This window comes from Microcaecilia unicolor, chromosome 10 (assembly GCF_901765095.1).
Source record: "Microcaecilia unicolor chromosome 10, aMicUni1.1, whole genome shotgun sequence".
Lineage (NCBI taxonomy): Eukaryota > Metazoa > Chordata > Amphibia > Gymnophiona > Siphonopidae > Microcaecilia > Microcaecilia unicolor.
The window spans coordinates 143,384,729-144,292,650 of record NC_044040.1 but is presented as its reverse complement, the minus strand read 5'-3'; the positions used below and the strand labels follow the sequence as shown (position 1 = coordinate 144,292,650).

The window sequence follows — 907,922 nt, the reverse complement described above, 5'->3', positions numbered from 1 at the left end:
CTCACATTGGAAAAATCTACATAGATCCACTCCATCCCAAAGCACACTGCCAGTGAGATCCTGTTTCCTAGTCCTATCTTAATGTTCTCATGCAAAACACATACTATTTAGTCATTTTTCTCCAACTACAATCCATGGAGTCGAATTTCTGAGGGCAGAAGATATTAAAAGGTCTTTATAAAATCCTCCTCTACAGTTGTTGCCCTTTCCCTTTGGATGCCCATTTATTTAATGTTCTCCTAAAAGATGCCCAATAAGTATATGACCCATGATATAAAGAGCCAAACTGAATTTCCATGGGAAGTAATAAGGGCTGTTCATCTGAAAACTTCCAATCTGCATTTTGGAAGTGGGGAGTAATATTCTTTATTCTAGGGAATTGGAGGCTCTGTGAGACAATTAGTACAGGTAATGAGGTAAGGATTTGGATTTTGCTCACACTTTTTAAGCAGTAGTTTAAAATGAGTTACATCTAGGTACAGTAGGTATTTGCCTGTCCTCAGAGAGTTTACAGTCTAAGAGGCCAAAGCAGAAAGCTAGCACAAATGGATGCAGGTGATTCAGAAGATGTTTATGCTTAACTTTATGGGTGACCGATGCAGAAAAGGTTTTGTGCAGAAGCAACATTTCATATTAGTCATATTAAAATGGAGGCTATTAGCTATTCTACCCTGATGCAGAAAACTGCTGCAGAAGACCTTAAAGTCTGAGGAGGCGTAGAAAGGTTAGCTCGCTCTCCTGCAGCAGCTGCTTTGGGACGGAATAGCTAGTATCCCCCTCCTCTCCTCAGGGCTCCTAGACCCCTGATCCCTTGATCCCCCATCCCCAAGAAATGAATTCCTGGTACTCTACTCTAGTGGACCCACAACCCCCCATGCCCCCCCAAAGTAGATCACTGTTAGTGGACCCTCCCCCCACCATGATCCTCCTAACCTGCCCCCTGAGTACCTTGAAAAAGAGGCAGAAGCAATACTCTCGCCTGTGTCTGTGCCAACATCTTTCAAAATGGTGGTGCCTGACTCCTTGTAGTGCATTCTGGGATACACTGCACAAGGGTCAGTCTGCTAAATAAGGGAAGTTTTCCTTCTCTGACTATCAAATAAGAAGAAATTCCCTTATTTGGCAGAGTGACCCCACACGGTCCATCCAAGGATGCACTGCAAGAAGTCCGGCACTACCAAGATGGCTGCACAAAGGCAGAAGTGAGTGGGCATCACTCCTGAACTTTATTCTATGGTATGCAGGAGGGCTTGTTAGGGGGCTGTGGGGTCATGGAGCAGTGGGAGGTCCACTAAATTTTCAGGGATCTACTTCAGGGAGGGATTGAGGGGTGGTTGCGACAATTTGCGTGACAGTAGGCCTTTAAAAAAATGTTTCTCTGCTCATCAGTGTGTGACAGGAAGGGAGACTTTTTTTATTTTGTTTTCTGTAGCAAATGGCTGCATACTACCATCAGAATGGGTCTTGTTTTTTTCTGACAGCACATGCTTTTTAAACACAGTGGTAATTAGCATGCCATTAGTTTACTGCAACGAAGGGCAAAACGTTTGTATAAGGTTTGCATTAGAAGCTGTATGCTTAGCCCTCAGCATATGGCTCTAACGCCCAGCTTTCTGCAATGGCCCCTGAGTTGGTACCTGAGACAGTGGAGGGTTAAGTGATTTGCCCAGGATCACTAGGAGCATCAGTAGCATTTGAACCCTGGGTTCCCTGTGTTTCAGCCAGCCCATCTCGGTAACCATTAGGCTGCTACTCTGCCATAATCCTGTCCTGTGTGAGGGTGGGTTTTTGAGGGAAAGGATGAGAATAAGTAGATAGAAGAAATATTGGACTGTATTAAGTGGATGGTCTATGACGGAAATTAATAGCTTTAATACCGTAAGTATATCTTCACAGAAATCCTTATTTGGGCAAAAGCCTTGCTTTCAGTGCTTTACTGATGACCACCTCTCACTCATATTTATGAAATTTTTCTTATCTGTAAAAGGATACTTTAACAGACACACATGCCAATGGACAAGAGATCCTAGAGAAGTTTAACATTTTGCACTTATATAGTTTAAAAAGATAAAATTTGGTTTTCTTGAAGAAAACTCACTCAAAATGTTTCAAAGTACAAATGGATTTTAAGAGAGGTGCTCTTGTTTTGAGAGTCCCTGCAGAGTGTCCTAAACTCTGGAAAGAGTTTAGGATTTGTGAAACCTCTAGAGGTTTCTTTTTTGGCATAATTTCTAGAGGTTTCACAAAATAGTTTAGACCTTTTTGAAAGATGTTTGAGAAATGTTTAAAAGCAAACCATAGAATGGTTATGAGAGTACTTCTATGGCATAAATGCTGTAATTGCTTTAGAAATTGTTTTAAAAGAAATAAAACCCAACATTTTTCAGACCCTACTGGTGTATCTTTAATTTTCACCCCAATTGTTCTTTCATTGGCTTTTCTTCAAATTCCTTCATCTTTTTCAGCATCCTTATGCCATCTTGTTTCCTTTGTTTTACTTTCTATTGTTCTGATCCTTGTATCTTTTTGACAGACTACGGGGCTGATTTTCGAAACAGAAAAACATCTAAAAAGTGGCATAAAAAAGCATTTGGACGTTTTTCTAACTTAGACTTAGACGTCATATCAAAATGCCCCTCCCTGTAATGCACAGGGAAATTTGATAGGGAAACCCCTTTAATGAGCTTTAATCAATAAAGGGGTTTGCCCTATCAAACTTCCCCGCTGAGTAAACCATCCTAATTGCCGTATTTTGAAGCATATTCTCAAAAGAGCTTGTGTACAACTCTCAAACAGCCCAGTACAATAATCTAATTAAGTCAACTAGATTATTGTAATGTGTTAATACGGCAATTATGGTGGCTTACTCAGCGGGTAAGTTTGATTGTCAGACCCCTTTCTTGATTAGAGCTCATTGGTTGCTGATTCAAGCAAGAATTTGTATTAACATAGTAACATAACATAGTAGATGACGGCAGAAAAAGACCTGCATGGTCCATCCAGTCTGCCCAACAAGATAAACTCATATGTGCTACTTTTTGTGTATACCTTACCTTGATTTGTATCTGCTATTTTCGGGACACAGACCGTAGAAGTTTGCCCAGCACTAGCCCCGCCTCCCAACCACCAGCCCCGCCTACCACCACCGGCTCTGCCACCCAATCTCGGCTAAGCTTCTGAGGATCCATTCCTTTTGAACAGGATTCCTTTATGTTTATCCCACGCATGCTTGAATTCCGTTACCATTTTCATCTCCACCACCTCCCGCGGGAGGGCATTCCAAGCATTCACCACTCTCGCCCTGAAAAAATACTTCCTGACATTTTTCTTGAGTCTGCCCCCCTTCAGTCTCATTTCATGTCCTCTAGTTCTACTGCCTTCCCATCTCCGGAAAAGATTCATTTGCGAATTAATACTTTTCAAATATTTGAGTGTCTGTATCATATCACCCCTGTTTCTCCTTTCCTTCAGGGTATACATGTTCAGGTCAGCAAGTCTCTCCTCATACGTCTTGCAACGCAAATCCCATACCATTCTCATAGCTTTTCTTTGCACCGCTTCAATTCTTTTTACATCCTTAGCAAGATACGGCCTCCAAAACTGAACACAATACTCCAGGTGGGACCACACCAACGACTTATACAGGGGCATTAAAACCTCTTTTCTTCTGCTAGACACACCTCTCTCTATACAGCCTAGCAACCTTCTAGCTACGGCCACCACCTTGTCACACTGTTTTGTCGCCTTCAGATCCTCAGATACTATCACCCCAAGATCCTTCTCCCCATCCGTACATATCAGACTCTCACCGCCTAACACATACGTCTACCATGGATTTCTACACCCTAAGTGCATCACTTTGCATTTCTTTGCATTGAATTTTAATTGCCAAACCTTAGACCATTCTTCTAGCTTCTGCAGATCCTTTTTCATGTTTTCCACTCCCTCCTGGGTGTCCACTCTGTTACAAATCTTAGTATCATCCACAAAAAGGCAAACTTTACCTTCTAACCCTTCGGCAATGTCACTCACAAATATATTGAACAGAATCGGCCCCAGCACCGATCCCTGAGGCACTCCACTACTCACCTTTCCCGCATCCGAACAAATTCCATTAACCACCACCCTCTGGCGTCTGTCCGTCAACCAGTTCCTGTAGAACTATTTTTAAGATATTGCATGGCTTGGCCCTGCAACGTATGATTTCACTGTTATTTTTCCAAACTATGGTAATATTATGAAGCTGAGAAATATGTTAGTTTTACACCCACCCTCTGTTAAATTTATTAGGTTTAAGAACATTTTTCAATCTGCTTTCTCCTTCATTGGAGTTAAATTATGGAATGATCTGCCTTCAACTATTAGACATATTAATGATCTCTTTCTGTTTCAGAAGTTGCTAAAAATGTGACTGTTTGAGAAATTTGTGTATGATGATTATAGATAGATACGATTATTTAATAGGAAGATTTATGTATTTCCCAGGAATTCCTGGCTTCTTTTTTACGTAATCTGCACAGAACTGAAAAGGTAGTTGCGAATTACAAAGATTAGATTAGATTAGATCACAGTCTTACTGTCCCTGTCACTAGCACACAGCATCTAATCCATTTTCTTCCATAAACTAATGACAGCCATGCTACCCCTTATATACTCATTTGGTCACTCACTAATGTTAATTCTGCATGTTCTCCAAAACTGTCCACAAAGTTGCTCAGGGCAAGGAGAAGGTCTAGTCCATCATAAGGATTGCTTTCTCTATGTGGTGCTTCTACCCCATAGACCCTCATAATTCCTTTCTGTTAATGGAGAAAAAGGGTTTTCCCTGGAGGTCTCATATTTGGGGGGGGGGGGGGGTTGCTTTTGCTTAGGACTAATGCTGACACCAGTGCCTGAGACCTGTGTGTGAACTTTTTGTGTAAGATCATTTTTAAATTATAAGTAGCATTGCACACCAATCTCAGAATCAGTAGAAGAGCAGATATGGGAACACAGGTGGGATTGAAATAAGCATAGCCGTAATGAGGACAATTACCCTGTTTAATGTTAAAGCAAGGGTAATAGCAAGAGTCACACATAACTTCCTTCTTACTGCACCAGTGACTTTGAAAGCTTGAAGCCTTTGAGATACCAAGTTAACAAGCTACAGATGCACGTTTGCTTTGTAATAATAGTGCCTCAGACATTGTCCACATTTGGGGAGAGATGTGGAGCCCTGCCCTTTATCCCTTACCTAGTACCTGTTTCTGTAGTCTCTAACCTAACTTTCACCATCTTTTCTGTATTTAAGGAATAGACTCCCACGAGTAGTGACACTATAATGAACCCCCCCCCCCCCCCCCCACCCAGATAACAAATTGACTTGGAGGAAGAGGCTTAACCTAAATAAGGCATCAGTAACAAACAGAGGAGAACTAGAATTTTATTTCTTATGTATTTCATTAAAAGTATTCAAAACAACCATTTGCATCTTTGCAATGAAACCATGCATGGAATATATATTTTCAGTTGTTTACCAGGGCAGGTTTCTATGAAGAAATCCTGCTGCTTTGTTGGTTTGCCTGTGGAACTATCCAAACCACATGGTCTTTCCAAAAGTGCATAAAAGTAGAAAAAAAATCCATATTGCATCTGAATTTCTATACCTGCAAAGCTCTACCAAAAAAGAACCCCTTTTAAAATTAGTGATGATAACCCTTCACCAGCTGGGGTTTCCTTTAATCCTTCTATGATGGATCAGCTTCCATTTACCCAGCAGCCTGCAGCAAAGAACCAGGGCTAGCTCTTGGGGAAGTGACAATCTGACTGAAAATTATCCCTACTCCTGGTCCTTTGCGAGGTTCCTGCCCAGTTAAATAGCTTGTTTCTGCCTAGCCTAACCACTGATATTCAGCAGCATGTAACTAGACAGTGCCACTGAATATCACCACTAATCGCACTTGCACTGTCCAGTTATTGCCAGGGTGGTCTGCGGGCAGAGCTGGTACTTCACTGGTTAGTAACAGTATTCAGACCACTAAATGGTTAAGTAAGTGACTAAAGTTGCTGTCCTAACTTTAGCTACAGATCTAACCAGGCACTGGTCTGAATACTGGTATCTGGTTAACTTCTGGGTGACGGTCTCCCCCCTCACGATCCCCCTCCCTGCTTCCCAAAGGGAGTGATTGTCCTGGCGCATCTCTCTTCCCTCCCCCTCCCCCCACTACCTGGAGTCTTCCTGGTGATCTAGGGCATCCAATAGGCAGGAGCAATGACCACTCACTCCTGCAAGTCATGGATCCAGCCTCAAAATGTCTGCTACAACCCCTATTGGCAGTCTTGCAGTACTAGCAAAGTACCACAAGGCTTCCACTACAGGTTGTGGATAGCTCTTTTGAAGGGGAAACCATGACAGGCAGGGATCTGCATAAGACTCTGCAGCAAACATGTTTTGAATTAGCCCAGATATTTATGTATGGAGCCTAGACATGGTTCAGCATTGAATATATGTGGCTAATTCTGCCTGCAGCAGTCAGAATTTAAAAACACACTCACAAACATGGAATGATGTATATTCACCACCAGATTATGCATATTCAGTGTTGCTATCTGGATAGCAAGCAGTGCTGAATGTACACAGAGAGTGGTGACTGCTACCAGTTCTAAAGATAAAGGCAATGTTCAGCCACTATGAGGGCAACTATATAAGTGGATGCCTAAAAGGTCCCAGCAGGGATACCTGGTAGGCCCCTATGCTATCATAACGGCTTAAAGATGCACTTAAGACAGATGACAGCCAGTGCTGGTACTAGGGTTTCTGGCACCTCCTGTAACCTAAAAATCAATGCCTTCCTCCCTCTTTCTCTCTCCTCCCTCCCCGATCCAACATAGTCCTTTTCCCTCCCCCGGTCCAGCATTTTCCTTTTCTCTTTTCTTCCTTTCCCTCCCATCCCCTGGTCCACAATCTCCCTTTCCACTCTCCTCCCCTTCCATGTGTCCAGTATTTCCCTTTTCTGTTCCCCTCCACCATTGCCTCTTCTCTCTCCATCCCACCCATTAAGCATCACCCCTTCTCTCTTCCCTCCCTTCCCCATTCGGCATTGCTCCTTTTCTCTTCCCTCCCCTCTCACCCACCCATCCAGCATCACTCTTTCTCCCTACCACCCATCCATTAGCATTACCTCCTCGCTCTCCCCTCTCCACGGTTGAGCATCACCCTTTCTCTGTTTTCTCCCTGTCCATGCACCCATTCAGCATTACTCTCATCAGAACAGAGGTAGGTTTGAGGGGAATGGTGGCAGGCAAGGAAAGGGAGGGGGAGAGTGATGCTGGGTAGGATAGAAGGGAAGAGAGAAAGGATGAGCTGGACCAGGGGAGAAAGGGAGAGGATGGGGTGACAACTTTTGTTGACTTTGAGCTTGGGACTCTTATCTGGTAGCACATGCCACGTCACATGATGGAGTGCGAACAAGGAACATGTTGTGCTCCTTAATGTGCTTCATCATACGCCTCCTGAGGGTGCCTCCCATCTTAATTTTTTTTAAGCTTGCTTTTCTGAATTAGGCTTTGAAAACTGTAAAGCTGATTATAGCTATTCTGCATGCTGTTTTAGATTCTTTCATTTGTAATTTTTCAATTTGTATTTATTATCTTTACAAGTTTTAGCAAAATGCAGCTCTAAAAAATTAAAGAATAAAATGGAATGAAATTGCAATTAAAGATATGTTATTTACTACACACACACACACACACACACACACAGCAGCTCCTTGGGACATAAGAGAATTAAGTGACTTGCCCAGAGTCACAAGGAACTGCAGTGTGGGGTGGGGGGGAACATATCTTTAATTGCACAATTAAAATTTTAATTGAAATGCAGTCCTAGTTTTTTTAAATCCATTTTCCCATTGTTTCCCTCTTTATTTTAGCACCTTACCATCTGAATATGATGCATTGCTTCCAGATTCCTTCTTATGGGTGACACAAAACTTAGCCATACTTCTTTTCTTTCACCTCAGGTTAAGATATCTCTGCCAAATTATCCCCTGATATTCAGTGCAGGGCTATCTGCGGGCACGGCACTGAATATCATGGAGTAATTTGGGGCAGGCAGGCTGCTGGAGCTTATGCAGGTCAATATTCAGCCAGGGCCGCATAAGAGTTATGTGGCCCCGACTGAATATCAGGCTGGGGCCACATAACTTTGTTTTTGTTTTAAAAAAAAAAAAGCCCCTGAGCCCTGCCCCCCCCCCCCCCCCCATTGTCCCCTCCTTCCTTCCCCCCAGCCCACATTTAGGTGATGTTATTGGTTTAGTTCATGTGCTTTGGAATATTTTTCCTTGTTCACTTATTTTGTATTTTTTGTGATACTTTTTGAAAATAGTGGATAATAACCTGTTTGTTTTATTTGAGTCAACAATTCTTTCCAAGCAACTGAACTGTAAGTTGGTTTTCTTTGTTTGCTACATTAAGAGTGAGTCTAGTGGTAAACGTTTTCCTTGGGAATGGTTTAGCTTGCTGTTGAAACGTTGTGACCTCATCTAGCCTAGGAACAGCACACCCACCCCATCCCTGCAAATTCTGTTAAAATTATTGCCATTACTGTAGGTCCTCTTCCCCATGTCATTCTCTACCATGAACCATTAGAACTGTATATAACTTGCAGCATCAGAGGGACTATAGGGAACAGGTTTATATCCTACCCATATGACTGTGTAATTTTAGTACATGGGTGGGCAACCTTTACAACAGAAGGCCACATGAATGTCAATACAGTCCCTGATGGGCCACAACATTACATAATGTTGGAACCAGAAATGCATAGAGCTCCATAATCCTTCTGTGATAAGTAAGTTAAAATTTAACTAGAAATGATGGAAACAAACTGCTAGCATGGCTATTCTGAAAATATTTCTGAAATATGATATTTAAAATCACCAAAACTCTGGTTAATGCCATTTTCTGTGTATACTTCCAGTTTTAGTATCTCCACTATCATAAGAGTGTGCATAACTGAGGTTGTCTATTTTGTTTCTCCTCAGATGCAACAGTCACATACACTTACAGTTGAAGATCTTATAAGGAGGAAGGTATTAATCAAGTAGAGCAAGTCATCTTACAGCTCACAGTTTAGGGTTCAGCCATCAGATACACCAGTCAGCAAGATACTAAACAAACAAACCTACCAAGACCAATAGCTTTAATGGAGAACACAAGGGTTGTATTAACATATCTCCTAACATAGCTCTTCATTAAAATTACCATGCATTAGGAAAATTGTGCAACATTGCCACAGTTTTAAAGTTGTGTAGGTTTTACCTAAGTCACCCTTGAAAACTTCTTTTCACCCTCCATGTACATTTCTTCAGCATGTAGATTACTTAGTATCATGTAACAAAATGGAGTAAACCATATGTTTTCTAATTAAGTATCAAGTATACATAGAGTGGAAGTTTAGAATGGATGGCCAAGTCTCTACATGAGATATGGACATCCATCTCTCATGTATTTTAGAACAGGAACTGCTAACATACAGTCTGTTCTAAAATGGATGTCCTAATGCCCCAGCATGAACATCCATGACCAATGTCCAAACTATGAATGAGGCAAAACAGGGGACTTGGATGTCCATGTGGCAGCAGAAGAGGAATATCTATATTATAAATAGCCACACTGCTGTCTATATGGAGGAATAGTCTAATGGTTAGAGCAGCCTGCTGAAAATAAGGGCAGAAAAATAGAGGTTACAGGTTCAATTCCCACTATATCTTTTTGTAACTTTTTTAAAAGCTCTAAATATGGATGTCCATCTTTTTTGGACATGGACATCCCTTCCCCTCTGCAACTAGAGTTGTATGTCCATCTTTCAGCCCCTCCCTAGTCCTACCCAAAACATGCACAGACCATGCCCCCTTGCCCTATGGATGTACTGCAGTTTTAGATGTCCAAATCCTGGCTTTATAAAATTGGGGTTTGAATGTCCATGTAATATGGATGTCTAAATGCCAGTTTTCAGACATCCAAAACAGGAATACAGCTTCTAAAATAACCACCATAGCAAACAACTGTGAAGGAAATTTTTTCTTCCCTAGTTCTGGCATAAAACGTGCAGTCTCAAGTGCCATCGAGATAGGACAATATGCATCCCCCTCCCCCAAACCATGCAAGAACTCTCTCTTTTTCATCCTATGCTTAATTGAGCCTCTTTCTTCTTTCCTTTTTCCTTCAGTCTCCCTACAGCATCTCACTCAACCACAGTTTCTTCCCTCCTTTCCAGCTCCCATAACTAACCATCGCCTTTTCAGTGTTTTCTCTCTCTCCTTCAAGTATAACCTCTCACAGTCTTTTAGATCAGGACCAGAGTTTTGAAACTGGAAACCACAGAATTATAGCACATCTACCAGAGAAGTTAGGAAGGGTGTTCACAGTGACTCCTGTTATTTCAATGTAGAGGCATGGGTACAGAGGCACTGAGAGGCTAGCTTGGTGGAGGAAACAAAAGGAGGTTTTTTTTTTTGGGGGGGGGGGGAAAAATGGCAAAAAGGTAGTGAGATAAGGGGAAAAGGAAAAGTGGTAGGAATGTGTAGAGAAGGAAAAGTGATAAATAAGCAATGGGAGGGAGGGGTAAAGGGCCTCAGTGAGAGCAAAAGAAAGAACAAAGTGAAATGTGAGGCAGCAAAATCAAGAGAGAGTAGAGAGAGACTGCAGGAAAAGAAGGCTTCAGGGGGACAGCTGAAGGTCGGAGAGATAGGGTGAAGATCTGGGCAAAGGAGAAAGTTGAATCGAGAGAAAGATAAAATATTGCAGAAGATGGGTGGAGGAAAAATAGGTTGTAGACAAAAATGATGAGGAAAAATGTTTGTTTAATTGTTCTCTTATTTTAAATTTGCTACACAATTTTGGCTCATTGCTACACAAATTTATTCTTATGTATCTGTGATCGCTACACAATTTTACTATAAAATATTCTCTGCAGCTCTTGAGTCCTCCATTCCAGCTCAACAATCGTTTCTTCTTTTTATTTCATACTGAATTTCTGAAGTTTAATGTCACAGAAATGTCCAACCACTATAGTTCTGTCAACTCCTCTAGCCCCTGGGTCTTAGACAGTCAAAGAATTAAGATTGAGTAAACAAGGGATCAGGTCATGAAATTATTCTAAAGCGAGAGTGAAGGTTAAAGGAAACATCTATGCAAGGAACTGAACCTAGTTCTCCTGAAAGAATCAATAAAATATCAGTTCCCATTATCAGTACCTAAAAAAGTGAAAACATTTTTGACTAATAGCTGCATAGGGTGCACTTTGTAAGTCTGCAACATTTGTCAAAGACCTCTGCTATAGGAGACAATAAAATTCCTCTCTCCTTTCTTAGAGTTAGCATAAGATCCCAAAGAGAGAAGTAAGAAATGTAGTAGAAAAAAATACGCATAGGAATACAAATCCCCCAACCATAAACACATTTGGAAAAAATCTTCTTTTATTGTGTTCAGGAAGTGGAGAACTTTCGTAGAGTGATGACAATCAACGCCACGACGACGGAGGTGCCCAGAAGAGCTGCAATCACAATAGTGGCAATGGCTCCTGGACCCAGTGACCCTATCAAAAGAAAGTGGAAGGAGAACTGAAATCAGAAACTGTGGAACAAGTCACAGCAAAACAAAACAAAATAATCTGTACCAAAACAAAATATATCTAATGACAGAGGACATATACACCAAAAGATTAAGTATGCAAGACATACCTTGCATGTATCTGTCTTGTACAGGAATAACTGCACAAATTTAGGGCTCAGCACATATCCATAAAGAAAATATACAAAATAAATACAGAAGAGAATAATCTATTATGTATCATAAAGCTATTATTCTAACAGGGCCCCCAAGCAGAAAAGTCACAGAGGAAGAATGTGTCACACCTATAGTGCCTTGTAAAAGTTTTCACATCCTTGCACATTTTTCACATTCTGCTATCTAAAATATACAATTCAAATACAGAAAGTAGAAGTTAATTTCACTGATCTAAACAACATGTTCCATTTTCATTGTGAATATGAAAGAATAGTTACAGAACAATTCAAAAAGTAATTAAGGATAAGAACCCCCACATAGTCTTGTTTTCATACGTTTTCACATCCTTTATGATAGCAAATCCAAATTAGTTCCATTTCTCACATTGTAGTTGAGCTGCCTTAATGAAGAATGGAGTGGTTTCTATTCTATGAAATGAATTAAAAGCAAAAGTGAAAACATATTTAACATAGAGCTACCAAAAGAACTCTGGGATAAAATTTTAAAAGGTAAAGACTGGAGGAAAGCTATAAGAACATTTCAATGTTTGAATATCCTTAGGCACACTGCCATTAATGTAAAGTGGAAAAAGTGTGGCGGCATCACCAAGACACAGCCTCAGCCAGGCCATCCCTCCAAAGTCAACGCTAATGTGCTCATAGAAATGTATAGGCGTGTTAGCGTTTAACATGCCTTAACTTTAAAGGCACATTAAAAACGCTAACTCACCTTAGTAAACATATCCCTAAGGGGCACTTTTATTAAAACACAGTAAAATATGGGCTTAGTGCATTTTAACATGGAACTTTTCCACATGCTAAGCCCATCTGTTATATGGCAGTATATGAAGGATTTTTCTTTTTATTTAAAACTAGTAAAAAAGGCCCGTTTCAGAAACCAATGAAACGGGCGCTAGCATGTGGCTTTTTGTGTGTGTGTGTATGTGTCACAGAGTTATTTTGTGTGTGTGTGAGTGTGTGAGGGTGCGGTGTGTGTGCAGGTTGTTGATGTGTGTCTTTTTTTGTTTTGTTTTGTTTTTTGCTTGGGAGTTGGGGGATGTGCTGTGCTGGCAAAGTGGGTTGGATTGGTGTGTGGCTTTGAGGGTGTGTTTCTGTTGTATTGTGTGTGTGTGGTTTTGTCTGTCAAGGAGGTTTGTGAAGGGGGGTCTTTCTGTTGGTGAAATGTAAATGTGGTTGTAGGGGGGTCAGCCTTTGTTGAGTGTTGCTTTTTTTTTCCATGTTTTTTTTTTTTTGTGTTGTGCTGAGGCAGCAGTGTTGTTTTAGATGGGCGGAAGATAGAGGAGCACGTTCTTTGTCTGTCGGTATTTTTTGGCCGTTTCAGGGCTGTTGTTGGGGAATGCTGGAAGAGAAATGTGCTGTTGGAAGCAGCGCCATCTTTTTCCATTGGGCTGGGGTTCTGGGCATCCTGGAGGTGGGTGACGGCTTGCCTGAGGACGGGGATGGTTGTTTTAAGTTGGCGGAAGGGAGAAGAGCACGGTCTCGGGCCGTCGGGGGGTGATCCGGTATGTTTGGTCCATTTCAGGCCGGCTGCAGGGGAATGCTGGAACATTTATGCGCTGCAGGAAGCAGTGCCGTCTTTTTCCGGGTGCTCGGGGAATCCCCGAGGTGGGAGACGGCTTGCCTGAGGCTGGGGATGATTGGGCACGTCCTTGGCCGCTTCGGCAAAAGGGAAAGAGGAAGGGGGTGGGGAGTTACCTGCAGCCGCGTGAGAAACCAGGTATTCTTTGTTTGTTTTGTATTATTAGTTTGCATTTCTGTTGAAGAAAGAGTGGATGCCTTTCGAATGATGGAGGTGGTGCGTCGGTGTGCGGTTGTTTCGTTAGTTTGGCAGCCAGTCTCCAGCGATTCCTAGGCAGGGAAGGAGTACTCCTCCCCCTTCCTTGGTCGCTGTTTGCTGCTAGCTGGGTCGCGGGTAATCCTTCCAGCTGGGCCGCAGCTTGTCCTGTTCGCCCACGTCCCAGATGGTGACAGGCACGTTGTTTTCCGGCTCCTCTGACTCCATGTCAAGCGATCCCAAGTATAGTCTGTGCTATAGGCCCTCTGGCACTCTTCAGTACTGGCATTAGGCATTTAAAAATTTCTCCCCCCCCCCCCCCCGGGTCTATTTTTGCACATACCCACAGCAGGAATATTCTTCTCTCGTTCCAGCGGTGTTTCTGTGCTCTCCGTGCTGCACAGATAATGAGCCATTCTGCTGGGGAATGCTCCTCCCTTATTGTCACGTAGTTTCCTCTGATTGGTCCGTCTTACGTTGCCTAGTGTTGCCTGGGAACGGTGTTGTGATGGTCCTTTGTGTTTCAGAATGTTGAGGGTATTTTTTCTGATTGGTCCGTCATGCGAGGGCGGGGCAGAGAGACATGGTCAGTGTTGTGGCTTCACCCCCATGAATCCATGAACCCTTCAGTGAGTGACTGAGTGACTTCAGAACGTTGTCTTCAGAACGTTGAGGGTGAGTTTTATTATAGTAGATATTTATAGCTCACTCTATCCTTCCATTCTAGGCAAGTTACAAAGTTAAAACATACAAAGTATTGTTAACACAACAGCAAAAATCACACATAAAAGCAACAAAAACATACATAAACAAATAAATGAACCTTAAATTATATCCCCAGGCTGTCAAAACATCATAGTTCAAAAGAAAGTGTGTTCCATTAAGACAAAAATATTTGAGTAAAATGTTCCTTAAGCTGTTTCCTAAATTGTGTTATTGAGCTGATACAACGTAATGTAAAAGGTAATGTGTTCCATACCGAGTACCTTTCTTATAAAAAATTGCACAATGATAAGTATCAAGTTTGATTTGTCTAAAAGTAGGAACATCCAGTAATATCTTATCAATAAATCGTAAACAACAAGTTGGATGACATATTCTGAGGGATGTAGCGCGTGCCAAAGGGGCTTCATTATTCAGCGCTTTGTTTGTGAGGCTAAAAACTTTGAATTTTACACACTACCGAATGAGTTGTGAATGAAGATATTTTAGTAAGGGAGCAATCTGGTAATGTGGAGGAGTGGCCTAGTGGTTAGGGTGCTGGACTTTGGTCCTGAGGAACTGAGTTCAATTCCTGGCACAGGCAGCTCCTTGTGACTCTGGGCAAGTCACTTAACCTTCCATTGCCTGCCGCATTGAGCCTGCCATGAGTGGGAAAGCGTGGGGTACAAATGTAACAAAAATAAAAAAAAAATTCCAAGATAGATCTGCATTCTGTGCAACCTGCAAGGCATGAAACTTGTAATTTGAGAGTCCTAAATACAAAGAATTGCAATATAAAATAGGTGATACTGTTGCTTATGAAAAATTGTAATCTGAAAGCAGACATTTAATCAGTCTTAATTTGAAAAAGGTTTTCTGAATTGTATTCTTAACCTGTGATTTGAGTAATAGAGAGAAATTTACCATAATGCCAAAGTATTTATATTCAGGGACAATTGCAATCTCACTCATTTTTCCATTTGCATGTAGGACTTGCAAAAAAAAATAATGCAGGGCAGCTTACTGCCTCCTAGTTAGCAGGCACTAAGTGCTCCTGCATTAAGTCCACATTATCCAGTTAGCATGCATTCATCAGAACACACTAGCTAGATAACAGTTCCACATCCATTCCCTGCTCATGGCATGCCCCCTCCTGAAAAAATTAGAAAAAAAATAACATACAATTAGCATGCGCTGACAGGCAAATTGTCACACAGCACTTTATCATGCTTTGCGGAAAGCCTTTTCCCAGCATTAAGGGGTCCTTTTACTACTACTTAACATTTCTAGAGCGCTACTAGGGTTAAGCAGCGCTGTACAGTTTAACAAAGAAGGACAGTCCCTGCTCGAAGGAGCTTACAATCTACTAAGTCGTGCTAAGACATGGCTGGCGCTGCTGTCAGTACATGGGTTTCCTGTACACTGCAGCCACTTTTAGCAAAGCACTAAAATAGCCACGTTTGATTTTTTTTTTAATGGCCAAGCACTAATTTCCCCATTAGTGCATGACCATTACCACTGGGAGCCCTTACTGCCACCTATTGAGGAGGGCTCCTGTAGTAATCAAGTTGCAAGTGATAATGTGCCTACGCTACCCGATTAATGCAGGAATGCCTACTCTCCACCCCCAGACAAGCCTCCCATGTCAAAAAATATATATATATATTTTTTTTACCATGGGAGTAACGCACGCTGATGGCCAGACTACCACAGGATGCCTCAGTGTGTCCCACGATGGTGCTTTTACTGTGCGTTAGGCCTGCTGCGCCTTAGTAAAAGGGCCCTTAAGTGTGCATTAGCGCTTAACACAGTTTAGGAAAAGGGCACCTGAAGGAATTAGAATAGTGAACCCTTACTCAACAATAGTCGGACTAGGTCCAACATGACAGTCATTAGGAGGTCCTCCTAGAGTCCGGAAAAATTGTGCAGGTTCATAAAGTATATACTGCATATTCTGATATCTGATAATTTACAGAAATAACCTCCTGATATAAAACCAAACATTTCTTCTGACTGATCTGCTTCCATTTTGAAACCTCTGGAAAAATCTATACTTTGGATCCCATAAATGTAGAATCAGAAAGCCTAAAGTACATTTTTAAAATTGGCTCTTTATCCTGAAGATATACGTGCAAAGTTCCATGAACTGTTACTTCAGATAACGAAGTCTCCAAAATAGCTGAAACATCCAAAGCTCCAGAAGATTCCAAACCTGACCGCATAGGTTGTAATATGTGATCTTTTTTAAAATATATAGTGGTGGCAAGGCAGCATCAAGATGTTTAAGAATCTCCTTAAGAAATTTATAAAGGAAGTCTTTAGGAGACTCTATCTTAAATTGAGGAAAATTAAGTAATCTATGATTCACATTTCTATTGAAGTTCTCCAGATTTTCAAGCTTCCTATGAAGCAACAATTTATTGTAAGACATTGCTTGAGAATTCTTTAATTCTTCCACTTAAGTAGTAATAGCATCTAATTTTGATTCATGAGAAGATAATTTAACTTCAAAATTTTGTAGCTTAAGAGAAATATGCACAAAACCTGATGGAGTGACTCCATTGCTGTTCAAAGGAACTCCAAGGTGATCTTTTGGATGGTTGCAGAGCAGGTAAGGTAGATGCCAGAGTCTCCAGGCCAGTAGATCCATAAATGCCAACTTATTCCAAAGAAAAGATGGAAGATATTGCAGCCATACTCATGACTGGAGTGTGCAGAGACACCGCAGTAGCTGCTACATGTAAATCCATTCACACAGGGTCAAATTGAGAAGCCTGCCCTTTGGCCTTGGAAACATTTCCGAGTTCCTTTCTTTGCTGTGGGAGGTCTGCCCTTGTACACCCAGGTCCCAGAGGAATCTCTGGGGCTAAGTGCCATATAGTCCTCCAAGCTGGGGCTCTTCCTCGCCTCAACAGTGGATTCATGCAGAAGGAAGGGTTCTGCAAAGCTGGAAGTCTGGTGCACAGTGGCAGCAACAGAAATAAGGGGAGAAATTCCCTAAAACTTGCCCTTCCATTTAATCATAGTAAGAATTTTAGCAGTAATAACATAAGAAATAAGGAAGCCAATCTAGAGCACTGCTGAACTGTGTCCTCTCTGACAACATCTTGGTTCTTCCTGCTCAATGTCTTCAAGATTATTCCATAAATATTGCCAATATGGGAAGTGGCAAGAAGGAAGCCACTGTTGAAAAAGAAATCCACATGCTGTGCAAAGAAACACTCAGGGAACGCTTCATATATATGAGAGAAAGATTTTATGTCTGATGACACCAAAGTGAAACTTTCATTTCTCAATACTAAGCAATAGGTGCTATATAAAGCAAATACACTCATCCCTATAGTAAAGCAAGGTGGAGGCAACATTATGTTGTAGGGGTGCTTTGCAGCAATAGGTCAGGGAGGCTTGTAAAGATAGATCATGCAAAATTATCAAAGAATACCCCAGCAAGAGGCACTTTTGCCCTACAAGGCAGCATACCTGGAAAGGCTAGGCCTGGAGAGAAGCAGAGTGGTGCAGGCACCATGCATGGGACAGGAACCAGGAAATCTCTAGACAATACTAGGATTAAATAGGACTCAGCAAGTCTCAGGATAAACAAGACACAGGTCAGGAACAGGAACCATATCAGGAATGAAAACAGGAACCAGACTAGCAATCCATGAGGCAATTCCAGCACAGGGTTTTAGACCTGAAAGCATGTGTCCTCCTGACTTTCCTTCTATTCAGACCTAAACCAGGACACATCAATTGTTGGTCCATGGGAACATCTAGAGACATATATGCCTTAGTGGATGTTTCCTTGGCTGTATAGCTCCAGACTCAGCTCCAAAGGGTCCTAAACTCAATCCACATCGGTCCTGACAAAAGAACAGGAAGATCCTGGAGGACAACCTGTTCCAGCTGATTGACTAAAGACCTGGGACCAGAAAGAAAAGTCACCTATAAGCAGAACAATGAATCAAAGCAAAAGTGATGATAGAGTGGCTCAGCAAGAAGAAAGTGAGGGACCCTTTTAATAAGCCACATAAGCATCTACACACGCACGCATGAACATTCCTGAATCTTCACTTCCCCAGCTGTAAAGGACTAAAATACAGATTAACACATGCGTCCAGCTTTTCCTACATGAGCACACAGCTGTGGAATGCATTGCCATTTAACCTGAAAACAATTTACGACCTAATCAGCTTTCGTAAATCACTGAAGACTTATCTCTTCAGCATGGAATACCACAATGACCCATAATAAGAACTGTATCGCATCTCCACTTTCCTGTTATTCTGAATGTTTTCTTTCTATACCCGATGCTTAATTCTATTATGTTATCCATGTTCTTTATGTAATATCAATTGTATTTTTAATCTGGAATGGTGAATGCCATGAAAGAACATTGTAAGCCACATTGAGCCTGCAAATAGGTGGGGAAATGTGGGATACAAATGCAACAAATAAATATAAAATGGAGTTACCACATGGCTACCATTACCACATGTGGCTCTTCTGGTAATTTCATTTTTGATGCATAGCCAAAAAATAATTTTTATTTTCTGCCACTCGTATCGGATGCGCACCAAGTCATTTTAGAAGTATTTACATGTGTAAGTAGCAACCAGGTCAATATTCAAAGAAATTTAACCAGCCAAGGGAGACTCCTGGCCAGTTAAATCACTTCCTCAGGGCTTTCCGCTAATATTCAGTGGCACTTAACAGGTTGCTGCTACTGAATATCAACTTCAACTAGTAAAGTGAAAACTGATTATTTTGTGGGTAGTGTGGTGGTAGTTAAGTGCCCATATTCAGCACTTAATCACCTAAGTTAACTGGACAAATTGAACCACATATAACTTGGTCCTATCATCAGGGGTGGCCCAAGGCCAGGGCCGTGCCAACGCGGTAAGCGAGGTAAGCATGGCAGGGGTGTGCCGTCCTCTGGAGGACGCCCCGCCGCGCCATGCTTGCCTCACCCTCCCGCTCCCATGTCCCAACTGCCCGCCCTCTTCTCCCCCCAACAAAATCTCTCTTAAATTTACCTCCGTCCGGCTGGCAGGGCAGCAAACGGCGCAGCGTCAGTGAAGGAGGCGGCGCTCCCGACGTCTCTACTAGTCTTCCCTTCGTTCAATGTCCCGCCTTCTTCTGACATCAAGGAAATGACGTCAGAAGAAGGCGGGACATTGAGCGAAGGGAAGACTAGTAGAGACGTCGGGAGCGCCGCCTCCTTCACTGACGCTGCGCCTTCGCTGCCCTGCCAGCCGGATGGAGGTAAATTTAAAAGAGATTTTGTTGGGGGGAGAAGAGGGCGGGCAGTTGGGACATGGGAGCGGGAGGGCAGGGGAGAGAGGACAGCGATCATCTTCATAGGGGGGGGGCGCGCGCTCCAACCGCTTGTCTGCGGGGGGGGGGCGGCACCCGATCCCCTGCGGGCGGGCGGGGGGGGAGGCCACCCGATCCCTTGCAGGGGGGCGCCACAGACCCTTGGCACGGCCCTGCCCAAGGCAAGATGCTGCCTGAGGCAGGGCCAAGCTGCTGTTGCTGTCCCCCCAGGCCAAGATGCCACCCACCCCCCCATTCCTCCACCCCCATTCTGGAGTTTATCATTTTCAGGTTCCAAAAGCTGGTGGCGGCAGGTGTAATTCCCATGCGCTGCCCTGCCGCTGTCACCAGCTTCTTCTCTACTGCGGCCGCCTCTGAGGAAACAAGAAGTTACATCAGAGAGGCGGCCACAGTAAAATGAAGAGGCGGGTGCCGGCAGCAGGGCAGTGTATGAGAATCACCCTTGCCGCCGCTGGCTTTTGGAACCTGAAGAAAAGAAGGTAAACTCCGGAATGGAGTGGAGGAAGGAAGAGGGAAATGCCGCTCCCAAAAGAGTGCCACCTGAGGCCCCTGCTTTAGGTGGCCTAATGGTTGGGAAGCCCCTGCCTATCATTATCCAGTTTCGCTTAGGCAGTTAAATGCTGAACATCGCACTTAACCACATAAGAAATAGCCATCTACATAAACATGGATATTCAGTGTCGGTGCTGGGATATGACCTGGCATTGAATATCAGGGGCATAATGTTGGCGGTGGGCAAAAAATGCTGCCTGCTGCCAGCTGAATATTTAAATGGACAGGTTCTATACATATGCAAATAGTAAACACTAAAGACAGAACTGTTCAGAAGAGCATACCCCACCGTCTCAACATAAAATACCTGGACACCTACGTCACAATGAAACCAAAGACCTTAATGAACATTACCTGACTCTTCCTCCCCTCTCCCTCTCTAAGACCCCCCAATCCAACCTACCATACATGTACTTCATTCCACCACAATATCACTTTGTATTATTCACACCATGTATTTGTTCTTACTGGAATCGGCTATCGCCGTTAACGGTAATATGTAAGCCACATTGAGCCTGCAAATAGGTGGGAAAATGTGGGATACCAAATGTAACAAATAAATAAAATTTGGAAACTCACTATTTACAAGTGTAAACCCCCTGAACATAGAGATTTCAAAAGCGTGTGGTAGGGTGTGTTTTGGGCATTGTCAAAAAATAGACATGTACTTCCCACTTTACAGAGAAATTTTCCTGTTGGATTTTGTACCTGCCCCAAGCTTTGTGCAAGTACCAGTCATCTGTTTAGATCTGGGGTCTAAATAAAGGGACAGGAGTGAACTGAATCACACTCTAATACCCCAATTCCATCCTCAGCAGCACACGACAGCTTCCCTTAAACCTATCTCACCACACAGCTTCACCCTGCCCCTGGCTTTCCCTGGTGACTAGTGAGGGGGGGGGGGCAGAAGAAATCCTGCACACTCCTGCCCCATCTGTGCCTGGGTTAAAAATGATGCTGCTGAACCTGTAGCAGTAGTTTCATGATACCACAACTAGAGGTCAAGCTGCTAAACAAAAGATGCATTCACCCTTATTTGACAGCTCGGCTCCTAGATGTTCAATTTAAAGACTATCAATAGGAGATCATAGATGCCATTTTGGCCCTTACCTGGACAACAATACTTGTTGTGGCACTTAAGGACTAGGGTTGTGCCCTTTTCCATGCATGTCCTTTCAAAGTCTTTAAAGCTTGAGTTCAATGCTCTGCCCAGCTTGCCTTTGCTTTGGCTTGGTACACATCATAATAGAAAGCAGTAGTTGCATGCAATGAGGGGCACAAAATTACTCAACATTCTATTATACATACCATCTCCATTCTCCAGATACAGCTGGGTGGTGTCTTCTGTTGTGTAGAATGGGATGCCCGTGATATCTGAAAAGTGTGCTGCTGTAGTGGTGCTGTCTATGGGACCGCCACCTGATGGTAGCTCAGAAGGATCATTCCACAGTGTTGGGGCAGGACCCACTGGATAACCTCCTGAAAACAGATATAGTTCTTGTTACATTTTTGGTTCATTCTCAGATCAAATTACTGCCTGTCTGTTGTATAAATAGTCATAAGACAGAACCTCTGAGCAGTGACACTGATTTCCCCATTTCTCAGCAGGTGCTTGGGGGTGCACTGGTCAAAGAAAGGTCACCAAGGGCTTCCTTCCAGAGAAGGACCAATCTAACTTTGGTGATTCCTGAACACAAAGTACAGATGGCACCAAATTGGACCATTGATTATCTTCATAATTAGGGCAAAAGCAGTTTTTAAAATTAAAAATCATGAACTGGATCATTTCTATTCTGTTCTGTTCATTTATAACCCACCTCTAGTGTTGACAGCTTTTGTAGAAAAATGTAATAGTATCTCAAATAGATGTTCTCTGGATTTAATGTTACTTTTTATACAACATTTTCTAGAGTGGATTAGTGTGGAAAAAGTGAAATGTGATGAAGTTATTGGGAAATTGCAAAAGGAAGCTGGATTTATGGAACATTTACAAGATATTAATGTTACAATTGATAAATTTAAGAAAAAAATAGGAGTACAAAAAATGAAAACATTTCAGTGAGATTAAAAAAAACCAAAGACTATAAACAGGGATATGTATATCCCTGGATAAAGGTTAAAACAGAATCTGCTGAGAATCAAATTCAGAAAAGGGGGCGTGGGGTTTCATTTATCAGACAGCTCCAGTAGTGGAGATGATATACAGGATGGTCAAGATGAATTAACAGATGGGGATTACTGACACTCCAGAGGCTTGGGAAGGTCAAGAGGCAGACAACACCAAGGGAGATTGGGTTCCAAACCCAACACCCACTCACAGAATCTCAATAAATAGCCATTAATTAATATTTCTAAATTGGAACTTTCTGTGGCTGAATTATCTTTATTGTTAAAGAGTTTGTCTTTTGTTCCGATAGTTGGACATGATGCCTTCCAGTTCAAGCTGGATTTGGAGAAATTCATTAGAAAACTTCAATTGAAATTGTATTTTTCTACAACATGGCATGACAGTGATGATAGATCAGTAGTTTGGGAAACATTTAATTGGATGCCTCTGAGTCCAGTTGATCTTTCAATTGTGGTAATCAGAAGACAAGTGTTATGAGAGGTGGAAAGCATGGAGCATAAACGATTCTTTTTCAAATACAATTTGAATAAAGATGAACAGAAATCCACATTGACTTTGATGCAAATTTCTACTGTGGTTATACAGAGGGCAGATAAAGAGCATGCAATAGTCCTAATGGACAAGGATTATTATATGCAGGAAGTCTATTGACGGATAAACAAATGCATCTGCCTATGGAAGAAGATCCTTCTGTTGTTTGATCAGATATGTAACATCACATATGTAGGTCTCCATGAAAGTGTTTTGACTAGAGCAGAATATTGTTTTCTGAATTACTGATAATTCAAGATTCTAATTATTTATATTTTGCCCAAAATACACATGAAGTTGTTGGACAATCTCCAAAGTGTCCTATTGTCTCAGCCAGAGACTCCCTTTTAGAAAGGGTATGCCAATATTTGGATTGCTTTTTTGAGATCTCATGATTAACCATGTCATCATATATTAAGGACATCACACACTTTTTATATTTGTTACAAGATCTACATGTCATTGACGATTCCATTTTGTTGGTCTCAATGAATATATGCTCTCTGTGTATCAATATACCACAGGATGAGGTGGTGAAGAAAGTATCTGATGTTCTGGAGAGCAAACCACATAAGAACATAAAACGTTGCCATGCTGGGACAGACCAAAGGTCCACCAAGCCCAGCATTCTGTTTCCAAAAGTGGCCAATCCAGGTTACAAGTATCTGGCAAGATTCCAAAACAGTACAATACATTTTATGCTGCTTATCCTAGAAATAAGCAGTGGATTTTCCCCAAGTCCATCTTAATAATAGCTTATGGACTTTTCTTTCAGGATGTTAGCCAAACTTTTTTTAAACCCCGCTAAGCTAACTGCTTTTACAACATTCTCCAGCAATGAATTCCAGAGTTTAATTACAAGTTGAGTGAAGATTTATTTTCTCCAATTTGTTTTAGATTTACTAGTTTGTAACTTTATTGCGTACCCCCTTAGTCTTAAAATGTTTGGAAAGAGTAAACAAGTGATTCATGTCTACCTGTTCCACTCCACTCATTATTTTATAGACCTCTATCATATCTCCCCTCAGCTGTCTTTTCTCCAAGCTGAAGAGCCCTAGCCTCCTCAGCTTTTCCTCATAGGGAAGGCGTCCCATTCCCTTTATCTTTCTCATCATCCTTCTCTGTACCTTTTCTAATTCCACTATATCTTTTTTGAGATGCGGTGACCAGAACTGCACACAATATTCGAGGTGTGGTCGAACCATGGAATGATATAAAGGCATTATAATGTCCTCATTTTCCATTCCTTTCCTAATAATACCCAGGGCTTTTTTTGTGCCGGTACACACCGGTACAGTGTACCGGCACCTTTCACCCCCCCCCCCCCCCCCGGTGAGTCCTGCACCCTTCCTTTCACTCCCCTACTTACTACTACATCGGACTCGGCAGCACGAATGGTGCAGGCAGCGATTGAGAGAGGCTGGCAGTGTCGGAGCTTCCCTCTGCGAGTCCCGTCTATGTTGCTTCAACGTCCTGTTTCCGCATAGGCGGGACTTGCAGAGAGAAGCTCCGATGCTGACAACCTCTCTCAAATGCTGCACCGTTCGCGCTGCTGAGTCCGATGCTGGCAGCCTTTCTATCGCTTCGCTAGCAGGCAGTGGAGAAGGAGAATGGACTGGGGGAAGAAGAATCGCTGGAAATGAGAGAGGGGAGGACATGGAAATGAGGAGAATCGCTGGACATCAATGGGAGGGGAGGGCAGGGAAGAGAGAATTGCTGGACATGGATGAGAGGGGAGGGCAGGGGAGAGAGAATTGCTGGACATGGATGGGAGGGGAGGGCAGGGAAGAGAGAATTGCTGGACATGGATGGGAGGGGAGGACAGGGGGCAGAGAAGAATCACTGGACATGGATGGTAGGGGAGGGCTGGGGAAGGAGGATACATACTGGACATGGATGGGAGTGGAGGTTAGGGAAGAGAGATTCGCTGGACATGGATGGAAGGTGAGGGCAGGGGAGAGAGGAGAATTGTTGGACATGGATGAGAGGGGAGGGAAGGGGAGAGAGGAGAATCGCTGGACATGGATGATGGGGGTGACAGAGGAGAATAGCTGGACATGGGAGGGGAGGGCAGGGGAGAGAGGAGGCATGCTGGACATGGATGGAGGGGAGGGAAGACAGGAAGGAGATGCATATGGATGGGAGGGCAGGAAAGAGAGGAGAAATGCTGGAAATGGATGGAGAGGAGAGCAGGAGATAGAGGCGAATTGCTGGACATGGATGGATGGAGGGGTTGGCGGGGAGAGAGGAGAAATGCTGGACTTGGATGGAGGAAAGGGGAGAGAGAATTATTGCTTTATATGGATACAGGGGAGGGAAGAGAGGAGAAATGCTGGACATGGATAGAGGGGATGAAAGAAAAAAGAAGAAGATGCACATGGATGAGGGAAAGGGAAGAGAGGAGAAAAACTGCACATGGATGGTGTGCCGCAGCCGTGCTTTGCTGGCTTTGGATGGCCACCCAGTTACGGGGCAGACACCCGGACAGAGCGCTGTTGCCGACCCAGGCCGGACCGCAAAGCGATATGAGGCGGATCGCCATAATCGAACGGTGGGTTCTTCTCTGCTAGGGAAACTGATGCCACCTTGCGGAGGCCTGAACTCAATGGCGGCATAAGATCGACGGACGACCACGACTCGATCTGGAGGAGCGCTGGAGACTGGATGGGGACGCGGAGGAACGAACAGCCCACAGAACCCCAAGTGGCTGGTCTGCTGACCCGCCCTGCTCCCGCTGGATCACTGAGTTCGGACAGCCAGCGAGCGGTGACCAGAGCAGAGACGACGTGCCCAATAGCCTGATCACACAACCGGAGGACTTGAGCCATTCGCGCTTCAGCGAGACGGATCTCCCCAAGCCACGTGGTCGCGACCGCCTGGAACAGACCCGCTGAGACAGCCCTCGGACTGCCTACATGATCAGCAAGGCTGAAAGGTCAAGTCTGTGGTCATTCAAACGTGACCACCAGCAACACCGACAGCCAACAATTGCAGAACATCGGGAACATTGCGAGAGAGCGAGACGGAAGACTGAAAACGTGGACCTACTCCATTATTTTCTTATGTTGAAACCTGCAAGTATCCGCTGTCTTCAAATCCCTTCCCATACAATACTGTAATGCTTACCCTCACCCGACACATGTAAGTCTTCTACACTTGCTTTAAAAAAAAACTTTATAAATATAGAAAATTACACTAACTGCTAATCGCTGACACTGACCAACACCGATCTGCTTAATGTTGATAATGCTGATGTTATTACTGCTTAATATTGATACTGCCTGATGTTAATGCTGCCGATGTTAAGATTGCTTAATGTCCACGCTGATTAATGCTGATACTGCCTAAAGTTGATGCTGCTTGAAGTTAAAACTGCTTGATGTTAGGATTGCTTAATAAGTATACTGCTTGATACTACACTTATTCATCGCTTTATGTTCACACTGATTGATGTTGATGTTGCCTAAAGTTGATACTGACTGATGTTCATATAATAAATCATTCACTAGCACCTCAGGCACAACCAAAGACCACGCACAATAGCCAACATGAACACCAACAACTTGCTTATGATAATATACTTCCTCCCCCTAATTTACCATGCATGGACCACCACCAACATAAATAACAGCATACCCACAGCACACAAACCCTACAGACAACTTAATCACAGCTCAACAGACCATAAGAATAACAACCAACTAAAAGGAAAAACAAACACATATGGAAACAACCAACAAACAGGAAAGAAAGGACACAACAGAACCAAATACCAAGAAGACAGGCAACTGATAAAAATTAACACATCCATGTCCCAAAACAAAGCTTACCACTCAATCCAAATGGGGTACATAAACGCCAGATCAGTAGTAAATAAAACAGAGATCATAACAGACTGGATCACTACAGATAATATCGACCTCCTATTCATCACTGAAACCTGGATCCACAACCTAAAAGACCCCATAATTTTAGATTTATGCCCATCAGGATACAAAATTACCCACTGGACAAGAAACGGAAAAAGAGGAGGAGGAATAGACATAATATACAAATCCGAGTTCTCCATCACAGCCACAGCCGAATCCATCCTGCCACAACTTGAAATCGCCTCGGTAAGAATCAATCACCCAAAATTGCAGGAACACCTTAACGCAGTCCTACTCTACAGACCGCCAGGAAACTGGCAGGATTCCCAAACACACTTTATGGACTTTATATCAAATACTTGTATCTCAACCTCAAATCTTATTATAATAGGAGATACCAACTTGCATCTTGAACAGATTACCTCAACAAGCACCCAAGAATGCAAAGAGTTCCTAAAACTATGGAATTTACACAAACCAAATACGCAACCAACTCACAATAAAGGACACACACTAGACATTATCACATATAGATTCGATCCCGACTCAAACCTTATATTAAAAGACACAAAATGGACACCCGCACCATGGTCAGACCACTACAAAGCATACATCTCACTCCAATGGCGCACGAAAGACTCTATTAACAAACAAGAACGTAAAACTTACACCACGAGAGGAAAAATAGACCCGGTAACATTCTGGCAACAGATATATCACAATGGATGGACAATAAAAACAGATACAAACCTATTCCTACGAGAATGGGACGATAGATGCAAATCAATACTAGACAACATCGCCCCAACTCAAACCAGAACTTCACGCAGAAAAAATCAACACCATGGTTCAATGAAGACCGGAAAAAACTCAAAAAACAAGTTAGAAGATTAGAGCGTGCATGGTATAAAAAGAAGGATGAACCCACACTCAATGCCTGGAAACAACTTCAAAGAAAACACAAATATACCATAAGACAAACTAAAAGACTATACTACAAAACTGAGATTGGACCAAACTACAAGGACATGCACAAACTCTTCCAACTCATGAATAAACTACTAGATACCACACCAGTCACTACCAATAATGAAGATACACCAGGAGCAGACAACCTCGCGAAATACTTCAACGAGAAAATTGTCCAATTGCGAAAAAAATACCTAATCAGTACCATTGACTAAGCCAAATTCCTTGACCACCTAGACCCAGACCCTGGCGTATACCCATCAGACAGAACCTGGACCAACTTCGAGACATTATCGGAGGAAAACATCTTCCAAACGCTCAAAAGATTTGCCAAATCTCACTGCAAACTAGACACATGCCCAAACAACCTTATGACATATGCCCCTCAACAATTTATAACAGAACTAATGAATCACTTGAACTATATGTTACAAAACGGACTCTTTCCGAAAGAGAAAGGAAACATTCTACTTACCCCTATACCCAAAGATACGAAGAAAAGTGTTAGTGAAATAACCAACTACAGACCAGTAGCATCCATCCCCTTAATAACCAAAATAACGGAAGGGATGGTGACTAAACAACTCACACACTACCTACACAAATTCTCAATATTACATGACTCCCAGTCAGGATTTCGTTCAAACCACAGCACAGAAACAGTACTAGTTACTCTCATGACTAAATTCAAACAAATGATCGCAACTGGAAAGAACATACTACTTCTACAATTCGACATGTCTAGCGCATTTGACATGGTTGACCATGGAATACTACTACATATCCTTGAATACTTTGGAATCGGAGGCAACGTTCTCAAATGGTTCAAGGGGGTTCCTAACCACAAGATCATACCAAGTGACATCCAAATTGACCACATCAGCCACATGGATACCAGAATGCGGAGTCCCACAGGGATCCCCCCTCTCACCTACTCTATTCAACTTAATGATGATACCATTGGCCAAACTACTAACAAACCAAAATCTCAACCCATACAAATACGCAGACGACGTAACGATCTACATCCCATTCAATCAAGATTTAAAGGAAATCTCCAATGAAATCAACCAAAGTCTACAAATCATGCACTCATGGGCAGATGCATTTCAGCTGAAACTCAATGTAGAAAAAACCCAATGCCTAATACTCACCTCTCAGCACAACACAAACAAATTCACCACCATAAACACACCTAAACTGAATCTTCCAATCTCAGACAACTTAAAAATCCTTGGAGTCACAATTGACTGACACCTAACACTTGAGAACCATACGAAAAACACAACCAAGAAAATGTTCCACTCAATGTGGAAATTAAAAAGAGTAATACCTTTCTTCCCAAGGTCCGTCTTCCGCAACCTGGTGCAATCAATAGTACTCAGCCATCTAGACTATTGCAACGCACTATACGCTGGCTGCAAAGAGCAAATAATCAAGAAACTCCAAACAGCCCAGAACACTGCAGCTAGACTCATATTCGGTAAAACAAAATATGAAAGTGCTCAACCCCTACGAGAAAAGCTACACTGGCTCCCAATCAAAGAACGCATCACGTTCAAGATATGCTCCCTAGTTCACAAAATAATTCATGGGGATGCACCAGCCTACATGTCAGACCTGATAGACCTACCACCCAGGAATGCCAAAAAATCATCCTGCACATTCTTCAACCTTCACTTCCCCAACTGCAAAGGTATAAAATACAAACTAACGCATGCGTCAACCTTTTCCTACCTGAGCACACAATTCTGGAACGCGCTGCCGCACAATTTAAAAACGAACTGTAAACTTACTAACTTCCGCAAACTACTGAAGACCCATCTCTTTAACAAGGTATACCACAAAGTCCAACAAATGTAAACCTCTCCACAAGTATCCAGAACAGACTTAGTATATCTGCTTGTTAGACTACTATCTTGTCTTATCTTAATCATGTAACCCAAGATCTGTCTGTAATACTAAATATCTATCTTATCATGTATTTTCATTATTCATGATGTATTGTAAGCCACATTGAGCCTGCAAAGAGGTGGGAAAATGTGGGATGCAAATGCAATAAATAAATAAATAAAATAGGCAAAAGCTGGATCCATTTAATTCCTCCTCCAGTCAATTCCACGGAGGAGGACCCAGCTTTTACTTATGGATGTATGGCAAGAAATGAAGAAGAAAGGAGGAGCATAAAGAAATAAATGGAAAGGAAGCCCTGGAAATGGAGTTAAGGGAACAGATAGAGAGCAACAGAATCAGAAACTGGGATCAATATGGATAGAAAAACAAAGTCACCAGACAACAAAGGTAGAAAAAATCATTTTATTTTCGTTAGTGTTTGGAATATGTCCAATTTGAGAATTTACATCTGCTATCTTATTTTGCACTGGGTATACTGGAGCTGTAGCAGCTTACAGAAATTATTTATAATGAAAAAAATCACGTTATTTTTTTCTCCTACACTAGTATAATATTTTCAATGATGACTGTTTATATGCACCATAGCTGGTATAAGGGGTGTGGCTATCATAGGGGCAAAGCCCCGCCCATAACGAGTACTGGCACCTTTTTTCTAAAAAAAAGAAGCACTGATAATACCTAACATTCTATTTGCTTTCTTAGTCGTCGCTGCCGCCGCCGCCACACACTGATCAGAGGGTTTCAACATATCATCAACGATGACACCTAGATCCTTTTCCTGGTCTGTGACTCCTAATGTGGAACCTTGCATCACGCAGCAAAAGTTCGGTTCCTCTTTCCCACATGCAACACTTTGCACTGGCTCACATTAAACATTATCTGCCATTTGGATGCCCAGTCTTGAAAGGTCTTCTTGTAATTTTTCATAATTCTCTTGAGATTTAACAAATTTGAATAACTGTCGTCAACAAATTTAATTACCTCACTAGTTACTCCCATCTCTAGATCATTTATAAATATGTTAAAAAGCAGCAGTCCCAGCACAGACCCTTGTGGAATTCAATTATCTACCCTTCTCCATTGAGAATACAAACCTACTCTCTGTTTTCTATCCTTTAACCAGTTTTTAATCCACAATAGGACACTACCTCCTATCCCATGACTCTTCATTTTTTTTTCTGGAGTCTTTCATGAGGTACTTTGTCAAATGCCTTTTGAAAATCCAGATACACAATATCTACTGGCTCACCTTTACCCATATGTTTGTTCACCCCCTTCACAGAAATGTAGTAGATTGGTGAGGCAAGATTTCACTAAATCCATGTTGACTTTTGTCTCATTAATCCATGCTTTTGAATATGCTCTGTAATTTTGTTCTTTATAATAGTGTCTACCATTTTGCTCGGCAGCAACATCAGGCTCACTGGTCTATAATTTCCCAGATCACCTCTGGAACATTTTTTAAAAAAATTAGCATTACATTGGCCACCCTCCAATCTTCCGATACCATACTTGATTTTAAAGATAAATTACATATTACTAACAATAGATTCTGTACTATGCTACGCATTTGTTTACTATTCGCTAAACATATTACAAAATATTACAGAAACACTGTACAGGAATCAGAGAATTAAAAGTTTTTTATTACTCACCCACCAGCACAACATCAGACATCAGTTGCAAATTATAACAAACTTACAAAATCTAACATCAGTACCTCTGGTAATTATAAGTAATCAGACTAATTATAAAAAGAAGAGAAAAAGGAGGAAGGAAAGTTTATTCCTCATACAAAGGTCACAGAACAGAGAAAAAGAAGAGAAAGAAAGGAAGAAAGAAAGAATGAATGAATGAAAGATTCTTAGCTATAGAGAATTAGTTTCTACGACAGGGGGAGAGCACCCCCTTTGGGAAAAAATAGGCCATTGGACGGATCTGAAACTCTCTTTCCAAGCATGCCTAGTTTTTCAGAGTTTCTTTGCAGTGTGGTTTTATAGTCTGTGGTGAGCATCCACCTCTCCTCTACCCTGGACCAATCATAGGTGCTGCATATGTGCTGGAGACTAGTAATTGGGTCTTTCATATGTGCTGGAGGTTTGCAATTGGTGTCCTTACCATACCTCTTCTCAGTAAATTACATTTGTAACAAGTTATACCGGGTAGCTGAGTTGCCCTACCAACGGGAGGCACCATCTGAGTTTGTGACCAACCAGAAATTCCTGCATGTGGCTGATAGTAAAGAAAGATGGGGGATGGGAAATAGTGCAGCATACCTGAAGTAGAAGATTATAGCTAAAACTTATAGACAGTTCTGCAAGTTCATTTCTCATTTCTGAATACCATCCAGTCCAGGTGATTTGCTACTCTTCAGTGTGTCAAATTGAGCCATTACATCTTCCAGGTTTACAGAGATTTCATTAATTTCTCTGACTCGTCAGCTTTGAATACCATTTCTGGCACCGGTATCTCTCCCAAATCTTCCTCTGTGAAGAGTGAAGCAAAGAAATCATTTAGTCTCTCTGTTATGCCTTTGCCTTCGGTCATCTAGTGGTTCAACTGATTCTTTTGTTACTTCTTGCTTCTAATATACCTCCCAAAAGTTTTTACTATGTGTTTTTGCCTCCAACACAACTTTTTATTTTCAAAGTCTCTCTTTGCCTTCCTTATCAGCACTTTGCATTTGACTTGCCATTCCTTATGATGTTTCTTATTATTTTCAGTTGGATCCTTCTTCCATTTTCTGAAGTATTTTCTTTTAGCTCTAATAGCTTCTTCTACCTCACTTTTTAACCATGCCAGCTGTTGTTTGGCCTTCCTTCCTCCTTTTTTAATACATGGAATATAACTGGCCTGTGCTTCCAGGATAGTATTTTTGAACAGTATCCATGCCTGATGTAAATTTGTGACCTTCGTAGTTGATCCTTTAAATTTTTTTTCACCATTATTCTCATTTTATCAGTCTCATTTTTGAAAGTTAAATGTTAATAAATTGGATTTCCTATGTGTACTTATTCCACAGCTCATATCACATCCTCACATGGTGCCTTCCTCACTTTTGATTATATTATTATTAGCTATGAGATGGAATTACTAATTTTACAACAATTTTTATCATCAAGTGTCGGGGTGGCTATGGGGGCTGCTTTTGCCCCCTGTTGCCAATATATTTATGGAAGCTTTTGAATAAAAGTGGATATATCCTTCAATTTGGTATAAATATGCCTTACGTTGGTGGTGGTTTATTGACAATATTTTGTTTTGGTTTGTGGAGGGCACTACTGCAAAGTTGCTGGAACTTAGTACATATTTGAATGGGTGTCGTTGCACAATAAAATCTGAATTTGAATTCCACCCCTCTCAGAGAATTACAACCAGTATTTTTTTACAATTAAAAAGAAAGTAAGGATAAGAGCATAGACTGGTACAAAGTTGGGCAGGTGTTTATACAATTTTTAAAAAAATGTTTTCAGATGTTTACAAAAAGAATTACAGGAAGTCTGTTACATACGCCATACTGGTAACTCATTCCAGATTTTAGTAGCTTGAAAAGTAAGAGAAACCATTCAATATTTTCTTGAAACAGGTATCTTTAGCCAAAGAAAATAGAGATTATTTCCTTATATATGGGGGGGGGGGGGGGGAGTGGTAAGAACCTCTGGGGCCCTTTCACTAGAGCATAGCATGCACTAACAGATATTATTGCACACTAAATGCTGTGTGTCCTATTTTATACCTATGGGGCATGCAGCACATGCTAGTATGTCTGTTAGCACGCACTAAGCTTTAATAAATGGGCTCCTCTGTCTCTCTCTATGTGACGTATGGACAGTTTTTATGATGATCTAGGCCATAGGGATCATAAAAATCTTACAAAAGGATCAAAGAATGTGTGTACTCATCTCTGCTTCCTGAACTAGGTGAAGATTCTGTCGTCATTCACATGCTTTTTGACGGGTATGAATGAGATTATTTATACACAGATTACAATCTTTATTCATTTGTTCATTTCTAGAAATGTATCTGTGAACAAATGCTTTTAGTCTGTGCTGAGTAATGTGATAATGTAGTGCTAATAGCACTGGCATGATTATCACAAAACACGTGTATTCAGTGCTGCTGAATAGATGGATTAAATTAAATTAAATGCCAGTGCTAGCACTTAACTCAGCCTGGTGACTCTTCCAACTGAATGTTGACCATGCTATTTGTGGTTGAAGGAAATACTCCGAACATGTGTGGTGTCCCAAAATACAAGTCTACTGAATAAACGTCTTTTGACCAAATCTGCAAGTGATATAGTTTCCAATGCAGTGTTACAGCCTACAAGCACAGCAGAAGAAAACATGGAATAAATCCTTTCTTGTTCTCACTTTAAGACTTTGGGATGACTCCTGACCTCCCTTTTGTGAATACTTCTTGCCTCCTCTTCATCTGGAATCTTACTGGATTACAGTAAGTATCAATGAGGTAACTCTCTCTTTAATGATCCTCTCAGACCGGAATCATATGAACAGTTTAGTGAAAAGACAGAAGCATCTCTGCAAGACTCCTATTGGGTTCTCTGCTTCTACAAACACTGAACTGGAGACAGAATTTTTCCTTCTCAGACACTTTGGTTGATACCTGAGAACAGGCCAAGTAGTTAAATGATGATAGGTATATTTGATGTTACTAAGTCCATGATGAAAGCCTTTTCTTTCTCTGCTGAATTGGCTACTTCCTGGTGAAATTGTATTGTGGAGCTAGAGATAGGCTGCTGGGGATACCACCAAAGCGTCAATTAAAATGTTCTTAACACATCCTGATCCATAAATCCACAGTGGACCCACCAGGGCACCCTATTGTTTGCACTCGTGACTCAGTTCTGGAGCCCTTATCGAAATTTATCGATAAGTTACTTCGGCCTTTGGTTAATAGGGTGGGCTCGTATGTCCGGGATTCCACTGATTTTATACAGTCCTTGGATCAAAGTAGTTTACAGCAGGCTCGTTCTGAGGATATCCTTATGGTTGGACTCAATGTCGTAGCCTTGTATACTAGCTTGCCTCAGGCGGGAGTCATCACAGTAGCTGGGGCATATCTTGATCGTATCGATATCTCGAGAGCTAAAAAGTTGATTATACAGCAGTTATTGACTTGGGTCATCGGGTATAACTATTTTCAATGTGAAAATATGTTTTATGTGCAGAAAAGAGGCGTTGCCATGGGGGCGACCATTGTGCCCTCATTGGCTTGCCTCTACATGATGGACTTCGAAAATAAGCATGTATATACCTCCCCATGGTACAGTAAAGTAGTACTATGGCAGAGGTATATAGATGATGTCATACTGTTTTGGCGGGGTTCAGAAAATGAATTGGCTGAGTTTGTAATTACATTGAATGCAGCGGACCCTAGTGTCAAATTTACCTCTCGGGTATCTAAAGAGGAGATCAAATTTTTGGATATAAAAATTTGTAGATCAGCTAATGGAGTTATGTCCACTTCGATTTTCTGGAAGCCTACCAACAGGAACACCCTGTTACATTAGTCGAGTCATCATCATGTAGCGTTAAGGCAGGGTGTTCCTGTCGGACAATTTTTGAGATTAAGAAGGCTGTGTTCAACTCTAGAAGAATTTAAAATCCAGGCTCATTAGATGACTGAAAGGTTCAGGCAGCGTGGGTACCCTATGCATATTTTGCAGCGTGCACATAAGAGGGCACGCTATGCTCATAGATCGTGGTTGTTATCTCCAAAGCAGACGTCAATAGTCAAGCCCATAGCATGTGTGTTACCACAATTGGTAAGGTCATACATAACTACTGGCATGTTCTGGGTGTACATCCGATATTTAAAGAACATCCTAAGATGGCCTATCGCTGAAAATCTAATCTAGGCGAATTGCTGAAAAGACCCAGTATACATAACATTCTCCATGCAGTGTTTGTGTCTATTGCAGGTATGCTATCACCACAAATGCAGTTAGGATTCTGGGAACCAACAGGTATTTTTATTTACAAGCTGTCACTAACTGTAATAGTGAATGGATAGTATACTACATTATGTGCCCCTGTAGTAAGTACTATATAGGGCACTCCAAAAGGAAATTAAAAAACAGGTTGGCTGAACATATCAGTAATCTGAGAAATTTGAGAATGGAAGCTCCTTTAGTTTCCCATTGGGTAGAAAACAAACACAGCGTGGAGGACCTCCGATGTTTGGTTTTGATACAGGTTCCAGTACCGTCTCGGGGTGAAGATGTTAGCAGTCTATTATTTAATATAGAGCAGCGGAATATATTTCAGTGGAATACCGTAGCCCCGGGTGGTTTAAATCTTGAAGTTGAATGGCTGTAAGGGTTATGACGTAGGGCAGTGGGCGGGTAGATGAGAGGGTATTTAGTGTGAAGGTGATTTCAGTAGAGTGAACATTTGGGCGTCATTTCCGGTCTCTCAGGCTTGGAGAGCAGTCTCATGGGTAAGCTACCATGGATTGCTTTGATAGTGATTTATCATGTATATGAAGCAATTGTTAGATGTATGTAGGAGATAAAGTGGATATGTTTAAATTAGGATTTGATATATATGCATTCACAGATTGCGAGGTTTGGTTCTCCTGAGGAAGATGTTGACGAAATGCGGTCTTGCATTGAGAATCAGGATGTGTTAAGAACATTTTAATTGACGCTTTGGTGGTATCCCCAGCAGCCTATCTCTAGCTCCACGCTACAATTTCACCAGGAAGTAGCCAATTCAGCAGAGAAAGAAAAGGCTTTCATCATGGACTTGGTGACATCGAATATGCCTATCATCATTTTTTGACACTATTTTTTGATGTGATTGCAAGTAAACTCTGAAGGAGTTGGACATGGACAGTTAAGCGGTTAAATATCATGGGGAGGGGTGTTGAGATTCATCTCTTATGTGGAGTAAAAGTCACATGTTATGTCATTAAATGATGTATTTGGGCATGTAGAACTTAAGAATAGATGGTTTTGGATGAATGAATTGTATAATATATGCTTTGTGTGAATGCGAGCGGTTGATGGGCCAGTAGTTAAGGAATACTGGGGTTGCTTTGTGCTATATTGAAGGTTGTTTGTATCCTCTGGTTATAACTGAATAAAGGTTATAAGTAAAGGTATTATTATATGAGTAAATAGTGAGTACTTTGTGAGTTTGGTATGAATACATGTACTCTATCAGGCAAGATTTACCCCGAAGGTTAAAGAGTTGATTATAAACTCCTGAAGCCAGAAAGGCTGGAACACCTGACACTCCCCTCAGGGTGGTAGCTGCTCTGCATCATTAATTCCTCCTCTGTAAGTAGCTATAGTCTGATCTCTCAAGCACAAGAGTTACCACAGTGCTCAGCCATATACAGGATAGAAAGTTGGGATGTGACTTCAAGAAAAATATGCTAAGAACTATCACTCATAGGCAACATCTTAGAACTTCAGTTTCCAAATCACTGTTCTCTTTGTCTTCATTTAGCATTTTGAATCGTGATAAAGTATAACATTTTGCTATATATGGGATTGGGTTTATTGGTGCAAAACTGGGCATAGAAATGAGAGTTAGAGAGGACTATAGAACTAAGAGTTGCAGACAGGAAACTAATGGATCTTTTAAGATCATATAAGCTGTTGGTTTACTACATTTGAGCATGACATCAGGGAAAACAATGTCCGATTTGATATGTCTGTTTATGTTTTACATTGTCCTTCCTAACGCCACAGAGTCTGAGGCACCTTCTTGTTTATTGGTAGCTGGATCCATGAGTAGATTCAATGCCTGATTGTATAAAAGAGCCCCCAACACAAACTGCATACATTCCACAAGCCTTTGCCAAACATCACACCAGACTGAAACTGGGGTAGGTCATGCAAGGCCAGAGAAAAGAAAAAGAGCATTCTTAAATCCAAATTAAAACTTACTTACATGCTTCTAGCTGAAAGCAGCACAATCTGACTCAGCACATATCACATGTATCTGGATCTGTCCTTTGCAATTTTCAACTTGGTTGCATTAGATTGATTTGGTTATATTCTATTTATTATTCTTTTCAGAAAACTGAATTATGATCATATGTATGCTTTTCAACTTTTAGAATATAGTAAAAAATTATTGAAAAAGGGGCAAGTGTGTGTGCATTTGTCTGTTGGCACACTGGAAGATAATGTGGCTATCACAACTTTAATGAGAAAATGTGAAATATCACGCCTAAAAAATCAGCGTAAAAAAACGCCTAGTCGTATTCTATAACGTATGCCTAAATTCAGGCAATCATCCTGGTTTTCAAAAAACACAAGGTTTTGCCCACATAACCGAAGGCACAGGGGCACCAAATGGCATAAATCATTTCTGCTTTTTAACACATAGTAAAAGTTTTAAAAGAGATGGTATTGCCATTCAACACCAAAAAACATCCAGAAAAAGAAGAGGTGCACACACTACAATGACCACAAAGAAAATATCCTTGCTCAACAGCATGGTCAACAACTGGAGAAAAAGCAGGCAAAAGGGAAGGAACTAACACATACCTCAAATTCTTCCCCCGTTTAAAAGCAAAAAGAGGAGGCTCCTGCAAGTCTGAATGTAGTTGTGAAATGGGCCAAAATTTTAATATGGCTGATCTAATTTTATAAATGCCCAGAGAGTATGAGAGCACACATGTTATGCGGCCTGTGATGCAAGGAGTGGAAGACAGCAAATAGATTCATTCAGCCTATCTTGATCTTTTGTAGGCTTTCCTCAAAACCACCGCAAGATAGCTGTGAACTAAAAATTCATTAGAATCAAACAGTTGTGTTCAACTAAAGAACAATATAAAATACACGCTCAGAATATGTATCATAGATTTGTTGATCGAGGTTACCCTCCCAGGGTTGTCAAACAAGCACACAAACGGGCATCTTTTACCAACAAGGAATGGCTATTATTAGATCATCCTCAGAAACAGGATAACTCACTGGTGTGTGTACTACCTTATTCAACGCAAACTCATCAAGTACATATGATTCCCCAGAGGTTTTGGCATATTTTACAAATTCATCCAGAATTTGCTAAGCTTGCCTATATTCGCAGTCGCAATGTTGGAGAATTATTGGCGAGCCACAAGCAAGAGAACACACAACTACAGAGTGGTGTTGATGCCATGTGAAGGTTATTAAATATTAAGCCAGGACATTTTATATGTGGTCATTGCAAATTTTGTAAACATGCTATTCAAATGGATCACATCAACATACCAGGATCCAATAGATCGTTCTTTTTAAGACGACATTCTGATTGTTCAAGTGCCAATGTAATTTACTGTGTCACTTGTCCGTGTGGCTTGTACTACATTGGACAAACTGAACGCAGTATTAAACTATGAATTTGTGAACATCTTAGTAACCTGAGAAATCGTAGAGAGGAAGCTCCATTAACTTCCCATTGGATTGAACACAACCACACTGAACAAGATCTGAGATTTATTGTTTTACTCCAAGTAGAATTGCCCCATGGAGGAAACATATCTGAGGTATTGGTCACTAAAGAACAACAGTTCATTTACATCTGGAATACTGTATACCCATATGGTCTAAATTGTGAAGTTGAATGGCTTTAACCAGATGGATCTTTAAACTCAATAATGAATGGAAGATTGCAGGTGTAATGATGTTATTACATCACAATGTGGTATGCTATTTAAACCATTCTTCTCATGCGCAACTTTAAAATTGACGAACACACTTTGGAGTTCCCATAGTGTAAGTGGCCAGGTTAATGATTTATATTTGCATTCATTGTTAGATACATTCTATGCTATATTAAAAGTTTATACTTCCGTTTCACCTCATTAGTTTAAGGTTAGATATAAGCTTCAGTTTTTGCCGTGTGATTTATAGTCATTTCCTCCTGATGAAGATTCATTGAAACTCAGCTGGAATCAGTATTGAGAAAATTGTGAAGCAGCTTGAGTCGAGGATTAACAAAAATGTTTTCTTTTATGTTTTATTGTTATGTTTTGGGGGGAGCATTTCCTGGACTGGGCACAGATCCAACCTTGTGATATTGGTGATCACTACAACATTAAAAGAATCCGCAGATAAGTACTTATATATGGCGGATCAGCTGCGCAATTCCTACTCTTTCATTTAAGAGGGCATTACTTTATTAGTGGACATATTATGTTGACTATTTAAAATTATACAGATGTGCTGCTCTATCATTTGTTTATCATCATGTTCCAGCCAATATAGCATGAGACATGCCTATCTAACATAAGTATATTTCTATCTAGTATAAGTAACTTTTGGTGTAAACATTCACACAATCAATAGCACAGTGTCTGCAGTTATTAATTGAAGTTCTTCTGCTGTTTGACATCAAAGGGGCCATCATGATTGGACCCGAATATTTGAGAACGCCAAGAGTGCGATGATAGTGAACTGAGCACTTTTCAAATTATATTTAAAATTGATCTTTAGAGTACATTTAAATACATTTTGTACAATTTTTTCAGTGGCTTTTATACCTTACAATAAATGCACTTGAAATAAGGGTATAAATTTATAGCTACAAACTTCCTATTTATATATTTTTGTAACTAAAAATCTCTGACAAAAATCTGCCACTTGGTTCTTACATTCACTTACTGTTGTGGCAAATGCGCTTAAGTCTTAAAAATTGTCTCACCAGAGTACTCTCCCGCAACGTCCATGGTTGTGAAAATTTAACATTGTGTTCCTGTCAATAGGTTTATGAAAAACTAAATATGTAAAGCCCGTAGCTGTCCGCTTCACCTGTAAATCCAAAAAGGATATACAGGTAGCATAAAAAAGCAAAACTAAAATGCAGAGTCACATCACACAAATTAACCCATATGAAAAAATCCTGCAATTGTTGCTTAGAGTATATCCATAGCAGAAAAACATGACCAGTAAAATGCTTCCAAAATGCTATGAAATGATTCCAAAATTTAATGAAATGAAAAAATAAGTTCAAATCAACTCACATATAAATTAGCAATGTCCAGGGCAACTGTAGCCCCCATGGCTGTTCCCTTAACCTGTAAAAAATATTGATCCTGAAACATAAAAAAAAATTTTGAGTACTAAATGTAATAAATCAACCAAAAAGTATGTAGGGGACTGTGGGGACCCACTCGAGAATTTAAAACTTCTTTGGTCACTTCCAGTGCTGCGTCTTGTGGGATGTTCATATATAACTATCTGTCAAACAGTACTTTTCAGCTCCACTTCAACAGATCTTCCTCATCTCCATGCTCCCTTTTGTCAGATGTACCCCAGGACTCTATTTTGACTCTCACACTCTAACATTTTTCTCTCACCGTTTCTATCATTCAAGACCACCCGTGCACTCCCTTTCTGCTACGCGAATGACATTCAAACCTTTTGTTAGGGTCACTGATTCTTCCTCTATCCTTCGTCTAAACAGCTGTCTCACTCAGATATTCTCCTGGACCAAAACTAATCCTCTGTACCTGTCTTGTCCACAAGGAGGGTGAGCCCTTAGGTCCCGCAAGGCCCAAAAGGACCTCAAAGGACAGCCGCGCAACCCCAAGTCTTCACCCGCGGCGACCGCCGTTCACCAAGGGTTGAGCCCCCAGCTGCAGGCGGTCAACGGGACTTCAGGAACCGAGGGGTTACCGGACTGGCCTGGGCTGGAACCAGGAGAGAGGCGGGCAGGTGGAAAGAAGAGTCCAAAGACTGGCAGCAGATCAGGACCGGCAGCAAAAGCGTAGTCGGGGTCAGGCAAGAGGTCAAGGCCGGCGGCTAGTAGAGAAGACAAAGTCAGGCTGGAAGTCGAGGCAGGCAGCTAGGCAGAGAAACCAGGAAACAGTCCAAATTCCAAAATCCGCAAAACCAGGAAGACAACCAAACACAGGAACCACGGAGATAGGCTTCGGGAACAGAACCTGAAGCAAAGTGCTAGCTCAGTTCCCTTCTTTAAATACAGTACCACATCAGCCACCCCGCCCCCGTAGGAGCAGCCCACCAATCCAGCCCTGGTTATCGGCAGAGCCCCTCTGATTGGCTCTGTCCGATTTCCCAGGCGGGACCACCAACCTGGCCTCCCAAACCGGCGCCTCAGAGGCGGAGCTCCAGGCCCTCCTGCCCAGGAGGGAGGAAGACGCCGACCATCGCGTTCTCGCGCCACCTCCTTCGGCGGCGCAAACATCGCCTCCACAACCGGCGACCGAGAGACCGGCGGCCGCAGTCGCCGGCCTCCGGTCCCGGCCGGAACCGCCATCACTGCGGAGGAGCCCGACTCCACACCGAGGCCTTCGGGCCGCTACCCCTCACCGCGGAGGACGCTGGCTCCCGCCCCCCACGGCGGAAGAGCAGGTAGGGGCGCGGGACGTGACAGTATCCCCCCCCCGGATGCCCCCCTCCTCCCGGGGCCAGGTTTAAGAGGATAACGCTCATGGAAAGCCCTTACCAACTCCGGAGCATGTACGTTGGTAGCTGGTTCCCAGGAATTGTCTTCGGGACCGAAATGCTTCCAAGATAGCAGGTAGTGTAGCTTCCCCCGCCGCCTCTTGGAGTCAATGATTTCTTCAACCTCATACTCGGGATCGGGGTCAGCCTCCGGAACGACAGTTTCTTTATTCTGTAGATGCCATTTGGATCCTCGGAAACTCTTCAACAGAGAAACATGGAAGGCATTATGAACCCGTAGAGTACTAGGTAGCTGCAGGCGGTATGTCACCGCTCCGATCCGAGACTGGATCGTAAACGGCCCGATGTACTGTGGTCCCAACCTCCGAGAGGGTACCCGGAGCCTTAGGTATTTAGTACTTAGCCATACCTTTTGCCCCGGCTGCAACACCGGGGCGGGACACCGGTGTCGGTCAGCAAACGACTTGTACTTGGCGGCCACTCTTTGTAGTTGTTCACGGGCCATATTCCAGACCTCCTGCAGGTCAGCCAGGGTTTGAGTGACCATGGGCATAGAGGAGTCAGAGGGAATGGGCGAAGGAAGCCGCGGATGTTGTCCATACACCATAAAAAAGGGAGATTGCCCAGAGGCAGAATGGTCACTGTGGTTATAGGCAAACTCGGCCCACGGAAGAAGGGATGCCCAGTTGTCTTGCCGCTTATTGACAAAGGCCCGCAAGAACCCTTTCAATGTTTGGTTAATCCGTTCGACCATACCATTGGTCTAAGGATGATAGGCCGAGGAGAAATGGGTCACAACCCCCAGAGCGGAACACAGGGCCCTCCAGAATCGTGAAGTGAACTGGGTTCCACGGTCACTGATAATCCTGACAGGTAGCCCATGGAGCCGGAAAATATGCTGGATGAACTGCTGGGCTAACAAGGCCGCCGACGGAAGTCCTGGCAGGGGAACAAAATGTGCCATACGGGAAAACCGGTCTACCACAACCCAAATCACGGTGTGTCCCTGAGAGCGGGGAAGGTCCGTGATGAAATCCATAGACAATTCCTCCCAGGGAGCTGCAGGAATGGGCAACGGTTGCAGGTCTCCCCAAGGGCGCCCTACCACAGACTTAGTCCGGGAACAGGTAGGGCAGGTCGTGACAAACTGAAGGATATCTTGCCTCATGTGAGGCCACTGGTACTGTCGAGAAATCAGACGAAGGGTCTTTTGAAACCCAAAATGTCCGGCCCATACGGAGGAATGTCCCCAATGCATTACTTTTCCCCGGTCCTGGGGAGGCACAAGCTTTCTCACCGGGGCGACCCCTCCTGGGGCCGCACTGAGGCAGATTGGATCCAGCATAGGATAAAACTCTTCAATCTCCTCTGGAGCTTCGAAGGCTCTGGAGAGGGAGTCCGCAGGGGTATTCTGGGCAGCAGACCGGAATACAAGCTGAAAGTGGAACCTGGCGAAAAACGACCAACGGGCTTGCCGTGGATTCAGTCTTTGGGCCTCCTGTAGATACAAGAGATTCTTGTGGTCCGTAATCACCGTAAACCGGTGCTCTGCCCCCTCCAGCAAATGTCTCCACTCTTGCAGAGCTAACTTCAAGGCTAGTAGTTCTCTGTCTCCCACAGTATAGTTGCGTTCCGCTGGGGAGAACTTACGGGAGAAGAAGAAGCAAGGTTGGCACCGGCCCTTGGCGTTAACTTGAGAGAGAACTGCCCCGGCGCCCAAAGCAGAAGCGTCCACCTCTACCACAAATGGTTTGTCAGGATCCAGAGCCTGAAGGATAGAAGCAGATTTAAAGGCTTTCTTCAATTGACTGAATGCTGCTTATGCCTCGGCTGGCCAGTTTCGGACATCAGCATGCTTCTTGGTGAGCGCTGTCAAAGGAGCTGTCAACTGCGAATAGTAAGGAATAAATTGACGGTAGTAATTCGCAAACCCCAGGAACCGTTGTAGAGCCTTCAGTCCCTGAGGTTGAGGCCACTCCCGGATAGCGTGGAGTTTATCTGGATCCATCTGCAAACCCCCTGGTAACAGAATATGTCCCAGAAAAGGCAGAGACTGGACCACAGCGGCCTGGTTCTGTACCTGGACCGAAGAGAGCTGAGAGCATACGTTCTGGAGAGCCCCCAACAGGGCATTCAACTGCTCCTGCTGCTGCTGGAGAACTTTAGCCAGGTCCCGCAGGTCAGGTTGCGTAGGCGAGCTCATGGCTTCAGGTTCCTGTCTTGTCCACAAGGAGGGTGAGCCCTTAGGTCCCGCAAGGCCCAAAAGGACCTCAAAGGACAGCCGCGCAACCCCAAGTCTTCACCCGCGGCGACCGCCATTCACCAAGGGTTGAGCCCCCAGCTGCAGGCGGTCAACGGGACTTCAGGAACCACGGGGTTACCGGACTGGCCTGGGCTGGAACCGGGAGAGAGGCGGGCAGGTGGAAAGAAGAGTCCAAAGACTGGCAGCAGATCAGGACCAGCAGCAAAAGCATAGTCGGGGTCAGGCAAGAGGTCAAGGCCGGTGGCTAGTAGAGAAGACAAAGTCAGGCTGGAGGTCGAGGCAGGCAGCTAGGCAGAGAAACCAGGAAACAGTCCAAATTCCAAAATCCGCAAAACCAGGAAGACAACCAAACACAGGAACCACGGAGATAGGCTTCGGGAACAGAACCTGAAGCAAAGTGCTAGCTCAGTTCCCTTCTTTAAATACAGTACCACATCAGCCACCCCGCCCCCGTAGGAGCAGCCCACCAATCCGGCCCTGGGTATCGGCAGAGCCCCTCTGATTGGCTCTGTCCGATTTCCCAGGCGGGACCACCAACTTGGCCTCCCAATCCGGTGCCTCAGAGGCGGAGCTCCGGGCCCTCGTGGAAAGATTAATGGAGATGCTACTGCAGGAAAGGATAGTGAATTATTTAAAGTGCAGTGGGTCACAAGATCTGAATCAGCATGGCTTTAACAAAGGCGGATCTTGAGAAATGTATCAATATTTTTCAACTGGGTGACAAAAGAATTATATCAAGAGCAGATGCAGGATGTGATTACTTGGATTTCAGTAAAGCCTAAACTGCTCTGCAATTGAAACTCATGAATAAGCAGCTAGGAGCTGGTCCTAATGAGGTGGACTGAATTAGAAATTGGTTACATAGGAACATAGTAACATAGTAGATGACAGCAGAAAAAGACCTGCACGGTCCATCCAGTCTGCCCAACAAGATACATTCATATGTGCTACTTTTTATGTATAACTTGATTTGTACCTGTCCTCTTCAGGGCACGGACCGTATAAGTCTGTCCAGCACTATCCCCGCCTCCAAACCACCAGTCCCACCTCCCACCACCGGCTCTGGCACAGACCGTATAAGTCTGCCCAGCACTATCCCCGCCTCCCAACCATCAGCCCCGCCTCCCACCACCGGCTCTGCCACCCAATCTCGGCTAAGCTCCTGAGGATCCATTCCTTCTGAACAGGATTCCTTTATGTTTATCCCACGCATGTTTGAATTCCGTTACCGTTTTCATTTCCACCACCTCCCGCGGGAGAGCATTCCAAGCATTCACTACTCTCTCCGTGAAAAAATACTTCCTGACATTTTTCTTGAGTCTGCCCCCCTTCAATCTCATTTCATGTCCTCTCGTTCTACCGCCTTCGCATCTCCGGAAAAGGTTCGTTTGCGGATTAATACCTTTCAAATATTTGAACGTCTGTATCATATCACCCCTGTTTCTCCTTTCCTCCAGAGTATACATGTTTAGGTCAGCAAGTCTCTCCTCATATGTCTTGTAATGCAAATCCCATACCATTCTCGTAGCTTTTCTTTGCACCGCTTCAATTCTTTTTCCATCCTTAGCAAGATACGGCCTCCAAAACTGCACAATACTCCAGGTGGGGCCTCACCAGTGCTTTTTTTGTAGAAAAAAAGGTGCCGGTACTCACTGTGGGAGGAGTCACCACATATGACTCCACCCTATTATAGCCACGCCCACATTAACCACACCTCTTATACCAGCCATGGCACATATAAACAGACATCATTGAAAATATTATACTAGTAGTAGTATAGGAAAAAACAATAACGTGATTTTTGTTCATTATAAATAATTTCTGTAAGCTGTCACAGCTCCAGTATACCCAGTGCAAAATTGGACATATTCCAGACACTAAAATGAAAATAAAATGATTTTTTTCTACCTTTGTTGTCTGGTGACTTTGTTTTTCTGATCATGCTGGCTCAGTATCTGATTCTGCTGCTATCTGTCCTCTTAACTCCATTTCCAGGGCTCCCTTTCCATTTATTTCTTTACTTTCCTCCTTTCTTCTTCACTTCTTGCTCTATATCCATAAGTAAAAGTTGGGTCCTCCGCAGACTTGACTGTCCAGTGGATCCAGCTTCTGCCTATTTTCTCCATCCATGTGCAGTTTTTCTCCTCTCTTCCTTTTCCCTCTTCTCATCTCCTTCCTCTCTCTTCCCTCCCCTCCATCCATGCCCAGTATTTCTTCTCTCTCCTCCATCCACCCATGTCTAGCAGCCCTCCTCTCCCCTGCCCTCCCCTCCATCCACCCATGTCCAGCAACCCTCCTCTCTCCCCTGCCCTCCATCCACCCATGTCCAGCATTTCTTCTCTCTCCCTTCCCTCTCCTCCATCCACCCTTGTCCAGCAACCCTCCTCTCCCCCTGCCCTTCCCTCCATCCACCTATGTCCAGAAACCCCTCCCCTTCATCCACTCATGTCCAGCAACCCTCCTGTCCTCCCTGCCCTCCCCTGCCATACACCTATGTCCAGAAACCCTCTCCCCTCCATCCACCCATGTCCAACAACCCTCCTGTCCCCCCTGCCCTCCCCTGCCATCCACCTATGTCCAGAAACCCTCCTCCCCTGCCGTCAACCCATGTCCAGCAACCCTCCTGTCCTCCCTGCCCTCCCCTGCCATCCACCTATGTCCAGAAACCCCCTCCCCTCCACCCGCCCATGTCCAGTGACTCTCCTGTCCCTCTGCCCTCCCCTGCCATCCACCTATGTACAGAAACCCCCCTCCCCTGCCATCCACCCATGTCCAACAACCCTCCTGTCCCCCCTGCCCTCCCCTGCCCTCCCCTGCCATCCACCTATGTCCAGAAACCCCCCTCCCCTGCCATCCACCCATGTCCAGTGACCCTCCTGTCCTCCCTGCCCTCCCCTGCCATCCACCTATGTATAGAAACCCTCTCCCATCCACCCACCCATGTCCAGCGACCCTCCTGTCCCCCCTGCCCTCCACCAATGTCCAGCGACTCTCCTCATTCCCCTGCTCCCCCTCCCTCCAGCCACCTGAGCCATCTGAGCCCCCCTCCCGTCTGAGCCCCCCCTCCCCGACCCAGTCCCCACCTGCCACCAGACGACCCTCTTCTGCCACCCGACTCGGCCAGCACCTGACCCAGCATTTTTTTAAAAACTACGAAGCGGCAGAGCGGTGCCTCGCGTCTGAGTAAAAGAAGGAAAATTGCTTCGTTGGCCAGCTTTCCCTCATTGTGTCCCGCCCTCTGATGTAACTTCTGCAAGGGCAGGACACAGTGAAGGAAGGCTGGCCAATGAAGCGATTTTTCTTCTTTTACTCAGACCTGAGGCACCGCACCGCCACTTGTAGATTTTTTTAAAATGCTGGGTCAGGTGCCAGCCGGGTCAGGTGGCAGAAGGGTCGTCTGGCGGCGCGGAGGGACTCCAGGCTAGCTCGGGGGAGGGAGGGATAGAGGAGAGCCAGCTCCAGCACAACGTCGGAGAGCCGGTTCCAGCACAACTTCCAACCTAAAAAAAAGGTGCCGGTACGCCGTACCGTCGCGTACCGGCACAAAAAAAGCACTGGGCCTCACCAACGACTTATACAGGGGCATCAACACCCCCTTTCTTCTGCTGGTCACACCTCTCTCTATACAGCCTGACAACCTTCTAGCTACGGCCACCGCCTTGTCACACTGTTTCGTCGCCTTCAAATCCTCAGATACTATCACCCCAAGATCCCTCTCCCCGTCCGTAGCTATCAGACTCTCACCGCCTAACACATACGTCTCCCGTGGATTTCTATTCCCTAAGTGCATCACTTTGCATTTCTTCGCATTGAATTTTAATTGCCAAACCTTAGACCATTTTTCTAGCTTCTTCAGATCCTTTTCCATGTTTTCCACTCCCTCCCGGGTGTCCACTCTGTTACAGATCTTAGTATCATCCACAAATAGGCAAACTTTACCTTCTAACCCTTCGGCAATGTCACTCACAAATATATTGAACAGAATCGGCCCCAGCACCGATCCTTGAGGCACTCCACTACTCACCTTTCCCTTCTCCGAGCGAATTCCATTAACCACCACCCCCTGGCGTCTGTCCGTCAACCATTTCTGAATCCAGTTCACCACTTCAGGTCCTATCTTCAGCCCATCCAGTTTATTTAAGAGCCTCCTGTGGGGAACCATGTCAAAAGCTTTGCTGAAATCTAAGTAGATTACGTCTATAGCTTGTCCCTGATTCAATTCTCCTGTCACCCAATCAAAAAATTCAATGAGATTCGTTTGGCATGATTTCCCTTTGGTAAAACCACGTTGTCTGGGATCTTGCAACTTATTGTCTTCGAGGAAATTCACTATCCTTTCCTTCAGCATCGCTTCCATTACTTTTCCAATAACCGAAGTGAGGCTTACCGGCCTGTAGTTTCCAGCTTCTTCCCTATCACCACTTTTGTGAAGAGGGACCACATCCGCCGTTCTCCAATCCCTCGGAACCTCTCCCGTCTGCAAGGATATATTAAACAAATCTTTAAGAGGACCCGCCAGAACCTCTCTGAGCTCCCTCAATATCCTTGGGTGGATCCCGTCCGGTCCCATGGCTTTGTCCACCTTTAGCTTTTCAAGTTGTTCATACACACTCTCTTCCGTGAACGGTGCTCTATCCACTTCATTCTCATTTGTACTTTTTCCAGTCCATCATGGTCCTTCTCCAGGATTTTCTTCTGTGAAAACAGAACAAAAGTATCTATTTAGCAAATTTGCTTTTCTTCATCATTATCCACATAGCAGTTCGCAGTATCTTTTAGTCTCACAATTCCCTTTTTAGTCATTCTCCTTTCACTAATATACCTGAAGAAATTTTTGCCATTTGTTCTTCCACTTGCGCTTTCGCCAGATGTATCTCTCTCTTCTTTCAGTTTCATCCGGTATTCCTCCCCTTGTTCCTTTTCTTGAGTTTTTCTGTATTTCTGGAACGCCAACTCTTTAGCCTTTATTTTCTCAGCCACTTGCTTGGAGAATCATATCGGTTTCCTTTTTCTCTTGCTTTTATTTATTTTCCTTACATAAAAGTTTGTGGCCCTATTTATAGCTTCTTTCAGCCTGGACCACTGTCCTTCCACTTCTTGTACTTCCTCCCAGCCCATCATCTCCTTCCTCAGGTATTCTCCCATAGGGGCCCAGTATGAAGAGGCTTGGACAGGCTAAGCCTCCCCTGCTGTGCTCTGAGGGGTTTAAATAGTTGATTTACCTCCATCCTCACAGCAGGAGCTGCAGTGAAAGCCCTCTAGCCTTTTGTAAGCAGTTGTAGAAATTGGTTTATGGTTTGTTTACCTTACTGCTGGGAGAGCGGGGGAGGGGGGGTTGGCTGGAGGTGTCCTGTGTTGCCAGGGAGATATTTAAAGAGGATGACTTCCTGACCTGCACTGAGGACAGATAGCAACAGAATCGGATACTGGGCCAGCATGATCAGAAAAAGTCACCAAACAAAGGTAGAAAAGATCATTTTATTTTCATTATAGTGTTTGGAATATGTCCACTTTGAGAATCAGGTGCTCAACTTTAAAAGTTTATATTTATTTACTTATTTATGGCATTTTATCCCACATTAAACATGAATTAGGGTGTTTTGTGGCTCTTCATGAGAATTGTGATGATATGATCCCTTGTTTCATATTGTTGACGGTCTGCATTTTCCGTATGGGTGGTATATTGGTGTAAATAGGTTCTGCCCAGTGTAATATTTATGGTACAGTAAGGTTCTGAGTGTATTTTTGCACAAAGTTGTGCATAGTGTTTTGCAGTTGAGCGATTGTGCTTAGAATATGCTTTGAGCAACCACTTTATTCTTTGACATATGATACATATCTAGAACTCTCACAATGGCTTAAAAATATAGCAAGTCTCAATGCAAACTAGACATCTGCCCTGTTAGCCTAAAAAGAGCAGCTCCAAAACAATTCAAGAAAGACCTTACGGACCAAATCAACCACAGACTCCAAAACGGCCTATTCCCCACGAATAAAGGAAACATCCTACTCACACCTCTGCCAAAAGACGCTAAAAAAGCACAATGGACTTAACTAACTATCAACCAGTTGAGTCTATACCGCCCATTACTAAAATAATGGAGGGTATAGTTATGAAACAACTCACTGAATACCTAAATAAACACTCAATCAGGATTTCGATCAAATCACAGCACCGAAACTTTACTAGTGGCGGCAATGAACTCATTCAAAAAAACAATTGCAACCAGCAAGAACATACTAGTACTGCAATTTGACATGTCAAGCACCTTCGACATGGTTGATCATGGAATACTACTTCATATTCTAGAATACTTCGGAGTCGGAGGCCCGGTCCTCAAGTGGTTCAAAGGATTCCTCACCACCAGATCCTACCAAGTAATAACAGATGCCGAAAGATCACCTCCATGGACACCGGAATGCGGAGTTCCTCAAGGATCCCCCTTATCACCTACCATCTTCAACTTAATGATGATACCACTAGCCAAACTATTAGCCAATCACAACCTTAACCCTTTCATATATGCAGACGATGTCACAATCTACATCCCGTTCAAACACAATATAACCAAAATCACCAACGAGATCAACCAAGGCCTCAGAATTATGCACACCTGGGCAGACTCATTTTGTCTAAAACTCAACGCTGGAAAAACTCAATGCCTAGTACTCACTTCTCAATATAACACAAACAACTACTCCACTAGTACCACACCATACTGCACCCTTCCTATTTCAGACCGAAACCTCACTCTCAATACCCACGTGAAGAACACGACAAAAAAGATGTTCTACTCGATGTGGAAACTCAAAAGAGTCAAGCCTTACTTCCCGAGAAGCATTTTCCGCACCCTGGTACAGTCTATGGTACTAAGTCACTTGGACTACTGTAACGCTCTGTACGCCGGCTGCAAAGAACAGACTATCAAGAAACTCCAGACAGCCCAAAATACCGCAGCCAGCCTCATATTTGGTAAAACCAAATACGAAAGTGCAACATCCTTAAGAGAGAACCTTCACTGGCTACCACTCAAAAAACGCATCGAATTCAAGATATGCACGATCATACACAAGATCATTCACGCAGATGCCCCTCTTTACATGTCTAACCTAGTGGACCTACCGCCCAGAAATGCCAAGAGATCAGCCCGCAAATTCCTCAACTTGAACTTCCCTAGCTGTAAAGGGCTTAAATACAAGCAAGCATACGCCACCACCTTCTCGTATAGAAGCACACAGCTATGGAATGCGCTACCCCCAACCTTAAAAACCATGGACAATCTAAGTAACTTTCGCAAATCCTTGAAGACACATCTCTTCAACAGAGCCTACAAAAAGAATCTCTAAAAACACAAATCACTACACAACCCACCCACACAACCAATTACACCTCCTACATCACCCTACTTAACACCCTCTTCTCTTTCTCTAAATATCTTCGTCCTACCACTGACTATATATACTATTCCCTCATGAATATGTCATAATAACACTCTGTAAGCCACATTGAGCCTGCAAATAGGTGGGATAATGTGGGGTACAAATGTAATAAATAAATAAATAATAAAAGGTATTAATTGTGACTTTTATTTTTATTTATTTATTTTTTCTGTGTGTTATCAGACAATTATGGATTTCAGCTCCACCCCTGGCCCCACCCCTAACCCCGCCCCCTTTAGCCTCCCCAAACAGTTGGGCCACCGACCGCCTATGTATTCCCCCATTTTACTAAAGTCAGAATGCTTGAAATCCAGGACTTTGAGTTTTGAGTGGCCGCTCTCCACTTTAGCTGTTATATCAAACCAAACCGTTTGATGGTCACTGCTGCCCAGGTGGGCACCCACTCGGATATTTGACACGCTATCCCCATTTGTGAGCACCAGATCCAGCGTCACTCCCTCCCTCATGGGTTTCGTCACCATTTGTCTGAGCAAAACACTTTGGAAAGCATCTACGATCTCTTTACTTCTTTCCGATTCCGCAGACGGAACCTTCCAATCTACATCCGGCAGATTGAAATCTCCCAGCAACAGCACCTCTCTCTTGTTTCCAAACTTATGAATATCTGCGATCAGGTCTTTATCTAATTCCTCCAATTGTGTCGGAGGTCTGTAGACAACACCAACGTGGACAGAGGTTCTGTCATCTCTTTTTAAGGTGATCCATATCGCTTCTTCCTTTCCCCAGGTCCCTGTCATTTCGGTCGCCGTGATATCATTTCTCACATATAGAGCTACTCCTCCACCTTTACGACCCTCTCTATCCTTCCTAAATAGATTATAGCCTGGTATGTTTGCATCCCATTCATGGGAACCATTAAGCCACGTCTCCGTGATTGCAACAACATCTAAGTCTGCCTCCAACATCAGGGCTTGAAGGTCATGAACTTTCTTGCTTAGACTGCGAGCATTTGTGGCCATCGCTTTCCATGTACATTTCCTGGTATGTGTTTCAACATTTGTGATTTGGGGTTGTCTTTTCTCTTTGGGTACCTTCATATCCTTTTGTTCCAACTTCATTGCTTTCTCTTCTGCCTCAGTTCTATTTTCAGGATCATCACCATGCTGTAATGGAGCAAAAGAATTCTGTAGGGGCAACACTTGTGAGGGCGGATGTCACATAACGAAGTCTGCCTGAGCCTACTGTGAGCCATCTAGTCTTAGATAGTTTTATTCTTTGAGGCAGTGGTGAGAAGATGGTATGATTCTGTGCAGTCTTAGAAGTTGCTTTAAGTGCATTCAATTTCTGCTTTACTTTACTGAGCTCCTGTTTTAAACTAGATAGCTGAAGACAGATAGGACAAGACTTAAGTCTCCAGATGATTGGCCTTGAAACTAAAGCACCACAATTATTACAGAGAATAAAAGTCATCCTGATTGGTTGAAATGGGTATGAATAGGTGTACTATGTTGGGTGAACAGTCTGTAAGATTGCCTGTGTATGACTGATGAGTAAAGTTAATGAGTTTTGGCTTGTCTATAAATGAGTGGAAAACCCTGGGGTAGGTGGGACTATGAAAGTTCTCTAGTATGACCAGAAAGTCTGATCAAGGAATTTTCAGTTTAAGATTAAACTTTCAAATTCCCCTGGAATATAACTTTCCTTTTGTAAATAAATCTAAATATTCCCAATAAATTATAGCAGTTTCATCAATGTAAAAAGCAACTTTATAACCACAATGCAGTTTGAAAAGCCTCTCCTCTATCAGAGGTAGGCAGGAAAGGAAAGAGGGTTCACAAAACAAATTAATTAAGCAATAAGCAATAAATTAAATAAGCATTAAATTAAAGAAAATATCAGGTATCTAAACCTCTAGCCAAAAAGTTGAGAAATTAGAAAAAACTAATTTAACTGGGAGGATTTGTGCCTGTGAGGAGAGAGACTGCCCAAAAGGGTGACATCATTTAAGGGCCAGATTGCCAGCATAAAAAGTAGCCCTCCCTGTGGTGCTCAGGAATAGAGGATTTGTGCCTATGAGGAGAGAGACTGCCCAGAAGGAAGAGAAATGTCCTACCTCTAAGACACGTGGCAGATGACGTCACATGAAGGCACTAATTACAAGCATGAAAAGCTCTCTTGTGGTGTGCAACCACAAGTGAGTGGCCACAGGACTGTGCCTGCCCTGAAGGGACGGTGCTAAAGGGACATATCTGGCCCCCTTGGAGCCCCTTACATAAGAACATAAGTGCTGTCATACTGGGAAAGACCAAAGGTCTATCAAGCCCAGTATCCTGTTTCCAACAGTAGCCAATCCATATTACAACTTAACACATTGACATTTATTATACACATTTTTAATCCATAGGTTAATGTGCATTAAATTGATTATACATGCACAAATTATTTAAGGTGCACTACTAAATGCACATCTACATAGTAATATACTAAATGGCGGCAGATAAAGACCTGAATGGTCCATCCAGTCTGCCCAACAAGATAAACTTATTTTACATGGTATGCGATACTTTAAATGTATACCCGAGTTTGGTTTGTCCCTGCCTTTCTCAGGGCACAGACAATAAAAGTCTGCCCAGCACTGTTCCTGTACTAAACGTTCTGAAGCTAACTTCAAAGCCCCTTAAAATTTACACTCCAGCCCATCCACATCTATTCAGCCATGATCAGGTCGCAGATCGTAGAAGTCCGCCCAGCATTAGTTTACTCTCCAATTACCAGCGTCGCCACCCAATCTCTGCTAAGATTCCATAGATCTATTTTTTCCAAATAGGATTCCTTTGTGTTTATCCCACACATGTTTGAATTCCATTACCATTTTCATCTCCACCACCTCCCACGGGAGGACATTCCACGTATCCATCACCCTTTCCTTGAAAAAATACTTCCTGACATTACTCTAACTACTCTGGGGATGTGGATTATCTCAAGTTTCGAAGTTGGGGAAAACCAAAACTCCTGTGAAGTGCATGTGGAACAACTCTTCATAGCATCTCCATCTCTGAAGGAACTACAGAAACCCCCAAAGAAGAATCCACACCAGGACTCTTGAAGAAGTGCATGGGGCAAGATAGGCTCCCAGAACTTAATGAGACACCAGATCCGGAACACAGTTACTCACCAGATGGGGAGCCTTCTGTCACCTCCTTTATTGTCACTAGGTCCTATTAAAGCTACAGGTGCTATAGAGCCTGCAGTTTTACTTTTATGTTTTGCCATTATGCTATTAAGAGAGAAAATATGGCAAAATTACCTCATATGAAAAAAATACTCACAGGAAGCAACAGTGGACTCAGAATGGCAGCAGCTGGAGCAGGTGACAATATGAGCTCAAGGGAGAGAGAAAGTGAGAGACTGAGAAGGTGTGTGGAAAGTGAAAGGATCAGAATGGGCACAGAAGGATGAGAGATGGTGAAGGGATATGAGAGGGTGCAAAGAGAGTGAGGGGATGATAGGGGCTGTTGTAGGGAGGTAGTAGAGAGTGAAGGGATCTTTGCAGTGGGAGCAGACCTCAAATTTTGACTGTATATTCAGCTTTCAAGGTTCTTCTTGCCCCTCTCCCCCAGAATGAGCTCTTGCTCTGCTCCCATGGGGAGTCTGATTATGTTCTTTTCCTAGCCAAGTATCAGCTGTCTGAGCCTTCTTTTTAAAAATAAAATCTTAAGGAGCAGTGCAAGGGGTACTGTTTTTGTAATTCCACGATGCAATGAGGTTCCAAAGATTCCTTCTCTCCTTCTTTCTCCTCCCCCCCCCCCCCCCCCCCCCCACCAAATAATAATAATAATTTGACTTGACACCAAGAAATGACAGAAAATGATTTTATACAATTCAAACAAAAATTAATATAATAATTAAATATGCAAATGTATGCAAATATACATCTCAAGGGTGTTTAAAGAATATTTTTTTAATATAATGCAGTCTGACACTGAAATGAGTTTGACACTGTTGCTCTGATGCACTTTTCTATCTTTGTAATTCCGCTGTTTCCTCTCTTGCCTCTGCTCAATCTGCACTCATTATCTAGGTGATGTGTGAGGTTTGCCACCTTTGCATCATGTAGGCAAGTGACCAAGCAATCCTCATGTCTGCCAGCCACCCAGGTATCTATATGCCCAGTGATTGAATATCTAGCTAAAACAGCTGCCCTATCCTTTCCCTCATGGGAAGAAGCCCCTAGAGACACATCCTTGGTGTGAGAGGATATTGCATCCCCTGGAGGGCAGGTCCTGCCTCTCCAATGTGATGGTGACCTTTCTCCTCCATGGCAGCACAGAAGTTGTCAGACTGGAGGTGGGACTTCTGTAGAGCAGATCAAGAAAGAAGCACTAAGCATCTTGCAGCAAAAGAGCGAAGTAACACCAAAGCAGACACTATGAAGTCCACAAAGTCTGTATTCAAACAAATCCCAACATGGCCACATTTCACCAAATAGACTGCATCAGGGGTAAACAAACAACTAACCAGGGAGACACAAAACTGAGCATCCAAGATGACTTCAGCAGTTTCTTAGTCACAGATGACAGAGTGACAGTCAGTATAACAACATGTCGGGATTTGTTTGAATAAAGACTTTTAGGACTTCATAGTGTCTGCTATATCCTAGTAGGCCTCCTCTATATACCTCTGTCTGCCTCAGCTCCTCAAAGTCTAGTCTCCAGGGATCAGACTTATGCCCCAAGTTCTAGGAGCTCTTTGCATAAAAACACACATATGACCTCTCACCAAAGGGGAGATAATCAAACATGTGATACTCAATGCAAAAGACTGAATAGCCACCATCTCACTGCTGGACTGCTGCCTATATCTTAGTATTGGTGAATTGTTAATTAAGTTGCTAATAAAAAGTATCCAAACTGACCCCCCCCCCCCCCCCCCCCTAAGATTGCTAGGCTATGCTAATATGTAGTTATTAATATTAGTATTAGTTAGGGTTACCATATGGCTCCAGAAAAAGGAGGACGGATTGAGCAATGGAAGTAAAACCCGGCTGGCTCAATCCATCCTCCTTTTTCAGGAGCCATATGGTAACCCTAGTATTAGTATTTGTTAGGTTCCTCTCCTAGGCCTAAAAGACTATATTGCTTAGAGATAATTACTGGCTGATGGAGATGCCCTAATTAAACCTAGGTTCCTCTCCTAGGCCTAAGAGACAGTATTGCTAAGAGATAATTACTGACTGATGGAGATGCCCTAATTAAACCTTCTAGCCTCCTAAACAGAGGCCTTCTTTAACTATTAGTTGTGCTCTACACTGATGCTATGAGAAACTCTGAACAGCAATTTTAAATTCTAGCCTATTCTCTAAAACATTTTTATCTGAAGTTCAAAGAGAGTTTAAGTGAAGCCATTCCCTAAACTGTTTGCTAAATAAGCAGAGTAACTTAAAACAAAAACACTGAGATTATCTATTTAACCACAAGTCTATCTTTTTCCAAGTTTACATGCAGTTTCCTAGCAGGTAAAATACTCACCAGTGAAGTTTCCTTTCCCTCAGAGAGTCATCTCACAGCACCTCTTCTGGACTGAGAGAAATTGGTTTACTTATGTATCTGCAATTCTAGGGCAACATCCACTAACACTGCAATCAGTTTACCGGCATGACCCATTTCAACTTTTTTCTTGAATCAGTCACTGTGGTTTACTTGGTAAGTAACTGAACAGTATCACAGTGTTTTTCTCTCTTCCTAACAGAAAAACCCTTTGTAAAATTTTCATGTTAATTTGAACTACTGCTTCTGGGACCTGCAGCAAATAACATGTTTTTGGGATTTACTAACTGCCTTTATAGATGCCAGGCAGTATATCAAATTTTTACAAACGTGAGGAGGTTCACTCAATGTGATGTTAGCACTAGCCCAGTAGAACATTGTAGTAAATTGAGCTCTTTACTTGTAACTACATTATAGTTATGTACATGTTTTTTCATTCTTTCTATCATTTTGCACACCATACCTGGCATATTTTGTCAGTTCCATCTTTTCTTATTTAACCCTTATGAATTTATTCTGAACATTAATGAAATTCTTTTTCTGCTAAACTCTGTTTTGTAATTGAATAGAAAAGGAGCACAGCTGCCGATTAACCATCTAGTTCTAGCAAATGAAGCAATACAAGGGGAAACATTAGGAACTAAGGGGTCGATATTCAAAATGATTTAACTGGTCAGGAGAGTCTCCTCGCTGGTTAAATGGCTTGTGCAGGGCTATCTGTTGATAGTCAGTAGCATTTAAATGATTAGTCACCGCTGCATATTAGCAGATAGCCATAGCCAAGTATTTTGTGGGCAGTCCAGGGTTATGTGGTTAAATGCTGATATTTAGCACTTAAACCTAAGCTAACTGGCGAAATTGGATCACAAAAGACTCAGTCCTAACCTTGTCTGGTTTCCAGTGGCGTCGCAAGGGCAGCTGACACCCGGGGCGGGTCGCCGCTGTGCACCCCCCCCCCCCCCGGGTGCAGCGCGATGCACCCTCCCCCCTCCGTAGCGTAACACCCCCCCCCCGGCCACCCGTGAAAACATACCTGGAAGGCGGTGAGGGGCGGGCCAATCCGCCGAGAGCACGCCGCTGGGGGGGTGTCGGCGCCTCGCTGGTTCCTTGCTTGCTCTGCCCCAGAACAGGAAGTAACCTGTTCTGGGGCAGAGAGAGCAAGGAATCAGCGAGGCGCCGACACCCCCCAGCGGCGTGCACCCGGGGCGGACCGCCCCACCGCCCCCCCCTTCCTACGCCACTGCTGGTTTCAACTAGGCAACTACGTGCTGAATATTGCACTTAACTGCATAAAGGATAGCCTGATGCACAAAACCAGATATTCAATGTCAGTATCCAGACATGGCCCAGCATCATGCCAGCAGGGGCCCAAAAATACACTGACATCTTCTATTTAACTCTAAATTTATTTAATTTGTGTGAATAGACATAGGAACTGTACTGAATATTTCTGTGTTCAAAATGGAGATCCAAGAGGAGGAAACTAGTCTGCAAGAGGTGCCAAGCTGTCTTCTAATACACAAAAACTTTATTCCAATCAACTGTTATCTCTAAAATTAATTGGAATAAAGTTTTCATGTATTAGAAGACATGTGTTCTGCTCTTTGTGGACTGCTTATGTTCAACGTGGGCCAGACCTTACAGAGCACACCCACAACTGCTTCCATTTTAATGTATTTCTGTAGAAAAATAATGTATATACTACCTTCTGGAAAATCATTCAAAGGGCTTTGCAATATAAAATCTACCAATTTTGTTTACAGTAAAAACTTAAACTGAAATGAGTGTGCAATGGTGGAGTTCCCACATGGCAGATCCTCTAATCTTTACACTTACTGTAAATCAATTTACTAGTTGGTTCTATTCCATATGAACAGGAAAAAACAGTCCTGGCTTTACCCCAGTCCATCTAGGGATTTGTAGTCTTTATAGAATCAGGGAGATAGTTTCAAATAAATAAAGTTGCATGTATAAGTTTATGCTTAGCGAGCAAAGTTGCACATGCAAGTTACAGAGTAGTGATAGTTATGCATGTAACTTATAATTTAATAATGAGCTAATTGATGTTAATGAGCAACAATTGGCTATAATAGCTGTTAAAATTAGCATTTGTGCATGTAACTGGCCTTAGTCAAGGTTCTACAAAATGTGTGTGCAAACTCCTTAGCATGCAACTGCAAGAGGAGCATGGACCTGGGAGCAGCATCGGCAGGTTCAGGGCATGGGTTATAGAAAACTAGCAGTTATGTTTTGTTTATTTGGATTTTGCTCACACCTTTTTCAGTAGTAGCTCAAGGTGAGTTACGTTCAGGTACACTGGGTATTTCCCTGCCCCAGGAGGGCTCACACTCTAAGTTTGTACCTAAAACAGTGGAAGGTTAAGTGACTTGCCCAAGATCACAAGAAGCAGCAGTGGGATTTGAACCGTCCACCTCAGGATATCAAGACTGGTGCTCTAACCACTAGGCCATTCCTCCATTTAGGCATGAGCATTTATACCATCCACTGAGCTAGTGGCAGTGCATGCGCCTACATTTAGGTGTATAACTGTGGACTTAGTATTCTATAACAGTGGGTACATGCATAACTGCCATTATAGAATCTGCACATCATTCCAGCATCTAACATTAGGTGACCTTTTATTATCCCAGGAAGTCGATAAGCCTGCTCAAATGACTTGGATCAAATCCCAACTCTATTCTAAACCTTTTAGAAGGGTAGTTACCGCACCTTAATTTAGTGCAGGAGTCGCTAACCTCTGGTATCACAGCACCGCAGGTTACTGACTCCTGTGGTACATGAAGAATTAAACTTGCAATAAAATTTGCAAGCTGCATTCTTCGTGCCTCCCAGGATCATTGGGCTGAAAGCTGTGTTAGTTGGTTTACATAGTAATGAACTGTCTTGCACGCATTTGCATACTTTGTTTGTCATTACTATATAACTTGCAAACCCCATATTAACAGGTGTAATGGTAAATACAATGTATGTAGTGCTCTTTAACACGCATTAAGGGCCACATAATGTGCATTAGGGCCTTGATGCTGCTTAATGACTAAACCTCTTAGTTGGCAAACATCATCCCCATCGTACCAACACCATTTTACACCTGGATGCCACTTCATTTGAATTTAGTATTTATACCATATAATCCTCCATGGACCTTAAGTCATCCCAAGCTAATTTTTTTAGTGTCTCTTCTCCGAGGTTTTTGAGATTTGGTTTTTCTTAGATAACCTGCTTCAGTTGTTTGGTTACTACACTTTGAAATATCCTTCCAGCTTATTTGCTTGTTAAAAATTCCTATATAAAAATTTAAGACAGGTTTGAAAACCTGGTTCTGTTTATTGGCTGAAAATGTGGTTATTCTTCGATTTGAGGTGAACATGTCTATCATCCCTGTTATAGATTGGACAGTTTAGTTTCTTTTAGCAGATTTTTTTTTTTTAGTTCAGGGTTGGCATCTTCCTTTTGTGTCTCAATTTTATGTTTTGAATTTCAGGAACTTATTGTTGGATTACTCTACTATTCTCCCCTATTTGTTTTGCTTTTTACATATGTCATTGTTATTTGGTGATTATAATATAACTATTGGATTGTAAAATTTCATGGTATTAAATCTTGAGTAGAGAGGTGTGGTAGCCGTGTTAGTCCACTTTTAAAGGTAATCAATATAAATCAAACAAAATAAAACATGGAAAAGAAAATAAGATGATACCTTTTTTATTGGACATAACTTAATACATTTCTTGATTAGCTTCAAAAGCTATTCAAGAAATGTATTAAGTTATGTCCAATAAAAAAGGTATCATCTTATTTTCTTTTCCATGTTTTATTTTGTTTGATTTCTATTGATTACCATGGTATTAAAGACATTTTTGGAATGACAGTATAACAAATGCTAATAATTACAAAGGTGTGCTAATGGATTTAGCACATACTAATGATTAGCATGTTCTAAATGTCAGGCAGCCCTTTGCATACCTATGGGCTGCATGGCACTTAGGTTGAAATTGTTCAGAAATACCAAAACTGCCAACTACATAAACAAAATAACACAATGTGAAGCATGATACATTCCAAAGAACAAAGAGTAGAGAATGGCCTTGTTTCTTATAGTCCTCCTCAGAGCAGTGATGCATCTCAATGTGCACAACAAGCCCAACTCTCCTCCCATCCCAGTCCCTCCATCCATCAAAAAAAAAGAAAATGAGGAACCACTCCTAGCAAAGGCATGCAGCAGACCAAACACATCAAGGAGTTACAGTGTGTTTAAAATGAGACTCTGGGCCATAGTGTGATGTAGCAGACTCCTCCAATCCCAAAAAGGGGAATCAGGGACAGTGCACATGTTCAGAAATTGATCTTTTACCTAGTAAAGCTGCCATACGGAGAAGCATATGGCCACCCCCACTCTGCAATAGAAATACTTCATGTTTATCCAACAAAAAACTGGCAGCTGAAAGCAGTATAGGTGAACCCAGGAGATATTCTAAATAATTAACAACCTGGGTTCAAAATTGGCGAACGTTTGAAGGTTCCCATAAAGCATTATGGTACAGAGCACACTTATGACAGACTGGAGAATAAACACCACCCATTTTAAATAACTGAGTATGGGTGATATATGCATGATGCAGCACCCTAAATTGACACTCCCTTAGATCTGCCGCTATAGTCATATTTGGAATCCTAACCATCAATTCGGTGAGATCCAGGGAGGCAGATGATCTGTATAAATCCACACCCCATTTGTCGTACAGGTGTTGTATATGTTTTTCAGAGGGGAGAGTTTCATTATGGCTTTATGGATACCTGAAACTGAGAGACGATCTGTATCTTGTAAATCGATTAGGGAATGTAAACTAGAACAATGGCAAGCAAACTAGGCCATGACATCTAGTGTAGAAACAATGTCACAGTTGATGGTAACCAAAGGTGTCCACTATATGAGCCAATGATCCACCCCCCTCCCCACAAAGGTAGCAAACCACCTGTCGAATGCAGTACATGTTCCAAATGCGAGATTCCCAGGCCCTCCCACCTTCTAAAAGTCCCATTCTCAATCCCAGGGAGAAACTCTGCATTCCCCTGAATAGGCAATAGAGCAAAAGTGTGAGAGGAAAAACCCCAGATGTTAGTGAGATCAAGCCACAATTTCCTTAAAAGATGCAGTAAAATGTTTCCCCGCAAGCTAGAGAGAAGTGCCCTCCCAGGCACTTGTAACAAAAAAACTGAAATGCCAGGGAGCAAAGAACTCCACCTCCAGTTGAGGAGGAGTATAATGTTCTTTGTCTAGAAACCAATCCTCCAAGTGTCTGACTAGGCAAGTCTAGTTATATTTGTATATGTCCAGCAATCTCAAACCTCCAGTATGCCAATTACCCAATACCATTTGGATAGGGACCTTCGGCTTCTTCCCACTCCAGCAAAAATGGGAAAGGTGTCAATTCTTTGAAGGAGTAAACAAACATGTGGACAAAGGGGAGCCGGTTGATATTGTGTATCTGGATTTTCAAAAGGCGTTTGATAAGGTACCTCATGAAAGGCTACAGAGGAAATTGGAGGGTCATGGGATAGGAGGAAATGTCCTATTGTGGATTAAAAACTGGTTGAAGGATAGGAAACAGAGATTGGGGTTAAATGGGCAGCATTCACAATGGAGAAGGGTGGTTAGTGGGGTTCATCAGGGGTCAGTGCTAGGACCGCTGCTTTTTAATATATTTATAAATGATTTAGAGATGGGTGTAACCAGCGAGGTAATTAAATTTGCTGATGACACAAAGTTATTCAAAGTTGTTAACTCGCGAGAGGATTGTGAAAAATTACAGAAGGACCTTACGAGACTGGGAGACTGGGCTGCTAAATGGCAGATGACTTTTAATGTGAACAAGTGCAAGATGATGCATGTGGGAAAGAGGAACTCGAATTATAGCTACGTCATGGACCCTCAGCAGACTATTTGATAACCATTGACCCGGTCCATTAAGACAACTTCTCCCTGACTCCTGTGGCAGCATGGCAGACAGGAGGCCCTGAGCTGTCCAAAATGATAGGCTTTGAAGCCACTGTGGAATGTTTTACCGGGTAACAGCTGGCAAAGCATAAAAAAGCTAGAAATGAGAATTCAATATGGCAACAAATAGAGAGATAGGCCAAGATCTATATCTTTTGGTCTTCCTCTTTCCTTCCTTTCATACAAATTTAGAAGAATTCAGGTTATAAAGTATTATGTTTTAATATATTTTATTATTGTTTCTTGGACAAAATGCATTCCCCTAGTATGTGAATCTTATAGTAACACATTTCTGGTTCCTTCAGGAATCAGGTTGGCTGGCTGGACTTAGACTGCAGCTGCTCTTCCACTCTTGACTGATTCTCTTAATGCTCATGAAAAAAGAAAGGCTTGTGTTGCTACAATCTGATCTAAAGGACTAAAACTACGAATACCTCTTTCTATATTATACACTTTGAAATTTTTGAAAATTGTCAGTCAATTTTGAATCTTCATTTTATACAAACACACACACACACACACACACACACACACACACACACACACACACAAAAGGCCTATTTCCACATTAGATTTTTGTCTATCTTGACACCATTAGATAGGGACCTGGATAAGTGGTCCCAGTTAAATATTTTTTGGTTGGAAAAGATGGTTGTTCTAAAGATGATGGTACGCCCAAGACTTCTATACCTTCTCAGATGTTTTCAAATGAAGTCCCAGGCAAACTTTTAGGCAGTTAGAAAAGAAACTGAATAGGTTCATCTAGCATAGATGACCTCCCAGAGTTGCTTATCAAGTACTGTCTAAGACTAAATGGGAGGGAAGTGTGGCTTTACTTGACTTTAGAGTATATTATTATTATTATTACTATTATTATTATTAATAATAATAATAAACTGACTTAATACTTAAGCAGGAAGCATGGGATGATAGGCCACTGTGATACATCCCTTGCTGCCAAAAGTAGAAAAGAGCAGTGATAATGCCTCGATCATTAAGCTCTGGGGGCAGTACAGGGGAAGTCTACTAAGAGGGGCATAATCGAACGGGGCGCCTAAGTTTTCCTGGGGCTGACCTCGGAGGACGGCCCCATGGGCGTCCATCTTTCATTTCGATAATGCGGTCGGGGACGCCCAAATCTCAACATTTAGGTCAACCTTAGAGATGGTCGTTCTTAGGTCATCCTTAGAGATGGTCGTCCCCAGTTTTCGGCAATAATGGAAACCGAGGATGCCCATCTCAGAATTGACCAAATCCAAGCCCTTTGGTCATGGGAGGAGCCAGCATTGCACTGGTCTCTCTCACATGCCAGGACACCAACCGGGCACCCTAGGGGCACTGCAGTGGACTTCATAAATTGCTCCCAGGTGCATAGCTCCCTTACCTTTGCTGCTGAGCCCTCCAACCCCCCCCCCCAAAAAAAAAAACCCCCACTCACCACAACTGTACACCACTACCATAGCCCTAAGGGGTGAAGGGGCCACCTACATGTGGGTACAGTGGGTTTCTGGTGGGTTTTGAAGGGCTCACATTTACCACCACAAGTGTAACTGATAGGGGGGGGATTGGCCTGGGTCCGCCTGCCTGAAGTGCACTGCACCCACTAACACTGCTCCAGGGACCTGCATACTGCTGTCATGGATCTGAGTATGACATTTGAGGCTGGCATAGAGGCTGGCAAAAAAAAATTTAATTTTTTTTAGGGTGGGAGGGGGTTGGTGACCACTGGAGGAGTAAGGGGAGGTCATCCCCGATTCCCTATGGTGGTCATCTGGTCAGTTCAGGCACCTTTTTGAGGCTTGGTCGCAAGAAAAAATGGACCAAGTAAAGTCGGCCAAGTGCTCGTCATGGACCCCCTTCTTTTTTCCATTATCGGCCAAGGACGCCCATCTCTTAAGCACGCCCCAGTCCCGCCTTCGCTACACTGCCGACATGCCCCTGTGAACTTTGGTCATCCCTGCGACAGAAAGCAGTTGAGGGTGCCCAAAATCGGCTTTTGATTATGCCGATTTGGGCGACCCTGAGAGAAGGACGCCCATCTCCCAGTTTGTGTCGGAAGATGGGCGCCCGTCTCTTTCGAAAATAAGCCTGTAAGGAGGTATAATATATTGCATATACATCTATGGAGTGGAGGAGTGGCCTAGTGGTTAGGGTGGTGGACTTTGGTCCTGAGGAACTGAGTTTGATTCCCACCTCAGGTACAGGCAGCTCCTTGTGACTCTGGGCAAGTCACTTAACCCTCCATTGCCCCATGTAAGCCACATTGAGCCTGCCATGAGTGGGAAAGCACAGGGTACAAATGTAACAACAACAAAAAAAATTAGATACAATAAGGCCTTTGCACTGAGCCTGTTGACACCTCTATTTAAATATTAGAAGAGTAACAATTTATATAGTTTGGACCAGTGCTTTAATAAAGGGGTGATCTTGAGGTTTGCAGAGTTGAAAGAAAAATAACAATTAAGGGAACGGGATAACCATGAGAACTTACTACTACTACTATTATCATTTCTACAGTGCTTCTAGATGTATGCAGCGCTGTACACTTGAACATGTAATAGTCAGTCCCTACTTGACAGAGCTTACAATCTAATCAGGACAGACAAAGAGGACAAATAAGGGATAAGGGAAATATATAAGATGGGAAACTGATTTTATATCTAAGGGTAGGGGAGATTAGGGTTAAAACAGAAGCAGTAAAGGATCAAACCCCATTTGAGAAATGGAGCTGAAAGGTGTCTTTGACAAAGGGGTGATCTCACAGCACTCACCACTAGACCATATGCTAAACCTAAGTGTGTGTGCATGGGAGACCTGGGAGAAGAATTAGATGAATATTCTACAAGCTCCCATCTCTCAGTATTAACCTGTTCAACAAGGCAGAACACCAAAAGACAAAGGAGGGCTAAACATCTGAACAAAGAAATAAAAGTACAGAAACCCTGTTTCCACCCAGAAAGAGATAAAAAGATCAGGATTAAATCTTTGCACCAAACACCTACAAACCAACTGATAAAGGAGACTAGGGCTACAGAGTGGTTGTGGTATATAAAGACACCCTAAAGAGGAGTAAGCAGTTTTTATTTTCCAACTATACAGCCTGTAAAAAGAGTGTGCATGATGCTGGAGTTTGAAGTTAATGATCATGTTCAGAAGAGACCAAGATTGTTTCTCTGATGAAGTTATTGCATTGTTTTTGCAACTATCAGGGGTCCCATTTCTCGAACAGTGAACACAAATGCCATACATCTGAGAAAGTGTCAACCACACCAGTTTTCCCTGACAAAGCCCATAAGGAAGAGAGAAACGGAACCCCTTTGGGTGGTTATATTTGCTTTATTAAATCGTTGAGAATCATTGAGAATATGAATGGTTGAAAGAGAATGATAAATTCATATAGGGTTTTTTGCCACTGAAGAGCAGTGACCCAGCATATCTGTGAGAAAAAATATACAACTCGCTGACATTCAGAGGCATTTTCCAGTAAAAAAATTCCATTCTTCAGAACAGTCCATCTCATGAGTAACCCATAACTTATCACCCTGAATTATGAAGTACCCCCAGATGTTCAATGGCAGGCCATGTATCAGCATTGAATATCTGGCTAACGCTTATCCGGTTAAATGTGATATTCAAAACTTTTTTTTTTTTTTATTAATGCTTTTACAATACATTTACAAGTCATAAACTTGCGTTGGTAATGCGGACTTGAATACTTAAAAAAAAAAACATTAGTTCATTAACCAGAAGAAATTATAACACTTTGTCCTCTTTAGACCACAATGTAAAGAGGCCACATGAAGGAAATACAACAGGAGAAGTTTAAGGCAAAAACAAAATCAAATTATATAGCTTAGCACACATCTATCCATCTAAGTATCATCAAACTAAGTCTACTCAGTAGCCAATTTTTTTATTTTAACAAATTCACTAAGATGTTCTGGTTGAAAAAACACATATTTTATCCCTAGGAATTTAACCACACATTTACAGGGGTAATTAAGATAGAAAGATGCTCCCAGAGCTATGGTTTCAGCCCTAAGAGACAGAAAAGCTTTCCTTCTCTCCTGGGTTAATTTAGTTACATCTGGGAACATCCTTATTTTTTTCCCTAAGAAAAGTGAATTTGCGTTTCTAAAGTAAAGGCGTTTAACTGCCTCCAGATCTTGTTCGAATACAAAGTTCACTAGTAGTGTCAGTCTTTCAGAGTCTTCAGATATGGAAGTTTCTAGAAAATCAGTTAGATTCATAATATCCTTATCTTTTGGCCGTTCGGGGACCACTGGATCTGGCTGTACTTCGGGTACTTTCTTTGATTGTATATAATAAATCTTATTTATTGGTGGAAACATTTCAGGGGAATAATGTAATACTTCCAGTAAATATTTCTTAAATGCAGCCAGTGGACTAACCCCCAAAGACCTTGGAAAATTCAGAAAACGTAGTGTTAATCTACGATGAAAATTTTCAATCTGTTCTAATTTTCGATGGAGAAAAGTCCTGTCTTTTACTGTTGTCACTTTAAATTCCTGTAAATTCTTCATTTCTTGTTTTAAATCCAGCACTTGCAAGTTAAATTCTTGCTTTGTGTTTTCCATAGTTTTAGAAAGTAAATCCACTTTACTTACAAGTGATGAAATTTCTTTCGTGGAGTTGGCTACTGAAGTATCTAAACGCTGCAGAGCATTCCAGATACTCTCCAGCGTCACCGTCCCAGATCTAGAGAATGGAGCTCTTTGCTCATGAAGGGAAAATTCCTTTCCCTTCCCTCCGTCGGTTTTCGCCCCTTCCACTCCTCGATCCATGGGGCCCTGTATCACCACTTCCGGTCCCAGAGTCACACGCTGGAGAGGGCGTCCTTCGGGTTGGGGCGGCGGTTCGAGTTCCGGGGGAGACAAGGTGACATCGAGTCCCAAGCCCCGAGGGTCTCCTTCCGACGAGGCAGCAAGACTATTCCCGGATATCGGGGTAGATGTAGTTGTGGCGTATCTCTCCATCGTCTGTTGCCCGCCAGGGGGTCTAGGCTTCGAGGTCTCACCTTTGACCAATCCCTTCCGCTTAGTATGGGGCATTTTTAGATAACGAAGTAACGTTGTGGGAAACAGGTTTCAGGAGCTCACAGACCACAAACTATCGTGCCGCCATCTTGTCGTGATATTCAAAACTTAACTGGATATTAAACTGGATAAAGATAGGACTGTGTTTTATGTGGTCCTATTTATCTGGTTAACATATCCAGTTAAGTGTCGAATATTGGAATTTTACTGGATATTGGCCAACTCTGCCCCTGGACTGCCCACAAAATAGTTGGTTTCAGCTTAGGCACTAATGCTCGGATACTATATAAGGTGCAGTGAGTATTCTATTTTATTTATTTGGAGTTATTTACCACTTTTGTACTAGGCTGCACATTTGGTTTGCTATTCTCTAAACAACTTATGAAATATTATAAAATATTATAGAAAAATTGGACAGGCATCAGAGAATTAAAAGTCTTTATTCTTACCAGCACAGCATCACTTATCAGTTGAGCAAGTTGTAACAAACTTACAAAATCTAACATCAGTACCTCTGGTAATTATAAGTAATCAGACTAATTACATAAAGAGGAGAAAAAGGAGGAAGAAAAGTTTATTCTTCACACAAAGGTCACAGAAGAGAAAGAAAGGAAGAAAAAGAATGAATGAAAGAAAGATTCTTAGATATAGAGAATTAGTTTCTACGAAGGGGGGAGAGCACCCACTTTGGGCAAAAATAGGCCATTGGCCGGATCTGAAACTCTCTTTCCAAGCATGCCTAGTTTTTCAGAGTTTCTTTGTCTGCAGTGTGGTTTTATAGGCTGTGGTGAGCATCCACCTCTCCTCTACCCTGGACCAATCATAGGTGCTGCATATGTGCTGGAAACTTGTAATTGGGTCTTTCATATGTGCCGGAGGCTTGCAATTGGTGTTCTTACCATATCTCTTCTCAGTAAATAACATTTGTAACAAGTTATACCAGGTAGCTGAGTTGCCTTAGCAACGGAAGGCACCATCTGAGTTTGTGACCAGCCAGAAATTCCTGCATGTGGCTGACAGCAAAGAAAGATGGGGGATGGGAAATAGTGCAGCATACCTGAAGTAGAACTTTATAGCTAAAAAATTATAGACACCACCTTTTTTAAGGAATTCACTCAAGGCTGTGAACAGTAAGAATAATGTGCGCACAGCCAATTTACGTAAATTATGCAATTGAGTAATGAGGCAGTGATAATTGGCCGATAACCAATTATTACCACTAATTAGCAATAACTGGAATTTACGTGCGCTTCTTTTTAGGCAGATTCTAAAAAGAGGCAGCGTAAATTCTAACGCATGTAGCTGAAAAAGGGGCATGACCATGGCAGGTTGTGGCTATGTCAGGGGCATTACTCATATTTACGTGCATTATAGAATTCAGGGGAATGCATCTACATTTAGGTATGGGTATTTACACCAGGTTTTCAGTGGCGTAATTGGCTGCACCCAAATGTAGGCATGTTCCCTGGTCCTATGCGCTATTCTATATACCGTGCCTAAATTAAGGCACATTATACAGAATAGTGCTAGGTGCTTTAATTGGATGCATCTAGATTTTATACACCATTTACATAATCTGGCCCTAACTGGGTATATTCAGTGGCACTATCTGGTTAAATGCCACTGAATATATCCAGCTAGCCAAGTGATTTAAATGGCCAGGAGCCTCTCCTAGCCATTTAAATTGCTTTGAATATCAATACAATAATAAAATAATGAGTGTAGTTGAACGGGTAGATGTGAAGCGTCTGTTTAAGCTTTCCAAAAATACTAGGACTGGGGGCATGCGATGAAGATACAATGTAGTAAATTTAAAATGAATCAGAGAACAATTTCTTCACGCAACATGTAATTAAACTCTGGAATTCGTTGCCAGAGAATGTGGTAAAGGTGGTTAGCTTAGCGGAGTTTAAAAAAGGTTTGGACAGCTTCCTAAAGGAAAAGTCCATAGTCCATTATTAAATGGACTTGGGGAAAATCCACTATTTCTGGGATAAGCAGTATAAAATGTTTTGTACTTTTTGGGGGATCTTGCCAAGTATTTGTGACCTGGATTGGCCACTGTTGGAAACAGGATGCTGGGCTTGATGGACCTTTGGTCTTTCGCAGTAGGGCAATACTTATGTTATGTACTTATGTAACTTATATTCTGTTAGATACCTATGCAATTCACTGTGGAAAGCATGAAGAGACTAGTCAATTACTAGGAATTAACAATAACTTTATAAAAATACATTCATCAAAAATGAGATATTAACTACAATTGTTAAAAGTTTTCCTAAATAAGATTGTTTTGAACTATCATCAAAAAGACATACACTCCCAAGTTCTATAAAAGTCACTAAAAATTGTGCATGCATATTTGGGCACACACAATTTAATTGAATAATGAGCTAATTAACATTAATTATCTTAACAAGCAATTATTGGTGCTAATTGGATTTAATTAAATTGTACATGCATAAATTTTACATGCAAGTCCAAAAAGGAGGCACGGCAATGGGAGGGTCATGGGCAGATCAGGACGTTCCCACAATTTATGCACAGTTACAGAATGAGGATCCGTGCCCAATTTAGGCATAGGGATTTATACCAAGGCTTCGTTGGTGTAAATGGTTGCACGTAAATGTAATTGCAGTTCCTGACATTAAGTGCTATTCTATAAACAATGCCTAACTTTAAGCGCCATTTATAAAATAGCGCCAAGTCTTTTTTTGTGCCATTTATAGAATTTAATCCATTGTTCCTGCATAATCTTAGGTCAAGCGGCAAAAAGTTCCAAAGTTTAGCCACTTGAAAAGGAAGAGATTGGTCAAATAATTTTTATACCTAATCCCCTTAATATCTGTGAAATGAAATTTATAAAGCTTGTAAGCTCTACCTTGGTTGGGCACCTAACACAGAAGAAGCAACTGAAACAAATAAAACAGGGCCTGAGCATGAAAAAGCTTAAAAATCAGGCTGCACAATTTGAAAAGTCTATGTTCTCACATTGGAAGCCAATGCAATTTCATCAGTAGAGGAGTGACCCTATATTTCTTGGCACAGTACAGTAGGTGGGCTGCTGTATTTTCTAATGTTTGCAATTTCCTAATCAATGAATATGAGCAAACATTATAAATAATGTTGCAGTAATCCAATTGAGTTGAAAGTAACAACCCCATAGAATACTAGCAAAACCTAATATTGGCATGTCAAAATTTAGGTACCTGCAGTTACAGCCAAAACCCTATCCATGCTCCACCCACCTATAAGCACCCTTGCAGTTATATGACATGGCACTTATATGCATCCTTATAGAATGGAACTTACACACACAATTTTCTCTGCATTAACATGTGCAAGGGGCACATAACTGAGGCACTTACTGAATTGTCCTTTAGGATTTCTCTGCACTTATGTGCTTATACTCCACGGAGTTTTATAACAGGCTACCTGAGAAGGTAAAATGTTATTCCACATAAAATGACCCCAGTGCAGAAGTGTGATGCCTGCGTGGAGGTTCTGATAGGACAGTGCTTCTCAACCCAGTCCTTGAGGCACACCCAGACCCATTAGGTTTTCAGGATATCTGTAATGAATATGTATGAGATAGAGTTGCATACACTGCCTTCTTGGTATATAAATCTATCTCATGCATATTCATTGTGGATATCCTGAAAACCTAATGTGACTAGGTGTGCCTCAAGGACTGGATTGAGAAGTACTGTGATAAGGAACAGCACCAGCAGCTTCCCCAATTTATTCAGGGCAGGGACGTAGCCAGACATCAGATTTTGGATGGGCCTAGGCAAGAAGTAGGTGGGCACCAAGTGTTTTCTCCCACCCCCCACCAAAAAAATATCCCAGCTGGCAGGAAAATGCTTCTTTCCACTTTGGCAGTCTGCAGCAGGCATGCGCTGAAAACTGAGCGTTTTCGTTACCATCGGGGGAAGTCTTCAGCTGGTGGAGCTTAGGATCCCCACCAGCTACCGCTAAATGTGTGCTACTGTTGGGTGGGCCTAAGTCCTAAGTGGGTGGGCCCCGGCCCACCCAGGCCCACCTGTGGCTATGCCACTGATTCAGGGTGTAGCTAAGTAACAAACTTTTAGAAACTATAAATTTGAAATCACTTCTAGACTTTGCTAAAGACAAATCAGTGGATTTTAACTGCAAGTTAAACTATTTAACTTTTTTTCTTTTTTTTTTAATATGACTGCTTTACGTACTGGACACTGGCTTTGTGGCCTGTGAAACTTGCTGGCAGGCACTGGTCAATTGCATCGGCTTGGTCTCCTTCCCCCCCCTCAGTTCCAGTGCTTTGCTATGAAAGGAGAAGCTAATAGAACAGACCCAAGAGAAGTTGGCTGAGCTCAGGATCCGGCAGCGGGCAGCCTGATTTCAGGTAGCCACAGCAGGCTTGCGGCCAGTGGGAGGATGAAAGGATGCCTGTTCCCTTGTCACAAAGTGCAGCCTGTCCTGCACTAAAATCTGCAGGCAGTGAGGAGCCCTGTGGTCATGCTGAAATGTTAAGTCAACATGTTTACAGATAGGCTGGGCTGTGTATACACACCTGGGCTGAATGATCTAGAAAGTACCCTGCACTCCTGCTTTGACTGGATGTCTGTGTCTGTGTCTCTGCCTGCACCAGAGGCAAAGGTTTCTTATCCAAGTAATTAGAAGCTGACCTCTCTCAGATTGTCAGTCAGCATGGACTCCCTATGACCTTCTGCTCCTTACTCCTGTCTATGTCTGTGTCTCCTCTCAGCTAATTCTTGCCAAGGCATTAATCTGTAAAGAATGACAGCACTGTCCCTGCTGGTTAGAGGTTAGGAAGCACTTCTTTGTTGTGAATGTCAATCAGGAAGGATGAGAAATAAAACATTTTCTAACTGTAATTTTTAACTGGCTGCTTTTTCACTATTGCTCCTTTCCCTTACCCCTCTCTGTCCCCAAATGAGCCAACATGTACTACTACTACTATTTAGCATTTCCATAGCGCTACAAGGCGTACGTAGCCCTCTGGAATAAAAAAAAAACTATAATTAGAGCAGGTCAAAAGAAATAAGAAATACATTGTAGAGAAATATATGAGCACTTTTTTCTATTCCAAAAAAACAAGCAAATGATTGTAAAACATGCAATTAATAAATGCTATTTATTCAAGAGTCCTTTTACTAAGGTGTGCTAATGATTAGGATGCATTAAATGCCACGTATATCTATCGGCTGCATGGCACTTAACATACACTAATTAATTAGTGTATACTAAACCCATTAGTGCACCTTACTAAAAGGATCCCTCAGGATTTAATCCTATTGATTTATTGTCATAACCATGACACACACCAAAGAACTAACTAATTTATGACTAGGAAGTTCACTGCTGTTGGGTAGGTTGAGAAACTGTTGGATGAAAGTTTATCATTCTCTGTTTAATTTGTGGAGGAGAATTTTTCAGGCTTGCTTTTTTATTTTTAATATTGGGCTAGATCCCCATTTTGTGGGAAATCTCTCTCTCTCTCTCTCTCTCTCTCTCTCTCTCTCTCTCTGTTTCTAACTTTCTTGTAAGTGTAGTTATCCTGAAAATATAATTGCTGAAGATTGATCGGGAGACTATCCAGCTAATTTTCGAAAGAGATCGCCGCCCATCTTCCGACACAAATTGGGAGATGGGCGGCGATCTCCAGAATCCGGCCAAATTGGCATAATCAAAAGACGATTTTGGGCGGCTTCAACTGCGTTCCGTCGCGGGGCCGGCGAAAGTTCAAGGGGGCGTGTCAGCATGGTAGCAAAGGCGGGACAGGGGCTGAACGGGGGCGTGTGTTCAGATGGGCGGCTTCGCCCGATAATGGAAAAAAGAAAGCCGGCTTTCATGAGAATTTGGTCCGCTTTATTTGGACCCTTTTTTTTCAGATCCAAGTCCCAAAAAAGTGCCCGAACTGACCAGATGACCACCAGAGGGAATCGGGGATCACTAACCCCCTCCCACAAAAAAAAAAAATTAAACTTTTTTTGCCAGCTTGTATGCCAGCCTCAAATGTCATACCCAGCTCCATAACAGTAGTATGCAGGTCCCTGGAGCAGTTTGTAGTGGGTGCAGTGCACTTCAGGCAGGTGGACCCAGGCCCACCCTCCCCCCTACCTGTTACACTTGTGGTATTAAATGTGAGCCCTCCAAAACCCCCCAAAACCCACTGTACCCACATGTAGGTGCCCCCCTTCAGCCCTTAGGACTATGGTATTGCAGTAGAGTTGTGGCCAGTGGGTTTTGGGGGGAATTCGGGGGGCTCAGCACCCAAGGGAAGGGTGCTATGCACCTGGAAGCTAATTGTTTTCTTTTTTTAATTTTTTAGAAGTGCCCCCTAGGGTGTCCGGTTGGTGTCGTGGCATGTCAGGGGGGCCAGTGCACTACAAATGCTGGCTCCTCCCACAACCAAATGCCTTGCATTTCGCCAGGTTTGAGATGGCCGGGTCCGGTTTCCATTATGGCTGAAAATCGGAGCCGCCCATCTCATCTAAACCCGGCGAGCGATTTGGCCGGCTCCAAGCGTATTTCGAAAATACGCTTGGCTCCGCCCCTTCGCGGAGCCGGCCCCGAAGATGGTCGCCCATCGATTTGGCCAGCGCCATTCGATTATGCCCCTCAGTGTCTACATGATTAGACAAAACACATATAAACAGGTTGGGGTTTTTTTAAAGGGAAAGTGCAAAAAGTAACTTTGGCTTCGTATTGCCTACCTCATTGGTTTGAGGTCTCTATTTTTATGTCTGTGGGAGCTATTCAAGAATATTCACCATGACTTACTGTGTACATCTACCTTTTTTTCTCTGCCAGTGTCTTCCTTTGTTTCAGTGTCTCTCTCCTTCTTTCTGACTTGTTCTTTTTCACCTGTCCATCCCTCTCTCTGGTTTTGATTCTGCCCAATACTGATCCTCAGGGACGGTCTTAGCAATTGCGGGGCCCTGTGCAGACCAGTTCAGTGGGGCCCCCTGCCCATGCCTCTCCCCCCCCCCCCCCCACCTGCGCCCACCATCATAAGCAATAATTTATCAGTTTAAAATGTTTAGAGCTCTTGGAACCCCACCTCACCCCATACCTTGATGTGCATCCACCATGTTTCAGTAGAGAGCGGCAGACAATGGCAGCAATTTTCATATCCTGTCAGCTGCCGAGCCCAGAGCCTCCTCGCTGCTGCATCCCACCCTTGTGGAAGCAGGAAGTGACGTCAAAAGGGGGCAGGACGCAGCAACGAGGAGGCTTTGTGCAGCGCTGCGTATGCCTTGTAGCGCTATAGAAATGCTAAATAGTAGTAGTAGTAGTAGTAGGCTTTGGGCTCGGCAGCTGACGGGATATGAAAATTGCTGCCGCTGCCTGATGCTCTCTACTGAAATGTGAATGCACATTAAGGTATGGAGCAGGAAGGTGTTCTGAGACAGGAGGACAGACGTGCCAGAGATGCAGGGCCACTAGGAGCGCGGGGCCCTGTCTGACCACCCCTGTTGCCCCTGCCTAAGGCCGGCCCTGCTGATCCTTTTCCATTTGCCTTTTTGTTTCTGTCCACTTTCCTTCTCTCTCTCTAATGTCTCTTTCCACTTTTGTCTTCTTTTCCATTCCCTGCTCTCCCTGCTTGTTTCTGAGGATTCTGCTCTACTGTTCTGCAGTGTAGATTATATCTCACTACCTCAGTTTAAACTTCACTATATTCCCTAGCAATCCAGAAGTGATACTGCACACTACCCTGCAATGGCAGAAGGAAGTACATGCACTTATGCTCAAAAACAAGTTAAGGGCCTATCTGTAACCTAGGAATGCCCCATTATGATGTTATTGGACTTCTGCATAGCCCTTTCAGGATCCCTAATATTTCAGAGGCAAAAGTGAGTAAGTTCATTGGAAAGGTACCAAGCAAAACATGCTTTTTCCCATTTTCTGACAAATCAGCCAGAATGGACTTACTTCCTTCTGCCATTGCAGGGCAGTATATATGAGCACAGTGATGTTGTGCCTTGAAGAATTTCTCCAGGTAATACTCTGAGTGAGCATTCCTTTCGTTTATATTTTGACTCATGACGATGCTTCCTAGCTAGAAACTTCCATTCATGGAACAAAGCTTATTCTAAACTAGTACTTTTTTCCTTATGTTGAGTAGAGAGATGTGGTAGCTGTGTTAGTCCACTTCTAAAGCCAGTCAATAGAAATAGAATAAAATAAAACATAGAAAAGAAAATAAGATCTGATCTGACGAAAAAGCTAATCAAAAAAATGTATTGTTAGTCCAATAAAAAAGGTATCATCTTATTTTCTTTTCTATGTTTTATTTTATTCTATTTCTATTGACTTCCTTATAAAGCAAAGGAGAAAGAGAAAAGAGAGCTATGAGGACTGTGCTTGAAGAGTCGAATGTCTATCAAGATGACTTTTGGGCCCGTTGCTTTGTAAAGCCTGCACCACACCTGTACAGTAGGGTTCCATGGCTCACTGACGGATGTTGCCTTGGTCAATGACAGCTTGAAGAATGTTTTCAAAGGACATAAGTCTTGGTGTAACTGTTGCTTGCTCCACAGGAATTGTGCCACTCACACATGCAACCATCACTACAGAAAGAGAAAGCAGTGCTATGATGGAGACCTGGTTGGGCTTTGGGCAGATTTACAATCACTAGCCAAAGTAGGGGAGTGGAGGAGAGAGAAGAGATATTGTAGGGAAAGAATTGATAGACAGGAGGATGGATGCTTTTGGCAGGGGTGGAGAGGGAGGAAGGGAAGGATCCTGTGCAAGGGATGGGGATGCTGCTATGGGGAAGATATGAGTTTTGTATTCTATTGAGAGCTACAGTTGTAAACTGGACTTATAAAGCTTTGAGAAGAATTAAGTTTTCTGTAACAAGTGTCTGAACTGGACATGTTGGTGTGGATGGTCTCCCTGAGGCAGTTTTCGAAACTTGGTACTTGTCCAGGACTTGATACTTTATGTTTTGAACATTTAAGATTTTGCATTCAAAACATTAGTCCAGATAAGCGTTGCTCTGTTAAACATCCTCACTTTAAAAGTTTTGCAATTTAAAACCTAATTACGGATCAAGAAAGGGATCTGGGTGTCGTCGTCGATGATACGCTGAAACCTTCTGCTCAGTGTGCTGCTGCGGCTAGGAAAGCGAATAGAATGTTGGGTGTTATTAGGAAGGGTATGGAGTCCAGGTGTGTGGATGTTATAATGCCGTTGTATCGCTCCATGGTGCGACCGCACCTGGAGTATTGTGTCCAGTACTGGTCTCCGTATCTCAAAAAAGATATAGAGGCATATTTTCAAAGCACTTTGGGAGGCTAAGTTCCATAGGTTTCTATGGAACTTTGGGAGGCTAAGTGCTTTGAAAATAAGCCTCATAGTAGAATTGGAAAAGGTACAGCGAAGGGCGACGAAAATGATAGTGGGGATGGGACGATTTTCCTATGAAGAGAGGCTGAGAAGGCTAGGGCTTTTCAGCTTGGAGAAGAGATGGCTGAGGGGAGATATGATAGAAGTGTATAAAATAATGAGTGGAATGGATCGGGTGGATGTGAAGCGACTGTTCTCGCTATCCAAAAATACTAGGACTAGAGGGCATGAGTTGAAGCTACAGTGTGGTAAATTTAAAACGAATCGGAGAAAATGTTTCTTCACCCAACGTGTAATTAGACTCTGGAATTCGTTGCCGGAGAACGTGGTACGGGCGGTTAGCTTGACGGAGTTTAAAAAGGGGTTAGATAGATTCCTAAAGGACAAGTCCATAGACCGCTATTAAATGGACTTGGAAAAATTCCGCATTTTTAGGTATAACTTGTCTGGAATGTTTTTACGTTTGGGGAGCGTGCCAGGTGCCCTTGACCTGGATTGGCCACTGTCGGTGACAGGATGCTGGGCTAGATGGACCTTTGGTCTTTCCCAGTATGGCACTACTTATGTACTTATGTACTTATGTACTAGTGTAGTGCAGTGATTAACACCTAGGAAAGGTTTTTTTTCTGACTCTGTTGGTGCTGTTTTCTCTCTCACTAATTTTAAGCAATTCAAAAACTTTTTTTTCACGTTGTACTTGTTTGCTCCAATATCAGCATATGGTATTTTCTTTGATGACAATTTTGTGATTTTCCCCTCTAATTATATTTATTATCATCCCAGGGGAATGCATGCTGCTAGACATGGAAGGAGATGATGGGGGAATAGATACTGCTAGTAAGGATTTGATATACTGTCTTTCTGTGGTGCAACCAAAGTGGTTTACATTTATTATATACAGGTACTTTCTCTGTCCCTAGTGGGTTCACAATTTAAGTTTTATACCTGGGGCAATGGAGGGTTAGTTAGAGGAAGAAAAGAAGGACATGAGCATCTGTACTATAATAAAACGCACCTCCAACGTTCTGAAGCTGACTCCGTGGCTTCAGTGAAGGGTTCGTAAGGGTTCGTAACATCGTAAGTCTGTCACATCTCTCTCTGCCCCGCCCTCGCATCAAAACGTGATGACGTGGGGGCGGGGCACAGAAAGATGTGACACACTGAATGATACAAACCCTAACCCTTCACTGAAGCCACAGAGTCAGCTTCACAACGTTGGAGGTGCGTTTTATTTTAGTACAAATAATTGAGCCACATTGAGCCTGCAAATAGGTGGGGGAATGTGGGATACAAATACAATAAATAATATAACTGTATAATTTAGAAGGACATCCAGGGCAATGTGCGAATATAAAGATTTTTTAAAACGGCACCTACATGTCACAAAAAGTGAAGCCCAAGCTAACAAAATAGCATACCGGTAAACGACAGTCCTCTGCTACAACGCCAAACAACTGTGAAGTGGTAGCAAAGCTCGGGCAGGAGGACACTGAAAATAAAGAATATAAAATAAGTAAAAATAAAAAGAAGAAGCAAAGGGAGCGGGAATTCGATGGCTGGTACATACGGCAGAGCTAAGCACTGGCACAGAGAGCAGAAGCTGGCGCTGAAAAGAAAAATAGCGCTAGGGCAAAGCAAATGCAAATAAAAAGTCACAGACTGCATATCGGCACCTAAAAACAACAAAACATAAGAAAAGAAAACTGGAGCAGAAATTTGTGGAGAAAACCATTTCGCGAAAAAGACATACCCAAGTCCATAAGTCATGTATACTCGGGGACACAGCCAAAGGGAACAATATGGATGTACACCGACGTCATAGAAAAATGTAAATAACAGTCCGAAGAGCAAACGCATCCGAAAAGTGCAAACAGTGCATTCAAAGATATAAAAACCTCAAATTATATAAAAAATATAAATATATGAAATACACATCAAAAATATAAGAATATAAAAACTTCACTGAAGCAGGGATCCTGAGATCACAGGGGAGGAGAGGGGGTCCTCATACCAGAGGGAGAGGAGGGGGTCCTGAGACCACAGAGGGACCGGGGGGGGGGGGTATCTGTCACACACACACACACTCTCTCTCTCTCTCTCTCTCACAGTCAGTGCCTTTCTCTCACTCTCACACAGTCTCTCACACTATGTCTCACACTGTATCACATTCACTCTCTGTGTCACACACTCACTCTCACACACTCGGTCTCATACACTCTCGGTCTCACAGAGAGTCTGTGTATCGCACACATACTCTCTCACACTCTCTCTCACACACACTCGCACATAGTCTCACTCTCTCTGTCACACACTTGCACATTCACTCTCTCTCTCTCTCACACAGTCACTCTCACACAAACTCTCTCAAACATACACACTCCAAGGAAAACCTTGCTAGCGCAGTAGCGCCCGTTTCATTTGTGTCAGAAATATAGAAATATTAAGATGGCCTACATATGCACAACCACCTCCTTCCTTAGCATCAGCCCTAAGCCCATAACACAATGTATATTACCTCTGCAATCTTCAAATCAGACTTGCTTAAATTTCTTGTCAAAACCAATATGTGAACCATAAGCTACAGCAGAACCAACAGAGCTAATGAACACAAATAAATTGGTATTTAAATCTCATCACCTGCTGTAGCATTTAAATCACTCACATTTATTCAGCACCACTATAGTCAGCTGTGATGAATGTATTTGACTGCTGAGCCATATGTGCAGCAACAATATTCTGCTACTATCTATAAAATGGCTTACTTTAGGACAGCTTTTTTGATTACCTAAATTAAACCCCTTAGCTATATGTATAGAAGCTGAATATGCAAGGGTCTTCCTGTTAGGAAGGAAGAAAGAAACTGATATATTGTTCAGTTACCTTTCAATTAAACAATAGTGACTAATTAAAGAGAAAAGTTGAAAGAGCAAAGTGCAGTGTGAATCATCAAGGAGGTGAGAGCTGAAATTGCTTTCGAAGCACAGCTATATAAAAAGTTAACCACAACTCAGCTGCTCCTAGGGGCAAATGATCAAAACTCTGGCGCTGTTCGGAATAGCACCCGAGAAATACCAACTGAACAGCATGTCTAAGCAGCTCCCTCATGCTCAACGCTAACGACATACAAATTTAAGCGCGGTTATAGTGCTGAGCATGAGGGACAACTGCGGTAGGATGGTGCCTGGGTATGTGCTCAAGAGTTATGCATTAAGCACAGCTCTTGAACGCATGCCCAGACAAAATAAAGGGGAGCCCTGACCTGTCAAAAAAAAAAAAAAAAGCAAAAAACCTAAAAGCCCTGACCTGTCAAACCTTGAGCCCTGGTGGTCCAGTGGACCCCAGACCCCCCCAAAAATAAATAAAACCCTGGTTGTCCAGTGGGACTCCTGGCCAGGACCCCCCTCTCCCAATGGTCTAGCAGTGGCCCAAACCCCTGCTATCTTGAAGAAGGAAATGAGACTAGGACACCTTCCCTCCTCCTGCTAGGCATGTTCTGAAAATGGCAGTGTCCTGCCCTTTGCATCCTGGGATGCACTGGGCAGGGCTTAATAACCATATAAGGGGATTTCTCACATATATGGTAGTTAGGCCACACCCAGTGCATCCCAGGATGCACCAGGCAGGGCACAGCCATTTTGAGGATGCACACAGCAGGAGGAGGGAAGGTGTCCTAGTCCCTCCTCCTCCTTCAAGGTAGGAGGGGTTTGGGCCACCACTAGACCACTGAGGCAAGTCTTCAGGGTGGTGTCTTGGTCAGGGGTCCCACTAGACCAGCAGAGCTTTAATTTTTTTGGGGGGGGATCTGGGGTCCACTGAACCACCAGGCCCTCACATCTTTGGGGGGAAGTGATTCCCATTCCTCTCCAACCCTAATGCCAGCTCCAAACTGGCATAGGGTTTGCTGCGGGAGGAGTGCCTTTGTCTGGCATTGTGGAAGAATAGGGAATTATCTCTTCAGCATGCATTTGCATGCTTGATGTGCTGTCCCTCGGCAAGCTCGCTATTCCCTGCACTGTGGACCTTTAAACATAGTGCACTGGCATACAGAGGTGTTAGTCTGATGCTAATGGCCTCTAGCGCCTGTGTTTGCTTCTGAGCATTGGGGCACTAGTTCTGAAGAGGTGCTGAGAGAGGATTTGCTGAAGGGAAAAAAACTTCACTGGTGTGTCTTACCTGCTGGAAATTGCATTCAAACTTGGGAAAAAGTAAAGGGGTTGAATAGGTAATTTCATCGTCTTTTTTTGTTAAATTACTGTACTATTTAGCAAAGTCAGTTTAGACAATAGTGTAGCCTTCTGTTAGGCTTTTATTTTGGCTGCGTTTTAGAGCTTAGCATAACATCAGCACAGAAACCAGTTGAGAGAAGCAACTCCCCCCCCCCCCCCCCCCCCCCCCCCCGCTGATCTTTGATTTATAGGCTCTCCAGCCAATTAGGAGGTAGACATTATAGATTGAAGTAGGGTTTGTTTGTTTGTTTTGCAACAAGTGCTGTGTCTGATTTATTTAAGAACAGGTTTATTTAAATTCTAATTTTATATTGCTGGGAAAACTGTTGCTTTCTTATTATTATCTATCTTAGTAGAGAGGACTTCATTTAATTTTCTCTTTAAGGAGCTTCTTTGCTTGCTTGCTCCAGAAATTTTTTTTTTACCTCTATTTCAAAAGGAGAGGTGATCTAAGTCATTTCTTTTCAAGACCCCCACACTTCTGAGGGTTAAATCTTACACGCTACTTTTAGCTTACAGGACAGCTGAGGAAAAGTTAGGACTTTAGTAGGGCTTTTTCTGTTTTCTATCTACAGCTGAAAATACATCTGCAACTCATGGGCGTAGTTTGACTGTTTCATTTGGTGGGGGGGGGGGGGCAAAGTATAGGGTGGAGCATATTAGCATATTCATTTGCATATATATATATATATATATATCTATATGTAAATGAATATGCTAATATGGAGGAAGGAAGGGAAAAAGAGCTGGCTTTTTTTGGGAATAACCATAATGAATATGTATGAGATAGCAAGCCAGCTCTTTCTTTCTTTCTTTCTTCCTTCCTTCCTTCCTTCCTTCCTCCTTACCCAGCACTCCCTCTTCCTCTGCAGTAGTATTTCCCCACCCCCTTTCCCATACCATGCCAGTGTTGACCTTAGAAATGCATAGGCTCTATATGTAGATCCTTCAAGAGGTAGTGTGTCATGATTTAGGCTCTACACCCTTTCTGATGTTTTGGTGCCACCTCAGTAAGGCCAACACACAATCTCTCCACTGCAAAACGCTATACACAAACTTGTGCAAAAACACACTCATAACCTTACTAAACCATTACAGCACTAATTCCAAGGACAGGACGAGCTACAACCTTATGCATGAAAAGGCAGAACTGTAATTATACCAGGCTCTAAAACACCAATACACTACTTTGTGAAAAAAAAGCAAAACTAAAAGGGCTGCAAATACTACACGCTAGCAGAATACTGCACCTTGATACACATGAAAAACAGATGACACAACAGACGTGACACAAGGAACTAGAAATCAAAAAATAAGAAGGCAAAATACTGAACTGGAAAGTTAACTCAAGAAGTCAGACTCAGCATGCAGCAATACCAGAAAAATTGAAACTTACATGCAAAATATCACAGATGCACATTTCAAAAAGCTGACATATTCCAATTAATAAATTCTGAATAAAATACTTGTTTCTACCTTTGTTGTCTGATCATTTAGTTTTTCTATTCGCTTTGGTCCCAGTGTCTTCTGTTTCATGCAGTGTCTTCTTTCCATTTGATATGTTTTCTCTCACCATGTCCACCATCATAAGTACATAAGTACATCCTCTTGTGTCCTTATGCGTCCCTTCTACCATTTGTAGCCCTGTCCCTATCCTTCCTCAAGTTTCTTCAAACCAGCCCTTAAACTCAGCAGTTTTCCCTCCATCCATATCCAGCATTTCTCCTCACTCTCCTCCATCCATGTGCATCTACTTCCTGTCTTCCTTCCCCTCCATCCATGTCCAGCATTTCTCCTCTCTCCCTTCCCCTCCATCCATGTGCATCTCCTTCCTTTGTCTTTCCTTCCCTCCATCATTGTCCAACATTTCTCCTCTCTTCCCTGCCCTCCATTTATGTGCATCTCCTTCCTGACTTCTCTCCCCTCCATCCATCCGTCTAGCAACTCTCCATTCTCCCCTGCCCTCTCCTCCATCTACCCATATCTAGCAAATGTCCTCTGTTCCCTGCCCCCTCCATTCATCCATCCATGTTCAGCAATTCTGCTCTTCCCCTGCCCTCCCCTCTATCCATCCATCCATCCATGTTCAGCAACTCTCCATTCTCCCCTGCCCTCTCCTCCATCCATCCATATCCAGCAAATTTCCTCTCCCCTTTTCCTCCATCCATCCATGTCCAGCAATTCTCCTCCTTCCCCTGCCCTCCGCTCCATGTCCAGCAATTTCTATTCTCTCCCCTGCCCTCCTCTCCATCCATCCATCCATGTCCAGCAACTCTCCATTCTCCCCTGCCTTCTCATCCATCCATCTCTAGCAAATTTCCTCTCTCCTCTGTCCCCTCCATCAATCCCTCCAGCAATTCTCCTCTCTCCCCTGCCCATCCTGTTTCTTTCCATCCCCTTCCCCATTCTGTCCAGCGTCTCCCCCCCTCCCCTTTTGCAGCATATCCCATCTCTCTCTCTTTCTATCTCCTACTAGCAGCCTGGAGGAACCATGAACTTACATGCTCTTCCCTTTCCTTCTCTGCCTCTCGTTGTCTCGCTCGCTCCCTCCCTCCCTCCCCCTCCCTGGCAAAGCATAATACAAACATGCGTGGGGCCGTACTCCTGCTGTGCGCGCCACTGCCGGCTTCCCTCCTCTATCTTCCCTCCCCTCCATCCATGTACAGCATTTTTCCTCTCCCCCTCCCCTCCATCCATGTTCATCTCACTTCCTCTCTCTTCCCTCCTCTCCATCCATGTCCAGCATTTCAACTCTCTCCCCTCTCACCATCCTTGTGCATCTCCTTCCTCTGTCTTCCCTCTCCTCCATTCAAGTCTAGCTTTTCTCCTCTTTCACTTCCCCTCCATCTGTGTGTATCTCCTTCCTCTGTTTTTCCTTCCCTTTTAATATTTCTCCTGCCCTCCCCTCCATCCATCCATGTCCAGCAACTCTCCTCTCTCCCCTGCCCTCCCCTCCCATCCATGTCCAGGTTAAACCTACAAAACAGATGATGTGATTCCATGTGCCCCAATAAAAGGAGAGTTTAATTCTACTTACATTTAATTTTAATATATTCCATCGTCTTTATAAACACTAGGCTTCCCAAGTCAGATTACAACCAGACAGTTAAGATAAACCCATCAGGAAAAGAATATTCTCACTGACATTTGGCCATCTGAATTGTATAGAATAACAGTGAAGAAAAATTAGCACAAACTACAGAATTTATAATTGCTGTTTCTACTAGCTACAATAATTTTTGAAGTTGTTTTAGTGATATTCAATTATTTATTTTCTCCTCCACCTTGTAAGGCACTGCCTACCCAACAAAAACAGTGTTAGACTTGTTAAAGATGGACCAACAATAAAGATCGACAATGTGGATGCAGCAGCTCACAGGTTTGCTTGCTGTGTTTTGAGTGAATGGCGACAGCTGCGTGGGGGAGTGGAAACAGAGATTTACCAGACGGCTTCCTTCCTTACAGTGGACTAGATAGGCTGGCTCACTTCCACTCCACTTTCTAGTACTGAAGTTGCAGCGGCAAACTGGCGGGCGGCGGTAGTAAAAGCAGCAAGCAGGCAGGCTCGACTCTGTCCTTCGCTTCCCTGCCCTCTCAGCGTCCCGCCCGCCCGAAAGGAAATGACATCAGAGGAAGACGGGACACAGAGACGGCAGGGAAGCGAAGGATGGAGTCGAGCCTGCCTGCTTGCTGCTTTTACTACCACCGGCCCCAGTACGGCACAAAAAAAGCACTGGGTAAGACTAAGTCATTTGGGGGGGCAATGCCCCCCCTTGCCCCTCACAAACTACGTCCATGCTGCAACTGCAGTATGGCTGGGAAACATTGCATCAGCAAAGCTATTGCCCCAGTTACAGCTTGTGCCTCTGCGCAGACAGAGAATGTGATCCCGGGTTTGTTCCATGTTTCAAGTTTGAAACCCTCATATTACATCTCCCACCCATCAATCTGGCCATATCTTTGATGCAGTTGATATAACCTTTTCTGTTTTTGGATATAACACTCTACCCTCTGATCGCCTACCCCAACTACATCCCAGAATCTAAAAAAACTTCACCAAGGCCAAACTTTTAGAACATTTGCTTTTCACCTCAGAATCTTTTTGCCAGCTTTCATTACTACTAGTACTTATTTGTATAGCACTACTAGATGTACGTAGCGCTATACACTTGAAGATGAAGAGACAGTTCCTGCTCAACAGAGCTTACAATCTAATTAGGACAGACAAACAGGACAAATAAGGGATAAGGAAATTACTAATGTGGGAATGATAAAACATGGGTACTGAACAAGTGAGTAAGGGTTAGGAGTTAAAAGCAGCATAAAAAAAAGGTGGGCTTTTAGCCTAGATTTGAAGATAGCCAGAGATGGAGCTTGATCTACCAGCTCAGGAAATCTATCCTGGGCATATGGTGCAGCAAGATAAAAGGAATGGAGTCTAGAGTTAGCAGCATTGATCAGCATTAGATGATTAAGTCCTACTCTGTAATTCCAAACTTCAGACTGTATACGACAAGCTAGCTCCCCTCATTCCTCTTTCTGCTCATAATGCAAGGAACACTACGAATCCCTCTCAAAGAATCAAATTCATCACAAAGAACTTTGGCAGAAATCCCCCTCCCCATCAATGTGATTAAACTATAAAGCCCTATCCTCAGTATAAAAAGGTTATCTATCAAGCTAAGAAGGAATACTACTCAACCCGGGTCACTAATGCTTCTGTCTATAATTTTTAGCTATAAGCTATAAAGTTTTACTGCAGGTATACTGCACTATTTCCCATCCCCCATCTCTCTTTTCCTATCAGCCACATGAAGGAATTTCTGGCTGGTCACATGCTCTGATGGGGTCTCATGTTGCTAAGGCAACTCAGATATCTGGTATATCCTGTTATGAAAATAAGTTACTGAGAAGAGGAATGGCAAGGACCAATTGCAAGCTTCCAGCACATATGAAAGTCCCAATTAAAAGTCTCCAGCCCATATGCAACACATATGATTAGTCTAGGGTAGAGGAGAGATGATGCTCACAGCAGCCTATAAAACCACGCTGCAGACAAAAGAACTCTGAAAAACTAGGCTTGGAGAGAGAGAGAGTTTCAGATCCATCCAATGGCCTATGTCTTTCCTGAAGGAGTCCTCTTCCCCCCACCCCCCTTGTACCTGGTAGAATCTAATTCTCTATAGCTATGAATCTTTCTTTCATTTATTCTTTCTCTGCTTTCTCTCTGTTCTGTGACCTTTGTATGAGGAACAAACTTTCTTCCTTCTTTTTTTCTTTATCTAATCAGTCTAATTACTTATAATTACCAGAGGTACTGATGTTAGATTTTGTAAGTTTGTTATAACTTGAAATGGATGTCTGATGCTATGATGCTGGGTAAGTAATTAATAAGACTTTTAATTCTCTCTAATTCCTGTACATTGTTTCTATAATATTTGATAGAATTCGTGTTTTAGTGAATAGCAAACCAAATTGCGCAGCCTAGAACACTTCCCATTCAGCTAAAATTTCCCATATCCTGAAATCTCTCCCCCCCCCCCCATTCAACATATCAACTTTCCCCATCCCTCCTTCTGCTTCTGATCTTGCTTCCTATTTTCACAATAAGATCTCTACTCTCCGATCTACTCTTTTGCCCTCTTCCACACCCTCTCCCACTTACCTGTCCTTTTCCCTCTCCTCCTTCAAAAATTGGACCGCTAACAGCCAACTAATATCTTTCAATTTCCCATCAGTTGCAGACATCATGGTGAGACTCCAGGCCATCAGGTTAACCACATCTCTCTTGGACCCATAGGTTGTCAGTGACTCAGATGTTTGGGGAGGCTAAAGTGGGGTGGGGTTGGGGCGGGGCTAGTAGGGTGGGATGGGGTGCAGTGGGACAAATTTAAATCCTTGAGGTGGTGACACCTGTTTAGACACAGCAGAGAAGGACCTCCCCCCCCAGACATCTAGGATCTCCTCTGTGTCTCTCTCCCACCCACCCCACCATCCAGGATCTTCTGTGCGTATGCCTTTCTCTTTGAGTGAAAAAAATATTTCCTCCTATTTGTTTTAAAAGTATTTCCATGTAATTTCATTGAGTGTCCCCTGGTCTTTGTAATTTTTGAAAGAGTGAAAAATAGATTCACTTCTACCCATTCTATACCACTCCAGATTTTATAGACTGCAATCATATCCCCACCTTCAGCAGTCTCTTTTCCAAGCGGAAGAGCCCTAACCTCTAGCCTTTCTTCGAATGGGAGGAGTTCCATCACCTTTATTATTTTGGTCGCTCTTCTTTGAACCTTTTCTAATTCCACTATATCTTTTTGAGATTTAGAAAAGGTTCAAAGAAGAGTGGCCAAAATGATAAAGGGAATGGAACTCCTCCCATATGGGGCAGGGTGATCAAAACCTCAGTTCAAGCCCTCATGTAAGTGAAGCATTAAATACCTCTACTCAAATGGGAAAAAGGGGCAATCTCTGGAAAGCAGTATATACTAATGATCAAAGTATAGGAAATAATATTTTAGATTTTGAGGCTATGATGGAAGAGGTTGATTTGGATTTAGTGGTGATCACAGAGACATGGTTCACGGAGATATCATTATACAGAAACTTGGATCAAAATGGTCGAGGAAGCTCTTCTCTATACTTGTCTTCCCCTCAATGGCATCTTTTCCACTTCCCATTCTCCCACAGAGCTGGTGGTGGAGTGGCCATTTTTTACTCCACCTATCTGAGCGTGACGGAGGTTCCCTCCCCTTTTTCCTATCCTGAACTTCTAGTACTTAAGGTAGGTGATACCTACCCTTTTCACATTCTTTTGATTTACTGTCCTCCATCCCTATCGGCAGAACTATGAGACTCCTGTCTTCAAACCCTATCGGAAGCTACTATTCTTTTCCCAAATCTAATTATCTTAGGGGATTTTAATATTCATATAGATGACCTGTGGACCTATAGAGTGAAACAATTCTTGGATCTTTTGGCCTATCTTTCTCTCCATCAATGGGTCTTCTTCTCAACACATGGCAGGTCATACCCTAGATTTACTTCTTACCTGTCCAAGCTCTCTCTCAACTACACCTCTCTCCTGGACTGATCACTTCTTAATAACTTTTCAACCTATTCTCAACCCCTGGATATTGGACTAGGACAGTGGTTCCCAAACCTGGTCCTGGCGGCACCCCAGCCAGTCAGGTTTTCAGGATACCCACAATGAATATTCACGAGAGAGATTTCCATGCACTGCCCTCCACTGCATGCAAAAATAGCGCTCCAAAAATGCAAATGCATGCTGGACAGGGCTCACCATTCCTCCCCAATGATCTGCAAACCCTAACACCAGCTTGGCGCTGGCGTAGAGTTTGCTGCGGCCAGTGACCCAATCTTTGGCGCGCTGGCCACTGATCATTGGGGATGAATATATTTAGCCCTGTTTTGCATGCATTTGCATGCTAGTTGCATTCAGAGCCCTCGAGTGCATTGTTTCACGCGCTCAGGGACTCTGATCATTGGGCGGTAGCAAACGCCGGTGCTAGTATGGTGCTAACAGCCTCTAGCGTCGGCGTTTGCTTATCCCCGCGTAAGTGAGCTCTTGTCACTGTGTCCTTGAGCACGATCTGGATTCAGTTGCACCTAAAACTTTTCACCGGTCCAAAGTCTCTCAAAACAATCCATGGTTTTTTGGTGACCTTCGTTTCCTTAATTGTTGATACCGCCGTGCAGAATGTCTCTTGAAAAAATCTAGACTACACTCAGATCTGCAGAATTGTAGAAGTCTTCACTATGAATATAACTATGCCCTTAGGAAAGCAAAAAATACTTTCATTCAAAATAGGTTTCTTAAGTCACCTAACCCTTCTAAAGAATTATATTTACCGGCAGTTATCTCATTTGCCCCTGAATAGGGATGTAAGTAAAATCCCATCAGCAGAGGCTCTTTCCACATTTTTTGTCGACAAAATTGATACCCCTTTGAAACCCTTTTCAACTTCCTTACTTCCAACACCTGTATCCCTCTCCCCTCACATTTGGAACACTCTACTTCTTTCTCTTTGTAGTTGACCCTTCACTTAAGTCCTTCAAGGTCAATCTGAAGACCTGGCTTTTTAGGCAGGCTTTTGGTGACCGAGTCTCATTGGATTCCATAGAGAGTTGTAGCTGAGACCAAGAACTGTAACTTTGCTTTAATGTCCTGCTCGCCTGTCTTCTTACTTTATCAGTACAATTGTATGCCTTTCCTGTAATTAATGAAGTTCCTTTCTTCTCTGAAATGTTTAGGTTGTATAGCACTCTGCTCTGCCATTGCAGCTACAGCAGTATAACAAGTTTTAATAAACTGGGCTATATATGTTCAGGAAAGACAGTGTAGGAAGAAAGGGAGGGGGAGTGGCATTATATGTTAAAGATAATATTAAAGCCACACAATTGCAGCACCTACAGGTTAGGGACGAAGCACCTTGGGTCAGTTTGGAAGGAGGGAATGTCAAATGTATTTACACTGGTGTGATATACAGGCCTCCTTCATAGACAGAGATTAAATTGAAGACATTCAAAATATAGGTGTGAAAGGGGAAGTACTAGTAATAGGTGATTTGAATATACGAGATGTTGATTGGGGTATCCCTATTGTGGGGTCTTTTAGATGCAGGGAGATCCTGGATTCTTTACAGGGGGAACTATTCCAGCAAAGGAAACTACATAGGGATAAGGCCATTCTGGACTTAGTGCTTATTAATGGGGGCAGTGTTTCTGATGTTATAGTAGGTGATCATCTGGCATCCAGTGATCACCAGATGCTGTGGCTTAATATTAAGATAGTTGTGTAGAGGGTTCATTCAAAAATGAAGGTTATAGACTTTTAAAAAAACCAACTTTATTCAGATGGGGGATTACCTCAAGGAATTGCTGTCTCAATGGAATAATCTGGAAGAAGTTGGAAAGCAGTGAGCAAAACTGAAAGGAGCTATTGTAACAGCAACAAACCATTTTGTAAGGAAAGTAAATCAAAGTAAGAGGAAAAGGAGGCCACTTTGATCCTCAAAGTAGTAGCCAAAAAGGTAAGGAAAACGGGGTTAGTCTTCATACACTACAAGAGATCACACAAAGAGGAAGATAGGTGAAAACAGTGGCGTAGCCAAGGGTGGGCTGGGGTGGGCTGGGGTGGGCCCAGGCCCACCCACTTTAGGTTCAGGCCCACCAAGTAGCAGCACACCTATAATGTGGCTGGCAGGGACCCCAAGCCCCACCAGCCAAAAACTCCCAACAGCTGTTTGCTGCCGGTGAAAATCTGCTATTTAAAAGGTATACGGAGGAGAGGAGATGTTTGAAGGACCATATGGCATGCAGGTGAGAGAGGGAGAAACCAAATCACTTGTAGGACAAGGTGGAGTTCTGCCCACCCACCTTGGGTCCAGGCCCACCCAAACTTGGGTGTCTGGCTAAGCCCCTGGGTGAAAATATCTGGAAAAGCTAAGAGAAGCCGGTAGAGTAGTCAGAAAAACAAAGATGCAAATGGAAGAAAAAATAGCCAATATGGTAAAATGGGGAGAGCCAGGGGCGCAGCCAATCTCAGCTCAGCATGACTCAGGCCCACTCAGGCAACTGGCATCTCTCTGGTCTTCTTCCTCTGAGTGTTACCCGGCCTGCCACGATTGTATATATATATATATACATATATATGTACTTAGTGCTGGTGGGTCGGTCGGACGGGTCCTGAATTGATCCGGAAGTTGTAGGCCATAGCACTGCAGCTACACACCAGTGCTGCTACCATCGCTCATTGCCTCCATCTGGTGTGGATTCTGCTGCTGCCTTGCCATGCTGTCTACCCTCCCCCCCCCCCCCCCCCCCCCCGTCCACACGACGCCACAGTACTGCATGGCAAAATCTGCCAGCTGCCATCAGTGTCACTGCAGCTGGAAATATCAGCTTCCCCGCCCCCAGGCCTCAGGACTCCCCTGCGGCTCCACAACAGCACACACGGAGCAGAGTACAGTGTGCTGAACTCTGAGTCTGCACCACCAGCTAGCCAGGAAAAAAAAATTTTTATGTTAACATGTAAAGTCATTGTAATGCTGCTGGCTGGTGGTGCCGGTGAACTTCTGGGTAGAGTTGGGCTCTTCACTGCCAAGGACAAAATAAAGTATATCTAATCATTAAATATACCTTTTTAAGTATATTTAATCATTAAATACTAGTAAAAAAGGCCTGTTTCTTAACGCAATGAAACGGGCGCTAGCAATGTAATGAGTTCCTGCCATTAATGTTTCCACAGTTGTATTCTGAATATAATTGTTGTTTACATGTGTAAGATTTCTTTATATACAATATTTTTTGTGTAAACTGTGTTACAATGTGGTAAAAGTTTTCCTTGTTCAGGCCCTTCAATCAGTTTAACAATCACATCAGAAGAGCTCCTAACTCGTGAGAATGCAACATACAGTTGCCCATGTGAGAGACTGAGAGTGACAGTGTGTTTTACAGACAGTGTAAGAGAGAGATACACAGAGTGATTGTGTGTGTGTGTGTGTGTGTGTGTGAGTGACAAAGTGATTAAATGTTTGTCTTCCCTTCCGTTCTGTGCACTTGCCTCCACTGATGTTCGTACCTCCCTGTATATGATTGTTTGTTAGAGATTCAATCCACTCCACTTCCCTCCTCCAAGTTCCGTTCTGTCTGATTGGTTCTTCATTGACAGTGAGAGCCAATGAAACGCTGAACTACAGACTTACGAACCCTACACTGCCACAGTGCCATGGAGTCAGCTTCAGAATGTTGGAGGTGCTTTTTATTATATAGGATACCTTTTTCCCCTAGGCAATGAAGAGACCCCCCACCCCCACCAACATTAAATTTTAATAGTACCCAGGTTGCTAGGCTACAGGGAGGGGTAGGGGTAGGATAGGGCTGATGCCTAGCTTTGGGATGGATGGATGGTGGGGAAGGGCAGGGCTACGAGGGATGGAGGGGGAGTAAGATAGAGAAGGGAAGGGCTGATGCTGGGCTACCGGTATGGATGGGGGTTAGGGAAGGAAAGGAATGGCAGATGCCTGGCTACAGGGAGGGGTGGGGGTAGAGTATGGCTATCGTCTAGCTGTGGGATGGATGATTGTGAAGGAAAGAGAAGGGCTATGGTGATGAATTGGGGGGGGGGGCTAAGATAGAGAAGGGAAGTGCTGATGCTGGGCTATGGGGATGGATGAGGAGTAGTGAAAGAAAGGAAGGGCAGATGCCAGGCTTTTGGGATGGATGGTGGGGTAGAGAAGGGTAAAGCTGATGCCAGGCTACAGGGATGGATGGGGGGGAAGTGAAGGGCTGATGTCAGTTTACTGGACAATTTTTCTAATTTTTGGTCCTTTATTCTGTAATTGATGAGGGTTGGTTTGTGTTCTGCATGTGACCAAGTAGGTGAGAGATTCTGTTGGCATGTGGTTTGTGTGGCTATAAGTGACTTTTCTGGCTTTTCCAATGGGTTGCACAGTGCTGTTGTGTATATTCACTGCTGCCTTTCTAAAGGTACTGTTATTGGAATTTGTGTTGAGGCTTGCAACATAGGCTCTGAGAAGGACTTAGTGTTACTTCACAAAGTACCTGTCTGTGAAAGGATTTTTTTGTTGCTATTATTGAGGTGTTACCAGAATTGGAATACATTGTTCCTATGGAAAGCTGTGAGAGGAAACATTCTAGTTATGTTCTGTATGCTACAGATTCTACAGTAGGTAGAAAATAATCTTGATGTTGACAGTGATTTTTCTTATTTCATTAGTTAGAAATATGGGGCTTTGCTCCATGCAATTTTTGATCTGTTGAAGAGTAGACAAAGGTTAACAGTTCTGAAAAATGTAAGTTTAACTGGTGTAAATTAATTGTTGTTGAAATAAAAGTAAATGCTGTTAAGAGTACTTTATATTTCTCTCATGTCTTTTTTTTTTTTTTACTAAAATAAATGATATTTGGGCTGGGATTTTTTGTTGTGCTACAGACTGCAGTGTTCAGCGTTTCACCTACATGAACATTATCATTGAGAACAAGTGATCTAGATTGTGAGGGTGGGGGTGCTAAACTTTAGTAAAAGGGCTACTTTATTATGCTTCTGTTACCTACCTATATACCTATATACACAGTGCCCACCCACATTAGCTCTATGCCCACCCAAAATGTCAGGTCTGGCTACGCCACTGGGGGGGGGGGGGAACAAGACACTTTTTAGATATGTTAGTGATAGGAGGAAATGCAAAAGTGGCATTGTGAGACTTAAAGGTGAAGGGGAAGAATATATAGAAGCTGATAAAGATGAGGCGGAATTGTTTAACAAATATTTCTGTTCTGTATTCACAGCTGAAGGGCCAGAAGCAGGAACACAGAAGACAAACACAAATAAGAATGGGGGGAGGGGTAGTCTCTGAACAATTTTCAGAGGACTGTTTGTGAGGAGCTGGCTACACTAAAGGTGGACAAAGTGATGGGGCTGGATGGCATACATCTGAGGGTACTGAAGAAACTTACGGAAGTTCTAGCGGCTCTGCTGGTTGACCTTTTCAAAGTTTCTCTAGAATCGAGAGTGGTCCTGGAGGACAGGAAATGAGCAGATGTGGTCCCTCTCCACAAAAGCAGAAGTAAAGGAGGTTGGGAACTATAGGCCAGTAAGTCTGATTTCTGTGGTAAGTAAATTAATGGAAACACTTTTAAATCAGAGAATAGTAAAGTTTTTGGAATCCAATGGATTAATGGACCCAAGGTAACATGGTTTCACTAGAATCAGGTCTTGTCATAAATCTGATCTGATTGATTTATTTGACTGGGTGACCAGAAAGTTGGATCATGCGAGAATGCTAGATGTGGTGTATTTAGATTTTAGTAAAGCCTTTGACACAGTTTCACATAGATAATTAATAAGCTGTGTGCCCTCGATATGGGCCCTAAAGAGACTGACTGGGTTAGGAACTGGTTAAGTGGAAGGCAACAGAGGGCAGTGGTAAATGGAGCTCATTCTGAGGAAAAGGATGTTATTAGTGGTGTGGCACAAGATTTGGTTCTTGGGCCAGTTCTTTTTAACATTTTTGTAAGTGTCATGAAATATCTACCCACCTGCCTGGGGCTACCCCGCAGTCACATAGAGGGTCTATCCCCCCAGCACAGCTCAGGTCCACCTGCACCTGTCACTTGTGCTCTACACTAGCACACTACTCCCACCAACTGGATCACAACCACCTTTGGGTGAGTCTTCCACTCTCAAATTATTGCCAGTGATTTCTAGGTTACTGGAGGCCACACTCCCAGTGATCCCACAGTTCCCAGAAATCACTCACAGACCCAACACACAACCACCAGGATTCTTTATCAGTCCAGACCAGCAGAGTCAACAAACTAATAGTGTTTATTGTCACAGAACTTGAACAGTGAAACAGAAAAGGTGCAATCAACAAAACAATAACAGGTAACTGCAATATGAATCAATTATAACACTAAACATTTGTATACTATCAGAACAGTACCTGGGGAGATCAGGACATATAGCTGCTGTTATCATATATAACTGGGTTTTTTTTATAGGGCTTCAGCAAAGAGATCTCTCTCTTTCTTTCTCGTCTCCCAGGTTGAAACTGGAGCAAAAGCCAGTAGCACCTACAGTGGTGGAAATAAGTATTTGATCCCTTGCTGATTTTGTAAGTTTGCCCACTGACAAAGACATGAGCAGCCCATAATTGAAGGGTAGGTTATTGGTAACAGTGAGAGATAGCACATCACAAATTAAATCCGGAAAATCACATTGTGGAAAGTATATGAATTTATTTGCATTCTGCAGAGGGAAATAAGTATTTAATCCCTCTGGCAAACAAGACCTAATACTTGGTGGCAAAACCCTTGTTGGCAAGCACAGCGGTCAGACGTCTTCTGTAGTTGATGATGAGGTTTGCACACATGTCAGGAGGAATTTTGGTCCACTCCTCTTTGCAGATCATCTCTAAATCATTAAGAGTTCTGGGCTGTCGCTTGGCAACTCGCATCTTCAGCTCCCTCCATAAGTTTTCAATGGGATTAAGGTCTGGTGACTGGCTAGGCCACTCCATGACCCTAATGTGCTTCTTCCTGAGCCACTCCTTTGTTGCCTTGGCTGTATGTTTTGGGTCATTGTCGTGCTGGAAGACCCAGCCACGACCCATTTTTAAGGCCCTGGCGGAGGGAAGGAGGTTGTCACTCAGAATTGTACGGTACATGGCCCCATCCATTCTCCCATTGATGCGGTGAAGTAGTCCTGTGCCCTTAGCAGAGAAACACCCCCAAAACATAACATTTCCACCTCCATGCTTGACAGTGGGGACGGTGTTCTTTGGGTCATAGGCAGCATTTCTCTTCCTCCAAACACGGCGAGTTGAGTTCATGCCAAAGAGCTCAATTTTTGTCTCATCTGACCACAGCACCTTCTCCCAATCACTCTCGGCATCATCCAGGTGTTCACTGGCAAACTTCAGACGGGCCGTCACATGTGCCTTCCGGAGCAGGGGGACCTTGCGGGCACTGCAGGATTGCAATCCGTTATGTCGTAATGTGTTACCAATGGTTTTCGTGGTGACAGTGGTCCCAGCTGCCTTGAGATCATTGACAAGTTCCCCCCTTGTAGTTGTAGGCTGATTTCTAACCTTCCTCATGATCAAGGATACCCCACGAGGTGAGATTTTGCGTGGAGCCCCAGATCTTTGTCGATTGACAGTCATTTTGTACTTCTTCCATTTTCTTACTATGGCACCAACAGTTGTCTCCTTCTCACCCAGCGTCTTACTGATGGTTTTGTAGCCCATTCCAGCCTTGTGCAGGTGTATGATCTTGTCCCTGACATCCTTAGACAGCTCCTTGCTCTTGGCCATTTTGTAGAGGATAGAGTCTGACTGATTCACTGAGTCTGTGGACAGGTGTCTTTCATACAGGTGACCATTGCCGACAGCTGTCTGTCATGCAGGTAACGAGTTGATTTGGAGCATCTACCTGGTCTGTAGGGGCCAGATCTCTTACTGGTTGGTGGGGGATCAAATACTTATTTCCCTCTGCAGAATGCAAATAAATTCATATACTTTCCACAATGTGATTTTCCGGATTTAATTTGTGATGTGCTATCTCTCACTGTTACCAATAACCTACCCTTCAATTATGGGCTGCTCATGTCTTTGTCAGTGGGCAAACTTACAAAATCAGCAAGGGATCAAATACTTATTTCCACCACTGTAAGTAATTTCAAACTCCAGGCCAATCAGAACCCAGAACAACATTTGAAAATAGCTGGCTACATCACTGCAGGCACTTCCTCTTTCTCTGTGTTAACTAAAGAAGGAAAGGTCAGTTCTCTGTAACAGCTTTAAGCATAAACATGCACCACCTGCTGCCCAAACTACAGAAATATGTTGCAAGAAAATTTGAAAGCAATTATCACAGGCTTAAAACACACTGTTCTTTCACAGTAAGCAATATTGTTGAAGGCTGTCTGGTAAGGTTTGCCTCTTTGCAGATACCACCAAAATTTGCAATACTGTAGATACCCCCCCCCCCCCCCTTTTGATGATGTGGATAACATGAAGAAGGACTTAGTGAAGCTAGAGGAATGTCTGGAATTTGGCAGCTTAGATTTTAATGCTAAAAAATGCAGGGTCATGCATTTGGGATGCAAAAAGTCAAAGGTGCAGTACAGTTTAGAGGGTGAAGAACTTTTGTGCATGAAAGAGGAGTGGGATTTGGGTGTGATCATATGCGATGATCTTAAGGTGGTCAAACAGGTAGAAAAGGTGACAGTGAAAGCTAGGATGCTTGGGGGTGTATAGGGAAAGGAATGACCAGTAGGAAAAAGGAGGTGATGATTCCCCTGTCTGGTGAGAACTCATTTAGAATACTGTGTACAATTCTGGAGACCGCACCTTCAAAAAGATATAAACAGGATGGAGTCGATCCAGAAGGCAGCTACTAAATGCTCAGTGCTTTTCATCATAAAGCATATGGGGCCAGACTTAAAGATCTCAATTTGTATTCTGTGGAAGAAAGCTGAGAGAGAGGAGATATGATCGAGACATTTAAATACTTACGCAGCATAAATGCACAGAAGGAGTCTTTCAATTGAAAGGAAGCTCTGGAACGAGGGAGTATAGGAGGAAGGTGAAAAGGGGAAAAACTCAGAAGTAAGGTGAAGAAAAGGGCAGGGTAGCCTCCCAGTGGAAGTGGTGATGAAAACAGTATCTGAATTCAAGAATGCTTGGGACAAGTACATAGGATCTCTAAGGGAGTGGTAGGGAGAGCAGATGACATGGATGGGCAGATTGGATAGGCCATATGGTCTTTATCTGCCTACATTCTTCTATGTTTCTATGAACATCCACACTCAGCCCAAGCACTATCCAGATAGTGCTGAGTGGTCCATAAGAATTTTCAGTGGCACTATGGGAGTAATTCTATAACACAGACACTAACATGTGCTGATTGCATGTGTGTTTAGTTAACCCCTGGATTCTATATATGGTGCCCAAATCTGGGCGCTGAAATTTGAACATGGATTGAAGGTGTGTTGAAATTAATTAGCTAACAATCCATTAACTAAAGGAAAGCTAAAGTGACTTCAGAATTGTATGTTACAATGTGCTAATCACGATGTAGTTTTTGGAAACAAATTTTGATAAAATTGAAAAAACAGAAGAAAATTTGAAGAAAGTGCTATATGTTAAGCCATAAACATTGATTGAATTAAAAGTATGTGGAGGTTTTTTGACCTATGATAATACCGGAGTCTGATATGTGCCAGCACTATGATATAATACTTGCTGCCGTGCCTAGACTTTTGAGGTCTTTTTCCTCCATTAATTATATTTAGCACTTTAAATGTCACGATGTGAATGAAGGGTTTTCAGCCAAGTTAAGTACTTTTCAGCTTAAACATTTACCCCCCCCCCCCCCCCCCCGATTCTATATAGGCCACTCAAATTTGGGCTTGCAGGGCAAATGCATGCACAAAGGAATTAGCTAATGAGTTGTTAACAATTATTGCTGTTAATTGACACTAATTTGGACTTACGCAGGCATCTGCTTACTCACTATTCTATAACATTTTGCACCCAAAGTGGCTCGAGCCAGTGCCGTAGCGAGGGTGGCTGACACCCGGGGTGGGTCACCGCTGCGCACTCCCCCACCCCCGGGTGCAGCACAGCGCACCCCCCTCGGCGCCCCCCCGGAGCGCATTTTTAATTCATTTAAAAGCAAGAGGTGGGCAGGAGGGCCAATCCGCCTCCGAGTCCATGTCGCTGGGAGCTGCATTGGCTCCGTTGGTTCCTTGCTCTCTCGGCCCCGGAACAGGAAGTAACCTGTTCCGTTCCTGTTCCGGGGCAGAGGGAGCAAGGAACCAACGAAGCGGACACCCCCCCCAGCGGCGTGCACCCGGGGCGGACCACCCCACCACCCCCCTTCCTACGCCACTGGCTCGAGCACAATCCCAAAAGGGGTGTGGCCATGGGAGGGGTATGGGTGTTCCAAAACTTTAGGCACAGTGTTAGAGAACATCAGGGTTGCTCACCCAACTTGTACACCAGGTTTCATCAGGCATAAGTCCTGGCACTCAAAGTTGGGCATGAGAATCCACTCTAAGCGCTATTCTATAAAAGGTGCTCAGCCCAGAGCACCCTTTATAGAATAGTGCTTAGAGTGGATTTTTCCCGGCACTTAATTTTGAGTGCCATTTAACTGATTCTGGCTCTTAGTGACTGCTGCTAACTGGGTAAGTGCTTTGGATATCAGGCTGAAAATCTTTCATCGAGTGATGAGCATTAGTCAGTATGGATTTGGATCATTAGACTACCTTCAAAATGTAGGTGCATGTAAAATCAACTTAAGACACCTTGGTTAATTTGTGTAGGTTCAAAATTTCTTTATTAAAAAAATGTGTAAAATAAAAAAGTAAATAATAATAATAAAACCAAAATTCATAAAAGGGAAAAAGAATCAAACACTGAACTGAAACTTTTTGCCCTTTACACATCCCTACTTTTGTCCCTTCTGCACATCACAGCAGTTTACATTTTACAATTTTAAAAGCTTTGCCTTGTTCAATGGCATATTACTTTTGCAATATTTAGACATTAGCAATGCAAATCTGAGCCAGCATGGTGGCTCATTGAGTGTGCTGCATACTGCCATGGGGATAGTTCCCACTTTGAATCACAAGTTAGTTCTTCTAGCTTTGCTGCATTAATTAAAAAAAAAAAAAACTCATGGCCAGAATTAGGGCCAGTGATGACAGGCTTCTAAAATGAGCCCTTCAGTACTGCTAACATTCAAGTCACAGCCATGACTAGACTACATATGTTGGGGGAAAGAACAATACAAAATAGGAGAACAGTCCCCAGTTTTTTTTGCAAATGAAGGCTCATGGCTCCATGATCTCAGCCCTGGTCCCAATTCAGCTGAAATTGTAGAGATGAGAAGGAATTGTCAGATCAAAGAGAGAAAAAATTCTAATAAATCTTATGACACTGAGAATTGACGCATTCATTCCATATCAAAGATCTAACTGTGCAGGGCTAGTGCAAGAGAATTGGGCACCTAGGCATACCTTCAGCCTAACCCCTTCCCCCCAATGTTTTGATTCCTAGCCCATCAGCTTCCACTCTGAGATTTTGATAATTAAACATTAAACATTTTTTCTTATAAACACACATAATTGGACAGCATACTGTAAAATATTAAACCTTGTTTTAAAGGTAAAAGTAGGTGCTGATGTCAAATTGTCAAAAGCAATACTGTCCCTAATTCTAACCCTATAACACAATAAAAGAATATATGCCTTACAGAGAGGCACCCAGGTTCCCACTGAAGCTGTTCAGAATAGCAAGTATTGTCTATGTATATTCACCAGTTCTTATTCTTCCCTTCCATCAACCAAACGAAAAAAAAAAAAAAAGGCAGCACTGAAGGGATAAAATACTATTAATCCAAATGAGCTGCCACTGCACAATGTAACCAGAGAAGTTCAGTAAGCCCATGTTCTTCTCAGGATCTTCTGACCAGATGGGAGGATTATTCAGAATGAATAATTACAACAAAGTATGAAACAAAGGGGCAAGAGGAGGGGGAGGGGTACATATGGCAACAGATGGGAGTAAGAGTTGAAGTAATGTTGAGATATATTAAATGTTCTCTTCATCCCTCATCTTGGGTTCAATCATTAATCACTTTTCTGATTAATGTGAAGAGATCCATTGTCTCTCTCTTCCCCTAGTGGTTAGAGCAGTTGGTTGAGAACCAGGGAAGTCAAATCCTACTACTGCTCCTTGAGATCTTCGGCATGTCAGTTACCACTCCGTTGCCTCAGATAAAAACTTAGATTGCAAGTTCTCAAGGGCCAGGAAAACATCTACTGTATCTGATTGTAGTTTGCCTTGACCTACTGAGATGTGCACTGTGCTTCAATCAAAATAAACCTGTGGCAAACTGCATTTCAAGCAGAACAGCAACAGACATAAGAAAGTTACTTTTAAAGGCTCTCATTTGGATACTAAATAAAGTGGAAAAGATAATAGTTACCTGTCAGCACCGCAGAGACCAGGACCCCAAAGAGTGTCAGCAGGATCAGGCGAACAAACCTTAAGTGAGACATGCTTCCTTAGGATAAGACAGGGTGTGAATGTGCAAAAAGCAGGCAAAGGGAATTTGTGGATGAAGGATTACGGCATGAGAAGGCAAAAGATAGAGTGAGAGATGCAGGGCCTCAAGAGCTTCCAACATACAAAGGAGACGTTGTCCAGTCTGCTGGAAATCTCTCTTGATGAGGTAGCCAGAACACACACTCAGACTCCTTATCCCTGACATATACCTCCTACAGCCAGGGAACTGCACCTCCTACTAAAATTCTCCCCCCCCCCCCCCCCCCCACCTTCCCAAAAGAAAAAACAGTCTCAAATACTAAGTACACATGCACAGGCTAACATTTTGGCTTGTTGAAATCAAAATATGGAAACTGAGTCAATATATAGCAAAAAGACACAGGCTTCTATTTAAAATGGGTGATTTGTACACAACACGGCCCAGCATTATGAGCCTAATTTCATAACAGAATGCCTGTGTAAGAAGTCGGAAAAAGTGCAAATTGTAAGCCTATTTTTTTAAAGTAATATAGGTGCTTATATGCCTTTCTAAAATAGGTTCACATTCCAATGCACTCATTTACATCTGCTCCGAGGTTGGTGTAAATATGCACGTGTGTTTTAAATGTGCACCTTCATATTTTATAAAATACCCAACTCTCTCTCTGCTCTACCAAAACTATACCCCTGGCTTACATTCCACATGTATTATTTTTGCATGCGTGTATATTGGCACAATTTTATAAAAATAATTTTCTGCACACAAAATAGGCTTTACACAAGGACAAATACTCCCCTCTCATCATTTGTCATTTCCTTTCACAACTTTAAGCATATAACTGAACTCGAATATGAGGAGCCATCTTAAGCCAAATGAAGATCCATCAAACCCAGCATCCTTTCTCAAACAGTGGCCAGGTCACAAGTACTCAGCAGAATCCAAAAATGTAGACCATTTCCAACTTAAGAGATGCTATACTAGGTCACACTAAAAATCCATCAAGCCCAAAATCCTGTTGCAAGCAGCTGTTATTCTACCCATCCAAGTTTTTGAGATTAGCCCCCCTGTTTAGTAAGCCACACTAGCAGCTGCCTTGCAAAAATGCCAACACAGCCCATTCACTTTGAATGGGCTGTGTCGGCATTGCCGCATGTCTTAGAAAACGGGGGGGGGGGGGGTAAAGTTTAGTTACAATAATTTTGACTCATCAAATGCAATTCAAACTCCTAGATATTTCAAACTTTCTTTTACTAGCTTAATAGAATAATTGTTTCAAAGTGTTTGGATTTACTGTTATGAGTATGTCATATTTAAGGCCTCTGTAGCCTTGAACCTTAGCTATCTGTTCAAAGATGCATTTCCTGTCTTTGCCTCGGAGACAGGAGTAGACTTCTGGAGCTCTCCTGGAGGGTGGACCCTTGAGAAATTTTCCCTCCCCCAGGCAGAACCCCAGGCAAGAAAAGCTCTAGCTACTAAATAAGTATTAGACATAATAAACGTTTATTCAAATAGTCAAATAAGCCAATCAATAATTATTGAAATATCAACAGATAAAATTACTACTACAACTACTACTATTTAGCATTTCTATAGCGCTACAAGGCATACGCAGCGATGCACAAACAAAATCCCAATAGAGCATAATATGTAGCAAATAAAAATAGAGTTTTCCCTGGGAGCTGTCAATATGTTCCCCTGCTAGTGTAGGCACATTAAGGCTCGCCATTCTCAGGTCTGTTTCCTCTTAAATACTTTTTTCTTCCTTTCTTCATTATCTTAATTATAATTACCCTTCCTACCTAATGAATATGCATCTTTCCATAATATTCTATTTCCTATTATGGTGAACCATATTCCAGCATGTTCTATCATCTTCCAGCTTCTATCATTTATTCCCTCAATTCTTTGACAGTTTAAAGCCTGTCGTATAAAGTATGTCTTCACTAGATAATGGGTTGACCTATGTGCTTGTTATGCTAGCCCCCCTCCACCCTCTTGCTGAGCCTATAATTTCACCCACACCCACTTACTTCTCCTTCTAATTGTTTATCTGGATACTGCAGGTGTCCTTAGTCATTGGAATCTCTGGCTCTTAGTTGCTGCCAAGCAACTTATCACAAGTTAGCATAAGTTAGCATAGGTCAAATGTCAAACCATGGCCTTAGAAGGGTAGTTTTGAGAAAAAGCAGATTTATAGCTCTCTTGCAACTATTAAGTCTGCTCCCAGCTCAAGAAAAGCAAAATAGCTATATTAAAATAAAAACTAGAAATATGTATGGTTTGCACCTTCTCATGGCCTCTGTGATATACAAAGACAAATTTAAGCTTTTAATATTCACAAGGCAATAGTAAGTCTAGAAGTCATGTCCATAATGCTGACATTCTTTACTTTTCCTCAATACAAAATTACAATAGTGTGTGAGGAAAAGCCTCAAAGAGCTCCCAGATCAAATATCAATCTGTCGGAGCTAAAACAGACCAACTGGTCTTCTCTTCATCATAGGCAAAAACCCCTTTTAAGCAGCCCTAGAAAGATTTTTTCTGGGACCGCAGTAAATTTTCTGAGTTTTTTATTTTTTTGAAAATAAGAATTTTTTAGAGAAAAAGCATGTTAATTTCTGTAACATACTTAAATATAATGCAATGCACTTAGCTTTATTGCTTGGTATTCAGTATTACTACTGCTTCATGCTGCGCTGTTCCCTGTTGGGTTACCCTGAGCCTAGAAATTAACATGCTTTTTCTCTAAAAAATTCTTATCATATCACACATATCATGAAGAAACATATTCAAAATACACTAAATGTTACTTTACATCAGGGCGCACTTCCCATATATTTAGTTCTCTCTTCTGAATTTCAATGAAGGGCTTTCTTTCCTTTCCTACTTGTTGTCACTTTGTATCAGGTGTTCATCGCTGCGTGCGTCTGGTAGCGCTATACAAATGCTAATAATAATAATAAAATTCTTTTTGACGGAGAATTGTTTTAGAATCCAGTGTTAGCCCAGTGATTCCCACTTCTTCAAGGGCTCACCATGGCAACAATTCTATAGGGATGCACTTAGTGGCAATTCTATAAAGGCTTAAGGGACATTTAAGCTGTAGAGCAGAGGATTATCTTTAAAGTAGCCTTACTTACTTTCCAGGCTTTTAAAGTAAGGATGCCAGGCTACCTGTCAAATCTTACAATGCCTTACTCACCCAGTCAGCTTCTTCGCTCTTTGAATGATCACCGTCTTGTTTTTGTCAAGTCCCCAAGCTGCTCAGTTAGAAACTACAAAGAAACGTGCCTTTTATTTTCTCTCACCCTATACATGGAATAGTCTCCCTCTATCTATCAGTGGTAATTTGTCTTTCAAAACCATGGAGAGCACAGTGTGGAGTGCCTCAGGGTTCCTCATTATCACTGATTCTTTTCAATATAATGATGTCCCCACTGGCAAACTTCTTAGCCAGAGAGGGCTTCCATTCATTCATTTATGCAGATGATATTACGATCTATATCCCCTTCAGTCATGACCTCTCTAGTATCTCAAATGATATTGAACGTTGCTTGAACATCATGGACTCCTGGGCCAACTCATTTCAGCTGAAATTGAACACAGAAAAAACTCTGTCTTGTCATCTCAACTCCCTTTACTGCTTATAAGCCTACAACCCTAAACACCCCGGCTTATTCTCTCCCTATCTCAACCAGCCTTAAAATCTTATGTGTTATTCTCGATAGCCATCTTACCCTAGAAAGTCAAGTAACAGCCGTTGTAAAGAAGATGTTTTACTCCCTGTGGAAACTTAAGCGTATAAGACCCTACTTCCCGAGGGAAATATTCCACCACTTGACGCAGGCACTGGCACTAAGCCATTTGGACTATTGTAATGGATTATATGCGGGTTGTAAGGTCCAGCTTCTGAACAAACTGCAGACTGCCCAGAACACAGCGGCCAGATTGATATACAACAAAACAAAATATGATAGTGCTATGCCTCTTCACATGAAACTGCATTGGCTCCCTATGATGTCCCGCATTACCTTAAAACTTTGTACTCTAGCTCACAAGATACTCTATGGTGATGCCCCTGGTTATATGATTGGCCTCATTGATCTACCAGCCAGGAATATTAGTAGCTCATCTCGTACCGATATTAATCTTCACTATCCTAAATGCATTGGCCTTAAATATAAGATGACCTACGCGTCCAATTTCACCTATTTAAGTACGCAACTGTGGAATACATTACCAAAAGCAGTGAAAACGATACATGACATCTACAATTCAGGTGAACTTTACATAAGTACATAAGAATTGCCATACTGGGAAAGACCAAATGTCCATCAAGCCCAGCATCCTGTTTCCAACAGTGGCCAATCCAGATCACAAATACCTGGCAAGATCCCCAAAAAGTACAAAACATTTTATACTGCTTATCCCAGAAATAGTGGATTTTCCCCAAGTCCATTTAATAACAGTCTATGGACTTTTCCTTTAGGAAGCTGTCCGAACCTTTTTAAAACCCCGCTAAGCTAACTGCCTTTACCACATTCTCTGACAACGAATTCCAGAGTTTAATTACACGTTGGGTGAAGAAACATTTTCTCCGATTTGTTTTAAATTTACTACACTGTAGTTTCATCGCATGCCCCCTAGTCCTAGTATTTTTGGAAAGCGTGAACCGACGCTTCACATCCACCTGTTCCACTCCACATTATTTTATATACCTCTATCATGTCTCCCCTCAGCCGTTTGTTCTCCAAGCTGAAAAGCCCTAGCCTCCTTAGTCTTTCTTCATAGGGAAGTCGTCCCATCCCTGATATCATTGTAGTTGCCCTTCGCTGCACCTTTTCCAGTTCCACTGTATCTTTCTTGAGATGCGGTGACCAGAATTGAACACAATACTCAAGGTGCGGTCGCACCACAGAGCGATATAACAGCATTATAACATCCTCACACCTGTTTTCCATTCCTTTCCTAATAATACCCAACATTCTATTCGCTTTCCGAGCCGCAGCAGCACACTGAGCAGAAGGTTTCAGTGTATTATCGACGACGACACCCAGATCCCTTTCTTGGTCCGTAACTCCTAACGTGGAACCTTGCATGACATAGCTATAATTCGGGTTCTTTTTTCCCCACATGCATCACCTTGCACTTGCTCACATTAAACGTCATCTGCCATCTAGCCACCCAGTCTCCTAGTCTCGTAAGGTCCTTCTGTAATTTTTCACAATCCTGTCGCGCGTTAACGACTTTGAATAACTTTGTGTCATCAACAAATTTAATTACCTCGCTAGTTACTCCCATCTCTAAATCATTTATAAATATATTAAAGAGCAGCGGTCCTAGCACAGACCCCTGAGGAACCCCACTAACTACCCTTATCCATTGTGAATACTGCCCATTTAACCCCACTCTCTGTTTCCTATCCTTCAACCAGTTTTTAATCCACAATAGGACTTTTCCTCCTATCCCATGACCCTCCAATTTCCTCTGTAGCCTTTCATGAGGTACCTTGTCAAACACCTGCTCCTCTTTGTCCACATGTTTGTTTACTCCTTCAAAGAATTGAAGTAAATTGGTCAGGCAAGATTTCCCCACACAAAAGCTGTGCTGACTCGGTCTCAGTAATCCATGTCCTTGGATGTGCTCTGTAATTTTGTTTTTAATAATAGCCTCTACCATTTTCCCCGGCACCAACGTCAGACTCACCGGTCTATAATTTCCCAGATCTCCCCTGGAATCTTTTTAAAAAATGGGTGTTACGTTGGACACCCTCCAATCTTCCAGTACCACGCTTGATTTTAAGGATAAATTGCATATCACTAGCTGTAGCTCTGCAAGCTCATTTTTCAGTCTATCAGTACTCTAGGATGAATACCATCCGGTCCAGGAGATTTGCTACTCTTCAGTTTGCTGAACTGCCCCATTATGTCCTCCAGGTTTACCGTGAAGTCAGTACGTTTCTCCGACTCGTCTGCTTGAAATATAATTTCTGACACCGGTATCCCACCCAAATCTTCCTCGGTGAAGACCAAAGCAAAGAATTCATTCAATCTCTCCGCTACGTCTTTGTCTTCCTTGATCGCCCCTTTTACCCCTCGGTCATCCAGCAGCCCAACCGATTCTTTTGCCGGCTTCCTGCTTTTAATATACTGAAAAACATTTTTACTATGTTTTTTGCCTCTAATGCTATCTTTTTTTCGTAATCCCTCTTGGCCTTCTTTATCTGTGCCTTGCATTTGCTTTGACACTCCTTATGCTGCTTCTTGTTGCTTTCAGACGGTTCCTTCTTCCATTTTCTGAAGGCATTTCTTTTAGCCCTAATAGCTTCCTTCACCTCACTTTTGGAGTTCCATCTTTCTTTTCTAATTAGTGGAATATGTTTGGCCTGGGCCTCCAGGATGGTATTTTTGAACAGTGTCCATGCCTGTTGTGCAGTTTTTACCCTCTCAGTTGTCCCCCTAAGTTTTTTTTCCACCGTTCTTCTCATTTTATCATAGTCTCCTTTTTTAAAGTTAAACGCTAACGTATTTGACTTCCTGTGTATAGTTACTTCAAGGTTGATATTAAAACTGGTCATATTATGATCACTGTTATCAAGCGGCCCCAGTACCATAACATCCCTCACCAGATCATGCGCTCCACTAAGGACCAAGTCTAGAATTTTTCCTTCTCTCATCGGCTCCTGCACCAGCTGCTCCATAAAGCTGTCCTTGATTTCATCAAGGAATTGTACCTCTCTATCGTGTCCCAATGTTACATTTACCCAGTCTATATTTGGATAATTGAAATCACCCATTATTATCACATTGCCCATTTTGTTTGCGTCTCTGATTTCTTTTATCATTTCTGTGTCTACCTGCTCATCCTGGCGAGGTGGACAGTAGTACACTCCTATCACCATCCTTTTCCCTTTTATACATGGAATTTCAACCCACAATGATTCAAAGGTGTGATTTGTGTCCTGCTGAATTTGTAATCTATCTGAGTCAAGGCTCTCGTTAATATACAGTGCTACCCCTCCACCAGACCGGTCCACCCTATCTCTACGATATACTTTGTACCCTGGTATGACAGTGTCCCACTGGTTGTCCTCCTTCCACCAGGTTTCAGTAATGCCTATTATATCCAATTTTTCATTTAGTGCAATATATTCCAACTCTCCCATCTTATTTCTTAGACTCCTAGCATTTACATATAGACATTTCAGAGTATGTTTGTTGTTCCTATTTGCATATTCCTTTCTCATAAGGAATATAAGTATTTGTATAGGGATCATCCAGCTATCCCCTATATTTATTTTTTACCAAAAAACCACAAATCTTTGGCGCACCCTCCCAGACGTCCCATAGTATCGGGGCATGGATCTCTTCTGGAGCCTCTTTCCGAATATGCAGATTATCTAAAGCCCAGAGTAGAAGAAGCCAGGTCTTATGTACGTGACTACGCATATCTGCTACAGATTTTGGCAGAGACTAGCATACCTACTGATGGACCTATACTTATGGCCACCTTTGATGTTGTGGCACTGTATACTAATATCCCCCAGGATGAAGCAATAAGAACAAGAGAGGAATATCTGTCCCAGATATGTATTTCAGGGGCCAAAATACAGCTACTGAGGGATAAGTACATAAGTAATGCCACACTGGGAAAAGACCAAGGGTCCATCGAGCCAAGCATCCTGTCCACGACAGCGGCAAATCCAGGCCGAGGGCACCTGGCGAGCTTCCTTCATCTTTGAGAGTCAGTATTATCTACAAATCAAAGGAGTGGCAATGGGGGCAACTGTTGCCCCGTCTGTGGCCTGCATGTATATGTCCAACTTTGAAAATAAATTTGTGTATCCTGCCCCATTTATGAGGAAGGTCCTTTTATGGAAACGATTCATTGACGATATTTTAGTTATTTGGCAAGGATCTGAGGAGGATCTGAAACAGTTTGTGGAGTACATTAATGGAGTGGATGGCCATATGAGCTTTACAGCTGAATAGCATATGAAGCATATTAATTTTCTTGATGTTACGATCAGGCTTGAAGAAGGGCGGCTAACAACTTCAATCTACAGGAAGGACACAGACTGCAATATGATTTTGCACTATTCCAGTTTCCACCCCAAAACACCTCTGAGATAATATCCCAGTGGGCCAATTTCTATGTTTGAAGCGGTTATGCTCTACTAGAAAGCGTTCAGAGAGCAGGCAGGTCATATGCATCAACGATTCTGCCAGCGGGGATATCCACCTAAAGTTGTTAGGAATGCATATAAAAGAGCGGCGAATGCAAATAGATACTGGCCTTTGAATACAAAACCTCGAGAATCAACCAAGCCTTTGGTGTGTGTGATGCCATTCTCTCCAATGTCTAAAAACATTCGCTCCCTTATTTACAAATACTGGCACATTTTGGGGGTTCATGCCCCTCTACACAAGCCCCTGTCCTTTGCATATAGAAGGGGTAGGAATCTTGGAGAGGTTTTTTCGACTCCAAGGAAATGTCAAGAGGATCAACCTGGGCACTATAAGTGTGGAGGTTGTGCATACTACCAATATGCTTGAAAGGTGATAGGATTCAGCCTCCCCATAGTACTCGCCTTTTCTACATGCAGAGTAGGATGGACTCTAATACCATGGGGGTAATTTACAGTATTTGATGCCCCTGCAAACTGTTCTACATTGGGCATACCACCTGAAAGATAAAGACCCGTATCGGGGAACATATCAGTAAGATCAGAACAGGTAAGGTGGAGGCACCCCTGTCAGCTCATTGGCAGGAGCGCCAACATGGGATTCTGGACTTACGCTATACAGTACTTTTGCAGGCATCGCTAACAAGAAGAGGCTCCTTGAGCGAGACATTGATTCAAAAAGAGTAACACTTCATTTTCACTTGGGATACTGTTCAGCCTAGTGGCTTGAACAGAGATAGAGTGGCTGTGATGTTGAAAGAGAGGATTGGGGCAGTGATCAGTGCAGTGTATCTGGATGTGCTTAATCCTCATTGGAAGAATGAGGGTGGGCGTAGCTCTTTGTGGGGAAGGGGACTTTGACCAATAGTAATGCTGGTTTTGATGCCAGTGCAAATTTAAAGAGTGTGTGGGCAGTGATGTAACACGCTCCGCGCTGGTGGAGCCCTGTGGGAACCCGCTCGGGGTTTGTGTCTGCAATTGTTGTTCCTATGTTTGTTTAGTAAGTACTGTGGAACTATATTTGAGAATGAATGTAGGAGCTCATGGTTAAAAACACATTTCAGCTCGTGTGAAGAGAACGTGGTTAAAATTTGTGAATGTTTATCTGTAGATTCCCTTCTGAAGACACAAAGCAAAACTCGACCAGAGTCAAGGGGACCGTTTGATGCTGAGAGAGTTTGTCAGTATGAATGGTTAAATATGAAGAGTGTTCACTGAGCACGGGCACAAGGGAGGTATCTTCAAGGGAAGTGAACCTTATGTATATTTCTTATGAATACTTAAGTGATGCTAATTCTCTGTTTAGGAGGTTTAGAGGGGAATAATCTAATGGGGGCGCCCATCTCTAAGGGCGGCCCCGTAAAGGGGCAGGGCAACCCGTATTATCGAAACAAGATGGACGACAATCTTTCGTTTCGATAATACGGTCGGGGACGCCCAAATCATGAAATTTAGGTCGACCTTAGAGATGGTCGTCCCCGATTTTCGGCGATAATGGAAAGCGAGGACACCCATCTCAGAAATGACCAAATCCAAGCCATTTGGTTGTGGGAGGAGCCAGCATTCGTACTGCACTGGTCCCACTGAATGGAAAAAGCTCTTCCCTTACAGCAGTGCCGTAGCGAAAGCTAATGGTACCCGGGGCGGGTCGCCGCTGCGCCCCCCCCCCCAGGTGCAGCATGGCGCGACCCCCCCTGCGGTGCACCCCTTCCCCCGGAGTGCAACCCCCCCGGACCGCATTCTTACCTGCGGGAGGGCCGATCCGCCCCGAGTGCACGTCACTCGGAGCTGCGTCGGCCCCGCTGGTTCCCTGCTCTCTCTGCCCCGGAACAGGAAGTAACCTGTTCCGGGGCAGAGGGAGTAGGGAACCAGCGGGGCTGGCCCCCCCCCCCCCCCCCCGAGCGAGTGCACCCGGGGCAGACCGCCCCTCCCTTCCTACGCCACTGCCTTACAGATCCGGAAAGGAACGGGCATGCATGAAGGAAATTGCATGCAAATGAGCTGCTCACTGTTAGCTCATTTGCACACAATTTCCTTCCTAAGGAGGGGAAGTGACGGCAGTTGAGGACGTCCAAAATGTGGATGTTTCTGTGAGAAGGACGTCCATGCCTTTTCACTTTGCTATACCTCCGACACCCTCTTTATTTATTTGGATCACAAGTAGCAGCAGTGGGATTTGAACCAGCCACCTCTAGATTGCAAGACCAGCGCTCTAACCACTAGGCCACTCTGCTCCACTCCCTTGAAATCTGACCATCCCTGTGGGGGGCCAGTTGAGGACGTCCAAAACGTTTGAAAGAAGGACGTCCACACCTTCGTTATGCCTCCGCTGACACACACATACCTCCCCCACCCAGGGACCTGCATACTGCCTCCCCCACAGGGATGGCCAAATTTCAAGGGAGAGGAGTGGCCTAGTGGTTAGAGCACTGGTCTTGCAATCCAGAGGTGGCCAGTTCAAATCCCACTGCTGCTACTTGTGATCCAAAATCCAAATAAATAAAGAGGGTTCAGAGGCATAGCAAAGGTATGGATGTCCTTCTCACAGAAACATCCACATTTTGGACGTCCTCAACTGCCATCACAAGGACAGAGGCATAGCGAAGGACATAATCTAAAAAGACAAAAGTTTTTGAAGTTGTTTTTTTCGGGTGGGAGGTGGTTAGTGACTACTGGGGAAGTCAGGGAGGTCATCCAGTGGTCGTGAAAAAAATGAACCAAGTAAGGTCGGCCAAATGCTCGTCAGGGACGCCCTTCTTTTTTCCATTATCGGCCGAGGACGCCCATCTGTTAATCATGCCCCCGTCCCGCCTTCAATACACTGCCGACATGCCCCCTTGAACTTTGGTCGTCCCCGCAACGGAAAGCAGTTGAGTACGCCCAAAATCGGCTTTCGATTATGCCGATATGGGTGACCTTAGGAGAAGGACGCCCATCTCCCGATTTGTGTCGGAAGATGGGCACCCTTCTCCTTTGAAAATAAGCAGGTTAGTCTGTGTGCATATTTAAATCTATACTTTGAGAGTGTATACAGGTCGGGGAGGTATACATCTGCAGTGTATGTTCACATTAGTATATTGGGTATTGCATTTCCCTGTGGTGGCGATTTAAAAGAGTTGTAACCCTACAATTACCTGCATTGTATTTAACATTCTGCTATCCATACTTATGGGGCTTTAGTATAAATGTATAAACATATAGAGAGTGATTTATTAAAGTATATTGTGGGAAAATGCTGGAATAATTGTTTTGGGGAAAGCACAAGTGATCATTTGGAGCGCTGTGGAAGGCAACGTTGTATGTACATACACAATACAGGGATGTGGAACACCTAATGTGCAATGATGGTTCCATCTGTGACACTGCCATATGTTCCCTTGGGGATATAATGGTTGGAATGGGTATGAACTGAGCACATTATTATTATAATCACATTTTTTGTGTTGAAGGTATAATTTGTATATGTATTTGAGTTTAATTGACGACTGAGATATAGTTCTTGAATTTGAGTAATTGACTCAATTGGTATTGAGTAGAGATTCTTCCAGAGATTAATTAAATTTTAACTGCCAGACCCTTGACCATTTTTCTAATGTTCAGAGATCCCTTCTCATCGTTTCTACTCCCTCCAGGGTATCCACTCTATTGGCTATTTTCGTGTCATCTGCAAAAAGGCAAACCTTTCCTTCCAACCCTTCAGCAATATCTCCCACAAATATATTAAACAGAATAGGCCCCAGCACCGACCCCTGAGGAACTCCACTGCTCACCTTCCTTTCCTCTGAGCGGATTCCATTTACCACCACTCTCTGCCAGTCAACCAGTTTCCTATCCAGTTCACCACTTTCGGTCCTAAGTTCAACCCTTTCAGCTTATTCACGAGTCTTCAGTGGGGACCATATCAAAGGCTTTGCTGAAATCCAAGTAGATTACATCTACCGCACGTCCTTCATCCAGTTCTTTGGTCACCCAGTCAAAAAAGTCAATAAGATTCGTTTGGCAGGATTTTCCTTTGGTAAACCGTGTTGCCTCGGGTCCTGTAACCCATTGGCTTCTAGAAAGTTAACTATCCTTTCTTTCAGCAGCGGCTCCATTATTTTTCCTACCACCAAAGTGAGACTTACTGGTCTGTAGTTTCCCACTTCTTCCCTGTCTCCACTTTTGTGGAGAGGGACCACATCCACTCGTCTCCAATCTCACTGTACCTCTCCTGTCTCTAAAGATCTATTAAATAAATCTTTCAGAGGTCCCGCCAGGACCTTTCTGAGCTCCCTCAGTATCCTGGGGTGTATCCCATCCAGCCCCAAAGCTTTGTCCACCTTCAGATTCTCAAGCTGTTTATAAACTCTTTCTTCCATAAACAGCGCAGTATCCACTCAATTCGCAGATGTTACCTCGGCAGCCAACCGCAGTCCTTCTCCAGGATTTTCCTCCGTGAACACCGAAGAGAAATAATTGTTTAGCACATTCGCTTTATCTTCATCATCTCCACATAGCCACTCTCATTATCTTTCAGTCTCGCAATTCCATTCCTATCTTTTCTTCTTTCTCCAATATATCTGAAAAAGGTCTTGTCACCTCTCTTTACATCTTTATCCATTTTTTTCCTCCACTCGCGCTTTCGCTAGCCGTATTTCCCTCTCGCTTCTTTGAGTTTAATCCGATAATCTTTTCCATGATCCTCTCATTGTGTTCTTTTGTATTTCTTGAACAAAATCTCTTTTGCTCTTATTTTTTCAGCTACTTCTTTGGAGAATCATATAGGCTTCCTGCTTCTCTTGCTTTTGTTTACTTTCCTCACATAAAGATCAGTCGTCATATTTATATTAGCCTTTAGCTTAGACCACTGTTTTTCCACATCTCCTACACCTTCCCATGCCAACAGTTCCTTCTTCAGGTATTCCCCCATTTTATCAAAATCAGTACGTCTGAAATCCAGTACTTTGAGTTTTGTGCGTCCGCACTCCGCCTTCGCACTTGCATCAAACCATACAGTGTGATGATCACTATTACATAGGTGGGCACCCACCCGGATATTGGAAACACTTCCTCCATTCGTGAGCACTAGATCCAGCATCGACCCTTCCCTTGTGGGTTCCGTCACCATTTGTCTGAGCAAGGCACTTTGACAGGCATCCACAATCTCCCTATTTCTTTCTGATTCCACAGATGGGACATTCCAATCCATGTCAGACAAATTGAAATCTCCCAACAGTAGCACCTCCCCTTTCATACCAATCTTTTGAATATCTTCTATCAGATCCTTGTCTAACTTCTCTGTTTGTGCAGGAGGTCTGTAGATAACCCCCGTGTGGATACAGGTTCCATCTTCTCTTTCCAGGACGATCCATAAAACTTCTTCCTTTCCTCAGGTGTCCCGTATTTCAGCCGCTCTGATATTGTCTCTCACATACAGTGCCACTCTCCTCCACCTCTTCGGCCTTCTCTATCCTTCCTAAAAAGATTATAGCCCGATATGGTCACATCTCATTCATGGGAATCATTGAACCATGTCTCTGTAATAGCAACAATATCCAAGTTTTCTTCAAACATCAGGGCTTGCAAGTCTTGAACCTTTTTGCTTAGACTACGAGCATTTGTGCTCATTGCTTTCCATGTGCATCTTGAATTTAGGTGGTTTTCTATATTTACATGACCTTTCCCTCTGCCATCATGTTTATTCTGGGGTTGACTTTCTGAAATCCCTTGTTTCCTTTTGTCACCCCACTCTCTAGTTTAAATGTCTAGAAACATAATGTCTGAATTTCTCCCCAACGATCCTTTTCCCCATCACCGAAAGATGCTCCCATGTTATTTTTCCAGGTATTACCCCATGCTCCTATGTATCCAAAACCTTCTTCTTTACACCAAGACTCAAGCCACTTATTGAATTCCATTGTTTTGCATAGTCTTTCCTCTCTCTTCCCCCACGTAGGAATTACTTCAAAAAAGCCACAGTCCGAACCAAAGATTTCAGTCCCTCCCCAAGCTTCTGGAATGCTCTCTGTGCTGTAAACTTGCTATTGTTGGCTAGGTCATTTGTCCCCAGGTGAATTACAACATCAGCGTTTGAAGCCTCGCTCTCTTCTCAGATCACTTTCAGTATTTGGTCTGTACATCTTGTACCTGAAGATCCTGGAAGACATACCAGCTTATAATTGAAAAAGAAAAACGCCTATATTGCGACCCAAATCGGGAGATAGACGTTTATCTCACAAAAATGAATAAAGCGGTATAATCGAAAGCCGAATTTGGACGTTTTCAACTGCACTCCGTCGCGGATGCGGACAAAGTTGATGGGGGCGTGTCAAAGGCGTGGTGAAGGCGGAACTGGGGCGTGGTTATCGGCCGATCAGAGATAGGCGCCTTTTGCCGATAATGGAAAAAAAATATGCGTTTTTAGCGAGAATTTAGGGCACTTTTCCTGGACCCTGTATTTCCACGAATAGGGCCTCAAAAAGTGCCCTAAACGACCAGATGACCACTGGAGGGAGTCGGGGATGACCTCCCCTGACTCCCCCAGTGGTCACAAACCCCCTCCCACCACAAAAAATGCCGTTTCATAACTTTTTATGTTCACCCTCAAGTGTCATACCCACCTCCCTGGCAGCAGTATGCAGGTCACTGGAGCAGTTATTAGGGGGTGCAGTGGACGTCAGGCAGGTAGACCCAGGCCCATCCCCCCCACCTGTTACACTTGTGCTGGTAAATGGGAGCCCTCCACACTGCCCCCCAAACCCACTGTACCCACATGTAGGTGCCCCCCTTCACCCCTTAGGGCTATAGTAATGGTGTAGACTTGTGGGTGGTGGGTTTTGAGGGGGATTTGGGGGGCTCAACACCTAAGGGAAGGGTGCTATGCACCTGGGAGCTCTTTTACCTTTTTTTTTTTTTTTGTAACAGTGCCCCCTAGGGTGCCCGGTTGGTGTCCTGGCATGTGAGGGGGACCAGTGCACTACGACTCCTGGCCCCTCCCACGAACAAATGCCTTGGATTTATTCGTTTTTGAGCTGGGCGCTTTCATTTTCCATTATCGCTGAAAAACAAAAACGCCCAGCTCACAAATTGTCGAATAAAACATGGACGTCTATTTTTTCCCAAAATACGGTTCGGTCCGCCCCTTCACGGACCCGTTCTTGGAGATAAACGCCCATGGAGATAGACGTTTTCGTTCGATTATGCCCCTCATAGTAACATAGTAGATGACGGCAGAAAAAGACCTGCACGGTCCATCCAGTCTGCCCAACAAGATAACTCATATGTACTACTTTTTGTGTATACCTTACCTTGATTTGTATCTGTCTTTTTCAGGGCATAGAGCGTATAAGTCTGCCCAGCACTAGCCCCGCCTCCCAACCACCAGCCCCTTGATTTGTATCTGTCTTTTTCAGGGCACAGACCGTATAAGTCTGCCCAGCACTAACCCCACCTCCTAATCACCAGCCCCGCCTCTGCCATCCAATCTCCGCTAAGCTCCTGAGGATCCCATTTTTTTTGTTAAATTTGTACCCCACGCTTTCCCACTCATGGTAGGCTCAATGCGGCTTACATATTGTATACAGGTACTTATTTGTACCTGGGGCAATGGAGGGTTAAGTGACTTGCCCAGAGTCACAAGGAGCTGCCTGTGCCTGAAGTGGGAATCAACCTCAGTTCCTCAGGACCAAAGTCCACCACCCTAACCACTAGGCCACTCCTCCACACTAGGCTGGAACCCCTGAACTTTGTTCCTAAGTTAATGCCTCTGATAATGGAGTCTCCAATCAGGAAGTATTTTCTGCTTTTCACCAATCTGTCGTTATTTGGGGGATGTTTCTTGGGTTGTGCTACTTTCATCGCCTCTGGTTCCACCACAGTACTTTTTTCAGGATCAAAATGATGCAACGCTGCAAAAGAATTTGACAGGGCCAAAGCCTGGGAGTGTGTTTCTGTGTCACGGATCTCAGTCTACCAGAGCCTACTGTGACCCATCTATTCTTCTGTTGTTTCATTCTCTGAGGCAGTGGTGGTGGTAAATTGGCTGGGAAATTAGTAATCCTGGATTCTTCTTTAATTGTAGCCAATTCCTTCTTGAGTTTGTTGATCTCATCTTTCAAAGCTGATATTTGGAGACAGATAGGAAAAGCTCTAAGGTTCCAGATAGTTTGCCATAGGTTTAAAGCATAACATGTATTGCACTGAATGAAGGTCATATTGATGTGATTCACAAGTGCGAAAAGGTGAACTATGATAGGGAATAACAGGAAGTAGAATTGACCAATTACGTGTAATGAATATACTTGTCCCTTGATTGTCCTATATAAAGGGAGTTCACCTAGGGGAGGGAATACAACCCAGGTAGCCTCAGTTAATAATCAGACCAAGTCTGAAAATGCACAACTTAGCTCAGATACTTCTCAAGGTAAACCCAAGTTCTGTGTTTGCCTTTTTACTACACAGCAGTATACAATTGCCCTTCCTCCAGTCTATGAGTCACCAGATGCTATGTAACCAAATTGATTGAATTAAGTTTCTGGCAGTGTAGATTCAAACCACAATTCTAATGAAGGAATGCACCTTTAAAAACAGACACCAGATTCACCAGGGTCACCAGATTCTAGTTCCTTTTCTTTCTTTCAATTATTTTAAATTGTAATGGGTAAACTGCCCAGTTCTGCCAGTCAGCTTGGGTGATATAGAAAGTTTTAATAAACATAAACAGAGAGCACAATGTGCAGCAGTGGGAGCAGAGCAGCCACATGGGAAGAGGCAAGGAGGCAGTGTGCACTTGCACGGACCCCTCCCACCCCACCACTCCTCAGATAGCCTGTTCAGCAGTTTAGGCTGTTTTGGGGCTCCCTTTGGGTGCAGGTTGGACTGGGAATTTTTTTCTCCCATCTGGCAACCGGGGCCAAAAGTTAGGAGCACCTATTTACAATGGGTGAATGGCTGCCTATATGTAAGCCCCCCCCCCCCCCCCCCGGACAGCTGCACGTTAAGCAATTTAGGTGCACTGTTTATATAATACCTTCTAACACTTATGCATTTAGCTGCCAATTATCTGTGCCAATCACATGTTTAAGCATTATGTCTATGACATTCTCCTCCTAGTGAGAGTTGCACCAGAGGCTCCTGATCTTATGGATCTACTTAACAGTCTTATAGAAGAAGTTAATTTCCTTGACTTTAATCATTATGCATACATGGCTGCTTGGTTTTTGGATAACGATGAGCATAAAGTCTCCAGATGGCTGCAAATGTAGAAGGCAATGGCAGTCAGCAGTGTTGTCTTTTCTGATTCATTGTTGGTAAGGGTGCCAAAAGTTTTAAAGTATATAGCAAAGTATTTGAATCTGTCATAGCTAGAGTTAAAATACATTTCTGTTTGGTATACTCATAATCTTAGGATACAGGTTAGAGCATTTAGTTGACCAGAGTCACAGAGTTGGGGTATTTGATTTGTGAATCTGCTTGTTCAGGATGGCAATTTTATGTTTCAACGGTTTTTATTGATGACAAAGCCAAGAAAGGAGCAAGAAACACAGTATACAAAGACATCCAGTTTACAATGTAGACAATACTAACAAACTATTCTGATAATTTAGTCATCATGTTTCCCCTTTTTCTCCCCTTCCCACCCCCTCCCCTCCCGTTCCCCCCTCCCTTTGCCGTGCACCCTTACGAACCTGCCGCTGTGAATCCCATACACACATGTACAAGTTACAGCGCTGAAATTCTTCCAAACTCTGCTGTATCAGCGAGTAAACAGTCAAGGTATCCAATCTGATGCTTTGCAATTCCACCTATGGACCCCTTGTCCTCTGCGTTGCCTCCCACCCCTCCTGCTTGCCCTCACCTCCATCTCCTCAAAGTGTGACCCTTGCCAGAGTGTGTGGGGGAGGCAGCATTCTATAGCTGCACCTTCTTCCCTCTAGTCCCTCAATGCCAGTACGTTATTATGTGGTGTCAGATTAAAAATTTAACAGGTAGCTCCTCCCACGGGGAGAAAGAGTGGCCCACAGCAGTTCCCACTGCGCCCTAAACCATTGACCTGGTACACTGTCCATATCCCTAACTCCACATCTATCAACTCGCATTTGCTTAATGAGTTGAGCTCGCCACACCTGTAAAGGTGGCACCTCTCTATTTCTCCAAAATTGTAAGATAGAGTTAATACCGTAATACACCCTCAGTCTTAAGAATGCTTTAAAGCCCTCAGGGGGGTCTGTCGTATATTGAAAATTATTGAGGGGATTCCTGCAAAAGGTACAATGCCAAATCCATTCTATCTCACAGCCCACCCTGTGCCAAAACCTTTCAATATATTTACAGCTCCAGAACATATGTCCCAATGAGGCCATTTTATGTTGACATTTTGGGCAGTCCCCTGTTGTTGCAAACCCAGCTTTGAATGCTCTGCTAGGGGATATATGTGTTCTCAGTACCCACCTATTACAACCTCTCTCTCTGTGGTATTGAAAGCCTCTGTCTGTATAAGGACCGCAAGAACGTTTTGCAGACCTCAGGAGAAATCTCGCAATTCAGATCTCGCGACCACTCCTGAGCCAGCCCAATGTAATCCAGCTCTGCAGTGGAGTCTTTAAGCTGTTGGTGGTGAAATTTCAGGGGAACGGAAAGTTGGGCCCCTAAGGTGATATCCTCAGAGAGGACCTCCACCACGTCCTCTGTGAGAGCTGTCCAATCTAGAGAAGTGACGTAATGTTTTAGTTGGTAGTAAGCAAAATGATTGCTCCCGGAGATCCCATACTTTTGTTGACGCTCTGAATATGATTGCAACTTCCCTTCCTCTGTCACAATGTGTGCTAAATACACCATTCCCTGTTTTGCCCACTTGCTAAAGGGACCACCTCCTTGTCCCGGGGGAAAGGCCGGGTTGTTACATATCGAGAGCCATGGAGACACCCGAGCCGAAAATTGACGCCTTCTACAAATCCATCTCCAGGTTTCTCTAAGGGCTCGTAGTAGTGGGTGCATCTTAAATGCGTCCTTCGGCAGCGGACCCCTGGTATGTAGCAAAAAACTGAAATGTACTCTGGGGAACCAAGAAGTCTCCACAGGCGTTAAGGAGAAATCCGAGGTCCCCCGATACCAATCGTTAATATGTCTCATAAAGCAAGCTACCATCATGAACTTAATGTTCAAAAGACCCATCCCTCCTACTTCTCTTGGCGTTGCAATCTGCTCGTAGGTTAATCTAGGTTTCTTCCCTTGCCAGAGGTATCTTTGTATTAATTTGATGAGCTTTTTCTCCTCCCTGGACTTTAAAAAGAGGGGTAACTGCTGAAAAGTGTATAGCCACTTGGGGGCAATCTTTAGATTGAAAAGCGCAATGCGTCCCCAAATAGTGAGGGGCAACTCTTGCCACATGGAAAAATTGCACGATGTCATTTCCAAAAGTGGATCTACATTGTCACGGTACAATGAAGCAAGATTACGGGGAATAATTATCCCTAGAAATTTTAGTTTAGAATCTAGCCAGTTAATGGGGAACCCCCCCTGCCAGTTTGCTCTAACTGTTCCATCCAGGGGCATTGCATCCAATTTGTCATAATTCAGGGTGAACCCGGACAATTGACCGTACTCTTGAATCACTTTCAACGCCGTTTCCAGCGATCGCTGCGGGTCAGTCAGCACTAGCAAAATATCATCGGCATATGCTAGAACTCGTACCTTCTGATCACCCACTCGTACCCCATTAATCCCCGGGTTCAGCAGTAAAAGCCAGAGCAGCGTTTCCAATGATAAGTCAAACAATAGTGGAGAGAGGGGGCAGCCCTGCCTAGTTCCTCTACCCACCACAAAGCCCGCCGAGGTGCCACCATTAGCTATTACCTGCGCTCTCATATCAGTGTAGAGGGCCTGAATGGCTTGCAAAATCTCCCCCGGTAATCTCATCCATTTTAATATTCCAAACAGGAAGTCCCAGCTAACCCTGTCAAATGCTTTGGCGGCATCCAAACTGACCACCATCCCTGGGGTACCTTGATACCTGCATTGTGCCATGGCTAACAAAGTTCTCCTAACATGTAACACCGAGTGCCTCCCCGGGACGAACCCCACCTGTGTTGGTCCGACGACCTGTGGAAGGCATTTCTTTAAGCGTTCGGCCAGGATCTTTGCTAGTAATTTAATATCCAAGTTAATTAATGAAATGGGCCTATATGACTCTGGCTCCTCCGCAGCCTTCCCGGGCTTCAACAGTAAAGATATACATGCGGTATTCTCGTGGGCAGGGAACTTTCCGTCTCTAATGACTGCCTGATGGTAAGCGAATAGGGGGGGCCATCAGGGAGTATTGTAGAATTTTATAGAACTCACCTGAATATCCATCCACCCCGGGGGCCGAGAAGGATTTTAGCCCCTTAATCGCAGCCTGTAACTCTTTAGGCTGCAACGGGGTATCCAGCAGGGCCACCTCCTTTTCCCCAAATTTTGGCATTTGGGCCCTCTGTAATAACTCTGCTATCTCTTTTCCCCCTCCTGACTGTTCCCTTGTATATAGATTTGCAAAGTGCTCCTGCAGGGTCCTAAGTATCTCATCTGATTTATTGGTAATTGTCCCATGACTGTTTCTAATCGTCGGAATGGTCCAGTTACCTCCCTTCCTCTATACCATTCTAGCTAATAGACCCCCCGCCCTATTACCAAATCTATGAAACTTGTACTTTTGGAAGGTCTGATTTCTAAGTAAGCGTTCATGGAGCAGTGACTTAGTGGCAGCCTGTATTGCCAGATAAAGCGAATGCTACATACCTGTAGAAGGTATTCTCCGAGGACAGCAGGCTGATTATTCTCACTGATGGGTGACGTCCACGGCAGCCCCTCCAATCGGAAACTTCACTAGCAAAGTCCTTTGCTAGTCCTCGCACGCCCATGCGCACCGCGCATGCGCGGCCGTCTTCCCGCCCGAACCGGCTCGTGTTCGTCAGTCCCGTATGTAGCAAGACAAAACAAGGGAAGACACAACTCCAAAGGGGAGGCGGGCGGGTTTGTGAGAACAATCAGCCTGCTGTCCTCGGAGAATACCTTCTACAGGTATGTAGCATTCGCTTTCTCCGAGGACAAGCAGGCTGCTTGTTCTCACTGATGGGGTATCCCTAGCCCCCAGGCTCACTCAAAACAACAAACATGGTCAATTGGGCCTCGCAACGGCGAGGACATAACTGAGATTGACCTAACAATTTATCCAACTAACTGAGAGTGTAGCCTGGAACAGAATAAAATATGGGCCTAGGGGGGTGGAGTTGGATCCTAAACCCCGAACAGATTCTGCAGCACCGACTGCCCGAACCAACTGTCGCGTCGGGTATCCTGCTGGAGGCAGTAATGCGATGTGAATGTGTGGACAGATGACCACGTCGCAGCTTTGCAAATCTCTTCAATAGTGGCTGACTTCAAGTGGGCTACCGACGCTGCCATGGCTCTAACATTATGAGCCGTGACATGACCCTCAAGAGCCAGCCCAGCCTGGGCGTAAGTGAAGGAAATGCAATCTGCTAGCCAATTGGATATGGTGCGTTTCCCCACAGCCACTCCCCTCCTGTTGGGATCAAAGGAAACAAACAATTGGGCGGACTGTCTGTTGGGCTGTGTCCGCTCCAGATAGAAGGCCAATGCTCTCTTGCAGTCCAATGTGTGCAGCTGACGTTCAGCAGGGCAGGAATGAGGACGGGGAAAGAATGTTGGCAAGACAATTGACTGGTTCAGATGGAACTCCGACACAACCTTTGGCAAGAACTTAGGGTGAGTACGGAGGACTACTCTGTTATGATGAAATTTGGTGTAAGGGGCCTGGGCTACCAGGACCTGAAGCTCACTGACTCTACGAGCTGAAGTAACTGCCACCAAGAAAATGACCTTCCAGGTCAAGTACTTCAGATGGCAGGAGTTCAGTGGCTCAAAAGGAGGTTTCATCAGCTGGGTGAGAACGACATTGAGATCCCATGACACTGTAGGAGGTTTGACAGGGGGCTTTGACAAAAGTAAACCTCTCATGAAGCGAACAACTAAAGGCTGTCCTGAGATCGGCTTACCTTCCACACGGTAATGGTATGCACTGATTGCACTAAGGTGAACCCTTACAGAGTTGGTCTTGAGACCAGACTCAGACAAGTACAGAAGGGTCTGTGTAGGACAAGAGCGAGGATCTAGGGCCTTGCTGTCACACCAGACGGCAAACCTCCTCCATAAAAAGAAGTAACTCCTCTTAGTGGAATCTTTCCTGGAAGCAAGCAAGATGCGGGAGACACCCTCTGACAGACCCAAAGAGGCAAAGTCTACGCTCTCAACATCCAGGCTGTGAGAGCCAGAGACCGGAGATTGGGATGCAGAAGTGCCCCTTCGTCCTGTGTGATGAGGGTCGGAAAACACTCCAATCTCCACGGTTCTTCGGAGGACAACTCCAGAAGAAGAGGGAACCAGATCTGACGCGGCCAAAAAGGAGCAATCAGAATCAGGGTGCCTTGGTCTTGCTTGAGTTTCAACAAATTCTTCCCCACCAGAGGTATGGGAGGATAAGCATACAGCAGACCTTCCCCCCAGTCCAGGAGGAAGGCATCCGATGCCAGTCGACCGTGGGCCTGAAGTCTGGAACAGAACTGAGCGACCTTGTGGTTGGCTCGAGATGCGAAGAGATCTACTAAGGGGGTGCCCCACGCCTGGAAGATCTGGCGCACTACTCGGGAGTTGAGCGACCACTCGTGAGGTTGCATAATCCTGCTCAACCTGTCGGCCAGACTGTTGTTTACGCCTGCCAGATAAGTGGCTTAGAGCACCATGCCCTGACGGCGAGCCCAAAGCCACATGCTGATGGCTTCCTGACACAGGGGACGAGATCCGGTGCCCCCCTGCTTGTTGATGTAATACATGGCAACCTGGTTGTCTGTCTGAATTTGGATAATTTGGTGGGACAGCCGATCTCTGAAAGCCTTCAGAGCGTTCCAGACCACTCGTAACTCCAGAAGATTGATCTGCAGATCGCGTTCCTGGAGGGACCAGCTTCCTTGGGTGTGAAGCCCATCGACATGAGCTCCCCACCCCAGGAGACACGCATCCGTAGTCAGCACTTTTTGTGGCTGAGGAATTTGGAAAGGACGTCCCAGAGTCAAATTGGACCAAATCGTCCACCAATACAGGGATTCGAGAAAACTCGTGGACAGGTGGATCACGTCTTCTAGATCCCCAGCAGCCTGAAACCACTGGGAAGCTAGGGTCCATTGAGCAGATCTCATGTGAAGGCGGGCCATGGGAGTCACATGAACTGTGGAGGCCATATGGCCCAGCAATCTCAACATCTGCCGAGCTGTGATCTGCTGGGACGCTGAGACGAGGGACAACAAGTTGTTGGCTCTCGCCTCTGGGAGATAGGCACGAGCCGTCCGAGAATCCAGCAGAGCTCCTATGAATTCGAGTCTCTGTACTGGGAGAAGATGGGACTTTGGATAATTTATCACAAACCCCAGTAGCTCCAGGAGGCGAATAGTCATCTGCATGGACTGTAGAGCTCCTGCCTCGGATGTGTTCTTCACCAGCCAATCGTCGAGATATGGGAACACGTGTACCCCCAGCCTGCGAAGTGCCGCTGCTACTACAGCCAAGCACTTCATGAACACTCTGGGCGCAGAGGCGAGCCCAAAGGGTAGCACACAGTACTGGAAGTGACGTGTGCCCAGCTGAAATCGCAGATACTGTCTGTGAGCTGGCAGTATCGGGATGTGCACGTAGGCGTCCTTCAAGTCCAGAGAGCATAGCCAATCGTTTTCCTGAATCATGGGGAGAAGGGTGCCCAGGGAAAGCATCCTGAACTTTTCCTTGACCAGATATTTGTTCAGGGCCCTTAGGTCTAGGATGGGACACATCCCCCCTGTTTTCGTTTCCACAAGGAAGTACCTGGAATAGAATCTCAGCCCTTCTTGCCCGGATGGCACGGGCTCGACCGCATTGGCGCTGAGAAGGGCGGAGAGTTCCTCTGCAAGTACCTGCTTGTGCTGGAAGCTGTAAGACTGAGCTCCCGGTGGACAATTTGGAGGTTTTGAGGCCAAATTGAGGGTGTATCCTTGCTGGACTATTTGAAGAACCCACTGATCGGAGGTTATAAGAGGCCACCTTTGGTGAAAAACTTTCAACCTCCCTCCGACCGGTAGATCGCCCGGCACTGACACTTGGATGGCGGCTATGCTCTGCTGGAGCCAGTCAAAAGCTCGTCCCTTGCTTTTGCTGGGGAGCCGAGGGGCCTTGCTGAGGCACACGCTGCTGACGAGAGCGCGCGTGCTGGGGCTTAGCCTGGGCCGCAGGCTGTCGAGAAGGAGGATTGTACCTACGCTTGCCAGAAGAGTAGGGAACAGTCTTCCTTCCCCCATAAAACGTCTACCTGTGGAGGTAGAAGAAGAAGGCTGCCAGCGGGAGAACTTGTTGAAAGCGGTATCCCGCTGGTGGAGCTGCTCTACCACCTGTTCGACCTTTTCTCCAAAAATATTATCCGCACGACAAGGCAAGTCCGCAATCCGCTGCTGGATCCTATTCTTCAGGTCGAAGGCACGCAGCCATGAGAGTCTGCGCATCACCACACCTTGAGCAGCGGCCCTGGACGCAACATCAAAGGTGTCATACACCCCTCTGGCCAGGAATTTTCTGCACGCCTTCAGCTGCCTGACCACCTCCTGAAATGGCTTGGCTTGCTCAGGAGGGAGCTTGTCCACCAAGCCCGCCAACTGCTGCACATTGTTCCGCATGTGTATGCTCGTGTAGAGCTGGTAAGACTGAATTTTGGCCACGAGCATAGAGGAATGGTAGGCCTTCCTCCCAAAGGAGTCTAAGGTTCTAGAGTCTTTGCCCGGGGGCGCCGAAGCATGCTCCCTAGAACCCTTAGCCTTCTTTAGGGCCAAATCCACAACTCCAGAGTCGTGAGGCAACTGAGTGCGCATCAGCTCTGAGTCCCCATGGATCCGGTACTGGGACTCGATCTTCTTGGGAATGTGGGGATTAGTTAAAGGCTTGGTCCAGTTCACCAGCAATGTCTTTTTTAGGACATGATGCATGGGTACTGTGGACGCTTCCTTAGGTGGAGAAGGATAGTCCAGGAGCTCAAACATTTCAGCCCTGGGCTCGTCCTCCACAACCACCGGGAAGGGGATGGCCGTAGACATCTCCCGGACAAAGGCCGCAAAAGATAGACTCTCGGGAGGAGAAAGCTTCCTTTCAGGGGAGGGAGTGGGATCCGAAGGAAGGCCATCAGACTCCTCGTCAGAGAAATATCTGATGTCCTCCTCCTCCTCCCACGAGGCCTCACCATCGGTATCAGACACAAGTTCACGAACCTGTGTCTGAAGCCGTGCCCGACTCGACTCCATGGAACCACGGCCACGGTGGGAGCGTCGAGAGGTAGACTCCCTCGCCCGCACCGGCGAAGCTCCCTCTGCCGACGTCGGAGAAGGGCACAACAGCTCTCCCAGGATCTCTGGGAGAACGGCCCGGAGACTCTCGTGCAGGGCGGTTGTGGAGAAAGACATGGAAGCCGATGCAGGAGTCGAAGTCAGAGTCTGTTCCGGGCGTGGAGGCTGTTCCGGGCTGTCCAAGGTGGAGCGCATCGACATCTCCTGAACAGAGGGTGAGCGGTCCTCCCGGTGCCGATGCCTACTGGGTGCCGACTCCCTCGGCGACCCAGAGCTCTCAGTACCGACGCGGGAAGGAGACCAGTGTCGATGCTTCTTTGACTTTTTCAAACGAAGCATGTCACCGGAGCTTCCCGGTACCGACGAGGAGGACGTAGAATCCAACCGTCGCTTCCTCGGGGCCGAGGCCAAAGAAGGTTGGTCTCGGGGGGGCTGTACCACAGGAGCCCTCAGGGTAGGGGGAGACCCACCCGAAGGCTCACCGCCACCAGCAGGGGAATGGACAGCCCTCACCTGCACTCCAGACGAAGCAGCACCGTCCGACGACATCAGCAGAAGCGGAGGTCCCGGTACCACCGACGCCGACGCAGCCTTCCGATGCCTCGGCCCCGATGATGCAGAGGGTCGATGCCTCGATGCAATCGATACCGTCGCGGCCGAGGGCGGAGGTGTTGACGCTGTCGACGTCGATGCACTCGATACTCCCGGTGCCGATGCCGACGAAGAGCCCGAGAACAAAACGTTCCACTGGGCCAATCTCGCTACCTGAGTCCTTTTCTGTAAAAGGGCGCAAAGACTGCAGGCCTGCGGGCGGTGCCCAGCCCCCAGACACTGAAGACACGACGCGTGCCTATCAGTGAGCGAGATTACCCGGGCGCACTGGGTGCACTTCTTGAAGCCGCTGGGAGACTTCGATGACATGGGCAGAAAATTCACGCCGGCGAAATCAAAACTCGTAATTGTGGTAAGGCATCAAAAAGATGGGGAGAAAAAAACTCGACCCGAGGCCTCAAAAGGGCCTACCCCGAAAACGAAAGAAAACTTAACGGGGCCAAAACTAGAAGTAAGGGAAAGGGAAAAAGACCAAAAGGCCCTTCTTCGGAATCCCTTTTTTTTTTTTTTTATTAGCAAAAGTCAAAAAGACGCGCGAGGGTCAACTTAAGGGGCGCAAACGGCGCAAAAGACGACCGTACCGAGCACGGACAAAAGAAGACTAATGAACACGAGCCAGTTCGGGCGGGAAGACGGCCGCGAATGCGCGGTGCGCATGGGCGCGCGAGGACTAGCAAAGGACTTTGCTAGTGAAGTTTCCGATTGGAGGGGCTGCCGTGGACGTCACCCATCAGTGAGAACAAGCAGCCTGCTTGTCCTCGGAGAATTGTCTTTATTTGCTGCTGTTGGGTGTGCCAAGTGTCTATGTCGTGCCTTCATCAGTTGTTTGTTTAGACTAACAAGATTGGCCGCGGCTGTCTTCCGTCTAGTGACGATGTATGCAATCAGATCTCCCCGTAATACTGCCTTTCCTGTACACCAAAACAGCTGAGGGTTGGACTGATGATCTTTATTGAAATGTGAGTACTCCTCCCACCGTGTTATCAAGAATTTCTGGAATGATTTGTCCTTTGCTAGATAACTAGGGAATCTCCATCGCCTGGTGGCCTGAAAGGTGCGTGGAGCGTCCAATTCAAACCATACTGGACTATGGTCGGAAATCAAAATCTCTTCCATTTTAGATTCATGGACATATTGGAACAAACCCTCAGATATAAATATGTAATCTAGCCTACTCCATGTTCCGTGTGCTCTTGATCTGTGTGAGTACTCCCTAGTCTCTGGATGCAGATTCCTTCAGACATCTACCAGAGAGAGAGAGTTCCCAAATTCCTTCAACATTTTGCCTTCCCTCTGACCCATAGTTGCATGACCTCTGGCTCCGGTACAGTCTAACCTGGGATCCAACAAGCTATTCATGTCTCCCACTACAATTAATTCCTTGCCCTGATATGGGGTCATCTGTCTCAGCAACCTGGGGAAGAAGGACCTCTCTGGTGGTGTGGGAGCGTATATATTTAACATATACATTTCCCTCCCTTGCAACCATAACTTGACCAGAAGGTACCGCCCAGCGGGATCTTGTAAAACCTTTTCAACTGATTAGGCTAAACGCTTGTGGAAACATATCGCCACTCCTCCTCTCTGCCCATCCGCTGAGGCATATAGCACCTGGCCTACCCAACATTGCTGGAGTTTTTCGTGCTCTGTGTCAGACAATTTAGTTTCCTGCATGCACGCTATATCTGCATTTAAATGTTTTAAGTGCTTCAATATCTTTTTTCTCTTAATCGGGGAGGTAATACCCCCCACAATCCATTTTATTAATCTACAATGTGGTGGAGACATCCATTTTATATTTACTCAAAGTTACTGCTCTTCGTTTTGCAGCTCGGTCCCAGCCCTGCCCCAGCCGCCTCCATAAAAACCTGCTCAAGCCAGCACTGTTCCTCAGGATGGCAATTTTAAAGCTTTTGATGAAACCAAGAATGAAGACGCTATTTTCAGTGGTTGCAGGTGATTCATTGTTTGCAGCATTCAACTTTGCTTTTGCAGGTAGTGAGTGGAGACACATATGTTTAAAGCTTGTGGGTATGATTAGGAGAGTACCTACTATAAACAGGTTGGTTAAGCTCAGGAGTGCAGTTAAGTGTAGCGTGTTGGAAGGGTTTGGGGAGTATGATTTTTTTTTTTGGGGGGGGGGGGGGTGGAGAGGGGGGTTTTCTAGTTCAATTTTGGAGTATTTTTGGGCTAGGGTATGTAAACCTTCCTTGTCAGCTTCAATTATGCAGTCCCTCTTTTATGTGGCTTAGAGTGCTCTGGACACCTTTGAAGGTATCCAAATTATCGGAGGGTGGGTCTGATGGTTACTGGTTTTGCAAGTCTGTGGGAATTTTATCTCGTTGTTATTTGAGGGTTCTTATTTGAAACAGCTCTGGAACCTAGTTTGGAAGTGAATTCTCTGTGTGTTGGAAATTCAGGCTGACCTTAGCTGTAGAATTGTTATTTTGAAACTGGCAGTGTTACCTCATCTTTTGCTTGGGAGCAGGGCTAAGTTGTTTTATATGCTTATGGATACAGCTCTTCAATCTATATTGTCTGAATGGAATGGTAATATTGAGTTGAGTATGAGTGTGTGGTGGAATGTTGTGTCTCATAAGAAAGTATCTGCTATTAAGAGACAAAACTATTCATATTTTAAGAAAATGTGGGTGCCTTTAGATGCTTTTTGACACATTGGAGGTGTGTAGTTTGTATTGAATCTCAGTAAATGTGCATTACAGCCTAGATGTTGGGGAGAATTTGTTCTCTTGTTTATTTCTTTAGCTAGTTCTTAAAACTAATAAAAATATTGAAAAAAATATTTGGGGATTCTAACTGATTATCAATTGTCATTCAAAGAACAAATTTTCTCAGCAATAAAATTCTTATACATCCTACATCAGCTATGCTTTATAAAATACAAGCTGTTAAGCCCATTAAAACAGGCAAGATTTTTTGGTAATCTTCAAGATGAGTTACCATTGATTCTTATATGATAATGCAAGAAGTTAAGCTCATTAAAACGGGCAACATTTGTTTTTGTGAAATGTAATTCCCTTATTGTTGTAATATTTTGTGTGTGTGTGAGAGACAGTGAGTGTGTGTGAGAGAGAGAAAGAGAGTAAGTGTGTGTGTGTGTGTGTGTGTGTGTGTGCGTCTGTCTGTCTGAAAGAGAGAGACAGTGTGAGTTCAGAGAAAGAGAGAGAGTGTGTGTGTGTGTGAGAGAGAGAGAGAGAGAGACAGACAGAGAAAGTGTGTTTGTGTGTGTGCGTCTGTCTGAAAGAGAGAGAGTCAAGGAAGGAGAAGATAAATTTCTCCCTGCTTCTGTTTGTCTTGTAAAAGTACAGGAGGTAATATTTTGTGTGTGTGAGAGAGAGAAAGTGTCTACTACTACTACTGCTTATCACTTCTATAGCGCTACAAGGCATACGCAGCGCTGTACACCATACACAAAAAGACAGTCCCTGCTCAAAGAGCTCACAATCTAACCCAGTATCCCGTTTCCAACAGTGGCCAACCCAGGTCACAAGTACCTGGCAGAAACCCAAATAGTAGCAACATTCCATGCTACCAACCCCAGGGCAAGCAGTGGCTTCCCCATGTCTCTCTCAAAAGCAGACTATGGACTTTTCCTCCAGGAACTTGTCTAAACTTTTTTTTAAACCCAGATATGCTAATGCTGTCACCACATCCTCTGGCAAAGCGTTCCAGAGCTTAACTGTTCATTGAGTGAACATTTCCTCCTATTTTAAAAGTATTTCCATGTAACTTCAATGGCTGTCCTCTAATCCTTGTAACTTTATGAAAAAGTAAAAAAAATTGATTCACTTTTACCTATCACCTTGATACTTTTTTGGCCACCTTAAGATCATCAAATGCAATCATCTCCAGGTCACCCTATATTCTTCTGTGCACTGAAGTACTGGATTCCCCATGCTGCTCAAGTTTCTTGGGTTTTTGTAGCACAAATGCACGACCCTGCAATTTTTAAACTTAAAATCTTAGCTGCCAAATTCTAGCCACACCTTCCAAAGTTGTCTTACCATGTTACTGATTTTTGTATTATCTACAGGGAGAAGAATGACACTTCCATAACAGTGCTTACAAAAATGTTAAAAAGAACCAGACCAAGGACCAATTTCTTGTGGCACACTACTGCTACTCCCTTATCCTACAGAGGGAACTCCATTTACTAACATACTTTATTATCTCCCAGTCAGTTAGTTCTGACACGCTCAGGCACTTTAGGGCCCATATCAGAACTCAGTTTGTCGCCTACATAGAACCATTTAGCTGAAATCAAAGCACACCTTATCTAGTACTCTTTCTTGATCCAAATATCTGGTTACCCAGTCAAATAAATTAATCATTTCTGTCTGACAAGTCCTACTTCTAGTAAACCCATGCTGTCTTGGATCCTGCAATCCAATGGATTCCAGAAACTGTTTCTATTAATTTACTCACCACAGAGATCAGACTAAAAGGGCTATAGATCCTTTCTCCTCATTTCTCTCCTTCCCATCTACCCTTCTTCAGTTCTTTGGAAAAACTGACCTTACAGAAACATTGAAAATGTCTTACAGCAGAGACACCAGAACTTCCCTGAGTTTCTTCAATACCCTTGGATGTATCTCATCTGACTCCATTGTGAGGAATTAGCTAAATAAAGTAGACAAAATAAACACAGTCTCTGAAAATCATTCAAGGGTCTACCTCACTTCAGTGGCGTAGCTAGGGTAGTTGACACCCGGGGCCAGTCATTTTTTAACCCCCTCCCCCAAATCCAGTACTAGGCATACCGAGAATACAAAACACTCAGGACCTATAGAGCAATTCTATCATACCATAAGCAGTTATTTGTACAAGTCACACAAGGAAAAGGAAAGCATCTTAAACACTACAGTGAGCACTAGAACATCAATTCACCTATTGTAAAACGAAACCAGACAGAATAGTACAGATCAATGCCAGCTGAAAGTCATGTCTTTTTCACAAACACAGAAACACCCTAATCCACTATAGAATAAGTAATCATAAACTTTCTACTTAGACAAAAATTAAACTGAACCCCCAAGGTGCCAGATTCTGCTTACAATGCAATACCACAGAAACAGAAAATGTCCCATAGTACTGTGCAAAATATAAAGACAGCAGATGTAAATTTGAACCAATCACCACTTTACAAATTAACAAATAGAAATAAAACAAATATAGAAAATAAAATAATACCATTTTATTGGACTAATACATTTAGCCTTCAGAGGCCAAAACACCCTTCCTCAGGTCAATACAGTATAGTGCTTACAGTATCCTATCCTGACCTGAGGAAGGGGGTTTTGTTCTCCGAAAGTTAGCCAAAATGTATTAAAATTAGTCCAATAAAAAGATTACCTTGTTTACATGTTCTATTATAAACATTTAACACAGCTACAATACTACTTTATCCTAAAGCAAAAAAAATAAAAATATATATTTTATTTACAGTTTGTTGTCTCTGGTTTCTGCTTTCCACTGTCTTCCTTCCATCCAGCATCTGTCTTTGTTCTCTCTCTGCCATCCAGTGTCTGCCCTCTCTGCTGTCCCCTCCATCCAATGTCCGCCCTCTCTCCCTGCCCCTTCCATCTACATCTGCCCCCTATCTCTGCCCCTTCCATCCGCCATCTGCCCCTGTCTGCCCTCTCTCTCTCCCCCTTCCATTCACTGTCTGCCCTTTCTCTCTGCCCCTTCAATCCACCATTTGCCCTCCCTCTCCCATCCATCCAGAGTCTGCCCTCCCTCTCACTCCCCCTTCCATCCAGGATCTGTCCCCTCTCTCTGACCCTTTTTTTCAGCCCCCAGTTCCAGTCCCACTATCCCACCAATCCCGAGCTTCAGCCCCCAGCCACTTCTCCCTGTCCCCTTTTCAGCCCCCCAGTTTCAACCCCAGCCCTTTTCTCTCACTAGTCCTGAGCTTCAGCCCCCAACCACTTCTCCCTGTCCCCTTTTCAGCCCCCAGTTTCAACCCCAGCCCTTTTCTCTCACCAGTCCTGAGCTTCAGCCCCAGCCACTTCTCCCTGTCTCCTTTTCAGCCCCCAGTCCCCACAGTTTCAGCCCCTGTCCCTTTTCAGCCCCCAGTTCCACTACAAGCCCCCTTATCCCACCTACCCTCCTTTTCAGCCCTCTTCATCCACATACCTTGCATTAGGGCCCCCCCTTTTCAGCCCCAGACCCATTCTCCCACCTGACCCAGGCATGCCCCATTTTCCCAGCAGCTCCAGGCATGGCCTCAGACCCCAGTTCCAGCCCCCTTCTCCCATCTGAGAATCCCCTTGCCTCCCCACCCCAGTCACCTTCTCCCATCTGAGAGCCCCCACCCCATCCCCTTCTCCCATCTGGGAACCCACCATCTGGGCTCCCCACCCCATCCCATCCCCTTCTCCCATCTGAGAGCCCCCCACCCCATCCCCTTCTCCCATCTGGGAACCCACCATCTGGGCTCCCCACCCCATCCCATCCCCTTCTCCCATCTCAGCACCCCACCCATCCCCTTCTCCCTTCTGGGCTCCCCTTCTCCCATCTGGGCTCCCCACCCATCCCCTTCTCCCTTCTGGGCACCCCTTCTCCCATCTGGGCTCCCCACCTATCCCCTTCTCCCATCTGGGCACCCCTTCTCCCATCTGGGCACCCCACCCATCCCCTTCTCCCTTCTGGGCTCCCCTTCTCCCATCTGGGCTCCCCACCCATCCCCTTCTCCCTTCTGGGCACCCCTTCTCCCATCTGGGCACTCCACCCATCCCCTTCTCCCATCTGGGCTCCCCTTCTCCCATCTGGGCACCCCTTCTCCCTTCTGGGCTCCCCACCCATCCCCTTCTCCCATCTGGGCACCCCCCACCCAACCCGACCCGCCTACCAGCTTCTCCTGCTCCCACCCTGCCTTTAAAAAAGAATTTGTGAGCGGAGTTGCAGGCAGGCAGCGCTTCGCGTCTGCCCTGCTTGTAAAAGAAGAAGTAAATCCATTCTCCTCTACGTCGAGCCTTCCTTCACTGAGTCCCACCCTCCTCTGAGGTAACTTCCTATTTCCGCGAGGGCGGGGCGGGACTCAGTGAAGGAAGGCTTGACGTCGAGGAGAATGGATTTACTTCTTCTTTTACAAGCAGGGCAGATGCGAGGCGCTGCCTGCCTGCAACTCCGCATTACAAATTTTTTTTTTAAAGGAAAGGGGAGCAGCGGGAGCGGAGCACCCCCCACCCGCTGACACCTGGGGCAGACCGCCCCCACCGCCCCGCCCCGCTACACCACTGCCTCACTTCCATTTCAGTCCTACCCCCTTATCCTTCATCTGTGAACACAGAAATCAAATTTGTTAAGAAATTCCACTTTATCCTAATCAGTTTCTATATATTCCTCCTCTTTCCCCCTTGAGTCATATAGTGCCACTTTTGCACTTCTTTCGATCACTTGCATAACTAAAAAGTCTTGTCCACCCATTTTAGTGTGTTGGTTATTTTTTTCTTCCATTTTCATTATTGCTTTCCTATTTTACCAGTCTCGCTTAGCTTTTCCAGATATTGTCACCTTTCTTTCTCTTTCTGTGTAGTTTCCCCTTACCTTTTCAGCTACTTTGCTTGAGAAACATAGCAGTCTTCTTTCCCCTAATTTTATTTTCTTTCCTAACATAAATTTATCATATAAGCAGGAGTCCATCCCTACAGATAGGCTTTGGTCAACCTTCTCTACTTTGAAGTGCGATACATTCAACAAATTGTCAAATACGGTAAATCATACTGTGAATTGGACATTTGTGCTCCAGTCCTTTTGAGACTTTGTCTCCATTTTTAAAAATTGGTTACAGTTTTTATTATCACACGGTTTCCCCCCTCAGAACTAGGGAAAATCATTGTTACTCCTATTTTGAAGACTATAAGAGCAGCGCATGATTTATCATCTAATTACAGACCAGTGGCGGCCATACCTTTTTTTCACACTATTAGAAAGATTAGTTACATCTTAGCTCAATGATCATCTTGAACATTATAACCTTTTACATGAATCTCAATCTCTCTCAAATGAATTTGATCTTGTGGATCATGATATTTTGTTATATACACTTGAGGATATAGGAATAACTAGGCAGGTTTATGACTGGTTTCATAGATTCCTCACTAAGTGCTCACATAGAGTTAAGCGGTCTGGCTGTCCTTCAGAGCAATGGCGTAATCTGTGCAGCATCCCACAGGGGCTCACCTTTGTCCCCCAATGCTGTTTAATATGTTTGTTTACTCTTTGGGTTTAATATGTCAGGAGCTTGAGGTTTGTTTGTTTTTTTAATTCTATAGTTATGCAGATGACATCACCATTCAGATTCCTTTTACACAATCCATTCAATCAGAGACTTTGAATATTAAAAAGGATATCAATTTGATAGAAGACTCGACGTCTGGGAGGAAATGATGTCATCGTTGGAAATGGACACCTGAGTCTTAAGCTCCTTCGGGGCGGTGTATAAATTTGCTTTGTTCCCAGCTCCCTGACCCCACCAACCTCCAGAGTGGTTGCCTGGTTGTGGAGATGTCGGCACGAAAGCGGTTAGAAAAAATACAAATTCACTGCAGATCAGCGAGATCATGCAGCTGGTTCAGGCCGGACGCCTGCAAAGCTGCATGCCAAAATGGCGCCTGTTGACTCAGGGTCAGATACAGAAGATCCAGCTGAGCTCCAAGAAAGTGATGGCGAACTTACTAAACAAGATGTGGCTAGATGGTTTAAGGCACTGAAAGCGGAAATGTCGGAAGTGCGGAAAACGATCCAGTAGGCGGTGGCTGACATGCAGAGAGAAATGCATGAGGTTGGAAATTGAGTGGAGGTGGAGGAAAAGCTTGAAAACATGGATGGAGAGGTGCAGGAGCTGCGTTCTGAGCTTCACCTTGTAAAAGAAGAACGAGAAAATATGAAGTTGGCACTCGAGGATTTGGAGAACCGCTCCAGGTAATGTAATTTGCGCTTTAAGGGACTCCCCGAATTGGAACAGAATAATAACTGTGCTCAAATAATTCAAGAGATCTGTACCAAGCTATTGGCTTCAGCATCTGGAGAGTTGTCTGGGGAACCCTTGCCTGAGATTAAGCTTGACCAGGTTGGAGAGTCATGGGATAGGAGGTGGTGTTCTATTGTGGATTAAAAACTGGTTAAAAGGAGGGGGGCGTGTCAAGATGGCGCCGGGATCGGGTGCAGTGTAAGACGCTCTTGGCCGGCTTTTTGAAGGAATATAGAAAACAGAGGTTTCCACTATCGCAATGCCACATTCAAAACGTAAAGGGGCGTTGAGGCTAGTACCCCAGCCTACCTCAACTTCCTCCCCGATACAAGCAAGCCTCGAGCGCTTCTTCCTCGTGACTTCCCAGGAACAACGGAGAATAGGATCCACTGCAGCAGTATCCGGGGAAGCGGAACAGCTGCTGGAGATTGAAACATCCCTTTCTCCTCCACCAACATCGATAATACCTCCGTATCCAGCGACCCTGGCGAATCAGGAAGCAACCCAAACGACTGCCGGAAGTGCGTTCGGAGGGAAGCCTAGTGGGGAACCGACTCTGCCACTGGAGCCGCTGAGGCCCAGAGATCCGAAGATTCTACAAACTCTGGAGGGAAGCATGGAGATGAAACTAGATAAGATCTGGCTTAAACTGGTAGAAATGGATTCAACCTTACAGATTTCGTCTGGTGAGGTAAAAACTTTAAACCTTAAGATTGAAGAACTTAAAGACTCGATAGAACTGGTTAAACAGGATTTAACAGCAAAAGTTACAACGTTACAGAGTGAAGCACTACAAATGCAAGAGTTCAAGTCAGTAGTGGTTAAAGATAATTCTGATCTACGAAGGAAGATAGAACAAATAGAAAACTATAATAGAAGACTGAATTTGCGAGTACTTAATTTTCCTAAGCTCCTTGGATTTAATCCTCTTGATTTGTTTAAGAGATTTCTTCTAGAAAATTTAAAAATTCCACAAGAAGCAATTCCACCAATTAATAAAATTTATTATATTCCGAATAAACCCAAAGGAGCAGAAGGAGAAAGAAAAGATACAGGAAAAGAAGAAATTGATGTGAATAATATCTCAGCAATTTTGGAACAATCCTTAGAAAAAGTGACTGAAAGAGCTACTTTGATAGTCTCTTTTATCTTTGAGCAGGATTTGAACTCAATCATGAGATTATACTTCAAAACCACAAACTCTCAGTTTGGAGGGGAAAAAATCTGGTTATACCCTGACGTTACCAAAGCGACACAACAAAGGAGGAAAGAATTTTTGAATTTGAGATCTAAAGTTATTGACTTAGGAGGCTCCTTTTTGCTAGCTTACCCCTGCAAATGTATAATATGGTTGGCCCAGATAAAATATATTTTCTATGTACCAGAACAGCTAAGATCTTTTCTAGACTCAAAAATTATCAAAGTAGTTTATAGACCGGGAAGTAAGGTGCTCTATTATTGTGATGTTAATTCCTAAATAATCTTCTCTGATTCCTGCCCCCCCCCCTTTTTTTTTCTTTACTTTATTGTGGTCTAAAGAAGCTAAAAAATGTTCTCTTGAATGATGTTGATTTATTAGTTCTACATTTTGCTTATGGCTGTATTTCACTTTGACAGATGATCTCTGTTTAAGTATAAAAATCTAATAAATAAATATTTTAAAAAACCTGGTTAAAAGATAGAAAACAGAGAGTAGGGTTAAATGGTCATTATTCTCAATGGAGGGTAGTTAGTGGGGTTCCCCAGGGGTCTGTGCTGGGACCGCTGCTTTTTAACATATTTATAAATGATCTAGAGATGAGAGTAACTAGTGAGGTAATTAAATTTGCTGATGACACAAAGCTATTCAAAGTCGTTAAATCGTGGGAGGATTGTGAAAAATTACAAGAGGGCCTTACAAGACTGGGCATCTAAATGGCTGATGACGTTTAATGTGAGCAAGTGTAAAGTGATGCATGTGGGAAAGAGGAACCCGAATTATAGCTACGTCATGCAAGGTTCCACTTTAGGAATCATGGACCAAGAAAGGGATCTAGGTGTCGTCGTTGATGATATGTTGAAACCTTCTGCTCAGTGTGCTGCTGCGGCTAAGAAAGCAAATAGAATGTTAGGTATTATTAGGAAAGGAATGTAAAACAAAAATGAGGATGTTATAATGCCTTTGTATCGCTCCATGGTGCGACCGCACCTCGAATATTGTGTTCAATTCTGGTCGCCGTATCTCAAAAAAGATATAGTGGAATTAGAAAAGGTGCAGAGAAGGGCGACGAAAATGATAAAGGGGATGGGACAACTTCCCTATGAGGAAAGGCTAAAGCAGCTAGGGCTATTCAGCTTGGAGAAAAGGCGGCTGAGGGGAGATATGATAGAGGTCTATAAAATAATGAGTGGAGTTGAATGGGTAGATGTGAAGCGTCTGTTCACGCTTTCCAAAAATACTAGGACTAGGGGGCATGCGATGAAGCTACAATGTAGTAAATTTAAAACAAATCAGAGAAAATGTTTCTTCACTCAATGTGTAATTAAACTCAGGAATTCGTTGCCAGAGAATGTGGTAAAGGCGGTTAGCTTAGCGGAGTTTTAAAAAGGTTTGGACGGTTCCTAAAGGAAAAGTCCATAGACCGTTATTAAATGGACTTGGGAAAATCCTCTATTTCTGGGATAAGCAGTATAAAATGTTTTGTACTTTTTTGGGATCTTGCCAGGTATTTGTGATCTGGATTGGCCACTGTTGGAAACAGGATGCTGGGCTTGATGAACCTTTGGTCTTTCCCAGTATGGCAATACTTATGTACTTATCAGTGGCGTAGCTACATGGGGCCAGGGGGGCCTGGGCCCTCGTAGATTTGGCCCTGGACCCCCCTGCTTACGACCCACCCGACTCCCCTCCCGCCGCCAACCCACCATCACCTACCTTTGCTGGCGGGGGACTCAAACCCCTGCTAGCCGAGGCCCTCTTCTTCTCACAAAAGGCTTCCTTCAGTTGTACATGCAGGACATCAGAAACAGAAGGAAGCCTTTTGCGAAAAGAAGAGGACCTCGGCTGGCGGGGGTTGTGGTCCCCTGCCAGCAAAGGTAGGCGACGGAAGGTTGGCAGCGGGAGGGGGGTCGAGAGGGTCGGTGGCAGGGGGGAGGGGGCAAAGTTGGCAATGGCGGGGGGGGGGGGGGTCAGCACCACTGGGGGGGCTAAAATGTGCCCCCTCGGGCTCTGGACCCCCCTCCCGCCGAAGTCTAGCTACGCCCCTGGTACTTATGTGAATCTCAGCCTAGATACATTGTGGTTTGTTTGCATGATTTCACTGTTAAAGAAACAATATGGAAGAAGGCGAGATCCTTGGTTGAGGTCCCTTGGGAAAACCATAAAGTTTCAGTGTTCCAGGATTTGGCGAGAGGAACGCTCCAGAGGCAGAAGGAATTTCGAGATCTTACCAGTCTAGCTTCCGCTACTGTTGGTTCTATCCGTTTGGATTACAGTTTACAGTGGCGGGACAATCCAGGCGAGTTACCACTGTGGTTGAGGCTTGAAAAATACTCCTGGAGATGGGTTATAAGGACCTGCCAACAGGAGCACTTGCGGGGTCCGCTCCTGCAGCAATGCAGGCAAGAAAAGGTTCACATGGCAGAAAATACGCTCCTGGCGGGGACCCTTGGTGCGGCCCCAAGAATCGGGATGTGGGGCATCAGAACAGATGACTTGAGACATTTGGTTTACTTAAAACTTTTATCTGTCTCTCTTTTGGTACAAGCTGTTTAAGGTTTGTTGCCTTTGGCTTCTCGCCTTTCTGGTTACGCAGGTACTGTGGTTGATCCGGTGTGTTGGGGGTATGAATGATTATTTAGTATGCATAAGTTCTGTTGTGGATCGGGAGTATGAGTGAGGTTGTCTTGGAAAATCAGTGGGTGGGGGGACTGGGAACATTCTGAGGGGGAACAGGGGGTCTGCTGTGGCGATGAGCCTTTTCCTCAGGGTTCTGAGCTGGCAGGCACCATTCGGGAATGGTGTGTGTGTGTGGGGGGGGGGGGGGTGTAGCTGGTTTGGGGCACAAGGGGTTGTGTATGAGTTAATGGAATGTTAATGGGTTGAATTCACCAGGTAAACGAAGTTTGGTCCACTGTGAGTTACAGCGGCTTCATTGGGATATTGTGCTCCTTCAAGAGACCCAAATATGCAAGCAAGATGGGCACTTACTTAAACATAGGGCCTATAGTGAATGCTTTGCACACTCAGATGTCGGGGGGAGGGGAAGGTGAGAGGACTGGTTATCTATATCCGTAAAGGGGTTCCATAAAAGATGTTATATATAGAGACAACTTAGGCAGATGCCTTGCAGTGCGTGGATACCTCTATGGCAAGCAGTCACTTTTATAAATCTATATTTATTTATTTAGGTCATTTATACCCCGCCTTTTGCCGCAGAAATAGTGGATTTTCCCCAAGTCCATTTAATAATGGTCTATGGACTATATGCACCCAATACTGGACAGGGGGAATTTTTTGGGACAATTAAGGAGCCTCTCTTCCAATTTAAACAGGGAGGAGTGATATTGGGTGGGGACTTTAATCTTTTCACGTCTGCGATGGATCACTCTAGAGGGGCAAGTAGCTCAAGCATAGCACACTGTAAGCAAATTAAATTACTAACCTCTGGTCTGGACTTATTGAATGTACGGCGGCTACAACATCCTGGGCAGAGGTCTTACATTTTTTACTCACATTCTCAATCTACATATACTAGAATTGATATGTTGTGGTGTAGTCGCCAGTTGTGGGAACACATGTTAGACACAACAATAAGTACATAAGTATTGCCATACTGGGACAGACCAAAGATCCATCAAGCCCAGCATCCTGTTTCCAACAGTGGCCAATCCAGGTCACAAATACCTGGCAAGATCCCAAAAAACTACAAAACATTTTATACTGCTTATCCCAGAAATAGTGGATTTTCCCCAAGTCCATTTAATAATGGTCTATGGACTATTCCTTTAGGAAGCCGTCCAAACCTTTTTAAAACTCCGCTAAGCTAACCGCCTTTACCACATTCTCTGGCAACAAATTCCAGAGTTTAATTACACGTTGAGTGAAGAAAATGTTTCTCAGATTCGTTTTAAATTTACTACACTGTAACTTCATCGCATGCCCCCTAGTCCTAGTATTTTTGGAAAGCGTAAAAAGACACTTCACATCTACCCGTTCAACTCCACTCATATTTTATAGACCTCTATCATATCTCCCCTCAGCCGCCTTTTCTCCAAGCTGAAGATCCCTAGCCGCTTTAGCCTTTCCTCCAAGCTGAAAAGCCCTAGCTGCTTTAGCCTTTCCTCATAGGGAAGTTGTCCCATCCCCTTTATCATTTTCGTCGCCCTTCTCTGCACCTTTTCTAATTCCATTTTATCTTTTTTGAGTTGCGAATTAGACAGAATAAAAAGTGAGGAAAAAAAGTGGTGGAGATGTCAGGATGGCTGCATGTCAGGATTGATGAAACCAGCTTCTGACTTCTGAGAACTCCCCCCTCCCTCAGGAATCACTAAGGGATGGCAAATGGACGAAATGGGCTAGATCTCCTAGAAATGTCCGAGGTTGGCGCCATCGGAAATCTCTCTGCTGGAGCCCTAACTGAAAACCAGCGAGAAGTTGACATCGTTGAGCGGAAAGCTCCAGGAGCGGTAACTTTAGATTCAATCTGGGAAGCGATTCAAACGTTGACGGTAACAGTTGCTCCAATCATGAGTAAACTAGACTCTTTAAACCTAGCATTTGAGACTTTCAAGAAAGATTCTGAGAAAATACAGACTGATGTTCAGAAGGATATCTGTAATTTAAAGGTGAAAACTGATTTGCTTATAAAAGATAAGGTTATGATACACCGAAAAATTGAGCAGTTTGAAAATTACAATAGATGTTTGAATTTACGCTTTTTGAACTTTCCCAGATCTTCAGAACTGAATTCGATGGCAATGTTCTAGAAATATTTAGTTGAAATCCTCCAATATTCTCCTGATTTGATTCCTCCGGTTACTAAAATATGTTATTTACCTGATTTAAAGAATGTGGAGAAGAAGAAGGAGGTTAGAGATCTGCAAAATCTAACTGAATTTCTTGAACAATCAGATGTTACAGTTTATGAGCGGAAAACATTATTGGTTTTGATGGCCTTTGAGCAAGATCGAAATTCAATCCTGAAATTATTCTTTAAAAACTCTACAAAACCTTTCTTAGGAGATAGAATTTGGATCTATCCAGATGTGGTGAAGACCACACAGGACAGACGAAAGGCATTCTTGACTCTTAGAGAAGAGACTCGTTTATTAGGGGCTAGTTTTACTCTTTCCTATCCTTGTAAATGCTTAGTAAAGTATTTAGATAAAAAAATATATTTTCTTTGAACCTGAGCAACTGAAAGAATTCTTGGAAATTAAAAAAGTTACCAGATAGAGTCTGAATAGTAAGAAATCTGATTAAGGTTTAATTAGGTGGATCTTAAATCCAGGCCATCTTTGTTTCATTTTTTTCTTGTTCTTTTTAAGAAATATTTACCACCAAATTTTCTTAATGCCCACACTAAGTATGATTAGGTGGTCTAAGAAAGAGTTAATTGCCCTTTTTCCTCTTTAGTTTCTACTTATTTATAAAGGAGAGACTAATTGTTAATATTTCCTTGAATATTAATGTACTCTGTTTTTCCGTAACAAGATGTAATGCTTGTAAGTTATTTTGAAACTTCAAATAAAAAAATAAAATAAAATAAAATGTTAATTTTGCATATATTTTCTTTTTTTTGTATATATGTAATGTCTGTTTTTATAAACAATGATGTATGATTTTTTTCATATATGTTTTTAATTTAGACCCCTGAGGCAGACGTTTGTGCGCCGAAACATGGCCCGTATTGGGTCATTTTTAGAATAAAAAGGACTGCATTTATCTCAATCCTGAAGGCCCAGTGTTGCTTTCTTTTGTTTTTGTTTATGCTTGTATGTTGTTTTACTCTCTCTTTTGTCACTCTGTATGCATAAATGAGGGATGGCCTTCAGGAATTGGGATAATGTTCTGAGTTATTCAGAGGACCGGCTACACCATTTTCTTCAGGAACTTGATGTATTACCAGGATAGAGACATTCGAGAACAGTTTACCCAGTTTTACCAATCTCTATATAGTAGAGAAGCGGGGGGAGAGATAACATTGATCCAAGATTTTCTGCATGGGCTGGAGTTACCAACATTAACCAATGAGGAATGTGTGGAGCTGGAGGCCCCGTTCCACCTAAAGAAATTATGTCAGTAATAAAGGGTCTTCAGGGGGGAAAGGCTCCGGGCTTAGATGGATTCTCGGCAAAATTTTATAAAATATTTGCAGGAGAAGTAGGCCCACTACTGGTTAGGGTGGGTAATGCATGTGTCAATCTCTCCCAATCAGTATGCATGAAGTGGGGATATCTGTGTTATTGAAACCAGGGTGGGATCCGGCACTTTGTGGATCCTATCGCCCAATCTCTTTGATAAATTTAGATGTTAAAATCTTGTCCAAGGTATTGACAGATAGGTTGGGCCGGGTACTACCCAAATTGATACATGCAGATCAATCTGGGTTTGTAGCTCGCAGGCAAGTGGCAGATAATATTTGTCGTATGCTATATGTTCTGTGGGAAGCCCAACAGAGGGAAGTTCCTGTGGCTCTTTTGAGCATAGACGCCGAGAAAGCATTTGACAGGGTAGAGTGGCCCTACTTATGGGAAGTGCTGCAATGTATGGGAATGGGACCCGGTCTCCTTGGTTGGCTGAAGCGGTTGTATGAACATCCAGTTGCAAAGCTTTAGATTAATGGGGGTTACTCCTCTGTCTTCCCGATTGAGAGGGGCACTTGGCAAGGGTGCCCATTATCCCCACTGCTCTTTGCCCTCTTCATTGAGCCTCTGGCTCAGAGGATTAGGCAGGGCCGCCAAGAGAGGGGGGGTAGGGGGGACATAATTCCCCTGGCCCAGGCCTCCAAGGGGGACCTGGTGCTGCAGTCCCCAGTCTCACCCGCTTGACCTCGACTCTGTCGACAGCCCCTCTCCATCTGCCACCGAGCCCCCTGCATTCAAATTGATTCGGCAGCATCTCACCTCCATGTGAAAGCGCAGCGGCAGATCGCCTTGCTTTGGGCCTTCCCTCCCTGTGTCCCACCCTTGCGGAAACAGAAAGTTACATCAGACGGGGCGGGACACAGGGAGGGAAGGCCCAAAGGGAGGAGATCTGCCGCTGCGCTTTCACACAGAGGTGAGGCGCTGCCGAATCGATTTAAATGCAGGGGGCCTGGTGGCGGACAGAGAGGGGATGTCGATGGAGCAGAGGGTGGGCGGGTGAGACCAGGGACTTCTGCGCTGGGCAGCCTGAGTAGCGATTGGGGGGGGCGTGGCGGGGCCCCGGAGGCAGCCTTGCCCCAGGCCCGGCTCAGTCTCTCGGTAGTCCTGGGATTAGGTTATTGGTGGATATAAAGGGAGTCTGAATTGGTGATACAGAACATAAATTGGCGCTTTTTGCGGATGATGTATTGTTTTATGTACAGGCACCTAGCCTGACCTTGCCAGTGATGTTGGGTGAATTGGACAATTTTAGTAAATTGTCAGGATTTAGATAAATTATGATAAATCAGAATTAATGGGTGTTTCACAGCAGGGGCAGGAATCATAAGCTCGGGCCTTTCCCTTCCAGTTTGCCCAGGGCAGTATCAAATATCTAGAGGTCCAGATACCCAGCGAGATCTCCAAGCTGTTTAATTTGAACTATACCCCCTTGTTTCAACAACTTTGTAGAGATATAGCGGATTGGAGAGGCAAATGGTTGTCTTGGTGGGGTTGGATCGCAGCAGTTAGAATGAACATCTTACCCAGGTTACTATTTTTGTTCCAGATGTTGCCAATTCTGGTTCCCCCGGTGGAATTCAGAAAGATACAAAGAGATATCTCGAGTTTCCTTTGGGGGGTAGTGGACCGTGATTAAGTAGAAAGGTGATGTGGCACTCAGTGGATCTAGGCAGGTGGGGAGTGCCCAACTTGGAATGGTACAGTTGAAGCTTATTTCTGCCTGGAATCAGGAACATCCAACAGCTGTGGCACTTATAGATCAAGTCTTTGTGCGGGATTATAATTTGAAGGCAGTTCTGTGGGCCTCTCTCCCCTCTAGGGTGTATGGTCAGTTAACTGTTAACACCTTTATCCGACATCTGCTAACACTGTGGGCCTCCCTTAGGTCTAGATCTAGAGTATCTTTCTTCATATGCTCACATTGGTAGGGACCCGGGGTTTTCGGCAGGGTTTGGGCACCCTGTTGCTGATAGATGGGCCACTGGGGGGCTGGTTTGCTTTAGGGTTCTGCTGGATGTGAGCGAACAGCGCTCCTTTGGGGAGCTTAGAGAGCAATATAATTTACCTGAGTCTGATGGATTTTTCTATTTACAGGTTAAACATTATATGTATAAACAGGGCTGGTTGAGAAATGATCCAGATGATTATGAACACTTTGAAAATCTGTGGGGGTCTATGGGGAAAATAAGGGGCACTGTTTCCATTCTTTATAAGTTTATTAGGGGCACAGATTTTCAGAAATAAGCATATATGTCTCAGTGGGAACAGGATTTGAATATTGAGTTCACTATGAATGAATGGAAAGCAATAATTTTTGAGATTAAAAAAGCCTCAATATGTGTACTTTTGAAAGAAAATGCTTTTAAAGTTCTTACATGATGGTATTATATGCCTGTGCGACTTCACACCATGTATCCAGCAGTGTCCCAACAGTGTTGGCGTTGTGGAGATGAGATTGGAACCTTTATACATATCGGTTGGTCTTGTAAGCGGATAAAGCCCTTCTGGGAGAGAGTGGTGTCTCAGATAGCAGCTCATACCGGCAATCCTTTTCCTTGTGAACCACAATGGTTTTTGTTGGGATTGGCTAATAGATGTGGTTTGAATTGGCAATGATGTCTCAAGAGAATATGTTTAGCAGCTGCTAAAAGCGTTATAGCAAGTCACTGGAAGCAATCAGTAGAACCATCTGAATTAGATTGGACTTTGAAATTATCCTTGATTGGAGAAATGGAACAACTCACGGACAAGAGGCTGGGCCAATATGACCCAGCTTCTGAACTTTGGATTCATTTTGGTACTTTAACCTAGAAGTTTTAAAGTTATGAGAGGGTTGGTACAGGAAGGGGGGGGGGGTAGTTAGGAGGGAGTTTAGTTTGGGTAAGGAGTAATTAGTACCTTGGATTGTACTTTGTTATACATTTGGTAAGGTGGAGAGGAGGTTTTCTACAATATTTTGTACTGGATACATTCTGTTTACAATCTTTGGTGTTTCAATTTTCAATAAAAATTTAATGTAAAAAAAGAGAATACTGGATGTCTGTACATAAATTGAAATTGAATACTGAGAAAACTAAATTCTTATTTCTTATCATCCCAATCCTAATGTCTCTTCTATAACTATAGACCGAACTGAATTTAAGCTTGAATTATACGAATATTTTGGTAATATATTTGTACAAAATTTTATCATTAGAACATCAAGTTAATCTTTTAATTAAGAAATCTTTCATATTATTGAGAAAACCACACATATTTTTATTTATTAGTATAAGCTCTTTTATTAAATCAATTAGGTTATTGTAATATAATCCATTTGGGCTGTCCTAAACTGGTGCTGAAAAACAAGGCTACAAGACTCATCTTTTTGACTTGCAAAGTTCCATGGGTTACTATGGGGCTTATTTTGGAAAGAGAAAAATGTCCAAAATATGATCTAACAGGCAGATAGATGTTTGTCTCAGTGAAAAACGTCCAAAGCATGTAACCAAACAAAAGAAAAAAAAAGACCCTGGTCTAAATTGCCAGTACATCCAGATTATAAAGTCTCCAGAGGAGGCATTTTGAAGGCATGTCTTGGGCAGTCTTAAGGAATGAATATCTCCAGCCCATAATGGATAGCAAAACGGTTTCACATTGGCGGAAATAAAAACACACAGATTTAGACCTGATATAAAAGCATCTGGGGTAAGAGTTGTCTGTAGACCCATTTGTGATTTTGTGGAGTTGGAGAGTGGAGGAATTGTTTGAGAGAAAGTTGAGACTGGAGTTACTGAGTGCTGTGTTAACCATTTGTCTGTTTGCACTAGTCTGAACCTTGTCACCTTTACATTCCCTGACTTGCCTCCTCTGTCTCTCACTTTCTCAGCTCCTTGTCCACCCCTGCTAGTCCCCCCAGCCACAACTAACCCTTCCTCTATATCTCCCTCCTTCTCCCAACATTCATTGTCCCCCAAGCCCACACTCATTTCATTACACCCCCTTACCTGGTGTCTGTGTTGCTCTCTTTGTTCTGGGTGCTGGTGTGTGTGTGTGTGTGTGTGTGTGTGTGTGTGTGTGTGTGAGGACTGTTGGTAGCTGCTTGGAGAGTGAATAGGTAGAGGGTGTGGCACGAGTGTTTGCAGTGGCTGACAGGGTTGCCAGGTGGAAAATTTTTTTCTAGCCCAATCCAGCCCAAAAACCAGCCCAAAACCCGCCCAAACACAAACCCTGCCCCTGACACCCCCACCCCCGCGTCATCACCCCCGCCCCCGCCGTCACCGGCCCCGCCTCCCACGTCACCGGCCCCGCCTCCCCCGTCATCGGCCCCGCCTCCCCGTCATCGGCCACGCCTCCCCGTCATCGGCCCCGCCTCCCATGTCATCGGCCCCGCCTCCTACGTCATCGGCCCTGCCCAAAACGTCACTAACCCCACCCAAAAAACGTCACTAACCCCGCCCCCCCGCGGCCGAAAAAGGCAAAAAGCCGCCCGAAAAACCGCACAGAAACCCAAAAAGCCGCCCAAAAAACCGCAACCCGCCGCGGGCAAAAATTTCCCGCGGCGGGTCGCGGAAAACCGCCCAATTGGGCGGTAAAACAGCCCACCTGGCAACACTGGTGGCTGAGTGATTGCTGGGTGGCTCTGTGTGACTGAACTGTTTGCCAGTGGGGGGGGGGGGGGGGGGGGGGGGTTGGGAGAGGAGAGAGTGCCAGGTGCTGTTTGTTGATGGTGGTTTTCACTAGGTTGGTAGGGAGAGGCGAGCACAGTGGTGTGTCTTGGGCCAATGGGCTGCACCTGTGGTGTTGGAATATGGATGCACTGAATGCACAGGTGGCTCACATGTTGGAGGAGGAGGAGGAGAGTTTAGAGAGGTGGCCCCGCAAGTTTTCAGGCCCTGTACCATTTCCTGGACCTTACTGATTTAGCAATGTCTCAACAGGTACCGCTTTGACAGGGGCTGTCATTCAGCACCTGTGACCAGCTCCAGATTGCTCCACCCTTTCTGCAGCAAAGGACCCGTAGGACAATCCCATCCCTGTCTACCTCGAGGTCACTGCCTCCCTCTCTTTTCTGGCTACTTGTAGTTCCAGTCTGTGCTAGTTGTGAATACAGGCCTTACCCAGTTCCTTGATGTCTTTCCTAGCCACACCTCAGACTACACATCACCTTTCCCACCACCCCCCAGGCCCTGCAGAACATGGCTCAGTTCTACGCCACAGCTCACTTCCACTCAGTCATAGGTGTCATTGACTGCATACACATCACACTCAGACCCTCTCGGGCATGAGAGGCCAGCTATAGGAATAGGAAAGCATTTCACTCCATGAATATGCAAGTTGTGTGTGACGCCAAGAGGGAGACTGTAGATGTGTGTGCCAGATACCCAGATTCAACCTATGAGGCCTACATACTACAGCACTCTGGAATCTTCTGCAGGTTTGACCAAGGGGAGATCACAGATGGATGGCTCCAAGGTAAGTGCAACAGAGATCTGGCCAAACCCAAAGCTCCTCCACCCGCTAACCCTCAGCACTGCCTTCTTCCAGGTGTCTCTACAACCCACAATTCCCAGCCACCTCCACAAGGTACCCAGACCAGACAATACACACCCATGTCTCTTATTCTGCTTTGCTTCACAGGTGACAGAGGATATCCACAGCAGACCTGGCTCATGACCCCACTGGTGCAGTCAAACAGTGGCAGAGGAGGACTACAACAGCAGACATCGGACCATATGCGGCATCATAGAGTGCACCTTTGGCCAACTAAAAAGCAGGTTCCGAAGTCTAGATCAGTCTGGAGGGGAGCTCCTCTACAGCCCCAAAAAGGTCACCAAGATTTTCATGGCTACATGCCTCATAACCTGGTCCTGTGCAGAGGACGGACCATCCCAGAAGAGCTACAGCTACAGCAACCAGAGCAGCAGGCCCAGGACCAAGATGATGATGAGCTCCCTCCTCCCAAAGAGCAGAGCACACACCAGCTGGATGTCCGAGCCTGACAAAGAATCATTGAGACAAATTTCTGGTAAAGATAATCCACATTTATTCAGTTGATTCACCACCAAATCCTCCCACCACCTTAACCCTCTCCGTGCACACACCCCAAACCCCCACCCCCTCCTCCTAGCACAGGCCTTCCCAGAAAACACTTGGAGGCAGATGCACTAAAGCTAAATGAGCCTTTAATGACCCTCCAACGAGGAAAATTTGATCCGTTGCATGCATCAAAGGGCTTTTACTGAGGAAGCCAGCAGCTAACGAAAACGGAATGGAGATGAGCAATTAGTGTGAAAACCCCATTGAAACGACATGCACTAACCTTTTCCGATTGCCTTTACGCAGGAAAAAGGCAGGAAATCTAACGAGAGGTCTGGACCTCTCGTTAGGACAGCTCTGTGCCAGGAAAAATCATTAAGTGAAAAAATAAACAAACTTTGAGCCAATCCCAGCGCATTAGCAGAGCTAAAAGCGCTGTGATTGGTCCAAAGGACGTCAGAAAACACATAAAAAAAAAATAATAAAAAAAGGATCGGGAGGGGGCAAGGGCGCTCATCAGGAGCGTCCTGTATGGACGGCCTTGCCCCTCCCCGCTGCTCCCCCCCCCCCCGAAAAAGCAAATGCTAGCTGCCCCGGTCCCCCTCCCTTCCTGTTCCTGTGTTCTGCAGAGCTAACTCCGCCTCCCGTCATTCTTCTGCCCCGTGCCCCACCCCGCTGCCCCCCCTGAGGTCGACTATGCCGCTCCCCCCCTCCACCGAGACCCCCTCCCTATTAACGACCCGAGCAGCGCCTCTCACCTCTTTCTGAAGCGCTGCACGGGCAGGAAGATCTATTGTGTTGGTTGTAGAGTCTCCATGACGTCTCTTCTTCCCTGGCCTAGGCCCCGCCTCCTTCTGACGTAAGTAACCTACGTCAGAAGGAGGCGGGGCCTGGGCCAGGGAAGAAGAGACGTCATGGAGACTCTACAACCAACACAATAGATCTTCCTGCCCGTGCAGCGCTTCAGAAAGAGGTGAGAGGCGCTGCTCGGGTCGTTAATAAGGAGGGGGGTCTCGGGGGAGGGGGGAGCGGCGTAGTCGACCTCAGGGGGGGCAGCGGGGGCGGGGCACGGGGCGAAAGAATGACGGGAGGCGGAGTTAGCTCTGCAGAACACAGGAACAGGAAGGGAAGGGAGGGGGACCGGGGCAGCTAGCATTTTGCTTTTTCGGGGGGGGGGGAGTGGCGGAAAGTGGGGGGCAAGGCCGTCCATACAGGACGCTTCTGATGAGCGCCCTTGCCCCCTCCCGATCCTTTGTTTTTGGATTTTGCTGACCGGGTAGCCACGTGTATGTGTTGTGGCTTTTTTTTTTGTTTGTTTTTACGTTTGCAGCATGCGCAGAGCAGCCAGCAAAACGCTTGGCTGCTCTGCGCATGATTTAGGGGCCGATTACCGATGTGTATTGTGATTCTTTGATACATTGTACGTTTGAATACCGGTCTGAGCATGTGTGACTTTTTTTTTTGGTGCATTCTTCGTTTTTTAAAAATCGTTAGGGACTTTAACGATTTTGATTTTTTTACGTTTGGTTGCTGCATCTGCCTCTTGGTTAGCATAGAATTACCTACTTACCCTCCCCCTTCCCTGTCCATGCTGGCTAGCACCTCTCGCACCCTGTCCCTCAACAGCTGGTGATGTGATGGGCTGGGCCTCGCTGCTGCTGAAGTCTGGTCTGAGTCCTCCCCTGTGGGGCTATCGCTGTCATCTGAGTTTGCAGTGCAGCCTGCAGCTTTGGCTGCAACAGCAAAGTCTGACCACCTCATTAGCTGTGTGTGCATTTTGTGACCTTGGCACAGGCCCCAGGATGGGAGTTTGTGTGGTGCCCAGTGCTGGCCATCTCCTTCTTGGCCCACTGTCCTGGGGTAATGAGGGTCCAAGCTGACGAAGCTTGGCAGCTGAATGATGCTCCCCAGTTTAGGTGGATGGTGGCATTAGTGGTGGGCACCTGGTGTCTTCCTCTGTTACTGCTGGAGCAGTAGCTGCTTGCTCTGTGACCCCAGCAGCGGAGAGGGCTGCCATGTGAGCCTGTAGACCCTGGATAGTCTCCTGCAAAGCCTGGAGCTTCTGCTCACAGGCCTGCTGAGCCTCCACCCCCCAGAGCAGTTGCTGCTGCCTAGCCAGGAGGAGGAGCTGCTTTCTCTGCCAGGTTTCCTAAGGGCCCCATGTTGGCCTCCAGCCTGTTCTTCATGGTCTGCAAAGGCCTCTGAGGGTGGTGGCACTGCCAGCCCTGGAGCCTCCTGTGTCTCCTCCCCTGCAGGTGGCCCCTGGAGGGAAACATCTGCTCTCTGACATTCAGCCCCACTGGCTTCTGGTGAGGATGCAGCTGGCAATAGTTTGGCCTCTGTCTCCTGCATGACCCCTGGCTGGAATGCCCACTATGGCCTGCCTCACCATCAGAGTCACTGTCATCACCCGCATAGTAAAAAAGGAGGAATCATTTGCCTAACCTGCCACTGTGTTACAGCATTCCTGTCCATATCTATCCATGTGCAAGTCCATCTCATAGATGATGAGGAATGAGAGGGCAGAAGACACTGATAGATGATAGTTAACAGGTGCTGGTGTTACCACCTAGCTGAGTGGACCCCAACCTGTGCACTAACCACTACTATGTCTTCCTGTGTGCCTTCTCAACCCCTCCCCCACTTACCTGTGAACTGGGATTACCTATGGGAGTGGTATCACTGATGCACCCCCCCCCCCCCCCATCTGCTGAAGAGAGGGTGACACAGAACAGACTGCACAATGTACTAGTGCCACATTTACCCGACTCTTCAGGCAGTGCTACAGATTCCATCCTGGGGAAGGAGGGTATGGACTATTCTCTCCAGGGGGCTGAGGTTTGCAGTGTCCTGGCTAGGTGGGGTGGGGGTGGGGTGGAACCAACCTTTGTGCCTTACATCCTTCTTGAGCTGGCACCACTTTCTTTTGCAGTCCTCAATGTCCCTTTTTGTGTGGTAGACTGTATTTCGCTACTCTCTTGCCTTGGTTGTGACTGCTATCCTCTGGTCCCTGGGAGCAAACAGATTAGTATGTCTTTTGTGTATCTCCTTCACCAGGATCTCTAGCTCCCCTTCTGAAAAGTTTCCCTTTCGACAAGGGGCCTGCTTGTTTGCTGCCATGATAATACTAGCTCAAACTTTGAAAATCCCAAGGTGAACATTTATATAGGGCCCTGGAAATGTCCAATGGCAGCCACACCTAGAAGTTTTGGAGATGGACATTTTGGATTATGACCAGTGCAATTTTTCTAGCAAAAAAGGTGCCAGTACTCAAATGCCAGGCCACCCTTCAGGGGTGGGGTGATCACTGAGGGACTCACTCCACAATAGCCAAGCCCCCTGCAACCAGTCACAGAATGTATGACAGCAGAATTGGTGTCTTGAGCCTGAGCTCTTTCATTAAAACTTGTGGTCCATGGCAGTGGCATAGCTAGACTGCCAATTTTGGATGGGCCTGAACCTAAAGTGGGTGGGCACAAAATTTTCTCTCTACCCCCCTTCCCCAGCAAAATTTAGTCACAGTTATCAGATGCATTTGTCACACAGGGGTAAAGTGCTGCTTTTCAGTGAATCAGGTTTCAGAAAATAATTTATTTCACAGCCTAACACCCTTTTCAATGAGCTTTCAGAGGCCAAAACCTCCTGCCTCGGGTCAGTATAATGCTGTTATGGTATCCTCTCCTGACCTAAGGAAGGAAGTATTGGTCTCTGAAACTTTATTAACACAGGTACCATATTACTTTATCCTAAATTAAAAATAAAATTATTTTCTTTACCTTTGTTGTATGGCCATTTACTTTTTCTCATTGTGTTGCTCCCAGTCTTTAGATTCTGCTTTCCTTCATCTTTCTCTTGCCAGGGTTTCCTGTCCGTTCATCACCTATGGCTTTTCATCTTTTCCTCATCCTTGTTCTCCACATGCCCCTTCCTCTTATTCTCCAGTCTTTCCCTAATCTGTCCTCTCCCTCTTTCAATCCAGCAGCTCCCCTCTTTCTCTCCCCATCCTTCCAGTGTCTCCCCTCTTTCTTTTGCATCCAGCGTCTCCTTTTTCTCCCTACCCTTCCATCCAGTGTCTTCCCTCTTTCTCTCCTCATCCCTCCACCCATCTACCCTCTCTCCTGATCCTTCCATCTAGTGTCTCTATCTCCCCTCTCCTTCTATCCAGTGTCTCTCTATCTCTGTACCCTTTTCTGTTCAGTCTCCCCACTCTCCCCTTTCTCTCTGCATCCTTTCATCCATCTCCCCTCTTTCTCTCCCTATCCTCCCATGTCCAGCAGCTCTCTCCCCTCCAGTCCCTTCTGCCTTTCTCCCTTGTCCAGCAGCTCTCTCCCTTCCATCCAATCCCCTCCTCTCCATCCCATGTCCAGCAGCTCTCTCCCTTCCCTCTAGTCCCTTCTTCCTCTTCCTCCCTTGTCCAGCAGCTCTCCAGCCCCTTCCTCCTCTCCCTCCCATGTCCAGTAGCTCTCTCCCTTCCCGCCAGTCCCTTCTTCCTCCTCTCCCTCCAGTCCCTTCTTCCTCTCCCTTCCTTCCCTCCAGTCCCTTCTTCCTCTTCCTCCCATGTCCCAGCAGCTCTCTCCCTTCCCTCCAGTCCCTTCTTCCTCTCCCTCCCATGTCCCAGCAGCTCTCTCCCTTCCCTCCAGTCCCTTCTTCCTCTCCCTCCCATGTCCCAGTAGCTCTCTCTCTTCCCTCAAGTCCCTTCCTCCTCTCCCTCCCATGTCCCAGCAGCTCTCTCTCCCTTCCCTCAAGTCCCTTCCTCCTCTCCCTCCCATGTCCCAGCAGCTCAGCCACTTTCCCTCCAGGCCCGCGAATCCACATCCTTCCTGCGGAGGCAGCGTTCAGCGTTTCCTTCCTGCCCTGTCTTCTCCCCTGCATCGGTCCCTGCAAGTGGAATCCTTCTCCTTTTCAGCCGTCGCGCTGCTCTGCCATACACACAGGCAGCTTCGCTCTCCCCCACCGCGTTCATCCGGCCCTAAACAGGAAGTGCATCATAGAGGGCCAGAATGGACGTGGCAGGGAGGAGCGAAGCTGCCTGTGTGAATGGCAGAGCAGCGCGACGGCCGAAAAGGAGGATTCCACTTGCAGGGACCGATGCAGCGGAGCCTGGGGAGAAGACAGGGTAGGAAGGAAACGCTGAATGCTGCCTCCACAGGACAAAAGGGCAGCGACAGCGCGCGAAGGATGTGGATGGGCGGGCCTGGAGGGAAAATGGGTGGGCCTGGGCCCATGCAGGCCCACCCGTGGCTACGCCCCTGGTCCATGGGTCAATTTTAGAAGACACTGGAAAAGGTGCCGGTACTCAGTACCCCCTCAAAAAAAGCCCTGATTATGACCCACACCTGGAAACATCTTGAGAAGTTCAATTATGGGTATTTCTTCAAAATGCGCCCAGAACATAGATGTTGGGATTTGTTAATAGACTCATGTATAGATGTTTTGGGGAAATGAGTTTTTGATATATGTTTTAGGATGATGCTTTTCAGCAGCTCTAGCCTTTCCATACTTCTTTCCCTTTACATTCTCTTTCCCATCCAGGATCAGCCTGCTGTACCTAGGAAGCTGTCAGCTGGATCGGCTCTGCTATGGCCATACTCTGAAGGTAAGCACACACCTCTCATCTAACCCTTCTCCTTCTGCTAGGCAGCTGACGTGAGACATGCTCTGCCCTGTGTATCTGGTAACCAAGGAATCCTTGCTTTTTTGCAGGCCAGGATAGAGCACTGGAGCTGGTCACCAGGAACACAAGGGACAGCAGTGGATTCCGATACTGAAAACTGTTTCTGGCCTATACTCAAATGTCTTGTTCTGAATTGGACATACTCCAGTTGTGGCTGCTTGCAAAGGGGGGGGGGGGGGGAGGGGAGGGAAGAGGCCTTGGGAATGGATCTGTGCACCATCTTCTCCTCTTCAGTCAGGGTCAAGGGCTCCCCATCTTGTGCCTCTTCTCAAGATTCTGATTGCACTTATATCTTCAGCAGCTTCACAGGTATCTACATCTGGGGCTGTGCTCCCACTTTGTACCTCATGTGTCTACCCAGTAGACTACATCCCTATTTGTGTGTTGAACCCCAGTCCCCTTTTCTTAGGCACCCACCCATTCCCAGGGTTCAGGGGGAAACATTGTATGTACCGATTGTCATTTCCAGATCAGTGAATACTCTCCTACAATCCTCCATAGTTGGGCAAATTTGAACCTTTTCTAGCCGGTCCTGCAAACCATTTTCTATCTGGCCACAGGTAGGGCCTCTCACAGGCTCAACAGCATATGTTGGAGGAGGGCATCCAGTTATAGTTCCTGCTCTATGTCCCCTGCAGGTAGCTACACTGTTCCCCTGGCCTGTGCCCTGTTGATCCCAGATCAGGGCTACTTATTCAGGGCTCCCCTGCTGTTCAATGCCTGACTGTTTGCAATTATGATACAATAAACATGTATATAATGGATCCTTTTGACTCCTGGATCATATAGGTATCTCCCACAGTTGTACATGGTGGTTTTCCCTTTCCTCCTCACCAATGTATACCACTGCAGAAAATTGTGTAAATATGATCCAGCTGTTTGCAGGATTTTCCTGACCCTTGGCCAGGTTGGTTGTGGCTAAGGAAGCATGCGGAACAGTGTAAGCCATAGTCTAGGCACTGCCTACTCATAACTGCTGGTTGGTACCATGTAAGTTGCTAGTGCAAGACAAGGGAAAGGGAAATGGGACTTGATATACCGCCTTTCTGAGGTTTTTGCAACTACATTCAAAGCGGTTTACATATATTCAGGTACTTATTTTGTACCACTGGATCCTCAGAAGCTTAGCCAAAATTGGGTGGCGGAGCAGGTGGGGGAAGAGAGGTTGGTGGTTGGGAGGCGAGGATAGTGGAGGGCAGACTTATACAGTCTGTGCCAGAGCCAGTGATGGGAGGCGGGACTGGTGGTTGGGAGGCAGGAAATACTGCTGGGCAGACTTGTACAGTCTATGCCCTGAAAAAGGCAGGTACAAATCAAGGTAAGGTATACACATATGAGTTTATCTTGTTGGGCAGACTGGATGGACCATGCAGGTCTTTTTCTGCCATCATCTACTATGTTACCAGGGGCAATGGAGGGTTAAGTGACTTGCCCAGAATCACAAGGAGCTGCAGTAGGAATCGAACTTAGTTCCCCAGGATCAAAGTCCCCTGCACTAACCACTAGGCTACTCCTCCACTCTATGCTGTGTGTTCAAAGGGTTGGCGGGTCAGGGTATTTAATGGGGCTGGTCTGATGCATGCTATAAGAAACAGACAGGAAAGCACTTCAATTAGGCTAATTAGGACCTATACATGCCAAAACCCTTATCACCTCTCGCTTGGATTATTGCAATTTACTTCTTACTGGTCTTCCGCTCAGTCACCACTCTGCTCTCCAGTCTGTCCAAAATTCTGCAGCACAGCTTATTTTCCGCCAAAACCATTATACCCACACAAGCCCACTCCTCAAGTCACTTCACTGGCTCCCTGTCCACTTCTGTATACAGTTCAAACTTCTTACTGACCTTTAAATGCATCCATTCTGCAGCCCCCCCATTACCTCTCCACTCATCTCTCCCTACATTCCTTCCCGTGACCTCCGCTCGCTGGACAAATCTCTCGTTGTCTCCCTTCTCCTCCACTGCTAACTCCAGGCTTCGTTCCTTTTCTCTCGCAGCACCTTATGCCTGGAATAAACTTCTGAGCCTGTACATCTAGCTCCATCTCTACCTGTCTTCAAATCTATGCTGAAAACCCACCTTTTCACTGCTGCTTTTGACTCCTAGCCACTACTCATTTGCCTCCCCCCCCACCCCTTGTTCCTTCTCACCCAGTACTTCCCTCACCCTTAATTGTCTTGTCTGTCTGTATTATTTAGATTGTAAGCTCTTTTGAGCAGGGACTGTCTCTCTATGTCAGGTGTTCAGTGCTGCGTGCATCTGGTAGCGCTATACAAATGCTAATAATAATAATACATGTTGCCTACCTGGCTACAGCAGGATATATATATATATATATATATATATATAGGATGTTTGTCACAGGACTCCTGTAATACCACCCGATTGCAGCCTCCAGCTTGTCAGCTGGGCCTCAAAGGTTCTGTAAGACTGTGTAGCCCCATCAGCACCAGTATTTGGTGACACCACCTATCTGGTGATAGCGCAGGTACTGTAGCAAGAGCTGATGCCCCTACCCCCACTCGAGAACAAAATATAAGAAACCAATGGGCTGCATTAAGGGCTTATAACCCATTTATGTTTAAACAAAAGAGATCCACATGAAACAAAATATTTATTTTTATTTTGACTTACAAAACCACTTGACTCTGAAACGTGTTCAAAACAGAATAATCCATTTGTGTATCTAAAAGGTAAACTTCTACAAAACAGATGAAGATGTGATTCCATGTGCCCCAATGAAAGTAGTTTAATTCTACTTTCATTTAATTTCAATATATTTCATCATCTTTATAACATCAGGCTTCCCAAGGCAGATTACAACAACAGTTAAGATGAACCTATCAGGAAACTGGATATCCTCACTGAAATCTGGCCGTCTGTACCGTATAGAAGAACAGTGAAGAAAAATGAGCACAAACTACAGAATTTGTAATAATTGCTGTTTCTACCAGCTACAATAATTTTTGAAGCTTGGTGATATTCAATTGTTATTTCTTTTCTCCTCCATCTTTAAAAGCACTGCCTATCCAACTGAAACAGCTTTAGACTTGTTACAGATGGATCACCATAATGTGTAGGTTTCCAGGACCCCAAGCTTGGCCCTTGAGGGATGTGTCACAGGACAGCCTATGGCCCTTTGGCGCTAACAGTGGTGCATCCAATGAATGTGGGTTGGGACCACAACAAGGCAGCCTTTGAGGGGCCAGGGGTGCTGTTCCGGTTCATCTGTGGTTAGTATACTGTCCTCCCTCATCACTTGTCAGCTACCTGTATGTTGTAGGGGTTTGGGCTGTGGTGCCTGAATACTGGGACTGTGGATTTGATTCCCACTGTGGGAGTTTGTGGTAACTCTTATTTCCCCTGCTGTAGCAGCTGCAATATGCTCGGTTGTTGTGTGTACCACAAAGGCCTTTTGTATTGGTAGCTGGTGGAAGGAAAGCAAGGGGTTCCCCACCTTCCCATGTTCATCTCATAGGTTGGAGGTGAAAAACATAGCAGGGTTACAGCCACAGTCTAAGGAGAGTAAATGCATCATCAGCCATTGTTCAGGGACAGAGGTATTACAGGGATGCTCTATTTGAGATACTTATGTGGGGCCTGGAGGCGCTCCTGCATGTGCCAGATAAGCCTCGAGTTCTCCCTCTGTACGTGCCAGTACCAGATTCCAGGTCCTGATACACATTGAACCGCCTGCAAAACACAAGTTGGTGGAAACGTGGTTCAGGTCATACCAATTCTTGCCTTCACAACTTTATTTTTCAGACACGTTGTACAATGCTTCTCACAAGGCTGTGGCAAATGGCAAAAAGCAAATGGGGAACGCTGTGTGTGTGTGTGGGGGGGGGGGGGGGTATGCATTACACAGGACAAATATGTGAGGTAGGGTGGCCATGGAGACAGTGTGGCATAGTGACCTTTCTGTGCAAAATGGGCAGTGGAGTACAGCTGGGGTTCCTTTGGGCATCTGCCTGTACTTGGAGATGCAGACAATGTTCCTATCACCACATAGGTGGATGACAAGAGAGGGGTGAAGGTCTGTACAGCTCCTCATTGCAGCTCTGCATGGTTGGTGGAGAGAACAGCCCCTATACTTACTGGACATTGGATGTGGTGTACATTCTGTTTTCAGCAATGGATGTTGGGTTTACAGTTTCTCCATTCTATAATTATAGATGTACACACTTACAAAAAGGATTGCCTTTGTATTGAGATATATAGTAAGGAATTGGATTGGTGAGGGGGCAACTGCATGTTCTGAAGACAAAAAGGGATCTCATTTTATTTAATCCTGCCTATGCTTGGTGCTGTAATCTGTTGAGGAGGGGGGCAGTGTTGGACACTTACCTCGCCAGGGTAGCTCCTATGATTCTCTACTTCCTGATGGAGACATTTATTAGAAGGCAGGTGGTGGTGGTACTTAAATAGTTCTCTTCTGTGTCTCTGGCACAGGAAAACTAATATTTGAGTCTCCTCTCACAGAACTGACATAAATACCGAATAATGAAATATGACAATTTAACCAGGAAACGGACAGTACTCAACCCCTGACACATGATCTCACCTTAGCAATTTGCTTGGGATGAACCACATCGAATCTAACTGTACTCCTACACTGTATTTGTTCACACCGGAGTCTGTAACCATCTCTCCGGAACTATGTAAACCACTTTGAGCCTACTATTAGGTGGGAAAAGGTGGGATACAAATGTAACAAAATAAAATAAATAAGTAATTGGGCTCTCGACACAAAGCCATCCTCCCAGAACATTCTCCCAATGTACAGATTGTATGGAAGTTTTACACATAGAGAGGACATCCAAACATCAGCATGAATGTTTTTTTTACGTAGCATATAATCAAAGGATGGAGATGTTTTTGACTACTGCTAAAAGTCGTATTCAAGACATACTATCTCTGGATTTTCAAATCTCTGAAAACATTTATATATTTGTTTTGATTATACACCTCTCATTTGGACGTTTTGTTAGAAAATTCCAAGTTGTCACCTGGGTGTTATATCAAAAATGCCCCTCTACGTAACTTTGCAAGTCTAAGTGCTTTGAAAATACACCTCCATGTCTCTCATTCTTATATTAAATTACGTTGGCTCCCAGTAGAGGCAAGGATTTTATTTAAATTTGGAATTTTTTAAATTTAAGATTCTAAATGGATTAGCTCATTACTGGTATAACCATTTTTTATTTACTAAGGGCCCTCTTTACTAAGGTGCATTAGTGTTTTTAATGCACCTACAATTAGCGCATGTGCTATGTAGGCGCCTATAAGGATAATGTAGGTGCGTACACTGTTAACGCGCGTTAAAAACACTAACGCCTATAATGCAGCTTAGTAAACAGGGCCCTAACTCACTTAAGTCTTATAAGAGACCTAATTTTTTAATTTTTCCTACTTCTAGAGGCATTACGAGATTAAAGCTGTCTGAGAAATTTCTGACATATCAAGCAGCAAAATTTAGAGGGGAGATCTCCTCTCTTTTAGCTATTTCATTCACCTGCAAAGTGTTTAGATGGTACCTTAGACATTCAAAAACATGTATTGGGTAACAAAAATTGACAACAATGGATTAACATATAATAGTGATGTATATTAGTTTTTGATTATACTGTTTTTGTATTTGTTTGGTAATGTCTTAGATCTTGTGATTGTACTCCAAAAAGAACGGAAAAGTATGGTCATGGAGGATTATAAATCCAAAATTATATTATGTAAAAAAGTATAATATACAATATGTATGGAATGAAATGAAAACGTACTAACATCTGTATATAAAAATAAGAAAAAAGGACTTCAGATGGCCAAGTGCAATGACTTCAATGCTAAATAGCTTCAAATGAGTCAGCATATAGGCCCCTTTGTAATCATTGGTCCTCAAAAATTCCTACAATATGCACATGTACTAACCACAATTATAATACTCCTAGAATCATGGGCTACCACTGCCCTCTATTTTTAATATATACTTGTATCCAAGATTAAACTGAATAACACCTGCACCTCAGCCATCCTAAACAGTACAATAACTGCATCCAAATGACAGTTCAAAATGACATAGTTCAAAATGCAATGTCCAGTGGTTCATCACTTACAGAAATCCCAGCACTTAACTCCAACAGGGATCTCCATTTCACCAAAGGCTTCCTCAGGGGATATTGTATATTTGGCTGTATTTCTGAACTCGCATAAAACCGACACGTTCACATCACACAGAATGTATTCATCATGGCCGCCATAATTCATTTGAAGCTATGTAGCATTGAAATTATTGCACTTGGCCATCTGAGGTTCTTTTCTCCTATTTTTATATTCAGGTATTAGTAAGTTTTCATTTCATTCCATACATATTGTATAATAGTTATACTGTTTTGAGCTGTAGTGGGATTGCTTACCATCTTGGTTATTTGCATGTTATGTAAAAAATAAAGTCCATCTCCTTTCTGTTTGCCTACTGCTTACCTACTTCCTCCAGAGCTTCCCCATCCAGCCAACGACTCCTTGAGGAATTTACCCCATCTTGACAAAGTTAGTTTTCATGAAGTCCAGGACTCTCACTTTTGAATGAATCCTCGTCACACATTGTACCATATCATCAATACCAGATCACCCTCTATAGCATCAGAAACACTTTCCCCATTCTTAAGAAACAGGATCAGTACAGCCCTCTTTTGTATGGCTTCTACTACTAGCTGTCAGAAAAGCTCTCACTATAGAGAATCAAGGATCCCCCTGCTTCTATATGACATCCCAGCAAGGAGGTCTCAATTGACTTCTGTCATTTTGAAATAAATAGTAATTCCCCTTTCATAGAAATATAATGTCTTCAATTAAATCTCTACCCATGTCTTCTTCAAAGATTGTATCTTTTGCTTTGGGATCTATATAGACATACTGAGAGAGGGATGCCGAGTTCCTATAATTTACTGGTCTTGAGTCTGATTCTTTCTTGAGATACTGGTGACACTCTGCTATGCTTGGTGGGACACTGAGGCATATTTTCAAAGCACTTAGCCTTCCAAAGTTCCATAGGTTTCTATGGAACTTTGAAAGGCTAAGTGCTTTGAAAATATGCCTCAATGTTAAAAAAAAAAAAAAGACAGAAGGGAGGGTAAGAAGTATAGACAAAGATTAAATCAGGAGGCAGAACACTTACAAAACCACCAAAGGGATCCATCAACCTCATATACTACTGGAAGCTGTCACGTTGCTGGTGACACAATCGTTTATTGGGAATGAAGAGTAGGAATGCTCTGAAGTCTTCAGGGCTACTGAAAATGCATTCCCTACCTACAGGGGAGGATGAGAAAGTATTTCAGCAGAGCCTCCACTCAGATACTATGTGGAATACAGCTATTCTTGTCAGACCCTGTCAAGACAACAGTATGCCCTTAATGTCACCTTTTGGGGAGACAGTGTAAGCTGGTAAAACTAAGCCTTTCCCTGGCTCTCCTAAGCTAGGCAGTGTGTGGTGGAAAAAGGGAACAGAATAGCGAGACTATGACAAGAGGCTAAAGGAGGCCTTGTCAGTGAACGCAAAGATATTTCACAGGTTTATTCCTAGGACTGTGAACTCACTTTTTTTTTTTTTACACTATCTCTATGAAGATTTTATAGAATGGAATCATTTTGTATGAACACAAGTCTCAGAGTCTCTATTGGCTTTATGGTAAAAAGCCCATTTTAAATTGGATGCATTTTAAGCTACAAATATAAAAAAAGGAAAAAAGTAAACAAATTCATGTTAAGGTAAACAGTGACATTTCTCTTCAGGTCTTTCTGTTTGCTTGCTGTTTCTCACCAACTTAGAAAAGCAGCATGACCCATAGGTAAAGAAGGGATGGATGTAGGATGCCTATTTTGGCCCAAAAATCTTAGTGAAAAAAGCAGCAAAACAATTTCAACAAAGCAAGCAACAACCTCGCTCTCTGATATAATACAACCAGGGTTTATTGAGGATCTTATTTTTCCACACTGGCAAAGTTAAGAGGGAGTTTCAGGTTTTGTAAACAATAGAATTATCTTCTTCTTCCCCTTTTTGAATTTACAAAGCAAAGAGGACAAGAAGACTGATCTGTGTAGCTCCCAGACTCCTCCACGCAAATAGGTCCAAAAACTATATACAAGTTTGCAGCAGTCTCTGTATAGTTACTGTACACATCATGGAAGGAGTGGGTCAACCCTTCAACTCCTCCTCCCAAAAAATATTATATTTATATATTTATATATATATATTTATATATATACTTTTTAAATCAAATAAAAGTAACCCAAAACCAAACTGTGCTCTTGGAGAGACTCAGACCTTCCAATGCAGACATTGAGAGGGGCAGAGATGGACAGCTAAGGAAATAAGACAACAATAATACATAAAAACAGAAAATGACCAAAATTAAGGTGGGACCGGGGGGGGGGGGGGGGGGGGGGGGAAGAGACAGAGAGATCTGACAGCTTCCACAACAAGCTGTTAGAATCAGTAACCAAGAAACACACACACTATTCACTCATGTAAGAGATGGATCTGAAGAGACTTGTTCCAGGTTTCACTTTACTGCTCATCATCCCAGGCACAAAACAGTACTTTACGACTGAAAGGGATAGTGGTAGTTGGGGAGGAGTCTGAAAAATAAGTGCATCTGACTTTTTTTTGGGGGGGGGGGGGGGGATGGGGAAAGAATAGAATAAGAGAAGGGGGAATGGGGAGAGAATGGAATAAGAGAAGGCAAAAGGAAGATAAATAGATATTACGCATAAAAATATACATCTATAATTCTATAATTGATGAGTAGTGAGCAATCATATGTTTGTCATTACCATGTATTCACCCCACATAAACTTATATCATCATTTAAATTCTGAAAATAGCAAAAACTACAACTAAACCCCAATTCCATAAAAAGGAACACAACTGTTCAACTGATAAAACAATTCAGACAATAAGAAAGGAATTTAATCTACTCTATAACAATTCCTTTCATATTTTAAGGACTGAGGCATGCTATTGCAGTTTTCTTTTAATTTTCAAAATGGAAATGAGATTTCATAAGAGGATGGGAGTAGGCAAATGGAAAATGGCTGAGGAAAAAATTGACACTAAGCTCCGAGTAGAAAGAGTGAGAAGTAATCACTCCTAAAAGGAACTTATCATTTGATTTGTGCAGAACCTTCTGAGAGGTTTTCTGGAAACTTGGTGAAACAACTTTTTCTAGAGCCAAGACTTTTTTCCTCATTCTATACTCAAGAGGCATGTCGTACTGTGCACTGTTATTTCAGTGAAAAATCTGGAAGGGTAGGCACAGTTTAAGATTTGGCCACTCAACTGAAAGAAAAAAAAAATCAATTAAAGTGAAAAATATGGTGCGAAAAATAGTCCCATTTTTGAGACTCTGCAATAAGGAATTCCAGAATGCTGTGCATGTGTGTTATGTGAAGCTCATCCTATCCAAATGGAAAGGAATGGTTTACCTTTTCCCAATATGCCTGTAAAGGTTGGAGTGTGCCTGGGAAAAGATGCCCTTTTGACATTACAAAGAAAGGTATATGGTTCCCCCTCTGAGAAGAATGTGCTGAGAGATGACATGGATGAGGGGGGAATGCAATTTTAATCCAAAAAAATCCAGCCCCACCTCTGCCACCATTTCCACCCTCTGCATCAATGGGACACCAGTCATAAGGTTAGCTTATCCAATGCAATTTCTTGAGGCAATCAGTTGCCTCTAACCCCGGTTGCAATCCTGCCTGGTCCATGTGTCACTGCATTCTAAATTCACATCTGTTAACCACATCTTCTCAATGATTGCACTTGATGGATGCAAAGTAAAAAGTCAAGGTGTGGAAGTGACAAGTAGTAGGCACACTGTTTGCCATCCTCAGTTGTCTTGGTATGCAGCTCCACAGATGTCTCATCAGCAGAGCAGATACATATGGCTCATATAAAGCACCTTCTTGATCTATAGAAATCCTATTTTCCTCCAGCCCTTAATCTCTTGCAGACTCATGGCCAGAGGAGGATTACCAAGGAGGAAGTTATCATAGTGGCAGCTGGTTTGGTCACTTCCTGCACAGCACTGGAGAGGGGAGTTGCATCCGAAAAGTTGGGAGAATCCATGGTTAATAGACACAGAAAATGCTGGGAGGCTTTGCACATGCTCAGTAGTCATCCAATGTCTCAATTTCTCCCATATTAAGCCGTTCTGAGGAGGCATTCACCGAAAATCCTGTCAAATCCAAAATAAAATATATGTCATGTAGAGAATAAGAGTTTTCATTGCATTCTTTGTAAAGTGAGAAGAAAACAGTGTGAAAGAGATTCAGATACATAGGGGTCAATATTCAATGCAATTTAAGTGGACAGAAGAGGCTCAGAGGGCTGGTTGTCGATAGTCACTGGCATTTAACTAGGTAGTGTCACTGATTATCAGCTCTAACTGGCCATAATAAATCCAGGCAGGAGAGTGGCATTACTGAGGCGCAGTCTGGGCAGAGCCAGCATTTATCTGTACAATGGCAATATTAAAAGAGCAATATGACTCCTCCATCTTTCCTGACCCCCCTCCCCCCCAAGAGCCTATCTTCCCTGGTGGCCTAGCTGGATCTTCAAGGAAGGAACAATCCCTAGTTCTTGCATATGCCAGCTGTGGCCTCAAAATGCTTGTGTGACTGCAGTACCACGAGACTGCCACTAAAGCTTGCAGCAGCCATTTTGAGGCCACAGCCGACATGGGCAGGAGCGACTAGGGATCACTTTTGCCCTGAAGACCCATGTACCACCAGGGAAGATTAATTTTGTTTATAGTGGTGGAGGGGAGCTTCAGGAGGGGTCCTACTGCTCTTAGATGGGGTTTGGAGGGAAGCATGAGAAAGCGGAAATATTCTTACATGTGAGCTGGCTGAAAAATTGGCAAGGATTAACATAAATCCCAGAGACCAGCATGTGTCCAGTCAGACCCAGATATGCAATGTCAGTGCCTAGACATGGCTCAGCATTGAATACCTGGATCTAATTCAGCTGGCTTGGCAACTATCAGTGCTAAAATAACGCTGACCACTGCTGGCAGAATACTGACTGGATATATTCCAAGTGGTTGCCTTTTTAACAATCCTGCTGAGAAATGGTTTTAGAAATGGCCTTTTTGCCTTTCATTAATGTTCATTTGATACCAGAACTCAATGGGCAAGATTACATTTGAAGTAAGGGTGGAATGAATCAGGATAAAAACAGTATTTGTAAAAGCAATATATTAAAATACTGACCATGTTTCAAACAGAATACTAAAGCACTTCTTTTCTATCAGTGGTATTAGAACAAAATTGTCTTAGGATGTTAAAGTACCAAGATAACCTTCTATGCTCTAGTTTATACTTAATTTGAGGTGTTAATGTCTAAAATTTTGGACAACTCCTACTTCCATTCAAAGACTGGAAAAGCCAAGTAAATCTATGTGCAGGCAACACTTGCATAAATATTAACACATGAATAACTGAAGAGTGGACTCAGTGAATACATCTGTAAACATGACCATAATACATGGTACCTACTTTTCAGTCCACAAAAATTGTTAAGCCAGTATAACATAACATCCAAAAAATGGCCTGAAAACAAGATTAACAATCTAGCTAGTACTGCTGCTGTAAGTGCAGGGGCATGCACTTTTCTTTTATTAATACAATTCAGTGGCTCTTGACTCTATCTTTGGGACACATCCAGCCACTCTGGTTTTCAGGAAATGTACAATGAATATGCAATATGCATGAGATAGATTTGCATACAACGGAGACAGTGTGAATATAAATACAGAAAAAGGCTAGGTCACACACAAATGGCATACAACACAAGAACATCAATTAAAAGGCTATGTTGTGAACAACTAACTCTCTGAACAGACGGAAGCACAGACCTCAGGGTCACCATCCGAAACGGACACCGGTGGACCCCTAGACATCCCGATTGGGTTGCACTGCTCCCGTCTTCCTGGGAACCCCAAAATAGGAGAACCGACCAGACCACGCTCGGCGGGAGGGACGGGAACAATGGCCCGAAGGGCCAGCAGCACCTCAACTGAGCTTCTGCTCTGAGCTGCCAGAGGCCCCCGACAAGGAGACTGTAAGAGAGGAGCTACCGGAGAACTCCAACTGGAAGCCATCACCCAGAATAACCAGCGCCGGAGCTGAGGAAAAGGCAGACCACATGTCCTGAAAGGCCTGAAGCGGCCCCCTGTAGGCCCGGATGGACCAGCCAGCCTGGCTACATTGGGATAGCCGGGAGACAGCAGCCACTCACTCTGAGTGCCCTTCCGGCTCTCCGTCCCCCGGGAGGAAGATTGCCAGGCCTGAAACTGAGCCCTCTGGCCAAAGGTCTGACGACTGGACCTATACATGGAGCTGTCACGAAACAGGGCACCTGCTGAGTCCGCAAGGCAAGCAGAGGAAGAAGGAACGTCTTCTGGAAGACGCTGAGGCCCGTTCACCCCGCTCCTGAACCAAATTGCTGAGGTCATTCCCAAAGAGAAATGTGCCTCGAAAGGGTAACCCTACCACGCAGGCCTTGGAAGTGGCAACGGCCACCCACACCCACAGCCAGAACTGACGCCTCGCGGAGAGCATCAATGACATGCCTGTGGCTGAAACACTAAGAATGACATACACAGTGGTTAAGCCCGCCTCCATCCAGGCAGCCTGGGGACTGCCCCGGGATCAAGGACTGCAGATGCCACTGCAAACAGGCCTGTGCCACCAAAGGGCTACAAATAGAAGCCTGCAGCTCCAAAGCAGTCACCTCAAGGTGTGCTACAAAGCCTTTTTCGGCTTCCTATCTTCCTCAAGGCAAGGCCGCCAACCACTGGGAGGATAGTACTCTAGGTGACTACAGATACAGAGTCCAACTTAGGTAAGAGAATATCTCCTTCTGGCACCAGAGAAAAAGGACGGGCCACGGTCCTCCCAACCTTTAGGCCTGTATCAGATGCACTCCACACTGCGGCAAGCAGGACTCCACACTGCGGCAAGCAGGACCCAAATGTTCAGGTGAATGGAGAAACACCCTGGACGAGCCCCTGAGGCTCTTCATAAGGCTAGCCGCCTGACAACCTTCCGGAAATTCCACAAGGGAGCGCTGCAAGTGCTTCTGAAATCAGGGGGCTGCCTCCTAGCAGCCCAACTGCAGCGAAATCTGAGATTAAGTCTCTACGGGGCAGCAGTCACAATCCCCTGGGAACAGGCAGGGAGATCCCCATCTCCTCTCTCTCCCCGGAACTGCCAGGGCTGCTGGAAAAGAGGTTCCTAGCACCAGCCCAAGGCCCGGTGGATCAGACGAAGGGCTGGCCCTGACCCAGGCCCCCCCCCCCCCCGAAGGGACCCCAACCTACACAGCTGCCTGCGCAGGGACTTTGCTTCTGCTGAACCCCCCCCCCCCACCCCAAAATGGCCACCGTTCCTGCTTCCTTCTGAGGTGAAACGCCGAGACCCTGCACTGGGGATCGGAGCCAAAGAAACGCGCTGCTGTGACCGAGCGCGCCCTGTCTGTGCAAGCCCCGAATCAGCTCCTCTACTTGGGAACTGGACTGCATACCGTGCAGCGGCCTGAGGAGGAACACCGCTCACTGCAATACGGGCAGCAGGTTGCACACTAAGCGGGAGCTGCCATGGCCAGAGACTGCTGCTGCGCGGGAAAACATGTGGCGCACCTCGCTACACACCCGCTTTTTTTTTTTTTAAACCGGAGCACAGCACAAACAAGCAAAAAATATGCTTTTTTTTTTTTTTTTTTAACATTCAGGTAGGTTAGGCAGTTTTCTGTCTTTGGAGGAATCACAGTCTGTATCTGCCAAAGACTTCAAGGAGGAGTTGTGAGATTTGAATCAGGCTCCCCTGGTTCTCACTCCACTGATCTAATCATTAAACTGCTCCTCCACTTCTTCCATGTTTTTTTTTTTTGTAGCAGCAACACGCAGTGCTCCCATCGACGTCCCGAGGCCTGAAGCACAGCAGAAAGGATCCACCACCCTGGGTCTACGCTACCCGGGGACACAGTCACCCCTCCTTTCAGAGCAGGGCATGGCAGCAACACCAGCCTGCCAGACTCACTGTGTTGCCTGCGACTCCTCATCTTCTCTGAGTAGACTGCTTGCTGAGCAGGCTCTCACACAGAGGACAAACAGGGAAACAGAACACCCCAGGGGAAAGGCATGACAGGGACCCAGCACCACCAGGTATGTCTGCTCAAATGCTCACTCTGCTCAACTGGGAACCAGTTGACCAACTGGACCAGGAGCAAGGCCTCAGAACCAGAGACAGAGGAAGTCTGTCCATCCACCTGCTGGAGATAGAAGATACTGAGGAGCTGAGCTGCTAGCAGGGAGCTATGTAGTGGTGCTCAGTTTTGTATTTTCTATCTCCACCTGCTGGTCGATGGACATAACTACCCACTCGTCCTGGAATTGTGGGAATGAACGTAATGGAATAGCCTTTTTAAACAAAAAGGGGGAAAACACACATATAATAATGCTGGTAAGCAAATGGTGTTTTTGGTATTAAGTACTCATTTTAATTTTTTTCTCTTTATTAAATAAAGGCAACCTGGAAATAAAACTAGACTGAAGGGGGTTATAGATTCTAAACATCAAAGAGAACTTTCAGGATAAGACCTATTGTTGTATCAGGTCCTCATCAAAAAGGTAATGTGATGTGAATAGATGTATAGAGCTCTATACTGCAACCTTGCAGATGTCTTCCATGAAAGTCTGATCTCAGATGGGCCATCAATGCCCTGATACTACAAGCCTTGACATACCCTCCCAGAACCAGATCTGATTCTGCAAGGACATAAAGATGAAAACTGCTATCAAATTAGTATGCATTTTGCGACAGCAGCAACAGCCTTATTGGACAGATTATGGGTCAAACTGACCACACTTTTTCTGCACTCCTTACCCCACCCACCAGTGTCTTATGGTCATCAAGTATCTCTTAAGGGAAAACACATTCTTTACTATTTACAGTATGTCTTGCATATATTGGTCCATCAAAATGCGATAAACTATGCAAGAGAAGTACAAGTATCTTTCCCTAAGCTGTTGTCTCTCGAATCCAGGAGCCTTTTGGACTATCTGTAAGGAGTTTGCCTTTTTATTTACTGGTGGTACAGAGAAGGGGGGGGGGGGGTGGTTCTGCATTCACATCTGTGCTTTCTTATGAAGATAATGGATGGGCACTGCCATGACTATTGTGGGTGAGGAAGGGGTTGAGAAACTTGTGTCCAGCATATTTATGCAGGGTTCCTCCTCCAAAGGAAATGGAACGGCTACTGCCATTACTATAATTTAACTAGCAAAGGAGAATAACTCAGAAAGACATTTCCCTTCCTTGTGGAGGAAAGGACCCATCAACAAATCCTTATCAGAGTGGTCTTCTGATTCATAGTAATGACACCAGGATTTCTGAGACTGTCAGAATAATATTCTGGTTGGAACTCAAAGCCTCAGCGATGGATTCTAATGAAGAAAGTTGTCTAGGTGTCCGTTCTCTTGAGGCTAGAGTAGCAGACTTGGTGGAGCTGAGGGCATAGGAGCCAACTTATCAAAATTATTGGGGGTGCTAAGGCCAATGGAAATAACCCCTCCCTGGACACATACAAGGGACAAGAGAGGTACACAGAGGAGACCTATAGGGATGTTGTAGAGAAGTCCCACCTCCAGTCTGGTAGCCCCTGTGCTACCTTGGAGGAGGGAGGTCTCCTAGAAGGAGAGCATCACCCTGGTGAGGTAGGAATTGCTCCTGTAGCCAGAACCTACCCACCAGGGGATGTACTATCCTCTCGCACCGAGGATGTCTCCAAGTGCTGCCCAGGAAGGAAGGTTTAGGACAGTTGTTGTAGTTGGTGATTCGATCATTAGGCATATAGATAGCTGGGTGGCTGGTGGACATGAGGATCGCCTGGTCACTTGCCTGCCTGGTGCGAAGGTGGCAGACCTCACGCATCACCTAGATAGGATTTTAGATAGTGCTGGGGAGAAGCTGGCTGTCTTACTACTTGTGGGTGCCAATGACATAGGAAAATGTGGGAAAGAGGTTCTGGAAGCCAAATTTAGGCTCTTAGGTAGAAAGCTCAAATCCAGAACCTCTAGGGTAGCATTTTCTGAAATGCTACCCGTTCCACGCGCAGGGCCCAAGAGACAGGCAGAGCTCCGGAGTCTCAATGCGTGGGTGAGACGATGGTGCAGAGAGGAGGGTTTTAGATTTGTTAGGAACCGGGCAACATTCTGGGGAAGGGGGAGCCTATTCCGAAAGGATGGGCTTCACCTTAACCAGGGTGGGACCAGGCTGCTGGCATCGGCATTTAAAAAGGAGATAGAGCAGCTTTTAAACTTAAACAGGGGGGAAGGCCGACAGTTGCTCAAAAGCGCATGGTTCGGGATAAGGTATCTTTCAAAGATATCACCAAAACAGGGAGGATAGGGTATCCTGATAGTGAGGTTGCATAAGAGACCGTAGTAGATGTGGTGTCCTTAAATAAAAATAAAAATCAGACAAAAGATTGCAAATTAATACTGTCAAGTACTGAGCATGATGTAAATAGGAACAACAAACATAGTTTGAAATGTCTATATGTGAATGCCAGGAGCCTAAGAAATAAGATGGGAAAGTTAGAATATATTGCACTAAATGAAATATTAGATATAATAGGCATCGCTGAGACCTGGTGGAAGGAGGAGGATAACCAGTGGGACCACTTTCATACCGGGGTAGAAATTATATCATAGTGATAGGGTGGATCAAATTGGTGGAGGGGTAGCATTGTATATTAACGAGAGCCTTGAATCAAATAGATTGAAAATTCTGCAGGAAACAAAACACTTCTTGGAATCACTGTGGATTGAAATTCCATGTGTAAAGGGGAAAAGGATAGGAATAGGTGTGTACTACCGCCCGTCTGGCCAAGATGAACAGACGGATGCAGAAATGTTAAAGGAAATTAGGGACGCAAACAAACTGGGCAACACAATAATAATGGGTGATTTCAATTACCCTGATATTGACTGAGTAAATGTAACATCGGAGCACGCTATGGAGGTAAAATTCCTTGATGAAATCAAGGACTGCTTTATGGAGCAGCTGGTACAGGAGCCCACGAGAGAAAAAAAAATTCTAGACCTAGTCCTTAGTGGAGCGCATAATCTGGTGCGGGAGGTAATGGTGCTAGGGCCACTTGATAACAGTGATCATAATATGATCGGATTTGATATTAGCTTTGCAGTAAGTATACATAGGAAATCAAATACGTTAGTGTTTAACTTTAAAAAAAGAGACTATGATAAAATGAGAAGAATGGTGAAAAAAAACCTTATAGGAGTGGCTATGAGGGTCACAAATTTACATCAGGTGTGGATGCTTGTCATGTCTGTGGCCGTGACCACCCTCAGACTTACCTTATTTCTGGGGGTCAGCTTCTAAGCTGGCTTCTGCCTATCCTTTCTGGAGTAGTTTTCCTTCTGTGTGCTGGCTGCTTCCAGCATGGCTCTAATTACTCCACTTTACTGCACCTGGGGGTGCTGCCTGAGTTAGCTCTACCTCTGTCTCCAGCCTGGCTCTGTTTGCTCCTCTGTGCTGCACCTAGGTATTCTAAGTCTCTCTATGTTCTGTGTGCGCTCTGCCTGCTCCTTGGTTTGTGCTCCTCTCACCCGCTGGTGGCCAGGGCCAGTGGCTGCCATAGTGTGTCTTGCTGTTCCTACCCGTTTCAGACTTTAGCCCAGTCCGGTCCGGTTCTTCCAGGCTGCCGGACTTCCCTCTCTTGTTTGTGCCTGGACAGTCTCCGTAGTTGCTTACTGATGGCTGCAGCTGCTCCTCAGGTGTTGAAGGGCTTTATCAATCACTTAGAGACTGCAGCCTTTGCCTTTGCATCATCTAAGGTCCCTGGTATGTTAAGAGTGCTCTGTGCACTGCTACCTTGTCCAGTTCAGTGTGAGTTTCTACCTTGTTACTAGTAGCTTGGGCATAGCTTTTCTTGTTGGCTTGTGTAAAGCCTTACTAGTTCTCCTGTGTTTTGCTTAGTGTGAGTTTCTAGCTTGGGCATAGCTTTCTTGTTAGCTTGTGTACAGCTTTACTAGTTCTCCTGTGTTTTGCTTAGTGTGAGTTTCTAGCTTGGGCATAGCTTTCTTGTTAGCTTGTGTACAGCTTTACTAGTTTTCTTGTGTTTAGCTTTCTGGTTTTCCCGTGTGTGTTTTCCTTTGCTTCTGGAGCTTCAGCCCTAGTCCTGTCCGCTGCCAGTACTCCTTGCTACTGGAGCTCCAGCCATAGTCTTGCTACTTGACCTGACCATTGCCTGATCTGACTACTCTGCCTGCTGTCTGACCCGACTACTGCCTGAACCCGGATATTCTCTGCCTGTGGCCAGACCTGACTATTGCCGGAACCCGGACATTCCCTGCCTGTCTGCCTTGCTTTCGCCTAGGTGCCTGGGGGCACTTCTGTATCCTGATTCCTGTTGTTCCAGCTTGCTAGTTCCAGTTCCGGTTTTCCTGTAAGCCCTGCCGGCTGCCCGAACCTGAGGGCTCAACCCTCGGGGAACGGTGGCTAAGCGTAGGTGAAGCCTAGGTCCAGTGTGTTCCTGTCCAGCGGGTTCCGGTCCTGTGTGTTCCAGTCCAGTGGGCTCCACTCTAGTGTTTACCAGTCCAGTGGACACCCGTCCGGTGCGTTCCAGTCCTGGGTATTCCAGTGCAGAACTCCAGTCCGGGGTTCCAGTCCAGCTTGCCTCGTCTCTGCATTGAAGGTGACCTTGCCTACCACTGCCGCTCCACAGTAGTGGTCCAAGGGCTCACAAACCCAGTGCTTCCAGGGAAGAAGCCTGACAATGCTGTTCAAAAACACCATCCTGGAAGCCCAGGCCAAATATATTCCGCGTATTAAAAAAGGAGGATGGAAGACCAAACGACAGCCGGCATGGTTAAAAAGTGAGGTGAAGGAAGCTCTTAGAGCTAAAAGAAAATCCTTCAGAAAATGGAAGAAGGAACCGACTGAAAATAATAAGAAACAGCATAAGGAATTTCAAGTCAAATGCAAAACTCTGATAAGGAAAGCCTAGAGGGACTTTGAAAAAAAGATTGTGCTGGAGGCAAAAACACATAGTAAAATTTTTTTTAGGTATATTAAAAGCAGGAAGCCGGCAAAAGAATCAGTTGGACCGCTAGATGACCGAGGGGTAAAAGGGGCGATCAGGGAAGACAAAGCCGTAGCAGAGAGATTAAATGAATTCTTTGCTTCGGTCTTCACCAAGGAAGATTTGGGTGGGATACCGGTCCCAGAAATGGTATTCGAAGCTGATGAGTCGGAGAAACTTAATGAATTTTCTATAAACCTGGAGGATGTAATGGGCAGTCCAACTGAAGAGTAGCAAATCTCCTAGACCAGATGGTATTCATCCCAGAGTACTGATAGAACTGAAAAATGAACTTGTGGAGCTATTGTTAGTAATATGTAATTTATCCTTAAAATTGAGCGTGGTACCGGGCCGGCAAAATGGTAGAGACTATTATAAAGAACAAAATTACTGAGCATATTCAAAAGCATGGATTAACATGACAAAGTCAACATGGATTTAGTGAAGGGAAATCTTGCCTCACTAATCTACTACATTTCTTTGAAGGGGTGAACAAACATGTGGATAAAGGTGTGTCGGTTGATATTGTGTATCTGGATTTTCAGAAGGCGTTTGACAAAGTACCTCATGAAAGACTCCAGAGGAAATTGGAGAGTCATGGGATAGGAGGTAGTGTTCTATTGTGGACTAAAAACTGGTTAAAAGATAGAAAACAGAGAGTAGGGTTAAATGGTCAGTATTCTCAATGGAGAAGGGTAGTTAGTGGAGTTACCCAGGGGTCTGTGCTGGGACCACTGCTTTTTAACAAATTTATAAATGACCTAGAGATGGGAGTAACTAGTGAGGTAATTAAATTTGCTGATGACACAAAGTTATTCAAAGGCATTAAATTGCAGGAGGATTGTGAAAAATTACAAGAGGAACTTACGAGACTTGGAGACTGGGCGTCTAAATGACAGAAGACATTTTATGTGAGTAAGTGCAAAGTGATGCATGTGGGAAAGAGGAACCCGAATTATAGCTACGTCATGCAAGGTTCCACGTTAGGAGTCACAGACCAAGAAAGGGATCTAGGTGTCGTCGTTGATGATACGTTGAAACCTTCTGCTCAGTGTGCTGCTGCGGCTAAGAAAGCAAATAGAATGTTGGGTATTATTAGGAAAGGAATGGGAAACAAAAATGAGGATGTTATAATGCCTTTCTATCGCTCCATGGTGCGACCGCAACTCGAATATTGTGTTCAATTCTGGTCACCGCATCTTAAAAAAGACATAGTGGAATTAGAAAAGATACAGAGAAGAGTGACGAAAATGATAAAGGGGATGGGACGACTTCTCTATGAGGAAAGGCTAAAGCAGCTAGGGCTCTTCAGCTTGGAGAAAAGGCAGCTGAGGGGAGATATGATAGAGGTCTATAAAATAATGAGTTGAGTTGAATGGGTAGATGTGAAGCATCTGTTTACGCTTTCCAGAAATACTAGGAGTAGGGGGCATGGGATGAAGCTATAATGTAGTAAATTTAAAACAAATCTGAGAAAATGTTTCTTCACTCAACGTTTAATTAAACTCTGGAATTCGTTGCCAGAGAATGTGGTAAAGCTTAGCAGAGTTTAAAAAAGGTTTGGATGGCTTCCAAAAGGAAAAGTACATAGACCATTATTAAATGGACTTGGGGAAAATCCACTAGTTCTGGGATAAGCAGTATAGAATGTTTTGTACTTTTTTGGGATCTTGCCAGGTATTTGTGACCTGGATTGGCCACTGTTGGAAACAGGATGCTGGGCTTGATGGACCTTTGGTCTTTCCCAGTATGGCAATACTTATGTGCTTATGTCCCTCCCTAAAGCAATATGTATGGACACTGGAGGGGCTGATTTTCAAATTGATGCGTTTTGAGGCATCAGCATCAATTTTATGCCTCCAGACTCTAATAGTCTCTCCATAATAAGTCCTGCCTCCATTTGTATTGCAGCAGATGGCATTTCAGTACTTTCTGGGTACTTCTAGGCAGGTTTTTTACAAATACTGGCGATGCTAAAGGCCCATGGAAGGCAGGAGGAGAGATGAGATCTTGGGTCACCTGAGATTATAAATGACTGGGACTGCTGCAATTCCCTAGACCAGTGTTTCCCAAGTCCAGTCCTGGAATACCCCTTGCCAGTCAGGTTTTCAGGATATCCACAATGAAAATGTATGAACTTGATTTGCATACACTGCCTCCATTTTATTTATGTATTTGGAGTATTAATCGCATCTAAGGAGGAGAATCATCAAGGCAGTGTACAGCAGGTACAGTTTAACATTAAACTTACAATTTTGTTAACACTATAACAATAGTAAAATGACCAAGTATAAACATAAATACAATAAATGAGGTAAACTTCAAAACAGCAAACTGAAAATCTCTCATGCATATTCATTGTGGATATCCTGAAAACATGACTGGCAAGGGGTACTCCAGGACTGGACTTAGGAAAAAATGCCATAGACTTGCTCAGGGATGAATGATCTTCTCTAAATGTAAGTCTGGAAGAAAATATGGCTACTGCCAAAATCTCTAATCTTAGCATCATGAGTCCATAAGGCTCGATAGTGATGCACAACATGTATTTGCCAAGCCAATACAATTTAAATAGAATCATTTGCCTTCTTTGGGCAAGACAAACTAGACTTTTGTCTCCATGGCTTCTACTGGTGCTTGACTTCCAAGCACAATGATGCTTCCTCAATACTGAAACATTGTCAGCAATCAGCGTAGGTTAAAGACTCATGGAAAATCAATGCCACCAATGCCAATGGAACTGAATCAGACATAGGAATTTGGATTTAAGTTCATTTTTTCAGTAGTAGCTCAAGATGAATTACATTCAGGTACAGTATTTTCAATATCCTTACAGGATATGAAATCTATGTTTGTACCTGAGGAAATGGAGGGTTAAGTGACTTGCCCAAGAACAGCAGCAGCAGTGGGATCTGAACTTGGTTTATTTGGTTCTCTGCCCTCTTCTCTAGCCATTAGGCTACTCCTCCACAGGGGGAGCCCAAAAGCCTCTTCATATTTGCTGGATGGTTACAAAGATCCTTAGGTAACATCATCTGACAGATGCTGCAGAAATGGGTATTGTCCCTAGACACAACAGACATATGCCTTGGGTGTCTGTCTCAGACATAATGTGGCTGCATTAGGTGAATGTCCTGGTATTGCTGGCTCTTTTCAGTTTTTGGGACACTGGGCAAAAAATAACTTAAGTGAAATCAAAATGATTAAAATGCTGATTGATGTTGTTTTGATGAACTGGTACCAGTGCAGGCAATGGCCATGCAAAACACACTTCTTTCAAAACCTGATAAAGGAATTCTAGCAAGAAAGGGAAGCAACCATGAAAGTGTCAATTTTTAAGAATAGAGAACTTGCTGTCACAAAAATAAACCCCCCCCCCCCCCAGAACTGAAGTGGTTCTGCACAACACCATTAGCATAGAGACTCTTCCACATGCTTAGCTGAGTATGCCAGAAAGCTCTAAAGTTTTGTAAACATTGCTCCAGCCTTGGGCTCTGTCAGATGTCATCCCCAAATTGTGAGGGCTCAATATCCTACTCTTCCCTGAACATAACATTACACCACAATGTAGTGCTTTCCAAAAGTTACAGTTGACCGATTATCAATTTCTTTTTTCTTTATAAAGTACAAGGGACATTTCTCATTGGGAATGCAATGGCCTGTATCACACACCTTGGGTGCATGGGTGGGACCATGTTACTCCCCTCTTACAAATTTGGTTACCCCATTATAAAATCCTCACTCTAGCCCATAAGGTGCTCCACCTTGGCACCTTGTCCTAACTAGCATCACTCATCACTCTCCATACTCAGCCAAGAATATCGTGAGCTCTGCATGATGGTCAACTTTACCTTCCCCCAGCTCGAATCGCTTCCTTGGAATCTACTCGCCTATGTGCTTTTTTTCTTCCATCTCCCAACAATCTGGAATCCTAAACCCCTGTACCTACGAACTGACGCTTCTTTTCCAAGGTCTTAAACAGCCTTGAAGACATACCTCTTTGAGACGGTTTTCTCATCTCTCTCATCTTAGTATTGGCTTAGATTTCCTATGCATTTCAAAATAGGGGGCCTGTACAGTAAAGTATAGATTTGTCTTGTCTGACTGCCTTTTCTATTCTACTAGTAAAAAAAGGCCCATTTCTGGAGCCAATGAAACGGGCGCTAGCAAGGCTTTCCTGTGGCCCCCCCCCCACCCGTCGTCGATGTGGGTAAATTGCTCCGCCTCCGCCCTCAACGTCATAACGTTTGATGCGAGGGCGGGGCCCCGAGGCTGTGATTTTCTTGGCTTCAGAGCTTCGAACTTACGAACCTTGGCTTCAGTGACGTCATCCGACAATAGAACGTTGAGGGTGAGTTTTATATATATAGATGTGACATTGGTGGTCCTTTTTATGAATATATTACATTTGTATTAAATTTGTAAACCATTCTGCTGTAAAACAAAGGGCAGTATATTAAGTCAAATAAACCATAACCATAAATGAACCATTATGTCAATAATGACAAGAATACTGGAGGCAGCAGTGAAAATAAAAATGGAAATGGGATTAAAAAATGTGTAGAATAAACACAGAAGTTCTCCTAATGGCATTAAGGACAAAAACCATGCATTGAGAGCTTTAGTTCATGCAGCAGTGAAGTAACTTTTTTGCACTTTAAAAACATGGAAGGTGGAGACAATCTATATTGAGCAGCAGAAATCCTAATTATATTAATGGAAGGTTGGATGGTCCGTTTTAATCTTTATCTAATATGTTGCTATATTTTGATGATAGATCCTCAATATTGAGGACATTACCTACTGGAACACTCGGACCCTATATACCCCTCATTCTCCAGGCTCAAGCTTCCTTCTTTCCATGTGGTCACTGCAGAATCAAATTAATTTTACCATGTCCTCTAATAGCATAAATCATTTCAGAGTGCAAGAGCAAATTTATTTATTTGTAGCCCATCTGACAATCCTAGTTCTGACCTCCCTTAGTTCTCATCCCCTACTCTCCTTCCTCTCCCTCTTTTTCCTCCTTCTCTGAAGTTTCTACTGAGGAAACTGCTCTTCTTCTTTCCTCCTCTAAATGTACTACCTGTTCCTCTGATCCCATCCCCACTTATCTACTTAACACTATCTCTCCTACTATCATTTCTGTCATCCGTCACATCCTTAATTTTTCACTCTCCACTGCAACTGTCCCTATGGCCTTCAAACATGCTGTTGTCACTCCACTCCTTAAAAAAACCTTCATTTGACCCCACCTGTCCCTCCAACTATCGTCCATCTCCATTTCCTCTCCAAATTACTTGAATGCGTCATTCACCGCCGTTGTCTTGACTTTCTTTCTTCTCAACCTATTCTTGACCCACTCCAATCTGGTTTCCACCCTCTTCACTCTACTGAAACTGCACTTACCAAAGTCATTAATGACCTACTACTGGCTAAATCCAGAGGTCTCTATTCTAGCCTTATCCTTCTTGACCTATCTGCTGCTTTCAACACTGTTGGCCACACCATACTCCTAGATACCCTCTCCTCAATTGGATTCCAGGGTCCTGTTCTTTCCTGGTTCTCCTCCTACCTCTCACTTTGCACTTTTAGTGTTCACTCTGGCGGTTCCTCTTCAACTTCTATCCTGCTTACAGTTGGTGTGCCTCAGGGTTCTGTCCTTGGACCCCTCTCCTTCTCCATCTATACCTCTTCCCTTGGTACCCTGATTTCATCCCACGGCTTTCAGTACCATCTTTACATGGACGATTCTCAGATCTACATCTCCACCCCTGAAATCTCAACCTTAATCCAGGACAAAATTTCATCCTGCTTATCTGACATTGCTGCTTGGATGTCTCTTCGCCATCTGAAGCTAAACATGACTAAAACTGAACTTCTCATTTTTCCCCCTAAACCCACCTCCCCTCTTCCCCCATTCTCTATCTCTGTTAATGGCTCTCACATCCTCCCTGTATCCTCGGCTCGTAATCTTGGTGTCATCTTTGATTCCTCTCTCTCCTTCTCTGCACATATTCAACAGATCGCCAAAACCTGTCGTTTCTTTATCTACAACATTAGTAAAATTCGCCCCTTTCTTTCTGAATACGCTGCCAAAACCCTTATCCATACCCTTGTCACCTCTCGCTTGGATTATTGCAATTTACTTCTTACTGGTCTTCCGCTCAGTCATCTCTCTCCTCTCCAGTCAGTCCAAAATTCTGCAGCACGGCTTATTTTCCGCCAAACTCGTTATACCCACACTAGCCCACACCTCAAGTCACTTCACTGGCTCCCTGTCCGCTTCCGTATACAGTTCAAACTTCTATTACTTACCTTTAAATGCATCCATTCTGCTGCCCCCCATTACCTCGCCACTCTCATCTCTCCCTGCATTCCTCCCCGTGACCTCCGCTCGCTGGACAAATCTCTCGTCATCCCCCTTCTCCTCCACTGCTAACTCCAGGCTTCGTTCCTTTTCTCTCGCGGCTCCTTATGCCTGGAATAAACTTCCTGAGCCTGTACATCTAGCTCCATCTCTACCTGTTTTCAAATCTATGCTGAAAACCCACCTTTTCACTGCTGCTTTTGGCTCCTAGCCATTACTCATTTGCCTCCCCCTTGTTCCTTCTCACCCAGTACTTCCCTCCCCTTATTGTCTTGTCTGTATTATTTTTAGATTGTAAGCTCTATTGAGCAGGGACTGTCTCTCTATGTCAGGTGTTCAGCGCTGCGTGCGTCTGGTAGCGCTATACAAATGCTAATAATAATAATAAAAACATCAGAAATAACTTTGTGCTTTGTTTTGATTAGCATACAAATATAAAAAAAGCAGTCCTGAATATATCATTCAACAGTACCAAAGGATCACCTATCTTAAATTTTTGATAAAGTTCAATGGGGAAGAGCATTCCAAGCATTCAGCCCAGTCATAGAAAAGACACAGGCACTTCAAAAGCTTTGTATGTGTATTTAAACACAGCAACACAGAAGATGGCAGGTAACGACCTGAAAGGTCCATCCAGTTTACCCAACAAGATAAACTCACAGCATACAGTATGATGGGAGATTACATATGACTACTTGATCTGCCCTAGCCATTTTTGAGCCACAGACCATAGAAATCTGCCCGGCACTGGCCTTATTTTTCAATTACTGGTGTTACCATCTAAGCACCGCTAAATTTGATTTGATTCCATTCTCTTTCCATATAGGATTCCGCTGTTTATCTCACATATTTTTAAATTCCGTTATCATTTTCGTCTCCACCACCTTGCACATCAATGTTTATTTTGACATGATGAATCACCTTTTTTGATGAATCACAGATCAAAGCAATGTACAATAAAAAACTCAATTAAAATGAAAAGGAATACCAATGAAAACAAGAAAACCATTCATACAAAGAACACACAATAAGCAACACTAAGTCACAACTAATTCATATCTGCATAGTGCTTATAACCCCACCCACAGGATTGCCTCCAAGAAAAAAAAGTATTAAAAATAAGAGTTTTCAACAAAACAAAAATTTTTCAAAAGGAATTCGGATCGAAAAGCTAGGGGAAGTGCCATTCCACAAAAAGGAGGGGGGGGGGGGCAAAAAATAAAAGGCATTTTTTTCTTGTCATTTTGTAATAGGCGTGCCTAGGACTAGGCAGGACGAGCCTATGATCATTAATGGAACGTAAGCAATGAGTTGGCGTATACAGAAAAAGTACTTCCTGATGCTATTCCTAAGTCAACCCTCCCGCAACCTCAATTCATGTCCTCTAATTCTACCTCTTCCCCATTTCTGAAAAAGGTTTGTTTGTATTGTATTATCTTTCAAATTTTTAAACATCTGTATCTTATCACCCCTATCCCTCCTTTCCACTAGGGTAAACATCTTCAGTTCATAACATTTTTTCTCATACAGCTTGTAGCACACTCCCCATACCATTTTCATTGCTTCAGTTCTTTTTACATCCTTGATGAGATATGGCCTCCAAAATTGAACAAACTACTCCAAGCAGGGTTTCACCAATGACTTACAGGGGCACCACCACCTCAATTATTCTGCTGCCTAGCGTTGTAGCCACCAACTTATCACATTGTTTCTTTACCTTGAGATTCTCAGAAACCATCACCCCAAGATCCCTTTCCTCAGCTGTGCTGCTTATCAATCTCACATCTCCTATCTTGTACATCTCCTTTGGATTCCTGCACATCTTCACATTCAATTTTAACTGCTAGACCTTAGACCATTCTCTCTCATGGTTTCTACTCTCTCTGGGGTGTACACTCTGTTGGCGATATTCATCTCATCTGCAAAAAGGCAACCTTTTTCTTTTAATCCTTCTGCACTCACAAACATTCAAATTTAAGTTTAATAAAAACTTGACATACCGCCTAGGCCAAAGTGGTATACAATTTAAAAAATAAATTATGAATAAAAATGAGAAAGGCATTCCATTAAGACAGCAAAGAACTCAATTATACCAAAGAACAGAGACAGTATACTCTTAGATGACAAAAAAAAAAATCTTAAGATTAAACTTTGTAGAACTGTGTTGCAAAACAGGGCAGGAGCTGTGTATAGATAAAAACTAGTTGCAAAAAAGCAAGTTTTAAGCAAACTTTTAAAATGAGTTAGAGAGGGTTCAGCTCTAATATCCCCAGAGGAAAGTTGTTCCAAAGGTATGGTGCCAGAAGTAAAATGCACCTTTCCTAGTGGTTTCATGAGCTAATTTAGGAGATATTAAACAGAATTGGCCCCGGTACTGATCCCTGAGGCACTCCACTACTCATCTTTCTTTCCTCCAAGTGGATTCTATCTACCAATTTCAAATCCAGTTCACAACTTTTGGTCTTAAGATCAGCCCACTTAGCTTGTTCATGAGTCTCCTGTGAGGAACTGTATCAAAGGCTTTGCTGAAATCCAAGAAGAGTATGTCTAATGCATACCCTTTATACAGTTCTTTGGTTACCCAGTCAAAGAAAATCAGATTCGTTTGGCAGGATTTTCTTCAACAGCAACTCTATTTTTCCTACCACCGACGTGAGGCTTACAGGACTGTAGTTTTCCACTTCTTCCCTGTCACAGCTTTTATGGGCCACATTCGCTCGTCTCCAATCCTGCGGAACCTCTGCCATCTCTAAAGATCTATCAAATTCTTAAGAGGTATTCTGGGATGTATCCCATCTGGCCCCATGGAAACTTCAAAGGCCTTTTGAGAGGACTGCAAAATCATGAAGGATGATACTGAACTAAAGCTGTATGGAAATACATAGGCGCAGCATCCCTTATTGCTTTAAATACCAGTAACAAAAGTTTAAATCAAATATGATAAACAACAGTTAGCCAATGAAGTGTGCAGAAACTTGGGGTAATATGATTATAGTAGATGCTCCCAGCGAAAAGGCACACAACCACATCCTCAACTACAAGGCCGTAACAGACACTTTTGGTGATACAAAACAAGCAGCTACAATAATCCAGAGCAGACAAAATCACAGCCTGCATTAGTGTCCTAAAATCAGAAGCCTCCAAAAGGACCATAAGCCTATGTAATAATCATAACAAAGAATATGGCAGTGACTGCTCTCCCGTTCTGATGTCTCATAATAAGCTAAGAATCTAAGATCATATCAAGTTAACACCCTTCAACAGAGAAATCCCCAAAGGTTAAGTAGGCCAGTAACCCTCTGACTTGTAACCGCCACTCTGCTGTGACTTAATACATTTTGCATGAGTAGAAGGCAGCAAATAACTAATGCAAACAGCCTACTGCTGTACCACAATATTTAATCTTGTTTGCCTGTCCTGTAAAAGAACATTAACATTTAAGAGCAAACCTACCTAATAAGCTGGGATCTGCCCGCACCATTTTCTGCTTCTTTTTCTTCTTGCTGACACTCTGTGCAGTCTCAAAGTTGGACTGCTGATTGTTGCTGTTGCTATGATTGGTCTGAAAGACAGATTGTAGTGCATTGGGGTTCATTCCCCACAATGAATCCTGTAACAAGAGAAAAATTTACAACTGTGGGTGTAATTCCAATAGCTACCTATGCTATGCAGTGCTCAGCTGTTCTTAGTACTCAGGGCAAAAAATCTTTGGGGTTGTTCTACAAGGAACTGCTCAGATTCAGGCATCAAGTACGCATGTAAATACTAGTATTCTAATCATTTATGAACGTAAATGAACACGTCTGTGCATAAATAAGCAGTTTCTAGCTATGTGCTATTCTGTAAGCATGTGTCAATATTTGATGATGCATACTTTGCAGGTGGGCATTACATGGGCAGAGCACAGTTATGCAAGTGAATGGCAATTCTATAACTACGCGCCCATGGTGACACACACCTTGCATCCATAACTGCCAAGAAAATTGGCACTTATGAGTGGATTTGTAGTACGTGCTATTATATAAGGGTGTGTATAAGTGCTACAACACACAAGTACAAGGGGGAATACATATGATTTTAAAAATTTATAGTCTACACTACCTAAAATCCTAAGCAAATTCAATAAAATAAAAACAAAAAAATAAAATTAAAACTAAAATGATTTTCAAATATAACACAACATGACATGCTGTTATTAAAAAAACATTAATTATTCTAATTACTGTTTCTTCTAGTTTGTCAAGCCAATGTAGAAAGGTTCCATAATCAAATAAACAAATGAATGTAGTAATGATCAGTACTCAGATAACCAACCTTGGAAGGTGCGCACCTAAACAAATGTACTTTCAACTCCTTCTTAAATGCCATGAAGTTCGAGTTCTGCCTCAAATTAGTAGGTAAGGTATTCCACAACATAGGTCCTGCAATGTAAAAAATGGAAGACCTAATCTGTCGAAGGAGGGAGGGGTACTTTGAACAACTTGTCCACAGAACGCAAAAACCTAGTGGTATGACTAATTCTTAAAACTGAAGAGATAAATAAACTATCATTCAAAGCATAATGTACTAATAATGGGAGAGAGGGATCTTGGGGTGATAGTATCTGAGGATTTGAAGGCGACGAAACAGTGTGACAAGGTGGTGGCCGTAGCTAGAAGGTTGTTAGGCTGTATAGAGAGAGGTGTGACCAGCAGAAGTAAGGGGGTGTTGATGCCCCTGTATAAGTCGTTGGTGAGGCCCCACCTGGAGTATTGTGTTCAGTTTTGGAGGCCGTATCTTGCTAAGGATATAAAAAGAATTGAAGCGGTGCAAAGAAAAGCTACGAGAATGGTATGGGATTTGCGTTACAAGACGTATGAGGAGAGACTTGCTGAACTAAACATGTATACTCTGGAGGAAAGGAGAAACAGGTGTGATATGATACAGACGTTCAAATATTTGAAAGGTATTAATCACAAATGAACCTTTTCCGGAGACGCGAAGGCGGTAGAACGAGAGGACATGAAATGAGATTGAAGGGGGGCAGACTCAAGAAAAATGTCAGGAAGTATTTTTTCACGGAGAGAGTAGTGGATGCTTGGAATGCCCTCCCGCGGGAGGTGGTGGAAATGAAAACGGTAATGGAATTCAAACATGGGTGGGATAAGCATAAAGGAATCCTGTGCAGAAGGAGTGGATCCTCAGGAGCTTAGTCGAGATCGGGAGGCGGGGCTGGTGGTTGGGAGGCGGGGATAGTGCTGGGCAGACTTATATGGTCTGTGCCAGAGCCGGTGGTGGGAGGCGGGACTGATGGTTGGGAGGCAGGGATAGTGCTGGGCAGACTTATACGGTCTGTGCCAGAGCCGGTGGTGGGAGGCAGGGATAGTGCCGGGCAGACTTATACGGTCTGTGCCAGAGCCGGTGGTGGGAGGCGGGGCTGGTGGTTGGGAGGCGGGGATAGTGCTGGGCAGACTTATATGGTCTGTGCCAGAGCCAGTGGTTGGGAGGCAGGGCTGGTGGTTGGGAGGCGGGGATAGTGCTGGGCAGACTTATATGATCTGTGCCCTGAAGAGCACAGGTACAAATCAAAGTAGGGTATACACAAAAAATAGCACGTATGAGTTGTCTTGTTGGGCAGACTGGATGGACCGTGCAGGTCTTTTTCTGCCGTCATCTACTATGTTACTATGTATAATATACTAATAACTTCTAAACCTGGGTATGCCAAAAAACAAAACAAAACCAGGCAACTGATGAAGTTTAATGAGTAAAGGTGAAATATGGTCTGTTTAGGATGCTTTCATTAGAATTTTGGGCAAACTGGAGAACCTGAAAACAGTACAATAGAAAGCCCAGAAATAAAGAATTACAATAACTGAAATGTGAAATTACCAGACTCCAAATTTCTGTTTGAAGTTTGAAAAATCCAAATAATCTCTTAACTGTCTAATCAACTTCAGTTTATAAAAGACCATCTTAATAAGCTGTTGCAAATGTTAGTGCAAAGAAAGGGATGAATCCAATAGTACCCCTAAATAATTCTCTCATAATAGGTATCTTGGAACCATCAATTGACAAGAATTCTGGAAAAGCAACGTCACAATAACTATTTAAAAAATGGAATTTGAGTCTTAGCCATATTAAGATAAAAACAATTAACTCGCATAAGCATCTACTATAATAAAACTCACCCTCAACGTTCTGAGCACACTGACATCAGTGAAGCCAAGCCCTGACTTCCTTCAATAAGGTTCGAAGGTTTGTGGTGGTGAAGCCACCAAAATCGCTCCGGGCCCCGCCCTCGAGGTCGGAGCAATGGCAGAACAACGAAGGGGTTTGGCAGGGAGGGAGGCAGGGGGAGGGGTGGGAAATCACTCCGGGCCCCGCCCTCGCGTCAAACGTTATGACATTGGGGGCGGAGCAATGGCAGAACAACGAAGGGGTTGGCCAGGGAGGGAGGGGGGGGGTGTTGGCGACGAAAACCTTGCTAGCGCCCGTTTCATTTGCTCTGAAACGGGCCTCTTTTACTAGTAATCTAATAAAATCAAATATAGCATTGTTTGTTGTTTCAACTTGGGCAAAAAACTGGAGGTCAGAAACTCCAGACAGCCCGAAACAGCAGCCAGGTTGATATTTGGTAAAACATGATTCCAAAGTGCCACACCCCTCCGTGAAAAACTGCACTGGCTTCCGATCAAAGAACGTATCAGCTTCAAAACCTACACCTTGGTCCACAAGATCATCTATGGTGAAGTCCCAGGTTACATGATTGAATGATTGACCTCCCAACCAGAAATAGAACCAGTTCATCACGGACTTACCTGAATCTCCACTACCCAAATTGCAAAGGAATCAAATACAAAACAACCTATGTGTCCAACTTCTCCTACATAAGCACACAACTATGGAATGCACTGCCAAAAGCTGAGAAAACAATCTTCTACAACCATCTAAAATTCAGAAAATCACTAAAGTCCTACGTGTTCGGTAAGGCATACCCTACCGACCCAACATAAATGCCTTAACTCTGCAACACATCAACACCAAAGATCGTGCTGGACATTATGTAACCCTTCCTATCTTCAACCCCTAATGTGCCTTAATCTTACCTAACCTATTCCACCTTAACATCTAATTGTATTTGTTCCTCTACTGGACTTGGCGAATGCCTTTACGGTACTATGTAAACCACATTGAGCCTGCAAATAGGTGGGAAAATGTGGGATACAAATGTAACAAATAAATAAATAATATTTAATTAACTCCTAGAGAAGTACTTTACAAACCGGAACCATATATGTTGAACAACATAGCTGAAAGCGCAGAACCAAGTGGAACTCCAGAAGAACACTTAAACCGTGAGTGTGAAAAACCTTGGTAAACTCTAAACATGTGGGTTGTCTTAAATCAAACCAATACAAAACTTGCTCCTCAATTTCAAAAGATTTTAAGGGAATCACCAGTAAAATATGGCTGCTTGTATCAAACACTGCTAAAATATCAAGAGTGACCGTGAAATAACTAGTATCTATGATAAAACCTGCTCTTAAGTGAATCAAACACAGAGTAAAAGCTTCAGTGCCTTTGGGTCTAAATCAAAATCGATAACGATCTAGAACAGGTTTGGCCAAGTTTAGTCCTTCAGGGCTGCAAGCAGACCACGTTTTCAGGATATCCCTATCTACAGTCCTGACAGTGGTGCCTGTCTCTAGCCATTGAAGACACAATATTACATCACCACTCCCCCCCCCCCCCCCCCCCCACACTGTCTGCAATATTGTTGGAGGACTCCTGCTGAGCTTACAGGGAACAGTGACAGGAGCTCATTTCAGAAGTGATTTGTTTTTTTAATTGTTGTCCATCATTGTGTTTCATATTAATTGATGACCAGACAGATTCTGCATGTAAAGAGAGATTTGAGCAATTACAAAAAATGGTAATGTAATGTCAAAAGTAACACCATGAGAATGTACTACTAGAACATTTTGTCTCTGTGGTGTTATCAGTGGTAGTTCGTTGTTTAGATTGGGCTTTTTAGAAATATGGGGGTAGATATTCAGTCCATGGTGGTTGGCAGGTTTTAAGCCACTTACAGTCATGGGCCAAGCCAGATACTTGTGACCTGGCTTGGCCACAGGATACTGGGCTAGATGGATAATTGGTCTGACCCAGTATGGCTAATCCTATGTTCTTATATGGCATGAGTGAGATCTGTATAAAATGGATATAGCAGGCATGCAAATCTTTCTCATGCATATTGATTAGGGGATATCCTGAAGATATGGTTTGTTTGCAGCTCCCAAGGCTGAACATAAGAACATAAGAGTAGGCATACTGGGACAGACCAACTGTCCATCTAGCCCAGTATTCTTTTCCAAACAGTGGCCAAGCTAGGACACAACTACCTGGCAGAAACCCAAATTGTGGCAACACTCCATACTACAAATCCCAGGGCAAGCAGTTGCTTCCCATGTCTGTCTCAATTGCAGACTATGAACTTTTCCTCCAGGAATTTGTCCAAACCTTTTTTAAACCCAGATCTGCTAACCGCTGTTACCACATCCTCTGGCAAAGAGTTCCAGAGCTTAACTATTCGTTGAGTGAAAAAATATTTCCTCCTATTTGTTTTAAAAGTATTTCCATGCAACTTCCTCAAGTGTCCCCTAGTCTTGCTACTTTTGGAACGAGTAAAAATCAATTTAATTCTACTCATTCTACACAACTCAGGATTTTGTAGACCTCAGTCATATTTCCCCTCATCCGTCTCTTTTCCAAGCTGAAGAGCCCTAACCTCTTTAGCCTTTCCTCATACGAGAGGAGTTTAATCCTCTTTATCATTTGGTTGCTCTTCTCTGAACCTTTTCTAATTCCACTATATATTTTTTTTAGATACAACGACCAGAACTGAACGCAATACTCAAGGTGCGGACGCACCATGGAGCGACACAAAGGCATTATAGTATTTTCGGTCTTATTCACATTCCCTTTCCTAATAATTGTTCTGTCCTTTGACAGCCTTGCCTGGTTGGGATAGATTCCTGAAATGTGTTAATGTTTTACTGTAGGTCACTGTAATGTTAGATAAGCAAGGCATTATGTGAAATATAGTTCACAGGTAGTGCAGACACAATTGTTTAAAAACTATTATTATTGGTGGCTGTTGCCTAGCCCTTTTTTCTCAGCCTAGCTTGGCTCTGTTCTCATTGGTCTTCTTGGCCTCTTGTTCTTTGGGCTTTAGGGAGCCCCCCTCCCCTCTCCTGTCCAGGTTCTCTCTCTGACTGACTTGGTAGCTGTCTCCATCTTATTTCTGTCAGCACTTGTCCTCATAGACTCCCTGGAGAGAAAGCGAATGCTACATACCTGTAGAAGGTATTCTCCGAGGACAGCAGGCTGATTGTTCTCACTGATGGGTGACGTCCATGGCAGCCCCTCCAATCGGAAACTTTACTAGCAAAGGCCTTTGCTAGCTCTCGCGCGCCCATGTGCACCGCGCATGCGCTGCCGTCTTCCCGCCTGAACCGGCTCGTGTTCGTCAGTCCCGTATGTAGCAAGACAAAGACAAGGGAAGACACAACTCCAAAGGGGAGACGAGCGGGTTTGTGAGAACAATCAGCCTGCTGTCCTCGGAGAATACCTTCTACAGGTATGTAAGCATTCGTTTTCTCCGAGGACAAGCAGGCTGCTTGTTCTCACTGATGGGGTATCCCTAGCCCCCAGGCTCACTCAAAACAACAAACATGGTCAATTGGGCCTCGCAACGGCAAGGACATAACTGAGATTGACCTAACAACTTATCCAACTAACAGAGAGTGTAGCCTGGAACAGAATAAAACATGGGCCTAGGGGGGTGGAGTTGGATTCTAAACCCCGAACAGATTCTGAAGCACTGACTGCCCGAACCGACTGTCGCGTCGGGTATCCTGCTGCAGGCAGTAATGAGATGTGATTGTGTGGACAGATGACCACGTCGCAGCTTTGCAGATCTCTTCAATAGTGGCTGACTTCAAGAGGGCCACTGACGCAGCCATGGCTCTGACATTATGAGCCGTGACATGACCCTCAAGAGCCAGCCCAGCCTGGGCGTAAGTGAAGGAAATGCAATCTGCTAGCCAATTGGATTTGGTGCGTTTCCCCACAGCCACTCCCCTCCTGTTGGGATCAAAAGAAACAAACAATTGGGCGGACTGTCTGTTGGGCTATGTCCGTTCCAGATAGAAGGCCAATGCTCTTTTGCAGTCCAACGTGTGCAGCTGACGTTCAGCAGGGCAGGAATGAGGACGGGGAAAAAATGTTGGCAAGACAACTGACTGGTTCAGATGGAACTCCGACACTACCTTCGGCAAGAACTTAGGGTGAGTGCGGAGGACTACCCTATTATGATGAAACTTGGTGTAAGGGGCGTGGGCTACCAGGGCCTGCAGCTCACTGACTCTACAAGCTGAAGTAACTGCCACCAAGAAAATGTCCTTCCAGGTCAAGTACTTCAGATGGCAGGAGTTCAGTGGCTCAAAAGGAGGTTTCATCAGCTGGGTGAGAACGACATTGAGATCCCATGACACTGTAGGAGGTTTGACGGGGGGCTTTGACAAAAGCAAACCTCTCATGAAGCGAACAACTAAAGGCTGTCCTGAGATCGGCTTACCTTCCACACGGTAATGATATGCACTGATTGCGCTAAGGTGAACCCTTACAGAGTTGGTATTGAGACCAGACTCAGACAAGTGCAGAAGGTATTCAAGCAGGGTCTGTGTAGGACAGGAGCGAGGATCTAAGGCCTTGCTGTCACACCAGACGGCAAACCTCCTCCATAAAAAGAAGTAACTCCTCTTAGTGGAATCTTTCCTGGAAGCAAGCAAGATACGGGAGACACCCTCTGACAGACCCAAAGAGGCAGAGTCTACGCTCTCAACATCCAGGCCGTGAGAGCCAGAGACTGGAGGTTGGGATGCAGAAGCGCCCCTTCGTCCTGTGTGATGAGGGTCGGAAACCACTCCAATCTCCACGGTTCTTCGGAGGACAACTCCAGAAGAAGAGGGAACCAGATCTGACGCGGCCAAAAGGGAGCAATCAGAATCATGGTGCCCCGGTCTTGCTTGAGTTTCAACAAAGTCTTCCCCACCAGAGGTACGGGAGGATAACCATACAGCAGACCTTCCCCCCAGTCCAGGAGGAAGGCATCCGATGCCAGTCGACCGTGGGCCTGAAGTCTGGAACAGAACTGAGGGACCTTGTGGTTGGCTCGAGATGCGAAGAGATCTACCAAGGGGGTGCCCCACACTTGGAAGATCTGGCGCACCACTCTGGAGTTGAGCGACCACTCGTGAGGTTGCATAATCCTGCTCAACCTGTCGGCCAGACTGTTCTTTACGCCTGCCAGATACGTGGCTTGAAGCCACATGCCATAACGGCGAGCCCAGAGCCACATGCTGACGGCTTCCTGACACAGGGGGCGAGATCCGGTGCCCCCCTGCTTGTTGATGTAATACATGGCAACCTGGTTGTCTGTCTGAATTTGGATAATTTGATGGGACAGCCGATCTCTGAAAGCCTTCAGAGCGTTCCAGACCGCTCGCAACTCCAGGAGATTGATCTGCAGATCGCGTTCCTGGAGGGACCAGCTTCCTTGGGTGTGAAGTCCATCGACATGAGCTCCCCACCCCAGGAGAGACGCATCCGTAGTCAGCACCTTTTCTGGGTGAGGAATTTGGAAGGGGCGTCCCAGAGCCAAATTGGTCCAAACCGTCCACCAATACAGGGATTTGAGAAAACTCGTGGACAGGTGGATCACGTCCTCTAGATCCCCAGCAGCCTGAAACCACTGGGAAGCTAGGGTCCACTGAGCAGATCGCATGTGAAGGCGTGCCATGGGAGTCACATGGACTGTGGAGCCCATGTGGCCAAGCAATCTCAACATCTGCCGAGCTGTGATCTGCTGGGACGCTCGTACCCGGGAGATGAGGGACAGCAGATTGTTGGCCCTCGTCTCCGGGAGATAGGCCCGAGCCGTCCGAGAATCCAGCAGAGCTCCTATGAATTCGAGTCTCTGTACTGGGAGAAGGTGGGACTTTGGATAATTTATCACAAACCCTAGTAGCTCCAGGAGTCGAATAGTCATCTGCATGGACTGTAGAGCTCCTGCCTCGGAAGTGTTCTTTACCAGCCAATCGTCGAGATAAGGGAACACGTGCACTCCGAGCCTGCGAAGTGCTGCTGCTACCACAGCTAGGCACTTCGTGAACACTCTGGGCGCAGAGGCGAGCCCAAAGGGTAGCACACAGTACTGGAAGTGACGTGATCCCAGACGAAATCGAAGATACTGTCTGTGAGCTGGCATTATCGGGATGTGTGTATAAGCATCCTTTAAGTCCAGAGAGCATAGCCAATCGTTTTGCTGAATCATGGGAAGAAGGGTGCCCATGGAAAGCATCCCGAACTTTTCCTTGACCAGATATGTGTTCAGGGCCCTTAGGTCTAGGATGGGACTCATCCCCCCTGTTTTCTTTTCCACAAGGAAGTACCTGGAATAGAATCCCAGCCCTTCTTGCCCGGATGGCACGGGTTGACCGCATTGGCGCTGAGAAGGGCGGAGAGTTCCTCTGCAAGTACCTGCTTGTGCTGGAAGCTGAAGGATTGAGCTCCCGGTGGGCAATTTGGAGGTTTCGAGGCCAAATTGAGGGTGTATCCTTGCCGGACTATTTGGAGGACCCACTGGTCGGAGGTTATGAGAAGCCACCTTTGGTGAAAAACTTTCAACCTCCCTCCGACTGGCAGATCGCCCGGCACAGACACTTTGACATCGGCTATGCTCTTCTGGAGCCAGTCAAAAGCTCGCCCCCTGCTTTTGCTGGGGAGCTGTGGGGCCTTGCTGAGGCGCACGCTGCTGACGAGAGCGAGCGAGCGCGCTGGGGCTTAGCCTGGGCCACAGGCTGTCGAGAGGGAGGACTGTACCTACGCTTACCAGAAGAGTAGGGAACAGTCCTCCTTCCCCCATAAAAACGTCTACCTGAAGAGGTAGATGCTGAAGGCTGCCGGCGGGAGAATTTGTCGAAAGCGTTATCCCGCTGGTGGAGCTGCTCTACCACCTGTTCGACTTTTTCTCCAAAATGTTGTCCGCTCGGCAAGGGGAGTCCGCAATCCGCTGCTGGATTCTATTCTCCAGGTCGGAGGCACGCAGCCATGAGAGTCTGCGCATCACCACACCTTGAGCAGCGGCCCTGGACGCAACATCAAAGGTATCATATACCCCTCTGGCCAGGAATTTTCTGCACGCCTTCAGCTGCCTGACCACGTCCTGAAACGGCTTGGCTTGCTCAGAAGGGAGCTTGTCCACCAAGCCCGCCAACTGACGCACATTGCTCCGCATGTGAATGCTCGTGTAGAGCTGGTAGGACTGAATCTTGGCCACGAGCATAGAAGAATGGTAGGCCTTCCTCCCAAAGGAGTCTAGGGTTCTAGAGTCCTTGCCCGGGGGCGCCAAAGCATGCTCCCTAGAACTCTTAGCCTTCTTTAGGGCCAGATCCACCACACCAGAGTCGTGAGGCAACTGAGTGCGCATCAGCTCTGGGTCCCCATGGATCTGGTACTGGGACTCGATCTTCTTGGGAATGTGGGGATTAGTTAGAGGCTTGGTCCAGTTCGCCAGCAATGTCTTTTTTAGGACATGATGCATGGGTACTGTGGACGCTTCTCCTTAGGTGGAAGAAGGATAGTCCAAGAGCTCAAACATCTCAGCCCTCGGCTCATCCTCCACGACCACCGGGAAGGGGATGGCCGTAGACATCTCCCGGACAAAGGCCGCGAAAGACAGACTATCGGGAGAAGAAAGCTGCCTTTCAGGGGAGGGAGTGGGATCAGAAGGAAGGCCATCAGACTCCTCGTCAGAGAAATATCTGATGTCCTCCTCCTCCTCCCACGAGGCCTCACCATCGGTATCAGACACAAGTTCAAGAACCTGTGTCTGAAGCCGTGCCCGACTCGACTCCGTGGAAACACGGCCACAGTGGGAGCGTCGAGAGGTAGACTCCCTCGCCAGCACCGGCGACGCTCCCTCCACCGACGTCGTCGGGGAGTCTTCCTGGGAGGCGGCCGCAAGCGGTACCGATGTCGGAGACCTCACCCCGGGTAAAGGGCCAGCCGGTGCCTCACTCGACGGTACCGGAGGCGCAGGCACCCCCGGTACCGGAGGGGAAGGGCGCAACAGCTCTCCCAGGATCTCTGGGAGAACGGCCCGGAGACTCTCGTGCAGAGCGGCTGTGGAGAAAGACATGGAAGCCGATGCATGCGTCGAGGTCAGAGTCTGTTCCGGGCGTGGAGGCGGTTCCGGGCTGTCCAAGGTGGAGCGCATCGACACCTCCTGAACAGAGGGTGAGCGATCCTCCCTGTGCCGATGCCTACTGGGTGCCAACTCCCTCGGCGACCCAGAGCTCTCGGTACCGATGCGGGAAGGAGACCGGTGTCGATGCTTCTTTGATTTCTTCAAACGAAGCATGTCACCAGAGCTTCCCGGTACCGACGAGGAGGACGTAGAATCCAACCGTCTCTTCCTCGGGGCCGAGGCCGAAGAAGGTCGGTCTCGGGGGGACTGTACTGCAGGAGCCCTCAGGGTAGGAGGAGACCCACCCGAAGGCTCACCGCCACCAGCAGGGGAACCGACAGCCCTCACCTGCACTCCAGTCGAAGCACCACCGTCCGACGACATCAGCAACAGCGGAGGACCCGGTACCACTGACGCCGACGCAGCCTTCCGATGTCTCGGTACCGACGATGCAGAGGGTCGAAACCTCGATGCCAAGGTCGAAGACTTCGATGCTGTCAACGTCGATGCACTCGATGCCTCCGGTGCTGTTGTCGACGAAGAGCTCTAGAACAACACGTTCCACTGGGCCAATCTCGCTACCTGAGTCCTCTTCTGTAAAAGAGCACAAAGACTACAGGCCTGTGGGCGGTGCCCAGCCCCCAGACACTGAAGACACGAAGCGTGCCTATCAGTGAGCGAGATTACCCGGGCGCACTGGGTGCACTTCTTGAAGCCGCTGGGAGACTTTGATGACATGGGCGGAAAAATCACGCCGGTGAAATCAAAATTCGCGATGGTAACGAAGGGCACCAAAAATAAGGGAGAGAGAAAAAACCCGTACCGAGGCCACAAAAAAGGCCTACCCCAAAAGCGAAAGGAAACTTACGCCGGGGAAACAAACTGGACACACGGGAAGGGACAAAGACCAAAGGTCTCTTTTTTTTTTTTTTAGCGAAATCGCAAAGACGCGCGAGGGTCAACTTGAGGGGCACGAAACGGCGGCAAAACACGACCGTCCCGAGCGCGGACAAAAGAAGACTGACGAACACAAGCCGGTTCGGGCGGGAAGACGGCTGCGCATGCGCGGTGCGCATGGGCGCGTGAGAGCTAGCAAAGGCCTTTGCTAGTGAAGTTTCCGATTGGAGGGCTGCCGTGGACGTCACCCATCAGTGAGAACAAGCAGCTTGCTTGTCCTCGGAGAACTCGGTTTTTTACCTCATAAATATCTTGCTAATGAGATATTGCACTTTGCCAATGAGATATTGCACTTTCAATCTTCCATTTGTGAGCTGCTCTGCTTGTGTAACTGCTTTTCTACCTCAGCAGTAGAACTGCCCTTTTTCCTCAGGACTCTGATTCCATCCATTGAGACAGTTTCTGATTTGTGAGTAAACTGTTTGTTATTCAATAAAGGACATTTCAGAAATATAAAGGGACTTCAGGGTGTATTGATGTGCTGAGGTTATACATCAAGATACTAAGATCTTACAGTAAAAGATCTTGGGAGGCTTGAACAATAATTCCTAGCATTCCGTTTGCTTTTTTGGCTGCTGCCGCACACTAGAGCAGAACATTTCAGCGTATTATCTATAACACCCAGATTTTTTTCTTGAGCACTGACCCTCAAGGTGGACCCTAGAATCAGGTAACTATGATTCAAATTATTCTTTTCAATGTGCATCACCTTGCATTTGTCCACATTAAATTTCATCTGCTATTTGGATGCCTAGTCTTCCAGTTTCCTAAGGTCTTCCTGCAATATTTCACAGTCCGCACGTGTTTTAACAACCTTGAATAGTTTTGTATCATCTGCAAATCTGATCACCTCACTCGTTCTGATTTCCATATCATTTATAAATATGTTAAATAGTACAGATCCCTCCGGCACTCCACTGTTCACCCTCCTCCATAGAGAGAAATGACCATTTAACCTTACCCTCTGTTTTCTGTCCAATAAGCAATTCCTAATCCACACTAGAACATTGCCTCCTATCCCATGACTCTAATTTTCTCAGGAGTCTCTCATAAGGAACTTTATCAAAAGATTTCTGAAAATCTAGATACACTACATCAACTGACTCACCTTTATCCACGTGTTTATTCACGTCTTCAAAGAAATGAAGCAAATTGGTGAGGCCAGTCTTGCCTCGGCTAAACCCATGCTGACTCTGTCCCATTAAACCATGTTTGTCTACATGTTCTGTAATTTTATTCTTTATAATAGTTTCTACTATTTTGCCCAGCACAGACTTACCGCATGCTTCTATTTTTTGCTTTCAGGTATTTTAAAGATTTTCTAAATGTATTATTTTGACATTCCCTTTGTCAGAACATTTTGATTTGGGAAGGTGATTAATAAATTTGTAGAAATAATTACATTCACTGGACATTTCTGAGAACATAAGATGTGCAATACTGGGCCAGAATAAAGGCCCATCAAGACATGCATCCTATTTTGACAGTGCCCAATCCAGGTCAGAAGTATCCAGCAGATAACTAGCAACAATTTCACATTCTTGAACACAACAGTCTCCTTTGTCTGTACCTTTAATCATCATTTCTGCCTCCCTTTGTTTCTCCAGTTCTACACCTCTGTCTGTATGTCATGAAGGTTATTCCTTTTGCTCTCACTTTTCTTTCCTACTCCTTTAGTAATCCAGAGAAAGTGGCCAGTTGGTACTGCGCTGCACTGAAAACAAAAATGCAAGCTCACTGAGCAACTAAGAAAAAAAAATAAAAATGCCAAAGTTCCAAGAGTCATTGGGCAATTTAGAGGAATTTTAAAGGATAAACAGTCAAAAAGAAAGAGTATTTTTTTGGTCCTTCTGTGGGACAACAGGACAGGAAGGACACCATATTTTGTCTTAGTGGACAAAAGTAACTGAAGGGAACAATTCCTGTACACTGAGCATTGAAAAACTTTTGCTTTTTCTTTTTTCTCCCCCCAAAAGTTCTGGATCCATCTCTCTGATGTCATCCATGAATGATTCTGTGACTCAGTAAGCTATTTATTTTCAGGGAAAAACAAAACCACAAAAACCTGTTAATGGATTATATGGTGCCCATGAAAAAAAAAAAACTTGGCACTGTTTAAAAGTTAATTTAATGAATCATACAAAACATATGAATTTTAAACCCTAAGCGACCATTGGTTTGAACAGATATTTTGACAATGACATTTACAATGCCTATCATAGACAGTCGGTGGCCCAACTGTTTGGGGAGGCTAGGGGGGGGGGGAGTTAGGGGGGGCTAGGGGCGGAGCTTACATCCATAATTGTCTGACAACACAGAAAAAAAAATAAGTAAAAATAAAATAGTCACAATTAATACCTTTTATTAAATTTAGATATTAAATATGTATCATATGTCAAAGAATAAAGTGGTTACTCAAAGCATATACTAACCACAATCGCTCAACTGCAAAACACTATGCACAACTTTGTGCAAAAACACACTCAGAACCGTACTGTACCATAAATATTACACTGGGCAGACCCTAATACACCAATATACCACCCATATGGAAAATGCAGACCATCAACAATATGAAACAAGGGATCATATCATAATTCTCATGTAGAGCCACAAAACACCCTTTTAGGGTGGATAGTGTTCATAATGAGCTCCTTTTATTAACGACCATATGTAGATCATTCAAGAGGTAGTGTGTCATGATTTAGGCTCTACACCCTTTCTGATGTTTTGGTGCCACCTCAGTAAGGCCAACACACAATCTCTCCACTGTAAAAACATCAGGGCCGGCTCAACCTGGTAAGCGAGGTAAGCATGGCAGGGGGGGCGCCGACCTCTGGAGGGCGCAGCCGCGCCATGCTTACCACATACCTCAGCTCCCGGACCCAAACAGGAGCCCAGCCCTCAGTTTCCTCCGCTGGTACCTGCGCTGCCCTGGGGGATTAAAAAAATTTTTTTTTGTTACATTTGTACCCCGCGCTTTTTCCCACTCATGGCAGGCTCAATGCGGCAGGCAATGGAGGGTTAAGTGACTTGCCCAGAGTCACAAGGAGCTGCCTGTGCCGGGAATCAAACTCAGTTCCTCAGTTCCCCAGGACCAAAGTCCACCACCCTAACCACTAGGACACTCCTCCACTCCCTGGGGGATTTAAATTTTGTATTTATATTTAGCTCCCACATTGCAGCAGCTGTGCAGCATCAGTGAAAGCGCTGCCCGATGTCTCTAGCCTTCCCTTCGCTCGTTCGCTCCCTCTCAGTGTTCCACCTTCTTCTGACATCATTTCCTTTTGAGGGCGGGACATAGAGGGAACGAACGAGCGAAGGGAAGGCTAGAGACATCGGGCAGCGCTTTCACTGACGCTGCGCAGCTGCTGCAACGGAGGTAAATTTAAATACAAGATTTAAACCAGAGAAGAGGGCGGGCAGGTGGACATGGGAGCGGGAGGGCAGGGGAGAGAGGAGCATTGATCGATGGACATGGATGGGAGGGCAGGGCCCAGGGAGAGAGGAGAAATTGCTGGACATGGAGGGAAGGGCAGGGGAGAGAGGAGAATTGCTGGATATGGATGGATGGAGGGGGACAGGGGAGAGGGGAGCATCGATGGACATGGATGGGAGGACAGGGCCCAGAGAGACAGGAGAATTGCTGGATATGAATGGATGGAGGGGAGCAGGCAGAGAGAAGCATCGATGGACATGGATGGGAGGGCAGGGCCTAGGGAAAGAGGAGAAATTGCTAGATATGGAGGGGAGGGCAGGGGAGAGAGGAGAATTACTGGATATGGATGGATGGAGGGGGAAGCAGGGAAGAGAGGAGAATTGCTGGATATGGATGGATGGGTGGATGGAGGGCAGGGGAGAGGAGAGTTGCTGGACATGGATGGAGGGAAAGGCAGTGGAGAGAGGAGGGGAGGGCAGTGGAGAGAGGAGGGTTGCTGGACATGGGTGGATGGAGGGGAGAGAGAAGAAATTCTGGACATGGATGGAGAGGAGGGAAGAGAGAGGAAGGAGATGAGATGAGGGAAAAGGAAGAGAGGAGAAAAACTGCACATGGATGGAGAAAATAGGCAAAAGCTGGATCCACTGGACAGTCAAGTCTGCGGAGGACCCAGCTTTTACTTATGGATATAGAGCAAGAAAAGAAGAAGAAAGGAGGAAAGTAAAGAAATAAGTGGAAAGGAAGCCCTGGAAACGGAGTTAAGAGGACAGAGCAGCAGAATCAGATACTGGGCCAGCATGATCAGAAAAACAAAGTCACCAGACAACAAAGGTAGAAAAAAAAATCCATTTTATTTTCATTTTACTGTTTGGAATATGTCCACTTTGAGAATTTACATCTTCTATCTTATTTTGCAATGTATAGCAATGTGTTTCTTTCTATTTTTCTGGTATTGTGCTGCATGCAGAGTCTAAGTTCTTCGGATTTCAAGTTAATTTTTGAAGAATTTGAAGAGGTGCTATCTCTGTTCTGCATGTGTGACTGCAAGGTTGCAAGTGTCTGAATAGGGATCTGTTTGTTAGATTCTGAGATTTTGCTAACACATTGTTTTTCAGAGTTGGCAAGACTGTTCTCATAATTCCTGGTCTATATGCTAATTTGGTTTGTGTCATTTTGAGTATAATGGAGCTGGAACAGCTTACAGAAATTATTTATAATGAAAAAAACCCCACAAGTTATTTTTCTTCTATACTGGTGTAATATTTTCAATGATGCCATGGCTGGTAAAAGGGGTGTGACTACTGTAGGGGCGGAGCCATAGTAATCCCGCCACTGGAGGGGTAGGGGCACCGACTAATAGGCTGCAGGAAGGCGCCAGAAACCCTAGGACCGGCCCTGCAAAACACTATACACAAACTTGTGCAAAAACACACTTCTAACCTTACCAAACCATAACAGCACTAATTCCAAGGGCAGGACGAGCTACAACCTTATGTGTGGAAAGGCAGTACTGTAATTACACTGGGCTCTAAAACACCAGTACACAACCTATTGAAACAAAAAACAAAACAAAACAAAAAGGGCTGCAAATAATACACACTAGCAGAATACTGCACCTTGATCACACATGAAAACACATGACAAAACAGATATGAAGGCAAAATACTGAACTGGAAAGTTACCTCAAGAAGTCAGACTCAGCATGCAGCAATACTAGAAAAATTGAAACTTAATGCAAAATATCACAGATGCACATTTCCAAAAGCTGACATATTCCAATTAATAAATTCTGAATAAAAAAATGTTTTCTACCTTCGCTGTCTGAGCATTTAGTTTTTCTATTAGCTTTGGTCCCAGTGTCTTCTGTTTTATGCAGTGTCTTCTTTCCATTTGATATTTTTTCTCTCACCATGTCCACCATCCTCCTGTGTCCTTGTGCGTCCTGTCTACCATCTGTAGCCCTGTCCCTAACCTTTCTCCAGTTTCAGCATCTGCCCTCAAAGTGGTCCGATCCAGCCCTTAAATTCAGCAATTTCTCCTCCATCCATATCCAGCATTTCTCCTCACTCCCCTCATCTCCATCCATGTGCATCTACTTCCTCTGTCTTCTCTCCCCTCCATCCATGTCCAGCATTTCTCCTCTCTCCCTTCCCTTCCATCCGTGTGCATCTCCTTCCTTTGTCTTTCTTTCCCTCTGTCCTTGTCCAACATTTCTCCTCTCTTCCCTCCTCTCCATCCATATGCATCTCCTTCCTGACTTCCTTTCCACTATATCCATCCATCCATGTCCAACAACTCTCCATTCTCCCCTGTCCTCTCCTCCATCCATCCATATCCAGCAAATTTCCTCTCTCTCCTGCCCTCCCCTCCCCTCTATCCATGTCCAGGAACTCTCCATTCTCCCCTGCCCTCTCCACCATCCATCCATATCCAGCAAATTTCCTCTCTCCCGTGCCCCCTACATCCATCCATGTCCAGCAATTCTCCTCTCTCCCCTGCTCTCCCCTCCATCCATGTCCAGGAACTTTCCATTCTCCCCTGCCCTCTCCTCCATCCATGCATGCATATCCAGAAAATTTCCTCTCTCCCCTGCCCCCTCCATCCATGTCCAGCAATTCTCTCTTCCCTGCCCTCCCCTCCATCCATGTCCAGGAACTCTCCATTCTCCCCTGCCCTCTTCTCCATCCACCCATATCCAGCAAATTTCCTCTCTCCCCTGCCCCCTCCATCCATCCATGTTCAGCAATTCTCCTCTCTCCCCACCCTCCCCTCCATCCATCCATCCATGTCCAGCAACTCTGTATTCTCCCCTGCCCTCTCCTTCCATCTCCAGCAAATTTGCTCTCTCCCCTGCCCCCTCCATCCATGTCCAGCGATCTCTTCTCTCCCCCTGCCCTCCCCTCCATGTCCAGCTATCTCTTCTCTCCCCTGCCCTCCCCTCCCCCATCCATGTCCAGCAATTCTCCCTGCCCTCCTCTCCGTTCCTTCTTGCCCCTCCCGCGTGTTTAATCCTTTTACTTTCAGTGGCAGCGATGTCAGTTAAGAAGGCAGGCTCGCATCCAGCTTCTCCCTTCCCTCTTTACAGTGTCCCGCCCTTGTAGAAATAGGAAATGCATCATCACAGAAGGTGGGGGACAATGTGTGAGTACATAAGTAATGCCACACTGGGAAAAGACCAAGGGTCCATCGAGACCAGCATTCTATCCACGACAGCGGCCAACCCAGGCCAAGGGCACCTGGCAAGCTTCCTAAATGTACAAACATTCTATACATGTTATTCCTGGAATTGTGGATTTTTCCCAAGTCCATTTAGTAGCGGTTTATGGACTTGTCCTTTAGGAAACTGTCTAACCCCTTTTTAAACTCTGCCAAGCTAACCGCCTTCACCACGTTCTCTGGCAACGAATTCCAGAGTTTAATTACGCGTTGGGTGAAGAAATATTTTCTCCGATTTGTTTTAAATTTACTACACTGTAGTTTCATCGCATGCCCCCTAGCCCTGGTATTTTTGGAAAACGTGAACAGACGCTTCACATCCACCTGTTCCACTCCACTCATTATTTTATATACCTCTATCATGTCTCCCCCTCAGCCGTCTCTTCTCCAAGCTGAAAAGCCCTAGCCTCTTTAGTCTTTCTTCATAGGGAAGTCGTCCCATCCCTGCTATCATTTTAGTCGCCCTTCGCTGCACCTTTTCCAGTTCCACTATATCTTTCTTGAGATGCGGCGACCAGAATTGAACACAATGCTCAAGGTGCGGTCAACACCATGGAGCGATATAACGGCATTGTAACATCCTCACACCTGTTTTCCATACCTTTCCTAATAATACCCAACATTCTATTCGCTTTCCTAGCCGCAGCAGCACACTGAGCAGAAGGTTTCAGTGTATTATCGACGACGACACCCAGATCCCTTTCTTGGTCTGTAACTCCTAACATGGAACCTTGCATGACTTAGCTATAATTCGGGTTCTTTTTTCCCACATGCATCACCTTGCACTTGCTCACATTAAACGTCATCTGCCATCTAGCCGCCCAGTCTCCCAAGGTCCTTCTGTAATTTTTCACAATCCTGTCACGAGTTAATGACTTTGAATAACTTTGTGTCATCAGCAAATTTAATTACCTCGCTAGTTACTTCCATCTCTAAATCATTCATAAATATATTAAAAAGCAGCGGTCCTAGCACAGACCCCTGAGGAACCCCACTAACTACCCTTCTCCATTGTGAATACTGCCCATTTAACCCCACTCTCAGTTTACTATCCTTCAACCAGTTTTTAATCCACAATAGGACTTTTCCTCCTATCCCATGACCCTCCAATTTCCTCTGTAGCCTTTCATGAGGTACCTTGTCAAACGCCTTTTGAAAATCCAGATACACAATATCAACCGGCTCCCCTTTGTCCACATGTTTGTTTACTCCTTCAAAGAATTGAAGTAAATTGGTCAGGCAAGATTTCCCCACACTATAGCCGTGCTGACTCGGTCTCAGTAATCCATGTCCTTGGATGTGCTCTGTAATTTTGTTTTTAATAATAGCCTCTACCATTTTCCCCAGCACTGACATCAGACTCACCGGTCTATAATTTCCCGGATCTCCCCTGGAACCTTTTTTTAAAATGGGCGTTACACTGGCCACCCTCCAATCTTCTGGTACCACACTCGATTTTAAGGATAAATTGCATATCACTAGCAGTAGCTCCGCAAGCTCATTTTTCAGTTCTATCAGTACTCTGGGATGAATACCATCCGGTCCAGGAGATTTGCTACTCTTCAGTTTGCCGAACTGCCCCATTACGTCCTCGAGGTTTACCGTGAAGTCAGTAAGTTTCTCCGACTCGTCCGCTTGAAATATCATTTCCGACACCGGTATCCTACCCAAATCTTCCTCGGCGAAGACCGAAGCAAATAATTCATTCAATCTCTCCGCTACGTCTTTGTCTTCCTTGATCGCCCCTTTTACCCCTCGGTCATCCAGAGGCCCAACCGATTCTTTTGCCGGCTTCCTGCTTTTAAGGGAGGGTGAAGTTGGAGGCGAGCCCGCAGTGCCTTCTTCTTCACTGATGTCGCTGCCACGGAAAGTAAAAGGGTTAAACACACACATGCGCGGGGGTGGTGTGGGGGGAGGAGGGCTGCCGGGTGGGGAGCTGCTTTGCTGCATCGCTGCACCAGCCCTGTCTTTGGGGGGGGGGGGGGGGCAGCAGCAAGGGGAAGGTCAAGGTTGGGCTGGGGAGGTTTAGCCCCTGCCCAAGCCTCTTATATGGGGCGCCTATGATGCCTATATATTATGCATGATTACAATTCACATTTTTGATGTCTCAGGATTTTTTTGTGAACGCAGCGGATCAAAGCATTAAATGCTTTGCTTTAGTGCCTTAATTTTATCAACCTACATTTAAATGGTGTTTCAGCTGAATTTATAGACCTTAGTTCCAAACTGATAATTCTTCTCCGATTAGGGTCCTGAAACTTAGGGTCCTAATGGCCTTCAACTCATTTGCCTATATTCAGGAACATCTGGGTTATTTTATGAGGGGCATTTCGATATGATGTTCAAATGATGAAATAAACATTTATCGGAAAACGTCTAAAAACGCAAGTCCATATGGAAGAAAGAACTAAATGTTTTCCAATATTCAAAAATACAGAAAACACATTTATAAAAAGGACACACTGCAAATGTCATAGACATTCAGAGATAAATGTCTCTGCCAATCGGAAATACACTATGCAAAACATGCAATGGCAGTACTGGACCCACATCGAGAAAACATCCATGGCAATGGCAGGACGTTCCCTCTACATGTAAATATTCATATATACCTCTGCACATTCTCTCCACATGCAAACGTGCATATACACCTCTGCACGCGGAGGAACATTCTACTGTGTACACAGTCATGTCTCTGCACAGGGAGACAAATTTCAGTGTGCCAGACACACAGCTCCTGGCACAGGAGAGAAATTTTTAAGCACCACCACCTGGCCCTCCCACCCCCAATGTCTCCTTGAGGGCATGGATATCCATCAGAGGTACCCTGGCAAGCTGAGTGTGAAGCACTGCCTCCCCAGGTTCACAGCACCACTCATGTGCACCATACATAGGTAGGGTCACAAAACATTGCTGAAATCAGAATGTACCCCTCCACTAACCATTCAATGCTAAAATGTTCCCCACACAATGTGGAAACTCAAAAGAGTTAAACCTTTCTTCCCAAGGAAGGTATTCCGCAACCTGGTACAATCAATGGTGTTGAGCCACTTGGACTACTGCAATTCCATTTACACCGGATGAAAAACACAAATCATTAAGAAACTCCAAACTGCCCAAAACACTGTAGCCAGACTTATATTTGGAAAAGCGAAATACGAAAGCACGAAAACCCATTAGAGAAAAGTTACACTGGCCCACACTAAAAGATTGCATTGTATTCAAAACCTGTACCCTGGTTCATAAAATTATTCATGGAGAGGCCCTGTTCTATATGTCAGACCTCACAGACCAACCAGCAAGGAATACAAAAAGATCACCACGCACTCTCTTGAACCTCCATTATCCCAGTTGCAAAGGAATTAAATATAAATCAATATATGCATCTAGCTTCTCCTACATCAGCACGCAACTGTGGAATGCACTACCAAAAGCCATAAAAACAATGCATGATTTGGTAGACTTCCGTAAATTACTAAAGACTAACCTGTTCAAAAAGACTTATCTAAAGGATCCTTCACAAATGACCTGATATCTAAACTTTACCAGAACAAGATAACATTGAACTCTTTTATTTATTTCATTCATATTATCACTATTGAACGTTATACATTACCCTTGCTCTCTAATGCCTGAAATGAATTGTATTTTATATTTTCTGTACTTTAAATGTTATAATATTCTGTATTTTTCATTCCGGAATGGCGATCGCCATTACGGCACAATGTAAGCCACATTGAGCCTGCAAATGGGTGGCAAAATGTGGGATACAAATGCAGGAAATAAATAAATACAAATCAACCTATGCATCCAGCTTCTCCTATATAAGCACGCAACTTTGGAACGCACTACCAAATGCCGCAAAAACACCGTATGACCTACCAAACTTCCGGAAATCACTAAAGACTATCTTGTTCAAAAAGGCATACCCTAACAATCCAACTTAAATGCCTGAATCCTGCAACACAACGATACTATTATTTGGACTGGACATAACTTAACGCTTCATCCTTTTATATTCCCTAATGTGTCTGTCGCACATGCACTTTATTATACCATAATATCATTCTGTATTTGTCATACTGGAAAGGCGATCGCCTCACGGTACTATGTAAGCCACATTGAGCCTGCAAATAGGTGGGAAAATGTGGGATACAAATGCAACAAATAAATAAATAAAATGAGGGGCTACATATATCAGAATCCCCTCCCCCCCAGGATCCTACCCTATGCTTACATACTGATAGAAACACTGGCAGCAGCCCACTAAAGTACACTGAGCAACCCCAAAGGCACACCTGGCTTTACCCCACTACCCATCCCTACCTCCCAGCAACAGTGCACATGCCCCACAGAAAGACCACCATGCCATCCTATGCCCCCATGGTCACCTGCTGTGTGCTTTTATAATGCATATGCACTCCCTCAGCCTCCTCCCCACCAATCTGGCTGTAGCCAATTATCACAGGCCTACACGAGGAGCACTGCACAACATGTTGTAAAAAAATATTGTATGTGAGGCCAAGAAAACCTATCACCTGAACTCTGACGCCACTAACCTGCGTTTTGCAGAAGGTTCAGTATTCACCAGGACCTTGAGTTGCTCCGGCGCCAGTACAAGTGCATCCGCAGAGAAGTCCCTACATTAATATGGTGCATGAGGGAGCTCCTCAGGGCCCAACGTAAGTACCACAGACATGACACCCATATAACAGCTCTGTTCCTGATCAAGGCCCGAATATGCAGCTAATCTTGTAAGTGTGCTCACAAACCCCATATCTACTAGAATGTGTTGCTGCCAACCCCCAACCTGTGAAATGACATGGAAAGGAAAGGGGGAGGGGGCAAGCTCTTTGGACAGTGTCCTCCAGCGAGCAATAGAAAAGTGCCCAGTGTGTCACACAAACTTACCTAGCACATTGCAACTGCTATGGCAGGGGAAATAAAGCAATAACCCCAAACACCCAAAGTGGGAATTAAACCCATGTCCCCTGTATTCAGGGCACACAATCCTAACCCCTACACCAAACACGTATCTAACAAAGGAGTGTTCAAGGAGGACAGTACGCTGGCCACACAGGGCCATCACAGCATCCGTTACCCCACAAATGGATGGTTTCTCATGCCCCCTAACTCACACTCACAGGACATACCATCATCAGCTCCAAAGTTTGACATCATGCCCTGTGAGATATCCCTCAAGGCTCAAGCTGGGAGCCCCTGAAATTTCCACATTATAGTTGGCCTCCAACCCCCCCTTATGGAAACTCGCGCCTATGTGAACAATTCCCCTCCCTCCCTGGCATTCCCAACGTATGGGCATGATTCATGAGGTGATGTATTGTTAATGCCATCAGTGAAGGCCCTAAAACAGCTACCATGAATATCTCCCAGATAGATGCCCCCAAACCTAGGTTTCACACCTTGACATATGTAAACTGCCTTTCTCCTGGGGGTCCCAGCAGAAGTGGCCAGAAGGAAGAGCAGCTCTGACAAGGTCCCCTGCCATCTCCCAGCCAGCTGTAGGACACAGGCATGGGGATGCACACACACCCATATCCCTGACAAAACCGGTAACAATGGTGCCATCCATGCAACAGTGCAGTGCTATACTACCTTCCAGCCAGTGCCTGCTCACTCAAGGCCCTCCAGCAGGGCCTGAACCCATCCTGCGTGCACATAGCCATTTCATCCCTCTCAGGGGACAAACAGCTCTGAAATCATTGCCTCCGGGATTCCCTGCTATGTCATCTTGGTACAACACCTCAGACATGTCCAAAACAACCTGTGACACTAGTGAAAAATGGCTATTCCACTATGTTTTTTTTTTTTATAAAGGAGAGAATCCCTCAGAAACCTAATAGACATAAAGTCCTAGGTTTATAACAGGTATTGCTCAATGCATGAAACCCGTTAATAAGTTTCTATCATATGGATTCTGGAGTTCTCCTTATTTTTTTGATTTTACAGAGTGCTCTATTCTACACATCAAGTAAATTTTAAAGACTTGAATCTGGATAGGCTTAAAGGAAAGCGCCAATGCATATGAAAAGCAACATGTAGCTTAGGTCTATTAGGTTTCTCAGGGATTCTCTCCTTTATAAAAAAAAACATAGTGGATTAGCCATTTTTCACTAGTGTCACAGGTTGTTTTGTATAGATTTACCATATTAGGATACTAGTTATACTGCACTCTTTTGTGAAGTGTTGAGCACATCAGACATGTCCACCAGGTAACAACTGCCCTCAGTTGTCCCTGTCTCCTGATAGTTGGCTGCATCACTTTGGAAACCATGTAGAATGCGTCAATCTCAACTGCAAACCATTTACACACACAGGGCACCCCTTCAGCCCGCCCTGGATCAAGCTGCCCAAGACCAGGGCATCCCCAACAGAGCATAGGAGTGGGGGGACAAAAGTGGCCCTACAGAAAGGCACTATGTTATATTGTGAACCTGACTTCTTACAGACTTAGGCCATGTCAGTTTTCATGCAGAGGCTTGTTTATGCAGTAGGCCTCAAGCACATTGCTGACACACCGAGACTAATAAGAGGCAAATATAACTGTTCATAACTTTTACCACCAAGCTGGGAACCTTCATGGTCAAGAGGAAAACAACTACGGCATCTGAAGTTGGGTCATTGGGCTCCAAGGACATAACACTGGAAAACCCCAGACTTGGTCCTTGGTCAGCATGATTCTTCAAATCCCAAGAAAAGGGTATAAGAAGAGCTTCAGAGAAACATCAGAGGATGCTGGCTGTTATCAAGGACAGTTCACACAAGAGCTGCTGTCAGACAGGCACCTGAGCCGGCCACAGGATGATGGCTCGTTAAAGATGTGGCCAAACTGCCTGCAAGCTCACCTGCATTGGGAGAGCTACCATCTGCTGATCAGTCTGGGGTCTCCACTGCTGCCATCCCGAGAGGGAGAACACCTGCCATCCCAGCTTTGGTACCTGCCTTCTCAAAAAGGAGTTCAACAGCTCCCTGACTGCCTCTGGATCTGATGTTTGTGAGTAGGTGAGAGTGTTGCCATCTATTAGGTTGAACTGTTTCTTTCTTTCATTGCATAGTACCTTGGGAGTTGGGTGTCCTATAAGTTCTAGGACTAGGACTAATGTGTTTTATCTTTGCTCTACCTTAACAGGCACATAAATTTGAAGTTCTACCATCATTTTGGGTAACCCAGCATAAGGCAGTATCTCTGATTTGCATTGCTATTATTGCTGCCAATGTATCTTCTATCTTTCCTATACTATCTGAGCTTGTGTCCTTTCCTTTCATTGTATATTTTGGACTGTAATGAATTTGGATCTGTGTGAGTGAGAAATACCTATCTAATCCCAGAGTGCTAAATTACTATCACTTGCCATTTCTGTACTTCCTTTCTTTGCTGGTTCTTTACTTGAGGCATGGCAATTGTGTTTGGTCTCCACAACAGGAAGTGAAAATGGATCCTGAGAGGTGCCATCCCCCACAAAAGGCCCACAACCCGACACATCCAGAGGATGAGGGGGAGGAACCCTGGAGGGAGATGCCCCTACTGGAAGGGGCACTGAAACAGCCCCCCCCCCCCCCCCGAGCATCTACGCTGGAGGGCATAGCAGCTGAGGGCTGACCTGAAATGGCTGCCTGGCATGCCTGCTGGTGGGCCTACCCAAACTGACATCCTAGTCCAACTTCTGTTGCAAATCTCAACCATGCACACAGACTTGCTGCAGGAGCTGGTGGTCCAACAACAAATAAGGAGACATATAGTGGCAGAGCTCAGGATGTTCCATGAGGAGCAGCGACAGCCTGTGTCTCCACTCCGTAAAAAATGTGTTCATTTCCTGATATGAAAGGCTGACAGGTGCTGTGGTGAAAACACTATTAGCCAAGCCCTGGGAAAGGGAGATTGCAGAATCGGGGGGGGGGGGGGGGGGGGGGGGGGGGACGACGACGACGACAGATGGAGAAGCGATCAAAGGGCCCTTAGTGTCCACAATCACAGCACCTCCCCCTGAATGTCAACTGCTCTACCAGAGGGATGTGGAGGAGTGGCCTAGTGGTTAGGGTGGTGGACCTTTGGTCCTGGGAACTGAGGAACTGAGTTTGATTCCCGGCACAGGCAGCTCCTTGTGACTCTGGGCAAGTCACTTAACCCTCCATTGCCCCATGTAAGCCGCATTGAGCCTGCCATGAGTGGGAAAGCGCGGGGTACAAATGTAAAAAAAAAATAAAAATGTCCTAACAGAGAAGGATCTAATGGGCCCAGTGGGATACAAACCTGGCCCTCCAAGAATCCCAGGCCACACCCCAAATCATCTTGCTGTGCCTCTAGTAGACAAAAATTAGGTGACAGAAATGTCTTATGGCCTGCCACAGCCTGCGATAACAGTTGAACTAAGGTTGCCCACTACAGCACTTGACACAGGTGTAAGGTCTATGGAAGCTGCTACCTAGTTCCTAGGGCAGGGGGACAGACAGGAATGCCGTCTCCCTTTCTACTCACTTCTCCCAAATCATGCCTGTAGGGCATCTGGGAGTGGGGCCTTTCCCAAGCTCAGTCATAAGGCCTGATATTGCCCTTCCATATCCTGGAAGCAGGCCAGTCCCTCAGTTGGAGAGGAGATGGCCAAGGCAACTGTCTGAGAGACAAGTGCAGGGAATGTTGCCGGTGCTTGCACATCTCACAGACAGATAGATTCTTGGGCCATCTCCTCACTGAGGGGCCAGACTTTCCCTAGGACCTGGTAGGGCAAAACGTGGCTCCAGACTCAAGCTTGGGAAGGGCTCCACTTCCAGATGCCCTACAGTCATGAGCTCAGTCAGTGTCCCTCTAGGGATTAGGGGAACAGTTTGAAGGTGAAATGAGCAAAGGAGATTCAACCTCTAATGTAGCTACAGTTACTTGGGCATGAGAAAACAAAGTAGGTCACAGTATGGAGCAGACTGTCCTCCTACATCACCCATTGCACACTGTTAATTCCCAGGGGACAGATGGATACAATCTGGGCATTATCATACCAATGATGCCACCAGATATCTGGTCTGAGGGAAAGATGGGGTTGATGAGGCTGCATGGTCCATGACATAAGCACTGGAGGAAAGTTGGTATGCTGGTCCCTCAGTTCAGCTCCATGCTGGAACCAAGTTCCCATCGCAGGTGTCCCTTGCCAAAGATCCTAGGTAGACAAGTGCACTGCTGACCCCACGTAGGGAGCCACATGTACTAATATTGACCACAATTCGCCTACTCAAGTCATTTCTATGTCTGTTCCTGAAAGCTTGCAGGAGACCAGCCCCATAAACCCCCTGCAGCCCCACACCCTTTTGACAGACTGCATAGAGCTCCTCGAAGTAAATGTGTGTTGTCTCATTAGCCATCTGTCTAGTACCAACCAGCAGTTCTGCATAGGCAGTGGTTAAACTATACTTTACTCTGTGTTCTGCATGCTTCCTTGCCCACCTCAAACATGGTTGATGGCTTTGGAAGACGTGCCAACAGCTGCTTCCTATCTACATATTTACAGCACCGGTAAACACTGAAGGGGAGGGAAGGAAAACAAACTAGATACAACTATGGGGGATATACACATGAGGAAGAAAAGGAACGGTTATACACATCTGTCATCTTGCAATAGCGACCAGTCAGGTATTAACCAGCAGGTGTGCTCAGCCATAGCAGAGACCTGAGTTTACACTGTGTTCAGCAGGCCAGAGGAATAGTGTAGGCACCAGTCAGAAGTCACCTTCAGGGAAGGAAGAGCAGGAACAGTTACTGGAGAAACTCACACTCTCCCTGTGGAATTTGCAGATGGTCCTGTACAGGTGAGGGGCCCCACCTTGAAGCTTACTGAACATGAAGAGCAGGACAGGGACAACGTTAAAAGATGTTGGAATTGGATAAGTGTGAGGGTGAGTTAACTTTTTAGGGAATGGGTGGACACATGAGCAAAACTGAATGGGGTTTACTACACAAATGGAGATATGGAGGACTGCCACTAAACAATAGATGAAAAGAAACATGAAGCACAAGGCTGGAGAGAAGCCACCAGAGTGGATCCTGGGAAACTCAGGCCTGTGGAGAACATGGTGCACAGACCCATTTCCAGTTCATCCTCCTCTTCCCCCCACCCCCCAAATGGTCACGCAGGCAGCCACAAATGGGTGTCTCTACGACATTCACAGCTGAACATATCCCCACAGTCCCATAGCATCAGTTTTAAAACAATAAACAGGTAAATAGGATGAAAGCAGCTTGTATCACAGTCCACTGCTGTCCCTTGTGTTCTTGCTGACCAGTACTTGTGCACTATCTTGTCTAGCAGCCAAGTCCTGTAAAAAGCAAAGACTCTTTTGTTAGCAGATACATAAGGCAAACCAGGTCTCAGATCAGCTCCCTATCAGAAAGGGTAGGGTCAGAGGTCTCTGCTTACCTGGAGACAGTGGCAAAAGGGGACACCAGCTGGCTCATGACTTCCAGGGTTCAGCTGCCTAATGCTGCGGAGACAGAATGGAAGGCAAATGAGTTAGTTTCCCAGGTGTGGAAGATTATAGGCAGATGAGATGCCACCTCCCCTCTCAGGAACGTTAAGGCAACATCGAGGGTTGAAAATGGCATCTAAATCACAGTATTTAGATGTTATTCTTCCCAAAATGCTTTTGTGTGTGTGTCATTATCCAAAAAATGAGTCCATGTCCCAAACATCTAAGTGGCCGCAGCTGAAATGTCTACAGAACCCTATAAAAACATGCATCTCAGGATTTTCAACCCTTTGCATCCCATAATTGCTACGGCCCCGAGCAGGAAGCGCAATTTCAGCAATGGTGATATTGAGCTCCTTGTCAAGAAGATCATGGCACACCACGCCAATACTCAAATAATATGCGCTTATACCAAGGGAAAAGCATGGGTAACCATATGCAACAAACTTAATGCAGTCTACCATACAATTAGGAAGGACTGCAAGAGGAAACAGAGGTAGCTGAATAGATTTGTGAGATGCAAGGTTGGGGCCAAACTGATGGGTGTGGACACTGAACCTCATCCCTATGGAGCGCATGGTGCGCAGCCTCCTTCCCCAGGAGAGCATCCATAGCCTAGGAAGCCAGGATACCTCAGCACAGGCTGGGGGGAGGGGAGGGTCAGGTAAGTTTGGGAGAACAAAGATGTGCTGGTTGTTCTCTCTTGTTTCACCCTCTCTTCCTCCAGCAGGGGCAGGGGGGTCTGATTGATAGCACTCCCATGTGTAGTACAGGTTCTCAGATAGGTGGGAGAGGGGGTAAGAAGGCACACCAGAGTACATGCTGAAAGGCTGGTTATTGGGGCCCATGTCCCACCAGTTAAACAGGGAGAACTAGTTAGTGGGCAGTTCTGGGGCCACTCAGCTCGCTGGGTGGCAGGCCCCTGTATCTGTCATATTTAGGTGCCTTCTCCCCCCACCCCAGCTTGGCCCATCCCCCCACCCCCAGCAAGGCCCATCACCACCAATGTCTTTTCCAGCTTTCTGCGTTCCTTTCACTGTGCCCTCCACACCACTTCCACAATCCTTCCCCTTCTGTAACCACCCAGCAGTGTGGCTGTTCGGCACCCTGGCTTCAGAAGTACACAGAGCACCATATCCCTTGGTTCCTGCAGTGTGGATCTTTGGGTTGCACGACAATGCCATTCCTCATCAGCTGTGGTCTAGAAGTGTGCATGGAAGGGTGTGTTCAGGAAGGCTGGAGTAGACTTCCAGGTTAACTAGTGCAACAGACACATTTCCTCTACTTTCCCTATTCAGGCGAGGACACAAGTGTCCGATGGAAAGTCTTGGACCAGCAGTCAGCAGACAGTGCAGGCACATCAGGAGGACACCGTGGTATAGGAAAAGCACGCCGAGGACACCAGCTAAGAGCCATCTGCAGAGAGCAATTAGTGGTGGAACCCTCCTCTCCACCTGTGGAATTTGCAGATGGCCCAATAAAAGGGTGCTACAGCTGGCCAACTGCTGATGCAGAATTTGCAGCTGGTAGACTATCGACAGCAGAACCTGCGTGAGGGGTTCCAAGTCCAACAAGAATGCAGGCAGCTGCTGTGAACCATGCAGCAAGAGAGCCAAAAGGCAGCCCAGAGTATCTGCAGAGTATCTGGAAGCACCTTCTGGGGATCCGTCGAAATCTCCAGCCTTGATGAGTACATTGCCCAAAGAGCAAGCACCTAAGCCTCTAACTGGAACCAGTGAGGCCACCACTCCTGCAGTAACACACTCCATATAAGCCACAAGTGGCACCAGTGGCCACAGCACACAGCCAAGCTTCACAGGACCCGCCCCAGCTGCAAAGCAGCAACCGCCATCCAACAGTCCAAGGATGGGATCCACAGCATCCCAGGCCAGTGGGTCAACCATGAGGACGTCCCTCAGGGGCAGTGAACACTCCATTGTTGGGTGCTGGACCCAGCAGCAGATCAGCCACCCAGGTGGCCAGATTTCCAGGATGCAGCAGAGACAGCAGGATGGACTGATGACGTGAGGACAGTGGAAACCCCACAGGGGAGGAAACTTCCTTACTCCTGCAAGGCCCAGGCCATCGACAACAGCTCGCGGATGGGGTGGGAGACAGAGTCAGGGCTGTGAGTCACCTAGTTGCCATGTTGTAATATGTGCAGGGAAGAAGGGGGTGTGGGGTGTGTGTGTGCTGGGGGGAGAGGGGATGGTGGTGGCGGGTGATGTTACAGAGGTGCTGTGCACAAATAAACAGTTCACTTACCTTTACTGAAAATTGGTCAGAATGAGTCTTTGTCTGGTGCGGACCCCCGGGTGATATGCTCCTTGGTCAACTCTGTGTGTAGGGGTGGAAAGGGGGCTCATCTTCTGGGTCTGGCAGCTGCTGCTGTGGTTGCTGTCCCTCCTCTGGGAGGGCTTGTCTTCTTTGGAGAGCCAGGTTCTGCAGCATGCAGGCCATAAAACTTTTGTCCACCTTTTCAGGACTGTAGAGGAGCTTCCCTCTAACGGTCCAGACATCTGAAGCAATTCTTGAGCTGGCTAAAGGTCTGTTCTATGATGGTACAGGTGCTCTTATGCCTCTTGTTGTACTCCTCTGCTGCCACATTTTGGGGAGTGGACTATGGGAGTCATGAGCCAGGTACGCTACAGGTAGCCTCTATCACCTGTAGGGGGAAGCAGACTTGCAGACATGGGTGTGTATTGGCTGGTATGGTGTCTTTATGGAGGTGAAGTAATGGTTGTGGGGGCATCTAGAGGGAGGAAGTGTGTTGAAGGTTAGGAGGGGGGAATAGGGGGTTTAGTAATTCCTGTACTGCTTACCTAGGACCCAGCTGCCAGTGATCTCCCCTCAGTTAAACCTGCAGTAGACTCTTGAATGTTGGAGGATGTAGGCATGGGTGGAGCCTGGGTAGCAGGCACAAACATTCACAATCTCCCCCTAGGCATCACGCACAACTTACATGTTCATGGAGTGATATGATTTTATATTCCTGTAGGTGTCCTAATGAGCTTGGGGGGTGGGGGGTCTGAGTGCAACGTGTATGCAGTCAATGAGGCCTGTGACCAAGGGGAAGCAGTCTATGGTGTAGAACTGAACCATGTTGTTCTGAAGTGCCTGGGAGACAGTGGGGAAGGTAATGTAGTGTGAGGTGTAGGTGAGGAAGTCATCGAGAAACTAGGCAAGACAGTTGGCGATGGTGGGCTGAGTGAGGCCTGCATTGACTGCTAGCGCTGACTGGAAAGTGCGGGTGGCCAGAAATGTGAGGGAGGCAGTGACATTCAGGTGGACTGGCACAGGATTACTCCTGTGTGTCCTGGGCTGGAGGAGGGGTTACAGCTGGTCACAAAGGTGCTGTATGGCAGCTCTGTCAAAGCGGAACCTAGTAAGGCATTCCTCCTTATCAATGAGGTCCAGGAAGCAGGTGCGGGGGGGCTTAAAGACTATGATAGGGATATCTCCTCTGGGTCTCCACTCCAAACTCTCATCCACCTCCAGCAAGGGGGAAGCCTCCAAAGTATTCAGCACATCCATGAATGATGTGCAGGTGTCCTACCACCACAGGAGTAACCCACTGTGCACACCTCTACCTACTGCACCAGCACACAGTTGTGAGATACACACCAGCTGCCCAAAGCGCTCACTCTCCCACCACCAACAAACAGTCCAGACACATAGCTACTACTACTTATCACTTCTATAGCGCTACAAGGCATACACAGCGCTGTACACCATACATGAAAAGACAAGTCCCTGCTCAAAGAGCTCACAATCTAAATAGGTCAGGCAAACAGACAGAACAACTAAGAGGTAAGGGAATTAAAGAGGTGGGGATAAAAGGGTACAGGGCAAGTGAGTAGTGGTTAGGAGTCAAAAGAAGCGTTAAAGAGGTGGGCTTTTAGTCTGGATTGAAAATGGCCAAAGATGGGCTAGACGTACAGGCTCGGAAAGTCTATTCCAGGCGTGAGGTGCAGCGATATAAAAGGAAAGGAGTCTGGAATTAGCAGTAGAGGAGAAGGGGACAGACGAGAGATTTATCCACAGAACAGAGTACCCGAGGGGAGGCGTAGGGAGAGACAAGAGTGGAGAGTAACTGGGGAGCGGTAGAGTGAATGCACGTATAGGTCAGTAAGAGAAGTTTGAATTGAATGCTGCACTAAGCACTCACTCTTTCACCACAAGCAATCAGTTATCACACACACAGCCGCAGCACAGAGCACAGTGACAAACTGGAACCGGACAAAAAAAAGGAACAGTAAGAGACACAGCACAAGCAGGTAGTGCGGTGTGGGGGTTTGGGAACAGGTAAGGGTTTGGTGAGGGAAAGGGGCAAGATATAGAGGAAGGGATGAGTATGGCTGGGAGGGTCAGCAAATTTTGGCAAGGAGTTGAGGACATGAGACACAGAGGAGGCAAGGCAGGAAATGTGAGGGTCAAAAGGTACAGACTGGGGAACACACATAAAGGTAACAAAGAGGGGCATAATCGAACGGGGCCGGTCATCTATAAAGACGGCCCCGTAAAGCAGTGTACCCAGCTATATTATCGAAACAAGATGGCCGGCCATCTTTTGTTTCAATAATACGGTTGGGGCCGGCCAAATCTCAACATTTGGGCCGCCCTTAGAGATCGCTGGCGCTAGAGATGGCCGCCATTGGTTTTCGCCGATAATGGAAACTAATGCCGGCCATCTCAAACCCGGCCAAATCCAAGCCATTTGGTCGTGGGAGGAGCCAGCATTTGTAGTGCACTGGTCCTCCTCACATGCCAGGACACCAACCGGGCACCCTAGGGGGCACTGCAGTGGACTTCACAAATTGATTCCAGGTGCATAGCTCCCTTACCTTGGGTGCTGAGCCCCCCCACCCCCCCCCCCCAAAAAAAAATAGCCCTAAGGGGTGAAGGGGTGCACCTACATGTGGGTACAGTGGGTTTTGGGGGGTTTGGAGGGCTCAACATTTACCACCACAAGTGTAACAGGTGGGGGGGGGGTGGGGGGATGGGCCTGGGCTCGCCTGCCTGACGTGCAGTACCCACTAAAAACTGCTCCAGGGACCAGCATAGTGCTGTGATGGAGCTGGGTATGACATTTGAGGCTGGCATAGAAGCTGGCAAAAAGATATGTTTTAATTTTTTTTTTTTTGGGTGGGAGGGGATTGGTGACCACTGGGGGGAGTAAGGGGAGGTCATCCCCAATTCCCTCCGGTGGTCATCTGGTCAGTTCGGGCACCTTTTCAAGGCTTGGTCGTGAACAAAAAGGGACCAAGTAAAGTTGGCCAAATGCTCATCAGGGTCGGCCTTCTTTTTTCCATTATCGGCCGAGGCCGGCCATCTCTTAACTACGCCCCCGCCCCGCCTTTGGTACACTGCCGACAAGCGCCCTTGAACTTTGGCTGGCCCTGCGACGGAAAGCAGTTGAAGCCGGCCAAAATCAGCTTTCTATTATACCGATTTGGTCGGCCTTAGGAGAAGGCCGGCCATCTCCCGATTTGTGTCGGGAGTGCTCAACAACTCTCCACTATTTCTCACAAAGGACCACTTCAAACCTCTCCACTCTGCAACTCAGCAAAATCACAAATGGGCCTAAAGACAGGTTAAGCCTTACCCCAGATGCTTTACCAGCAGGTCTAATTCTGGACGGTTTTCTTTCTGCCCCCAGGAAGTCATTTTATTAACCGTTATTGACAAAACACATTCATAACACCCATGTCACGCTCAAGAAACACCCTCTCTAGGAACATCTTCTTTTTGGCGACTAGAGGACTTTCTGTTCGATTATGCGCTTTACAGTTTTTTCTGCGAGAAATACGTATATCTGCCTTTATGCCATTTTTTGGACATTTTTCTGTTTCGAAAATGACCGCTTAGTATTCGATGTTAATATGTGGTATTAACTGCAGCTACTATTATCTGCGATGCGACACTGTTACACATTTTCCTCAACCTTGTTCTGCCCTTCTAGTTGCTCACTTTTTAGGAACCTATATTTATATAACCTAGGCAACACAGACTTCTAAATTTAGGCATTCAGCACCAGTCAATTTTCAAAAGGCCAATCGAGGCACTTGAGGGGGGGGGGGGGGATAATTCTATAAGAAGCTGCTTAGTTTCAGGTGGTAAATATGCGTGTAAGTGTGGTATTCTAGGCATTTAAGTATGAAGGTGAGCACATCTGTGGGTAAATGAGTGGTTTCCAGATACACGCTATTCTCAAAGTATGCACCAATATTCAATGGTCTGTACTTTGTGAGTGTTCACATGGGAAGAGTTTGGGTGGGGCACACATTTACAAGTGTAGATTATAAAATATTACAATCCATGTGTGAGCATGTACACCAGCTTTATGGCAGGTATTCATGCTTGTGCTTAAAATATAGGTGCATATTTAAGCTATTATTCTAAAATGAAAAGTCATCATATGAATCACAGAATAGGCTCCAAATAGGCACCTTCCTGACGCCTAAAATAAACGTATTACCTTCCTGTTGCCTTAAATTAAAAGAGCAATTTATAAACTGTTTTTGTGCGTAAAACACAGATTTACATGTATAAATGGGTTCTTATAAAACAATAAGTCATGCCTAAAAGTATGTGTGATGCAACTAGTGCATATTTTTCAGGTCAGCATGTTCAGGGGTAAAAAGTGGGCTGTCATAATTTGTGCATGTATTTTTACAAAATATGCACAATTGTGTGTATTGTACCTGCCTACATTTACACATGTTCTCAGACAGGCATAACGTCTGTACCTTCAATGCAGGTGTGATTTCTGCATGATTTGTGCTAGTATTTTATAAAGACATATACATTGTTATCTCCCTGAATGGTTTCTGATCTTTAAACTAAATGTAATACTGTATTAGACAAAAGGAACTTGAGTAAACACAACATTGTTCCTTAAATAAATGAAGTAATTTAAAAACTAATTTTTCTAACAGCCATATCACATATGTGAAAAAAGTAATTGCCCCCTATACTGTATAACTGATTTCATCACCTATAGCAGCAATAACTGTAACCAAATGCTTCCTATAATTTATCATCAGTTTTTCACATGGCTGTTGAGGAATTTTAGCCCGCTTGTCTTTGCAGAATTGTTTTGATCCAGAAACATTTGTAGATTTTTTTAAAAATAATTTATAATAATTTTTACAAATGTTTTACAAGCCATATACTTGTCAAACAGAAACACAGCAGCTGCAATAAGCAAATAGAGGAAACATCATATCGCGAAATAAAGTCAGCTTTCTTAGACCACCATTAATTGGGGCTGGATCATAGGAGATTATTTGTAAGCAACTTCAAATCAAACATATAAATGGCAAGTGACCGACTCACCTGCAAATGCGCAGTACAGACTTCCCTCTCTGTCCCGCCCCCGCGTCAAGACGTGATGATGGAAGAGAGGGAAACTGCGCTGAGGAGTGCACCACACGGAAGGGGAGGGAGGGAACCACTGAGGTCGCTACCGCTCCCCCCCTCGAGGTTGCCGCCGGCCCCCCTCCACCCGGGCCGGGCCCTCTCTTCTCCATTGAACTTACAGCGCCGAAACCGCAGCAGGCAGATCAGCTCCCATCGGCCTTCCTTCCTTGCCTGTGCCCCGCCCTCGCTGATGTTACGTCACAGGAGGGCGGGACACAGGCAGGGAAGGAAGGCCGACGGGAGGCGATCTGCCTGCTGCGGTTTCAGAGGTGAGGCGCTGTACGTTTAATGGAGAGGAGAGGGCTCAGCATAGGTGGGGGGGGGGGTGCGGCGGTAGCGGCGACCTCGGGGGGGAGGGAGGGAGGGGAGGGCAGGAGAAATGCTGGACATGGGAGGTCTCAGAAGGAGGGGGGCCTTGGAGCTGGGAGGAGGGGGGGCCTTGGAGCTGGGATGGAGGGACAGGGGGCCTTGGAGCTGGCAGGGAAGGAGGGAGGATGCTGGACATGGGAGGTCAGAAGGAGGGGGGCCTTGGAGCTGGGAGGGATGGACAGAGGGGGGCCTTGGAGCTGGCTGGGAGGGACGGAGGGGGGTTCTTGGAGCTGGGAGGGAATGGGGCCTTGGAGCTGGGAGGGAGGGACAGAGGGCCTTGGAGCTAGCAGGGAAGGAGGGAGGGCGGAGGGCCTTGGAGCTGGGAGAGGAGGGGGGGAGGGAATGGGGCCTTGGAGCTGGGAGGGAGTTAGACATCAAAATAGAACATACCAATACTTGCCCGTTTTAACGGGCTTAACGGCTAATATAGACATAAAGGCTACATGTGATTACCTCACTTATATTACTATTTTCAACATTATTTTAACTTTTTTAAATCAAGAAAAGCTTTTAATTGCTCTGGGGAGTAAAAAATATACTTAGTCTCTCCAAATCGAACCAAAAATTTACATGGGTAAGCAAGGAAGAAAGTTCCTCCCCAGTTTCAACGTTTCCTGTTTCATGGCCCAAAATATTTTTCTCCGTTCTTGAGTCAATTTGGTGACATCCGGATAAATCCAAATTTTCCCTCCTCCGAAAAACACATTTGGATGTTTAAAGTAAAGTCTTAAAACGGCATTGATATCTTGTTCAAACACAAAGGAAACTAAAAGCGTGGCTCTCTCCGTAGCATTTTCTATCGATTGCTCCAAAATAACAGATATATTATTCACATCAATATTTACATCTTCTCCGCCTCTACCTTCTCCTTCTTTCTTCTCTGGACTCTTAGGCAAATAAAAAATCTTACTGATAGGAGGAATAGAAGTCATGTGGTATTTTCAAATTTTCAACCAAATATCTTCTAAATAAATCCATAGGCAGAGTCCCAGGGACTTTAGGGAAATTCAAGAGGCGAAGATTCAAACGCCTATTAAAGTTCTCTATCTGCTCAATCTTTTTATGAAGAGCCAGTTTATCCTTAACCGTAGTAAACTTAAAATCTTGAAGCTGTTTCACTTCATTTTGAATTTGTTTGACCCGAGTGGAGAGATCTTCTTTCACTGACTCAACTGTCTTGACCAATCTTCAAATTTAAGATACAAAGCAGTTACCTCACCTGAGGAGTTCTGGAGAGTTGAGTCCATCTAATTGAGCATTAACCAAATCTTTCCAAGATTTAGCTCCGTTGATGTATCTGAGACTCCGGTCAAACCTTGGGCCTCATTCTCCAGGAAATTCATCTTTTAGCTTGATGGCTACACTGCAGTCAAATTGGAGAGCGCATACTTTTTGCTCTGAAATGCTCATTCTGTTTAGAGTTGAGGGAGTGTTAGCTGGTCAAGAAGGAAAAATTATGTTCTTACTTGATAATTTTCTTTCCTTTAATCAAACCAGACCAGTCCAGACTAATGGGTTATGTCCATCTACCAGCAGAAGGAGACAGAGAAAATAGTTCCAAGTAAACTGTCCCTTAAGGGTATCATGCAGCCTGGAATGTTCAGTATTTCGAATAGCCAAGCAATGGTACTCTGAAGTCTAGAAGAAAACACAGTTAATACCAAACAGGCAAACTCTTGGAGCCAATATGCAGAACCTCACTGTTCGTGCTTGGCCAAAGGCAACTGCAACCTCCCCTCACAGTAAAGTAAGCGGGAGGGAATGGTCCATACTGAGCTTGCTCAAGCACATAGAGATCTACCCCTGAATCCGGGGAAAGAACTCCGTGATGCAAAGTAACAGGAGTCATAAAGAGCTGGCACAACAAGTGGCAGGAGACTGAATAGAGAAGATGAAGTAGGCAGTGCTGTAGGACATCCCACTGTATTGAAGCGTCGTGGAACAGCCAGGGATACCTAAAGGAAACAACACTCTGACAGACTTTAGCCAGGGAGGGCATCTAGACTGGTCTGGTTTGATTAAAGGAAAGAAAATTATCAGGTAAGAATATAATTTTTCCTTCCTTGTCATCAGCCCAGACAAATGGGATGTAGTAAAGTAGTTTCCAAATGAGGGGGGAGACAAGAAGAATGCAGAAGGTTAAAAAAATCAACAAAGCTATACACACAGCAAAAAACTGATCAGCAGAAAAGGATTTGAATATCCGAACCACCAGGCTACCAAAATGGAACAGAGTTAGACACTAGTAAAGGAACTGAAGCCGTAGGACGTAAAACAAATGTCCTGAGCAAAAGAAAAAATTACATACCCCTGTCCCGAGAGTAGTAAAAGAAGCAGCAAAAGATACTCATGCTAAAGGACCCCCCTTGGAAGGAAGGCAACAGTCATATCCGAGCAACAAGGAGAAGAACCGACTCTCCTAGACCAGGATCCATTTCTCCGAATCCTGGCAGGACAAAGACTAACTCCCAAACCTGCCGGTCTGCCTTGAGTGCAACATGGTCGGATGAAGCGACCCTAACAAGTACTGGGAGTATGCAACCCCAAACAGTGCACAACACTTCATAGAAGAAAGGAAGCAAGGCCCAGGAACCACCCAGACCCGCGCCTAGTGAGAGAATCAAACTCCACAGAACAAGAAGAGACTCCAGAGTCTAGAGAACCAACTAACTGTAGCGCTAGTCTCTCCAGCACCATGAAGGAAAAGGGCAGCAGCATACCAGGGTACAACCGTAGAAAGAGTACTCCTCAACCAGCTCGCTCTGGACTTAGGGATGAAAGAACATAGACAAGAGAACAAAAGGAGACAAAAGGGAGAGTCGAGAGCCACACTGGAGAAAAGACCCCCAAGGTGCCAAGAGGCCACAAAAGGAGCAGAGACTAATTCAAACTCCAGCAGTGGAGCCACCACAGAAGAGAAGAACCCCACAGGGGAGACAAGTTACTCCATGCCATAATCAACCATCACCCTGCTAGAAAGACAGCCAGGGGAAGGAGGAGAGGGGAGGGGAGGGAACCAGGGTTACTGGATATCACCCTAGTTGGCAGATAAGTAACTCAGGACCACTGAGTATCATCTAAAACTAGCCCCAACACGGCTACCAGCACACCCCTGGCTCCACTGTCACCAGAAGAATCTGGGACAGGAGCTACCAGCCAGCAATCCAGAGCAGCTGCACAATCCGTCCACCATCCGCTAGGAGACAGAGAAAATACTGAACATTCCAGGCTGCACAATACCCTTAAGGGGTGGTTTACTTGGAACTATTTTCTCTGTCTCCTTCTGCTGGTAGATGGACATAACCCATTAGTCTGGACTGGTCTGGTATAGATGACAAGGAAGAGCATAATAAATCAAAAAAATGGATTGTCAGTACAAAGGTATCCCTTCTATTTATTTTCTGTGTATAACCACCAAATGAAACCACTTTTTTTTTTTGCGCCTGTAATAGGTGTTCTATGAATGAAGCAGTTCACTAGTCACATGAGGTCAAGTGGCCATGCTTACATCAAACAGATGACTGTTCCAGAGCTTTCTGAAAAGGCATAAAGGTCATTACTGTGAATCATATACAGGCATTCCTGTGCTATGTCCCCATGACCCACATGCTTCTAAGTTCAGCTTTCATGGTGGGTGGGGGAATTCCTCAAAGGAAAGTAGGTTTGTATAACATGTAAACTGTTCTCTTCAGAGAACACCCATTACAAGCAAGCAATTTTGCTTCCTCTGAAGCAGATTTAGCAAATCACATTGTAGAATTCCCTAGTTAAAGACTGGAACAAAAAGAGGGGAAAAAAACAACAAACCATAACCGATGGCTGGGGAACATATATTTGTTGGTCCAAAACTTAAGGTTTGACACTTTTTTTTCCTTTTTATTTTAACACAAGGCAGACAATCTGAAATACGTGTCCAAGCAGAGATGGAGTAGGGCTCTACCTCTCAGACAGGTCGAGAAGAACAGTAACCTACTTGTTAGTCATGAAGCTGCCTCTAAACAGTAACAGAATGCAAAAAATGTGTGAACTAACTCCATGCTGCAGCATGACATTACCACAACACAAGCTTTATAGGACCTGACATCTCCCTCTACAGTCAGAGTTTCCTAGGTATAATAAAAGGAGATGCAATCTACTATACAATTTAGAAGTTTGTTTTATCACTGCATTCCTAAGTATAGTGAATGATACATACCTGTAGCAGGTGTTCTCCGAGGACAGCAGGCTGATTGTTCTCACGACTGGGTGACGTCCGCGGCAGCCCCCACCAACCGGAAAAGCTTCACGGGACGGTCGGCACGCAGGGCACGCCCACCGCGCATGCGTGGCCGTCTTCCCGCCCGTGCGCGACCGCTCCCGCCAGTTGAATGACTAGCAAAAATGAAGAAAACGCAACTCCAAAGGGGAGGAGGGAGGGTAGGTGAGAACAATCAGCCTGCTGTCCTCGGAGAACACCTGCTACAGGTATGTATCATTCACTTTCTCCAAGGACAAGCAGGCTGCTTGTTCTCACGACTGGGGTATCCCTAGCTCTCAGGCTCACTCAAAACAAGAACCCAGGTCAATGGAACCTCGCAACGGCGAGGGTATAACAGAAATTGACCTACGAAGAACAACTAACTGAGAGTGCAGCCTGACCAGAATAAATTCGGGTCCTGGAGGGTGGAGTTGGATTTACACCCCAAACAGATTCTGCAGCACCGACTGCCCGAACCGACTGTCGCGTCGGGTATCCTGCTGGAGGCAGTAATGTGATGTGAATGTGTGGACAGATGACCACGTCGCAGCCTTGCAAATCTCTTCAATAGTGGCTGACTTCAAATGGGCCACTGACGCTGCCATGGCTCTATGAGCCGTGACATGACCCTCAAGAGCCAGCCCAGCCTGGGCGTAAGTGAAGGAAATGCAATCTGCTAGCCAATTAGAGATGGTGCGTTTCCCGACAGCGACCCCTAGCCTGTTAGGGTCGAAAGAAATAAACAATTGGGCGGACTGTCTGTGGGGCTGTGTCCGCTCCAAGTAGAAGGCCAATGCTCTCTTGCAGTCCAATGTGTGCAACTGACGTTCAGCAGGGCGGGTATGCGGCCTGGGGAAGAATGTTGGCAAGACAATTGACTGGTTAAGATGGAACTCCGACACCACCTTCGGCAGGAACTTTGGGTGGGTGCGGAGCACTACTCTGTTGTGATGAAATTTGGTATATGGAGCATGAGCTACTAGGGCTTGAAGCTCACTGACCCTACGAGCTGAAGTAACTGCCACCAAGAAAATGACCTTCCAGGTCAAATACTTCAGATGGCAGGTATTCAGTGGCTCAAAAGGAGGTTTCATCAGCTGGGTGAGGACGACGTTGAGATCCCATGACACTGTAGGAGGCTTGATAGGGGGCTTTGACAAAAGCAAGCCTCTCATGAATCGAACGACTAAAGGCTCTGCAGAGATGGCTTTACCTTCCACACGATAATGGTAAGCACTAATCGCACTAAGGTGATTCCTTACTGAGTTGGTCTTGAGGCCAGACTCCGATAAGTGCAGAAGGTATTCAAGCAGGTTCTGTGCAGGGCAAGAACGAGGTTCTAGGGCCTTGCTCTCACACCAAACGACAAACCTCCTCCACTTGAAAAAGTAACTCTTTTTAGTGGAATCCTTCCTAGAGGCAAGCAAGACACGGGAGACACCCTCAGACAGACCCAACGCAGCGAAGTCTACGCCCTCAACATCCAGGCTGTGAGAGCCAGGGACTGAAGGTTGGGGTGCAGCAACGCTCCGTCGTTCTGCGAGATGAGAGTCGGAAAACACTCCAATCTCCACGGTTCTTCTGAGGACAATTCCAGAAGAAGAGGGAACCAGATCTGACGGGGCCAAAAGGGCGCGATCAGAATCATGGTGCCGTGGTCTTGTTTGAGCTTCAGTAAGGTCTTCCCCACCAAAGGTATGGGAGGATAGGCATACAGGAGGCCGGTCCCCCAATGGAGGAGAAAGGCATCCGACGCCAGTCTGCCGTGCGCCCGAAGTCTGGAACAGAACAGAGGCAGCTTGTGGTTGGTCTGAGAGGCGAAAAGGTCCACCGAAGGGGTGCCCCACTCTCGGAAGATCTTGCGTACCACTCTGGAATGGAGCGACCACTCGTGCGGTTGCATGACTCTGCTCAGTCTGTCGGCCAGACTGTTGTTTACACCTACCAGGTACGTGGCTTGAAGGAGCATGCCGAACTGGCAAGCCCAGCGCCACATACCCATGGCTTCCTGACACAAGGGGCGAGATCCGGTGCCCCCCTGCTTGTTGGTGTAATACATTGCAACCTGATTGTCTGTCCGAATTTGGATAATCTGGCAGGACAGCCGATCTCTGAAAGCCTTCAGTGCGTTCCAGATCGCTCGGAGCTCCAGGAGGTTGATCTACAGATCCTTTTCCTGGAGGGACCACAGCCCCTGGGTGTGAAGCCCATCGACATGAGCTCCCCACCCCAGGCGAGATGCATCCGTCGTCAGCACTTTCGTGGGCTGCGGAATTTGGAATGGACGTCCCAGGGTCAAATTGGTCCGGATGGTCCACCAGAGCAGTGAAGTGCGGCAACTGGTGGAGAGGCGGATGACATCTTCTAGATTCCCGGTGGCCTGAAACCACTGGGAAGCTAGGGTCCATTGAGCAGATCTCATGTGAAGACGAGCCATGGGAGTCACATGAACTGTGGAGGCCATATGACCCAGAAGTCTCAACATCTGCCGAGCTGTGACCTGCTGAGACGCTCTGGTCTGGGAAGCCAGGGACAGGAGATTGTTGGCCCTCGCTTCGGGAAGGAAGGCCTGAGCCGTCTGGGTATTCAGCAGAGCTCCTATGAATTCCAGAGACTGAGTTGGCTGGAGATGGGACTTTGGGTAATTTATCACAAACCCCAGCAGCTCCAGGAGTTGAGTAGTGCACTTCATGGACCGGAGGGCTCCTGCCTCCGAGGTGTTCTTGACCAGCCAATCGTCGAGATATGGGAACACGTGCACTCCCAGCTTGCGAAGGTACGCCGCTACCACCACGAGGCACTTTGTAAACACTCGTGGGGCAGAGGCGAGCCCAAAGGGCAGCACACAATACTGAAAGTGCCGTGCGCCCAGGCGGAATCTGAGATACTGTCTGTGAGCTGGCAGTATCGGGATGTGAGTATATGCGTCCTTTAAATCCAGGGAACATAGCCAATCGTTTTTCTGAATCATTGGCAGAAGGGTGCCCAAGGAAAGCATCCTGAACTTTTCTTTGACCAGGAATTTGTTCAGGCCTCTCAGGTCTAGGATGGGACGCATCCCCCCTGTTTTCTTTTCCACAAGGAAGTACCTGGAATAGAATCCCTGCCCTTCCTGCCTGGGTGGTACGGGCTCGACCGCATTGGCGCTGAGAAGGGCGGAGAGTTCCCCTGCAAGTACCTGCTTGTGATGGGAGCTGAAGGATTGAGCTCCCGGAGGACAATTTGGTGGCAGGGAGGCCAAATTCAGGGCGTATCCGCACCGCACTATTTGGAGAACCCACTGGTCGGAGGTTATGAGAGGCCACCTTTGGTGAAAAAATTTTAACCTCCCCCCGACCGGCAGATCGTCCGGTACGGACACTTTGAGGGCGGCTATGTTCCCGTGGATCCAGTCAAAAGCCCGTCCCCGGCTTTTGCTGTGGAGGCGCAGGGGGCTGCTTAGGCGCACGCTGTTGACGAGAACGAGCGCGCTGGGTCTGTCCCTGTGCCTGACGAGGCCTTCGGGCCGGCTGGTTGTACCTACGCTTTGCAAAAGAATAGGGTGCAGCCTGCCGGGCCCGGGAAAAACGTCCACCTGCTGAGGTGGATGCTGAAGGCGCCCGGTGGGAGAGCTTGTCGAGGGCGGTTTCCCGCTGATGCAGTTGGTCCACCAGCTGCTCGACCTTCTCACCAAAAATGTTATCCCCCCGGCAAGGGACGTCGGCCAGTCTCTGCTGGGTGCGGTTGTCCAGGTCAGAGGCACGCAGCCATGAGAGCCTGCGCATCACTATACCTTGGGCCGCAGCACGAGACGCCACGTCACAGGTGTCATAGATACCCCTGGACAGGAACTTTCTGCACGCCTTCAGCTGCCTGACCACCTCCTGATAAGGCCTGGACTGCTCCGGCGGGAGCTTATCGACCAGGTCCGCCAGCTGCTTCACATTGTTCCGCATGTGGATGCTCATATAGAGCTGGTATGACTGGATGCGGGTCACGAGCATGGAGGATTGGTAGGCCTTCCTCCCAAACGAGTCCAGAGTGCGAGACTCCCGCCCCGGGGGCGCCGAGGCGGTATCCCTCGAACTCCGTGCCCTCTTGAGAGCAGAATCCACGACCGCCGAGTCATGGGGCAGTTGTGGCCGCATTAACTCTGGGTCAGAGTGGATCCTGTACTGGGACTCTGCTTTCTTGGGAATGGTGGGATTAGTTAACGGTCGCATCCAGTTCCGAAGCAGTGTCTCCTTGAGGACATTGTGCAGCGGTACCGTGGAGGACTCTCTAGGTGGTGATGGATAGTCGAGGACCTCGAGCATCTCGGCCCTCGGCTCTTCCACAGAGACCACGGGGAAGGGAATGCTGATAGACATATCCCGCACAAAGGAGGCAAAGGAGAGACTCTCAGGAGGCGAGAGCTTCCTCTCCGGTGAAGGCGTGGGGTCCGAGGGAAGGCCCGTAGACTCCTCTGAGGAGAAATATCTAGGGTCCTCCTCTTCCCCCCACGAGGCCTCATCCTCGGTATCGGACATAAGCTCATGTAGCTGAGTCCTGAACCGGGCCCGGCTCGACGTCGAGGCACCGAGGCCTCGGTGTCGTCGAGCGGTGGACTCCCGCGCCGGCGGGGACTCCACCTGCGTGGCGGTCGAGACCGGTGCCGCAAGCGGCGGCGGTGTCGCCGGCGCCACAGTCATCGGCGCCGAGGGCGCAAGCACCCCCGGCGCCGGCACAGCCTGGCGCATCAGCCCTTCCAGGATCCCTGGAAGGATGGCTCTGAGGCACTCGTCCAGGCCCGCTGCCAGGAAAGGCGGTGGGGCCGGTAGGGGTGTCGGTGCCAGAATCTGGTGGGGGCCAGGAGACGGCACCGAAGTGCCGGGACCCTGTCGCGTCGGTACCTCCACAACCGACGGGGACCTCTCCTCTCGACGTGGACGCTTCGGCGTCCCCTCCTCTCCGATGTCCGGATGCATCGAGGGCGACCGGTGACGACGCTTCTTATTCTTCTTGCGATGCACGTCACCGGCGCCGGGAGGTATGGAGGAGGAGGAGGACGATCCCCCTCGGTCACGAGGAACCGGGTCAGACAGGGTTCGGTCCCGTGGGCCACGGGCTGAGGGAGTGACCGGGGCCGACTGCCCACGCGGCCTCTCACCTCTACCCTCACCGGAGGACCGGCGGGCCGACGGGACCTGTTCTCCTGGGGTCGATGCCATCGGTGCCGATGTCTCGGGCATCGATACCGGTACCGAAGGACCGGGCGTCGATACCGATGCCGTCGAGGGGCCGGCGCAAGTTCCAAAAAGACGGTCCCGCAGAACTTGCCTCGCAACCTGAGTCCGTTTCCGGAGACCGAGACACAGGGGACACGACTTGAGATTGTGCTCCGGCCCGAGGCACTGGAGGCACCAAGCGTGGGTGTCGGTCTGCGAGATTGGCCGGCCGCACCGACCACACTTTTTAAATCCACTCGGGACCTTCGAGGACATCGACGGAAACATCGCGTCGGCGAAGTTAAAGTCGTCGATGGTGGCGGAAATCACACCTCGAAAAAGGAAAAACGACCGTGCGGCCACTAGGCCGCAACGCGGCGTCCCCGCTAGAAACGAGGGAAAAAGGGAGCGCATGCTCCACACGTTCAGTTTTTTTTTTTTTTTTTAAGAAAGAAAACCCGGAGGACGCGGTGTAGAAAAACTAAATAGAAAAAACGATCCGCGTAAACGCGATCGGCTTTCCGGCGGCTGAAACAGAGAGAGTGGCCAAGGCACGACTCTCTCCAGACGCGGAAAAAAAGGAACTGGCGGGAGCGGTCGCGCACGGGCGGGAAGACGGCCGCGCATGCGCGGTGGGCGTGCCCTGCGTGCCGACCGTCCCGCGAAGCTTTTCCGGTTGGTGGGGGCTGCCGCGGACGTCACCCAGTCGTGAGAACAAGCAGCCTGCTTGTCCTCAGAGAAATTGGGATTATATATCCTTATAATGGTTCTTTTGGAGGTTTAAGGTTTTTTTTCCCCAGAAATGTTATTGATTTTTTATATAACATGGTTAACAGCACAAAAGTTATACAAAGATTATACAAAGCATTATATAGGGGAGAGGATATCTTTTGACATACATATATGCTGATGATGTCACCATTTATATCCTATTCTCTGTGGAACTACTTGACATAAGTCACAAGATTAGTCTAGGGATAAAACTTATGGAATCATAGGCTTGTAATTTCAAACTAAAACTTAGCACTATATAAATCTTAGGGGTCGTTTTAATAAGGTGCGCAGAAAAATGGCCTGCGCTGGTGTAGATGCGTATATTGGACGTGTGCAGGTCCATTTTTCAGTGCACTTGCAAAAAAGGCCTTTTTTGGGGCCGAAAATGGACGTGCTGCATAATAAAAATTGGCGTGCATCCACTTGGGGCCTGAGACCTTACTGCCACCCACTGATCTCGTCTTATATGTAGATCTCCTCACTTCACCAAAGCCATGCCTCTTTTATATGAGCTACATTGGTTACCAATAAGAGAGAATATCTTTCAAATTATGCATTTTCATTCACCAAATCCTGTTTGGTCAAGTTCCATCATATATGAATAATCTTATTGAATTACCTCCTCTTAATGCTGTTTCATCATCTAGAGAACATCTCGTCTTACATTTCCCTATCTGTAAGAATGTGATATATAAAACAATTCACTCTGCTAATTTCTCCTATCAAAGCATCAAAATTTGGAATTCTCTTCCTAAATCAATCAAGTTTCCAGATGATTACCTAACTTTTAGAAGTCTTCTAAAAACACATTTTCTTCAGTCTAGGCTCTCTGAGTACAAAGAACTCTATTTTAATTTTACTCACTCCCTTTTCTTAATCTTGTTTCCCATCTAGTATTGCCTAAATATTATGCTCTCACCTATCCACCCTAAATTATTTGTTTGTCCTTGAGATAGTCTAAATCCCTGGTTACTTACTGCACATGTATTAATTTTATTCTTGAAGTTATTGTAATTTGTGTTATATTCTGTACATTATTATGTTTTATTCACTTTGTAAGTCACATTGAACTTGAGTCTATTTTGGGTTAATGTGTGGTATAAATGTCATGAATGAACAAATAAATAAATAAATAAAATGGGCAACAGAATTGTCAAAAAAAGCAAAAAGAAAAGAATGGAGGAGTCACTGAAAAATATTCAGAATGTCCAATACTGCTGACAGATGAAGACCAACTGAGGGGGAGCTGCATCCTGAAGGAGAACTCTGGTGAATGTAAAAAAAAGGTCTTTAGGACTCTTGTGAAAGTATCAAATGTGGTCATGTAATTTAATGGTGTGAATCAATGAACCCTAGTATAACATTTTACAAAAGAAAATTTTTGAAATACTACCAGCAATTATAAATACCTTTCCAGATTTTCACATTCCGACTGTAATTAGACAACTATTTATTTTTTGCCTCTGTATTACTCTGCAGACCCTTTTCCACTTACTGCCTATCATTTACCTGCTGCCGCTGTTGGGTAGCTTTCTGTTTGGCACGATGCTCCAAGAACTGCTTGGCAAATTCCTTGGCTTCTGGGGTGTCTCCAAGGTATGCTCGAATATAGTCATGGACTTCATAAGGCGATTCCACTTCCTTCAGGAAAGAGACAAACGTGGGAACTGCAACATGAGCAGAAGAAGATGGATTGTGAGAGCAGACTGAGTGGAAGATATGGATAGATGTATAAGTTTAAGTTTATCAATTTGATAGATGTATAGGCTTGAGAGTGAGCAACAGTTCCATGAAACAGGAATGCAACACAGGGGAAGGAGTTGGATATGAGCAAGTATATCAAGCATACATGACTTAAGTCACCAGAAACAAAAAAAAAAAAAAAAAGGTTTTAATGGTTTCTGTTAGAGTAAATAATTTGTAATACAACAGTCCAAACCCCCATACTTTTGTGTGAAAAATCGGCCAGTCTCAACATTTTGGATCTGTTACTTTAGTCACGTTTTCCCAAAGACAATCACATATGGATAAGTGAAAAGTAGTGAAGATAAGGACTGTATCTGAATTCAAGAATGCAAGGAAGCAGCACACAGGACCTCCAAGAGAAAGGAAGGGACTAAACAGCTTAGTTGACATGGACAAACTAACAAGCCATATGGTCTTCACTGCCATCATTTTCTCTGAGTTTCATTATTAGTTTTTATCAAATCAGCACCATTTCCACTGGGTTCAGATGTTTGCAAACATCTAGCATTTATGTAGAGGGCAGCTAAAAATTGCTGTACACATGGATCAATGATGAGCCCCACTAAAAAGGAACAAAATTCTAAGCTCATAAATTTACATAAAGGCTGAATAAAGGACATCATAAACCAACTGTGAGTGTATCTGCTTGGCAGCAAAGCAATCCTGTTAATATTTAGGATGCTCTAGGTAAACATCCTCTCTCATACAAGATTTTGAGATTTTCCTACCAGTGCATAAGGGAACCAACTAAGGATGGGTCACATGTACTCCCATCTACTAAACAAGTTTGTATTTTTTGTAAAAATCTCAACACATGTTTAAAAACTAAAATCTGCCTCTGTAAAGAAAGGCTGTAAATTATTTAAAAAGTGAAAAGTAGCGCACTTATATAGTGGTTCAGTGGAAGTACGCATTTTCACACTCAAATTTTAATAAACAGGAACTGTCCTAAAGGAAATTCAGCAGTACAGTATTAAAATTTGAGTTTGGTAAAAGTTAAAGTAGTATACATTTTCTTATTGTAAATGTTCTTTAATCCTCAGAAACAAGTGACCTCTGGACAGGCTCATCCAACTTTCTAAAACACATCACACCTTTCCCTCAACTATTTCCATCAAAGCTATTTCAGTACTATTGAAGAAACTAGAAATGAAAAAGACAATATGAACATTATAACTCTATTACGCTCCCCTAGGAGTTCAATACTCACTGCAAATAGGAAAAGTGGTTTACATATTATGGGAATAGACCCCTTCATTTGCTTCCTCTGCATACAGTACAATTCTGATGGAATATACCCTGAGGAAACTGGAGTCTTATAAGTTTTTTTTCACAACTGTGTTACACAAATATTTAATTCTACTTAGCTGACAAGATGAGTGCAAGGTGGATTATAGCAAATCTCGACGACAGAAATAAAAACCCACCTCAACTGAAAACAGTAACAAAAATTTTAAAATTCCCATTCCAAAATCAACTGATACCATCCACTCTTTAAATTTAAAAGTCAAAAAATACACATAACCCCTTAACAATATAAAATTAACCCAATTCAACCCCCAAAGATCCCTATCAATTTCTATCATATTAACAGAACCAAGCACACAAAAAAGACAATATTAAAACCCAACCATTACCTTTCTAATGTGTTATTTAATCTGAGCTCTAAATAATCGTGCTTTAAGTCTCTTCTGGAACTTCAGATATTTCACTTCCTGCCTCAAAATCCCAGGCAGTAAATTCCATATTTGTGGAGCCCTCCGCTTGTAACATCTGATTCCTAGCCATAACAGTACTGAACAATCTGGTAGAAGGAATTTCTAATTGAACCTCAGCTCCCTGAAAAGACACATACCTTTTGAAATAATCAAGTAAATATTTTGGCACCTTTTCTCGTAAAGAATGGAAAGATCAGCAACCAGTGGAGAGGCAACACATGCTTTCCACCTTTTTCCAATCAAAAATCAATCTAGCTGCAGTATTTTGCACCAACTAGTTTAAGCCCTAGTCCTAGATTAACAATATTGCAGTAGTCAACGTGGGAATAGGGTGGCTTGCATCACCAGATACAATTCTGATTGAAAAGAAATGCTCTGATCTGCCTGATCAGTTGCAAATTAAGATATGCTTTCTAGAAATGGAAGTATTACACATCACTAATGCTGTCTTATCAGCATTACAAAGGATAAAATGTTGTATTAGAAATAATGACAACTAGGATATGTATGTAGGATCCTGCAGATACTTCATTCTGTTGGTTAAAAAGGAAACCCTTGCAATTAACAAGGACATTTTATGCTCTTTGTGCAGTGGTACAATGTGCAATTCCTATGCGATGAGGATGCTGAAATGGACTGAAAGACAGCCAAGTTACTCACCTGTAACAGGGATTCTCAGTAGATAGCAGGATAAATCAGGTAGGCAATCAGGTGGTTGGCCCATGGCACCAAGATAAACCAGTTCAATCAGAGCTCATGAAAATCTAGCATGTTTTTCTGAGCGTAGACAGACTTCCATGAATCCTGAGTTCCCTAATATAGAACGTAAGAGTCAATGCCCCAGAAAGGTGGGACATAGTGCAATTTATCCTACATTGTCTCATCAGTACAGATAAACAATGTGAAGGATGAATCAGCCACATAACCGGAGAATCCCAAGATGGTTTGTTCCATTTGTATTTAGGTTTTTGAAAACTGTACCTTTTATTTTTTTTATTCAGCTCATGACTTTTTATTGATCAAGATGTGGCATTCAGATACATTAGGTATTTCCCTGACCCCAGAGTGCTTACCTAAGACAAATTAAAATGATGTGACGTCCAAGGTCACAAAGAATGTCGGTGGTATTTGACCTTGTACAGCAAACTGGTACAGATATTGTGCCTCCTAACTGAAAAGGCCTTGTACAACTCCTTACCCAGATATACTGTGTCTTTGACACACACTGTTGAGATGACCCTTGTTGAAGAACTACATACTTTTTCAATGGAAACTGAGCAAAGATGTGCAGCCAATGCTGCTATGGTTCTCGCTTGATGTGCTTTTGGTGCTTTGGTCAGCTGCAGTCTTGCTAGATTGAAGCATTTTGGTGTACAGAAGTAATCTAATAGCCAGTTTGATAAAAATTCTTTTAGCTACAGCGGTTCCTAGCCTGTTAGGATTGAATGGTAAGAGCTGAACGAATTGGTGATGGACTGTATTCTTTTCATATAGTAATCCAATTATAAAATACTCTACCAACGGTAATAAGACATCTGAAAGGTTAATTTAAGATAAATAGGGGAGTTCTCATTTTGTTGGTGTCATGTGGGGAAGTTGGAGCTTTTAACCACTTACTTTTGTGTAGTGGTCCTGTCCGTTTATTCAGACATTATAGTTTGAAATTTTATCTTGGATCCATAGAATTACTTCACATAACTTACTATGGAGCTAGCCACCAGGGATATACAATCATTTGATTTTCTTCTGTTCCATGCCTAATCTTTCCTGCTCTCTTTCCGTTATGGTAAGCTGGAACTGTATGACCCACTGTATTGTGCATTTCTAATGCTTCTAAAGCATTTTAATTATATGACGATGTTGTAATGTGATGCTTTGAGTTTCCTTTGATTTTGTGTTTTCTGCTCGTGTTATAAAGGTTTCACAACTGTAAAGAAATAAGTAAAGCTACTGCTCTTTTACAAACCAGTGTAAGGCCTGTTCATCTTTGTGCATTATGGACTGATATATTCAAAGGGCTTAAGCTACTTTAGGAAAAAAGCGACTGCATTCAAAGGACTACCTAACTGTGGAAGAACAGATATAAGGAGTAAAAGACACATATATGAACTAGAGAATGGCATGGGGATGAGGAACCATGGTAACCACGGGGACAGAGACAGAGCCCACGGGGAGGGGAGGGGGACAGAGCTCACAGGGACAGGGATAAACCGTTTCCCTGTCATTCCCTATTTTGAAGGCTGTTAATGAATTGGACAGTTATTTATGTTCAAGTGATGCAGATGATGTTTTCATTTTTTGTGATTTATAAACAGATACACAGAATATTGTTTCTTTTTATACTTTAATAAAAAGATTTAAATATAAAGTATTAGAGATTTGTGCAGATGAGGATAGAGCCCATGGGGACGGGGCAGGGACAGAGCCAAACTCTGTTCCCTTTCAGGCTGAAGTTACTATTACTGAAAAAAAGAAAAACTTTCCAGATCAGGCTTTTCAGACCTTCTAATTCCATATCCTAAAAATGTACTTTGAACTGCTGGGTTCTTGACTGAGATTTTGTAGGCCAGAACCTTCCCCCAACACTTTTTTTTTTTTTTTTTTAGTATTGACACTAATGGATGAAGAGACATGGGGTATCCATTTATGTGCAAATGGTCTGCTGCTATTGCACTCGGTAAAGATATGTCTGAAGGAGTACTCAGACAAGACCATGAAAGATGGGATAAATACCTAATACCATCATGGAAGCCCACAACAAATATATTCTGTGTATTAAAAAAGGAGGGAGGAAGACCAAACGACAGCCGGCATGGTTAAAAAGTGAAGTGAAGGAAGCTATTAGAGCTAAAAGAAAATCCTTCAGAAAATGGAAGAAGGAACAGACTGAAAATAAGAAGCAGCATAAGGAATGTCAAGTCAAATGCAAACCGCTGATAAGGAAGGCAAAGAGGGACTTTGAAAAAAAGATTGCGTTGGAGACAAAAACACATAGTAAGAATTTTTTTTAGGTATATTAAAAGCAAGAAGCTGGCAAAAGAATTGGTTGGACCGCCAGATGACCGAGGGGTAAAAGGGGCTATCAGGGAAGACAAAGCCATAGTGGCGAGATTAAATGAATTCTTTGCTTAGGTCGTCACTGAGGAAGATTTAGGAGTGATACCGGTGTCAGAAATGGTATTCGAAGCTGAGTCGGAGAAACTGAATGAAATCTCTATAAACCTTGAGGATATAATGGGGCAATTTGACAAATTGAAGAGCAGCAAATCTCCTGGAGCGGATGGTATTCATCCCAGAGTACTGATAGAATTGAAAAATGAACTGGCGGAACTACTGTTAGTAATATGCAATTTATCTTTAAATTCGAGCATGGTACCGGAAGATTGGAGGGTAGCCAATGTAACTCCGATATTTAAAAAAGGTTCCAGAGGGGATCTGGGAAATTATAGATCGGTGAGTCTGACGTTGGTGCCGGGCAAAATGGTAGAGACTATTATAAAGAACAAAATTACAGAGCATATTCAAAAGCATGGATTAATGAGACAAAGCCAGAATGGCCTCACCAGTCTATTATATTTCTTTGAAAGGGTGAACAAACATGTGGATAAAGGTGAGCCAGTTCATATTGTGTATCTGGATTTTCAAAAGGCGTTTGACAAACTACCTCATGAAAGACTCCAGAGGAAACTGGAGAGCCATGGGATAGGAGGTAGTGTCCTATTGTGGTGCAACATAAGGTGGGAAGCTCTCCGGTAGTTTTGGAGGAGTTGCGAGGGCAGAGACTCCAGCTGAACTCTATTTATTAGGAACATTTAAGCCTGGTACAATCAAGAACTAAGGCCAGCTCCTACAAATTTACTAATAAGGCAGGACGTTTACTGGCTATAAGGCTACGTAGGCAAAAGGTAGATCGAGCGGTAACTCATATTCGAGGTGGGAGGGGGGATATGTTGAATACATCAGAGGCAATACGGAGGTGCTTCGGTGAATTCTATCAGGAGTTATATGCACGTGAGATTTATCCCCCTGCAGAATCCATTGTAGATTATTTAGCTGAGAGTAACATAGTAACATAGTAGATGACGGCAGAAAAAGACCTGCATGGTCCATCCAGTCTGCCCAAGACAAACTCATATGTGTATTCCTTACCTTGAATTTGTACCTGTCCTTTTCAGGGCACAGACCGTATAAGTCTGCCCAGCAGTATTTCCCGCCTCCCAACCACCAGTCCCGCCTCCCATCATCGGCTCTGGTACAGACCGTATAAGTCTGCCCTCCCCTATCCTAGCCTCCCAACCTCCAAACCCTCTTCCCCCCACCTGTTCCGCCACCCAATTTCAGCTAAGCTTCTGAGGATCCATTCCTTATGCACAGGATTCCTTTATGCATATCCCACGCATGTTTGAACTCCGTTACCGTTTTCATTTCCACCACCTCCCGCGGGAGGGCATTCCAAGCGTCTACCACCCTCTCCGTGAAAAAATACTTCCTGACATCTTTCCTGAGTCTGCCCCCCTTTAATCTCATTTCATGTCCTCTCGTTCTATCGCCTTCCCATCTCCGGAAAAGATTCGTTTGCGGATTTATACCTTTCAAATATTTGAACGTCTGTATCATATCACCCCTGTTCCTCCTTTCCTCCAGGGTATACATGTTCAGGTCAGCAAGTCTCTCTTCATACGTCTTGGAACGCAAATCCCATACCATCCTCGTAGCTTTTCTTTGCACCGCTTCCATTTTTTTTAAACATCCTTCGCAAGATACGGCCTCCAAAACTGAACACAATACTCCAGGTGGGGCCTCACCAACGTCTTATATAGGGGCATTAAAACCTCCTTTCTTCTGCTGGTCACTCCTCTCACTATACAGCCTAGCAATCTTCTAGCTATGGCCACCGCTTTGTCGCACTGTTTCGTCGCCTTCAGGTCCTCAGATACTATCACCCCAAGATCCCTCTCCCCGTCCGTGCCTATCAGACTCTCCCCGCCTAACACATACGTCTCCCTTGGATTTCTACTCCCTAAGTGCATCACTTTGCATTTCTTCGCATTGAATTTTAATTGCCATACATTAGACCATTCTTCTAGCTTCATCAGATCTTTTTTCATGTTTTCCACTCCCTCCAGGGTGTCCACTCTGTTGGAAATCTTGGTGTCATCCGCAAAAAGGCAAACTTTACCTTGTAACCCTTCGGCTATGTCACTCACAAATATATTGAACAGAATCGGCCCCAGCACCGATCCCTGAGGCACTCCACTACTCACCTTTCCCTCCTCCGAGCGAACTCCATTCACCACCACCCTCTGGCGTCTGCCCGTCAACCAGTTCCTAATCCAGTTTACCACTACGGGTCCTATCTTCAGCCCATCTAGTTTATTTAAGAGCCTCCTGTGGGGAACCGTGTCAAAAGCCTTGCTGAAATCCTTATATAATATGTTATATAATAATTCTCTCCTCCAATGTTCTAACCTGCCTGGGACCGTGGATCCCTTGGATGTGGTCTGCGAGGCAACTTAGAACATAGTGACGTCACTGGTAGCTGATACAAAGGCAAGGGGAAGAGTACCCTACTCCTCCCCCTGCCTGGGAATCAGCTGTCAGTGCCCCCCTCCCTGCCACTTTGGAACAAGTGGCAGGGAGCGGGGCAACACAGAACCCCCCCCCCCTCGGCGCATCAACAAAGCACCCCCCCACCCGAAGAACATCAACACCCCCGCCCCCCCACAAACATGTCACTCCCTCCCTCCCATCCCGTTCAAGGCCCCCTCACGCCCCTCCCACCGAGTTCCAGACTCCCCCCTCCCTCCGATTTCAAACCCCCCCCTCCGCGTAAGTGACACCTGGACTCCCCTGCCGTGACCCTCTCGACCACCCCCTTTCCGCCCGCTGTTATTTACGGCCAGAGTGTTGGACAAGGAAGAAAAAGTCAAAACACAGAAAGTTTTGAAGCTCAAAATAAACGCCAGTGGCTTCATGGCTCTCTGGGACATCGAGGGCGGGTAATCTATAATAAAAAGCACTCTGTGCCCCGCCCTTGCGTCAAAACATGCCCTACCCTCACTCTGTCTCGCGCAGTGCACCGGCTACCATTTTCCGAACTGACAGGCCCCAACGGACCCGCTGCAACCTTCAAAATGAAACCAGCAGCAGCTCAGTCACTACCCATCAGTGCAGGTCCCCCGCTGCTTAAACCAACTTCCAGAGTCGGCTCCGACAGAGAGGGAAAGGCAGCGGCCCTGGCCAGGGGCGTGTCAGCTGCCCTCCCCATCGCTCTCTGCCCCCGGTTCATCTCTGCAACTACCACAGTCAAAACAAAACGGCTGCAAAAGCTACACCTTGCAGGACTTCGTTCTACGCGTTATCCGCCCTCCTTGCCACGACAGGTCAGTACTTTTAAAGGAACAACTCCTGCCTGCTAATCTGGACAAAATCGCTAAAAGGGAAGTTCAGGGGAAGAAAGGCAATTGTCCCCCCCTCCACACACACTCACACACACACACACACACTGACACTGCTACCCTCAACCCTCCCCCCCATCATACACAAACTCTGACACTCTCCCCCCCCCCCCCCCCACATCATACACAAACTGTACAAGGTACAATCAACAGACATAAATTCCTTCAACCCCCCCCCCCCCAACCATCATACACACACTGTGCCATGGAGAAACAACATCTCTCTCACTCACACCCACACACTCCCCTCCCACCCCACTTAATACACAAACTCTAAAATGGAAAATGAACATCTCTATCTCTCACTCAGACACACCCACACACTCCCCCCCCCTCCACCACTAAATACACAAGCTCTACCACGGAGAATCACCATCTCTCAGTCACACCCACACACACAACCAAACTCCACCCCCCCCCCCTACAAGAACATATACACACTCTGCCATGGAGACAGCATCTTTCTCTCTCACTCACACACACTCACTCCCAGCCCCACCCCCCTTAATACACAAACTCTACCTTGGAAATTCAACATATCTCTCTCACTCACACACCCATCTCTTTCACTCACACACCCACCGCTCCCCCAACCCACCCCCCCAAAAACACAAACACATACACTGATGCGCAACACTGCTACCATCCCACCCCCCAAAAGATATTACACATAATACTACAATGTAAATTAGCATGACAACACATTTCTCCTAACAATCCCTTTCAAAACATTAATTGCAGGAAGCCAATACCTTGCTAGCGCCCGTTTCATTGGTTTCAGAAACGGGCCTTTTTTCCTAGTATATATATATATAAAATGGAAAGACCATATTTTACCTCCAAACAAAATAGACTCTGCACACATGGACCTCAGCTAATGAAAACAAACTAAAAGCCACAGTGCTTTTACAATGGCTGAGTTTGCGCCACATTTGGAGTGGCAGACGTTTCATATCTCCACAGAGAGGCTAATTCCTAAGCAGTTTATCCCAAATTTATGGACTTTAAACTTCAGCATCAAAAGCATTTATTTTGCGTACTCTATTTACCACATAAAATACTATGCAAGATCAAACTGCACTAATTGCAAATTATAGACACACACAAAAGAATGTGAAGAGTGCCCCCCCCCCACCTTACAATTCCTTGTGGTCAAGTGGTGTATTCAGGGCAGGAGTGATCCCCAGTTGCTCTTGCCCATGTCAGTGGCTCTCAAAATGGCTGCCTTAACCTCTTGCAGCAGTCTCCAAGATTGCCACTAGAGGTCATGACAGCTGTTTCGAAAGCAGAGCCAGCATGGGCAGGATCGACTGGGGATCACTCTGCCCTGACTATACCCCTAGAATACCAGGGATTATAGGATAGGCCAGAGGGGGGCCCCTACTGGTGGGCAGGGGGGAAGGCAACTCCTGTTTCAAGGGGAGGGAGAGCGATGGAGATAAACAGGACAAAGCACAAATTTTCAACTTCCACCAAAAAAATACGGTCATGGCTGAAACCAAAGCCAGGCAGAAAAAGGATTTTGGACCAGTTTCAGCACCATAATCGAAAACGGAACTCGGTCAGCCTCTAGTACTAATCATATCTGCACTTTCTCCATATTCTGGAGCAGAAGAGTAAGCTTTTTGTTGTACTCTAATGCAAACAGATCTATTGCCGAACCTCCTACTGTTGGAAGATATCTACTATTTCCTACTGCATACACACATTCACCTGGCTCTAGATAATTGTCTGTGATTACATTCAGCATGAGAAAGTCCAGTTCCAGAAACTTCGCGCCTCTTTGCTGAGAATGCAAGAACAGATTACTCCCCTGTTAACATTCCCAGTTGGTTGTCTGAATAAAGATCCTCTTTTGCAAAAACAGATTGGCAAAGGTTCTGAGATCAACTGAAGATTATTCTCAGGTCTAGAAGACTATACATCAATCGTTCTCTTCTTGGTCAAGCTCTATACCTGTGAAAATATAGGGTATGAACTCTTCATACTATATTTGATGCATCTGAGGTAGCAGTTGTGACTGAGTGAGCAACACAGAATAGATATCCCCATTAGGATGTTCCAAGTTGCCACTGTTGAAGGCAGGATGTTAGGCTTGTAGGGGTATTTCCCTGTGATCTTACATAAGCTGGTCTTGGCCTACACAAGCCTATGACATCTTGGTACAATAAGATGGCTGCTGCAACCCTCTGACCTGCACATCTCTGTGTCAGCAAAATCCAGCTTCAGCTTGTGGAAAATCACTGACAGGCTTGCTGAAGCCAAGGACATTCTGTGTTCAAACCATCCCCCTTCTATCTCTGAGAAGCTGGGAAGAGAGTCATACTCATGGCACCAGAAGTTACCATCTCCAAGGTCACAAAACAAAGAACTCTTCTTGCCCATGCACTGGACTGTACGTGATCATAATTGGTCCAGGCTATCACCTGACCGGGAGGTCTGGAAGAACGCGGGAAGAGTGGGAGAAGTTAGTTAGTCGGAGACCCTCGGAGGAGGAGTACCTGGTAAGGACCTGAGAAATCCAGCAAGGCTCAGGGTGAGCCAGAGACTGTATGATACCAACCTTGTGACCTATACCTGTGGCAGAGATATTGGCTCTAAAAACCAACGGAGAGACGGAAACCTGCTTGTTTGCTGAGAAAGACCTGCACTACATCTAAGACACAGACAGCTGAGGTAGCATCTGGGGAGATTCTGCTCCGGTCTCATCTGAAGCCGTCATCAGGACAGCATGGTGAGATCACAGTGATAAATTTCCTAGTCTGGGGTTAGGCAGTGGTTTTATCTAAGTACGACTGGTTTATGTCAGCTCTTGGTCAGGGAAAGCTGTGTATTTTGCATAAGATGTGATAAGTTTTCATAAGGATCATTAGGATATCGTGTACTGTTCTAATCATTACTGTACGTAGTCTCAGGATAATCAGAGTGTAGTTAGACAATATATTTTGTTAGTGTGCATATCAGTAAGAGATATTATATTGCATATAAGCTATTTCAGAGTGTTTCTATTTTTCTACCTATAATAAATAATAATAATATCATCTGTGACGTGGCTTCTGTTCTTTGGCGGGGAACAAAACACTGGCAGGGTGCCAGCACCAAGGTTCCTGTATAATATACGCCTAGGCTGAGCTAGGAACCTTGTAATAAGTATTATCAGGGAATAATTATTGTCCTAATTATTTATTTACACCCTACAGGCTTGATGGATCATTGGTCTAATCTAGCATAATACTGATTTATAAAATCTGTTTTGTCTACCCAGCCAACACTGTTGAAGCAGTTCGCAGTTAAAAAACAAACAAACAACCCCCCCCCCCCCACAATACTACAAAATTTGCAATTACAGAACTTAAAGCTAAATGTATGAATCCCACCCATCTAAGTCAATGACAAATCAGCATATTTAAACATTAATCCACTTGTCATTCTAACACTCACACTTACTTTCTATCCACTAACCTCAAATATCCAATTAACAAATCTACAGACCATTGTATATATTCTCAGAACAAAAAAGGGTATCAAAACCACAAATCCCTGCCCATACCCAATATATCATAGCGATTAACCCTACACAACCTACCCTATTATCCAAACATGTCTTGCCTCACAGCTTAGCAAAAACACATTTTCACCTTTTTTGGGCTGTTTTTACACCTCTTCTGTGATGTGGGAGTTCACCATGACAGAGGACACGGTCCATTTTCTCAATTAGAATGCTGTTCTCCAGCTAAAACACCTGCTATAGGATGGGTCTGAAGAAGTATGAACTCAGTAGTACCTACAGAGCTACTAAAGCTCTACGAGAAATTGGACTGTTCAATAGGAAGTAAGTGGACCTAATAGTGGCAAATGATTCAAGATATGAATATATAATAAATCTAGCATGTATAAAACTAAGATATAATTGTTGCAATTAAGGATTTAGATATGGCAACAACCATATTTGAAGACAACAGGAAAGCAGCCTAAGCCTAGCAGGTTGAAGTGAAAAAAAGATTTTCCCCTTCCCAATTTCCCCTATTATTGCATGTGTGTCACACTGTTAGGCTGTATAGAGAGAGGTGTGACCAGCAGAAGAAAGGGGGTGTTGATGCCCCTGTATAAGTCATTGGTGAGGCCCCACCTGGAGTATTGTGTTCAGTTTTGGAGGCCGTATCTTGTTAAGGATGTAAAAAGAATTGAAGCGGTGCAAAGAAAAGCTACGAGAATGGTATGGGATTTGCGTTACAAGACGTATGAGGAGAGACTTGCTGAACTAAACATGTATACTCTGGAGGAAAGGAGAAACAGGGGTGATATGATACAGACGTTCAAATATTTGAAAGGTATTAATCCGCAAACAAACCTTTTCCGGAGATGGGAAGGTGGTAGAACGAGAGGACATCAAACGAAATTGAAGGGGGGCAGACTCAAGAAAAATGTCAGGAAGTATTTTTTCACGGAGAGAGTAGTGGATGCTTGGAATGCCCTCCCGCGGGAGGTGGTGGAAATGAAAACGGTAACGGAATTCAAACATGCGTGGGATAAGCATAAAGGAATCCTGTGCCGAAGGAATGGATCCTCAGGAGCTTAGTCAGGATCGGGAGGCGGGGCTGGTGGTTGGGAGGCGGGGCTGGTGGTTGGGAGGCGGGGATAGTGCTGGACAGACTTGTATGGTCTGTGCCAGGGCCGGTGGTGGGCAGCGGGACTGGTGGTTGGGAGGCGGGGATAGTGCTGGACAGACTTGTACGGTCTGTGCCGGAGCCGGGGTTGGGAGGCGGGGCTGGTGGTTGGGAGGTGGGGATGGTGCTGGGCAGACTTGTGCGGTCTGTGCCGGAGCCGGTGGTTGGGAGGAGGGGCGGGTGGTTGGGAGGCGGGGATAGTGCTGGGCAGACTTATACGGTCTGTGCCCTGAAGAGCACAGGTACAAATCAAAGTAGGGTATACACAAAAGCAGCAAATATGAGTTATCTTGTTGGGCAGACTGGATGGACCGTGCAGGTCTTTTTCTGCCGTCATCTACTATGTTACTATGTTACACTGAATAGTTTCTGATCTAAACACATCCAACAATGTGGGTATACAGCGATTCAAATATCAAAACATACATAATAAAGACAGAATGATAAAGGCAGTCATCAAGCTTAACAGTTTCATCCCCCTACCCCTACCCTCTCTATAGTTCCAACAATTTTTATTGACAACAGCGCCCTTATCACCGGTGTGGAATCACCAATCTAACATACTTGCAACGACTACATATTCCAAAACTTTCCAATACAGCATCATCAGTTGTCCTATTAAAATCTTCCCTCCCTCCTCACCCATTAACCACCAGCTAACTAATAACAAAACTGCCCTTATCTCTAGTTAAGCAATACCTGGCAACAGGTCATATCAACAACTCAATCAGCCCACCATCTCCCAAACTCCCCCTCCCCTATCTTACCTCCCCAATACCCCCCCAATAAGCCCCATTGACTTATACTCTGATAGCCCCTGGGACTCCCCCCCTCCCCACAATGTGAGCTAATGAGAAACGAACTATGTTAACTAGAGTGTGCTAGGTATGTATTAAATTGAGAACCAGGCTGTGTCTTCAAGTGCTTAGATTTTGAAGGTAGGGATTCCAAATTTGAAGGAAGCGTTGCTTACGTTTAGGGGACCCTCTCACATCCCGTGCCTCCCAAGTCACCAACAGATGTACCTGGTTCCTCCAGTACCAAAAAGATGGAGGCTCCTGTGAAGTCCAACATTGTAAGGGAAAATTAGGTTCTTACCTTGGAAATTTTCTTTCCTTTAGTCACAGCAGATAAATCCATTAACTGATGGGTTGTATCTGCCTACCAGCAGGTGGAGCTAGAAAACACTGAAAAACCATAGTGCCTCTTAGACGGCTAGCCCCCAACTGCCTTCAGTATTTGAGATTTCCAAAGTAGAGTGAAACATAAAGGTATAGTAACACAAACTTTCCTCACAGCGAACAAACATCCCAGAACAGGAGCAACAAAGGAGGGACGATCTCAACCTCCTGTAGTAGAACATCATGTAGAAATTCTGATAACTGTTTTCCAACTTCTCCCAATGAGATTTATATCTGCATGAAAGATCTGAGCAAAAAACAAAGTCAGACAGGGAGGGATCATGGATTCATCTGCTGTGACTAAAGGAAAGAAAATTACCAAGGTAAGAACCTAATTTTCCCTTCCTTGTCATCAGCAGCAGATGAATCCATTAACTGATGGGATGTACAAAAGCAATCCCTACTTAGGGTGGGAACAGGCCACACCACAAGCCAATACTTGAGCTCCCAAAACAGCGTCCTGCTTCGCTGCAACATCCAGCCTGTAATGCTGGGCAAAAGAGAGCTGAGAAGCCCAAGTAGCCGCACTACAGATCTCTTGAAGAGAGAGTGCACCCGTTTCAGCCCACGAGGAAGAGATGGCTCTCGTGGAATGCACCTTAAACGCTTTAGGCGGAGACCGACCCGAAAGCAGATACGCAGCAAAAATGACTTCCTTGATCCAACAGGCTATAGTGGCCTTAGATGCTGGACCTCCACGCTGAGGACCTGACAACAAGACAAAAAGGTGATCAGAAGTCCTGAAGTCATTAGACATCTGTAGATACTGCAATAGCGCCCTGCGGACATCCAAAAGATGTAACTGCCCAGAGGAGTCCGGGAACGCTTCCCTAGAAAAGGAAGGAAGAAAAATGGGCTGGTTCAGGTGAAACGCTGAAACCATCTTAGGCAGGAAGGAAGGCACTGTACGTACCATTACTCCGGTCTCCCGAGAATTGCAGAAAAGGGTCCCGACAGGACAGCGCCTGCAGCTCAGACACGCGTCTAGCTGATGTGATGGCCACCAAAAAGACTGTCTTAAGAGTCACATTCTTCTCCGAAGCTCCCCGAAGCAGCTCGAAGGGCGAACACTGAAGAGCCTTCAACACTAGCCCAGGTTCCAGACCGGACAGGAGGACGGAGCCTAAGCACCCCTCTGAGAAATCTGGCAATGTCCGGATGAGCAGCAAGGGACCAGCCAGCGACCTTCCCTCGATAGCATGATAATGCTGCCACTTGCACCCGCAGGGAATTGTAAGCCAGGCCTTTTTGTAAGCCCTCCTGCAAAAAGTCCAGCACAGTTGAGACTGTAGCTCGCGTGGGTGTGATGGCCTTTGAAACACCCCACGCCTCAAATTTGCGCCAGATCCGAGCATAAGCTGCAGAGGTGGACCGCTTGCGGGCCTGCAAGAGAGTGGAGATGACCTTATTAGAGTAGCCCTTGTCTCTCAATTGCGCCCTCTCAATAGCCAGGCTGTAAGACCAAATCGGCAGGGATCCTCCATAGCCACCAGACCCTGAACCAACAGGTTAGGCACCAGGGGCAAATGCACCGGCGCATCCGGCGCAGATCCGCATACCACGGACGCCTTGGCCAATCTGGAGCTATGAGAATTACTAGACCTCGGTGCTGTCGAATCCGCAGTAGGACTCGTCCTATCAAGGGCCAAGGAGGGAACACATACAGGAGGCCCGCGGGCCAGGGTTGAGCCAGAGCATCCAACCCCGCTGAGTGAGGATCTCTCCTTCTGCTGAAAAAGCGAGGTACTTTGGCGTTTGCACTTGATGCCATTAGATCCATTCCGGGTGTCCCCCATTTGCACTTCTTCTGCCAGTTCCCATTCCGCCGGGTCGATTTGATGCCTGCTGAGAAAATCGGCTTGCACGTTGCTCTGACCTGCAATGTGAGCTGCTGACAGAAGTTGCAGGTGTAGCTTGGCCCAGTGGCAAATTTGAGCGGCCTCCGCGGCCAGGGCCCTGCACTGAGTGTCGCCCTGACGATTTATGTATGCCACCGCTGTCGTGTTGTCTGATAGAACCCAGACAGCAAGCCCCTTCAGAGTCTTTTGAAAGGCCATAAGAGCCTGGAATATCGCTCTCAGTTCCAAGTGATTGATGGACCACCCCGCTTCCACGAGTGTCCACAGACCCTGAGCAAAGCTTCCTTGGCAATGCGCTCCCTAGCCTAGGAGGCTGGCATCTGTTATCACCAGGCACCAGGAAGGAAGCGCCAGGGCCATTCCTTGGCGCAGCATCCTGTCGGAGAGCCACCACTCCAAACTGAGCCGGGCCGCAGGGAGCAACATTAGTGTGCGTTGATATTCCTGGGACATCGGAGACCATTGCTGAAGTAGGGCAATCTGCAGAGGCCTCATACGCGCTCTCGCCCAAGGCACCACCTCCAAGGTGGCCGTCATCGACCCCAACAGCTGGACAAAGTCCCAAGCTCGCGGGCGAGGCATCCGTAGGAGCAGACGGACCTGATTCTGAAGCTTGCACCGCCTTTGGTCAGGGAGAAAGACCAACCCCAAAGCCGTGTCGAACCGGACCCCCAAATACTCGAGAGACTGAAAGGGGGTCAGGTGACTTTTGGGTATATTGACCACCCAGCCTAGCGCCTGCAGGACTGCCACCACTCTGGCTGTGGCAAGACGACTCTTGGTTGCCGAGTCCGCTCTGATGAGCCAGTCGTCGAGATAAGGGTGAACTCTGATACCCTCTCGCCTGAGACAGGCAGCTACTACCACCATTACCTTGGAAAAGGTACGGGGAGCTGGGGCTAGGCTGAAAGGCAAAGACTGAAACTGGAAATGCTTTCCCAACACTGCAAAGCAGAGGAACCGCTGGTGTGGAGGCCAGATAGGAATGTGCAAATAAGCTTCTTTTAGGTCCAGAGACGTGAGAAACTCTCCTGGCTGTACCGCCGCAATGACAGAGCGCAGGGTTTCCATGTGGTAATGTTGTACTCTGAGAGCCTCGTTTACTCTTCGTAGGTTGAGAATCGGCCTGAAAGACCCGCCTTTTCAAGGCACGACAAAATAATGGAATAGCGGCCGCAGCCGCGTTCGGCGGGAGGCACTGGGATCACCGCTCCGAGGTGCAGCAAGACTTGCAAGGTCTCCTCTACCGCTGCCCGTTTTACGGCAGTGCCGCATCGGGAATCCACAAACACGTCTCTCACCGGGGCACCGAATTCCAGTCGGTAACCTTCTCTGATCAGGTTCAGGACCCACTGATCTGAGGTAATCTTGGTCCACTCCTCTAGAAAGAGGGAAAGATGTCCTCCTATTGCAGGCAAGGAGGAGTGGACCAGCGTCCCATTGTTGTGGAGGAAACCCCTGAACTCTTGGCCTTGAACTGGCCCCTGCGGAACGTTTGTCCGAGCAAAAGGAGTTCCTCTGCTGAAAATGGGCACGTTGAGAAAACCCAGCAGAGCGCCCCGGGCAATACCTTCAAGCTTCACGTAAGCGAGGTCTGGAAGAGGAGGGAAACACAGAACACTTGGAAGAAGGCCTCGGCCTATCCTCAGGTAACCTCTGGGGTTTAGATTCACCCAGGTCTTTCACAATCTTCTCCAATTCCTCTCCAAATAACAGGAGGCCCCGAAAGGGTAGCCTCACCAGTCTTTGCTTAGAAGCCATGTCAGCCGCCCAATGCCGCGGCGGGCGGACACCGCCACAGACATCTGTTTAGCCGAAGCTCTGACCAGATCATACAGGGCGTTAGCCAAAAATGACAGGGCTGACTCCATCCACGGGGCAACCTCAGAAAGGGGGCCCGCACCATCAGCGGGCTGTTCCACCGCCTGCTGTAGCCAGGAAAGACATGCCCGGGCTACATAGGAACTGCAAATAGACGCCCTCAAGGCAAGGCCCGCAATTTCAAAGGACCGCTTCAGCACGGTCTCAAACCGCCGGTCCTGCATGTCTTTCAAAGCGACTCCTCCCTCTACTGGGAGAGTGGCCTTTTTTGTCACCGCTGTGACCAATGCATCCACTTTAGGCATCCCCAAAGGGGCCAAGTGCTCCTCACGCAGAGGGTAAAGCTGACCCATAGCCCTGGCCACTTTCAAAGGCCATCAGGGTCACACCATTGAGCAGAAATAAGCTCTTGGATGGAATCATGCACAGGAAAGGCCCGAGTAGGCTTCTTAGTAATCGCCATCCTAAGATTAACAGAGGAGGCGTCACCTTCAGCAGGATCATCAATCGAGAGGGCCTGCAAGGCGTCAGTAATGAGAGCTGGCAGCTCGTCGCGGTGGAAAATCCGGACCGCATTGGGATCATCCAAATCCAGTGGCAAACAGGTACCCTCCTTTGGATCATCCGTCCCTGAGGGTCTGCCAGATCCCTCAGACTCTCCACAGCCTGACCATGGGGTGGGGGGGGGGGGGGGGTGGGGGGGGGGGGGAGAAGGGTATGCGCCACTTTCACATGGGGAATTTACCCGTCTATGTTTAGCGTGCAACGCTTGGAGGAGGAAATAACCTCTGAAGTCATCCCCAGGGCATCAACACCCGGAGGGAAGCCAGGAGGGACACCTGCGGCAGAGCTCTTTTCAGCATGAACGCCTTATGCATTAAAAGCACAAATTCAGGGGAGAAAAACTCACCCTGACCCTCTGCCTCCAAATTAGGAGAAACGGATGTAGGAGCTCCTCTGGCAGCCTCTAAACGAGGCGTCCCCCTGCCCTCAGACTCCGCAACCGCGAGGGTCGAGGCATGCGGCGCTTCCAAAATGGCGCCCGCTGCCAGCTCCATCGAGCAGGAAGAAACATCGCTCGGCATGCTCAAACCAGCGTGAGCGTCTAAGGAGAACGTTTTACACAGCCCCGCTGCTGATCTGCGTTTACCACAACGGGAGCAGCGCTTAACTCCTTCAGCAGCCATTGTCCGTTTTTTCACAGGACGGGAACATAGCAATAAAATGGCGGCTTCGCGCCAAAACTTACCCCGATCGGAACGGCGTCCGCGGGACCTCCCCGGAGGAGCTGGGCACCACTCTCACCTCAGAAGACTGAGTCAACAAGCTCCGGTCAAGCTGCACAGAACCAGGATCACTGGAAAAAGCCTCAGAACAGCCACACAGTAAAAGTGCGCTCTTTTTTTTTTTTAACGCTGTGAGGAAAGTTGGAGGCAGGCAGCAACAGAGGGACTCCGGGAGGTGGGGGGAATGGGTAAGGCAGGGAAAGGGCGAACCTATATGACTTTAAAGTGGGCACCACCAGCCACAACACCCCTACTCAACTGGCAAAGCACAGAAGCCACCCCAGGCAGTCTGAAATCTAGGAGCTGATCAAGCTATGTCCACACCTGCTGGAAGATAGAGAAATACTGAAGGCAGTTGGGGGCTAGCCGTCCAAGAGGCACTATGGTTTTTCAGTGTTCTCTATCTCCACCTGCTGGTAGGCGGATACAACCCATCAGTTAATGGATTCATCTGCTGCTGATGACAAGGAACATACATTTTCGAGCTACCAGGCTCAATTTATTACAAATAAGACTAGCATGTTTAGATAGGGGATAAAAAGCTCTAGGCTTGTCTAAAACAAATTGTTCCAATGATCCATGAATATCCTTCCCCAATAATTTAATCAGAAACCTCTTAATCTGTATCCAAAAAGCCCGGATATGACCAAAAAGCATGACTGAATGAGTGAGGTCGCTGACCACATTTAGTGCAAGCATTATCTCCTAGTCTCCCCACATGCGCCAACTGTCCCCTCGTCACCTCAGAGTACTGAAAGAACTTAAGAATGAAACTGCAGATCTATTATTAGGTATTTGTAACCTATGATTAAAAAAGTCTATGGTACCTGAAGAGAGTGGCAAATATAATGCTAATTTTTAAAAAGGGCTCCAGGGTGATCCGGGAAACCAGAGACTGGCGAGTCTCATGTTTGTGCTATGCAAAATGATAGAAATTATTAAGAACAAGATTACTGAACAGACATAATTTAATGGATAGAGCCAATATGGATTTAGCCAATACACTACTTTTTTTTTTGAAGGCATAAACAAACATGAGGATAAACGTGAGCCAGATGATATAGTGCACCTAGATTTTCAGTTTTAAAAGAAGTCCCTCATAAGAGAATCCAAAGGAAATTAAACAGTCATGGGATAGGAAATAATGTCCTGTAATAGACTGTGGACTGGGAACTGGTTAGAACATAAGTAAACACAATAGGGTAAAATAGTCAATTCTCTCAATGAAAGAAGCATCACAGGGATCTGTACTGGGACGCACTTTGAGCTCAGGCCCACCAGTAGCAGCAGACCTATGATGTGGCCAGCAGAGATTCCCAAGCCGAAAACTCCCAACAACTGTCCCTCCTGCATACCTTATAAATAGCAGATCTTCGCCTGCATGAAGCAGCGACTGACACATACTGCTTACACCGGCCCCACAGTCTTCCCTCTGACGTATTCCCGCCTATGCAGAAACAGGAAGCTGCATCAGCGGGAAGGATGTGGGGCCTACATGAGTAGTGTGTATTAGTTGCTCCTCACTGAAAATCTGAAATTTAAAAGGTGTCCCCCCCCTTCCCTTATTTGAGGTCTAAGGAAGAATGAAAATTGTCACAATCTAGACAAGCAAGTGTATTGTAATTGATTCTTGCAATTATTACCTTCTGTGTTTCTTATGCAAGTTGTTGTACTTGTGAAATTGAAAATCAATAAAGAATTTAAATAAAAGGTGTGCAGGAGAGGAGGGATATTTGAGAGACCATATGGCATGCAGGCGAGAGGAGAGACCAAATCACCTATGGGATGGGGTGGGGTTCTTCTGCCCACCCATCTTGGGCCCAGGCCCACCCAAAATTGGATGTCTGGCTACGCCCCTGCTGGGACGGGTGTTTTTTTTAAAAACAGATTTATAAATGATCTGGAAATGGGAATAATGAGTGAGGTTATTAAATTGATAGAGGACAGAAATGTATTTAAAATTGTTAAATCACTTGCAGATTGTGAGAAACCACAAGACGATCTTGAACAACTAGAAGACTGGGCATTCAAATGGCAGTTGAAATTTAAGCTAAACAAGTGCAAAGTGATACACATAGGGAAGAATAACCCAAATTATAGCTATATGATGCAACATTCTACAGAAGGAGTCACTACCCAGGAAAAAACTTTTGGTGCCACTGTGGACAACATGAAATCTGCTCAGTGAGTGGCAGTAGTCAAAAAGTAGTAGTCAAAAGGAAACAATGTTAGGAATTATTAGAAAAGCAAGAGAGAAACAATTAGTTACCACTCCATGGTGTGACCCCACCTTGAGTATTGTGTACAATTCTGATCACTGCATCTCAAAGAAGATATAGTAAAATTAAATGTTAAGAAGGGTGACCAAAATGTCTGAGGGAAAGAAACAATTCTCATATAAGGCAAAGCCAGAGGTAGGAGCTCTTCAGTTTGGAGACCACCACTGAAAGGAGATATAAGAGAGATCTATAAATTTCTAAGTGCAATACTTTTCAAAAATACAAACACCAGGAGACACGCCATGAAGCCACTAAGTTGCACATTTAAAATAAATATTTTTTTTCATTCAATGCATAGCTATGCTCTGGAATTTGTTGCCAGAGGACATGGTAAAAGCAATTAGGATAAAGGTTTAAAAAAAAGGTTTAGACAAATTCTATAAACTGTAATTAAGATAGCCTGGGGAAAGCCACTGCTTATCCCTGGGTAAGTTGCATGGAATCTTGGTATTTTTCGTGATCCTGTTAGGAACTTATGGACCTGGCTGTCCACTGTTGGAAAAATAATGTTGGGCTACATGAACCTTTGGTCTGACCTAGTATGGCAATGCTTATGTTCACAGTCAGTATCTTGGATTTTCAAGTGATCAACATTATTTTTTAAAAACATACCCCAGTGGGAATATCTCAATCATTAACTGCCTGTAGGACAATTTTCCAGCTCCTGCCATGATGCAAAGACCAAGCTTACTTTTTATAATGGATTTTGAACCACTTTTGAAAGCAAAGTATCTATGTAAATTTATCTGCTCATTAAAATGTTTTTTTTTTTTTATTTATGCAATGTTATTTTCAGTTGCGTAAACCTCTTGATACAGGAAATATACAATTTGGCAATTCAACAACTTTGCATGCTTAAGTGACTGGCACAAAAAAAGCAATCTGGTCAGGTACTTAGTGCAAAAACAACCAGAGGCTTGATGTGGGATTTTATCACTTGTGCTAACCATGTTGATGTCCCATAATACTGTGAATGACGTCATAGGATGGATCTAATGAAGTTAGATCTGCATTAACCTTGCAACCAGTGGTTGTACAGAAATAGGTCTTCCTTTCACATGATGGTGCTATGTGCAAACTGCACGCAGTGTACCCAAATAATTTTGTGTTGCCACCCAGTTCTGAAATATGCAGAAAAAATGTTAAGTGGTTGTGTAAGACAGGAAAAAGGATCTAGAGCCTTACAATCATACCAGAATACAAACCTTCTCCCCTTTCTAAAGGTTCGAAATATTTGATAAACTATATCAGAGAGATCATAAGAATGTATTACTCTTCTCTCAATATTTAAACTGTAAAAGGCAAGAAACTGCAGTTGAGATTAAATAACATTTTATAATAATGCACAATTAAAGATGAAAAAAAAATCAGTTTGATTTTTTGGATGGATTAATTCTGAATTATTAAAAAATCCATCTGTCAGGGCAGTTTAGTTGGTATTCTATTATATAGGTCAGCTGGGGATGTGGTTTCTGTGGAAGGGGATATAAAATAGGAGGAAAACCTTGTCCAGAAGTGTTATTACAATGAAATCTTTGTAGATAGAAAGTTCAACTTGTTAAGGCTTTTGAAGAAGCCAAGAAGCCCAGTTTCTTAGGGAGATGGCCAGATCCTGTGATGAGGCAATTTTGAAGTATGGAAAAACAGGTGGTCTTGCACAACCACAAGACACTTGGAGGCAGATGCAGCAACCAAACGTAAAAAAATGTAAATCGTTAAAGTCCCTAACGATTTTAAAATAACAAAAAATGCACAAAAAAAAAAGTCACACATGCTGAGATCGGTATTGAAACGTACAATGTATCAAAGAATCACAATACACATCGTTAATCGGCCCCCAAATCATGCGCAGAGCAGCCAAGCGTTATGTTAGCTGCTCTGCGCATGCCACAAACAGTCAAAACACAGTCAAATCACAAGCACATGGCTCCCAAATCAAAACAAAAATAAAAAAAAAGGGTCGGGAGGGGGCAAAGGCGCTGGTCAGGAGCGTCCTGTATGGCCGTCCTTGCCCCCCCCACCCGTGGTCGCCGTTCCCCCCGCCCCACTTCCCCCTGCATTCTAAATTAAAAAGCAAGAAGAAAAGCAAACGTACCTTTAGCGGCCCCCTTCCCTTCCTCACTACTCTGTCTCCCCTCAGCTCCGCCTCCCGACATCCTCCGCCCTGTGCCTCGTCCCCTCTTGGGGTCGTCACCGCCATTCCCCTCCTCCATCGGGCCCCCCTCCCTCTTACCGGGCCCGTGCAGCGCCTCTCTCCTCTGTCTGAAGGCGCTGCACGGGCAAGAAGAAAGCTGATGCCTGCCTTCGCCCAGCTTCTGTCGCGCGTCTCTCTCCTCCTGGGCCCGCCCCTGTCTGACGTCGGTAACCGGTAATCGGATTGTTAGTGCCCTTTTGTTCACCGTGGCGTCAAAAAAATTGCAGAGGAGAGAGGGTCATACGCCATCGAAAACGTGAGAGAGAGACCATGCTGGCAGCCGGAGGTGAGGCGCAGACAGTCGGGGATGGTGGTTTCTTCTGGGATTATGGCTACAGACTTTCAGGCTTGGTTTGGAGATTTCAAAACTGACATTACGTCTGTTAAAACACAGATAAAGAAGGCAGTACAGGAAATCAAGTCAGAGTTTGCGACCATGGGTACCTGCCTTGGTTATTGAGCCCCTGGCTCAGAGAATTAGAGCTAATGCTTCGATTTCAGGGGTCACAGCGAATGGAAAATGGCTTCAAATAAACCTCTTACCAAATGTTGTTTTACTGACTCTGACAAATATAGAGGTCTCCTTATGTAGGTAATGACTGAGTTGGAGACTTATGGGCTCATTTCGGGATTCCGGGTCAATATGGGGAAATCTGAGATTGTTAATGTTAGCATATTGAAGGATTAAGAGAGTGTTCTACAGTCTCAGTTTCCTTTTCGTTGGGCACATGCCTTGATACGCTACCTAGGTATTGCTTTGGGACAGACACGCAAGATTCTGTATGAATTGAATTAGAAACCTTTCATGGGCGAGTTCGGGCGGGATCTTGATAATTGCACTAAGCTAATGGTTTCTTCATTGGGCAAAATTGAAGTGTTGAAGATGATGGTGTTACCACGCCTCCTCTACTTATTCACAACCTTGCCAGTTATGATTCTGCCCCAGAAGTTAGACTGTATCCAGCACCGATTTTCTCAATTTATCTGAGCAGGTCAGCGACCTTGAGTCACTAGACATATTTTATGGTTGAGGAAAAAAGATGGGGGATTGGCAGTGCCTAATGTGCATTGGTGGTATTATGTCATGCAGTTGCGAGCTATTTTGGCATGGCAAACAAGGGAAGTTAAGAAATGGGTGGAGTTGGAGCAGGAGAGGGATGATGATAAATCTTGATTCACCTATCCTGGCAAACTCCGAGTAGTTGCCTGGGGGAAGGCTTGGGGGGGGGGGGGGGGGGGTCCTTTTTATGCTGTCACATTGAAAATCTGGCGAGCAGTTTGGGGGAGTCTCCTGTTGCCATTATTCCTGGCACACCCCCATTGTTGTATAATATGGAATTTTCCCCAGGGAGAGGCCAGGCCTTCGATGGGAAAGACAAGGTTTAGATCTATTGGGCAGTTTACTGACCTGATGAGTGGGGATGTGCGTCCCAGAGATTTGTTGTCAAGCATTATCTTAAAGGACCTCAAGTGTTAGCAGATCTGCAGCAGGGTAAAGGGCCTTTTAAAGGATTGTTGGGAACGGTGGTACAGAAGGGGGCCCTTTCCCAGATCTATCAGTGTTTGAATCATAAAGGAGCAGTTAAACATAAATATGTGGGGCAATGGGAGACTGATCTTGGAGTGGAAGGGTGAAAGGTCCTATGGAGGCACATGACTAAGTTGGGAATTTCTGCTGAAATTGTGAGAAATGGCTCTAAGGACCTGCTGTGGTGATATTGCCCCATGTAAGCCGCATTGAGCCTGCCATGAGTGGGAAAGCGTGGGGTACAAATGTAACAAAAAAAAATAAATAAAAATTATACTCCAGTGCGACTGGCGAAAATGGGAGTCTGCCTCACTGATAGGTGCTGGAGGAGTTATGGGAATAAGGGGACGTATGGCCATATGTGATGGGATTGACCCCTAGTGAAACCTTTTTGGCAGCAAGTATTTAAAATGTTCTCTCAGATTCTGCGGGAGAATTTGGAACCTAGTTTGGAACTCACTCTCTTAAATGTACCACTGCCCCAATTGTCTGAGAGTGAGAATTTGTTGCTGCAGCTGGGGCTAACAACGGCAAGGGTGGTATAGCAAGTACATGGAAGTTGCCTCAGGTCCCCAACCTCGAGAGGGTAGTGCGAAAGCTTGACCGGTGGTACATATGTATCACCTGATGGCTCTCCGCTGCTTCTGGGTGAGCTCATTTTCACTGGATGATGGAGGCTATATAGACACTGGAAACAATCTGGTGGACTTTTCACGACTGAGGGACTTGCTAATTAAGGGTTTTGAAGCTGTGAAGGGGGGGATATGGGGGAGTGTTTTGGTATAGTTAGGTTATAGTGTGTATATTAGCTAGATACACTGCAGAAATCACTGTGCATATGTTGTTTATTGTGATTCTAAGTCTTTTCATGTTGCAATAAAGGTGAGTTTAAAAAAAAAATTGTGAAAGCACCAAAGGCTACAGCACTAAAGGCTACAGTAGTAGTTTTAGACCACGGTTTACCACTTGAGAAACAATTTCATATGTAGCAGATTCCATGATTTCCACAATGAATATGCATGGGATAGATTTGCATGTACTGCTTCCATTGTATGCAAATTGATCTCATAAATATTCATTGTGGAAATCTTGAAAACCCAACTGGATTGTGGCCCTCAAGGTCTGTGGTTGCCCACCCCTGATCTGAGAAATTAGATCTTAAATATAAGAGATGGTTGATTCATGAGAGAGGAAGTGATGTCACTGCTGGAAGATGGCTGCCTAATTCGGAGCTCTGCGGGAGCTAGAGTTAAAAACGGGGGAAACCCTGGGAATCGGCGCTGAGAAACTCCCTCAACAAAAGCATTCCCTAACTATGGCTGCTCAAAAGAAATTGGCGAAATTTAAATACACTGCAGATAATACTGGAAAAGAGAATAGAACGAATTCAAGTATGTCGACGAGAGGGGCCAAAATGGCGCAGGAAGAAACAGACTCGGAGAATGATCCAGAAGAGCCGAGTGCAGGAGAAGAAGAAACTCAGAAGAGCGATATCGCATGCTGGTTTAGAGAGCTACAATCAGAAATGATAGCCACCAGAAAGAGTATACAATCGGCGGTGGCGGAACTCCGTGAAGAGGTGAAGGATATTGGCAACTGGGTCGCGGAGACAGAGGAGAGAGTTGAGAATGTGGAAGAGGAGCTGCGGGGGCTGAACACAGATCTCAACAATGAACACCAGACGAGAACAGAGCTGGAACAGCAGGTGGAAGGTCTCAAAAATAGATCGAGGTGCTGCAACTTACGCTTCAAGGGAATTCCAGAAGAGGATCAATACAAGGACACAAGGAAAATTGTGCAAGAATTAAGCACATTTATCCTGCAACAAGGAATAGAAACACAAGCATCCCAGGACCAGATGAGGGTGAAGATTGACAGGGCACACCGCAGTCTGGGCCTGCAAAGAGGTGAATCACCCAGAGATATCATAGCATGTTTCCATGAATTTCAGATAAAGGAGTCCATATGGCGAAAAGCTCGAGCTATGGACGAGATTATATGGAGAAACGCCAAAGTACAAGTGTTCCAGGACCTGGCAAGGAGAACCCTCCAAAGATGGAGAGAATTTAAGGAAATAACGTCATACCTGCAAAGAATGGGACAGAGATATCGATGGCTGTATCTGAGGGGACTGCAAGTAACAGTAGGAAGCAAATCTCAGAAATTGCAGCAACCGGAGGGCGCGTGGAAGGTTCTTGCGGATATGGGATGTACAGACTTGCCAAAGGAAATAATCTCGACTTCACGTAAGAGCTCAAGTGCACTCAACAAAAAACAAAATGGATGGATCAGAGTGCGAAGAGAGCAGGGAGTGACTCTCCCCCAGGAGAGGCATCTGGACTGGAGAGAGGAGAGATAACTTAAGAAAAGACACGAACGGCTCATCTCTGGAAAAAGAACTATTTAACAGTACATAGTGAATATGTATAGTATGAAGTGAAAATGTGTGAGAGGGGGAATGAATGTTGATTGGACATATAGAGGGGACAGGTCTCGGGGAATGAAGTTGGGAAACAGGCTTCCGGCGAGATATCACTTCCTTAGGGAATTAACTGGCTGGAGGAAAGAAAAGTCAGTTATTGGGGAACAAGGGGAGGGGTAGGGGGTGAGCCCAAGGAGGGTTACATGTAGGGTCGTGGAATGTTAATGGTTTAAATAACCCTGGGAAGAGAAGTGTAATTTTTAGAGAGTTACTTAGAATGCAATGGGATGTGGTAATGCTACAGGAGACACATATCCAGAAGAAAGACGTGCGAAGGTTACAACACAAAGGATTAAGGGAAAATGTTATATTGGGGAGGGGAAAAGGGGGGGCTGGCAATTTATATTAAGGAAGGGGTTCACTTTGAGCAGGAACAAATATATTTGGAGAGACAAGGGAGATGTATTGCGGTCAAAGGAAAGATACATAACCAACCAATTACTTTTGTCAATATATACGCACCCAATGGGGGACAGGGCGCATTCTTCGAGGCGTGGATAGAATTAACATGGTTTGTCACAGGGAGGGTAATCATGGTGGGGGGGTTAATTTAACAATGACAGATATGGACCACTCAAAGGGGGGGATCTGGGAGTGGGCAGATATCTGTTCTTTCTCCTGCCCAGGGCCGGTCAAACCCGGTAAGCACCGTAAGGGGGCGCCTGCCTTCAAGGGTGCCGCTGCGGTGCTACACTGCCATACCACGCCGCCCTTGGGGGTTTAAATCTTTACTTTACCTCCGTCCCAGCGGCCGCGTCATTTCAAAGCCCTGCCAGTCTCTAGCCTTCCCTCCCTTCGTGAGTTTGTTCTGCAGAGTCCCGCCGTCTCTGAGAGAACAAACTCACAAAGGGAAGGCTAGAGACAGGCAAGGCTTTGAAATGACGCGGCCGCTGGGACGGAGGTAAATTAAAAAAGACAACCCACGCAGGGTGGCAAGAAGAAAAAGGGGGATGTTGGGGGGAAAAGAGGGCGGGCAGGTGGCTATAAATGGGAGGGGGATGGGGGCGAAGGAGAATCGCTGGACATGGATGGGAGTAGAAGAATAGGGGAGGAGATAGAGGAGAATCACTGGGTATGGATGGATGGAGGGGGCAGGGAAAGAAAAGAATTGTTGGATATGCATGGAGGGCAGGGGAGAGGAGGGTTGCTGGACATGGGTGGATGGGAGGGCAGGGGAGAGAGCAGGGTTGCTGGACATGGATGGAGGGGAGGTCAGGGGAAAGATTTGCTGGACATGGGTGGATAGAGGGGAGAGGAGGGTTGCTGGACATGGGTGAATAGAGGGGAGAGGAGGGTTGCTGGACATGGGTGGATGGAGGGGAGGGCAGGGGAGAGAGGAGGGTTGCTGGACATGGATGGAGGGAAGGGCAGGGAGAGATGAGAATTGTTGGACATGGATGGGGGGGAGGGAAGGGAAGACAGGAAGGAGATGCACATGGATGAAGGGGAGAAATTCTGGACATGTATGAAGGGGAGGGAAGACAGAGGAAGGAGATGCACATGGATGGAGGGGAAGGGAGAGAAGAAATGCTTGACATGGATGGAGGGGAGGGAAGAGAGAGGAAGGAGATGAGATGAGGGAAAAGGGAGAAAACCTGCACATGGAGAAAATAGGCAGAAGCTGGATCCACTGGACAGTCAAGTCTGCAGAGGACCTAGCTTTTACTTACGGATGTAAGGCAAGAAATGAAGAAGAAAGGAGGAAAGTAAAGAAATAAATGGAAAGGAAGCCCTGGAAACAGAGTTTAGAGGACAGATAGCAACAGAATCAGGTAGAAATGATAAATAGTAGTAGTAGTAAGCAACAGAATCAGGTAGAAATGATAAATAGTAGTAGTAGTACTGGGCCAGCATGAACAGAAAAACAGTCACCAGACAACAAAGGTAGAAAAAATAATTTTATTTTCATTATAGTATTTGGAATATGTCCACTTTGAGAATCAGGTGCTGAACGTTAAAAGTTTATATTTATTTACTTATTTATGGCATTTTATCCCACATTAAACATGAACTAGATTGGAACCTGGGAGCATTTAAATTTTTTTTTTCTGGAGAGAGTAATGCATTGCCCCCCCCCCCCCCCAGGCTCTTCACCTTTTAAGGCACTGGACTGAAAAGGGGGGCAGGGTGGGAGAAGAGAGAAAGGAGATGCTAGGGGGGGGGGGGCGCCAACTGTTAGTCTGCAGGGGGGCACCAGAGACCCTAGGACCGGCCCTGCTCTTGCCCTGCCTGTAAAGGGTCAGGTTCAATTTTTTTCTACAGGAATAAGCAAACAAACAAAAAAACAGATTCCTGGTCGCCTAGCATCAGAACTTTCTGTTCGTTTCTCCAAAAATACCTCAGCTAGTTTCACCTTTCAAAGTCCTTGTACCCTGTATCTTTAGGGTGAGGTCCATCTGCTTTTGCAAGCTAGTGCAGTAGAACCTATTCCGGTGCCAGTAAAGAATCCTGAGGAAGACTAGACAGCCTCACTATCTTTTTCTGTTCAAAATGAATACCCTACTAGTTTCCACTGCTTAACCTAAGGGAGCTAGCAATGTTGGATTTCAAGGATGCTTATACACATAGTAGCAATTTATCTTAAATGGGGGCAGAACCTTTTGTTGTACCCTGCAAAATGACTATTATCAATTCAAGGCCTCCCATTCAGACTTTGCTCATCAAACATGGTGTTCACCAAGAGGCAGATGCACTAAAGCTAAATGAGCCTTTAATGACCCTCCCACTGTGCCGTGGGATTGATGCAGCCACAAAAGGGGGCTTGGGGGGGGGGGGGGGAACAAGCCACGACCCGATCAAAGCCCTAAAACCTGTGGATAATTTCTCTGTGCTAGGGGAGGAGTAAATTTAGAATGTACTGCTGATTTATGGTCTCTTTAGCGCTGTGGATTCACTGGATCTCCCAAAATCAGACAAATCAGATCTAGCAAGCCCCCAAACAAGGATATCTTGCTTTTTTTTCTTGGGGAATTCCTTGAAGTGTCCTCTTAGGGGCAATATCTTCAAATGGGTTAGTTTTGCACATACTATAATGAACTTCATTCCTAAGCCAAGGTATGTGGTGTATGATCTCGCTCTCTCAAATTTACTAAGAACACTTGCAGCTGTATTTGCATCATGCCAAAGAGAGCTTATGCTGAAGTTCTTAAGATGTAACATGCATAAACAACCTATAAATATGCATGAGATTGATTGAGATATACAGATTCCATTGTATGCAAATAATCTACTACTACTATTTAACATTTCTAAAGCGCTACTAGGGTTATGCAGCGCTGTACAATTTAACATAGAAAGACAGTCCCTGCTCAATGAGCTTACAATCTAAAGGACAAATATACAGTTAGTTAAGTAGGGGTCATTAAATTGGGGTAGTCTAGGTTACTTGAAGGTATAGAGGTTAGGTGTCGAAAGCAACATTGAAGAGGTGGGCTTTGAGTAAGGCTTTGAAGATGGGTAGGGAGGGGGCTTGGCGCAGGGGCTCAGGAAGTCTATTCCAGGCATAGGGTGAGGCGAAGCAGAATGGGCGGAGTCTGGAATTGGCGGTGGTGAAGGGTATTGAGAGGAGGGATTTGTCCTGTGAGCGGAGGTTACGGGTGAGAACGTAAGGGGAGATGAGGGTAGCGAGGTAGTGAGGGGCTGCAGACCGAGTGCATTTGTAGGTAAGAAGGAGAAGCTTGAACTGAATGCGGTATCTGATCGGAAGCCAGTGAAGTGACCTGAGGAGAGGGGTGATATGAGTATATCGGTTTTGGCGGTATATAAGACGTGCAGCAGAGTTCTGAACGGATTGAAGGGGGGATAGGTGGTTAAGTGGGAGGCCAGTAAGGAGTAGGTTGCAGTAGTCAAGGCGAGAGGTAATGAGAGCGTGGATGAGAGTTCGGGTGGTGTGCTCAGAGAGGAAGGGGCGAATTTTGTTGATGTTAAAGAGGAAGAAGCGACAGGTCTTGGCTGTCTGCTGGATGTGCGCCGAGAAGGAGAGGGAAGAGTCGAAGATGACTCCGAGGTTGCGGGCGGATGAGACGGGGAGGATGAGAGTGTTATCAACTGAGATTGAAAGGGGAGGAAGAGGAGAAGTGGGTTTTGGTGGAAAGACGATAAGCTCGGTCTTGGCCATGTTCAGTTTCAGGTGGCGGTTGGACATCCAAGCAGCAATGTCGGATAAGCAGGCTGATACCTTGGCCTGGGTCTCCGCGGTGATGTCTGGTGTGGAGAGATACAGCTGGGTGTCGTCAGCATAAAGATGATACTGGAAACCATGAGATGAGATCAGTGAGCCCAAGGAAGAGGTGTAGATTGAGAAAAGAAGGGGTGCAAGGACAGATCCCTGGGGAACTCCAACAGAGAGTGGGATGGGGGTGGAGGAAGATCCATGAGAGTGTACTCTGAAGGTACGATGGGAGAGATAGGAGGAGAACCAGGAGAGGACAGAGCCCTGGAACCCAACTGAGGACAGTGTGGCAAGAAGTAAGTCATGGTTGACAGTGTCAAAAGCGGCGGATAGATCAAGGAGGATGAGGATGGAGTAGTGGCCTCTGGATTTGGCAAGGAACAGGTCATTGCAGACTTTAGATAGTGCTGTTTCTGTTGAGTGGAGAGGGCGAAAACCGGATTGAAGCGGATCGAGGATGGCCTGAGAGGAGAGAAAATCAAGGCAGCGGCTGTGAACAGTGCGTTCAAGTATTTTGGAGAGGAAGGGTAGGAGGGAGATGGGGCGGTAGTTGGAGGGGCAGGTAGGGTCAAGTGATGGTTTCTTGAGGAGAGGTGTGACTACGGCGTGCTTGAAGGTGTCGGGGACCATTGCAGTGGAGAGAGAGAGGTTGAGGATATGGCAGATGGAGGGGGTGACAGTATGAGAGATGGTGTTAAGTAAGTTGGTGGGGATGGGATCAGAGGAGCAAGTGGTGCATTTTGAGGAGGAAAGAAGGCGGGCGGTTTCCTCCTCGGTGATATCAGGGAAGGAGGAGAAAGAGGCCAGGGCTGGTTGGTTGAGGGGGAGGGTTGGAGGGTGAAGGGGAGGAGGAGGCTTGGTAGTGAACTCAAGGTTGATCTTTTGCACCTTGTCACGGAAGTAGTCGGCTAGTGTTTGAGGGGAAAGTGAGGGGGTGGGGGGGTGGGAGCAGAGGGCACTTTGAGGAGGGAGTTAAGGATGGCGAAGAGACAACGAGGGCTGGAGCTGAGAGAGTTGGTCAACTGGGTGTAGTAGTCCTGTTTGGCAAGGAATAGGGAGAACTGGAAGGAGGATAGCATGAATTTGTAGTGAAGGAAATCTGAATGGGTGCGAGATTTCCTCCAGAGGCGTTCAGTAGATCGGGTGCAGGAGCGAAGGTGACGGATGCAAGGGGTCAGCCAAGGCTGGGGATTGGTACGCCTTGTGGGACGAGAGGTGGGTGGTGCAAGGGTGTCCAGAGCGGAGGAGAGAGTGGCATTATAAGCGGAGACAGCTTTATCGACAGACTCGGATGACATGATGGAGGAGAGGAGATTAGAAATACTAGAGGAAAAGGTAGGAGGGTCAATAGCCTGGAGATTCCTGGTAGTAGTGGTTAACGTTGGGCGGGGCTGATGAGGGGGGTGAAGAAGCGTGAAGGTGATCAGGTGATGATCAGAGAGAGGGAGAGCTGAGGTGTGGAGATTGGAGGGTGAGCCGGAAGAGGAGAGGACGAGGTCGAGACAATGGCCATCTTTGTGAGTAGGGGTGGTGGAGCAGAGCTTGAGGTTGAAGGAGGATGTTAGCGTGAGGAACCGAGAAGCATGAGAGTCAGATGGGTTATCAATGTGAATGTTAAAGTCTCCGAGAATGAGGGACTGAGATGAAGGATCAAGAAAGACAGAGAGCCAGGCATCGAAGTCGGTGAGGAAGGAAGAGAGAGATTTATCAGGGGGACGGTAAATGACTGCCACTCTGAGTGGCAACGGGTGGAATAGGCGGATGGCGTGGGCTTCAAAGGATGAGAAGCAGTGAGATTGCGGTAGGAGGAGGGGTTGGAAACTACAGGAGGGCGAGAGTAGTAGCCCGACTCCTCCACCACGGCCAACTGGGCGGGGAGTGTGGGAGAAGAGATAACCTCCATGGCATAGGGCTGCGACTGAGGCAGAGTCATCAGGGGAGAGCCAGGTTTCAGTTAATAATCTCATACATATTCATTGTAGAAATCTTGAAAACCAAATGAGGTTGTGGCCCTCGAAGAACATGGCTGTCCACCCCTAGGCTAGGGTATGTTTATGTTTATTAGTATTTGCTGCTTTTCAGAACAAAGGAGTTTACAAGAATAAAAAATAAGCAGATTGGAAAGGAACACCAAACAAACAATAGGAAAAGTAAAAGTCAACAGAAAGAAAGGGATAGACAACAAAAATAAAGATAAAAAGCAGGTGGCAGATAGCATACAACAGGTACAACCCCATCAACTTCCCACTCTCCCCCAGAGCACAGTGTCCGAAGGGGTAGCTTTGACTCATGACTCTGGTTAGCATTTAAGGGAGGCTGTACAATAAGATTTGTTGATTTGCCATTTCTAAATAAGCTGGTAACTCGTCATATATATTTTTGAAGTATGAACATGATTTTAAACTGTCTATAATTTGTGGCTTCTTAAAGGTGATTTTTTAAATGATGTTTTGTTATCTTGTAGTTTTAACCAAATTAGTGATACCAGTGAAACACACCATTTGGGTATGTTGAACATCTTTCCCCTTCTCACTAACAGTTAAATGCTATACACATTTCAGATACGTAAAGCGAATGCTACATACCTGTAGAAGGTATACTCAGAGGACAGCAGGCTGATTGTTCTCACTGATGGGTGACGTCCACGGCAGCCCCCTCCAATCGGAAACTTTACTAGCAAAGGCCTTTGCTGGTCCTCGCGCGCCGATGCGCACCGCGCATGCGCGGCCGTCTTCCCGCCCGAACCGGCTCGTGTTCGTCAGTCCCGTATGTAGCAAGACAAAGACAAGGGAAGACACAACTCCAAAGGGGAGGCGGGCGGGTTTGTGAGAACAATCAGCCTGCTGTCCTCGGAGAATACCTTCTACAGGTATGTAGCATTCGCTTTCTCCGAGGACAAGCAGGCTGCTTGTTCTCACTGATGGGGTATCCCTAGCCCCCAGGCTCACTCAAAACAACAAACATGGTCAATTGGGCCTCGCAACGGCGAGGACATAACTGAGATTGACCTAACAACTTATCCAACTAACAGAGAGTGTAGCCTGGAACAGAATAAAACATGGGCCTAGGGGGGGTGGAGTTGGATTCTAAACCCCGAACAGATTTTGAAGCACTGACTGCCCGAACCGACTGTCGCGTTGGGTATCCTGCTGCAGGCAGTAATGAGATGTGAATGTGTGGACAGATGACCACGTAGCAGCTTTGCAGATCTCTTCTATAATGGCTGACTTCAAGTGGGCCACTGACGCAGCCATGGCTCTGACATTGTGAGCCGTGACATGACCCTCAAAAGCCAGCCCAGCCTGGGCGTAAGTGAAGGAAATGCAATCTGCTAGCCAATTGGATATGGTGCGTTTCCCCACAGCCACTCCCCTCCTGTTGGGATCAAAAGAAACAAACAATTGGGCGGACTGTCTGTTGGGCTGTGTCCGCTCCAGATAGAAGGCCAATGCTCTTTTGCAGTCCAATGTGTGCAGCTGACGTTCAGCAGGGCAGGAATGAGGACGGGGAAAAAATGTTGGCAAGATAATTGACTGGTTCAGATGGAACTCCGACACTACCTTCGGCAAGAACTTAGGGTGAGTGCGGAGGACTACTCTATTATGATGAAATCTGGTGTAAGGGGCCTGGGCTACCAGGGCCTGAAGCTCACTGACTCTACGAGCTGAAGTAACTGCCACCAAGAAAATGACCTTCCAGGTCAAGTACTTCAGATGGCAGGAGTCCAGTGGCTCAAAAGGAGGTTTCATCAGCTGGGTGAGAACGACATTGAGATCCCATGACACTGTAGGAGGTTTGACGGGGGGCTTTGACAAAAGCAAACCTCTCATGAAGCGAACAACTAAAGGCTGTCCACACGGTAATGGTATGCACTGATTGCGCTAAGGTGAACCCTTACAGAGTTGGTCTTGAGACCAGACTCAGACAAGTGCAGAAGGTAGTCAAGCAGAGTCTGTGTAGGACAAGAGCGAGGATCTAAGGCCTTGCTGTCACACCAGACTACTACTACTGCAAACCTCCTTCATAAAAAGAAGTAACTCCTCTTAGTGGAATCTTTTCTGGAAGCAAGCAAGACACGGGAGACACCCTCTGACAGACCCAAAGAGGCAAAGTCTACGCTCTCAACATCCAGGCCGTGAGAGCCAGAGACTGGAGGTTGGGATGCAGAAGCGCCCCTTCGTCTTGTGTGATGAGGGTCGGAAAACACTCCAATCTCCACGGTTCTTCGGAGGACAACTCCAGAAGAAGAGGGAACCAGATCTGACGCGGCCAAAAGGGAGCAATCAGAATCATGGTGCCCCGGTCTTGTTTGAGTTTCAACAAAGTCTTCCCCACCAGAGGTATGGGAGGATAACCATACAGCAGACCTTCCCCCCAGTCCAGGAGGAAGGCATCCGATGCCAGTCGACTGTGGGCCTGAAGTCTGGAACAGAACTGAGGGACCTTGTGTTTGGCTCAAGATGCGAAGAGATCTACCAAGGGGGTGCCCCACACTTGGAAGATCTGGCGCACTACTCCGGAATTGAGCGACCACTCGTGAGGTTGCATAATCCTGCTCAACCTGTCGGCCAGACTGTTGTTTATGCCTGCCAGATACGTGGCTTGGAGCCACATGCCGTAACGGCGAGCCCAGAGCCACATGCTGACGGCTTCCTGACACAGGGGGCGAGATCCGGTGCCCCCCTGCTTGTTGATGTAATACATGGCAACCTGGTTGTCTGTCTGAATTTGGATAATTTGGTGGGACAGCCGATCTCTGAAAGCCTTCAGAGTGTTCCAGACCGCTCGTAACTCCAGGGGATTGATCTATAGATCGCGTTCCTGGAGGGACCAGCTCCTTGGGTGTGTAGTCCATCGACATGAGCTCCCCACCCCAGGAGAGACGCATCCGTAGTCAGTACCTTTTGTGGCTGAGGAATTTGGAAGGGACGTCCCAGAGTCAAATTGGTCCAAATCGTCCACCAATACAGGGATTCGAGAAAACTCGTGGACAGGTGGATCACGTCCTCTAGACCTCCAGCGGCCTGATACCACTGGGAGACTAGGGTCCGTTGAGCAGATCGCATGTGAAGACGAGCCATGGGAGTCACATGGACTGTGGAGGCCATGTGGCCAAGCAATCTCAACATCTGCCGAGCTGTGATCTGCTGGGACGCTCGTACCCGGGAGACGAGGGACAGTAGATTGTTGGCCCTTGTCTCCGGGAGATAGGCACGAGCCGTCCGAGAATCCAGCAGAGCTCCTATGAATTCGAGTCTCTGTACTGGGAGAAGATGGGACTTTGGGTAATTTATCACAAACCCTAGTAGCTCCAGGAGTCGAATAATCATCTGCATGGACTGTAGAGCTCCTGCCTCAGAAGTGTTCTTCACCAGCCAATCGTCGAGATAAGGGAGCACGTGCACTCCGAGCCTGCGAAGCGCTGCTGCTAACACAGCCAGGCACTTCGTGAACACCCTGGGTGCAGAGGCGAGCCCAAAGGGTAGCACACAGTACTGGAAGTGACGTGATCCCAGACGAAATCGAAGATACTGTCTGTGAGCTGGCAGTATCGGGATGTGTGTATAAGCATCCTTTAAGTCCAGAGAGCATAGCCAATCGTTTTGCTGAATCATGGGAAGAAGGGTGCCCAGGGAAAGCATCCTGAACTTTTCCTTGACCAGATATTTGTTCAGGGCCCTTAGGTCTAGGATGGGATGCATCCCCCCTGTTTTCTTTTCCACAAGGAAGTACCTGGAATAGAATCCCAGCCCTTCTTGCCCCGGTGGCACGGGCTCGACCGCATTGGCGCTGAGAAGGGCGGAGAGTTCCTCTGCAAGTACCTGCTTGTGCTGGAAGCTGAAGGACTGAGCTCCCGGTGGGCAATTTGGAGGCATGGCGGCCAAATTGAGGGTGTATCCTTGCCAGACTATTTGGAGAACCCACTGGTCGGAGGTTATGAGAGGCCACCTTTGGTGAAAAACTTTCAACCTCCCCCCGACCGGCAGATCGTGCGGCACGGACACTTTGATCTCGGCTATGCTCTGCTGGAGCCAGTCAAAAGCTCGCCCCTTGCTTTTGCTGGGGAGCTGTGGGGCCTTGCTGAGGCGCACGCTGCTGACGAGAGCGAGCGCGCTGGGGCTTAGCCTGGGCCACAGGCTGTCGAGAAGGAGGATTGTACCTACGCTTACCAGAAGAGTAGGGAACAGTCCTCCTTTCCCCATAAAAACGTCTACCTGAAGAGGTAGATGCTGAAGGCTGCCGGCGGGAGAATTTGTCGAAAGCGTTATCCTGCTGGTGGAGCTGTTCTACCACCTGTTCGACTTTTTCTCCAAAAATGTTGTCCGCTCGGCAAGGGGAGTCCGCAATCCGCTGCTGGATCCTATTCTCCAGGTCAGAGGCACGCAGCCATGAGAGTCTGCGCATCACCACACCTTGAGCAGCAGCCCTGGACGCAACATCAAAGGTATCATATACCCCTCTGGCCAGGAATTTTTGCACACCTTCAGCTGCCTGACCACCTCCTGAAACGGCTTGGCTTGCTCAGGAGGGAGCTTGTCCACCAAGCCCGCCAACTGCCACACATTGTTCCGCATGTGGATGCTCGTGTAGAGCTGGTGGGACTGAATCCTGGCCACGAGCGTAGAAGAATGGTAGGCCTTCCTCCCAAAGGAGTCTAAGGTTCTAGAGTCCTTGCCCGGGGGCGCCGAAGCATGCTCCCTAGAACTCTTAGCCTTCTTTAGGGCCAGATCCACCACACCAGAGTCGTGAGGCAACTGAGTGCGCATCAGCTCTGGGTCCCCATGGATCCGGTAATGGGATTCGATCTTCTTGGGAATGTGGGGATTAGTTAGAGGCTTGGTCCAGTTCGCCAGCAATGTCTTTTTTAGGACATGATGCATGGGTACTGTGGATGCTTCCTTAGGTGGGGAAGGATAGTCCAAGAGCTCAAACATTTCAGCCCTGGGCTCATCCTCCACAACCACCGGGAAGGGGATGGCCGTAGACATCTCCCGGACAAAGGCCGCGAAAGACAGACTCTCGGGAGGAGAAAGCTGCCTTTCAGGGGAGGGAGTGGGATCAGAAGGAAGGCCATCAGACTCCTCGTCGGAGAAATATCTGATGTCCTCCTCCTCCTCCCACGAGGCCTCACCATCGGTGTCAGACACAAGTTCATGAACCTGTGTCTGAAGCCGTGCCCGACTCGACTCCGTGGAAACACGGCCACGGTGAGAGCGCCGAGAGGCAGAGTCCCTCGCCAGCACCAGCGAAGCTCCCTCCACCGACGTCGTCGGGGAGTCTTCCTGGGAGGCGGCCGCAGCCGGTACCGCAAGCTGTACCGATGTCGGAGACCTCACCCCGGGCAAAGGGCCAGCCGGCGCCTCACTCGACGGTACCGGTGGCGCAGGCACCCCCAGTACCGGAGGAGAAGGGCGCAACAGCGCTCCCAGAATCTTTGGAAGAACGGCCCGGAGACTCTCGTGCAGAGCGGCTGTGGAGAAAGACTGGGAAGCCGATGCAGGCGTCGAGGTCAGAGTCTGTTCCGGGCATGGAGGCGGTTCCGGGCTGTCCAAGGGGGGAGCACATCGACACCTCCTGAACAGAGGGTGAGCGGTCCACCCGGTGCCTATGCCTACTGGGTGCCGACTCCCTCGGCGACCCAGAGCTCTCGGTACCGAGGCGGGAAGGAGACCGGTGTTGATGCTTCTTTGATTTCTTCACACAAAGCATGTCACCGAAGCTTCCCAGTACCGACGAGGAGGACGTAGAATCCAACCATCGCTTCCTCGGGGCCGAGGCCGAAGAAGGTCGGTCTCGGGGGGGGGGGGGGGGGGGGCTGTACCGCAGGAGCCCTCAGGGCAGGAGGAGACCCACCCGAAGGCTCACCGCCACCAGCAGGGGAATGGACAGCCCTCACCTGCACTCCAGTCGAAGCACCACCGTCCGACGACATCAGCAACAGCGGAGGTCCCGGTACCACCGACGTCGACGCAGCCTTCCGATGTCTCGGTACCGACGATGCAGAGGGTCGAAGCCTCGATGCCGTCGATGCCGAAGACTTTGATGCTGTCGACGTCGATGCACTCAATACGTCCCGTGCTGTTGTTGACGAAGAGCCCGAGAACAACATGTTCCACTGGGCCAATCTCTCTACCTGAGTCCTCTTTTGTAAAAGAGCACAAAGACTACAGGCCTGCGGGCGGTGCCCAGCCCCCAGACACTGAAGATACGAAGCGTGCCTATCAGTGAGCGAGATTACCCGGGCGCACTGGGTGCACTTTTTGAAGCCACTGGGAGACTTCAATGACATGGGCGGAAAAATCACGCCGGCGAAATCAAAATTCACGATGATGACGAAAAGCACCAAAAATAAGGGAGAGAAAACCCGTACCGAGGCCAAAAAAAGGCCGATCCCGAAAGCGAAAGGAAACTTACGCTGGGGCAAAAACTGGACACACGGGAAGGGACAAGACCGAAAGGTCTCTCTCTTTTTTTTTTTAGCGAAATCGCGAAGACGCACGAGGGTCAACTTGAGGGGCACGAAACGGCGGCAAAACACGACCGTCCCGAGCGCGGACAAAAGAAGACTGACGAACACGAGCCGGTTCGGGCGGGAAGACGGCCGCGCATGCGGGGTGCGCATCGGCGCGCGAGGACAAGCAAAGGTCTTTGCTAGTAAAGTTTCCGATTGGAGGGGGCTGCCATGGAAGTCACCCATCAGTGAGAACAAGCAGCCTGCTTGTCCTCGGAGAAACATATTTATATAAGCTGTGCCATATAAGTTTATGTTTGATAATGGCTTATGCTTTTAATTAGGTTGTACCTAAGTTATGTTATGAATATATTATTATTTAGCTAAATTAGATATGTTTATGTTTTTTAATTTTAATAACAATTTTTATGTATTTATTTTAGTAGTCTTTTTGCTCCTGATGCAGTTCATTTGAGGGCAAAACATGGCCGTGTCGGGAACTTATTTTTAAACCTAAGTGTTGTAGTCAATAAAACAATTTATGGACCAGTTTTGTCTGGCATTACCAAATTACCCTTATGGAGGGGAGGTCAACGACAGAAGCAGGCTACATGAGAGGATTCACTCTGAACAGTCCCTAATTCCTTGGCAAGGATGTAATCAAAGTAGTCCCATGGACCACTTACCATTCCCCAGTTTGATTGAGCAAAGCATTTTCAACAGAGCTGCCATCTCATCTGTTTCAGATTTAGCGCTTTTTAAAAATGTTAGCTAACCCAGACTCGTGAAAGGAAAAGTAACTAACCTCAATTATTTTAATGCGCCATACCGGATATGATGTAAGAAACTAGCAAACAACAACAAAAATAATTCTTTTAGAGCCAAAGCGCTTCCTTATGATTTGTTGCATCTCCAACATTACATCTAATTTTCTAAGATGAAACCCATAGGTATTTTTAAGGCAAAATACACAAATCTGCAGGGCAGTGAAGGGCCTTGTGTAGAATTCTCTTTGAGTCATACTGGTAGAACTCATGTGTTCTATTAAATCAGTTCTTGGCAGCTGCAAACTGGCTAAGCAGCTTAACTACAACAGGTTCAAAGTGCAATTTCTACTAAAGCTGTTATCGTATTCCTTCTCCACTAGAGAACAGCAGAATACTGGGGAAGAGCCACAAAGCAGTAAGTGGAAGGAGCCTAATCTCAAAATTGCATGGTCTGAAGATTTCCTGGATCTGCTGGTTTATTACATTCCTTCAGCGGGAATATCAATACTGTGGAGGAGCATATGGGAATATAGGAATTAACTACAAGCTAATGCTTTGCCTAAATTTACATCGGGAAAAAGGCACCATGTAATGAAATAGAATAACTATTAAACAGATGATCCTCAACACGCCTAAAACTTGTACACAAACACACAGCTCAACTACGGGCTTCTATCACAGGCTCTGACCAGTAGATTGCAAAAACACCAGTAGAAAACAACTCTCAGTACTAGAGAGAAAAAAAACACTAATGAAAAAAGCTAATACTCTGGCCATCTGTCAAAAACAATTCAAAAAAGTAATGCTTTTAACCGTGTTCCAAAAAAATTGTAACATTCAAAAAAATATTGTTTGGTGTTCATGAAACTGTAATCCCATATGATTTTCAAAACCACTTTCAGCAAAACAAGGGCCCCCTTGTTTCGCAATCTGTTTCAAGAGGAGTTTGCAGTTAGTTTAGTAACATATTTGCCTTCCAATACAGGAATTATGCATTCTGAAACCACAGGAACTATGCCAGCTCAAACCCATTGTTTCCCTATGATCCTGCTGCTGTAAAACATCATCAGCAAGAAGCAGTGGAGAACCATTAACTCTCCCAAACAGTTCAGGCTTCTACACTGCCTTCCTTGTTTTCCTTGTCTACATCCTGGTTCTTACCATCTAAGTTGTTGGCTGTGTTTAGTGCATGCAACATCTGCTCACACCACTGAGTGAATCCATCCTGCACCTTATTCACACCCTGGAACAGTTTCAGCACCTTCTCCTCCTCTTCTACCTTCTTATTCTGCCTGCTGCTGACACCCGTTGGTTTACTAAGAGAAAAAGAGAAATGTGATGTGACAGTCTGAAAACCATCACAGACTGCGTATAAAACAGGTTTTCTTGTAACAAATTCTCTCTGAAGATAACAGGTCAAAAAATCACATGAATAAGTAACCTGGGTCATGCTCAACAGTGGACAGACAGCTAGTTCCTAGATCTTTTCGAAAAGGCCTTTACTACATGTGCATAGAACTTCCTGCACAGTTTTCCCATGTTTCTTCTCAGTTCTAACAGGTTCTATTCAGGAAAACTACAAAAAAAAGGGTGAGTGGGTTTGCCTAACTGGTGAATTGCCTTCAGAGAACACTTGCAAAAAAAAAAAAAAAGTTGCTTTCTTGGAAGGCAAGTAGATTCATAGAGATACACAAATTAAATTTTTTTTTTTAAAGAAGCAGGGTGAGGTGGGAACAATAAGAACACCAATGAGCAAGAAATATTTTTGTTAGACAACACCAAGTTGAGGAGCTTTTTTTTTTTTTTTTTACTATATATTTTATATCATGGAAGACAACCTGAAGTAATATAACAGCTCCTATTAAGTGAGACAGAGATGAGATCTATCTCTCAAAGAGGCATGAAGAATAGACAATCTAAACCTATTACCCTGCCAAGAGACAGTGGGATGTGAATACATTGAATTTCGCCTGGCAGTTTAACAATCAATCTCTTCATAGGAGGTAGGACTTAGGGGCGAAGGTCCACATATTACAGGCCCCTCTAAGGTAAGACCCTGCATGGGCATAATAAAATGAGAAACAATTTGCTTTCTAGTTCCAAATATTACACACCACCAAAAAGGTGTACTAGGGTCAAAAGAAATATGTAGCTGAGTGAACTTCCTATGGGCTCTTTGTTCAATGTAGAAGGTTAGAGTTCTCATGCAACTGAAAGGGTTTGAAGCTAGTTTATCTTTGTGAGGATATGGTATGGGAAATTTTTAAAGAAAGAACACTGACTGATTACGGTAGAAATTTGCAGGAATTTAGTCAAATCTGATATAAACAGGACAAGTCACCAGGGTCTAGAGCTCTGCCTTTATAAGAACGTAAGTATTATTATACAGGACAGACTGAAGGTCAATCAAACCCAGCATCCTGTTTCCAACAGTGGCCAATCCAGATTACAAGTACCTGGCAAGATCCCAAAATAGTACAATACATCAAAATGTGAATTTATATGCCAGGCCTTTACGCCAAATTGCTATTAAGATGTCTTTCATTTTCTATAAAACAAGAGAACCACCACACAACCCATGATATTGTGGATGACTTGACTAGAGGCTTCAGTTGAAGCAAACACTGACTACACTTAAGGCAGCACAGAGATACAATATTCTTCAGATGTAAAAGGTGTTAAGGTCTGTTACATGGGAGTCAGGTCTTTTTGAAAGGAAAGGAGACAGACTCAGAAGTAATTTAAAGAAATAATTTTTATTACTTTTACAGATGACAACCGCCCCCCCCCCCCAAAAAAAAAAAAAAATGATCAGCATTACATGACTTCTTAAAATCCCTCTACCACCCCCCATCCCCCATATCTGCCCTACCTGGAATTATCAGTTTGAAGCAACCAGCCAGACCTTGTCCCATTCCACATATCCATATCACCTTAAACTTTTCATATTTATTGATCCTTAGGGCTGTCAAGTCTATACATATCACACATAAGCAAGTTTGTTTTCTATCTCATAGACGGGCCCTTCAACTGACAGTAATTACCCCAACATCAGTAGTCTATCTTTGGGTCTCCCCCCCCCCCCCCTATTTCTGACAGCTGGTGTTTAGGAGAGTGCCCTATAGATCCCTAGAACGCCTCCCCCCTTTTAACCACTTTACTTAAAAAAGAAAAATGTAAAATCTGCTTTCAATATTCCTGGATTATTGGACACTCCTACTGGATGTACAGAAAGGTACCCAATGTCCTGCATCGCCTCCAACAGTCCCATCACCAACATTACACACTTCCCTTAACCTTTCTAATGTATAGAACCAGTGCATTAAGACTTGTACTTGTTTTCCATCACATGGCTAGCAATTGAGAGCCTAGCTATCCTATCAAAACTCACTCTCCCATGCTTAAACATATTTATTTTTCTGTCCCCTCCATGAGTTCAGCATCATATAAATCTACAAGATTATCCTCCACTTTATCTTACCCCATATGAGGGCTTCAATTGGGGATTTTTCTGCCCTAATATCCCTCCACACAGCAGGGCCACACCCTAGTGCTTAACCTGCAAATTAGGGAAAACATCCCTGGGCAGTGATAGTATTTGTCCCGTAGTGCTCCACTTTCCCTCCATCAAAAATTACTCCATGCAGAATAACCCAGATTCTTCCCACCTCTGAAATATTCTCAGATTCCTCCTCAGTGGAAACCCTGCATTATATCTAAAATAATATATTGAGTGTTTCCTCCCTCCCAATTTTTTCCTAAGTGCCGTACAGATATTCAGACTATGGGTAGTGTAGAGATTCCTGACTCTATTCACCCCATTCCCCTCCCCCTCTGAAACCACCAAAACCACCACAGAAGATCAGAAACAGCACATCACAAATTCCATCTTGCTCCATCTTAGCCCACTATCCACCTGCTACTCCCACACTGCCTTGATGAGCAGTGTGGCAGTGCTTTTGTAAATTAGGCATTCTCATCTCCCCTTCTTTTCTGACTAGGAGCATCACTTCCCTTGCCACCCTTGCGGGCTGCCCATGTCAAATAAACCAAAACAACTTTACATGTAGCTTTCTAAACTTCACTGGAAGAATTTGAAAGATATACACAAACTTTGATAGGGCCATCATTTACACTGCTTTTATTCTGCCAGTTAGGAACAAGCTGACCGTCACCCATCTTTCTAGATTCTGTGGCAACCTCATAAGTATATAATTCTATACGAACAACTGATCTCAACCTGCTGTTTTGCACTCCCAAATGGGAAACTCTGCTGCAAAGCCTCCACCCATGACCCTGTTAAGTCTATAGTCAGTATTTCAGATAAATTTGGTTACATTGATCCTAAGTCTTGAGACTTCATCAACCTCTTGCAGCTCCTGCATTAAAGTGAGCAGTGAAGACTGCAGCTCTTTGATCATAAGAATATTGTCTGCAAATAATATTTGTATTCCTTTCCTGCCACCTTTATGCCAACTACTTGCTCATTTTCCCCTTTCTTCTATGCTAACGGCTCAATTATCCTGGTAAACATTAAGGGCAATGAAGGGCACCCTTAGCAAGTCCCTCATTTAAGTTCCAATGCTTTCAAGTACTCCCTCCCCCACTCCAATGATCTTCAGGAAGCCAATGATTTGTTATATACTATCCTAATCAGGCTTAGAAATTGCAAGCCCAACTGCTCTCTCTAAAGCCTTAAAATGTCAGCAGTCTCCGTCAAAGGCCTTTTCTGCATCTATTTAACATTAAAAGCAATGGTGTTTCCTCTTTGTGTGCTCACCTAATATTACCTGAAGACTGTCTTCCTATTACAAATCTGGACTAATCCAGGTGCACCAATCTTGTAGTTTTATACTTCAAACTCTGGCTCAGTAACCTGGTTAAAAATATTGTATCCAGGCCAAGAAGAGTGATTGAACTATGCGAGCCACACAGTGCACTCTCCTTTTCTGACTTCTGGGTTATTTATTTGTTGCATTTGTATCCCACATTTTCCCACCTATTTGCAGGCTCAATGTGGCTTACAGTTTTCCGTCATGGCATTCGCCAATCCAGAGTGAAGATACAATTGGTATTACATAAAGAAACACGGATGACATAATAAAATTAAGCTATCAGGTATAGAGAGAAAACATTCAAAACATTATGGTAACCCTTCTAATTTTATATGTGACAACTGGTGATTCACTTCAAGAGCACTGAAAAACCTAATGGCCCCCATTAAGAGGTGTTTAAACCTTTTATTAAAAAAAAAAAAGGGCTGTAAAACCATTCAGACCCGGTGACTTGCCTGTCCTTATTTTTTTATTGTCTGCTCCACCTCCACCACAGAGATGGGTCTATCCAAATACTGACCCTCATCCTCTATTATCTTGAATAACTGACCGTTTCCACAAAATGCTCAGTCTCCTCCTCCCCATCTCCTTCTAAGGGGTATAAAGTTCCTGGTAATGTTCCACAAAACAGTTTTTTTATATCCTTATCTCTCTCGCTAACATTTTTTCTCCAGCCCACTAACCTTTAATGTATTGTTTTGAGTCTCTAACTCTCAATCTGTGTACTTGCAACTTGCTGGCTATACTTCCAAAACGTCATATTGAGCTTGTATTTCAAGGCCTCAGCTAGTAGCTTACCCAGACCATTTCTTGTTCACGCTATCTTGTCTAGATCATTTAGACATCTCTTTCAGTTTTTGAAATGGTAGTTCTAAGCTTTCGCTCTTCCTCCAAAAGTCTCTTTCTCTTAGCCATAGCAATAGCTATAAACTTCCCCCTTATGGCTTACTTTTAGTCCTTATGTATATCCAAACAGCAGGTTTATTCAAACAAAATCCAAAGACTCTTAATATCAACAATTTCAGTCCATTTATGAAAAAGTGATTCCTCTAGGTTCTGGGCTTATACTTGTTCTTCTCTGCTTAGAGGATCCTGCATCAAACGATTTAAATGTTCTTCTGAAAAGCTAAGGATGTTGTCCCACTGTTGGAATGACATGGTCTATTTCAGAGAAGAAACAAACCAAACAGAAGTATCCCCCTAATGACAAACAACACAGTGTACAAAAAAAGAAGTAGGGGGTAGACCAGATGTATATCAAAACAGCAGGTTTATTCAAACATAAATGTAGGTTCTGGGTTGAATTTCTAGGTGATCCGGGAAATTATAGACTGATGAGCCTGACGTCGGTACCAAGTAAAATGGTAGAGACTATTATAAAGAACAAAATTACAGAGCATATTCAAAAGCATGGATTAATGAGGCAAAGCCATCATGGATTTAGTGAAGGGAAATCTTGCCTCACCAATCTATTACATTTCTTTGAAGGGGTGAACCAACATGTGGATAAAGGTGAACCAGTCGATATTTTGTATCTGGATTTTCAAAAAGCATTTGACAAAGTACCTCATGAAAGACTCAAGAGGAAACTGGAGAATCATGGGATAGGAGGTAGTGTACTATTGTGGATTAAAAACTGGTTAAAAGAAAACAGAGAGTAGGGTTAAATGGTCAGTATTCTCAATGGAGAAGGGCAGATAGTGGGGTTTCCCAGGGGTCTGTGCTGGGACTGCTGCTTTTTAACGTATTTATAAATGATCTAGAGGTAGGAGTAACTAGTGAGGTAATTAAATTTGCTGATGACAAATTTATTCAAAGTTGTTACATTGCAAGAGAATTGTGAAAAATTAAAAGAGGACCTTCCAAAACTGGGCATCTAAATGGCAGATGACATTTAATGTGAGAAAGTGTAAAGTGATGCATGTGGGAAAGAGGAACTATAGCTAAGTAATGGAAGGTTCCACATTAGGAGTCACCAACCAGGAAAGGGATCTAGGTGTCATCGTTGATACACTGAAACTCTCTGTTCAGTGTTCAGCAGTGGCTAAGAAAGCAAATAGAATGTTAGGTATTATTAGGAAAGGAATGAAAAACAAAAATGAGGATGTTATAATGCCTTTCTATGGCTCCCTAATGTGACTGCACCTTGAATATTGTGTGCAATTCTGGTCACATCATCTCTAAAAAGATATAGTGGGATTAGAAAAGGTACAGAGAAGGGCGACGAAAATGATAAAGGGGATGGGACAACTTCCCTATGAGGAAAGACTATAGCGCTAGGGCTCTTCAGATTGGAGAAGAGACAGCTGAGGGGAGATATGATAGTGGTCTATATAATAATAAGTGGAATGGAACGGGTAGATGTGAATCACTTGTTTACTCTTTTCAAAAATACTAGGACTAGGGAGCACGCAATGAAGCTACAAAGTAGTAAATTTATAACGAACTGGAGAAAATATTTTGTCACTCAATATTCATTGCCAGAGAAAGTGGTAAAAGCACATTAGCGGGGGTTTAAAAAAAGTTTGGATGGCTTCCTAAAAGAAAAGTTCATAAGCCATTATTAAAATGACTTGGTGAAAATCCACTGCTTATTTCTAGGATTAACAGCATAAAATGTATTGTACAATACATTTTTTTAGGATCTTGTCAGGTATTGGCCACTGTTGGAAACAGGATGCTGGGCTTGATGGACCTTCAGTCTGTCACTGTATGGCAATACTTATGTACTAGTATTCTGTAATGGAACCTTGGCACCTTGATTCTATTATGTAATAGGCTTCTAGCGTGTGATATCAAGGTGCCTAAATAGAGGCACACACATATCGAGTTACTTCCTTTACAAACTGTAGTTTACAATTTATATTATAGAATGTTCCTGTGGAACATAATACCTCGTAAAACAAATAGAATACTTAAAACTTGTATGACTGAATGTCGCAATAGCCATGATTAAACACTGATACGCTTTTTCTACAGCATCGTGCTGACCTGAATCATCAATTTAAAGATTTAAAGTGCTTTGAGATTTACAATGTGACTCCTTTAAGCTTTGGTGGGGAAAGATGTCTTAATACAGTATATCCATAGGGGTTCAATCTGGCATCACAGTATAATAGTACCATAACAAACTATGGTACAATGATATAACAGGGGATTAACAAACTGATTGAGTTATTCATACCATGTGAGAAGATAGTGTTCAGTTTAAAGCCAGAAAGAGGTGACCAGGCATTATTAAGATGGGCAATATGGCAAGAAAGATGAAATACATTATGCTATCATGGTTGTTTTATGCAGTAATTCAGTAAGGCAGTCAGAACAGGCAAAACAGTAGCCTAGCAGGTGTGAAGTACAATTCTGGTCACCGCATCTCTAAAAAGGTGTAGTGGAATTAGAAAAAGTACAAAGAAGGGCGACAAAAATGAGGGGATGGGATGACTTCCCTATGATGAAGCGCTAAAGTACACAGCTGATTTTGAAGATGAATGAATTAAGGTAAAATTATGTATCATACCTGATAATTTTCTTTCCATTAATCATAGCTGATCAATCCATAGACTGGTGGGTTGTGTCCATCTACCAGCAGGTGGAGATAGAGAGCAAACTTTTGCCTCCCTATATGTGGTCATGTGCTGCCGGAAACGCCTCAGTATGTCGATATCAAAGCTCCATCCGCAGGACTCAGCACTTAGAGAATTACACCCACAAAGGGACACTCTGCCCAGCTCACCACCGCCGAAACGGGGGAGGGGAAGTAACCCAGCTCATCCCCACACAAGTGGGGGAAGGGAATCCGTCCAGCTCATCCCCGTGGAGCGGGGGAGGGACACCACCCCGCCGATGCGGGGGGATCTGGCTTATCCTGCAACCGCAACCGCGGGAGGAGCTGACTGACCCTAACACCGCCGAAGCGGGAGGGGTACAAAGCTGCCCTACAGCCGCACGAAGCGGGAGGGAGTGCCAGCAGAATTTAAGTCTCAATCCAGCCCCGTAAAACGGAGGGGAGAGGAATGCAGCAGCTCACTGTAACACAAACTCGTCTCAACTCTTGAAGAATCCAAGTGAAAAAACTTGAACACGAAGTCCTCCTGAAGTAACTGAAGACTAAACTTGAACCTAAAATTCAACCAGAATATAAACAGTACAGATATCTGGGAGGGGCTATGGATTGATCAGCTATGATTAATGGAAAGAAAATTATCAGGTATGATACATAATTTTACCTTCCATATCATCATGCTGATCAATCCATAGACTGGTGGGATGTACCGAAGCAGTACTCACCCAGGGCGGGACATTGAACTACCTGACCTCAACACTGAAGCTCCAAACCGGGCCTCCGCCCGTGCCGCCACAGTCAAGCGGTAATGCTTGGAGAATGTATGGGCTGATGCCCAAGTTGCCGCCTTGCATATCTCTTCCAAGGAGACGGACCCGGCCTCTGCCATCGAGGCCGCCTGAGCTCTAGTGGAGTGAGCCTTCAGCTGGATAGCCGGCACCTTCCCTGCGGCCACATAAGCCGCTGCAATGGCTTCCTTGACCCATCTTGCCACTGTAGGCTTAGCAGCCTGCAGACCCTTACGAGGACCTGCAAACAGGACAAACAGATGATCCGATTTCCGGAAATCATTGGTCACTTCCAAGTATCTGATGATGACTCGTCTCACATCCAGATATTTAAGAGCAGAGTATTCCTCTGGGTAGTCCTCCCTACGAAAGGAAGGGAGACAGAGCTGCTGATTCACATGGAAGCGAGAAACAATCTTGGGCAGGAAGGAAGGCACTGTGCGAATAGTCACTCCTGCCTCAGTGAACTGCAGAAAAGGCTCTCGACATGAGAGCGCCTGGAGCTCGGAAACTCTTCTGGCTGAAGTGATAGCCACCAAAAAGACTGCTTTCAACGTCAGGTCTTTCAGAGATGCCCTCGACAAGGGTTCAAAAGGCGGCTTCTGTAATGCTCTTAGCACCAGATTGAGATTCCACGCAGGCACCACCGAGTGCAGAGGAGGGCGCAGGTGATTAACTCCCTTGAGAAAACGCACCACATCTGGCTGCGAAGCCAGGGAAGCACCCTTCAGGCGGCCCCTGAAGCAAGCCAGGGCCGCTACCTGGACTTTAAGGGAACTGAGCGACAGGCCTTTCTCCAGACCTTCTTGCAGGAATGCCAACACTGAAGAAATTGGAGCAGTGAATGGAGAAAATGAGCCTGCTTCACACCACGCTGCAAAGGTACGCCAAACCCTGGCGTAAGCAGTAGAAGTAGAGCGCTTCCTCGCTCTCAGCATAGTGGCGATGACCTTGTCTGAGAAGCCCTTCTCCCTCAGACGCTGCCGCTCAATAGCCAGGCCGTAAGACCAAAGGGGGAGGGATCCTCCATCACCACGGGACCCTGATGCAACAGGCCCTGCTCCACTGGCAGCCGCAGAGGATCGTCGACTGAGAGCCTGATCAAGTCCGCATACCAGGGATGTCTGGGCCAATCCGGACCCACCAGGATTATCCGGCCTGGATGCTTTGCCACCCGGTCTAGCACCCTGCCCAGCATGGGCCAGGGCGGGAACACATAGAGAAGCTCTTGTGTCGGCCACTGTTGGAGAAGAGCATCTACTCCCAGGGATCGAGGGTCCCGTCCTCTGCTGAAAAAGCGCGGCACTTGGCAATTGGCCGATGACGCCATCAGATCTAGGCTCGGCTGGCCCCAGCGCTTCGTGATGTCCAAGAACGCCTGAGCAGATAGCTGCCACTCTCCGGGCTCCAAGGTATGGCGACTGAGAAAGTCCGCCTTGACATTCATGACTCCGGCAATGTGGGCCGCTGACAGCTGTTCCAGGTTCGCTTCCGCCCACTGGCATAGACTCATAGCCTCCTTGGCTAGAGGGGCGCTCTTGGTACCTCCCTGGCGGTTGACATAGGCCACAGCCGTGGCATTGTCCGACAGGACCCGTACTGGCTTCAACGCCAGTACCGGGATGAACTCCAAAAGCGCCAACCGAATGGCTCTGAGTTCCAGGAGGTTGATAGACCACTTTGCCTCTGCAGGAGACCAGAGCCCCTGCGCTGTCCTTCCCAAGCAGTGGGCTCCCCAGCCCGACAAAGAGGCGTCCGTCGTGACAACAAGCCACTACGGGGTCACCAGAGGCATTCCCGCAGACAACTTGTCTGTCTGCATCCACCAGCTCAGCGCCTTGCGCACTGCTGGATCCAAGGGAAGGCGCACAGCATAATCCTCCGACATCGGAGTCCAGCGCTGCAGCAGAGAGTGTTGTAGTGGTCTCATATGAGCCCTGGCCCTGGGCACTACTTCCATCGTGGCCGTCATAGAGCCCAACAGCTGCACATAGTCCCAAGCCCGAAGAGGAGAGGCTACTAGGAACTGGTCCACCTGAGCCTGAAGTTTGACAATCCGATTGTCTGGCAGGAACACTCTGCCCACTTGGGTGTCGAATCGAACTCCCAGATACTCCAGGGACTGAGTCGGGCACAGCTGGCTTTTCTCCCAGTTGATGATCCACCCCAGGGAGCTCAAAAGAGCAACCACCCGGTTCACAGCTTTGCCGCACTCTGCATAAGAGGGGGCTCGGATCAACCAGTCGTCCAGATAAGGATGGACTTGTACTCCTTCCTTCCTCAGGAAGGCCGCGATGACCACCATTACTTTGGAGAAGGTCCGCGGAGCAGTAGCCAACCCGAACGGGAGGGCTCTGAACTGGAAGTGTCGGCCCAGGACTGCAAAACGCAGAAAGCGTTGATGGGGAGGCCAGATGGGAATATGCAAGTACGCTTCCTTGAGGTCCAAGGATGCCAGGTACTCCCCTGCCTTCACTGCCGCTATAACAGAGCGGAGAGTCTCCATGCGCAAGTGCCGAACTTTCAAGGCCCGATTGACCCCTTTGAGGTCAAGGATAGGCCGTACAGAACCTCCTTTCTTTGGTACCACAAAGTAAATGGAGTAACGTCCCTTGCCAAGCTGATTTTCTGGCACCGGAACGACCGCACCCAGGCGGATCAGATTGTCCAAGGTCTGCTGCACTGCCACAGCTTTGACCGGAGACTTGCAGGGAGAGAGTACAAACCCGTCTCTTAAGGGTCGGCAGAACTCTAGCTTGTAGCCGTCTTTGATGACTTCCAGCACCCAAGCGTCTGAAGTTATTGTGGTCCACTCGCCCAGAAACGAGGACAGCCGTCCTCCAATCTGCACTGGGGTGTGGACCAAGGCCCCGTCATTGGGTACGAGACCCTGGGGGAGGACTGGAGGGAGCACCTCCGGGACGGCGGTCTCTGCGAAAGGAATGCTGCTTGGGGGAGAAGTTCCTCTTGAAGGAAGAGGAGGCAGAAGAGCCCGACCTGCCCGGGCGGTACCGACGGGCTTCCAGAAACCGTCCTCTGGAGGTACCGGGACGAGTACTAGCCCGAGCCCTGACCTCTGGTAACTTCTTGCCCTTAGACGTGCCGAGATCGGTCACGATTTTGTCCAGCTCGACCCCAAAGAGCAGCTTGCCTTTAAAAGGCAATTTCGCTAGGCGGGATTTAGAGGCGTGGTCAGCAGACCAATGCTTCAGCCAAAGCCACCGCCGCGCAGAGATTGTCTGAGCCATGCCTTTAACTGAGGCCCTCAAGACATCATACAGCAAGTCTGCCAAATAGGCCAAGCCCGATTCCAGGGCCGGCCAATCAGCCCTCAAGGAATGATCCGAGGGGGAAGCCCGCTGCACCAAAGTCAGGCACGCCCTGGCCACATAGGAGCCGCAAACTGAGGCCTGCAAACTTAAAGCAGCCGCCTCAAAGGACGACCTTAAGGCCGCCTCCAATCTTCTGTCTTGGGCGTCCTTTAGGGCCGTGCCACCTTCCACCGGCAACGCCGTTTTCTTAGTCACCGCAGTGATTAAAGAATCCACGGTAGGCCACAGATAGGCCTCACGTTCACTTTCAGGCAAAGGATAGAGGCGGGACATAGCCCTAGCCACTTTAAGGCTCGCTTCCGGGACATCCCATTGAGCCGAAATTAAGGTGTGCATGGCATCATGCACGTGGAAGGTTCTAGGCGGGCGCTTCGTCCCCAGCATAATGGCAGAGCCAACAGGGGCTGAGGGAGAGACGTCCTCCGGAGAGGAAATCTTCAAAATGCCCATGGCCTGCACTAACAGGTTGGGCAAATCCTCTGAGCTAAAGAGCCGCGCTGCAGAGGGGTCATCCGCTCCAACCGAGCGGGGATCCGTCTCCTCCAAGGAATCCGCAAAGGACCGTTGGGAGAACTCAGATACGCTGCCCTCATCTACATCGGAGGAGACAAAGTCCTCCAAGGCCTGGGAATCAACCTGAGGGCGTTTACCTCCGGGGGCCTCAAGCTCTTTACCAGACGAGGGAGCAGGGGCAGCGTTTTGCATAAGGAAGGCCTGATGCAGCAGCAAAACAAACTCGGGGGAGAAACCCCCCAGACTGTGCACTTCCGCAGCCTGGGCTACAGCCCTAGACGCACCCTCAACCGGCGCTCGCAAGAGCGGGGGAGAGACATGCTGCGCATCCAAGATGGCATCCGGCGCGACACTCCGCGAAGGAGCCACGTGGGAAGAACGGCGCTTAACTTTAGCCGCTTCTGTGCCGTCGCCCAAATTAGGGGCGTTCATGGCATCAATGTCTCCCACCTCAAGGGTGGCCCAAGAAGAAGCCGTCCGAGCCGCGTGGCCGACCAATATGGCGGAGGCGAGCCGCGGGGGATGGGCGTTTATGGCGGGAAAAACCGCCACACCGGAGGAAGGACCGGGACACTCATCGGTCACGAAACTGTCACCCAACAAGGGCGAATCAGACTTTAAGACCCCCGCATCCCCTCTGGAAGCGCACATGCGATCCGGGGAGCGACTCTTTGCGCCCTCGCCCTCCGACGCCATGGGCCACGTGGAGACCAATCGGGGAACCCCCTGCCCGCTATAAAAGGTAAAAATTACCTGCTGTCCGCTCCGAGCTGTAACGACCTGGTGTCCCAGTGAGTAGCTGCAATAAACGTTTAATAAACGTCGAAATAAACGCCTTTAAGGACGTTCAAAATTCTTTTTTTTTTTTTTTTTTTAAACGGAGCCAGCGGGAGGGGGGAGAAAAGGAGGGACCTGGCGCCACCAGGTTTGCACTTGCTCAAGAAGAGCCCTCAACAAAACCTAAAAATTAGGCTTGGAGGCCTAGCCAGAGCTGCTGCTGTGTGTGACCACCACCTGCTGAGATAGAGAACATACTGAGGAGTTTCCGGCAGCACATGACCACATATAGGGAGGCAAAAGTTTGCTCTCTATCTCCACCTGCTGGTAGATGGACACAACCCACCAGTCTATGGATTGATCAGCATGATGATATGGAAGACTACAATTGAAAGCCATACAAAATAAGTAAAATTCATTTAGATTTTGTAAAGGACTGAAAAATTGATGAGAAATTTTTAAATGAATTTTTATATGAAATTTTGTTGAAATGGCTACACAAATGAATGAGAACAACCAGGATAGATTTATACTGAAATACAGGGTTTTAAGACCACTGGCGTCACTTCTTTATGGCTTATTCACTGCAATTCTTTTTCCAAAAACATATGTATGCTAAAGTGCTGCTTTCTAAATGAAGAACCAAATCTGAGTTCACAAATAACTCCCAATGCTCCATTTCTTTATTCAAAAATGTCTGTCTGTTTCCAAGTTTCTTTACAAACTTGTCCCAACTTACTTACCCAACTTTCCTATTCACCCAGTTCCTCATTTTCTATGTCTCCTGCCAATGTTCTTTATGACTGCAAATCCAGTCAAATCTTGTGACAATGTTTTTCTAACAATACATCCATCATCAAAATCTCTGACCAGTTTTTCTCTCTCTTGAAATCCTATTTTCTCATCATTTATTTATTATCATTCTTGATATACCAAATGAAAGCCAAAAAGGATACTATGCAGTTTTTCATAATTTGCTCATTTGTGTTGCACACTGTATGCTACCCTTACGGTATTTAGAATGTATTTTCATATATGGCAATGGATACTGTCTATATTTTATACTTGACCCAATTTTAATAAGTATCATAAATAATATTCAAGTGGTATCAGCTAAATTTATACAGAAGGATGTGATATAAGGGCATTGATAGTATTTGGAGAGTCCCACTTAAGACAGGACAACCCAAAGTATGAGATAATCTACAGCAGCTCAGCATATGTGAGCATAAAGTTATGTGCATATCCTACCTGAGGCTGACATTGCTCTTATTTTTGTTTGCAGAGTTTCGAAGACCTACACCTTTCACTGCATCATCCCAGAATCCCATGTTGGAATTCTTGCCGTCAACACTGCTCCATATACTGCTGACAACATCTGATGTCCACTGGCTTGTGGTACTAGCATTTATGGTTCCCCAAACTGTGCTCCCAATGCTGCTGTGTAGGTTCGAGGGCTGTGGAGAACAAAGTAAGAAAGTGAAGGTTACAGAATGGACTACACAGGGAACCTAGAAAGATGGCTGTTCGAGCAAAAGCCACTCTATATTTCAGGTACTTTTGATTACAAAGCTTTGTAGTTTTACATGGGAAGAGAGGGGAGCTCGGTGTGAATTTATTAGGGGATCTTGTAGACTCATCTGTTCAAGAAAAAGATAACAAAAACAATCCCAAATAAAGGGAATCTTACAGTAAAGTTCTATTGGCTGGTAGTAAAATATATTGTTGCAAAGTGGGCAGGATTAGCTGGGCAGACTGGATGATTTTGTTGGTCTTATTCTGTTACAATCTATTATGTTACTATAAAGGTAATTTTATAAGCAATTTGAAAATGTAAAAACAGTGCTTTATATGTTCAAGCAGGCGCTTATAAATTGGCCCAAGAGTATACTGCACAAAAGTATGTACTTATAAAACACAGTACCTACTTTCATGTGATATATGTGTATGTGTTCCTGAGGATGGAGAGTAGGCAGAGCAGAGGTAGGACTGTAACTTATACATGTATTTCATAAAATACAACCAAAATGCAACTGCATCAATCTTTCAGGAGATCTTTCCAGTACACAAATTATCTCCAAATATACCATAAGTACATAAGTAATGCCACACTGGGAAAAGACCAAGGGTCCATTGAGCCCAGCATCCTGTCCACGACAGCGGTCAATCCAGGCCAAGGGCACCTGGCAAGCTTCCCAAATGTACAAACATTCTATACATGTTATTCCCGGAATTGTGGATTTTTCCCAAGTCCATTTAATAGCGGTTTATGGACTTGTCCTTTAGGAAACCGTCTAACCCTTTTTTAAACTCTGCCAAGCTAACCGCCTTCACCATGTTCTCCGGCAACGAATTCCAGAGTTTAATTACGCGTTGGGTGAAGAAAAATTTTCTCTGATTTGTTTTAAATTTACTACACTGTAGTTTCATCGCATGCCCCCTAGTCCTAGTATTTTTGGAAAGCGTGAACAGACGCTTCACATCCACCTGTTCCACTCCACTCATTATTTTATATACCTCTATCATGTCTCCCCTCAGCCGTCTCTCCTCCAAGCTGAAAAGCCCTAGCCTCCTTAGTCTTTCTTCATAGGGAAGTCGTCCCATCCCCGCTATCATTTTAGTTGCCCTTCGCTGCACCTTTTCCAATTCCACTATATCTTTCTTGAGATGCGGCGACCAGAACTGAACACAATACTCAAGGCGCGGTTGCACCATGCAGCGATATAACGGCATTATAACATCCTCACACCTGTTTTCCATACCTTTCCTAATAATTCTATTTCCCAACATTCTATTCGCTTTCCTAGCCGCAGCAGTACACTGAGCAGAAGGTTTCAGTGTATTACCGACAACAACACCCAGATCCCTTCCTTGGTCCGTAACTCCTAACATGGAACCTTGCATGACGTAGCTATAATTCGGGTTCTTTTTTCACACATGCATCACCTTGCACTTGCTCACATTAAACGTCATCTGCCATTTAGCAGCCCAGTCTCCCAGTCTCGTAAGGTCCTTCTGTAATTTTTCACAATCCTCTCGTGAGTTAACGACTTTGAATAACTTTGTGTCCTCAGCAAATTTAATTACCTCGCTAGTTACTCCCATCTCTAAATCATTTATAAATATATTAAAAAGCAGCGGTCCTAGCACAGACCCCTGAGGAACCCCACTAACTACCCTTCTCCATTGTGAATACTGCCCATTTAACCCCACTCTCTATTTCCTATCCTTCAACCAGTTTTTAATCCACAATAGGACTTTTCCTCCTATCCCATGACCCTCCAATTTCCTCTGTAGTCTTCCATGAGGTACCTTGTCAAATGCCTTTTGAAAATCCAGATACACAATACCAACCGGCTCCCCTTTGTCCACTTGTTTGTTTACTCCTTCAAAGAACTGAAGTAAATTGATCAGGTAAGATTTCCCCACACAAAAGCCGTGCTGACTCGGTCTCAGTAATCCATGTCCTCGGATGTGCTCTGTAATTTTTTTTTTTTTTTTTTTTTGACCATATCCAAAATCTTTATTCAATATCCAAACACTTATTTACAATAAATGGGATATATCCACTTGGACATTTCAACCACCCAATTCCTATAAATCTTGACTCTTAAAATCTAATACAACATATCAACCTGACTCATCACTCAATAAAATTAAATTTAGTTAATACCATACAGATGGTGTCCCACCCAGTCCTGATCAAAAAACGTACTTATCTCGTGCAAAAAGCACACACTATGTTTTTTGAGTGCTTCTTACATCCAACTGAATGTCATGCACAACTGCCAAATTCACCCATTAAATGTGGCTAAATCCTCCAGGATCAGGGACTGAACAAGCACCAGATGTCACCTCCACATGCCAGGTTGTATGCTTCAGTACTTTACTGTTTAAACTGTTTTATTGATGTCACAGTCAATAACAAATATAGTCAATAAACATTTACTTAAACCAAGTCTTTGTCCGTTTTGTTTCTTAACATAATCATATCTAAAGTGTCATCAAAAGTTTTAAAGGTACCCTTCCCCTTCCCCCCCTATACCTGAACCGTATAATTCTCATATCACCATTAATCAATAAACATATATATCATTAACTTTCCTTCCCTTCCTTTCCCGTGAGTGTGTTCACCAATAAACTACGAGCTCTGCTTGATAGAGCCTGTACATATGGTTCCCAGACTTCCCAAAACCGTTGTCTACTTCTAGGGCTACTGGACATAGCACGTGCTTCCATTCGCACCAGGGAGTGAAGCGAGCTCCTCCATTGCCAGAAGGATGGTCCTATATCTTGTGTCCAATGTTGTAATATACATTGCTTCCCAACAATTAGTACCTTATAGATAAATAGACTTTCTTTATGTCGCATTATTGACCCTCGTCCCCTTAGTCCAAGCACAACAGTTTTAGTCTCTAGCCGAAGCTTCCTGTGCAGCAAGGCCTCACAATATTCCAGCACTGGACCCCAAAATTTTTGTATAACCAGACATCCCCAAAACATGTGATACAGTGTTGCTCTCTGAAAATTACATTTACTGCAATGTGTTTCTTGCAATCTACCTGCGTAATAAGCCTGTATGGGAGAAAAATACGCTCTCATAATGATTCTAAATTGTATCTCCCTATATCTGGCACTAGCCACTTTATGTACTATCTCCTTTAGTGATTGGACTATATCTCCACTGCTGATCTCTACCTGTAAATCCTCAGACCATCGTCTTGCCACTGCTTCATAACTACGATGCTTGGCAATCAAGCTTAGCTGTTTATACAGTGTGGACACCGTAGTCTGTTCTCTTCCCTGAGGCAAAAACAATTTCACCAGCAACTCATACATCCCTCTATCACATTTTTCTCTAAGTAATTTCTCAATATAGCTGTGGATCTGGCAGTAAGCATACCATGTCACGTTCTCTACTCCCACCAAGTCCTCTAAAGCCTCCCTTGATATAATCTTTCCCGTATCTTGCATAACATCTGCCACTAATACCACTCCCTCCTGTGCCCACTTAATAAATTTCGGGTAAGCATTCCCTGGTTCGAATGCTCCATTTCCTACTAGTGGGAGGAGGTCCGTACATCGTGGGTTCTTATTTAGTCTCCTCAATATGTACTGCCATATACATCTCATTGGGTGCAATAAAATATGATGTTTCCATTCCTTTGGTAACATTTTACTCTCAACGTGCATCATATAATAGGGATGATATGGTCTAAACAATGCACACTCAATATTCCATGCCGTATGCTCTTCTGTTTCCATAATCCAATCTGCTAAGTGTCTAGCTAAACAGGCCCAATTATATTGTTTAATGTCAGGCAACCCCAGGCCTCCCTCTGTTCTTTTCCCATAGAGATATTCCAATTTAACTTTAGCCTTTTTCCCACTCCAACAGAACCTAGTCAACATGCCTCGAATCTTCTTTATATCTTTAGTCTGTAAAACTAGTGGCAACTGTCTTAATACATAGAGCCATTTTGGAAAAAGTATCATCGTAAATAAACCCACTCGCCCACTTAAAGTTAAGGGTAGTCCCTCCCATATTGCTAGTTTGTGGCGCGTATATTGCAATAACTTATCAATATTCTGTCTATATAATCTACTCGGATCACTTGTTAGAGTTATGCCTAGGTATTTAAATTCCTTGTTCGCCCATCTCAGTGGGAACCTACCCTTCCATTTCTCCCTTACCTGATTAGTTGTGGGTAATCCCTCTGACTTTTGGAAATTCAATTTAAATCCCGAAAAGGCCCCATATTCTTCAAAAACCTCCATCAACACCGGTAGCGAGCTCTCCGGTCTAGCTAGATGAACCAAAATGTCATCGGCAAACGCCGAGATCTTAAATTCTCTGGTTCCCAGATTTATACCTTCAATCTCAGGGTTATCTATGATTTCCCTGACCAACGGGTCTAGCGTAATAGCAAACAGTAAAGGGGACAGAGGGCATCCCTGTCTGGTACCTCTATTAATTACAAAATTTCGAGAGTACGCTCCATTAACCAGCACTCTCGCCATAGGGTTCTTATATAATATAGAGATTGCTTGTGTAAAGAAGCCTTCAAATCCGTACGCTCTTAATGAAGCGAACAGGAACTCCCACTCTACTCGATCAAACGCCTTTTCGGCGTCGAAGCTAATCAATAGTGAATCTCTACCCCCTCTGCACACATTCTCTATTGATGCCAATATCAGTCTAATATTTTTCCCACTCTGTCTGCCTTGTATAAATCCCACCTGAGGAGTTGCAACTATGCTGGGAAGCACTTTTGCCAATCTCGAGGCCAGAATTTTTGCTAGCAGCTTAGCTTCATAACTAATCAGTGAAATTGGTCTGTATGAGTCTGGTATAGTTGGATCCCTCTCAGGTTTTGGAAATACCACTATATCCGCAAGTCGCAAAGACTGTGGAAGTTCCCCTAATTCAACTGATCTATTAAAGGCTTTAGTTAAGGGACCTCCTATGTCCTGCATTAATATTTTATAGAATTCAGCCCTATATCCATCTGGCCCCGCAGCTTTATGTAAAGCACTAGCTTTAATTTCTTTAAGGACCTCCTCAGTCTCAATCGGTGTATTTAGCGCCCTTTTCTGTTGTTCTGAGATCTTTGTCTTGTTGATATTCTCTAAATATATGTCAGGGTCTAAATCATCTTCGTCTTTTTTGGCATATAGCCTAGCATAATAATCTTTAAATACTTCTCGTATCTCTGTATCATCATGTACTAGGTTCCCCCTCTGTGTCTTGACCGCCAACACTCTCCTCTGCCCCTTCGCCTTGCTCACCAGCCCTGCCATCAGCTTCCCTGGTTTATTTCCAAATCTATGCAATTGATATCTATAATATTCAACAGATTTACTGGCTCGCTGATGTAGCAGTTCATTTAAATTTACCTGAGTGGCTAACAATTGCTCTCGGATATGATTTGCTGCCCCTTGTCCATATGCCCTCCTCAATTGCACCAACTGTTTCCCCAATCTAATGATCTCCCGATCTCTCTGTTTTTTCTTTCTGACACTGTATGCTATAATCTCTCCTCTTAACACAGCCTTCCCAGCCTCCCAGAACAATATTGGTGTATCAGTATGAGATGCATTGTACAGTGCATATTCCTCCCATTTTCTCCTAATATATGGTCTGAAATCCTGATCATAATACAGATCCAAGGGAAATATCCATCTAAGCTGTCTGCTTTGTGAATTCAGATCTTTAAATTCAATAGATATTGCCGCATGATCCGATATTATCGTAGGATCAATTGCTGCCTCCATGATATCTGCAAAGCTGTCTTCATCTATCAGTATGTAGTCTATTCGTGATTGCGTGTGGTGAGCTCTAGAATAGTGTGTATAATCTTTGGTATTTGGGTTAAGAACCCTCCACACATCAACCACTCCCAGAGCTCCACACATCAAATTGATACCTTTATCCATCTCCCCTCTCGCACCTGCTACATTATGTGATTTGTCCATGGTGGGATCTGCTACTACATTGAAATCACCCCCAATTATCTTCTTCGAAACATTAAATTGCTGCATCTTGCTTATGAGAGTATGGAAGAATTTCTTACTGTACACATTAGGGGCATATATGTTGCTAATGAGGTAGGCTGTGTTATTCACCTTGACCTGTGCCAGAATGTATCTCCCTTCAGAATCAATACACAGCTGCCCCACCTCAACCTGGAGTGATTTATGGAACAATATCACTACCCCAGCCTTCTTCCCCACCGCAGGGGTCTCCAATACTGTCCCCACCCACCAGGTTTTGAGCTTAAGATGCTCCTGAGACGATAGATGTGTCTCCTGGAGGAGTGCTATATCTGCTCTTTTCTTTTTGAGACTATGTAATATTTTCTTTCTCTTAATGGGAGATGTGATACCTCCTACATTCCAGGAGTATATCCTTAAACCCATCAGTCTCCCAAATCTCGCTCATGCATCAACCAATATTCCACATCCGCATAAGGGCAGTCATGGTGTCCCAGCAGCACCACTCCTACTATTTGTTCAAGCAGCCGCTCATCATTCAACTCACTCATGTTTCTCTTCTGACTCCATGTATCTAATTGAGAATCTGTTAGCCAAGTTCTATATGTCTCCCTATCTCCCATCCCCCCCCTCCCTCCCTCCCATCTCCCATCCTTCAAATCCTCCCTCCCTCCCTCCTGTTCAAAGAACTAGTCACTTATTAACACCTGCATTCACCCTGCAGTTATCATTTACCCCTCCAACTCTTCCCATTCCTAACGACCTACTCATTCACAAATTAACAGGTCACTTTTCATATACCAGTATTTGATCATCTTCTGTTGTAACCACCTTTCAATAGTTCAGCATACTGTGCTGTGTTTCAGTTCTGTGTGGTCTTTCAGCCTTATTTGCATTCCGCCTCTCCATGCTCGTACGACCTTGAAATTCCATATTATATTCCACAGTCCATGTCTGTTTCCCCTATTGTCATCTATGTATTGTATCGTCAATAAGATCCCATATATTCAAGCATGAACATGTCTAATTAAATCTCTGTTTCATCATTCAATGTTCAATCTTTGAGAGATCAAAATGTTTCCCAAGGGTGGTTTTCCATAGCAAAATAGTTTCAATTAAACCTCTGTCCTGTAAAGCTCCAAAAAATGCTTCTGTAATTATATCCTTCCTCTTAGAGGGTCTATTCACCCCCATGTTGTTGAATGTATGCTTTAGCTGCTTCAACTGTGTCAAAAAATTTGGTGACTCCATTGATCGTGAGGCGCAGCTTAGCCGGATATAGGAGCGCAAATTTTATTTTTTTATTGAAAAGGTCCGTACATATAGGTGCGAAGGACTTCCTCCTCGCCTGCACCTGCTGGGAATAATCCTGAAAACACAGGATCTTCTTATCTTGGTAGGTGAGGGTATTGCCTCCTCTTATCGCTTCCAGAATATGTTGTTTATGTCGAAAGTTCAGAGATTTTAGTATGACTACTCGCGGCCTGTTCTCATGCTGTCTCGGAGGCCCAACTCTATGAGCCCTTTCAATACAAAAACTCTGTAATTTGTCCTCTAAGTGCAATGATTTCGGCAGCCAATCCTCCAAAAAGGTGGGCAGATCTTTATCCATGAGCGATTCTGGGAGCCCAACCAGACGCAGGTTATTTCGCCTGCTCCTATTCTCCATATCATCGATCTTTGTCTCCAGATCCTGTACTCTCCGCTCCAATTTCTTGTTGATCTCTTTCTGCGCCCCTACCGTCTCCTCCATCTCTGAAATCCGCTGTAAACCTTCATCTAGCTCCATATTTATACTATCAATACGCTCATGAGCTTCCTCCGTCCGATCGAGCAATTGCTGAAGTTTTTTGTCCAGCGCAGCTTCGACCGCCGCTGTAACCTCGGCCGTGATTTCCGTCAGCCATGCGGATCCCACCGCTAATTCTCCGGGATCTCTCTGGTCGGCCATCTTGTTTTCTGGCAGTTTCGATTTGTCTCGCTCTCTCCTCACCGATTTCGCTGCCATTCTATGTTTCTCCACTCGATCTCCACTCGCCAATCGCTCTCCCACCGATTATGAGTAAAAATGTGGCGTTTCGCTCCTTGGGTAAGTCAAATTATCTGATTTCCGGGTGAATGTGCGCGGAGCCTAGCTTTCCAGCGTCAGCCCTGCACCATGGCGTCACGTGACCTCTGTAATTTTGTTTTTAATAATAGCCTCTACCATTTTCCCCGGCACCGACGTCAGACTCACCGGTCTATAATTTCCCGGATCTCCCCTGGAACCTTTTTTAAAAATGGGCATTACGTTGGCCACCCTCCAATCTTCCGGTACCACGCTCGATTTTAAGAATAAATTGCATATCACTAGCAGTAGCTCCGGAAGCTCATTTTTCAGTTCTATCAGTACTCTAGGATGAATACCATCCGGTCCAGGAGATTTGCTACTCTTTAGTTTGCTGAACTGCCCCATTACATCCTCCAGGTTTACCGTGAAGTCAGTAAGTTTCTCCGACTCGTCCGCTTGAAATATCATTTCCGACACCGGTATCCCACCCAAATCTTCCTCGGTGATGACCGAAGCAAAGAATTCATTCAATCTCTCCGCTACGTCTTTGTCTTCCATGATCGCCCCTTTTACCCCTCGGTCATCCAGCGGTCCAACCAATTCTTTTGCTGGCTTCCTGCTTTTAATATACCGAAAACAAATTTTACTATGCTTTTTTGCCTCTAATGCTATTTTTTTTTCGTAATCCCTCTTGGCCTTCTTTATCTGCGCCTTGCATTTGCTTTGACACTCCTTATGCTGCTTCTTGTTATTTTCAGACGGTTCCATTTTTAAGGCATTTCTTTTAGCCCTAATAGCTTCCTTCATCTCACTTTTCAACCAGGTCGCCTGTCTTTTGGAGTTCCGTCTTTCTTTTCTAATTTGTGGAATATGTTTGGCCTGGGTCTCCAGGATTGTATTTTTATACAGCGTCCATGTTTGTTGTACAGTTTTTACCCTCTCAGTTGTCCCCCACTTCAGCGGTGCCACTTACTGAATATAAAATTTAAACCAGTACGATTTATGCACCCACCTCCTCATCGGTCCTTAGGTATAAAAGTTTTGTTCAATTGTTTTTAACAATTCAATTATAATAAGGATAGCTTAGTTAAATGTAATTAGAATACTTATCTCAAGATGATGCCATTATCAGGCAATTAAATAATCCCCCTATTGACTGATAATTGCTTCATCTTGAGATGAGTATTCTAATTACATTTAGCTAAGCTACCCTTATTATAATTGAATTGATAAAAAAAAAATGTGAAAATATTGGACAAAACTTTTATACAAAAGGACCGATGAGGAGGTTGTGTACATAAATGCCATTGGTTTAAATTTTATATTCAATAAGTGGCACCGCTGAGGTCTACGGTATATTTGAACTATATTGGAGGTGACGTGTGCACTGGATTTCATAAAATATACGCATGTGCACTGATTTCTATGGACACATACATGCACAAAAGTTATTTCTAACTCACAGCAGGTATAAATTTATGTCGGAGCAAAGTAGACTATTTTCTACAAGCATATAGATGTCTTAGAGGCATATTTTCAAAGCACTTAGCCTTCCAAAGTTCCATAGACACCTATGGAACTTTGGAAGGCTAAGTGCTTTGAAAATATGCCTCTTAGTATAAAATTATCCACTTCATTTGGATTGATACGACTTACCGTGGTGGAACAGGTAGTGACAGGAATGCTTGTGCCACGTGCCCTGTTCTGCTGTTGGTGTTTTTGCATCTGCCTGGTCTCCTCCTGCTGGATCTCTAGTAGGGACTTGGTGGTACCTACTGGCTTGGACACATTCCCCCAGCTTGAAAGCTTTTGTTGCTGCTGTTGCTGCAGTTGCTGTTGGTGCAAAGCCTTCATCAACTTTCGTTGCTGTCGCCTCTGTTGTAAGAGACAAATCAACTCCATCTGTTTTCTAGCACCAGTAATTCTCTCATAGAACTACACTCATTGTCTAACAATCCACTGGCATGTTGTTTAAAGGCCCTACATAAAGTCAGCCAGCTTTTTTAAATCTGTCATTTGAAGCAACAGAAATAATTTCCTTGTTTCAGATTTATCTACTTCAGAAAATCTGGTACCGAATGCAAACTATAAACAATTATCTTTGGGGGGATCATTGGAACATAAGTGTAAGTAGTAGTGCAACCCTGGAATTAGCCAACATACTTTTGCCAAAGTCAAGGATGAAAATACTAAATCACAAAAGTTAAAAGAAAATGAAGTTACTTAACCTGTAGCAGATGTTCCCCAAGGACAGCAGGACTTGAATTATCACATATGGGTGAAGTCATTGATGAAGACCAGCGTGGGAAGCAACGTCACAGCTTTTTCCAGAAGCCTTTGGGTAGGTTCACCACACATGTATGCCAGAACCCACCTGTTGCTGTTGACAGGACTTCCTCAGTCCATTAAATAGTTTTAGGAATACAACTCCTTGGGGTTGTGAGGATTCAAGTCTTGTTGTCCTCAGAGAACATCTGCTACAAGTAAGTAATTTTGTTTTCCTTGAAGACAAGCAGGGCTGTGAATCCTCATGTATATGACTCCCTATCTATAGGTTGCCTTCAACAGAAAAAAGGGGATGGCACAAGAAGCGGCACTGCAACAAGCACACACCTACTGAAAGAAGGGCATAGGGGAAATGGAGTTGGATTCCAAACCCCATATAAATTTTGCAGGACTGTCTGGCCAAATCAACTGCTGCATTGGGGAGTCCTGGTCTAAGCAATAAATGAGATACAAATGTAAAGATGAAAGCCCATGCTGCAGCTCTGCAAATCTTTTCTATGGTGGCCGATCTCAAGTGGGCTACCAATGCAGCCACAGCTCTGACATTATGAGTCGTGACATGAATTTCCAGAGTCAGCCCTGCCTGCACATAAGTGAAGGAAATGCAGTCTGCTAGCCAATTGGAAAATGTGCAGTTGCTGATGGCAGACCCAATCCTGTTTGAGCCATTTCCAAAACACTCAATGAGAGCTCCTATGATGGGGACTTGTGTCTCTTATGAGGTGGAGAGGGAGAAAATTGGATCGCTCCTCTTCAGATTCCCAGGCATGTTCTGACTCAAACTCACAGAAGTCAGTTGTTGAAATCACGGGAAGTGACATCATCAGACGATATGGCGGCTTAGCTTCATAGCTCCTCTCCCAGTACCCGATTAAAGTGCTAATTAGCGGTTGCTAACGGGAAAAAACGTGGCAAAAGCGAACTGATTTCTTCCTCAAACAGCAGTAGTTATAAGTAAAGCTGCATCAGCTTGGAAAAAAGATGCGGAGAGGCAGGAGAGAAGCATGGTGGGCAGGGCCACTAAACGCCACAAGTCTCCAGAGCGGGCCTCTCCGTCGGACTCGGATTCCGCCTTGTCCCTGGCTGAGACACGCGTGCTCCCCGCGAAAAAGGGCATTTCCAGTGAGCTCCGCAAGTTTCTGTCCAACATCCAGGACGAGATTAAACAATCCAAGGATGAGATTCTGGAGCGAATGGATTCGCTGAGTTCGGATCTCAGAGAGCTGGGAGGCAGGATGGAGGAGGAAGAGCTGAAACTCGATGAGCATGCGGAAACCCTGAAAAAGCACACCACAATGCTTCAGGAGCTGAAGAAAAAGAATGCGCACTTAGAGTATAAGCTGGATGATCTAGAAAATAGAGGCCGGCGGAATAATCTCCGGTTCTGGGGAGTCCCTGGAGGAGAGACTGAGGACCTGTCGGCGATAGTGCAATCTCTGTGCGCTATATTGTTGGGTTCTGAGGCGGGAGAGACACCGTGTGAATTGAACAGAGCACTGGGCACTCGGAAGGAGCAGCAGACGAGGGACATAATAGTGCGCTTCCATAAGTACGAGGTTAAAGAAAAAATACTTGCGTGCGCTCGGAAGGTAAAGAGCTTGGAACATGGCGGGGCCCAGGTTCTGGTTTACCAGGACCTTTCACAATATACTCTGCAACAGAGGTGTCAGCTGAAACCAGCCCTCAATATTCTGACTAAGAATCAAATGCAATATAGATGGGGCTTTCCATTCTCCCTAAACTTTGCTCTGAAGAGCACTAAATATAGAGTTCAGTCGCTTGCGGAAGCTTGGGAAGCTTTACACGCAGCAGGATTGGTGACCTCCAATGTTCCTCCTGGGGCTGTGGCATCTATAACACGAGCTAAGCTCCAAAGATGGCAGCAAGTTCCAGAGTCCACTAAGCACAATACTCAGAAGCGATGAGATGGCTCGAGAATGATGGACTGGGGATGTATGGACTGAGTTTGAAGGGGGCTGGCAATTGGGTTAAGCCTTTCAGAATTCATTCACTTTTTAGGGATAAGAGTTTGAATTGCTGTTGGTTTGTTGGATGTGAGTAGTGAATGGGGGGGAGGGATATGGGGAATGGTATGTTGGCTAAAGGGAAAAATGGCTGCAGGGGAATTGGTTTATGTGGGTGGGTTAGTAAATGGGAGCAGTGACAGAGGGAGGATGGGATGGAATATGAAGAGACCATGAGGGGGTGGGGGAGGGGTGTGTGGCTGGGGAGAGTGTGGTGGGTAACTTCCTTGATTCCCACTTGGGGGAATGGGTCCTCTAAGTGGTGTTAGTGTTGGGGGCAAGGGGGGGTTAAGGGGGGGTAGGGTAGGGGACATGGCTTGGTACTAAGGGTTCGGGGCTCTCACAATAGGGATGTAAGGTTTTTGCTGTGTAATAATGACATGCATTGTTTATATTTCATGAGATGAGTACAGACTTAAAGATAATATCTTATAATGTTAGGGGCTTGAATATGCCTCAGAAGAGACAGAAGTTCTATAAGGAACTTAAGCAGCTTAGACCACATCTGGTTCTCTTGCAGGAGACACATTTGGGGCGAAGGCATGAAAGACTTCTCTCTCAATCTAGCTACCCGGTGGCATACTTTGCTTCCGCTGAGGGTTCAAAAAAAGGTGGGGTGGCAATTTTGATACACTCCTCGGTGGGGGCACAAGTAATGAATGTTAAGAGGGACCCGGGGGAGGGGAGGGGGGGCGTTTTATACTTTTGCACATTAAAACTGACCAAGTAGATTTAACGGTAGCGTCTATACATGCTCCTAATAGTGGGCAAGAGGAGTTTTTTGCGAAGGTCAGGCATTCTTTGGCGGAATTTGCCCTGGGTTTTCTAATATTAGGGGGCGACTTTAATGCTGTGGTGAATCCTGGTCTAGACCGAACAGGGGCCACTAGAATTGAGGGGAAAAAGGAGGCACTAGCACTGGAATCATTAGCTTACTCCATGGGCACAGTGGACTTGTGGAGATTGACACATATGAAGGATACAGATTACACATTTTATTCACCAGTGCATCACTCATATTCTCGTATTGACTATATATTTCTAGATATTGCACTGGTGGAGAAGGGACCAGAGGCGGGGATAGGCAGCATGACACTATCGGACCATGCCCCAGTTTGGGTCTCCTTGCCAAGTATAAGGGCAGAAACAAAGGATAAGAAATGGATGCTTAATGCTAGTGTTTTGCAGGAGGGGGAGGTGGTAGAGGGTGATAGAAAAACGTTAAAAGAATACTTGGAGTTTAATCTTGATTCGGGGCCCTCAATCAGCACAGTGTGGGATGCTCTGAAGGCGGTATATACTGGGGCTATTTCCTGCAATTAGCTAGTAAACACTCCAAGGCCCGTAAGGCACAGATAGCGAGCTGTTTGGAGAGGATTCGCTTGCTGGAGGTTCAACATAAGGCTAGTGGGTCCGCTCAGGTCTTGCAAGAGCTGAGGAGGCAGAGAATGTTGCTTGATTCTGTTTATTCAGAACAGCTTAGTTTGTTGCAGGCAAAAAATAGAGTGGGCTCTTACGAGTTTGCTAATAAGGCTGGACGCCTCCTGGCAACACGGCTGCGTAGGCAAAAATTTGACCGCTCGATCCTGAAGGTGCGTGATGCATAGGGAGGTGAATTGTGTAAATCAGAGCAAATACTCAAATGATTTGGGGAATTTTATCAAGCATTATACACACAGGAGATTAGCCCTTCCCTGGATTCTGTAGAGCAATACCTGATAGATAGCGACCTTTCTTCTTTGACCCACCAACAGCAGGCAATGCTGGATAAGCCGGTTACCCCTGTGGAAATACAGGAGGCCATTAGAAGTATGCCTTCTTGTAAGTCACCTGGGCTGGATGGATTTCCCAATGAGTTTTACAAGACGTTTGCACCTGAGCTGGCTCCGCTTTTGGCGGATTTGTTTAATCAGGTGGGGAGGGGGGGAACTTTGCCTCTCTCCATGGAGGAGGCCTGGATAGCGATATTGCCCAAACCAGACAAAGATCATACTGACTGTGGTTCATACAGGCCTATCTCGGTTTTAAATGCTGATGTTAAAATACTGGCTAAGGTGCTGGCAAGCCATCTGGCGCCGTTGCTCCCGGTTCTCATACATCCTGATCAAGTGGGCTTTGTGTCCTATCGCAAGGCAATGGATAACATAAGGCGTGTAGTAGATCAGGAGTGGAGGAGTGGCCTAGTGGGTTAGGGTGGTGGACTCTGGTCCTGGGGAACTGAGGAACTGAGTTCAATTCCCACTTCAGGCACAGGCAGCTCCTTGTGACTCTGGGCAAGTCACTTAACCCTCCATTGCCCCATGTAAGCCGCATTGAGCCTGCCATGAGTGGGAAAGCGCGGGGTACAAATGTAACAAAAAAAAAAAAAAAATCTCATGTATTTGGCTAAGAGAGACCAGAGACTGCTTTGTCTTCTTAGTCTGGACGCGGAAAAAGCCTTTGATGGGGTTCACTGGCCCTTTATGTATAAGGTTCTGAAGGCCTTGGGGTTCGGGGCGCAGTTTAGGAGGTGGATACAGGCGTTCTACGATTCCCCCAGAGTATGTGTGAGGGTTAATGGGAGCAATTCGGAGCTGTTTACATTGTATAGAGGAACCCGACAGGGATGTCCCTTGTCGTCCTTATTATTTGCTATGGTTATGGAACCTTTTGCTTCCAGAGTGCGAATGGACCAGGCTATCTCAGGAGTTAGAATAGCAGGTAGGACACACAAGATGGCCCTATTCGCTGATGATGTTTTGTTATTTGTGACTCGCTCCTTGTCAACGTTTCCGAGTCTCATACGTGTCATAGATGAATACTCGGCAGTATCCGGGTTTAAGGTAAATATGGCAAAATCAGAGGCTTTGAATGTAACACTTTCCGTGGAGGTAGTTGAGTCCTTGAGGGCATCTTTTTCTTTTCGCTGGGCTAAAAAGCAACTTAGATATTTGGGGGTGAATCTGACCGCAGACCTATCTGAGTTGTTTTTGGCTAATTATAAGGGCCTGGCCAGAAATATCGCGGCGAATCTGGAAAGGTGGGGGGATCTGGTCTCATGGTTTGGTAGAATAGCTATTGTTAAAATGAATGTCTTGCCACGTTTGTTATATCTATTTTAGGTGCTGCCTGTGATGATGCCCAGGCGATTTATAGCAGCATTACAAGATCGCACAGTGCGTTTCGTCTGGGCAGGTAAATGTCGACGGCTATCGCGTAATCTTTTATATCAAGAGAGGAGGAGGGGTGGGATGGGTGTCCCTAACCTCATATGGTACTATAGAGCGGCACAAGGGAAGGCCGCAATTGAATAGTATCAGGACTATCCGGATAGACAATGGGTACACTTGGAACAATACTCTATGGGTTCGAGGCCACTGGGTGCCCTTATGTGGCTTCCGAGGACTTTTAGATCGCTGGTGGAGGGAATATGTGTGTCTGTACATGTTACACTTTATTACTGGGACAGTCTTTTCCCCAAGAAGCAGTGTGTTCTGTCCTATCTTTCACCAATAGCATTTAACCCTCTATTCTTGCCAGGAAGCACGAAGGGGGTCTTCACAAGATGGTATGGGGAGGGTGTGAGAACCTGGGGCCAAATGTTTGAAGCAGATTCTTTGCTGTCCTTTAATGCCTTGAAGACTAGATATCCTGTGGTGGGGGGGGGGGGGGGGGGGACGAACGAATTCGCGTATCGCCAACTGTCTCATTTCCTTAGGACTGAGGCAGTTAGAATGGTAATGACCCGGGAAAGGTTAGGTCTGGAGGAGATTTGTGAAAAATCATATTCCTCTCGTGGTCTGATAAGTCGGTTATACAAATGTGCTAGTGCACAATCTCCATGTTATAGTATACACAGGAGAGGCTGGGAGAAGAAACTGGGTGTGTAGTCCTGGGTGAAACTGAGTGGGAGAGAATGGAAAGAGCAGTGGTGGGGGTGTCAACCCATGTACCATTGAAGGAGAATGCAGTGAAAGTGCTGTTTAGATGGTATCTCACCCCGGATCGTCTCCAGCGAATATATCCGGCCTCCTCAGACCTGTGCTGGAGGAAGTGTGGCCAAAGGGGAACAATGGGGCATGTGTGGTGGAGTTGTGTAAAAGTTAGAGCGTTCTAGAAAGCGGTCCATAGTAGGCTGCAGACTTGGGTGGGGTGCCCAGTTTCATGGGCTCCAGTTTTCCTCTTTTCTGCCAGGGTGGCAGGTCTTACCTCGACTCAACAGGCACTGGTGAGGCATGCAGTTGGTACAGCACGGCTGGTTATTGCATTTTACTGGAAACAGGCGGGCATCCCTCCGGTCACGAGATGGCTTAATAAATTGAGATGTGTGTGTGAAATGGAGAGGCTCATAGCAGAGCGAAAGCAACAGAAGAGTAAATGGCACTTGGTATGGAAATTTTTTATTCTTGGTACTCAAAGTGCTTAATGTGAGTGACGAGAATTTGGTATGGATGGGAGTGGCAAGCAGTGTTCCATGGGGTTGGGTGGGGGTAAGGGGGGGAGGTACAGGGAGGGAGATAAATGTATATGTGAAAATTCAAAAAGTTTGATGTTCAATGAAGTTAATACATGGAAGTTGAAACTGTTGGAAAAGGGTGCACTAGGTGTCCTTGATTGCGTGTATAAATTATGCAACAGTGCTATGTTATCGTTGCTCGTTGAGCCTATTGTAATGTTTTAATGGTAAATAAAGACTTCATACAAATAAAAAAACAAAACAAAACAGTGATGCTGAATCTTCAGCCTTACACCAAGCCAAGAAATACTCCATTCCTTGAATTTCTGTATGAGCTGCTCCTTGAAAGCTGCCATCAACAAAGGCATGGGCATCACAGTAGGAGTGGCAACATCCTCCTGAGTTATTTGAGGCATACTGGAACTAGGGTTTTCAGGTCTGTGGAGACTGGCATACCCTTTCTGATGGAATGTAGGATGAGCAGTCATGCCAAGGGTGCTTTGAGGACACCAGTGACCTTGGTGTCTGGCTTTGATGGAGAGTGATGTTGGGATATGTCAGCTACTGCCAGTGGTGTGCTGGAGCCGGCTCGCATGAGTCGGTTGTTAAATTTTCTTCCGACTTGCGAGCCGGTTGTTAAAACGCGCGAGCCGGCTCTGGCTCTCCACCTTCCCGCCGCCCTCCCTCCGGATCCGGTCCCTCACTGACTCCTTGTCCTTCGAATTCTTCGGGGCAGGCAGTCTTGCCTGCCCACTGCCAGCGCTGACTCTTCCCTCACTGCCGGTTCGCGCTTTAAAAATGGCCACCGGGACTTCCAGAGGCGGCCTTGCGAGACTTCTGCTGAAACACTGTACATGTTGAGGTATTCCCAGTGTCTGATTGTATATCATGAACCATTGTCTTTACTTTGGTTCAGGGCTCAAGTCCTCCTAAAAGCTGACAGGCCCTAAGTTTGTATAATACTGGCCTGAGCTTCAGAGCAGTGAAAACCACATGATCAGTTGAGAAACCTAACTGCAAGCTAGAATGAGGAATGGGCGTAGCTGGACAGACAGATTAACATAGTGCAACATCATAGTGGTCACAGATGTTCTGCAGCTGTAGAACCTGATAACCCCAAAGGAAGGTGACTTTGTATTCCTAGAAGAACCAATATTATTATTAGCATTTCTAGGTAAAAATATTATTAGTCTTTCTGAGTACTAACCAACTTATTATCATATATCCAATAAGTGCTAACCACGATATTATAGACAATAAGTGTGTTTATTGTCGTATTGCCTATGAATAATTTGTTGCCACCATTAAGGTATAAGAGTGATTGTATTTCCTACTTCTAGGGAGATCTGGATTGCAAATATCTTTGTATAACAACCATTCTCCCCAAAGCAATTACTAATTGTATCTGTATTTGGTAAGTTACTAATAAAAGATTTGAATTGCTTTCTCAACTGCACGTAGCCTCGGGTGATTTATTTCCCACTAACAAATTACAAGTGGCTGGCCCATTGGTATTTGGGAGGAGGGATAAATTCACCCTAAAATTCTCCTGATCCATGGAAACTGATGTATGTTGATCAACAAGCCTTCTCAACAAAAAGTTTTTCTCTTTTCTCCACCCCAAATCCTTCTATGACATTTGTGAACAGAGAATACAACAAGAAGGATTATGGTCTGGTCCTACACACTGTAGGCTCCATGAGCAGGTATTCATAATGGATATGGTCCTGTTGCACCAGAACACTTCTTGAAGCTCCTAGGGGTCTTCTTTTGGAAAAATAGCCACAGCTAAATCAAATGATTAACCGAAGGCTAAAATATCCCAGACCAGGAGCTCAAGATCTAAAAATGACCCAGACTGAGCTAACAAGACAAAAGAATGGAAACTTGAAATGGCAAAAAAAAAAAAAAAACAAACAAAGGGACTACTGGGTATTCTGTGAAAATTCATTAACAGTTACATGACATACAGAATAACAATGAAAATTAAGCACAGGTACTGCAGTGATCATGACTGAAAAGAGGTCCAATTGACTCCACAGAAAAGATGAGACTAAGAAGGACCAACTTGACAGCAGCAATTGGCATGCATGCACAGTGAGTCTACGAAAGGATTTCTGGAAAATGTTGCTGGGATATTGCTTCCTGCACCAGGCTATGTCAGTGACATTGCTTGTCCTTGGAGAAATTCTGCAAACAAAAACTTCAAGCACACAGGGACCTAGACAAGATTGCGCAGGAGTCCCAGACTTAAAAAAAACCCAACACAAAACCACCTAAGGGGAATTACTTGAAAAGCCAGTTTTCCTGGGAAAGTTAATTAGCAAGTAAGAATAAATTTCACCTTACTTATCCTGTTAGACTAGTCCAGACAAGTGGGACATATCCAAGCTTCAAGGTCCCAGGTAGAAGAAGGACAAGGCACCCATGAGCAGGGCTGTGGAGTCAAGAGTCTGAAGCAATTTTGGGTGGAGTTGGAGTTAATAAAAATGTACTGACTCAGACTCCAGTTTCAAAAAAACAAAAACAAAAAACAATGTATGGTAAATTTATCATTTTGTACTTCTATATCCGTATCTTTGTCCTGGATAGCGAAGATACATACCTGTAGCAATGAATGCCCCACTCCTGCTGGTAAGACCTGAAATGGTTACTGTGGACTTGGTCTGGGAAGTGCTAACTTCTCTGAATGAAGCGGTTACCTCCTTAACCTGTCATTAAAATCATCCATAGTACCTGAAGATTGGAGGGTGGCCAATGTGATGCCAATTTTTAAAAAGGGTTCTCGGGGTGATCCAGGAAATTATAAACTTGTAAAGCCTGACATCAGTGCCGGGCAAAATAGTGGAAACTATTATAAAGAATAAAATTACAGAACATGTAAAACATGGTTTAATGGGACAGAGTCAGCATGGGTTCAGCCGAGGGAAGTCTTGCCTCACCAATTTGCTTCATTTCTTTGAAGGCATGAATAAACATGTGGAAAAAAGGTGAGCTGGTTGATGTAGTTTATCTAGATTTTCAGAAATATTTTGATAAAATTTCTCATGAGAGACTCCTGAGAAAATTAAAGAGTCATGGGATAGGTGGCAAGGTTCTGGTGTGGATTAGGAATTGGTTATTGGACAGAAAACAGAGGGTAGGATTAAATTGTCATTTCTCTCAATGGAGGAGGGTGAACAGTGGAGTGCCACTGGGACCGGTGCTATTTAACATATTTATAAATGATATGGAAATTGGAATGACGAGTGAGGTGATCAAACTTGCAGATGATACAAAACTATTAAAGGTTGTTAAAACACATGCGGACTGTGAAATATTGCAGGAGGATCTTAGGAAATTGGAAGACTGGGCATCCAAATGGCAGACGAAATTTAAGAACAAATGCAAGGTGATGCACATTGGAAAGAATAATCTAAATCATAGTTACCTGATTCTAAAGTCCACCTTGGGGGGTCACCACTCAAGAAAAAGATCTGGGTATAACTGTAGATAATATGCTGAAATCTTCTGCTCAGTGTGTGGCAGCAGCCAAAAGCCAAACAGGATGCTAGGAAAGGGATGGTGAATAAGACCGAATATACTACAATACCTTTGTATCGCTCCATGATGTGTCTGCACCTTGAGTATTGATTTCAGTTCTGGACACCGTATATCAAAAAAGATATAACAGAATTAGAAAAGGTTCAAAAAAGAGCGACCAAAATGATAAAGGAGATGGAACTCCTCTCTTACGAGGAAAGGCTAAAGAGGTTAGGGCTCTTCAGCTTGCAAAAGAGACAGATGAGGAGAGGTATGATTGAGGTCTACAAAATTGTAGAATGAGCAGAAATAAATCCATTTTTTACTTGTTCCAAAAGTACAAAGACTAGGGGATACTCAAGGAAGTTACACGGACATACTTTTAAAACAAACAGGAGTAAATATTGTTTCACTCAACGAATATTTAAGCTCTGGAACTCTTTGCCAGAGGATGTGGTAACAGTGGTTTGTGTATCTGGGTTTAAAAAAGTTTGGACAACTTCCTGGAGAAAAAGTCCATAGTCTGCTATTGAGACAGACATGGGAAGCAACTGCTTGCCCTAGGATTTGGAGTATGGAATGTTGCCACAATTTGGATTTCTGCCAGGTACTTGTCACCTGGCTTGGCCACTGTTTGGAAAACAGGATACTGGGCTAGATGGACCATTGGTCTGGCCACGTATGGCTACTCCTATGTTCTTATGACATTTAGTATTGTGGTGGTTAAGAATGAGACCTCCTTGTCATCTTTGCAATCTTCGGTCCAGAAGTTTAACCAGGAGTATACGGAGACCCAGAAATTAAGTGCTGAACTTGGTAAAGATAAGACTATTACAAATAGAAAAGTGGAGAATTTGGAAAATGTGATGATGTTCTTGAACTTGCGATTTTTGAATTTTCTCAAGCACCCCATTTTTTTCTTCTGGTCAGCTTTTGTGGAGGTATCTAGAGGAAATCCTGATGAAACCTAAGGAAGCAGTTCCACCAGTTTCGTATTATGTTTCCTTTAAATTAAAGGCTTCTGCAGTTCAGGAAAAACCTTCTGGTGATGTTCCAAATTTAGAGTTGGAGAAGATATCCCAGAGCAGTTTGGACTTAAACATATTCCTTGAAAAATCTAATTCGGAGGTGGTGTCACGGGAGACTTTCGGTCATAGGACAGGAAGCATGTTTTAAAACTTTACTTTCGTCACAGGCAAAAGCTGTTTTGGGGTCAGAAAGTATGTATTTTTCCGACTTAACTAAGTGTACACAAGAGAGGAGAAAGGTTTCTGTCAATGAGGCAGCAAGTGGTTTCACCTGGAATCAAATCTGTGGTATGTTTTCCTTGTAAATGTTTTGTGACACGTTCCTTTAATAAATATACTTTCTTTGGCCCTGACCAGTTAAAAACATTGTTGGAAGCTAGGAAGTTGGAAAATCCTGAACATGGAAGAGTAGCTGAGTAAAGCCTGCATTTAATTGAAATTTGATTCTCTCAAGTATTTCTTAAACTTTTCTTGTTTACCCTGGCTTCAATGATTTATTTTCCTTTGGATTCTCCCGTTATTGTGGAATGTGTTTGCACTTTTATTTCTTCTTATATTATAGTAATTTTTGAATTTTTCTGAATGTGCACTTCTTTATACAAGTTTAATCTTGTTCCTTTCATTTGTATTTACAAATGTCATTAAAATAAACAAAAAAAAAAACAGCCTTCCAAAGGATGTAATCCTCCCTAGACAAAGGAATGCAGCAATGACCACATCGCCACTCTGTAGATATCCTTCAGCATGGCCACCCCAGGCTGCTCCAAGATATTGATGAAAACCTTGCACTGTGTGCCCAAAGTACCAACGGACCTTTCTCCAGTTCAAAAGGTAAGTTGCCCCAATAGTCTCCTTAATCTATTGGGATGAGGATTTAGAAACCACTTCCCTTTCCCTCGGGAAAGGGTAAGAAGTTTCTAATACTACTATCATTTCTATAGCGCCAGTGGCGTACCAAGGCGGGGGCGGTCCGCCCCGGGTGCACGCCGCTGGGGGGGTGCCGCGCGCCGGTCAGCGTCGTTGGTTTCCATGCTCCCTCTGCCCCGGAACAGGTTCCTGTTCCGGGGCAGAGGGAGCATGGAAACCAACGACGCTGACCGGCACGCGGCACCCCCCCCCCCCCCCCAGCGGCGTGCACCCGGGGGGGGGGGGGGGTTTCCGCCCTGCACGGGGGGGGGGGGGGGGGCGCATCGGCGATCCGCCCCGGGTGTCAGTGCCCCTCGGAACGCCACTGTATAGCGCTACTAGATGTACGCAGCGCTGTATAGTTGAACATGGAGCGACAGTCCCTGCTCAACAGAGCTTACAAACCAATCAGGATACACAAACAGGATAAATAAGGGTTAAGGAAAATACTAAAGTAGGAAGACATGGGTACTGAATAAGTGAATAAGGGTTAGGAGTTAAAAACAGCATCAAAAAAGGTGGGCTTTTAGCCTAGATTTGAAGATGGCCAAAGATGGAGCTTCATGTACTGGCTCAGGAAGTTTAATGCAGGCATATGGTGCAGCAAGATAAAAGGAACGGTGTCTGGGCAGTGGAGAAGGGTACAGATAAGAGAGATTTCCAATGAATGGAGCTCCGGGGAGGAGTGTAGGGAGAAATAAAAGTGGTACTGATTTGCTGCAGAATGAATGCACTTGTATAAAAGGAGTTTGAACTTTCTATAATATATTTTGCAGGTTGAATTGACAGGCCAGTTTCAAAACCACAGCCACCTACTTGCCACCATTTTGAAGGCCACAGATCTAGACCCTATTCAGACCAAGACAGACAACATATTGGCCAAAAATGCTCCAGGACTTTGTGGAAGCTTCTGGGTTCATTAGAGGAGCACTCAGGTTATGTAGTCTCCACATACTGCCACTTCAACCCCCAGCGCTGAAGACACAAATGTTGGCTTTAGGAATACCTCCACTTTCCTGTGAATCTAAAGCTATGACTTCCTCCACCACAATGGTGCTGTTTCTGGTCACCACTGTTGTAAAAGCTGTTCACTCTAGGCAATCAAAACAATTGCTCCAAATCCTACTGAGGAAGTGGTTATGGACTCCCCATGTCTTTGGCATTGCCTCAGGCAACTCTCACTCAGTGAGAAACATTTTTACACACACCCTTGGGCTTCCTAAAAGCCCTGTAGAACAGGGTCACCCTCTGCCGCTTATTCAGTGGGTATTTCTTTCATTTGCAGTGAGAAGACTTGGAAGATAAGAGGCCAACTTTCCATGCCAAAACAAAAAAGAAAACACAAAAACTGGAGGACTCACCTTCCTCTGGAGTAAGACTTTCAAGAGGGGAAGCCCTCCCTCATCTCCCAAAAGCCTCAGTCTTCCTCCAAGGCAGAGGTGGGAATGGGCTCTGGGCATCTTCACAGAGGATGATATTCTAGGATGCTTTGGATGCCCTAACCTCCATCAGATTGAGTCCTCAACTCCCCCTGCATGCTGCACAAGCTGCTGCCTGCACAGGCTTCTGGAGGAAGACTAAGATTCTTTGTAAGCAGTCTGTGATCTCTACCAACTGGGGTCTCAGAACAGGAAGACTAACCCAGTCTAAGGGATCTCCCTGCATTTGTCAGCTCTCCATGTACTGATGGCACCATCCCAACTTTCAAGTTGGGCTGCGGAAGAAACACATGGCCAGCAACTAAAATGGATGCATTTCTTACTGGCAGGAATTTTGACTGCAGCCTCCATCACAGATGGGACAGAACAAGCCAGCTGTGCTGCCGATACAGCAAGCTCTACAAGCACCATACCATCATTCACCAAACATGCTTGCTGTGATTCGCAACTCCTCCCTACCCTTGCACCTACTCACCTACAGGCTTCCCAGACAATCTCCAGTGCTCCCAAGGATACCCTTGCAGCTTTCCGAAGTCTGAATAGACCTCTCCAACAGTAATCCTCTCTCTGCCCCCCCCCTTTTTTAAAATTTGGGCAGACATGAAGCTAAGGGAAAATAAAGGTATGGGGAAACCACAGAAGAGGACTGGCTACAGGTCCCTACTTACAACCATTTCTCCCCATTCCAGCAGTAGTCCCTGTGGGACCCATATCATCATGAATAACTTGGCCCACCAAGTCTGAAACCTGTGGGGACAAATGATTGTCTATTGTTTAACCTTGGGCCACTGACTGCAACCTGCGCCGAAGAAGCCAGGCCACACGAAAATCCTGCTGCACCACTCAAGTTCAACCATCTGAGGCAGGCAGAAAATACTGGCAAGTTCCAGGGCTGCTAAATGTTTTACACTAAAGATGACATAATTGGAAATCAGTGTTCTCTGCCTTCATGGGCTGGATGTGTGGCACAACCCACTTATCTAGACTGATTTAGCAGTATAAGAATTCCCCCTCCCCTTTTTTTTCTTTTAACTCTATGAAGCATATACTTCTGATTAACTTAAGACCCAGCCTGCTCCAATTGCCTGTATTAAGAATCAATAATAATTAATTAATGAAATCTTAATTAATATTAACATTATAATTAGAGGGAAGTGTTATGACATTTGAATTCCCACTAGGTACCCAGACATTTGAATAGTAGTGACCTAGTCTGTATATGCATTGTACCTTTCAGCTCATCCTCCAATCAAACATCTGCAATGAGAGTGAAGCAGGCATTCCCATTGCATTTCTGGATTCCCCCCCCCCCCCCCCAAAATACAAATAGAGTGAACCCCATAAAAGATTTGGCAGGGAATGTTTTTAAAAACTAAACTACCAAATATCACGATACACCACTACCTTGTTTCTGATTACCTCATCCCTTCCCCCCCCCCCTTTTTTTTTGCTTTAATCATCATACAGCTGCCATTGGCTTTTCATTCATACACAGTGTGCATCGTGGTATTAAGTACAGTGTGTGTAAACATATTCCACTCTTAAATCAAATTTCTAACATTTATTAAATCATTTCACTCCTAGTTATTGTTAACATTTGCTGGTGGTCTACAAATTCTCCAAAATCTTAGTCTGTGTCAAGCCTGATGGTAAGTAACTGAACCAATTTTCTCACTGCACGCTGTAAATTAAATTTGGCATGACTACCACTAACACATCATAGCACATAGCAATGTTAAGGAAAAGAGAATTTGATTCTATAAAAGAAACCAACCGTTTTGAGCCACGAACCCCAAAATTATTCTTGAAAAACATACCTCCTCCTGAAGCTGCTGCTCTCGTTCTTCCTCCAGCTTCTGTATTTCCGTCAGTGACAGTGTAGCTTGGGATGAACATCCTCCTGAGTTGGCCTGTTGACCCCATGTTGATGATGAAGGAAGCTGAGGCAGAAATTTCAGACAGATGAGCCATTATATAGAATTGGAGGGTTCTCATCAGTTGAACTGTACTAAACACAGAAGACAGTTTCAAGTATAAACATTAGAAAAACTAGGAGCCTGCAATGTTTAACCGAAGGAGATTTTGGTCACTGGATTATTCAGTTAAGTTCAAAGTGATTTACCTTGGAAGGAGGATGGGAGCTAAATATTTGGTTTACAAGATGGTAGATGGACTGCTTTCCTGTGATAGAAGAATTTTGAAGTTTAAGAGGTGGTGTGGGGCTAGTTGTGGTGCAAGATCATCTGCTGTCTGCTGCTTTCAGTCATGTGTTTTGGATCAGAATTAACTGGGAATGTCTGTTCGTAGTGAAATTACTTTGCCATTAGGCCCTATGTTCCCTCCATCTAGTATATGTCGAAGATTTGTACCCATGTCTCATCTGAGTGGGGTGACTGCTGATATTCACTAGCATTATTTGTGATTGGGCACAAAGGATGATAATTCAGGTTCAGTTTGTGTGATATACCGCAACAGTTTTGAACAAGAAATCTAAGCAGTTTACAAAGTAAAATAAGAGACTAACGGGGGATAACAAGACCAGGGGAAAAGAATACAGACATGACAGCAAGACATAAGGATTAACAGAAGCTAGGGGGGAAAACACAATTTTTTAAAGAAGGGGTAAGCAAGAGAAGGGAAAAAACAAATAGGTAACAATGATGACTGACACTAGAAATGCAAAGAGTGAAATGAAAGCTGGAAGAAAATGTCAATGAAAAATAAGTTTTAAGATGAGATTTGAACCTAATAAGTTAACCTGCAAGCCTCAGGATAAAGAGAACACATTCCAAAGGTCTGGACCTGCAACACTGGAACAAGAGTTTCTGGCAGTATCCAAAAAATCCTTACAAAAGGATGGGACAGCCAAGAGGCAATGGGCAGCAGATCACAAGGATTTTGCGGGAAAATAAGGGACTAAGAGGCTAGACAGAAAAGGAGGAAAGCCTGAGGACTGAGTCTGGTGACAGAGAGTATTGATTTTGAAGATACCGGGATCATGTATTCTGAGACCAGGAGTGGAGTGTGACATGGTCAAACTTTCTGGTTTGGCTGGGGGGGGGGGGGGGGACACGTCTCTTCTGATTGGCTGCCAGGGGCTGTGCTGACGTCAGGGGATAGTATTTTAGCCTGCAGCTGAAGAGTTTCTCTGCTTTTGCGTTACTTACTTGGTGGTAACAGGAAAGCCTGATAGTTTTCTCTCAGAACGTGCTCTAGGTTCTGACAGGGATCTGTGTTGTATTAGAGTATTCTTTTCCTTCCCTCTGGGTTAGCTGCTGCTGTGTGTGTGTGCTAGCTCTGTAATCAGGGTCAGCTGCTCGTTGGTTTAGTGGGGGCTGGGCATTGCTCAGCCTCCGGGGGCTCTGGGCTGAGTGAGAGCGTTCTCCTTTGTTTGTTTGTTTTAAGGATTTCTCTTCCCAGTGTCCGGGCCTGCTGGCTCAGTGAGTTTAACCCTTTGTGTACTGTGTGTATTGTATTCCTGCCTCTGCCAGTGTGTTTGTTGGATGGGTCCGGGGGAAGCGTTCTCTCTGATTGTTTGTTGATTTATGGCACTTTCTCTCTGCTGGCTCTACAAGCTTAACCCTTTGTGTTCTGTGTGCCTCTGTCTACAGTGGGTTTGAGGCAAAGGCTTTCTGCCTTCCTTTTGTGTCTGGTTTAGAGAGCTGCACGGGAACGGGGTTCGCGGGAATCCCGCGGAACCCGCGGGATTCCCGCAGGGACGGAAGTAGCTCTGTGGGGTTCCCATGGGGATGGAAGCAGTTCTGCGGGGTTCCCGCGGGGACGGAAGCAGGTCCTGCGGGGACGGAAGCAGTTCTGCGGGTTCCCGTGGAAGTGTAAGCTGCACTGCATCAGCCTCTCATCTACCGAGTACCTTGAGTGCTGTCTCCTCCTAGTCCTCTTCCTCCTTGCTTTAACAGCACAAATGTAGAAAGTCTTCCATTAAGGAGGTGGTAGAGACACAAATGATGATGGAATTCAAAAAGGCTTGGGATGAACACAGAGGATCTCTATTAGAAAATGGAAGTTATAAAAATCCTAACCTTAAATGGCTGCATATGTGTAGATGTGTCAAGTGACGCTTAGATGGCGACTCTGGCTGTGATTAACTAGGGCCGATACCGGGCAGACTTGTATGGTCTGTGTCTAATATATGGCAGTCTGGTTTAGGATGGGCTAGAAAGGGCTTAAACAGCAACTTCAGTGGCTGGAACATAAGGACAGTGCTGGTCAGATTTTTACGGTCTGTATCCCTCAAATGAGAAGATGAATAGACTGGAGTGGGCTTCAACGAGAACTCCAGCAGTTGGAACATAAGTATAGGGGTAGATAGACTTCTATGGTCTATGTTCCAGAAACATGAAAGAAAGTATATAATATCACACTTGTTGATTTAATCACGAATTGATAATTAGAGTGTGACTATTGGACAGACTGGATGGACCGTTCAGGTCTTTATTTGCTGTCACTTACTATGTTACAATTAATCCTTTTTGCTCCCGGGCTGATGCGCAGACCTCAGGTCTGACACCTGACCTACTGGCGCGTGCATGTGGTGACCTCTCAGCACACAGTGCCAGAAATCAGTAACAAATCTTACATGTGCACACCAGAGTGTTCTAAGTTTCAGCTTCCATTCCTTCCATGCCTACAGTGATGTGGCTCAAATCCAGAGAGAGACTGAGTGAGCTGACCAGAAATTTCTTTTATGTACCATTAAATTCTTGCGGGGATGGGTGGTGATTGGTTAAATTCTTGCGGGGACGGGTGGGGACGGGTTAAATATTTGCGGGGATGGGTGGGGATGGGTAAGATTCCAGTGGGGACGGGTGGGGATGGGTGAGATTCTAGCAGGGACGGGCGGGGATGGGTAAGATTTCTGTCCCCATGCAACTCTCTAGTCTGGTTCCTCTGGCTTCTGCCTGGGGCTCCTACCCTGGTGGGGGGGGGGGGGGGGTGTTGCTGTGTTAGTTCCCCTGTCCTACGCTAGTCCCCTGGGTGGGCGTGGCCCGCTCTGGTCCTTTGTTTCCCCCTCTGCCCTATTGCTGGTGTTCAGCGCGTGTCTGGCATCTTGGGGCCCTCTGGGTTCTTTCACCCCTCCCTGTGTGTGATTGGGTTCCAGTTCAGCCGTGAGGCTCGCACGAGTGGCTCTGTGTGCGTGGGTTCCGGTTCGGCTGCGAGGCCCGCCTGTATGCCTATTTCCCTTCTTCCTGAGGGACTGTGGGGAGGGGTAGCTTAGGGGGTATTGTGTAGCTGGGGTGTACGGTGGTGGGTCGGTCTCCCCTTGGCCTGGGTCGGCGCCCTGCTGGCCTCGGCCAGGGCCCAAGGGCTCACGACCAACCCAACAGATTACACTTTCTGTGACCATGTAGTAGCTCGACAGCAGTATTCTGCATCACTTGAAGCCTATGAATCTTATAGGCCAGTAAACCTATAAGGAGAGAATTGCAATAATTCAGTTTGGAAAGGGTCAATAAGTAAGAAGATGCAAAAAGAATTAGGTTCCAGGAGAGAACGGATTGAACAATCCTTGAGACTGATAATACTCAAAAGTTTTGTGGATGTGGAGTAGAGGAGAGGGTTCTCGGATGGTAAATCATGACAACAGTTTTGGTTGAGTGGAGTCTACGGCCGTTGTCAGTCAATCAGCAACTGCATCTAGTTTGCTGGAAATCAGTGGATAACTAAGGGGATTCTGAGAGTCAAAAGGGAGAAGGTGTTGAATATTGTCAACGTAGATTAAAAGTCCAGTGATTGAAAGAGGTGAGTTAGGGGTGCCAAATCAGTGTGGGACCCAAAATTGATCCTTGTGGTACCTCAGATGTTAGTGGTTGAGGAGAGGAGGAAAGATTGCAGACTCAGAGAAGGTAAGAGCGATCAAATAGAATTAAAACCGCTGAAGAGCTATATCAGTGATATTTAGTTCTCTAAGGCGATTCAAAAGAATGGAGTGATCCACCAAGTCAAATGCAACTAACATGTCCAAGGAGAACAAAACAACAACCTCTGGGAAAGAAGCCATTGTAGTTCTTCTTGAATCTAGTTCCTAGGTATTAGGGCTTGTGTGATGTTGAATAAGATGTCCAACTTGAAACACCAAGCCTGTTCTAGAAGTGTTTATTTGGTCTCTGTGCTTTCTTTTTCTCTCAAGATGATCATGAGGAAACAAAAAAGCAGATCTTTGAAGATGCAGATCTGCCTGGATTAAGAGGCATTTGACTGAAAGGGATGGCACTATGGGAGATGTACAGACAGTTTAGTATAATGGAATGGTACTGCAACGCTTCCAGAATGTGTGATCAAGATTGGAATGGGGGGGGGGGGGGGGGGGTGAGGTGAGTAAGCTACTGATGGTTCTAATTCATTATGTAAGTCTGAGGGTGGATGGCCTAAAGAATGGTATTTATTGATGTGTCTGTGTATCACTGTTTTGTTTTGTAATTGTAACCTGCTTTTGGCACCTCCCAGGAAAAGTTGGAAAATGAAATTTAATAAATAAATCCTTGTTAAACAAACAGTTCACTGGTTATGAAGAGCTTGTCTTGGCTGCTTCTGATGGAGTATGGACTCTCAGCATACAGCAGCTGTGCAAGACTGAGCAGCAAGTAGCCTAACAGAGTCTTTCTTATTTTTGATCTATAGGATAGCTACCCCGACTTGAGATGATTTGAAAAAGCCGTGACAACTGGGTTTGGTAGTGCATGCACTGTTTGGTGCAGTTACCGAGATCTGATTTTCCCAGTCCTCCAGGCATTACATGGATGCCCAAACATACAGAGAATTAGGTTCAAAGTGGTATACCTATTCTTCAAAACCATTTAGTATGAGGGAGATAAATATATGACATTTAGTCTCACCATTCAAGCCTGTTTGTGCACTCAGGTCCTCTGGTAAGGTTTGAAACTGCCACACTGAGGTTGGGACTTAAAAGCAGTTATACAAGGAAAGCAAACCAAACCAAACAGTAAACTACTACAGAGAATTGAGAAGTTTCATTACCTCAACCTCTACCAAGACATGAAAGTAAAGCCAATTCAGGCATTCCTTTTCTAAAAGAATGCATAAAGAAAACCATTGCATAGGATGAAGTTATAGGGAAACAATCTCCAGTGATACTACACCTGGAGGAAGCTTCAGAGAGCAAAAGAGGTCAAGATTAGGGCAGCAACATCCACTGAGTCCCCTCTGACTTTCAGCAAGTGATCCTAGGCAATTGCTGGTTCCTGTTGTGATCTATCAATAATCCAGTGATAGTATTGCTGAGATCACACACCTACTATATCATCATTGGTGGCTGACTTGAGGAAGAGGATCACCTAAGGGGGCAGGCTGCTTCCAGGCACGTCACTCCTGAAGGAGCAAACCCAATGAGGGCTTTCTTTTTGGAAGCTCCTTTGGGAGTGACTGATAGTTACTGGTAAAGTCTCATGGGGATTTAGTTACGCTGGTTTGCGAGTTATCTAGCAATGTAGTGGGATGGGCTTGAAGTATTAACTGTAAGGGACTGAATTTGTAGCTTCTTGTATATCAGTTTGCCTGACAGGCTCCTGATGTTACAAGAATGATATAGGTGAGATATGAAAGATTTTATAATTTGTGCCAAGATCATACCGATATGGAAGTGGCACCTTCCTTATGGTATCCAGCTAATATTAAATAAAACAGGACAGTACATTTTATATTTTTTATCTAGATCAGTTGATAGAATTTCCTAGTTGTAAAACAAAATGAAAAGGCTGATTTATATAGCTGAGACCTTGCCTTTCTCCCCTTTTGATTGATTTACACTTGTTTTAGCAAATTAAATTTTTTTTTATTGTAGGACTGGCCATGTTTTCATTTGTGACAGCATACAAAAGTACATTATCTTTTTATTGTTACTGAAAATGTATAAATATATTTTTTAAAACGTGGTTTACACTAGAGAAGGGAAAATTGTGTTTTACCTGATAATTTTCTTGCCTTTAGTCATACCAGACCAGTCCAGAATGAATGGGTTGTGTCCAACTACCAGCGAAAGGAGACAGAGAATAAAAAAGTCTCAAGTGAGTCAAACTATAAGGGAGCAGTGCAACCATAGAATGCTCACTACTACGAATAGCCAAGCAGTGGCATTGATAATTACACTGTACAACTACATTGCATAATCAGAAGTGTTGCCAGGATCATACTGTAGACCACTTTGTATAGCCAGAGGAAGTTGCATAATCAACAACTATTTATAGGAGGCGAGGTCATACTCAACCAAGGCAGGCATTTCACCAATTCATGAGCTGCTTGAGATACAAAGCTGAAGTAGAGCCTGGAAGAAACATTACATGGAAACAAATACAATTAGGGAGGGTTTCTAAATTGGTCTGGTAGGATTAAAAGAAAGAAAATTATCATTATCATTTTTCCTTCCTTATTGTCCACACCAGACCAGTCCAAAATGACTGGGATGTAGCAATGCAGTGCTCTTATTCGGGAGGAATTAGACCTCAACACACAACTCTGGATCAATTTCCTTACCATAAGGAAAATTAAATTAAGGGCCACGTTGAAAGTTTTGTGCATGGACCTTCAGAAATTAACTGTGGAAGCTGAAGGAAAAGTAGCCTGCAGGTGAACAGTGCATCTGCAAGGAAGAGCAAGATATCTAAAGAAGAAAATCCAAAACCATGCCACTCAATGGGTAAGGATATTGCAGGAAAAAGGATTCATAGAAGACAATGTACCACAGATACCCACGATTGCATGCCTCTGGAAAAAAATCTCCAAGATAGACCTGTGAAGCTGGTATACTAGCAACCACACTAAAGAGATTCATAGGACTGGTAACAAGGAAGAAAGAGCACCAGATGCCACCTAGCCACCAGGAAAGCAGGGACAGAAAGAAAACATCAACAGCCATGCAACTGAGAGCCTAAACAATGAGAGACGATAAGAAGCTGCTTCTGTAGGATATAAGATAATCAATATTGGAGCTAATTAGAAAAAAAAAGGCTGTAAACAGTGATACAGGGCCAGAAGGCATAGGCAGTGTAACCTCTAGAAGAAAATATAGAGGTAACCATAGAAGTGGTAGTGCACTGGTGTATAAAGCATCATGAGCCCCTCAATCTACTGCCAAAGCCTGAACCAGTGAACTGGCAGAATGCAATGACCAGTACTTGATATGTAGAGTTTAACCAATGGCCTAGGACCTGTTCTCAGATATAGGTAAAAAGTGGGATGTTTGACCACGGAAATACAAATCCTGGAGACAATATCATAAAAACTTCTTTATTGAAGAAAAGTCTTTTCTTCAATAAAGAAGTTTTTATGATATTGTCTCCAGGATTTGTATTTCCGTGGTCAAACATTCCACTTTTTACCTATATCTGTGTTTTCCCATGGGGCGTTTGAGTTCTCCGCTTGATTGCGGATTGTTTTTTAACTAGGACCTGTTCTCAGAACATTCCATCGGAATGGAGACGTGTACTCTTCTCTGTATAGAAGAAACCAGGGATTGAGCCGCAGCTCAAATTCAGAAACGGATTCACGCTTCAAATTCAGTGATAGTGCTGTGCTGCCTATTCATAAATGGAGGAGAGAGGAAAGCTCCAAACGCAGAGATGGTGGTTTGTGCCAACTTCAGAGATTTTTTTTTTGACTGGGTAGCCAGAAATGCAGATGTACTATACAAGCATGTGGAAATTGCAGACTAGCCGAGTCTGCAGCCAGAAGATAGGGCAGGAGGGCATTTGTATAACATAGTCCAGTAGGCCGTGGGCAATTTACTTCCCAGAGGTTGATGACGAAATATGAGCAGTCACCAGAACATGGCCTAGAAGGTTGGCGGCCAAACAGAGCCTGGGCAGCTGCAGCTACAATACAACCAAAGAGGCTGTAGGCCAAAGACAGCCTAGAAGGCTGCAGCATAGGTGGCTGAATGCAAAACATTGCCCAAGAGCTTATAGCCAGAACACAATGCAAAAGGTTATAGCCTCAGAACACCGACTAGGCAGCCATCACCAGCATGCTGGCCCAGAAGATGTGGAATAAAAAAGAGAGAGCCCGACAGGGTGCTGGCAGAGCAGACCAACAGGGTGCCAACAGAGTAATCCAAGAGAGTGCAGCCAGAGGAAGAGTCTGCTGCCCCTGAAGCCTGAGAGGCTGAGGTCTATGCCAAGGAGGCTGATGTCCCTGGAGCCCAAGAGGCAGTTCTCAGTGCAGCCCAAGAGATTGGAACTATTGCAGCTTCCGAAGTGGCTGGCAGTGAAGATCCAGAGACTACTGCCACCATAGGTAAGCGGCTTATTGCTAGTGTAGTCCAGGAGGCTACTGCTACGGGAGGCCAGGAGGCTGTATAACATACACCAAATTAAGCTGTGACAACATGGTCCAGAAGACAGCTAACACAGGATAGAAGTAAGTACACAGCCCAAGAGGTTGCTTGACCGGGCAGTAGAGAATGCCAGTACTCCCCAGAGCAGAAGCTGCAACCCGCAGCTTAGAAAGGAAAAGGAGCCAGTAGCTAATAGAGGTCTCCAATGCAGTGCAGAATAACGCTGCAATTATACCGGAGAAAGTGTCACTGCCCCTATAGAGCCATTGCTAGAAGCTCTCCCACAAGGGAGCCACATGGCCCTAGCCCAAAAGGCTGAGGTGAAATGCAGTAGAAGAGCAACCATTAGTAGAAAATTGCTGCCCTTAATCAGCACAAAATACGGTAGACACCATTCAGAGAAAAACATAAGAAAAGGCTATGGTAAAAAGCTGCCGAAATAACCACAAATAAGCACAAAGAATTTATTTGCTGCATTTGTATCCCACATTTTCCCACCTATTTGCAGGCTCAATGTGGCTTACATTATGCCGCAATGGCGATCACCATTAACGGAAAGCGAATGATACATACCTGTAGCAGGTGTTCTCCGAGGACAGCAGGCTGATTGTTCTCACGACTGGGTTGACGTCCACGGCAGCCCCCACCAACCGGAACAAAACTTTGCGGGCGGTCCCGCACGCAGGGCATGCCCACCGCGCATGCGCGGCCGTCTTCCCGCCCGTGCGCGACCGTTCCCGCTCAGTTGAATGACAAGCAAAGGAATGAGTAAAACGCAACTCCAAAGGGGAGGAGGGAGGGTAGGTGAGAACAATCAGCCTGCTGTCCTCGGAGAACACCTGCTACAGGTATGTATCATTCGCTTTCTCCGAGGACAAGCAGGCTGCTTGTTCTCACGACTGGGGTATCCCTAGCTCTCAGGCTCACTCAAAACAAGAACCCAGGTCAACTGAACCTCGCAACGGCGAGGGTATAACAGAAATTGACCTACGAAGAACAACTAACTGAGAGTGCAGCCTGACCAGAATAAATTCGGGTCCTGGAGGGTGGAGTTGGATTTAAACCCCAAACAGATTCTGCAGCACCGACTGCCCGAACCGACTGTCGCGGCGGGTATCCTGCTGGAGGCAGTAATGTGATGTGAATGTGTGGACAGATGACCACGTCGCAGCCTTGCAAATCTCTTCAATAGTGGCTGACTTCAGGTGAGCCACCGACGCTGCCATGGCTCTGACACTATGAGCCGTGACATGACCCTCAAGAGTCAGCCCAGCCTGGGCGTAAGTGAAGGAAATGCAATCTGCTAGCCAATTGGAGATGGTGCGTTTTCCGACAGCGACCCCTTTCCTGTTGGGGTCGAAAGAAACAAACAATTGGGCGGACTGTCTGTGGGGCTGTGTCCGCTCCAAATAGATGGCCAACGCTCGCTTGCAGTCCAATGTGTGCAACTGACGTTCAGCAGGGCGGGTATGCGGTCTGGGAAAGAATGTTGGCAAGACAATTGACTGGTTAAGATGGAACTCCGACACCACCTTTGGCAGGAACTTAGGGTGAGTGCGGAGCACTACTCTGTTATGATGAAATTTAGTATAAGGAGCATGAGCTACCAGGGCTTGCAGCTCACTGACCCTACGAGCTGAAGTAACTGCCACCAAGAAAATGACCTTCCAGGTCAAGTACTTCAGATGGCAGGAGTTCAGTGGCTCAAAAGGAGGTTTCATCAGCTGGGTGAGGACGACGTTGAGATCCCATGACACTGCAGGAGGCTTGACAGGGGGCTTTGACAAAAGCAAGCCTCTCATAAATCGAACGACTAAAGGCTCTCCAGAGATGGCTTTACCCTTTACACGAAGATGGTAAGCACTAATCGCACTAAGGTGATTCCTTACTGAGTTGGTCTTGAGGCCAGACTCTGATAAGTGCAGAAGGTATTCAAGCAGGTTCTGTGCAGGACAAGAACGAGGTTCTAGGGCCTTGCTCTCACACCAAATGACAAACCTCCTCCACTTGAAAAAGTAACTTTTCTTAGTGGAATCCTTCCTAGAGGCAAGCAAGACACGGGAGACACCCTCAGACAGATCCAACGCAGCGAAGTCTACGCCGTCAACATCCAGGCCGTGAGAGCCAGAGACTGAAGGTTGGGGTGCAGAAGCGCTCCGTCGTTCTGCGAAATGAGAGTCGGAAAACAGTCCAATCTCCACGGTTCTTCGGAGGACAACTCCAGAAGAAGAGGGAACCAGATCTGGCGAAGCCAAAAGGGCGCTATCAGAATCATGGTGCCGTGGTCTTGCTTGAGCTTCAGTAAGGTCTTCCCCACCAAAGGTATGGGAGGATAAGCATACAGGAGGCCGGTCCCCCAATGGAGGAGAAAAGCATCCGACGCTAGTCTGCCGTGTGCCTGTAGTCTGGAACAGAACAGAGGCAGCTTGTGGTTGGTCTGAGAGGCGAAGAGATCCACCGAGGGAGTGCCCCACTCTCGGAAGATCTTGCGTACCACTCTGGAATGGAGCGACCACTCGTGCGGTTGCATGACTCTGCTCAGTCTGTCGGCCAGACTGTTGTTTACACCTGCCAGGTATGTGGCTTGGAGAAGCGTGCCAGACTGGCAGGCCCAACGCCACAACCCGACAGCTTCCTGACACAGGGGGCGAGATCCGGTGCCCCCCTGCTTGTTGATGTAATACATTGCAACCTGATTGTCTGTCCGAATTTGGATAATTTGACAGGACAGCCGATCTCTGAAAGCCTTCAGTGCGTTCCAGACCGCTCGGAGCTCCAGCAGGTTGATCTGCAGATCCTTTTCCTGGAGGGACCACAGTCCCTGGGTGTGAAGCCCATCGACATGAGCTCCCCACCCCAGGCGAGATGCATCCGTCGTTAGCACTTTCGTGGGCTGTGGAATTTGGAATGGGCGTCCCAGGGTCAAATAGGTCCGAATGGTCCACCAGTAGTGAAGTGCGGCAACTGATGGAGAGGCGGATGACATCTTCTAGATTCCCGGTGGCCTGGCACCACTGGGAAGCTAGGGTCCATTGAGCAGATCTCATTTGAAGACGAGCCATGGGAGTCACATGAACTGTAGAGGCAATATGACCTAGGAGTCTCTACATCTGCCGAGCTGTGACCTGCTGAGACGCTCTGGTCTGGGAAGCGAGGGACAGGAGGTTGTGGGCCCTCGCTTCGGGAAGAAAGGCCTGAGCCGTCTGAGAATTCAGCAGAGCTCCTATGAATTCCAGAGATTGGACCGGCTGGAGATGGGACTTTGGGTAATTTATCACAAACTCCAGCAGCTCCAGGAGGTGAATAGTGCACTGCATGGACCGGAGAGCTCCTGCCTCCGAGGTGTTCTTGACCAGCCAATCGTCGAGATATGGGAACACGTGCACTCCCAGCTTGCGTAGATACGCCGCTACCACCATGAGGCACTTCGTGAACACCCGTGGGGCAGAGGCGAGCCCAAAGGGCAGCACACAATACTGAAAGTGCCGTGTGCCCAGGCGGAATCTGAGATACTGTCTGTGAGCTGGCAGTATCGGGATGTGAGTGTATGCGTCCTTTAAATCCAGGGAACATAGCCAATCGTTTTTCTGAATCATTGGTAGAAGGGTGCCCAAGGAAAGCATCCTGAACTTCTCTTTGACCAGGTATTTGTTCAGGCCTCTCAGGTCTAGGATGGGGCGCATCCCCCCTGTCTTCTTTTCCACAAGGAAGTACCTGGAATAGAATCCCTGCCCTTCCTGCCCGGGTGGCACGGGCTCGACCGCATTGGCGCTGAGAAGGGCGGAGAGTTCCTCTGCAAGTACCTGCTTGTGATGGGAGCTGAAGGATTGGGCTCCCGGAGGACAATTTGGTGGAGAGGAGGCCAAATTCAGGGTGTATCCGCACCGCACTATTTGGAGAACCCACTGGTCGGAGGTTATAAGAGGCCACCTTTGGTGAAAAAGTTTTAACTTCCCCCTGACTGGCAGATCGTCCGGCACGGACACTTTGATGGCGGCTATGTTCCCATGGATCCAGTCAAAATCCCGTCCCCGGCTTTTGCTGTGGAGGCGCAGGGGGCTGCTTAGGCGCACACTGTTGATGGGAACGAGCGCGCTGGGGCTGTCCCTGTGCCTGATGAGGCCTTCGGGCCGGCTGGGTGTACCTACGCTTGTTGTAGGCGTAAGGTGCAGCCTGCCTGGCCCGGGAAAAACGTCCACCTGCTGAGGTGGATGCTGAAGGCGCCCGGTGGGAGAGTTTGTCGAGGGCGGTTTACTGCTGATGTAGTTGGTCCACCAACTGCTCGACTTTCTCACCAAAAATATTATCCCCCCGGCAAGGGACATCAGCCAGCCTCTGCTGGGTGCGGTTGTCCAGGTCAGAGGCACGCAGCCATGACAGCCTGCGCATCACTATACCTTGGGCCGCAGCACGAGATGCCACATCACAGGTGTCATATATACCCCTGGACAGGAACTTTCTACACGCCTTCAGCTGCCTGACCACCTCCTGAAAAGGCCTGGACTGCTCCGGGGGGAGCTTGTAGACCAGGTCCGCCAGTTGCTTCACATTATTCCGCATGTGTATGCTCGTGTAGAGCTGGTAGGACTGGATGCGGGTCACGAGCATTGAAGATTGGTAGGCCTTCCTCCCAAACGAGTCCAGAGTGCGAGACTCCCGCCCCGGGGGCGCCGAGGCGGTATCCCTCGAACTCCGTGCCCTCTTGAGAGCAGAGTCTACGACCGCCGAGTCATGAGGCAGTTGAGGCCGCATTAACTCTGGGTCCGAGTGGATCCTGTATTGGGACTCCGCTTTCTTGGGGATGGTGGGATTAGATAATGGTCTCAACCAGTTCCGAAGCAGTGTCTCTTTGAGGACATTGTGCAACGGCACCATGGAGGACTCTCTAGGTGGTGATGGATAGTCGAGGACCTCGAGCATCTCAGCCCTCGGCTCATCCACAGAGACCACAGGGAAGGGAATGCAAATCGACATATCCCTGACGAAGGAGGCAAAGGAGAGGCTCTCAGGTGGCGAGAGCTTTCTCTCTGGTGAAGGAGTGGGGTCGGAGGGAAGGCCCACAGACTCCTCTGAGGAGAAATATCTGGGGTCCTCCTCCTCCCCCCACGAGGCCTCTTCCTCAGTGTCGGACATGAGCTCCTGTAGCTCAGTCCTCAACTGGGCCCGGCTCGACTTCGAGGCACCGAGGCCTCGGTGGCGTCGTCGAGCGGTGGACTCCCGCGCCGGCGGGGATGAAGCTCCCTCCATCGACGGGGACTCCACCTGCGTGGCGGCACAGCCTGGCGCATCAGCCCTTCCAGGATCCCCGGAAGGATGGCTCGGAGGCACTCGTCCAGGCCCGCTGTCGGGAAAGGCGAAGGGGCCGGTGGAGGTGCCGGTGCCGGAAGCTGTTCGGGTCCAGGAGACAGCACCGAAGTGCTGGCACCCTGACGTGACAATACCTCTACTACAGAGGAGGACCGCTCCTCTCGGCGCTGCCGCTTCCTCGGCGTCGAGTCGTCTCTGGAGCCGGGAGCCATATGCGCCGTGGGCGACCGATGACGGTGCTTCTTTGTCTTTTTTTGGTGCCCGTCATCGGCGCTCGGCGGTACCGAAGAAGAGGAGGTAGATCCCCCTCGGCCTCGAGGGATCGGGTCTGACAGGGTTCGGTCCCGAGGGCCCTGGGTAGAGGGAGTGACCGGGGCCGAGTACCCACGCGGCCGCTCACCCCTGCCGTCTCCGGAAGACCGGCGGGCCGACGGGACCTGTACTCCTGGGGTCGGTGCCGTCGGTGCTGATTTCGTGGACATCGGTACCGGTACCGAAGACCCGGCCGTCGATACCGATGCCGTCGAGGGGCCGGCACAAGTTCCAAAAAGACGGTCCCGTAGAACTTGCCTCACCACCTGTGTCAGTTTCCGTAAACCGAGACACAAGGTGCACGTCTTGGTATCGTGCTCCGGCCCGAGGCACTGGAGGCACCAAGCGTGAGTGTCGGTCTGCGAGATATGCCGGCCGCACCGACCACACTTCTTAAATCCACTCGGGACCTTCGAGGACATCGACGGAAAAATCGCGTTGGCGAAGTCAAAGCCGCCGATGGTGGCGGTAAAATTCACACCTCGAAAAATAAATCGACCGCGCGGCCACAAGGCTGCAACGAGACACCCCCGCTAAAAAGACGAGGGAAAACAAGTCCTTCTCGTTTTTTTTTTTTAACAAAATAAAACAGAGAAGCAAAGAAAAAATACAACGAAGAAAACTCGCGAAAACGCGATCCGGTTTCCGGGGCTGACAGAGAGACGAACGCGGCTCTCTCCAGCGCGGAAAAGAAAAAACTGAGCGGGAAGACGGCCGTGCATGCGCGGTGGGCGTGCCCTGCGTGCGGGACCGCCCGCAAAGTTTTGTTCCGGTTGGTGGGGGCTGCCGTGGACGTCAACCCAGTCGTGAGAACAAGCAGCCTGCTTGTCCTCGGAGAATGATAAGTACAGAGTGGTGTTACAATTAAGGTATATAAAAATATCAAGTAAATTAAAAGTAAATAAATAAAATATCGAGTGAATTAGAAGTAAATAAATACATAAATTTAAACAGATATATAAGATCAAGGACAAGGTATAACGTTCAATAATAACAATGTGATTAAAGTAACCAGATTAAAGGGTTCAACGTTGGTTTGTTCTGGTGCATTTTTGATGTCAAGTCTTTTATGAAGGATTCTTTTTATAAGTTTCTTTGAATAGGTTTGTCTTCAGTAACTTCCGGAAGGTTATCAGATCGTGCGCTGTTTTTATGGCTTTTGGTAGTGCGTTCCATAGTTGTGTGCAGATGTAGGAGAAGCTGGATGCATATATTGATTTGTATTTAAGTCCTCTACAATTGGGGTAGTGGAGGTTTAAGAATACTATGACCAAAACATTTCATACACTGTGGAAACAGAGGCGCATCAGAAGCTACTTTCCAAGAAAAGTCTTCCGAATGCTTGTGCAAACCCTAACCCTTGCACACACCGACTACTGTAACAGCGTTTATGCCAGCTGCAAAGATATAATTATATTATTTAAAAAACAAAAAAAACCAAACTTAAAACGGCATAAAACACCGCTGCCCCATTGATCTTTGTAAAGTCGTGCTTTGAAACAGTCAGCCCACTGCTGCAAAACTTGCCATGGCTCCCTGTGCAGGCAAGGATAACTTTCAAGCTCTGTAGACTAGCATACAGAATTAATCTTTGATCTGGCTCTGGAATACATGTCAAACCTAACAAACCTGTCACTACACAACATACACACGGAAGCACGAAGCTCTCTCACACTCCATTTCCCCAACTGCCAGGGTATACGATACAAGACAGTTTACTCATCAGGCTTCACCTACCTATGCACTAAGAGCTGGAATGCACTCCCTAAACCTAGATACTTACCTGATCTTTCGTAAATGATTCAAGGCCCACTTCTTTAAAAAAAATCCTTCCACAAAGCTCCACTGTGAATCAGCTATGAATAGTCATCACTCTTACTAGCCTAGTCATCACCCCGCAATTAGCTTCCGTTAATAGATCCACCTCACTACCCTGCCGCCCTTCCCCCTCTCTTCAAGTCACTTTGATTCTATGTAATTCAGATCCCCTATCGTATTGTATTTCTTAGTTCCATATAAGCCACATTGAAACAATGCTAGTTGGAAAATGTGGGATTGAAATCTTGTAAATAAATAAAGGTAAATTTCTGTCCCTAGGGATTTTTATTTATTTTATTTTTTTTGTTAACTACAAATCTATTCAAAAGGCTGACATAGCCACAATGAGCAAATAGTCCAATATAAGATGCAAGAAAATGTGGTTGGTTAAAAAAGTTATGCTCAAACTGGAAACAAAAAGCACAAGAGAGAAATAATGCCGCTAGCATGAAAGCACAGCAGAGGAGAACCAAGAAGATGGGAAGAAAATGAACCCACTGACAAAAACATTTGTTAGGAAAGCATACCTGTGCATCCAACTATAAAAAGGCACTTAATAACCCTCTCAAAATGAAAAATAAAGAACACACCAGAATGTCTCTGAGAGGAGCAGATTCCTGCCTGACAGTAACAGATGAGGCGAAATGCTCAGAAGCCATCGAAACTCCAGTGCTTCCTTATAAACAGAAAAAGAGACCGCTTACCTCAGTAGGTAGGATAAAAAAGTGGATACTTGCTGGGGAGAGCTCATTTCCAGTAGGTCAAAGATCATAAATTCTAGCTTCGTTCCACTGCTTACAGCTGCCCACAAGCAAAGAGCTAGACGGGGAACAATGGGACCTGACCCCACTGGGTGTCACCTTAGCTGGGAGAAAAGGGACCCAGCACCATCAAGTGTCATCCAGGCTCAAACTAGATCTTCAGGAAGAAATGAGCACAGTTGCACCAGCAATGGCCCCCTGCTCAACTGACAAACTGAGACAGGAGCTCACAGAGAGAGTCCAAGAGAGTCTACCATCTGCTAGGAGACACAGAATGCTGAGCATTCTATGACTGCACTGCTCCCTTATGGGACAACTCACTTGGGACTAATTTTGTTCTCTGTCTCTGTCTGCTGGTAGATGGACACAACCCATTCATTCTGGACTGGTCTGGTACGGACGACAAGGACATATAATTTTTGCCATAAAAGTGAGTCTGTGGGTAGTTTAAGGAAAAGTGTGAGGTAATTCTGTGATTTTAACAGCACAGAAAGGAGTTGGAAATAGGCCAGGCAAACCAGAAGGAAACGAGATGTCAAACAATGATAAATGGTTTACTGATGAAGACTCAACAGTACCGTGTTTCTGCAGTTAGCCTGCTTCTGGAGTTTAATTTAAATAGCAATAAAATATGATAAAATGACAGATAAAAAAATACATAAAATATAAAAACCAGGACTTAATCATCTTATTAATGAATAAAGATTAGAAGGCAGAATTTTAAACAACCAAAATATATCTTAAAAAGTAAAAAAATGACTGACCTTTATATAAAATATGTAAAGACATCAATTGGTCAATGAACGATGGTAGAATGACATGAAGAAAATGGTCTAAAGGAAACAGATATATCTGCATAAAAACATGTATATTGTGCATAGTGCACCAAACAACACACATGTTGGTATAATAATGATCTACAAAAAAGGATACAATAAAGTAATAGACCTGGGAGAATTGTATTGATAATACAACCATAAAGCAAATAAAACATCAGAAAGTTGACTTCAGAAATTAATGCACATCTGTCTAATGTACGTGGAAAAAATTATACTAGGGAAGAAAATAATTCAACCTGGGAGATAAGTAAAATAAACAGTAGTAGTAAAGATGCATAAAGAAATGTGTGTGTTACAAAATTTGTTTTGGTCTTTTTTAGAATGTAAAAGTGGGAAATGTGTATATCAAGATATCTATAAAAACCAATACGGTGTGATAAAAATGCATATGCTTTGTAAAAACATAAAAAGAAAACTTTTACGGCACGAGTGCAAATGTTATGAATAAACAGTGCTTCATTCAGCACTCTAAACAATCTGCCATTTTAAAAGAGCTCTATGTATATTGTGCTTAAACAAGCATGTGGTTAGCATGCATTAAGAAAATTATTACCGGTGATGCTTTGATACTGATAAGATGTGCAAAAAGTTGAATGAATCACAAAGTGTGGCAATAGAAAAATTACGTGAATACTTGATATTAGTTCTAAGTAAAAATGTGTGCTCTTACAATGTGTGCAGGGTTTAAAAGAAACGGTTAACAGTGCATTGTTTAGAAAACTAATAAAATAATATTGATATTGATGTTTTGATCTATTCTGGACCATACCGTGTTTGTTAAAAAGGAAAAAAAAACAGCAGTGGGCGGAATATAATTATTGAAAATAAAGATTTGTAGGGTGAACTATATGCGAGTAGATGTGAATCATATTTTCATTCATGTTACACTGAGCACTTCTGCATATGATTTACATCTATTCCTTTTTTTTGTAGAGCATTATAATACCAACCAGGGGCATAGCCAGACCTTGAGGTGGGAGGGGGCCAAAGCCGAAGATGGGGGGGGGGGGGGGGGGGGGGGGGCACATTTTGGGCACCGTCCTGCCACTGCCCCTCTCCGCCGTCCACTGCCACTGTACATCTTAGCTGGCAGTGGTCCCCAACCCTCGTCAGCTGAAGCACCGCCGCCGCAAATACCTTGGCTGACAGGGGTCCCCAACCCCCGCCAGCTGGAGACTTCATCCAGCACTGGTCTCCAGCACCGCGCATTGCCTGCCCTGCTTTCTCTTCCCCTCACATTGGGCACTCTCCTTTTAGGGAAACTGAGCATGCTCAATTTCACTAAAAGGAGCGTGCCCAACATGAGGGTAAGAGAGAGCAGGGCAGGTAATGCGGTGGTGCCGCCACAGACCACCACTGGATGAAGTATTCACGTGGCGGGGGTTGGGGACCCCCGCCAGCCAACCAGGGGCCCAGAGCAAATTTTTTTTTTTTTGGGGGGGGGGGGGGGGGGGGGGGCCCAGGCCTCTATGACCCAAACTAGCTACGCTACTGATGCCAACGTATGTGTGTTGTTTGGTGTACTATGCACAATATACATGTTTTTATGCAGATAAACAGTATCTATTTCCTTTAGACCATATTTCTTCATCTCATCGTACCATCGTTCATTGACCAATTGATGTCTTTACATATTTTATATAAAAGGTCACTCATTATTTTATTGTATTTATTTTTTACTTTTTAAGATATATTTTGGTTGTTAAAAATTCTGCCTTTTTTGTCATTATTCAGTAATAAGATGATTAAGTCCTGATTTTGATGTTTTATGTATTTTTTTTTTCAGTTTTTCTAGATGCGTTTATTACTATAATATATATTATTCTGTAATCATATTGATAGTGTACACACTTTTTCAGGATAATCCTGTGTTTTTTGTACCTAGTGGTGAAGTAATGGATGTCACTTTTTATAATTTATTCTCTGTTTTTCCACGGAAATGACGTCTATGTTTTGAGAAACATGCATATTTTTTTCTTCTCCAGCGGTCTTTCATATTCTATGTTTCAACAATTTTTATTATTAAAGAAATCAACATAATACTGCAATATTGCCAATGTTTAACATAAACAGATATTTTCTACCTCATTTATCCTGCATTAATACAATTAAATCACATATTATCTTCCATAATACTACTAAATTTCGTTCTTCAATCCTTATATCAACTAGTTCCCCTTCCCCGTGCCCAACCCCCCATAAGCCCCATCCCCCCTGCCCTCCCATTCTTTGTGCTCTCCCCTGTAACCCATATTAAACTCTAAGTGTTTCTGGTATCATACAGAATCCGTTCATAAAGTATTAATAATAAGACTCCGCCCTCTCTGTGTCATTTTTTCCAAGTAACGTCCCCAGATTTTAAGAAATCGCGTTTTTCTTTTATCATTTCCTTTAGTCTCTTTTGCTTCCCAGACCATCAATTGGTGCACCTGACTATGCCAGTGCCAAAAATTTGGCGGATTGTGCGTAGTCCAGTGTTGCATAATGCATTTCCTTGCTATCAGACATAATTTGCGCCGTAGCAGTATTCTATCTGCATTTAAGCTCGGTTGTACCTCCTTCATATCTAATATTAGTTGCAATGGATTCATAGCTACTCTACTACATAATACACCTGTAAGATAAGTAGTTATTTGTCTCCAATATCGTTGTATTAATACACAGTTCCACATCGCGTGATAAATGGAGTTCTCAGCATTATTACATTTTAAACAAAGAGCTGTTTCAATACCCCCTGATTTATACAGTTGAACCTAAGTAAAATATGCCCTGTGTATCATTCTAAATGCGCATTCTCTATAATCAGTTCCCCCTATCAGGTATGGAATTCTTTTGATTTGTGCTACTATATCCCATGATTGCAAATCCCTCCCTATATCTTTTTCCCATTTCCGTCTCAACAGGGTCATCTCTTTCTCAGGAGTTAGGCTCCACAATTTATGTATTTTTTTTCTGTGTCATTATCTTACCATATTTTATAGTTATTTAAATTAGACTCCTGATGAAACACTAACTGCAGAAACACATTATTGTGTCGAGTCTTTATCAATAAACCATTTATCACTATTTGAAGTCTCCTAAATTGCTTCTGGTTTGCCTGGTCTATTTCCAACTCATTTCTGTGCTATTTCTTTGTGGAATCTTGGCATTCCTCCGCCCTGGCGGACCCTCACCGTAATTCTGTGATTTACCATGGAAGCAAGACATTACCTTCATTTGTGCAAGTTGTTGCTGTTGCTGCTGTTGCTGTAACCTCCTTAGTGCCTCTTGCTGCTGTTGTCTCTGTCTCAATAACTCCTTTTGTCGCTGCAGTTCCAGCTCTTTCCGCTTTTGGTCTTCCTCTTCCTGCCGCAATCTTGCTGCTTCCTCTTCAATACGTATCCTGTTTTCTTCCATCAACCGCTGCGCTGCTTCTTCTTCCTCTTGGGCCCATTTAGCAGCCTCTTCTTCCTTTTTACAAGGTAAAAGAGAGTTTAAGAGATTCAAAGTATTTAATGAATTTTTGCTACACAAAGAATGTTTCTAGTCAGAAGAAATTTGGTTGCCATGTTATTTTAATCCCACCTATAAGAGGTTCGTGATCAGCTCAAACTCTCTTTTATAAGAGATTAATTCTGCCATATGGTTCATTTCATTCTTTGTGTACTACAACTATTACCATCAGTCTTCAACCAATGATTCAAATTTTGCCTAGCAAGGCTTAACCAAGTCAGGAGTAGATTTTCCATGTTCAGTTAAACCTGTTTTTCCCTACACAGCTCTATCAACAAACTGTAGTAGTAAGAGCAACCATTCTGTGACAGCAGAGGGGTCAAGCCTCCATGTTCTATCACCAGCTCATTTATGCATTGCTGCAATTAAAAGACCCAAGTTCGCCTTGGACTGCACGTCGATAAAATATAGTTGAAAAGCAAGGAGTATGAATGCTTGCAGTCTAAGCAACAAAGTGCCGGATCTGCAAACCCTGATGTTAAAGGTAGACTTAGATTTTGTTGCTATCATAGAGACATGGTTTAATGACACCCATGAATGACATGGAACCATACCAGACTACAATCTTTTTAGGAAGGGTAGAGATGGCCAAAAAGGTGGAGTAGCAGCACTGTTATGTGAAAAACAATAAAAAAGCAGCTGAAATTCAGGTAATAAGGGAAAGGAGGAAGTGATAAGGATCGTCTTGGAGCAAGAACGTGGAACCTCTATTCACACAGGTATCGTTTACAGACTTTCAACACAGATGGAAAATCTGGACAAAGATCTGCTTGTAAATATCCAAAGGCTACGAATGAAAGGGGAGGTGCTGTTACTGAGAAATTTCTACCTGCTGGATACAGATTGGAGTGTTCCACTTGCAGAATAAGAAAGAAGTAAAGAGACAGTAGATACCTTTCAAGGTGCTCTCCTCAGACAAATGGTGACAGAACCCACTAGAGATTCACCAACGCTAAATCTCATGCTCACAAATGGAGAAAATGTATAATATGTCTGGGTGGGTGCCCCCCTGACAGTAGTGATCATTATACCATATGGTTTGATATAGGATCTAAAAGGGAGCGTAGACACACAAAACAAAGTCCTAGAATTCAAACATGCTAAGTAAAATGAGGGGAGGCACCTGACGAAAGAACTAGCAGCATGGGAGGATATAGGAGAAGTGGAAAATCAGTGGTCCAAGCTGAAAGGAGCTACAAAATTTGCAATGGATCTTTATGTAAGGAAAGTAAACAAAAACAAGAGAAAAAGGAAACACATAAGTTTCACCAAAGAAGTGTCTGAAAAAATAAAGGCAAAACAGGTGGCATTTATGAAGTACAGAAGAACACACAAAAGAATACTACAAAAAAAGATATGAAGCGAGAAATACAGCTGTTGAAAGAGCAGACAAAGAAGAAATGTCTACAAAGAGGTGACAAGACTTTTTTCAGGTATATTGGGGAAAGCAGGAAAGCTAGAAATTGAGTTGTGAGACAAAGAGGCTGAGAACTGATATGTGGAGAGTGTTTGAGGAGAAGGCAGACATATTAAACAAATACTTCAATTTTCTGTTCACGAAAGAAAATCCTGGAGGATGACCTCTGTCAGATGATAAAGGCATATATGGAAGTGGAGTACATATTGCACCATTCACAGAAGAAAGTGTTTATGAACAACTGTAAAAATCAAAGTGGGGCCAGATGAGAAACACTCAAGGATACTGAAGGATATATACTCATTAAAGGGCTCAGCAGTGTTACTCAGTGAATAGGCTAACCTCATCAAGGTTTAGGAACCATATTTGTCACTGTTTTTTTTTTAAGTATAAATGATTTATTAAACTTCACCTTTTCAATAATGCTTCATATAAATACTTTAATTAATACAACATATGTTGACTCAAGGGTCAGAGTAAGATTCAACATCCCATGAGCTTAAAAAAAAAAAAAAGAAGCAAAGGTTGACATCCAAGTTATTTATTTATTTATTTGCTGCATTTGTCTCCCACATTTTCCCACCTATTTGCAGGTTCAATATGGCTTACAGAACTTCCAGAAATGGAGCAGGCGTCAACCTCCAAAAACAGGGCCAGGCACAAAAACCAGGGAAGGAGCTAGCCTCAATGGCCAAGCGAAGCACACAACCAAAGACAGAGCCCGGGTAGCCCTCCCAAGAGGGGACGAAACACATCTCTCAGAGAAAGGGGCCAGGCTTGACGTCCAGATGCAGATTTAGGAGTGGCCGTTAGAGATAACGTACGGCATTGCTTCCAGGGACAGCACAAGGCATGGTCCCAGAACACAAGAGTGCGCTGGACAACCACCCGCGAGGGAGTGATAATCACCAAGTTCCAGAAATAGCAAAGGACCAACCTCCAGTCCCATTCGACTACCACAAAGGGACGAAGCCTGATGGCCAAACAGAGCAAGCCAAAGAGACTTTCCACGGAGAAAGGGCCAAGAGCCCCCTGGAGAAGTAACCCCGCCCCAAGAAATATAATGCATCAAAACATGGAGGGGTGGGCTCCTGCAAGGATGGAGCCCGCAGCCCAAGGCGCCCCAGCTGAAAGGAAGCGAAGCATGGCTCACCTTCCCAGCCAACACGATGGGAAACCATAAGAGCCCCATAGGGGAAGGTATGCCCGACCCCTGGGCAAAAATCAGGGCCATCCAGATAGAGAAGGGAGGACTCCACCATTGCCCTAAGCTTAGCTAGAGATAAGAAGCACAGAATGCTAGGAGGTTGCGCTCAGCATAGCCACCACCCTGAAAGGAACCAGCTGTGAAGAATAGGTAATGAAGGGCTAGACTAGGAGAATGCCCGTCTAGGCTGACAGGCAGACAGCGAAAAGCAGGAGCCAGATAGCCCATGGCCAATCAAGTCCGCCTGGACACCCCTCAGCCATGGGTTGCAACCAAAACCAGATGCTGCCGGAAACCCAGAGCAGCCCAAGCCACCGTCACACACTCTGGCAGGAGAAACAAGACCCTGAGGGAAGGCAGACCAGGTACTGGTCCTGCGGGATTTCCAAACAGGCCAACCAGCAACCAGACTCCCCAAAGGACAGGCGAAGGGGTACCTGAGGATGCCCGTCAAGGACTCTGACCATGGAGTCCCCCCAACAAGGGCAACAGGGGCCTCTCTCCCGCAAGGCAGACGAGAGAGAGAGAGAGTGTGAGAGCTCCAGGGAAACGGGTTCTCACACTAGGAAACTGAAAGCACAGGGTATCCAGAAAAAGAAAGAAAGAGCCCCTGGAAAACTCCAGGGGGCCTCAGAACCCTGAGCAGCATCAAGGTCTCCCTTGGGAAAACTCCAGGACAAATGAAACCCAGGGAGATAGGGACAGAATATGCCCCACCAAAGAGGCCCCACGCCCTAAAACTAGGCCTTTTTTTTTTTTAAACAGAAAGAACCCCAAACAGGAAAGCGTGGGAAATGGAAGCAGTCAACAGCCCCAACACGCTTGACACCACTAGGCATACACCGACTGCACCGACAGCCAGAGCAGGGAAAAAATACCCTGAAGTAGCTTGGTGGTGCAACGACCTGGTGGCGACCCACGGTCAAGCAGCAACCTGTGCTCCATGAGGGGAGGCGGCATGATGGCATACACGGTGCGTGACCAGCACGGAGCTCAACAGAAAAAAAAACACGCCGAAGAGCCTGCTACATCGCATTTTCCTGGGGCAAAGCAGCAGAAAAGAAAGCAGAAAAAAAAACCATTGTAAGTAGTAAGATGAGAGGCCATACAATGAGGGAACCAATGAAAATAGCAGGTAGCGGCAGACAACGGCATTGAGAGAGACATCGCCAGCTTAGCATACTAACCTTCAAGGACACGAAGCAGCCACCGGCCAGCAGAGGCAGATTCAGAAGAGACAGAAGATAAAAATCAATATCGCCTTTTTTTAGAGGCAGGAGGGAGCACATTTGTCACGCGTCAGAGAGACCATCAGCTCATAAGATGACCACAGAGGTGGGAAGGGGGGAGGGACCTGGCACCAACAGCTGTACCGAGCCACGCTCAAACCCCCATTTCAACTAAGCCAGAGGGAACAGGCTAGAAGATCAAACCAGAGCTGCACAGGAAATGTCCACCCACCTGCTGAGATAGAGAGAATACTGAGGTTAAGGTGTCTGCACATGTTCCCATACAGTAAACCTCGGAATCTCTCTATCTCCATCTGCTGGTAGAGGGACATAATCCACTTGGTCTCTGGATTGATCTGTGGGATGCTATGGAAACAGATATTTAAGTACTTAACGATATTAACATACAAACTAATCTTTTTCATAGACGGGGAAGCAGTAGAACTAGAGGTCATGAGTTAAGATTGCAGGGTGGGAGACTTAGAAGTAAATCACAGAAAGAGTAGTGGATACCTGGAATGTCCTTTCGCATGAGGTTGTGAAGACAAAAATGGTGATAGAATTCAAGAAGGCATGGGATAAACATTGAAGATCACTATATATTAAAAAGATAGAATCCAACTAAAGCAAACCTTAAATGACTTCATAGCTGGAGTGAGCTTTGACAGCAGCTTCAGAGGTTGGGAAGTAAGACCAATATCGGGCAGACATCTATGGTCTAGGTCCTGTAAATGGCAAAAACAGATCAGAATCAAGGCCGGAGTGGACTTTGACAGCAACTCCAGTAGTTGGGAAGTAGGACCAGAGCTGGGCAGACCAGTCTGTCCCAAAAACGGCAGGAAGAGAGAGAGATTAAGTAAACCAGGGATAATCATGAAGAAGCTGAACCTGTGTAGTGTGTCAGATTCAACTCTGGCTACCTTGCTGGGCAGACTGGATGGACCGTGCATGTCTATCTGCTAACATTTACTATTTTACTTCCACAATTAATGGTACTAAATACTAATAATTATATATAAATAAAACAAAACTCAATTAACCAACTAAAATAAATTGTTATGTGTAAATGTGCTCAGTTCATGTAATTACAACCATCATAATTAAGGGATGAACTAAAGGAAACATCACAGCACATTTAATGTTCTGAATTAGCATATCACAATGCTACAATGGACATTTAAATTCATGAGTATCTGCATATGAGCTTTTCAGGTCCTAGAGTTCTATGATATCACCTCATACAATGAAAGATGTTTCACAATTTTCACACAGCATTTATCTGATTAGTCAAATGGCAATCCGCCTTGCACTGCTAATGGAACATCCATGATGGAATTTCTTCCGTACCTCCAGTCCAGCTCTGATAGTTCACCAAACCCCATAAAGTAAAAACTGTTATATTGAAACTCAAAATATTTCATGTACTCAGGCTGAGTTTCACAAAGGTTTATGTACTATTTTAGTTCTGTATGAAGTAGGGCCGCCCAATCAATAAAATTTTTTTAATCGCACGATTAATTGTAACGCATCCTCACTCACTCTTCCCTCTGTTCATTAGAAAATATACCAATATAAAGCTGAATATAATTAAAACAACCTTAACATTGAAGTGGAAGTGGTGTCAATTTGAAAACTATTTTTTGGTTTATTTATAGTAGAGAAAAAGACCTTCACTCATATGACACTGGTAGTGAGCTACTGGTGTCGTATGAGTGAAGGACGCCATAGCTTAAGGTATCGTGATGTGCCATCGGTTACTTGGCCCCCTGACGAAGCCAGATTGCAGACTGAAACGGAGAGCCCCGTTGGGTATTATAGCATAAGCTAAGTAACTTTTTTGTTTAAGTAGGAGATACACATCACGATCCAGTGGAATTTTTTATGACCTCTGAAAATAATGGAGTCAATGAAATGCTGGCATTAATTATATTGATGTTATATTGCCATGCTTTGACTGTTGAGGTCTTTTTCTCCACTATAAATAAACCAAAAAATAGTTTTCAAATTGACACCACTTCCATTTCAATGTTAAGGTTGTTTTAATTATATTCAGCTTTATACTGGTTTATCCACCACTGTCTTTGCTGAATTTTTTGTCAGTACTATCTGCATTAGAAAATATAGACAGCAAGAAGTACATTCTCAGAACAGACATGTTTCAAATTACTAAACTGAAAATAAAATCATTTTTATTACCTTTGAGGTCTGGTGATTTTGTTTTTCTAATCATCATGTTCCTTGTCTCTGGTTCTGCTTCCCTGTCTCTGTGCTTTGAACTCTGTTTCCAGGACCTCCTGTCCATTCACTATATCTTTTCTCTCCTCCTTTCTCCTTCACTCCCTGCCCTATATCCATCTTTCATGTCCAAATCTTCCATTTTTCTGCATCCTTCTCATGTCTATCTAGTTTCCAACTCTTCCCTTTTCCTCCATCCATGGGCTGTAAATCCTCTCTTCTTTTCCCTGCCATCTATGTGCATTTTCCCTCTCTTCCCTTCTCCTACCTTCTGTTCATGTCCACCATCAACCTTTTTTCTTTCTTTCACCCCCCATTTCCAAATCTATCCCTCTATTCCCCTGTCATCCCTGTCTCTCCCTCTTTCCCCAACCATCCAACATTGCTCCTCTCTCTCCATCATCCACCAACAACCCATCTCTCTTTCCTCTCACCATCCAGCACCACCTGTCTCTCTCCCCCCACTGTTCAGTATCACCCATCTCTTCCCTCTCATACACCATCAAAATCCAACATTACCCAGTCTCTCAGTCCTGCTCCCAACCATCTACCATCACTCCATCTCGTCTCCTTTCCCCACCATCACTACCACAAAAACAAAACCATCATCCCTCATTGCTCCACCTTTCTCTCCCCACCCCCAACCATCTATTATTGCCTTGTCTTTCATATATCTGCATTGCCCCATCTTTTCCTCTCCCCATAGTGTGCACTGCCCCGTTTCTCTTCACTCCCCCATAGTGTGCACTGCCCCGTTTCTCTTCACTCGCCCATACTCTGCACTGCCCCGTTTCTCTTCACTCCCCCATAGTGTGCACTGCCCCGTCTCACCTCATCCCCATATCCTGCGTTGCCCTGTCTCTCCTCAACCTCCAACATCCTGAGTTGCTCCATCTCTTCCCCCAACTCCCGTATCTAGCTTTGCCCCATCATGTCTCCATGTGCTCTTCCCCTCCCATTGGCATACTCATTTTAGATGGGCTGGTGCTCATGTGCCAATCCCACTTCTCTCTTCACCGTGGCTGTAGTGGCAGCAAGCAAAAGATAGGCGCAGAGATGTTCCCCTCTCCGTGCTGCCGCTGGCTCTGCCGGACCCAGAAACAGGAAGTTAGTTACACCTGAAGTAACTTCCTGTTTCTGGGCCCAGTAGAACAAGCAGTAGCACGCAGAGGGGAATGTCCCTGCGCCTGCCTTTTGCTTGCTGCTGCTACAGCCACGATGAAGAGAGAAGCAGGGGATCAGCACACGAGCTCCAGATCATCTATAGCTAACTTCCTGTTTCTGAGTCTGGCAGAGCCAGTGGCAGCACGCAGAGGGGAATGCCCTGTGCTTGTCTTTTGCTTTCTGCCACTACAGCCACGGTGAAGAGAGAAGCAGGGGATTGGTGCATGTGCTCCAGACCATCTAAAATGAGTAAACCAGTGGGAGGGGGAGATGTCATGGAGAAAAGACAAGGCAAAGCTGGATTCGGGGGATGTTTAACGGTAGTTAAACATTTACCAGGTTAATCGTGATATTAACACATTAAATGTACAGCCCTAGTATCAAGAAATAGATGGGAATCTCGCTTCTAGCTGGATGAACAAATTGAGCACATTCTCACCTGTTTTCTAAGCAGCTCCTCTTGCTGGCGTCTTTCCTCATCCTCTCTCCTCCTCTCCTCTAATCGTCTAAGTGCTTCTTCTTGCTGTTTCCGCTCCTCTTCCTCTCGTTGTCGTCGTAATGCAAGTTCCTGTTCCCTCTGGCGTCTCAAGGCTTCTTCCTGCACATAAGGACAAAAAAGCCAATGCAAAATTGTGTGCAGAATGCTTGAAAGGTGAAAGAAAACCCCAGAGAGACAACACTTTGCATGGTGGCATCCTAAATGACTATGCTTCCAGTGTCTACAACCAGATACAAAGGGATACCTGAGTAGATGGTTAGTAAAAGCAAAGGCTAGAACACACGAGTATTTTTGATTAAAGCTCAACTTTGAGTTGGTTATTTGGTTACAGCATTCTTATACAGTTTCAGAATAAGCGGGAGTCTGCAGAATTAGGTGATTTGCCTCTTTTTGCTCTGCATTCACATACGACAACAATGAAATATAGGGACCCGGTCTTGAGGTTATTACAATTGAAGAATTTATGTCAACTAGTTAAAAATAGATCAATGTCTTTAACAAACAGAACATTCTATTTAACAATTTTATTTAATAATGATTATCAAATTCTAACATGAATATTTTACCAAAGTTGCTATTTATAATTTCTGAATTAAAAAAAAAAGGTACTTCCTCATTTTACTAGAGTTGTCTAAGTACATGCTGGAAGGGTGAGAGAATGTAGGTGACAAACAATGGGCCAAACCACAGAAGCTATAAGAAAAGCAACACATATTTATATTAAACACAAGTAAGAGAAATAAGGTGCATAAAAAATTACAAGGGATCCGAGAAAGAGGAGTACATGAAGATCTGGTACATGCAAAGTAGCAGAGAAGACAATCGGGATGACAAAGGTATTAATGGAAAAAAAGAAATAATTAAAGTTAGGAGACAACACTTTCAGATATGTCTGTGAAAGGAGGAAGGGCAAAGGAGGAATTGTAAGAGTGAGCAGAATAGTGTTGAAGGGAACAAAGTAAAAGCAGACATGCTAAATACATCTATTTGGTGTTCACTGAAGAAAGCACTGGAGAAGCACCACCAAAAAGAAAGTCAGGGCATTTAATAGCAGCAAGATAAATGTCACACCATTCACTAAAGAAAAGGTTTGTGAGGAGAAACAGAGTGGACAAAACCACGAGGTTAGGCGAGATACATCCTAGAATATTCAGAGGTCAGAAAGGTTCTGAAGAATCTAGCCAGTATATCCGTGGAGATGGGAATTGTTCTGCAAGATGGAGAAGGATATGTGTTGTTCTTATGAACTGCTTTGGAAGATACCCATGGCAATAAATTAAACTGAAGCAATAAATAAAACAAAACAAAAGCAGTAATGAGGAGACTGGACATTACAGGCTTATCAATTTGACTTTTGTGGTGGAAAAATAAATGGAGATTCTTCTGAAGAAAGCAAGTGAAACATCTCACATCCAGCAGGATGCATGGTTTTAGAGGAGAGACCATATCGGACAAATCTGATTGCTTTCTTTGACAGAACAGAGATACAGTGGGCAGGCATTCAATGCACTGCACTTAGATTTCAGTAAAGTTTCTGATGGTGCCCTGCATCTAAGCTTCAAAATGAGCAACCTAGGGTGGGAGATCTAAGGGGGTATACTGGACTAAAATTGGTAGAATAATAGATGGCAGAGTATGGTGAAAAATGGAGCTCACTCTGAAGAAAAGTGGAGTGAACTGCCTCAGGGTTCAGACCTGAGGCTTACTCTGTTCAGTAGCTTTGTGAGAAATACTGCAGAGGGGATGAAAGAGGGGTTAGGGGAATTTTTTTTTTTTTTTGCATATGACGAAGATCTGCAAACACTGTAGACACACTGAGGGAACAGATAGAAGGAGAAGCTATCTAAAAATGATTGATGTATATATTTTTCACTATTTGGCATATAATTTTCACTATTAATAAATGCATAGTTATGTACTTGGGGCACAGAAATTCACGGTAACAAATGCAAGTTGAGGGGTTGATACCAAGGTCCTGAAATTTTATGGTCCTATTCTAGATTCCCCTCTTCTAGGTGTTATTAGGGGAGTTGACAGTGGACCAGTACTCAGTGACAATGGACCAGGCATTTCACCGAGTACTGGGGGACTTAAGGCTGCCACATTAAGACCTCTAGACTCCATCTCCATATGTTTTCTTGTTATTATACATTGCCCTTTAGGTTCCCTTGTTTCCTTCCAAAGTTTCACTGTTCTTTTCCATTGCTATATTCCTTAACGACATTTGATTTGTCTCGTATAACTCTTCACAATGTAATCCATAACCGAATTCTAACAAATTGTAATTCCATCATCCATAATGTATTGTAAGCCACACTGAGCCCGCAAAAAGGTGGGAAAATGTGGGATACAAATGCAATAAATAAATAAATAAATCTCATTCCAACAGACTTGTACATGTCTTCTGTTAATCTGAAACTTAGGAGATAATAATGTTCCAGGTTCTCTTTATTTACTGAGTTTGATCATATTCTGATATAGAGAGAGTAACACTAACTTGTACGCTTCATCTGTTAGACTGATTGTCTAATGTCAGAGAGAACTTGGGGAAATCTATTATCATATACATCTGATTCCATCACTGAGTATAGTAAGAAAGAGAAGGAGAGAAAGTTTTTAGTTCTAAGGATTACAAGTTTATTTTAATACTCACCAAGTAATATACGATTACAATGCACACATATGTTCTTTCAGGAGGAGATTCATGTGGCCTGACCTCTTGGGTCTGTCATGCCTCAGGAATATACCCCTTGCATCAAAAGTTGTCAGCTTTTATATTCTCTTGACTGCATTGAACTCTATGGGCTCTCATAGATCTCGTTTATCAATTTGATTATCAGATTTCACCCTGACCGCAAAATGTTCTCCGGAAGCTTCTTCTGCAGATGTTCTAACACCTACCCCCTCTGAGCTTCCCGTTCTTTCACACCTACCATAGGTGTTGTTTGCTTCATGCTATTTTTGATCAGTTTCGTTTCTCTTATCAGTTGTTCAGTTTCATTTCTCCACTGCCAACTGTCCTGTAATTAGAAACTTCTTTTAAGCAACAGGCCATTCTCCTTGACCTAAGTCATTCAGCAAGCAAACCCCTAGGCCTCAAATCTAGGTTCTGGGTTTTTTAACTTGGGCAGTAGGCCTCAAATTGTACCATATCTCTACAGTCCATAAAGCAGTAGAGAGATATTGGGGTTAAAATATTTGATAATGTCAAGGCACAGAAGCAGTGTGACAAGCTGGTGGCTAGAGAAAAAGGAATATGAGGTTATTTAAGGACAGTCAAACAAAGAGCCATTGATGAGACCTCACCTGAAGTACTTTGTCCAGTTCTGGAAGCCACACCTCTGAAGAGATTACAGAGTGGAAATGGTCCAAAGAAGGACTACTCAAATAGTGCAGAGTCTACACCAAAAGCTCTATGAGAGGAGACTAAATGACTAAATATGTATACCCTAGAGCAGAGGCGTAGCTAGGTTTTGACGTCTGGGGGAGCAGACTTTTGTAAAATAGGCGCCAGAAGGGTAGGCCGCCCATAGCGATAGCATCCCACAGCAGAGAACATGCAACTAGACATTCCTAGAAATGTCAAGGCACTGCTAAGTCTAAGGGACACTGGTGGCTGCTTTAGAGTCTCATTGGGATTAGCACATTTTCCAAGGGGAATGTACCTAGGCTCTGACTCTCTTATAAAGGTAACAACCAAATAGGAACTTCTCTGACCTTTTTACAATGTACTGCCAAGTGGCAGTCAAGTGAAAACACAAATAGAAACATAGACAGAAGAAATATTTTTTACACTCTATATTAGCATGGCAAGACGTTGGCATTTGTGTACTGAGAAGTGGAATTTCTTACAATAGGCTGCAGTTAGTAAAATGCTGAGGTGGATTTAGTGACAGTACCGGTACAGTACTGAATCTGAATTTACAGAAATACAGGTTAATAAATACAAAACAAATGTTTACACTGATATCTTTTTATTGAAACTTAAAGACACTTTAATCAACTTACAAGTAAGTTTTGTATTATGCCTCTTAAAACAGAGAGAAAAAACAAACTTCAATAAACAAAGTTGAACATTTCTTATTTTCTGAATATCAGGCCCTAAAATAGTAACATAGAAGATGACAGCAGATAAAGACTTGTACAGACCAAGTAAGTACTGTTCAAGATTCAATACTAGATTTTATTCAGTGCTTTGCCTATAACTTTGGGGTGCTATAATGAATGAAGTAAACAAACTTTAACAAAGCCTTTTGCGCCTAGGCCTCATCCTGGAAAAATGATCAATCACAGTGCTGTAGTCAATTGCCTCAGCGAGCTCCCTTTCTATTGACAGAAGAGCTAAGCTGGATAGTCGGTCCTCACTCATGACAGAATGCAAATAAGATTTTATCAGCTTTAGGCGGCTAAAAGACCTTTCTGCAGAAGCACTGCTTATGGGCAATGTTAAAAAGATCTGGTAAAGTGTAGTAATGTTTGGATATATTGAGCACATGTCATTAGCAATCATGAAGTTGACTACAGTGCTTATGTTAATTTCCTCTTCACTACTGCTAGCCGTGTTTAGGGTAGGATCTGAAAATTCTTTCATCAAGCCTTTAAAGGAGCTGAATTCTTCCAGAATTACACTTGTGCCATCAAGAACAGAGGCATACTGGTGTGCAAGGATTTGTAATCTGGCATCAGCCTCTTCAGAATCAAAATGTTTAGGATCAAGCACAGTAAATTTGGATGCCACCTCCTGAAAATGTTGGAACCTCTCCTGGGTACTTGTAAGAACTCTGTCCAAGGAGACCAACTATGACTCCACCAAGAAATGCTTCCTAGCATCAGAAATCATTTCATCAGCAGCAAGTTCCTCATGAAACCTTTTCCTTTTTTGTACTCTCTGTGCTTTATATTATGTAGTTATACCACACTTTAATGCTAGCTCAGTAGCCTCCCCTTCAATTTCTTTAAATTCATTTTCATAATCATTGCGCATGTTAGTTAAGTCTGTGTGATAAAGCTGGATCAAGTGAGATGCTGTTAATATGTCAATGGTACTTTTCTGTAAGTATGTAGACAGTGTAAATGTCTTTTATAGCAGCTTTCCCCAAACACAAGGAAGACCACAAACTCGTATGTGCGTAGCGTTGCAAGAATACCTTTTCCTTCAGCTAGCTGTTTACATGTGCAGTTTTTCATCTCTCCATCCACAACTCTTTGTAAGGCAACAACTAGAGCAGGCAAATTTTGTATGGCTGCTTCTATGGCTGATTTCCTACTCGCCCATCTCGTATCAGATAATTTCTTTAATGATAATGCAAACAATTCAATTTGTTTGTGTTGCTCTTCTTTGAGGATTGAAAGGCGAGGTAAGCTTCCAGAAAAAAAAAGAATACAAACTTTCTAAAGTTCCAAAGAATATTCTATTCTGAACACTTTAAATCTTGTTTTAATTGACGCTATAAATTCGATTGTGAGCACAGCAATGTGTAAACAAAGCATAGGGAGAAACTTCCTTAACTCTCATTTGAAGACCAGATATCTCACCAGCCATGGTGCTTGCTCCATCATATGCTTGTCCATAACACATACTTATTGACAGCCCCAGGTTACTTATAGCAGACATGAGAACATAAAAAAAAATGTCTGTACTTACTCCTGGCAATTCAATGAACTGGACAAAGTGTTCAACAGCATCACCAGATTTTGTTACATACCATAATGATAAAGAAAACTGATCCATTAGGCTGATATCAATGGTGGAGTCAACAATCACAGCAAAATATTTTGCAGCCTTGATTTCATTGACAATCAGTGCTATAACTTGTGACGAAAGGGTATGTCAGGGCTTAGGTATGTTGCATTTCGATCACCCATTAACAAATGCTGGCTAAGAAATGTATCATGTTTAGCTAACAATTTAATCAGTTCCAAAAAGTTCCCCTCATTCGTTCCACAACCAGCCAAACCTCTATGCTCACGATGACCACGAAACGGTAATCCTTGCTTTGCAAGGAATAAAACTACATCAATAATATGCTTCAGAAACATTCTGTTTTGTTCTATTTTTTTCTTTTCTGCAGCTACAAGTTTTGAAATAACAGTTTTATCTCTTAACAGATGAAATCTAGTAAGAAAGAAATCTTTTTCTGCTTTTCTATGACTCTCACACTTTTCATGCTTTTCAATTTTGTCAATGCCCTTGTTAAAATTTTTGCAACCCTTTTTAGGATTGCTCCATGTATGGTTATCTGAACATGAAGCACCTGAGAATAACCAACAATAGAAACAAAACATTGCATTTGATCTGGGTAAATATACTAACCACTGTCTATCATTTTCACGGCCACTTTTCTCATGTTTTTGTTTGTACCATAACATACTAAAGTGCCGCCCATCTTTGCCCTTAGGAAATACAAAGTTCTTTTTCAGTCCTGGTTGACAAGGACCCTGTTGGAGTAATGCACTTATCAGAGGAGGTGTGATGGATTTATTTCAAAATAAATATGGATCTGTTGGAAAGTCCACTTTTGTATCAATAAGTTCACAAAGTACTGTACTAACTGTAGTTTCCTCTTCTTCCTGGTTTTCACTGTCAAATGGATCAAAGTTAGGTTCTACTATTCTTTTCAATATCATCATTCGATGGGAAAAAAGTGCTGTCAGGCAGTTCTCCACAGGATAAGCTGGTGCCACTTCGAGCAGAAATTGATGTGTTGGAATTCATAGACCGAGCTGCTTCTTCCTCATTTTCATTATGAATATCACTCTCAGACTCGGTGTTTACATAGTGTTCACTTGAGCCACCAGCGGCATCAGTTTGTGCTTGAATTGCTTCACAATTGTTAGGAATAGCAGCACCAACATGTTGAGAGCTAGCTCGATAAAAAAAATCATCAATGCGCTGACACTTAGCTAGTTCTTTTTCACGGTCCTTGTCGGCTTTAAGTTTGACTCTATCCCATCCGGAAAGTTTCTTTTTTGCATTGCTTGAACTCATTGTTAATCACCTTCAGATACAAAGTTTTTGAAGTGACCACAAAAGCGGACTACTGTAAGTCAAGCTGGAAACCACAGGAAACCGTACGAGCACGTGTAACTCCCTGGTGGAGGAAAAAGATATTATAGACAGTGTGCGAATCAAAGTCCTTAAAAAAGGAAACTCAAGAATGATAAAGTTGAATCCCAAACCAACCAATACAGATCTAGACAACAATTTCTTTGAATAAATCCACATATGATATGCTTCAAGGGAAAAGCAGTGTAGGGTCTTCTTGGACCTTATGTGCACTGCAGTTCTGATATCCACACCAACAAGAAGTTTGTGTCGGAACTCAGAAGGGGTAGAAATGGATTAAACACGTAGCATTTGTATGGACCCTGTGGCCTCTGTGTCACTGTGCTGCTTTCTACTTTATGGAGAAGACTTCAGGAGTGCTTCCCTACCTCTGCCATCGGTCTCACACTCCTGCTGCTAGTGTTGTCAGTATCATGACTGAAGAGTGAAGCATTGGGGGCACTGGAGCTGACCTCTCTGCTGTGTTTCAGCAGCAGACTTGTGCTCTTCAACCACGATTCTAGCAACACCAGCAGCAGGAGTGCTCCTGTACTCTGCCAAGGCACAGAGAGCAATGCACTGCTGCTGGTCCACAACACACTATACTACATACTCAGGAAAGATGTCAGGAAGTATTTCTTCACGGAGAGGGTGGTGAACGCTTGGAATGCCCTCCCGCGGGAGGTGGTGGAGATGAAAACGGTAACGGAATTCAAGCATGCGTGGGACAGGCATAAAGGAATCCTGTGCAGAAGGAATGGATCCACAGAAGCTTAACTGAAATTGGGTGGCAGGGGGAAGAGGGGTTGGTGGTTGAGAGGCTAGGATGGGGGAGGGCAGACTTTTTATACGGGGTCTGTGCCGGAGCCGGTGATGGGAGGAGGGACTGGTGGTTGGGAGATGGGAAATACTGCTGCACAGATTTATACGGCTGTGCCCTGGAAAAGACAGGTACAAATCAGGGTAAGGTATACACATATGAGTTTATCGTGGGCAGACTAGATGGACCGTGCAGGTCTTTTTCTGCCGTCATCTACTATGTTACTATGTTACTACATGAATCACAGTCAGGATTTCGATCCAACCATAGCACTGAAACAGTGCTAAGCACTCTCATAACCAAATTTAAGCAACTAATCGCAACTGGGAACAATGTGCTACTCCTACAATTCAATATGTCCAGTGCGTTCGACATGGTTAGCCACCAAATACTCTCGAACATCCTAGACTACTTCAGGATTGGAGGAAACGTACTAAGATGGTTTACAGGCTTCTTAACAACAAGAACTTATCAAGTGACCTCCAAATCAAAAACATCAACACCATGGAAACCTGAATGCGGAGTACCAGAAGGATCACCGCTCTCACCAACCCTTTTAACCTAATGATGACACCTTTAGCCAAATCACTATCCGACTAAGGACTCAACCCATACATATATGCAGACGATGTCACGATATACATCCCATTCAAACAAGACATAACCAAAATCACAAATGAAATCACACATAGCCTCCAAACAATGAATTCATGGTCGGACGCATTCCAACAAAGCTAAACGCAGAAAAAAACACAATGCCTCATCCTGTCCTCACAATACAATACAATCAAACTCAATACCATAAACACCCAGATTACATCCTTCCGGTATCAGACAACCTGAAAATTCTGGGAGTCACAATTGACCGAAATCTCACTCTCGAAGACCATGCAAAAAACACAGCAAAGAAAATGTTCTACTCAATGTGGAAACTTAAAAGAATCAAACCTTTCTTCCCAAGGGAAGTATTCTGCAGCCTAGTATAATCAATGGTGCTAAGTCATCTAGACTATTGCAATGCCATATATGCTGGATGCGAAGAGCAAATCATTAAGAAGCTTCAAACCGCTCAAAACACAGCAGCCAGACTCATATTTGGGAAAATGAAATACGAAAGCGCAAAACCCCTAAGGGAAAAACTACACTGGCTCCCATTAAAAGAACGAACTACATTTAAAGTCTGCACCCTGGTCCACAAAATCATCTACGGAGAAGCCCCGACCTATATGTCAGACCTCATAGACTTGCCTATGAGGAACGCAAATAGATCATCAGGCACATACCTCAATCTCAATTATCCGAACTGCAAAGGGCTAAAATATAAACCCCACATACGCGACCAGCTTTTCATACATATGCACGCAGCTATGGAACGCACTACCATAGACCAGAAAAACAACGCAAGACCTAACCATCTTCCGAAGGCTATTGAAAACAGATCTCTTCAAGAAGGCGTACCATAAACATCCATCTTAAATACTAAAGAAAAACACTACACACGATCTTTACAAAACCGAAATCTTATCACACGACAAACACTACCACCCTAAACCCCATGCCAAACATGGTTTTCTATAGTCGATGACCTAACGTAGCTTATTATATTCCAATTTATTACTCAGGAACCTTCATGCTATACCATAATGTACTCTTCATTACCATATAAGTAAGCTTGCTCCAGACTGCCTGATCCAGCCTGCTCCAGTTCATCTGCTTCAGCTTGTTCTAGTCCGCCAGCTCTTGCTTCATACCATTCCAGCCTGTTCCAGTACTGCTGCTGTGCTCTCCACCATACTCACCTGCTCCTGCCTGCTAGCCATTCAACTTGCTGCCCAATCCACCTGCTCCTGCCCACTAGCCAATCTCCTGACTGACTGACTAGCCAATCACCTGACTGACTGCCCACCCTGAAACCTGCCTGCCTCCCAGCCCATCTTCCTACCAACTCATCACTTCCTGCTCGACTGCTCACCCTCACCTGCCTGTCTCCCAGCCCATCTACCTGCCCTGTGAACACCTCAGTCACTACTCATGGCCCCCATTCACATTCTACTCCTTGCCCTGTCCCTCCCTAATCTTTTCCCCCTCCCACCGCTGTATACCACACAATCTCACTACCCATCCATGTCCTCTCCCGTCCTGCTCACTACTGCAATACCCTACCTACCCCTGTCCCCCACCACCTCACCATCCCTATTGTCCTCCTCCTCCTTCCTAGCTCTCAACCTTCAACACCTCCTTCCTGCCATGAACCCTTCCCCATTCCTCCTAAGCGCATCCCGTCTTCGTCGCCTTCGTCACCCTTCCTCACCCACCCTTCTCCGCACTCTCTTGCTCCTTCTCCTGCTATCCGCGGGAGACATCAATCCCAACCCAGGTCCCCCACACCTGTCCTCGTCCTCATCTCATTTATGCAGATGTTCCCGCGATATCTCCAATCTCATCTCTATTCCTCTCCTCCCTCCCCTTCTCATGCGCCCTGTGGAACGCCTGCTCAATCTGCAACAAACTTCCCTTCATCCACGATCTCTTCATCTCCCATGCCCTTCAACTGCTCGCCCTAACTGAAACCTGGCTCATCCCTGACGACTCTGCCTCAATCGCGGCCCTATGCCACGGAGGCTATCTTTTCTCCGGGCTACTACTTTCGCTCTCCTGCAGTTTTCAACCTCTCCACCTACCTCAGTCTCACTGCTTCTCATCCTTTGAAGTTCACTCCATCCGCCTATTCCATCCGCTGCCACTCAGAGTTGCAGTCATTTACCGCCCCCCTAATAAGTCCCTCCCTTCCTTCCTTACCGACTTCGATGCCTGGCTCTCCGTTTTTCTTGAGCCCTCATCCCCATCCCTCATTCTTGGTGACTTCAACATACACATTGATAACCCATCCGACTCGTATGTTTCTCAGTTCCTCACTCTTACCTCCTCCTTCAACCTCCAACTGAGCTCCTCCACCCCTACTCACAAATCTGGCCACTGTCTTGATCTCGTCCTCTCTTCTACTTGCTCACCCTCCAATTTCCGCGCATCAGCTCTTCCTCTCTCTGACCATCACCTAATCACATTCACACTTCAGCACCCTCCCCCTCATTCTCGCCCAACACTAAATACTACTTCCAGAAATCTCCAGGCTGTTGACCACCCCCCCACCTTATCCTCTAGTATCTCTGATCTCCTCCCTTCCATCATGTCCTCTGAATCTGTTGACAAAGCTGTCTCCACTTACAATGCCACTCTCTCCTCTGCTCTAGACACCCTTGCACCGTCCATCTCCCGTCCCACAAGGCGTACCAATCCCCAGCCCTGGCTGACCCCTTGCACCCGATACCTTCGCTCCTGCGCCCATTCGGCTGAACGCCTCTGGAGGAAATCTCGCACCCATACTGATTTCATTCACTTCAAATTCATGCTATCCTCCTTCCAATCCTCCCTATTCCTCGCCAAACAGGACTAATACAGCCAATTGACTAATTTCCTCATCTCTAATCCTCGTCGTCTCTTCGCCACCCTCAACTCCCTCCTCAAAGTGCCCTCTGCTCCCACCCTCCCCCCCTCACTCTCTCCTCAATCTCTGGCCGACTACTTCCGTGACAAGGTCCAGAAGATCAACCTCGAATTCACCACCAAACCTTCTCCTCCTCTTCATCCTATAACCCACTCTCTCAACCAACCAACCCAGGCCTCCTCCTCTTTTCCTGATATCACTGAAGAGGAAACCGCCCATCTCCTCTCTTCCTCGAAATCCACCACCTGTTCCTCAGACCCCATCCCCACCAACCTTAGCACCATCGCTTCTACTATCACCCCCACCATCTGCCATATCCTCAACCTCTCTCTCTCCACTGCAACTGTCCCGGACACCTTCAAGCATGCTGTGGTCACACCACTCCTCAAAAAACCATCTCTTGACCCTACCTGTCCCTCCAACTACCGCCCCATTTCCCTCCTACCCTTCCTCTCCAAGTTACTTGAACGCGCCGTTCACAGCCGCTGCATTGATTTTCTCTCCTCTCATGCCATCCTCGATCCGCTTCAATCCGGCTTTCGCCCCCTACACTCGACAGAAACGGCACTATCTAAAGTCTGTAATGACCTGTTCCTCGCCAAATCCAAAGGTCACTATTCCATCCTCATCCTCCTTGACCTATCCGCCGCTTTTGACACTGTCAATCACAACCTACTTCTTGACACACTGTCCTCCTTTGGGTTCCAGGGCTCTGTCCTCTCCTGGTTCTCCTCCTATCTCTCCCATCGTACCTTCAGAGTACACTCTCATGGTTCGTCCTCCTCCCCTATCCCGCTCTCTGTTGGAGTTCCTCAGGGATCTGTCCTTGGGCCCCTCCTTTTTTCAATCTACACCTCTTCCTTAGGCTCCCTGATCTCATCTCATGGTTTCCACTATCATCTTTATGCTGATGACACCCAGCTGTATCTCTCCACACCAGACATCAACGCGGAAACCCAGGCTAAAGTATCGGCCTGCTTATCCGACATTGCTGCCTGGATGTCCAACCGCCACCTGAAACTGAACATGGCCAAGACTGAACTTATTGTTTTCCCACCCCAAACCCACTTCTCCTCTCCCTTCACTCTCTATCTCAGTTGATAACACCCTCATCATCCCCGTCTCATCTGCCCGCAACCTCGGCGTCATCCTCGACTCCTCCCTCTCCTTCTCTGCGCATATCCAGCAGATAGCCAAGACCTGTCGCTTCTTCCTCTACAACATTAGCAAAATTCGCCCCTTCCTCTCTGAGCACACCACCCGAACTCTCATCCACTCTCTCATTACCTCTCGCCTTGACTACTGCAACCTACTCCTCACCGGCCTCCCACTTAGCCACCTACTGTATCCCCCCTTCAGTCCATCCAGAACTCTGCCGCACATCTTCCGCCTTGACCAATATACTTATATCACCCCTCTCCTCAAGTCACTTCACTGGCTTCTGATCAGATACCGCATACAGTTCAAGCTTCTTCAACTAACCTACAAATGCACTCGATCTGCAGCCCCTCCTTACCTCTCTACCCTCATCTCCCCTTACGTCCCTACCTGTAACCTCCGCTCTCAAGACAAATCCCTCCTTTCAGTACCCTTCTCCACCACCGCCAACTCTAGGCTCCGCCCTTTCTGCCTCGCCTCACCCCATGCTTGGAACAAACTCCCTGAGCCCATACGCCAGGCCCCCCTCCCTACCCATCTTCAAATCATTGCTCAAAGCCCACCTCTTCAATGTCGCTTTCGGCACCTAATCACAACACCTCTACTCAGGAAATCTAGACTACCCCAACTTGACATTTCGTCCTTTAGATTGTAAGCTCTTCTGAGCAGGGACCGTTCTTAGTTATTAATTTGTACAGCGCTGCGTAACCCTAGTAGCGCTCTAGAAATGTTAAGTAGTATATATATATATATATATATATATATATATATATATATATATATACACACACGCCATGATCCATTCCATATATATTATGTTCCATGTATGTTACCATGTATGTATGCACCTTAACACAATACCATCTACAATTCTGTTACCCGGAAATGGCAACAACCATTACGGCAAATGTAAGCCACATTCAGCCTGCAAATTGGTGGGAAAATGTGGGATACAAATGCTACAAATAAATAAATAAAATAAATTGATCTAGGCACATGCAAAAACACACACCCAAAATGATGGAAACAAACTTCTTGAATGGCTAAAATCACCAAAACTCTGGTTAATGACTTTTGTGTGGGCCCTTTTCTGTATATACTTCCCATAGTCTCACAAGCTGCACAAAATTAAATGGTGGATATTCAGTGGTGTAGCGAGGGCGGCTGCCACTCGGGGCGGTTTGCTGCTGCTGTGCACCCCCCCCCCCCGGGTGCAGCCCGATACCACCTCCCCTTCCTACGCCACTGCAGATATTATAACTGCAGTTTCTACCAGCTATAATAATTTTTAACCTGTTTTAGTGATGTTCAATTTTTATTTCATGATATTTATATCTAAATATGGGAAGCTTTGCGAATAAATTAAAAAGCTATCAAATAAGTAAAAAAGAAAACAATCTTTGTCCTCCATCTTTTAAGGCACTGCCTATCCAACTGGAACTAGATAGGAACACCCCATCTCCTGTTTTCTTCAATCTACTTGGACATTGCCCCTTGCTTCCCTGTCCCCCCTCCCTGGGTCTCCTTTGCTCCCCCCCCCCTCTAAAATCTCCCTCTTGCTTCCCTTGATGACCCCTCTTCTTTTGACTATTTTGGTCTGCCCCCCCCCCCCCCCACCCACACCACACCACACCACACCCAGTGTATTTTATTTCCATTATATGTCCCCCTTTTTAAATTTATTTAATGGCAGAAGAAGAACGAAGAGAGAGAGTGTGTGTGTGTCTCAGTGTCTCCCCTCCTTTTTTTATGGGCAAAAAGGGCTGTGTGAGTGTGACCTACCCCCCTCCTGTCCATCGATTGCCTTCTAGTAGGTCTGTCTCCTTACCTTTCATCAGAAATGAATCAGTCAAGAAGAAGAGCTCAGGCTGAAGCTGAGTGAGGCTGAGGCTCCGCGTTCCACTCCCAGCATCGTCGACAGCTGGGCTCAGGCAGTCCACTCTCTAGTGCAGGACCAGGTGCCTGCCAAACATAAACACCGTGACGACCTGCACTGTGTGTGCACGAGGTGGGCGGACGACCTGGAGGAACGACGACATCGAGAGCGGCTGTGTTAGTGAGCAGCGCTGAGGGCCTCAGCAGCCCTGTGATGCTCCTTTTCCCGGCGAACCGGATGGCCGGTATGTAGCAGGGCAGGTAGGGCCAGGGCAGGCTGCAGCACTGGACGTCGGTTGGCCCAGGGCAGGCACTGGGTGTCGGTCAGCGCAGGGCAGACTCGGAGTCAGTTGTTCTTCTAACTTCCATTGGACTCCGCGTGGGAAGGCAGGAGCGGCAGGAGACGGAGTAGCAGGCGCATAGGCGCCATTCAGTTTTGGAAATCCAGTTGGGGGAGCAACCGCTCCCCCTGCGCGCCACCTAGCTACGCTTCTGCCCTAGAGGAGAGGAAAGATGAGACAGGGAAGATGGTGAAATTAGGTCTTACCTGATAACTATCCCACGGGTTCTGAACAGTGGAAAGGACTAATGGAAAGAAAATTGTGTTCATCAACCAGCAGACTCTATGCACACTGAGAAGTTTCAAGGAAAAACATCGATCCTTGTCCTCTCTGTGAAAGGAAGAAAGCGCCACAGATTGGTTGAGATAAAGTACTGATACCATTTTCAGAGGAAAGGAAGGAACCGTGAACAGAGAGACTCCCACCTCCGAAAAGCAAAGAAAAGTATCCAAAGAGAACCCAACACCAATCCTTTCGGAAGACCTGCCTGGAAAAACATTAGGATGTGCACGATCTGAGCAGAGAAGGGGGAAAGTCCGCACTCAGAACACCAGCCCTCGAACGTCCTCCACACCATGGATGTAGAGTGTTTCCAAACCTGCAGCAAGACAGCAATGAACGAATCAGAATAAACTTTGCGCCTCAACAGAGCCCTTTCAATGGGCAAGCAGTAAGACCAAAGGGGCATGGATCCTCCATGAGCACCAGACCTTGTTTCAGTAGGCCACGTACCTGTGGAAGACAGAAGATTCCCCCCCCCCCCCCTCCATCAGTCAAATCAGGGTCATGTAAAACAGCCTCTGCTGCTAATCCAGGGCTGTGAGAATTATTCAACCCCGGTGCAATGCAATCTTGTTCAACACTTGGCCTACTATGGGTCAAGGAAGAAAGACATAAAGTAGATGCGTCTCTGGCCACAGCAGCAGTAGGCATTGATCCCCATCGAGTCCGGTACTTTCCAATGTCTGAAGAACTTGGGCAGGCTGACATTCCTCTTCGTCACCATCAAGTCCAGAAGCAGAGAATCCCATCAGTTCATAATCAGCTGAAACCCATTTTCCTGGGTCCAAGGAGTGCCTGCTATTATTATTACAGCTATGAGCTTTGGTTCAAGCTTACAGGCCTTTAACTGTAATCTGAACTTTGAAATTCCAGTAAGACTCCTGAGCTGTTGGGACACACCATGCGGCAAAATAAGGAAGGGCTAGGGTGCAAAAACCTCATAAACAGGATGGTGCGGTTTACCAACAGGGCAGAGTCAGTTACACCCAAGAAGATATGGTCAGAAATGTAGAACTGAGTGGTCTCCCAAGAAGATTCCGAGCAATGCTAAAAAAAAAAAAGCCAAGCACATACGATAAATGGTACCATATATGGTTACTAAGGTGATGACTACAATATATTATATCTTTTAAGGTGTGTTACTGTCATTTTGTCTGCATCCTAAATGGGCATATAAAAAGGAGTGTACTTCCTATTTCTTTGGAGTGAGACACACACAGCCAGCACCTTTGTTCAAGCAGTGCTGCTCTCTCATATGAGAAACCAATCAATTGTATCTGGCAAGTAATCCAATTGCTTTCTCATACTTAGTCTTGAATCTCTTATACATATATTTGGAGAATAATAAAAGCATTTCAGTGCTTGTATATTCTTTGGAGTCTCAGATATAAAAGTAATTTTGTGTAGCAATGTTATGTACTTCCAGTGAGATTATCACTGATCTGCTAATTATACAAATACTTGATAAGGTATCTAATAAAGAGCAAACTGCTGCAGCCTTGGGTGATTTGTTTCTTCCTAGGTATAGGTAGGGATAAATGCACTCTAAAAAAATTCACTGCTGAGAAAGTCTGCCTTCACATTTAAGGCCCCCGCGATGTGAACTGCCAACAAGCAGAGAAGATTTTTCTCCGTCCAGCTCATGAGGGAGGCTGCCTCCACTGCCATCGGATAACTGCAGGTCCTGCCTTGCTTGCTAATATAAGCCACCACCATCGCATTGTCTGAGAAAACTCAGACAGGGCCCCCCGCCAGAAAAGCAGCAAAATCAGGTAAGGCATTCCACACTGCCTTGGACTCCAACTGATTTATTAACCACTAAGACTCCTGCTCCATTCAGATGCCCTGTACCAGGTGGAACTTGTAATGAGCTCCCCAACCCAATTTGCTGGCATCAATTGTCACCACCTGTCATTGCATTATCGGAAAGGGAGCTCTGATGAAATTCCTGGGCAACAACCACCACTGCAATACTCAGTCTGGCAACCAGCATCCAAGGAAGATGGTCGTCATACTTCTGTAACATCAAAGATAAGCGGCTGAGAAGAGATTCCTGTAACAGTTGCATACAAGTCCTTGTTCAGAGCACCACTTCCACTGCCGCTGTCATTGACCCCAGAACATAGCGAACATAGCGAACCTATTCATGGAAAGGTTTAAAAAACGGTACATCTATGGTTCTCCAGGATGGGGTAAAATAATCTATTGGGGCCGGTTCACTGATGACATATTTGTCTTGTGGAGCGGGACTACGCAGGAATTTGAAAAGTTCGTAGAGGAACTCAATCAATGTCACCCCTCAATTAAATTTCATTATAATATACACCAACATCAGATGAATTTTTTTACACATATGGATCCAGAAAGGACAAGAGTTACACACAGAGATTTACACCAAACCAACAAATAGTAATTCACTGTTAGCATTTGACAGTATGCACCCCAAACATTTAATAGGTAGTCTCCCTTTCTCACAATTCAAAAGATACAGAAGAATCTGTGACTCCACCCTAAAATATGGAGAGAAATCCAGAGATATGAAAGAAAAATTTGTAGAAAGAGGGCATCCTGGGAAAATGATCACAAAGGCTAAAAAAGAGCAAGATTTAGTGATCGAGATTGGCATCTACATCCAAGAACTAGACAGCAGGAGCTGAGAATTAATTGTATTTTAAAATACACAAAGCAATCGGAGAGGATAACTGCGGTCATCAAAAAACATTGGAAGATAATGCAGACGCATGAGGTGTTTAAAGAACAGAGATTGGTATTCCTGATATACGAGACCATCATCTACAAGATACATTATGTAGATAGGATGTGTGGACAAAATAGGAGAAGGGTAGAGGACGTCATAGTAAATGTGGAAAATGCTGCATTTGTCCAAATATCATGGAAGGGTCTATATTAACTTGGCAACATGGCCAAAAAAGCATAGAAGTGAGGGGGAATACGGACTGTGATTCAATGAATGTGATTTATGCATGTCGATATTCCTGCAGTAAATCTATATTGGACATGCAGCTTGTAAGTTGAAAACACGCATAACTGAACATAAACATGGTATAACACAAAAAACCAGAAGCACTGATGGCACATTGCATGAATGAAGGACATACGTTTGACCAAATTAAATTTATGGTCATAGAAAAAATACAAAAGGGTAAGCAGGGGGGGGGGGATTAAACAACAGTTATGACAAAAGGAGCAGAAATTGATATTTTAATATAACACAGTCATACCGTATGGCATGAATAAGAACATAGAATGGAAAGCGTTCTATTAGGATGGCCCTTTAAGAAATCTCTAACAGAGGATTGGCTGATAAAGCCTGAGGGTGTTTGTTTAAATTCTACAGCCATCTTGAAGCAGAGAACCGTACTGAGCACAAGTGAAGTCAAGGTTTCCTTCCTGAAGCAGCAAAATAGTTCGCGAAACGAGACGTTCTTGTAGAAGGAGCAGATGCGCAGGACAAGAAATAAACACAGTATTTATCCACAGACTGAGGAATCAGCACTGGGAGTCAGCTAGGAACCACCAGCTGGCTGGGACAGGCTAAACAGATTGCAAAGAACAACACAGCACAGTGGAAATACAAGCAGAACAAGAGATAAGTACAGGGCTGGGTCCACTGTGATCAGTTGAAGTGCTGGGATCCTCAGGAAAGTGTTTATTGTTAGAGTATTTGAAGAACAGTTTAAGATAAGAGTTCACAAACATTAATGTGTTTTGTTCTCACAGTGAGTGGTTATTTGCACAGAGACTGATAGAGGATTTCCAGTGGTTTTTCTCTTTAACAGAGTTTTTTGCATGGGTATCTTATCTATCAGTCTAGATAAATAAAAAAGAAAAAAAAGGACCAGTGATAGGATTAGCTCCACTTACAACTTTGGAGTTCTTTTGTAATAAAAGGGCTCATTCACCTGAAGGTGAAATGCCATGAGTGGATACATTGAGGTCCAATTAATTGAAGTTTAAACATTAAGGCAACCACACGCTGTGAGAACAACATTTGAGTTGCTCTTGGTATAATGTTATAGAAGTAGTATACTATGCCATACTTTGTATTGTTATTTGAATAATTTTACTGCTGTAATTGTCTATTGCTTATGTTTGATTTATTCTTACTGTACATCGCCTTGAGTGAATTCTATCAAAAAGGAAGTAAATAAATTGTAATAAATAAAATAGATTAGATATGACTCAGCTCATTTTTCAGTTCTCTATCTCCATTAGCTAGTTGATAAACACAACTATAACACAAGTTCCGGAATACTGTAACGTAATGGAAAGTGAAGTTACTCACCTGTAGCAGGTGTTCTCCGAGGACAGCAGGCCAAATATTCTCACATCTGGGTGAGGTCATCCAATGGAGCCCGGTACGGACGTTGCCTAGCATATACAACTACTAGAAAATTCTAGGAGCGTCCCACAGCAGATACATGGGTTCCTTCCCACCCAACACACAAGGGTAGGTTCCTCAGTAAGACAATGTAGCTAAAGGAATACAACTCCTAGGGGAGGTGGGAGGGTATGTGTGAATACTTGGCCTGCTGTCCTTGGAGAACACCTGCTACAGATGAGTAACTTCGCTTTCTCGAGGACAAGCAGGTCATTGGTATTCTCACATCTGGGATTCCCTGGTTACCAGGCTCACTGAAAACAACAATGGTAAGACAACAGGGACTCGAAATGTCAAGGCTTTGAAGTCAATCAACCTTAAACTATATATAATCTAGTTGTGAAGGTGCAGCCTGGAACATAACAAAACTGGGTCTAGGAGGATTTTGTTGGACTCTATACACCAAACAAATTCTACAGGATTATCTGACTGAATCCGCTATCATGTCGGATATCCTGCTCACGGCAGTAATGAGATGTGACTGTGTGGACTGAAGACCATATTGCAGCCTTGCAAATCTCCTCAACAGAGGCTGATCTCAAGTGGGCTAACGACGAAGCCATAGCTCTGACATTATGCACCTTTACGTGACCCTCTAGAGTCAGCCCAGCATGGTCGTAAGTGAAGAGATGCAATCTGCTAGCCAGCTGGAAAGAGTGTATTTGCTGATGGTCACCCCCAACCTGTTTGGGTCAAAAGAAACAAAAAGCTGCGTGGACTGTCTATGGGTTTTACTCTGTTCCAAATAGAAGGCCAAGGCTTGCTTGCAGTCTAAGGTATGCAGTATGGTTTTCACCAGGATAGGCAAGTGGTTTGGGGAAAAATGTTGGCAGAATGATTAACTGGTTAAGAAGGAACTCTGACATTACCTTAGCAAGGAACTTAGTGTGCGTATGAAGAACTACTTTGTTCTGATGAAACTTTGTATAAGGTGGATCAGCTAGTAGGGCTTGAAGCTTACAGACTCTGCGAACTGAAGTAACTGCAATCAAAAATACAACTTTCCAGGTCAGATACTTCAGTTGACAGGAGTCAAGCGGCTCAAAACGTTGAGATCCCATGACACAGTGGGAGATTTGATGGAGGGCTGGGGGCTTTGTCAACATCAAACCTCTCATGAATCGAACAACTAGAGGCTGTACAGAGATAGGTTACCACCTACACAGAGATGGTAAGTACTAATTGCACTGAGGTATACCCCTTACAGAGTTGTTTTTCAAACCAGAGGTATTCAAACAGTTTTTGTGTAGGACAAAGAAAAAAAAAAAAAAAAAAAGAGGATCTAGGACCTTGCCCTCACACCAGATGGCAAACCTTCTCCATTTAAAAGAATAACACCTCTTAGTGCAATCATTCTTAGAAGCAAGTAAGATTTTGGAGACACCCTCAAGCAGATTCAAAGATTGATATTCTACACTCTCAACATCCAAGCGGTGAGGGATAGGGGCTAGAGGCTTGGATGCAGAAGGCACCCCTTCTCCTGCATTATAAGACTTGGAAAACACTCCAATCTCCAAGGTTATTCAGAGGACAACTCCAGAAGAAGTAGGAACCAGATCTGCCTCTGCCAGTAAGGGTGATTAGGCTCATAGTTCCTTGATCTTGCTTGAGTTTCAGCAGAGTTTTCTCTAAGAGAGGTATCAGAGGATGCATATACAGAAGAACTTCCCCCAATGGAAGAGAAAGGCATCTGACACTAGTCTGCCGTCTGATCTGAGCAAAGAGCAGAACTGAGGGACTGTGAGATGAGTGGCAAAATGATCCACTGAGGGAGTGCCCCACTCTCTGAAGATCTTGCAGACTATGCCCATATTGAACGACTACTCGTGAGGTTGCATTAACCTGCTCAGTCTGTCCACCAGGCTGCTGTTCTTGCCAGCCAAGTACATAGCTCGTAGTACCATCCTGTGGAAGAGGGCTTACTACCACATCTATACCACCTCCTGATACAAGGGGTAGGATCCCATACCCTTCCCCCATACTTGTTCACATAGTACACAGCAACCTGATTGCTGGTTTGAAAGAGAATTAGGTTCTGTAGTCGATCTCTGAAAGCCTTTATAGGGTCCAAATAGCCATTACCTCCAGAAGGATGATGTGGAGATCTGTCTCCTGAGTAGACCACACTCCTTCAGTGTGAAGCCCATCTACATAAGCTCCCCATCCCAAGTTGGATGCATCCATTGTCAGCAACTTCTGAGTAGGTGGAATTTGGAATGGGAGTTCCAGTGTGAACTGTCCACCAGAGGAGGGAATGAACCAGGTCTGAAGGAATTTGTGATGTGCTCTTGATCAGCCAATCATCCAGGAAGGGAAACACGTAAACAACTACTGCTAGATACTTGAAGACCCTGGTAGCTGACATGAGGCCGAAAGGCAGCACGTGATATCGGTAGTGGTGTTTCCCTACTCGGAACCTGAGATATTTCCTGTGGCTGGGCAATATCAAAATGTGGTATAGGTATCCTTCAAGTCTTGAGAACATAGCCAATCTTTTTCCTGAATGATGAGGAGAGTGCCCAAGAAAATCATCCTGGACTTTTGTTTGACTATTTGTTCAAGACGCTTATGGATGGGATGGGATGGGATCCCCCCCTGTTTTTTGGCAACAAGGAATTCCCCCATTTCTTCCCTTCCTCCCCTGGTGGCAAGGGTTCGACCCATTGGCCAGTAGAAGGGTGGAGATTTCCTCTACAAGTACCTGCTTGTGCTGACAGCTGATATAAGATGCTCTCAGTGGGCAATTTGGTGGTTTCCAAAATCACTGGTGTGCATAACTGAGATCGAATAACGTACCCTCCACCTTTGGTGGAATAAATTCAGCCTCCTACCACATGTAGGCCATCTGGGATGGTTACTTAGATTGCAGCTACGCTCTCCTGGAGCCAGTCAAAAGCTCATCCCTTGCTTAGACTGGGGAGCCAGCTGGATCGTCTGTGAATGGGACTGACATGGCTGGGAACATTGAAGCAGGGGCTGCAGGGTAGAGTTGGAAGGCGGCAGAAACCTACACCTTTTAGAGTAACAGGTTTGCCACCTAAGCTCACTCAAGAACCACCTTGTAGAGGACAACATAGTTGGAGGCTGAATGGAGTATGTTTCTTGATGAGGTCGCAACTTCCTCCACCTAGTCCCCAAAAAGATTCTCTTTTGCAAGGTACGTTTGTTACCCTTTCTTGAATCCCGGGTTCCAGGTCAGATACACAGCCATGAGAGTCTATGCATCCCAACACATATAGTAGAGCCTGAACACAATATCAAAGGTGTAATAAGTGATCCTAGCAAGATATGTCCTACACTCCAGCTGCTTGTTGGCCAACTGGCGAAGCTCAGTGGCTTGATCCTGAGGGAGAGAGTCCACAAGACTAAGCGCACTGCATACCAGAGACGTCAAGTATATGCTCGTGTAGAGCTGATAGGTCTGGATGCAGTTAATGAGCATCAAGGTCTGATAAAGTTTCAATCTAAACAAGTCCAGGGTCTGAGACTCTCTACCTGGGGAAGCAGACACATGAGCCCTGGAACTTCTGGCTCATTTGAAGGTAGATTCCACCACCAGGAAGTGGTGAGACAATTGCATCCTCTCGAATCCAGCAGACTTCTGGATATATCTAGTATCCACCTTATTTGTAATAACCTGCACTGAGAGGGGAGTTTTCCAAATCTTCCTCAGCACATCCTTAAGGAAAGGTTGTAACAGAATTGTGAACCCTTCCTTGGAGGGAGATTCATAGTCCAGGACAGATAATGTCTCTGCCCTAGCCTCTTCCTCTAATTCCAACAAATGGGATGGCTAGCCTCTTCCTCCAATTCCAACAAATGGGATGGCTGAAGCCATCTCCTCTACAAAACCACGTCCATGCATTGGAGGGCGTCAAGGTACAGTCCTACTCTCAGACTCTAGGGAACCTTCCTCCCCCAATGTAGATAGTGGTACCACATGGGTTGATGTTGACATTGACACCCACTGAAGCACAAGCGCCCTCGATGCCCTAGAGGTATGCAGCTGTGCCAGCTCCTCCATGAGCATTATCCAGTACTGCTTATCTAGGGCAAGCATTGGCACATGCTGGGATAGCCTGAGAAAGAGCCAGTGCCAAACCAGAAGCGGAACTTGGATGTCTGGAGAATTCTGCACCAGCACCTCCACCAAAGAGGGGAAACAATCCTCTGTGTTGGCACTTCTCAGGCACCAGTGATGCCGAAGTCTCCTGCACCATGCTCCAAAGAGGACCAATGCTTATGTTTCTTTGGCTTCCCTCAACACTCAGCATCGCAGGCCCTTGTTTCTGATGAGGATGTTAAACTTGTATGCATCCTCAATGTCATGTCTGACCAGTCCCAGAGTCTATCAGCGCCCAATATCAAAGGAGATGGAAACCTCCTTGATGCTGACGCTCTCTCTGTGGTGGATGAAGTCTGAGCAGTCATCGAGGTCAATGCTTCCAGTGCCAATGGACCGGCCTTTGAGGAGTCAAAATGTTTCTCCTGCTGGACCCGACACACCCTCTGTGTCCTCAACTGCATTTTTAAACAAAGAGAAAAAGAGTTAAGATCATAGTTAAGCCCTAGACACCAGATGCACCAAGTGTGCATGTCCGTTACAAAGATCACCCGACTGCACTGGGTGCAACCTTTTGAAACCACTAGGGGTCTTCTTGGACATCAAGAACAGAATCGCAGCTAAATTAAACTCCTCAATCTTGAGCAACAAAAAGGGGCAAGGCTCAAATTGAGACTAGTGCTCAGGCCTAAAAGGGGCCCATAAAGCCACACAAAAAAGGAAGAGACCAAACCCTAAGAAAATAAAGGAACCAAAAATAAACTTTTGAAGAAAATGAGAAACAATTATGAGGAAAACCAGCACAGAAAGGCACTGAAAAGGTATCAACAAAAAGCACGAAGAGAGACCGCAAAGATTTGACCTCTCAGCTTCGCAGAAAAAAAACCAGACAGATGAACTTGTGGTCATATGTCGGGCAGGAAGGCATATGTGCATGTGTGGTGAGATGCTGCTAGAATTTGTCGCTAGGCAACGTCTGCACCTGGTTCCGTCGGATGACGTCACCCAGATGTGAATACCAATGGCCTGCTTGTACTCTAAGAAATAATAAAACACATTCAAATACCTAAAAATATTAATCACACACGGTAAACGTTTTTCTATTGAAAAGAAAGTTCTAGAACAAGGGATCATGATAATGGTTAAAGCAATAGGCTGAGAACAAAGCCAGGGTTCAAATCCTGCTTCTGCTACTGACACTCCTGGTGACACTGAGCATATCTATTTTCTGTTGCTTCAGATACCCTTTAAGATCATAAGTTCTTTGGACAAAGGCTACTATACCCGAATATTTATTACCATTGTACACTGCTTTCTATGTCCGGTGGCACTACAAAAATAAAGTATTATTACAAGAGACTCCAAAAGGTACAATCAGGAATTAGGAAAGATTTTTCATACAAAGGTTTGAAGATGAATGAAATGCCCACCATGAGCAGGTGCTGGGGGCCAAATCAGTAACAAATTTCAGGAAGGCATGTGATAAGAACAGAAAATTCTTAGTTGCAAAACAACAAATATATAATAGTGAGCCCGCAGACTACAGCAGGGGGTAGCTGGGTTGGTACTAGCAACCTATATAACTCCCCAGAGGCTGACAGGATTGCTGCAATAGGTTGGTGATAATGGGGTACTGATCAGAAATGCTATGGGGACTTAAGAGGCCAGATGTATGGCAACCATCACATTAGTTTAGAGTTTATTAAAACTTGATATACTACCCAAGCTGACTCAGAGAACTGAGCAGTTTACAAAATTAAAATCAAAACAAAGAGCAGAAAAGACTGATTGAGTTAGGAAAGATATAGACCACTAATACAACAGCAAACACACTAAAAATGGGAGGAAGGGAAAGGGAAGGGGGGAGGAAGGGAAAGGGAAGGGGGGAGGAAGGGAAAGGGAAGGGGGGAGGAAGGGAAAAGACAAATCAGGGAAAGGTGACAATGAATCAAATACCTTTCAGTGGTCATTCTAATGAAAAAGCCTGCTTAAAAAGATGTGTTTTTAAAGTTTACTTGAACTTAAAAGACGATTATGCCCGGAGAGGAATTGCATTCCAATAAAATGGAGCAGTAAAAAAGAAAGCACAATGATGTGTATATTCAAACTGTGTAGCTTTAGGATTAGGGAGGATTAGATTGTAGTCACTGATAGAACGGAGACGACAAATAGGAGAATAAGGAACAGTCAGTGTTGCAAGGTATTCTGGAAGACCAAACCGAAAGGCTTTAAATGTGAGAATAAGTAATTTAAAAATGATATGTTGTTCTATTGGTAACAAATGAAATAGAGGCAAGACGTGATCAAATTTACTGGCGTGACAAATGAGTTTAATCGCTGTATTTTGTAATGACTGAAGCCTTTTCAGATTGGAATGGGAGATGACAAGATAAATGATATTGCAATAATCAAGACGAGAAATGAGTAATGACAAACAAGAGAATGGGAAATGGCCTGATCAAAAAATCTGCAAATAGAACGCAACCAATGAAGAATTTTAAAAAACTGGACTTACAGAGACTCATAATATGTGGGACAAAAGTAAGATTGGAGTCTAAAATGACTCCAAGATAACGAAATGAATTTACAGGGTGGGACTGGATACCAAAAAGTGAAGGAGAGAGTAAGGAATAGTCGGACCCACACTAAACCAGCAAATAACAGTTTTTTTTCCCTTGTTTATGACAAGCTTATGATCACATAACCAATTTGCAATCATGGAAAGAATCTTGAAATGGGTGAAGAACTACAGTGGGGGAAATAAGTATTTGATCCCTTGCTGATTTTGTAAGTTTGCCCACTGACAAAGACATGAGCAGCCCATAATTGAAGGGTAGGTTATTGGTAACAGTGAGAGATAGCACATCACAAATTAAATCCGGAAAATCACATTGTGGAAAGTATATGAATTTATTTGCATTCTGCAGAGGGAAATAAGTATTTGATCCCCCACCAACCAGTAAGAGATCTGGCCCCTACAGACCAGGTAGATGCTCCAAATCAACTCGTTACCTGCATGACAGACAGCTGTCGGCAATGGTCACCTGTATGAAAGACACCTGTCCACAGACTCAGTGAATCAGTCAGACTCTAACCTCTACAAAATGGCCAAGAGCAAGGAGCTGTCTAAGGATGTCAGGGACAAGATCATACACCTGCACAAGGCTGGAATGGGCTACAAAACCATCAGTAAGACGCTGGGCGAGAAGGAGACAACTGTTGGTGCCATAGTAAGAAAATGGAAGAAGTACAAAATGGCTGTCAATCGACAAAGATCTGGGGCTCCACGCAAAATCTCACCTCGTGGGGTATCCTTGATCATGAGGAAGGTTAGAAATCAGCCTACAACTACAAGGGGGGAACTTGTCAATGATCTCAAGGCAGCTGGGACCACTGTCACCACGAAAACCATTGGTAACACATTACGGCATAACGGATTGCAATCCTGCAGTGCCCGCAAGGTCCCCCTGCTCCGGAAGGCACATGTGACGGCCCGTCTGAAGTTTGCCAGTGAACACCTGGATGAAGCCGAGAGTGATTGGGAGAAGGTGCTGTGGTCAGATGAGACAAAAATTGAGCTCTTTGGCATGAACTCAACTCGCCGTGTTTGGAGGAAGAGAAATGCTGCCTATGACCCAAAGAACACCGTCCCCACTGTCAAGCATGGAGGTGGAAATGTTATGTTTTGGGGGTGTTTCTCTGCTAAGGGCACAGGACTACTTCACCGCATCAATGGGAGAATGGATGGGGCCATGTACCGTACAATTCTGAGTGACAACCTCCTTCCCTCCGCCAGGGCCTTAAAAATGGGTCGTGGCTGGGTCTTCCAGCACGACAATGACCCAAAACATACAGCCAAGGCAACAAAGGAGTGGCTCAGGAAGAAGCACATTAGGGTCATGGAGTGGCCTAGCCAGTCACCAGACCTTAATCCCATTGAAAACTTATGGAGGGAGCTGAAGATGCGAGTTGCCAAGCGACAGCCCAGAACTCTTAATGATTTAGAGATGATCTGCAAAGAGGAGTGGACCAAAATTCCTCCTGACATGTGTGCAAACCTCATCATCAACTACAGAAGACGTCTGACCGCTGTGCTTGCCAACAAGGGTTTTGCCACCAAGTATTAGGTCTTGTTTGCCAGAGGGATTAAATACTTATTTCCCTCTGCAGAATGCAAATAAATTCATATACTTTCCACAATGTGATTTTCCGGATTTAATTTGTGATGTGCTATCTCTCACTGTTACCAATAACCTACCCTTCAATTATGGGCTGCTCATGTCTTTGTCAGTGGGCAAACTTACAAAATCAGCAAGGGATCAAATACTTATTTCCCCCACTGTATGTCAAACAGGAAAAAGAAGATGTCATCAGCATAAAAATAATACGATATATCTGAACCTTTGATCACAGAAGCAAGGGGACTTAAGAATAAATTAAAAAAGAGAGGGAACAGGACAGACCCTTGGGGGGCACCACAGGACAAAGGACACGAATCAGCAGTTGATGCTGCAAATAAAACTTGAAAAGTACAATTAGTAAGAAAGGAAGTAAACCAGGACAGCACTGTTCCAGAGAAGCCTAAAGAGAACAACTGAAACCTTCTGGTCAGTGTGCTGCTGCGGCTAGGAAAGCGAATAGAATGTTGGGTATTATTAGGAAAGGTATGGAAAACAGGTGTGAGGATGTTATAATGCCGTTGTATCGCTCCATGGTGCGACCGCACCTTGAGTATTGTGTTCAATTCTGGTCACCGCATCTCAAGAAAGATATAGCAGAATTGGAAAAGGTGCAGAGAAGGGCGACTAAAATGATAGCGGGGATGGGACGACTTCCCTATGAAGAAAGACTAAGGAGGCTAGGGCTATTCAGCTTGGAGAAGAGACGGCTGAGGGGGGACAAGATAGAGGTATATAAAATAATGAGTGGAGTGGAACAGGTGGATGTGAAGCGTCTGTTCACCCTTTCCAAAAATACTAGGACTAGGGGACATGCGATGAAATTACAGTGTAGTAAATTTAAAACAAATCGGAGAAACTTTTTCTTCACCCAACGTACAATTAAATTCTGGAATTCGTTGCCGGAGAAAGTGGTGAAGGCGGTTAGCTTAGCAGAGTTTAAAAAGGGGTTGGGCGGTTTCCTAAAGGACAAGTCCATAAACCGCTACTAAATGGACTTGGGAAAAATCCACAATTCCAGGAATAACATGTATAGAATGTTTCTACGTTTGGGAAGCTTGCCAGGTGCCCTTGGCCTGGATTGGCCGCTGTCGTGGACAGGATGCTGGGCTCGATGGACCCCTGGTCTTTTCCCAGTATGGCATTACTTATGTACTTATGAGATAGTAGTAGCTTGTGGTCGATTGCTGCGGTTAGGTCGAGAGAAACGTCAAGAACAATTATGTGTTTATCCAAATGGGAATGTATTTCACTAAGAACTGCTGTTATGGTTGTCTCGGTGCTGTGAAAGTTCCTAAATCCAGACTGTCTAGGATGGGGCAAAATTTTTCAACAAAAGAGGACAACTGGATAAAAACTATCTTCTCCAGAACTTTCAAAAGAAAACAGAGATTGGATATGGGGCAGTAGTGAGCTGGTACTCGTGGGTCTAAGGATTGTTTTTTGAGGATGGGACGCACAATAGCTGATTTCCATGAGGCGGGAACCTGATCAGTTGAAAGACTAGAATTAATTATACTAAAAATCTTAGGAAGAAGATCAAGTTCTTCGACTGTCAGCCAGTTTGATGGGAATGGATCAAGAGTGCAAAAAGTCAGACATGTTTTAGTAATAATTTTGGAAAGTGAACACAGTGTCTAACTGAAAGGAAGACCATGAGGAGGGCCCGAAAAAAAAAGGAGAAAAAGCAGAAGAGAAGGATAGTGACAGAGACTGAACAGGAGAAGATGGTGGTGCTAATGAGATGCCTGTAGATGGAAAAGATTTGCTATGACTTTAGTGAAAAAAAATGTGAGAAGCCCACAGCTGAAAGATTAAGAGAAATATTCATAGTCAAGGTAGTGCCCTTAAGTGAAGAGGTTAGGTTATGAAAAATAGAGAACTCCTCTCTTGAGGGACTATGAGTCTTTTTAATGCACTCTTTCAGAAATTTAGATTTTGCCTGCTTCAAATGAAATTTGTAATTTCTCAGTCTGGAACAAAAATTAAGAAGATCCTCTCTAGACTTTGATCTCCTCCAACGTCTTTCTGCTTTGTGAAGGTGCCTTTTGAGCAGCCGTAACCCAAAGTGATACCAAGGCTGCTTTCAGGAAGAAGACAGTGGGGGCACCACTTTTAACGGGGCAATTTGGTCAAGTGTCGAAGATAATATAGTATTAAAACTGGAAGCCGTACAAATCAGGATCCAAAGTTTCAAAATCAGCTGGAAACAAAAATAATGAAGGAGAAATGTTGTGAGGGAGAGGAAGCAGTAAGACAAAGTGAATAATCAAATGACCAGACCAAGGAACCAGGCTAAAGGACAGAGCACAGGAAGAAAGAGCAGAATCCTTTTGCGTAATAATGTCAAGAATGTATCCACCCTTATGAGTTGGACAGAAGTCCTATTGCAGCAGATTTAAGTCATCTAAAATAGATAAGAATGATCTTGAATGGGGATGAGTTGGAGTATCCACATGAATACTGAAATCACCAAGAACCAGAATATCTTTATATCTGATACAGGCTTGATAGTGCCTGAACACAAGACTCCCATTGAGCCTGAGACAAAGGAGGAAGACAATAGCACAGGAGGAGAACCACTGGTAAAGAACTAGAAAGTAATGGTAACTAGATTATTATAAAGCTGAGTTCAGGGTTTGAATTAAATATGGAACCTGAGATGCTCATATACCCATGAAGTCTGATGTACTAAGAAAAAAAAACTGGCAAAAACTGTCTGAGATGAGGAGTGATATCTTACAGGTGCTTATGTTTCATGGTGGCAGCTGAGATACATCCTTAGTAGTATGAGCACGAGTAACTGAGCAGACTGAATGGGATAGTTAAACTAGAGGATTCAGAGCATCACAAATTTTTATCCCTGCTACTCATGTTGACTCTCTTCCAGGAAACTAACCTGTTTCCGTCGTGCCAGTTCCTCTTCCTCATGACGCTTCCTCTCCTCCTCTTCCTGCTGTCGTCTACGAAGCTCCTCTTGTTGTCTACGAAGCTCCTCCTGACGTTTCCGCTCCTCCTCCTCCCGCTTGGCCCTCATTTCTACTTCTCTCCTCTCATGTTCCAACTAGAATTAAATTAGGTTGAAGTAAGAGGTCACAGATGTGCCTACATCTTTCTTAATAGTGACTCCTATAAGGCGGTTGAAACTAAGAGGAATAAAACACACATGTCTCTGTGAAAATTATGTTCAATTTTAACTGCTTTTTGCTTAATCACAGCAAAGCAGTTACAAATAAAAACAAACATACCGTAAATTGGCAACCCAGAATCTGACTCTAAAGAGACACCTGTCAGAAGAGACTAAGACTAGATCAGTTTCAAATTCCATTAATAGAAGTCCTTCCCTCTGTCAAACAATTATACTTCCTTGAAATGAGCTAGTATTAGAGGAGCTACAAGCAACCATACAGCCACTGTTCCTATCTTAGTTTTGAGGAGACAGTTTTGTACCATTTAATATAGTGCATGCTCAACCGGGAAAGACAAGGCAAAGTTTCTTACCTGTAATAAGTTTTTCTATGGAGACAATTTAATTGTCACAGAGAGATAAGGTCTTCCAATGGCATGGACAGAGAACATGCTTTTTAATGTCTCAATTCTGTAACTAACCTAATGAGTTCAACTCCAGAAGTGGAGAAGGGAGGATGTGAGTGTGGCTGGTGATTTGCAGAATTTAGAAAACACTGATTCTCTGAGGACAAGCAGGCCATATAATTCTCACGTGGGTGATGTCATCCATGGAGCCCAGTGCAGAAACACTGCCCAGCATACTATTTCTTTAAGAGCCAAAAACCTAAGAAAATAAAGGAACTAAAAATAAACTGCACATGCACGGGTGTCTTCCATGGTGAAGGACGCATTTTCCTTGGGGTCTCTTCAGCATGAGTGTACTTGCCTTTTTGGTGCCTTCCCTCATGGGTTGTTTTTCTTCAGTATTTTGTAACCCTCTCCCCCCCCCCCCCCCCCCCCCGGCGTGCCCTTCCTAATATTTCTTCCTAGTGTGTTTTGGCCCACTTTATTCTTTTCAGCTCCCAGGGCTTTCTTAGGTCCAAGCATCAGCCAGGTAGCATTATTTTTTCAGGTGAGCTGTGCCCTAGTTTTCTTCACCATTTGAGTTGTTTATTTTGCCCAGATGGATCCCCAGTCAAAACAGGGGATGAATTTTTGACTGGCTCCAAGACAGCATAGCTGCAATCACAGTGATCGCCCCAGACAACCCTCTGGTGGGGGGAGGCTGAATTTTTTTCCAAGAAAGGTGGCCCCTTGGTACTTCCAACCGGTGGGTTTTTCAAATAGTCCACCTCGGTTACACTCTCCATTGGCGAAAAAAATCACCGAACTGCCCACCAAGGGCTACTTATCTCAGCTCTCGCACCAGGGAGGTACTTGTAGAGGAACTCGCCGCCCTTCTCAAGGCCCCTGCGGCTGAAACCATTCCACCAGAGGAAGAAGGCAAGAGATTCAGGATGGACCATTCAGGTCTTTATCTGCTGTCACTTACTATGTTACTATGATTCTATTCCAGGTACTTCCTTTTACCAAAAAAAAGAGGGGAAGGTTGTGTCCTATCCTAAACCTAAGGGCTCTAAACAAACATCTGGTCGAAGAAAAATTCAGGATGGTTTCCCTGGGCACTCTTCTCCCAATGATTCAGGAAAAAGATTGGCTATGCTCTCTGGATTTAAAAGATGCCTATACTCAAATCCCAATACTTCCAGGTCAAAGGAAGTATCTCAGATTTTGGGTGGTCGCAGTAGTCGCAGAGTTGCTACACAGATTGGGGAGTCCATGTGTTTCTTTACCTGGACAATTGGTTGGTGAAGAGCACATCAAAGAATGGTGCTGAGTCTATGCAGAGGACTATTTGGGTGCAGGAGCTACTAGGCTTCGTTAACAACTATCCTAAGTCCCATTTATCACCAGTTCAGCAACTGGAGTTCATAGGAGCCCTGCTAGGCACGATTCAAATGTGGACTTTTCTCCCTCCTGTGTGGGAAGACACCCTTGTTGCCACTGCCACTCAGGTTCATAGCAGCTAGCAGGTCACAGTCAGCAGATGCTGAGTTGTTGGGCCACATGGCCTCCACTGTACATGTCACTCCCATGGCACGTCTCCATATGAGATCTGCCCAGTGGACCCTAGTTTCAGTGGTTTCGGGCCACAGGGAACCCAGTGGATGTCATCAGAGTAACCCCAGAGCTGGCTCAATCACTCTTCTGGTGGATGATTCATTTCAATTTGACATTGGGACTGCCATTCCTCAGATGCAGAAATTCCTCAGATGCAGAAGGTGCAGACGATGGATGCGGCCAACTTGGGCTGGGGAGCTCATATGCATAGGCTTCACACTCAAGGTCCACGGTGAGCTCAGAAAATGGGTTTACAACGCTCTATCCGCTTTCAGAGATCATTTGCTGGACCAAATTGTGCTCATCCAAACAAATCAGGTTGCAATGCATTACATCAATAAGCAGGGGGGGTAGAGGATCATACCCTCTGTGTCAAGAAGCCATCAGAATGTGGAACTGGGCTGTCCAGTACAGAATACATCTCAGGGCCATGTGCCTGGCTGGCAAATTTAACAGCCTGGCCAACAGATTGAGAAGGGTAATGCAACCTCATAAGTGGTCACTCAGCATGGGCACTGCCCAGGAGATTTTCCGAGGGTGAGGTACTCCAATGGTGGATCTCTTTGCCACTCATTACAATCACAAGGTCACTCAGTATTGCTCCAGGTACAGGTCAACACGACAGACTAGCATCAGATACCTTCCCCCCTGCATTGGGGGACAGGTCTTCTATATGTGTATCCTCAGAAGACTTTACTGAAGCAAGATCAGGGAATCATGATTATGATCGCCCCATACTGGCCCAGGTAAATACGGTTCCCACTTCTTCTGGAGTTGTCCTTCAAAGAACCATGTAGATTGGACTTTTTTCCAACCCTCATCACCCAGAACGAGAGGTCACTTCTACATCCCAACCTCCAGTCTCTGGCCCTCACAGCCTGGATGTTGAAAGCATAGAATTTCCTTTCTTGAATCACCCAGAGGACGTTGCCTAGATTTTGCTGGGTTCCAGAAAAGGTTCTCCTAAGAAATGTTATTCTTTCAAGTGGAAGAGGTTTGATGTCTGGTGTGAGGGCAAGGCCTTAGATCCCCTCCTCTTGCCCTATACAAAACCTGCTTGAATACATTTTGCACCTCTCTGAATCTGATCTGAAGACCAACTCTGTAAGAGCTCACTCCAGTGCAAGTAGTGCTTATCATTCTCGTGTAGACGGTAAGCCCTCACAGCTTTTAGCTGTTCGCTTCATGAAAGGTTTGCTTTTGACAAAGCCCCCTGTCAAACCTCAGCATATGTCATGGGACCTCAATGATATCCTTACCCAGCTGATGAAAGCTCCTTTTGAGCCACTAGATTCCTGTCCTCTAAAGTACATAACCTGGAATGTCTTGTTTTTTGCTGGCAGTTACTTCAGTTCGTAGGGTCAGTGAGCTTCAAACCCTAGTAGCGGACCCACCTTACACAAAATTTCATCATAACAGAGTAGTTCTCTGTACTCACCCTAAGTTCCTTCCTAAGGTAGTGTCGGAGTTACATCTGAATCAGTCAATCGTCCTGCTAACGTTCTTTTCCAAGCCTCATGTCCATCTTAGTGAAGGCACCAAGGTGCGAGAATTGGCCTTTTACCTGGAGCAGACTAGGCCCTACAAACAGTCCACTCAGCTTTTTCTTTTTTCTTTATCTCAACAGGATGGGTGTTGCCATTGGTAAACACACTCTTTCCAACTGGCTAGCAGACTGCAATTCTTTTACATATATATCCAGGCTGGGCTGACTCTAGAGGGTCATGTCAAGGCTCACATTGTCAGAGCTATGGATGCATCGGTAACCCACTTGAGGTCAAACTCCATTGAGGAGATTTGCAAGACTGCAACTTGGTCTTCACATTCACATCCCACTACTGCCTTGGGCATAACATCTGACATGACAGCCGGTTTGGTTAGATAGTCCTGCAGAATTTGTTTGGGGTCTAGAATCAAACTCATATCTCCCAGGCCTGTTTTATTCTGCTCTAGGCTGCACCTTCATAACAGTGTATATATGTTTTCAGGTTAACTGATCTTCTTGGACTCGCTGTTGTGAGCCCTTATTGTCCTAATGTTGTTGTTTTCGGTAAGCCTGGTAGCTAGGGATACTCACATGTGAGAATTATATGGCCTGCAGTTACTTACCTGTAAGCAGGTATTCTCCAAGGACAGCAGGCCAATTATTCTCACATACCCTTCCAGCTCCCCTAAGAGTTGTACTTTGCTGTTAGCTATATTATTGTACTGCTGGTTTCTCGCTCACAAGTTGGGAAGGAAGGCACCTATGCATAGGCGGTGGAACGCTGTCTCAAGCTCTTAAATAGTATGCTGCACAGTGTTTCTGCACCAGGCTCCATGGATGTCACCCACGTGAGAACATTTGTCCTACTGTACTCAGAGAATACCTGCTACAGGTAAGTAACTTCACTTTACAGGTTAACAGCTTTATTTTCTCTAACAAGCAGTTCATTTAGTTACACAGATGGGACTCCTTAGCTAAGAATTCCCTTCAAAAGAAGAGAGGAAGTAAAAATAAAATAAAACTAACAGGTACTCAGATGTTAACAACTTTCAGAGATGACTGACCTCTCTTTCTCTCTGTCTCAGTAGCTTTGGCACTTTTTGGAAGATGATTGTGAGTTCAAAGCTTTGTCTGGGACAAGGCCAGCTCAACCATTACTCAATACTAGAAAATCGCTTAGGGCAGCAGCTTTCTGGAGACATCAAGAGCGGAAGTCAAAGTAAAAAAATAGCCCTGACCGCTACACAACTCAAAAGAAATATGTCTCTACTTTTACACACAGGGAGAGTGGAAATTTCCAAATCATCCATTTATCCAGATAACAAATTTATGAAATTACTCTCATTATGTATATATTAAAAAATTTAATATTTGAATATATATCTAATCATGCATCTTAAAGGATTGTTCTATGAGGCATGGCATGGGGACTGGGGGGAGCCTAGGGACCTTGAATTTAATTGAGGGGAACCCTGGACTGAAGGGCAAATACACAGCCATCTCTTCTCTCCTATCTTCACAATGGCAGTCTGATGGGATTACAAGTTGACCACCTAAAGTAGTTGGAAGGGGTGTTCCTGCTCCATGCACTGAGATCTTACAAATGGTCAATCATCATCCACTCAACTCCTGTGCGGTCAAAGATCAAGAAAGAAGAATTCTTTTTTGAACAACAGCTCAGAGACATCATTGCATTTGGGAGACGTGATCGCCCTCTTGCTGAAAGCTGCCAATACTTTAGTTTAACCCGATCAGTTGCAGCCTATGATTTCCACCCCAGTAGTTCCGGCGGCTTGAACAAAAGATTGCCTGTTTTCTAGTGTGAATATGGCCACTATAAGACCATATGGCCTATCCAGTCTGCCCATCCATGTCACCTACTCTCCCCCTTTCACTCCCTTAGAGATTCTATGACCTTCTCTCATGGTTTCTTTAATTCAGTTACAGTTTTTGTCTCCATCATCCTTTCTGTGAAGAAGTATTTCCTCTGGTTACTTCTGAGTCTATCCCCTTTCACCTTCATCCTAAGCCCCTCATTCCAGGGCTTCCTCTAAATTCAAAGACTTGCCTCCTGTGCATTTATACTATGTAAGTATTTAAATGTCCATCATATCTCCCCCCTCCCACCTTTCTTCCAAAATACATATTGAGATCTTTAACTCTGTCCTCATACACTTTATGACAAAGACCACTAACCATTTTAGTAGCCACCCTTTGGACAGACTCCATCCTGTTTATATATTTTTTTGAAGGTGCAATCTCCAGAATTGTACACGAGGTCTCATCAGAATCTTATACAGGGGCATCATCACTAGCACCCAAGCATCCTTCTAGCTTTTGCCATCGCCTTTTCTACCTGTTTGGCCACCTTAAGATCACCACATATGATCATACCCAAGTCTCGCTCTTCTTTCATGCTAACTGTACAATTCCCCTGGGTTTTTGCTGCCCAAATGCATGACCCTGCATTTGCCATGAGTGGGAAAGTGCGGGGTACAAATGTAATAAAAAAAAAAAAATTGTTTATATACCACTGTCTCCCCAGAGGGAATCGCCGTGGTTTACAAAAAAAAAAAAAAAAAATTAAAAAAGCAAACAATTAAAATACAAAACAAAAAAAAATACAGAAGTTTGATAAAATGATAAACACTAGAAATGACATCAATTATCAAACAAAGTTTGACAGTGTCAGAACAAATTGACATTTGGAATACACACTTAACCAAGACCTTAGAGAAAACAGCACCACTAAAAAAGGTCTTATGCCCCACTCACCTTTGTTTTCTCCAGAACTTCGGATCCTTAAAACGTGAAGGACGAAAACTGGAAAGGATATGGCGCAAAACTCACCTGGATGAAGACAGGCTAAACTGCAGGAAGCACATGGCAAAGTACCACCAAGCATTAACAGCAACCAAAAAACAGTATTTCTCTCAATGCATTGCACAGGCTGCCAATTCAACCAAGCAGCTGTTCAGTATAGGAAACAGCCTACTGCAAACCCCACAACAGAACCAGCCTGCCCAATCTAAACTGAACTGCAATAATTTTGCTGCATACTGCCAACAAAATTAAAAGTCTCCACCAGGATTTACAGGCAATCCCACCCAGTCCAAAACCAGTCAACCAGGGGTGTACAAACTCGCCCCCTCCTAACAGAGACAGATGGAACACTTTTAACCTAATGACAGAGGAGAGGCTTGACAAAATCCTAAGAGACCTTCAACCATCTGCCTGCTCTCTCAATCCCTGCCCATCAAAGATAGCAAGTATGGCCCTTAAAGAAGGCGCCAAAAAACTTGTGAACACCTCTCTTTCTAATGGGCAACTACCAACAGCATTAAAAAGGGCAGTGGTTCGCCCTCTGCTGAAGAAAAACAACCTTGACCAGGACAAACTTGAAAGTTACAGGCCAGTATCCAACATCCCATTTCTAGGGAAACTCTTAGAACAAACAGTCTGTGTTCAGCTTAATGAATGGCTAGAAAAGAGAAACTGGCTAGATCCATGTCAATCTGGATTCAGACCCGGTTATGGAACAGAAACAGTCCTCGTATCCCTGCTAGATGATCTTCCCAGAAACCGAGACAAGGGATTTGCCTTGATGTTAGTACTGCTAGACTTCTCAGCAGCTTTCGACACTGTGGATCATGATTATCATTCCGTTAATGGTGATCGCCAGTGCAGCATAATGTAAGCCACATTGAGCCTGCAAATAGGTGGGAAAATGTGGGATACAAATGCAGCAAATAAATATCATGCTAGCATGACTTATAGAAACAGGTTTCGATGGGGCAGTACTTGACTGGTTCAGATCCTATGTATCAGACAGGCAACAATCCATAATGTTTGGCAGCAACTCATCACCACCATGGACACTGACCTGCGGAGTACCACAAGTATAGATACTGTCACCTATTCTGTTCAATATCTACCTCAAGCCACTAGCTGAGCTGATTCGGTCAATGGACATTCAGGTCTACATCTATGCGGATGATGTGCAGCTACTCATACCCACTGAACCTGACTTACCTACAGCCTTGAATAAACTGATTACCTGTCTAACATCAATTCAAGAATGGGCTAAACACAACAAACTTTGCCTGAACCCAAGTAAAACTGAGCTTCTCTGGGTCCCTCACACAAGTGGATACATACCCGACAACAAAATCCCTTTTGGGAAGTATGAATTCCCCCTCAAATCACAAGTCAGGAACCTTGGAATACAGTTAGATTCAACACTTACTCTGATTCCCCAAATCCAAGCAACCTTCAAGAGCTGCTTCTACTATCTGCGACAGTTACACTGCCTCTCTCCTTACATTGAGAAGGTAAACCTTATCCCAGTTGTGCATGCCACAGTAACTTCAAGACTGCATTACTGCAATGCACTATACAATGGCCTGACTACAAAGGACCTGCACCAGCTCCAGTTGATTCAGAATGCAGCAGCAAGACTCATAGAAGGCTGCAAGCGACGTGACCACATCACACCATTTTTGCAAAAACTTCACTGACTACCAGTACAATACAGGGCTAAATTTAAAAATCTAAGTATGATCTTCAAAGCCCTGAAAGGAAATGGAACTGAGTATCTGAAGAATAGGATGATCCTCCACACATCGCCAAGGATTGACTCGGGCTGCACAACTTGTGGAAAAGTAACCCTGGCGCTGCACTCTCCAGACCAAGGGGACTAAACATAAGGAAGAGAAAGCCCCATGCCCAGAGACGCCTCGGGCCTCCAATTGTCACTGAGACACAAAAACCGCCCTCCTAGGCCACCGAAACCGAGCGACAGCCACAGAAGAGGAAGGTAAGTGTTACGGAGCTGTAACCCTCAGATCATATGGAGGAAAAATAGCCATTCGGCAAAGAGTAACAGAGGTAGAATGCCAGATACCCGCCAAAGGTTCAGCATCTGGATATTCTCAGCCCAGGGACCTCAGAACTATCATCCTGCCTGGCCTGCACACCCAGGAGGAAACTAGGAAACCCTAAACACATTAGAGTACTTAATACAGGATGCCAGAGTCAGTGTAGGAAACCCTCAAGCACAACGCCCTGAAAAAGGCAGGAACTAACCTGATCCACCCCAGGCTAGCGGTCCCAAGCAAGCCGGTTGACTCAAGCATAGGAGACACTGTAGCCAGAAAGCTGCGAAGAATACCATCGACTACCAGCAGGTAGTACTCAGAGGAAAGAAGCGCAGGCCAAGCCCAGCAGCAGGACACCAGAAGCTAGTCTAAAAAAAGACAGTTATCTCCAAGTACAGATAGATAGATAAGCCATCCAAAGTGAATAAAAGGGAAAGAACTCCCATAGATAACCTCATACAAGATACGGTCTCTGGCAGACCTATCCACCTGCACCGAGCAATCCAAAGATGATGAATGTGCCAGATGACATGTACACTCTGTGATACTGGCCTAGTAACCTACAGATTAGAAAGATGAAAAGATAGCATGTCTTCCTCTAGTGTGTCAATGTTGCTACGGCCCAGAGCCTGATAGCTGAGGAGAGAATACTGCAACTACAAAGGACGCAGTCCTGCTTGCCAAGGCTGGATGCCTGTCCCAGACTGAGACCACACCCCAGCCTGAATAATAGAAAAATAAAGAGGCCAGAATGAGCAAGATAGAAGTTCCTCTAGAGAAAAAATCCCCAGGCCTATAAAGAAGGAAAACCCCAAGATGACAGCCCCCAAAGGTACTCTGGTACCTCCTCAAGGGAACATAAGGGTAATCCTCCTGAGACCCACATGCCTGATCGAAATGTCCGACCTGAAGAGAAGGTTGTCATGCCAGAATAGGATGGTATGCTAAAGGTCTTGCCATATGGAAGGTCCATACAAATGACACCCCTGGAAAAAAAACAGACACCAGCCATGGAATAAACCCGATGTCAGTGCTGCCACAGACCGGATGTCAGGACTAATAGGAGGCAGGCCGAATAGAGTCAGAGTGGAAACAGACCCTGGGCCTCACAGATGACAGCCCACTGCACTGTTCACTAGCTTACACCTTAGACTTCTATAGAGGTAAGTCGAACATACAGGAACAACCTATCTGGAAAGAAACGTAATATGCCAGCCGTGCAAAAGGCAATATGTCAAACCCGAAAAGAGGCAACATGCCTTCCCTATGAGAGACCAGACGGCCGATCTGACAGAGGAAAGGATGACCATTGTGAACATAAGATATCCACAGTCCTACCAGGGGACCAGACGTCCATAATGGATGAACATAAGAAGGCAACAGTCCTGCCAGGACCGAAGTCCAATCTGAAAGCACATAATATGACCACAGTCCTGCCAGAGAGCAAGCTTGAGCAATCTGACTAATATAATATGAAACTGTCCTACTAGAGGGCAGATGTACTCTGGACTAAGATAATATGGCAACAATTCTGACAAAGGACAGAGTTTCCATTCTGCAAGCAAATAAGATGTCAGCCCAGAGACAGCATGGCAGATCATTCACAGTCCTGACATGAAAAATCGTCAGCCCCCAGGGAACATACTTGATCCAAGACCAACTGACAGAAAGCTACCCGGGAGAAAGTAAGCTGCAATGTAAAGAGACCACATGCAAGCCCTGGAAGCAAACTGAACACCAGAAGCAATGCCATGCCAAACTTATGTAAAAAGACAATGACAGCAGTCTCAGGCGAAAAAAACAAAACAAAAGGTGAGCTGAAATCCAAAGGACCTGTCCCATAAGTATCACGCAAAGGTAACACTGGCAAAGAAGACTGCATGCTTCAGGACGCTCAGCCAGAGAAAGAGCACAGGAGATGACAGCCCACTGTACTGTAGTGCCGCTCATAAGACTGCCAAAAGCAAATCCCAAAGGAAAACCTTGCACTTAGGTCTAAAGAAAAGCAAATGTTCTGTCCCCGAGATGAGACCATCCCAACGACAATCAGAACTCCTCCAGAATACGCCGCAAACCTCCCGAGAGGGAAACGAGGTTCAGCCCTATAAGCGCGGCTGAAAACCCTCAAAGTTCCCCTCCCCTATACCGGAACAGGCGAGGAGAGAAGTCGGGCCGGTAAAAACCTACCGCCCCAAACCCGCGTCCCTCCTCTAGCGCTCTAAGCGCGCCTGTCAGGACTCTCAAGGCTAAACCTGGATTCGTGAGCCCTTGGACCACTGCCTTAGAGCGGCAGTGGCAGGCAAAACCCCCCAAACAACACTGGGCTAGCACACGCAGATAAGCAAGCCGGAACACACGGACTGGAACACACTGGACTGGAACTAGGCTTCACCTACACTTGACTGCCGTTCCCCAGGGGTTGAGCCCCTGGGTGCAGGTAGCCGGCAAGGACTTAGAGGAAAGCTGGTACTGGAGCATGCAGGCTGGAACACCAAGAAACTCACACTAAAAAATATTCTTAAACAAGCTTGGCCAAAACAGGGTTCAGGATAGGAATCAGGATTTCCAAACAGGCTTGGCTGGAAGGAAATTGAAAGCAAGCAGGGCAGACACAAGCAGGAGGGGAACTGAAGCTGAAGACAACCAGCCACAAACAGAGGAAGAACGGATACTATACAGGGTAAAGGACTTTAAGACAAGCTTGACTAACCAGGTTAGGGCAGAAGCCCAAGGTGAACAGGGAACCAAACAAGACAGACAAGACAGGACACAAAGCCAGGCTACACAGACAAGAACTAGGGCAATGACTGAAAGCTGCCAAGCAGCCACTAAGAAAGACATACATACAAGCAATAAAGCTAGACTGAAAGCAGAACCTAGCAGACAAACAAACAGAGAACACAAAGCCTAAAGTACACACAGAGGCATATTTTCAAAGCTCTGGAAGGCTAAGTGCTTTGAAAATATGCCTCACAGGTACCAAGAAATAAGCACAGAACAGAACAAGGCAAGAGTGCAACTGCACACTGGTTACCTCTAGACCCTTGGCAATGCAAAGGCCCTGCTGAAAGGGCCAGGTGCCTAATAACGGTAATCAGCAGCTGAGGCTCAGGCTAGCTGCCAAACTTCCAACCAAGTCTTGAGGGCTAGAATATCTGGACCAGACTGCAATGAAAGTCTGGAATGTGTAGGGCGACAGCAAGACAGTCTATGGCAGCCACCAGTCCTGGCCACCAGAGGGCGAGGTGAGCACAGCCAAGGAAAATAGTCACCACCGTGACAGCACCATAGCAAAAGAACCGCGAAACTGAGAGGAGCCAACAGCATTGCGCTGAAAAGGGAACCCCAGCACAAAATGGTGCCCACAACAGCGAGATCGCGCCAAAGTAAGCCTGGAATGTCCTACCATCGGAGCCCTAAAAACACGCTCCCCTGCCAGTGCACAGCAAAATAAAAACCAAAAACACATCCGTGCCGAGAGCCCCGCAACGCCAAGTTCCCCGCACCGCTCCAAAGGAAAAGGAAAACACTGAAACTCATCCCAATAGTAAAGAAAAAAGACAGCCCCAAAGGAAAGAAATTACCAATCACTGTACAGCCCTTATTCCCTCTGCTATGCTTTATTTGCTTTTTCTTCAGTCTCTGCTCCTTTTCTTTCTTCTTTTTTCTAAGGCAGGAGTTGCAAAGATAATCAGCATCTGAGCGCCCAGGAGAGTTACCAAGCCTGGCAACATGAAGGGGTTAGGGGAGGGACCTTGCACCACCAGGTGTACCCCTTACTGGCTCAACCTTGCCACGAACCCCTAGCTCAACTAATCCTGAGGGATATGTCTATCCACCTGCTGAGATAGAGAGAATACTGAGACTAAGCTGGCTGCACAGGTCTACATATACCAAGAGTCTGAGGTTCTCTCTATCTCCACCTGCTGGTAGGGGGACATAACCCACTCATCTCTGGATTGATCTGTGGGACGCTATGGAAACTGGAATGAAAAGGGATAGTTTTTCATCTCTCTATAGATGAGTAAACAAAGGAAAAATCTTTTTGAACATATTTCACCTGTTTTAAACATACTGAATTGATTGTTAGTGTAGAAATAAATGTAAAACACTATGCTTGGTTTACCAGGCCTTGTGAACACAGTAGCAACATTATTTGGCTAACATGCTTCTTCTTTATTTCTCAAAAGCCACTTCAACACTTGTAACAAGCATTGTTGACCTTACCTTCTCATGTTTAAGTACTTGAGAAAGAGCTTTTGATAATCTGGGTCTAATTTTCTTTCCTTTAGACTCCCCAGACCAGACCAGATCTGTGCTGCGAGTCCTGATGTCCAGCACATTCCTTTAAGTGAAACTGAGCAGTTTCACTTAAAGGAACATGCAAGATGTTAGGACTCACATCACAGATCAGTGAATGCGGCGGAGACCGGCACTGAAGAAGACTAAGGCTGGCGGGGGTTGGGGACCCCCACCAGCAAAGGTACCTGGTGGCGGCGGGGGAGGGGGGTCTAAAATGTGTCCCCCCCCCCCCCCACCTTGGGCTCTGGACCCCCCTCCAGCCGAGGTCTGGCTACATCCCTGGTTCAAAGGAGGGAAATACCTCCCTCACCCCCTCAAGGTTCCCATAGCTGCCCCAGATATCTGCAACCTCCACTCCTCCATCTATGAAACACCACTGTCGCCAAACCCTGCAAAAAGTCAGGGTTTCCCATCAAAGATAAGAAAGGACTACACCCCTTGGCCCCAGCAATGGTACAATGCCACCATGACCATGCCTTCCCTAAGGAGAGCAAGTATGGGTTCGAGCCTAGCTTGCCCACCTTTCTACTTTGCACTGAATCCACAACAGAGAACACATCAAAAGGTTCGCTCCAGTTTTTCCAAATATTTGTGGGGGAAAACACACTTGCATCTGTATGGATTTCATGAAGCCACCTCAATAGGGCGGCGACATTGTATTTTCGTAGATCTGGAAGTCTTATCCCTCCTCAATCCCTACTAGCGGTTAATTTGGAAAAGGCTATCCTATGCCTTCTAGAATGCAAATAAAAGAACAAATCGTCCTGCGGTAGAGGGCTTCCTCCTTCCACTGTATCCATATAGGGACCATTTGTAATGGGTATAGCACTTTAGGCAAGAGGACCATCTTAAAAAGGGCAACTCTTCTCAAAATCTTAATGGGGAGGTCGTTCCATGCCGCACTCAGCTTCTGTACCTGCTTTAGCTTGTCACACATTTTGTTGATAAACCCACTTATAGTCCGTACTCAGGAGTACTCCTAAATATTTAATACCCGTAGTCAAGCAAGAGAGTGGGAAATCAATGGTGGTAGTACTGGTACACTGATATGAGATGGGCAAAGCCTTGGATTTACTAAAATTAATGTGGAGACCTGCGAATAACTCAAATTCCTGGATAATGTGCATAATAACTGGAAGCAACAAGGAGGCCCTATCGATCAACAGTAAAATATAATCTGCACACAGACTGATGCGGTATTCCCGGCTCCCCACTTCTATCCCCTTAATATTGGGACCTTGATGTATTTTCACAGCCAAGGGTCCCAGAGCAAGGGCAAAAAGGAGTAGTGATAGGGGGCATCCGTGTCATATCCCGTGACCTAGATGGATGGTCTCCATCAAGGTATCATTAACAAGGATTTGTGAATTGGGATTGCTGTACAGTACCTGTACCGAATCCTGAAAATACCCAGTATTACCATAATGCTGTAACACCCAAAAAAGATACTCCCATACCACCTTGTCGAATGCCTTTTCGGCGTCCAGACTGGCCAGGATCGTATCCCCTGGTGCCGCTTGCCCTCATATAAAATGCAGCATACCTTTAAAATATTGGCCGAGGCAAATCGTCCTGGCACAAATCCCACCTAGTCTGGGTGCACCAGCTGTGGCAAACGGCCCAAACAGGACGCCAGGATCAAGGCTAGAATCTTAAAATCCTGGTTAAGCAGAAAAATGGGTCTCTAAGAGCTCAACAATTCAATACCTTTCCCTTGCTTGGGCAGTACTGTTATAAAGACATGGTTCAAAGTCATCCTCATATCCAGGGTATCCTGAATTGTGTCCGCCATCTTTACAAAAGGCACCACTATAAGTTCCTGGAGAATTTTATAGAACTCAGGACTGAGTCCATCTGGACCTGGGGCCTTGGCAATCTTGAGTTGCTTGATAACCCTTTGAATCTCACGCCTGTCCAGAGGGGAATTAAGATTGTCAAGCTGATCCGGAGACAACGCGGGGAGGAGGAGGGATTCAAAAAATTGAGAACACGCCTCATGGGAAAAGGATCCTGTTTCATATAAAGATTCATAAAAGTGTACAAAATACCGCTGAATGTCTGCAGCTTTTGTATCCATACTGTTGGGGGCACAGCGAATGCTACATACCTGTAGAAGGTATTCTCCGAGGACAGCAGGCTGATTGTTCTCACTGATGGGTGACGTCCACGGCAGCCCCTCCAATCGGAACTTTACTAGCAAAGTCCTTTGCTAGCCCTCGCGCGCCCGCGCGCACCGCGCATGCGCGGCCGTCTTCCCGCCCGAAACCGGCTCGAGCCGGCCAGTCCAGTATGTAGCAAGACAATACACTTCAAGGGAAGACACAACTCCAAAGGGGAGGCGGGCGGGTTTGTGAGAACAATCAGCCTGCTGTCCTCGGAGAATACCTTCTACAGGTATGTAGCATTCACTTTCTCCGAGGACAAGCAGGCTGCTTGTTCTCACTGATGGGGTATCCCTAGCCCCCAGGCTCACTCAAAACAACAACCATGGTCAATTGGGCCTCGCAACGGCGAGGACATAACTGAGATTGACCTAAAAAATTTACCAACTAACTGAGAGTGTAGCCTGGAACAGAACAAACAGGGCCCTCGGGGGGTGGAGTTGGATCCTAAAGCCCAAACAGGTTCTGAAGAACTGACTGCCCGAACCGACTGTCGCGTCGGGTATCCTGCTGCAGGCAGTAATGAGATGTGAATGTGTGGACAGATGACCACGTCGCAGCTTTGCAAATTTCTTCAATGGAGGCTGACTTCAAGTGGGCTACCGACGCAGCCATGGCTCTAACATTATGAGCCGTGACATGACCCTCAAGAGCCAGCCCCGCCTGGGCGTAAGTGAAGGAAATGCAATCTGCTAGCCAATTGGATATGGTGCGTTTCCCTACAGCCACTCCCCTCCTATTGGGGTCAAAAGAAACAAACAATTGGGCGGACTGTCTGGTGGGCTGTGTCCGCTCCAGGTAGAAGGCCAATGCTCTCTTGCAGTCCAATGTGTGCAGCTGATGTTCAGCAGGGCAGGAATGAGGACGGGGAAAGAATGTTGGCAAGACAATTGACTGGTTCAGATGGAACTCCGACACGACCTTTGGCAGAAACTTAGGGTGAGTGCGGAGGACTACTCTGTTGTGATGAAATTTGGTGTAAGGGGCCTGGGCTACCAGGGCCTGAAGCTCACTGACTCTACGAGCCGAAGTAACTGCCACCAAGAAAATGACCTTCCAGGTCAAGTACTTCGGGTGGCAGGAATTCAGTGGCTCAAAAGGAGGTTTCATCAGCTGGGTGAGAACGACATTGAGATCCCATGACACTGTAGGAGGCTTGACAGGGGGCTTTGACAAAAGCAAACCTCTCATGAAGCGAACAACTAAAGGCTGTCCTGAGATCGGCTTACCTTCCACTTGGTAATGGTATGCACTGATTGCACTAAGGTGAACCCTTACGGAGTTGGTCTTCAGACCAGACTCAGACAAGTGCAGAAGGTATTCAAGCAGGGTCTGTGTAGGACAAGAGCGAGGATCTAGGGCCTTGCTGTCACACCAGACGGCAAACCTCCTCCAATGAAAGAAGTAACTTCTCTTAGTGGAGTCTTTCCTGGAAGCAAGCAAGATGCGGGAGACACCCTCTGGCAGGCCCAAAGAGGCAAAGTCTACGCCCTCAACATCCAGGCCGTGAGAGCCAGGGACTGGAGGTTGGGATGCAGAAGAGCCCCGTCGTCCTGCGTGATGAGGGTCGGAAAACACTCCAATCTCCACGGTTCTTCGGAGGATAACTCCAGAAGAAGAGGGAACCAGATCTGACGCGGCCAAAAGGGAGCAATCAGAATCATGGTGCCTCGGTCTTGCTTGAGTTTCAACAAAGTCTTCCCCACCAGAGGTATGGGAGGATAAGCATACAGCAGACCTTCCCCCCAATCCAGGAGGAAGGCATCCGGCGCTAGTCTGCCGTGGGCCTGAAGCCTGGAACAGAACTGAGGGACCTTGTGGTTCACTTGAGATGCGAAGAGATCCACCAGGGGGGTGCCCCACGCCTGGAAGATCTGTCGCACCACACGGGAATTGAGCGACCACTCGTGAGGTTGCATAATCCTGCTCAACCTGTCGGCCAGACTGTTGTTTACGCCTGCCAGATATGTGGCTTGGAGCACCATGCCCTGACGGCGAGCCCAGAGCCACATGCTGACGGCTTCCTGACACAGGGGGCGAGATCCGGTGCCCCCCTGCTTGTTGACATAGTACATGGCAACCTGGTTGTCTGTCTGAATTTGGATAATTTGGTGGGACAGCCGATCTCTGAAAGCCTTCAGAGCGTTCCAGATCGCTCGCAACTCCAGAAGATTGATCTGTAGATCGCGTTCTTGGAGGGACCAACTTCCTTGGGTGTGAAGCCCATCGACATGAGCTCCCCATCCCAGGAGAGACGCATCCGTGGTCAGCACTTTTTGTGGCTGAGGAATTTGGAAGGGACGTCCCAGAGTCAAATTGGAGCAAATCGTCCACCAAAACAGGGATTCGAGAAAACTCGTGGACAGGTGGATCACGTCCTCTAGACCCCCAGCGGCCTGATACCACTGGGAGGCTAGGGTCCATTGAGCAGATCTCATGTGAAGGCGGGCCATGGGAGTCACATGAACTGTGGAGGCCATGTGGCCCAGCAATCTCAACATCTGCCGAGCTGTGATCTGCTGGGACGCTCGCACCCGGGAGACGAGGGACAACAAGTTGTTGGCTCTCGTCTCTGGGAGATAGGCGCGAGCCGTCCGAGAATCCAGCAGGGCTCCGATGAATTCGAGTTTCTGCACTGGGAGAAGATGGGACTTTGGGTAATTTATCACAAACCCCAGTAGCTCCAGGAGGCGAATAGTCATCTGCATGGACTGCAGGGCTCCTGCCTCGGATGTGTTCTTCACCAGCCAATCGTCGAGATATGGGAACACGTGCACCCCCAGCCTGCGAAGCGCCGCTGCTACCACAGCTAGGCACTTTGTGAACACCCTGGGTGCAGAGGCGAGCCCAAAGGGTAGCACACAGTACTGGAAGTGGCGTGTGCCCAGCTGAAATCGCAGATACTGTCTGTGAGCTGGCAGTATCGGGATGTGCGTATAGGCATCCTTCAAGTCCAGAGAGCATAGCCAATCGTTTTGCTGAATCATGGGGAGAAGGGTGCCCAGGGAAAGCATCCTGAACTTTTCTTTTACGAGATACTTGTTCAGGGCCCTTAGGTCTAGGATGGGACGCATCCCCCCTGTTTTCTTTTCCACAAGGAAGTACCTGGAATAGAATCCCAGCCCTTCTTGCCCGGATGGCACGGGCTCGACCGCATTGGCGCTGAGAAGGGCGGAGAGTTCCTCTGCAAGTACCTGCTTGTGCTGGAAGCTGTAAGACTGAGCTCCCGGTGGACAATTTGGAGGTTTTGAGGCCAAATTGAGGGTGTATCCTTGCCGGACTATTTGGAGAACCCACTGATCGGAGGTTATGAGAGGCCACCTTTGGTGAAAAGCTTTCAACCTCCCCCCGACTGGCAGGTCGCCCGGCACTGACACTTGGATGTCGGCTATGCTCTGCTGGAGCCAGTCAAAAGCTCGCCCCTTGCTTTTGCTGGGGAGCCGCGGGGCCTTGCTGAGGCGCACGCTGCTGACGAGAGCGAGCGCGCTGGGGCTTAGCCTGGGCCGCAGGCTGTCGGGAAGGAGGATTGTACCTACGCTTGCCAGAAGTATAGGGAACAGTCTTCCTTCCCCCGAAAAATCGTCTACCTGTAGAGGTAGAAGCTGAAGGCTGCCGGCGGGCGAATTTGTCGAATGCGGTGTCCCGCTGGTGGAGAGACTCTACCACCTGTTCGACTTTTTCGCCAAAAATGTTATCCGCACGGCAAGGCGAGTCCGCAATCCGCTGCTGGATTCTATTCTCCAGGTCGGCGGCACGCAGCCATGAGAGCCTGCGCATCACCACACCTTGAGCAGCGGCCCTGGACGCAACATCAAAAGTGTCATAAACTCCTCTGGCCAGGAATTTTCTGCACGCCTTCAGCTGCCTGACCACCTCCTGAAAAGGCTTGGCTTGCTCAGGGGGAAGAGCATCAACCAAGCCCGCCAACTGCCGCACATTGTTCCGCATGTGGATGCTCGTGTAGAGCTGGTAAGACTGGATCTTGGACACGAGCATAGAGGAATGGTAGGCCTTCCTCCCAAAGGAGTCTAAGGTTCTAGAGTCTTTGCCCGGGGGCGCCGAAGCATGCTCTCTAGAACTCTTAGCCTTCTTTAGGGCCAGATCCACAACTCCAGAGTCGTGAGGCAACTGGGTGCGCATCAGCTCTGGGTCCCCATGGATCCGGTACTGGGACTCGATCTTCTTGGGGATGTGGGGATTAGTTAAAGGCTTGGTCCAGTTCGCCAGCAATGTCTTTTTGAGGACATGATGCAGGGGAACAGTGGACGCTTCCTTAGGTGGAGAAGGATAGTCCAGGAGCTCAAACATTTCAGCCCTGGGCTCGTCCTCCACAACCACCGGGAAGGGGATGGCCGTAGACATCTCCCGGACAAAGGAAGCAAAAGACAGACTCTCGGGAGGAGAAAGCTGTCTTTCAGGAGAGGGAGTGGGATCAGAAGGAAGACCCTCAGACTCCTCGTCAGAGAAATATCTGGGATCTTCTTCTTCTTCCCACGAGGCCTCACCCTCGGTGTCAGACACAAGTTCACGGACCTGCGTCTGCAACCGGGCCCGGCTCGACTCCGTGGAGCCACGTCCACGATGGGGGCGTCGAGAGGTAGACTCCCTCGCCCGCATCGGCGAAGCTCCCTCCGCCGACGTAGTCGGGGAGCCCTCCTGGGAGGTGGCCGCAGTCGGCACCGCACGCGGTACCGACGTCGGGGACCTCACCCCGGGCGATGGGCCAGCCGGCGCCACGCTCGACGGTACCGGAGGCGCAAGCACCGCCGGTACCGGAGGGGTAGGGCGCAACAGCTCCCCCAGAATCTCTGGGAGAACGGCCCGGAGGCTCTCGTTCAGAGCGGCTGCAGAGAAAGGCATGGAGGTCGATGCAGGCGTCGACGTCAGTACCTGTTCCGGGCGTGGAGGCTGTTCCGGGCTGTCCAGAGCGGAGCGCATCGACACCTCCTGAACAGAGGGTGAGCGGTCCTCTCGGTGCCGATGCCTGCTGGGTGCCGACTCCCTCGGCGACCCAGAGCTCTCGGTGCCGACGCGGGGAGGGGACCGGTGTCGATGCTTCTTCGACTTCTTCTGAAGCATGTCACCGGAGCTCCCCGGCACCGACGAGGAGGACGTCGAATCCACCCGTCGCTTCCTCGGGGCCGAGACCGACGAGGGTCGATCTCGGGGGGGCTGTACCGCAGGAGCCCTCAGGGTAGGAGGAGACCCACCCGAGGGCTCACCGCCACCAGCAGGGGAATGGACAGCCCTCACCTGCACTCCACCCGATGCACCACCGTCCGACGACATCAGCAGACGAGGTCCTGGTACCACCGACGTCGATGCAGCTATCCGATGCCTCGGCGCCGATGCAGAGGCCCGATGCCTCGATGCACTCGATGCAAGGGCAGCCGAAGAAGATGGTCTGGACGCTGACGACGTCGATGCACTCGAAGATCCCGGTGCCGATGCCGACGAAGAGCCCGAGAACAACACGTTCCACTGGGCTAGTCTCGCTACCTGAGTCCGCCTTTGAAGCAGGGAACACAGACTGCAGTTCTGAGGGCGGTGCTCGGCCCCCAGACACTGAAGACACGACGAGTGTCGATCAGTGAGCGAGATAACCCGGGCGCACTGGGTGCACTTCTTGAAGCCGCTGGAAGGCTTCGATGTCATGGGCGGAAAAATCACGCCGGCGAAATCAAAAGCCGAAATGGCGAAAATTGAAGCACCAAAATTTAGAGGGAGAAAAATCTCGACCGAGGCCAAAAAGAGGCCTACCCCGACGACGAAAGAAAACTTACCGGGGCAAAAAGCTGGAAGTACGGGGAGGATTGACACGAAACCCGGTGGAGGGTTTCCGGAACACTTCCCGACTTTAGAAAAGCTTTCCCTAAGAGAAAAACACGCTCAAAAAACAATTTGGACGCGCGAGGTCAACTTTCCGGGGCCCGACACGGCGAAACACGACCGTACCGAGTGCGGACAAAAGAAGACTGGCCGGCTCGAGCCGGTTTCGGGCGGGAAGACGGCCGCGCATGCGCGGTGCGCGCGGGCGCGCGAGGGCTAGCAAAGGACTTTGCTAGTAAAGTTCCGATTGGAGGGGCTGCCGTGGACGTCACCCATCAGTGAGAACAAGCAGCCTGCTTGTCCTCGGAGAAGTATCTTACCAACATAACTTTTAGAGGCACGATGATGGACCAGCGAAGCCAACAATCTCCCCGTCTTGTTATCCCAGAGGTGTAATCTGTATTTATACAATTTGATGTCATATAGTGTCCTGTGATCAATACTGTTTGGAGGCGTTTCTTAATCACAAAGTACTCCACTTGGTCCTGATTGGATGGATGAGAAAGAAAGCATTAGTGGAGTACCTGCAACTGGGAAGTCAGGTCCAAAAGGTCCCGCTCCTGCCTCTTGCGAAGGCTAGCTTGGTAACCTATAATCTTACCCCTAAGAACGGCTTTAGCCACTTCCCAATAGATTCAAGGTCCAACTTCGTCCATAGAGCTATCCCGCTCAAAATCAAGCCAAGCATGATGCAAAAATGTGAAGAAATTAATGTCCTGATATAAAATGGGATTCATTCTCCATGTTGGGTGCATGTTCTCTCCCCACCGCAAGGTGACTGTTACTGGGGAATGGTCTGATAACTCATCCAACGCAATGGTAGACGATGACACACCACCAAGCAGACTCCGAGATATGAGAATATAGTCCAAGTGCGCATGGACCCAGTAAGGATGAGAGAAAAAGGTAAAATCACGTTCATCACCATGGAGCGTCCTCCAGATATCAATCAGTGCTAGTTCCCACATCAGAAATTTGACCCCTCTCCAACCATGATCCCCCAACAATGCTTTTGGTGGGTTACAGTCAATAGTGGGGTCACTGGTGATATTAAAGTCATCTCCAATCACTAGGGAACAGTCATCCAAGGATCTCAGTTTGGCCAGGAGTAAGGAAAAGAGTCTGTGTGAGTAATTATTAACAGCATACACCAGAGGCGTATCTGAAATGCGGCGGTAGGGGGGGCTAAGGCCAGAGTGAGGGGGCACATTATAGCCCCCCCCCCCCCCGTCACCTACCTTTGCTGGCAGGGGACACCAATGCCCACCAGCCGAGATCCGCTTCCTCCTGCTGCTGCCTTTAAAAATATTCCTTCCGCTGGCGGGGGACCCCAACCCCCCACCAGCCGAGCCGAGGTCTTTTAAAGTTCTTATTTGTCTTCCAGAGTCCATGCTGTTCAAAGCTGCTCCTTTCGGAGTCTGACGTCGCTGCACGTTGTACGTGCAGGATGTCTCCTGCACGTACAACGTGCAGCGACGTCAGACTCCGAAAGGAGCAGCTTTGAACAGCACGGACTCCAGAGGACGAAAAAGAACTTTAAAAGACCACCTCTGCTCGGCTGGCAGGGGTTGGGATCCCCCGCCAGCAGAAGGAATATTTTTAAAGGCAGCGGCAGGAGGAAGCGGACCTCGGCTGGCAGGGGTTGGGGTCCCCCGCCAGCAAAGGTAGGTGACGGCGGCAGGGGGGTCCAGGGAGAAATCTGCGGGGGCCCAGGCCCCCTTGGCCCCATGCAGATATGCCCCTAGCATACACACTGCAGAAGGCTACCCTGACCCCCTGCAGTTTGCCTGTAGCTATGGCATATCTGCCCCTCTTGGTCTTGGTAAAGCCTGTGCAGGGTAAAAGCAGGAGACCAGTTAATCATAACAGCAATCCCACGCTGTCTCCCATTATATGATGCAAAAAATAGTTCTCACACTCAATCCTGTCTTAATTTCAGGTTTTCCATCACTGAGAGGTGGGTCTCATGCAACATAGCGACATCAGCATGCTTCCGCCTCAGAGCTTAAAGGATCCTGGTGCGCTTAATGGGTGAATGGATGCAACCCATATTTAGAGATACTATGTAAAGATTCACCATAGCTGCTGGTACAGCAAGCCTCTAAAAAGGGTTAATAACCTACAGTCACAGATGCGCACCAGGGTCTCCCAGCCAGGTCACCCCCCCCCACGCAGCAGTCCCAGAGCTCTACCATCCAGGAGAGTAACAAACACAAAAGGTAGTGTCCACATGAAGGCGAGAGAGAGCCACCAAAAGAGAAAAAAGCCCTGCCTACCCATCCTACCTCACCCAATAAGGCCAAAAACACAAAAAACATAAAAAATATAAAGAAATGCCCCCATCTCCAATCCCACCCTACCACCAGTACAAAGACCCAAACACTCCACACACCTTTCATACAAGAGCTCAACAAATACCTAAATTCACGACCAATCTCTAAATGCCCCCATCCCAACTGGCACACCGATGCAAACCCCATAAGAACACCAAGATAAAATAGTTACAAATATACCCCAACCATAGCTGGAACTTTAGTCTTGGCTATCAGCTGGGTACTGAACCAGGACCAGTCTAAGACCACCCGGTTCCATCAAACCCAGGGTTTCAGGCCTTGGGGTGTGTGAGACACCAGGACCCCCATATTTAAATCACATTTCCCCTGAGGGTAAGTGGTCATGCAGAGCAGTTAGTAACAAACAGCACAGAATGTTCCAGAAGCACCAATGGTGACATCTCACTGCATGGTCCTGCCTCAACCACTTTGCAATAAGCCCTCCGCAAACTTTTTCAAGTCTGCAGGGTCCAAGAAGAACAGGGTTCTGTTGTCATGGACGACTCGCACTTTAGCAGGATATAAGATCGCGAATTTCACGACTTTGTTGAACAGATGTTTGCAATGTTGGCCCACCTGCCTGCGCAGTTCCAACAATCTGTGCGAAAAAACTTGAAATAGCAAAATCTGTGTCCCATTATAATCCACTTACCTTTGAGCTTTAAAGAGTTGCATGAGTTTTTCTTTTTCTTTAGAACTCTAGCCATAACTGGCCGGGGTCACGGATCTCCCTCCTTAAGCAATCCAATGTGGTGAACGTGTTCCACTTTCATACAGAGATCAGATGGTAGAGAGCCCAGTTTGTGAGGTAGCCACCACTCCAGGAAGTCCCACAGCTCCTGTTCTTTAACTGATTCAGGGAGGCCAATAATATGAATATTATTCCTTCTGCCTCTGTTTTCTAGATCTTCAACGCGCTACAGGATTGCCTTGTATTGGGATTCCAGATCAAGTATTGGGATTCCAGATCAGCAAAGGCATGCCTCCGCGTCTACCACGCGGTCTTCTTGGCTGGAAATGTGCTCCTCTGCCCTTTGCAGTCGTGATCCATGCCGTTCCAGTTTCTCTCGAATATCATCCACAGATGCTTGTAATTTGGACAACCTATCGTCCAAGACAGCGGTGAGTTGCTTTGTGAGTTCTCTAACCGCTTCTTCCTGTAATGTCACCATGGTGCTACAGGCGCTGCGGCCTGCTCAACCACCAACGTTAGGACTCATGCGAGCTATGCAGTCCCTCACCGCTCTCTGGGTTTTTGCCAGCATCCAACGCCGCGCCCAAACTTACAAATGTACACTGGCCGCCAAAACTATCCTTGAGGGTTCCGAGGCTCACTGCATGTCTTAGGACGGCTGGGAGTGTACGTTTGCTGGAGTTTGCCCAATAATTAACAGCGGGTGGGATGGAGTCAAGGAGGTCCGCGTCTGCTCAGCAGTGCAGCATCACTTGACCCCCGACTCTGCCCATTTTATATCTACTCTGTACAGATTTCAACCAGTCAGTATTTAGATAAACCAGAGAAAGAAAAAACACCATACTCTAGCCAACAACAAATGATGTAGTGCTTCCACAGACAGACTGCAGTTAGCAGACTGACCCGCTCTATATGACAGATTAGTGTGTGCTTCATTTTTTGTTTTTTTTGTTTTTTTTTTAAGTCTCTGGTACTAGTGAAACAACCCTACCCCTCCAAAAATGGAGTGGAGGAGTGGCCTAGTGGTTAGGGTGGTGGACTTTGGTCCTGGGGAACTGAGTTCGATTCCCGGCACAGGCAGCTCCTTGTGACTCTGGGCAAGTCACTTAACCCTCCATTGCCCCATATAAGCTGCATTGAGCCTGCCATGAGTGGGAAAGCGCGGGGTACAAATGTAACAAACAAACAAAAAAAAATACACAACAGCAGGCACCACATGATAAGCAGAGAGGGCTCTCGACCAGTCTGGAGGGTCTAAAGGAAAGAAAATTAGCAGGTAAGGCCTAATTTTTCCTTCATAAGCAACCCTCCAGACTGGTCAAGACACTTGGGAAATACTAAAGCAGTATCCCCTAAAGGCAGTACCCCCGGAAACCGGAAGTTAAAATAGGTGTCCAAAACCAGCATCCCCCTTTTGCCTGCACATCAATCCTATAATGCTTCACAAAGGAATGCAATGAAGACCATACTGCCACCCTACAGATGTCCTTACTACTCTCTGACCAGAAGGCTGCCACCCCCCAAGTAGAATGTGCCTTAAATGCCAATGGAACCTCGTGACCTTTGAGCAAATACACAGATGCAATTGCCTCCTTCAACTAATGAGCTATAGTCGCCTTGGAAGATGCTGCCCCCTTCTACGGACCACCATACAAGACAAATGATCTGAGATACGAAACTCCTTGGTCCTCTTCAGATAATGCTGCAAAACTCTCTTCACATCCAACTTTGTCAAACGACACTTGTCCTTATCCCTTGCCCTTTCTCCCAGAACTGGCAAGGAGATAACCTGATTCATGTGAAAGTCTGAAACCACCTTGGGTGAAAAAAGATGGAACCAGCTTAAAAAAGAAACCTTCTCTCTGGAAAGAAGGAAGGTTTTCCTAAAGGACAAGGCCTGCAACGCCAAAATCCTTCTGGCTGAAGAAATCGCCAGCAAAAACACTGCCTTTAAGGCGAGATCCTTGCAGGTGCTCAACTCCAATGGCTCGAAAGGAGAATCAACCAAAACCTCCAAAACGAGGTTTAAGTCCCAAGGAGGCACGAGGGGCCACCACAGAGGCCAAAGAAGCTTCACCCCGTGAAGGAAACACACCACATCCAGAAAAGACACTAAGGATGTCTCTTGAACCTTACATTTCTAAAACAAGCCGCCACTTGCACCTTCAAAGAAGACAAGGCCAAGCTCCTGTCCAGATCATTCTGCAGAAATTCCAACACCTCCACGATCGAAGAATGCAGAGGCTGTTAAGAACTATCCTGGCACCAGTTCTCAAAAATACGCCACACTAACATAAGCCAGTTGACCATCTCTGCGACTGCAACATTGTAGAAATCACCTTGGAGAAAAACCCCTCTTAACATAGAATCGTCCAACACTTTCTCCGCCCAGCGAAAGCAAACTCAAACCACCAGACTCCCCCAAATGGATACCTGCAGGGCCAGCGCTGATAAATCAAAACTATGTTTGAGAAGAGATTCCATCTTCCTATCCTGGGGGTCATAAAGGACCATGCCATCGTCCACCGGGATGGTGTTTTTAGTCACCACAATCACCACTGCATCCACAGTGGGAGGATTCAGGGATTCACTATCCTCACTAGGAATAGGATATAGTCTAGCCATGGCACTACATACCTTACAAGATGCATCTGAAAAATTTCACTGTGTCAAAATCAAGTCCCTAAGATCCTTATTCATAGGAAAATACCAAGGATCCACCTTCAGGGGTCTCAGCGGGCTCAAATTTAAGAGTTGAAGACACCTGGTCAATAAGTTCAGCCAACTCATACCAATGAAATATTTTTACTATAGAAAGATCCTCTCCTGGCATCAGGGCTTCCCCTTCCTGTTCCTGGGCCACCAGATATTCAACCTCCAAGTCACTGAGCCTCTCATCCAAAAAATGAAGCGAGGTCTTCTTCATATCCTCAGTCCAGTCCACCTGAGGCCGTTTTGCCACTGCAGGAGATCTCCCCAAACCCAGAAGCATCCCTAAGGACCAAGCCACCAATTTTCCAAGCCTGAAATAAGGACCAGACAAACTCTGGGGGAAACCCCATCGCCCCGAGCACTCACCAGCCAAAGTGCGACCCGGAAGAGGGATCTTGGGAACAAGCCGAGGACCTGAAGTGCGGGAGGAATCCAAGATGGCGGCGGTTCCCACTGAAGAGCCTGCCTGTACTAAAGATGCAGACCCAACAAGCTCAGAACTTCCCCACTTCGTAACCGTGGATGATGATGACTTTGGCTCCCCACATAGCCGTAACTGTTGCCCGGGTGCCTCTACTCCCTATTGCATACACAAGACACAATGCAATTACTTGACTGCAGACATGACTGCAGGGTCCTGATTTGGCAGGAGATGACAGCGGGGAGGCAAAGGAAGACCCGCCCAGCCAAAGACCAGCACGCGGACCCACTGGAATTGCAAACAACTCTTCTGCCCCCCATACAGCCAAAACCGGCACCCTGCACTGTGTTTTTTTTCCCCCCATAAAAGTTGTTGCAGGCTGTTTAAGGGCTCTCAAGGCTCTCGTGCACACAGGGCAGCCGAGGCTCACAGCTGTCCACTCCAGCTGGAGGGCAGAGGAGGGGGATGAACCCGACCACCTGGGTGTAACACCCCAAGAGGAAGATGGGACCCCACCGGACCTACACCCACAGAAGCACACAGAGGCTCAGAAGATACAGGGGCCTAGGGTCCTCTCTTTTTTTTTTTTAATGGAAAAGAAGGGAAGAATCCAAAGAACAAAGAAGCCAAAGGTCCCCTCTGGGCCTACCAGACTGGTCAGGCTGCACATCTAACCTCTGCTGAAGACCGAGAAATACTGACTGGTTGGGATCTGCACAGGGTAGCTATGCAATGGTCGAAGGCAGGTCTCCCTCTGCTGGTAGGAGTGTATAACACAAGCATCTCGGCTGGTTTAGAGGGTTGCTAAAGAATATATTCTTTACTGCAGAGATCCATTTATAAAATGTGTATGCATCATAGGAGTTGAAGTTTTTAGGGACAAGATTAATAAAATGAGAGGTTGAGTGTGGGATTCTATTTTACATTTTTTGTATATGACTACCACTATGTTGATTTTATCATATAAAACCTTGTGAAATTTTGATTAAGGCATGTTATCATATGTAAACAAATATATAAGGCTACTAAGAATTTGAAAAGCAAGGAGACCATTATTAACAAACTTGTCAATAAGGGAGATAGGATCATTATCCTGGACAAGGACAATTACATATTAGAAAGTGTCATGGAAGAACAGCAAGATTCAAAATATCTCCCACTTGAACATTCCACACCTGCTCTTCAAATTCAAATTAGAACACTTTAGATTTTAGTGAGAAAAACAGGTTCTCTCACTACAAGTGAGAAACTCTTATTTGATGTTACATTCCCTGTTATGCCAACTATTTATGAATTTCTAAAAGTCCATAAATCCCTAATTCGACCACCAGGCAAACTGATCATTTTATCCATTGGTTCTTTCCTTGAACCACTGTCAATTTTTACAGATATTTATCTCAGACCAGTTCTTCCATCATATATAAAAGACTTCTCAAATACGATCAACCTTTTGGGCACGTTGCAAGTAAAACATCACAAGACATAATTTTGGTAACAGATACAGAATCATTATACACAAACATCTGGCAGCAGGAACCAATCCTCATCACATCTACTTCTTAGCCACAGATGTCACCATCTTAGAATTCCCACCAAATTCATATGTGAACTGGCACAACTGCCTTATCTAGAAATATCTTTTGTTTTCAAGAAGTGCTTTACCAGTGGATTCAGGGTATGGCAATAGGGGTCCATATGGCCAATGATATAGCTAATTTATTTGTGGCAGATTTTGAGCAAGCATACATACATAATCCTGTCAAGATGAGTTAATATTGTGGAAGAGGTATATAGATGTTTCTATTTGTTGGCAAGGTAGCCCAGAAGGACTGAATGTATTTAAGCAGCTTAATGCTAAAATTGTGAGTTTGAAATTTCTGATGAATAAGATAGGATATCTACAAAACAACCTTGACATTTTGATCAAGAAGAGAGAGTGTGGTTTTGAAGCAACAATCTAAAGGAAGCAGATAGGAACCAACTGTTATCAGAGCCACCATCCAACTGTTGTGTTATCAGAGCCACCACACACAAGCTTTAAAGAACAGCCTTCCAGTTAATCAGTTCCTTAGATTCAGAAGATACTGTTGTAATGCTGATGAGTTTGACAGACATTACATAGACATGAAAAAAAGATTATGAGCAACGGGACACCCTGAGATTGACATAGCACAAGGATACAAAGGCTTGCTCATCAGATAGACAGCTATTGAAGGAGTCCACTAGGGATCATAAACTTAAGTTCGCCTGTTAGATTTTTCCTGACGGCCTAAGCAATTTCAAAGACATAATAAAACGTCACTTTATATTTTAATAACCAAAATATTACAGGTGAATATACAAAGGGCAGGAATCTTAAGGATAATCTTGTTTCTTCTACCTTAGATTCAAAAAAGCCTCCTCCCTTGCCAAGTCATGCAGGGCATTTTTGGTGAGTTCATAGGCCATAGTCACTAAAGCCCTCTTGCTGGAGAGGTTTTCCCACTGAAAATGTTTTCAAACATGTACAGAAAAATAGCTGATATGAAAATGGAATGGTTCTGGCCCCACCTAACATTTATACAAATGGGATCCTCCCTTCCCTTCCCCCCAACAACAACAACAAAAAAACTAAAAATAAAGCAAAGATACACTGCCATTAAAAAAAAAAAGATTTGACACAAGCTGAGAGGAGACACTAAAAAAAAAATCAATATCCTCACTGCTCCGCAAAAAATTGAAGACTTAATCTGGTTCTGTGGAATAATGGGGGGGGGGGGGGGGGGGAGGGGGGGGGAATAAGTGCATGTGCAGTAGAAACACTTACAAAAGCTTCTGGAAGAGAACATTGGGAAGGCTCTCCAAGCCAGGGCTCCGTCGGTGACACCATCTAGTAAATAGAACGATTTCATCCTGCTAGTCCTTAGAGAGTTTAGGAAAAGCGAATGATACATACCTGTAGCAGGTGTTCTCCGAGGACAGCAGGCTGATTGTTCTCACGACTGGGTTGACGTCCACGGCAGCCCCCACCAACCGGAACAAAACTTCGCGGGCGGTCCCGCACGCAGGGCACGCCCACCGCAAATGCACGGCCGTCTTCCCGCCCGTGCGCGACCGTTCCCGCTCAGTTGAATGACAAGCAAAGGAATGAGGAAAAAACGCAACTCCAAAGGGGAGGAGGGAGGGTAGGTGAGAACAATCAGCCTGCTGTCCTCGGAGAACACCTGCTACAGGTATGTATCATTCGCTTTCTCCGAGGACAAGCAGGCTGCTTGTTCTCACACGACTGGGGTATCCCTAGCTCTCAGGCTCACTCAAAACAAGAACCCAGGTCAATTGAACCTCGCAACGGCAAGGGCATAACAGAAATTGACCTACGAAGAACAACTGAGAGTGCAGCCTGAACAGAACAAATCGGGTCCTGGAGGGTGGCGTTGGATTCAAACCCCAAACAGATTCTGCAGCACCGACTGCCCGAACCGACTGTCGCGTCGGTATCCTGCTGGAGGCAGTAATGTGATGTGAATGTGTGGACAGATGACCATGTCGCACCCTTGCAAATCTCTTCAATAGTGGCTGACTTCAAGTGGGCCACTGACGCTGCCATGGCTCTAACACTATGAGCCGTGACATGACCCTCAAGAGCCAGCTCAGTCTGGGCGTAAGTGAAGGAAATGCAATCTGCTAGCCAATTGGAGATGGTGCGTTTCCCGACAGCGACCCCTTGCCTATTGGGGTCGAAAGAAACAAACAATTGGGTGGACTGTCTGTGGGGCTGTGTCCGCTCCAGATAGAAGGCCAACGCTCGCTTGCAGTCCAATGTGTGCAACTGACGTTCAGCAGGGCGGGTATGTGGTCTGGGAAAGAATGTTGGCAAGACAATTGACTGGTTAAGATGGAACTTCGACACCACCTTTGGCAGGAACTTAGGGTGAGTGCGGAGTACTACTCTGTTATGATGAAATTTGGTATACGGAGCATGAGCTACCAGGGCCTGCAGCTCACTGACTCTGCGAGCTGAAGTAACTGCCACCAAGAAAATGACCTTCCAGGTCAAGTACTTCAGATGGCAGGAATTCAGTGGCTCAAACGGAGGTTTCATCAGCTGGGTGAGGACGACATTGAGATCCCATGACACTGCAGGAGGCTTGACAGGGGGCCTTGACAAAAGCAAGCCTCTCATAAATCGAACGACTAAAGGCTCTCCAGAGATGGCTTTACCGTCTACACGATGATGGTAAGCACTAATCACACTAAGATGATTCCTTACTGAGTTGGTCTTGAGTCCAGACTCTGATAAGTGCAGAAGGTATTCAAGCAGGTTCTGTGCAGGGCAAGAACGAGGTTCTAGGGCCTTGCTCTCACACCAGACGACAAACCTCCTCCACTTGAAAAAGTAACTCTTCTTAGTGGAATCCCTTCTAGAGGCAAGCAAGACCCGGGAGACACCCTCAGACAAACCCAACGAAGCAAAATCTACGCCCTCAACATCCAGGCCATGAGAGCCAGAGACTGAAGGTTGGGGTGCAGAAGCGCTCCGTCGTTCTGCGAAATGAGGGTCGGAAAACACTCCAATCTCCACAGTTCTTCGGAGGACAACTCCAGAAGTAGAGGGAACCAGATCTGACGGGGCCAAAAAGGCGCTATCAGAATCATGGTGCCGTGGTCTTGCTTGAGCTTCAGTAAGGTCTTCCCCACCAAAGGTATGGGAGGATAAGCATACAGGAGGCCGGTCCCCCAATGGAGGAGAAAGGCATCTGACGCTAGTCTGCCGTGTGCCTGTGGTCTGGAACAGAACAGAGGCAGCTTGTGGTTGGTCTGAGAGGCGAAAAGGTCCACCGAGGGAGTGCCCCACTCTCGGAGGATCTTGCGTACCACTCTGGAATGGAGCGACCACTCGTGCGGTTGCATGACTCTGCTCAGTCTGTCGGCCAGACTGTTGTTTACGTCTGTCAGGTATGTGGCTTGGAGAAGCATGCCGAACTGGCAGGCCCAACGCCACATCCCGACGGCTTCCTGACACAGGGGGCGAGATCCGGTGCCCCCCTGCTTGTTGATGTAATACATTGCAACCTGATTGTCTGTCCGAATTTGGATAATTTGATAGGACAGCCGATCTCTGAAGGCCTTCAGTGCATTCCAGACCGCTCGGAGCTCCAGGAGGTTGATCTGAAGATCTTGTTCCTGGAGGGACCACAGTCCTTGGGTGTGAAGCCCATCGACATGAGCTCCCCATCCCAGGCGAGATGCATCCGTCATCAGCACCTTCGTGGGCTGCGGAATTTGGAATGGACGTCCCAGGGTCAAATTGGTCCGAAGTGTCCACCAGTGCAGCGAATTGCGACAACTGGGGGACAGGGGGATGACATCTTCTAGATTCCCGGTGGCTTGGCACCACCGGGAAGCTAGGGTCCATTGAGCAGATCTCATGTGAAGACGAGCCATGGGAGTCACATGAACAGCGGAGGCCATATGACCTAGGAGTCTCAACATCTGCCGAGCTGTGACCTGCTGAGACGCTCTGGCCTGGGAAGCGAGGGACAGGAGGTTGTGGGCCCTCGCTTCGGGAAGAAAGGCCTGAGCCGTCCGTGAATTCAGCAGAGCTCCTATGAATTCCAGAGATTGGACTGGCTGGAGATGGGACTTTGGGTAATTTATTACAAACCCCAGCAGCTCCAGGAGGTGAATAGTGCACTGCATGGACCGGAGAGCCCCTGCCTCTGAGGTGTTCTTGACCAGCCAATCGTCGAGATACGGGAACACATGCACTCCCAGCTTGCGTAGATACGCCGCAACCAGCACGAGACACTTCGTGAACACCCGTGGGGCAGAGGCGAGCCCAAAGGGCAGCACACAATAGTGAAAGTGCCGTGTCTCCAGACGGAATCTGAGATACTGTCTGTGAGCTGGCAGTATCGGGATGTGAGTATAAGCGTCCTTTAAATCCAGGGAACATAGCCAATTGTCTTTCTGAATCATTGGTAGAAGGGTGCCCAAGGAAAGCATCCTGAACTTCTCTTTGACCAGGTATTTGTTCAGGCCTCTCAGGTCTAGGATGGGACGCATCCCCCCTGTTTTCTTTTCCACAAGGAAGTACCTGGAATAGAATCCCTGCCCTTCCTGCCCGGGTGGCACGGGATCGACCGCATTGGCACTGAGAAGGGCGGAGAGTTCCTCTGCAAGTACCTGCTTGTGATGGGAGCTGAAGGATTGGGCTCCCGGCGGGCAATTTGGTGGAGTGCAGGCCAAATTCAGGGTGTATCCGCACCGGACTATTTGGAGAACCCACTGGTCGGAGGTTATCAGAGGCCACCTTTGGTGAAAAGCTTTCAACCTCCCCCCGACCGGCAGGCCATCCGGTACAGACACTTTGATGGCAGCTATGTTCCCATGGATCCAGTCCAAAGCCCGTCCCCGGCTTTTGCAGTGGAGGCGCCGGGGGCTGCTTAGGCGCACGCTGTTGACGGGAACGAGCGCGCTGGGACTGTCCCTGTGCCTGAGGAGGCCTTCGGGCCGGCTGGGAGTACCTACGCTTGTTGTAGGCGTAGGGCACAGCCTGCCTGGCCCGGGAAAAACGTCCACCTGTTGAGGTGGATGCTGAAGGCGCCCGGTGGGAGAGCCTGTCGAGAGTGGTTTCCCGCTGGTGCAGTTGGTCCACCAACTGCTCGACCTTCTCACCAAAAATGTTATCCCCCCGGCAAGGGACATCCGCCAGTCTTTGCTGGGTGCGGTTGTCCAGGTCAGAGGCACGCAGCCAGGAGAGTCTGCGCATCACTATACCTTGGGCCGCAGCTCGGGATGCCACATCACAGGTGCCATAGATACCCCTGGACAGGAATTTTCTGCACGCCTTCAGCTGCCTGATCACCTCCTGAAAAGGCCTGGACTGCTCCGGAGGGAGCTTGTCGACCAGGTCCGCCAGTTGCTTCACATTGTTCCGCATGTGAATGCTCGTGTAGAGCTGGTATGACTGGATGCGGGTCACAAGCATGGAAGATTGGTAGGCCTTCCTCCCAAACGAGTCCAAAGTGCGAGACTCCCGCCCCGGGGGCGCCGAAGCGGTATCCCTCGAACTCCGTGCTCTCTTGAGAGCAGAGTCCACGACCGCCGAGTCATGAGGCAATTGGGGCCGCATCAACTCTGGGTCAGAGTGGATCCTGTATTGGGACTCCACTTTCTTGGGGATGGTGGGATTAGATAATGGCTTCAGCCAGTTCCGAAGCAGTGTCTCTTTGAGGACATTGTGCAACGGCACCGTGGAAGACTCTCTAGGTGGTGATGGATAGTCGAGGACCTCGAGCATCTCAGCCCTCGGCTCATCCACAGAGACCACGGGGAAGGGAATGCAAATAGACATGTCCCTGACGAAGGAGGCAAAGGAGAGGCTCTCAGGTGGTGAGAGCTTCCTCTCCGGTGAAGGAGTGGGGTTGGAGGGAAGGCCCTCAGACTCCTCTGAGGAGAAATATCTGGGGTCCTCCTCCTCCCCCCACGAGGCCTCTTCCTCGGTGTCGGACATGAGCTCTTGCAGCTCTGACCTAAACCGGGCACGTCTCGACTGCGAGGAACCACGTCCTCGATGATGGCATCGAGCGGTGGACTCCCGCGTCGGTGGGGATGAAGCTCCCTCCATCGACGTCGACGGGGATTCCAGCTGCGTGGCGGTCGACACCGGTGCCACAAGCGGCGTCTGTGTCGGAGGCCTCGGCATCGGGCTGTAGCACACCGGCGCCTCCATCAACGGCGCCGGGGGCGCAAGCACCCCCCGCGCCGGCAAAGCCTGGTGCATCAGCCCTTCCATAATCCCAGGAAGGATGGCTCGGAGGCACTTGTCAAGGTCCGCTGCCGGGAAAGGCAGGGGGGCCAGTGCGGGTGTCGGAAGCTGCTCGGGTCCAGGAGACGGTACCAAAGCACCCATGGGCTGACGCAGCGACACCTCTTCGCTCCGAGGGGGAACGCTCCTCTCAGCACTGCCGCTTCCTCAGCGTCGAATCATCTCTGGAGGTGCCGGAGCTGGTGGTCTCATGCGCCGTGGGCGACCGATGCTGGTGCTTTTTCGGTTTCTTACGGTGCCCGTCATCGGCGTTGGGTGGCAGAGATGAAGAGGAGGTAGAACCCCCCCCGGCCTCGAGGAATCGGGTCTGACAGGGTTCGGTCCCGATGGCCCTGGGTAGAGGGAGTGGCCGGGGCCGATTGCCCGCGCGGCCGCTCACCCCTGCCGTCGCCGGCAGACCGGCGGGCCAACGGTACCTGTACTCCTGGGGTCGATGCCATCGTCAGTGCCGATTTCGTCGACATCGGTACCGGTACCGAAGATCCGGACGTCGAGGGGCCGGCGCAAGTTCCAAAAAGACGGTCCCGTAGAACTTGCCTCGCCACCTGTGTCCGCTTCCGCAAGCCGAGACACAAGGTGCACGTCTTGGTATTATGCTCCGGCCCAAGGCACTGGAGGCACCAAGCGTGGGTATCGGTTTGCGAGATCTGCCGGCCGCACCGACCACACTTCTTGAATCTGCTTGGGACCTTCGAGGACATCGACGGAAAAATCGCATCGGCGAAATCAAAGCCGTCTATGGTGGCGGTGAAAAGCACACCCGAAAAGAAAACAACCGTGCGGCCACAAGGCCGCAACGAGGCGCCCCCGCTAAAGACGACGAGGGGACAACTTCTTTTTTTTTTTTTTTTTTAGGGAAAAAACGAAGCGAGAAAAACCTCAAAGAAAAACTCGCGGCTAGGCCGCGATCCGGTTTCCGGGGCTGACAGAGAGAGAGACAAAAAAACTGAGCGGGAACGGTCGCGCACGGGCGGGAAGACGGCCGCGCATGCGCGGTGGGAGTGCCCTGCGTGCGGGACCGCCAGCGAAGTTTTGTTCCGGTTGGTGGGGCTGCCGTGGACGTCAACCCAGTCGTGAGAACAAGCAGCCTGCTTGTCCTCGGAAAATGTAATCTTTTGTCCAATTACAGAAAGTTCTTTTCAAATTATAACAAAGCTGGGTCTGTGGTGGCAAAAATAGCAAAGTTGGGTGCACCGAGAGCTTTAGTTCACTCTAGACAGAAGACTACAGCTCTCTTACAATCCAAGTTACAGAGGTCTTTTTCATTTTAGTTGACGTGCAGCTTCGGGAAAAAGGATGGGAGGAGGACTAACTGATTAAGATGGAAGTGTGACTTAAAACGCCTAACACCAGTCTATTTTCATAAAACTTTTTTATGAGGTAGAAAAATTAACAACATCTGATATTCTCAGACTCTGACATGACGCAACCACCACTACAAGAGACCTTTAAGTTTAAGTTAACCCTCAAGAAGCCAGAGGCTCAAAAGGGGCTTACATCAAACTTTGTTAACACCATGATGTGGTCCCATGACACCACAGGCAGCTTTACAGGGGACTGTGATAGTTCTGTGAGGTTAGAGTTAGAAAACCTCCAGTTTGAATGATTCCTTGAAAGATAAATCGTGAAGGATTCAAAACCAAATCAGTCTTGGCTAAGAAGGTGCAATGATATTTACAGTCCCCCCTCCCCCCCAGTGTTTTCTAAGACTTTTGGCACTAGACGTATTGGAGGATACATGAACAGAAGACCCCTTCACTAAAGGAGGAAAAGGCATTCCATGTTAGACATCTCTTTTTACAGCACAAAGTTGTAACTTCCTGTTGTGAACAGAAGCAAACATCTATCTCCAGAGCTACATACCATCTCATCATATTCTAACTCAAGGACTACCTGTAGGGAGGCAGAAGGATTTTGAGAGACGTGATATAGTGTTACAGGCAACCAACTTTGCTTTCTCTGAAGACATGCCTGATGTTCTGTTCTCACATACTGGAACCCCTGGCTATATGTTGCCTTTAAACAAAAAAATGGGAGAAATTATACCAGTAAACTTTTTTTTTTTTTTTTGCTGGCTACAAGTCATTTTAACATATTTCCTACCCTCCTCCCACAAAAGCATCCTGACTGGCAGTACATTTTGTCTTAGATAGTTAAAAATACATAAGTGTTGACATACTGGGATAGTTGCTGACCAGATGTCCTTCAATAAAATAACATTGCTTTAAGGGTATGGGGCACTCAAGAATGAAGACAACCACATTACTCCCAGAATTTTTACTGTGAAACCTGAACTACAATTCCTGGTGAAAGGCCTGAAAATGAATTATGACCACACACAATTCCTTCTATACCTTGGGTCCATCTTTTTAATATTCCAATCTTGTCTGGATGTACTGTGATCCTGGTGGTACTAAATTGTTTCTTGTGGATGGCACATTTCAATCCTATTTTTAAACTACCATCGGCACCCAGACTTGCCATCATATTCTTGTAATAGAACTTGCCCACCTCCATGGAATCCCAGCTTCCACTGCTTCAGACTGAGGCCCTCAGCTCATTGCAAATTTCTGTTTCAGTTTGACAAGATAACGGAGTAAAGTTACTTCCCAGTGAAGGGTTTACCTACAATAACCATAATTCAAAAATAACTCCTCAATATCAGGCATATACTGCAACACTATGGGTAGCACAAAATACAAAAAGAAATGAAATTGTTTAAAAATAGAGGAACTAATCAATGAAATTCATATATAATGGTACTTCTTGGGCTCATCGGCACTTTGCCATTTTAATCACTGTAAACAACTGACAAACTATGAGCAAAGCTCCGTTCATCTACTTCAGCAATATACATCATCAGGCTCCTCCAGTTTTTAATTTTTTTAACTTTGTACACTATTAGGAATTAACCATCAAACTGCCCAGTCAAATATTCAATATTGTGAACAAAGTTTCTCAATGTCCATAAAAGCGCAATTCAATCATTTATCTAAATTGTTGGCAAATGGTGAATGGCGTGGTCCATAACCACCATAAAGGAAATCTACAGCAACCTAGAAAAATCCATAATCTGGCAGCAAACCCTTGGATAAACTCTGGTTGTTCACTAAAAGCCTACCTAAACGTTCCTGCAAAAAATTTGGGCCTTAAGTTTATAAGCACATGTGTCATCCCACAGAGTTTCAAACATAAAACCTTACTTCCCAATCTCAGCATTCCTTTATTTCATATGCCTTTAATGAAGCCAGATGCATCCATATGGCCATGATTAAGGTCAGCCTGAATTTGACGTGGAAGATATACCGAGTCCAGGGAATTCCACTGGAGGACAAAGCATCTGGTTTCCTGGAAGACTTATGGCCTCACGGAAAAATCCTGGGTTATTGTAGACTAGTAAAAAAGGCCCGTTTCTGGCTCAAATGAAACGGGCGCTAGCAAGGTTTTCCGCGGAGTGTGTATGTTTGAGAGAGTGTCTGTGAGAGTGACTGTGCGAGAGAGAGTGAATGTGCAAGTGTGTGTGTGTGACAGAGTGAGAATGGGTGTGTGTCTGTGAGAGAGTGTGTGCGAGTGCGTATGTGAGACAGTGAGTATCCTCCCCTGTCCCCCGTTGTCTCAGGACCCCCTCCCCCGTTGTCTCAGGACCCCCTCCCCTGTGGTCTGAGGACCCCCCTTCCCCCCCTCTCTGTGGTCTTAGGGACCCTCCTCTGTGGTCTTAAGGACACCCCCCCCCCCTCTCCATATTGGACATAATTAAGTTTGTATGAACTTGGTTGCTAATAGTGTGTTGAACTGGACAATGCTGGCACATTTAGACTGACTCTGGACAGTCATGAAGGCAGCCCCTACCTCAGTATTCAATATATATCTGTGAAATAGTAATATAAAAAAATAAAAGCAAGACCATTTTTATAATAATCACTGCATTCCAGAAAACAAAATGGAGCAAGTTCCCACATGCTATCTTTTCCTTATGATGTAGGCGCAGGAAAAAAAAAGATGTTAAATGCTCCAGTTTCAACCTAATTAATGTTTTCTTTTTAATTGTACTTATAAATAGTAAGTGGAGGAGTGGCCTAGTGGTTAGGGTGGTGGACTTTGGTCCTGGGGAACTGAGGAACTGAGTTCGATTCCCGGCACAGGCAGCTCCTTGTGACTCTGGGCAAGTCACTTAACCCTTCATTGCCCCATGTAAGCCGCATTGAGCCTGCCATGAGTGGGATAGCGCGGGGTACAAATGTAACAAAAAAAAAAAAAAAAAAAAAAAAAGTACCTGATTCTCATAACATGATTTCTGTTTTGTTTGCCCTTCACTAACTGAAAACATCTGTGGCACGAATACAGGGAGTCCCTATAGCCAACCCCTCCAAATGACACAACACTTCCTATGCTGCACATATAAATTAGATTAAATAAATATGCCACCAATAATAAAGGACGACAACTTCGATTCAGCAGCTCACAGGCTTGCTTGACTTACCTAAGTGGCCCACCTTCTGCTTGCTTCAATCTTTCGATCTAATCAAGGAGGTTTAATAGACAGGAGTGGAAGTGAGCCTATCTAGCCCACTGTAATCAAGGAAGCCAATTTGGTTAATCTTTGTTTCCACTCCCCCACGTCATCGTCATTGCAATACACTCAAAACAAAGCAAGGAAACCTATGAGCTGCTGCAAGGAGGAAGCAAATTTGGCTAATCTCTGTTTCCACTCCTCCGCGCAGCCGTCATCCAGTACACTCAAAACAAAGCAAGCAAACCTATCAGCGCCCTCGACGTCATCACGTCGTGACGCGAGGGCGGGGCAGACACTTATGTGATCTACAGAGCTTCAATTTAGAACATCGGAAATTTCTGAGGCTTCATTAGAACGTTGGATGTGCGTTTTATATAGAGAGATAACCATCTCTTCTTCCTTGTAAGACACCCTCTAGAACTAGATGTTAGTCCTCCAAGACCTATGGACTCACACATCCTGCTGGTGACCATCTTATTACCTGTTCAGCAGATATTTATATTACATACCAGAAATGCTTACCTGTAATAGGGATTCTCTCTGTGGACAGAAGGGAATGCAATGACACAAATGAGTGATGGCATCTTTAGCAACTCTCACTGGTTCACAGCTCTCTAAAATTTAGGAAAGTTAATGTGGGGCATGCACTTGTAACCGTCCCGTCACCTCAGTGTTTGCAATCCAATTGGCTAAGCCTGATGCACCACTGAGCTCTCCATAGATAAAAAAAAAAAAAAAAGAGAAGAAGTGACATCAATGGGATGAACAGACACTTAAGCCCACAACTCCTTGTTAGATACAGGGAATTTAAAGCCACTGACTATTTCTACAGCTGCTTGGAGGTCTAATTAAGTGCTGTTAATGCTGGGTTGGAACACAAGCTTTATTTCCATAGCAAAGAAGTAGTAACCTACTGAACTGCAAGAATTCAACTACCAAGTTGGTAGTCAACCATGCTGTGAGGCAGACAATATGGCAAACGCTAATTTAATGAGAACTTGAAAAGCAGAGGAGATTTGACAGCAGCACATAGGGATATCACAAAATTGAATTCTGATGAACTGCGAGATTGATTCTACAAAATAAAACAGAAGTTGCAGCCACAAGAGCAGATCTGGCAGCACTGTGGTCAGGCTTGCGTGCAGATATGGCAGAGCTAGGTTGCTATACAGAGGGAACGGAAAACCAGGTGGCGCAGCATGCTGGTCATATCTCCAGTTTGGACCAGAAACATTCAGAGCTATTGAAACATCATGTGGAAATCTTAGAGAGAGTGGAGTATCTCGAAAATAGGAGCAGGAGGAACAGCCTCTGTTTTAGAGGTGGCCAGAAAGCTCAGGTATTTGGATTGTAAAAAACTGGTGAAAAAATGTGTGTCATCACAGAGAGAGTGGGGGTTGTACTCTCTCTGGAGGACATTAAAATAGAGCAGGAATTATAGAGCACTGGGCAAATCCCGCTCTAACATGCCTAAGAATATAATAGTGTTTTCACAACTACTCAGTTTACCAGGCTGCTTGCAAGCAGGATAGCATGGTCTGGGATTCATATAATATAGAAACACTTGCAGACCTTTCACCCATTACATTGAAGAGGCACAGAGAGCTGCACAATATAACTGAAAAGCTCTGTGAAGAACAAATTCGGTATAGATAGACTCTCTTTTGATTATTGTAATGCTTTGTTGTGTGGTTTTTCGCGTACAACTTTGCGGTTATACGATATCAGAATGACATACAAAAGTGGATCCGAGCTTGGTCAACTGAAGGGAGGAACCTGATGATTAGAATCCCCTGGGTTGACTGAGCATAAGAAATTGACTACAGATATAAGAATACGTTCTCCTGAAGACGCCAGCATGGCGAAACGTGGCACCGCATAGAGAACGACAACAGGTGATATGAAAGAACTGATTACAAGACATTTTACTGCACCGACAGCAAGCACACACGAACAGCGCCAGCAGCACAGATAAAGAATTAAAGCACATAAGGACCTGCAGTAAGATAAGTACCACAATGCCTCTACCTTGTAGTGAAATGAGGTTCAAATTATAAAGCAGCAATATATAGAACTGGACTATCTTTTTAAGAACTGATACAAGGGTAAGACGAAGGAAGGCAGGCAGGGTCCAGTGCAATGATGGGCATAAACTTGTAGTGTTATATGCTGGTTCTGTGGAACATAATAGTTTGGCACGTCAACAAACTGAGCACTGCAATTTTTAAAAAATAAAAAAAAATAACGTAATTTGAATGGATAGACTGGTATAAAGTATAAGTGAGTGATTTAATCATATGCCAGAGGAAATTAGCTTACTGAACCCAGAAAAAAATTTTGATAGTTAAAATTTAATGCCAAGAAATGTAGAGTGATGCACTTGAGGTACAGAAACCCAAAAGAGAGATACCGAATAGGAGAGGAGAGATTAGTAAGCTCGACTCAGGAGAGAGACCTTGGGGTGTTGGTGACGGAGGATATGAAGGTGAAGAAACAATATGACAAGGCGACGGTTGTGGCCAGAAGGATGCCACTAGGCTGCATACAGAGGGGTATAACCAGCAGAAGAAAGGAGGTGTTGATGCCCCTCTACAAGTTGTTGGTGAGGCCCCACTTGGAGTATTGTGTTCAGTTTTGGAGGCCGTATCATGTTAAAGATGTAAGAAGACTGGAAGCGGTGCAAAGAAAAGCTACAAAAATGGTATGGGATTTGCGTTGCAAACCGTATGAGGAGAGACTTGCCTACCTGAATATGTATATGTTGGAGGAAAGGAGTAACAGGGATGACATGATACAGAAGTTCAAGTATTTGAAAAGTATTAATCCGCAAACAAACCTTTTCCAGAGAAAGGAAGGTGGTAGAACTAAAGGACATGAATTAAGGTTGAATGGGGGCAGACTCAGGAGTAACGTCAGGAAGTATTTTTTAATGGAAAGGGTGGTAAACACGTGGAATGCCCTCCCGGGGGAGGTGGTGGAGATGAAAATGGTAATGGAATTCAAACATGCATGGGATGAACACAAAGGAATCCTATTAAAAAGGAATTGAACTACAGCATCTTAGCGGAGATTGGGTGGCAATGCCGGTAATTGGGAAGCAAAACTAGTGCTCAGAAGACTTCTTCGGTTTAATGCCCTGATCAAAACTGATTAGATGTGGATGGGCTGTAGTGCAAATTTTAAGGGGCTTCGATGCTAGCTTCAGAACTTTTAGTATAAGAACAGTGCTGGGCAGAATTCTACGGTCTGTGCCCTTAGAATGGCAAGGACAAATCACACTCGGGTATTCATGTATCACATACCATGTAAAATAAGTTTATCTTGTTGGGCAGACTGGATGGACCGTTCAAGTCTTTATCTGCCATCATTTACTATATTACTATGTAAATATGTCAGTTTTGACAATTTACATCTGTTTGTCTATATTTTGCACTTTACAGGAGGAAATGAGATCAATCGTGCGATTCAAAATTTTAATGTACAGTTCTTTGTTGGACAATGTTCTATACACATCTCAATCTGGATTTAGAAAAAAAATCATATTACCGAAACTGTAATAGGTACTTTGATTGCACAAGGTAAATCTTTATTAAGTAAATGTCAGAATACCATTGTTATTCAATTTGATCTTTCTTTGGCATTCAATTTTGTTGATCATGATCTTTTATTATTAAGGTTGAGCGAGCTGGGTATTGGTGGAAATGTATTGACTTGGTTTAGGAATTTTTGTCTATGTGAAGTTACATGGTTAAAAGAAATGACACGCTCTATGAGTTGGAGCCTGGGATGTGGTGTACCTCAGGGTTCGGCTCTGCCCCCTTCTTTAATATATTGCTCCAACCTTTGGGTAGAACAACTTATTTTTTATATATGCAGATGATATTACCTTGTCATCATCACCGGTCTCAGATAATTGGCCTGTTACTTTCAACAATATTACTAATTCTGTTCGATTACTTGAACACTGTATTACCAATAATCATTTGCAACTGAATCGTGAAAAAACTAAATTTTTATGTATGGGATCTTTTAATCTGAATTCCAGCAATGTTTTTCCACTGGTTCAGATTCTTTTGCCTTTGAGCATTCTTCTAGGATCTTGGGAGTGGCGGTCGACAGCTTAATGACCTTTTCCAGCCATATAAAACTTTTAATACAAAAATCTTTTTATGTGAAGCACAAGCTAAGGGCAATTCATAAATATTTTTGGTTTGCCAAGTTCAGATTGCTGGTTCAAGCCTTGGTATTATCTAGAATGGATTATTGTAATATCATACATATAGGATAACTAAGAACTTTAATAGTTTAGATATGATAAATTTATTGTTCCTTTAACTTTTTCCATTAATTGCCATTTCCATTATGGAGTCATAATTATTAATTTAATGTTCCATTTATTTATATTTACATATTTTTTAAAATATTTTAACTTTTTATATACTGTAAATTTGCTTTTTTCTATTACGTATGTTTTTATTACTACTGCATGTTTGTTATTGTTTTTAGACCCCTGAGGCAGGCATTTTGCCAAAACATGGTGCCATGATGGGTTTTTTGAAAAATAAAGTTTTATCTTCTCATTTAGTTGTCTTCCTGTTATTCTTACCGAAGAGTGTTGCTGGCTACACTACTATTTTTCCATGTAAGAATATAATTGTTGCAAAATACAGCAGCTCGGCTGATATATTCAGCCTCTAAATATGAATCAGCTACCCTATTATTGATGAAATTACATTGGCTCCCTGTAGAGGCCAGAGCTCAATTTAAAGTTCTGACTTTTATTTATAAGATTTTAAATGGTCTAGCGCCTCTATCTTTGTGATTTGGCTGATCTTCATATTAATTCTTCAGATAGTATTAGTAATTTGATGCTTTAATGTTTTCTGTCAGCAAGATAACTTAAATTAAGGACAATGTTTAAAGCGAATGCTACATACCTGTAGAAGGTATTCTCCGAGGACAGCAGGCTGATTGTTCTTATTGATGGGTGACGTCCACAGCAGCCCCTCCAATCGGAATCTTCACTAGCAAAAGCCTTTGCTAGCCCTCGCGCGCCGATGCGCACCGCGCATGCGCGGCCGTCTTCCTGCCCGAAACCGGCTCATGCCGGCCAGTCTCATATGTAGCAAGACAAAGACTAGGGAAGACACAACTCCAAAGGGGAGGCGGGCGGGTTTGTGAGAACAATCAGCCTGCTGTCCTCGGAGAATACCTTCTACAGGTATGTAGCATTCGCTTTCTCCGAGGACAAGCAGGCTGCTTGTTCTCACTGATGGGGTATCCCTAGCCCCCAGGCTCACTCAAAACAACAACCATGGTCAATTGGGCCTCGCAACGGCGAGGACATAACTGAAATTGACCTAAAAAATTTACCAACTAACTGAGAGTGCAGCCTGGAACAGAATAAACATGGGCCTAGGGGGGTGGAGTTGGATTCTAAACCCCGAACAGATTCTGAAGCACTGACTGCCCGAACCGACTGTCGCGTCGGGTATCCTGCTGCAGGCAGTAATGAGATGTGAATGTGTGGACAGATGACCACGTTGCAGCTTTGCAAATCTCTTCAATAATGGCTGACTTCAAGTGGGCTACCGACGCTGCCATGGCTCTAACATTATGAGCCGTGACATGACCCTCAAGAGCCAGCCCAGCCTGGGCATAAGTGAAGGAAATGCAATCTGCTAGCCAATTGGATATGGTGCGTTTTCCCACAGCCACTCCCCTCCTGTTGGGATCAAAAGAAACAAACAATTGGGCGGACTGTCTGTTGGGCTGTGTCCGCTCCAGATAGAAGGCCAATGCTCTCTTGCAGTCCAATGTGTGCAGCTGACGTTCAGCAGGGCAGGAATGAGGACGGGGAAAGAAAGTTGGCAAGACAATTGACTGGTTCAGATGGAACTCCGACACAACCTTTAGCAAGAACTTAGGGTGAGTGCGGAGGACTACTCTGTTATGATGAAATTTGGTGTAAGGGGCCTGGGCTACCAGGGCCTGAAGCTCACTAACTCTACGAGCTGAAGTAACTGCCACCAAGAAAATGACCTTCCAGGTCAAGTACTTCAGATGGCAGGAGTCCAGTGGCTCAAAAGGAGGTTTCATCAGCTGGGTGAGAACGACATTGAGATCCCATGACACTGTAGGAGGCTTGACAGGGGGCTTTGACAAAAGCAAACCTCTCATGAAGCGAACAACTAAAGGCTGTCCTGAGATCGGCTTACCTTCCACACGGTAATGGTATGCACTGATTGCACTAAGGTGAACCCTTACAGAGTTGGTCTTGAGACCAGACTCAGACAAGTGCAGAAGGTATTCAAGCAGGGTCTGTGTAGGACAAGAGCGAGGATCTAGGGCCTTGCTGTCACACCAGACTGCAAACCTTCTCCACAGAAAGAAGTAACTCCTCTTAGTGGAATCTTTCCTGGAAGCAAGCAAGATGCGGGAGACACCCTCTGACAGACCCAAAGAGGCAAAGTCTACGCTCTCAACATCCAGGCCATGAGAGCCAGGGACCGGAGGTTGGGATGCAGAAGCGCCCCTTCGTCCTGCGTGATGAGGGTCGGAAAACACTCCAATCTCCACGGTTCTTCGGAGGATAACTCCAGAAGAAGAGGGAACCAGATCTGACGCGGCCAAAAGGGAGCAATCAGAATCATGGTGCCTCAGTCTTGCTTGAGTTTCAACAAAGTCTTCCCCACCAGAGGTATGGGAGGATAAGCATACAGCAGACCCTCCCCCCAATCCAGGAGGAAGGCATCCGATGCCAGTCTGCCGTGGCCTGAAGCCTGGAACAGAACTGAGGGACTTTGTGGTTGGCTCGAGATGCGAAGAGGTCTACCAAGGGGGTGCCCCACACCTGGAAAATCTGTCGCACTACACGGGAATTGAGCGACCACTCGTGAGGTTGCATAATCCTGCTCAACCTGTCGGCCAGACTGTTTACGCCTGCCAGATATGTGGCTTGGAGCACCATGCCGTGACGGCGAGCCCAGAGCCACATGCTGACGGCTTCCTGACACAGGGGGCGAGATCCGGTGCCCCCCTGCTTGTTGACGTAGTACATGGCAACCTGGTTGTCTGTCTGAATTTGGATAATTTGGTGGGACAGCCGATCTCTGAAAGCCTTCAGAGCGTTCCAGATCGCTCGCAACTCCAGAAGATTGATCTGCAGATCACGTTCCTGGAGGGACCAGCTTCCTTGGGTGTGAAGCCCATCGACATGAGCTCCCCATCCCAGGAGAGACACATCCGTTGTCAGCACTTTTTGTGGCTGAGGAATTTGGAAAGGACGTCCCAGAGTCAAATTGGACCAAACCGTCCACCAATACAGGGATTTGTGAAAACTTGTGGACAGGTGGATCGCGTCTTCTAGATCCCCAGCAGCCTGAAACCACTGGGAAGCTAGGGTCCATTGGGCAGATCTCATGTGAAGGCGGGCCATGGGAGTCACATGAACTGTGGAGGCCATGTGGCCCAGCAATCTCAACATCTGCCGAGCTGTGATCTGCTGAGACGCTCGCACCCGCGAGACGAGGGACAACAAGTTGTTGGCTCTCGCCTCTGGGAGACAGGCGCTAGCTGTCCGAGAATCCAGCAGAGCTCCTATGAATTCGAGTTTCTGCACTGGGAGAAGATGGGACTTTGGATAATTTATCACAAACCCCAGTAGCTCCAGGAGGCGAATAGTCATCTGCATGGACTGCAGGGCTCCTGCCTCGGATGTGTTCTTCACCAGCCAATCGTCGAGATATGGGAACACGTGCACCCCCAGTCTGCGAAGTGCCGCTGCTACTACAGCCAAGCACTTTGTGAACACCCTGGGCGCAGAGGCGAGCCCAAAGGGTAGCACACAGTACTGGAAGTGACGTGTGCCCAGCTGAAATCGCAGATACTGCCTGTGAGCTGGCAGTATCGGGATGTGTGTGTAGGCATCCTTCAAGTCCAGAGAGCATAGCCAATCGTTTTCCTGAATCATGGGAAGAAGGGTGCCCAGGGAAAGCATCCTGAACTTTTCTTTGACCAGATATTTGTTCAGGGCCCTTAGGTCTAGGATGGGACGCATCCCCCCTGTTTTCTTTTCCACAAGGAAGTACCTGGAATAGAATCCCAGCCCTTCCTGCCCGGATGGCACGGGCTCGACCGCATTGGCGCTGAGAAGGGCGGAGAGTTCCTCTGCAAGTACCTGCTTGTGCTGGAAGCTGTAAGACTGAGCTCCCGGTGGACAATTTGGAGGTTTTGAGGCCAAATTGAGGGTGTATCCTTGCCGGACTATTTGAAGAACCCACTGATCGGAGGTTATGAAAGGCCACCTTTGGTGAAAAGCTTTCAACCTCCCTCCGACTGGCAGGTCGCCCGGCACTGACACTTGGATGTCGGCTATGCTCTGCTGGAGCCAGTCAAAAGCTCGTCCCTTGCTTTTGCTGGGGAGCCGAGGGGCCTTGCTGAGGCGCACGCTGCTGACGAGAGCGAGCGCGCTGGGGCTTAGCCTGGGCCGCAGGCTGTCGAGAAGGAGGATTATACCTACGCTTACCAGAAGAGTAGGGAACAGTCTTCCTTCCCCAAAAAAATCTTCTACCTGTAGATGTAGAGGCTGAAGGCTGCCGGCGGGAGAACTTGTCGAATGCGGTGTCCCACTGGTGGAGCTGCTCTACCACCTGTTCGACTTTCTCTCCAAAAATATTATCCGCACGGCAAGGCGAGTCCGCAATCCGCTGCTGGATTCTATTCTCCAGGTCGGAGGCATGCAGCCATGAGAGTCTGCGCATCACCACACCTTGAGCAGCGGCCCTGGACGCAACATCAAAGGTGTCATACACCCCTCTGGCCAGGAATTTTCTGCACGCCTTCAGCTGCCTGACCACCTCCTGAAATGGCTTGGCTTGCTCAGGGGGGAGCGCATCCACCAAGCCCGCCAACTGCCGCACATTGTTCCGCATGTGTATGCTCATGTAGAGCTGGTAGGACTGAATTTTGGCCACGAGCATAGAAGAATGGTAGGCCTTCCTCCCAAAGGAGTCCAAGGTTTTAGAGTCCTTGCCCGGGGGCGCCGAAGCATGCTCCCTAGAACTCTTGGCCTTCTTTAGGGCCAAATCCACAACTCCAGAGTCGTGAGGCAACTGAGTGCGCATCAGCTCTGGGTCCCCATGGATCCGGTACTGGGACTCGATCTTCTTGGGAATGTGGGGGATTAGTTAATGGTTTGGTCCAGTTCGCCAGCAATGTCTTTTTGAGGACATGATGCATGGGTACTGTGGACGCTTCCTTAGGTGGAGAAGGATAGTCCAGGAGCTCAAACATTTCAGCCCTGGGCTCGTCCTCCACAACCACCGGGAAGGGGATGGCCGTAGACATCTCCCGGACAAAGGAAGCGAAAGACAGACTCTCGGGAGGAGAAAGCTGTCTTTCAGGAGAGGGAGTGGGATCAGAAGGAAGACCCTCAGACTCCTCGTCAGAGAAATATCTGATGTCTTCCTCTTCTTCCCACGAGGCCTCACCCTCGGTGTCAGACACAAGTTCACGAACCTGTGTCTGCAACCGTGCCCGGCTCGACTCCGTGGAACCACGGCCACGGTGGGAGTGTCGAGAGGTAGACTCCCTCGCCCGCACCGGCGAAGCTCCCTCCGCCGACGTAGTCGGGGAGCCTTCCTGGGAGGCGGCCGCAGTCGGTACTGCACGCGGTACCGATGCCGGAGACCTCACCCCGGGCAATGGGCCAGCCAGCGCCTCACTCAACAGTACCGGTGGCGCAAGCACCCCCGGTACCGGAGGGGTAGGGCGCAACAGCTCTCCCAGGATCTCTGGAAGAACGGCCCGGAGACTCTCATTCAGAGTGGCTGCAGAAAAAGGCATGGAAGTCGATGCAGGCGTCGATGTCAGAGTCTGTTCCGGGCGTGGAGGCTGTTCCGGGCTGTCCAGAGTGGAGCGCATCGACACCTCTTGGACAGAGGGTGAGCGGTCCTCTCGGTGCCGATGCCTGCTGGGTGCCGACTCCCTCGGCGACCCAGAGCTCTCGGTGCCGACACGGGAAGGGGACCGGTGCCGATGCTTCTTCGATTTTTTGGAGCGAAGCACGTCACCTGCGCTTCCCGGCACCGACGAGGACGTAGAATCCAGCCATCTCTTCCTCGGGGCCGAGACCGAAGAGGGTCGGTCTCGGGGGGGCTGTACCGCAGGAGCCCTCAGGGTAGGGGGAGAACCACCCGAAGGCTCACCGCCACCAGCAGGGGAATGGACAGCCCTCACCTGCACTCCAGACGAAGCACCACCGTCCGACGACATCAGCAGACGAGGTCCCGGTACTACCAACGTCGACACAGTCGTCCGATGTCTCAGCGCCGATGCAGAGGGTCGATGCTTCGATACACTCGATGCACTGATGGCCGAGGATGAAGGTCTGGACGCTGAAGACGTCGATGCACTCGATACCCCCGGTGCCGATGCCGACGAAGAGCCCGAGAACAAAATGTTCCACTGGGCTAACCTCGCTACCTGAGTCCGCTTTTGTAAAAGGGAACACAGACTTCTGTTTAAGTTAGGTGGAAATGGAGTTCAGAGCTACAAGCTGGACTACTGCTTGGGTGTAAGAGAAAAAAAAGGAAGAACATCAACAGTTTTATAGTTTATTTCATGTTTTAAAAGGACACCATGTAAATGCTGAAATAAAATATCCATCAGAAAGGTTACTTGATGAATAGTTGACAATATGCGAGACTAGTAAAAAAGGCCCGTTTCCGTAACAAGTGAAACAAGCGCTAGCAAGGTTTTCCACGGAGTTTGTATGTTTGAGAGAGTGTCTTTGACTGTGTGAGAGAGAGAGTGTGTATGTGCAAGTGTGTGTGTTTGACAGAGTGGAAGTGGGTGCGAATGTGTCTGTGAGAGAGTGTGTGTATGTGAGAATGAGTGTGTGCGAGTGCCTATGTGAGACAGTGATTGTCCTCCCCTCTCCCCCCTCTCAGATCTCAGGACCCCCTCCCCTGTGGTCTGAGGACCCCCTTCCCTCCCTCTCTGTGTTCTTAGGGACCCCCCCTTCTCCCCGGCTCTGGTCTTAGGGACCCCCTCCCCCCCTCCTCTTGTCTCTGGACCTCTGAGATTGAGTGTAATTGTGTGTTTTTGAAAGATTGAGAGAGCGTGGCAGGCAGCAACAGTGTGTTTTTTTTTATTTTTGTTTTTGTGACAGCCTTCCTCCATTTCCTTTCATTTTAGTCTCCCCTTCCACATGTGTGGGATATACATAAAGGAATCCTGCGCAGAAGGAATGGATCCTCAGAAGCTTAGCCGAAATTGGGTGGCGGAGCCGGTGGGGGGAAGAGGGGTTGGTGGTTGGGAGGCGAGGATAGTGGTGGGCAGACTTATACGGTCAGTGCCAGAGCCGGTGGTGGGAGGCGGGACTGGTGGTTGGGAGGCGGGGAATAGTGCTAGGCAGACTTATATGGTCTGTGCCAGAGCCGGTGGTGGGAGGCGGGGCTGGTGGTTGGGAGGAGAGGATAGTGCTGGGCAGACTTATACGGTCTGTGCCCTGAAAAAGACAGGTACAAATCAAGGTAAGGTATACACATGAGTTCATCTTGTTGGGCAGACTGGATGGACCGTGCAGGTCTTTTTCTGCCGTCATCTACTATGTTACTATGTTACAGGCCTGAGGGCGGTGCCCAGCCCCCAGACACTGAAGACATGACGCGTGCCTGTCAGTGAGCGAGATTACCCGGGCGCACTGGGTGCACTTCTTGAAGCCGCTGGAAGGCTTCGATGTCATGGGCGGAAAAATCACGCCGGCGAGATCAAAACTCGAAATGGCGAAAATTGGCACCACAAAAATAGGGAGAAGAAAATTTCGACCGAGGCCTAATTAAGGCCTACCCCGACGACGAAAGAAAACTTACTGGGGCGAAAAGCTCGAAATACGGGAAGGGAAAAACCAAAAAGTATCTTCCCGAAACACTTCTCAAACTTTCTGTGAAAGAACGAGTCGAAAACGACGCGCGAGGTCAACTTTCCGGGGCACGAACGGCGAAACACGACCGTACCGAGCGCGGACAAAAGAAGACTGGCCGGCACGAGCCGGTTTCGGGCGGGAAGACGGCCGCGCATGCGCGGTGCGCATCGGCGCGCGAGGGCTAGCAAAGGCTTTTGCTAGTGAAGATTCCGATTGGAGGGGCTGCCGTGGACGTCACCCATCAGTGAGAACAAGCAGCCTGCTTGTCCTCGGAGAATTCCTCTCTATTTGATATGGAATTCTTTACCTTTGGGGATTCTAATTAATCCTAGTTATCTGACATTTCAAAAGAATCTAAAGACTTGCCTATTTGGTAAGAATCTGTCTAATTAATTGATCATTATAGTTCAGAAAAATGTAAATTCCTGGATTTTGTTGTCCAGTCACTTTAATATTGCAATCTACATAAAACTGTATAAGTACCTGTGGACTGGAAGCTATGTATAACATAACGTAATACAGATACTTTTTGAGGCACTGACATCAATGCAATGCCTCAAAGAGCTGCCAGTCTCTAAGAATCGATGTGGCTCCACCTGTATTACTGTCAATTTGTTCAATGCCAAAGTTGCAGTACATGTAAATCCAAAGCCTCCTAGATCCTTCTTTCCATTTTCCTGCATCCCTGAAGGCATATTGATAATTGCAAGCTGGGACCCCATAGACCAATGGGATTCCCCAGTCTTAGGATGAGCTTTATTCTCTGTGCTTGGGAGGAAATATATCTGCCGTCAGTATCACCTTGCACTCAGCATCGTACACTGACTGGACCAGTGTTGTTGATACTTCTTACCCTTCATTTTATAAACTGCATCAGCATCTCCCAAAGCTAGTACTAATGAAGTGGAATCCCTTTCCTTTCATCAAATGGGAGAAACTAGAGGATTTTTCATCTCCATGGCATCTGCTAGTACTCTACTTTGAGGAGTGATGCTTTTTCAGTGCTGATCTACTATCAGTGTCTGGTATAGCTCCAGGACTCAACGTTAATGTTATCAAAGTACCTGGATCCGACTTAGAACTAACACGCCATATGTACTAGATGATTATGCAGACCCTTAGGCATCATCTTTTGACAAATGTTTCAGATATTGTGTATAGGCCCCAGACATCACAAATATTGTGCAAAACACTGCCACAGAGAAATCAACTATTTTAACAAAAAGATCCAACATGTTTATAGTGGTGCAGAATGTGTCTGCAGAAAAAATAAAAGAAAAACAAAACGATTAAAAAAACTTCTAGCTTTCTAAGGGAAAGGAAATGAAAATGAGGTGGCAACTGCAAGAACTTTGAACTGAAGACACTGGTGAAAAGAACTGAGGTGGCCTGCAGACACTATTCTCAGACTCTATTAAATGACATCACCCATCCATCCAAAATTTCTGCATGAAGCAGTAAAAATGCAAGCTGAGACCTGTAATGTGATTTGTCAGTATTAACATGAAAAAAACAAACTTGAGGCATACCACATGGCCTTATAGGAACTATTGCATATGCTTAGTGGGGAGGGTGTTTCGAAAAATTTTGCTGGAGAGGTCTGGAAAAAGTTTGATACTGGCACTAATGGATGACATGAACTAGCTGACCTACTTGTCTTTAGAGATCAATGGCACTATTATCTCAAACTGAAAATACAGCACATAGAAAATTTACCACACCCCACTGTTTCTGCATTTACAGAAAATTGAAGGCAATGTCATCTCTTCCAGTGTGCCTATAATAGTTCCATAGAAAATTTACCACACCCCACTGTTTCTGCATTTACAGAAAATTGAAGGCAATGTCATCTCTTCCAGTGTGCCTATAATAGTTCCATACAAATAGACGTGCAACAAGAGTATGGAGCTGCTCTGTGCTCCCAAGAATCTAACAATCTATGCCACTAACCACAGTGTCATTTACTGGGAGATATTAGACTCAAAAAGCTAAGAATACCTCCTCCCTCTGGCAGCATTTCTATTTCACTCACTATAGTGAATCCAGGTGAAAGATTAGACAAATGTGAGCACAAATTTTCCATTCCTATAAACATTCATGATGGTAGGAGACTTGAGACATAAATTCATATTCTTGAAAAGAAAAAAAATGAGTACAATATTCACTCCAAATTGCAGACATGCTGAGAATTGATCTAACTGGCTATTTGTCAGTGGTCTATTTAATGTCCTTGTGCAGCATGCCAGGGGCAGACTGACAGTAGTCTGAGCCTCTGGGCAGTAAAGTTCATTGGGTCCCCCACCCCAACCTTTGTTTCCAGCATCCTCCTGCAGAATACAGCCTCCCAGGGCCTACCATGAGGGGCCCTGGTGGTCTAGTGGCCTCTTTGTGAGCAGAAAAGAATTCCACTCTTTCCTGCCCACTGCTGCTGCTCTATCCTGCACCGCTGCTTCTTTTTAATGGCTGCTGAGACTTCCTGCGGTAGTCTCGTGGGTCTTGGCAGCCATTTTGAAGATGCGGTAGCGCCGGGAAGAGTAGCAGCAGCGGGCAGGAAAGAGTGGGGTTCTTTCCTACCCCCAAAGAGGCCACTAGACCATCAGGACCCTTCAAGGTAGGCCTGGGGAGAGCCCACTGAGACTTGTGGGGGCTGTAGTGTGCGAGTATCTGGGCTCTCGGGCACTGCCCAGGTTTCACATATGGTCAGATCGCCCCTGCAGCATACTCTCAAGGTGCTCACCTTTGCTGACTTGGCCTTTTCAAGCTGCTGAAGCTGGTCAAGAGCTGATCCCTGAGAGGCAGTATCAACAGGGAGATCCCAAACACTGCTGCCTTCCCATACTGAAAAAAAAAAGACAGATTGTTACAATCTGCATCAAAAAGCATGGCAGAGTCAAGACTTGCAAAGAAATCCCAGTCATATCTATGGAGCTATGTGCCCTGAAGGAATGTCTGATCTTTTTTACATGACAACAGGTAACAACAGCCAGCTATATGCAATTTTCATTTTTGGGTTCTGGTATTTACTACTTGAATAGCTAAGAGCTAGCAACTCAATAAGACAAATGGCTAATAAGAAATTATTGTCATGCCCGATATTAATACTAGGTAATCACACTTATTTGCATAGGTTGCACATGCTTACAGAACCTAAAACTTATTTTTCTCAACTACAGAAACCCTGAGGAATTTGATTCTCTCTCAACTACAGCAAAAACATTTATTTGAAGTGAAAGGTGGAGTAGCCCAGAGGGCTGAAACCATGGAAGCCAGGGTTTAAATCCCACTGATGATCCTTGTGACCTTAGGCAAGTCACTTCACCTTGCACTGCCTTACATACCAACTCAGGGCTTGATTTACTACAATGCATTAACATGTTAATACATATTAACATACATTAATAGAATTTAATGCACAATATTTAAAAGCAAGTCCCACTATAGTCAATAGGGTCTGTTTACTAACTAAGCACATAACTCACATTAACACATTAGCAAATCTAGCACTTGGACAACTGTAAGCCCTTTGGGGACAGGAAAATACTGACCATACTTGAAATACAATGCACCTTGAGCTATCAATGAAAAGATGTGAACAATGCAAATAAAAGATGCATCTCAATGGGAACTCTTTTGAAGCAGAGCAATACTTGAATACTAAGAGGCTACTTGGGTCCTATTTAACAAACATAGTATTGAATCACCACTAGGAGCTTAGCTGTGCAAGAGTGATTTTACCTGTGGGTTGTGTGGTTGCTGTCTGAAGCTCCCATATTGAGCCAGTGTCCGGCACTGACATAGACCTTGTTACAGGTGGCACTGTGTTCTGTTCAGATATTCTGCAATACAGGTTAGTACAGTTATTCCCTCTCTCTACTTTTCATTACATGAGACCAGTTACTTATGCACTAATTTATAAGCTATCTTTCAAGATCTTTCTTTGCAGCCCAAACAACGTAAAACAGCATGTATCTTATCGCATCGGTTTCTTGGCACTATGAATTTGAGATCCTGCAGCTGGCCTGCCACTAGTGGACAGCCCCCAGCCCACACGTCCTGTTACTATCAATCAAGGCGCATGCACAATGGACTATCTACCCTATAAAAGGAGAAAACTAGCATGCAGAGTTAACCCTAGAAAATTCCTGGCCATCTTAACTAATAACTGGGTGAAAAACTGGTTAAGTGGGAGGAAACAGAGGGTAGTGGAAAATGAAGCCTACTCTGAGGGAAGGGATATTATCAGTGGTGTGCTGCTGGGATCAGTCCTCGGGCCAGCTCTCTAACATCTTTGTGAGCGATATTGCAGAAGGACTGTCTGGTAATGTCTGTCTCTTTGCGGATGATACCAAACTCTGTAATAGAATGCAACACCCAGAGGGTGTGGATGGCATGAGGAAGGACCTAGCAAAGCTTGAAGAATGGCTCAAAAATTGGCAACTACGATTTAATGCTAAGAAATGCAGGGTCATGCACTTGGGTTACAAGAATCTAAGGCAACGGTACAATATAGGGGTGAAGTGCTTCTATGTACGGAAGAAAACAGAAAAAAGGTGGTGGTCAAAGCCAGAAGGATGCTTGGGTGCATAAGGAGAGGGATGACCAGCAGGAAAAAGGTGGTGATAGTGCCCTTGAATAAGCCTCTGGTGAGGCACCATTTGGAGTACTGCGTGCATTCTGCAGACCGCACCTATAGAAAGATATAAACAGGATGGAGTCGGTCCAGTGGGTGGCTACTAAATTAGTAAGCGGTCTCCCTCATTAAGGACAGGCTTATGAACCTCAACACATATATGCTGGAAGAGAGGCAGGGGATATGATAGAGATCTTTAAGTACCTCAGTGGCATTAATGTACAGGAGGAGAGCCTTTTTCAAATGAAGGAAAACTCTGGAATAAGAGGGCATAGGATGAAGTTAACAGGAACCAGGCTTAGGAGGAATTTAAGAAAATACTCTTTCAAGGAAAGGGTGGTGGATGCGTGGAATGCCCTCCCGGTGGAGGTCATGGTGAAGAAGTCTGTCAGAGTTATAAAAAGCACGGGATCCCTTAGGAAAAAGAGGAGTTAGTGGTTACTGAGGATGGGCAGACTGGATGGGCCATTTGGCCCTTATCTGCTGTCATGTCTCAGGAGCCCTATTTACTAAGTATGTCTCCAACAGACACAAAATGGAAGAAAATATTTGGGGGTTGATATTCAAAGCAATTTATCTGGACAGAAATGGCTCCTGGTTGGCTAAATCGCTTGCTTGGAGCTAACCGCTGGTATTCAGCGGCACTTAACCAGTTAGTGCTGCTCAATATCATCACAGACCACTAAACTGAAAGACAGATATTTTGTGGGCGGTCCAAAGGCAGAGTCAGCACTTATGCAGTTAAATGCTAATATTCAACACATACCAGCCTATGTTTAGCAGTTAAATCGGACCACATAAGTCAGTACCATCATTATGCGGTGTCACTTAGGCGATTGAGTGCTAAACATCGCACTTCACTATATGAGAGATATCCGGCCGCATAAACCCAGAAAGTCATTGCCTGTGCCCAGACATGGTCCGGCACTGAATATCTGGGGAAAAAACATTTACCGCTGCTGGCTGAATATCTAACCCTTGGTAAATAGGTCTCAAAGTGAGCTATTCCACAGCAGTGCACTAATCGTATCATTAAGATCTCAGCAGTTAAAGCTTCCTCACAGCAAAGCCAACAAGGTTCCAGAAGATATTTTGTGGCATTAAGGAAAGGAACCAAGCATACTAAATTTTGGGCTCTATCATTTTAATAACTCTCAATCAAGAACCTGTTCCTTATACACCATCATCACTATCATGCCAAAAACAGATTTTTTTTTTATCAGGTCAAACTGTTGTATAAAAGCAGATCCAAGGTCCCAAGTTTATTCAGCAGTTGATATCCTGCACGTCATTGTAAAATTTATTTATTTATGACATTTATATCCTCCATTATCCCAAACAAGTTCAGGTTCAATGTGGCTAACAATAAACATCTGTAAAAAGTACAAAACAATTAGTATTAGCAGGGCTTTTTTTTGAGAGGGTACTTGGGGGTACTAAGTACCAGCACCTTTTCCATTGTCTGCTAAAATTGACCCATGGACCCCAGGTTTTAATGAAAGAACTCAGGCTCTACACACCAATTCTGCCTTGTCATAGATTCTGTGACTGGTTGCAGGGGGCCTAGCTATTGTGGGGTGGGTCCCTCAGTGATTATCCCACCCCTGAAGGGCGGCCTGGCATTTGAGTACCGGCACTGTTTTTGCTAGAAAAAATGCAGTGAGTATTAGCATACATAGTAATAACACAATGCACAAACCACTACTATTGAGTAACAAGAGCAGGGTTCCGAGCATGCCTGCAAGCTAGCAATTATGTGAGTAAAGAATTTACTAAATAAAAATGATTTCAACAACTTAAGAAATAAGAGGTAATTGGTAACATATCTTAATGGATTAGGCAGAAAATTCCATATCTTCGTACCTTGATAGGTAAAGCCTACATTATGAATAGATTTATAATGATGCTTCTTACAACTTGGATAACGAAGGATGAGAGTCCCTAGATGTAGGAAAAAGTATTTCGTATCAAGGAAATAAACCATACAAAATATCTGAGTGGTTTACAAACCTAGTATAGTAGAGGAGTTTAAAGGGAAATAAAAGGAAGAGGAGAGTGGGTAAGGGGTATGCAGTAAGGGTAGGGAAGAAAACAGAACTACAAAAATTGATAGGAAAGAGGGGATAAAGACAGGAATAGGTAAGGGTTACAACTGCATCTCATATTGAGACAGCTCACATTTGGCATCCAAGCTCACATGGGGGCAGTCTCAAATTTAGAAGATGTAGCAGTCAGGAAAAAGCATCTTCAAAAGGAATGTTTCGAAATCGTATATAAATTTGCTAAAGATATTTGTGATCTAAGAGAGGTAGAGCGTTCCACAGAGTGGGGCTGACAACAGAGAAAATAGGGTGATATGTGGTGTTGTATATGGTTTGTCAGAAAGAAGGAACAACCAGGAGATGTTGCTGGGATGAACAAAGAGCCTATGATGGACAGTAAGGTGTCAAAAGGAGTGCCAGAAAAAGGGGGGAGCCAGTGTTTGCTATTTTGAATAACAAGAGAAGAATCTTTTAGATTATTGTGTGTGGAATCGGTAGCCAGTGCACAGCCTTTAGAAGAGGAGTGGCATGGTCAAATTTGTTTGCTCCTGCGATTGGTTTGATAGATGTATTTTTGAGTAGTTGAATGCGGTGCGGTGTAGGTCTCTCTGCTGTAAGCCTTTGTATAGTGAATTGCAATAATTTATTTAGAAGAGAATGAGTAAGTGGACTAATGTCTGTACCACAGGATGGTGTAGAAGTGCTCTGACTGACCGAATCAGGTGTAGTTTGAAAAAAAAATAATGCTGAATCAAAGTGAAAATTTGTGGTTGGAAGCTAACAGAAGTTTCAAGGAAGGAACCAGTGAAACTTGTACACTGTGGAGTAGAAGTGGAGTGGCAAGGGTCATGCTTAGTGATCTGTGAATAAGAGGGCCTTGGATTTCTCTGGGTTTAACATATAATCAGTTAGCTAGAAGTGACCTTTGTTTACCTCATTTTCAGGGTCTGGAACTGCTGGAGGAGGAGTGCCAGCTGCTGTTGCTCCTGGGAGGAGAGTGCTGCTTTTTGCTGTTGGGCCAGGACCTGGGCATACTGCTGTCTTCAAATTAGAAAACAGAATCTTAGTACTCATCAAGCATCAAAGTCAGAGCCCCTTACCACAAATATGCTGATTCACTCATAGTTTACATAGAGGCGTATTTTCAAAGCACTTAGACTTACAAGGTTCAATTGTAACCTATGGAACTTTGTAAGTCTAAGTGTTTTGAAAATGAGCCCCATGATGACCCTGAACATCTCAACAAATGGATACTCAAATTTAACTGGAAAGGAAAACATACTGAAAGTATAATTAATCAAGCCTATGTTCCTGCATTCTTTATGTGCATCACATCTCGCCACTAGAGATACCAGAAGTTATTCATAATAAGGGGAAGTCTGAAGAACTACCCCACCAGGGGCTACCACTCACAGTCCTGATCTCTGTCCTATAGTCTAGGTCAAGAGTTCTCAACCCAGCCGTCAGGACACACTAGCCACTCAGGTTTTCACGATACCAATAATGAATATACATGAGATAAATTTGCATACAATGGAGTTAGGGCATAAAAATCTCTCTCATGAATGTTCATTGTAGATATCCTAGCATGACTGGTTAGATGTGTCCTGAGGACTGGGTTGAGAACCGCTGTTCTAGGTTAATCCTTTGAAAATAGAAGGCTCTGAACTCCCATCACTGAATTAAAGTCATTTAATCCAAATCTTGATTTAAGGCACCAAGCATTAAGACCACCACCAAGGACCTGCACTATCACCTCAAAACAATCACAATCCATTGCTGAGAGCTCCTCTCTACTACAGCATGGCTGAGCAAAAATGCCTGCCTTTCTCTTACTGTATCAAAAACTGCTGGTACTGGAGATGTTGCAGCTGGTACAAGGCTGTGATTTTCTGCTGGCGACTGAGGCGTTCTTGATCCAGATCACCCTGTAAATACAAACACACCAAAGTCACCTACATTACAAGGCCATAGCTATAAGAATTACGCATCAAATCAACTGCTGACAACAAGCCTGGCTTTAGAGGGAAGAGAAATATGAATTTTGTGCTTCCAAAATGGTAACCAAGATCCAAATGTTAATGTCATATTTTCATACCTGATAATTTTCTTTCCCTTAATCATAGCCGATCAATCCATAGACTGGTGGGTTGTGTCCATCTACCAGCAGGTGGAGATAGAGAGCAATCTTTTGCCTCCCTATATGTGGTCATGTGCTGCCGGAAATTCCCCAGTATGTCGATATCAAAGCTCCATCCGCAGGACTCAGCACTTAGAGAATTACACCCACAAGGGACACTCTGCCCAGCTCACCACCGCCGAAGTGGGGGAGGGGAAATATTCCAGCGCACCACCGCCGGGGCGGTGGGCGGCAAACCACACCCGCCGACGCGGGGGGAACTGGCTTATCCTGCTACCGCAACCGCGGGAGGAGCTGGCTTACCCTAACACCGCCGAAGCGGGAGGGATACAAAGCTACCCTACAGCCGCACGAAGCAGGAGGGAGCGCCGGCATAATTTAGTTATCAATCCAGCCATCGCCGAAACGGGGGGAGAGGAAGCAGCGGCTCACTGTAACACAAAATCGTCTCAACTCAAAGAGACTTCAATTGGAAGAACTTGAACATGAAGTCCTCATGAACAGGAAATGAAGGCTGAACTTGAACCTGAAATATAACCAGAACACAAACAATACAGATATCTGGGAGGGGCTATAAACTGATCGGCTATGATTAAGGGAAAGAAAATTATCAGGTATGATACATAAGTTTACCTTCCCTATCATCAAGCCAATCAATCCAAAGACTGGTGGGATGTACCGAAGCAGTACTCACCCAGGGCGGGACATGGAAATCCCTGAACGCAACACTGAAGCCCCAAACTGGGCCTCGGCCCGAGCAGCCACATCCAAGCGGTAATGTCGTGAGAAGGTATGAGCCGACGACCAGGTAGCCGCTCTGCAAATCTCTTCCAAGGAGACAGATCTGGACTCCGCCATCGAGGCTGCTTGTGCTCTAGTAGAGTGTGCCTTCAGCTGAATAGACAGAATCTTCCCCACCATCACATAAGCTGACGCGATCGTCTCCTTGACCCAACGTGCCACTGTAGGCTTAGATGCCTGCAGACCCTTACGAGGGCCTGCGAACAGCACGAACAGATGATCCGACTTCCGGAAATCATTGGTCACTTCCAAGTATCTGATGATGACCCGTCTAACATCCAGGTATTTGAGCGCAGGGTACTCCTCTGGGTAATCCTCCCTATGAAAGGAGGGTAGGTAAAGCTGCTGATTCACATGGAATCGAGAAACATCTTGGGCAGGAAGGAAGGCACTGGGCGAATCAATACTCCTGCCTCAGTGAATCGCAGGAACGGTTCTCTACACGAGAGCGCCTGGAGCTCGGAAACTCTTCTGGCTGATGTGATAGCCACCAGGAAGACTGCTTTCAATGTCAGGTCCTTCAGCGATGCCCTTGGCAAGGGCTCGAAGGGTGGCTTCTGCAAGGTCTGTAGTACCAGATTGAGATTCCACGTAGGCACTATCGAGTGCAGAGGGGGGCGCAGGTGATTAACTCCTTTGAGAAAGCATACCACATCCGGCTGTGAAGCCAGGGAAGCCCCCTTCAGACGACCCCTGAAGCAAGCTAGAGCTGCCACCTGGACTTTCAGCGAACTGAGCGACAGGCCTTTCTCCAGCCCCTTTTGCAGGAACGCCAACACTGAAGATATTGGAGCAGTGAAGGGCGATATAGTGCCTGCCTCGCACCACGACGCAAAGGTGCACCAAACCCTGGCGTAAGTGGTGGAAGTAGAGCGCTTCCTCGCTCTCAGCATAGTGGCGATGACCTTGTCTGAGAAGCCCTTCTTCCTCAGCCGCTTCCGCTCAATAGCCAGGCCGTAAGACCAAAGGGGGAGGGATCCTCCATCACCACAGGACCCTGATGTAAGAGGCCCCGCTCCGCTGGCAGCCGCAGAGGGCCGTCCACCGAGAGTCTGACCAAGTCCGCATACCAGGGACGTCTGGGCCAATCCGGACCCACCAGGATCACCCGGCCCGGATGCTTTGCCACCCAGCCTAGCACCCTGCCCATCATGGGCCAGGGTGGGAACACGTAGAGAAGCTCCTGTGCCGGCCAATGTTGGAGAAGAGCATCTACTCCCAGAGATCGAGGGTCCCATCCTCTGCTGAAAAAACGCGGCATTGGCAATTGGCCGAGGACGCCATCAGATCCAGGCTCGGCCGGCCCCAGCGTTTCGTGATGTCCAAGAACGCCCGAGCAGACAGTTGCCACTCTCCGGGATCCAAGGTATGGCGACTGAGAAAGTCCGCCTTGACATTCATGACTCCCGCAATGTGGGCCGCCGACAGCTGTTCCAGATTCGCTTCCGCCCACAGGCATAGCTTCATGGCCTCCATGGCTAGCGGGGCACTCCTGGTACCTCCCTGGCTATTGACATAGGCCACAGCCGTGGCATTGTCCGACAGGACCCGTACAGGCCTCAGCACCAGTACCGGGAGAAACTCTAGAAGCGCCAACCGAATGGCTCGGGGCTCCAGGAGGTTGATGGACCATTTTGTCTCTGCAGGAGACCAGAGCCCCTGCGCTGTCCGTCCCAGGCAGTGGGATCCCCAGCCCGTCAAGCAGGCGTCCGTCGTGACAACAAACCACTCCGGGGTCGTAAGAGGCATTCCTGCGGACAGGTTGCCTGGCCTCAGCCACCAGCTCAGCGCCTTTCGCACCGCTGGATCCAAAGGAAGGCGTACGGCGTAATCCTCCGAGACTGGAGTCCACCGCTGCAGAAGAGAGTGCTGTAGTGGTCTCATATGAGCCCTGGCCCAGGGCACTACCTCCATCGTGGCCGTCATGGAGCCCAACAGCTGCACATAGTCCCAAGCCCGAAGAGTAGAGGAGGCTAGGAACTGGCCCACCTGGGTCTGAAGCTTGACGCTCCAGTTGTCTGGCAGGAACACTCTGCCCACTTGGGTGTCGAAACGAACTCCCAGATACTCCATAGACTGAGTCGGGCGCAGCTGGCTTTTCTCCCAGTTGATGATCCATCCCAGGGCGCTCAGAAGAGCAATGACCCTGTCTGTTGCTCTCCTGCACTCCGCATGGGAAGGGGCTCGGATCAGCCAGTCGTCCAGATAGGGATGGACTTGCACTCCCTCCTTGCGGAGGAAGGCCGCGATGACCACCATTACTTTGGAGAAGGTCCGCGGAGCCGTAGCCAACCCAAACGGGAGGGCTCTGAACTGGAAGTGTCGGCCCAGCACTGCAAAGCACAGAAAACGCTGATGAGGCGGCCAGATGGGAATATGTAGGTAAGCTTCCTTGATGTCCAGGGAGGCCAGGAATTCTCCCTTTTTCACCGCAGCTATTACGGAGCGGAGGGTCTCCATCCGGAAGTGCCAAACTTTCAAGGCCTGATTGACTCCCTTGAGGTCGAGAATAGGCCGAGCAGAACCTTCTTTCTTTGGCACCACAAAGTAAATGGAGTAGCGCCCCTTGCCAAGCTGATCTACTGGCACCGGGACCACCGCGCACAGACGGATCAGGTTGCTCAAAGTCTGCTGCACGGCAGCTGCTTTGACCTGAGACTTGCAAGGAGAGTTTACAAACCCGTCTCTTAGGGGTCGGCAGAACTCTAGCTTGTAGCCGTCTCTGATGATTTCCAGAACCCAAGCGTCTGAAGTTACCCTGGTCCACTCGCCCACAAACGAGGACAACCTTCCTCCTATCTGCACTGGGCTATGGACCAGGTCCCCGTCATTGGGTAAGCGACCCTGGGGGAGGGCCGGAGGACGAACCTCCGGGACGGCGGTCCCTACGAAAGGAATGCTGCTTGGGGGAGAAGTTCCGTTTGAAGGAAGCGGAGGCAGAGGAGGCTGACTTGCCCGGGCGATACCGACGGGCTTCCTGGACTCGGCCCTTAGAGGGACCAGGACGGGCACTGCCGGCCCGAGCCCTGACCTCTGGCAACCTCTTGCCCTTGGACGTGTCGAGCTCCGTCACGATCTTGTCCAGCTCGTCCCCAAAGAGCAGCTTGCCTTTAAAAGGCAACTTGGTTAGGCGAGATTTAGAGGCATGGTCAGCAGACCAGTGCTTAAGCCAGAGCCACCGCCGCGCAGAGACTGTCTGAGCCATGCCCTTGGCCGAGGCTCTCAAAACCTAGCCAGAGCTGCTGCTGTGTGACCACACACCTGCTGAGATAGAGAACATACTGGGGAATTTCCGGCAGCACATGACCACATATAGGGAGGCAAAAGATTGCTCTCTATCTCCACCTGCTGGTAGATGGACACAACCCACCAGTCTATGGATTGATCGGCTTGATAGGGAATCTGACTGATGGGTCATCGTTCGCGACAGCCCAGACCGGAACTTGAAAGCAAAAAAGAACTCTCCAGAATGCACCATCGCGTGGGCCGAACGCACTGCACATGTGCGAACGGCTTCCCGCCCGCGACGCGAGTGTGCCGCTACTCAGTTTAATAAAAAGCAAAGAATAGAACTGTAACAACTCCAATGGGGAGGAGGGAGGGTTGTTAGAATATTGAGCCTGCTGTATCTTCATTTTCTCCGAGGACAAGCAGGCTTAATATTCTGACTGATGGGGTAGCCCTAGCCCCCAGGCTCACTCAAAATAATGAAGATTGGTCAATTGGACCTCGCAACGGCGAGGACATAACAGAGATTGACCTAAAAATAAATTCAACTAGGTGAGAGTGCAGCCTGGAACAGAAGATAAATGGGCCTAGCAGGGTGGAGTTGGATCCTAAACCCTGAACACGATTCTGCAGCACCGACTGCCCAAACCGACTGTCTCATTGGGTGTCCTGCTGAAGGCAGTAGTGACATGTGAATGTGTGGACTGATGACCACGTTGCAGCCTTGCAAATCTCTTCAATGGAGGCCGACTTCAAGTGAGCCACTGACGCAGCCATGGCTCTAACATTATGAGCCGTGACATGGCCCTCCGGAGTCAGCCCGGCTTGGGCGTAAGTGAAGGAAATGCAATCTGCTAGCCAATTAGAGATGGTGCGTTTTCCAATGGCGACTCCCCTCCTCTTGGGATCAAAAGAAACAAACAACTGGGCGGACTGTCTATAGGGCTTTGTCTGCTCCACGTAAAAGGCCAATGCTCTCTTACAGTCCAAGGTGTGCAACTTGTCTTCAGCAGGGCGGGTATGAGGACGGGGAAAAAATGATGGCAAGACAATTGACTGGTTCAGATGGAACTCCGACACCACCTTCGGCAGGAACTTAGGGTGAGTGCGGAGGACTACTCTGTTATGATGAAACTTGATATAAGGAGCATGCACTACCAGGGCTTGGAGCTCACTGACTCTACGAGCTGAAGTAACAGCCAACAAGAAAATGACCTTCCAAGTCAAGTACTTCAGATGGCAGGAATTCAGTGGCTCAAAAGGCGCTTTTCATCAGCTGGGTGAGAATGACGTTGAGATCCCATGACACTGGTGGAGGTTTGACTGGGGGCTTTGACAAAAGCAAACCTCTCATGAAACGAACAACTAAAGGCTGTCCAGAGATAGGCTGACCTTCTACACGTTGATAAGCACTAATTGGACTAAGGTGAACCCTTATGGAGTTGGTCTTGAGACCAGACTCTGATAAGTGTAGAAGGTACTCAAGCAGGATCCGTATAGGACAAGAAAAAGGATCTATGGCCCTGCTATCACACCAGAATGCAAACCTCCTCCATTTAAAATAACAACACTTTTTTGTGGAATCTTTCCTGGAAGCAAGCAAGACTCGGGAGACACCCTCTGAAAGACCCAAGGAGGCAACTTCTAAGCTCTCAACATCCAGGCCGTGAGAGCCAGAGACTGGAGGTTGGGATGCAGAAGTGAGTCCTCGTTCTGGGTAATGAGGGTTGGAAAACACTCCAATCTCCACGGTTCTTCGGAGGACAATTCCAGAAGAAGAGGGAACCAGATCTGACGAGGCCAAAAAGGAGCAATCAGGATCATTGTTCCCCGGTCTTGCTTGAGTTTCAGCAAAGTCTTCCCTACTAGAGGTATGGGAGGATAAGCATACAGAAGGCCTGTCTCCCAATGTAGGAGAAAGGCGTCTGACGTTAGTCTGTTGTGGGCCTGAAGCGTGGAACAGAATTGAGGGACTTTGTGATTGATCTGAGTGGCAAAAAGATCCACAGAGGGGGTGCCCCACTCTCGGAAGATCTGGTGGACAACAGCCATGTTTAGCGACCACTCGTGAGGTTGCATGATCCTGCTCAACCTGTCAGTCAGACTGTTGTTTACGCCTGCCAAATACGTGGCCTGGAGAAACATGCCGTGATGGTGTGCCCAAAGCCACATCCAGACGGCTTCCTGACACAGAGGGCGAGATCCGGTGTCCCCCTGCTTGTTGGTTTAAATACATAGCAACCTGATTGTCTGTCTGAATTAGAATGATTTGATTGGACAGCCGATCTCTGAAAGCTTTGAAAGCATTCCAGATCGCTCATAATTCCAGGAGGTTGATCTGAAGATGCATTTCCTGAAAGGAACATGCTTCTTGAGTGTGGAGTCCATCTACATGAGCTCCCCACCCTAGGAGGGATGCATCTGTCGTTAGCACTTTCTGTGGCAGAGGAATTTGGAATGGATGTCCCATGGTCAGGTTGGATCGAATGGTCCACCACTGAAGGGATCTGCAAAACTTGGTGGAGAGATGGATTACATCCTCTAAATCCCCTGTGGCCTGGCACTACTGGGAAGCTAGGGTCCATTGAACTGATCTCATATGTTGGCATGCCATGGGAGTCACATGAACTGTGGAAGCCATGTGCCCTAAAAGTCTCAACGTCTGCCGAGCTGTGATCTGTTGAGACGCTCGAGCCAAGGACACCAGGGCAAGGTGATTGTCTGCCCTTGCCTGGAGGAGATAAGCTCGAGACGTCCGTGTGTCTAACAGAGCTCCAATGAACTCCAATTTCAGTACCGGGACAAGGTGGGACTTGGGATAATTGATTACAAACCCCAGCAGCTCTAGCAATCAAATAGTCATCCGCATGGACTGTAGAGCCCCTGCCTCCGAGGTGCTCTTCACCAGTCAATCGTCGCGATAAGGGAACACATGCACTCCCAGTCTGCGTAGCGATGCTGCGACAACAGCCATGCACTTTGTGAAGAATCAGTGCGAAGATGCGAGGATAAAGGGCAGTACAGAGTACTGAAAGTGCTGAGTTCCCAGCCGAAGCAAAGATACTTCCTGTGAGCTTTAAGTATCAAGATATGAGTATAGGCATCCTTTAAGTCCAGCGAGCATAGGCAATTGTTTTCCTGAATCATGGGAAGAAGGGTGCCCAGGGAAACCATCCTGAACTTTTCTCGGACTAGGAATTTGTTCAAAGCCCTTAGGTCTAGGAGGGGACGTATCCCCTCTCTTTTCTTTTGCACAAGGAAGTACTTGGAATAGAATCCCAGTCGTTCTTCCCCTGGTGGAACGGGTTCAACCACACTGCCTTCAGAAGGGCGGAGAGTTCCTCTGCAAGTACCTGCTTGTGCTGGGAGCTGAAGGGCTGAGATCCCGGTGGGCAATTTGGAGGCTTGGACACCAGATTGAGAGTGTATCCTAACCGGACTATTTGAAGGACCCACCTGTCGGAGGTTATAAGAGGGTAATACAGTATACAATCAAAGAAACCAAAAGAAAAAAAGCAACACTGGGCCTTCAAGAATGAGACAACAGGAGTACTTTATTAAGCCAAAGACCCGACACGGGCCGTGTTTCGGCGCCAAAAAAGCGCCTGCCTCAGGGGTCAAATTGTAGATATGGCAATCGTGCAATGTTTAAGTTGTAAGTGCCTTATAGACAGCCTGTGTAAACTTGCATTAATTTCGCTATAACGCGAAAAAAAGGGGCTCCGATGAAGGAGCCTTCTCCTGTTTGATCCGAAAGGATAAATGGTTGTTTAGTGTCTGGTCTCTTCTATATAAAGTGACAAAAAGTCACTTTATATAGAAGAGACCAGACACTAAACAACCATTTATCCTTTCGGATCAAACAGGAGAAGGCTCCTTCATCGGAGCCCCTTTTTTTCGCGTTATAGCGAAATTAATGCAAGTTTACACAGGCTGTCTATAAGGCACTTACAACTTAAACATTGCACGATTGCCATATCTACAATTTGACCCCTGAGGCAGGCGCTTTTTTGGCGCCGAAACACGGCCCGTGTCGGGTCTTTGGCTTAATAAAGTACTCCTGTTGTCTCATTCTTGAAGGCCCAGTGTTGCTTTTTTTCTTTTGGAGGTTATAAGAGGCCACCTTTGGTGAAAAAATATCAGCCTCCCCCCAACAGGCAAGCCGTCCGGCATGGACACTTTTACTGAGGCTATGTTGTACTGGAGCCAGTCTAAAGCCCGTCCCTTGCTTTTGCTGGGGAGCCCTAGGGGCCTTAGACGCACAGCGTTGACGGGAATGCGCATGCTGGGACTGAGCCTGAACCTGCTGCAGAAGCAGAAGTGTACCTACGCCTGTTATAGGAATAGGGAGCACTCCTCTTCCCTCCAAAAAACCTCCTAGAAGAGGAGGCAGTAGCAGAAGACGTCCGGCGGGAGAGAGAATCCATGGCATCATGATGCTTTATCATCTGATCGACCATGTCCTCTACTTTTTCTCCAAAAAGATTATCCCCCCCCCCCCCCCCCAGCAAGGAACATCCGCCATTTGCTGCTGGGTCTTTTGATCCAGGTCAGAGACATGCAGCCATGAGACTCTGCACATCACTATACCTTGAGCAGCTACTCGAGATGCCACATCAGAAGTGTCGTAAGACCCCCTGGCCAGGAATTTGCGACACGCCTTCTGCTGCCTGACCACCCGGTGAAAAGGTTCAGCAAGCTCCGGAGCAAGTGCTTCACCGAGTTCCGCAAGTGGATGCTCATATAGAGCTGGTATGTTTGGATCTTGGCGGCAAGCACATCAGCCTGATACGATCTCCTCCCAAAAGAATCCAAGGTCCTAGACTCTCTGCCTGGGGGAGCCGAGGCATAGTCTCTTGTACTCTTGGCTCTTCTGAGAGCAGAGTCCACCACTATGGAATCGTGAGGAAGTTAGGCCTTCACCATTACAGGCTCTCCATCGACTCTGTACTGGGACTCGGAGTTTTTGGGGACCAGTGGATTAGAAAGAGGGCACAACCAATTTCGCATAAGTACTTCCCTCTGTGTATTATGCAAGGGGTCCATAGCAACCTCAGCAGGTGGAGGAGGAGGATAATCCAAGACCTCGAGCATCTCGGCCCTGGACTAATCCACAACCTCCATAGGGAATGGAATGTCCTTAGACATTTCCCGAACAAAAGATGAAAAAGAGAGACTCTCAGGTGGAGTCCTTCTACTCTCAATTGGCGGAGTAGGATCAGAGGGAAGCCCACACGATTCTTCCTACGAAAAATATCTGGGGTCTTCCTCCTCTTCCCACGAGCACTCCTCATCGGTATTGGACAAAAGCTCCCTAAGGGCAGCCCGAACCCGAGCCTGTCTTGACGTCGAGGATCGACGACCTTGTGGGAGGTGTCGAGAAGTCGACTCCTGCCTGAACTCCTGCGAAGCTTCCTTCACCAACGTTGAGGGGGAATTGACCTGGGTGGCAGCAGACACCAGTACTGCAAGCGGTACCGAGGATGGGGACCTCCTCACAGGTGATGGCCCAGATGCCGCCTCCGCAGTCAGTACGGAAGGCGCAAGCACCCCCGACATCGAGGCAGACTGGCGAAGCAACCCTTCAAGAAGCTCTAGAAGGGCCCTGATGCGCTTGTCGAGAGCTTCCATCGGAAAAGGCTGGGGGGCCGGTACAGGAGTTGGTTGCAGAATCTGAGGGGGCTCGAGAGCCGGTACCAGGCTGCCAGATGACTGGTGCATCGGCACCTCCTGTACAGAAGGTGAGCGGTCCTCCCAGCGCCGACGCTTCTCGGGTGCCGACTTCCTCGGCTCCCCGGAGCTCTCAGTACCGTGCATGGAAGGAGATCGATGACGGTGCTTCTTAGCCTTCGCTCGACGCCCGTCATCGAGACTCCTCGGCACCGGAGATGGAATCCTCACGCCTCCTCAGGACCAGGTTCGACGCAGGTCGGTCCTGGGGGGCCTGCATAGCAGTAGGCCTCAAGATAGGTGGAGACCCATTCGATGTCTCGCTGCTCCCAGCTCGATTCGGCAGCCATTACCTAGACTCTCGGTGTCGCTGCTTCCCTCGACTTTGACGCCGCCAACCTCGGTACCGATGTCGATGCCGAAGGACCGGACCAATCTGGAAAAGATTTCTCACGCTGAGCCTCTCGAGCCACTTGGGTCCGTTTCTTCATCAATTTACACAGCTTACAGGCAGCTGGAAGATGGTCAGGCCAAAGACACTGAAGACACCACGCGTGGGGGTCGGTACTCGAGATGGTCCGGTTGTAGCGAGTACAACACTTGAAGCCGCTGGAAGTCCTCGATGACATGGACGGAAAAACAGTGGCGGCAAAATTAAAAGGCTCGATGGTGCCAAATAAAAAGGCACAAAAAAAGAGCTAAAATATCCCAGTCGAGCAGCCTAAGGACAGCCGCAACGAAAACGAAAGGAAACTTAAAGAAGGTGACAAAAACTAAGAAAAATAAGAGGAAAACTCTATTTTTTTAAAAATATAAAGTAGAAAAATTAAGCGGGAAGCTGAAAAAGCGAAAAAAGAGGGGTAAAACACCAAAAAACAGTCTCCTGAGCCGTTCTAAGCGCGAAGCAAAAAACACACACGTCTTCACTTTGAAGCGGATCAAAGAAAACTGAGTAGCGGCACGCTCGCGTCACGGGAAGCCGTTCGCACATGCGCAGTGCGTTCGGCCCACGTGACAGCGCATTCTGGAGAGTTCTTGTTTGCTTTCAAGTTCCGGTCTCCTGGGCCGTCGCAGACGACGACCCATCAGTCAGAATATTGAGCCTGCTTGTCCTTGGAGAAAATGTGTTTACTTAACTACATGGCCTGTGCAAGGGTTTCTAATGCCTTCCCCTGCAACATATCAGTCGGTGGCCCCCACCATCCAGACCTTTGATATTAGCTCCTACTCTTCCACTGATGATTTTTCTCTTAATACATTATATGGACTCAACATCTAAGGACTTGGAACCTCTTCAAAACTTACATAAGGTAGCAGTGGCTGAAGAACATCTCATACTGAACCCTGAGAAAACAGTGGCTAGCTGGATTACAGGTTCATTACCCCCCCCCCCCCACCCCTTTTGGTCAAACCAATCTTATTTGACAAATTACCAGAGTTACCTCATTCAAGTATTAGGAATCACCATTTACTCAGCATTATCCTTTGCTCCCCAGATCTTGCATATACTTAAACTGATTTTTATTTCTTATACCGGCTGAGATCAGTATGCAATATAGTCGATTCTGACTAACTATGCTCTCTATATTATGCTTCCATACAATTACTACAATGTTATATATGCAGGTATTACCAAATCCAATCTTAAACGTCTTCAGACTCTTCAAAATACCGAAGCCCGTATCATTTGCCAAGCTAAATCCAATGATAATGTTACTCCACTTGTTAAGCATCTTCACTGGCTTCTGAATGAAGTTAGAATTAAATTCAAGATTCTCACTTTGACACATAAGCTGGGCCCGCTTAACCATTGGACCAGGTGAGGTTCTGGCCCAGAGCGCCAGCAATTAAGGGTGTCAAATACTCAGTTTCTTACATCACCTGATCTACAGGTTAAGCCTTTTCTCCATCACCTCCCCTTCCCCACTCCAATCTGGTCTCTTCCCTTCTCTCTTCCCCTCCCAGTGGGTGTGACACTGCTCCCTCAACCTCTCTCACTCTCATGATCCGGTAAAGTTTACATTGATCGCTGGTGGCAACAGAAGCAACATAACAGGCTGCCTTTGGCCAGCCCCTGGGTCTTCCCTCTGCTGTGTCCTGTGTCTTTGGATTCAATTTCCTAAGGGCAGGACGTGGCAGAGGAAAGACCCAGGGGCTGGCTGATTTCAGCCTGTCATGCTGCTGCTGCGGCCACCACCTAACAGACTTTACAGGACCATGGAGAAGTGAGAGAGGTGAGGGAGCAGTGTTGGACCTGCAAGGAGGAACACAGAGGAAGGGGAAAGAGACTGGATTGGGGGGGGGGGGGGGGGGGAGAAATGCCGGACCTGTGGGGGTAGGGGGCACTTGGAGCAATGCGATGGGAGGTCACCGCTAAAGCAAGCTGGCTTAAGGCGCCACTATCCCTTGAGTCGGCCCTGCACATAAGGTTCTTCATACTACTATTCCCCCGTACATTGATCATACCATATATGGAGTGGAGGAGTGACCTAGTGGTTAGTGAGCCGGTCTGTGGACCCTTATGAGAATAGGGTCCCCCTGTTCCAAATGAGTATGTGAAATTGCACGGGAGAATGAATATAATAATTAAACATAAAGGGACAAAGAACATTGCAAAGAATGAGTAGCTTGTGCTCCAATAAATGGAAATGATGTTAGAAATAACCTTTGTTAATCAGCAGCTGATGTTAGCAATAAGAGTAAGGAATTAGGCTGCTTTTCCATGCATGCTGTGAACATTAACCCCTAATTATAGCTTGTTTATGAAAATCCTAGCGTGTCAGCTGCTTAACCAGAAAGCACCAAAAAGCTTAGACAAGTGAATCTGACAGATAAATAAAGGTAATGATAAATCTTTACGACCATTGTCAAAAAAACAGATGGTCAACTGCTGACATATCTTGTACACTGAATTGATTTACTTGGCTGTGCTGTAACCCTAGTCAATAAGGTAGGAAAAAAGCAATGACTTTTCAAAAAAAAAAAAAAAAATGATGATGTGTAATTGATTCCAAATAATGATGATGTGTCTACTGACTGCTAACCAATAAAAGGAGAAAGGCTGAAACACAATTTGAGCCATTCCTGAGGAAACCCACTGCTGTTGTGGGCTCCAGGAGCTGCTCCACATTGGTCTTTGCTAATTTGTGTGAGTGTTTTATTCTCTTGACCTCTCCTGGGGAAGGAAGACAAGAACCGATGAGTCCTCAATTTAGGTTGGGGTCTTCCAGGTGGTCAAGTGCACCATTCTTAACATTCACAGGAGACCAGTTCAAATCCCACTGCTGCTCCTTGTGATCTTGGGCAAGTCAATTAACCCTCCATTGCCTCAGATACAAACTTAGATTGTGAGCCCTCCAGGGACAGAGAAATATACCAGTGTACCTGAATGTAACTCATATTGAGCTACTACTGAAAAGGTGTGAGGAAAAATCCAAATAAATAAATGTCATCTTGCTCCCTCAGGTCTCCAAATGACAATAGGCTAGTTCTACCACATCCCATCCACTGTATTCTACTTTCTTTCACCTGCTCTACGTAATTCTCTCCCACTGTATCTTCAACTAGAAAGATCACATTATTTCGTACATCTCTGAAGACTTATCTTTTTCAGTTGGTATTTAATACTTAAATATACCATGGGGATGTTCCTGTAACAGTACGAGATGGCCTTGAAGGCAATAAGAGGTATGAATGAGTGTGTCTATCTTCTCTGAGAGTTTTATGGGTTGGCTGGTCTTTCCTATTAATTTATGGAGTTCTTTTCCTTTAATTATTTTTATATTGTAAACCACTTTGATTTGTTCTCAATAGTGGCAGTATAGTAAACCGATAAACTGTGCTCCCCCAGCACCTTCTCACTTCCCTCCCCTGCCCTCCCCTGGGGCAGCAGAATCCCTTTTGTCTGGGGGAAAACAAGCTTCACCCCCAGCTCCACTTTCAGTTTCCAAGTTCCCACACCAATTTAGTTAGTCAATTTTCTGTAAATCATACACTCCCTAATTCTATAACAGGATGCCTAAAGTTAGGTGCCTTCTGTGCATGTATGTTAAGAGAATACTAGCACTTATGCACATATAATTCGCACTTAACACAACTGCTAAACTGCTATTTTATAACTTACATGAACAAGTTGGTTAGCACGTAAGTGTAAGGGGCATACATGTGGACTGGGCTCCCAGTTATATACATAACTTACAAAATACTGTAGGTTATGTGCTGAAGTGCCATATTTAAGCATGGACAGTTACACCTGCCTTACACCTGGCATAATTGTTCACACTTTCATATAGGCACATCAATGATGACTTAGGCTAATATTCTCTAAAGTACCTTGGTGTACAGATGCAGTTATAGAATTGGCACTCAGCGTGCAGTACTGGCACACAAATTATGGTACCCAGTTAGAGATTTGCCCCCATTCCCAAATCAATCAATAAAATTCCCAGCAACAGGTACAGAGCAGAAGTAGAATGACAAAAACATTCTGTTCAAACTTGGGTGTCACATCAGTGAGAGCAACACAAACTCCCTCTACTACTAGATGCTGAGAAGTAACAAAACCTTGCAAACAAGAGACTCAAACTGAACTAACCCTACATATTGAAGTCAGCACTGCAAATATTCTAGTACACTAGTACACGTAAAGCTGGAAAAAAAACAAGCCTACACAGAATCTACATACTACAATAATCCTTCTCTGTTGTTACAAAAGGAAAACACAGTCGTTTAGTAAAAAAAAAAAAAAAGATACTACTACTACTAATCATTTCTAAAGCGCTACTAGACGTACGCAGCGTTGTATACTTGAACATGAAGAGACAGTCCCTGCTCGACAGAGCTTACAATCTAATTAGGACAGACAAACAGGACAAACAAGAGATAAGGGAATATTAAAGTGAGAATGATAAAATAAGGGTTCTGAACACAGCCTTGAAACAAATATCTAGACACAAAATGAAACCGAAAACCCAAGAAACTAGCCTGTGCAGCAGAATGCTAAAAAGGAAACAGGAAGACGTTTCTTCCTATAATAACAAAATAAGAGATATCCACATTTTCAAGCTCACATTTCTTTAAATATTAAAGATTATTTTTTGTACCATTCTAACCATGTCCCTCACCCTCTTCATAATTCCCCTTGTTTCCCCCCCTTTTACCATCAATCCTTTGCTTCTGCGTCTTCTCCCTTTCTCTAGCATCCACCTACCTCCAGTATTTATGTACTCTATCTTTCCTCCACCTTAAACCCAGTACTCATCCCGCTGCCCCTCCATCTCACCTTCTTTGCATACACCCTTGATTCTCCCCTCCCCCCCAGTCATCCTCTTCCTTCTCCAAGCCCCTGCATCACTACTACTACTACTACTAATCATTTCTACAGCACTACTAGATGTATGCAGCACTGCACACATTATATATAAGTACTTTCTCTGTCTCAGAGGGCTCACAACCTAAGTTTTTGTACCTGGGGCAATAGAGGGTTAAGTGACTTGCCCACGGTCACAAGGAGCTACAGTGGGAATTGAACCCAGGTTGCCAGGATCAAAGCCCACTGCAGGCTACTCCTCCTCCACTTTAACTTTTTGGTTCATTCAGCTAACCAAACAAGAAGACTCAGCACTGGCATTTCCCTGTTTCAAAACAAATGGCAGCCAGATTGTAAAACAACCATCTCCTACTCAGAGGCAAATGCAAAAAGTCACACATTAGAGCCACGTGCTGACTACACAACTTCTATCGCAAAATGAACAATAAAATATATTGTGGGGATGCAGTAAGCAAGGACAATGCATCAGCCCCAAATCCTTATATTCCATCCACCCCTTGTCAGTCCCCAGCCCCCTTCGATCATGCCTAGCATTAGATCCCTTCTCCCACCCCAGTCTGATAGCTGTGCCCCCTTTCTCCCTGCCCTAGCATCAGCCCCTTCCTGCATCTACCCCCAGCATTAGCCCCCTTTTGGTGTCCCCTGCCACCATCTCCTAGCCCCCTAAATCAGGGCTTCTAGCCACAGCCACTTTCTCCTATACCCTAAATCAGAGCCATTTCCAAGCCCCAACCCTCTTTCAATTCCCAGCTCCAGTCCCAGCCCCCTTTTTAGCACCCAGCTCCAGCCTCAGTACTCTTCTTCTATTTGCCCCCCCCCCCCCCATTTCAGTGTCTCCCACTTACCCCCAAGCCCCCTTCTACCACCAGCCTTGAATTTAAAAATTGCTTGCAGAGTGATGGAAATGTCTCACTGCCACCATTCTGCTTGCCTTCCTTCAAGTCAGGCTGCCAGCCACACATTAAAGATTAACTACTTCCTGTTTAACAGGAAATAGCTAATCTTTCTAACGTGGCAACCACAGCCAGACCCCAAGGAAGGCAGGCAGAGTGGTGGCTGTGATAAAAAGATACTCTCGTATCTTGGGCTTAACCAACTGGCTCAAACTACTGTACAAATTTCCAAATGGAGAAGTAGGATACTGTCTGACCGTTGTTTTCCTGCTATCAGGTAGAATCACTACAAATTAACGCATAAACAGGTGGGAGGAAAACTGAAAATGTTTAAGGCTAGGATCTTATTCATTTGTTTTTTTAAATAATTCATGGACTGGCACCAACTTAAGTCAATTGATATTTTTTGAATTCCTCTACAAAGATGCGATAGAAAATTCCCAATGTGAAAACTAATAGACTCTAGGAAATGCTTAAGACGACTTTAACTGGCAGTAGCCCACAACACTGACATTCCTTACCAATAGCTTTTTATGCAGCATTCAACCAAGCAAAGAAGTTCACTCTAATTACTCTGCATCTCAGTCTACGGTCTCATAAATCAATTCAGTATGATGATTATATGGCTATATTTGCTGCTGCTGTTTATATAACTTACAATGTATACTCTGCATATCCTTAGGTGGTTTACATAATAAAACATAACAAAAATACAAAACACAAACTAACAACATTATAAACCGCAGATTGCCAAATAAATCAAACCAATAAGCTGCCACACGCAAACTCAAGAGTTGGGAAAAGCTTGCATACAGCAAGTGTGTTTTAAGCACTTTCTTAAACTGCTGCAGAGTTGAACAAAATTGGATATGACCTGGTAATGCATTCCATAATCTTTGGTTGGCTACAGAAAAAAAGCAAGCCTCTGATTCAGCCCAATGAAAGCTCATTAACACTGGCACAAAAAGCTTCCTTTCGGTCGCTGAGCGCAGGTAACGGACAGGAGCATATAACTGAATTATATCTTTTAAATACTTTGTGCCTCCCTGATATAAAATCTGATAAATCAAAACACATTTATGAACTCCAAAAGTCAATCGGACTACACACTTCTGTATCATTTGTTGTGCCTTACAATCCATCACTGATAGCCCAAAATACAATGCATTACAAAAATCCAAGCTGGACACCAACAAGGACTGTACAACAATTCTAAAGCCATATCCTTTTAACTACTACTACTTATTTCTATAGTGCTACTAGATGTACGCAGCACTGTACACTTGAACATGAAGAGAAAGTCCCTGCTCAACAGAGCTTACAATCTAATTAGGACAAACAAGACAAATAAGAGATAAGGGAATTACTACGGTGGGGATGATAAAATAAGGGTACTGAACAAGTAAGGGTTAGGAGTTAAAAGCAGCATCAAAAGGGTGGGCTTTTAGCCTAGATTTGAAGACGGCCAGAGATGGAGCTTGACGTACCGGCTCAGGAAGTTTATTCCAGGCATATGGTGCAGCAAGATAAAAGGAATGGAGTCTGGAGTTAGCAGTGGAGGAGAAGGGTGCAGATAAGAGAGATTTACCCAGTGAATGGAGTTCCCGGGGAGGAATATAGGGAGAGATGAGAGTGGAGAGGTACTGAGGAGCTGCATAGTGAATGCACATATAAGTCAATAAGAGGAGTTTGAACTGTATGCGGAAACGGATAGGGAGTCAGTGAAGTGACTTGAGGAGAGGGTTAATATGAGCATAGAGACACTGGCAAAATATAAGTCATGCAGCAGAATTCTGAACAGATTGAAGAGGAGAGAGATGGCTAAGTGGGAGACCTGTGAGAAGCACGTTGCAATAGTCTAAGCGAGCGGTGATAAGAGTGTGGATAAAGGTTCTGGTAGTGTGCTCAGAAAGGAAAGGGTGAATTTTGGTGATATTACAGAGAAATAAATGACAGGTTTTAGCAGTCTTCTGAATATGTGCAGAGAAGAAGAGAGAAGAGTCGAAGATGACCCCAAGGTTACGAGCTGATGAGACAGGGAGGATGAGAGTGTTATCCACAGAAATGGAGAATGGGGGAGGAGGAGAGGTTGGTTTAGGGGGAAAGATAAGAAGCTCAGTCTTGGTCATGTTTAGTTTCAGATGGCGGTGAGACATCCAGGCGACAATGTCAGACAGGCAGGCTGATACTTTGGCCTGGATTCCAGCTGAGATTTCTGATGTGGAGAGGTAGATCTGGGAGTCATCAGCGTAAAGATGGTATTGAAAACCATGGGATGAGATCAGAGTACCAAGGGAAGAAGTATAGATGGAGAAAAGAAGAGGTCCCAGGACAGATCCCTGAGGTACACCAACTGACAGTGGCATAGAAATGGAGGAGGATCCACCAGAGTATACACTAAAAGTACGATGGGAGAGATAAGAAGAAAACCAGGAAAGAACAGAGCCCTGAAATCCAAGTGAGGACAGTGTATCAAGGAGTAGGCTGTGATCTGTATAAATATGGTACAAGTCTGAGGCCTACCACCCAGCCTGGGACCTGCTGAAAGAGCTTGGCCCAGCCTAAGGGTTGCTGGGAAATACAGGCCAAGGGAGGATTGATTTCAAAAGAGCATTTTCTTACTGTGACTTTAGTTTGATAGTGTGGAGTGATGAAAATAGATTTTGACCGCAGAGATAGCAGGGAGGGACCTTGTACCAGGTGCATGAAAAAGCAGAAGAAAGAAAACATTTGTGGACAAAAACAGCTGCCCATCTGCCGGAAAAAGGTGGGGGACTTTTTCCAAGGGTAAAAATATCAGAATCTGCAGTTAAGAGAAAAAAACTGTTATTCGGCCACCTGGGCCATTTGCGTAGAAGTAGTTTTTTTAGAACTCCATAGAACCTAATGTGATGGGGAGAGTATAAATATGGTTGACAGCCTCCCTATGAGAGAGGAGTCTGAAGAGTCTGTGGCTAAAGGTAGACCTGTGTCACACTATCAGAGATCTCCCCATAAGAACATCTTGTTTATGTAACCTGCCTTGGGTAAGTAATAAATCATAAATCCTTTAACTGAACCTGCCTCTCATTCTCTTTATTAATATCTGTTAATGATTCCTTGGTTTACTTAAAAGTAAGTGAATTATTCTATTCAGAGATGGAGTCAGATTTGAGGTCTAATCAGCCTTCTCAGGGTTCTCTCTGGTACTGGACAACTCTATCCCAGTACCGGCCAGAACCTAGGGGATAATTAACCCCACAAAAGATTCATTGGTAATCCCGACGTTGGTTGGACACGGTTCTTTAATAGTCTTTTCTTTACCTAATTTAGTTGTAACCTATTAAAATTTGGTTCCATTCTTCTTACAAACCTAGATTTCTTGTCTATATTCATATGGTTCTCTCATGTTGTATGTCTTCTTTGTCAATTGGTATTAACCTCTCCCTGAAAAATATTTATTGTAACCCTTAGTTGCTTTCTGTCCTCTTCCCCATGTCTATAAATGGGGTATTTTTCATTTTTCTCTGAGAAGACGCGAGTATTGTGTCTTATTGTTACACTTCCAACTGGTAAAGTGAGAACATTCCCATACATTTCTAACCTTGTTAATTATTCTTCTTTTACTGTCCCTTTCAGCTATATATATCATTTCAGCCAGAACGTGCCTTGGTGAAAACGTTTTTAAAATGTTGGAATTGGTATATGGCACCCCATTTTTCTAATAACGTCTGTATATTTCCTTCTAAAAACTTCCATCGTTCTCAATGGTTAACCCTTGGCGTTCAACGTCACTTTTCGTGGGATGGTCTTATGCTGGCTCCTTGCCTAACGCCCTGAAAAGTGAGTTTCCATATGTATCTTTCGACCCCCACTCCTTAAAGGGGACAATTTCTGATATATACACAAAGCCATGCCCGGCTCCTCCCCGTGCCAGTTTTTGGAAGATGTCAATAATTTTACTGCATTATGAAGATCTTGTAAGTGTCTTCAACCTCTTCCCAATTTCTGATGTATTCTCTTGAATCTCTACCTCTCCATTAACTAATCTCTAGAGAAATCCTTTCATTGTTTTCAGGTCACATTTCCTTGACTGCATGCAGTTTCTTAAAAAGTCCAACTATTATTCCTTTTATCTCACCTCTGTGACTCTATTTGTTTAACTGCCCCACTTTTGTTTACTTCCTCGTCCCTTCTTTTCCCTTGGCTTCTGTAAACTTTTCATCAAAATACCATGGCTTTCAACTCTTTCTCATTCAAACTTCTATTCCCTCCCCTGATAGCACGCAGTTCACTGTAACTGGTACTTTTTTTTCCTCTTCTCCTTGCTATCTTTCATAACTACTTCCCCTTTTCGTTTCCCGCCGAACTACGCAGTTTACTTTAACTCTATTTCCTTATTTCTGTGTATTACTTAATTAATGCTGCGTAGTAAGTTAGAGCAGGCGACCTATTTTCTCTCTCCTTTATTTCCCTACCTTTATATATATATATATATATATATATATATATATATATATATCTATATATATATCTATATATCTATAAACACAACGCTTAGTCGTCTTCTATTTCTAGTCTTTCTCTCTTTTACTCATTTTGGTCAAAAGAGGGGATTCAGTTGTTGAGTCCGATTTGACTAAAATGCGTTTTATCTCTGTTCTTTGGTTAATTTTTAGCTCCTGACAGGTCTCAGTTCTGGCTAAGAAGTTACTTCCCCTTTTTCACCTATACTGAATCTTGCCTTTACTGAATGTAATGTTTAAGTTTATCTTCAGCATTTTTATTGGTTTAGTCGCTTATTAGTTATCCTTCTAGAGTTTATTTCAACTCCCCGGGCATAGATAGGTTTAGTTTGGGTTCCTTCCTTTTCAAACTGTTGTACCCTTCATCGATGGACATCGATTGAGTACCCTGCGGAATAATCTGTACAGGTGATGATTTCTCAATCATCAAGAGGGGAATGAACTGATTTGCACTTTTCTGACTGACAGGCATGACCTATGACCTACAAAGTTAAAGGCTTAAATCTTAAAACTGCCTGAAAGCTGCATTTTTTCTGCGTTCTCTGTATTATTGCTGAGAGCTGTAGATGCAAGGTCACACTGTGCCAGCAAAGAGTGCTCTTCCCCCTCCCCTGACAGAAATGGTGCCGCTGATTCTACACTAACAAGGACATACACAGTTTGGAAGCGAAGATGTGTTTTTTATTTTTTGTTACATTTGTACCCCGCGCTTTCCCACTCATGGCAGGCTCAATGCGGCAGTTGAGTCAGAACAGTGATAAGACTCGGGTCCTAGGGAAATTCTTGTAACGAAATAGCACTGCAATCTTCAGTAAAAGAGCCTTGGACTTATTATAAGATGCTGTGTTTTGTAAACATTCAGATATCATGTTCCGTGTTCCAGAACATTCAGATACTGTGTTTCATTCTATGTAAACAATGGGGCGAGACAGAAAGTAGCTGACATTGCAAGTTGTAGACTGGATGGGAGGGGGATTGATGCTCAATCCACTGTATATAAGGCACGATTTTGTTGTATCTAGTTAGAGGGGTGAGATTGCCAACCAAGTGACTATCACGGTGGTCTCTCTTTCCATCCCGTAACAAATTGCTATTGCCTGATTTCTTTGCTATTTGTTACTCTGTCAATTACTTTACCTGATTATTCTGTCTAATTACTTTATCCAATTACTTTGCTTAATTACTTTATCCAATTATTTTGCCTAATTACTTAGCCTGATTGCTTTATCATCATCTGTGCTGGAATAAAGATTATCCCTTTGGAAGGAAAATAGCCTCTGTCTTTTCTGTCACCCCTTATCTTGGAGGTGGCTGGTCTATTGTATCTGGGGTGGGTGTAAGGAGGTAGAAACCCTATTTGCCCCATATTTCCAAATTGTATATTTCTTATGGAAAGCAGATATATCAGCAAAATAATTCCCACATAATTACAGCCCTCACTGATACTAGGTTGTCAGAGGGGGCAATGTAAGAACAGACTCCACTAAAAAACACCCCCTGGCAAGGGGCATCCGCCAACCGCTACTGAAAAGAATGTTCCAGAATGTTCAGAAACACGCAGCCATGAAAGTCTGTGCATTACTATACTCTGAGCAGAGACCCTGGATGCCACTCAAAAGTGTGGTAAGTGCCCCGGTCAAGAACTTTTGAAACGCCTTCTGCTGCTTGATCAAATGGCAAAAAGACTGGGGTGTGCTCCAGAGGGAGCATGTCAACCAAGTCTGACAGCTGTCGCACCGATTTCACAAATAGACACTCGTGAAGAGCTGGTAGGATTGTATTCGGGAGATGAGCATTGAAGCCTGGTACATCTTCCTCCCAAAAGAATTCAGGGTTCTAGCTTCTCTGCCTGGGGGCACAGAGGCATAACCCTTGGAATTCCTGGCTCTTTTGAGACCAGATTCCACCACCATTGAATTGTGAGGCAATTGAGGCCTACCAAAACCAGGTGCACCATTTATCCTATACTGGGTGTCAATCTTCTTAGGCATGACAGGGACTGACAAAGGGGATTTCAATTTCCTGACGAGGACTTCTAGGAGTACCTCATGGAGAAGTACAGTCACAGCCTCCTTAGGAGATGTATAGTCCAGGATCTTGAGCATCTTGGCCTTGGGCTCATCCTCTACTTCCAAAGGAAATGGAATGGCCTCAGCCATTTGTTTTACAAAAGATGGAAATGAAAGTCTCTCCGGCAGAGACCATCTTTCAGGTGGAGGGGTGGGTTCAGAGGGAATCCCATAAGACTCATCTGAGGAAAATTACCTGTGATCCTCCTCTGAATCCCATAAGCGCTCCTCTTCGGTGTTGGACAGTATCTCCCTATGGGATTACCGAGACCGTATCCTGCCTTGATGCCGAGGAACCATGTCCTCGAGAGCGTCGTCGTGAAGTCGACTCCCGCCTCGATTCCGGTGAAGCTTCCTCTACTGACGTCAAGGGAGTGCCGGTCGGGGTCGCAAGCGCCCCTGTCATCGGAGGCCACACCACAGGCTGAGGGCCAGGTGGAGCCACAACAGGATGTAGGGTAGGCGCAAGCACCCCCCTGATACCGATGCACACTGTTGCATGAGAATATCCAGCAGCTCAGGGAGCAAGACCCAGATGTGCTCATTGAGGGCCAACACTGGAAGAAGCTGGGGTGCTGGCTGAGGTACAGGTAGCAGAACTGCTGGGGTCAATGCGGGAGCAGGATTTCGGCTGCTAGGAGTCAGGTGTATCTGTACCTCCTTTATGGAGGGGGAGTGGTCCTCCCGGCACCGACACTTATCAGGTGCAGAATCCTTTGACCCCCCCCCCCCCCCCCCCCCGGAGCTCCCAGCATCATGTATTGAGGGTGACCAATGATAATGTTTCTTGGCCTCTGCTCAAAATGTCACCAAGGCTCCTCGATGCTGAGGACGATGAATCGTCACATCGCCTCAGAGTCGGGTCCGACGATGGACGGTCCCAGGGGCCCTGCACAGCAGGAGGCCTCGAGACAGGTGGAGACCCACTCAATGCGTCACTGCTCCCAGTGTCTGAGGGTCTACAAGCAGCCATGCTTACCAACACTCCCAATGCCGGTGCGATGCTCTACATCGATGCTGATGCCTCCGACTTCGATGCAGACGTCGAGGAACCTGACTTGGCACCAAAAATCATCTCTTGTTGAGCCTCTCAGGAAACCTGGGTCCTCTTCTTCATGCAAAGACAGAGAACACAGTTAGCAGGGCTATGGTCAGGCCCAAGACACTGCAGACCCTAAGAATAGGTGTCCTTTTCCTGGATAGTCCAATTTCACTGGGTACAGCGCTTGAAGCCACTGGGAATCTTCGTGGACATGGACTGAAAAACTTCGTCGGCTAAATTAAATGACTCGATAGTGCCTGAAAAAGGGGCAACAAATGGTAAAAAGAAAAGGGAAAGACCCGACTGAAGGCAAGGCCTGAAAGCGGCCCGAGGAGGATGGAAAAAATAATAAAACTTAAAACCTGGGCAAAATAATTCAAAGAAAATTAAAGGAAGGGAAAAACAGTTCCAATAACAAGAGCCCGATTCTAAAAATGGAAAAAAATTTGCCAGAAGGCACAAAAAACAGCTAACCAGGTGAATGAGGAGAGGACAAGAAAAATAACATCTCCTCACGCGGAAAAAGAAGAACTGAGGAGACCGTGCTCGCGCAACGGGCAGAAAGACACTCACGCATGCACAGTGAAGCGTGGCTCGCGCTCCACAAAGCTCTCTTTTTTAGCTTTGGCAAATGCCGGACATGGCGACGCAGATCGACGTCACCCACTTGTAAGAATATAGAAGCTTGCTTGTCCTCGGAGAATGCCAATCCCACTGTTTAACTTCATCCAAGTCTCGGGACTCCTAATGTTTGTATATGCAGATCACTCCTCTGGATAATAAACAAACATGGATTTCCTGTAAGATTTCATCCCCCTAACTATTCTGTGTGCTGTTTTCAAGCCTTGCTAACTAGATCAGGCTACAAGGTGGCCTTTGGAAATTGTGCAAGTACAGCCATGTGACCCCCCACACTCTCCTCTGGACCTAAAAACATGTTTACACATTTAGTGTGATTTGTTGGGCAAGTCACGGGAGAAGGGGAAATGGACCTTTTTACCGAGACAAATGCGTGTGTGGGCAAGAGATGGTTATACAAGATCTTGGGGGAGGAAGATACGTCACAGAATGGGAAAAAAACCAGTTTTTTCTGTATTTTTGCTGACCAATGTTAAAGTCATGTCTAGGACAAGATACTTTACAAGACAGCTTAAAAATTTTATTGTGAACTTTGTTGCAAGCTTTTAGAAGATAAGTACATGCATACAGAATGGTCCAATGTAATTAAGGTAACTTTAATGGATATTTAAATTTGTATTAATTCTTGGGTCAAGATTTTCTCTGTTTCATACGGATTGAAACCACATTGTATCTGGATGGTGAAAAGGGGACGTTGGGAACAGTTTGCTAGCTTAACCACAAGGTATAAAAAAAACTGCTGAAGTAGGATGAGGAGGTGTGATTAGAATTTCTGACAGGAAGTATGGTGTTAGAGAGCTTACTAGTAGGTGGATGAAGATAGTATGGCTCTGTGACTCAGAGTCAGGTGAAGTGGCGTAACTGCTATTCTAGGAATTAGGGGTATGAACTGATAACCTTTTAGGATAAAAGTCAGATATGTGGGATTAGGAAAGTAAATGACTGGTTGGTGGGAGGTGCTAAAATGCCAGATTATTGTATAACAAGTATTAACAATGTTTTATTTATTTATTTGTTGCATTTCTACCCCCACATTTCCCCACCTATTTGCAGGCTATAAAAATGAGGGAAAATTATGTAGGATCGGCTTCCTAAATTTCATGTCAGGAAGCTGGCATGAAATTAGGAAAGTCTTTCTAATTATTTCTTTCCTGTATTTCAGACTATTACTTGTTTCCTGAATAAACTTTTCTTTTTTATTTCACTTCTGAGTAATTATTATTAATTTTTATTAGTGTAAGAAACAAATCCAAGAGTGTGGGTTTCTAGCAGTAATCATTTGGGGTTTGGCTAAGGTGGGTGCAGACCTCAACAGGGTGGACAAGAGTTGAAGTAGGTAGGTTGGTCTTAAAAATAAACACTGAACTATCATCAGGAACAATTTTCACACTTTGATCACCTAAGTCTCTCACTCCCAGAAAAAAATACATTAAAATAAAACAAAACAAAATATTGTGAGATACAAAATTTTCTTCTTAATATTATTAGGAGTACAACTACCATAAATTATGATGCATTTAACCTTGCCTGACCCGCCATATCAGTCTAATCCATGCCAACTTAAAGCATAGACGCTTTTTTGCACTACTTACCAAGAGAGGTGGTGGTGCTGGACCTGGTGTAAATGGAACTCTTCCCCACATCTTTATCATATCTCCCAGGGGCTGAAAGCTCTCATCACAGGCTCTCTTCACTAGCAAGGACATAGTAAAGTACCCAGCTTGAAACCATTCTGCCATCTCCTGGTTATTGAAGGGACCTGCAAAACCACACATCAGTGGGAAGGAAATAGGCTGAAGAATTTCCTTTAATTCCTCATTTCAATGTGGATTCACTTTACAGTGTACATGGTGAACAATGTGCGGAGCTTTTCATGCTTTTCTCTATTCTCCAGAAATTTTATCTCTGGAACTCTATCTGACAAACCCAAGAGGAATAGTTTGTTCAATAAGCAATTTCAGAGATATTGACTTTTTTTTTTTAATCAAGTTGAGAAGACTAAAAACACATTACTGAGCTACCACACAAGAATTTAACAGACATTGCTCATGTCTGGCTCTCTCTTTTTGGAACTGTGTGGAGTTCAGTGCATTCATGAAAGGATATATTATCCTTTAAATTTCTTCTTTCAAAACCACATTCTATTTCTTCTGAAAACAGAAAAAAGATCAATATCTTAGACTCACCTTGAATTTCACCTTGGGGATCCTTATAGAACCATTTTTGCAATATTTCTTGGGACAGAGGCATAGAGACTACTTTTGCTCTGTGCTCTCGGATTTTGGCTGCCAGTCTTTCATCATCTAGTGCATTGTCCTGCAGATATGCTACCATTTTCTCAGCTTGCTGCAATGGAAACAAATTCAGCTAAAAAAATGCAGGGTTGGACCCTAACATCATATATAGCAAACTGCAGAGTTCACAAAAACTAGGATAATAACCAAGCATCTCACAATAAACAAAACTGGAGACTACAATGAACCAAATATTACCTTGAAGAGAAATCACTATACTTTTTAGGGGGATTTGGCTCAATCCTTTTTTCAGTTGTAACTAAAGGAGTTACATTCAGGTACAGTAGGTATTTCCCTGCCCCTGGTGGGCTCAAGGGTTAAGTAAGTTGCCAATGTCACAAGGAGCACCAGTGAGATTTGAACTGGTCTTCCCTGATTCTCAAAACACTGCTCTAACCTTTACACTACTCCTCCACTTGTTCAACCTGAAATGTTCTAGTAGTAGTACTGGTCCTCGAAAAACTGAATATTTTGCCTGGTTACTCTACTGTTGGAACGGACAAGAAACTATCAATGTTTATTTTGTACGTGAACTCTTAACTCTGTATAGGACTTTTCTTGAGGTATGAACAAACATCTGGATGTTGAGGACAATTTTCATACATTATTTATCCAGATAAATCCTGATCTACCCATGTAAAAGGGGTATCTGAAAATGGCCTACCCTTTACCAGGATAAAAGTAAACACATTGTTACATATGTATACTTTTAAGAGCATTATGTGGCAATGCTCCTGTGAGAAGCAGGTGCAAATGTCTGCAAATACTTTATCCCCATGGCAATTTTCAAAGTGAAATTACTCAAAGCAGGTACAAAAAAAGACATGTAAAAACTACCTGCATACACTGCAACAAAACAGCTTGAAAACAGTCCACATGTCTCAAAAGCTTACAATACAATTATTAAATAAGTCTTATTTCACTTGTTCAAAGGTTGTACTGCCCTGTTCTCTCAAGTCACGTGCAGCTACTTCTACAAATTACAAAGACTTCACCCTCTAGTGTGCCACCAAAAGAACAAGCTGCTTATAGAATCCTTGCCTGCTCCAGGTGCTTTAGTCCCTCATCATCATCAACATCAATGGGAATGTTCCCCATTCCCGGAGCAGCATTAACAGATGTTGGAATTAACTGGGGGGTAATAGCTTGAGTGAAAATAGGAGAAGAGCGAGGAGGAAGTGGAGTAGAAGCAGCAGTTGCATCTGATGGAGTCTGTGACATGGGTGGAGGCGCAGCAGGAATTAGTTCTGTAAGAAGGACGAAGAGAAATAAATATTCCAGTGATACAGCATAGCCAAGTGCTCAAGCACCAATAGCATTAAAAATCAGTATAAAGTACAGATGTTCCTACATACCTTCTACCTTGCTAGGAGCTTTGGATTGTAGCGTACATTCTATTGCACTCTCTTTCTGTACTTCTGATTTTTCTGTTGGTTCTGGGGATCTCCGTTCTCTCACATTAGATAGGCTACATGGGGCTGGCTCTTGAAGCGGGGGTTCTGGAGGACTGCTTGAGCAACGGGCTGGTGATGAAGTCCTGACTTCTTCTATTACAATTGCTGTTTGCTCTGTAAATTGCCATGCGTAATTTTAATGAGTGACGAGGCTGTGAATTTCTGGGTGCACAATGCATTCTGTACTATGAATCCTTCCTTGCCATTACATGCTGTTTCTTCCTCACTTTCATCAATATCAGAATAAACTAGGGCCGGACCAACCATTAGGCAAGATTAGGCAGTCGCCAAGCAGAAGATACTTGAGGAAAGGGGGGGGGGGGGGGGATTTAGCACACCAAGAAGCAGCTGCAATCAAAGCAAAACAATAGGTCCTTACAACCACAACCCCCCTCCCCCAACAACCCAACAAACAAAAAAAACAAAAAAAAACACAGGAGATGCTTTTACCAGTAGGGAGGGTGGGCAGTTTTCAAATGGAGAAATTAGGTCTTACCTGATAATTTTCTATTAGTTCTTCCCACTATTCCAGAACCTGTGGGATAATTATGTCTCTCAATCAGCTGGTGGAGACGGAACTGAAAACTGAGCTGCGACATCTCTCTTGGCATCCAGTCCAGCTCCTCAGTATTTACGTAGACAAGCAGTAAGGATAATACTCAGGAAAAACATAATCTTAAACAACTCACTAACCTAGCACTAACCAGACGATCATGAATGTAACATAGTAACATAGTAGATGACAGCAGAAAAAGACCTGCACGGTCCATCCAGTCTGCCCAACAAGATAAACTCATATGTGCTACTTTTTGTGTGTACCTTGATTTGTACCTGTCCTCTTCAGGGCACAGACCGTATAAGTCTGCCCAGCACTATCCCCGCCTCCCAACCACCAGCCCCACCTCCCACCACCGGCTCTGGCACAGACCGTATAAGTCTGCCCAGCACTATCCCCGCCTCCAAACCACCAGTCCTGCCTCTCACCACCGGCTCTGGCACAGACCGTATAAGTCTGCCCAGCACTATCCCCGCCTCCCAACCACCATCTTTGGACCTCTCATCTTTGGACAACTTGTACAAAGATAAGAGATATGCAGGAAGCACCAAGCAAGGTTACAGTCATTATTTGACCCACTACTTTGCACCGACTAAACATCTCAGAAACTTCAGACAGGCCTCTAGAATAGTGGGAAGGATTAATAGAAAGAAAACCATCAAATAAGACCTCATTTCTGCTTTCATTACATAGCTTCCCACTATTCCAAAACCTGTGGGATTTAAAAAAGCAATTCCTAGAGTGGGTGGGATCCTTGCACCACTGCCCTGAGGACCAAAGCCCCAAAACTGGATTTCGAATGTGCCGCAATGTCCACCCTGTAGTGCTTGGCAAACGTATGCAGCATTGACTACGTTGCTGCCTTACAAAAATCCGCTGGAGACATTAAGGTAGTCTCCACCAAGGACGTCACTGTGAGCCCACAAAGCCTGAGGAGCCTGCTTCCCCATAAGCTAATAAGCTGCCGTGATAGTCTCCTTCAGCCATCTATCAATTGTGCACTTGGAAGCCATGAGGCCAAGCCTCTGTTTGCCAAAAAAGCACAAGCAGTCTGTCCGATTTGCAAAACTCATTCGTGACTTCCAGATATCTAATGAGGACCCTACACACTTCGAGAAGCTTTAAGGAAGAATATGGAGACCCTTCATCCTCTCTGCGAAAGGATGGAAGCGCCACAGATTGGTTGACATGAAATGCTGATACTACGTTCAGAAGAAAGGAAGGAACCATGCACGCAGGGAGACCCCCCACCCCACCTCCAAAAAGTGGAGAAAGGGATCCCGATAAGAAAGCCTGAAGCTCTGAAACCCTCCCTACATGCTGATACAACAGCCAACAAGACAGCTGTCTTTAGCATAAGATCATTCAAGGAGGCCTCTCAGAGTGGTTCAAAAGGAGACTTCTGCAGAACCCGAATGACTAAATTAACGTTCTACTCTGGACACAGTGTACAAAAGGGATGCTGCAAGCGGCCCACTCCCCGCAATAACTGAATGATATCCATATGAGCCTCAAGAGTCGCCTTCAGTAGTTGGCCACTAAAATAGACCAAAGCCGCAACCTGAACTTTTAGAGAACACAATGCCAATCCTTTCTGAAGGCCTGCCTGGAAAGACACTAGGATGTGCTAGAACTGAGCAGAGAAGGGAGAAAGTCTGCGCTTAGAACACCAGCCCTCGAACGTTCTCCGCGCCATGGATGTAGAGTGCTTCCGAGCCTGAAGAAAGGTAGCAATGACTGAGTCAGAAAAACCTTTTTGACTTAACCAAGCCCTTTCAATAGACAAGCTGTTAAGACCAAAGGGGCAGATGGGGGCGTTACCAAGATGGCGGTAGAGTGAGCGCGTCTGGAGAAATCGCTCCTTACCGCTCGAGTGAAACAGATTCCCCAGTTCTACGATGCTGCATACAAAGCGGAAAGGAACTGTGAGGCTTCCCCCACCACCCGCAGCTTCTTCCTCCCCACTTCAGCGCAGCATGGAGCGTTTCCTAACGTGCCCGCCTCAGAGTGCAGAGACAGGGTTACCTGCTGCAGGGGCATCCGGTGGAGCGGAGCCCCTGCTGGGTTTCGAAACATCTCTATCCCCGCCTCCTGAATCAAGCTGCCCTCCGTGTCCGGCTTCTGTGATGGTGAGGGGTGCAGGCACCCGAGAACCCATGATGGTGATTAAGGAGCCAGCAGGCGGAGACCCCTTGCCACGGGAAAGAAGCCGAGAAAGAGAGGTCCTTGTGTCTGAAGGACCCGGAATAACTCCGGAGGTGAACCTAGAGAGGATTTGGCTAATGCTGAGCAAAATGGACTCAACTCTTCAAAATACTTCAAAAAATTGAAGATATGGCAAAAAATTTAGAAACGGTTAAAGAAGACTTGACGATACAAGTTAAAGATTTTAAAAAAGATGTTGATCAGTTGCAAGAATTTAAAATGACGGTGATAAAAAACAATTTGGCTATGCATAGAAAAATTGAACAGATTGAGAATTTTAACAGAAGATTAAACCTCCGAGTACTGAATTTTCCTAAAATCCCTGGCAAGACACCTATTGAATTGTTTAAAAAATACCTACAAGAAAATTTGAAAATGCCTCAAGAACTTATTCCCCCTATAAATAAAATATACGTATCTTCCAACAAGTCCAGGTGGAAAAGAAGGAAAGAAAGAAGGTGTTGGAGAGGACGGTATAGACTTTAACAATCTGTCAGCTATCTTGGAACAATCCATTGAAATTGTCCCGGAAAGAGCTACCCTTTTGGTCTCCCTGGTGTTTGAACAGGATCTTAATACAATATTAAAGTTGTACTTTAAATTTTCAAAGGTTCCTTTTTATAGAACTAAACTTTGGATATTTCCAGATGTTACTAAAGTAACTCAAGAACGTAGAAAATTATTTTTGGTAATGAAACAGGATGTCCTTAAGTTAGGTGGTTCATTTCTGTTAGCATATCCTTGCAAATGCCTGGTCAGGTTTAGTGGGATAAAGTATGTATTTTATGACTCAGAACAGCTGAAATCCTTTTTGGACTCGAAACAACTTCACGCAGATTTGGATAAATGATGAGGGACGAATTACGCACATAAACTGCATTATGTATATTTTTCTTATTTTACCTTAAAATCTCCACTAACTTGTAACTCCCCCTTCTATTTGAGGTCTAAGAAGGCTGGTACATTTATTTCTTTCTATATTTGTTACTTTAATATTTATAATATGCTGTTTTTCTGTAACAAGTTTTATGCTTGTAAGAAATAGAAAATTATAAAAATAAAATAAAAAAAAAAGACCAAAGGGGCACGGATCCTCCATGAGTGCCGGCCCTTGCTTCAGTATGCCGTGTACCTGCGGAAGACAGAGAGGACCCCTGTCAAGCAGTAGAACCAGGTCCGCATACCACAACCTCCACAGCCAACCTGGGGTCATGAGAATTATATGAAACCAGTGCAATGTGATTCTTTTCATCACACAGCCTACCATGGGCCAAAGTGGGAAGACATACAATAGATGCGTCTCCAGCCAGGGCTGCAGTAAGGCACTGATCCCCATTGAGCCTGGTTCTTTCCAACGGCTGAAGAACTTGGGCATTTTGACATTCCATCACCAAGTCCAGAAGCAGAGAACCCCATCAGCACACTATCAGATGAAAAACTTGGCTGGATAGTTTCCATTCTCATGGTTCCAAGGAGTGTCTGCTGAGAAAGTCTGCCTCCACATTAAACAAACCAGCAACGTGAGCTGCCAACAAGCAAAGATGATTTTTCTCCACCCAACCCCATAAGGGAGGCCACCTCTACCATCATCAAACTACTGCAGGTCCCACCTTTCTCACTGATATAAAACACTGCCGTCACATTGTTGGAGAAAAATTGAACCGAGGCCCCCACAAGCAAGGGAGCGAAGTTGCGCAAGGCATTCTGCAGTGCCCTGAGCTCCAAGCAATTTGGCGACCACAGAAATTTCTGTTCCATTCATGTGCCTTGTGCCAGAAGGAACTTGTAATGAGCTCCCCAACTTGACTTGCTGGCATCCGTTGTCACCACCCTCCATTCTGTTATTGGAAAGTGAGCTCCAATGGTCAAATTCCTGGGTGACAACCACCACTGCATACTCCATCTGGCAACCAGTGCCAAGGAAGATGAAGGTCGTACTTCTGTGACACCGGAGACCAACAGCTGAGAGGAGATTCCTATAATTGCCGTGTATGAACCCTTGGTCATGGCACCAATTCCATCGCCGCTGTCATTGACCCCAGAACCTGGACATCATTCCAGACCATGGACCTGCCATTACTGAAGAGAAAATGAATCTGTTGAACTAGCTTCGACCTCCTGCATTCCGTAAGCAAGATCCTCTCCCTTGTTGTGTCGAACAGAACACTCATATACTCCAGCATTTGTGATGGACTTAATCTGCTCTTCTCGAAATTGATCACCCAACCCAACAACTGCAGAAGACGGACAACTATGTCACCACCATACTGTCCGAATAGGACGGCACATGAATGAGCCAGTCGTTGAGATACGGGTGGACTCTGAATCCCTAGTGCTGAAAGAAGGATGCCACCACCACCACTGTAACCTGGAAAACATTCTTGGTGCTGTGGCAAGACAGAAGGGAAAAGCCCTGAACTGGAAGCGATGGCTCAGCATGGCAAAACATAGAAACCTCTGATGTGGCAGGCACATGGGTATATGTAAGTATGCCTCCTTGACATTGAGGGTTGGGAGAAATTCTCCCACCTGAACCAAGGCTATAACTGCTCTTAGTGTTTCCATGCAAAAGTGGGACACTTGGAAGCAGCAGGTTTTGAACTTGGAGATCTAAGACCAGATGAAAGTTATCTTCCCTCCTTGGAATAATTAAGTAGACTGAGTATCTGTTTTCTCCTTGTTCGGTCAGGGTAACTGGAACAATGTCTCGAAGCGCCAGAATGGAACATACAGTGGCCTTAACCTTGACCACCTTGGTTCCCTTTTGAAAAGGAGACTGCAAGAAGAGAGGAGCGACTTGGCGGGAGAACTCCTACTTGTAACCTTCTGTAAGAATATCCAGAACCCACTGGTCCAACGTGATTTTTGCCCAATCTTCCTGAAACGCCTGAAGATGTCTTCCCCACAGAGGATAGGAGAAATTAGGTCTTACCTGATAATTTTCTTTCCATTAGTTCTTCACATTATTCCAGGACAAGCGGTAGTTATGTCCATCAACCAGCAGGTGGAGATAGATAATACAGAACTGAGCACCACTACTTAGCTCTCTGCTAGCAGCTTAGCTCCTCAGTATCCGTCCTCAAGCAAGGAAGAAAACACACCCAATCAGAAGCATAGTCAGCAATCAACATATCCAGCCCCAAGAACCATTCAAAGATAAGGCCCCTGGAAAACAGGATACAAAGACAGTACATAGAGCCACCAACAAAGGCGTTGCATCATGGGAGGGCTCCTGGAATAGTGTGAAGAAGTAATGGAAAGAAAATTATCAGGTAAGACCTAATTTCTCCTTCCATTACGTTCATTCCCACTATTCCAGGACAAGTGGGATGTTCAAAAGCTATCCCTAAGAGGGTGGGAAGCTGAATCTGCCATACACAGAACTGACGCCCCAAATGTAGCTGCTGCCTGAGCAGCACCAGCCATTCTACCATACTTACTGAAGGTATGCAGCGAAGCGTACGAAGCTGACCTACAGATAGCCATCAGAGAAGACAACGAAGCCTCCGCCCAAAACGTAGCCACACGTCCAGGAGAAAGAGCCTTCAACCTGAGAAGCGCCTCCCAGGATACAGGCTGAGACCACAGTCACCTTCACCCACTGGGCAAAGAAAGCCTTGGGTAACATTAGACCCCCATGCTGTTTACCAAACAGCCCAATAGGACCAAATGAATGGTGAAAAACATCGGGAATCGTGAAATGCAAGAAGGCCCTGCTAAGACCAAAAGCTTCCGAAAAACAGACCGCAGACTACGGAAAAAGAAAGACCAACAAACACTAAGGCAAGAAGCATGGTACTGCTGCAAGTGAGACCCCTGCCTCCGAAAAACGGATAAAGGGACCTTCCAAGAGAGAAAGAGACTGAAGTTGCGAGAAGCAACAGGTTGACAGAAACACTTCAAAGAACAACGTGGACAAAGAGAGAACTAGACAGGTGCTTTAGCCAACTAAGCCATGGTGCCATAGAACGAGGGCTCAAACGGGGAGTGCTGAAGCACCCGAAGGACCAGAAAAAGAGCTCAGTCCAGAAGGAGCAGCTAACAAAGACTCCTGCAAGCAGCCCTGAAAGCAAGCCAGGACCCCCACTGGACCTACAGCACTAGCTCCATGAATTTTCCTCCTACCAAAAAGACAGGAAGTGGCTCAGAGAGGACACAACGGCGACCCAAAACCTCACAGCACGCCAGACTTACAAACACACTCTGGCAGACGCCGATGAGGAAGAGCGCTTTCCGGCCCGAAGCAGGGAAGCCACCATTGAAAGCGAATAACCTTGCTTCCTCAGCTGAGCCCTCTCCAGGGCCAGGTCGCAGGACCAAAGGAAAGGAGGGAGGGAACCTCCATGACCATTAGGCCCTGACAGAAAGACCTCGACATTGAGGGAATCACAATGGCTCCCCAACCAGGAGCCTCACGAGATCTGCATACCATGGAAGCCATGGCCAGGCTGCAGACCATGATCACCCTGCACCAAAGGTATGCCTCTCTCCCCCATAGCCAGCCTAAATTCGGCATGGAGGAAGACATACTGAGCGAGAGACCTCTGACACAACCGTAGAAGAGCGAATAGATCCCTAGAGTCCTATGCCCGGCGGTGGCTGAACCACCGAAGAACCTAGACATAGGACTAGGCCACCAGCTGAAAACTGCTCGACCAACTGCTCCCTCTGCTAGAAACCAGAGCGTACCAACTGAGCAAGTCTGTCTCCATACTGAAGGACCCTGCAAACTAGCCAAAGGCACAACCGAAGTCTCACTGCCCCGTCCATTAACAAGTGGACTCCCCCGCCATTAGACTGCTAGGAGTCCCCCCCTGCGAGGCGAAAAAAGGCAACCACCGCAGGCAAGACCGAAAGGCCCAAACGGTGGCATTCCCAACAGTGGGGCAAAGGCCTCCAGAGCTCGGCTCACTGCACGCAGCTCCAGAGGATTAAGGGCCAATGCCCTCCTTGAAGACCAAGAGCCCTGCATCAAGGAACCCCAGCAAAGGGCACTCCCTAGCCCGAGAAGCTGGAGGAGGACCTTCCCAGGGTCAACAAGTGGGGAAGCAGCAACCCCCTCATGCACTGAGAGCAAAAGAGACAGATGCCACCACCCTCTGAAACCTGAGACCAGCGGCTGAGCAGGGCCCCCTAAAGTGGCCGCATGAGATTAGAAGGAACCCCTTCCATGGCCGCTGTCATAGATCTAAGGACCTGCACAAAATACCAGGCCTGTGGCTGGTGACAACACAGGAGCGAGAAACTTGGAAGCTAACTTAAAGCACTGTCCCTCTGAAGAAACACTCAAGCTCATCGGGAATAAAAGTTGGAGCGCTGGCGCACCAGCCTGCTCCTGTTGAAACTAAACACCCAAACCACACAAAAAACTGGGATTGAACCAGCGCTGAAGGGGTTTCTACTCAGGCTAGGCAAGAAGAGACCTGGAGTCATCCAGGTATAGGAGAACACAAAAACCTGTGTCTCCGCAGAAAGACCACCACTATGAGCATGACCTCAAAAAGGGTCCTTGGGTCTGACAGAACCAACTGGCAGGGTCCAGAACAGGAATGAAATGCCAAGACAGCCCTAGCGGGAAAGAGAAATATGCCTCCCTGAGATCGAGAGCGGAGAGAAACTTTCTCTCCCAAACTGAGGCGATCAGAGACCTCAGGGCCGCCATCCAAAAATGGATACCTGTGGATCCATTGAGATCCAGAATGGGTTACACTGTTCCCATCTTCCTGGGAACTCCAAAAAGGATGGAGTACCGACCCAAACAGCGCTCGGCAGGAAGGACAGGAACAATGGCCCAAAAGGATAGCAGCACCTTCACTGCTCTTCTGCTCTGAGCAGACAGAGGCCCCCTCAGACAAGGAGACTGCAAGAAGAGAGGGGCTACCAGAGGGGAGAACGCCAGCTGGACGCCAGCACCCCAAAAATCCAGCACTTAAGCTGAGGAGAAGGTAGTCCACACATCCCGAAATGCCCGAAAGCGGCTCCATATCGGCCCAGATGGGCCAGCCAGCCGGGCCACCCAAGGATGGCCGGGAGACAGCAGCCACTCGCCCCGAGTGCCCTGCTGGTTCCTGGTTCCCTGTCCCCCGGAAGGGAGAATGCCAGGCTCAAAACCGAGCCCTCTGGCCAAAATTCTGAGGACCAAGCCTACCCTTAGTGCTGACACGAAACCGGGCACTTGCCGAGCACTTGGAAAGTCCCCTGGCAAACGCTGGAGCCCGACTCACCGAGCTCCTGAAATAAATCGCTGAGGGTGTACCCAAAGAGAAAGGTGCCCCGAAGTGGAAACCTGACAACGCAGGCCTTGGAGGTGGCAACCACCGCCACAGGCAGAACTGACAGCTTGTGGTGAATGCTAAAGACGTACTGAAACCCGAAGAATGTCATACATAGCGCCCACCAGACAGGCAAAACATGCCTCCAACCAGGCAGCCCGGGGACTGCCCCGGGAAACAGACTGCTGCTGCCACTGGAAACAGGCCCATGCCGCAGCCGCCAACCCAAGACAGCCCCACAGCGGGAAAGAAAAAGGGCTACCAATGGAAGCCTGCAGCTACTAATGCAAACACCTCCAAGATGGGCTACAAGGTCTGATTCAGTTTCCCATCTAGCAGATTCCGCGAGGCAATGCCGCCAGCAACCAGGAAGGGAAAATACAAGGTGACTGCAGACACTGCGTCCAATGTAGGGAACGGAGCTTCTCCTTCTCTCTGCACTACAGAAAAGAAGTGCGCCATGGTTGTCCCAACCTGCAGGCCTGAGTCAAGTGCACTGTACATTGTGGTAAACAGGCCCCAAATGATCATACATGGGGAACACCTTGGACAAGCCCCTGAGGCCCTACGCTAGCCGTCCGATTCTCCTCCAGAGAAACCCAAGGGTTTCGCTATAGGAAGCGCTGCTAACGCCACCGAAAACAAGGAGCCAAACTCCCCCCGCTGAAACAGACTGAGCACCCGAGGGTCATCCCCCATCCCCCTCCCCCAAGGGCTCTGACAGAGGAGACCCCATAGAGCAGCCCAACTGCAGCAAAACGAAAACTCCACGTGTTATCTGCTGCGAACTCCTGGGAGCCGGCGGGGAAAACCCCGTCCCCTGTCCACCAGGAGACACTAGGGCCGCTGGAGAAGGGACTACTTGCACCAACCTAAAGTCTGGCAGAGCAAGAAAACAAGCCCAGAAGGGTAGGCTCTGATTCAAACGCCCCCCCGAAGAGATCTCCACTGCTACAGCTGTCTGCACAGGCCCTCGTGCCGGCAGAGAACAAAATGGCTGCCATTCCTGCCTCCCTCTGAGGCGAAGTGCCGAGACACTGCACTGGGGACCAGAGCTGCAAGAAACGCATTGCTGCGACTGAGGGTGTTCTGTGTGCGTGAGCCCCAACTCAACCCCTCCACTCGGGAACCAGACTGCACACTGTGCAGCAGCCAGAGGAGGAACCCCGCCCGCTGCAAGACGGGCAGCTCCTTGCACTCCCAGCGGGGGCTGCCATGAAAGAAGATTGTTGCAGCGAGGGAAAGCTTGTGGCGCACCGCACTACACACTCGTCTTTCGTGCGCTCTTTTTTTTTTTTAAACCAGAGCGCAGCACAACTCAACCATAAAGCTTTTTTTTGTGAGTACAGACACAAATCGCTTCCAAGGACATCCTGAGGCCCAAAGCACAGCAGAGAACACACTACCCCGGGCCAATGCTCCCAGGGGACACAGCCACCCCCCTGTCATAGCAGGGCACAGCATCACCGGCACGCCAAACTGACTGCGCTGCCTGCACTGTTCCTTATCTTCTGAATCAGACTGGTTGCTGAGCAGGCTCCCATAAGAACGCAGAACACTCTGGGGGGAAAGCACTACAGGGACCCAGCACCACCAGGTATGTCTGCCCACTATGCTCAACTGGGAACCAGCTGACCAACTGGACCAGGAGGAAGGCCTCAGAACCAGAGACAGAGGAAGTCTGTCCATCCACCTGCTTGGAGACAGAAGATACTGGGGAGCTGAGCTGCTAGCAGGGAGCTATGTAGTGGTGCTCAGTTCTGTATTCTCTATCTCCACCTGCTGGTCTAACTACCACATGTCCTGGAATAGTGGGAATGAACGTAATGGAAAGAAGAGTGGACCAACCTTGCATCATTTCAAAGCTGGGGAGGCACTAGGTACCCTAGCTGACTGACAGGAGGACAAAAGGAAGACTGACATGCCTTAAAATGGGACTTCTGACCACATTGCTGACAACCAGGCCAGTACTGCCTGCTGCCTCAAAATTGAGAGCCCTTGGAAGACAGCCAGAGGCTTTTGGCTTATCCTCCAGCAACCACTGTGGCTTAGTTTCCCCCAGTTCTCTCACCAAGTTACTGAGATCTTCTCCAAATAGTCACTTGCCCCAAAAGGGCAGTTTAACTAGACACGACTGTCACTGCATCTGCTGCCCAATGCTGCAACCAGAGCTGCCAACATGCCCTCACAGGCAGAGACATACAGGGAGCTCTAATCCATAAGATGTCATAAACAGAATCTGTCAAGTGGGCCAACCCCACTTCCAACTAGACGTTATGGTTGTGTTGCAGACTTCTGATGTCACTTCAGGAATGCTTTTGCCACGAATGAGCATTGAACTGTCACTTGAAGGCCCTTCAAAGGCTTGGTTCAGTGAGCCTTCTAGCTTCGTATTCTCTAGGTCTTTTAGGGCAATGTCCCCTTCCACCGGCAAGGTGGTCGTCTTAGTCACCGCTGTAACCAGGAAGTCCACCCTGCGAAGCTGTAATTTATCTCTCTCCTCCTGAACCAACAGGCAGAGGAGAGCCATGGCTTTTACTCCTCTCAGCCCCACATCCAGTGAGACCCATTCTACTGTATTCAAATCAATTCTTGTATAGCGAATGCTACATACCTGTAGAAGGTATTCTCCGAGGACAGCAGGCTGATTGTTCTCACTGATGGGTGACGTCCACGGCAGCCCCTCCAATCGGAAACTTCACTAGCAAAGTCCTTTGCTAGCCCTCGCGCGGCCGTCTTCCCGCCCGAAACCGGCTCGAGCCGGCCAGTCCAGTATGTAGCAAGACAATACACTTCAAGGGAAGACACAACTCCAAAGGGGAGGCGGGCGGGTTTGTGAGAACAATCAGCCTGCTGTCCTCGGAGAATACCTTCTACAGGTATGTAGCATTCGCTTTCTCCGAGGACAAGCAGGCTGCTTGTTCTCACTGATGGGGTATCCCTAGCCCCCAGGCTCACTCAAAACAACAACATTGGTCAATTGGGCCTCGCAACGGCGAGGACATAACTGAGATTGACCTAAAAAATTTACCAACTAACTGAGAGTGTAGCCTGGAACAGAACAAACAGGGCCCTCGGGGGGTGGAGTTGGATCCTAAAGCCCAAACAGGTTCTGAAGAACTGACTGCCCGAACCGACTGTCACGTCGGGTATCCTGCTGCAGGCAGTAATGAGATGTGAATGTGTGGACAGATGACCACGTCGCAGCTTTGCAAATTTCCTCCATGGTGGCTGACTTCAAGTGGGCTACCGACGCTGCCATGGCTCTAACATTATGAGCCGTGACATGACCCTCAAGAGCCAGCCCAGCCTGGGCGTAAGTGAAGGAAATGCAATCTGCTAGCCAATTGGATATGGTGCGTTTCCCTACAGCCACTCCCCTCTTGTTGGGATCAAAAGAAACAAACAATTGGGCGGACTGTCTGTGGGGCTGTGTCCGCTCCAGATAGAAGGCCAATGCTCTCTTGCAGTCCAATGTGTGCAGCTGACGTTCAGCAGGGCAGGAATGAGGACGGGGAAAGAATGTTGGCAAGACAATTGACTGGTTCAGATGGAACTCCGACACAACCTTTGGCAGAAACTTAGGGTGAGTGCGGAGGACTACTCTGTTGTGATGAAATTTGGTGTAAGGGGCCTGGGCTACCAGGGCCTGAAGCTCACTGACTCTACGAGCCGAGGTAACTGCCACCAAGAAAATGACCTTCCAGGTCAAGTACTTCGGATGGCAGGAATTCAGTGGCTCGAAAGGAGGTTTCATCAGCTGGGTGAGAACGACATTGAGATCCCATGACACTGTAGGAGGCTTGACAGGGGGCTTTGACAAAAGCAAACCTCTCATGAAGCGAACAACTAAAGGCTGTCCTGAGATCGGCTTACCTTCCACTTGGTAATGGTATGCACTGATTGCACTAAGGTGAACCCTTACGGAGTTGGTCTTCAGACCAGACTCAGACAAGTGGAGAAGGTATTCAAGCAGGGTCTGTGTAGGACAAGAGCGAGGATCTAGGGCCTTGCTGTCACACCAGACGGCAAACCTCCTCCAATGAAAGAAGTAACTTCTCTTAGTGGAGTCTTTCCTGGAAGCAAGCAAGATGCGGGAGACACCCTCTGGCAGACCCAAAGAGGCAAAGTCTACGCCCTCAACATCCAGGCCGTGAGAGCCAGGGACTGGAGGTTGGGATGCAGCAGAGCCCCTTCGTCCTGCGTGATGAGGGTCGGAAAACACTCCAATCTCCACGGTTCTTCGGAGGATAACTCCAGAAGAAGAGGGAACCAGATCTGACGCGGCCAAAAGGGAGCAATCAGAATCATGGTGCCTCGGTCTTGCTTGAGTTTCAACAAAGTCTTCCCCACCAGAGGAATGGGAGGATAAGCATACAGCAGACCTTCCCCCCAATCCAGGAGGAAGGCATCCGACGCCAGTCTGCCGTGGGCCTGAAGCCTGGAACAGAACTGAGGGACCTTGTGGTTCACTTGAGATGCGAAGAGATCCACCAGGGGGGTGCCCCACGCCTGGAAGATCTGTCGCACCACACGGGAATTGAGCGACCACTCGTGAGGTTGCATAATCCTGCTCAACCTGTCGGCCAGACTGTTGTTTACGCCTGCCAGATATGTGGCTTGGAGCACCATGCCTTGACGGCGAGCCCAGAGCCACATGCTGACGGCTTCCTGACACAGGGGGCGAGATCCGGTGCCCCCCTGCTTGTTGACATAGTACATGGCAACCTGATTGTCTGTCTGAATTTGGATAATTTGGTGGGACAGCCGATCTCTGAAAGCCTTCAGAGCGTTCCAGATCGCTCGCAACTCCAGAAGATTGATCTGTAGATCGCTTTCTTGGAGGGACCACCTTCCTTGGGTGTGAAGCCCATCGACATGAGCTCCCCATCCCAGGAGAGACGCATCCGTGGTCAGCACTTTTTGAGGCTGAGGAATTTGGAAGGGACGTCCCAGAGTCAAATTGGAGCAAATCGTCCACCAATACAGGGATTCGAGAAAACTCGTGGACAGGTGGATCACGTCCTCTAGACCCCCGGCGGCCTGATACCACTGGGAGGCTAGGGTCCATTGAGCAGATCTCATGTGAAGGCGGGCCATGGGAGTCACATGAACTGTGGAAGCCATGTGGCCCAGCAATCTCAACATCTGCCGAGCTGTGATCTGCTGGGACGCTCGCACCCGCGAGACGAGGGACAACAAGTTGTTGGCCCTCGCCTCTGGGAGATAGGCGCGAGCCGTCCGAGAATCCAGCAGGGCTCCGATGAATTCGAGTTTCTGCACTGGGAGAAGATGGGACTTTGGGTAATTTATCACAAACCCCAGTAGCTCCAGGAGGCGAATAGTCATCTGCATGGACTGCAGGGCTCCTGCCTCGGATGTGTTCTTCACCAGCCAATCGTCGAGATATGGGAACACGTGCACCCCCAGCCTGCGAAGCGCCGCTGCTACCACAGCTAGGCACTTTGTGAACACCCTGGGCGCAGAGGCGAGCCCAAAGGGTAGCACACAGTACTGGAAGTGGCGTGCGCCCAGCTGAAATCGCAGATACTGTCTGTGAGCTGGCAGTATCGGGATGTGTGTGTAGGCATCCTTCAAGTCCAGAGAGCATAGCCAATCGTTTTGCTGAATCATGGGGAGAAGGGTGCCCAGGGAAAGCATCCTGAACTTTTCTTTTACGAGATATTTGTTCAGGGCCCTTAGGTCTAGGATGGGACGCATCCCCCCTGTTTTCTTTTCCACAAGGAAGTACCTGGAATAGAACCCCAGCCCTTCTTGCCCGGATGGCACGGGCTCGACCGCATTGGCGCTGAGAAGGGCGGAGAGCTCCTCTGCAAGTACCTGCTTGTGCTGGAAGCTGTAGGACTGAGCTCCCGGTGGACAATTTGGAGGTTGAGAGGCCAAATTGAGGGTGTATCCTTGCCGGACTATTTGGAGAACCCACTGATCGGAGGTTATAAGAGGCCACCTTTGGTGAAAAGCTTTCAACCTCCCTCCGACAGGCAGGTCGCCCGGCACTGACACTTGGATGTCGGCTATGCTCTGCTGGAGCCAGTCAAAAGCTCGCCCCTTGCTTTTGCTGGGGAGCCGCGGGGCCTTGCTGATTCGCACGCTGCTGACGAGAGCGAGCGCGCTGGGGCTTAGCCTGGGCCGCAGGCTGTCGGGAAGGAGGATTGTACCTACGCTTGCCAGAAGTATAGGGAACAGTCTTCCTTCCCCCGAAAAAATCGTCTACCTGTAGAGGTAGAAGCTGAAGGCTGCCGGCGGGCGAACTTGTCGAATGCGGTGTCCCGCTGGTGGAGAGACTCTACCACCTGCTCGACTTTTTCGCCAAAAATGTTATCCGCACGGCAAGGCAAGTCCGTAATCCGCTGCTGGATTCTATTCTCCAGGTCGGCGGCACGCAGCCATGAGAGCCTGCGCATCACCACACCTTGAGCAGCGGCCCTGGACGCAACATCAAAAGTGTCATAAACTCCTCTGGCCAGGAATTTTCTGCACGCCTTCAGCTGCCTGACCACCTCCTGAAAAGGCTTGGCTTGCTCAGGGGGAAGAGCATCAACCAAGCCCGCCAACTGCCGCACATTATTCCGCATGTGTATGCTCGTGTAGAGCTGGTAAGACTGGATCTTGGACACGAGCATAGAGGAATGGTAGGCCTTCCTCCCAAAGGAGTCTAAGGTTCTAGCGTCCTTGCCCGGGGGCGCCGAAGCATGTTCCCTAGAACTCTTAGCCTTCTTTAGGGCCAAATCCACAACTCCAGAGTCATGAGGCAACTGAGTGCGCATCAGCTCTGGGTCCCCATGGATCCGGTACTGGGACTCGATCTTCTTGGGAATGTGGGGATTAGTTAATGGCTTGGTCCAGTTCGCAAGCAATGTCTTCTTCAGGACATGGTGCAAGGGAACAGTGGACGCTTCCTTAGGTGGAGAAGGATAGTCCAGGAGCTCAAACATTTCAGCCCTGGGCTCGTCCTCCACAACCACCGGGAAGGGGATGGCCGTAGACATCTCCCGGACAAAGGAGGCAAAAGACAGACTCTCGGGAGGAGAAAGCTGTCTCTCAGGAGAGGGAGTGGGATCAGACGGAAGACCCTCAGACTCCTCGTCAGAGAAATATCTGGGATCTTCCTCTTCCTCCCACGAGGCCTCACCCTCGTCTCAGACACAAGTTCACGGACCTGTGTCTGCAACCTCGCCCTGCTCGACTCCGTGGAACCCCGTCCACGATGGGGGCGTCGAGAGGTAGACTCCCTCGCCCGCATCGGCGAAGCTCCCTCCGCCGACGTAGTCGGGGAGCCTTCCTGGGAGGTGGCCGCGGTCGGTACCGCACGCGGTACCGACGTCGGGGACCTCAACCTGGGCGATGGGCCAGCCGGCGCCACGCTCGACGGTACCGGTGGCGCAAGCACCGCCGGTACCGGAGGGGTAGGGCGCAACAGCTCTCCCAGAATCTCTGGGAGAACGGCCCGGAGGCTCTCGTTTAGAGCGGCTGCAGAGAAAGGCTGAGAGGTCGATGCAGGCGTCGACGTCAGTACCTGTTCCGGGCGTGGAGGCTGTTCCGGGCTGTCCAGAGCGGAGCGCATCGACACCTCCTGAACAGAGGGTGAGCGGTCCTCTCGGTGCCGATGCCTGCTGGGTGCCGAATCCCTCGGCGACCCAGAGCTCTCGGTGCCGACACGGGGAGGAGACCGGTGTCGATGCTTCTTCGATTTCTTCCGAAGCATGTCACCGGAGCTCCCCGGCACCGACGAGGAGGACGTCGAATCCATCCGTCGCTTCCTCGGGGCCGAGACTGAAGAAGGTCGATCTCGGGGGGGCTGTACCGCAGGAGCCCTCAGGGTAGGCGGAGACCCACCCGAGGGCTCACCGCCACCAGCAGGGGAATGGACAGCCCTCACCTGCACTCCACCCGATGCACCACCGTCCGACGACATCAGCAGACGAGGTCCTGGTACCACCGACGTCGATGCAGCTATCCGATGTCTCGGCGCCGATGCAGAGGCCCGATGCCTCGATGCACTCGATGCAGGGGCGGCCGAGGAAGATGGTCTGGACGCTGACGACGTCGATGCACTCGAAGATCCCGGTGCCGATGCCGACGAAGAGCCCGAGAACAACACGTTCCACTGGGCTAGTCTCGCTACCTGAGTCCGCCTTTGAAGCAGGGAACACAGACTGCAGTTCTGAGGGCGGTGCTCGGCCCCCAGACACTGAAGACACGACGAGTGTCGATCAGTGAGCGAGATAACCCGGGCGCACTGGGTGCACTTCTTGAAGCCGCTGGAAGGCTTCGATGTCATGGGCGGAAAAATCACGCCGGCGAAATCAAAAGCCGAAATGGCGAAATTTGAAGCACCAAATTTAGAGGGAGAAAAAATCTCGACCGAGGCCGAAAAGAGGCCTACCCCGACGACGAAAGAAAACTTACCGGGGCAAAAAAGCTGGAAGTACGGGGAGGATTTACACGAAACCCGGCGGGGGGTTTCCGGAGCACTTCCCGACTAGGACAAAGCTTTCCCGAAGGAAAAAAACACGTTCAAAACAAATTGGACGCGCGAGGTCGACTTTCCGGGGCTCGACACGGCGAAAACACGACCGTACCGAGTGCGGACAAAAGAAGACTGGCCGGCTCGAGCCGGTTTCGGGCGGGAAGACGGCCGCGCATGCGCGGTGCGCGCGGGCGCGCGAGGGCTAGCAAAGGACTTTGCTAGTGAAGTTTCCGATTGGAGGGGCTGCCGTGGACGTCACCCATCAGTGAGAACAAGCAGCCTGCTTGTCCTCGGAGAAACCACTAATATCCCCTTTCCAGGGTTCAGTGCAGTTTATACACTAGGTGAGACAAAAGCCGATAATGTTAGTATGAGATATGAGAACAATTAGAGACCACCGGTGTAATACATGAGACCAAAAACATTATAGGAAAGGATAATGGATGAAATTAGGAGGTAGAAGTCAATGGATTGTTATGAAGCAGTCTTTGGGAAGAGAAAGGATTTTAGCCTCTTCCTGAAGCTAAGGTAGCTGTTTTCTGTTCTGAAGGCAATAGGTAGAGAGTTCCATATTTTAACTTAACAGATAGCCTCTAACAGGCACAGCAAGACATAATTCAGTCCTCATTTATAGTCATTATTCTAATTAGGATAACAAGAGAAGTGTTTCCATTAGAGTTTTAATTACATTTAGTTTGTGGGAAGCAAACACTAAATAAATTACATATTATACCATATAATCTTAAAGCTCTTTATATTCATCTAATATCCCTAGTACCTGAAGTTGTTTTAATTAAACAACTCTATAATACTAAGATAGAGACAGTCCAGCAGCGAGAGAGGTGCTATCCAGTCTTTTGCATTGAGTGTCACATGTATGATTATCTTCCAGTTGGTGAGAGGTTATATGTGTGTGCTGGATACAAAGAGCTCCTAGCTCTCAGAGAACGAGTCCATTCTCGTGAGGCTAGGCTAGAGTAGCAGACTTGGAGGAGCTGTTGAGACAGAGAGGTATATAGAGGAGGCCTACAGGGGCATTGTAGAGAAGTCCCACCTCCAGTCTGGCAGCTCTTGTGCTGCCTTGGAAGAGGGAGGCCTCCTAAATGGAAAGTATCACCCTGGTGAAGTTGGAAATAATCCTGTAGTCAAGACCTACCCACCAGGGGATGCAATATCCTCTTGTACTGAGGAAGTGTCTCCAGGAGTTTCTGAAACCAGAAGGTAACTGAACAAAAAAAGTTCCATGGGACAAGCAATAGTATACAGGGAAGTGGGAACGGAGGAAGGCCAGACAAACCTCAGGAACAATACAATTGAAATTTATTGCTTAAAATATGTATAAAAGTAACAAAATCAATGTGTATAAAACAGAACACAATAAAAAAATATACTAAAAATTAGTAATATACATTAAAAGTAATGCCAATACTCAAGGCTCATTAGTAATGTCAGTACTCAAGACTTGACACGGCACTGTGTTTCGGCATGTGACGTCCCTGCCTCAGGAGTCTACAATAAAAGCAAAGAAAATAATAAAACAATGATAGAACATAGCATCAACCTATCATTGTTTTATTACTTTCTTTGCTTTTATTGTAGACTCCTGAGGCAGGCACGTCACATGCCAAAACACAGTGCCATGTCACGTCTTGAGTATTGACATTACTAATGAGGCTTGAGTATTGACATTACTTTTAATGTACATTACTAATTTTTAGTATTTTTTTTTTATTGTGTTCTGTTTTATACACATTGTTTTTCAGAAATGCTATCCGTTCCAAGCGCAGGGCCCATGAGACAGGATGAGCTCCACCTTAACCAGGGTGGGACCAGGCTGTTGGCATTGGCATTTAAAAAGGAGACACAGCAGCTTTTAAACTGGGGGGAAGGCCAATAGCTGCTCAAAAGCGCATGGTTCGGAATAAGGTATCTTTCAAAGATATCACCAAAACAGGGAAGATAGGGCATCCCGATAGCAAGGTTGTAATAGAGAGCATAGACCAGGTGTCTTTAAATAAAATGCAGACAGATTTTCAAGATTGCACATTATCACTGTCAACTGCTGAGCAAGATGTAAAACAGGAACAACAAACAATCTGAAATGTTTATGGGTGAATGCCAGAAGCCTAAGAAATAAAATGGGAGAGTTAGAATATATTGTACTAAATAAAAAAATAGATATAATAGGCACATCTGAGACATGGTGGAAGGAGGATAACCAGTGGGACAGTCATACCAGGATACAAATTATATCATAGTGATATGGTTGATCGAATTGGTGAAGGGGTAGTATTGTATGTTAAGGAGGGCCTTGAATCGAATAGAATAAAAATTCTACAGCACACAAAACACATCTTGGTATCTCTATGGATTGAAATTCCATGTGTAAATGGGAAAAGGATAGTGATAGGAGTGTACTACCACCCACCAGGCCAGGATGAAAAGACAGATGTAGAAATGTTATCAGAAATTAGGGAGGCTAACAAACTGGGCAACACAATAATAATGGGTGATTTCAATTACCCTAATATATATTAAGGATTAGTAGAATATATATCCAAAATCAATTAAACTTTTCTACTATTTAGAACCCTGTATTGCAGGTGTGAATTCACGTATATTTATGAAAAATGCGTGGAGAAAAAAAGACTTCAGAAACCACAGGAAAAATTCTCTTTACCGCAATACTTTTCAAAGTTAAGAGAACTCCTTTGTTCAATCACTAGTCTTCACAAAAAAAACTCCACTCTTCTTATTCATAAAATACTTGTGCATACACCTTAAACAATACAAAAAGGTAGAGGCTATTTATCACGCCACAATAACGGTGAATCAATTCAAAATTATAACTTAGCTTGCATCTTCTGAATATCAATTCTTTTTCATGATGTCCAATACATTTACGCCCAATATTGACTGGATAAATGTAACATCAGTGCATGCTAGAGAGGTGAAATTCCTTGGTGGAATCAAGGACTGTTTTAAGGAGAAGCTGGTTCAGGAGCCAACAAGAGGAGAAAATTCTAGACCTAGTCCTTACTGGAGTGAATGATCTGGTGCAGAAGGTAATGCTGCTGGGGTCTCTTGATAACAGTGATCATAACATGATCAGATTTGATGTAAGCTCTGGAGTAAGTACACACAGGAAATCCAATACATTAGCATTTAACTTTCAAAAAGGAGACTAAGATAAAATGAGAAAAACGGTGAAAAAAAAAACCTTAGAGGAGCAGTTGCGAAGGTCAAACATTTTTTATCAGGCGTGGATGATGTTCAAAACTACCATCCTGGAAGCCCAGGCCAAATATTAAAAAAGGAGGAAGGAAGACCAAACAACAGCTGGCATGATTAAAAAGTGAGGTGAAGGAAGCTATCAGAGCTAGAATACTTCAGAACATGGAAGAAGGATCCAACTGAAAATAATAAGAAACAGCATAAGGAATGTCAAGTCAAATGCAAAGCGCTGATAAGGAAGGCAAAGAGGGACTTTGAAAAAGAGACTGCATTGGAGGCAAAAACATAGTAAAAATTTTTAAAGGTATATTAAAAGCAGGAAGCCGGCAAAAGAATCGGTTGGACCGCTAGATGACTGAGGGGTAAAAGGTGTACTCAGGGAAGACAAGGCCACAGCGGAGAGATTAAATGATTTCTTTGTTTCTGTCTTCACAGAGGAAGATTTGGCGCCAAAAATGGTATTCAATGCTGACGAGCAGCATAAAATGTATTGCACTGTTTTGGGATCTTGCCAGGTACTTGTGACCTGGATTGGCCACTGTTGGAAAAAGGATACTGGGCATGATGGACCTTCGTTCTGTCCCAGTATGGCTTTATGTAACATTTGGACCAGTAGTGCAAAGACTTTTTGGTCGAAGAATGATCTGACTAGACGTAGCTGTCTCATTTTGAACAGTATTTTCTTCCATAGCTGGTTAATATGAGAAAAGAAGGTGAGTGAAGAATCAAGCAACACCCCTAGTACTCTGGTTTCAGACTCAACTGTAAAGCTTTGACCACTGGCAGATCCCCGAGTAAGAGAGCCTTGTTCCCCACGGACCTGGCATTGATATAAATGGCGGGGGCAGGACTGAGTTGAGACTTGTGATCCAAAATGGAGACTTGCTTGGGTAATTTCAAAAGGTAAAGAGTTTTTTTAGGCCATCGAATGTTAGCCATTTGGTTCTGGTCTAAAACCATAGTAGTGTTCTGATGGTATATACTGACATTGTCTAGCAGGTATCTGACATTACAGTTAGGGTGTTTCTTAGTACAGTGTTTTCTAGATGGATTATACATTACAGGGATAGGATTAGGCACTAAATTATCTGGTAGGCTGCCACCAGAAGTGCTCAAAAGAGCTAAGCAAATCCAAGTGAGCCACTTCATAGTGATAGCTTTTGGAGCTAATTTAAGTCAGTTGGATTTAGTGCTATCAGTCCTAAATGTGCACTGTTAACAACCCTTTAGTGTCCAATGTCCCCATAATAAGCCATATTGGACACTAAAGGGTTAAAGACTTCAGAACAGAGTCCTCCCTGAGAGTAGAAGCCAATGATGGTGAGGAGAGGTCATGGTGTCTCAAGAGCTCATAAGATGGGGAAGTGTGGATGTGCCATTGTGTCAGACTGCAAAATGATGCTATGACTCGCTGTTATTAGGTAGGGTTCTTCTTTCAATCTGTCATTCTTCCATAGTCAGTCGTGCAGCAGTAAGGGAGAGTTTAGAGCGTGGGAGAGGCCACAGTGTAGCTCTCATGTTATAGAATTTTCATTTCCTTTGTTTGCTGTTTGAATTATGGTTACAAGTACAGAGCTGAGCAGGACAGGCATTTGTATGAAAGAGGAGAATAACTGACGTTAAGCACTCCTTGGTTTCCTTTTTCAAGCCGACATTCTTCCATAGCCAGTTATACAGCTGTGAAAGGAGAGTTAAGGGTAGGTGACAGGCCACAGTGTAGCTCTCATGGTTACAAATCCAGATAATTCTCTTTATTCAAGCACTCCTTGGGTTCCTTTTTCAAGCTGCCATTCTTCCATAGCCAGTCATATAGCTGTGAAAGAAGAGTTAAGGGCAGGCGACAGGCCACAGCGTAGCTCTCATGGTTACAAATCCAGATAATTCTCTTTATTCAAGTTGCAGGTTTGAAATTACTGCAGGCAATAGAGAGGGGAAGAGGAGGGGAGTAAGCAGTTTGGGTAATTGAAAGACAAATGAGGATAATTTGAGCAGTTCAGGTAATTGAAAGACAAAGGAGGATAACTGACCTTAAGCACTCCTTGGAATGCCGCTAAGAGCAATGCTAATACAGTACTATTTTTAGATCTCCACAAAACTTGATAATTATCCTTAGATATCTTTATTCGGTTAAAAATGTTGCTTTAATATACTGTTTAGCTCTTTTTCTAAATTCACTTAAACAGCTTTATTTAAGTCAGAAATATTGATTTTCTTGGTTAAGAGTTCATGGCATGCAAATTTGTAGAGTTTCAGAGTATAGCAAAAGACAGTTTGTCTTTGGCAGCAGTTATCAATGGTGCGTTAATTATGCAAATAGTGCTTGCTGAGGGTCTGAGTCCCTTTGAAATTATCAGCTTCCTAGGAAGAGGAGCTCTGTTGTTGCTTCAATAAAGACTTTTTATTTAGAATGAAATATGATGTCAGTCAGCTAATTCTACCTATATTTTGTACTTTTAAAACTTGAAACAAGGTAATTTTGTTTTTTGAAGTCCAGTATCTAATATTTAACAAGCACTTCTGTTCACTAGAGACATACATCAAATGGCTGTGTTTCACTCCTGTGAAATAGCTTGGAAGTTTTAAGGCCGAGGAAGCTTCAACAGGATATTAGAAATTTAGAGATAATATAAGTTATAGATATGAACTTTAACTCACAAGTTGTAGTGATGGTTTCAATTTGCAGTTTCTGATCCTGATGTCCTTTGTTCCAATTGATGCAGATCTCTGAAGGCTTTTTTAGTTTTAGATCCAGCTCATATCACAAGCAAAGAGAAAGGGTGCTTGCTTGAAAAATGGAAGGAGGCAAAAAGTTGCATTTGTCTAAACTAAACAAATGAAATTAACTAAGTGAAGGAAGGGAAACTCTAAATAAAAATAGCACTCAGGACTGGCTCCCCGATGTAGACAGAGCAAAAGTATGTAAAGTTTGAGCAGTAAATAAGCAAATAGTGTATTTGATCTGGATTGTAGGAGCTCGATGTGAACACATCCTCTGCCTGTCAGATCATTTGCCAAATCAGGTCCTGAATGGTAGGATGCATCAGGAAGGCCTTAGAAGGACCTCTAAGACCCCTCATGATCAAGGGAGATGGAACTCCTGATGCCAAAGCAGAAGGCTCCTCAATGGAAAGCACCGCCAGTGCCTCAGAAATAAGAGTTCTGAGCTCCTCTTTATGAAAACCTCAAAACTTTCAGGTCATCCCCCTCCTCAGGAGGGAGTTGGCCCTCCTCTAACAGCTTATTCAACAATGGCTCCTCTGGATAGACTGAAGTCACAATAGATAAGGAGGGAGAAGCAGAGCGCCTTATCTGCCCACTCTTGGAAACTGAAGCACCCTAGAGCAATTCCGACTGTCCCTGCTTCCATCAATAGGCCTGGTGTAAGAGTAATAGAAACTCCAGAGAAACATGCTCTGTTGGGCTCTGAGGTTGTAAAATGGTGGCTGTACTCCACAGTATCTGAGGTTGTTCCTCACTGCCAGTCAGCCCTGACAAATTGGCACCTGTTCTCATACTCTCCTGCCTCAAATTGTGCACCGGCCCTGCCAGAGCGCCTGAAGAGTCAGGCACAGTCTGATGCTGCACCAAATCTGAAGATGTGCTGCTGCCAACTGTTTCTTCCGTGTTCCGCAGGACTTCCTGGCTTGCACGCACTGCAACACCGTGATTACAGCCGGCAGAAACACCACTTAACTGCCTCCGCGGGAGTTGCTATTCATCCTGACTGTCACAAGTGCAGTTCAACACGGTCCCAAGCGGTGATTCAGGATCCCTCTCCCTGCATCAAGTAGAACTTGTAGCCCTCCAAGTAGTTCTGAGTCAAACTTTAGTCAGACTTACCACTGCTCCTCCCCAAGCTCAGTCGCCACAAGACTTACCCCAGATGAGAGAGAATCAGGACTGATACGCTCTCCAGTAAACCTCTTTCCTTCTCTTTTTACTTTTAAGGTTGTTGCGCTGGGAAGGAGAGTTTCACAGGAAACAGGGGAGAGAGGTGAAGGGAGAGAAGAAGTCAATTTGTGGGGCACCAGAGACAGGGATCTGAAGACCTCCAGATATGACTCTGCAGACTCAAGCCACCTGCAAAGCTGAACAGCAGAATACTTACCTTTTAATTTATGAAGCATGACTTTGCTTCTTCAATTTCATAAACATTTGAAAGCATTTCTTTTTACCCAAGCTTTTTCTGCTGGTTAGTGATGAGTTTTTATTGTGCTGATATTTTACTGATTTGCACTTGTACTGTGCAAGAGTCCATTTGTTCTGTACAGTGTGTGTATATGTTGTTACTAATTTTTTATTTATTTTTAACTGTGTATTTAATGTTATGATCTGCAAAGAGTTGTAGTACTCGGTGAAATTGAAATGTTTTAAAATAAACTGGGGACTTGTTGACCAACTGGACCAGGAGCAAATCACTCAGAACCAGAAGCTGAAAAGTGTGTCTATCCACCTGCTGGAGATAGAAAAAGCTAAGGAGCTGGACTGAATGCCAAGAGAGGTATGTCTCAGCTCAATTTTCAGTTATCTCCACATGCTGGGTGATAGACAACTATCCCACAGGTTCTGGAATAGTGGGAAGCTATGTAATGGAAAACTTATTTAACCAGATTATTCTGGAAGGGGTGTTGGGGTGATCATGACTGATGAAGGTGGTGCTGAGGCGGGGGGAGGGGGGAACAGGCAAAGGGCCTAAAGGGTAATGGGGTTAAGGCATAAGATTGAAGGTTTGTCAAGAATGCCTAATATTCTTTTACTAGCCCTAGAACTAATATTGACTTTTTGGCCACTTCAGTTTCTTGCTAACATTTACTACAGGAAAATCTACCGTTGTACCTGAAGTTGCCCATTCTGTCCTCTCATCCTCCTCCTTGACTGACTTATCAGGTTCTTTGGCTTCTTCATTGTGACTGCCCTCTGAATCTGAATGCTCTTCCCCTTCTTCCGAAGGCCGAAAATCCAGTTCCTGCTCCTCAGGGATTGGCTCTTTTTGAACCTTCTGCAAAAAGAAAACCAACAATCTGTCAACAAAATTCTCCAGTTCTGGATTACCAGAGGACTACACAAGCTATAGGACAGGCCTAGAATCTGCAACGTCGCAACTACAACTACCTTCAGTTTTCTCAAAAACATGATTGTGGGCACTTACATCCCACTATCATACTCTTAGGAACACAAACTATGGGGTTAGAATATGTGAAAAAGCGTCCTTCTCCTGACTTCCCTTATTATTGCCTTGTAGCACACTGAATGGTTTCTAATGTAATACTGTATTAGACAAAGGGAAACAGAGAAAACACAGTTTTTAAAACATTATTTGAATTATTTAAGAAACAAAGTTATCCAACAGCCATATAACCCTATGTAACAACTGCCTCCTAAACTTAAATGATTGCACCACCTTTAGCAGAATTGCAACCAAATGCTTCGTATAATTTGATATCACGCTTTCATATTGCTACTGAAGAATCTTAGCCCACCCTTCCGTGCAAAACTGTTTTAAATCAGACACATTTGTAGGTTTTCATGCATGAACTACTCGTTTCCTGCTACAGCATCTCTACTGAGTCCTGTCAGAGAATCTCTACTAACTTTAACTAAGCTAGTCCACAACTTTTATTTTGTTTCTCCTCAGCCATTCATATATAGGAACACTATCTTGCTGTATAACTCAACTACATTTCAATTTCAACTCACAGACAGATGACCAGACATTCTCCTTAAGAATTTTTGGTACAGTGCAGAATTCATGGATCCTTCAATAGCTCATGAGGCAGCAGACCATCCCTATGCTATCACCATCATGTTTGACTGCTAGTATGATGTTCTTACTGTAGAATGTTGTATTTACTTTATGCCATACATAATGGGAACTTAGTCATCTCTATTTCTTCCTCATATGGAGGGCAAACTTAATCACTTTTTTTTTTCTAAATGCCCACAATGAACATGTATGAGATATTCATTTTCTTACCAGACTAGTCCAGAGCATGTACGAGTGCTGTGCATCTGTCTCCAGCAGATGATGGACTCCTGGGCCAATTTGAGAACTGGAACCCAGTTGAGTGATTAAGGGATGTTCCACTATCAGATTTCTGCTTCAAATTAAAAAAAATATATATATATTTGCCTGGAGCAGAGGGGACTTCTCCGAATTTCTTCCTCCCCTCCCCCTCCTTTTTCCATTTCTTCAACTATGGGCTTTTTTCTTTCTTTAAAAAGAAATATAACAAGAGAATTTGGAACAAGAGAAGAACCTTAACAGAAGCTCTATAGCCAGGGTAAACAGCTTTTCTGAATTAGAAATTCAAGGGGATTCATTCAGGAAGTTTGGGGGAGGGGAGGAAGAGGGGGAGGGGAAGTGGGTTCCCTCCTCCTTCTGTCAATTTCAGGGGAGATTGTGTGAACAGCTGTTATTTCTAGTTCAGAGGGATAGCCACTTTGAAAGTCTGCAATAAGCTGCAGCCCTGGGCTAGATTTTAGTTGCGACCAGTGCACCTAAGGAAATGCGTAGATTCTCTTAGTCGTGGAAGCACTAGAACATATCAAATGCCGCTCCTACTGTGAAGGCCAGCATACTGCGTGGGTGAGTGCACTTCTTGGCATAGGTATCCTCTGTGTTCCAGTTCATAGGGAGAATCCTGTGACTAACAAAAAAGCTATTTCGGGGCAGAACAGAGATGCTATATCAGATGCTGTTCAGCCTCACATTTCCCAAGCAGAAACCATGAGAAGATCAGCTATGTTACTTTGCTCCTCCTTCTCCTAAGCTGTAAGTATAGCTTCTCCGAGTGAGGGAGCTGGCCCTCAGAATGTGGAGTTTGGACAATGGGCTAGGTCCCTACAAACTGTGGAGGTCTCTGCAAATAATTTGGAAAATTCTGAAGATTCTGTTGAGACCTTTGGAACATTAATACCATTCTCGCAAGAAATTGTATTACTATTCTATAAAGCATTTCTTTTGAAGCATTTGCAGAGGGATTGGGGACCAGAAGCTCTCCCCTCTCCTAGTGAGGCAGTGGGGTCTTTAATACCAAACTTGAGATGCTTGGAAATGCTAGATGATTAGGCATCCAATTTGGTTATCTCAGCAACAGCCTCAGACCAAGGCGGGTCTCTAAGAACTACAGCTGGCTCTGTGGCACAGCAGCTGTAAGAGGGTGACAACCCTCTTGTAGTTCATCTTTTCCAGAGGAAGAGATTCCAGCTGTAATTTCCAGGAGCCTGGAAACCCTAAGAATTTCAGTGGACCCTGTCCAAGAAGCTCTTTCTGTAGGAGATCCCATTCCAGTAGGAACCAGAAAACCTTCCAAAGCTTTTCTAATACACCAATCTAATCAGACCCTTATTTCAGCAGAATGGGAAACTCCCAAGTTGGGTCATAGAATGGGTTCAGTCATAGCTAAACTTTATCCTTTGCTTCCCAAACAGACGAAATTGCCTAAAGTAGATGCCATGGTAATAGTGGTTACTAAAAAGACTATTCTAGTAGATGGAGAGACTGTTCTGGAGCATATTCAAGATCATAAGTTGGAGACTTGGCTTAGGCAAATTTTGATGTTTTGGCTCTTAGTCTCCAGGTAGCAGTGTACACTGCCTATGTTTCGAGGGTCTGCCTTTGGTTATCAAGCAGGGCCAAGTCCTCATTCAAGGGGACGAGGAATCCTCTTCCAAGACTTTGGTCCATCTGGAGATGAGTTTGGCTTATGTATCCTTTTATGATTTAATTAGAGCTTCTACAAGAAGCACTGGTGGTAGAGGTGTCTTCATGGCTCCATAATTGGTTTGCAGACACTTCTTCCAAAACCCATCTCAACAGGTTTCCTTTTAAAGGCAGGTTGCTCTTTGATCAGGATCTGGAGAAGCTAGTAAAAGATTTGGGAAATACCAAGCTACAAGCAAAGAGAATCAAGTCATCTTCAAGAACCAGGAGCTATCAAGGACCTCATGCCTCAGGTGCTTCCCTGCATCCCAATGATGACCTCTGGGTCCATTCCTTATTTGAACAAGCCAGAAGTAGTAGTTCCTATTTTTAGACGAATAGAGTGAATCACTTCTGACCAGCATGCCTCAAATGTTATAAAGCACAGTTACAAACTGGGATTTTCCCATTCTCTTGCAGATTTCAAGTGTCACCATGTTGTACTCCTGCCAAAGAACAGCCGTATGGGCAACCTTCAGAACCTCCTCAACCTTATAGCAGTGGTGGCAGTGGTACTGGTCCTGCACAATGATTGGGGTACAGTAATACATTCCATCTATTTCATTGTTCCCAGAAGGAAGGTATTTTTCATCCAATTTTACATCTCAACTACGTGAATCAGTCCTTGCAGATGACACTTCAGAATGAAAACCTTAAGCTCTGACTGTGGCTGTGAAAGCTTCTCATATCCTTGAACCTAAATAAGACTCATCTACATATTCCAATTTGTCCACCACATCAAAGATTCTTGAGGTTTGCAATTCTAAGGAAGCATTTTCAGTTTTGAGTGATGCCTTGTTGTTTGCAACAGCATCCAGAACATTTTCCAAGTTAACAGTTGTAGTAGCAACATTTCTTCACCAATGGAAAGTTCACTTCTATTTGGATGATTGTCTCATTCGAGCCAGTATAAAAGAGGGAAAAGAAGTAACAGCCAAAGTCTTACTAATGCTGCAATCCCTGCAAGAGAAATCTTATTCCCTCTCAGGATCTGGAGTATTTGGGAGCGAGATTTAACACGAGGTTATGGATGGTCTTTCTTCCGAAAGAATGTCTTAAAGCTACAGTCTGAGATCAGGTCCCATCTGAGTTAAACAGCTCCCTGAGCATGGGCCTGAATGCAAGTCCTACAGTCCATGGTGGCAGCCATAAACCTAGTCCCATGTGCTTAGAAAAGTGATGAGATGTTCTCTGACAACACAACAATGTAGCTTACATTAAACAGAGAGGCACCAAAAGGTGACTGTGGCACAGAAGGTAAACCTGTTGATAGCTAGGGCAGAACAGAATTTATTGGCTCTGTCAGCAGTGCATATTGCCTGTTACTTTCTTTCTTTTAGTCCTACCAGACCTGTCAACAGACCCTCCCAAAGATTATTTCAGTACTCTAAGCCTTATAGTTCTGCTGTTTGTGTTATATTTTCAATGTGTAAAGTTTTCCTCATGTTTTCAAACTTCAATGTTAATAGGTCAACAATAGAAAGTGAAAATGCCTAACCTTCATTGCTTTGTAATTCAAAATACTGAAAACCTAAGGCTGTATGGTGCCCTTTTAGGGCAGATCCCACATCTTTAGTCTCTGTCTACATCTGGACTAAACCAATAGGACTAAAGGAAAGAAAATTAACAGGTAAGGCTAATGTCTCCTTTGCATACACAGGCAAACCATGAAATGGAAAATTCTCATGTGCCTTCATTTTGGCCATCCAGAAGACCTGACTGGTTAGAAACATTTCCACAACTATGTTGGGAAACATGTACTGAAAGAAATGTAGTTCTGTGAAGATTGTAACAAAAGCTTACCACTAAGCCACAGAATTACTGGATTACTAAAGGAATACTCAGGTGGGCACAGTCAGAGCGAAGGTTATTTTAACTGTTGGAAATTCTCTCTCTTTTGGATATCAAAGATTGTTTATTTTTATTTTGCATTGTATTGAGGTATCATATTTATTTGTAAATCACCTTGACAGGGGGCAGTATATTAGATTTTATAAATAAATATGAGTATATTAATTTCTATCTAGTGCTATTACACCTTCCCTTAAATACTCAAGTACCCGGAAAAATAAACTATGGATAGAAAACCTCTTGTCCTACCTGCTCACTCCAGTCACTTTCTTTAAAGATTATAAAATTGGTCAGTCAGTCTGCTCTTGCTGCATGTCATCTAAATTTAAGAAAGCTGATTATATGACTATTGAAAACGATGACTGTGATGAACTCACTTTAGAAGGGAGGAAAGCCCCAGAGGAATCAAAAGTTCCCATCTCTTCCTCTGCATCTTCCAAGCACCATTCAGGAAGGATGTCTTTATCTTCCTCCAGACTGTTACTGCCTGACCTGACTCTCCGATATCCCCGCTCATCATCCCGTTCTCGGAAGTCAAAATCAAACCGTCTTCGCCGTTCTGCATGCTCCCGCCAACCTGGTGCACGAAGCCCATCTGATTAAAAAAGAAAAGAAATAAAAAAACAACAACACTATTACCTCAGCATAAAGACTATATCAATTTGACCATTAACTACAAAATCCTTACCAAGAAATACATCCTGAATGAATGCAGTACTCCAAGTGGGGTTTCATTATCACCTCCTCCCTTCTGCTGGGTATGCCTCTCTATGCAGCTTAGTATCCTTTCAACTTTAGCCACTACTTTCAGTATCAAAGGACCTCATGGTGGTGAAACAAATCACCCCAAGGTTCCTTTCCAGGTCCAAGCACATCAGCCTCTCCCCTCCTACTGTATATAGCTCCTTTGGATTTCTGTATTCAAATGCATCACTCCGCACTTAAATGCATTAAAGCGTTATCTGCCAAGCTTTAACCCATGCTTCTAAGTTCTGCAGATCATTTCTCTTGTTGTCTGCTCCCTCCAAGATATCCAAGTATGTTGCAAATCTTTGTGTCATCTACCATAGGAATCTGTCTCTGCTGCTGAACAGTACCCCACAACATAATGCTGCCACCCATCATACTTTACCGTAGGGATGGTGGGTGACGTGTAGTGCTGGTTTTATGCCATACATATTGCTTAGCATTGAAACCCCAAAGTTTCACGCTGGTCTCATCAGGCCATAAATCTTTCTCTCAGCTGCATGTAGTGCCCCTTAAGAGCTAAAAGTTTCTTTGCAAACACTACGTGGCACATCAGATGGCTTCCTTCTTGAAACTGAAATTGTTGAACAGTCAACATGTTTCCTGGTCTTAGCCAGAGACCTCTAATTCTTTTAAAGTAATATTAGACCTCAAAGTGACTGTCCTCGACAGTTTACTTAGTTTATTTAAAAACCTGATATACTAGGCTTATAACAATAAGCACGATAGAGCGGTTCACATTCCAATAAAAAGGGCAAGGCTATCGAATTTGGCATGGTATCCTGAACAAGACAGCGTCTTAGTGGTGCCAAACTATTTTCACTTTACTATAATTGAACTGACAATGCCATAGGAGCTATTCAAGTACATTTAACTTTTCTTATATCCTTCCCTCTGTCTGTACCTTTGAATAAGTTTATTCCAGAGTTCATTCAGCAGAAGGGAGTTTTATTGCATAGTTCTAATCACATTTCATTACTTTCTAAGAAGCAACACTAAATAAATCACACAATATACCATATAATCTTAAGGCTCATATATTAATCTAATACCTCAAGTACCTTAACAAGTTTTAATTAAAAAAACTCAATACTAAGAAGAAGACAGCAGTCCTGCAACGAGAGGGGTGTTATCAAGTTTTTTGCATTGAGTGTCACATGTATGATTATCTCTCAGTTGGTGAGAGGATGTATATGTGTGCTCAATGCAAAGAGCGCCTAGCTCTCAGAGAACAAGTTTGTTCTCTTGAGGCTAGACTTGGAGGAGCTGAGGGAGCTAGAGAGATAGATAGAGGAGACCCACAGGGATGTTGTACAGAAGTCCCACCTCCAGTCTGGCAGCTCTTGTGCTGCCTTGGAGGAGGGAGGTCTCCTAAAAGAAAAGCATCACCATGGGGAAGTAGGAATAAATCCTATAGCCAGGACCTGCCCACCAGAGAATGCAATATCCTCTCGCATCAAGGATGTATCTCCAGGAGCTTCTGCCCAGGATGAAAGGATTAGGACAGCTGTTCTAGTTGGTGATTCGATCATTAAGCATGTAGATAGCTCGGTGGCTGGTGGATGTGAGGATCACCTGGTCACTCACCTGCCAGGTGCAAAGGAGGCAGACCTCACGCATCACCTAAATAAGATTTTAGACAGTGTTAGGGAGGAGCCTGCTGACATGGTACATTTGGGTACCAGTGACATAGGAAAATGTGGGAAGGAGGTTCTGGAAGCCAAATTTAGGCTCTAAGGTAGAAAGCTGAAATCCAGATCCTCCAGGTTAGCATTTTCCATGCACAGGACTCAGAGGCAGGAAGAGCTCTGAAGTCTTAATGCATGGTTGAGAAGATGGTATAGGGATGAGGTTTTGTTAAGAACTACTGCTACTACTAATCATTTCTATAGCGCTACATGGTGTAGTACGTAGCGCTGTACATATCATATGCAGGTATTTTATCTGTTCTTAATGGGCTCACAATCTAAGTTTTATGTACCTTGAGCAGTGGAGGGCTAAGTAACTTGCCCAGGGTCACAAGGAACTGGGCAATATTCTGGGAAAGGGGGAGCCTGTTCTGAAAGGTTGAACTCAACCTTAGCTGGGATGGAACCAGGCTGCTGGTACTAACATTTAAAAAGGAGATAGAGCAGCTTTTAAAATAAAATGGGGAAGGGGGGAGGCACCCAGGAGTGAATGGTTCGGTATGGAATATCCTTGAAGGACACTATTGAAACAAGATCTTTAGGGAATCCCAATACAGAGGTTTCAATAATGGTCATTCAGGTCTGCACATTAAATCAACTTCTTGTTTCCCAGTTACCATGTTCTTATGAACAAACAAATTAGAAATTCTATATTCTCCCTGTTTATAGAATGCCCTTCCACCTTCTTTGAGATTGGAAACCTCATTAATAAAATTCAAGACAGATGTGAAAAACACATCTATTTAAAGATGCATATGATTAATTTTCACTGTTTTTTTTTCCTCTTCTGGAGAGCTCCAGATTGTATAAGCCTCCCCTTCCGCCTTGTTCTGTCCCTCCCGCTGCACTGTCACAAATGAATTTCTCCCCCTTTCCATAGGTGGTCCAATCCTGTCATTGTTTTTGCAACAAGGTTTTTTGTTCTCTGTTTATTATTTATGTAATAGACTGTAAGTTGCCTTGAAGGCTCTCAAAGGGTGGGGGCAGTAAATAAAATAAATTTGGAAACCTTGAAAGAAAGCCAAGAATAGCCTTAATAAGAGAACAGAGTAAAAGGATGTAAATTATCAACAACAACTTCTAAGCAGTTTGCAGATGCAAGGAAAATAGACAATTTGAAGTGCCTATATACAAATGCTGGAAGCCTAAAAAATAAGATGGGAGATTGAGAGTATATAGCACTAAATGAAGAGGTAGATATAATAAACATCTGGAGGACAATCAATGGGACACAAGCTCATTTTCGAAAGAGAAGGGCGTCCAAAAAGCGACACAAAAGGCACATGGGTGTCCCCGTGAAAGAAGGTCGCCCAAATCCAATAATCGAAACAGTGCCGTACGGCGTCCTCAGCGCAAGGACGCCCATCTATGGTCGTCCCCACAGGGGGCGTGTTCTGGGCGGTGTTACGAGATGGGCGCCCCAGCATATAATGGCTAGCGAAGTGGTTTTGCATGGGTGAAAACATGGGCGTCCTTAGTTAGACCTGAAATAAAAGCGACCAGGGTAAGGGGGAAGTCATCTTTAGACCCATTAGCGATTTTGTGCAGTTGGAGAGTGGCGAGAGCGTTGTTGGGAGAGAAAGCTGAGAGTTTGTTGAGTACCTGTTACTTTTGTCTGTGTGCCATAGTCGGAACGTTTTCACCCTCACCTGCCTCATTTGTGTTTTACCTTTTCAGCTTTCCCTACCCCTTCTAGCCCTTAAACCCACACACCACTACTCCTTCCTCTATCTCCCCATCCCCTCTCCATTCACTATCCCCAAGTTCATAATTCATTCCCTTACCTGTTTGTAGTCTGTTTGTCTCTTTGACCTGTGTACTGCTGCAGCGTGCTTGTGAAGACTGTCGTTTGCTGCTCGGAGAGTGAGTGGCTAGAGGGTATGGCAAGAGAGTTTGTAGTAGGTCAGAGAGTGTTTGCAGTGTGGCTCTGCTGTGTATGACCGCATTGTTTGTCAGTGGTGGGAGAGTGAGTGTCAGCTTCTGTTTGTTGCTGCTGTGTTTCACCAAGTTGGTAGGGAGAGGTGAGCACTGGTGGCAGTGCATTGTACCTGTAGTGTGGGGAAATGGAGGCACTAAACGTACAGGTGACTTACATGTTGGAGGAAAAGGGGAGGCACTGTAGAAGGTACTCACGCCCCAGAGGTTTCAGGCCCCGTAGCAGTTTCCTTGACCTCACTGACCTGCAGTGCCTCACTAGGTACCGCTTTGATAGGGCTGCCATTCAGCATCTTTGTGACCAGCTCAAACTCCTCTTGCAGCCCAGGACCCGTAGGAACAACCCCATCCTTGTGCACCTAAAGATCACTGCTTCTCTATCTTTTCTGGCCACTGGGAGTTTCCAGTCTGTCCTATCTGTGAACATGGGTCTCACCCAGGCTTCCATTTCTAACTGCCTCACCCAGTTCCGTGATGCCTTCCTTACTCACACCTCTGAGTACATCACCTTCCCCACCACCCCCCAGGTCCTGCAAAACAACATGGCTGACTTCTACGCCATAGCTCGCTTCCCCTCGGTCATAGGCGCCATTGACTGCACACATGTCACACTCAGACCCCCCCCCCCCCCCCCCACCCCCCCCCACCGGGCACGAGAGGCCACTTATAGGAACAGGAAAGCATTCCACTCACTCAATATGCAAGTTGTGTGTGTCACCCAGGGGGAGATTCTAGACGTGTGTGCCCGATACCCAGGTTCCACCCATGACGCCTATATATTGCAGCACTCAGGAATCTTCCGCAGGTTTGAGCAAGGGGAAATCACCGGCGGATGGCTCCTAAGTGCAGCATGGATCTGCCCAAACTATACCTCCTCCACCGGGCAACCCTCAGCACTGTCTCCCTCCAGCTCACTCCACAGCCCACTATTCCCCCCCCCCCCCCCCCCCCACCTCCACAAGGTACCCACTCCAAACAATACACACTCATCTTTCTCATCCTGCTTCACCCCAAAGGTGACAGAGGCTACCCACAGCGGAGTTGGCTCATGACCTCAATAGTGCACCCGCAAACAGGATCAGAGGAGAACTACAACAGTAGACATCGGACCACCCGTGGCATCATCGAGCACACCTTCGGTCAACTTAAAAACAGGTTCCGATGTCTGGACCATTCTGGAGGGGAGCTCCTGTACAGCCCCCAAAAGGTGGCAAAGAAATTCCTGGCCTGCTGCATGCTACATAATTTGGCGATGCGCAGAGGACAGGCCCTCCCAGAAAAGCCACAGCAGCAAGCCCCAGATGAACAGGATGAGGAGCCCCCTCCACCTCCCGCCCACAGAACAGAGTGCACACCAGCTGGGGGTCAGAGCCAGGCAAAGACTGATCAAGACAAGTTTTGTATGAGAGTGGAGGAGTAGCCTAGTAGTTAGTGCAGCGGACTTTGGTTCTGGGGAACTGGGTTCGATTCCCACTGCAGCTCCTTGTGACTCTGGGCAAGTCACTTAACCCTCCATTGCCTCAGGTACCAAAACTTAGATTGTGAGTCCTCTAGGGAAAGTACCTGCATATAATGTGTACAGCACTGCGTATATCTAGTAGCGCTATAGAAATGATAATTAGTAGTAGTAGTGTAAGTTGACATTTATTTCTATCACATAGTATTTACACACCACCACCCACCATCACCCGCATATTCCCCTCCCTCCAACCCTAACCCTCCACCCCCCCCCCCCCCCCAGCATGTCCATCACTTCCCCGCCCCCTCCCCTGGCCCATTCCCTTCCCCTCCTACCCCTCCCACTGTGTTCCTTTGTAGCTGGTGCTGCAGGGAAACTCTGTTCAGAGTCCTCTGATGAGCTCCCACTCTCCTCCTCTGTGTCCACAAGGCAGCCTGCTGCCTCGGCTGCCCTGTGGAAGTCCGGCCACCTTGCGCTCTGTGGCTTCCCCTACAACCTGGGCACAGGACCCAGAAGGGGAGCTGGTGTGGTGGCTGCTGGACCAGTGGCTGGAGAGGCTGAGGATCTCAAGCTCCTCTTCTTAGAGGATGGTTGCTGTGCAGTGGTGGAAGTAGACGCCAGTTGTTGCTACATCAGGGCTGTACTAGGTGGCTTCAGGTCACGGCGTAGGCCCTCAGTGCTGTGCTCCAGCTGTTGGAGCTGCTATACCACTTCATGTTGGGCCTGTACCGCTTCCCATTGCACCTGGAGCGCCTCCCATTTCAGCTCCAATTTCTGGCGCCGGTAGGTTTCCATGTGCACATTCTGGCCCAGCAATTGTGTGGCGAGGCGCAGTAGCTGCCTCCTCTGGCTGGATGGCCTCTGCTGAGGAGGTGCCCACCCTTCTGCATCTTCTTCTTCAGTGCCACCATCGGCAAAAGCTGCAGGTGGTGGAGGGAGAGCCTCTGCTGCGGGGTGGTGGAGGGGAGAGCCGGTGGCACTTGCTGCTGGATTCTGTGGTTCCACCCCATGGTCCTGTGTGCTTTCTTGTGTAGGCCCACTGGTTTGCTGCTCTATGTGCTGGGGCTGGTGGCCACTAGGGCCAGCTTCTTCCTGACAGGCTGTCATCACCTGCATAGCAAGTGGTGGAAGGAGAGCCGTCGGCGCTGCTGCTGGATCTTGTGGTTCCACCCCATGGTCCTGTATGCTTTCTTGTGCAGGCCCACTGGTTTGCTGCTCTATGTGCTGGGGCTGGTGGCCACTAGGGCCAGCTTCTTCCTGACAGGCTGTCATCACCTGCATAGCAAAAGGGACGGAAGTGTACTGGTCAAAATAACCCACTTTTGTTTTTCAGCATTCATATACATAGCCCCACATGCAAAGACCCAGCAAAGAGATGGTGAGGAATGGGATTGGCAGGCAAACCACAGATGTCATTGTACATGGTACAGAACTGGAGACGAGGAGCACAGTGTACTACTACTACTACTACTTAACATTTCTAAAGCGCTACTAGGGTTACGCAGCGCTGTACAATTTAACATAAAAGGACAGGCCCTGCTCAAAGAGCTTACAATCTAAAGGACAAGTGAGTAGACGATACGATGGGGGCAATCAATTTGGGGCAGTCCGGATATCCTGAAGGTAAGAGTTAGGTGCCGAAGGCAGCATTGAAGAGGTGGGCTTTAAGCAGAGACTTGAAGATGGGCAGGGAGGGGGCTTGACGTAGGGGCTCAGGAAGGTTGTTCCAGGCATAGGGTGAGGTGAGGCAGATGGGCGGAGCCTGGAGTTGGCAGTGGTGGAGAAGGGGTACTGAGAGGAGGGATTTGTCCTGTGAACATAAGGTTTCGGGTGGGAACATAAGGGGAGATGAGGGTAGAGAGGTAGTGAGGGGCAGCAGATTGAGTACATTTGTAGGTAAGAAGGAGGAGCTTGAACTGAATGCGGTATCGGATTGGAAGCCAGTGAAGTGACCTGAGAAGAGGGGTGATATGAGTATATCGGTTCTGGCGGAATATAAGACGTGCAGCAGAGTTCTGAACAGATTGAAGGGGGGATAGATGGCTAAGTGGGAGTCCGGTGAGGAGTAAGTTGCAGTAGTCAAGTCGGGAGGTAATGAGAGCGTGGACGAGAGTTCGGGTGGTGTGTTCAGCGAGGAAAGGGCGAATTTTGCTGATGTTGAAGAGGAAGAAGCGACAGGTCTTGGCTATCTGCTGGATGTGTGCTGAGAAGGAGAGGGAGGAGTCGAAGATGACTCCGAGGTTGCAGGCAGATGAGACGGGGAGGATGAGGGTGTTATCCACTGAGATAGAAAGTGGAGGAAGAGGAGAAGTGGGTTTTGGTGGAAAGACGACGAGCTCAGTCTTGGACATGTTCAGTTTCAGGTGGCAGTTGGACATCCATGTAGCAATGTCGGTTAAGCAGGCCGATACCTTTGCCTGGGTCTCCACGGTGATGTCTGGTGTGGAGAGATACAGCTGGGTGTCGTCCGCATAGAGATGATACTGGAAGCCATGAGATGAGATGAGGGAGCCCAGGGAAGAGGTGTAGATTGAGAAGAGAAGAGGTCCAAGGACAGATCCCTGGGGAACACCAACAGATAACGGGATGGGGGTGGAGGAGGATCCATGGGAGTGAACTCTGAAGGTGCGGTGGGAAAGATAGGAGGAGAACCAGGAGAGGACAGAGCCCTGGAACCCGAATGAGGACAGTGTGGCAAGGAGTAGATCTGATTGACAGTGTCAAAAGCGGCGGATAGATCGAGGAGGATGAGGATGGAGTAGTGGCCTCTGGATTTGGCAAGGAACAGGTCATTACAGACTTTAGAGAGTGCTGTTTCTGTCGAGTGTAGAGGGAGAAAACCGGATTGAAGTGGATCGAGGATGGCATGAGGAGAGAAAATCAAGGCAGCGGAGAGAAAGGGTAGGAGGGAAATGGTGCGGTAGTTGGAGGGACAGGTAGGGTCAAGTGATGGTGTTTTGAGGAGAGGTGTGACTACAGAGACTGATGTGGAAGAGAGCCACACAGGCAGGTGAGTAGACATAGAACTGTGGAAGGAGTGCAGAAGACACCGTGGCTATAGCACAGAGGTGAAGGAAGGAGATATGCAGAGTTTGGTGATGGGGAAAAGAGGAGGGAGTGGGGAAGGCCCCCAAAGCTGTGAACAGTGGTAACCTACACACACATATTGCTGGAAACTCACCACACTCCCCCCCCCCCCCCCCCCCCCCCCCCCCCCCCCCCCCCCCCCCCCCCCACCCCGGCTACTCCCTGTGTCATGGTCTGTAATGAATAGTGATTTGTATTGCAAGTGGTGTTCTCATCCTTTCCCTTACTGAGGAGCACCACACTGTCCCCCATTTGTGTAAAACAGAGTGTAGTGCAGCACAACAGATACCCCAGCTTCCTAATGGTCAACCTACCCGAGCCCCCAGGCTGTGCTGTGTCAAGGGACCCAATGCCGTGGATCCCCTCCTGGGGCAAGAGCCCATGAATGACACGCTCGATAGGGGTTAAGTGGTGTCATCGGCGGGGGGGTTAGCACCAGCCTTCCTCCTGACATCATGCCTCAGCTGGCGCCACTTCCGTTTGCAGTCTTCCACATCCTGGCCACAGTGGAAGACCGCGTTGACCCGGTCCCTTACTGCCTCCCATTCTCTCTGCTTCGTTGTAGCAGCCAGCCTCTGGCTCGTGGGAGCAAAGAGATGCATGTGCCTCCTCTGGATATCCTGAACCAGCAGCTCAATTTCAGGGTCGCTGAAATTACCCTTGCGGGTGGGTGGTTGCTTTGGTGCCATTGTACCAATGCGATGCAAAGAATCAAAAATACAGAGAAGGGCACTTAAATACTCTCCCATGGATGCCCATGTAAGAATGTGATGGGTGTCCCTGAGATGGCCATCCTAAAATTGTTATTATTTCTTTATTGTTATATTATTATACAGCTCAAAACAATATAATATTGAAAACTGAAATGTTACAGTAATCAAAAAACTTTTAACAAAGTCGAAATATATCATAATCCTTTTCATCCTAATTTATTATGAAACTAGGAAAATAGGCCCGTTTCTGAGAGAAATGAAACGGGTGCTAGCAAGGTTCTTGTCTGTCCCATACCCTCGCTCTGCAGCCACGCGGCGATTGTCATCTGTCCCCTGCCCCCCGCTCCAGCCACCCAGCGATTCTGCAGTGTCCCCCCAACCCGTAGCCATGAAGCGATTCTCTTCCGTCCCCTGCAGGCACACAGCGATTCTCCCTTAGAGTTGCAGGGTTCTCTCCCCTGCCCCCCCCTCTCCAGGCACCCAGCAATTGTCCTCTGTCCCCCCCTCTCCAGGCACCCAGTGATTGTTGTCAGAGAGAATTAGGTGGAAGCAGACCAGAAATTGAAGATGAGAAGAGTTTTGAAAGGTTCTTATACTATGCACTCTTTGCCTCACCAGCTAAATGCACCCAGTGGGGAAGGCAATGAAATTTCCACTGAAAACATGCTGCTTAGTTGCTGCACAGCAGGTGTCAGCCATTCACATTAGAGTAGGAGGTGAAAAGTAGCCTTGTAGGCTGTAGAAGGATTACATATAGGAGGAATTGTAAGGCCTTCTTCTGCCTCCAGCAGAGAAGCACTGTTAGTCTCTCGCTGTTCAGCATAAACAAAACTCCTATTAGCAGTGCATCCAGCGGAAAATCAGCTGCTAGCTGCAGCCAAGGAACAGAGATAAAATAAAAAACACAGCGCGATAAGGCAAAGCGGCAAACTTTAACGTTGAGGCTAGCTCCCTCCCTCCTTTCCTGTGACGTTCAGGCTGGCTGGCTGGCTCCCTCCCTCCTACGTTCAGGATGTCTGCCTGCCTCCCTCCCACGTTCGTTCGTGCATGTAATGTATGGGTCCTGTCGTTTGGTTGCCTAGCATTGTTGGTGCTGTTTGATTGGTCCTCCGTGACTCTGCCCTCGACATCATGACATTTGACCAGAGGGCGGGGAAGACAGTCATGCAACTGCGATCTACACCATGACGGAAGTTGGAGATGGAAAATGTTGCTTCATTAGAACGTTGGGGTTGTGAATTATTTCCGGAAGGGGCGTGGCTGAGGGCCTGTGTAGGAGTGAGGGTGAGTGGTGGTGACAGCCTAGGAGAGTGAGTGGTCCTGACAGCCTACCCTAGGTACAGTAGATTCAGTGCTTCAGTGAACGTTGGAGGTGAGAATTATTTATATAGATATCGATCCAAAAAAGGAAAAAATATATATATTTAAATAAATTTAAATCAAGTTGGGAGTGCTGCTGACCCATTATCTTCCTCCTTATCTTATACAGTGTTTCGTTCTGTTACTGGACTATCACATTTACATTCTCTACCTCTTTAGAAATCAGGATATCTTCTTAACTGTTTAGGTTCAAAGAATTGATAATTTTTTGATTGATATAGTATTCGACATATACATGGAAATTTGAGCACAAAATTGGCTCCTAAGCTCAAAGTCCTTTGACACAATCCTAAAAAGGCTTTGCGTCTTTTCTGAGTTTCTCTAGCGAGATCTGGATATATTCTAATCTTTGATCCTAAAAACAGTGAATCTAAATGGAGTGGAGGAGTGGCCTAGTGGTTAGGGTGGTGGACTTTGGTCCTGGGGAACTGAGGAACTGAGTTCAATTCCCACTTTAGGCACAGGCAGCTCCTTGTGACTCTGGGCAAGTCACTTAACTCTCCATTGCCGCATTGAGCCTGCCATGAGTGGGAAAGCGCGGGGTACAAATGTAACAAAATAAAAATAAATAAATGTCTAAAGAAAAGTCTCAAAACTGTGTTACGATCCATTTCTAAGGCAAAAGATACTAATACTGTAGTTCTTTGGATAATAACTTCCAATGAGGATTCAATAAAGGAAGTTAAGTTCATACCATCTCCCCTATGTGCTTGAGAAATTATATCCTTATCACTATTACTTTGAAAATGTATTACTCGCACAATAGGAGGTAGTAAGTCACTCGACATTTCCAGAACCTCAACCAAATATTTTTTTAACCATCTCCACAGGTGAAATTATTGGGGATCTAGGAAAATTAATAAAGAGTAAATTCAGTCTCCTGGATTGATTCTCTAAGTATTCCATTCTTCTTAAAGTATAGTTTTTTTCTTTGATGGCAAATTGATTTAGAGTCTCAAGTTTCTTTAAATTTTCTCCAATTTGTTTCACCTCAGAGACGTGTTTATTACTTATTGTCTCCTGAGTTAACACTGTTTTGGTTAGAACCTTAATTTCTTTAGAATTTTGAACTGTTAGTGTCTGTAAAGAAGTATGTAAATTGAAAGTCAAGTCCCAGAGTGACTCCAATGTCACTACGGCTGGTCTATTAATTAACCCCGGAAACAGCACAGGAGTAGGTGTATCAAGGATTACTTTCAATTCAGACAGTACTTTTGGGAAAGTTTCCAAAGTTTGTAATCCTACCCGTTCTTCCTCCTTACTCTCCGGCATGGAAGGACTCCCTCGTTGTAAATTCTGACCCTCTTCTGGAGGCAGAGTAACAGATTCCACTTCCGTGCCTGCTCCTGGCTGCGGGGGAGCCGGATGTTCAACAGGGCTTACGGAGACCCCGTCTACACTGTTGGCCATTACAGAAGTATCAGCTCCGACAACGGGGGAAGACTGTCTGGGTCCAGAGGCAATCCCAAAGCGCTCCAGCGTCGCTTGCTTCGGAAGGTGAGTTCCAGCAGGGGTTGAGGGATTTTCCCTTACTTTCTCTCTTCTTTTGCCCATCTTTCGAGGGGTTCAGAATTTCCCTCGGCAGCAAAACGGAGAGCTATTGAGAGTATCTGATGCTGCTACTCACTAAGACGCCATCTTGGATCTCCTAATTTTGATTATCGTCAAAATCCCTAAATATTCCCAGCTGCTCTGGCGATTTGGGCATCCTCATTTTGATTATGGCTGGGGAACTATGGGCGTCCCCAGCTGCTCTTGTGTTTTAGGCGTCCTCATTTCAATTATGGGTGATAATGATAAACGTCCCCAGCTGTTATTCTCATTTGGAAGCTTGCATTCCCTTTTTTTTTTTTTTTTTTGGGGGGGGGGGGGGGGGGGTTGCCAATTCTTTAAAGATAACTAGTGTGTGGGCTTTGTACCTTTCTTTTCCAAAAGTTTCAGACTGGGTGTTAGCTGGTAGCTTAGTATATACTCTCCATTCTCTACCCTCCAGGAGCTGCTTGCTGTGTGTGATATGCACCCTCACTGCCCCCCCATTCTCTCTCTCTTTTGTTGAAGCTGGCAGCCTCTGGTCCCTTGGAGCCAACAGATTCTTGCACCACAAGTTCAAGGTAAGCTCATACCTCTCAGCCACCTCTTCCCTTTCTGCTATGTAGGTGCTAAACAAACACTTCTTGAATCTTGCAGGACAGCTGGTCAAGAGGATTGCAATAGACAGCAGTGGACTGTAATACACTGAGAGCCATGATTGTTTCTACCCAATTCATTGTACAGATGTCTTATTTTCTATTGGACACACTCAGTTGTAGTTGCCTATGGGGTGGGGAAGGGGAAGAGGCCCTGAGAACGGATGTGTGCATCCCTCATGGTCAAGGGCGCCCCATTCTCTGTATGTTCCCTGCATTCAAAACTTACCTCTATTTTCACCAGGTTCACAGGTATCCACAGCTGGTAGTTTTTCTACCGCTTTGCACCTTATGTGTCCCCCCACTAGGTTCCATCCTTCTTTATGTGGTGAACCCCAGTCCCCTTTTATGAAGTGCCCACCCATTCTCAAGGTTGCTGGGGGTGGGAGCATATATGCACTGAATGTCTTTTCCACATTATTCAACACAGTCCTACAATCCTCCATAGTTATGGAACAACAACATTTCTAAATTCTATCCTGCAAACTATTTTCAAGGTGGCCACAAGTGCGTGCCTACCATGGCCTTGAGCCCTTAAGTCATGGTGAGGGAGAGGGGTTCTGGTTACAGTTCCTATTCTAAATTACCTGCAGGTGGCTACAGCTCAGTGCCAATACAATTCCCCTAGCCTGTGCCCTTCTATACCTGATGTATTATATTGCAATTGTGATGAAGTAAACATCCATCTTTTACCATTGTTTTCCCTTTTCTCCTCAGCACTATATACCATTGCTGATACATTCAATGTGAAAAGATGACCCAGCTGTTTCTAGTTCCTTCCTCGCCCTCACCAATGTGGTTTGGTTGTGGGTAAGGGTGTCTGGTGATGAGAGAGCAAACATCGTCTATGAACTACCTATGGTTATCTGCAAGTTTCTACTTAGCAGATCACTAGCGCTAGACAACATACCTATTATTTACACAACTCTGTGCTGTGGGGCTCTATGGTATGGGGGGGAGAGGCTGGATGGGCATTTCTGTTCAACAGAAATGCCCACCCAGCCTCCCCCACCCCCATTTACCATACAGCCATGCAGTTTGGAAGGAACAGGTGGCCTTCTGTATGGCCACACATATGACACATATGTACCAAAGTTTCTCTGTCACAGTTCACCTGTCATGCAAACCAGCTTGCTGCCTCCTCTCACATCAACCCCAACATTTGATAATACCACATATGTAGTGCACAAAGTAGAGAGACAGACCCTGGTTGGTGAAAAAGTTTAGCACTGTAATATAATATTAAAAAATAAACTATTTACAATACATTTTTTGGTCCCATCAATGAGGCCTCTCCTGTCTCTCCATGACCCTTCTTAAAATGTCTATTATCAGCAGCAGGAGACAGCTGTGTGTTTCCTGCCGCTGCTGTACAGAGTGCCGCAGTGCTGCAACCACCAGCAGCAACTGGTTTACTACAGGAACCAGTTGCTGCAGGAGTTGCAGTGCTGCGGTACTGTTGTCCAGTGGTGCTGCTGGGGATGGTGGGTGCTTCTCCTCCTCCTCCCCCTCCAGAGGAGGCATATCTGCCCATTCACCACCCACAACCACCATTTGCTGTTCCTCCTTCTCAGCCACTGGTGATGGCACCGCCTCTTCCTCCTCATCGGCCACTGGTGATGGTACCGCCTTCTCCTCCTCCTGCTGCCACCCCGTGTATGTAAAAGGATTGTGCTTGAGATCAGCACATCCAACATGGTTTGCATAGTGCAGGAGCTGGCTGGCCTGAGGCAGGGGATAGGGAAAGGTGTGGTGAGCCCTGGGCTATACCCATGGGGTGTGAGATGCACAAGATGACGTGACAGGAAACCCTGGAAGCTGGTCTGACACAGAGTATACAGGATATGTTGGCAGACCACACTCATTGGTCAGCAGCATGTTTGCATTATGATTTGTGACTATGGTTGGCTGACCAGTCTTTTGGTTTTTGGGGGGAGAGGGGGGGTGGGAAATCACATAACTTTAATATGAGGCAATGACATCTACTAAGAGTAGGACCTCAGGCAGGAATACCATGAAACAGTATCCACCCCAGAAAGGGGGATACAGAAGTGAGGCATGTCATCTCATTCATCTCAGAGGAGGTTAGTTGGAAGTTGCAGCCATGGGAGGGTAGCTGCAACCTCAGGCCTTGATCTGGGACAGAGGTGTTATGACTTACTAGTTGCCTATCAGCAACATGGAAACTGATACTGTACACAACATTTGCATTATTAAATAAATACATTTACAAATGAGTACTGGTGCCCTGTTTATAATACTTAAGTCGAGCCCTGAGGCGCCATCTCACTGCCCTTATCATTTCAGGGCTCTCCCACTTGATTCGCCAGGTACGGGAAATATAAAGAATATTAATGTGCAAAATACAGTAACAAAGACATGTTTCTTGCAGCACTGTCGAAGGATGTCCCTCTTACAGGCCCGCAGTATTTTGCACATTAATATTATTTATATTTCCCGTACCTGGATGTCCGCAACTACATGCACTGTACTTGCGGAACAACCAGATTCATCAGAGCAGTCCATAGTAATAAGGACTTCTTTCTCGTAAAACCGCCGAAGGAACATATGACAAATGTTGGCAAGTACAGTGAATGTTGGGGACGTCCTTTGGTGGTTCTGGAAGATGGTCGTCCTTTTTTACTATACTTTGGGCGTCCCTGATTTGGGCGTTTCGCACTGTGATAATGGAATGTCTAAGGACGTTCATACTATTTTTCGATTATACCTACCTGATTTTGGCCAACTTCACGAGGGAGTCCTAATTCATACTTGGATGACCTTTCAAAAATGCCTCTCTGTGTGTACAAATTATATCGCAATGATAAGAGTGGATCAAAGTGGAGGTGGGGGGATGCACTATATGTTAAAGAGGGAATTCAGTAAAACAAAATAAACATTCTACATGAAACGGATAACAGTTTGGAATCCGAATGGCTAGAACATAAGAATAGCCATACTGGGTCAGACTAATGGTCTATATAGCCTAGTATCCTGCTTCCAACAGTACCAATCCAGGTCACAAGTACCTGGCAGAAACCCATTTGGTAGCAACACACCATGCTACCAATCCCAGGGAAAGCAATGGCTTCCCCCATGTCCATCTCAAAACAGACTATGGACTTTTCCTCCAGCAACATGTCCAAACCTTTTTTAAACCCAGATATGCTAACCACAGTTACCCCATTCTCTGGCCACGAGTTACAGGGCTTGACTATTCTTTAAGTAGGAAAAATATTTCCTCCTATTTGTTTTAAAAGTATTTCCATGTAATTTCATTGAGTGTCCCCTGGTCTTTGTACTCTATAAGAGTGAAAAATTGATTGACTTCTACTGATTCTACTCCACTCAGGATTCTGTAGACTTCAATCATAGCCCCCCTCAGCCGTCTCTTTTACAAGCTGAACAGCCTTAACCACTTCAGCCTTTCCTCATATGGGAGATGTTCCATGCCCTTTATCATGTTGGTCGCTCTTCTTTGAACCTTTTCTAATTCTGCTATATCTTTTTCAAGATATGGCGACAAGAATTGAACGAAATACTCAAGGTGAGGTCACACCATGGAGAGGTACAGGAGTATTATAATATTCTTGGTCTTTACATCCCTTTCCTAATAATTACTAGCATCTTGTTTGCTTTTTGGCTGCCGCTGCACACTGGGCAGATTGCAGTGTATTGTCTACAATGGCACCTAGTTCTTTTGCTTGAGTGCTGACTCCTAAGGTGGACTCCAGCATCAGGCAACTATGATTTGGATTACTCCTCCCAATGTGTATCACTTTGCATTTGTCCACACTGAATTCCATCTGCTGTTTGGATGTCCAGTTTTCCAGTTTCCTAAGGTCTTCCTACAAGTTTTCACAATTCGCATGTATTTTGACAACTTTGAATAGTTTTGTGCTATCTGTAAATTTAATCTCCTCACGCGTCATTCCAATTTCCAGATCATTTATAAATGTTAAATAGCTCTGGTCCCTGTACGGATCTATACAGCACTCCACTACTCACCCTCCTCCATTCAGAAAAATGGCCAATTAATCCTACCCTCTATTTTCTGTCAAATAAAAAAATCTTAATACAGAGAAAAGCACTGCCTCCATCCCATAACTTTTTAATTTTCTCAGAAGTCTCATCTTTGTCAAAAGCTTTCTGAAAATCAAGCTACACTACGTCAACTGGATCACCTTTATCCACACATTTACGTCTTCAAAAAAATGAAGTAAATTGGTAAGGAAAGATTTCTCTTGGTTGAACCCATGCTCACTCTGTTTCATTAAACCAAGTTTGTCTATGTGTTCTGTAATTTTATTCTTTATAATAGTTTCCACTATTTTGCCCAGCTCTGAAGTCAGGCTTACCAATCTGGAACCCTTAAAAAAAAAAAATCGGTATTACACTAGCCACCCTCCAGTCTCCATGGAAATATGGACGACAAGTTACAGATCACTAACAGCACATTAGCAATTTCATGTTTGAGCTATTTCAGTACCTGAGGTGCATTCCATCCTATCCAGGTGATCTATCACTCGTCTACTCAGCTCAGTATGTCTTCAAGGTTCACAGAGATTCCTTTCAGTTCCTCTGCATTGTAAGCCTTGAAAACCATTTCTGGTAGATCTTTTACATCTTCTTCCATAAAGACCAAAGCAAAAAAATCATTTTCTCTCTCCACAATGGCCTTGTCCTCCCTGAGTGTCCATTTTATTCCTTCATGACCTAAGAGTCCCATGGATTCCCTCACAGGCTTTCTGTTCTACTCCATGTGGAAACTCAAAAGAGTTAAACCTTTCTTCCCGAGATACATATTCCGCACCCTGGTACAGTCAATGGTGATAAGTCATCTTGATTACTGTAATGCACTGTACGCAGGCTGTAAAGAGCAGAACATCAAGAAGCTCCAGACTGCCCAAAATACTGCGGCCAGACTCATATTTGGAAAAACCAAATATGAAAGTGCAAAACCCTTAAGAGAGAAACTTCACTGGCTCCCACTTAAGGAACGTATTGCATTCAAGATCTGCACAATGGTACACAAAATCATTCACGTAGACGCCCCAATCTACATGTTAAACCTTGTGGACCTACCTCCCAGAAACGCCTCAAAATCATCCCGTAAATTTCTTGACCTGCACTTCCCCAACTGCAAAGGACTAAAATACAAGACGATGCATGATACCACCTTCTCCTACATGAGCACAAAGTTATGGAACGCACTACCTAGAAACCTGAAGATAATCAACGAAACAACTATCTTTCGCAAATCCCTCAAGACGTATTTCTTCAACAAAGCTTACAATGAAAACCCAGAATTGTATCAATCCACCTCTGAAAACCCATCGTCTAAGAAAACCAATCGTTTAATATTCCTACTAAATTCCTTTCTTCTTCTCTCTACTTCTTCCCCTAATTAATCTCTGCACAACAATTGTACCTGACATCCAGGATTAACTGTGTATAACAAAAATATGTAAGCCACTTTGAGCCTGCAAATAGGTGGGATAAGGTGGTATACAAATGCAATAAATAATAATGTACCTGAAAAAGTTGTTATTGTGAGTTTTTTCCTCTGTGGTAAGTTTTCTTTATATTTTCTTTCAGCCTTCTTTATCAGTGCTTTGCATCCAGCTTGCCATTGCTTATGTTGCTTCTTATTTTCTTCATTTGGATCCTTTTTCCATTCTTTAAAGGGTGCTGTTATGGATCTAATAGCCTCTTTCACTTAACCTTTCAACCATGCTGGCTGTCATTTGCTCTTCTATCCACCTTTGTTAACACAGAGAATACATCTTGTCTGGGCTTCGAAGATGGTATTTTTAAACGTCCATGCCTGATTTAAAGTTCTAACCTTTGCAGCTGATCATTTTAGCTTCTTTTTAAACATTTTGCACATTTTACCGTAGTTACCCTTTAGAAAATTAAATGCAGCTACAGCAGATTTCCTTAGTGACTTCAAATTTGATAATGTTATGATCACTGTTTCTCAGCAGACTCCTCTCTTACTATGCCCCGCATTCCACTAAGGATTAGATCTAAAATAGCTTCCCCTCTTGTCTGTTCTTGGACCAGTGGCTCCATTAAGCAGTCATTTATTATGTCTAAGAATTTTACCACCCTAGCTCTCCCTGATGTAACATTTATCCAGTCAATATTGGGGTAATTAAATCACCCATTATTATAGTGTTGCCCAATTTGTCAGCTTTCCTCATTTCTGTAACATTTCTGTCTGTCTGTTCGTTCTCTCCTGGCAGATGGTAGAACAGCCCTAGCAGTACTCCTTCCCTTCACACATGGAATTTCCCTCACAGGCTTTCTGCTGCTGATGCACCTGAAAAAGATGTTACTATGAGTTTCTGTCTCTATGGCAAGTTTTTCTTCATATTCTCTTTTAGCCTTCTTTATCAATGCTTTGCATCTACCTTGACAGTGCTTACGTTGCTTCTTATTTTCTTCATTCGGATCCTTTTTCCATTATATTAGTGTCAAAAGAACTCATATAAAAACGTTTTAAGATCAGTGTTAAATCTAGGAGTCATTGTAGACAATATGTTGAAATCTTCATCCAGTGTGCGGCGATGGCCAAAAAAGCAAACAGAATGCTAGGAATTATTATGAAAAGAAAGCAAAATAAGACCAAGATTTTTATAATGCTCCATGGTGCGACCTCGCCTTGTATTGCACTCAATTCTGGTGACCATATCTGAAAAATGATATAGCGGAATTAGAAAAGGTTCAAAGAAGACAGACCGAAATGATAAAAGGAATGGAACGCCACTAAAGAGATTAGGGCTCTTCACCTTGGAAAAGAGATGGCTAAGAGGGGATACAAGTGAGGTCTACAAAATCCTGCATGGAGTAGAACAGGTGCAAGTGATTTCAAAAAGTACAAAGACCAGGGGACACTGAATGAAATTACATGGAAATACTTTTAAAACAAATAGAAGGAAATATTTTTTCATTCAAAGAATAGTTAAGCTCTGGAATTCGTTGCTGGAGGATACGGTAACAGTGGTTAGCATATCTAGGTTTAAAAAAAGGTTTGGACAAGTTTCTGGAGGAAATGCCAATAACCTATTGAGATAAACATGGGGAAACCACTGCTTACCCTGGTACTGGTAACATGGAATCTTGCTATTTGGGTTTTTGCCAGGTACTTGTGACCTAGATTGGCCACTGTTGGAAGCAGGATACTAGGCTAGATGGACCATCGGTATGACCCAGTATGGCTATTCTTATGTTCCTAAACCTGTGTTCAGAATGTTTACACCTTTGCTTCAGCTTGAGTTTTCATTCAGGAGTAATTTAATCTGCTTAACTACTGTGACTGGTCACAGGTGGGCTCTTTTTAAACTTATTATGGGTCTTGTCAAGGCAAGTTTTGAAACTAGAATTTTGAATTGGTATGACAAAGGGTGTGAAGAACTACACAACTACGACTCTACCAACTCTGCTCTAAGCTTCCAACCCAACTTCTCAATGGACTATAACACTTAAATGTCATTTTATATACTTTATAGAAATCAAACTATAATTTTTCATTCACCAACAACAAATGCAGGGTAGAAATAAGAAGTTTCAATTTATAACTCAACATACTCTATTCAACTTCTAGTGTCATCATTAACAGCAATGCAAACTCCTTCTGCCACTAGACACTGTGCAAAACACAAATACTTATAGGCACTCAAAAGCTAACAATAATGTACCATCACCATAATGTAACACTCAAACAGCACAAACTCTACTTATTAGACAACACAAGTACACCTCCAGTTGGGAACAGCTGCAAACTAGACTGCTACAGATTCAGACAGAGAATATACACGTTAACAGAATTCCCCATCTTGGTTACATGTGAAAAACACACCTAGACTATTAGCTAGTTAAGATTTAGACTACAAGTTAGCAATAAACATGCAGACAAAAAACTGAAATTGAAAACCCAAGAAACCAGACTAAGCCACGTAATACTGAAGGGAGAGACAAATGGAGAACCAATTCCGCCTGTACTAAACAAAATAAATGGTGCATATTTTCAAAACTAACATATTTCATTGTCTGAAAACTAAAACTTGTATCTTTATATTTTTCTAGCAGGATTGGTCCTGTTCTCTCCCTGCTGGTTCCTCTGGCTGTTTTTCTCCTAACTGCTATTCCAAGGTCTCCCTTCCATTTTCTGTGTGTTCATACTTCCTATTGTTTTGCCTTCCTTCCTTCCTTATATCTATCTCTGACACTGAACTTTTATTTCCTCATTTCTCTCATCTGCCTTTTTATCTCATACTAGCAGTTGATCCCGTTTGGAATGGGGGGGTTTCCGAGGCCCCCCCCCCCCCCCCGGAGTTGCCGCCACCCCTCCACCCGGCCCGAGCAGCACTGTAAACTTACATCAGCATGCAGCAGCAGGCACATCAGCAAAGCTGCCGTCGGGGCGGGCTTCCTTCTCTGCCTGTGTCCCGCCCTCGTGTAACATAACGTCGGCGAGGGCGGGACAAAGGCAGAGAAGGAAGCCCGACGGCAGCTTTGCTGATGTGCCTGCTGCTGTGTGGTGATGTAAGTTCACAGTGCTCGGGCCAGATGGAGGGGCAGCGGCGACTCCGGGGGAGGGGGAGCGGTTCCGACGTCTGCAGCATGCCAGTAGAGACTTCCCTCTGTCCCGCCCCCATCATCACGTATTGAAGCGGGGGCGGGGCAGAGAGGGAAGTCTCTACTGCGCATTTGCGAGTGAGTATGGTCACTCGCCGTTTATATGTTTGATAGCTAGATTTTATTCCTCTATTCCCCCTCCACTACTATCTTCTTTTTCCCCTCTTTTCGCCTACTTAAAAGCTTTTTACATTTCTAGTCCTTTTTCCCATTTCTTTCTCATTCTTTTGCCAGCCCCCATGCCCCCCATATTTTACCCACTTTCTATCCCCCTCCCCATTTGCACTCTGTACTCAACCTCCTCCTCCTACATAAGAACATAAGAGTAGACATACTAGGTCAGACCAATGGTCCATCTAGCCCAGTATCCTGTTTCCAAAAAGTGACCAAGGCAAATCACAAGAACCTGGCAGAAATCCAATTAGTAGGAACATTCCATTCTACCAATCCTGGGGTAAGCAGTTCCTAGTTCCTTCACCATGTTTGTCTCAATAGCAAACTATGGTCTTTTCCTCCAGGAACTTGTCCAAACCTTTTTTAAACCCAGATACACTAACCGCAGTTACGACATCCTCTGGCAAACACATCCAGAGCTTAACTATTTGTTGAGTGAAAAAATATTTCCTCCTATTTATTTTTAAAGTATTTCCATATAATTTCCTTGAGTGTCCCCTAGTATTTGTACTTTTGGAACAAGGTAAAGAATCGATTTACTTCTAATTGTTCTACACCACTAAGGATTTTGCAGACCTCAATCATATCTCCCCTCATCTGTCTCTTTTCCAAGATGAAGAGCCCTAACCTTTTTAGCATTTCCTCATACGAGAGGAGTTCCATCCCCTTTATCATTTTGGTCACTCTTCTTTGTACCTTTTCTAATTCTGCAATATATTTTTTGAGATACGGCAATGCCGGAGCCAAAGAAGGCGGCGGGCAGCAACCGCCACAGACATCTGCTTAGCTGAAGCTCTGACCAGATCATAAAGGGCATCAGCCAAAAAAGACAGGGCAGACTCCATACGCGGGCCGAACTCAATGAGGGAACCCGCTCCATCAGCGGGCTACTTAACCGCCTGCTGCAACCAGGAAAGTCAGGCCCAGGCTGCATAGTAACTGCAAATAGCCACCTGTAAGGAAAGGCCCGAGATTTCAAAGGACCGCTTCAGCGCGGATTCCAGTCGCCGGTCCTGCATATCTTTCAAAGCGACCCCTCCCTCCACCGGGAGAGTAGTCTTTTTAGTCACAGCCATGACTAACGCATCCACTTTAAGCATCCCAAAGAGGACCAACTGACTTTCACTCAGAAGGTAAAGGTGACACATAGCCCTGGCCACCTTCAAGGGACCATCAGGGTCAGACCATTGAGCTGAAATAAGCCCTTGGATGGAAGCATGCACGGGAAAAGCCCGAGAAGGCTTCTTAGTACTAGCCATCCTAGGATTAATAAAAGAGGCAGCGTCCTCGTCAGGATCTTCAATAAAAAGGGACTATAAGGCATCAGAAACGAGAGCTGGCAGCTCGTCACGGTGGAAAATCCGAACCGCTTTAGGGTCACCCAACTCCTATGGCAAGCAGCCACCCTCATCTGGATCATCAGTCCGTGATGGCCTGCCAGACCCCTCTGACTCCCCGAAACTAGACCACGGGGGAAATCAGGGTGAAGAGTCTCCCTCAGATGGGGGTATTCACACGTCTACGGTTAGCATCAGCCAAAAGCTCGGGGGAAGAAATAAAGTCTCCAGCAGACGCTGGACTATCAAGAACTGGAGGCAACCCAGTCCGAAAGGAATTGTCAGGAGCCTCAGGCAGTGCTCTTTTTAACATAAAAGCCTTATGCCATCAGCAGCACAAATTCAGGGGAGAAAAACTCACCCTGTACAACTGCCCCCACATTGGGGGAAGCGGAGGCAATAGCTCCTCTAGAAACCTCGAAACGATGTGTCACCTGCACTCAGACCCCTCCGCAACTGCGAGGGTCGAGTCACGCAGCGCCTCCAAGATGGCACCTGCTGCCAACTCCGTCAGGCGGGAAGACTCACCGCCCGCCATGCTCATGCCAGCATTAGCACCTAGGCAGCATGAGCTGCAAAGCCCCGCTGCTGATCTGCATTTCCCACAGTGGGAGCAGCGCTTAACCCCTTCAGAAGCCATCAAATACAGAAAACAAAATGGTACCTTCAAGCCAAAACTTACCCTGCACAGAGCGCTGTCCGCAGGAACCTCCACGGAGGATCTGGGCACCACTTTCACCTCAGGAGACCGAGTCAAATGAGCTTCGGTCAAGCTGCACCGAACCAGGAGCTCTGGAGAAAGCCTCAGAAATCGCCATGCTGAGAAAGCGAGCCTCTCTCTGTTTTATTTTTTTGTTTTTTTTTTTTACTGTGAGGAATGTTAGAGGCAGGCAGCTACAGAGGAACTCCGGGAGGAGGGGGAATGGGGTAAGGCAGGGACAGGGAAAACCAAGTATGCCTTTAAAGTGGGCACCACCAGCCACAACATCCCCCTGCTCTACTGGCAAAGCACAGGAGCCACCCCAGGCAGAAATCCAGGAGCTGAGAAAGCAACATCCACACCTGCTGGGAGATAGAGATATACTGAAGGCAGTTGGGGCTGGCCGTCCAGGAACACCATGTGCGTTCAGTGTTCTCTATCTCCCCTGCTACTAGGCGGATACAACCCATCAGTTAATGGATTCCTCTGCTGTTGATGACAAGGAATGTTCTATTGTGGATTAAAAACTGGTTAAAAAATAGAAAACAGAGAGTAGGGTTAAATGGTCAGTATTCTCAATGGAGAAGGGTAGTTAGTGGGGTTCCCCAGGGGTCTGTGCTGGGACCGCTGCTTTTTAACATATTTATAAATGACCTAGAGATGGGAGTAACTAGTGAGGTAATTAAATTTGCTGATGACACAAAGTTTTTCAAAGTCATTAAATCACGGGAGGATTGTGAAAAATTACAAGAGGACCTTACGTTACTGGGAGACTGGGCGTCTAAATGGAAGATGATGTTTAATGTGAGCAAGTGCAAAGTGATGCATGTGGGAAAGAGGAACCCAAATTACAGCTACGTCATGCAAGGTTCCACGTTAGGAGTCACGGACCAAGAAAGGGATCTAGGTGTCGTAGTTGATGATACGTTGAAACCTTCTGCTCAGTGGGCTGCTGCGACTACGAAAGCAAATAGAATGTTACGTATTATTAGGAAAGGAATGGAAAACAAAAATGAGGATGTTATAATGCCTTTGTATCGCTCCATGGTGCGACTGCACCTTGAATATTGTGTTCAATTCTGGTCGCCGTATCTCAAAAATTAGAAAAGGTGCAGAGAAGGGCGACGAAAATGATAAAGGGGATGGGACAACTTCCTTATGAGGAAAGGCTAAAGCGGCTAGGGCTCTTCAGCTTGGAGAAAAGGCGGCTGAGGGGAGATATGATAGAGGTCTATATACTAATGAGTGGAGTTGGAACGGGTAGATGTGAAGCGTCTGCTTACCCTTTCCAAAAATACTAGGACTAGGGGGCATGCGATGAAGCTACAATGTAGTAAATTTAAAACGAATCGGAGAAAATGCTTCTTCACTCAACATGTAATTGGGCTCTGGAATTCGTTGCCAGAGAATGTGGTAGAGCCGGGTAGCTTAGCGGAGTTTTAAAAAGGTCTGGACGGCTTCCTAAAGGAAAAGTCCATAGACCATTATTAAATGTACTTGGGAAAATCCACTATTTCTGGGATAAGCAGTATAAAATGTTTTGTACTTTTTTGGGATTTTGCTAGGTATTTGTGACCTGGATTGACTACTGTTCGAAACAGGATGCTGGGCCTGATGGACCTTTGGTTTTTCCAAGTATGGCAATACTTATGTACTTAACTAGCAATGCAAGGTAGTAGTGGCAGGGGATGTATATCACATTTTTATACAGCCCTGCTGGACCAGTTGCCGCCTCCCTTAAAATATATTAGACAATGGGAGGTGGACCTGGGAATCCACTATACAGATCATAAATGGTAGGTGATATATAAAAACCTTGTAAAAGTATCTGTATCTAGTAGTCTAGATGAGAATGGATATAAACTGCTGTATCATTGGCACCTCACCCCAGTACCCTTGAAAGCTATATATGGGAATGGGTCTAACAGGTTGTTGGCATGGGTGTGGGGGCCAGAGTACCTTTATTCATATAAACCTTTGAGATCTTCTGGCCACCTGTTGGATTTGCTCCCCAGCTCTTCCTCTTCGGCCGGCCAGCTGGAGTCACAGTGGAGGAGGTCCCTGGATTGGAGAGCTCCGACGGTTGGGGCTGTGGAGGATGACCATTTGGTCCACCATCTTGTTTCCTGCTCTGCTGACTCCATCGCAGTGGATGCCTGCCTCCAGCTTCGTCCGGCCTCTGCATGCTGTTACTAGTTCTTCAGTGCTTCATTTGTTCCACCTGTTGCAGTCCCGAGTGGGATCACCTTGCTGGACCTATTCGTGTCAGCCTGGATTTCCATCATCCCTCTTGGCACACCTGGACTTCTGCCGTTCATCTTTGCCTCCCTTACCTTTCCCTTCTTACCTTGTTCTCCCGCCCTAACTACTGAAATGTAACTGGAACGTATTTATTTTAATTAGTTCATTGTAAGCCACTTTGGGGCTGCAAAACTGCGGCAAAAGACGGGGTATAAATGACCTGAAATAAATAAATAAATAAATATGGTGGTCCTGTCCTAAAGCTTAGCAGTATTGGGGATGGATAGCTAGTTGGGTGTTGGAGGTTCTGGGGGTTCGGGTGACCCCAGTTGTGTCCAGCTGTTTGCTTCATTTTGGACCCATTGAACCCTCTGTGCATAGTCAACGACTGGCCCATCAGATTTTTACGGAGGTCCCTTCACTCCTTCAGGTTCAAAGTAAGGTGAATTTTGTGTACCTTACTTCTAAGCTTATTGCCCTGCGCAGAAATAGACTAACACAATTTCGTAAGCTACAGGAGGCCTATATAGCCTGGCTTGAGAGGTTGCCTACATCACCTTGAGTGGTATGCAATTTCCTTGAGTTTGAGGGAGGAAGGGAGGGAGGGGGTATTTCCACTACTTACATGGGATTGGGGGCTTTGATATACTGGAATACTGGCAGGGGGAGGGGAAGGGGGTGAGGGTAAAGAGCAATGCATTGAGAATTAGCAGTGAGAGCCACGTACTGAAGAGTGACAGTATGTTATAGCCATGCAATCGTTTGGGATGGGAAGTTTCATGTTCTCCATGTTTAGTTGTACTACGTTTAAAATTTAATAAACAATACTTTTAAAAAAAAGATGAATTAGATCATATTTTGATCAATCCATCATGCTGGTCCAGATGCTGATTATTCTGCATCTGAATTATCGTAATGTGCTTTATCTGGGGTTATCATCTAAGTGAAGGAAACTGCAACTTATCAGAAATACATCTATTTGGTTGATATTTAACCTTAGGAAATTTGCTAGTATTTCTTCCTATAGGTCAACACTACATTAGCTTCCAGTGCAACAAAGAATCTTGTTTATATCTGTCTATTTTTCAGGCCATTTATGGTCTTGCATCATTACAGATTTGGTATGTATTTCTATGAACAGATTCTCAAAGTGGCTGTATTGCCTATTGATTTTATCATCAGTGGTATTGAAGGAGGCCTGGTTTCTTAAAATAGTTAACATCATCTTATCTAATTTTATGATTCCTTACTGGAATTCTTTCCCAACCATTATTAGAACAAAAACTAATTATCTGTCCTTTTGTAATAGGTTTAAAAATTACTTGCCTAAATGCATACAATGGAAATCTAGTTCTTGAATTAGGAAGTTTATTTTTTTAAGCTGTATTATGACATGGGTCATTATAATTTGATTGTATATTTCTATGTGATGTAAACCACATTGGGCCCTACTTGAGGACTTATGCGGTATATAAGAATTGTATTGGTATCGCCGTTAAGCCATATTTATCCATATCCCTACTGCCCACCTAAATAGTAGAAAATCGCCTGATGGCATTCACTCCAGGGCTCTAAAGAAATTAAAAACTAAGGCATGTTTAACTATATGCCAGGTAATTCTAAATCTTAAAAATGGTTTCCATCATTCTGCCTGACAAGCACTAACATCAGGCTTACTTGCCTGGGACAAGCAGACTGACGCAGAATAAAAAAAAGTGACTTGCTTCTGTTACTGGAAATTGAGCTCACTTAAAGGCTCCCTGAGCTTCTAAGGCCTTCATTTAATCCTTATCTGATATGTCCTATTTATGCTACTTTAGTTTTGAATACTACAGATTTCTAAAGAGCTTTACTAAGGGGCCTTCACCTCCCTTATCAATTAGTACCTGAGGGAGAGAACAAAAAATTGTGTCTTACCTGATAATTTTCTTTGTATGGTCACAGCAGATGAATCCAGAGACCAGTGGGTTGTGTCCGTCTACAAGCAGGTGAAGACAGCGAGCACTGAATTGCACTGTGCCTAATAGGACGTATTGCTCCCTGGCCATCCAGTATACGGACTGTCTTTTTGTGTATGATGTACAGTGCTGCGTATGCCTTGTAGCGCTATAGAAATAAGTAGTAGTAGTAGTAGTAACAAAGCAAGGACAGAAGACAGTGAATCCAAATTGCTCCATCCTCACAGAGATGCACCACACTCAGAACTGAAATCTAAACACAACAAAAAGACAAACAAGAAGTGCACAACCCGTTAAACCATGCAGCAAGATTCTCTGCAAGAAAAGGCCTCCTACCTTCACAAACCAGATAGTCAGATAAGGGTGGGACTCTGGATTCATCTGTTGTGAATAAAGGAAAGAAAATCATCAGGTAAGACAATTTTTCATCTCTTAGCATCAGTAGCAGATGAACCCAGAGACATGTGAGATGTAGAAAAGCAGTATCTAAACAGAGAGTGAGCAGACTCAAGCCCGGAGGTAAGCACTGCAAGGAGAGTCCTTCCCAGGCTGTCATGTCTACATTATAGTCCCTGACAGAAGTGTGAACCGATGACCAAGTCACCGAACTTGGTCACACTCGAGTGTGGAATCTTCTCCAGATTCCACACTCGAGCCTCCACCCAAGAAGTCGCCAAGGCCCATGTAGAGTGTGCCTGCAAACGGAACAGAGGGGATCGACTAGCCAAGATATATGCAGAGGAAATAGCCTCATGAAGCCATGAGGCAATGGTGGCCTTAGATGCCAACTGCCCCTTCCAAATAGAGAACAAATAGATGGTCTGAACGGTGAAAATCATTAGCAACCACCAAGTACTGAAGAGCTCATCTGACATTTAGAAAGCACAAGCACTAAAAATCCAATGGATATTGGTTCACCAGAAAGGATGGTAGAAACAGCAGTTAATTAAGATGGAAGGATGAAACCACTTTCCATAGAAACAAAGGGACAGTACAGACTTCCAACCCTGCCTCCGAGAAGCGTAGAAATGAATCCCTGCAAAAGAGAGGCTGCAGCTCAGATACCCTGTCAGTCGAAGAAATGGGTACTAGAAAAATACTGTAGCCATGTGCGGGAGCTCAAAAGGAGCTACTTGGAGCGCTCGCAAAACCAAATTAAGACTCCAATTCGGACAAAGGTGGATCACCGGAGGCTTAAGACGCATTACTCCTTTAAGGAAACACCACATCCAGATGTGAAGCTAATGAAGCTCGAGCAATGCAACCGTGATAATGAGCCAAAGCTGTCACCTACACCTGCAGTGAACTGGCTGCCAAACCTTTCTGCAACCCATTCTGCAAGAAGGCCAAAATCGGCGGTAGCGAAACCTGGAATGGAGAAATCTCCCACTCTGAGCACCAGGCTTCGAACACTCGCCAAACTCAAGCATAAGCCAAGGAAGTGGACTGCTTCTAAGCCTGAAGCAAGGTAGCGATGACTGAATCCAAATAACTCTTTTTCCTCAACTTTGCCTGCTAAAGAGCCAGGCTGTATGAAAAAGCGAGAGCGAGACGGGAAGTGACGTCAGCGCTTGTGGATGGACGCCTGACGAGAGGGCTCCACTCCTGACTGAATTAAAATAAGAAAAAAAAAAACCTCCAAATCGAGCGCAGTAACCGCAGCTTCATTTGAGAAGGATAGCTAAACTTATGGCAGCCCGAAAGAGCCTTGCTAAGTTCAAGTTTACGAGCGAAAATGGCGAGGGAAGCAAGATCGCGGGTTCGCGATCGGGCACATGAGGCGGCAAGATGGCGGCCGGAGATTCTGAAACGGACCCGGACCCTGAGGAACCAGCAGTGAGTGGCACGGACCTGGATAGAAATGAAATGTCGCGCTGGTTTAAAGAATTAAAAGCAGAAATGATAGCCACCTGGAAGGGAATACAGTCCTCTGTGGCAGAACTCCGTGAGGAGCTGAAAGAAATTGGACTACGAGTAGCTGAGACTGAGGAGCGAGTAGACGCGCTGGGGGAAGAAGTGCAGACACTACAGACAGCCCTGAAGAAAGAGCAACAGCTCAGATCAGATCTGGGACAAACAGTACAAGATTTGGAAAATCGTTCGCGGAGATGCAATCTCAGATTTAAGGGAATCCCCGAAGAAGAGCAATTTAGAGACGCCATGAAAGTGGTGCAGGAGATTAGTGCACACATACTTAAAGAGCGGCCTGGAGGAGGAGACCAACTGGAGAGAGAACCACCAGTCCTGGACAGAGCACATCGGAGCCTGGGGCCCCAGAGGGGGGGACAACCCCGAGACATTATTGCTTGTTACCATGAATTTGGCGTGAAAGAGGCAGTGTGGAAAGCAGCCCGCGTAATGGGAGACTTTAGTTGGAAAAACTGTAAACCAAAAATTTATCAAGACTTGGCCCGAAACACTCTTCAGAAACGGAAGGAGTTTAAAGAGGTGACTCAATACTTGCAGCGGATGGGTCTAAGATACCGATGGCTGTACCCATTTGGGCTCCAGGTCACAGTCGGAACAACACACAGAAGGTTGCAATCACCGAAAGGGGCCTGGAAGACCTTGAGAGAAATGGGGTGTGAGGACTTGCCAAATGGGGAGAACTCAACACCGCCCCGTAAGCAGACACCTGTGAAAGACCGGAGTTCCGGAGGGAACCAGAACAGAGGAGAAAAGGACCTTAACATCACGAAGGAGAGGCGGAGAGACTCCGGAGATGAAGGAGTGGACTGAGTAATTCCAGATAAGCTATTCATGGGAACTTAAGTGTTCATACACAGTGAATTAAGCTATAGACTATAAAGTAATATGAAGGACTATTGAGGCTGCGGGATTGGTGGGGAGGTTCGATTGGGGAGGAGGGGGGGAAATAAGGAGGAGTCTAATGTCGGGGGACATTCTAAGCGGGGATCACTTCCTTTGGGAGGAACTGGCGAGAAGGGAGGATAGCCAGTTGAAGGGGAAGGGAAGGGATGGGGGAGGGGGGCCAGAGGGCAAGGGGGGGAGGGGAAGGGGGGGATTTTAAAGGTAGGATCGTGGAATGTGAATGGTCTCAACAGTCCCGGAAAGAGAAGTATTATTTTTCGAGAACTACGTAGGCTGGAGTGGGATATAGCAATGTTACAAGAGACACATATACAAAAGAAGGATGAAAAGCTGTTAAGGAACCGGGTACTGGGCGAGGGGTACCCATGCGCGAATCCCAAAGGGAGGAAATCTGGGGGGTTGGTTATATATGTAAAAGACAACCTGCAATTCACCAAGGAACAAGAATTTAGGGGGAGGGACGGTAGATGCCTGGCAATTAAAGGATCGATTAAGGGTCACCCAATTACGCTCATTAATATTTATGCACCAAATGAGGGACAAGGGGAATTTTTTGATAAATTACGAGCAAGTCTAATACCTTTTGTCAAGGGTCAAATAATATTGGGGGGTGATTTTAACTTTCCCGTAGCGGGGCTCGATCACTCGAAAGGAAAAGAACAAGGGGCAAAATACACAAGAGGGAAACTTCTTAAACTAATGCGGGAATTAGACTTATTGGACTTCTGGAGGCTGCAACACCCAGGGCAAAGAACCTACACGCATTACTCACACGCACAAAAGACATATGGCAGGATAGACGCGATTTGGGGTAGTCGTTCATTATGGGGAGCTCTCAAAGGGTTTGAAATTGATACTATACATGCTTCTGACCATGCCCCAGTGTGGGTCATGGTGGGTGGGATGGGCAAGGAGAGAGGGGGAAGGATATGGAGACTTAATGAGTCCTTGATAGACTCTGAGAAAAATTGTAAAGAAATAAAGGATATAATCGAGGAATATCTGAAATTCAATGACAATACAGAAATAACAGATGGGACCTTATGGGACGCCCTCAAAGCAGTGGTGCGGGGGCACTTGATTAAAAAAGGGGCACACCGAAAGAGGGAACAAGGGATTCGGGAGATGGTGATTCGCCAAAGGTTGGCTGAGTGTGAGGCGCTCCACCACGCAGAGGGGAATCCCCAAGTGTTCAGAGAATTAATGGCTTGTAGAGCAGAGCTGCAAAAATTACAAATTGGGAAGATGGAATTCCAACGGAAACTATTACAACAAAAATTCTTTGAGTATAGCAATAAAGCAGGTAATATGCTAGCTAGGAAATTACGATGCAGGCAGGTACAAAATACGATAACTAAACTAAAAAGGGGGGGAGGAAGTATGGTAAACCAGGATGGGGATATCAGGGCCGAGTTTGTGAAATATTATACGAAGCTATACTCGAAAGAAGAGGGGGCAACACTGGAGGAGAAGCGGAACTACACAAGGGATTTGGGTCTGAATAGAATAACGGAGGCTCAAAGGGTGAACTTAGAAGCCCCAATAACACTGGAGGAAGTGTTAGGAGTCATCAAGGGATTAAAAGGAGGGAAGGCGCCGGGGATGGATGGATACACGGGGAAATATTACAAAGTGTTTAGACAAGAATTGGCTCCCCTGTTGGTAAGAGTGGGTAATGCCTGCTTTATGGGGGAAGAGATGCCTATAAGCATGCACGCGGGGGGAATTACAGTGCTCCTCAAGCCAGGGAGAGACCCAACTTTGTGCGGCTCCTACAGGCCGATCTCCTTGTTAAACATAGATGTTAAGATTTTGGCCAAAGTGATGGCGGAGCGCTTGGGCAAGCTTTTACCATTTTTGATTCATGAGGACCAAGCGGGATTCGTGCCCCTTAGGCAAGTAGCGGATAACATTCGTAGAACTTTGAATATCAAGTGGGGAGCCCAGAGGAGAGGGGACTCCCTTACACTTTTAGCGATCGATGCAGAGAAAGCATTCGATAGAGTGGACTGGGAGTTCCTATGGGAGAGTATGGCACAAATGGGGATGGGGAAAAGTCTTATAGGCTGGCTGAAGAAATTGTATGCTCGCCCGGTGGCAAAAATTAAAATAAATGGGGGATACTCTGAGCACTTTGATATTCAGCGGGGAACTAGGCAGGGGTGCCCGATCTCCCCACTATTATTTGCGATAGCTATAGAGCCATTTGCTCAGAGGATCCGCTTGCTCCAAGAGATACGAGGGGTTCGGATGGGGGGTAAGGAGCACAAGATCGCACTATTTGCGGACGATATCTTATTTTATATCTCATCCCCTATGATGACAATGCCTGCCTTGATTCAAGAGTTGAAGGATTATGGCTGGGTATCGGGATTTAAGGTGAACTATGATAAGTCCGAAGTGATGGGGGTCACTATACCAGAAGTGGAGGAAGAAAGAATAAAAGAAGAGTTTAAATTTAAAGTAGCTAAAGACAGCTTCAGGTACCTTGGGATACAGATCCCGCGGAATCTTAATAAGTTATATCAATTAAATTATATACCTTTATTAAAAGAAGTGCGAGGGGATATGACCAAATGGCAAAAGGGGTGGCTTTCATAGTGGGGTCGCATTGCATCAGTAAAGATGAATATTCTCCCCCGGCTCCTATTCTTGTTTCAGACATTGCCAATTCCAGTACCCAAGAGGGAGCTCATGAAGCTGCAAGCGGATATAGGAACATATATCTGGGGGGGAGCCCCGGCAAGGTTGGCACGGAAAATAATGTGGGGCACACCTGACCAAGGGGGGAGGGGGATACCAAACATTCTCTGGTACTATTGGGCTTCACAGCTAAAACAAATAGCATTCTGGGGAAAAGTGGACTTATCACCTATAACAAAATTAGAGCAGATCTTTGTCCAAGAAGGGGTACTGGAGGGATTGTTATGGGCCCCGATTCCGGATAATACATATAAGGGATTCACCCTAAACCCCTTTGTATCGCATCTCTTAGCTTTATGGGGTACTTTAAAATATAGACTTAGGGGATCTAGGACCAAATCTACTTTTGCTTGGATCACACAAGACCCGGGCTTCCCAGCCGGGATTCAGGGTGGAGTGTTTAAAACATGGTTCCATAAAGGGCTGATCAGATTTCGAGACTTGCTGACAGAAGGTAAAATTATGTATCATACCTGATAATTTTCTTTCCATTAATCATAGCTGATCAATCCATAGACTGGTGGGTTGTGTCCATCTACCAGCAGGTGGAGATAGAGAGCAAACTTTTGCCTCCCTATATGTGGTCATGTGCTGCCGGAAACTCCTCAGTATGTCGATATCAAAGCTCCATCCGTAGGACTCAGCACTTAGAGAATTACACCCACGAAGGGACACTCTGCCCAGCTCACCACCGCCGAAACGGGGGAGGGGAATTAACCCAGCTCATCCCCACACAAGTGGGGGAGGGGAATCCGTCCAGCTCATCCCCGCGGAGCGGGGGAGGGACACCACACCCGCCGATGCGGGGGGATCTGGCTTATCCTGCAACCGCAACCGCGGGAGGAGCTGACTGACCCTAACACCGCCGAAGCGGGAGGGGTACAAAGCTGCCCTACAGCCGCACGAAGCGGGAGGGAGTGCCGGCAGAATTTAAATCTCAATCCAGCCCCGTAAAACGGAGGGGAGAGGAATGCAGCAGCTCACTGTAACACAAACTCGTCTCAACTCTTGAAGAATCCAAGTGAAAAAACTTGAACACGAAGTCTTTCTGAAGTAACTGAAGACTAAACTTGAACCTGAAATGCAACCAGAATAAAAACAGTACAGATATCTGGGAGGGACTATGGATTGATCAGCTATGATTAATGGAAAGAAAATTATCAGGTATGATACATAATTTTACCTTCCATATCATCAAGCTGATCAATCCATAGACTGGTGGGATGTACCGAAGCAGTACTCACCCAGGGCGGGACATTGAAATCCCTGACCTCAACACTGAAGCTCCAAACCAGGCCTCCGCCCGTGCAGCCACAGTCAAGCGGTAATGCTTGGAGAATGTATGAGCCGAAGCCCAAGTTGCCGCCTTGCATATCTCTTCCAAGGAGACGGACCCAGCCTCTGCCATCGAGGCCGCCTGAGCTCTAGTGGAGTGAGCCTTCAACTGGATAGGCGGCACCTTCCCCGCGGCCACATAAGCCGCTGCAATGGCTTCCTTGACCCATCTTGCCACTGTAGGCTTAGCAGCCTGCAGACCCTTACGAGGACCTGCAAACAGGACAAACAGATGATCCGATTTCCGGAACTCATTGGTCACTTCCAAGTATCTGATGATGACTCGTCTCACATCCAGATATTTAAGAGCAGAGTACTCCTCTGGGTAGTCCTCCCTACGAAAGGAAGGGAGACAGAGCTGCTGATTCACATGGAAGCGAGAAACAATCTTGGGCAGGAAGGAAGGCACTGTGCGAATAGTCACTCCTGCCTCAGTGAACTGCAGAAAGGGCTCTCGACATGAGAGCGCCTGGAGCTCGGAAACTCTTCTGGCTGAAGTGATAGCTACCAAAAAGACTGCTTTCAACGTCAGGTCTTTCAGAGATGCCCTCGACAAGGGTTCAAAAGGCGGCTTCTGCAATGCTCTTAGCACCAGGTTGAGATTCCACGCAGGCACCACTGAGTGCAGAGGACGGCGCAGGTGATTAACTCCCTTGAGAAAGCGCACCACATCTGGCTGCGAAGCCAGGGAAGCACCCTTCAGGCGACCCCTGAAGCAAGCCAGAGCCGCTACCTGGACTTTAAGGGAACTGAGCGACAGGCCTTTCTCCAGACCTTCTTGCAGGAACGCCAACACTGAAGAAATTGGAGCAGTGAAGGGAGAAAGTGAGCCTGCTTCACACCACGCTGCAAATATACGCCAAACCCTGGCGTAAGCAGTAGAAGTAGAGCGCTTCCTCGCTCTCAGCATAGTGGCGATGACCTTGTCTGAGAAGCCCTTCTTTCTCAGACGCTGCCGCTCAATAGCCAGGCCGTAAGACCAAAGGGGGAGGGATCCTCCATCACCACGGGACCCTGATGTAACAGGCCCTGCTCCACTGGCAGCCGCAGAGGATCGTCGACTGAGAGCCTGATCAAGTCCGCATACCAGGGACATCTGGGCCAATCCGGACCCACCAGGATTACCCTGCCGGGATGCTTTGCCACCCGGTCTAGCACCCTGCCCAACATGGGCCAGGGCGGGAACACATAGAGAAGCTCTTGTGTTGGCCACTGTTGGAGAAGAGCATCTACTCCCAGGGATCGAGGGTCCCGTCCTCTGCTGAAAAAGCGCGGCACATGGCAATTGGCCGATGACGCCATCAGATCTAGGCTCGGCTGGCCCCAGCGCTTCGTGATGTCCAAGAACGCCTGAGCAGATAGCTGTCACTCTCCGGGCTCCAAGGTATGGCGACTGAGAAAGTCCGCCTTGACATTCATGACTCCGGCAATGTGGGCCGCTGACAGCTGCTCCAGGTTCGCTTCTGCCCACTGGCATAGATTCATAGCCTCCTTGGCTAGAGGGGCGCTCTTGGTACCTCCCTGGCGGTAGACATAGGCCACAGCCGTGGCATTGTCCGACAGGACCCGTACCGGCTTCAACACCAGTACCGGGATGAACTCCAAAAGCGCCAACCGAATGGCTCTGAGTTCCAGGAGGTTGATAGACCACTTTGCCTCTGCAGGAGACCAGAGCCCCTGCGCTGTCCTTCCCAAGCAGTGGGCTCCCCAGCCCGACAAAGAGGCGTCCGTCGTGACGACAATCCACTCCGTGGTCACCAGAGGCATTCCCGCAGACAACTTGTCTGTCTGCATCCACCAGCTCAGCGCCTTGCGCACTGCTGGGTCCAAGGGAAGGCGCACAGCATAATCCTCCGACATCGGAGTCCAGCGCTGCAGCAGAGATTGTTGTAGTGGTCTCATATGAGCCCTGGCCCAGGGCACTACTTCCATCGTGGCCGTCATAGAGCCCAACAGCTGCCCATAGTCCCAAGCCCGAAGAGGAGAGGCTACTAGGAACTGGTCCACCTGAGCCTGAAGCTTGACAATCCGATTGTCTGGCAGGAACACTCTGCCCACTTGGGTGTCGAATCGAACTCCCAGATACTCCAGGGACTGAGTCGGGCGCAGCTGGCTTTTCTCCCAGTTGATGATCCATCCCAGGGAGCTCAAAAGAGCAACTACCCGGTCCACAGCTTTGCCGCACTCTGCATAAGAGGGGGCTCGGATCAACCAGTCGTCCAGATAAGGATGGACTTATACTCCTTCCTTTCGCAGGAAGGCCGCGATGACCACCATTACTTTGGAAAAGGTCCGCGGAGCAGTAGCCAACCCGAACGGGAGGGCTCTGAACTGGAAGTGTCGGCCCAGGACTGCAAAACGCAGAAAGCGTTGATGAGGAGGCCAGATGGGAATATGCAAGTATGCTTCCTTGATGTCCAAGGATGCCAGGTACTCCCCTGCCTTCACTGCCGCTATAACAGAGCGGAGAGTCTCCATGCGAAAGTGCCGAACTTTCAAGGCCCGATTGACCCCTTTGAGGTCGAGGATAGGCCGTACAGAACCTCCTTTCTTTGGTACCACAAAGTAAATGGAGTAACGCCCCTTGCCAAGCTGACTTTCTGGCACCGGAACGACCGCACCCAGGCGGATCAGATTGTCCAAAGTCTGCTGCACTGCCACAGCTTTGACCGGAGACTTGCAGGGAGAGAGTACAAACCCGTCTCTTAAGGGTCGGCAGAACTCTAGCTTGTAGCCGTCTCTGATGACTTCCAGCACCCAAGCGTCTGAAGTTATTGTGGTCCACTCGCCCAGAAACGAGGACAGCCGTCCTCCAATCTGGACTGGGGCGTGGACCAAGGCCCCGTCATTGGGTACGAGACCCTGGGGGAGGACCGGAGGGAGCACCTCCGGGACGGCGGTCTCTGCGAAAGGAATGCTGCTTGGGGGAGAAATTCCTCTTAAAGGAAGAGGGGGCAGAGGAACCCGACCTGCCCGGGCGGTACCGACGGGCTTCCTGAAACCGTCCTCTGGAGGTACCGGGACGAGTACTAGCCCGAGCCCTGACCTCTGGTAACTTCTTGCCCTTAGACGTGCCGAGATCGGTCACGATTTTGTCCAGCTCGACCCCAAAGAGCAGCTTGCCTTTAAAAGGCAATCTAGCCAGGCGGGATTTAGAGGCGTGGTCAGCAGACCAATGTTTCAGCCAAAGCCACCGCCGCGCAGAGATTGTCTGAGCCATGCCTTTAGCTGAGGCCCTCAAGACATCATACAGCAAGTCTGCCAAATAGGCTAAGCCCGATTCCAGGGCCGGCCAATCAGCCCTCAAGGAATGATCCGAGGGGGAAGCCCGCTGCACCATAGTCAGGCACGCCCTGGCCACATAGGAGCCGCAAACTGAGGCCTGCAAACTTAAAGCAGCCGCCTCAAAGGACGACCTTAAGGCCGCCTCCAATCTTCTGTCTTGGGCGTCCTTTAGGGCCGTGCCACCTTCCACCGGCAACGCCGTTTTCTTAGTCACCGCAGTGATTAAAGAATCCACGGTAGGCCACAGATAGGCCTCACGTTCACTTTCAGTCAAAGGATAGAGGCGGGACATAGCCCTAGCCACTTTAAGGCTCGCTTCAGGGACATCCCATTGAGCCGAAATTAAGGTGTGCATGGCATCATGCACGTGGAAGGTTCTAGGCGGGCGCTTCTTCCCCAGCATAATGGCAGAGCCAACAGGGGCTGAGGGAGAGACGTCCTCCGGAGAGGAAATCTTCAAAGTGTCCATGGCCTGTATCAACAGGTTGGGCAAATCCTCTGAGCTAAAAAGCCGCGCTGCAGAGGGGTCATCCGCTCCATCCGAGCGGGGATCCGTCTCCTCCAAGGAATCCGCAAAGGACCGTTGGGAGAACTCAGATACGCTGCCCTCATCTACATCGGAGGAGACAAAGTCCTCCAAGGCCTGGGAATCAACCCGAGGGTGTTTACCTCTGGGAACCTCAACCTCTTTACCAGATGAGGGAGCAGGGGCAGCATTTTGCATAAGGAAGGCCTGATGCAGCAGCAAAACAAACTCGGGGGAGAAACCCCCCAGACTGTGCACTTCCGCAGCCTGGGCTACAGCCCTAGACGCACTCTCAACCGGCGCTCGCAAGAGCGGGGGAGAGACATGCTGCGCATCCAAAATGGCGTCCGGTGCGACACTCCGCGAAGGAGCCGAATGGGAAGAACGGCGCTTAACTTTAGCCGCTTTTGTGCCATCGCCCAAATTAAGGGCGTTCATGGCATTAATGTCTCCAACCTCAAGGGCGGCCCAAGAAGAAGCCGTCCGAGCCGCGTGGCCGGCCAAGATGGCGGAGGCGAGGAGCGGGGGATGGGCGTTTATGGCGGGAAAAACCGCCACGCCGGAGGAAGGACCGGGACCATTCATCGGTCACGAAACTGTCACCCAACAAGGGCGAATCAGGCTTTAAAACTCCCGCATCCCCTCTAGAAGCGCTCAAGCGATCCGGGGAGCGACTCTTTGCGCCCTCGCCCTCCGACGCCATATGCCACGAGGAGAAGAATCGGGGAACCCCCTGCCCGCTATAAAAAGGTAAAAATTACCTGCTTGCCGCTCCGAGCTGTAACGACCTGGTGTCCCAGTGAGTAGCTGCAATAAACGTTTAAATAAACGTCGAAATAAACGCCTTTAAGGACGTTCAAAAATTTTTATTTTTTTTTTAACGGAGCCAGCGGGAGGGGGGAGAAAAGGAGGGACCTGGCACCACCAGGTTTGCACTTGCTCAAAAGAGCCCTCAACCCCAGGCACTCAACAAAACCTAAGAATTAGGCTTGGAGGCCTAGCCAGAGCTGCTGCTGTGTGTGACCACCACCTGCTGAGATAGAGAACATACTGAGGAGTTTCCGGCAGCACATGACCACATATAGGGAGGCAAAAGTTTGCTCTCTATCTCCACCTGCTGGTAGATGGACACAACCCACCAGTCTATGGATTGATCAGCTTGATGATATGGAAGAGGGAATTAAACCTTTTGCAGAATTGCAGGAGGCCTATGAACTACCATCAGCTGATATTTATGCGTATATGCAGGTAAAACACTATATAACATCCACAAGGTGGGTTAAAGATAAATTAGTTGAAAAGGAAAAATTGGAAGATATATGGGGGGAAGATTGATTTATGGGGAAAGGGAATCTCTAGGCTATACGATCATATAAGGGGGTCACAATTCGTAAAACACCCATACATGCAGGCCTGGGAGAGGGATTTGAAACAAGAACTGACTGACTCTGAATGGGGAAGAGTATGTGGAGAGGTCAAAAAGGCCTCTGTGTACTATTGAAAGAGAATGCATATAAAGTAATGAGTAGGTGGTACCATACGCCGGAGAGAGTAAAAGCAATGTTCCCCGATGCCTCGGATATATGTTGGAGGTGCAAGGGGGAAAAAGGCACTTTTTACCATATATGGTGGGAGTGTGTGTTAATACAGAAATTTTGGGAAGGAGTTACGGGGCTATTGACAGAGGCTCTGGACACTCCATTCCCATGTGATCCAAAATGGTGTTTATTGGGGTGAGAGAACCAGAGAGGAGGGAAATGGAGACAAAGGATTAAAAGGATAGGCCTCGCGGTTGCAAAATCTATAGTAGCAGCGTTCTGGAAACAAGATAAGGGACCCACAGTGCACAACTGGATTGGGAAAGTCAGGGGACTAATAGCGATGGAGGAGCTGACGGACAAGAGGCGGGGGAGGTTTAACTCAAAGGCTGAAGAGTGGAAACACTTTGATCGAATATTGGGGAAAGAATTGTAAGGGTGGGGGGATATGGGGAGGGGAAGCTGGGAATGAAAGGGACCAAGGCAGTGGGAGTGGGGGGAGGGAGGATTAAAATAGGGGGGGAGAAAATGGAGGAGACATAGGAGGGGACATTCTCTATTGTATATATGTTTGTATTCTGAGGTTCAGATGAGGGAATGATGGTTGTTACCAGAATTTAGGATGAGACATTGTAATGTAACTCTTATAAGGTTTGTTCAATAAACTTTACAAAATTTAAAAAAAAAGAAAAAGCGAGAGCGATCCTCCATCCTGACCGGACACTGGCACAGAAGATTGAGTGAAGGAGAAAGGCGGAATGGCTTGTTTACCAACAGTCGGACCAGATCCACATAACACAGCCTTCTGGGCTAGTCTGGAGCAATGAGAATCACTCAACCCGGTGAGCCTGAACATGATGTAGCACCCAACAATCAGCAACCATGGAGGGGAAAAATGTAGAGAAGGACTGCGTCCTGCCATGGCTGAAAGAGGGCTTCCAACCCCTCTGAGCCATGCTCCCTTCTGCTGAAGAAACGAGGAGCCTTGGCTTTGCTGCTGGTCTCCATCAAGTCCAATCTGGGAGTCCCCCAGCATCGGAAGATCAGCTGAAATGCCAATGGAAAGAGCTCCCATTTGCCTGGATCGAGTGTGGTCCAGCTCAGAAAGTTGGCCTGCACATTCTCCGCCCCAGCAATGTGAGCCGTGGAGAGCTGCGGCAGGTGAGCTTCTGCCCGCCAGAGAAGCAAATCTGTTTTCTTCACCAAGGACTGCAAGTGTTCCCCTGCTAGTTGATATAAGCAACCATCATCATGTTGTCGGAGAGAACCCTCACTGGTTTTCCCATCAGCAGGAACTGAAACGCTAGTAGAGCTCTGAATACTGCCCAGAGTGCCAGTCAGTTTATGGACCACTGTGCCTCTGTCGTGGACCAGAGGCCCTGCCTGTAATGGGAGAGACAATGTGTTCCTCATCCAAAGAGGACTGGTATTAGTGACCACTACCATCCAGCCGCCAGACGAGCACCTCGAAGCAAATTGTTGGTCTTCAACTACCAATCCAGCCTGCGCCAAGCCATCGGCTGCCAAAGTCGTCACCTGCCGTAGTCTTCTGAGACCAGGGACCAACAGCTCCACAGAGACTGTTGCAGGGGTCTCATGTGAGCCCAAGCTGACATCACTACTTCCAGATTTGTTGCCATGAAGCCCAAGACCTGGGCATAATCATAAGCAAACATAAGCAACCCATCTACTTACATGTTCATCTAATCATTAATAACAATGACTCAGATATTATTTCCTACCAACCTTCTTACCCTTCATGCTCTTCCTCAACTTCTCCTTTATCACTCCACCTCATTACCTTCCCTATCCTTTCATTCATACCTCTTTTATCCCATTTACTCCTTGTTCATTGTCCTATCACATACATCCTTGTTGATTTTGATACTACTGATTGTATTCTCTTGTTAGTATGTAAGCCGCATTGAGCCTGCGATGAGCGGGAAAGCGCGGGGTACAAATGTAATAAATAAATAAATAATCCCAAACTCAGGGGGCACAACCCAGTAACAAGAGATGAATTTGCTCCTGAAGCTTGAGCCATCTATGCTCTGGTAGAAACACCCAGCCCCACACAATGTCAAAGAGCACACCTAAATATTCCAACATCTGAGTAGGAACCAGATGGCTCTTGTCTACATTGATCACTCAGCCCAAGGACTAAAGGAGTGATACTACCAGAGCCGTAGTTCACAAACTGTCCTGGGCCAAGGGCACAAGGATAAGTTAATCATCCAAATAGGGATCCCCTAAGTCCCTTGCATGCAGTTCAAAACTCTCTTTCTTCTGGCATAATTTTTTCAACCGGAGAAACTGGCCCATGAATATACAAATCTCAATCAATAATGGGTTTTTTGACACCTCTGTCTTTCGAAAATCTACGACAAAAATGCTATTCTTCATTATAAGTTTTCATTCACAAGCTCAGAAGGAAGGGATACCCATGGGCCAGTTCCTCTGGTTGAAAAAATTATGCCAAAAGAAAGGGTTTTGAACTGCATGCAAGGGATTTAGAGGATAGATTCAAACAAAGGGGTTACACGAATAACATTGTTAGAAAGGCATATAAAAGAGCTAAGCACATCCACAGCTAATGGCTACTTGGTTCAAGAAAAAAAAGAAGAAAAAAAAGAATAGTATGTGTATTACCATACTCGGCACAATCGTCTCAGATTAAGAAAATCATTCAGAAACATTGGCCTCTCTTGGATTTACATGGGATAACAACAAGACCTCAATTTGCATATACTAGAACTAAAAAATCTGTGGGAATTATTAAAAAACTACAATTTCAGGACACCACAAGTTATAGCAAGAAATGTGGTAACTGTGTATATTGTAACATCTACGGTAAATAATCTAGTGACAGGACGCAGATTTGAACTGCAAGTTAATACAGATTGCAATTCTGCACAAGTAATTTATGTGATTATATGTCCTTGCAAAAAATGGTATATAGGACAAACCAAATGCAAAATTAAACACTGAATAACGGAACATCTTAGCAATCTGCGCACACATAAAAAGGATGCACCCATTGGGAACAAAACCAGTATGCTGAACAAGATCTTTGCTTTGTAGCTCAGACTCAGATTTTATTGGCCACAGGTGGCAACATTACAGCATTATGGTTAAGTAAAGAACCACAATTTATCTTCTGATGGCAGGCAGTGGCCCCTAGGGGTTTAAATAAGGAAATTGAATGGCTCTTACCAGCATGCACTTGAAATGATATATAAATGTGGGTGGATACTTCCACAATTATAGGAGCGAATGCGTCGGCGTTCTGCCTGTGTTTGGGACAGAGAGACGGGCATTCTCCATTGAGGGCCAGCCAATCTTGAATAATAAGATAAAAGTTTAAGAAGAATATAAAGATAAATGTTTAGGAATGATATTGTTTTTTTTAAAGAGTTAGTGATGAACTGTTATTTATAGTTATAAAGATTTGCATTTCCAGTTAACGTTCTCCTGAAGATGCCATATTCAGCGAAACATGCCAGCATGTAGAGAATGAAGAGCGAGTATGGAATAAGCACATTCTATTTATTTATTTATTTGGATTTATTTACCGCCTTTTTGAAGGAACTCACTCAAAGCGGTGTACAGTAAAAACAGATCAAACATGAGCAATAGGCAATTACAGCAGTAAAAATATTCAACTAACAATACAAAGTATGGCATGGTATACTACTTGCAATGTCAACACAATATGTAATAGAACATTATAATTATAGTGAAGGGTAAGGCAAAGTTGTAACATATAGATGGGTAAGAAAGTAGGAAGAGTTAGAAAGTAAGGTGACTGATTTGAAGAAAGTTGCACATAAGGTCAGAGAGATGGTTAAATATTATCTCAGCTAGGGTAGGAGTGGATAAACATAACACATTTTCACTGAAGGTTTGAACTGAAATTATCATGGACAGTTGAAAACATCAATGGAGAGAATTGATTGAAAGCGATTCAGCACAAGGGAACATCGAAGCCATCACATAAGTTGGATTTCTTATCCTTTGATTTACGTAATTAAGATTCTGGAGAAATCTATGGAACAATTTATCAATTTTTTTACATCTGTGACCTTTGAAGCCAATTATAGGTAGGGAGGTGGACTTTAGTGCGATGATGGTAGTAATTAGTGCTATCAGAAGAGATAGCTCCTGATCTATGATCTGAACTCAGTTCTAAGCACTATTCACTAATTTTGCACAAGTTTTAATACTAAAATAAAATAAAAAGGTAAATATTAGTACTAAAGGTTTCTATATTAGTTTGGGAATTAAATTAATGCCAAAAAGTGCAGAATGATGCACTTGGGGTGGAGAAATCCAAAAAAGATGTACCATACAGGAGGGGAGAAATTGGTAAGCTCAGCTCAGGAGAGGGACCTTCGGGTGATGTCCGAAGATCTCAAGGTGACGAAACAGTGCAACAAGGCGGTGGCTGCGGCCAGAAGGATGCTAGGCTACTTAGATATGGGTGATCAGTACTGGAGGCCTTATCTTGCTAATGATGTAAAAAGACTTGAAGCAGTTCAAAGCGACGAAAATGGTAGGGGGTTTAGTCAGCAAGACATATGTGTAGAGACTTGCTGACATACTGAAGGAAAGAAGAAACAGGGGTGATACGATACAAATGTTCAAATATTTAAAAGGTATTAATTTGCAAACAAACCTTTTCCAGAGATGGGAAGGTGGTAGAACTAGAGGGCATGAACTGAAATTGAAAGTGGGCAGACTCAGGAGAGGGTGGTAGATACCTGGAATGCCTTCCCGCGGGAGGTGGTGGAGATGAAAACGGTAATGGAATTCAAAAATGCGTGGGACAAACACAAAAAACTCCTGTTTAGAAGGATCGGATCAAAATAAGCTTAGGGGAGATTAGGTAGGAAAACCGGTGTTGGGCTGACTTCTATGGTCAGTGCTCTGATAGAAGCCTTGTAGATTTGGATGGGCCACAGTGGAGCTTTTCTGGTGCTTTGACAATAACTTCAGAAACTTTAGAACAAGGACAATGCCGGGCAGACTTAAACGGTCTATGCCCTAAAAATGGCAAGGATAAATCAAGAACAGGTATACATATGATGTAACACTTTATACCATATGTAATGAGTTTATATCGTTGGGCAGACTGGATAGACCGTATAGGTCTTTATCTATCGCCATCTACTATGTTACTTTGCTGACTCTGGGACATGGTTATTCATCATGACTGTGAAGAAACAGTGAGTTTTAAGCCTTGGATATTTTCCTGCATTAATTATGTCTTGAAGTGTGTTTCTCCTATTTGGCCAGCAGGTGATGTTTCTTTGTTGTAAACTGTTACAGAAAAAAAAATGAATGTTCTCACTTTAGTTTAACACACACAGAAAGCAAGAAGCAGTACAATCTTGTTGTTCTGGGCTCTGATTGGCCCAGGAACTCATTTTCATTTGGAGTGTACTGGCTTTTGCTCCAGTCTTAGCCAGGGAGAAAAAAGACAGATCTCTCTGCTGATATCCGGTAAACAGTTATACAGTGGGGGAAATAAGTATTTGATCCCTTGCTGATTTTGTAAGTTTGCCCACTGACAAAGACATGAGCAGCCCATAATTGAAGGGTAGGTTATTGGTAACAGTGAGAGATAGCACATCACAAATTAAATCCGGAAAATCACATTGTGGAAAGTATATGAATTTATTTGCATTCTGCAGAGGGAAATAAGTATTTAATCCCTCTGGCAAACAAGACCTAATACTTGGTGGCAAAACCCTTGTTGGCAAGCACAGCGGTCAGACGTCTTCTGTAGTTGATGATGAGGTTTGCACACATGTCAGGAGGAATTTTGGTCCACTCCTCTTTGCAGATCATCTCTAAATCATTAAGAGTTCTGGGCTGTCGCTTGGCAACTCGCAGCTTCAGCTCCCTCCATAAGTTTTCAATGGGATTAAGGTCTGGTGACTGGCTAGGCCACTCCATGACCCTAATGTGCTTCTTCCTGAGCCACTCCTTTGTTGCCTTGGCTGTATGTTTTGGGTCATTGTCGTGCTGGAAGACCCAGCCACGACCCATTTTTAAGGCCCTGGCGGAGGGAAGGAGGTTGTCACTCAGAATTGTACGGTACATGGCCCCATCCATTCTCCCATTGATGCGGTGAAGTAGTCCTGTGCCCTTAGCAGAGAAACACCCCCAAAACATAACATTTCCACCTCCATGCTTGACAGTGGGGACGGTGTTCTTTGGGTCATAGGCAGCATTTCTCTTCCTCCAAACACGGCGAGTTGAGTTCATGCCAAAGAGCTCAATTTTTGTCTCATCTGACCACAGCACCTTCTCCCAATCACTCTCGGCATCATCCAGGTGTTCACTGGCAAACTTCAGACGGGCCGTCACATGTGCCTTCCGGAGCAGGGGGACCTTGCGGGCACTGCAGGATTGCAATCCGTTATGTCGTAATGTGTTACCAATGGTTTTCGTGGTGACAGTGGTCCCAGCTGCCTTGAGATCATTGACAAGTTCCCCCCTTGTAGTTGTAGGCTGATTTCTAACCTTCCTCATGATCAAGGATACCCCACGAGGTGAGATTTTGCGTGGAGCCCCAGATCTTTGTCGATTGACAGTCATTTTGTACTTCTTCCATTTTCTTACTATGGCACCAACAGTTGTCTCCTTCTCGCCCAGCGTCTTACTGATGGTTTTGTAGCCCATTCCAGCCTTGTGCAGGTGTATGATCTTGTCCCTGACATCCTTAGACAGCTCCTTGCTCTTGGCCATTTTGTAGAGGTTAGAGTCTGACTGATTCACTGAGTCTGTGGACAGGTGTCTTTCATACAGGTGACCATTGCCGACAGCTGTCTGTCATGCAGGTAACGAGTTGATTTGGAGCATCTACCTGGTCTGTAGGGGCCAGATCTCTTACTGGTTGGTGGGGGATCAAATACTTATTTCCCTCTGCAGAATGCAAATAAATTCATATACTTTCCACAATGTGATTTTCCGGATTTAATTTGTGATGTGCTATCTCTCACTGTTACCAATAACCTACCCTTCAATTATGGGCTGCTCATGTCTTTGTCAGTGGGCAAACTTACAAAATCAGCAAGGGATCAAATACTTATTTCCCCCACTGTATGTCCTGATCTTCCCAAGCACTTTTTAAAAAGTAAACAAACGTTAGTGTTATAATTGATCCATATTTCAGTTACATGTTATTGTTTGCTGATTGCACATTTTTTGTCCACAAAGATCTGATAATAAACATTTTCAGTTTGTTGACTCTGGACTGATAAAGAATCCTGGTGGTTTGTGTGTTGGGTCTGTGAGTGCTTTCTGGGAACTATAGGACCACTGGGAGTGTGGCCCCAGTAACCTAGAAATCACTGGGGGTAATTTGAGAGCGGGAGACTCGCCCAGAGGCAGTTGGGACCCAGTCAGTGGGAGGAGGGTGCTAGTGTAGAGCACAAGCTGCAGGTGCAGGCAGACATAATACTGGGGGCCATGGGGTAACCCCAGGCGTGTGGCTAGGCATTTTGTAACAATGACCACTGCAAATATGTTGTCCGGGAAATTTAAAAAAAATCTCTTTATACTATCTTTCAGAGGAAATGTATTTAATAATAGAGAACATATTGATACTGATACACTACACAGATACAGAAAAATGTAGGCAGATAAAGACCATATGGCCTATTCAGTTTGCCCATCCATGCCATCTACTCTCCCTATTACTCCCTTAGAGATCCTATGTGCTTGTCTTGAATTCAGGTAATGTTTTGGTCTCCACTACTTCCACCAGAAAGCCGTTCCACAAATTCACCACCCTTTCCATGAAGAAGTATTTCCACAAGTCACTTCTGCGTCTATCCCCTTTCACCTTCATCCTATGTCCATATATTCATATGAAAAAAAAAGACTTTCCCTAAAGGCAAGCAGTTCATGTAGAAATAGTGAGAGTATATCGATACATACAAAAAACTTTTTATCTATATATTTTATCTATATATCTATATACAGTGCACTCCATTTAGTGCACGTCAGATAAGCGCATGCTCTGTTTAACTGCATGCCGTACTTCGGTCCTGTTTTTAGCGCCATCAATTTCTATGGGGACAAACTTCGGTTTAGCGCACCACTGATAAGTGCAAGATTCGCTTATATGTATGGTTTAAGACCGCTCCTCTGCAGGAAAGACTCCGCATAAGCGCGCACACGGAATATGGAAGCCGACTGGCACGTGACAACCGAGATTTCAAATTTACTGCCCCTTTAACTGCCACAGGCAGAATATGCAAAAGAATGTTGTTAGAGTGTACAATGGGGTCGCCGTCGAGCAACTATAAGACTTTAACACCAGCTGAACGAATAGAAGTTCTTAAAAAATTAGAAAACAAGCATCTATTGCTAAAGAATATGGTGTCAATCCCAGTCAAATTTCACGTATCTTGAAGCAGAACGACCAGCTTCTGGAAGACTGGCAAAACAATATAAACTCACAACGGAAAAGAAAACGGGCGGGGAAAAGGTGAGGAGATAGAAAATGCTCTTCTTCGGTGGTTTTCTCAAGTCAGGAGCAGACAGTTTCCTGTCAGTGGTCCACTGCTTATGGAGAAAGCTAATCAGCTAACTGAAAGTCTTGGACTAACTGAATTCAAAGATGGAAGGAGAGGAACATCATAAAATTCAAGAAACAGCATGGTGAAAAACAAGGCACTGATGACTTTGATGCTGAAAATTAGGTTGTTTCAGTTCTTCCTACCATCTTGAACGAGTCTGCACCTTGTGACATTTTCAATGCTGACGAAAACGGTCTCTACTGGTGAGCGATTCCTGATGGAACACTTGCATTCAAAGAAGCCAAAACTACAGGAGGTAAAACGTCGAAGGACCGACTGATGATCCTCCTTTGCTGCAATATGGATGGGAGTGAGAAGTTGGAACCACTCGTCATTGGAAAGAGTAAACACCATACACATAAAGGCAGTCCCTGTCAAAGAGCTCACAATCTATGCGGGCACAAAAGCGTCAAATTTTGTTGCTTTGTGATAATTATGCTGCATACAGTGATGATGTCAGGCTGTCTAACGTCAAGGTGGTCTTCCTGCCACCAAACACTACCTCTCTGATCCAACCTATGGATCAGGGCATAATAGCCAATTACAAACAACATTATCGGGATCTTGTGCTATGTCGTCTGATGAGCGTTATGGATGACCAGACTAGCAAGGATAAACATGCTGTTGAACTGGCTCGTAATCTATCACTGTTGGATTCCCTACATGTGCAGAAAGAAGCCTGGAATCATGTTACACAGGCAACCATTGTGAACTGCTACAAGCGGGCAAGCTTTGTTAGGGATGTGGAGAGGGACGAAACAGATGCAGCTGTTGCAAACGCGTCAGATGAACAGGCTATTGACATCCCAGCCTGTATTATTGAAGAGGCATTTCATCAATACATAGCTGTTGATTATAGTCTACAAACAGCTGACGACAGCACTGATGTCCAGATATTCGCCTACATGCATATGTACATGCTGATGATGAAACAGATAATGAAATGAGCAGTGAGGCACATGCTGATGAAATTCAACAACCTTCTGTCACTTTTGCAACAGCGCTGGAGAGTCTCAAAGCCGTGCGGGCCTATCTGGAGGACACTGGATGTCAGTGCTATGACAGTTTTTACCGTCAGGCAGATGTAGTCTATGGAACTCACAGACACAAGAGTGTACAGAGGACTGGGACTGATTACTTCAAGTAAGCCTAACATCAGTTAATGGAGACTGTATAACGTCAGTTAACGGAGACTGTATACAGTACATATAATAAACAGTACTGTACAGATGTTTATCAGATGTCAAGCTTCTTTGGGTCACAACGGTTAAATGCACGCTCCGGTTAACTGCATGTATTTCTTTGGTCCCAGACCCTTGCACTTAAGCGGATTGCTCTGTATGTGTGTGTGTGCATATATATATATATCAAACACATAAATGGCAAGTGACTGACAACTGCAAAAGGGAAGTAGAGACTTCCCTCTCTGTCCCGCCCTCGCGTCGTGATGACATCAGAGGGCGAGACAGAGAGGGAAACGAACGCTGTCGTTGCCGCTGGAGCCTGGAGAGGAAGGAAGACCACCCCCCCCCATCCCCAACGTCGTTGCCGCCCCCCTCCACTGACATGACAGCGCCTTCACATGGAGGTGAGAGGCTCTCTCATGTCAGTGCAGGGGGCCCGGCACGGAGTGGGGAGGGAGCGGCAGAGAGCAGGGTAACTGGACATGGGGAGAGAGCAGGGTGGGGGGGAGGCCAAAGGAAAGAGGAGGATTGCTGGATATGGGGGGAGGGCAGGGGAGAGAGGAGGGTCGGTGGACGGGGTGAGGCCAGAGGAGACAGGAGGGCTGCTGGACATGGGGGGGGGGAGGGCAGGGGAGAGAGCAGGGTTGCTGGACATGGATGATGGAGAGGAGGGCAGGGGAGAGAGGATGGTTGGTGGACGGGGGGAGGCCCGGAGATACAGGAGGGCTGCTGGACATGGGGGGAGGGCAGGGGAGAGAGCAGGGTTGCTGGACATGGATCAGGGGAGGGGAGGGCAAAAGAGAGAGGAGGTTTGCTGGACATGGAGGTGAGAATTACAAATCTCGCCCGTTTTAACAGGCTTAACGGCTAGTGCGTGTGTGTGTGTGTGTGTGTATATATGTGTATATATATATATATATATATATATATAGTGTGTGTGTGTGTGTGTGTGTGTGTGTGTGTGGATTGATATATAGGGCTTAATTTCTAGAGCAGGGGTTTTCAATTCAGTCCTCAAGGCAGTCGAAAACCGAGAACAATACTCCCTAATCCAGTCCCTTCACCTACTGCTTCTGCCTCTACACCACCCAACACCCTCTCCTAGATTCACAGTTCCACTTCCTCTTTGTCAGCATGGGATAAGTGACCATTTCAAGGTGTGAACACTGCTGCATGCAATAACTAACACAATGCAGTAGACAATTCCAGATTAGAAACTACTGCCAAAGGAATGAGTTAATTTCATCTGGGCTTCTCATAAGTGACAAGAGCTACATCATAGTCTGTAAAGTTTTTTTTCTGCTGCTTAGGGAGTAAGCAAGGACTGAAAAGCTCTCTGGGTTTTAGGGAGTGAGAAGAGAAAGAGGTGGTGGAGAACAGAGACAGGGAGTCACGATGTGGGAAGTGAGCAGGGAATGCAGGACGGAGTTGGGGATTTCGGGGGGGTGGGGGGGGGGGACCAACTGCAGGGATTAAAGTATTGGGTGGGTGAGGATTGATGAAGTTTGAGGGAGGGAGAGAAAATGACCATAGGTAGGGAGGAAAAGGAAAGAGCCAGAGGAGAAACAGAGGCCTGGCAAAGGGAGAACAGGACTCGGGGACTGGGAAGAGGGGAATAGTATGAAATAGGAGACGGGATAAAGAGAAAAACATGCCCAGTATGTCATTTCCAGCCCTCTTGTTTTGGTTTAACAGTTTCAGTTCCTGGGGAGGCACTAGTATGTTTTTATAGTTAAGTAAATATATTGGGATTTTTGAAGAAGGGTTATTAATGGCAAATTTCTCATTTCACTGTTCTTTCAGCATATTAACAAAGTGCCCAGATGGAGGCACAAAGATGTGCCAAAACATCTAGATGTTGGGTATATTTGGAAGTTCTTTGGGCGTATTTGGAAGATTGACAGAAGAGTTATTTAAGTTCCCTTTTTGTTTTTTTCTCAAGTTTTTGAAATATTTTATGTGGGCACATGTACACAGGTTTGGTATTGTTAAATATTATAAACTAGTAAAAAAAAAAAACCCGTTTCTGATGCAAATGAAACAGGGGCTAGCAAGGTTTTCTTCAGAGTGTGCATGTGGGAGTGTGTGTCCCTGCCCTTTGCCCTCTCTCCCTCCCCCTCCCCCCTCTGAGTCCAGTCCTTCAGTGTTTCCTCCTGCTGTTCTGTGTTTTTGTTACAGAGAGAGTAAGGGCATCTCTCTCCCCTCCCCCCTCTGAGTCCTTCACTGTTTCCTCGGATTTCCTGCTGTGCTGTTTTCCTTCACTCATGGGGAAACCGGATATCTCTGGCGCTTCACACTTCTGGCTGGAGGCTTCAGTGGTGCCTTTTAGATTTTATATATATAGATGATTGAAATATATGCACACAGTACTTTACAATTTTTAATTAAGTTCACAATATGTATTAAGAAGGTATATGATTATATAGTTCTGCAAGAGTGTCACATTAGACCACTGTGAGCAGAAGCCTATAAGGAAGATGTGCTTACCCACTGTAGTACCAGAGCCTACTTCACTTCTGGCTATAACTTACTTGTTCAACTAGAGAATCTATAGAAATCTTCAAAAGGAGTTTATTTTCAACAGCAATCTCAATCTGTATTGATTCAATACAATTCTGAATCACCATCTTACGATTATGTTGTAATTACATTCATGACTTGAAGCTGCGTGAGGGACCTGGAGAAAAAAAAACTTGTCTAGATGTAGACAAAATTTTATGTTTAAGTTTAACCAAGCTTAATATACCACCCTGCTTATTTTTAAGGGATACTGTGGTGTTTTAAACTCAGTGTAGACCTGCTCCATGTTATTCACAATTTTCCTATTATATTTGTTTACAGAAAATCTAAAGGTTTCTGCAGTATAGTGGCTTCATTGAAGACACCAACAACTAGAGCTCCAAGGTTAAATTTGCAAACTACTTGCACATTTGTCTCCTTGTTCACAGTTTATCACTGTGTACAGAGACAGACTTATCCCAAGACATTTCAGTAACTGGGTCACAAGGTTATAAGTCTCAGATCAATACCTAGGGATTCCTCTGTCTTCACCTTGCAAGTCAGAGCTAAAATAGCAGGTAAGTTCATTCATATTGATTTTGTGTCTCATTTATTTTTATGAGATAACCAAATCAAGACAGACATTGTGTGTTTTCCTGTGGCAGATCTGAGCAGTTGGACTTTTAAATGTCCTTGACAAGTTCCTTTGGCAGATAAGGAAGAACAAATATTTATATAAGTCCAAACTGGTTACAAGGAAATGTTGCATAAATGGAAGTCCAGGATAGTACAGAACTGTAACAGTAAATAATCATAACATTTCTTATAGTGATAAAGTGTTAGCATGTGGAACTTTGTAGAACACTGCCCCATAATGCTCTGGGGTAAACTTTACTTCTCATGTCATGCCTACTAGAAGAATATATCTATCAGCACAGCATCAAAGGTGCTGACAGAACTTAATTAAAAATATACTTGATATTAAAAAAAAAAACCCAAACACATAAAATTAGGCCTTAACTATGCCTACCATTACTTCATACTTAAGTCCAACTAAGGTAACATTGTAAATGTTTGACCTGCATGGTCCATCCAGCTTGCCCATCAAGGTGGCTGGAGTTGAATCTGCACAGGTTCCGCTTTATGATTAAATGCTGGTTATCTGTCTCTCCCTGCCAATTTTGGGGCACAGACTGTAGAAGTCTGCTAGGCACTGGTCCTACTTACCAACTACTGGAGTTGCCAAAGCCCATTCCAGCCTTGATCCTGATCTGGTTTTTTTTGCCAAGACTGTAGAAATCTGTCCAGTACTGGTCTTACTTCCCAACCTCTGAAGCAGCCATCAAACCTCGCTCCAGTTCTGTTTTACTTTAATTGGATTCCATTCTTTTTCTATATAGTGATCCTCCGTGTTTATCCCATGCATTCTTGGATTGTCACTGGTTTTGTCATCACAACCTCCCATAGGAGGGCTTTCCAGGCATCCACCACTCTTTCCGTGAGAAAGTATTTCCTGGCATTGCTCCTAAGTCTCCCACCTTGAAACCTCAACTCATGACCTCTACTACATCTACTGCTCCCCATTTCTGAAAAAGATTAGTTTACATATTAATACAGAATTAATGCCGGATTTAGATTGGAAGGTTCCATCTGCGGAATCGGAAAGAAGTAGAGAGATCGTGGATGCTTTTCAAAGTGCTCTGCTCAGACAAATGGTGACGGAACCCTTGAGGGAGGGAGCGACGCTGGATCTGGTGCTCACAAATGGAAATAGTGTGTCAAATGTCCGAGTGGGTGCCCACCTGGGCAGCAGTGACCATCAAACAGTTTGGCTTGATATGACAGCTGAAGTGAAGGGCGGCCACTCAAAACACTAAGTCCTGGATTTCAAGCATGCTGACTTTAGTAAAATGGGGGAATACCTGAGGAAGGAGCTGATGGGCTGGGAGGGTGAACGAGATGTGGAAGGACAGTGGTCCAGGCTGAAAGAAGCTATAAATAGGGCCACAAACCTTTATGTAAGGGGAGTAAATAAAAGCAAGAGAAAAAGGAAACCGATAATGTTCTCCAAGAAAGGCCGAGAAAATAAAGGCTAAAGAGTTGGCGTTCCTGAAATACAGAAAAATTCAAGAGGAGGAACACGGAGAGGAATACCGGATGAAACTTAAAGAAGCCAAGAGAGAGATTCGTCTGGCGAAAGCGCAAGCGGAAGAACAAACGGCTAGAAATGTAAGGAGGGGTGACAAAAATTTCTTCAGGTATATTAGTGAAAGGAGGAAGACTAAAAAGGGAATTGTGAGACTGAAAGATGCAGTGTACTGCTATGTAGATAATGATGAAAAAAAAAAGCAAATTTGCTAAACAGATACTTTTGTTCTGTTTTCACAGAAGAAAATCCTGAAGAAGGACCGCGATTGATTGGCAAAAGCACTAATGAGAATGGAGTGGATAGAGCACCATTCACGGAAGAGAGTGTGTATGAACAACCTGAAAATCTAAAGGTGGACAAAGCCGTGGGACCAGACGGGATCCACCCCAGGATATTGAGGGAGCTCAGAGAGGTTCTGGTGGGTCCTCTTAAAGATTTGTTTAATAAATCCTTGGAGAAGGGAGAAGTTCCTTGGGATTGGAGAATGGCGGATGTGGTCCCTCTTCACAAAAGTGGTGATAGAGAAGAAGCTGGAAACTACTTCGGTTATTGGAAAAGTAATGGAAGCGATGCTGAAGGAAAGGATAGTGAATTTCCTGGAAGCCAATAAGTTGCAAGATCCGAGACAACATGGTTTTACCAAAGGTAAATCGTGCCAAACGAATCTCATTGAATTCTTTGACTGGGTGACCGGAGAATTGAATCAGGGACGTGCTATAGATGTAATCTACTTAGATTTCAGCAAAACTTTTGACACGGTTCCCCACAGGAGGCTCTTGAATAAACTTGACAGGCTGAAAATAGGACCCGACGTGGTGAACTGGATTAGGAACTGGTTGACGGACAGACGCCAGAGGGTGGTGGTTAATGGAATTTGCTCGGATGAGGAAAAGGTGAGTAATGGATCGGTGCTGGGACCGATTCTGTTCAATGTATTTGTGAGTGACATTGCCGAAGGGTTAGAAGGTAAAGTTTGCCTTTTTGCGGATGATACTAAGATTTGTAAGAGTGGACACCCGGGTGGGAGTGGAAAACATGAAAAAGGATCTGCAGAAGCTAGAAGAATGGTCTAAGGATTGGCAATTAAAATTCAATGCGAAGAAATGCAAAGTGATGCACTTAGGGTGTAGAAATCCACGGGAGACGTATGTGTTAGGCGGTGAGAGTCTGATATGTACGGAGGGGGAGAAGGATCTTGGGGTGATAGTATCTGAGGATCTGAAGGCGACAAAACAGTGTGACAAGGTGGTGGCCGTAGCTAGAAGGTTGCTAGGCTGTATAGAGAGAGGTGTGACCAGCAGAAGAAAAGAAGTTTTAATGCCCCTGTGTAAGTCATTGGTGAGGCCCCACCTGAAGTATTGTGCTCAGTTCTGGAGGCCGTACCTTGCTAAGGATGTAAAAAGAATTGAAGCGGTGCAAAGAAAAGCTACGAGAATGGTATGGGATTTGCATTACAAGACGTATGAGGAGAGACTTGCTGACCTGAACATGTATACCCTGGAGGAAAGAAGAAACATGGGTGATATGATACGGACATTCAAATATTTGAAAGGTATTAATCCGCAACGAACCTTTTCCATAGATGGGAAGGCGGTAGAATTAGGGGACATGAAATGAGATTGAAGGGGGGCAGACTCAAGAAAAATGTCAGGAAGTATTTTTTCATGGAGAGAGTGCTGGATACTTGGAATGCCCTCCTGCAGGAGGTGGTGGAGATAAACAAGGTAACGGAATTCAAAAATGTGTGGGATAAACATAAAGGAATCCTGTTCAGAAGGAATGGATCCTCAGAAGCTTAGCGGAGATTGGGTGGCAGAGCCGGTGGTGGGAGGTGGGGCCAGTGCTGGGCAGACTTCTAGTGTCTATGCCCTGAAAATGGCAGAAACAAATCAAGGTCAGGTATACACAAAAAGTAGCACATATGAGTTTATCTTGTTGGGCAAACTGGATGGACCATGCAGGTCTTTTTTCTGCCGTCATCTACTATGTTACTATGTATGTAACCGTCTATCATATCCTCCTTATCCTTTCTTTCCTTTAGGGAACACATATTGAGGTCCTCAAGTCTCTTCTCACATGTCTTTTGGCACAAGTCCCATTGATTTACATAAGGACGTAAGTATTGCCATACTGGGACAGACCAAAGGTCAATTAAGCCCAGCATCCTGTCTCCAACAGTAGCCAATCCAGGTTACAAGTACCCTTAAAGATCCCAAATCAGTACAATACATTTTATGCTGCTTATCCTAGAAATATGCAGTGGATTTCCCACAAGTCCATTTTAATAATGGCCTATGGACTTTTCTTTTAAGAAGTTATCCAAAACTTTTTTAAACCCCGCTAATTGCTTTTACTACATTCTCTGGCAACGAATTCCAGAGTTTAATTACATGTTAAGTTAAGAAATATTGGAGGAAGTGACGTCACGCTAGCAAATGGAGCGGTGAAAACGGAGCTCCCGTCTACCAGCTTTAAAATAGTGACTTTATAGCGGTCCAACCCCCGTGGGACAAGCGGAAACCACCGCGTTCGGTAGTGGAAAGCGCACTGAGCCGAGAGATGTCACAATCAAAAATCAAAACGCCTGATTTAGCTGCCTTTTCCTACCAGCAAAAAGCTAAAGCTGATGGAATAGTGGCGGAAGAAGATGGCGCCCATGCGTCGACGATGGCAGAGCAAGGTCTGGAATCTCCACGAGGCAAGCTATCGATCGACAGAGCGGCGGCAGAGCCTGAAGTGCGGGAGAAATTGTGCACGTGGTTTCAAGAAATAAAAATGGAGCTGAAGGAAATGCGCAAAGACTTTGCCCAATTGAGTACTGAGCTAAGAGGGGAAATATCAGAACTGGGCAGCCGAGTAATGGAGATCGAAATTGGCCAGGAAGAGCAAATAGAAGTGAACAAGGCAGTTGAACAACAGCTCGGGGAGCGAAAATCAGAAGCTCAATACCTCATGGATAAAATTGAGGATTTGGAGAACCGGAGCAGGCGCTCTAATATTCGAATACGGGGGGTGCCCGAACTGCCGGAATTCAATGACTGTGAGGAAGTAGTGCAGTCTATAGCAGCGCAAGTTCTATCCACTGAAGACCAGCCCTATGATAAAGCAAGCATTCGCCTTGAGCGCGCGCACCGTGCATTGGGCGCCAGGAGACCAAACCAGCCAAAAGATATAGTGGCCTGCTTCACGGACTTTAAAAAATAAAAGAAGCAGTGATGAAGAAGGCGCGATTAGAGAGCCCCGTGCACTGGGAAAGCTACCCGATTGAGCTGTATCAAGATATATCGGCCATAACCCTAAAACGTCGGGGAGAACTGCGTCCGCTAACAGCACAACTTTGAGAGGAAGGAGTGCCTTATAAGTGGCAATACCCCTTTGCGTTAACCTTTTTTTGTGAAGGGAAACAGAGGAAAGTGATATCACTTGAGGAAGCACAAGAATATATGAAGCAAAGGGAGGCAACGACTGACCCTCGACCCAGCGCGCAAGGAGAAGCAGCACGCGATAAGAAACCCAGGTGGCAAAGAGTATCGCAAGGACGAGGTCGCCTAAGGAGACAGATGTCTGGAAAGCAACTCAGCTCGTCAAAAGGAAAATGAAAGGAGTGACAGGACATCGTGATAGCAGACTGAGCAGCTTAATGGACAAATGGTGAGCAAGCCAATCCACGGGGGTGGAATTTTGGAATAAGCTGAGGGACAAAAGGGAGACGTGACTCCTCTCAACAATAGACATGCCTCAAGTGAGATGTGGGCCATGTCTTTTTAGGCAAGGGGGGGAGGGGAAGGAGGGATGGGGTGGGGTTATTATCTAAGTATCTGGTGGTTGCTGATTAAGATAGCGTATAGGGGAGGCCAAAATAGTGAATGTTTAATTGTGTAACTTGGAATGTTAAGGGCCTTAATTCCCCAATAAAGCGCAAACGAATGTTTGCTGAAGTGTTAAGAATGAAATGTGATGTACTTATGCTGCAGGAAACACATTTAAAGCATTGTTATAAGAAATTGCTGGTCCATAGGAGGTATCCCATAATAATACACTCTGTAAGTAGTCAAAATCATAAAAAGGGGGGTGTGCTTATGGCATTTATGGACTCGCTCCCCTGGGAAATTATCAAAACAATAACAGATAAGGAAGGCAGGTTTCTGTTGGTGGTAGCCTCGCTGTATAATACACTGTATACATTTGTCACGCTATATTCACCTAATGAAAGACAGGGTGAGTTTTTGGAGGGAATTGAGCAAAAACTGCAACAGCATGTCCAGGGGCAGCTGCTGATGGGAGGGGATTTTAATCTGACAATAGATCCTTTGGTGTACAACTCCTCGGGACAAGCGACATATGCCAGGAAAGACAGAGAAGTTATGGGCAGCTTTATGAAAAGATGGGGTTTAACAGACCTATGGAGAGCAACACATATGCAGGATAAAGATTTCACATTCTACTCAGCAACACACAACTCCTACTCTAGGATAGATATATGGCTGGGGGATGGGGTAGTGGCTAAAGCCATGCAACAGACACAGATAGGAATACGTACATGGTCCGATCATGCCCCAGTCCTCCTAAGATTACAGACAGGGAGAGTAGAAGGGGGACAAAGATATTGGCGACTAGATGAGGCACTGCTAAATGACCCAGAGAATGTGGGGAAGATTGAACAATATATAAAAGAATATTTAGAGTTTAATGATGTAGGTGATATCAGCCCAGCGAGCCTATGGGAGGGTATGAAGGTAGTGGTGAGAGGGCAGCTTATTGCTCTTAAAGCACATCTGAGGAAAACCAAAGAAGCCAAGGAGTGCGAGCTGAGGGAACAGATCCAACAGGCAGAGAGAAAGCATAAAGCCAACCCAGGAGATAGGGCAGTAATGACAGAGCTCCATAAAACCAGATTACAGCTAAATGAGCTACAGATGGCAGAGGTGGCCCACCAATTGCAACTAGTGCAACAAGAATATTATGAGCTGGGTGATAAAGCGAGTAGATTATTAGCAAACAAGTTGAAAAAGCAGATGTCTCGTAATCAGATCCATAGTTTAACAACCAATCAAGGCCAGATTGTAACACAAACAAGTGACATTCAAGCTACTCTGCATGAATTCTATACGAGTTTATATAAGTCAGAAATGAAGGTACCCCCTAATAATATTGAAGAGTTCTTGCAGGGGATAGAGATACCTCAGTTGTCACCAGGGGAAAGGGACACACTGTCGGCGCCTATAGGGTTAGAGGAGATTAAGGAAGCGATCAAAGCCCTACCACAGGCTAAGGCCCCTGGGCTCGATGGGTTCCCCGCTAAGATTTATAAACTGTATGCTAGTATTTTGGCACCACTTTTGTTGAGGCTTTTTCAAACCTTTGATCAAGCGCCAGAATTGCCATACTCATGGAGATTGGCTGCGGTAACCCTCCTGCTCAAGCCTGGAAAGGACCCGCAGCAGTGCGGGTCTTACAGACCTATATCCCTTCTAAATGTAGACTATAAAATATTCACAAAACTTCTAGCCACTAGGATGCAAAAAGTACTTCCTAAACTCATTCACTCGGACCAGGTAGGTTTTATAATGGGGCGCCAGGCCTTTGACAACAATTAATGTTTGTTGCACTTACTCCAACAAATGAGAGATGAGCGTGAGCCAGCTGTAGTGCTGTCAGTCGATGCGGAAAAAGCGTTTGACAGCGTAGAATGGCCATTCTTATTTGCAATGCTACAAAGAGTTGGGATTGGGGGTTGTTACCTGAAGTGGCTGCAATTGCTTTACCAGGCTCCATTGGCGGTATTAAAAGTCAATGGTTCCTATTCAAAGTCGCTTGAACTTCAAAGAGGCACAAGACAGGGCTGTGCAGTCTCGCCATTATTGTTTGCCCTAACAATTGAACCACTGGCCTGTATTATAAGAGCGGATACAGGAGTAAAGGAAGTAGTTCGCGGACGGAGGGAGCACAAGCTAATGCTGTTTGCAGATGATGTGCTGATGACATTGACCAACCCTGAGTCATCGGTGCGGCGGGCTATAGAACTAATGGCACAATATGGGGAAAGGTCGGGCTTTAAGGTGAATATTACTAAGACAGAGCTACTTAATATTACAGTACCTGACCAAGAGATGGGGCGGATGAAGGCGGCGTTCCCGTTTGTGTGGGCCACAAAATCTATTAAGTATCTGGGGATACAGATTACTCCTAAAGTAGAGGATCTTTATGAGGCAAATTTCCCGATGAAAATAACAGAGTTAATAGCTGAACTGGATAGGTGGGAAGGCCTAAACATTTCATGGAAGGGTCGTATTAGCGCCGTTAAAATGATGATGCTGCCTAAACTGTTATATTTGTTTATGGCGCTCCCTATTCCTATCCCTCGCAGTTTCTTTGCACGCCTCAATAGAAAGTTGTTTGTGTTTATTTGGAGGAAGCGACCCCCACGGGTGAGGCGTGCTATACTATTTCAACCATTAGAGAGAGGGGGGATGGGAGTCCCTAATTTCTTTCTTTATTATTAGGCGGCACAATTAAGAATCTTGGCCGATTGGCACCCAGCAGTTAATAAAAAATGGCTACATTGGGAAAGGGCATGGCTGGGGATGAGGGAGGTGGGGGATCTCTTGTGGATATCAAGTAAAGAATTGGGGAGTTTAGGGCGCAGAATGCCCATTGGACTTAGCCACATTTTATCCACTTGGTGCCAAATTAGGAAACAGTGGTTCCCGGAACATACATATTTTCATCAGACAGGGATATGCAGGGCACCAGGCTTTCCTTTAGGGACCACTGAGATAGCCTTTAAACATTGGGCACGGGCGGGTCTTCACAAGTTGGGCCAACTGTGGGATGATGATAAGATAATAAGCTTTGCAGAGTTACAGGAGGAATATGGATTGCAGGCTAGAGATCAGGTGTTTTACTGTTGCATACGTAACTACCTCCAAACCAAGGCCCGAGAAGAACTGGAGCTGGGGGAAACATCTTTGGAATTAGCGATGGGAAAAGGAGGGGGAAGGGGAAGTATCTCACACATATATCTAGCATTACTCCAACACACAGACCCCCAAGGAACATATATCAATAGATGGGAGGGAGTATTGCAGGGTACATTCTCAAGGGAGTGCTGGAAAAGGGGTTATTGCTACCTTTTTAAACCCTCTATGGCCCAAAATGCAATTGAAAATGGATTTAAAATTTTTTGCTGGTGGTACTATACGCCAGATAGATTACAGCAAATATATCCAGAGACATCAGGAGACTGCTGGCGACAGTGTGGGGCTAGAGGCACGTTTATGCATATTTGATGGGAATGCCCCAAGATAATAGAATATTGGAAGAATGTGATAGCAATGATAACGACAGTCCTTCAGTGCCCCTTCCCCTGCAAGCCGGAGTACTGCCTCCTTCACTTCAAGCCAGCTTCAACGACAGGGCCCCAGCACAAACTAGCCATACAATACCTGGTGGCAGCTAAACTTGTTATAGCCAGAGAATGGAAAAGCCCACAGCCGCCTGAATTGAGGCGGGTTATGCAACGAGTGGACTTCCTGTACCAGATGGCAAAGCTGACGGCTATGAGAAGAGGGCGAATGGGAGCCTTTAGCAAAGTATGGCAACCATATGAACATTTGCATGAACAGACAATAGCACCACCATGATACGGGGGGGGGGGGGGGGGGGGGGGAGGGGGGGGAAGGGAGGGAAGGGAATACTAGCAATAACTGGCATAGAAATGTAGCGTATTGTTATGAGTGATAAGATGTAAAAATGAGAAATGTTTTGTATAACTGAAAATCAATAAACACAGTTTGAAAAAAAAAAGTTAAGAAATATTTTCTCTGATTCATTTTAAATGTACTACTTTGCAGCTTCATTGCATGCCCCCTAGTCCTAGTATTTCTGGAAAGAGTAAACAAACGATTCACGTCTACCCATTCCACTCCACTCATTTTATAGACCTCTATCATATTGCCCCTCAGACTTTTTTTTCCAAGCTTAAGAGACCTAGCCGCTTTACCTTTTCCTCAAGGGAAGTCGTCCCATCCCCTTATCCTAACCTTTTTTCCCCAAGAGAAGTATTTCACCACCTAATACAGTCAATCGTTTTATGTCCTTTGGATTATTGTAACGGAGTATACGCAGGTTGTAAAGAGCAACTTATTAAGAAACTGCAGACCGCCCAAAACACAGCGGCAAGATTAATTTATGGTAAAACCAAATTTGAGAGTGCTAAACCGCTCTGCATTGGCTTCCTGTCAAGGATTGCATCACATTTAAAATCCGCTCCCTAGTACACAAAATTCTCTATGGTGAAGTCCCTGACTACATGATAGACCTAATCAGCCTGCCACCAAGGAATGCATTAAGACTATCCCATTCATACCTTAACCTTCATTATCCAACCTGCAACGAGCTTAAATATAAATCCACATATGCTTCATCCTTCTCCTTCATCAGCTCTCTATTATGGAATTCCTTGCCAAAAGCTATAAAAAACATTCACAACTATCTAAATTTCAGAAAATTTTTGAAGACTTTGTTATTTGGAAAATCTTACCCCAAGGACTTAACATGTGTCTCCACTACTTGATTCATAACAATATGACGACAATTTTGGGCACATCCCCCCTGCCCTTCTCTCCCCTGATTTCCCTGTTCCTTTCGTTTCTTCCCCATCCTCTCCTTTATTTCTTATGTAGGTTTCATGATGTATTAGCTTAATTTACTGCATTGGCGTCCGCCTTTGCAGTGTGATGTAAGCCACACTGGGCCTGACACAGTTGGGAAAATGTGGGGTATAATGAGATAATAAATAAATAAATCATTTTCATTGTCCTTCTCTGTACCTTTTCGAATTCCACTATATCTTTTTTGAGATGTGGTGACAAGAATTGCACACAATATTCTCATTTTTGTTTTCCAATCCTTTCTTATAATACCTTTTTAAAAAAAAATCGGTGTTACATTGGCCACCCTCCAATATTCCAATATACTATGCTTAATTTTAAAGATAAATACATATTACTAACAATAGATCTGCAAGTTCATTTTTCAATTCTATCAGTGCTCTGGAAAGTATACCATCAGGTCCAGGCGATTTGCTACTTTTCAATTTGTCATATTGCGCCATTACATCCTCCAGGTTTATAGAGATTTCATTCAGTTTCTGAGTCATCAGCTTTGAAAGCCACTTCTGGTACCGGTATCTCTCCCAAATCTTCCTCAGTGAAGATCGCAGTAAAGAATTCATTTAATCTCTCTGCTATGGCTTTGTCTTCCCTGAGTGCCCCTTTTATCCCTCGGTCATCTAGCGGTCCAACTGATCCTATTGTCAGCTTCTTGCTTTTAATATACCTTACAAAAACATTTTTACTATGTGTTTTTGCCTCCAAGATAATCTTTTTTTCAAAGTCCCTCTTTGCCTTTCTTATCAGCGTTTTGCATTGACTTGCCATTCCTTATGTCGTTTCTTATTATTTTCAGTTGGTTCCTTCTTCCATTTTCTGAAGGATTTTCTTTTAGCTCTAATAGCTTCCTTCACCTCACTTTTCAATCATGCCAGCTGTCGTTTTGTACTGCCTTACCTCCTTTTTAAATACACAGAATATATTTCGCCTGCGCTTCTAGGATAGTATTTTTGAACAGCATCCACGCCTGATGTAAATTTTTGACCTTTGCAGTTGCTCCTCATAAGTTTTTTTTCACCGTTCTTCTCATTTTAACATAGTCTCCTTTTTAAAAGCTAAATACTAACGTATTGAATTTTCCTGTGTGTACTTACTCCAAAGCCAATATCAAATCTGATCATATTATGATCACTGTTATCAAGCAGCCCCAGCACCATTACCTCCTGCAGCAGATCATTCGTTCTCCTAAGGACTAGGTCTAGAATTTTTCCTCCTCTTGTTAGTTCCTGTACCAGCTGCTCCATAAAGCAGTCCTTGATTTTGTCAAGGAATTTTACCTCCCTAGCATGCCCTGCTGTAATTTTACCTCCTTAACATGCCCTGCTGCTACATTTACCATATGGGGTAATTGAAATCACCCATTAATATTGTGTTGCCCAGTTTGTTAGCCTCCCTAATGTCTGATTACATTTCCACATTTGTCTGTTAATCCTGACCAGGTGGACGGTAGTATACTCCTATCACTATCCTTTTTCCCTTTACGCATGGAATTTCAATCCATAGAGATTCCAAGATGTGCTTTTTGTTTCCTGCAGAATTTTCAATCTATTTGATTCAAGGCCTTCCTTAACATACAATGCTACACCTCTACCAATTCGATCCACCCTATCACTACGATATAATTTGTACCCTGGTATGACAGTATCCCACTGGTTATCCTCCTTCCACCAGGTCTCAGAGATGCCTATTATATCTAATTTTTCATTTAGTGCAATACATTCTAACTCTCCCATCTTATTTATTAGGCTTCTGGCACTTGCATATAGACATTTCAAATTAGGTTTGTTGTTCCTATTTACATGTTGCTCAGCAGTTGACAGTGTTAATTTGCAATCTTTTGTCTGATTTTAAAACACCTGGTCTACTATGTTCTCTATTGCAACCTCGCTATCAGTATTTTTTTTTTTTTAATTAGGTTTGTATCCCGCGCTTTCCCACTCATGGCAGGCTCAATGCGGCTTACATGGGGCAATGGAGGGTTAAGTGACTTGCCCAGAGTCACAAGGAGCTACCTGTGCCTGAAGTGGGAATCAAACTCATTTCCTCAGTTCCCCAGGACCAAAGTCCACCACCCTAACCACTAGGCCACTCCTCCACTCATACCTTATCTTCCCTGTTTTGGTGATATCTTTGAAAGATACCATGTTCCAAACCATGCGTTTTTGAACGACTGCTGGCCTTCCCCCAGGTTCTATTTTAAAAGCTGCTGTCTCCTTTTTAAATGCCGATACCAGCAGCCTGGTCCTACCCTGGTTAAGGTGGAGTCCATCATTCTGGAATAGGCTCCCCCTTCCCCAGAACGCTGCCCAGTTCCTTACAAATCTAAAAATCTCATCCCTGCACCATCAACTCATCCAAGCATTGAGACTCCGGAGCTCTGCCTTCTCTTGGGCCCTGCATGTGGAACGGGGAGCACTTCGGAAAATGTTACCCTAGAAGTTCTGGATTTGAGCGTTCTACCTAAGAGCCTAAATTTGGCTTCCAAAACCTCTCTTCCACATTTTCCTATGTCACTGGTACCCACATGTACCAAGACAGCCAGCTCCTCCCCAGCACTATCTAAAATCCTATCTAGGTGACGCATGAAGTCCGCCACCTTCGCACCAGGAAGGCACGTGATCAGGCGATTCTGTGTTTATCAATATCCTACAATTCCTCTTTAGTTGAATAGGAGAACCATCTATGCATTCTTCTCCCCTTAGGTGCCAATTTTTACATTACAAAAAAAAAAAACACCACATCTGTTTACTGCAATCTTTAAAATAGGCACAAACATCTTAAATGCCATAGGCATTTAAAACTGTGTTCCCACTGTCCCAGTGAGAACCTGGTTTCTAACATTTAATGAGTTCACAAAACTCCTACAGTGTCACCACAATGAAACTACTGAGATTTTAGAACTTAAGTATTTTGAAGCCTGGGTTTCATTACTACCATACCCACAACTATCTCCAATTTTTCTGATATGCCATTTCCAAAATCACAGCTATGGCAAGCAATACAACCTTTCATTTAATGAAAACTCAATTTACAAAAATCCTCCTTTAATAGTTGCCTCTCCCTTAAGCAAAGCTTACTATTTATTTATTGGGATTTATTAACTGCCTTTATGAAGAGATTCACCCAAGGCAGTGTACAGAAGGTACAGTACTATGTAATCTATGCATTAATCTGCAATAAAGCAAAGTTATTCACCTGTAGCAGATGTTCTCTGAGGACAGCAGGCCAAGTATTCTCACTGATGGGCAATGCCATCCGATGGAGCCTGGCATGGACACAGACTAGCGAACACGGGTCAGTCAGTCTTGTAAGATAACTAAAGAATACAAATCCAAGGGGAAGTGGAAGGGTATGAGAGAATACTAAGCCTGCTGTCCTCGGAGATCACCTGCTACAAGTGAGTAACTTTGCTTACTCCAAGGACAAGCAAGCAGTCATATACTCACAGATGGGATTCCCTAGCTACCAGGCTCACCAAAAACAATATAGGAATCAAAATGTCGATGTCTGAAAGTCAATTAACCTGAAACTATTTATATACTAGCTGTGAAGGTGCAGCCTGGAACTAAAGAAAACTGTTCATAGGGGGTGAATCTGGATTCTAGACACCAAACAAATTCTTCAAGACTGCCTAACCGAACTGGCTGTCACATTGGGTGTCCTGCTCAAGGCAGTAATGAGATGTGTGAAGAAATATTTTCTCTGATTCATTTTAAATTTACTACTTAGTAGCTTCTTTGCGTGCCCCCTAGTCCTAGTATTTTCGGACTGTTTCCACATACAAACCTGCCTTTTACATGCTGCCTTTTACATGTGCAAATGCCACAAAAGCCTTCTGAAATTACTTATAAAGAGTGTGACAAGTTAATTCATATGTCTAGTTATAACCTGGTTTTCCAAGTGAAACGTATTATAGATGCAAACTTCAGAGATTCCCATTAGACACTGTCTAGAATAGTATTTGCTAAAGTCTACGGTTCAGGTAGGGCTGTTGAAAATCAAGCGTCAAGAGGCTGCACAAACACTGGGATAGGATTCCAGTAGGAATCATGTTATTCACTGTCCTGAAGTTGATAAGAAATGCAAGCAAAAGCCACAAATCTTCAAATGGGATATAGCAAGCAGCCCTCAGCTCAAGAAGGTTGATATAAAGATCTATTTCTTGAGCAGACCAAGTTCACTGGGTGTGAAGCCTACCTACATGAGCTCTTCATCGCTTTTCATCCTACGTTGGATGCATCCATTGTTAATACCTTCTGATGAGGCAGAATTCGGAATGGTAGTCCATCAGTCAAATTTGATCGACTTGTCCACCAGAGAAGGGCATGAGTTAACACTGATAGAACCTGGATTGTATCCGCTAGACTCCCAGTTGCCTGAAACCAATGGGAAGCTTGGGCCCACTGAGCCACTCTCAAATTAAGCCGTGCCATGGGAGTGACATGCACTTTGAGACCATGTAGCCCATCAATCTCAACATTTGCCAAACTGTAACCTCCTTCCTGCTTCAAACCTACGAGACATCATGGGCTCCTGGGCAAATTCATTTCAACTGAAACTGAACACTGAAAAAACACACTGCCTCATCCTCTCTTCTCAACATAACAAGTACAAACCCACAACTATAAATACCCCAGGACACACCCTCCCTACCTCAGACAGCTTGAAAATACTCGGCATCACACTCGACCGCAACCTCACTCTCGAGAGCCAAGTAAACTCTGTAATAAAGAAAATGTTCTATTCAATGTGGAAGCTCAAACGACTAAAACCTTTCTTCCCAAGGGAAACCTTCCGAAACCTAATAAAATCAATGGTCCTAAGTCATGCAGCCTACTGCAACGGAATCTATGCGGGATGCAAAGAACAACTCACAAAAAAAACTCCAGACCGCCCAAAATACAGCAGCCAGGTTGATATTCAGCAAAATACGCTTTGAAAGTGCCAAACCCCTTCGAGAAAAATTGCAATGGTTCCCAATCAAAGAACGGATCATCTTCAAAATCTGCACTTTACTCCACAAAATTATATATGGCATAGTCCCAGGATGCATGATAGACCTCATAGATCTACCAATAAGAAACAGAGTCGGGTCATCAAGATCATACCTAAACCTACACTACCCAAATTGCAAAGGACTGAAATACAAAACAACCTACGCATCCGGCTTCTCCTACATAAGCGCACAACTATGGAATGGCCTCCCAAAAGCTGTGAAAACAATCTATGACCACCTGAACTTCAGGAAATCACTAAAAGCCAACCTCTTCAAAAAGGCCTACCCCAACGATCCTACGTAAACCTCTTCACCCAAAACACAGCATGCCTAATGACAACACACAATCGTCATCTCTTCCAACCGTCCACATATACCTCATTCGATCACTATACAATCTTGTATTTGCTATCAACCAACTGGGCAAACACCTTAAAGGTACTATGTAAGCCACATTAAGCCTGCAAATAGGTGGGAAAATGTGGGATACAAATGCAACAAATAAATAAAATAAATAGATGTCAATGCGTCTGCTTATCGGAGAAAAGCCCAAGCCTGCAATATATCGAGAAGGCTCCTATGTAGTCCAATCAGTGGACCAGAAGTAGGTGGGACTTTGGGTAGCTGATGACGAACCCTAGTAACACCAACACCTTAACAGTTAGGTGCATTGACCCTGTCACCCGCTCCTGCAATGTGCTCTTGACCAGCCAATCATCCAGTCTGGGCAAGTGTTTTCAACCCAGTCCTCGGGGCACATCCATACAGTCAGGGTTTTCAGGATATCCCCATTGAATTAAATGGGGCTATCCTGAAAACACCAACTGGCAAGGTGTGCCTCAAGGACTGGGTTGAAAAATTCTGAGATAGGGAAACACACTCTCAGTCAGCATAAATACATTGCTACTACCACTAGACACTTTGTGAATAGCCTGGGAGCTGATGCGAGGCCAAATGACAGAACGCGGTACTGGTGGTGGTAGTGGTGTTACCCTATCCAGAATCTGATATACCTCCTGTGACTGGGAAGTATAGACCATTATGTCCAGAGCATAACCAATTGTTTTCCTGAATCATGGGGGAGAAGAGTGCCCAGAGAAATCATCCTGAACTTTCCTTTGACCAGGAATTTGTTCAGGGCCCTTAGATCTAGGATGGGACAAACCCCCACTGTCTTTTTGAGCACAAGGAAGTACCTGGAATAGAATCCGTTCCCTCTTGCCCTGGTGGCATGGGTTTAATAGAATTAGCCCGTAGAAGGGTGGAGATTTTCTCTACAAGTACCTGCTTGGGCTAAGAGCTGATGTACAAAGCTCTCAGTGGGCAATTTAGTGTCTTTGATGCCAATGCAGGGTGTAACCGAGACGGACTATTTAAAGAACCCACCAGTCGGAGGTTTCAAGGGGCCTCCTGGGTTGGTAAAAAAATTCAGCTTCCCCTATACTGGGAAGCCATCCAGGACAGTTACTTTGAGCATAGCTATGCTCTCCTGGAGCCAGTCAAAAGCTTGTCTCTTGCTTTGACTGGGATGCTGGCTGGGGCTTTTGAGAGCGGAACTGGCAAGGCTGAGCATGCAGAGCCTGAGGGTTTCTGGCAGAACAAGAAGGTGGTGGAAACCTATGCCTCAGAGTAGTAGGGTCACTGCCTAGGCCCACTCAAAACCACTTATCGGACGGCATTGGTAAAGATGGGTGAGCTTGGGAGAGAGGCAGCCTGAGAAAGCATCGGTGCCAAACTGGTAGCGGGGACCTGGCTGCCCACAGACTTATGCAATGGCACATCTTCCAAAGAGAGGGAGCACTCTTCCCAGTGTTGGTGCTTCTTGAGTACCAGTGAAGCCAATGCCCTGGTGCTTGTGCTTCTGGGGTTTCCCCCGATGCTCAGCATCGCAGTCCTTCGATGCCAAGGATGACGTCAAACCCATATGTGAGAATATGAAGGTCTACCTGTACTCAGAGAAAGGTTTTCATCTAATGTGCGTTGCCTGCTAACTTAGGTACATTAAGGTGCAAAACTTGTATGTTAAGTGTTAGAGGCATTCCCAGCATTTTGGAGAAGGCAGCTGTATAATTAAAGCAAAGGAATAATCACTACTGCATTTTAACAGTATGGCCAATAATTCATAATGCAGTTTGCTACATTTCTGGAGGTGAAGCTAACTGCACTGCATTACCTGTCACATTAGCAGTTAACATTCAGTAGCGAGCTCTATATTAACTGCAAGGTACAGTCCCTACCCATGTGCCCTCAATAGGAATTTCCACCTTAGCCCACGTTAACTGCAACATTAAACACCTAATGTTTAACACGAAGCAATGTGCTGTTAACATGGCTTTTAACATACACTAATGCAGCTTAGTAAATAGGACCCAATATACTTCGTGTATTTTTTTCAGTTAAGCAAGGGCTGATTTTTCTCCCTTCCCTACTACTTCTGACCTGTGAACGTCATCTCTAGTCTAATGCTCTGTGTAACAACTACAGGAGCCCCAGAAGAACAAAAAGGTCAAATTACAAAGTTTAAGGCAGACTGTGCAAACTCAGCAAAATCTCAACATCTTTACTGTTGGGAATCTTGACTTTGGTTCAACAGGGCTGCAGAAGGGAAAGTACTCTGCCTTCTCTGGCAAAATTGAACTAAGAATCGTATCTGTTTAAACTGGTAATATTAAGCTTTAAGGTGTTTAGAAATGGAAGTCTGTTTATCTGAGAGATCAAATAAGGCATTATATACCAAAGGAAATCTGTGGTCATTACAAAGAAATGTATGTTTAACGACGAACGTGGATTAAGCCAAGACAATGACTTGGAGAGCCACAGCATTTACAGTAGCAGAACCAGAGAATTAAGAATAAACTATCAGAGAATTTTTGAAAAAGGCATTAATCTTGCTACCATTAAAGGTGGGGGTTAATGGGGACAATATGATACGGGGGGGGGGGGGGGGGGGGAGACCTGGTTTTTTTTCTGGATGTCTTGATTTCTTGGATTATATATCTTTAGTAATTGATCTTTGAATATTATGTAAAACATTTTGAATGACTATGTAAGGAAGATGGTATTTAAAAATTGTTATATACAAACATGTAACAAAGCAGCAGTATCAAAAAGTAACAAAGTGATCCATAAAATGCTACAAAGAGGATACCTTATTTGGGATAACAGAGAGCAAGGTTATCAGATACTAAAAATGTCATGGCTACTAGTTTTATCTGTTCACTTCTTTAGGTTGTGCTCCTCGACTTTCCCCATTGATCTCATTCTTCTGTTCTCTCACCTGGACTATGAGGCCGCCATCTCTCACCATCCCGCCGAGATCCTGCTAATCGCCACACCCCTCCCTCTTCGTCTTCCCCATTCAACTCCTCTCTCAGGATACGCCAGTTCTCACTCTCAGAGCGTGTGAACTCATGTTTCCTTCCTGCAATCGGTGTCCCACCTTCTTCAAAAGTTGGTCTCACTGGAAAGAAAGCAAGAGCATCGTTGTATGCATAATCCAGTCTTATGAAGAGCAATGAACACTCACCCCAAAGCTGTGCACCCACCTGATACCCACTATTATAAACAGCTAGGATCCTTTAATCGGTACCGCAGACCATTTTCTTGTCATGGAGTACATTTGCTGTTACACAGAATATGAAATCTGACACATCACCAAAAAGAAATGTCCGAGATTGCCAATTTTGTAAGACCTGGGTATGATTTTAAAATGAGACTTCATGTGTTTCATTAGGGAAGAGAGTGAAAGAAAGCCAAATGAGGGAGGACACTGAGAAAAGGCTGTAAAGACATCATATATTTAGTCATGCACCTCAAGTAAAGCATGTTACTCCAATTGGCTAAGAGCAAGGAATAACAGTGCCGTAGCGAGGGCTAATGGCACCCGGGGCGGGTCGCTGCTGCGCGCACACACCCCCCCCCCCCTGCGGCACACCCCCCCCCCTCGGACCGCATTCTTACCTGTGGGAGGGCCGATCCGCCCCGAGTGCACGTCACTCGGAGCTGCGTTGGACCCGCTGGTTCCCTGCTCTCTCTGCCCCAGAACAGGAAGTAACCTGTTCCGGGGCAGAGGGAGCAAGGAACCAGCGGGGCCGGCACCCCCCCCCCCCCCCGAGCGCGTGCACCTGGGGCGGTCCGCCCCTCCCGCCCCCCCCCCCTTCCTACGCCACTGAGGAATAACTTCCTGATATAAAAGGTAAATTAAGACAAACCTAGCGTGCATCTTATTTAACAAAATGCATATTTAACCCAACTTTTTTTGGAAATGTACTCTCTCTCAGGGTAAATATGTAGAAATAATGCATCATATATTAACACAAGACATAAGTCATGTGTATGCGCTTTACTCTCAGCTGCATGTATTTTTATATGTTTGGATACTGACAGGAGGGTAAAGCTTTAGCTTTTTTAATTTGATAGCTTTCTTTTGGGGCAGTAAATTTACACCACTAAAGTGCTGTCATCTTTTTTGAGGCTCTTTTTATATGCAAAAAAAGTTTACCCATACAATACATCTTAAAATCCCTTTCAGAAAATTAACATATAATAAATTAACATATGATAAAGATGAAAGACATACACACAAACTCATTTTTTATATCTATATCTCGACAAACCCCAGGCACCAGTTTGTAATGGTGCCTAAAAAAATCTGACCTGGCACTTAGGCATTCCTCTGTCCCCTCCTCTGGGTCCAGCAGGCATCTCTCCCTCTCCCCACCACTTCCAATTTCAACATCTATCACCCTTCTTCACCTTCATACCCTCTGACACCAACACCCCAAGGTCTCTCTCCAGAGTCGAGCTTACTAATCTCTCCCCTCCTATTCGGTATCTCTCTTTTGGGTTTATGAACCCCAAGTGCATCATTCTACACTTCTTGGCATTAAATTTTAACTGCTGACCATTCTAATTTTTGGAGATCCCTTCTCATTGTTTCTACTCCCTCCAGGGTATCCACTCTATTGGCTATTTTCTTGTCATCTGCAAAAAGGCAAACATTTCCTTCCAAACCTTCAGCAATATCTTTCACAAATATATTAAACAGAATAGGCCCCAGCACCAACCCCCGAGGAACTCCACTGCTCACCTTCCTTTCATCTGAGCGGATTCCATTTACCACCATCCTCTGCCACCTGTCAGTCAACCAGTTTCCTATCCAGTTCACCATTTTCGGTCCTAAGTTCAGCCCCTTCAACTTATTTACGAGTCTTCTGTGGGGGACCATATCAAAGGCTTTGCTGAAATCCAAGTAGATTACAACTAGCGCACGTCCTTCATCCAGTTCTTTGGTCACCCAGTCAAAGAAGTCGATTAGATTTGTTTGGCAGGTTTTTCCTTTGGTAATGCCATGTTGACTCAGGTCCTGTAACCTGTTGGCTTCTAGAAAGTTAACTATCCTTTCTTTCAGCAGTGACTCCATTATTTTTCCTACCACTGACGTGAGACCGGTCTGTAATTTCCCACTTGTTCCCGGTCACCACTTTTGTGAAGAGAGACATCTGCTCATCTCCAATTTCGCGGAACCTCTCCAGTCTATAAAGATCTATTAAATATATCTTTAAGAGGTCCCGCCAGGACCTCTCTGAGCTCCCTCAGTATCCTGGGATGTATCCCATTCGGCCCCATAGCTTTGTCCACCTTCAGATTCTCCAGCAGTTTATAAACTCTTTCTTCTGTAAACGGTGCGGTATCCACTCCATTCCCAGATATTCCCTTGGCAGCCAACCAGGATTTTCCTCTGTGAACAGCGAAGAGAAGTAATTGTTTAACATGTTCGCTTTATATCCTCTTCACTCTCCACATAGCCACTCTCATTATCTTTCAGTCTTGCAATTCCATTCCTATCTTTTCTCCTTTCTCCAATATATCTGAAAAGGTCTCGTCACCTCTCTTTACATCTTTAGCCATTTTTAATTCCGCTTTCGCTACCCGTATTTCCCTCTTTATTTCTTTGAGTTTAATCCGATATTCTTTTCCGTGATCCTCTCATTGCGTTCTTTTGTATTTCTTGAACAAAGCCTCTTTTGCTCTTAATTTTTTCAGCTGTTTGGAGAACCATATAGGCTACCTGTTTCTCTTGTTTTTGTTTACTTTCCTCGCGTAAAGATCAGTTGTCATATTTATAGCAGACTTTAGTTTTGATCACTGATTTTCCACTTCTCTTATGCTTTCCCACACTAACAGCTCCTTCTTCAGGTATTCCCTAGTGATGCCTCACTTTCTTTTACTCCTCTCTCTCCTGCTGCCTTGTCTCAAGTTCTTTCTTCTACATGCTAACTACAATCCCTCATGACCCAAAGCCTTCTGCCTTTGTGAAGTGCTTCAGTAGTTTTCTAATAACTTTCCTGCATATTATGATCGGTACCTCTTTGAACCATGGAACAGTCCCTTAAGACTTGGAAATAAGCACACATTATTGCACACATTATTCCTAAATTGAAGAAGCTAAAGTTGAGCCTTTCTTTGGTGAGCAACTATCAAGCCAATAGTGCAATTACCATTTGTTTCAAAATTGGCTGAACAAGTTGTTTACCACCAGCTTCAGGACTTTCTGGAGTCAAAGCAGGTCTTCCATCCTCACCAGACCAGGTTTTGGAGGTCACAGAGCACAGAAACTGCACTTTTAGGAGTTGTTAAAATGATCCTTTTATACTTCAACTGGAACGAATCTGTTGCTCTTAATTTACTTGTCCTTACTGTGGCCTTTGATGTGGTCGATTACACTCTTTTAGGCCATCTTCACTCTTTGAGCATTCAGGGTAGAGCTCTTGACTGGCTTTGCTCATATTTGATGAGTCAATATTTGGTTTCTTGGAAACACTCGGTTTCTACCCCGTATACTTTGACTTTCAGTGTCCCTGAGGGCTTGGTTTTGGCCTCTCTGCTTTTTAATGTATTTCTTTTTCCATTGCTCACTTTCATAGAATCTGTAGGCCTCATGGTGTTTGCTGTGATATCCAGATCCTTCTGTTTCTCCTGATGATATCCTATTAGTTTTCTCAATCAAATTGGATGGAATAACGGACTGGCTATGGCAGCATAGGCTAAAACTAAATCTGGGAAAAGTGTTGCTGTACTTTCTTTGGCCGCTTGAGCATGCCGCCTCAATCCATGCCAGTTAAGATGACAGGTATTTTCCTTATTCAGACTGATTCTATGCGTGTTTTAGGAGTGACACTGGACACTACATTGTCTTGCTGCCAACATATTTCGTTTGGGCTTAAGTCCCGTTTCTATAAACTGCATCTTTATATTCAGCTCATCATCAATTCTCTGACACTGCTGTGTGTGTTTTAATTCATTCAATGGTCCTCTTAAATTTGGATTACTGTAATGCACTGTTCTAGGGTTAAAGTCAAAAAGGCTTCATCAGACTCCAGTTGGTGATGAACGTCACGGCACATCTGCTTATTGGTGCTAGAACATTGGTTGCCTGTGTCTTTCTGCATTACCTCTAAAATTCTTCTTTTGGTACACAAAGTTCAATCTTCTGGTCTCTCTTCTTATCTATCGCGGTTTCTCTTAACTTACTTCATACAAGGACATTGCGCTCTTCACAACAGCATCTTCTCCAAGTCCCCTCGCACCAACACCCATCTCCTGACTGTCCAACGTAGGTTCTTTAGCTTTATGGGCCCAGCTCTATGGAATCAATACCATTAGACCTTTGTCTCGAGTGTTCCCTGGCAGGGTTTAAATCTAAACTTAAAACTTGCCTGTTTCTTCAGAACTATAGTCCATGATTTAAACCACTCGCTCTCATCTGGAGCAGCCTGAGTGAATATGTCAGCATTGTTTTCTCCCCCTTTTCCTTTCTATACTAGGTTTGTAAACTGCTCAGATATTTTACACGAAGTGTGGGATATCAAATGCTGAATAAACTTGGAACAAACTTTCCCTTTCTTCTTATTCCTTCCCCATCCCTTGGTTTCCTTGTTTTGTTTTCTCTTTCCTGTCTATAAATGTATTTCTTTTCAATAATTATTTATCTACTATAATAAAACGCACCCCCAACATTCTGAAGATAATGCTCTGAAGTCACTTGACTCCGTAAAGGGTTCGTTAGTTCATGGTGGTGAAGCCATCCCACAAACCATGTCTCTCTGCCCCGCCCACGCGTCAAAACATGATGGCGTCGCGGGCGGAACAGAGAGACACATCCCCACCCCCCAAGTCGACAAAGGAGGCGGAGGGAATCAGCTGAACCAACAGAAAAAGTAACCTAGAGACAAGACGTCCCATTGGAACGTTGAAGACGAAGTAATAAACACAAACCTGGCTTTGACAAAGCAGCCCCACCAACCACCGGGATCCCTTTTCACTCCTGCTGTGACACTTGCATTTACAGGCAAGGTGGCGGGTAGGTATAGAGGGGATTTCATGGGGGTGGGGGAGAGTAGGTGGGACAATGGCGCAAGCAACAGAAGAAATAAAATACAAACGGAACAATTCGCCAGCTAAAACCGCCCAGGTTTTCATCTCTTTCTCTTCTCCTGATTACACTAACCTCCCCCCTCCCCCGAATCTGGCAGAAGAAGCCTCCTGCACAGAACATTTGTATTAGAAAAGGGGGGAGGGGTCGTGTTCACAGCAGCCCCAGTGTTCGGAATTTACAAAGGTATTTTTAAAAACTTTTTTCTCAGTAATGGGGAGATCTCGCCCTCACTCTCTCTCTCACCTCCCCCCCCCCCCCCCCCACCCTTTGCTTCTAGCCACTTTCCTCTATCTCTCTTTTTCCCGTTTTACACGCCTCAGCCTCTCCAAGCACCTCTCACCATAGAGGCAGGGAGGGAGACCCAGAAATTGGGAGGGAGGGAGACCCTGGCACTAGGAGGGAGGGAGGGAGGGATGGAAGGGCCCCTGGCACTGGGAGGGATGGAGGGGCCCCTGGCACTGGGAGGGAGGGGGGCCCCTGGCACACTCTCTCACACACACTCGCACCTAAACTCACTCTATCACAGACACACACCCGCGCATTCACTCTCTCACAGAGTCACTCTCCCACACACACTCTCAAACATTCACACTCCGAGGAAAACCTTGCTAGCGCCAGTTTCATTTGTTTCCAAAACGGGCCTTTTTTACTACTTATTTGATATTTTTATAGATTGTACACAGTCTTGACAGGTTTCTCCGAGGCGGTATACCAAATTCTTTATTAGTTTAGTTTATTAGTGTATAGAAAGTGAGATCATAATAAAATAACAAGATCTCCCTCTTTCTTTTATGGCTGGAGGAGCCAGTGCAATAAGCTGTGCTATCCTTTAGCGCAGCAGCTTATTCTTAATTCTCCCACACTACTCTTATTTCTGATGTACTTTTTTTTTTTTTGCATGGAAAAAATCAAAAATAAACCACTGTGCTAACAAGACAGAGTGGGCATGCAAAAGACTGAGGGGCTTTTTCACAAAGGCACGCTAAACAAATGGCCTGCAGTAGTGCAGACACATTTTTTTTTTAATTTTGCCAAAAATGGACATGCAGCAAAATGAAAATTGCTGCGCATCCATTTTGGGTCTGAGACCTAACCGCCAGCCATTGACCTAGCAGTAAGGTCTCACGCAGTAACCGGGTGGTAATGGTCTACGCACATAAAATGCTGATTACCGCCAGTGGGCCAGAAAATAAAAATATTTTGGGGGGCACGTAGCAGACTCGTATCAAAAATGAAATTATTATGAGGGCCACGTGGTAGCTGGGCGGTAACTCAAAATTGACACATGTTGGGCGCACGTTGGCGGCTATGCGGCTTAGTAAAAGGGCCCCTGAATCTTTAATTACTCCAAGTTATAGCATGGCTTGATGTAGTAACAAAAGAGCAAGAAATCAAGTTGAAGAGAGCCCCAAGCTAGAAGAGTCCAGGCCCAGATGGAGTGACCAATTTTTGGCCCAAATAATTCACATCACTCCACCAAGACCTGACAGAATACAAGAATCAATTGGTCAGAAAGCCAGACTTAATACCACAATGGTTAACAGGAACATTTCTTCCAAAAGAAAACCCAAGTAATGTTCCCAAACATTTCAGATCCATAACTCATATCTACCTAGAGTCCATAACCAATTCAACACAATAGATGCTAATAGAATATATAATCACTAGCAACTAAGAAAATCATGGCAATAGAACAAAGTTAAAAGAAAGGAGCATATGGAACCAAGGACCAGTTAACGCCAAATAAAGCCATTATGGACAGTGCTTAAAAAAAAAAAAAAGCCAAAATCTCAGTATAGAATGGATTGACTATAATAAAGTCTTTGACAACAGCCCACATTTCAGGATAATAGATTGCCTTGAAGTGTATAAAATACCCAGTGTACCTGAATGTAACTCACTTTATGCTACTACTGAAAAAGATGTGAGCAAAGTCCAAATAAATAAATTAAATTAATAAAATAAACCCTGGTGTGGTAATGTGTGAGAGCATTTGAGACCAAAATCTTTAACATACACACAAAAAACACAAATGCAAAAAGATAAATAAAAGATTTAGTTGTGTAGTCATAAAGACACCTGTCTTCCTCACAGGATTTTCCAGCTCACAGTTGACCATCAACAAATGAGTATACAGTTAAGAACAAGGTACAAACTAACTCTGGCAAACTACGACCTTTATCTTGCTCTTCATTGCAGTAGACACAGCTGCATACCTCTTTAGGTCCTTTGCAGTCTGTTCTCCGGCAAGACACACCTTGCAGTATACCAGCTACAAACCTATCATCAGGTCTCTGCAATCCTGGGGTCAATCCCGGAGGCTCCTTCTCTTTCCTCTGGGCCACCTCTCTACTGGCTGAACCACATTCTACCTGTTGAGAACTCTCTTTAAGATGACCTGGTAAGTGAGTGTGCTTAAGGTGGACTAGCAGTTCTCCATACAATCCATCACACCTTGATTGATAGAATACATCAAGTACTCCACGGAGACATGGCAAACCACATCCTACCTGCAATACGTAGACAGTTTGCCATCAAGATCCAACAAGGCTTATTTCAGGGAGACTCTCTATTACGATTTTTGTTTTGTTTGGCACTTGATAAGAGTACTCAGTGAATTAACTCTTTGGGCTACAAGTTTACCTTCCCCCTAAAGATAGCAATGATCTAGAGATGATGTCACTTACTGTTTGGTCACACTTACTATTGTTGGCCATTGTTGAACATCTACCTGAAGCTCTGCAATTCCAATACCAACAATTAGTGAAACAATTCTGAGTAGCAAAAAGCTTCTCAAATGATATCAAACTGAAAACATCCCTCTCTGACTGTTGACTATGAGATAAAGGAACTTGAAAAGGAAGATTATGTAAATATCTAAGAGTAGAGGAAGGTGCAACAATCAAGCATAAACCACTGAGAGTTAAGATCAGTAAATAGTTTTATAGTTCAAAATACTTGATATACCACCTTTCTTACTTAATGGTTTACAATATATACATAATAAAAAGCAGTATAGAAAAGAACTCCATCATAAATTGGAAAGGCACATTCAGACCAGCACAATCACACTCCACACACTCATGATATTTCAGTAAAGTGCTAATATCTGACTTTGCAAGTATTCCCAGCATTCCATCAGTTCTATATAAAAGCTTTCTGAAAAAAATGTCTTTAATTCCACCCTAAATTGTTTAAGTGAAGCCTCTGACCTCAACTCCAAAGGGAGCTGGTTCCATAGTCCTTCAAAAGAAAGCATAGTCACTAGTCACCATTAACCATGCCTGCTTATTACTTGGTACAGTAAGCAAACTTGAAAAGCTTGATCTCAATTCTTTCCCGGGACATAGGCTTGTACTAAAAGCACCAAACAAGGAGGCACCTTATGCACTAGTGTCAGTACTTTATAAATCAACCCTATACTCAACTGGTAACCAGGGATAATGCATATACAAAGGTGTCATATGTTCTCATGGCCCCAAACCTCCAAGCAATCTTATAGTCAAATTCTTAAAGTTCTCAACCTTCTTTTCAAACATTGCGGAAGACCCAAATAAATAACATTTCCATAATCTATTTTTGAAATTACCAAAGAACACAACTATATACTGTACGTATATCTGTATAAAAAAAATGATTTAGCCAGCCGCGAAATCCGTATCATAGCATATCCTCACCATACTACGCAAGAAATTTGTTCTTCAAAACTAAATATTACTGGTAAACTTTCAGAAGAATAACTACGAAAAAATTAGGAAACTTGTAAAAGGAGCAGCAGCAAACGTTAGGACTTTAACCAGGCATAGATGTTATTTAAAAATACCATCTTGGAAGCCCAGACCAAATGTATTCCACATATTTAAAAAAACGAGGAAAGAAGAGCAAATGATAGCCAGCATGGTTAAAAGGTGACGTGAAAAAGGTTATTTAAGCCAAAAGAGCATTGACACCGGAAACGGCCCTTTTGGGGGTCGACTTACTGAAGGGGAAAGGTACCGTTAGTCATAACCTGCTAATCTTTAAAGCATGTCTCGTGGGAAAAAAATGCATTTTAGTTAACTGGATACATTTAGAGGCACCATCGTTTTGGCAATGGCGCAACAGGTGGCATGCGTTGCTACTAATGGAGCTGCGAGATTCATATTATAAACCCAAAACACAGCGTAAATTCTACTGAATATGGGAATCATATATTAATGCTTTAGCCCCTAGGGCCCGAAGTTCCATCCTTAATCGACTGAGCTTGGACCCAGCGAAGTTAGCTACAGGTTTTAGATAGTGAATAGGTCAATTTCCCTGGGCTATTGGAGATATGTAGCTGCCTGGAAGGGGGGTGGACAAAGGGGGGAGGGAGGTTACAGGGGGGAGGAATATTAGAGGGGTAAGGAAGGGCAGAAGGGGGGTTGCGGGGAGGGATATAGAGGTATGGATAAAAGAGAAATAGCTGGGAGTAGGGAGGGAGGAAGCTAAAGAGAAAAGTGATGGCTACCTCTATGTTATGATTACAAGTTGTTCATTTGTTTCCTGATGTATCTTGAACATAGCGTATGAATATTGTATTGTCTGTGATAGGTCATCAATAAAATTGTTTAAAACTAAGCCAAAAGAGCATCTTGCACAAACGGGACTAAAGATCCGAAGGAAAAAACAAGCAGTAGCATAAGCACTGTCAAGTTAGCTGCAAAACATTGATAAAGAAGGCTAAAAGAATTTGAAGAGAAATTGCTGAACAGGCAAAGCGCTCATAGTAATAACATTTATATCAGAAGTAGACCTACGAGAGAATCAGCAGGGCTACTAAATCATCAAGGAGTAAAAGAGACGCTCAGTGAGGACAAGACCACAGCGAGAGAGTAAATGATTTCTTTGCGTTGGTCTTTAAATAACAGGCTGTAAGATCTACGTGCAACAGAAACGGTTTTCAAGGTGACGATATGGAGAAAATGAAACATCTAGGTGAACCTGGAAGACATACTGAGCATAATCAACAAGTGGAAAAGTAGTAAATTACCTGGACTGAATGGTATACACCCCACAGTACTGAAAGAATTCAAACATGAAACTGCTGATCTACTATTAGTGATCTATAACCTATAAGGCTGAGAAGGTTAGGGCTCTTCAGCTTGGAGAAAAGGCGGCTGAGGGGTGATGTGATAGAAGTCTACAAGATAATGAGCGGAGTAGAGCGGACAGATGTGAAGCGTTTGTTTACACTTTCAAACAACAACAAAATCAGGGGAAACAAGATGAAGGTAGACTATAGTAGATTTAAAACAAATAGTAACATAGTAGATGACGACAGAAAAAGACCTGCACGGTCCATCTAGTCTGCCCAACAAGATAAACTCATATGTGCTACTTATTGTGTATACCTTACCTTGATTTGTATCTGCCATTTTCAGGACACAGACCGTAGAAGTTTTGCCCAGAACTAGCCCCACCACCCAAACACCAGCCCCGCCTCCCAATCTCAGCTAAGCTTCTGAGGATCCATTCCTTCTGCACAGGATTCCTTTATGTTTATCCCACTTGCTTGAATTCCGCTACCGTTTTCATCTCCACCACCTCCTGCAGGAGGGCATTCCAAGTATCTACCACTCTCTCCGTGAAAAAACACTTCCTGACATTTTTCTTGAGTCTGCCCCCCTTCACTCTCATTACATGTCCTCTCGTTCTACCGCCCTCCCATCTCCAGAAAAGGTTGTTTGCGGATTAATACCTTTCAAATATTTGAACGTCTGTATCATATCACCCCTGTTTCTCCTTTTCTCTAGGGTATACATGTTCAGGTCCGCAAGTCTCTCCTCATACGTCTTGTAAAGCAAATCCCATACCATTCTCGTAGCTTTTCTTTGCACCGCTTCCATTTTTTTTTACATCCTTAGCAAGGTACGGCCTCCAGAACTGAACACAATACTTCAGGTGGGGCCTCACCAACGACTTATACAGGGGCATCAACACCTCTTTTCTTCTGCTGGTCACACCTCTCTCTATACAGCCTAGCAGCCTTCTGGCTACGGCCACCGCTTTGTCACACTGTTTCGTCGCCTTCAGATCCTCAGATACTATCACCCCAAGAGCCCTCTCCCCGTCCGTACATATCAGACTCTCCCCGCCTAACACATACTTCTCCCGTGGATTTCTACTCCCTAAGTGCATCACTTTGCATTTCTTCACATTGAATTTTAATTGCCAAACCGTAGACCATTCTTCTAGTTTCCGCAGATCCTTTTTCATGTTTTCCACTCCCTCCCGGGTGTCCACTCTGTTACAAATCTTAGTATCGTCCGCAAAAAGCCAAACTTTACCTTCTAACCCTTCGGCAATGTCACTCACAAATATATTGAACAGAATCGGTCCCAGCACCGATCCCTGAGGCACTCCACTACTCACCTTCCCCTCCTCCGAGCGAATTCCATTCACCACCACCCTCTGGCGTCTGTTCGTCAACCAGTTCCTAATCCAGTTCACCACTTCAGGTCCTATCTTCAGCCTGTCCAGTTTATTCAAGAGCATCCTGTGGGGAACAGTGTCAAAAGCTTTGCTGAAATCTAAGTAGATTACGTCCATAGCACGTCCTTGATTCAATTCTCCAGTCACCCAGTCAAAGAATTCAATGAGATTCATTTGACACGATTTCCCTTTGGTAAAACCATGTTGTTTCCGATCTTGCAACTTATTGGCTTCCAGGAAATTCACTATCCTGTCCATTAGCATCGCTTCCATTACTTTTCTAATAACCGAAGTGAGGCTTACTGGCCTGTAGTTTCCAGCTTCTTCCCTATCATCACTTTTGTGAAGAGGGACCAGCTCTGCCCTTCTCCAATCGCACGGAACCTCTCCCGTCTCCAAGGATTTATTAAACAAATCTTTAAGAGGACCAGCCAGAAGCTCTCTGAGCTCCCTCAATATCCTGGGGTGGATCCCATCCGGTCCCATGGCTTTGTCCTTTAGGTTTCCTAGTTGTTCATACACGCTCTCTTCTGTGAACGGTGCTAAATCCACTCCACTCTCACATGTACTTTTGTCAGTCCATCTCAGTTCTTCTCCAGGATTTTCTTCTGTGAAAACAGAACAAAAGTATATATTTAGCAAATTTGCCTTTTCTTCATCATTTTCTACATAGCGGTTCGCAGCATCTTTCAGTCTCACAATTCCCTTTTTAGACATTTTCCTTTCACTAATATACCTGATGAAATTTTTGTCACCCCTCCTTACATTTCTAGCCATTTGTTCTTCCACACGCGGTTTCGCCAGATGTATCTCTCTCTTGGCTTCCTTCAGTTTCATCCGGTATTCCTCTCCATGTTCCTCTTTTTGAGTTTTTCTGTATTTCTGGAACACCAACTCTTTAGCCTTTATTTTCTCAGCCACTTGCTTGGAGAACCATATCGGTTTCCTTTTTCTCTTGCTTTTATTTACTCTCCTTACAAAGAGGTTTGTGGCCCTATTTATAGTTTCTTTCAGCCTGGACCACTGCCCTTCCACTTCTCGTACGTCCTCCCAGCCCATCAGCTCCTTCCTCAGGTATTCCCCCATTTTACTAAAGTCAGCACGCTTGAAATCCAGGACTTTCAGTTTTGAGTGGCCACCCTCCTCTTCAGCCGTCATATCAAACCAAACCGTTTGATGGTCACCGCTGCCCAGGTGGGCACCCACTCGGACATTTGATACACTATCCCCATTTGTGAGTACCTGATCTAGCGTCGCTCCCTTCCTTGTGGGTTCCGTCACCATTTGTCTGAGCAAAGCACTTTAAAAAGCATCCACGATCTCTTTACTTCTTTCCGATTCCGCAGATGGAACCTTCCAATCTACGTCCGGCAAATTGAAATCTCCCAACAACAGCGCCTCTCTTTTCTTCCCCAACTTTTGAATATCAGCGATCAGATCTTTATCTAGTTCCTCCAATTGTGTCAGGGGTCTGTAGACAACACCCACGTGGACAGAGGTTCTATCCTCTCTTTTTAAGGTGATCCATATCGTTTCTTCCTTTCCCCAGTTCCCTGTCATTTCAGTCGCTGTGATATCATTTCTCACATACAGAGCCTACTCCTTCACCTTTACGCCCCTCTCTATCCTTCCTAAAAAGATTATAGCCTGGTATGTTTGCATCCCATTCATGGGAACTATTGAGCCATGTCTCTGTGACTGCAACTATGTCCAAGTCTGCCTCCAACATCAGGGCTTGAAGGTTATGATCTTTATTGCTTAGACTGCGAGCATTTGTGGTCATCGCTTTCCATCTACATTTCCTAGTATGCGTTTTGGTTTTAGTGATTTGGGGGTGTCTTTTCTCTTTGGGTACCTTCATATCTTTTTGTTCCACCTTCCTTGCTTTTTATTTTTCTTCCGCCTCAGTTTTATTTTCAGGAGCATCACAGTGCTGTAGTGGAGCGGACAGATGTGAAGCGTTTGTTTACACTTTAAAACAACAACAAAACCAGGGGACACAAGAGGAAGCTAGAATATGGTAGATTTAAAACAAATAAGAAAAAGTTTTTCTTTACTCAGCGTGTAGTTAGACTCTGGAACTCGTTGCCGGAGAATGTAGTGACAGCAGCTGGCCTTACGGAATTTAAAGGGGGTTTGGACAGACTCCTGAGGGAAAAATCCATTGAACATTATTAATTTTTTGGGGGGGTTGCCGGGTTCTTGAAGCCTGGATTGGCCGCTGTCGGAGACAGGATGCTGGGCTTGATGGGCCCTTGGTCTTTTCCCAGTGTGGCGGTGCTTATGTACTTATGATTAAAATCATCTATAGTACATGAAGATTGGAAGGTGGCCAATGTAACACCAATTTAAGGTTCCGGGGTAATCTGGGAAATTACAGACCAGTAAATCCTGATGTCCATGTCAGGTGAAATGATAGAAACTATCATAAAACTATAAAATTATCAAACACAAAAACATGACTTAATAGGACAGAATCAACATGGATTAAGCCAAGAGAAATCATGCCTCACCAATCTGCTTCATTTCTTTGAAAGAGTGAAGATGTGTATAAAGGTGAGCTGGATGATGTGTATCTAGATTTTCAGAAAGCTTCTGACAAAGTCCATAATGAGAGACTCCTGAGAAAATTAAAAAGCCATGGGATAGGATCCAATGTTCTGTTGTGGACTGGGAACTGGTTAAAAGATAGAAAACAGAAGACAGAGTTAAATGGCCATTTCTCTCAACTGGAGAAAAGTGAATACTGGAGTGCCCCAGGGATCTGTACTGTGATTAGTGCTATTTAAATAGTACTGGTGTTATTTAACATTTAAGAAACGACAAGTGAGGTGATTAGGTGATTAAATATGCAGTTGACAAAAAATTTCAAAGTTGTTAAAAACCCCATGTGAACTGTGAGAAATTGTAGAAATTGTAGGAGGGCCTTAGGAAATTGGAAGACTGGGCATCTAAATACAAGATAAAATTTAATGAAAAAAATTCAAAGTGATGCAAATTGGGAAGAAAAATCCAAATCAATTACTTGATGTAAGGTTTCATATTAGGCTTACCAGCAAAGAAAAAGATCTAGGTGTTATTGTGGACAATACATTGAAACCTTATGCTCAGTGTGCGGCGAAAGCCAAAAAAGCAAACAGAATACTAGGAATTTTTGGAATGGAATATAAAATAAGACAGATTATTAAAATGCATTTGTATCAATCAACAGTGCTACCTCATCTTTGATCGGATTGGATTTGATAATTTTATATACCATAAGTACATAAGTAATGCCACACTGGGAAAAGACCAAAGGTTCATCGAGCCCAGCATCCTATCCACGACAGCGGCCAATCCAGGCCAAGGGCACCTGGCGAGCTTCCCAAACGTACAAACATTCTATACATGTTATTCCTGGAATTGTGGATTTTTCCCAAGTCCATTTAGTAGTGGTTTATGGACTTGTCCTTTAGGAAACAGTCTAACCCCTTTTTAAACTCTGCTAAGCTAACCGCCTTCACCAAGTTCTCCGGCAACGAATTCCAGAGTTTAATTATGCGTTGATACCTCCATGTCAAAGCGGTTTACAATTGCAATTTCAATGCACGATAGTACAAGCATACAATACCACTACAATAAGATCACTAGCACATCAATTAAAAATACAGTTGAAGTAAGGATCAGACTAGACAAATGGGTTGTGACCATCCGCCAACAGGTGGAGATAGAGAACTCTGAGTTGTACCTCAAGCTCCTGCGCTTAGCAACCAAGCCAGTATTCGATAACAAAGCAGCCAATGAGAGTGACTTCCAGAGAAAAATCTCCAGCCTCTAGATAGAAAAAGCACTATGAAATAAAGGGCAAGACTCATGCATTAGATATAACGGAACCAGGACAACACAAACATCTGAAATTACATAGAACCCGGAAAAACCAAAACCATCACAGAAGGGCAGGCTCTGGAATGTTCCTTTGGGACTAAAGGAAAAAAAAAATTATCAAGTAATTAATTAATTTTTCCTTCCATTACGTTCCAAGGATCAGTACAGACAAATGGGATGTACAAAAAGCAATCCTTAAGAGGGGAGGGACTATGATATCCCTACAGCAAAAACAGTGGCCCCAAAGGAAGTATCTGCTAGAGCAGACACATGTATTTATTTATGCATGCATTCTTGTATCCCAATGTCATCCAAAAACACGTTTCATGGCTTACAGTTTAGTTAGCAGTGTGGTTCAGTTACAAAGCAAAAGATACTTACCTGAAGTAGGTGTTCTCCAAGGACAGCGGGCTTCACATTCTCACGGGTGGGTAGAGGACAATCTGGGTCATCCGGTCCAGACCAGCCTGGCATTTATGCCAAAGTAAAAAACAGAACTTTAGTGAAGCAAGAGCCACGCTCCACAACACAAGGACGAGTGCCTTGCCGCCCACCGCGAGAACATGTTCCTCTCAGTTTAATTTCAACGCAAAGGACTAAAAATAAAATAATGAAGGAGACAACTCCAAGGAGAGGTGGGCAGGATTGTGAGAATATGAAACCTGCTGTCCTTGGAGAATACCTACTACAGGTAAGTAATCTTCGCTTTCTCTGAGGACAAGCAGGCTTACATACTCTCACGAGTGGGGAATCCCTAGCACCCAGGTTCACCCAAAACAACAAAAACTGATCAACTGGGCTTCACAACAGCGAGGACATAACACAGATTAACCTAAAACTATATACAATCTGAATGAAAGTGCAACCTGGAACAGAACAAAAAGGGCCTAGGAGGGTGGGGTTGGATTCTAGGCATATTCTGGAACACTGACTGCCCGAACTGACTGTCGTGTCGGGTATCCTGCTCAAGGCAATAGTGTGATGTGAAATGTGTGGAATGAAGACCACGTTGCAGCCTTGCAAATCTCTTCAGTAGAGGCTGATCTCAAGTGGGCTACAGACGCAGCCATGGTTCTGACATTATGAGCCGAGACATGACCCACCAAGGCCAGCCCAGCCTGGGCATAAGTGAAGAAAATGTAATCTGCCAGCCAACTGGATATGATGCGTTTCACGATGGCTACCCCATCCTTTTGAGATCAAAACAAACAAAAAGCTGGGCAGACAGTCTCTGGGGCCTTGTCTGCTCCATGTAGTAGGCCAATGCTCTCTTGCAATCCAAGGTGTGCAAGCTGCTTTCACTAGGATGGGCATGAGGTCGGGTAAACAATGTTGGCAAGACAATCGACTGGTTCAGATGGAACTCCGACACCACTTTCGGCAGGAACTTAGGGTGCGTGCAGAGGACTACTAGGTTGTGATGAAACTTAGTATAAGGTGCATCCACTACTAAGGCCTGAAGCTCACTGACCCTACGAGCTGAAGTAACAGCCACCAATAAAATGACTATCCAGGTCAAGTACTTCAGATGACAGGAATTCAGTGGCTCGAAAGGGGGTTTCTTCAGCTGGGTGAGAACGACGCTGAGATCCCATGACACTGGCGAAAGTTTGACAAGGGCCTTGGACAAAAGCAAACCTCTTATGAGTTGAACAACTAAAGGCTTTCCAGAGATGGGCTTACACTCTACACGTCGATGATAAGCACTAACTGCAATAAGGTGAATCCTTACTGAGTTGGTCTTGAGACCAGACTCTGACAAGTGTAGAAGGTATTCAAGCAGGGTATGTGTAGGACAAGTAAGGGGATCTAGGGCCCTGCTCTCACACCAAATGGCAAACCTCCTCCATTTAAAAGAGTAACATCTCTTAGTTGATTCTTTCCTGGAAGCCAGCAAGACCCAGGAAATACCCTCTGAAAGACCCATGGAAGCGAATTCTAGGCTCTCAACATCCAAGTGAGAGTCAAAGACTGGAGGTTGGGATACAGAAGCAATTCCTCGTTCTGAGTGATGAAGGTCAGAAAAAACTCCAATCTCCACGGTTCAGAGGAGGATAATTCCAGAAGAAGAGGGAACCAAATCTGCCTCGGCAAGTAAGGAGTGATCAGAAACATGGTTCCGCTGTCTTGACTGAGTTTCAACAGTCTTTCCTACCAGAGGTATCAGAGGATAAGCATACAGAAGACCTGTTCCCCAACTGAAAAAGAAGGCATCCAAAGCTAGTCTTCCGTGAGCCTGACGCCTGGAACAGAACTGAGGGACCTTGTGATTGATCTGAGTGGCAAAAAGATCCACCGAGGGGGTGCCCCATGCTCGATCTTGCGGGCTATGCCCATGTGAAGAGACCTCTTGTGCGGTTGCATTATCCTGCTCAGTCTGTCGGCCAGGGTGTTGTTTGCGCCCACCAGTTAAGTGGATCTGAGCAACATGCCGTGAAGGAAAGCCCAATGCCACATCTGGACAGTCTCCTGACACAGAGGGCATGATATGGTGCTCCCCTGCTTGTCGATGTAATACACTGCAACCTGATTGTCCATTTGAATGAGTATGATTTGATGTGACAGACGATCTCTGAAAGCCTTTAAAGCATTCCAGACTGCTTGAAGCTCCAGGAGGTTGATTTGAAGATTCGTTTCTTAAAGGGACCAAGTTCCCTAAGTGTGGAGCCTAGCTACATGAGCTCCCCATCCCAGGAGAGATGCATCTGTCGTCAACACTTTTTGTGGCTGAGGAATTTGAAGTCCCAGAGTCAAATTGGATCGAAATGTCCAATACTGAAGAGAGCGAGCAAGCTCTGGGGACACCTGGATGACATCCTCCAGATTCCCTGTGGCTTGATACCACTGAGAAGCTAGGGTCCATTGAGCTGGTCTCATATGAAGACGTGTCATGGGTGTAACATACACTGTGGAAACCATGTGGCAGCAATCTCAACATCCGCCAAGCTGTGACCTGCAGACAGACTCGAACCTTGGAGGCTAGCAAGACAAGGTTGTCTGCTCTGGCCTCCAGGAGGAAGGCTCGAAACTTCTGCATGTCAAGTAGGGATCCTATGAATTCCAATCTCTGGGCAGGGTGGAGATGGGACTTAGGGTAATTTAAAATTAACCCTAGCAGCTTGAGCACCCAAATAGTCATCTGCGTGGACTCTTGAGCACCCTCCTCAGAGGTGCTCTTCACCAGCCAATTGTCAAGGTAAGGGAACACATGCACTCCCAGTCTGTGTAGCTATGCTGCAACTACCGCTAGACACTTGGTGAAGACCCTAGGAGCTGATGCGTGGCCAAAAGGCAACAAACGGTACTGGAAGTGGTGTGTTCCCAGCCGAAATCAAAGATACTAAAAGAGAGCAGGAATAATCGGGATATGAGTGTACGCATCCTTCAAGTCCTGAGAGCATAGCAAATCGTGTTTCTGAATCATTGAGAGAAGGGTGCCCAGGGAAACCATCCTAAACTTTTCCCAAGTCTAGAAATTTGTTCAGGGCCCTTAAGTCTAGGATGGGATGCATCCCCCCTGCTTTACTTTGCACAAGGAAGTACCTGGAACTGAATCCCTGCCCTTCTTGCCCTAGTAGAACGGTTTCGACTGCATGGGCCTTCAGAAGGGTGGAGAGTTCCTCTGCAAGTACATTTTTGTGCTGAGAGCTGAATGAATGAGCTCTCCATTGGCAATTTGGAGGTCTGGAATGCCAACCGAGGATGTATCCGAGAAGAACTATTTGAAGAACCCACCAGTTAGAGGTTATGAGAGGTCACCTTTAGTGAAAAATTTTAATCTTCCCCCGGCAAGTTGACCGAGCTTTGACTGGGAAGCAGCAGGGGCCTTAGGCACAAGCTATTGACAAGAGCGAGCGTGCTGGGGCTGAGCCTGGGCAGGCTGACGAGCAGAAGGAGCGTCCCTATGCCTGGAATAATAGTAGGGGGCACTCCTTGACTTGCCAAAATACCTCCTACATGAGGAGATGAATGCAGAAGGCACACGGTGGGAGAGAGAAGAAATAGTATCTGTATGTTTCTTAATCTGGTCAGCGACTTCTTCAACCTTCTCTCAAAAAAGGTTATCCTCCCCAGCAAGGGGCATCTGCCCAACCTCTGCTGAACAGAATGCTTCAAGTCAGAAACACGCAGCCATGAGAGTCTGTGCATTGCTATACTTTGGGCACAGATCCTGCATGCCACATCAAAAGTGTCATGTGGCCCCTGGCCAAGAACTTTCGACATGCCTTCTGCTGCTTGACCAACTGGCGAAAAGGCTCAGCCTGCTCCGTAGGGAGTGTATTGACGAAGTCCGACAGCTGTCTCACCGAGTTCTGCAAGTAAATGCTCGTGAAGAGCTAGTATGACTGAATACGGGATATGAGCATAGAGGCCTGGTACATCTTTCTCCCAAAAGAATCCAGGGTCCTAGCTTCTCTGCCTGGGGGAGTCAAGACATAGTCTCTAGTACTCCTGGGCTCTTTTGAGAGAAGATTCCACCACCATGGAGTCGTGAGGCAACTGAGGTCGCACAAAACCAGGCTCACTATGGATCCGGTACTGGGTCGGTGCCGGGGAAAATGGTGGAGGCTATTAGTGGAGGAGTGGCCTAGTGGTTAGGGTGGTGGACTTTGGTCCTGGGGAACTGAGGAACTGAGTTCGATTCCCGGCACAGGCAGCTCCTTGTGACTCTGGGCAAGTCACTTAACCCTCCATTGCCTGCCGCATTGAGCCTGCCATGAGTGGGAAAAGGCGCGGGGTACAAATGTAAAAAAAAAAAAAAAAAAAAAAAAAAATTACAGAGCACATCCAAGGACATGGATTACTGAGACCAAGTCAGCACGGCTTTTGTGTGGGGAAATCTTGCCGGACCAATTTACTTCAATTCTTTGAAGGAGTAAACAAACATGTGGACAAAGGGGAGCCGGTTGATATTGTGTATCTGGATTTTCAAAAGGCTTTTGACAAGGTACCTCAGCATTTTAATGTGGCTTCCTAAACGCTAACACCAACTCCAGAGAGATGTATCTCCTACTATATCTCATACTTTCAGAATATGGGACATCATGGGAACTAGGCCAGACTTTCATTTGCCCTGTTACACTCCCATTTGCTACAACCCCTTGTTTCCATCTGGGATGCTACCATCAGTCTACAGAATATGGGGGCAATTAGGACTGGTTAGATGGGGTCAGTTATATGATGAGGACACTGTGATGCCCTTTCAAACCTTGGCACGAGATTACAGACTTCCACAAACTCTCCACTTTGCCTATATTTAATTAGTTGATTTTCTGTCTTCTAAAAAACTGAAGAAAGACTTCCGGGGAGTATGCTTGTCTGGGGGATGTTTGTGAGCATTTTTTGTTTACTAAACATGTGGTGGGTATACTCTATGGTTATCTTAGGGACTTAACTCCCCTGGATTTGAGATATAGATAAAGATGGGAGCAGGAGCTTGATATAGCTTTTACTCCTGTTGAATGGGAATCTATGGAGAAATCATTGGCTAAAATTACTATTGCTTCAAATGTTAAAGAAAACAATGTTAAGATTATGTACCATTGGTATCCAACTCTGAGTTAACTTAGTAGCTGGTACCCTCAGGCTAATTCAGCCTGCTGGTGGGGATGTGGACATGGGGCACTTTGGGGCATGTTTGGTGGACATGTTCTAAGGCAAGGGCTTTTTTGGAAGGACATCCAATTTCAGATCCTTTGGGTTACTGAACTCAGGGTTCTTTGGGACCCTGAGATCTTTTTGCTTAATAGGGACATTCCTGGGTTCCATAAGCCTCAGATTGCCTTGATTAGACACTTGAGTGCTGCCAATCAGATATCAGTGGTGTCCTGGAAGGATCCAGGTGTGCCTTCTTTGCTTAAGTGGCAGGTCAAATTGCATTATGTTTATAAGATGAAGAAATGAACTGCAATTTGATGCAATACTGTTGGACCCTTAAAGAAAATCTGGGGCTCTCTGTGGAATTTGAGTTTTCTTGAGTGAGTAGGGCTTTTTCAGGGCCTACTGACTGGTTTTCTGAACATAGGATGTTTCCCATTCCCTTGGTTACTTTCTTTTTATTTTTAGTTGTTAAATAATAAACACTTGTAAATTAGGAGGTTTTATAGGGTATATAGTATAGGGTTATTTGTATTCTGTTTTATACTTGTTACATCAGTAGGTTTTTTTTTTAGCCTACTGTTTGCTCTGTATATGTTTTGAACAATTCAATAAAGACCTCTTGTTAAATAAAAAAAAAAAAGCTTGAATACTGACTTCTTTGGGATGAGGTGTTTTGAGAACACTATGCTCACTTCCTGTGTAGCTTCTTATCAATTCTTAATGAGCATAGATTTGCAGAACACTATGTTCAGTTTGGAGGAATTTGTAGATACTGTACCTCTTGAGAAAGCAGAGGAACTCTGAGCTCGTAATAAAAGAGTGGGAGTGTGGGAAGTACATGATCTGGGCACTTTCAAGACGCGCTCAGGGCCTCTTCTATGGGTATTGGGTTGCGCAGACTTGCCTGGCTGCGTGCTTCAAACCTAGAACCTTCGGTTCAGGAGAAGCTGGAATATATTCTGTTCAGTGGTGAAAATCTTTTTGGTGGTGAGGTGGAGGAGATTGTGGACCTAATCAAGAAATGTTCTGATACCATGAAGTCACTTTTCCAGACATCTGGAGTATTGGTCTGACTCCTTAACACATCTTATAGGGCCCACCTAATTGGCTCCGAAGTGTGTACATAATTTGCTAAAGCTTTGATCTGACCCTTTCCACAACAACAGATATTAGTTGGTAGTACAAATAGTAGCCAATAAGAAAGCTGTGTTATTTAGTCATCAGTTTCACAGTACAATTTACAATAGCGAAGAAAATAAAATATAGACCAGAGACTAAAATGCATTGTGGATAGAGATTTATTTACAATTCCTGTGTGTGGAGGTTGTAGAGTACTACTGGAGGTATTTTGGGGGAGCTAGGGTAGTTGGAGGGTCGGGCTGTTTAGGGGTTGGGGCAGTTGCAGTTGGTAATATTTGGGATTAGCACTATTTGGGTGGTTGGGAAAGTAGGGAACAGGGAGAGGCAATTTAAAAGGATGAATTCCTTAAGTGCTGTGTTCACTATATGTAAATTTCTGTGCTACAAAAGACAAAATGTCTTCTCCCACGGAAATGGATTGGGTCATCAGTGGAGGGGGGGGTGCAGGGGGCTTATTACTCTGGAACTCCTGGACAGATCAGGCAGACTTTCAAAGTCATGTCTTTTTACCGGTTTTTCCACATGCCAAAAATTATCTCTGTAGAATTGTTGGAAATTTATTTTGCCCCCAGACAGGAGGAAATTTTTGACTCATTTTGTATATCTTTTCAACTTCCACTGGATTAAAAAAAAAGGGAAATAAAAAAAACCTGTCAAAAGTCCATACCTTTTCCTCAGTTCTCCAAGTATAATCAGCTAACCTCTTTTCCTTGAGATCTAACCTTTCCTTGTGGGTAGTCCTGTCTACATGTTTTTGCGATATGGAGGTGTATTTTCCAAGCACTTAGACTTAGAAAGTTCCATAGTACCCTATGGAACTTTGTAAGTCTAAGTGCTTGGAAAATGAGCCCCATGGTGTAGTTTATCTTATCCCTTAAAACTATAAAATGTGCTTTATGTATCTTAGAAGTATGTAGACTGGACTGATTCCTTTTAAAAATGTCTCAATGAATTAATGAATTATTACTTATCAACCATAAACAAATCCCTCACACTAAGAATTTCAAAGTGGTGTAGTAATCACTTGTCAATTCAAAAACTAGAAGGTGGTGGAGTACCAAATAAACCATAAACAAAAACCCTCACACCAAGGACTTCAACCTAACAATCACTAGTCAACTCAAAAAAGTGTAAAAAGGAGGAAAAAGTCTGTGAGCCCACACCTGTAGTTAAACTATAATGATCAATAAGGGCTACAATCCAATCATTGACATTAAAAAAAACAAACCTCCTGTACAGTCACTCATATATTTTCAGCATTGAGCTTCAATTACTTATTTTAGTTATATTCTTAAAAAGCACAGTCATATACTTAGCTCTCAAACTGAATAACCCTCTGCTGAACTTCACCGTAAATGTCCGACAGTGGCCATTGTTTTGTTCCACTGCATCAGGGACTTGCGGAATGACTTTAGTGAAGTTAATCATGCACTACTGTGCCACCGTCGGACATTTGCAGTGAAGTTCAGCAGATGGCTATTCCATCTGAAAGCTAAGTGTATGACTTTGTGTTTTTAAAGAATATAAATGATGCCCCTCTACAAGTCATTGGTGAGGCCCCACTTGGAGTATTGTGTTCAGTTTTGGAGGCCGTATCTTGCTAAAGATGTAAAAAGACTGGAAGCGGTGCAAAGAAAAGCTACAACAATGGTATGGGATTTGCGTTGCAAACCGTACAAGGAGAGACTTGCTGACCTGAACGTCTATACTTTGGAGGAAAGGAGAAACGGGGGTAACATGATACAGACGTTCAAATATTTGAAAGGTATTAATCTGCAAACAAACCTTTTTTGGAGACAGGAAGGCGCTAGAGCTAGAGGACATGAATTGAGGTTGAAGGGGGGCAGACTTAGGAGTAATGTCAGGAAGTATTTTTTTCGCAGAGAGGGTGGTGGATATGTGGAATGCCCTCCGCTCGGGAGGTGGTGGAGATGATAACAGTAATGGAATTCAAACGTGTGTGGGTTAAACACAAAGGAATCCTGTTTAGAAGGAATGGATCCGCAGAATCTTAGTGGAGATTAGGTGGCAACGCTGGTAATTGGGAAGCGAAACCGGTGCTGGGCAGACTTTTACGGTCTATGCTTGATCGTGACTGAATAGATAGGGATGGGCTGGAGTGTAAATTTTAAGGGGTTTCGATGTTAGCTTCAGAATTCAGTACAAGAACAGTGCTGGGCAGACTTCTGCTGTCTGTGTCCTGAGAATGGCAAGGACAAATCAAACTCGGGTATAAAGTATCACATACTTTAACTTTAAAAAAGGAGACTATGATAAAATGAGAAGAACGGTAAAAAAAAACTTAGGGGGGCAACTGAGAGAGTAAAAACTGTACAACAGGCGTGGACGCTGTTCAAAAATACCATCCTGGAGGCCCAGGCCATACATATTCCGCGAATTAGAAAAGAAAGACAGAACTCCAAAAGACACCCGGCATGGTTGAAAAGTGAGGTGAAGGAAGCTATTAGGGCTAAAAGAAACGCCTTCAGAAAATGGAAGAAGGAACCGTCTGAAAATAACAAGAAACAGCATAAGGAGTGTCAAAGCAAATGCAAGGCGCAGATTAAGAAGGCCAAGAGGGAGTATGAAAAAAAGATAGCATTAGAGGCAAAAAAACATAGTAAAAAATTTTTTCGGTATATTAAAAGCAGGAAGCCGGCAAAAGAATCGGTTGGGCCGCTGGATGACCGAGGGGTAAAAGGGGCGATCAAGGAAGACAAAGACGTAGCGGAGAGACTGAATGAATTCTTTGCTTCGATCTTCACCGAGGAAGATTTGGGTGGGATACCGGTGTCGGAAATGGTATTTCAAGCGGACGAGTCGGAGAAACTTACTGACTTCACGGTAAACCTGGAGGACGTAATGGGGCAGTTCGGCAAACTGAAGAGTAGCAAATCTCCTGGACCGGATGGTATTCATCCTAGAGTACTGATAGAACTGAAAAACGAGCTTGCGGAGCTACTGCTAGTGATATGCAACTTATCCTTAAAATCGAGCGTGGTACCGGAAGATTGGAGGGTGGCCAATGTAACGCCCATTTTTAAAAAAGGCTCCAGGGGAGATCCGGGAAATTATAGACCGGTGAGTCTGACGTCGGTGCCGGGGAAAATGGTAGAGGCTATTATCAAAAACAAAATTACAGAGCACATCCGAGGACATGGATTACTGAGACCAAGTCAGCATGGCTTTTGTGTGGGGAAATCTTGCCTGACCAATTTACTTCAATTCTTTGAAGGAGTGAACAAACATGTGGACAAAGGGGAGTCGGTTGATATTGTGTATCTGGATTTTCAAAAGGCGTTTGACAAGGTACCTCATGAAAGGCTACAGAGGAAATTGGAGGGTCATGGGATAGGAGGAAATGTCCTATTGTGGATTAAAAACTGGTTGAAGGATAGGAAACAGAGTGGGGTTAAATGGGCAGTATTCACAATGGAGAAGGGTAGTTAATGGGGTTCCTCAGGGGTCCGTGCTAGGACCGCTGCTTTTTAATATATTTATAAATGATTTAGAGATGGGAGTAACTAGCGAGGTAATTAAATTTGCTGATGACACAAAGTTATTCAAAGTCGTTAAATCGCAACAGGATTGTGAAAAATTACAAGAGGACCTTACGAGACTGGGAGACTGGGCGGCTAAATGGCAGATGATGTTTAATGTGAGCAAGTGCAAGGTGATGCATGTGGGAAAAAAGAACCCGAATTATAGCTACGTCATGCAAGGTTCCACGTTAGGAGTTACGGACCAAGAAAGGGATCTGGGTGTCATCGTCGATAACACACTGAAACCTTCTGCTCAGTGTGCTGCTGCGGCTAAGAAAGCGAATAGAATGTTGGGTATTATCAGGAAATGTATGGAAAACAGGTGTGAGGATGTTATAATGCCGTTGTATCGCTCCATGGTGCGACCGCACCTTGAGTATTGTGTTCAATTCTGGTCGCCGCATCTCAAGAAAGATATAGTAGAATTGGAAAAGGTGCAGCGAAGGGCGACTAAATGATAGCGGGGATGGGACGACTTCCCTATGAAGAAAGACTAAGGAGGCTAGGGCTATACAGCTCGGAGAAGAGACGGCTGAGGGGAGACATGATAGAGGTATATAAAATAATGAGTGGAGTGGAACAGGTGGATGTGAAGCGTCTGTTCACGCTTTCCAAAAATACTAGGACTAGGGGGCATGCGATGAAACTACAGTGTAGTAAATTTAAAACAAATCGGAGAAAAGTTTTCTTCACCCAACGTGTAATTAAACTCTGGAATTCGTTGCCGGAGAAAGTGGTGAAGGCGGTTAGCTTAGCAGAGTTTATAAAGGGGTTGGACGGTTTCCTAAAGGACAAGTCCATAAACCGCTTCTAAACGGACTTGGAAAACTCCAAAATTCCAGGAATAACATGTATAGAACGTTTGTACGTTTGGGAAGCTTGCCAGGTGCCCTTGGCCTGGATTGGCCGCTGTCGTGGACAGGATGCTGGGCTCGATGGACCCTTGGTCTTTTCCCAGTATGGCATTACTTATGTACTTATGTATCTTGTTGGGCAGACTGGATGGACCGCGCAGGTCTTTATCTACTGTTATTTACTATGTTACTATGTTAAAATAAATAATTAAAGCTAAATGCTGAAGATATATGAAAATGATTGGATTGGATTGTAGCCCTTATTGATCATAGGCTTTTTCCTCCTTTTTACACTTTTTTTGAATTGATGAGTGATTATTAGTTTGAAGTTCTTGGTGTGGGGGATTTTGTTTATGGTTTATTTGGTACTCCACCACCTTCTAGTTTAATAGTAGTGTGAATTATATACTTATCTTGTCACAGACAATCAAAATTCGATCTAATTAACATCTTGTTTTCCCATTCCAACCAATGTCAAACAGTTCTATTTGATTCGACCTGCTAATTGGTGAATGGATCTATTTAGCAAGATTGGAAGATGGGGGGTGTATGAGAATTAGGGTAGGAAGGGAGGGGAACTAATACCTCTGAAGTGCCGTGACTTCAAAAGATTGTTCCCCCTCTCTGAGGCCCTTGCAAAAATCTTGCGCAGATGGAAGAATATGGTTAGCATGATGTCTTCATTCAACTTTCTGGTACCCGATGCAGAAAAAGCTTTTGAGCAGAAGGAAAACCTTGTGTTAAATGCCAGTGCACAGTGTACTAAAATATTTATTTGGATTTATTTACTGCCTTTTTGAAAACAATCACTCAAAGCACTGTACAACAGGAATAAAGGAAACATAAGGCCACGAACAATTACATCAGTAAAAATATTTACGTAAGAGTACATAGTATGGCATAGTATGCTACTTAAATTGCCATCAAAATATGCAATGAAATATTTGAATAAACAGGGTAGGGTGTAAGCAAAGGAGGAACACATAGATGAGAGAATAACAGGAGAAAATAAGGGAACAAATTTAAAGAAAGTTGCTTGTGAATTTGTGCATATGCATGAGTATAATCTCAGCTAGGTAGGAGTGGATAAGCAAGTCCTCCTACAGTATGTGCTGCTGGTATTGGTCCATGTGTGTATGAAACTACCAGTTGCTTCTTCCATCAAGGGCTTGGGAGAAAAGCCAAGCTTTTACCTGCTTCCTGTAGTAAAGAGCTTCTTAAATTGAGCGAAGTATTTCAAGGAGTGCATTCCACAGTGTGGGAACTACTCTGGTGATGGCTTGATGGCGGGTGTTGCATTTGTGATGTCCTTTGGGGAGGGTGTGGTTAGGAATACTCCTTGGCAGGTATTCCACCCTAATGCAGAGAACTGCTGCAGAAGACTTTTTAAGGCAAGCACAATGTGGGAGCCTGAATGCAAGGTCTGAGCCACGAAGAAGAGTTAGCTCGCTGTTCGGTAAACAGATAATAGTATGTATGAGGAACTGAGTCATCCTGCAGCCACATGTTCAGAAGTCCCTTTTCCCATGTCCTGTGTGCTTTGATGTGGGGGTATGGCCTGTGAGTGTCCTGCATGGACTCGGTTCCAATTCTCACTATTGTCCATTTGCAGGTCATTGTTCTCATGGATTGCTGAGAAGGGAAGCAGAAGGAGGGAGAATAGACATGTGAAGACTTAGTGGCAACCCTTGCATTACCTTCCTAAATTTATTGTCTACTCCCCCAAACCACCCCTACGTTTCTCCTCTTTTCCAATACATTTTATGACAGGGGAATTAGAAGGAAAAGGGTATGAAGCTTCAGGAAATCACCCTCAAGGAGAAAATAGCAGCAGCAAAGTTAGCATGAAATAGTGGAAAATTTGGGCTGCCTTTGTAGTTCAGTGGTTTGTTCACTAGTCTATACCTAGTTTAGGATTTGCTCTTTTCAGGAATTTGTATCATATGACCTAGCATTGTCATAGTTGGATGGTAAAATTCAGTTTAGGTTTCTAATTTTGAAATGGAATGGTTAATTTTTTTCATGAATTGCGTTGAAAATGATCTCCAAATATTCATTCTGTGGCAATCTTTTTTTTTTTTTTTTAAATGTCATATGCTAAGGTGTCTCTGTACCCTGGGTATCCAGTGCTAGACCATATCCAGATATAAAGCAAGTGTTGGCATTCATTTGAATGCCAGAGATATTCAGATTGATACCCAGAAAATCCTTTTTGCTGTCTCAACTTTATTCAAATATTTACCTAGTTAGCGAACTGAATATTGTTGCTGACCAGGCAACTCCTAGTTCTGCCTTAGCTCTGCCAGTGGATTGCCCCGGTATTATCCAGATACCACAGTGGTAATTTTCAGTGACATTATCTGTATTGAAAATTAGTGGCTGGCCCTTGTAAGCAGCATCTAATCTATGTAGGAGCTGCTTCTAACTGGATAAGTGTTTCTGAATACTGACCCTCTCCCCACCTTTACTCTTTCAATAAGTAGGGGAGTCATAAAGAAGCATAGGCTGAAGAATGCTTTCCAGCATAGATTTATAGCATGGATGTGTTTAGATCAAGGTTTCTCAACCCTGTTGTGGGGGATGCCACAGATAGCTTTTCAGTCCTTCAGCACTGACTGTTCATGAGACTAAATTTGCATGTGCAAGAGGATAGAAGTAGCTTAGTTGTTAGAAGAATAGCAGGTTGTGAGCCAGAGAATGCAGTGTTCAAAACCAGCATCCCCAATGGGTAGATTGTGAACCCTCTAGGGACAAAGTACCTGTATATAATGTGCACAGCGCTGAGTACGTCTAGAAATGATTAGTAGTAGTAGACTTTATGACCTTGGATAAGTCACCTCAGGTACAGCATAGGCTGTGGGCCCATTCGGGCAGTACTAGAATGTAACTTTCATTGAGCTTGGATTTTAAAAAAAGCAAGCAATAATAATAAATCAAGTTCAATCTGCAGTGCATGCAGTTTTCAGATGTATATTCATTGTGGCTGTCTTGAAAAGCTGGCTGCCTGTGGTGTCCCCAGAACAGGTTTGGAAAACCCTAGCAGAATTGTGTGTGTATTGGGGGGGGGGGGGGGGGGGAGAGGAATGTGTGTGCATATGTATGTGTGCATGGATGAGATCTATTTGCAAGGAAATATAGGCCTGTGTGTAGTGTAAGTGGGGGTGGATGCGCTGGGTGGGCGTAGTGGATGTGTGTATTTTTAGGTGTGTAAGGGGTTTTGTGAATTAAAGATGTTTGTGTTAAGGTTTTATGTGTATATGGAGATGTGGTGTTTGGAGATGTGGTGTGGCTCTGTATGTGCACATAGGTGATTGGGGTCTGGGTTTGTCTGTGGTGTTTTATAGGTGGGAGCTGTATGTGTGTTTGGTTTTGTATATGTGATATAGGTGTGGGGGTTGTATCCATGAGGGGTGTCCCTTTGGAATGTATGGGTGTGCAGGTATGGATGGATAGATGGTATGTGGGTGGGGATTCTGTGGACAGGTAATGTGTGTCTGGGGAATGTTTGTGGTGGGGGGAGAGGGATGAATTGGGAATCTGTTAGTTATTTTACCTGAGTGTGTTAGGGAGAATGGTGAGTATAAGTATAGGGTATGATGGGACCAGGAGTGTGGATAGGTGGGTGAGTATGTCAGGTGTGTGGGGGGGTGATTTTGGCATGCATGTGGGAATAAGTTGTGTGGGGTGGAGGTGCATGTGTTACAGAAGTTGGTGTTGAATTTTGTGCACTAGTGTGAGTAGGAGCTTTGAAAGTAATTTTTGATGGCTTGTGCCAACTGCTTCAGTTATTTTTCCAGGTCTCTGCTTGTTACCATGAAGGGGAGGGGGATTTTAAGAATTGTATGGTAGTCAATGTTCTTACACTTATAGCAGTTCCTCACAGAAAGCAGTGGATTATTTAGACTATGTTCTCTGATTTCTGCTTGTCAAACTCATCTGATAATTTCACGTTTTCTTCATTCATGTTGAATTTGGTGGGTTATTTTGCCTACAGACTGACATAAGACCAACAGACTGATATTGATTTCTTCACATAACGGTTTCCAACATTGTTTTTTGGAAAGCATAAAACTGGCCAGACTTGCATAAGTTTTGACTTTAGAAGTCTATATCAAGTGTAAAGGGCTCATAGAAAAAGAAATTAGTGCTTGAGTTTTGTTCTTATAACATTTGTTTTCTTTGCTAGTTTATATCAGAATATTTGAGATAACAGGACCAGTGCTGTGCAATACGGTCTACAATGGGAAGATAAAAACTCAACAACCAAATGCAGTCACTGAGAAGCAATAATATAATGCATATTATAAATAGAAAAAGACTTCCAAATTCATAAATATTTCTACCTTACAACCCTATTAAGTTAATAAGTAGTTGAGTTGTGACAAATTAAGTAAATAATGTTCAGCATCAGATTTACTTTATTTTTATCTGATGCTTTAATATTTGAAGTGAAAATTGGTCAGTTGAAAACAATACATTTTGAGGTTTGGCTTACCTTAGGAGCTCTGGTAGAAATTCACATGTTTAACGTAGCAGCCTGCAATATTTAACCACATGTATACTCCAAAGTTATTGTCTCTTTATCATCTGTAGTGTTCAGTTTTTGTCTGTTTTACTTGTTTTAAGAAATTACCTCTTATTTCCCAGTTACCCAGTTACTGCACAATGAAAATTAAATGTGAAGCTTAGAATGTGTTTTTACAAATACCTCACATTTCTACTAAGCCACTCTTCATACCAAAGGAACTTTTTCATCATCTACTCAACAGCAGGAAAGATTTCACAACATTGACAAGTGAATTTAAGCCAGTTCCGGCTTGCTTATGAGTGGTAATTTTAATGTTGTTCTCAACTTTGTTCATTTGAGTGAGGGAAAGTGAAAAGCATATTTTGACAGCTTCAAAAAAAAAAAAAAAAAGTTCAGATGAAATTATTTTCCGTTGCTGTAGCAAATCCTTAATATAAACAGGTTAACAAAAGTCTGTGCCCTAGCATTCTTTTCTCGCTTGGGGAGACTGGTCACTTTAAGACTGCAAATTACATAACCTTAAGTTTTGTTGGATGGCTGCCTTCTCCGCTTTTTCTGAAGATTTTTCCGTAGAAATCATGACTGGCTTTGAGTCAGACATGCACACAGGTGCCCTTTAGCTGCTCCATCTCATCAGGAAACTTAGCACTATTAAATATAGACTGAGCCATAGAGAGCCAAATGTTTTCTGCGGCTCGGGGGGGGGGGGGGGGAGAAAAGGATTCTTTACCTATTGGCTGCTGGAAGAGATGGAACTCTTTGTGAAGAAGGAAGGCATTTCTGATGAAACAGGGCAAAGGTGCAGGCTAACTTTGACTGGTTCATTTCTAGAGAATACTGTGATGATCATGTATACTACCTGCTATAAACTTTTTTGAATTTCAGGGCTAGCAATTTTGTTTCCATGCTTTGATTGAACACAATACTCAAGGTGCGGTCGCACCATGGAGCAATACAACGGCATTATAACATCCTCACACCTGTTTTCCATACCTTTCCTAATAATACCCAACATTCTATTCACTTTTCTAGCCGCAGCAGCACACTGAGCAGAAGGTTTCAGTGTATTATCGACGACGACAGCTTCCTGTAACAAGAAATGCACAACGGTACTTTATCTGTTCCTTCCTTCACACCTCTAGTACCAGTTTAAATTCCCGGAGCGTTACCAATATAAATGCTAATAAAGCCCAATAAACAGACTGTAGCATCCTGCTAGTGTAAAGGGCTGCAGGCTTGGGACTTCTGCACAACTAAGTCTTTGTCAACAGCGAGTAAAACACACCACTATGTTCCAGGATGATTGACAGCAGCAGCAGCACCCAGTGCCCTGTGCACTCTGTCCAGCTCCACAGTGGGGGCATTTTCTCCCACCCCTAACAGCTGATGGCAGAGGTTCTGCACTATCGAAGGCACATTCTCGATTATTCTTCTCTGGCACACCCCTGAAGCGCAAGTTTTTCTACTGGACCCTATTTTCAATATCATCCATCTTATACTGTATTTCTTCATTGTGCACCTCCAGGGAGGAGTATTTCATCTAAATCCAAAACTGTTTCACCTTACTCCTTGACTTGAGCTTGTGTGTTCAATTCTTGCCCCTAAGTCCTGCACATATTTATGGAGCATGTCATCTGGAATGCAAGCTCACAACTCATATCCTTCAACTCATTTTGTAAGTCCATGAAGCAACGCTTTACATCACGGCTCATTTAAATTTGTGTCACATCCACTTCATCAGCAGAACTTTCCACAGAGACCTTATCTTGTCCCCATTCCTGGGAAGCAGGCCGCATGGTGTCATCTCCCCCCTGCTATCGAAACTGGCACAGAGACTAGTATCAGTTGTTTTCAGCTTTTGGGCTACAATTGCAGCTGCCAACACAGGATGCTAATGGTGAGTAGCTTCTAAAGTTCCAATGGCATGAGATGATCGCTATTTTTCTAGATTAGGATCGGGAGCCCAATTTGAGCAGCCATCCAGGAAGCTGACGTCACCTCCTCCTCTGGAGTTTATCTTGTTATTAATCAGATATGCATAGAGGGTGGGGTCTCCCACTGCTTCATCTGTACATTCTTCTGTGCGTGGACACTATCACAGCTTCCTTTTTGTGTGTGTGTGGGGGGGAGGGGGGCACTGAACTGAAGGTACGGCCATCAACTTGGTCCTGGGCTCATCCTCAGTTTCTAACTCAAATGGAACAGACTTAGCCATCTTGACAAAATTGAAAAAGGAGAACTCCTCTGCGGAGACTTTCTCCTTTCATGTGGAGGGAAGGAGTCAGAAGGAAGATCAAGGGACCCCTCCTCCAAAAGCCCTCTGGTTCCTCTTCAGACACTCAGGAGTGGTCCAAATCATTCATAAAAGTATTCTTCAGAAGGTGTTTGAGTCTGAACCTGTCTTGGTCTACTGACACTCTGGTCAGGTCTTAGGCGAGGCTGCTGAGGAACCAGTGACCTTCGGTGTCCTCCTTGAGTGACTGGAGATTTGTCACTGTCCCAGTGAGCACTGATTCCAATATCCGATCCCAGTGAGCACTGGTTCTGATGTCCTTCAAGGTATCTGAGTCAATACATGCCCAACAGGTAGGACATGGGCCTCTAGGATGCGTTGGAGCTTCTGAGGAGCCCACAAGGATACCCTTAATGCCACAGCATTGTACCAGGCCAGAAGACACCTCATATCCTCCTGTATCACAGCCTGGAACCACTCAGCTGGTGAAGTCACATCAATAGGCATCAGGCCTGAATTGGTAACCTGGTCTCAGTTTGGAAACTGATGCACCCAATTCAGCTCCTGGGGAAGATGAGCTTTCCTACAATGGGGACATTTCAAGAGTATCAAAGACTGATGACTCTTGGCATCCACCTGATGAACATTTGGGTCCCTTGGCATCAATGAGGACAAACATGAATCTTTTCCCAACCTTGGGGTAGGACTGAAGGATGCTAAATACTCAAAACTACCACCAATGCTTGATACCATGGAAGGCAGAGACCACCTCGATGTCAATGCGTATGTCAGTAATCATGTTTTATATGTATATGATTTCATGCAAAGAATGTCCATGCAATGGCTTTCCCACCTTTGCTATATAGAATACAGATTTTCCTGATAAAATCTCCCATTTTATGCTTCATATTTTATAGTATCAGACATCCATTTTTCACTTATTTCTACTCAAGTCCATTCTTTACAATTCAACAATGTGGTGAAGACCTGTTTGTAGGGTAAAATGGGAGGTCTGGCGGTATATCAAATATTTAATAAACAACAACAAACACTACCAAATTACCAAACCAGGGCTTTTATGATCTTGGCATACTAACATTCTGTCTGAACTTGCATCAAAATGTTCCTGAGGTAAAAAAAAAAAGAGGGGAAAAGAATTTGTTTCTGAAAAAAGGGAAAAGCAGCACAGGGGATTTAGTGATTAAAGTAGCATTATATTGGTCAAAATTAATAATATTCACAGTAGGACTTCAGAAGTTTTCATCTGAAAACAATCAGGGTACTTGTTTCCCAGATCCTCTTATGTGCAACGTGCGATCAAATATTTTGCACTCATAACTAAATACAACAGCTAAACTACTTTTTAAATCCATCCTCATAGCAACTTTTCAGGCTGCTGTCTCCAGCAGTATATACCAGCAAAACAGTTTGATATAATTGGTGCCTATGTGTTAAAGTTTTATCACATTTTGTGTCTACAGGAAAAACGCCTACTACATGGGACTTGTATACAACAGCAGTAAAACTGGTCTACCTACATTTTCAACAATAACTCACCCCAACAGATATATTTTTGCATAAAATTGTACATTTTTCTCTCTCGATTCTCTAGTGAGTCTGCTGTAAAAAGTTGAATTGCATTACAACAGAATGCTGAGTGGAAATGGGATAGGATGAGCATGTTCCATGTCTATCCAAAAAGATTAGGATTATTCATCTCCTCTAGCACAGGATCCTATTGTTCCCCTCTGTGCTAGTATAATATTAAAAGGGGGAGGGGTGGGAGTAAGAACTCACACAGAAACGTTTCTGTGGGTATAAGCATGGCAACACAAAGTAGGTGAGAATTTCCCAAGAACCTCTACAATTTTCAAACAAATCCCTTTTTAGGTTTGGGGGGGGGGGGGAAGTCTCACACTTAAGCTGCTACATTAAAAAAGTCTGAAATGGGAGTGGGTAAGAGAAAGGAATTGTATTCCTTTCACCCTGAAAAATAACATTTTTAATCAAGAGTATGCATAGAAAAAAAAGCGGCTTCTTCCTCCCTACCTATGATACTGTTTGGTAAAGAAAGCCTTTTAGGAAGCAAGCAATCTTTTACACATTACATCTAATCTTTTGTCTTGCTCATAAAGTGCCCAATCACATCAGCTGCAGAGAAGGACCATCCCATCTACATTATAAGCATAAGAAAACTCAAGCTGTAAATTCATTTCCACAAGGCATTTCTCTCACCAACTGGTCTGGTAAAGGAGCAGGTTTACTGCACTGAGATTAGTGTAAAGAAATAGCGAAGGAGATCAGTTTGCCTTCACTATCTTGCTCAGATCTTCATTTCTGACCTTTGCATCCACTATAAACCTGGCATACAGACAAAATTTTCTAGCACCTTGGTAAGTAAATTCTGGGATTTCTTTTGTTTTGCAATCATTTAGAACAGCAGTGTACAATATAGCAAAAATTAAAGCACTAAAAAGAATGTTCTTATTAATGAAAAGACATAAAAGCACAAACAAAAAATATTTTTGTTGTATTTTATTTCTTAGGCATTACCAAACACCATCTTCATTTCTTTTCAGAACAGAAAACAAACTTATTACAAAATGGATACATTTTTAAACTATACAACATTTCTTTTCCCAGACTAGGAGTATTGCCACATGCTGGAGCTCTACCAGAAATCACTAGGGTCTGAACTGACAAGAGCTCTAGAAGCTTTATAACAGTATAACCATGATTTGGAACCAGTAACATACAATATATTTCTAGAAAAAAATGCTTGCGGCAATGTGAATCTATTTAATACTGCTGAGTTGGTGTTAACTAACCCTCTGCTATCCTACCTTAACTAGCAAACTTAGTAAACCCACACTCAAGAGTTAGAAAGGCAGCTGGTAGCCTCTGAGAGTACACAGGGGCTATACTAAATATTTATTTCACACTAGGATTCTCTATATGTGAAACAGCTCTAATGCCTAAGAACTGTAGTAGGACTATGTATACCTCTAATCACCACTAGAGGGCCCTGAAAACTCAAGGTACATCTCCTATAATGTGCCAGGGTTCTTAACCAGTGCTGCCAACACCAGAAGAGGTGAAATAGGGTGCATAGAAGGGTCCTGAAATCTGAGTCAATTTACTGAAACTTTCTAGACAGAGTGAAAACAGTTATTACGTCAGATTTCAAAGGAATTTGCTCAGGTAACATATACAATTTACACAGCATTGTAGTTTTAAGTGTGACTTCGTGGCATATGTAGCTGTCAGTAGTTGCTAGTGGACACATGGTTTAGAAAGGGGGTGCAAAGGTTTCATTGATCAGTTAAAAGGGTGTGGGATTAAAAAAAAAGTTAAGAACCATTGCTACAGAATGTAAGCATTATTCTCATGCTCCGAAGAAATGCCACTTTTTTACCATGATTTTCTGAAAACAAAAATAATCACCAGAATACCTCATTCCCAATTACCATTTTAGCTCTTATCATAGGACGAACTTTCCTCTTGTAACCTAACCTAATCTGTCTCTTTACCCCAACTATGTATTTCTCCTATCTGGAACTGGTAATCACCACTTACGGAATTATGTAAGCCACATTGAGCCTGCAAATAGGTGGGGAAATGTGGGATACAAATGTTATAAATAAATATATCTGCAGCTCAGTGCATGTTTCATGATCAACAAAATTTTCATTTATTCACCAAATAAACCATAAGTAGGTAATGAAATCCTGCACACTGTTCTTTCTATTCCATACTTGTCATCCCACTCTTACTGGATTAAGTGCTTCCAAGTCATGTACACCCCTCAACTGCACTGTCCAAGTGTCCTCTCAACAAGTATTATAAGCCTAAAGGTAATTTTTTGTTAACACTGTGCCTTTTCAGTACCAACATCCAATAGCATTTTCCTCACAGTAGTGTTCTTTCAGTGTAAGGCAGTTGATATTTTTCACTGCTGTGCCCATCATTGGGAACTCTTCATTTATGTGATCAACTGCAATAGCACTGATAATGCAAATAATAATAATAATAATAATTTACTCACCCACCAAAAAATAAAATTACTTCATAGGTAAACATGTAGTTGCATAGAAATGATCCTTAAGTTTCTAGGACTGTTTAAACTTCTGCATCATGTCTTCAGGCAACACCCTAGAATTACCAGAAAAGTATCTGACAACTTCAAAAAGTATAAACTTTCCTAGATAAGGTGTTTCCCATCTTCACTACTAAAAGCTCCTTTGAAGTGCCTCGACAGCTCCAGCAATTTTAGCTCCCAATATTATTATAATTCCTTAAAGATTCAGTATAGGTAAAAGTATACACAGCTTCCTTTCTGCAGTTCTTCTTTAAGGCCTCTCGCACAGTCTCTTTCTGGGTCAAATGGAAGGCACATGCCACCCATGTGATTGTAGCGTATAAAAAGAAAAGAACTAAGGTACTGTCTAAAAAACAGATTCCAAACATATTTCAGGGATCCTGCTTGATTGTCCATTCCCCTCTCCATCTGTTTCCCTCCTCGATACAAAAGCTATACTGTTATATATAACTTGTGCATTACAATGCACTTTGCTAGCAAAGTAATGCCAGTTTAAATTTTTTCCTACAATAAAAACCAAGGTACCAGGTCCCTTAAAATGAAAGGGAACACAAAGTTGCACCTAGAACTAGAGCAAACAGAAAGCATGCCATGTACATGAGTCCCAATATCCCATTGAAGCTTCCCGAGAATTTGAAATGGATAGGGCACTAAACTGGGGCTAATAAGCATCTCTTTATGGTAAATTAGTGAAGAGAATCCTATGAAATGTAATACTCCTGTCATGCACACATGAAAAAAACAAAATTGTAGTTATGGGGCTCCAAAACTAAAATTTAACAAATATAGTCCTTTAATGAGAACATGAAAAGTTGAGCATAAAAGGCCAACAGTTAAGGAAAATTTGCCTGTTTTGGGCTACATATGAAACATGCTGGTAAACGAGAAGTTCCAAACTGGGTATGAAATAACAAATCCCTTCACAAAAACTGCAAACACCAACTAAACTAAACACCTTTCCCATTTTAACAAAATCAAACTCTTGAGTTCATGGGGGGGGGGGGGGGGAATAAGTTGAACAATTGGATCTCCAACAAATCCTCTATCCCTGGTTATTCTCCTACATCACCCAATGAACTTGGGCTGTCACAGTTAATGGACAATTCATGATGGATGAAGCTGCACTGGTCTCCCCAATAGCATCCTTTTCACTGCAGTTCTACTTAAACTGAGGTTTCACACTGAACCTGTTCCCAGTTTATCTGGTTAAGAAGCATTTCAAATTTCAGGTTGAGAAGAAAGAAAAACATTTTGTTATGGCACATTTGTTTGTGTTTCATTGGCTGTTACACTTCTTTCATATTTAAATACTGGGCAGCTTTGTACCTTTCACAATTCAAAGAAGGCAGAACTAAAGATTTAGATTAACCTGTTCCTTGGCAAAAACACATTAGCAGCAGACGCTAAAGGAAAATAACTTTGATTTAGCAAAGTCTAACTGAGAAACACTGCCTATGCTAAAGAGGCTGGACCGAGTCATGTTTTGACAGGCAAAAGCCACCTCCTCTCACAAACCTGTTAATGAAATGCCACACATACTGAACCAGACTGAGAATGAAACGGGCAAAAAGCAAGCTAAGCTAGCAGTTGCATTAAGAAAGAAAAATATCAGTAATATACCACTAACCTGTGCTATTTTCCACAAGTTCCATTTTGTGCAGTTAGACCTAGTTACTAGTAACTGGGGTTAACATAAAATAACACGTCTCAAGAGTAGTTCACATTCCCCTCCGCCTCATCTACCCTCCAATTGCTCACTTACCCTTGCTCATACTTTTCCTACTCCCCTCATCCCTGCATTTCTACATTTTATTACTCCGATAATACTCAACTTATTTCTCTCCACCAATACTTTGTAATCCCAATTACTATGTAAGCCGCATTGAACCTGCTTTGAGTGGGAAAGCCCGGGGTACAAATGTAATAAATAAATAATATCGGAGACAGGTTATCTGCACATTCTAACACACAAGTTACTTCACTGCTTTTCAGGAGGTATTGCAACACTTAAATTATCAGGACATTGAGGGCTCAAGTCAAACTGCCCTGCCCTGGAATCATTTCTTCAGCTGTCCTTTGCTTCAGAGGGAGAATCTCAGCATCTTCTTGCTTGCATACAGAACAGTCCCTGATCTCCAAAATAGGGATCACCAAGGAAACAGGTTTGTTCCAAATGGAAAACCTATATTGGGTCTTGCTCTTTAGCAACAGGGAAAAAAAATAAGCAGGAAGTGAAACAAAATTAGGAGTCTAGAAAAAAAAGTGACACCACCTGTATTTTTTTGCCTTTAAAGGCACATGTCTACTGCCTTAATATAGCCACAAATAGCAGCACAGAAAAACTGTGGCACTCTCCTTACAAAACACAGGGTCACCCACCTCTGATTAGGAGAAATGTGTACAGGAAAAAATATATATTCAATTTATTTTTGGCTCATTTTAGGGTTCCCCTCCCTTTTTTTTAGTTGTATATTTGTGACCATCTCTAGGAAAAGGTGACTAAACTCTCCAGAAACAAACAAATGATGTAATGAATTCTGTTAGAGCAAACAATTTGTAATGCAACAGTCCAAACCTCATTCTTTTATGTGAACAAATTTTTTAAAAGTTACAGAAGTTCAAACATGTAACTTTTTCCTATTATGGACCCATGACATGAAAAACTGGCCTCTCAACATTTTGGATCCGAGACTTTAGTCACCTTTTCCCTGAGACGGTAACGTTTTTATAGATAAAAATGTCTTTAATGTGTATTAGAGCATCTTAAAGCACCAAAATTGACTGCATGCATGGTAATTCATAGGTTAATATATGTTAAGGTCAGTTTTATATTCACTGAGAGGCATGCTAACAGATGCACTTCCCTGATTAACCTAACAGCTCTGACAGATATCTAACAGATAGAGTAGAACTCCCATCCCCTCAGGCTGACACTTTTTGCATTTAATAAAAATTATTTAAAAAAAAAATACAACCTGACAGCTCATGGGTGTATTAATTAGCAATTTCTTATGAGCTTAGCAAAGTAATTTCCCAAACTCTTTTGCTCTAATTTCCACTTCACACAGTCTCTGCTGCACGTTTCTTATGCAATTTCATGCAAACATGAAAAACAAAATGTAGAGCTGGCCAGAATTATCTTCTATCTCCAAAACCTCTTTTTTGTACCCAGGATCTGATTTCAAGTTTAGGAAAGTTCATGGGTTGGTATCTGCTCATCTGCCAACACCTTCCTCTTACTACCCGTTGTCTTCCTCGTGACCGTAAAGGCTCTAACCACAAATGGACCTTTCTGCTGCAAATATGTAGAGACCTTGTAATGACAAAAGCAAGCAGTAGAATCATGTTGTCAATTCTACACTGAGTACAAACAGTACAGCAGTAGGACGAGATAGCAAAAAAAAAAAAAAAAAGGTTCTGTGCTGACAACCTCGTATCTATTCAAAAGTCCCTGTCTTCTCTTACCACTGAAAGGATTGCTGTGCTATAACATCTAACATCCAGAACACTACATCAGCATCTGCCAAGAGCCTGAAAATAAAAAAATAAAAAAACGAAGCAGAAAGTAGATGTCAAAAGACACAGGATCAAAAGAAATATCCACATATGCTACTACAGATGATGCTGGCCAAATCTGCAGCACAGAAATTTATTTTGTTTCATGTTACATTCCAGGCTGGTAAACTAATTTCTATTTGATACATCCCAGGTTAGGAGCAAGGGGAGAGGACCATGGGAAGATACACACATATTTCTTTCTCCTTCTAACATGATGAAAATAAATACTAGTTTTATATATATATATATATATATATGTATATGTATGTTTCTTCTACTGGGGAAAATGGGTAGGATTATGCACACAGCCTACAGAAAGATCTACATAAGTGATTGTAATCGTTACATTTCTTTTCCAGCAGACAGAATGGATGGCACTAGTAAAGCCTCTGCCTTCCCTCTCTTGATTGCAAGGCGCCAGAGACTGGTCACCAAGGATGGTCACAATACACTCCGGATGACCAATGTCCAAAGCAAGGGCCTACTCTGCCTACGAGATATCTGGGGTATTTTATTAGACATACGCTGGCGCTGGATGATGCTCATCTTCTCCACTGCATTCGTCACACACTGGTTATTCTTTGCTGTCCTCTGGTACTTGTTAGCAGAGATAAACGGAGATTTGGAGCTGGACCATGACGCCCCACCAGACAACCACACCATATGTGTGAAGTACATAAACAGTTTCACAGCTGCTTTCTCTTTCTCACTGGAAACACAACTCACTATTGGCTATGGCACCATGTTTCCCAGCGGCGACTGTCCCACTGCTATTGCTCTTCTTGCTGTGCACATGCTCATAGGATTAATGTTGGAGGCTTTTATTACAGGTAAGGGAATGAACTACGATATGCTTGGTGGGGATGCGGAGCCCAAATCAGATGTGGTACTTAAGGAGCCTATAGCTGTGGGAGAGGACTTGATAAAATGTTATATAATTTTTTTTATTTTAATTTTTAAATTTTTTAAATATATATATATATTTAATTTTCTTTTAACAAGACTGCCATTATGTTTAGTGGGTCTTGTTTTTAATCTGTATGAAGGCCTACACTCAGTCTTGCTTTAATGCCTGGTATGAAATTTATCTTGGAGAAATTACATATGTTCACCTGAAACAACTTGTATTTATAGTTACATGGTGATTTATGCATTGCAAAATGAAAGCACAAGTCATAGCCCACTCTGTGCAGGTTTTAAGTAACTTTCTGGATACTGGAAGCAGCAGATCCATGCTTTAGTGTATACTGTTATACTACAGTGCTAGGATTCCATCCATCACTGGTAGCAGAACCCTTTAGCAGTGACAATGCTTCAGATATTAATAACTTAGCATACTGGCTATAATTATTTCACAATAACCTCACAGCAGCATCCATTATAATGTTATGAGAAGTGATGTTCCATAATAACCTACAGGTTCTAATAAGATGCAGCTGTCCCTGTCTTCAGTCATGTTGCAGCTCACTAAACTCCTCTTAATTGTAAAAACTACCAATTTTCCTGCTGCATCTCCTATAACATAACACTGCTTGGCTTGGGATTTTAGATCAAGTACTTGAATTAAAACATGTTTTTGATGTTTCAGTTGTAAAATAATTTCTGATAACATCTGAATCTATATACAAATGCCTTATTTGATAAATATCTGATTCAGCATGGAATTTATGTATGCACACAATGGTTATTCCCACATTAGATTTAGTAGTGTTAACTCCTAAATATAAGTGCTTCTACAGAATACATTTTAAACACTAATACTACATATGTTCTTGAGTAGTAACTCAAGACGAGGATCAAGGAGTAGAAATTATTTTTCTACTTATCAGTGTAATATAAAAGTGGGATGGCAGACTGCAGGTTAATGACTCAATAAGGGCAATTCTATAAACACGTACCTGCATTTTCACACCATGCGTGAATATAAATTTAGCAAAAATTACCTCTTACACACTCAAGTGTCCTAAGCGCTATTCTATAAGGGCATGCATAAATGGCACCGTGCATAACTATAAGGGAGCATACATGTAGGTGGGACATGGGTGTTGCTCCTAGTTACATGTGCCCTTACAGCATATATGCACCCAGTTATGCCAGCTCTATGGCTGGTGTAAATGCATATTTGTAAATTTTAGGCAAGCTGATGCCAACTTACACTGGTATTCTGTGACAAAATCTGGGCACCCAGATGCTATTACAGAATTGGCACTTCATGAGCTGCATCAGCACACCTAAAGGAGACATCTGCTTATAGAATTGCCACCAATGTTTTTTTATGCCCCCTCTTCAGAATGTTCTCAGCCTTACCCCCGATTAGAATTTTAGCATGCCACACAAAAGTTTCACCTATGACTTCTAGGTAAGCAACGGCTATGAAAATGTCCTTTGTGCCAATCAGACTAATCATTTAACTCAATTCCTCTATTCCTCTCTTCTAGGTGTCTTTGTGGCAAAAATTTCTCGTCCAAAGAACCGAGCCTACTCTATCCGTTTCACAAACACAGCAGTTGTTGCACACAAAGAAGGCAAGCCATGCCTCATGTTCCAGGTTGCTAACACTCGTACCAGTCCTCTGACAGGGGTCAGTGTCAATGCAGTCCTTTATGAGGAGCGAGACAATGACCAGCTCCATCATACCAGTGTTGATTTCCAGTTAGACAACATCAGCTCAGGGGAATGTCCTTTCTTTGTATTCCCTCTGACCTACTGCCATGTTATTACCCAGTCTAGTTCCTTAGCACCTCTGCTGCAATCGGAAGTACTCCAATATTTTGAACTTGTGATCTTCCTCTCAGCAACACAGGAGGGTTCGGGGGAAACTTGTCAACGGAGGACATCCTATCTCCCATCTGAGATTGTATTAAATCACCGTTTCATATCTACACTTGTTCAAAACACCAAAGGAGAATATGAACTAAATATGGAGAACTTTGATAAGACCATACCAGAGCTCCCAGCTGCAACAGACAACAAACTTCAAAGCATGGCTGAGTTGGAAAACTGTGCCAATGGACAGCGCATCAACAGCTTCCAAATCTGTGAAACAGTCCTGGAAGAATAGCATTTATATTTGGTTTATTGTTCTATTATGCTAAATATTCTTTTCCTCTCATTGATATTACTCCCCTCTTCCCCTAAGTTCCATTCAATCACAGAGGTTCGTATTATAGACAGCAGAATGGGGTGAGCCACTGGGGCCATGGCCTGATCAATATTTTTCCCAATACACCAGCAACTAGAGAGTTTGTGACAGAGCAGGAGTTTGGTATGTTTGGCCACACTAACCAAAACGTTGTTCTTTTACCCGTGGTCCATATAACAGCTTTTGTACAGAATATTAAACAAGGCTGGATTAAATACTCTAAGCTGGAAAGAAGAAACACAGCACATTCCTTGAGAAAGCACAATTTCAGGGATACTGGCTGAATTCACTAGAGCAAGGAAAATAAAACTGTGTTGACTCAAAGGAGGGTAGATCACCTACTAAGTCCCAGTTCTGTAACTTGGAGCAATCTAATAAAAAAATGTACTTCAGCCTTGAAAACAAAGTAGGAAGACCAGATACAGCTGAAAACCACCACCATGAAAGCTATGTGATCTTCTGGTAAGAAAACATTGCTGCTAGAGACATCTGTTGAGGGAGATTAATAAACTATTGCTGTAACAGAAGGATGTGTACAATTTCTGAAGAATGTGGGAAAGTACTATGACAACAACAAGCATCACAAGTCCCAACTGGGCAGACGTTCAGTTAAGATATATATGAACAGAAGAGGAATTCACAAAGTACTAGAACATTTCCTCTGACAACATGAAAGCACTTAAAATTCCTAATGCGCTCTCACCTCAATTAACGTTGAGCAACGGTACACTTAACCACATCAACAAAGAAAAAAATCCCTTACCATAGTTATATTTGCTTACTGGATCAGACCAAGGATCCATCTAGCCCAGCATTCTATTTCAAAAAGTGGCCAGTCCAGGTTACAAGTACCTAGCAGAGTCCCAAAAAGTTGCAAGATTCTGTGCTACTTAATCCCAAGGATAAGCAGTTGCTTTCCCCAGATCTACCTTAACAGTTTATGGACTTTTCCTCCAGACATTTGCCCAAACTGTTTATATACCCAGCTACATTAACTGTTTTTACCACTTGCTCCAGCAATGAGTTCCAGAGCTTAACTATAAGGCCCTTTTACTAAGACACAGTAGACGTAACGCAGACCTACCACACAGTAAAAGGGCACTACTGCGGGATGTGCTGAGGAATTCCATGGTTGTTTGGCCAGCAGTGTGCGCTACTCCTATGTAAAAAAAAAAAAGTTTTTATTTTTTGCCATGGGAGGCATGTCTGGGTGCAGAGAGTAGGTGTGCCTGCACTAATCAGGTAGCGCGGGTGCATTACCTTATGCTACCCGATTACCACAGGAGTAGAGGAGCCCTTACCGCCTCCTAAATAGGTGGTGGAAAGGGCTGCCAGAGGTAACGGTCACACACTAATGGGAAAATTAGCGTGTGGCCATTTAAAGCAAAAAAAAAAAAAAACACCCAACCGCGGGCATTTTTCAGCTACACTAGAAAGTGGCCGGAGCATATAGCAAACCCAAATGCTAATTGCAGCGCTGGCCACTTTCTAGCACGGCTTGATAAAAGGGCCCCTATATGCCAAGTGAAAAAATAATTTTCATTTATTTGTTTTAAATGTGCTATTTAACTTCATGAAGTGTCCCCTGGTCTTTGTATTATTTTTTTTTAAAGAATAGACAACCCACATAGACAATCCATTCCACTTCATTCAAGAATTTACAGACCTCTATCATACCTACCCCTCAGCCTTCACTTCTCCAAGCCCTAACTTCGTTAGTTTTTCCTCATATGAGAGTCCTTCCATCCCTTTAATCATTTTGGACACCATTTTCTGTACTATTTCCAGTACCACTATATCTTTTTGAGATATAGTGACCAGAAATGCACATAATACTCAATGTGTAGCCTCACTTTGGAGCAATACAGAGGCATTATTATTTGATTTACTCTCTATTGCTTTCCTAATAATTCCTAATATTGTTTGCTTTTTTGGTCAACACCACATTACATATTGTGTTGGCATTGTAAGTAGCATACTATGCCATACTTGGTATTATTTGAATAATTTTACTGTTGTAATTGTCTATTGCTCATGTTTGATTTATTCTTACTGTACACCATTTTGAGTGAATTCCTTCAAAAAGGCAGTAAATAAATCCTAATAAATAAAAAATACTGAGCATTAGATTTTAATGTATTATTGACAATGACCTCCAAATCCTTTTCCTCAGTGGCGACTCCTATGGTAGAACCTAGAAGCATGTATAATTTAAGTTATTCTTCGCAATGTGCATCACTTTGCACTTGCCCACATTAAAAATGATCTGCCATTTGGACACCCAGTTTTCCAGCTTCCCAAGGTCCTCCTATAATTTCACACTGGTTCCTCATGTGATTTCACAACTTTGAATAGTTGCACATCATTTGTAAATTTGATCGCCATCACCTCACTCATTGTTCCCAGTTCCAGATCATTTATAAATATGTTAAAAAGCACCAGGTCCCAGTACAGACCCTTGTGGCATTCTACTTTTCACCTTCCTCTATTAAGAGAGCTGTCCATTTAACCCTACTCTTTTCTCTCTTTTAACCAATTCCCAATCAAAACAGAACACTGCCTCCTATGCCTTTGTTTCATGAGGGACTTTGTCATAAGCTTTATGAAAATTTAGATAAACTGCATCAACCAGCTTCTCTTTATCCACATACTCAATTCATGTTGAATCTGTTCCATTAAACCATGTGCGTTTATACGTTCAAAAATTTTGTTCTTCATAATATGCTTCCACAATTTTGCCCAGCACCGACATCAGGCATACTGGTATGTAGTTTCCCAATTACTCCTGGAACCTTTTTTAAAAATTGACAATACACTGGTCACCTTCCAATCTTCAGGTACTATGGACAATTTTTTTTTTATGTTTCAACGATTTTTATTGATGATTTTGTAAAATATTATCAACAGGTTCTACATGTAACATATTGTAAAGTCAAACCTTCCACATAAATACTGAGTAAGAAACATATCATCAACATTTTAACCCCTTTCCTTCCCACCTTCCTTCCCCATACCCCACCCTTCTCTCAAATTCTACCATCTAGATTATTTATTACTATTACAACACATGCAACTTATGTATATATTCAAACAAACATTTGGTCTGATTACTTTAAAGATCTATTAAGTGCGACCACATCCAACATGTGTCATCTGGAAGTCCTACAGTTGCCTGATTGAGTCCAAACCGGAGGCCTTATTTCTCATATCCTCCCGTCAGACCGCACTTATACATGTCCCAAATGAAACAGCTGCATTGTCATGTGATCTATTCAGACTCCAGTTGCTTAACACAAAAAGGTAACCCAACATCAACCTAAGGTTATTCCTTGTCGATTTCTTTCCGTCATCTCCGCTAACTGATCTTTTATTCCCCCCCTCCCCCCCCCCCACCCTCGCCCCAACTCAGAGAAAAAAAAAAAAACTTATGAGCCATTTAATACTAAACTTCAAGCACTAGAAAACAGGGATTGTATATAAGGTCTCCATATCTCCAAAAATCGTACTCTTCTCTTCTGTGAGGGTCCCACCGCCCTTCACTCATGCAGAAGCAAGTCACGGAATCTGTTCCTCCAGTGCCAGTAATCTGGTGGAGCCCCACCTAACTACCCATTCAGGATCAGTTTCTTTCCCATCATAAAAGCCTTACGGATTAACTGTTGTTTGCCTCCACATTGGAGGGTGAATAGCTCAAATTTGTCGAGATTTCACTAACCCTTCTAAGTATGTTATAATCGTTTTCCAATACTTTTGTATAACAGGACATTCCCAGAGACAGTGATAAGAGCGTACCCTCCCGCTGTTGACACTTGGAGCACAATGGGTCCGATACCCCTCCCATCTTGAACACTTGTGATTTGGTCATGTAAGCTCTGTACAAAATTCTAAACTGGCATTCCTGCAGATTTGCATTGACCGAGATCGTGGGAATCCTGGACACCAACTTTTATAACCTAATGTTAAGCCAGATCTCTGCAAATCCCGTGCCCATCTTTCAGTAACTAATATCGTATTTTTGGGGGGCCCCACTGTCCATAACATCTTATGTAGACCTGCTATTGAGAGCCGTTCCCCAGGCATTGCCATGAAAAATTCTCTTACTTTTCTCCCATGTCCATTATTCAACTGTTCCAAATTTTGGGTCCGGACATAGTGAGCTAATTGCTGATAGGCAAACTCATGGCTTATATCTATGCCCACTCCCAACGCTCCTAGATTTAATAGACCTCCCTCATTCCCAACACATGTTCCAATCTCATGATTCCCATAACTGCCCACCTTCGGAATACTCTATTCTCTGATCCAGGCGAAAACGAGGGGTTACCCTGCAGCGGCAAAAGATCTGAGATGTCTTCTGCCAATCCCCAATATCTGTTTAAATCTCTCCAAACCTCCTTTATAGGCCCCAACAAAAGACTGTGTCTAAATTTATTCGACACCGCACTTCACAGACCATGAAGCAAATAATGAAGGTGGAAAGGCTAAAAGAAGGCCTGTTCCATATTTTGTGGAGTATAATCCTGTCTGCCCAACAACCAATCTCCCAGGTGTCTCAACAAACAGGCTTGGTTATATTTTTTAATATCTGGGATTTCCTTTCCCCCCACTTTCCATGAGCCCAATAACAGCTCCATCGGCATCTTGGGTCCCCCCCCCCCCCCCCCCCCCATATAAATGTTCTTAGACACTTATGGAATAGCTTTATATCTTTATTTCGTAATCGTAATGGCAAAGTCTGAAGTATATAAAGCCACCTAGGGAATTCTGCCATACGGAAGAGCTGGATCTTCCCATGCATCGTGAGTGGTAATACATCCCATTTTCGCAACCTATCCCTCATATTATCTAACAACCTAGTAAAATTAAGATTGTAAAAGGTCGACGTCCTCATTGCTACCTGCACCCCCAGGTATGTGAAGCATTCCTTTGCCCACTTTAATGGAAACTCCTCTCCCCATTCATCCTTCACACTGTCCATAGCTGTTAATGCCAAAGATTTTGAGTAATTAATTTGGAGTCCTGCAAAATCCCCATATTACATAGTAACATAGTAGATGACGGCAGAAAAAGACCTGCACGGTCCATCTAGTCTGCAGAAAAAGACCTGCACGGTCCATCTAGTCCGAAATAATTCTAACAGTGCTACTAAAGACTTCTTGGGGTCCGTGAGATGCACCAAAATGTCATAGATACCTTAAATTCTGACGAACCCCACTTTACGCCTGTTACCTCGGGATGTGACATTATCTCTCTGATTAAGGGGTCCAATGCTAAAACAAACAACAGTGGGGACAGCGGGCACCCCTGTCTTACCCCTCTCCTAATGGAAAACGTCGACGACCGTTCCCCATTACACCAGATATACGCCTGGGGGTTCAGGTATAGGGCTCCCACCGCATTCCTAAAAAAGCCCTCAATACCTACTCTCTGCAACATCAAAACTTCCATACCACCCAGTCAAACGCCTTCTCCGCGTCAAAGCTTACAAGCACAGAAGGCTGTTTCTGCTCTTCCACTCTTTCTAAGGAGGCAATGAGGGCCCTCACGTTACTTACCACTGACCTTCCCTTTACAAACCCCACTTGCGGGGACGCCACCAGCTCCGGAAGTACCCAGGCAAGTCTGTTTGCCAAAATGTTCGCATAGATTTTAACATCACAGTTTAATAGGGAGATTGGTCGATATGATCCCATCTCTTCAGAATCCTTGCCCGGTTTCAACAAAACAATCATCTTAGCAGTATTAAAAGTCTCCGGGACTGGTCCCGGACCCGCCATGGAGTTAAAATAATTCACAATGGGGAGGTCACCTGATTCTTGTCATAATTTATAAAACGCCATAGCTGTACCCATCTGGCCCCGGTGCTTATGGAATATCACTTTGCTGTAACGCTAGCATCATTTCCCCCTCTACATAGGGGCATTAAGGTTTTGTTTTCTGCAAATACGTAATCTGTGGGAGATCTATGTTGTCCAAAAACAGCACACTATCCAATGTTATCTCCTTGGGCTCCCTATACAGATCTGCAAAATACTTTTAAAATCCCTCGGCTATGTCTTGCGAAAGTATAAGCATTTCCCCTCTGGGCCCCGTAACTGCAAAATTCTAGATGTACCCCTTTTCCCCCGGGCCAAATGACCTAGCAAGGTCCCGCTTTATTCCCGTACATAAAACAGCTGATGTTTGTAGTACATAGTAGACTTCCTTGCCCTTTCATGCAGGAGGTCGTTTAATTCTCTCTGGGAGGCTAAATACCTTAATTCTGTTCTTCATCTGGGTAGCTCCGTATTTTATCCGAATGCTCCGCACTGCCTTTTCCAGGCGTAAAATTTCTTATATCCCTCCTTTTCTCACCCATGCCCTGTATGCAATGAGCTCGCCTCTCATGACCACTTTAAGCTGTTTCCCAGTATAGCCCATGTTGTTCTTTGTGCCCACTGTTATTTTGCTTGAACTCTCTCCACTGTGGCCTGCAAAAATTCTCTAAATTGTGTGTCCCTATAGAGTTCGAACGGAAATGTCCATCCTCCTTGCCCTCTCTTATCCCCTGTCATCTCCAAGGTCACCCACACTGGGGAATGATCAGAAATTTCACTTGGGCCAATTTCCGCTTCTACAGTTTTTGAAAATAGGGGCCCTGAGATAAGTATGTAATCGTTCGGGACAAGGATGAGTGAGCCCCGTGATAAGTGTGTATAGTCCGGCTGTTAGGTGCAGGACTCTCCACACATCTACCAATCGAAAGTGTTACACAAGAATGCAGTCCCCATGCAAAGTGTTTCTGCCCTGGGCCGCCCCTTGATTTGTCTTATCCACTAGGGGATCGAACACTATGTTAAAGTCACCCACCAGTACCACCTTATCTCCCTGATAAGGAGTCAACAATGACACATTTCTGCATGAAAGTTCTTATCATAAGCATTAGGTGCATATATGTTTACATAGAATGTAAGATGTCCCCCCCACTCCACCTCTACAAGAATGTATCTACCCCTGTACTACTCCTCTTGACCACTTTATGGTCCGAGGTAACCCTTTTCGGAACAAGATCATACCCTGCCTTCTTATGATCTGCTGGGGACCCTTCTACTGTTTCCCACCCAGCACTTGCTGAAATTTGGTATGCTCTGTTAGGTCAGGTGGGTCTCCTGGAGGAACACAATATCCACCGCAATATCTCTGTAACGCCTGCAGAATCTTTTCCACTTTAACGGACGAAAAAACTCCCCCCACATTCAGGACATCACTTAACTTGTCCCAGTACACCAAAGTTAGAGCATAAAATATCCTGGTCGGTTTGTCTACTTCTGGAGGGTATATCTCCCAGCCCTTGATACCCCTCCATTAGCCTCCTTGTTCTCTCCCAACTATGGACAATTTTAATGAGAGATATCAGATTAAAAATGAAATTGCAAGTTGCCCTATTGGTGACTCTTTCAGTACTCTGGGTAAATACCAGGTCATCCAGGTGATTGCTATTCTTTAACCTTTTCAATTGACTTAGTAATTGTACAGGCTCACCAAGATTTCTTTCAATTCGTCCACATCATCACTCTTAAATAACATTTCTGGTACAGGTAGCTCCCTTACGTTCTCCTCAGTAAAGACCAAACTAAAAAATTAATTTAGTCTCTCTGCTGTGGCCTTGTCCTTCCTGTGTGCTCCTTTTCACATCCTTGATGATTGCTGCAGACTAAACTCTCTCACCAAGGCTTTCTTCTTGCTTCTAATGTACTTGAAAAAGTTTTTGATATGAGTGTTTTCCTCGACAGCAAGCTTTTCAATTTTTTAGCTGTCTGTATCAGTTCCTTGCATCTAACTTGCCACTGGAACTTGCCACTGCTTATGTAGGCTTCTATTTGAAAGATGTTCTTTTGACTCCATAACCTCGTTTACCTCACATTTACCATGCTGGCTGTTATTTGGTCTTCCTTTACATTTTTGATATGTGGCATACCTCTGGTCTGGATTCTGGTATTTTAGAACAACGTGCTGCCTGATTTAAACGCTTAACCATTGCAGCTGTTCCTTTTAACTTTTTCTTTTTTAACACCATTTTTCTCATATTATAATAGGTTGCACTTTCAAAGGCAGTAGATTTCTTTAATGTCCTCACTCCAATTACCTCAAATGAGATCATGCGATGAGCATTAGCACCAAGCAGACCCCCAAACAATACATCTCTCACCAAGTTCTGCATTCCACTAAGGACTAGATGTAAAAAAAAAAAAAAAAAAAAACCTCCCCCTAGTGTTGGTTCCTGAACCTGCTTATTCCATGTAGCAGCCATTTATTTAATCTAAGAACTTCACCTTCCTAGCTTTTCCTGATGTGACATTTATCCAGTCTCAGTGTTGTATAGTAACTAAGTAAATGTAAACTAGCTACTGTACTTAAGAGTTTTGTCACTTTCATTTGTAAAGAAGCATAGAAACATCTGTTTCTTTTACTGAAGTTTTACTACTTTTACTCAGTTACATCTGATGTTTGCAGTTAAAACTAAATTGTAAAAGCAGAAGCGTAACAAATGCTGATTCTTCAGTAAAACAAATGAGCGGTAATCTCTGGAACAGGGTTTTGCTATTGCAACTTCTCATGCAAACAATGGATCATCTCATCTTAATTTGCTGTTCAGTGAATATAGTCTATGAGAGACATAGGAGTTGCCTTGTTTGTCGAATTGGTTACGGGTCTCCAGCCAAACACAACAGTGATGAGTTGGGTCACTTTGAAACGGAGATGGAGATGAAGCTGGGTGCAATTCTTGGTGAACAGATATGCCTCTACCAGAACAGACTGATCATCCCATGGAAAAGTTTTACATTGGGTGACCGTACACTAGATAGAGAGAGTCTTTAGAGAGGAGTCTGCTGTCCTGGCTCAGTTCTCGAAAATATTCAGTTTGCCATCAGACAAAAAAAGACAGAACAAAATGATTCTAACTTTGTGAAAGTCGGATCTTAAACTGGACAGTATGAACAAGGATAAGATGAAGATGAAAAATGAGATGAAGCAGCAAGAGAGGAATTAGGCAGCCACTGCTTCTACTGCAGATGATAATCACAATGATGAGTTAAAGCATTCCTTGCTCTAAGGAAGTAAATAAGTGTTTTAGACAGATTCCCTTGATCAATATCTGCAGACTCAGTCAGAAGACATCAGTAATACTGCAGCCTGGCCTGATTTGAAGGAACTTTATCATCAGACTGAACAATCCACTTCCCTGCTAGTGCAGTTATTACACCTTTTTCGCTGGCTGGATTATGAGTCGCAAGAGTGACAATCAGTTTCAAAATTTAGTTCCCGGAGGAAAAGTTCATAGTCTACTATTTAGACAGTCATGAGAACCACACTGCTTGCCCTGGGATTGGTAGCATCGACACAGTTGGAAACAGGATACTGGGCTAGATACTGGTCTGACCCAGTATGGCTATTCTTATGTTCTTATAAAAGCAAGTGGATTGAACTGTAAGTGCATAAAGTTGTTGGGAAACATTGGGGTCAATATTCAAAGCAATTAACCAACCAAAGCTCAGCTCCTGGCCACTTACATTGCTTGTCTTAGGCTAACTAGTCATATTAAGCAGCCAATTAATGGTTAGTGCAGTCACAAACGTCCGGTTAAAACCCACCTCAAAAACTGCATTTTAGGGGTGTTTCACGGGGGAGTCAGCACTTGGCTGGTTAAGTACCAATATTCAGAACTTAACCATCTAAGGTAAGTGCATAAATAGGACAGCTAAAGTCAGTCCTATGTTAAGCAGTTTGCCTTAGCCAGTTAAGGGGCCCTTTTACTAAAGGGTTGGTGCGCAGCAATGGCTTGCCAGATAGTTCTGCCCCAAGCGTGCATAGAACCATTTCTGGCACTAGCGTATTAGGGAAAATTATCACCACCACAAGGGATTACCCGATGGTAATCAGGTAATGCCATGCTTGGTTACTGCTGGGATAGCGCGGGAGCCATTACAGCCAATGGGTTTGGTAAGTGCATCCTCCAAAATGACCATGCGGCAAGTGCAAACTTACCACATGGCCATTTCATTTTTCCCAATTTTCACCCATTGCAGTAAAAGGGGCCCTGATGCACGTCAACAACAGCCGCCACCGCTAGTGCAGGGCCCCTTTTACTGCAGCTTAGTAAAAGGGCCTCTACTTGCTGAATATTGCACTTGACTGGTTATGGTTTGCCTGGCTCCGTAAACTTGGAAAGTCAATGCTGGAACCCAAATATGGACAGGTAAAATGAATGAATGCCGCAGCTGAATACTGACCGTGTTAATAACTGCATTCATTGTAGTTGCAGTATGTTTACTTTTTACTCAAAAAGTATTATATTGAGCAATAACTTTATTTTCACTTAAACTTTTTAATGTGTTTGTCACTGTACTTCTACTTAGGTATTAAAATACACATCTATTTTTACTTTACTTAAGTTCTTTGACCTAGTACTTTAAACAACACTGCCCAGTCTATATTGGGGTAACTGAAATCACCAAAATATAACGTCATCCAAAAACTATTTGAAGAACTAGAAGTCAAGCAAAAACAAAAATATCACCAAAAGCTGTACCAAAAATTTCTTTGAGGAAGACCTCAGCATTCCTAGACTTAACTAGTCTCTATAACTCAAACAAAAATAATACAGAGATCGGTCTACCCTTCTAATACTGATGACTCTATTATTCCTGAAATTGACTTTCCTTTGCATTCCTAGTTAAGGCTAGGAATGGAAACATTTTTTAGTAAAAAAAAATGTTGGCACAGCTTTAGGTATTGCTTTGTTTTCACTTGATTTCCAGTTCATCAAATAGCTTTTGGCAGAATTTTTATATTTTAGTGATTTATATTGTTTGCTAACCCCCCTTTTTTAATTACCCTTTATTATAGTGTTGCCAAATATGCCAACTTCCCTACAGTATGATCCACCCTATCACTGTGATATAACTTGTATCCTGGTAACCATGTCCAACTGGTTGTCCTCCTTCCATCAAGTCTCTGAGATGCCTTACCTACCTCTTCATTTAGTGCTATAAATTCAAACTTATATCTTATTTTTTAGACTTCTGGAACATGTATATAAAGATTTCAAAGTGTGTTTTTTGTTTGTATTGACAAGCTTCTTAACATTTGACAGGGATAATTTGCAATCTTTGCTCTCTGCTTAAAGTCCCCTGACTTACTTTTGCCTTTGTTGCAACCTCTCTATTGGGATACCCTAACTTCCCTGTTTTGATAGTATCCTTTAAAGATATCTCACTTCAAACCACATGCTCCTGAGCAACTGTTGGCTTTCTCTCAGAATCTAGATTAAAAGCTGACCTCTCTCTTCTTTAAATATTAGCACCAGCAGCCTGGCTCCATCCCAGTTAAGGCGGAACCCATCTTTTCGGAATATGCTCCCCCTTTCTCAGAATATTGCCCAGTGCCTAATAAATTTAAATCTCTCATCTCCCTGCACAATCACCCACCCTGTATTGAAAGTCTGGAGCTTTGTCTGCCTCTGGGTCTTGTACATGGAAAAGTGAGCATGTCTGAAGAAAGCTACACTGAAGGTTGTTCTGGATTTCAACTTGTACCTAGAAGCCTAAATTTGGCTTCCAGAACTTCCCTCCCATAATTTTACTATGTTGTTAGTACCCTCAAGTACCACGATAGCCAGCTCCTCCCCAGCATTGTCTAAAATCTTACTTAGGTGATACATGAGGTCCGCCACCTTCACAACTAAGCAGGCAAGTAACCTAGCGATCCTCACATCTGCCAGCCACCTAGATATCCATATGCTTAATAATTGACTCTCCAATCAAAACGGCTGTCCTAACCCTTCCCTGGAGGCAAGTCCCTGGAGACATAGCCTCAGTGCAAGAAGATACTGCATCCCCTGGGGGGCAAATCTTGGCTGCAGGATCACTTCCTGCTTCTCCAAGGTGATGATCAGTGACTCTTCTCTTCCATGGCATCATAGACAGGAGGTGAAACTTCTCTATGTCCCTATAGGCCTCCTCTATATACCTTTCTGTCTACTTCCGCTCCTCTAGCCTCCATGGATTGGACTCGTTACCTGATTGCTAAGAGCTCTTGGTGCAAAGTCATATGTGTGTACTTCATGCACACATATGACTCCCACCAGAGAGAATCAAATATGAGACGCTCAGTGCACAAGACTAGATAGCAGTTATCTCGCTGTTGGACTGCTGCCTGCATCTTGGTATTGGTTAGTTGTTAAACTGCTGAGTAAGAGTATATAAACTGAAGTCCCTTAATACTGCTAGTTATATGCTTGGCTATGCTAATAATTGTGGAAAGGCTAAAGCAGCTAGGGCTCTTCAGCTTGGAGAAGAGGCGGCTGAGGGAAGGTATGATAGAGGTCTATAAAATAATGAGTGGAGTTGAACGGGTAGATGTGAAGCGTCTGTTCACGCTTTCCAAAAATACTAGGACTAGGGGGCATGCGATGAAGCTACAATGTAGTAAATTTAAAAACAATCGGAGAAAATTTTTCTTCACTCAACGTGTAATTAAACTCTGGAATTTGTTGCCAGAGAATGTGGTAAAGGCAGTTAGCTTAGCGGAGTTTAAAAAAGGTTTGGACTGCTTCCAAAAGGAAAAGTCCATAGGCCGTTATTAAATGGACTTGGGGAAAATCCACTATTTCTGGGATAAGCAGTATAAAATGTTTTGTACATTTTTGGGATCTTACCGGGTATTTGTGACCTGGATTGGCCACTGTTGGAAACAGGATGCTGGGCTCGATGGACTTTGGTCTTTCCCAGTATGGCAATACTTATGTACTTATTTTAAGGTTTCCCTTCATAACCTAAAAATACTATATTGCTAAGAACTTACTGGATGACAAAAATACCCTATTTAAACCTTCTAGCCTCTAAAATCTTATAAATCAATCAAAGATCAGGTCAGAGGTCGGTGGATGGGAATTAAAAGAAACCTCTGTGCAGAGTTTATTAGCTGAATGTTTAAGTGATGCCATGGTAACTCTAAAACTGCAACTTTATGCTAAACTATATGATAAAACATATTATGTGAAACTAACAGACTTTAAATACTAAGACTATTTCCTAAACCACTGAGATTTCCTATTTATCTTCAAGTCTACCTTTTCCCAAGTTTGAATGCAATTTCCTAGCAGGTAAAATACACACCATGAAGTTTTCTTGCCCCTCAATATGTCCTCTCAAGGCACCGCTTCAAGACTGAAGGGATAGCCATGGAAAACTACTATGAATTTTAAACTTACATTGCAGTGATAAAATCCCAGCCCAAAGATTTTTTGTTTTATGTAGATTTATCTACTCACATCAAATAAGGGTATTTTGACCGGTACATATTAATGCCTTGCATGCTGCTAAGATGCAAAAAGAATTTGGTAGAATTTCAGCTTCAAGATTTTTTTTTAAATTATGTTTAAGTCCAGGTATACTGGGTTTGGGAAACTTATGCTTAAGTCTCCCTGTCCAGTATAGCAACCTACTATGATTGATTGTAACAGACAATACAATACTATACTAATTTTAACTACTTAGTTACATTTTTAATATAAGCAGATGTAACTTACTGTTTCATCTAGCAATTTATACTGTATATTTTCCAGATATCTTACAAGATACAAAATACAGCTCTCTCTAAAATATATGGTCTAATGGATTCTCCAGTAGAAAATAGTTTAAGATCTATCATTATGCACAAATGTATATAACATTTTTTTCTAACATATACCACACAAAACCAACTGGCGTTTGGCATCAAATTTTAGATTCTAAACTATGGACCATCTACATAAGTCTTACTGAACTGTTTCCTGCTCTTAATCTCCATAATTTGCAAACCTTCTACCACATGCACAATTTATGTTTTACATAGCAGCAATCCCCTAGATTCTGAAACAAGGTGGCTAAACTGGGAAATGAGGAAATAAATGACAGATCAATAACAAATTTCACAGGTAACACTGGGACAGAGAGATGCAATAGTGTCTTACGCATAAGAGGATGTCAAATCAAGGGGCTGAAACAGTCACTTGTGTATTATTTGAATTACTTTATGCTGTGGAGGCTTTGGTGAAAGAAAAATGATCCAGCATATTAACTTCTCATTTGATTTTATGTAATTAAAAGACAGACCCGACAGACAGATCCTGAACAAACCATTCACATAGTTGAGACTAACTCTTAAGCTTCAGAATCAGCCTACCTTCCAGATAGTATCAATTATCACCAGAATGCAATAGTCTAAAATTCTGCAGATCCTGAGACTACTTGGTACTAGGTTTGAGAGCTCAGTGTAGCTACAGAAATAAACAAAGTCTGAGATATTATTTTCTTTAAGTAATATTGTAACCCAGTGGGCACCATGTTACCAAAGAATAATAGACAGTGCTGGTGGCTGGGGGGAGGGAGGGGGCAAAGAGCCTGCAATGAACCCTTCCCTAAGCCTGGTCACTAGTATCTGCTGTGACCCTTTCACAGAATAATTAAACCTGCCTATTTTCAGTCTACGATATGTTTACGACATTTTTTAAACCTGGTAGTTTCTTCCTGTTCCTTTGTACTTCCAGCCTAATAGTAACCAGGACTAAAATCTGGTTTTGTGAGCCTTCATCCCCAACTGTTCTGTGATTTTTCCCTTTTTTAATACCCTTCCTGCTCGGAAGAAAGGGATCCCCAGAAGCTTAGCCAAGATTGGGAGATGGGGCTAATGCTAGGCAGACTTATACGGTCTGTGCCCTGACAATGGCAGATACAAATCAAGGTAAGGTATACACAAAAAGTAGCACACGTGAAATTATCTTGTTGGGCAGACTGGATGGACCGTGCAGGTCTTTTTCTGCCGTCATCTAGTATGTTAAGTATACTTAATATGGTTACTTTAATTTAAAAAAAAAAAATCATACAAATAATCAAAATCACTAGGATAGGGATAAATGTCTCTCGACTTCATTCCCACTTATCACATAGAAAGGCTTGCTCATCAGTAAGAGATGCCAAGACAACTAATGGCCCTGTTTGTAAATCAGCAATGCACATCAAACAATGGAGCAGGACTTCACAAAGCAACTATGGCCTTACCTGGCTCTTTTCGCCCTGGTTTTTCAAACCGTCTGTCTCCCCTTGAAAGATAGAAAGAAGACTTAAAACTGGGCACTTGACTCAACCTATGTTATTTAAATTTCAAAATAAGCTTCAGCAAACAAAAACCCAAGATTTTCAGCAACAGTACTTGATCCAGCTTGCTCCTTAGCTTGTGTTTTGACATCTCATAACACAATATAAGTGGATGGTCACTTCATTTGGGGGGGGGGGGGGGGGGGGGGGGGGGGGGGGGGGGGGGGGGGTAATTAAAAAGTATAATTTTATAACTAGGCCTTCAGTTCAAAGCAGCCAAAATGCACCTATTTCATAAAGAAAAGCAGTACCTACCTTACTTATAAAATGCTACTGTACATGACCAAAAACACATCTTATTTTAATGTGCGATCACTTACACCACCCTAGAGCAAGTATAAATGAGAATATCTACATTTGCAAATGTATGCGCAAACTATGAAATTTTACAATCAATGCATATATTTGCTTATATTGTCCACGCTCTACCAAAACTCTACTCATGTGCATGCTCCCAGTAAAAGTGTATGATGCACTTTTATGTGGGTTGGTATTTATAAGAGGACACTTATGTGCATAGATGACTAAAACACCACCACTTACATGTGTTCCTGGTGCCTAAAACTAGGTTTCTCCTTTAAAGAGTTACCCCCAAAATATTTAAAGTGAACTCTGTTATAACCAGACAATGCTTATAAAGTTTAAATCAATATGATAAGAGGTCTTTTTCCTCTGTACATATGTTTTGATCTGCCTCTATAAAACCAAGGGGAAGATGCACTAAAAAAATCATTAAAGCCCTTCCCTTACCGATTCCCTTAGCGAATCAGTAAGGAATGGGCATGCATCAAGGGAAAGGAATGCAAATGAGCTGCTTGTTGTAGCTCACTTGCATTCTCTATTCCATCGGTAAACAGTCGGCCAGTTGACCGGTGGAGCATGCGCAGAACAGCCAAGCGTTATGCCGGCTGCTCTGCGCATGCCAAGGAAGTCCTTTATGGACGTCCTTCACTCAAAAAACAACAACAACAAAAAAGGACATCCCTTATGAGCAGGGAACTTGTCAGCAGCCTGAACCTCAGAAGAGAAGCAGTGCTGATAAGAACCCCAGTTAATTTAAGTGCTACTGCTCTTCGCTTGTGTAATATTTCCATTGTTTACTGCTTTGCATGCTAAAGGCAGGCTTACATCAAGCAATTAGGAAGGACTTCTGTGAAGAAAAAAAACATCCAAGTGCTTGTTAAGGACGTCTAACACGAGCTGAACGTCTTCCTGCAGATTTTGTGATGGGCGTCCTTCTTGGACATGTTTTTCCTACCTGCAATGTTTTCAGCTTGCGCTTCCCCCCCACAGGATAGGAACATGTGAGGACTTCCAAATCAAAACTTTTTGGACGTCCCTCCCTCCAGGTCTCTCTCAGCCAATCCCAGCGCGTTTAGCTGATATTGGTAACAGCTAAACGTGCTGGGATTGGCTGATAGAGACCTGGAGGGAGGGACATCCAAAAAGTATCAGGAGAAGGACTTCTCTGAAGAAAAAAAAAAAAAAAGATGTCCCTGTTTTTCTTACCTGCCTGAACTGAACACAAGCACAGTTCTCTCAACAGTCCCCTCCAAGGTTGTTTTCAGCTTGCGCCCCCCCCCCCCCCCCCCCACAGGATCGGGACGTGCGAGGACGTCCAAATCAAAATTTTTTCAACGCCCCTCCCTTCAGGTCTCTCTCAGCCAATCACAGCGCGTTTAACTGATACTGCTAATAGCTAAAAGCGCTGGGATTGGCTGAGACTTGGAGGGAGGGACATCCAAAAATTTTGATTTGGACGTCCTCGCACGTTCAAATTGTGTGGGGGGGGGGGGGGGGCGCAAGCTGAAAACAACCTTGGAGGGGACTGTTGAGAGAACTGTGCTTGTGGTCAGTTTAGGCAGGTAAGAAAAACAGGGATGTCCTGTTTTTTTTTCTTCAGAGAAGTCCTTCCTAACTGCATATAAGAAAAACACGTCCAAGAAGGACGCCCATCACAAAAGCTGCAGGAAGACGTCCAGCTCGTGTTAGACGTCCCTGACGAGCACTTGGATGTTTTTTTTTTTTCTTCTTTCCGATTCCCTCACAGCAGCCCCAACGAGAGGTGCAGACCTCCCGATAGGGTTTCCACGATAAGGGAATCGGAAAATGGTAGTGCATCTCATTACATACATATACATACATAGTAGATGACGGCAGAAAAAGACCTGCACGGTCCATCTAGTCTGCCCAACAAGATAAACTTATATGTGCTACTTCTTGTGTACACCTTACCTTGATTTGTATCTGCCATTTTCAGGACACAAACCGTAGAAGTCTTGCCCAGAACTAGCCCCATTTTCAGGACACAGACCATAGAAGTCTTGCCCAGAACTAGTCCCACCACCCAAACACCAGCCCCACCTTCCAATCTCGGCTAAGCTTCTGAGGATCCATTCCTTCTGCACAGGATTCCTTTATGTTTATCCCACGCAAGCTTGAATTCCGCTACTGTTTTCATCTCCACCACCTCCCGTGGGAGGGCATTCCAAGTATCTACCACTCTCTCCGTGAAAAAATACTTCCTGACATTTTTCTTGAGTCTGCCCCCCTTCACTCTCATATCATGTCCTCTCGTTCTACAATACGGTTTCTACACATTATAATACTAATTTGCTCATCTGCATTCAGGTTGGTGGGGCCCCATCCTAGTCCTGCCCCCACCCTAGCTCCGCCCCCAACCTAGCTCCACCCCTTTGATAAGATTATTCCATTTTTAGAATTTTTTTTTAGTTATGAAATTTCAAATAAAGACAAATGAAGCTAAACTTGTACAAAAAAACTGATTGAAATAATAAGAAAATGCTATCATGAAACCTCCCCTCCCCAGAAATTATTCAGTTCAAGTCCACTACAATTAGTAGTTCCAATTCTCATAACAAAGGAGAATAAAGGAAAAATATTAAGAAAAGATCCAGTACTTTCAAATTCCCCTATTACTCTGTAACCCATCAAACCAGAGAGGCAAGTAGCCACATCAGTTACTAAAACAGTTTGAACTGATTGTACCTACTTTATATCAGATTTTGCTACTTCATGATTTCCATTCTCAGATTTAGCTTAGTAATCTTTTCTTCCTGTGATTGCAGTCTAGCTTCCAAATGATTAATTCGAGGTGTCATATCATTAATTACTGGAAGCAGTGTTTTAGCTAAATCTGCTATTGCCATCCAAATTTTTATCAGGAGAAATATCTGCAGATCTATGTGAAAATAACCCAGATATGTTAGAAACAGCCTCTTCCAAGCCAGAAGATCTTACTTGCTCAGCTTCTCCAGCAACTAATGTTGTTGGGCCAAATTCCTCTCAGGGAGGCAGACATTTCCAACCCTTGCACCGTCCGCAAGCGTTGTTAGATGAGAGAGACACTTCTCCTGATCTCCTGCCTGCATGGAATCCGATTTCGATTTCCGATTTGGCATAAGTGCACAACTGCTGGCGTCAGCAACGATGGCTCACCTCACGTCCTCACCACCTCTGACCAGGCTCCAGCTTTTCCCGCTCAGTGACTCCCGCCCTCGCGTCCGGAAACAGGAAATACATCAGAAGGCGGGACATTGAGCGGAAAGCTGAAGCCTGGAGGTGAGCCGCCGCGCTGCAACTGTCTGTCGTTGCTGTCGGGGGTGGGGCCGTCGCTGCCTGGACTGGTTCGCTGGCATCGCTCAGTTTGTCGCGGGGGTCCGGGGCCTCGGGAGCTGATGGCGGGCTCAGCGGGCCCAAGCCGGGAGTGGGCACCGCGCCGGTGGTGGCGGGAGCGGAGCGGCTGAGCTGCAGGAATGGGGATCATCTCAGGCGACTAAGGCGAGCAGCGGTGGAGGTCGGAGCGGAGGCACGAGCGAGGCAGAGTGAGGCGCGCTGCGCGGGGCCCCCTTAGGTGCAGGGCCCTATGCAGCCGCCTTGGTCGCCTCTGCCTAAGACCGGCCCTGTCTGCATTCCGTTTTCATTAGCTGCTACCGTGATCGGAAAATGGCTGGGAGAAGACTTTAGTGCATGCCAGGGTAAACTACTTGCTCGTTAATGGCTCGTTAAGTTTAGTGCATCTGGCCCCAAGTGAGGATTTTTGTACCTATTTTATGCAACTTTTGACCTGCTGCTGCTAGTAAGGCATCATCATAATGAACATTTCTTTACAATGATGGCTGCATCTGAATGACTTACTTATCTGCAAAGGATTTCAGAAGTGTACTTTTCTTCACAGCAGGGAGGGAGATTAAGTGTGTCAACTCTCTGTCAGCAGTATAGTGAACATACATACCTGTAGCAGGTATTCTCCGAGGACAGCAGGCTGATTGTTCTCACACGTGGGTCGACGTCCGCGTCGGCCTGGGAATCGGACGGCATTTTGCAAGCAAAATATAAAATAAGTTTTGCCAGAGACTTCTGGCACACGTGCAGCTCGCACTGCGCATGAGCGGACTGATTTCCCGCCCGTCACGTGAACGTGCCTCTTAGTTAAATCAAAAAGCATAACAAACTAGTAACAACTCCAAAGGGGAGGTGGGCGGGTTTGTGAGAACAATCAGACTGCTGTCCTCAGACTGCTGTATCTTCGCTTTCTCCGAGGACAAGCAAGCAGGCTGCTTGTTCTCACGTGGGGTATTCCCCAACAACCAGGTTCACTCAAAACAATGAACATTGGTCAATTGGACCTCGCAACGGCGAGGACATAACATAACCTGACTTGAAACCATAAACCACTGAGAGTGCAGCCTGGAACAGAACAAAATGGGTATGGGGGTGGAGTTGGATTCTAAACCTCGAACAGATTCTGTTGTGTCGGGTATCCTGCTGGAGGCAATAGTGAGATGTGAATGTGTGGACTGATGACCACATTGCAGCCTTGCAAATCTCCTCATTGGAGGCTGACTTTAAGTGAGCCACTGACATAGCCATGGCTCTAACATTGTGAGCCGTGACATGGCTCTGCACAGTCAGCCCAGCTTGGGCATAAGTGAAGAAAATGCAAACTGCTAGCCAATTGGAAATTGTGCATTTTACGATGGTGACTCCCCTCCTGTTGGGATCAAAAGAAACAAACAACTAGGTGTACTGTCTAAAGGGCTTTGTCCACTCCACATAAAAGGCCAATGCTCTCTTGCAGTCCAAGGTGTGCAAACTGCTTTCGCCAGGGCTAGTATGAGAACGGGGAAAGAATGTTGGCGAGACAATTGACTGGTTAAGATGGAACTCCGACACCACCTTCGGCAGGAACTTAGGGTACGTGCAGAGGACTACTCTGTTGTGATGAAATTTGATATAAGGTGCATACACTACCAAGCCTGAAGCTCACTGACCCTACGAGCTGAAGTAACAGCCACCAAGAAAACGACCTTCCAGGTCAAGTACTTCAGATGGCAGGAATTCAGTGGCTCAAAAGGAGCTTGCATCAGCTGAGTGAGAAAGAAGTTAAGATCCCATGGACACTGGTGGAGGTTTGACAGGGGGCTTCGACAAAAGCAAACCTCTCATGAAGCGAACAACTAAAGGCTGTCCAGAGATAGGCTTACCCTCTACACGGCAATGATAAGCACTAATTGCACTAAGATGAACCCTTACTGAGTTGGTTTTGAGGCCTGACTCTAATAAGTGTACAAGGTATTCAAGCAGGGTCCATGTAGGACAAGAAAGAGGATCTAGGGCTTTGCTGTCACACCAGACAGCAAACCTCCTCCATTTGAAAGAGTAACACCTCTTCATGGAATCTTTCCTAGAAGCGAGCAAGACTCGGGAGACACCCTCTGAAAGACCCAAGGAGGCAAATTCTAAGCTCTCAACATCCAGGCCGTGAGAGCCAGAGACTGGAGGTTGGGGTGTAGAAGCAACCCCTCGTTCTGAGTGATGAGGGTTGGAAAACAGTCCAATCTCCTCGGTTCTTCGGAGGACAACTCCAGAAGAAGAGAGAACCAAATCTGACGCGCCCAGAAGGGTGCAATCAGGATCATGGTTCCGCAGTCTTGCTTGAGTTTCAGCAAAGTCTTCCCTACTAGAGGTATGGGAGGATACACATACAGAAGGCCTGTCCCCCAATGTAGGAGAAAGGCATCTGATGCTAATCTGTCGCGGGCCTGAAGTCTTGAACAGAAATGAGGGACCTTGAGATTGATCTGAGTGGCAAAGAGATCCACCGACGTGGTGCCCCAAGCTCAGAAGATCTTGCGGACAACACCCATATTCAGTGACCACTAGTGAGATTGCATTATCCTGCTCAACCTGTCGGCCAGACTGTTGTTTACGCCTGCCAGATAAGTGGCTTGGCGAAACATGCCATGACGGCGAGCCCAAAGCCACATCTGGACTGCTTTCTGACACAGAGGGTGAGATCCGGTGCCCCCCTGCTTGTTGGTGTAAAACATGGCAACCTGATTGTCTGTCTGAATTAAGATTACTTGGTTGGACAACCAATCTCTGAAAGCCTTTAGAGCGTTCCAGATCACTCTTAATTCCAGGAGGTTGATCTGTAGACCTTTTTCCTGAAAGGACCGGGCTCCCTGAGTGTGGAGACCATCTACATGAGCTCCCCACCCCAGGAGAGATGCATCCGTCATCAGCACTTTTCGTGGCTGAGGAACTTGGAATGGTCGCCCCATAGGCAAATTGGATCAAATCATCCACCACTGAAGAGAATTCCGAAAGTCGGTGGACAGTTGGATTACATCTTCTAGATCCCCCGCAGCTTGAAACCACTGGGAAGTTAGGGTCCATTGAGCTGATCTAATATGTAGACGTGCCGTGGGCGTGACATGAACTGTGGAGGCCATGTGCCCCAGAAGTCTCAATATCTGCCGAGCCGTGACCTGCTAAGACGCTCGAACCACGGACACCAGGGACAGAAGGTTGTCCGCCCTTGTCTCGGAAAGATAAGCTTGAGCTGTCTGAGTGTTCAACAAGGCTCCAATGAATTCCAATTTCTGGACGGGTAAGATGGGACTTGGGATAATTTATGACGAATCCCAGTAGCTCTAGCACCCGAATAGTCATTCGCATGGACTCCAGAGTACCCTGCTTCAAGGTGCTCTTCACCAGCCAGTCATCGAGATAAGGAAACACATGCACTCCCAGTCTGCGTAGCAATGCTGCGCCTACAGCTAGGCATTTGGTAAATACTCTGGGCACAGACGCCAGGCCAAAAGGCAGTACGCGGTACTGAAAGTGCTGTGTTCCCCGTCAAAATCGAAGATACTTCCTGTGAGCTGGAAGTATCAAGATGTATGTGTAAGCATCCTTTAAGTCCAGAGAGCATAGTCAATCGTTTTCCTGAATCATGGGAAGAAGGGTGCCCAAGGAAACCATCCTGAACTTTTCTCAGACTAGAAATGTGTTCAGGGCCCTTAGGTCTAGGATGGGACGCACCCCCCTCTTTTCTTTTGCACAAGGAAGTACTTGGAATAGAATCCCAGCCCTTCTTCCCCTGGTGGAACGGGTTCAACTGCACTGCCTTCAGAAGGGCGGAGAGTTCCTCTGCAAGCACCTGCTTGTTCTGGGAGCTGTAGGACTGAGCTCCTGGTGGGCAATTTGGAGGCTTGGATTCTAGACTGAGGGTGTATCCTAACTGGACTATTTGAAGAACCCACCGGTCGGAGGTTATAAGAGGCCACCTTTGGTGAAAAAACATTAACCTCCCTCCAACCGGCAAGTCGTCCGGAATGGACACGTTTACTGAGGCTATGTTGAACTGGAGCCAGTCAAAAGCCCGTCCCTTGCTTTTGTTGGGGAGCCGCAGTGGCCTTAGACGCACGCTGTTGACGAGAACGAGCGCGCTGGGACTGAGCCTGGGTAGACTGCCAAGAAGCAGGAGTGTACCTATGCCTAGCATAGGAATAGGGAGCACTCCTCTTCCCTCCAAAAAACCTCCTAGATGAGGAGGTAGTAGCAGAAGACACTCAGCGGGAGAGAGAATCCATAGCATCATAGTGTTTTTTGAGCTGGTCATCCAGATCCTCTACTTTCTCACCAAAAAGGTTATCCCCCCGGCAAGGAACATCCGCCATCCACTGTTGGACCGAATGATCCAGGTCAGAGACACGCAGCCATGACATTCTGCGTATCACTATACCCTGGGCAGCGATCCTGGATGCTACATCAAAAGAGTCGAACGTACCCCTGGCCAGGAATTTTGACACGCCTTCTGCTGCCTGACCACCTGGCGAAAAGGCTCGGCCTGCTCCGTTGGGAGTGCATCAACCAAGCTAGACAGTTGCCTCACTGAGTTCCGCAAGTGGATGCTCGTGAAGAGCTGGTATGTCTGGATTTTGGCAGCGAGCATAGCGGCCTGATACGCCTTCTTCCCAAAAGAGTCCAGGGTTCTAGATTCTCTAATGGATAACTACACAGAACAAATGCAGCGTGGCTGGGGCAAAATGTGTAACCTAATACCAAATAAACAGCTCCAGCCAGAATTAACTGTTGGTCGCAATACTCATTGGGTAAGATGGAGAAAAGCCCTCAGAAACCACTAGTATAATACTGGTGGTTTAGTGCGTGGTTATACAAAGTTTTATAAGATAACTCACGCAGCGGTTCTATCATTGGGCAAAAAAACTCCACTACCCGGGCTACATTTTAAGTCTCAAGGTTCTGCACACAATTTTGGCAGTATTATTTACGTGCTTTATATTCAACAACACACAAAATAGTGAGTAGCACTATTTTGTGTGTTGTTGAATATAAAGCACGTAAATAATACTGCCAAAATTGTGTGCAGAACCTTGAGACTTAAAAAGTAGCCCGGGTAGTGGAGTTTTTTTGCCCAATGATAGAACCGCTGCGTGAGTTATCTTATAAAACTTTGTATAACCACGCACTAAACCACCAGTATTATACTAGTGGTTTCTGAGGGCTTTTCTCCATCTTACCCAATGAGTATTGCGACCAACAGTTAATTCTGGCTGGAGCTGTTTATTTGGTATTAGGTTACACATTTTGCCCCAGCCACGCTGCATTTGTTCTGTGTAGTTATCCATTTTGGAATAGGCAGCATGTCACAAAACCCATGGAATTCAGGCTTTAGTTTTTCTAATGACCAATTCAAGAGTCTACTCAGTTTTCCCTCAGATTTTACCACAGACACTTATTCCTCTCCTACGGAGAGTGGGTGGAATGAGATTACATTGAAATACAAAAACATCGTAAAGACAGAACTTAATTGTGGCTTGCTAATTGAATATTGCAAGAAAGAACGAATTCCTCGGGGTTTGCGCATTAATAAAGCCCCGCAGTGTTTCATCGATGACACCAACTTTGTAGACAAGTGGAATAAAATACTGAATAAATGTTCGCTTGATCTAATGTTACTAATTATTGAAAAGAGTCAAGCCAGTCTGAACGTCTTGAAAGAGGAACTAGATACAGAATTGTCCAAACTTAAAAACAACACTGTACTAGCCGAATTTGACAAACAACATTCGGTTTTGAAAGAAAACATAGATAAGTTCCGCGAAAACATAAAAAAGTCCAAGCTTAAAAAATTAGCTAGAGACGAAAAAGACTATTCTACTAATAACGTATACCCTTGGATGCAGACGGAAGATACTCAATCTTCAGTCAATAAAAAACGAACTACATTCTTCAATTCTTCGTCATCCAGCAGCAGTGGAGACTCCTATGATAGTGACAGACAACAACCTTTTTTAGGAAAACGAAGAGGAAAGGGAAGCAGAAGGGCGAATATAGGCCAGCGGAACAAACCGTGGACGCGGTCACAGAAGTGAACTCTGCAGTTATTAATTTGTCAAGTAGGACATTATCTCTTGCAGAAAAGTCCATTCTTCTTAAGGGATTCTCTTATGTACCATCCACTCACTTTAATAACTTCCAATTTCATATTGACCTAGAAAAATGTATTAGGAAGTTAGAACTTAAATTGTTTTTTCATGACCGTGAAGACATGTATGACAGAACTATCATTAAACCTAAAAGCATCTGGAGACCACCAGTCCCACAAATCCCAATATTGCAAACTTTCAAGACCATGATCCTTAAAGATTTGGATGATTTCAAAAAGAAAGGCAGCCCTCTGCATTTTAAACACTTCAATATTACCAGAGATGAAAAAGAAGCATTCCGAACACTTAGAAAGGATAATGATATTGTTATTAAGAAGGCTGACAAGGGCAGTGGGATTGTTGTCCTGAATCGTAGTGACTATGTCAATGAGGCATTAAGACAATTGAATGACACTAAATCATACAAAAGACTCTTGCTTAATCCAACTAATCGATTACAGTCTTTCATAAATAGAATAACCATGAAAGCGGTAGAAGAAGGTTTCATTACTTTTAAAGATAAAAAGTTTCTGTGTCATAATTCCTCAACCATTCCTGTTATGTACTTTCTACCCAAAGTACATAAAAGCCTTTCGAATCCATCTGGTAGACCAATTTTATCGGGCAGAAATTCTGTCCTTGAACCATTATCAACCTTCGTTGATTCTTTTTTGAGAGTTGAAGTACCTAAATATCCCTCATATATCAGGGACTCTACCCACTTTCTTCAAAGATTACAAGAAGCCGAGGTTGATCACAATAAAGTCATAATGGTCACCCTTGACGTGTGCTCTTTATACACGTCTATACCACAGGAAGAAGCTCTATATACAATCAAACAAGTACTGGATAGCAGACCCAGACCACATCAAATACCTACTGACTTCCTCGTTACGCTTGCCAGAACAGCAATGAAAGAGAATTACTTTATGTTTCTTGATAAACTTTATCTGCAAACTAGTGGAGTAGTGATGGGGGCAACATTTGCCCCCTCGATTGCCAATCTGTACATGTCTCAGTTTGAATCGACATGGATCACACAATCTCCATTCAAAGAGATCATTTTGCATTGGTGGAGATATATAGATGATATCTTCATGATTTGGGCAGGCTCAACAGCAGATCTTCAGAGATTTTTGAATTGGCTCAATAGCTGCAATCAAGACATTCAATTCACCGAGCAACATTCGTCTAAATGCATCCACTATTTAGATGTGGAAGTTAACAACACCATTGATGGTTTCGTCACGAAAGTATTTAAAAAGACCACGGATAGAAATACCTTCTTACATAATTCCAGCTGCCATCCCTCACATCTCAAAAACAGTCTCCCTTTCTCACAGATGCTGAGGTTGAGACGCATCTGTACCGACTTTGCCACTTTTAAAAATCAAGCTCATGATTTGATGGCAAACCTCTTGGACAGAGGTTATTCAAAATCTGTCCTAAAGCATGCGTACCGGAGAGCAAAATACAATGACAGGCAGCTATTGCTGTCCAAGTCCATGAAACACAAAGCTGAAGACAACACATTTACCATGGTCATGCAATATAATGAACATAGCCCTTTTCTTGCCAACATGATCAAGAATAGATGGGACATTATGAGATCCACACATACATTTGAAAATACCAATCTTCGCATAGCGTTTGCTAGGACCAATAACATCAAAGAAACGATCAGTCCAGCTGATATTAAATCCCACACTAACAAACCAAAAATATTAGGACACTTTAAATGTGGCCATTGTCAAATTTGCAATATCACTAAACAAATTAAACAATTTGTAAATCCTCAAACCAACATAGTATACAAGCTAGCGCATTTTTCTAATTGCTCTTCTGATCATGTGATATATTCTCTAAGCTGCCCCTGCAACAAAACATACATCGGGATGACAACGAGACCCTTGAAAGTTAGGATCCTAGAGCATAGATCAAACATTCGGAGGTCTGCAACAAAAGAACCTATAGTGGAACACTGTGTTCTCAGAAGCACAAATTTGAAGATCTGCAATGTTCTGTCATTGATTGGATAGCGCCGTCCAACAGGGGTGGCGATCGCAAACTCAAACTAGCAAGGAGGGAAGCAAGGTGGATCTTTGAATTGGATACTTTAGCATCCAATGGGCTGAACAGCTCCATTGATTGGTTCAATTTTTACTGATGCTTATCACGTCATTTTCACGCAAGTACATCTATCAGCTGTTTGTACGTGAACGCTGAGGCGCCATTTTTAAATTTATGCCTCCAGCTCAAGTACATCTGTCCGTGGGGTGACTTCCTGAAGGTGTGTTTACCAAAAGATTTCTTGCACATTGACAGGCACCTAATATATATTTTGTCTGTTTCAGATTCTCAACACTACAAGAGAGCACTCCGTTCCTGATGAAGCCATGTTTCTAGGTGAAACGGTGGTCCCCGTCGAACGGATATAGAAGAGTGCCCGATATAAACCATAAGCTAAGTGCTACTCACTATTTTGTGTGTTGTTGAATATAAAGCACGAAAATAATACTGCCAAAATTGTGTACAGAACCTTGAGACTTAAAAAGTAGCCCGGGTAGTGGAGTTTTTTTGCCCAATGATAGAACCGCTGCGTGAGTTATCTTATAAAACTTTGTATAACCACACACTAAACCACCAGTATTATACTAGTGGTTTCTGAGGGCTTTTCTCCATCTTACCCAATGAGTATTGCGACCAACAGTTAATTCTGGCTGGAGCTGTTTATTTGGTTCTAGATTCTCTGCCTGGGGCACCGAGGCATAATTCCTAGTACTCTTGGCTCTTTTGAGAGCACAGTCCACCACCATGGAATTGTGAAGTAGCTGAGACCTCATCAATCCAGGCTCCCCGTAGATCCGATGTTGAGATTCAGTCTTTTTCGGGATCACGGGATTAGGCAAAGGGAATGACCAGTTTCGCATAAGGACTTCCTTCAGTACATTATGCAAAGAAGCTATTGCAGCCTCTCTTGGCGGAAAAGAATAATCCAGGACCTCGACCATCTCTGCCCTGGGCTCATCCTCAACCTCCATAGGGAAAGGAATATCCGCAGCCATTTCCCAGACAAAGGAGGTGAAGGATAGACTCTCCAGTGGAGAAAGTCTCCTTTCTAGTGGAGGGGAAGGTTCAGAAGGAATCCCACAGGACACGTCAGAAGAAAAGTATCTGGGATCCTCCTCTTCCTCCCACGAACGCTCATCTTCAGTATCGGACAAGACACCCCTCAGAGCAGTCCGAAACTGAGCCTGCCTCGATGCTGAGGAACGACGCCCTCGATGGCGGTAACGACGCCCACCTGGAGTCCGGTGAAGCTTCCTCCACCAACGTCGAAGGGAATCGACCTGGGAGGCAGCCGACGATGCCACAGGCAGCACCGAGGTTGGGGACCTCACCACAGGCAGCTGACGGTACGGAAGGCGCAAACACCGCTGACACCGAAGCAGACTGGCACAGCAATCCTTCCAGAAGCTCTGGAAGCAAGGCCCTGATGCGCTCGTCGAGAGTTGCCGTCAGACAAGGTTGCAGGGTCAGTACAGGAGCCGGTGGCAGAATCTGTCGAGGCTCGGGAACAGGTACCGGGCTGCCAGAAGACAGACGCGTCGGCACCTCCTGAAAAGAGGGGGAGCACTCCTCTCAGCGCCGATGCTTCTCGGGTGCCAATTCCGTCGACGTCCCGGAGCCTCCGGCACCGTGTGTCGAAGGAGAACGATGATGGTTCTCCTTCGCCTTCGCTCGACGCCCGTCATCGAGACTCCTCGGTACCGAGGACGACGTGGAATCCTCACGCCTCCTTGGGGCCAGGTCCAACCAAGGTCGGTCCCGGGGGGCCTGCATAACAGGAGGCCTCCAGGCAGGTGGAGACCCACTCGATGCCTCACTGCTCCCAGTGTGAATAGGTCTTTCAGCAGCCATTACCTCTGCTCCCGACGTCGATGCTTGCCTCGAAGTCGATGTCGACGGACAGAGCCCAAAAAAGCTTTTATCGCTGGGCTTCTCAAGATGCTTGGGTCATACGAAGACACAGATTACAAGCGGCTGGGCTATGGTCGAGCCCAAAGAACTGGATACACCAGGCGTGGGTATCGGTACCTGAGATGGTCCGGTTGCACCGAGTACAATGTTTTGAAGCCGCTGGGTGTCTTCGATGACATGGAAGGAAAAGCGGCTTCAGCGAAATCAAAAGACACGATTGTGCCTGTTAAAAGAAAAAGGGCACAAAAGAAGGGAACAACCTGGCTTAAGCCAGCTGCGTCGAAAAAGAAAGGAAACTTTAAAAGGGGACAAAAAAATAAAGGAAACTACGGGTACCTTTTGTTTTTGTTTTTTTTAAATGGTAAATTGTTAAAAGAAAAATAAGGCAAAAAAGCCACAAAACAGACAAAGACTCTTCCCAGGCCTGAGAGGAGCGCAGAAAAAACTCTACCGCACCTCAACGTGGAGAAAAGAAAACAGAGGCACGCTCACGCGACAGGTGGGAAATCAATCCGCACGCACGCGCACAAGACTCTAGCAAAACTTTTTTATATATTTTGCTTGCAAAATGCCGTCCGATTCCCATGCCGACGCAGACATCGACCCACATGTGAGAACATGCAGCTTGCTTGTCCTCGGAGAAACTAGAAGTACTATCGAGTACGACCTTTCACTGCAGAGCTCTATTGTCCTTGATGCCTAAGTGCCATTTCTGTGTCAAGACTTCAGCAGTGATGACGGCACTGTGAACAACTAAAGTACTAAATAACAAAGACATCATCCATCAAACTTCTCTTTTAAACATTGTGCAGAGATTGAGCTAATGGGCCTGTAGTGGTGCATGCACTGCCACACAAAGAATCCAAGGTTGAGCCCCAGACTTGACCTTCTTATCCTGAGATCAACCAGGGAGGCTGTGGAAGCAGTTTCCACAATCCTTGGAGAATGAGCCTGGATGTAGCTCCATGGTGACAGCAAGTATATGAGTGCAATCCAGAGGGCTTTTAAAGGAAGCCATGGTCAGTACCTCTCAGTCAAGGCCATCATAGCAATGGTCTGCGACTCACAGTTGTGAGACCATGCCTTACATGGGTAACCTCAACTGCTGGGAGAAAAACCCTGAGAATGATGGCTCATGGTAATTAAGAGGGATGCTGGAGGCTGAAATCCCCATAGGGAAGAGTAAGATCCTGTCACAGAGATATGGACAAATAAAAACAAGCAAAAATACACACGTTTAACCTGACTAGTTCTGGGCAAGACTTCTATGGTCTGTGTCCTGAAAATGGGGCTAGTTCTGGGCAAGACTTCTACGGTCTGTGTCCTGAAAATGGCAGATACAAATCAAGGTAAGGTGTACACAAGAAGTAGCACATATGAGTTTATCTTGTTGGGCAGACTAGATGGACTGTGCAGGTCTTTTTCTGCCGTCATCTACTATGTTACCTCGTGTAACCAATTTATAATTTTTGAGTTAACTTTTTTTAAAGGATGCAGTTATGTTTGGATGATTACCTTCATGGCCAAAAGTACTAATCTCATAATCTAGGACCCTGTAACACTAAAATTGCTGACATCAGTGATAAAAGAAACTTATGTACACAGAATACTCTTCACATAAATTTCTTTAAATTAATGTCAGTGAGAGAAAATATGCGAGTTGCTGCTATTACTATCACTAATTGTCAGAAATCAACATCTTAAAGATATACTGCACAAAACAAAAACTGAAAAAAGGAGGCAGTTCTAACACTGCAAGTTTGACATATTTAGTTATGTCGAATTATATATATATCAGGTCTATTTTTTTCATCACAATTACTGTATACATGCATAAGTATTTAATTTCATTTCAGTTGGTTACATGTTTTATTATGTTCTTAAAAGAATACTATTTGGGATCAGTAAGAACGGCTTTATCCTGCTGTTCCACTCCTACCAACTGTGAAATCTTGTCTGGGCAAACGGTTGAACAAATCACATTTACCAGATAAAGCACTGGAGATGTTCACTGGACTTGGTTCAAACTTTGGTCTGCCAGTGTTGATGTTCAGTGCTAGTCAAAGTTATCTAGCAAACTCTGGTCAAGCAGACCAGATAATTGTCCAGTTAACTTCTGACTAAACTTTCAGCCCAATCTAATTTGGGCTATTTAGATAAAGTTTACTAGAGTTGTCCAGTCCAGTTTAGCCACTTATGGTCAACTGAAAATTGCCTTTTAATTGTAGACCTCATGAAGAATAGTATTCTGCACATTTATAACCAAATTGTTCTTGGGATCTGATTTCAACAATAAAAATGTAATGTTAGGTTCAACAGGTTATTAATATTTAGGAAATTTTAAGATGTTAAATTTTTGTACTTTTCAATGGGATATATTCCTCATCGATCAAGTTTTTGGAAAGATGGGTTAAAAAGAGTATATACTAAAAACAAAGCTTTAAATTTATTTATTTTAGCATGCTTGATCTGAGGGTTAACAGCATGTACACATCTTATCAAGCCAGAATTAACAACTGTGATTTCATATGTAGAAGACAAATTGATAAAATATATATTTCCTACTTATTTTATAACCTGTTATTGTTTTATACATGAACACAGATGTATGTTTTTTCCTTGAATTTTCTTGTTTGACTTCATTTTATAATCATATCAATTTAAGTCACAGATACAGCTATTAGACTATGCAAGGGGTCAAATGTAGTAAGGTTCTATATTTACAAGTTTCTCTGGAAAACAAAAATATGCATTTATTGGCAAGATTAAACATTGCATCACAGAAACATTTATGCTTTAAAGTTTTCTGAAGAATTTTTTTAACTTGCTCTTTCACAAAAATTCTATCATTAATTTCCATTAGTTTTATAAACCTGTACTTTATATAAATTTGCACATCATTAACATATTTTCTTTTTTTTTATTCTGAAATGTTAAGGCACAAAGAGTATTTTTCTTAAGATTTGTACTGTTATAAATGGAAAAAAATTTCTTTGATGAAGAAAAATGCTTACTGAAAACAGTATTTTAGAACATAAAACTAAAAAGTAGAGATCCCTGAGCAGTGAGGGAATGAAGGTGAAGCAAGAGGTAAAGAAGTTACTCACCTGTAGCAGGTGTTCTCCAAGGCCAGGACATGTATTCTCACAGATTGGTGACATTATTCATCGGAGCATGGTGCGGATGCTACCCAGCATTCTATACCTTTAAGAAGCCTTTGGTAGGGTAAAAGTGATGTCACCGATGTAGCTGGTAGCTAAATTGCAGAGCTCCGCGGGTGAGCGAAAAAAATAGCGAAGTGTTCCCCAAAAAAGCGCACGAATTAAACCGGCAAAACAACGGACCAACTCACCACAGTGTATGGCGGCCAGGAAGAAGCTCGCGAAATATAAATTTGCAGCGGAACCGACGCGGGCGGTGAGCAAGGCGATTCCAGCACAGCCTTCACGAGGAGCCAAAATGGCGCTGGAGGACCAGGAATCTGATATAGAGCCTGAGGAGCAGTGTGGAGAAGTGGTAGATGGGGAAAAGAGTGAATTTATACGGTGGTTCAAAGAACTTAAAACGGAAATGATTAACACGAGGAAAAGCATCCAAGCAGCTGTCTCAGAGCTCAGAGAAGAAGTAAAAGATATTGGAAATCGCATGGCTGAGAATGAGGAGCGGGTGGAGACAGTGGCAGGAGAAGTACAGAGCCTGAGCAAGAGTGTTAAAGCAGAGCAGCAAGTAAGAGAGGATCTGGAACAGCGGATTGAAGACTTAGAGAACCGCTCAAGGCGGTGCAATCTGAGGTTCAAAGGGATCCCAGAAGAGGAGCAGTATAAAGATGCGGTGAAACTGGTGCAGGAGATTAACAAAGTCATTTTGCAGCAGGAGTCAGGCCCATCGGAGGCACAGCAGCAGTCTGATATAAAAATAGACAGAGCGCATCGGAGCTTGGGACCACAACGGGGAGATTACCCCAGGGATGTTGTTGCATGCTTTCATGATTATCAGGTGAAAGAAGCAATATGGCGGAAAGCACGTGCGATGGGTGAAATCCAGTGGCGCAACGTCAAAGTGCAGATATATCAGGATCTGGCGAAGAGCACGCTGCAAAAAAGAAGGGACTTTAGAGATGTCACGCAATATCTGCAAAAGTCTGTACTGCGTTATCGTTGGATATATCTGAGAGGATTGATGGTGACAGTAGGAAGTCAAATGAAGAAACTGCAACAGCCAGATGGGGCATGGTGAGCTCTAGCAGCACTAGGATGTACAGATCTTCCTGAAGAGGCAAGTGCGCGTCCGAGAGCCAGCAAAGAAGGACCCTCTAAAAGTTCAGGAGGATGGACCACGCCGCGCAGGGAAAAGCGCAAATCGAGCCTGGAAAAAGAGGGCCATGGAGCTGAGCGGGACAGAGTGCCTTGAAGGGACCACTGCTGCAGGGCAACACCCTATGGTTTAACCAATTGATCAGTATTTCTGCTGAAGGTGATATTGTTTTTGATATGTAAACTTGTTATATTGACATGGATGCATGTGAAGAGTGAGTGAGTGTTTTGGGGTACGAGATGGGGGATATAGGGAACACTACAGAGGCACAGACACCATCGGAACGACACTTCCTTAGGGACACAACTGGTGGTCATGGCTAGTTGAAGAGGAATGGGGTGGGGAGGGGGGGTCAGGGGAAAAGGGGGAGGGGGTGAAATTAGAGTGGGATCGTGGAATGTAAATGGCTTAAATACCCCTGAGAAAAGAAGTATTATATATAGGGAGATTCATAAGATGCAGTGGGACATAATGCTGCAGAAGACGCATGTCCAAAAGAAGGATGGACGTCTAATACAGTACAAGACTATGGGCAAGAGTTATATCTTGACCGATCCTAGAGGAGGGGAAAAGGGAGGGCTGCCAATTTATATAAGCGACAAGATTCCTTTTGTTCATGAGCAAACATACACGGAGAGCCAGGGCAGATGTATAGCCGTTAGAGGCAAGATAAAGGATCGGCCGATCACTTTCGTGAATATCTATGCACCTAATGAAGGGCAGGGTGCCTTTTTCGAGGCATTGAGGCTGGAGTTACTCCAGTTTGCGGTAGGGGAAGTGATTATGGGAGGAGATTTTAATTGGACAATGACAGATTTAGACCATTCCAAAGGGAAGGGGTAGGGAGGAAAGGCAAATACGACTAAACTGTTGAGACTGGTTAAAGAGCTAGATCTGATTGATGTTTGGAGGATGCAGCATCCGGGGCAGAAGACCTATTCATTTTATTCACATGCGCAGCAAACCTATACGAGAATAGATGTAATTTGGGGCTCCCACAATTTATGGGGGGGAAGTCCGTGACTCTAATATAGGGAATCTCCATGCATCAGATCATGCTCCAGTATGGGTCTCCTGGAGGGGCCTGGGGAGGGAAAGAGGCAGCACCTTTTGGAGACTGAATGAATCCTTATTGGAGGAGGAAGGGGCCTGTGAGGAACTTCGGGCGGTAGTGCAGGACTATCTGCTTCATAATGATAGGGGGGATGTGGGGGATGGAACTTTCTGGGACACCTTAAAAGTGGTGGTCAGAGGACATTTGATTAAAAGAGGTAGCCAGAAGAAGAGAGAGAGGCAACATCGTGAATTGAGTGTGAGGCAAAGATTGGACACCCTAGAGGCCCAGCATCAGGGGAAGTTGAATTCGAAGGACGTTGTAGAACTGAAGGCATGTGGAGCAGAGCTGCAGCAAATACAACTTAGCCAGATGGAATTTCATAGAAAATTAGTCCAGCAAAAATTCTTTGAATTTAGTAATAAGGCCAGTAGGATGTTAGCGCGTAGCCTGCACCAGAGACAAGTAGGAAATACCACAACAAAATTAAAAGGAGCGGGTGACAAGTTGTTTCATCGGGATGGGGAGATAAGGGAGCACTTTGCCCAATTTTATTCAGCTTTATATAGCAAAAAAACAAGAGTCTCAGCAGGGGATATAGCGAATGATACATACCTGTAGCAGGTGTTCTCCGAGGATAGCAGGCTGATTGTTCTCACGACTGGGTTGACGTCCAGGGCAGCCCCCACCAACCGGAACAAACTTTGCGGGCGGTCCCGCACGCAGGGCACACCCACCGCGCATGCGCGGCCGTCTTCCCGCCCGTGCGCGACCGTTCCCGCTCTGTTGAATGACAAGCAAAAAAGATCAAACACAACTCCAAAGGGGAGGAGGGAGGGTAGGTGAGAACAATCAGCCTGCTGTCCTCGGAGAACACCTGCTACAGGGTATGTATCATTCGCTTTCTCCGAGGACAAGCAGGCTGCTTGTTCTCACAACTAGGGTATCCCTAGCTCTCAGGCTCACTCAAAACAAGAACCCAGGTCAATTGAACCTCGCAACGGCGAGGGTATAACAGAAATCGACCTACGAAGAACAACTAACTGAGAGTGCAGCCTGACCAGAATAAATTCGGGTCCTGGAGGGTGGAGTTGGATTTACACCCCAAACAGATTCTGCAGCACCGACTGCCCGAACCGACTGTCGCGTCGGGTATCCTGCTGGAGGCAGTAATGCGATGTGAATGTGTGGACAGATGACCACGTCGCAGCCTTGCAAATCTCTTCAATAGTGGCTGACTTCAAGTGGGCCACCGACGCTGCCATGGCTCTGACACTATGAGCCGTGACATGACCCTCAAGAGTCAGCCCAGCCTAGGCGTAAGTGAAGGAAATGCAATCTGCTAGCCAACTGGAGATGGTGCGTTTCCCGACAGCGACCCCTTTCCTATTGGGGTAGAAAGAAACAAACAATTGGGCGGACTGTCTGTGGGGCTGTGTCCGCTTCAAGTAGAAAGCCAATGCTCTTTTGCAGTCCAATGTGTGCAACTGACGTTCAGCAGGGCGGGTATGCGGTCTGGGAAAGAATGTTGGCAAGACAATTGACTGGTTAAGATGGAACTCCGACACCACCTTTGGCAGGAACTTAGGGTGAGTACGGAGCACTACTCTGTTATGATGAAATTTAGTATATGGAGCATGAGCAACCAGGGCTTGAAGCTCACTAACCCTACGAGCTGAAGTAACTGCCACCAAGAAAATGACCTTCCAGGTCAAGTACTTCAGATGGCATGAATTCAGTGGCTCAAAAGGAGGTTTCATCAGCTGGGTGAGGACGACGTTGAGATCCCATGACACTGCAGGAGGCTTGACAGGGGGCTTTGACAAAAGCAAGCCTCATATGAATCGAACGACTAAAGGCTCTCCAGCGATGGCTTTACCCTCTACATGAAGATGGTAAGCACTAATCGCACTAAGGTGATTCCTTACTGAGTTGGTCTTGAGGCCAGATTCTGATGTGCAGAAGGTATTCAAGCAGGTTCTGTGCAGGACAAGAACGAGGTTCTAGGGCCTTGCTCTCACACCAAACGACAAACCTCCTCCACTTGAAAAAGTAACTCTTTTTAGTGGAATCCTTCCTAGAGGCCAGCAAGACACGGGAGACACCCTCACACAGACCCAAAGAAGCGAAGTCTACGCCCTCAACATCCAGGCCGTGAGAGCCAGAGACTGAAGGTTGGGGTGCAGAAGCGCTCCGTCGTTCTGCGAAATGAGAGTCGGAAAACACTCCAATCTCCACGGTTCTTCGGAGGACAACTCCAGAAGTAGAGGGAACCAGATCTGGCGGGGCCAAAAAGGCGCTATCAGAATCATGGTACCGTGGTCTTGCTTGAGCTTTAGTAAGGTCTTCCCCACCAAAGGTATGGGAGGATAAGCATACAGGAGGCCGGTCCCCCAATGGAGGAGAAAGGCATCCGACGCTAGCCTGCCGTGTGCCTGTAGTCTGGAATAGAACAGAGGCAGCTTGTGGTTGGTCTGAGAGGCGAAAAGGTCCACCGAGGGAGTACCCCACTCTCGGAAGATCTTGCGTACCACTCTGGAATGGAGCAACCACTCGTGCGGTTGCATGACTCTGCTCAGTCTGTCAGCCAGACTGTTGTTTGCACCTGCCAGGTATGTGGCTTGGAGAAGCATGCCGAACTGGCAAGCCCAACTCCATATCCCGACGGCTTCCTGACACAGGGGGCGAGATCCGGTGCCCCCCTGCTTGTTGATGTAATACACTGCAACCTGATTGTCTGTCCGAATTTGGATAATTTGACAGGACAGCCGATCTCTGAAAGCCTTCAGTGCGTTCCAGACCGCTCGGAGCTCCAGGAGGTTGATCTGAAGATCCTGTTCCTGGAGGGACCACAGTCCCTGGGTGTGAAGCCCATCGACATGAGCTCCCCACCCCAGGAGAGACGCATCCGTCGTGAGCACTTTCGTGGGCTGTGGAATTTGGAATGGGCGTCCCAAGATCAAATTGGTCCGAATGGTCCACCAGTGCAGTGAAGTGCAGCAACTGGTGGAGAGGCGGATGACATCTTCTAGATTCCCGGTGGCTTGGCACCACTGGGAAGCTAGGGTCCATTGAGCAGATCTCATGTGAAGACGAGCCATGGGAGTCACATGAACTGTGGAGGCCATATGACCTAGGAGTCTCAACATCTGCCGAGCTGTGATCTGCTGAGACGCTCTGGTCTGGGAAGCCAGGAACAGGAGGTTGTTGGCCCTCGCTTCGGGAAGGAAGGCCTGAGCCGTCTGAGTATTCAGCAGAGCTCCTATGAATTCCAGAGACTTGGCTGGCTGGAGATGGGACTTTGGGTAATTTATCACAAACCCCAGCAGCTCCAGGAGGTGAATAGTGCACTGCATGGACCGGAGAGCTCCTGCCTCCGAGGTGTTCTTGACCAGCCAATCGTCGAGATATGGGAACACGTGCACTCCCAGCTTGCGTAGATACGCCGCGACCACCACGAGGCACTTCGTGAACACCCGTGGGGCAGAGGCGAGCCCAAAGGGCAGCACACAATACTGAAAGTGCCGTGTTCCCAGACGGAATCTGAGATACTGTTTGTGGGCTGGCAGTACCGGGATGTGAGTGTATGCGTCCTTTAAATCCAGGGAACATAGCCAATCGTTTTTCTGAATCATTGGCAGAAGGGTGCCCAAGGAAAGCATCCTGAACTTCTCTTTGACCAGGTATTTGTTCAGGCCTCTCAGGTCTAGGATGGGGCGCATCCCCCCTGTTTTCTTTTCCACAAGTAAGTACCTGGAATAGAATCCCTGCCCTTCCTGCCCGGGTGGTACGGGCTCGACCGCATTGGCGCTGAGAAGGGCGGAGAGTTCCTCTGCAAGTACCTGCTTGTGATGGGAGCTGAAGGATTGAGCTCCCGGAGGACAATTTGGTGGAGGGGAGGCCAAATTCAGGGCGTATCCGCACCGCACTATTTGGAGAACCCACTGGTCAGAGGTTATAAGAGGCCACCTTTGGTGAAAAAATTTTAACCTCCCCCCGACTGGCAGATCGTCCGGTACGGACACTTTGATGGCGGCTATGTTCCCGTGGATCCAGTCAAAAGCCCGTCCCCGGCTTTTGCTGTGGAGGTGCAGGGGGCGCATCAGCCCTTCCAGGATCCCCGGAAGGATGGCTCGGAGACACTCGTCCAGGCCCGCTGTCGGGAAAGGCGAGGGGGCCGGTAGAGGTGTCGGTGCCGGAAGCTGCTCGGGTCCAGGAGACTGCACCGAAGTGCTGGCACCCTGACGTAAGGATACCTCTACTACAGAGGGGGACCTCTCCTCTCGGCGCTGCTGCTTCCTCGGCGTCGACTTATCCCTGGCGCCGGGAGCCGGATGCACCGTGGGCGACCGATGACGCTGCTTCTTCGCCTTTTTACGGTGCCCGTCATCGGCGCTCGGTGGAACAGAAGAGGAGGAAGTAGATCCCCCTCGGCCTCGAGGGATCGGGTCCGACAGGGTTCGGTCCCGAGGGCCCTGGGTAAAGGGAGTGACCGGGGCCGATTGTCCACGTGGCCTCTCACCCCTGCCGTCTCCGAAGGACCGGCGGGCCGACGGGACCTGTGCTCCTGGGGTCGGTGCCGATTTCGTGGACATCGATACCGGTACCGAAGATCCGGCCGTCGATACCGATGCCGTCGAAGTCGACGTCGAGGGGCCGGCGCAAGTTCCAAAAAAAGACGGTCCCGAAGAACTTGCCTCGCTACCTGTGTCCGTTCTGGAGACCGAGACACAAGGTGCACGTCTTGGTATCGTGCTCCGGCCCGAGGCACTGGAGGCACCAAGCGTGGGTGTCGGTCTGCGAGATATGCCGGCCGCACCGACCACACTTTTTAAATCCACTCGGGACCTTCGAGGACATCGACGGAAAAATCGCGTCGGCGAAGTCAAAGTCGTCGATGGTGGCGGTAAAAATCACACCTCGAAAATAAATCGACCGCGCGGCCACAAGGCCGCAACGAGACGCCCCCGCTAAAAGACGAAGGAAAAACAAAGTTCAGCGGGGTTTTTTTTTTTCAGACAAAATAAAATAGAAAACGGAGAACAACGAAAGAGAAAAAAACTTCGAGGCGAAAGCGCGATCTGGTTTCCGAGGCTGACAGAGAGAGAGACGAACCCGGCTCTCTCCAGCGCGGAAAAGAAAAGACTGAGCGGGAACGGTCGCGCACGGGCGGGAAGACGGCTGCGCATGCGCGGTGGGCATGCCCTGCATGCGGGACCGCCCGCAAAGTTTTGTTCCGGTTGGTGGGGGCTGCCGTGGACGTCAACCCAGTCGTGAGAACAAGCAGCCTGCTTGTCCTCGGAGAAACAGAGTTACCTTTCAGAGTTGGGTCTACACAAGTTAACCGAGCAGCAGAGAATGAGTTTGGACAAACCTATAACGTTGGAGGAGGTTGAGGGGGTCATAAAGGGCTTAAAAGGGCGCAAGGCACCCGGATTAGATGGGTATACAGCTAAGTTTTATAAGCTTTTGGAGAAGACGTTGGGGCCCCTTCTAGTGAGCGTGGGTAATGAGTGTTTTCGGACAGGGAAGCTGCCAAAGAGCATGTAAGAGGCAGGGATTTCAGTGATTCTTAAGCCAGGTCAAGATCCAACAATATGTGGCTCTTACAGACCTATATCCCTTATAAATGTGGATATTAAGATCCTGGCCAAGATGCTGGCGGAATGGTTTAACAAACTTTTGCCCCGGCTCATCCAGGAGGACCAAGCTGGTTTTATACCCCAGCGTCAAGTAGCTGATAATATTAGAAGCACTCTTAACATAATTTGGGAGGCCCAGCACCGAGGGGAAAATTTTGCACTCTTAACAACGGATGCGGAAAAAGCATTTGATCGGGTAGAGTGGAACTATTTGTGGACAGTGCTAGAGGTAATGGGGTTTGGGACAGGGATTTTGACCTGGCTTAGGGGGCTATACGCGGCACCTGTGGCTATAATAAAAGTAAATGGTGGCTACTCAGACCCAGTCTCTATACAGAGAGGCATGCGACAGGGCTGTCCACTCTCCCCTTTATTATTTGCTTTGGCAATTGAACCGCTGGCGCCGAAAATTAGGGAATCGGTACAAATAAAGGGGATTTGCATAGGTGATAGGGAGCATAAGATAGCCCTGTTCGTGATGATATCCTCTTTTATGTCAGCCAACCTGAGGAGACGTTAACCTCTATCTGCAGCGAGATTAAAAAGTTTGGGGAAATGTCCGGCTTTAAAGTAAATTACGACAAGTCGGAAGTTTTGAGGATAAAGGGGCCCGCCTTGGATCTTGATGTGGTGCTGCAAAATTTTTCTTTCAAACAGACACGGACCAGTTTCCGATACTTGGGTATCCAACTCCCTCAGGACCTGTCACAACTCTATGGTCTAAATTATGAACCCTTGTTTCGAGAACTTAGGAAAGATATGAGTAAATGGAAAAATGGGTTGCTCTCTTGCTGGGGCAGAGTATCTGTGGTTAAGATGAATGTGGTTCCTCAGTTGTTGTTTCTAATCCAAACATTACCAGTGGCTATCCCAGCCTCGGTTTTGCATAAACTACAATCAGATATATCATGATTTGCCTGGGGGGGAAGACGGGCTAGGATATCGAAGCGTATAATGTGGGCAGGGGTGGAAAACGGGGGAAGAGGTCTGCCAAACATTAATTGGTACTACCAAGAAGCGCAATTGAAACAGGTGGCGGATTGGAGTAAGGGGGAAAGATCTATGATGGCTTCCCTAGAGCAAAATCTGGAACCCCAGTATAATTTAGAGAGGGCCTTGTGGGGGTCGAGCCCAATATCCGCCCATCATCGTAGGGAAGTTAGTCCATACATAATTCACTTGGAAGGTATATGGAATACACTGAAAAGTAAACTCACGGGGGGCTAAAACCTCTACTCTGGCACACATTATACAAGAAGCTGAATTCCCAGCAGGGCAAGTGGGAGGAGTGTTCCGAGAATGGTATAGGAAGGGATTGCGAAAATTTCGGGATCTTATGTCTGAGGGGGTACTGAGAGAGTTTGGAAAGCTGCAAAGAAAATATGATCTGCCTGACTCGGACTACTTCTCCTATATAGAAGTCAGGCATTACATGAGAGGGCAGAGGTGGCTACAGACAGACCGAGAGAACGAGAACAACTGCAGAATATATGGGAGACTCTGGAAGAAGGGAAGAGAGGTATTTCCAGACTTTATCGGTATATTAGAGGAGATACACAGATCAAATTCCCCTACATGATAGCATGGGAACGGGACTTAAAGTACGAATTGAGCATGAAAGAGTGGGAACGAGTATGTGGTGAAGTGAAAAAAGCATCCATTATTGATAAAAGAAAATGCCTACAAAGTCTTGAGTAGATGGTATTACACACCTGACAGACTTAAGCGTATATTCCCGACAGCATCTGACTGATGCTGGATGTGTGAAGAAGAAGTAGGTAACTTTATGCATGTTTGGTGGGGCTGCCCTCTCATACAGGCTTTTTGGAATGAGGTAACTACATCTATGTCAATAATGTTGGATTCTCAATTCTTGATGGAGCCAAAGTGGTGCTTGCTGGGATGGGGCAATAAAAGAGGACAGAAGTGGCAGAGGTGGCTGAAAAGACTTTGTCTGGCAGCCGCGAAACTGGAAATTGCTGCACATTGGAAGCAACGGGTAGGGCCTATTCTCCAAGACTGGAAAGAGAGACTCCGACATATTGTAGGCCTGGAGAAACTGACAGATCGGAGAAACGGTAGATATAAGCCAGATGAGACAGAATGGACACACTTACAGCAAATATGGACTACTGCTAGAGAAATGCAGGGGATTAAGCCATGAAGGGAGGGGGTGGAGGGGGGTTGAGGAAGGGAAAGGGAGGGGGGTGAGAGGGAGGGATGGGAGAAAATCTGTATAACTTTGGTTTGATTGAAGTTGAGTTTGAGCTGTTTATGAAACTTGACAGCCTTGTGGCTGCAAATGTTTACATTGTTTTACTTCTGCTATGTTGAATAAAAATTTCAAGTTTAAAAAAAAAAAAAGCCTTTGGTAGCATCCCATCACACATTCATCTTCCCATCCAGCATGAGCTCACAGGACCAGCAGTACAATAGCAAAGCTAAAAGAATTCAACTCCAAGAGGAGGTGGGAGGGGGTGTGAGAATACATTGCCCTACTGTCCTCAGAGAACATCTGCTACAGGTGAGCAACTTCACTTTCTCCTAGGACAAGGACACTGTTACTGACATATGGCAATCCCTAGTTATCAGACTCACTGAAAGCCACCACTCAAGGACAACAGGAACATACAACAGCAAGACCAAAGAGGAATCAATTAACCTGAACTTATATACACTCTTGCTGTGAGGGTGCAGCCTGGAACAGAATAAAAATGGGCCTAGGCGGGTGGAGTTGAATTCTAGACCCCAAACAAACTCTGCAGAACTGTCTGACCGAACCAACTGTCGAGTCGAGTATTCTGCCCAAGGCAATAATGAGATGCAAATGTGTGGACTGAAGACTGCATTGCAGCTTTGCAAATCTCCACAATGGAGGCTGACCTCAAGTAGGCTACCAACGCAGCCATGGCTCTAACATTCTGAGCCATGACATGACCCTCCGGAGTCAGCCCAGTCTGGGCATAAGTGAAAGAGATATAGTCTGCTAACCAAGTCATTTAGCGATAAACATTAGTCAATTGGGCCTCGCAACAGCAAGGACTTAACGTAGGTTGACCTGAAACTATATACAGCTAACAGAGTGCAGCCTGGAACAGAATAAAAACGGGCCTAGGGGGGTGGACTTGGAATCTAAACCCCAAACAGATTCTGCAGCTCTGACTGCACAAACTGTCGCGTTGGGTATCATGAGGAAGGCAGTAACATAGTAGATGATGGCAGAGAAAGACCTGTACGGCACATCCAGTCTGCCCAACAAGATAAACTTATATGTGCTCCCTCAATATCCTGGGGTGGAACCCTGTCCGGTCCCATGGCTTTGTCCACCTTTAGATTTTCAAGTTGTCCATACACACACACACTCTCAAATGGAGGCATGCCATGGACATGACACGCACTGTTGAGGCCATGTGGCCTAACAACCTCAACATCTGCCGAGCTGTGACCTGCTGGCTGTGTTGGACCTGAGAGGCAAAGCAGATGAGAGCATCTGCCTGTACTTGAGGCAGGTTGGTAGACCAGACTGAACCATGTCTATAGCAGGGCTCTAATGAATTCCAATTACTGTATCAGGTGCAGGTGGGACTTGGGGTAGTTGATAACAAACCCTAGTAGCTCAAACACCTGAATAGTTCTCTGCATTGTTACTTGAGCACCTTCCCTTTGATGTACTCTTGATCAGCCAATCATTCACATATGGAAACACATGGACTCTCCGTGTGTGCAGAGATGCTATGACTACAGCGAGGCCATTTGTGAATATTCTGGGAGCGGATGCAAGGCCAAATAGCAGTACATGATGCTGGTACTGGTGTTTCCTCACTCAAAATCAGAGAATGCCTGTGATTTAGTATCTGAATGTGAGTGTAAGCATCCTTCATGTCCAGAGAGCATAGCCAATCATTTGTCTTAATCATAGTGAGGCAGGTGCCCAGGGAAACCATCCTAAACTTTTCCTTCAACAAATATCTGTTCAAGGCCCTTAGGTGCAGGATGGGACATAATCTCTCCCTCCCCCCCCCCCCCTCGTATTTTTGGACACCAGGAAGTATTTGGAATAGAAACCCTTCTCTTCTTCCCCTTGTTGTACAGGCTCAACCACGCAGGCCTGAAGAAGGGAGGAGAGTTCCTCTGAAAGCACTGCCCAATGCTGAGAGCTGAGATGCTCTTGGTGGGCAATTTACAGGAAGCTGACTTTGGACAGATGATGGTAGAGACTATTATAAAGAACAAAAAACAAAGCATATATATAAGCATGGGTTGAGACAAAGCCAACATGGATTTAGTTAAGAGAAATCTTGCCTCACCAATCTACTACATTTCCTTGAAGGGGTGAATAAACACGTGGATAAAGGTGAGCCAGTCGATATTTTTTTTTTCTTGTGAGAAAAACGTCCAAATGCTGCTTTATGCCTCTTTTTAGATATTTTTCTTTTTCGAAAATAAACCTCTCGATGTTATTCAAAGTTGTTAAATCACAAGAGGTCTTTATGAGATTAGGCAACCAAATGGCAGACAACATTTAATGTGAGCAAGTGCAAAGTGATGCATGTGGGAAAGAGGAACCCAAATTACAGCTAAAAGATGCAAGGTTCCACATTAGGAGTCACTGCCCAGGAAAAGGATCTAGGTGTTATTGATACACTGAAACCCTCTGCTCAGTGTGCCGCCGCAGCTAAGCAAGCAAATAGAATGTTAGAAATTATTAGGAAAGGAATTGAAAACAAAAATGAGAATATAATAACGCCCTTGTATCGCTCCATGGTGCGACCACACCTCTAATACTGTGCGCAATTCTGGTCACCGCATCTCAAAAAAAAAAAAAAAAAAGATGTCATAGAATTAGAAAAGGTATAGAGAAGGGTGATAAAAATAAGGGGATGGGATGACTTCCCTATGAGGAAAGACTAAAGCGACTATGGCTTTTCAGCTTGGAGAAGAGATGGCAGAAGGGAGCTCCTTGTGACTCTAGGCAAGTCACTTAACCCTCTATTGCTTCAGGTACAAAATAAGTACCTCAATATCTATATATATAAAAGGCACCACTGAAGCCTCCAGCCGGAAGTGTGAAGCGCCAGAGATATCCGTTTTCCCCATGAGTGAAGGAAAACAGCACAGCAGGAAATCCCTCTCTCTGTAACAGTGAAGGACTCAGAGGGGGAGGGGAGAGAGATGCCCTCACTCTCTCTGTAACACAAACACAGAACAGCAAGAAACTTAACACTGAAGGACTGGACTCCAAGGGGGGAGGGAGAGAGGGCAGAGGGCAGAGACACACACTCCCACATGCACACTCTGAAGAAAACCTTGCTAGCCCCCATTTCATTTGCATCAGAAACGGGGCTTTTTTGCTAGTAATATATAAACCACTTTGACTGTAACCACAGAAGGGTGGTATATCAAATACCTTCCCTGTTCCATATGATAGAGGTCTATAAAATAGGGCGGATTGGAATGGGTAGACGTGAATTCATATTTACTCTTTCAAAAAAATACTAGGACTAGGGGGCACACAATGAAGCCATTAAGTAGTAAATTTAAAACAAACTGAAGAAAATATTACTTCAACTAATGTGTAATTAAACTCTAGAATTCATTGCCAGCGAATGTGGTAAAAGCAGTTAGCTTAGCAGGGTGTAAAAAAGGTTTGGGCAATTTCCTAAAAGAAAAGTCCATAATCCATTATTAAAATAAAATCTGTTTTACTGTTTTGGGATCTCACCAGGTACTTGTAACCTGGATTGGCCAAGGTTAGAAACAGGATGTTGGGCTTGATGGACCTTTGGTCTGTCCCAATATGGTAACACTTATGTTCTTATGCCAATGGAGGGCATAACTGCTCAAACTATTTTGAGAATCCAACAGTCGAAGGTTACAAGGGGTCATTTCTGGTGGGAAAAATTTTTGCCTCCCCCTAGAACATATGCCATCTGGGATGGTCACTTTTACTGTGGCTATGCTCTGCAACAGTCAGTCAAAAGCTCATCCCCTGCTTTGATTGGGATGCTGGCTAGGTCTTCTGCTGCCAGGCCTTCCAGGTCTGCTGGAAAAGCCGGGCTGGAGGAGTGCATCTACACCTTTGAAAGTAGTAGGGCCTCCTCTGATTCCCACCTGAATAACTCTGAAAAAGAGACAACTGCTGAAGCTGTAGGCCAAGAGAGGGTTTTAATGGTATCAGTTCTCTTCTTGGTGATGTTGGCAGCTCTTTCACTTTATCCCCACAAAGACACACACAGCTAGGCAAGTCTGCGCATACTAACACCCAAAGTGGAAAGCCTGGCTGCCATGTTGAAAGAATCATAGGTTACCAAGGCCAAGTGCTTCTGGCACTCTTTTTGCTTGACTACTAGTTCACGGAATTCTGCAGCCTTACCTGAAGGCAAGGAGTCCACAAACTCTGACACACTGCGTACCAAGTCCCGCAAGTAGATGCTCATGTAGAGCTGGCAGGCCTCTATGCGGGATACAAACATGGATACTTAATAAACCTTCCTCCCACAAAACTCTAAGGTTCTAGCATCCTGCCACAGGGGCACAGAGGCATGTGTTTTAGAACTCTTACCTATCTTGAGAGTGGATTTAACTACCAATGAGTGGTGTGGTAGCTGTGTCTTTTCAAATCCAGGAGCCTTTTTTACTCTATACACAGAGTCTGCCTTTTTAGGAACAGGTTGCACACAGATTTGCACCTGCTGTAGGATGTCATGAACAGGCACTGTCATGGCTTCTTTAGGTGGATCTTGGCAGTCAGGGACATCCAAAACAGCAGCCCTGGACTTGTCCTCAATCACCAAATTAAATGGAATGGCCATTTCCTTCAAAAAGTCTAGTCCTCTGGTGAGAACTTTCTCCTCCCCTGAGAGGGGGATGAGTCTGAAGGGAAATCAAGGGAGCCCTCCTCCAAGACCTTCTCTAGAACGGTCGGCATCAGACTCAGATTCAGCATAGTACTTTTCTTGAGAAGGCTGAGCCTGCATCTGCCTCAGGAGACTAGACTGGTGTCTAGACACAGAGTATGAGAGCCGAGGGGCAGGTCCCGAGTTGAATACTGGGGGAGCTTCCTCTCCCAATGGGCTGGAGAGGAGCACCACCTCCACGGAGGCTAACCTCGACCCCCTTCAAGAGGCCAGTGTCGACACATGGGGAAAAGACAAGACCTGGGCCTCCAGGACTGGCTGGGGTGGGACCATGGATCTGCTCCAACTCCTCCTGCAGCACAGCCCAGAACTGCTTCTCAGAGGCAGGCACTGGTATAGGTAGGGCTTATGTGGGTTCGGTGACAGCCTGTGAAGATGCTGGTGTGGAATAGGATGGCTAGACCTAGTGGTCAGGAGACTGAGGCATCGGTATTGACTCAACACAGGGGGATTGACCCTCCTGGCACCAACGTTTCTCAGATATCGGGGGACACAGATGACCCAGGGCTCCTGGCACCATGCTTTGAAGAAAACTGATGCCAGTGATTCCTAGTCTTCCCCCGACAATTGATTCCATCTGTGCCGACAAGGATGATATGAAAGCCTGTGTCAGGTCAGATGCAGACTGGCCTGATGAAGACCTACCGGTGCCTGATGTCAAGGCCTCCAGTGTCTGATACAGCACCTCCAGCCATATGGACCTCCAGCGTTGTAGATCAGTCTTAGCAGTGCCAAAAAGTTTCTCACGCAGGGCATCTCTGCTCAAGTGAATTCTTTTCTGCACTTTTAAACAAAGAACACAGTTAGAGACCTTGTGATCAGGGCTTAAGCATGACACACCAGCTGTGGGGGTCAGTCCCAGAAATGATTCTGTTGCACCCAGAACAATTCTTAAAGCCACTGAGAGTCTTGCGATATTGGGGAAAAAATAGCTGATAAGAACATAAGAGTTGCCATACTGGGTCAGACCAATGGTCCATGTAGCCCAGTATCCTGTTTTCCAAACAGAGGCCAAGCCAGGTCACAAGTATCTGGCAGAAACCTAAAATCAAAAGGCTCAGTTATGAAACAGAGAGACACACTTGTCCTGTAAAAGGAAAAAAAATACCTCAACCAGATCAGAGGCCTAAGTGGGCCTCTGAAGCCATGAAAAAAATTAAAGATACAAACTGGCCAAAAAATCTAAGAAATAAAAGGAGGAAAAACAAAGAAATATGAAGAAAAAAGCCCACGTACCACGTGGAAGGCACACTGAAAAAATATAACTAAAGACGCACTAAGGACAGCTCACAAAACATTACCTCTCTGCTCCGCAGAAAAACCAGACTGCTGGTCCCACGCACTCACACTAGGCAGGAAGGCACTAGCGAATGCGCAATACAATGCAGCCAAAGGCTTCTAAAAGCTATAGAACACTGAGTAGTGTCCACACTGGGCTCCATCGGATGTCATCCACATGTGGGAAAACAATGTTCTGCTTGTCCTTGGAGAACAATTTCTTCAGTAATGCAACATTAAAAGCTAATTGGTAGACAAGGTGGGTGGTGATCTTTATCTGCAATTACATTTTATGTTCTTATATGCACCATATGCTCTCTCACCTTTCTTCCCAGCTCTGTGATCTATGCATTTCTCGGGTCCCACGGCCAAAACCACCATCTACCTCATCAAAACTTCTTTGGTAGAAACTGCCTTCTCCTCTGCCTCGACCTTCAAAAGTAAAGGGAAACAAAAGTTGTAATCAATAAGAGGGAATACTGACAGATAAAAAATACTAAGTCCTCTTGGAGAGGGAGAAGTTGAAATGGAAAAACATTTACAAAATGGTGTGCATCAGTGACAGGGTGAGAGACAATAAGAAATGAAATACTGTAAAGCTCACTTAAAAGAAAAAATAAGGGTTATGGAAAGTTAATGACGGGGTAGTTTGTAGAAATTGGGGAGGGAGAGAGCCATCTGTGGCAACATTCTTAAAACCACCACTAAGTCAAAGCTGGACAAGACAGTATGGAGTGCTGTGGGAAATAAAAGTAGTATGACGGCACTGGGTGCTCTAGGTAAACTTTCAGCCTTATACCCTGCCCCACCACCCCAAGACATCATGTTTTTAAATACTAAACTCTAGTGGGTTGGTGTTGGTCTCTCTCTCACACATAAGTACATAAGTAATGCCACACTGGGAAAAGACCAAGGATCCATCGAGCCCAACATCCTGTCCACACACTCAAAACACACATACAAATGAGGGCAATTTCCAAGAGCAAGCATAGATGAATCTTCGAGTTTGTGTGGCTGTCAGGATCTATTGTTTTAACTGTTGCTGCTCTTTGCTGTTCCCCAGAAGCTGCTTCCCTAGCTGATCATCTAGTCTCTTCTAATGCAGCAGCATAGCCAGACCACAATTTCTGGGTGGGCATGGCCTATGCATTTCCTCTCCGCCCATTACACCCCACAGCAGGTAAAGAAATAAATATATACATACACACACACACATACATACATATACACACCTTGGTGGGTGGAGATCCCCAAGTCCGCCCCGTCAACTGAAGAATCATTTCCACAGCCCCCAACCCTGAGCTGCTTCAGCCCCCTGGGCAGTTGGCAGCATGTGTACAGCAACCGATGCAGGCAGCCCCTCCCCCCCATGCATACTCAGTTCAACAATCAATAAAGACACCTATTCGGAAAGGCATATCCGAATGACCCAACTTAAGTGACAACTCTGCAACACTTCACTATCAAAGATCGTATTGGACATTGACAAACTCTTTTACCTCAACCCAACTTGATTGAATCTGATCTTCCCTATCCCAATACAACATTTTGTACTTATCCCGTACCGGAATTGGTAAATGCCTTCACGGTAATATGTAAGCCACATTGAGCCTGCAAATATGTGGGAAAATGTGGGATACAAATGTAACAAATAAATAAATAAAAACCCCTGCACGCAAGGGCAGAGGGGGTGCATGTTGAACTGAGCATGCGCTGGGAGGGGGCTGCTGGGAGTCGGCAGAGGAAACGCATCACCAACTGCCCCAGGGGTTGACAGCTTGGGTGGGAGGGGCTCCAGAAGAGACTTCACCTGGCAGGGTTCAGGGATCCCCACCATCTACAACTAAACAACATGCACCATCACCGGTTGGGCCGCCATCCACCCGGGCCCACTGGTAGCTATGCTGCTGGTCTAATGGTTGGGCCAGCCCTGCTGGCTTAGCTACTAGCCAAAGAACAATGCTCTGACATTTCTCTTTGTGTAGGGATATAAGGAGGGTGGCAAAATTCGGTATCTCCTAATCTGACGTGGACACACATAGGCAAGTGATAAAAGCATGCTTAGCATGGTTCATGGAATTCTTTGTATATACATGTGGGGGGGGGGGGGGGTTACATGTGTGTGTGATCAGGAGAAGAGATGAGAGGGGAAGGCAGCTTGAAAGGAGCAGTTCCTTAATCACAATACTACAATTAATCAGTATCTATATGGCAACTGTAGGACCTGCTTTTACCATAGAAAAGGGCTGGGGCATTCTTTGGTTTGTTTTTTTTGGGGGGGTGGGGGGGAGGCAGTTCATTTATCTTCTGCCTCTCACTAGGTGCAGAAACTTCCCTTCTACAGAACAGGAACGTCCTCCTCCCTTCCTATGACTAATGCTACCTTCCAGTCGCCCCCCCCCCCCCCACCCCCTGCCTTATATATATATGTGTGGGGGTGGGGGCGACTGGAAGGTAGCGTTAGTCATAGGAAGGGAGGAGGACATTCCTGTTCTGTAGAAGGGAAGTTTCTATCATTCTGCCTTCTGGACATTAATGCAAAATTCTGACGACTTCTGAAGAAAGCCAGACAGTTGTCAATCCTAACCACCTGAGTTCTGAGCACATCCCCTAAACATCTGAGCACAAAGTATGTGCAAAGTTCACTGATGGCTTAATCTGGCCTTGCCTATGGCAACAAACGTTACTGGGCAAATTCACATAGCAAACACGAAAACTGAATGATTCTTGAATTAGTTTTCAGAGTAGAATTAACAACAAAAAGTTTACATTCCATGTGTGCATCTGTAGAGTCTACATGTGTTTGTGTGTGCTGAGTATGTGTTGTGTCTGGTGGTTAGGAGGAGGCACTTAAGTGGTGGCAAGTTTAAGGGGTAGTGTTAGTTGTGGAGGACTAGTTACGAAGATAGGACAATTTGTGCAGAGCTATGTTGGCAGCAGGTAGGGTAGTTCTGGGGTATAGGGTAGTTTACACAGTGTTTATCTTTTGGGGTAGAGGCAGTTGGTGGAGTGATAGAGTAATTGCAGGGGATAGTTTAACAGAAGATAGTTTTAGGGGGTGTGGCAGTTGCAATGGGTAGTTTGGAGTATTGGGCAGGTGAACCTAATAGTTTCTGGACATGGATAAGTTTGAGGGGTGATGAATCAGATGCAGAGAGACTGTCTGGTTCCACATGGCCGCAGCGGGCTCCGCTGGGGTAGTTTGCAGGTGGTAGTTTCAGTGGGTAGGGGCAGTATGCAGGGTGATGTGGCAGTAAACATAGAAACATAGAAAAATATTGGAAAATAAAGACCATATGACCTATTCAGTCTGCCCATCCATGCTATCTACTCTCTAAATCACTCCCTTAGAGATGCTATGTATTTTTCCCAAGTTCTCTTGAATTCAGATACTGTTTTTGTGTCTACCATTTGCAAGGGGGAGGCCAATCAACGAATTCACCACCCTTTCCATGAAGAAGTATTTCCTCAGGTTACTTCTGAATCTATCCCCTTGCATCTTCCTGCTACGGGGCCTCTTTCCAGAGCTTCCTTTCAATTGAAAGAGACTCTCCTCCTGTGCATTTATGTAGCATAGGTATTTAAATGTCTCTATTATATTTTCCCTCTCCTGTCTTTCTTCCAAAGTATGCATATTGAGATTTTTAAGCCTGTCCCCATACGCTTTATCACAAAGGCCAAAGACCATTTTAGCTGCCACCCTCTGGACCGACACTATCCTGTTTGTATCTTTTTGATGGTGCAGCCTCCAAAATTGTACACAATATTCTAAATAAGGTCTCACCAGAGCCTTATACATGGTACATAAGTACATAAGTAATGCCATACTGGGAAAAGACCAAGGGTCCATCGAGCCCAGCATCCTGTCCACGACAGCGGCCAATCCAGGCCAAGGGCACCTGGCAAGCTTCCCAAACGTACAAACATTCTATACATGTTATTCCTGGAATTTTGGAGTTTTCCAAGTCCGTTTAGTAGCGGTTTATGGACTTGTCCTTTAGGAAACCGTCCAACCCCTTTTTAAACTCTGCTAAGCTAACCGCCTTCACCACTTTCTCCGGCAACGAATTCCAGAGTTTAATTACACGTTGGGTGAAGAAAATTTTTCTCCGATTTGTTTTAAATTTACTACACTGTAGTTTCATCGCATGCCCCCTAGTCCTAGTATTTTTGGAAAGCTTGAACAGAAGCTTCACATCCACCTGTTCCACTCCACTCATTATTTTATATACCTCTATCATGTCTCCCCTCAGCCGTCTCTTCTCCAAGCTGTATAGCCCTAGCCTCCTTAGTCTTTCTTCATAGGGAAGTCGTCCCATCCCCGCTATCATTTTAGTCGCCCTTCGCTGCACCTTTTCCAATTCTACTATATCTTTCTTGAGATGCGGCGACCAGAATTGAACACAATACTCAAGGTGCGGTCGCACCATAGAGCGATACAACGGCATTATAACATCCTCACACCTGTTTTCCATACCTTTCCTAATAATACCCAGCATTCTATTCGCTTTCTTAGCCGCAGCAGCACACTGAGCAGAAGGTTTCAGTGTGTTATCGACGATGACACCCAGATCCCTTTCTTGGTCCGTAACTCCTAACGTGGAACCTTGCATGACGTAGCTATAATTCGGGTTCTTTTTTCCCACATGCATCACCTTGCACTTGCTCACATTAAACATCATCTGCCATTTAGCCGCCCAGTCTCCCAGTCTCGTAAGGTCCTCTTGTAATTTTTCACAATCCTGTCGCGATTTAACGACTTTGAATAACTTTGTGTCATCAGCAAATTTAATTACCTCGCTAGTTACTCCCATCTCTAAATCATTTATAAATATATTAAAAAGCAGCGGTCCTAGCACGGACCCCTGAGGAACCCCACTAACTACCCTTCTCCATTGTGAATACTGCCCGTTTAACCCCACTCTCTGTTTCCTATCCTTCAACCAGTTTTTAATCCACAATAGGACATTTCCTCCTATCCCATGACCCTCCAATTTCCTCTGTAGCCTTTCATGAGGTACCTTGTCAAACGCCTTTTGAAAATCCAGATACACAATATCAACCGACTCCCCTTTGTCCACATGTTTGTTCACTCCTTCAAAGAATTGAAGTAAATTGGTCAGGCAAGATTTCCCCACACAAAAGCCATGCTGACTTGGTCTCAGTAATCCATGTCCTCGGATGTGCTCTGTAATTTTGTTTTTAATAATAGCCTCTACCATTTTCCCCGGCACCGACGTCAGACTCACCGGTCTATAATTTCCCGGATCTCCCCTGGAGCCTTTTTTAAAAATGGGCGTTACATTGGCCACCCTCCAATCTTCCGGTACCACGCTCGATTTTAAGGATAAGTTGCATATCACTAGCAGTAGCTCCGCAAGCTCGTTTTTCAGTTCTATCAGTACTCTAGGATGAATACCATCCGGTCCAGGAGATTTGCTACTCTTCAGTTTGCCGAACTGCCCCATTACGTCCTCCAGGTTTACCGTGAAGTCAGTAAGTTTCTCCGACTCGTCCGCTTGAAATACCATTTCCGACACCGGTATCCCACCCAAATCTTCCTCGGTGAAGACCGAAGCAAAGAATTCATTCAGTCTCTCCGCTACGTCTTTGTCTTCCTTGATCGCCCCTTTTACCCCTCGGTCATCCAGCGGCCCAACCGATTCTTTTGCCGGCTTCCTGCTTTTAATATACCGAAAAAATTTTTACTATGTTTTTTTGCCTCTAATGCTATCTTTTTTTCATACTCCCTCTTGGCCTTCTTAATCTGCGCCTTGCATTTGCTTTGACACTCCTTATGCTGTTTCTTGTTATTTTCAGACGGTTCCTTCTTCCATTTTCTGAAGGCGTTTCTTTTAGCCCTAATAGCTTCCTTCACCTCACATTTCAACCAGGCCGGGTGTCTTTTGGACTTCCGTCTTTCTTTTCTAATTTGCGGAATATGTATGGCCTGGGCCTCCAGGATGGTATTTTTGAACAGCGTCCACGCCTGTTGTACAGTTTTTACTCTCTCAGTTGCCCCCCTAAGTTTTTTTTTTACCGTTCTTCTCATTTTATCATAGTCTCCTTTTTTAAAGTTAAACGCTAACGTATTTGACTTTCTGTGTACAGTTACTTCAAGGTCGATGTCAAAACTGATCATATTATGGTCACTGTTATCAAGCGGCCCCAGTACCATAACGTCCCTCACCAGATCATGCGCTCCACTAAGGACCAAGTCTAGAATTTTTCCTTCTCTCGTCGGCTCCTGCACCAGTTGCTCCATAAAGCTGTCCTTGATTTCATCAAGGAATTGTATCTCTGTAGCGTGTCCCGATGTTACATTTACCCAGTCTATATTTGGATAATTGAAGTCACCCATTATTATCACATTGCCCATTTTGTTCGCGTCTCTGATTTCTTTTATCATTTCTGTGTCTACCTGCTCATCCTGGCGAGGCGGACGGTAGTACACTCCTATCACCATTTTTTTCCCTTTTATACATGGAATTTCAACCCACAGTGATTCAAAGGTGTGATTTGTGTCCTGCTGAATTTGTAATCTATCTAAGTCAAGGCTCTCGTTAATATACAATGCTACCCCTCCACCAGTCCGGTCTACCCTATCATTACGATATACTTTGTACCCCGGTATGACAGTGTCCCACTGGTTATCCTCCTTCCACCAGGTCTCAGTAATGCCTATTATATCCAATTTTTCATTTAGTGCAATATATTCCAACTCTCCCATCTTATTTCTTAGACTCCTAGCATTTGCATATAGACATTTCAGAGTATGTTTGTTGTTCTTATTTGCATGATGCTTAGTACCTGACACTATTGATTTGACATCTTTTGTCTGATCTTTAGTTGTATTTAAGGGCACCTGGCCTACCACGGTCTGTTGTGTAACCTCACTATCCAGAAACCCTATCTTCCCTGTTTGTGAGGTATCTTTGCAAGATACCTTTTCCCGAACCATGCGCTTTTGAGCGACTGTCGGCCTTCCCCCCATTTCTAGTTTAAAAGCTGCTCTATCTCCTTTTTAAATGCCGACGCCAGCAGCCTGGTCCCACCCTGGTTAAGGTGGAGCCCATCCTTTCGGAATAGGCTCCCTCTTCCCCAGAATGTTGCCCAGTTCCTAACAAATCTAAAACCCTCCTCCCTGCACCATCGTCTCATCCACGCATTGAGACTCTGGAGCTCTGCCTGTCTCTTGGGCCCTGCACGTGGAACAGGTAGCATTTCAGAAAATGCTACCCTAGAGGATCTGGATTTGAGCTTTCTACCTAAGAGCCTAAATTTGGCTTCCAGAACCTCTCTCCCACATTTTCCTATGTCATTGGTACCCACATGTACCAAGACAGCAGACTCCTCCCCCAGCACTATCTAAAATCCTATCTAGGTGACAAGTGAGGTCCGCCACCTTCGCACCAGGCAGGCAAGTCACCAGGCGATCCTCACGTCCACCAGCCACCCATCGTCACCTCCTTTTTCCTACTAGCCATTCCTCTCCCTATGCACCCAAGCATCTCTCTAGCTTTCATCATCACCTTTTCTACCCGTTTGGCCACCTTAAGATCATCACATATGATCACACCCAAGTTCCCCCCCCCCCCCCCCCCCTTATTTCATGCACTAAAGTCCTTCACCTCCTAAACTGTACTACTCCCTCAGGCTTTTGCAGACCAAAATGCATGACCCTGCATTTTTTAGCATGAAATCTAACCTGACAAATTCCAGACAATTTCTCTACCTTCACTAAATCCTTCCTCATTTTATCCACACCATCAGGGGTGTCTACACTATTGCAGACTTTTATATCATCCACAAAAAAGGCCAACCTTACCATACAGCCCTTCAGCAATATCACTTACAAAAATGTTAAAAACAACCGGCTTGAGAACCGAACCTTGCGGCACACCACTGGTAACATCCTTTTCTTCAGAATGAGCTCCATTTACCACTACACTGTCGCTTTCCATTTAACCAGTTTCTAAAAACCAGTCACTTTAGAGCACTAAAGGGCAGATGATCAAAAGCCCTGTGATGTTCCAAACATCACTCTAAAAATATGGTATGAAGCCCCACCCAGTGAATCCCAGGATACACTGAGCAGGGCACCACCATTTTGCAGGTGGCGCGGAAGGAAGAGGAAAGAGGCCACCTCCCTCCTCCAACCCAAGGTAGAGGGGGTGGGGGGATTGCCCGCAGCCCACTGGGCCACCAGGGGCTTCTTGCCAATGCTGGGGGGGGGGGGGGGTTAGGGAAGGAAAGGAAAATGGGACTTGATATACCGCCTTTCTGAGGTTTTTGCAACTACATTCAAGGCAGTTTACATATATTCAGGTACTTATTTTGTACCAGGGGCAATGGAGGGTTAAGTGACTTGCCCAGAGTCACAAGGAGAAATTGAGAAACTGCAAAATCTTACAGAAGCCTTAATTAAGGAAAGAGACGTCCAGGACAGAAAGCTTGAATATCTTGAAAATAATGGACGAAGAAATAATCTGAGATTTTTAAATTTCCCGAAATCTCCCTTGATAAATGCGGTGGATATGCTTAAAAGCTATTTTAAAGATGTATTGGGGATTCCGGAGGAAGCCTATCCGCCTATAACGAGAACCCAAAACATTAGTGGAAGACCTGGATTACCTAAAGATAAATCTCAAGCAGACCCTCCCGCTGAACTGAATTTGACAGAGTTCCTGGAAACTTCTCTTGAACTTATTTCTGAAAGAACAACACTATTGGTAACATTCACGCTTGAGCTTGATCATAATAACATTCTACGATCATATTTCAGACATATAAATGATTTATTCATGGGATATAAGATACAAGTTTTCCCTGATATGGCACGTGCCACTCAGAGGAAAAGAAAAGAATTTTTGATGTATAAAGCTAGGGTCTTAAAGTTAGGGGGAACCTTTATTTTGAAATTTCCTTGTAGGTGTTGTATTACCTTTAACTTGGTTAACTACCTCTTCTTTAAGCCTAAGAAGTTGTTAGATTTTATTGAATCAAAAGAAAAAAGTGTTTCACCTCTGGAGTTGAACCCGTAATTAAGAGAATGCTGTTAATATTTGGCTGTGGATATATGTTTCACCCTTCCGCTGATTAGTTTATGATTATAAAAATTTTACTTATGCTATAATTTCTTAGATCTTGATTCAAACATTGTGGACAAATTGTTATAAAAAATTTTCCTCTAAGAACTTTGGGTAATAGGTATTACCTAATAGCGTTTAATTCTAAAATTTCCGCTACATTTATGTTTTATAGATATAGATGTAAAACTTAATAAAGATTTTTTTAAAAAACAAGGAGCTGCAGTGGGAATCGAACTCAGTTCCCCAGGTTCAAAGTCCACCGCACTAACCACTAGGCTACTCCTCCACCAGATCTCCAGCCCCCCCCCCCCCCCGAACCTGTCGGGGGGATCGGGGGGACCAAAGGTCCGCTGCACCTCCAGCCCCATGTCACTGGTTGGGGGGGTTGTTGGTTCCTGGGGGGGGGGGGGGGGTCATTGGTCATGTCGTCAGTTCCTGCAGGGGGGGGGGGGGTTGCTTCATTGGGGGGAAATGGGGACCTGCTAGAATGCAAATGCATGCTGGACAGGGCTCACCATTCCTCCCCAATAGTCTGCAAACCCTAACGGCAGCTCTGAGCTGGCATAGGGTTTGCAGCGGCCAGCAAGCCAATCTTTGGCGCACTTGTCACTGATCATTGGGGATGAATAGGTTTAGCATGTATTTGCATGCTATTTACGCTAAGAGCCCTGTTTTGCATGCATTTGCATGCTAGTTGTGTTCAGAGTCCGCGTGTGCATTGTTTCACGTGCTCGGGGGCTCTGATCATGGGGAGGTAGAAAACACAGGCACTAGTATGGCGCTAACAGCCTCTAACGCCTGCGTTTGCTTCTGATAATCGGCCCATCAGATATTAGTCACCAATGCAGAAACACATCAAAGGCTTTGCTAAAATCTAAATACATCACATCTAGCGCTCTTCTTCGATCCAACTCTCTCGTCGTCCAAAGAAAATCAATCTGATTTGTCTGACGAGACCTGCCATGTTGCCTCGGGTCCTGTAAGCCATTGGATTCCAAAAACTTTATTATTCACTTGTTTTAAAAGAGTTTCCATTAATTTACTTACCAACCTGTAGTTCCCAACCTTTTTCTTACTTCCGCTTCTGTGGAGAGGGACCCACATCTGCCCTTCTCCAGTCTCCCATGACCACTCCCCGACTCGAGAGAAGAATTGAAAAGGTCAGCCAGCTGAGTCACTAAAACTTCCCTAAGTTCCTTCAGTACCCTCGGATATATGACATTCAGCCCCATTGCTTTATCTACCTTTAGTTTAGCCAGCTCTTCACGAACACAGTCCTCTGAAAATCATTCAGGGACTAACACCCCTCCATTCTAATTTGTGTTTGCCTTTGTGGTCCTGCTCCCAGCCCTTCAGCGTGAACACAAATATTTCTGCTCTGATAAGCAAGCAATTCTGCCTAATTCTGCCTTATCTTAAAAGCTTCTACATATTCTTACCCTTCACCTTTGAGTTTCACAATGCCACTTTCGCACTTCCTCTTAGCATTAACATATCTTTAAAAATGTCTTCCATTTTACTGTATTGGCTATTTTTTTTCTTCCACTGCATCTTTGCTTTCCTGACTACTCCACCAGCTTCTCTTAGCTTTTCCAGATATTGTTGCCTGCCCTCCTCCTCTTGTCATCTCTTGTAGTTTATAAAGACTAACCCCCTTTTTCCATACCTTTTCAGCTACTACTTTTGAGAACCAAAGCAGCCTCCTTTTTCTCTTACTGTTATTTACTTTCCTTACAAAAAGGTTTCTAGCCCTTATAATAGCTCCTTTCATTTTTGCCCAGTGTTTTCCAACTTCTTCCAGATGTTCCCATCCAGACAGCAATTCCTTGAAGTAATCCCCCATCTGAATAAAGTTAGTTATTTTTGTTTTGATTTTTTAAGTCTAGAACCTTCACTTTTGAATGACTCCTCTCCACACATCTTAATATTAAACCACATCATCTGATCACTGAATGCCAAATGATAACCCACCATAACATCAGAAACACTATCCCCATTAGTAAGCACTAATTGCAGTATGGACTCATCCTGATTGTTCCTTCTCCCATACAATTATTTCGTATCATTTTTTTGGTTGGGAGGGAGGGGAATCTTATCTCTACTCTTCAATCCAATTTCATCCATTTTCAAACTGGGTCTATTTACTGGTTTTTCCTTCATGCCAAATTACATCCCATTCTGTTACATTTTCAGAGCTATTTTGCCCCCAGACATTTTTAACCTCTTTTATATAATTAACATAGCATAGTAACATAACAGAGTAGATGGCGGCAGAAAAAGACCAGCATGGTCCATCTAGTCTGCCCAACAATATATTGAATCAAAGTGTTTGCTGTGTGTTTATAACATATGCATACTTGATCTTGATCTGTATTTGCCATTTTTGGGGCACAAACGACAGAAGTCTGCCCACCACTGGTCTTATTCCCCGAATACTGGAGTGCGTTCAACGGCAAATCTAATTGTTTTATGGTCTGTGCCACACAAATGGCAAGAACAAATAATGATCAAGTATGCATATTTAATCACATCATACCATTTGGAAAGAACAAAACTATGAAAGTTGGTACTAAATATAAATAAATAAATAAAAATACTCCTCTTAACTAATTACCAGTTGGCTTCCCCAGGCACTGAAGGCCATGTTTTCATATCTCCCCAGTATTCAAAACACAGTTTCTCCGAGATAGATTAGCCATCTGTTCAGCTCAGGCCATAAACTGCATTCAGTATTTCATAGGAAAGTTAAACATCCCAAAAGTGGAGAAACAGCAAACATAGTTGAGCAATGAATGATGAGAAGACCATGAGGAAGGCAAAGAAGACAGAGGACACAAGCGCAAGCAGAAGAGGGCCAGAGAACCAGGTTAAAAGTGACAGGTAAGAAAGGGTTATGACCATAAGAATAAGTACTGGGTCAGACCAATGGCCAATGTAGTCCAGTATCCTGCTTCCAGAAGTACATGGCAGAAACACAAACAGTACCAACATTCCATGCTACCAATCCCAGGGCAAGCAATGGCTTCCTCCGTGTCTATTTATTATTTTATTTTTTTATTTATTAAATTTGTATCCCACATTTTCTCACCCATTTGCAGGCTCAATGTGGCTTACATAGTACCGTAGAGGCGTTCGCCATCTCCAGCATAGAAACAAATACATAGTGAGTTATTGTGGTCGAAGGTTCAGGTGTTATAGACACATTGGGATTCATTGAGAGAAAGAGTTATGTAATGTCTGTATCAGGTTTTGGTTTCATTGTGTTGCAAGGTTTAGGCATTTAGGTTGGGTCGATGGGGTATGCTTTTTTGAACAGGTTGGTTTTTAGTGACTTACGGAAGTTTAGGTGGTCGTGCGTTGTTTTCACGGCTTTTGGTAGTGCGTTGCACATGTGGGTGCTGATATAGGAGAAGCTGGATGCATAAGTTGATTTGTATTTGAGTCCTTTGCAGCTTGGGTAGTGGAGATTTAGGTATGTTCATGCTGATCGGAGTGTGTTTCTTATTGGTAGGTCTATGGTGTCTGTCATGTAGCCCAGGGCTTCTCCGTTGATAATTTTATGGACCTGGGTGCAAATTTTGAAAGCAATACTTTCTTTGATTGGTAGCCAGTGTAGTTTTTCACGCTTTCGAATCGCGTTTCCCCAAATATAAGCCTGGCTGCTGTGTTTTGAGCGGTTTGAAGTTTCTTTATGAGTTGTTCTTTGCATCCCGCATATATTCCATTGCAGTAGTCTGCATGGCTTAGTACCATTGATTGTATCAAATTGCAAAATGTTTCCCTCGGGAAGAATGGTCTCACACGTTTTGAGTCTCCACATTGAGTGGAACATTTTCTTTGTTGTAGAGTTAACTTGGCCCTCAAGTGTAAGGTTACGGTCGATAGTAACGCCAAGGATTTTCAGTCTGTCTGAGATAGGGAGGGTATGGTCTGGGGTGTTTATGTTTGTGGGCTTGTTCGTATTGTGTTGGGATGAGAGGATGAGATAGTGTGTCTTATCTGTATTGAGTTTTAGTTGAAATACATTTGCCCATGAGTCCATGATGTTTAGGCTGAGCTTGATTTCATTGGAGATTTCTGTCAGATCATGTTTGTAAGGTATGTATATTGTGACGTCGTCTGCATAGATGAATGGGTTGAGGCCTTGGTTGGCTAAGGACTTGGCTAGTGGTGTCATCATTAGGTTGAAGAGGGTAAGTGATAGTGGTGATCCTTGAGGTACTCCGCATTCAGCTTTCCACGGTGACGATATGTTTGAATTTGATTTCACTTCCCCTCCGAAGGGACACCACCTTGTAGGGGTGGAGGGGCTTGTGTGTTTCAATGACTTAGAGGGCTATGCTGAAGGGTTACCCATATCAGACAGGCCTCTGAGGAGAAACCAGACAAAGAGTGTCCCAAACTGGGAGAGTGGTAAGATGGTGACCTGAAGTTCGTATGCCCAACGGCCCAACTGCCCTCTGAAGTTTGTCTTCTTAACGTAAATTTCCTTTCTGCAATTGCAGTTACCTTAACTGAAAGGAAGGGGACAACCGGCGGTCAGCAGCCCATGGCCAGTGTTTTATCCCCTGAGCAGCAAGTGCGGGACTGCTGCGCGACGAACTGCCCACAGTTGAAAAGGTTGGCGAGTCCTTTGATTAGCGCTGGCGAAGGAGCGTCGATGATCTTGGACCTGGAAAAAAACAACTCCATCGCTCCCGAATTATTCAACCACCATGCCCAAAGGAGTGGAGGAGTGAGTTAGAGGTATATGCTGAAACGGAGGACGTTTACAGCAGAACCCGAATCGGCGGAACCACTCCTAAAACACCTATGAGAAATCAACTTGGAGTTTTTGGCTCCCGTGGAGGTTACATTGAATACCATCTGGAAGGCGCTTCGGGACCTAACGGTGGCAGTAAATAATTTTGATTCAGATATAATTTTATTAGAGAGTTACATGGACAATTCAACTGAACCCTTTGAGGGTAAAAAATTGATATAACAAATGATTCTACATGAGCAAGAAGTGGTTATGATTTTGAAAATGATAATAGACCAGAAATTTTGAATAATAAAATGAATACTATTATAGATGATTAAAATCGAGATTATTGTTTTTCCCAGAGTTCCGGGTATGACTTCTAAAGTTTTCCTCAGAAATATTTCCACAAATTATTACTTTAAAAGGAGTGAAGCCTGTGAAAACTGGGATTACTTTCATCAGTGGGATTTGAATTAGAGACTTAAGTATATGTAGTGTTAAATAATTTCTGGTTTTTAAAAGAGAAAGAATGTAATCAGATGTATTATTTCTAACTAATATTGGACAATAAGTATGTTTTCAATTAAATGATTTGACTATACACCGTATTGGCCTTGAAGAAGCCAACCAGATGATCAATGTGGAATAATGAATTAGACGAGTAATATCTGGGGATAATCAGGTTAATACCACGTTTTCTTTTTCTGTTTACTGTTTGATTGATCTCCTTGTCTTGTTTCACTCTCCCTGTTTGGTGGTCTAAGGAAGAGAATAGAGTTACCTGACTGAAATAATTCCTACATATTGCTTTCTCTGTATTTCTAGCAAGTTGTTTTGTCGCTTGTAAAAATTTGAATGGTTATAAATAAATTTTAAAAAAATATTTTTTTTATTTCACTTGATATGTTTTAGTGGTTAGGAAACCCTTGATCCAACTAAGTATATTTCCACCGATACTGAAGTAATCTAGGAGTCTTAGTAATATATTATTTACCATGTCAAATGCACTAGACATGTTGAATTGAAGGAGAAGAATGCTTTTGCCTGTTGCTATTTCCTGCTTGAATTTGGCCAGGAGAGTTACGAGTACTGTTTCAGTGCTATGGAGGGGACGAAATCCTGATTGTGATTCATGTAGGATTGTGAATTTGTTTATATAGTCATCGAGTTGTTTGGTTACCATGCTTTCCATCAGTTTGACTGCTAGGGGGATAGATGCTACTGGGCGGTAATTGGTGAGTTCACTTGTCTTTTTCTTGGTGTCTTTTGGGATCGGGGTAAGTAGGATGTTGCCATTTTCCTTGGGGAAGAGACCTTGTTGGATCAAGTAGTTTAGGTGGAATATGAGGTCTGCTATGAAGCGGTTGGGGGCGGATTTTATTAGGTAGCTGGGGCACGTATCCAATTTGCAGTGGGTGTTGGAGAACTTATAGATCGCATGGGTTACTGTTTCAGTGGTGAGGAGGGTGAAGTTTGACCAGATTCGGTCCACTGGGTATTCTCCAGGGGTTGGGTCTAGGCCGTTGATGAAGTTTTCAATATCAGTGTTGGAAAGAGGAAGTGTTTTGCGTAGATTTACAATTTTTCATTGAATAGTTAGCAAGTTTGACTGCAGATGGGATGTCTGTGTTGGTTGAGGTGACCATGGTGGTGTCTAGTAGTTTATTTACGAGTTGGTATAGTTTCTTCGTGTCTTTGTAGTCTGGTCCAATTTTAGTTCTATAATATGACCTTTTGGCCTGTCTTATTGCGTATTTGTATTTTCTTTGTGTTTGTTTCCAAGCGTTGAGCGTGTGTTCGTCTTTTATTTTTTTTTCCATGCTCTTTCAAGTTTCCTGGATTGTGTTAGAACTGGTTGCACAAGTGTTTTGAGATGAAGTCCATGAAATTTGACTGCCTTTCGTTCTAGTTGCCTGGTGGTCTGTAAAACAAGATGCAATTCAGGTGATCAAGCAGGGATTTGTTATGGATTCTGATTGAGGCAATTTCAAGTTGAGGTGTTATGGACTTGGCAGTGGTATCGGTTGTAAAGTGGGATCAATATATTAGTACTATACCTCCGCTTCTCTTTTCTTTTCTAGTCCAGTGAGTGATTTTGTATCCTGGAGGGCATAGGTCAAGGATTATGGGGTCCTTTTGATCATGGATCCAGGTTTCATTGATGAAGATTAGATCAAGGTTTTCTGACGTGATCCAGTTACTGTTGTTGTTTTGTTTACGACGGGTCTGGCATTGATGTAAACCACTTGGCTTTTTTTGAATGGGGCTTCTATGTTTGGGGTTATGCGGATTTTTGTTAGTTGTCGTTTGTTTGTGTGTGTTTGGTTTGACTTTTCTTTCCGTTCTGTTGATGTTGTCCGCACGTTGGTATTCTTCCTTTGTTATGGTTATTATCAGTTTGTTGAGGTGAGGAGTATCTGGTCAGTCTTTGGTAATTGTGTAGTATGGGTATGATGTTATTTTCTGCGAGTGGGATGGATGTTAAATGGATCAGTGATAAAGAGGAGATAGCTAGGAGTATTTTGACAATGTTCATTTTAGATCAGTTCGGTTTCGCCGCTAGTAAGCCGTGTTCGAACAGGAGGGGGATAGTTCTGGGTGAGATTCATTCCTTCAGTTGTCTCCATCAGCTAATTGCTACCACTGTGGGGAGTCAGTATCGTTGGGTGAACACTGGCACATCAGAACATTCCTGAGTTTCTTTCTTGGCTATGGTTTATTTTAGTGGGTAGACCTCTATAATTTATAGTTTACTCACAGTTAGATGTTCAGAAGAGTTACCCCAGGGTGCAGGGTTCCGTGGATCTGAGTGCTGTGGTGTTGTTGGAGGTAGTTATCTGCAGAGATATTGTAGTGCAGGCAGGCAGTGTTCCTGCGGGTTGAGGTAGCTTGTGGTTGTGTGGCTGGAGAGTGCAATTTCACATCCAGGGATGCAGGACGCGTGGATTTCACAGATGCTAGCACTAACCCAGTGACGGGAGACAGAATCGTGTGGCAGTTAGTGGACCCAGTTCGCCATCACTCCTGTGTGCCGGGTTCCATTGGCCCAACTCTGGCCCGCTTTCACCGCTCCGCTGCCGTTGATCCCGACAGCACGCCACCTTGGGCGGTTCTCTCTACGATCTGGCGGACAGAAGGTCGGGCCGGCGCATGGCCAGCACCAGGCGAACCCATGCGGCCTCCTTTCCAGAGCGGCAATGGGCCGCTCTCCGACTACACTGGATGTTGTACGGGTGGGAGCGCCGTCCGGTACTCCAGTCGTGTTTGTCCCGGCAATTCGGAGCTTCCACAGGTGCGTCCCTCTCGATCGGGAGCGCCGGTACCTGCCCAGCCCTGGCCCAGTTCCTCCGGGGCGTTCTGGGCTAGGCCAGGGCTATGTCCACCATCTGGTCGCCTGTCTGGCGGGCGGGAGGGCAGGCCGGCGCACGGCCAACACCAGACGGACCCATGCGGACCCCGATTCGCCCGTCCGGGAGCTGTCCAGCGCTTCACCTGAGCTCGCCCTCAGAACTTGGCGTCTCCCCAGGTGAGCGCGTCTCGCCCTGGCCGGGGGGGGGGGGGCGGTCTCTATTCCACCCGACTTCCCCTGGAGCGCTCGTGGCCTCGTCTTATTCGGGCGCCATCTTCCAGCCTGTACGTGGATTACTTTGTGTTTATCTTAGCGATTTTGTAATTCCACACCCATTTTTGTTATTTTACTTGAATATACATAATCTAAAGACAGTTTTACCACTCAGTGGCCATATTTTCACAGCCTAATCTACTGTATAGTGACACTCACGTGCATAAGTCTGCTCAAAGCAGACTATAGACTTTCCTCCAGGATCTTTTCTTTTTAAACCCAGATACACTAATTGCTGTTACCACATCCTCAGGCAATGAGTTCCACAGCTTAACTATTCTTTTGAGTCAAAAAATATTTCCTCCTATTTGTTTTAAAATTATTTCAATGTAATTTCATTGAGTCTCCTAGTCTTTCTACTTTTTGAAAGAGTCACCCTTGAAAACCTTTTTCTAACATCTTCTTTGAGTGCCCCTTTTGCTCCTTCATGTTCTAACGACTCCACAGATTCCCTCGGTTTCCTACTTCTGATGTACCCAAAAAAGATGTTACTATGAATTTTTGTCTCCGTGGAAAGCTTTTCTTCATATTCTATTTTAGCCTTCTTCATCAATGCTTTACCATCTAGCTTGTCAGTGCTTATGTTGCTTCTTATTTTCTTCATTTGGATCCTTTTTCCATTCTTTGAAGGATGCTCTTTTAGCTCTAATAGCCTCTTTCACTTCACCTTTTAACCATGCTGGCTGTCATTTGCTCTTCTTTCCACCTTTGTTAATAAGTGGAATACATATGGTCTGGGCTTCCACAATGGTATTTTTAAACAACATCCATGCCTGCTTTAAAGTCCTAATCTTGGTGGCTGACCCTTTTGACTTCTTTTATCCATTTTGTTTCAGTCTCCCTTTTGAAAATTAAATGCCGCTACAGTAGATTTCCTTAGTGACTTCACTCCTGATATCAACTCAAATTAGTGCCACTGAAAATGCCTGCACAGTGCTCAATCCAAAACCAGCTACTTTGGGAGCATTCTACAGGGTGGAACTGGCACTTATAACTGTTTAAACATCAAACATATAAATGGCAAGAGGCGTACTCACTCGCAAATGCGCAGTAGAGACCCTCTCTGTCCCGCCCCCGCGTCAATATGTGATGACGGGGGCGTGACAGAACCTGTGCACCTGCGAGTGCGGGAACCACCGTCACCACCGCTCCCCCCCCCCCCCCAGGGTTGCCACTACCCGCTCCCCCCACCCACCCAGAGTTGCTGCCGCCACCCACCCTCCACCTGGCCCGGGTACCTGGCTTCACTATTCAAACCGCCGGAACGCAGCACACAGCTCATCTGAGCTGCCGTTGGCCTTCCTTACCTGCCTGTGTCCCGCCCTCGCCAATGTTACATCACACGAGGGCGGAACACACGCAGAGAAGAAGGAAGGCTGACGGCAGCTCAGATGAGCTGTGTGCTGCGTTCCGGCGGTTTGAATAGTGAAGCCAGGTACCCAGCCCAGGTGGAGGGGTGGCGGAGGGGACTCCGGGGGGGAGGGGTGGCGACCTATCCGGGGGGGGGGGGCTTTCAACCCCCCCCCCCCTCCTTTACTAGCCCGTTTTTACGGGCTCAATGGCTAGTAACCACATAAATAGGACTGCACAAAAGATAGTCCTATCTTTATATAAGGATAAGGATAAGGTTAAAGTTAAAGCACTATATTTTGGTCGGCTCCTTATACCCAGAAATTCAACACCAGAGCCCGGACATGGCCAAACAATGAATTTCCAGATATAATCCAGGCAATGGTCAGCAAACTGCTCATCACCGCCAGCTGAATACTGGGCTCCATAATTATACATGTTGTTTAAAATCTTACATGTTGTGTTATACACATTAAAACTTTTTGAGAATTTTAAGGAAACTATGCATTTCATTCTATGCCAGTCATCACAAATCTTTAAATGCAATGGAAATTGAATCATAATGTGTGTTAGGTGAAACATATAAAAATATTGAACTAAGATTAAAAATGCAAAATATTTTTCTGTTGCCTGTTTATCCAAAATATGTCACATGAAAGGACATTTCTGATATGACGTTTAGATCAGATTTTGGGCATTTTGCTGAAAACATCCAAAAATCAAGTGATGAATATGGCCATTTTTGAACCAGAAAAATGTCCAATTTTTTATTTCAAAAATGGCCGTTTCCTAGATGTTTTGTATTCAGTGCATTTTACTTTTGTGACCATTTAAAAAAAAAAAAAGAGTCCAAGGATAAACACACAAGAACAAGCCATTAAGACATCTGGGGGGCCACACGAACATCCCAGCGGTGCAGTGCAGTGGGGGCACCCTAGGGGGTGCTGTGGTGAGCCTCACATAAAAGGTCCCAGGTACACATCTCACCATTACCCTCTTATATTGTATAGTGAGCCCTCCAAAACCTTACTGTACCCAACTGTACACCACTACAATAGCCCTTATGCCTGCAGGCATCACCTATATGTAGGTGCAGTAGGTGTTTGGTGGGTTTTGGAGGGCTCACACTTTCCACCTCAAGCGTAACAGAGTGGGATATGGGCCTGAGTCCCCATCTCTACAGTGCACTGCACCGATCACTAGGCTACACCAGGAACCTGCTTGTTGCTCTAATAGGACTGGTTATAATGTCTGAAGCTGTCAGAGGTTGGTATGTACTGTTTCTTTCACATCTGGGGGGGTGGGGGGACCAGTGACCAATGGGGAAGTGGGGGTCGTGTCTTAATCCCTCCAGTGATCATCTGGTCATTTTGGGAACCTATTTGTGACTTCCATCTGCCGCTTTGTGCTGCTTTTTGGATATTTTTCTGTTTCATATTTAAATCTGTTTATTGATGTAGTATATAAAACATGTATACATAATATCCAACAAATAACCTTCAACTACAACAGTCAGCTTGCAATCCGTCCACATACATCAAATCATTTTCTTCTTTTATCCCCGACCCCCCCTCCCCCCGCCCTCCCTTCCTTTTGGTTTATATATCAACATTTTATTGATCGTAATTATGTGCTTATTGCAGACAACAAACAAATCTATAATACAAGGTGTATATGTATAATTCCTTATACAGTGTAACTTATCTACCATCAAACTTTCTAGTTTCTCCCCCCACCCTCCCATCCTCCCTCTTACAACACATAACTTCTTGTGTATATCCGTTACCGTTACATATCACAGAAACCAGAACTACACCCTCAGCTTACAACAGAAATATATCATCTATAACTTCTCCCGTTATTGTAGTCACTAACCGTTGTATACCTTCCTCCTCAACTTGCTCCCCCCCCCCCACCCCCCACCCCATCTGAGAGCCCAAAATTGCTGTTTTACTTATTTTGGCTTGCATCCCTCCTCATGTGACCCCTTGTGCCTCCTCTCTCCCATATATGCCTTTTGAGTTCCCCTCAGAGCTTGTTGAATATTAAGCTGCGAGCTTTTGGTGCCAGTGATTGTATATAAGGCTCCCAAACAGCTAGAAATGCCTTTCGCCTCTTGGGGGAAGACCCTACTCCCCTACGTTCCATCAGGAGGAGATCGTGGAGCTCGTTCCTCCAATGCCAAAAGTCTGGTGGAGACTCATTCGTCCAGACGCCCATTATGATCTTTTTCCCCACCAGGCTTGCCTTGCGAACGAGCTGCTGGGTCCCCTTACCATGAAGCCTGAATACCTCATATTTGTCCAGTAATATTCCCTGGGGCGAGAATGGGATCCGCATGCGCACCAGAGATTCAAGATATTGGAATATCAGCTTCCAGAAAGCTTGAGTCTTGTGGCACGTCCAGAGAGCGTGCCCCAACGTGCCTTCCCCCTGCCCGCATTTCTGACATAACGGGTCTGGGACCCCCCCAAACCTAAATAATTGGTTTTTGGTCATATATGCCCTGTACATGATTCTGTATTGGCATTCCCGTAAGCCCGCATTTACTGAGATCTGAGGGACACGAGCTATCAGTTTGCGAAAATCTAGTTTTAAGTGCGGTTGCCCCAGATCTCCTGCCCATCTTTGACAGACAGCAGACGTGTCTCTCTCTCCTTCCAGCTCCCCGAAAGCTCTTTGCAAACTTGAAACTGTCAGCCTGTCTCCTGTAATCTTTCCAAAGAAGGCCCTAAGCTTCCTGCCGTGACCACTCCCTAATTTACTGTGGTCCAAGGACCAAACATAGTGCGCTAGCTGATTGTATGCAAATATGTGGTTCATACTTATACCTACTCCCAAAGCACCCAAGGACAGGATCTTCCCTCCTGCGTCTAGCACATGCTCCAGTCTCGTGATCCCCAGCATCGCCCATCTATGAAATATTTTGTTCTCTGTACCGGGGCCGAATTGTGGGTTATCCTGCAACGGCAATAAATCCGAAATATCTGCCTCCAAGCCCCATTTCTTATTCAAATCTCTCCACACCTCCCTCAAAGGGCCCAGAAGTACACTGTGACGAATATAGGCCGGTACCATTTTCCCATCCCCATGCAATAGGTAGTGCGGGTGGAATGGTTTAAAGAAATCATACTCCATACTACGTGGTGTACAGTCTTGCCTACCTAGCAACCAGTCCCCCAAATGTCTCAACAGGCAGGCCTGATTGTATCTACGAATATTTGGAAGGCCCAAACCTCCCTCTTTCCAGGAACCCATGAGTAAATTCAGTGGCATTTTTGGTTTCGCATTCTTCCACACAAATCTCCTCAGGTGTCCGTGTATCTGTTTTAGATCTCTGCATCTAAGTCGCAAGGGGAGTACCTGGAGCGTGTATAGCCACCCTCGGAAATTCCACCATGCGAAATAAATGTATCCGCCCGTGCAATGTTAGTGGTAGCGCCCCCCACCTAATTAGTCTACTTTTCATTTTATCTAGCAAGTTAATGAAGTTTAGGTGGTATAACAGGGAGGTTTTCATAGCAATCTTAACTCCCAAGTATGGAATAAATTCCGAAGCCCACTTGAGTGGGAATCCGGCTCCCCATTCTGTCTTTACACTTTCATGAGCTGTGAGTGCCACCGATTTAGAGTAATTTATTTTAAACCCTGCAAAGTCACCGTACTCCTGAAACAGTTCCAATAGGGCACGTAGCGATCGACCGGGATGAGTAATATGTACCAATATGTCGTCCGCAAATGCAGACACTTAAACATGGAAGATCCCCATCTTACCCCCTCCACCTCCGGGTGAGACACGATTTCCCTAATCAATGGGTCCAGGGGCGAGCACAAACAGCAACGGGGACAGGGGGCACCCTTGTCGGGTGCCTCTTCTAATCTTAAACTGCGCCGACTGTTCCCCGTTAATCCACATGAATGCCTGTGGGTTTGAATAGAGTGCCCCCACTGCCATTCGAAAGTGACCTTCCACCCCTACTTTTTCCATTAGTGTAAACACAAAATTCCATACGACACGATCAAAGGCCTTCTCTGCATCAAAGCTGACCAGCATAGAAGGCCTTTTTTGCCTTTCCATAATCTCTAGGGATGCCAAGAGTGCCCGGACATTGCTCCCAACCGATCTTCCTTTTACAAATCCCACCTGCGGGGCTGCGATCAAGTCTGGCAGAACCCTTGCCAGACGATTAGCCAGGATTTTTGCGTAAATTTTTACATCACAGTTTAATAGGGAGATGGGCCTGTATGACCCTACCTCTGTGCTGTCCTTCCCTGGCTTTGGTAGCACTATCACTTTTGCTACATTCAATGCTTCAGACATTACCCCAGTGGTTGCCATCTCATTATAGAGTTTTAACAATGGTGGTGTCACCTGTTCCTGGACTAACTTGTAGTAGGCTATAGTGTACCCATCTGGCCCTGGTGCTTTTTGAATTTTGCTCTGCTGGAGTGCCAGCATCAGTTCGCCTTCCATTATGGGGCCGTTTAGGTACTCTTTCTGAGACTCTGATATCTGTGGCAGGGCTTGATTGCTTAAATAAAGCGTACTATCTTGCATAATCTCTGTGGGCTCCCTATATAATTTTTCATAATACCTCTTGAAACAATTTGCAATGTCTTTTGATTCCCTGAGAGGTCGGCCATCCTCGTCCTTGACTTCCAAAATACCCTGACACCCCCGTTTTCCCCGTATCAGTCTCCCTAATAATGCCCCAGCTTTATTGCCATGAATGAAATATTGGTATTGGTAATATTTGTGTGACTTTACCGCCCTCTGGTGCAGTAATTCATTCAGCGCTTTTTGGGATGCTAGTAGTGCTCCCTTCTCCTCCGATGACATGCGTGCCCCACACCTAACCCTCTGGTAACGAACTTCTTTCTCCAGTCTGATGATCTCCTTATCTCTCATTTTCTTAGCTCTGGCCCTATATGCAATGATTTCCCCCCGTATCACCGCCTTAGATGTTTCCCAATACAAACTGGGCTGGCACTGATGTTGTTTATTGTATTCCGCATATTCCATCCATTTTTCATGTAGATATGCCTTAAAGTGTGGGTCCCAAAATAACTCAAAAGGGAATCTCCAACTGCCCCCTCCCTCCCTCTTCCCTGGTCTCTCCAGCAGTATCCAAATGATAGAGTGGTCTGATACTTCACTCGGCCCTATTTCTGCTGTTGTTACCTTTGGGAATAGGTTCCTAGAGATAAAGAAATAATCTATCCGTGACTGTGTGAGGTGCGCCCTGGACAGATGTGTGTAGTCCCTCATACTTGGGTGTAACACTCTCCACACGTCTATCAAGTCCAATGTGGAGCAGAGGAAGGGCAGACCCCCCACCCCCTGTACCCTACTATTTGCTGTGGGACCCGTCTTATCCATCTGAGCGTCATATACTAAATTGAAGTCCCCTCCCAAATCACATTGCTCCCCTGATAGGGACCCAGCAGCTCTATAAGGGTTTGATGGAACTTACGGTCATACACATTCGGTGCATACACATTGCATAAAATATACCTGAAGCTCCCTAATTCCACTTCTACCAGGACATATCTCCCCTCTGAACCTTGTTTAACCCGCTTAATCTGAGTTTGCAAGCCTTTACGTATCAAGATCACTACTCCCCCTTTCTTGCCTGCCGCCGGGGAGCCCACCACATGTTCTACTACCCATCCCTTCTGAAATTTATTATGTTCCTGCGAGGTCAGGTGCGTCTCCTGCAAAAAACGCAAGGTCTGCTTTATGTCGCTTAAGTGCTTGTAAGACCTTCGTGCGTTTAATGGGAGAGGATATCCCCCCACATTCCAAGACACTAATTTAAGTGGTCTCATTTTCCTGCAGGAATGACTTAAATTTTGTTCTTTTAACTTCATTCTGGGGACACCCCCCCCAGCCCCTGGGAGTGGCCCTCTCTCGCCCCCTTGTTCAGGCACCTTGCTCTATATCTCGTGTTCCACTTTGCTCTGAGGAGGAACGCATTGCAATAAAGTGTGACTACCATCCAGTATATAAGATATATAGGCTCACTCTCAGATTTCCCATCCCTCGTCCCCTCCCCCTTCCCATCCCACCCAGTCCCTCCCCCCCCCCCCCATCTCCCCCCTTCCCAAAAACTGAAATTGAGTCCTCACTCGAGAACTGGTCACGTCTAAGCCCCCCCCCTCACCCTGCGACATCATAGAACATTATAACATTTAATACCCCACTTTCTCTCTTCATGGGTAAATAGTCTATGTTTCTTCGTCCTGCTCACCTCCCGGCTGCAGCAGTCAGCCTCTTCAATTTTACTGTCCAGTGCTGCATTGTACAATACCTCTCAGCAATTTTCCCCTTGAGTTGCATGCTCTTCTCTCCCGGTGCCTTCCATTCTCTTCACAAATTGTTTCGCTTCCGCCGGGGATGTAAAGAAGTGGGGTTTGCCTTCAAACTGTATGCGCAATTTTGCTGGAAAAAGCATGCAAAACTTTCTTTCTTCTCATAAAGTTGCTTGCAGACTTCTGTGAATTGTCTGCGCTGTGCCGCCACCACGCAGCTGAAAAGTCCTGAAAGCACAGCACTGTTGATTCTTCATATTGAATTTTACCTCTCTGTCGCCATGTATGTAGTATTTCCTGCTTGTGGGTATAATTTAGGACCCTACAGATCACTACTCTCGGTCTGTCCTTCCCTTGTCTGGGCGGCCCGATTCGATGTGCTCGTTCTATCTTCAAACCGCTCTCCGTCTGTTTCATGCCCAACACCTGGGCAGCCACTTCTCCAAGAACTGCCGAAGGTCCACCTCCCTGATGGACTCCGGCAGCCCCACTAGTCTTAGATTGTTACGACGGGAGCGGTTTTCCAAGTCCTCAATTTTAGCCTCTAGGTTCTCCATTTTCTTTAAACATTTCCTTCTGCTGATTTCCCCGCTGTATACCTTGGTCTTCCACGTCAGATAAGCGTTGCTGGAAGCTGGATAACTCCGTTTTCAGTCCTTCCAATTTACCATCTAGTTTTTCAATTTGGTCTGAAATCCGCTGCAGCTTTTTTTCTACTGAGATTTCTAGTAGGCTGGAAACTTCTCCCGCGATCTCAGCTGCCCAAAAGCGAACTCGGCGTTTCACCCGAGGAGCCTGCGTCGGCCATCTTGCCTTCCCACACTCGGCTCCTCGTGCCTTCTTTGCGGCTCGTTTTTGGTGGTCATTCCGACCCGGTTTTCGCGGCGCTTTTTACTGGGTTTTGCTCTTGCGAGTTTACCGCTTCGTTCCTGCCGTTTCTCAGGGTTTCCCCCCGATTTGGATGCCGCTATGGGTAGATGTTGTTCGAGGGGCCGCGGAGCTGTTACGTGCGGCGTCCTCCCCCTAGCCTAGCATCACGTGACCCTATTTTTCTGTTTCAAAAACGAGCCCCTATGTCTGTCAAAACTAGTTCTATTAGAACAGCAAAGAAACTACGGTTAAGCCTATAAACTAAACTTTTAGGTACTAACAACAGATATGTCGCAACACAAAACAGTATTCTTATTCTCTATTCAAAACATGACATTAATAAATTCCAAGTAGTTTGGTTAGCCCTATCAGACCTTATCAGGGTCAGAATAAAATTCAAAACTGTAAACAAAGTGACTTTTGGCATACCACATTATTAGCTGCTGCATGCCATGATTACCTGGTATGTAAAATTATGTCTTACCTGATAATTGTCTTTCCTTTAACACAGCAAATGAATTCAGGAACTAGTGAGTTAATCTCTGATGGGGCTGCCAAATGGGAATGTGCAGGTAAGCTTTCCTCAAATCGAGAGCCGTCAAAAACTCGCCTGATTGAACAGCAGCAATAACTGCCCTTAATGTCTCCATGCTGAAGTGACGAACCCGCAAAAACTGGTTTACTTTTCTGAGATCGAGAATAGGCCGAAAAGCCCCTCCCTTCCTTGGAACCACAAAGATGGAGCACCGACCTGTGCGCCTTTCGAGAGGAGGAACAGGCACGATAGCCCCTATCTTTAGCAGGTCTCGCAACCACTGCACAATCGCTGTCCTTGGCCCGCGATACATAGCAGGACGCCAGAAAAATGTCTGTGACGGGAGAGAAGAATTCTAGCTTGTACCTTCTCACACCACATCGAGGACCCACTGGTCCGAAGTAATTCTGGTCCACTCTGAAAGAAACAGAGAAAGCCGATCACCCATCTGCTCTCCTCCTGTATGGACCTGCGCCCAATCATTGGGAGGCCCGAGAAGGAGCCCCCCGACGAGAGGGGGGTTCAGCCGCACACTTCTCGTTGCGAAAGGAAGAACGCTGCCCAAAACAAGGATGCTGAAAGGCTGCGTTGGACCACTCCGGGCGATACAGTCGCATTTCTCTGAAACGTGACCTCAGAGGCTCCCTGCCTGGAAGTAAACTTGGGTCTATCCTCCGGAAGACGCTGAGATTTGGAATCCCCCAAATCTTTATCAAATCTTTTCTAGGTCGTCCTCAAAAGCAATTTCCCTCAGAAAGGCAATTTAATGAGCCGTTGCTTAGAGGCCATATCTGCGGCCCAATGACGGAGCAACAGAAGACACTGAGAAGAAACGGTCAAGGCCATGAGTTTGGCCGAAGCACAGACCAAGTCATACAAGGCATCTGCCAAGTACGCCAGCCGAATATCCATCAGCGACATCTGAGGAGTTCCCGGCAATATCAGACTCCGAAAATCAAATCCATGACAGAATGTAGCCAACTGAGACGAGCTCTAGCCGCATAAGAACTACAAACAGAAGCTTGAAGTGTCAAAGCGGCCACCTCAAAGGCACATTTCAAAGAGGCCTCTAGCCGTCTGTCTTGCATATCCTTAAGTGCCACACCACCTTCCACTGGAAGAGTAGTCTTCTTAGTGACCGCAGTCACCAGGGCATCCACCCTAGGTAGAGCAAACTGCTCTAAAACGGTCCGCTGAAACCGGATACAGCCTGGCCATAGCCCCGGCTACTTTCAGCCCCCCATCCGGATCCGGCCACTGGGCCGAAATCAACTCTTCAATAGCTTCATGTACCGGAAAGGCCTTAGAAGGTAATCTGGTACTAGCCATCTTGGGGTTGACCGCCTGAGAAGCCGCAACCTCAGGGTCCTCTATATTCAGGGCTTCCAGCGCCTGAGAGATAAAGGAGGACAACTCCTCCTTATGGAAATCTTCACGGTGGAAGACTAATCTGGTTGGTCAGTGAGGACACCGTCCTCCACGTCCTCTACCCCCATCTACTCCGAGAGCCACCACAGAGGAAGCTGCAGGCACCGTATGCATGACTCTCATCAGACCCCAAGGAAAGCCTAGGCTTTTAAGGGAGAAGTCCTCGGGGGAAAAACCCAAAATCTCTTGGTTACTCTCAGACCCCTGAGAGGATCAAAGGCCGAAGCTGTCACAGCCGCGTGAGGGGGGGGGGGGCAAGGCCCTTTTCAACAAAAACGCCTGATGGAGTAGCAAAATAAACTCTGGCGAAAACCCCTCCCTCGCAACAAAGGAGGTCGCAGCCATGGCACCTGCACCACCACCCACAGTGCCTGACAGCCCCCCCCACCCCCCTCCCCTAGCAGCGGAGCAGAAGCTTTGCCCAAAACCACTACCGGAGCCAGCTCCGCGACCGATCGCAAAATAGCGTGAGAATCGCCAGGCTCCGGGCGGGAAAGCACGCTCATTAGGGGGGCACCGCTCCGTCGAGTCCCGCCAAATCAGCGCACCCCGTACTGCAAAGGCCCGCCGCCGAACGCCATTTCCCGCATCGGGAATAGCATTTTACCACCTCCGCTGCCATCGCCCGCCCCCGAACAGGAACCCGCAGGACTTACCCGGACCGGGAAAGAGTGGGAACTGACAGATGAGCCAAAGAAAAAACTCTCCGACTCCACTTCGAGGCAGGCTCAGACAAGCAGGCAACAGAAAACAGGACTCAGACAGCAGTAACACAAACCTGCTCTCAGCAAAAACACGCTTCCCTGTGCTTCTCAGTTTCTCTTTTACACAAATTCTATGGTTCTCTTTTTTTTTTTTTTTTTTTAAGTGAGGAGGCAGAAAACATACATGGAAGGAAAGGAACAGCAAAAGCCTGTTCAGAGGGAATTTGAGGTGCAGCAGGGACCCAGCAACTGCGTATGCTGCCAAAGGGGACACCACCAGTCCGCCACCCCCGGCTCAAACTGGCCACCAGCCCAGGAGCACCCTCAGAGGCCTTGGGCCCAGGAGCTGGGAGAAAAGCCGTCCACACCTGCTGAGATACAGACATACTAACTTAGGAAGGAGCTGGCCGTCTGGCATCACTGCCTTTAGTTTATCTCTATCTCCACCTGCTGGTAGGCGGACTTAACCCACTAGTTCCTGGATTCATTCTGCTGCAAGTGACAAGGAAGTTGTTCTTCCTTGAGCTTTCATGTTATGGTTTCAACACAGTCATGCATTTAAGAAGAAATGCATCTTGCTTTCCTTGTCATTCGTTTCATACATTTCTTAAAAAGAATCATCAATGTCTGGAGGACAAGTCTACAACACAGCAGAAGCTTGGCTTCCCTGAGTCTTGGCTGATACCCACATGGGATGGTTGGCAATTTGTCCAATACCATTGCAGTTTCACTTTTTTTATGGTCTTCTGCCACTTTCTAGACATTGTGTGCATTTACGAGGTTTATTTGAAGACTTAACGGTGTCGGAATAATTGTCAAATACAGCATCATATGCCATACCAAAACAAAAATCTTATTGGGTCAGTCACATGACCTGCTAGAGCCTCATCTACTGGCTATAAGACTTAACTGGTTTTGGAATTAACTTCCACCTGGACTTTGCTGATTTAGGAAACAAATTTTATTTTAACTTGATAGCAAGCAAAGTACAAACATGTTTGATCTCGACAATTAATTACGCTGGTAGATAGTATCTTTTTTCCATACAAACTATATATATATTTTTTTTTAACTACAAGTGGACTTAGTGGGTTTTGGAAACAAGCCCTTTAATTGTAACATGGTAAACCCTAACAGAGTTAGCCTCGAGACCAGACTAGACAGGTATAGATGGTGTTCAAGCAGTTTTTGTGTAGGATAAGGAAATAGATCTAGGCCCTGCCCTCACATTGATCGGCAAACCTCTTCCATTTAAAATTATATGACCTCTTTGTGAAATCACTTTGGAAGCAAGGACATGTAAAACACAGTCATGCAACTGGAGAGTAATGACTTCTAACCCTTCAACATCCAAGCTGTGAGGAGTAGGAACCAGAGGCTGGGATGCAGAAACAACCACTCATTCCGAGTGATGAGGGTCAAAAAACACTCCAGTCAGAGGGAACCATATCTGCCTCAGCTAGTAGGGAGAGAGGAAGATCACGGTCCCTCCATCTTACTTGAGTTTCAGCAAAGTCTTCTTTATAAGAGGTACAGGAGAATATGCATACAGAAGACCTGTCCCCCAATAAAAAAAAAAGGAAAGCATCTGAGGCTACACTGCCGTGTGATCCAAAACTGGAGCAGTACTAAAGACTTTGTTGTTCAAATGAGTGGCAAAAAGTTCTGCCAAGGGGGTGTCCAACTCTTGAAAGATCTTCTGGGCTATGCCCAAATTCAGTGACCACACTGAATTAATTTTGTACATCAGCCAATCCCTGAAAGCCTTTAGAGTGTTCCGTACTACCCATAGTTCCAGAAGTGAGATCCTCACCCCAGACTGGATACCATCTGTTATCTTGTGGGGAGGAAGAATTTGAAATGGAAGTCCCACTGTCAAATTGGTTCGAACTGTCCACCACAAGAAGGACTCCCGCAGTGCAAGTATAACTGTGATGACATCTGCCAGATTCCCAGAGGCCTGTGATCATTGGAAAATTAAGGGTCTACTGGACTGGTCTCAAGTGGAGACATGCTATGGGTGTCACATGAACGGTGGAGGCCATGTGACCTAAATCCCAACATCTGCTGAGCCGCAACCTACTGCCTCTGGTGGACCTGTAGCGTAAAGCAGATTAAGGAGTCTGCGCACTGGTCTGGAAGGAAGGTCCAGGTCTTAACAGTCTAGCAGGGCTCTTATGAATTCCAATTTTTGAATAGGTAGCAGATGGGAGGGTAGCTGTAAACAAACCCTAGTATCTCTAAACAGCCAAATAGTCCTGGGCATGGATACCTGTGCTGCTTCCTTTGATGTGCTCTTTACCAGCCAGGACTGAGTAGCGACAATAACTAATGAAGTACATTTTATAAAGACCCAAGGAGCTGACAGGCCATAAGGCAGGACATGATATTGATAATGGTGTTTTCCTACCAGAAATCTGAGATACCTCCTGAGACTGGGATGTATTTGCATGTGGGTATAGGCATCCTTTAAATCCAGAGAGCATAGCCAACTATTTGCCTGGATCATGGGGGATTATGATGCCTAGGGAAAGCATTCTGAGCTTTTCATTTGCCACATATCTGTTTGGGGTCCTTAAGTCTAGGATGGGAAGAAATCCTACTCTACTTCTGGAGGCCAGGAAATACTTCAAGAAAAATGCCTTTCCTTTTTCCTTTGGTGGAACAGGATCAACCACACTGGCCTGTAAAAGGAAGCGAGCTCCTGTGTAACCTCATTCCCAGTGCTGAGCACGCAATTTTGTGGCTCTCAGTGGGCAATTTGGAAGGAGTTTCTACCAATGAAGGGAGAACCTAGTGGTCTCAGGTTACAAAGTGTCATAAACAGGAACTGGGTTTGTGAGCCCTTGGGCCACTGCCGAGGAGCAGCAGTGGCAGGCAAAACCACCCCACACCAGAAGCAAGGCAGAACAGACGTACCGGCAAATCCAGGCTAGGTCTCTGGCGGTCAGCCAGCAAGCGGAAGACAGGTCCAGGCCAAGGTTCACAAGGCAGGCGGCAAGCAAAACAAAGTCCAGGTCCAGGCAAAGGTTCAAAAGGCAGGCTGCAAGCAAAAACAAAGTCCAGGTCCAGGCAAAGGTTCAAAAGACAGGTTGCAAGCAAAAACAAAGTGCAGGTCCAGGCAAAAGGTTCAAAAGGCAGGCAGCAAGCAAAGCAAAGTCCAGGATCAGGCAAGGTTCAAAAGGCAGGAAACCAGCAAACACAGAAACAGTCCAGACAAAGTCTCTCAGGCAGAAGTGCACAAGCACCCACAACCAGGGCCTAAGACGCAATGCAAAGGCAAAGCAGAGAGTTTCAAATGGCTAATAAGCCCAGACAGGAAAGACTCAGCTGCAGCAATCACCAGGAAGCTATGGTGGCTGTGCAGGCTCAATCCAAGCAAGCAAACCTGGCAGCCTAGAATATCCGGACCGACTCAGCTAAAATCTGGAACGGGTGATGGTCCATAGCAGCCACCTGTTCTGGCCACCAGAGGGCGAGGAAAGCACAGACTTAAACAAAGGGCCACCTTTCTTGGAAACAATTTAGCCTCCTTCCTACCAATGGGCTATCTGGCATAGTTACTTGTACTATAGCTATGCTCTCCTGGAGCAGTCAAACGCTCATTCCCTTTCTTAGGCTGGGGAGTTGGCTAGCTCTTCTGAGGTCTCTGAGATGGGAATGAGAGCTCTGGGCTAGTTAGGAGGGACAGGAGGGAGGAGCAAACCATGCCTTTGAGAGTAGTAGGTTCTCCTTTGCCTGTGTTCAAATAGCTCCCAGAAGAGGAGACTGCAACAGGAGTAGGCCAGGATACTGACTTGATGGTACCCGTTCTCTTCTTGATGAGGTCAATTGACCTTCTCCACCTTCTCACCAAAATGATCACCTCCCCCCCCCCCTCCCCCCCCCCCCCCCCCCCCTCGGCAGGGGACATCCGTCAGCTTTTCCTAAATGGCTGGTTATAGGTTTGAGGCACACAGTCATGCAAGTCTGCACATCCCAATATCCATGGTGGAGGCCTTGGATTGCCACATCGAAAGCATAGGTTGCCCGTGCCATGTGCTTTTAGTACTCCTGCAGATTAGCTACTATCTGGTGGTATTCTGCAGCCTTCATAGATTGTAGGGCGTCTGCAAATTCTGCCAAACTACACACTATGTTCTGCAAGTGAAATGTTCATGAAGAGCTGGGTAAGAATATATGCACGAGGCTAGCATAGCATTCTGAAACACTTCACTCACAAAGGACTCCAAAGTCCTAGCATCCCTCCCCAGGACACCGAGGAGTGAGTTTTTAGCTCTTTTGAGAACAGATTCAATGACCATGGAGTGCTGCAAAAGTTGCAGCTTCTTGAATTCAGGAGTGTTCTGGACTCCATATTTAGAGTCAGCCTTCTTGTAAATAGGATGAACTGGGGGGGGGGGGGGGGGTGTTCCTACTGCTTCAGCTGCACAGCCTGAACAATGCTGTGAATGGTCATCATCACAGCTTCCCTAGGAGGAACATCAAAATCAAGGATGTCCTGTAGGAACAAAACCAGCACTATGAAGCACTATGTGCATGCTCCTATATATGTATAACAGATTTATGGGAATATAATACATGGCATATCCAGCATTGATAACCTTTTATATGCAGACGCAGAGTTTCCATCTCTAAAGTCTCAACCTTGAATACAAAGACAGCTGACAATATTCTCAGTGTACTAGAACAACAGAGTTGTTATTCTAAATCAACGTCATTGCCAGAGCAGCCAAGCACTTTTGGAATTACTCTTGCAACTGGAGAGACGCTGTGGCTGGAAAACTGTACACAAGACCCTGGCTCTTTATCAAGGTGCCCCCTCAATGTGGTGCCAGTGAGAATCATGTGGCCCCTGACGTCACAAACAAGGGGATAACATTATGTGGACGTCACCCACAAGCCAGAACGTGCATCATCAGTACAGATGAAGTCCATGATTTCTCTATAATAAGGGCTCTTATCAGAAATAAGAGACTGCTGTATTAACATCCCACCCAAGGAGCAAGCCTGTGTCAAACCAGACTGACAATCTGAAGAATACTGCTATCTAAAGGTCTGCATCAGGTTATATATGTGCCTTTATATTAGTGCTCTGTGGGGATAGATAATTACCCTATTTTTATAATACTTGTCTGTGGAGCTAGTTCTTTCCATTATTTTGGGTGAAGTAAGCTTGGATCTAAGGATAAGGGGGAACAGATTTGCTTTTGACACTTCACTCACTAATGTTAGTCTTGTTTTGGACTCATTTCTTTCAGAATTCATACTAAGTGTCAGGTACCCCAATAACACCCTAAAATCGTGTTATCTATATTGTGCCTACAGTCCAATAACTCTGCCCTGGGCTCATCCTCAATACCCAACTTAAATGGGATGGACTGAGCCATCTCTCACAAAATTGGTAAAGGAGAGCTCCTCAGGGGGAAACACTCTTTTCATTTGTATGAGGGGATCTGAATGGATGCCAAGAGCCACTTCCTTTAAGAGGCCTTCTGGCTCCTGCTCCGACCCCCATGAGCAGTCCAAAGTGTTGATGCATGCTCAACAAGTTTAGCAAAGGCCTTCCAACCAGAGTGCTTGGGCTTAAGGGGGACAACAAGCTGCAGAAAATAAAGGAAACTTGAAAATGCTATGAAAAAACTACAGAGTAGGAACTGGAAGGAAAAACTGGTTTCACACAGTGCTTTAAAAAACATTTTAAACAAATTTTTAAACTCAGACACAAGGCCTAAAGGGAACTGGAGGGAAAATATGATCCCATGCAGTTCTATTAAAACAAAACAAAACAAAAAAAAAAAAACACAGACAAGGCCTAAAGCCAAGAAACAGATGCAAGCTATAGAGAGAATGGGAGAGTACATCTTCAGTGTTCCATAGATGGCAAGAGACTATCTGGTCCCACTCGGCAACAGGAAGATGTGTGCACATGCATGATGCAATGTTCTAAGGCTTCTGGAACAAGTTGTTGGAAAATGTTCCAAGCCAGGCTCCATTGGATGATGTCACCTACATGTGTGATCATCATATCCTGCTTCTCCTCAGAAAAAATATTTAACAAGACAGATAATCCCATAGGAGCAAAACAAGAGGCTTTTTCAAATGGGCAATTCATATAAAACAGAATATTACAAAAGAACAACCTCAAGTATCCACTCACATGTTCACTAAATGCATGCAACCTGTGCAAGTGGCAAAATGTTGCTGTTACTACCTAGCACTGTCACTATAGTGGCGCAGGACAGCTTGCTACTGCTAGGCAATAAGGCCACTGTGGTCCGTGTTAGCCCCCTGCCGTGGAGAGGAAGAAGCAAGCTTATGCAGCTCCTTGTGACTCTGGGCAAGTCAGTCACTTAACTCTCCACTGCTCCAGATATAAAATAAGTACCTATATACAGTATAATATGTAAACCACTTTGATTGTTACCACAGAAAGGCGGTATATCAAATCAATTTCCCTTTAAGGTTAGGTGAAGAATTTGGTTGGTGGGAGAAGGAAAAGCATGAGGCTAGAGGAAGCAAAGAACATAGAAAAGCAACCATATATAAAAAAAATATAAAACCATATTGGGACAGAGATGGGAAATGTTTCCTACCAGGAAAGATAGGATCAAAAGATAAAACAGAATTTGAAAATATGGCAACACATGTTGCAGAGCAGCAATAACAGTTTTATGAAGGCACATTTGACTCCACCATGATCAAGGCCATCACAATCACTGGAGACAGTATAGGAAACAGAGGCTGACCAACGCCTACCCTATACTCATACTCTGCTATCAGTGGCGTACCAAGGGGGGGGGGGGGGGGCGCCGCGCGCCTGTTGGCTCTTCATTTTCATGTTCCCTTTGCCCCGAAACAGGTTACTTCCTGTTCCGGGGCAGAGGGAGCATGAAAACGAAGAGTCGGCAGGTGTGCGGCACCCCCCCCCCCCAGCGGCGTGTACCCGGGGGGGGGGGGGGGGGTTCTTTCACCGGGGGGGGGGGTCACGCTGTTCCGGGGGGGGGGTGCTGCACCCGGGGGGCGGAGCGCATCGGCGATCCGCCCCGGGTGTCAGCCCCCCCTAGGAACGCCACTGTCTGCTATTCAAAATTTCTGGAATGAAATAAAATTTACTGTAAGGCCCTGTAATCACTAGTAAGTAGTATGCTTTTGTAGAAGGGTTATAGTATGCAGCATAAAATAGAGGAAGGTATCACCTCTGGTATAGCACCTCGCTAGAAAGATGCTGTACTGTTTATTCCTGCTTTCATACAAGTCTAAAGCTCTTAGAGGCGTAGTTATCAACATGGGCTACTGTTAAGGCAATTTTACCACTAACTCATGCTATTTTAGCACAGGTCCCCTTTAATACAATGAAACCTAGTTACTAATAACCCAATTAACAAACACTGATAACTTCCCCCCTTACCTAAAGATTCTCTATATGGCACCCAGTTTGGGGCGTGATTCCCAGGATGCGCACGCAACTTAATTGGCTAATAAACCAATTACTGATGTTAATTGGCACCATTGAGGATTTGTGCACGCATCTGGCTACGCGCTATTCTATAACACTTGGCACCCAAATCCCAACTCGAAAGGGGGCATGGACATCTCAGGGGCATTCCAAAAAGTTGTGTGTTACAGAATAATGGGTCTGTGTGCTCAACTTGGACACCAGCATTAACACCAGGTTTCAGCAGGCAGCAGTCTGGTGATCAAAGTTAGGGCATGGGAATTGGTTTTAAGTACAATTCTATAAGTGGCCTTTATAAAATCGTGCTTAGCACAGATACTTTCCAAGGCCCATTTTTAGGTGCCATTTATAGAGTCTTTTACTGTCTATAAGGATTTCTAAGTTGGGATTTTGAGCAGGAGCTTTTCCCTCATCTTTTGAGAAAAATCTGGGTAATATCTTTTTTTTTAATTTATTTATAATTTTAATTCACAATAGTCAAGGATCCCCTTGTATAGAAATACAGGTAGAATTGGATATTACATAACTCCAAATACTCATATAATTCAAAAATTAATATACAAAAAAAATATATATATATATAAAGGAATATTCTCTAAAATTTAGAGTATAATTACACCAACATTGTAATACAAAACCTTTCTTAGACCTCAAACTTAGATGTGGGGGGAAAGAATCAGAGAAGTTTTATAAACATATAATCAAATTAAAGGCAAAGCTGCTTTAACTCCAAGTTATACATTATTTAATCTGTTTCGAATCTACGAACGTTTTAAGTTGTTCCAGTGAAAAGAAAGTATATTTCGGTTTGACCTAATTTAACTACACACTTACAAGGGTATGCAAGAAAAAAAGAGGCACCTATATCTAAAATCTTTTGTTTTAAAGCAAGAAACATCTTTTTCTTTTGCTGAGTTGATTTAGTGACGTCAGGATATAGCCATACTTTGGAGCCGCAAAATAAAGTTTTAGAATTTCTAAAGTATAGTCTTAAAATAGTATTATAGTCTTGTTCAAACACCATGGAAACAATCATTTGTAGCTCTGTTTGTTATAATATCCGAGGATTGTTCTAATATATCAGAAATATTTTGTAGATCAGGAATGTCTTTTTCAAGAGTTTGTATAGCTCCTCTGGATTTAGGAATAAAGTAAATCTTATTTACTAGGGGAGTTGCCTCAGCAGGAATAATCAGAATTTCTGACAAATATCTACAAAAAGTATCCATCAAGGTTACCCCCACAATGATTGGGAAATTCAAAAATCGTAAATTAAGGCATCGATTAAAATTCTCAACTTGCTCAATTTTACGTCTAATGTCCATAGTGTCTTTAACAGCCACTTCTTTAAACACATTTAATGCTTCCACCTCTTTTTGTAAAGATTGCACTTGAGTTGTTAATTCACTTTTAACAGAGTCTACAGTATTTTTTAGATCTTCAAACTTAGAATTTAGATTAAGCACATCACCTGACGTCTTCTGTAAAGTTGTAGTAATCTGGTCTAACATCACCTTCAGCGTTAGTAGGGTCACCTCCGAGCTCAATGCTGAGGAAGTCAAACTTCCCTCAGCTCCACGCATCGTCAATCGCTTGCCTGGGTCCTCACCGGACGCCCCCGCAGACGCATATCAGATTCTATGGGGTTTCCTGCCAGGGTTGCTCTCAACGCCGGACACGGAGGATGGTGGAGACAGGGAAACTTCCTCTCCCGGCGGGGAGTCCACTTCTCCAATCGCCCCCGCAATGGGATCCTCTCCCCGAGGTAACTTGGAAGTACCGGGAAAGTAGCGCTCCAGCGACGATTGAGTCGGTGAGGAAGCTGAGGTAGGTGGAGGCACTACCCTCAGGATTCCTTTACGCTTAGTATGAGGCATTTCAATGAGATAAAGAGGGAAAATTGTCTGCTCGACTCGCACTGAGCGTCTCAACAGTCAACCGGTACGGCAGCCATCTTGTTTCCCCCCCCCCCCCCCATCTTTTTTTTTTTTTTTTTTTTTTAGAAATAAGGACTCTTGATTTTTGTGCCCGTTGGCTGTTCTAAGTTTTATAATCTTTTCAGACGTGCTTGTGTGCTGCAGTTCAAAAAACGTAATTAAGTTTTGTTTATTTTTTGATTGCTTCACAGCAAAGCTGTAAAGTAATAAAGGCAGCAGAACAATAACAAAGAGATAGGTTTAAAAAATTTAAACAAATAAAGGATAGAACAATAAGATAGAAATAAGCTGACCACAAACATGCGTACAACAACTCACAATCTTGTCCCAGCAATCCAGGGAACAAGGGCACAGACAGGAGGAAAGGAACAACCAACCTAGTGCTTGCCCAACAGAGATAGCTAAGGAGGTACCCTCAAGGTATACCTTAGGCTCTGAAGGTCAAACCTCCCTCCAATCAGAGAACCCACAGCAAGGTTTAGTGAACAGTGAGTCAACTCATCCCTGGTATTACATGACAGTCTTTAAATCCTTTGCTGGGCTTGCCCCAAGGGTAACTTTAGTATGAAAATATGATGAACATGGAATTAACAAGGGATCCAAGAATCTATATTTTATTTGTGCCTGCTTTGCTACTTAGGGTAGAGATCAACAGTTAGAAAAACTATTGTTAGTTGATCACAAGATAATTAGGTATGGTTAGAAAGACTGTAAACTGAAAGCTTGGCATATGAAAGTAGGGTATTTGAAAGAAATGGAAATGCTATCTGCTCACCTTAAGGGCACTTGGTGTACAAAAATGTGAGATGTGGAGATCAGTATACCACGAGAATGGTTTAACAAGGCTCTAGGCAGAAGACCACAGAAGCATTTGTCTGCAGGGAAGATAGTGAGGGTTGGGAAAAGAATTATTTTAGTGTTTTTAAGAAATGTTAATTCTGTTTATCTAGTTATGTATTTTATGACTGAGTATATACACTAGTATAGTATGAACCAAGATGTGAAAGCTATAATTTCCAAACAAATGAAAATAGACAAGATGAACAAAGAACAAAATGTAAATTTTAAGGGAAAAATCATGTTGCACTGAATTGTAAGTATTTCAAATACTGGACAAGTTCTTAAAATATTTGTAACACTGCATTCTCCCTTCAAAGTAGTTCTGGAGCAGCAAGTCACATAAGGTAGAGAAACAAGTTGTCTGCGTACAACAAGCATCTCATCTGAGTAAAGCTTGCTCACCTGCTGATGTGTTTTTAGTTAAATTCTTGAGCATTGCCAGAGTTGTCACAAAGCTTTACATTAGTGTCACATGAACATAATTCATTTACACGCAATTGCATTTACTCCAGCTTAGTTCCTTCTTGTGGGAACACTCACTCTAAATATTTACTGTTTGCCTCCCACCCCCCACAATTAGGCCAAGCAGCTTAAAGCAGAGTGCTCGTCTAAATTCCAAACATTTCCAACAAGCCTTGTACAAGAACATATTGATACACTTCCTTGGTTAAAATCTAAGCAGCACCTCACAAGACCTTTAAATCCTAATCTAACTGGTTAAGGAAGACACTTCCATATATAACCTTCCCAAACTGCTAACCCAATTACACTTCAGCTACAGCTCTCAGACAAATGACCAGACATTCTCCATAAGAATTTTCAGGTACAGTGCAGAATTCATGATTTCTTCAATAATTGCAAGTTTTCCAGGTCCTGAGGCAGCAAAACATCCCCATACCATCACACTACCACAACCATGTTTGACTGTTGGTTATAATAAAACTGTAAAATGCTGTATTTACTTTATGGCAGACATAATGGAACCTGTGTGGTCCAAAGAGTTCTACTTTTGATTCATCTATCCATAGAACATTACTCCAAAAGCTTGGGGATCATCCAAGAGTGTTTTTGCAAACGTGAAATTAGAATTGATGTTACTAAGATAACAGTGGCTCCTCCTTGCTAATCTCTCATGAATACCATTTTTGCCCAATCTTTCTCATTAAGTATGGTGCTGGTGACTTATCTAATCAATTTGGTTGCACTGATTCATAGTAACATACATAGTAACAAAGTAGATGACGGCAGAAAAAGACCTGCACGATCCATCTAGTCTGCCCAACAAAATAAACTTATATGTGCTACTTCTTGTGTACACCTTACCTTGATTTGTATCTGCCATTTTCAGGACACAGACCGTAGAAGTCTTGCCCAGAACTAGCCCCATTTTCAGGACACGACTGTAGAAGTCTTGCCCAGAACTAGTCCCACCACCCAAACACCAGCCCCCGCTTCCCATCTCGGCTAAGCTTCTGAGGATCCATTCCTTCTGCACAGGATTCCTTTATGTTTATCCCACGCATAGCTTGAATTCCGCTACCGTTTTCATCTCCACCACCTCCCGCGGGAGGGGCATTCCAAGTATCTACCACCTCTCTCCGTGAAAAAATACTTCCTGACATTTTTCAGGAGTCTGCCCCCCTTCACTCTCATATCATGTCCTCTCGTTCTACCGCCCTCCCATCTCCGGAAAAGGTTTGTTTGCGGATTAATACCTTTCAAATATTTGAACGTCTGTATCATATCACCCCTGTTTCTCCTTTCCTCCAGGGTATACATGTTCAGGTCCGCAAGTCTCTCCTCATACGTCTTGTAACGCAATAGACTGTCTTTGGAGGAGGGGCACTGTGCTTTCATATTTCTATGCTAAAATTGTCTTAAAAGGTGCTTTTAATATCAGAATGTGTTTTTGAACCTTCTGTGCTGGTGACTTATCTAATTAATTTGGTTGCACTGAATCTGGTGACTAATAAACTGAGTGTCTTTGGAAGAGGGGCGATTATGTAGAGCAGTTTGGTAAAAAGAAAGAGCAGAACACTTCTGAGTACTTTCAGAGTTCAGCTGTGCATTGTCAGACTTGGCTTGTTTCTATTCCGATTTTACCTGTGTCATTCTCTTACTATCATCTACTTGATAAACTGCTGACTTTACCTCCTTCTATCCTATCTTATTAAATAAACAAACCAAAAAAATAGGAACCCTCTCTTTCCACTTGCAGAGTTTCTGACTTTATAGTCCCTCTCTGCCCACCCCTAGATTAACTCCTTCTATATAGGAAAATCAAGAGGCAAATATCTTCAGTACACCCTAATTGATCAATCCTATTCATTGATATTCCTTAACAAAGTTCACCTTTTCAAACTTGTGAATCACATCAACATGACCTTCATTCAATGTAATACATGTTCTATTTTAATCCTAAGGCTAACCATCTAGAACATTAGAGCATGCCCTATTTGTCTACAAATATCTACTATGAAAGATGAGATCAACAATCTCAAGAAGGAATTGGCTACAATTAAGGAAACATCCAGGCTTACTCAATTCCCTGCCAATTTACCACCACCACAGAGAATGAAGCAACAGAGGAATAGATGGGTCACAGAAGGCTCAGGTTGAATAATTCTATGACACAGAAGCATTCAACCTCCCAACCTTTGGCCCTATAGAATTCCTTTGCTACACTGGATCAGTATGATACTGAGAAAAGTGCTGAGGTGGAACCAAAGGCAAGGAAGGTAGCACAATCCAAGAAACATGCCCCAAACAACAGATTGGTGCAAAGGAGAAAATTCTTACTGATAGTAGACTCCATTATCAGAGGCATTGTTAGAAACGCAGTTCAAGGGTTCCAACCTGGTGAAATGCCATCCAGGATCCCCAGATACCAGAAGCACAGACCAAATATTGAACATTATCAGAGAAGAGAACAAGGATCCTAATACTGATGTAATCCACCTGGGGACAAATGACAAGGCCAACAATAGCAAGTTAACAGAACAGACAGCATACCAGAAGCATGGGGAAGGGACTAAAGTCTTTGGTTTGGACCGCAGCTTTTTCTGAAGTAATTTCTACATGTGGGATGAGAGAACACAGACTACATAAAACAATGGAATTCAATAAGTGGTTTGAATCTTGGTGTAAAGAAAAAGGTTCAGATACATAGGAGGATGGGGTATTACATGGAAAAATAGGCTGTACTGTAATGACAGGCTACATCTTTCTGTGACAGGAAAAAGGATCCTTGGGAACAAATTCAGAGAGTATGTTTCTAGGCAATTAAAGGAAACAAGTGAATTCAGAAAGTCATCCCCAGAATAAACATGATGGCAGAGGGAAATGACATCTAAATATAGAAAACCACTCAAACTCACTTAGCACATGGAAAGCAATGAGCACAAATGCACGTATTGTAAGTAAAAACATTCAAGATATGCAAACACTGAACTTTGAAGAAAACTTGGATATTGCTGCTATTATAAGAGATGTGGTTCAATGATTCCATATGTGACCAAACTGGGCTATAATCTTTTTAAGAAGAATAGGGAGGGCCAAAGAGGTGGAGGAGTGGCGCTGTATGTGAGAAACAATATCAGAGCGGCTGAAATGAGGAGAAACTGGGGAAAGGAAGCAGCTTTATGGATCATCCTGGAAAAAGAAGATGGAGCCTGTATCCACAAGGATGTTATCGACAGACCTCTGGCACAAATGGAGAAGCTGGACAAGGATCTGATAGAAGATATTCAAAAGTTTGGTATGGAAGGAGAGGTGCTACTATTGGGAGATTTCAACTTGTCTGATGTGGACTGGAACATCCCGTGGACAGAATCGGAAAGAAGCAGGAAGATTTTGGACTCCTGTCAAAGTGCTTTGCTCAGATAAATGGTGACTGAACCCACTAGGGAAGGGTCTACACTGGATCTAGTGCTCACAAATGGAGGAAGTGTTTCCAATGTCCATGTGGGTGTCCACCTAGGTAATAATGATCATCACACGATATGGTTTGATATAAGGGCAAAGGCAGAGTGTGGACGCACAAAATTCAAAGTACTGAACATAAGAATATAAGAGTAGCCATACTGGGTCACACCAATGGTCCATCTAGCCCAGTGGCAACACTCCATACTACAAATCCCATTCTGCATACTTTCCATATTTGTCTCAATAGCAAACTATGGACTTTTCCTCCAGGAATTTATCCATTTTTAAAAACTCAGATACGCTAACCGCTTTCACCACCTCCTCCGGCAAAGAGGTCCAGAGCTTAACTATTCGCTGAGTGAAAAAATATTTCCTCCTATTTGTTTTAAAAGTAATTCCATATAACCACCTCGTATGTCCCCTAGTCTTTGTACTTTTGGAATGAGTAAAAAAAATTGATTTATTTCTACTCATTCTACACCACTCAGGATTTTACAGACCTCAATCATATCTCCCCTCATCCGTCTCTTTTCCAAGATGAAGAGCCCTAACCTCTTTAGCTTTTCCTCATGCGAGACAGGAGTTCCATCCCCTTTATCATTTTAGCCTCTCTTCTTTGAACCTTTTCTAATTCTACTATATCTTTTTTGAGCTATGGTGACAAGAACTGAATGCAATACTCAAGGTGCGGATGCACCATGGAGCGATACAAAGGCATTATAGTATTTTCGGTCTTATTCAACATCCCTTTCCTAATAATTCCTAGCATCCCGATTGCTTATTTGGCTGCCGCACACCTAGCATTAGGTAACTATGATTCAGATTATTCTTTCCAATGTGCATCACCTTGTATTTGTCCACATTAAATTTCATCTGCCATTTGGCTGCCCAGTCTTCCAATTTCCTAAGGTCTTCCTGCAATATTTCACAGTCCGCATGTGTTTTAACAACCTTGAATAGCTTTGTATCATCTGCAACTTTGATCACCTCACTCATCATTCCGATTTCCATATCATTTATAAATATGCTAAATAGTACCGGTCCCAGTACAGATCCCTGCGGCGCTCCACTGTTCACTCTCCTCCATTAACAGAAATAATCATTTAACCCTACCCTCTGTTTTCTGTCCAATAACCTATTCCTAATCCACACCAGAACCTTGCCTTCTATCCCATAATTCTATTTTTTTCAGGAGCCTCTCATGAGAAACTTTATCAAAAGCTTTCTGAAAATCTAGATACACTACACCAACCAGCTCACCCTTATCCACATGTTTATTCATGCCTTCAAAGAAATCATGCAAGTTGGTGAGACAAGACTTCTCTCGGCTGAACCCATGCTGACTTTGTCCCATTAAACCATGTTTGTCTACGTATTCTATAAATGTATTCTTTATAATAGTTTCTACTATTTTGCCCGGCACCAACGTCAGGCTTACCGGTCTATAATTTACTGAGTCACCCCTAGAACCCTTTTTAAAAATCAGCATCACAATGGCCACCCTTCAATCTTCAGGTACTACAGGTTACATATTACTAACAGATCAACAATTTCATGCTTGAGTTCTTTGAGTAACCTTGGATGTACGCCATCCGGTCCAGGTGATTTACTATTCTTTAATTTGTCAATTTGGCTCAGTACGTCTTGCAGATTCATCGAGATCTCTTTCAATTCCTCCGCATCATCACTCTTGAAAACTATTTCCGGTACTGGCAGATTTCTTACATCTTCTTCCGTAAAGACAGAAGCAAAAAATTCATTCAGTTTCTCCGCTATGGCCTTGTCCTCCCTAAGCGCCCCTTTTGCTCCTTCGTGATCTAACAGTCCCACTGGACTTCAGACGTACTGATTGTGGTGAAATGGGGGAATACCTGGAGATGAAACTAATGGCATGGGTAGGTGTAGATGAAATGGAAAATAAGTGGTCCAAGTTGAAAGCTGCTATAAATATTGCAACTGATCTTTATGCAAGGAAAGTAAACAAAAACAGGAAGCCTATATGGTTCTCCAAACAAGTGGCCAAAAAAATAAGGGAAAAAGAGACTCGTTGAAGAAATGCAGAAGAACACAATGAAATGATCACAGAAAAGATTATCAGAAGCAAATAGGGAAATACAGCTAGCGAAAGTGCGGGCAAAAGTAAAAACGGCTTAAGATGTTGAGAGGTGATAAGACCTTTTTCAGATATATTGGGGAAAGAAGATACCGAGAATGGCTATGTGGAGAGTGATGAGGGTAAAGCGAACGTGCTAAACAATTACTTCTCTTCGGTATTCATGGAACAAAATCCTGGAAAAGGACCACGGTCAGCTGTCAAAGGAATATCTGGGAATGGAATGGATATTACACCGGTCACGGAGGAAAGCATTTACAAAAAGCCTAAGAACCTGAAGGTGGATAAAGCTATGGGGCCGGATGGGATACATAGCAGGATACTGAGGGAACTCAAAGAAGTACTCGTGGGACCTATTAAAGATTTATTTAACAGAACTTTAGAGTCTGGAGAGGTTCTGTGGGATTTGAGATGAGTGGATGTGGTCCCTCTTCACAAAAGTGAAGACAAGGAAGAAGTGGGAAACTACAGGTTGGTAAGTCTCATGATGGTAGTAGGAAAAATGATGGCGTCGCTGCTGAACGAAAGGATAGTTAACTTTCTAGAAGCCAATGGGTTACAGGATCCAAGGCAACATGGCTTTACAAAAGGAAAATCCTGCCAAACAAATCTCACTGACTTCTTTGACTGGGTGACCAAAGAACTGGAAGAAGAATATGTGCTAGATGTAATCACTTGGATTTCAGCAAAGCCTTTGATACTGTCCCTCTCACAGAAGACTCATGAATAAGCTGAGAGGGCTGAACTTAGGATCCAAAGTGGTGAACTAGATTGGAAACTGGTTGACCGACAGGCGTCAGAGGGTGGTGGTAAATGGAATCCACTTGGAGGAAAGGAAGGTGAGTAGTGGAGTGCCTCCGGGGTCGGCGCTGGGGCCGATAATGTTTAATATATTTGTGAGAGATATTGCTGAAAAGTTAGAAGGAAAGTTTTGCCTTTTGCAGATGACCAAGAAGACAGCTAATAGAGTGGATACCCTGGAGGGAGTAGAAACGATGAGAAGGGGTTTCCGAAAGTTAAAAGAATGGTTGAGGGTCTGGCAGTTAAAATTTAATCACTACTAAACTTTGGGTTCTCTGCAGCTCCAACTGGTGTTGATTAGTCACTGAAAAAATTCCACCAGAATATATATTGTATGGTTTCTAATACAATTTTTATATTTTTTTATTATGCAGTGCTCAGAATTTGCTCAAGTGCCATTATACCATAAAAAATTAAAATTTAATGCCAAGAAGTGTAGAGTGATGCACTTGGGGTGCAGAAACCCCAAAGAGATACCAGATAGGATGGGAGAGATTGGTAAGCTCGAATCAGGAGAGGGACCCTGGGGTGATGGTGTCTGAGGATCTGAAGGTGAAGAAACAATGTGACAAGGCGGTGGCTGTGGCCAGAAGGATGTGAGGCTGCATAGAGAGGGATATAACCAGCAGAAGAAAGGAGGTTTTGATGCCCCTCTACATCATTAGTGAGGCCTTACTTGGAGTATTTTGTTCAGTTTTGGAGGCTGTACCTTGCTAAAGATGTAAAAAGACTTGAAGTGGTGCAAAGATACAAAAATGGTATGAGATTTGTGTTGCAAGACGTACGAGGAGAGACTTGATGACCTGAAGGAAAGGACGTCCAAATATTTGAAAGGTATTAATCCACAAAAAACCCTTTTCCAGAGATGGGAAGATGATAGAACTAGAGGGCATGAATTGAGGTTGAAGGGGAGCAGACTCAGGAATAATGTCAGGAAGTATTTTTTCATGGAGAGGGTGGTAGATACTTGGACTGACCTCCCGTTGGACGTGGAGTTAAAAACGGTAACAGAATTCAAAACTGCGTGGGATGAACACAAAAGAATCCTCTATAGAAGGAATGGATCCACAGAAGCTTAGCAGAGATTAGGTGTCAATGCCAGTAATTGGGAAGCAAAGCCAATGCTGGGCAAAATGACAAGGACAAATCAATGTCAGTTGTACATATAAAGTATCACATACAATGAGTTTATCTTGTTGGGCAGACTGGATGGGCCATTCAGGTTTTTATCTAGCATCATCTACTACGTTACTACTGTGAAGCTTATTTTTGACGTTTGCAAAAATAATAATCTTACCCCATAATTTTGTATATATGAACAAACATTTCAGGCAAGACATCGGTTATTACTGGTAGCTCAACACCACCGATGCTCTGAAGCCATCAAATAGTAATAATCCCGCAATCCACATAAGGTATTCTTGAACATGGGCAGTTGTGAATCAAATTAGGCAGTCAATATTTTGTAAACTACAGTGGAACAACAAATTGAACATGTAACTCATATCACCAGTATGTATGCTTCCATCACTCATCAGCTGCAGTAATAAAGCGAATGCTACATACCTGTTGAAGGTATTCTCCGAGGACAGCAGGCTGATTCTTCTCACTGATGGGTGACGTCCACGGCAGCCCCTCCAATTGGAACTTCTCTAGCAAAGGCCTTTGCTACTCCTCACGCGCCGATGCGCACCGCACATGCGCGGCCGTCTTCCCGCCCGAACCGGCTCGTGTTCGTCAGTCCCATATGTGGCAAGACAAAGACAAGAGAAGACACAACTCCAAAGGGGAGGCGGGCGGGTTTGTGAGAACAATCAGCCTGCTGTCCTCGGAGAATACCTTCTACAGGTATGTAGCATTCGCTTTCTCCGAGGACAAGCAGGCTGCTTCTTCTCACTGATGGGGTATCCCTAGCCCCCAGGCTCACTCAAAACAACAACCATGGTCAATTGGGCCTCGCAACGGCAAGGACATAACTGAGATTGACCTAACAATTTTTCCAACTAACTGAGAGTGCAGCCTGGAACAGAATAAACATGGGCCTAGGGGGGTGGAGTTGGATTCTAAACCCCGAACAGATTCTGAAGCACTGACTGCCCGAACCGACTGTCGCGTCGGGTATCCTGCTGCAGGCAGTAATGAGATATGAATGTGTGGACAGATGACCACGTAGCAGCTTTGCAAATCTCTTCAATAGTGGCTGACTTCAAGTGGGCTACCGACGCTGCCATGGCTCTAACATTATGAGCTGTGACATGATCCTCAAGAGCCAGCCCAGCCTGGGCGTAAGTGAAGGAAATGCAATCTGCTAGCCAATTGGATATGGTGCGTTTCCCCACAGCCACTCCCCTCCTGTTGGGATCAAAAGAAACAAACAATTGGGTGGACTGTCTTGTTGGGCTGTGTCCGCTCCAGATAGAAGGCCAATGCTCTCTTGCAGTCCAATGTGTGCAGCTGACGTTCAGCAGGGCAGGAATAAGGACGGGGAAAGAATGTTGGCAAGACAATTGACTGGTTCAGATGGAACTCCGACACAACCTTTGGCAAGAACTTAGGGTGAGTGCGGAGGACTACTCTGTTATGATGAAATTTGGTGTAAGGGGCCTGGGCTACCAGGGCCTGAAGCTCACTGACTCTACGAGCTGAAGTAACTGCCACCAAGAAAATGACCTTCCAGGTCAAGTACTTCAGATGGCAGGAGTTCAGTGGCTCAAAAGGAGGTTTCATCAGCTGGGTGAGAACGACATTGAGATCCCATAACACTGTAGGAGGTTTGACAGAGGGCTTTGACAAAAGCAAACCTCTCATGAAGCGAACAACTAAAGGCTGTCCTGAGATCGGCTTACCTTCCACACGGTAATGGTATGCACTGATTGCACTAAGGTGAACCCTTACAGAGTTGGTCTTGAGACCAGACTCAGACAAGTGCAGAAGGTATTCAAACAGGGTCTGTGTAGGACAAGAGCGAGGATCTAGGGCCTTGCTGTCACACCAGACGGCAAACCTCCTCCATAGAAAGAAGTAACTCCTCTTAGTGGAATCTTTCCTGGAAGCAAGCAAGATGCGGGAGACACCCTCTGACAGACCCAAAGAGGCAAAGTCTACGCTCTCAACATCCAGGCCGTGAGAACCAGAGACCGGAGGTTGGGATGCAGAAGTGCCCCTTCGTCCTGTGTGATGAGGGTCGGAAAACACTCCAATCTCCACGGTTCTTCGGAGGACAACTCCAGAAGAAGAGGGAACCAGATCTGACGCGGCCAAAAAGGAGCAATCAGAATCATGGTGCCTCGGTCTTGCTTGAGTTTCAACAAAGTCTTCCATACCAGAGGTATGGAAGGATAAGCATACAGCAGACCTTCCCCCCAGTCCAGGAGGAAGGCATCCGGTGCCAGTCTGCCGTTGGCCTGAAGCCTGGAACAGAACTGAGGGACCTTGTGGTTGGCTCGAGATGCAAAGAGATCTACCAAGGGGGTGCCCCACACCTGGAAGATTTGTCGCACTACTCTGGAGTTGAGGGACCACTCGTGAGGTTGCATAATCCTGCTCAGTTTGTCGGCCAGACTGTTGTTTACGCCTGCCAGATATGTGGCTTGGAGCACCATGCCCTGACGGCGAGCCCAAAGCCACATGCTGACGGCTTCCTGACACAGGGGGCGAGATCCGGTGCCCCCCTGCTTGTTGATGTAATACATGGCAACCTGGTTGTCTGTCTGAATTTGGATCATTTGGTGGGACAGCCGATCTATGAAAGCCTTCAGAGCGTTCAAGACCGCTCGTAACTCCAGGAGATTGATCTGCAGACCACGTTCCTGGAGGGACCAGCTTCCCTGGGTGTGAGGCCCATCGACATGAGCTCCCCACCCCAGGAGAGACGCATCAGTAGTCAGCACTTTTTGTGGCTGAGGAATTTGGAAAGGACGTCCCAGAGTCAAATTGGACCAAATCGTCCACCAATACAGGGATTTGAGAAAACTCGTGGACAGGTTGATCACGTCTTCTAGATCCCCAGCAGCCTGAAACCACTGGGAAGCTAGGGTCCATTGAGCAGATCTCATGTGAAGGCGGGTCATGGGAGTCACATGAACTGTGGAGGCCATGTGGCCCAGCAATCTCAACATCTGCCGAGCTGTGATCTGCTGGGACGCTCGCACCCGCGAGACGAGGGACAACAAGTTGTTGGCTCTCACCTCTGGGAGATAGGCACGAGCCGTCCGAGAACCCAGCAGAGCTCCTATGAATTCGAGTCTCTATACTGGGAGAAGATGGGACTTTGGATAATTTATCACAAACCCCAGTAGCTCCAGGAGGCGAATAGTCATCTGCATGGACTGTAGAGCTCCTGCCTCGGATGTGTTCTTCATCAGCCAATCGTCGAGATATGGGAACACGTGTACCCCCAAGCCTGCGAAGTGCCGCTGCTACTACAGCCAAGCACTTCGTGAACACTCTGGGCGCAGAGGCGAGCCCAAAGGGTAGCACACAGTACTGGAAGTGACGTGTGCCCAGCTGAAATCACAGATACTGTCTGTGAGCTGGCAGTATCGGGATGTGCGTGTAGGCGTCCTTCAAGTCCAGAGAGCATAGCCAATCGTTTTCCTGAATCATGGGGAGAAGGGTGCCCAGGGAAAGCATCCTGAACTTTTCCTTGACCAGATATTTGTTCAGGGCCCTTAGGTCTAGGATGGGACGCATCCCCCCTGTTTTCTTTTCCACAAGGAAGTACCTGGAATAGAATCCCAGCCCTTCTTGCCCGGATGGCACGGGCTCGACCGCATTGGCGCTGAGAAGGGCGGAGAGTTCCTCTGCAAGTACCTGCTTGTGTTGGAAGCTGTAAGACTGAGCTCCCGGTGGACAATTTGGAGGTTTTGAGGCCAAATTGAGAGTGTATCCTTGCCGGACTATTTGAAGAACCCACTGATCGGAGGTTATGAGAGGCCACCTTTGGTGAAAAACTTTCAACCTCCCTCCGACCGGTAGGTCGCCCGGCACTGACACTTGGATGTCGGCTATGCTCTGCTGGAGCCAGTCAAAAGCTCGTCCCTTGCTTTTGCTGGGGAGCCGAGGGGCCTTGCTGAGGCGCACGCTGCTGATGAGAGCGAGCGCGCTGGGGCTTAGCCTGGACCGCAGGCTGTCGAGAAGGAGGATTGTACCTACGCTTACCAGAAGAGTAGGGAACAGTCTTCCTTCCCCCATAAAAACGTCTACCTGTGGAGGTAGAAGCTGAGGGCTGCCGGTGGGAGAACTTGTCGAAAGCGGTATCCCGCTGGTGGAGCTGCTCTACCACCTGTTCGACCTTCTCTCCAAAAATATTATCCGCACGGCAAGGCGAGTCCGCAATCCGCTGCTGGATCCTATTCTCCACGTCGGAGGCACGCAGCCATGAGAGTCTGCGCATCACCACACCTTGAGCAGCGGCCCTGGACGCAACATCAAAGGTGTCATACACCCCTCTGGCCAGGAATTTTCTGCACGCCTTCAGCTGCCTGACCACCTCCTGAAATGGCTTGGCTTGCTCAGGAGGGAGCTTGTCCACCAAGCCCGCCAACTGCCGCACATTGTTCCGCATGTGTATGCTCGTGTAGAGCTGGTAAGACTGAATTTTGGCCACGAGCATAGAGGAATGGTAGGCCTTCCTCCCAAAGGAGTCTAAGGTTCTAGAGTCTTTGCCCGGGGCGCTGAAGCACGCTCTCTAGAACTCTTAGCCTTCTTTAGGGCCAAATCCACAACTCCAGAGTCGTGAGGCAACTGAGTGCGCATCAGCTCTGGGTCCCCATGGATCCGGTACTGGGACTCGATCTTCTTGGGAATGTGGGGATTACTTAAAGGCTTGGTCCAGTTCGCCAGCAATGTCTTTTTTAGGACATGATGCATGGGTACTGTGGATGCTTCCTTAGGTGGAGAAGGATAGTCCAGGAGCTCAAACATTTCAGCCCTGGGCTTGTCCTCCACAACCACCGGGAAGGGGATGGCCGTAGACATCTCCCGGACAAAGGCCGCAAAAGACAGACTCTCGGGAGGAGAAAGCTGTCTTTCAGGGGAGGGAGTGGGATCAGAAGGAAGGCCATCAGACTCCTCGTCAGAGAAATATCTGATGTCCTCCTCCTCCTCCCACGAGGCCTCACCATCGGTATCAGATACAAGTTCACGAACCTGTGTCTGAAGCCGTGCCCGGCTCGACTCCGTGGAACCACGGCCACGGTGGGAGCGTCGAGAGGTAGACTCCCTCGCCCGCACCGGCGAAGCTCCCTCCACCGACATAGTCGGGGAGCCTTCCTGGGAGGCGACCGCAGTCGGTACCGCAAGCGGCACCGATGTCGGAGACCTCACCCCGGGCAAGGAGCCAGCCGGCGCCTCACTCGACGGTACCGGTGGCGCAAGCACCCCCGGTACCGGAGGGGAAGGGCGCAACAGCTCTCCCAGGATCTCTGGGAGAACGGCCCGGAGACTCTCGTGCAGGGCGGTTGTGGAGAAAGACATGGAAGCCGATGCAGGAGTCGAAGTCAGAGTCTGTTCCGGGCGTGGAGGCTGTTCCGGGCTGTCCAAGGTGGAGCGCATCGACACCTCCTGAACAGAGGGTGAGCGGTCTCCCGGTGCGATGCCTGCTGGGTGCCGACTCCCTCAGCGACCCAGAGCTCTCGGTACCGACGCGGAAGGAGACCGGTGTCGATGCTTCTTTGACTTTTTCAAACGAAGCATGTCACCGGAGCTTCCCGGTACCGACGAGGAGGACGTAGAATCCAGCCGTCGCTTCCTCAGGGCTGAGGCCGAAGAAGGTCGGTCTCGGGGGGGGGGGGCTGTACCGCAGGAGCCCTCAGGGTAGGGGGAGACCCACCCGAAGGCTCACCGCCACCAGCAGGGGAATGGACAGCCCTCACCTGCACTCCAGATGAAGCACCACCGTCCGACGACATCAGCACTAGTGGAGGTCCTGGTACCACCGACGCCGACGCAGCCTTCTGATGTCTCGGCCCCGACGATGCAGAGGGTCGATGCCTCGATGCAATCGATACAGTCGCAGCCGAGGGCGGAGGTGTTGACGCTGTCGACGTCGACGCACTCGATACTCCCGGTGCCGATGCCGACGAAGAGCCCGAGAACAAAACGTTCCACTGGGCCAATCTCGCTACCTGAGTCCTTTTCTTTAAAAGGGCGCAAAGACTACAGGCCTGCGGGCGGTGAGCGAGATTACCCGGGCGCACTGGGTGCACGTCTTGAAGCCGCTGGGAGACTTCGATGACATGGACGGAAAAATCACGCCGGCGAAATCAAAACTCGTAATTGCGGTAAGGCACCAAAAAGAAGGGGAGAAAAAAACTCGACCCGAGGCCTCAAAGGGGCCTACCCCGAAAATGAAAGAAAACTTATTGGGGCCAAAAACTAGAAATACAGGGAAGGGAAAAAGACCGTAAGGCCCTTCTCCGAAATCCCTTTTTTTTTTTTGTAAGCGAAAAGTCAAAAGACGCGCGAGGGTCAACTTAAGGGGTGCGAACGGCGCAAACACGACCGTACCGAGCGCTGACAAAAGAAGACTGACGAACACGAGCTGGTTCGGGGAGGAAGACGGCCGCGCATGCGCGGTGCGCATTGGCGCACGAGGACTAGCAAAGGCATTTGCTAGAGAAGTTCCGATTGGAGGGGCTGCCGTGGACGTCACCCATCAGTGAGAACAAGCAGCCTGCTTCTCCTCGGAGAACACAGATTACAAAATTTTGGCAGAAAGCAAGAATCGCAATAAGAGATCCACAAAGCTGCCAAACTAAACTAGAATGAACATTTGAAGAGTAATGTTTACTTAAAAGAACAATGGAGAGGGAGGAAGTGACGTCATCGGAGGTAATGGCTGCTTGAAAGCCTGGCTCCGATAGTCCTGAAGTAAAATAAGCAATAATCCTTCTCTGCGAGCGATCGAAAACGGCTTAAAAAGCAGGAACTGCACGCTGAACAACATTGGAATCGATCGAGAAGATGGAGAAGCGGGGCGAACTGCCTAATCTTTCTCAGTACGCGTTTTCGGGCAGCGGCCTCCCAAAACGCATGGCAAATATGGAGGACGAAGTCTACAACACGCCGGAGCTTTTTGAGGAGCAAGCGAACACCGGCAAGCCCCTGTCACAAGATTTGGTAGAGGAAGCGGAGAAGGGCTTTCCGGAGCTGCGAGCGTGGTTAAAAGAAATGCGCACTGATATAAAAGCGGTGAGGACAAAGCTGGAATCTCTGGGAGAGGAGCTAAGGGGTGAGATAGCAGAGATTGGGCATAGAGTGGAGGAGGTCGAGACCAGACTGGAAGATTGTACAGAGGATATGGGGGTGATGGACAGAAAAATAATTGATTTGCAAATCGGGCAGCAGCGTATCGACGGCCAGCTTGAGGACTTGGAGAATCGCAGCCGTCGCTGCAATCTACGATTTCGCGGGCTGCCCGATACCCCCACCTACCAGGAGGCAGAAACGGTGGTACAACAAATTGTCAGCTCCCTACTCTCGACTGCTGAGGCCCCGATGGCTCCGGATCAGGTGATACTGGAGAGGGCGCACCGAACCATGGGGCACACCCGAAATAACCTCCCGAGAGATATTATAGCTTGCTTCAGAGACTTCAAATTAAAAGAAAGAATCTTGAAGGCCGCCCGTCAGAAGGAAGACTTTAAATGGGATACATACCGGGTGGAAGTCTATCAGGACCTGGCAGTGGCGACACTAAAACGCCGAGCAGAACTTAAGCCATTCACAGCCAAATTGAGAGAGTTGGGCCTGCGCTATCGCTGGAGGCACCCATTTGCGCTGGTTTTCTATAAAGATGGGCAGCAACACCAAGTTAAGTCACTGGAGGAGGCCCGAGTGATAATCCCGGAGGGTGAAATAGCGGAGGAACCAGCGAGAACCAGACCACAGAAATCATCTATGGGAAATCGACCTCACTCAAAGTGGCAAAGGGTGGGCCGCAAGAGGTTGGAGCGCCAACAGTCAGCTCAGCGCCTAACCTGAAGAAAAGGCAATGGTTCCAAACGGATGGGCTGAGCGAGGGTCCTGCACACGGAGTGAAGCAAGGCAGTACGCTCTGGTTGCATTCAAGTTAAGACTGGAATTAATGTTGGGATTTTCTTTTTACTTAGCATTTGTTGGACAAGACCGCACTTCCTCTCATGAAGCGCCAATTCCATAGGGAAGAAGCGCAAAGGTTGAAACGGTGGGGGGGAGAATTTAACAATAAGGGGATTAGTGGGTGGAGGTATAAGGGGCAAGAGTTAAGAAGAGGGGATTATAGGGCACAAGGGAGGAAGGGAAGGGTATGGAGAGAGGGTCTCTTTAGATGGTGGAATTGGAAACATAAGGTTGACCTGTTTAATATGTATAGATGGAATGCAAATGTATAACTATAAATGTTAGAGGCCTCAATACTCCTCAAAACGAAAACAGCTATTTGGAGATGTGCTTCGCCTGGGGGCGGACATTGTCTTCCTACAGGAGACTCACTTAAAACGCAATCATGAGCACCTGATGCACCATAAGAGATATCCTGAGATATATTGCGCATCTAGTTCAGATGGAAAAAGGAAAAGAGGAGTACTGGTGGCTCTCTCAGATAAATTTGCCTGGGTCATACATAGAGTGATCAAAGATGTAGAGGGTAGATATGTATTGATAATAGCGTCCATACAGGATAGATACTATACTATGATAAATGTATATGCCCCCAATGAGGGGCATAAGACGTTTCTGGAGTCCCTGGAGAAGATTATTCAAAATCATGCAAAAGGTCAGCTTTTGGTGGGAAGTGATTTTAACTTAACTATGGATCCACGGGTAGACAACTCTGGCGGGAAGGTGGAGTATGCCAAGAGTGATAGACTAGCATTAAGGGCATGGTTAAATCGTTGGAATTTGCGGGACCTGTGGAGGGCCCATCATGTGGGTGAAAGAGACTATACCTATTATGCTCCTCAATACAAGTCATACTCCAGAATTGATTTTTGGATGGGCGATGGAGAACTGAGTGATTCATTAGGGAAAATAGAGATATTGCCATGTAGCTGGTCAGACCACTCTTATGTGGCACTGACCCTGAAGATGGGGGGTGAACATAAAAAACGTAAATATTGGAGGTTAAACGAAACCCTTCTCTTAGACCCACAAAATATCACACAAGTAGAACAATATATAAGAGAATATATTGAGATAAATGATACGGAGGAGGTGCGCCCTACGAGTGTTTGGGAGGGGTTAAAGGCAGTATTGCGAGGTAAATTAATAGCACTTCAGACACACCTTTCTAAAAAACAAAAAGCACAAGAGGCAGCGATACGCCAACAGCTAGAAAAGCTGGAGAGAGACCATAAGGCAGACCCAAATAATCCTAGTGTTGAACAGAAGTTGCATCAGGCTCGGCTACAGTTAAATGAACTACAATTAGCAGAGATCACTATTCAACTCCAGCGGGTTCAACAGGAACATTTTGAATTCGGAAATAGGGCCAGTAGACTGCTAGCACACAAACTTAAGAAACAGGCACAGCGTAATTGGATATCGGGTATTATAGACCAGGAGGGGGCTCGATGCACACAAACGGAACAGATTCAGGAAGCCTTTAGCCAATTTTATGAACAATTATACCAATCAGAACAAAAAGCATCCCCTCGAGATATAATAAATTACCTACAGGAGACGGCACTACCGAAACTTACAGGAGAAGAACTGCAGAGGCTATCACAGGATATTACCCTAGAAGAGATAACTGAAACAATAGAGGCCCTCCCCACTAATAAGGCTCCGGGACTAGACGGGTTTCCCGCGCGCTTCTATAAAATATTTAATAAATGGTTGGCCCCGGTTTTATTAAAGGCGATTAATTCCTTTGAAGATTTGGAGGAGCTCCCATATTCCTGGAGGGTGGCGGAGGTGATCCTCATCCTGAAGCCGGGAAAGGATGAGTCCCAATGTGGATCCTATAGACCAATCTCCTTGTTAAATATAGACTACAAAATTTTCACCAAAATCTTGGCATGTAGGATTCAGGGAATCTTGCCTAGGCTTATACATGAGGATCAGGCAGGATTTATAACAGGGAGACAGACATTTGATAATGTCAGAAGTTTGATGCATGTTGTTCAATACGCAGAGGAGAATACGGCAGTACCAATGATCCTCTTTTCAGTTGATGCCGAGAAGGCGTTTGATCGCGTGGAGTGGTCGTTTCTTTTCGAGACGCTAAAACAAATAGGCATAGAGGGCAGATACTTGGGATGGATCCAACTACTATACACCAATCCTTTGGCAATATTAAAAATAAATAGCTCTCACTCTGAACCCCTACATTTAAGAAGGGGAACTAGACAGGGATGCGCAATGTCGCCCCTTCTGTTTGCTTTATCCATTGAGCCATTGGCCAAAAGGATTAGAGAACATGAGGGAGTGTCGGGGGTGACAAGGGGATGGAAAGAGCAGAAGATTATGTTATTTGCAGACGATGTTCTGCTGACGTTGTCACGTCCCCAGATCTCATTAGCGAATGTCATGCATACAATAACACAATTTGGTTTGAAATCGGGATTTAAAATTAATGCCACTAAATCCGAACTCCTCAATCTTACTACATCTGACTTAGAGATCCAGCAAATCCAGAAGGATTTTCCATTTAAATGGGTAACTAAGGGCATTAGATATTTAGGAGTGATGATTACTCCGAAAATAGATCAGATCTACCAGGCAAATTACCCACAAAAGGTGAAAGAAATGTTTGCAGAATTGGATAGATGGGAGGGATTGAATTTATCCTGGTTGGGGAGAGTTCACGCCATAAAGATGATGCTACTGCCTAAACTACTGTATATATTTATGGCACTGCCAGTACCAATACCTCGCATCTTTTTTCAACGCCTTAATAGAAAAGTGTTTGCGTACATTTGGAATAAACGACCTCCTAGAGTGCGCAGGGCAGTGATGTTACAAGAACCAACTCAAGGTGGGATGGGAGTCCCAAATTTTTATCTTTATTATCAGGCGGCCCAAATGCGTATATTGGCGGATTGGGACCCGATGACTGTAAAGAAATGGCTTCACTGAGAACGGGCGTGGCTAGGCACACGATTTCTAGGAGACATATTATGGAAACCAGAAAAAGAAATAATGAGTATCCAGCGTAGGATCCCTAGAGGGATAGGTCACCTATTGAGCACTTGGCTACAGTTACGCAGGAAGGTATTTCCAGAACGAAGATACTTTCTACAAATGGGGATTAGGAGTGCCCCGGGCTTCCGGCTAGGTGAATCAGAGAAAACATTTCAACAATGGGCATATAAGGGGTTATATAAATTAGATCAAGTTTGGCAAAATGGAGATATAAAATCCTTCGAAACACTTCAGGAGGAATATGAGCTAACCAATAGGGATCTGGTCTATTACAACTGCCTGCGGAACTATATTGCTCGTAGGGCAAAGGATGAGTTAGAACTCGCGGAAACAAAACTTGAAAGGGCATTGAGGGGAGGTGGTAATAAAGGAAGTATTACTAGGATCTACAAAGCATTGCAACTCCTCACTACACCACAGGACCATTACACTGAGAAATGGGAAGGTGCCCTGCAGAAGAATTTCTCTTCGGAATGGTGGCAGAGTAGTTATAGACAGTTGTTAAAGCCCTCCATCGCTCAGGCCACAATAGAAAATGGATATAAAATATTATACTGGTGGTATTTTACACCAGAGAAACTGCATAAAATATATCCCCGAGTCTCAGCAAACTGTTGGAGGGAGTGTGGAAGGCGGGGCACATTCATGCATATTTGGTGGGATTGCCCAAAAGCCCAGAAATATTGGTCACAAATTATTGAATTAGTGAAAAAAGCTATACAAATAGAATACCCACAGCAAGCAGAAATTTGTTTATTACACTCTAGGCCCCCGGGTAGCAAAAAATTTACGCATAAACTGGCGATCCAGATGTTAGTGGCTGCAAAAATGGCAATTGCAAAAGCCTGGAAAAGGGTGACAATGCCCTCTACCAAAGAAGTATTGGCTAGAATTGATTACTTACATGTGATGTCTAGGCTAACGGCGATGAGAAAAGGTCAGATGCATATATTCCATAAAATTTGGCAACCTTATGAGACGGTTAGGCAAACTCTTCTTTAACTCCATTGTTGAGGGGGGGAGGGAAAAAGGGGGTTCGGTACAAGGGGGGATTCTTATAAGTATTGATTAGCAAATTAAACGGTTAGATTTGGAATTTCAGATCTATTGTATCATCTGTCACTGTTTAAGCTTCTGTTGTGCTGTTTATATGGAAGGATGGAAAATTTGAAAAATTTCAATAAAAATTATTACTAAAAGAACAATGGATGGCAGTCTAAGACAGCAAGTCAAAGAGGCTGAGTTGAAACAAGGTTCTTAAGTTACAACAAGAACTGTTGAAGAAATGTTTGTTAAAACTGCATATGATCCACTCAGTTAGACCTTTATTTTCTGGAAAGGCATCAAGAACCTTGATTCTTTCCACAGTGATGAGTAATATCAACTACTATGCTCCATTACTTAAAGGGATCCATTCGGCTGACCTCCAACATCATCAACTATTCTCAGGGAAGACATAGAACCGGGGATCTAGAGAGTAGGAGTGAGGACCTGAGCCCTGCTGCCCAAAGCCATAAGACTTCACTCTTCTAGGAGGCACGAGAACTCTCGTATGCTTCAGAAGCACATCCGAGGACATGGATTACTGAGACCGAGTCAGCACGGCTTTTGTGTGGGGAAATCTTGCCTGACCAATTTACTTCAATTCTTTGAAGGAGTAAACAAACATGTGGACAAAGGGGAGCCGGTTGATATTGTTTATCTGGATTTTCAAAACGTGTTTGACAAGGTACCTCATGAAAGGCTACAGAGGAAATTGGAGGGTCATGGGATAGGAGGAAAAGTCCTATTGTGGATTAAAAACTGGTTGAAGGATAGGAAACAGAGAGTGGGGTTAAATGGGCAGTATTCACAATGGAGAAGGGTAGTTAGTGGGGTTCCTCAGGGGTCTGTGCTAGGACCATTGCTTTTTAATATATTTATAAATGATTTAGAGATGGGAGTAACTAGTGAGGTGATTAAATTTGCTGATGACACAAAGTTATTCAAAGTCGTTAACTCGCGACAGGATTGTGAAAAATTACAGAAGGACCTTACGAGACTGGGAGACTGGGCGGCTAGATGGCAGATGACGTTTAATGTGAGCAAGTGCAAGGTGATGCATGTGGGAAAAAAGAACCCAAATTATAGCTACGTCATGCAAGGTTCCACGTTAGGAGTTACGGACCAAGAAAGGGATCTGGGTGTCGTCGTCGATAATATACTGAAACCTTCTGCTCAGTGTGCTGCTGCGGCTCGGAAAGCGAATAGAATGTTGGGTATTATTAGAAAAGGTATGGAAAACAGCTGTGAGGATGTTATAATGCCATTATATCGCTCCATGGTGCGACCGCACCTTGAGTATTGTGTTCAATTCTGGTCGCCGCATCTCAAGAAAGATATAGTGGAACTGGAAAAGGTGCAGCGAAGGGTGACTAAAATGATATCGGGGATGGGGCGACTTCCCTATGAAGAAAGACTAAGGAAGCTAGGGCTTTTCAGCTTGGAGAAGTGACGGCTGAGGGGAGACATGATAGAGGTATATAAAATAATGAGTGGAGTGGAACAGGTGGATGTGAAGCATCTGTTCACGCCTTCCAAAAATACTAGGACTAGGGGGCATGCAATGAAACTGCAGTGTAGTAAATTTAAAACAAATTGGAGAAACATTTTCTTCACCCAACGCGTAATTAAACTCTGGAATTCATTGCCGGAGAATGTGCTGAAGGCGATTAGCTTGGCAGAGTTTTAAAAGGGGTTAGACGGTTTCCTAAAGGACAAGTCCATAAACCGCTACTAAATGGACTTGGGAAAAATCCACAATTCCAGGAATAACAAGTATAGAATGTTTGTACGTTTGGGAAGCTTGCAAGGTGCCCTTGGACTGGAATGGCCGCTGTTGTGGATAGGATGCTGGGCTCGATGGACCCTTGGTCTTTTCCCAGTGTGGCATCACTTATGTACTTATGACTACATTTCTTAGAGAAACATCAACATAGGTGATTCACTCCTGCCACACACTAACCACAGCCAGCCTCTCCAGTGTTGACACATCTTAATTAGATAGACCTTTCAAAATACTACCCTTGACCAACAGAAAACTGGGTCCCAGGCTAGCCCAAGGAAAAGAGACTGAAGCTGCCAGTGAGGGATCCTGGGTACCTTACCCGGGCAATAACCAGCAGAAACATTTAGGGGCAAGTTTCTGTGCATTAATGCAGGAAGCTGTCTGAGAAGACAGCTACCACTGAATGTAACCCCCAAGAGCAATGAGACTCTGGGTCTCTTCCTGGGCCCAAAAACCTGTGGCTTATCACCAACTTGAAAATTCTCAAAGCCTACAAGTGAAGGTGAAGGGCAGTCTCCTTCAGTAGTGGCAACACCCAGTGAAAAGATCTTAAGTGATTCTATGAAAGAGCCCAGTCCAAACACAGCAGTGACCCAGAACGTGTTGGGGGGGGGGGGGGGGCAACATCCCAACCAAACACCTGCCTGTGTCTACGTATCTAAAGGGAGGAAGCTGCCAATATCAGTATTAGAAGGAGGGCACTGCGGAGAAGAAGGATCCCCCATAAGTACTGCCAAAAGCCTCTAGATTTTGGCCCTTAAGGTTGCTGAACTCCTCCAACAGACCATTACCTCTTATAGAAGATGAAAATGCACCTTAAATCTAGGGATGCTGTATCTGCTATTCTGTATTGGAGCTGCCTAGAAGCAGGACTAACACTATGACTCTGTTTGTAACTAGTCCAACAGGCAATCTATGTGATCCCACTAAATGAGCTGCTATCACTACTTAACTCCATTGCGCAAGACACACCAGCAGTCAACCCATCCAGGAGCTCAGAGATGTCATGTAAGGGTATACAAGACCTCACCTCTGTATAATGTAACTGTAGCCCCATCGGAGGATGCTGGATCCAACGCGGGAGGATTCTAGATTTGAGTCACTGTATATAGTTGCATGGATGGAGAGAGACTATAGAAAAGGGAAAGTAAATGAACAGAGGCTCAACCCTGAAAGCTGTGCTCCCTTCAATCTGGTTTAACTAGATACGGAGAACCACCCTTAGAAGTCTTAACAATTCATCTTATTTCCACCTGGGGGGGCTTATACCATCCTTGGGCTTGGTCACCATAAGAGTAGAATCAGGCAACTACACCTAAGGGAATCTCATCTATATTTATCAGATATAATGGGAGATCCCCTTACAGAATGCTGTCTCTCATAGAAAATGCAAGAACTACTCAAAGATAAAGCCTGAGAGGTGACCAGCTTCTCTGTCTCTCAGCCACCCTACTATGGCACTATTTTCTACTGAAGAAACAATCTCCTTGTGTCCACCAAAACTTGCCCGCTCCCCTTTTCTAGCAGCCACAAAACATTGTCAAGTTAAGCAGAGTTTCCTTCCTTGTTGGAAAACTGAATAGGTCTAGGTAGGGCTCCACAAGACTCGGACAAGCTGCTGAAGGAAATGCCTGGGAATTTTTTTGTTTGTTTTTAATTGTGGTACCTTAAGCTGACCTTAAGGAACTCTGGGAAGCTTCTTTTGAACAGAAAGCCAGATCTGCAGGATGTCCCTACCATTAGTGCCATAACAGCTGGGGGGGGGGGGGGGGGGCTGATATATAAGTAAGGGTATTTTCTGTGCAATTAACGGTACAGAATTGAATCAATTTTGGATCAGCTTGGCTTGCTATGGCGTTTGGGGGGGGGCAAACAGAGGGAATGGAGGGGTTTAAAAAAAGGGGAGGTCCTGTTGCTTTCCTTATCAAATCTGGGTGCAAGGCAGCCTAAAAACCTGTTTTGCCATGCAACACTTGACAGCTACCCACCCCCCCCCCCCCCCATCCAAACCCAGCTTTAGAGGGGTAGGGGCCTTCAAGGCCAGAAGAGGACTCTTTCTTTTGCTTTCTTTATAAACCTGCTGTAACATACCCAGACTCTACCAGAACAGTCCCCACTAGCTGACTCCCCTGCACCACAACTCGCAAGAGGCAGCCTGATACACTCCCACAGCACAGGCTATGTATGCCAGTCCCAAAATGACCATGGTTGTTACCAGCGCACAAACTGAACTCCTGCCACTATCATAACCCTGCAAAGCTACCAGAGCTGATGTGAATCCTATGCACTGGTCCTGCTTTTAGCCCAGTAGGAAACCCGCCAATACCTCCTTTTGTGGTTCCCACTTACTGGCAGTGTCAGTAGTGAATCTTCCTCCCTATAGCACAATGCTTCCCCAGGTTTGCCCCTCCCAAAGTGAGAGAGACATGCTGTGGAAGGGAGAGAAGAATTCTAGCTTGTAACCTTCTCGCACCACATCGAGGACTCACTGGTCCGAAGTAATTCTGGCCCACTCTGAAAGAAACAGAGAAAGCCGACCACCGATCTGCTCTCCTCCCGAGTGGACCTGCGCCCCATTATTGGGAGGCCCAAGAAGGAGCCCCCCAACGAGAGTGGAGTCCAGCCAGACGCTTCTCGTTGCAAAAGGAAGAACGCTGCCCAAAATGAGGACGCTGAAAGGTTGCTTTGGACCGCCCCGGGCGATACCGTCGCATCTCTCTGAAACGTGACCTCGAAGCTCCCTGCCTGGAAGTAGACTTGGGTCTATCCTCCAGAAGACGCTGAGATTTGGAATCCCCCAAATCTTTACCAAATCTTTTCTAGGTCGTCCTCAAAAAGCAATTTCCCTCAGAAAGGCAATTTAATGAGCCGTTGCTTAGAGGCCATATCTGCAGCCCAATGACGAAGCTACAGAAGATGCCGAGAGGAAACGGTCAAGACATGAGTTTGGCCGAAGCACAGACCAAGTCATACAAGGCATCCGCCAAGTACGCCAGCCGAATATCCATCAGCGACATCTGAGGAGTTCCCGGCATATCAGACTCCGAAAATCAAATCCATGACAGAATGTAGCCAACTGAGACAAGCTCTAGCCGCATAAGAACTACAAACAGAAGCTTGAAGTGTCAAAGCAGCCACCTCAAAGGCACGTTTTAAAGAGGCCTCTAGCCGTCTGTCTTGCATATCCTTAAGTGCCACACTACCTTCCACTGGAAGAGTAGTCTTCTTAGTGACCGCCGTCACCAGGGCATCCACCCGAGGTAGAGCAAACTGCTCTAAACGGTCCGCTGAAACCGGATACAGGCTGGCCATAGCCCTGGCTACTTTTAGCCCCCCCCCCCCCCCCCCTCATCCGGATCCGGCCACTGGGCCAAAATCAACTCTTCAATAGCTTCATGTACCGGAAAGGCCTTAGAAGGTCATCTGGTACTAGTCATCTTGGGGTTGACCGCCTGAGAAGCCGCAACCTCAGGGTCCTCTATATTCAGGGCTTCCAGTGCCTGAGAGATAAAGGAGGACAACTCCTCCTTATGGAAAATCCTCACGGCGGAAGAGTCCTCCACATCCTCTACACCCGTCTGCTCTGACAGAGCCACCACGGAGGAAGCTGCAGGCGACTGTATGTAGGACCCCTCCTCAGACCCCAAAAGCCTAGGCTTTTTAAGGGAGGAGAAATCCTCGGGGGAAAAACCCAAAATCTCTTGGTTACCCCTAGACCCCCCTGAGAGGATCAAAGGCCGAAGCTGTCGCAGCCACGTGAGGGAGGAGAAAAGTCCTTTTCAACAAAAACGCCGATGGAGTAGCAAAATAAATTCTGGCGAAAACCCCTCCCCCGCAAAGGAGGAGGTCGCAGCCATGGCACCTGCACCACTGCCCACAGTGCCTGACGCCCCCCCCCCCCCCGACTCCTATAGCAGCGGACAAGGAGCTTTGCCCAAAACTGCTAAAATGGCGCGAGAATCGCAAGGCTCCGGGCGGGAAAGCACGCTCTCGGGGGAGGGGGGCCACCACTCCGTCGAGTCCTGGCAAATCAGCGCACCCCGCGCTGCAAAGGTCCACCTCTGAACACCATTTCCTGCATCGGGAACAGCATTTTACCACCTCCGCTGCCATCGCCCGTCCCCGAACAGGAACCCAGCAGGACTTACCCCGGACTGGGAAAGGACGGGAACTGACAGCTGAGCTGAAGAAAAAAAAACTCTCCGACTCCACTTCGAGGCAGGCTCAGACAAGCAGGCAACAGAAAACAGGATTTGGACAGCAGTAACACAAACCTGCTCTCAGCAAAAACACGCTTCCCTGTGCTTCTCGGTTTCTCTTTTAAATAAATTCTATGGTTCGCTTTTTTTTTTTTTTTTTTTAGTGAGGAGGCAGAAACAAACAGGGAAGGAAAGGAACAGCAAAAGCCTGTTCAGAGGGAATTTGAGGTGCAGCAGGGACCCAGCAACTGCGTATGCTGCCAAAGGGGACACCACCAGCCCGCCAACCCCGGCTCAAACTGGCCACCGGCCCAGGAGCACCCTCAGAGGCCTTGGGCCCAGGAGCTGGAGAAAAGCCGTCCACCACCTGCTGTGATACAGACATACTAACTGAGGAAGGAGCTGTCCATCTGGCATCACTGCCTTTAGTTTATCTCTATCTCCACCTGCTAGTAGGCGGACTTAACCCACTAGTTCCTGGATTCATCTGCTGCAAGTAACAAGGAAACTAAGTTACACCACTGCTAGAGAGGAGTTACTGGGAAAACACAATTTATTATAATTGGGCAAAAATCTTGTGATCAATGGCTGTGGCAGAAAGAAACAAACAGAGGTAAACTACTCAGCTGTGGGAACATCTATGCATGGTCTTCAAGGCTTCACTGGAAAACTTTTGAAAATATGGTGAGGCTGGCACCATTGGTTGTCGTCACTCAGTGAATGTCACTATGGTGAACTTTATCATACGGGGAAAAAGAGGTAATGCTGCCCTTGTATATATTTCTTATGAGACCCCAGTTTTGGACGCCATGACTTTGCAAAGCTATTGACAGGGTGGAGACAGTTCAAAGACAGGGCTTGCAACAAAAATACTACAAGGCTTAAGGCACAAAATATGCTCAGTAGAGGAAAGGGAGAAGTGGGGCATACATATGAAGATGGAAGGAAGGTCAAAGATGCCTCAAATAACCTTTCACTAGAGGAGGTGAAAACAAATATTGATAGATGTGTCAGATACAGAAAGCAGTGGTATTAAAAAAAAAAAAACAGGTTTGAGAGGCTGACTTAAAAGAAAGAAGGGGCCTGAACTCTGAAGTCCAGAAACATATGTTCATCTACCCAAAAGAATACAAGATCAAAGAGGGAACACAATAAAACCCAATGTGATAAGAAGTAATGGCCGCCAGTTGATATCTGGGATATATCTGTAGCGTCAACCAGGCAGACTGAGTGGGTCAAAAAGTCCCTTATCTACCAATATTCACCATGAATCAGGAGTGGTCAGCTAACGTATCATACATATAGATGACAGAGATGGGCCAAAGATACATTATGAAGAAACAGAGACAAATGTATATCTTCTTTATCATACTCCACATATCCTGGGATTTAGGGCTGAAGTTCATTCTCTGTCATGGTATGTGCAAAACCAACCCATATGGAGCATCTCCTGTGAGGTGCAATGTCAATAAAAAAGAGCAGGCAAGCAGTAAAGAAAATCACGTTCTAGATCCACACACACTTAGCACACCATTTTCAGTGTTGTTTTCTTTAAAGATGCATCACACACATAATACAGGGTCTGAATTTCATTTCTCAACTGTTTCCTTCAAGTTTTATTTATTAAAATGTACAATAAAACTGAATAGATAACTCCAGCATATTCTGTACAAAGTAGCAGTAATTGATGCTATACATATTATATTTTTAATCATCATTATTCCTTAAGTGGATCTACTTCCTAGAACCAGGATTACGTAGCCAGAAGGGATTTATAGCCCCAGGTACAAAAATTACATTGTGAGTCCACTAGGGACAAAGTAACCTGCATATATGTAAACCGCTTTAGTCGTACTACAAAAAGACAAGACGATACATCAATCCATGACCCTTTACCCTCTCTCATTAGCAACCAGTAAGAATTAAAACTACAGACACCACCCACAGACCAGTTAGAAATCTGCATACCTCGACCTCTAGAGGAACTTCGACCTCGAGGAGCCCCCACCACCGTTCCTCCTCCTCGTCCTGTTAATCGCAGGACAGCGGCACTGTTTACAGACATCGAGAAATTTCTCTGTCAAAAAGAGGACAAAAGTAAAGCCAAAGCCTGGAAAAGCACAAACGCTCAACTTTTCTGTTGCACTGAACCACCCTCTCTCCTTCAAGCGCTGTGTCAAACTTTCCAAACTAGAGAGGCCAATATTTAAAGCAGAGATGGTGGCAAGGCAAAAGGAACAATGACTTGTGTGCTTAGTGGCAGTATTCAGAGATGCTTTTTGGAAGCTTCCAATGCTGCCCCAAATGTGTTCAATCCTCTGGTCAAACTAAAAGGAAACAGTTCAGCAGTAAATATGTTAAAGTTGAAAGAATAACACAAGGACAAAATAAACTGAAAGTCCTCGGACTAGGGATACTAAATGGAGGACACTGCAGATCCAGGGAGAACTTCTGCGGACTGCATGCTCCCTGTGTCTGCAACATATGTCTGATGCAGAAGCAGACAGAGCAACCAGAGCAGAAGTTACAACAGATCAGAATGTCTATTGTACAAAATGAATACAGGAGTGAGGGAGGGCTGAAGTGCAATGATGGAAACATGAACAAATATGTTGTGCAGTAGACAAGCCATAGCACAATGATTTTTCACTGATCACTCATATATATTTATTAAATCAATTATAATAAATGGTGCATAGAAGTATGGACATGTTTAAACACACATGAATGAATGAGCAGAGCATTACATAGAAAAACCTTTTAAAAAGTATCTATTTCAGTAAAAACGGTTTCTATAGTTTAGGTGAAAAAGATTTACACCATATAAGCACACCAATGCTATTAACATGCATTATCTCCTAAAGGTTCCATTTTATCCAATGAGACCTAGTTATTAATAGCATGCACTAGAAATCTGGCACACAATGACAAGAAAAATTTTAAAACTCTGCAATAAGTTAAGGAGAGATCTTAGATAGGTGGCTACTAGGAAAGTGCATTCATTTGAAAATAAAGGTAAACCATGATGAATGAGGCAATTGTTGGTTGGGTCCCTCTAAAGAAACCAAACTGACATGGGTCGTGAAAGATAGCGAATGCTACATACCTGTAGAAGGTATTCTCCGAGGACAGCAGGCTGATTGTTCTCACTGATGGGTGACGTCCATGGCAGCCCCTCCAATCGGAACTTCTCTAGCAAAGGCCTTTGCTAGTCCTCACGCGCTGATGCGCACCGCACATGCGCGGCCGTCTTCCCGCCCGAACCGGCTCGTGTTCGTCAGTCCCATATGTAGCAAGACAAAGACAAGGGAAGACACAACTCCAAAGGGGAGGCGGGCGGGTTTGTGAGAACAATCAGCCCTGCTGTCCTCGGAGAATACCTTCTACAGGTATGTAGCATTCGCTTTCTCCGAGGACAAGCAGGCTGCTTCTTCTCACTGATGGGGTATCCCTAGCCCCCAGGCTCACTCAAAACAACAAACATGGTCAATTGGGCCTCGCAACGGCGAGGACATAACTGAGATTGACCTAACAATTTTTCCAACTAACTGAGAGTGTAGCCTGGAACAGAATAAAAATTGGGCCTAGGGGGGTGGAGTTGGATTCTAAACCCCAAACAGATTTTGAAGCACCGACTGCCCGAACCGACGTCAACGTCGGGTATCCTGCTGCAGGCAGTAATGAGATGTGAATGTGTGGACAGATGACCACGTCGCAGCTTTGCAAATCTCTTCAAATAGTGGCTGACTTCAAGTGGGCTACCGACGCTTGCCATGGCTCTAACATTATGAGCTGTGACATGACCCTCAAGAGCCAGCCCAGCCTGGGCGTAAGTGAAGGAAATGCAATCTGCTAGCCAATTGGATATGGTGCGTTTCCCCACAGCCTCTGCCCTCCTGTTGGGGTCAAAAGAAACAAACAATTGGGCGGACTGTCTGTTGGGCTGTGTCCGCTCCAGATAGAAGGCCAATGCTCTTTTGCAGTCCAATGTGTGCAGCTGACGTTCAGCAGGGCAGGAATGAGGACGGGGAAAGAATGTTGGCAAGACAATTGACTGGTTCAGATGGAACTCCGACACAACCTTGGCAAGAACTTAGGGTGAGTGCGGAGGGACTACTCTGTTATGATGAAATTTGGTGTAAGGGGCCTGGCTACCAGGGCCTGAAGCTCACTGACTCTACGAGCTGAAGTAACTGCCACCAAGAAAATGACCTTCCAGGTCAAGTACTTCAGATGGCAGGAGTTCAGTGGCTCAAAAGGAGGTTTCATCAGCTGGGTGAGAACGACACTGAGATCCCATGACACTGTAGGAGGTTTGACAGGGGGCTTTGACAAAAGCAAACCTCTCATGAAGCGAACAACTAAAGGCTGTCCTGAGATCGGCATACCTTCCACACAGTAATGGTATATACTGATTGCACTAAGGTGAACCCTTACAGAGTTGGTCTTGAGACCAGACTCAGACAAGTGCAGAAGGTATTCAAGCAGGGTCTGTGTAGGACAAGAGCGAGGATCTAGGGCCTTGCTGTCACACCAGACGGCAAACCTCCTCCATAGAAAGAAGTAACTCCTCTTAGTGGAATCTTTCCTGGAAGCAAAGTCTACGCTCTCAACATCCAGGCCGTGAGAGCCAGAGACCGGAGGTTGGGATGCAGAAGCGCCCCTTCGTCCTGTGTGATGAGGGTCGGAAAACACTCCAATCTCCACGGTTCTTCGGAGGACAACTCCAGAAGAAGAGGGAACCAGATCTGACGCGGCCAAAAAGGAGCAATCAGAATCATGGTGCCTCGGTCTTGCTTGAGTTTCAACAAAGTCTTCCCACCAGAGGTATGGGAGGATAAGCATACAGCAGACCCTCCCCCCAGTCCAGGAGGAAGGCATCCGATGCCAGTCTGGCCGTTGGCCTGAAGCCTGGAACAGAACTGAGGGACTTTGTGGTTGGCTCGAGATGCAAAGAGATCTACCAAGGGGGTGCCCCATGCCTGGAAGATCTGTCGCACTACTCGGGAATTGAGCAACCACTCGTGAGGTTGCATAATCCTGCTCAGTCTGTTGGCCAGACTGTTGTTTACGCCTGCCAGATATGTGGCTTGGAGCACCATGCCGTGACGGCGAGCCCAGAGCCACATGCTGACGGCTTCCTGACACAGGGGGCGAGATCCGGTGCCCCCCTGCTTGTTGATATAATACATGGCAACCTGGTTGTCTGTCTGAATTTGGATAATTTGGTGGGACAGCCGATCTCTGAAAGCCTTCAGAGCGTTCCAGACCGCTCGCAACTCCAGGAGATTGATCTGCAGACCGCGTTCCTGGAGGGACCAGCTTCCCTGGGTGTGAGGCCCATCGACATGAGCTCCCCACCCCAGGAGAGACGCATCCGTAGTCAGCACTTTTTGTGGCTGAGGAATTTGGAAAGGACATCCCAGAGTCAAATTGGACCAAATCGTCCACCAATACAGGGATTTGAGAAAACTCGTGGACAGGTGGATCACGTCTTCTAGATCCCCAGCAGCCTGAAACCACTGGGAAGCTAGGGTCCATTGAGCAGATCTCATGTGAAGGCAGGCCATGGGAGTCACATGAACTGTGGAGGCCATGTGGCCCAGCAATCTCAACATCTGCCGAGCTGTGATCTGCTGGGACGCTCGCACCCGCGAGACGAGGGACAACAAGTTGTTGGCTCTCTCCTCTGGGAGATAGGCACGAGCCGTCCGAGAATCCAGCAGAGCTCCTATGAATTCGAGTCTCTGTACTGGAGAAGATGGGACTTTGGATAATTTATCACAAACCCCAGTAGCTCCAGGAGGCGAATAGTCATCTGCATGGACTGTAGAGCTCCTGCCTCGGATGTGTTCTTCATCAGCCAATCGTCGAGATATGGGAACACGTGTACCCCCAGCCTGCGAAGTGCCGCTGCTACTACAGCCAAGCACTTCGTGAACACTCTGGGCGCAGAGGCGAGCCCAACGGGTAGCACACAGTGTGCCCAGCTGAAATCACAGATACTGTCTGTGAGCTGGCAGTATCGGGATGTGCGTGTAGGCGTCCTTCAGGTCCAGAGAGCATAGCCAATCGTTTTCCTGAATCATGGGGAGAAGGGTGCCCAGGGAAAGCATCCTGAACATTTCCTTGACCAGATATTTGTTCAGGGCCCTTAGGTCTAGGATGGGACGCATCCCCCCTGTTTTCTTTTCCACAAGGAAGTACCTGGAATAGAATCCCAGCCCTTCTTGCCCGGATGGCACGGGCTCGACCGCATTGGCGCTGAGAAGGGCGGAGAGTTCCTCTGCAAGTACCTGCTTGTGTTGGAAGCTGTAAGACTGAGCTCCCGGTGGACAATTTGGAGGTTTTGAGGCCAAATTGAGGGTGTATCCTTGCCGGACTATTTGAAGAACCCACTGATCGGAGGTTATGAGAGGCCACCTTTGGTGAAAAACTTTCAACCTCCCTCCGACCGGTAGGTCGCCCGGCACTGACACTTGGATGTCGGCTATGCTCTGCTGGAGCCAGTCAAAAGCTCGTCCCTTGCTTTTGCTGGGGAGCCGAGGGGCCTTGCTGAGGCGCACGCTGCTGATGAGAGCGAGCGCGCTGGGGCTTAGCCTGGACCGCAGGCTGTCGAGAAGGAGGATTGTACCTACGCTTACCAGAAGAGTAGGGAACAGTCTTCCTTCCCCCATAAAAACGTCTACCTGTGGAGGTAGAAGCTGAGGGAGGACGTAGAATCCAGCCGTCGCTTCCTCGGGGCCGAGGCCGAAGAAGGTCGGTCTCGGGGGGGGCTGTACCGCAGGAGCCCTCAGGGTAGGGGGAGACCCACCCGAAGGCTCACCGCCACCAGCAGGGGAATGGACAGCCCTCACCTGCACTCCAGACGAAGCACCACCGTCCGACGACATCAGCACTAGTGGAGGTCCCGGTACCACCGACGCCGACGCAGCCTTCCGATGTCTCGGCCCCGACGATGCAGAGGGTCGATGCCTCGATGCAATCGATACAGTCGCGGCCGAGGGCGGAGGTCTTGACGCTGTCGACGCACTCGATACTCCCGGTGCCGATGCCGACGAAGAGCCCGAGAACAAAACGTTCCACTGGGCCAATCTCGCTACCTGAGTCCTTTTTTGTAAAAGGGCGCAAAGACTACAGGCCTGCGGGCGGTGCCCAGCCCCCAGACACTGAAGACACGACGTGTGCCTATCAATAAGCGAGATTACCCGGGCGCACTGGGTGCACTTCTTGAAGCCGCTGGGAGACTTCGATGACATGGGCGTAAAAATCACGCAGGCGAAATCAAAACTCGTAATTGCGGTAAGGCACCAAAAAGAGGGGGAGAAAAAAACTCGACCCGAGGCCTCAAAGGGGCCTACCCTGAAAACGAAAGAAAACTTATCGGGGCCAAAAACTAGAAATACGGGGAAGGGAAAAAGACCGTAAGGCCCTTCTCCGAAATCCCTTTTTTTTTTTTTTTTGTAAGCGAAAAAGTCAAAAGGCGCGCGAGGGTCAACTTAAGGGGCGCGAACATCGCAAACATGACCGTACCGAGTGCGGACAAAAGAAGAGTAACGAACACGAGCCGGTTCGGGCGGGAAGACGGCCGCGCATGCGCGATGCGCATCGGCGCGCGAGGACTAGCAAAGGCCTTTGCTAGAGAAGTTCCAATTGGAGGGGCTGCCGTGGACGTCACCCATCAGTGAGAACAAGCAGCCTGCTTGTCCTCGGAGAACCAAGAATATATTTAAGTTTGGTGTCATTAGAGCCAGGAAAGTGAAGATACTTACCTGTAGCAGGTATTCTCCGAGGACAGCAGGCTGATTGTTCTCACATGTGGGTTGACGTCCGCGGCGGCCCAGGAACCGGCATTTTGCCAGCAAAATAAAAACAAAGTTTTGCTAGAGTCCTCTAGCATGCAAATCACATGCACCGCGCATGCGCAGACAACTTCCCGCCCGTCGCATGAGCGTGCTTCCTCAGTTTAATCAAAAGGCATAGAAGCAACAAACAACAAGAACAACTCCAAAGGGGAGGAGGGCGGGTTTGTGAGAACAATCAGACTGCAGTCCTCAGAGAATACCTGCTACAGGTAAGTATCTTCGCTTTTCACATGTGGGGAATCCCTAGCAACCAGGCTAACTCAAAACAATGAACATTGGTCAATTGGGCCTCGCAACGGTGAGGACATAACATAGATTGACCTGAAACCATAAACAACTAACTGAGAGTGCAGCCTGGAACAGAACAAAAATAGGTCTAGGGGGGTGGAGTTGGATTCTAAAGCCCAAACAGATTCTGCAGCACCGACTGCCCAAACCAACTGTCGCATCGGCTATCCTGCTGAAGGCAGTAGTGAGATGTGAATGTGTAGACTGATGACCACGATGCAGCCTTGCAAATCTCCTCAATGGAGGCTGACTAAGTGAGCCACTGACACAGCCATGGCTCTAACATTATGAGCCGTGACATGGCCCTCTAAAGACAGCCCAACTTGGGCATAAGTGAAGGAAATGCAATCTACTAGCCAATTGGAAATTGTGCGTTTTCCGATGGCGACTCCCCTCCTGTTGGGATTGAAATAAACAAACAATTGGGCGGACTATCTGAAGGGCTTTGTCCGCTCCACGTAAAGGCCAATGCTCTCTTGCAGTCCAAGGCATGCAAACTGCTTTCGCCAGGGTGGGTATGAGGATGGGGGAAGAATGTTGGCAAGTCAACCGATTTGTTCAAATGGAACTCTGACACCACCTTTGGCAGGAACAGGGTGCGTGCGGAGGACTACTCTGTTGTGATGAAATTTGATATAAGGTGCATGTACTACCAAGGCCTGAAGCTCACTGACCCTATGAGCTGAATTAACAGCCACCAAGAAAATGACCTTCCAGGTCAAGTACTTCAGATGGCAGGAATTCAGTGGCTCAAAAGCAGTTTTCATCAGCTGGGTGAGAACGACGTTGAGATCCCATGACACTGGTGGAGGTTTGACAGGGGGCTTTGACAAAAGCAAACCTCTCATGAAGCGAACAACTAAAGGCAGGTGGAGACCCAAACGATGCCTCACTGCTCCCAGCGCAAGTTGGTCTCTCAGCAGCCATTACTTTTCTTCCCGACGTCAATGCTCCTGTCGATGTCCACACCAACGCCACCAACCTCGGTACCGATGTCAACGTCGAAGGACCGGACTGAGCCCAAAAAGGTTCTCTCGTTGGGCTTCTCGAGATGCTTGGATCCGTTTCTTCATACGAAGATACAGACTACATGCAGCTGGGCTATGGTCGGGCCCAAGGCACTAGATACACCAGGCGTGGGGTATCGGTACCTGAGACATACAACGCATATAACGCTTGAAGCCGCTGGGTGTCTTCGATGACATGGAAGGAAAAACGGCTTCGGCGAAATTAAACGACACGATTGTGCCTTGGAAAAGGAAAAGGGGCACAAAAGAAAGGAAAGAACCCGGCCGTGTGGCCTGAAACTCAGCCGCGTCGAAAAAGAAAGAAAACTTATAAAAAGGGGCTAAATTCAAGAAAAATACGAGAAGCAGTTTTTTTTTTTTTTTTTTTTTTAAAGAGAATGACGAAAAAATAAAAGAAAACTAAAACCAACTAGCCGTCAAAGACTTTGATTCCTGGGCCAAAAATGAAGAGTGGAAATGCTGTCTCTCCGCTGCGGACAAGAAAAAACTGAGGAAGCACGCTCACACGACAGGTGGGAAGTTGTCCGCAATTGCACGGTGCATGCAATTCGCGCACTAGAAAACTCTAGCAAAACTTTGTTTTTTATTTTGCTGGCAAAATGCCAGTTCCTGGGCCGACGCAGACATCGACCCACATGTCCTTGGAGAAAACAGCAATCAATGTCATGGGCCATGGGAATGGAGGCTAGAGACTAGCAGCAGAAGCCATGGGAGCTGCATAGGGTAGAAGTGAATATTTATCTTCTGGGAAGCAGAAAGAGACACTTTTCTGAAGGAGACCACTGGCCCAACATTTGATCTCAGATCAAGGACACAACATATGCTTGTCCAATAGGCTCCTCTAGAAGAGCTTTCTATCTTGACTGTGCATCTTTCGCTTCAGCAGTAAGTTTTCACCTTCTGACGGTCACAGAGCTAATCCCCAAGGGAACCTGACAGCAAGAGATCAGGAAGAAGCGGGCATCACCTGGCCTACCATGTCAAAACTTCACAAAAGCTAAAACAAACTTATTGCAGCCTTACTCCTTGCCATGTCATCATGAATCTGTGATCAGCACCATTTTCATACCATTTCTCTCTTCCATATGTCTCCATGTGCTACCCGGGAGGGAAAGGTTAGGACAGCTGTTGAAGTTGGTGATTCGATCATTAGGCATATAGATAGCTAGGTGAGGATAGCCTGGTGACTTGCCTGCCTGGTGCGAAGGTGGCGGATATCACGCGTCACCTAGATAGGATTTTAGATGCTGGGGAGGAGCCAGCTGTCTTGGTACATGTGGGTACCAACAACATAGGAAAATGTGGGAGAGAAGTTCTGGAAGCCAAATTTAGGCTCTCAGGTAGAAAACTCAAATCCAGATCCTCTAGGGTAGCATTTTCTGAAATGCTACCCGCTCCACACGCAGGGCCCAAGAGACAGGCAGAGCTCCAGAGTCTCAATGCGTGGATGAGACGATGGTGCAGGGAGGAAGGTTTAGATTTCTTAGGAACTGGGCAACATTCTGGGAAAGGGGGAGCCTATTCCGAAAGGATGGGCTCCACCTTAACCAGGGTGGGACCAACCTGCTGGCATCAGCATTTAAAAAGGAAATAGAGCAGCTTTTAAACTACAAAGGTCGGTTGGGGGGGGGGGGGGGGGAAGGCCGACAGTCGCTCAAAAGCGAATAGTTCAGGATAAGGTATCTTTCAAAGATATCACCAAAACAGGGAAGATAGGGTATCCTGAAAGTGAGGTTGCAAAAGAGACCATAGTGGATCAGGTGTCCTTAAATAAAAATAAAAATCAGGCAAAAGATTGCAAATTAATACTTTCATCTACTTTGAATATCCAAGATGCTTTATCATATAATATAGTCATATTTGGATCTCTAATGATACAATCACCACTAGACAAATTTCAAGCACAACTATTGGACATACTCTTACATCAAGCCTTAAGAACCCTTTTCTTTTATTGGAAAGACCTTTCCAAAGTAACTTATTTAACATGGTGGAATTCTGTGTGTATATTAGCTAAATATGAATATGCTGCAGCTGAAAAATATAACTCACTTAAGTACAAAAAAATATGGACTCCTTTACTAGATCAACTACACAATAACCTCTCTCAGAGTTGAACTTCTGTATTACTCCTGTGACTACTATGATTTGTAATAGCAATAATCCTCGTCTAGCCTTAAACTTTAACATGTATATTGATGCTTTGTCATTGTTAACCTGTTATGTTGGCCAACTGTATTAATTTTGGCCATTTTGTTATCTTCTATAAAACACAATAAAAATACTGGAACTAAAAATAAAAATCAGACAAAAGATTGCAAATTAATACTGTCAAGTACTAAGCATGATGTAAATAGGAACAAAAAACATAGTTTGAAATCTCTATATGCGAATGCCAGGAGCCTAAGAAATAAGATGGGAGAGAGAGAATATATTGCACTAAATGAAAAATTAGATATAATAGGCATCTCTGAGACCTGGTGGAAGGAGGATAACCAGTGGGACACTGTCATACCGGGGTACAAATTATATCGTAGTGATAGGGTGTATCGAATTGGTGGAGGGGTAGCATTGCATATTAACGAGAGCCTTGAATCAAACAGATTGAAAATTCTGCAGGAAACAAAACACTTCTTGGAATCACTGTGGATTGAAATTCCACGTGTAAAGGGAAAAAGGATAGTGATATGAGTGTACTACTGTCCGCCTGGCCAGGATGAACAGACAGATGCAGAAATGTTAAAGGAAATTAGGGACGCAAACTGGGCAAGACAATAATAATGGCTGATTTCAATTACCCCGATATTGACTGGGTAAATGTAACATTGGGGCACACTAGGGAGGTAAAATTCCTTGATAAACTCAAGGGCAGCTTTATGGAGCAGCTGGCAGAGGAGCTGACGAGAGAAGGACAAATTCTAGACCTAGTCCTTAGTGGAGCGAATGATCTGGTGCAGGAGGTAATAGTGCTGGGGCCACTTGATAACAGTGATCATAATATGATCAGATCTGATATTAGCTTTGACGTATACATAGGAAATCAAATATGTTAGCGTTTAACTTTAAAAAAGGAGACTATGATAAAATGAGAAGAATGGTGAAAAAAAAAAAAACTTAGAGGAGTGGCTGCGAGGGTCAAAAATTTACACCAGGCGTGGATGCTGTTCAAAAACACCATCCTGGAAGCCGAGGGCAAATATATTCCGCGTATTAAAAAAGGAGGACGGAAGACCAAACAACAGCCAGCGTGGTTAAAAAGTGAGGTGAAGGAAGCTATTAGAGCTAAAAGAAAATACTTCAGAAAATGGAAGAAAGAACCAACTGAAAATAATAAGAAACAGCATAAGGAATGTCAAGTCAAATGCAAAGCGCTGAAAAGGAAGGCTAAGAGAGACTTCGAAAAAAAGATTGTGTTGGAGGCAAAAACACACAGTAAACATTTTTTTAGGTATATTAAAAGGAGGAAGCCGGCAAAAGAATCGGTTGGACTGCTAGATGACCGAGGAGTAAAAGGGGCGATCAGGGAAGGCAAAGCCATAGCGGAGAGATTAACTGAATTCTTTGCTTCGGTCTTCACCGAGGAAGATTTGGGTGGGATACCGGTGCCAGAAATGGTATTCGAAGCTGACGAGTTGGAGAAACTTAATAAGTCTCTGTAAACCTGGAGGATGTAATGGAGCAGTTCTACAAACTTAAGAGTAGCAAATCTCCTGGACCGGATGGTATTCATCCCAGAGTACTGATAGAACTGAAAAATGAGCTTGTGGAGCTATGGTTAGTAATATGTAATTTATCCTTAAAATCGAGCGTGGTACCAGACGATTGGAGGGTGGCCAATGTAACGCCGATTTTTTAAAAAGCTTCCAGAGGAGATCCGAGAAATTATAGACCGGTGAGTCTGACATCGATGCCGGGCATAATGGTAGAGACTATTATTAAGAACAAAATTACAGAGCACATTCAAAAGCATGGATTAATGAGACAAAGTCAACATGGATTTAGTGAAGGGAAATCTTGCCTCACCAATCTACTACATTTCTTTGAAGGGGTGAACAAACATGTGGATAAAGGTGAGCCGGTTGATATTGTGTATCTGGATTATCACAAGGCGTTTGACAAAGTACCTCATGAAAGACTCCAGAGGAAATTGGAGAGTCATGGGATAGGAGGTTGTGTTCTATCGTGGATTAAAAACAGGTTAAAAGATAGAAAACAGAGTAGTGTTAAATGGTCAGTATTCTCAATGGAGAAGGGTAGTTAGTGGGGTTCCCCAGGGCTCTGAGCTGGAACCGCTGCTTTTTAACATATTTATAAATGACCTAGAGATGGGAGTAACTAGTGAGGTAATTAAATTTGCTGATGACAAAGTTACTCAAAGTGGTTAAATTGCGGGAGGATTGAGAAAAATTACAAGAGGACCTTACGAGACTGGGAGACTAGGTGTCTAAATGGCAGATGACATTTAATGTGAGCAAGTGCAAAGTAATGCATGTGGGAAAGAGAAACCCGAATTATAGCTACGTCATGCAAGGTTCCACGTTAGGAGTCACAGACAAAGAAAGGGATCTAGGTGTCGTCGTTGATGATACGTTGAAACCTTCTGCTCAGTGTGCTGCTGCGGCTAAGAAAGCAAATAGAATGTTAGGTATTATTAGGAAAGGAATGTACAACAAAAATGAGGATGTTATAATGCCTTTTTATCGCTCCATGGTGCTACCGCACCTCAAATATTGTGTTCAATTCTGGTCGCCGCGTCTCCAAAAAGATATAGTGGAATTAGAAAAGGTGCAGAGAAGGGCGACGAAAAAGATAAAGGGAATGGGACGGCTTCCCTATGAGGAAAGGCTAAAGTGGCTAGGGCTCTTCAGCTTCCAGAAAAGGCGGCTGAGGGGAGATATGATAGAGGTCTATAAAATAATGAGTGGAGTTGAACGGGTACATGTGAAGCGTCTGTTTACGCTTTCCAAAAATACTAGGACTAGGGGGCATGCGATGAAGCTACAATGTAGTAAATTTAAAACGATTCTGAGAAAATGTTTCCTCACTCAACGTGTAATTAAACTCTGGAGTTCGTTGCCAGAGAATGTGGTAAAGGCGGTTAGCTTATCAGAGTTTTAAAAAAGGTTTGGACGGCTTCCTAAAGGAATAGTCCATAGACCATTATTAAATGGACTTGGGGAAAATCCACTATTTCTGGGATAAGCAGTATAAAATGTTTTGTACTTTTTTGGGATCTTGCCAGGTATTTGTGACCTGGATTGGCCACTGTTGGAAACAGGATGCTCGGCTTGATGGACCTTTGGCAATACTTATGTACTTATGGATTTCAGAGGGAGAGACAAGTTCGTAATGGGAAGGTATAAATGCTAACGGAAAAAAATGGGTGAAAATTATTAGGCTTAGACACAGAGAAAAAGTAAAGAACACATAGAGGGTTCAGGTATACTATTGCCTTTATTTACTTTCAGTGGTCCATATCCCTTTTCAGTCGATAATAAAGAATGCATCCATTGGGCTATCGTTTCCCCTCACAGTTTTGGGGGCTCATCCAGGGTATGCTTATATAAAATATATATTTGCCCAGTTTTGGAAATTGCCCTCTGGAATTTAAGTATTTATTTTTTTGATAAGTGTCAATATGGAGTTTTTCTCTCTGTGCTATTAAAAATACTTTTGGCATAGGTTGGTAGGTTTAATCCATGGTAACTTCATCCTTTTGCAGGTAAGGAGTATAGCTTGAAAGTCATAAGCGTAACAACAGCCTATTTGCCTCACCGTGCAATTATATTTACACATTTATCAATTTTTATCCATGGCACAGTTTGTGACTGTTTTGTCTTACACAGCTCCACCATCTCATGGGAGTGTGGGGAAGGGGGGAGGGGGCAACAACATTGATGGGTCCAGTATTATACCTTTGAGCGTTACTGTATGCTGACTTTAAAACTTCTAGCAGTGTACATTTTTAAGATTGTTCTCCTGAAGGGTGTAAATCTCTATATATTCATGGAATTTTTGTGTTAATCAATAATAGTAGAGTTGAAAAATGCTTGTAACATTGCTGTGCTGTGTTCAGCCGAGGACAGATTGCAAAAAGAGCTTTAATCTGTGCTAATGTAAGGCAGACGAAACATTTAACATTATAGCAGATTCAGAAATAGTTTTCTGATGCACAAGGGAAGTGTCTTGATTTGATCTCAGAGCAGAAAATATTACAAAAAAGTTATGGTTTGCAACACAATCATTTACAGTATTTAATTGATAATTGTGTTGTAGACCCCGCTGTGCAAAGTACAGCATCAGAAGGCATAAGTAAATTGTTCTGAGACAAAGAAGGCTATTGATTTGTTGAATGAAAAAGAACAATTTATGGATGAAATTGTATGATTTAGATCATTGTGAACTGACCTATTCCATGTGACTGAAGTAGTCAGACAGCATTTGGTAGTGGCTACTGAATATTATAGCGTTTTAACTGCATAATACTCTAAAGTAATTTCTCAGAGTTGTTTCGCTGCTGCAAGGGTTAACTGTTCAGGTAGATTCAGCATTTCTTTTTTTCTGTGCATTCCAGAGATCAGCAGTGAAACCAACAGTTTGTAGTCATGGCAATGCCAAAGCATTCCCCATCCACACAGGACAAAAACATTCCTTATCAACTCATTGAACTTGAAAGAAAAGTCTAATGACATAGAACAGAATTTTACCTGAACTTCAGGGAAACCTGCAATTTCCTTTTTAACCTGTGGAAGTTTGTGCCAAGAGAGCTTAAGGAAAGGGTGGATTCTGTTGTTAATCTGTATACAGAGTCAAAATTTTAAAACCTACTGGCATGGTACATGCAATCCCACCACTATCATGCAGAGTAATTCTCTAGGGCAGGATCTCAGCTCCCAAATAGCTGAGCTAGAAGCAGATCATGCTAACAAGCTGATTACTCTGTGCTCTAGCTCAGATTTGCTACCAAAATTAAATGACTATTCTGTAGCTTATGGTCATTAGAAAACTGCCATGGTCAGTCAGATGATGCAACAGGGGGGAAGATGTGGTCCCTTTCTTCAGTGTCGGATCTATTCCTAAGCCCAGCAGTGGAGGGAAATGACAGTTTTTCAGAGGAGCAAGGACAGGAAGGTGAAGTTTTAGCACAATATGTTAAAACTCCTGTGCCGAAAAACACTGAAGTCAAGATGCAGCTTGATTCTTATGTCAGGGGTGGGTGACTGCGTTTTCCCTGCATAAAAATTTAAGGGTCTCCATCAAAGGCACTCGGCTTTGATGGAGCTGGTGAATATATCTGAGAAATGATAAATAGTAGTAGTAGTAGCTACCAACTGCTCAAATATATTCACCAGCACTTCTGTCTTGTAGCGAAGAAAGCAAAAAAGGAGACCAGGACATATAGGCTACTAACACAAAGCCCAAAGTATTTGTTATTTATTACATTTGTATCCCACATTTTCCCACCTATTTGCAGGCTCAATGTGGCTTACACAGTATCGGAGCTGCATTTGCAGACTCCGGTGTAAACAAATACAAAGTAAAGAGATCAGCAAACTATGCAGATCTAAGAACAGACTTTGCAGTCAGTGAGGTGCCCCAAAGAAACAATGCAGGAAGTCACAGAGGCCAAGAAAGGATAGCTGTCAACTCCCTGCACAAACCCATTAATGAGACTGAGTAAATTAACCCTTTCTTGTCCCAACCTGCAAGTTTGCTGCTGAGCCTCCCCAGAGAGAAGGCAACCTCATATCCCAGCAGATGTATTCACCAAGCTGGGAGTAGGCAAGGCTGAGAGGTGCCCAGCAAGGTGCTCAACGAACCATCCACCAATCATCACATAGGAAAGTTCTGGAACGGCTTCTCTCATTGAGGTGGAGTTGGTTTCAGTGGCTAAAGATATTATAGAACCTACTTTGGTACAGACTCAAAGTGGAACTGCACATCAAGTTTATCAAGATTTTTCACTGAAGAAACCATCTGTCATCACATAGGGGGCATGCGATGAAACTACAGTGTAGTAAATTTAAAACAAATCAGAGAAAATGTTTCTTCACCCAACGTATAATTAAACTCTGGAATTCGTTGCCGGAGAAAGTGGTGAAGGCGGTTAGCTTAGCAGAGTTTAAAAAGGGGTTGGACGGTTTCCTAAAGGAAAAGTCCATAAACCGCTACTAAATGGACTTGGGAAAAATCCACAATTCCAGGAATAACATGTATAGAATGTTTGTACGTTTGGGAAGCTTGCCAGGTGCCCTTGGCCTGGATTGGCCGCTGTCGTGGACAGGATGCTGGGCTCAATGGACCCTTGGTCTTTTCCCAGTATGGCATTACTTATGTACTTATGACCCTCTGTGCACAGCGATTGAATACTTGGGTAAAGTATTGTCTTATCAATTTAAAACCTCACAAACTCAGATTAACTCTTTACAGAATCTATTAAAGAACAGAACACTAGAATAACTGTTTTGGAAAGTAACAATTATGCCTCGAAGCTCGACAAGCTTGAATTATATGATTTGATAATACTTCTTCAATAACTGTTTGCTTAATTCTTTTTTTTTTTTTTTTTTTTTTTTTTAATTTGTAAAATTTTTATTAATACTTCAAAAATTACAAAGTCATACTGAACAATTCTTCTTCAGATTGCAATAATAAAGGAAAAGAAAACAGTAACATTCAAGCTTTGTGAACATCCATTTTCCCCCACCCCTTTTATCCCTCCCTCCCCCCCTTATTGCCCTCCCACCCCACCCACCCCGATCTCCCTCTCTATTTCCTTCCTAAGTCCCTATTTCTCATTCACCTTCTTCCTTTTTCAGTATCCCTTCCAGTTGTGACCACTCTTCTGCGCCAGACTTATATTTTCCCTTACGTTTATCTGTCAATTTCTCCATTCCCATCAAGAGATATAATTTATCTACCCAATCTTGTTTCGTTGGGCCTGATCTTTGCTTCCATTTCAATGCTATTGTTGTTTTAGCTGCTGCCAGGCTCATACGTTTTATTCTAGTTTGCCATATCTTCCCTCCCATATTCCCGTATCCCAGTAAACAACATTTAGGCTCACAGGGGAACGGTACTCCTACCGCTTGTGTGATAAGTCCTGTAACCATTACCCAGAATTCCTGAATTTTCAAGCATTCCCACCATATATGGAAATATGTCCCCTTCTCCTTTTCACACCTCCAGCATATGTCTGAGGCGATGGAGTACATCATTTTTATCTTATCTGGTGTATAGTACCAGCGACTCATAATTTTATATGCATTCTCCTTGACCAGCACACATATGGATGCCTTTTTTATCTCCACACATATCTTCTTCCATTCTTTCCAGCTAAATTCCTGTTTGAGATCTTGTTCCCAGGCTTTCATATATGATAGCTTTTCAAAGTCAGTACCTCTAATATGCTCATACAGTTTAGAAATCCCTTTCCCTCCCACACTTATGATCCCCCACATGTTTTCGAATTGTTCATTCTCTACCCAATTTCCCTTATGCCATTTTGCTGCCATCATGCAATTTTTGACTTGGAGGTAAGCATAGTGATCAGTCTCAGGGAGATCATATTCCCTACTAAGCTCTTCAAAGGTTTTAAGGGTACCTTCTGATGTAAACTCTCGGAATCTAATTAGACCTCTGTCAAACCATGAGATCATTATTTTATTCTCTTGTCCCCCCGGAAAGCCCGGCTCCTGAGTGAGCCAAGCATAAGAGGATCTACTTTGCACTCCCCTTAATCTCTGTTTCAGTCTACCCCACAGTGTAAGCAGATGTGAAATGAAAGGGTTTAGTGTCAATGTTTTATAGGATGATTCTGGGAAAGAACCCCAAAGTAGCGCATCCAGTCTGCCTGCTTGTACAAATACCTGCTCCAACCGTGTAATCTGTGAGAGATCCACCCTACTCCACACTCCAATTTGTCTCAATTGTGCTGCCCAATAATACCAAGTAATGTTAGGGATTCCCCTCCCTCCTTGTTCTACTGTTCTCCACATTATTTTCCTTGACAGTCTAGCCGGATGTCCTCCCCATATGAATCCCCCTAATTCGGCCTGTATTCTCTGCAATTCTCCTTTAGGTACCCCAATGGGTAACGTTTGAAATAAAAATAGCAGCCTGGGAAGTATATTCATCTTGACCGCTGCTATGCGGCCCCACCACGAGAGCCAACCCTCCTTCCATTTTTTTAAGTCTCTCCGGATGGCCGAAATAAGTGGCATATAATTCAATTGGTATAGGTTAGTAAGATCTCGTGATATGTGTATGCCCAAATATCGAAAACTTTCGCCCGTCCAGCGAAAGCCGAATTTCCTCCCTAACTGTTCTATTTCCTGGTCCCTTACTGTGACCCCCATAAGTTCAGATTTATCAAAGTTCACCCGAAATCCTGAGAGCTTCCCAAATGAGTTCAATTCTTTTATAATCACCGGTAGTGTTTCCATGGGGGACCCGATAAAGAACAGGATATCGTCTGCAAATAATGCTATTTTGTGATCAATCCCCCCTAGTCGAACCCCTTTTATCTCCCTCAGTAGCCTTATTCGCTGAGCTAGGGGCTCAATGGATATGGCAAACAGCAATGGAGATAAGGGACATCCTTGCCTAGTTCCCCGTTGTATATTAAATGGGCTCGACCATCCCCCATTAACTTTAATCCTTGCCATCGGGTGTTCATACAGCCTTTTCACCCAGTCTACGAAATGGTTTCCCATCCCCATTTCTAGCATCACTTCCCATAAATATAGCCACTCAACCCTATCAAAAGCTTTTTCTGCGTCGACTGTTAGCAGCGTCATGGAATCCCCCCTCCTCTGTGCCCCCCACATCAGATTTAAAGTTCTTCTAATGTTATCAGCCACCTGTCTGTGCTTAATGAAGCCAGATTGATCTTCATGTACTAGTGACGGTAGAATTCCCTTCAGTCTGTCAGCCATTACTTTAGCTAGGATCTTAATATCTGTGTTCAACAGGGAGATCGGTCTATATGACCCACATATTGTAGGGTCCCTCCCAGGTTTCACCAAGACCAATATCCCTGCTTCTTGCATACTTATCGGAAATCCCTTCCCCAGGAAACAAGCATTACCCACCCTTACTAGGAGAGGTCCTAATTCTTGTTGAAAAATTTTATAATATTTGGCGGTGAACCCATCTAACCCCGGGGATTTCCCTCCCTTTAAGCCTCTGATAACCCCCCTTTCAGCGTGATTTCGGCCTCAAGTTCCCCTCTCTGTTGATCCGTCACCCTCTGTAGACCTAGTCCCTTTATATAGTCTCTGATGCCCTCTACTGTGGCCTTGGATTCTTTTTTGTATAAGGCTGTATAAAATTTCGTGAACTGTTCCCTAATCTCCTCATCAGTATGTAATATCTTATCTGCTTGCCCTTTGATTTTAGTGATTGTGCTCTGAACCCTTCTGTCCCGTAACCCCTTAGCTAATAATTTCCCCGCTTTATTACTGAACTCAAAAAACCTCTGCTGCATTAATTGTCTATGAAATTCCATGGTTTTCATCTGGATCAGCTGTAGTTCCGTTCTCCATTTTTTCAGCTCTTCTACGTGTTGGTGTCCCCCTCCCTGTTGATGTAGTGCTTCCAGCCTCGTTAACTGCTTCCAGACTTCTAGCTCCCGCTCCACCCTCAGCTTCTTCTTATAAGCCCCTTTCTTGATTAATACCCCTCTCACTACCGCTTTAAGGGCGTCCCAGACTATCCCCTCCGTCACCTCCCCATTATCATTTATTTCCAAATATTCCTTTATGGTTCTTTTGATTTCCTGACAATCTTTCTCTCCGTCTAACAATGATTCATTTAACCTCCAGGTTCTTCCTATTATTGGCTTGCCCCACCCTTCTAGAGTAACCCAGATGGCTGCATGGTCAGAAGCATGAATGCTCTCTATCTCTGCGTCCTTTGTGTCCCCCCAAACCCTCCGACTACCCCAGATAGCATCAATTCTAGCATATGTCCCCTGCACATGTGCGTAATGTGTGTATTGTCTCTGTCCCGGATGCTTCAGGCGCCATATGTCTACAAGATCTAATTCCCGCATCAGCCTGAGAAATTGATGACCATTATATCTTCCTCCCCCTTCCCGCCCATCTGAGTGATCAAGAATTCCTGCAGGGTGATTGAAATCCCCTCCCATCATTACTATGCCCCCCACAAAGGAGAGCAATCCTGCCCTAATGGCTTCAAAATACCTTCCCTGTCCCTTGTTTGGTGCATACAGATTTATTAGGGTAATTTCTCGATTATTTACCTTCCCCTTCACGGCAAGGCAGCGTCTTTCCTTGTCCATGTACACAGACTCTTTTACAAACTGCAGATGCTCTTTCACATAAATCACAAGCCCCCCTGTCTTATTTCCCCTAGAGTCGGCCAGAGCAAATCCCGCCCCCAATCCTTTATTCATAATTAGTGGTTCATCGCTCTTCCTGATATGCGTTTCCTGTAGCATTATGATATCACAATTCAATCTACGTAGCTCTCTAAAGATTATACTTCTTTTACCCGGATTATTTAATCCGTTGACATTCCAGGACCCAATACGTAACCTCCCACCCCCCTTCTCATTCTTATCCCCCCCATTCCTCCCCCCTCCCTCTCCCAATCCCCCCTGTCTGCTGGCAACCTCCAGTGTGTGCCAGTATTCCCCTCTAGGAAGCGCCCCCTCCTTAGAGCATGGCTACCCGATCAAACATCCCTCCTTACATCCCCTTCCCCTTCCTGTATGCAACTTCTATAAACAATTCCCCCCATCTCAATATCTATATTTAACCCCATATCATCTTAAATTGTATGCATCCACTCTCTATAGTGGAAGACTCACTCAATGTCCACATTCAGTCTATTTCATATTCACGTGCCATCTGCCTTCTCCATTGTTTCCCTCTCGGCCTGTGTGGTGAGACGATTTTTCTGTCCCTCAACCGTCTTCCAGCCCATCTGTTCCTTTCTCTCGGATCTGCGTTGGAAATGTTGTGTGGGTTCTTCCCCTCTCGGAATATCTGTGCACCCCATCTCTTTCAGAGTCTTCCATGCTCCTTGTGGTGACTGAAGGCGGCGAGTGCTATTTCCCACCGTTACTTGTAATCCAAACGGGAACAGCCAGCGGTAACGTATTCCAGATTTTTGTAAATAGTTAGTAATCTCTCGAAACTCTCTTCTGCGCTGTAGAGTTTTCCAGGCCAAGTCCTGGTACACCCGGAGCTTAACTGTTTTCCACGAGATATCTCCTAGTTCCCTCGCTTTCCGCCATATTCTTTCTTTTACCGGGAACCTGAGAAAGCATGCCACAATGTCCCGAGGCAGTCCATTCTTCGGTGATCCTAGACTTCTGTGTGCTCTCTCTATTTCAATAGGTTCCATCTCCAGTCTTTCTTCACTTGAGTCCTGATGTAGCAAAAAGGCACAGATTTCCTGCACCACCTTCTTTGAGTCTTTATATTGCTCCTCCTCGGGTATGCCTCGAAATCTCAAGTTGCACCTTCTGGTACGGTTTTCTAGGTCTTCTATCAATGTTTCCATATCTGCCCGTGCTTGCTGCTCAGATTTAAGGGAACTCCGGATCTCCTTCACTTCCAGCACTACTGCCTCCGTTTTTTCTTCATTTTCCACCATTCTGTTTCCAATCTCCTTGACTTCCTCGCGGAGTTCTGCAACTGCTGTTTGAATGCTACGTCGGGTTGTCACCATCTCGTTCTTCAGCTCTTGAAACCATCTAGCAAAATCTCTTTTGCTAACTTCTGCCTCGCTATCATTCTGCTCTTCGGGGTCCGGGTCCGATTCACTCTCCTCGGCCGCCATCTTGGCTCCTCGTGACCGGAGACCCGCGCCTTTGCCTGTACTCGCCGATTCCGACGTGAACTTGTATTTCGCCAGCTTTTTCTTTGCTGCCATATTTCAGATGTGTTTTCCTCGCGGTGGGGGTTATTTTTCCCGCAATTTGGTCTGGGGACGTCTCAATTTCGCTCTAAAGTTCTCGGAGCTCGCTGATCAAGCAGCCATCTCCTCAGCTGACGTCACTTCCTCCTGTTTGCTTAATTCTTTTTTGTCATCCATGATCTTTTTGTAACACCAATTGTATCTTTTACCCTGGAATGACGATGCCATAGCAGGTCTTTGTAAGCCACATTGAGCCTACAAATAGGTGGGAAAATGTGGGATACAAGTGCAATAAATAAATAAATAAAGATAACACTGCAATCACAAGGAAGCTAGAGAACATTGAGAATCTCTCATATTAGAAATCTTAGATTTGTTAATTTTCCAAGGATTATTATCGGTATACAGCCTAAGGCTGCTTTTGATAAATATGCCTCAGCAGAATCTTAGCAACTGTTACTGTGTGTATGTGAAAATTCCCTGCATTTATAAGTGTGTCCAATTATAGATTTTTGATAAATATGCGACAGAAGTGTTGAAATTAACTCAAATCTAAGGGGCCCTTTATTAAAGCTCAGTGTGCACTAACGGAATTAACATGCACTACATGCTAAGAAACCTAAAGGTATAAAATGGACTTCTTAGCATATAGCACACGCTAAGCATTAGTAAAAGGACACCCAAGTGCTTCTATATTCCAATGACTTCTTCTCAAGTCTCAGAACCTTTACAGGACTCATTAGTATCTGCGGGTAGTTTGAAATGTTCCTCTTCTAAGAAACTAGATGGAAATGTAAGAACTTTGTTTCATTTTTGTTAGAGTCAGATTGAGATTGGAAATTGTTCTTTAAGTTTAGAGCATCTAGATTTTATGGCTCTCAGAGTTGGAAATCCCTGGACCTAGCTAAGGCTACCCAGAGAAGACTACAGCAAATTTTACTTCTGCAACCTAGAGTGCAACAGATAAGATGTACGTTTCTTGTTGAAGTATCCTTGTAGATGTACAGTGGAACCCCATTATAACATGTCCCACATTAACACAAAGCCACTTATAATGCGATCATGTCTTCAGCTTGGCATCAATGAATCTACTCTAAGAAGGTGGAGGAAAAAATAAATGAGAGGTCTGCCCTGTATTTAAGAAGAGGAAGCAGGATTAGAGAGGAAAAAAATTAAAGTGGCTAGTGATGAAAACTGGGATTCAGCGTTATATCAATGGTTCATCCAAGCTCAGTCACAGGTAGTACCTATTTCTGCCCACATCATGAAAGCACAGGCAGAAAAATTTGACTGACAGCTAAATGGCTCTATGTTCAAAGCCAGCAATACATGGCTCAACAGATTTAAGAAGAGGCATGCCATCAGTCAAGTTCTTCTCCGGGGAGATCCGATCAGCTCTCAAGGATGAAGCACAGTCTTACCCAAGAAAACATTTTTTAAAAAACTGCTAGAAGGAGGAGGGTACACTGAGGATCAAGTGTAAAATTGTGATGAAACAGGACTGTTTCAAAATGTTACCAGATCATACACTATCAGCCAAAGATAATGTACACAAACAGAAAAGCTTTAAACAAAGAAAGGAGAGTGACCATTCTTTTTAGTGTGAATAAATCTGACAGTCAAAGTAAAACCACTCATGACTGGGAAGTCACCCAGGTGTTTTCAGCATGTGAATATGAAATCTTTGTCTTTTGAATACACAAACATCAATAATGCTTGGATGAACTCTTCAGTCTTTACAGATTGGTTTCAAAAATCCTTTGTTCCAGCTGTTAGGGCTCATCTACGTAAACAAACAAGAGAAAAAGGCCCTACTTCTGGTTAACTGCCCAGCATACCCTACTACTACTACTTATCATTTCTATAGCGCTAGAAGGCATATGCAGCGCTGTACACCATACACAAAAAAGACAGTCCCTGCCCTCCTGCAGAAGAGCTTGTTAGTCGTGATGGCAAAATCAAAGTGTCTTATCTACCAAAAACACAACTTTGGAGATCCAACTCCTGGCCCAGGGAATTATATCAGTGTTTAAAATTACCAATGTGAATTGACTCCTTCAACCAGGTCACAGAAGAAGCTCTTGAAAATATCTTGAAAGGTCTACAACGGCCTACAACCTGCCCAGCAAAGACTGTACAATGAGCAAGCACAGGTCTCATTGAAGAAGTCACTAAAATTGTTAACCCCTCTCTTATGGAAGGGCAGTTGCCAATAACACTAAAAAAAGCTGTGGTGCACCCCCTACTAAAAAGAGCTCACTCGACCAAGACAAGCTCGAAAACTACCAACCAGTCTCTAATATTCCTTTCCAGCAAAACTTATAGAAAGGACAGTCTGCAGTCAACTCAACGACTGGCTAATTGAAAGTGACTGGCTAGATCCATGTCAATCTGCATTCAGACCTGGGTACACAACAGAGACAATTCTTGTGTCCCTTCTTGATGATCTGCACAGAAACCGTGACAGAGGATCCACCTCTATACTAGTGTTGCTCGATTTCTCGGCAGCCTTTGACTCTGTGGATCATATCATGCTTACAAGACTGGCAGAAATAGGTATCAGTGGCACAGTATTTACTTGATTTAAATCCTATCTGACAGAGCAACAACAATTAGTTCTGTTCAGCATCAGCACATCATTACCTTGGGCACTGGACTGTGGGGTGCCACAGGGATCCATACTGTCTCCCATTTTATTTAATATCTACCTCAAGCCTCTGGCTAAGCTGCTTCGGTCAATGGACACAAAATTCTACATCTATGCTGATGATGTGTAACTGCTCCTACCCATTGAACCAGATCTACCCACAGCTCTGAGTAAACTGACTGCCTGCCTAAACGCAACTCAGAAATGAGCAAACAAACTCTGCCTGAACCCAAACAAAAGAGATTCTTTGGGTACCAAGCACAAGTGGACAAACACCCAACTTCAAAATACCTTTTGGGAAATATGAACTCCCCTAAAATCACAAGTATTTTGGGATACTGCTAGATTCATCACTTACTCTGATCCCACAAATTCAAACAAAAATTGTCTCTATCATCTACGGCAACTACGAAATCTCTCTCCATATACTGAAAAGACGAGTCTGACCACAGTGGGCCATGCCATGATAACATCATGACTAGACTATTATAATGCTCTGTACACTGGCCAAACCAAAAAAGAGTTTGTATCAGCTCCAACTAATTCAGAATGCTGCAGTATAACTGAAAAAAGGCTGCAAGAGGCATGGCCACATCACACCCTTCCTGCAAAAGCTATACTGGCTACCAGTACCTTACAGGGCTAAATTTAAAACTCAATGTTTGATTTTCAAGGCCCTCAGACAAAATGGGCCAGAGTACTTAAAGAATAAGTTAACCCTTTACACATCTTTAAGACCTCTAAAGTCCTCTGAAGGATCATCACTACCTGTACCCTCAACAAAAGAAATTGTACAATGTGATACCCACCAGCGAGCCTCCACACTCTGGAATTTACTCACAGAGGGGCTACATATAACTCAAGACTACCTCTGCTTCAGGAAGCAGGTGAAAGCCTGGCTCTTCTCCAAAGCCTTTAATACATAGGGTGACTTACTGTACACCCATTCTGCACCTAGACTAGCTTGCTACACATACTGTAACTTAGATCAGTTCCTATCTCTTGCTTAACTATACACAGAACTTGCCTTGATTTTAGCTAACCATCAAATTATCCCAATCTGACTCTGTACCACGCATCTTGTTCCCATCATATATCTGCTCTTGGTCCCTCAGCCATATGGTAAACCGTATTATAGAAAATCTTTAGCATCATATCTATGTTAGTTGAATGTTCTAATGCATGCTTATTAGGTGTATCATTAATATTATGGTAAAGTTGTATTATATTTCTGGTATTTGAATTCCAGTGCTGTTAAATGTGTATATTTTTGATACTGTTTCACGGTAGTTCTAGTATTAGGTTTCAATTTACTGTTTTCAAGTTTACTACTACTACTTAACATTTCTAGAGCGCTACTAGGGTTACGCAGCGCTGTACAATTTAACAAAGAGAGACAGTCCCTGCTCAAAGAGCTTACAATCTAATAGACAAGTGAATGGTCTGTCCGATAGGGGCAGTCAACTTGGGGCAGTCTGGATTCACTGAACGGTAAGGGTTAGGTGCCGAACGCAGCATTGAAGAGGTGGGCTTTAAGCAAAGACTTGAAGACGGGCAGGGAGGGGGCTTGGCATAAGGGCTCAGGAAGGTTGCTCCAAGCATAGGGTGAGGCGAGGCAGAATGAGCGGAGCCTGGAGTTGGCGGTGGTGGAGAAGGGTACTGAGAGGAGGGATTTATCCTGTGAACGGAGGTTACGGGCGGGAACGTAAGGGGAGATGAGGGTAGAAAGATAGTGAGGGGCAGCAGACTGAGTGCATTTGTAGGTAAGAGGGAGAAGCTTGAATTGAATGCGGTATCTGATCGGAAGCCAGTGAAGTGACCTGAGGAGAGGGGTGATATGAGTATATCAGTTCTGGCGGAATATGAGACGTGCAGCAGAGTTCTGAACAGATTGAAGGGGGGATAGATGGCTAAGTGGGAGGCCGATGAGGAGTAAGTTGCAGTAGTCCAGGCGAGAGGTAATGAGAGCGTGGACGAGAGTTCGGGTGGTGTGTTCAGAGATGAAAAGGTGAATTTTGCTGATGTTAAAGAGGAAGAAGCGACAGGTCTTGGCTATCTGCTGGATATGCGCAGAGAATGAGAGAGAGGAGTCAAAGATGACTCCGAGGTTGCGGGTAGATGAGACGGGGAGGATGAGGGTCTTATCAACTGAGATAGAAAGTGGAGGAAGAGGAGAAGTGGGTTTTGGTGCAAAGACGATAAGCTCGGTCTTAGACATGTTCAGTTTCAGGTGGCGGTTGGACATCCAAGCAGCAATGTCGGATAAGCAGGCCGATACCTTTGCCTGGGTCTCTGCGGTGATGTCTGGTGTGGATACAGTTGGGTGTCATCAGCATAGAGATGATACTGGAAACCATGAGATGAGATCAGGGAGCCCAGAGAAGAGGTGTAGATTGAGAAGAGAAGGGGTTCAAGGACAGATCCCTGGGGAACACCAACAGATAAGGGGATGGGGGTGGAGGAAGATCCATGAGAGTGAACTTTGAAGGTGCGGTGGGAGAGATAGGAGGAGAACCAGGAGAGGACAGAGCCCTGGAACCCAAATGAGGACAGTGTGGCAAGAAGTCAGTCATGATTGACAGTGTCAAAAGCGGCGGATAGATCGAGAAGGATGAGGATGGAGTAGTGGCCTCTGGATTTGGCAAGGAACAGGTCATTACAGACTTTAGAGAGTGCTGTTTCTGTCGAGTGAAGAGGGCGAAAACCGGACTGAAGCGGATCGAGGATGGCATGAGAGGAGAGAAAATCAAGGCAGCGGCTGTGGACTGCGCGCTCAAGTATCTTGGAGAGGAAGGGTAGGAGGGAGATGGGGCGGTAGTTGGAGGGACAGGTAGGGTCTAGTGATGGTTTTTTGAGGAGTGGTGTGACTACGGCATGCTTGAAGGTGTCGGGGACAGTTGCAGTGGAGAGAGAGAGGTTGAGGATATGACAGATGGAGGGGGTGATAGTAGGAGAGATGGTGTTAAGTAAGTTGGTGGGGATGGGATCAGAGGAACAAGTGGTGCATTTTGAGGAGAAAAGAAGGTGGGCGGTTTCCTCTTCGGAGATATCAGGAAAGGAGGACAAGGAGGTCTGGGTTGGTTGGTTGAGGGAGAGGGTTGAAGGGTGAAGAGGAGGAGGTGGCTTGGTAGTGAACTCAAGGTTGATCTTTTGCACCTTGTCGCAGAAGTAGTCAGCCAGTGATTGAGGAGAAAGTGGGGGGGGGGGGGGAGCGGAGGGCACTTTGAGGAGGGAGTTAAGGGTGGCGAAGAGACGACGAGGGTTAGAGCTGAGAGAATTAGTCAATTGGGTGTAATAGTCCTGTTTGGCAAGGAATAGTGAGGACTGGAAGGAGGATAGCATGAATTTGTAGTGAAGGAAATCTGAAAGTTTACCTCATTTATTGTATTTATGTTCATTCTTTGTTATTTTACTATTGTTATATTGTAACACTCTACACTGTCTTGGGTGAATCTCTTCATAAAGGCTGTTAATAAATTCCAATAAATAAATAATAAAGAGGATGATGGTGGTAGATAACACTGCCACAGTTGATGCAGCACTGGCATCACTCAACTTGAAGGAAGTCTGCCACTTTGGTGAAAAGGGCTGGGATGCTATATCAGCAACTTGCATTGAGCGATGCCAGATAAAGGGGTTTGGTTTCGTATTCCCTTCATCAACAATTGATGAAGATGATGTCCAACAGAAAGTTTTTTTTGTGGCTTTTTTCCAGAGGATGTACAGTTAGCTGAAGAGGCATTAAAAAGATTTGAACATGTGTATACTGATATCCTGAACTAGGTTTCAATTGATGATTGTTCCACTTACAAGCATGTGACCAATGAAGAAATGTGGTAAATATGCAGCGGAAAAACACAGCCATGCCATTGGAAGACAACGCTGATGATGAAGAAGATAATGATGTTCCTCCTGCTTCTCCAAAGCGTCAGAAGCCATAGAACATCTTCAGGCAAATTTGAGCTGGCTAGATACTCAGGTTGTGGGCAGCATTAAAATTTTGCTGCTACAAAACATTCTTGATTTTGAAGGAAGCCAACAGTTTGCATTAAGAAAACAGACCATGCTAGATAGGTTCCTGTACAGCATTATAACATGGTTCCACTGTATAATATTTTATGAAAATGTGAAATTTTCCTTTTTCCTTTTTTTTTTTTTAAATCCACCTCAACTATTCCTTTTTTTTTTTTATACATTTCCTGAGGCTAGAGTGGAGGGTGGCTTTGCTGATAATGTGACCGCTTCATGTTTGAAACCTTATAGTTAAAAACATTCACCTTTTTTTGTAGTGCGACCTAAAGTCTTTTCCTTTAGATATCTCTTCTTCTTGATAAAAAAGTGTTTCCTGTATTTCTCCTGCAATATGTCTCAACTCCCAATGTTTTGGACTTTAATTTCAGAATATGTAACAAGATTCCCCTATTTAATAACAGTTTCAAGATTGTTAATTTTCCAAATATTGTTCTGAGTTACCTAAAAAAAGATTTAATGCTTGTAATTTTTGTTTCAACATTAAAAAAAATAAAGTTAATAATGAAAAATAAATCTCATGTGTTGTCTGTAGTGAGAAGAGGTTTTTCTATTTTGCATCGGATACATTCAGTAAGGTGTTATTTTGATGGTACAGCTATGCATTCTTTTTTGCAAGCTTTGTTAATGTCTTGATTGGACTATTTCAATATTAACTATATTGGCACTTCATGAAATAACTTGAGGAACCATGAATTAGGTACCTGTGAGTCTCTTGCAATCTGTTATAGTCTAATTGTTGGTAGTATTTTACTCAAGTATTTGTGTATTCTGAAGTGTGTGTCCTGCTCTGGTCTATCCTATCATTTTCAAAGACGTTCTTTTCTTTTTATTGTAGACTGTAAACCGCCTTTGTCTGCTTTGACAGTAAAAGCTATAACAAATGTAATAAACTAACTGTAAACTTGGAGGATAAGCTACTTTAGGAATAATCAACATGTTACTACTTGTTTATATCTGATTATTCTGTGGTCTATAGCAGTTGCTATCATATATGTTACTAGTAAAAAAAAGGCCTGTTTCTGACACAAATGAAACGGGCGCTAGCAAGGTTTTCCTCTGAGTGTGTATGTTTGAGAGACAGTGTGTGTGAGAGATGGAGTATGTGTGTCAGAGAGAGAATGAGAGAGAGACAGCGTGTGTGTGTGTGTGTGTGAGAGAGAGTGTCTGTGTGTGAGACTGTGTGTGTGTGTGACAGAAAGAGTGTGATAGACAGGGAGTGTGACAGAGAGATAGAGTGTATGTGAGAGACAGTGAGTGAGAAAGTGAGCCCCCACCCCCCTCTTGCAGGGCCCCCTCCCCGCCCCCACCTCTCTGGTCTCAGGACCCCCTTCCCCACCTCCCTCTCCCCTGCCCCCCCTCCAACCATCCATGTCCAGCGACCCTCCCCTCCCCCCCTCAGCGCATCAAACCCCCTCGCCACCCGCAGCTGCCAGTGGTAACACTGTCCGGCCGCTGCTGCTTCTCCTCCTGTTGAGCAGCAGCAGCCGCTACAAAAAGAAAAAAAAAAGTGATAAATGTTTTTAAACGCAGCCCAAATCATTCGCAAATACCCGAGTGTTAAAGCGCAATCTCTGCAGCCGCTCCTCCTCTCACCTGTCACGTCGCTGCGCTCCTCCGGGGTCTTACTCCAGGGGCAGTGACGTGGAGGCGAGAAGAGGAGCGGCTGCAGAGACTGCGTTTTAAGACTCGGGCATTTGCGAATGATTTGGGCTGGGTTTAAAAACATTTATCGCTTTTTTTCTTTTGTAGCGGCCGCTGCTGCTCAACAGAAGCAGCAGCGGCTGGACAGCGTTGTGGCAGCTGCGGGTGGCGGGGGGGTTGATGTGCTGGGGGGGCTTGGGTGATGCGCCGAGGGGGGGGGTTCTATGGTGCCGCGCTTGTAGTTTTTTGATGCGCCGCTCCCTGCCACTTGCTCCAAAGTGGCAGGGAGCAGTGCACTGACAGCTGATTCCCTGGCAAGAGGAGGAGTAGGTACTCCTCCCCCTGCCTAGGAATCAGCTGTGAGTGACATCATCCTGGCTACAGAGCCTAGCTCAGCAACTTCAGGAGCCACGGACACAGGCAGTCCCACATTAGAACGTTGGTGGTGAGATTATTATATAGAATATGAGCAGTCATGAAAAAGTTGTTGTACAATTCTCATATTTCTATATATACTATTGTTAATGTGTGCCACTCTTACTTATTGGGTCCAATGCCTGGATTTCAGTTACAATTTTATCATGAGGTTCTTTATTAATGCGGGAACTTGCTATCGTGATTGCACATTCAAAGTTGCTTGTTTACATGATTTTCATATGGTTTAGAAACAGGGAAGTTTTCTGGTTATTTGATACATTTAAGGTAAAGATTTCTTCATGCATATTCATTATAACTAATGCTTTCTCACCAATTCAGTTCAGGGCTTTTCAGAATATTAATCAGTTTTTCACATGTTTAACTCTCTGAAAAGACACAAATTTTGGGCATATGTCTATAATATTTCCCCCAATATAATATTCTTGCAAGAACACATCTCAACTCTAAACATTTGCATTTATTAAAACATCCCCAATATTATTATTATTAGCATTTGTATTGCGCTACCAGACACGCAGCGCTGAACACCTGATACAAAGAGACAGTCCCTGCTCAAAAGAGCTTACAATCTAAATAATACAGACAGACAAGACAGTTACAGGTCTCTAGGTTCAGACTCCCCAGCCTTAGGAAACAAAAATGGAACGCTATATTCTTTAGATCGGTATTTTCACTATCTATACTCTCTTCTGCTCATGATATAGAAGGAAAATATCATATATAGAAACAAAATTGGACTTGTCCTCTATTGTATTGTGTGTGTATATGCTCCAAATTGTGACAACCCTTTTTTTTTACAAAAAAAACTCTAACTTCCTTTCTGCCATCTTCCATCATAATTGGGGGAAATTTCAACTTAGTCTTAGATCCTATTATTGATAGACAATCTACTTGTATGGCTCCAACTTCTAAAAGTAGTTTGCTCTGCATGGTATCATTCGATCCTTAGTCTTATCTAGAAAGGCTGCTGGATTTTGCGGCTGTATGATAGCCTCTCCTGAAGCTGGTTTTAGTTGTAGCTGTAACCCGTGTTGTGTGGGGTTTTTTTTTCCTCAAACACAGCTTGGGCTCTGTAAGTTCCAAAGTAAGGGCAAGGAATCCCCCAGGTTCCAACAGCCATCACTATAAGTAGAAGACGTGAGCTGAGGGGAGAATGGGGAACAGGCATACTCTCTGCTCAGTGGAAAAAAAAACAGACTGCCTTGGTCTTGAAATGGTGGGCACAAAGGCGTGAATATACATGGTGGACACTTCTAAAGGCTTTGAGAAAAAGAACTCTGGGGAGCATCTCCACCCTGGGCTCTGTCCGTGATGTCATTTGCATGTGAGATATGTCCTGCCGGTCCTTGGGGAAAATAGGTAATGTTGGTGCATTAAATAATAATTTGTATTTCTGTGTTAACACTCCTGTTTGGCATACCACCATGATAACCCACATCAATACCTTGTACCTGATTTGGAAATGCAGCAATGTCACAATTACTAAGTTTGAAGAACTTTCAGAAACAAATCTACATAATAATATATACTAACATAGGAAGTGATGACAGATAAAGACCTGAACGGTCCATCCAGTCTACCCAACAATCACACTCATTATCATTCTTGATTAAATCAACAATGAATGTGTTATATAGTTTATCACAAGTTTTTCTTTGGCGTTTCTGGGACAGACCGTAGAAGTCCAACCGTTTTTTTGTTTTTTTTTATGTTTGTTTTCTACCATCTATTTTCTAAATGGAGTTCCTCTATGTATTTCAAGCATCAACCACCCTCTCCGTGAAAAAGAATTTCCTGACATTACTCCTAAGTCTACCGCCCCGCAACCTCAGTTCATGTCCTCAAATTTTATCATTTCCCCTTCTCTGGAAGAGATTTGTTTCTATATTAATACCTTTTAAGTATTTAAACGTCTGTATCATATCTCCCCTGTCCCTTCTTTCCTCTAGGCTATACATATTTAGGTCTTCCAGTCTCTTCTCATACGTCTTATGGTGAAAGCCCCATATCATTTTTGTCACCTTCCTCTGGACTGCTTCTAGTTTTTCTACATCCTTAGCAAGATACGGCCTCCAAAACTGAACACAATACTCCAGGTGGGGCCTAACCAGTGACTTGTTCAGCGACATCAACACCTCCTTTCTTCTGCTGGTTACTCCTCTCTCGATGCAGCCTAGCATCCTTCTGGCTACGGCTACCACTTTGTCACACTGTTTTTTCATTTTCAACCATTGTAAATATAAAGTTAGCCAACATACCACTGAATGAACTTACTGTTACCATGAACACATATGACATTGAGAACAGAGTGCCCCTGCCTAGTAACACATGTTATGTTTCTGTTCCTAAGCAACCAGTTGTTAATATAGAGAAGATCCTTCCATATGGAAATAGAAATACTCAATGTGTTCTATAGAGTTATTAATTTTACTCAAGAATTAAACTACTATTAGGTTCATAGTCTTGAAGTATTCCTGAATCAAGAAGAGGTGCAGATTGCTATCATTTTGATTCCCAAGATAAGGATGTTGGAAGCCATAATTTATTACCTTTGTAATTCCATTTTTTACCACCCTCTGGGTCATCCTATTCGTTGCTGTAGAATATTAGAGACTACAAATTTCAAATCTATTTCATGCCTTATCTCCTTAAGACCCTACACCAGTATCACTGCAATTACAAGAATTCAAGAATCTTCAAACTAGTGTTTACTTTGGCATTAATGATCTCTTTTTAATCTACAGCATGCCTGATTTTACATTTGGCTATCTTAATACATAACTCACTCACTTTTGCTTCCTTAATACAGGTTATAAAAGATGACATTTTCTGGTTGTTATATTCCTTTATAATTTATTTTCACATTTACATTTTCCATCTTTGTTTTTCCTTTTCTAGTTTTTGTTACATATTTTTCAATTTTGGCTTTTAATTGGACTATTCTGTTATGGACTAGACAAAGTTTATTTTTGTATTTTTGGTTTTTCCTTTTGGCAGTCCATTTTTCAGGCAGACATATAGTGAATGATACATACCTGTAGCAGGTGTTCTCCGAGGACAGCAGGCTGATTGTTCTCACGACTGGGGTGACGTCCGCGGCAGCCCCCACCAACCGGAAAAAAGCTTCGCGGGACGGTCGGCACGCAGGGCACGCCCACCGCGCATGCGCGGCCGTCTTCCCGCCCGTGCGCGACCGCTCCCGCCAGTTGAATGACTAGCAAAAGATGAAACACACAACTCCAAAGGGGAGGAGGGAGGGTAGGTGAGAACAATCAGCCTGCTGTCCTCGGAGAACACCTGCTACAGGTATGTATCATTCACTTTCTCCGAGGACAAGCAGGCTGCTTGTTCTCACGACTGGGGTATCCCTAGCTCTCAGGCTCACTCAAAACAAGAACCCAGGTCAATTGAACCTCGCAACGGCGAGGGTACAACAGAAATTGACCTACGAAGAACAACTAACTGAGAGTGCAGCCTGACCAGAATAAATTCGGGTCCTGGAGGGTGGAGTTGGATTTACACCCCAAACAGATTCTGCAGCACCGACTGCCCGAACCGACTGTCGCGTCGGGTATCCTGCTGGAGGCAGTAATGTGATGTGAATGTGTGGACAGAAGACCACGTCGCAGCCTTGCAAATCTCTTCAATAGTGGCTGACTTCAAGTGGGCCACTGACGCTGCCATGGCTCTGACACTATGAGCCGTGACATGACCCTCAAGAGCCAGCCCAGCCTGGGCGTAAGTGAAGGAAATGCAATCTGCTAGCCAATTGGAGATGGTGCGTTTCCCGACAGCGACCCCTAGCCTGTTAGGGTCGAAAGAAACAAACAATTGGGCGGACTGTCTGTGGGGCTGTGTCCGCTCCAAGTAGAAGGCCAATGCTCTCTTGCAGTCCAATGTGTGCAACTGACGTTCAGCAGGGCGGGTATGCGGCCTGGGGAAGAATGTTGGCAAGACAATTGACTGGTTAAGATGGAACTCCGACACCACCTTCGGCAGGAACTTTGGGTGGGTGCGGAGCACTACTCTGTTATGATGAAATTTGGTATACGGAGCATGAGCTACCAGGGCTTGAAGCTCACTGACCCTACGAGCTGAAGTAACTGCCACCAAGAAAATGACCTTCCAGGTCAAGTACTTCAGATGGCAGGAATTCAGTGGCTCAAAAGGAGGTTTCATCAGCTGGGTGAGGACGACGTTGAGATCCCATGACACTGCAGGAGGCTTGATAGGGGGCTTTGACAAAAGCAAGCCTCTCATGAATCGAACGACTAAAGGCTCTCCAGAGATGGCTTTACCTTCCACACGATAATGGTAAGCACTAATCGCACTAAGGTGATTCCTTACTGAGTTGGTCTTGAGGCCAGACTCTGATAAGTGCAGAAGGTATTCAAGCAGGTTCTGTGCAGGGCAAGAACGAGGTTCTAGGGCCTTGCTCTCACACCAAACGACAAACCTCCTCCACTTGAAAAAGTAACTCTTTTTAGTGGAATCCTTCCTAGAGGCAAGCAAGACCGGGGAGACACCCTCAGACAGACCCAACGCAGCGAAGTCTACGCCCTCAACATCCAGGCCGTGAGAGCCAGGGATTGAAGGTTGGGGTGCAGCAACGCTCCGTCGTTCTGCGAAATGAGAGTCGGAAAACACTCCAATCTCCACGGTTCTTCTGAGGACAACTCCAGAAGAAGAGGGAACCAGATCTGACGGGGCCAAAAGGGCGCTATCAGAATCATGGCGCCGCGGTCTTGCTTGAGCTTCAGTAAGGTCTTCCCCACCAAAGGTATGGGAGGATAAGCATACAGGAGGCCGGTCCCCCAATGAAGGAGAAAGGCATCTGACGCTAGCCTGCCGTGTGTCTGAAGTCTGGAACAGAACAGAGGCAGCTTGTGGTTGGTCTGAGAGGCGAAAAGATCCACCGAGGGGGTGCCCCACTCTCGGAAGATCTTGCGTACCACTCTGGAATGGAGCGACCACTCGTGCGGTTGCATGACTCTGCTCAGTCTGTCGGCCAGACTGTTGTTTACGCCTGCCAGGTACGTGGCTTGGAGGAGCATGCCGAACCGACACGCCCAACGCCACATCCCGACGGCCTCCTGACACAGGGGGCGAGATCCGGTGCCCCCCTGCTTGTTGACGTAATACATTGCAACCTGATTGTCTGTCCGAATTTGGATAATTTGGCAGGACAGCCGATCTCTGAAAGCCTTCAGTGCGTTCCAGATCGCTCGGAGCTCCAGGAGGTTGATCTGCAGATCCTTTTCCTGGAGGGACCACAGACCCTGGGTGTGAAGCCCATCGACATGAGCTCCCCACCCCAGGCGAGATGCATCCGTCGTCAACACTTTCGTGGGCTGTGGAATTTGAAATGGACGTCCCAGTGTCAAATTGGTCCGGATGGTCCACCAGAGCAGTGAAGTGCGGCAACTGGTGGAGAGGCGGATGACATCTTCTAGATTCCCGGTGGCTTGGAACCACTGAGAAGCTAGGGTCCATTGAGCAGATCTCATGTGAAGACGAGCCATGGGAGTCACATGAACTGTGGAGGCCATATGACCCAGAAGTCTCAACATCTGCCGAGCTGTGATCTGCTGAGACGCTCTGGTCTGCGAAGCCAGGGCCAGGAGATTGGTGGCCCTCGCTTCGGGAAGGTAGGCCTGAGCCGTCTGGGTATTCAGCAGAGCTCCTATGAATTCCAGAGACTGGGTTGGCTGGAGATGGGACTTTGGGTAATTTATCACAAACCCCAGCAGCTCCAGAAGCTGAATAGTGCACTGCATGGACCGGAGGGCTCCTGCCTCCGAGGTGTTCTTGACCAGCCAATCGTCGAGATATGGGAACACGTGCACTCCCAGCTTGCGTAGGTAGGCCGCTACCACCACGAGGCACTTGGTAAACACTCGTGGGGCAGAGGCGAGCCCAAAGGGCAGCACACAATACTGAAAGTGCCGTGCGCCCAGGCGGAATCTGAGATACTGTCTGTGAGCTGGCAGTATCGGTATGTGAGTATATGCGTCCTTTAAATCCAGGGAACATAGCCAATCGTTTTTCTGAATCATTGGCAGAAGGGTGCCCAAGGAAAGCATCCTGAACTTTTCTTTGACCAGGAATTTGTTCAGGCCTCTCAGGTCTAGGATGGGACGCATCCCCCCTGATTTCTTTTCCACAAGGAAGTACCTGGAATAGAATCCCTGCCCTTCCTGCCCGGGTGGTACGGGCTCGACCGCATTGGCGCTGAGAAGGGCGGAGAGTTCCTCTGCAAGTACCTGCTTGTGATGGGAGCTGAAAGACTGAGCTCCCGGAGGACAATTTGGAGGCAGGGAGGCCAAATTCAGGGCGTATCCGCACCGCACTATTTGGAGAACCCACTGGTCGGAGGTTATGAGAGGCCACCTTTGGTGAAAAAATTTTAACCTCCCTCCGACCGGCAGATCGTCCGGTACGGACACTTGTAGGGCGGCTATGTTCCCGTGGATCCAGTCAAAAGCCCGTCCCCGGCTTTTGCTGTGGAGGCACAGGGGGCTGCTTAGGCACACGCTGTTGACGAGAACGAGCGCGCTGGGGCTGTCCCTGTGCCTGACGAGGCCTTCGGGCCGGCTGGTTGTACCTACGCTTCGCAAAAGAATAGGGTGCAGCCTGCCAGGCCCGGGAAAAACGTCCACCTGTGGAGGTGGATGCTGAAGGCGCCCGGTGGGAGAGCTTGTCGAGAGCGGTTTCCCGCTGATGCAGTTGGTCCACCATCTGCTCGACCTTCTCACCAAAAATGTTATCCCCCCGGCAAGGGACGTCGGCCAGTCTCTGCTGGGTGCGGTTGTCCAGGTCAGAGGCACGCAGCCATGAGAGCCTGCGCATCACTATACCTTGGGCCGCAGCACGAGATGCCACGTCACAGGTGTCATAGATACCCCTGGACAGGAACTTTCTGCACGCCTTCAGCTGCCTGACCACCTCCTGATAAGGCCTGGACTGCTCCGGCGGGAGCTTCTCGACCAGGTCCGCCAGTTGCTGCACATAGGTCCGCATGTGAATGCTCATATAGAGCAGGTATGATTGGATGCGGGTCACGAGCATGGAGGATTGGTAGGCCTTCCTCCCAAACAAGTCCAGAGTGCGAGACTCCCGCCCCGGGGGCGCCGAGGCGGTATCCCTCGAACTCCGTGCCCTCTTGAGAGCAGAATCCACGACCGCTGAGTCATGGGGCAATTGTGGCCGCATTAGCTCTGGGTCGGAGTGGATCCTGTACTGGGACTCTGCTTTCTTGGGAATGGTGGGGTTAGTTAATGGTCGCACCCAGTTCCGAAGCAGCGTCTCCTTAAGGACATTGTGCAGCGGCACCGTGGAGGACTCTCTAGGTGGTGATGGATAGTCGAGGACCTCGAGCATCTCGGCCCTCGGCTCTTCCACAGAGACCACGGGGAAGGGAATGCTAATAGACATATCCCGCACAAAGGAGGTAAAGGAGAGACTCTCAGGAGGTGAGAGTTTCCTCTCCGGTGAAGGCGTGGGGTCCGAGGGAAGGCCCGTAGACTCCTCTGAGGAGAAATATCTAGGGTCCTCCTCTTCCCCCCACGAGTCCTCATCCTCGGTGTCGGACATAAGCTCATGTAGCTGAGTCCTGAACCGGGCCCGGCTCGACGTCGAGGCACCAAGGTCTCGGTGTCGTCGAGCGGTGGACTCCCGCGCCGGCGGGGACGGAGCTCCCTCCATCGACGTCGACGGGGACTCCACCTGCGTGGCGGTCGAGACCGGCACCGCAAGCGGCGGCGGTGTCGACGGCCCCGGCGCCGGGCTAGAGCTCGCCGGCGCCACAGTCATCGGCGGCGAGGGCGCAAGCACCCCCGGCGCCGGCACAGCCTGGCGCATCAGCCCTTCCAGGATCCCCGGAAGGATGGCTCTGAGGCACTCGTCCAGGCCCGCTGCCGGGAAAGGCGGTGGGGCCGGTAGGGGTGTCGGCGCCAGAAGCTGCTGGGGGCCAGGAGACGGCACCGAGGTGCCGGAACCCCGACGCGTCGGTACCTCCACAACCGACGGAGACCTCTCCTCTCGACGATGACGCTTCGGCGTCGCCTCCTCTCCGATATCCGGATGCACGAGGGCGACCGGTGACGACGCTTCTTATCTTTCTTACGATGCCCGTCACCGGCGCCGGAAGGCATGGAGGAGGAGGAGGTCGATCCCCCTCGGTCTCGAGGTACCGGGTCAGACAGGGTTCGGTCCCGTGGCCCACGAGTTGAGGGAGTGACCGGGGCCGACTGCCCACGCGGCCTCTCACCCCCACTCTCACCGGAGGACCGGCTGGCCGACGGGACCTGTGCTCCTGGGGTCGCTGCCATCGGTGCCGATGTCTCGGGCATCGATACCGGTACCGAAGGGCCGGGCGTCGATACCGATGCCTTCGAGGTCGACGTCGAGGGGCCGGCGCAAGTTCCAAAAAGACGGTCCCGCAGAACTTGCCTCGCAACCTGAGTCCGTTTCCGGAGACCAAGACACAGAGAACACGACTTGATATTGTGCTCCGGCCCGAGGCACTGGAGGCACCAAGCGTGGGTGTCGGTCTGCGAGATCGGCCGGCCGCAGCGACCACATTTTTTAAATCCACTCGGGACCTTCGAGGACATCGACGGAAAAATCGCGTCGGCGAAGTCAAAGTCGTCAATGGTGGCTGAAATCACACCACGAAAAAGGAAAACGACCGTGCAGCCACTAGGCCGCAATGCAGCGTCCCCGCTGGAAGCGAGGGAAAAAAGGGAGCGCGTGCTCCACAAGTGCAGGGTTTTTTTGTTTTGTTTTTTTTTTTCAAAAAGAAACCGGACGGTAACTAAACCGAAATAACAACGAAAAGCCCGATCGGCGTAAACGCGATCGAAAATCCGGCGGCTGAATCAGAGAGAGCGGCGAGGCACGACTCTCGCCAGACGCGGAAAAAAAGGAACTGGCGGGAGCGGTCGCGCACGGGCGGGAAGACGGCCGCGCATGCGCGGTGGGCGTGCCCTGCGTGCCGACCGTCCCGCGAAGCTTTTTTCCGGTTGGTGGGGGCTGCCGCGGACGTCACCCCAGTCGTGAGAACAAGCAGCCTGCTTGTCCTCGGAGAAACCATTATTATTTTGTGTCAATAGGTCCTTGACATATTATAGGACTCAAAGAGGCATATTTTCAAAGCACTTAGCTTTCCAAAGTTCCATAGAAACCTATGGAACTTTGTAAGGCTAAGTGCTTTGAAAATATACCTCATAATGACTTTTAGTTAACTTTGATATACCATGTAAATGATTACCAGTTATTTGATTTATGCTATAGCAACAATAATAAAAGACTATGGTTTGTGCTGGGATTTTTGAACTCTAAGCTTGCGAGACAATTCATTCTTTTTGTTTCCTGAGCATGTGAGTGTTTTATTTATTTATTTTTTATTTTATTCATATATATTTGTGATTTGTTATTTACTATTATGTCATTCTTTTTTTTTTTTTTTTTTTTTTTTAGTAATTGTCACTGGAACACACATTTATCAGAAAGTATTTATAGTAAGGATCAATGAGTAGGTAGGTGTCCTATCTTTTGCCCCTGTGTATATATGTGAAGTGTTTGGCTTTATTTGAAACAGAAGTTTTATTTTTGAAAGAAGTGTTTTGTTAACCATGTTCATAACTATATTTAAGTTATATGTGTATTTATTATTTTAGGATGGATTTTGTTGATTTTGAATGATCAGTTATTCGTGTTTTTTAATATGTATGTCAGAGAGATGTCTTACCTACTATTTATTATTTTGTATATATAAGTATACATATGTCTCAAACTTTTTATTATACATTTTATTAACAGATATATGTGTATATATACATGTATTTGATATGTTTTACCTATTTATTAGTGATATTTGATTGTTATGGTTATATATATATTTAAACTTAGTCTCCTTGAAGCCTTGGTATGCGCATGTGTGGGCGTCTTTTGAGGCGTTGCCACCAGCACATCCAGGATTGATGAATGTTTGGCCACTTGTAGAGCCGGTAAGAGTTTACAATATTGGGTTTTAAAAGGGTTCAAACAATGTTTGTGAAATACAAATGTATGCTATTATTGTTGTTTACTTAGATTACTGACCCCTGAAGACGCAAAATTTGCGAAACACGATCCTGTAGGGTCCGTGTACAAGTGTTTCAGTAAACAAATGAGAGGACAGCTTCAGTGAAGCAGTTTGAAATTCAAGGAAAAGATTCAACATTAGTCCCATGAAGAGTGGAGTCACGGTGAATGGAACTACTGTCATTCAGGATTACAGCACATAGTAAATCAGTTGTGGTTTACGACATATATCTTTGCTTTAAACCTGCTGTGGTGGGTAATTGACTCAATCAATGGACTGATCTTTACACGGCTACAGAGAGTTTACATCAGGTTATGAACAGATTAAGATAAGATCGTAATGAAGAAAAAATGCTTTGACTGACAGTGTAATTAACAAGTTTCACACCAGTGTTGCTATTGAAAATGGTATATTTTGTTAAAAGATTACAAGTGATACCATGATTCCGGGAATTCTTATGTTATAGAGTTTGATAAGGTAAAATTATGTATAATCATACCTGATAATTTTCTTTCCATTAATCATAGCTGATCAATCCATAGACTGGTGGGTTGTGTCCATCTACCAGCAGGTGGAGATAGAGAGCAAACTTTTGCCTCCCTATATGTGGTCATGTGCTGCCGTAAACTCCTCAGTATGTCGATATCAAAGCTCCATCCGCAGGACTCAGCACTTAGAGAATTACACCCACGAAGGGACACTCTGCCCAGCTCACCACCGCCGAAACGGGGGAGGGGAATTAACCCAGCTCATCCCCACACAAGTGGGGGAGGGGAATCCGTCCAGCTCATCCCCGCGGAGCGGGGGAGGGACACCACACCCGCCGATGCGGGGGGATCTGGCTTATCCTGCAACCGCAACCGCGGGAGGAGCTGACTGACCCTAACACCGCCGAAGCGGGAGGGGTACAAAGCTGCCCTACAGCCGCACGAAGCGGGAGGGAGTGCCGGCAGAATTTATGTCTCAATCCAGCCCCGTAAAACGGAGGGGAGAGGAATGCAGCAGCTCACTGTAACACAAACTCGTCTCAACTCTTGAAGAATCCAAGTGAAAGAAGAACTTGAACACGAAGTCCTCCTGAAGTAACTGAAGGCTAAACTTGAACCTAAAATTCAACCAGAATATAAACAGTACAGATATCTGGGAGGGGCTATGGATTGATCAGCTATGATTAATGGAAAGAAAATTATCAGGTATGATTATACATAATTTTACCTTCCATATCATCAAGCTGATCAATCCATAGACTGGTGGGATGTACCGAAGCAGTACTCACCCAGGGCGGGACATAGAAATCCCTGACCTCAACACTGAAGCTCCAAACCGGGCCTCCGCCCGTGCAGCCACAGTCAAACGGTAATGCTTGGAGAATGTATGAGCCGAAGCCCCCGTTGCCGCCTTGCATATCTCTTCCAAGGAGACGGATCCGGCCTCTGCCATCGAGGCCGCCTGAGCTCTCGTGGAGTGAGCCTTCAGCTGGATAGGCGGCACCTTCCCCGCGGCCACATAAGCCGCTGCAATGGCTTCCTTGACCCATCTTGCCACTGTAGGCTTAGCAGCCTGCAGACCCTTACGAGGACCTGCAAACAGGACAAACAGATGATCCGATTTCCGGAAATCATTGGTCACTTCCAAGTATCTGATGATGACTCGTCTCACATCCAGATATTCAAGAGCGGAGTACTCCTCTGGGTAGTCCTCCCTACGAAAGGAAGGGAGACAGAGCTGCTGATTCACCTGGAAGCGAGAAACAATCTTGGGCAGGAAGGAAGGCACTGTGCGAATAGTCACTCCTGCCTCAGTGAACTGCAGAAAAGGCTCTCGACATGAGAGCGCCTGGAGCTCGGAAACTCTTCTGGCTGAAGTGATAGCCACCAAAAAGACTGCTTTCAACGTCAGGTCTTTCAGAGATGCCCTCGACAAGGGTTCAAAAGGCGGCTTCTGCAATGCTCTTAGCACCAGGTTGAGATTCCACGCAGGCACCACTGAGTGCAGAGGAGGGCGCAGGTGATTAACTCCCTTGAGAAAGCGCACCACATCTGGCTGCGAAGCCAGGGAAGCACCCTTCAGGCGGCCCCTGAAGCAAGCCAGAGCCGCTACCTGGACTTTAAGGGAACTGAGCGACAGGCTTTTCTCCAGACCTTCTTGCAGGAACGCCAACACTGAAGAAATTGGAGCAGTGAAGGGAGAAAGTGAGCCTGCTTCACACCATGCTGCAAAGATACGCCAAACCCTGGCGTAAGCAGTAGAAGTAGAGCGCTTCCTCGCTCTCAGCATAGTGGCGATGACCTTGTCTGAGAAGCCCTTCTTCCTCAGACGCTGCCGCTCAATAGCCAGGCCGTAAGACCAAAGGGAGAGGGATCCTCCATCACCACGGGACCCTGATGTAACAGGCCCTGCTCCACTGACAGCCGCAGAGGATCGTCGACTGAGAGCCTGATCAAGTCCGCATACCAGGGACGTCTGGGCCAATCCGGACCCACCAGGATTACCCTGCCGGGATGCTTTGCCACCCGGTCTAGCACCCTGCCCAACATGGGCCAGGGCGGGAACACATAGAGGAGCTCTTGTGTCGGCCACTGTTGGAGAAGAGCATCTACTCCCAGGGATCGAGGGTCCCGTCCTCTGCTGAAAAAGCGCGGCACTTGGCAATTGGCCGATGACGCCATCAGATCTAGGCTCGGCTGGCCCCAGCGCTTCGTGATGTCCAAGAACGCCTGAGCAGATAGTTGCCACTCTCCGGACTCCAAGGTATGGAGACTGAGAAAGTCCGCCTTGACATTCATGACTCCGGCAATGTGGGCCGCTGAAAGCTGCTCCAGGTTCGCTTCCGCCCACTGGCAAAGACTCATAGCCTCCTTGGCTAGAGGGGCGCTCTTGGTACCTCCCTGGCGGTTGATATAGGCCACAGCCGTGGCATTGTCCGACAGGACCCGTACAGGCTACAACACCAGTACCGGGATGAACTCCAATAACACCAACCGAATGGCTCTGAGTTCCAGGAGGTTGATAGACCACTTGCCTCTGCAGGAGACTAGAGCCCCTGCGCTGTCCTTCCCAAGCAGTGGGCTCCCCAGCCCATCAAAGAGGCGTCTGTCGTGACGACAATCCACTCCGGGGTCACCAGAGGCAATCCTGCAGACAACTTGTCTGTCTGCGTCCACCAGCTCAGCGCCTTGCGCACTGCTGGGTCCACGGGAAGGCGCACAGCATAATCCTCCGACATCGGAGTCCAGCGCAGCAGCAGAGATAGCTGTAGTGGTCTCCTATGAGCCCTGGCCCAGGGCACTACTTCCATCGTGGCCGTCATAGAGCCCAACAGCTGCACGTAGTCCCAAGCCCAAATAGGAGAGGCTACTAGGAACTAGTCCACCTGAGCCTGAAGCTTGACAATCCGATTGTCTGGCAGGAACACTCTGCCCACTTGGGTGTCGAATCGAACTCCCAGATACTCCAGGGACTGAGTCGGGCGCAGCTGGCTCTTCTTCCAGTTGATGATCCATCCCAGGGAGCTCACAAGAGCAACTACCCGGTCCATAGCTTTGCCGCACTCTGCATAAGAGGGGGCTCGGATCAACCAGTCGTCCAGATAAGGATGGACTTGTACTCCTTCCTTTAGCAGGAAGGCCGCTATGACCCCCATTACTTTGGAAAAGGTCCGCGGAGCAGTAGCCAACCCGAAAGGGAGGGCTCTGAACTGGAAGTGTCGTCTCAGGACTGTAAAACGCAGAAAGCGTTGGAGAGGAGGCCAGATGGGAATATGCAGGTACGCTTCCTTGATGTCCAAGGAAGCCAAGAACTCTCCTGCCTTCACTGCCGCTATAACAGAGCGGAGAGTCTCCATGCGAAAGTGCCTCACTTTCCAGGCCCGATTGACCCCTTTGAGGTCGAGGATAGGCCGGACAGAACCTCCTTTCTTTGGAACCACAAAGTAAATGGAGTAACGTCCCTTGCCAATCTGATTTTTTGGCACCGGAACGACCGCACCCAGGCGGATCAGGTTGTCCAAGGTCTGCTGCACTGCCACAGCTTGACCGGAGACTTGCAGGGAGAGAGTACAAACCCGTCTCTTAAGGGTTGGCAGAACTCTATCTTGTAGCCGTCTCTGATGACTTCCAGCACCCACGCGTCTGAAGTTATAGTGGTCCACTCGCCCAGAAACGAGGACAGCCGTCCTCCAATCTGCACTGGGGCGTGGACCAAGGCCCCGTCATTGGGTACGAGACCCTGGGGGAGGACCGGAGGGAGCACCTCCGGGACGGCGGTCTCTGCGAAAGGAATGCTGCTTGGGGGAGAAATTCCTCTTGAAGGAAGAGGGGGCAGAGGAACCCGACTTGCCCGGGCGGTACCGACGGGCTTCCAGCAACCGTCCTCTGGAGGTACCGGGACGAGTACTAGCCCGAGCCCTGACCTCTGGCAATTTCTTGCCCTTAGACGTGCCGAGATCGGTCACGATTTTGTCCAGCTCGACCCCAAAGAGCAGCTTGCCTTTAAAAGGCAATCTAGCCAGGCGGGATTTAGAGGCGTGGTCAGCAGACCAATGTTTCAGCCAAAGCCACCGCCGCGCAGAGACTGTCTGAGCCATGCCTTTAGCTGAGGCTCTCAAGACATCATACAGCAAGTCTGCCAAATAGGCTAAGCCCGATTCCAGGGCCGGCCAATCAGCCCTCAAGGAAAGATCCGAGGGGGAAGCCCGCTGCACCATAGTCAGGCACGCCCTGGCCACATAGGAGCCGCAAACTGAGGCCTGCAAACTTAAAGCAGCTGCCTCAAAGGACGACCTTAAGGCCGCCTCCAATCTTCTGTCTTGGGCGTCCTTTAGGGCCGTGCCACCTTCCACCGGCAACGCCGTTTTCTTAGTCACCGCAGTGATTAAAGAATCCACGGTAGGCCACAGATAGGCCTCACGTTCACTCACAGCCAAAGGATAGAGGCGGGACATAGCCCTAGCCACTTTAAGGCTCGTTTCCGGGACATCCCATTGAGCCGCAATTAAGGTGTGCATGGCATCATGCACGTGGAAGGATCTAGGCGGGCGCTTCGTCCCCAGCATAATGGCAGAGCCAACAGGGGCTGAGGGAGAGACGTCCTCCGGAGAGGAAATCTTCAAAGTGTCCATGGCCTGTAACAACAGGTTGGGCAAATCCTCTGGGCTAAAAAGCCGCGCTGCAGAGGGGTCATCCGCTCCATCCGAGCGGGGATCTATCTCCTCCAAGGAATCCGCAAAGGACCGTTGGGAGACCTCAGACACGCTGCCCTCATCTACATCGGAGGAGACAAAGTCCTCCAAGGCCTGGAAATCAACCCGAGGGCGTTTACCTCTGGGAACCTCAACCTCTTTATCAGAAGAGGGAGCAGGGGCAGCGTTTTGCATGAGGAAAGCCTGATGCAGCAGCAAAACAAACTCGGGGGAGAAACCCCCCAGACTGTGCACTTCTGCAGCCTGGGCAACAGCCCTAGACGCACTCTCAACCGGCGCTCGCAATAGCGGGGGAGAGACATGCTGCGCATCCAAAATGGCGTCCGGCGCGAAACTCCGCGAAGGAGCCGCGCGGGAAGAACGGCGCTTAACTTTAGCCGCTTTGTGCCGTCGCCCAAATTAAGGGCGTTCATGGCATTAATGTCTCCAACCTCAAGGGCGGCCCACGAAGAAGCCGTCCGAGCCGCGTGGCCGGCCAAGATGGCGGAGGCGAGGAGCGGGGGATGGGCGTTTATGGCGGGAAAAAACCGCCACGCCAGAGGAACGACCGGGACATTCATCGGTCACTAAACTGTCACCCATCAAGGGCGAATCAGGTTGTAAAACCCCCGCATCCCCTCTAGAAGCGCTCCAGCGATCCGGGGAGCGACCCTTTGCGCCCTCGCCCTCCGACGCCATATGCCACGAGGAGAAGAATCGGGGAACCCCCTGCCCGCTATAAAAAGGTAAAATTACCTGCTTGCCGCTCCGAGCTGTAACGAACTGGTGTCCCAGTGAGTAGCTGCAATGAACGTTTAAAGAAACGTCGAATTAAACGCCTTTAAAGACGTTTAAAATTTTTTTTTTTTTTTAAACGGAGCCAGCGGGAGGGGGGAGAAAAGGAGGGACCTGGCACCACCAGGTTTGCACTTGCTCAAAAGAGCCCTCAACCCCAGGCCTCAACAAAACCTAAGGATTAGGCTTGGAGGCCTAGCCAGAGCTGCTGCTGTGTGTGACCACCACCTGCTGAGATAGAGAACATACTGAGGAGTTTCCGGCAGCACATGACCACATATAGGGAGGCAAAAGTTTGCTCTCTATCTCCACCTGCTGGTAGATGGACACAACCCACCAGTCTATGGATTGATCAGCTTGATGATATGGACAAGTTTCACACCAGTGTTGCTATTGAAAATGGTATATTTTGTTAAAAGATTACAAGTGATACCATGATTCCGGGAATTCTTATGTTATAGAGTTTGATAATAGCTTTTTGATATTAGATTTGAATTAGAGTGAATGGATGAATGAATGATAGATGTATGGGGATTTTAGACAATAATTGTTAAGTTTATGAGATTAATTGATGTAATAAAGATAAATACAAGTGCAATAGTTGTTGAGTATATTGTATATATATATATATAAAGAGAGAGAGAGAGAGAGAGAGAGAGACATATAAATATGTTTTCTGTTTGCTTTTGTCATGGTGTTACTGTATTATCTGATATTGGTTTTATTTATATATTTATTAATTTGTTTGTATGTTTTATTTGATTTTTATAGCCCCTGACGCAGCCCTGCTGGGCAAAACACGGCCTGTGTCAGGCAATATACTCTATATGTTTTGCTTTGTTGTTTTCCACCATTGGTTCAAAACGGCAGCTTCATCAGAGAGCCACGGCCTGTGTCAGGCAATATACTCTATATGTTTTGCTTTGTTGTTTTCCACCATTGGTTCAAAAAGGCAGCTTCATCAGAGAGCCAAGAACAACATACAGAAACCTTCTGTGCAGTAGTACCTTTAATGATGACTTAACATGAAGCCTTCTCATGACACAATAAATCAGTGTTCTTCAATGCAATCCATTATTCAACCACTTTTAAAAGAAATCAAATCTGGATCACAATGTTCCATCTAATTACCATTTAGTATCCAATTAATTTTTCTTTCCAAACTGACTGAGGTGCTGATTAACAGACTGAGGGTCCCATTAAATACGGCAGCCTTGTGAGAAGTCAAACAGCGAGCAATGCACAAAGGGGATGGCATACAAAGGGGATGGTATGCAAATAATATGCACGGACCCCCCCCCCCTCGTGATCCGGTCACTGTTTGCGACTGAAAGCTCTCAAATGCATTTGACATTCGACCACCACAGAGTCTTTTTTAAATTTGTGCGAGGGGAGGGGCTTGAGAGGAGGTCCACTAGAGTCCACAAAACCCTCTCTTGAGACATCCCTCCCCATGGAACTCAAAAAAACTCTGTGGTAGTCTAGTGACCCCTTCCACTTCCACAAAATCACTGGTAATCCAGTGGACCCCTCCCCGAATCAAAAATCCATGGTGGTACCCCCCCCCCCCCAAAAAAAAAAATCCCCTGGTGATCCAGTGGACCCCCTCTCGAGTGCCCCCTCATTCTAGTGACCCCCCTCCCTCACCATACCTTCAAAACGCTGGGAGGCAGGAGGGCAGAAGAAACACCTCCTTCCTCTGGGCCCACAATTCACAAAATAGTGGTGCCTAGCCCTTGCCCGGTACATCCTGGGAAGCACTGGGAGGGGCTAAGTACCATATAACGACTTTAGTTTTTCCTTATATGGTGCTTAGCCCCTTCAAATGCATCCCAGGATTCACCAGGGTGGGGCTGGGTGCCGCTATCCAGAGGTGTTGCTGCTCCTGCCTCCAATATTATGAAGGCATCGGAAGGGGAGTGAGGCTTGAAAGAGTTGAGGGGGTTTTTTTGGGTCCAAGGAGGTGGGGGGGGGGGGGGGTTAGAAGATCACCAAGGATTTTTTTTTTTTGGGGGGGGGGGGGGGTGTCGTGAAAGGTTCCACTGAACCACCAGGGATTTTTTTTTATGGAGCGAGCACAGCTAGTTGGTGAGCACTGGCAGACAGCTTTTGCAGTTGCCTGCTTTCCTTCCTCTGACAGCTCCAGAGCTGCCACAAAATCTAGCTCATTAAAGCTAGGTGCTCCTTTTGGTGCAACGCATGGAATGCTCATAATGCTAATGAGTTTGTTATAATACATTTGAATAGGATTCTCGGTAACTGCTAACGGCACGTTAGAGCCACGGAAAAACCCTTTGTGCATTACTCCCTTAACATTTGCTTTAGACTAGCATTTCCCTCTCTGTAATGTGGGGTGCCGCAGAAATCGGTTCTTTCATCGTTACTCTTCAATATCTTTATGAATCCTCTGGCAACTTCATCGTTACTCTTCAATATCTTTATGAATCCTCTGGCAACTTTCATTCAGACATTTAACATTAAGGCATCTTCGATTCAGGTCTCTTTTCACAGCCAAATTTCTAACATTCTTTTTAAACTTGGTTATGTTAATCTGTGTCATATTCGTTATCTTAGGAAGTTTCTTGACTTCAGCACTATGCACTCATGCTTTGGTGACTTCATGTCTGGACTAATGTAATTCAGTTTGAGGGAATTTCCTCTTTTCAAATTAAGTGTCTCCAAACTCTTCAACTTCTGCCGCTCAGTTTTTCTACAGAGCACATTGGTTCGAACATATTACGCCCCTACTTCTTAAACTGCATTGGTTTTTTGTGTGTTTCAAAATTTGGTGTCTCACTCACAAAGCTCATTACCAACATTCTCCCTCATCTTTCTTCTCTAGCAATTCTGTACACTCCTTTACACTGTCTCAGATCTTTGGATTCCAAGCCCTAGACAAGCCAAATTTGAATCCACTCGTAATTCAGGTCTATCGGAAGAATTTCCATGCTTGAAAAATGTCCTGTACAGTTTTGATAGTCCATAGATTGTAAGCCCTCTAAGGCCTGAGAAAAGTACCTACATATAATGTGTACAGTGCTGTGTATGTCTAGTAACGCTACAGAAATGATTAGTATTAGTAGTGAATTTAATGGGGATATCCTGAAACACCAACTGGCTAGGTAAGCCCAGAGGTCTAGGTTGAAAACTCCTGCTCTATCATGTATTCAGATATGATCACCCACTTATGTGCCTAATAATCTTGCTTGTCAATGAAAAATTAATTTTGAATCTGATTAAGTGACTACCAATAGATGCACTTCTTTATATGTATATTTTTAATTTAAATCATGAAGAAGGTGCCGTCCATCATAGGCAAAACAAAGAACACAGAGGAAACAACCCCCGCAAACAGTACAGGTGCAAAAACAGCAAAGATGTTTCAGCCACTGACTCAAAACAGGCCCGCGTTTCAGCCAAAGGCCTGCATCAGGAGTCTCTGTTGGATGTATGGGACAACAATATCGGAAATAATCAGCATATATCTATATGAACAGAAGTACTGTGTAAACTGAATAGACATAGGCGGTCGGTGGCCCAACTGTTTGGGGAGGGTAAAAGGGGTGGGTTTAGGGTTGGGGCCAGGGGTGGAGCTTAAACCCATAATTGTCTGATAACACACAGAAAAAATAAATACATAAAAATCACAATTAACACCTTTTATTAAATTTAGATATTAGATATGTATCATATGTCAAAGAATAAAGTGGTAGCTCAAAGCATATACTAACCACAATCACTCAACTGCAAAACACTATGCACAACTTTGTGCAAAAACACACTCAGAACCTTACTGTACCATAAATATTACACTGGGCAGAACCTAATACACCAATATACCACCCATACGGAAAATGCAGACCGTCAACAATATGAAACAAGGATCATATCACAATTCTCATGTAGAGCCACAAAATATCCTAATTCATGTTTAATGTGGGATAAAATACCATACATAAGTAAATAAATATAAACATTTAATGTTGAGCACATGATTCTCAATGTGGACATATTCCAAACACTATAATGAAAATAAAATGATCTTTTCTACCTTTGTTGTCTGATGACTTTGTTTTTCTGATCATGCTGGCCCAGTATCCGATTCTGCTGCTATCTGTCCTCTTAACTCCGTTTCCAGGGCTTCCTTTCCATTTATTTCTTTACTTTCTGCCTTTCTTCTTCATTTCTTTTCCTCGGCTCCCCTGCCCCCCACCTCCAGCCATCCATACCCACCCATTGATTCTCTCCTCTTCCCTGCCCCCCCTCCAGCCATCCACACCCACCCACCCATTGATTCTCTCCTCTCCTCTCTGTTCCCGGGCAGATTTTCTAACAGGAGCTGCTCATCCAAACAGAGAGCTCTATTTGAATGCAGATTAACATACAGACACTCTAATAAGAATTTTTAGTCAAAAACACTAGCTAAACCCTTCGTTTTTGGATCAAAATTCACATTTTTGATCAGAGCCATGCCCTAACATTAAGGCTGTAAACATTTCCAACAATTTTTACCCATAAATATGCAAATGAGAACCTCTCAAAAACGAACTAATTTGCATATGGCTTGAGCAAATTTGAGTACATAGCATACCAATCCCACTTCCTAGCACCTAAATTCTGCAATTAGATTTAATGCAAATACTTGTAAAACTTATTTTTAGCACTTTTAATATTTCAGGGGTCAGTGCAAGTCTCTTTGGTGTGAACTGCTTCCAACCAACCCCCCTGCTCTGCTCTCCAGCAATAAGGTAATCAAATTACAACTGGTTATACACCAGGCTAGAGACAGCTTTCACTGCAGCTGCTGCAATTAGAACTCGCAGGAGAACTACTACTAATACTATTTAGCATTTCTATAGAAACAGCTGATCCATCCTGCTGTGGCTGGGGAGGCATAGCCTCCCCAAGCCTCTTATACCGGGCGCCTATGTGAATAGACACTCTGAAACCGCTACTGCATCGCATATAATACATTGACTGCGAAGTAATCAAAACAATGTGAGTGCCATCTATTCCAGTCTCGTGTACTAACAACTCTACACTTTATTTAATCTGTCTTCCAGTCATTTTCTTAAATTTATCACACAAGGATTTCCTTCTACTTTAATGTCATTTATAAACTTGTCACATTTCCCTGAAGGCTTCCTAAAGTAGAAGAAACACAAAGCTTTCCTTCCTACATCATACTGTTTGATAAAGGCAGAATATAAGTCACATATTAAAATAGTTAAGAGCCATGGTTTTTTGACCAAGAATCGTTACCTTTACTGTTGCACCTAGATCCTGACAACTTAAGAATTTTCTTCATACCACATGCCAGTTAAAAATGCATTCTTTCTAAACATATGCATGTGCAATACCATACACCAGAAAACACAAATGTCCCAACTACTCTCACATCTCCCCTTCCTTACATGCCTTGGAAACGTCACTGACAATGATGATTCAGCTGCATAATGAGAGGCCAGGCTAGGCTGGTAGGGTGAAACCGTATGGCTCATGACATTTGAAGACCCATAGTACCCTGTGTACTTAAATGTCCTGCCACCAGAAATGACACTAGGCTCTGATTTCTTTAGCTCCTCCACTTTCTAGAGAGAATTCTTCAGTGCACTATAAAAGGTTTTACCATCTGATCCCTTCTACATATTACATGCATGTGCATGCCACCATTCCCTTCCACCAACAATTTCTTTCCTTCCTCCATTTCCCATAGATAGTAGCAATCATCCAACAAAACTTTCCGGATCAGCTATCTGCCAAGCAGAACTGTTTTCTGGTCACATCTACGTCTTCTTGCAGGTATACAATATTGTTTCATGTACCAATATGGTTATTTAGATTGCTGGTTAGAAAGTCTACCTGCAAAATCCTCAAGTATGTTTAAGCTTCATAAACAATATACTTTGAGTTATCAATAGCTGATACAGAACTATAAGAGCTTACCTAAGTTTTCCAAGTGGCTCTATAAAAACAGATTTCTATTGCAATCCTGACTCAAAGTTTAACAAAGAAACTGGCACTTCCCTCTCCGTTTAAAAAAAAAAGAAAAAAAGTTAAACAGGTTAAACCTAAACCTATAATGAAGTTAATAGAATAATGGAAGATGGCATGGTTTGCATACACAAGGTTCTCCCTTGTACAACAGCAGTGCATGATAAGCTCTGTACCCATAACCAGATAAGATTTATTCCCCATTCATACTGCCTTTACACACCTGCTCTTCCTCTGTAAAAGGTACAAGTGCCAGTGGTAGCAGGGGCTCCTCTTGTAAAATAGGCAGAAACTCCTTATCCAGAAGGTCAGAAGGAACCTACAAACAGAAAATAAGAATATGCCTGAACTGTTAATGCTTTCCCTAAGGTCAAAAACAAGGTTTAAGAGCGTCTACTTGCTAAATGAGAAGGTCAGATATTCACCCAACACACAGCTTATATATATATACAGTACCTTGCACATCATCTAAAGAAACTGGATAGGCATACTTTTCATCAATCTTACTGTGTGTGTGTGTGTGTGTGTGTGTGTGTGTGTGTGTGTATATAATATACACATATATACATATACACACACACATACATACACACCTATTAATTCTGGTTGGGTATCTCTTCACATATAATCCTAAACTATTAGGATTTTCTCTTCAGACTGCAATATAGTGTAAAGCTTGTTTTATAAGCAAGTGTTAGTTTAAACTAGATTTTGGACATAACCCTAGTTATTGCAGTATCTGTGGAGTGCGATTATATATAAACACCTCATGCTGTATTCAGTGGATTTACAGGAGGCATACATGCACCAGCCTCCTTTGTTAAGCTGGTAAGGGCAAATGTAAGCTTACTAATTTCTTTTCCTTGGCTCCTCCTTATATCAAAATTCAATAAGGAGACTTGTGATTTGGACCCATGCCCAACATACCCAATTTAAAATATTTACCTTTGGACACATTTACTTGGTTTTCATATTTTGAATTCAATAATACACTAGTATGGGCTGTATCAGCATTGCTGTGCGGCTTAGCAAACGGGGGGGGGGGGGGGGGGGGGGGGGGGTTAGTGAAGAATTGTTCCCATGGAATACTGGGATGATCACATTAACTCCTCTACTGAAAAATAAATCCCAGTATGTAAATAAGTTAAAATTATAGACAAGTCACTATTATTTCATTTTTTGGCAAAATTAGAATTGCTTCTTGATGCTCAGTTCCAGGAGTATTTGTGCAGATATACTATTTTGGATCCTCAATAATCTGGTTTCATGAAACATTTCAGTACTGAGACATGTTTGCTGTCCTCAACTTCCAAAGTCCAAGTAGCTCGAGCCCTCATGAAATGCCGAAAGGAACGCCTCATGAAGCCATCTGGTCATACTAGCTTTGGAGGCCATAGCCCCCCTACTGCGCCCCACAAACACAAAAAGATGATCGGAATGCTGGAAGCTGTTAGTGGCCTCCATATACCGCAGAAGAATGCACCGCAAGTCCAGACAGTGCAGCACCCTGTAGTCACTGGATAATCCTCCTGCAGAAAGGCTGGAAACATCAGCAACTGGTTCAGGTGAAAACGAGAGACTACCTGGGCAAAAAGGACAGAAAATTTGGATACAGACTCCTGCCTCCAGGAATGGGTCCCTGCAGGACAGAGCCTGAAGCTCCGAGACTCGCCTCGCTGAGGCAATGGCCACCAAGAACACTGTCTTCAGGGTAAGACCTTTCAGAGAAGCTCTATTCAAGGGCTCAAACAGGGCTTGTTGAATGGCCTAAGCTACTCCAAAGCCACCAGAATCACCGGCCCTAGGTGCCTCGCAATCTGTCCCACCATACGGCCCACCATGGGCCAAGGAGGAAACATGTACAGGAGCGACCTTGGCCAGGGTTGAAGAAGCGCATCAATCCCTTCTGATCCGAGCTCCCTTCCCCTGTGAAGAAACGAGCCACCTTGGCGTTGGCTTTGTGAGCCATCAGTTCAATTGCCAGAATTCCCCAGCGCGCCGCAATTTGATTGAATGCCGACCGAGAGCTCCCATTCCCCTAAATCCAGCTGGTTCCAGGTGAGGAAGTCCCCCTGTATGTTCAGAGCTCCCGCAATGTGAGCTACTGTCAGTAGGGTCAGGTGTTTCTCTGCCCAGAGGCAGAGAAGCGAAGCCTCCTTTGCTAGCATTGCACTCCGGGTGCCCTCCTGTCTGTTGACATAAGCAACCACTGTCGCATTGTCTGATAGAACCCGGATTGGCTGTCCCTAGAAGAGAGTTTTGAATGCTTGCAGAGCCAGCCAAATTGCCCACAACTCCAGGCGGTTGATCGACCAGGCAGATTCCACCAAGGACCAAGTCCCCTGGGCCATCTGCTCGAGACACAATGGGTATCAGGCGCATCCCACCATGAATGAGAACTTTCATGGCCTCATGAATGTAGAAGGACTTCAAAGGACTCTCTGTCCCCGACATGATGGAAGGGGTAATGGATGGAGCAGGGGCCAAGTCTGGGGAGAAAACATGCAACAATTCCAACACCTGGTTAATAAGAGCTGGGTCATTCCATGCCAAGTGGTCTAAACCTACCCACCATCATGTTCTCCAATTTTGTTCAAATTGCATCTGTTGCGCGAGTCAGGTGTTAAACGAAGTTTCCCAAAATTTGAGGTCTCTAACTGCAATAGTTGCAGATCTAGACCCCCTTTTCTGAACGGTTGTCAGTCCATGAGCGCGCGACATTTACCAAAATGCCATTTTGGGGGGTCTAATAAAAATGTATTTATTTATTTATTGCATTTGTATCCCACATTTTCCCACCTCTTTGCAGGCTCAATGTGGCTTACAATACATCATGAACAGTGGAAAGATGAAAGAAAGTATACATTTAGTATTACAGAGGATCTAGAGTAATGTGATAACTAAGAACATGATGGTAGTTTAACAAGCAAATGTTGTAAGGCAATTCTGGATGTATGTTTAGGAGTTCATATTTGTTGATCTTTGTGGTATGCCTTGTTGAAGAGATGCGTCTTCAGTAGTTTGCGGAATTAGTTCATTCATAGATAGTTTTTAAGTTGCACGGCAGCGCATTCCAGAATTATGTGCTCAGGTACAAGGTTGACGCGTGCGTTAGTTTGTATTTTAGGCCTTTACAGTTGGGGAAGTGAAGATTAAGGAATGGGAAAACTAGGTTCTTACCTTGGTAATTTTCTTTCCTCTAGTCATAGCAGATGAAGCCATTACGTATGGGTTGTGTCCATCAACCAGCAAGGGGAGATAGAGAGCACTCAAATTTCACAGTGCCACATGGTCAGCTAGCTCCACTGCCTCTTCAGTATTTGAAGCTTCCAAAGCAGTATAACAAACCGCAATGGGAATAACATGAACTTTCCTCACAGCGAACGATGGCCCCATAACAAGGGCATGAACTCAAAAGGAGGGAATGAATACATCCTCCTGGAGGGAATAAACTCGTCCTCCTCTTTGCATTTATGGAGGGAATACACACATCCTCCTGGAGGAAATGAACTCAACCTCCTACACATGAACCAGAGGGAATGAACTCATCCTCCTATAACTGTAACAAGAATCCTGAAGACTGTTTTCCAACTTTCTCCAAAGGAAGGATTCAGGAAACAACAGAACAGAACCTGAAACAGATTCACATCATACAGACAATAATACAGGGAGGGCTCATGGCTTCATCTGCTATGACTAAAGGAAAGAAAATTACCAAGGTAAGAACCTAATTTTCCCTTCCATGTCATCAAGCAGATGAAGCCATTACGTATGGGATGTAACAAAGCAATCCCTATATAGGGTGGGAACAAGTCACACCACGCACTAGCACTTGTGCTCCAAAACGCGCATCCCTCCTAGCAGCCACATTCAGCCTGTAATGTTGGGCAAATGAGAGCTTCGAAGCCCATGTTGCTGCACTGCAAATCTCATGAAGAGAGAGTGCTCCAGTTTCAGCCCAAGAGGAAGAAATCGCTCTTGTAGAATGTGCCTTAAAGGCTACAGGCGGAGGCCGGCCGGCAAGCAGATAAGCTGAAAGGATAGCTTCTTTGAGCCAGCGGGCAATAGTGGCTTTAGACACTGGAGAACCTCTGCGAGAACCTGATAGTAAAACAAACAAATGATCAGAGGTCCTGAAAGAATTAGTAACTCGCAGATACTGCAACAGAGTCCTGCGCACATCCAACAGGTGCAACTGCCCAAAGGATTCTGGAAACTCCTCCTTAACAAAAGAGGGTAGAAAAATAGGCTGGTTTAGGTGAAACGTTGAAACCACCTTAGGCATGAAGGAAGGCACGGTACAAACTGTGACCCCAGACTCTGAAAATTGCAGAAATGGGTCTCGACAGGACAGTGCCTGGAGTCCTGACACCCGTCTCGCCGAAGTAATGGCCACAAGAAAAACGGCCTTTAGTGTCAAATCTTTCTCTGAAGCTCGCCGTAGCGGCTCAAAAGGAGAACCCTGCAGAGCCTTCAAAACTAGCCCCAGGTTCCAAGCTGCACAAGGTGCCCGCACGGGAGGACGGAGCTGAAGCACCCCTCTAAGAAACCGTGCCACATCTGGATGAGCAGCTAAACACACGCCTGCAACCTTACCATGAAGAGAGGCCAATGCTGCCACTTGCACCCGCAGGGAATTATAGGCCAAGCCTTTTTGTACACCATCCTGCAAAAAGTCCAGAATCGGTGAGACAGGAGCCCGCATGGGTGTGATCACTTTTGAAACACACCAAGCCTCAAACTGGTGCCAGATCCTGGCATAAGCCACAGAAGTGGACCGCTTGCGGGCCTGCAGGAGAGTGGAAATAACATTATTGGAATAGCCTTTGCCTCTCAATTGCGCCCTCTCAATAGCCATGCCGTAAGACCAAAACGGCAGGCGTCCTCCATGGCCACTGGTCCCTGCGACAACAGGTTCAGTACCAGAGGTAAAGGAAGGAGATCCTCCACTAGCATCTGTCGGAGGTCCGCATACCAAGGCCCCCTGGGCCAATCCGGGGCGATGAGAACCACTTCTCCTGGGTAAAGCCGAATCCGCAGGAGCACACGCCCTATCGAGGGCCACGGAAGGAACACATACCAGAAGCTCAGAGGCCAGGGTTGAGCCAAAGCATCCAACCCGGCTGATCGAGGATCTCTCCGTCTGCTGAAAAGCATGGGACTTTGGCATTTGAGCTTGTCACCATATAATCCATTACGGGCTTGCCCCATTTGGCACATATCTGCAGGAATACTTTGTCTGCCAGTTCCCATTCCGCTGGATCGATTTGATGCCTGCTTAGATAATCGGCTTGCACGTTGCTCTGACCTGCAATGTGAGCTGCCGACAGAAACTTTAGATGCAGCTCGGCTCAGTGGCAAATCTGTTCGGCCTGCGCGGCCAGTGCTCTGCACTGAGTGCCGCCTTGTCGGTTTATGTAGGCCACTGTCTGTTGTCCGACATCACTCTGACAGTCAATCCTTCCAGGGTCACTTGAAAGGCCAGAAGCACCTGAAACACCGCTTTCAACTCTAGGCGACTGATAGACCACTCCGACTCGTCGGGTGTCCAAAGACCCTGGGCATGCTTCCCCTTGCACTATGCGTCCCAGCCCTTCAGGCTGCCATCTGTCACCATTAGGCACCAATCGGGGAGCACCAGCGGCATTCCTCACCGCAGCATGCTGTCTGAGAGCCACCACTCCATGTTGAGTCGGGCCGCAGGGAGCCAAGAGAGTCTGCATTGATAATCCTGAGATACTGGAGACCATCTTTGAAGCAGGGAATACTGCAGAGGTCTCAGGTGCGCTCTCGCCCAGGGCACCAAATCCAAGGTGGCCGTCATCGATCCCAACAGCTGGACAATGTCCTAAGCTCGCGGGCGGGGCATCCTCAGGAGCAGACGGACCTGATTCTGAAGCTTGCACCGCCTTTGCTCGGGTAGGAATACATATCCCGAGTCTGTGTCAAACCGTGCCGCCAAATATTCTAGAGATTGTGAGGGGGTCAGGTGACTTTTGGCTACATTGACGACCCAGCCTAGAGATTGCAGTACTGAGACCACTCTGGCTGTAGCTTGATGGCTTTCTGTTGCGGAGTCCGCTCTGATGAGCCAGCCATCTAGGTACGGGTGAACCCGGATACCTTCTTGCCTGAGAAAAGCAGCTACTACCACCATTACCTTGGAAAAGGTTCGGGGAGCTGTGGCAAGGCCAAAAAGCAAGGCCCGAAACTGGAAATGTTTTCCCATCACCGCAAACCGCAGAAACTTCTGGTGCGGGGGCCAAATTGGAATATGCAAGTAAGCTTCTTTCAGGTCCAGAGATGTGAGAAACTCTCCTGGCTGTACCGCCGTACTGACGGAGGGCAGGGTTTCCATGTGAAAATGCCGCACTCTTAGGGACTTGTTCTCTTCTTTTAAGTCCAGAATAGGGCGAAAAGACCCACCTTTTCGCGGCACCACAAAGTAAATGGAGTAGTGGCCGCAGACGAAATCGGCGGGAGGCAGCGGGGGAAACTGCCCCAATGTGAATCAAGCCTTGTAAGGTCTCCTCTACCGCCGCCCGTTTGGTGGCAGAACCGCATCGGGACTCCACAAACACGTCTCTTATCGGGGCATCGAATTCTATTCTGTATCCTTCTCTGATCAGGTCCAAGACCCACTGATCTGAGGTAATCTTGGCCCACTCCTCGAGAAAGAGGGAAAGACGTCCTCCTATAACAGGAATCGAGGAGGGGGCCGGCGCACCCTCATTGAGAGGGTCGCCCTTGAACTCCAGGTCTTGAGCCTGCTGCTGCGGAACGTTTGTCCGAGCGAAAGGAGTTCCTCTGCTGAAAACCGGCCACGAGAAGTGGACCCAGCAGAATGCCCCGGGCGGTACCTTCTAGCCTCGCGGAAGCGAGGTCTATAAGAGGAGAGAACCGCCTGACCCTTGGAGGGAGGCCACGGCCTATCCTCGGGTAAGCGTTGGGGTTTAGCATCTCTCAGGCCTTTCACAATTTTCTCCAACTCCTCACCCAACAGGAGAAGGCCTTGAAAGGGCAACTTCACCAACCTTTACTTAGAGGCCATGTCCGCCGCCCAATGCCGTAGCCACAGAAGACGGCGAGCCGCCACTGCTACAGCCACCTGTTTAGTCGAAGCTCTGACAATATCATAAAGGGCGTCAGCCAAAAAGGACAAGGCCGACTCCATTCGCGGAGCCACTTCAGACAAGGGCTCCGCTCCATCACCAGGCTCCAGCAGCATAACAACTGCATGCAGACGCCCGAATAGTAAGACCAGCTATTTCAAAGGACCGTTTAAGTGCTGATTCCAGTCTACAGTCTTGCATGTCCTTCAGGGCAACACCTCCTTCAACCGGGAGGGTAGTTCTCTTTGTCACAGCTGTGACTAGGGCATCCACCTTAGGCATTGCAAAGCGAGCCAAATGCTCCTCACTCAGAGGGTATAATTGCCCCATAGCCCTGGGAACTTTCAAAGGTCCTTCGGGATCAGCCCATTGAGCTGAAATAAGCTCTTGGATGGAGTCATGCAAAGGAAAGGCTCGAGCAGGCTTTTTGGTACTTGCCATTGTCGGATTTCCAGATGAGGCCATGCCACTCCCAGGATCTTCAATAGAGAGGACCTGTAAGACAATCTGAAATAAGCGCTGGCAGCTCCTCGCGGTGGAAAATCCTCACCGCGGACGGATCATCTGGATCCAGTGGCCCTTCTGCACCTTCCTCTGGTTCCTCTGGCCACGAGGGCCTGCCAGACCCCTCAGAGTCACCACATCCCGACCACGGGGTGGGGGGGGGGGGGGGGGGAAAGGGGGGTGCGCCACTCTGAAGGGGAATTTACCCTTCTGCGTTTCTCTTGCGGCCAGCTATCAGGGAAAAACACCTCAGAGGGCAATCCCAGGCCTGCATCCACCGGAGGGGCAGTAAGGGGGGCCGTAGTAAACCCCTGTGGCTGAGCTCTTTTAAGCATATATGCATTATGAAGCAATAATACAAAGTCAGGGGAGAAAAAATCTCCCTGGGCACCCCGTTCCAGTCCGGGGCTAGTAGCTCTTTGGCCAGCCTCAATTCGAAGGCCCCCTCCGGTCTCCAGACCCTCCGTCTCAGCGGGGGTCGCACCATGTGGTGCTTTCAAAATGGCGCCCGCTGCCAGCTCCACCGAGCGGGAAGAATCATCGCTCGCCATGCTCGGGCAGGCTCTTACGCCTGAACAGCACGTTTTATAGAGCCCCGCTGCTGATCTGCGCTTGCCACACTTGGAACAGCGCTTAACACTCTCTGCAGCCATCGCCGAAAAACGGCAGAAAATTCAAAATGGCGGCTTCATGCCAAAAATGTCCCGATCGCGGGCCCTCCCCAGAGGAGTCAGAAAACACTCTTACCTCACTGGACCGAGTATACAAGCTCCGGTCACGCTGTAGAAACTGAAGAAAACCTCTTGCTTTTTTTTTTTTTTTTTTAACGCTGTGAGGAAAGTAGAGAAAACAGCAAAAGAGGCAATCAAATCAACTCTGGAGGTACAGAACAGTGGGAAAGGCAGGGAAAAACGAACCAATGTGCCTGCATCCACCAAGTATAGAGTGGGAAAGAGCAGGGAAAAGTGAAACTAATGTGCTCACATCCACTGGGGGGATGGGTAAGGCAGGGAAAGGGCTAACCTATGTGCCTTTAAAGTGAAGCTGCTATAGCCTCTAACACCCCGGCTAACAACTGGCAAGCCAGGAGCCACCCCAGGCAGATTTTTTAAGGAGCTTGATCAAGCTGCAACCACCCTGCTTGGGGAGATAGAGAATACTGAAGAGGCAGTAGAGCTAGCTGACCATGTGGCACTGTGAAATTTGAGTGCTCTCTATCGCCCCCTGCTGGTTGATGGACACAACCCAAACGTAATGGCTTCATCTGCTTGATGACAAGAAAGTGCGGGATGACTTTTTAGCATTCCTGGGTGGTAGGTCTATCAGGTCTGACATGTATGCTAGGGCGTCACCGTGGATGATTTTGTGAACTAGGGTGCATACCTTGAACGTGATCCGTTCTTTGAGTGGGAGCCAGTGTAGTTTTTCTCTCAGGGGTTTAGCACTTTCATATTTTGCTTTACCGAATATGAGTCTATAAGAATATGAGTTATAAGAATGGCTAAAAAATTCAAATCCTGTACAGTTTTTGATGCTAATTCCGATGAAATACATTTTAACATAATAGATGCAAAATCCAGTCAAACAAGTTGAATCAAAGTGTGCATCAAAATTGGTCGCGACTCATCGGAACATATTTGGACCAATATTCAGACCACAACAACTTCCATGCAAACAAGGATACGGACTTGAAATTTTGAACAAGCATTATGCTTGGGCTGGACATAATACTGCCATATTTGCAACTAACCAGCATCTATAACCGCTCTGCAGGATCTCTTCAAATTTGGCACTGTCAGCGCAAATGGTAAAATGTACCAAGGTTCAAAGCCAATTATTAAAAAAAGAGTCTGCCTGAATCAGCTTGTGAACAGTATCATCTGAAAGAGAAACTTGTGCTCTACAACACTGATATGTTTTTGTTTTGCAATGCCACCATTAAGTAGCCATTTACTCAGGTCAAAATGTTATATTTAGTACGCTTGATGCGCTAATTTTTCTTCATTTCTAGGAAATTGAGTCTTAATAGTCGCTTAAAAGTATTGATATAATTATTTATTCATTCGTATTTTATTTGTTGATTGTCCAATCGTTTATTGTGCGCTGTTATCAGTTTGGTCGTGCCATCTTAGGTGAATATTCCAGCTTAATAAAATCTTTTAAAAAGTGTGTTTATCATCTGTTGTACCATTTAATTATAGATGTCAGAAGACAAGAAAAATGAAGAACCCCTCCGAAGGGACACCACCTTGTAAGTGGTGGAGGGGCTTCCGTGTTTCAATGACTCAGAGGGCTATGCTGAAGGGTTACCCATATCAGACAGGCCTCTGAGGAGAAACCAGACAAAGAGTGTCCCAAACTGGAGGATCCAAGATGGCATCGAGGGAGGACGTACGTTAGTTGAGTTCCCGTTTTACACCAGAATACCTGAAGAAGTAGGCGCGCTCCCCAGAGAATGGGGAAGAAAAAAGGCAAAGCCGTGGTGTTGTCCTCCTCAAACACGGCTGGGGTTCCCACCACTTCTCAGTCTACTTTGGAGAGATTCAGGGTCATAACGTCGGGGATATCGGTTCCTGCTTCGGGGAACAGCAAGGCTTTATCGTCGAATCTCAGTGGAGAGGGAGTGACTTTGAGTCCCCCTGTTGGCATGACCTCTCCAAGACCCGGAAACAGTAACGCTTCGCTATGGAGGTCGACAGTGGAAACGCCCAAAGTGGGTTAGGATTCTCAAACGATCTGAGGAGGTCCTGGCACAGCATTGACTCCGGATAATAAATCAACTGGGGGATTGGAGAGTGAGTTTATTGGTGCTTCACTATGAAAAGGAGACAACTAAGTGACAGAGATAAGCCAAGCTATGCAAAAAGAAAGATTTCTGAAGCACAAAGTTTAATTAGAAACCAAACTGCTGCTGCTGTGGGGATCAATTACCACGAACAACCACGTAAAAGTGGGCCAGGATGTAATAATTGTGCAGACCTTGATAATTTTATAGAAGATTTGAAAGAAAAATTTAAAGTATCAAAGCATAAGGAAAACGTCTAGAGGATCCAAGATGGCATTGAGGGAGGACGTACGCTAGTTGAGTTCCCGTTTTACACCAGAATACCTGAAGAAGTAGGTGCGCTCCCCAGAGAATGGGGAAAAGAAAAGGTAAAGCCGTGGTGTTGTCCTCCTCGAACACGGCTGTTAAGCCAAAGATCATTTCTCTAAGTGGGACCTTCTTAGTGCGATTCCCTTGTAAGAGTTCTATTTCTTTGAATTTTAATAATTACTTATTTGTTGAACCTAAGAAATTACAAGAGTTTGTGGAGTTGAAAGAACAGATGAAGAACCCTCTGCAGCAACTTCCTTTAGTTACCACTGTACCGGCTGCAATTACCGATTAACCTTCCTCCCTCAGAAAAAGTGAATTGTAAGATTAACCATTTTGAGTTTTTCTTAATTTCTTTGAGATTGTTTTCCTGATCTTGGATCTCCCAGTTGTGGACAATTATATAACATATATTGGTGGGAGAAAATGTTTTCTATTTTAATATCAATTTCTGTTTTCCCTTACATTTATGTGATAAATGTGAATGTAATTAAGTAAAATGATAAATAAATAAATAAAAAGTGGGCCAGGATGTAATAATTGTGCAGATCTCGATAATTTTATAGAAGATTTGAAAGAAAAATTTAGTATCAAAACATAAGGAAAAGGTTCAAATATTGACCTTAGTTCCAAGAAGCTGGACAATTAAAGATACAGTAACAGCATTTGATGTATCAGAAAAAATGGTAAAGCAAGCCAGAAAACTGAAGGATGAGCAAGGTATTTTAGCTGTTCCAGCAAATCGCCAAGGAAGGAAGTTCTCATCTGAAGTTGTTCAGAAAGTACAAGATTGTTTTGAAGATGATGAATTCAGTAGACTTTGTCCAGGGAAGAAAGACTGTGTGCCTGTTAGAATTTCAGGAACAAAGACGTACAAGCAAAAACAGCTGCTGCTTTGCAATTTAAAGGAAATGTATGTGTCTTATCGGAATCAAAATGCACCAGAAATTGGCTTCTCAACACACAATCAGGCTTGGGATCCTACAGTAAAGATACCCACCCGTGGCTGTTACTGCATGGCTATCAGGCGTGGCCCCTATGGCGATAGGGATGCAGGTTTCAATGTGATAACCAGTAATGGCTCAGCCATCATGGACCAACGTAATACATTGCGCGCACATAATATAACATACTTTGACCTGAGTAAATGGCTACTTAATGGTGGCATTGCAAAATAAAAACACATCAGTGTTGTAGAGCACAATTTTCTCTTTCAGATGATTCTATTCACAAGCTGATTCAGGCAGACTCTTTTTTAATAATTGGCTTTGAACTTTGGTACATTTTACCATTTGCGCTGACAGTGCCAACTTTGAAGAGATCCTGCAGGGCAGTTATAGATGCTGGTTAGTTGCAAATCTGGCAGTATTATGTCCAGCACAAGCATAATGCTTGTTCAAAATTTCAAGTCCGTATCTTTGTTTGCATGGAAGTTGTTGCAGTCTGAATATTGGTCCAAGTATGTTCCGATGAGTTGTGACCAATTTTGATGCACACTTTTGAGTCAACTTATTTGACTGTATTTTGCATCCATAATGTTAAAATGTATTTCATCAGAATTAGCGTCAAAAACTGTATAGGATTTGAATTTTTTAGCCATTCTTATAAATGTGTTTGGATTTTATTAGACCCCAAAAAAGGCATTTTGGTAAATGTTGCGCACTCATGGACTGACAACCTTTCAGAAAAGGGGGGCTAGATCTGCAACTATTGCAATTAGAGACCTCAAATTTTGGGAAACTTCGTTTACCTGACTCGTGCAACAGATAAAATTTGAACAAAATTGGAGAACATGATGGTGGGAACTTTTTTTTAATTTTAGACCACTTGGTATGGAATGACACAGCAGACAGCTCTTCTTTTCGAAACAGGTGCACAATGGTGGGGTCATCCCCCTCCTCTGGTGGCCATTCCCACTCTTCCAGAGCTTCAGACGCTGCCTGAAGGGAATCCCCAGACAGGTGGCCTTCACTGACATACGAGGGCCCAGTCTTCCTCCAGGGCCTGTGGAAGGGACAGAGTAAGGATGACCCAGGGCCCTTGGGGGCACAGCAGAACAGAAGCATCTTGAAGATTCCCCCTGCATTTCAATAAGAAAGCTTTGTGCATAAGAACAAATTCAGGGGGAAAAGAAGCTGCATCAGCCTCCTCAAGTACTGCACCAGCCCCTAGCACATGCCTCCTCTAGCCCTGCTTAGTTCTGGGCTTGCTGTGTTCCCACTGTCATGGCAAGAACCACATGGTTAGGGAGGGAGAAAATGGCACCCGCAGGAACTCACAAGTGCTAATGCGGGTGACCCCTCCCCCGCAAAGGAGGTCGCAGCCTTGGTACCTGCACCACTGCCCACAGTGCCTGACAGCGCCCCCACCACCCGACTCCCCTACCAGCAGAAAAGAAGCTTTGCCCAAAACCGCTACCGGAGCTGGCTCCATGACCGATCGCAAAATGGCGAGAGAATCGCAAGGCTCTGGGCGGGAAAGCATGCTCTCGTGGGGGGGGGCACTGCTCCGTTGAGTCCCGGCAAATTAGCGCATCCCACGCTACAAAGACTCGTCGCCGCATTGGGAACAGCGTTTTACCGCCTCCGCTGCCATTGCCTGTTCCCAAACAGGAACCCAGCAGGACCTACCCCGGACCGGGAAAGGACGGGAACTGACAGCTGAGTCGAAGAAAAAAAAAAAACTCTCCGACTCCACTTCGAGGCAGGCTCAGACAAGCAGGCAACAGAAAACAGGACTCGGACAGCAGTAACACAAACCTGCTCTCAGCAAAAACACAGCTCCCTGTGCTTCTGTGTTTCTCTTTTAAATAAATTCTATGGTTCTCTTTTTTTTTTTTTAAGTGAGGAGGCAGAAACAAACAGGGAAGGAAAGGAACAGCAAAAGCCTGTTCAGAGGGAATTTGAGGTGCAGCAGGGACCCAGCAACTGCGTATGCTGCCAAAGGGGCCACCACCAGTCTACCACCCCCAGCTCAAACTGGCCACCGGCCCAGGAGCTGGAGAAAAAGCCGTCCACCACCTACTGAGATACAGACATACTAACTGAGGAAGAAGCTGGCCATCTGGCATCACTGCCTTAAGTTTGTTTATCTCCACCTGCTGGTAGGCGGACTTAACCCACTAGTTCCTGGATTCATCTGCTGCAAGTGACAAGGAAGGGCTGTTGCCGGTGTGGAGACAGCCTGCAAAGATGTCAGTTCCGACTTGGAAGTGTGGTCTCGGCTTCAGGGAGACTGGTCCATCAGCACTGCTTCAACAGAGGGGGTGCGATCCTCCCGGCACCGACGCTTTGAGTACTAGTGTCACTGATGCATCAGAGTTCCTGGCACCGTGCTTCAAGGGGGACGAATGCCAGTGCTTCTTCACCTTTGCTCGGTGCCCAGCATTACGGTACTTCAGTGCCAATGAGGACAACTCGGCGCTAGACATTGAGGCAGGTGGAGACCTTTCTAATGCTGACACATCACCGGTGTCCTGTGCAGCTCCAGAAACCATGGGAACCAATGCTCTTGATGCCAATGTGCCACACTTCTGTGTGCTGAAAAGCCTTTCACACACAGCCTCTAGTTTTCTGAGTTCTCTTTTCAATTGGAGCACAAAGAGGTCTCATTATAATCAGGCTCCAGATATTTTTAGGGCACAGGTCATGTGGGTCAGTCACAGACACGGTCTTATTACAGTCTGTGCACCACTTTAACCCACCGGTAGGCTTATGGATCATCAAGGGAAAAATAGCTCAATGATTAAATTATTATTTTTTTTATTATAGCGAATGCTACATACCTGTAGAAGGTATTCTCCGAGGACAGCAGGCTGATTGTTCTCACTGATGGGTGACGTCCACGGCATCCCCCTCCAATCGGAATCTTCACTAGCAAAGACGTTTGCTAGCCCTCGCGCACCCATGCGCGACCGTCTTCCCGCCCGAACCGGCTCGTGTTCGTCAGTCCCATATGTAGCAAGACAAAGACAAGGGAAGACACAACTCCAAAGGGGAAGCGGGAGGTTTGTGAGAACAATCAGCCTGCTGTCCTCGGAGAATACCTTCTACAGGTATGTAGCATTCGCTTTCTCCGAGGACAAGCAGGCTGCTTCTTCTCACTGATGGGGTAACCCTAGCCCCCAGGCTCACTCAAAACAACAAACATGGTCAATTGGGCCTCGCAACGGCGACGACATAACTGAGATTGACCTAACAACTTATCCAACTAACTGAGAGTGTAGCCTGGAACAGAATAAAAAATGGGCCTAGGGGGGTGGAGTTGGATTCTAATCCCCAAACAGATTCTGAAGCACCGACTGCCCAACCAACTGTCGCGTCGGGTATCCTGCTGCAGGCAGTAATGAGATGTGAATGTGTGCACAGATGACCACGTCGCAGCCTTGCAGATCTCTTCAATAGTGGCTGGCTTCAAGTGGGCCACTGACACTGCCATGGCTCTAACACTGTGAGCCGTGACATGACCCTCAAGAGCCAGCCCAGCCTGGGCATAAGTGAAGGAAATGCAGTCTGCTAGCCAATTCGATAAGGTGCGTTTCCCCACAGCCACTCCCCTCCTGTTGGGATCAAAAGAAACAAACATTTGGGCAGACTGTCTGTTGGGCTGTGTCCGCTCCAGATAGAAGGCCAATGCTCTTTTGCAGTCCAATGTGTGCAGCTGACGTTCAGCAGGGCAGGAATGCGGACGGGAAAAGAATGTTGGCAAGACAATTGACTGGTTCAGATGGAACTCCGACACTACCTTCGGCAAGAACTTAGGGTGAGTGCGGAGGACTACTCTATTATGATGAAATCTGGTGTAAGGAGCAAGGGCTACCAGGGCCTGAAGCTACGAGCTGAAGTTACTGCCACCAAGAAAATGACCTTCCAGGCCAAGTACTTCAGATGGCATGAATTCAGTGGCTCAAAAGGAGGTTTCATCAGCTGGGTGAGAACGACACTGAGATCCCATGACACTGTAGGAGGTTTGATGGGGGGCTTTGACAAACAAGCCTCTCATAAAGCGAACAACTAAAGGCTGTCCCGAGATCGGCTTACCTTCCACACGGTAATGGTATGCACTGATTGCGCTAAGGTGAACCCTTACAGAGTTGGTCTTGAGACCATACTCAGACAAGTGCAGAAGGTAGTCAAGCAGGGTCTGTGTAGGACAAGAGCAGAAGGTAGTCAAGCAGGGTCTGTGAAGGACAAGAGCAAGGATCTAGGGCCTTGCTGTCACACCAGACGGCAAACCTCCTCCATAAAAAGAAGTAACTCCTCTTAGTGGAATCTTTCCTGGAAGCAAGACAGACACGGGAGACACCCTCCGACAGACCCAAAGAGGCAAAGTCTATGCTCTCAACATCCAGGCCGTGAGAGCCAGAGACTGGAGGTTGGGATGCAGAAGCGCCCCTTCATTCTGGGTGATGAGGGTCGGAAAACACTCCAATCTCCACGGTTCTTCGGAGGACAACACCAGAAGAAGAGGGAACCAGATCTGACGCGGCCAAAAAGGAGCAATCAGAATCATGGTGCCTCGGTCTTGCTTGAGTTTCAACAAAGTCTTCCCCACCAGAGGTATGGGAGGATAAGCATACAGCAGGCCTTCCCCCCAATCTAGGAGGAAGGCATCCGATGCCAGTCGGTCGTGGGCCTGAAGTCTGGAACAGAATTGAGGGACCTTATGGTTGGCTCGAGATGCGAAGAGATCTACCAAGGGGGTGCCCCACACCTGGAAGATCCGGCGCACTACTCTGGAGTTCAGCGACCACTCGTGAGGTTGCATAATCCTGCTCAACCTGTCGGCCAGACTGTTGTTTACGCCTGCCAGATATGTGGTTTGGAGACACATGCCGTAACGGCGAGCCCACAGTCACATGCTGACGGCCTCCTGACACAGGGGGCGAGATCCGGTGCCCCCCTGCTTGCTGATGTAATACATGGCAACCTGGTTGTCTGTCTGAATTTGGATAATTTGGTGGGACAGCCGATCTCTGAAAGCCTTCAGAGCGTTCCAGACCGCTCGTAACTCCAGGAGATTGATCTGTAGACCTTGTTCCTGGAGGGACCAGCTTCCCTGGGTATGAAGCCCATCGACATGAGCTCCCCCCACCCCAGGAGAGACGCATCCGTAGTCAGCACTTTTTGCGGCTGAGGAATTTGGAAAGGGCGTCCCAGAGTCCAATTGGACCAAATCGTCCACCAGTGCAGGGATTCGAGAAAACTCGTGGACAGGTGGATTACGTCCTCTAGATCCCCAGCAGCCTGAAACCACTGGGAGGCTAGGGCCCATTGAGCAGATCACATGTGAAGACGAGCCATGGGAGTCATATGAACTGTGGAGGCCATGTGGCCGAGCAATCTCAACATCTGCCGAGCTGTAATCTGCTGGGACGCTCACACCCGGGAGACGAGAGACAACAGATTGTTGGCTCTTGTCTCCGGAAGATAGGCACGAGCCGTCCGAGAATCCAGCAGAGCTCCTATGAATTCGAGTCTCTGTACTGGGAGAAGGTGGGACTTTGGATAATTTATCACAAACCCCAGTAGCTCCAGGAGGCGAATAGTCATCTGCATGGACTGTAGAGCTCCTGCCTCGGATGTGTTCTTCACCAGCCAATCGTCGAGATAAGGGAACACGTGCACTCCAAGTCTGCGGAGCGCTGCTGCTAACACAGCCAGGCACTTCGTGAACACCCTGGGCACAGAGGCGAGCCCAAAGGGTAGCACACAGTACTGGAAGTGACGTGTTCCCAGACGGAATCGGAGATACTGTGAGCTGGCAGTATCGGAATATGCATGGAAGCATCCTTTAAGTCCAGAGAGCATAGCCAATCTTTTTCCTGAATCATGGGAAGTAGGGTGCCCAGGGAAAGCATCCTGAACTTTTCCTTGACCAGATATTTGTTCAGGGCCCTTAGGTCTAGGATGGGACACATCCCCCCTGTTTTCTTTTCCACAAGGAAGTACCTGGAATAGAATCCCAGCCCTTCTTGCCCCGGTGGCACGGGCTCGACCGCATTGGCGCTGAGAAGGGCGGAGAGTTCCTCTGCAAGTACCTGCTTGTGCTGGAAGCTGAAAGACTGAGCTCCCGGTGGGCAATTTGGAGGCATGGAGGTCAAATTGAGGGCGTATCCTTGCCGGACTATTTGAAGAACCCAACGATCGGAGGTTATAAGAGGCCACCTTTGGTGAAAAACTTTCAACCTCCCCCCCACCGGCAGATCGACCAGCACGGACACTTTGATATCGGCTATGCTCTGCTGGAGCCAGTCAAAAGCTCGTCCCCTGCTTTTGCTGGGGAGCTGTGGGGCCTTGCTGAGGCGCACGCTGCTGACGAGAGCGAGCGCGCTGGGGCTTAGCCTGGGCCGCAGGCTGTCGAAAGGGAGGATTGTACCTACGCTTACCAGAAGAGTAGGGAACAGCCCTCCTTCCCCCATAAAAACGTCTACTTGATGAGGTAGATGCTGAAGGCTGCCGGCGGGAGAATTTGTCGAAAGCGTTATCCCGCTGGTGGAGCTGTTCTACCACCTGTTCGACTTTTTCCCCAAAAATGTTATCCGCTCGGCAAGGGGAGTCCGCAATCCGCTGCTGGATCCTATTCTCCAGGTCGGAGGCACGCAGCCATGAGAGTCTGCGCATCACCACACCTTGAGCAGCGGCTCTGGACGCAACATCAAAGGTATCAAATACCCCTCTGGCCAGGAATTTCCTACATGCCTTCAGCTGCCTGACCACCTCCTGAAACGGCTTGGCTTGCTCAGAAGGGAGCTGGTCCACCAAGTCCGTCAGCTTCTGCACATTGTTCCGCATATGGATGCTCGTGTAGAGCTGGTAAGATTGAATCTTGGCCACGAGCATGGAAGAATGATAGGCCTTCCTCCCAAAGGAGTCTAAGGTTCTGGGGTCTTTGCCCGGGGGCGCCGAAGCATGCTCCTTAGAACTCTTAGCCTTTCTTTAGGGCCAGATCCACCACACCAGAGTCGTGAGGCAACTGAGTGCGCATCAGCTCTGGGTCCCCATGGATCCGATACTGGGATTCTATCTTTTTGTGAATGTGGGGATTAGTTAGTGGCTTGGTCCAGTTCGCCAGCAATGTCTTTTTCAGGACATGATGCATGGGTACTGTGGATGCTTCCATAGGTGGAGAAGGATAGTCCAAGAGCTCGAACATCTCAGCCCTTGGCTCATCCTCCACAACCACCGGGAAGGGGATGGCCGTAGACATCTCCCAGACAAAGGCGGAGAAAGACAGACTCTCGGGAGGAGAAAGCTGCCTTTCAGGGGAGGGAGTGGGGTCAGAAGGAAGGCCATCAGACTCCTCGTCAGAGAAATATCTGATGTCCTCCTCTGCCTCCCACGAGGCCTCATCATCGGTATCAGACACAAGTTCACGGACCTGTTTCTGAAGCCGTGCCCGTCCCGACTCTGTGGAAACACGGCCACAGTGGGAGCGTCGAGAGGTGGACTCCCTGGCCGGCAGCAGCGAAGCTCCCTCCCCCGACATCGTCGGGGAGTCCACCTGGGAGGCGGCCGAAACCGTACCGGGGACCTCACCCCGGGCAAAGGGCCAGCTGTCGCCTCACTCGCAGGCACCCCCGGTACCGGAAGAGAAGGGCGCAACAGCTCTTCCAGGATGCCAGGAAGAACGGCCCGGAGACTCTCGTGCAGAGCGGCTGTGGAGAAAGACTGAGAAGCCGGTGCAGGCGTCGAGGTCAGAATCTGTTCCGGGCACGGAGGCGGTACCGGGCTGTCCGGGGTAGAGCGCACCGACACCTCCTGGATGGAGGGTGAGCGGTCCTCCCGGTGCCGATGCCTGCTGGGTGCCGACTCCCTCGGCGACCCAGAGCTCCCGGTACCAAATCGGGAAGGTGACCGGTGACTATGCTTCTTCAACTTCTTCGAGCGAAGCATGTCACCGGAGCTCCCCAGTACCGATGAGGAGGACGTTGAATCCAGACGTCGCTTCCTCGGGGCCGGGGCCAAAGATGGTCGATCCCAGGGTGGCTGTACCGCAGGAGCCCTCAGGGCAGGAGGAGACCTACCCGAAGGCTCACCGCCACCAGCAGGGGAATGGACAGCCCTCACCTGCACTCCAGACGAAGCACCACCGTCCAACGACATCAGCACCAGCGGGGGTCCAGGTACCACCGACGCCGATGCACTCTTTCGAAGTCTCGGTACCGACGACGCAGGAGGAAGACGCCTCGATGCCGTCGACGCCGATGCACCCGACGAATCTCGATATGCTGTTGCCGTCGAAGCACCGGAGAACAGAACGTTCCACTGGGCTAATCTCGCTACCCGAGTCCTCTTTTGCAAAAGAGCACAAAGACTACAGGCCTGCGGGCGGTGCCCAGCCCCCAGACACTGAAGACACGAAGCGTGCCTATCAGTGAGCGAGATTATCCGGGCGCACTGGGTGCACTTCTTGAAGCCTCTGGAAGGCTTCGATGACATGGGCGGAAAAATCGCGCCGGCGAAATCAAAATTCGCGATGATAACAATAGGCACCGAGAAAAAAAGGGAGAAAAACCCGTACGGGCGGCCAACAAGGCCCCTCCCGAAAGCGAAAGGATACTTAAGCTGGGAAAAAGCTAGAAATACAGGAAAAAAGGGAACCTACTCTCTTTTTTTTTTTAAACACAGAAAAAGTTGAAAAACCGCGAAAGATGCACGAGGTCTTCTGAGGGGCACGAAACGGCGGCAAAACACGACCGTCCCGAGCGTGGACAAAAGAAGACTGACGAACACGAGCCGGTTCGGGCGGGAAAAAGGTCGCGCATGCGCGATGGGCGCGCGAGGGCTAGCAAACGTCTTTGCTAGTGAAGATTCCGATTAGAAGGGGGTGCCGTGGACGTCACCCATCAGTGAGAACAAGCAGCCTGCTTGTCCTCGGAGAATATTTATTATATAGGAACCCAGCCAGGAGTTCAGGCCTAAAAACGGCAGGTTGCAAAAAACAAAAAAAAACAAAAAAACGAACACAAAAAAGCGGAAAGACAAAAAAAAATGAAAGGGAAAGGAGGATAAATTAAAATTAAAAGTCATCCCATGCTACTCACAAAACCTGAAGAATCAGGAAGGCAAAAAAGTTGTAAAAATAAAGTTTAATGTGACAGAAGTTGCATTTTCTCAGCTGTGTGGAGAAAGTGAAACTGTGGATCCAGCGCAACTCGGGCAGGCAGGAAGGCACTCGCACAAGAGCGGTGCAGGCCTACAAAAAGCTTCTTGAATACTAGAACTGCTGGGTAGCATCTGCACTAGGGCACTTCTGGGGGGCATCACCCACTTGTCCTTGGAGAAAAAAATACATATATCTATTTTTTTTAACATGAATGTGCAAAAATGGTACAAAAATGCATGCTTCTGTGTGATCAGAGCATCACTTAAGGGAAGATCTGTTATCAGTAACAAAGTGTCCTGCACTAGAGGGAGAGATTCTTTTTATTATGAGGAAAATGTGCAGCAACTTCTTTAAACAAAAGCAAACAGCACAAAGTATGTCTTGTCAAACTGTCTCCTCCTAGTGGAGTAAAAAGGTAAACATAAAGTGAACAATGCTATACAGGAAACAAACAGCCATTGACCTATATCTACCCTTGTTATTCTTAGATAGAACCAAGTCTAACAATCCTACTCTCCTGCTTACCTTATTATCCTTTAGATAAAGTGCTAACATTTCTTCTCTCCCATAACGATAATCTGCTAGTTTATACTTTGGCAAAGCTGGTGAAGGAGGTGGTGACATCACACTCCCACCACTAGACAGAGCCCGCAGCCTGAAAATAGAGAAGTTAGAAAAGAACAGAAATACTGATGAGGAAAATCACTCAGTCACAGTAAAAATTAACATTTTATTTCAAAATATTTTTTAAGAATATAAAATAAGCCACCCCACAATATAACTGGGAGATAAAAGGACACACTGCTTGAAAAGCTCCATGCAGTCACTTTCTCAAGAAGGTACAGCGTGGTTACCATGTTCTTCCACTTTAATGTGTGGCAATAAAGTGAACAAAAACATATATTTATTTTATTTATGAACATTTATACCCCACTTTTTTCCACATTAAGCAGACTCAAAGTGGCTTACAATGTACAGGAATCAATTACAATAGATAGGGTAAAAGGAACAGGGTAGGAAGTAAAAGGGGAAGGGCAAGAGTGTCTAAAATGGACTGTGGAAGACCAGATGCTGAGACAGATCAGATTGGCTTGAACAGCTCTCGGCAAGGCAATCCATAATTGGGAACTGTAGGAATACCCAGGAAGCACAGGTGAGGTGCAGAAGCAGCAGCAGTATGCGGCCTGAAGAGTGGAAGAGGTCACCGGAGGCAGACGACATCAGCTGGATCCGGCGACTCAAAAAGAAGCAAGTCCCCAGCAAGGTGCAGCCAAACTCGAAAAGACTCTCCAACACGAAGCAGCTGCCAACGCGCAGCAGCCGGGACAGGCAATGTAGAAGACGACCCCGATCTGGTCCGGTGACTAACCCAAGCGGCAAGTGGCTCAGGCGGAGCTCGCAGGAAGAAGGCCCACAATGCAGAGATGCCAATGGCCCGGCGGAAAGGCTAGAGGAATAACTGAACCAGAAGGCCACCAGTCCAGCCCGCTCCCAAAACTGCATCACTCCCGATCAAGAACTGGTCTGTGCACTAAAGCACCCACCACCGCACCGCCGATGCAATCGGGCTCTCCGCCGGCCAACCGACCAGCTGACGATCAGGAGCAACGGACAACCGCTCCCTATGGTAGATATAGTTATTACTATCTTACGGTGTTACGGGCCGAGGGCGGTAGAAAAGAGATAGGCAGAGCTCCGAAGTACCGAATGAAGCTGTGACGGTCAAAATTGGGCCAATCTGCAGTCAAGCAACGGCTATTCTGAGTGATGGTGTAGGGAGCCAGCAGTTTTTAAGTATATATGGTGGTAGTCCAATTTAGAAAAAAAAAAAAAAAAGCTTTCACCTTATATATTTTTTCTTGGCCTTAATATGACTGTGAATTCAAAAGAAAAAGTGAATACATATATTGTATATATGTATGGGTATTATAAATTAGAAGACATACGTTAAGTACTGCGTTAAAGTGGGGTTCGGGGGAAGAGGTAATTTTGTATACCACAGTTAACATTGATAAGAAATGAGGTGGGGAGGAGGAGGGAGGGTGTGGGTGTTTTCATATCCATTAAAAAAACAAAAGGGATCATTTGTTCTCTAGTCTTGTAGTACAGATGTTTTTGCTTATTATTCTGATATGCTTGTATATAGACATGTTATTGCTTGATGCTTATATATATATATAGAGAGAGAGAGAGAGAGAGAGAGACTTGTTGTTTAGTCTTTTGATGTTGGATTTCTTTGATCTTATTAAAACTGTTAAATCGTAAATTAGAAGACATATCAGTTCAAGTCTGATTTCTAATACAACCCACAAAGGGAATTATGTGCTCCTGCCTCCAGAGATTGATGGGGGGGGGGGGGTCATTAAGTTTAAGTGGGGTTGGGGGAAAGCTTGTGGGGGGGTTAGGGGCAAAATTATGTGGACTAGGTGTGCCCCGAGGACTGGGCTGAAAATCACTGGACTACACACCCAAGAATTTTCCATCCCTATTTATTAGGTAATATATTTAAGCTCACTCAATTAAATCCTGGTTATTAAACTGACAATATCCTTCCACACCTTAGTTTAATATAGAAGAGGGTATTACACAGAACAAATGCAAGGCATCAGGAGTTTGAAAAGGAAAGATGGTGTTTCAGTGTGCTATCTAGAATTTCAAGAGAAGGAGTACAAGAAAAGCAATTCAAAGATACGAGTATATAACATTATAAAAACTACAGCAAACCCCATGTACTAGACAGACTTCTGACACAGGTGGGCAAGAAGTCTAGTCTTCTCAATTATTACTTGAAAGCTAGGGTGAGCAGCCCTTCACAATCTGAATGACAAAACTTGGTCTACGACTAAGTGTAGCATTTTAGAGGTCAGCAGAGACATCATGCCTTGCATCTTTTGGCAAAATACAGATAATCAAATATTCAAATAGCAGACCTGGTGGCAGAGAGGACAGAGAAGCTAAAAAGATGATATTATTCTACAGAACTCACCATTCAGGCCCAAAGTTAAGAGTTTGAGTTTCGGCTGCCATTTCCTCTGTTTATCCTTTATTTTTGAAAAAATGTAAACCTGCAAAAAAAAAAAAAAAAATGAAGAAAAAAAATTGTCACCTACACTCTCCTCCACCACACATTCTAATTTGGTACACCAAATGCCTGGAATACCCTGAGAAAAAATTAATATATTGGGATTTATTATTGCTTCCTTTTCTTGACAAATTCAAATCCAGGTTAGAATACATCCTTCTGAAGGCTTTTAAAAACAAATCTTTTCATCCTGCATATGACTTCCTTTCCTTGTCTACAAACTGCTTCCCCAGGGGGGATTTTACTAGGCCTCATTGCTTTCAATTAGCCTTCTCTGTCTTGAGGTCTTTGTCTTTCTTATCAAATTGTAAGCTTCAAGGCAGATATTTTCTACTGTTTCTCTATCACATACACCTTTTAGTGCTACACAAATCATTAGAATACAGTGTTCTTTCAAATTTTTGTCAGCCGGGTGGCACAAACAAGTAGCAGGGTGGAGGTATGGAGCACAGCACAGTACTATAAATTTTTCTGATAAGCTAGCTGGATGGTCAGTAAAATTAGCCAGGTGGCGAACACATTCAAAAGGTCTTTGGGAGAACACAGGAATAATTAGAAAAAGTGCAAGACTACTTTTGAACTAGGTCAATCATCCAAAGGAATAAGTCAAAAAAGTGACAAGCTAAGAGATGCTGCAGCATGCAGTCACCAAAAAGCCTTGAACAAAACCTACTCAGATGGATCACAAACACATGGAACATAAGCAAAGTCATAGTTCTCACAGATTAGCCCTGCTTTCAAATTTTCACTGCTGGTTAGATGCTTTAGTATGAAAATGATACATAAACATATTAATCAGATCTCAACTCTGCCACTATCACCAAACCCATCCCCAGAGAGACACACCTTTTCTGGTATATTCGAGGCTCGTCATTCTCAAGTAAAATTGTGCAACGCATATCATGAGCCCCATTCACCATTCAGGGCCAGATGCACTAAACTTAACGAGCCCTTGCCATTAACGAGCAAGTAGTAAACCCTGGCATGCACTAAACACTTTTTTCCAACGACGGTAGCAGCTAACGAAAACGGAATGCAGATGAGCAAATCATGTAGAAATCCTATTGTAATGAGATGCACTAACCTTTTCCAATTGCCTTAATGCTGGAAAACGCTGGAAAATCTAACGAGAGGTCTGTACCTCTTGTTGGGGCTACGCAGGATTGGAAAAATTATTAAAATGTAAAAAAAAAAAATTGGGGACAAAAACGGCCAACTGCTCGTCAGGAGCATCCTTTATGGACGTTCTTCACTATATTAAAAAAAAAAAAAAAAAAAAATCAAACAGCCTCCAATGCTGTTTTGATAAATGTTCAATAAAGACTTCATAAAACTTTTTTTTTAACGATTATCAATAGAAATCAAACAAAAGAAAACATGGAAAAGAAAATAAGATGATACCTTTTTTATTGAACATAACTTAATACATTTCTTGATTAGCTTTCGAAGGTTGCCCTTCTTCGTCAGATCGGAAATAAGCAAATGTGTTAGTTGATAGTATTTTTTAACAAAACTATTAGTGGGATTTGAACCCGCCACCTCTGGATTAAAAGACCGGTGCTCTAACCACTCGGCTACAACTCTACTTGCTTGGATGTCCCTCCCTTACTTCCAGGTCTCTCAGCTGAGTGAAGCACGGCCAAAAAGGACGTTTTTATTATTGCGGGGGGGGGGGGGGGGGGAAGGCCATCCAAAATGTACTTTTTTTTTTTTTTAAGTGAAGCTTTATTTTCAAAAATCAAACAGGCTCCGATGCTGCAAGCTCTTTTTTGGACATCATTCAACCCTGGAATAATAAAAACGTCCTTTTTGGCCGTGCTTCACTCAGCTGAGAGATCTGGAAGTCTCTGAGCCAATCACAGCTCGTTTAGCTGAGCCAAACGTCCATAAAGGACGTCCTTGGCATGCGCAGAGCAGCCAGCATAACGCTTGGCTGCTCTGCGCATGCTCCACCGGCCGATTGGCTGACTGTTTAACGATGGAATAGAGAATGCGAGTTACAACGAGCAGCTCATTTGCATTCCTATTCCTCGATGCATGCCCGTTCCTTACTGATTCGCTAAGGGAATCGGTAAGGGAAGGGCTCTAACGATTGATTATTGCATCTAGCCCTCAGAGTTAAAATAGCCCTGCCTCTTCCAAGCCTAATTTATTTACTCTCATTTAATCATTCAATTATTTAGCCCATCTTCCCAACAGCACTCAGAATGGGTTACAGAATTGCATTCATAATATAATAAAACAGTACAACATATAAAATAAAATCAAACAATTCCAGCCTGATTTTCAACCTTTTTCACCTCACGGCACACTGACGAGCAAAAATTGTTGAGGCACACCATCAGTTTTTTTAAGGATATATATTTTATCATTAACAAATGGAGATTTAAGATTGTATTTAAAGTTCAATAATGACAATTTTAATCATTGTGTTTGTTATCTTTATAGTTGAATATTTTTATTGAAGACAAGTTAGCAAAAGAGCAACAATACACTTCAAAGATAACAAAATTAGCCTAACATTCATGTACAAATATATCATAACAGTAGAACTAATTCCTATGATTTAAACAGCAAGAACCCTACATGTGAATGGAAGAACTAAGCCCCAAAAAACCAACACACCTCCAACTGGTAAAACAGAACAAGTGGAACAGTTACAGATCTCTACATAGAAGCTACATGCCAACAGAATACCGTAACTCAATCACATGCAAAACACAGACAGACCCTCACCAAATACAGAATGGGATCACAAATTAGAAATACTACATATCATTTCTATAGCGCTACCAGTCGTACCCAGCGCTTCACAACTGAACATGAAGAAAAGACAGTCCCTGCTCAAAAGAGCTTACAATCTAAAGATATAAAGATAAAAACTGAAATGAAAACCCCAAGAAGTCAAACTAGGCATGTACCACAACATGGGAGAAATAAAAACAAGCGCATTTCCTCCTACACCGAGCATAAATACAAAGATATCCACAAAGTATTATTTCCTAAACCAGGGATTCCCAAACCTGATCCAGGAGGCATCCCAACCAATCAATATTCAGGATATCCATAATGAATATCCATGAGAGGTATCTGTATGCACTGCCTCCACTGCATGCAAATCCCTCTCATGAGTAATCACTGTGGACATCCAGAAAACCTGACTCGATGGGCTACCTCCAGGACCAGGTTTGGGAACCACGGTCCAAAACTAACACAGCTAATAAATTCAAAATAAAACTTTTTTATACCTTTGTTGTCTGGACATTTTTCCCATTATGTTGATCCTAGTTTTCCTTTTCTGCTTTCCAGTCTTCTCCTTCCAGGGGCTGCTGTCCATTGCTCATTTCTCTTCTCTTCTCTCCTCCTGTCTTGTTCCATTCCCTTATTACACCTGTGTTTGACATATTTGATCTGTTTTAGCTCTTTCCTCCCTTTCTTTTTCTCTGTCAACACAGATGTCAACCACTTTCTCACCCCACAGTTCTCCATCTATTTCTGTCTACTATTCAACTATCAACTTTCCATCTCCTTCTCTCACCCCTATCTCTCCCAGTTCCTGTCTCATTCCTTCCCCTGTCTTCTAATCCCTTCTATCTTTCCTCTACTCCTCAATCCCGATTACCAAATTTTTATCCTCTGTATTATCCTCCTCTCACTCATCTCCATAACAAACCCCCCCCCCCCCCCCCCAATGACCTTGCCCTTATGGTTCATCAATTCCCAGTTTCAACCCTCCCTCTTCCTCTCTGCTCCCTCCCTGTCCCTGTGGTCCAACATCTCCCTTCCTCTCTTCCCTCCCTCCTGCGGCACATCGGTTGAAAAACGCTGTTATAGACATTCAATTCAATCTGAAGAGACCTACTGCGCCATAAATTGTCATTCACAATTACATGGGAGCCTTCCCTTTTTGTTGTTTAGATCATCCTTCCAACTCATTTAAACCAGTCACTGCAACCAGCCTAGGACTCCCTCCAGAACTCCTAAATTGGGGCCCCAAGTCTAGTTATTAGGTATCACTGCTACACAATGACTGGGATTCTTGTCATCCATGGCTGTGCCTCTGCAATAGTTAAAGCCTGACTCAAACGCAAGCACTCTGCCTTTAAACTGGTCCCAAAATTTGTATTTCATATAAAATATATGCTAAGTCCCAAAGGTATAATTGGAGTTCAAAAACTACAATAGTTGGATGCAGCTAAACTTTGTCAAAGCCAAAACACCAGCAGTTAGTTCTACCCCTTTAGACAGCAGAAGACAGTAATCAAAATTATAAGGAGAAATTATGTCTTACCTGATAAAGTCTTTCCTTTAGTCAACTACACTGTTCTGCACAAGACAGTGTTATCACCTTCCTACCAGCAGATGGAGGTAGAGAAAAACTGAGTTTTAACCAGTTACAAAGCAAACTCGGGTATACATATAAACTATCACATACCATGTAAAATGAGTTTATCTTGTTGTGCAGACTAGATGGACCATACAGGTCTTTATCTGCCGTCATTTACTATGTTACTATGACCTCACCGATATTAGCCGATGCATGCTCTATTTTCTTCCAGGGATACCACCTGCCAAAGTAGCAGAAGGTCCCTTTTTGGAATGCACCCATGTCCCATCAACCACAGTGTCTGCAATGATAATCAAAAGAGCATAACTTCACAGAGTGGAACTCGCTATTCTGCCTACTCCAGGATACAGTAATATCACAGGAACCTGTATTGCTATAAATTGTAACATGTAAATTTGAGTTGTTTATTCATATCTCTTTCATTTTGTTTACTGAAAAGGAAAAGTGCTGAGTACACCCAGAGTCCTGGGCCTAAGTCTTCTGAAGGAAGGTTCTAAAGTTGGAAACAGCCTGTCACACGGACACACTGACACCACAGCTAGTGCCTACCAGCTGGCATGCCCAACCATATGGCAGACATGTGCAGGCCTGTCCTGCTGCTCGGGCCTGCTTCGGCCTGGCTCTCTGGGTGTGCTTTTTTTTGTAAATAGCTTTATTCCCTGTACTAAGGACAAAGTTAACCAAGCCAATTTTTTTATTTGTTTTTAAAGTGTGAGCCTGGGATCTATAGGAGGAGCCTGGGGAGTCCACACCCAAACAGGGTGTATGAGCAAGCAATGTGATGTCATTGGTAGAATTTGGTTGTCTTTACCTCCATGTGTTGGTAGGAAGGGATAACACCCATTCTGCAGAACAGTGGAGCTAATGCTAGGGAAGAGACTTTAAAAGTAAGGTCTTTCAACGTAGCCATCCTCTGAGGTTTAAAGGGTAAATTCTGTAGATCTGAAAACAAACCCTCCTTTTAAAAAGCAAACATCCAGATGTGCAGCCAGAGAAGAATTTAGAAAGAAATCCCTGTAACAAGCCAATGCCACCACCTCAACTCTAAGACAGTTATAGCCTAGTTCCTTTTTAAAAACCCTCCTGCAAGAAGGCCAAACTTTGAGGCAAAGAATGACAGAGATATAGCTCAATCCAAACACCAGGCTTCAAATACCTTCCAAACACATGCATAGGCTGAAGTAGAACTTTTCCTCACCTGAAGCAAGGTAGCAATGATATCAGAATAACCCTTTTTCCTCAGTTTTGATCTCTCAACAGCCAAGCTGCAAGACCAAAGAAGAACATATCCTCCATCTGCACTGGCTCCTGCCACAGTAACCCGTGAAGGAGGGGGGAGAACAAAATTGCTCATCGACCTGCAGATCAAGATCTCTGGTCCAGTCTGGAGCTATCAGAATTACCTGACCCTATCGATCGACAATTCAATGGAGCACCCAGTCCTATCACTGACCAGGGTAGAAAACAGTTGAAAAGAATCAACTCTGACCACAGCATGGGACAGCGCTTCTATCCCCTCTGAACCAAACTCTCTTCTTCTGCTGAAGAACCTGGGTATCCTGGTGTTTCAATGAGATGCCATGAGGTCCAGAATCAATCCCCCACTTTCCAATGATAAGGCAAAATAATTCTGTCAACATATCCCATTCCTCTCTATCCAAGGAGGTTATGCTCAGATAATCTGCTTGGACATTCAAGGTCCCCCCACTATGTGAGCTGCTGAAATCAGAGGCACATGCTTCTCTGCCCATTGAACTAATAGGTGAGCCTCTATAGCAAGCTGTGCACACCGAGTGCTGCCCTGTGTATGTGAGCCACAGTCAACAGGACCCGAACTGGATTGCACCTGATGATTCTGAAAGGCTAGCAGAGCCTTGCGGACTGCCTTGAGTTCCAGACGATTGGTTAACTCAATTCCATCTTGCTCCAATGGCCTTGAGTATTGTGAGGAAAGCAGTTGGCCCCCCCAGGCGGCCAAGCTGGCATCTGTCACCACCACCATCCATGTAAGAATAGCTAGGGAGACCCCTCTGAGAAGATTGTTCATCAGACGCCACCAGGACATACTGAACCTCGCCTGAGGTGTCCAGAGAAGGTGTAAATCATAATTCTGAGACAGATTACTGAAGACAGCACATTTGAGCTCTGGTCCAAGGAACCACATCGAGTCGCCATTATGGGTTCCACAACTTGTACGTAATCCCAGGCATGAGGATTCAGATCCAGCAATAAGAGAAGGATCTGGTTAAGAAGTTTGTCCCTCCTGTGATCCGGCAGGAAGACCTTCCTCTAAAGAGTGTCAAAGAGGACCTACAAAAATTCCAGACTTTGCGAGGGAGACAGATGGCTCTTGGGCAGAATGATCACCCAACCTAATGGCTAAGGGATTTATCACTCTGGAGGGGCATATTGATCACCCAACCTAATGACTGTAAGGGATTTACCAATCTGGAGGTGACCTGAACACTTTCCTGAACAGGCAAAGCTCTGATCAACCTGTCATCCAGAGAGGGATGAACAAAAGGACTGTTTCTGCCGATACCTGCGCCACTGAAAGGAAGGAGCCTGACCAGGTCTGAAGTACTTTTTGTCTTTAAGACGAGGACAACAATGATTCGATCTAAAACGAACCCCTAGGTTTGTCTCCTAAATCCTTGACCAACTTCTATTGATCTTGGTGAGATACTGCCCAATGACAAAACCAGAGCAGAGCAAATGCCTGGCCATCACTGCCAAGGCCACCTGCTTACCAGAAGCTTTAAGAAAATTATACAGTGCACCAGCTAAATAAGCTAAGCCCATCTCCATAGCAGGAAATGTGAAGGAAAACCAAGTACCAGAATTAGAAATGGTGTCAGTCGCTCTCTGAACCCAACTGAGGCACGACATGACTGCATATCAACTGCAAACTGCCACCTGAAGAAAGAGCAGAAACCTTGAAAGAAAGCTTAAGGCAGACTCCAGTTTTCTATCCAGAACATCCTTAAGAACTATGCCACCCTCAATGGAAAGGGTTATCTTTTTAAGACATTCACCTTGGGCAACTTAAATTTTTCTAACTCCTCTGAAGAGATGGGGTACAAATGAGACATAATCCTGGCTACCCTGAGGCTGGCAAAGTAGACCACTGGGCAGACCAGCTTAAGGATCTGAAAAAGCAGAGAAATTTAAAGGGTTATTTGCAAAATAATCACCGTTCTTACTGGTACACTCAGTTTGTCAGGTTCCCTGTCAGGGCTGTTGAATCTAGTCAGCGGTATCAGCACAGGGAAAACCCCTCAACCAGAAGCCACAGCAGCAGAAAAATCTGTCTTTCTAATATATATTTTTCTCTAAATGTCTGTGAGGAAGGGTAAGGAAGGAAGCTGTGAGGTGTGGGGGGAAGAAACCTTGCACTACCAGATGTACCCCAAATCAGGCACCAATATCAGCCTAAACTACCCCAAGCTCTATTCAACTGGGAAACCCAGAACTGGAGCAACTCAAACAGAAGACACCGGGAGCTTATGGGAGAATGTCTGCCACCTGCTGGAGATAGAGGAAATACTGATTTACCAGGATGCTTACTGTCCTATATAAACCGAGTTTAGTATGTTGTCCTATACCTCCATCTGCAGTTAAATGGTCATAATCTACAAGCCTGGATTCATCTGCTGCTCATGCTAAGAAAGCTAGGATTTTTCCGACTCTTATGTAGGGCTTTAGCCCATTTTAACAAAGAATATCCAAGGCAGATAAAAAAATGCTCAACGTACATACAAAATACCAACTTGGATCCTAACCCTTACCCTCCCATCTGCCAGTCCCTCTTCTCCATTATCCACAAATTTTGATTTTATGGTACAGGGAATAGTTTAACATAGCAAAACTCTTCTAGACCATCAATCTGGCATAAACCAATTCGCAAACTGTTCCATGAATAAAGAACAGTATACAAACTGGAAGTCACAAATGCTCTCACAAGCTTTAAATCATGGGACCACAAAACTTCTATTTCCTTGAAAATGTAATGGATGAGCCAGATCGTATATTATCTTCCTCTGCAATACATGACTCAAATTCATAGCATAGTAGACTTTAATGATAAGGATCACAAGATTAACCTTGAGTTCTCAACCTTCTCCTTCCCCTAGTCCATTCTGTGAAACCTCCTTCAACCCCTGCCTCCTTTTCTGAAATCCTTGAAGAGGAAACTGCACATTTTCTTTCTTCCTCCAAACTGACTACCTGTTCCTCTGATCCTATTCCTACCCAACTACTCAGCACTATCGCTCCTACTGTCATCTGTTCTGTCATATCCCCAATCTTTCACCTTCCACTGCAACTGCTCCTGATGCCTTCAAACATGTCGTAGTTACACCACTCCTCAAAAAAACCTTCATTGGACCTTACCTATCCTTCCAAATATTGCCCCATCTCCCTCCTCCCTTTCCTATCCAAGATACTGGAACGTGCTGTTTACCACCGTTGTCTTGACTTTCTTTCAAATCAAGCTATTCTTGATCTTCATGATCCGCTTCAATATGGCTTTCGTCCTCTTCATTCAACTGAAACAGCCCTTGTAAGAGTCTATAGTGACCTGATCCTGGCCAGATCCAAAGATGTCTATTCTATCATCATCCATTTTGATCTATCTGCTGCTTCTGATACTGATGATCACTTGCCTACTCCTCGACATGCTGTCCTCACTTGGATATCAGAGCTCTGTTTTTTCCTGGTTTTATTATCTCTCCCATCGCACTTTTAGTCTATGCTCTGGTGGATCCTCCTCCACTTCTATCCCACTATCAGTTGGTGTACCTCAGGACTCTGTCTTGGAAACTCTTCATTTCTCCATCTATACTTCTTTCCTTGGTGCTCTGATCTCATCCCAAGGTTTTCAGTATCACCTTTATGCAGATGACTCCAAAATCTACCTCTCCACACCAGAAATTTCAGGAGGAATCCAGGATCAAATGTCAACCTGCCTGTCTGACGTTGCTACCTGGATGTCTCACGGGCATCTGAAACTAAACATGGCCTAGACTGAGCTTCTTATCTTTCCCCCTAAAACCACCTCTCCTCTCCCCCCATTCTCCATCTCTGTGGATAACACTCTCATCCTCCCTATCTCATCAGCTCATAGCCTTGGGGTTAACTTTGACTCCTCTCTCTCTGTCTTTCTCTGCCCATATCCAACAGACTGCTAAAACCTGTCATTTCTTTCTCTACAGTATCACCACAATTTGTCACTTCCTTTCTGAGCACACTACCAAAACACGTATCACCTCTCACTTAGACTACTGCAACTTGCTTCTCACAGGTCTCCCACTAAGCCATCTCTTTCCCCTGTAATCTGTTCAAAATTCTGCTGCACAACTTATATACCGCCTGTGTTGCCATGCTCATATTAGCCCCCTCCTCAAGTCACTTCACTGGTTCTCTATTCATTCCCAAATACAGTTCAAATTGCTCTTACTGACTTACAAGTGCACTCACTCTGTGGCTCCTCAGTACCTCTCCACTCTTATCGCTCCCTACACTCCTCCATGGGAACTCCATTCATTGGGTAAATCTCTCTTATCTGTACCCTTCTCCTCCATTGCCAACTCCAGACTGTCCCTTTTATCTTGCTGTACCATACACCTGCAATAGACTTCTGCAGTAAGCCGAGCTCCAAATTTGGCCATCTTCAAATCTAAGCTAAATGCCCACCTTTTTGAAGTTGCTTTTAACTCCTAGCCCCTATTCACTTGTTCAGTACCCATGTCTGTTGTATCATTCCCAACTTAATTCTCTTATCCCTTATTTGTCCTGTGTCCTGATTAGATTGTAAGCTCTGTCGAGCACGGACCGTCTCTTACATGTTCAAGTGTAAAGCGCTGCGTGGGTCAAGTAGCCCTATAGAAATTATAAGTAGCAGTAGTAGTAGAAAACTGAACCTCCCGCCCAGAGATCAATGAAGACAGCAAAATATTGGTGAAATATTGTCTTTTCAGTCTTGCCTGAAGGCAGTCTTGCTGTGGTGTGAATTTTTTGTAACCAGCTCCTGTTTTTCCACTGACCACCTGATATAAAACAAATTACAACAATACAAACATGTCATTTTTGTGCATACCACTACATCTAAACAAAATCCAGCCAATTAAAAACTGGACATATCTTCTCAACTGCCTTAGACTGTTTTCAGATTTGCATATCATCAAAAATCAATAACAATAACTCCAAAGCTCCAAACACAAGTTGCCACCCAGACAACTTGTCCTTTCCATATTTTTAAAGGCTGTAGGAATCAAACCTTTTCTCCATACATACAGAGCATCTCTGTCTTCTGGGTATTCAACTTATGTTCCAACTTTTTCTGGATACACTGCTTTGTAAAATTTTTAAATTAAAAAACATCCTGAATCCACAAATGCATATTGCATACAGCGAAAACTGTTTCTTATATGAAAAATCAAACTTCAGGAGATGTACTGTTTTGAATGTGTTTGTAAGGAACCGTACTAATTCGTAGAACAGACTGGCAAAGTTATTGTAGGAACTGGGATTGGGGCCTCTGTATTCAAGTAAGATACCATTATGTATGTTTATAAGAGATTTGATATACTGCTTAGCCCGTTAGGATATCAGTGTTGTAAAATAAAATATATAACACCATCTGGAAGAAGTAGGTCTTTAACAGTGACAAATTTTTTTAGGACTTGCCTCAGCACCTAAAGCTGATTCTGGAGACATGGGGCTAGCCAAAAAAAAAAAAAAAAAAAAAGAAGGCGGCAACTCCTGAGTAACTACCTAGCAAGCCTTGGAAGGATGAGGTATCGCCATACGAAAATCAGCTAGGGATTATTGTCCAGTTTGGCACATAGGGCATGGGCAAAACTGCCAAATAGCTAGGAGTTTGTTCAAAGAACGCCTTGTGGGCCAAAATCAGCATATTAAAATGTATGCAAAACTTAATAGGGAGCCAATAAAATCTGATAAACAATGGGGTAATAGGATCATGTTGTCGCGTATTTTCCAACAACACTGATAAGTGTTCTGAAGCTTTTGTAAACATTTTAAAGAAATACATGGAACACCTGCATAAATAACACTGCCATAATCCAATGTAGAAACCAGTAAAGCGGGAATCTAGGAATGTAGTTCTTTTTCTTCAAGTAATCCCATTAGTGAATGAAACTGTCTCAGTAGAATAAACCTGATCGGGCTCATATTCTTATAGATTCTCCATATCAGAGGTCTGATTCTGTATTCAAATTATGACATTTATGATTCTCCAGTGCTTCAAGTAGAAAACATTTATTTGACCAGTAACTTACAAATACTAGACTCTGAATAGCCTGCCCACTTAAAAAAATGCAATTTTATCTCATCTCCATGCATGGCCACAGACTGAAATACTAATAATTACTTAAGGTTAGTTTATTTAATCATTTTTTTGGCCTGGCATGTTCTTCCTGTTTCTTCTCCATCAGAACTAGCCTCAATTTGGACTATGGTGCCATAAACCTTCATTTTCAACTACCTATATTTTAACCCTCTTCTAGCCCTGGAACTGCAAGGAAAGTCCTGGTCCAGGTAGCCTGTCCACCCAAGTCTAGTCAAGAGATATCACTGTTCAAGTTTCAAATAATCTCTCATCCACCCCCCCACCCCCCCCCAAAAAAAAAAAAAGAGGGTTACCCAAAAGCATTTCTGATGCATCTTAAACAGAAGCTAGAATTGGGAAATGCAGCTTGGAATCAACTCTCTGGAGGGTGTGTAGGACAGTTTGCCCGACTCATCTTGCTGTCTACAAAGAACACCTATGACAATTAAACAACTCTGCTTCCCCGTCAAAAAACAGGATTAAGTCAGGCACACCAACTCCCATACTCACGGATGGTCCAGTGTATAAGACAATTATCCTACTTTTGAAGGGCTGCTCACTCACATATGCTTGCAAGAGTTGGAAGATTTTATACAGACAGATTTAGCACTGTTTGACCAAAGGAACTGCCCCAGATAGTATAAAAAGTGAATATATGGAGCAAGGAACCAGATCACTGTTGCATAGATTCTTGAAGAAATTATGCCTTTCATGGTAATTTTCTTTCCTTTATTATGCAAAACCGTTCTGCACAAATGGGTTATCCCTTCCTACCAGTATGTAGACGTAGAGAAAATAATGAATTCTACCAGGTACCTCCATAATGCACCCATGCCCCAACAACCACTGCAGCGCAATGACCAGCAAGTGAGCAAACCACCAGAGTGATACTTGCTACCTCAGATATACCATGGAATAGCCAAATCTAGCTACCAAAAAAAAAAGCCCCCCCCCCCCCCCCCCAAATATTCAGCTAGCAGCGGTCAGCATTTTTTTTTAACGCCAATTGCCGCCAGCTAACATATCCCGATATTCAATGCTGGGCCATTTCCACGCACCGGCAGTGAATATCGGTTGATAATTTTGAGCGGGCTCAGCCAATAGTCAGTGGGGTCCACATAAAAGCTATGCAGCCCCAGCTGAATATCAGGTCAACCGTCCAACATAACTTTCTTTAAAAGCCTCCGAGCCCCCTCTAGCCCCCCCCCCCCCCACCAATGTCACCTCTTTCCCTCCTCCTCCCAGCCCGTGTCAAGATTCACCCAGGCCTATTTGTATCCCTGGTGGTCTAGCAGGGTCATGGGGGCAGGAGCGCAGCCCCCTCACTCCTGCCCCTTGTAGTACCAGTCTAAAATGGCTATCACAACCTCTTAAGGCAGCTTGCGATACTCGGGGCCCCAAATGAGCTCTATGCTGCTTTTTTTTTTTTTTTTTAAACAAGAGCGGTTAAAGCTGCTGCAACAGCTAACCAGTTCATTTCCGTAACATAGGGAAGAGCTGACTGACTCCAAAAAAAAATATATATATCCCCGGACAAGGTCCTAGGGAACCATGCCCGAAGACGCACCAAGTGCAACTATCAAGTGCAAACTGGGGGCTGCGGAGCCAAAGTCCAAACTTGACTAGGCGTGTAATAAATCCTTAAGCCTAGGGGTTACCCTTAGGTTCAACTGAGCTGCTGCGACCACAAAGCAGGGATCCAGGCCATGGACTCAAGGGCACCGAACAGCAACCTACCACCTGCTGAAGGTAGAGAAAAATACTGAAATCTTCCAAGGGGCACTACAGCTTATACAGGTGATGTCACTGGTAGAATTTAGTCTTCTTTCTACCTCCACCTGCTGGTAGGAAGGGATAACAACCCATTTGTACAGAATTGTTGCGCTGACATTGAGGAAGCCATTGTTAATGTGATTGTTACCATCTTAAACCCTAAGTGGGACAGAAATAGACTGCTATTTTGTTTGCCTGCTCAGCCCTTCTAGGTTTTAGAGACTCAAAGACCCATGATAAATGTTGGATCTGAAGGTAAGATGTCTGGAAAGAAGAAGGTAATTCACTACAGGTAAGTCATGGCACTTAAGTAATCTGCTTTTCCTCTACTTGCTTCTAGTGTGTCTGAAAAACAGGGAGGTGACATACGGCAGGTAACTCATAGCAGTTCCGTATGTCAGTCTGTGCATTTGGCCTGACCTGCAGGCAGGGAGGCAAACGTGCTAGGGAAGCAGGTGCACTCTGTGGAGGTTTAGCACCCAGTCAGAACCGAAGCTGGAGTTCCCAGCTGGCCTGTGCAGTGCACATGGAATAAGGACTGGTCCACATTCTGTTTTGGTGGGGTAAGTGCCATTTTGTTGCACTTTGTGCCAACAATACATGTGAAACATGCTAGGTCCTTTATCTCCATTTCTCTTTGATGGACAAATGGGGAAGTTCATGGAGGCTATATATCTACCCTCGGGCATGGTACGGCCTGTGCAGCTCCAGTTCTCTACTGAGTTAATATTTGAGGAGAGACTTGCTGACCTGAACATGTATACCCTGGAGGAAAGGAGAAACAGGGGTGATATGATACAGACGTTCAAATGTTTGAAAGGTATTAATCCGCAAATGAACCTGTTCTGGAGACAGGAAGGTGGTAGAACTAGAGGACATGAAATGAGGTTGATTCAAGAAAAATGTCAGGATGTATTTTTTTACGGAGAGAGTAGTGGATACTTGGAATGCCCTCCCGCGGGAGGTGGTGGAGAGGAAAACGGTAACGGAATTGAAAAATGCGTGGGATAAACATAAAGGAATCCTGTTCAGAAGGAATGGATCCTCAGAAGCTTAGCGGAGATTGGGTGGCAGCACTGGTGGTTGGGAGGCAGGGCTAGTACTGGGCAAACTTCTAAGGTCTGTGCCCTGAAAATGGTAGTTACAAATCAAGGTCAGGTACATATATAAAGTAGCACATATGAGCTTATCTTGTTGGGCAGACTGGATGGACCGTACAGGTCTTTTTCTGCCGTCACCTACTATGTTATAATTTTTATCATTGATACGGCACACTACTGATGTAAATCTTGTTTGTATAGAAGAGTCCACCACAATTTAACTAATTTTGTGCATGTGGTGGACTCATATACACACCTGTAATTATTTTGTTTGTATTCATTCAGTTTTAAGATATTGTTATCAATTTTTAAACATGATTTAATATGAGTTAATGTTTGTACTTATGCCATTTATGATTTATATGATTTTAATTAAATTGTTTATGTACCAATTTTTACCACCGACACAGCTTTTGGGTGAAATGTGCAGTTTATTAAAACAGTCACCCAACGTGGCCACATCTCTTCAGACTGCTGGTCTGCTTATTTGTCTACTACTACAGATCTGGAGGTATTGCAGCATGTGTTATTGTGAAATGTCCCACTTGATTTGCTCAAATTAAGAGAATTCCCCTCCATTCAATCCTAGTAGGTGCCCTATATAGTTCTACAGCTCTTTTCTCACCATTCTTAGAATCCAGTATGACCCATATTCCTGGAATAAAATCTGGGTTTCCCTCCAACATACCTTATAAGCCTCCTTCTTTAGAAATCCATCATTTCCATGCCATCCTAAATGGTATTAAAAAAATATATTGCTCATCTCCCGGTCATAGTTTCTGTAGTTTCCAGACTTGTAATAAAACAAAAACAAAGGGGGCACTCTAATCCTTCTATTTCACACAAGATTTCTCGGTTCACAATTCCCTTGCAAACCAGCTGGAGAAGAACCTATGTATACCTCATGTATCCACCTCATAAAGGTTGTCACACTGTAAAGTCTTATATTTGGCAATCCTATACCAACCCTCTCTTTTCATAGTATCCACTTTGAGTATCAAATCCTAGGGTTCCTTGAGTTCTGTATAAACTTTCTTACAATACACCTGTATTACCTTCCATCTGTATTTATTATTCAAATTAGCATGTTTTGTAAGGACTAGAGAATTTTTGAGAGCATTACCATTTTTACCAACGCAATTCACCCAAATAGTGACAGCGGTAAATCTTGCATAATACTTGTATCTGTTCTCTAATTTTTTAATGTTCTGCTTTATATATAACCTGGCTGTTTTTACAAAAGGTAGATTCCAACATATTTCACACTTTCCTTTGCCCAAGCAAATGGGACATCTCCTATACCCTCTCCCGATTTATTTTCAGAAAAGTCCAATACCTCAGATGTTCCATAGTTAATTTTCAATCCTGACAAGCTGCTAAATTATTCTCTAAACCATATAATCTTCAGCATACTCTCTGTTATCTTGCCCAAAAAGAGCAAAATGTCATTTGCAAATAGGTAAACAGTATCCCACCATTCCAATTATGACAACACTAGTAAAAAAGCCCCGTTTCTGATGCAAATGAAACGGGGGCTAGCAAGGTTTTCTTCTGTGTGCATGTGGGAGTGTCTGTGTCCCTGCCCTCTGCCCTCTCTCCCTTCCCCTGTGCTGTCTGTCCTCTCTGTCCCTTCCCCCCTCAGAGTCGAGTCCTTCAGTGTTAAGTTTCCTGCTGTGCTGTGTTTGTGTTACAGAGATAGTGAGGGCTTCTGCCCTCTCTCCCCTCCCCCCTCTGAGTCCTTCACCGTTACAGAGAGAGCAATTTGATTTTGTGCTTTCCTGTGTTTTCCTTCACTGTTTGTGTTACAGAGAGAGCGAGGGCGGGGCAGACACTCATGGGGAAACCAGATATCTCTGCCCCTTCACACTTCCGGCTGGAGGCTTCATTTAGAACGTTGGTGGTGCCTTGCATATATAGAGATTTGTAATCTCTAGAACCACTTTGTTATGATTCTGCCGGTTTGGCTGAGGGGGAGGGGGAGACGTCTCTTCTGATTGGCTGCCAGGGGTGTGCTGACGTCAGGGGATAGTACTTTAGCCTGCAGCTGAAGAGTTTCTCTGCTTTTGCGTTACTTACTTGGTGGTAACAGGAAAGCCTGATAGTTTTCTCTCAGAACGTGCTCTAGGTTCTGACAGGGATCTGTGTTGTATTAGAGTATTCTTTTCCTTCCCTCTGGGTTAGCTGCTGCTGTGTGTGTGTGCGTAGCTCTGTAATCAGGGTCAGCTGCTCGTTGGTTTAGTGGGGGCTGGGCATTGCTCAGCCTCCGGGGGCTCTGGGCTGAGTGAGAGCGTTCTCCTTTGTTTGTTTGTTTTAAGGATTTCTCTTCCCAGTGTCCCGGCCTGCTGGCTCAGTGAGTTTAACCCTTTGTGTACTGTGTGTATTGTATTCCTGCCTCTGCCAGTGTGTTTGTTGGATGGGCCCCGCTCCTTCTCGGGAGGGGAAGCGTTCTCTCTGATTGTTTGTTGATTTATGGCACTCTCTCTCTGCTGGCTCTACAAGCTTAACCCTTTGTGTTCTGTGTGCCTCTGTCTACAGTGGGTTTGAGGCAAAGGCTTTCTGCCTTCCTTTTGTGTCTGGTTCCTCTGGCTTCTGCCTGGGGCTCCTACCCTGGTGGGGGGGGGGGGGGGGGGGTTGCTGTGTTAGTTCCCCTGTCCTGCGCTAGTCCCCTGGGTGGGCGTGGCCAGCTCTGGTCCTTTGTTTCCCCCTCTGCCCTATTGCTGGTGTTCAGCACGTGTCTGGCATCTTGGGGCCCTCTGGGTTCTTTCACCCCTCCCTGTGTGTGATTGCTTTGATGTCCCCATGCATACTTCCTACCCACCCCCATCCTCCCACCCTGTCAGACTGTCATAGCAATGCTTGAATGTTCTCACTTATATACACTGTCAGCTAGCACATTTGCTTATTTCCGATCTGACGAAGAAGGGCAACCTTCGAAAGCTAATCAAGAAATGTATTAAGTTATGTCCAATAAAAAAGGTATCATCTTATTTTCTTTTCCATGTTTTATTTTGTTTGATTTCTATTGATAAGATTTTATATAAAACTCTGCCCAGTCCATCTGGGCCAAGCTTTTGTATAACTTTTGTGGGGTTTAAAAAAAAAATTATATATATATAGTGCACTCCATTTAAGTGCACGTCGGATAAGAGCATGCTCTGTTTACCTGCATGCCGTACTTCGGTCCCGTTTTTGGCACCATCAATTTCTATGGGGACAAACTTCGTTTTAGCGCACCACTGATAAGTGCAAGATTCGCTTATATGCATGGTTCAAGTCCGCTCCTCTGCAGGAAAGACTCTGCATAAGCGGGCGCATGTAATATGGAAGCCGATTGGCGCGTCACAACCAACGAGATTTCAAATTTACTGCCTCTTTAACTGCCACAGGCAGAATAAGTGAAAGAATGTTGTTAGGGCGTACACTGGGGTCATCGTCGCAGCGGAACTCTAAGACTTTAACACTGGCTGAACGAATAGAAGTTCTTAAAACATTAGAAAACAAAGTCAAGCATCTATTGCTAAAGAACATGGTGTCAATCCCAGTCAAATTTCACGTGTCTTGAAGCAGAAAGACCAGCTTCTGAAAGACTGGCAAAACGATACAAATCTACAACGGAAACGAAAACGGGCGGGAAAAGCTGAGGAGGCAGAAGATGCTCTTCTTTGGTGGTTTTCTCGAGTCAGGAACACACAGTTTCCTGTCAGTGGTCCACTAATTATGGAGAAAGCTAACCAGGTAGCAAGAAAGTCTTGGACTGACCAAATTCAAAGCCACTGTTGGATGGTTGGAAAGATGGAAGGAGAGGAACAGCATAAAATTCAAGAAACAGCATGGTGAGAAACAAGACGCTGATGACTTTGGTGCTGAAAAATGGGTTGTTTCAGTTCTTCCTACCATCTTGAACGAGTTTGCACCTCATGACATTTTCAATGTTGACGAAAATGGTCTCTACTGGTGAGCGATTCCTGATGGAACACTTGCATTCAAACATGCCGAAACTACTGGAGGTAAAACATCGAAAGACCGACTGGCAATCCTCCTTTGCTGCAATATGATTGGGAGTGAGAAGTTGGAACCCCTTGTCATTGGAAAGAGCAAACAGCCCCGTTGCTTCAAGAAAGTTAAGCGACTTCCTGTGTCATACGAGGCTAACGCAAATTCATGGATGACTGGGGACATTTGGAAGCAGTGGCTAAAGAAGTTAGACACTAGAATGCAGTCACAAAAGCATCAGATTTTGCTGCTTTGTGAGAATTGTGCTGCACACAGGGATGATGTCAGGCTGTCTACTGTCAAGGTGGTCTTCCTGCCACCAAACACTACTTTTCTGATCCAACCTCTGGATCAGGGCATAATAGCCAATTTCAAACAACATTATCAGGCTCTTGTGCTAAGTCACCTGATGAGCGTTATGGATGACCAGACTGGGAAGGATAAATGTGCTGTTGAACTGGCTCGTAATCTATCACTGTTGGATTCCCTACATATGCAGAAAGAAGCCTGGAATCTTGTTACACAGGCAACCATTGTGAACTGCTACAAGCGGGCAAGCTTTGTTAAGGATGTGGAGAGGGACGAAACAGATGCAGCTGTTGCAAACGCGTCAGATGAAGAGGTTATTGACATCCCAGCCGGTTTTACTGAAGAGGAGTTCCATCGCTACGTAGCTGTTAATTACGATCTACAAACAGCTGAAGACAGCACTGATGTTGAGATATGCTCCTACATGAAGACAACAACGGCTGATGATGGAACAGATGAAGAAATGAGCAGCGAGGCACATGCTGATGAAATTCAACAACCTCCTCCTGTCACTTTTGCAAGAGCGCTGGAGAGTCTCAACACCGTGCGGGCCTATCTGGAGGCCACTGGATGTCAGTGCTATGACAGTTTTTACCATCTGGCAGACGTAGTCTATGGAACTCACAGACCCAAGAGTGTACAGAGGACTATAACTGATTACTTCAAGCCAGCCTAATGTCAATTAACTGAGACTGTATACTGTACATATAATAAACAGTACTGGACATACGTTTATCAGATGTCAAGCTTCTTTGGGTCACAACAGTTAAGTGCACACTCTGGTTAACTGCATGCATTTCTTTGGTCCCAGCTAGAGAGCTACACGGGAACGGGGTTTGCGGGATTCCCGCAGGGACGGAAGCAGTTCTGCGGGGTTCCCGCAGGGACGGAAGCAGTCCCTGCGGGGTTCCCGTGGAAGTGTAAGCTACACCTGCACCAGCCTCTCATCTACCGAGTACCAAGTTCTTTGAGTGTTGTCTCCTCCTCCTCTTCCTCCTTGCTTTAACAGCACAAATATGGAAAGTCTTCCATTAAGGAGGTGGTAGAGACACAAATGATGATGGAATTCAAAAAGGCGTGGAATGAACACAGAGGATCTCTAATTAGAAAATGGAAGTTATAAAAACCTAACCTTAAATGGCTGCATGTGTGTGGATGTGTGAAGTATTTATTTTTTTATTTATTTACGTCAATTTATATACCGTATCTTATTGCTACTGCAAGACAGAACGGCGACTCTGGCTGTGATTAACTAGGGCCAATACCGGGCAGACTTGTATGGTACGTGTCTAATATATGGAAGTTTGGTTTAGGATGGGCTGGAAAGGGCTTAGACAGCAACTTCAGTGGCTGGAACATAAGGACAGTTCTGGACAGATTTTTACGATCTGTGTCCCACAAATGAGAAGATGCATAGGCTGGAGTGGGCTTCAACGACAACTACAGCAGTTGGAACATAAGGATAGGGCCAGATAGACTTCTATGGTCTATATTCCAGAAACACAAAAGAAAGACCATAATCAAGTATATAATATCACACTCGTTGATTTAATCATGAATTGATAATGAGTGTGAATATTGGGCACACTGGATGACCATTCAGGTCTTTATTTGCTGTCACTTACTATGCTACAATTAATCCTCTTTGCTCCCGGGCTCATGAGCAGACCTCAGCTCTGACACAGGCATGAGCATCAGATGTCACCTGACCTACTGGCGCGTGCATTTGGTGACCTCTCAGCACACAGTGCCAGTAAATCAGAGACAAATCTTACATGTGCACACCAGAGTGTTCCAAGTTTCAGCTTCCATTCCTTCCTTGCCTACAGTGCTGTGGCTCAAATCCAGAGAGAGACTGAGGGAGCTGACTGGAATTTTCTTTTATGTACCATTAAATTCTTACAGTGATGGGTGGGGATGGGTTATATCTTTGTGGGGATGGATGGGTAAGATTCCAGCAGGGACGGGCGGGGATGGGTAAGATTTCTGTCCCCGTGCAACTCTCTAGTCCCAGCCCTTGCACTTCAGCGGATTGCACTGTGTGTGTATGTATATAGATAGATAGATAGATAGATAGATAGATAGATAGATAGATAGATAGATAGATAGATAGATAGAGATATATAGATACTGCATATAAAGGCTCACATAATTCCTTATAGTTTTAATGAATTTTTCAGCTATCTCCTTGGTTTTAGTGAATACTCTAGCCAATGCTTTTATTTTTATACTAAGAAATTTAAGTTGATTGGGCGCACACCAAATTTGCCAACAACTTCCCTGCTCTGTTACCCCTCTGTGCATCCTATATTTGTACAGCCTAATATTTTTCGTCCTGTTTTAACAATGCATTTATTTATAAAATGTATACCCCCTACTTATCAATATTAAACGGTTTACAATAAAATATCCATACCTAATCATAATCAAATACAGATGAACAATTATATTATCAAACTACATCCACTTCACCCCTAAGATGAATTCCTTCCCTGACCAGCCATGGATAAGAGAAAAACACACACAAAAATCTATAGCCTTTCTGATTTCTATAATTTTTTGTTTCCCTTCTTAAATTACTTCTATAGTGTTCTACTCATGGCCTTATGAAAAGGTGTACTACCTGGCTGAATTTTACTGATCCCCTCCTCCCCCAGCTAACTTAACAGAAAATGTTATAATACTAGACAGTACTCCCCCACCCAGCTACTCCTTCATGCTGCTCGAATGACAAAAATCTCTAAGAACACTGTTGTGCAATATGAACTCTCCTACAATTCTGTAATTCCTTGGTCAGCTGCAAGAGCTTCTTATGCCATTTTCATGCAGATACATGGTAAAATTATGTCTTAACTGATAATTTTCTTTCCTTTAACGCAGCAGATGAATCCAGGAACTAGTGGGTTAAGTCTGCCTACCAGCAGGTGGAGATAGAGATAAACAAACTAAAGGCAGTGATGTCAGACGGCCAGCTCCTTCCTCAGTTAGTATCTCATTCGTAAGCATTTGCCAAGGCCAAAAATATGAAACCAATAACAACAAGAAACCATCCTCACTATGAAAAACAGAGAACCAAATAAGAACTTCAAAATAAGAACTTGATCCAGAAATCGGAATCCTTTCCCTGTTCCCATATCTGTCTGAACACTGCAAAAGAGAACCCGGAAGGAAAAAATAGCCACACTGCGTGGAAAATGAAAAAAACGTTGGTTGAACCAGGGAGGGATCCTGGATTCATCTGCTGCGTTAAAGGAAAGAAAATTATCAGGTAAGACATAATTTTACCTTCCTTGTCACTTGCAGCAGATGAATCCAGGAACTAGTGGCATGTACCAAAGCATTCCTTAAGAAGGGTGGGAAGCCGACGCTCCCCGCGCCAACACTCCCGCCCCAAAACTCGTATCCTCCTGAGCAGACACGTCTAGCCTGTAATGCTTTGCAAAAGTATGACGGGAAGCCTAAGTAGCCGCCTGGCAAATCTCTTCCAGAGATAAGGCCAACGCCTCTGCCCAAGAAGCCGCCTGTGCCGGAGTACAATGCGCCTTCAGGGCCACTGGAGACGCCCGCCCTTGTAGCAGATACGCCGCTCCAATGGCTTCCCTAATCCAGCGAGCAATGGAAGCCTTAGAAGCCGCCTCACCTCTTTTCGATCCCAACAAGAACACAAAGAGATGATCCGAGCGTCAAAACTCGCTAGAGATCTGCAAGTACCAAAACAAGGCTCTCCGCACGTCCAGGAAACATAGCGAGGCAAACTCCCCCGGATAATCCTCTCTTCGAACAGACGGAAGATAAACCGCCTGATTGACATGGAAAGCCGAAACCACTTTAGGTAAAAACGACAGCATTGTCCGGATCGACACCCCTGCTTCAGAAAACTGCAAAAAAGGATCTCTGCAAGACAAAGCCTGAATTTCAGAAATCCTCCTAGCCGAAGCAAAGGCCACCAAAAACACTGTCTTAAGTGTTACATCCTTCTCAGAAACCTTATTCAATGGCTCAAACGGTGGGGCCTGGAGGGCTCGCAGTACCACATTCAACAGCCACGCCGGCCCGGCTGCCATAGAGCAGGCCTAAGCCGAAGAGCCCTGAGTAGGAAACGGGCCACATCAGAGTGAGCTGCTAAAGAGGAACCGTCCAGTTTGCCCCTAAAACAAGCTAGCGCGGCCACCTGCACTCAAAGGGAATTATATGCCAATCCCTTTTGAAGACAATCCTGAAGGAACTCCAGAATAACCGGGATGTCCGCCCGAAAAGGCGATGCAGCACGCAAAGCGCACCACGCCGAGAAACCTTGCCACACTCACGCGTACGCTGCTGAAGTAGACTCCTTCCATACTCCCAAAAGAGTAGCAATGACTGGTCCTGAAAATCCCTTCTTCCTCAGCTGCTGCCTCTCAATAACCAGGCCATAAAACCAAAGCGGGAGGGATTTCCCATCTGAACTGGCCCTTGATGCAGCAGATTGGGAGTCACCGGAAGTCGCAATGGTGGCTCTGAGAGTGCTCGAACGAGATCCACATACCACGGCCGTCGGGGCCAGCCTGGGGCCACTAGAACGACTGGCCCCTGATGCCGCCCTATGCAGCAAAGAACTCTCACAATCAGACGCCACGGAGGAAAAACATACAGTAGCTGTTGTTCCGGCCATAGCTGGAGAAGAGCGTCCAATCCGGCGGATCATGGCTGCAGTTTGCAGCTGAAGAACTGGGGAACTTTGGCATTGCAAGCCATGGCCATGAGATCCATTACTGGTCTTCCCCAACGTTGACAAATGAGCCGAAAAGCCGAGTCCAACAGCGTCCATTCTGCTGCATCCAAAAGAGTCCGGCTGAGAAAATCCGCTTGAACATTGTCTTGACCCGCAATGTGCACTGCCGACAGACTCTGAACATGCACTTCCGCCCATAATAGTAGACGACATGCTTCCACTGCCAAGGGAAGACTGCGAGTGCCCCCCTGCCGATTGATGTAGGCCATCGTCGTGGTGTTGTCCGAGAATACACGAACCGCCTGCCCCTGCAGAAGGTCCTGAAAACTCTGCCGCGCATTCACGACTGCTAGCAACTCCAGACGATTTATCGGCCAAGTCGCTTCGAGAAGGGTCCACGATCCCTGGGCTACTCGATGAAGACAATGGGCTCCCCAGCTCGCAAGGCTGGCATCCGTCACGACTACCACCCAATTGGGAGATGCCAGAGAAACAACCTTCTGCGAATTAGCTGACTGGAGCCACCAGGCGAGACTGTCCCTGACCCGGCTCGACCAAGGAAGGCGTCGTTGATAATCCAGCGATGTCAGCGACCATCTGCTCAAAAGGAAATTCTGAAGAGGCCGCATGTAAGCCCTTGCCCATGGAATGACCTCCAAGGTCGCCGTCATGGAACCGAGGAGCTGAACATAGTTCCACACTCAGGGAGCGCGACAACTCAATAAGGTCCATACCTGAGAAAGCAATTTGATCCTCGGGGAGAAACACCTTCCCCCGCTTTGTATCGAATTGCTCTCCAAGATACTCCAGACTCTGAGTAGGAACCAGATGACTTGTCCATATTGACGACCCAACCTAAGGATTGCAACACAGCAATCGCTTGGTCGGTAACCACTCGACTCTCCTCTGCTATCATTGCCCGAATCAGCCAGTCTTCAAGTTATGGATGCACTTGAATCCCCTCCTTCCACAGGAACGCCATCACTACCACGATGACCTTGGAAAAAGTGCATGGGGCAGTGGCCATTCCGAAAGGAAGGGCCCGAAACAAGGACCCAGCACCGTAAATCTGAGAAATCTCTGATGGGGCTGCCAAATGGGAATGTGCAGGTAAGCTTCCCTCAAATCGAGAGCCATCAAAAACTCGCTTGGTTGAACAGCAGCAATACCTGCACTTAATGTCTCCATGCGGAAGTGGCGAACCCGCAAAAACTGGTTTACTTTTCTGAGATAAAGAATAGGCCGAAAAGCCCCTCCCTTCTTTGGAACCACAAAGAAAATGGAGTACCGACCTGTGTGCCTTTCGAGAGGAGCAACAGGCACGATAGCCCCTATCCTTAGCAGGTCTCGCAAACACTGCAGAACCGTTGTCCTCTTGTCCTGCAATACACAGCGGGACGCCAGAAAAAGGTCTGTGACAGGAGAGAAGAAGGTAAAATTATGTATCATACCTGATAATTTTCTTTCCATTAATCATAGCTGATCAATCCATAGACTGGTGGGTTGTGTCCATCTACCAGCAGGTGGAGATAGAGAGCAATCCTTTTGCCTCCCTATATGTGGTCATGTGCTGCCGGAAACTCCTCAGTATGTCGATATCCAAGCTCCATCCGCAGGACTCAGCACTTAGAGAATTACACCCACAAAGGGACACTCTGCCCAGCTCACCACCGCCGAAACGGGAGAGGGGAATTAACCCAGCTCATCCCCACACAAGTGGGGGAGGGGAATCCGTCCAGCTCATCCCCGCGGAGCGGGGGAGGGACACCACCCCGCCGATGCGGGGGGATCTGGCTTATCCTGCAACCGCGGGAGGAGCTGACTGACCCTAACACCGCCGAAGCGGGAGGGGTACAAAGCTGCCCTACAGCCACACGAAGCGGGAGGGAGCGCCGGCAGAATTTATGTCTCAATCCAGCCCCGTAAAACGGAGGGGAGAGGAATGCAGCAGCTCACTGTAACACAAACTCGACTCAACTCTTGAAGAATCCAATTGAAAAAACTTGAAGACGAAGTCCTCCTGAACAGGAACTGAAGACTAAACTTGAACCTGAAATGCAACCAGAATATAAACAGTACAGATATCTGGGAGGGGCTATGGATTGATCAGCTATGATTAATGGAAAGAAAATTATCAGGTATGATACATAATTTTACCTTCCATATCATCATGCTGATCAATCCATAGACTGGTGGGATGTACCGAAGCAGTACTCACCCAGGGCGGGACATAGAAATCCCTGACCGCAACACTGAAGCTCCAAACCGGGCCTCCGCCCGAGCAGCCACAGTCAAGCGGTAATGCCTGGAGAAGGTATGGGCCGATGCCCAAGTTGCCGCCTTGCAAATCTCTTCCAAGGAGACGGACCCGGCCTCTGCCATCGAGGCCGCCTGAGCTCTAGTGGAGTGAGCCTTCAGCTGGATAGGCGGCACCTTCCCCGCGGCCACATAAGCCGCTGCAATGGCTTCCTTGACCCATCTTGCCACTGTAGGCTTAGCAGCCTGCAGACCCTTACGAGGACCTGCAAACAGGACAAACAGATGATCCGATTTCCGGAAATCATTGGTCACTTCCAAGTATCTGATGATGACTCGTCTCACATCCAGATATTTGAGAGCAGAGTATTCCTCTGGGTAGTCCTCCCTACGAAAGGAAGGGAGACAGAGCTGCTGATTCACATGGAAGCGAGAAACAATCTTGGGCAGGAAGGAAGGCACTGTGCGAATAGTCACTCCTGCCTCAGTGAACTGCAGAAAAGGCTCTCGACATGAGAGTGCCTGGAGCTCGGAAACTCTTCTGGCTGAAGAGATAGCCACCAAAAAGACTGCTTTCAACGTCAGGTCTTTCAGAGATGCCCTCGACAAGGGTTCAAAAGGCGGCTTCTGCAAGGCTCTTAGCACCAGGTTGAGATTCCATGCAGGCACCACTGAGCGCAGAGGAGGGCGCAGGTGATTAACTCCCTTGAGAAAACGTACCACATCTGGCTGCGAAGCCAGGGAAGCACCCTTCAGGCGGCCCCTGAAGCAAGCCAGAGCCGCTACCTGGACTTTAAGGGAACTGAGAGACAGGCCTTTCTCCAGACCTTCTTGTAGGAACGAAAATGGAAAACAAAAAAAGCAGATCGTGTAGAAATGAAATGCAATTTATTTAAACAATACAACAATATTTATATGAGTACAAACAGCCCGACACAGGCCGTGTTTCGCCCAACTGGGCTGCTTCAGGGGGCTCCTGAAGCAGCCCAGTTGGGCGAAACACGGCCTGTGTCGGGCTGTTTGTACTCATATAAATATTGTTGTATTGTTTAAATAAATTGCATTTCATTTCTACACGATCTGCTTTTTTTGTTTTCCATCTTGGAGTTCGCAGACCGTCTGCCTTCGTGCAGGAACGCCAGCACTGAAGAAATTGAAGCAGTGAAGGGAGAAAGTGAGCCTGCTTCACACCACGATGCAAAGGTACGCCAAACCCTGGTGTAAGCAGTAGAAGTAGAGCGCTTCCTCGCTCTCAGCATAGTGGCGATGACCTTGTCTGAGAAGCCCTTCTTCCTCAGACGCTGCCGCTCAATAGCCAGGCCCGTAAGACCAAAGGGGGAGGGATCCTCCATCACCACGGGACCCTGATGCAACAGGCCCTGCTCCACTGGCAGCCGCAGAGGGTCGTCCACTGAGAGCCTGATCAAGTCCGCATACCAGGGACGTCTGGGCCAGTCCGGACCCACCAGGATTATCCGGCCCGGATGCTTTGCCACCCGGTCTAGTACCCTGCCCAACATGGGCCAGGGCGGGAACACATAGAGAAGCTCTTGTGTCGGCCACTGTTGGAGAAGAGCATCTACTCCCAGAGATCGAGGGTCCCGTCCTCTGCTGAAAAAGCGCGGCACTTGGCAATTGGCCGATGACGCCATCAGATCTAGGCTCGGCTGGCCCCAGCGCTTCGTGATGTCCAAGAACGCCTGAGCCAATAAGTGCCACTCTCCGGGATCCAAGTTATGGCGACTGAGAAAGTCCACCTTGACATTCATGACTCCGGCAATGTGGGCCGCTGACAGCTGTTCCAGGTTCGCTTCCGCCCACTGGCATAAATTCATGGCTTCCTTGGCTAGAGGGGCGCTCTTGGCACCTCCCTGGCGGTTGACATAGGCCACAGCCGTGGCATTGTCCGACAGGACCCGTACTGGCTTCAACGCCAGTACCGGGAGGAACTCCACAAGCGCCAACCGAATGGCTCTGAGTTCCAGGAGGTTGATAGACCACTTTGCCTCTGCAGGAGACCAGAGCCCCTGTGCTGTCCTTCCCATGCAGTGGGCTCCCCAGCCCGTCAAAGAGGCATCCGTCGTGACGACAATCCACTCCGGGGTCATAAGAGACATCCCTGCAGACAACTTGTCTGTCTTCAGCCACCAGCTCAGCGCCTTGCGCACTGCTGGGTCCAAGGGAAGGCGCACAGCATAATCCTCCGACACCGGAGTCCAGCGCTGCAGCAGAGAGTGTTGTAGTGGTCTCATATGAGCGCTGGCCCAGGGCACTACTTCCATCGTGGCCGTCATAGAGCCCAACAGCTGCACATAGTCCCAAGCCCGAAGCGGAGAGGCTACTAGGAACTGGTCCACCTGAGCCTGAAGTTTGACAATCCGATTGTCCGGCAGGAACACTCTGCCTACTTGGGTGTCGAATCGAACTCCCAGATACTCCAGGGACTGAGTCGGGCGCAGCTGGCTTTCTCCCAGTTGATGATCCACCCCAGGGAGCTCAAAAGAGCAATCACCCGGTCCACAGCCTTGCCGCACTCTGCATAAGAGGGGGCTCGGATCAACCAGTCGTCCAGATAAGGATGAACTTGTACTCCTTCCTTTCGCAGGAAGGCCGCGATGACCACCATTACTTTGGAGAAGGTCCGCGGAGCAGTAGCCAACCCGAACGGGAGGGCTCTGAACTGGAAGTGTCGGCCCAGGACTGCAAAACGCAGAAAGCGTTGATGAGGAGGCCAGATGGGAATATGCAAGTACGCTTCCTTGATGATCAAGGATGCCAGGAACTCCCCTGCCTTCACTGCCGCTATAACAGAGCGGAGAGTCTCCATGCGAAAGTGCCGAACTTTCAAGGCCCGATTGACCCCTTTGAGGTCGAGGATAGGCCGTACAGAACCTCCTTTCTTTGGTACCACAAAGTAAATGGAGTAACGTCCCTTGCCAAGCTGATTTTCTGGCACCGGAACGACCGCACCCAGGCGGATCAGATTGTCCAAGGTCTGCTGCACTGCCACAGCTTTGACCGGAGACTTGCAGGGAGAGAGTACAAACCCGTCTCTTAAGGGTCGGCAGAACTCTAGCTTGTAGCCGTCTCTGATGACTTCCAGCACCCAAGCGTCTGAAGTTACCCTGGTCCACTCGCCCAGAAACGAGGACAGGCGTCCTCCAATCTGCACTGGGCCATGGACCAGGACCCCGTCATTGGGTACGAGACCCTGGGGGAGGACAGGGAGGGCGCACATCCGGACGGCGGTCTCTGCGAAAGGAATGCTGCTTGGGGGAGAAGTTCCTCTTGAAGGAAGAGGGGGCAGAGGAGCCTGACTTGCCCGGGCGGTACCGACGGGCTTCCTGAAACCGTCCTCTGGAGTTACCGGGGCGAGCACTGGCCCGAGCCCTGACCTCTGGTAACCTCTTGCCCTTAGACGTGCCGAGATCGGTCACAATTTTGTCCAGCTCGACCCCAAAGAGCAGCTTGCCTTTAAAAGGCAACTTAGCCAGGCGGGACTTAGAGGCGTGGTCAGCAGACCAATGTTTCAGCCAAAGCCAGCGCCGCGCACAGATTGTCTGAGCCATGCCTTTAGCCGAGGCTCTCAAGACATCATACAGTAAGTCTGCCAAATAAGCCAAGCCCGATTCCAGGGCCGGCCAATCAGCCCTCAAGGAAGGATCCGAGGGGGAAGCCCGCTGCACAATCGTCAGGCACGCCCTGGCCACATAGGAGCCGCAAACTGAGGCCTGCAAACTTAAGGCAGCCGCCTCGAAGGACGACCTTAAGGCCACCTCCAATCTTCTGTCTTGGGCGTCCTTTAGGGCCGTGCCACCTTCCACCGGCAACGCCGTTTTCTTAGTCACCGCAGTGATTAAAGAATCCACGGTAGGCCAAAGAAAGGCCTCACGTTCACTTTCAGGCAAAGGATAGAGGCGGGACATAGCCCTAGCCACTGAGGCTCGCTTCCGGGACATCCCATTGAGCCGAAATTAAGGTGTGCATGGCATCATGCACGTGGAAGGTTCTAGGCGGGTGCTTCGTCCCCAGCATAATGGCGGAGCCAACAGGGGCTGAGGGAGAGACGTCCTATGGAGAGGAAATCTTCAAAATGCTCATGGCCTGCACTAACAGGTTGGGCAAATCCTCTGAGCGAAAGATCCGCGCTGCAGAGGGGTCATCCGCTCCATCCGAGCGGGAATCCGTCTCCTCCAAGGAATCCCCAAAGGACCGTTGGGAGAACTCAGATACGCTGCCCTCATCTACATCAGAGGAGACAGAGTCCTCTAAGCCCTGGGAATCCACCCGAGGGCGTTTACTTCCGGGGGCCTCAACTCCTTTGTCGGACAAGGGAGAAGGGGCAGCGTTTTGCATTTAGGAAGGCCTGATGCAGCAGCAAAATAAACTCGGGGGAGAAACCCCCCAGACTGTGTATTTCAGCAGCCTGGGCCACAGCCCTAGACGCACCCTCAACCGGCGCTCGCAAGAGCGGGGGAGAAACATGCTGCGCATCCAAGATGGCGTCCGGCGCGACACTCCGCGAAGGAGCCACGCGGGAAGAACGGCGCTTAACTTTAGCCACTTTTTTGCCATCGCCCAAATCAAGGGCGGCCATGGCATGAACGTCTCCCAGCTCAAGGGCGGCCCAAGAAGAAGCCGTCCGAGCAGACTGGCCGGCCAAGATGGCGGAGGCGAGCAGCGGGGGATGGGCGTTTATGGCGGGGAAAACTGCCGCACCGGAGGAAGACCCGGGACACTGACCGGCCTCCAAACTGACACCCAACAAGGGCGAATCAGACTTTAAAACCCCCGCATCCCCGCTAGAAGTGCACACGCGGTCCGGGGAGCGATTCTTCGCGCCCTCGCCCTCCGACGCCATAGGCCACGTGGAGATCGATCGGGGAACCCCCTGCCCGCTATAAAAAGGTAAAAATTACCTGCTTCTCGCTCCGAGCTGTAACGACCTGGTGTCCCAGTGAGTAGCTGCAATAAACGTTTAAATAAACGTCGAAATAAACGCCCTTAAGGACGTCCAAAAATTTTTTTTTATTTTTTTTTTTTTACGGAGCCAGCGGGAGGGGGGAGAAAAGGAGGGACCTGGCGCCACCAGGTTTGCACTTGCTCAAGAAGAGCCCTCAACCCCAGGTACTCAACAAAACCTAAAAATTAGGCTTGGAGACCTAGCCAGAGCTGCTGCTGTGTGTGACCACCACCTGCTGAGATAGAGAACATACTGAAAAGTTTCCGGCAGCACATGACCACATATAGGGAGGTAAAAGCTTTGCTCTCTATCTCCACCTGCTGGTAGATGGACACAACCCACCAGTCTATGGATTGATCAGCATGATGATATGGAATTCTAGCTTAGAAACTTCTTGCACTACATCAAGGACCCACTGTTCGGAAGTAATTCTGGCCCACTCTGGAAGAAACAGAGAAAGCCGACCATCGATCTGGTCTCCTCCCGAGTGGAACAGCATCCCATCATTGGGAGGCCCGAGAAGGAGCCCCCTGAGGAGAGGGGGGGTCTAGCCGGACGCTTCTCTTTGCAAAAGGAAAACCACTGCCCAAAACGAGGACGCTGAAAGGCTGCGTTGGACCGCCCTAGGCGATACCGTCCCATCTCTCTGAAACGTGACCTCGAGGCTCCCTGCCTGACAGTAGACTTGGGTCTATCCTCCGGAAGGCACTGAGATTTGGAATCCCCCAAATCTTTAACAATCTTTTCTAGGTCTTCCCCAAAAAGCAATTTCCCTCGGAAAGGCAATTTAATGAGCCGTTGCTTAGAGGCCATACCTGCAGCCCAATGACGGAGCCACAGAAGACACCAAGAAGAAACGGACAAGGCCATGAGTTTGGCCGAAGCAGGGACCAAATCATACAAGGCATCCGCCAAGTACGCCAGGCCAATATCCATCAGCGACATCTGAGGAGCTCCCGGCATATCAGACTCCGAAAATCAAATCCATGACAGAATGTAGCCAACTGAGACAAGCTCTAGCCACATAAGAACTACAAACAGAAGCTTGAAGTGTCAAAGCAGCCACCTCAAAGGCACATTTTAAAGAGGCCTCTAGCCATCTGTCTTGCACATCCTTAAGTGCCACACCACCTTCCACTGGAAGAATAGTCTTCTTAGTGACCGCCGTCACCAGGGCATCCACCCTAGGTAGAGCAAACTGCTCTAAAAGGTCCGCTGAAACCGGATACAGCTTGGCCATAGTCCTGGCTACTTCCAGTCCCCCATCTGGATTCGCCCACTGGGCCGAAATCAACTCTTCAATAGCTTCATGTCCAGGAAAAGCCTTAGAAGGTCACCTGGTACTAGCCATCTTGGGGTTGACCGCCTGAGAAGCCACAACCTCAGGGTCCTCTATATTCAGGGCTGCCAGCGCCTGACAGATAAAGGAGGACAATTCCTCCTTATGGAAAATCCTCACTGCGGAAGAGTCCTCCGGTTGGTCAGTGAGGACACCTTCCTCCAAGTCCTCTACCCCCGTCTGCTCCGAGAGAGCCACCACAGAGGAAGCTGCAGGCGACCATATGCAGGACCCCTCCCTCAGACCCCAAAGAAAGCCTAGGCTTTTAAGGGAGAAGAAATCCTCTGGGGGAAAAAACAAAATCTCTTGGTTACCCCCACACCCCCTGAGAGAATCAAAGGCCGAAGCTGTCGCAGCCATGTGAGGGAGGGTCAAGGCCCTTTTCAACAAAAATGCCTGATGAGAGTAGCAAAATAAACTCTGGCGAAAACCCCTCCCCCGCAACGGAGGAGGTCGCAGCCATGGCACCTGCACCACCGCCCACAGTGCCTAATGGTCCCCCTGCATTAAACGTGAATTAGGTTGAAACCTGGGAAAATCTTTTTTTTTCCTGTGCCTACTGGGCTTAGGCTGGTGAGGGTGTAGTTTGGGGAGGGGACACACGAACTGCAAGTCTGGAAGGAGAAAGAGATGTTTAAAAGGCATACATAATGGCTTCATCTGCTTGATGACAAGGAAATATATATATATATATATATATATATACTAGCTGTTGAGCCCGTAAAAACGGGCTGGTATTGGGTTTTCCTTCCTTCCTTCCCCCCCCCCCCCCCCCCCCCGGAGTCGCCACCCGCCGCCATCCCTCCACCCGGCCCGGGCCCTCTCTCTCTCCGCTACTAAACTTACACATCCATTCGCCGGAACGCAGCACGCACATCAGCTGAGCTGCCGTCGGCCCTTCCTTCTCTGCCTGTGTCCCGCCCTCCTGTGACGTAACGTCAGCGAGGGCGGGACACAGGCAGGGAAGGAAGGCCGATGGCAGCTCAGCTGATGTGCGTGCTGAGTTCCGGCGAAATGGATGTGTAAGTTTAGTAGCAGAGAGAGGGCCCGGGACGGGGGGGGGGGGACGGGGTAACGGTAGCGGCGACCTCGGTGTGGGCAGGTGGGGGGGGAAGCGGTATCAACCTCGGCGGCGCAGTTTCCCTCTCTTTCCCGCCCTCGTCATCACGTATTGACGCGGGGGCGGGACAGAGAGGGAAGTCTCTACTGCGCATTTGCGAGTGAGTCGGTCACTCGCCGTTTATATGTTTGATATATATATATATATATTGTGATAAATAAGAGGCTGTCCTAGCCGGGGCAGGCCACTAGATGGCGATGTTCCCCTAACAATGTCCAGGATGTTCGGGGTAGGCCACTAGAGGGCGCTAGGAGAATAGATGGAGGTCGCTAGGACCGGGGAGAGCCCTGGGAGGTCCACAGATGTAGGAGGTTATGGGCTGGGTCCTGTATAGCTAATTAACCACTTTATACCCCACCTGAGATGTGAAAGAAAAAGAAGAGAGCTGGTAGCTGAAGAAACAGAATCCCCCTGGAAAGAACTGGCTAAACCCTGTGGACTTGTGGTGGACTGTGTGCTCAAGGAAGAAAAACAGGCTGGGGTAAGAAGTCCCTAAAGCATTAGTGTTGGACTGTGTAGCCTCAGTACTCAGAGGAACTGTGGGTTCAAAGAAAGGACTGGGTGTCCAAGGAAGGAAGGACTGGGTGTCCAAAGAAGAATCAGGGCTTTGAGTCCCAGTACTGAGAAGCAGGCTGCAAAGCCTGGGGTTAGAAGTCCCCAAAGTATTGAGGTTAATGCTGAGCCCAGGAATCTGTGTGGGGAGGCTCAGTGTGAAGATATGTAAATATATAAAGTAGGTAAGTTAGAAGAACTGTGCCCAGGGGCTGGAATAAAGAATTGCCTGAATATGCTGTTGGTAAGACCTGTTTAATTTTGCCTCTGGAGAACCAGGTCACCCTGAGCGTGAAAGGATAACATGCTAATCTGCATACAATTTGCATACTGAGAACCAGCTCACCCTGAGTGAGAAAGGGTCCAAGGAGTTTGAGGTTGGATTGCTCAGGATGCTGGGAGGAGACTGTTTGGAGTCCTGTTCAGAGGCCACAGCCCAGTGAGGCCTGCTGGAGAGTGGGAGCAGAAGCCTCATCTTCACTATATATATATATATATACACATACACACACACACAAACTAACAGTTCCCTCTCAGTAACAAATAGCATCCCTCTCCAAAAGTTAACTAACATGAATATAACCACTCTCCTCTGCCTACAATTATAGTCAGAAACCCCGATACTTTCTACTCTCTCTCTTGAGGTTCTGGTGCATCTCCTGTATAAATGCAATAGCCACAACGGCTGTTCAAGTAGGTCAACATCTTTTTTCTGTTTTACTGGTGAGTGCAGCCCATCATTCAGTAATTTTTTTCACTGCAATTAAATATACAAGCCCAAAATAAGACATTAAGGAAACAAATCCATTGTAGTAATATTATATGAGGAAAAAATGGGAAAATTAGGTTCTTACCTTGGTAATTTTCTTTCCTTTAGTCATAGCAGATGAAGCCATTACGTATGGGTTGTGTCCATCAACCAGCAGGGGGAGATAGAGAGCACTCAACTTTTCACAGTGCCTCATGGCCAGCCAGCTCCACTGCCTCTTCAGAATTTGAAGCTTCCAAAGTAGAATGGCAAACCGCAATGGGAATAACATGAACTTTCCTCACAGCGAACAATGGCCCTTAACAAGGGCATGAACTCAAAAGGAGGGAATGAACACATCCTCCTGGAGGGAATGAACACATCCTCCAAAACAAACTGGAGGGAATGGACTCATCCTCCTATAAGTGAACATGAATCCTGAAGACTGTTTTCCAACTTTCTCCCAAGGAAGGAACTTCAGGAAACAAGAACAGAACCTGAAACAGATTCACAGCATACAGACAATCATACAGGGAGGGCTCATGGCTTCATCTGCTATGACTAAAGGAAAGAAAATTACCAAGGTAAGAACCTAATTTTCCCTTCCTTGTCATCAAGCAGATGAGCCATTACATATGGGATGTAACAAAGCAATCCCTATATAGGGTGGGAACAGGTCACACCACGCGCTAGCACTTGTGCTCCAAAACGCGCATCCCTCCTAGCAGCCACATCCAGCCTGTAATGTCAGGCAAAAGAGAGCTTAGAAGCCCATGTTGCTGCACTGCATATCTCTTGACGAGAGAGTGCTCTAGTTTCAGCCCAAGAGAAAGAAATCGCTCTGGTAGAATGCACCTTAAAGGCTACAGGCGGAGACCGGCCGGCAAGCAGATAAGCTGAAAAGATAGTTTCTTTGAGCCAGCGGGCAATAGTGGCTTTAGACGCTGGAGACCCTCTGCAAGGACCTGATAGCTAAACAAACAGATGATCATAGATCCTGAAAGAGATAGTAACTCGCAGATACTGCAGCAGAGTCCTGCGCACATCCAACACGTGCAACTGCCCAAAAGATTCTGGAAACTCCTCCTTATCAAAGGAGGGCAAGAAAATAGGCTGGTTTAGGTGAAATGCTGAAACCACCTTAGGCATGAAGGAAGGCACGGTCCGAACCGTGACCCCGGACTCTGAGAATTGCACAAATGGGTCTCTACAGGACAGCACCTGGAGCTCTGACACCCGTCTCGCCAAAGTAATGGCCACAAGAAAAACGGCCTTTAGTGTCAAATCTTTCTCCGATGCTCGCCGAAGCGGCTCAAAAGGAGAAGCCTGCAGGGCCTTTAAAACTAGCCCCAGGTTCCAAGCTGGACAGGGTGCTCGCACGGAAGGCCAGAGCCGAAGCACCCCACTAAGAAACCGTGCCACATCTGGATGAGCAGCTAAAGACACGCCTTCAACCTTACCACGAAGGGAGGCCAACGCTGCCACTTGCACCCGCAGGGAATTATAGGCCAAGCCTATTTGTGCACCATCCTGCAAAAAGTCCAGAATCGGCGAGACAGGTGCCCGCATGGGTGTGATCGCTTTTGAAGCACACCAAGACTCAAACTGGCGCCAATTCCTGGCATAAGCCACGGAAGTGGAACGCTTGCGGGCCTCCAAAAGAGTGGAAATGACTGTGCTTGAATAGCCTTTGTCCCTCAATTGAGCCCTCTCAATCGCCATGCCATAAGACCAAAGCGGCAGGCGTCCTCCATGGTTACCGGGCCCTGTGACAACAGGTTTGGTACCAGAGGTAAAGGAAGGGGAGCCTCCACTAGCATCTGTCGAAGGTCCGCATACCAAGGCTTCCTGGGCCAATCCGGGGCGATGAGGACCACTTCTCCTGGGTGCAGCCGAAACCGCAGGAGCACACGCCCTATCAAGGGCCACGGAGGGAACACACATAGTAGGCCCGGAGGCCAGGGCTGAGTTAAGGCATCCAACCCTGCCGAGCGAGGATCTCTCCGTCTGCTGAAGAAGCACGGGACTTTGGCATTTGAACTTGTCGCCATAAGATCCATCACAGGCTTGCCCCATTTGGCACATATCTGCAGGAATACTTCGTCTGCTAGTTCCCATTCTGCTGGATCGATCTGATGCCTGCTTAGACAATCGGCTTGCACGTTGCTCTGACCTGCAATGTGAGCTGCCGACAGAAACTGAAGATGCAGCTCGACCCAATGGCAAATCTGTTCGGCCTGCGCGGCCAGTGCTCTGCACTGAGTGCCGCCTTGTCGATTTATGTAGGCCACTGCTGTCGTGTTGTCCGACATCACTCTGACAGCCAATCCTTCCTGGTCACTTGAAAGGCCAGAAGCGCTTGAAACACCGCTTTCAACTCCAGGCGGTTGATGGACCACTCAGACTCCTCGGGTGTCCATAGACCCTGGGCATGCTTCCCTTGCAATGTGCGCCCCAGCCCTTCAGGCTGGCATCTGTCACTACTAGACACCAATCGGGGAGTGCCAGCGGCATTCCTCGCCGCAGCATGCTGTCTGAGAGCCACCACTCCATGCTGAGTCGGGCCGCAGGGAGCCAAGAAAGTCTGCATTGATAATCCTGAGAAACTGGAGACAATCTTTGAAGTAGGGAATACTGTAGAGGTCTCAGGTGCGCTCTCGCCCAGGGCACCACTTCCAATGTGGCTGTCATCGATCCCAGCAGCTGGACAATGTCCCAAGCTCGCGGGCGGGGCATCCTCAGGAGCAGACGGACCTGATTATGAAGCTTGCACCGCCTTAGCTCGGGTAGGTATTCATAGCCTGAGTCTGTGTCGAACCTGGCCCCCAAATATTCTAGAGATTGCGAGGGGGTCAGGTGACTTTTGGCCATATTGATGACCCAGCCTAGAGATTGAAGTACTGAGACCACTCTGGCTGTAGCTTGATAGCTCTCTGTTACAGAGTCTGCTCTGATGAGCCAGTTGTCTAGGTACGGGTGAACCCTGATACCTTCTCGCCTGAGCAAAGCATCTACTACCACCATTACCTTCAAAAAGGTTCAGGGAGCTGTGGCGAGGCCAAAAGGGAAGGCCCGGAACTGGAAATGTTTTCCCAACACCGCAAACCTCAGAAATTTCTGGTGCGGGGGCCAAATTGGTATGTGCAAGTAAGCTTCTTTCAGGTCTAGAGACGTGAGAAACTCTCCTGGCTGTACTGCAGCAATGACGGAGCGCAGGGTTTCCATGTGGAAATGCCGCACTCTCAGGGACTTGTTTAACTCTTTTAAGTCCAGAATAGGGCGAAAAGACCCACCTTTTCGCGGCACCACAAAGTAGATGGAGTATCGGCCGTAGCCGTGTTTGGCGGGAGGTACCGGGGACACGGCCCCTAACTGAATCAGACCTTGCAAAGTCTCCTCTACCGCCGCCCGCTTGGCGGCAGAACCGCATCGGGACTCCACAAACACGTCTCTTACTGGGGCGTTGAATTCTATTCTGTAGCCATCTCTGATCAGGTCCAGAACCCACTGATCTGAGGAAATACTGGCCTACTCCTCGGCAAAGAGTGAAAGACGTCCTCCGATGACAGGAAGCGAGGAGGGGGCCGGCGCACCATCATTGAGAGGGTCACCCCTGAACTCCAGGCCTAGAACCGGTGGCTACAGAACGCTTGTCCGAGCGAAAGGAGTTCCTCTGCTGAAAAACAGGCACGAGAAGTGAACCCAGCAGAACGCCCTGGGCGGTACCTTCTAGCTTCACAGAAGCGAGGTCTATAAGAGGAGTGGACCGCCTGGCCCTTGGAGGAAGGCCTCGGCCTATCTTCGGGCAAGCGTTGGGGTTTAGGATCTCCCAGGCCTTTAACAATTTTTTTCCCCAACTCCTCACCAAATAGGAGAAGGCCTTGAAAGGGCAACTTCACTAACCTCTGCTTAGAGGCCATGTCCGCTGCCCAATGTCGTAGCCAAATAAGACGGCGAGCCGCCACTGCTACTGCCATTTGTTTAGCCGAAGTTCTGACAATATCATGAAGGGCATCAGCCAAAAAGGACAAGGCCGACTCCAGCCACATCCGAGAAGGGCTCCGTTCCATCTCCGGGCTGTTCCACTGCCTGTTGCAACCACGCCAGGCAGGCTCTAGCAGCATAACAACTGCATGCAATTGCCCGAACAGTAAGACCTGCAATTTCAAAGGACCGTTTAAGTGCTGCTTCCAGCCTACGGTCTTGTATATCCCTTCAGGGCAACTCCTCCTTCCACAGGGAGGGTAGTTCTCTTTGTCACCGCAGTGACTAGGGCATCTACTTTAGGCATTGCAAAGCGAGCCAAATGCTCCTCATGCAGAGGGTATAATTGCCCCATAGCCCTGAAAACTTTCAAAGGTCCCTCGGGGTCAGCCCACTAAGCGGAAATAAGCTCTTGGATGGAGTCATGCAAAGGAAAGGCTCGAGCAGGCTTTTTGGTACTAGCCATCCTAGGATTCACAGAGGAGGCCGTGGCCACTGTCAGGCTCTTCAACAGAAAGGACGTGTAGGGCATCTGAATAAGCGCTGGCAGCTCATCACGGTGGAAAATCCTCACCGCGAGGGATCATCCAGAACCTGTGGTAATTCTGCACCTGACTCTGGCTCCTCAGACCACGGAGTCCTGCCAGAACTCTCGAATCCTCACAGACCGACCATGTGGGGGGGGGGGGGGGGGGGGGGGGGGGGGGGGGGGGGGGGGGGGGGGGGGGGGGCGTAGGGAATTAGCCCTTCTGGGCTTTTCTTTATGCCAATTATCAGGGAAATAGCCTCAGCGGGCAGTCCCAGGCCAGAATCCACCAGGGGGGGGGGGGGGGGACAATAGAAGGGGCCTCAGACGACCCTTGAGGGAGAGCTCTTTTCACAGCATGTATGCTTTATGCAATAACAACACAAAATCAGGGGAGAAAAACTCGCCCTGGGCAACCAGATCCCGTCCGGGGCTAGCCACTCCCTGAATAGCCTCAATTCGAGCCCCCCCCCCCCCCCCCCCGGGCTCAGGGCTCTCCGTCTCTACGGAGGCCACGTCATGCGGAGAATTCAAAATGGCGTCCGCTGCCAGCTCTGAGCGGGAAGAATCATCACTCGCCATGCTCGGGCCAGCTCTTACACCTGTACAGCACGATTTACAGAGCCCCACTGCTGATTTGCGCTTGCCACACCGGGAACAGCGCTTTACATTCTCTGCAGCCATCGCCGAAAACAGCGGGGAAAACGCCCCGATCGCGGGCCCACCCCGGAGTTAGAAAACACTCTTACCTCACCGGACCGAGTATCACAGCTCCGGCCCCATAGAAGAATCAAAGGAAAATCTCTGTTCCATTTTTTTTTTTTTTTAACGCTGTGAGGAAAGCAGAGGTAATAAACTCCGGAGGCTCAGAATGAGTGGGAAAGGCAGGGGAAAGGCGAACCATGTGCCTGCATCCACTGAGTGGGAAAGGGCTAATCTATGTGCCTTCAAAGTGAAGCTGCTATAGCCTCTAACACCCCGGCTAACAACTGGCAAGCCAGGAGCCACCCCCAGGCAGATTTTTGATGGAGCTCAAAGAAGCTGCAGCCACTCTGCTTGGGGAGATAGAGGAATACTGAGAGGCTGTGGAGCTGGCTGGCCATGAAGGCACTGTGAAAAGTTGAGTGCTCTCTATCTCCCCCTGCTGGTTGATGGACACAACCCAAACGTAATGGCTTCATCTGCTTGATGACAAGGAAAAATACAATTTTCATTAAACTACCCATAAACCTAGGGGAGCAAGAAAAAGAAAATTAAAAGAATATATGTGGAGTTATATATTATTCCAGATAGCGTAAAAATAAGGAAAAGAAAGCATTATCAGGGCATTTATCTTGCTACAAGACTAATACTTCTTTTATATAGCTATTGTTTATCATCTACCACCACCTACTGCAAGCTCTCTTGAAGAACTTTCCGCCTTCCTTTCCGAATCTTACATTCTTTTCAATCTGCTCCTCATTTTAGGTGACTTCAATATTTCTTCACCTGCTTCCCATCCTTCTTTTTATTCTCTCTTAGAGCAGTTACATCTTATCCAGCATGTCTCTACTCCAACTCACATAACTGGTACTATATTAGATCTGATCTTGACAGTCCTGGTCTCCGCTTCAACCAGCTTGCCCAATCACTGTTTGGTACCCTTGGTCTTATCGTACCCCGATATATTTTAGTCTGCCATTTCTAAATTCTCATCCCCTGACTCTGTACTCCACCGTCTTGCTGTCATCTTGATACTAAAGATCAGTCACTATTGACTCTTCTTCCTTCCCCACCAATTGTAACATCCTCTCCTTCCGTCTGACAACTAAACGAAAACCTATGTCAAGCACTTGACAACATAGCTCCCATGACACCTTCTTCCCAACGAAGCTAAACCTCTGCACCGTGGTTTTAGTCGCTTAGACTGCTTAAAACCCATCTTAGAATTGTGGCGCGTCTTTGGCATAGGTGCCGCTCTCCATCTACTTTGAATCTGTTTCACACTCGTTATCACCAATATCATTCTCTCCTCTGTAAGAAAAAAAAAAAAAAAGAATATTTCTGTAAGCGTTTTTCTAATGCTGCTTCAAAACCTCATGCTCTTTTTCATCTTATAGATTCCTTTGCCCCATCAGGCAGAACTCCTGCATCATTTGACCCTTCTATTATTTCACCTACTACCTAAGGCAAGTTTTGACAAAATAAGGTTGACAACTTGCGTGCTACTTTACAATCTTCTACTACGCTGGGTTCAAGTACCTCTTCTCACTTAACCACAGTCTCTTCAGCTGATTCTGCTCTCCCACCTTCAGAGCCTTCACCTATTTCATCCTCTCTTTCCAGTTCATGGTTAACTCTCATAAAAAACCAACAATGGCAACATTACGCCATGATACTGCTGGAGTTAATTCTTCAGACCCATGGCCAGCATCGCTTGGTAAACGTCTTTCCTCTTGTATTCTTCCCATTCTTCTCCCATTACTCCAGTTGTCTCTCTTCCAGTCAAGTAACTACTTTATGGAAACACTAGTAAAAAAAGGCCCGTTTCTGCCTGAAATGAAACGGACGCTAGCAAGGGTTCCCCCTCCCTCCGTTGCTGTCTCCCTCTCTGTCCTCCAAGTCCCACGCCCTCCTTTCGTCCCCTCCAAATTTGAGGCCGTCCTCCCTCTCCTCTCCCACTCCCCTGTAACTCACCACTTTGTCGAACGACGACTGCGATTGTGGCGGGGCCATTTGTGGAGGGGTGGTTGGAGGGTAGCTGGCACGTTTTTAGTCGGTGTGACTGTGGGGTTCATCGGTTGAAGCCATCTATCTCTGGCCATGTCTCCGCCCTCGATGTCATAACGTTTGACGTGAGGGGCGGGGCTAGGAGACATGGGCAGAGAGAGATGGCTTCCGTTGGGCACGTCCTCGGCCGCTTTTGTTAGGCAGTCTGCAGCGATTCGTTGGAAGAGGAGGAGTACCCCGTTCGTTCATTTTCATTGTTTTGTAATTGTTCCGACCTCGACGTCATCACGTCTGACGTGAGGGCGGGGCATGGAGACATGGTGAGTGTTGTGGCTTCACCACCATGAACTTACGAACCAGTGTCTGAGTGGCTGCAGTGACATCAGTGTCTTCAGAACGTTGAGGGTGGGTTTTATTATAGTAGATGAATTTGTCACTCCACTACTAAACAAACTACTCTTGATCATTCAAGAACCAGCAAACTATCATCCAATTTCCAATCTAAAAAATATTGGAAAAATTAGTCCATTTTCAGCTTTCTACCTACTTAAATGATTCTCTAGCTTTACATGTATCAAGCATTCTTTTGTCAAGGTCATAGTACAGAAACCATTAGTGAATTTTTATGATTCCATTAGAATTCTTTAGAGGGGGGGATCACGTGACGCCACGACCAGGAGCAGTTGAGAAAAACCTCTGCTCCTGCCAGCCTGCCCGCTAAACCCTCGAAATCGCGGAAACTGCCACCGATAAGGATCGCTGAACAAAACCACCCCATATAAGAAGTAAAGGGCAAGATCGGCGCTACTTACAGTGGGACTTCATGGCGGCGAAGGGTGTTCGCAGAGAAAAAGAAAAGACGTGGGCCAGCGAGGGACAAAATGGGCGGCTTCGTCGCGCCCAGGCGCGACTGCCCTAAGCTCAGTGTGGGTGGCGGAGGTGGCGGTGGAGGTGACAGCCGCTATGGAACCCTTGCTGGATCGGCGATTAGGACCCATCGACAAGCAAAATAACTCTAGTCCAAGAAAACCTAGGACAGCTCACTAAAGAACTGGCGGAGTATCAGCAGCGCCATGGGGCCCTTGAAGACAAAGTGCACAAGATGGAAGAGGAAAATGCTAAGCTCAAAACCATGGTGGAAGGCTATGAAGAAAAGCTTGAAGACCTCGAGAACCGATCCCGGAAGAACAATTTAAGATTTGTAGGTCTGCCTGAGGCATTGGAAACAACAAATTTGCGAGTGTTCCTGGAAAAATGGCTGCCAGAACAACTACAACTCCCAGAAGACCTAGGAGTCCTCCAGATAGAGAGAGCACATCGTGTGGGGCCCAAAAGCACGGAAACAACACGCCTGCGAGTGGTGATCTGCCGCATCTTAAATTTTGCGCACAAAGAGGCAATACTGCAGGCTTTGAGGAAGGCACAGGAGCTGCACTATGGGATTAAAAGATTTTATGTTTCCAAGACTACTCCGCAGCGGTGGCGATGCAGAGAAGGAAGTTTTCTCCTATATGCACAAAACTTTTTGAAATGAAAATTCGATTTGCACTGCAATATCCAGCCAAATTAAGAGTCACTTATCAGGCGGCCACAAAGGTTTATAATACGGTAGAACAAGCGCAAGCCTTTTTGAACTCCGTGGAGCATCGCTGATCGAGAGGACACACGGAGGATCTACAGACATCCCATGGAAGGTGGGATCGAAGAAGGCAAAGTCACAACAAGAATTGGATTACAAAGTGTTAATTTGAATTGAAAGATCTCAGCACCCAGTTTGATGGGTTGGAATTGGTGGACCGGCAAGGGGGATAAAACCACGGGAGAAAGCCTAGGAGAACTCGATGAACAACTAAGAAATCCTTGGGGGTCTGCAGTAGAATGTATTTTGGAAGACGACTGGGATAAATGAACAGAATATCACAGAGAATGAGACATATGTTCAAGAGGCCTTGCAATATTTTCGTACTAAAGAACTGTGATGCTTTGCTAGAGCGGCCTGGATTACTCTAAGAGTGATATTGCTGGAGACAGCCCCAGAGATTTTACTGCAGAGGGATGTGGAGATTCCCTCTTACAAATCGGAGACACACCTGAGAACTCTGGAACGAGGGTTTTTTTTTCTTTTTATTGAAGTTTGTTACTGTTGTTATCAGGATTAAGTTGATAAGTTATGCGATCATAAGTTGGAGATATACTGAAAGGGAGGAAAGATGAAGAAGAGCAATTTTGTGCAATTTGGCTTGCGAGAGGAAGGGGGGTAGGAGGCGTTATACGTGATGGTCTCAATTTCGAGACCCAGGCTCTGTAGAAGGGAGGTTGGGGGTTAAAGGGGGTAGAGAGTCTTAGAAGGGGAGGAAGAGGGGGGGAATTGGGGGGTGGGGGAATGAGACCTGGGGGATATGGCTAATGGGGTTTGGGAAGGAATTAAAATGGCATAAGATGGTGCGTGAGGAGGGGTGGGGGCTGGGACATCCCTCTTCCTTGAATGATTGGTATACATCTTATGAACAGGTACCATATGTGACACTGGGACCTCTAAAGGTAGTTACATGGAATGTGGGAGGGATCTCGTCCCCCATAAAACGCTCTAAAATTCTGCAGCATCTGCAAAAGACAAAGTAGATATAGCCCTGCTCCAAGAAACCCACTAATCGGCAGGGGAACATGCTAAATTACGAACTTGGTGGGTGGGGGAATGTGAATCTGCAGCAGCACAGGGGAAGAAAGGGGGGGTTGCCATCCTGTTTCGAAAAGGAATAGCGGATAAAGTGAAAGTGCACTTCACTGATCCAGGTGGTAGATTCATTCTTTGTGAGGCTCATATACAACGCCAGGCCATGTTTGGCAAAGTATATGCCCCGAACCAATACGGAAGTTCTACAAGATGATCACCTCGAAACTGTTCATAAGTAATTCTTTACCTATAATAGTAGAGGGGGATTTCAATATGGTGATGGACCCCTTGATGGATAGTGCGGGGACTAGGAGGCAGGAGCTTAGACAGGAGGCTAGGGGGCTGCCTAATCTTTGCCGACTGGTGGGGCTAGTGGACATCTGGAGGACACTCAATCCGCAGGGAAGAGACTATACACCACCTCTTGCGGGCACACGGCACACAGGCGCGAATTGATTATTTGCTGATTTCGGAACAGATGTTTTAGTTCAGTGACAAAATCGGTTATAGGAGCAGATGTGTATCTGATCATGCCTGGTGGAAATGAACTGGGTGCCCAAGGAGGAGAGGGGAGCGGAAAGAGATGGGTGTTTTCCTGCGGAGCTATACCGGGATCAGGGTTTTAGGGTCTCCATACATCAGAGTTTGCAGGATTACAAAGAACAAATGCACTACATGTTGAAAACCCAGTCCTGTACTGGGAAGCAGCCAAGGCAGTATTTCGCAGAGAAAATCAGCAGCTATATGGCCATAAACATACAAGCTCGAATAGAGAGATAATGAGGCTGAGTCAATAGTGTGCAGAGCTCGGAGAAGATATGGACAACAGGCCTCCACTGAGAATAGACAGCATCTGATGCTCTTGGCAGACGAAATTAATGAAATACTTCATTATAAGGCAGTGAAATCGCAAACATATTACAAATATCAATTATATAAGTATGGGAACAAGGTGCGGGTCGATGATGGCACGTCTGATTGCAACCAAACAGGTAAAGCTAGGATCTTGACTATGAAGAAGAGGCAGGGAAACGATCCACACGGATAAGGAGATTGTGAGATTTTTTACCAAGATTACAAAAGGCTATCGAGGCCCCGCTGAGGACGGCCGGTCGGGAGAAGATACTATTTAGATCAGATTAGAATACCGAAACTGTCCCCTCAAGAGGTGCAACAGCTTAATACCCTTATTACACCAGATGAGGTATTCTTGGCGATTAACCAAAGTGAATTGCTTAAGGCGCTGGGAGTAGATGGCTACCGAGCGGAATTCTACAAAATCAGGGAGAGAAGAAATACTGAACCCCTAGCCACAATGTATAACAACCTTAATTAGAGCAGGAAAGGATGCCTTCAGATTTAAAATATAGCTTTGGTATATAGTTACTCCCCAAAAAAAGGGAAGGATCCGGAGCTAGCTGAATCATATAGGCCTATTTCGCTTCTAAACTATGAAGTGAAATTGATGGCTAAGATCTTAGCAAACAGATTGCGAGAATCTTGCCGAAACTTATACATGACTCCCAAGTGGGGTTTCTAAGGGGACGGAAAATCACTAAGAATGTCCGCAAGGTCTTCACCTCATTAGAAGCCAGAAAATCGAGGGAATAAAAATTCTTTGTTAATAAGCTTTGATGCTGAAAAAGCCTTTGATAATGTAAAATGGAATTTCCTCTATGCTGTTCTTCAGAAATACGGAATCACGATAGATTTTTATCAGGGATCAAAGCATTGTATGCAAAACCAAAGGCCAGAATATCGGTCAATGGGATCGTAACAAAGATTTTGAAATAGCCGGGGAACCCGCCAAGGTTGTCCTCTGTCGCCTCTATTATTTGTGCTTGACATTGGATACCTTGCTGAGAGGACTGAGGAACAGAGGGCGGGTAGCGGGGATAGCGATAGGGAAAGAGGTCTTAAAGGGCGGCATTTGCCGACGATATTTTGGCCACTTGTCAGACCACAGGAATCTTTGGAAGCTTTATTGGAGATCTTCTCCGAATACGGAGACTACGCGGACCTTAGTTGAATTTAGAGAAGTCTGAGGCCTTAGCCTCTTCGGAGGAAGTTTGGAGACAGTGGAGAGGCGAGTTTCCCTTGCGGAAAGCACAAACCTCTTTCAAATATCTAGGAATCTTGATGCCTATGAATCCTGCACGGCTGTATGACCTTAATATCACCTGGCTGCTAGAGGAGACCCAGAAGGTGTTACAAGGATGGCTGGATTTGCCGCTATCAATGCTAGGTAGAGTAAATTGATTAAATGGTGTTATTCCCAAGTGGCTCTACGTGATGCAAACCATTCCGGTGTGGCTACGACGAAAAGACTTAGAGTTTTTAAAAGATAGCATCAAAGTTTTGCTGGAAGGGCAAGAAACCACGGATCCGTTTCTCACATTTAATAGGTAGCTGGAGTCGAGGAGGGTGGGTATGCCAGATCTAGAGCTATACAACCAAGCATGCCAATGCGTACCTAGGAGATTGGTGCTTGGATACACAGCGATACACCCCCACTGTGATGGAGGCGGCACTTGGGAACCCTTATCAGTTTTTTTCGCTTTTACACCACCAAACCATGTGATTTACCGGAAGGACTAAGTAAAAGCTGTGTGTTGCGACTGCTTAGAGAGGTGTGGAGAGTGTTTATACGGCAACTAGGGGGGGATCCAGCAATAACAGATCTATTAACAATATGTGGGAATTGTAAGTTTTTACCAGGCTTATCAAGCCGACATTTTGTTGAATGGGCAAGGCGGGGGATTTCCAGTCTGGCACACCTGGTGGGTGGAGATGGGGGCAGCCCCTCACAGAAGAACTACTGGGGAAGGTAGGTGATTCCTGGGGTAACAGATTTGCTATAAGGCAAGTGCAACACTACATCACCTCTCTCCCGGGAGACCCTTTGCGGACTCGGTTGGGGGATAAGGTACGAGATTTCTTTCACTCTTTGGGTGAGGTTGAACTTACGATATCTTTGCTTCACAAAATGGTATCAGGATGGCGACCCCCTAGGGATTATAGACAGTTGAAGAGTGCTTGGGGAAAGGAATTGGGGGTTGAAGTAGCATCATGGGATATCACTAAATCGATAGCACGAATACCCTTGTTAGTATCTAGTACATAAGTACATAAGTAGTGCCATACTGGGAAAGACCAAAGGTCCATCTAGCCCAGCATCCTGTCACCGACAGTGGCCAATCCAGGTCAAGGGCAACCTGGCACGCTCCCCAAACGTAAAAACATTCCAGACAAGTTATACCTAAAATGCGGAATTTTTCCAAGTCCATTTATAGCGGTCTATGGACTTGTCCTTTAGGAATCTATCTAACCCCTTTTTAAACTCCGTCAAGCTAACCGCCCGTACCACGTTCTCCGGCAACGAATTCCAGAGTCTAATTACACGTTGGGTGAAGAAAAATTTTCTCGATTCGTTTTAAATTTACCACACTGTAGCTTCAACTCATGCCCTCTAGTCCTAGTATTTTGGATAGCGTGAACAGTCGCTTCACATCCACCCGATCCATTCCACTCATTATTTTATACACTTCTATCATATCTCCCCTCAGCCGTCTCTTCTCCAAGCTGAAAGCCCTAGCCTTCTCAGCCTCTCTTCATAGGAAAGTCGTCCCATCCCCACTATCATTTTCGTCGCCCTTCGCTGTACCTTTTCCAATTCTACTATATCTTTTTTGAGATACGGAGACCAGTACTGAACACAATACTCCAGGTGCGGTCGCACCATGGAGCGATACAACGGCATTATAACATCCGCACACCTGGACTCCATACCCTTCCTAATAACACCCAACATTCTATTCGCTTTCCTAGCCGCAGCAGCACACTGAGCAGAAGGTTTCAGCGTATCATCGACGACGACACCCAGATCCCTTTCTTGATCCTTAACTCCTAACGCGGAACCTTGCAAGACGTAGCTATAATTCGGGTTCCTCTTACCCACATGCATCACTTTGCACTTGTCAACATTGAACTTCATCTGCCACTTGCACGCCCATTCTCCCAGTCTCGCAAGGTCCTCCTGTAATCGTTCACATTCCTCCTGCGACTTGACGACCCTGAATAATTTTGTGTCATCGGCGAATTTAATTACCTCACTAGTTATTCCCATCTCTAGGTCATTTATAAATACATTAAAAAGCAACGGACCCCAGCACAGACCCCCTGCGGGATCCCACTAACTACCCTCCTCCACTGAGAATACTGGCCACGCAATCCTACTCTCTGCTTCCTATCTTTCAACCAGTTCTTAATCCATAATAATACCCTACCTCCGATTCCATGACTCTGCAATTTCTTCAGGAGTCTTTCGTGCGGCACTTTGTCAAACGCCTTCTGAAAATCCAGATATACAATATCAACCGGCTCCCCATTGTCCACATGTTTGCTTACCCCCTCAAAAAATGCATTAGATTGGTGAGGCAAGACTTCCCTTCACTAAATCCGTGCTGACTTTGTCTCATCAGTCCATGTTTTTGTATATGCTCTGCAATTTTATTCTTAATAATAGCCTCCACCATCTTGCCCGGCACCGACGTCAGACTCACCGGTCTATAATTTCCCGGATCTCCTCTGGAACTCTTCTTAAAAATCGGAGTAGTAACATTGGCTACCCTCCAGTCTTCCGGTACTACACTCGATTTTAGGGACAGATTGCATATTTCTAACAGTAGCTCCGCAAGTTCATTTTTTAGTTCTATTAATACTCTGGGATGAATACCATCAGGTCCTGGTGATTTACTACTCTTCAGCTTGCTGAACTGACCCATTACATCCTCCAAGGTTACAGAGAATTTGTTTAGTTTCTCCGACTCCCCCGCTTCAAATATTCTTTCCGGCACGGTGTCCCCCCCAAATCCTCCTCGGTGAAGACCGAAGCAAAGAATTCATTTAATTTCTCCGCTACGGCTTTGTCCTCCTTGATCGCCCCTTTAACACCATTTTCGTCCAGCGGCCCAACCAACTCTTTGGCCGGTTCCTGCTTTTAATGTATCTAAAAAAATTTTTACTATGTATTTTTGCTTCCAACGCTAATTTCTTCTCAAGTCCTTTTTTGCCCTCCTTATCTCGCTTTGCATTTGGCTTGGCATTCCTTATGATCTATCCTGTTACTTTCAGTTGGTTCTCTTCTCCACTTTCTGAAGGATTGTTTTTGGCTCTAATGATTTCCTTTATCTTACTGTTTAGCCACGCCGGCTGACGTTTAGTCTTTTTTCCCTTTTTTCTAATACGTGGAATATATTTGTCCTGAACCTCCAGGATGGTGTTTTTAAACAGCATCCACGCCTGATGCAAGTTTTTTACTATGCGAGCTGCTCCTTTCAGTCTTTTTTTTCACCATTTTTCTCATTTTGTCGTAATCACCTTTCTATAGTTAAACGCTAGCGTACTTGATTTCCTAGTTCACTTCCTTCAATGCCAATATCAAAACCGATCATATTATGATCACTGGTTATCAAGCGGCCCTCGTATCGTTACCCCCCTGCCACTAGATCTGAGCACCACTAAGGACTAAGTCTAGTATTTTTCCTTCTCTTGTCGGCTCCTGAACTAGCTGTTCCATGAAGCTGTCCTTGATCTCATCAAGAAATCTTATGTCCCTTGCGTGTACAGATGTTACATTAACCCAGTCTATATGCGGGTAATTGAAATCCCCCATTATTATTGTGTTGCCCAGTTGTTTGCGTCCCTGATTTCCTTTAACATTTCCGCATCCGTCTGTTCGTATCCTGGCCAGGCGGACGGTAGTACACTCCTATCACTATCCTTTTCCCTTTGCACATGGAATTTCAATCCACAGTGATTCCAAGGAGTGTTTTGTTTCCTGCAGAATTTTCAATCTATTTGATTCAAGGCTCTCGTTAATATACAATGCTACCCCTCCACAATCCGATTCACCCTATCACTACGATATAATTTGTACCCCGGTATGACAGTGTCCCATGGTTATCCTCCTTCCACCAGGTCTCAGAGATGCCTATTATATCTAATTTTTCATTTAGTGCAATATATTCCAACTCCCCCATCTTATTTCTTAGGCTCCTGGCATTCGCATATAGACATTTCAAACTATGTTTGTTGTTCCTAAGTACATCATGCTTAGTACTGACAGTATTAATTGGCAATCTTTTGTCTGATTTTTATGTTATTTAAAGATACCCGATCTACTACAATCTCTGATGCTCATTGAGAGAATGTGCCTATCGCTGTATTCACAGGGGGATATGTAACTACAGCTCAACTAACCCATATGGGAGGGAATCGGAGCCCAGAATATCTCAAATGTGGAAAGGACCCTGGCACATGCTACATATGTTTTGGAGCTGCCTCACCTTGAAAAGGTTTTGGACACATGTCCGAGGTTTTTGGAGGAACGGCTGGGGCTTCGGATCCTGGGGGACAGCTGAACCATTGCTTTTAGACATCCCCAGGGTCATTTAGAGGGCAGAATCGATTTGAAACAATACTGCTCCGTAAGATGAGCTTACTGACCAGGCCAATGCATCTTACAGTACTGGAAAATTAACAATCCTCCAGCATATTGGCACTGGAGAAACCAGTTGCACCAGCTGGTATCTGGAGGCTGGAGAATCCCGGCTCTCAAAGTACTACTACTACTACTACTATTTAGCATTTCTATAGCGCTACAAGGCATACGCAGCGCTGCCAAAACATAGAAGAAGACAGTCCCTGCTCAAAGAGCTTACAATCTAATAGACAAAAATAAATAAAGTAAGCAAATCAAATCAATTAATGTGAACGGGAAGGACGAGAGGAGGGTAGGTGAGGCGAGTGGTTACAAGTGGTTACTAGTCAAAAGCAAAGAACAAAGTCACATTTTTGGCTGTCTGGGGTCCTTATCTGCGAAGTCTAAGCCATAGAAGTTGTAGTTTACTCTTAAATGCAGGGTGAACCCCACGGGCTGTTACTGAATAGATCTCCAGGTCTGGGGGGGGGGGGAGGGAGGGGGGGAGGATAATTAAATCCTGATGGGAGTAAATAAAAAATACTGTAATAAAAATTCAAAAATGATACATGTTCACTAACGAATGGTTGTATAGTTTGATCGAGGTTTGATGAATGTTATATGCAGTGTCTTATATGACAATGTTTCTGGTGCTGCAATATCAATAAAAACCGTTTAAACATAGAACTTTCTTTAGATGGACTCCTTGCTGTAAGTAGTCATTTCATTAGATTTATCTTCTGCCTTTGATCTACTAGATCATTCTCTTGATACTCCATCTGCAGTCATTGGTATTCATGGAACGATTCTCCGGTGGTTCCAAAGTTCTCATAATCGCACGTATTAGGTAGCCCATCATCAAGTTCAATCACGTCTTTCCTGTGACTTCTGGGTCCCACAAGGTTTCATTTTGGCTACCCCACTATTAACATTTTTCTCACACCTTTGATTACTCTTATTCAGTCTAAGGAAGGCACTGTACGAATAGAGAGACCCGGTTCCGAGAACTGCAAGGATGGATCTCTACAAGACAAGGCTCGAATCTCCGAACTCTTCTAGCCGAAGAGATCGCCACCAAGAAACCAGCTTTCAGAATCAGATCACTCAGAGAAAGCCGAGAAAGAGGCTCAAATGGAGGGATGAAAGGGCTCGTAGGCCCAAGCTAAGATTCCAAGAAGGGAATATGGAGCGCTGAGGAGGCGGGGTTGGTTTAACGCCCTTAAAAAAAAAAAAAAAACGCACAATATCAGGCTGAGAAGCAAGGGAGAATCCCTTTACACACCCTTCTAAAGCAAAGCCAAAGCTGCTGCCTGTACTCAAAGAGAATCAGAGACAGTCCCTTCTCTAGATCCTCCTGGAGGAAGGACAAAATGGAAGCCAATGACGCAGAAGCGGGGGAATGGAACCCGCTGTATCCCAGGCCTCAAAGGAGCACCATACCTCTGGCATACGCCTGTCGAGGTGGAGCGCTTCCTCGCTCTCAACATAGTGGCTCTGACTGTCCGAAAAAAAACACTTAAACTTCAATCCTCCATCACAGTTGGACCCTGGCGTAGAAGGTCTCTTTTCTATCTACACTTCTTCCCTTGGTTCATTAATCTCATCCCATGGCTTTTCCTACCATCTCTATGCTGATGACTCCCAAATCTACCTTTCTACCCCTGATATCTCACCTTGCATCCAAACCAAAGTTTTCAGCGTGCTTGTCTGACATTGCTGCCTGGATGTCTCAACGCCACCTGAAATTAAATATGACCAAAACCGAGCTTCTCTATTTTCCTCCCCAAACCCACCTCCCCGCTCCCCCCGTTTTCTATTCTGTTGATGGCTCTCTCATTCTCCCTGTCTCCTCAGCTCGAAACCTTGGGTTCATCTTGACTCTTCTCTCTCCTTCTCTGCTCATATCCAGCAGATTGCCAAGACCTGTCATTTCTTTCTTTACAACATCCGTAAAATCCGCCCCTTTCTTTCCGAGCACTCTACCAAAACCCTCATCCACACCCTTGTCACCTCTCGTTTAGGACTACTGCAATCTGCTTCTTGCTGGCCTCCCACTTAGTCACCTCTCCCTCTCCAGTCGGTTCAAAACTCTGCTGCCCATCTCATCTTCCGCCAGGGTCGCTTTACTCATACTACCCCTCTCCTCAAGACCCTTCACTGGCTCCCTATTCGTTTTCACATCCTGTTCAAACTTCTTCTACTAACCTATAAATGTACTCACTCTGCTGCTCCCCAGTATCTCTCCACACTCATCCTTCCCTACACCCCTTCCCGTGCACTCCGCTCCATGGATAAATCCTTCTTATCTGTTCCCTTCTCCACTACTGCCAACTCCAGACTTCGCGCCTTGTCTCGCTGCACCCTACGCCTGGAATAAACTTCCTGAGCCCCTACGTCTTGCCCCATCCTTGGCCACCTTTAAATCTAGACTGAAAGCCCCACCTCTTTAACATTGCTTTTGACTCGTAACCACTCGCCTCCACTCCTCTCTTCCTTCCCCTTCACATTAATTGATTTGATTTGCTTACTTATTTATTTTTTGTCTATTAGATTGTAAGCTCTTGAGCAGGGACTGTCTTTCTTCTATGTTTGTACAGCGCTGCGTATGCCTTGTAGCGCTATAGAAATGCTAAATAGTAGTAGTAGTAGTAAGGCCTCGACTTGAGGAAGACGCAAAGGCTCTTCGACCAGGAAGTCGAATCAGATCTGCAGCCCACGGGCGTCTGAACCAGTTAGTAGCCGCCAGAGTCACTCGTCCTGGATGCCGAGCCATCCATGCCAGGAACTCGGCCCAACATAGGCCACGAGGGAAACACATATAGAATCTCTCCCACAGGCCAAAGCTGAAGGAGGGCATCGATGCCTAGAGATTGAGGATCCCGGCCTCTGCTGAGGAACCTCAGAGCTTGGAGTTGGCCGAGGCCATCATCAAAGCCAAGGCCGGCAAGCCCCAGTAACTCATGATTCACGAGACCGCCAGGTCTGAGAGCTGCCACTCTCCCAGATCCAAAACATGCCGACTGAGAAAGTCTGCCTCAACATTCAGGGATCCTGCAATGTGCGCTGCCGACATTTGCTCCACATGCTGTTCCACCCAAAGGCACAAGCGCATCACTTCCCTGGCCAAGGAAGTGTCCTTGGTTCTTCCCTGATGACCTAGGCCACTGCCGTCGCAATATCGGATAGGACGCGCACTGACTTCCGACACAAAAGCTGCAGAAAGTCCCGCAGGGCCAGCCGAACCGCTCTCAACACCAAGAGATTGATAGGCCACACGCTTCCGAAGGAGACCAAATCCCTTGCGTCGTCCGTCCCTGGCAGAGAGCTCCCCAACCTGACTGGCCTCCGTGGTGACTACTAGCCACACGGGCGTCGTCAAGGGCATGCCCAGCCCTAGAGTGTCTGGCCACAACCACCAACGCAGACCCTTCCGGACTGCGGGTTCCAGCGGGAGAAGCAGGGAGTAATCTTAGTACACCGGAGACCGTCTGAGCAGAGAATGCCGTACTGGTCTCATGTGGGACCTCGCCCACTACACTACCTCCATGGTGGCCGTCATGGATCCCAAAAGCTGGACGAAGTCCCAGGCTCATGGCGCTGACCTGGCCAAGATGCTGGAGAGCTGAGCCTGCAGCTTGGCTGTCGTGCCTCTGGAAGGAAGACTCTGCCTACCCGAGAATCTAAGAGCACACCTAGGTATTCCAGAGAATGACTACGCATCATCCAGCTCTTCTCCAGGTTGGTGATGCAACCCAAGGATCACAACAGGGAGAGCACCCTGTCCGAGGCCACACCTTCTTGAAGGATGAGACCCGGATCAACCAGTCGCCTAGGTAAGGGAGCACTAGAATGCCCACTTTATGGAGAAAAGCCGCTATGACAACCATCACCTTGTAGAAGGTTTGAGGCGCTGTGGCCAGCCCAAATGGCGCTTCAGGCCTGCAAAGCAGTGAGGAGGCCAAATTGGAATGAGCAAAAAAGCCTCCTTTATGCCCAGAGCAGACAGAAACTCTCCCTCTTAAAGGCAGCAAAAAACGACTGAAGGGTCTCCGTCCTGAAGTAACTCACTCTCAAGGTCTTAATGACTCCTTGAGATCCTCAAGGAGGGTCCAGAAATAGTCTTACTGTAACTCACCTCGAGAAGCACAGGCATCTACCAGGAGACTTTCAGATAGGCGGTACTTTCCAAGCAGCAGCATAAGGCTCTCACTGTCACGGCACAGCTGCAGGGGACTAAAGGGTCACCTACCTTGCCCCTGGAAAGCTGAGGAAGACTCAAAGCTGTGGAAAACCAATATGCAGAAACTGGAGTGCTCCATACTAGTTTCCCAATCACATTCCTGAAAGATCTACATATAAAACTGCTTGAATTGCAAGCACATCAGAACCCAGGGGAGCACTGGGGCCTCAGCAGTGCCATGTGGAGTGGCAATAAAGATGGAGCTATACTAGATTGTAAGCTCTTGAGCAGGGACTGTCTTTTTATGACACATTGAGCCTGCAAATAGGTGGGAAAATGTGGGATACAAATGCAATAAATAAATAAAATAAATGTCAGGTGTTCAGTGCTGCAAGTGTTTGGTAGCGCATACAAATTCTAATAATCAAGCGCGCACATACACCCAAGAACAGAATAGCCTCATGAACCTAACAGGCTTCCGCCGGCTCCTAGTGCCCGACCAAATGGAAGAGCTAACCGCAGAGGATATAAAATTAGCACTTACAATGCCTGTATAAAGAACGGAATCAGTTCTTCCCTTTAAAGAGCCTGGTCGTGGTGAGGTCAACTCCCTCACCTGCGGGCAACTCCCTCTGTTCAAGGTGCCCTGAAAAGGATTCTCCTGACCCTGGGACACCCTCCGAATCCATAAGTCGTCCCAGGGTTATTATGGAGGGCTAAGTGACTTGCTCACGGACAGAAGGAGCAGCAGAGGGAAATGAACCCAGACAGCCAGGTTCAAAGCCTGCTGCACTAACCATTATGCTACTCCTCCACTCTACCAGCCCCTTAAACCCAACTGGGCCATCTTAGGCGGCTTCTGTACGAACGCAGAGCACAAGGCAGCAGAGCCTCGAAAATGGCCGCCTCCTGCCCCTCTCCCTCAGAGCGCAATAAAAACGCTTTGAGCAAAAGAGTACAAACTCCGGGGGAAATGCCCCCATAATAGCCTTTTCTGGGAGAGAAATTGAGGCTTCTCTGTCGGAGGGAGCCCCAGCAGATCCCGCCGCTGCATCCTGAGACCGCGGCGCTAGCGAGAAAATGGTGTCGGCGGATCAACCGTTCCAGTCACAGACTTTCCCGCCAAGCGAGAAACGATCCCTTTTTGCACCGTGGTGCCCAACACACGATCTCCTGATCCGCACTATGACTCACTACCGTCGAGGAACAAAACTCGCAGGGAAGCGACGTGCCACCGTGCCCCGCAGCGCGAGCCGCGCTTAACGGACTCCAACGGAACGGACATAGACCCAAAAGCCTTACCTTCTCCGCAGTCCCAGCCCTGCTCACGTTCCAATTAAGCTGAACGGAGAATTGTTCCAAGCGCCAAGCAAGCCAAAATGAGGCTAGACGAGAATTGTTCCATCTGGTTCTTTTTTTTTTTTAAGAGACAGGAGAGGATTACAGCCAAAATCCTAAACAGAATTTAAGTAGGCTGACAGGGGGAGAAGGGTAGGGACTTGGCACCACCAGGTGTATCCCAGAATGTGCTCCAGCACCTCAACCCCAGAGAAAGCTCAACACACTCGAGGGAACGGGATAGGAGCCTCAGGCCACAGAGCTGCACTTTATGCTCCCTTCTACCTACTAGATAGAGAGAATACTGAAGTGAGGCTGGCTGCACATGCTCTATTGTAGCAAACTTCTGAGTTCTCTCTTATCTAACCTGCTAGAGGAGGGGCATAACCCACAAGTCTCTGGATTGATCTGAGGACGCTATGGAAACTCTCCCTCTTAACGGCGGCAAAAAAACGACTGAAGGGTCTCCGTCCTGAAGTAACTCACTCTCAAGGTCTTAATGACTCCTTGAGATCGAGAATAGGCTGAGAAGAACCTCCTTTCTTGGTACTACAAAGTAAAGGGAATAGCGCCCTGTGCCACAGTGTTCCACCGGAACAGGCATGACTGCGCCAATTTGCCTGAAATTGTCCAGAGTCAGCTTGACCACTTCGCATTTACTAAAAGACTTGCAAGGAGAGGCCACGTATAAGTCCTTCGGGGAACGGCAAAACTCTAGTTTGCAGCCATCTCGGCCAAGACCCCATCATTGGACAGAAGCCCCAGGGGCAGCCCTGGAGGAATTATCGGCGGAACGGCGGCCTCCACGAAAGAACTGCTGACTATGATGAGAACTCTGCTTGAAGTAGGACCCAGTCTTGCCCGGACGATACCAGCGGGCATCCCGAACACGGCTCCAAGCGGAGTCCAAAACCTGATCTGTGGGAGCCTTGCCCTAGACATCTCCCAGCTCTGACACTATTCTGTCCAGCTCGACTCCAAATATGAGCTTACCCAAAAAATTAATTTACCAATCGGTTATCAGAATATGTGTCAGCTGCCCAATGGTGAAGCCACAGCCGGCGGGCAGAAACCACTAAGGACACTTTCTTAGCAGAGACTCAAAGGACATCCTATAGGAGAACCGCCAGATAGGCCCTTCCGGATTCCAATGTTGGTCCAGCTGCCATCAAACCCTCTGCAGAGGAAGCCTCTTGCCCTGGACACATAGGAGCCGCACACAGCGACCTGCATACACAGGGAAGCCGATTCAAAGGCCAAATTTAAGGAAGCTTCCAGGCTCCTGTTTTGAGGGTCCTTGAGGGCGGTGCTACCTTCCACGGGCAAAGCCATTTTCTTCGTCACGGCTGTGATCAGAAAGTCCACAGTAGATTGTAAGCTCTAGAGCAGGGACTGTCTTTCTTCTATGTTTGTGCAGCGCTGCGTACGCTATGTAGCGCTATAGAAATGCTAAATAGTAGTAGTAGTAGGAAGGCGCCAGGACTCGCACTCTCCCTCAGGGAGGGGGTCTAAGAACTTCATGGCTTAACGACCCAAAGGCCTGTCTTCGGAGCATCCCATTGTTCCACAACAATGCCCTACATTGCCTCAAGGACATATAAGGTTCTAGGCGGACGCCTGCTAGCCGACATGATAGAAGAAACCACCGAAGAGGAAGGCTCACTCTCTGGGGCAGATATCTTCCGAAAACTCTAGAGCCCTCACAACAAGATTAGGCAACTCCTCCTGGTGGGAAAGGCGGACAGCAGTAGGATCCTCTGTCCCAACAGAGAAGATCTCACCGTCCTCCAGCGTGCTCCCACCGGAGCGTTGGGAAATCTCAGAGAATCTGCCCTCATCTACCGCAGAAAAAAAAAATAGACTCTACATCTAGAGGTAGGAGGGCTACTCTAGGGCGCTATGAGAAATTTCAGAAGCCCTATCAGACCGGATAGTCCCAGCCCTTGTAAGCTGAAAAGTCGGGTGCAATAAAAGCACAACTTCAGGGAATAAAGTAGTTTCAAGCTCCGATCCCACCGCCAAACAGGGCTCAGGAGGAGAAAGGCTCTCAGGAACAGCTGATTGAAGCGGAGAAACAGAGCTACGAGAATCCAAGATGGCGCCCGCTGCGTCTTCCCGAGGAAGAATTGCGCGGGAAGGAAGGCGCTCTTTTTGTTCCCGATCCGCCCCTCTTTGGGGCAGCTAGCGCTACCTGAGTGGCCATCAGAGGACGGGCACCCATCGCGGCCCAGGAATCCACTGCGACACAAGCCACCATAGAAAACTGGACGGTGCTCGCGGCACGGGCCGCCCTTTCACGGACGCCCATTGGAAAAGGGAGGGCAGCGCGGGAGGCACGCCAAAAACGGTGTCCAAAGGGCAGGAACGGATGGCCAACGGCAAGGAAGACCGCGCATCTGCCATTGTCGCACGACCGCAGTCCGGGGAGACAAACGCCATGTCGGTCATACAGGGACTCCCTCCCGCAAGCCCTCCGTACCTGAAATCCGGAGCTGCAACGAATCTGTCTGAAGTGAGCAAATTTTCTGTTCCTCTTTTATTCTATGCTGTCCTGTAGTTTCCCTTTCAGTTGGTTTTTTTTTTTTGCTTCAGCAGGAGAAAAGACTCACGTTGCACCAGCTCCAGCAGGAGGGGGGAGGAAGGGAGGGACCTGGTACTACCAAGTGTGCCCCGCTCGATCCCAAGCTTGGGAGAGCCCTCAAACCCTGGGGTTAACTCAACTACACCTACAAAGTAGGAGAGGAGACTAAAACAAAGCTCAACTACACCCACAAAGTGGGAGAGAGCAGAGCTCGACAACCCCACAAAGTAGGAGAGGAGCAAAGCAGAGCTGCTAAGTTGTGACCCTACACCTGCTAGATAGAGAGAATACTGAGGAATCGGGTGACTGCACGTGACCATATATGGAGAGCCAAAAGATTGCTCTCTATCTAACCTGCTAGTGGATGGACATAACCCACCTGTCTCTGGATTGGTCTATAGGATGCTATGGAATGTGGCTAGATCAAGAAGCCCCTGTGATTAGCTGAGGCAACAGCACCTGGGTATCAGAAAAGATCAAGCAATTGGGGCAACCTATGTGTTGCAGTAATCCAAATGGGGGAATAAGCAGACCCTACACTACAGTGCAAAAATTCTTAGCACATAACAGATCCTTGAATTTGGCCACCATTGTAGTTAACCGGTCAATGGACTGACCCCGAGAGCATCTGGTCAGGAACTAGCTTGGAACCCTTAAGACACAGGCCATGACTAGCACCTTATGGAGATCGGAAGAGATGACAGATGAGGTCTGCTACACCAATCAAGACTGCAGACATCTGATGGAGGCACAACATACTGACAAGTTCCAGGACTGCACCAATCCTTATACTAGCAAATATTTCACCAACATCAGGTGTTCTCTGCCTCATCTTGGCTGAGGAACACAACCCACTTGCCTGGACTGGCCTAGCAGGATAAGGAACTGGTTGCTGTTGGCAAGAACTTTCACCACCATCCGATGGTCACTGGATCCCAGATTAATCACCCACAGAAACTCTCCTATTTAGAAGTACCAGATCTAATACTGCCCCATCCTGTATGGGTTCTGTTGCCAGCTGCTGGAACATTTCTCCCTGCACAGAAACCAGAATCCCCCTATTTCTAAACAGGCACTGCAGCGGGGGTGTCCCAATTAACACTCCGCAAATTGAAATTACCTTGTACTAGTACCCTCCCCTTTCACAACAATTTTATGAAAATTAATTCAACTAAAACTACACCCATTAAGGTTGATTTGTATTTGAGTCCTTTGCAGCTTGGGAGGTGGAGATTTAGGTATGTGCGTGTTGATCTTTTTGTGTTTCTGGTTGTAGGTCCTATGAGGTCTGCCATGTATTCCGGGGCCTCACCGTAGATCATTTTATGAACCAGAGTGCAGATTTTGAACGCAATACGTTCTTTGATTGGGAGCCAATGCAGTTTTTCTTGTAGGGGTTTTGCGCTTTCGAATCTCGTTTTTCCAAATACAAGTCTAACTGCGGTGTTTTGAGCAGTTTGGAGTTCTTTATGATTTGTTCTTTGCATCCCGCATAGATTCCATTGCAGTAGTCTAGGTGACTAAGGGGCTCATTTTCAAAGCACTAGCCTTCCAAAGTTCCATAGGTTTCTATGGAACTTTGGAAGGCTAGTGCTTTGAAAATATGCCTCTTAGTACCACTGATTGTACAAGTTGCGGAATATTTCCCTCGGGAAGAAAGGTTTACTCGTTGAGTTTCCACATTGAGTGGAACATTTTTCTTTGTTGTAGTTTTTGCTTGGCTTTCTAGTGTGAGGTTTCGGTCGATTGTAACTCCTGAGAATTTTCAGGCTGACTGAAACAGGAAGGGTGTAATCTGGGGTGTTTATATTGGTGGGTTTGTTCATGTTGTATGGGATGAGAGGATGAGACAGTGTGTTTTTTCTGCATTTGAGTTTAGTTGAAATGCATCCGCCCATGAGTTCATGATTTGCAGGCTGAGTTTGATTTCGTTGCTAATTTCTGTTAGCTCGTGTTTGTAAGGGATGTATGTATATTGTGACATCATCTGCGTATATGTAAGGGTTGAAGCCTCGGTTGGATAAGGATTTGGCTAATGGGGTCATCATTAGGTTGAAAAGGGTCGGCGACAGTGGTGATCCTTGGGGTACTCCACATTCTGTTTTCCACGGTGATATTGTTTGAATTTGATATTACATGGTATGTTCTTGTGGTTAGGAAACCCTTGATCCAACTAAGTACATTTCACCAATCCCAAAGTATTCTAGTATGTTTAGTAGTATTTTATGGTTTTACCATGCTCGAACGCACTAGATGTCGAATTGTAGAAGTATGCTTCTGCCAGTTGCAATTCTTGTTTGAATTTGGTTAGGAGAGTAATTAGTACTGTTTCGGTCCTGTGATTGGAGCGAAAATCCTGATTGCGAGGTCTGTGTAGTATTGAGAATTTGTTTAAGTAGTCGGTAAGTTGCTTGGTTACCACGCTTTCGCCAGTTTGACTACCAGAGGGATAGATGCTATCGGGCAGTAGTTGGTTATTTTTTTTGCTTTTTCATATATAGTGCCTCTACACCTCCCTTCTTACTATCCTGTCTTTCCTAGAGAAATTGTAGTCAGACAAAATTATATCCCAGTTGTAGTTCTCCATGCACCTCATCTGTGACCACCACTAAATCCAAGTCAGTTTCTTCCATGACTACTACAGATCCAGGACTTTTCTCATTAAAAATAGTTAATATTTTATATCCCATTTTAAATTAGGGCTTGGAAAGACAGTAAGCCACTTTGTCTGTACTGATGTCAGACTTCAATACAGTCCCTGTTAAATAAATCTGCCCAACTGTGGGAAGCTCATAAAGCGTGTGTTCACCACTAAGTCTGAATAAGTAAGTGCTGTACACAAGTATAAGTATTTCTTATAGAGAGAGTTAGCATTATACTAAATAATTTATAGATGACCATTTTACTCCAGGAAACAAATTTGGCCTACACAGTGGATTACAAAAAAACTGCCAAGAATTGGCACAGTTTCTGGATTCTAAGTGTCAGATTTTACAGCAATACTATTTCCATTTCTACTACTTTTTTATGCAGATCACTCAATTTTTACCGCCCTTTACAGAATAAAATTTAAGACATTGTTAACATTTCATGCCTTACTTCCTCCTTTGGTACAGAGGCAGAGGTTTGCACATTGCTATGACAATGGTCTTATTAACATGCATTCACCGCTTTAACATCCTCAACTGAAAGGCAGTGCCCATTAAACAATTTTTTCCCAATTAAAAACTTGGAACCTCAGGCACCAACAAATTACAAGGCAGCATTAAAATTACTCAATGCCAATATCATAATGACTTTAAAAAATGCCTGGCAACATCAAATATGTGCTGATTTCCCTACAATTTCAATTGTTTTACTAAAGTAAATTTAAAAAAGATAAGCTATATAGCAGAAACATTGAGAGGAATGTGAAAAGTATGAATCATGGATCTTGTCTGTGGCACAAATCTAAATGAAATTGAATAAGCAGTAGAAAAGTTATTTTGGGTAGACAATCATAAGTGGCCAGATTTCCTATTTATTTATTTATTTATGCTTTCTTGTATCCCACTGTTATCCAAAAAAATAAAACTAAGCTAAAAACTGGTTCATATTCAAAACAAATTTCTAAACCATCAGTCAAAGAGTCATCTTTCTGCTGTTGCTGAACTATTTGATCTGTTTTAAGAAAAGCTGCACAGTATAACTTAACTTGCACATTATTTTTTTTTAATTCTTTCAGCAGGTTCCCCTGCAACTTAATGGCTTCCAAGAGCAGCATATTACCTCACAATCTCCAAATCCCTCTAGCCTAATGTCCCACAATACCACAGGTTACTTGACCCAATCAGATCATATTCTAGGTTAGGATATTTGTGAAAGTTCCAAAGTATCCTGGGAAATTGTATGGAAGCAGCTTAAATGATTCAACAAACAATAGAATGTTTTGGATGAGAATCACCTCTTGCTGTTACGTTTGCTAAAATATTGTAACATACATGTTGAGTGTGGCTTTCTAATTTTGATGGTTATCAACTTCTGTGCCTGCTGACCTACTGTCTGCAGACCATAAATACAGGCAAAGTGGATGATAAAAAACCTTTGGAACACAAAGCAGAACAGCAGACCACATTTTCCAGTTCATACCATCCCACATGGACTCAAACAGCCAGCCACCTACTTACCTGTCTGAGCCACAGACAAGGAGCAGCACACAGGAAAGATCTAAAAAGGAATGCAAATGATTCACCTTGTGTGCATTTGAAATAGTGAAGTGCTATATTCCATGTTCTAAATTCTTAACTGGCATACAATTCCACTGCAAGACCATTACTTTTTCATAGTCTGAGCAAGCTTCAACACAACTCACAGAATCTACACCAGGATTCATTAAGTGGCTTCACTTCCTAGCCCATCCTGAAAGCAACCACACTCAGGACCGTTTGTTTATGCATGGATATCACAGAAATCTTTATTAAAAAAAAAAAAGCGACATAATTGCTCATGTGCCTTTTTAAAACAGGTTCCCAGAACAAACACACACACTTACATTTACTCAACTTATTATAAACGTGTACGTGTTGTTCTAAGCATTACTCACATTTTATAACTGCACATACTAAGCCCTCAAGGTTACCTACAAGCAGATCCACTGTGCAATTTTTATAAAAGATTTTTTTTGGGGCATTTAAAAAGCAAGTTTTCCCATACAGAAAAGGCCTTATAAAATTACCCCTTGAAACATGCACATTTAAAGAAATCATCTCTATCGCAGGTACACACAGGGCAATTCTGTACAGGTTACCAACATTTAGGCACCAAAGTATGCATGAAATGGTGGACACTAAGTGCTCTTTCAAACTATTCTTGATCCACTTCAATCTGGCTTTCGTCCCCTTCATCCAACTGAAACAGCGCTTGCGAAAGTCTCCAATGATCTGTTCCTGGCCAGATCCAAAGGTCTCTATTCTATCCTCACCCTTCTCGATCTATCTGCTGCTTTTGACACTATTGATCACAGCCTACTCCTTGATACGCTGTCCTCACTTGGATTTCAGGGCTCTATTCTTTCCTGGTTTTCTTCTTATCTCTCCAGCGTACTTTTAGTGTATACTCTAGTGGATCCTCCTCTACTTCTATCCCACTGTCAGTTGGTGTACCTCAGGGATCTATCCTGGGACCTCTTCTTTTCTCCATCTATACTTCTTCCCTTGGTACTCTGATCTCATCCCATGGTTTTTCAGTATCATCTTTATGCTGATGACTCCCAGATCTACCTCTCCACATCAGAAATCTCAGCTGAAATCCAGGCCAAAGTATCAGCCGGCCTGTCTGACATTGCTGCCTAGATGTCACAGTGCCATCTGAAACTAAACATGACCGAGCTTCTCATCTTTCCCCCTAAACTAACCTCTCCTCCGCCCCCATTCTCTATTTCTGTGGATAACACTTTCATCCTTCCTGTCTCATCAACTCGTAACCTTGGGGTCATCTTCGACTCCTCCCTCTCCTTCTCTGCACATATTCAACAGACTGCTAAATCTGTCGTTTCTTTCTCTATAATATCAGCAAAATTCGCCCTTTCCTTTCTGAGCACACTACCAGAACCCCCATCCACACTCTTATCACCTCTCGCTTAGACTGTTGCATTTTGCTTCTCACGGGTCTCCCACTTAGCCATCTCTCTCCTCTTCAATCTGTCAAAATTCTGCTACACGACTAATATTCCGCCAGTGTCGTTATGCTCATATTAGCCCTCTCCTAAAGTCACTTCACTGGCTTCCTATCCGTTTCCGCATGCAGTTCAAACTCCTCTTATTGACCAATAAGTGCATTCACTCTGCAGCTCTTCAGTACCTCTCCACTCTCATCTCTCCCTACATTCCTCCCGGTAACTCCGTTAACTGGGTAATCTCTTTGGTGATTCTCATCCAAAACATTCTACTGTTTGTTGAATCATTATCTGCACCCTTCTCCTCCACTGCTAACTCCAGACTCCGTTCCTTTTATCCTTGCTGCACCATATGCCTGGAACAGACTTCTGAGCCAGTACGTCAAGCTCCATCTCTGGCTGTCTTCAAATCTAAGCTAAAAGCCCACCTTTTTGATGCTGCTTTTAACTCCTAACCCTTATTCACTTGTTCAGAACCATTATTTTATCATCCTCACTTTTAATATTCCCTTAGCTCGTTTGTCCTGTCTGCCCTAATTAGACTGTAAGCTCTGTCGAGCAGGGACTGTCTCTTCATGTTCAAGTGTACAGCGCTGCGTACGTCTAGTAGCACTTTAGAAATGATAAGTAGTAGTAGTATGTGTAACACATCTGGGTGCCCGGAGGCCATTATAAAGTGTAAGTCATCATTTAAGCACAACATTTAGATGCAAGCGCTTAACAACATACAGCAGGCGTAACTCCATATGCTTAGATGTTGCATTTTTGCGTAAAGTAGCATGGTTGCCACTTTAAAGGTAATAAATAGGAAAATAAGGTGATAATATATTAAGTTAACCCAGTTCAAAAAGGTATCACCTTATTTTCCATTTTTTTATTTATTTCATTAAGTATTCTATAACTTACACATGTATATATGGGACCCACCTATGCTTCACTCACACGTACACCCCCCACCTCCAGCAGGTGCACACAAAAGAATTTAGGCGCTACCTTAGATTAGTAGCCTACAACAATTAAGTCAATTCGTGCCAATTAACACAAATTATGGATTAAGTTGCAAGAGTAACTTTAGTATTCTATAACATACATGTGCAATTTCACACAGTGCACATACAAGTGCAAAAGTTATACAATTAGAATGCTGAACAAAATTGCATGTAGACAGGTACCAGAACATATGCTTAGCAGCAAGAAATCCGCAGAATATTTTTAAAAAATCAGAAAGGTTTCAAGTATAGCATAGTAAAGGGTAAGACTGCCTATATGTCATTGCATTTAATAAGAGAAATTCTTGCGTTTGCAGGTGTGTGGTTACTCTGTACCTTCCAGCTCATTCGCTACTGCTTTTCCATCCTCAGGGGCCAATACAGAAAGCCTCGCAGTAGAGCTGCATCTTTACTGCAAAATTATATTGCCAAACTTACCATTGCATGCTATGTACAATGAGCATGAACATTACTGTGAATTCAAATCGTATGCTGCACCAGGTGAGACCAGTTTGCTATATAAGGGAAGGGCACCACCGAGGAAGGAGCAAATGGGCATTACTCCTACCTGGTTTAAAGTATGGAGCTAAAGGAAGCCTGAGCAAGGGGTCAAGGAGAATCCCCCCTAGACACTTTTAAAAAATGTAAAAAAAAAAAAAAAAAAAAAAGCAAGTCAGGTTGGGTGGAGAGGGAGAGGTTCCAACAGACACCAGGCATTGCTTTTTTAAAGTGATGGGGAAGGGGGAGGGTGACCTAGATACTAGTGAATTTGTTTTTATTTAGGTAACGGAGAGGGGTTGGCAAAAACAGAAGGCTAACCAGGAAGGGAGGTTAGGTTGGTAAACTCCTGCCCTTGACTTTGTGTGTTAACATCAGAGGCCATGTTTTCTTCTGGTGAATCACTGTGCATACTTAATAGCCTAATATGCATTCATTCAATGTGAAGCCATGTATGCCGTGTGCGGTAAAACCAAGCTCAACCTCCTTCTTGTATTGCTCATGCACGTACACACACGAACGACTGAGCTGGTAGTGGCTTTCTCCATCGGCCCCTCAGTTATCAGAGAAGAAAAGGTTGAGACACTTAAGGGAAAATTAGGTTCTTACCCTTGGTAATTTTCTTTCCTTTAGTCATAGCAGATGAATCCATTACGAGTGGGTTGTGTCCATCAACCAGCAGGGGGAGATAGAGAGCACTGAAAAACCATAGTGCCTCATGGCCAGCTAGCTCCATCTGCCGCTTCAGTATTTGAAGCTTTCAAAGCAGTGTGACACCGCCACATATAATAACATGAACTTTCCTCACCGCGGATGAACGCCCCAGAACAGGAGCAACAATTCAAAGGAGGGACGAACTCAACCTCCTGTAACAGAACAGAAATCCTGAAGACTTGTTTTCCAACTTCTCCCAATGAGGCAACATATCTACAGGAAAAACTGAACATAAAATCAAGATCAATCACATAATGAACCACTGAGGGAGGGCTCATGGATTCATCTGCTATGACTAAAGGAAAGAAAATTACCAAGGTAAGAACCTAATTTTCCCTTCCTTGTCATCAAGCAGATGAATCCATTACGAGTGGAACGTAACCAAAGCAATCCTAGATAGGGTGGGAACAAGCCACACCACGCGCCAGCACTTGTGCTCCAAAATGCGCGTCTCTCCTGGCAGCCACATCCAGCCTGTAATGTTGGGCAAAGAGAGTTTAGAAGCACAAGTAGCTACACTACACATCTCTTGAAGAGAGAGTGCTCCAGTTTCAGCCCAGGAAGAGGAAATCGCTCTTGTGGAATGTGCCTTAAAGGCTTCAGGCGGAGGCCGGCCAGACAGCAGATATGCTGAAAAAATAGCTTCCTTGAGTCAACGGGCTATAGTGGCTTTAGATGCTGGAGACCCTCTGTGCGGACCTGATAACAGAACAAAAAGATGATCAGATTTCCGAAAGGCATTTGACATGCGCAAATACTGCAACAGAGCCCTTCGCACATCTAAGAGGTGTAATTGCCCAAGGATTCTGGAAACTCCTCTTTAGAAAAGGAGGGCAGGAAAATAGGCTGATTTAGGTGAAACGCTGAAACCACCTTAGGCATGAAGGACGGCACAGTACGTACCATAACTCCGGACTCTGAGAATTGCAGAAATGGGTCTCGACAGGACAGCGCCTGGAGCTCAGACACCCGTCTCGCCGATGCAATGGCCACCAAAAAATCCGTCTTTAGGGTCACATTCTTCTCCGAAGCTTGCCTAAGCGGCTCGAAGGGCGAACACTGAAGGGCCGTTAAAACTAACCCCAGGTTCCAGGCCGGGCAAGGAGCTTGCACGGGAGGACGGAGCCGAAGCACCACTCTGAGCAACTGTGCCACATCCGGACAAGCAGCCAGAGAGAGGCCCGCGACCTTCCCTCAAAAACATGCAAGGCCTTTTTGTAAACCATCCTGCAAAACGTCAAGTATCAGCGAGACAGAAGCCCGCATGGGTGTGATCGCTTTAGAAGCACACCAAGCCTCAAATCGGCGCCAAATCCTGGCATACACCACAGAAGTGGAATGCTTGTGGGCCTGTAGGAGAGTGGAAATGACTTTACTGGAATAACCCTTGTCTCTCAAATGCACCCTCTCAATAGCCATGCCATAAGACCAAAGCGGCAGGCGTCCTCCATGGTTACCGGTCCCTGTGACAACAGGTTTGGTACCAAAGGTAACGGCAGGGGAGCCTCCACCAGCATCCGCCGGAGGTCCACATACCACTGCCTCCTGGGCCAATCCGGGGCGATGAGAACCACCTCTCCTTGGTGTAGCCGAATCCGCAGGAGTACTCACCCTAACAAGGGCCACGGAGGGAACACATACAGGAGGCCCTGAGGCCAGGGTTGAGCCAAGGCATCCAACCCCGCCGAGCGAGGATCTCTCTGTCTGCTGTAAAAGCACAGGACTTTGGCATTTGCGCTTGAGGCCATAAGATCCACTACGGGCATCCCCCATTTGGCACAGATCTGCAGGAATACTTCGTCTGTAAGTTCCCACTCCGCTGGGTCTATTTGATTCCTGCTTAGATAATCGGCTTGCAAGTTGCTCTGACCTGCAATGTGAGCTGCTGACAGAAACTGCAGATGTAGCTCGGCCCAGTGGCATATCTGAGCGGCCTCTGTGGCCAGTGCTTGACACTGAGTATCGCCTTGTCGATTTATGTAGGCCACTGCTGTCGTGTTGTCCGACAGAACTCTGACAGCCAATCCTTCCAGGGTCAATTGAAAGGCCAGAAGCACCTGGAATATCGCTTTCAACTCCAAATAATTGATGGACCACTCCGATTCCTCGGGTGTCCAAAGACCCTGGGCATGCCTTCCCCAGCAATGTGCACCCCAGCCCTTCAGGCTGGCATCTGTTATCACCAGGCACCAATCGTGGAGCGCTAGCAGCATTCCTCGCCGCAGCATACTGTCTGAGAGCCACCACTCCATACTGAGCCAGGCCGCATGGAGCCACGTGAGTCTGCATTGATAATCCTGAGATATTGGAGACCATCGTTGAAGCAGGGAACACTGCAGAGGTCTCAGGTGCACTCTCGCCCATGGCACCACTACCAAAGTGGCCGTCATCGACCCCAACAGCTGGACTATGTCCCAAGCTCGCGGGCATGGCATCCTCAGGAGCAGACAGACCTGGTTCTGAAGCTTGCACCGCCTTTGCTAGGGTAGGAACACATACCCCGAGGCTGTGTCGAACCGGACCCCCAAATATTCTAGAGACTGAGAGGGGGTCGGGTGACTTTTGGCCAAATTGACGACCCAGCCCAGAGATTGAAATAATGAGACCACTCTGGCTGTTATCTGATGACTCTCCACGGCCGAGTCCGCTCTGATGAGCCAGTCGTCTAGGTACGGGTGAACCCGGATACCCTCTCGCCTGAGAAAAGCAGCTACTACTACCATAACCTTAGAAAAGGTTCGGGGAGCTGTGGTGAGGCCAAAAGGCAAGGCCTGAAACTGGAAATGTTTTCCCATCACCGCAAACCGCAGAAACCTCTGGTGCGGGGGCCAAATAGGAATGTGCAAGTAAGCTTCTTTCAGGTCCAGAGACGTGAGAAACTCTCCTGGCTGTACCGCTGCAATGATGGAGTGCAGGGTTTCCATGTGAAAATGCCGCACTCTCAGGGACTTGTTGACTTCTTTTAAGTCTAGGATGGGCCGAAAAGACCCTCCTTTTCGCGGCACCACAAAGTAAATGGAGTAATGGCCAGAGCCATGTTCGGGAGGAGGCACCAGGGACACCGACCCTATGTGAATCAAGCCTTGCAAGGTCTCCTCTACCGCCGCCCTTTTGGCGGCAGAACCGCATCGGGACTCCACAAAACACGTCTCTCACCGGGGCATTGAATTCTATTCTGTAGTCATCTCTGATCAAGTCCAAAACCCATTGATCTGAGGAAATCTTGGCCCACTCCTCGTGAAAGAGGGAAAGTCGTCCTCCTATAAAAGGGAGTGAGAGGGCCGGCGCACCATCACTGAGAGGGTCACCCTTGAACTCCAGGCCTTGAGCCAGCTGCTGCGGAACGTTTGTCCGAGCGAAAGGAGTTCTTCTGCTGAAAACGGGCACATGAAGTGAACCCAGCAGAACGCCCCGGGCGGTACTTTCGAGCTTCACGGAAGCGAGGTCTGTAAGAGGAGGGAACCGCCTGACCCTTGGAGGAAGACCACGGCCTATCCTCAGGTAAGCGCTGGGGTTTAGCATCCGCCAGGCCTTTAACAATGTTCTCCAGCTCCTCATCAAATAGGAGAAGGCCTTGAAAGGGCAACTTCACCAACCTTTGCTTACGGGCCATTTCAGCCACCCAATGCCGTAGCCACAACAGGCGGCAAGCCGCCACCGCCACAGCCATCTGCTTAACCGAAGCTCTGACAAGATCATAAAGGGCGTCAGCCAAGAAAGACAAGGCCGACTCCATCCGCGGTGCCACCTCTGCAAGGGGCTCCGCTCCATCTCCGGGCTGTTCCACTGCCTGTTGTAACCAAGCGAGGCAGGCTCAGGCAGTGTAACAGCTGCATGCAGATGCCCATAAGAATAGGCCTGAAATCTCAAAGGACCGCTTTATAGCTGATTCAAAGCGTCGGTCCTGCATGTCCTTCAGGGCAACTCCTCCTTCAACTGGGAGGGTAGTTCTCTTTGTCACAGCTGTGACAAGGGCATCCACTTTAGGCACAGCTAGGCGCGCCAAATGCTCCTCACTTAGAGGGTATAATTGCCCCATAGCCCTGGCAACTTTCAAAGGCCCCTCGGGGTCAGCCCATTGAGCCGAAATAAGCTCTTGGATGGCGTGATGCAAAGGAAAGGCTCGAGCAGGCTTCTTAGCACTTGTCATCCTCGGATTAGCAGAGGAGAGTTCAGCACTCGCAGGATCTTCAATAGAGAGGGCTTGCAATGCATTAGAAGGCTTCTTAGTACTTGCCATCCTCGGATAACCAGAGGAGGCTTCGCCCTTGGTGCTTTGATCTCATCACACAGCTTTCAGTATCACCTTTACGCTGATGACTCCCAGATCTACCTCTCCACACCAGTAATCTCGGCAGAAATCCAATCCAAGTTATCTGCCTGCCTCGACATTGCTGCATGGATGTTTCACCACCACCTGAAACTCAATATGTCCAAAACTGAACTCCTTATCTTCCCTCCTAAACCAACCTCTCCCCTTCCCCCATTCTCTATTTCTGTCAACAACACGCTCATTCTTCCTGTCTCGTCTGCTTGCAACCTTGGGGTCATCTTCGACTCCTCCCTCTCCTTCTCTGCCCATATTCAACAGATTGCTAAAACCTGTTGTTTCTTCCTTTATAACATTGCCAGAATTCGCCCTTTCCTTTCTGAACACGCTATCAGAACCCTCATCCACACTCTGATCACCTCTCGCTTATGCTACTGCAACTTGCTTCTCACAGGTCTTCCGCTCAGCCATCTCTCTCCTCTTCAATCTGTTCAAAACTCTGCCGCACGACTAATATTTCGCCAAAGTCGTTATGTCCATATCAGCCCTCTCCTGAAATCGCGTCACTGGCTCCCTATCCGTTTCCGTATACAATTCAAGCTCCTCTTATTGACCTATAAGTGCATTCACTCTGCAGCCCCTCACTACCTCTCCACCCTCATCTCTCCCTACACTCTTTCCCTAGAACTCCGTTCACTAGGCAAATCTCTCCTAGTTGCACCCTTCTCCTCCATCGCTAACTCCAGACTCCGCTCCTTCTATCTCGCCGCACCTTATGCCTGGAATAGGCTTCCTGAGCCATTACGTCTAGCTCCATCCCTGGCTGCCTTCAAATCCGGGCTAAAGGCCTACCTGTTTGATGCTGCTTTCGACTCCTGACTTGTCACTTTTATCTTATCCATATGTCTTTCTGTCTGTCCTTCCCTTATCCTTATTGATCCTGTCTGTTTGTCCTGATTTAGATTGTAAGCTCTTTTGAGCAGGGACTGTCTTTCTTCATGTTCAATTGTAAGGCGCTGCATACGACTGGTAGCGCTATAGAAGTGATTTATAGTAGTAGTAGTAGTAGAAGAGAGGGCCTGTAAGGCATCAGAAATAAGCGCTGGCAGCTCATCGTGGTGGAAAGTCCTCACCGCGGAAGGATCGATCTGGATCCAGTGGCAATCCTGCACCTTCCTCTGGCTCTCCAGACCATGAGGGCCTGCCAGACCCCTCAGACTCCTCACATCCCGACCCCGGGAGGGGGTGCGCTCCTCTCTGAAGGGGAATCCACCCTTCTGCGCTTGTCCATACGAGGCTCCCCTCCAGGCTCAAAACCCCTCCGCCTCAGTGGGGGTCGTGCCATGCTGTTCCAAAATGGCGCCTGCTGCCAGCTCCACAGAGCGGGAAGAAACCTCGCTCGCCATGCTCGGGTCGGCTCTGACGTCAGAAGAGCACGATTTACAGAGCCCTGCTGCTGATCTGCGCTTGCCACAATGGGAACAGCGCTTAACAACAGCACCGAAAACGGTGAGAAATTCAACATGGCGGATTCACGCCAAAATCGTCCCAAACGCGGGGCCCTCCCTGGAGGAGCTACAAAATGCTCTTATCTCCCTGGACCGCGTCCACAGAGCTCCGATCTGCTGCACAATCAGAAGAAAACCTCTTTTCTGGGATCGCAGCGCTACCAGCGCAACACAACTTTTTTTTTTTTTTAACGCTGTGAGGAAAGTTAGAGGCAACAGCGCAAGAGGCAAATTTTTTCCACTACGGAGGATCAGTAGCACGGGAAAGGCAGTGAAAGGGCAAACCTATGTGCCTGCATCCACAGCGTGGGCAAAGACAGGGACAGGGCTAGCCTATGTGTCTACATCCACATCGGGGGCCGGGTAAGGCAGGCAAAGGGCGACCTATGTGCCTTTAAAGTGGGCACCACCAGCCACAACACCCCTGCTACAACTGGCAAACAGCACAGGAGCCACCCCAGGCAGATTTTCTGAAGGAGCTGAATAAGCTGCGTCCACCCTGCTGGGAGATAGAGAATACTGAACAGGCAGATGGAACTAGCTGGCCATGAGGCACTACGGTTTTTCAGTGCTCTCTATCTCCCCCTGCTGGTTGATGGACACAACCCACTCGTAATGGATTCATCTGCTTGATGACAAGGAATATGTGCTTTTTTCTGTAACTTCCATCAAACAACAGAACAGTCAGTGAGGCATATTTTCAAAACACTTACAAAGTTACATAGTAATCTATAGAAAATTGTAAGTCTAAGTGTTTTGAAAATAGGACCCATTGTGTAATTATTCTAATACTAGGAAAAAAGGCCCGTTTCTCAGCGCAATGAAACGGGCTCTAGCAAGGTTCTATAATGGTAGGGGCCCCCTCCCTCAGTCCCTCCAAGCTGCTTGCCTGCCTCCGTGTGACCGTCAGACGTTGTTCGTGGTTCGCTCTGTGTGGGGAGGGTTTTTTGTTTTTGCTGCGCCTCCGTGCTTGTGCCGTTTCCGTTTCGGCCCTCGAGTGTCATTGCTCCGCCCTCGACGTCATCACGTTTTGACGCGAGGGCGGTGCAGACACTCAGGGGCACACCGGATATCTCAGGCGCCTCAACTTCCGTGGAGGCTTCATTAGAACGTTGGGGTTGCCTTTTATATATAGAGATATGTGTTTCAGAAATAACATCTTGAACTTTGTATTCTGTTTTCATGTCACAGCAACTCAAACGTCAACCAGAAAATTGAATAAGTTGCCTAATATTTCTGCTCTATGAATACCCAAGACTAAGATGCAATTGCTGATTTATGATTTGTACGAACAAAAATTAATTTTGAATTTTAAAGTAAGTGAAAAGTGAAGATACTTACCTATAACAAGTATTCTCCAAGGACAGCAGGCCTTATATAGGTCCTCACAAGTGGGTAACACAGGCCGCACTGCCCAATCTGGATCCTATGACAAGCATAAGAGCAGCTCTGTGGAGAGCGAGACATGTTCCACCGTGCATGCGAGAATGCCTTCCCACCTGCTGTGCGAACACGGTCACCTCAGTTGAGTATAACAGCAAAAAAGGAAAAATAATAAAGGTGACAACTCCAAGGGGAGGTGGGAGGGGACTGTACAAATAATAAGGCCTGCTGTCCTCAGAGAAAACCTGCTACAGGTAAGTATCTTTGCTTTCTCAGAGGGCAAGCAGACCTACAGTGGGGGAAATAAGTATTTGATCCCTTGCTGATTTTGTAAGTTTGCCCACTGACAAAGACATGAGCAGCCCATAATTGAAGGGTAGGTTATTGGTAACAGTGAGAGATAGCACATCACAAATTAAATCCGGAAAATCACATTGTGGAAAGTATATGAATTTATTTGCATTCTGCAGAGGGAAATAAGTATTTGATCCCCCACCAACCAGTAAGAGATCTGGCCCTACAGACCAGGTAGGATGCTCCAAATCAACTCGTTACCTGCATGACAGACAGCTGTCGGCAATGGTCACCTGTATGAAAGACACCTGTCCACAGACTCAGTGAATCAGTCAGACTCTAACCTCTACAAAATGGCCAAGAGCAAGGAGCTGTCTAAGGATGTCAGGGACAAGATCATACACCTGCACAAGGCTGGAATGGGCTACAAAACCATCAGTAAGACGCTGGGCGAGAAGGAGACAACTGTTGGTGCCATAGTAAGAAAATGGAAGAAGTACAAAATGACTGTCAATCGACAAAGATCTGGGGCTCCACGCAAAATCTCACCTCGTGGGGTATCCTTGATCATGAGGAAGGTTAGAAATCAGCCTACAACTACAAGGGGGAACTTGTCAAGATCTCAAGGCAGCTGGGACCACTGTCACCACGAAAACCATTGGTAACACATTACGACATAACGGATTGCAATCCTGCAGTGCCCGCAAGGTCCCCCTGCTCCGGAGGCACATTGTGACGGCCCGTCTGAAGTTTGCCAGTGAACACCTGGATGATGCCGAGAGTGATTGGGAGAAGGTGCTGTGGTCAGATGAGACAAAAATTGAGCTCTTTGGCATGAACTCAACTCGCCGTGTTTGGAGGAAGAGAAATGCTGCCTATGACCCAAAGAACACCGTCCCCACTGTCAAGCATGGAGGTGCAAATGTTATGTTTTGGGGGTTGTTCTCTGCTAAGGGCCAGGACTACTCACCGCATCAATGGGAGAATGGATGGGGCCATGTACCGTACAATTCTGAGTGACAACCTCCTTCCCTCCGCCAGGGCCTTAAAATGGGTCGTGGCTGGGTCTTCCAGCACGACAATGACCAAAACATACAGCAAGGCAACAAAGGAGTGGCTCAGGAAGAAGCACATTAGGGTCATGGAGTGGCCTAGCCAGTCACCAGACCTTAATCCCATTGAAAACTTATGGAGGGAGCTGAAGCTGCGAGTTGCCAAGCGACAGCCCAGAACTCTTAATGATTTAGAGATGATCTGCAAAGAGGAGTGGACCAAAATTCCTCCTGACATGTGTGCAAACCTCATCATCAACTACAGAAGACGTCTGACCGCTGTGCTTGCCAACAGGGTTTTGCCACCAAGTATTAGGTCTTGTTTGCCAGAGGGATTAAATACTTATTTCCCTCTGCAGAATGCAAATAAATTCATATACTTTCCACAATGTGATTTTCCGGATTTAATTTGTGATGTGCTATCTCTCACTGTTACCAATAACCTACCCTTCAATTATGGGCTGCTCATGTCTTTGTCAGTGGGGCAAACTTACAAATCAGCAAGGGATCAAATACTTATTTCCCCCACTGTATCTGTTCTCATAAGTGGGGAATCCCTAGCATCTAGGCTAACTACAAACAACAAACATTGAACAATTGGACCTGAAACTATATATAACTGAGTGAGGAGTGCAGCCTGGAACAGAATATAAAGGGCCTAGGAGGGTGGAGTTGGATTCTAGACCACAAACCCGATTCTGCAACACTGACTGCCCAAACTGATTGTCACGTTGGGCATCCTGCTCAAGGCAGTAGTGTGATGTATGGACTGAAGACCACATCACAGCCTGCAAATTTCTTCAATGGAAGCTAACTTCAAGTGGGCTATCAACGCAGCCATTCCTCTGATATGATGAGCTGTGACATGATCTTCTAGGGCCAGCCCAGCCTGGGCAATAGTGAAGGAAATGCAATCTGCTAGCCAAACAGAAATGGTGCGTTTCCTGATGGCGACCCCATCTGTTGGGATCAAAGAAATAAAAGTTGGGCGGGACTGTCTATGGGGCATGGTTGCACTTCATGTAGCGGCCAATGCTCTCTTGCAACCAAGTGTGTGCAAGGTGCTCTTGCCAGGATTGGCATGAGGTTGGGAAAAGAATGTTGGCAAGACAACCGACTGATTCAGATGGAACTCAGACACCACTTTTGGCAGGAACTTAGGGTGCGTGCAGAGGACTACTCTGTTGTGATGAAACTTAGTATAAGGTGCATTCACCACTAAGGCCTGAAGCTCACTAACCCAACGAGCTGAACAACCACCAAGAAAATGCCCTTCCAGGTCAAGTACTTCAGATGGCAGGAATTCAGAGGCTCAAAAGAAGCTTTCATCTTCTGGGTGAGAACCACACTGAGGTTCCATGACACAAGCGAAGATTTGACAGTGGGCTTTGACAAAAGCAAGCCTCTCATGAAGCAAACTACAGGTGTCCAGAGATGGGCACTCTCTACATGGTGAATAAGCATTAATTGCACTAAGGTGAACCCTTATAGAGTTGGTCTTGAGACCATACTCTGATAGGTAGAGAAGGTATTCAAGCAGGGCAAGCAAAGGGATCTAGGGCCTTGCTCTCACACCAGATGGCAAACCTCTTCCATTTGAAAGAATAGCACCTCTTAGTGGAATCTTCCCTGGAAGCCAGCAACACCCGGGACACACCCTCCAAAAGACCCCAAGGAAGCGAATTCTAGGCTCTCAACATCCAAGCTGTGACAGCTAGAGACTGGAAGTTGGGGCATATAAAAGACCCCTCGTCTGCATGATGAGGGTCAGAAAACACTCCAATCTTCATGGTTCTTCAGAGGATAACTCCAGAAGAAGAGGGTACCATATATGATACTAACAGCACAGAATGAACAGAATCATGGCTCCATGGTCTTGCTCGAGTTTCAACAAAGTTTTCCCCACTAGAGATATGGGAGGATACGCATCCTGTTTCCCCAACTGAGGAGGAAGGTATCTGACACTAGTCTGCTGTGGGCTGAAGCCTGAAACAGAACTAAGGAACCTTATGTTTGATGTGAGAGGCAAAGAGATCCACCAAGGGGGTACCCCACGCTGGGAAGATCTCGCAGGCAAACTCCCATATCGACAGACCACTCGTATGGTTGCATTATCCTCTCAGTCTGTCGGCCAGGCTGTTACTGCCCGCCAGATAAGTGGCTTGAAAAGAAAATGACATACTGGCAAGACCAATGTCACATCCGGACGGCCTCCTCACACAGAAGACGCGATCCAGTGCCCCCCTGCTTGTTGATATAATTCATGGTAACCCGATTGTCTATTTGAATGAACAAAATTTGATCAGATAGCCGATCTCTGAAAGCTTTTAGAGTGTTCCCGATCGCTTGAAGCACCTGGAGATTGATCTTAAGATTTGTTTCCTGGGTGGACCAAATACCACCTTGGGTGTGAAGCCCATCTACAAGACCCCCCCCCCCCCCCCCCCCCAGGAGAGATGGATCCATCGTCAGCACCTTTTGTGGCTGAGGAATTTGGAATGCAGTCCCACAGTCAAATTGGATCAAATGGTCCACTACTAAAGGGCGCGTACAAGCTCTGGGGACACTTGGATGACATCTTCCAGGCTCCCCATAGCTCGACACCACCGAGAAGCTAGGGTCCATTGGGCTGATCTTATGTAATACGTGTCATGGGTGTAACATACACCATGAAAGCCATATGGCCCAAAAATCTCAACATCTGCCTAGCTGTGACCTGCGGAGAGGCTCTAACCCTGTAAATGAGTGTGACAAAAGTGTCCGCTCTCGTCTCCTGGAGGTAGGTTTGAACCTTCTGTGTACTGAGCAGGGCTCCTATGAACTCCAATCGCTGGGCAGGGCAAAGATGGGACTTGAGGTAGTTTAAAACAAACCCTAGTAGTTCGAGCACCCGAATAGCCATCTGTATGGACTCCCAAGCACCAGCCTAGGAGGTGCTCTTCACCAGCCAGTCGTCAAGATTTAGGAACACATGAACTCCCAGTCTGTGTAGCGAGGCTGCAACTACCGCTACACATTTGGTGAAGACCCTGGGAAATGACGTAAGGCCAAAGGGCCACACGCAGTTCTGGAAATGATGTGTTCCCAACCGAAATCTAAGATATTTCTGGTGGGCTGGAAGTATCAGGATGTGAATATATGCATACTTAAGTCCGGAGAGCATAGCCAATCGTGTTCCCGAATCACTGGGAGCAAGGTGTCTAGGGAAACCATCCTGAACTGTTTGAGGAGGAATTTGTTCAGGGCCTGTAGGTCTAAGATGGGGACGCATCCCCCTTGCTTTCTTTTTGCACAAGGAAGTACCTGGATAGAATCTCCATTCCTTCTTCCCCTGGTGAAACGGGCTTTACTGCATGGGCCTTCAGAAGGGCTGAGAGCTGAACGAGTGAACTCTCAGTGGGCAATTTGGAGGTTTTTGATACCAATTGAGGGTGTATCCAACACAGATTATTTGAAGAACCTACCAGCTGGAAGTTATAACGGCCACATTTCTAGAAAACTTTTTAGCCTCCCCACGAACAGCAAGTCGACTAGGACGGATGCTTTTACAGCAGCTATGCTCTGCTGAAGCCAGTCAAAAGCTCATTCCTTGCTTTGCCTGGGGAGCAGCAGGGGCCTTAGACGCATGCTGTTGATGTCAACGAGCATGCTGGGTCTGAGCCTGAGCAGGCTGGCAAGCCAAGGGGGTGTACCTACGCCACCGATAGTAATAGGGCCTCCTCCTGGGCTTGCCAAAAGTCCTCCTAGCTGAGAAGGTAGATGCAGAAGGTGCCCAGCGGGAGAGAGAAGAAATGGTATCAGTATGTTTCTTGATTTAGTCTGCGACCTCCTCAACCTTTTCTCCAAAAGGTTATCTCCCAGCATGGGGCATCCACCAACCACTACTGAACAGAATGTTCCAAGTCAGACACACACACCATGAGAGTCTGCACACTGCTATACCCTGGAAAGAGATCTGGATGCCACGTCAAAAGTGTCCTAAGTGTCCTTGGCCAACATGCCTTCTGATGCTAGGTCAACTGACAAAGTGACTTGGCCAGCTCTGGAGGGATTGTCTCAGCCAGGTTCATCAACTTATGCACAATGTTTCACCAGTAAAGGCTCATGAAACACTGGTACGATTGTATTTGGGAGATGAGCATTGAGGTCTGGAACATCTTTCTCCCAAAAGAATCTAGAGTTCTAGCTTCTCTACCTGGGGCCGCAAGGCACAGTCCCAGGAACTCTTGGCTCTTTTGAGAGCGGATTCCACCACCATAGACGTGAGGTAACTGAGGCTTACCAAATCCAGGAGTGCTGTGGATCCAGTACATGGAATCAATCTTCTTGGGCAGTACCGCGACAGACAGGGGGACTCAATTCCTAAAGAGGACTTCCTGGAGTACCTCGTGGAGAGGGACAGTCACAGCCTCCCTAGGGTACCTAGTGGAGAGAAACAGTCACAGCCTCCCTAGGAGGAGATGTGTAGTCCAGGACCTTAAGCATCTTGGCACTGGGCTCATCCTCCACTTCTAAAGAAATGGAACAGCAGCAGCCATTTCCTTTACAAAAGATGGAAATAAAAGGCTCTCCGGGGGAGACTTTCTCCTTTAGATGGTGGGGAGGGTTCAGAGAGTATCCTATAGGACTCGTCTGAGGAAAAGTACCAGGGATCCTCCTCTGACTCCCATAAGCGCTCCTCATCAGTGTCAGACAAAACCTCTCTATGGGAGGGTCGAGACCTGTTCTGACCTGGTTTTTACTGACATAGACTACTCAGTATTACAGTGGATTCTTTTGGATTCGTATTAGGTAATGAGACTTTTATTACAGGTTCTAAATTACACGATTAGCTATATACACAATGATAAATGAAAAGAAATAATACCTATCTATAAACAATTACATCACTGGTCCCTACATCCAAGCAATGCTAGGAGTTTCTAGACCAGGAAAGAAGCAATAAACAATCATTATACATACATCATCACTGGTCCTTAATCTCTACATCCAGGCTCTTTACATCAGCTGAGAGAAGCCCCTTTTTCAACAAAGCCGGAGTCAGACCAGAAGTCTGGTTCTATGCGATGCGTCCATCCATAGATGAGCTTCCAGCTTCACTGCAAAAGCCCCCCCCCCCCCCCTTTTTATTAGGCTTAGAACTCATGTTCAGAGCTAAGGACAATTACAGAATGCTTGAGAATTTCTCTTAGGTAAACAAGCCATACTGTTAGAATGTGGTCACATGTTTCTCAGTCCAGGTAGCCAGTCTGAATGCGAAACAAGCTCCACCTCTCCCTTCATATACCAAATTAATTAGAGCTCTGTCTTAACTTCTACAACCCAACTTACTTTCACACAAAGTTAAACAATCATTTTTAAACAGAATTACTTCTAATCAAAAATACAGACCCCGAGTGCACTTGTCAGTCAAGGCAGAGTTGAAAAACAATCTTTAAAATTCACTTCCACTACATTCGGTCCTTTTTTCAAATCTGTCTAAATGACAGTCCATACATAAGTTATTGCTCTATATCAGATAAAAATAAACAAACAAAAAAAAAGGAACAAGACAGGTTATACAAATTGGTAATACACTGAGCACTAGTTTCAACAAACACACTAAAATTAGGGCAAATGGTAATAATGCTGCCCACCAATAACTAACCAAAATTCAGTATTACAAATAATACACACTGCTTCGTTACATTAAACTACACAATTTGTCCAGAACAAAAGAGGTCAGTGCACAAGGCAATATTTAAAATTATTAATCAAGTGGTGGAAGGAATCTACCGGTTAAAGATTTGCCTCCACAAATGTACAGAGTTAGTCATTTTGAGCCTTAATCCTTCGTATAAGGGCAAATAAATATTACAACATGCAAGTAGTAAAGTATGCTATATTAATGTCTATGTCATGTTCGTGAGCCCTTGTGCCCAGACGGAGCACAGTAACGGGGTAAGGCACCTGCACTCTGTCGGGCAGCCGAGCAAACCCGAAGTCTTCACCCGAGAGGATCGCCGCTCCCCGAGGGTTGAGCCCTCAGGTGCAGGCGGCCAGCAGGATTTCCAGATATGGCAGGGGTCAGACGGCCGCGGACAGCAGGCAACGAAAGACTGAGCTCAGACAGAAACCAGAGGTAGATCAGATATCCAGCAAAGGGGAGTAAGGATCAAGTAGCAGTCAGGGCGGCAGTCGAAGGGCAATCAGGATCAGGCAGGACTCAGGGCAAGCCGCTAACAAAGAGGACTCAAACAGAGGTCAGTCGGGCAGCGAGCAGAGGGTAGTCGGGTTCCAAGCAGAGGTCAGGTCGGGCAGCGAGCAGAGGGTAGTCGGGTTCCAAGCAGAGGTCAGGTCGGGCAGCGAGCAGAGGGTAGTCGGGTTCCAAGCAGAGGTCAGGTCGGGCAGCGAGCAGAGGGTAGTCGGGTTCCAAGCAGAGGTCAGGTCGGACAGCGAGCAGAGGGTAGTCGGGTTCCAAGCAGAGGTCAGGTCGGGCAGCGAGCAGAGGGTAGTCGGGTTCCAAGCAGAGGTCAGGTCGGGCAGCGAGCAGAAGGTAGTCGGGTTCCAAGCAGAGGTCAGGTCAGGCAGCGAGCAGAGGGTAGTCGGGTTCCAAGCAGAGGTCAGGTCGGGCAGCGAGCAGAGGGTAGTCGGGTTCCAAGCAGAGGTCAGGTCAGGCAGCGAGCAGAGGGTAGTCGGGTTCCAAGCAGAGGTCAGGTCGGGCAGCGAGCAGAAGGTAGTCGGGTCCCAAGCAGAAGTCGGGTCAGGCAGCAAGCAGAGAGTAGTTGGGTTCCAAGCAGAGGTCAGGTCAGACAGCAAGCAGAGGTCATTGCCAGTGAATGTGAAGCTGATTTGCAGCTACTCCAGTGAGATGTTTTTGGCTACAGTTCTCCATAGCGATTGTTTCCAGATTGCACACTCAGCCTTTTTTAAGGTAGAGCGATTAGAATAAGGTAGCGTTTGACAGAACACTCTTCACAGAAATATTGATACAACCAGAGAACAGATACATGGTGTAACAGACTCCTGACGCAGGCCAGTTGGGCCGAAACACAGCTGTGTCGAGTCATATCACCTTAATAAATTTATATCTTTATCATTATTTTTGTGTCGTCTGTTTTTGATTTTACTTTTTATCTGCTTGTTTTTTTTGTTTTTTGTTGTTTCTTCTTTTTACTTTTTCTTCATTTTTTCTATTTTTTTCTTTTTTGCGTCATCTTCGCTGTTTTTGATAAGTCCAAATAAGTCTAAACATCAGTTATTAACAAAAGCATTTCATTTCAACTGTGTAAGTCATACCAATTCTGCACTTTTCCTATGCTGTTTATTCCGGCTCTAACGGACTTTCCGATAAGCAATACTGTTCCTTCTCCCTTTCCATTTTAACTTTTTGCCTGCAACAAACCACTACTACTACTACTACTTTCTATAGCCAAAGGTTCTAATTCCTTTGAACAGGAATCCTACTTCTGCACATTTTGACCACACAGTGGCTATAACACCATATGGTGCCTCATTCCAGCCTTGGAATTCAACTGTCCTCTGCATTCCTCTTAAAAAGTGTCATTCCTTCTACGAATCCTACACTGTTATCGTCAAAATGTTCTGACCTGGTTTTACAGCCTGCTTTACTGACACAGACTACTCAGTAATTACTGTGGATTCTTTTGGATTCATATTAGGTAAATGAGACTTATTACAGGTTCTAAAATACACAATGATTAAGATATGCAATGATTAAGCTATATACACAATGATTATAACTGAAAAGAAACAATACCACCTATCTATAAACAATCATTACATCACTGATCCCTACATCCAAGCAATGCTAGGAGTTTCTAGACCAGGAAAAGAAGCAATAAACAATCATTACACATACATCATCACTGGTCCTTAATCTCTACATCCAGGCTCTTTACATCAGCTGAGAGAAGCCCCTTTTTCAGCGAAGCCGGAGTCTGACCAGAAGTCTGGTTCTATGTGATGCGTCCACCCATAGATGAGCTTCCAGCTTCACTGCAAAAGCCCCCCCCCCCCCACACCTTTTTATTAGGCTTAGAACTCATGTTCAGAGCTAAGGAAAATTACAGAATGCTTGATAATTTCTCTGTTTAGGTAAACAAGCCATACTGTGGGAATGCAGCCACATGTTTCTCAGTCCAGGTGGTCAGTCTGAACTTGAAACAGGCTCTACCTCTCCCTTCACATACCAAATTAATTAGATCTATGTCTTATCTTCTACATTTCAACTTAATTTTCACACAAAGTTCAACAATCATTTTTAAACAAAATTACTTCTAATCAAAAATACAGACCCCGAGTGCAATGTCGGTCAAGGCAGAGTTGAAAAACAATCTTTAAAATTCACTTCCACTACAAGACCGAGCCTGCCTCAATGCAGAGGAGGGCATGTCCTCGAGAATGGCGTTGAGGAGACAGTTTCAGTCTCAACTCAAGCAAAGCTTCCTCCACCAGCATCGAGGGGGTCCCGGCTTGGGTGGCAGTCGACACTGGGACTGCACAAGGTACCGGTGTCGGAGGCCGCACCACAAGCTGAGGGCCAGGTGAGGCCGCAACAGGAGGCAGGGTAGGTGCAAGCACCACTGGTGCCAATGCACACCGTTGCACAAGGTCATCAAGCAGCTCAGGCAGCAAGGCACGGATGCGCTCATCAAGGGCAGACATCGGGAAAACTGGGGCTCCGGTTGAGACAGAGGTTGCAGATCTGTTGGGGATAATACTGGTGCTGGCTATTGACTGCTGGTAGAAGGGTGCATCGGTACCTACTGTACTGTCATGCCCCTCACCTTGCCGGTAATGATGGTCCCTCCGTTGGTGTGAGATGGGGTTCCCTTAAGTAGTGTGAACTGGCATCTGTCCGTCGGCGTGTGTGTGCGAGCCTGCCGGCACTCTCGACCCACAGTGCTCTGCTCCTCTCTCCTGTGGACGCTGGCTGGGTGACTCCAGGCGTCTATGCCCCACCTCCTTGCTCCGTGGGGATTGGCTCCCCATGACTGGTGTCCTGGTTGTCCATCTCTCAGCCCTTAACCTATGGGATCTCCCTTGCTTTCTCTGCTCTTTCCATATTGGATGCCTGGCTGCTTCCCTTGCTCTCCCTTCTTCCAATACCTACTCTCCTTCTCAGCTGTTTCCAGTGAACGCCTGATGCCAGCACTGTTTCTGTGGAACCCTTCCCTGCCTCAATGCTTCGGCTTCTACTTCAGTAGATGTTTACTTTGCTCCGTTTGCTTCTTCTCTACTTCATCCCTCTTTATTGACTTTGCCTGTACCCGGATTACTCCCTTGCCTGCCTATTGACTTTGCCTGTACCTGGATTACTCCCTTGCCTGCTGCCTGCCTATTGACTTTGCCTGTACCTGGATTACTCCCTCGCCTGCTGCCTGCCTATTGACATTGCCTGTACCTGGATTACTCCCTCACCTGCTGCCTGCCTACTGACTTTGCCTGTATCTGGATTACTCCCTTGCCTGCTGCCTGCCTACTGACTTTGTCTGTACCTGGATTACTCCCTTGCCTGCCTACTGACATTGCCTGTACCTGGATTACTCTCTTGCCTGCTACCTGCCTGGCCGAAACGTTCGCCACTCCGCTTCCAGCCCCGTCTCTTAAGTCCTGCAGGCCGCCCACACCTAGGGGTTCAACCCCTGGGGAATGGCGGTCAGCGCAGGTGAAACCTGGGGTTGTCCGGCTGCCAAGCAGAACCTGGTCCGAGTACCAGGCTCAGCAGCGCTCTACTTGGTACAAGAACTCACAAGTCTGACATGTATGGAGGGAGAGCGTTCCTCCCAGCAGATGCTTCTCGGGTGCCAAAATCCCTTGATGCCCCAAACTCCCAGCACCATGCGATGAGGGGGAAATCGATGATGATGCTTTTTGGCCTTAAGCCAAAGCTTGTCACAGAGTCTCCTTGGTGTTGATGAGGACGACACAGAATCCTCACGTCGCCTCAGGGCCAGGTCAGACGATAGACGGTTCAGGAGGCTCTGCACAGTAGCAGGCCTCAAGACAGGTGGAGACCCACTCGATGCACAACTGTTCACAGTGTCTGCAGGCCTAGCAGTAGCCATGCTCACTGATGCTCCCAATGCCGGTGCGATGCTCGACGCCAATGTCAACACTGAGGAACCGGACTTGGCTCCAAAATGTTTCTCGGGTTGAGCCTCTCTGGAAAGTTGGGTCCTTTTCTTCATATGAAGACAAAGGATGCAGACTGAAGGGCTATGGTCAGGCCCTAAACACTGGAGACATCAAGAATGGGTGTCTGTTCCAGAGATCGTCCAAATTAACTGGGTACAGCGCTTGAAGCCACTGGGAACTTTAGTGGACATGGACGTGAAAACTGTTGGATAAATTAAAGGAAGAGATGGAGCCTTAAAAATTGGTGAGGCACCTGAAAAATAACAGCGAGTGAGCCTGGCCAAGGCCAAGGCCCAAAAGCGGCCTTGTGATGATGAAAAAATAAGAAAACTTAAAATTTGCCACAAAAAAAAAAAAAAAAAGGAAAGGAAAGGGAAAACAATGTTCTACCAACGGAGGAACCACCAAAAAGGTGAAGAAAAATATGCCGAAAGGCATAAAAGAAACACTTGGACCAAGCAGTATGTAAAAAAAGCAACTGAGGTGACTGCATTTGCGCAGTGGGCAGGAAGTCTCTTATGCTCCACAAAGATCTTCTTATGCTTGTCGTAAGATCCAGACTGGGCAACACATACTGCGTTACTCACTTGTGAGGATAGGCCTGCTTGTCCTTGGAGAAATAAAATTACATACACAGTGCACTCCATTTAAGTACACTTTGGATAAGCGCATGCTCTGTTTAACTGCATGCCGTACTTCAGTCCTGTTTTTGGCGCCATCAATTTCTATGGGACAAACTTCAGTTTAGCGCACCACTGATAAGTGCAAGATTCGCTTATATACATGGTTTAAGACCGCTCCTCTGCAGGAAAGACTCCGCATAAGCGCATGCACGGAATATAGAAGCCGATTGGCACGTGACAAACGGGTGATAAATTTGAAATCTCATTGGTTAACTGCCACAGGCAAAATAAGCGAAAGTTGTCAGAGTGTACACTGGAGGAGTTGTCGTCGTCATCGCACAACTGTAAGACTAACACTGGCTGAACGAATAGAAGTTCTTAAAAAATTAGAAAACATAGTCAAGCATCTATTGCTAAAGAATATGGTGTCAATCCCAGTCAAATTTCACGCATCTTGAAGCAGAAAGATCAGCTTCTGGAAGACTGGCAAAACAATACAAATACACACAGGAAACAAAAACGGGCGGGAAAAGCTGAGGATGTAGAAGATGCTCTTCTTCTGTGGTTTTCTCAAGTCAGGAGCAGACAGTTTCCTGTCAGTGGTCCACTGCTTATGGAGAAAGCTAATCAGCTAGCTGAAAGTCTTGGACTAATTGAATTCAAAGCCACTGTTGGATGGTTTCAAAGATGGAAGCAAAGAAACAACATAAAATTCAAGAAACAGCATGGTGAAAAACAAGACGCTGACGACTTTGGTGCTGAAAATTGGATTGTTTCAGTTCTTCCTACCATCTTGAATGAGTTTGCACCTCGTGACATTTTCAATGCTGACAAAAACTGTCTCTACTGGCGAGCGATTCCTGATGGAACACTTGCATTCAAACAAGCCAAAACTAGAGGAAGTAAAACATTGAAGGACTGACTGACGATCCTCCTTTGCTGCAACATGGATGGGAGTGAGAAGTTGGAACCACTCGCCACTGGAAAGAGCAAACAGCCCCATTGCTTCAAGAAAGTTAAGCGACTTCCTGTGTCATACGAGGCTAACGCAAATTCATGGATGACTGGGGACATTTGGAAGCAGTGGCTAAAGAAATTAGACACAAGAATGCGGGCACAAAAGCGTCAGATTTTGTTGCTTTGAGAGAATTGTGCTGCACACAGTGACGATGTCAGGCTAACGTCAAGGTGGTCTTCCTGCCACTAAACACTACCTCTCTGATCCAACCTACGGATCAGGGCATAATAGCCAATTTCAAACAACATTATCGGGCTCTTGCGCTACGTCGTCTGATGAGCATATTGGATGACCAGACTGGCAAGGATAAACGTGCTGCTGAACTGGCTTGTAATTACTGTTGGTTCCCTACATATGCAGAAAGAAGCCTGGAATCATGTTACACAGGCAACCATTGTGAACTGCCACAAGCGGGCAAGCTTTGTTAAGGATGTGGAGAGGAACGAGACAGATGCAGTTGTTGAAAACATGTCACATGAACAAGTTATTGACATCCCAACCGGTGTTACTGAAGAGGAGTTTCATCACTACATTGCTGTTTATTACGAACTACAAACAGCTGAAGACAACACTGATGTCGAAATATGCGCCTACACACAGGCAACGGCTAATGATGAAACAGATGATGAAATGAGCAGCGAGGCACATGCTGACGAAATTCAACAACCTCCTGTCACTTTTGCAAGAGTGCTGGAGAGTCTCAACACCGTGCGGGCCTATCTGGAGGCCACTGGATGTCAGTGCTATGAAAGTTTTTACCGTCTGGCAGACGTAGTCTATGGAACTCACAGACACAATAGAGTACAGAGGACTATGACTGATTACTTCAAGTAAGCCTAACGTCAGTTAACGGAGACTGTATAACGTCAGTTAACGGAGACTGTATACTGTACATATAAACAGTACTGTACATATGTTTGTCAGATGTCAAGCTTCTTTGGGTCACAACAGTTAAGTGCACGCTCCGGTTAACTGCATGTATTTCTTTGGTCCCCTACCCTTGCACTTAAGCGGATTGCACTGTGTATACATATATATATGCTCATTCACTGTCACCAAGATATCACTGCATAAGCAATGTTTCCTACCAACAACTCACCACTTTTTTCCAAATTTCTAATATATAACAAATTACAATCCCAAATTAATATTTTTGGCCTCATGTAATTAATACTTTTTTATATGAACCATTGTTCTTAAGTACTTTTCTTGATATATTTAACATATCATTAGAATGACACACACACACAAACACGCAAAAGGGGAAATTCTATATATGGCGACTAAAAAAAAAATTGGTACAGAAATCAATGTCCACTAAGTGTATTCTATAAGCAGCACCTAGATTTAGGCGCCATATATAGAATATGCTTTATTGATACATCAGCACCTAAAACTACATGCATACATTCAAAAATGTGGCGTAAATCCTGGCATTTAGATTTAGGCGCACTGGGCCATATTCTATATGCGTGTAAATTTCAGAATGCGCACAAAGTGCCCTTTCCCCGCCCATATCTATACCCTTTTTGTCTGTGTGCATTAGATGTTAAGCGCACTGCATTACAGAATGCGCTTAGCGAGTTGTGCAGGTAAATTCTATTACCAATTACTGCTTATTATTGCTTAAGACCCGTTATCAACACTGATTAGCTTGTTAAGCCAATTAAGGTGTGCACATTGTTATAGAATACATTTGGATTTTGGTGCAGATCTCTAGGCATACTATACAGAATCCAGGGGACAGTGGCTACTCTCCCTTGAAGTTTTGTTTTTTTGTGTTTTATTTTATTTTTTACATTTTATGTCAGTGCATTGGATCTCCATGCATTTAAATGATTTTTTCCCACTTAATACACAATACTCCACACCTTTAAAAGGAAAATATATTTTATTTTATGCAACAAAATTGGGGGGAGGGTGACATATTTGGTGGAAACACCGCTGACAGCAATTACAGCTGTAAGTCTGCTGGAACAGGTCTCCCTGATCAGTTTCTTCATTGTACAATTATCCAGCTTGGAGGGACAGAATGATCTAAACAAGGTCTTAGTGGTGCTATACACCCATCACTTTGTGAATTTTGATACCTATCCCCTTGCTCTGTCTATTGTTGCCCCAGAGTTCTTTTGCTGTTTCCTTTGTGCTCAAGATCGAGTCTTTGCTTTGACTTGCACTACCCAGCAGAGGGAATCAACAAGCACCACTGAACTTTTAACTGTACCGATTCACATGATGACAAATTAACATAGGTGGGGGCCAATATACTACAGCTTAAATAAGGATTGCTAGAGGAATACAAGCAGGACACTTGGCTATCTATATTTATGTCACCACTTAATGATATCCAATATAATGACAGAACTGTAAGTCTAAGGACTTAACTGCATCTTGACTATTTAATCCCCCATCCTTCTCTTCACCTAACAGCAAAGTCCCTCATCTAATGCTGGTTCATCATGTCAAGTCATTCACATTGAATATGGGAGGTGGAAATGGGAAAATTAGGTTCTTACCTTGGTAATTTTCTTTCCTTTAGTCATAGCAGATGAAGCCATTACGTATGGGTTGTGTCCATCAACCAGCAGGGGGAGATAGAGAGCACTCAACTTTTCACAGTGCCTCATGGCCAGCCAGCTCCACTGCCTCTTCAGTATTTGAAGCTTCCAAAGCAGTATGGCAAACCGCAATGGGAATAACATGAACTTTCCTCACAGCTAACGATGGTCCCTTAACAAGGGCATGAACTCAAAAGGAGGTAATGAACACACCCTCCTGGAGGGAATAAACTCGTCCTCCTTATTGTATAACTGGAGGGAATAAACTCATCCTTCAAAACATAAACTGGAGGGAATGGACTCAGCCTCCTATAAGTGAACATGAATCCTGAAGACTGTTTTCCAACTTTCTCCCAAGGAAGGAACTTCAGAAAACAAGAACAGAACCTGAAACAGATTCACAGCATACAGACAATCATACAGGGAGGGCTCATGGCTTCATCTGCTATGACTAAAGGAAAGAAAATTACCAAGGTAAGAACTTAATTTTCCCTTCCTTGTCATCAAGCAGATGAAGCCATTACGTATGGGATGTAACAAAGCAATCCCTATATAGGGTAGGAACAGGTCACACCACGCACTAGCACTTGTGCTCCAAAACGCGCATCCCTCCTAGCAGCCACATCCAGCCTGTAATGTCGGGCAAAAGAGAGCTTAGAAGCCCATGTTGCTGCACTGCATATCTCTTGACGAGAGAGTGCTCTAGTTTCAGCCCAAGAGGAAGAAATCGCTCTGGTAGAATGCGCATTAAAGGCTACCGGCGGAGACCAGCCGGCAAGCAGATAAGCTGAAAAGATAGTTTCTTTGAGCCAGCGGGCAATAGTGGCTTTAGACGCTGGAGACCCTCTGCGAGGACCTGATAGCAAAACAAACAGATGATCATAGATCCTGAAAGAGATAGTAACTCGCAGATACTGCAGTAGAGTCCTGCGCACATCCAACAGGTGCAACTGCCCAAAAGATTCTGGAAACTCCTCCTTATCAAAGGAGGGCAAGAAAATAGGCTGGTTTAGGTGAAACGCTGAAACCACCTTAGGCATGAAGGAAGGCACGTGACCCCGGACTCTGAGAATTGCTGAAATGGGTCTCTACAGGACAGCGCCTGGAGCTGACACCCGTCTCGCCAAAGTAATGGCCACAAGAAAAACGGCCTTTAGTGTCAAATCTTTCTCCGATGCTCGCCGAAGAAGCTCAAAAGGAGAAGCCTGCAGGGCATTCAAAACTAGCCCTAGGTTCCAAGCTGGACAGGGTGCTCGCACGGAAGGCCGGAGCTGAAGCACCCCACTAAGAAACCGTGCCACATCTGGATGAGCAGCTAAAGAGACGCCTTCAACCTTACCACGAAGGGAGGCCAACGCTGCCACTTGCACCCGCAGGGAATTATAGGCCAAGCCTATTTGTACACCATCCTGCAAAAAGTCCAGAATCGGCGAGACAGGTGCCCGCATGGGTGTGATCGCTTTTGAAACACACCAAGACTCAAACTGGCGCCAAATCCTGGCATAAGCCACAGAAGTGGAACGCTTGTGGGCCTCCAGGAGAGTGGAAATGACTGTGTTTGAATAGCCTTTGTCCCTCAATTGCGCCCTTTCAATCGCCATGCCATAAGACCAAAGCGGCAGGCGTCCTCCATGGCTACCGGGCCCTGTGACAACAGGTTCGGTACCAGAGGTAAAGGAAGGGGAGCCTCCACTAGTACCTGTCGGAGGTCCGCATACCAAGGCCTGCTGGGCCAATCCGGGGCGATGAGGACCACTTCTCCTGGGTGCAGCCGAATCCTCAGGAGCACGCGCCCTATCAAGGGCCACGGAGGGAACACATATAGTAGGCCCGGAGGCCAGGGCTGAGTCAAGGCATCCAACCCTGCCGAGCGAGGATCTCTCCGTCTGCTGAAGAAGCACGGGACTTTGGCATTTGAACTTGTCGCCATAAGATCCATCACGGGCTTGCCCCATTTGGCACATATCTGCAGGAATACTTCGTCTGCTAGTTCCCATTCTGCTGGATCGATCTGATGCCTGCTTAGATAATCGGCTTGCACGTTGCTCTGACCTGCAATGTGAGCTGCCGACAGAAACTGAAGATGCAGCTCGGCCCAGTGGCAAACCTGTTCGGCCTGCGCGGCCAGTGCTCTGCACTGAGTGCCGCCTTGTCGATTTATGTAGGCCACTGCTGTCGTGTTGTCCGACATCACTCTGACAGCCAATCCTTCCTGGTCACTTGAAAGGCCAGAAGCGCTTAAAACACCGCTTTCAACTCCAAGCGGTTGATGGACCACTCCGACTCCTCGGGTGTCCATAGACCCTGGGCATGCTTCCTCTTGCAATGTGCGCCCCAGTCCATCAGGCTGGCATCTGTCACTACTAGACACCAATCGGGGAGCGCCAACGGCATTCCTTGCCGCAGCATGCTGAGTCGGGCCGCAGGGAGCCAAGAAAGTTTGCACTGATAATCCTGAGAAACTGGAGACTATCTTTGAAGTAGGGAATACTGTAGAGGTCTCAGGTGCGCTCTCGCCCAGGGCACCACTTCCAATGTGGGTGTCATCGATCCCAGCAGCTGGACAATGTCCCAAGCTCGCGGGCGGGGCATCGTCAGGAGCAGACGGACCTGATTCTGAAGCTTGCACCACCTTAGCTCGGGTAGGTATACATAGCCCGAGTCTGTGTCGAACCTGGCCCCCAAATATTCTAGAGATTGCGAGGGGGTCAGGTGACTTTTGGCCATATTGACGAACCACCCTAGAGATTGAAGTACTGAGACCACTCTGGCTGTAGCTTGATAGCTCTCTGTTACAGAGTCTGCTCTGATGAGCCAGTCGTCTAAGGTACGGGTGAACCCTGATACCTTCTCGCCTGAGCAAAGCAGCTACTACCACCATTACCTTCAAAAAGGTTCGGGGAGCTGTGGCGAGGCCAAAAGGCAAGGCCCGGAACTGGAAATGTTTTCCCAACACCGCAAACCTCAGAAACTTCTGGCTGTACCGCAGCAATGACGGAGCGCAGGGTTTCCATGTGGAAATGCCGCACTCTCAGGGACTTGTTTAATTCTTTTAAGTCCAGAATAGGGCGAAAAGACCCACCTTTTCGCGGCACCACAAAGTAGATGGAGTATCGGCCGTAGCCGTGTTCGGCAGGAGGTACCGGGGACACGGCCCCTAACTGAATCAGACCTTGCAAAGTCTCCTCTACCGCCGTCCGTTTGGCGGCAGAACCGCATCGGGACTCCACAAACACGTCTCTTACTGAGGCGTTGAATTCTATCCTGTAGCCATCTCTGATCAGGTCCAGAACCCACTGATCTGAGGAAATATTGGCCCACTTCTCGGCAAAGAGGGAAAGACGTCCTCGATGACAGGAAGCGAGGAGGGGGCCGGCGCACCATCATTGAGAGGGTCACCCCTGAACTCCAGGCCTAGAACCGGTGGCTACAGAACGCTTGTCCGAGCGAAAGGAATTCCTCTGCTGAAAAACGGGCACGAGAAGTAAACCCAGCAGAACGCCCCGGGCGGTACCTTCTAGCTTCACGGAAGCGAGGTCTATAAGAGGAGTGGACCGCCTGGCCATTGGAGGAAGGCCTCGGCCTATCTTCGGGCAAGCGTTGGGGTTTAGGATCTCCCAGGCCTTTAACAAATTTTTTTTTTCCAACTCCTCACCAAATAGGAGAAGGCCTTCAAAGGGCAACTTCACCAACCTTTGCTTAGAGGCCATGTCCGCTGCCCAATGTCGTAGCCAAATAAGACGGCGAGCCGCCACTGCTACTGCCATTTGTTTAGCCGAAGCTCTGACAATATCATGAAGGGCATCAGCCAAAAAGGACAAGGCTGACTCCAGCCGCGGAGCCACACCCGAGAAGGGCTCCGCTCCATCTCCGGGCTGTTCCACTGCCTGTTGCAACCACGCCAGGCAGGCTCTAGCAGCATAACAACTGCATGCAGACGCCCGAAAAGTAAGACCTGTAATTTCAAAGGACCATTTAAGTGCTGCTTCCAGCCTACGGTCTTGTATATCCTTCAGGGCAACTCCTCCTTCCACAGGGAGGGTAGTTCTCTATCACCGCAGTGACTAGGGCATCTACTTTAGGCATTGCAAAGCGAGCCAAATGCTCCTCACGCAGAGGGTATAATTGCCCCATAGCCCTGGAAACTTTCAAAGGTCCCTCGGGGTCAGCCCACTGAGCAGAAATAAGCTCTTGGGTGGAGTCATGCAAAGGAAAGGCTCGAGCAGGCTTTTTGGTACTAGCCATCCTAGGATTCACAGAGGAGGCCTTGCCACTGTCAGGCTCTTCAATAGAAAGGACCTGTAGGGCATCTGAAATAAGCGCTGGCAGCTCATCACGGTGGAAAATCCTCACCGCGGAGGGATCATCCAGATCCTGTGGTAATTCTGCACCTGACTCTGGCTCCTCAGACCATGAAGGCCTGCCAGAACTCTCCGAATCCTCACAGCCCGACCACCGGGGAGGGGGGGGGGAGGAGGTGCACCACAATCTGAAGGGGAATTAGCCCTTCTACACTTTTCTTTATGCCAATTATCAGGGAAAATAGCCTCAGCGGGCAGTCCCAGGCCAGAATCCACCGGGGTGGACAATAGAAGGGGCCTCAGACGACCCTTGAGGGAGAGCTCTTTTCAGCATGTATGCTTTATGCAATAACAACACAAAATCAGGGGAGAAAAACTCGCCCTGGGCACCCAGATCCCGTCCGGGGCTAGCCACTCCCTGAATAGCCTCAATTCAAGGTGTCCCCCCCCCCCCCCCCCCCCGGGCTCAGGGCTCTCCGTCTCTATGGAGGCCGCGCCATGCGGAGAATTCAAAATGGCGTCCGCTGCCAGCTCTGAGCGGGAAGAATCATCGCTCGCCATGCTCGGGCCGGCTCTTACACCTGTACAGCATGATTTACAGAGCCCCACTGCTGATTTGCGCTTGCCACACCGGGAACAGCGCTTTACATTCTCTGCAGCCATCGCCGAAAACGGCGGGAAAATTCAAAATGGCGGTTTCGCGCCAAAAACGCCCCGATCGCGGGCCCACCCCGGAGTTAGAAAACACTCTTACCTCACCGGACCGAGTATCACAGCTCCGGTCCCATAGAAGAATCAAAGGAAAACCTCTGTTCCAACTTTTTTTTTTTTTTTAACGCTGTGAGGAAAGCAGAGGTAATAAGAACTCCGGAGGCTCAGATGAGTGGGAAAGGCAGGAAAGGCGAACCAATGTGCCTGCATCCACTGAGTGGGAAAGGACAGGGAAAAGCAAGCTAACATGTCCACATCCACGGGGGCATGGGTAAGGCAGGGAAAGAGCTAACCTATGTGCCTTCAAAGTGAAGCTGCTATAGCCTCTAACACCCCGGCTAACAACTGGCAAGCCAGGAGGCACCCCCAGGCAGATTTTTGATGGAGCTCGAAGAAGCTGCAGCCACCCTGCTTGGGGAGATAGAGAATACTGAAGAGGCAGTGGAGCTGGCTGGCCATGAGGCACTGTGAAAAGTTGAGTGCTCTCTATCTCCCCCTGGTGGTTGATGGACACAACCCTTACGTAATGGCTTCATCTGCTTGACGACAAGGAAGAGGGGTATATAATATCTCCGTTCCCAAATTTCATGAGCAGAACAGAATAACTAAAACAATTCCTTGCTGACCACATTTTCTATGTTTTTATACGTGTAGTCTATCAGATAAACCTGAATCCCACTTAGTACAGGATTAACAAATTAGACCATTCAATTCTGGGCTCCAGTGCTTAATTCTCACATACAGTGAATAGCAGTCAAAGCAAGGATCCACCAAGTGTCCCTCTTAGGAGACTTTCTTGCTGGAGTTCTTGTTTTTACTACCTTCTTGGAATACACAAAATATTCAGGGTTGCAGCTAGAAAATTACTCTGGAAGAAGATACTCCAACAATATCCTTAGTGACTATTTCTTGGAAGTCAGTAAACGTATATATGTATGCAAAAGAGACATTTACAAGCCCTTAATTTTTCCTGTGAAAAGACATTATTCACTAAGTTTTTAACCCTTTAGTGTCCAATGTTCCCATGAATCTGTTCCCATACGGCTTATTACGGGAACATTGCACACACAGAAATTAATTAGGTAATTTTATAACAGTTGTTTCCATTTCAAATTTGAACACACAAATGCAATGTAGATCACAATTTTTAGAATATTTTGTCCTTTCAAAGTTGGTTAGTTGTGCAATTACATATTCCATTTGTGCCAGTTAGAACCATGAACATTTTAGAGAATAGCCATTAAAAGCACATCTTTATAGACAATACGTTGAAATCTTCTGCCTAGTGTGCAGCGGCAGCCAAAAAAAAGCAAACAGGATGCTAGGAATTATTAGGAAAGGGATGGTAAATAAGACCAAGAATACTATCGGGCTCATTTTCAAAGCACTTAGCCTTCCAAAGTTCCATAGGTTTCTATGGAACTTTGGAAGGCTAAGTGCTTTGAAAATATGCCTACATGTCTCTCTATCATTTCATGGTGTGATCTCATCTTGAGTATTTAATTCTGCTTTCAATTCTGGTCGCCATATCTCAAAAAAAGATATAACGGAATTAGAAAAGGTTCAAAGAACAGCGAGCAAAATGATAAAGGGGATGGAACTCCTCCCATATGAGGAAAGGATAAAGAGGTTAGGGTTCTTCAGTTTGGAAAAGAGATGGCTGAGAGGGACTATGACAGAGATCTACACAATCCTAAGTGGTGTAGAATGGTTAAAAGTTAATTTTTCACTCTTTCAAAAAGTACAATGACTAGAGTACACTCAAAAATATTACATGTAAATACTTTTAAAACAAATAGGAAGAAATACTTTTTCACTCAAAGAATAATTAAGCTCTGGATCTCATTGCCGGGGGGGAAGTGGTAACAGCTGTTAGTGTACTGGGGTTTAAAAGAGGTTTGGACAAGTTCCTGGAGAAAAGGTCCACATTCTGATATTGAGACAGACATAGGGATGGCACTGCTTGCTCTAGAATTGGTAGCATGGAATGTTGCTACTATCTGGGTTTCTGCCAGGTACTTGTGACCTGGGTTAGCCACTGCTGGAAGCAGGCTACTGGGCTAGATGGCTATTCTTATGTTCTTATGAAAAGAATCCAACGTGTCTGTATTTAACAAAGGTCACTTCCAAAAGAAAAAAAACTTCCACAGACCATAAGAAAAATAATGTGGATATAAATAACAAGTGCTCATTTTACATCTGCATAAAAATCAAAAGTGGAGGAAAAGACCTCAAAAGTCCTTAGTGCTACAGTGAAACTTCACCGAAACATTTCTAGCATTTTATGGACAGTTACTTCATCACTGGCCAAAAACCTTTACTTCATTTTTTTATTTTCATGCAGATGTAAAATGATGCTTTAAGCACTTGTTCTCTACTTAACAAAACATACTTCACTGCCTAAACAGCCTGTAAAGATACATTATGCTATCACCCTCTATACCAAGCACAAGGTGTTAAAAGTCAATTTAACATTACATTCTAAAAATAACAGTGCTCCTAAATTTAAAAAAAGTGTGTATTTACCATAAACATACAATTAGTCTTATGCTCCTTTCTGAACTGTTTAGCTCATAATCGTACAACATTGAATAACTGGAACAAGTGGTCAACAACCTATAGGTATATAATCTAGACACTATACATAGCTTTTTAAAGAACCATTAGTTTCCATTTAAGGTTAGCTACACACAGAGCCGGTAGTGGGAGGCGAGGCTGGTGGTTGGGAGGTGGGGATAGTGCTGGGCAGACTTATACGGTCTGTGCCAGAGCCGATGGTGGGAGGCGGGGATAGTGCTGGGCAGACTTGTACGGTCTGTGCCCTGAAAAAGACAGGTACAAATCAAGGTAAGGTATACACAAAAAAGTGGCACATTTCTTGGGCAGACTGGATGGACCGTGCAGGTCTTTTTCTGCCGTCATCTACTATGTTACTATGTTACCCACTCAACCTAGGAGTGGCCTAGTGGTTAGAGCGGGTCTTGCAATCCAGAGGTGACCAGTTCAAATCCCGCTGCTGCTCCTTGTAATCTTGGGCAAGTCACTTAACCCTCCATTGCCTCAGGTACAAACTTAGATTGTGAGCCCTCCTGGGACAGAGAAATATCCAGTGTACCTTGAATGTAACTCACCTTGAGTTACTACTGAAAAAGGTGTGAACAAAATCCAACATACTGAAAGAAATATATATATATATTACCTGGACCTAAATGGCATTACTAAAAGTCAAAAGTACTCACCATAAATAAGGATGAGCGCAGAAACATACAACAAGCAATCTACCAAAACCAAACAGATGGTGGGCCTGCAGTTCTGCCTAACCGTTTCCACAAGCAGATAATCATTACTTCTGCCTAGGTTGATTTATTGGCATCTCAAAGCACTTTTTATCTTATTACCCAACAATCACTAATAAGTTTAGCTTTTTCATGGACTATTACAATGTAATGTCAGTCACAAAACTAAATGATTTCCAGTTCTGAAAACCTAAGCCATAAGTTGTAGCAGAAAGTACAGGTCCGTAGAGATTTCTATCCACTAGTGAAGGCTTATGAAAGAAATAGCGTGTGGTTTTTGTGTCTAATGTTCTTGAAACACCTGCAGTGGGCATCCTCTTTCCAACGAGCCAGCAATCATTTTCATCCAGTCAAAGTCACTGCTCCTTCACAATTCTCAATATCTTCTTGTACATCACGTCAAACCAGATTCTAGAGCACCTCATTTCTGCCTCCACTTCCCAGTAATGCTTTATTTTCTGTAATACAATCATGACTCTAGCGAAATTCGGATTCGGGTATGAAAGAGGCAGCGTCTGTAGTAGCTCAACTTTTCCTACTCCAACTGGCAACCACCAAGTCCACAAGGAACACAGGCGAAGAACCTCCGGCCGCAAGGACAATATTCCTGGAAAGAAACAGCTGCTGACCAGCTGCACATCCAGTACGGGACCCCTTCTCCCCCAAAATTGAGAAGCTGCCTCGGGAAAGAGGTGCTGGTTCTGACCTCAAACCCTAACCAGCCAGTACAAAAGAGAGAGTGCCTCCAGGCTCTTGGACTATCAGTGAAGGGGTTATCCGAGAGCCCAAGGTTGCGGCCAACAGCGAGGGATAGCTAGAAGGAAGTGGTACGAGAGACCGAGGCTCCAATTGCGGCCTGTGTGTCCATGCGGCCAGGCGTGTCACTTGGATCTGGGACAACACGGAAAGAAGCAGCTAAGGTCTCGACTGGGTACTCCAAGAAAAACAGCAGTCAAGATTAAAAGAGGTAGTAACGCTCTAGAGCCCAAACAGGATCTATTACCTGCAGTCCCGGTACGAGAGTCTCTCGAATCCAAAGCGATCCCACAGTCCCAACAACACAAGATGGCTGTCGCGACGTTACGTGCAGTCACGTGAGGAGAGCGTCAGGAGCACTGACAGCTGGCCTCGGACGAAAAGGGGTGGAACATGTGGTAATATTGCGTCATCAACTACGGGAGGTACAGTGACACTGTGCTACTACTCGGAGAGCTGTCCACGTATGGGGCATCCCATTGGCGCCGTACAGAATAAGTAGAATATTTGGAAGACCAAGCTTCTTCCTTTTCCTCACATGAGCAGCCTTGAGGCAGCAGTAAGCAGTTATTCCCAGTATCTATAACTTTTCTCTTTCCCGTTTGAATGCATCCTGATTATAAAGAAATAACACGCCATGGAAGAAAGGCAACCAAAGGCACACATGGGTACACTGTGTCCATGTTCTGCATGCCTACCAGTACGCTCACATTGTAACTTTTGGCCTGTCACTCACATCCAACCCGAGTCGTTCTCATCTAGCCTACTTTCAGAGGGCGACCAGCCTAAGAAGAGAGGTGCCGGCCACAATAGACTTGTGTATGTAGCCTGCTGCCCCTACTCTGCCCAACATTGCCGCAACTGACCATCCTTTCTGGCCCCCACAGCTACAGGTTGGAAGCCTTCAGTGAAGCAGCCCTGTTAGGGCTGGCCCTACCATTGAGCAGCTGTGTTTCTGCACATGACCCCTTTTCAACTCATACTTTTCAGCTGCAATAAATGGCTGCACGTGACCCTACTACTACTACTTATCATTTCTATAGCGCTACTAGATGTAGGCAGCGCTGTACACTTGAACATGAAGAGAAAGTCCCTGCTGGACAGAGCTTACAATCTAATTTGGTCAGATAAACAGGACAAATAAGAGATAAGGGAATGTTAAAGTGAGGATCATAAAATACGGGTTCTGAACAGTAAATAAGAGCTAGGAGTTAAAAGCAGCATCAAAAAGGTGGGCTTTTAGCTTAGATTTGAAGACGGCCAGAGATGGAGCTTGACGTACCGACTCAGGAAGTCTATTCCAGGCATATGGTGCAGCAAGATAAAAGGAACGGAGTCTGGAGTTAGCAGTGGGAGAGAAAGGTGCAGATATGAGAGATTTTCCCAGTGAACGGAGTTCCCGGGAAGGAGTGTAGGGAAAGATGAGAGTGGAGAGGTACTGAAGAGCTGCAGAGTGAATGCACTTATAAGTCACATCTTCACATCTCTCACAAATTGCCTCTGCTTTACTTTTCTGTCTGCAGGTCCACAGCCAATATGATGAGTCAAGGGTAGATAAACACTGTATCAGTAGCCAGCTTGGGGACGGGCCTGGAGATTAGTTTTAACCCTTCCAATGAAAATGCTATTCTGCTGCGCTGTAGAATGCAGCAGGAGCTGTTCTGAATATCACCACTGCTACTCTGGACACCATGGCCGATGAATGCTCATCACCTCCCTTCTTGAGCCTAGGAGCCTCCACTGAAGTGGCTACATGTAGAAGCACTACTTCTGCAGAAAGAGAAGCTGCAGGTAGGAGGAGAGAAGCTGTAGACTTTCTTTTTTTTTGAGGTGTGAAAGTTGGGAAAACAGAAAGAAAGGAGAGAACGAAGGCATTGGAGAATAGTTATACTGAGGGTGCAGAGAAAGGGTAGTTCATTTAATCTTTATGGGGCCTCCATACTATCCTTGGGAGATCCTTTTCCTCCTGTAAACTTAAGTACATAAGTATTGCCATACTGGACAGACCAAAGATCCATCAGTCCCAGCATCCAGTTTCCAACAGTGGCCAATCCAAGTCACAAATACCTGGCAAGATCCCAAAAAAGTACAAAACATTTTATGCTGCTTATCCCAGAAATAAGCAGTGAATTTTCCCGAAGTCCATTTTAAAAATGGTCTATGGACTTTTCCTTTAGGAAGCCGTCCAAACCTTTTTATACCCCCCCTAAGCTAACTGCCTTTACCACATTCTCTGGCAACTAATTCCAAAGTTTCATTACACGTTGAGTGAAGAAAAAATTTCTCAGATTCACAGACCTGCCAAGCTTCCCGCATTCAGCAGGAGACTCCCGCTTTGGTGGGTCATCTCCCGCCAAAGCAGGACAGTCTCCCGCTGAGCTGAGGCATCACTGTTTTTTTCACCGCCGCTGCTGCTTTTCCCAATTCAGCAGCAGCAGCAAAATAGCAACAAGAAAAAAGCAAGCGCAGGGCTGCAATAGTTTTCAGACATTGTGCTGTCAGTTCTACCGGTCCTCTGCCCCCGGAACTCGAAGTTGACATCAGCGGGGGCACAGGACGAGCAGAACAGACAGCGCATGCCTGAAGGCTGCTGTGGCCCCGCACTTTGTTTTGTCACGGCTGCTGCAGAGGGTTGCATGGAAACAGGAGGGAGACAGAATGAAATGAAAGTTAAAACCAACAGGTCAGTTTTTTTGTTTCCCCTTCAAAACAAAGCAAGCAAACCTATGAGCTGCTGTATCCACGTTGTCATTCTTTATTGTTGGTAGCATTTTTTAAATTTAATCTCACTTATATTTTCAAATATGCTGGCTTGTGCAGTATACAGATGTACATAAAGGAAGTATAATAAGGGAATAACTTTTAATAGGTAGAGTAGTAATTTGTTAGAAATTGTAATCATTCTGTCACTTGGAGGGGCTGGTTATGGGGACACCCGTAGGACTGTTATATTTGTGCAAAGATTTTATTTTTTTCTCAAGGTAAAGGGCCTCTAAAACAGACATCATGTTATGAGAATCAGGTGTTCAACATTCAGAGTTTCCATCTATTTATTTATTTACTTATTTATATCCCACATTTAAAATCTTTTTTTTTTTCTTATGCAAAAGAAAAAGATGACATGAGAGAGTGGGCGGAGTCAAGGTAGAGAGGGCAGAGCCATGGTAGAGTGGGCGGGGCTGGGGCATGTACTAAAATCTCCCTCTCAAAAATCAGGACCCCTTGGCAGCTCTGGATTTGTTTTAAATTTACTACTTTGTAGCTTCATTGCATGCCCCCTAGTCCTAGTATTTTTGGAAACAGTAAACAGACGCTTCACATCTACCCATTCCAATTCACTCATTATTTTATAGCCCTCTATCATATCTCCCCTGAGCAGTCTTTTCTCCAAGCTGCCCTAGCCGCTTTAGCCTTTCCTCATAGGGAAGTCATTCCACCCCTTTATCATTTTCGTCACCCTTCTCTGCACCTTTTCTAATTCCACTATATCTTTTTTGGAGCGATACAAAGGCATTATAACATTCAAATTTTTGTTTTCCATTCCTTTCCTAATAACACCTAATATTCTATTTGCTTTCTTAGCCACCACAGCACACTGAGCAGAAGGTTTAAACATACCATCAACTACGACACCTAAATCCCTTTCTTGGTCAGTGACTCCTAACGTGGAACCTTGCATTACACAGCTATAATTCGGGTTCCTCTTTCCCACATGCATCACTTTGCACTTGCTCACATTAAACGTCATCAGCCATTTAGACTCCCAGTCTCATAAGGTCCTCTTGTAGTTTTTCACAATCCTCCCGCAATTTAACAACTTTGAATAACTTTGTGTCATCAGCAAATTTAATTACCTCACTAGTTACTCCCATCTCTAGGTCATTTATAAATATGTTAAAAAGCAGCGGTCCCAGAACAGAGCCCTGGGGAACCCCACTAACTACCCTTCTCCATTGAGAATACTGACCACTTAACCCTACTCTCTGTTTTCTATCTTTTAACCAGTTTTTATTCCACAATAGAACTCTACCTCCTATCCCATGACTTTCCAATTTTCTCTGGAGTCTTTCATGAGGAACTTTGTCAAACGCCTTTTGAAAATTCAGATACACAATATCAACCGGCTCACCTTTATCCACATGTTTGTTCACCCCTTCAAAGAAATGTAATAGATTGGTGAGGCAAGATTTCCCTTCACTAAATCCATGTTGGCTTTGTCTCATTAATCCATGCTTTTGAATATGCTCTGTAATTTTGTTCTTTATAATAGTCTCTACCATTATGCCCGGCACAGACATCAGACTCACTGGTCTATAATTTCCCGGATATTCTCTGGAACCTTTTTTTTAAACTGGCGTTACATTGGTCACCCTCCAATCTTCCGGTACCATACCCAGCACCGACATCAGTGTTAGATTCCCCTCACCCCACCCAATACCCAGTGCTTATGATTGCGAGTGTGACACTTCAGTCCAAAAAAAACCAAACATTCACTACACCTGGAGTTTTCAAAAAGTAGTTTGGAAGAGAGGAGAAAGAGATGGAGAAGAACCTGGGTGAGGGGGAAGGGGGGAAATGTTGAAGGGCAGGAAGAACCAGAGATGAATCCCAGAGCAGGATGAGATGAAGAACCTGGTGTAAGGGTGACATGAAGGAGAGGTGTGAATAGGCATGTAAGGAGATGAGGAGAAGGAAGGAGATATATATTTGAGGAGAACTGTGGGAGGGAAGAAGCCTGGGAAGATCAGAAGGGAAGGAGAAAAAAGCAGAAGGGAGTTGGCAGTGCATCACATTATCCTACATCTGCCTACATGTGTCATTCATGAAATTAACTTTATTTATCAAACCTTTTTATAGCCGCTCTACCTCCTTTCACAATGTACATAAAATCACATTATAAAAACATTTCAAAGCATTACAGACTCCTAAAACTTAAACACTCAACACTCTTCACTAACCACTCCTCCTCCCTAGAATTCACCATTCCATAAATATCAATCAGTTACATGCTTGTTTATACACAAAAAAATCTCTAGCCTCTTCCAAATTGTCAAATAATCTTTTTTTCATCCTAGTATCTCAAGATAATCTGTCCCACCATAAAGCATTCATACTTTGTGAAAAATTGAAACACAAAATAAAGGTTAAATATAACACCAGAAAGAGCATCTAGAAGCATAAGTAAAAATTCTTTGTTGAAAATAGTGTAGACCGAATTGTACCATCAGCTCATTTTCAAAACTCAGATTTGAGATATTTTTCTCTACAGTGCATTCAGATCACAAGGAGGTGTGTTGAGGGTGGGATTTGGCCGTTCCCAAAACTTGGATGTTTTTTTTCCATAATAGAACAAAGGAAAAACGTCCAGGGCTAAAAGACATTTTGGTCTAGACCTGGTTCAATCATGCCTAAGTCACAAAAAGGTGCCCTAAATGACCAGGGAGGGATTAAGGCATGACTCCTACCGTGGTCACTGACCCCCTCCTACTCCTCTTAAAGATGTGAAGGAAACAGTACATACAGCCTCCCCAGCCCAAACCATGACCTTACCCAGCTCCGACACTGCTCCTACTGCCGCTTCCTGAGACAGCAGCAGCAATAAAATAAAAGAAGCACAGAGCCACTTCCTGTATGCTCTGGCTGTCCCACCCCCTCCAATGCAGGCTTCCTGTTTCGGAGGGGAGGGACCAGCAAGCTATCATACAGAAAGTGGCTCAGTGCTTCTTTTCTCATTTTTGCTTCTGCTGCTGCTTCTGGGAATTGAGGTAGTGGCAATGGTGGAGGGGGGTGCTGAGGAAGAACAGGTTATGGTGGCTTAGAGTGGGGTAGACATGGGGAGTAGTGTAACAAAGGGAGGATGCTGGAGACATGGGAGGAAGTAGTGTGAAGGGGGAATAATGGACAGAGGATGAAGAGAGAGAGAGAAAGGATAGTTGCTGGCAGGAAGGGGGAGAGAAAATAGCTGCTGGATGGAAAGGGGTTGATAGAGAAGATGCTGGATCAGAGAGTGAGAGAGAGGAACTTCTGGATGGAGAGGGCAAGTGAGAAGGGAGATGCTGAATGAAGAAGGAGGAGAGAAATGAGACACTGGATGGAAGATGTTGAGAGAGAGAGAGAGGAGAGGAGACACTGGATGGAAGGGTAGGGAGAGAAAGTAGGGAGATGCTGGATGGAAGGGGGAGAGGAATAAAATAGCATGGTAGCCATGTTAGTCCACTCTAAAGGTTAATAAGTAAAAATGAAAACAAATGGGAAATAAGGTGATGCCTTTTTATTGGACCAAATTAATATATTTTAACAAGCTTTCAGAGGCACAAAACTAATTTTTCAGGTCAACACAGTATACCATAAAAAAACATTATGCTACCCTGACGTGAGGAAGTTTTGGCCTTTGAAAAATTGTATTAAGTTAGTCCAATTAAAAGATATCACGTTATTTTCTTATTTTTATGTGTGTGTGTGTTTTTGTTAACATTTAATATAGTGATTGGAATATGTTGGTGTTGCAGGAATTACCACTAGTGTTAGCAGAATCTGTGGTACTTCAGGAGTCAAACAGCACACACCAGAATGAGGGAGAAATCTTCTTTATTTGCCAGCAAACAAAGTAGGACATCAGCACTAAGTCTCTTCTTCAGCTCTCTCTGGATCCTGCATCTCTTGTCTGTCCTCTCTCTCCTTCTTCTGTCTGTTCCCACGTAAGCTGCCTCTGCTCCCAGTTATATACAGTTCTAACCCCCTCCTAGCCCCCCTTACTTTCCAGATGGTAAAGAATAGATTAATTACCCTGTCTGAACCAATCATCTCTATACATATATTTCCAAAATATCAGTTACATAGGTTCCAGACATTTCCTAACTGACCTGTGACCTGGGGCCTCTCACGCTAGACAATATGGCACCAGAACTCTTGCATTTTATTATTATTCACATAATCAATTTCCCAATCAACTTCATACTAACTTAGGTTCATTGAGGGGCTAAGGGGCCAATCTTACATTTATTATTATTTTCATAATCCCAGTCATAGCTTAAACTGCTAACTGGACTCTGGCATTCATTAAGGGGTCAAGGGCCATCTTGCTTAATGGCATACAGATATAGTTTGTTATTACTTTCAGGACCATTCCTACATTTACCTATAATTAATCAAGACTTTTCTTGACCTCTTTCACCTATTAGCTTCATACATTGAACTAGCTAGGACTGTGGATAATTCAAACCAGATGATGACCTTTTCAACTGCAGTCTTACTTATAAAGTAACACTGAGTTGAACAGACATTCCACACAGAATTATTAATTACACAGAATAAAACATATTCTAAAATAAGCAGAAATCAAAATTCCTTATAAGGCACAATCTAAATATTTATAATGGTATCTATAATATCTAGAATATCTATATCTAACCTGTTTCCTTCTAACTAGCATTTGAAACTAATCCTTTTACCTACAATATGCCTTGCTTTGCTGATCCCCTCAAGATTTAATGGCCTCCAGCTGTGGTAAAATAATATCTATGAACTAGCCTTAACCATCCATCACTCACAAGGGTCAAAGAAAGTTTCTCTCTCTGACCTTTCTAACCTTTAGCCCGGCAAACGTTAAACTTCTAAATAATCTAAACCATATGACATTCCTCCATCACTTTACTTTACAGAACTGAAGAATTAAAATACCCAATTATTTCTCTGCCCATGCTGTCTCATTCCCCCCTTTGAGACTAAAATCAGCTTATGCAGAGATAAGTCTCACAACTCAAACTCTGGAGACTATAGTGATGCCAACTCCATCCCTCCTCCTGGGGCATAACTTCTAGGAATAGGCTTGTGAATCACCATTACCCTACTCGTTAAGGTCCGACGGCATACTGCCGAAGCACATGAGGCTAGGAAACAAAACAACAACCCTGCTAAAACTAAGACTATTAGGGAAATGAACAAGGGACGTATCCATGAGGTCAATGACCACCACCAGGAGGTAAGGTCTAATCCTCCTCGGTAATCCTCCACATTAAGGCTAGCCAACTGTAGGACTTTATCCATGGCATGCCTAACTACATGCATCCTATTTATAACAATGGTACAGCACTCTGAAGAATTTAGCACTGTGCAGAGGCCACCCTGGGCTGCAAAGAGGTAGTCAAGACCCATACGGTTATACCGAGAAACTACACTTAATTCATTAATTTTATCCTGCAATGCATTGACTACCAGGTTTAGCTCATGAACTAAAACATGGAGTAGGGACTGAAGTCTCCGGGTAGCCATGCCTAGTTCAGTAATACCCGCTACCGGGCCCCCAATTGGAATCCAGGCCGTAGCAGAAAGGGCTACAAGTCTCTTTTTAGTCAGAGGATAAGTAGAGTTGATATACTGGAGGGCTAATTCAATCGCCTCATCCTCTGTGGCAACGGAAGAGGGTAAGGACAAAGCCTCTCGCTTAGAGCGGTGCGGGGATGGTGGCCTGAGGAGAGGAATAACTTTAGGAAAATAATTCAAGGTTACCAATACACAAAACTCATACGTGGGGGGAAGAATCATGTGGAGGACATTATCACAGAGCCAGTAATGACCAAGGAGAGGGTGAGGAAAGTTCCCAATAAATGTTGGCACAGGATGGACAAGGTGCTTAGGATGCCCATAATGCGAGCCCCTATCCCAGGGGGAACGAAGATGAAATGGAGACTTTGCACACCATAGGTGCCAATCCCCAATTGTGACAAGCTGCTCAATTGTTATAAACCTTTCATACCCCGGGGACTTATGAAAGTAGAAAATAAGCCGGGACACTATAGTCTTCTCAGTAGTACGGTTAGGAGCCAGATAATCACCTGGGTCATAATCTGCAGGTACGGTAGTAGGGCACATAGGAGTACCTGGAGAAACTACCCACACAGATTCCCCCTTCTCTGGGAGAACATTAGTATAGTTACAGGGAATGGGAAGAACAGTTGAGATGTTTCTTGTTAAACAAAACACTCCAGAAGCTGGATAGGGAGACGTAAAGACTGGCCTTAGAGAAGATTCAGAGGGGGAAGTAGCATTATAAAAGGACCACCAAGTATAATCCTGGCTCCAAGGGCCTGAACTCGAAAAGTAGGGAGGTATAAGAGCTGTAAGCGGCACAGGGACAGGAACAGCTGGGACATCTGTGGTATAAGGAGAAAATCGGGAACACACAATACAAGGGGAAGTAATCTTTGCCTGGCTAATTAGTTCCTGGACAGAGTGTAGCCAAAGGTTGGAGCGAGTTGGGGTATTAGGAACAAGGAGGCAAGGAGTAGAAAACAACAAAAGCACCCAAACTACTAACATTTTCTTTCTTCCTAATCTAAAACAAATACAGCAAACTAATTAAGCAATAATATTCCAACAGTCTGTGCTAATCACAGATTACTCTAATATAATGTTCTCAGTCTTTGAGTTCTTATACCAGTTGGGATAGAACCTCAACTGACAAGGATCAAGCTCTCAAATTCCAAGAAAGCCAGAATCAGGCAAGAAAGAGTCTCAGTATGAAGCCGAAGTTCAGCAGCTCCTGCAGTATGCAGTTGACCCTTTTTTTCAGCTAGTAGATTCTTTGGTTCGGGTCAAGCGCAACTTCAATGGCTCCGCTGGATCACTTTCTGCTCTCCACTGTTTAGGCTCCGTCTGATCCGTGCTGGGCTCAGTCTGGT

General features: G+C 45.5%; 3 protein-coding genes across 5 annotated transcripts; 1 reads left to right on the top strand and 2 right to left on the bottom strand.

Annotated features, from left to right (window-relative positions):
- Positions 1 to 9,972: 9,972 nt before the first annotated feature.
- On the bottom strand, positions 9,973 to 101,593 carry SNORC (secondary ossification center associated regulator of chondrocyte maturation). The gene is made up of 3 exons (XM_030216416.1): positions 101,362 to 101,593; positions 21,457 to 21,627; positions 9,973 to 11,575 (listed from the first exon to the last, which is right to left on the bottom strand). Exons 1-3 carry the CDS (start codon positions 101,432 to 101,434, stop codon positions 11,466 to 11,468), a joined length of 354 nt encoding a protein of 117 aa, XP_030072276.1. The 5' UTR covers positions 101,435 to 101,593; the 3' UTR covers positions 9,973 to 11,465.
- A 61,992-nt stretch (positions 101,594 to 163,585) lies between these two features.
- Positions 163,586 to 898,548, bottom strand: GIGYF2 (GRB10 interacting GYF protein 2). Of its 3 annotated transcripts, XM_030217173.1 has the most exons (29): positions 898,490 to 898,534; positions 862,645 to 862,684; positions 799,347 to 799,425; positions 796,886 to 797,015; positions 775,767 to 775,862; positions 723,628 to 723,736; positions 657,100 to 657,208; positions 623,734 to 623,774; positions 564,480 to 564,662; positions 493,022 to 493,239; positions 487,928 to 488,090; positions 462,235 to 462,447; positions 461,921 to 462,126; positions 460,772 to 460,931; positions 460,178 to 460,344; positions 434,106 to 434,197; positions 433,203 to 433,310; positions 429,333 to 429,433; positions 428,335 to 428,435; positions 374,299 to 374,463; positions 343,671 to 343,829; positions 335,698 to 335,937; positions 314,962 to 315,084; positions 299,161 to 299,379; positions 289,212 to 289,417; positions 275,315 to 275,469; positions 233,054 to 233,211; positions 184,632 to 184,788; positions 163,586 to 165,875 (listed from the first exon to the last, which is right to left on the bottom strand). In XM_030217173.1, the coding sequence occupies exons 3-29, from the start codon at positions 799,385 to 799,387 to the stop codon at positions 165,808 to 165,810; spliced, it is 3,888 nt and encodes a 1,295-aa protein (XP_030073033.1). In that variant the 5' UTR covers positions 799,388 to 799,425; positions 862,645 to 862,684; positions 898,490 to 898,534; the 3' UTR covers positions 163,586 to 165,807. The 3 variants fall into 3 exon arrangements, with proteins under 3 accessions (XP_030073033.1, XP_030073034.1, XP_030073035.1); XM_030217174.1 differs by lacking the exon at positions 862,645 to 862,684 and having other exon boundaries at positions 898,490 to 898,548; XM_030217175.1 differs by lacking the exon at positions 564,480 to 564,662.
- On the top strand, positions 600,116 to 609,598 carry KCNJ13 (potassium inwardly rectifying channel subfamily J member 13). The gene is made up of 3 exons (XM_030217176.1): positions 600,116 to 600,247; positions 605,871 to 606,341; positions 607,950 to 609,598. Exons 2-3 carry the CDS (start codon positions 605,879 to 605,881, stop codon positions 608,570 to 608,572), a joined length of 1,086 nt encoding a protein of 361 aa, XP_030073036.1. The 5' UTR covers positions 600,116 to 600,247; positions 605,871 to 605,878; the 3' UTR covers positions 608,573 to 609,598.
- Positions 898,549 to 907,922: the final 9,374 nt, after the last annotated feature.

Coding starts and splice junctions, on each gene's coding strand:
- SNORC (XM_030216416.1), bottom strand. CDS start 101,434: ATGTCTCACTTAAGGTTTGTTCGCCTGATCCTGCTGACACTCTTTGGG. Junction 21,628..101,361: donor GGTCTCTGCGGTGCTGACAG/GTAACTATTATC, acceptor ATCTGTTTTCAG/GAGGTTATCCAGTGGGTCCT. Junction 11,576..21,456: donor GTATCTGGAGAATGGAGATG/GTATGTATAATA, acceptor TTCTTTTGATAG/GGTCACTGGGTCCAGGAGCC.
- KCNJ13 (XM_030217176.1), top strand. CDS start 605,879: ATGGATGGCACTAGTAAAGCCTCTGCCTTCCCTCTCTTGATTGCAAGG. Junction 606,342..607,949: donor GTTGGAGGCTTTTATTACAG/GTAAGGGAATGA, acceptor CCTCTCTTCTAG/GTGTCTTTGTGGCAAAAATT.
- GIGYF2 (XM_030217174.1), bottom strand. CDS start 799,387: ATGGCAGCCGAAACTCAAACTCTTAACTTTGGGCCTGAATG. Junction 723,737..775,766: donor CTTTTACAGAGGAAGAGCAG/GTGTGTAAAGGC, acceptor TCTTTTTGACAG/AGAAATTTCTCGATGTCTGT. Junction 299,380..314,961: donor AGCAGCAGCTTCAGGAGGAG/GTATGTTTTTCA, acceptor CTCTTACAACAG/AGGCGACAGCAACGAAAGTT.